Genomic DNA, 1,124,298 nt, shown 5'->3' with positions numbered 1-1,124,298 from the left:
CGCTTGTGGATACAAATTGCTCAATTATCTAAGGAGTTACGAATAATACTTGAATACTGCACAAACATCAGTGAACACCCCATTTCTGGCCTTATGATGGAGGGAAAATCATTGATGAAGCAGTTGAAGATGACTAGATTTAGGATACTTCCGTGAAGAATTCCTGCAGCGTACTATGGACAATTCCAGTCACTCCATTCTTGGAATATGTATTGGCTTTGGAGGAAGTGCATTGTAGATTTACTAGAATGACACTCAGTTTACTTAAGGTAAAAGAACTATGGTGGTATATTCCTTGGCATTTAAAACAGTAAGGGCTGACCTGATCAAGATTTCTAATTTCTAAGGGAGAGCAGAGAGTAAGAAACTATTTCCACAGGTTGGGGACATGGTGTAAAATTTTGAGCCAGATCTTCCATGAGTGAAATTTGGAAACACTGCTGCACACAAAGGCTGGTATAAATTTGAAAAGCTCTTCCTCAAATAGAAGTCAATGCTTCATCAGTGGTTAATTTAATATTCCACCACCATGCATGATTGGAGTTAGCAGTGGTTGGCTCAAAATCTGCACTGTGGTTGGCTCAAAGTTTAAAACTTCCTCCCTAATATCACTGTGAACATACCACGCCTCATGCACCATAGTTCAAGAACACAACTCACCACAACTTCCCCAAGGACAACTGGGAATGTACAGCAAGTGGTATCTTTGATAGCTATGTCCATATCTCATAAATGATTAGAATCATAGAATCCCTACAATGCAGAAGGAGGCCATTCGGCAGAGTCTGCACTGACCAGAATCCCACCCAGGCCCTTTCCCCATAACTCCATGCATCATCCTGTCTAGTCCCCCTGACACTAATGGGCAATTTAGTATGGCCAATCCATCTAACCCATACATCTTTGGACTGTGGGAAGAAACCAGAGCACCCAGAGGAAACCCAAGCAGACACGAGGAGAATGGGCAAACTCCACACAAACAGTGATTCACGCTGGGAATCAATCCCAGGCCACTGGCGTTGTGAGGTAACAGTGCTAACCACTGTGCCACCATGCTGCCCTTAACAATAAATTAAACTTTTAATATTTTAAAAATAATAAATTCCACTAGTTTTCTCTCCTCCAGCAAAAGATGTTGATCCGTGCTAGAGTTAAGTTCCAGGGGAAAAAAAGCAACACTCTTAAGTTTATTTATTAATATCACAAGTAGGCTTACATTAACACTGCAATGAAGTGAAAATCCCCTAGTCACCACACTCTGGCGTCCGTTCGGGTACACTGAGGGAGAATTTAGCATGGCCAATGCACCTAACCAGCACGGCTTTTGGACTGTGGGAGGAAATCGGAGCACCCGGAGGAAACCCATGCAGACACAGGGAGAATTCCACACAGACAGTGACCCAAGCTGGGAGGCAGTGCTCACCACCCTGCCATCCTACTACATTGATTAAATGGTACATCTCTTGATATATGAGAAATCAGCCTAGAAATTACAACCCACAAAATAATAATAATTAGAGGTATAATAAAATATAGGTGTTTACTATATTTGTTTCTGTCTCTTCTGGAAGATCTCCAACAATATCTGATGCTGTAAGAAGTTCTGAAGTGGGTGCCTGATCTTGTTCCTCAGCAACATCTTCAGTAGTTTTTTCCTGATTTGCAAAAAAAAGTAAACAATTATCAAATGCACACAGAAGATGTGCCCTAACAGTTTAAACTTTAATCTTGAATACTATTTCCCATCAGTAAGACTCTATTTCGAACATGCTACATGTTTCAAACCTATTATTAGAAAGAATATTATTAAACTAGAAAGAGTGCAGAAATGATTTACTCGGACACTACCTGGACTTGATGGATTGAGTTATAATGAGAGGCTGGATGGATCGGGTCTGTTTTCTTTGGAGCGTAGGTGGCTGAGGGGTGATCTTATAGAGGTCCATAATATAATGAGCGGCACAGATCAGCGAGATAGTCAATACCTTTTCTCAAAGGTAGAGGAGTATAAAACTAGAGGGCATACGTTTAAGGTGAGAGGGGAGAGATACAAAAGTGTCCAGAGGGGCAATTCTTTCACAGAGAGCGGAGTGTCCGGAACAAGCTGTCTGAGGTAGTAGTAGAGGCGGGTACAATTTTGTCTTTTAAAAAGCATTTAAATAGTTATATGGGTACGTTGGATATAGTGGGATATGGGCCAAATGCGGGCAACTGGGATCAACTTAGGGGTTTAAAAAAAAAATGCATGGACAAGTTGAGCCTGAGGGTCTGATTCTATACTGTAAACCTCTATGAATCTACGTTGCATGTTTTACCTTTAACATCAGAAAACATCCTAAAGATCACAAAGATGAAAAATAATTGAATAGCAAGTCGTGCTAGCGAATGTGTTAGCGACAGGAATTGTAGACAAGATCCAGGAGATACATTTTAAGGAGCTTAATGAAAGAAGGGCTAAAATAATTTGTGATGGTATGGACTGGCAAAACCATGATGCAAATATGAAGCTGAACGGCTGTTAGTGTATTTTGAACGTGTGCCCTAATTGATATGTAGTTATTGGTTGGCAGATGGAAAACTAGCATGGTGGAAAGCCAATTCGCAGCACAAAGGAAGATGGTTGTGGTGTTGGAGATCAATCATTTCAGCCCCAGGACATCACTACAGGACTTCCTCAGGGTGGTGTCCTAGGTCCAACCACCTTTCATCAGTGTCCCTCCCTCCACCATAAGGTCAGAAGTGGAGATGTTCACAGAAGACTGCACAATGTTCAGCACCATCTATGGCTCCACAGATACTGAAGCAATCCACGTCCAAATGCAACAAGACTTGGACAATATTCAGGCTTGGATTGACTAGTAGCAAATAACATTTGCACCTCATAAGTGCTAGGCAATGACCATCTCCAACAAGAGAGAATCTAATCATCAGCCCTTGACATTAGGTGGTATTACCATTGCTGTTAAATCTCCCACTATCAACATGCAGGGGACTACCATTGAACAGAAACTGAACTGGACTAGCCATATAAATGTGGGTACGTAAGCAGTCAGAGGTTAAGAATTCCATGGCGAGTAACTCCCTCTTGACTCCCCAAAGCATGTCCATCATCTGCAAGGCACAGCAAGAATGTGATGCAATATTCTCCACTTGCCTGGATGAATGCAGCTCCAACAACACTTAAGAAGTTTGACATCATCCAAGACAAAGCACCCTACTTGATTGGTACTCCTTCCAGAAACATACACTCCCTCCACTATAACAAACTGTAGCGGCAGCATGTACCATCTACAAGGTGTACTGCAGGAACTCACCAAGGCTTCTTAGGCAGCACCTTCCAAACCTATTACCGCTACCATCTAGAAGGACAACAGCAAAAGCACTCTTGGTACAACACCACCCTGGAAATTCTTCTTCAAGTTATTCACCATTCTGACCTGGAAATATTTTGCCGCACCTCACTGTCGCTGGCTCAAAGTAGAATAGAATAGAATCCCTACAGTGAAGAAGGAAGCTATTTGGCGTACCGACAACAATTCCATCCAGGCCATATACCCTTAATCCCACATATTTGCCCCACTAATCCCCCTAATCTACACATCTTTGGACACTAAGGACAATTCAGTGTGGCCATTCCACCTAACCTGCACATCTTTGGACTGTGGGAGGAAACCGGACCACCCAGAGGCAACACGGGTAGAATGTGCAAACTCCACATAGATAGTGTCCTAAGGCTGGAATTGAATCCGAGCCCCTGGCGCTGTGAGGCAGCAGTGCTAATCACTGTGCCACCCCTATACTGGAACTCCATTTATGGTTGTACCCACACCTCAGGGACTGCAGTGGTTCAAGAAGGCAGCTTACTACAACCTTTTCAACGAGCAATGAACATTGAATGCTGGTTTACCCAGCAAAGCCCACATCCCGTAAATAAATGTTAAAAAACGGGCTCTGGACCACCATAACGTCAGGCTGGTTTTTAGACATGAAAAATTGTAGATCCACAGGGGGTGCATGGCAGGTATTCTCAGGCAGGCTAGCAAAGAAACCAGTTTGGTAGTGGCTGAGGTTTTTTTTATTGACACCGAGAATTTAGAGAGACTTTATGGTATCCAGTATCTGTGGCTATTTCTTGATATAAAGTGTAATGTATCAAACTGTCTGAAGGCTGTTATATATGACGGTGAGTGCCTGACACACTGGGCTTCCCCATGACTGACAATGTGGATGTTTTTGGAGCCTCCTTCTCCAGTTAAAATAGAGTCATCGAGGTTTACACCAATGGAAACAGGCCTTTCAGCCCAACTTGTCCACGCTGCACTTTTTTTTTAAAGACTGTAAGCTAATCCCAATTGTCCACATTTGGCCCATATCCCTGTATACCCATCGTACCTATGTAACTATCTAAATCCTTTTTAAGAAACAAAATTGTACCCGCCTCTACTCTATCTCTGGCAGCTTGTTCCAGACATTCACTACCCTCTGTACGAAAAAATTGTCCCTCTGTCCACTTTTGTATCTCTCCCCTCTCACCTTAAACCTATGCCCTCTGGTTTTAGATTCCCCTACCTTTGGGAATATATATTGACTTTCTATCTTGTCTACGCTCTTCATTATTTTATAGACCTCTGCAGAGGTCACCCTCAGCCTCCTACGCTCCAGAGGAAAAAGTCCCAGTCTATTCAGCCTCTCCATATAACTCAATCCATCAAGTCCTGGTAGCATCCTAGTAAATCTTTTCTTCACTCTTTCTAGTTTAATAATATCCTTTCTATAATAGGGTGACCAGAATTGCACACAGTATTCCAAGTGTGGCCTGATCAATGTCTTGTACAACTTCAACAAGATGTCCCAACTCCTGTATTCAATGTTCTGACTGATGAAACCAAGCATGCCAAATGCCTTCTTCACCACTCTATCCACCTGTGCCTCCACTTTCAAGGAACTATGAACATGCACTCCTAGATCTCTTTGTTCTGTAACTCTCTCCAACGCCCTACCATTAACTGAGTATTCCTGCCCCGGTTCAGTCTACTAAAATGCATTACCTCACACTTGTCTAAATTAAACTCCATCTGCCATTCGTCAGCCCACTGACCCAACTGATCAAGATCCTGTTGCAATTGGAGGTAACTTTCTTCACTGTCCACTATGCCACCAATCTTGGTCTCATCTGCAAACTTACTAACCATGCCCCCTATATTCTCATCCAAATCATTAATGTAAATGACAAATAACAGTGGGCCCAGCATTGATCCCTGAGACACACTGCTGGTTACAGACCTCCAGTTTGAAAAACAGCTCTCTACAACCACTCTCTTTTGTATCCATTTAGATACCTACCCTGGATCCTGTGAGATTTTACTATATGCAACAACTTAAAATGCGGTACCTTGTTAAAGGCCTTGCTAAAGTCCATGTAGACAACATCAGCTGCACTGTCCTCATCTACCTTCTTGGTTACCCCTTCAAAAAAACTTAAATAAATTTGAGAGACATGATTTTCCACTCACAAATGTTTAATTGTCCATCATCCTTTATGATTGAATGTGATATGACTCAATCTGTAGGACTGCAGAGTTTTGACCTGATCGTCTGTTTGCTTAACTCTGTCTATTGCATTCAAATTAGCATGCATGTAGTCCGAATTGGTAGCTTCACCAGGCTGGTACCCTGTTTTTAGGGATGCCTGTTGCTGTTCCTGGCATGGTTCAGTCCTCTCCTCATTGAACCAGGACTGGTCGCCTTATTTGGTGGTAATAGTGGAATGAGGGATTTGCTGGGTCATGAGATAACAGATAGTGGCTCAGTACAATTCTGCTCTTGTTGATGGCCAATAGCACATCATAGATGCCCAGCTTTGAGCTGCTAGCTGATCTTCAATAAAGGAAATTAACTCATGAAATTTTGGAATAATTTTACAGTAGTGAAATTTGCCTACTGAAGTACTTAGTTTGGCAGATATGCAATAAAAATCAAGTTGTCAAAAATCTTGTTTACCGTCTGTGTAATCTCTGGTGCATCTTCACCATGGTCTAAGGATTGAACAGTGTCAGACTTGGGGCTATGAAGAGATAAACAAATGAAATAAATAATCATAGAAAATAACTATTTAATACCAAAACTAGAAATTATTTCTATATTTAAAAAATGTACTTAAATGGCTATTACGATTCCTCTTAAACCAAAGTGTACTGTGGTTGGAAGCTTATGATCTGGTTCACTTTCCATTGCCTCAAGACTGCCCTCTCTGTCATTGTTTTTAATTTTCATAAGAACATAATATAAGAACATAAGAAATAGGAGCAGGTGTAGGCCATCTAGCCCTTCGAGCCTGCCCCGCCATTCAATAAGATCATGGCTGATCTGAAGTGAATCAGTTCCACTTTCCCGCTTTCTCCCCATAACCCTTAATTCCCTTGTCTATCAGAAATCTATCTACCCGTGACTTAAATATATTCAATGAGGTAGCCTCCACCACTTCAATGGGCAGAGAATTCCAGAGATTCACCACCCTTTGAGTGAAGAAGTTCCTCCTCAACTCTGTTCGAAACTGCACCCCCCCCCCCTTATTTTGAGGCTGTGCCCTCTAGTTCTGCTATCCTTTCTAAGCGGGAAGAATCTCTCTACCTCTACCCTACCTAGCCCCTACATTATCTTGTAGGTCTCTGTAAGATCCCCCTTCAGCCTTCTAAACGCTAACGAGTACAGACCCAGTCTATTCAATCTCTCTTCATAAGCTAACTCCCTCATCTCCGGTATCAGCCTGGTGAACCTTCTCTGTACTCTCTCCGAGACCAATATATCCTTTCACAAATACGGGGACCAAAACTGCACACAGTACTCCAGTTGCGGCCTCACCAGTGCCCTGTACAGTTGCAGCAAGACCTCCCTGCTTTTATATTCTATCCCCCTCGCTATAAAGGCCAACATTCCATTCGCCTTCTTGATCACTTGATTTATATTAATCATTTCCCTTATTCATTATTCAACTGTGTTTACTCATTTGCCAATAACTCCATTGTCAAGTTCACTCCAAAGACATACCTTCAGAGCACACAATCATGATCCTTCTCATTGTCCAACAAGCGAATTGCTATAACTGGGTCTCCTAAACTCTCTTTAATTAACATTATTCCTATCAATTCTTTAAAATCATATTGGGATGTGTTTTAGAACATAGAACACTACAGCACAAACAGGCCCTTCGGCCCACAAGTTGCGCCGATCACATCCATACCTACCAGGCCATAGAACTATCTGTAACTCCCAAACCCATTAAATCCCACGTACTCATCCAGAAGTCTCTTAAAAGACCCCAGAGAGTTCACCTCTACAACCACCGACGGCAGCCGATTCCACTCACTCACCACCCTCTGAGTGAAAAACTTACCCCTAACATCTCCTCTGTACTTCCTTCCCAGCACCTTAAACCTGTGCCCTCTCGTAGCGACCATTTCAGCCCTGGGAAATAGCCTCTGAGAATCCACCCTATCTATTCCTCTCAACATTTTATAAACTTCTATCAGGTCGCCTCTCAACCTTTGTCTCTCCAGGGAGAATAGACCTAGCTCCCTCAACCTATCTTCATAAGGCATGCCTCCCAACCCAGGCAACATCCTTGTAAATCTCCTCTGCACCCTCTCAATAGCTTCCACATCTTTCCTGTAGTGAGGCAACCAGAACTGCGCACAGTACTCCAAGTGTTTTTAACATGTCACCTGACTAGAAAACTGCCCTAAGGGCTGGGCCACCTATTGTAGACAGAAATCACATCATTTTCATGACATTGGAATGAAAATCAGGCTTTTTCTTTCAGATGGTCAACCCTCAATGGCAGATTCACAAACAGGTGGCAGATTCAAAATCTATGTCAGTTTCTTCATGTGTCAAGCAAGTCTAACCATGCTAGTCTTCACTTCTGATAATTCAACTTTTAACTGTTCTTCATCTATTAATATCCTTAGCCCCACTATCTCCCTTGACCTCAAATGTAACTTTCACAAACCACTTATTGTTCAAACTTCCTCTAAGAAGCATGGTTTTCTCTTTCATGTCAAAAATTCTTTTTAAAACATTCAATACTGTTCTTCAACAGGAGACTCTTTTAAAGTATCTCTAATACAGGATAAAATGTCTCAATTTTATTGGTGATCCCTTTCAATTCTAGTCTGCAGCTCTTTTTTTGTTCATTCGTGGGACATGGATGTCACCGGCTGGCCAGCACTTATTGCTGATGCATAGTTGCCCTTGAGTAAATGGTGGTGAGCTATCTTCTTAAAATGCTGCAGTCCATATGCTGTGAGTTGACCCACAATGTCTTTAGGGAGGGAATTCCAGGATCTTGACCCAGCAACTGCAAAGGAATGCAATATATTTCCAAGTCAGGGTGGTGAGACGTTCCCATGTATCTGCTGCCCGTGTCTTTCTAGGTGGAAGTGGTCATGGGTTCAGAAGGTGCTAAGGATCTTTGATGAATTTCTGCAGTGAATCTTATAGAGAGAACACACTGCTGCTACTGAGCATCACTGAGGTGGAGGAAGTGGATTTTTGAACTGCATCCTCTGTTGCAACCAAAATTCTATTTCTGACTCATCATTTCTACCAAATCAAGTAGATATTTCTTTTTTGCTGGGATTGGAAAAAAAATGAATTGTGCTGTCTTTTTTCAGACCCTCATAACCTGTAACTCCTTGTTTCCTTTTCGTTCCTCCTACTATTTTAAGATTTTAAAAAAACACAATGTCAATCTTCAATCATGATTTCCTGAGTTACACTGTCTTATTTTCACATTTTGTATATTTGTACTGAAGTAGGGAAAGGGTGAATGCATTTTGTACCTGAAGGGAAAGGGTTAATGGCACAAACATTACCCTTCATCATGACTGATCTTCTCAAGCTTATACTGCTCCTGGCATTAATATAAGTTATTTGTTCATGTGTTACATGCTTTAACTCACGTTTTTATAAAGACAGTTTAATGTGGCTGTTATTTTGTAGAGTTTGCAAATCTTACCTACTTGTGTTAGTTGGACATCATTACACAGATAGTAGTTTACAATACCAGCTTTTGACATCTGCTGATGGCAGATCGCAATACCGACTTTTAACAGGAAGAGTCCTGCTGGGACAGCCGCGATTGCACAAGTACCTTCAAAGACAGGGATGCCAGTACTGTTGCAGAGGGGTTTTGAATCGTGACCGGATTGAAGCCTGTGTCATGACTGCAGGACTGTGATTCCTGATTAAATCTGGGGCTGAATCATGACCAATGAAGGAAGACCTGGAGGTCTGGCAGGAATTGAAACTTTGAATTGTGGTTACTGCTAGAGCTCATGATGTATAAATGCCCACTTGTGTTTGTGTTTATGAGAAGTCTGGTAGTCCTGGTTGGAACCAGTTCTCCCAAAGCTATGGAATAAAGGCCAGAATTTTGAAATAAAAACCACTGCATTTTGACTCACTAACAGTCTCAGAGGTGCTATATTACCTACAACAGTACTATGTGCCTGATCCCTTCATTTTGATGCTTCAATAGTAAAAGCCAAGTGCTATTTTGCTTGAATATGACTCAGTAACAAGTAATACCAATGCTCTAAATACATGCACATGTATTTTGTTTTTATCAAATGAAATTGTAAAATTCCAAACCAACCTTCAGATTTTTCTTTTGTTTTATTCATTTTACGGGACATGGGTGTTGCTGGCTGGGCAGCATTTATTGCCTATCCTAGCTAACCTTAGAGGACAGTTGAAAATCAACCACATTGCTGTGGCTCTGGAGTCACATGTAGGCCAGACCAGGTAAGGACAGCAGATTTCTTTTCCTAAAGGACATTAGAGAACCAGATGGGTTTTTCCAACAATCCACAATGATTTCATGGTCATCATTAAAGTTTTAATTTTAGACTTTTACTGAACTCAAATTTCGTCATCTGCCAGTGGCAGGATTTGAACCCTGGATCTTGTCCTGGGTCTCTGGATTATGAGGCCAATGACAATACCACTACAACACTGCTTCCCCTGTATCTAACTAAATTTGTGACAGATTTCAGAAACAAAACCAGAATTCTACTGTTGCAGCGCTGTGTTTCTGTAAATTGATCTCTTAAACTGTTCTAATGAAGCGCTCCAGAAGCTCAAGGGACATCACATCATCTTTCAATTAGACACTTAACCCCATGCACCATCTTCATCTTTCACTCCATCCAACGCCAAAGCACCGTGGCAGCAGTGTTTATCATCAATAAGATGCACTGCAACAACTTACCAAGTACCTTCAGCAGAATTTCCCAAACCCACAATCTACTCCCTAGAAAAAAAAGGCATGTCATGAAATGTTAGGACACTATTAAAATGAATGTATCGTTTTGTGGAAAAGTAAAATCAAACTGCCATGTATTTTTTTCTGTCTGGGCAGAAATAAAGGCACAGGGCGTTCTCTGCAACTGATTATATTTGAGTAGTCAGAATGCTGTGTTTAGGAAGCAGTAAACAATTGCTGAATAGGTGCTGAAAAAGCAACAGTGAGAGAGAGAGACAGAGAGGGTCAGCCAGAAAAGAAGTATTGAAGGCAAAAGCCAGTTTGTGCAAGATTATTTTCTTTGCCGAACAGAAGACCATTCCCAAATCTTGGTCACTTAAGCTGTATGGTGTGGTCGTCATTGGCTAGATTTGACCAACAGATTTATGGGTGCTGTTTGGATTTTAGTAGAGTGCAGAATTACAGGGGAAATAGATACTTTTCGTTTTCCCATTCTATCCCTTCAGTGCAGAAGGAGATTGTTTGGCTGTAAGGGGCTAAGTGCTTACTGTTAATTTGTTGACTTATAAGATTGTTCTTTGTAGTGTCTTATTATCTTCAATTTTAAAAATCGTTTAAAGAGGTCCGAGTTCTCACTGTCTGCATGTTTCCCACTAATTTTAATTAAGCATTTCCTTCTAATAATCCATGCAAAACCAGTGTTTCAGGTTGGCACACTCATGCATCGAACATCAGTGGGATTTCATAACAGGCAGCAAATCTATGCAAATACAAACACCTTTAATTTCTCCTTCAAGCCAATCGTCATTCTGACTTGGAACAATTTTGCCATTCCTTTTCTGTCACTAGGTCAGAATTCTGGAACTCCCTAACAGCACTGTGAGTGTTCCCACGACACGAGAGTGTGGCAGTTCAAGACAACAACTTACTTCAAGGGCAATTCAGGGAATGGGCAATAATACTGATATAACCAGTGATACCCAGATCCATGAATGAATAAAAAAGGTTACACTCTTCAGTACTCAATACTGAATACAAAACTACAGATCATTACAACTGCTTCAATTTTTTTCAGAGTAGCTACTGACATTGGTTCCCTTGTTATCATATACAGTTAGTTCTTTTAGATCCTCTTTTTATTACTTTCACTGACCCATTACAACACACTTTTGCCCACTTAGCCTCATTTAATCTTTCTTGTCTTCCACCCTGCAAGAGATTTTCCTTTTATTTCTTATTCCTCTCCCACTCTTTGCCTCTTTACTTGCTTAAGTTGTTGCACCTCCAACTTTTGCCAGTTCTGCTGAAAATCAGATCACCTCAAACATGAATATAGAAACCCTCTCCACAGATACTGCCAAACCTGTTGAACTTTTCACTATTTTTGTTTTAGATCACAGAATTTCTCCAGAGGAGGAGGCCATTCAGCCCATCAAGTCTGCACTGACTGTCTGACAAAGTATCTTACACAGGCCCACCCCACTCCCATAACCTTCACATTTACCCCATCAATCCCCCTAACCCACACATCTTGAGACAGTTAAGGGGCAATTTAGCATGGCCAATCCACATAACCTGGAAACCTTTGGATTGTGGGAGGAAACCAAAGCACCTGGAGAAAACCTACACTGACACAGGAAGAACATACAAACTACAGGCACCCAAGGCTGGAATCAAACACAAATCCCTGGTGTTGTGAGGCAGCAGCGCTAACCACTGTGCCACCATGCCATTCAATATCCATAGTATATGTTTTTATATCAGTTTCTATATCAGAATCAATATTGTTTGATGACTGGAGGGTAAAAATAAACAAAAAGGACATTTTCAAAAATTGTGAAAATTCAGGAATGAAATTCACAATGATCAAGTGACGGTCAGGTGCGCCAAGTTCTGCCCTGCGTTTTGCCCTAATGAAACATTAAGTTTTCAAGCAAATCTTTTCAAGACGCGGTTCCATTTTCAAATGACCCCATCGAAGATCATCCACGACACTGAGCTGTGAAGGGTCTGGGAATCTTTAAACGCAAATGTTAAATGAAATTTCAAAATTACTTCGAATTTCCTGATATCGCGAACAACTGTGGGTGGCAAAATAATGATTGTTTAAGTGTGAGAGGAAAGCATTGTGTACAGATTGGGAACGCTCGTGTCCAGTTACCTCTCCTCATCCGCCATCTTCCCTGTTGCTAAGAAACAACAACAACAACCCGGGCCGCAGCCGGAGTCCGGTGCTGGGCTATACCACTGTCAAGGGAGGGGGGTTTTGAGCACGGACTGTTCGGGATGTTAATGCTGGGAGTGGAGAGGGGGAGTTACTGACTACGTCCCCCCCCCTCCCTTCCCGGGCTGTGAACCGGACCTGAGGGAGGTTGCCATTGACGTATTATTTTGCTCTTGACGACTAATTATTTATTTCGTTTCTAGTTCCCCGTTTGACTCGGCTTCTCTCTGTTGCACACGCACACACACGAAATGACTCGGAACTTGTTCCTGTTGTCTTAGTATTTTCGGTAGGGCGGGTCACTGTGTCCCGGAATAGCTGCAAAAGGTTGGGCGCAGTTCCACAGATGGGGACAGACCTGCAGCACTTCCCATTTTTCCCAAACCCCAGAATCAGCAGCACTGAGACTACACGGGAGCGAGCAGGAGGAGGCCATTTAGCCTCTCCAGCCTGTTCAGCAATTCGACACCTGACTCCGTTTCCCAGCCTTTAACCCATAACCTTTGGTCCCACTAACGAGAATCTATCCCGGCGTTCAGTTTTCAGAGGGTAAGCACTTCCATTTCTTGTTCAAAATTGATAGATTTTAACTTCGAAGATACTTAATAACTTATTAAGCTATTAGAAAGTGGTTCCTTTGCAGCACATATCAGAAGAGGGCACTTGGAGACACTGCTTTAAACAGTGAAAGCAATGGCAATGACTTCGTTGGCAGACTTAAGTTTGCTACTTTTTCTGCAATGAATATTAAACTAATTTTGTAACACCACTGTGCTGGAACATGCTTAATTCCAAACCTTATTGCACCTCAACAAGTTGGAACTTAATATGTGTGAGCTTACACAGTGGACGTAAACAATTATTTGACCTGAAAAGTCCCAGAGGTGGCTAGCAATCTGCAGCCAGCCTGGTTCCAGAGTGGCTGCTGCTATGCACATGAGTGAAACGTACATCGTGAAAGTGCAAATAGAATCACAGAATGGTTACAGCACAGAATGAGGTCATTTGGCCCATTGTGCCTCTCTGAAACAGTAATTCCCTCTGGGCAACTTGCCCTGTGAATTGTTCCTACATTCATCAAGGCCTAAGACAGTGGATACAGTCAGTCACTGAGGCCTGTGCCTTTAAGGGGGGACCCTGGTCTTACTGGCCAAGTAGCCTATCAATATCTGATTGCTCTCAGAGTCCTAGAGGTTTACAGCATGGAAACAGACCCTTCAGCCCAACTTGTCCATGCTGCCCAGTTTTTTTACACTAAGCTATTCCCAATTGCATATTTTGGCACATATCCCTCTATACCCATCTTACCCAGTAACTGTTTAAATGCTTTGGAAAAGACAAAATTGTACCTCTTCTACTGCTAGCTCTGGGAGTTTGTTCCAGACGCTCACCACCTTCTGTGTGAAAGAATCTCTGGACCCTTTTGTATTTTCCCTCTCTCACCTTAAATCTATGCTATCTAATTTTAGATTCCCCTCCCTTCAGGAAAATATGTTGACTATGTACCATATCTATATCCCTCTATAAGATCACCCCAACATCTCCTACATTCCAGGGGGGAAAAAATTCCCAGTCAATCCAGCCCCTCATAACTCAAGCTGTCAAGTCCTGGTAGCATTCTAGTAAATCTTTTCTACACTCTTTTTCTAGTTTAATAATTTCCTTTCTATAATAGGGTGACCAGTGCTGTACACAGTATTCCAAGTGTGGCCTTACTAATGTCTTGTACAACTTCAACAAGACATCACGATTCCTGTATTCAACGTTCTGGCCAATGAAACCAAGCACACTAATACTGCCTTCACCACCATGTCCACCTGTGTCTCCACTTTCAAGGAGCGATGAATCTGTACATCTAGCCATATCTATTCTATAACTTTCCCTAATGTTCTACCATTAACTGAGTAAGTCCTGCTGCTTTTTGCCCTCCTGACATCCTCTACTCTTCAAAAGTATGATCCCAGCTCCAATGCATGTCATATGTCTCTGATGAACAAAACGGTACAGCACAGGAATAGGTGCTATGGCCCACCAAATCTGTGCCTTTCTAATATTATCATGTGTCTGTGTGGTCCATATTCCTCTATGCCTTGCCTATTCATGTATCTATCCAGATGCCTCTGGAATGTTGTTATAGAATCTGCTTCCACCACCTCTCTGGCAGTACTTTCCAGGCATTCACCACCCTCTATGAAAAACTTACCCCTTCCATCTCTTAAACCTCCCCCTCTCACTCAACCTTCAAGCTTGGGAAAAAGTCTCTGACTATCCACTATATCTAAGCCTGTCATAATTTTGTAAATCTCTATCAGGTCTTCCCTCATCCTCCAATGCTCCAATGAAAACAATCCAAGTTTGTTCTACCTTTCTTCATAGTCCATATCCTCCAAACCTGGTAACTGTCTTCTGCACCCTTTGCAATGTGTTAACATCCTTCTGGTAGTCTGTCGACCAGAATTGTACGCAATACTCCACATGCGGCCTAACCAAAATCTCGTGCTGCAACACGATTTTCCAATTTCTATACTCAACGCCCCGACTGACGAAGGCCAACAAGCCACATGCTTCTTGACCACCTTCAGGGAACTGTGGATCTGCACACCTAGATCTCTCTGTATACAAGTAGTTCTAAGGCTCGACCATATACTGTATACTTGCCTTCTGCAGTTGAACTTCTAAATTGCATCACCTCACATTTGTCTGGATTAAATTCCATCTGCCATTTTTCGGCCCCGGTTTTGCATATCCTGTTAGATGAAGAGTCATCCAGACTCAACATTAGCTCTGTTCCCGCTTCACAGATGCTGTCAGACCCACTGAGATTTTCCAGCATTTTCTGTTTTTGTTTCAGATTCCAGCATCTGCAGTAATTTCCTTTTAGCCTATCAACCTCTATGATTAGTATCTAAAGGAGCTGATCTCGCATGTTGATCATCCCGATTGATAGGCTAATTGACAAATGACTTGTTTTTCTGAGCAACAGTGGTCATTAATGAAATAATATGATGCATCACATTCCCCTGTCCTCCTTGCCTTCACTGTGGATTCTGTTTGGACCTTGCTATGGAGTGCTACTTTGTTCATCTTCACTCTTCAGAACTGGCTGGAGGCTGCTGAAGTGCTGTGTACAAAGTAGAGCACCTCATCTGTCTCCTCTCCAGCCTGTATTTTTTATGTTAATAAAGAGCACCTTCTATCATGTATGCAAATCCTTTCAGCTCCATCTCAACCATATCCTAAGGCAAACTCCTGACCAGTGAAAGCTCTGAAGGAGAGTCATATAGACTCAAAACATTAGCTGTTTCTCTTTCCGCAGATGCTGCCAGACCTACTGAGTTTTTCCAGTTTTTATTTCAGAAATCCAGCATCTACAAAACTTTGTATTCTTAAATTCATTTATGGGGTGTGGACATCGCTCGCTAGGCCAGCATTTATTGCCCAGCCCTAATTGCCCTTGAGAAGTTGCTGATCTGCCCTGGCATTCCCCCCTCAGCACTGTGGGTGTGCCTACATCTCAAGGTCTGCAACAGTTCTTGACCCAGCAATAGTGAAAGAACAGCAAATGGAGAGTAGTGGTTGTGGGTTTGGAAGGTGCTGCCTATGGTACCTTGGTAAGTTTGTGCAGTACATCTTGCAGCTGGTGCCCATGCTGCCACTGTTCATCAGTGGTGGGGGGATTGAATGACACACTTTTCACAAACAATCAAGCGAGCTGCTTCGTCCTGGATGGTGTTGAGCTTCTTGAATGTTTTGGGAGCTCCACTCATCCGGGCAGGTGAAGAGTATTCCATTACATTCCTGACTTCTAGCCTTGTAGTTGGTGGACAGGCTTTGGTGTGTCAGGAGGTGAGTTTCTCAGCCACAGTTCAATGTCTAATCAATGGTAGCCCCCCCCCCCCCCCCCCCCCCCAGGAGAATTCATTGAAGGTAATGCTGTTGAATTTCAAGGGGTGATGGTTAGATTCTCTCTTGTTGGAGCTGGTAATTGCTTTGTACTTGCCTGACGTGAATGTTACTTGTCACTTTTCAAATCAAGCCTGGATATTGCCCTTGTCAGGAGCTGAGTGACCCTGCTGGAACCCAAACTAAGTGTCAAAAACCAGATTATTGCTGAGTAAGTGCCACAATAGCGCTTTTGATGACCCCTTCCATCACTTTTCTGATGATCAAGAGCAAACTGGGGTGGTAACTGGCTGGATTGGATTTGTCCTGTTTCTTGTGTACAGGACATACCTGGACATTTTTCCACATTACCAGGCAGATGCCAGTGTTGTAGCTGTACTGGAATGACTTGGCTAGGGGGAAAGACAAGTTCTGGAGCACAATATTGCTGGAATATTGTCAGGGCCCATGACCTTTACAGTATCCAGTGCCATCAGCAGTTTCTTAATATCACGTGGAGTGACTCAAATTGGCTAAAGACAGACCAAGTTGGCTGGGTCCCAAATGACATAGCTGCTTGACTTGGACTGCAGCATGTGTTGAGAGAAAAATATACTTGACCTCACCCTCACCAATCTGCCTGCTGCAGATGCAAAGGTCCATTGCAGTGTCAGTAGGAGTGACAACTGCACAGTTCTTTTAGCAACTATCTACCTTCAAATTGAGGATGTCTTCCATTATGGGCTGTGGCACTACCACCATGCTAAATAGGATAGACTTTGAACAGATCTAGCAGCTCAAGACTGGGCATCCATGAGGTGCTATAGGCCGTCAGCAGCAAAAGAATTTTACATAAACATAAAATGTAACCTCATGGCCTGACGTAACCCCCATTCTACCATTACCACCAAGCTACACGATTAATCCTGGTTCAATGAAGAGTGCAGGAGGGCATGCCAGGAGTAACACCAGGCGTACCTAAAAATGAGGTGCCAACCTGGTGAAGATACAACACAGGACCACTTGCGTGTCGAACCGTAAGCAATAAGTAATAAGAGTTAAGCAATTCCACAACCAACAGATCAGATCTGAACTTTGCAATCCTGCTGCATCAGCCGTCAATTAAACAACTCACCAGAGAAGGAGACTCCACAATTATCTCTTTTCTCACTGATAAAGGAACCCATCACAGCTGTGTAAAAGATAAGGCCAAAGCCTTTGCAACAATCTTCAGCCGGAAGTGTTAAGTGGATGATTTTTAAAAATGTATTTACAGGATGTGGGCATTGCTGGCTAGACCAACATTTATTGCCCATCCCTAGTTGCCCTTCAGAGCATCCTCCAGAGGTGCCCAGCTGTTGAGCCACTGTTAGTGATGGATATTGAAGTTTCCCTCCTGTTCACTCTGTGCATTGTCTTTCTGAGAAAGCAATAACATTTTTAAAAATCTGTTCAAAGCAATATTGCATTCACCTGGGATTACAGTTAATCACTTATAGGAAATTGACTGTACCCATTTCATTTTACAAACACATACAATCAGGCTCAACTGGTACATGAAAGTGTTGTACAAGTCTCCTGCCGCTCCAGTTACCTCTTTTCAGTCTACTTCATTTCCCTCTATTCCTTTCTATTTCACGTACACATCAAGCTGCCCTTTAAATTGCATCAATGCTAACCGTTTAAACCATTTCACGTGACATCAGCTTCCAAATTCTTATCACTGTCTGTATAGATATTCTTACCTTTATTTGATTGGGTAATAGCTATCTTGTACTTATTCCAATGAAGTTACATTTGACTTGAAACACTGGGTGGCCCTTAACAGTCCCATCACAGTGGGAGTGCAGCCATAAAATGTGGTGAGCCGTTCCAAAGTCCATTCCTTTGGTGTGGCTGTTAAGGTCTGTTGGTGTAAAGTTCTACCCATTAACTCTGTTTCTCTTTCTACAGATGCTGCCCAACCATCTGAGCTTTTCCAGCACTTTGTCTTTATTTCAGCTCCTTAGCACCTGCAGCATTTTGTTTTCTTTATATTTAGTCCCACTTGCTTTGAGTTAACATAGAAACGAGAAGCAGGAGTAGGCCATTCAGCCCTTCAAGCCTGCTCCATCATTCATTTTGAACATGGCTGATCATCAAATTCAACACCCTGATCCCCCCGTATCTCTTGATCCTTTTAGCCTCAAGAATTTCTTGAAATCACACAACGTTTTGTCCTCAACTACTTCCTACAGTCATGAATTCCACACATTCACCATACTCTGGATGAAGGAAGTTTTCCTCACCTCTGTCCTAAGTGACCCATAAGTGAAAACAATTTTTCCACATCCAAGTTTGAGGAATTGAATTGAACACAGCACTCCAGAATGTGCTCCAACCAAGGTCTACGTAGATTTAACAATACCTCCCAACCATTGCATTTTATTCCACCAGAAATGAATCTCCAATGTATGGCCTTACCAATTTGCACTGCTATTTTTTAACAACTTGTATATCTGTATTCTTAATTCTTGATGTTTCTCTATCTCATTCAGTTTCTGGAATCTCAAGGAACTGATAAATGGCCTCCTTATCCTTCCACCAAAGTTGACAACATCATGCTTTGCTATTGTCGTGTCCATAACACATGACAGAGATCATAAACTGTTTAAGCTGAACTCCTATGTGAAGGAGCCTTCATTGGACTCTGACATTCATGTGAATTAGTAGTCATATGTCTGTTCTTTTTTCAAAGTTATCACTGGTTGTAAAAGTTTCTTATTTCCTTCCTGTATGTTTGTGTGTCTGTATGTATTATGATGACTGTCTCCTGTTTTCTGAATGATTATTATGACTGTGTGAGTAAGCAATACTTCTGATTTAATCACTGAGAAAGTTACATCAAAATTAACTTCCCAAACATAGGGCTTGAAGAAACACATCATAGTCTATTTCAAAAATTAGAGCACCTCTGCTACAAATGGTGAGAAAGAAAGTTCAATATTCCTCCCTCCCCTGTCCATGTCACAATTTTGTATTTCATTTGTCATTTATCCACCCAATCTGCAAACCTGTTTTATGCCTTCCTGTATTCTGTAAGCATTCTGTTCTTTTACATTTTGATGCATTAATTGCACAAAACTGCCGTGATTTTTTTTTTCAACTGTATTTTTTTTCCCTGTCATCCAGGTGCAGAAACTAAACCAAACTTCAAGACCATCTGTCTTTTTGCCATGGTTTCACTACATTATGACGCAGACGAGTGGGCTCTTCTTTCAGGAAATGAAGGAACTAGACTTTCATTTGTGACTAAGCCAAGAGTAAATGCTATTGCTGCTTTCAAGTATGGGACCATTCTGCTTTCTATCACTCTAGCTGGTCTGATTACTTATCATAATTATTCTGCACCAGATTCCCTGGTAATATCTGGATCTATTAACATGGACAAAACTAAACTAGACCAATTGTGGAAATCTCCAAATTATACAAACAAAACAGAGACCTCTGAAACACCAAGCAAGCTATCATTCAGTAAGAGTTATCATAGTGCCTCTCAGTGTGATATTGATTCTAATGATAGATTTGATTGTGCTTTTAATGAATTTATTGATATGAAGAAATGTCTGGCTCGTGGCTGCTGCTGGAATCCTATGGTCAATGCATCTTTCCCACTTTGTTTTTTGCCATCCAATTATCCTTCCTACAACATGGATGACCTTTCACCAACCAGCACTGGTTTCACAGGTACTCTGAGCCGCTCTGAGAAGACATTGTTCCTAAACGACATAATGACTCTTCAGTTGAGTGTAATATATGAGACAGCAGGCAGACTTCATTTCACCGTAAGTAATTGCAATTGAAAAACTAATTTTAATAAAGTCATGAAGGAGGCTGTTGATTGACCATGTGATAAGATTATAGTCATGAAACCATAGAATAGGAATGGCACAGAAAGAGGCCATTCAGCCCATCATGTCTGCACTAGCAGAAAAATCTAGCTGTCCGTTTTAATCCCATTTCCTAGCGCCCGGTCTGTAGTTTTGCAAGTTTCAGCATTTCGGGTGTAGACCTTTTAAATTACAAAAACAGAAAATGCTGGAAAAACTTAACAGGCCTGGCATCTGTGGAGAGAGAAAATTAACTTAACATTTTGAGTCTGAGAACATAGAGTTAAGTTTCGAGTCTAGTTGCTTTGCTTTTACCTTTTAAATAAGTTGAGGGTTTCTGCTTCAATCACCAATCCTGGCAGTTAATTCTAGACAATTAACACCCTTTGCATTAATATTTCCTAATATCCTCTCTAATCCTTTTACCAAAGACCTTGAATCTGTGCCCTCTAGTAATTAACTCTCTGTTGGGAGAAACAAGTTTTCTCTGTCTGTCCAGGCCCCTTGCAATTTTATACACCTTTATTAACCTCTAAATTTCCATTTAATGTTGGAAGTAGTTATATTTGACCGCAGAAAGAAATTCTGGATATATTAACCCAATACAAATAAAATGGATTCAGATTTTTCTTGAAAGTCAAAACTATTGTTTAACATGTCTTCTAGGTTCCAGTTTTGTGCTATTAATTTTCCAGTTCTACATGAAGTGGGCCCAGAGTTCAAAATTTCTTAACATAGTATAGCCTTAGAGCCACCCATAATACAACTGTATTATTTGAATTTAACCTGGTGGATTTGATACGATTTGATTTGTTATTGTCACATGTATTAACATATGGCTATACACACAAAGCATACTGTTCATAGAAAAAATATAAGAGTGTCAAATGTAGTGTTACAGTCATAACTAAAGGTGTAGAGAAAGATCAAGTTAATACAAGATAAATCCATTCAAAAGTCTGATGGCAGCAGGGCAGAGACTGTTCTCGTGTCGGTTGGTACGTGACCTCAAACTTTCGTACCTTTTTCCCGATGGGAGAAGGTGGAAGAGAGAATGTCGGGGGTATGTGGAGTCCTTAAATGGGCTGGCTGCTTTGCTGACGCAGCAGTAAGTATAGACAGTGAATGGATGGGAGGCTGGTTTGAGTGATGGATTGGGCTGCATCCACAACCTTTTGTAGTTTCTTGCGGTCTTGGGCAGAGCAGAAGCCATACGAAGCCGTGATACAACCAGCAAGAATGCTCTCTATAGTGCGTCTGTAAAAGTTGATGAGAGTTGTAGCTTAAATGCCAAATTTCCTTAGTCTTCTGAGAAGGTAAAGGCGTTGGTGGGCTTTCTCAACTATAGTGTCAGCATGGGGGGGACCAGGACAGGTTGTTCATGGCCTGGAAAGCTTAAAACTTGAAGCTCTCAACCCTTTTTACTTCATCCCTGTTGATGTAACGGGGCATATTCTCCTCTGTTTCCTGAAGTTGATTAAGATACAGCTATATAGACAAAGCATACCGTTCATAGAGAAGGAAATGAGGGAGTGCAGAATGTAGTGTTTCAGTCATAGCTAGAGTGTAGAGAAAGATCAAGTTAATGCAAGGTAAGTCCTTTCAAAAGTCTGATGGCAGCAGGGAAGAAGCTGTTCTTGTGTCGGTTGGTATGTGACTTCAGACTTTTGTACCTTTTTTCCTGAGGGAAGACGGTGGAAGAGAGAATGTTAACTTTCATTTTGTTAACATTGAGGGAGAAATTATTGTCACTGCACCAGTTCACCGGATTCTCTATCTCATTCCTGTCTCGCCATCGTTTGAGATCTGACCTACTACAGTGGTGTCATCAGCAAACTTGAAAATCGGGTTGAAGCGGAAATTGGCCACAGAGTCATAGGTATATAAGGAGTATAGTAGGGGGCTGAAAACACAGCCTTTAGAGCGCCAGTGTTGAGAATGATAATGGTGGAGGGGGTGTTGTTGCCTATCCTTACTGATCATGATTTGTGGGTTAGGAAGTTCAGGATCCAGTCGCAGAGGGAAGAGCCAAGCCCCTGGCCACGGAATTTGGAAATGAGTTTTGTAGGAATAATGGTGTTGAAGGCTGAGCTATAGTCAATAAAGAGGAGCCTGATATAGGTGTCTTTGGTTGGGACTATGTTGCTTAAATTTATAGGTTTATGGAGGCAAATGTTTTTCAAAAATGCAGTTTAAGTTGCTATTCATCTCATTGGATGAGGAATATGACTCACTGAAGTCTTTCTCAGTATCTTTTGGGTATTTTCTGTTTAGAAGAGGAGAAACCATTGGTGCCATTTTGCAGACGTATGTGCCATAATTTTTCAGCAATTTATAATTAATAGAAAGCAGAGTTAATGTGATTGGGATTAGTTTCTTTTTGGAGGTTTTGGAATCTGTTTCTTGTAAGATACTGAGAAAGTGGTGATCCGTGTCAAGAATCAACAGAACCTGGATCTCTTGGGTTAACAAAGACTCCAGTCTGATGGTTTCCTTCAAAAAAGTTGCAGTAGTTTAATTTTATTCCCATGCACCTACCTTTTATCAAGCACCTAAATACCCTTCTGCATAGTTCTGAACACTGTTGTTATTCCCTTTATTTAAAATGGCATAACTGATAACTGCAGCGATGTTCATGACCTTCTCTTGAAATTTGTTTTTGTGTATTGCTCCCTAGTGTTTAATTTGCTGATGCATTAAATCCTTTTAAAATGTTCTGGTACCTGCACACCCACATGAGAGCGCAAACCAGTTTCAAACCATTCAACTTAACTTTGAAACCAGTCAGGATCCTACTTAGTTATGTGTGTGAAGTCTGTATTGCTGATGTTTGAGAATTCTAATTTCATTAATATTATTTGCTTTCAAATAAAATTAATTGGTAATTCACACTCAATTGATTTTGAAATAACTGTAAAACAGTGAATTTGCTGAAGTGATTGGTTTAAAGTGCACTGATTACTAACTTTGACTCCCTCCTCCAAATTTAAGATTTAATTCGGCTTCGATGTTCCCATGACCTTCACACGTTCCCTCTGTTTCCTTCACACGTTCTTCAAATTGCAGTTTATCCAAATACCGTTAATATCGTATCCCATACCATATCCTGCCCCTCCACCCGGTTTTCACAGAATTACATTGTCTCTAGTTCATCCTCTGGCTCTACAACTCCTCTGGAGACTGCATTTTTCTGATTTTGTTCTCTTAAGCATTTTCATTCTGTCCAGTGTTGAATATGACCAGCAGTCTAGATCCCATACTCTGGATTTGCTCACAAAATGTCTTCATTTCCCTCTTCTTGAACATCATCCTTAAAACTCACTTTATTAACCAAAGTTTTAGTCTCAATGTCTCTGTCTCCATATCCAATTTTGTATTATTATGAATTTACAAAACACTTGAGGTGGTTTTCTACCTTGAAGGCACTAAATAGCTGCTAGTAGTTTTGATTTAAAAATGCAACCTGCTCTTAATGTCAAATATATTTGCTTCAGCAGTATAGTATCAAAAGATGACAAAACTATGATGGGGGAGCCAAGCACATCAATGAAAATGGTAAGGCTTGAAGCATTTGCAGCAATCTTCATCCGGAAGGACCAAGCGGATGATTCATCTTGACAGCCTCCAGAGATGCCCAGTATCACAGATGTCAGTCTTCAACCAGTTTGATTCACTCCACATGTAGGGGAAATGGCTGAAAGCACTGGAAACTGCAAACGTTAGGCACTTCCAACATTCTGGCAATAATGCTGAAGGATTGTCTCTAGAACCTGTCACACCTCTTACCAAGCTGTTCCGATAGAGTTACAACACTGGCATCTACCCAGCATCATGGAAAATTGCCCAGATATGTCCTGTGCACAAAAAGCAGGACAAGTCCAGACTGGTCAAGTATCGTGCCATCAATCTACACTCAATCATCAGTAAAGTGATGGGAAGTGCCATGAATAGTGCTATCAACAGGCATATGCTTAGCAATAACTTGTTCACCAATGCTCAGTTTGGGTTCCACCATGGCCACTTAGTTCCTGATCTCATAACAGCTTTGCTTCAAACTTAGTCAAAAGAGCTAATCTCCAAAATGAAATGAGAATGACTGCCATTAACATCATGGCAGCATTTGACTGTGTTTGGTTTCGAGGAGCCCTGAAAAAAACAAGTCGGGGAAACTATCTGCTAGTTGGAGTCATATCAAGCACAAAGGAAAATGGTTGTGGTTGTTGAAGGTCAATCATCTCTGCTCCAGGACAACACTGTAGGGGTTCCTCAATATAGTGCCCTTAGCCCAACCACCTTCATCAATGACTTCGCTTCCATCGTAAAGTCAGAAATGTTGGCTGATGATTTTACAATGTTCAGCAGCATTCATGATTCCTTAGATACTGAAGCAATCCATCTTCAAATTTGCAAGATCTGGACAATATCCAGGCTTAGTTTGACAAGTGGCAAATAATAATCACCCCACTCAAATGTCAGGCAATGACTATCAACAACAGGAGAGAATCAAACCATCACCCCTTGACATTCAATGGGTTGACAAGGTGGCATTTGGTTAGCACTGTGCTTCATAGTGCCAGTGACCTGGGTTCAATTCCGGCCTTGGATATCTGTCTGTCTGTGTTAAGTTTGGACATTCTCCCCGTGTTTGCATGGGTTTCTTCTGAGTGGTCCGGTTTCTTTCCACAGTCCAAGGATATGCGGGTGAGGTTGTTTGGCTGTGCTAAATTGACCCTTTGTGTCAGGAGGATTTGCAGGGTAAATACATGGGTTAACTGGGAAAGGGCCTTGCTGGGATTGTTGTTGGTGCAAACTCGATGGGCCAAGTGGTCTCCTCTGCACTGTAGGGATTCTATGATTACTGTCAATGAATCTCCCACTATTAACATCCTGGACCATTGATCACAAACTGAAGGGTACAAAAACATGTCAGAGGCTAGGAGACTTGTGGTGAGTATAGAATCCCTACAGTGCAGAAGGAGGCCATGTGGCCCATCGAGTCTGCGCCAACCACAATCCCACCAGGCCCTATGCGCATAACCCCACTTGTATACCCTGTTAGTCCCCTTGACACTAAGGGCCAATTTACTATGGCCAGTGAACGTAACCTGCTCATCTTTGAACTGTGGGAGGAAACCCACATGGATATGGAGAAAATGTGCAAACTCCACACAGACTCCACATGAGGCCCAAATTGACCCCAGGTCCCTAATACTGTGAGGCAGCAATGCTAACTACTGTGCCGCCTGAGTAATTCAGCTCCTGACTTCCCAAAGCCTGTCCACCATGTACAAGGCACATTAGAAATGTATTGGAATACTCTCCACTTCCCTGAATGAGTGCAGCTACAACATTCCAGAGGCTTGACACCATCTAGGACAAAACAGTCCACTTGATCGGCACCCTTTCAACAAACATTCACTCTCCACCACTGACACAGTGGTAGCAGTGTGTACCATCTACAAAATGCTCTGCGGAAACTCGCCATACTCCTTCAACTGCACCTTTCCATTCCACGACTAGAAGGATAAGGGCAGAAGATACATGGGAACACCATTACCCTTCAAGCCACTCACCATTCTGACTTGGAAGCATATTACCATTCCTTAACTGTCGTTGGGTCAAATGCCTGGAACTTCCTCCCTAATAGTGCTATGGGTGTACCTGCATTGCATAGACTGCAGTCATTCGGGAAGGCAGCTCACCACCTTCCTGAGGGTAATTAGGGTTGGGCAATAAATGCTGGCCTAGCCGGTGATGAACACATCCTTGCATGAATTAAAAAAAAAATCAGCAGCAGGAGCCAAGATTGAACTTGACTGATACTGCCACTAAAACAACGTAAGGCAATGGCTTATTAGTGCCAAGATAATTTTTTTTCAGAAAGGTGGCGTTTGCTATGGGTCACCTCATATGCAAGATATGTACGATGATGTCGCTCATCCCTATTTCTTTCCGTGTGGTACGTGCTGTTGTTGGTTGAGAGTGGGACAGTTTACTGTCTGACACTGCTGTTTTAGAAAATGTGTGAGAATGGCTCATGATCATCCAGATGTGTAACCCTCCCCTTTGTCGGCATTTGCTTCCAATCACTGGATTAGAAAATAAACTCGTTAAATTCTAATGCTAGCAACAAAATTAATTTTCAATCAGTGTAGTTTTGCTCCTACCAACACTTAACTGTATATATAGTTTAAACATATCTATTAATAGGCAACAAAGAACTTTAAGCTTAATAGTCATTGAATGGACATGCTTAATAAACTTTCCTGTCTGTAAGATACATTTGGAAGTTATAATTTTTTTCTTCAGTATTGTAAATCTTTGTTTCTGCCGTCTAGCTTAAGGACCCAAAAAGCAAACGGTATGAAGTTCCTATTGATGTTCCAAAGGTCTCTAAGAAAGCTTCAACCCAACTCTACACAGTGAAGTTTTCACCCAGACCTTTTGGCATAATCGTACAGAGGAAATCAAATGGTCTTGTTCTGTAAGTGTGAGTCGTCTTGCTGTTTACATTGATGCTATATTTAACTTGGAGAATTTATCCTTCACTCTAAAAACATGTTGACAAGAGTGTGAGATAAAAGATCAATACTGACCCACACCTAAGTTGAATTAAAAATGAAAATCCTGAGAATACTTAGTAATTCAGGCAGGCAACATCTGTGGTGAGTGAAGCAAAATTAAATCTTTAGATCTCCAGATTGTCAGAGACATGAAATGTGACTGAAGGTGCATGTTGGGATTCTGTGGAAGTTCTGACCTGCAGATTCCTGTGGCAATTATCTGGGAAGTTACAACTTGTGATAGACAATTCCCTACTCTCTGGGATCCGCAGTGAATGTCTCTGAGAGCAAGTACTACAACTCCCTACCTAGCAGTTCCAGTACAGCTACAAACAACACTGGCATCCACCCAGCAATGAGGAAAATTGCCCAGTACGTTCTGATCATAAAATGGACAAACCCAACCTGGCCAATTATATCCCTATCAGTCTGCTCTTATTATCGGCAAAGTGACAGAAAGTAAAGTTTATTTATTGGTCACAGTTAACACTGCAATGAAGTTACTGTGAAATTCCCAATTGCCACAGTCTGGCACCTGTTCGGGTCAATGCACCCAAACAGCATGTCTTTCAGAATGTGGGAGAAAACCGGAGTTCCCTTAGGAAACCCATGCAGACACAGGGAGAACACGCAAACTCCACACTAACAGTGACCCAAGCCGGGAATCGAACCCGGGTACCCGGCGCTGAGAGGCAGCAATGCTAACCACTGTGCTACCATGCCACCCCAAGGAGTCATCGAGCGTGTTATCGAACAGCACCTACTCAGAAACAGCCTGCTACTGATGCATGTTTGGTCTCTGCCAGGGCCATTTAGCTTCTGACCTCATTATAGCCTCAGTTCAAACATGGACAAAAGAGTTGAATTCCAGAGGTGAGATGCGAGAGAATGCATTTGACATTATAGCAGCATTTGACCAAGTGTGGCAAAATGAAGTCAATGGGGATCAGGGTGATGGGGGATGCAGTGAGAAGTCCGCTGGTTGGAAACATAGCAAGCACAAATGAAGATGGTTATGGTTGTTGGGGATAGTTATGATCTGAAATTTTTGAGCTCGCTGAGTTTGGAAGGCTGTGAAGAGCCTAATCAAAAGATTTGAGAGCAGTTGAGCTTCATTAGAATAGTGTAGGGGCTAAAGGCAGATCAGTCAAAGTGGAAAGCAGTACAAGGTAATCTCTGTTTCACTGGGAAGAACGTTTGAGGCCCTGGACGGTATTAGGTAAAAAGATAGATGTTGCATTTCCTATGCTTACTGGGAAAGGTCGAGAGTATTGGGGTGATTGAAGCTTGGATTAGGGTGTCAGGAAGCAAACAGTCTCTTTGAAATGCTGAAAGGGGAAAGGTGAATTTGATGGTAGCATTTCTTTGCAGATGGTGGAATATTATCCATTGAACATAGAAGGTGGGAGTGCGGTAGAAGGTACTCTACCATGAATAGAGAGGAATTCTACCATGAATCTGAGAGGGAGAGGAATGAGTGAGACGAAGAGTGTGAGAAACAGGCTGGGCATGGTCAAGTTGTCCATAGTGAAAGAGAGTTGTCCGTTGAGGAAAAAGAAGATATTTCGGAAGGATTGCTATAGAAGATGGCGCGATCAGAACAGATGCAATAGAGACAGAGAAACTGAGGACAATGGAATAGAGTACTTACAGGAACACTTGGAGGAAAAGTAGTCAAGGGAAGTTGTAGAAGTCAGTGGGCTTATAGCATAACACGCAATCTGAGTTCTGTTGGACTGGGAATGTTACACTAGGTTTATGGTAATTGTTAGGGACCAAATCAGAAACCCCATGGTATAATTTGAAGACTCCAACTATTTCATTATTTTGCCATTATTGTGAGGATTGGATGTTTCACTTCAGGTGTGATTCTCTTGACCTACTGTATATTGACCCACCAGGAAGCTTTTATCAAAATAAATTTTATTTAACAATACAATTTAACTGTATTCTTAAAAATAATTCATGTACCTTTTACCAATTGTCATACATAAATATGGCAAGATATAATTCTTAACTGCTAGCCCATCTCTATTAGTTCCAATTTAAGCAATATTCCTCATAAACTCCTCTGCTGGTACGTGGTCTGCTGGTCCTCAAGCCTCCAGAACACCCCTCAAGAGAGGTACCTATTTTCTAGCAGATCTGACAGAAACTGCAGTCTTCAGAGAGAAAGAGAGAGAGAGCAAAAACATTTCTTGCTTTGTGCAGATCGAAGCACAAACTGCTGCTTGTCTGTGTAGCCCTAGCTCCTTCCATTGACAGGACTCTGCTCCTTGTCAATCAACTTAATTAAACCTTACTCTGAAACCCCAGGAAACAACCCAAAAGATGGTCAAAACTACATTAGCTCACATTAAAACAATATCGGGGATTTATAATGCATTCTCAGCATGTGGGCTGCCTGGAACAGACACATCAGCACCATTTTAACAGAATGGGCTTTTAAATATTCCCTTCACAAGAACCATGATATAAATGCATTTTTTAAAGGCACAGTATTGTCACATACTCATGTATTTAGGCCAAGAGGCCCAGAAAATAAGGGATTGGAAGTCACCTTAAGCTATTCAAAACCCTGGTTAGAACATTCCTGGGCTTATAAGCAGTAATGGGCATCTTAGAACAAATACATTGGCCTTGGGAGTGCAGTATAGATTTGCCAGAATGGACCTAGCTTCCATGGCTTAAACTACAGGGAGAGGTTACACTAGATAGTATTGTATCCTTTGTTAAGGGGTGATTTCATCAAAGATTTCAAACTGTTAATGGATGATATACTGTGGTCGTGATTTGTTTTTCACTTGGAGTGCTTCGACAACATGCGTTGAAGTTATGAACCATGATGAGAGAGGCTCCAATGTTGTTTCCATCACATGGAAGATCAGGAATCTCCTGCTGTTATCAGGAATATTAGATGGATTTGAAGGTTTATCGTCAACCTGTTTGGCTACATTCTGAACACTCTTTCTTTAGCTGTCAAGTGCTGGAGTGGGAGTCAAAACCCAGAGCTTCTGGCTCGGGTAGAAAGGCTATCAACTAGATGACAAGACCTCCAACAGGTAGTGTAGATAGAAACTACTTGCACCAGTTAGGGAATTTAGGACAATGGGGTTTAGTCAAAAAATTAGAACCAGATCTTTCAGGAATGAAAGTAGGAAACACTTCTACACATAAAATGGGGGGGAAGTTTGGAACAATTTTCCATAACCAGCTATAGAAGATCAATTAATTGTTAAAATCAATCATGCTCGATATTTGAAGTTGTTAGCCCAAAGGTATTATGGGGTCTAGGACAAAGGCAGATATATGAAGTTAGATTGCAAGTCAACCATGACCTAAGTAAATAACGGAACAAGTTGAAGTGACCCATTCTGAGTGGAATCTAATCTAAATACCACACTACTGGTGTATAAGTGTCATTTTCTTGCATTGTTGATGACTCATTGTTTTACTTTTCTGATGAGTTTGTTTGTTTGTTTTGTATCATCACAAACTTTTCCCCTTTGGGTTGATGCCAGTTTTGTAACTGCATTGGAATAGTTTGGCTAGAGCCTCATTGAGTCTGAGAGCATCACTCTTCAGCATTATAGTCAAAATTAATAACATAAGAATGTAAATAGGAGCAGGTATAGACTGTCAATTCTACTCTGCCACCCAGTAGACTTATGGTTGATCTTGATCTTCATCTCCACTTTTCTGTCTGCTCCCCACATCCTTTGGTTCTTTGCAAGACAAAATCTATCCCTCCCAGCCTTAAATGTATTCAGCGATGGGGCATCCACATCCCTCCGAGGTAGAGAATTCCAAAGATTCACCACCTTTTGAATGAAGTAATGTCTCTTAATCTTAGTCCGAAATGATCCTGAGATCATTTCTCCATGTTTTAGATTCTCTGATCAATGGAAATAATCTCTTTAGTCTATCAAGCCCCATTAGCATTTTGCACCTCTTATTTTTCTAAATTCTTGAGACCATAAGCTCAACCTCTCATCAGAGCCAACCCTCTCATCTCAGGTCAATTAAAAGAACCCTTGCGGTACCCCTTCCAGTGCAAATATATCCTTTCTCGAAAAGAACAAAGAAAATTGCAGCACAGAAACAGGTCCTGCAGCCCTTCAAACCTGCGGCAACCATGCTGTCCATCTGAACTAAAGCCCCTACCCTTCCAGCGTCCATATCCCCCTATTCCCACCCTGTTCTTGTATGTGTCTAGATGCCTCTCAAAGTAACTATCCTATCTGTTTCCACTACCTCCCCCAACAGCGAGTTTCAGGCACCCTCCACCCTCTGTGTAAAAAAACCTGCCCCATACATCTCCCTTAAACCTTACCTCTCGCACCTTAAACCTCTGCCCTCTAGTAATTGACTCTTCCACCCTGCGCAAAAGCTTCTGACTATCCACTCTGTCCATGCCCCTCATAATCTTGTAGACTTCTAGCAGCTCGCCCCTCAACCTCCATCGTTCCAGCGAGAACAAACCAAGTTTCTCTGCCCTCTCATAGCTAATGCACTCCTTACCAGGCAACGTCCTTGTAAACCTTTCCTGTACCCTCTCCAAACCTCCACATCCTTCTGGTAGTGTGGTGACCAGAATTGAACACTATATTCCAAGTGTGGCCTAACTAAGCTGCAACATGACTTGCCAATTCTTAAACTCAATGCCCCAGCCGATGAAGGCAAGCATGCCGTATGCCTTCTGACTACCTTCTCCACCTGCATTGCCACTTTGTGACCTGTACACCCAGATCGTCTGCATATCAATACTCTTAAGTGTTCTGCCATTTACTGTATATTTCCCATCTCTTATGGATCTTCTAAAATGCATTACCTCGCACAGCTGTACTATATTCCAGATGTGGTTCTCCAAAATTTTGTACAATTGTCGCAAAACTTCTTTAGTCTTGTACTCCAAATAAAGGCCAACATGCCATTTGCCTTCCTAGTTGCTTGCTGCATCTGAATATTATCTTTCTCCATTCCTTGTACATGCACACCCTCTTATTGAGGCCTGCAGCCTTTGCTGTCTAGTACGTGCAGCCATTTCTTTATCAAGTGGAGTAAATGGCTAAAGACCTGCTTGCTGGACCACAAGAGGGCAGCTAAGAGTCAAATGTAAGGATGGCAGATTTTCTTCCTGAAGAATGTTGGTGAACCAATTACTTTTTTATGCAGCTTCGTGAATTCTCAGTCTTAATTTCAGATATTATTTAATTTAACTCAGTTGAAATTCTTAAATTTTCTCGTGTGGCTTTGAATTCATGTCCTCTATTATAAGTCCAACACTTCATTATAATGTAGATCATAAACTTAAAATCCGTTTAAACCTGAAAGGCAGGATTGCAGTTTTTAAAATGTGTAAGTGCACATAAAGAGGTTGATGAAGAAAGGGAATGTTTAGTTGTCCAGTTGTTGCTGTTCAAACCTTTATTACAATTACGAACTTTACTTGAGCAGGCCTTGTTATTTCAGTATGTATTGTGCAAGTTGTTCATTTATCCAGCATGATGTATTTTGCTTTGCAACCAAAGTCTTTCGCCACAGGTGTAATAACATCAGAGAAAATCAGAATTTAAAACAAAACAGTGATAGATGCCATCACAACATAAAAGTGCACATCATTGGTTTATTTTACTGTTTCTTTTTAGATAAGTAACTTGGATAAGTTATTGGGATTGTTTTGGAAGTAAGCTAGAAGACTTTCTCAGCTTGTATGTTTTAAGATTGAGTTTGAAATATCAAATATAGGAAGTATTACAACTATGTTGACATGTTGCAAAACAAAATCCTTTTCCCAGATCTCCCTATGCCATCCTCAGCTGAAAGGAATACTAACCTAATTTGAGGTTTCTAAAATGGTGTGCTGGAACAATTCAGTTAGAGATAGCTCTACCTTCTGAGTTTTTTTTATCATTAAGATTTATAAAGAAATCCCAGGCATTTCCTCAGATAAATAGCTTGGGAATTTTCATTGCCAAATTCACAGATAAATATTAGCCAAAAGGCTAATAGAAAGGATCTGAGAAAGGATCTGATCTGCAGCAGCAACCATGTTACCGTTCCCGTTATGAGCTGTTCAAATCAAAGGAAAATTGGAAAGAAAGGAAACTTTCCACTCGATGCATACACGTGTATTTAAGAACTGAATTCAAGGATTCATGAACGAGTATTTCTAAAGCAATTTAATTAAAGTTTAGTTGGAATGAAGATAACCAAGCAATTTCATGATTCAATCTTGACTCAGTGAAAAGTATAGCACCCATTAAAAATTAAATAGGAAGGGACCTTTTCCTACCAAAAGCAGTAATATCCATTTTCTCATTTTTTTGGGATGCTGGCATGTATGACTAGCGTTTTCTGTTTTGACTTTTAATTGTTCTTGCAATTGGTAGCAAATGTTGCGAAGTTGAGTAGAAAAATAGTAGGTTGGGAGGTAGGAAGTTAGAATTTGCTAAAGGGGGGAAGCATTTGTGTGGTCCTGTTAAAAGGTGGTGTTTCTGTGCTTAGAGATTTAAAATGCAAGTACATTGAGAGCCAGACTGAAACACTGGTATTGAAATGCCAAGCAGCAGCTTTTACCAAGCAACAGGCTTTTGAATCTAGCCAAACAATTTGAATCAAGCTCTTCAATACCAAAAACCTATTAAATTTAATTCTAATGGTTTTGACAACCTAGGACCAATCTTATTGTGGGAAATATTGATATGTCATCACAGGTATAAAAGAAGGGGGCAATGGGACAAAGAGGGGAGAGCAACTGCCATCTGCCAGAGCTATCAGCTCTCAAGAGAGAGAGAATCATAGGCTCTCGTATCTTCATCTATGTCCTGGAGAAAGCACCATCTAGATACAAAGTACCAAAGACGAAAGAAATTCCAGACAGAAGAATCAACGGAGAAGGCCCAGAATATTCCGGAAGACACACAAAACTTGGTTGTAATTTAGAGAGTGACTAAATTGTATTTTGTTAAGGAGTATTTATTTGAATTCATACCATTAGAATTTTGTTTTATTCGGGAATAGTTAATAGTTAGAAGGGATTTATTCAGTTTGTTAATAGTTTAGTTAATTTAGTCACTTAGATAAATAAATTGCTACATGTTGATTTTAAAAAGAATATCAGGGATTTATTTTACTTTTAAGTTGCTGAAGAGCAGGTTATACCACTTCACACGCACTTTTTACTGATTATAGGGTGACTTATTCCTCTTTTGGTGTTAGTTCTCAGAAAGGGGATCAATCTCTCCTTTATTACACAAGTTTGAAAGAAAGAATTTTTTAAGACCAGATTTCAGCCCACTTAAATTAATATTTGAGCCCGCATGAAATGCAATAATCTAGCAGCTTAAATTGTTCAAAGCCAGGAGAAAAGCCTGGCTTTACCTTAAAGCTTGCATTACCTCATACAGACTTAATAATTGTATGAATGTTTAGAAAAAAGCAATTCTACACAACAATCTCATGGAATAGTATTTTCTATCTTTTATTGCATCAGTCATTTAGTTGTATAATATATCCTATTTATTTTTTTCTTAGCCTGAACACAACAGTGGGGCCGTTGTTTTATGCTGATCAATTTCTGCAGATTTCCACCTCCCTGGCCTCAAAGTACATTTCAGGTTTGGGAGAGCACATGACAAATCTGATCCTGAATGTAAACTGGACTAAATTAACTCACTGGAACCGAGATCAAGTGCCTCATGTAAGTTAATTAACTTGTTTGTTTCTTTCCCACTATTCAGACATTCAAATGCCAATTTCGGCCTGAGAAAAGACCACTCTTATAAAGCATATTCCTGACGAAATGTAAGCTATAAACACCTACCTATAAATAAGTAGGCATGCATGCATACCCATTGCTGGTTATATTTCTTCCCTTGTCCTTGGATTCTGTGGGAAGAAGTGTAGCTTTCAGTTTCTTTCTCTTTCTTTCAAAAATGTTTTATACCAATTTTATACCAGTGTTTGATTAGAGAAATTCCCATTCTGGAGCATTTCAAACTGTGAGAAAATTATGAATGCAGTCAGTATTGTGCCTAAGGTCAGTGGTATTTGAGGGCTATGTGAAGCTGACCCAGCTCAGTTTGTTCATGCTCTGAGAATCTCAAACCTAAATGTCCCTTAGTTTGTAGCATTGTCATTGTTATTCCATAAGTGAAGAAAATACAATCTTGCTGCAGTGAGGAATCATATGATCAATTCCATGTGCAACTAAGGAAATTTGGGGAACATGTGCTGAAGATCTAACGGCTGTCTTGGGAGCAGAAAACATTGTCAAGTTGGTACGGACATTCCTATTCATAACTATTCCCTATAATCCTCCATCCCACAGGGCACCTTTCTGTTCTGCAAACCTTATATCAGATTTGACAGTGCTGAGATTCAACACCATTCCTGTCATCACAACCATCTATTTCCATTCACTTCCTTCTATAACTCACCCTTTTAGCTGCTGAAACCTTCATCACTATTAAGCTGAACTTTTCCAATGTCCTCTTTGCCTGTCTTCACAACTTTGTCCTGAATACCAACGAATTTAAGGCTGTGCACATTTTTCCATAACAGACCCAGCTTTCCTTTCAGTCCGTTGCTCAGTGGCCTCCACAGGTTTCCCATTTTGATGAGTGATTTTAGAGTCCCTCTGGGCATTCTCCACCCGTCTCTATACCTTGAGTTTTGCTTACATCCACTGCGCTTCCAACTTTATACCATCTGTTTCTCCTTCCCTTCCGCTAATCATTGGTAGCAGAGCTTTCAGCCATCGTGGCTCTGTGCTTTGGGTTTATCTTCCCAAGCCTTTTCAAATTCCTACAAAGCATCCACAGTCTTTTGGGGCAGAAAACGTAAAAGATCCACCTTTAGTTTTGGAGCACAAGTCTTGAAGTGGGGTGTTGTTAGTGCCCATAGTTTTTGATGATTCTAGTGCACTCAGTCTTTTCCTGATGTCATGCAAATCAAATTTAAAACGAAGACGAGGAGAAATCTCTTCACTTAAAGAATTGTGGATCTTTTACATTTTCTGCCCCAAAAGACAGTGGATGCTTTGTAGGAATTTGAAAAGGCTTGTCTTGTAGATGCTACATTTTGATGAGTGATTTTAGAGTATAGCATCAAGGATCCCTAGCAAAATTGAAGTTAATAGGAATCAAAGGGAGATATTTTCACTCATTGGAATCATAGTGAGCACAATGGAAGATGGTAGTGGTTGTTGGAGGCCAGTCATTTCAGTCCCACACATTGAGTTCCTCAGGATAGTGCCCTAGGCCCAGCCTCATCAATTACCTGCTTTTCATTATTCAGCGTTCAGTCCTACTCGCAGCTCCTCAGATGCGGAAATAGTTTGTCCCTGTATGCAGCAAGGGCTGATGAAAGGCAAGCAATACGTGCAGCGTGGAAATACCAGGCATTGACCATCTCCAATAATAGGCAATCTAACCATCTCCAATGATAGGCAATCTAACATCCCCCCATGATGTTGAACGGCATTAGTGTCCTTGAATTCCCCCACCATCAACATCTTGGGTGTTACCATTGATTGGTATTTTAATTGGACAAGCTGTGTAAATAAATGTGATTGCAAGAACAGATCAAAGGATGAAAATTCTGCTGCAAGTAACTCACCGCCTGACTTTCTACAGCTGTCGGCCATCTATCAGGCACAAGTCAGGAGTGTGATGGAATACACCCCTCTTGTCCAATGATTGCAGCTCTCACAACACTAAAGGAGCTCAACACCTCAAAAAGAAAACAGCCTTCTTGATTAGCACCCCATCCATCAACTTGAATGTTGATTCACTCCATCACTGGTGCACACTGACAGCTGCGTGTAGCATCTACAAGACAAGCAGATGTGACCTTCCACCCGGAGTTATGGCCAACAAACTGAATGGTGCTTGAGAGCCAGACAGTCAGAGCACAACTTGTCAAAACTCCTTTGGCCACCTTCCCAAATCTGCATTTATTAACTAAAAGAACAAGAACAGGAGACACCATGGGAACATCTGCAAGTTTCCCTCCAAGTCACACACCATTCTAACCTGGGACTAAATCCTGTTTCTTTACTGAAGTCGGATCAGGGTCCTGGAACTCTTTCCCTTACACCCTGTACATAACTTCACCAGATGCACTGCAGCAGTTAAGAAGGCAGCACACCACTACATTCCAAGGTCAATTAGGGATGGACAATAAATGCTGGCCTAACCAATAATGTTCATATCCCATGGGTAAATAAAGAGAGATGGGCAGCCCATTACTATGATAATGTGATCTCTGATTTTGATTCAACAGCCAGAGGAGTCATTTTCCTAGCTTGTATCTACCCAGTCAAGCCCTTAAATATTTTCTTTGTTTCAGTGACATGTCCCTCTGCATTTAAGAAATATAATTTTTTGTTAATTGATTTGTTGTTCAGTACTTGATTATGGTGTTCTATCTTTCCCAATTATGTTGGCATCAAAAAACAGCATTTCAAATTTCTTGGTACAATCTTATTTCTATGTACAGTAAGAGATTAGTGGGATGGGCAGTGCAGAATGGGTCTGAATCCTAGCTGATACACCTTGAAATGTTTGGAGTGAAACCACGTCATGTTCCCACTTCTGATCATTATTCAACCTCCCTGCTCTAAAGTGCATTTGTTTGAAAATCAGGTGAAGAAAGGAACATGTCCAGTGTTAAAACCTCTTCTTTGAGTTGACTGATACCATTCACTTAGCAAAGGAATGCTATTGCTATTGCCTGCTGAAAAAAAACTCCCAACCTTCCAGATAGAGAGGAGAACTTTGGGAAGGGTTTACCTCTCATTAGGTGTGATGATACTGTGCCTTTAAGAAATGTATTTTAATCATGTTTCTTTACAGGCTTTTCAAGCAGTTCCTTTACAAAGTTTTATTGGCACAGTAATGTCTGTAGCTGATGTCCTTTAATTGTTGCTGAATCAATATCATGGGTCTCATGTTTATTTTTATCTGGACTAATGCAGTGGTCTGGGATTTTGTAAGCCTTCTGCAATTGCTGGGTGGAGCATGTTTGACAGGTCAGGTACTACCTGGGGACAGTTTTTTTTTCCCCACAGAAAGTTCCAAGGTTTTAGTTTCATTTTTCTCAGATGCTGTTGGGATGTGAGACAGGGAGCAGCGGCTCTGGGGTTGAAAATTCTGCTACCTGTGAGTTGCTAAGAAGATAGTGGAGGCAAGCAGTGTCTCTGTGTATCTCACTTTCTCTCTGGAGGCATGCTGAAAGTTCCAGGACTAGAAGCATTAGAGTTTTAATCCAACATTTAAGGACCAATTCGCAGCAGGTTTAAAAGCTGCAAAACCCAGCATACTTGTTTTTTGTGCCAAGTTGAGAAAGAGGCGCATGTTTGTTGGGTGTTTGACTTGGAACATCATAATTGGCTAGCTACTAAGGTTTATACTATATCATGGTTGATTATTGTAATTGGCAAAAGTTATGCTAATTTTTCTTCTTGTATGTTAACTGTATTCTTAAATAACCCTTTTTTGATAAAAGCTTCTTAGTGGGTCACTTGAATCATATCTGGAGTGAAACACCTTAAACTCACCCATGCCAAATTCAAAGGTAAAAACTAAGGGTCTAGGCTATCTTCACAAAATACCTTGGGAGTTTCTGACCTAGATAACATTAAGTCTACAAAAATATGTAGGGAATCAGCTGTGAATCTAAACGAGAATGTTACTCACGTACTTTCAATGACACAAGCCTTTTCATTGCAGCCGAAGGCCAATTTATATGGCTCACACCCTTTCTACTTGGTGATGGAAGAGGATGGAAAAGCTCATGGTGTTTTCCTGTTAAACAGTAATGCCAAGGGTAAGAAATTAACTAGTTTGTCTGGATATACAAATGTAACTCTGATTGGAATTGGAAGTCTGCTCACCCTATTTAATACTAAATCACCTCTGTTAGGCAATGCATTGCAATATATGTAGGCTTTTTGCCATGTTGATATGTGGTATGTTTGTTTCGGTCTTTCACCCTTTCTATTTTTCTATCAAAATTGCCTGGTCTTTCTTGTGCAATCATAATACTTAGCCTTTGCTGACCGTTTTACAATTCAGCTAGATAGGAAAATAATACTGGAAATACTCAGCAGGTCAGGTGGCACCTGTGGGGAGAGAGATAGCTTCGACATTTTAGGTTGATGACCTATCATCATCAGATCAGGCCTCTGCCATGTGTAGAAATTACAATCCTTATCCAAGTACTGCTACTTGTTTGTATTTTTCCCTGGGTCACTGAGTTAACAATTCCATTGATATTATCCATGTGATACTCATGTTTAAGAATATTCTGTTATGAAAATTAACACACTTTTGTTTTATCCAGACATATTACTTCAACCATCCCCTTCTCTAACCTGGAGGACCATTGGGGGAATCCTTGATTTTTATGTATTCTTGGGTCCAGAACCAAAAACAGTGATAAGACAGTACATGGATATTATCGGTAAGATTGAAACTATGACTTGCTAATTATCCAGCATTGAGTAGAATTAAGGCTGGGGACGACAGATGTTTGGTCTCTCAGGATGTTCCCTGAGAGAGGGATATGGAAATGGGTGGGAAACTGAAGTTGAAGCCTAAGATCAGCCACAATCATATCGAATGGTGGAGCAGGCTTGATGGACTGTACAGTCTTCTTTTGCTGCTATTTATTATGTCCTTGTGCGAAATGAACAATGGGAATTCACACACAACATAATTCTAGACTTTAATCTGTTATGGTGCATAGATGCTTGTATATTTTTAATATAGTAATTGAGAAATGGTCTGCGGTCATGTGCATCTTGTGCTATTTTTTAATAACTGTATAGGTTATCCAATAATGCCTCCATACTGGAGCCTAGGATTCCATCTGTGTAGGTGGGGTTACTGGAGCACCAACATTACCCGGCAGGTTGTGGAGAACATGACCAGAGTTAACATGCCACAGGTGAGAATGAGGTAAAAGGTCATTTTACTTTGAAAGAAAATCTGGTTTACTAAATAGAACAACCCCGTAAAGGGTATCCCATTAAATTTCTATAGGATCTAAGCAATGGACTTTAGCAACATATCAGACAGTATTTTCTTTTCTAATAAAATCTTAAATAATTGAGTTTGTAGAATTATACAGTATGTTGTGATCCTTTCTGAGGCCAATAACTTAATTTCCCAGCAACCAACAGAAATTACTGCAGGACAAGATTTCCAACTCTACATGGGGATCTCTTTTCCCACTCTATCTCTCTCAGCTTTTTGCAGTAACTAACAAACTAAAACCTACATGCAGTACATCCTCGCTTAAGGTTGTGCTGTATTCCTGAATATCACAACTTTAAACAATACAACTTTAAGTGAATTATGGAATTCCATTGGAATCAGAGAGAGCTTCTTTTAGAAATTTCTTGCCTGGAAAAAACATTTATGAATTGAAATCCCTGTGTAGACCTGTGCATTTCTAACTGGAATAACTTGCAAAATAAAACAAATCACTGAATATGGCAAATACTATATAAATTCAAATTGGATAACACAAAACCGCCCAAACAAAACCCAAGTAACATTGCTTCTCTGTCTTACACACACAACTTCTGAAACTCAGCTCAACTTTTACTTGCTTATCTTTCTCATACTTACTCTCTCCCTCTTTTCCTACCCTGTCTATTGCCTGGCTTTCTCACTCTTGTCTTTCTCTCTCTGAGGCTGCACCCTACACTCAGAGCCTGGATCCCTGATAGTCTGTAGGGGACTGAACACTTATCCTGGACTGTTGATTGAGTGGGTGATGGGGACCTACATGCTCCATTCCTCCTCTTCCCTGATGAATACAGCTCCAAAACATTCACTGACACCATCCAAGACAAAGCAGCCTGCTTGATTGGCACCCCATCCTTCACTTTAAACGGTCACTACTTCTACCATTAATGCACAGTGGCAGCAGTGTCTACCATCTACAAGATGCAGCAACTCACTAAGCCTCCTTTAACAGCACCTCAAAACCACCAAAGGCATTAGAGGCATGGGAACACTTGCATCTGTAGGTCCCCTTCCAAGCCACACACCATCCTAACTTGGAACTATATTACTATTCCTTCTCTGTCAAAATCCCTCCCAGACAGTACTGTGGAGGTATCTATTTATCACATGGACTACAGTGGTTCAAGAGTAAGGTTTATTATCACCTTCTTGAGGGAAATTAGGAATAGGCAATAAATGCTACCCTTGTCAATGATCCCCACATCCTGTGAACAAATTGAATAGTGTTGTTCTATAAACAACAAATTTCCCAGATTGCAATCATTCTTTGACTGTCGATCTTTTAGTACTTCAATTTGGAAACTTGCATATCAGCATGGATAAGTGCACATACCCGGGAGTTTCTGGTGATAACAAAATGAATCTGTAAAAGTGACTGAAACAAAATCACTATTACCTGTATTATAGGTGGAAAAAATGGGTTAAAAACTGCAAAAATAATTATTTTTTCCCTGTGAGATGGATGCTTTTTAAATTGTATATATTAGACTGAACACCCAAGAATGGTGCGATTAAAAAGAAATGAAGTGCAAAATACCTGAATGATTCAAACTCTGAGTTACTGATGACTAGCAGGAATATTGTTTTGAATGATTTTCCCTTCTGCAGGATGTGCAGTGGAATGACTTAGATTACATGGACCAGAAAAAAGACTTCACTTATAACTTGAAGTACTTTGGAGACTATGCAATTATGGTGAAAGAGTTTCACCAAAAGGAGTTGAAATACATCATGATCGTGGTAAGACGAAAGGAACTACAAATTATTCAAGAACAATTAGTATTTTAACTATTACTTTGATTTCCATATTAAAAATGGAAAATTTTATGTTTGCCATAAAGGTCAACATTTAAGCTACTTTTCTATTTCCTTTCATGTTCCACATCTGTATAGTTCCTAAGTTTGTGCTGTAAATTTCTCTACAGTAAGAGGTTGTGAAGCAGTTGTGCAAAAACAGAGAATGAGTGTCATCTGGCTCGAAACGTTGGCTCTATTCTCGCTCCTTAGATGCTGTCAGAATGCTGAGATTTTCCAGCATTTTCTGTTTTTGTTTCAGATTCCAGCATTCATGATATTTTGCTTTTAACTCTGTTAAGCAGTGGTGGATTGATTACATTTTATGTCTCTGAAGGTAGTGCAGGGATTCCAATCCAGAGTCTAAGACGTGTTTCTTATGGTGTTGGGAGTGAATGGGGAAATTGCCATCCATGTCTACTTATGGAGTTGAAAATGGCATTTATGGAGCTCATTAATGTAATCAAGTATGTTTAGCACACACAAAATCATCAAGTGGCAGACAAGAAGTAGTGTGATAGTTCTGAACAGACTTAAACTACTTTGTCTACTGCTTAGCAAAAAATTCTCAATTTCTGGCTGAGTTGCGATGATGGTCTTGAACTAAATTCTGATTCTGTACTTGGGAAATTCCTGAAGGATGTCTCGCTACAAACAAAACACTTTGTTGTAACATTGTGCCAATTTTGGAATTTTTATTTAGCACGTAAAATATTACTGATTTACTTCAGGAGTACCAAAGACTTCGTGGTGCTACCTTTGTTATCCCTGAGCCCATATTGTGAACTTGAACTGTTAACATCAATGTGACACCAACCAAGTGGTCGATCTTGGTTTGTTAAGAGTTAACATGTTATTCAGACATATTGCAGACTATTTTCAATGAACTCTTAACAGGCCATGCTAAATTGTTTTGTCAACCTTGTTTTGAAGTCTGGTTATGCATTTCTCCAATTCAGTGGTCTTTAAGAATTCTTAGCACTGACAGCTTTTTGATTTCTCCTGTAGGATCCAGGTATCAGTAGTACACAGAAAGCAGGAAAATACAAACCATACGATGATGGTGTGAAGAGAGGTGTTTTTATTAAAAATGAAACCAGCCAACCATTGATAGGGAAGGTCAGTGCATCGATGGGAAGTTCAAATTTCATATTTAACTGGCTGATGCAACTTGTATAAATATCGGCTGCAAGCTCCTATGTTAAATTTCTTTCAGGCCTGCACCTTTATTGAAAACATTCATTCATTGTGAAAAAACTATTAAATGTCAAATCTGCTAATTTATTATATGTGCATTGGTGCAATTTTCCTAATTATGCAGGTTTTTTTTGTGATGTTATTTTTCACTACATTTCTACCTGATACTTAATTAGACTTAGTTCCTCTGATTCCATACAGGACAACGGACAACAAGACTTTGCGACTAGCCCAGTCTATCACAATCTCTTTCGCTGCAGCCCAGATGGTGCTCCGCTCTTGGGTGTCCTCCTTACATGTACTTCGCTAGGTATTCTTGAGCCAGTCCCATCTTCTTCCGTCTGGCCGTGTCCGTCTTGTTCCCACTTTGGCAGTCTGGACATTCAGGAGACAAAATATGTGACCTCCCCTTCATTCTTCTCACTGTCATGATGTCTTGTGGGTACCTCTGACCTGTTCTCTATAGCACGACTTCATTGATGATGCAGTCTCCCCTATGTGATGCCCAATATCATATAGCAGTGCTGGTGAAAGATGTCCAACATACATGACATCTTTGCTATTTTCTTCCATGTCTCATTGGCATAGATTGTGGTTGTTACTACTGTGGATATGTAGAGTCACAGCTTCATGGCCATGTTCAGGATGTAGGATGCCCAGACCATATTGAGCCTTTGGAAGATGGAAGACCAAAGTTACTTTGCCAATTCATGTGTAGATGTGATAGCAATGTTGCTTTCTTGGTAGGTGATGTGATCAACATCCTCAATGTGGCCTGATGACAATGAGTGGCCCTTGTTGCTGTTCAACCATCATTGTCTTGGTCCTCTCGCAGCTGATTTGTAGACCAACCTTGGCACTGCCACTCCAGACTGGTGGTCATGTCTAGGAGAGTGTGCGATTCTTCAGCCAGCAAGGCGATGTTGTCTGAGAAATCCATATCCATCATCTGGTGATGTTTCCACAGGATGCCAAAGTCTGTACCCATTGCTGCCTTATAGTTATACAATAACCAAAGGTAAAATGAATGGGAAGACTACGCAGCCTCCCCTGACTCTTATGATGAACATATAGAACATAGAACACTACAGCACAAACAGGCCCTTCGGCCCACAAGTTGCGCCGATCATATCCATACCTACTAGGCCTATCTATAACTCTCAATCCCATTAAATCCCATGTACTCATCCAGAAGTCTCTTAAAAGACCCAAGTGAGTTCGCCTCTACCACCACCGACGGCAGCCGATTCCACTCACTCACCACCTTCTGAGTGAAAAACTTACCCCTGACATCTCCTCTGTACCTGCTCCCCAGCACCTTAAACCTGTATCCTCTTGTAGCGACCATATCAGCCCTGGGAAATAGTCTCCAAGAATCCAAACTATCTATACCTCTCAACATTTTATAAACCTCTATCACGTCGCCTCTCAATCTTCGTCTCTCCAGGGAGAAGAGACCTAGCTCCCTCAATCTATCTTCATAAGGCATGCCTCCCAATCCAGGCAACATCCTTGTAGATCTCCTCTGCACCCTCTCAATAGCTTCCACATCCTTCTTGTAATGAGGCGATCAGAACTGCGTACATTACTCCAAGTGGGGTCTGAAATGATGAAGAGATCTGTTGTGTCCATACTAATGCAACAGCTGGGGTCACAGTACTCATCATTTGGGAGCAGAGACAGCCAGACCTCTGAGGAACACACTGTACAGAGGAAAGATAAAGAGAAAGCCAGGCTCAGGCCTTCACCCCTTGTGGGAGCGGAGACAGCTGGTCTTATGAGGGACACACTGTACTGAGGAGAGGGTAAATAGACATCAAGGCTCAGGGCCTCCACATCTTCCAGGAGACAGCCAGACCTGCAAAGGACAGAGAAGAGGATAAATAGAGAGCCAGGTTTGGAGCCTTCACTTGCCTTCCGGGAGCGGAGACAGCCAGACCTGTGAGGGATGCATTGTACTGAAAAAAGAAATTGAGAGCCAGGTTCGGGGCCTTCGCTCACCGTCCAAGAGTGGCAGGTGAGGGACACACTGTACTGAGGCAGCTGAATGTGTTTGAAAAACAATTGGGAATGACATCACAGGAAAACAGTAATCTCATTGACTGGTATGTAACTAATTTGAATGACCCATTCTAAATTCCTTTCAGATTAAAGGTAATAAGGAAAATATTTAACATATTAAAAAGATGTTGTGTTCTGTGTACAATGCTTTGAAGATGTTACCGCGCTGGGATGCCATTCTATCTTGCGATATACCAGAGTGACTGCCATTAGATTTATCAAAAGCATTCTTGAAACCAAACCAGTCAATTACAAACAAAAACAAAACAACTATAATAATGTGTAGCCCTAAACAAATAGGTCTAAAATGTTCAGCCAGAACCAATGACCTACCAACCAGTCTTCCTTCTAACAATGCAGAGTCATAAAAGGTGCCAAAGTAAAAATAAACAAATCGCATTTAAGCCACTTGAGGACCAATAAAAGGACTTCTCTGGTATAATTACTTCAAAATGATATTATGCAACAGATAACATCATAAAGCATCTCTCTGAGTTGATGTGTCTTAAAATCTCATCTTTTTAACTGTATTCGGAGACCTACAAATGAGCATCAGAGTTGCACAAAAACATCAATGTGTGCAACTTAATGTGAAGAATCAGTTCATTGTGAATCCCTGTGACGAGAGTCAGGAATAAGAAATCTGAATTTTATTTTCAGTTAAAATAGAATGATTGTAGAATAAAATGATCCTTTTGAGCATCTGGAGCTATCAAAAAGTTTGGTACAGTGTAACTCTGCTCTGTCACGGCAGTGTCAAGGCCAGCATTTGTCGGCCATTCTAATTTGCCTCGGTAGGTAACAGGTGAGCCACTTTCTTGAACCACTGTCGTCCAAGTGACATGACTTTTCTGTAAAAGTTTGGTAAAATTGAGTGGCAGATTGGTTAGTTCAGAGGGCAATTAAGAGTCAAGCATATTGTTGTGTGTCTGGAAACCAGGTTAGAACAGTAGCTTTCCTTCCTTAAAGGAAAGAACCAGATGGGTTTTTGCAATAATCGTTGTTAGTTTCATGGCCTTGTTATAATTCAGGTTAGAAACTCCAAAGTGTTTTATGAAGCCCACCTGATCATAAGTTTTGCACTTTTAATTTGGTTAGGGTAAGCATAAGATGCTTCAGTTCCAGAAAGTGGAACTGATCCACTACAGATCAGCCATGATCTTATTGAATGGCGGGGCAGGCTCGAAGGGCTAGATGGCCTACTCCTGCTCCTATTTCTTATGTTCTTATGTTCACTTCAAGTAAGATTCAAATGACCCACTAAGGAGCTTTTATCAGCCAAAGTTTATTTAAGAATATAGTTAACAAGTATGGAAAGAAAATTAGCAATAACTTTTATCAATTACAAACAAAAACAAAACAATTATAATAATGTATAGCCCTGAACAAATATGTCTAAAATGTTCAGCCGGAACCAATGACCTACCAACCAGTCTTCCTTTTAACAACACAGGGTCATAAAAGATCCTGAAGTAAAAATAAACAAACCCTATTTAAGCCACTTGAGGAGCAATAAAAGGACTTTTCCTGCCAACTTAGCAACAATGACATCAGCTGAGGCTGGGAGAGCTGCAGAGAATTTGATTTAACAAAAAACATTTCTTAAAGGTACACTAACATCACAGTCACCATTTCTAAGATTAGCTTTAAATTCCAGATTCATTAAATAATTAATTGAATTTAATTTCCCCCAGCTGTCCTGATGGAATTTGAATCTGAGACCCTAGATCACTTGTGAGGACTTGTGGATTTCTGGTTCAGTGTTAGATTCTCATCCTATTAGGCTAGACTGAATCCAAAAAGCATATTTAAATTTTGTTCTGCTCTATTTAGGTTTGGCCTGGCCCAACTGCTTTCCCAGATTTTACAAACCCAGAAACTCATGCTTGGTGGTATGAGAATATTAAGGAATTTCATGATAAAGTGCCTTTTGATGGGATGTGGATTGTAAGTACGTGATCTCAAAAATTCTGTCCTATGATGTGATTTGATTTAATTTATTATTGTCACATGTATTGGGATACAATGAAAAGTACTGTTTTTTGCATGCTATACAGAAAAAACATACCGTACATGGGAAAGAAAGAAAGGATTGGGTACAGATATGGCTGCAGATAGGGTGAAGAAAAGATCAGCTTAGTATACGATAGGCCCATTCAAAAGTCTGGCACCAGGGACCAGCTGTTCTGGTGAATGGAAAAGTAAATACGTTATGTATTAGATAACTACTTTATTTCTCCTATCAAAATACATCTTAATTTGAAGTTGCATTATTCAAGACCTATGGTGATTCAAATAATTTTTGAGCTAATTTTCCACTTTTGTTGTTTAACTTATGGTACATTAAATTATTGTTTAATAGATGTACTTTAACATATAAAAGAACTTTAAATTATTGGGCTGGACTACATGTATGCAGTAAAATCCAAGGGTTTAAATAAGCACGCTAGATGTTAGGACCCAAACCAGATACTCCAAATTGTTTTATGAAGTTAGCCTAGACCTTAATTTTTAAATTTGATTTTGGCATGGGTGAGTATAAAGTGTTTAACCCTGAGTATGATTCAAGTGACCCACTAGCAAGCTTTCATCAAATAAAGTTTATTTAGAACTCAGTTAAAATGTAACAAAAATAATTAGCATAACATTTACTAATTACAAGAGTTAAACACAAAATAGTATCATTCCTAACAGTTAGCTATCTCTGCTGTTCCACGTACACCCTTCTTCAGACTTCTCACAAAAAGCAAATACATTCAGCTTTTTAACACCTGCTGTGAATTGATCCTATGAATGTTGAATCAAATCTCTCTCAGGTTCCCTAGCCGTAGAACTTTCAGAAAGCCTCTGGGGAGAGAGAGAGAGACACAGAAAACTTTCTTCCACCAGCTCCTGGCAGCAACTGAAAAACAAAACTAAAAACTGGAATGCTCTGTGGTTCAAAAAGAACTGTCCCCAAGCATATCACCGGACCTGTCGATCAAGCTCCACTCAGCAATCCCACAGGACACATTAAAACCACAGAACACTGCATTAGTGCAGATTAAAAATAAACATGCTATAAATTATACTGCCTCAGCATCAGTAAAGGACACCGGCTACAGACAATACAGTGCCAACAAATTCCAGAGCCTGCTAGAAACGTCCTGCAGCGAAACATGATTAAATGCATTTCTTAAAGGCACAGTATTGTTGCATAGGGCACTGGGAATATATAACTGTTCCTGCCCCTTAGTTACCTGAGCACTGCCTTATTATCTGTTCAACTGCAGACCAGTTCGTGAATGCTGTTGAAATATACCATTGAAATATTGAAAAATCCTTTCTCTGAGAGAAGAAGTTATGCTTTTGTATTTAAAATGGCACTGCTTTCAACACTTGTACAGCATGAGTGTATTCCTTACTACAAGATCGTTCCAGGTGTTTTCAGCGGTGCATGGCTGAATCTGATGGAAAAGTGAGAAATCATTTGGAACCGGAGAGTATGCTGAACTGCATTATTTTATCTATTTAAAATGAAAAATCTTTAACACAGATGATCAGAATATATCATTAGTAGGTAATCAGTAGAGTTGGCTTAAAAAATGCAGAGGAAGATATGTCTGTCTGGCCTGACTTGAGATGAACAAATTTTTTTTAAGCTGCAATAATAAAGTAAGTTTTATTTCACAGGATATGAATGAACCATCTAACTTTGTTTCTGGAGCAATAAATGGCTGTCCAGACAACAATTTAGAAAATCCTCCATATGTACCAGGTAAAAATCTAATTAATTTGGAAAAGCAAGCAATGTCTTCCAACCTCGTCCTACCGAGTCCTTTGTACCATTTTTTGCCGTATTACTGAGGTTCTTTTGCTTTAGTATATGCTGATTTATTTGATTTTGTTCTGCATTTTCTTGGACATCCAAGTTTTGTGGGAAAGAATTTAGCTCATTATGAAAATTATTGTTTTGTGTTTGCAGGCGTGACTGGAGGAAATCTGAGCTCTTGTACAATATGTATGTCTGGTAAACAATATCTGTCATCACATTATAACCTACACAACCTTTATGGCTTGACTGAGGCCATTGCTTCCCACGAGTGAGTGACAATTGAAACAGCAGTGCGTTTTTACTGGATATGACGAAGTAGTCTGTGTAGCGGGTCAAGGCTTTTGAACACTGTGCTAAATATCTTCAAAGTATGGGTAGCACGCTGGCACAGTGGTTAGCACTGCTGCCTTGTAGCACTGAGACCCAGGCTCAATCCTGACCTTGGGTCACTGTCCATGCAGAATCTGCATGTTCTCCTCGTATCTGCGGGTGTTCTCGTTTCCTCCCACAGTCCAAACGACATGCTGGTTAAGCGCATTGGCCATGCTAAATTCTCCCTCAATGTACCTGAACAGGTGTCAGAGAGTGGCAATTGGGGGATTTTCACAGTAACTTCATTGCAGTGCTAATGTAAGTCGACTTGTGGCACTAATAAATAAAAATTTTAAAAACTTTTTAAAAAAACATATCTTTTGAATTCAGTTACTAGTTGCTCTCCAGTATTTTGAGCAAATGAACATTGTTAAAGTGTAAGCCTTAGATGAATGTTGTCATGACTATCCACTGAAGCTTGATCCTGCCTTCATTCGATGTGAACATCCAGTTTACATTACTGAATAGCAATCAGAAGAAATCTTGGCATGTGGTTTTCTCCCTAAACCAAAGCACTGATGTCAGTTGTACCTCTGGTTCAAACCAGCTGCCTCAACACAGACCAGTAACCAACTTTGAAACCTTCCTCATGCTTATGATTAAGGTATTCATTAAACACATTCAATGAGTCATTGTGGGGAGCTCATTATTTGAAATTAGCAGCATTCAGGCTGCCTTTTAAAAGCCACAGGGAATATCCTACCCGAGAAAACATTTTGGGTCGCAGATTCTATTGCTGTTCTACTTGCTTACAGGTGCATATCTGGCACCTCTGATTCTTATCAGATCCTAGTATAGTATGACCTGTGAGGGTCGAGGAATTCTGGAACAAAACACTAGCATGGATCAGTTGGGCCAAATGGCCTGTTTCTGTGCCAAAAATCCTATGCAACTAAACAGTGATATTGCTCTGAGAGTCAGTTTTTGAAGTCCCACAAGGAGTTCAAAAGAACCAACTGCAATTTTTGACAACAAGGTAAGGATAGTGGAGGGATGCTAACAAGAACAAAGGGTGTGTGTTTCTACTAATCTTAAAACCATTACTGAAATGGCTTATGCGACATCTTTTAAAATGAGGTCAGTACACCAATGAAGACAAAAGCGCATAAATAGTTTCAGTATAATCGTATTTAATTTGAAAATTTTGGATCGTTATTAGAGGTAATCTGGGTGAATATTTTCAGCCATCATTTGTTTCAGGATTGTCTCCTTTCTTACGTTCAGTGCTTTGATCAAGGTGATAGGAAAACGCCCATTTGTGATTTCACGGTCCACATTCCCCAGTCATGGTCATTACGCTGGACACTGGACTGGCGACATCCTGAGTGACTGGAATGACATGTATTATACCATCCCAGGTATGGAAATTAGAATGGAGTTTTGCCAGTAAACCTACTTGTTTTTCTTCAGGAAGGTTATCTGATGTGCTGAGTTTTTCCAAGGACTTTGGAAATTATTTTTCAAAATAAGTTACATTTTTATGTAACTAACTATACATTCCTGTGGTTGTGTGCACCTTGGCTCTATTGATAGTATGCAGTCTCACCTTGGTCAGAAGGCTATGGGCTCAAGTACCATTCCTGCTGTTGAGCTTAAAAGTCAGAACTGACACTCCAGTGCAGCAGTGAGGGAATCCTTCAGGTGCTATCAGAGGTGTTGGGCAACATCTTAGAAAAAATGGCAGTGCTGGCTCTGGCTAGAAAAACGGGGTATTGGCCACCAATGGCGCCAATGTGTTTTTGTTCTGAATCTTACGGCTCATTGGTATTAACTTTTATTCCCACATTTTTCATGCCATTCCAGCAGCGTGTTTTCTCTGATTCACCTGCTGTGTAAGGACTTAACTGCTGCAAGCACAGGGGAACTCCATATAAACGACTCCCAGGCATTTGTTCACAACTGCAGGGGATGGCGGCCAAAAATCCAGCACCATGCTTCACAGAGGGGCTCCTCACCAGACTACTTGATAGTGGTGCAGAGGAGGGAAGCCCTATACCCATGCTCCAGGTGACGGCCATCTAGCAGGTGACCACACCCTATCTGGGATGCACCTCTGATCAGTGCCAGAACACTGCAAAAGAGGACAGGGCAGCAGTGTTGAAAGAAGATGAATGATCCTGTTCACACAGCCGGGGCAAGTGAACCAGCCCAGTCTCCCACCGGACCCCTTTGCACCCCCAATCACTTCTACCTTGGCCTCTGCCCACGACAGGTACCAGATCCACCCCATTCCATTATCATCGTGCTCCTCCAGTAACTGCTATGCTCTGCACACTCCAGTTCCCACCCGAGCCCCACATCTGCCGCACCTCATCCCCATCTTAAATGTCCACACTGCCACCTGCACTATGTCATTGCAGGACAAACTATGCAGAGCAGGCGCAGCCATCTGGAGTCATGCCTGTGTTGCAAACCCTCACTCACTTCAAGGAATGGACCCTTGAGCTGGCCAGGGAGGAGGAAGACCATTCCTGCACTGCTAGTGAAGTGAGGGCAGCAAAGAAACATGAGAATCTTCAATACAAATGTTGTCAAGTCTCAAATGAGTAATCAATGTTCCCTGTGTATTCCCCCCGGAATCACCAGACTCCAGCAGTTCAGAGGGGCATTTTTCCAACTCCACTGTTGAAGAGGCTTCACAGCAGTCACCCACTCCCAGCAACAGCACATATACTCATATTTCAATGTGTTGAATACATAGACAATTGAACGAGAGGATCAGCCGTTAATTTATTGGCTGATGAAGCTGTCTTGAAAGGATGAATTTCTTGCTTCTGCTCTTTTTTTATGTTCTTAAGCTGCCATAACATGATTACTGACATGATTAATCAACCAAAATTTTCCTTTAACTCTAATAAATGAGAAGCTATGAAGCATTCGGAGGAGAATCACTTCGTCATTCTTAAAGGTTTTTGTTCTCTGACATTTGCAGGAATATTTGAATATATTTTCCAATGTCTAAGTATCAAAACATGTCACAGTAAAATTAACACAACTGTGAACCACAAAGATATTACAGCAATGAGAGAAATAGGAGACTGACTCTTGCTCGATGACTCTTGAGGTTTGTGGTCAGCCAGATGCAGGATATTTCTTTTATTTTTCATGATTTATATTTTTTCAATTTTCACTCTGGAATTTTTCTGTGGAATCTATGGGCCAAGTTACAATGGAGCAGGCAGTTGCTCATAACCTCTTGTTTTGACCCAGGATGAGATTGTCAAATGTTTGGTACAACCTGATTAGGGATCAATAACATTTTTTTTAAGTTGACAAAATTTGAGATTCAAGACACTTGCGAAGTGAATAAGATCACAGGATTCCACAGGTTGTGAACAAATACAAAAAACTTTACAAGGTCAGAAAAATGAAACAATTCATGGTATCTGTCATATTCAGGGATAAAATGAGGATCATGTGAATTAACAGGCAAACTGTGATTGGCCAGGACAGATTCCCTGGATTTCTCAATAACCCACCCAGATGTCAGGAACACTGTGTTAACCAATTTCATTGAAACTGTGACTCTCTTACCCACCTTCAAAGATCTTACTTTGGGAATAACATTTGGTGAGAATTCCAATCAGTCTGCTGCAATAACTGCCCACCTTGCAGGGTTAGACATCGTTCCCCTGGATTTCTGAGTATGCATGCAAGCACCAACTAACATGCACAACTTCAGCTTTTCAGATCTTCAAGCAGATTGATACCTTCACCCCAACAGCTCACAGCAGGGAGTCACCAACCTACTGCTGCCATCTTAAATCATTGGAGTTTCTCTTGAATCCTCTTTGATCGGCAGGACTTCTCTTAAGACATCACCGTTGAGACTCTGCCAACCACAGCCTTTTTCCTGCTTGGATTCTTTCTCTGCTCCCCTTTCTTCTCAAATGGGGCCTCACCCTATCTCTATCCCCATCTCATAGAAACTCTCCTTGGTTGCCTGCCTGGGGCATTTGTCTGCAATAGTTCTCTGTTCCTGGTCAGGTGTCCCAGGTTTTTGAACTCTTTTTGCAAGTGCGCTTTCGGCCCATCTTTGGACCAAAGAATGTAAGATGTTGAATTGCACATACACTGCCCACTTAGGGTCCACACAAATCTGAACTTGGAGTTCTCAACCTCTGCTGTCAACGAGAAGGTAAATTCGCTTTCATAACGCTCTGCCTATACATTGACCAACAGGATTGTATGACGGAAATGCAGGATAATTTACTTTATTTTTTCGTTTTAATTCCCACTGTCTGTTCATGTCCTCACTGTAGAGAAACTAAAAATACAAAACTTTGTGATTGAATATATTGTAAATCTGCAAGTATGATACCACCACAGAACAAAGTCTTAATATTAAAGCCTATCATTAGGACAGTCATACTAGCTTTCAGTAGTCTATTGTACAGTTGAAATATGAATTGTGAAAGATCAAAAATATAAAACTCTTTGTGCCTTATCTTATATATTTCACAGCAATAATGCTATTTAACATGTTTGGGGTTCCTCTTGTTGGAGCGGATGTGTGTGGTTTCCGGTCAAACACCACTGAAGAGCTTTGTGTGCGCTGGACACAACTTGGTTCATTCTATCCCTTTATGCGGAATCACAACGACTGGAAACAGCGGGTTAGTCCTTGAGACTAGTAAATATTGAAGTTGGCTTATTGAAATTGTCTATTTTAATTAATTTTCAGACATTAGAATGCATGGAGTAAAATTAAAAGATTAATTGTTGGACTTCTGTCTAATAACAGAGCATGAGCAAATGTTTTCAGATATTTATCTGTGACATTTCAAAATGGAAAAGGACATTAACTGTGAAGCAGAAGTTTACCTTGCATTGTATTGCAATTTATAGTATATTTGGTACAACATTAATTGTTTTTCCACGAATTGAGAACACTGTAATAACACCAGTACTTGTTTTGTTTGATATGTGGAAGTCGTTAGTGCTATCTGAGGGTGTGATGTTTTGCCACAAATCTACAATCTGGATTAAGGGCATCATGACTGGAGGCATTGCTTATGGCAAGAAAAGCAAAAACAACGCACAGCTTCCTCCTCTGAAATAAGGATGTGAGTGGCAGGATCCCATGATGCATGAGACAAGAAAAATGAATGCTAAGAGCTAAATTTTGGATGGAGTTATCTGCTTATTGTAAACCTCAAAAGATTTTAGTTCATTAAGGCAAATTTAGCATTTGTGATCTAAGTCATAGGTAATGATGAGTCTTGATGATCTCTGAAGGACCCAAGTGGGGAAGAGGGCTTGAGAAAGGAAACGAGTTTATGTTCTGACCAGAGAAGTAGTCTTGGAAATTTAACAGTGGCGTGCCCATTTTCGAAATGAGCACCCAAGCCTTCAGGAAGCACACTCTGCTTGCAAGCAAAAATTGCATCCAACATCTTCCATATTGGTATAAGCAAAAGATTTGTTTGAGTTTGACCTCCCTGTCCCTCCCTGTTTCCTGAGGTTTCCTGCAGCACCCCAAACTTAAAAGCCTTTTCCTTGATGCATTGTTTCTGGATGCCCATGATCCACATTGGTTTGATTATATTAAAGGTTGAAGCCCAGTGTGAATCCTGTTCATTTAAGATTTTGGTACCAGTCAATATTTTGCCCTTAGATGTGAATACCATTTGTAAAAGGAATGCGTTTTTGTCTTTCAGTCTCAGGAGCCATATGTCTTCAGCGAGTCAGCACAATCAGCTATGCGGAAAGCTCTCTTCACAAGATACATGCTGCTCCCTTTCCTTTACACACTTTTCCATAAAGCCCATTCTGCTGGAGAGATGGTTGTTCGACCATTGTCATTTGAGTATGTTACCTTTTTTTAGTACTATTTGAAACAAGATTTAAAAATCATAGCTGTACCTGAGGAACCAGAAACAAATTCCAATGTTATATTTTCCTTGTGAATGTGTTCCTGATAATCCAGTCATATTTGAATTGAAACTTCAAACTTTCTCTGTTGGTTGATTCTACAACTAAACCTTGTGTCATCAGAAATCTAGAGGGTTCATATTTTATCATTCACATTACTTCCAGTTGTTTGGCCACTGTCATTTGACTATGTAACCTTTTAGTACTGTGTGTAAAACAAAAGACCTGCTATCCAATGAGCTTGGAAATTAGTAATAGCCATATTCAAGCATAAGTAGAAACTAGTTCATGATTTGTTTTGCTTGTGTGTTAGTTTGAGATCAGATTTCTCCAGCCGCAGGCCACATTGTGACCTCAAAGGTCTCTGAATTTGGCTTCCAAGCTCATTGGACTTTCAACTGATGTACATTTGGAAAATGCTGTAAAACTATTTGTCCAATCATGCAGGATAAAAACCCTGTAATTGGACAAACAGGAAATAGTGGGGAAAGTAAGTTTTCAAGCTAAGTTCCAGGGCAAGAGGGAGGGAGAGGAGGAGCGGGTCTCGGAGGGAGAGGGGAATGTAATCAATGATGTGATGGAGAGGGGCATGTAATCAGTGTTTGTGTGAGAGAGATGGGGTTTGAGAGTGAGGATGTGTGTGTATGTGAGGGGAGGAGTGGGAAGAACATGTGCTCATGGGAGAGGGAGAGGGGAGTGTGTGTTTATATTACAAAGGGTAGTGTTAGAGACGCAAAAGTGAGAATAATCATCTTTATAACTCTCTTTTAAATTTTGAGTTTATTGTTTGATGTTGTTTTGCTCAATAAATTGTTTCTTTTCAAATGTCACCCGTTTTTAAAATTCACGATTAATGTGCCAAACCTGATCATTACAAAGTTTGCTTATTGGCCCCTTGAATGAGAAAAACATCAAAATCTGGCCTCCCCACGCAAAAAGTTTGGACTGTTTCAAATGATTCGGTCACTTTTTTACCCTAACTTCAAACTTTGACTGTTAGCTTATTTCAGAGCTAAAATTTGGATTATCAGAAATCTAATGTGTTCACATTTTACCATTTACCACTCAGGTTGCATATAAAGCACAATCCCTAAAAACTTCTCATGTCCTCATCTGGTAACGTTTCTCAATTGTGACAATTATTTTTTAATGTAATGACTCTTTTATTGGTCCAGCACTCTTCATCCAGATTTAAACTGAGTGACCAATATAACATTCCCATCTGCACAAGATGTTATTATCAAAAATTACAACTCTTGGAATCAGAGGTAACTTTGGGACTTGTGTTTGGGAGGTAAAAGACCAAAAGTAAGAATGGGGGGTTTTGTTAGACCACAGCTGGAGTGCTCTCAGCAGTTCTTGGGAACCAACATCACATCATGGGAAGACCATGTTGGTTATGAACGGACTGGAGCGAGAATTTACCAAAGTGTTGCCCATACTCCTAGAGACAAATTACCAGGAAAGATTACACAATTCCTTGGAATTCAACATAAGGAGGTGATTTGATTAAAGTTTTCATGATATTAAGGTGAATAGATAAAGAGAAACTATATGCTGCTTGAAGAGTCTTGGGCGAGGAGACGTTGTAAAATAAAATTGAAGGCAGACCTTTCAGGAATGGAATTGTGAAGTTCTTCTATTTAGAAAGAAAGGTAGAACTCTTCTGCAAATAGCAATTTATAAAGATGAATCCTTAATTTTAAATCTGAGGTTAATGGATTATTGTTAACAAATATATCAAGGGATTTTGGATCAAGGTGGGTATATGGAGTTAGATTAGCCATGTTCATATTGAATGGCAGAACAAAGTCGGAGGTTGATATGGCCTACTCCTGTTCATCTTTGTTATCTGATTGCAGGAAATGATAAGTGGTGTTGCTGTAGTTTTAGCTTTTCACTTGATTCAGATAAAGGAATAGACTTTTATATTTAAGTGTGCAGATAACATTAAGTTCGGAGGAACAGTAAGTAGTGTGATGGGAAGATGGCGAACAGAGGGACATAGATAAAATAAGTGAAAATCATGGCACAAAGATTTAGTTCCATATGGGAAAGCATGAATTTATTCACTTTGGATCTGTGTCCGACAAATTGGAATATATTCCCAATGATGGGAGGCAAGAAGTGTGGAGGAATACAGTGATTCAAATTTTAATGCACATAACTCATTAAAAGCTAATGTAAAAAATAATTTTAAAATATTCTAATAGATTTTTGACCTATTTTCAGGGGGCTGGCTTATGAGGGTTAAACTGTGCTTCTGTTATATAAAGCCTGAAATATTGAGTTTACTATTGGGGGACTGGATCTCAGGAACAATATAATGACCTTACAAGGTGTACCTTGTTGATTCATGAGAATGGTACCAGATCTTGGAGGGTTCATATTTCAGGACAAGTCACAAAAACTTGGCTGGAACTGCCTTGAGTTTAGAAAATTGGAGGGGATTTAACTGAGCTATTTAAAATATTACAGGGATTTTCTTTGGGTAGATAAAGAGAAATTATTCCTTCAGTGGAGGAATCCAGAACAATAGGGCATAATCTTAAATTAAAGCTAGGCTTTGTAGGAATGAAATCAGATTGCAATTTTTCCACAGAATGAATGGTGGAAATCGGGAACTTGCTTCCCCAAAAGATTGGATACTGAGTCAATCGAAATTTTCAATACTGATCAATAGATTTTTGTTGGTTCAGGATATTAAGGGATGTGAAATGAAGTTGTTTAAAAAGAGTTGAACTACAGATCATCAGTGATCAAGTTGAATGGCAGAACAGGCTTCCAGTAATAATGTTCCTACGTTCATTAGTCCAACTGCAAACAACAGTTATTTCTGGTGTAGCCTGGAAGTGTATATAATTTCAGCACTCCGTGTGTTTGAAATTGTAATTCAGTATATTGTGCAAATGCAAAAACCGAATGAGGCATCAAGTGGACCGACTGGTCTCCAAAACCTTAATTATGTTTTGTGCCAGATGGTTGGAGTAGCCATGGGCTGACTTTTGCAGGCAGATTTTCCAGTTAACTCTCCTTTAAGGAGAAATGTCTGGCCTTTGCTCAACCTACAATTTTTGATGTGCCAATTGAGAGATCCCTCAAATGTTTATAAATATGTATATGCCTGTTGTAGCTTTGGATGGCAAAAAAGCAATAGTTAATTAACTTCAGTCTGATCTTTTCTTTCATTGGAGTTGCTCCAGATATACAAATGCTGTTCTTTCTTGGCTTTAGATTCCCTCAAGATCCAAACACGCCAAGCATTGATCATCAGTTCATGTGGGGAGAAGCACTTCTCATCACTCCAGTATTGGAACCTAAAACAGTGGAGGTGTCTGGTTATTTTCCCCCAACAAAATGGTACAGTCTACATGATGTAAGTGTTATAAGATGTGAGATGATGTCATATGTTATATGATGTAAGGAGGACCAAGGGGTTGATTAAGAAGGGAAAAATAGAGTATGAAAATAAGCTAGCAGGGAACATAAAAACCTGACTCTAAAAGGTAAGTAGACAGAAAAAGATTGACAAATACGAATGTAGGCTCCTTACAGTCAGAAACGGGAGAATTCATAATGCGGAATAAAGAAATGCCAAGGAATTAAATGCATACTTTGCTTCAATCTTCACAAAGTAAGACATGAATAATGTACCAGAAGTTCTGACAGAAACAAGTTTTAATGAGGAGCTGAAGAAAATCAGCATTAGTAGAGAAATGGTTTTGGGGAAATCAATGGGATTGAAGATGAATAAATCTCCTTGATTATATCCTGATAATCTTCATCCCAGAGTACTTAAGGAAGTGGCCCTGGGAATAGTAGATCCATTGGTGGTTATTTTCCAAAATTCTTTGGATGATGGGCTGGTTCATACAGATTGGAGGGTAGCTAATGTAAGCCCACTATTCAGAAAGGGAGGTAGAGAGAAAACAGGGAACTATAGACCAATGAGCCTGATGTCTGTACGGGGAAGTTACTAGAGTCCATTATCAAGGATTTCACAACTCAACATTTGGAAGGCAATGGTATAATCAAACAAAATCAGCATGGATTTACAAAAGGGAAATCATGCTTTATGAATCTATTGGAATTCTATGAGGATGTAACTAGTAGAGTTGACTGAGGAGAACCAGTGAATATGGTTCATTTAGACCTTCAGAAGACTTTCGACAAGGTCTCGCATAACAAACTAGTATGTAAAGTTAAAGCACGTGGGATAGCAGGTAATGTCTTGAGATGGGTAGAAAGCTGGTTAGCAGATAGGAAGCAAAGAGAGCATAAATGGGTCTTTTTCTGATTGGCAGTCAGTGATAGTGGGATTCTGCAGGGGTTTGTGCGAAGACCTCAACTGTTCATATTATAAATTAATGATTTGGAAGCGGGAACTGAATGTATTATCTTCAAATTTGCAGATGATACAAAGTTGGGTAGGAAGGTGAGTTGTGAGGAGGATGCAGAGATGCTTCAGCATGATTTGGACAAGCTGTGTGTGGGCAACTGCTTGGCAGATGCAGTATAATGTAGATAAATCCACTTTGGTAGCAATAATAGGGAGACATTATTACTTGAATGGGTGTAAGTTGAGAGGGGTGGATACTCATAGAAACATAGAACGTTACAGCACCGTACAGGCCCTTCGACCCTCAATGTTGTGCCGAGCTATGTCCAATCCCAAGATCAAGCCATCCCCTCCCCTATAATTCTGGAGTGCTCCATGTGCCTATCCAATAACTGCTTGAAAGTTCCTAAAGTGTCCAACTCCGCTATCACAGCAGGTAGTCTATTCCACACCCCAACCACTCTCTGACTAAGGAATCTACCTTGGACATCCCTTCTGTATCTCCCACCATGAACCTTATAGTTATGCCCCCTAGTAACAGCTACATCCACCCGAGGAAATAGTCTGTGCACGTCCACTCTATCAATCCCTCTCATCATCTTACAAACCTCTATTAAGTCACTTCTCATCCTCCTCCACTCCAAAGAGAAAAGCCCCAGCTCCCTCAGCCTTTCTTCATAAGACCTACCCTCCAAATCAGGCAGCATCCTGGTAAATCTCCTCTGCATTCTCTCCAATGCTTCCACATCCTTCTTATAATGAGGTGACCAGAATTGAACACAATATTCCAAATGTGGTCTCACTAACGTCCAGTATAGTTGCAGCATAACCCCACGGCTCTTAAACTCAAACCCCCTGTTAATAAGCACTAACACACTATAAGCCATCTTCACAGCTCTATCCACTTGAATGGCAACCTTCAGAGATCTGTGGATGTGAACCCCAAGATCTCTCTGTTCCTCCACATTCCTTAGAACCCTGCCTTTGACCCTGTAATCTGCATTCAAGTTTGTCTTACCAAAATGAATCACCTCACACTTATCAGGGTTAAACTCCATCTGCCACTTTTTGGTCCAGCTCTGCATCCTATCAATCTGTCTTTGCAGCCTGCAAGAGCCCTCCACCTCATCTACTCCTCCGCCAATCTTGGTGTCATCTGCAAATTTACTAACCCACTCTTCAGCCCCTTCTTCCAAGCCATTGATAAAAATCACAAAAAGCAGAGGACCCAGCACTGACTCCTGTGGTACACTGCTGGTAACTGGCCTCCAGTCTGAAAATTTTCCCTCCACCACCACCACCCTCTGTCTTCTATGATACAGCCAGTTACTTATCCAATCGGCCAAATTTTCTTCTATCCCACACCTCCTTATCTTCTTCATGAGCCTACCATGGGGAACCTTATCAAACGCCTTACTAAAATCCATGTGTACGACATCAACAGCTCTACCTTCGTCCTCACACTTAGTTACCTCCTCAAAGAGTTCAATCAAATTTGTGAGGCAGGACTTACCCCTCACAAAACCATGCTGATTATCCCAGATTAAACTGAATCTTTCCAAATGGTCGTAAATCCTATCTCTCAGGACCTTTCCATTAACTTACCGACCACCGAAGTAAGACTAACTGGCCTATAATTACCAGGGTCATTCCTATTTCCTTTCTTGAAAAGAGGAACAACATTTGCAACTCTCCAGTTCTCTGGCACTATCCCTGTGGACAGTGAGGACCCAAAGATCAAAGCTAAAGGCTCTGCAATCTCATCCCTTGCCTCCCAAAGTATCCTAGGATGTATCCCATCTGGCCCAGGGGACTTATCCACCCTCAGGTTTTTCAAAATTGCGAATATATCTTCCCTCAGAACATCTACCTCCTCCATCCTATCAGCCTGTATCACGCACGCATTCCTCAAAAATATGGCCCCTCTCCTTAGTGAGCACTGAAGAAAAGTATTAATTCAGCGCCTCACCTATCTCTTCTGACTCCATGCACAAGTTCCCACTACTACCCTTGACTGGCCCTAACCTCACCCTCGTCATTCTTTTATTTCTCACATAAAAGTAAAAAGCCTTGGGGTTTTCCTTTCTGTGACCCGCCAAGGACTTGTCATGCCCCTCCTAGCTCTCCTAAGACCTTTCTTTAACTTATTCCTAGCTACCTTGTAACACTCAAGCGACCCAACTGAACCTTGTTTTTTCATCCTTACATATACTTCCTCTTTCCTCTTGTCAAGACATTCAACCTCATTTGTGAACCATGGTTCTCTCACTCAGCCATTTCCTCCCTGCCTGTCAGGGATGTACCTATCAAGGACACGTAGTATTTGTTCCTTGAAAAAGCTCCACTTTTCATTTGTGCCCATACCTGACAGTTTCTGCTCCCATCTTATGCTCCTTAATTCTTGCCTAATCGCATCATAATTACCCCTGCACCAATTATAAACCTTGCCCTGTCGTGTGACCCTATCCCCCCCCATTTCAATAATGAAGGGCACCGAATTGTGGTCACTATCTCCAAAGTGCTCTCCCACAAATAAATCTAACACTTGGCCCAGTTCATTACCCAGTCCCAAGTCCAATGTGGCCCCACCTCTTGTCGGCTTATCCACATACTGTGTCAGGAAACCCTCTTGCATACACTGTACAAAATCAGCAAGATTTTGTTGTCCTCGTGCATCAGTCACTGAAAGAAAGCGCGCTGGTAGAGCAGACAGTAAAGAAGGTATGTTGGTCTTCAAATCGAGAGGATTTGAGCACCGGGATGTTTTGCTGCAATTATATAGGGTGTTGGTGAGACCACACCTGGCGTATTGTGTGCAGTTTTGGTGTTCTTGCCTGGGGAAGGATGTCCTTGCTATAGAGGGTGTATGGCAATGGTTTACCAGGCTGATTCCTGGCATGGCAGTTCTGTGATGTGAGGAAAGACTAAGTTGGTTAGAATTACATTCACTGACATTTAGAAAGTGAGAGGGGATCTCATGGAAACTTACAAAATTCTAACAGGCGAGGGACTTCAATCAGGCCAAGCTCAAGAGCATCCTACAAAATACCATCAATGTCTCCTGATCCACCAGAGGCCCAAAACATCCTAGACCACTGCTACACAAATATCAAATATGCCTACTGCTCTATTGCCTGCCCACACTTGGACAAATCAGACCACAAGACTGTGCTCCTGCTCCCATCTTGCAAGCAAAAGCTGAAACAGGAGAATCGTTAAAGGAAGTTTGGTTTGAGGTATCAGATGATCTCCTATGAGACTACTTAGAGCCAGTGGACTGGTCAATATTTTAAAACTCAGCGACCAATCTGAAAGAGTACGCCACTACAGTAACTGACTTCATTAGTATGTGTATAGAAGAGTGTGCCAAAGATGCAAATCCGTACATTTCCCAACCAGAGACCATGGATGAACAGGGATATCCACTGCTTTCTGAAGCCTAAGTCTGAGGTGTTCAAATCAGGCAACCCCGACCTATACAAGAAAGCCAGGTATGATGTACGGGGATCCATCAAAAATGCCAAAATACAGTACCGGACTAAGCTAGAGTCCCAGGCTAGCCACACCGCCAACTATAGCAAGGTCTGCAAGATATTACAGGCTACTGAAGGCATGTAAAATTAGCACCAAAGCACCCCACTCTGCTGAGCTCAACGCATTTTATGCCTGTTTTGAGCAAGAGGTCAGCGAGAGCACACCCTCCAGCCCGGAAGCCTCAGACAAACCTGTATCTGAGGTTACCTTTGCAGATGTCAGAGCAGCCTTCGAAGGTCAACCCACAGAAAGTGACTGGCCCGGATAGGGCACCCGAATGAGCACTCAGATCCTTTGCAGACCAGCTGATGGGGGGTATTCACGGACAACTTCAACCTTTCTTTACACCAATTTGAGGTTTCTGCCTGCTTCAAGAAGATGACCATCATCCTGATACCAAAGAAAAACCAAGCAGCGTGCCTTAATGATTAATGTCTGGTGGCTCTGACATCCATCATTATGAAGTGCTTCAAAAATGTTAGTCATGGCATGAATCAGTTGAGACCTCCCAGCTTGCCTGAATCCACTACAGTTCGCTTAACAGTGCAGCAGCAGATGCCATCTCCCTGGCCCTGCGTTTAACCCTGGAACACCTAGATAAGATGTGGATATGCCGGCGTTGGACTGGGATAAACATAGTAAAAAGTCTGACAACACCAGGTTTAAGTCCAACTGATTTATTTGATCAAATAAATCGGTTGGACTTAAACCTGGTGTTGTCAGACTTTTTACACCTAGATAACAAAGACACCTATGTCGGACTCCTATTTATTGACTACAGCTCAGACTTAAATACCGTTATTCCTACAAAATTAATCCCCAAGCTCCGTGGCCTCGGGCTCAGCTCCACCCTCAGCAACTGGGTCCTGAACTTTTTTAAAAGAAGTTTTATTCGTGTCACAAGTAGGCTTACGTTAACACAACAAAGAGGATAACGTGAAAATCCCCTAGACATCCCACTCTGGCACCTGTTCAGGTGCATTGAGGGAGAATTAGCACCTAACCTGCATGTCCTTTGGATTGTGGGAGGAAACCAGAGCACCAAAAGGAAACCCACAAAGAAATGGGGAGAATGTGCAAACTCCACACACACAGTCGCCCAAGCTGAGAATTGCACTTGGATCCCTACTAAGCACTGTGCCACCATGCTGCCCTCTTCCTAACCCACAGACTACAATCAGTAAAGATAGTCAATGACACCGCCTTCACAATCATCCTCAACGCTGGTGCCCCGCAAGGCTGTCTTCAGCTCCTTACTATACTCCCTATTCATCTATGACTGTATGGACAACTTCCCTTTCAACTCAATTTTCAAGTTTGCTGATGATACCACTAGAGTGGGTCACATCTCAAACAATGACGAGACAGAGTACAGGAATGAGATAAAGGAATTGGCGTGACGACAATAATCTCTTCCTCAAAATCAACAAAATGAAGGAAATAGTCGTCAACTTCCAGAAGTGGAGAATGTGCACCTACCCACATCAGTGGGGACAAAGCAGAAATGGCCCGGAGCTTCAGGTTTTTCGGTGTCCCAATAACCAACAACCTGTCCTGGTCCCTCCATGCCGACACTATAGTTAAGAAAGCCCATCAATGCCTCTACTTTCTTTGAAGACAAAGAAGATTTTGTATATCAGCTATGACTCTCACCAACTTCTACAGATACGCCATAGAAAGCATTCTTTCTGGTTGTATCACAGCTTGGTATGGCTTCTGCTCTGCCAAAACCACAAGAAATTACAAAGGGCCAAGAATGAAGCCCAGTCCATCACTCAGACCAGCCTTTCATCCATTGACACTGTCTTCATTTTTCGGAAAAGCAGCCAGCATAATAAAAAAAAACCCATGCACCCCAGGCATACTGTCTTCCACCTTTTTCTGTCAGGAAAATGATACAAAAGTCTGAGGACATGTATCAACCAACTCAAGAGCAGTTTCTTCTCTGCTGCCATCAGACTTTTGAATGGACCTACTTTATATTAAGTTGATCTTTCTCTATACCCTAGCTATGACTGTAACACTACCCAACCCACAGACTGCAATTATTATTTATATGTGCATATGTAGTTACAAAATTTGTTATTATTTTAGTACCTCTTTCTCTGATTATGTGTATTTCAATTTTTAGGGTTCTGCTGTATATAGTAAAGGCCAGTACATTATACTGCACACTCTGTCCTTCTCTGCTTGATATGCTATGTCTGTGTCGCGCACAAAAAACAATATCTTTCAGTATACATCAATACAAGTGACAATAATAAATCAGATCAAATCAAATCAAAGGGTTAGACAGAATAGATTCAGAAAGAATGTTCCCAATGGTGGGGAAGTCCAGAACTAGAGGTTATAGTTTGAGGATACTGGGTAAACCTTCTTGCACTGTGCCACTGCCTGATCTGAGATACCATTCAAAACAGATCGAAAAGTCTGTGCGCCTGTCCAGCTCATCTTTTTGCTTCACTTCATTTTGTCTGCTTAGTAATATTAGTCTACAATAAGCAGTTTTATTTTATTTTGCTTGTACGAAATCTGAGGAGAGTCACAAAAATGTTTTACTCCAGTGTTGGTCCAGTGAAATACAAAACAGTTTAGGTGCAGTATCCAGTAAATTTTTTAACTCAACCCAAATTACCTACTCCATTCTAATCCAGCAATAATGAACTAGATTAACTAAAGTCAAGCTAGTTCTTCTCAGTGCATAATGTATTATTTATATGTGCATATGTAGTTATAAATTTGTTATTATTTTAGTACCTCTTTCTCTGATCATGTGTATTTCAATTTTTAGGGTTCTGCTGTATATAGTAAAGGCCAGTACATTATACTGCAAGCACCTTTGGATACAATAAATGTTCATTTACGAGGAGGCTGCATTTTGCCTACACAGGTAAGTGTCTGAGAAGGTGATTTGTGGAGGAATTTTAAGTTGGGAAGCAGTGCAAAACGAGTGTTGGAGCTCATTAGGTTTTCCTGTTCCACTTTCTCTTTTACCCTGATGATGTTGAACTTGAGCATAACAACAGTCACATTATAAAGCTATATGTCTGAAATTCTAACGTTTTGTAAATGCTGTTTGTTTGGATTTATTAGCCAAGCTTCCCATTTAGCTCATATGTCAGATTGTAATATGAAACTCACACTCACCCGCTGTCTGACATGTAGTATATTTTATCCTCTGAACTAACAGATTTTTAAGATTGCCTAACTAAAATGTTATGCTATTCACTTACTAAATGTACTGCATTGTTTAGTATAGAAATAGATTGGCAGCTGATATAAAAGAGAATCCCAAAGTCTTCTGTAGGTATGTTAACAGTAAATAAGTTGTCAGAGGAATGATGGCACCAATGAGGGGCCAAAATGAAAATTTATTAGTAAAGGAAGAAAACACATCTGAAGTATTTTGTGCCTGTGTTTGTTATGGGAGAGGATTTGACCAAAGCTACCATAAACAGGAAGATTGTTGCTATTGAATGAGTTAACGAAAAGGCTGGCAGTAATTGAATTGGATAAATCACCCAATGTGGATTGGATATATCACAGATTACTGAAGGAAATGAAGATGAAAACTGAAGAGGTGCTGATCCTGGCCACAACCTTCTAAACCTTCTCGAATACATGGATGGTGGCAGCAGTGTGCTGCAGATGCACATCTCATTCAAAACAATCAGTGCACATTTTCTTGGAATTTATGTTCCCAAATTTATTTCTTCTGAACCAGGATTCAACAGCCATCTGTTCAAAGCACTTTGATCTCAATATCTATTTGTATTGTACATTCGGATTCCAGGAAAGCAGCACTGGCATTGAGACCCTGTTGATCACCAAATGTTGCTCTGATTATTTTACTTTGTAACATGCTACAAGTGAGTGTGAGCTCATTTGGAAGGCCAATAGGAAAATGTGTTTATTTTCCGTACCTCATCCTGTCACCTGACAATATAGAAGATAGGCGGGATTTTTCGGCATTGTTCGCCCCAAAGCTGGAAAATCCCACCCGGAGTCAATGGACTTTTGCATGGCCTGTGTCCCGCCTGCTGTGATTCTCGTGGCGGGTGGGATGGGAAAATTCTGCCTGTAAAGCGTATATTTCCATATTTTCCAGGACGAGAGTTTTTCTCTGTTTTGAGAACAGCTGTCACTTGTGTCATCAAAGCACATTATCAGCATAAAATATTTTCAGAAGTGACAACTTAGCACTAATGTAAATCTATGTCCTTAATTCTCATAATATGGTTGCATACATTGATTATATGTAAATCTGCATTCAATCAAGGAGCCCAACACCACAACTGCTGCCTCTCGAGGAAACCCATTTGGTCTGATTGTCGCATTGTCTGATCAGGGAATTGCTAGAGGAGAACTCTTCTGGGATGATGGTGACAGCCTGCTGAGTTATGAAAATGGGGATTATACTGAAATTATCTTCCTAGCCAAAAATGTAAGTTTCAAACACTTCATTATTAATATTGATTGCACAGAATATAAACTTGAAACAGTCTTCTGAATAACATAAAATGACAACATATAAGTCTATGACCCAAGAGTTTTAATGCTTTTTTTTATTCCTGAAACTTCAAATCCATAAGAAGGGTTGTTAGTGTAAACCAAATGTAATGTGGCGACCAGTAGAAATGGGACTGAACTATGCCTAGCAATACCTCTGCACCTTGTGCAGTCATGTAAGAATATCAACAGCACCAGAACATCTACTTGATTTACAGCCAAGCCCCTCAGCTACAAGAGGAATGCTGATGATAGGAGATTATTGGTGGAATCCTAAGGTGGAAACTAGGTTTAAGTAAATGGAAAGCTTTATGTTAAAGGCAACCTTAGAGACTTAATTGACCCTAACTTATAATTAAATATGTAATTTCTCGATATTTCGTTTTAGGATTGTATATTTAAATTAATTTTGAATTAGAAATGTTACAGAATTATTAACTTTATTTTAAGATGCAAAACAGTCCCAAAGCGATGTTTTGTTTATGTACCTTTTTTGGATTGTAATGCATTCTATTTATACAGTAGCTTGAGAAATTGACATGTAATATGAGGACATTGGATTCTATGTGGCACCTATTCTGTTTGTCTTGACCCCTCACAGAACATGCTGTTCAGTGAGATAATCCATTTGAACAGTCAAATAGATGGCCTTAAACTAGGCAGCATCCTTATCTTCGGAGTTCCATTTGCCCCACAGAAAATTTCTGTGAATGGATTCTGGATCTCAGACTTCTCCTACAGGACAGACACAAAGGTGAGGATACGCGCTGTGTCTAAATAGCATTTTAAACATCTTGATAAACACAAATAAAGTACATTTTTAGTTATGGAAATGTTTTGGATAAATTCCTTATTCCTTTAAATTTGTTGTCTCATGAAGAAGTTGACCCTTGCTGGCTTGTATCGTGTCATAGACAGTAGAGTATCTTACACAAATTCCCATTCGTCAATGGTGAGCTGAGACAATAAACTTTGACGGGCAATCTGATGAGAACATCACTGTTGGGGTTGATTTCACCCTGCATGTGTGCTGGAATTACTGGATAATGGTCCAGAATGAGAATTGTTGTCAGTTTCTTCTTCCTAAAGTTGCATTGCAGCCCTGTTTCTGCATTGCCTGGAATAAGCAAACTTGGTGAAGAAAGGTGGTAGGTGGCAAGTTCAGGCTGTAAATCTGAGTTCTGTGTGATTAACATCATTCATCTTCTTCAATTCTTTAACTGAAAGGAGTTCAATTCAGTTTTATAGTGTTGTACACCAAATCTACAAAAAATATCTTTGTTTCAGAATCAAGATCACAAACAAATTTGGTGGTTTTGTTCATGTCATGTATCTGATTTTCCTTTTTTTTCTCTCAGGTGCTGACTTTGCAGAATCTGTCTATTTTAATGGGAGAACAGTTCACAATAACTTGGTTCTGAAAAAAGTGAAGCAGAACCTGTTCCTACCATGACAGTCTCCACAAAAGAACAGGCGATTATTGTTAACCAGTGATAAAGTCTGGGAAAAGTTTTAAAGAAAATGTTTATGACTGGATTGTGATTAATGCTTCAACAAAATTACTTGCATCATTTGAAATTGAATTTAATAAGAAGGAAACAGAATATTTTGTGTTTGAACGGAGTTCCAGTTAAGTCTTGTAATTTGAGTATTGGGGAGAAGTGGTTATCGGGGGGAATGATCCTCCTTTGAGATCTGTGGTGGTCATAAATCAAGAAAATTATCACAAATATGTGAAAACACCAACTCGAAGTTGACTCTTTTCAGCATTCTCATTGTTTCACCTATCCTGTGCCACAGAAGTTTTTACTTTTCCTAATGCACAGTTGAAAGGATTTTTTTTAATCTATTCGCCGATGTTTCCCAGAATGATTTAGTTTTTGGTATTTGATGGCTTTCTTTTGATATATTAATTTATAGCAATTTTATGAACTATTGCTGTGCATTTTATTTTTTCTGAACCTCAAAAGTATTGCATGACAGGAGGAGATGAAGATTAATGGGAATTTGTCTTCCACGTTTATTGACTTAATGTTTCTTAAAACAAGGAGATTGACAACAATGAATGATATTGCTTTCCTTATCTTCAGATGTGAAATATTTATTTTAAAAGTGTCTTCTGCCAATTGATAAGGGAATTATTTATTAAAATCCATGCTAGTGTCAGCAGAGAGAATGTTTTTTAGAAATGAATTATCTTATTTTTTTAAGAAATGAATTGCAACATGATTTAATTAAATAACTATCAGCTACAGAACCATAACGGTCACCGAAGCAATTGTACTAACTATTTTTCTAAGTAACTTACTTATGTGCTAAATTTGGGATATTTCTGGGTGACTGAATGAAGTGCTATTTAAATGTAATTCCTTTTACTTCAAAAATAAAGCATAATAAGTAACCAGAGATCACAGATTACATAATTAGCTAAGAAGCTATGGAAAAAATGAGAATTTTTTTTACCAAGCGAGTTACGATGTGAAATGTATTGCCTGGGAAGTAGGAGAAACTGTGTCAATGGAAATTTCAAAAGGGAATTGGACCAGTTAAATAAATGTGTGAGGGAATGGGTAAAGAACAAGGAAGGTGGAGAAATTGATAGTTTTTTCAGAGAAAGAAGCAGCACAGGACTTAAAGGTTCTCCCGCACTATCTGATTCTCTGTTGACAGTAAAATCTGCTAATTATTTTGACACAGACAAAACCACTTGTTTCGGTTCCGATTGAAAGAGCGATCTGTATCTCCTAATGTGCCTACTGTTGTGTCCAGTGAATTATTGTTAATTCTCTTCCCTTTGAGGGCAGAAGGTACTCATTTATTGCTCCATGCAGAAGAATGCATTAGCACATTTGGGACTGTTATGTTTTTACAGATCTGGGAACAGTACATTGTTTTGTGGGGGGGGGGTGAATAATTCAGTGAATTTCATGAATTTGGAAAAGCCAAGATGACATTTGCATCTCGGCCTAATTCATTGCACTAAACAAGACTTCAAAATAAAAGAATATCTCGCATATTTTACTTAAGAGAGAGAAAGAATTGCCATAGCTTTTGAAAATGGTCAGTGCCCGGGTTTGAAAAGAATAGTGGTCTATGTTTGTGTAATAATCTATTTCCTTCAAGACTTCATGTCGACAGAAAGGGGCTCCATGGTAGATTCCAAACTAAATAGCAGGTAACCATGAGGCAGATAACATTTTTCTTCAGTTGAAACTACATTGTAGGAGGGTGAGTATTTTACATTGAAAAAGCATTCCTTTCTTAGAATCACTATATATTTGAAAGTTGTTGCAAACATCAATAGCAAAGCAAAAAAACCCCATCATAGTTTTACATTGAAGTGCTTGTTAATATATTTGAGTAAATATAACTGGTGCCTGACTGGGTGCTAATTACTGTGAGTAGTTGTAGCTTGGATGTAGTTTAAAGTACTGTGTTAAAGTAAGCAGTATCTGCTGACACCATGTGGTTGCAGAACAGTGTCGAGTGCATTTTTTAATATCAACCATAAGCTAAGTTGATTGAATATAGACATTGAATGCAGTAAAAGTTGTAGGCTTATCAACATACCAGCAGTTTGTGCTGAAAGCTCATGCTCCAAAACTACCTGTACCCCCAGCCAAGTTGTTCCAGGAAAGCTAAAACACAGGCATTCATCAGACAATTGCTCAGGCATGTCCGGTTCACAAAAAGCAGGTCAAATCCAATCCAGTCAATTATTGCCCCATCAGTCTATCCTTGATCTTCAGCGAAGTGATGGAAGATGTTATCAACAGCAGTAATAACTTGCTTACCAATGCTCACTATGAATTCTGCCAAGGCTACTTGGCTCCAGACCTTACTGCAACCTTGATGCAAACATCGACAAGAGCTAAATTCACAAGACAAGAGTTACTGTCTTTGATATCATGGCACCACATAAAAGAAGACTGCATCAAATTGCCAAGCATTCTTTGACAGCATCTATCGAACCCTTGACCTCTACCCACTAGAAGGACAAGGCTAATAGATATATGGGAGCACTACCACCTGGAAGATCGAGGTACAGACATTGCAGGCAACAGAGAGGGGTACTGTGTTCTGGATACTTTGATCCAGGAAACAGGTCACAGTGCTCAGTCTCCTAAGATTAGAAAATGATATGAGCCTAGATAGTGGTCAGGGACAGGTGGGTGTACTGAGTTAGGCAGTTAAGGGGATCCCAGGTGCAGTGCTGGAACAATCTCAGCCTTTATTCATACAACAGGCATAAGATTACTGCATGCAGCTTGTGCTATTGATATCAAAGTTTGCATGGTGGATGAGTAAACAGAACATAGCACTGTGGAAAAGGAGAGCATTCAAATGGCACAAGTGAAAAGGAATGTAGTAGTGTAGTAGTAAGGACACTATGGAGTAATACTGTTTGCTAATCTCAACCAGGAGTCTCAGTAAGGGCTGTGACCCCTGCCAGGAACTAGGATGGGGACAGTAACCCTGACAAAAGATTTCACATGGACAGTCGTTAGAAAGATCAATCACTCTCATAAGAACATAAGAAATAGGAGCAGGAGTAGGCCATCTAGCCCTTCGAGCCTGCCCCGCCATTCAATAAGATCATGGCTGATCTGTTGTGGCTCAGTTCCACTTTCCCGCCCTCTCCCCATAACCCTTAATCCCCTCTCTTATCAAGAACCCATCAACCAGCTTCTTAAAAATATTTAGCGAGGCAGCCTCCACCACTTCAACGGGCAGAGAATTCCAGAGATTCACCACCCTTTGAGTGAAGAAGTTCCTCCTCAACTCCGTTCTAAACCGCCTCCCCTTTATCTTGAGGCTGTGCCCCCTAGTCCTACTGTCTTTTTTGAGCGGGAAGAGTCTCTCCACCTCTATCCTATCCATCCCACTGTAATCCTTTGAGATATGTGGGCTCCTCTAGTTCTGTGCTCTTGAGCATCTCCAATTTTAATCACAACCCCATTGATGAGTGTGCCTTCGGCTGCCTGGGCCTTAAAGCTTTCTCACAACCTCCAAGGACTACAATGGAAGTGACTGCAACAGTTAAATGAACTGGTTCACCACCTTTTCGGGAGCATTAGGAACAGACAATAAGTGCTGGCCTTGCCAGTGACATTCTCTTTCCATAGATAGGATAGCAATAAATTAAGATGGGTACAATGATGTCTGTTTTGTGGCACAGTGGGTAGTGTCCCTACCTCTGGACCTGAAGCTCAGATTCAAATCCTACATTGGATTTGATAGCCATGGAAGTTGTGTTTATAATGATGCCAAACAGGTTGATTACTAGCCTGTAAATATTTCCAATATGGCAGCAGAGAAAGTAAGAGAGTTTCCTGGTCAGCCATACTGCTCAAGGCAATAGTAAACTACTGCAGAACTTTGCTGTACATAATAACGGATCAATCCAATGGAAGTCCATGGTCATCCACCATGGTACCAGCGCATAGTACCGAAAGGAGGAGGAGATATCTGTTATACGTGTGGTAAGAATTCATATTATGTGTTCTATCCTTAGGTTCTTTGCCGTGGAATTATTGCATTGAGACTTTGTATGTCTGATAATGAGCTCCTAACCACATGCCATCCCTTCTGATTGTGGAATACATATTCACTGTATACTTCTTGTGAACATATTTTAAAAAGAACTGAAACATTTTTTTCCAATGATAGACAGAAGTTACCAATTCTCATACTTAGTAAGTTGGTAAAATTCTTAGCGGCCTTATTGAGCGTTTCACATTTCTACATGTTGATGGGTTAATAATGATAAAAATTACACTATAATCATAAAGTCAAATACAGTTGGAATTGGCATTGTAGTCCTCCAAAGGTTTCATTATTTTGTGGTTTCTTTGTGCAGCTTGGCTCCCAAGTAGACAAAGCGAATAGTTGAAGGTGATTGGAATGACTCATCTGGGAGCACAGAGATCAAAAAAGATTTATTTGCAGGTAGATTAGGAGAGAGTCATAATCACTTCACTTATATAAAGTGTGCGAATAGAAAACACAATAGCTTTCACTTACTACTGAGAGCAAATCTCAAAGCACCTTGATATTGGTAACAAGAGATAAGATAAGGAAGAGATTTTGATTACTACAAGCTGCAATGTATTCTGAATTAAAGGCATGGACAGGTCACATTTCAAATAGCCAGCTTGGGAACTATTTTGGAGAATTCATTAAACATATTTTTGGTAGCTGAAATTACTCTAAATATGAACTCTAACATGTATTGTTATCTATACAGCTTTTAAGTGCCAATTTTAAAATCAAATCTGAACCTATTAACCCTAAATTATTATCATTTTTTCCAATCATGTAATAATGTGTCTCAATAATTATTGCGGAAAACTAATATCTTCCATTCATACAAACATCCTGTAGAGTTCCTCGAATGTTTAAAAGGGGAGAGTTTCAATCCTGTTTCCCAGCAACTTAATCGACCTGCAACCATTGCAGTAGAGCATTTCAGCAGGATGTACAACCAAGTCCATTTCTGTGCAAATCTCTGCCGTATATGAGGTATTTTTGTGTTTTCAATTAGCTTTGCTTTGATACAAATCTATCATTTGAAAATGCTATTTGTATTGCAAACAATTCCCCTTTAAATCCTAAAGCATTGGTAAAACTTGTGCACAACGTCAACACATTGACCACATCATGATGAATACAAAGAACAAAGAAAAGTACAGCACAGGAACAGTCTCTTCCGCCATCCAAGCCTGTACCCATCATGATGCTCTAGCTTAAAAAAATTCTGTCCTCTCAGTCCATAATCTTCTATTTCCTCCCTATTCCTGCACCCATCCAGATGCCTCTTAAATGTTGCTAATGTGTCTGCTTCCACCACATCCCCTGGCACCGCGTTCCAGGCACCCACCACTCTGCGTGAAAAACTTACCCCACACTCCTCCCTTAAACTTTCCCCCTCTCACCTTGAATCTGTGCCCCCTTGTAATTGATACTTCCACCCTGTCTCTGCCTCTCATAGTCTTGTAGACCTCTATCAGGTCTCCCCTCAGCTACCGTCTTTCAAGTGAAAACAATCCTAGTTTATTCAACCTGTCCTCATAGTCAACATCTTCAAGACCAGACAGCATCCTGGTGAACTTTCTTTGCACTTTCAACAAAGCTGTCACGTCCTTTTGATAGTGTGGTGACCTTAAGTAAATACATTTTCAGAATAATGCTCTGCTTTCTTTTAAGAAGGCAACAGGAATATGATAATACAAATAGCATGTCAATAAGAAATTATCACAATTATAATGTCCATGAAACTGTAAGTGGAGGGGGTGATAATTTTGTTTCTTTTTCTGATCCTTGTCTGTAAGCTAAACTTGTACACATGGGGTGGGGTACAAATTTCTAGTCCCGCCCGCCACGGGGCGGGGGGGGGGGGACTATGGAAAGGTTCGTTGACCTCAGGCAGGATTTTCTAGTTTTAGAGCAACTGTGGACAGAAAATCCCACCAAGGAGTTTTATAGCAAGTGTATACCAAAACCTTGAGAAATTTCCATGCTTCTTTATTGGTGGCTATGTTTCCCATTTTTCACTTTTGTGGAATAAATCAGTCATTTTTTTTTATGAAGTCAGATTAAATTTGTATGTCTGCCATAGTCTATTGTATAAAATGAACAGGACCTGACTAGGTAAACAATCTAATTTTTATGTACTTCAATTCTTATTTTTCCAAGATTATAGGCCGGGATTTTCTGCTCCCATTCATGTTGGCAGTAGGAATGGAAAATAGCACTAGATGGCCAAAGTTGTGTTTCACGTAAGAGTATGAAGTGATCATCCTCTCCCACTGTCAGTGGCAGCACATGTTTGTCACCATTCGATGTCAGGAACTGAATGGTTATATATTTGCATATCATTTTTGGGCCAATATGCCAGAATCATACCCTACGTCAAAAAATGTGTGTGGTGTCAAAGCGGCAGGATACACAACTGGTATTAGAAGGCATATATCTGACGAACAGTGTGCTGAGGAGAGCAATGTGCACATAGTGCAGTTCCAGGGGCAGAGGGTGCTGCTATTGGGTGCACTTGGGTGAAGATTGTTCCCTAGTATGCATGTTGTGTGCTATGGGGGCCTTTAAAAATGGCACCCAGATCTTTGGAGTGCTGATGTGATTCAGAGGCCACCTGCCAGTGATATGTCATGAAAGCCCTGCCTGCTGCCTTTTTGCATGAAGTCCCGCCCTATATGATGTGAAAGGCCATCAATGCCGCAGTGGCCTTACTTTGCCGATATGAGAGAAAATTTTGCCTGTGGCGTTGTCATGAAACCTACTGATGGAATTAACACCAACACATCCGAGGAATAATGGCAATTATAAATAAAAAACTTGCATTTATACAATGCCTTTTGTGTCCTCATAACACCTAAAGCCAATACTTATGTATAGAAATTGTTTCAATCTAGGCAAACACAGTGGCCTGCGAAGGTCCCACAAATAACAATGAGATGGCCAGTGAATCTGTTTTGTTAATTCTGAAATGAAGATATGCTATGGATCTTTTACATTCCTGCTTCTATTTTCTATGGAGAGGAAAGGATCAGGCCATTGAGTTGGACTCAATAGCTGTGATCATAATGAATGGTGGAGCAGGCTCAAAGGGCCGAATGGTCTCCTGCTGTTATTTTCTGTGTCTCTTTGAGGCTTTAGTGCCATATCTTAAAGCTAGCACCTCTGGCAATGCAAGAGTCGCCCAGTACTGAAACATAATCTTAAATTAACCTTGTCTAACCGTTTTGTGCAAGGTGCCACACTTCAATTTTTTTTCTCACTCAAGGAGCCAATGAGCAAATTTCAGAAAGTTAAGGTTTGGCAAAACATTAAACATGTATTTCAATAAAGTGTGTAGGAATGAAGAAAAGAAGCAACTTGCTAAGCAAAAATAAAGCAATTTCAAAAAAATAGTCATTAGGAGTGTGAGAGGGGTCAAATTGTTTTGTCTGACTCATCATCAATCTTAAGGTGCTTAATCATCCTTACCCATTTACACTGTGTAAGTTGATGTGTATGTTGGTATGTGGGGGTGAAGGTGAGTGCAAACCCTGAAACTGGAAGTGAGCCAGACACAGACACACACACACACACACACAACTCGTTGACTCACACACACGCACACCTCTCTCACTCAGTCACACGAACACTCTCACTCATAAGCAGCAATGATCTGTCCCAGCAGCATTTATTCCCTCTCCCACATCAGCAGCCACTTTTGTGTCCCTGCACCAATAGCTGCTCTTCCCCACCACCACGTAATCAGGCCACTGTCTCACCAACCCACTGGCAGACGTTCTCTGCCCAGTCGGCAGCCGCACTCTTCCACCAACAAACAGACTCTTCTTCACCATTAAATACTTACTCCATCTGCTTACTAGTCACTCTCTTTAACCCTTCCCCACCACCACCACCACCCATGGTGGTCATTCTCCCTTCCATAGGCCAGGTTAGATGCTGCATGTTGGACAAGCCTGCTTTATAAGTTCAAGTTCATGCTGGTGCTTGAACTCTCAACTCTCTGCCTCAGCAATATGTGCTACTACTATGCTGATAGTTTCATTGTTATACAAAGGCATTAAGCTATCTCAAATTGCTCCCACTGCTACTTCTGGGTCAGTAACCACAATATATTTTAGTTTTATGCAACTTCTAATACTCTCTTCACATGTCACTTGAATTTGCAAGAGCAGGCTGAGGAGCTGATAGACCATCACTGGGGGGAGGGCGTTATTGTAGCATGATTCTAAATATAAACACTAATTTATAATGGACAAAAGTGTGACAAAAACACGATAAGTAAAAATAAGGTAGTGGATCGGAAGAGTACAAAACATTTTTTAAACAAATGTTCATATTAGGAAGTGATTAATCATATGATACTGCAATTGATTTTTTTCAATATATTCATGGTCTATGTTGGTGGCACTGTCCATCCCTAATTGCCCTTGAGACAGGTAGGTTTGCCAAACTGTGATTAAATGTATTCCGAGCGCTGTCATCACATACTTGTCCCTACATTCTGGCTATTCACCTGTCAACATATCCATCCCTGTGACACACCATCTCCCTACACTAATTTGATAACAAAAAGACGACCCAGTTGGATGATGCTTAACTGTTAGCCAATGAACCATTTTCCCTCAATTTTCAACATTCTTGTATTTAGTAAAGAGAAATGTCCAAAGAAAATGGCAAAAAAAATCATTTTTAATAACAAAGAACAAAATCAGCCTGGGAAACAGGCCCTTCGGCCCAATGAGCCCACGCCACCATCTCAACACCACCTCTCTACCCACGACCCCTGTCTAATGTTTTATGGCCATCCAGATTGAGGGAAACTGATTTAGGGACAATTTATTCCTGCCAATCAGCCTAACAGCACATCTTTGGAGCGTGGGAGGAAACCGGAGCACCCGGAGAAAACCCACGCAAGCACGGGGAGAATGCGCAAACTCCCACAGACACCGGCCCAAATCCATGTGTCTGCACAGCAATCAGCGATAGTCACTGAGCTGTCGTCTTGCCCAGTATCTTGTCCAGTTTAGGCACACACTAACGACATGAAGCACTAGGCCAATCTCGAACAACTAAGAGCAGCCCCAGTACGACCCATCGCGTATATGCCCCTCGTTGGACACGAGGTAAACCGACTTAAAACCTGTGAATGAAAAGAGAAAAAACATTATTATCATACTATACCGATTTACATTACCAGGGATGCCCCAATGCTAATGACCCTTATTTAAAAAGATCTCCTATATCCACCCATCTCCAACTCAGTCATGTGCCTGTCTAAGTTACTCTTAAAGGACTCTAGTGTGTTTGCCTCCACCACCTTACTTGGCAGAGCATTCCATACCCCCACTACCCTCTGTGTGAAAAACCTCCCTCTAATATCTGTGTTGTACCTCTCCCCCCTCACTTTAAGTCCATGGCCCCTTGTCCTACTTGTCTCTATTATAGGAAATAGCTTACCTCTGTTTACTCTATCTATACCCTTCATAATCTTATATACCTCTATTAGAGCCCCCCTCAGTCGCCATCTTTCAAGGGAAAAGAGCCCCAATTTCTTCAATCTTGCCTCATACCCCAGTCCTTCCATACCAGGCAACATCCTGGTAAACCTCCTCTGCGCTCTCTCCAGAGTCTCCACGTCCTTCCGGTAGTAAGGCGACCAGAACTGGACACAGTACTCCAAATGCAGCCTAACCAACGTTCTATACAACTGCAACATTAGACTCCAGCTCTTATATTCTATACCCCTTCCTATAAAGGCTAACATACCATAGGCTTTCTTCACCACACTCTCCACTTGCATTGCCACCTGCAAAGACTTGTGCACTTGCACCCCCAGGTCTTGCTGCGATTCTATACTCAATGATTCTTCTCAGAGTTGTGTCCTAGACTTTGATGTTCAGTTCCTGGAGACTCCAGCCTAATCTGGAGGGTTGGCTTTGAAATGTTGGTGGTGAGTTGCCTTCTTGAAACTTTCATGATGAAAGTACCCACGGCATTGTCAGGAAAGGAATTCCATGATTTTGACCATGCAATGATGAAGGAATGATAATATGCTTCCAAGTCAAGATAGTTGACGATTTAGAGGGAAATTGCAGATGCTGATGGTCTCTTCTTCTTCTAGATTTCTCTTAATAATCACTTCCTTATTTACGTTCAGTAACTTTTCAATTGTAGCTAATCCCACTAGCTTTTTAATTGTTCCTTTGATATAACAGTTACTGTAACTAATATAAAAAGTACAAAGAGGAAGAGAGGAAACAGAGAACTAGAGATCTATTTGTTAAATATCAGTCATAGGATAAAAGCCAGAATTTATAATAAAGAATTTGGTATCAGAACAGGTAGAAAATAATAGTAGGATTGAGTAGGTTCAATATAGATTTATGAAAGGTTAACATGTTTAACAAACCTGCTGGAGTCTTTTGAGGATCTTTTTGTCTATACTAGCAGAACAGAAAGAAGAGAACCAGAAGGCACATGATATATTTAGATTTTCAGAACACTGTTGATAAGGTCCCACACAAGAGGTTAGTGAACAAAAATAGAGTGCACGGAATTTGGGTAGTATACTGGCATGGATTGAGAACAGAATGGGCAGAAAACAGACAGTAAGAATAAATGACTCATTTTGGCAGACTGTGACTAGTGGGGTACAGTATTGGATCAGTACTTGGGCCCTAGCTATTCACAATCTACATCAATAATTTGGATGTTGAGGTAAAATATAATATTTCCAGGATGATTTAAAATTAGGTGGAAGTGAGAGTTGTGAGGAGGGTGCAAAAGCACCTCAAGGGGATTGGGAGAGGCTAAGTGAGTGGGCAAAACCTTGGCTAATGGAACATGATGTGGAGATACGTGAGGTTTGGTAGGAAAAACAGAAATAGAGTATTTCTTGAATGAGGAGAGACAGGGAGATGTCGAATTTCAAAGGGACTTGGGACAGCGTGGTAGCACATTGGTTAGCACTGCTGCTTCACAGCGCCAAGGGGCTGGGTTTGATTCCCGGCTTGGGTCACTGTCTGTGGGAGTTTGCAAGTTCTCCGAGCGCTCTGGTTTCCTCCTACATTCTGAAAGGTGTGCTGGTTAGGTGTATTGACCCAAATAGGTGCTGGATTGTGGATTGTGGCGACTAGGAGAATTTCACACTAACTTCATTAGTGTAACTGTAAGCTTTAATTGTGACAAATAAATAAACTTTTCCTTGTTCCTGAGTGTTCCATGAAAACTAACATGCAGAAACAGCAAGGAATTAAGAAGGCAAACGGTATGTTGGTCTTTATGATGAGGATTTGAGTATAGGAGTAAAAGACCCTTGATGAGATCACACCCAGAGCATTGTGTGCAGTTTTGGACTCCTTACTTAAGGAAAAATATGCTTGCCATAGAAGTACAATGAATGTTCACTAAACCAATTCCTGGGACAGAAAGGTTGTCCTACAAGGAAAGATTAAATAGACTGGGCATTATTCTCTAAAGTTTAGAAGAATGAGAGATTATCTCATTCAAACATACAAAATTCTTAAAGATCAACAGGAGGGAGTCTAGAACGAGGGGACACAGTCTGAGAATAAGGAGCAGGCCATTTAGGATTTCAATGAGGAGGAATTTCATCACTTAGAGAATGGTGAACCTTTGGAATTACCTGTGTCAGAAGGCTGTGGAAGTTAAATCATTGAATATGTTCAAGATGTTCCATAGATTTCTTTTTTAAAAATATCATGAAATATGGATATAGTTAAGGAAAGCTTGTGTTGAAGTAGAAGATCAGCCGTAAATTTATTGAATGACAGACCAGGCTCAAAGGGCTTAATTGCCTACTTCTGCTCCTGTTCCAGGTGGGTGGTATGTAACAATACAACTATTTATCTTTTAACTTCCCAAGGGGATCCAGGAGATCTGTGACATTTCAACGATTAGATGACTGCAAAGTGCCATATTGATCAGGCATAAACAGCTGCATGCAAAGGCAAGCTTGATAGGCTATATCTGACAGAGGAATATGGCCTTGGATGGTGGAAAGGTTGCATCCCACACAGATAATAAGTAATAAGGCCTTCAATATTTAATGAATTTATATAACTGTTTATCAGCTAAGGATCGATTAAAGGATAAATCAGGTGTGTACATGTTAAGTTATTGATAAAGAACATGAATGGAGAATTAGGTAATGCTGAAACATGATATGATTAAGTGTATGAAGAGTGCGTGCTGGTGGAGCTTTATCAGAATTCAGTGAGGCTTGATCAACCATCATAATGTTCAAGCTCAAAACTATTAATGGTAATGCTATATCCCAGCTTCCTTCATCCCACTGGCTGGGTTATCCTGCTCTGGAATTCCCTCCTTGAATGTTTCTGCCCTTCTACTTCTCTCTTCTCCTTTAAGGCATTCTTTAAAACTAACTTTTTTAACAAGGTTTTTAGTTACCTACCCTAATATTTCAATCTGCATCTTGGCTTCATTTTTGCCTGATTATGTCTGTAAATTATCTTGGAATGTTCTTCTCTGCTTACATGCTAATTATTGAAAGTGTTACTGTGTATGAAATAGAAGTGTTTCCTTCATTTCAATTGCATCATTTAGTATGTGCAGAGGAGAACTAGCTAGAACTGGTCCAATTATTTGTATTTGCCTAATTTGAATCCAGCATGGCATGTGAAACAAATATCAGGAGTCTGTCTCATCATTTGCATTCCTACATATGCGGCAAAAACAAATACATCTAAACATCTTGCAGGGAAATTTCTTTAACCGGTAAGCCACTGATTTCAATGAGAGTTTTGTTTTATGTAACTGTAGAAAATGATTAAATAAACCATTAACCTGACTGTTTCATGCTCCCTATTTGTTCTGGCTTGTGACATTTGATAAAGATTACTTATACTTGCCAAATAATCCTTTTTTTCTTTGCAGAAACTCATGAGCAAAGGTATTTTTCAAATTCCACTTGAATATGGGCAAGAGACTGTTGTAAAGAATCACTCCTGTGTCAAAACCCCACCAAGCAACTAGGGTCCATGTGTGCTTTTTCATTCTCCAAGTATTAGAGACAAAACAGCATGGTCACTAATTACTAACTTGAATTTGTTTTAATCTGTATAGAAAACGTTTTGGGGCACAGAATTAGTGTTTATGGAAATGTAGCTTCCCTTCATCACTTAAACACTGTGGGCACAATGGTAAACACAGCATGGTTACTGAAGGAAACAGAATTCTGTTGAAGTTGAAAATAATTGCATAATGCAATGCTAAAAAGAGATATGCCCATTTAAAACCAATATAAAATATATAATTAATTTTTAATAGTTTTTCCAGTTTTGGATGTCATGCTTGCTAATACTTCCTCTATATGGAAAATGCTTAGTGTTTGGATTGCAAATAATAGGCAGGCCAAAAAATCTGTAGTCAAGAGTTATATCTAACAAACAATTTTCTGATGAATAAGTTTCCATTACTGCTGTTTGTACATAACTAATATTGTTGGAGACCTGTAATTCAAATGTTGCTGAATGCTAAATCACTGCATTAAAATTTACATTATTTGATTACACATGTTGCATTAAAAGCGCTTTTTACTGCACTTATTTATTCCCTGAGCTCCAGGATTAGCTTCTCCAATAGCTTTGAAAGGTGGTTTTTCAGAGTTCCTAGAAGCACTTCATCGGAAGCCATGTTAATGAAAAAACATTTAAAGGGTAAATTGCTTTTTCATTTAAGTGAGCATGTACTTATCAAACGGCTGACAAAAGCTAAAAATGGAGATTTCTCAAGTTTCTACATGAAGTGCTCTGCCTGTTAACATCATGAGGGAAATGTGTTTTCTCTGCAGACTATTAAGATCTAAGTGCATTTTGTTAATTTTCCCATAATTGACCTGTTTAAAAGGTTTTTGAATGTACAATTATTATCCCTCAAATGTTTTATACAGTGCCGCTGCTAGTTAAAGACAGGCAGAGATCTTGTTCAGAAGCTCCCTCCCTTGATATGGCATTACCAAGTGTTTTCTTTCAATGAGAAGGGCAATCCACAGTCTCTGTTATTATTCATGATATTGTTAGAGCAAAATTTCATGATTTCACAGCTGGCAAAAGTGCAACTGGAAAGATATTCTTCCCACATAATGCAATTCAGTGGAATTATTTCTCTTCTGAGTCCATCATTTATATAGATTTTTCTAAAAATTAGTATTAAATCTGCAAAAAAATGGCACAATTGATAATCATTATGCATCTCAGATGTGGAGTGTGCTAACAGGAAACATTCAGAATAAAAATTGCTACTGTCACAAAAACAGCATAAATTCTCTCCTAAATACGTTACTAACAATAACTAAGGACAGAGAGTGATTAAAGGTTCTAATCGTATTTCAGAGATTAGATGACCATGACAAACTGCTTACTTATTCCTTCTGGGTTGGAACTCCTTGATTAATATACCACCTTGGAACAAAAGGCAAGACATAAAATAAAAAGATTTATTTGATTTTATTTATTATTGTCAGATGTATTGGGATGCACTGAAAAGTATTGTTTCTTGAGTGCTGTAGAGGCAAAACATACCATTCGTAGAGTACATAGGGGAGAAGAAAAGGATAGGATGTAGGATGTAATGCTGCAGTTACAGATTGGGTGAAGAGAAAGATCAGCTTAATATATGATAGGACCATTCAAAAGTCTAATGGCAACAGGGAAGAAGCTGTAGTTGAGTCAGTTAGTATGTGTTCTCAGACTTTTGTATCTTTCTGCCTGATCTCTTTTCATTGTTGGTGGTATCCTACCTACGGTGCCTTGGCTCTTCATCTTGGTTTCATTCAAAAAGTCTTATAAAACTCCTGGACTTTATTCTTAAATATTTTGTTGAGGTATTGTCATTGTTCTGGGACAAGTCCCAAAGGTTTTGAAGTGTCTGGCATTCTGCATTCTAAATAATTTATCATCACTCATGCCTAAGCCATGGCGATCAGGTTTATTCTGAAATAACTCCAAAAGATACAGTATGTGAAAGATTTCATTATCTTGGGAATGCCTTCTCAGTCAGTGTTCTCCTTTTTCATATTAATCTTTTACTCATTCATCATCCAGCTCTTTCTACATTAATTTATCGGAGGCTGCACTCTGATTAATTTCACTCCAATTACATATCCTCAGTACACACAACCATGATTCATCTCACCATCCGATTGGTGAATCACCTCTGCTGCGCTCGCTGGGGGAATATTGTTTTCATCTATTCTGTAAAGTTATGTTTGGGTAGACTTTTAATTACTGTCTGGGTTGAAACTGGTGTTGCCGATTGGTCACCTATTATAGAAAGCACCTGATTTTTATATGAGAGGTCACAATACCAAGTTATAGTCCAACAGGTTTATTTGAAAACACAAGCTTTCGAGGAACACTGCTCCTTCATCAGGTTGGACTATAGCCTGGTGTCATGTGACCTCACATCTTGCCCACCCCTGTCCAATACCGACATCTCCACATCATGATTTTGATATGCCAGTGTTGACTCAAGTTAAAATAGACATCAGACATTGTCAAATGATACTGAGTTTTGATGGGTCTGGGAATGTGAAGACAAATATGAAATAAAATCCCGAAATAATCCTGAAATCTCTGATTTGGCAAGCAGTGAAATTACAATGACATTTATTTATATATGTGAGAGGAAAGCGTTGTGTACAGATTGGGAATGCTCATGTCCAGTTACCTTTCCTCATCCGCCATCTTCCCTGTTGCTAAGAAACAACAACAACAACAACAACCCGGGCCGCAGCAGGCCTGGTGTTGGACCATACCACTGTCTGGGGAGGGGGGTTTTGAGCTCGGAGCGTTCGGGGCGTCAATGCTGTGAGTGGAGAGGGGGAGTCGCTGACCACCGACCCCCCCTCCCCCCCCCCAGCCCCCGGGGCTGTGAAACGGACCTGAGGGAGGCTACAGCCGCCATATTATTTAGGTTTTGGTGATTAATTATTTATTTTATTCCTGGTTGCCAATTAGGATTGGCTTCTTTCCTTTGCACACATGAAATGACTCGGAACTTGTTCCTGTTTTAATGTTTTCAAGGGGACGAGGGGTCACTGTGTCCCGGAATAGCTGCAAAAGATTGGAGTGGGCGCAGTTGCACAGATGGGGACAGACCTGCAGCACTTTCCATTCTTCCCAAACCCCAGAATCAGCAGCACCGAGACTACACGGGGGCGAGCAGGAGGAGGCCATTCAGCCCCTCCAGCGTGTTCAGCAATTCGATACCTGACTCCTTTGAACCCATAACCTTTAATTCCACTAACAAGAATCACATCTCAGCGTTTAGTTTTTGAGAGGGTAAGCGCTATCATTTCTTATTTCAAACTGATGAATTTTAATTTTGAAGGTACTTAATGTTGTGGACCAATCAGGTGATTATGAGGTGCTTCCCAGCAACAGGAATCAGAAGAGACTTTATAGTCCCGTTGATCTGGGGTGGGTGAGAGCAGTCAGGGAACAAACAAAAGCAATGGCAATTGACAGACAGAAAACTCAGCAGATTGACAGCGTCTGTGGAGAGAGAATAGAGTAAGAAGTCTCACCACACCAGGTTAAAATCCAACAAGTTTATTTGGTAGCACAAGCCATTAGCTTCCGGAGCGCTGCTCCTTCATCAGATGAGCGGGAGTTCTGTTCACAAACCAGGCATATAAAGACAAACTCAATTTACAAAATAAAGGTTGGAGTGTGAGTCTTCACACATAATTAAGTCTTAAAGTACAGACAATGTGAGTGGAGGGCGGGTTAAGCATGTGTATTATCTTCAGCCAGGACAGTTAGCAATTTTGCAAGCCCAGGCAAGTAGTGGGGGTTACAGGTAGTGTGACATGAACCCAAGATCCTGGTTGAAGCCTTAATGAATCAGAAAAATCAGCAAAATCTCACCAACCGTCCTGGCTGGAGACAACACACATCTCTTTAACCTGTGCTTAATCGTCTCTCCACTCACATTGTCTGTATTTTTAAGACTTGATTACCTGTAAAGACTTACATTCCAACCATTATTTTGTAAATTGAGTTTTGTCTTTATATGCTCTATTTGTAAAAAGAACTCCCATTTACCTGATGAAAGAGCAGCGCTCTGAAAGCTAGTGGCTTGTGCTAACAAATAAACCTGCTGGACTTTAACCTGGTGTTGTGAGACTTCTTACTGTGTTTACCCCAATCCAATATCGGCATCTCCACATCATGGAGAGAGAAAAGAGCCAATGTTTCGCATCTGCATGACTTCTCCACAGATGCTATCAGATCTGTTGAGTTTTCCAGCATTTTCAGTTTTTGTTTCAGATTCCAGCACGTGCAGTAATTTGCCCTAATGCAATTGACTGGCATGCTGGCAAACTAAATTTGGTAAATTTTCTCCCATGTATGTCTCTTGTATTTTTAAAAACCTAGTTTTATACCCTTGTGTTGGGGCATACCTCTGCCCTTAAGTTCAGTAACTTTGCAGAACCTCACCAAATGGGCATTTTATTATGTGTCATCCTGAAGTAGATGTTAGCAAAACCATTTGGTCTGAATTTGGAGCAGAAAGGCTGCATACTATGCAGTAGACAACTGGGTTCAGAGTGGGTACCTGTACAGACATGAGTGAACACAACATAAGGAAGATGCAAAGAAAATTAAATGTGCCAACACAATCCTTCAAAATTAAGCAAAAAGACTGACATTTAAATTGAGATTGTAGGAATGCCCCAGCATTCTTTTGAAATGTTATTGATAGGCAAGCTGTGGATCAGAACCTTTATACACCACAAGATCCCACAAACAGCAAATCAATAAACAATGATATTCTTTTTCTGATAGTAGTAGTAGTAGTTGGCAAAGTGTTGGTAAAGGTACCAAGGGAAACTACCTGTCCCTCTTGGTGCCGTGGGATCCTTTACATGTTATTTCAGCAAACAGAGTTCCTTCAATTTAACATCTAAACCAAAAGAGGCTCTGATAATATAGCATTTCTTAAATTCTGCACCGTCAATATGGATTATCTGCTCAGGCCACTGGTGGGATTTGAACCCAAAGCTGCTTATGTGGAGGTGATACGAAGTGAGTGATTTAGGAAGTGGCAAGTAAGAGTCTGTGGTGAAATACATGTAACTTTAATGAGAAGTTGATGATCTGTTCAAAATATTACAATAATTGTAAGATTGCACTTATTTTATATTGTAAGATTGCATCTGAAGAAAATTGACCACACTGTAGATTACATAAAATCCACATCACAGAAGCAGGCCATTTGGCTCATTTGGGCTGTGCGGGTGTCCACACTCAGCCAGTGTTCTCTCACTCTATATAAAATTACTGCAGGTGCTGAAATCTGAAATCAAAAGAGAAAATGCTGGAAAATCTCAGCAGGTCCGGCAGCATCTGTAAGGAGAAACAGGAGTTGATGTTTTGAGTTCAGATGACCCTTTGTCAAAGCTATAGCTTTGATCACACTATAGAAGCTTAAGGGTCATGTGGACTCAACATAAGCTGTTTTCTCCTTACAGAAGCTACCAGACCTGCTGAGATTTTCCAGCATTTTTTCTCTTGGTTTCTCTCACCTACTTACCTTTTCGCAGGTTACACATTTTTCTCTCTCTTCCTTTCTTCATGTACACTTCAAACTACCACGTAAGTACATCAAATATTTCAACGCTTCCAACATGACAGCAAGTTCTACATTTCTCATCACTCTCTGCAGATATTCTTCCTAACTTTGTTCGATTAGTTAGTGCCTGTCATAAATTTACACTCTCCAATTTAGACAGGCCCACAAATGACAGTGGATTTTCCCCATGTTAGAAACCTCTTGATGAGTTTAAAGGTTCTGCAGAGAAAAGAGCTGCAGCTTGCACAATCTTTCTTGATAGCTACCACTCTACATCACAATAACACCCTTGTAAATCTTTTATGCATTTTCCCTAATGTTTTAATAATATCTTAATTACTTAGAGCACTGCATGCGCAGTAGTTCCAATTGTGGCCTAATCAAAGTTCTATATAAATGTCACATTTCCTCACAACCTCTGTATTTTCTTCCCTGAGAAGTGAATCCTAAAAACTTATGGCCTTATCAACCTGCATTGCTACTTTTAGTGCTTTGTATTTCTGCACTCTCGGATCTCTTTGCTTTATTGAGTTTCTTATTTTCTGAGAAACAAATCAACAACTTCATGATTTGCTATATAGAATTTTATCTGTCATGTATACATCCAATTGCAAGTCTGATTATGTCTCCTTATATCCTGTAAGCATTCATTTTTATTGAAGTGGCTTGTTTGTTAACATTTTGATGCATTAGTAGTACAAATTATGCCCTCCATTTTTTAAGCAATATTTTTTCTCCTCTACCCTTTAGTTGGACAAATTAAACCACAGCTTCAAGATCATCTGCTTTTTCCACCACATTACGAAGCAAATAAATGAGCTTTTGCTTCAGGAAGTGAAGGAATGGAGTTCATGGGACTTTCATCTGTGGCTAAACCAAGGATACAGGCAATTACTGCTCTTAAATATGGAGCAATCCTTCTTGCTATTATTCTAGTTGGTGCGATCACTTACCAGAGTTATTCGACACCAGAGTTTCTAATCATTTCTACATCTGTTAATGTGGGGAAATCTAAATTTGACCTATTATGGCAATGTCCAAATTATAAAAACAGAACAGGGACCTCGAGAACATTGAGCAAGCTATCATTGAATAAGAATCGACTCCAGGCCTCTCAGTGTGATATTGATACTAATAGTAGGTTTGATTGTGCTTTCAATGAGCTGATTGACATGATGAAATGTCGGGCTCGTGGCTGCTGCTGGAATCCAATGGCCAATGCGTCTTCCCCGCTTTGTTTTTTACCATTAAATTATCCTTCTTACAACATAGATGATCTTTCTCCGACCAGTACTGGCTATACAGCTACACTAAGTCGCACTGAGAAGACACTGTTCCTGAATGACATAATGATGCTTCAGTTGAATGTAATATACGAGACAGCAGGCAGACTTCATTTTACCGTAAGTAACAGCAATTGAAAGCTAATTTTAGTGAAATCATAAAGAAGGTTGTAGACTGCCAAATGTGATGGTAACAGTGCTGTTACAGTCATTATTAATCTTTAAATTTCCAGTTAATATTTGAAATAGTTATATTTCACCTTCACAGTTAAAGTTTCTTGATACATTAAGGTAATATAAATAGATTCAATTTTTTTTTCAGAATAAATTTTAGCATTTCTGTTTATCTTGATGCCTTCCCTAAGTGCAATATTTTATTTCCAAAGGACCGGTACCTGGATCACCCACATTTCTGGTAGTATCCTTCCACAGCTGTCCATGAGAGTTAACACATTCCAGACATAGTGTGCCCAAAAGCTACCTGTTTTATTACTAAAACATTAGAATTTCTCATGGCCATGGCTAAATTGCTGAGATTTTGGAATTACATAGGTAAATGAAGAGGATATGTCTTTCAGATATGCAAAACATTTATGCTGCTATTCATCACAAAGGGTGAAGAATGTGGCTTAATAAATGAATCTTATCTATTAATATATTTTTGTTCTGTTCTCAAGAAACTGAAACTTTGACTGCAATTTTCAGGAGCACCTGTCCAAATTGCATGCAGTTGATAGAATGCACAGAATTAGTAGATGTTTCTTCCTTATCCTCTCGATCCAAGTGCAGGTTTGATACAGTTGATCACAGTGTCTTCCTCTAGACTCTCTATTGAGCAACAGTTCAGGATTAAGCCACTGTTCACAACCTTGGTGTCACATACAACTTCAAGATGAGTTCCAGCCTCATTCATGTCAATGCCTTTAGGCACTCAGTAACAGCAACTTCCTTCACCCCTGTCTTAGCTCATCTACCGCTAAAAGCTTCATTTATGCCTTTGATATCACCAGATTGACTACTGCTACACATACTGACTGGTCTCCCACATTCTACCCTATGTAAACTGAAGGTCCTCTAAAAGTCAGCTGTCAATGTCTTAACACATGCCCAGTTCCATTCCCTTATCACTCCAGGCCAAGCAATATCTTGATTTTCAAATTCTGATTCTTGTTTTCAAGGCCCTCCATGACATTGCCCCTTCCTATCTCTGTAACCGCCTCCACAACCCTGTGAAATATCTGCTCTCCTCTGTTTCTGGCCTCTTATGAATCCCTGATTTTTAATCTCCAACATTGATGACCATGCCTTCGGTTTCCTAGGCCTCTTACTCTGGAATAGCCTCCCTATCCCTCTCTATCTCACTTTCCTCTTTTAGAACACTTCTTAAAACCGATCTTTTTGTTCAAGCTTTTCTTCAACTCTCCTAATATCCCCTTTTTTGTGGATCCACGTCATACTTTGTTCTGTAATGCTCCTGTGAAGTACCTGAGGGAGTTTTATTATGTTAAAAGTGCAAAATAAATATAAATTGTTATTTCCTTCAGATGGTTGCAATGTCTCTTGATTACTTGTGCTGGATTGGAAAATTCAATCCTTAAATTCTGAAATTAGTCAACAGAATTGATCCCCAAATCTCATATATTTCTGCCGTTTCCAAGATTGATTATGTAATTGTATGTAGTTGATGATGTTAAGAAAACAAAGGTTGTTCTAAGAAGTTTATATTTGTCTTGGTAAATATTAGAATTAAGGAATAGTTTTAAGTGGGTTTAATTTAATGTTCCTGTGTCTACAGTTAAATTCATGCTGGACAGAGGTGTTTTTATATGTGGGGATTGGTGAAGTTCTAAATAGATTTCTGTTGTGCTTGGAGAGGGCTACGTCATGAAGAATGAATGGGCCAGCAGAGGCATGCACAGATTGCTTAGCAACTGGAGGCCCTTGTAACATTAAAAAAAACTTTCCTTTGTTCTTAGTTTTAACTGGAAGCCATAGTAGTTAGAGATGGGTCACTGAGGCATCAACAGCTCTCAATTCTGTCTGTAGAAGTTGTGATGTGGAGCTGCCGGCGTTGGACTGGGGTAAGCACAGTAAGAAGTTTCACAACACCAGGTTATTTGGTAGCACAAGCTTTCAGAGCACTGCTCCTTCATCAGGTGAGTGATGTGCCACAGCGAAAAACTGCACCAACCTTCTCAGAAGACAAACATGGGACAAGGTAGACAGAAGATGGACACTTTCGTCGTCTAGTACTTCCGCAGAGTGGAGAAGCTACGACATCTTCTCCGGAGCCTTCAACGTGTCATTGATGAAGATGAACATCACATCAAGGCCATCCCCACGCCCCCACTTCTTGCCTTCAAATGACCGCACAACCTCAAGCAGACCATTGTCCGCAGCAAATACCCAGCCTTCAGGAGAACAGTAGCCAGAACACCACACAACCCTGCCACAGCAACCTCTGCAAGACGTGCCGGATCATTGACACGGATGCCATCATCTCACGTGAGAAGATATCCACCAAGTACATGGTACATACTCTTGTAATTCGGCCAACTTTGTCTACCTGATATGCTGCAGGAAAGGATGTCCCGAGGCATGGTACATTGGGGAGACCATGCAGATGAATGAACACTGTTCAACAGTCACGAGGCAGGAGTGTTCTCTTTCTGTTGGAGAACACTTCAGCAGTCATGGGCATTCGGCCTCTGATCCTCGGGTAAGCGTTCTCCAAGGCAGCCATCACGACACACGACAATGCAGAATTGCTGAGCAGAAACTGATAGCCAAGTTCTGCACACAGCCTCAGTTTGAATCTTGGGTTCATGTCACACTATCTGTAACCCACACAACTTGCCCGGGCTTGCAAATTCTCACTAACTGTCCTGCCTGCAGACAATACACATCTCTTTAACCTATGCTTAACCCTCTCTCCATTCACATTGTCTGTATCTTAAGATTTGATTATCTGTAAAGACTGACATTCCAACAATTATGTTGTAAATTGAGTTTGTGTCTTTATATGCCCTGTTTGTGAACAGAACTCCCACTCACTTGATGAAGGGGCAGCCTCCTGACAGCTTGTGGCTTGTACTACCAAATAAACCTGTTGAACTTGTTGTGAGACTTCTTACTGTAGAAGCTGGACAGGACAAGGAAGTTGCAAGGATGCAAGCTTCCGAAGGAATAATGTATAATCCAGATCGCCAGGGAATTGGGGCAGAAAGACTGTTTAAGAAGAAATCCAAGGAAGAATAAACAAAGTGTTTTGAATTAAAGTGAAAATTACAGTAACTAGATTTAAAGTGGGACAGCAGGTTTCAAAGTTAGATCAAACATCATGTTGAGAAGAGCCTGGGAATTGAGCTTTAAAGCAATTATGAACCATTTGTACAGCAGCCAAGGCAAAAAAATCCTAAAGGGGTTGGTGTAAGAACCAACTGGACTGGATTTGTTAAAAGTGGAACAAAAGCTTTGTTTAAGAGTGTCATTTGAAAATCTTGAACTAAATTTCAGAATGCTAACCACTAAGGGAATGCATTATTATGAGAAAATTTTAGAGTGTTTTTGGAAGTGGAGTTTGGACACACTGATGACAATCACTTGGGGGGATTTTGAGGAGAAATCCACGGATACCAAAATGGGTTCAGAGTGGTGTGAGTATATTTGACCAAAGCCAATCTTGTGTACTTAAAAGGCACTATTGCTTAGTTTGCAGATGATACAAAGATATATAGTGCTTAAAAGGCACACAAGATTGGTTGTGTGTTAATGAGACCATTGTAGTTTAAGATGTACTTTGTAATCCATGTTAATCTTAAAATCTGTTGTTAAAATTAGTTGTTAAACTAAAGGGTGTGTAAAGGAGTATTGTTTCATAATCTAACTTGTCATGTTTAATAAATGTTATTTCTTTTGTTAAAATTAATTAGTGTTCCTGTGACTCTCTTCCTCCATGTTTTATAAAAAAAAGTAAAAGATACAGTCTTCTGAGTCAGCGTTCCATTCCGGGGTCTTCCTGACAATTTATAACATCAACTGGGATTGTACCAAAAGTTAAACAAATAAGGCCAAAGACACAGGAGCAGAATTAGGCCACTTGGCCCATTGAGCCTACTCTGCTATTCAATCATGGCTGATATTTTTCTCATCCCCATTTTTTTGCCTTTTCCCTATAACCCCGATCTCTTTATTATTTAAGAACCTATCAATCTCTGCCTTAAAGACACTCAATGACCTGGCCTTTACAGCCTTCGTGGCAGAGTTCCACAGATTCACCACTCCCTGGCTGAAGAAATTCCTCCTCATCTCTGTTTTAAAGAATCGTCCCTTTAGCCTGAAGTTGTGCCCTCTGGTTCTAATTTTTCCTATTAGGGGAAACATCCTCTCCACGTCCACTCTGTCCAAGACTTGCAGTATCCTGTAAGTTTCAATAAGACCCCCCCTCATCCTTCTAAACTCCAGTGAGTACAGACCCAGAGTCCTCAACCGTTCCTCATATGACAAGCTCTTCATTCCAGGGATCGTTCTTGTGAACCTCCTCTGGACCTTAGGTTTGGAGCCCAAAACTGCTCACGATACTCCAAATGGGGTCTGATCAGAACCTTATACGGCCTCAGAAGTACAACTCTGCTCTTGTATTCTAGTCTTCTCGACCATGAATTTGAACACTGCAGTTGCCTTCCTAACTGCTGACGGAACCTACACGTTAACCTTAAGGGAACCTTGAACAAGGACTGCCAAGTCCCTTTGTGTTCCTGATTTCCTAAGCATTTTCCCATTTAGAAAATAGACTATGCCTCCGTTCCTCCTTCCAAAGTGCATAACCTCACACTTTTCCACGTTGTATTCCATCCGCCACTTCTTTGTCCACTCTCCTAACCTGTCCAAGTCCTTCTGCAGCCCCGCTGCTTCCTCAATACTATCTATCCCTCTATATATCTTTGTATCATCTGCAAACTTAGCAACAGTGCCTTCAGTTCCTTCTTCCAAATTGTTAAGAAATCAATGGTCACAGGAAAGACTAGGGACTCAACAAAACCTTGGCTGCAACGCTGAAGACCTGTCAAATAACTGTACCTCTGGTCAAGCTGTCCCAATGCAGCTATAACATTAGCATTTACCTGGCAATGTGGAAAACTGCCCACATATTGTCCTACATATGACCATCAGCAAAATTATATTATGAAAAGTTGTGGTCCCAGTGCCAACTTCTCAGGCACACCACTAGTCACCAGCTGCCATCCGGAAAAAGACCCCTTTATCCCCACTCTCTGCCTTCTGCCAGTCAGCCAATCCTTTATCCATGCCAGGATCTTACCCGTAACACCATGGGCTCTTAACTTTGTTACCTGTCTCCTATGTGGCATCTTGCTAAAGGCCTTCTGGAAATCTAAATAAATCATGTGCACTGGGTCTCCTTTATCTAACTTGTTACCTCCTCAAAGAACACTAACAGATTTGTCAGACGTGACCTCCCCTTGACAAAGCTGTGCTGATTCAGTCCTATTTCATCATACACTTCCAAGTACTCTGCAATCTCACCTTTAATAATGGACTCTATGACTGAAGTCAGGCTCACTGGCCTATAATTTCCTGTCTGCTGCCTCCTTCCCTTCGTAAACAAATTATTGAAAACCAGAGGAATTCAGGGTCAATAATAACACCTGTGAATATGTTTAATGTAAGATTCATTTGGCAGATATCTTTTTCTCACTTTAGTAAATCTTATTTTTCTGTCTTTCAGCTTAAGGATCCAAGGATCAAACGATATGAGGTTCCTGTTGATGTTCCTAAGGTCACTGAGAAAGCTTCAACTCAACTCTACACTGTTAAATTTTCATCCAGACCCTTTGGCATAATTATACAGAGGAAATCAAATGGCCTTGTTCTGTAAGTGTGATTAGTCTTGGTATCTCCTTTATGGTAATCTTCACTCACAGAATTTACATTTCACTCAAAAAACATAGAATATAGCAAAGCAGAAGCTAAATGGTCCTGGCAGAATTAGGCATTGATGCACAGATTAGTGGTAAATGTTGCTGAAGAGTAAGTTTGCCGATGGTTATATGTAGGACAATATGTGGGCCGTTTTCCACATTGCCAGGTAAATGCTAATGTTGTAGCTGCATTAGGACAGCTTGACCAGAGGTACAGTTATTTGACAGGTCTTCAGCGTTGCAGCCAAGGTTTTGTTGAGTCCCTAGTCTTCCCTGTGACCATTAGTTTGTTGATGTCTTGTGGAATAAATCAAATGAGTTGATTAGCTAGGCGCTTCACAGGGGAGAAATAAGAACAGCAAGTTCCGTTCCCTGAAGGACATTTGTGAACCAGTTTGTTTTTCATGACAATCCAACCAGCTATTCTAGATTTAATAATTTTACCTGAATCCCAATTCTGAAACTTGCTGTGGGATTTAAACTTGCTTTCTTTAGATTATTAGTCCAACAGTCTGGATTACTAATCCAGTAATTTGCCACTATGTCGGAACTTCTTCTTGAACCGTTGGTACCCTAATTGCAATAAAAATATCAGATTATTTTATGAGTCGGGGCAATGGAGGACATGAACTGTGATAATTTTACATGTGACATAAATCCTTAGAAATAAACCTATAGAATAATAAAAGTTGATTGATATAAACTATGTTATAATCTGTTTTTTTTTTCAAAATCCATTCATACTTGACAAACTAGTTATTTTGTGGAGGAAAAGAAAGATTACAATTTTAAAACATGTAAGTGCATGTAAAAAAGTTGATGAGGGACGGTAATTTTTAGCTGTTCAGTTGTTGCTGTCATTCAAACCTTACTGTATTTACAAACTTACTTTAAAAAGACTTTGAGGGCCTGAACTTTGCAAGAATACTTACCGCTGACCTCGAAGAAAGGTGCTCACAAAGATCTAGTGATCTCTGTGGCAGGAATTTCCCTTGCCCTGTGACATTTTAAATCAAGACAATGTCTTGGCATGAAACAACACTGATATCAACAAGCAGGTAGGCAACCAATCAATCAAATTGAAGTATTCACACAATAAACCATGAAGTTAAAAGCAATTAAAATCTTTCACTTTTAATTTCAATTTTCAATAGGCTCATGACAGTAGCTGACCAGTCTGCAGTCACTTCCTTCTTGTCTGGAGACCTGACATTGTCTTGACGTCTTCTTCTCAGTTTTCCTCTCTTTTGTGTGAGGAAGTCAGCTTAAATAGGGTTTTTGTTACATTATTATCTCATTTTTTAAATCTTGTTTTTTCTATCATCTCAGCAATTTGTTGTTTCAATTTTAACAGGATTAGATAGGCTAGATACAGTTGTGTGACCAGTAACACAATTAATTGTGCCAGGATTCAGTAACACAGTCAGTTGTCTGCCATTGTTTGGCCAGATCCAGCAATTTAACAATGTCTGTCTGTTTATGTGTCAAAGTCCCACCTACAATCTGCTGAGAGCAGTTTATTTGTGATCAGTTTTGAACAATCCATAAATTTGCTGAACTCCGTGGCCTGCTATAAGGCCCTTTAGTTTTGAAAATCTGAGTTTACAACTTGTAACTAACTGAAATTTTGCAACTTGAACTGAAAAAGTGCAAACTACTTAAAATACAAGGCCACATTCTAAAATGCAGATGAAAAGCAAACAATCACTCTCAGGAATGTGAAGAAAGAGGCATTTCCTATAACCCAGACACCCAGCAAAGTTCATAACTGCGTAAGGAAGAGATATTAAAATACATAGACGAGATATTGACACAATAATTACCACAGACTTACACACTTAAAATCCCTTGGAAATAGACAGTGTGAAGGATTGTAAAACAAGACTGCCAGCTGCTAAAGAGATTGCAAGTGACACAGGCTGTGTCAAGAAAGTCTTCAGCAGAAGAAATAAGGTGAGGGCTGCTCCTTTCTCCCTCTCTTCCTTGTGGAATTGGCATGTCGCTTGATTCAAGAAGCCAACTCTACCAGAAACCGACCAGTGAACCAAAATCTCTTAATAATTGCAACATCTACATCTGACTGCATTCAAGAAACTAGCTGATCTGAATTGGCCACAGCCTTAAAAATCTATGCTTCAAGGGCAATCAAAGTGCACTTAACCATATATTCCTTTACCTTTTTATATTTTATTGACTCTCCACATTTCTGATACCTGTATGTGTGTTTGCGTGTGTAATGACAACATGCTTGATGTTGCAGTTTTGTTATTTTGCTCAGGTAGCGATTGATGAATTTGCTCATCCTTTGACTCAACAAAACCTTGTTTGATTGGCTCTTTATTGCTCACAGCTTAAATAGTTAAATAATTCTGGTATGAAAAAGGGCACATCCTTGTGAGAAAGAAACTTTAAACTTTGTTGTAACCAACTAAGAGATTGAATGAGGGAAGCCAATTCATTCCTTCTCACCTGGTGATAACATAAGATAGAGGCTAAAATAGTGATAAACATATTATATAAACAAGTTTTTTGGTTTTAAAAATGTGGAATTCCTAATCATTATAGAGAAACTTAACATTGCACAAAAATAGAATTAACTTTTCAGGGCCAGTAAGAGTGTTTAGAAGTTGATATACAGTTCATTTGCTGTGTTAAAACTCAATTACATATCATTCAACAAGGTATAGCTACTCCCAGAGTTCTTGCCAAGAGATTAAGAACATTAGAGTAGAAGTTTTCATTAGAGCATAATTGGAAGAGTGATAGAAATCTATGTTGGAGTGTCTACAGAGCACCCTACGAAGGAATGCAGACTCACTAACAGCACCTTTTGGGTTTCTGTGCATATCCAAATACCCAAGATTGCTCTCAGTTTTAATGGAATAATGGCAGTGAATGCTGACTATTCCATCATCATTACCACAGCAAAATCCAGGCTGATATTTCAGTATATTTTAGAATCATAGGATCTCTATTGTGCAGAAGGAGGCCATTTGCCCATTAAGTCTCCTCCACCTCTCAAACCACACCCCTGTACTATCCCTGTAATCCCACATATTTACCTCACTATTCCCTCGAACCATCTTTGGACACTAAGGGGCAATTAAGCATGGCCAATCCACCTAACCTGCACATCTTTGGACATGTGCAAGTTGATCTTCATTAACCTATTTACTGTGTTGCATATATACGGCATGATCATTGAACTTTTTGACTAATCCATTGAATGCTACAAGGATGGTTAAAAAAAATCTAAGGATAAAATCAGAATTAAAAAAAATCAAAATCATATGTTACCACAACACAAAAATAAGGGTGTATTTTACTAGCTCACCTTAAGGAGTAAACTATTAACATGGGCAAATTATTCAATTTCCTTTTGAAATTAAACAAGATCTTCTCAGGTTTTTTTTTAATAGTCTGCTAACGGTACTGAACAGACATTTTCCACTATGTTTATAATGTTGGAAATACACAACATAAGGAAAATTCCCCCAATTTCTGTAATTGACAAAATCTTTTTCCCAGTTGGCCCTGTGCAATATCTCTAACTGACAGGGTAATGGACCTAATACCTGGTTTCTAAAATGCAGTGCTGAAATCATCCAGTTGGAAGTAGCTCTACTGAGGTTTTCTTCTCATGAGATAAAAGAAACAAGATCAACTGAGAAGTGTTCCTCCTTTATACAGAGGGCAGTGGATGACTGGAGCTGCCGGCGGAGGTAGTGGAAGCAGATACGAATATGACTTTTAAGGGACGTCTTGACAAATATGTGAACAGGATGGGAATAGAGGGAAGAGTAAGGGGTTTTACTTCAATTGGGCAGCATGCCAGTGCAGGCTTGGAGGGCCAAAGGGTCTATACTTGTGCTGTAATTTTTTTTTTTCTTTTTGTTTTTTAAATTAATAATCTTTGAATTTTCAATGCCAAAATTCGCAGAAGGAAAACAGCCACTCTGAGAAAGTAGAAAAGTAATTTCAGCCACGGAGATGTTCCCGTTAAGAGCCATTCAGTTTAAGAGAAAATCGGAAAGAAAGAATATCTTTTCACTAAATGAATACATATATATTTAAGGACTGAATTCAAGAATTGGTGGAAAGACTTTCCTGAACTAATTTAAACCCAAAATAGCTTGTGGAATTCAAATTAAATTAATTAATCTAGAATTGAAAACTAGTCTCAGTAATGGTGATTACGACAACTATCATCAGTTGTGTAAAAATCTGTCTGGTTCACTAATGTCCTTTAGGGAAAGAAATCTGCCATCTTTACCCAAATGCTCTACATGAATCCAGATCCGTAGCAATGTGGTTGACTCTTAATGGTCCTCTGAAATAGCCTAACTTGCCACTCAGTTCAAGGACAGCTAGAGATGGACAACAGAAGCTGGTCTTAGAGCAACACGCACATCCCATTGAAGAATAAATTTTTAAAATGTTTACTTAGGATGAAGATAACCAATTAATACAGTGTATGGTATCCATTAAAAAGGAAATTAACAAGGGATCTTTCTCCGTAGTACTGGGTCCCTAACCACACGATAACAGAAATGTTTTTGGCTTTTTTTGAGACCTTGGCAGACTTGGGGGTGTGTGATTTATATTTTCAGTTTTGACTTTTCTTTCTGAAAGAATTTGTGGCAATTTTGGAAGGATTAAGTTCGTTTTAGTTCTGGCATGAAGAAATTTTAAAATCTAACATTCAGTTTATTTAGTTGTTGTTAATAAAATTTGAATTTTGAGAAAGAGTAGAAATGCAATTCTCTAGCAGCTTAGAGCCAGGCTGGAAGCCTGGGTTGTTTCATAATTATTGAATCATAGAAGCCCTACAGTGCAGAAAGAGGCCATTTGGCCCATTGAGTCAGCACTGACCACAATCCCACCCAGGCCCTACCCCCATATCCCTACCTATTTACCAGCTAATCCCTCTAACCTATGCATCTCAGGATACTAAGGGACAATTTAGCATGGCCAATCAACCTAACCCACACATCTTTGGACTGTGGGAGGAAACTGGAGCACTCAGAGGAAACCCACGCAGACACGAGGAGAATGTGCAAACTCCACACAGACAGTGACCTAAGCCGGGAATCGAACCCAGGTCCCTGGAGCTGCGAAGCAGCAGTGCTAACCACTGTGCTACTGTGCCATCATGCTAAATGATTGTCAGAAAATGTGAACTATGAAACTTTGTACAAAAGCAGCTCTGTACAACAATCCCATGAGTCAGTATTTTAAAATGTTTTAGCTGTTTTTCAGTAATTTCATTGTATAAGATGTATCCTATTTATTTTGTTACTTAGCTTGAACACAACAGTGGGGCCGTTGTTTTATGCTGATCAGTTTCTACAGATCTCCACCTCTGTGGCCTCTAAATACATTTCAGGTTTGGGAGAACACATGACAAATTTGATCCTCAGTGTCAATTGGACTCAATTAACTCATTGGAACAGAGATCAAGCACCTCATGTAAGTTGGTTGGCTTGTTTGTTTCTTTTGTGGTGTTGAGATATTCAAAATGCCATTCTGTCTGAGAAACAAACGGCAAACTCTTTCCAAGATAGCAGATGCTGCATGAGCCAAACGTTAAAAAAAACCTATCTAGAAAGAAGTGGCTGATTATATTTTTCTTGTCCTTGGGTACTGTGGAGAAGAGTGTAATTTTGACTTTGTCTTCTCTCAGAATAGTTTTGTATTGGTGTTTGATTATATCATGGGAATTTCTATTCTGGAACATTTCATAGAACAGTGAAAAAATATTGAACACAGTAATTGCTGTTCTTAAGGCTGTTCCAGACTGACCAAAACAGTCCATTAATGCATGAGGAACCTCAAACTGATGCCCTTATGTCTCTTACCTTATAGTATTTGTAAGTGTCTTGCATAAGTTGTTCCATATATAAAGAAAAATCATTCTCACTATAGTGAATGGAATATGATCAATTCTATTTTTGCCACTGAAGAAACTGGGGAGTAAGTGCTGAATACCTAGTGGTTGTGTGCGATGATACACCAGGATTGCAACTTATAACTAGTGGAGTCATAGAATCCCTACAGTGCAGAAGAGTCTGCACCAGACTCTCCACAGTGATCAATGCTCGGGCCATAATTATTTACAATATATATTACTGACTTGGCTAAGGGAACTGAATGTACTATTGCTAAGTTTGCGGATGACATAAAAATAGAAGGGAAGGCAAGTGGTGAGAATAACACAAAGGGCCTACAGAGGGAATTAGACAGGTCAAGTGAGTGGGCAAAAACTTGGTAGGAACATTTGAAGTTATGCACTTTGTTAGAAAGAATGAATGAATATTACTTAAATGGAGGCTGACTGAGAAAAGCTGCAGCAGGGATTTGGGGGTCCTCGTGCATTTATCACAAAGACTATCATACAAGTTCAGCAGATAATAGGGAAGGCATTGGAATATTGGCCTTTATTTAAAATAGAAAAGTCTTGCTAAAACTATACAAAGCACTAGTTAGACCACACCTGGAATGCTGTGGATAGTTTTGGTCCCCTTATCTGAGGAAAAATATACTGGCATTGGAGGAAGTCCAGAGAAGGTATGGATCAATCTAGTTAACTTTCTTATGAGGAGAGGTTGAGTAGGTTGGACATGTACCCATTGAAGTTTAGAAGAATGAGAGCAACCTGATTGAGACATTTAGTATATCTGGGGGCTTGACAGGGCAAATGATGAAAGGTTTCTCCCCCCTTGTTGAAGACTCTAGTGCCTGAGGGTATAATCACAGAGTAAGGGGTTGCCCATTTAAGACAGATGAGGAGGAATTTCTTCTCTGACGGTAACGAATCTATGGAATTCTTTATTGCTGGGTCATTAAGTATATTCACGGCTGAGGATTATACATCAGATCAGTCATGATTGCATTGAATGGTGGAGCAGACTTGATGGGCCGGATGGCCTACTTCTGCTCCTACACTTTATGGTCTTAAATTAAGTCATGTTGTCTCATTTTAATCTTGCAACATAACCTTCATTCCACAGTCCCCTTTTGTCACTAGGCTCAATTTTTCCAATATTTCTTTTGCCATCCCACCCACCACCATCACTATCAAATGCCTTGCCCATGTTCCAATTCATCAAAGACTCTGCATTTTCACCATACCAAATCCTTCTCAGCTATCAGTCCTGTCCTTATTGGCCTCCACTGATTTCCCATTTCTCCAAATCTGTGATTTCAAAATCCCTCTTGGGCATGCTCCACCCTGCCTCTGCAACTTTTTTCAAGTTTTGCTTACACGTACTGCTCTTCTACCTTTGCCTCTCAGTTAGTGGTGACAGAGCTTTCCTGCACTCTGGATTTCTCTTCTTCAACTTCCTACATCTCTCTCTGTTTTCAAAAGCCTCCTTAAAACCTGGCCTTAAACCAAGATTGGTGGAACGGCAAATTGTGCGGAGGGTGTGGAGAGTCTGCAGAAGGATCTACATAGGTTGGGCGAATGGGCCAGGAACTGGCAAATGGAATTTAATGTTGGCAAGTGTGAGGTGGTCCACTTTGGTAGGAATAATGGTAGGAAGGATTATTACTTACGTGGTGAAAAACTGCAGCAGGCGACGGTGCAGAGGCACCTCGGGGTCCTTGTGCATGAGTCGCAAAAACCCAGCTTGCAGGTGCAGCAGGTGGTCAGGAAGGCTAATGGGATGCTGGCCTTCATAGCAAGGGGGATTGAATATAAAAGTAGGGAGGTCTTGCTGCAGCTGTATAGGGCATTGGTGAGGCCGCAGCTGGGTACTGTGTGCAGTTTTGGTCGCCGTACTTACGCAAGGATATTTTGGCCTTGGAGGGAGTGCAGAGGAGGTTTACTAGGCTGATGCCGGAGTTGAGGGGGTTGAGCTATGAGGAGAGGCTGAATAAACTAGGCTTGTACTCGTTAGACTTTAGAAGAATGAGGGGAGATCTCATTGAGACGTATAAGATGATGAATGGGATGGATAGGATAGAGGTGGAGAGACTATTCCCGCTCAGAAAGAATAGTAGGACTAGGGGGCACAGCCTCAAGATAAAGGGGGGGCGCTTTAGAACGGAGTTGAGGAGGAACTTCTTCACTCAAAGGGTGGTGAATCTCTGGAATTCTCTGCCCGTTGAAGTGGTGGAGGCTACCTCGCTAAATATTTTTAAGATGCGGGTTGATGGGTTTTTGATAAGAGAGGGGATTAAGGGTTATGGGGAGAGGGCGGGAATGTGGAACTGAGCCACGACAGATCAGCCATGATCTTATTGAATGGCGGGGCAGGCTCGAAGGGCTAGATGGCCTACTCCTGCTCCTATTTCTTATGTTCTTATGTTCTTATTTGAAATTATTCTAAATTTAAGGTCTCATGCAGTTGTGCTCTGGAACTGTTAAGCACTGCATTGGTTTCTTTATTTTCTCTCTACCTTCTCATCTACTCTGTTGTTTCTCTTTTACCATCCTAGGCATATGATAAATGATAAACCTAAGAGATCATTGTGTACAAAATTGCAGGAAAAATACGTTCTAAGTCGATTTGAACCTGTTCTATTGGATCTCTGCCATGTCATTTAATAAATATAGCTTTCAGTTAACTATTTTGTTTTTCAATACTTTATTATGATTTGTTGTATTTCCCAATGATATCAGTACCTAGAAAGTGGCATGTTAAATTTATCAGTATGAATCTTGTATCCAGGTACTAGTATAGAGAATATTAGAATGGCCAGAGTAGAAGAAAACTTGGATTCTCACTGATCTGCTCTGAAACTAAACTGTTGGAGTGAAACCAAATCAAGTTCCCACTTGTGATTATTATTCAGTCAGCCTGCAGGAAAGTGCAGTGGTGATAGCCTATTCCTTGAATTGACTGATGCCTTTCACTTGGCGAAAGTACAAGTGGAGTCCTGATGCCTTTTGAACAAAATCTAGCATGTCCTATCTCCCAGAGAAGCGGAGAGAATAGTGGGAAAGAGGTACCTGAAAGTTTATGCCTCAGTAAGTCTACAAAAATATTTAAGGAATCAGTTGTGAACTCAAGACAAGTCTGTACACAATGAACTTTACCCTCACTGACACTAGCCTGTTCATTGCAGCCAAATGCTAATTTATATGGCTCACACCCTTTCTATTTGGTGATGGAAGAGGATGGATCAGCTCATGGTGTTTTCCTGTTAAACAGTAATGCCAAGGGTAAGAAATTAACTCACTTGGAAAGACAAATCCAATTAAAATTGAAGATCTACTAAACCTGTTTAATATTAAACTACCAGATGACGAACTGCAATGTAAGTAAGCGTTTTTGCCATGTTACTATGTTGACTTTGGTTTCCATTTTGTCTTTCACATTTTCTGCTTTTCTACCTGCCTGCTTTTTGCCTTAGTTGGCCTTTTTGCAAATCAAATATAGAATATATACATAATTTTTGTTCATAAATTATATTCAAAATTGCAACCCCACACTCCATGAGATTATATGAGCTATTGCCTGCTATTTCTTCCAGCTTGGCTAGATCGAGACTGTTGACTTCTGTGCAGGTCACAGACCCTATCTATGTATGATGACTTGCTTCTCTGTATCGCTCCAGAGGTGGCCGAGTTAACAGTACTGTTTGTATTATCTTGTGGTACTGATATTTAAGAATATGCTGCTGAGGAAATTAACGCAATTTTATTTAATCCAGACATATTACTTCAGCCAGCCCCTGCCCTAACCTGGAGGACCATTGGGGGGATCCTTGATTTTTATGTGTTCTTGGGTCCTGATCCAAAAACAGTGATAAGACAGTACATGGATATTACCGGTAAGATTGAAACCATACTTGTTATTTAAGTTGAACAAAGACTAGAATTTACACACGGAAGAATAATTCTTGACTTCTAATCTTCTGATTATGCTGCCTAGATGTTCATATTTTTATTTTTAAAAATATGTGATTGAAAAAGGGCCCTGGGCTGTGAACAAAACTCTTTTCCATTTTACTAGTTCTGGAAACTCCAGGAAATTGCTTTCTTGATAAAAAAAAAATTCAAAACAAATGTTGCTCGAAAGCTATAAAATACAGTTATTATAAACAGCTAAGCGAACATTTGATAAAGAACAGAAGTTGCTTTGCTGACCTGAATCTTTGAAATCCTCCCACCACCCAAAACCTGCCAATGAATTTAAATCAAAAATTGTACCAATTCTGTTGAGGGATTTGTTTTTGTGCTGGAACGATAGGTACTTGAAATTTCTTCACTGTTGTCTAGAAATAGTAACCTTTGTGTTTACCTTTCCAAGAATACTTAAACAGCTGGTCAATCTTCAGAAGACTGAACAGTTTCCACACAGCTATACTCATACCCTTCTGTGCACGCTTCAGAGTTTAGTGGCATTTTTGTGTTAACAGCATATGCACAAAAGGAATTGGTTTAAAATTGTGTAAACGTGATTCATGTGCATAGCCAGCTGCTAACAAACAAGACTTCAGACTCCTCAGTCTGAACAATATTCATGCCAGGTTCCGGAACAGACGTGCCAATGTTCATCTCAGTCTTAATGTGGAGATGCCGGCGTTGGACTGGGGTAAATAAAGTAAAAAGTCTCACAACACCAGGTTAAAGTCTAGAATTCCCACTCACCTGACGAAGAGGCAGCCGGCGCTCCAAAAGCTAGTGGCTTTTGCTCCAAATAAACCTGTTGGACTTTAACCTGGCATTGTGAAGCTTCTTTCCATCTCGGTTTTATCCAGTTTCCTCTCTTCCCTTGCCCCACATGTTTCATTTTTCAAATGAGATGTTAAACCATGGTCCTGTCTTCCTCTCAGGTTGGATGTAAAATGACCCCCAGTGAACCTGCCAATATTTACCACAAAAACAGATTATCAAGTAATTGTTACATTGCCACTGTGCAGAAATTGGTTTCTGCATTTCCAACAATACAACAATGACTGCACTTCAAAGAAGTATTTCAAAGACTGTAAAGATGTCATGAAATGCGCTATATAAATACAATTTTTTGTTTCTTGTGCTACTTGGCACAATATCTTAATGTACATTTTTATGACTGTAGGTTATCCAATAATGCCTCCATACTGGAGTTTGGGATTCCACCTGTGTCGGTGGGGTTACTGGAGCACCAATATTACACGGCAGGTTGTAGCAAATATGACAAAAGCCAACATGCCTCAGGTGAGCATACAAAGCAAAAGGCCATTTCCCAAAATAAAACTTGTTTTCCAAATGAAACAATCTCCTAAAGGATACGCCACAAAACTTCTGTGGGATCTAAGTACTTGACTTCAGCAAATGTCAGACAATATTTTCTTTGGATTAACATCTTCAATAATTGAGTTTTTTTTGTTTAATAATCTAAACAAAGAAATCATTTGGCCCGCTGTTTGTGTGCAGACTCTCTGGAAGAACTATCCAAATAGTTCCACCATCCAGCTGCTTTTTATATTCCCTATAAATTCCTCTTTTTCAAGTATGTGCATTTCTGTTTCTGAAAGTCAGTTGATTCCACCACCTTTTCCTGATTGATTTGATTTATCATTGTCACATGCATTGGGACATAGTGAAATGTATTGTTTCTTGCGCATTATACAGACAAAATGTAGTGTTCATAGGGTACGTAGGGGAGAAGGAAAAGATAGGGTGCGGAATATAGTGTTGCAGTTACAGATTGGGTGAAGAGAAAGATGAGCTTGATATATGATAGGACCATTCAAAAGTCTGATGGCAGCAGGGAAGGAGCTGTTCTTCAGCCAGTTGGTACGTGTTATCAGACTTGCATCTTTTTCCCGATAGAAGAAGGTGGAAGAGAGTATGTTCAGGGTGCGTGGGATGCTTGATAATGCTGCCTGCTTTGTCGAAGCAGCAAGAAGTATAGACTGAGTCAGTGGATGAGAGGCTGGTTTGCATGATGGACTAGGCTATGTTCACAATCCTTTCTAGTTTCTTGTGATCTTGGTCAGAACAGGAGCCACACTAAGCTGTAATATATCTAGAAAGGATGCCTTTTATGGTGCATCTTGGTGGACACAGCAAATTTCCTTCGCGTTCTGAGAAAGTAGAAGCGTTGGTGGGCTTTCTTCACTATAGAGTCAACGTGAAGGAACCAAGACAAATTGTTGATGATCTGAACATCGGTAAACCTGAAGCTCTCGACCATCACCACTTCATCGCCATTGATGTTGATAAGGGCGTGTTCTCCACTGCGTTTCCTGAAGTTGATGACTAGCTCCTTCATTGAGCGAGAGATTATTGACATCTCTCTCTTTCCTATACTCTGATTTGTCATTGTTTGAGATCCGACCCACTATGGTGGTGTCATCATTTAATATGAAAATGGAGTGGAATTTGGCCACACAGTTGTAAGTGCGTAAGGAGTACAGTAAGGGGCTGAGGAAAGCCTTGAGGGACATCGGTGTTAAGGATAATCATGAAGGAGGTGTCATTACCTATCTTTATTGATGCCAGTCTGTGGAATAGGAAGTCTAGATCCAGCCACAAAGGGAGGAGCTGAGCCCTAGGCCCTGGAATTTGGAGATGAGTTTTGTTGGGATAATGGAGTTGAAGGGTGAGCTGTCATTGTTCTTTTTACTTTTGATTTTCTTCCTGCAGGATGTGCAATGGAATGATATAGATTACGCGGACCAGAAAAAGGACTTCACTTATAATTTGCGGTACTTTGGAGACTATGCACAAATGGTGAAAGAGTTTCATCAGAAGGGCTTGAAATACGTCATGATTGTGGTGAGAAGAAACACAAATTATTCGAGTCAAAAGTATTCCGACCATTGATTTGATCCTAGTATTAAGAATAGAAATGTTCATGTTTAACATAAAAGCTCATTAATTTTTTAAAATATATATAGATGTTAAATTTTCTCCAGGGACACACTTTTATTTCTATCATATAATTCTTAGGCTGTATGTACTGTGGACTCTTCCGTATTATGAAGTTGTGAGGCAGTGAGGGATTAATTTGGATTGCATTTCATCAGCTGGCTGTAGTTCAAGGATTGAAATATTATTATTCAGAGTTTAATGTGTGTGTTTCTTGTGGGATTGTGGAAGGGACTGGAATCATCCATATGTACAGAAAGTTAAAAAATAGAACAAGGATTTTGTGAACATGGCATGTGATTTAAGAAGCTCAGTAGACTTAGCTCTCTCAAACCATCAAGTGGCAGTAAAAACTGCAATCGTTCTGAGTAAATCTGAACAGCATTGCGTGTCTTTTGGCAAAAGATTGAGTTTGTCTCTCTGGGGTGGTGGTTTCAACAGTGCGTATACAGCTGATGTGTTCAATATATTCCCTTAGGATGCCTCTCCACAAACAGAAAATTCAGTTGTGACATGTTTTCAATTTTAGATTTCTCCTATTAATGATATAATGCATAAGTGTAAGAAATTCAGAATGTAAAATGTTTTTGATTCTTCAGGAAAGACAAAGACTGCATAGAAGCACTTTTATGATTTCTCGGCCTATGTGTTGGGAACTTGAGCTGTCAGTATCAGGTAAATGCTAGATATCAAATTTATGAGCAAAAATGTGACAAATTGCAAATTGATGTTAAAAATGTGGATTCTGTTGGACCTATTAAATATTTCCAGAATTCCTGTTACAATTATTTTTAAAAATGGGGGTTTTGTTTTCAAAATAAAATTCAGATGGCATTCTATAATGCAGTATGTTAGTACAGTACTCATTTTTCTCCCCAGTACAAAATATTTCTGCTCTTGAAGATACCAACTCTTGTTGGAGTACAGTTCAATGGGTGCCAACTGCTCTCCAACACGCTGACTAAATGACAGTTCCTGCAGTGTGAATTGAGACATGTTATGCATTGATTATTATCAAATCACATTGTAGGCAATCTTGCTTTTGCCTAATATTGACACATGTTCAAGTGACCTCAATGTGCTATGATACTTCTTTGTCACCTTCTTTTGAAGTTGGGATATGCATCTGTGGTGAGTCTTTCCAACTTTATTTTTCTTAAGGATTCTTAACACCACATTTTTGCTTTGTATTGCAGGATCCTGGTATCAGCAGTAAACAGACAGCAGGGAAATACAAACCATATGATGATGGTGTGAAGAGAGGTGTTTTTATCAAAAATGAAACTGACCAACCATTGATAGGAAAGGTCAGTGCAACAATGAGAAATTTGGATTTTACATTTAAATTTTCCATTTGTTGAACTGCAAGTGGCACTGACGTTATTATCTTATAAAACCTCCTTCGCATGAAGAAATGAAAAAGATCTATAAATCTTCCAGGGAACATAAGAAATAGGAGCAGGAGTAGGCCATCCAGCCCTTCGAGCCTGTCCCACCATTCAATAAGATCATGGCTGATCTGTCGTGGCTCAGTTCCACATTCCCACCCTCTCCCCATAACCCTTAATCCCCTCACTCATCAAAAACCCATCAACCCGCGTCTTAAAAATATTTAGCGAGGCAGCCTCCACCACCTCAACGGGCAGAGAATTCCAGAGATTCACCACCCTTTGAGTGAAGAAGTTCTTCCTCAACTCCGTTCTAAACCGCCCCCCCTTTATCTTGAGGCTGTGCCCCCTAGTCCTACTGTCCTTTCTGAGCGGGAAGAGTCTCTCCACCTCTATCCTATCCATCCCATTCATCGTCTTATATGTCTCAATGAGATCTCCCCTCATTCTTCTAAACTCTAACGAGTACAAGCCCAGTTTATTCAGCCTCTCATAGCTCAACCCCCTCAACTCCGGTATCAGCCTAGTAAACCTCCTCTGCACTCCCTCCAAGGCCAAAATATCCTTGCGTAAGTACGGCGACCAAAACTGCACACAGTACTCCAGCTGCGGCCTCACCAATGCCCTATACAGCCACAGCAAGACCTCCCTACTTTTATATTCAATCCCCCGGTGCTATGAAGGCCAGCATCCCATTCGCCTTCCTGACCACCTGCTGCATCTGCAAGCTGGATTTTTGCGACTCATGCACAAGGACCCCGAGGTCCCTCTGCACCGTCGCCTGCTGCAGTTTTTCTCCACGTAAGTAATAATCCTTCCTACCATTATTCCTACCAAAGTGGACCACCTCGCACTTGCCAACATTAAATTCCATTTGCCAGTTCCTGGCCCATTCGCCCAGCCTATCTAGATCCTTCTGCAGACTCTCCACACCCTCCGCACAATTTGCCGATCCTCCAATCTTGGTGTCATCCACAAATTTCGACACCATACACTCGGTTCCCTCCTCCAGATCATCTATATAAATGGTAAATAGCTGAGGTCCCAGCACCGACCCCTGAGGCACTCCACTAGTCACCAACCGCCAATCCGAATAGTACCCATTGACCCCCACTCTCTGCCTCCTATTTGATAACCAATCCTCTATCCACGCTAACACCCTACCCCCAACTCCATGCCCCCTGACTTTCTGCAATAACCTCTTGTGAGGTACCTTGTCAAACGCCTTCTGAAAATCCAGAAAGACCACATCCACCGGCTCTCCTCTATCCACTGCCCTAGACACATCCTCATAGAACTCCAGTAAATTCGTCAGACACGACTTCCCCTTAACGAAACCGTGCTGCGCCTGCTCTATCAAGCAATTCCCCTCAAGATGCCTTGCTATTTCCTCCTTGATGACGGATTCTAACATTTTACCTACAACAGACGTTAAACTAACCGGCCTATAATTCCCTGCCTTTTGCCTGCCACCCTTCTTAAACAACGGCGTAACATTAGCCGCTTTCCAATCTTCCGGCACTTCCCCGGAATCCAGCGACGTCTGGAAAATAACCACCAAGGCATCCACTATCACCCCCGCCATTTCTTTCAGAACCCTCGCATGCATTCCATCCGGTGCTGGTGACTTGTCCACAATCAGCCCCTCCAGTCTGTCGAGCACCGCCTCTCTAGTAACAGTAATGTTATCGAGACCCTCCAGTCCTACCACCTTTCCATCTCTAACACCCAGCAAATTAGTCACGTCCTCCTCCGTGAAGACCGAAACAAAAAAGTTATTCAAGACCTCAGCCATTCCCCCATCCCCTACCACTAAGTCCCCCTTCTCATCCTGTAAGGGACCAACGTTCACCGTAGCCAGCCTCTTCCTTTTTATATACTTATGAAAACTCTTGCTATGCTTTTTTATATTAAGCGCTAGCCCAGCTTCATAGTTTCTCCTACCCTTCTTTATCAATTTCTTTGTCAATCTTTGTTGACATTTAAACCTCTCCCAATCCTCTTCTTGCCCACTACTCTTAGCTACTCTAAACGCCTCCGCTTTTAATTTAACACTTTCCTTCACCTCCTTCGTTATCCACGGCTTATTACCTCTCCTCCTACGGTCCTTTTTGACCATCGGAATAAATTTCTGTTGAGCAGCAAGAAAGATCTCCTTAAAGATCCTCCACTGCTCCTCAGCAGACCTACCTTCCAACGCGCTCCCCCAGTCCACATTCGCCAATTCCTCTCTCATCCTACCGTACTCCCCTCTGTTCAAACAAAGGACACGTGTCCGGGAACCCACTTTGTCCTCTTCCATCTGCACCAGAAACTCCACCATACAATGATCACTCTCCCCAAGAGGATCCTTCACCGCAAGGTCCCTGATTCTACCCGCCTCATTACATAGCACCAGATCCAAGATAGCTCGCTCCCTTGTCGGCTCCAACACACACTGTTCAAGGAAACTATCCCAGCAGCATTCCAAGAACAACTCCTCGAGCCCACCGCGTCCAACATGAGTCGACCAATCAATATGCAGATTGAAATCCCCCATAACTACGGCCGTCCCATTCCTGCACGCCGCACTTATTTGCGCGTTAACAGCCTGCCCCACCTCCAGATCATTATTCGGGGGCCTATAGACGACACCCACCAGCGTCTTCCTCCCTTTGCTGTTCCTAATCTCTACCCACAACAATTCCACTTTCTGCTCTTTGGCTCCAATATCATCCCTTGCTACCACCCTGATGCTATCCTTAATCAGCAGAGCTACGCCCCCCCCCCCCCCCCCCCTTTCCATCCTGCCTATCCTTCCTAAACACTTGATACCCCTGGACATTCAGCTCCCAGTCCCTGTCACCTTGCAGCCACGTCTCTGTAATGGCCACCAGATCATATCCATTTGTGCTGATCTGCGCCACCAGCTCATCCACTTTATTCCGAATGCTTCGCGCATTCAGATAAAGTGCCTTCATCCCAGCCTTCACCTGGACCCTATTTGCCGGAACGCCACCAACCATACTCACGCCCCCCACTCCCTTTATTATTGGGACATCCTCAGCCTCTACCCTTACCTGTACCCTCTCCTTAACTTCAGGCCTCTTAATGTCACCTACCCTCGCACCCTCCCCCCCGTAATTAGTTTAAAGCCCTGTCTACAGTCCTCTTTACACGATTTGCCAGGACTCTGGTCCCAGCACAGTTTAGACCCACCCCATCCCGCCCGAACAGGTCCCACCTACCCCAATACTGATGCCAATGCCCCATAAATAGAACATAGAAAAACTACAGCACCAAAAGGCCCTTCGGCCCACAAGTTGCACCTATGATATCACTACCTACTTGGCTAACCTATAACCCTCAATTCTATTAAGTCCCATGTACTCATCCAGAAGCCTCTTAAAAGACCCTATCGAATTTGCCTCCACCACCACCGATGGCAGATTTTGATTGATTGGAACATTGTAGATATCTTTGTTTAGGGTTAATAAGGGATATCTTTCTTCAAGGTTGTTTAGTTTTTGTTTATAATTGGTGAAAGTTCTTGCCAATTTTCTTACTATACGTGTTAACTATATTCTTAAGTAAACTTTGTTTGAGAAAAGTTCCCTAGTTGGTCACTCAAGTCATACCTGAAGTGAAACATCTCATGCTTACCCTAGCCAAATTCAAGATGCAAAACATGATACAGGCAGGCTTCATAAAATACTTTGGAGATGCCATTGTTGTAAAGTACCTCTGCAAAAGATTTATAGCTTAACATATAAATTGTATAAGAAAACATATAAATAAGCATTGGAGTTGCATAAAGACAGCAATGAGTAAAACTAATTATTCTGAATTCCTTTCATGAAGATCAGGAACAAGAAACCTGAAGTTTAATTTTACTAGAGATAAAATGAGAGTTAGTCATCCAGTGTTAGCATTAAGCTCGCAAGTATCAAAAGGTTTGTTGCAGTGTAAATCTCCCCTGTATACTCTCAGCAATGTGCCTCAGCCATGATCTCAGTTGAGCACACCTTTAACAGTACACATACCCTTTGAGCTTTCTGTAAGTAAAATTGCAAATGATGCTGCACTGAGGTCAATTAACATAACAAGTTGAGCACAAGACAAACCAAACTCACTGCACTTTGGGGCCAGTAGATAGATTCTTATCCCATGAGACAAAACTGGACCTGAACATACCACCCAGTCTCTAAAAGCATATTTGTGTTCTGGTCTATTTCATTTAGGTTTGGCCTGGTCCAACTGCTTTCCCAGATTTTACAAATCCAGAAACCCATGCCTGGTGGTATGAGAACATTAAGGAGTTTCATGATGAAGTGCCTTTTGATGGAATGTGGATTGTAAGTATGCAAGCTGAACACAACAATTTTGTCTTGTGATGAATTGATTGGCAAAGCTGTGCAAAGTAAATGCTCTGTCCATTATATTTATCATTTAAAATGCATTCTTCATTTAAAGTTGCATTATTTAAAATATTTGGTAATTCAGTTCTAGTAATTTTTTACTTAACTTTTGGAAATTTGTTAACTTACAATATGACTTTGAATTATTGGGCTGGATTGCCTGACACTGGATTGCAGTAAAACGCAAGAGGATGAGCATTACTGGAAAACTAGTCTCATCTGTCAGTTAGCCAGGCTCTGCCCTATTGTCTGTACAGCCACATACAGGTTTGTTATTGCCTTTGAAGGGTAACATTGAAATACTGACAGTATTTTTCTTTGAGAAACAAGCCATGCTTTTGTATTTTAAATAGTACTGCTTTCATTACTTGTAGTATGAATGTAGCCCTTTTTACAAGATCTGTTCATTTGTGCACAGTTGAGTCTGATCAGCTGGTGAAAAAATAGTAAGAACAAGTGAGTATTCTGAACTGCATTATTTTATGTATTTAAAATGAGAAGGCTTCCAAGAGTAGATGATCATGAACCTCTGTTTTATTACCTCGAGAACTGAACGCAATTGAAATGTTCAACATTAGGATTTATTCAGGACAAGGCAGTGTTTTGTAGTTAGTTTGTCTTTATTTGTGAAAAGGTACATATAAAAACTGGCACAAACTGTGGATTTAGACAGGGAATAGGCACATTTCAAGTATGGAGCCGGAGAATGCAACATGGAAGGAATGCCAGAAGCTAGCAGTCAATTGGGGATGATCTAAGAAACGCAAAGGAAAGATGCATCTGTCTGGCCTGACTGAAATGAACATTTTTATTTAAGCTTGCAACGTTGGATTAGTAGAATAAAAATAAACTGTTTGTTTCACAGGATATGAATGAACCATCCAATTTTGTTACTGGAGCAATAAATGGCTGCCCAAACAACAGTTTAGAAAACCCTCCTTATGTGCCAGGTAAAAGCCAATTCACCAGCAACAGCAAGAAATATTTTTCAACTGCCTCCTACCAAACCTTTCCGTACCATTTCTTTGCCGTAATGGCTCAAGTTTTATTTGCATTTTGTACATGATTGCTTAGGAGGGAGACAGTGGAGTAGTGGCAGTGTCACTGTACCGGGTAATCCAGAGGCTCAAGCTAATGTTCTGAGGACATGGGTTCAAATCCCTCTATGGCTGCAGATAGAAATTAAATTCACTTAATAAATCTAGAATTAACAGCTCATCTCAGTAATGGTGACCATAAAACCCATCTGGTTTACTAATGTCTTTCAAGGAAGGAAATCTGCCATCCTTGCCTGATCTGGCCTACATGTGACTCTAAACCCATAGCATTGTGTTTGACTTGTGCCCTCAGAGAAGGCCTAGCAGACCACTCAGTTACATAGAAACACAGAAACATTAAAAATAGGAGCAGGAGAAGGCCATTTGGCCCTTGTGAGCCTGCTCTGCTCTTCATTTTGATCATGGATGATCAACAAATTCAATGTCCTGATCCCGCCTTCCCTCCATATCCCTTTAGCCCCAAGAACTATATCTATTTTCTAATTGAAATCATACAATGTTTTGGCCTCAATTACTTTCTGTGATAGTGAATTCCACAGATTCACTACTCTGAAGAAATTTCTTCCCATCTCAGTCCTAAAAAGTTGTCCTCTTATCCTCAAATTATGACCCCTAGTTCTGGGCTCTCTCCCATCATCAGGAACATTCTTTCTATATCTACCCTGTCTAATTAGAGTTTTTATAAGCTTTTATGAGTCTATGAGATCCCCTCTCACTTTTCTAAATTCAATGAATACAATCCTAATCGACTTAGTCTCTCCTCATATGACAGACTTGCCATCCCAGGAATCAGCATGTTGAACCTTCGCTGCACTACCTCTCTAGCAAGGACCTCTTCAGATAAGGAGCCCAAAACCACACACAATACTCCAGGTGTGGCCTCACCAACGCCCTCACAACTGGAGTAAAACATCCTATATATTCCTATACTCAAATCCTCTCGCTATGAAGGCCAACATACCATTTGCTTTCTTTACTACTTGCTGTAACTGCGCACTTACTTTTGGTGACTGATACACGAGGACACCAAGGTCTCACTGAGTATCCACCTCTCTCAATTTTCACCCAATCAAATAATAATGTGCTTTTCTATTTTTCCTACGTCACATTTATCCACATCGTACTGCATTTACTTGTATCAAAGTGCTACAGAGTCTGCAAGGAATGAAAACAGATGAACCACTGTGCAACAACCTAGGCACCAAAAATGATATCAGTAAACCCAACCCGGTAAAAGTCCTCCTCATTAATTTTGGGGCTTATGTTGAAGTTAGGAGAGTGGTGCCACAGACTAGTCAAGCAATAGCTTGACGTTGTCTGTCATGTTATGATTAGGTGAATATGACTCTGTCCCAGTCACCATCATCACACCCTGCGTGTATCCTATCCCATTGGCAGCTGAAACCTACGAGAGATGGCAGCACAGTTAGGAGGGTGTTTCGCTGGGAGTCCTCAGTATTGACTATAGACAACTGAAGTCTCATGACATCGTGCCAACCATGGGTGAGGAAACCTGTTGATTACCACCTACTCATTCAGTGCTCTTCCATGTAATTTAATTTGATTTGATTTATTATTGTCACATGTATCCAGTGAAAAGTATTGTTTCTTGCACACTATACAGACAAAACACACTGTTGATAGAGAAGGAAACGAGAGAGTGCAGAATGTAGTGTTACTGTCATAGCTACAATCTCTGAAATGCACTGCAGAAATCTCACTATGGCTTCTTGGACAGCCGTTTCTAAACTCTCAACCTCTACTACCAGGAGGACAAGGGTAGCAGCATCATAGGAATGCCAACACCTGCAAATTTCCCTCCAAGTCATCATCCTGACTTGGAACCATATAGCCATTCCTTCACTCTCCCTGAGTCAAAATCCTGGAACTCACTACGAGCACTTTGCTCACACCAAATCCTGCAACGATTTAAGAAGGCAGCTCATCACTTTAAGGGGAATTAGGGATCAGCAATAAATGTTGGCCTCACCACTGATCCCCACACCCTATGAACAATTGGAGGAAAGGTGTTTTATTCTCTGTTTTGCTTCATTGTGCTTGGATCTCTGATATTTGTGACAAAGAATTTAATCATCCCATTATGAAAATTACTGTTTTCTGTTCGTCCGTTATAGGTGTGACTGGAGGAAATTTGAGGTCTCGCACACTTTGTATGTCTGGAAAACAGTATCTATCATCACATTATAACCTGCACAACATGTATGGGTTGACTGAGGCCATTGCTTCCCATGAGTGAGTGACAATTGAAACATCAGTGCAACATGGAAATCATAGAAGAATCATAGAAACCCTACAGTACAGAAAGAGGCCATTTGGCCATCGAGTCTGCACCTACCACAATCCCACCCAGGACCTACTCCCATATCCCTACATATTTACCCGCTGATCCCTCTAGCCTACACATCTCAGAACACTAAGGGGCAATTTTAGCATGGCCACTCAACCTAACCTGCTCATCTTTGGACTGTGGGAGGAAACTGGAGCATGCAGAGGAAACCCACACAGATACGAGGAGAATGTGTAAACTCCACACAGACAGTGACCCAAGCCGGGAATCGAACCCAGGTCCCTGGAGCTATGAAGCAGCAGTGCTAACCACTACTACCGTGCCGCCCCAAAGTAAAGTTTATTTATCTGTTGGAAGTAGACTTATATAGAAACGTGGGGAAACCCACACAGACACAGGGAGAACTACGCACAGACAGTAACCCAAGCCAGGAATCTAACCCAGGTCCTTGGCGCAGTGAGGCAGCAGTGCTAACTACTGTGCCAATGTGCCGCCTAAATTTTACAAGGCACAGGTGTGGCTTTCTGTATGGCAAGCCAATACTTTTTGAACACTGTGCAGAATATATTTAAACATTTCAAATCATGGTTTAAATCCAGTTCCATGTTGTTGATTGATTTTCACTATATTAAGCAAATGACTGTTCTTTATGTGTGAGCTTTCAAAATGCATGTTTTCAAGCTGTCCACTGCAAAAGGCTTGCTCCTGCCCTCGCATGATGTGTACAAGTGTGTACACCCAGCATTAATCACTGAAGAGCAGGAGGAAACAAACACCTGACAATATTTTTAACCCAGGCACCAATTTCAATTGTAGCACGTGTACCATTGCTTTAGCTCAGATCAGCTGGCTCAACACAAACCAGAAACCAAATAAGGATGACCTTAGTCTCAGAGATTCAGTTACTCATTTAACAAAGTCACCGCGTCATTGGGAAGGGGGGTTGGTGGAGAGATTTCTTGCTTGTGAATTAGCCACCGTAAAGGCTAGAGCCAGCACACTGCCCCAGAATCCATTTTGGATTGCAGCATCTATCATTTCTTTACTTGATGCATGATGCCTCTGATTGACTCTGATCCTGGTATCCAGTAATCCCTGGCTGCTTCAAGTTTCTCCAACATCAGTATCCTCATAGCAGGAATACAATAATATTGTTATGCTTGTGATGATTACAGGTGTGGCATTTGCATGTTCTCCCTATGTTTGTGTGGGTTTCCTCCAGATGCTCCAGTTTCCTCCCACAGTCCAAAGATGTGCAGGTTAGCTGGATTGACCATGCTGATTTGCCCCTTAGTGTCCAAAGATGTGTAGGTTAGGTGGATTAGCCATAGTAAATGCAATGGATTATGGGGTAGGGCGGAGGGATGGACCTGGATGGGATGCTCTTTCAGAAAGTTGGTGGAGACTTGATGAACCAAATAGCGTCTTTCTGTACTGTAGGGATTCTGTGCTCCATTGGTGTAGCAGTAATGTTCTAAAATTAAGGTTAAGAAGGCGCCAGAAGGAATATAAAAGCATTGGTGCTAATAAGACTCAATGACCAGTTTCTGTCTTTTTAACAGCAGTATAAATATAACAGAGAGATGCCAGAGCAACCATGGGTGCTATGTGTTGCTTGTAAGTCTATTACTTAACTGGCTTGTGCAACTTTTTTAAAATTGGGATTGATGCATTGTTGACAAGAGAAAAGTACAAAAGTGGTTTCAGGAGAAACCAAGTATCATGTGAAAAAATAAAAATGGGTTGCATCTTGGTAATAAGCAGTTGATGCATACTTTCAGACATCCTTTGTTTAACATTGCTTGTTTGCTTATGTCTAGTGCTTTGATCAAGGTGACAGGAAAACGTCCATTTGTGATTTCACGGTCTACCTTCCCCAGTCACGGTCATTATGCTGGGCACTGGACTGGGGACATCTCGAGCAGCTGGAATGACATGTATTATACCATCCCAGGTAAGGAAATAAACATAGCTTTTCAACACCAACCTAACACATTAGCCTGAATTGCTGAGTGTTTCTGGTGTAAAACTCCAGTGGCTAGCTGGTAAGAAAAAAAAAATAAGCCTTACTTCTCCCGGGCAAAGTTTTATTCCAAATCACATGAAATTTTCACCAGGTCATCATTTTCATATATTCATAAATCCGTAAGTTATATGAGCAAAATTAGGCCATTCGGCTCATCGCATCCGCTCTGCCATTCGATCACAGCTGATATGCTCCTCATCCCCATTTTCCTGCCTTCTGTCCATAACCCTTCAACCATTACCAATTAAAAGTCTCTTTCCCCTTTATATGCATCCAGTGATACGCTTAACCTATTAACCTCTAACTACTAACTTATTCTCTTATTGACTCTTAACTATTTCCTGTCCTAATATTCAGAACTTAAACTTTATAGATTTGCTTCCTTTGCAAAATGTATAATTGCTACGCTGAAATTTTACATCCCAATAGTTATGTTGTGACCAACAGTGTGGCTCAAGTAATAGCACCAGCACTTTTGGGTCAAAACGGTATGGGTTGAAGTTCCACTTGCAGAGTTGAGCCTAAATATCAAGGCTGACTCTTTAATCTGATACTCAAATTGTGCCACATTGTCTTTTGGATGAATCATTACACCAAAACAAGGTCTGCACTCTCCATATAAAAGATCCCTTGCTAACATTTTGAAGAACAACAGTGGAACTAGCTTCAGTGTCCTAGCCAATATTTATTACTCAACATGACAAAAACGTTATCTAGTCAGAGACAGAAAGCATTGTAATGCAGAATGAGGAAATGGCAGATATTCCCTAGATTTTAGAAGGGTCATGTGGAATGGGAGGTAACAAATGTAATCCTGTTGTTCAAAAAGTTAGGAAGAGGGAAAAAAGGAAATTATAGTTCAGTTGATCTGAAATCACATAAAAAGAAAATTCTATCATCAATAATTAGAGATCTGGCACTGATAACTTAGAAAATCATATGGTTGGGAAGAGTCGAACAGATTTGCGGCAGAAAAATTGTTTTACAAACTATTGATGAGTTTTTCTATGCCGTTTTCTTTACTCAGAGGGTAGTAAGGTCGTGGAATGCCCTGCCTGCAGCAGTTGTGTACTCGCCAACTTTAAGGGCATTCAAATGGTCAGTGGATAGGCATATGGATAACATTGGAATAGTTTAGGTTAGAGGGTCATTAGATTGATTCCACTGGTTGGTGCAACATCGAGGGCCGAAGGACCTCTACTGCACTGTAATGTTCTGTGTTCTATGCAACTAGCAGGATTGTTGAGGATGCAGTATATAGGGGTAGTACAGTGGTTAGCACTGCTGCCTCACAACTTCAGGGACCTGGGTTCGATTCCTGGCTTGGGTCACTGTCTGTGTGGGGTTTGCACATTTTTCCTGTGTCTGTGTGGGTTTCCTCCTGGTGCTCCAGTTGAGTGGTTATTAAACAATGACTTTATGCTTCTCACAGCTTGTTTACTTTTCACTCTGAGCACAATAGAAACACAGTTATATCTGAACCAAAACCCTCCAGATGCAAACACCTTTGTCTAATGCAAATCTGACTATAAGTTTATCCTTTCTTACACAGAAACAGTATATTAAACCCACTTAAAACTGCATCTTATTTCTAATTTGGAGTTTAATGCGGAAAAGTGTGAGGTAATTCACTTTGGCAGGAATAACAGATGTGTAGAGTATAGGGCTAACGGTAGGACTCTGAATAGTGTTGATGAACAGAGGGATCTAGGTGTATGTGTGCATATAGATCCCTGAAAGTTGGGAATCAAGTAGATAAGGTAGTTAGGAAGGCATACGGTGTCTTGGCGTTTATTGGTAGGGGGATTGAATTTAGGAGCTGCAACGTCATGTTGCAACTGTACAAAACTCTGGTGCGTCCGCACTTGGAGTATTGTGTGCAGTTCTGGTCCCCACATTATAGGAAGGATGTGGAGGCATTGGAGAGGGTGCAGAGGAGGTTTACCAGGATGTTGCCTGGTATGGAGGGAAGGTCCTATGAGGAGAGACTGAGGGATTTGGGGTTGTTTTCGTTCGAAAGAAGGCAGCTAAGAGGGGACCTTATTGAAACATATAAGATGATTAGAGGTTTAGATAGGGTGGACAGTGATAGCCTTTTTCCTCGGATGGAGAAAGCTAGCACGAGGGGGCATAGCTTTAAATTAAGGGGTGGTAGATATAGGACAGATGTCAGAGGTAGGTTCTTTACCCAGAGGGTGGTGAGGGATTGGAATGCCCTGCCTGCTGCAGTTGTAAATGTGCCTAGTTTGGGGGCGTTTCCGTGGATAGGTTTATGGATGGAAAGGGATTGGTTTAGGTTAGAGGGTCATTGCTTTTTTAATTGGTCAGCGCAACATCGTGGGCCGAAGGGCCTGTTCTGCGCTGTAATGTTCTATGTTCTAATATTTAAAAATACAAAGATAGATCCCTTAAAACTACTTCTATTTTCCTGGCATCTCAACTATGTACAATATATGCAATCTTTCTAATGGCCCAGATAAGTGTAATGAGGTAAAGAAGCTGAAAAGAGATATAGACAGGTAATGTAACTGGACAAGAAAGTAGCAGATGAATTATAGAGAAGTATGAAGTTTGGTAGAAAGAATAAAAAAAGCAGAATAGTTTTAGTTAGAGACTGAAAATTTTTGATACTCGGAGGGATCTGTACATGAATTAAGTTAACTTGAAACGTCAGTGGACAATTAGGAAAACAAATGGAGCTTTAGCCTTTGTTACAAAGTGAAAGAAGTTTACTGCAACTATGGTGATGCACCACCTTGAACCACTGCAGTCCATGTGTAGGTACGCCCACAGTGTTGTTTGGAAGGGAATTCCAGGATTTTGAACCACTGACAGTGAAGGAACAATGATATAGTTCCAAGTCAGGACGCTGTGTGGCTTGAAAGGAATCTTGCATGTGTGGTGTTCCCATGCATTTGCTTTCTTTGTCTTTGGTGGTAGAGATTGCAGATTTAGAAGGTGCTGTTAAAGGAACCTTGTTGAGTTGCTGCAGTGTATCTTGTAGATGGCAGATACTACCGCCACTGTGTCCTTGTCTTACAATGAGGCAGACAACTGCTCAGAGCCTGTGCCTGATCATGAGTAGATCAGTGACTGAAGTATATGGTGATTCTCATTATTTTTTCTTTAATTATGTGCTTCATCATGTATCCACTTGTGGACACTAAAAATACAAACCTATGTGGGGGTTGAATACATTATAAAGTAACACCCTGTGGGTATAATGCCAGCACAGCACAAATCCTTTATATGTAAACCTATTCACCTATAAACATGATTTTAATGTTTTTCATGAGGGTAATCATACTATTTATTGGTAGTCATTTGTCCAATTTAAATGCCAAATGGCATTATGAAAGATCATATAAAAACATATAAAACTCCTTGTGCATTGTCTTGTCTATTTCACAGCAATAATGCTGTTTAACATGTTTGGGGTTCCTCTTGTCGGAGCGGATATCTGTGGTTTCCGGTGTAGCACCACTGAAGAACTCTGTGTGCGCTGGACACAACTTGGGTCGTTCTACCCATTTATGCGGAATCACAATGGCCTGAAACAGCCGGTTAGTCCTTGTGAGATGAGTAAATATTAAAGTTGGCTTAAGGAATTCAATTTTAGTTCATTATTTTAAAGCATTGAATATATGAAATTGTGAAATTCAAAGATTGAATGTTGAATTACTATTTATCATTAGACTATCTGAAAACATTATCAGATGGTTATTTGTGCCCTTTTTAATGGAAAAGAACATTACCTGAAAAGGAGAAGTTTACCATATGCTGTCCTTCAATTTGGAATATATTTGTGCACTTCTATACCTTTTTGTGCATGTCTATGCATATTTGTACACTGTTGTGCAACTATTTTGCACGAAAACTCCAAACATCAGCAAAACACTTTTTTTAATATTTGTAAAAACAAAAAATGCTGGAAAAACTCAGCATGTCATGCAGTATCTGGAGGGAGAGAAAGCAAGTTAATATTTTGAGTCGATATGACTCTTCTTGCTCCTTTTGTAAAAAAAGCGTTTGATTGTGGGACTGTCTTAGGAGAGATTGTGGAAACTGGGCTGGTATTCTCTAGAGTTTCAAAGGATAAGAGTGATCTCATGAAGTTACAGGATGTGACAGGGTAGATAAGAACATAAGAACATAAGAAATAGGAGCAGGAGTAGGCCAACTAGCCTTTCGAGCCTGCCCCGCCATTCAATAAGATCGTGGCTGATCTGTCGTGGCTCAGTTCCACATTCCCGCCCTCTCCCCATAACCCTTAATCCCCTCTCTCATCAAAAACCCATCAACCCGCGTCTTAAAAATATTTAGCGAGGCAGCCTCCGCCACTTCAGCGGGCAGAGAATTCCAGAGATTCACCACCCTTTGAGTGAAGAAGTTCCTCCTCAACTCTGTTCTAAACCGCCCCCCCTTTATCTTGAGGCTATGCCCCCTAGTCCTACTATCCTTTCTGAGCAGGAAGAGTCTCTCCACCTCTATCCTATCCATCCCATTCATCATCTTATACGTCTCAATGAGATCTCCCCTCATTCTTCTAAACTCTAACGAGTACAAGCCTAGTTTATTCAGCCTCTCCTCATAGCTCAACCCCCTCAACTCCGGAATCAGCCTAGTAAACCTCCTCTGCACTCCCTCCAAGGCTACGGCGCCCAAAACTGCACACAGTACTCCAGCTGCGGCCTCACCAACGCCCCATACAGCCGCAGCAAGACCTCCCTACTTTTATATTCAATCCCCCTCGCGATGAAAACCAGCATCCCATTCGCCTTCCTGACCACCTGCTGCACCTGCAAGCTGGGTTTTTGCGACTCATGCACAAGGACCCCGAGGTCCCTCTGCACCGTCGCCTGCTGCAGTTTTTCTCCATGTAAGTAATAATCCTTCCTACCATTATTCCTACCAAAGTGGACCACCTCGCACTTGCCAACATTAAATTCCATTTGCCAGTTCCTGGCCCATTCACCCAGCCTGTCTAGATCCTTCTGTAGACTCTCCCCACCCTCCGCACAATTTGCCTTTCCACCAATTTTGGTGTTGCCCATGGCTGCTGTGTCTAGGTTCCACACACATGAAGGTAGTTTTAACGGGGATCTTGAGTTCATGTCACACTACCTATAACCCCCACAACTTGCCTGGACTTGCAAAATCTTACTTACTGTCCTGGCTTGAGACAATTCACACCTCTTTAACCTGTGCTTAACCCTCTCTCCATTCGTGTTGTCTGTGCCTGTCAAGACTTGATTACCTGTTAAGACTCGCATTCCAACCGTTATGTTGCAAATGAGTCTGTCTATGTACTCCCTATTTGTGAACACAGCTGATGAAGGAGCAGTGCTCCGAAAGCTTGTGCTACCAAATAATCCTTTTGGACTTTAACCTGGTGTTGTGAGACTTCTAACTGTGCTTACCTCAGTTTAACGCCAGCACCTCCACATTGAGTCTAAAACTACGAGAATACAGCCTCAGAGTAAGGGGACAAGCCATTTAAGACTGAGACAAGGAGAAATTTCTTCATTGAGGGTGGTGAATATTTGAAATTCTCTTACCTCAGAGGGCTGTGAAAGTTCATTCATTGAGCATGTTCAAGACAGAAATCAATAGATTTCGATATACCAATGATAGAACATAGAACATAGAACATTACAGCGCAGAACAGGCCCTTCGGCCCACGATGTTGCGCCGTCCAGTAAAAAAAAACAACAACAATGACCCACTAACCTAAACCAATCCCTTTTCGTCCATAAACCTGTCCACAGACCTCTTAAACGCCCCCAAACTAGGCGATTTCAAGGGATGTTGGGATAGTCGGGTAAAAATGACATAGAGGTTGATGATGATCAGCCATGCTCTGCTTGAATGGTAGACCAGACTTGATTGGCTGAATGGCTTCTTCTTGCTCCTGTGTTGATGTATACAATTAATTAGTGCTATTTGAGATTGAGCAGCTCTTGCTTCTGGAATATTGTTCACTAAAAGCCATCATTATCTTGAACATTTTCTCAGCCATCAGTGGCAGCATCATGCCTGGCAACATTTCTCATCACAAATTATGAAAAACAAGTTCAAGACTACTCCTCACTGAGGTAGTGCTTTCAATATCCTTGTCCATCTTGACCTGTCTGCAATCATTGACACAGTTGACTACACCATTCTTCTCCATTGCTTCTCCACTATCATCTAGGATTGCACTCTTCTGTTTCCATTCTTACGTCTCTAAATATAGCTACAGTATCACTTAAAATGACTTCGATCCCTGCTCTTGCATTATTAACTTTGGTGACCCACAAGAATCTATCCTCGCCCCTCTCCTATTTTTCATCTATGTGCTGCCCCTCTGTGATACCATCCAAAAGCAATGTGTTAGTTTTCACATCTACACTGATGACACCCAGCTCTACCTCACCATCACCTCTCTTGGTTCCTCCACTGTTGCTAATTTATCTGACATCCACTATTAAATGCGTAGAAATTTTCTCTAAATTAATATCTAGAAGACTGGAGCCATTGTTTCCAAGCTCCCTTCCCTATGTATCAACTTCATGCCCTCCGTGGCAACTGTCTGGATCTGAAAAGATTCTTTACAATCCCTGAAATAGGCTGTGACCACATATCTGTGCCATCAGTAATACTACCCATTTCCTGTCTGTGAAATGTCCCGACTCTGCCCGTGCCATGGGTTATCTGCTGAAATTCTCATTCATGGCTTTATTAACTGTAAACATGACTATTACCATAGAATCCCTACAGTACAGAAGGAAGCCATTCAACCCATCAAGTCCAAACTGAATCTCCAAAAAGAGCATCCCACCCCACTGCCCTATCATCGTAAGTCCACAGATTTAACATGGCCAATCCACTTGCCATGCACTCCTGGATGCTTCCCACATTCCTTCTCCATAAACTGATGTTACCTATGTCCTTACTTGCATCAAGTTCCATTCACTTAACACCCATGTTCGCCAACCTGACTCCCAGTCAAGCAAAGCCTCAATTTTAAAATTCTCATTGTTTTCAAATTCCCCCATGCCCTCACCTCTTTATAACTCTGTAATCTGTTTCAATCACATCGACCTCCACAATATTTGGGTTCATCTAATTCTGATGCCGTGGCACAGTGGTTAACACTGCTGCCTCACTCTTTCAAAGAACAGTACAGCACAGGAACAGATCTTTTGGCCTACCAAGTCTGTGCCGACACAGATACCTCTTTAATGTCTTATTTTCTTGCTTTTATGTGGTCCATATCCCTCTATTCCCTACCTATTCATGTATCTATCCGGATGCCTCTTGAACGTTTTGTAGACTCTGCTTCCATCATATCTCCTTCAGCAGCGCATTCCAGCATTCACCACTCTCTGTAGGAAAAACTTGCCCCTAATACCACTTCTAAACTTCCTCTCTCTCATTTTCAACCTATGGCCCTGAGGGTAATTGACCCTTCCACCCTGGGAAAAAGATCCTGCCTATCCAAGCCTATCAGGTCTGCCCCCGCCCCCAATCTTCCACTCCAATCTTCCACTCCAATGAAAACAATCTTCGTAGTCCATATTCTCCAAACTAGGCAATGTCCTAGTAAATCTGTTCTGCATCCTTTCCAATGCATCAACATCCTTCCGATAGTGTGGCCACCAGAAATGTACATAATCCTCCAAATACGGCCTAACCAATGTCTTATACAGCTGCAACATGATTTTCCAATCCTTATACTCAATACCCTGACTGATGAAGGCCAGCATGCTGTCTTGATCACCATGTCGACTTGAGTTACCACCTTCAGGGAACTGGGGATCTGCAAGCCTAGATCCCTCCGTATGCTAATATTTCTAAGAGTTCTACCATTTACTGTATACTTTCCTTCTGCAGTAGACCTTCCAAATTGCATCACCCCACTTTTATCTGGGTTATATTTCATCTGCCATCTATTGGCGCATGTCTCCAGCTGATTTATAACCTGCTGTATCCTCTGACAAATCTCCTCACTATCTGCTACTCTTCCAATTTTTGTATCACCTGCAAATTGATGCAGACCTGATGGGCTTCTTCTGCACAATAGGATTTCTGTAGTTCTATGGCTGCTTGAGCAGCTGATTTTAATTGCTTTACCACTGTTGACCATACTTCAGCTGCCAGGCCTTAGGCTTTGGAATTCCTTTTATAAACCTTGCTACATCTCTTTCTGCTTTTAAAGTTGCTTCTTAAAATCTACTTATTTGGTCGACCTTTGGCCATCTGCCTGAACATTACATTGCATGGCTCAGTATCAATTTGTGTTTAATCACATTCCTGTGAGGCACCTTGATCTGTTTTATTAAGTTAAAGACATTATATGAATACAAGTTGTTGGTAGAAGTTCAGATGCATGAGAAAAGAAGAATTGGTGCTTGGAGTTAAATTTTAGATGAGTGTTTGGATTTTTAAATATAACTTGTTTTCAACCTAATTATTCCATCTTGTTAAAGTATTTGTGTTGGAAATCACGGCTAACTTGATGCCTCATGGACCCACTATTCCGTAAGTTTAAATATAAAGAAAGGTAAGGCTATTAGAAGGAAACAAGACAAAGTGTCTTGATCCAAATCAAGTGCCTAGGTATTTAATGGCACCATGTTAGTTTCTCAGGGGATTGAATACATGCATACTTGTGCAATAATGGGATAGGAAGCAGACACTTTGCCACTATATTGGTATATGGTAAAACGTACATCTCGGTTAACTCACCCTCCTGACTGACATTAAGGACTTGTCTGAGAGTTTCTGCTCATGCCCAGTAACCGAAACATCAAGGCCTCTTCTATGACGACCTTATGTGAATGCCCTTTGGGTATTTCCCTGGCCCATTGGTTTGATGGTATTGAGACCCAAGGTCCAATATTAGGCCTGTTCGTTCAGGCTCAGGGATCATTCCCAGCGTGTCCATTTTTGGCACAAGTGAATATCTACCACTCCATGCGTTTACAAATTGTAAAGGAAAAACTCTATATTTTGTCTTTCAGTCTCAGGAACCATATGTCTTCAGTGAGTCAGCACAATCAGCAATGCGGAAAGCTCTTTTTACGAGATACATGCTGCTCCCTTTCCTTTACATGCTCTTTCACAAAGCCCATTCTGCTGGAGAGATGGTTGTTCGGCCACTGTCATTTGAGTATGTTACTTTAGTACTATTTGAAACAAAGTTTAAAAATAATGGCTGTACTTGAGGAACTGGAAACTAAATCCAATCTTTTCTTCCCTTGTGAATTTGTTTCAGAAAGTCCAGTCATATTTTAATTGAAACTTCAAATTCTCTTTGTTAGCTGATTCTACAACTAAATGTTGGGTCATTAGTTGCCTGATGTGTTCATATTTTATCATTCAAATTACTTCTGAAGCAAAACTTCCCTTTTTAATCATTTTCAAATCCTTGTCTGGTCACGTCTGGAATTGGACAATGTTTACTTTTTTTTAGTGTAATGAGGCTGCATTTGTCCAGGCCTGTCCACCCAGACTTAGACTGATTGACTAATCTGATATTCCAATCTGCACAAGAGATTATAAGTGAGAACACATGAAATCAGAGGTAACTTTGTGATTTGCATTGGTACTTTGTTGGAAAGTAGGAAAAGTCAAGTAAGAATAAAGGGTTTTCTGATGGCAGTGATCTTAGGGCTCCAGCTTTTCATCACATGTGCTATTGACTTGGATAAAGGAATGGATGTTTATATGCAAGTTTGAAGATGACACTAAGTTAGGAGGCAAAATAAGTAGCGTGATGGGGGGATGAAGAATAAAGCACAACAGACGGAGTAAGTAAGTGGGCAAATTTATAATAAACTCAGTTCAAAGTGAAGAAGTGTGAACTTTGATCTGAGACAGACAAATTGGAGTATATTCTCAACGGTAAGAACCGTGGAGGCGATAGGGTTTTAGGTACCCGTACATCACTAAATGTTAATGCAAAAACCTAATCAGAAAATCAAATGCATTGTTTGCCTTTTTTCAAGGGACAGAGTGGATGGATTACAAAGGGGAGAAAACTGTGCTTCAGTCATACAGACCTTTGGTCAGGCTCCAACTGGAGTACTATTGGGAGCAGGACCTTGGGAGGTGTACACTGCAGATTCACAAGAATAATTTCAGGTCTTAAAGGTTTCTTACTTAAAGATGGGCTACACAAACTTGGCTTGTGCTACAGAGTATTTAAAATATTACAGAAGATTGGTAGGATAGATTTTTAAAAAAACTATTCCCTGCAGTGGTGAAATGCAGAACAAGAGGGAATAATCTTAAAATTTAGGAATGAAGTCAGGTTAAATTTCTTTCACAAAATGGTTAGAGAAATCTGGAAATTGCTCCCTTAAAATAGAATTTTGTTGTTAGGGTATTAAGGCATACAAAACAAAGGTGCACAAAAGGACTTGAAGAACAACAAACCATAACTGAACTATAAGGTGAAACAGGCTTCAGGTGCTGAATGGGTTTACTCCAGTTCCTATGATCCAACTACAAACAGCAGTGATTTCTTTGTAGCCTGAGTGTATATTGTATTTCAGCACTTTGTAATTCAGTGTATTTCGCCCACGCTGATGAGAGGGCAGATAGAAAGCCTACTCTGAAACATTAATCATGTTTCTCAGAGCCAGCTGACTGGAGTGCCGAGAGCTGACTTTTCCATGATATTTTTCTTGCTTATCTCCTCTTTAAGGAGAAGCCTTTGTTTGACATCACCCCACAACAGCAGAACTAACTTGAGTTTAGGAACCCAACAGTGAGATATTGAAACTCTTGAGGCACCAATTACTAGAGAATATCAAATGTTTGTAAATGTAGATATGGCTATCATTGCAATTTCTTTTTATTGGAAGGTATCAACACTTCCATTTTAACATTTTTAAAAATAGCAATATTCAAATAGCTTAATCTGACCTCTTCGGTCAGCTATGTTAGAGTTGCACCAGGTAGGTAAATGTTGCCTTCTTGTTGCCTTTTCTTGACTTTAGATTCCCTCAAGATCCAAACACACTAAACATTGATCGCCAGTTCATGTGGGGGGAGGCACTTCTCATCACTCCAGTATTAGAACCTAAAACAGTGGAGGTCTCTGGCTATTTTCCTGCCACAACCTGGTACAACCTGTACAATGTAAGTGTTATATCATTCTCATTCTTGAACATGATCCTGCATTTACTATAGTTGAATACTACATCTGTACTTCATTTGGTCACTGAATCTACATTTGTTGCCGCTGCTTTATGGAACATCCCATTTAGATCAGCTCATTGTCTGTGTGGTGGTCACATTTCTCCCTGTGTTCCAGTTCCATTTGCATGCTCTACAATATTGCCGTTTCAGTTTAGCTGTTATGCAAAATGATTTGTTTATGTGGAATCTGAGATGATTCTGAAAAAGGCTTTACTCCAGTGTTGATCTTGTGAAGCACAGAACAGTTGAAATGATAATTCAGCGACAGGAGCTTTTAACTTCACCACAGGTCCAAGTAAATATCTACTCCAATTCAATGTGAAAATCATATATAGATCATTAAAGCTGACAAAGTTATTCCTCATGTACAATATGTATGTGTGCGTAAGGCTGTGAATTTGTCATCATCTTAGTACCTCTCTGATCTTGTATGTTTCAATGTCTAGGGTTCTTCTATTTATAGTAAGGGTCAGTACGTTGTACTACAGGCACCCTTGGATACAATAAATGTTCACGTACAAGGAGGCTGCATTTTACCTATACAGGTAAGAGTATTATATAGGTAACTTCAATGGAGATGAAGCTTAAATTTGTATGGGAGTACAAAACAGGTGGTAGTACCTCAGTAACCATTAGACATCCCATCCGATTTCCTACCTCATTTTGTTTGTCTGTCAATGTTGAATTTTACCCTGAACTTATTTGCAAGGTGTGTATTGGAACTTATTCAAAGATTAACATTTTCACTGCAAAAAGCAGGCACAGTTTTGTCACAAGACATCATGACACTACCATTCTGACCACACAAAAAAATTGAACAATTCCTTTGTAGAATAGTGGCTGGCTGAAAACCTAACTGGTCAAGGTAAAGAAAAGGTAAATGGTTCACAGGACCAAAACATTTGATATCTGTTGCTGCTATAGAATCACAGAATTCTAAGTTCAGAAGGTTATTTGACCCGTCACACCTTTTCTGGCTCTTTGAAAGGGCTGTCAAATGTAGTCCCACAGCCAATGTATTTCCTAACTTTAAAAATTACTCCTCTTCAATTGCATGTCTAGTTGCCTTTTAAACAGTGTCAGGTTCCCAGGTACATTCCAGTCTTGGGTGACTGTCGAGTTTGCATGTTCTTCCCAACACTGTGTGGGTTTCTTCTGGGTGCTCTGGTTTCCTACCACAATCCAAAGATGAACAGGTTAGATTGATTGGCTATGCTAAATTGTCCCTTAGTGTCCCAGTGTGTAAAGGTTGGGGAAATTAATGTGGTAAACAGTGGGGTTGTGGAGGTAGAGTCAGGACAAGATGCTCTGTCGGAGAGTTGGTGCAGACTCGATAGGCCAAATGGCCTCTTTCTGCACTGTGGGGATTCTGATTCCACCACTCTTTTGGGTAGCACAGACCGCAACTTAATCTTCTATGTGAAAAAGAATTTCTAATTTCCCCTCTAGTTCTCCTGTCAATTATTTTAAATCTGTGACTTTTGGTACTTTTTAATTTCATCATTCATAGCATGTAGGTACCATAACAAGGCCAATACTCATTGCCACCTGCTGTGAGCATGTTGTTCACAATGTATTTATTTGTATTGTGCATTAGGATTCCAGGGAAGCAGGATTGGTGGTGAGATCCAGTTGATCTCTTAAGTGCTAGATTTTTTTTTCGCTTTGCAACATATCACAAGTGATGGAAGACATAAAGAAAAAAAAGTGTTTGTTTTCCCACACTTCATCCTGTTAGTCAACAACATGAAAGAGCAAAGCCCATATTTTGTAGACTTTTTAGGACCAGATTCTCCTTAGCCCTAAGAGCATCTGTAAAAGTAATTCACTTTTGTCATTATCAGTATAAGAATACCTTCGGAAGTGACAGCTTAGTATTATTTGCGTGTTTTCCCAATTCTCATATATGCTGTTTCCCAATGATATTTGTACCTCAATCTGCATTCAATCAAGGAGCCCAACACCACAACTGCTGCCTCTCGAGGAAACCCATTTGGTCTGATTGTCGCACTGTCTGATCAGGGAATTGCTAGAGGCGAATTCTTCTGGGATGATGGTGTCAGCCTGCTGAGTTATGAAAGTGGGGATTACACTGAAATTATCTTCCTTGCAAAAAGTGTAAGTATGACTGATTTCAAACACTTCATTATTTTTGTTGATTAGATTTCATAAAATGGCAGCTGTGATCACTTTGAATGAATGAGTTTTTATTGCTTTGTTTGTGCATGAAACCTTAAACCCATAAGGAAGTAAGTTTGAGTTACCAGTGTAAGCCACATGCAGCCAGTACAAAAGCTGACTGAATTATTACCTAACATAACACTGTGGATGATGGACATGTGAAATAAAACAGAAAATGCTTGAAATATTAGTTCTGGGTCTTAGAAAGAATCTGTAAACTTTTCAGATTGATGTCCTTTCATCAAAATGAAATGGACAAATCCTGCAGTAGCCTTGCAGCTTGCATTGTGTTGTGTGATCACAAAGCAAAATCAGCATTAGCACCAAAAAAGAATGACTTAATGTCCATCCCTCAGCTGAAAAAGGAACATGCAATAAAGATTCCTTGGGGAATCCTGAGGGGGAAATAAACTTTAAGTTAATGCAAATTTCCCAAGTTAAAGCTAACCCTTCAGATTTCCCTGATCCTAACTTGTAATTAAACAGGCATTTTCTGGATATTTTCTTTTGCAATATTTAAGTTCATTTTGGATTTTTTAAATGGGAAGGGCACAGATTGGTTGTAATTATAATAATGGCAACTTTTTCCCAAGTAGTAATATTCTATTATTGTCACACTTTTACTGGGTTGCAATGCTCCCTCCATTCCATATCTTGAGAAATCGACAAATTATGAGGATATTTGATTGTATAGGGTAATTGTTGAGCTGTAGTTTTTCCTCTCTCAGAATGTGCTGATCAGTGAGATAGTCCATTTGAACAGTCAGATCGATGGCCTTAGACTGGGCAGCATCTTTGTGTTTGGAGTTCCATCTGCTCCGCAGAAAGTTTCAGTTAATGGATTCTGGATCTCAGACTTCTCCTACAGGATGGACACAAAGGTGAGGACATGTGCTGTGTCTAGAACATAGAACATAGAACACTACAGCACAAACAGGCCCTTCGACCCACTAGTTGCGCCGATCACTTCTATACCTACTAAGCCATAGACCTATCTATAACCCCCAATCCCATTAGATCCCATATACTCATCCAGAAGTCTTTTAGAAGACCCCAGTGAGTTTGCCTCCACCACCACTGACGGCAGCCGATTCCATTCACTCACCACCCTCTGAGTGAAAAACTTACCCCTAACATCTCCTCCGTACTTGCTTCCCTGCACCTTAAATCTGTGTCCTCGCGTAGCGACCATTTCAGCCCTGGGAAATAGCCTCTGAGAATCCACCCTATCTATTCCTCTCAACATCTTATAAACCTCTATCAGGCCACCTCTCAACCTTCGTCTCTCCAGGGAGAAGAGTCCCAGCTCCCTCAACCTGTCTTCATAAGGCATGCCTCCCAATCCAGGCAACATCCTTGTAAATCTCCTCTGCACCCCTTCAATAGCTTCCACGTCCTTCCTATAGTGAGGCGACCAGAACTGCGCACAGTACTCCAAGTGGCGTCTGACAAGGGTCTTAAAGAACAGTAAAATATATTTTTAGATTTGAAAAATGTTTGCATGTATTCCTCATCCTAATAAATTTACTTTCTCATGAAAATGAACTCCTTGCTGAGATACAGTGTCATGGGTTCTGGAACTTCATGATGTATTATCCAAGTTCCCATCTTCCAATGCATGGCCTAAGATTGTGAATTTTGGCAGCCCATATGCTCATGGGGAAAATCACTATTAGGCTTGAGTTCACCCTACACTGGAATCATGACACAATGATCCAGAGTGAGAATCATGGTAAATTTCAGTTTGCGAACCTTGGGTTGCAGCCCTACCCTGCTGTGGCTGAGATAAGATAACATGGCTAAGGAAGAAGATGATGGTAAATCTGAGATCTGCATGGATTGAATGACTTATCTGCTTCAGTGTCTTCAAAAGAGTTAAATTCAATTCAATATTGTTAAGTCTATAAAAAGTATTCTTTTCAAATTTTCCATAGTAAACAAGAACACAGAAACAGATCAGGTGACTCTGTTCATGTCATGTATCTGATTTCCCATTTTCCCCTCAGGTGCTGACTTTGCAGAATTTGTCTATTTTAGTGGGAGAAGAATTTACAGTTACTTGGTTCTGAAGAAAGTGAAACAAAATCTACTTCTACCAGGAAAGTCTCCACAACTGAATAGACAATGATTGCAAACCAGTGGTTAAAGTCTAGCAGAAGGTGAAAGAATGAATATTTATTATTGGATTCTGATCACTTGTTTGGCAGAAAAATGATGTACATCGTTTGAAATAGAATTGATGAGAATGATATAGACAGAATCCTTTGCACTTGGACAAAATTCTGATTGAATCTGTTGGAATATTTTTGGAGATGGAGGGGAGCTGAAAGGCCAGGCTTCCTTTTGAGATCTGTAACAACCATAACTTACACTGAACTATTACAAAAATGTGGCCAGGCTCACTCTGTTTCCTGTCTTCAACAAACTCATAGTTTGATCTCTGTTGTGGCTCAACTGTTTTCTCTGTGGCCTGTTGCAGTCAGAAGGATAATTCCTGAAATGACTTGGGAAAATGTCAATAGATCTGTGGTATTCAATTTTTGATTTAATTTATTGCAGCATTGTAATTTTGCTAATTACTGCCGCGAATTTGTCGTTTTTGGATTTTTGTACCTCAAGAATATTCCACAACAGTGTTTCTGCAAAAGAATTGACAGCAGTCGAACTTGCATTTTAATTGGATGGATTTTGTTTTGAAAGCAGGGAATTTGGTGACAGCTTTACTTTCATATTTAACAATGTTTTTTGCTCGGTATTTTAGAGTCCCTATTTATTAAAATCAATGGTATTTTCATTTCAAATTGTGCTGTTAATAGTACACTGTATTGAGCTTCTTATATTCTCTAATGACTGGAGGAAGTATTTCATTTTTAATTATTTACCTTTTTAAGAAATGGTGTTTTTAGGTTAATTATAACCAGTCATAACCCACAAACCAAATTGTTCTACGTAAATTATTTACAAGAGTGGTCACTGTTGTTATGTGCTAATATGGGATATTTCTGAGAAATGGTATGGCATGTTATAGAACTGAAAATTCCTTCTACATGGTATTTTTAGAGAAATAAATCAGAGTTGATAAACAGAAGTCACAGATTTAAAATAATTAGCAAAAAACCATGAAGGAAATGAGAATTATTTTACTTAGTAAATCTGTGATGATCTGGAATGTATTGCCTGAAAGGGTGGTGGAAGCCATTTCAAATTTTAGAAGGAAATTGGATCTCTGTTTATACAGGATAAATTTTCAAGGGGAGGGACTAATTGGTGGCTCTTTTAGAAATCCAACACAGCTGTGATGGTCTGAAGGGCCTCGTTTGTTATATGATTCTGTGCAGTAATGTTTTGACACAGACGCAACCACTCAATTTGGTTCCAAATGATGGCAATATCCCGTAATGCATTTCTACTGAATTATTGTTATCTTTGACAGCAGAATGCATACATTTATTGTTCCATATAGATGAAATCCTCAATGCATGTAGGGCTGTTTATGTTTGTGCACACTTAGGAGCCAAACGTAATTTGGAGGATTCAGATAATTCAGCAAGTTCCATAGGTTTGGTAGAGCCAGGGTGATTGCATCTCAGCACCATTCACTGCATGAAACATGGCTTCAAAGGAGAAGGAAGAGCACCTCCCTTATGTTGCAGGGGGAGGTAGGAAGCTTGATAACAGCTTTTGAAACCTCTTGACAATATGGAGCACTTTTCTGACTGAGTTCATGGCTTTTATTTACAGAAAGGGGCTCCATGGTGAGTTCCAAACTAGAATAGCAGCAGGGCATGAGGTGAATAGCAAAGCAGCATTTTTCCTTCTCCAACCTATATTGTGGAAAGGAAAGGAAAGTATTTTACATTGAAAAAACTTATCATACGATTCTTTCCCATAAATTGCTAAATGAACGCAGTTGCTTATTAAGTACTTTTACCATAAGTATTTGTTTACATACTTCATATAAATACAATGGACCTTGAAAGACTTGTTTTTTGCTGAATTCTGAGCATTACACTTTGAAAATAGATAGGTACTTTAATATTGGAGCAGGTGTTCAAGATTACATAATTTTTTTATATTTTGTTTTTAAATAAATTTAAATACTAGGCTAACTCTGTTCTTTCATTCAGCAAAATTCCACAAATCAGTCAATGTTAGAAGCTGAGATACTTTTATTAGCAACTGTTTGGCTGCATCGTCTCATTCTACAATCCAACTATCCCTCCTAACTTTGCTTGACCCATTTCCAGCCTTTGACACTATTGATCATAACATTATCCTCTAAACATCTCCATCATCAACTAGATGGGTGTCACCCCATTCACCTGGTTCTGTTATTTTCAGTCTTAAGCAGAGCATCACCTGCAGTAGTATCTCTTCTTGCTCCCAAAAACTTAACTCTAGTGGTTCCCCCAAAGATCTATCCTTGGCTCCCTACTATTTTTCATCTCCAGGCTACTCCTCAGTGACATCATCTAGAACTACAGTATTTGTTTCCACATATATCCTGACATCACCTAGCTCTCCCTGACCACCACCTCTCTCAACCCCTGAATCTGATGACTGCCTGTCCAACATCCAGTATTGGGTGAGCAGAAAGTTCCTCCAGTTAATTATAGGGAAGACCAAAACTATTGGCTTGCATCTCTAAAACAAGCTCCAGTCGCTGGCCACTTGGTCAATCCCTCTCCCTCGCAATCCTCTCAGGCTGAAGAACCAGATCATTCACAACCTTGTTATCATCACCAAGATTACCTACTTCCACCTGCATAACATTGTCAGGGGAATTTCCTAACTTCATTGCAGTGTTAATGTAAGCCTTACTTGTGACTACTAAATAAACTTTAACTTTAACTTTGTTCAAATTTGTTGCTGTTTCAGCTCATCTGCCAATTAAGCCCTCATCTATGTCATTATTCTCACTCGGTTTTTACTGTTTCAATGCACAATTGGCCGCCCTCCCATATACTACTCTTTGTAAACTTCAAGTCATCTAAAACTCTGCTACCCATGTTCACCTGTCACCTGGGAGCTCCATACTTGATTATGGGACTTGGTGTCAAATTTTATTTTTCAGTGTTGCTGCGAGGCACCTCGGAATGTTATATTCCATTAAATATTCAATTTCAATATAAGTTGTTGCTATCAATCCTTGTTCCTTAAAAGAATATATAGAGATCTGTTATTGAATTGTAGAGCTTTTGAAATACGAGAAGGATTTTTATTGTGATTTGGCATTATACAGTCTTTTCACTGTTTCCATTTAATGCCCAACTGAATGATAATATCAGTCAATTTTATGTATAGTGAATCTTCAATTTAGTTTATTTTTCTCAAACACTGATATCATCTAAATAGGCTTTGTGTCATGTTCTGCTGGGAGAATGGCTGGACCATTTTTTCATAGACCTTTAGCAATAATGGTCTTTGACTAGATAATGAAAAATGCAAGAGTAAGCTTGTGACAACTCAACTTTGTATAAATTATTCTTACCATCACAAGTAGACACCCACAAGTCTGAGAAGGAACTCAGCAGGGTGGAGGATGACTACTCCATGGTTTTTGTGCTTGCTGTTAGAAGGCTTGCCCCTTAATGCTGCCTGTTAGCACTTACATTTTGAACTAGTGTTCAACTGATCAGAATACCATATTTCTCTTAACCACAGTGGAATATCTTACAAAGTTCTATTTTCCTTTGTGGTAGATTTAAATGCTCACAGCATCATGAGCGTATTGCTGCCAGGCTTTTGCTCGAATAGCAATAATTCGTATTAGTACAATACTCAGTACACAATAAGTGCCTGAGAAATTTACAACCAGTCGGTAAACAGGAATATCTCCCTAAACTGGTGAGTTGGAGGAGGTGAAGAATAAGAAGAAATGCAGCAAGAGGAGCAGAGAAAAATCACCTCCATGGAACAGAGCAAAATCATGATGGGATTTGAAAGTAACTTAAGAAAGCTACACTTCTGTATCCTACCAAATGCATGCTTAAGAACAATATGAATTTATAATTCCCTCCTTAAATGGTAATAAATCATTAATGGATAGAGTTACTTAACCCAACAAACAGACAATTCTATGCACTAATGCTGTCAATGCTGAATATTAATAGTAACAGTGATCAAATAAGTTGATAACTTTCAATAGTCAATCTGCATCTTGCATGACCTCATCCACACGAGCTGGCTATTTAGTATCATTTCTTCCTTCTGCCTCAGGTATTAGATTCTGGAGTGTTGATTCAATCAACTCTTTTACAGCCAAGTTATGTGTTTCACTTGAACCTGATGTTCTTCCTGAACCTACCTTACACAGGATAATATCCAAGCTGGTTTTTCCTCTCACCTTTTGGACTACTTGCAATTAAGTGATACTCTTAGATTGCATATCATGGTTAATGTGACCATAATTTAGCTTTGAACACCCTATCCTTCAAATGTTTCACTGTTAATATTCTCCTATGTGTGCTGATGAAAGTTCTTCCAGAAAAAGAAAAAAAATTAAAGTGTTCTGATTTATGCAGAGATTAAGAAAGACTGATGCTCCCTAAAAGGAGGGAAACAGCCTAAAACAAAAAAACAAAGCAGAAAGAACATTTAAAACATCAAATTAAAATGTGATTAAAGAGGTCAATAATCACCCCAGTCCCTGCAGTGCCTGGTGGGCACAGAAGGCATCAACTGTGCCCTCAGACACCCGGCCGTGAATATAGATGCGGTAGAGGGGCAGGCAGTTGGGATGGATGACCTCTTTGATTGCCCATTGCCTGGACCTGCAGATGGAACACCTTGCCAGGCCCAGGAGCAGGATCACGAGGAGGTCCTCCTCCTTTCCCATTCCCCTCTGCACCCGGTGCCCATAGATCAGGAGCATGGGGCTGGAATGCAAACAAAACATCGGTAAAAGGTTTTTGAGAAAACTGAAAAGGTTGTGCAATCTATAACATAAACAATGGCTTGGGAGCCTGTGAACTGGTACAACTTACAATTGTACGGTACTGCTGCGTGCAGCACCGTTCACCCCAGGTCCCCAAGATAGCTGGGGGAGATCCCTCTGCAGAGGGACCTCCACTGGGGACCTCCGCCATCCAGTGGCAACAAAGCCTACGAAGATGTGTCTGGGCGATGGGCGAGGAAGCCGTAAGAGCCCATACAGGAAAGGTTTTGTGGGGATAGAAGCTGATCATGCACTACCCAGACCAATTGCAAATTGATCACATACCCCGTAAGCTATTTAGGAGATTGGTCTAAATGAGGTGAGGCAATCAGAATTCAGTAACATAATTGATCACGGTGTGGTTTGTGGTTTGAAAAGGTAATAAGCAGCAGCTTTCACTGATAAAGGTGTAAATCAAGTTTGAAACTGAAGCTTGCAAAGCCTGCTGTCCACAGGGAAGCAGAAATAACAGGGAGAGATCGGACCCCAACCTAAGGCTAAATCGACAAGCATGAACCGCAGCATGCTTGTAAAGTCCTGCCCTTTTTTTGAATAGTATTAATTTTCCACTTATTCAAATTTCCTGAGTTACTTCACCAAACTGTCTTCTTTTGTCTATATGTTTACAGTCTCAAAGAACAAAATTGGAACTTAAGTTTAAATAGTACCACCACCGTCTTCCCCAAACCCTTATTTTTACCAGGATATAACTGTAGGTTATATCCTCATAACTGTGGATGATTATGCTCTTATTAGAATCCTAACGTGCTGCTTTCTTACATCTGAACCAGAAATGACTTCACGATTTATTTGGTTATAGGCCTGTGTTAACTGTTCACTTCCGAGTTGTTATTTCAAAACTACTGCTTTATATTCTTATTTGGTATTTTTCACATGAATCTCAAAGGAACCTTGATTTGTCAAGGCATTGTTCCTGAAATAAAGATAATGATTTTGAAGTTCATTCCCAGGAGTATTGGAAGCTAGTACAGCTTGGCCAAGTTGTGTATGGGATTTCATGGAGGCAAAGTCTAAAGCTTCAGATGTGAAAAGAGGTGAAGAAAAAATATCACCAATGATGATATGTGGTTTATTGATTGGGTAGTTGCGAAAGGAGCTTGTAGTGTAAGAGTGCAGTGATCCAAGAATCAAAGAACACACAATTTTGACAATGACCCAGTTGGCAGGAAATAGTTCAACACAAATCTAAATAGTGTGCAGATCAATGGATTCATCCAAAGTAAGTAATGGAGAGATTGATGGAGCCAGAGACACCATAGAAACAAATGAAAATTGACAAGTTGACTTTGGCTTGTGTTGAGCTGAGGGAAGTTTTAGCTTATCCAGAGCAGGCAAAATCATCCCTGGAGTAGTGTTAACTGTCATTAGATAGATAAAAACTGTCTCTTGAATGTGCCTGTGGATAATATTGTTGATGGGTAGCATGTAACATTGAAGTGAGGGGGACAAGGATGAAAATTCCAATGCATGGCAAAGTGAGCTATCTGAGTAAACGTGATGGCTACATGGGATGGATGGAAATGAACCCCCCATAAAAGCAGTGCAGGCGAGCAGAGTTCTCAAATGGGAGAGTGGAGGAAAAACAACAAACAGCCGCAGTGAAGCAGAAATGTCTTTGACAATGAATACGGCTAAGAAATAAGAAGCCGGTTTTGAAGATGTGAATACGTAGTTGGCTGTTAGGAAAGATAGGTTGGAAATATGGCAGTCATTTAATAAAGCCTGGAAGATACGTGAGTGCTAAGGTTTGTGAGCAATTCGGTATGCTCACATCAGGAAGCTGCACTCTCACGATGCAAGCCAGAGAATCAATTTAAGAATGTGGTAACCTTATCTCCACCCACACTCCTTTCAAGCACTGCTTCTGTGCTGAGTGTGGGATTTAATTATTGAACTTTTCTCAGATTGTATGGTTAAACCATGGAAAGTCCAAGCACCACTAACATTCAAGGTTCAGGAAGCGTGAGAGAGGAAACAATGTGATACTTTTTCTGAAAAACGATAGGGTTGGTTTGAATCAAAGGGAGCTTTTGTAACTGGCATATGAGAAGGGATTGAAGAATGTGAAAGAGTGACAGGAGAAGGAATAAGTCTATAATTCAGATTTCAAATAGCTAGAACCAACCTGTCAGAAATGTGGGAGACAAATTCAATATTATTTGCATGAACAACTGAGAATGTTTTTCTCAATATGCATACATTTTTTCAAGAACATTGAAAAGTTGGCCAATCTGGTGTTTGGCCTTTCTTAATAACGTATACTTTAAGGACCATCTTAAAGAAGGAAAGGCACAAGTGCTGTGGGAGGGCGTTTCAAAGAGGCTTAGATAGCTGAAGGACTGGCTACCGGTAGTGTGGTAAAGAAACATTGTGTAAGACTGTCACTAAATCACATCCTAATATGGTTCAGGTCAGAATTCCGCAGTGCTTTATGAAGTCCACTTGGATCATAGGTTTTGCACCTTGAACTTAGCTGGGATAAGCATAATATGGTTCACTTCAGGTATAATTCAAATGACCCACTAGGGAGCTTTTATCAAACAAAGTTTATTTAAGAGTATAAGAAATAGGAGCAGGAGTAGGCCATCTGGCCCTTCGAGCCTGCCCCGCCATTCAATAAGATCATGGCTGATCTGTCGTGGCTCAGTTCCACTTTCCGGCCCTCTCCCCATAACCCTTAATCCCCTCTCTTATCAAAAACCCATCAACCCGCTTCTTGAAAATATTTAGCGAGGCAGCCTCCACCACTTCAACGGGTAGAGAATTCCAGAGATTCACCACCCTTTGAGTGAAGAAGTTCCTCCTCAACTCCGTTCTAAAACGCCCCCCCTTTATCTTGAGGCTGTGCCCCCTAGTCCTACTGTCTTTTTTCAGTGGGAAGAGTCTCTCCACCTCTATCCTATCCATCCCATTCATCATCTTATACGTCTCAATGAGATCTCCCCTCATTCTTCTAAACTCCAACGAGTACAAGCCTAGTTTATTCAGCCTCTCCTCATAGTTCAACCCCCTCAACTCCGGTATCAGCCTAGTAAACCTCCTCTGCACTCCCTCCAAGGCCAAAATATCTTTGCGCAGGTGCGGCACCCAAAACTGCACACAGTACTCCAGCTGCGGCCTCACCAATGCCCTATACAGCTGCAGCAAGACCTCCCTACTTTTATATTCAATCCCCCTCGCTATGAAGGCCAGCATCCCATTCGCCTTCCTGACCACCTGCTGCACCTGCAAGCTGGGTTTTTGCGACTCATGCACAAGCACCCCGAGGTCCCTCTGCACCGTCGCCTGCTGCAGTTTTTCGCCCCGTAAGTAATAGTCCTTCCTACCATTCTTCCTACCAAAGTGGACCACCTCACACTTGCCAACATTAAATTCCATTTGCCATTTCCTGGCCCATTCGCCCAGCCTATCTAGATCCTTCTGCAGACTCTCCACACCCTCCGCACAATTTGCCGTTCCCCCAATCTTGGTGTCATCCACAAATTTCGACACCCTACACTCGGTTCCCTCCTCCAGATCATCTATATAAATGGTAAAAAGCTGAGGCCCCAGCACCGACCCCTGGGGCACTCCACTAGTCACCATCCGCCAATCCGAATAGCACCCGTTGACCCCCACTCTCTGCCTCCTATTTGACAACCAATCCTCTATCCACGCTAACACCCTACCCCCCACTCCAAGTCCCCTGACCTTCTGCAATAACCTCTTATGAGGTACTTTGTCAAACGCCTTCTGAAAATCCAGAAAGACCACATCCACCGGCTCTCCTCTATCGACCGCCCTAGACACATCCTCATAGAACTCCAGTAAATTTGTCAGACACGACTTCCCTTTAATGAAACAGTGCTGCGTCTGCTCTATCAAGCAATTGCCTTCAAGATGCCTCGCAATTTCCTCCTTAATGACGGATTCTAGCATTTTACCTACCACAGACGTTAAACTAACTGGCCTATAATTCCCTGCCTTTTGCCTGGCACCCTTCTATAGTTAACATGTATGGAAAGAAAATTAGTGATAACTTTTATCAATTACAAGCAAAAACGAAACAGTCACTATAAAGTATAACCCTTAACAAATACATCCAAGATGTTCTAATCAAAACCAAATCTTTCTTTAGATCAAATGTTTTTCACAGATTTAACACAGCAAAGACTAATGCTTGCATGATATCAGAACTGAGTCATTTGGGTGAATGCAGTTCTATTGAAACACTGGGAACAGTTTGGAGTCAGAACAGCTTCCCAGATCGGGGAGACTATCTGGTCAAACCACCCGCAGCAGACTTTCTACTCCAGAAAGGCTTTCAGCTAAACCAGCAAAATCTCTCAAAACCAGCTTGATGTCCCTAAAACCAGCAGCACAGATCTGAAAATGAAAGGGTTCCTGTCACTTGACCTGCAAGCCAGTTTTCCTCCTGACAATGCAGGTCATAAAACTAATCTCAGAAAATACCTGAGGCCCCCATTTAAGCCACTTACGGAGCAATAAAAGGACATCTGGCAGACAGCTCAGTAACAATGAGAAACAATAAAACTGAGAACTCCAGAGATCATGATTTTTAATAAAATTATCTTAAAGGTACAGTAAATCACACCAAAAATATCGCTACATACTTCCACAATACTTTGGATGAAAACATAATTTCACATTAAGATATAAAGATTTTAGTATCCATGGAATAAAACTATTCTCCAGGTCATTCAGAGCAATACCATAAGAAGTCTGTTGGTATTTTACAATATATTTGCAAATATGGGAGTATTAGATTTTCTTTAATTTTCATTTTCCAACTCTTTTTTATTTCAAGAATTGGTTGTTGCTTCAGAAATGATATTATCATTTGCTGTGCTTGTGATTTATATCTCTGTTTCCATATCTATTTGACATTCTTCTCCTTATTTTCCAATGCTGGTAAAAATGTGTTGATCAGATTAATGCTACAGCTTCACAGAAGGAGGGCCATGCTGGATTTTCCATGGAATTACCTTGTCCAACTTGAATAAACTGTTAGAACCTGAAGTATTTGTCCTGCAGTACATTTCAGCAAGAAGTGTGAAGTCACAGATGCTATGTTTGAAGGGCTGCAGTAATCTGCTAAACAGAAATTTGCTGTGGCAGGAAGGCTGGCCAGTTGCTCACATGTTGTCAGCATTTCTTTTTGATGCTGAACAGCTGAATGTCCTCCCCAGAAGGTATGTCAAATGAGACTATGCCTATTTGTTGCTAAATGCCAATTTGCAATAAAAAGCGAGGGTAGAGCTGCCAGGGAGGTTGTCCAACAGCAACTATGCATCACCCAAATTGTTCATGTCTGAGTCCAATACAGGAAAAAATATGCTGGCATCAAGAAGAGGGCAACACTAATAACTATGTCTGCATGTGTTATGAGACCTGTTAACCATAACACAAGCTAAGTGTTGATTCAGCATGATGATGCCAGGAATGTGGAACTATATGTGAGAGACTCTGAGACTATTTCCATTGCCACAACAAAGATGAAAAGAAGACATAAATTTTTATTGCTAAAATTTTATTGCAAATTAGCATTTAGCACCTATTTGTTGCTAAGTGCCAACTTGCAATAAAAAGCGAGAGTAGAGCAGGCAGGGAGGTTGTCCAGCAGAGACTGTGCATCACCCAAATTGCTTATGTCTGAGTCCAATACGAGAAAAAATATGCTGGCATCAAGAAGAGGGCAACATTAATAACTCAACTATGTCTGCATGTGTTGTGAGACCTGTTAACCATAACACAAACTAAGTGTTGATTCAGCGTGATGACGCCAGGAATGTGAAACTATATTTGAGAGATTCTGAGACTATTTCCATTGCCAGAATAAAGACGAAAAGAAAACATAAATTTTTATTGCTAAAGCTTTAAAGTTAATTTACTGGTGTGACAAGTAGGCTTACATTAACACTGCAATTAAGTCATTGTGAAAATTCCCTCGTCGCCACACTCCGGTGCCTGTTCAGGTACACCGAAGGGGAATTTAGGATGGCCAATGCACCTAGCCAGCACTTCTTTCAGATCATGGAAGGAAATCGGAACACCTGGAGGAACCCATGCAGACATGGGGAGGATGTGCAGACTCCACACAAAGTAACCCAAGCCAGCAATTGAACCTGGGTCCCTGATGCTGTGAGACAGCAGTGCTAACCGCTGTGCCACTGGAAATAATTTTAGGTGGGGGGTGGGGGGTGGGTAGGTGGAATAAGTGAAGACATTTTTTTCTGGCTGGGGAGTCAATGAGCAGACATCACCAGTTTAAAATTGTAAAAGAACACGGAGAAAGATTAAAGAATATCTTTAATAACCATATCTCTGATACAGACCTTCACATCCCAGAAATTTCAACATTTAACCAATAGTCTCTGCTTCTTAGTTAAATCTTGAGAAAATACTCTTGCTTACTTTTTGATGGCTATGTAATTTATTACCAAATTTACATTTCTCTATTTTTAAAGAATATCTCAGTCACACCTGTTTAATGAAGTCAGATTAAGTGTGTCTTTTACCCATCACCAAAGTTGTGCAGATTTGAATTTCACATAAAGATATGACATATTAATGTACTTGTATACAAAATGACAATTAATAAAATATTGGTCCAAGATATCTGTATTTTTTTTCTTCAGCATCTGGCAAGAATGTGGGGCATGTATTGGGCTCTGCCATAGAATTGTGGCATTCAGGCTTTCTACATCTGATCACAGATGCAGTTTGTTAAGAATAAGTATTCAAAGCATAATTGGTGAACACTTTAAAAAGAACTAAAACACAATTTTTCGCTCTTGGGCAGATGCTATCTATCATCTCTTTTGATTTAAAAACAAAATTCTTAATATTTCTTCACGTTTATGTTACGTTTAACAATGGCAATGATTGAATTAATCATATGGATTGAGATTTCATTATCCAGTAGCTTTTGAAAGTATGAAAAGATCTGTCTGGTAATGTAATAAATGGAACTAATTGGGAATGAGTCAGCTGATAGCACAGATCAGAAAATGTTTTGAGGTAGTTGGAAAAAGTCACTTTCACATGGACAAAGGAATACAGCTGGGAAACACAGTAGGTTTGATTTACTACAGAGATCAGTTCTCAAAGCGTCTTCGTGATTGTTAACAAGAGATATAAGCCTGGAAGTGAAAAGATGATCCAGCGAAAGAGACCTTGGTTACAACAAGGGGTCATTTATATTGCATTAAGTACATGTTCTGGTCTGTGAATTAGCTAACTGTATTTTTGGTGACCGGAAGTAGCTCCAAATATGAACCTTTGTAACATACATGTGTTACAAAATCTGCAAAGTGAGTATATTCTGTGTAATTTTGAATTCAAATCTGCTTCTATTAATCCAGCATAATTTATTTTTCAATCATGTTATGTAATATTTTGACACCTTGATAATAATTGCTGCACAAAATTAATATCCTCCACTCATATTAACATCCTGCAGAGCTATCTTAGAAAGTTTTAAAATGAGACAGCTTCAACCCTGTTTCCTAGCAACCTAATCAATCTGAAACCATAGCAATGGAACATTTCAGCAGGATGTACAGCCAAGCCCAATCCGATGCAAATCCCTGCTGTATATATTGTTTCTCTGTATTTTTCTTCCTTTACTTTTGCTTTGGTGCAAATCTGATCATTGCAAATGCAATTAGTATACAAGTAATTTCCATTTAAATCCTAAAACATCAGCAAGACCTGTATGGCATCTTCAATGCATTGCGTTTAAGGTATTGATCATGATACTGTCATTTTCAGAATTATGCTCTGCCTTCTTTTAGGGCTGCAACCAAGTAACATGTCCTTGAGAAATCATGATGGCTATAATGTCCTAAGACTGTGAAAGGGCGGTGGGTAGGGGGGGTGGTGGTGGTGTAGTTCTGGGGTCCGGTGTGGGAAAAGTGGGTAACTATGTTTCTTTATCTAAAGACCTTGTCCTGTACAATTGCATAAATGAACAATGTTCTTCAAAAACTATTGCTTCATTAGGTTTTCTAGTTAAACTTATACATATGGTGTCCAGTAGTGAGTTTGGGGTGGCATGGTGGTGCAGTGATTAGCTCTGCTGCCTCACAGTGCCAGGGATCCAGGTTCAATTCTGGCCACAGGTGGCCGTCTTTGTGGAGAACTACACATTCTCCCTATGTCTGCATGGGTTTCCTTCCACAATCCAAAGATGTGCAGGTTAGGTTGACTGGCCATGAGAAATTGCCCCTTAATGTCAGGGGGATCAGGAGGGTAAGTATGTGGAATTACAGGGATAGGACAGTTCCTGGGTGGGATTGTTGTCGGCACAGACTCAATGGGCCACATGGCCTCCTTCTGCACTCTAGATTCTATGATAAATCTTGAGAAATAGCCATGCTTACCTTTTGATGGATACGTATTCTGTTACCAAATTCATTTTTTTATCTTTGAAATTCTCAGTCACATCTGCGTTATGAAGTCAGATTAAATGTAACTTGCATGTGTGCCATAGTCTATTGAATAAAACTAGCACTACTAGATAAACCTTCATAAATGTACTGTAATGAAATGTATTTATGGTATTAATAGACACTGTCGGAATAAAGTCACATAAAAAGCTTGCCACTGCACAGTACTGTTTATAGCTTCAATACTTTGCAAACAATGCATTATTTACTGTTGAAGTGTAATCATTGTCTTTATCCAGTCAAATACAGTAGATTATTGTACATGGTGAGATCCCACAAACAACAAGATCAATGCACAGTTAATCTGCTTTAGTTGTTGTGAATGAAGGAATATTTTGGACCTTTGACATCTACCTCAACAGGGAAATAGGGCTTTGGTTTAGTATCCGATCTGAAAGACAGCACTCCCAATGATGCAAGAGTCCCACACTGCTAAAGCATTATCTTATAATATATATTCAAGCTTGAACCAGAACTCTCTGCCTCAGGCAAAAGTGCTACTACCGAGCCAAGCTGACAGTTAGCTTTATTGATGCACAGTGGCAGTTCATCTCAAGTTGCTCCCGCTTCCAATGACACCATCATAACCACAAACATTTTACCTAATTTAATGCAACTTTGAATGATCTCTCCAAATGTAACCTAGATTCTCAAGGGCAGCTGGGAGACTCAAGTGCTGTTAAGTATATTTTAATTAATGTCAACAATAATTACTACAACATTTAATAATCTACAAATATCTGCCTATCACACTGTGAACCTTATCGTTTTGAGGAGAAAACTACATACTGGCATCCATCCTCCAGCAACTGGAGGCTGTAGTGTCACCACTGATGGGAGGTTGTGAGTGGAGCGTTAGGTTGGATAGTGTCACGATATATTGTGTGCTATGTGGAATATTGATCATTGGCTTCAGCAACAGGTGCAATGGATTAGAATTTTTTCCAGGTAAGAAATACCTAGAACTGCAAAGACACTGGATGGGATTTTCCAACTGTGCTCGCTCCAAAACCAGAAAATCCCACCTGAGGTCAATGGACCTTAACATGGTTAGCACCCACCCCCCACCCCTTGCCATGATTTGCATGGCAGGGGTGATGGGAAAACTCCCCCCAGAGAGCCACTTGACCTACAAATTGGCCAAACTTCTCGAAGCCTCTGATGTGGACTACCAGGGGACATGTCTACGCAGTTCACAGTGGACTTTACACCTGCCATTGTCTGAACTCTGCAAAAAGTGAAGACAGCAGGCCATTAGATTTCCTCCAGAAACTCAGAACAAAGAAGGGCAAACAAACCTCATTATACAAGGAGGGTGCTAAAGAACCCCTATCTATTATGCTGTAGATCTTGATAACTTTGACGATAGATGTGTGTTCTGATGTTTGTTTGTATGTGTGTGTGTACATATATATATAATACTTTTACCTGAGTGAGTTTTTAACAATCTAACCAACTCTTTGCTTGATAACACATGAAATCTGGCTGACCTATTTCTTCATGTAACTTTACATACGGTCAAGTACTTTTTTAAAATTCAAACTCTATTATAGCAACCTCAGAAGTCAAAGACAGCAAGTTATTCAACCTATCGGACTTGGTTGTAATAATAAGCAATTTACATTATAAGTATGGGTATAGGAATTCATAATGATGAAATGTGATGACAGGAAGTGAACTAGAAGTATGCGTGCATATTATTTTGAATTATAGATGTTCCAGCTAAATGCCTGAGGGATAATGATTAAGAAAAAACAAGCATCTGGGACTGGCAGTCTCAATGGGTTTAAATGGCCCTTCCAGTTCTCAGACCTAATGTTCACTACATGCAAATACAAACACACTGTCTGTAGAGGTCCTGTATGTGATGAATATGAGCATTCCTGAAATGTTTTGAGTGGATTCGCCACATAAATCAGTTTGCACCAGCAATCTTATTTTTTTAATTCACTCGTGGGACATGGACGTCATTGGCTGGCCAGCATTTATTGCCCATCCCTAGTTGCCCTTGTGAAGGTGGTGGTGAGCTGCCTTCTTGAATCACTGCAGTCCATGTCATGTGGGGTGACCCACAATGACTCTAGGAAGGGAATTGAAGGATTTTGATCCAGCGACTGTGAAGGAATGGCAATATATTTCCAAGTCAGGATGGTGAGTGGCTTGGAGAGAGGAACTTGCAGGTGGTGGTGTTCCCATGTCTCTGCTGCCCTTGTCTTTCTAGACAGAAGTGATCATGGATTTGGAAGGTGCTTTCTAAGGATCTTTGGTGAATTGCTGCAGTGCACCTTGTAAATAGGACCAACTACTGCTACTGGGCGTCGGTGGTAGAGGGAGTGGATGTTTGTAGATGTGGTGCCAATCAAGCGGGCTGCTTTGTCCTGGATGGTGCCAAGCTTTTTTCAGTGTTGTTGCGGCTGCACCTATCCAGGCAATTGGGGAATATTCCATCACAATCCTGACTTGTGCCTTGTAGATGGTGGATAGGTTCTGTTGAGTAAGGAAGTGAGTTACTTGCCACAGTATTCCAAGCTTCTGACCTGCTCTGCAGGTCAATGTGTTTACACGGTGAATCCAGTTGAGTTTCTGTTAATGGTAACCCCAAAAATGTTGACAGTGGGGGATTCAGAGGTGGTTATTGAGATGGATCATAAGGACATTATGCACAAGAAGTGGAAACGGAAAATACATAGAAAGATCTGCTTGTGTGTGGTGCAAGTGAATGATAGAGAATTAAGATTAAGGATGCTTGGTTGGTGTTCCAACACAGACATCCTTAGTCACAAAAACAAACAATAGGTCAAAACTTGAATTTGGTGTTGGAGTATAGAGCAACATGCCAGTGAGTTTTCAATTCCATTTTGCTAACGAGAGATGCTTTTAGTTGAATATTTGCATAATTCTATTGGCTGAAGGGTAGAGAAAGTAAGAAAGGTATCTCAAATGTTTATAAATCTGTTTCTTTTTAAATCTGTATCTTTAATCTCTTTACTTGTAACTGATACAAAAGCCAAATGAACTTGCAGCTCATTATTTTAAAGTATTATACAAGAAGCAAACATCTTTTTAAGAGGAAGCAAAATGCTGTTTAGCCCTGTGGATATTTAACAATTTAAGCGTAGAGTCCTTGGGCATTAATGGAGTTATAAATAACAATATTGTGTGTGTGACAGTGCAAAGCAAAATCTTCATTAAAAGTTGTATGTTGTTTCAGGAGAAATGGTGAGACTGAGACTGGAACAGGAAAAAAGGTTAAAGACTGAAAGGAGAGTGGAAGAAAAGAGTGGACAGGAAGCAAAACATTTAAAAAGTTGATGCTGGAAAGGGTAAGGTGGAGAGAGTTTGAATATTTTTCTTAAATTATATTTTAGTTAAAAATGTTTGCTTTTTATTACCAAAAAATGCAAGAAACTCAAAGATTGATACAGCACAGCAGGGTCATTTTCAAACAAATACAAGTAGGGAAAGAGAAAAAGAATTGCCAACACAGTTGGATCAGATTATTCATTGTATCCGGTGCTTCCCATCACACAATAAACGGATATATCGAAGGATGGGGGTCTATGAGGATAACAGGATACAGCCACAATTGCCTCAGTGTTGCACAACCAAGCTCACAGGTGACAGAACTTAAGGAAAACCTTGACAGTGTGGAGCCCAGAATCTTAAGACAAGGGTCCCAAACTTTACAAAATGTATCCAATTTAGCTTGAAGTAAACAAGCCAAAAATTCAATTGACGTACATTCCATTTATACCAAAAGAGAAAAAGCTGGAAAACATCTGCAGGTCTGGTAGCATCTGTAAGGAGAGAAAGAAGCTGATGTTTCGAGTCCAGATGACCCTTTGTCAAAGCTAAAAGGCATAGAAAGTGGGAGATATTTATACTGCAGGGTGATGGAATGAAAGATGAGTCATAGCCACAGAAACTAGGGGAATAGGCTGCTAATGGTAGTCGATTGAGAGAATAAAGGGTGTGAATGGCTAAACGGCAGGGAAGCTGAAATGAGAGGGTAAGCTGTGACAGATGAAGATGTGTGTGTTGGTTGGGCGGGGTGGGCGCGGGTAGGGGATGAAGATGTGTGTGTTGGACAGGGGGAGGGGGGTGAGGAGAATGGATGGGACAAAGGTAAAATTTAGAAAAGGGGGAAAAAAGGTAAGGGAAGGGGGATAAAGTAGGGGGAAAGAATGGGAGGAGAAGAGTAAAGAAAGACAATAAAGAAATAAAAGGTAGAGAACAATAAAAAATAAAATAGAATGAAAACAAAGGGGGCTGAGGTGGGGTAGAGTAAATCATCTGAAGTTGTTCAGATTCAGAAGTTGAATTCAATGTTGAGACCAGAAGGTTGTAAAGTGCCTAGCCGGAAGTTGAGATATTGTTCCTCCAGTTTGCATTGAGCTTCACTGGAACATTGCACCAAGCCAAGGACAGACATGTGGGCATGGGAGCAGGATTGTGTGTTAAAACGGCAAGCAACCGGAAGGTCAGGATTCTGATTGAGCACCTTCAGTCTGTACGCAGCAAAGTGATCACCCAGTCTACACTTGATCTCTCCGATATAGAGGAGACCACATTGGGAGTGAATGCAACACACCAAATTGAAAGAGGTGCAAGTGAAACGCTGTTTAACCTGGAATGACTCGCAACATCAGTTCTTTTCTCTCCTTACAGATGCTGAGATTTTACAGCATTTTCTCTTTTGGTTTCAGATTCCAGCATCCGCAGTAATTTGCTTTTATCCAGATTTTATACCAATTCCGATTTGGAGGGGGGCTTATCACTAATCCATGAGCAAAGGATATTCCTTAATCTGCAAATGTTAGTCTATTGTCCAGCCTTTTTCCCATTTGTATTACTGATCTTTTTATCTGGGAGACTTAGTACAGATGCAAAGGATCGAACTCTTAAGGCTGTACCAAAGATCCTCTCGAGCTCTGTAAGAACATTAAACCAATAAACAGGAATTTCACAAGGATTCTATAACCCCAAAACAACTCAAATACAGAACATATGCAAGCCCATAATTTCTAGGGGCATTTTCCTCATCCGCTCTGCATTGGGTCCCTCAGTCTCAGTTTTGACTTTCAGTTTGACACTGTTTTAAGCAACATTGGGTGTTGTGAATAGCTCATCCTTTTCGGTGATGAGGTCAACACTTTTTCAGCAGTGTGTTTCCAGAAGCTCATGGTTTCGATTTATCTCTAGCTCAAAAACTTTGTTTTTTGACGCTGAGCTTTGGAGAGGTAGATGGCTGCAGCAGGTCTTGTGATCATCGTTGGTTGATGTGGCTTTGATCTGCAACACTTGGCAAAGTGATTCCATTTACCACAGTTGTCGCAGAGCTTGTTAAATGCAAAGCGTGTGCTCTTTTTTGTGGGTGTTAGCTGTTGCAGTTTGGGTGGGATGTGTTTTATTCTGCACAGCCATTTAGGGCTCCTCTCGGCCTGTTCATAAAACATGCAAATATTAATGGCAAATGAGAGATTCCAACATTAAGTTTTCTTTGCAGAGCTGCTGCTTACGCACAGTGTGGCTGGGTATTCCATACCCTACATTGCCTCTTAAATGTTTGTCAGTCAGAGCACTGAATTGGCACCTTTTTGCCAAAATTTTCAGTGTTGAGACAGTGTTGATTCATTGGGTTTCTGACTAGCAGTGTTGAAAGTTTGTCTGTCCATGATTATACTTATTACAGGCGTGCTGATTTGTTCAGTGTTTTAAATAGTACCTCAGGGTCGTCTTGTTCATCCCTCTCCCGGAATGTGAAGGATTCTAATTTCTCCACAGCCTCCCGGCCCGCCAAGGTTCAGTAACATATAGACTTGGACTGTTTTATGACTTGTCAAGCAGACCAGCAAAGCAGTAGAAACTCTAATCCTTCTTCAGTGTTTTCCAGCTGTCAGTGATTGTTCTCATCTGTGATTGCATAGCCCCTTTAAGGGGATGATCCCTGAGGGCCACGTGAGCAGGCCAGATGCTATGGAGCTTCAAGCTGAGAAGCCGAGCCAATTGGGTGCAAGGGTCTTTGCCAGGATCCTCAACAGAAGCCAGGGAGTGGAGAATAGTTGCACATTTAGTTCTATCAGAGTCTTGGTTGCAAATAACTATTTATCATTGGTAATAAACACTTTAATGCCTTGAACCACAACAAGGCACCTTCAATCTGTCACATTATCAAAAGAAAGCAGATCAGTGTGTCTGACACCACATATTGTTGTGTGTGACAATGATGACAAAGGTGATAACTTCAAGAGTTTATTACAAAGGTTCTTGATTGTTCTTAAATGCTGTGCCTGTGGCTACACGGGAGTAACATTCTCCACATCATATATAGGTCACCAGAGCACAGGTCATTTAGTATTATGTGAACAACGCATAGTCTACATTGTCTGGACTCAATTGACGTTGTCTCTTCAATGTCTTGCCTTTTCTTGCTTCTCCCCTGGCAACGCTGAATGTGTGCCTGAATGCCTTTGCTTGTTTGACGAAGACCTTAAAGTCTCTAGTTTCATATGTCTTGATTATGGGAGGCCTGGCTATATCAGCCCATGATGTGGAGATGCCGACATTGGAATGGGGTAAACATAGTAAGAAGTCTCACAACACCAGGTTAAAGTCCAATAGGTTTATTTGGTAGCAAAAGCCACTAGCTTTCATGCTAGCTAACTCCCACTCACCTGAGTGGGGCAGCCAGCACTCTGAAAGCTATTGGCTTTTGCTTCCAAATAAACCTGTTGGACTTTAACCTGGTGTTGTGAGACTTCTTACTGTATCTCAGCCCAGACATGCTGGCTCAATTTTTCATGTCATTTGCCAACCATGTGACCCCAAGGTCCACATTTTGTGCCAAACCATCAAACTTCAACTCTCTGTGGAAAGCGCAGTTTTTAAAATGTTTAACTCTTTAGATCCCTCACAGCTAACCTTTTCATAAGTAATTTAGGAACATATTAATTAGAACATCTTCATAAATGGTTTGGACAAATTTTATTATTTGTTACATCTGACAGTGTACAATGTGCACGCCACAGCATTGAACAATGGGTGTAGAAATCTATCATTTTTCAAGTCTTCATTTCATGACAGATGTGAATAATGTGCTCTCCTATGTTAGACACGAACAGTGAGAAAAGACATTTCGGGGGCGAGTCTCCCAAAAGTGCTGAATTGGCGGCAAAACTGTTGTAGATCATGACTGTTCTGACAGATCAGCTTCTCACCCGAATCTCCACACTCTGCGCAATGCAGAGGTCTCAGTTATGAATCTCATTAAAAACGCAGAGACAGCAGGGCCTATTCACGCCGGAGTTTGACAGTTCTGGACCTCTATGCATATGCAGTGGCCCCAAACTGTCAATCTCCCATTTGCTGGCCAGCCTGGAACCCCCGTAGTGCTGCCCCTCCAGCAACCCCATGGCCCAATCGCTGCCCCCATAAGAATTCCCAGACCAGCCCTGGCCCCACCCCTTCCCCACTGCCCCGAAGCACCCCCATGCCCAGGCCCCCCCCCCCCCCCCCCCCCGCCACCAGCCCGTCCCAATTGCTACCCTCCCTCCATCCCAGGCTGACCCCAATTCAGAGTGGCAGCGGGACACCCCACCTCCACCGATTCTCCTTGGTCCCAACCATAACAGGCCCCACCCTGTTGGCACTGCCTGGTGGGCACTGCCAAGGTAGCCCTGGGCATGGGAACTTTGCCCCTTGGGCAGTGCTAGGGGGCACCAAACCGGGGAGGGGGGGTTCCTGATTGCCCCCACCTTCATTCCAGCAGCTTGTCCCATTAGTTCCCCGAATGTGGGGAGCTAGTCTGAACCCCAGCAGAATAAAGTAATGCTGGTGGGGTGGGACATTCAATCGGGATCTAAAAAATCCCAATAATTAACTAATATACATATTTAAAATAGATTTAAAAACGATTTAAGTTACATACTTGTCTTCCTGCCGGTTTCCAGCATGGTCTAGGAGATGTGCATGCATTCCCTGCGCATGTGTAAATCCCCATTCATGGCGTCTCCCAGTCAGATCTACCAGAAAAGTGGCGGGCACAGATGGGAGAATCATGGCCTTCATTTTCATTTTTGTTATTTGAGTTTGTGTCTGATCTGTCTGGTAATTCCTTTAAATTTATCACTTGTGACTTGAAGCAGGTTTCATGCCACCTCTGACTGTTGACAATGTAAATAATGTGATGATGGGTGCATGTTCTTTTCAAATGCCTGGTTACAATAAGTAATAATCGATTGAAATGCTCAAATGGCACTTACCTGGCTGTCTGGTGAGTTAATGAAGGATGCTGTGAGAAAACGAACAGTCTCCACAAGGAAAAGCAGTATGATTCTGAACTTGAACACGGGCCTTATGTAGAATGTTTCCAAGAGGGATGGATGGGCTGGGAATACAGGCTTGCAAAGTAAAGGGTTGACCTGTCAGACCTAGCCCGACTAGAGAGGGGGCTGTACTGGATTTAGTGTTGGGTAATCAGCCGGGGCAGGTGGTTGAGGTTGCGGTAGGCGAACATGTGGCTAACAGTGACCACAAGTCTGTCTGCTTTAGGATAAAAATGGAAAGGGATGAGTGCCGTCCGAAGGGGAGGGTGCTGAACTGGGGGAAGGCAAGCTATAGCCGGATTAGGAGGGAGCTGAAGGACACTGATTGGGAGGGGTTGTTAGCTGGCAAGTCCACGGTTGGTAAGTGGGAGGCTTTCAAGGGCAAACTGATAATGTTGCAGGATAGGCATGTGCCGGCAAAGAGGAAGGATGGGAAAGGCAGGATTAGAGAGCCGTGGATTACAGGGGGTATTGAAGACTTGGTCAGGAAGAAGAGAGAGGCATATGTTAGGTCAAAACAACTGGGAACGGAGAGTGCGCTGGAGGAATATAGAGAGAGTAGGAGGGAGCTTAAAAGGGGAGTTAGAGGGGCAAAAAGAGGGCATGAAATGGCTTTGGCTGATAGGATTAAGGATAATCCAAAGACATTTTACTCTTATATTAGGAGCAAGAGAGTGGTTAGAGGGAAAATTGGTCCTCTTAGGGACAAAGGAGGGGAGCTATGCATTGAGTCTGAGGGAATGGGGGAGATCCTGAATGAATACTTTGCGTCGGTATTCACGAAGGAGAGGGGTTTGGTGTCGTGTAATGTCTTGGAGGGAGCTGTAGATCATTTGAAGGAAATATCCGTTATGAGGGAGGAAGTGTTAGGGGTTTTAGGTAGCATAAGAACAGATAAAGCTCCGGGGCCTGATGGTATTTATCCCAGGCTGCTTAGGGAGGTGAAAGATGAAATTGCTGGGCCTCTGACGCAAAGCTTTGTCTCTTCTTTGGACACAGGTGAGGTCCCAGAGGACTGGAGGGTAGCTAATGTGGTACCGCTGTTTAAAAAGGGCAGTAGGGATAACCCTGGTAATTATAGACCAGTGAGTTTGACATCGGTGGTAGGAAAATTATTGGAAAAAATTCTTAGGGATAGGATGTATAAGCATTTGGAGCGTCGCGAGCTGATTAGGGGTTTCACAACATGGCTTTGTTCAGGGGAGGTCTTGCCTTACGAATCTGGTAGAATTTTTTGAGGAGGTGACAAAAACAGTTGACGATGGACGAGCCGTTGATGTCATCTATATGGATTTCAGTAAGGCGTTTGACAAAGTCCCTCACAGTAGGCTGGTAGAGAAGGTTAAGGCACATGGGATACAAGGACAGGTAGCTAGATGGATTGAAAACTGGCTGGGCAACAGGAGACAGAGAGTAGTAGTGGAAGGGTCCTTTTCTGGCTGGAGGTCAGTCACCAGTGGTGTGCCGCAGGGCTCAGTACTGGGACCTCTCCTCTTTGTAATATATATAAACGACTTGGAAGAGGGTGTACGTGGTGTGATCAGCAAGTTTGCAGATGACACCAAGATGGCAGGATTGGCGGATACTGAGGAAGATTGTCAGGTGATACAGCAGGATATAGATAGGTTGGTATATTGGGCAGATAGATGGCAGATGGAATTTAATCCTGACAAATGCGAGGTGATGCATTTTGGAAGGAATAATGCAGGGAGGAGTTACATGATAAAAGGTAGACCGATTAAGAGTATGGAAATACAGAGGGACCTGGGAGTGCAGGTGCACAAGTCTCTGAAGGTGTCAACACAGGTAGAGAAGGTTGTGAAGAAGGCTTATGGAATGCTAGCCTTTATAGGAAGGGGTATAGAGTATAAGAGCTGTCATCTAATGCTTCAGTTGTACAGAATGTTGGTTAGACCGCATTTGGAGTACTGCGTCCAGTTCTGGTCACCTTACTACCAGAAGGACATGGAGACCTTGGAGAGGGTGCAGAGGAGGTTTACCAGGATGTTGCCTGGTATAGAAGGACTGAGTTACGAGGAAAGATTGGAAAAACTGGGGCTCTTCTCCTTAGAAAGACGGAGATTAAGGGGGGATCTGATAGAGGTGTATAAAATAATGAAGGGTATGGATAGAGTCAACAGTGGCAGGCTTTTCCCTAGATTGGAGACAACTATTACGAGAGGTCACGATCTAAGGGTGAGGGGGGAGAAGTATAATTTGGATACTAGAGGAAGGTTTTTCACGCAGAGGGTCGTGGGGGTATGGAACGCGCTACCAAGTAAGGTGGTGGAGGCAGGCACGTTGGACTTGTTTAAAGTTTACTTAGATAGACACATGAGTGAAACAGGGATGGAGGGTTATAGAAGACGGTATTAAAAAGGGTCAGAGCCTCGGGACGACACTGGAAATGTAATATTACAGGTTAATGTTTTGTCTCTTTTAATCCACAGGTGTCGGTCCACCTTGTTGTCAAATGAGGGGCATGCACACAGTGGGTCGTGCGTGGGCTGCTCTTGGAGATTTCAAGAGTGGCCTCATGTCGTTGTGTGTGCTTAATCCTGGACCAGCAGACGGGCACCACAACAGCTCAGTGACTATCACTGCTAGCTGTGCAGACACATGGATTCGGGCCTGTGTCTGTGGGAGTTTGCGCATTCTCCCTGTGGTTGCGTGGGTTTCCTCCCACACCCCAAAGATGTGCTCTTAGGCTGATTGGTGTACCAAATTGACCCTACACTATTCTCCCCTGAATCTGGCTACATTAGGGGTACCATTCACATACACACGGGGCAGGGTAGGTGTAGGAAAATGCTTTGTTGAAATGGCGGCGCGGGCTCGTTGGGCCAAAGGGCCTGTTTCCCATGCTGGGTTGTTCTTTGTTCTTTGTATTTACACTGTAATTCAATATGTAGCAGCAGTGTTGGCAAGACAGGAATGGAGAGCAGTCTCCACCCTTATCTCTACCCCTCTCAAACTCAGGAACATTGGAGTTGAGGTTAATGTGCACCAACCCCCCGCCCCCGCTAGAGTATCCCCTAACACCACACTATCTAATTCATTCATTTCACTACCTCGTGAAGAGCAACAACAACAACTGTATGTACATACCACCTTTAACACAGTACAACATCGCAAGACTCTTCACAGGGCACTTTCAAACAAAATTTAATATCACACTACTTAAAGAGATACAGGGGAGATGGCCAAAAGCTTGATCATAGAGGTAGGTTTTAATTAACAACTTAAAGTAGAAAAGAATCGAAGTTGAGATGTTTAAAGTAGGAATTTCAGAGCTTTGAGCTTTGGCAGATGATCAAAAACCAGCAATGCCAAGGAGGGCTAGAATTGGGAAAGCGCAGATATCTTGGAGAGTATGTACAGCTGCAGGAGATTAGAGATGGTGAGGTGCGAGGCCATCTTAGGGTTTTGAAAACAAGGCTGAATATTTTAAAATCAGAGTATTACTTAACAGGGTCAGCGAGCACAGGAGTAATCGGTGACTGGGACATGGTGTGAGTTAGAAAAGAAACAGCAGAGTTTGAGATGAATTGAAGTCAATGGAACATAGGGCATCAGCCAGCAGTGCATTGAATGGTGAAGCAGATAGTAGAGTATTTTTTAAAGGACTTTGATTATAATGCAGCACTGTAATAAACCAACAAGAAAAAATATAGTTTTGTATACTACTAATGCCATTGTAGAGTGTTAAATCATTAACTGCTTTAATCAAAATATCATTGCAACATCTTCAGTTTTGTATCTTTAATTTTAGGATGGTTTTGCTCAGATTCTATCCGTGGATTTTGTTTGATTTTAAACATTTCTAGTTACTATTGAATAAAACTAGGTGTGGAATTTGTTTTCTTGCACTCCAGTTGTTTTGCTAAGTATTCATTTCCACATTAAAGGAAGATATTAGCTTTGCAAGAAGGTCTTGTGAAATTATTACTAAATATGGAAATTCTTCAACCCAGAATGAGTCCTGATGGTTATTGCCTGACCATTCCTGGGTAATAACACATTTTGGAGTAAGTCATTTGGAGAGGAAGGGGGGAATTGAAATAATTTTTATTTATGTAACGCTTTCCTATCCTCATGCTGTTCAAATATGCTTCTGAAACAACTAATTCCGTTTGAAGAGTAGTCGCTTGTGGTGTTGTGGGCAAAGTTATTACATTTTATAACTTATCAGCCAAGTGCATCTTCATCCAAAATACTTCCTCAAGAAATTTGTTGAACTGTTCAAATTTCAATTTGAAATACAAGAGAAATAATAAATATCATTGTAGTTAATTTGAAATTGATTAAGTATTCTTTCAATCCTATAACTGTCCAGTGTTGAAGGGTAGGTTAAAAAGATGCAGCATGTTTTTGATCTATTTATCAAAGAGTCACCCTTACTTTTCTCTCTGAAGTCCATTCTGATACATCAGTCTTCCTGAGCAGCCTATACGCAAAGTCACATTGATTTTGTCACATGAAAAGGATACTATTTTTAGTGCTTTGGTTTTATTATTTACCCCTCTGTGCCAGTTATATTGGTCATTGATCCTTTTAGTTCATAGTCCTCCAGTCAGCTGTCTACCATGGTAACCCATGCACTGATTTTTTTATCCATGATTTGTAGTAACAAAAGTGGATTGCAGTTTGTGAATTAAATAAAAGCATTCCCAGGAATGTACCTTCTGATTCTTGAGGAGCAGATGACTACCTTTATCTTTCCAATGCTCCCAAAGATTTTATAATTTATTACTAGTTAGCATTGTAGCACTCTTGATTAAAGCTTCAAGTGAGAAAATACTGGTAAATGTGGCTGAAAGCAGAAATAGATCAGGAACTCAACAGCTCTGTTTCATTATTCCATCAGACACATCAAGTGACTCACCCAAGGGAGCTTTACAACTAATATTCTCTGCTCCTAGCGAATATCACTGCTTCGAGGAAGCCTCATCATTTGGCTTATTTTCAATAGAACGATATCCTAAACATTCTATACAAGAGGAGATTTGAATCAGGCAAACAAAATACCAAAGATGTGACTTCTTCATAAAAAAACTGAAACGTCAACTAGACATTAACAGGGTTAAAGAGGAAGGTAAGCAACTTGCGATGTAAATTGAACGTAACTTCAATTTATGAGACAGTTGCTTAGTAACCGTTTAACACATCGATATCTAGAGTTTTGCCAATTATCATATTGCGTTTATTAAAATATCCCCTTCATGTTATCTGTAATGCATTATGATTAGCACAGTTGTGAAGTTGTAATGATTAACCATATGGAGGGGGCTTTTAAAGAAGGATGTTGGGAAAAAATGATCTGAAAATGTGAATAAAAGTTATATCTTGTTCCTGCTGCACCTGTGAGCTTAAAGACAAAACGACATTTTAAAATCATGGGAATTTTAGCTTTATGGTTCAATTGGAGTATCAGGTAACACACGTTCATAAGATATAGGAATAGAGTTAAGCCATTCGGCCCATCGAGTCCGCTCCGCCATTCGATCATGACAGATGTGCTCCCCATTTTCCTGCCTTCTCCTCATAACCCTTCAACCCATTATCAATTAAAAATCTGTCTAGCTCCTCCTTAAATTTACTCATTGTCCCAGCATCCACTGCACTTTGGGGTAGCGAATTCCACACATACACAACCGCTTGGGAGAAGTCGTTTTTCCTGAACTCTGTTTTAAATTTGCTATCCCTTATCCTAAGACTATGACCTCTCGCCCTGGAATGCCCCACAAGAGGAAGCATCTGCTCCACATCTTCTTTATCATCTTGTATACCTCAATTTGATCTTCCCTCATTCTGCTAAATTCCAGAAAGTGTCAGCCTAAACTGTTCAATCTCTCTTCATACGACAGACCCCTCATGAGTCAATCTAGTGAACCTCCTGAACTGCCTCCAATGCTGTTACATCTTTCCTTGAATAAGGGGACCAAAACTGTGCACAATACTCCAGGTTCAGCCTCACCAATGTCTTGTAAAGTTGCAACAGTACTTCCTTACCTATATGTTATATTCTTTTAGCTGTAAATGCCAACATTGCATTCGCTTTCTTTATTATCTGATGTACCTGCATGCTAGTTTTCTGTGACTCATGAATGAGGACACCCAGATCGCTCTGCACCCCAAAGTCTGGCCCCGTTTAGATAAGTCAATCATAAGAGTAGCATTTAGAAACTCTGGTTGAATCTTTGTTTGAACTTTTGTTTGGTATAACAACCTTATCACAATCTGAGGATGTCGTGAGGTACAAAAATTGCTTTTCTTTTTGGTGGAAATTCTGCAATGTTTATATAGAACTGCATAAAATTCATAACACAGAAACAGGCCATTCAGCCCAATGTGTCTGCGCTGGTGTTTATACTCCATGGGAGTCTCCTTCTATGCTATCTATCTCATCTCAGCCTTTCAGCATTTTCTTCAGTCTCATATACTCACCAAGTTTCATTTTGAAAGGATCAAAAGCCATTTGCCTCAACTACTTCCAAATAAAGAAGTTTCCCCTTATTGTTCACTCCCTTGCATTTTTTGGCCCTTAGTTTTGGACCTAAACTGAAGTAGAAACATTCTCAGCCTGTCCAACCATTTATAATGTTAAAGTCCTTGATAGCTTTATCAGCCACACAGTGTGCAATAAATAGGGCAATATTAGCCATCGCCTTTACACTGCTAAGGCTTGGAGTCCAGCTCACCATCTGTTACAAATACTGCCAAATAATGTGATTTTTAAAGAGTATGCTGTGCACTAGATTCACAGACCCTGGAGGAAGTGTAAATGAAGGTATGGGAGTGGATCGGATTCACTGGCCCCATTTGATGCCGGTGGGAATCCCGACATCCGGCTAAATTGGACGCTGGGGTTAAAACAGGATTTCCACCAGATGGCAAACCCATCGCCATTCACCTGCATCCGCCCTCACCCCTGTGCCAGTCCTGATCCACGCTGATTTGTATTTCATTAGCAGGCAGGAAACCTGATTCTGCAACCTCCCCATGCACCCACCTCCACAGCAGAAACTGCACTAGTGTGGGCTTTGGTGATGGTTCTGACATTTGTGGTCCTGGCATGGTAGACCCCAAAGGGGAGGGTTCAAGGAAGTAAGTAGAGTTCCCATCTGTCCCTTTGCTGCTGCCAGCCTGCAGAGAAAAGGACCCTGAGGAATCTGGGTGTTGGGGGTGCTTAGGTAGGGAAGGAGTTGATCTCAGGACTCTCCCCCCAGGACGGGAGGTCTCATGGCTGAATTGTCCCTTTTAGCCCTAGGAAACTTGAACATGACTCTTGGTATGTTAATTTCAGGTAGCCCAATGATTAACATCTTCATTCTGCTCTGTGTACTGTGACAACTTTGAAGTGGCCTGCTCGATTTAGTCTGCGTGTGCCTTGGACACTTTGCATGCTTCCAAATCACAACAGCATTCCATTCTGCAGGAGGGTTCCCCTTTCTCTCTCTAAGTAGCTGCAGGTGTCAGAAGACCCCTTGAAAGTCCTCCAGCTCACAGGAGAAGTCATTTCACCTGGGGGAAGGGGGCAATTCTCCTCCCCACAGCTGTTCAGTCAGGCCTATTCTTGTAACACTGAATTTGTTTCAAGTTTCAGAGCCTTCCTAGACAGATCAAATCCATTGCCAGCCTTTGAAGTCTTTTCAAGTCCTCTACAGTTTTTTGTTCCCATTCAATTTCACAGTCCAATATCTTGAACTAGCCTTCGATTGACAATAATAGTTTTTGCACAGCATGCTTGAGATTTGTTTATTGATCTTTCCCTTCACAGTTGAATACATCTGAAGTACCTCTTATTGTTCCTAACCACACTTTTTATAAGCCTCCTAATTCTGCCTGACAGTTCAGGTAACCTCAAAGCAGCTAAGTGCTTTTATCTCCTCTTCTCTAGTTAACAGTGTGGCTAACATCTGGGCAGGTTGTTGAGAAATCAGCGGAATCTGTTTTGGTTGTATCTGCCATTTATTGCATAGTGTGCTGTATTCGACCATAGTTTGCCTATTAATTTGTGTGTTCTTCATATGTACCATGCATATTAGAATGTAAGGTAGATATTGTAAATTGTTTTACCTTCCTGCTTAACGGTCACCCCAACTTAGGTGGTTTCAATGGCAACTCGCCTTGAGGGGTCTCAGTCCCTCTTTCTGAGATTAAATTCCCCTGGATTTCATTTCCAAGTACACTCCAGCATCATCTAACAAGTACAATTTCAGATCTTCAGTGGGGGAGGTGGGGGGGGTGGTGGGTGGTACCTGGCCCCGATGGCCCCCTGTATGAAGTTACAGATCTTTAGCTGTCTTTTGTGGATTTTCTGGACTTCTTTCAGGCCCATTTCCCTCAAAGGTTGCTATCTGCTACCCTTTCCCTGATTGGAGCCTGCTTTTCTGCTCCTCCATTTTTCCTAACTGGGATCTCTCCCTGACCCACCTCCATTGTTTCTTACCTGGGATCTTTGCTGGCTGGCAGAGTGACTAAAAACTGACTTTTCAGGAAACATTGCTCACTGACCCTTGAATTGATCTGGTGACCTAACACATCACTCCAACAGAATGAGCAGTGGAACATCTTGGGCAGTGGTGGCACAGTGATATTTTCAATGAATCAGTAACCCAAAGACCCAGGTTAATGCTCTGTTTGAATCTCACTATGGCAGATGGTGAAATCTGAATTCAATAAAATTCTGCAGCTATAGTCTAATGATGACCATGTAACCATTATCAATTGTCATAAAAACCCACCCGGTTCACTAATGTCCTTTTGGGAAGAAAGTCTGCCATCCTTACTGGTCTGCCGACATGTGACTCCAAATACACAGCAATGTAATTGACTCTTAAGTGCCCTCTGAAATGACCTAGCAACCCACTCAGTTCAAGGATAATCAAGAAGGGGCATTAAATGTTGGTCCAGCCGCCTACATCCTATGAATGAGTTTTTAAAAAGTTACTATCTGCACAGACTACAAGCTTACATAGCACAGAGAGAAATCAAATGAATAGATTTCATAGCACAATGCCTATATTTTAAAATTCTTATTCTTGTTTTCAAACCACTCCCTGGTTCTATAACTCCAATCCCACACATAAGGAATGGGAATTGACAAAGTAATCACTTGGTCATCAGTGCCATTCAATAAGATTGTGGCTGAATATACACATTAACTCCACTTTCCCAGTGGTTACAAATCAAATGGGGCTCAAGGCCCAATTCATGTGTATCTTGGGCCATGTGACCAGTTAAACCAATTTATACACTTATATTTAGAATGAAAAGGAAGGAAGAACTTGCATTTATATAGCATTTTTCAACCCCAGGACATCCCAAACCACCTTACTAGTATTTAATGTTATTGTTTGAAGTGTTGTCAGTATTGTAACATTGCAGCCAACTTGTTTAAAACATAGACCCATAAACAGAAATTAAGTAAGTGAGCCGATAATTTATATCAGTCCTGGGTAAGGACCACAAATGCTATGTAACTTACTGGATGTTTCCAGCCTTTTCAGTTTTTATGTCAGATTTCCAGCATCTGCAGCATTTTGCTTTAGTTTGACTTGTGTAAGGTGTTTGCTGAGGGATAGATGTTGGGTAGAACACAAGGGGGAGGAACTCCACTACCCTTCTTCGAATAGTACCACAGGATCTTTAATATCTACCTGAGAGATCGAATATGCACTTAGTTTGACCTTTCATCCAAAAGGAAATACCCAACTGTGCAGCTGTCCATCAGTACTGCATTGAAGTGTTAGCCCAGATTGTGTGCTGAGGCATGTGGATTAAGATTTGAATGTATTACTCAGATGCACATGGTCGAGTGCTAAACTCACTAAGCTGTGGATGACACTCTGGAGATTGTTGTTCTCTAAGGTTTTAAGTTTATTTGTTAGTCACAAGTAAGTTTACATTAATACTGCAGTGAAGTTACTGTGAAAATCCCTGAGTCACCACACTCTGGCACCTGTTTGGGTACATTGAGGGAGAATTTAGCATGGCCAGTGCACCTAAGCAGCACATCTTTTGGAATGTGGGAGGAAACTGGGACACCTGGAGGAAACCCACGAGAACATGCAAACACCATATCGACAGCGACGCAAGCCGGGAATTGAACCTGGGTCTTTGACGCTGTGAGGCAACAGTGCAAACCACTGTGCCACCCCTGTTCTGAGCCATTCTGCAAAATGTAGAAAGCTTCTGTGAGAAACTGAAAAAGATGCCAAAGATCTTGCTTCATCATCTGTCCAAGTAGTTACACACCAAATTCCCTTAGGTCTTGTTCTCCATACTATATATATAGTGATTGGAAGAGTGAACAGCTGAAAGAAAGAACAGGTTGTACCAGAGCGTCCTTTCCTTTAACGTAGACAGTATTAGTAGCATACCATACATTGCTGCCATTTTTTCATCAATTGTTCAGCTTTTCTCCCCTTTCCAATCTGTGTTCCTTAAAGTGTTATTGACAAACCAGTTTAACTACTTTATATGTCTTTTGCCTTTGATCTTCACTAAGAACTAAGTGTTACTCTCTCGTGGGTTGAAGGCAGCAAATGCCAAGGTATTCCTGTTTACAGGTTAGTAAAATCTATTTTTCATTAAGCACAACGTGTTGTTAGATTGAACTATGATCATTTTAGATAATGTTTAAATCAAGCTATTTCTAGACATTTTCCATTTTGATCCTTGTGTAGAATCTACTTGCCAGAAGGAAATTTAATCTGTTCGTTCACTTTAGCAGTTTACTGGGATTTGATTATTCGTGCCAATGCAGTAAACTACTTCAAGAGCTTTGTAAGTTCACAGTCATTTTTCTTTAATTGGGTTGCTTACCAGCATTCCATGGTTGCCTGCTTGAGTTTCTATCAAGTTTAATTTATAATGAATTGGTTTTAAGCAGGTTGATAGAAGGGTATCAGTGCCTCATTGAATTACATTTCAAAATGTACATTCTATGTATGTCCTTTCTCACTTCTGAGGGTACTGTCACGGCCAGGGAAGGAGTGTTAGAATGCTTCCTCTTTCTTTCTGGGTTGACTGCAACAGGTACTTTTTAAAAGAATTTGCTTACTAATTCAAAAAGTGGTTAACTGTTTAAGTGCTGTGACTGTAAAATACACACATAGGTTTTCCTGTAAGTTTTAAAAGAAAAGGAAATAATATTAACTGTACTCAACACCCGATCTATAAAATATAATGGCCTAGATCTTCCAGTCTCCAGATTGTCAGAGACCAGGAATAAGACTAAAGACGAACATTACTGACTTCTGTGGGAATTGCCTGGAAAATCTGGCCTTTTAATGGGGAATGTGCCTCAAACTCTAAGAGTCAGAGACTTTGCACAGTTCCATGGGGCTTTACCTGGATAGTTATCTAGGAAATGTATATGGCCAAATTCCCCTCCAGTTCAATTTTCAAGTTTGCTGATGACACCACTGTAGAGGATCAGATCTCAAACAATGATGAGACAGAGTACAGGAATGAGATAGAGAATCTGGTGAACTGCTTTTCAATCCCTGGAATATAGAAATGTAAGGAATGATTTGATTAAACTATTCAAGATATTAAGTAAGACAGATTGGATATAGTTTCTCTTTAAATATCCTATCGTTGGGGAGTATAGGTACATGAGTAGTTTTGCTTCCAATGGTGACAGGTACCGGCGTTGTCATCTGAGTTAACGTTACTTTCCCCGAGAACCCCACAGTTTTCACAAACTGGTTTGATAATGGTAGGTGATTCGCATATTTTGTTTGTATGCACGTACACGTGGCGCCGGTGTCTATCATCATGGGGACCTCAACCCCTCCTACTCTAACACTAATTATGGGTTCCTGATCTGCTGTATCTGTTATTTGTACGTACTGTCCTACCATTTCAGGGTTCTCAGGGCCCCCCTATAGGGAGCTCTGAAAATTCACAGGTCCCTGCAGCACAGGGGTGTTATTCAATGGCATTTGCTGGCCTATCTGCTGCTGGTTTTCTCCCTGCCTGTAAGAGTTCTGTGGGCAGTTTCTTTTTATATGTCCTGCTTCCCCGCACCCCCAGCATACGCCTGGAGGGCCAGGCGGCGGTCCCTGCCTTGGAAGCTGCTGATTTCCCTGTCCCTGTCCTCTCTGATTCTGATAGGGTGGCCTACCACCTCCGTGTCCTTTCCCATTTCTATTCCAGTCAGTCTGATTTTGTGAAGCATAAGGGTGTTGATAATTTAAGCCATAGCCTCCTGGGTTCATGGACAGCGGGAAGGCAGAAATGTTATAGGTTATGATGGGCTGGCCTCCATCTCCGTTTCTCCCTAGCATCGGTGCAGGTATTTCCTCTGTCTTTTGGTTCACCACCATCGGTGCTATTTTCTTGAGTGTGGGGTCTTCTTTCACTTTCAGCTTTTCCTTACTTTTAATTTCTTCCAGCTGGGCTTGCAGGAGTTTGCGTTGTATCTCCTTCAACTGTTTGTCTGCATTTTTTTCCTCCCTGCGGTGTCTCTCCACTGCATGGGCAACATAATCCACAAACTCTCGGTAGTTTTTCGAATCCAGGCCCACCACTTCTTCCAGTCTTGCCTTAGCTGAAGTCGGCAGGCCTTCTAGGATTGCGGCTCGGAACAGGGAGTTGGTTAGTGGATCTGTCAGAATGTCCCTCTCCGTGTCCCTTTTCCACCTTCTTAATTGGTTTTCTATGTACACGGCCGCATTCTCTTCCTCACCCAACGGTTCCCCTCTCAGAGTTTTTATATCCATCCGATTGGGGTACATATCCCGTAGTGCTTGCCAAATGTCGTGGCGGTATGGGTCCATTAGTGTTCCATCCACATCCGGGTCATAGGCTGCAGTCGGGATGCCAGCACGTCTCATTACTTCAGCCATTTGGTCCATTCCCAGCACTTTTGTCAGGAGAGCTTTGATGTCACCCAGCGCCATCCTCTTTCCCATCATTCCAGCCTCCAGCTGTCCAATCCACCTTCCGGCTCCGTCCAAAATATTGGGTAATTCGTTAATTAAATTAGGCAAGTCCTGACCTGACCAAGGGATATATTGCAGTCTGCCACCCTTCAGAATCACCGGGAACACCCCTTTCTGCCTTTGATCCACTGCTGGATATTTTACAGGTTGGTGTCTTTTCCGCATTGATTTTCTTCGTCCCCTTAACACTGACTGTCTCTCCTCCTCTTCACTACTATCTTCTGTCCCTCCTTCCATCCCTTCCTCTATTCTTTCTCTCTCTGGGTGCTTCCATGTCCACCCTTCTATTTTCTGAATTTTTTTTATCCCCACTCCACTTCTTAGTGGAAGTGACTACTTGTTCAATTAGTCCAGCTAACTGATGTATTAACAATACTGCTATTTTCTTTGTTTGGTTTCTCTTTTCTAACTCTCTAATCTGTGATTCTGACGTTTCAATTCTCTCCTTGTCGTCAGCCCAATTTTTTTTTTACCCAAGACTGAGATGTGTTCAATTAATCCAGTTTAAACCTGTTTAATTAATTCAAACTAAGAGAATTCCAATTATCTTAGTTCTGTCCTTTTTTTTCCCCCAATCATTTCCATTGTTGATCTAGTGGGTGAAATGGATCCCACCCCTAGGTCGCTCTTATCACAGTCCGGTGATACCTATCAGGGGTGATCAGTCCCCTCCGTACCACTGCTTACACTCGTGGGCTTACACCCTTAAGCTCACACTATTAAGCCGGCTTTCCCTTCTACTCCGGCGATCTCTCAGACAGATTCTTTCTTACTCTCATCTGAACATCACATCCCAGGCATCCTTTTCTAGCCTTTACACTCACTTCAAACTTCTGAGCTTCGCATAGGGGGCTACCCCTCTTAACAACTGGTCTAAGGCTGGGTGTAAAGACAGACACCTCCTTATTTGCACGTGCTCAGCTCAGACCTCTCACACACTCTCACACTCTTTCATCACAGATGAGCACCTACTGTACTTTGATTCACTCCCTTAAATTCGGTAATCTATTCCGGAGCTCCGGTTGTGGCCATTCAACCGGACCCGTAAACAGATCCCAGGCTTCAGCACCAATTCTTGTAGGTAAAGATACCCCTGAGACTAATTGTGAGTCAAAGTACAGCAGTTTAATTAACTAAAGCCTGATTCAGAAAATCCAAAATAAGATTTATTTTTATCACCTTTAAATATCCTCACTAAATCAAGACCCTTGCACCTTCTTACCATTCTGGTACAATAAAACAAAACATCACTTGGAACACAGATGCACAAAGAAATACTGAAAGCATTCTAATATGCAATCTACATGTTTAATTATTTCTACAGCTCTACCTTTGTAACCAACACAGGCAAGTACAAAATCAAATCTACTGTGTGCCTAACTGGTTAACTCTCCTTACAACTTTAAGATGCAATGTAATGCCACCTTTCCCACTTGGCAGAATTCAAATCTCTGTCCGATCCCTACATAATTTAGTAAACTTAAAGCAATTCACTTTGATTGGCTATACCTATTACATCACCTGAGGGTCTCAATTACACAGTTCCACCCCCTCTCTCTCTCTCTCTCTCTCTGTACCATACAGAGTCAGCCTGCTTGTCTCTTTTTTTAACCCTTTACTGGTGGGAGCTCACTGGCCTCTAATAAATTTGATGGGTGTCTCATGTCGTGACAAATCCCCTTCTCTCTCAAGCAGTCATATAGTCATGCACAATTCCAAATACATAACTGCTATTAGCGTTCACCCCGCACCTCAGTAAAAGCCTATGTCAGGGTTCCCAGTTCCACTGACATACTTCTCTCTACTCTTTCTGCTCCCTCATCACATAACCTCCCCCTAGTTTTAACTACCGTATTAGGTAAGAGAGCAATCTCTCATAGATCTCTCTCCCTCTCGGTTGACGTCTTTTCCCCGAGGTCCTGGGTAGGTTCGGACTGGCAGGCCTTCCTACACTTACTCTCCTTGGGCAAGTCGTAACCTGGAATCCCGCTCCAAACCGCTTGACTTAACCTAGTTGCATCTATTAGCGTTCGGTTCTTTTTGCGTCGCACTTTTTACCCATTCACAGACAACACAGTATTCGCAGCGCGCTTTGCATGCAAAACTCTACCCTTCAGATTAGACTCAGTCTCTCAAAGTATTTTCCCCAATTTAATTTTACCTTTGCAGGATATTCTTTGGGTTGGGGAGATCCAGGACCAGCAGAGAGCCGGGTGCGCTGGGCCTCGAGATCCCTTTTTCCGACAACAAGGATTTACATGCAATATAAGTCTGCTTACCTTGCTGTCAGAATGCCGGCTTTGGGATGTCCAGCCCCAGTCAGACCACTGTCTCCACTACTCCTTCCAGATGCTAGTTTCCGGGCGGTCTCCCACAGCACCCTGCTCGCAGCGCCATATGGCCTGAAAATTAAAGATAGATCTTAAAAGAATGAAATTAAAAAATACAGATTTGCATTTATATATCATCTTTCACCACAAACGGACATCTCAAAGTGTTTTACAATCAATGAATTCATTTTAGAGTATAGTCACTATTGTAATGTAGGAAGCACTTCTGCACAATAAGGATGTTAGATGTTTGGAACTCCTGTGCATAAAAAACAGTTGATGCTAGATCTGAGTTTGGTTAACAAAAATTTAATATATTGAGGGATATAGGCAAGGGTGCTAATACTGAGTTAGATCAGAGATCAGCCTTCATCTTTTAAAGTTTATTTATTAATCATGAGTAGGCTTACATTAACACTGTAATTAAGTTAATGTGAAAATCCCCTAGTTGCCACACTCCAGTACCTGTTCCAGGTACAATGAAAGAGAATTTTGCACCTAACTAGTACATCTTTTGGAGTGTGGGAGGAAACCAGAGCATCCGGAGAACATGCAGACTCCACATAAACAGTGACTCAAGCCTGGAATCAAACCTGGGTCCCTGGCACTGGGAGGTAGCAGTGCTAACCACTATGCCACTGTGTCACTCTATTCTCACTGATGAAAAATGCTGGACAGGCTAAATGGCCACTGCTGTTATAAAGAACAACACAGCAAAGGAAACAGGTCCTTTGGCCCAACGAGCCTGCGCCACCATCTTAACAATATGTTTTTCCTCCTCCACCCTTGACCCATATCTATGCTTATGGTACCCCCATTGGAAACCAGATTAAGGGGAGAATAATTTAGGGACAATTTGTTACACCAATCAGCCTAATCTTTAGGGTGTGGGAGGAAACCGGACTTGCTTTATTGTAACAGATTTCTGTAATAAATATGGAAAATTGCAGTGTCCTAACTTTGTTAGGTGTGTGGATTTTACACAAAAAGAAAGTGGCTTGCACACATAGATTCAAATTAACAACAACAGCTTTGTTACAGAAGCTGTTACCTGTGCAGAGTAGGAGCCTGTGAAACACCGCAATGACATCACCGTTAAATCATTTCTAAAAGAAATCATGCAACCACTTAAATATACACCAAAACTGATTCAAAATGTTTGAAAAGATTGGGAGGATATAAATGCTCACAAAAGGCAACTAAAGACAGGTAACAAAAAATTAGGAAGGAAGTGACAAGTCAAAAGGGCATCAGGTTTACAATTATGTTAAAAATTAAAAAGATCAGAAAATGGTTATTCTGTTAAAGGTTAAATTGGATAAAACAATTACAGATAATTGTAAGTATATTAATCAGTTCCTCACATCACTCTACAGAAAGGATGACCGCAGACAAATTTCATTAATAATAAATAGAATGGACTAATAAGTCACCTGCAGAAGTTAATAAAGATTGTGTTATGAACAGTGTGTAAAAATTAAAATTTCCTAAATGAGATGGAATGCATCTTAGAAACTTAAATGAACTGTATGAGGATATTTTCAGAGTTCCATAAGTAAGGATATTTAGAAAAAATAGTTCCAATCTTCAAAACCTAATAATTACAGATCAATTAGCTTAAGGTTCACTGTAAAAATAAAATAAATATAAGAATTTCATAGATTTGTAGAAATGAACCCTTGAAGTACATTATTGTCAGAACAGACATTGTTTTAAAATAGGTCATGCCTTGAATTGGGATTCTTTGAATAAATAACTAAGTTTTTGGGTGAAGGGAATCCAATAGTTGCCATTTCAAAAATGATTTGAATAAAATTCTTCAGTTGAGTGGAGGAAGGAAGGTTAGGATCTGATAAGATTGTCTTGATGAATTTACTTGCATGTAAAGAATGTGCTTAAGTTGAAGTTCATTTATTAGTGTCACATGCAGGCTTGAAGTTACTGTGAAAATCCCCTAGTCACCACAGTCTGGCGCCTGTTCGGGTACACTGAGGGAGAATTTAGCATGGCTAATCCACCAAACCAGCACGTCTCTCGGACTGTGGGAGGAACCCGGAGCATCCGGAGGAAACCCACACAAACATGGGAAAACGTGCAGATCCTGCACAGTGACCCAATCTGGGAATCAAATCCAGGTCCCTGGCGCTGTGAGGCAGCAGTGCTAACCATTGCACCACCATGCCAAATGTTTGTCTGGCTGTATGTTTGCTGATATATTGCAGTCAGTAGATCAAGGCAAAGAAGCTATCCTTATTAGAATATTGCTTGGGGCTAACTATCATTTTCTGTGTTCAAATAGGTATTAACAATTAACTGAGGTCAATGTAGATTGCAAATAAAGCTTTTGTTTGATTATCACAGTGCAAAGGGTATTGGATACGAAGAATAAATGCATAAATATTGACTAATTCATTAATTTTATTTCCGACTATCATTAATTTCTGGTAAATAAATAACTTGGTATTTCTTGATATGGATATAGATAGTCTAAATGAGTGTGCGAGGATCTGGCAGATGCAGTACAATATTGGTAAATGTGAGGTAGGAATAACAGCAAAATGGACAATTATTTAAATGGTAAAAAAAGTTGCAGTAAAATGCTGTGCAGAGGGATCTGGATATCCTTGTGCAAGAATCTCGAGGAGTTGGTTTGCAGGTGCAGCAGGTAATTAAGAAGGCAAATGGAATTTTGTCTTTCATTGCTAGAGGGATGGAGTTTAAAAACAGTGAGGTTATGTTGCAGCTGTATAAGGTGCTGATAAAGCCATATCTGGAGTACTGTGTACAGTTTTAGTCTCCTTACTTGAGAAAGGATATATTGGCACTGGAGGGAATGCAGAGGAGATTCACTAGGTTGATTTTGGAGTTGAGAGGGTTGGCTTATGAGAAGAGACTAAGTAGACTGGGGCTATATATAGAATGAGGGGAGATCTTATAGAGACATATAAGATTATGGAGGGAATACATAAGATAGAAGCAGGAAAGTTGTTTCCACTGGCAGGTGAAACTAGAACTAGGGGACATAGCCCCAAAATAAGGGGAGCAGATTTAGGACTGAGTTGAGGAAGAACTTCTTCATACAAAGGGTTATGAATCTGTGGAATTCCCTGAGCAGTGAAACAGTTGAGGCTACCTCATTGAATGTTCTTAAGGCAAGGCTAGATAAACTTTTGAACAGTAAAGGAATTAAGGGTTATGGTGAGTGGGCAGGTAAGTGGAGCTGAGTCCACAAAAAGATCAGCCATGATCTTATTGAATGGTTAAGCAGGCTCGAGGGGCCAGATGGCCTATTCCGGCTCCTAGTACTTATGTTCAAATTACACTTTAAAGAAACATTCATGAGAAAGCATTCAATGTTGATTTTATGCAATTGATAGTACTTTCGCTTTTGGACCAAAGATTTGTATGGGTTGAAGCCACATAGTAGAATGTGAGCACTTAAATAAGATTGACACTTACAACACTGAGGATCATTGCACTGTTGGATCAGCCATTCTTGAAATGTGAAATTAAAATGCACCATTTGGCTGAGCTGATGGATGCTAAGAATGCCATAACTAAGGAGCAGAAAGTTCTTAGTCAACTTCCCCATTCAGAAAATAGATGACCCGATTGCCATTGTTCTTACACTCGTATAAAATAGCTGTCAGATTGAACCATAAGAATGATTGAATTTCAAAGACCATTCACAGTGCAAAGTGGTTGAGGGATTTCTATCAAACGTTGTGATATTCTCTAAATGCAAATATTTCAAAATTTAAAAATAATTTAAATTTTTGTTTATTTTCTTAAAGATATTTGCAGGTTTTATATAGGCCCAGATATTACAGTTGTCGTTACAGCTAAACTGTCATTGTTCAATGACGTTAAATCCTGTCACTCAGTATCATTTCCAATTATCTCCCTACCACTGGTGTAAGGCTCACTGGCCTGTAATTTCCCGGATTATCTCTGCTCCCCTCCTTAAACAAATGAACAACACTGGCTATCTTCCAGTCCTCTGGGACCTCTCTGGGGCTAAAGAGGATACAAAGATTTTGTACAAGGCCCCAGCAATTTCCTTCCTCAGCTCCTCACTATTCTGGGATAGATTCCATTAGGTCTTGTCTACCTTAATGCTGATGTATAGTTCAACACAAAAATCCAGAAGTAGGTATCATGTATTCCCTGTTTCTCCAAAGAATTCATTGTTGTTGTCACAAATTCTTATGGAATTATGTGAATTGATATGAACTTTCACTTTAATGCTATTAGAGTTTCCATCATGTGGTTTCACTGAGTTAATAATAAATCCATTGCGGAACAATCTCTCTGGCCCTTGTAAACTTGTTTGTGGGGTCTCATATTTCTCCGAGTGGATGGTTGTTGCAAGTGGAAGATGTCATGAGTTTCAAACAAAAAAAGATAGCAGTGATTTATAATACAAGTTCTGTAGATTCCTGAAGTACTTGTCTTTGGAGCTCAAGGTGAAATCCTTCTTGTTCTGTTTCCCCTAAATTGAGCATACTTTTTCTCTGTCTTTTTTGTTTCTCAGGAGACTGTGCAATTGCAGACAGGGGAATGGATAAGATAGCATTGAATTAATGACGAATGTAGGTTGAACCCCATTAAGATGGCTAGGGTTGAGGGATCAGTTGCTCTTTTCCTTTCTCTGTCACAGTTGCACAGAGAATTTGCTTAGTAATAGCTGCTTTATCTGTATCCAGTGAGAGAAACAAAAAATACATCACTTATTACCAAGCAAGGTATGACATTTGGCATGCACAACAGAAGAATAAGCATCTAACTCAATAAAATTAAGGTGGGACTTTTATTACAGTTCACACTAAATCATTTTACAAGAGAATGAAGGAGTAATTTCAAATTAAAATTTAAAAAATCATTGTGTTTAATGCTATTGATGAAATAATTACTAATAAAATATTAAAGGTTCCACAATATTACAGAATGATCAGGATCGTATTCTTCTTCACAGTGGTAGCCACAATGTTCAGCAACAAACAAAAAATAAACCTTCTTGCTGTGTCAGTTAAGGTTGACATTAGATCAACGCACCAACATCTATCTGTGAAGCACTTCAAATACCAACAGCAGGATTCTATTTTTTCTGGGATTGCATATGCCAGTGGTAGGTACTAGAAACAGTGAATCCAAATATTTTCTGTAATTAACTAGAAAAACACAGTAATTAGAGATGAACAGACTTCAGTTCCCAAATGGATAGAAATACCCAAACCTATGTAATAAAACAACTTATGACTCATCTGCATGAGACCTGAGGGAATTGGGTTTGGCTCCCAGATTACTGGCAATTACTTGCAGCCGTCTCCTCCTTCATGCCGCAGGCAAGAGCAGACACTGCATTGCTGGAAGTATGAGGTAACAGTTCGCCTATATGCTTAGTGGTGCTTTTGACCATGAAAACACTTTTTACACCATGATAGCGTAATTTTTATTTACTTAACGAATGCAAAGTCTCTAAAGCAAGCTGTTCCTTCCAGTCCTGCTGTGTTCAATGCGGATAGGCTTCTGCTGAGTCTGTGGATTGAACACTCTTTTATGATGTGGTGCATAATTTGCTCTCGCCCACAGGCACATAGGGGGCTCGTACTAATGATCCAACTGTGGAGGCTGGCCTCACAGGGGCCATGAACCTGTTGAGGGCGGACCACTCTTTCCTTGGAAGGTTGAAACCATAGAATCATAGAATAGAATCACAGAATCCCTACAATGCAGAAGGAGACCATTCAGCCCATTGAGCCTGCGCTGACAACAAGCCCACCCAGGCCCTATCTCTGTAACCCTACAAGTTTACCCTGACTCTAAGGGGTAATTTATGTCGTGCCCAATCAACTTAGACCGCACATCTTCGGACAGTGGGAAGAAACTCGCGCAGAGACAGGAAGAATGTGCAAACTCCACACTGACAGTCACAAGAGACTGGAATCGAAGCCGGGTTCCTGGTGCTGTGAGGCAGCAATGTTAGGCACCGTGCCACCTAGGCAGCTGTTGGGCTGAGTTTGAGACCGGATACTTGTTTATTGTGTCCAATGATTCCCATTCATTTGTCCAGGTAGAGAGATTTTCATTGTTCCTTTTGGCTTTGGACTTTGACAGGAATACCTCATGTGGATTCTTCTCACAAAGCTTCCTTTAGATTTTAGTCTGCTGATAGGATCATTAGCTTCACCGGACAAGCCTGGATTCTGTCAATGTCAACACTGATCCATTGCTCCCACATCCTAGTATTAGCAATAATGCCAATGCTAATAAACAAGCTAGAAATTCAGAATTGGTATCCTGCATTCACATTGGAGCCTATTCTGGAGAATTCCATTTTGTTGTAAGTAAGAATGCTTTCCCCTGAAGCACATGAGATGTATACATGGGTTGCAGGGCAACAGAGTAAATGTTACGTAAGTTCTCATACTTGAAATATTTGCTCCACCCTGCTCCTGGGGAAACAGAATGGCATTTTCTTTACCTGTCACATTCATACTGTTGCTTTTCCTTTGTGATTGTTTATTCCAATACGTCCCATGTTATGGTGCACAAACAAGTCAAATTGACAATCAGCTTTTACTACTTCAGAGGAGGGAAGTGTATTTATATCAGTTCAAATGCTAATAGAGCGATGCCTGTGTCACTAGTTGTTGATTAATTTTTGTTAAGATCAGATCTTTTTCTGGAATACCCCATCTGGTCTTTGGAAGAACTGCGTGACTTTTATCTTTCCCTTTATGCATTTGCTCAGGTGTTCCTTCCGTGCTCATTCCCTGCACATTTATTATTGCCTCAAAGTACTGGCTGATTAACTATCAGACCCTGTTGTGTACAAGGTTAATAACTCTCAAGGGTTTATGATAATTAAGCAGTAAAAACTATGCTTGAATGCCGTTGCACCAAATTCAGAATTGTTTGAATAATTAAGGATAAGACTAGCTGTTTTCAGGATCCATAGTTATTCAGTCACACAAATTAGATTTTGAAGCGTACTTTTCATTTTCTTATCACATTACTCAAGATGATATTGTAGTGGTGACCTTATCTATCCGTCTGTATCAAGTAAGGCAAGCTGTGTTCACAGGTCCAGCATCCAATATCAGGTTGCAATGGCAGGCTTAATTTTAATAAAAGATTAATGATCACTTTCTGGCAGCATGTAGTGAAAGATGCTACATGCAACTTATCCTCAATACTCACTTGCTAACTCCTGTTCTCACTCATCATCTTAGAATCTTTACAAGGAGGCCATTTGGCCCATTGAGCCTGCACCACCTCTCTGACAGAGCATCTTACCCAGGCCCACTCCCCCACTCTATCCAAGTCACCCACACATTCCCCATAGCTAATCCAGCTAACCTACATCTTGGGATACTAAGGGGCAATTTTACTGTGGCCAATCCATCTAGCCAGTGCATCTTTGGACTGTAAGAAGCAGCTGGAGCACCCAGAGGAAACTCATTGCAGACAAAGGGAGAATGTACAAACTCCACACAGGCAGTCAGCAATGGCCGGAATTGAACCTGGGGCTGGGAGGCAACAGTGCTAACCACTATGCCACTGTGCCGCCCCTTCATTGGCTCCCAATCTCTAATCTATCAGATTTAAAATCCTTGGCCACATCTTTAAATCTCTCTTTGGTTTTCCATGGTGATCTCTGCAACCACTCTAACACATTGAAGTATTCTCCCAGGTGGCAAAACAATAGCTAGGAAACACAGAAAATCCCTTTGCTTTAATTTTAAATCTTACAGATAGAAAAACAAGCAATTCACACGTACAAGTAGCATTAAACTGGAAGACTTTTTTTTATCAGAATGGAGAAATTTCTTTTTCAGTGCCCATGAGGCTTTGTAGCAGCGATTATGAAGTTATTGCGTGGTTAAAATCCCAATTACACCCCATCCAATAGATGTACATTTTTGAAGCATTTTTACAATGAGATTATGGAGGGAATTTAACATTGGTGAGAGGTGTCTCACCCAGTGAGAGCACCACTTCACCTCCTTGGGGAAAATCCCACCTGGCACATAACTGCTGGTGTCAGGCCTTCCCGAGATTTAGGACCATGGGTGGGGGGTGGGTGGGGGTTGCTGCTGAGGGATGCCCCTGAGACCTGCTGGTTAATCTGAGACTAGCAGTTCTCTATTGGTCATCAATGCCACTGGGAGCAATGGCTGCAATCAGTATTGCACCAACTTGCCAGAGGTCCAGAATCAACAAGAGAATCAGGCCACAGTGAGTGAGGGTGGGATTGAAGTCATGGACTAGGGACACCCTCCAAGTCAATTAAACACCCCACCCCCACCCCACTTCCAAACACATCGGTGGGGAGGGGTGTCAGGTCCACCCTGTGAGTGGAAGAACGCAAGCTCTCATCAGTTTAATGATTTCTAGTTGGTTGCCTGGCTGGACCACAATGACACGACCTTTGAAGAAGCAGGGAATCATTGGCAGCAACTTACGGATTTCCAAATATTCTGCATGTATCCAAACTCCAGAAGGATCTTTCAACTTCAGGTGAATAATGACCCCAAATGCTAACAGTTTCACTGCCATAAAATCCATGCCAATTTCTTGTGTTATTATATGAATTAAGAAATGAGAAATTGTGAAAGGGGGAGTGATAAATATGTGCCTAATAAAAACTTTTGTGTGATCTGAGAATAGAATTAATCCCCAGAATGCAAGGAAATAAGCAAGCCAGTTGTTAACTGTTAGGGTGCACCATGTCTTAGAGGCTTTAACATCATTAAAATAAATTGAATTTTGAGACACTATTACTGACTTGAACAAGGTGTACAATTTGGGATCTTGGCCTTATGTAAGTGATGTTTCGCATGAATAATAATTGTAAGTTAATTATAAAATTCCTTCACGAAGCAACCAACTTGATTGAAGTACCATATTATCTTGTCAGGGGAGATGAACTGAAGGTTATTTCAATTTTAAAGCAGTGGAATTATTGTAATTCTGGAAAGCTTTAATGAATGCAGAAATTCTCAGTTATCTTCAAGCCATTGGTGGGATGAGTCACCAGTGGATTCATTTTAGATTGCACTTTGCTTCTTTTGTTCTCCGCCCCCCTCCCAAAGACAGACAGACAGACAGACACAAACACACACACGCACATGCACACAAATTCCCCGTTCTTGGAGTTATTTAAAGGGCTAACTATCTAACTTCCAGGTCAGGTGCATTTGATTTACTGTTACTGGCATAAAATTAGCGTTAAGGATGAATTCTGCTAATTTTCATGATTTTCATGATGCTGGATCCTGACAAGAGGGTAGAAGGAGTTGGAAAACTTGTCAGGAGGAGCCTGTTTGAGAAAAAGGGGTTAGTCATATCCCTCATGGGATGTGGCATGGTATAGAAATGGAGTACAGACAACAGACAGGGAAAGCAATGCACGGGGAGAAAGAGGAGGAGGAAGGACCTCAACAGATGATTCTACTCACCAAGGGTCTTTAAGGGCGGTACAGTGGTTAGCGCTGTTGTCTGACAGCGCCAGGGACTTGGGTTCAATTCCGGCCTTGGGTGACTATCTGAGTGGAGTTGCACATTCTCCATGTGTCTGTGTGGGTTTCCTCTGGGTGCTCCAGTTTCTTCCCACCCTCCAAAGATGTGTGGATTAGCTTGATTGGCCATGCTAAATTGACTCTAGTTTCAGGGAGATTTGCAAAGCAAATACGTGGGATTCCGGAGATAGCGCCTGAGTGGGATTGTTGTCGGTACAGGCGCAATGGGGCAAATGGTACCGCCTGCACTCTAGGGATTCAGTGTGGTTGACTCTTAAATACCCCCTCATGGGCAATTAGAGATGGGCAATAAATGCTGGCCCAGCCAGCAATGCCCACATCCCAATATGAATAATGAAAAATGATGCCTTCTCCCTGCTTCCTCTTTATTCTTGTCCTGAGATGACCTCTATTCAGAGATAGGCTTTGTAGTAAGAGCTGTACCCCCATGATAACTAGGTTATGGAGGACATAGCAGGCCACTGTGACATTTCATGTGTGCTCTGGTATGGAGGATGTTCCCAGAGCACCATTCCAGTCTATCTGCCATCTGCTGCGATCCATACATTGTGTCCGATTGGCCAAAGTCTTGAAAAAATGCAATCATCAAAAAAAATTCCATTAGAACAACATGAAAATAATACACCTTGTGCATTTCCTTAGTGCCTAGCTTGTTGATGTATTTGCCTGTCCCAGTATATTTACACAGTGCCATCTCAAGTGCCTGCAGCAAGGCTAGTGGAAGGCTATTGACATTCATTGGGGGAGGCTGCCGATGGCTTTACAAAACAAACTTGTTTTTTAAAAACTGCAAACATCTGACTCCTAGGGATCAGAAATCAAAATATTTTTTCAATTTTCTTTCTGTTTTTTTTCTCTTTCCAACTTATGAAATGAGTTCATGCAATGGTATGGGTTTCAGCTGCCCTCCAGTTGACCCCCATATAAGTCTAGGTACTGAGGCCTATGCTGCCCCCATCTTAATTAGACCATATTTCTGACAGGACAGGAATTCTGCCATCCTGGTGATGTCTCACTGACCCTGGCCATATTTCCAGCCTTGGAGTCATTTACACGAGTGACGCAGGCACCTTAACCTCCTCCTGAGGAATCACATCATTTTGGAGGTATAAGTTTGCTGCAGCTGACTTCAACAGGATCCTGTAATGGGGGCAAGAAGTGGTCAACAGATGATTCTGTTTTGCTTTCAGAAACCAAAAAATTGCCTTCTTCATTTAATGTACTGCATTTTTGCACTGCTCCACTCTGACAGTATTTGCAAAGACCATCTTTAACCATCTTGCCATTGTGCTGATACTTTTTGAGCTACCTTACTTTGCCACCAGCATGGACTTTCAGCAGGTCCATTAACTAACAACCAAGAATGGAAACCTAAACTGAATCTTTCTTTTCAAAGCTTAAGGTACTGACTCCAACCAGCACACCCACCCCCACCACCTCCCCCACGCCCCCACCCCCACTCCCAACCACTGCCTCCCCCACTCCCGTTACTCTTTCTGATATCAACAAATACAGCACTGATCAGGGATTGAATTTGAGTTGTCTAGTCTGTGACAGTCATTACCACATTACTGAGTTTCTTGTAAAATTATTGGAGTACCCTTTTTTAATTTGAAAATTTAATTACTCCAAGAAGCAAACAAAAACACCTTATGTATATTGGATCACTCAATGCAATTCCATTCTCAATCCCAAATTCCAGTTAACTTAATTGGGAGAGTCTATTGAATTCCCATTCGAATTGCCATCTAGTCAGCTGAATTCTATCTATTCAGTGGCACTTGTAGCACTATTTAGAATTGTGCAAACTTAGAAACACCAATACACAACAAAGGAACATAAGTCTTACATATTAGTTTTAAGTTTATTTATTAGTGCCACAAGTAGGCTTACATTAACATGGCAATTAAGTTACTGTGAAAATCCCCTAGTCACCACTCTCTGGCACCTGTTCGGGTACAGTGAGGGAGAATTTAGCATAGCCAATGCACATCTTTCAGACTATGGTAGGAAACCAGAGCACCCAGAGGAAACCCACACAGACATGGGGAGTGCAGACTCTGCACAGGCAGTGACCCAGGCCAGGAATTGAACCCAGGTTTCTAGCACTGTGAACCAGCAATGCTAACCACTGCCACCTTGGCTGTTGTACTGTAGGTTGATTCCTGATTAACCTGACAATAAAATTGAATGGTTTCATCTGGAAACTTTATACAGAGTTAGAAGTCAAAAACATTACTTTTGTTTAACATCAAGTGAGCAATGAAGCCCATAACAGTCTTGGAGAAAATGTGGCATTTTGCAGACCATCAAATTTCATACTCTGAAAGGAACAGATACAAATGGCTGCATTTGCTCCAGACTACAGCAAAAATCATTAACAGAGCTGTTCTTCCAATCCCATTTCTCATCATGTAAGAAATAAATACCTCTGTTTCACAAGTTTGAGACCAGGCCAAGTTAATTTGTAGAGAGCAGTCATCTTCAGAAAATCAACTTGTGCTTGTTTGGTTTCCTTTGAGTCAGTTTAGATTATTTTGAAAGACAAAGTATAGATTTGATTCATTGTAACTTAAAGAAAATTCAAACATAGTTACTTTATTTGTTACTTCCATCACACATGAAGGGCTTACATGTCTTCTTTTGTGCACTTGTCAACAAAAAAAATCACAAAGAAACTACAGCACAGGATGAAGCCATTTGGCATATCATATGTGTGCTGTATTGCATTTTAACTGGAGATATATACTTCATTGGAGCATATCTATCCTTAATTTCCCCAATCTGTAGAGGAAAGAAGTGGAGGGTCCAAAGTGTTTTGGCCTCAGTTATTTACCACAAATATCAATGGTTTAGATGAGCAGACTGAGTGTAAGATATTCATTTTTACTGATGATACAAAGTTAATTGTGAAACCTATACTGTAAGGAGAATACAAAAATGTTTAAACAAGTTAAGTGAGTGGGCAAGAACATGGAATATAATGTGAAGTGTGAAGTTACGCACTTTGGTAAGATAAGCACAAAAAATTGGAATTTTTAAAAATAGTGGGAGATTGCAGATTGTTGGTACGCACGTGAATCACAGAAGTCTGCCTTGCAGACACAGCAAACGATTAGGAAAGCATCTAGCATGTTAGCCTTTATTACAAAGAGATTAGAATTAAGAGTTAAAAGAAAGTCTTACTCTAATTCATGGCCTAAGTGAGACCATACTTGGAAGTATTTTAATCTCTTAAGCTAGGGAAGGAAATACTTCTTTTAGAGGGAGTGCGAAGCTACGTTTACCAGGCTAATTCCTGGAATGAGGGCACAGTTCTCAGGGGTGGGATTCTCCCAAAAAAAATTCTAGTCCTGAATTTGCGTAAAAATTGGAGTAAATCCCGTTGCTTTTTGCAGCAGGATTTTCAAAATGAATCTCCCACGTTCTGTGCATCACAGAGAGCCTGAGCGTGAATCATGCTGAAATCTATGAGTGGGGCCAGCTCCATGCCAATTTCTGGTGCACAGCTGACTACGCCAGCGGCCAGAGATGCACGGAAGTCATGACTCCCAGCAGGAAGCCCACTACACGGCCTCCACTGATGTTTCCTGGCCTGCTGCACTGCTACAGATAAGGCATAATGTCTCCACTCAAGGAGTGGTGAATCTATGGAATTCTTTACCTCAGAGGGCTGTTGGTAGGTTCATATAAACAGAGATAGCTGGCAAGGGATTCAAGAGACCTGGGGATGGTGAAGGAAGGTGGAATAGGGTAGAAGATCAATCACAGCTGGATGGCTGGTTAATGATTCAGACTGACACCAACAACGCAGGTTTGATTCCTCTCCCAGCTGAGGTTATTCATGAAGCCTCTTCAACTTACCTCTCTCTTGAGGTATGGTGATCCTCAGGTTAAATCACACCCAGTCAGCTCTCCCTCTCAAAGGGGAGAGCAGCCTATGGTCATTTGGGCCTATGGCAACTTTACCTTTAAATATAAAAATGTGGAAAACAGAATTGACTAATCTTCAAGAGGTGATGATTATTGCAATTTAAGTTTTTTCTAGAGCAATTTTTTTCTTTTGACAACAGAATGATGACTTCTCTGTTTGGAAACCTCCTGTAAATATTGATTCAGTCCTGAGAACCCTGTGAACTAACATCTGATACACTTGCCAGTGTTACCAAATGTTACCATTCTTTTTGTATCATTTCACTCAAATAGGAATTTGAATAGGCTTCAAGAATCATTAATGAGAGGCCAATAAGTGAACAGAAAACAAAGCCATCGAGTGGAATTTCAGGCCAAAGGTTTTTTACAGTCCCACTAAAGTAAATGCACTTCTGAATGGCTCACCCTATGTTATGATTCAGCCCCCACTCGTAGTCAATGGATGGCCTTGTAAACTCCTTTGCAAGCCTTCTGGGGCTTACAACTCTCAATTTGATAACCTTTGCTGTAGAGGAACTAAACCAAATTCTGTTAAACAGACTTGAAAATGTTGCCTCATAAAATTGAGCTATTGCTGTGGATGTCATAAGAACATAAGAACATAAGAAATAGGAGCAGGAGTAGGCCATCCAGCCCTTCGAGCCTGCCCCGCCATTCAATAAGATCATGGCTGATCTGTCGTGTCTCAGTTCCACATTCCCGCCCTCTCCCCATAACCCTTAATCCCCTCGCTCATCAAAAACTCATCAACCCGCGTCTTAAAAATATTTAGCGAGGCAGCCTCCACCACCTCAACAGGCAGAGAATTCCAGAGATTCGCCACCCTTTGAGTGAAGAAATTCCTCCTCAACTCCGTTCTAAACCGCCCCCCCTTTATCTTGAGGCTGTGCCCCCTAGTCCTACTGTCCTTTCTGAGCGGGAAGAGCCTCTCCACCTCTATCCTATCCATCCCATTCATCATCTTATACGTCTCAATGAGATCTCCCCTCATTCTTCTAAACTCTAACAAGTACAAGCCTAGTTTATTCAGCCTCTCCTCATAGCTCAACCCCCTCAACTCTGGTATCAGCCTAGTAAACCTCCTCTGCACTCCCTCCAAGGCCAAAATATCCTTGCGTAAGTACAGCGACCAAAACTGCACACAGTACTCCAGCTGCGGCCTCACCAGTGCCCTATACAGCCGCAGCAAGACCTCCCTACTTTTATATTCAATCCCCCTCGCTATGAAGGCCAGCATCCCATTAGCCTTCCTGACCACCTGCTGCACCTGCAGGCTGGGTTTTTGCGACTCATGCACAAGGACCCCGAGGTCCCTCTGCACTGTCACCTGCTGCAGTTTTTCGCCACGTAAGTAATAGTCCTTCCTACCATTATTCCTACCAAAGTGGACCACCTCGCACTTGCCAACATTAAATTCCATTTGCCATTTCCTGGCCCATTCGCCCAGCCTATCTAGATCCTTCTGCAGACTCTCCACACCCTCCGCGCAATTTGCCGCTCCACCAATCTTGGTGTCATCAGCAAATTTTGACACCATACACTCGGTTCCCTCCTCCAGATCATCTATATAAATGGTAAATAGCTGAGGCCCCAGCACCGACCCCTGGGGCACTCCACTAGTCACCATCCACCAATCCGAATAGCACCCATTAACCCTCACTCTCTGTCTCCTATTTGACAACCAATCCTCTATCCACGCTAACACCCTACCCCCAACTCCATGCCCCCTTCTGCAATAACCTCTTGTGAGGTACCTTGTCAAACGCCTTCTGAAAATCAAGAAAGACCACATCCACCGGCTCTCCTCTATCCACCGCCCTAGACACATCCTCATAGAACTCCAATAAATTTGTCAGACACGACTTCCCCTTAACGAAACCGTGCTGCGTCTGCTCTATCAAGCAATTCCCCTCAAGATGCCTCGCTATTTCCTCCTTGATGACGGATTCTAACATTTTACCTACAACAGACGTTAAACTAACCGGCCTGTACTTCCCTGCCTTTTGCCTGGCACCCTTCTTAAACAACGGCGTAACATTAGCTGCTTTCCAATCTTCCGGCACTTCCCTGGAATCCAGCGACGTCTGGAAAATAACCACCAAGGCATCCAATATCACCTCCGCCACTTCTTTCAGAACCCTCGGATGCATTCCATCCGGTCCTGGAGACTTGTCCACAATCAGTCCCTCCAGTCTGACAAGCACCGCCTCTGTAGTAACAATAATGTCATTGAGACCCTCCAGTCCTACCACCTTTCCATCGCTAACACCCGGCAAATTATTCACGTCTTGTGAAGACCGAAACAAAAAAGTTATTCAAGACCTCAGCCATTTTCCCATCCCCTACCACTAAGTCCCCCCTCTCATCCTCTAAGGGTCCAACGTTCACCCTAGCCAGCCTCTTCCTTTTTATATGTTTATAAAAACTCTTGCTATCCTTTTTTATATTAAGCGCTAGCCCAGCTTCATAGTTTCTCCTACCCTTCTTTATCAACTTCTTTGTCAATCTTTGTCGACATTTAAACCTCTCCCAATCCTCTTCTCGCCCACTACTCTTAGCTACTCTAAATGCCTCCGCTTTGAATTTAACACTTTCCTTCACCTCCTTCGTTATCCACGGCTTATTACCTCTCCTCCCATGGTCCTTTTTAACCATTGGAATAAATTTCTGCTGAGCACCAAGAAAGATCTCCTTAAAGATCCTCCACTGCTCCTCAGCAGACCTACCTTCCAACACGCTCCCCCAGTCAACATTCGCCAATTCTTCTCTCATCCTACCGTACCCCCCTCTGTTCAAACAAAGGGCGCGTTTCCGGGAACCCACTTTCTCCTCCTCCATCTGCACCAGAAACTCCACCATACAATGATCACTCTCCCCAAGAGGATCCTTCACCGCAAGGTCCCTAATTCTACCCGCCTCATTACATAACACCAGATCCAAGATAGCTCGCTCCCTCGTCGGCTCCAACACACACTGTTCAAGGAAACTATCCCGGCAGCATTCCAAGAACTCTTCCTCGAGCCCACCGCATCCAACATGGGTCGACCAATCAATATGCAGATTGAAATCTCCCATAACTACTGCCGTCCCATTCCTGCACGCCGCACTTATTTGCGCGTTAACAGCCCGTCCCACCTCCAGATCATTATTCGGGGGCCTATAGACGACACCCACCAGCATCTTCCTTCTTTTGCTGTTCCTAATCTCCACCCACAACGATTCCACGTTCTGCTCTTTGGTTCCTATATCATCCCTTGCTACCACCCTGATGCTATCCTTAATCAGCAGAGCTACGCCCCCCCTTTTCCCTCCCGCCTATCCTTCCTAAACACTTGATACCCCTGGCCATTCAGTTCCCAGTCCCTGTCACCTTGCAGCCACGTCTCTGTAATGGCCACCAGATCATATCCATTTGTGCTGATCTGCGCCACCAGCTCATCCACTTTATTCTGAATGCTTCGTACATTCAGATAAAGTGCCTTCATCCCAGCCTTCACCTGGACCCTATTTGCCAGAACACCACCAACCATACTCACGCCCCCTACTCCCTTTATTATTGGGACATCCTCGGCCTCTTCCCTTACCTGTACCGTCTCATTAACTTTAGCCCCCGTAATGTCACCTACCCTCGCACCCTCCCCCCCCCAATTAGTTTAAAGCCCTGTCTGCAGTCCTATTTACACAATTTGCCAGGACTCTGGTCCCAGCACGGTTCAGACCAGCCCCATCCCGCCTGAACAGGTCCCACCTACCCCAATACTGATGCCGTCAAATCATATTTGTCTTACTGTCATTAACGGTTGCATTTAAATCCATGACTTCTGTATCACCAAACAGTGATGGAAGAAGAACATATTTTGGCTATTACTTTAATTCGTAAAGTGTTTTTCTACCATTTCCAATATTGCAACATTATCCTGGCATGACGTTAGCTTCCAGTGTAATAATGAGGTTGAGATACTAAAAATGTCTGACTGAGGCAGAGATATTCAAGATTGCATAAACTGACTAAACTATCTTTTTGAAATCACTGGGAAATTTTAGTTTTTTTAATTAAACTAAACCCAATATTCCAGTTCCACTGACAATAAATTCACCACACCATTGACAACTAGTCCATGCTCCTTGCCCTGGGTTTCCCATGCCAAACATCTCTACCAAACCTCCTCCTTGTTTTAGGCCATCCTTAAAATCTACTTCCATACTTCTTTGACAAAGCTTCTGGTCATCATTCTTAACATCTCATTCTCTGGTTTACCACCAATTATGGATCACCAGGATGCTGCCTGAAATAGAACATTTAAGTTATGAAGAGAGGTTGGAAAGACTTGGGTTGTTTTCATTGGGACAAAGAAACATAGAACTTAGGAGCAGGAGGAGGCCATTTGACCATTTGCTCTGCTATTTATTATGATCATGGCTGATCAAAGATTGAGTAGTAACCTGGCTGGGGTGTACAAGATTATGAAGGACATAGACAGAGTGGATAGGGAGCTGCTGTTTCCCTTAGTTGAAGGGTTAGTCACAAGGCAACACAAATTCAAGGTGAGGGGCAGGAAGTTTAGGGGGGATGTGAGGAAAAACCTTCTTGTCCAGAGGGTGGTGATGGTCTGGAATTCGCAGTCTGGGAGGGTGGTAGAGACGAGTTGACTAACATCCATTAAAAAGTACCTGGATAAGCACTTGGCACGTCATAACATTCAAGGCTTTGGACAAAGGGCAGGTAAATAGAATTAAGTGGGAAGTCAGATATTGCTCACATGTTGGTGCAGACTCAATGGGCCAACAGGCCTCTTCTGCACTCTATGATTCTGTGATTCTATGATGGACTTTTGGATGCTTCTATATAAAGGCACCAAATAAATGCAAGTTATTGTGTTATTTTAGACATCAACTATATCTGCCCGAATGAAAGGTTTGCCCATATTAATAAGACTTGTATCCCAGAGTAAGTCACCACTTCGAGGATTGGGAAGAGGCAGATTTGCATTGAACTAAATCTCATGAGGTTATCAAAAGTTGCTAGGTTTTAGGAGGTTCCATGAATTACAAGATAGTGAAAATCAGTAAAAGCTGATCAGGAATGACTTTGAGAATCTAGTGGAAAAAGGTTCCATGGAAGTTCGCCTAATGCCCTACCCTAACTTAGATGGAACATTAGGAGTAAGGAACATTCAATTACCCAATTTCTTTAAGAATTTTCCCAATCTTCCAGGAAAGTTATGGTGGGAGACAAGGAGAACACTCCAAGGAAATCTATCCCCAGATATATGAAGAAGGAAAAAAATTCAATAAAATTAAAAATGAGAATACTTACAATGCTACATTTTAAACATTGATGGAATTAGATTACATTTCAATAGTCAGATAAAATAATTTAATAAATGCACATATTTCAAACAGAAAAAGGCAAACCTTTGTCAGTTTCATTTAAAAAGGACAGTATTTCACCCCACAGCTCTGGATTAAAATGTGAGTAAAAGCTGCCCAGTACAGGCAATCTCAAGCACAGTCTAGTCTACGGTTCAATTATAGGAACCTCACTGAAGCACAGCGGATAGGCTGACAGCACTGTGTGGGTGCTTTAATTTCTCAGCAGGGTGAACAGGAGGCTTTAAATTCTGGCATTATTCTGGATGACTGGGTTTGGTCAGGAGGACTATTATTTAAAAGGTAAAAATAAGGTGGGTTTTTGTGTATGTCTGCGTGATTCTTAAATGGTTCGAATGAAGACAGATAAGAAAATACTTGCATTTTGAAGAAAGGGTTTTAAAAATGGAATCTACTGTTTTGGCTGCACAGTCAGTTTCTTTTTCCCTCTGCAATTTGTTGCAAATGCAACATGTTGTGTTGCAGCTGAAAGAGGATTTAGAAAGGCTTTGGTTTCTGGTGTTACAATAATTTATATGCGATCTTGTTTTGTTCCAGTAAGTTTTTTTGTTTAAATTGTCATTATAACAATGAAGAGAGAGAGAGAGTGTGTGTGTGTGTGTATACACGCCAAGTATCTGTTGTGTACCTCTTTTCAATAGAGTCAATCTGTGAATGTGTTTGCATTTACTGGTATGTTAGTCTGGTTAAAATTGTATGCATCTAAAATACATATGTATTGCCATCAGCTTATTTCAAACTGTAGAGGCAATGTGAAATTGATTGATATGCACCATATGCATTAATGTTTGACTGAAGGGAACATCTTGACTGAAGAGAGGTACAAGAGAGTTGAGAGATCTTCAAAATTGATAGTGTTATTCTGTTTGTGCTATGCTTTTTTGCACAATGACTGAAAATTACAAAGAAGTCAGTAGACACTGCATGATTAGGATCAGGAGTCAAAAGATCAATTCTCATACTCAGTGCTTTCTGATAGAGAGGAGCTAAAGCGCAAAATTTCATATCAGACAAAGAATGAACGGAGTGTTGTGGGGAATTTTTTGAAGTAAGCAAACATTAGAACCTTCCCCGAAACAGCAGAAGGTGTACAATTTCCATTGACCTTTCAGGGGAAAATGGATAAATATTTCAAAATGAAAAAAAAAGAGATATGGGGAATGGTCTCTGGAATGGGTGTGTGGATAACTTTCAGGAACCAGCATAAAGTATCAAATTGCCGTTCTGTAAATTGTAATGATTTTAATGGACCCCCACCCCCGCTACCCCCACCCCACACCACTTGAGGAAGGGATCAATTATTGGCAGAGTGATGTTCACTTTCTCTACATCATGTTTGCATCCAAAACCATTTTGACAGACATGTTTCAGGCAGCTGTCAGCTCCTCACATTAGACCCCATTGAACCGCAGAAATCAAGGACTGATAATGTCATTCAGACTCTGAAGCCATTGTAACAAGTTTTCAGTGGTACCAGCTTCGTGTCTGACAAATTTACTGGAGTTCTATGAGGATGTGTCTAGGGCAGTGGATAGAGGAGAGCCGGTGGATGTGGTCTTTCTGGATTTTCAGAAGGCGTTTGACAAGGTACCTCACAAGAGGTTATTGCAGAAGGTCAGGGGACATGGAGTTGGGGGTAGGGTGTTAGCTTGGATAGAGGATTGGTTGTCAAATAGGAGGCAGAGAGTGGGGGTCAATGGGTGCTATTCGGATTGGCGGTTGGTGACTAGTGGGGTGCCCCAGGGGTCGGTGCTGGGGCCTCAGCTATTTACCATTTATATAGATGATCTGGAGGAGGGAACCGAGTGCAGGGTGTCGAAATTTGCTGATGACACCAAGATTGGGGGAAAGGCAAATTGTGCGGAGGGTGTGGAGAGTCTGCAGAAGGATCTAGATAGGCTGGGCGAATGGGCCAGGAAATGGCAAATGGAATTTAATGTTGGCAAGTGTGAGGTGGTCCACTTTGGTAGGAAGAATGGTAGGAAGGACTATTACTTACGTGGCGAAAAACTGCAGCAGGCGACGGTGCAGAGGGACCTCGGGGTCCTTGTGCATGAGTCGCAAAAACCCAGCTTGCAGGTGCAGCAGGTGGTCAGGAAGGCGAATGGGATGCTGGCCTTCATAGCGAGGGGGATTGAATATAAAAGTAGGGAGGTCTTGCTGCAGCTGTATAGGGCATTGGTGAGGCCGCAGCTGGAGTACTGTGTGCAGTTTTGGGCGCCGCACCTGCGCAAGGATATTTTGGCCCTGGAGGGAGTGCAGAGGAGGTTTACTAGGCTGATACCGGAGTTGAGGGGGTTGAGCTATGAGGAGAGGCTGAATAAACTAGGCTTGTACTCGTTAGAGTTTAGAAGAATGAGGGGAGATCTCATTGAGACGTATAAGATGATGAATGGGATGGATAGGATAGAGGTGGAGAGACTCTTCCCGCTCAAAAAAGACAGTAGGACTAGGGGGCACAGCCTCAAGATAAAGGGGAGGCAGTTTAGAACGGAGTTGAGGAGGAACTTCTTCACTCAAAGGGTGGTGAATCTCTGGAATTCTCTGCCCGTTGAAGTGGTGGAGGCTGCCTTGCTAAATATTTTTAAGAAGCGGGTTGATGGGTTCTTGATAAAAGAGGGGATTAAGGGTTATGGGGAGAGGGCGGGAAAGTGGAACTGAGCCAGAACTGAGCCACGACAGATCAGCCATGATCTTATTGAATGGCGGGGCAGGCTCGAAGGGCTAGATGGCCTACTCCTGCTCCTATTTCTTATGTTCTTATGTTCTTATGAAAGCCAGCAAAAAAGGAAGAGAAGAAATTTGGGAAAGTGAAATTATATTTCTTCATGGATTCTTTGTGGGCCTGGGAACACAGTTTTCTGGGCATCAGAAGGACATCTCCAGGTCACCCAAGGTTAAGTTTCCCCTTCTGTCCCTGAACCACAGTTGCCTGTTTTTTTTTAATCTCCCACCACCCTGATCTACTTACACTAGTACAGACTAGAATTCACATGATCCAAGCAGAATCTCCTGCTGCATTCACCTTCCACCACCAGGACAGAGTATTCCTCCTCAGGTTGGAGCAGGATTTGGACTTGGTCTTTTTAAACAAGTCCTAGGCGTTAAAATTGCCCACACCCCATTTTGGCAAGTTGGAGCAAGTCTGATATCTTTCTTGTCACTATATCGATATTGTCCCGAATGCCTAGTAAAAATTAGAATTTATGAGTCTGAAAAACATTTGCTTCACCCTAATCAGCCAGTTAATAACCTACTGAGTGACTTTATTGGAAAAAGAATGCATGACTTTGGCCATACTAATATTGTATCAATCGTAATATAGCTTTTTTCAGCCTTAAATAATTTACATTTTTTCCAATAAATTACAAAAATGCAGGAAACTTAAATTTTCCACAACATCTAATAGAGTCTAATTGCCTGCAGTGAAAAGCAAAGGAGAGTTAGTAACTATTTCCAAATTCTCTCAATAGTATAGGTTCTTGAAGAGTTAATCTAAAGCAGGTCATTTATTTCCATTCATTTTCTGAAGCCATTTACTTCCTGGTTTTCTTCTCTCTTGTGGTTGTGCCTCTTAGCAAGGTGGCAGGAACTGTTTGTTCTGCAGTTGAGCACCTTGCCAGGAATACCCCGACACTGTGAAGATCTTTTTGCCGTAAGTAGAATGTATTGTGCGATTTTTAACATGAGCAAAATAATTGGTAAGTAATCAATGATTGTACAAAACCAGAAGGCGAGCAAAGTGAGTTTGCTATTCTTAGCTTGGCTGTCACTCAAGTAAGCTTTTTTGATGCTCACCTGCTTACTACTAAGTATCGATGTTTGCAAGTAACTACTGCTTCTACCAAAAGAAAGCATTATTTTAGATCAGCAAATGTGTTGAGATACTTAATGGTTTAGATTGTAGCTTTACTAAACAATATTGGCATACCAATGTGTTGTCTTGTAAGTGGCAGATTGTGTGTTCACACCTATGATTTGTCACAAGACGATTTCCTAAGCCGTCAGCGTTTGGTGCAGAGGTTTGCCATTTACTGAGGGAAAAATGAAGGGAAGGTTCCTTGCCCAGTCTTGTAGGCTGCGAACTCTGGAGAGACATTGACAGGATATTGAGGAGATGGCTATTTACTGACGCTCTCGACTGAGAAATCTGGGTCGTTCCAAGAAATGCCTAAAATCTGGCTTAAGTAGTTGTGTGTTAAAAACTGAAGTCTGGAATGAAGATTTGTACGTGTCAATCAGACAAGGTGTATGCAACGTTATTATGGTCAGCTGTTAATAGTTGATGCTGTTGAATGAAATTGAAAGTTAGTTCAGTGCCATTACAATAGCTTGTGTTGAGAATCCTGATTTCAAAGTGTTAATATTGTAATAATTCACCTTAAGTTCACACATGTGCATAATGGAAAGTCAGTTACTGGAACTCCTTTAGTTAGTTACTCTATTTCTAAATTGCACTTTGTAATACATTCTTATTGCCGTGTTGCTGTCTATTGAAAGAAAAGTATTCCTGGGGCTGAGCAATGTAGAGGAGATATAATTCAATATTCCCAACAAAAAAATTATACTACTCACCCCCTACTGAGTAGTTTCTGTTTACGCTGGTATGCATCCTTGTTACCTCTTGGAGCTGGGCTGTACGTTTATATTGAGAAAGTGTAGAGAACAAAGTTCACTTTGACAAGAATCACATCAAGCAGAACTGTCTGCAATGACATTGATAGCTGGTAAATGATTGCTTTAGTGTTAAAGAGAAAAGGAACAAAATAACCCAACTTCATAAAACAATTCACAACCTGGCCACTGCTGTTGGAGTAATTTGGTGAGATGATCTGTCTGATCATTGTGGGTAGCACAGTGGTTAGCACTGCTGCCACACAGTGCCAAGATCCCGGATTCAATTCCAGCCTCGGGTCACTGTCTGTGTGAAGTTTGCAGGTTCTCCCATGTCTGCGTGGGTTTCCTCCGAATGCTCCGGTTTCCTCCCACAATCCAAAGATTTGTGGGTTAGGTTGATTGGTCATGCTAAGTTAACCCTAGTGTCAAGTGAATTAGCAGCGTAAATATGAGGGGTAACAGGAATAGGGCATGGGTGGGATTGTGGTTGGTGCAGACTCGATGGGCCAAATGGCCTCCTTCTGCACTGTAGGGATTCTATGATTCTGTGCTGCTGTCCTGTTTCAGGAGATAATGACCAACACCAGAGACATTCTGTTGCAACACTGGAAACCCCACAGTTTCAGTTTTAAAAATGTCAGAAGGAAGAATTAACTTTAGATAGCAGGGCTAAAAAAAGTACGACAATCTGTTCAAATCTACTATCTGATTGCTTTGTTTCCACACTGTGGCCACTTACCTCCAAATCCTTCAAGTACAAGCAAAATTCTGTAGACGCTGGATATCTGAAACAAAAAGAGGCCGTGATTCTCAGCACATATCTGCTGTGGGTGCAAATCCTGTTATAGCTGTTTCACAAGAGAGCCGTTAAGGGATTTTCACCAGGGCTCAGAATGAAATCTTTCCTGCAGCCCTCCTCCATGCTGGAAATGTACTCAGGTTCATGCCCATCGTACATCTGATTACCATCAATCTGCATGGATTTAAATAAATGGCGTTATGCCATACCTTCCAGGAATGTCAGATGTTACCCCTGCCGGCATGATGTCATGCTGGCAGGGATCGTTACTGCATTCCAGCAGTCGAGATAACCAGGCAGAGAACAGAGGCCAATGCAGCTCTAAGGTGGATTGGCAGTGTCTAGGCATTGCCCCCTGGCTGCTTGGCACTGCCAGGTTGGCACTACTAGGGGTGGGGCCACGGATGGGACGACACTGGGGGGAGATTGCCGCCAATAATGGATGGGAGGGTGAGGGAGATTGCCAGCATTAATGGATGGGGTTGAGGGGGGGATGATTGCCTCATAAGTTGGAGATTGGGGATACCCTCTTTCATGAAGAATGATGTCGCAAAACATGCTCCCCTGATTTTTTTGACAAAATATCAGAAGATCTGGAAATTAAACCTGGGTTTGTCTCTGAGGAGAAACATGCTGGTTTTCAGTCAGAAGCTGACACTTTGCCATTTTTTGGGAAAATCCCACTCAGAAAATGCTGGATAAACTCAGCAAGTCTGGTAGCATCCGTGGGGAGAGAAACATAGTTAATGGGCAGGGTTCTCCAGACTCCCAGCAGTGTGTTTCTTGGTGGCGGGAGGTGACACACTGTTCATAGTCGGTGGGATACTCTGGTCTCACCACAGTCAATGGGATTTCCCACTGAAGCCACCACATTGCCACTGGGAAACCTGCAGGCAGGGTGTGATGCTGGCAGGACCAGAGAATCCCACTGGCATGAACAGCTGGAGAATCCCGCCCAATGTTTTGTGTCGAAATGGACTCGAAACATTGACTATGAGTCTGATTCTTCCAAAAAATTTCCAAGTGCTCAATTGGCAGGAAAAATGGTGTGAATCACATTTTTTTTCAGAGGGAGTTCAGACTCAAATCTCTCACACTCTATGCACTGCAGAGGTCACGATTGTGAACATCAACAAAAGCTTGGGATGCCAGAGGCTGAACAGTTTCGGACCTCTGCGCATGTGCAGTGGCCCTGAACCATCAGATTTCAGTTTGCTGGCCAGCTGGGATCCCCGCAGTTCTGCCCCTCCAACCTCCCTTCCCCATGGCCAGATCGCAGCCCCACACGCATTCCCGGGCCAGCCACAACTCCCATCCCCATCCTGGAGCTCCCCAATCTCCAACTCCTCCCTGCCCATCCCAGCAGTGAGGATCCTGCCGTCAGCACACATCCCTCCCCACCCCCTAACAAGGCAGACACCCACCCGATCACTGGCCTCTCTCCAGCCCCAACCAATCTTACCTAAAGAGTGGCAGCAGGATCCCCACCCCTACCAATCGCCTCCTTAGGCCTTGCCCACAATAGGTCCCACTCATTTGGCCCCACCCTGCTCCATTTTGCTCACCACAAGTTCCCATCCCTTGACCCTGTCCCCTTGACCCTGCCCCCTTGACCCCACCCCCTTGGCTCCACTCCCTTGGTATGGGCACTTTGCCCCTTCGGCAGTGCCAGGGAGCACAGGCTGGCACTACCAGGGTGCCCTTGCCCAGGGGGCACCACCACCCACCACCTGACCCTCTGGGGAGCCCCAATTGCCCTCTGTGGGGTCTCACGCTAGTTCCCCGCAAGTGGAGAGCTACTCTAAACCCTGCCAGATTGAAATACTCCTGGCGGGGTGGGAGACGCGATAGAGCGCAGAGAATTCCATGCTGCGTTTGATAATGACATTTAAATTGCATTAAAAACAGATTTAATTAACTTCCCTGTCTTCCTGTTGGTTTCCAGCGCGATCCTGACTGCGCCCATTCTCCGACTACAAGAGACGCACAAGTGTGGGGAACGCATGTGTAAATGATGCAAAATGGCTGGCATGCGCATTGCCCAACCTGACATGCCAAAAAACGTGGGTGTCGGGATGGGAGAATCGGGCCCGTTTCTCTCTCCACAAATGCTGCCAGATTTGCTGAGTTTCATCTAACGTTATCTGTTTCTATTTTGGCCATCCTTGACAAATTTGAACGATGCAGCCTTGAACTCCAGTATCATAGCGAAACCCAGATTTAATGATGTTTTGCAAGCTGCCTTCAGAATGGTCATTCCCTTTGCAGACAAAATGATGTGATTCTTTATCAAAATATCGGTAATGATTTATTCTTTAGCTATTGACAAGTTAAACCAGAGAATTGCCTTAACAAAGTAGCTCAACGCTATGTAGAATTAATCATTTCAAAAACAAATCTGAACATTTGAGATGCTTTCAGGGCAGCAGACGAACCTCCAACCTCTCTTGGCAAAGCAGAGATCCATGTTGCAAAATGTCCTCTGTCAAGTGTTTGATTTGTAACCTTGGAAAGAACTTTGCATTCATAACAATGTTAGAGGGAGAGCAGCATCCAGTGAGCACAAATATTGGTTTGGGTGCTAATCAGCTTAATCGTAGAAGAACCGACGATCTGCTGTTAGAACTAAAAAAGAGAAAATATTAGCGATACTCAGCATTCAGCAGTTGTAGAGAGAGAAAAATGGTTTACACTTCAGGTCAGTGACTTCTGATCAGAACTTATAAAGTTCACTGACCTGAAACACTGGCAGGATTTTCTGGTCATGCTCATCCCAAAACCGGAAAATCCCACCCGAGGGCAACGCGTCTTTCCATGTTTTGCCCCTCGCCTGCTATGGTGAGTGGAATGGGAAAATTCACCCCATTAACTCTGTTTCTCTCTCTGTAGATGCTGCCAGGCCTGCAGTGCATTTCTAATATTTTCTCCAGTTATTTCAGATTTCCTCCATCTGCAATATTTTACCCTTGTACCATTAACGAGAAGTTACTTCATTCAAGGTACTCACCAAGTTCCCACTTTGTGAGTATTACTTCAAATTCAACTTTTTCAAAAACCAAAATATGACTTCAGATTATTAGGAGTGGGCCACATAGGCAGAGCTGATTTGATCTGATGTTTACCATCGAATCATTGAATTCCTACAATGCTCAAGGAGGCCACTCAGTCTGTTGAATGTGTACTGACTCTCTGTCAGAGTATCTTACCCAGGCCCCCTCTCCTGCCCTAGCCCTGTAACCCATGGCTAATCCACCTGACCTACACATCTTGGGACAATAAGGGGAAATTTAGCAATGCCAGTCCGCCTAGCCTGCACATCTTTGGGCTGTGGGAAGAAACCAGAGCGCCCAGAGAAAACCCACACAGAAATGGGGTGAATGTGCAAACTCCACATGTCACCTAAGGCCAGGATCGAACCCAGGTTCCCTGGCACTGCGAGGCAGCAGAGCTAACTACTGTGCCACCCAAGTGTTTAATTATACTTACAAAAGAAATGTTGCACAAATCATTATTCTGTGAAAAAACACCCCTAGACATTACAGTAACCTCTTTTTAGTATATATTTATGTCTATGCTACAGAACATTAATCATAGAGACCATAGAAACCCTACAGTGCAGAAGGAGGCCCATCGAGTCTGCACTGACCACAATCCCATCCAGGCCCTATTCCCATAACCCCATGCATTACTTTAGCCTATCCCCCTGATGCTAAAGGGCAATTTAGGATGGCTAATTCACCTAATCTGCACATCTTTAAAAACTGTGGGAGGAAACCGGAGCACCTGGACGAAACCCACAGAGATACAGGGAGAACGTGCAAACTCCGTGCAGACAGTGACTCGAACCAGGATTCGAACCCAAGTCCTTGATGCAGTGAGGCAGCATGGCGCACTGTGCCACCATGCCACCCCATTAAAAAGCAACCTTTGCCATGTATCTGATACAATGACCTTATTTTCAATAGTGAAGCTACACTACTTATCATTGACCTCAAAAGAAAGTTACCCACAAACATCTAGTCATGATTACTGAGACGTGGAATTCCCCTTGCTCGGTATCAGTTTGAAACGGATGTCAAATCAAGGGGGAAATCTCCAGACATCCATGATATCATCAGGCAGAGTAAGCAGCCAATCAGAATCTCAGGGACAATTACGGACAGGCAATAAATGTTGGCCCAGTTAGCGACGCACACATCCTATCAAAGGATAAATAAAAAGATTCAAATATTCTCACAATATAGCAAAACAGAAATCAAATGCACTTAAATTTTTATTTTTAATTAATATTTTACAGGTTTTAAAATAGTTTATACACACATGAAACGAAGGTAGAAGTTGAATTCTCGTAAGTAATACTTTAATTTAAAAATTACTTTAAATATATCCAAATATTTTATCACATGGAGAAATTTGGCATTTCATAAATATAAAATGAGTTTTCCTGGGCCAATTAAATTGTTCAATAGTAATTACAAAGTTAGGTTGTTAAAAATCCATAGAAACAGGAGCAGAGATAAGTCATTTGGCTCTTTACTTCCTTGTTTATCAAAGATCTATCTAACTCTGCCTTGAAAAACTTCAAAGACTAAGCCCCCATTCCACACACCAAATACTTTTTTGGAGAAAAATGTTTCTCCTCATTTGTATCTTAAAAGGGAGACCTCTTATTTTTAAACTATACCCCTAAGTTTTAGTCTCTTCTACAAGACAAAACATCCTTCAGGAATCCACCCTATCAAATCCCCCAGGGAATTGTATGTTTTAATAAGATCACCTCAAATTCTTCTAAACTCCTATGGGTAAGGGTATGGTCTAATCGGTCAATTTCTTCGTAAGACAACTCCTCTAAGGAGACAAAAACTGCATATAGTATTCCAGATGTGGTCTCACTAAGGCTTGATGCAGTAAAACTTCCCTATTTTTGTATTCTGTTCATCTTGCAGTGAAAACCCCAGTATTCTATTTGCCTTCCTAATCACTTGCTGTACCTGCACACTAATATTGTGATTCATGTACCAGGACACCTAGATCCCTCTGTACCACTGAGTTCTGAAATCCTTCTACATTTAAGTAACATATTGCTTTCCTATTCTTCCTGCCATAGTGAACAAATTCACATTTACCCATGTTGTACTCCATCTGCTAAATTTTTGCCCACTCACCTTGTCTAGACCTTTTGTAGAATCTCTACCTCCTCATGACAGCTTTTTTCCTACCCATCTTGATGTCATTTAGCCGTTAAATGGTTATATTGATGGGTGTTAAATTCCGAGTAGTTTAAGGTAGTAATGTTGGGGATTTTTTAGTTAATTATACTGAGGGTGTGTATATAAAGAAGAGTCAGCCAGTGCTAAGAGGGATTGCATTAGAATGGAGGAAATAAATGCTACTACAAGCAGACTCACGGCTGAATTTTCCCGTCCTGCCCACCACAGGAATTGTCGTGGGTGGGATTTTCCAGTCTTGGGATGAGCACAACCAGAAAATCCCGTCCTTGGTGTCTTCTTCATAGCCAGGGTTAGGAGTTTCCCTGCCCTTGGTCATGGAGGATGTTTGTCAGAAAGATTAGCATTGTAAGTAGTTTTTGAGAGAGAAACCTGCATTGGATTCTCTTTAAAGAAACATGAGTGAAACTGGTTATGAGGGGGCAGAATCTGATTTTCCACATTCTTTTGTGACACAGAACCTTATGATCAATGGAAATTTAAGTTGAGTTACGAGTCTGCTGAACCAAAAGCAAGGAATAGGTCCCATACTTCCACTTTCTGCTGGTAGCAAGATCCATCACAAAGTGTTCTCAGAACTAAACACTCGGAATGAACAATGATGGAGGGTTGGGAAACTCTTGTAAAATTAATGAATAAAATTTATATGAAAAGTGATTTATGAATATATAAGAGGCCTGGTCAGACTTTGATAAATTTAGAAAAAGAATTATTCTTCCATGAGATAGTCTAACTGACTATATATGCACTTGGAAATTCTGAATTCAGTAATTGCATTTAAACTATTTGAACATGTGAGGAAACCAAACATGGATTGGCTCTTGGTTTTAACTGAAGTTTCTTTCAAAGAGGAAGAAACATTGATGGATCAAATGTCCAAAGCCTTAATGGATTTCTGAGAAAGCTTTCATTTTCAGCAGCTTTATGACACAAACGTGTTCTTCAGAAGTGACTTCAAAGATGATGGATGCAATGCTATTTGAATATAGGGCCCAAGCTTCTGTACAAAAGAATTACAAACAAAGCATGAGGTAAGAAATAAAAACAAATTACTGCAGATGCTAGAGCGTGAAACAAAAACAGAAAATGCTGGAAAATCTCAGCAGGTCTGACAGCATCTGTGGGGAGTCATCCAGACTTGAAACATTAGCTGTATGAGGACAGAGACCCTATTTAGGAGCTAAAGCCAGGTGGCCGAACCCCAGGAATAACCAAGCGGTGGTCCACAAGTGTTTCAAATACAACTCTAATCATTGTGTAGTCATTGCCCAAAAATGAAAACAGCGTTTTTGAGACAACACGTGATATGGAAGATACATTATGCGAGGAGGACAATACTGACAAATCAGAGTGAACCCTATTAGTCACCAGAAGCTTCAGTCCGGTCATGAATATCCTAATCACAGATTTGTTTAATTGCACAGTTCTAGATGGTGGGTGTATATCCACAATATGTGGACTGGACTGGCTAAAATATTACCTGGATTCTTTTAAGCAAGGAAGACTGAAGTAAAGTCAAAGAATATGACAGGTGTGCTTGTTTGAGGTTCATATCCCATTGCTAAAAAAGGTCTTGCGAATCCTGTGTGCATTGGTACAATATTCAAATTTTCACACATTCTCCCAAATTCTTCATTGTATTCAGTGATTGCAACATGTTGAAATCAGTAAGAAGAATAGTAATTCTGTGTAAAATAGCAGAACTGAATCATTTTATCGGGAGTGATCTGCTAAGTAAGCGTTCAATTAAATAGGTTCAAATGAAGTTGGACATGGAGCATGATAAAGAAACTGTTTTTGGGAGATCTGTCAATTTGCAATGTACACAGTCAAGATATTATTGTGTTCATTGAATCATAGAATCCCTACAGTGTAGAAGAAGGCACTTGTGCCATCGAGTCTGCACTGATCACAATCCCATCCCAGGTCCCATCCCAGTAACCCGACATATTTACCCTGCTAATCTCCCTGACACTAAGGGGCAATTTACCATGACTAATCCACTTACCCTGCACATCTTTGGAGTGTAGAAGGAAACCAGAGCACCCAGAGGAAATCTACACAGACACAGAGAAAATGTGTAAACTCCACACAGACTGTCATACACAGTCGGAATTGAAGCCGGGTCCCTGGCACTGTTGAGGCAGTAGTCCTAGCCGCTATGCTGCCCCTTTAAGTTCCTTTAAGTTCTATCACCTATGAACAGAATGTTAAAAAGGTATTAATAATAGCTAAGGATAGGGATTTAAAAGAGAAAAAAACAATTTTTTACCTAACTACATTGATAATTTGCACATTCCTCTGGCCAGAGGTTGAAGATTTTGTTATAGGATGCAAGCATACTGAATGAGGAATACACGAGACTTGTCAAGGATATTGGTGAAAAATGTGATTTTTGTAATAAGTACAGGAAAACATCATTATGACTAGTAGTAAGTCTTCCATTGGCAAGAGACTTGATAAAACTCTAATGGTAGACCTCAAAAGTATGGGATTAAAAAAATCCATCTACAATTTGTAGGCCTAGCAAGTAGCTTTAGTCTATCAATGGTAACTATTAATAAAGACAAAAATGTAATTCCTGATAAAATCATGGACATATAGGGATGGGGCTGGAAGCACCAGCTAAATTCTTAACAGACAATGAAGAATTTGGCGATGAGGAATTTGGGAGTATGTATAAAAATCTGAAAACCGTTCCAATGCACACAGGAGTCGCAAGTCCCTTTTAGCAATGGGATATGTGAGAAGTCATGCCATGATTGACAAAATGCTCCAAAAGTTATTAGCTGACCAGTCAACTTGTAAATTAACAAGTGCTTTAGTCTGGACAGTACATGCAAAAGACACTCTCCAGATGGTTGGGGACCAAAGCCCTTATTAATTAGTTTATAGCAGGAATCCAAGGTGTCTTTAATAATGGTATGTATCCAAGGAGGACAGCATTTATTAAGGGGGAGGTTTCAGAAAAAGAAATATCAGGAAAGCTTTGGGATATTGAAACAGGATGTTGGAGATTACTTTAGTTGCCCTCTAACTCGGGTCAATTCAGTTAGTGAATAAAGACACTCAAACTCTCAAATTACTACACGCCAAATCTCTTTTACTGTTCTCCACTGAGTTATCACAAAATTAGCAAACTCTATTTCAAAATCTTAGTACACCAGGCATCAAACTTCGTCATATACGAAGTATTTAACCTCTGATTTACTTTGTTATACACAAAGTAACTAACCTCTGACCTACTTCATTATACACAAAGTATTCTAAAAGTATCAACACTTTACAAAATATCCAAACTCATGACTTAGACTGAAAGATAACACCTGAGGTGAGGCAAAGTGATCACATTTTCTCCCGATGGTCTTTGTTCCAATGTTTCTAAGTCCCAGACTTCTGCTTCTTCTGCAGCGGTTAATCCTGGGTTGCTGCTGCCGATGTTTCCCTGTTTCTTCTTATACAGATCCTATTAGTGCTGATCATGCTTCCAGTCACGTACTCACAGGATAGGCACTAATTAATCACTGTATTTTTGATCACCAATGCTGAAGATTCACGCCCCTGTCAGGGCTCATAATTCTCTCAGAAACATGACACCCAGGGGTTTGTGTTCGATCCCTGTCTGTTCAAGACATTGCAACAGCCACTGTTCAATCAACCCCTGTCAACTCCCACATTTGTTCCATAGTTACACATCCAGTTCTTTGCTTCTCCCACAGTCCTTAGCCTGATACAGAGTTAGCCCCTTTAACCATCAGGCTTTGCTGCTGCCTTTATCAATAACCATCAGATCACAGTTTTAAGCCCTGGGACATGGTATGTTATAAAAGAGAAGGGCAGAAAGAATGGACTGACCCAGGAAAAGTTTTCCACTGATGGTAAAACAAAAATCTTAAAACATGGTAACCAAATCATGGTGTGGCATGGTGGCTCACTGGTTAGCACTGCTGCCTCACAGCGCCAGGGACCCGGGTTCAATTCCTGGCATGGGTCACTGTCTGTGCGGAGTCTGCATGTCCTCCCTGTGTCTGCATGGGCTTCCTCCGAGTGCTCCAGTTTCCTCCCACAGTTCGAAAGACGTATTGGTTAGGTGCATTGGCCTTGCTAAATTCTCCCTCAGCGTACCCAAACAGGCACCAGAGTTTCACAGAGTTTCACAGTAACATAATTATAGTGTTAATGTAAGCCTACTTGTGACTAATAAACTTTACTTTAAAAACCATTAAACACATTCCACATAGCTTACTGGAATGCATTATACATTGACGGTACCTGAATACTGGGTGGAAATTCAACATGTACAATGCACTTTGCATGTACATACGCTGGATTTGCCTCTACCAAGCATTCTTCATACCCAGGATTGTTTCTCTGACATTAGCTTCTGCATATTCAATCCCTTTGTCCAAGTTATTGATATTGATTTAAATAGTTGAGGATCCAGCACTGATCCCTGTGGCACTACACAGTAATAAGTCTCACAACACCAGGTTAAAGTCCAACAGGTTTATTTGGTAGCAAACACCACTAGCTTTCAGAGTGCTTTTCCTTCATCAGGTAAGTGGGAGTTCTGTTCACAAACAGGGCATATAATGACACAAACTCAATTTATAGAACAATGATTGGAATGCAAATCTTTAAAGCTGATCAAGTCTTGAAGGGACAGACAATGTGAGTGGAGAGAGCATTAAGCACATGTTAAAGAGATGTGTATTGTCTCCAGACAGGACAGTTAGTGAGATTTTGCAAGCCCAGACAAATCATGGGGTTACAGATAGTGTGACATAAACTCAAGATCCTGGTTGAGGCCAGCCTCATGTGCAGAACTTGGCTATCAGTCTCTGCTCAGCGACTCTGCATTGTCGTGTGTTGTAAACGTCGCCTTGGAGAGACCGAACGCCCATGATCTCTGAAGTGTTCCCCAACAGGAAGAGAACAGTCTTGCCTGGTGATTGTCGAGCAGTGTTCATTCATCTGTTGTCATGGTGAAAAACCGCACCGACCTCCTCAGAAGACAAACATGGGACACGGTGGACAGACTACCCTTCATCGTCCAGTACTTCCCCAGAGCAGCGAAACTACAACATCTCCTCCAGAGTCTTCAACATATCATTGATGAAGATGAACATCTTGCCAAGGCCATCCCCACACCCCCATTCTTGCGTTCAAACAACCGCACAATCTCAAACAGACCATTGTCCACAGCAAACTACCCAGCCTTCAGGAGAACAGTGACTACAACACCACACAACCCTGCCACAGCAACCTCTGCAAGACGTGCTGGATCATCGACATGGATGCCATCATCACACATGAGAACACCATCCACCATGTACACATTACATACTCTTGCAACTCGGCCAACGCTGTCTATTTGATACACTGCAGGAAAGGATGTCCCGAGGCATGATACATTGGGGAGGCCATGCAGACGCTACCACAACAGATGAATAAACACCGCTTGACAATCACCAGGCAAGACTGTCCTCTTCCTGTTGGTGAACACTTCAGTGGTCGTGGGCATTCGGCCTCTGATCTTCTGGTAAGTGTTCCCCAAAGCAGCCTTCACAACACAACGCAGCACAGAATCGCTAAGCAGAGACTTGGTCATGTGACCCATATCCTGCCGCCTTGAACCTATTCTCACTGAACAGCTGAGAATGCAATTTTCCTTTCTGCCCCTCCTACCAGGTACTGCCTCCCCCCCACCGTTTCAATTCTGCTATCACCTTTTCCAAAATAAAGTACCCTTGACCCTTCCGTCTGCAAACCAACACCCATGTCAAACATTATTTCCTCTCAAGGTCACCTCCCAAATGAATGTCTATCTTTTCTCCTTGTTTGGATCCCTCCAATTAGGTTTCCAACCCTGCCACAACACCCAAACAGCCCTTCACAGTCATCAGTTACATCTCTGCCATTGATAGTGTTGTATCTCCTTTCCTCATTCTTCACTTATCTCTCTTCAGCCTTTGACATGATTGACCAGACTATCCTTCTCCAACACTGCTTCTCCATTGTCCAGCTGACTGAGTCTGGCCTCTTCTCATTCCCTCCCAATCTATCCAGTTATAGCCAGAGAACCTCAAGCTGAACCAAAACTCTGCTGCCCTTTTCCTAACCCACACCTGTTCTGTGCCCACTGACCTACATTGCTTCCTGGTTCAACAAACTCTTGGTTTTACTGTGATTGATGCACATGCTACCACTTTGTGGTACTCCACATTAGAATTCTAATGCTCTGTTCTTCAGTAACGTTTAAGGCTTTCAGTCAATGCCCTCATTATAGGGATAATGCATTGATGTGACACATCCATTTAGTGAGCAGCTCTCACAGCGAGCATGCTGACGGAAATTGCTGGTGTGAGGTCTATGATTTTTCATGAAAAACCATTGGTTTCACATCTGGGATTTCCTGTGAAACACACCCTCCAAGTCCTGTTCAGTGATGGCATGATGGATCAACAAGAAACTGTCCTGTAATGCCTTAAAATGTCCAGTGGATTCTACCCCAGTACATTGCGTTGATTCCAAAACCACAACCCACAAACCACCGAGCCTATGCAAACTCTGAACACCACACAGCAACTCTTCAAGAGGGACTGTCAGTGAAAAGAACATTTGGAGAATGTTACTTTTTAATGGGAGGTAAAGGGATCTAATGATGAATAAAACTAAAGGAGTCGATCTTCATTTCACCATTGACAAAACCAAACACAGATGACAAAATTACATATTCCAACCTCTGTCACTGCTTCTCGTGGCTGCAAACTGAGACATGTTTGTATTTTGTTTCCAAGCAGTCAGTAACTCATCCAGATAAATATGTAAATGTTCCAAGTGAATCAGTTGTACACTTCATTGAATGACACGTACACTCATCATTTCCATCGTCTTTTCATCTTACCATGTATCCACCCAGCTCCCGATCTGTGGTAACAATGTCCTGACTCTCATCCAGATTGGTGACTAATATGAAACCACAGCAAAATAGCAAGCAGAATGCATACATTATTAGTCAGAAACTCCTACACAGAAATATTTTTCTGTTATCCAGATATGCCATTGGCCTTTTGTATACGTGTATAATTAGTCGATGGTGCATGGTATTGTCACTGTTTGTCACAATGAGTTCACTTGATTTATAATTGTCACATGCACTGGCATACAGTGAAAAAAATTGTTTCTTGCACACCATACAGACAAAACATACTGCTCATAGACTAGGAGAAGGAGAGGAGAGGCTGCATAATATAGTGTTGCAGTCATAGCTAGGGTGTAGAGAAAGATCAGTTTAATACATGGTATGTCCATTCAAGGTATGATGGCACCAGGAAGAAGCTGTCCTTGAATCAGTTGGTACATGAACTCAGGTTGTTGTATCTTTTTCCTGAAGGAAGATGTACGTCTTTGATTATGCTGGCTTCTTTTCCGACGCAGTGGGAAGTGTAGATGAAATCAATGGTAGGAAGACTGGTTTGTGTAATGGACTGGGCTACGTTCGCAGCTCTTTGTAGTTTCTTGCAGGCTTGGTCAGAGCAGGAGCTATACCAAGCTGGGATACATCCAGAAAGGATACTTTCTATGATGAATCTGTAAAAATTGGTGAGAATAGTCACAGACATGCCAAATTTCCTTAGCCTCCTGAGAAAGTAGAGGTGTTGGTGGACGTTCTTAACAATAGTGTCAGCATGGAGGGACCAGGACAGATTGTTGGTGGGCTGGACACCTATAGAATCTTGAAGCTCTTGCCCATTTCCACTTCATCACTGTTGATGTAGACAGGGGAATGTTCTGCCATGTTTATTAGCAGGGAAATTGATTTATCAGCAGTGGAGATAGTTCCAGTATTGGGCAGTACTGAAAAGGAGTCTGGGATTTGGAAATACACACTAAGTGGTTTTAGTGCTTTGAGGGGTCTAATAACACTACGCTTCACAGAACATTTGATGCAGTTCCTAGGATCTGAGATTACTAGGACAGAGTCTGAATTAGTTGTTTTCAAAAGTTTTTAGTAATGTTTCATTGGCAGAGTTCTGGCCTATTCCCTTTTTTTGATCATGTTTTCCACCTATTCAGTTAGTTCATAGAATCCCTACAGTACCAAAGGAAGCCATTTGGCCTATGGAGTTTGTACCGACCACAATCCCGCCCAGGCCCTATCCCCATAATTGCACACATTTACCCTGCTAATCCCCCATGCACTAGAGTCAACTTAACATGGCCAATCAACCCAACCCGCAATCTTTGGACTGTGGGAGGAAACGCAGACAGGGGAGAATGTGCAAACTCCACATGGACAGTAGCCGAGGGCAGAATTGAACCTGGGTCCCTGGAGCTGTGAAACAGCAATGCTAACCACTGTGCCACCGTGGTGCCGAGCTCTGATTTACAGTTTTGAGAAGTTTGAGGCAATGATGAAGGAGTGATGAGAAAAATGAGTCAATGGGAAACGTTATATAAAACACCCAATATCATCAGAAGAGATTCTGCCCACTTTGCCTCTTTGCAAACTGCGATTACCTCTTCACCTAATAACTGAATCACTGCGGATAGATATGGAAGATGAAGGAGAGAATGAAACTGGCATGATTCCTTCGGGATTCCTGCATACAAGACAAACTCCTATTTATTGAAATGCAGTGTTTACAGTCTCTGAGGAGATGATGTATCCAACTCAGCAGCTCATCTGATGTGCCACAAAAGCCCTGATGTGGGACCTCTTGTTAGCCTGGAACCAACTAACTAAGTTTTTAAAATATAACCACCTCATGACCCCACATTTAAAGAATGCAGACTCTGTTGGATAACAATCGCTGCCACATACCTAATCACCACTGCCCCTCTCCTTGAATTACTGCTACCTACCAACCCAATCAGTTCCTTTCCCAGTTGACCCAGTCCTTCCTCGCTTACCTGTATGGCCTTAACAACACCAGCTACAGACCAATCCTAACTCTTGCTTCACTACTGCCTGTTGATCTTTGTAACTTACTAAACTGATGGAAATGAGGCCTGAGGCCCAATATCATAATTCCTTTTCGGGGTGGGGGAAATAATGGCAGAATTGTCATGTCACTAGACCAGTAATTCAGAGGTCCATTGAACCCTAATGGGTTCAAATCCCACCATGGCAGCTGATGGGGTTTAAAGTCAAAAAGTAATTCTGTACTATTTCTGGGATATAAATGTAGACATATGTATATAAAATGGTACCCATTACAACTATCATCAATTGTCATAAAAACCCATTTAGTTCACTGACATTCTTTAGGGAAGGAAATCTGCCATCCTTACTTTGCCTGGCCTACATGTGATTCCAGACTCCCAGCAATGTGGTTGACTCTTAACTCTGAAATGGCCTAGCAAGCCACTCAGTTCAAAGAGCAATTAGGGATGGGCAACAAATGCTGACCTTACCAGCAATGCCCACATCCATTGATTTTTTATTTTAAATGGGGCCTTGGGCACAAGGGTTGATTAGTATGCCCAATGATTGATTCACCTTAAACTTCTAGACCCCCCAGTTTTGAACGATAATGAAATCTTCAAGTAAAAATTTTAACCAAAGTATTAAAAGGCGAACAATACAATGGACACTTTTGATCATGTTACTGTGAATTATTGAGCATTTTCAAAATCTTTGTTCAGTTTAAGTCCCTATTTTAGGATTTGGAGATTTTAGCGATTGAGGAAAAAAATTGCAGCTAAAAACTATTCAGAAAGCATTTTGAGAAATTTGTGACATTCCAGAGGCTCGATTATATACTCTGCATCTACATATAGTATAGCAACTATAGTATGCCACACAGTGTGATACCCTTAATATTGAAAATACCGATCACAGCACTTAAAAGATCACAATAACACGTTTTCTATAAAACCTGTACTTCACATGCCAAATACATATAATTAATGTATATGTGCTTGCACATCTAAAATCTTTAACTGTTCCTTTCCTAGCCTTGATTCATCATGGATGTAGTTGCCTCAGATGACAAGGAAATAAAGGATCTAGATGAGGACTCAATATGGGACCTGATCGAAAGCCAGCGCCATATCATCACCAGCAAGGTTCGGCCCTGCCACATCACACCTTTCTTGCGTCAGTGCCACGTACTTGGGGAGACGGATGAGGAAGAGATTCTTTTTGCCCCTCACCTTAAACACCGGTGTATGAGAACTGGTAAGTGTACATTTCAGAAAATTGCCCTGCCCTGATGGGTTTTTTTGAAAATAAAACTAAATTAGCTTTGCTTGCTTGGAGGCAGAATGCTTTCCATTTCATCAAACACTTTTAGGTTAGATGTAGCTTAGTTAGATACATTAGTGAGGCACTTTTCATGTCAGCCATCCTTCAGTTTCGCTGATTGCAACTGACAATTTAGTGCCAAGTTACAGCCAATTATGTGTTGTTTCGAGACTGCCAAAATCTCATTCTACACAGAGCCTTGTGGCTAATACACAGTCTGAGCTGGATTTAAAAGCAGGCCCCAGATGTGAAAGGCCTTTGTTTACCCTGTGCACAATCTGATCCTCTTGTTGTAAGATTGTAGAAGAATGCCTTTATTTGTAACAATTTGCTGTCCTAGCAGTGTATTCTGGTTCCAGTGAAATTACTGAGACCTGCTTGTATTCTGTGGCTTTGTTGCGGCATTTTGGCTGTCAATCCCAGATTTAACAGATTATTGTGATAGGGAGGCTGAATGATCTTTTCTCATTCTTGGTTCCACATTCTAAGTTCACGGAATGTTCCATCAGGTTTCACTGGAAACAAGTCAGGAATGGAACACTGGTGTCCATTCTCTGCTATTTACATTTTCTATCAAGCTGCCAGAGGTAGTAGTAAAGGCAGATAGTATTTTGTCTTTTAAAAAGCGTTTAGACAGTTACATGGGCAAGATGGGTCTGGAAGGATGTGGGCCAAACACAGGCAATTGGGACTAACTTAGTTGTTTAAAAAAAGGGGGCAGCATGGACAAGCTGGGCCAAAGGGTCTGTTTCCATGCTATAAACCTCTATGACTCTATGTCCCCTTTCTAACATTAGGATCAATCATATGCCTGTACCATTGGCCGGTCTGAGATCAACTAACTCAGCCAAATACTGGGATAAAAATCACTGACCTATGGGAGGAGCAGAGTCAAATCATTCAAAATTTTTATTTACTTTATTTTTATTTTTAGGCTTACTTTTCTCATGATTGAAAATCGGTTGTCAAACTAGTCACTAGTTCAAAAATTAATTCCTTAGTCTAGGCAGCTAAGATCATTAATGTGTTCTTTTTCTCTCCAGGGTATATGCTCGATCTGTTAAGAACTCGGGGAAAGAAAGGAGGTGTTGCCTTTCTGGAGTCTTTAGGGTTTTATAATCCTGAAATTTATACATTAATAACTGGGAAGGAACCCACCAGGGATTGTAGCAGCATACTTGGTAAGGTTGATTTCTTAAGCAAATTCCTCTTTATCATGTTAATTATTCCCAGTGCCCATCCTTGCAATCAGTCCATGCACTAACTGTGATCTCTTAGATTTTCACTGACATTTTTCTGAACCAATGTGGAACATTAGAATTGCTCTGTATGTGTGTGTCTCTCTCTGTCTCTCTTATCTGACCGGAATATGGGACTGGAATATTCCATTGAAGTGAATGGCTGGAAAATTCCTGCCTTAGTGTCAGCCAGGCTCAGTTGGTAGCACTGGTTCTCTGAGCCACAAAGTTCCTGATTCAGGTCATAAACAAAGAAATCAAAGCTGATACTGCAGTGAGGTACTGAGGAAACACTGCACAGGTGACAGACAGTGCTGCCCTTCTGATGATACGTTAAAGTGGGGCCCCATCTGTCAGCTTGGATGGATGGTACTGAAGAAAATTAGGGGAGTTACCCCTAGAGTCCTGGCCAGTATTTATCCCTCAATTAAATCACAACAGAACAGTTTATCTGGTCATTACCGTAATGCTGTTTGTGAGAGATTGCTGTATACAAATTAGCTGCTGTGTCTCCTACATTACATCAGTGAATGCTTCATTAGCTGTAAAGGCTTTGCAATGTCTGGTGATTGTGAGAAGCACTACCTAAATGCAAGTCCTATTTTGAGCAAGTACCGTGGCATTTCTGCATAATAAGAGCTGATGTGAACAATTCTGCTGTCTCCTTGTGAATCCAAGTGCCATCATCTGGTGCTGCAAGGTTCTGCAACCAATGAGGTCATTGCTTTAATATATTACAATTAATTGAAAATCTTAATAACTTATTCTATTTATAAAGTACAAACAAATAATCACACAATGTGGTGAGAAGATGCAGATGCTCTAGTAACAACAAACAAATAGGCCTGAACTGACTTTTATTTCATGTTGTCATAGTCCAAAGACGTGCAGGTTTGGTGGATTGGCCAAGCGAAACCATAGAATCATTGAATCCTACAGTGCAGAAAGAGGCCCTTCAGCCCATCGAGTCTGCACCGAACACAATCCCACCCAGACATTACCCCCATATCCCTACATATTATACCCACTAATCCCTCTAATTTACACATCCCTGGACACCTAAAGGGCAATTTCTTAGCATGGCCAATCAACCTAACCCGCACATCTTTGGATGTGGGAGGAAACTGGAGCACCTGGAGCAAACCCACGTAGACACGAGGAGAATGCGCAAACTCCACACAGACAGTGACCTGAGCCAGGAATCAAACCCAGGAGCTGTGAAGCAGCAGTGCTAACCACAGTGCTACCGTGCCGCCCTAAATTGACCCTAGTGTCAGAGGGATTAGCAGGGTAAATGCATGGAGTTCCAGGAAGAGGGCCTGGGTGGGATTGTTGTCGACACAGACCCGAATGGGCCGAGTGGTCTCCTTCTGTAGGAATTCTATTATTCTAATCACATAGATTCTATTAAAGTAAGCAAATAAATTGGGGAAGAGAATTCTAACATTCAGTGTCAATGGATACAACATAAAGGCTGGTAGCTTCCAGATTGCTATTCCATTCCTACCTAGTTATCTGGAGTTGAAGCTGCTCCTTATTCACTGGACAAGAAAGTGTAGTGCAGTGGGTTCATGAGACATCGTGTTGAGTTGGAGGTAAGGAAGCCATATCCCTTATTTTTACTAACTGCTGTAAAGCAGGTAAGTTTGAGGGTCCAGCCACTTTGTGAAGCTAAGGAGAAAGTACATTTGTAAGATAAGTAGGTAGAACTGGGTTTTGTGGGAGCTGGGTGGGTCAGGGAGGGTCAGGCGGACAGTGGGGAGGTCAGGTGGTCAATGGTTGGCCGGGTGGGTTGTCAAGGGGACAGTAGTCGGGAGGTTGGAGCTGTGGTGAGATGGGCGAGTTCCGTTTTGGGTTGGGGGGTAGTCATGGGGGTGTTAGTGACAAGTGGTGGAGATTAGTCAGGGGCACCCCATGGAGGGTGGGGGGCATTCTGTGGGGGTCGGAAGCTGTTGGGGGGATGATCAGGTTTACATAGAAACATAGAACATTACAGCACCGTACAGGCCCTTCGGCCCTCAATGTTGTGCCGAGCTATATCCAATCCCAAGATCAAGCTATCCCCTCCCTATAATTCTGGAGTGCTCCATGTGCCTATCCAATAACTGCTTGAAAGCTTCTAAAGTGTCCGACTCCACTATCACGGCAGGCAGTCTATTCTACACCCCAACCACACTCTGAGTGAAGAATCTACCTTGGACATCCCTCCTCTATCTCCCGCCATGAACCTTATAGGTACATCTACCCAAGGAAATAGTCTCTGCACGTCCACACTATCTATCCCTCTCAATATTTTATAAACCTCTATTAAGTCGATTATAGTTAACTACACTTTGGAATTGCTTTAAATTTTTCTAACCTCTTCTGGATATCTGTGGGGGCCACAGTGGAACATTCAATGGGTGGCATTGCTGCCTCGCCACATCAAGGACCTGACTTCAATTCCGGCCTCCGGTCACTGTCTGAGTGGAGTTTACACATTCTCCCCGTGTCTGTGTGGGTTTTCTCCGGATGTCCGGTTTCTGCCCACTCTCCATTGATGTGTGGGTTACATTGATTGGCCATGCTAAATTGCCCCTTAGTGTCAAGGGAGCTAACAGAGAGATATTTGATGTTACAGGGATAGGACCTGGGTGGGATTGTTGTCAATGCAACCTCGACGTGCCAAATGGCCTCCTCCTGCACTGTAGGAATTCTATGATTATCTTAAGACAGTCGGAACCATACAAAGTTGTGGTTTATTTTGTACCTTCTGATGGTCCCCACTGCAGGGCAATTACCCAATAGGTTCTTGGGCAATTGCCATGTAATCCTTATCAGGGGTGGATTCCCCAGCGCATCTTTGGGGTACCTCCCACCCCTGCTACAATGCCCCAGAGCTTGGAAATTGTGGGCCATTGTGTTTGCCTTATCCATCAAAACATTGGTTCAGCTGAGAAATCCGAGGACGGTATTGGGGTTTATTTTCCAGCAACTCGGCTGGGCTTCTGTTCCTGATTGATAGGCAACTGGTTATGCTCTGTTTGTAGATAATCACATTATAGTGCCTACTCTGCTCCTATCGACAGAGCTGTGTGCATAAGCTCATACTGCCCCCTGAAGGTACCCTGGATTACTCCATATCTTAGAAAACATGCCTGAACAGAGATTTTTCATTAGATTTGAATCTCTCCTCTTAAAGAATGCACCGTTTGCTAGTGTCTTCCCTGCTGCCTAACAAAACATCTTGAAAAGCAGCCTGAGGATGAGAGTGCACTATTGATGGGCTTAGTATGTTGTTCATAAAACTGCACCAACAACCTCCCTGTACATCTTTATAATAGTTGTCCCTGCTTAGGATGCCAAAATCACTTTGGGAAATTTATTTTCTCCCCTTTCGCCTGTTACCCCTCCTGGAGGCATTGACTCTTGCTGAGCTTTGGTTTCAAGTGACTGCTCACTATTTGTCGGCTTAGGCAGCGAGTCAGCAGACTATTTGAATGAGTAAAGCACTGTTGTTGAATCAAGCTCTGCTGTCACTTAGGATGCACGCACATCCACTTTTAGCAGAAGTCACTGAATAGCAATCAGGAGTGGGAACTCCCAGCAGATGTTCCCTCCATCGAGACCAATTATAACGTTTTTAAAGCTGCCTGACTAAACTCAGCTAACTCAGCAAACTGGGAATTGCATGTAGACTTGGGAAAAAGATAATACCAGCATTCTAATCTTAATTGCTGAGGGATGAAAGAATATTGGCTGGAAAAAGGAGGGGCAAAAATCTTAATTTTGCCGCACGTAGCACCTTTAAACATCTATTCAAAAGAGTAAAATTTTTATAAGAATAACTCTAATTTTCATCATCTCTAGATAACCTCTTTCACTTGAATTTGCAAACTGAAAGAACATCCATCCTTTCCTTCACATTGCATGAACAGTTTCTCTTGACTACATGGTTCCTTGTAACTAATTGTTCTGTAACAAAAGCAAATCCATACACATCTTTTTTACAAGTGTGCTTGTATTTCCATTTCATCCTGATCACTTACAAAGTTTTTGTTAGGTTTATTAGAAGCAACTAAAGGCAAGATTGGAATTATATTGAAATAAAAATGGAAGATGCTGGAAATACTCAGCAGAACAGGCAGAAAGGGTGGAGCAGGTTAACAATTGAGGCCAAAGGTCTTTTGTCTGAACTAATTGGGAAGAGGTAGAGCTGTAACGGGATTTATGTAAGGACAGAGGCTGGGGAAGTTGGGAGATGAAAAGAAATGACAAGCCTGTGATGTGGTGCAAGGTAGGAAAGATTAAATTGCTAAAGGGAGGAAGACAACAGGAAGTGGAGATGAGACAAATAAAGAAACAAAAGATGGATCCAAAGCGGGTGTGAATGGCAATAGCAGAATCATTACCAATCCCTGCTGCCAGAAAAAAAATGGGGGCAGAAGTTACGGGCTGAAATTTTTAGACTCAAAATTAAGTGCAGAAGGCTGCAGACTCCCCCATCAAAAGATGAGGAGCTATTTCTCAGTCTTATGTTGAGCTTTATTAGAACAGTGTAAGAGGCTGAGAACAGAGCATCAGAGTGGAAAATGGGGCAGAGAATTAAAATGAAAAGCAACCCAAAGCTTATGGTCTGCTTGTAAACTGAATGGAGATGTTCTACAAAGTGATCCCCAACCTCCACCTGGTCTCCCATACATATGGTGAGGAGGCCTCACCATATGTACCGAATACATTTTACTAAACCGCAGGAAGCACAAGTGCATTTGCTGTTTCACCTGGAAGGAATGTTTAGGGTCTTGGATATTGGGAGAGGAAGACATAAAAAGGGCAGGTGATGTATCTCATTATATCATATGCGGAGGGATGTCATGGGGTTCTTATGACCTCGTTTAACTGCAGTTAGTTTTTTCTTTTAAATATACTTGCCAATTTCATGAATGTTTAGCTTTTTAGGATGTTGACCATTTACGGCAAGAACAAACGGATGTTCTTGAGTTTTATTAAAAGTGATAGTTTTATTGTACTTAACCCAGTTTAGGTAAAAATAATTTTTAAAAATTGAATAATGCAAATAGCATCACTATTATTAATAATAATATTCCATACAATACAACAGTTTTCCTAGGGTACATATAGACTGGCCATTAAATACAGTCTTGTAGGTGGTACTAAGTGGCTTTCATTTTTAAAATGAGCTCTTAATCATCATGTTTACATATTTATAAGAACTACATTGACAAGTGTTGTAAACAATACAAAACTGAGGCAAAACTGCAACTACCATAACAAGTTAGAGATAGGACAGCAAGGTGCAATGATGAAATGTAGTAGGCTCGCTAAACAAACCCGATTCTTAGATGATCACATTTCCAACTGTATTTTTGAAAGTTAAGTATCATTCAGTTTGAGGCCTGCAAAGTTCTTATTTCTTTGCCTTTACTTGTAATTGAGGACCAGTGCTTTCAACCCACACACACAGACTATTGGACATATAATTGAGCTGCAGTATTTGGCAAGAGTGGTACACGTCCTGGTCATGCTCTGTTGTAAAAGGATTCTGACAGTAAGCATTTAAGAAAGAACAATCAAACTGACTGCATTTACCTTTTTGTTGTAGTCGAGAAAGGAAATTTGGGTTTGATTCAGTTTCTAATGAATGAAGTGATGAAGGCTCAGAAGTGGCTTGGAGAAGAGAAATGCCACAAACATCGGCTGCATGAGAAAGTTCAAAGCTTGGAAGAGCAAAACCAGCAACTGAAGACTGAGCTCAAGGGTTTGAAGGCAGCTGAGGCCAACTTGAGCAGGATTAAGGTGGATTGGAACCGTCACCATGACGAGATGATTCGCCTGAAGGAGGAAAACTATCAGATATTAATGCGCTATACAAACACTCTGCAGGAGAAAGAAATGTCTGTGACACGGAGCAGAGAGTTACACCAACAGGTATTGCTTTATTGTTCAATCAACAGTCAAATCAATCATATAATACACCTTTGGCTCTAGCAGGCAATGTTCAAAATTTGATTCCAAACCCTTGACCTCTGATGGTGAGTTGGAATAAGTTTAAAGTTTATTTATGAGTGTCCCAAGTAGGTTTATATTAACACTGCAATGAAGTTACTGTGAAAATCCCCGAGTCACCACATTCAGGCACCTTCTCAAGTACGTTGAAGGAGAATTTAGCATGGCCAATGCACCTTACCAGCACATATTCGGACTGTGGGAGGAAACCCACACAGACTCTGCTCAGACAATGATGCAAGGTCAGAATTGAACCTGGGTCCCTGGCACTGTTAGGCAGCAGTGCCAACCACTGTGCCACTATGCTGCCCCAGTTGGGCAGTGAGGAAGTTTATCAATTTGTTTTCTTGATTCTATAAGCCAGTCATATATAATGTAGTAAGCTAGAGATCAAACTTAGCCTGCCAGATGTTTTGGTACAGTAACCGACCTGTTTGGTTCAGTAAGGAACCACATTACCAGCCTTGGGTGGAGCAGTTTCAGTAGCACAAATTTATTAGATAATAGTGATGATTACATGAAAAATCGCAAGTCAGCATGTGGAAATGCAGTAAAACGAAGAGAAAGGAGAGATAAGATTGAAGGCAAGATAAATAATTTTAATGATGGAAGAATGGAGTTGCAATTTGTTGATGCTCTGCATTTTGGAAGATAGCAGTACTGGTTGTACTGACACAGAGCTGGCAAGCGGCGGCTTGCTGCAGGGAATGCGGAAAATTAATGTCATACTCATTGCTCTTTTGATTTTTTGGAAACACTATGATGGTGTTTTCTGATATGAAAGGATGAAGGCACCAGCCTTCATCACATTACGCAACAGGAAGGCTCAGTGATGTTTGAATCTGTCTACCAACATGCAACCAAAAGATAATCTAACCCCTGTTTAAACCCACTAGCATTGGATATCATTTAGAACACTTGAGTGCATCTATAATGTTCACACTTATTGACCAATACAAATGAATAGACAAAGTACAAAGCTCGGCATCAGAATTCACTGCAAGCAATTATAATAGATATAGCACTGGATTGAAATTCAGTAGAATCTTGGTTCAATGCTAATCTGCTGCAGAAAGTCATGTAAAAAGTGTTATTTAATTGTTTCATAATTCATATCAGAAGTAAGCAGCTATTATATTTCACAAATATTTAAAATGAATAAAAGCAGAGTCAATCAAAGGCATCGATATAGAGGCTTGAAGTCTATATTAGCTTAAATAAATCATTTATTCTCTCTAATCTCCAGGTAAAATGTACTATTATAGGATGTTGTTGCAGCAACTGTTTTTGAAAAAAATTAATTTGAGTTGAAAAATTGTGCAGCTGTCATCAAACTACTTAAAACCACCATCTCTCCCAGATTGTTTGTGCAATGTTGAAAGGCAATGTGCAATTATGCAATTGTAGGAATAATTAAATATGAACAAGGTGACATGCAGCATAAAAGCTTTGTGGATGCGATGCCCTCCCCTCCCCCAACATTTAATAAACTTTACAAAAGGTTGTAGGTCATGAATTAGCATCATCCCTCAATGTCAAATTTGTGTTATCATATGATCACTCGATGCTACTAAAACCAATTGATTTAAACAAGGTGAAATATTGCAACCGTGGACAAATAGGCAGTAAAAGCTCTTTTAATTTCTGCTTGCATATTTCTTATCACAGCAGTAAGAGCAGATGTGTAGATTTTGTGAGCATTCTTGTTAGTTTGTAATATTGATATTTTGCTGCATGCTTTTTAGAAACCAGGGGTATTTGTCTATATTATTTGACATTACAAATGGTCAATCCTTTTATCCTTATGGTCTGTCCTTACTGTTGTTTTATAATATTTAACTGAGAAATGTTGAGATTTAATTTTCACAATTGAATTTATTGACTGATGTCCGCAACACGTATAATGATTTTAATGAATTTACATTGTCATTTCCAGGCTGGCTACATCCCCAGTCCACCAATTTAATGAATTGTAGAACTTAACCGAATGTATTCAAGATGTGGCTAGATATAACACTTGAGGCAAATCGGATCAAAGGTTCTGGGGAGAAAGCAGGAGTAGGCTATTGAGTTGGACGATCAGCCATGATCATAATGAATGGCAGAGCAGGCTCAAAGGGCCAAATGGCCGCCTCCTGCTCCTATTTTCTATGTTAAACTCCGGCTTGCCAATAAGATGGGCCGAAAGTAGTAACAGAAGATAGACTGTGGGTCACCAATGAATAAGAAGCAAAATGCAAACTGGAAGAGTATTTAGTAGTTAATTTAGAAAAGGGTCAATAATATGTTACAGTTAAATCAACTGTTTATAACTAAAAACAATTTTCTCTTATTTTTAGGACTTTAACCACAAACTTCACCTGTAATTCACAATAATTCACTGTTCACGGCAAATGATGCCGAAAGCTAGTTTGGAGGTACATACATTAGACATTGATGATTTATCACTCATCTTTCTTGCGCTTCATTGTTAAGTTCTATACAATTCAAAAACAAATGAAAAAATGATTTGACTCTGGTTTTAAGATTAGATACAGTAGCATTTAGTAGATCAGACTCCACTAACAAAATATCTTTTATGCTCTGCTGAAATCATCTGCATCAAATGAGTTGACTAATCGAAGTATTTCCATATGTTCATTGCTAAGAGAATGAGTCTGAATGACATAGTCAAGCTAGTAAGAAACACTCAGACTTACTTGCCAGAAACCTCCATCCTCATCCAAGGCTGGGATTCTCTGGTCCCACTGCAATGAATGGAGTTCTGACTGTGTGCCAAATTTTTCATTCTTACTGGCAACGGACAGGAAGGAACCAGATTGGAGAATCCTGCCCATTGAATTAAAGAAAACTCTTTAATCCTTCATGCCATATCATTAGAAATCTCTCCTATAATATTCAGCTGGTTAGCTTAGTTGGCTGGACAGTTGAGTTTTGATACAGAGCAACGCCAACAGTGCAGATTCAGTGCGGACCAGCCGAGGTATGCATGAAAGCTCTGCCTTCTTGATCTTGCCCCTTGCCTCAGATGTGGTGATCCACAGTTTAAAATCACCTCCAGTCAGCTCCCCCCCTCGAAGAGGAGAGCAGCCTATGGTCATCTGGGACTACGGCAACTTTATTTATTTATTCAGCTGGAAATGAACAGCTTGTTGCTCGACCAGAAATGATCATGGTGATTATTATGACTTAACTTCAAGGTGGATGATCTTACAATGGAGAACAAGAAATTAAAAATGGAATTTGATGTTGAGCGGAGAATGTCCTCTAAGCTGCGTGAAGCTTTCAAGCCTAAACAAGATGAACTTTTATATTTAAAAGAAGAAATTGATAAACTGAGATTAAGGATTCAAGAACTGCAAATGAACCCAGTAAGTATGGTGCAGTGTGTATATGTAACAATCTGTTGTCTTCTTTCCCTCAAGCTCTCCTATTTAAGGAAGAGATGAGGGGGAATTTCTTCTAAGAACGTAAGAACATAAGAAATAGGAGCAGGAGTAGGCCATCTAGTCCTTCAAGCCTGCCCCACCATTCAACAAAATCATGGCTGATCTGAAGTGGATCAGTTCCACTTTCCTGCCTGCTCCCCATAACCCTTAATTCCCTTATCTATCAGAAATCTATCTACCCGCGACTTAAACATATTCAACGAAGTAGCCTCCACCACTTCAATGGGCAGAGAATTCCAGAGATTCACCACCCTTTGAGTGAAGAAGTTCCTCCTCAACTCTGTTCTAAACTGCACACCCCCCCCTTATTTTGAGGCTATGCCCTCGAGTTCTGGTTTCCTTTCTAAGAGGAAAGAATCTCTCTACCTCTACCCTATCTAGCCCCTTCATTATCTTGTAAGTCTCTATAAGATCCCCCCTCAGCTTTCTAAAGTCCAACGAGTACAGGCCCAGTCTATTTAATCTCTCCTCATAAGCCAACACCCTCATCTCCAGTATCAGGCTGGTAAATCTTCCCTGTACTCCCTCCAAGGCAAATATATCCTTTCGCAAATAAGGGGACCAAAACTGCACACAGTACTCCAGTTGTGGCCTCACCAGTGCCTTGTACAGTTGCACAGTTGTACAGTGCCTTGTACAGTTCTCTCAAAGGGTGGCGAATCTGTGGAATTCTTTACTGCAGAGGGCAGTAGAAGCTGGGGTGTTAGGTAAGCTCAAGGCTGAGATAGATTTTTAATCAATAAGGGAATCGAGGATAAGGCGGGAAAGTGGAGCTGACAATTATCATATCAAATCAGTCATGACTCATTGAATGACAGAGTAGACTCGATGGGCTGAATGACCTGTTTCAGCTCCTACATCTTCTGGTCTTATTATGGTATATGAATTTGAACGTTTCTAAGTTTCAAGTTGCCTCACTGCTGTCATTGCCTTCTAGACGTGAGAGTACAGTTAATTGCCCTGTCAATCAGAGTATAAAGGATTGATTTTTATAAGTTAGAGCTTGGATAGCCAATATTTCAATTGCCTGGGGTACAGGGAAACAGCTGCGAAAGAAGAGAGAGCAAATTTGTATTACATAGAACCTTAATGACTTCAGAATGTCCCAATATATTATGCAGTCAATGAAGTACGTTTGAGGTGTCAGAACTTTAGTAACACATGACTGAATTTTCACTCCAAAATCAGGGGCTTAGGGTGGGATTTTCTGGCTGTGCTCATCCTCAAATCCAAAATCCAGCCAAGGTTAACGGACTTTTCCATGGTCCACTGTTTAGAGTTTAAAATTCATGTTGTGAAGATCCTTGGTTCTGCAAACTTGACTCAAGGGAATTTGGCTTGGATGGTCTAATTTTCATTCTGAGTTTGACAGGAGGGTGGGGGGGGCTTGTGTTTGGGGGTGCGGGGAGGCAGGTGTCGGTGGGATTTGGGCCTGCCTTCCTTGGAAAGAGTTCAGAGACAGCCACAGGTGCTGCCGGGTACAGAGAATGGCTGTGCAAACAGCTGGCCTTCATAATCTAGGACTTTATCCCAGTTGTAAAAAAATACAATAAATGAAAGATCAGCCCTCCAGCCTCACCTCTCATACCCCCTGTAGTCCCCGTGCCACATCCATGCCAACTCATGTCATCTCATGCATCTCATCCATCCTGATGAACCTTCAAACCCTCAATGTCAACCTGTAACTCTCCAGCCCTTCCCTCCCCCAGGACCTTCATGGACCCTATACAAATTTAAGGCCAACCCATGAACTCCACCCACCACAATATGACTGTACAACCTCCATGCCAACTAACCCCATATCCATCAGTACAGGCCTCAGAACCCATAATAAGATAAAATGAAATTATGCTAAGTATCTTTTTCAGATGTTATTTTCATATAAAATAACGCTCATTCATAAATACCCATTCATTATGTTTACATTTCCTCCATTGTATAATTTCTTATAAAAACATTTAATTCATCATCTTAATTCCTTATAAAAACAAGCATTTGTCTTCATTTTATAACCACTTGGAGCTGTCAATCAAACTGTGAATTGACAGCACCCCAACGTGATGATGATACGTTGTGATATTAGTCATACAGCACAAATTCTAGAACGATGACCTTCACGCTTATGTCAACACACAGTGAAATAGCAAGCACTTTTCAAAATTGCAATGTCGTTTTTAAAGGTAAGGATATTTAAATGCCTTGATAACTTGTCAGTTCCCTTGACAGCTTGACCATTCCTATGAGTTATCCACTTCTTACTCACATTCATATCCAGTTTTAACACTTCCAAAGGATACTTGACCTCTCCCAAAGGCAACTTACTCTTCCCAAAGGTGCCTTGGATCTATCCAAAAAGATGCTCAACCTAACCAAAAAACTTTTGCAGTTTTAGACTTCCTACTGAAAGGTCTAAAGCATGCAAGTCATGTTTTGGGTATTCCTAAGGTAGGAGAGTCTAAACCTAGAGGGCATATTTTTAAGCTGAGAGGGGAGAGAAACAAAAGTGCCCAGAGGGGCAATTTTTTCATACAGTGTGTTGAGTGCCTAGAACAAGCTGCCAGAGGTAGTAGTAGAGATGGGTACAATTTTGTCTTTTAAAAAGCATTTAGACAGTTACATGGGTAAGATGGGTATAGAGGATATAGTCAAATGCAGGCAATTGGGATAAGCTTATGGGTTTAAAGAAAAACGGGCAGCATTGTCAAGTTGGGCCAAAGGGCCTGTTTCCATGCTATAAACCTCTATGACTCTACCCCAATTTGAATATTGGATTTGTCTGAAGGCAGCTGTACTTCTACATAAGCAGCTACCCCTGTGAATCACAGATGTGTAAACTACAACCCAACCCCATTTCCCCAATCCCCCCACTCTTCTCCCCCCCTAACCCCCAACAAGTGGAAGTGATGGATGCTGGATTCAGGGATGGGACTTTCAAAATTGGGTAACGAGCGCTACTTTGACTAAGCCAGAAACTCTGTCCATGTAAACAAAATTTTATGCTGTAGCATCTGTTTTTGCAGTACACACTGCCATCTTTGCTATTACTAAACAGGTCTGTCATTCAGAGGAATATTACAATGTAAAGAATGTTTGTCAGAAAACTTCCAAATTCATGCATTTTACGCAAAAATTGTGAAAATGTTCAATTTTGTTCAACAGGTGACCATAGATATCTTGGAACAGGATCGTGTGGAAGCCCTGGAGGACAGGCAAGACCTAATGAAAGAGCTTAACTCACTGCGGTTGGAGCTAGATCAGGCTGAAAGTCTGAGGAATGATGTGAGCAGCGTAACATTAGGCTTTACACATGGGGTTTGAATGATGTTGCAAAAACTGGAAAATAGCATAGAGGAACCAGCTTTTCTGATTTTAATCACATTAACTAGTCCCTGCCCATCGGACACAAATCTAAATCTGCATTTTGATATCAGAAATGATAGACCTCGGAGGGATTTTTACGGCCTCACTCATCCAGAAACAATCAAATCCAGCCCAAGGTCAACATACCTTCCCATTGTTCGCCCCTTGCCCACTCCAATTGCTATGGTGGGCAGGTTGGTAAAATTCCAGCACTTTATTTTAACTCACTTTCCCTCCAGTCAGAATAATGTTTGCAAGGGTTTGAGATCAGGATAAGTCCAGTTGCTGGCATATAGCTTCATCATTCCAGACCAGCGACATCTTACCTTCACTGACTTTGAAGTTGTCATTGCAGGCAAGCTTTAAATTTAAAGGTCATGACCATCAGATCAACCCTGTCTGGGCTGCAATTAATTTTGCCTCTGGATTCAGGAACCCATACACAAATCATCCCTACCACTAGGATGCACCAACTAGTAGAAGAGTCCACAATAATTTGTTTACAAAAATGACTTTTCTCCACAATCCATGGGGGGTCAAGAGGAGCAAGAGAATTTCCCGTAGGTTCGTAAGGAGCCCTTAGGCTTCCCTTAGCTCAGACTTCCCCTCTCCCTCTCAGCATAACCATCCGCTGCCAGACCCTTTTCCCATCCCAAGCTTTTAAGCCCAAGACCAATCCCCTGAGTCCTTGTTGTCCTAACAGTAAATTTCCCACAATAACTTACATTTGTACAAAACCATTGACAATTAAAGAATGTCCCAAGCTGCTTCACAAAACTTTCACTGTGCGTGGTGATTGTTCCTTTAAGTGCAGCACAGCAGAAGAGGGTCACCTGGCTTGAAAGACCAATTAAGATGAGAGTAGGTAATCACGCTAGGAGTGGAGCTCTCTCTCAGACAGAAGACAGTCTGAGGACATAAGGAATGGGGCAGCCATTGGGCTGTTCAAGATCAGTTTTGAGGCTGTGAACCTCTGCATGAGTTTTTTGTAATTAATAAAGACGCTTTGTGTTTCTAACAAAGTCTGTAGCATGCATTATTAAAGTGCATACTTAATTGCTACCTACAGCATAGCCATTTTTTATAGACCTTAATTCAGAACTAATCCACCTACGTTTTAGCAACATGATACACTTACATGTGCTTTTGTTTTTTACTCTTAAAGTTAATCTGATCTTGATTCCTGCACACCCAGCCTTTATCTGTCTGTATTCCCAATGGGTTCAAAACCCATGAGTTCAAAAACTTTCAAAGTGTTTTACTTCCTTCTATCCTACCAGTACCTGGATGAAAAAGAGAATATGCTGATGGAATGTGCTACTCTGAAGATTGACTGTGATATGTACAAAGATAAAATTATCTCGCTCCAGACACAAGTCTTAGAACTACAAAAGGAACGTGATGAGGTAAATAAATTAGATCTTTAACCTTCCCATTACTGAAGGTGGCAATTTCTGCAGGAATATTAGTATCAACAACTCTTTAACCCCTCTGCCAAATAGCCATACTTCATATATACCAGGGGGTATCAGCAAGTTATTCATGGTTTGTGTAAACATTTCCAACCATTATATAGGCTTCACTCATGCACTTCCAGCAAGAATCAGTGGAAGGCGCTTGGAAGCAAGAACTTTGCCTTCTATTTCTATTATTCTCCCATTATCTGGTACATGGAAACAATATTTAACATCTCTGCTGCTGTCCTGGAAGAGATCCCTACTTCAACATTGCCCAGAGACCTTCCTGCTCATAGAGTCATAGAATCATACAGAGTGGAAAAGACCCTTCATGCCATCGAATCTGCACTGATGATAACTACCACTAAAATCATGCCAATCCCATTTTCCAGGACTTGTCCCATATCCATGAATGTTATAGTGTTTCAAGTGCTCATCCCAATACTTTTTGAAGGTTGGAAGATTTCTGGCGTCCACTCCCTCCTCAGGCAGTGCTTTCCAGATTCCACCCTCTGAGTGAAATTCTTTTTTCTCCAATCCCCTCTGAACCTCCTGCCCCTTACCCTAAAACCATGTTCCCTTGTGATTGAGCCCTCAAACAAGGGGAATGGCTGCTTCCCATTCCCCCTGTCCATAACCCTTATAATCTTATACACCTTCTCAGCCTTCTCTGCTCTAAAGAAAACAATCTAAGCCTATCCAGTATCTCCTTATAGCTCAAATGCTCCAGCCTAGGAAACATCCTCAGTATCCTCTCTGGTGCTCGATATATGTCAGTGTCACGCTATGTAATAGGATGGTTGAATAAATTTAACTAAACCTTTTAAGGGCACGTTTGTTTCATTGGGTTGTTCATGTATAATAAAAATTATGTACAATATTATTTTTTAATATGCTTCAACATTCTTGAGTACCTACTACTAACAGATGGAAGATAATTGTCCTGTTCAAAGAAAAAACCATTTGGCTAATTTGACACATAGCATTATTTATGCATATTTAGATGTTCACTGGTGGAAAAATTAACAGCGAAAAAGGTGAAAATGGTATGGACAGTGCTTATATTCAGGTTGTTAATGTTACAATACGCAACATCAGCAAATGTGGTGAACATAGTTAATGTACATATTTGACAGCTGTTGCTGGAGTAGGGAGCACAAAAGACCAACATAAATGATGTAGCTGGTCTATATATTCAAGAATTTTTAGAACATTATTAATGTTGCTATTGTTTCAGTGGCACTGCTTGAGCTGCAGCAATGTTTATAAAGACAGGTTTGCCAAAGACATCTCAATGCTCTACCTGAGAATAATCCAGAAACTAGGAACCCAGATCAATGAAACATTTCCAATTGAAAGCATGTACAAAACAAAGTGTTTTATTTCAGAACTACATTTCCACTCCTTGACTTGCTCACATAAATCTAAAATAATCAGTTTCTTGTGATGGTATGGAAACAGCTGTTACCAAAATTACTTGAATGTGACCTGTTACTAAAAGTAGAAATGTTTAGAAGTTAGAATTTCAGAATGAGCTATTTGTCAGCATCTACCCTGTACACAAGCACATAGTCCATATCACATTTGCCTGACTGGTTCCAAACCATTTTATTCGCTGCACGCGGTCCAAATCACATTTCCCCATCTAGTTCCAAACCATTTTAGTTTCTTCTCCTTCAACCAAAGTTCTTTTGCAGGGAAAGAAAAATCATTATTTCATACCCGCCATCTGAAATGAAATGTAGGGCAGCACAGTGGCACAGTGGTTAGCAATGTTGCCTTACAGCGCCAGGGACCCGAGTTCGATTCCCAGCATGGGTCATTGTCTGCGTGGAGTTTGCATGTTCTTCCCATGGCTGCATGGGTTTCCTCCAAGTGCTACAGTTTCCTCCCACAGTCTGAAAGACATACTGGTTAGATGCATTGACCCAAACAGGCGCCGGAGTGTGGCGCTTAGGGGAATTCCACAATAACTTCATTGCAGTGTTAATGTAAGTCTTACTTGTGACCAATATATAAACTTTAAAAAAAAAGAGACCCTTACCATTTATATCATTACGAGAAGTATCATTTGGCGTTTTATTATTGAAATCTCAGGCACTTGGACACCAAGAATGTTTATTTTTGGAACAGGACAGTACACATATGCACATTGCCACAATGGTAATATCGCAGTTTAGTGAAAAAGATTATGCAAATATAAATCTCATTGGATAGCGCCATTATTTGAACAACCATAAACCCTTCATTTAGTAGCAGGTTAATCATGAAAGCAAAGTGCAGTAAAGACCTTTTCTTATTTTTCCACAGGCTTATGCAGCCAGGGATGAGGCCCAATTGCAAATTAGCAAAATGATTATGGACAAGGATTTATGTCGTCGGCAAGTTATTGAACTACAGGACACGTATCGGGAGTTGAATCAGGAAATCCTGCAGTTAAGGTCAAACAGGGACAGACAAGAGGTAGGACTATTTCTCAGTCATTATTCAGAAGCACAGACTGGAATTGAAGTGAGGTGGATAGGGACCACACTTGATCTCTAAAATAGCATGACCTGCTCTGACTTTCCTGACTTGTGTTCCTGAGTGTTATGTATCTTCTCGGCCACAAGCGTCAAGAAAAAGGGATGGTGAGCTGGTTAATGTTCACTTTCATGTTGCCCTCGCGTTTCCTGGAACTCCAGGGGGCTTAAGAGCATGACCGTGAGCTCCAGTAGGTGCAGGTTCTCCGGAACCCTTTACTTGAGGTTTCAATTTGTGTTGTGATTACTGATTTGGCACTTCAACACAGTGATGTTGTGGCCTAGAACCAAAAGCACCGCAGAGATCTAGAGCAGGCTAAGAACTTTGAAGATTGGCCTTTCCTATGGTTTTTCAAGGGTTATCTTGGTCAGCAGGAATAAGATCCTGTCTGTGCCTCACTTTCCTATTCTTTTTGCTGACTGCTGGCAGTGTATTAAACTGAAGATGTTGTTTGCCAGAGGGTCAGGTTGTAGAGTTCCATGGTTGAAGAACCTGAGAATCAGAATCCCATGAACAGAAATAGTAAATGCAGCACAAACACTCAGCCAGCCATTAGTTCCTGTGGCGAGAATCATTTTACATGCAGACTCTTTATTAAATTAGGTTTCTGGCAGCTGTACCCATGAAACAACACATTGGTTTTCCTATAGATGTTGATGAACATACTGAGTTTTCCCAACATTTTACTTTCATCCTATGACATGAATGTGAGATTTGTGAACTGTTGCAAATGTAGCTGATTTCATATTTATAGAGAGAAAAGCTCCACATAAGTGTTAATCTGCCCTGTTTACAGATGTGAAAATGTAAAGATGAACTTGAATTAATGTACGACATTCCACAACCTTAGACTGTGCCAAAGTGCTTACAGTCAATGAAGTACTTTCACTGTTGTGGTATAGGAAAGGCAGCAAGCAATCTGGAACCTCATGGTCCTACAATCAGCCATGAAGTACATTTCTAGGTCAGTTATTTTTAGCTGGTGGTTGAAGGATAATTTCTTCCTGCTCGTCTTGGAATAGCACAGTGGGATTTCAGTTTAAAATCTCATTCTTCAGCAGCACTGACTCAGTACTGCACTAAATTGAAAGCCAAGGTTATGGACCGTAACTTTCTCAGAGTGGCAATCCAACACTGACTGCCACTCAAAGAACAATTACTTGCACTAAATTTGTCCCGTTCCTTCTCACCCAATCTCCCAACTCAGACCAGGCGAGACTTCTAAAAATTAATTTGTGAGATGTGGGTATCGTTAGCTAGGTCAGCATTTGCTGCACATCCCTAACTGACATTTAAAAGGTGTTGGAGAGCTGCCTTCTTGAACCACTGCAGACCGTATAATGGAGATACACCTACAGAGTTGTTAGGGAGGGAGTTCCAGAATTTTGATCCAGCAACAGTGAAGAAGGAATGGCGATATGTTTCCAAATCAGGATAGTGAATGACTTGGAGGGGAACTTTTAGGTTGTGGTGTTCCCATGTATCAGCTGACCTTGCTCTTCTAGATGGTAGCAGTTGTGGGTTTGGAAGGTGCTGTCTTAGTTGCCTTGGTTAGGTCTAGTAGTGCAACTTGTAGATCATATATACTGCTGCCACTGTGCATCGGTGGTGGAGGGAGTGAAGGTTTTTGGATGGGTTGCCAGTCAGGTGGGCTGCTTTGTCCTGGATGGTGTCAAACGTCCTGAGTTTTGTTGGAGCTCATCATCCAAGAAAGTGGAAAGTCTTCCAGCAGCAAGGTCGAGCTATGTCTAATTGAAGAAGGACACACTCCGTTTTTCATGACACCAGCTGCCATAAACTAGGTAAGCTTAAAGGTCCATCGAAATCGATAGGCCGGGGGAAGGTAAGTGAAAAGGATTTGCGAGCTGAGGGTGATTGGAGGTCTGGTCCATGAATGTGATGGGTCAGACCTTGGGGTGAGTTGCTGGGCCTTGGTGAAGCAGGGGGTGGCATGTGGGGATGGTTGGACCTTTGGGTGGACAGTTAGGGATCACACGTCTAGGTGGTGGTGCTTGGCCTTTATGGGGGGGTGGGGGCGGGGGCGTAGTGGAATCTGTAGGGCAGAAATGACGTCAGTCCCCAAGAGTTGGGAAGATCCAGCGAGGTCGCATTGTGTCTGGGGTATAGGGTTGTTGGGCCTGAGGAGTGGCTGGTCAGGTCATGCGGGTTAATTGGGGAGTTGGGATGTCACAGGGGATTAGAGTTGTGGGGGTGTCCTCCTATGGGACAGTGGGGTATGTGGAGGCACAGCCACGTGGGGCGGCTGGCCTGGATCATTATGATAGTCACTCCGAAGTCTGAAGGGATTATAATTCTTCTAAATTTTCTGAGTAAACCTGTTGGAACCATCCAAAGTTTGATGATTTAAATTGCATTTTAGATTGGTTCATAGGGCAGGGCAATTGTTCAGGGGAAGTTTGTACTTCTGCGGGCATTCGCCGTGTAAATGTTTAGCTGTGAAGCTCTGAGAGGGATTCCCTGGCAAATTTTTGGTGTACCCCCCAAACCCAATGCTGGGGAGCTCAGAAGTTATGGCCCATATCTCTGGAGTGCAGCTTGAACCTATAACCTGCTGACACAATTTAGAGCACCACCAGTGAGCCGAGGCTGAAACCTGAAACAAAGCTCTTCCACGCAAATGTCTGATTTGATTTAATTTATTATTGTCACATGTATTAGTATACAGTGAAAAGTCTCACAACATGTTTACCTGCACATTATACTAACGCTGATGCTGTTGACTTTTGTTAGTCATGTAGAAGTCATTCCTTCTCTGACGACTTGAAAATGAGGATATTTTGTAAATCAGAGTTGTACAGCTTGCAACAAATAACAATGATCCTCGAGATTTCGCAGGACAACATTGCAGGGTGTACCCAGCTCATTCCAGGCACCGGAAGCCTATCTTTAACATCACTATGATGCAGTCCACCATCATTGTGATGGATGAATAAACCTCATTAGAAATGAAGGGTACTCATCATGAAACTAGTTGTTTTAGACAAGTTTATCATTTACTTTATTAATGGGCAGCAGGGTGGCACTGTGCTAGCTCACAGTGCTAGGGATCCAGTTCAATTCTGGCCTCGGGTCACAGTCTGTGTGGAGTTTGCACGTTCTCTCTGTCTCTGCATGCATTTTCTCCGGGCGTTCCGGTTTCTTCTCACACGCCAAAGATGTGTAGGTTAGGTTGGTTGGCCATGATAAATTGTCCCTTGGCGCCAGGGGGACTAGCTAGGATAAATTCATGCGGTTATGGAGATAGGGTCTGGGTGGGAATGTGGTCAGTGCAGACTCAATGGGACAAATGGCCTCCTTCTGCACTGTATGATTCTATTCTATGAATAGAAAAGATAAATGTATTGGTAAGATTTACTTCAATTTTCTTTCCTTTATTCCTTGACAGAAAGTAACAAATAATAAAACCCCACCGCGTGAAAAACCCAAACTGAAGCGTCTGCAAGCAGTGAATCCCAGGACTATCAGCTGTGAGAGTGATGACAGCAGCTGCAGCAGCCAGAGTGATGTACGGGTACAAACCTTTCACGTTGTGTACGCTTAGAATAACTGTTCAAAGCGAGAAGCTGTGTTTTGTCACCACTCTCAGAGGTGCTGTGGACTATCCTGGAAATTGTTCACATCTATAGAGAAAATGGGAGAATTTGTGACACAGAAACTGGCCAATTGGCTGAACTGGTCAATGCCGATATTTCTGTGGTACATGAGCCTCCTCCCACCTACATTATCTAATACTGTCAAATTATCCATCTGTTCGTTTCTCCCATGCGCTCATCATGTGCCCAGGTTTGTCCCAGTGAACAAATCCCTAATGAGGTTGTGGGAATTCTCAGATTATAGGCAGACACACACACACACACACACACATATATGTTTATGCATACAATTACATCTACCTGTATTTGTACATATTGTGTGATATGCCATTGAGTCATATAGATAATGAAGGTGAGGATTCAACTTTTTTTAATGAGTTAGTTGACTTCAATGAGGTCAGCTGTAGTTCTACATGACTGACCTCACTAGGGATTTTGGAGTTGGACAGAGAGAGGACATGTCCCCTTTTTCTTCTTACTCTGCCTCTTTTCGTTCGACTCGTCAGGGAGAGGGAAAATTAGCCTGGGTTCTGCTTCTATTTGCTATCAGATGCCTTCAGATGAGGAAGTGGGCATCTGTAAGCATCAGCTAGGGGTCATGGTATACAAAATTACACCATTTCTACAGAACCGGCTCAATGGACCAGCTAGTCATTTCTAGTTCTTTAAATGTCACACTGGCATTTACAAAAATGTGTTATTTCTTGCTTTTAAATTATTTCCAAGCCAAGGAAGGGTTAAAATTTCTTCATTTACTTTCTTTTGCTTACTTTTAATTCAAAATCTTTGTTTGGTTGAAGTTTGCAGTTGCATAAGAGTCTGTGAGGGAGGTCGTTGCCAGGACAGTACGTAGAACTGCCAGAATTCTCAGGAACAAGAGTCGGTTATTCAGTCCCTCAAGCTTGGTCCACAATTCAGTTAGATCATGGCTGATCATTTGCCCAATCTTAACACTTGATTACCTACCAAACGAAAATCTATTGATCTCAGTCCTGAAATTTTCAATTGGCCCAGTATCCACAAAACTTTTTTGAGGCAAGATTTACAGATTTTACTGTCCTTTGTGTGGGAAATGTTCCTTTTGATTTCATAGCTAAATAATCTGGCTGTAATTTTAAGATTGTGTTTACTCAGCCTGGCGTCCCAATGCTTTGTTATGCGTCTCTCTCACACAGCTGGGTCTTATGACTTTTCTGATGCGCCAGTTTATCTCATTTACAGTTTTATACAAATCTAAAGAAAACAGAAAGCTGTGAGTCGATGAGCAGTGTCAGCTCTTCCTTTGTAGAACCACCCAGCAAGGAATCTCTCTACAGACGCCAGAACGAAGATGCTGTGGAAGAATCATTCAGGTGAGAGGGACAGCCTTTTGATCGTGGCAACCTCTACGAAAGATCATTACTGCGGTGCTTTAAATAATTTTCTTCCCGCAAGTCTACATTCACCACTGAATCAAAAGGATAGGTGGATGATTACATTTATTCATTCTGGGGATGCGGGCATTACTTGCCAGCTGGAACTTATTGTCCTCCCGGGTTGCCCTGAGAGGGTGCTGGTTGGTCTCTTCCAGAACTGCTGCAGTTTGGCACAGCTGAATGACTTGATGGGTCACTTTGGAGGACTAGTAAGAGTCATTTGGAGTCAGAAAGAGGCCAGATGAAGTAAAAACATGAGTTTCCTTCCCTATAGGGCAATAGTGGAGCAGTTGGGTTTTCTTGATAATCCTACTATTTGTAGAGAAGACTAAAATTGTGTTGATCAGCTGGTGCCCAGATAGGAGCTGCTATAATTAACCTCAATCTATTCCATTAGCAGGGGAGACAGCCAACCAAAATTTCTATTTCTCGTTGCTATCTATGACACCAAGAATGCTTAGTCAATAGTTTACCAACACCCATCATCTAGGCTGAAACATGAAGAATGATCATTTGGGTAAAGTAACAACCAGCATGGAACACAATCCCTAAATTGAGTCAAAGAAAAAAACTGGGAGGAGAAGCTAGCCAAAGCTGGAACTTTAATTTTGTGTTTATCTTTTCACAGCAACAGATATTCTGTTGATGACGATGCTTTCACATCAGTAGATGATTGCACTGACACTGACAGTTGCAATGAAAATATTCCTGATGTCTGTGAGTTTTCATTTTCTCATTCATGATCTGGGTACAGTGCAAAATATGATGGAAATTTCAGCAAGCTGGTAATAAGGAATAAGTGTTTATTTGTCACAATAAAGACTTCAAAAATGACTTAGTTTCTAGCGCTGGTACAGTGCTGCTTATTATGGCCACAGGTTAGAGCTTCCACTTTGAGCAAAACTTTGAGTGGTCATGTAAAACAGTACACGTTCGCAATAATATGATCCCCAAGCTGTCGATTGTAGAAAGCCTTCAGGACAAATTTTATCAGAGGGGTTCTTCCAAAATGAGCCTAACCATGTTCACTTCTTCCTCTTTTCAACTATAGAAGATTTTGTATTGTATGACCCTGCAACTGGCAATCTAACAAATTTCACCAAAACCATACCAACATATTCAAGACACTCGAACATAGGATATTGTTAGACAACCACTTAAACTACTGAGCCACCCACAATATCTTCCTAAGCTGTTGACAGGCTATTTCTTGGAAGATGAGACCAGATATTTGTGGGACAGTCTTTAGTTCTGTTCAATTTAGCCTTAACCATTTTCTTCATTCATTATTTCTGTAAATACTGGGCTGAATGTAATACTATTCCCCATCCTATTATGCTTGCTGTGGGCACTGTAACTATGAGTAACAGCTACATTAGCTTCTCAATGGATAGAATGAGGTGAGATCAGAGAGCTTTGTGTTGCATGTTTACCCAGAGTCTGAAGTGCCAAAGCCTACACCAAAATTGCTTTGTGTGTATCCTGTCACCATCCTGGTATCTTTCTTAACAACTTATTTGTGAGCATAGGCCTGCCATACATCACGCTTGGTTTCTGGCAGCAATCAAGATTCATTCATTCTGTGTCAGACCTCTGTAATAGCCTTGTTCCAAACAGGTTGTCAAATCAGTGACTGACTACGTGTTGGCAAAAGAAGTCTCTTGAGGTATAGTTCATAATGCCGAACAGGAAGAAGGCACAGCTGAATAGCTTTTTCTCATTTGTTCAGGGGATGTGCGTTTGACAGGCTGAACCAGTGTTTATTGCCCATCCTGCATTGCCCTTGAACAGAGGCTAGGTCATTTCTGAGGGCATTTAAGTGTCGACCATATTGCTGTGGGGCTGGAGTCACATGTAAGCCAGACCAAGTAAGGATGGCAGATTTCTTTCCCTAAAGGGCAATGGTGAACAGATGGGTTTTACAACAGTGAACAATGGTTTCATGGTCAACACTGGACTTTTAATTTCAGATTTTTATTGAAGTCTGATTTCACTATCCATCAAGGTAGGATTCAAACATTACCCTGGATCTCTGGATTACTCATCCAGTGACAATACCAGTATGCCTCTGCCCCCCTTCTGGCAGAGATATTGCCAAGAGTGTTTGACTAATGTTTGTGATGGCTGACCCATTGAGGAGCTATTTCCTGACGTGTTCAAATGTGTAGTTGTCTACAGCATAACTCACATGAGGACCCTGCCTTAACCACTGCCTGAGCAGCAAGAAATGGAGCATTCCATTCCAGGAAGAGGGGGAGAAAGATCAGCTCAAAGATGAGGGAGAAACATGTTTCTGCAACCTTCAGTACCTAACCTTCAATTAGTAAAGTTTATTTATTAGTCACAAGTAAGGCTTACATTAACACTGCAATGAAGTTACTGAGAAATTCCCCTAGTTGCCGCATTCCAGCGCCTGTTCAGATCAATGCACCTAATCAGCACGTCTTTCAGACTGTGGGAGGAAATCTGAGCACCCAAAGGAAACCCACACAGACATGGGGAGAATGTGCAAACTCCACGTAGACATTGACCCAAGCCGGGAATCGAACCCGGGTTCCTGGCACTCTGAGACAGCAGTACTAACCAATGTGCCACTCTGCCACCCAATTATGGGACGCGGGCATCACTGGCTAGGTCAGCATTTATTGCTCATCCCTAGTTGCCTTTCAGAAGGTGGTGGTGAGTTGCTTTCTTGTACCGTGACAGTCCCTGAAGTATAGGTATACCCATGGTGCTGTTAAGGAGGGAATTTCAGAATCTAGATCCAGCAACAGTGTCGGAACAGCAAATATTTCCAAATCTGGATGATGATTAACTTGGCAGGGAACCTCCAGGTTGTGGTATTCCCAGGTACCTACTGCTCTTGTCCTTCTAGATGGTTGTGGTCGTGGGTTTGGAAAGTGCTGTCTAAGGAACCTTGGTGAGTACCTGCAATGCATCTTGTAGATGGCGGCCCATTTTCATCAGTGCTGGAGAAATTGAATGTTTGTGGAAGGGGTAACAATCAAGCTGGTTGCTTTGTCCTGGATGGTGTTGATTTTCTTGAGTGTTGTTGGAGCTGCACACATCCAATCAAGTGGAGAGTTTTTACCTATCCTAGTGCTTTGATGAGGTTCCTCCCCAGTGAGTACAGCTTGAAAGGTGGAAACTTTATGTTGTTTCCATTTATGATGCTTCAGATGGTCTGATGGGTGAATGCTACATCTCACTGTGAACTGGGATCGTCTGCTGCAGATGGCTATGTGATACTAATGCATGCACTTGAGGATTAGGTGGAAAGAGAACCTGCAAGCCTTCCTCCTGATAGAGGTACCTCTCCCACAGATACATCTCTGGGATTGCTCTTGTCACTACAAGAGCTCTGTGTAAAAACACCAGTAGTGAGGTGAGGTAATTCCTTGGCCTGTCAATGCTGACTTCCACAGCCAAAATTGCAGTTATGTGATCCTCCTTGGCAGTGGTGTATACTTCCATAAAAACTTTCAGAGTGAACCACTATTGTATTCTTGAAAGTGATCACTCTCTTTATGTTGGATAGAATGGTCTTCTTGCTTTGCGTGAAGCTTTGAGCCAATGGAGCCAAAATGTCCTCAGCAAGCTTAAGGTGCAAGCCTACTTGTGTGTTACCCATTGCATCTATTATTTTTCAATATATGTCAGTTAACCTTCTTTGGAGCCTGGCTCATTGGATCCTGCATCTGTTCTCTGCAGCAGAGCTTGTGTGTGATCTTGCACTTCAGCAGGCAGCCCTTGCATTGTTTCCAGCCCATTGCCCTAGATCCTACACACTGGTGGCTCATGATTCACCACGTGAAGACCCATCCTTTAGTCTAGCTTTGAAAGTACCCCTGTTGCCAATCTGTGAACTGGTCCTTGTTTGGGTCAGCTCAAATGATGCTTTATCTTCATGAAGGGTGGCCTCATTACAGTGTGTCACAGGGATGACAACGTTTTCAGCTCCTGATATAAATAAGAGTCAAAATTCAAATTTTAGTGTGAGAGAAAGGAGGAATAAATGAAAAGATGCTGAAAGCAGCAATAGCTTGTCTGGAATTCTGCAGAGTGAGATAGAAGAAAGGAGGAAAAGAGATTAAAGTTCTAAAGGAGTCCTCCACAATGGGTGAGATTTTCTGGCTGTGATCATCCCCAAACCAAGGTCAAAGGACCTTCGCATGGTCCACCTTGATTCCCATGGCAGGCAGGACAGGAAAATTCCGGTCAATATCTCCTTCACCATAGCCATGATTCTTCCCCTGCCAAAGTTGGCCTCTGCTGCCTCTGGCCCTGTCTCCTATTGTAGATCATTCAAGACTTTCTCATGCAAGATAAACAGGAGTGTCTGATCCTTCAGAAGTGCCTAGAGAAGCTGCCTCTCGTGTGTTGTCTGTAAGAGCAAGTGCCGGTTGCCTTAGAGGGGAAAGTAGGAACTGCAGAATGCGTAGATCAGAGAGAAAAGAGATGCAGTGAAATGTCATGCAGTGATTGTAGAAGAGTTAGCAGGGAGAGGGGCCTCGTGTGAGGAGTGAAGCTGAAGGTGGTGGATGTGTGAGCAAAGAGTAAGAGGGATAAGAGTTAAAATTTTGAGCTTGACAGCCCTGTGATGAGGTGATGAACCTTTCTCCGTATAGCAGCCATGGCCTGGGATAAGCTCCTGTCATTAATCTCATTTGCAACCTCTTCCCTCTGAGACAACATGGCCAATTGAGTGCATCATACAGATAGCCCCAGCCATAATTCTATGCTCGTTTTAGTACACAGCTGAATTTCTAGGTCCTTATCCTGAATATTCCACAATATTTCCTTCCACTATTCTATCTGAAAGCCTATTTAGGCAATGTTACTTGGTGCTTTCTGACCTCTATCCTGAACTTGACTTTTACTTGTTTATGACTGTGTTTCCTTCTCTTGCATTCAGAATTACTTCAAAAAGAATGAACTAAATTTAACCTTTCTATTTTGTTTCATACATACCTTTTGTATGGTCTTATCTGATGCAGAACCTTCCTGTTAGCTTTATTCATTGCAGCCACATGTTAATTGGACATGAGTCCATTTCAGTTGGTTCTGCAATAATCCTTCAGTGGGTTGCACATTTTTTGCCACATTGAATTTCACCTGCCATTGCCCTACCCATTACCAAGTTTCTCCAACAACTTACGTCGCCCCTTTGACTTGCTCGACAAACTAATCTGTCACCTCCACCTCCCCTGTTCGCACGTAACAAGATTGATTGATCTTCCAAATAATACACTGTAATATGAAACACTCTGGAATGTTTGAGAGAAATATTGAAGCACTTTATCAATACAAACTTTTCCTTCCTTTCTTCGTGACATCTATGCATTTTACCAAGCTGTATTTTATGTCATGAATCATGATGTACATTGAATAGAGCATGGATGCTAGCATCAATGCAGCGCTTATTACCCCCTTCTATCTTCCTAATTAATCCCTTGCCCTAGTTTCCTTTTTTTCAGCCAACTCCTAACCCATTTCATGTTTTACAGTGGATGTCTGCTGACTTAAACTTGTGCAGCAGATTTTCGAATGGAAACTTCTGTAAGATCATGTGAGAGATCATAAGCACAAACCCACATCCTTTCATGTTGCAATGCACTCTGCACTATCACCGCACTGCCCGTTTATTGATGTAGACGTAACACTTCCAGGTAACTTGTGTAATATGTGGGTTTGTAATTAATCTAAAATTTCAGAGAGATTTTGTGGTCACGCTTCACAACATTTAAACCAACAATTCCAATGAATAACAGCCAGTATTGATTACATCAGACTAGCAATGTGTCTCAAAGTCCATCCTAGAGCCAGCATTAATGTAATAGCCCAGCTTAAAGTTATAAAGGAAGCTTTCACATTATGGTGATTGCTTTGTTACAATTCAACTTAGGGCTAAAGTCATTATTACATTCAAAGTTAAAAAAAAATTTTTAAACTTGCAATTCAATGTCTACATTAGAGAAACTGGGCTGAGAATGTAAGTGCAATATAGCATTTCATCATTAGCACAATCATATCTAAATTGTGTCACATTCATTTCAGTACCATTCAAAAAGCCTGAGTCATCCCCTGAAAGCTTACAGTCTATGGCTGGAGTCACTGCACCATCTGAACGAGACCGGTAAACAATGCATTTTCATTTATTTAAGTAGATTCAAAGTATTTTTTTCTTTTTCTTTCTTCAGTAAAGACAAAAGAAGATTTTGCTTCAAATGGAATAAATAGCAGTAAATAAGTGCAGGCCACGTCACCCCCCCGTCTACCCCCCACCCACCTCCGCTTCCATTTTGTCAAAAAAATGCTTCTGCTCTCAGGCTCAGAGGAATATTCTGCATGGTTCCTTCGTTTTTACAGCTACTAACCAAGCTGCTATAGGTGCATCATGTATGGATTTGTGCTATGGACTTGCCTAGAGACTGCTAAAACGAATTTAATCTATTTAATTTATTTAATCTATTTAATGTCCATCAACAACCATATCATCTATTATGATCCATGTATTGGTCCTCCAGATTAAGACTGCAATGGGACCCATGTCAAACCTGTGCCGACTTCCTTGCAATAAATATTATCCCATGGTGCTGATATAATAGTGGGACAATATTACTGACAGCTTAATTCATTGCGTAGTATTCATATACTTAAATTAGAACTTCTGCAATGATTTGACCACACAATCCAGCCTTCAATATGGAGATCTCCCAGATCCCCAATTAATTTAAAGTTGTGCAGAACTTTGTAAGGCAATTTGACTTTGCAAATTACACCATTTCTTCATAGATCTTATCTTCGATAAGTCTTGCATTCAAAAAAAATCTTTTGTAACTGCTTTGCTACCAACTGAATGAGGACTTAGGGGAGAGGTAAGACTAAACAGATCAACAGGAACCTCTACAAAGGATATCTGGGCCATCTTGGACAGTTTATACACAGCTAATCCTTAGTGTTGCCAAGATACACAGTTGATCTTATCTGGTACCGTAACACCTGTGATGATGTAAATGATCTTGATTTCCTTAGAAGAAGCCTTACCCACATTATGAGAAAGTGAAAATACCTGACAACAGTACTGTTTACAATACTTGTTTATATTTTGGGGGTTTTCTTTAATACTGCAATGTGTGCAGAGAAATGAAGGCAACAAATGTAGGACCTTCTCACTAGAATCAGTTTAAATTCCCAAATGTCTTGTTTCTTTTTGTCACAGGCCCTTCCTCCGAGGACCCACTCCAATGAAGCTGCTGAGCAGCATATCTTTATTTGAATTCAATGGCGATGGCATCCTGGATCAGATTGAAATCATCGGTGGGAATTCAACTGGGATATTCATTCACAAAATCAAACCTGGATCTCCAGCAAAGAACTGCGGCCTTGAATCAGGATTTCAGATTATGATGGTAACGTTTCAGATGTTCTGCAAAACCTTTTGATCTGGGTGCTTTGTTATTGAAACCAAATGAAAACTTGGAGGGGCAAATGTTGTTTTGACTTGACTTGATTTGATTTGATTTATTATTGTCACATGTATTGGTATACAGTGAAAAATATTGTTTCTTGTGTGCTATACAGACAAAATGCACTGTTCATAGAGAAGGAAAGGAGAGTGTGCAGAATGTAGTGTTACAGTCAGAACTAGGGTGTAGAAATGTAAGGTAGGTCCATTCAAAACTCTGATGGCAGCAGGGAAGAAGCTGTTCTTGAGTCGGTTGGTACATGACGTCAGACTTTTGTATCTTTTTCCTGATGTAAGAAGGTGGAAAAGAGTATGTCCGAGGTGCATGGGATCCTTGATTCTGATGGCTGATTTTCCGAGGTAGTGGGAAGTATAGATAGAGTCAATGGATGGGAGTCTTGTTTACGTGATGAACAGGTCTTTATTCAATACTTTAAAATGCTGCTCTCATTCTTGCTGCTGCTTGCTTTCAATTTAGTTTTTCTTTCTCAGTCATGATGCCCAGGTTTAACTAACAGCACATGGAACAGAGAAAAGTCAACTGGCTCACACAATCAAACACCAAACAATTGCACAATTGAATACAATAGCAAGGTTACACAGGACAATTTAATAGTGAGGCAGACGAGTGGAATGCTTCTGGTGCTGCTGTGAATGATCAGATAACCCACTAGTGTTATCCTTACCATGGACACTATCCAATCTGTGGTTCATGGTAGATTAATTAAATTTTATATGCTACCACTGAGCATTAAATATATTCTGTATGTGAAAAAGATATCTTTTGATTTTCAATGGTGTAAAATAACATTCCTGCATTTTGTGTGATATATTGGTGACATTTAACAGTAGGGTTAGTTCTCCAGTGTTTCCTACCTTAGCTCTGCCATTAGAGAAGGCTTCTTCATCTTGTACCCTTTAACTGGCAGAGATATTTAAATGAGTCATTAGCTTGTTCTGTTAGCAATGAAGTACTGTACTGAAGGAAGGGATCTACATATAGGGAGTAAAAAGGAAGAGGGAAGAAAATAATGAGCATGACGGCGTCATGAAGTTGATGAACACTGTCACAAAATCTGTTAATGATGTTCTATACATTTTTAAATGGCATAATTGTTGTTTATGATGTAAGTCAAACATTTTCATTTTAAAGATTACAAATAATGATTTTATTTCCCCAGTTTCAGGCATTCTGATTGCTCAGAAGTAAATTTTTGGAGGTAGATGTTTAACACTGCACAGTTTCAGACATGGACCATACAAACATAAGTTTATTTATTAGTGTCACAAACAGGCTTACATTAACACTGCAATAAAGTTACTGTGAAAGTCTCCTAGTCGCCACTCCTGTGCCTGTTCAGATACACTGAGGGAGAATTTAGCATAGCCAATGCACCTAACCAGCTCGTCTTTCAGACTGTGGGGGGATACTGGAGCATCGAGAGGAAACCCACACAGACACCGGGAGAACGTGCAGACACTGCGTAGACAGTGACCGAAGGCCAGGTCCCTGGCGTTGTGATGTAGCAGTGCTAACCACTGTGCCACCGTGCTGTCCATCACACATTAGGAGCAGCAGTAGACCACGCAACCCCTCAAACTCACTCTGCCATTCAATAGGTTCATGGCTAATCTGATTGTCGCCTCAACTCCACATTCCTGCCGATAAACTTTCATTTCCTTATTAATCAAGAATCTAAAGGCCTTTGCTTCCAAAACACTCAATGACCTTTCTCCACCACGCTCCAGAAAAGAATGCTCCAATGACCCACAGACACCACCCCCCTCAAGAGAAAGCAAACCCTTTCTGTCCCAAATGGGAAAACGCCACCATTTTTAAACTGTGCCCCCTAATTTCAGTCTCTCCCATGAGGGGAACCATCCCGTCAGCATTCAGTAATATCTGGTAGCCATGTTACGTCTTCAAACTGAATGGCCTCAAATCAGGTTTGGGAAGCGGAAAGGCAGGATGGGGCACAGTATTGGTGTTGATCGGAAGAATAGCTGTAACCAGCAGCAATCCTATGCATCTGACAAAAGTGCTTTTCCTGGCTCCACGTGCATTTAAAAATCCAATATTAAACTTACATTTTGAGTGGTGACCAGTTCTAAGGCCACATCTGTGCCTAGAAAATCCGACCTGCTGCCTGCGCCATGCAGGGCAAACCAGTTTCCCAGAGGGGGCCTAACTTGGATATTAGATCGATCATTAACACCTGCAAAGGTTACACATCTTAGGCTGCCATCTTAACATTGGTCAAGGCCAATATGGTGTGGATGTTTTTTTAAGCGTCCATAGAGTGCAGAGCATAGCCATCTGGAAAATCGATGTAATAATTAACTCATTTATGGATTGAGTTATATCGAGAGGCTGGATAGATTGGGACTTTTTGCTCTGGAGTGTAGAAGGCTGAGGGGTGACCTATTTTATAGAGGTCTATAAAATAATGAGGGGCATAGATCAGCTAGATAGTCAACATTTTTCCCAAAGGTAGGGGAGTCTAAAACTAAAGGGCATTGGTTTAAGGTGAGAGGGGAGAGATACAAAAGGGTGCAGAGGGGCAAGTTTTCACACAGAGGGTGGTGAGTGTCTGCAACAAGTTGCCAGAGGTAGCAGTAGAGGTGGGTACAATTTTATCTTTTAAAAAGCATTTAGACACTTACATGGTCTAGAGGGACATGGGCCAAACACAGGCAATTGGGACTAGCTTAGTGGCTTTAAAAAAAGGGCAGCATGGACACATTGGGCCAAAGGGCCTGTTTTCATGTTGTAAACCTCTGTGATTCATTAGATTCTGAACCATAGAGGTAGGTGAGATCCTGGGTTCATTTTCCAGGGTAAGAGTTAATTGGTTTGGCAGATGGTTCACAACAGTTAAACACAGCGCATCTAGAGTTAGGCAAGGGAAAATGTCCAACTCCATACTATACAATGCACGCATAGGTGGACACTGGACGAGGATAATAACAGTCAAAAACCTCAACACCATGGAGCATGAAGCATCCCGTTTGATTGGCACTCCCTCCACCACCATCAAAATTCACTCCACCACTGATGCACAGTGGCAGCAGCAGGGTACCATTATAAGATTCGCTGCGGCAATTTACCAAGATTGTTTTGACAGCATCTCCAAAACCCACAGCCTCTGCCATTCAGAAAGACATGAGCAGCAAATGCATAGAAATACCACCATCTGCAAGTTCCCCTCCAAGCCAAACACCATGCTGACTTGGAACAATATCGCCATTGCTTCCCTGTTGCTGGGTCAAAATCCTGGAACTCCCTTACAGCACTGTGGGTGTGCCTACACCACCTAGACCACAGCACTTCAATAATGCAGCTCACCACTACCTTCACAAAGGCAATTCAGGCTGGGCATCAAAGGTTGGCTGAGCCAATAGTGCCTTCATCTCATGAAGGAATAAAATGAAAGGACAGGCTGGGATTCTCCCAAAGAAATTCTAAATTCCCAACGTGCGGGGAAGTGGGATTAACTCCTGCTGTTTTTTCAGCAGGATTTCCAGTCTGCCAACCCACTTTATTAAAGAAGCCATATGAGTAATGATTGCATGGGTGAGGTACCAGAGTGCAATCATCACCCATGAAATGAGTCAATGCTTTCAGGAGAAGAGGAGGGTGAAAGATAATTATTGCTATTTTCAAATCATTGCTGAAATATAAATACATTGCCTTTTCCCAACTCTCATCTTAACATAACCCTCCTAACTTCTCACTCGTTCTTGAAATACGAGATTGACCACACTTTCATATAATCATCCAGTAAATCAATGACACAGTGACAAGGCCAGAAGGACATTGTACATACCTTTCTTATTTTTCTCACTTTTGCAGCACCAATTTTTTAAAATTATTTCACACGTTTCCATCCATTCCATCGTTTGCATTTTATAACAATGCTCAACAATAGCACTGAAAAAGAGGTTGTTGGACTGTGTAGGACCTGATTTCTTTCTGAAAGATTATTGACACTGATGAATTCACAGGTGGAATATAATGGCAGGGAACCAAAGAAGACTGTGCTCGAGGATGCCAGTTTAGAGGAGGCTGTTTGGACCTTGAAACAAATTAGAGGGGCATGCTGTTTGGCCATCAGACACAAAGGAGAGGGTAAGTTCCACTACAGATGGAATAAATATGCCCTTAATTCAACAGTCAATAGAGATATTAGGCAAACTAAGCAACACGTGTTCCAATTATATTCAGGTATATCATCAGTGATTTCGGAAAAGATTAAATTGATGAATTTTTATTAAGAAAAGCTATAAGAGCGATCTCACAGCATCTGTGAGCCAACCTTGTTAAACCTGCTGAGATTTTCCAGCATTTTCTGCTTTTGTTTCAGATTCCAGCATCTGTAGTGTTTTACAGAGAGTGTCGCTAGGCCCTTTTTAAAAAAAAATCAGTCATAAAAGTTGCCAAATAATGCTTATTTTGTGTTGTTTTGATTTTTTAAATTTCAATTTGAATTTGGTATGATTATTAGGTTTGCTGGTTTGGTCAGTTATTGTAGATAGCAGTGTAAGACATAACAATAATGGGCGAGATTTCACAGCCTCGCTTGACCCAAGACCAGAAAATCCCACCCGAGGGTTGACGGACATTTCCATTGCCTGCCTCTTGCCCATTCCAATTTTGTGGTGGGTGTGGGACAGTAGAATTCCAGCAAATGGGTGAGATTGTCTGAGCCCTCACCCCACCAGCATTCTTCTCCGTGGTGAGAGGTGATGTGCCGTCCACAGGCAGTGGGATCCTCTGGCTGTCAGTGGGAAACCTGTGGCAGAGAATCCCACCGGTGAGAACCACTGGAGAATCCCGGCCAACATGCCTCCATATACCACCTCTAATATAATAAAAAAAACCGAGGCACTTCACAGGAGCAGTACAAAACAAGAAAAGTATTGAGCCACGTGAGGTAATATTAGGGCAGATGATAAAAGGTTTGGTCAAAGAGAGTGTGTGAAAGAAGGAAAAGGAGGTAGAGGGTGACAGATATAGGGAAGGAATTTCAGGATACAGGGCTGAGACAATTTGAAATGAGGATGGCAATTTTAAAATCAAGGCAGCCAATTAAATCGGTGAGCATAGAAATGATAGATTCTTTAAAATTCATTCTTACAGGATATGGGCAAGACTGGCTAGCTCTGCAATAATTGCCCTTGAGAAAGTGTTTGTGAGCTGCCTTCTTGAACAACCGTAGTCCATTGTGCTGTCAGGAGGGAATTCCAGGATTTTGACTCAGTGACAGTGAAGGAACAGCGCTATACTTTCAAGTCAGGCTAGTGGGTGGCTTGGAGGAGAACCTGCAGTACCTGAGGAGTGGTGAATGGGGCTGAACGTTGTGTAATCATCAGGAAACATCCCCACTTCTGACCTCATGGTGGAAGGATGATCATTTATGAAATGGCTAAGGATGGTCTGGGGCATGGCCCGGAGAAACTCCTGCAGTGATGTCCTGGGATTGAGATGACTGACATCCAACAACTACAACCATCTTCCTTTGCGCTAGGTATGACTCCAGCCAGTGGAAGTTTCATACCCTGATTCTCATTGATATTCATTTTGCCAGGGCTCCTTGACGCCACACTTGGTCAAATGCTGCCTTGATGCCAAGGGAACTCTCTCTCACCTCATCACATTCAGCTCTTTTGTCCAGGTTTGAAACAAGGTTGTAATGTGATCAGGAGGTGAATGGTCCTCGTGGAATCCAAATTGGATATCAGTGTGCATGTTATTGTTGAGTAAGTGTCACTTGATGTCAAGGACACCTTCCATCACTTTCCTGATGATTGAGAGTAGACTGATGGGATTTTGTAGCCAGCGTGGGCAGGATTTTATGGTCTCACTCTTCCCAGAACTGTAAAATCCCACCGGAGGTCAATGGGCCTTTCCATTATCCACCCCTCGCCTGCTTAGTTTCTCATGGCAGACGAGAGGGTAAAATTCCAGTCAATATACCTGGGCAATTTTCTATATTGACAGGTAGATCCCATTTCTGTGCCATATTGGCACAGCTTGGCCAGGGGCAAGAGTAGTTCTGAAGGATAAGTTGTCAGTACTATTGTCGGAATTTTGTCAGGGTCTGTACTCTTTACAATATCCAGAGCCTTCAGCTGTTCCGTGATATCACGTGGACAGTTCCGGCTGAAGATTTTTGAAGTTTATTTATTAGTGTCACAAGTAGGCTTACATAAAACTGCAATGAAGTTACTGTGAAAATCCCCTAGTTGCCACACTCCACTGCCTGTTTGGGTACACTGAGGGAGAATTTAGCATTGCCAATGCACCTAACCAACATTCTTTCAGACTGTGGGAGGAAACAAGAGCATCCAGAGGAAACACATGCAGACATGGGGAGAACGTGCAGACTCCATACAGACAGTGATCCAAGAATTCCAACAGTGCAGAGGAGGCCGGTCAGCCCGGGTGCCTGGAGCTGTGAGACATCAGTGCTAACAATTATGCCACCATGTTGCCCGTGGTTGCAAATGCACTTTTGCACTGATGTGCTGGGCTATTTGTGCAGCCTCCCCCTTCTCTTAGTTGTTTAATTGTCCGCCACCTTTCATGACTGGATGTGGCAAGACTGGAGACCTTAGATCTAATCCCTTAGTTGTAGTAGGATCACTTCATTCTAGCACATGGTGCTTTCAGAACTTGGTATGCAAATAATCCTGTATTGTAGCTTCACTAGGTTGACACCTCATTTCTAGGTATGCCTACTGCTGCCTGCGTACCCTACACCACTGTTCATGGAAGCAGGACTGATCCCCCAGCTTGGTCATAATGGTGGAGTGTCGGGATATGTTTTGCCCTGAGGCTATAGATTGTGGTCACAGATTACAATTCTACTGATGTTAATGACCCTCAGTGCTTCAGGAAGCCTAAGTTTGAGTTGCTAGATCTGTTTGAAATCTCTCCCTTTTGGCATGGTGGTAGCGCCACAGGATTACAATGGAGGGTACCCTCAATGTTAAGGCGAGCCTTTGTTTCCACTAGAACTGTGCAGTGGTATCTCCTACCAATGCCAGAGGATAGTTTTTTGACTCATTCCTGATTTATGTTGAAAAATTCCACCACTTGCCATGGTGGGATTCGAACACAGGTGCCCAGTGCATTGGTTCACAAAGGCAGCACACCATCACTTTCTCAGGGGCAAATTATGGATAGGCAACAAATGCTGGCATATTCATCCACATCCTGTGAACACATATGTTAAAATGAATCAATATTTTGTATTTGGAATGCCATGTGGCTGGCAAGGCTGCCGCCAGTCTTGGAGATAATATTTACAGCTTGGACTATTTTGTCAGCCTAAAGAGACCATGCAGAGGATAATGACAGAAGAGAATGTGGAAGAATAACTTAATGGCTGTGTTGGAAAATAGAAATTGCAGTAAATTGTGCTTTTTAACAGGATTAACTCACCCTGCATTACGTAGGTTTTAATCTGTATCATGGCAGCTTAAAAAGAAACTCTGGAGTATAGATAAATTAATAGGAAAGAAAATCACAAGTTTAAATTCTGCTGCTGTTAAAGACCTTCAGTGCCACTGGAAGCCCAAGTTTGAGCTGCTAGATTTGCTTGAAATCTATCCCTTTTGGCACGGTGGTACTGCCACACGACAAAATGGAGGGTATCCTCAACGTGATTTGATTGGTATTGTGTACTAGTCCCATGCGTTTCAAAAAGACTGTGATCTCCCCCAAATCAATTTCAAAGTTTTCTTTTAACCCCAGTCCTTAAAATGTTCCTTCCAAGATGTGGGGATGCCGGTGTTGGACTGGGCTGGGCACAATAAGAAGTCTCACCATACCAGGTTAAAGTCCAACAGGTTTATTTGGTATCATGGGCTTTTGGAGCGCTCATCCACCTGATGAAGTCACAGCGCTCTGAAAGCTCGTGATACCAAATAAATCTGTTGGACTTCTAACTGGTGTTGTGAGACTTCTTACTGTTCCTTCCAATGCCAGCCATATCAAACTGAATTTGCTCTCTGAATTTCCTAATTTTAGGGAATTAAAATGGGGAGAAATGGATGTTTTGACCATATAATAAAATAGTTATTGGAGCAAGTGAATGTTTCTTGAGTGAAAATCAATCATTTAAGCAAAATTTATGACCTGGGTAGTAAGCCCCGTTGCGTGTGCTAAGTTTGATAACTCATAGGATCTTATTTGCTCAATCATCAAATTATTTGCTGTAATAATGTATTTTTCTCCAAAGAAATGAGAAATATGATAGTGGATCAGGAATAAATAAAATTGAATCCTGTATGCCTTGGTACATTTTGAAGACTGTGTTGCTTAAATTTCATAACTTATTTGATCCGAAACATTTGTTTTTCCCACAATACAATCTGTTTGAACTATCATAATTAAATTTAATCCAAAATGTTAAACCTCTCATACTTTTATAGCTTTGGTTGAATGTCTGTGTCAAAGTTAAGCTGTGGTCTGAGAAAACATGATAACGCAAAGTGTTTGTTTAATTTTATCAGCCTATCAAACATTAGTGGAAAATATTGAGAAGAAGATTGCTACATCAGGTGATTCATTCTACATCCGAGTCAATGTTACATTTGATAAGGAAAATGGAGCTTTGGGAGGATTTACTATCCAATGCAATGAAATCCTGCATATCACTGATACCGTGCACAGAGGCATTAGTGAGTGGAAAGCATTCAGAGTGAATCCCAACACCATGGCTGACGTGGATGGTGGTACCATTCCAAATTACTATCGGTAAGTACATAACAGTGCTGGGAAGTCAGACTTTGTGATCTGAACCACAGTAAAAGTGTTTTATTTAGACCATTGCAGCACTTTCAGAAAAATAAATAAATGCTCATGAGCACTTTTATACATATCATTGCTATAAATTTTGGTGTCTTACAAGCTGGTTGCTGGGAGTTGGAATCATAGAATCCCTACAGTGTAGAAGGAGGCCATTCAGCTCATCAAGTCAGCACTGACAATAATCCCATCCAGGCCCTATCCCCATAATCCTACGCATTTACCTTGCTAATCCCCCAAGGACTTGTGGAACTTCTGTGGTAACTATACATCTAGTTTTTGCTTCCTTGAATGAAGAGATGTTGAGCCAAGGTCAGCAATCCATGCTGCCTCCCTGCTCTGTGTTCATTACAATGCAGCTGAGAAAATCTCAATGCACTCTATGCAGGAAAGTCAGGTCTGCATTCCTGCACTCTGTGACACAGTGCATTAAAAAAGTTAAAGCGTTGCCTGCATTTGGACAATTTAACATGTCTTTTGACCATTTCTGATTTGTGTTCCTGGTGAGTATGGTTCTGCGCATGGACAGCCAAAACACATTTCTCCTTGTATTTAATTTTATTTATCTTTTAACTTAGTAATTATTTTCCCTTTGTTGCTTGAACACCCTTAAGAGATGTTAATTTTGTAATCAGCTGCATGAAGGTACATCACTTGGATTGATCCTTATACTAATTCTTCCAATTCTCTTTATAAGTTTGGGACTTAGTTTGTGAAGAATGCTGAAGTGAATCCAGGTCTCATTATTCTGGAATGGTGCTTTCAGTCTGCTTTCGTTGGCTCACTGTTTCTGAATTTGCTGATGTGATTATGTCATATACCGCATGGCCCGGAGTCACTTAAAGCTTAAACTTGATGTAGCCTACAAGACATCCAAATATTTCCACACTCTAGCATCTAACTGCATTGGTCAGGTACCAAAGCTGCAAACAAATTAAATAAAGCTCAGTAAATCATTCAGTTGGCAAAACCAACATGTAGGTGAATTATACAGACTAGAAGGTTCCATTTTTAGTAATTACTCTGTGCTGAGTTAAGTATTTCTTCCAAGTAGCATCATTAGTAGCATTGCCATTGCCTCAGTATCTAGAATAAGGGAAAGTTAGGGCCTATGTAGTAATGTAATACAAATAGTCCCAAATGGAATGGAGTTAACATTAGAGAAGTAAACAGAGGTGCACCCTTGTGCACAACGTGGTGATTATTTAATAAAATGTACAAAAAGCATAATAAATAAACTAATTAATTAATTAATTAATTAATAATTATTATTTAAAACACATTATTAGGGATGGCAAGTTAGATGACGTGCCAAGGCTGCAGCTTTGGATAACAATAAGTGTTTGTGACTTGAGAAGGCACAGCTTAGAGTGATTGAGCTGGAGGCTGAGCTGCAAACACTGTAACACATCAGGAAGGTAGAGAGTAGTAAGAGCTTCTTTAAATATATAAAAAGGAAGAGAGAGGCCAAACTGAACATAGGCTCCTTAGAGAATGAGACTGTGGAAATAATATTGGGGAACCAGGAAATGGCAGAGGAGCTAAATAAATATTTTGTGTCAGTTTCACATAGGAAAATGCTACTAGCATTTCAAAAAATGCTAAATAATCAAGGGGCAAAGGACTGGGGGGAGGAATAAATACAATAACTATCACTAGAGGAAACATATGAGGCAAACTGATGGAGCTAAAGGTGTTTAAGTCCCCTGGAAGTGATGATTTGCATCCTAGGATATTAAAGGAAGTAGCAACAGAGCAAGTGGATGCACTGGTAATACTCTTCCAAGAACCCTAAAGTTATGGAACTATCCCAGAGGATTGGAATGTATCCCTTATTCAAAAAGGAAAGGAGACATAAAACAGATAATTATAGGCCAGTTAGCTTAACGCCTCTTTTGGGAAATTTAGAAATACATAATATAATCAATTGCAGGCATCATAGCTTCATGAAGGGGAAATCATGACTGACAAATTTATTAGACTTCTTTGAGGTGCTAAGGTGCAGGATAGATAAAGAGGAACCAGTAGATAAATATACTTGGATTTCCAAAAAGCATTTGCTAAGGTGCTGCACAAAAGGTAAGAGTCCATGGTGTTGGATGTAATATATTAATATGCAGAGAGGATTGGCCAACTAATAGAAGACACAGTTGGGATAAGAGGGGCATTTTCGGGGTGACAACCTGTAACTAGTGAAGTGCTACAGGGCTCAATGCTGGGGCCACAATTATTTACAATACATATTAATAAATTGGACAAGGAAAGGGAATGCCAATTTGTGGATAACACAAAAATAGATGGGAAGGCAAGTGATGAGGATGAACAGAGTCTACGGGAGGGTATAGATAAGTGAATGGGCAAAAACTTGACAGATTGAATATAATGTAGGAAAATGTGAAGTTATGTATTTTGGTAGGAAGAATAAAGAAGCTGAATATTATGTAATTGGAGAAAGACCGCAGAAAGCTGCAGCACAGATTGATTTGGGGGTCTTCATGCATAAATTACAAGAAGTTAGCTTGCAGGTTCAGCACGTAATAGGGAAGGCAAATTGAATGTTGGCCATTATTTCAAAGAGAATTGAATATAAAATTAGGGAAGTCTTGCTAAAACTATACAAGATTCCAGCTATACCACACCTAGAATACTGTGAACATTTTCTGTCCCTCTATCTAAGGAAAGGAAAATACTGGCACTAGAAGCAGCCCAGGGAAGGTTCACTAGGTTGATTCCAGGTCTGGAGGATTATTTTATGAGCAGAGGTTAAGTATGTTAGGCCTGTACTCATAGAAGAATGGGGAGGTGATGGCCTAGTGGTATTATCCTTTGACTGTTGATCCAGAAACCCTGGGGATCCAGTTTGAATCCACCACGGCAGATAGTGGAATTTGAATTCAATAAAAAAAATCTGGAATTAGGAATCTACTGATGATCGTGAAATTATTGTTGATTGTCAGAAAAACCCATTTGGTTCACTAAGGTCCTTTAGGGAAGAAAATCTGCTGTCCTTAACTGGTCTGGCCTAGATATGACTCTAGAGCCACAGCAATGTGGTTGACTCTTAAATGCCCTTGGGCAACTAGGGATGGGCAATAAATGCTGGCATGTCCCACTAATGAATATTAAAAAAAAGAATGAGAAGCAATCTTATTGAGACACGTAGGATTCTCAGGGGCTTGACAGGGTAGGTTGTTCCCTCTTGTGGGAGGGTCTAGGACCAGAAGGCATAATCACAGAGTCAGGGATCACCCATTTAAGACAGCAATATGGAGGAATTTCTTCTCTGAGGATAGTGAATCTGTGGAATTCTTTACTGCAGAAGGCTGTAGAGATAGGGTTGTTAAATATGTTCCAAGCTGAGATAGACAGACTTTCAATCTATAAGGGAATCAAAGGTAATGGGGATAAGACAGGAAAGTGAAGTTTAGGATTATCTCTTCAGATCCATCATGATCTAATTGAATGGCGGAGTAGACTCGATGGCCAATGGCCCACTTCTGATCCTATGTCTTATGATCTTATGGATATATTAATTTAGTTATTGAAGTCAATATGTTGTAGAAAACTAGGTTGACTTTACTTGGGCTACAAAAGTATAAAAAATGATGCTTCCCATCTTAAACTATCTTTCGTAGTATTGGGTACACTAATCCTATTGGGAATCACATGGACGGAAAAGTCCCAGGTTTAATCCATGATTTATACCGAGTTAGCTAATCAGGAGAGCTGCAATTGGCTTCAGCCAAGGAGGGGGAGACTTTCCAGGATTCCTAGTTCTGAAGAAACTTAGTTATCAATATTCTGTCAGCTAAAGATATCTTATTTCTGTTTAGGGCTCAACAGCTGTTGATTGGGATGATTCAGAACATGGCTCAACAGACTCCATCAATTAAAAAGGTAAATTGTTTAATACTAATATAAGATATTTTAAAAGGGCTCCCATTGATATAGTGCTGAAATGTTATCAACAAAGATAGCAAGGTGGATTAGAAACTCATGAATAATTTATACAACAAAATAACAATTCCCGTTCTACTGATGCAATTGGTGGGATATAATGTTCTTTACATGGAGACCCAGCTCCATTATAAAGAACAAAGAACAACAAAGTGTCTGCTTTATGGATTAGATGGTGCTACCTAGTTACAGTGCTGGATCTCTGCCGGGGCATTTCCATTGTTGTACTTCAAAGCATTACTTCACACAATGCATGTACACACTAATAATATTTTATGGGATTTCGTAAATAGTGGGTAAAACAGATGGACATTGGGAATGTGACACTGAATATACGTGGTTGAATCAAACCTACTCCTGAGCTAGGCATATTTTAAACTAACTGATGCATCTGTAATCATACTTCATCCAAACTCCAAACACTTGCATGACAAGTCAGGAATCTTTGTGTGAAACATATTTAAATTTTATGAACTAGCGTTGTGAACGTAGCCCAGTCAATAACATAAACTAGTCTCCCATCCACTGACTCCATCCACACTTCCCGCTTCCAGCATAATTAAGGACCCCAGGCACTCCGGACATATTCTCTCTTCTATCTTCTTCTGTCGGGAAAAAGATACGAAAGTCTGAGCTCATGTACCAACCTACTCGAGAACAGTTTCTTCCCTGCTGCCATCAGACCTTTGAATGGGCCTACCTTACATTAAGCTGACCTTTCTCTACACCATAGCTGTGACTGTAACAGTACAGTCTGCACTCTTCTCCTTTCCTTCTCCCCCATGTACTCTATGAATCATATGCTTTGTCTGTATAGCGCACAAGAAACAATACCTTTTACCATATCCCAGTACACATGAAGATAATAAATCAAACTGAACTAGGAAAATGATGTTGCACTTCACTACTGTAGCCGGAGACTAGAAGCTGAGGTTGAAAGAGATTGTGGTAATGGCTGGGGAGCAGTGTTTGTCTTGTGTCTCTTGGTGGCATATGTGTTCCACCCATGTATGTGTACATAACATTGTGTGGTAACATTGTGTAATGTAAGGAAGGCATAAGGCTCTTAATAGATACCTTCCAGGATTAACTGTTTGCTCTAAGTAACTTCAGCCTTTCAAAGTAAATTTATCACAGGAACCTTTTAACTCATTGAAAATGCAAATAAATTGCTTACTTCTTTCAGTTCAGTCCGCTGTTTCCTAATACTCTCTGTTTTGCTTGTTTTTCCAGCGAGATCGGAAAACATCTTCTTCACGTCAAAGTAAACTCGTGAGAATAGTCAGCACTGATAAAAGTCAGAGAAATCCATTATGGTTATCATTTGACTGTGGTACCATCAATCCTGACAAAGAACAAGGTGAGAGTCACAGACTGAAGTAGATCTCTTATAATAACTGTTGTGATCATCTAATTCATAAGGGCCCTAAGTGACCATCATTCAAATACTGATTTTACCATGCGGTCAAAGTCTTCTAATATATGGATGGCAAAACTGAAATTTGAGCACAAGATTGTCAATTCTTTTTAAAATCTCTAGCCTTTTGCACTAGAATCCAGCCAACCATAAACATACTTCCTCCTCTATGGTTGTAATTCATTCTGTAAACTAAGTGATGTTCAGGAACCAGTGGTATTGTCATGGCATTTTGGGTTAATCAGATATTAGTTGATACTGCCTCATATTATTAGTGCTGGCTGTGTACCAGATTTGGCACTCAATATCACCCTTAGCTTTATTATTTCTCTTTTGTATTTGAATCCAAAAATTACAATTATTGTTTCTAATTCTAACATTTTAACATGATTTATTCTAGATGACCAGCCTCCTGGTAATTGTTTCACTTTAATGCCCTATTCGCTGGTCAGGCCCTGCCACCCACCCTCTCTGCGACCAGTGATCATTGCGCCCACTCGAATTGGAAAAGTTGTGCTTGAGAAGCTGAAAGACTTAGCGGAGTATGAAAAGTGTGCTTCTGGTAAGGTATCTTCAGAGTCACAAATAAATGGGAGAAAACTTTATTTATTTAATATTTCAACAAATAATTCTTTAAGATGGGCATTCACCTACAGGCTTTGTTTTAATTTCCATCAATGCTGGAAATTAATCGAGAAGATTTTAGACTTGATATGGGCTATACTCATCTCAGCATGCATGGACCAAACAATAGAACATAGAACATAGAACATTACAGCGCAGAACAGGCCCTTCGGCCCACGATGTTGCGCCGACCAGTTACAAAACAATGACCCACTAACCTAAACCAATCCCTTCTCGTCCATAAACCTATCCACGGATCTCTTAAACGCCCCCAAACTAGGCGCATTTACAACTGCAGCAGGCAGGGCATTCCAATCCCTCACCACCCTCTGGGTAAAGAACCTACCCCTGACATCCGTCCTATAACTACCACCCCTTAATTTAAAGCCATGCCCCCTCGTGCTAGATTTCTCCATCAGAGGAAAAAGGCTATCACTATCCACCCTATCTAAACCTCTAATCATCTTATATGTTTCAATAAGATCCCCTCTTAGCCGCCTTCTTTCCAGCGAAAACAACCCCAAATCCCTCAGCCTCTCCTCATAGGACCTCCCCTCCATACCAGGCAACATCCTGGTAAACCTCCTCTGCACCCTCTCCAAAGCCTCCACATCCTTCCTATAATGTGGGGACCAGAACTGCACACAGTACTCCAAGTGCGGCCACACCAGAGTTGTGTACAGTTGCAACATGACGCTGCGACTCCTAAATTCAATCCCCCTACCAATAGACGCCAAGACACCGTATGCCTTCTTAACAACCTTATCTACTTGACTCCCAACTTTCAGGGATCTATGTACACACACACCTAGATCCCTCTGCTCATCCACACTATTCAAAGTCCTCCCGTTAGCCCTATACTCGACACATCTGTTATTCCTACCAAAGTGAATTACCTCACACTTCTCCGCATTAAACTCCATCCGCCACCTCTCGGCCCAGCTCTACAACCTGTCTAAGTCTTCCTGCAAACTATGACACCCTTCATCACAATCTACCACACCTCCGACTTTGGTGTCATCAGCAAACTTACTAATCCACCCAACTATACCCTCATCCAGATCATTAATAAAAATTACAAACAGCAGTGGCCCCAAAACAGATCCCTGAGGCACACCACTCAAAACCGAACTCCATGATGAATATTTACCATCAACCACAATAGATGCAAAAGTGTTTTGTTCCACTGGCACGTCACATCTTGACAAGCATAGAATTTTACAGTAAATCTAAATGTGTATTTATGAAGTACCCAACCTGAAAGAAACTCCATACTATGTCCACAGATCCCAAGATGGCATCGAACATATTTAAATGTTTGATTTATGAAATATAGATTCATATCGTATTTAGTTTATAAATTTCATCAATTTGACCTTAAGATGAAGGAGCAGAAATAGGCCATTCAGCCCATCAAGTCTGCTCGGCCTGTATCGAGTCTGTTCTGCCTGTATTGAGTCTGTATTTCTCATTAGAGCTTTTTTTTTAGAATGCTTGAATAATGCAGAATATGCCGAGAAAGATGGAAAAGGGGATATTTTGGGCGTGAAAGAAGTACAGAACTCACTTCGCTCTTGTTACACACGGACGGCAGTAGAGGCTGTAGTTGCTAAGGTAATATCAGTGCTTTCAAGCCTGCTGTTCTGACTAATTTGGATTTTGGTTTCCTTTCACCAGTCTTTAGTTTATATTTCTTGCTCTCCCACTGTTGCCCAACCCATTATCTAATCTTTATCTGTGGTTCCTTTTCATCTAATTCATAATCAATAGGTAGGGAAAGGAAAAGTGCTTCTATGATGTATACCTGGCCACTGCCATTTTTTACAGTTCCTCTTGCCCTCATGTTTCCCATTGCTCTTGTGTTTTTCATCTAGTGAGTTGGTCAAATAATTAGCAAACTTTACTAAATTATGGAATAAAAACAGAAGTGTCACAAGAAATGTGATTGAGCTTGGTCAGCTTCCAAATCAGGTCAATTCTCTTCCACAAAAAGTAACAAGTTTGTTTAGTATAATAACACCCACCGTTTATTGGTATATTTGTGTGTTTTATCTATCCCTTTTTAAGAACGCAAGAAATCATGAGGGAAGTTACTCTTATTCATCACATCAAGCCTCCAGCTTCTATAGATGATATGCACACCACTGAGCATGAACTCCACCCCATCCATTTAATCTTCCGTCAAAAAAATACATCTTAATCTGTTTATTTCTATTTAACATCAAGCCAGCAGCCCAGAAGGTGAAAAGGCAAAGGAGGGTTTAGTCGATAATTAGGAATAGAAACACCAATCTAGAACATAAGAACATAAGAAATAGGAGCAGGAGTAGGCCATCTAGCCCCTCGAGCCTGCCCCGCCATTCAATCTGATGTTTACTTCTTCACCTAGTGAAGCAATTAAAGAATTCCACTGCTGAGATGAGCTAACTCTAAAATAACCAGCAGTTTTAATATAAATTAGGAGTAAGCATGTTCCACATAATCCCATTGGTAGTTTTCCAGTGTACTAAAACTTGATTGAATGACTAAACTGAAATCAAAATGCTTTGGTTTCTGTGATGTTTTGTTACAGAATGTCCACTGCCTATTGGAACTTGGTCTGGATTGTGTGAAGCGGTTACATAAGGTGGAGATCTATCCAATTGTCATTGTCATCCGTCTCTGTGAGAAAAACATGAAGAAAATTAAGTAAGTCAACCTGTATTGCATGGATTACTGAAATAACTGAGTTCATCGTTTACTCCTGGTATATATTTTGTTTGCTGTTTATAATTATGGTAATTTCTAAACCTATTAGTCTTCCAGGTGCTAGATTGCAAAGATGTTTGCATAGTTAGATTCAGTTTTCTCTCAAGTACTTTCTCAAAGCCGCAGACTGACCAAGTTGGCCTTGATGCTGTTGGTGGCATGTAACAAGAGCAGAACAGGTGATTTCAGCCTAGTCTTATAATTGCAAAGTTGGTTATCCTCTGACAAGCAAGTAGTCAAGTTGGCTGGGAAAGGTAGCAGCTCCAGTAACCTGACTTTACAACAACAGGGCACACAAGTTTGTTCATATGCTGTTATTCTAATGAGATCAAACTAATTTGGGAACTGCCCTATATTTTAAAGTAATGATTTCTACAGCAATAATTGTTTCAATAAGCAGTTGTTCACATGTATGGCAGCATTAAGAAATTCCATATATTGTCAACTAAACTGTACACAATTCTGATGTATGCAAATTTACATTGTAGGAAAGTTTTCATCATCATCCCATTAATTTACATTTGGCTCCATGCAAAATAGGGCATTTGGATGCAGCCTGTGTCTGCAGAAGCAGTAAGGCGCTTTCTCATTCATGTTTGATTAATTCAGATATCAGGAGAGCAGTATGAGTGCACAGGTTCCCTGTTTTTGCATAGCTAAGGTTTCCTTTTTGCCAAGGGGAAGGTAGATCTACATTTTTGCTGCCAGTTTACAAAGGCCAGTGTTGACAGTGTTAATGGGAGAAAATTACTCTCCTGCAACATGAATTGGTCAAGTGCTAATATAAAAATGCCTCTATGCACACTCACCAAACATTTTCATAAGTAATCGAATTTCGCCTTTAAAATTTCATTCATCAGCAATGTACCAAAAGGGACAGAAAAATTTAGAACACTGGAGGTGAAAATACTTTTCTATTTCAGTTAGCAAGTTATTCAATATACAGATGCATCAAAGCACCCTTGACACTAACAAAACTTTGCTGAGATGCATTTTTATATTACTGTTTAGATCATTTTAAAAAATCACTAAGGCACGAGAGCCTCTTAATGCAAATCTCCCCAATTTGCTTTATGAATTATCTCTCTGTAATTTTGTCACAAATTGTACCAGCATCATAATATACTAAATTAAATGTTGATGGCAGTTGTATACTTTTATGGATTAATTACTTCCTTTAACCGTCATCATCTGTGTCTCCACCATTATTTGTGGCTGCACGAATACAAAGTATGAAAATAGTAGCGTGTGAGCAAGTGTCATTTCCTTTGTCTATGTGCGCAACAGAGACTGCGATTTTGTGCATGCTGATTTTTTTTGAAATGGCACTGGGAGCAAATTTGTGGATAGAACAGATCATCTTTTATTCTTGTTTAGTTGCAACTTTTCCTCTTGCATGCCTGTTGCTAAGCCCCTAAAGTTCCTATTCATCACCTACTTTAAATAATTTAGCAGGGTTACTGTAATAACAAGAGCAAAATTTGTATAAGCAACCTTATTTACATAAGCACAGTTTGTATGCAAGTCATTTGATTTTGGCAACTTGATATTGTATGAAAAATGTTTTGGCTGGCTCTGCAGCCTGGAATCATGTCCAGTTGAGAAAGAAGCACCTGTCAGAATCTTCAATAATATTGTAATACCATGGTGTTCAATTAGTGTGATATTTAATAAATATGCTCTAAATTATTGAAACTAGCTATAATGTTAGTTGACCGAATTCATCGATGATGAAGGGAGAATATCTTGGCCAAAAAGATGGTTTTGGGATGGATTTTAAATTCCAGGACATTATAGAAAGCACACTTGCGGCCAGTTTACATTCCTACCCGACTGAGAGCATTACAATGTTGTTACAGCTTCAAAGCATGACTTACGTTTTAGTGTCATGCCTACTAGAACATCATTTCATGAAATAACAATAAGGGAAACAGCTTATCATAAATGACAGCTTAAACAAGTTTAATTGAACTAGATTTTTACAGGGTATTTTTTGTGGATCGGATAAACCTCAGTAATGTCCAGATTGTCAGTTGGACATCAAGTGCCATTATAAGAACATAAGAAATAGGAGCAGGAGTAGGCCATCTAGCCCTTCGAGCCTGCCCCGCCATTCAATAAGATCATGGCTGATCTGTCGTGGCTCAGTTCCACTTTCCCGCCCTCTCCCCATAACCCTTAATCCCCTCTTTTATCAAGAACCCATCAACCCGCTTCTTAAAAATATTTAGCGAGGCAGCCTCCACCACTTCAACGGGCAGAGAATTCCAGAGATTCACCACCCTTTGAGTGAAGAAGTTCCTCCTCAACTCCGTTCTAAACCGCCTCCCCTTTATCTTGAGGCTGTGCCCCCTAGTCCTACTGTCTTTTTTGAGCGGGAAGAGTCTCTCCACCTCTATCCTATCCATCCCATTCATCATCTTATACGTCTCAATGAGATCTCCCCTCATTCTTCTAAACTCTACACTGGAACAGGTTGATTAGGGGAACAGCTAATTCTGGTGTGCAAATCTTCAACGCTACAGTCAAGATGTTGTGAGCGCCCATTGGTTCTATTGTATCCAGTTCACTCAGCCACTTCTTACTGTTACATGATGTGAACTGACCCGTTTGGACATTGACACCTAAGATGGTCAGGACATTGGCAAGTGACTGAGTCAGTTCATTCCATTCCATAAGGTCCAACTTGTCCAAATTTAGCTGCCCATATCCTCCCCTGTACTAAATTCCATTCATCCAAAACATCTGTCCTTGCTAATCTATATTGGCAGCATTTCTCTCTTCATCATTATAAATCCACTTAACACGCATCCCAATCTGTGACCCATGGCTTGGCATTCATCTACTTCCATTGTGACTTGTCTTGGGATTCTCTTTACGTTAAAGGCACTAAATTAATACATAATTACCCTCCAAATCGGTCTCCTGATCAGTACTAGTATTATACAATAGATACTGTCCCTTTACTTATGTCATCCTATTCTTTGAACGATGTGAACACAAGATTCCACTGAGCAATTCTTTAACTGGAATTAACAACGTTATTTTCTCAGCAAGAAAATACATTTTGGTGGTGTAACTGAAGTTTTGGGTTTTAATTCACTTTCTTCTTTTTCAGGATCCTGTACTTTTGGGGCATAAGATACATTAATGTATTCTTGATTTGTTTAGAAAAATCTTGCAGAAATATGGAGTGACTGAGGATTTGCTATTGGAGTGTTCTCGAAGGGAGGAGGCTTGCTTGGACACACTGCCATGCCTGTACAACAGTATAGCTGATGGCTGGAGTGACCTTGAATCACTCGTCAACTTAGTAAAAGCAGCAATAAAGGAAGAGCAAAAGAAAATTGTCTGGATTGAACAAGCACCGCTCTAGTGTACTTGTCTATGGATTGCGTGCAAGAAAAACTGAAGAGTTTAATCAGTGGGTGAACTTTTCCCTCACACTTAAGACATGGGCTGAGCGGAAAAGGAAATTCCCATTGATATGTTTTCAAACACAGGATTTTGTTAATTTTTCACGCAGACCTCTGGAAATTCAGTTTATGTTTTTATTATATGTGTAAGTCAACAGTCTATTATATATTTTAAGATGTGTTTCCCCTGCATGCCCCTCCCCCATTCTCCCTCCCCCACTAATTGGCATGATTGTAGCTTGGAAAAAGAGAGAAATAGGAAAGGGGAATACTCTTATTGGGTGTTGAACAAAAATAAAACTTCCCACTTCTGCACTTGTGGCATTGTGATTAGCTGGACGCTGAATTTCCTTTAAGCTCTTCAAACATAAGCTGTCTTCAACTAATTCAGTATTGTAAAAACAAGTAAATCATATGGTAGGGATAGTTTCCATGAATTTCAATGGCAATGATTAAAATTGTGGAAATATATTTTTGCAAAAAGGTTGCATAGGATCTTTTAATTACACTTACCAGATGGACTGCAGTAAATCAAGAAATCTGCTCACCACCAGCTTTTCAAGGGCATTAGGGATGGGCAACAAATGTTGTCATTGTCAGGGAGGCCCACAGTCCTTGATGGAATTAAAATTCTTGGATATTGCTACTTTTTTTTCTACTTTGTAAGTTACTTTGAAATATCTTTCTGAGTTTAAGAAAGGTTGTAGGATTGTTACAGACAGGATGAGAGAGAATGGAAAATATTGTTCCCTTCCCTTATTGTCCATAATCAGTGCGCTTTTGAAAGGGAAGATGTGAATGTTTCTTAACCCCTGAGCGTACGATCAATTTGAATAAGCATGCTTTCTGTGAGCCTAAGTAAAGAGGATTATTTATTTATTTTATTTATTCACCCTGAAAATCTTATACAATGATGAACTTTTACAGTTTGGAACTCAGAGACAGGGAGTCCATGGATTTTGAGGTTTGGAAAAATCCACAAACAACAGGAGGTGTGAATTCCAGAAAAGGCTTTGTCTTGACATATCCATTCAAGGCAGGCACTCAATCCTTGGCCGTTTAATTAGGAACTTTATGGAAGCTTGGCATCATTCTGAGACTGTACAGAAATTGCAGCCATCATCTGACCCTCAGCAGCCACCACTGCAGCCCTATAATGTCCATTTTTTTAAAAAAGGCAGCTTCAGAAAACTCTGTACTGAACATAGTCCACATTTAAAATCATGAATATCACATGTTTTATGAGATGACAAAATGGAAGTTGTAAATGTGATACAGTGACTATGATAAACACATTGACACCTGTCAGTGCTTGCATGTTTACCTAGTACCATTAAGGTTAATCTTATAATTACCTAGTACCAGTAAGGTTATCTTATAATTTTTGCTAGCAAAACACGTAAGAGGCACCTGAGTGTTTGGGTTTATGATGTAACTTATTGCCAGATACTGCCATCTGTTGTTTCATTACTAATTGGAACTTTTGTACTTATATGTATACAATATATATATTTAAACTATTTGCTTTTTTAAAAAAATGCCGTGTGCTTGCATGGGCTGCAAATCCTGCACAAGCCCATTTTCTTTGTATGAAACAGCTATTAAATGACTAAAATATTTAAGATGTTTTGAGTGTGGTACCTGGGATGTCGGATTTGCTTGAATCAAGAAAATATTATGGGCATTGATAGAACTTGTGAACTGTAATCTAAGCTGCAGCATTACAAATTACTGCCTGGTTCCTTCCAGCAGAACAAGTATTTAATGCCTTTAATGCGTGGGTTAGGTTGATTGGCTATGCTAAATTGCTCCTTTGTCAGGGGGATTAGTAGGGTAAATATGAGAGGTTATGGGGATAGGGCTTGGGTTGGATTGTGGTAGGTGCAGGCTCTGGGCTGAATGGCTCCCTTCTGCATTGTAAGGATTTGACGGAATCTATGAAATTGTTCAGATCTACCAACTGAATAGTGTGTGTTTCTAAAAGCAGTCTAAATATTTTTGTACCTGAGAGATGCGTTATCCAACTTCTATCAACAGAGCAATTCTGCAGAGTGCAGAAAAGGTTTACCAGGATGTTGCCTGATATGGAGGGTCTTACCTATGAGGTGAGATTGAATAAAGTAGGGTTGTTCTCCCTGGAAAGACAGAGGTTGAGGGGTGACCTAATGGAAGTTTATAAAATTATGAAGGGCATAGATAGGGTGAACAGTTGGAAGCATTTTCCCAGGTCGGAAATGGCAAACACAAGGGGTGACAGGGTAAAGGATGGGGGAGCGAGGTTCAATACAGATATGCAGGGGACATATTTTACAGAGAGTGGTGGGGGCCTGGAATACACTACCAGGCAAGGTAGTTGAGGCAGACACGCTAGGATCATTTAAGACTTATCCAGATAGTCACATGAACAGACTGGGGATAGAGGGATACAAACGGATGGTCTAGTTAGGAAGACATGATCAGTGCAGGCTTGGAGGGCTGAAGGGCCTGTTCCTGTGCTGTATTGTTTTTTGTTCTTTGTCCTTTAAACAAACTGATTTGATCCTTTAAATACAATGTTGTCTTAGTTCAATCAAGCTATAATTGCTGAACCAAATCACTTACTGTCAGCAATCAGTGAGTTTCCATTTATGTCTTTCTTTACATAGAAACAGATAGCTGAAAAATATATATATAAACGGTGAGCTTGGTATTATGCATTAAAAAATGTTTGCAAGTGGATACAGAGTGAACCCCAAATGACAACTGGCTGGCAAATAGGAGCAAAATTGTGCGTGGAAGAGTTCTGCTGCTAGGGATCAAGAGGATGATTCCAGGCACACAGCTAAATTGTGGCAGTTTCACACAGGACAGGGGCACCTTAAACCTCCTTTGTCAGGTAAGATTGGTATTTCCCCTCCTCCCCCTCCTCCTCCTCCTGGGATACACCAAGAAGTTCCACAAAATAACTTTTCTTTTCAGGCCTCTTCTTGTTCCCATTTTCTCTTCCCAATGTGTTGGCCTGGCTGTGAAGTCCCAGTGGGTTCCCTGATCAGACATCTTTTTAATATTGCAGTCAAGTTGCGATTACACCATTAATGCCTGATCAGTATCTTTATTTTTAAAATTAATCTGTTCATTGCTGCCTGCTTAAGAGAACAGGTTATAATTGGAACCTCTGAGCAGCAAGTGGGATCTTGATAATAAAGTCTTGTGAGCAATTGTCCCATTTCCACCAGGTAAACTGGATTTAAAAATCCCTCTTTATGGTACCCCCTGTACTAGCACATTTGTCAGACCCCACCCCCACCCCCTTCCTTTAACAATGTTGAAACTCCACCTCCAGCTGAACTAGTTCCCAATTTGAGCAACTTCTCTTTAACTCCACTCACTTCCTCCGATAAAAAATGCCCCATGAAGAACCCAGCTCTGCCTATCTCTTTGTAAGGATATGCTGAACAGTCTGACTCATGCTTCTCTCTGACCTCCTCTTCTTTTATAATTATGACTGTGTTAGTGCTGCTTCCTGCTTTTGCTGTTATCACACATATTGCACTGCTTAGTTTCCTCCTCACTTTTATGGTGGGCCGTTCTGGCTTTTTTTCCCCCTGAATCTCTCTGTTTCCTCCCTGTCTCCCATTAGGTTTTCCATAGCTACCAGTTACAAACACTCTGACTCCCACAGCTACTTTAGTTATGCTTCTAGCCACCACAGTAAAGATTTGTCCCTATCTTTCCCTGTTCTCTGTTGCATTTGTTCTGATGATTCCACTTTCTGTGCTAGATCTCTTTCATGTAAGATTTCAGCTTCTTTTATGTTGTATGTGCTGCTCGCAGTGCAATCTTCTGGACATTTGGGTCAATAAACGCTTTGCAGAATGTCACTGGTTTAGTTGGGAATGTGACTCTGAGCTTCCTTTGGCTCATCATTTTAATTTGCACTCATTGTTGCCTTTATCCTGTTACCTTGTCCCAACTAAACTCAACATGCATTTCAGGAAGAAGATATCTTTCTCTTGGGTACTTGCAGCCCACTCAACCAAGCATTAACTTTAGGAGCTTTGAACCTCAGCTATATCAATCACTTTCTTTTTAGCTTGGATGTACTGGTACTGTTGGATTTATTTACCAGTGATTGTAAGGGAGAATAATGGATTCAAATTTGGGAACCAAATGCACTGGTGTTATTGAGGAGGAATGTATATATTGGCATGTTTTTTCTGAAGTACTGGATGGCATTAGCATTTTCTATATTCGTGTTTAGATCTGATTTGTAGGGTTTTTTTGTGATTTCCATTGCTCATCTTTCAGTTCTGAGAAATATGCTTTGTCCGATCCGCAGTTGCTGACAGTTTCTCATTTTGTGTCATTTGCAGATTTTCTTGAATTGCCTTTCCGATGATATTCAGTTGGTATGAAACCTAAAACAGGTGTTAGGCCCCTTCAATATGCTCCTCTCAGGATTATTTAACAGCCCTTGTGGCACCACCTAAAAGTGAGTGCTGATCCGAAAAAGAACCTGGTGGAGTTCAGAGAAGGGGTACACATTGATGTCATAAGTGCTGTGATCGATAATTGTGCAGTACAGAGTCTGGGAACCAAAACTGACCCAGATGAACATTTATTCCATTGCATAGTGCTAACAGATTAATCTGATCACCCTTATAAGTTTATTTTCATTATAAACAAGCATAATTGAAAAGGAAAGGCAGCACTGACAGAGTGCACTTTCTGTAGATTGCTCCTGGATTGAAATACTTTGTGTAAGAGATAATTGAGGAGGCTGTTCCTCCCTTTTACCAGAATTTTGCAATGATAATGGTGAGGCTACAAGTGCTCAGTTATAACAGAGTAAATCAGGCAACAACTCTGCCTTCCACATGTGCGCGATTCATGCAGGAACCCAAAAGGTGTTGACATAGATACATTGGCACTTCACAGGGTGTGCTGCAGTCCCATGTCAATAGATATGCCACAGTAATCAATGCCTTGTATTTGTCTACTAAAGATGGCAAAAAAAAATGGGGCTGATGCTTTCAGAAGAAATTATTTATTGGTGTGAGAAGTTTTAATTGTTGAATTTTACAAATGTGGAGTTTTATTCCTTCAAAAGTTAATGTTGGAAATTTGAAGTAGTTTTCTGCCTCTGTCTTTTGTAGTCCCATCTCTCTGTTTTTTTTCATTCTCCAAATATGATTTAGATCTTCTAATCTGTACTTCCTGGGCTAGACTCTGCATGTCTGTGAGGATTCTTCAATCTGACTCAGAGCAGCTCCTCCCTGTTTCTTGCCTTCCTCACAGGTCCTAGTAGTGGGTGGTGCTCTAAATCAGGTGTTCAATGTCACTGCTCAAAATCCTGAAGCAACTTTTGTCATCAAGATGAACGGCCAGCATTGTTGCTTTGCCTGACTATAAAGTCCCATTTTATATAAGGGTATATGCTGTGGTATTGTATCCATGATGTAGAGATGCCAGTTTTGGATTGAGGTGGGCACAGTAAGAAGTCTCAGGTTATAGTCCAACAGTTTTATTTAGTATCAGTGGAGACTCATCTGATGAAGGAGCAGCACTCTGAAAGCTCACGATACCAAGTAAACCTGTTGGACTTTAACCTGGTGTTGTGTGACTTCTTATTGTATTGCATTACAAACTGTGAATTTTAAATGGGGTTGAGCCCAAAATCCTTGCATCTGTACTACAACAGCAACATTCCAAAAACACAGGTATAAAAAGGGAGGAAAATGGCAATCTTCCCTTCATGCTTACACAATTGAATTGAGTGTATGTTGTTACAAGTAACTCAAAATGGCTTCAATAGGATAATCTACTTTTGTCAATAAAAAGAAAATGTTACAACTCTAAAACCCCCTACAGCACAACAGCATTGTCTTGATTCAGATGTGTACTATTCCACATTATTCCCAAGTAGATACTACAGAAGTGGCGGTGCTGTTGCATGGTTTATTCTGAAACAATGTGAATTAACAGAGAATGTATAACTTGTTTTCACCATATTCCACGATATTCAATTTTTTTTGAAGCATGAAATTTCTGTGTATGTTCGACAAATTAATTATGCAACTGAAAAAGGGCCCTGTAACGTATTGAGAGAAAAAAAATTTGTTTTTCTATTCATTTTCATGCTATAAACTTTCCGAAGTATTGGAAAATGGGAAGTGCAGGCAAATCCTTTTCAATACCTTCAGTCACAAGTCTCAGTTTTGTTAGGCTTCGCTGGAGCAATTCAACAGGTCAAGGATGGACATATAGGCAACACAAGCTAGAGGAGCAACATCTTGTCTCCCAAATAGGCACATTACAGCCCTCAGAAGTCAACAACGTTAGACTGTGACCTTTCTCCTCCACCTTAACCCTTTTTGTTATATGCCATGCATTTTTGGCTTAACACAAAAAAAATTACCCTCCCACACTGGACTGTCTCTTGTTCTTATGTTTGCTATATCTTTGTTTCAATCTCTCCTGGCTACAGTATAATATCCAATATATATCCCTTTCTTTTGGTTCCAATGAAGGGTCAAACAGACTCAAAATTTTAACTCTAGTTTTATTTCTAATTGGTTCCATAACAAGTTGTTCTAGGAAGCCATTGCAAAATCATTCTGAAAACTCATCTTCAAGTCTTGCTTCACAAAGTTGATTCACCCAGTCCATAAGAAGACTGAAAGCCTCAATGGCTATTACATTGCATTTATTAAAAGCTCCCGTTCTAAGAAGGTTAATGTTTTACCCAACAGCATAATTCTTATGAGACCCATTAATTACTCCCACCAGTCTTTTCTGATTCTTGTTAATCCTAATCACCCAAACAGATTTACTTCCTGATCTACTAAGTAAAGATTATCTCCTACAATCCTTATACCAACTGTTGTCAGTGCTCCTCTTTCAAAGTGTTAAACATCCTGGGGTATTTATTTTCCAACTTTGGTCACCTTGCAACCGTGACTCTGTAACAGTAATTAGGTCAATCACATTTAACTCTATTTGACCTGCTAGATCATCTATCTTGTTACAAATATTTCATTTATTTAGAAAGACTTAGCGCTTCCTATTCCATGCAGGACAATGGGCAGCAAAACCCAATCCATCACAATTTATTTTGCTCCAGTGCAGATGATGCCTTGCTCTTGAAGGTCCTCCTGGTTTGGGTCACCTGGACTTTGTTCATCTTGTAGTGCCCATTCTACTGCCACTTTGGTGGGGTGTATATCTAAGAGGTCAAATGCATATCCAGCCACTCACTTACCTCTCTTGCACAATGTTCACAAGCGCTTTTGACCAGCTTGCTATAGAACTTCTTTGTTGGTGATGTGTATGTCTCCACAAGATGCCCAGGACTTATGTAAACAATGCTGGTGAAGAACGAACCAATTTACATGGTACTTTTGCACTTCTCTTCCATATCTTGCTAGCATGGATTGCAGTTGATATTATAGACACATCGAGTTGTAGTTTCATAACCAAGTTGATGATATTGGATGCCCAGAATCTGTGGAGCTGCTGAAAGACCGATGCTGCTTGCTGATGCTTGTGTGGATGTTGATCTCTACATCACCCTCTCTGGGGATGTTGCTTCCCAGGTAGGGTAAGTGGTCCACATCCTTGATTATTCTGCTGTCTGATGGCAAAAGGGACGACCTGCCACTGTAACTGTCCTGGTCTTATTGCAGCTGTGTGATTTTCAAGAGTGGTAGTTATGGCTTGGAGCATTCTTTGCAATAAGATAGCCTTTATTTTTTTAAAAAAAATTAGTATTTCCATGGACCCTATTCAGTGATGCACGATTACCATTAAAAGCTCATTAATTCCTATAACACACTGCTCATCTTTATCCAAATACCACAGTACACTGTTGCCCCATCTTTTCAGTTAGACTTCTAAATTTCTCTTCACCTGACCCTTTCTACACCCTCCCCCCTTCCTTTTAAGCAGGTCATATCCACAGCCCTAGTTGAATGATTTGCCAGATATAAATTTAAGCAATCCTAACTGAACTGTCTGCTCTTTCCCTAGTACTGATGTTAGTGTCCTCAGAATCAAAACCCCTTCCTCCTTCACTAATCTTTGAGGTAGTATTTAATTCTCTAACCTGTTTGAACCAATGCCAATTTGCACATGGCTCAGGGAGTAACCCAGAGATTATGACCCTGGAGGTTCTGGCTAATTTAGAAACCAGGTCCTCAAACTCCCTCTGCAGAATCTCATGCTTTGTTCATTGGTTCCTACAGAGTTGTACAGTGCAGAAAAGGCCCATTGAGTCTGTACTGACAGTAACAACCACTTAAGTTATGCTAATCCCATACATTTGAAATAGTATATTTCAAATGCTCATCCAAATACTTTTCACAGGTTATAAGGTTTCCAGCCTCCACTACCTTCCCAGCTTTCCAAATTCTCACCATCCTCTGTGTGAAAGTTATTTTCCATCAAATCTCCTGTCCCTCACCCTAAATTATACTCCCTTGTGATTTTCCTATAATTGAGCATTTATTATTTCACTAAGAACTTGACTCAGCAAAATTAATCTTGCCAAAATGAATACTGGCAGCATTAAGTTGCACTATACGCTCTGTATTATTATTTCAAAATCTGTGTTTTGTTGGTGCCACTCACAGTAGTTTGTAGCAACAAAACAGTAGATGTATTCACAAGAATGAGTTGTATTCCATACATATAGTAACTTCTGTCTGAACAACAGTGCAGTCTAAAATACAATCAAATTAAAACTATAAAGAAATCCGAATAAAAAATATTTTATAGTTTTCAAATGAGGTGTACTAAAACTGGTGACAAAAGTAAAATTAAGTACACATCAATATGTCAAAATTGTTGACCAAATTGAACAATTTCACACTTTTTTCAGATGTTATCTTGATCATAAAAGGTCAAGTATTCCATGGGATGCTAATTAAATAAACTTCTACCCTATTCAGTTTCTCAATTTAAACAGGCAATAATTTTTATGACACGAGCACAATAATCAAGATAATGTAAAGCTCAATGTTCAGGCAAACATTTCAAGCTGTGGATAGACTTAGTCTCATGCAAGAATAAATACCTCAGCTGTGAATTTACTGTATAGAAATCACTGTACTTTAAAATTCAGATTTCCTCCCTTGCTTAATTAGAGTACAGTCGAATAGGGATTTGATAAGCAACACGCAACTGGAGTTAAAGTTTCAAGAACAGGCTTTGAATGTAACCAAATTCAAAATATGCCTTTAAAATGTGCTAAGTCATATTACATTTTTTAAACATCATTAAAAATAAGAAGCAAACTGTTAAAACAAAATCAATTTATTACAATTACAAACTGTACGCACAAGCAGTAATTCCAGGGTCCAAGTTGTCATGTTTGAATCAAACATTAAGCAACTCACGAAGTTCAATAAAAGATAAAATTAAATACCCTACTGAGAAATAGAAAGATTTACTGAAGTCAATCTTTGATACAAATCTGGACTTCTAAAGAATGGAGGACTTATTATTGTGCCATAACTACATTGTTAGTTTTCACTGTTTCCATCATCATCCACACAATCAGTTGAAGGGTTCACTATAATTGTGCCTGGTTCTTTTTTTGATCCTCCAATCCTTTTATTGAAATACATAAGAACATAAGAACATAAGAAATAGGAGCAGGAGTAGGCCATCTGGCCCTTCGAGCCTGCCCCGCCATTCAATAAGATCATGGCTGATCTGTCGTGGCTCAGTTCCACTTTCCCGCCCTCTCCCCATAACCCTTAATCCCCTCTCTTATCAAAAACCCATCAACCCGCTTCTTAAAAATATTTAGCGAGGCAGCCTCCACCACTTCAACGGGCAGAGAATTCCAGATATTCACCACCCTTTGAGTGAAGAAGTTCCTCCTCAACTCCGTTCTAAACCGCCCCCCCTTTATCTTGAGGCTGTGCCCCCTAGTCCTACTGTCTTTTTTGAGCGGGAAGAGTCTCTCCACCTCTATCCTATCCATCCCATTCATCATCTTATACGTCTCAATGAGATCTCCCCTCATTCTTCTAAACTCTAACGAGTACAAGCCTAGTTTATTCAGCCTCTCCTCATAGCTCAACCCCCTCAACTCCGGTATCAGCCTAGTAAACCTCCTCTGCACTCCCTCCAAGGCCAAAATATCCTTGCGCAGGTGCGGCGCCCAAAACTGCACACAGTACTCCACAACACAGTTATCATTTTCTTCATAAATCATAAGAATAGTTTACTCCTTTGAATCCATTCAGCTGTCATACTGACATTTTGTTGGGCTGCAAAAACACGTTAAAAAAAGGCATCACTGAGACCTTGTTACACTCATTGTCACAAATCACCAATCCAAAGTCAAAGTGCGTATCAATCATTCTGTACAATGGTTAAGAGAAGCTGTCTCTGAGGAAATAGAAATTATCAATTTATAGTGTGCATTGTATCCTTCAGTTGCTCAAGTTCTGTGATTAAGATACCCAAGATTCAGTGTTGACAGTTCTACTCCTTGCAGTAATAATGTCATACAGGCATCCGATGTTGGCGAATTGCCTTTTCTTGCTTGGCTTGAAAGTTTGCCCAGTACATTGGATTCTCTGGTGCCATAACTATGGCTGAGGCTATTAGCTCCTTAAAGGTCAGAAGTGTGAAACGGTAATATTCTTTTGTAGCTGTGTAGCGACCATGTCTGGTTTACCAAGTGCAACAGCAACATGATGGTTCTCATTCAGCATAGTTTCCTCAAATGTCCATTCTTCTTCTTGGTCTCCATCCAAAAACATGATTGCTTCCTTAGAGATCTGCCCTACTCGCATATGTAATGGTGAGACATGAAACGCGACTCTCTGTAGGCTAAATCCTACTCCAACTCCTAGTGCTTTTAAAAAGCTTTCTTTCAATGCCCAGTGTCTGTAAAACATGTTCAATTGTGCCCATTCATCACCTGCCATTTTGATTATATTCCATTCGTGGTCTGTGAATTGTCTGTTCATAATTTGGAAAAACTGTAGGACAGAGCTGTTGCCTGGAAAAATCAGTCTTCACGATATCTACACCAACTTGCCGATTAGGTTCAACTGCTGGAACAGTATAATCCCCTTGATGTGAGATGTTGAAATTAAAATTTGGGATTTGCCAGAAATGGCTTTCCTTTTGTTGTCCTTTGCAACTGAATTTCATTCCAAAGAATCTTAAGATGTTCAGCAATTAATTTCCTGATTAGAAGACGTCCACCCTCGTTCCCCGGGTCGTGCGGCCATCTCCATCACTGACCCCGACTCCAATCTGCCCCCCAAGACATAACGAGGTTAATGACAATTGCCATCTCCACAAATTCCACTGTGTGATAGGAAAATAGCAGTATTGCCAATTTCTGGCATAATCATTTAACTTTCAATCACATGTAACACAGCCTCTACCTCTTATTTGCTTGAGTGGGGACACAGCAGGATCTTGTGAGACAATGGCAAGATGGTAGCCCACTCACTAACGCATGATAAATAGCTCTCATCAGCTTCACTTACTCTCTGCCATCACCAAGTGTACCATAGAACAAGTGCAAAACAACAGGTCATGGAGCCAGAATGGCCTCATTGTGTTGTAAAATCCAATGACAATTCAGTAATTTTCTAGCTTCTAAAGAAGTCCATCCTTTATGTTAGCAAATCCAAAAAAAGGTCAGTTTTGTTTTTCTGAAAAATGAGTCATCATTTCTGTTACAAAATATTTTGTCAAAGCTATATTGTAACATTTATTAATTACAAATAATAACTGTACATTTTCAAAGTTACAGTCACAGACCTCCATTGGTCTAACTGCATCAGTTTCTTTAACGATTTGAGAATAAAAACACTACATAGCAACATTTACCAGTAACCCATGAAGTCACATTGGCCTTTCAGTTTTATTTTAGCATCCGGCTATTCACTTGATATTTTGATTATTTCACTCAGATCATGTTTTCCCCTTTGTAATATTTGCAACAAACAATATATTTCAATGGCATTAATCTCTTTGGTAACATGTCATTATTGAGATCAATACAAAGTCTTATTCTGAGCCTATGGACTCTTCACTCAATTTGTTCATTTGCTCATCACTCCTTGAATTTCCATTCCTGGCGACACATGGGACAATGCTGTTGTACCTGCTGGGAGTTCAGCCACTTCAGGATACAGTGCATATGGAAACAATGAGAGCACTGACCCCACACCAATGGGCAGTCATCTCCTGGTACTTTACCTGAAACACAAACATCTTGGTAAGGAATTCTCTTACGCTACTTGTTTGCACAAAATGTGAATCATTGCTTCACATCAGAAAAGCAACCTTTGGATCATAAGGTGCAATATATTTTTCAGTTTGGCTTCTTCAGAAAAAGTCTATTAAAACATAAGTTTTCTAATCAAAAGTTAAAATTGGTGCCACAAGTTTCTAGTCTGAGTCTAACTTTAGTTTTCAGAAAATGTAAGTGAAATAAATTGAAATCCACTTTCATTTAATGAGTTGTGGTTATTATTGAACTTTAGTGACTGTAAATAGCAGCTCTTGATCACCCACCAGAAGACTTGGTTGAATGATATAGAAAGAAATGCCAGCTATTTTTATGTTGTACTTTGAAAACTATGTACAATTCAGCCAATACCAGCAGCCATTGCCTTTTGCTCCAAGTTTATATTGGCACTGTTCAAATTAAATTAGCCAAGGTGATAAGATTATGAGCACAAGAATCAGTTACCACATATCAATAAAAATCATTCTTTTTTTATTTACACACGCTCAAATCTCAGGCTAAACACAGTACTCCTAGAATTCTGTGGCAACTCAATTTTTATACCAAAGCCAAGCAAATGCAGTGATTTGCAACCTAATAGTTTGCAACCCGTAATACGGTTGAGTTTTTGATGCAGGTGGAGGATGAGAAAGTAGGGTCCCGAACCTCTGTCCTCTGTTTGAACAGAGGGGAGTACGGTAGGGTGAGAGAGGAATTGGCAAATGTAGACTGGGGACGCAGACTGGTTGGTAGGACGGCTGAGGAACAGTGGAGGATCTTTAAGGAGATCTTTTATGGTGCTCAGCAGAAATATATTCCAATGGTAAAGAAGGAATGTAGGAGAAGGGATAACCAGCCGTGGTTATCGAAGGAAATAAAGGAGAGTATTAAATTAAAAGCTGATGCATTCAGAGTGGCTAAAAGTAGCGGGTGATTAGAAGATTGGGAAAGGTTTAAAAATCAACAAAGAATGACTAAGAAGTTGAAAGGAAGGATAGACTGTAAAGCTAAACTAGCACTAAATATAAAAAAAGACAGTAAGAGTTTTTACAAATATACAAAGAAGAGGAGGCTGGCTAGAGTGAATGTTGGACCCTTAGAGGATGAGAGGGGGGATTTAGTGATGGGAGATGATGAAATGGCTGAGGTCTTAAATAAGTTTTTTGCCTTGGTCTTCACGGAGGAGGACACGAATAGTTTGCCGGATATTAAAGATAGAAGGATGGTAGGAGTTGAGGGCCTGAATACGATTACTGTCACTAGAGAGGTAGTGCTTGATAGACTAACAGGACTGATGATGGACAAGTCCCCAGGACTGGATGGAATGCACCCCAGGGTTCTGAAGGAAATGGCAGAGGTGATAGTGGATGCCTTAGTGATTATTTACCAAAAGTCACTGGATTCCGGGGAAGTGCTGGAAGATTGGAAAATGGCTAATGTTACGCCGCTGTTTAAAAAAGGTAGCAGACAAAAGGCAGGGAATTATAGGCCGGTTAGTTTTAACATCTGTAATTGGGAAAATGCTTGAATCCGTCATCAAAGAAGAAATTGCAAGGCACCTAGAAAGGAATGGTTTGATAGAGCAGACACAGCACGGATTCGTTAAGGGAAAGTCGTGTCTGACGAATTTATTGAATTTCTATGAGGATGTGACTAGTGCGGTAGAAAGAAGGGAACCGGTGGATGTGGTGTTTCTAGATTTTCAAAAGGCATTTGATAAGGTGCCTCACAAAAGGTTGCTTCAGAAGATTAGGGTGCACGGAGTTGGGGGTAAGGTGTTAGCGTGGATAGAGGATTGGTTGTCTAACAGGAAGCAGAGACAGTAATAAATCACATCAAACAGGCAGTGGATCAATACAGCACTCATGTCAACTCAGGTCAGGGTTATTCCTAGGGGCCTCAGCCCCAGGATCCCGCATACGGGGCTCAGCCAGGCCCCAATGGAGCTGGGGACGGGTTACAGCTTCGCCATTGCAGCCCAGATAGGGGCCGGCGGGGCCCCGATTTCTGAGCCCGGCTGCTGGGTTAATGTCGCCCCCCCTCCCCTCTCACTCACAGTCCGGGCAGCAGCCGTTAAAGGCCGTCCGGCAGATGCCACAATTCTCATCGTTGGCCACCCAGAACCAGGTGGCGATGGCGTTCCAGCGCTTCACCTTCACCCGCATCGCGGCCTCCAGGCGGGGGAGGGGGGAGGCCGGCTCCGGTGGGGGGATGGGGAGGCTGAGGCTCCAACTCCGATCCGCATTCACCGCCACTCGCTCTCCATTGGTCATGCCTGCTCCGCCATTTTGAGATTTGAAACAATCGACTTTTCCTCTCGAGGGTTGATTGGCCCAGCCTGCGTCTCTCTCTGATTGGCTCTTTCTCGACCGGGGCTGCCTCTGATTGGTCCGGTGTGGAGCAGCACCCAACTGGGGGGGGGGGGTCCTCCACAGACGGGATCCAGTTTACACCAGAAATGATCCATAGTTCCCCCACCCCTGCTGGATAGAACATTCAGCCTGCTGAACAGATCCCCCCAACCTGCTAGACATCCCCCAGACTCCCGAACAGATCCCCCACCCTGCTGAACAGATCCCCACCTCCTGGATTGCTGAACACATCCCCAGACTGCTGAACACATCCCCAGCCTGCTGAACAGATCCCCCAGACTGCTGAATAGATCCCCCAGACTGCTGAACAGATCCCCCAGACTGCTGAACAAATCCCTGAGACTGCTGGACAGAACCCCATCTCCCAGATTGCTGAACAGATCCCCCAGCCTGCTGAACAAATTCCCCAGACTGCTGAACAGATCCCCCAGTCTGCTGAACAGATCCACAGCCTGTTGAACAGACCACCCCCTCAGCCTGCTGAACAGAACCCCAGCCTGGTCAACTGACCCTCGGCCTGCTGAATAGATCCCTCAGTCTGGTTAATTGATTCCTCAGTCTGCTGATCAAATTCTCACAGCCTGGTTAATGGATCCCTCAGCTTCCTGAACAGATTCATCAGTCTGCTGAGCAGATCTCTATGCCGATTGAGCAGATCCCTCAGCTTGCATCATAGATCCCTCAATGTGGTCGATGGATCCTCAGCCTGGTTAATTGATCCCTGAGCCTGCTGAACAGATCCATCGGCCTGGTTAATTGATCCCTCGGTCTGCTTAATGGATCCCTCAGCCTGCTGAACCGATCCCTTGATCTGGTCAATGGGTCCCTCAATTTGCTGAGCAGGTCCCAGCCTGTTGAGTCGATCACTTAGCTTGCTGAACAGATCCCTCCTCCTGGTCAATGGATCCTCAGCCTGGGAATGGATCCCGTAGCCTGCTGGACAGGTCATCAGCTTGATTAATGGATCCCTCAGTCTGTTGAACAGATCCTCAGCCTGGTTAATGGATCCCTCAGCCTAATTAATGGATTCCTCGGTCTGCTGAACTGACCCTTCAGCCTGCTGAACAGATCTCCTCAGCCTATTGAACAAATCCCTCAGCCTTGTTAATGGATCCTTCTGTCTGCTGAACAGATCCCTCAGTCTGGTTAATTGATCCCTCAGTTTGGTTAATGGATGCCTCAGCTCACTGAACAGACAATCTAACTGATTAATAGATCCTTCAGCCTGTTGAACAGATCCTCATCCTGGTTAATGGATCCCTCAGCCTGGTGAACAGACCCTCTCAGTCTGATGAACAGATTCCCCAGCACGATCAATGGATCACAGCCTGTTGAGCTGATCCGTCAGTCTGATTAATGGATCCCTCAGCCTGCTGAACAGACCCTCGCAGCCTGGTTAATGGATCCCTCAGCCAGTTGAACAGATCCACTCAGCCTGTTGAACAGATCCTAAGCCTGCTGAACAGATCCCTCAGCCTGCTTGATATATCACAGTCCCCTTAATAGATCCCTCAACCTGCTTGATTGATCCCTCAGCCTGCTTAAGGATTAATGGATCTATCTTTCTGAAGATTTATGGATAAAACCATAAAATGTACAAAGCAAAAGTTGGCCATTTGGCCCATCAAGCCTGTGCAACCATTCATTATGATCTTGGCTGATGATCCAAATCAACAACCTGTTCCAGCTTCCCCCATGCTCCCTTTAGCCCAACGAGCCATATCTAACTCCTCCCTGAAAATATACAATATTTTTGTCTCAACTTCTTTCTATGATAGAAAATTCCACAGGCTCACCAACTCCCTGTGAAGACATTTTTCCTTATCTCAGTCGTAAATGGTTTAACCCGTATTCTCAGGCTTAGACCACTGGGTCCTGGATGTTCCGCTATCGGGAACATACTTCCTGCATCTATCCTGTCTAGACCTATTAGGATTTTATTGGATTCTGTGAGATCCCCCTCATTCTTCTAAACTCCAGCAAATATAACCCTAGCTGACTCAAACTTTCCTCATATGTCGATCCTGCCATCCTAGGAATCAGTCCGTTTGCTGCACTCCCTCACTAGCAAGACTATCTTTCCTCAGATAAGGAGACCAAAACTGCACACAAGGCAGTTGGTGACATGGTGGCACAGTGGTTAGCACTGCTGCCTCACAGTGCCAGGGACCTGGGATCGATTCCCAGCTTGGGTCACTGTCTGTGTGGCGTTTGCACGTTCTCCCTGTGTCATTGTGGGTTTCTTCCAGGTGCTCCGGTTTCCTCCCACAATCCAAAGATGTGCAGGTTAGGTATTTTGGCCATTCTAAATTGCCCCTTAGTGTCAGGGGACTAGGGTAAATGTATGAGGTTATGGGGATGGGGTCTGGGTGGGATTATGTTTGGTGCAGACATGATGGGCCAAATGGCCTCCTTCTGCACTGTAGGATTCTATGATAATATTCCAGGTGTGGTCTCATCAAGACCCTGTATAACTGCGTCAAGACATCGCTGCTTTGTACTCAAATCCTCTCGCTATGAAGGCCAACGCACCATTCACCTTCTTCATTGTCTACTGCACCTGCATGCTCACCTTCAGTTATTAGTGTACAAGAACACACAGATCTTATTGTGCATTCCCCTCTCTCAATCTATAACCATTCAGATAGTAATCTGCTTTCCTGTTTTTGTGGTTAATCTTACATTTATCCACATTATACAGCATCTGCCATGCATTTGCCAACTCACTCAACTTGTTCGAATCATAGCTCACCCTCCCACCCAGCTTTGTGTCATCTGCTAATTTGAAGATATTACATTTAGTTCCCTCATTAAATCATCCATATTCATTGCGAATAGTTGGAGTCCTGGATAGCACTGATCTTTGCGGTATCCCACCAGTCACTGCCTGTCACTTGGAAAAAGATTTGTTTATTTCTACGTTGTTTCCCGTCCTCCAGTCTGTTTTCTATCCATCTCAATACACAACCCATTCCCATGCACTTTTAGTTTACATACTAAACTCTCATGTGGGCCCTTGTCGAAAGCCTTCTAAAAGTCCAAATAAACCACATTCACTGGCTCCCCCTCATCAACTCTATTAGTTACATCCTCGAAAGATTGCAATAGATTTGTCAAGCATGATTTCCCTTTCATAAATCCATGCCGACTCTGTCCAATCCTGCCACTGTTTTCCAAATTCTCTGCCAATAAATCTTTTATAATGGACTCGAGCATCTTCCCCACTCCAGATGCCAGGTTGACTTGTGTATAATTCCTTGTTTTCACCTCTTGTTCTTCTAAACTCCCATGAGTACCAGCTCAACCTCTCCTCAGAAGAAAATCCCTCCATACCTGAGAACAACTTGGTGAACAATCTTTGGACTGCCTCCAATGCCATTATATCTTCCTTTTGATAGGGATACCAAAATTGTTCACTGTACTCCACGTGTTTCGAAATAGTGCCTTGTATAGTTTCAGTAAGGCTTCCTTATTTTTATAGGGAAGCGCCTTTATTTCTGCCAAAGTGCATAACTTCACACTTACCTACATTAAATTCCATATGCCAGGTTTTTGCCCACTCATTTAACCTGTCTATGTCCCTCTGTAGATTCTTTGGGAGGAATTTTCTCATTCCACCTGCCATGGAAATCGTAGTGGGCAGAGGGTGGACCACGCAAAAATCTGTTGACCTCAGGCAGGATTTTCCAGTTTTGGGATGAGCTAGGCCAGAAAATCCCACCCTTTGTGACATCGTCACCACTTGCCTTCCCATCTATTTTTGTGTCATCTGCAAACTCGGCAACTTTCCTTGTCCAAGTCATTAATATATATATTGCAAATAATTGCAGTCCCTGTGCTGATCCCTGTGGCACTCCACAGATTCAGTTTCCCAGAAGATGGTATCAATTGCATGAGAGTATAGTAACAGTATGAAATGTTTACGTAGACAGTTCTTGTGTGTGGTGGGCCTTGGGAATTGTCATGGAAAAGTTTGAAAGGATGCATATGCAGATGTAAGATTTCTAATAAATTATTCATTACATGATATACGGTGGTATATTTTTAAGAGGCATGATTAAGTTTGATATAATTTGTTGGCTTAGTCTTACCTCCCAATGTTGATCATTTGCTTTCTCTTGATAGCAGCATAGTAGGATGTGTTGAATTGGAGCAACAGACAAGTGCAAAGGGAATGGATAAAAGTATGGAATGTGGTTCAATGAGGGATTCTTATTTACATTTAGAACATAACAGCTAGAATCTTTCTTCATTTTCACTTCAAGCACTGCCCTTACAGATCCCAGCTTTTTTGAGATTGAAATTTTAAAGTAATTGCAATTCACTCTGGAGAAAACACTGATTTGTGGAAGAAAGCCAGGTAAACTACCCTAAATTGGAATAATTAGTCATATCTTCTGGTGCTTGATTTGCACCATTCCCTATATTCCTAAAAGTGTTACTACCTTTGGCAACTATGTTTTTAATCTGACTCTGTGTTGCCAACACTTACTTCTGTTATCACAAGCCTGCTGCTGTTCTCATCATTGTGTTGGAGGGGCCATGTAATCCTGCCAGTAATGATGATTCCTTTATTATAACCCTTTTCCCCTTTCACTGCATTCCTATTTTAATACTGTTTTCCTTCAGAATTGAGAATGTGAGAATTTGAACTGTATAATTGATTTCAACCAACTTCAGTATCTCTCTGTATTAGCCCTTATGAGCTACATTTTCATAGGATAGCTGAAATGCCTTCACAATTACTTGTCCCTGTAAGATAAAGTTCTGATGGCAGAGAGGAAAAAGTGATGTTTCTCTTTGGAAATCAGTAAAGTTCAGCTAACAATTGAAGCTGAAATCCAAACTTAAGACATTGATGTTTTAGGGACTATAACATTCTATTGGACATAAAAATGAAAATGTTGGGATCCACTGATTTTCTTTCTTTTTGTTGACTTTCTTGCAGTGAATTTATAGGATATGTTAGTAAGGTGGCTATTTAGCCCCTGGAGCCTGTTCCAACATTCAATGAGATCCTGAATTATCTGCGAAGCTCTCAGCTTTTCACTGCTTCTTTTATTCCTTCATGGGATGTGGGCATCACTGGCAAGACATCATTTGTTGACCATTTCTAATTGCTGTAGAAGTGCATGGCTTGCTAGGCCATTGCAGAGGGCCCTTGAGTGTCAATCACATTGCTGTGGGTATCACATGTAGGCCAGACCAGGTAAAGATGGAAGATTTTTTTCCTAAAGGACATTTGTGAAGCAAATTTTTATGACAATCAGTGATAATTGTCATTGTCAGCATTACTGTGACTAGTTTTATATTCCAGGTTTATTGGTTGAATTTAATTTCCACCAGCTTCATCAAGACATTTGAACCTGTGTCTCCAGGATATTAGCCTAGGCTAGGGCCTATGAATTACTGGTCCAGTGATATTACCAGTGCATTACCATCTCCCCATCTCCTCAATTTCTCATGTTCCTCATAGGTTTTCATTTTCAAAAATCTCAAATTTAAAATTAACAATTGATCTAGCAACAATTGCCATTTGTGGAAGAGAATTCCAAATTTAAACAGCTTTAAATGAAGAATTATTTCTTAACTACATATCTGAAAGGCCTGACAGTAATCTTTAGACTAAGTAATGAACATGGATTGATTATGAGCTTACACCTTCTAAACCTCAAATCTGTATGCCTTTCCTGTAGTTTCCCCATTCAGTTTTTAACACTTTACCCAAATGAGTTTCAGAATAGTCTTATACAGAGGTACTTAGCGCTAACATATATCAGTTGGGACTGCCCTTACTGAGCTTAGCAATCAATTTGTTAACTATACAGGCTCAGCTAGCTCTAGATCTTCAGTCACTACTAGATGAGCTGAATCCATGAAGGGCAACGTTTGCAGACGGCCTCCTTCCCCTGGATTAGAGGAGGGAACAATCGGCCACTGTTGCTACTCCTCTATTTGTTTGCTATCTTGAGATCCCTGCTGGAAATATGTTGGTGTGTGTGCATGCATGATTTTACTTGGCTGTGATATCTGCCATAATAGAGCAGTCTGGCATATGGAACTAGATCTTTCTCCGGGATTCTGCCTATTTTTGGCATCCTCATTCTGTAGAATAGAGGAAAATAGGGCAAAGGGTTAAGCCAAACCTCAAATGATGTTTAGTAGATATTCCTATGAGTTCCATTTTCATTTTGACTAAGTAGCAAAAGCAAAAATCATTGAAATTTGTATTTGTTTCTGGCATTTCACAAGGAAATATGCCTGGTAAATGTACATTCAGTCTGCAACCTTAATGAATTTCTAATGTTCTGCAGAAAAATTATACTATTAACTGGAATATGTTGGCACTCTTGATTCTTCAAGTAATGTAAAGCTTATTATGGGTCACATTGGTTGATATGCATTGGTAAACTTCCTTTGGTTTACTTCTGCAGGTGGGTGATAAGCAAATGTGGTTATGACCCAATTTAAAACATATGCCATAATTTTGTGCCGAGATGATAATGCAGGTAAAGATGAAGATTTTTTAACAAATTTATTGGCTTTAATGATGAGTTCAGAACTCAAGAAAGATGGAAGTAATTTGCATTTATTTACCATTTTCTTATTGCATTCCTAGCCAATTAATTTGCTTTTGAAATAAAAACAGAAAATGTTGGAAACGCTCAGCAGGTCTGGCAGCATCTGGAAAGAGAAAAACAGTGTTCATGGGTGGAACATTATTTTTTTTCAAAGTGTTGCCTTGGGTGGGAAAAGTAGGGGCCAGCCCGCCAGCTGCCTTTTCCTGCCAAATTTTCAAGCATGTTGAAAAAAAGAAGGGAAGGGGCGGAACAGAAATTGTCTTGCTGGCAACATCAACCCCCAACGGAAAAGGGCGCCTTGATCTGAAAGCAATAAAAAAAAGAAATATCCCACGGAACATTCCCCTCCTTCATATGGAATTTGATACACACCCCCATGGACTTGGGAATCCCCCCACCCACTGATTCAGGAGCTCCCCGACACATGGACTGGGGAATTCCTCCACAGACATTGGATTCACCCCCCCCAACAGGGAACATCCATAGGGGGCACTGCCGGGGGACAATGCCAGGGTACTGCCCAGGCATGATCCTTTTTTGGGGGGGGGGGGCTGCACTTATGTGTGCCCCTGGCAGGGACTGCCCCTAGGTCCCCATTTGTCCAGATCTGGTGTAAACCCCACTGACATGACACCACGCCAGCAGGGGAGGGAATTCTAACAATGGGGTGGGGGGAGTTAATACCATGGGGAAGGCTGCTATTGATAATTAAACAGAAATAGAAAACACTGGAGAAACTCAACAGGTCTGACAGCTTCTGTAGAGAAGAATAGAGCCAATGTTTTGAGTCAGGATAACTCTTCATTCAGACTCAAAAAGATGGTTCTATTCCCTCTCCACTGATGCTGTCAGACCTGCTGAGTTTCTCCAACATTTTCTGTTTTTGTTTCAGGTTCCAGCATCCATAGTATTTTGTCTTTATCTTAATGATATTCAACTGAATGGTAGTGAGGTTCCTGATCTTTCCTGACAGGAACTCCATTATGTCATTGACAGGGAATGTGGACAATGGCAACAGGAAATTCTAACAGCATTAAAGCCATTTGGGGACTCTCATTGGATTCTTCATCCCCATCAGTTTTCTTGCCCACCAAAAATAGGGGCGGAAAATACTGCCTCCTCTCCCCTCCAAGCCCCCATTTCAGCTTGATGACCTTGCATCAGAACTGGAAGAAAATAGTGATTTTATAGGATTAAAGCATCTGGAGAGGCAGGGAAAGGGTGGATGGAAAAATAGAACAATGGGAAGACAGGAGAGACTAAATGACAAAAGGGTTACAGTGCAAGATAAAAGTGGGACAAATAAAGATACAAAAGATTTGTTTGGGAGGGGGTGATAAACACCTAATTGGTGGACATGGCTGCATGTTGAGAGGTATTCTCCATCCTCCTTCCTCTTCCAGCAACTTGTCCTGCTCTGCTTGGCCTCTGTTCATTCACCAAGTTATTCTGTATTCAAAGGGGAATGACTACTAGTATACCCATGTCTGGGAGGAACTGGTTGAAGGGATGCCTTGAAGTCTGCAAAAAGCATCTGTCATACAAATCCCTGTGTGCTTTTGCAACTTTTAGCAATGACACAAAATACTAAAGACTTGCAGAATCAATGCAATTGCATTAAGAAATCAACTCACCTGTAATTCCTCTAAATAGCAGTAATGGGGACCTTTCTGCTGCTGAATATATGTTCAGTTGTGCTAGGTTAAGAATTAGCATTTGCTGGAGTATTGCATTTCAAAATGGCACCACTGACATCAATTGAGCAGACTGCTCTGCATATTCTGGTGGCTGTTCACTGTGCAGGTTAACTCCGTCACAAATATGGCTTCCGACGTGACTTGTCTCCAAAGCACATGTGCAGGTGCCATCTTGGAGGTATAAGGGCAAACACAGATCTCAAAAAACAGATGCCAGTTTCATGTTCATTGTGCTATCTGTAAGCTTGTTGAAATAAGTCTTTGTAAACATCAGTCATTCAGTGATGAATTCAACTTTCTTAGCTACAAATCTCTTTTATTTTGTTTGACAGGAAATGGGATTTGAGCACTGTATAACTCTAAGAAATCTGCTATTGTTCAACTTTACATACTTCCAAGTGTTTTAAGTTCAGCAGAACACCGGATGTCATCAGCAAAATTATGGAGGCATTCAGAACTCTATAGCTTCTCCTTCAAATTAAAGTAAGACAAGTGGATGGAAGGGGCATTTAAAGGGAAATAAAGAAGAGGCTTCTTAAAGTACTTGGTATTTTAAAAACTTCTGTACCTAGCTGGCTTAACACAGTATGTAATTTTTTTGACATTGGTCAAACATTATTTTTGTATTATATGCACTTATTACAAATATCTTTTGGAAAGATTATGGTCCAATCTGATATTCTGTAAGAAGTTTGTGAACTTGAATCATCTTATAACAAATCCGGGGTTCGTTAGAATGAATGATTTTCTGCCCAGTGAACTTCATTGACAATAGAGGAATCACCAGTATAAATAAAAAATGAAGAGTTAAAATAAAATCAAACTGCTAATTTCATCTGGTTTATAAATTGTGTGTTATACATCTAATGACATTTGCAATCAGTATGGTTTGTGGTAGACTATGCATAAACTGGCATTTTGCACCTCAGTTTGTGGTTCCCTTTCTTTATTTATATATGTATTTTGTTCATAAAAAGGTAAAGGGTTAGTCAGAGTGAGATACTTTGCTATTTTAGGCACTGAGCACCCCAACACAGCTAAATGTAATGCACCCTTTGCGGTGGTTTTACAATAGAACAAGATTTCCTCTGTTTTCTTTATATAAATATGTCATAAATGGTGGAAATCCACCCTTCCCTTATATGACATTTCACACCAGAGATTCTTTTGGTCTTTGAACAAGATCACAATTTGACTTACAGTTGCTTTCTGATTTCTTGCCTAGGTCTAAATTTAAGATTGTTTCTGCCCTTTCTGGACTAGCCCCAGCAGAGAAGATAGCTTTTCTATACCCTCTTGAATCATTTTATCAATTTAAACACTTCAATTTTATAATACCTCAACCATCTAAATGAAGGGGCACTGATGTGATCCAGTGATCACTGTGCTACATACCCTGGTCTCTTGCAGCTTTCTTGATTTCCTTTGTGGTTAGAAAAGGATTCCCCAATGTCTCTAATTTGACTTAATTGTTTTTTTTCTATTCTTCCTATCTCTTATTAGGCTGTGTGGGTGTTTTGGGTGGAGGTGTGATAGGGGTAGATTTGCACTATGGTATTTTGGTTTGGAACAGGCTTGATACAAAAGCTAGTTTATTCTTGTTTATTTTTTCCACGTGTTTGTACGCTCATATGGATATGATGTTGGTGCTGATGTTTGATTTTTAAATTTATCATTATTAGTAGAGTTCCTACGCCATTACTCAGGATGAGTAACATATTGTTTCATAATGATAAAGGGACCTTGCCATGTAACACACAATGCATCGTCAAGGTTGTTGATTTACAGTGACCAAGTCAATTTTATTACATGATAAAATGCATTTTTAGACAGTATTTTTGGAATGGAATTATGCGATTCCATCCTTTTTTTCTGTGAACCATGAATGTACTATGCATTCAGTTGTTAACTTCCATTTTTTAAAACATAGCTTATCCAGCAAATTATACCATATTTGAGGTAGGTAGTCAAACATTTGGGAAGATGTGTTGGATCATCCAAGTTTCAGGGCTCAACAGCATTGCCAAGTCACTAGAACGTTTCAATGAAATGTGGAGCTTGCTGGTTAGGCTACCATTTATTGTCCATCCTTAGTTGCCCTTGAGAAGGTGGTGGTACACTGCCTTTTTGAACTACTGCAGTCCCTGAGGTGTCCCTATACCTGTGCTATTAGAGAGGGAATTCCAGGAATTGGGCTCAGTGATAGTGAAGGAATGCCAATATATTTCCAAGTCAGGATGGTGAGTGACTTGGAGGGTAACCTCCCAGTGGTAGTGTTCCCAGGTATCTGCTGCTCTTAAGTTTAATTATTAATGTCACAAGTAGGCTTACATTAATACTGCAATGATGTTACTGTAAAAATCCCCTAGTTGCCATGCTCCGGCACCTGTCTGGGTACATTGAGGGAGAATTTAACATAGCCAATGCATCAAACTAGCACATCTTTCAGACTGTAGGAAAAACCGGAACACCTGGAGGAAACCCAGACACGGGGAGAATGTGCAGACTCCACTCAGACTGTGACCCAAGCCGGAAATCGAACCCCTGTACCTGGCACATTGAGGCAGCGATGCTAACTATTGTGCCACCGTGCTGGCCTCTTGCTCTTCTAGATGATCATGGTCATGAGTTTGGAAGGTTCTGCCTAAGGAACTTTGGGGAATGTCTGCTGTGCATCTTGTAGATGGTACACATGACTGCCACTGTTTGTAGATGGTGAGTGAATGTTTGAGGAAAGGGTAGCAATCAAGCGTGCTGCCTTGTTTTGGATGGTGTCAAGCTTATTGAGTATTGGAGCTGCACTCAACCAGGCAAGTTGAAAATATTCCATTACACTCCTGACTTTGTGTTGTAGACGGTGTGCAGGCTTTTGGGAGTCAGAAGATGAGTTTCTCACTGCAGGATTCTGAGCCTTTGACCTAATGTGATAGCCACAGTACTTATATGGCTAGTCCAGTTCAGTTTCTGGTCAAAAGTAACAAGATATTGATAGTGGGGGAATTCAGTGATGGTAATGCCATTGAATGTCAAGGGGTGATGGTTAGATCCTCACTTGTTGGAAATAATTATTGACTGGCACTTGTTTGGCATGACTGTTACTTGCTACTTGTCAGCCTAAGACTGGATACTGTCCAGAACTTGCTGCATTTGGACATGGACCCATCTTTGCTCTTGAGGAGGTTGTGGTGGGCTGTCTTCTTGAATCCATGTGATGCAGACATCCACAGTGCTGTTAGGGAGGGAATTTGAAAATCTTGATCCAGCAAAACTGAAGAAATGGCTATATAGTTCCAAATCTGGAAGGTGTGTGGCTTGGAGGGGCATTTACAGGACATGTATTTCCCATGCACTTTCTGACTTTGTCCATCTGGGTGGTAGAAAACATTTTTCTTGCTTTCTTTCTGATAGCAACATAGATCCTTTAGTCCAGTGATAGTACTTCTCTGTCTGTAATGAACATCCTGACTATAGTGTTTTGTAACTGTCTGTAAATTTTCTTCTTCCTCATTGAGTAAGTCTCGACATTGTTCACTTTCCTAGCTGGAAATAACCAACTACATTGCATAAAACCTTTCCCCTGTGCAAAAATTTCTGTCCAGTCACATTATAAGAACAAATGTATTACATTATGTGGTTTTCCTGAACAATCCCTCACTCCTCCACCATAATGCTTGGACAATAAAATGTATCACATTATTAAAAAAATCACAAATTCAACCATTAACTTGGCTCCAGCAATTACTTTCCTCTTTTCCATAAGCATCAGGAAGCATTCCATCAAGCCTCAGCAGGGCGGCACGGTAGCACAGTGGTTAGCACTGCTGCTTCACAGCTCCAGAGACCTGGGTTTGGTTCCCGGCTTGGGTCACCGTCTGTGTGGAATTTGCACTTTGTCTGCGTGGGTTTCCTCCGGGTGCTCCTGTTTCCTCCCACAGTCCAAAGATGCGCAGGTTAGGTTGATTGGCTATGCAAAAAATGTTCCTTAGTGTCCTGAGATGCATAGGTTAGAGGGATTAGTGGGTAAATGTGTAGGGGTATGGGGGTAGGGACTGGGTGGGATTGTGGTTGGTGCAGCCTTGATGGGCTGAATGGCCTCTTTCTGCACTGTGGGGTTTCTGTGATATTCTGGACAATAGGTATAGATTTGTTTCTCTGCATATTTAGTCACAGCTACCACTAACTTTCTTTGGCAAAGGAATTTCTAGTCCACAGCGTAAATACTCAGGGAATTTGTTTGTTTGTTTCTGACCCCTATGTCAGCACTATAATTTCCAAGAACATCTCCTCTTGAAATTGTTGCACTCACTTCCTTCTCCTTATTTCTCGGCTCTTCTTCTATTTTCATGCCTTCCCCATCTCACAAATTTTTCAACAGTCAGTCATCCTTTTCTGTGGGGCAGTGTTACAGCAACAAGTTGGAGAAGAAAAACAGAAAAGCAATGAAAAAATAAATGGGAGACAAATGTGAGAAAAGAAGTGAAACAGCAGAGGCAATGAAAGAAAAATGAAGGTGAGGGTGAGAAAAATGATGTAAATGTAGAGGTCTTTCTTCAAAGTAGGAATGAAGAATGAGGGGAGATCTCATTGAGACGTATAAGATGATGAATGGGATGGATAGGATAGAGGTGGAGAGACTCTTCCCACTCAAAAAAGACAGTAGGACTAGGGGGCACAGCCTCAAGATAAAGGGGGGGCGGTTTAGAACGGAGTTGAGGAGGAACTTCTTCACTCAAAGGGTGGTGAATCTCTGGAATTCTCTGCCCGTTGAAGTGGTGGAGGCTGCCTCGCTAAATATTTTTAAGACGCGGGTTGATGGGTTTTTGATAAGAGAGGGGATTAAGGGTTATGGGGAGAGGGCGGGAAGGTGGAACTGAGCCGCGACAGATCAGCCATGATCTTATTGAATGGCGGGGCAGGCTCGAAGGGCTGGATGGCTTACTCCTGCTCCTATTTCTTATGTTCTTATGAAATGCTGAATTCATTTATAGTACCAAGTTGTTGCGCACAGAATGAGTGAGAAAGACATGTTTGCAAATCACGTGCAAATGTAGTACATCCAACTGAAATTGTGGGCAGCACAGTGGTTATTAGCACTGCTGCCTCACAATGCTAAGAAACTGGGTTCAATTCCCAGCTTTGATCATTGTCTATGTAGAGTTTGCATGTTCTCCCTTTGTCTGCGTGGTTTCCTCCCACACTCCAAAGATGTGTGAATTAGGTGGATTAGGTAGCTAGTCAGGGGGACTAGCTAGGAAAAATGCATAGGGTTGTGGGGATGGGGCCTGGGATGGGGTTGGTGCGGACTCAATGGGCCAAATGGCCTCCTTCTGCACTGCAGGATTCTATGATACTGCAAATGCTGGAAGCTAAAAGAAACAGGAACAGAAAATGTTGGAAAACCTCAACAGGTCCAGCAGAAAGAATAGAGCAAACGTTCCACATCTGGGCCAGATTCAAAATGTTAGCTCTATTCCCTTTTCACAGATGCTGTCAGACCTGCTGAGATTTTCCAAGATTTTCTATTCCTGTTTTTGTTGTGACGGGATGGCAAGACAGGTTCAACCTGAATGGTACGGAGATGGAAAAAAACCCCTTCACTGTATTACAAAATCCCTGTAGTATGGAAGGAGGCCATTCAGCCCATCGAGTCTACACTAGCTTGTGCACCTCTTGCTCAGCTGGAAATTGGATGGAAAGTTGTTCTTTGTGTAGTAACATAAAACAGTTAGCATTTTTCTCAGCTTTTTTCATTATCTTTTACATTCCCGTGTCCACTTACAGCCCTCCCCCCGATGGTATAAATCTCTTCTAATTTTCTTTATTCTTAGCTCTGATGAAAGGGTCCTCCAGATTCAAAACGTTGGCTCTATTCTCTCTACATAGACCCTGTCAGACCTGCTGAGGTTTTCCAGCATTTGCTGCTTTTGATTCAGATTCCAGCATCTGCAGTATTTTGCTTTTATTATAGATAGATTCTTGAATGGCAAGGGGATCAAAGATTATGGGGAAAAGGTGGAGAATGAAACTTATCAGCCTTAATTGAGTCTGGAGCAGACTTGGGCTGAATTGCTTAATTCTGCTTCTATATCTTATGATCATACTGTATTGAGTATTAGGGTAGCACGGTGGCACAGTGGTTAGCACTGCTGTCTCACAGCGCCAAGGACCTGGGTTTGATTCCTTGGGTAACTGCCTATGTGGAGTTTGCACATTCTCCCCATAGCTGCACGATTTTCTCATGGGTACCCTGGTTTCCTCCCACAGTCCAAAGATGTGTAGGTTAGGTTGATTGGCCATGATGAATTGGCCCTTAATATTAGGGGGACTAGCAAGGGTAATTGATAAGGTTATGGGGGTAGGGCGTGGGTGGAATTGTAGTCAGTGCAGATTCAATGGACCGAATGGCTTCCTTCTGCACTGTAGGAATTCCAATTCTATGAAAGACTCCTGCAAATAGTTGCGTGGAGTTTGTGCATGTGGAGTCTGTGCCTGTGGAGTCTGCACGGTCTCCCCGTGTCTGCGTGGGTTTCCTCTGAGTGCTCTGGTTTTCTCCCTGTCTGAAAGACGTGCTGGTTAGGTGCATTGACCTGAACAGGCGCCAGATTGTGGCGACTAAGGGGAATTTCACAGTAACTTCATTGAGGGTTACTTGTGACTAATAAATAAACATCTTTTTGCTGAATGACTCTCCACCAACTCACAATGACAACCTCACAGCGTCGAGTCCGCCAGCCAGTGGAGGCGCTGCAGGAGCGGCCGGGGAGCGCGCCTGACGTCAGCGCTCGCTCGCCCCCCCTCCCCCTGCGGTAACGCGGGCCGTGCCCGCGCTCTCCTCACTATGTTATCGAATGCTAAAGATGGCGGATTTCCTGCCGTCCCGCTCCCTCTTGGCCGCTTGTTTTCCGAGCTGTGTCCTCACCCAGCGAGAGGCCGAGCAGCTCCGCAAGAGCAAGCAGATCGACGAGCTTATCTCCCGGGATAAGACCTATGTGCGGCGGCTGGTGAAAATCCTGCTGCTCGGGGCCGGCGAGAGCGGCAAGAGCACTTTCCTCAAGCAGATGCGAATTATCCACGGCCAGGACTTCGATCAGAAGGCCAAGGAGGAGTTCAGAGGGACCATCTACAGCAACATCCTGAAAGGGATCCGAGTGCTGGTGGACGCCCGGGAGAAGCTCCGCATCCCCTGGGGAGACCCCGGCAATCAGCAGAACGGCGAGGTACTGATGGGTTTCGACACCAGGGCGTTGACCGGGGCGGCCGTAGGCCTCATGGAGACGCGGGTTTTCCTCATGTACTTGCCGGCCATCCGATCGCTGTGGGCGGACAGCGGCATCCAGAACGCTTACGACAGACGCAGGGAGTTTCAGCTGGTGAGTAACTCGGAGCCGGTGAGCCGGGGCGGGAGGTGAGGTGAAGGGGTCGCGGGGCTTTCCAAAACCTCTCTCCCCCACCCCACCCCCCGGCCCTGGGGAAAGGAACAAGAAAGCAGCGGCTTCCTGGAGGGTGTGTTCCGAGTTGTAGCTTTGGGCGGGTGGAGGACTTCTCTGGTTAACTCTCAAATAAACTTTAGAAACGAAAACATCCTTCAGTTGGAATTTTTTTTTACGACGTAGGTTCTTCCATTTAGAAATCCGCTCCACGTTATTGTCAAACTTTTTTTTAAAATTCGAAATTATTTTCAGTTAATACCTCCGTAATTTAGTTGGACGGGCAGGCTTGACTACACACAACATACGCGCGTTTATTGGTACGCAGTGTATTAAGGTCGGAATTATCTGGGTTTTTTTAAACATTAAATGTTTCGAGGCTCATCAGAATCCTTTCATCAATCCTGCCCTGGAAAACGTTCGCGACAAAATTAAACACAACCCTGAAAGTCACCAGATTTTTCAGAGAGGACTTTTCGAGTTCTGTGGTTAAGGTTATGTTAAACTACAATCTAGCTTTTATGTTTTGTTTTGACTAACATAAGACATTGTAAAGGTGTACCCATCAATTGAGGAAAATGACTGACCTAAAAGATATTTGTCTGCTTGTAAAGTTTATTTGATCTACCTGGAGGACAAATGTTTAAAATAGTAAGTCTGTCGAAAGTAAAGCTTAATTTTGACTTTAAAATCAGAGCATGGCACACTTATTCTAAACAGCATTTTCCTAGCTAGAACTTTGAGTTAGATGTTTTGAATCAGTGTGCCGTTTGATTTTTTTCAATAATTTAAAAAATATCTTAATTTAGTCTGTTAACTTGGAAAATTTAGTGTTAACTTAAAGTGCTGCAGCATGTATCCCTCTGTCAGACGAATGGACAGTGCACATTTTTCCAACCCTTAAGGAAACTGACAAGCAACATATTTTGAAATTATGAAAATCAATACTTTGCGCATATTCACATTACGTAGTTTGGGCAGGTCTGATTTCAAAGGGGTTTCTTTCGTGTAGGTGGATATAATTAGTAAATGTAGTGAGAGAGGAAGTGAAATCAAAAATAAGTTAAATAATTTAGGACTAACTTTGCTATGAATTGCCTGACTTAAATTATTATTTTTTGCCTACAATCCTATTGCAAAACTGGTACATTAGAATTCACAAAGTGATTTTCCTATATCTGTCACTGTAAACTGCAATTTTCTACTTGCGTAGGTATTTTTTAATTGCACATTTCATCAGCTGGGAGTGTGGGTGGGCTTGGTGAAGCATATTTCTGTAACCACTGACAAAACTGTCACTTTATGATTAATTGATGGGTGCAGTTCAATGAGATGACATAGTATGTGTCTTTTTTTCCTATTCTGAATTTCCATGTGGTCAAAACCTGACAGATTTGACAAAGGTGAGTGAATTGGAGTCTCAGGCAATGCAGGAATATGAATTCCCCCCTTCTGGTGGTGAGCCAATTGCATCCACAGTTTGAGCGAGAGGTACATCCTTTTGGAATAATTTTATTGAAGTTTGCAGGCTGCATGACTTGAAACTCTGCTAAAACGAGTTCTTTTAACCCAAACCAAATAAACTTTGATTTTAATGTAATTCATTCTTCAGATGAAACTGTATTTAAACTGATTTGGGAAATTTATAGATAATTGTAAATGGATTTAGTTCTTTATTGTGATTTTATTGGTCATGTAATTTGTAATATCTAGTCCTTTGCATATCGATCAGTTGTAAAGTTCATTGTTCTTGAACACACTTGTAATACGCTGTAAATATCTAACGTGACGCTTAAAATTGGTTAGGATTTGAAACAGTGTCATCAAATGAAAATGTTAAGTGAACCACTCATTTATTGATTAATTGTATTTGGGTACTAATGTCTATATCTTGCTAGTACTTTTGACGGGAATATGGAATCAATATTTATTTTCTATTGCAATGCTAAGTAATTCAGCTGAAGAGCCATTTGTTATCGAGAAATGCAGGACATTGAATTCCTGCATTCTGGGTGAAGAAGGAAGCATGGCTGAAGTGAGAAGAATCTGGGAAAGGTGAAAGCCAAGCCTTTTTGAAAGCTTTGTAATTATTGGCTCTGTTAAGACGATTATTAAAATATAGGCTCGAGTTGATTCTTAGCATGAAAGGCAGACCAGAGGTTTTAAGGCAAGCAATAAGTAGATCACTTTACTGCTCGCGTGCATGTTACATAAAAATGGATAGATTCTACAATTGATCTACATTTCAGAAAAATAGAAATTTATGAATCTGATCAAATTTTGTTTTTGCTACGTGTTATTGAACCCATCAGTTAAAATCCTTTGAACAATTAAAAGTCATTTATGCAGAGATGTAAATAAAGTACATAGTATCTGTAATTAGCATCTACATCTGACAAATGCAACAAATAAAAAATGACAGGAAAATTATCTTAATCACTCTCGGTCTTTGTCCATCCCACTAACCTGCTGCTTTAATGCTTGCCCATCCACCCCTCCCTCCCTACCCTTGCCGCCCCTTCTGCCCTCCCTTTTCCCTCCTGCTGCCCATTCATCCTCCCTGCCCATCTCACCGCTCCTTCCCTCCACCTCAGCCCCACCGTCTCACCTACCCCTCCCCCCCCCCAAGCCCCACTGCCTCCCCTCCCATTCCCTCCCCCACGCCAGCCCCACTGCCTCCCCTCCCCCCCCGCCGCCTCCCCTCCCCCCGCCGCCTCCCCTCTCCCCTCCCCCCCGGCGCCTCCCCTCTCCCCTCCCCCCCGCAGCCTCCCCTCTCCCCTCCCCCCCCGGCGCCTCCCCTCTCCCCTCCCCCCCCGCCGCCTCCCCTCTCCCCTCCCCCCCCGCCGCCTCCCCTCTCCCCTCCCCCCCCTGCCGCCTCCCCTCTCCCCTCCCCCCCCGCCGCCTCCCCTCTCCCCTCCCCCCCCGCCGCCTCCCCTCTCCCCTCCCCCCCCGCCGCCTCCCCTCTCCCCTCCCCCCCGCCGCCTCCCCTCTCCCCTCCCCCCCGCCGCCTCCCCTCTCCCCTCCCCCCCGCCGCCTCCCCTCTCCCCTCCCCCCCGCCGCCTCCCCTCTCCCCTCCCCCCCCGCCGCCTCCCCTCTCCCCTCCCCCCCCGCCGCCTCCCCTCTCCCCTCCCCCCCCGCCGCCTCCCCTCTCCCCTCCCCCCCCGCCGCCTCCCCTCTCCCCTCCCCCCCGCCGCCTCCCCTCTCCCCTCCCCCCCGCCGCCTCCCCTCTCCCCTCCCCCCCGCCGCCTCCCCTCTCCCCCTCCCCCCCGCCGCCTCCCCTCTCCCCCTCCCCCCCGCCGCCTCCCCTCTCCCCCTCCCCCCCCGCCGCCTCCCCTCTCCCCCTCCCCCCCCCGCCGCCTCCCCTCTCCCCCTCCCCCCCCGCCGCCTCCCCTCTCCCCGCCGCCTCCCCTCTCCCCTCCCCCCCCGCCGCCTCCCCTCTCCCCTCCCCCCCCGCCGCCTCCCCTCTCCCCTCCCCCCCCGCCGCCTCCCCTCTCCCCTCCCCCCCCGCCGCCTCCCCTCTCCCCTCCCCCCCCGCCGCCTCCCCTCTCCCCTCCCCCCCCGCCGCCTCCCCTCTCCCCTCCCCCCCCGCCGCCTCCCCTCTCCCCTCCCCCCCCGCCGCCTCCCCTCTCCCCTCCCCCCCCGCCGCCTCCCCTCTCCCCTCCCCCCCCGCCGCCTCCCCTCTCCCCTCCCCCCCCGCCGCCTCCCCTCTCCCCTCCCCCCCGCCGCCTCCCCTCTCCCCTCCCCCCCGCCGCCTCCCCTCTCCCCTCCCCCCCGCCGCCTCCCCTCTCCCCTCCCCCCCGCCGCCTCCCCTCTCCCCTCCCCCCCGCCGCCTCCCCTCTCCCCTCCCCCCCGCCGCCTCCCCTCTCCCCTCCCCCCCCGCCGCCTCCCCTCTCCCCTCCCCCCCCGCCGCCTCCCCTCTCCCCTCCCCCCCCGCCGCCTCCCCTCTCCCCTCCCCCCCCGCCGCCTCCCCTCTCCCCTCCCCCCCCGCCGCCTCCCCTCTCCCCTCCCCCCCCGCCGCCTCCCCTCTCCCCTCCCCCCCCGCCGCCTCCCCTCTCCCCTCCCCCCCGCCGCCTCCCCTCTCCCCTCCCCCCCCGCCGCCTCCCCTCTCCCCTCCCCCCCCGCCGCCTCCCCTCTCCCCTCCCCCCCCGCCGCCTCCCCTCTCCCCTCCCCCCCCGCCGCCTCCCCTCTCCCCTCCCCCCCCGCCGCCTCCCCTCTCCCCTCCCCCCCCGCCGCCTCCCCTCTCCCCTCCCCCCCCGCCGCCTCCCCTCTCCCCTCCCCCCCCGCCGCCTCCCCTCTCCCCTCCCCCCCCGCCGCCTCCCCTCCCCCCCCGCCGCCTCCCCTCTCCCCTCCCCCCCCGCCGCCTCCCCTCTCCCCTCCCCCCCCGCCGCCTCCCCTCTCCCCTCCCCCCCACCGCCTCCCCTCTCCCCTCCCCCCCCGCCGCCTCCCCTTTCCCCTCCCCCCCCCGCCGCCTCCCCTTTCCCCTCCCCCCCCCGCCGCCTCCCCTTTCCCCTCCCCCCCCCGCCGCCTCCCCTCTCCCCTCCCCCCCCGCCGCCGCCCCTGAATAGGTGTAAGTTGAGAGAGGTGGATCCTCATAGAAACCTAGAATATTGTAGGCCCTTCAGCCCTCAATGTTGTTCCAAGATACATCCAATGTCAAGATCAAGCTATCCCCTCCCTATAATTCTGGGGTGCTCCATGTGCCTGTCCAATAACTGCTTTAAGTTCCTAAAGTGTCCAACTCCACTATCACAGCAGGCAGTCTATTCCACACCCCCACCACACTCTGAGTAAAGAATCTACCTCGGACATTTCTCCTGTATCTCCCAGCATGAACCTTATAGTTATGCACCTTAGTAGCAGCTACATCCACCCGAGGAAATAGAGTGGATGTGCAGAGACTATCAATCCCTTTCATGATCTTATAAACCTCTATTAAGTCACCTCTCATCCTCCTCTGCTCCAAAGAGAAAAGCCCCAGCTCCCTCAATCTTTCCTCATAAGACCTACCCTCCAAACCAGGCAGCATCCTGGTAAATCACTCCTGCACTCTCTCCAATGCTTCCACGTCCTCCTTATAATGAGGTGACCTGAACTGAACACAATATTCCAAATGTGATTTCACCAACGTCCAGTATAGTTGCAGCACAACCCCACAGCTCTTAAACTCAAACCTCCTGTTAATAAACGCTATAAGCTTTCTTCACGGTTCTATCCACCTGAGTTGCCTTTTTCAGAGATCTCTGGATATGAACCCCAAGATCTCTCTGTTCCTCCACATTCCTTATAACCCTGCCGTTGACCCTGTAATCTGCATTCAAGTTTGTCTTACCAAAATGAATCACCTCACACTTATCAGGGTTAAACTCCATCTGCCACTTTTTGGCCCAGCTCTGCATCCTATCAGTGTCTCTTTGCAGCCTGCAAGAGCCCTCCACCTCATCCACTAGTCCATCAATCTTGGTGTCGTCAGCAAATTTACTAACCCACCCGTCAGCCCCTTCTTCCGAGTCATTGATTAAAAATCACAAAAAGCAGAGGACCCAGCACTGACCTCTGTGGTACATCGCTGGTATCTGGCCTCCAGTCTGAAAATTTTCCCTCCACCGCCACCCTCTGTCTTCTATGATCCAGCCAGTTACTTATCCAATTGGCCAAATTTCCTTCTATCCCACACCTTACCTTCTTCATGAGTCTACCATGGGAAACCTTATCAAACACCTTACTAAAATTCATGTGTACAACATCAAGTGCTCTACCTTCGTCCACACACTAAATTATCTCCTCAATGAATTCAATCAAATTTGTGAGGCAGGACTTACCCCTTATGAAACCGTGCTGACTATCCCGAATTAAACTGAATGTCTCGGTTTTATGGTTGCCTACCTAATGCAATCAACCGTGAGGCTTTTGATATTGTATACTTAATCCATTGTGGGATTGAGCCTTTGACTCAGGGTTCTGGAGTCTTGAAAGTTGGTTGTGTTAGACTGAATTCCAGATTTAAGAGCGAAATGCAGATGTTAGACTCTAATTTGCTACTCAAACTCAAGCGTGTAGAAAACCAATTATTGGAGCCTGTATATCTAGATGCATGGACAAAAAGTATATATATTCCCGATTCTCATCTGAGTTTTGTCCCTATTGAACCAAAATACCAACCAAAAACTGTACTCTAGGAGTTTCATAACTTTTTGCCATAGATGTTTCATGCTTTGAGATTGGAAATTAAACTTGATTGCAGTTAATCCAATGAATCCTCCTGCTCTACTGGAAATTAATGCTTTTCAATTCATATAGTGCTCGATCCTGACTTCTTGTAATGTGGCAGAAAATCTTGAATTAGATTGGTAGCTGACTAATTTGTTGAACATTTTGTGCACAGCACGACTGAGATTTGAGCTTTCTGTATTTTAAAATGATACTTTTTTTTGACATCTTGGAACAGTGGATGCCAGAATCCCAAGGCACTTTCAGAGTAGGAAGACACTATTTTAAGGATACCCAAGAAGAAAGGAGCTTTTAAAATTTAATTGAAATGCTACCTCTTTAAAGCAAAAGATCAGTTGCTATAGTTCATTGGGTTGAATGTGCTACTTGATGACATACAGAAAGTTTCAAACTGGGGAATTCCTAGGTTCTGTTCGATGCTTTATTATTAGCTGATTTCAGTTCGGGCAACTGAGAGGCACTACGTTTGCCTTGTTGATCCAGGATGGGGGTGCAGACAATGAGAAAATTAATTTTTTCTTTGGAAGTATCCGTGTATAGGACAATATCTGCCTCATATTTTAAAGTATTCCAATGTTGAATAGCCTGCCAGCTCAGAGTTCCCCACTTAGTTGAGGCGCAAGAAGGCTGGGGTAACTGTGACACGGTAACTTAGCATGAATTGCTGACATGGAGAGCAGGAAAGAAAGGAGAATGAAAAATTAAAGCAAATGTACACAGTGTCTCCAGGTTTTGACTCTACTTTTCAAAACATTGATTCCTATTTACTTGAAGGAGTATTTACTTTGATGGCTTGAAATTCTTCCATATGTAGTCACAAGTCCGTGGTAGCTTTTCAGTATTAATTTTAAAGGATGAATCTGCATCCATAGCAAAATAATTCATAGTTTGTTTTAAATATTCAGGCTTGGAAGAGAGCAAAAATAATTTGGATATATTTGCTTCATGGAAATTTATGTTTTGTACTTTTGGGAAAGCTGATAATGAGTATTGCAGGGAAATATGGTCAAGGAGGCCATTAATTATTGTGTTAGGAAAACGGAGGTAGTTTTAAGGGATTTGATTTGTATTGGTAAGCATTAGGAATAAGCTGTAGTTCTGAGTGTGTTGGAAAGGTAAAATTGATAGGTTCATGTTGGACAAAGGTGTTTGTATATGTGGGGATTGGTTAAAGCGCTTAGAGAGGGCTATGTTGTGAAGAGTAAATAGAAGTAGGAGTTATTTGCTTAGCAACTGGAGGCCTTTATGAGGTTAAAAAAATCTTTTTAGTTTTAGCTAGATATATTGCAGTTGGGGAAAGGATACTGGGGAGTGAACATCTCTCAACTCTGCCAGCAAAAGCTGGACAGGACAAAGGAGTTGTAATAATGCAAGCTTCCTAAGGAACAAGAACAGGGAAGTGGGACAGAAAGAATGTTTAAGATTATTGTAGTTAAGAGAACAGAGACCAAGGTATTGTCAGAAGAATTTAAAGAGCAAACAAAGTGTTCTGAGTTGGACTCAATTGCAGTAATCAGATTTAAAGTGGGGCAGGAGACTTTGTTGGTAAGTGAAACATCTGATGCCATTTTAATAAGAATCTGGAAATTGAAAGTTAAAGCAATTATGAACAGTTTGCGTTGCAGTCAAGACAAGGAAATCCTAAAAAGGGGTTGGTGTAAAATTATGGATTGGATTTGCTGTTCAGCAGAAGCTTTGTTTAAACATGCCATTTGGAAAACCTGGTCCGGATTTCAGAATGCATTATTATCAGAGAAATGTGTTTTTGGGAGTTTGTGTCAAGAGTGTTTTCTGTCATCTGGGGGGATTCTGTGGAGAAAGCCACAAACTCTAACTTGGATTCATGGATTTTTCGACAGTCAGCTTATTTGCTTAAAAAGGAACTTTGTTAATGAGACCATTGTAGTTTAAGATATACTTTGAAATCTGTATTAGTCCTAAAACCCATGTGTAATTGTTAAGATAGAGGGGGAATAAAGGTGTATCATAACCCATTTTTTTCATGTTTAACAAATCTTTTTTCTTGTTAAAACTAATTTTCTCTATTCCTCCACTTTTTATATTTTAAAAAAAAAGTAAAAGTTAGTCTTTTGAGTCATGGTCCCATTCTGGGATCTTCTCATTCAGTTATAACATCAACTGAGATTGTAACAATTGGAACAGTAAGATGTAGCGGTTGAAAGATTTTGGTCATTGCAATCACCAGTTTCATCACTTCCCTCTTTGACTGGCAGTGTTCCTGAGATGACTAATTATGGAGGAGGGTTTTTTGTTCAGAACACAATGTTGTTAACTGACTTGGTAGCAAGCAGGAAATCAATAAAATAAAATGTAATCGTTGTACTTTACGTGTTCTTCAGTTTCAGTAAGTCTGGACTTTTTGGAATTGTAGCAGTTTACGTTTACAAATAAACATTTTCTGTGTATATAAAAAGGCAATTAAAGAGCTAAGATGTAAGCACATGGAAACCCCTGTTTATATGATGGTGAGAAACACCAATCAAGAAACTAGTTTCTTCTGATTTTAGAAGCCCATGTTGGATTTTTTATTGATGCTTTGGGGTAAAATCATTATTCTTAAAAAGTGTGTTTCCTGAAATAAAAGTATTTTCAATTATACTTTTATGTTTTGTTTCTGCATTTCACTTGATTCTTCTTTCCCTTTGCTTTAGTTCTTTTAGGTGCATTGCTGCCCTTGAATTTTCATTAGCTCTTTTATCAGTTTAGTATTTTCTCAGTTAGCCTTTTGTCTGCTTTCTGTACTTCCAATTTGATACTGAACCCTGATTTGCTAATTTGATATCTTAACAAGTAACTGGATAATTTTGCCTGAGAATCATTGAATCATACAGCACAGAATGAGACAATTAACTCATCATGCCTGTTAGCTGTTTGAAAGAGCAATCCAATTAATCCCACCCAACTCAGCCCTGGAAATCTTTCCTCGTAGTTATTCAATCCCCTTTTGAAAATTGTAGTTGAATTGTCACCATTTCAGGCACTGCATTCTGTGAATTGTAAATATATTTCAAACCTTGATTTGACTTGGAATTTCTGGAGTATTTGACATGGTTTTCTCACATTTCTTGCAATCTTGTATTTTTATGACTCACCTTCCCTCTGTTGAAAGAAGAATAGGATTCTTGATTTGGCAAAATATTTTAAATATAGACACTCAAATCAGCTGATTTATGGTCTTCAGACATTTCTGACAGTCCAACAGTAGATTTTACAGAATTCGGGTGTTGGTCTGCAGGGACAGGTGCATGAAAATATGTTGTTTCATTGGGTAATAGAACCTGGGCGCATGGTTTAGTCTTAAGGCCTGTGAACTGGGTTGAATCTAACATAGACAAATGGAAGTCTTGCACCATTACTGTCTGCAAGGGTTCAATGTGACATAAATTCAGGAAGTCTCAATCCAATGCATTTGTGATGAGGGTGCTTATTTTTAATGAAAAAACACACCAGGAGACACAACAAAAATGCTGGAAAATCTCAGCAGGTCTGACAGCATCTGTGGAGAGAGAATAGGGCCAGTGTTTTGAGTTTGGAAGACCCTTTGTGAGAGTGCTTTTTTTTCCTCGCTAGAACATTGCAAAAGGCCAAGGACAGATGTGGACAGGAAAGCAGGGTGGTGTGTTGACATGGCCAGCAACAGGAAGGTCTGAATCCTGTTTGTGGACGGACCAAAGGCATTAAGCAAAACGGTCACCCAGTCTACATTTGATCTGTCTGTCTGTAGAGTAGAGTGCATTGAGAGCAGCAAATGTAATAGACTAGATTGAAAGAGGTGCACGTGAAACACTGCTTCACCTGAAAGGAATGTTTAGGACCTGGGATGGTGAGCAGCGAGGAGGTAAAGGGGCAGGTGTTGCACCTTCCACGATTGCATGAGAAGATGCTGTGGGTAGGGGATGAGGCATTGGGGTGACAGAGGAGTGGACCAGGGAGTTCTAGGGAGAACGGTCCCTGTAGAATGCTGACAGCAGGAGTGAGGAGAAGGTATGTTAAGTAGTAGCATCAGTAGTTGGCCAAAATGGTGTGGGATGATCCTTTGACTGTGGGAGATTGGTGGAGTGAAAAGTGAAGACAAGGGGGAGTCTATCCTGGTTCTGGGAGGGCGGGAAGGGGATGGGAGCAGTGGCTTGGAGGATGGGTCAGACGCGGTCGAGAGTCCTGTCAACCACAGTGGGTGAAAAACTACGATTGAGGAAGAAGGAAGACATATTGGCAGCGCTACTTTGGAAAGCGGTATCATCTGAACAGATGCGGCAAAGGAAGGAACTGAGACAATGAGATGGAGCGATGTGGGGTGCGAAGAGCTGTAGCCAATATAGTTGTGGGAATAGGTGGACTTGTAATGAATACTGGTGGATAGTTTGTCACCAGAAATGGGGACAGAGATCAAGGAAGGAAAGAGAACTGTCAGAGATGTACCAGGTGAAGGTGATAGAGGGATGGAAATTGGAAGCAAATTGGAGACAGTTGATACGGGAACTGAAAAATATCAGTAATATTTGGGGCTGACTAAGAAGCATTGCTGCTACTTAATGGGAGTTTTATTTCACATTGCTCAGTATTTAATATTGGCACTGGCTGTTTTACCTAAACAGGTCTCTTGGTTATAATTAGTTGAACTAGTCATGGGGCAGAATGCAGAAGAAACAAAGAAAGAGAGATAATCCGTGGAGATGCATTTGGTATCTTTGTCACTCATCCTTATTATCTGATAGTTCTAGTACATATTAGATTTTTGGAATCATCAAATTACAGTGTTCCATTTAATGTAGTTTGTACAAATTACAGTTCAGTGTAATCTTGAAAACATACCATACATAAAATAGTTCAGGCAACTAAGTTACAACTGCAAACCAGAATGGGCATTGTTTACTTCGAAGAATAAAAGCTATTTTCATTCTTGGCTTTAATTAACTACAGCATGCACAAACTGTTAGCAGTTGCAGTGAAATAAGCAAATATTTAGCCAAATGCAATGACTTTGAGTTGGTCTGACATTCTTTTGTTTGACTTGGGAAACTCACTGACGCTTCATGAAACATGAAACTGTGACTTAACTCACAAAACTCAGATACTGATGAGTTGTATTCTTGCTGCCTGCAGTTGGAGAAAACCAGAATATTTGAATTTGTTTTTTTTAATCAAGAATAGTAAATGGATATTGTATTGCTTTGTTATTTGGAATAATAACATTGATTTTTTTTTAAAAACAACTTCTAAATAGTGCTTTCATTGAGATTGCAAATATCATGTTCCTCATAGCCTCTGATCTAAAACTGATTTTATTGGGCTCAGTAGTTAACACTTGCCTCAAAGTGCCAGGGACTCGGGTTTGATTCACGGCTTGGGTCACTGTCTGTGCGGAGTCTGCATGTTCTCCTGTTTGCGTCGGTTTCCTCCCACAGTCCAAAGTATATGCTGGTTAGGTACATTGGCCATGCTAAATTCTCCTCAGTGTATCCGAACAGGCGCTGGAGTGTGGCGACTAGGCAATTTTCACAGCAACTTCATTGCAATGTCAGTGTAAGCCTACATGTGATACAATAATTTTAAAAAGTTTATTATTTATCAGGTATTAGTATACAATGAAAAGTATTGCTTCTTGCATGCTATACAGACAAAGCATTCTTTTCGTAGAGAAGGAAACGAGAGAGTGCAGAACGTAGTGTTACAGTCATAGCTAGGGTATGGCAAAAGATCAACTTAGAGCAAGGTAGGTCCATTCAAAGAATCTGATGGTGGTAGATAAGAAACTGTTTTTGAGTTGGTTAGTATGTGATCTCAGACTTTTGTATCGTTTCCCCAACAGAAGATGGTGGAAGAAAGTACGTCTGAGGTGCATGGCGTCCTTAATTATGCTGGTGGCTTTTCCGAAGCAGTGGGAGGTGTAGACAGTCAATGGATGGGAGTCTGGTTTGCGTGCTGGACTGGGCTTCGTTCATGACCCTTTTTAGTTTCTTGCATGCTTGGGCAGAGCAGGAGCCATACCAAGCTGGGATACAACCAGAAAGAATGCTTTCTATGGTGCATCCGTAGACATTGGTCAGAGTCATAGCTAACAAGCCAAATTTCCTTAGCCTTCTGAGAAAATAGAGGTATTGGTGGGCTTTCTTATAGTGTTGGCATGGGGAGACCAGGACAGGTTATTGGTGATCTGGACACCTAAAAAGCTGGCATACCTTCTCTGGATAAAAGCATTTTATAATAAATAACTAGATTATTTTGAAGAAACTGTGTAAGATTAGTGAATTTGAGTTGGGGTGGATAAGTCCAGGCACTCTGTCAAAGAATGATAGATTGTCAGTTATCAGTTCCCCATCCAGTAAATTTCAGAATTGTAGCTGCCATTCCCTAAAGGAAACGGAAGGAGTCCTGGCATACTTGATGCAGTTGGACACCTGAACAGCTTCTACAAGTAACTGTCCACAGAACAATATTGTTGCAAGTCTGGAGGAATACTTTATAGTCATTTTGTTTTAGCTGTACGCAATTAATTACCAATTCAGAAGTAGGGGTGGAAGGATCAGTATACTGGCATTATTTTGATCTATCATAAGAGAGAAATGTGGTGTTAAGGTCATAAAAATTTTGATTTTACGTAGTTACTAAAGTATATTGATTTTTCAGAGTTGGATTCTTGCACTTTCGATTCCAACATAATCCTAACGTGAAAGACTTAGTTTGAAACCAGAAGTAATTCATTATGATAAGCAGAATCATTAATATTGTGATTTTTGTTTTGCAGCATCAGGAAAGCAAATTGATTAACAATCTCATGGTCAGTTCTAATTCTGACCATGAGACTAAACTTTCTGTAGATATGCTAGTAAAAATACACTGTTAGGATACATTGACATAATGATTTTTTAAAAATATTGTTCAAATCTGGGAGCTATAAAATGATCAGAAATGAAATGCTGGAACTATGACAGGAAACCTTAAATGAACTTGAATTCCTCAATTACGTTTGTGGTCCATTTCAGTACTTCTGAACTTGTTTACCAGATACCTTATGGCGTACAGCTGCAAGGTGGAGAAAGGAATATTGCTAGTAGCCACTCCAGTGCTACTTTGCATTGCATCATACAACAAGGAGATGCCACTGCTGAGTTTCCATTGCTTATGTGATTTCTCTTCTTGCTGACATGTTGTACACCAGTTTATGCAGCTGCAAGAAAATTTATTACGTTTAAAAGTTGCTCAGGAAGTAGAATATGTAGATAGTTATATTTAGAATTTATGCAAATTGATTGTAAAGAAGTTTGTGTAAGCAAGTTTTATTGAATAATCTTCCTTAGTATGAATACATGTAAATATATTTGGGATGTCACTTGCAATTGTTGTAAAGGCATGGAATTTCCTGAGGAAGAATGGTGATAATACATGCTTGCAAATATTTATTTGCATGGAGACAATGGTACACTTAGTTGCCCTACAGGAACTTTATTTCAGGTGTTAAGGTGTAAACCATAACCTGACTATTGGACAAATGCGTTATGTTTTCCACAGCTTATGGTAGCTACATTTGTATCCAAGCAATTTGTTTGCTTGACAGAGTGGCCACTGTGCCCAAGAAGCTTTTGAAAACAATGGAGGGAATCTCTGCATTTTTTATTTCTACTTGTTATTCCAGGTGCCCCAGTTTTATTATTGACAGAATAATTGGAGGAGGATTGATGGTCGTCTAGTTATCATGTATAGTGTTGGGGAGCTGAAGTACACAGTAGTCTTATTTTCATCTCTGGTTAAGGATTGAATGGCACCTGCCAAAGAAACTACTCTCGGCTATGGAGAGCTGAACTGGGGCTCGTTTATGTGGGGCACTTTATTGCAGGAGCACTTAGCTGAAGGCAGTAGTGCTGTCTCAAAGGACAATGACAAATGCAGTAATTGTACCTCAATACCTTTACAACAATTGCAAGTGACATCCCAATGAGCTGCTTGAACTGCCTGAAATAGTCATGTGCTTTTGCAATTTTCTTTGTAATTGGCATCTTTCTTAATGGCAAATTGTTAGTGGTGTCGGCAGCTTCGCAGGATAAGTGGGGACAGTGCAAGTAATGGGGAGCTGTAGCTCATGTAGCACTGCAGCCATGTTGAGCACATATCTTTATGGTTTTTCTTATTCCTGTAACATTTAATTTAATTTATTATTGTCACATGTATTAGTATACAGTGAAAAGTATTGTTTCTTGCACACTATACAGACAAAACATATTGTTCAAAGAGAAGGAAAGGAGAGTGCAGAATGTAGTGTTGTAGTCATAGCTAGGATGTTGAGAAAGATCAATTTAGTGCAAGGTGGTCCATTCAAAAGTCAGATGGCAACAGGAAGAAGCTGTTCTTGAGTTGGTTGTTACATGACCTCAAACTTTTGTATCTTTTTCCCAACAGAAGATGGAAGAGAGTATGTTGGGGTGCATGGGGTCCTTGATTGTACTGGTGGTTTCTCTGAGGCAGTAAGAAATGTAGGCAGAGTCAATGGATGGGAGGCTGGTTTGTGATGAATTAGGCTACATTCATGACCTTTTGTAGTTTCTTGTGGTTTTGGGCAGAACAGGAGCCATACCAAGCTGTGATGCATGGTGCATCTGTAAAAGTTGGTGAGCATCGTAGCTGACGTGCCAAATTTCCTTAGTCTTCTGAGAAAGTAGAGGCATTGGTGGGCTTTCTTAACTATAGTGTCAGCATGGGGGACGAGACAGGTTGCTCATGATCTGAACCCCTAAAAGCTTGAAGCTTTTGACCATTTCCACTTTGTCCCCATTATTGTAGACAAGGGAGTGTTCTCCACTACGCTTCCTGAAATTGACAATCTCCTTCATTTTGTTGATGTTGACGGAGAGATTATAGTCATTGCACCAGTTCACCAGATTCTCTATCTCGTTCCTGTACTCTGTCTCATCGTTGTTTGAGATCCAACCCACTATGGTGGTGTCATCAGCAAACTTGAAAATTGAGTTGGAGTGGAATTTGACCACACATGTCATGACGTAGTCATATCATATATAGGAGTGTAGTTGGGGGCTGAGAACACAGCCTTGTGGGGTACCAGTGTTGAAGATGATCGTGGAGGAGGTGTTGTTGCCTATCCTTAATTACTGTGGTCAGTGAGCTAGGAAGTTCAGGATCCAGCCGCAGAGGGAGGAGCCGAGGCCCAGGCCACGGAATTTGGAGATAAGTTTCGTAGGAATAATGGTGTTGAAGGCTGAGCTGTAGTCAGTAAATAGGAGTCTGACACGGGTGTCTTTGTTATCTAGATGTTCCAGTGTTGAATGTACAGCCAGGGAGATGGTGTTTGCTGTTGCGGCAGTAGGCGAACCGTAGTGAATCTAGGCAATTTATGATCGTCGTCTACGTGATGTACCAGATTTGATCATTTGTTGTGCTGAGCTAGCATATCTGAGGTGGAACAATGAAATCTCTGGTAACTTCATAGCTTTTTTCCAATGGGGAATGTGATGGGAAAGGGGTAGGAATAAAGTACATTTGCAAAGATCCCTGCTGTTAGTTGTTTTTTTGTGTGAATTATTCAAACATTGGAGGATGTCAGAGCAGCATCAACCTTGGCTGTGAACACTTCTTTGATTCAGTAACCTGCAAGTTCGCAGAATGGTTATATTAAAGGGTTGCTGCTATCTATGGAAACTATCTCAGTGTGTTGGAGCCTTGCAACTGATCGAAAGATTATTGGTCCCCTTGCTTTTTTCTGTGGTATTTATACATGAATAGGAATCTTTTGATTCTGTAAGGTTGTATTCAGTGGTAATAATGCTGTTGCTCCAAAATATTTTATTCTCCAGCCTGCAGTAGCCCCTAACTTGAATGCCCCATTTGTTTAAATGCAAAATACTGTAAGTTCTGTAAATCTGAAATTAAAAACAAAATGTTGGAAATACTCAACAGGTGTGGTGGTATCCATGGAGTGAGAAATAGAGTTTGTGCTTCTGGTTTGTGACCTTTCATCTGAGTTTTGATGAAAAGTCATAGGCCTGAAATGTTAACTCTTGTTTTTCTGCCACCAGACTTGCTGAGCATTTCCAACAGTTTCTGTTTTTATACCCAGTGTGTTTGTTGTGGTTCTGGATTGCTGGTGCATATGTATGTTTTTTGAATTCTCAACAAAGAAAGACTTTTTAATAAATTGAAGCTACTTTGATAAGCTGTGAACGGATTTATAGGGGTTGTATTATACCAGCTTCCTGCTGGATAAGATTCCTGACGAAATTGCTGGCTGAACCCTTTGCATTTTTTTAATACTTTGGTTCTGATTCGGAGCTTTTTTTAAAAAAATGCATTTTTGCAAATAAAAATGTTCACTACCACATAGTACAAAACACGCTGAGCGGTCTCAAAACTTGTGTTAATCATCAAAGTCAAATTACATAAATGTGCAAATTACATAAGGTCCAGAGGAAATTTGATATTTTCCAAATCATGCTGTGTTTTGATGGCGTGAATAAGGTGAGCCTGTATACATGTGATTGACTGAATGTTGCCTTTTTGTGCTGTATGATTCTGCGATTGTCGTTGGTCTCCCACTCATTACACTGCATTTGTAAAATTCAGTTGATTTGATCAGATAGCATTTCTTCATGTGGCACTTGATACATGTCAAATTAATAATTCAAGCTTTTTCTCATATAGTGTTGAAGTCTTGCCATAAATAAAGATTTCCACAATTTTTGCAGTGTTGAAAGCAGCTAGACTCCAAAGATGTTTGGGTTAGGTTGATTGCCATGCTAAATTGACCCGTAGTGTTAGGGGCATAGGGCCTGGGTGGGATTTAGGTGCAGACCTGATGGGCCGAATGGCCACCATCTGCACTGTAGTGATTCTGTGACTTTTGGCATGGTAAGGGGAAAAAAAGACTGAGTGTATTTATCTTGCAATGTAAAATCAAAAGCCGATATCCTACATAAAATAAACGTCATATGGCAGTAATATCAAAGCTTTATCCTCATTGAAGCTTGATGCGAATCACAGTGGAATTAATAGTTTCCTGACTAGCATGAAAACAGTATTTTTCATGGTAGGTGGTGGTCAACCAATAACTTTGCAATAATTAAGTTTTTACTAGAATGCATCTCTACAACAGTCCTGAGTGGTGATGTAAACCCCACTATTCTGAATGAAAGCTGGTACAAACATAATTAGGTCAGTTAAGAATATTCTAGGATGGAAAGTAGAGTATATTTGTTTTAATGTATTTGTAACACTAGTTTTAGAGAATGTTCAATTTATCAGTAAGTCAACACATTCTGATGTGATGAATCTGGGAGATGTCATCTCGTTTTGAGGGATTGACAAGGACTGATGTGATGCCTTTGATTCATCAGTGTGCAATTAATCACCATTTCTTTGACTACCAAGAGAGTGATTCACAAAAGTGCTTCACTCTCATGTGGATGCCTAAGTACTTTCTGCAGACATTATCAGCAACTTTGAAGGCAAATCTACTGTTATGCATTTCCTAGAACAATATATACTTTCAATGCTCTATATACTTTAAAAGTCTTTTGATAAACTTGAATGCAGTGATTGGCAGAACAGGTTTGAGGGGTTTAGCAGTTTGTTCCTATATCGGTCATGACACTAGTTTTCTAACTTATTTTATGTACTTAAATATTCGGTCTGTTGAAGGCAGTGGGTATTTTTGCTTCATCATGGAAGCAGCCTTTTGATAGCTTTCCAGAGGGGTTAACTCGAATATTAAAAGTAATTTTTGAAAGCTGTTTTTAAAGTTGAAATTTGTGGGTGACCAGGAAGAATTCAGACAAGAATAAAGAATGTAGCTGCCCATTGTGAGCAATATTTTTTAAAAAATTAATTGTACAAAATTTACTTGCTTTGTCGGGCCTTGATAACCAAGTGCCACATAACTTGCCTAATTGATTACATTCCACTCCCTTACTTGGATAATATTTGTTGAGGTTGAAATTGTTCTTGGTCAGGCTGGATGAAATTGCTTTATGCACTGCCCTGCAGGAAATTGGGAAAGCGACTGAAGCCATTGTGCAAGCTTGGGGAGTGGCGAATATTGAGCCGTGTATATTTGTACTTGGATATTTCCTCTGTCCTAAATGCAGCTGCTTGTAAAACGGTCTTAAATTCTTTTATAGCTTTTCCCTTTGATTCGTTTCCATCCCTTCCTTCTATCTGAATGAGTTGAGAGTAAACTTCATTGAAAGACAAAATTTGTCAGCACTTAATGAGAATAAAGCTTTGAGTTGCTTTGCATTTCTCTCCACATGCTGTCTGGCCTAAGTATTTCCAGCATTGTATGTTTTTATTTTGTGTTAAACTTCAGTTGACGATCATCTAATGAAATATGATAGGGCAGTTATGCTTGCTGTTCTGTAAATGCTTTGTGAAATGCCCAGACAGGTTGCCATGTACTTGTGTTTCATATTGAAAATTATAGTCTTGGCAGACCACCAAGTGCTAACTTGTCAGTAATTGGCAGTATTGATGTTTCTGCCATCAGAGATTAAAAAAAAACTTGATGCAGTAGAAACAAGTTTAACTTGTCTTATCCTACTGCAAATAATTGATGATGCCACGTTCTCTTCTTATCTGAAAGTATTTGTACATGATGTAAAATCCTGTGAATCCTGCTTTGTTTGTCAGTGACACTACGAAGTCTTGTGGAAGCCTTTATTTTTTGATCAAGCTTATTAATCTTTCTGATAGTTTCATCAATGATTTGAAAGAGTAACTTATTGGTATGTTGCAGTGTGAAGAATAGTCATTTTGTAATACTTCAGATTCACTAATTAACCTTCGAAATCCAAATTACATACAGGTGACATTTGTTAAATTTAGTAAATAAATAATCATAATTTGTAAAAGAAAGGAGTTTCTGGTTGCCTCTCAGCCGTCCCGGCCATATAAATTTGTGTCTCTAGTACTTTGCTGTTTTAGAAACGTGGTGGCACAGTAGTTAGCACTGTTGCCTTGCAGCGCCAGGGACCTGGGTTTGATACCCAGCTTGGTTAATTGTCTGTGTGGGGTTTGCATGTTCCATGTCTGTGTGGATTTCCATTGGGTGCTCTGGTTTCCTCCCACAGCCCAAAAGACTTGCTGGTTAGGTGCATTGACCCTGAACAGCTGCCGGAGTGTGGCATGTAACTTACTGCAATGTTAATGTAAGCCTTAAATAAATTTTAAAATAAAATTGGTTGCTAGTTTGATTGCACTTCTGGATCAGTTTTCTGATTGTGAAATGCATTTGGGCATGGTACAATGCTTATTCTGTGCGTGTCCAACGGTGATTAAGTATCATCAGACTGTGTTTATTGCTTAATTTAAGGAGAGAAATAAGGAGCTCCACAATTTTGAGATGTAGAAAGATCAAGTTGGACTGCAACAAATCTTTTGATTTTAGCATGGTGAGGGAGAAAAGGTGAGTGTATTTTTATAGCTTAGGAGGGACAAAAGAAGGAACTTCAAAGCAATGACTGATAGGCTGTAAGTGAAAGTCTCAAAAATAACAAGCTTGTTTTCTTGTATCCTATTGAAAGGCAGGAAAGTTTAAACCAAACCCTTAGTTTCAGGATCAGTGTTCAAGTTTTGGCAGGCTTGGGCTTTTTGAAGAGGTGAGTTGTTAAATCGTAGACATTTCAGGCACATTTGAACACACCATGTCCAACCAGGCTGAAAAAGAACAATTCAGCCTTTGGATTGGAGCCTCATAGGTTGTAGCAGTTCAAGTATATATCCAAATATGTTTCAAGTGCAATGGCGAATTCTGCCTCGGCCACACTTTCAGGCAGTCCCTTCTGAATACTAGGTTGGGGTTGATGGTTGAGAGAGATTTTTTAACTCTAGAGAAATTGAGCTTCTTGTCAATTTTAGCAAGGAAGAAATTTGGGGCTTCCTTAACTGAGGCAATAGGACAAGAATGTTTGGTGGAACTGTCAAAAGATCTGATCGTTATTGGACTTAGGAGAAGTATGAATTTGTTAATGCAAATATCCAAGCTTTTTATTTAATTTGCAGGGCATGGAATAGATTAAGATGTAATAATTTGGTCACTAGATTACAATAAAATGGTGGTTGGGTGGGGTCGCAGGGAGGTTAGCACGGACTGAGCTTCAATTCTGGCCTTGGGTGACTTTGCAGTTTGTATGTTCTCCCGGTGTCAGTGTGGGATTCCTCCTGGTGCTCCAGTTTCCTCCACAGTCCAAAGATGTAGGTGAATTGGCCATGTTTATTTGTCGGTTAGGGGGATTAACCATGGTAAATAAACAGCGTTATGGATATATGGCCTGGGTAGGATGCTCTTTCACTGGGTCAGTGCAGACTTGATGGGCTGAATGGCCTCTTTTTGCACTGTAGGGATTCTATGGCTCTATTCTGAGTGCTTAATAATTGATTAATTAATCTCATGTTCTTCAGAAGGGTGGGAATTTATGCAACATGCAATGGAAATCTTGCTACTGCTTCATCACTGTACCAGTTTGGATTCGTTGAGTTGGTCATTGATGAGATAGCATGGTGATGTTCAAAAGTTTGATCTTTTCTCAGAGGACAAGTATCTAGTCTCCACCTATGATAGCAGAATTTAATTGATTATTTCTGAGCAACTCAGTGCCCAGCACTGAGTCTCAATCCCAGCTTTTCAGCACCCCTATTTAAAACATAATAAAAAAAAATCAACAGCTTTTAAGTCTTTTTTAAAAACAGCCACATCCAAACTACTTCCCTAAATGCTTCATATATAATTGAAGTCATGTAATTGATTTGGAAGCTACACCACATCACTAAAATTTTGCACTATACTGCAGTGTTAAATTTGTGCTTTACATATATTAATAGACTTCATTAAAGCCCATCATAGTAAGACAGTGTAATATGCAACACAAATACCATTAAAAGTAAGACAAATCTGAGTGTATGTCCAAGTACATTGAGAAAATATCTATTCGTATGACGGCAAGTGATTGCACCAGTTAAACCTCAGATTTTAGTTTCCTTGTCATACTAATCAGGCTAGCCCCATGCTTTTTAAAAACAGTCCTGTTTACTGTAGAATCATCCACTTTATAAACATATCAGGCTCAGAGAAATGCAATTATATTCCTAGAAATAAAGAAACCGTTACAATTTACTTCAAAAACCCAAAGCAATTTAGACAAACACTTCATGTTGTGCAATTGAAAGCTTAAATATTGATTTTGAGCAAACCTAGTAGGAGTATCAGATTTTTGCAATTGTTTTATTTATGGAGGTTGGTCTGCCTATGTTATAACTGCATTGAAGCACAATATTATGATTAAGTTCCTTCCCGTGCTTGTTTGTCTAAACTGCTTTGGGGTTTTTGAAATAAATTGTATTGGTTGCTTTATTTCCAGGAATATAATTGCATTTCTCTGAGCCTGATATGTTTCTAAAGTGGACGACTCTGCAGTAAACAGGACTGTTTTTAAAAAGCATAGGGCTAGCCTGATTAGTATGACAAGGAAACTAAAATCTAAAGTTTAACTGCTGCAATCGCTTGCTGTCATAGAAATGAATATTTTCTCAATGTACTTGGATATACACTCAGATTTGTCTTGCTTTTAATGGTATGTGTTGCATGTTACACTGTCTTACTACTAACACCAAATTGGCTTTAATGAAGTTTTATAAGCCTATTAATATATGTAAAGCACAAATTTAACACTGCAATACAGTGCAAAATTTTAGTGATGTGGTGTAGCTTCCAAATCAATTACATGACTTCAATTATATATGAGGCATTTAGGGAAGTAATTCAGATGTTGTTGTTTTTAACAAGGACTTAAAAGCTGTTGATATTTTTTGTTTTAAATAGGGGTGCTGAAAAGCTGGGATTGAGACTCAGTGCTGAGCATTTTGAGTTGCTCAGAAATAATCGATCAATTAAGTTCTTTGCTAAAGAAAAGGTCAGTATAAACCAGAAAATTTTCGCAGAAAAATATTTTCTGTGATGAAAACTTAATACGATGTATGCAAAATACTATTTTCAAACTAAATTGCTTTGAATTTTTGAGTTTGGAGGAATAAAAGTAGCAACATTTGAATGTGAAAAGTTCTGAAATTATGGCTTGTTTTCAGTGAAAGTGTAAGAATTCAGTGCAGTGGCGTTTTAGTGTTCCACAAAAGCACTGAAAATTAAGAACAAAATCAACCAATTTTACACTAGTTAATTCTGTACCAACAAAGCTATATAAATCCTCAATCGTCTTCAATAAAACACAATCAGTGGAACACTAAATGAAATGCTGGTGCAAAACAGTCTCTGTTTCTTCTAGCTGCACTCTGAATTGAAGAGAATGTTTTTGTTATCTTACATTGTTCCAGGCAACATTTTAGTGATAACAAGCTTATATTGTAAATGCACTCAAGTCTGCAACTTGGTTGTTTGGATTGGCCTGTTTAATACATTACAGTGCACATTAAAAATCTGCTGATGACCAATGAAACCATTGCCGATTGTCAGAAAATGCATCTGGTTCACTAATGTCCTGTAAGGAATGAAATCTGCAGTCCTCACCCAGTCTGGCCTATATGTGATTCCAGAGCCACAGCAATGTGGTTGACTCTCAACTGTCCTCTGAGATGGCTGAGCAACACACTCAGTTCAAGGGCGACTAGGGATGGATAATAAATGCTGGCCTTACCAGTGATGCCCATATCCCATCAATGGAGTAAAAAAAAAATTGCATTCCATATTCTGCTCCTTGTTGTATTCAATATATCATTGCAAGAAAAAAACCTGGCCCTGATATTGTAATAGGTGTGATTGGAATTTTAAGCTTTTCTTGAAGTACTCAATAGTAGGCTAATTTACTGATTCTGTAGTGCAAGTTGTTAAGCTGGATACAAATTTCATACTAATATATCAATGGACTCATCAATTTTTTCTCTTTATATTTGTCTTTCCTAAATGCTACATCCGTGCTGAAACATAAGATCTATTTTGGACAGTTGTTTTTGTATATAACTGCAAGTTTGGGGTTTCCAGCAGTTTGGTACAGTATTGGTAATCAGTACAGTACTGCATTGTCTGGTGACTTTCCTTTTCTCTTGTCTTGCAATGGACCTAAGATTGGCCAAATTTGACTTTTGGATACTATAAAAATTCCATTTATTCTTTGTCCTTTGTTTTTCAAATGAATCGACTTTGTTATATTGATAAATCACAGCAGGGATATTTTTGTTTTGCCTAGTAGCTAATGCAAAACCAATAGGAACAAAAATGGTGGCATTGACCTAAATAACGTTTTGGAAATTACTTTATTAGACTTTGGAACTAGTTCATTCCACACTGCTTTTATGATTCTAGCTATTAAAGTCTTACACAGGCATCTGTAATGGGGTACATTAATTATTTTCCACACTAAAGTTTATCTATTAGTTTTATATAGTTACCTTGCATGTTCTCAAATTTCTATAATGATGTACTATTGTAAATGCTACTTTGTCTAAATTTTTGTGAAAAGGGGATTAAAGTTTATTGAAACATACGTAATTGATAGCTGCTTTTCACATTTCAGAATAACTGCAATTCTGCATATGTCCCGATTGATTGCAAATTTAGATGCTTTAAAAAATAAACTTCTGTTAGGGATATAGTGAGACTTGTGTAGTCAGTATTTTTAAATCCAGAAGGATAGATTACCTGGCCTTACTGTACTGTATATTTCCAGGCACATCACCAGAACTGAGATTGAGGTTTGACCTGTCACTTGAGCTATAGCATGGCCTACTTCGTTACGCACACCACAATTTTTGTCGCACATTTCTCCAGGTGAACAAATGTTTGTAGGGAAATTAACACCAAAACTTATTGTAGTTTGAGGAATTTGTTCAGCAAAATAACTGGCAACTGCCTGCATAAGATTTCCAAGTTTTTGAGAAATCTGATGCACTGCTTTAGAAATGCAAATCTATTTTTGTTCCATTTGAAAACTGGATCTATATTAGTTGTCCTTGCAGTTTTTTTTAAAAGATCATTTTTATTTTTTGAAATCATATTTTACTTTTTGTGGGTATTACTAGCCAGGCCAGTACTCATTGTCCATCCCTAATTACTCTTGAGAGGCTGCTGGTGAAGTGTCTTTTTGAACCGCTATAATCTGTGTGGTATAGATGTACACACATTGCTGTTAGGAAGTGGTTGATGAGCTGAGTGAATGTAGAGCTGCATGAGGCCAGACTAGGTGTCGATGGCAGATTTCCTTCCTGAAAGGACATTAGTCAACCAGATGGATTTTTTTAAGATAATCAACAGTGATTTCATGGTCATCATTTGGCATTAATTTCAGATGGTTATTCTTTGGGTCACTGGATTACTAATCCATTGATATCACTATACATCATAGGACCCTGGTTCTCAGTATGAAGTTTAAATTGGAATTCTCATTAGTTCACTTGCACCTCAACTTCACTGACATCAGCAGATCCTGGAGTTATGATTTAGGATTTGTCCATTAATATAGCACATACCTTTCCAAATCAAAAGCCCCATAAAATTTAATCAGTACAAACTGTGCATAGTGAGTCAGATTCAGCTCATGAATCAGTGGAAGACTGCATAGTCCGTTAAATATTCAAAACACTAGTACAGACTTTGATTTTGTTCTTGACATAGTCAAGTGAGTTAGTCAAGATATATACTTTCTGTTCGTCAAAACATAGTGATCATGGAGATGAAAATCTTCATAAACTCTTTCTTCCTGTTGTAAACTACCAACTACAGCTTTCAAATTTTACAAATTAAGTTTTTAGTAGATTAGGATTAAGAATTTAAACCCATGGATCAATTTTTCTTCAAACTTGCATCTAAAGTTTATTTATCCATAGAGTAACATTTGTGGCCAATTATCTATGTATTAAAAGTAGATAATTAAAATAAAGGTGCTAGGTCAGCATATTGAATGACATAAGAACTTTAAGCGACTTTATTTACCTTATTGTACTTTTTTAGAATTATGATTGTGTAGTCTATTTATTTGTTGGGATCAACCATTGCCTGTTGGTTGTGATTCTCATTTGTCTAAGTATGTGCTACAACTTCTTTTTTCCACTTAAGTAGACATGAAGGCAAAAAAAACAAATATGGATGTAACTTTTTAAAGCTTAATTTGGTATGCATTGTGGCTCCCGTTTATACTTGATGTTTTACTATAGGAAAGCTTACATTGAATTGTTCAGTTGAGATTTTCCAGGCAAATGCTTTTCTTCCATGAACATATACTTCCAAACTCGTGATTTTTTTAAGTTATTCAGTTAAATGTGCATCACTAACTTTTATGAATTTACAAACACTTCAAGTTTCATTGCCTAAGAATTAAACATTTTGCAGAATTTGTATGTGTACTTGAGGAAAGATTTGTCTCGGTTTCTCAGTAGTACACTGAAAGTGCAGATTTCTGTTGATAATTGCTTCTCAATGTCCTGACAGCGATCCTATCATTTCCTGTAAATGACGAGTGAAGCTCATTTGTCTGTAATGATGCACATTAGATGTCTGTACTTCACCCTCCAGTTGGATAATAGTGATTAGTTTATTGTGGGAAACTCTTATTACTTGGTAGAATTGTATTCCAATTCCATCAGAGATTAACATCTGTATATGTATTTAGAGAACATAAGAAATAGGAGCTGGAGTAAGCCATCTAGCCCTTCGAGCCTGCCCCGCCATTCAACAAGATCATGGCTGATCTGAGGTGGATCAGTTCCACTTTCCCGCTTTCCCCCCATAACCCTTAATTCCCTTGACTATCAGAAACCTATCTACCCGTGACTTAAATATATTCAGCGAGGTAGCCTTCACCACTTCAATGGGCAGAGAATTCCAGAGACTCACCCCGCTTTGAGTGAAGAAGTTCCTCCTCAACTCCAATCTAAACTGCTCCCCCCCCCATTTTGAGGGCGTACCCTCTAGTGCTGCTATCCTTTCTAAGCAGGAAGAATCTCTCTACCTGTACCGTATCTACCCCCTTCATTATCTTATATCTCTATAAGATCCCCCTCAGCCTTCTAAACTGTAACGAGTACAGACACCGTCTATTCAATCTGTCTTCATAGGCTAACCCCCTCATCTCCGGTATTAGCCTAGTGAACCTTCTCTGTACTCCCTCCGAGGCCAATATATCCTTTCGCAAATGCGGTGACCAAAACTGCACACATACTCCAGTTGCAATTTTCATGCAGTTGTATTAAATTTGACACTAAATTAAATGTGTAAAACTTAAGATACAGTTCAGGAGGAATTTCAGGTAAATAGGAATTTGGGAGAAGTCAATAGTATTGCAATCATTAAAAGACAAACGTGTAATGAGAGCATCAAATAATTATGAATAAAGATGGTCACGTACATTCAGAGAGATCCTCAAGGCCCTTATTACATCATCCAGATATTTCTTAAATAGTTCCAGGGTTTTTACTTCCCACTATTCTGGAAGCCAATCTTATGTGGTGGTCACTGTTTTGAAAAGAAAATGTTCTGTTCATCAATTCTAGTCTACATTTTACTATTTTGAACCTGTGACATTTGACGTTTTTGCATTTTAAAATGTTTCAAACTTAACTTTTCCATATATTAATTTAATGTTGCCCTGAGGCTATCTGCAAAATTAAAATGGAAATAAATTCTCACTGCTTAGTCAATCTTTACATGTTGAAAGTAACTTTTTTTCTTGAAGTTTTCAAATTTACAAAGGAAATATCTGGATGCTGTAATAAGAGCCTTGAGGATCTCTCTCAAAGCACGTGGCATCTTCATTCATAATTATTTGATGTTCTCATTACTTGCCTGTCTTTGAATGATATCAGCCTACTGTCTGATATTTCTTTACAATGCTATTACTGAACTCCTGATACAATAAATCAGTTGAATTTTAAAAGAGCTTAGTGTGCATTTAAGAAAGAGAACCTTTTCAGGCTTGACCATGTTTGTTTCCATATATATGCAGTGTCAAGCATGCTCCAGTTTCTTCCCACACTCCAAAAGTGTGCAGGTTAGGTAGGCCATGCTAAATTGCTCCTTAGTGCCAAGGTACTAGCAGGGTAAATAATTGGGGTTATGGGGATAAGGCCTAGGTTGGATTGTGGGCAATGCAGGATTCATGAGCCGATTGGCCTCAATCTGCACTGATAGGGACTCTATGATTCTATGAGATGTGATTCCATGATTGGTCAAGATTTGCTGAACAATCCTGATTATGCTAGGAATTATACTAGCGACCAGTTTCAGTTGGGCTTGCAGCGTGGTTCACTTACACATGTTGGAAGCTACATATATTCATGCATAGGGTCCTGTCTTTTGCAGACCGAAGGCATACATCCATACATTGCGCCTTTTTGAACTGAACAAAAGCTTGGTGGTGGCCATTCCCTGGTTCAGTCCCCAAGGCAATGCCTGGACAAGTCAACCTGCCTGGTTTGAATTTGAACAAAAGCTTGGCGGGTAACTTTCCTGGTAAATTTTACATGGCAGCACCTCTACCAATGAGAGTCCACTTGCCAACCAATGGGCACTTTTGTCTGCTGCAGAACAAACTGTTGTTCCTTTACAGTTGGTATTCTTGAGTCTGTCCTGATAAGTGCAAAACAGGAAATGTCAACAGCACTGTGACTCTACATTCTGCATCCTCTCCTTTCCTTCTCTATGCATGGTATGCTTTTTATAGTGCACAAGAAACCATCATTTTCACTATATACTAATACATGTGACAATAATAAAGCAAAAAGCAAGTTTTTTTTCAGAAATACTCAATTATATTCTTCAAACTCTCCAAGTAAAAAATTAATAAAAAGCTTGTGCTTGTATAACTGTATAAAATCATTCAGCACAGATTACGCAGCTAAAATAACTTATTTATATAGTGCTTTTTGCAATCTTGTAATGTTTCCACAATTAAAGTATTTTTGAGGTGTAGTCACTTAATTTATAGGAAACATAGATGTCAATTTATGCGCAGTAAGGTGCCACAAATGATGAGAGGGCAACTAGATTGGTTATTTCTGATGTTGTTTGAGGGCTAAATGCTGGTCAGGATATTTGGAGAATGTACTTGCCCTTGTTCATAGTGTGCCACTGAATCATTTGCGTTTGCCTGATGGGGATGGCCAAGCCTAACGTTTCTCCAAAAGTACTGCACAGGACTGCCAACCTTGACTTGTGCGCTGAAGTCTCTGGAATGGGACTTGAGCGTACAACCTCTGAGTCAGTTGATGAGAATTCTAAGCTAGATTTGTGATTTGAAATAAGTACTTATTGCAAGCAGCTGTTATAAAAACTGGTGATTAATATATCAATTCTGGTTAGTTAGCCAACTACCATAAAACAAAAATACTGCTACAGCTGTAGTTTCCAGGATAAAATGAACATGGTTATCTGAACTTTTTTGGTCAGAAAGCAAAAAAATTTGTATCTGCAGATTTTTTTGAACTATAAATTCAAGCTAGTTTATATGCCCACTGCATAATGAATTTGCTCTACATTTAGAGTTGAAATGATTACAGCTGGGAAAACAACTGCTTCCTAGTTAGTCCAATTCCAGGCTATATTCTTCACAGGCTTAAACTCAGCGTATGGTCAAGGAATCAAAAGTAATTGATTGTCCTTAAATTAAGTGTTCATGAGGCCAAAAATATGATGATTATGATCCAATCAAAATAATGCAAGTTCATGTGAATCAAAGGGTTTCCGTGGTATAAATGCTGCACCTTTGCTGAAACAATATGAGTTCTAGATAGAACTGTGCGAATATGGTGGATGATTAGTCTGGGACAATGTATGTAGATAGTTTGAGTCATATTGCGATCAAAAAGGAGGGGATATTGGGGTTCTTGAGAAACATTAAGGCAGACATGTCCCCAGGGACTGATGGGAAAAATCCCAGAATACTGAAAGAACCAAGAGAGGAAATTGCTGGGGCCATGAGACCAATCTTTGTATCCTCACTGGCTACAGAGGAGTATACCAAGGATTGGAGAATAGCCAATGTTCCATTGTTTAAGAAGGGTAGCAAGGATAATACGGGTAATTACAGACCGGCGAGCCTGACATCAGTGGTAGGGAAATGAGACCAGATGATTCTTTGAGACAGAATTTGCTCCCACTTGGGAATAACTGGACGTATTAGCAAGAGGCAACGTGGTTTCTGAAGGGGAGGTCGTGCTTCACTGACTTGATTGAGCTTTTTGAGGAAGTGACAAAGATGATTGAGGGTAGGGCAGTGGATGTTGTCTACATGGATTTCAGTAAGATCTTTGACAAGGTCCCTCATGGCAGACTGGTACAGAAGGTGAAGTTGCTTGGGATCAGAGGTGAGCTGTCAAGATGGATCAGAACCGGCTCGATCATAGAAGACAGAGGGTAGTAGTGGAAGAGTGTGTTTCTGAACGGAGGGCTGTGACTAGTGGCAATCGTCAGGGATGGGACCGTTGTTGTTTGTAATATGTATAAATGATTTGGAAGAAAATGTAACTGGTTTGATCAGTAAGTTTGCGGATGACACAAGGATTGGTGGATTTGCGGATAGCAATGAGGACCATCAGAGGATACAGCAGGACATAGATCGGTTGGAGACTTGGGCAGAGAGATGGCAGATAGAGTTTAATCTGGACAAATGTGAGGTAATGTATTTTGGAAGGCCTAATACAGATGGGAAATATACAGTAAATGGCAGAACCCTTGAGGGTATTGATAGACAAAGGAATCTGGGTGTACAGGTACACAGATTACTGAAAATGGCAATGCAGTGGAGAAGGTAGTCAAAAAGACGTATGGCATGCTTGCCTTCACTGGCTGGGGAATTGAGTTTAAAAATTTCAAGTCATGTTGCAGCTTTATACAACCTTAGTTAGGCCGCACTTGGAATATAGTGTTCAATTCTGGTCGCCACACAACCAGAAGCATGTGGAGGCTTTGGAGAGGATACAAAAAAAAATTACCAGGACATTACCTGGTATGGAGGGCATTAGCTATGAGGAGAGATTGGAGAGACTTGATAAAGGTCTACAAGATTATGAGGCATGGACAGAGTGGATAGTCAAATCTTTTTCCCAGAATGGAAGCGTCAATTACTAGGGGGCATAGGGTTTAAGGTGCGAGGGACAAGGTTTAAAGGAGATGTACGAGACAAGCTTTTTATTACAGAGGGTGGTAGGTGCCTGGAACTGCTGGGGGAGGTAATGGAAGCAGATGCAATAGTGACTTCTAAGGGGGTGTCTAGACAAATACACGAGTAGGACGGGAATAGAGGGATATGGTCCCTGGAAGGGTGGGGGTTTTAGTTCAGTTGGTGCAGGCTTGGAGGACTGAAGGGCCCGTTCCTATGCTGTAATTTTTTTGTCCTCTGTTCTTTGTATGTAGAAACTGCACTATGGGGATTCTATAATGGGGATTCTATAATAGGGATGAGACATCTGAAATAAGAGAGTCTACTAGTTTTCGTGTCCTGGGCTTTGATGTAGGCCTTTAAAGTAGAGTGATTGCATTGTGAAGCCTGCTATTGTGGGCTGAAGAAGAGATGCACCATTCACCAATGCAAACAGGGAATATTCAAATAGTAAGTTTTTTGAATGAGGTTTGACATTTAAAAGCAGATGTTAGTTTTAAAAGACCATACATATCTAAGTACAGAAATAAATTCAATAATTTTTCATAGTTTAACAATTATTGGACAGAATGTACTCATGAGTTTTATACTCATTAATCAATACTGCCTTATTATTTCCACAGATCTACAAGGCAGTTCTTTAGCAGTAATGCTGGAAAGTTTAGGCACAACGCTAGGAAATTGTTGCACTTTAAAGACAGAACTTGCAATTTCTTAATTCTTTGTAAGTGTTGGACCATCCCAAAATGCTTTAGAACCACTGAAATGCTTTTGAAGTGTTGTCACTGTTGTGATGTGCAGGAAAAGGGCAACCAATTTATGCACAGTGCTACACTCCCCATAGTGACAGATTTAGAAAAGAGATATAAATTTCCAGGATTGTGCGCACCAATTTCACTTCTGTTGTAACAAACCAAAAATTATATTAAAACATATCATATTAGATAACTAACACACTGAACTATAGAAAAGCTATTCTCAATTGAACTCTTTAGCAAAACTGAGAACCTAATGCCTTATTAAAATTCCCACAGTGCAGAAAGAGGCCATCCGGCCCATCGGTTCTGCACCAATTCTCCAAAAGAGTACCCCACCCATGCCCTCCCCTCCACCCTATGCGTGTAATCCCATACATTCACCATACTTAATCCACCTAATCTGCACATCTTTGCACTGTGGGAGGAAACCAGACCCTGGTAGAACATGCAAATTCCATATGGTCTCATTTATACACTACAGCAAAGCACTTTCTGTCAACTTCTTGATCTTTAAATCTTGGTACACTTCATCTCTTTGAAAAGTCTTGCCACCATTCTGCTTGGTGGTTAACCTAAAAAGTTATTTTCTGTTGCGTGGCATAGCAACACCTACTTTTGATCATTTTAAATTCTCTGTCACACACACACACACACACACCCCCCCCACCCCCTTTGTGATAACGAGGTCAAATGTGCTTGTCTCTGGATTGACTACAATGAAAGCCATAGCCTTTTCTTGCTGCTATTTTCTGTTTGGCTCTTTGAGCCTGCTGTGCCACTCAACATGATTGTGGCTGAGCCTCTATTTCAACACCATACCTTTCCTCCTCAAATATATAGTGATTTGACCCCCACAGATTTACCACCCTTGAGTGAAGGGGTTTCTTTTCATCTCAGTCCTAAGTGGCCTACCCTGTATTCTGAGACTGTGACCTCTTATTCTAGAACTCCAGTCAGTGGAAACAACATCCCAGTATCAAATCTGTCCAGCACTGTCAGAATTTTACGTTTCAATAAGATCCTCCCTCATCCTTCTAAATTCCAGTGAATACGGCCCAGCTGACTTTTTTTTTCATATTTAAAAATTTCTTAGATAATGAGACCAAAACTGTGCTCTCACCAAGGCCACATCTCCCTCTCCAAATGACTCAATTTTACCTTGAATTAAAGGGGGCAGCTTAAAACATCTTATAAAGTTCAGTGGTTATTAAAACTGCAGTGTGATAATGACCAGATAATCTGTCTGTGATGTTTGCTGATGGATAACTACCTTGCTGCTCTTCAAAATAGTACCTTGGAATCTTTTAAGTCCATCTTACGGGGCAGAGACACGACATGACAGTGCGGTGCTTTTTCAGTACTGCACAGGTGTATCAGAGCAGTTCTCTCTCAGTACTGCACTGCTGTATCAGTGCAGGTTTTGTGCTCCAGTCCCTGGAATCTGCAGCCTTTGCCTTTGGCTTGAGTTTACAAGCTATGATATCACCTATTCCACAGATTTGCAAATTAAAACATTGCTTTCTCTTTTACAATGAATTCTTCATTTGTACAGTTTTGTAACATTGGTTTAACTGAGTACCATATTCCAGAATAAGTTTTAGAAATGAATGTTATATATGCTCTATTCAGCAACATCATCCACTGCAGTTCTTGTTCATTATTTGCTCTATATAACTGTCAACTGATTCTTGTGGACAAAATCCACAACAAGCTACAGCTTTGTTCTAAAAGTACTGATTTTTTTTCATTTAATATCCTATTCAAAGTGTAAGTTACATTGTAAACTTCTGAATGCTGCATTGAGAAGTAGCTTATTGGAATACCAATTTCAGCAGCATCTCTGTTTCAAACACTGAATATATGTTTTAACCAGAAGAGTAAATTTGAAGAACTAACACATGAGCAGTGCTCTAAATGACCGATAAAAATCATCCAAAAGTAAGTCCTATTTCACTTGTGTTAGAAGCAAGATAATACAGTACTAGGTATGCTGGAAACCTGCAATTGTGAACTTTTGGAAGCACTTAGCAGGTCAGGGAGCATCTATGAACGAAGGAAGGAACTCAAATTCTGATGAAAGGCCATCGACTCGATGTTAGCTGTACCTCAGTAGGGAGCAGTTGTGCCTTTTGATGTGCTTCAGTCTTTCAGTTGAGTCTTAATGATCAGTGTAGCAAAAAAGTCCTGTGAATTTTCAGTCTGTTTTGTATTGTTAGGTTAATACCCATGGTTATTAAAACAAAAAAAAGTCTGTTCAGTCGGCAAGTTACCTGGAAGGGACTCCACAATGCGCAAGTTTTTATAGTCCTCACAGTCAGCAATTGAAGTAATATTTGGATAATCACCCAGAGGCCATTAAAGTGAATCTGAAGCATTCTTTTTCATTGTTGACCTTTGTACAACTTAGATCTGTGACAATATGGCTGGGTGCATTAAACCAAACAAGTGTCTGGTGTACCAACTAGAGATTAATGTTGGCAAGTGCGAGGTGGTCCACTTTAGTAGGAATAATGGTAGGAAGGACTATTACTTACGGGGCGAAAAACTGCAGCAGGTGACGGTGCAGAGGGACCTCGGGGTCCTTGTGCATGAGTCGCAAAAACCCAGCCAGCAGGTGGTCAGGAAGGCTAATGGGATGCTGGCCTTCATAGCGAGGGGGATTGAATATAAAAGTAGGGAGGACTTGCTGCAGGTGTATAGGGCATTGGTGAGGCCGCAGCTAGAGTACTGTGTGCAGTTTTGGTCGCCGCACTTGCGCAAGGATATTTTGGCCTTGGAGGGAGTGCAGAGGAGGTTTACTAGGCTGATGCCAGAGTTGAGGGGGTTGAGCTATGAGGAGAGGCTGAATAAACTAGGCTTGTACTGGTTAGAGTTTAGAAGAATGAGGGGAGATCTCATTGAGACGTATAAGATGATGAATGGGATGGATAGAATAGAGGTGGAGAGACTCTTCCTGCTCAGAAAGGACAGTAGGACTAGGGGGCACAGCCTCAAGATAAGGGGGAGGGGGGGCGGTTTAGAACGGAGTTGAGGAGGAACTTCTTCACTCAAAGGGTGGCGAATCTCTGGAATCCTCTGCCCGTTGAAGTGGTGGAGGCTGCCTCGCTAAATACTTCTAAGACGTGGGTTGATGGGTTTTTGATAAGCGAGGGGATTAAGGGTTATGGGGAGAGGGCGGGAATGTGGAACTGAACCACGACAAATCAGCCATGATCTTATTGAATGGCGGGGCAGGCTCGAAGGGCTAGATGGCCTACCCCTGCTCCTATTTCTTATGTACCTGGATTTTTAGAAGACATTTGACAAGGTGCTGCACAAAAGGCTGCTGCATCAGATAAAGATGCACAGTCTTAACGGGTAATGTATTAGCACACATAGAGCATTGGTTAACTAACAGAAAGCAGAGTGGGGATAAATGAGTGCTTTTCTGGTTGGCGTTCAGTGTTTGGATCACAGTTATTTGCAATTAGATGATTTGGAGTTGGGGATCAAGTGTAGTGTGTCAAAGTTTGCAGATGACACTAAGATGAGTGGTAGAGCAAAGTGTGCAAAGGACACAAAGTCTGCAAAGGGATATGGATAGTTTAAATGAGGTGGGCAAGGGTCTGGCAAATGGAGTACCTTTGGTAGGAATAATAGCAAAATGGACTATTATTTAAATGGTGAAAAAATGCAGCTTGCTGGTATGCAGAGGGACCTGGGTACCCTTGTGCATAAATCACAAAAAATTGGTTTATAGGTGCAGCAAGTAATTAAGAGGACAAGTGGAATTTTGCACTTCATTGCTCAAGGGATAGAAGTTAAAAACGAGGAGGTTATGTTGCAGCTGTATAAGGTGCTGGTGGGGCCACACCTGGAGTTGTGTATAGTTTTGGCCTCCTTACTGGAGCGAGTAGACGAGGACCTGGCAGATGGAGTACAATGTTAGCAAGTGTGAGGTTATCAACTTTGGCAGGAATAATAGTAGGAGGGATTACTATTTAAAGGGCGAAAAGCTGCAGCATGCTGCGGTGCAGAGGGACTTGGGGGTCCTTGTGCATGAGTCGCAAAAACCTAGTCTGCAGGTGCAGCAGGTGATCAAGAAGGCAAATGGGATGCTGGCCTTTATAGCGAGGGGGATAGAATATAAAAGCAGGGAGGTCTTGCTGCAACTGTACAGGGCATTGGTGAGGCTGCAGCTGGAGTACTGTGTGCAGTTTTGGTCGCCGCACTTGCACAAGGATATTTTGGCCTTGGAGGGAGTGCAGAGGAGGTTTACTAGGCTGATACCGGCGATGAGGGGGTTAGACTATGAAGAGAGACTAAATAGACTGGGTCTGTACTCGTTGGAGTTTAGAGGGATGAGGGGGGGATCTTATAGAGACATATAAGATAATGAAAGGGATGGATAGGGTAGAGGGAGAGAGATTCTTCCCGCTCAGAAAGGACAGCAGGACTAGAGGGCACAGCCTCAAGATAAGTGGGGGGGGGGGGGGGGGGGGGGGGGGGCAGTTTAGATCGGAGTTGAGGAGGAACGTCTTCACTCAAAGGGTGGTGAATCTCTGGAATTCTCTGCCCGTTGAAGTGGTGGAGGTTACCTTGCTAAATATATTTAAGACACGGGTAGATAGGTTTTTGACAGACAAGGGAATTATGGGGAAGTGGGAAAGTGGAACTGAGCCACTTCAGATCAGCCATGATCTTATTGAATGGCGGGGCAGGCTCGAAGGGCTAGATGGCCTACTCCTGCTCCTACTTATGTTATGTTCTTATGTTCTTAAAGGATTTACTGGCATGGGAGGGGGTGCAGAGGAGATTCAGTAGGTTGATTCTGGAGTTGACAGGGTTGGTTAATGAGGGCAGACTGCGTAAACATGGACTATACTCATTGGAATTCAGAAGAACGAGGGTGGAATCTTGGAGAAACATATAAAATTATGAAGGGAATAGATTAGAAGCAAGAAGGTTGTTTCCACTAGCGGGTGAAACTAAAACTAGGGGGCATAGCTTCAAAATAAGGGGGAGCAGATTTAGAACTGAGTTGAGGAGGAACTTCAACCAAAGGGTTGTGAAGCTATGGGATTCCCTACCCAGCAAAGCAGTTGAGGCTACCTCATTGAATGTTTTTAAGGCAAAACTGGATTGATGTTTGAACAGTAAAGGAGTTAAGGATTATGGTGAGTGAGCGGGTAATTGGAGCTGAGTCTACGAAAAATCAGCTTTGGCCGCCTCCTGCTCCTAGCTCTTATGTTCAATCTAAAAACAATTAATTGACAATTGATTTTGATGACTAATATTTTTCTGTCCTGAAGATTCCAAATTTGTTTCTTGCATGAGCATTAATTTTCACTGATAATTTTGTGTATATCATTTTTTTTAACCTATAAACATATGTAATTTATTTTGTTTCAAAAATGTTGGACTCCCAGTCTTCTGTTTGTATATTTTAAAATAAATTTGTTAAGCAAAACATTTGAGTCTATTCTGCAAAGATTGATTTGGGTAAATTATTTTTAATGGGTGTGCTCAAACTGAGTTTCATTTTTTTGCTTTTAAACATGATGAAACAATTTATAGGATCTTTAATGTAGTAAAACAGACTTGCCCAACCATTTGGAGGGGGGGGTGTGGTTTTGGACATTTGCATATTTTCTGTCTTGGGCCTGATGAGCACATCTCAGAATTGTGAAGTTTGGTGCAACAATAAACTGAAATGCAAAAAAAAGTTGCAACTTGAGGAGAAACAGTTGCTGAACAAGAGTAAAAAGTTTATTAGTCACAAGTAGGCTTACATGAACAATGCAATAAAATTACTGTGAAAGTACAGCAACATCATAGGAGCACCTTATTAAAAAAGAGTAAGTTATAAAAATCCGCAGTGTGAGATCAGTGTATATGGATGGGTGAGTGGACGTGGGTGTGTGTATATGTGGTGGTGGCGAGAGTGAGTGAGAAAACTGAGACTGGTGTAAGGCAGTCTCACTCATCTCTACACAGCCAGTGTTATCCATGCACACTGTCCTTGTTATACTCACTCCCACACAAACCCACCTCGAGCTACAGGCGACTTTGTCCTCCTAATTCCATATTTGATCTCGTCCTCCCCCACCCTGTGAGAAGAAAATTGAGACTGCCTCAACTCTGAAAAACCAAGAGCTGTTTCATTTTCTCACGGGCAAACACATGTTCTTTTGCATGCGCTCTTGCGTGCTGTCATGCGCACATGCTCGCTTGCTCACATGTGTGCGCACACCCCCTGTTAATACCTTTTGACCCACCACTTCCCTGAGCAGCAGGGGCTAAGGAGGTCATCACTTCCAAGTCTGCCTGCCACCTCCAACCCATCCACTTCTAATGAACTTGTCTTTCTCTATAGTTCTAGCCAAAATTCCAGAGATATTCAAAACTTACTGATGACATTCCAAACTTACTGATGACATTCCATTCATTCAATCAGAGGCTGATTTCACCTGACATTGGTTAAAGCCAATGCACAGAGAAACCAAGGACTTTTTCAATTTCTTTCAAGGAAGCTTTGAAGTTGAACTGTTACCTACACTTGGTGGGCATGATGGGCAACTAAAAATTGTCTGACATGCCACATCAGGCCTGTGGGTTGTGCTTTGGACACACCTGTAATAAAATGTTCCAAGCAGGCATACAAGTCTATTTGCAGAAGAATGATGCACACTTTGAACACTTGAGCTGTTTTGTACTTGTGTTTCTGAATATGCAAACAATGAGTACCATAATAATTAGCACTATCTGTATAGCTAGCTTTCCTATCCAAGTTTATCTGATGGTGTACTAATTGACATTTTGCTTTTTCTTCCAGGGTGAATCTGTGAAATATTTCTTGGACAATTTGGAAAGATTAGGGGATCCGGTAAGTAACTCATCATTTAATGCAGAATCCACAGTCTTAAAAATGCAATTTTGCTGGGGTAAATTTGACTTGACTGAGTAAAACCTGCATTTTGTTGTTTTTCAGACTGTGATTAGCAATAGAAACTCATTATACATTTAGTTAGAGGGAATAGAAGTTTATAGTATGGGATTAACGATTTAAATCTTAATGGTTGTAAATAGAAATGCAGGAAAATATAATATTTTCAAATTCAGTTAAACTCTTTGTTAAATAAGAACTCATTTATCCAAATGTGTTTTTTTGGAGAGGGTCTTTATTTGCTTTAGATTATTTTTGTATAAATGTCAACCAGTGTAGGCATCTGTAATGCTGACATGTTAGGATAACAGCATTTATTGCTGTCAACCAGTAGAGTGACAATAAATTTCCTATTTCTTGGAGTAAGTCACACATTTTAAATTAGTAGTAGCATGATGTTCATGTGTTTCTTTGGATCCATTAATGAGTTGCCTGGTGTGTTCAGGATATTTTGTTCCACTTTAGATTTCCCCCATGCCATGCATCATTTTCTGCTACAAGCAGTATGCCATTGATTCACAGTTCTCTGGTTGTGCTATTTGTAGTAGTTTTTTTTTGTTTTTTATTAGTGAATTTATACAGGGAAGTTTAAGTCAATCCATTGGATAAATAAATCTAGAATTTTTTTCTTGTATTCTCAGATTTTGTGTCTTTATTGTTTCCTATTTTGTGCTCAACGTTACCTGGAACTATCTAGCTAAGGGAAGAAACTTGTATATGTAACTGGTATGAGTTTGCTTCCTCGTTGCAACTCCAGTTTATTATAAGTACAATCCGCAAATGTACTTTAAGAAAACAGGCAATTGTACTTTCAACCATTGTGGTAAGAAATGTACTATGGTTTTCCAGTTCTAGTAACTCTTTAAATGTGACACACTGGTATTCTGAAGCATTTTATATACTTAATTGTTATAACCTGATTTTGACAAGATTATATAGTCTACTCAAAATAGCTGATATTGGATTTATTTTGCTTAGAGATACATTTCCTGACATCGGTGCTGAATTTATTACACAAACTTCCAGGAAAAAAATTGGAGTCAAAAACTTTGGAATCTTTTCAGAGAACATTGGACTGTGCTGAGTTGATGAAATAGATGACTTATATCTATCTAAATAAACTCAACTATTAAGCTCTCCCATTCCCTTTCTCACGTGTGCACTGTTGCACGTTCTGATTTTGTGTGAAAGAAATCAGCATAAATCCAAATTTACCCACACTGCTAGTTTGAGTATAGAGTCTTACTATATATACACAGACACCATAACCCCCTCTACTTGACTGATGCTGCACATCATCCCTCGGCTGGGCCCTCAACAGTGCAGCATTCCCATTCAGTACTGCATAGAATTGTCAACCTATGCCAAAACAATGTGCTCAAGTGTTTGGATTGGGACTTGAACGCACAATTGGATGCATTAACAAGAACGTTGCCATCAAACTAAGACTGACAACTAAAGAAATTATTGGAGCCAGTTATTAATGCTGATTACTAATCAGCCTTTTGTCAAGCCATATGAGGTCTCTCTATTTAAACTAATCTTCAAGAGGCAGAACGAATTTTCAATGATAACCAATTTTTAAGCTAAAAGATTTTGGATTGTGAGATCCCAGCCAGCACTTAAACAGTTTTTAATTGAACTTCAAGCCACTCCCTTACATCAGATACTGGATTGAACTTTAAACAAAAAGCCTGTTAGCCTAAATTTTGTTAAATCTACGAATATTAAGAATCCCTTAAATTGTTTAAAAGATTTCTTTTAGTTTTTTATTTGAATATGACAATGTATCGGTAAATATTTTATGATTGTACAAAAACGTTTGTCTGTATTTTTATCTGTAGTTTGCAAAGAGTAATCAGAGCTCATTTCAAAGGATAGTGTTGAGTCTTCAGCTCCTGAAGTTGTCTTCTCAAATTCTGCATTGTATTTTAAATAACTGTTAGTTTTGCCTATCTAATTGAGCTCTGCCTCATTTGTAGTGCGTGGTGATCTTGTTGTTAAAAACTGAGATGTACCACATTAATAAAATAAAATTGAATGTTCAGAATTAATTATTTTATTTCAAACTGAGCTAAATCAGAATATTAGAGAGAATTGTAGTGTAAACTCAAACTTGGGATGCACAAAAAATAATCGCATCTATCTTTTCAGAGCAGGAAATCTCCCATGTAGCTCCAATACTGTCCCAACCTTTTTATACCCTTTCAGTTTTCCACTTCCTGTGTTAAAAACATTTCCTGGTAGTAGTTTCATGACAGTACATTTGCAGGTCGGAATTGATTTTTGTATCAGTTTCTTAACACCATTGCTGTTTTTCTCAATCTTGTGTACTCTTTTGTGGCAACATTTTATTACTTTCGCTTTTGTACCTGATCTGATGTGACATTTTGTGTTTCTCGTAGATTGGCATGTTAGGCGAATTGTTTACCTAAGATTTGCAGTTTTGTTTGTTATCTACATTATAGTTACCAATTCTTTTTCTGTGACAGTGCCCCTTAGTGCACAAATGCTGATTTTGCTGGATAGTTATCTTTGTCTGAGTTTGCTATGCCATGTCAATGGAATTGATATAAATCTGAAATATTTTTAATTTGATTTGGCATTTTTGAAGGAAATTTCATAATTAATATATTCCTTAATAAATTGTAATATTTACCCAATATAAAGAAAGGCATGCATTAATATAATGCGTTTCATAACCTTGAAACATCTCAAAGCATTTTACTTTGGACCTGATTTGTATAAATCTTGGTTACTTTCCTTGAGCATTGTTATCTGAACTCGGTTCTGAAGAAGACCTCAAAGATTTATATGCATTAGGCTTCAAGTTTTGATTCTCTTATCTTAATCGTGTGGTTTTGTACAAAGAGGAGTTGGAGACCATCCACATTTTATCATCCTTGTACTTAGTATTGTCCTTGAGTGTAGCTTACCTTTCTTCCCTGCTGTTACAATGTTGATTTGGTAAGTTTGGAAGTTATTTCAGTGGAATTTTCCCTTTTTGTGATCATGATTTGTGGACTATATTTCGGCCTCATGGGGGAGCTGAGGAAAGATCCTATGAAATGCCTTTATGTTTGTAGATTTTACAAAGATTGAAAGATATTTTGTAATCTTTAGTGATTCAAATTTCAAAGGCAAACTTTAAATGTAGAATAAAATATCATTACCAAAGACTTATTCCTGTTGGTGGGAAATGAATTGAACTATCAGTGGTAGCTGTGAACTAAGATATAATAATTATGATTAATCTTTACACATTTTAAAAGCTGTGTTTATGATTGTGAATATCTTGTTTATAGATTAATGGAAAACACTAAAAGAGAAATGTTTTAAACTAATTTGTCCAGCACAACTATTTCAAAGTTTAGAACTGAAGATGTAAAACTACCTGTGATGGGCTCCCAAACATCTGGGATGTAAAATAACTCAGAAGCACTTGCGTTTTACTTCTTTTACTTCTGCACTAGTCTACTACAGCGGATTGTTTATTCGCTGTTTCCCGAAATGTGTTTCACAAAGCATGTTGCCAGGGATCACCAATCTGTCGGTTAAGGAGAAAGATTGGGAATGAAGGGGCCGGTGTGGGGAAATAAATGCTTGTCAGTACTCTTGAAATTCTGCTCATTCGCATTCTGACTTGTGAATTATGTATGAATCGGTCACAAATTTCAGGCAGGGGTGACTATGCGCGATCATTACTGACTCCATACCTTCAGGTAAACCACAAATATGCAGTGAGTATTTTACTCAAATCCAGTCAAGTGAGAATTCTCTTGTGTATCTTCGTGCCTGACATGTTTTATATCCATTGAAAGAAAAAAAGACATAAGAATGTGTGCTGAATCTCACCCAAAATTTGTCAAGAAAGCAGTGCAAAAATGAGTAGGAAGCATGTGGGAAACAGGAGAAAATATTATAGAAATACAGAACAATCATCGGGCAAGAATAAAAAGCTCAACACCCAGGATGAAAGCTTCATTTCAGGTTTCTGTTCTTCCATAACTACATCATCTGGCCTTCCCACGAAAGTCTTGACCCTTCAATTGTAAACCAAGTAGTATCTTGCACCAATATTAAAGCTGTTAATGAGTAACGTCAAATTACAATATGAAAACATTTACCGCTGTTACAAAATCTATTCATAAGTAAATGTTTGGCATTAGAGTGAGAGGACATGGCCACCCACTCTTTGCCCATGCTCACTCTCTGCCTACATATAATTGTCAACAGTGGTTAACTCAAAACTGACTTTTTTGACCAAAATTTTGGGCATCTGTTTTAATAACTCCTTTTGTGGCTTGGTATCATTATTTGTTTGCTAAAGCTCCAGTGGAGCCCATTGGGGAATTAAAAGTTCAAAGTTTATTAGTATCATATGTAGGCTTACATTAGCACTGCAATGAAGTTACTGTGAAAATCCCTAGCTGCCTCACTCTGGTATCTGTTTGGATACACTGAGGGAAAATTTAGTATAGCCAATGCATCTAACCAGCACATCTTTCGGACCATGGGAGGAAACTGGAGCACCCAGAAAAAACCCACGCAGCCACAAGGAGAACGTGCAGACTCCACACAGACAGTCACTCAAGCCAGGGATTGAACCTGGATCCTGGTGCTGTGAGGCAGCAGTGCTAACTGTTATGCCACCGTGCTGCCCCTTTCACATGGTTGAAGGCTCTAAAAATGCAAGTTTTGGTCACTGGGTGGTGATTAAGAATGTTATTTCCCCAGTGCTAACAGGGGAAAACATAATATAAAACATAACAAGCTATACAGCCTAATCCCACTTTTCAGTTCTCGGTCCATAATCTAGTATATTACAGCACTTGATGTGCATGCCCCAAGAGTTTTGTAAATGTGATGAGAGTTTCTGTCTCTATCACTCTTTTCAAGCAGTGTATTCCAAACTTCCATCTGCTGGCTGAAAAAAAAATTCTCCATTTCCTGCTAATTCTTTTGCCAATTACTATAAATTTATGCCCCCTGGTTATTGACATTTCTTCCAATAGAAGTAGTTCCTTCCTGTCCATTCTGCCTAGGCCCCTTATAATTTTATACATTCAATTAAATCTCCATTTGTTCCAAAGAAAATAACCCCAACCTATCTAAACTTTTACTCAAAGTTCTCTGTTCCAGGCAGCATCTTTATAAGCAGGAGCCCTGGCTTATTTTCTATTTTCCTTTGCTTCTTAATGCTGGACACTGCAGTCAATTATACTATTGCCACTCTGGGGGATGGACCAGGAATCAAATCTTATATTTCATGTAACTTTGTGTTGCCTTTACAAGTTAAGCCATGGAGAGGAAATTGTAGGCATCAAATCAGTAATGGAATTCAAGGTGTTAATTTTGTATAACTACATGTTTTGATGCTGAAGTGTACATTGAATTTGGCTGTAGTAAAGTGATGATCTTTGTTGTCACAGCCCTTGGGCAGCCAGTTGCAAAATGTAGTTTTAGTTTTAATATTAATCGATTGTGTTTTATGATGTAGATCTCACCCAGTGTCTACCTCCTTCCACGCTAATTTAGTATGCCATTGTAACATATTGTTCTAAAGTTTAAAGTTTTAATTTATTAGTCACAGGTAAGGCTTGCATTAATACTGCGATGAAGTCGGTGTGAAATTCCCCGAGTCGCCACACTCCGGCGTCTGTTCGGGTCAATGCACCTAACCACGTCTTTCAGAATGTGGGAGGAAAGTGGAGCATTGGGAGGAAACCCATGCAGACAAGGGGAGAATACGCACACTTCACACAGACAGCGACCCAAATCAGGAATTGAACCCAGGGCACTGGTGCTGAGAGGCAGTAGTGCTAAGACTATGCTACCGTGCCGCCAAATGTTCTGCAAGTATGTTCTGTCATGCTTGATTAAACAATTTGATTTATTGTCCCGTGTACTAGCATACAGTGAAAAGATTTGTTTCTTGCGTGCAAGCAGACAAAGCATACCGTTCATAAGGAAAAGAGAGTGTGCAGAATGTAGTGTTATGGCTATAGCTAGGGTGTAGAGAAAGATCAACTTAATGTAATCTATTCAAAAGTCTATCAGCAGGGAAGAAGCTGTTCTTGAGTTGGTTGGTATGTGAACTCAGACTTTGGTATCTTTTTCCCGATGGAGGAAGGTGGAAGAGAGAATGTCCAAGGTGTGTTGGGTCCTCAATCACGCTGGTTGCTTTTCCTAGGCAGTGGGAAGTGTAGGCAGAGTCAAAGGGTGGGGGGCCGGTTTGTGTAATGGACTCGACTTCATTCACAGTCCTTTTGTAGTTTCTTGCAGTCTTGGGCAGAGCAGGAGCCATACCAAGCTGTGACACAACCAGAAGGAATGCTTTCTGTGGTGCATCTGTAAAAGTTGGTGAGGGTTGTAGCTGACATGCCAAAGTTCCTTGGTCTTCTGAGAAAGTAGAGGCATTGGTGAGCTTTCTTAACTATTGTGTCAGCACGGAGGGGACCAGGACAGGTAGGTGGTAATCTGGACATCTAAAAATGTGAAGTTCTGAACGATTTCTACTGAAATTGTGGCCTTACGCTCCACTGTAAGAAGTCTCAGGACACCAGGTTAAAGTCCAATCAATTTATTTGATGGTAAACTCACAAGCTTTCGGGGTTTGCCCTTTCGTCAGGTGAATGGAGAGTTCTGGCCTCAGAGCATATAACAGCATACAGTTTACAGATTACTGATTAGAATGTGAGTCTTTACAACTAACCTGCTATTCAAGTCTTAAAGATGCAGACTATGTGAGTGGAAAGAGCATTACGCATTGATTAAAGAGATGTGTATTGTCTCCAGACAGTACAGTAAGTGAGGCTTTGCAAACCCAGGCTAGTCATGGGGCTTACATGTCGCACTGAGTTAAGTCGAAAATTGAGGCAGTTGAAGGTGGATAGAATGGGACTCAGTTCGCAGTGGAGGTTTCGCTGGTGAACAGGGAGCTAGCTATGCCTTCGGTGATGCTGCTGGTGTCAAGCTGATAGCTGCCATTGAGTGAATTATGTGGATGGGGGTCCTGGCTACTTGGCACAGATCTTTGGTGCTCATTTTGATGAACTTAAAGTGGATGAAGTGGAGATGAGAATCCTGTCACTGGAAAGGGCAGTTTCCTCAGTGAAGGCTCACTTTCATGTCTTGGAAATCTTGTTGTCTGGTGTGAAATACGTCTTCTCCAGCCCCATCTCCACACGTAGGCCAGGGACTATCCATATGCTGGGTCTCTCGGAGAGCTGTAGCTGAGCTCCAGGCTAAATTTGAGAATTGGTTGTCATGCTTTCACAATCTTGATGTGAGGGCTGGGCCTGTCAAGTTCCGTGAAGGTTGTTGTATTTGGTTGATGGATGTCAAGCCTCTGGCTGCTTTTCTTGTCCTCAGTGTTTGTCAAGATGGGTTCAAGGTGGTTGGCCACATCGGGTCCTTGCCACCCGCTGGAACCTAAGCATTTCTTTGCAGGGGCTTTGGGATGACAACATGGTGGAGGTGCAGAGGCTGCAGGGAAATTCGGATTGGTGTTGTTTCATGATACTGTCATGACTTGGGCCTTTTCAAACTCCTGAAAGGTTCCATCATCCTTCAGCTCATCATTAATCCTAAACTTTGTTCCCTTGAGATTATAATCCTGATTTTGGTATTCTGTCTTTCATCCTGACATGGGTGTATGATGTATGAGCGCAGGCATTTGTCTCTGTTACATTGGGAAAATCAGGATTGTTTATTTTGATTTTTTTTTTGGTGGTATTCATCCACTGATTGTGCTCTGATGGTAGAATGCAGTAGGCTGCAGTTTAATCGTTTGTGGGTCTCCTTTCCGTTAGGGTGTATGTTGATTTGGTTGTATGACATGAGTTGTGCAGCATTTACCTGGTTCATTTTTTTCTTATATACAGTAATCCTTGCATTTACACTGAGGGAGTACAACTTTTGGTACGATTTATTATTTAGATGAGAAGCGCCACAGCAGGCTGGCCACAGCATGGTCTGGTATCGAGATGGTTGGTGTGGCCTTAGGTCCTTATTGTGGGTGAGGAAAATCCCTATTAGAACTATTGGGTTCTTTTGCATTTTTGTTATCTTGGTATTAGGGAATCCTTGCTTGTTTCCTGAGAGTGCACAGACATGATTCCTGGAAAAGACTGAGCTCCATTTTATGTTGTTGGCATCTCTGCTGTTAGAATGGGGGAATAATTTTACAGTGCATGTTCAGATGTAGCTGACTTATCCTTGGATGTCTAGCTTGTTAGGTTGACCTTCTATTTTGGTTCGTCTCCATGGGTGTTGACAGTGGTTGTTTGATTGCTTGGCTAATGGAATGAATGGTGGACATATTATCCAGTTGTTGGGATTACTCTGATGTGGGGAAATGGGTTGAATCTCATTGATAGTGGGGCCTAAATGGTGCTTAGTTTGCTTTGTTTATTGTATAGGAATGGTGCGAGTATTCGTGGCTTGTTGCCCCTTATTTTAGGGTATGGTTGAACAGGCAGTAGTTGCTGTGTTTATTCGGGTCAGGTGGATGGGTGAGTAGGTTGCCCTCCCCTAAGGCATCCCCTTTTGGGAGCTTCTGGAGAGCTCTGTCTCCTAAGACTTGGTTCTCTTGGGGACATAGTGTCCTGTTGGTTGCACGGTCCGTGTGAGAGTCTGGGGTCAATCCAGAATTCTTTTCCTTGGAAGATTGTGCTGTTTTGTTCCCTATCTTTCCTGTGAAGGCGTACGTGGAAAAATTACGTCTGGCGTGAATTGGATAATCCTGATACTCCTCTCTGGGGCTCCCATCCTTCATCTGGGTAGGTGGATGCTGTTGTGGGCTCTGATTTGTTAATTACTCCTAGAGGGTTTCGTTCTCTTGTCAGGAAGAGGGGGGTTACCTTGTTGATGGGTGTCTTGATGATTCTTTTTCTCCTTACTAGTGGATTTTCCTTGGTGGAAAATGGTTTGTTTTCCTGGAATGGGGACCCTGATTGGTATCTCTGAGATGACTGGAGAGAAGGGAGGTTTGTATTGTTGCAAGCTGAGGCAAGATGTAGGACTTCTTGGCTTACTGGTTTCTGTAAATGCTGACATTTCACATCCTGTGCTGATGGCAGTATCCTGAGGTTCCCCACTTTCTGGATTCCCTTTCAATGTTTGGAGATCCTGAGATGTTAGACCCAGTTGATTGTATGCAATCCCACAAAGGTATCCTGTATATTGTATAGTCCTGCCTCTGTTATCCTATGGAGGAGAGTGTACACCATGGTGCCATGTGCCCATGATTTATCCTGAGGTCCTCCGCTCTTTGTATCCTTTCTTTACCTATACGAGAGGAGACACTGACTGCAGCAATTGCAATGATTGATAACTGAAGTCATTTGTATGAATATTAGCTGATCTTTTCAGTATTATGTGGAATAATGGTCTGATGTACTGTAATAGATTTTGGGGATTTGTTGTTTTGTGGCAAATGGAAAACGCCCACGTATTTTAAATAAAAGAAAATAGCCTTGTTCTTTGTCACGTTCTGTGTAGAATCACAATTCAAAGACACATAAAATGGAAATGTGAGTGCAATTGGGGAAACTGTTTTCTTGCTGCTTCACAGTGTAATTTTTCATATTGGCTGTGAAGTCATAAACTTACCCTAGTAGCAAGTGCAGTTGTCAATTCTTGCATTTAGTTATCTCTAAGTCACATTCATGACTTGAGCACAATGTGTATGGCCAATTTTGCGCCTAGTTTTTATATTTTGCTCTCTGGATCCACCCTTTTGTGAAAAATGAAATATAGAACACATACTGTTGCTTTAAATGTGTAATCACTTCAAATGGAAGTTATTCCTCAATATAACACAGGATGAATTCCAAATACTCAAATCTATCAGTTTTGTTGAGTGAAAGTTTATGCTGTTGATTCTTGATTCATGAGAGATTATTAAACTAGCTCCAGTACTGCTTCTACAATTGTGTGCATTTATTAGATATAAAGAACATTGGTTCATAAAGGAGGAATTTTCTGCATCCAAATAAATGTTTCTTTAGTTGTATAGTATGTTAAGTCAGTTAGAAATGTTATGTTTGCTCTGCCAGTACTCTGCAGGAAGCTGTTGTCAATAAATCTCTTGTTAAAAGTACTGCGTGTATTTGCATGTGAATGAGATTCGTGTTCAGAACAACGTTTGTCCTACATTTGCTTCTGAAACAAAAGCTTAAACAAATAGTTCCTTCACTGACACAAAGATATGATACAGTTTTGAATAACAGTTTATTCTTTGCAAAGCTAAAATTGCATATTTCTCCAGGAGTCCAATGATCTTCATGGTTTGGACCAATGTCCATTTTCTTCGGCATTCTGAATTTGCCATGGTTACAAAACCATAGCTTTTGTTTCCTTGACGTTTGTACAGAAGCTTTTTTTGTATTTCTGGTGATTTGTCAATTTTAGTACAGAACTATACAGTAGAGCATTAATTTAACAGTTGGGTGATCTTGTTTTTATCTGATTACATTGTCAAGATTATCATTTGGGCAGAGTCAGAGATCTAATATTAAGAGGCAGTTTCTTCTGGCCAGAGAGCCTAGAACCACGGGTCATAGTCTCAGGATAGGGCCGAGATGGCAAATTTCTTGAGGGTTGTGAATCTTTGGAATTCTCAACTCCAGAGGATTGTGGATGCTCAGTTATTCTGTACTGTATATTCATAACTGAGATTGATAGACGTGTAGCTATTTACGGAATTAAAGGATATGGGGTAAGCGTAAAGTTAAATTGAGTTGGAAGATCAGGCACTACCATACTGAATGGCAGAGCAGTCTTAAGGGGCTATTTATTAAGATCTTTACATCAACATTGCTGTTTAGATTTAATTAATAGATCATAATGCTTTACAAGTCCATTGTCATATGCAAAATGTTGTACATACCAGGTTGCTGTTTTGGAACTGGTTATCTTTTTAAAATGGACCGCTGGGTGTGTGCCTAAATGTAGTTAAACACAGTTGTTTATGATGTGCATCTGCTATTACAAATGTGTGAACAGGAACTGATGGCTGCCTTTTACTCGACACAGTCTGTTAGAGGATGTGGGTAGGTCGCAGGATGGAGTAGAAAAGTATTGTGCAACAAATGGTCAGTTGAATGGATTTGTGTTGTCCCACTTTTTAGGTTCGTGACTTTGGTAGTGTCCAGTGAGCTATTGAGCAAAGACATTCAAACATGCACACACACACAAACATGTGGATTAAGAGTGTACCAGTTGGCCCCTTGAGCTTGCTGCGCCATTTGATAAGATCATGTCTGATCTGATTGTGGTCTGTACTTTCCTGTCGAACCTGATACCCTCTGACTCCCATGTCAATCAAGAATCTATCTAATTCGGTTTTAAAAATATTCAATGGCCTCCACTGTTCTCTTGGGAAGGGAATTCCACAGATTAATGACCCTTGAAAACAAAATTCTCCTCATGTCCATCTTAAATGGAAGACCCCTTATTTTTGAACTGGTGTCCCCAGTTCTATTCTCTGCCAAAAGGGGAAACAACTTCTCAGCATCAACCCTGTCAGGTTCCCTCCAGATCTTGCATGTTTCAATAAGATCACCTCGTAATAGCTTTAACTTCCAATGTACGCAGGCCTGACCTGTCTAACCATTCCTTGTAAGATGACACTGTCATCCTAGGATTCAGTTGAGTGAACCTCCTCTGAATTGCTAATGCAGTTCTATCTTTTGGTGACCAAAATTCTATACAGTACTCCAGAAGCGGTCTCACCAAAAGCCCTGTATAGCTGCAGTAAAACTTTCCTACGTGCGTATTCCATTCGTCTTGCAGCATAAGAACTAGGACCAGGTGTAGGCAATTCAGTCCCTCGAGCCTGCTCTACTACTCAATAGGATCATGACTGATCTTGTCATAGAATCCCTACAGTGTTGAAGGAGACCATTTGGCCCATTTGAGTTTACACCGACTCTCCAACAGAGCATCTCACCCAGGTCCACTCCCATCTTAACCCCGTAAAACCACCCCCCTGCCTGGCTAATTCCCCTAACCTACATATCTTCAGACACTAGGGCAATTTAACATGGCAGTCCGCCTAACTGCCATATCTTTGGACTGTGGGAAGAAACCAGTGCACCCAGACGAAACCCATACAGACATGGCGAATGTGCAAACTCCACAAAGACAGTGCACACCACTGTGTCACCATGCCACCCCTAACCTGCACATCCTGTCTCAATCTCAACTTCCTGCCTGTTCTCCATTACCCTTCAACCCATTAATTAAAAATCTGTTTTTCTCCTCAAATTTACTCAAATGTCCTGGCATCCACTGCACTGAGGTAGAGAATTCTATAGATTCACTGCCCTTTGACAGAAGTAGTTTCTTCTCATCTCTGTTTTAAATCTGCTCCCCTTATTCTAAAACCATGATCACCTCTTCTAGACTGCCCCACAAGAGAAAGCATCCGCTCTGTGTCTACTTTGTCACACACTACTGTGTCTACTCAAAATTGGTCCATTTGTCCCTACTCTCTTCCTGTTAGTTAACCAATCTCTATCCAAGCCCTCGTTCGTAAGGAAGATAAGTGACCTAGACCTTGTGCTTTATTCTTGCATGTAATGGTTAAGTCCTGATCTGCTAATGTTAAAAGCATTGTTTAGAAAGATATTATGTGTCATGCACTTTTTCACTACCATCATGAACCAGTCTAGTAGCCAGCTGATGCTCTAATTCAGTGGGACACATTTTAACAAGGAGGACCAAGTTGCAAATTTTACATTATAGCAAGCAAGATAGATTATTATCTCATTTATTTTTGCTGCATTGTTGGCACAAATACTGCATCGTTTCTAATTTGTTCACTGTTAAAAGTTTATAAATTTGACCACTTCAGTCAATGCATTTCCCATCTATAAATCTATGAGTGTCATGCTGTATACTCATTTTCCACAGCAGAAAGATGAATCCTATTAGATTCAAACTTAATTTTTAATCCTGAGTCAAGCACTCAACACTGACCAACCTGACCTTCAACACCAGTGAATAAAAAGAAAACACTTGCATGAATACAGAAGCACAATGGATTGGTTTGAAGCCCAAACTAAACTTCTGTATGATGGTTGAGCATGTTACAGTGCTGAAATACTAAACCAAAGGTTTATCTTGGTTTATGCTGGATTCACTTACCCCAATCATGGTAACAGGTGCTACAATTGGTCTCAGGAGCCCAGGTTAGGGAGAAGAAAATTGGGCAAGGTTACTGCTTCTGATTGCTTTCCATTGAACCCTTCTATTCATGCATAATCAATGATTATTGCTCGAAGTATCAAAGTACTTTCAGTACTGTGTAACCATATGCCAACAAGAGTCAGTGCCTTCAGAAACGGAGAGAATTGGCAAAGTAAAACAGTAACGTGAAGGTCAACAAATCATGTTTTGTCTATCAGTCATTTCAGCTGCACGTTTTTGTTGGCAACATACACAAGGACAACTAATTATTTTCTACCAGCTGTTCCAGAAATTGGCTGGGGGAAGATACAAACTCAGCTGTCTCACCTCTGCCCTATTTCAGTCAATTTTTAATTTTTCGTAGTCATTGATCCGAGCAGCAAATTTAAAGAAATGCCATAAAATGCCATTTGCTATTGTGGAATGGGATATTGATGAAAGGCATCAACCTGAAAAGTTAACACTACCTGCCATGCGCCATTGATGCTGCTCAGTGCTTCCAGCAGTTCTTTTATTAGTTTAAATTTTTAAACTTTAATAGTTTGCTTGCCTGGAAAGATGTTGCATGAGCTTGTCTTGCAAATCATGTTTGTCAACTAGAAGAAACTGCTTCATTTCTGTTTACAGATCGGAAGTTGCACTGTTTATGGGACACATTAGGTTTGTGCCCTTAATTCCTCTGAAGAGCTTAAAGTACAGTTGGTCGTCCACCTTCTCAGTTGTAGGTAATGATGAAAAGAAAACTCCATTGCAAAGGAAATGAACCAATTTCAGGAGTTCAGAATTAATAGTATGTGTGTAGTAAGCAGGATGGAGGCTTCTTTAAGAACTGTGAACAGTTATAATGGCGGTCACATTTTGAAGTGGGATTGATTTGCTTTGGACTCCAGACATGTCGTTGCTTCAGAATTTGGAAATTATTTGCTTCTCCTTTCCACCTAATGATTGCATGCCACATACATGGTTGAGGAAATGGGAATTCAACCTGGTCCCAGACCTCTTGCCAGTCAATTAGATGTATCAGAATAGCCCAGGTTGAATTTTCTGTGCAGTTTCTCTCCTATAGTACGGTTTCCTAACAGCCTGGCTAAAATTCGTAATTGTCGGCTACTAACTGAGGCGCTATATATTATTAATCCAAGATCTGAGTGCCAGCACTGAACTACCCAAATTAATTCATTTGAAATCTTGTAGTCAGTTTAAAAAGATTGCTGCTGCTTTATATTGAGTATAAATTTTGCCAGGCATGTAATAGGGTGGAATTTGGGTTGCCATGCCAATAAGTCGTCTCACAACACCGGGTTAAAGTCCAACCAGTTTATTTGATAGTAAACCCACAAGCTTTTGGAAATGCTGTTCCTTCATCAGGTGTGTGGAAGGTTCTGATCAGAGAAGGGCATATAAAGGTGCACACAGTTTACAGAATACTGATTAGAATGCAAGTCTTTACAGCTAACCTGCTATTCAAGTCTTAAAGATGTAGACAACTTTAAGGGCATTCAGATGGTCATTGGATAGGCATATGGATAATATTGGAATAGGTTAGGTTAGAGGGCCATTAGATTGGTTCCACTGGTCGGTGCAACATCGAGGGCCAAAGGGCTTGTACTGTGTTGTAATGTCCTGTGTTCTGTGCCAATGAGTGTAGGTAGCATTAGGCATAGATTAAAGAGATGTGTATTGTCTCCAGACAGGACAGTAAATGAAATGTTGCAATTTCAGGCAAGTCGTGGCTGTTACAGATAGCGCGACATGAACTCAGTATCCCGGTTGAGGCCGTCCTCATGTGGAACTTGGCTATCAGTCTCTGCTCTGCCATGCAGTCAAAAATGCTTTCTGCTTTCAGTGTTCCAGTATTGGAACATTTATATAAAAACTTGACTCACTTGAATGTTCGGGCACAGTGTTTATGAAACTGGCAACCTCAGGACTAAGACTCGTATTGTGGGAATTGCTGGTTTTTGAATAGAGCAGTTCAGGTCGGGTGGGGTCAAGGTCCTCCTGAATGTGAAGCCGAGTCTAGCACTTCACAACACCAATGCAGTACCTAGCTGAACAAGCTGATCTTCATTTAATAAGAATTAAAATTCATACATGGCGGCTTATAAAAATATCTGGATTTCAAAATCTGATTATTGAAGAGCCACTATTCTCATACTCGATGAAAGCACTTGTGAAGCCTTTCAGAAAGGTTTCTTACAGTGGTATGAGCTTTTTGTAATTCCTGGTTCCTCCTTGCATTACCTTTGTTCCAAAAGCACCTTCTCTGCATCTAAAAGCAAGTAGAGGAAAAACAGATGAGGGGTAAATGTGAAATCAGCATTAGTTTTGATGGATGATTGAATGTTACTTTTTAAAATCTTTGAAATATATATCGGTGGCAGTCATTTCAGCACAATACCAGGAAAATATTATTTGGTTCTTCATCGCATTGCTTTTTATGCAGCCATGATGTATGCAAAATGCCATTTGCGTTTCCCTACATTGCAACAATAAAGAAGTAGCTTGTTATTCACATCTCCCAATCGTCGAAAAAAAAATGACAACTTCATAAAGCAAAGTTACAACGGGAAGCACAAACCAATATTAGCCATTTTGGTGCTATGTGGTGTTTTAGTTTTGGTGGAGTTGCCTGGCTTACATTGGTGCTTTGCCAAAATTCATGGAAACAGGCCCTTCAGCCCAACTTGTCCATGCTGCTCTTTTTTAAAAATCCCTAAGCTAACCCCAATTGCCCGCATTTGCCTATATCCCTCTATACCCTTCATACCCATGTAACTATCTAAATGCTTTTTAAAAGACAAAATTGTACCTGCCTCTACTAGTACCACTGGCAGTTTATTCCAGATACTCACTACCCTCTGTGAAAAAATTGCCCCTCTGAACATTTTTGTATCTCTTCCCTCTCACTTTAAATCTTGGGAAAAGATATTGACTATCTAGCTGATTTGTGTCCGTCGTTATTTTATAGACCTCTATAAGATCACCCCTCAGCCTCCTAGCTCCAGAGATAAAAGTCCCAGTCTATCCAGCCTCTCCTTATAACTCAATCCATCAAGTTCCAGTAGCATTCCTGAATCTTTTCTACACTCTTTCTAGTTTAATATCCTTTCTATAATAGGCTGACCAGAATTGTACACAGTATTCCAAGTATGGCTGTACGAATATGTTGTACAACTTCAACAAGATGTCCCAACTCCTGTATTCAATGTTCTGACTGATGAAACAAGCGTGCTGAATGCCGCCTTCACCACTCTGTCCACCTGTGACTCCACTTTCAAGGAGCTATGAACATGTACCCCTAGATCACTTTGTTCTGTAACTGTCCCCAACACCCTACCATTAATTAAGTTCTGCCCTGGTTAAATCTACCAAAATGTATCACTCCTATTTGTCTAAATTAAACTCCATCTGTCATTTGTCAGCCCACTGGCCCAGTTGATCAAGATCCTGCTGCAATTGGAGATAACTTTCTTCATTGTCCACTATGCCACCAATCTTAGTGTTATCTGCAAACTAACTTACCATGCCTCCTATATTCTCATCCATATCATTAATATAAATGACAAATAAGTGGACCCAGCGCTAATCCCTGAGGCACACTGTCTTTATTTAACTTCTTCAGTGATGAAGTTTAATAGAAAATTAGTAACTGTACCAAACAGCTTGTTTGGAACTCTTGGCTGATCAATTTAGAGATGGGCACCAACATATGATACTACAAAACCAACCCATGTAGGTAATTGTAAACAATGTGGCACTAAAATTAACAACTTGGAACAGCCTAGGAGATATAGAAATTGCCACATTGTCTGCCAATAGAACCTTGTGTTGCATTCTGTTAACATGCAACTCAGTAATTTTCCATTTGCTAACTTTATTTTAATATTTATCAGTAACATGATATTGTCCATTAACTGGCAAACAGTTATCGTTTGGCAGGATTTGGATTTCACTATTGAGCTTTTCCTGTTGAGGCCTATTTCAGCAATAGACATTATATACCCACCATAAACCAATTTTGAGCATGAGGTTGATGTATACGTTCCACAGCTACCAATGTCCAAAATATCCACTGAAACATCAGGATAAAAAGCATCTGACAAAGCTTCTTTGTAGGTGGGTGAAGAGACTGCTCAATCCATGTATACGATTGCTTTTAATTCTGAGTTGTTAGCGTATTCTTTCTTATGATATAGGCCATTCTTAAATAAATACGAATTTCTAGATCTGATGAAATGATCTTTGTTTAACTATTCCTTAGTTCTTCACTGATAAATATATTAGAGCTTGCTGTCCAAGTGAGAGTTATATAAATAAAGATTTTACCTGTTGTACCAGCCCCTCCCCCAAAAAATCATCATGGCCATCAGCAGTTTTTGAAGTAGGTGTAGTCAGCTTTTGTTTTTTTGATTCTGTGATGCTGCTATTAGTTTATATATCCTGGAGCAGTGGAATGTATTAATTAAATTTACCTTGTTGTCAGATTCTTGATGATAGTGTATGGATGGCACTTGGTTTGGTGATTACATGGAGTTACATGGTGCCATGGTCAGACTAACATGGGCTGTGCCTGTGGTTCTTATATATATATGTGTGTGTGTATATTATATATATATATTTCTACTGTTACCAGGTTTTAAAAAAACTGGTGCAGAAGCTGAAACTTGTGCAACGCAGGAAGCCTGAAAATTCCCAGTGTTGTAAGAACATATGTGTGAAATAATATTTATGGGATGTATTCATTAACCAGTAACAATGAAATGACATAAAATGCATTCTTTATTCATCACCAAGTACAAATTGCAATTATATTTATGCTATGCCCAGGCACACCATGTGTTTGTATAATAATTAGATTATGTATAAAATTGTATCGTCTAGATCCAATACTAATTCGACTCTTGTTTTCTTCTTTAGGAATATCTTCCAACACAACAAGACATTCTACTAGCACGAAGACCCACCAAGGGAATACATGAATACGACTTTGAAATTAAGAATGTGCCCTTCAAGATGGTGGATGTGGGTGGACAGCGGTCGGAACGAAGGCGTTGGTTCGAGTGCTTTGATGGGGTGACTTCCATTCTGTTCCTGGTGTCATCAAGTGAATTTGACCAGGTGCTCATGGAGGACCGGCAAACAAATCGCCTGAGTGAGTCCCTAAACATCTTCGAAACGATAGTCAACAACAGGGTCTTTAGCAATGTCTCCATAATTCTTTTCCTTAACAAGACGGACTTGTTAGAGGAAAAGGTTAGAACTGTTAGCATCAAGGACTACTTTCCTCAGTATGAGGGAGACCCCCATGAGCTCTCAGATGTCCAACAGTTCCTGGTGCAGTGCTTTCGTGACAAACGTCGAGACCAGCAACACAAGCCACTCTACCATCACTTCACCACTGCCATTAATACCGAAAATATTCGTCTGGTCTTCCGTGATGTCAAGGACACTATCCTTCACGATAACCTTAAGCAACTGATGCTCCAGTGACGTCCAGTTATTTTGTTACTTTTAATGTCTGGCACTGACAGCAGCTTACAAAGGTTACAGTTCCTTCAAAAATTTGTGGCAGCTGCTGTAAACTGTTCAAACAAAGAATGCCAAATTTATTTTCCAGACTTTGGCCTTTCAATTGCTTTTGCTCCCAGTTGGGTTTTGCTGAGGGTATTCTAATCAAGCATACACTTCAATAACCTGACCAGGTTTACGATTGTGTTTCTTCGAAAATGAAGATATGTGAAAAATTGCCAGATAATGCAAAACTGCGGTGGTCAATGTGGGGATTGTGTCTTGTTAATATCTATTCTCTCCTCCTTAACCCATACCCCCCTCCAAACGAAAAGGGCTATTACAAAGGAAAAGTCAGTATTTGTTCCAAAAAAAAATTGAGTATTAGGGAAGCAGGTTAGCAACATTTTGGCCAAGAGGAGCCCCTTTGGGAGTGAAATTAACTTTTGTCACATACAAATTGTTTTCAAAATCTTCTAGAATGTTTAATATTTTGCTATTTGGTTTGCTACTGATAGGTGCAGTAGTCAAAGAGTGGTACATATTTAATCTTTTGAAATGTGAAGCAGTCACAATTTGTACAAGCTAGGGTTGTTAATATTGGATTTAGTTCGTGGAACCTCTCCCTGATGGAAGTTTTACAGAACTAATGCAGTATTTACATAACATTTGAAATGTTTACATAGTATTTTGTCAAAATTGTACATAAATGCCAAATTTCACAGAATTGCTTCATAATTATTTGGGAGCCTGGGCCTAATGTAAAAATTACTGTTTTGATTGAATAATGCAGATGCAACATGCCTTACTGCCTATCAGATTCTAACCTATAGTAGTAAACCAATTTTTCGATTTATTAAATAATGCTACTATAAAAACGTGATTGAAAGCTGTGTACGTGCCTTGCAGATCACACCGTGGTTAAAGCAACATTAAAGTAATGTTGAGGAATGGGGGCTATTTTATAATTGAATCCAGTAACTCTTAAGTACAAATTTTAGCTGAAAACTTTGTCTTGGTATTGAGGCATTTGGTATTACTCTGTGGCTGAAAAAACCCTGCTGTCTCATTAAAAGAGTAATGACGTGATTCCTAAATTTGTGATGCAACCTATGATAATTATTTGAAAGATGAGACCCAGAAAATTAGTTTCCACCTTTCTAAAAAAAACATATTAAAACGTGTTGTTTGCAGTGCTAATCATGAAGATACTTGCCTTTTAAACAGTTGTACTTTTATAATTGGTTTTAAATATGTCCTATTTGAATTCAGGGTTTAGAATTTACTGGTGTATCTGCAAATCCCATTTCAGTTGGTCAGTAATTACTAACAGAAGCCTTACTAAATCTAGCATCATACAATGTAAATGCAAATGCATTTTTTAAAAATACTTTTTTACAAGTTGGGATTGGTATATTGGCTTTAGTATGTGATAATTGTAAGTTACAAAGAACCAGACCTGCACCACAATGGTGGGCTTCTGAAGTGCTGAAGTCATTAAAATAATTGTTATTCTGATTCACCTATTTTAGCAGTGATGCATTTACCTCTATTAATGTTGGGGCTGTTAGACAGTAGTAAATTCTAACCCTGGTACCTACAGTGCCACGTCTTTCCTTGACTACCTGTCTTTGTTGAATAACAGGCTTGCCACAGTTGTGTAGTAATATTTTGCTTAATGACCTCTGAATAATTTTATAAATTTACACATATTTTTAAAATGTTCTTATGTCATGTTTAATGTTGATTTCTTTCCAAACTTGATCATGCATTGTATTTGTTCCATGCCACTGTGGTACGTGCCAATCTGTGCAGCCAGTTCCATCCAGGTTTTGTCTGTCAGTAGTTTCAGCCAAAGGTTACCATCTAGTTCAGTGATAAGCCTCCAGTTTGGCAGGTAATTTCTAAGACTAGCTGGAGCTGAATTGAAACAAATTCAGAATATGGAATTAAAACAGGAAATTCAAGGTAATGTTTGTCAGGCAGCATTTGTGGAATTACATGCTAAGTTAATGGCTTTCCTAATGAAAGGTCATCAATCTGAAATATTTTGTTTCTGTCTCCACAGTTACTGTCTGGGTTTCCAGCATCAATATTTTTGCTTTTGTATTAGAATTTGGAGTTAGTTGAATCATTTTGGTTGTCCTCTATGACCGGAAGCTAAGAGAACTTGTGGCTGATTTCTGGGCACCAGTACCTAAATAAATCCCCTTGTCCCTTTTTTTTTGGAGGGGGGGGGCGGAATAATGCAATTGTCTTAAAGTTCATGCACAAACTGGAGGTGACATTTATTATTGGTCTGTTGAACCCTGCCATTGGCTCCAAACCTTTATCAATACAGAAGGAATTCGGTATTCACAGAATTAAGTGGTGTTCTTTGAAAAAGCAATATATGCTCGACCTAAGTGACTCAGTCTACAATGAAGAAAATGGTTTTGGAAAGAACTGCATTCTGGAGGAAATCTTTGCTATATCTCCTGCTTTGAAGTACCTTGGTAAAGCATAGTCTATAGAAGTTAATATAATGTACTGTGAATTTTGGGCTGTTGAGACTGATGCAACTGTACCACAGTCTGTAAGATCAAATTGTATTTTACAGTATCTTGGAAAATATACTATGCCGACTATGCAGAAATTTTATGCTGACAAAAATGCCATAGCCTTAACTTTCCACTAATTACCACAAATATGTGGAAAAAGACTGGAAACTAGTTTCTCATCTGACTCTGATCTTAAGACATCACAAAATAACCTCATGCTTAAGCTACCTTAAGTTGTCATTTGTGCCATTAACCAAATACAGCAACCCTTGAACAGATAACAAGTGTTAAAATGCTGAGTTCTCTGCAGCTTTTCTGAAGAATGTAATATGCATGTTCTGACATAATGTACATTCCTTTTTCTCTTGCCTTTTAAAGCCCTGTGTTGGGCCACTGTGTGTCTAATGTTTACTCTCATGTGGCCACTTTGTGTGAATCTGAAGAAGCAGTAAACTCTGTAAAACCTTGACAGCTGGGCTGCATCCTCTTCTCACTTCCACATCTATACTTACACCCCTGCTCTAAGTTTACTTTTGTGCACTGAAGGAACAGGATCCAACCAGCTGTGTTTATAATGGTGTTTCTCTCCCTTTTATCACACTGGGATGTTGTGTTCTGTTGTAGTATCTTCCATTGAGATTGCCTACTCAAGATTGCCAAAACTGTAGAAAAATAACTTTCCACACTGGTTGTACCTATTGTTGAGATCAGCAAACATCTTTACTAATTTGACCATTGAAAGATTGCTCTCTTCAGTAAACAAGTTTAATCATTTTGTTTGTGAGGCAGTAAAAGAAAGGTACTTAAGCATCTGTAAGTTCTTAAACTTACCTGATGCAAAACATTTGAAAGTGAACATGTAGCCATCAGTTTTTGGAAGATACTCCTGAGCATAATCAATTTTGGTTTAGTGTACAAAGTTACCATCTGAGTGCCATTGTGTAGTGTATTACATTGCACAGCTGCTTACATGCTGTCATGCTTATGCGAAAAAGGATTCGTCCAGCTCTATACAAATTAGTTGATTGTTTCTTTTCAGACAGAAAAGTTGCATGCTATCTATTTTTATGACGTGATAAATTGTAAGCTGGTGGTTCTGGTGAAGCTAATATGGTAGCAGTAACTGGTGCCAGTTAGCAGTTTTAATTTGTTGAATGGAATCCTTACACTTAATCTCACTCACAACCCCAGGTTTTATTTGCAAACAAGTGCCTCAACTAATGACATTTGATATAGTACAGAAGTGGAGAAACTTTCTGGTGGAATTTTGAGTTTTATTCCAAAAGATACTGTCAGCTTGAGTATTAAGTCAGACAACGCATGCATATCAATTTTCATTTTCTATTGTTTTTCCCAGAAATCGGTAGTTTTCTTTAAGGAAGCCACTAGTTAGTCCTGCATCTGCATTTTGCAGAATAAATGTTTAGTTCCACTTTGTGCTATAGAACTGGATGGCAGATGTTTCACCTTCTTGAAAATAGGAGTGCTTGGTATTTTTGATGTTTCATTTGCTGTTCATTTAAAATGTATTACAGAAGCCGCTTTCTGGTTACAACATTCCTCCAAGCCTTTAATTCAAACAGTTTCTATGAATTGTTATTTCTTTCTATTGTGACTTTGGAGATCACTTTAATGAGATGAGTCATTGAGCTTATTGTTTAAAACAATTGCACTCCATTGCTTTAGGTTAATGTCTTGGAATGCATTCATTGGTATATTATCAGAATTTTCTGTTACCACTTGTAATTTAATTTCTCCGAGGACTTTAAATTGTTAATTCCTCTATGCCTCGAGTGCTTTCTGTACCCACCAATTTCAAACCATTCCTTACCTCAGATCGTGTTTTGTCCTTCATTTGTCTCTATATCTTGAGGACCCTCTCGGTTTGCATCATCATGCAGTTCACTTATATATTCTGTCCACCTATTTTCTACAGCATCCCTTTCAAGCAATGTTTTACCATTTGTCTTTTATACACCCATAATCTGTTATCCCTTTCATCTGTCAAAAGACTTCACCACCTGCATAATACTGAGTTTTGTCATTTCTTTCCCGCTCCAGTGCTTCATTGCACACCTCATCAAACCATTTCTCTTCAGCTTGCCTACCTGCATTCTTTATTTCTTTTTCAATTTCAGCATTATATTTCTTTATCATCTTATCTCTATTTCTATTCCATTTCTATATTCTTGCAGCTACCTTATCTGTCATCCATTTCTTGTCTCCTTTTCTGTTTTAGTAATATTCTGTTTGCTGCATGTTGTACACTCTTTGTTTTTCCATTTGTTTTCTATTTCCTGTTCCAAAACACCACCCCTTTCTGTTCAGGTACTGATGGCCAACGAATGAGCACATTGTTTTTCCATCTTTAGGTTTATCTAGATTGTAATTAGATGGCAGTCTACTTTAGCCACTTACATGTGGACTTGCTTTGTTGTCATGAAATAAATTTTACTTGTGAGTGTTCTCTCTTTGGCTTATTTGTATAGGTTTCCTGTTGTATTTGCATGCAACAATTAATGAAATGCACTTTTCCAACAAACTTGAGAAGTTAAAAGAGAAGAGTTAGAAAATTAATTTTCTCATCTTAATATACCAGTACTTTGCAATATTTATGTATAAACCACAACAATCTTAAACATAAGATCTATTTGTGCTTAGTTATTTTCAGAAGGCTGATTCTATTTGCCAGTAATTAAAACAGAAAATAGTGGAAATACCTAGGTCGGGCAACATCGATGGAGAGAGAAACAGTTAAAATAGTAAGTTAGTGGCGTTCTGGTCCTTGTGCTTGACCTGAGTATTTTCACTATTTTCTGTTTCTCTTTTAGATTTCCAACATCTTCAGCATTTTTGCTTTTGTTGTCTTTACCAGGACTGGCTTAAACCAACAAGATCAGTTGCTTGCTGTATAATGTAGTGCCTTTACTTTTTACTTTATTCCCAATGAAACTTTATTCTTTTCTATCTTTAATAGTATGAAGCCAATATATTAACGGCAGTATTGCAAATTGCCATTTTAATAAGCTAGCAGTAGCAACTTGACCTGTATTTGTGTTTAGTAATATTTGGAAAGTTATGTATACACGAACCTATGTCTACCAGTCTGTAATAAAGCAACAACAGAAATAAGTTCAGAATACCATCTTTAGAAATGTTGCATTTATATTGTACAGGTTGCTTTCAGTGAAAACTTGTTGAATGAAAAAATTGAGCAATCTATGGCTAGTGAATATTGTAACATAATTATATTTTAAACAATTGCTTTGTCAAGGATTCTATTTTAGATTTTACTTCATCTGTAGAGATGCCCAGGTCATTTCAGAGTTTGAATGACCTTGAGTGTGGTGTTAGATTGTTTGGGTTGTAGGGTAATGATACAGAAAGTAGAAATCTAGCACCTTATCAAGGACAAACCAAATGGACAACTTGAATAAAAAAATTTAATTTTAGAAGTCACAGCACATGAATGCTGCATGCAGAATCCTATCGTGCGTCGAAACAGCAGCAAGACTACGAGTTAAATTCTGACTGAAAAGATATTTTAAACTACCCTCCCTCCAAATGTATGTATGGGATGCTTCAGAACATTGAGCTACGCAAGTGTCTGTTTACCTGGCATTGAGGTAACAAATTGGATAAGGTCATATGATACAGTGTCTCTCTGAAATGTACATCTAGTGGCCTATAAGTGGTATTAATTTGAAAAATCCAAGATGGCAGTACATGTGAGAATGCTTGTATATGTTTGCAGGATAATGTATAAATTTCACACATGAAACTGCTGAAACTTATCCATGTGCAATGCTCAGTTTGTGACTGTTGTTTCATTCAGTGAAGTGGTATTCTGTTATCTTTTCCTGTGTTTCAGATTTTCTGTTCTGAAGGTACTGATTTTTTTCTGAGGTACTATTTCATGTGTGCCATGGCACCCTGCCTTAATAATCAAGTGTGACAGCATACATAAATGTTGCAGTCTATTCTATAGGGGCATTCTCTAAACCAGATGGCATTATCTAGTGTTACTGGAATGTAGTTCTGGGGTTGTGATTGCCTGTCTTGTAAAATTTGACTATTGAATAGTTGGGGAAATTTTAATGCCTTTAATTAACATTCTAACTTTTTCCTATGCTGAAATTGGTAAGAAGAATTTTAAAAAAGAGAGAACTGCAAAAAGGATGCAACCTGATATTTCATGGGTCTAATGCTTCATCTCCCACTCCCCACAACTGCATTTCCTATCCTGGCACTGATAGATACTGATTTTTTTAAAAAAACAAACACTGGAAATATCCAGCAGGTCAGACAGCATTGTGGAGAGAGAAACCACTAAATGTTACCAACCTGAAACATTAACTGTGTTTTTCTTCTACAAAGACTGACTGTGTTTCCAGCTTTCTCTGTTTTTATTTAATATTTCCAGAATCTGTGTTTTGTTTCATGTTTTTCTGAATGCTGGAAGCTTTCTTTTTGCTAAGTGGCCATTTTGCATCTATTGATCTGGATGGGGTTAGTCAACTGTCAGCATCACAGCTTAAAAAGCATTTTTATTATCACCTGCTCTGCAATTTTCAGCTCAGTTCACAAGTTTGTGCTTAGTCATAGTTGCATTGACTTTTATTTCCTCCTCCTTTTGTTTTAGTCAATTATGATATTCCCAGCTGAGATCAAATACCTCAGCACAGACTGGGAATGAAACTTGGGACCTTCAAGTCTCTGGTTTGGTGCTATACCAAATGGTGCCTTTATTCTGGATATGAAAGGGAAATTTGCCCATTGTTAAATGAGTTTGTAGATGAGATGCTTTAAATAACTAGAAGTATTCAGTATATATGTCATCCTACATGTGTGGAAAAGTTCATTTTAAGGCATCTCAGTCCCTTGGTTTTCTGATGGTCAATAAACTGGTACCTCTGAATTTTTGGTTGTTTGAGGGAAGGATTGCCTTTTCTTGATGAAACCCCTTATCTTAAACTGCATTGCTTCTATTTTGCCAAACACAATGGTTTAAAACACTGTATTGGCCCCTCATAGTGACAAAAACTACCTGAATTTTAAATACTTAATGGCACAATCTAAAATAGCTGCAAAAAAATCATCTTTAAGAACAAGTGATGAGAATAAGCAGAGAACGTTTAAGTACATCTTTTACTTTATTTGGCTATGCCCCTCTCAACGGCATTCTCACGTCTGGCAATTTACCCAGTTATAAAAGCCCTTGTAGTTTTAATATCTAGTGTGTCCTTTCACCCATTGTTACTCTGAAATACCATAAATGTCATATTCAATTAAATTCCAGTTTGTGAATTGAGTTGGTTCGAATATAGTACATAATGTCTAAGATCAAGCAATTACACTGTTTTTCAGTTAACTTTCTAACTGGAAGAATTCATGGGCTTTCTGTACATTTAATGTGTGCCTAAATGGTCATACTGCTTTGTGTATAAAATTTATTAGATTTTAAATTGAATTAAAATTTATTAAATTTTAGAAGCATGCACACTTTTACAACCACATGTACAATATGCTCCCATTAGTCTAGGTGAATTCTTGTCTATCCCTTTAATTTCAGTGGCATTACTTGAATTGAAAATATTTCGACCAACAGCATTGAACTTGTGGAAAATCTGCTCTTGGCACAGGGATTAGTTCAACAATCATGGTTAAAAAGCAGCAAAACTGGTTAAACAGTGCTTTAGCTAAAAGTATCATTAACCGTTCATTTAAAATATATAGTATCATTGTATAGGAAAATTGTTGTGGTTTTATATATGCGTCTTCATGGATTTGGGGGAAATGTACTGAATCCTTTACATCATTTTGCTTTTTGTTGTATATTTTCTTTTGTTCAGAAATGACAGTAAATTATTCAGATTGGAAAGCTGAGAGTAACTTTGCTTGTTTTGGATTAATGCTTTAGTTACTAATAGTGATGCCATTATACTGTATTTGTATATTGCTGTGTACATACAATGCAGAAAGTTGTCTTTACAGCCATTAATGCCATGTAAAAAATTTACTGACGTGTATTAAACACATTTACAATTTCTGATTGTCTGTTGTGACTTTGTATGGGTGAATGTATTTCAGCGCAAGGTTGCTTGAGATGGAGAGAAGTGAAGGCCTCAGTATATTGATTAATTATGATCTCCAAAGGAAACCATGTTGAGTTCAAAAGAAATCCAAGTTGAACTTTGGTATCTAAGTATATAAGAGGCTCTCCTTGATTAACTAAAGAATTACAATAATTAGGAATTGGAGGTGTGGTGAAGAGAGGCACTATTGACTAGTCAAGCTACAACAGCACCTTGACAGCAAAGATTTTGTGGCAAGTGATACCTGACTTGCCAAAGACTTTTCATTTTCTACAAGGCACAAGTCAGGAGTGTGATGGAATATTTTCCCAACAACACGCAAAAGCATGACATCAAGCTGGACAAAGCTTTCGCATCCCACCATCACAGGAATTGTAGTGGGTGGGATATGGACCATGCAAAGGTCTGTTTACCTCGGGTGGGATTTTCTGGCATTAGGATGAGCGCAACTGGAAAATCCTGCTCACTGTCTACTGGTTACCCATTATCCACTTAATCAGCAAGCTGACCATCACCTTAATCATTTTCTGCCCCCACCACCATTTCAAACATGGTTGTGGTGCTTATCTATAAGAGACAGCAACTTGCTACAAAACGTTTTACAGGACCTTCCAAAGCATGCAACCTCCATCACATAGGATAGGAGCCATTATCAGAATGGTTACAGCACAGGAGGCCATTGAACCCATTATATCTGTATTGGCTCTCCTAAGGAACAATTTACCAAATACTACTCCTTATGCCCCTGAATATTACTTTTCAGGTAAAGATGCAATTCCCTCTTGAAAGCCCCTATTGAACTAGCCTCGTTCGTGCACTCAAGCACTGTATTCTCGATCACAATCACTCATTGCTTAAAAAATGTTTTCCTTATGTTGCCATTGCTTTTGCCAGTTACTTTTAAATCTGCTTTTTTTTCTCTTTGTTCTGGTTCTCGATCTTTCTGCCGACAGGTACAGTTTTTCCTTATCTGCTCTGTACAGATAGAGCAGAACGTGGAATTGTGGCCAAAGAGCAGAACGTGGAACTGTTGTGGGTGGAGATTAGGAACAGCAAAGGGAGGAAGACGCTGGTGGGTGTCATTTATAGGCCCCTGAATAATGATCTGGAGGTACGGCAGGCTGTTAACGCGCAAATAAATGCAGCGTGCAGGAATGGAACGGCGGTAATTATGGGGGATTTCAATCTACATATTGATTGGTTGACCCATGTTGGACGCGGTGGGCTTGAGGAAGAGTTCTTGGAATGCTGCCGGGATAGTTTCCTTGAACAGTGTGTATTGGAGCCGACGAGGGAGCGAGCTATCTTGGAACTGGTGTTATGTAATGAGGTGGGTGGAATTAGGGACCTTGTGGTGAAGGATCCTCTTGGGGAGAGTGATCATTGTATGGTGGAGTTTCTGATGCAGATGGAGGAAGAGAAAGTGGGCTCCTGGACGTGTGTCCTTTGTTTGAACAGAGGGGAGTATGGTAGGATGAGAGAGGAATTGGTGGATGTTGATTGGGGGAGTGCATTGGAAGGTAGGTCTGCTGAGGAACAGTGGAGGATCTTTAAGGAGATCTTGGTGCTCAGCAGAAATTTATTCTGATGGTTAAAAAGGATCGGAGGAGGAGAGGTAATCAGCTGTGGATAATGAAGGAGGTGAAGGAAAGTGTTAAATTAAAAGCGGATGCGTTTAGAGTAGTGGGCGAGAAGAGGATTGGGAGAGGTTTAAACGTCAAAGAAATTGATAAAGAAGGGTAGGATAAACTATGAAGCTGGGCTAGTGCTTAATATAAAAAAGGATAGCAAGAGTTTTTATAAATATGTAAAAAGGAAGAGGCTGACTAGGGTGAACGTTGGACCCTTAGAGGATGAGAGGGGGGACTTAGTGGTAGGGGATGGGGAAATGGCTGAGGCCCTGAATAACTTTTTTGTTTCGGTCTTCACGGAGGAGGACGTGAGTAACTTGCCGGGTGTTAGCGATGGAAAGATGGTAGGAGTGGCGGGCCTGAATGACATTATTGTTACTAGAGAGGCGGTGCTCGACAGGCTGGAGGGACTGATTGTGGACAAGTCCCCAGGACTGGATGGAATGCATCCAAGGGTTCTAAAGGAAATGGTGGAGGTGATAGTGGATGCCTTGGTGGTTATTTTCCAAACGTCGCTGGATTCCGGGGAAGTGCTGGAAGATTGGAAAACGGCTAATGTTACGCCGTTGTTTAAGAAGGGTGGCAGGCAAAAGGCGGGGAATTATAGGCTGGTTAGTTTAACGTCTGTTGTAGGAAAAATGTTAGAATCCGTGATCAAGGACAAAATAGCGAGGCACCTTGAGGAGAATTGTTTGGTAGAGCAGACGCAGCATGGTTTCGTTAAGGGAAGTCATAAGAACATAATAAGAACATAAGAAATAGGAGCAGGAGTAGGCCATCTAGCCCTTCGAGCCTGCCCCGCCATTCAATAAGATCATGGCTGATCTGTCGTGGCTCAGTTCCACTTTCCCGCCCTCTCCCCATAACCCTTAATCCCTTCTCTTATCAAAAACCCATCAACCCGAGTCTTAAAAATATTTAGCGAGGCAGCCTCCACCACTTCAAACGGGCAGAGAATTCCAGAGATTCACCACCCTTTGAGTGAAGAAGTTCCTCCTCAACTCCGTTCTAAACCACCCCCCCCCCCCTTTATCCTGAGGCTGTGCCCCCTAGTCCTGTCTTTTTTGAGCAGGAAGAGTCTCTCCACCTCTATCCTATCCATCCCATTCATCATCTTATATGTCTCAATGAGATCTCCCCTCATTCTTCTAAACTCTAACGAGTACAAGCCTAGTTTATTCAGCCTCTCCTCATAGCTCAACCCCCTCAACTCCGGTATCAGCCTAGTAAACCTCCTCTGCACTCCAAGGCCAAAATATCTTTGTGCAGGTGCGGCGCCCAAAACTGCACACAGTACTCCAGCTGCGGCCTCACCAATGCCCTATACAGCTGCAGCAAGACCTCCCTACTTTTATATTCAATCCCCCTCGCTATGAAGGCCAGCATCCCATTCGCCTTCCTGACCACCTGCTGCACTTGCAAGCTGGGTTTTTGCAACTCATGCACAAGGACCCCGAGGTCCCTCTGCACCGTCGCCTGCTGCAGTTTTTCGCCCCGTAAGTAATAGTCCTTCCTACCAAAGTGGACCACCTCTCACTTGCCAACATTAAATTCCATTTGCCATTTCCTGGCCCATTTGCCCAGCCTATCTAGATCCTTCTGCAGACTCTCCACACCCTCCGCACAATTCGCCGTTCCCCCAATCTTGGTGTCATCAGCAAATCATGTCTGATGAACTTACTGGAGTTCTATGAGGATGTGTCTAGGGCAGTGGATAGAGGAGAGCCGGTGGATGTGGTCTGTCTTGATTTTCAGAAGGCATTTGACAAGGTACCTCACAAGAGGTTATTGCAGAAGGTCAGGGGGCATGGAGTTGGGGGTAGGGTGTTAGCGTGGATAGAGGATTGGCTGTAGGAGAGAAGGATGTAGGAACAAAGTGCAGGGGGGACATACGTAGGCAGTTCAGGGAGTTGGGGGCTAGGCTGAAATGTAGGGCCTCCAGGGTGGCGTTCTCTGGGCTGCTGCCGGTGCCTGGGGCTAGCAGGGCTAGAAATAATGAGATACTCCAACTCAATGCATGGTTGAAGGATTGGTGTAGGGCAGAGGGTTTTAGATTCGTAGACCATTGGGAAGTCTTTATGAAAGAGGGGCAAATATATAAGAGGGATGGGGTACAGTTAACTGGGAAGGGTGTGAATATCTTAGCTGGAAGGTTAGCTGGAGTGTTTCGGCAGTGTTTAAACTAATATGGAGGGGGGGTGGGGATGTGGACGGAACTGGGATTGGGGATAGGGTAAGCCCGGAGGGTAGGAAGAAGGATCGGATTGTTTCTGAGGGTCTTCGGTGCATGTGTTTCAATGCTAGGAGTGTGACTGGCAAAACAGATGAACTGAAGGCAATAATGTTCGAAAGGAAGTTGGAAGTGGTGGCGGTGACAGAGACTTGGTTAAAGGAAGGGCAGGACTGGCAGTTGAATGTTCCCGGGTATAAGTGCTTCAGGCGTGATAGGGGTGGGTCGCAGAGAGGTGGGGGAGTGGCGTTGTTAGTTAAGGATTGCATCATAGCAGTGCAGAGGGAGGGAGGAATAGAGGATATAGGAATCGAGTCGCTATGGGTGGAGTTGAGGAATAGGAAGGGAGATGTTACTATGTTGGGTGTGTACTACAGACCGCCCAACAGCCCGAGGGCTGTGGAAGAAGGGATAAGCAGGGACATTCTAGATAAGTGCAGGAAGAATAGGGTGGTGGTAGTGGGAGATTTTAATCTCCCCGGGGTAGACTGGAAGGTGCCGAGATCAGAGGGTGCTGACGGGGAGGAATTTGTACAGTGTGTAATGGAAGGATCCCTGGAGCAGTATGTGGATAGCCCGACCAGGGAGGGGGCTATACTGGACTTGGTTCTGGGGAATGAGCCTGGGCAGGTGGTTGACGTTGAAGTAGGAGAGCAGGTGGCTAACAGTGACCACAACTCTGTCTGGTTTAAGATATTAATGGATAAAGATGAAGCCTGTCCTAAGGGGAGGGTGTTAAACTGGGGGAGGGCTAGATACAACCGGATTAGGCAGGATCTTAAAGATACGGACTGGGGTAAGCTGCTTGATGGCAGGTCGACGCTGGGTATGTGGGAGTCTCTCAAGGGAAAACTAAAATCTTTGCAGGAAAGACATGTGCCGGTTAAGAGGAAGGATGGGAAGGGTAGGATTAGAGAGCCGTGGGTAACTAGGGATATTGAGGACCTGGTCAGGAGGAAAAGAGAGGCATACATTAGATCTAGGCATTTGAGGACAGAGATTGCGTTAGAAGAATACAGAGAATGTAGGAGAGAACTTAAAAGGGGCATCAGAAAGGCAAAAAGGGGCCATGAAATGGCTTTGGCGGGTAGGATTAAAGAAAATCCTAAGGCATTTTACTCCTATGTTAGAAATAAAAGGATGGTTAGAGGGAAGATTGGTCCTCTCAGGGACAGAGGAGGGGAACTATGCTTGGAGCCTGGGGGAATGGGGGAGATCCTGAATGAATACTTTGCGTCGGTATTCACGCAGGAGAGGGGCCTGATGTCTGGTGCTGTGCTTGAGGAGTTTGAGGATCCGTTGAGGGATATAGTCATCACGAGGGAAGAGGTGTTGGGACTTTTAGACAGTATAAAGACGGATAAATCTCCGGGGCCTGATGGCATCTATCCCAGGCTGTTAAGGGAGGTGAGGGATGAAATTGCTGGGCCTCTGACGCAAATCTTTGTCTCTTCTTTGGACACAGGTGAGGTCCCAGAGGATTGGCGCATTGCAAATGTAGTACCGTTGTTTAAGAAGGGTCAGAGGGATAACCCAGGGAATTATAGGCCGGTGAGCTTGACTTCGGTTATAGGCAAGCTAATGGAGAGGATCCTCAAGGATAGGATGTATGAACATCTGGAGCGCTGCAATCTGATCAGGGATACGCAGCATGGCTTCGTTACAGGGAGGTCGTGCCTTACGAATCTAGTGGAATTTTTTGAAGAGGTGACAAAAACGGTTGACGAAGGACAAGCCGTTGATGTTGTCTATATGGATTTCAGTAAGGCGTTTGACAAGGTCCCTCATGGTAGGCTGATAGAAAAGGTGAAGGCTCATGGGATACAAGGCCAGGTATGTAGATGGGTGGAGAACTGGCTTGGGAGGAGGAGACAGCGAGTAGTAGTGGAAGGCTCCTTTTCCAATTGGAGGCCTGTCACCAGTGGTGTGCCGCAGGGCTCGGTACTGGGACCTCTTCTATTTGTGGTATATATTAATGACTTGGAAGAGGGGGTAGGTGGTGTGATCAGCAAATTTGCTGATGACACCAAGATGGTTGGATTGGCGGGTACTGAGGAGCAGTGCCTGGCAATGCAACAGGACATAGACAGGCTGGTAGATTGGGCAGATAGATGGCAAATGGAATTTAATCCAGAGAAATGCGAGGTGATGCACTTTGGCCGGAATAATGTGGAGGGGAGTTATACGATAAAAGGTAGAACTATCCGGAGTATAGATACGCAGAGAGACCTGGGGGTGCAAGTGCACAAGTCCCTGAAGGTGTCGGTCCAGGTGCAGAATGTGATGAGGAAAGCGTATGGTATGTTAGCCTTCATAGGAAGAGGTATAGAATATAAGAGTAGGAGTCTGATGTTGCAGTTGTATAGAACGTTGGTTAGGCCTCACTTGGAGTACTGCGTCCAGTTCTGGTCGCCGTACTACCGGAAGGATGTAGAGATCCTGGAGAGAGTGCAGAGGAGATTTACCAGGATGTTGCCTGGTATGGAAGGGCTGTCTTACGAGGAAAGATTGAATGAACTTGGGCTGTTTTCCCTTGAGAGACGTCGGCTGAGGGGGGATCTAATAGAGGTTTATAAGATTATGAAGGGGATAGATAGAGTAAATGGTGGTAAGCTTTTTCCGCTACAAGAAATGGATAGAACGAGGGGTCACGGGCTTAGGGTGAGGGGGGCTAGGTATAAGACAAATATTAGAGGGCAGTTTTTCACACAAAGGGTAGTGGGGGTGTGGAATGCACTGCCGAGTAAGGTGGTGGAAGCAGGCACGCTAGGGTTGTTTAAGAGTCACTTAGACAGCCATATGAGCGGGCTACATATAGGGGGATATAGTAGGCCTTACTGAACATTGTAGGCTTGGGAATACGTTTTGCCTCAGGAATGTTAGTCTTTGCCTGTTTAATAATGAATTTTTTGTCTCCACAGGCATTTAAGTCCAGCAAGGGGCATGCAGGCGGCAGGTTGTAGTGGGCTGCTCTTGGATGTTGCTTCGGGAGTTGCCTATTGCTTCATGTCGTTAGTGTGCTTAAACTGGACCATTTCGAGGGCAACATGACAGCTCAGAGACTATCTCTGTTGCTGTGCGGACACATGGATTTGGGCCTGTGTCTGTGGGAGTTTGCACGTTCTCCCCGTGGTTGCGTGGGTTTCCTCCGGGTGCTCCGGTTTCCTCCCACATCCCCCAAAGATGTGCTTTTAGGCTGATTGATTGGGTACTAAAATTGTCCCTAAATTGGACCTCCCTGATCCTCGCACGTTAGGCGTAGACTAAAATCATGAATAGGTCACTGAGATAGTAGGACGGCGGCGCGGGCTCGTTGGGCCGAAGGGCCTGTTTCCCGTGCTGTGTTGTTCTTTGTCAAATAGGAGGCAGAGAGTGGGGGGTCAACGGGTGCTATTTGGATTGGCGGTTGGTGACTAGTGGAGTGCCCCAGGGGTCGGTGCTGGGGCCTCAGCTATTTACCATTTATATAGATGATCTGGAGGAGGGAACCGAGTGTATGGTGTCGAAATTTGCTGAATACACCAAGATTGGTGGAATGGCAAATTGTGCGGAGGGTGTGGAGAGTCTGCAGAAGGATCTAGATAGGCTGGGCGAATGGGCCAGGAACTGGCAAATGGAATTTAATGTTGGCAAATGTGAGATTGTCCACTTTGGTAGGAATAATGGTAGGAAGGACTATTATTTACGTGGCAAAAAACTGCAGCATGCGACGGTGCAGAGGGACCTCGGGGTCCTTGTGCATGAGTCGCAAAAACCCAGCCTGCAGGTGGTCAGGAAGGCGAATGGGATGCTGGCCTTCATAGCGAGGGGGATTGAGTATAAAAGTAGGGAGGTCTTGCTGCAGCTGTATAGGGCACTGGTGAGGCTGCAGCTGGAGTACTGTGTGCAGTTTTGGTCACTGCACTTACGCAAGGATATTTTGGCCTTGGAGGGAGTGCAGAGGAGGTTACTAGGCTGATTCCAGAGTTGAGGGGGTTGAACTATGAGGAGAGGCTGAATAAACTAGGTTTGTACTCGTTAGAGTTTAGAAGAGGGGAGATCTCATTGAGATGTATAAGATGTTGAATGGGATGGATAGGATAGAGGTGGAGAGGCTCTTCCTGCTTAGAAAGGACAGTAGGATGAAAGGGCACAGCCTCAGGATAAGGGGCAGGGGGTGGGGGGGGGGGGGGGTGGGGGTGGTGGAGGACAGTTTAGAATGGAGTTGAGGAGGAACTTCTTCACTCAAAGGGTGGTGAAGCTCTGGAATTCTCTGCCCGTTGAAGTGGTGGAGGCTGCCTTGCTCAATATTTTTAAGACACGGGTTGATAGGTTTTTGATAGGCAAGGGGATTAAGGGTTATGGGGAGAGGGCGGGAATGTGGAACTGAGCCACAACAGATCAGCCATGATCTTATTGAACGGTGGGGCAGGCTCGAGGGGCTAGATGGCCTACTCCTGCTCCTATTTCTTATGTTCTTAGGTACAGACCCCGCATGGTTTTGAATGTCTCTATCAAATTTCCTCAACATTTTCTCCAAGGAAAACAACCAACTGCTCCAGTTTGTCTATGTAACCAATGTTACATGGGACCATTTCATGAGTCTCTACCATGACTGACCTGATGTGGTCTTAATTACACTGTCTGTTGCCCATAACCCTTTGTGGCAAAACTTGCATACTCCATGCACCTTGCAATAAAGATCAACATTCTGTTTGCCACCTTAATTATTTGGTGTACCTCCATGCTATCTTTGTGATTCATGTAAAAGGACACCCAGGTCCTTCTGTACAGAAGTATTCTGCAGTTTCTCGCCACTTAAACAATATCTGCTTTTCTATTCCTGCCAAGGTGAGCAGCTTTATTTTCTTACATTATACTTAATTTGCCAATTTTTTGACCACTCAATTAAGCTATCTTGCACTTTATATCCTCTACAAAACCATCTTTGTGTCATCAACAATTTTTTCTACAATAGTTGCTCCTTTCATCAAAATCATAATATAGAATCCCTGCAACATAGGCCCATCGAGTTTGCACCAACCACAATCCACCCAGGCTCTAGTCCCGTAACTCCACACATTTACCCTGCTAATCCCCCTGACTTGGGTTAATTTGGCATGATCTATCAACCTAATGTGCACATCTCTGAACTGTGGGAAGAAACCAGAACACCTGGAAGCAGCATGATTGCTGGTGTTGGACCCATGCAGACTGAGGGCAAACTTCACATAGACAATAACCTGAGGCTGGAATTGAATCTAGGTCACAGGTGCTTACCACTGCCATCATGCTGCCCAATAGGTTGTAAATAGTTGAAGCCCAATTGCTGATTCCTGTGATTCTTTGTTAGTTTGCCATACTGAAAATTACCATTTCTCCAAACTATTTCCTGTTAGTTAGCTAGAACTCTACCCATGTGAATATCTCACCTCTGGCACCATACGCTATCGTGTAGTGAACTTTTTGTGTGGCATATTATCGAAGGCCTTTTAGAAATCCAAATCACTCTGTACACTATAGACAGAACTTTCCCATCCAACCCACTACAGGAATCGTAGTGGGTGGGACACGGACCAGGCAAAAGTCTGCTGACCTGGGTGGAATTTTCTGGATTTGGGGTGAGCGTGGCCAGAAAATCCCACCCGATATCTACTGATTCCTCTTTATCCACTCTTGTTACATCCTAGCTCTTAATAAATTTGTCAAACATGATTTTCCTTTCACAACATCAGCTCACTGTACCCCAGCTACAAGTTCCACTCCAAGAAACACTACTATTACTCCTTTGTCACTAAATCAAAATCCTAGAACTCCCTACTTAATAGCACTAGCACCTTTGCACTAACTACACTGGTTTAATAAGGTGGCTCACCACTAAAGTGCAATAAAGGATAGCGTTATCAGTGATGTCATGTGAGCTGACTTTTAGGCATCATTAACAAATTTAGCCAATTTATTTGAATTTCTCAATCTTGTCATTAATGTAAGCTAGAAAGTCACAATGTCTATTACTATGGAATTTGTACTTCTCCACCACCTTGATATAAAACTTTGTAACAAGTACCCAATATTTTCAACCTTGGCTGATTTTGCCAAAGATTTACTCTGGATTTTAGCTTAATTAATACCTGTTCTTAAATTTTGTGAAGTCTTTTGGAAATGCAATTAAATACCATATAAGGATTTTTATTCTCCAATTGGATTGCTGTTGACCTTGGTCAGGCAGAACGTTTGCCTTCTGAATCCATGTTGACTGCTGTTGACAAGGTTATTTTTGTGTAGAAATTTCTTGTGTTTAGTACAGAAAGATACTCTTCATGTATACAAAAGTGAAAATCTGTGGGCTAATTGTTGCCCATTTTGTTTGCAATCCTTTTTGAAACTGTTGCAGACTTTTTCCAATCTACTACCTTCCCAGGGACTCCAATGTAATTGTTTGTGCTTCATTAGTTCCTAGTGTCTCAACATTGATATAAATGCCACCTATCTGTGGAAAATTTTTATTTGGAGTACTTTTGTAGAATTTTTAATTTTGCATCTCGAGAACAAGCTCAGACAACTGATATTAACTATGATTGAATAGCTCGTCAACTTTCATTATCTAACTCACAGATTAAAGAGCAGATTGTTTACCAAGCCATTTGAGAAATTCTGACATCTGTGGACTAGTACTCACATGAACACCCTCTGGAAAGCAAATGAAAGGAACACAATTGGGAGGAACTCCAAGCAGTGAGAATCCTACGGTTGTACTCAGGCCAAATTAGGCCATACTATTTCTTCAGACTAATTGGCTTGCAAGGAGTATCACAGAACTCTTGTGGATCATTTTCCTCAGAACAAAATGTGCAGCTGCAGACAAACTATTAAAAAGGTGCCAATGGTCTTGGAACGAAACGAGCACAAAATGAGTGATACTCCTGCCGTAAGTATTATGCTATCCTCAACGACAACAGGCAAAATTAGTACCCAGTACTGGTGCAACAACACACTATTGTACTTCTTTTCCCAGCACAAAGTATTCTACTATATAGTCTTATATTTATGGATGTATTCTGTTCATGATATTAAAAAAAAGCTTTTTTAAAAATTGTTTTTATTGAAGATTTTCTAATTTTATGTAGAAAACACAAACTCTCAAAGATTGATAGAGCACTGCAGAATTATTTTCAAACAAATACAAATAGGAAGATTCAGATTATTGATTGTAGCCAGTGTTCCCTTCCACATGTGACAAAAGGATATATTGAAGAATGGGACATATCAGAATACAGCCACAACCACACAAAGTATAGGATATTAGCATAAATCAAATGGCAGTTCACCCACCATGGATTTTCAAGCCCCTCTTCAGTGAGCATCAAAGGAAGTTTCCCTCATCCCCAGCCATAGTGGAAGCTGACAATATGATACAACATCTTGCAGAAGATATAGTTTGTATAACTAAGCAAAGATTCAATAATCCCAAACAACTAAAATACATGAAATACCCAAACCCATACGTTCTAAGAAAGTTTTCCTCAGCGGTTGTGAGGACTCATCGGGCTGTACCCCTTATCTTTTTGTTAAACTACTTGCCCATCTCCTTGCAATGGCTACTCATTTTAATCATAACCATAAAATCCACTGCTATACATACCAGGACGTTAAGATGTGAAAGTGCGTAAAAAATCACAGCTCCATTAAGGATAAATGAATGCTCCTGGGTACATCTGGATAACAACTGAAAATTCATTATCGTGTACACTCATAGGATTGCCTCAATCAATGTGATAAATCATGTAACAGGATCAATTAAGGGATGGAATTGCAGGGGGTACATTCAGTGATTCACAAAGATTGATAAAGAATTTCAAAAAAATGACTAAACAGGATAGAACACTGAACATTATAGCGCATTACGGGCCCTTAAGCCCTTGATGTTGTGCCAATCTGTGAAACCAATCTAAAGTCTATCTAACCTACACTATTCCATTATCATCCATGGTGAAATTCAAAGAACAAAGAACAACACAGCACGGGAAACAGGCCCTTCGGCCCAACGAGCCCGCGCCGCCGTCCCACTGTCTCAGTGACCTATTCATGATTTTAGTCTACGCCTAATGTGCGAGGATCAGGGAGATCCAATTTAGGGACAATTTAGTACCCAATCAATCAGCCTAAAAGCACATCTTTGGGGATGTGGGAGGAAACCGGAGCACCTGGAGGTAACCCACGCAACCACGGGGAGAACGTGCAAACTCCCACAGACACAGGCCCAAATCCATGTGTCCGCACAGCAACAGAGATAGTCTCTGAGCTGTCATGTTGCCCTCGAGATGGTCCAGTTTAAGCACACTAACGACATGAAGCAATAGGCAACTCCCGAAGCAACGTCCAAGAGCAGCCCACTACAACCTGCCGCATGCATGCCCCTTGCTGGACTTAAATGCCTGTGGAGACAAAAAAATTCATTATTAAACAGGCAAAGACTGTAACATCCCTGAGGCAAAAACGTAATCCCAAGCCTACAATGTTTAGTAAGGCCTACTATATCCCCCTATATGTAGCCCGCTCATGTGGCTGTCTAAGTGACTCTTAAACAACCCTAGCGTGCCTGCTTCCACCACCTTACTCGGTAGTGCATTCCACACCCCCACTACCCTTTGTGTGAAAAACTGCCCTCTAATATTTGTCTTATACCTAGCCCCCCTCACCCTAAGCCCGTGACCCCTCGTTCTATCCATTTCTAATAGCGGAAAAAGCTTACCACCATTTACTCTATCTATCCCCTTCATAATCTTATAAACCTCTATTAGATCCCCCCTCAGCCGACGTCTCTCAAGGGAAAACAGCCCAAGTTCATTCAATCTTTCCTCGTAAGACAGCCCTTCCATACCAGGCAGCATCCTGGTAAATCTCCTCTGCACTCTCTCCAGGATCTCTACATCCTTCCGGTAGTACGGCGACCAGAACTGGACGCAGTACTCCAAGTGAGGCCTAACCAACGTTCTATACAACTGCAACATCAGACTCCTACTCTTATATTCTATACCTCTTCCTATGAAGGCTAACATACCATACGCTTTCCTCATCACATTCTGCACCTGCACCGACACCTTCAGGGACTTGTGCACTTGCACCCCCAGGTCTCTCTGCGTATCTATACTCCGGATAGTTCTACCTTTTATCGTATAACTCCCCTCCACATTATTCCGGCCAAAGTGCATCACCTTGCATTTCTCCGGATTAAATTCCATTTGCCATCTATCTGCCCAATCTACCAGCCTGTCTATGTCCTGTTGCATTGCCAGGCACTGCTCCTCAGTACCCGCCAATTCAACCATCTTAGTGTCATCAGCAAATTTGCTGATCACACCACCTACCCCCTCTTCCAAGTCATTAATATATACCACAAATAGAAGAGGTCCTAGTACCGAGCCCTGCGGCACACCACTGGTGACAGACCTCCAATTGGAGAAGGAGCCTTCCACTACTACTCGCTGTCTCCTCCTCCCAAGCCAGTTCTCCACCCATCTACATACCTGGCCTTGTATCCCATGAGCCTTCACCTTTTCTATCAGCCTACCATGAGGGACCTTGTCAAACGCCTTACTGAAATCCATATAGACGACATCAACGGCTTGTCCTTCGTCAACCGTTTTTGTCACCTCTTCAAAAAATTCCACTAGATTCGTAAGGCACGACCTCCCTGTAACGAAGCCATGCTGCGTATCCCTGATCAGATTGCAGTGCTCCAGATGTTCATACATCCTATCCTTGAGGATCCTCTCCATTAGCCTATAACTGAAGTCAAGCTTACCGGCCTATAATTCCCTGGGTTATCCCTCTGACCCTTTTTAAACAACGGTACTACATTTGCAATCCGCCAATCCTCTGGGACCTCACCTGTGTCCAAAGAAGAGACAAAGATTTGCGTCAGAGGCCCAGCAATTTCATCCCTCACCTCCCTTAGCAGCCTGGGATAGATGCCATCAGGCCCCGGAGATTTATCCGTCTTTATACTGTCTAAAAGTCCCAACACCTCTTCCCTCGTGATGACTATTTCCCTCAACGGTTCCTCAAACTCCTCAAGCACAGCACCAGACATCAGGCCCCTCTCCTGCGTGAATACCGACGCAAAGTATTCATTCAAGATCTCCCCCATTCCCCCAGGCTCCAAGCATAGTTCCCCTCCTCTGTCCCTGAGAGGACCAATCTTCCCTCTAACCATCCTTTTATTTCTAACATAGGAGTAAAATGCCTTAGGATTTTCTTTAATCCTACCCGCCAAAGCCATTTCGTGGCCCCTTTTTGCCTTTCTGATGCCCCTTTTAAGTTCTCTCCTACATTCTCTGTATTCTTCTAACGCTATCTCTGTCCTCAAATGCCTAGATCTAATTCACTTAAGGTTATCAGGATTTCTCCAAACAATGTGATAATTCACCTAACAGGATCAATTAAGAGACAAAATTGCATGGGATAAGGATGAATGAATGTTCTTGGATTCATCAGGAGAGCAAGATGTTAAGTAAAAATCCACTAGCATGCTCACTTACAGGACTGCCCCTAGAAATGAGATAAATCGAGTAACAGGATCAACTTTGAGATGTATATCCACTGGATTCAAGGATTAATGATGATGAACTGACTCTAAACAGGATAATTGGTGAAATTTATCTCCATGTTCAATCATAGGATTGTCCCTGCCAGTATGAAAAAGCAGAGTGCAGGATCAACACAAAATAGTTACAGGCGGTACAGTCTAAGATTCCAAATTATTGCCTTTCATGGATTCTAAAAAAGCCAAAGCTTCTGCTGGATTGTCAAACATTCTAACAGACCCTTTTGAGAATGGCCTTCAGGACAGCAGGATTGTTGAATTTACTTAGAGTCTTTAAGCTCTTTCTGACCACATTGAAGCCTTTGTGTTTTTGCTCAATTGCTGATGAGAAGTCCTGGAAAAATGGGACTTTTGCCCCAACATAGACCCAATTCTCTCTTGCAATCAGAAAAGCTATGGAAACGCATGATAACTGGCTGTGGATGCTGGTTATCCCTACGCCTCGAGGATGCGATGTGATGTGCCCATTCATGCTTGATCCACCTTGACTTTGTATCAAGGTTAAAAAAAAGTGGCAGCCAACTTTCAAAAAAATCTGACATACCATGCAGCTGATTGTTTTAAGGATTGCAGCCAGGCCTCAATCGAAGGAAGCGGCACTTTTGACATCAAGGATTCTATCTTTTGCCTCACTGAGCCTCCTGCCGGTGTTCTGCAGTTCATCCAGCTGAGCATTAATAATGTGTCAAAACGCCAGGTTTGCCATCTATAACCGTGACAGCATTTGTAGTCATCTGCAGCATCTTCAAGAGCACTGGGCCCAGAGCCTGCTCCCAGTCAGGTCACAAATGTTGATTGCCCAGCTCACCCCAGGTGCCTGTGATGCTCCTTTCTATCGAGAATTTTCTTGACCCTCTGGCATTTTGTCATAAATACTTACTCAGAAACATTCTATGGACATAGCACGCAGTATACACTCCAGCATAAAGCAACCAACAACCATGCATCAGTATAAAAAAGGACTGAAAAATGAGCACGAGTCGCAAAAAAACCAGTCTGCAGGTGATCAAGAAGGCGAATGGAATGTTGGCCTTTATAGCGAGGGGGATAGAATATAAAAGTAGGGAGGTCTTGCTGCAACTGTACAGGGTACTGGTGAGGCCGCAGCTGGAGTACTGTGTGCAGTTTTGGTCGCCGCGCTTGCAGAAGGATATATTGGCCTTGGAGGGAGTGCAGAGGAAGTTCACTAGGCTGATACCGGAGATGAGGGGGTTGGACTACGAAGAGAGACTAAATAGACTAGGTCTGTACTTGTTGGTGTTTAGAAGGATGAGGGGGGGATCTTATAGAGATGTATAAGGTAATGAAGGGGATGGATAGGGTAGAGGTAGAGAGATTCTTCCCACTTAGAAAGGATAGCAGGACTAGAGGGCATAGCCTCGGGGGGTGGGCAGCTTAGATCAGAGTTGAGGAGGAACGTCTTCGCTCAAAGGGTGGTGAATCTCTGGAATTCTCTGCCCGCTGAAGTGGTGGAGGCTACCTCGCTAAATATATTTAAGTCACAGGTAGATAGGTTTTTGATAGACAGGGGAATTAAGGGTTATGGGGAGAAAGTGGGAAAGTGGAACTGATCCACTTCAGATCAGCCATGATCTTATTGAATGGCGGGGCAGGCTCGAGGGGCTAGATGGCCTGCTCCTGCTCCTATTTCTTACATTCTTATGTTAGCATCACCAGAGTTTGCAGAAACACAACTATTCTCAGGATCATATCCAACCTTTAACTTTTATTAAACTATAGGATTGTAATAAGAAATATATGAAAAGCACATAGTTTACACTGCAAGAGCCCTCACTTTGCAACCAAGGATTTTTCCTGTACATATAACATTTATCCACACACTGAGTTTTGGCAGTATCAGCTAATATCCTTTACGCTGTTTTAGTGAGATGTTAATGAATTTGCCTCTGCTTTTATACTTGGACCCACTAACAGGAAGGAAATAAACTATGATAATGCACTTACAACCTGTACAGCACAGAACTACTGCTGTGTCAGCAGCAATTAAGAACAAAGCTGAATTCTGCACTTATTATTGTACTGCACTTCTGATTTTTTCTGGTGAGCCACAGCAATAATGAAACGTTTCAACAAACGAACATAGTCAAAGGCTATAGAATTTTAGATCTATAACACAAAATTAAGCATTAAGAAACATTGCTAGGCAGCAGAATGGACTGTTTTTTGGAACTCATTCTGCCCTCACTGCCCTGTTTTAATTGTGAATTTTGGCAGTATGGTGATTGTAGTAAAAGTGGAACAGTGTGAAGAATTTAATGGTGACTTGAAGTGCTATTCTCACCTTTTCAAGAGAAAACATAATATTGGTTTTAAAATAGGATCAACAATTTGGGATAACTTGAATTTAATATTCAATATTAAATACACTGAACAATTCAATGAACTTACAGAACTTATAGTTTGTGTAAGGAAGGCCTTTAAATTATTCACAGCTCTTGGCATCAGTGAATTAAATTGTACTAAATTAAATGCATTTTGTATTCTGATCAATGTGACAAAATTGGAAAATTATATGTTTCCTTAGGTGGTTAAATGTATTTTGTGATTGTGACATTGAGTTATACATAAGTAGCAGCAGCCCAGATGGCTCCTCGAGTCTTCTCCACTATTCAATATGATCATGGTTGGTACTTTGCTTTAACTCCACTTTCCTGACTGCTCTCCATTTTTTTTTAAATTCCTTGAGAGATCAAAAGTGACTATAGAACATAACAACACAGTAAGGCCCTTTGGCCCTCGGTGTTGTGCCGACCTGTGAAACCAATCTAAAGCCCATCTAACCTACACTATTCCAATATCATCCATATGTTTATCCAGGAAGATGTGTGGGTTAGGTGGATTGGCAATGATAAATTGCCCCTTAACATTGACAATCCCCCCTACCCTGCACATCTTTGGACACTAAGGGGCAATTTAACACGGACAGTCTTTTTGATTTGATTTGATTTGATTTATTACTGTCACATGTATTAGTATACAGTGAAAAGTATTGTTTTTTTGTGTGCTATACAAAGCATACTGTTCATAAAGAAGGAAAGGAGAGGGTACAGGATGTAGTGTTACAGTTATAGCTAGGATGTAGAGAAAGATCCTACTGCATAAATATATTCACCAATGGGAAATCCATAACTCTGGGATAGAGAATTTCAAATGTTCACAACCCTTAGAGTGTGAGAAAAATTCTTCTCACTCCTAAATGGAGTAGAACAGTGGTTAGCATTGCTGCTTCACAGCGCCAGGGACCCAGGTTTGTGTTTTTGTTCAGGTCACTGTCTGTGTAGAGTCTGCATGGGTTTCCTCCCACAGTCCAAAAGAAGTGCTGGTTAGGTGCATTGGCCATGCTAAATTCTCCCTCAGTGTACCCAAACAAGCACCAGAGTGTGGTGACAAGGGATTTTCACAATAACTTCATTGCAGTGTTAATATAAGCCTACTTGTGACACTAAGTAAATGGTCCCTTATCCTGAGACACTATGTCCGTGCTCTAGATTCCTCAGCTAGAGGAAACAATCTCTATTTCTACCCTTTGACTTAGAATCATTGAATCATAAAAAAAGAGGTCCTTGACCCATTGTATCTGTACTGGCTCTCTGCAGAGCACATTTCTCCTAATGCCACTCTTCCCCCTTTTCCCTGTAGCCCTGCACTTTTTTTTCCTTTTCAGATAATGATCCAAATGTCTTTTAAATATCATGATTGAATCCACTCTACCACTCTCTCAAGTAATGCGTTCCACTTCCTAACCACTTCCGGCATGTATGTCCTTATTTAGCATTGCTACTTTTGCTAATCACCTTAAATATTTGGCCACATTCCTTCAGAATCCTGTATGTTTCAATAAGATCACCTCTTATTCTTCTAAAATTCAGAGAATTGAGACCCAGTTTACCCCACCTCTTCTCATAATAACTAGGAGCAGGAGTAGGCCATCTGACCCCTCAAGCCTGCTCCACCATGCAATAAGATCATGGCTGATCTTTTCGTGGACTCAGCTCCATTTACCCGCCTGCTCACCATAACCCTTAATTCCTTTACTGTTCAAAGATTTATCTATTCTTGCCTTAAAAACATTCAATGAGGTAGCCTCAACTGCTTCACTGAGCAGGGAATTCCAAGAATCACAACCCTTTGTGTGAAGAAGTTTCTCCTCAACTCAGTCCTAAATTTGCTTCCTCTCATTGAGAGGTTATGCCCCCTAGTTCTAGTTTCATCCATCAATAGAAACAACTTCCCTGCTTCTACCTTATCTATTGCATTCATAATCTTATATGTTTCTGTAAGATCACCCCTCATTCTTCTAAATTCCAATGAGTATAGCCCCAGTCTACTCAGTCTTTCCTCATAAGCCAACCCTCTCAACTCCAGAACCAATCTAGTGAATCTCCTCTGCACCCCCTCCAGCGCCAGTATATCCTTTCTCAAGTTAGGAGACCAAAACCGCACACAGTACTCCAGATGTGGCCTTACCAGCACTTATACCGCTGCAACATAACCTCGCTGTTTTTAAACTCCATCCTTCTGGCGATGAAGGACAAAATTCCATTTGCTGCATCTGCAAACCAACTCCTTGAGATTCCTGCACAAGGACACCCAGGTCCCTCTGCACAGCTGTAATTTTTTACCATTTAAATAATAGTCCATTTTGCTGTTATTCCTACCAAAATGGAAGACTTCACATTTACCAACATTGTACTCCATCTGCCAGGCCCTTACCCACTCACTTAAACTATCTGTATCCCTTTGCAGACTTTCAGAATCCTCTGCATACTTTGCTCTGCCACCCATCTTAATGTCATCTGCGAATTCTGACACACTACACTTGGTCCACAACTCCAAATTATCTATGTATATCGTAAACAATTGCAGTCCCAACACTGATCCCTGAGGCATATCACTAGTCACTGATCGCCAACCAGAAAAACACCCATTTACCCCCAGTCTTTGTTTTCTGTTAGTTAACCAATCCTCTATCCATGCTTATACATTACCTGTAACACCATGCACCTTTATCTTATGTAGCAGTCTTTACTTTGTCAAATACCTTCTGGAAATCCAGATACACCAGATCCACAGGTTCTCCACTATCCACTGCACATGTAATGTTCTCAAAGAATTCCACCAAATTAGTCAAACATGACCTTCCTTTCATGAACCCATGCTGCATCTTACCAATGGGACAAGTTATATGCAGATGTCTCGCTATTTCTTCCATGATGATAGATTCGAGCATTTTCCCTACTACAGAAGTTAAGCTAACCAGCCTACAGTTACCTGCCTTTTGTCTACCTTTTTAAAAGTACAACCAGGTATCAACCAGGGTAAATTTAGTGAAACTTGGCTGCAGTGCAACCAAATCATTCCAGAAAAATGGAGAGTAAAACCCCACATAATACTCCAGGCATGGTCTCACCAAAGCCTTGTACATTTGTAGAAAAACTTATTTATTCTTGTACTTCAATTCTCTTGCAATAAAAGCCAATAAGCCATTACGTTCCAACTATTTGCTGTACCTGAATGCTAACTTATCATGTTTTATGTATGAGGACACCCAGATTCCTCTGTAATGCAGCATTCTACAGTTTCTCTCTACCCAAATAATATTCTGTTTTTGTACTCTTCTCAAAGTGGGCAAACTCACATTTTCCCACATAACAATAATAATGATATTTTACTCAAGGAACATGTCCACAGTTGAATGGCTGAATTACAGTGCAACTTGCATCAAAAAATTTGTATTGTTGAGGTAATCAGGTTCAAATTATGGAAACATCACAATCATGGAGTAATAGAAATAAGACAAAATTCAGCAGGTATCAGGGGAGTGCAAGATGGCATATTAAAAGGAGGAATGTTAAATTAATTACAAATAAATAAGAAATAGGAACAGAAAGTAGGTAATTTGGCTATCAAGACCACTCATATTGAGATCTTCTACATCAACATCATTTTTCCTGCACTATTCCCATATTCCTTGACGTTTTTAATATGTGTATGTATATATTATATATGTATGTATGAAATAGGACCAGAAGTCAGCCATTCAGCCCCCTGAGCCTGCTCTGTCATTCGATGAGATAGTGATTGATCTGTATTTCAAATTCTACATTCCCATCTAGCCCCAATGACCTTTGATTCTTTGGCCTAACAAAAATCTACCTATCTCTGATACTTCCACTGTCTTCTGAAGCAGAGAGTTCCAAAGTCAAACACCCGGAGAGAAAACAAATCTCATCTCTGTTCGAAAAGAGTGATTCTTAATTTTGAAACAGTGCTCCCTAGTTCTGGATCCTGCACAAGAGTAAACATCCTTTCCATGTCTACCTTATCAATAGTAGTCATGATGTGGGTATGCCGGCGTTGGACTGGCGTAAACACAGTGAAAAGTCTGACAACACCAGGTTTTAGTCCAACCTATTTATTTGATAATATACTCACAAGCTTTCGAGGGACACCCTCTTCGTCAGGTGAATGGAGAGTTCTGGCCTCAGACAGAGCATATAAAGCACAGACAGTTTAGAGATTACTGATTAGAATGCGAATCTTTACACCTAACCTGCTGTTCAAGACCTGAAGTGGCTGATAATGTGAGTGGAAGGAGCACTGATCACAGTTTAAAGAGATGTGTATTGTCTCCAGACAGTACAGTAAGTGAGGTTTTGCAAACCCAGGCAAGTCACGGGGGTTACAGATAGTGCGACATGAACCCAAGATCCCTGTTGAGACCGTCCTCATGTGTGCGGAACTTGGCTATCAGTCTCTGTTCAGCGACGCTGCGCTGTCGTGTGTCATGAAGGCTGCCACAGTCACCAGGCAAGACTGTTCCCTTCCTGTTGGCGAACACTTCAGTGGTCACGGGCATTCAGCCTCTGACCTTCGGGTAAGCATTCTCCAAGGCGGCCTTCATGACACACGACAGCGCAGAGTCGCTGAACAGAGACTGATAGCCAAGTTCCGCACACATGAGGACGGTCTCAACAGGGATCTTGGGTTCATGTCGCACTATCTGTAACCCCCGTGACTTGCCTGGGTTTGCAAAACCTCACTTACTGTACTGTCTGGAGACAATACACATCTCTTTAAACTGTGATCAGTGCTCCTTCCACTCACATTATCAGCCACTTCAGGTCTTGAACAGCAGGTTAGGTGTAAAGATTCGCATTCTAATCAGTAATCTCTAAACTGTCTGTGCTTTATATGTTCTGTCTGAGGCCAGAACTCTCCATTCACCTGACGAAGAGAGTGTCCCTCGAAAGCTTGTGAGTATATTATCAAATAAATAGGTTGGACTAAAACCTGGTGTTGTCAGACTTTTTACCTTATCAACACCATTCAGGATCGTACATACTTCAATCAAGTCACCCCTCATTCTTTTAAACACTAGTGGAAACAAACCCAGTTTGTTGTCTAACCTTTGCAGCTGTATAGGGCATTGGTGAGGCCGCAGCTGGAGTACTGTGTGCAGTTTTGGGCGCCGCACCTGCGCAAAGATATTTTGGCCTTGGAGGGAGTGCAGAGGAGGTTTACTAGGCTGATACCGGAGTTGAGGGGGTTGAGCTATGAGGAGAGGCTGAATAAACTGGGCTTGTACTCGTTAGAGTTTAGAAGAATGAGGAGAGATCTCATTGAGACGTATAAGATGATGAATGGGATGGATAGGATAGAGGTGGAGAGACTCTTCCCGCTCAAAAAAGACAGTAGGACTAGGGGGCACAGCCTCAAGATAAAAGGGGGGCGGTTTAGAACGGAGTTGAGGAGGAACTTCTTCACTCAAAGGGTGGTGAATCTCTGGAATTCTCTGCCCGTTGAAGTGGTGGAGGCTGCCTCGCTAAATATTTTTAAGACGCGGGTTGATGGGTTTTTGATAAGAGAGGGGATTAAGGGTTATGGGGAGAAAGCGGGAAAGTGGAACTGAGCAGCGACAGATCAGCCATGATCTTATTGAATGGTGGGGCAGGCTCGAAGGGCTAGATGGCTACTCCTGCTCCTATTTCTTATGTTCTTATGTTCTTCCCTATAAGACAACTTGTTCATTCCAGGTATCAATCTAGTAAATTTCCTCTGAACTGCCTCCCATGCACTTACATCTTTCCTTAAAGAACAAGACCAAAATTATACACAGTATTTGAAACGTGGTCTCACCAATGCCTGGCATAACTGAAGCATAACATCCCACTTTTAGGTTCAATTTCTCTTGTAATAAAGGACAATATTCCATTAACCTTCTTAATTACTTGCTGTACTTTTTGTGACTCATACACTAGAACAACCAGATCACTAATCATGTTGCATAAAAGTTAAATGCATCACCTACACAGCAAAATTACTGTAGCTTCTATTAAAGCTAAATAAAAATGTCTAATACTGAAATTGAAGAACATGAAAAAAAACATCCAAATCAGTCCAAACCTTGGAATTCTGCAGTCATTCTCTGTTTAAGTAATACTCTGGCTTTTTATTCTTCCTGTTAAAGTAAACAACTTCCACATTTTCCCACATTATACTTCACTGTCAGATTTTTGCCCACTCACTCAACCTATCTATATCTGCATGCAATCTTCTTAAGTCCTCTTCACAGCATACTTTCCTACCTATCTTTGTGTTGTCTGCAACTTTGACCAACAGGCATTCATTCTCCTCATCCAAGTCTTTGTTATAAATTGTAAATAGTTCAGGCCCCACCACAGGCCCTTATGGGACTCCAGTCCTCCAATCATAAAAAGACACATTTATGCATACTCTGTTTTCTGGTAGCCAGCCAATTTTCTATCCAGTCTACACCATAAGCTTTTATTTTCCACAATAACTTTTGATATGGCGCTTACCAAATGCCTTCTCGAAATACAAGTACAGCATGTCTAAAGGCTCCCCACCACCCAGTGTATGCTACTACTTCAAAAAACCCCAACAAATTGGTTAAATATGAAATTTTATCGATCACAATCTGGAACATACTCAACAACTGAACATTCACAACCCTTTAGGATACAGAGCTCCATCACCTGAGTAAAGAAATTCCTCCTCATCTGTCCTAAATGACTGGCTTTTATTCTGAGACTGTGGCCCTTGGTTCTAGACCCTCCCAGTCAGGGAAAACATGCTTCCTACATCTACCCTCTTGAGCTCTATAAGAATATTGTATGTTTGCAAGAGATAACCTCTTATTCTTCTAAACTCCTGAGAATAAAGATTCTGTCTATTTATTATTTCCTCATAGGACAATCTCTCCATCCTGTGGCAAGTATACCTTTTCACAGATAACAAGACCCAAACTGCACACAGTACTCCAACTGTGGTCTTGTTGACGTTCCATATAATTGCAGTAAGACATCTTTACTCAAAACCTCATGTAATAAAGGCCAACATACCATTTGCCTTTTTAATTGCTTGCTGCACTTGCACGTTAGTTTTCACTGAATCGAACAAGGACACCCAAATCCCTTTGAACTTCCAACATTTCCCAGCCTCTCACTGTTCCAAAAATACTCTATATTTCTGTCTCTTCTACCAAAATGGATAACCTGACATTTCTCCACATCGTATCCAATCTGCCAAGTTTTTCCCACTCATTTACACTCTCCAAATCTCTTTGTAATGTCACTGCATCCTTCTCACAACTCACATTTCCAACTTGTTCTGTGCATCTACAAAACTGAAAATATTACATTTAATCCTGACATTCAAATCATTGATTTGGACTGTGAGTAAATGAGGCCCTAGCACAGAACTGGCAAAAAGCTGGCAGATAGTTAAGTTTCACTGGAACATACATGGGCCACGTCCTCTGGATTTTCCCTCTCCCACTGCAAGTTCCTCTCGAGCCCTGAGCAAATATCCTGAACCCTAACACTGGCTAAGCAACACAGCCACCTGGGATTCCAGTCTCAATCGCAGTATCTATCTCCTTATCCCCCATATTATCCCCCAGCACATTACTCTTCGCTCCCTCCACTTGAATGGCATCTTTTACCATGATGCCATGGTCAAGGAAACAAGAAGGGCACAAGGACAAAGGGAAAGTTAACTATGTGCCATTTTTTTTGCCCACTACATCTTTCTGCAGATTCTTTGTATCCCCCTTGTAATTTGCTTTCCTATTTATCTTTGTATCATTAACAAATTTGGCTACAATACAATTGGTTTTTTCATGCAATAACTTTTAAATAGTTGAGGCCTCAAGCACTGGTCGCACTAGTTACAGTTTGCCAACATGAAAATGACCCATTTATTCCGCCTCTTTAGTTGGCCAATCTCTTTTCACTAGTTAGCCAATACAGGAAAGGTTCTTGTTCTGATTTGATTCTAGGTCTAACTTAACACCTCCACTTTTGGCTAGTTAAAATTAGCTAGAAGTTATATATTAGCTGTCACTGGGCTAGAGAGAAGAAAAGTGAACCGGATTCCTATTTCTGATCACTGAAAATGATTCTTGCTGGAATTATTTGAGCAGGAAGTTTGCAAAATATTTTTGTATTTAGTTCTTCCTTTTGGTGAGTCAACTTTGAAGATCTACATCCAGACTGTTTGCCCAAGGATGTACTTTGGGCAATTTAAATCAGGTTTTCCAAATCATAAAGGGAATTAGCCAGGTTGGACCAAATATGTTGTTCATAAAGACAAAAACTTCAATACCAGGGAGGATGCTATTAACAATTATAAAGTTAAGAGTAAGAACGGAGGTAGAAACTTCTTTCATAAAGGATATTTGCTCAGGACTCGAGAGGAACTTGCAGTGGGAGAGGGAAAATCCAGAGGTCATGGCCCATGAATGTTCCAGTGAAACTTAACTATCTTGTAGATTAATTTACTAAGGAAGTGATGGGTCAGTGAGATCCAATAAAAGCATGTGCTTGCTGGCCTTTTAGAACATAAGAAATAGGAGCAGGAGTAGGTCAACTAGCCCTTCGAGCCTGCCCCGCCATTCAATAAGATCATGGCTGATCTGTCGTGGCTCAGTTCCACATTCCCGCCCTCTCCCCATAACCCTTAATCCCCTCTCTTATCAAAAACCCATCAACCCGCATCTTAAAAATATTTAGCGAGGTAGCCTCCACCACTTCAACGGGCAGAAAATTCCAGAGATTCACCACCCTTTGAGTGAAGAAGTTCCTCCTCAACTCCGTTCTAAACCGCCCCCCCCCTTTATCTTGAGGCTGTGCCCCCTAGTCCTACTGTCCTTTCTGAGCGGGAAGAGTCTCTCCACCTCTATCCTATCCATCCCATTCATCATCTTATACGTCTCAATGAGATCTCCCCTCATTCTTCTAAACTCTAACGAGTACAAACCTAATTTATTCAGCCTCTCCTCATAGCTCAACCCCCTCAACTCCGGCATCAGCCTAGTAAACCTCCTCTGCACGCCCTCCAACGCCAAAATATCCTTGCGTAAGTACGGCGCCCAAAACTGCGCACAGTACTCCAGCTGCGGCCTCACCAATGCCCTATACAGCCGCAGCAAGACCTCCCTACTTTTATATTCAATCCCCCTCGTGATGAAGGCCAGCATCCCATTCGCCTTCTTGACCACCTGCTGCACCTGCAAGCTGGGTTTTTGCGACTCATGCACAAGGACCCCGAGGTCCCTCTGCACCGTCGCCTGCTGCAGTTTTTTGCCACTTAAGTAATAATCCTTCCTACCATTATTCCTACCAAAGTGGACCACCTCGCACTTGCCAACATTAAATTCCATTTGCCAGTTCCTGGCCCATTCGCCCAGCCTATCTAGATCCTTCTGTAGACTCTCCCCACCCTCCGCACAATTTGCCTTTCCACCAATTTTGGTGTCATCAGCAAATTTCGACACCCTACACTCAGTTCCCTCCTCCAGATCATCCATATAAATGGCAAATAGCTGAGGCCCCAGCACCGACCCCTGGGGCACCACTAGTCACCATCCACCAATCCGAATAGCACCCATTGACCCCCACTCTCTGCCTCCTATTTGACAACCAATCCTCTATCCACGCTAACACCCTACCCCCAACTCCATGCCCCCTGACCTTCTGCAATAACCTCGTGAGGTACCTTGTCAAACGCCTTCCGAAAATCAAGAAAGACCACATCCACCGGCTCTCCTCTATCCACCGCCCTAGACACATCCTCATAGAACTCAAGTAAATTTGTCAGACACGACTTCCTGTTAACGAAACCGTGCTGCATCTGCTCTATCAAGCAGTTCCCCTCAAGATGCCTCGCTATTTCCTCCTTGATGACGGATTCTAACATTTTACCTACAACAGACGTTAAACTAATAGGCCTATAATTCCCCGCCTTTTGCCTGGCACCCTTCTTAAACAACGGCGTAACATTAGCCGTTTTCCAATCTTCCGGCACTTCCCCGGAATCCAGCGACGTCTGGAAAATAACCACCAAGGCATCCACTATCACCTCCGCCATTTCTTTCAGGACCCTCGGATGCATTCCATCCGGTCCTGGGGACTTGTCCACAATCAGCCCCTCCAGTCTGTCGAGCACCACCTCTCTAGTAACAGTAATGTCATCGAGACCCTCCAGTCCTACCACCTTTCCATCTCTAACATCCGGCAAATTATTCACGTCCTCCTCCGTGAAGACCGAAACAAAAAAGTTGTTCAGGACCTCAGCCATATCCCCATCCCCTACCACTAAGTCCCCCTTCTCATCCTCTAAGGGACCAACATTCACCCTAGCCAGCCTCTTCCTTTTTATATATTTATAAAAACTCTTGCTATCCTTTTTTATATTAAGCGCTAGCCCAGCTTCATAGTTTCTGATTATCTTTGTGTTCTCATAATTTTGAATCCACTATAATTGTCTCACATCCTTTAAAAAGTACCTGATGGGCACATTATAACCTTCAAGGCTATGGACCAATCGCTCGTAGATGGAATTAGGTGGGAATTCAGGTGTTTTTCATGTGTCGGTACAGACTCAATGGACCGAAGGCCTCTTCTGTGCTGTATGATTATATAATTGTAACTGAAATCAATTGAAAAGTAATCTTTGAAGAAATCTGTATTTATAATGGTTTCTCTAATCTAATTTCGGGAGTTCTCCTAGGCAAGAAATCGAGCATTTGATTTTCAAGCAGCAAACAAGAAGCTTAATGTCTATATCTCCCTTTTGTTCTCATCCATGTCAGAAACTCCAAGACATTTTACGAAGTCAGCCTAGACCATAAGTTTTGCACTTTAAATTTGGTGCGGGTAAGCATCAGATGTTTCACTCCAGATATGATTCAAATGACCCATTAAGGAGTTTTCATTAAGCAAAATTTATTTAAGAATACAATTAACATATAGAAAGAAAATTAGCAATAACTTTTACCAATTACCAGAAAAAAATAATGATGTTGTATAAATCTTAATAGCTAAATGCATTGTTCCATTACAACAAATCTTCCTAACAAACATACACCCATCTCAGGTTTAGCATAGAAAATAAGAATGCTCACATGGTCTTGCAGCTCTATTGTGAGTGAATTAGTCCTTTGGTTGGAGAATTGAAACTCTGGCTTCTCCATTCTAGAAATCCCAGCACCTCGAGGTACAGTCATAGAGTCATACAGGTTTACAACATGGAAACAGATCCTTTGGCCCAATGTATCCATGCCGCCCTTTTTTATTAAACCCCTAAGCTAATCCCAAATGCCTGCATTTGGCCCATATCCCCCTATGCCCGTTGTACCCATGTAACTATCTAAATGCTTTTTAAAAGACAAAATTGTACCCGCCTCCACTACTACCTCTGGCAGCTTGTTCCAGACACTCACCACCCTCTGTATGAAAAAATTGCCCCTCTGCACCCTTTTGTATCTCTCCCCTTAAACCTGTGCCGTTTAGTTTTAGACTCTCTTACCTTTGGGAAAAGATGTTGACCATCTAGTTGACCTATGCCCCTCAGCCTCTCATAACTCAATCCATCAAGTCCCGGTAGCATCCTAGTAAATCTTTTCTGCACTCTTTCTAGTTTAATAATATCCTTTTCATAATAGGGTGACCGGTATTCCAAGTGTGGCCTTACAAATATCTTGTACAACTTCAACAAAACATTCCAACTCCTGTATTCAACGTTCTGACCGATGAAACTAAGCATGCCGAATGCCTTCTTCACCACTTGTCCACGTGACTCCACTTTCAAGGAGCTATGAACATGTATCCCTAGATATCTTTGTTCTGTAACTCTCCCCATTGCCCGACCATTAACTGAGTAAGTCCTGCCCTGGTTCAATTTACCAAAATGCATCACTTTGCATTTGTCTAAATTAAACTCTATCTGCCATTCATCAGCCCACTGGCCCAATTGATCAAGATCCCATTGCAATTGGAAATAACTTTCTTCACTGTCTGCTCTTCCACCAATCTTAGATAGTGCTCTCTAGCTAGCAGATGACCAACTGCAAAATTTTCACTCCAGAAAGGTAAAACCTACTTCCAGCTTACCAGCAGAGTTTCTAATATCAGGGAGAGAGACAAACACAGTGTCTCCAGCTTGAAGTCCAAACACCTTTTAACTAGCCAGCAGCCAAAACTGAAAGTAAAAGAACTCTTGGGAAAGAAAAAAAACTGTACCACTTGACTTGTCAATCAATCTTCCCACAGCAATTCAAAAAAGGTTGTAAACTCCCAGAGAACACACTAGGCTTGTCTTTTTATTAGAAAACACAAATACAAAAGTTACACTATTCAAGAGAAAATGCCATCTGAATTACAAATTATAAAGATACACTCAAACATGTTATTTAATATTTAACTACCATGATACTAACAACTAAACACCATGATGGACAGCTGGTATGCATTGCAAGTTGTCCACAGCCTGCCTTCAAATCTGCAGACAACTCGCAACAACAAAAAAAACCCAGCAAGTTTCATATGAACGTGACCGACGGCTAACATCATCCATTAACCAATAGCCAAGTATTACCTTTCATTAAGAAAGGGAAAGTGCGTTAGAATCAGATTAAAAATAAACAAAACGCCATTTAAGCAGCAATAAAAGGACATCAAATTAGGCAGCTTGGTGCCACAATGAAAAAAAAGAGTTGCTTATGACTGCAGAGAACATTCTTAAAGTACTTTTCTTAAAGGCACAGTAACATCACACTTTTCAAAAGAACAGAGCAAAAAAAAATTAAGCTGAATATTAGATTTTAGATGTACATTAATGTTTCACCATGGGTGAGGAAACATGGCTTGCCTGCTATACAATGTCCCACACCACTGAAGATGATTAAGGAAGTAAGAGGTACAGAAGGGCTTCCAACACCAATGAAAATTTCTAAACATGGATCACTTCAGGACACAAGAGAAATGGTGAGAAAATTAAGGATAATAAAGAAAAGCTTTGAATATTTTGTCCACCATGATTTTAATAAAAAAGAAATGGTGAAAAGTATCTACAATGAGATTTCAACACTCAAATCCTGCTTTGTCTCGGCCTTTTGGATAAGACCAAGTGTAGTATAAACATGCTGTGCTTGGTTGGATTCATTAGGTTACATTTTAGCTTTATTTGAAGCAATTTTTAAAAGTAGCATCTCGGTCTTTTGGCTCAGGTGCAAATAAGATCAAGTCTTGGAGGAGGAGCTATGCCCACTCCAATCAGCTTGGATCATGTAGATCAAGTCCAAGACAGGAGGTGAGAGCCTTGTTTTGTCAGCTTGGATCGGGAATGTCTCATCTTGTTGAGATTCTGAATTGGACTTGATTTGATTGAATTGGAATAAAAACAAAAAAAAACAACAAAAACATAACTTATACATTGCAATGTAGAACTTTTTTCCCTATTCTTATTTGATTAATCAGATCTGGCCCCACAGCTCCCAATGTAAAGGCACCACCTGGTGTATTACTGAGCCATACAGAACACAAAGGTGCAAGATTCAATCCGTGTCAGTTGGTACACAAGTAGGAGCAGTAAAACTGCCCTTTGTGATTTGACCATTTGGTCAGAAAAAATATTCCCTGATCGTTATTGCTTCCCAAAGAGTTTACAGAACATGTGGATGTCTAGTTAAAATTCTAGAGCGCAAAACAGCACTTCAGTCAGAAACTGGCACTAATTGCACACTATTTGCATATGCAGAAAGGCCACTTATGTAAGATACTGAGTGGGCTGGTGACAAAATCAGTAATACCATAAGCCAGCATGAGAATGCAGAAGTGTCCTGTTAGATAAAAGAAGCAATCATTGGTGTAAGATGTTACTCCTTGTATTAGATATATTTATAATGATGATTTATTTCACTTATGTTGACAGTCTCTTAAATAGCCAAGAATCATCACACCATTTACTGCATGTCTTTTTTAAAAGTAGATTTTAAAATATTTTCTTCAAATGGTGTAGTCAAAAAAGTTATTAATTTTATTTTTCAATAAAGCTTAACTTTGAAATATTTTTACATCTAACATACGTTAACTGGTTAGCAGGTAAAATAAGTAGTTATGGACGGTTGTAGAATAAAAGGTTAATTGTAGATCAGACTAGTTTTGTCATCAGTACTTATCGCTTCTTGACTCAGTTTTATGTGGGTCAAGTGCAATATTGACCAAAATCAGTAATATTTTGATTTTAAAAAGAACAGCGCTAAATACTGATGTCAAAGTTGGTCTGATTTGTCAATATTCCCGACCAGCTTCCTCTCCGTAACCCACATTATAGAGACTCAGATGGTCTCAAGAGGAAATGCTGAAACTATCTGACACATGATTGATAATGACTCTGGCTGACGTAATGTTTAAAAGTAAAATAAACAAACTTTGACAAATTATCCATTCAACCATAAACATCCATGGATTTGTGTGTCAAGCGGGTAATGATTAATGCAGATCAGCATGTTACAGACAACAATTCAGAATCCTGCAAAGTAGTATTACTAAAATGTGTCAGCTTCTAGCTAATTCTTGACAAAAGCATATAATAAATAATGCTGAACTTGAGTCAGGCATTGTACTTGTTTCAGAATTTCAGTTTATCCCACATGGCCATAGATCAGCTTGCAATTATGTTTATACTTCGGTCTAATTGCCCTGCAGTTCAATATTGTTTTACATGTCACTGAATGTTAAATACTAGTTTATTGTCATTGGTTTTGCTCAATTGGATACTCCTGGTGTCATTAATGTAATCATTTTAATATTCAAATTTGTTCTTTCAGACCTTGTCATTGGCATTTTGATCCAATATTTCCCCAAATTTTTTTTGTATAATCTCAGAGGAGATAGTTGGAAACCGGAGACGATTTCTCTGGTGGGTGGCACAGTGATTAGCACTGCTACCTCACAGCGCCAGGGAACCGGGTTCAATTCCCAGCTTGGGTCACTGTCTATGTGGAGTTTCCACATTCTCCTTGTATCTGCGTGCGTTTCCTCCATATGCTCCGGTTTCCTTCCACATTCTGAATGACATATTAGTTAAGTGCATTGACCCGAACAGACACTAGACTGTTGCGATTAAGGGGAATTTCACAGTAACTTAATTTCATTGTTAATGTAAGCCTTACTTGTGACTAGTAAATAAACTTTAACTTTAAGATTTGGTAAACTCCCATCAAGCAAATTATTGCTCAGCAGTATCAATGATCATAATTCGAATTCATGAATTCCCAACCCAATTCTGATATCAGGAATTATATTAAGTGAAGCTCTGGAATATAGTAGAGGGAGTGGCGACCACCAAGAGGAGTAACAACAAAACTATTTAACTATTACAGCTATATTCAGTGAGTGAGAATTGCTTTGACTTCAAATCCTAGATCGCCTCGGAGAAACCCCGCACAGTCCCAGGATTCACGTGCTTCGGCCCAATTGACCAAACAGGTTACGTGCCTGAAAAGGGCTTACTACTACAGGCTCTAATAATACAGCCCTTTTCTGTCAGAAACTAACACTGACATTCCAATGTGTATCGTTGATGACAACTCTATACAGTACTTTTAACAGAAGAAAATATCCCAAGGTGCTTCACAGCATTACAGAACAAAAAAGACCATAGATCCACATAAGGCTCAGATGACTAATCACTTAGCTAAATAGGTAGGTTGTACGGAGTATCTTAAAAGAGGAAGGTAGAGAGATGGTGTTGATAATCAACCTGTTTGGCCATGTTTTGTTGAACGCACCTTCTGTGGCCATCGTTCCTGAAGTGGGACTTGAACTTGGAGCTTCTGGCCAGACATCACTGCACCACAAGTCCTTCTTTCTTTGTCTATTTTATCTTGTACACCTCTATCAAATCTCCATTGTTCCAAGGAGAACAACATTGACTTCTCCAATCTAACCTTGTGCTAAAATACCTGAAACCATTCTGGTAAATTTCCTTTGCACCCTCTCAAGGATCTTCACATCTTTCCAAAAATGTGGTTACCAGAACGAGATACAATACTCTAGTAGTGGCCTAACCAGGGGTCTATAAAGTTTCAGCATAAATTCCCTGTTTTTTAACTTGATACTTTCGTCATGAAGTTCAAAATCCCATGTGCTTTGCTAATTACTCTCTCATATATCTTTGTCATCTTCAAAGATTTACACACAGGAACCACAGGATCCTCTGTCCTTGCACACTCTTTAGAAAATGCACCATTAAGTCTACATTATTCTTCCCTATCCTTTCTGCCAAATGCACCACCTCACTTCTCCGTATTAAATTCCATTTACCACCACCTGCCCATTTTGTTAGTATGTGCAGTCGATTGGTATCATCCTCAGTGTTTACCAAATCTCTTACATGCTAATAGAAGATTTTTGGATTTCCTTTTATATTAATTGCCATTTTATTCTCAATTTCTGCCTTTGCAAGTCCTATTTTCCTCTTCACTTCCCTTCTCGACTTATTGCCTTTGACCTAATTCTGGCTTAACAAATTCATCTGACGTATATCATACACTTTTTTAAGCTTCAACATATTCGTTATCTCCCTCATTAACCAATGGTGAGGACAATAGGATTGATGAACAGAACTATTATTCAAATACTGATAAATATATTCAGATTGCACTCAACAACACAGTCTGAATCCCCCTCATAATCTAGAGATTTAGAGACATGACAAAGTCTGTTCTTATGGAGCACTATAACTTAGCCCTGTGGAGGTTATACAAATACAATTTCTGGAATAGAATAAAAAGTTTGAAAAATGTAAGTTTTGATACTAAGTTTAGATACTGAAGTTATGTAGTAGCTTTTGTGATTAGGGAAAATGTTCATTGTTAAGTGATATTTTAGTTTTTCAAAATCTGTCAAGAATCAAAGAAGCACCAAATTCAAGGAAAACATTTTTTCATTTGCTGCATACACGTACTATAATGATTAAATTCACATTGAAATCCAGATCATTGTGTAAATTTCATGCAATAGCATTGTGATTCTTCTCCTTTCTTAATGTTTGTGTTGGTTATGTTGGCTTAGAAAAATCATGCACTGAGGCTCACAGACCAGAAAAACACCAGCTTTGATTTTGAGTTCTTCCTGAGATACCTGATCACAAGAAGCAGGTTGAGATTGACTTCAGTGTTGCTGGATTAGGAGGGGAAATCAACCAGAGCTTTTGCTTCTGATTGCTATCCAATAACCTCATGGAATGAGTGTGTGGGAATATCGGGTGAGGACAAAATTGGGCTTGACTGTCACCCACTGTCTGAGTTCAGGTAATTCTTTAGAAATTGTTTTATGGTACTTAATTCATGGTTACATATCCTGTTGGAAGAAGCAAGATGAATGGTCCTTTCTGGTCTGTACTCCTCATTAGAGCACCAGATGCTTATGAATAAGGTCATTTGCTCCATTTCAATTGATCCAACCAGAATAATCTTGCATTCCCCACTCTATAATTTGCTCTATCTTGTTTCCTAAATTATTCCAGGGTTTTTGCCTTCCTTCACCAGCTGCAAGTCCATTCCAAGTGTTCATAGCTAATTCCATGGAAGTGAACTCTCTGCTCTCCTAAAACTGTCCTTTGCTAGTTTAGCCTTGAATTTGGTGTATGATCCTTATCTGACCTTCGTTTAGTGACAGCGCTCTCACCTCTTCATCAGAAGGTTGTGGGTTCCAAGTCCTACTCCAGAGACTTGATGATATAATCTACTTATGTGAGATTTGACACTATTGCATTTCTGAGGGAATGCTGCAACTTTGGAGATGCTATTTAAACTTGTTAAAGATAACCCTGACGGTCACCAACTACTTCCTTAAAACACTCTTTGCCTTTTCACTCTCACCTCTAACAAGTACAAGGAGCTTGTGGTTTTTCTTATCACTACGTTTCAGACCATTTGTTCTGTCTTTGGAGCTTCGGACAACAATAGTACCATTGGGAATGTGGATATAAAGGGAGTGAGACAAGCAGGACACCCAAAATTTTGATTTAGGGATGTTGTCAAAAGAGACATGAAAGTCCTCGACATCATTCATGATGTGGAGATGCCGGCGTTGGACTGGGGTGGGCACAGTAATAAGTCTCACAACACCAGGTTAAAGTCTAACAGGTTTATTTGGAATCATGAGCTTTCGGAGCGCTCATTTGATGAAGGAGCAGTGTTCTGAAAGCTCATCATTCCAAATAAACCTGTTGGATTTTAACCTGGTGTTGTGAGATTTCATACTGTGCCCACCCTAGTCCAACGCTGGCATCTCCACATCATGGCTATCATTGACACCACAAACTGCTGGCTCAAAGTGGAGAGGATCTTCAAGAGGCTCACCTGATGAAGGAGCAGCACTCCAAAAGCTTGTCATTCTAAATAAACTTGTTGAACTTTAACCTGGTGTTGTGAGACTTCTTACTGTGCCGGCATCATTCATGACAAGAGGGAAACGAGCAGGAGTTGGTCACCACGACAGCATGTAGTTTGAGAAGCTCTAAAGTAGATGCCAGAAATGTAAATGAGGAGTCAACAAAGATTATCATCATCGCTGGCAAGGCCTGCTTCATGTGTAACACATCAGGTAGATTTTGCCTTTTCAGAAATGATTGTACGGTCATCAGAAGTGCAGCAGATAATCTTATCCAACCTCACCAAAATTGTGAGGCTGCAGATTGGAAGATGCTACCCAATGCCTTTGGTTCAAAAAAATGTTTTTATTTCACATTGGTATTAAAATTGGAATGTACATCTCAATTCGCATTATAAAATATTATGAAGATTACATTCCACTGATTCTGTTGCACAAAATGCATATGCTGTGGTTGATGTACATTATTTTGTTAAATTCAACCACAAGTTTCGGTATGCTTATGATAAACAACAACCTTATACACAGGACCTTTTATTCAAACTTAGGACAATAAATAATTAATTACCAACATAGCAAAATGCAACCTAAACTCAAGCTGCTTTAAGAATGAAATACCCCTTACAAGTGAGTTTAGAAACAGGAGGATACAGATGAATGTGTGGCTGGACAAATGGTACAGATAGAAGGGCTTCTTGGGACATTGGGATCAGTTCTGGAAGAAACAGCACTTGTACAGGCCACCTAAACAGAAAATGCTGGAAAATCTTAGCAGATCCAACAGCATCTGCAGGGAAAGAATAGAGCCAATGTTTCAAGTCTAGATAACCCTTCGTCAGAAGTGAACCTACAAACAGGATGCATTTCCTTGCAGATGATTTACTTATGCTATTGGGGAGGTAAACTAGCTTGGCAGGAATGTGGGAACCAGGAAATAAGGTTGGAGAGGGCAACCAAGGTGCAAAAAAATACTGGTAGAGGCAATTGTTACTGGAGTAGGAAATAGTAAGGGATTTGTTGGGTTCGGTGTAAGTAATAATGTCTAATTTAGAACTATGGCATATATACAAGGAATGTGAATGCTTGGAGTGTGGTAAATGAGATTGGTCAGTTGCAAAAACAGATAGCCATGTGGACATATGTTGTGGCGATAACAGAGACCTAGCTCAAAGAACTGGAGGACTGAGTATTAGATATACCTAGATACTAGATGTTTAGGAAAGATGGGAAAAGAAGGAAAGGAGGCACTGCAGTATTGATTAAGGAGAACATTGCAGTGTTGGAGAGACAGGATGTCCCAGAGGAATCAAGGACAGAATTTATTTGGCTAGAGCTAAGGAACAAAAAAGGGACCATTACACTATACTCTATAGGCCACAAACTAGTGGCTAAAATGTAGTGGAACAAATTTCCAAGGAAATTACAGAGAAGTGTAAGAATTATATTGTGTGGTTATAAAGAGGGACTTTAGTTATTTGAATCTGGATTGGGATAGGAGTAGTGTAACAAGCAAAGAGGGACAAGAGTTCCTATTATGCGTTTAGGATAATTTTCTACAGAGTATGTTTTCAGTCCAGTGAGAAAGGAGGCACTGCTAGACTTGGTCCTTGGGTATGGTTGGGCCAAGTGGATCAAGTATCATCAGGAGAACATCTAGGGGTGGCACAGTAGTTGGCACTGCTGCCTCACAGCACCAGGGACATAGGTTCAATTCCAGCCTCAGGTCACTGTCTGTGTTGAGTTTGCACATTCTCCCCGTGTCTTTGTGGGTTTCTTCCAGGTGCTCTGGTTTCCTCCCACCTAACTCGCACCAAAGATGTGCGAGTTACGTTGACTGGTGTCGTGGTTCCCCAAGACGACAACTTATTTAACCCAATTGAAACAGAGAGTCTGAGTTGTAATCCTCCAAGCAGTAGACTTTATTTTCCAGTACAAGAGAATAAAGCCGGGATGTCCGGAACACTCCAACGAGCCATCGGCTTACAGTCTTTTTAAGCACATTTCAGCTCCATACCTCAAGATCCTTATCTCGCTTTTACGACCCGACCTTGCTTGGCCACCATTGTTTCTATACTGACCCTTTATCTGTTTTGCTTGAGATTGGTCACTCCCTGTTACCTCTCTTTTCCTCTTGAAACCATGGTGGTTATGACCCTTGCCCTTATCTAAACCGCTCTGCTCGTATAATAATTGTGGTTTAGCTGACTCAGGCCGAATGTGAAGGAAACCATGCTTACTTTATTATTTCCTTTTTATTACGGTCAATCTCAAGCTGGACAACTGGGTTGTGTCCATTGTCCTCCCAAGTGACTATTGTTTGCATTTGCTAATAAGTAACTGCTATACTACTTCTCTGGGTCTCCTGCTTTGATCACATTTGCTACACTTGATTATGTTAGGTTACATATCAACTATACTTGATTACCCATCCCAATTCTACTTACCCATCCTAATTCTACTTCAAGGAAAACACTCTAATACCATCCGTGATTCCGTATTTCATACCCAGTTTAGGTACAATTATTCAGTACAAAATTCTCTAAGTACTAACATGCTTACATATTGAGTACAAATTTCCTTACATATCCCCCCTTTGAGACTATCCCCTAGTCTCATCCCAATTACCAAGGTCAGCTCAGATAGTCCCCCTTGTTTGACCCTGTTCACATGCACATATTTAATCACACTTGTAGGCAACGTGGGGGAGCCAAGTACTTTGGTCAGGGATCAATGTCCCCATTCTAGTCTTATCATGGCTTGTCTAGCAAAAGTCCTGATTTTTAGGTTGCTCCCCCAGATTGCCTGCCCCTAACAGTCATCAGCCAAAAACCTTCCCACCCTTGTCTAGGGAAGGGAAAAAGACTGATTCCTGTGTACAGACTAAGTCTCTTGGTCTCCGTAGGCATCGGTGAGGTTGTAGAACGATCCTCCACTAGTGCAGCTATTTCGCAAACTGACAGGTTTCATTTTCGACCAGGGTCATTGTGAATTCATCCAGCGGGGGCAGTTCAATGTTTCCCCATTCCTTAGTCGTCCCTCCCAAACGTGGGTTGCTTGTCACTTGTGTCACCATTTGTCGCACTGCCAATCTGGCAAGGAGGGATCTCAGGACAGGTAAAAAACAGCAAAATATTAATCCCAGGATGGTTATTGTCATGGCTGCCACAACTCCAGCTTCAGCAAACCAGGCCCCCCATCTTCCTAACATATTGTCCAGCCAATTCCATACCCCATGCCCGAACCCAGCGTTCTCCTTCACTTCTTTCCTAAGATTCTTCAGCTTAGTCATGGCCTGTGTAAATGACCCCTCTGGGTCAGTGTTATTAGGGATAAATGTGCAACACTGGTCCCCAAACATAACACACACCCCTCCTTTTTCTGCCAGGAGCCAATCTAATGCTTGTCGATTCTGCCAGGTCATTTCGCTCGTCGCATCCAACTGCTCCCCTAGAGCATCATTTGTATGATTAATAAACCTTTGTTGATTATAATAGATATAATTAATCCATTCTGTATTCTTGCTGGGTGTGATCCACACGAAAATGGATTCAAATCCCGCAGCTATCTCATTTCTGGCTTTAAACTCATTAGGAATGCCTCGAGGCTGTCCAATCGCGTCTAGTCGTACCTCAGGATTAGGGGTGTATGCCCTTCTGATCTTTCGGGATTTAATTTCTCTCTCTACTGGCAGTATTATAGTGCTTTGGGCGAGCATAACCCGGGCACACACTCCCCTCCAGTTTGGTGGTAATCGTGCCAACAACCCTTTCTCTGGGCCACAGAGCCACCAGAGGTCGGCCAACTGCTTTCTTTGCACATCTAGCACCTCCGGGGGAGGCGGGGTCCCCCCTTTTCGTGGGAACAAACTACGAATATCAGACACATCCCACATTCTTTTACATCTCCCAGCATACTCCCCTACGTCGGTTCCCTCAAAGCCCATTCTCCAGTAACAATCTTGGACCTGTAAGTCAGGGTCTATCCGCCACTGGTCAGGGGTCTCATCCATCGTTATCCGTGGCCATTTCGGGCACCTTGAAGCTACATGATATGTGCCATTCCCTACCCCGGCATATAAAATGCAGTGGTATTGGCATACTGGCATTTCCCTATCATCGCCTAAAGCTCCCGTACAGTTTACCATTTGTACAGCGATCTTCTGGTCCTTTATGGTGTAAGTGTACGGATAGGTCGCATATGTTCCCTTACAGTTCTCCTTCTTCCAGTTTTCCTGCCAAGTCCTGCATTCCCCTGATCCCCATGGTATATCAATTACCCGAAGATGGGGTTTCTCTGATGCGCACACCACACACCCTTTCCCATCAGCGTTCTTCCAGCCCGTATACTCAGCCCATTTCCACCATCTGTTGCTCTGTGCTTTCTCCCAAATAGTATTCGTGCTTACTGCTCGCCTAAGCTCCGCTTGCTTTATTGCCCTACCTTCCTGATTCTGCACCCCTATGTTCTCTGCACTCCATTTTCCTTTCCTACTGGTCAAGGAAGTCCCTGAGGGAAATAGTTTCCAAATCCCAGGTGGGGAAAGAGGCCCCTGCCTCTCTCCCACCTCCCTCGGTACCTTGGCTAACAGGCCCAAGCTGGACATTTGTATCATCAGCCAGCTCATGCACAGAGCCACTTTCACCATCCTCCGCTCCTTCTTTTCTGTTTTGGCTCTGTCTCTGTTCCCCAAGATCCCCCCCGTGTAGTTCTGCCTCTTCCTCACTGCTACTCAAATCCAGATGATTGGTGTTTTCAACCTCCCTTCTCTCCCCTGCCCCTGGTACCGTTCTGGTGCAATGGTTTAAGTGATACCACAATGTACTGCCTTCTACTTGTAGCGCCGTGGGAGAAACTTTGGTAACTTCGAACGGTCCCTCTCGCCTTGGTTCGTTCCAACGCCTTCGAAACTTCCTGATGTATACTCGATCTCCAGGTTTGATCTGGTGTTCTGCTGCAGGACTCTCCTCCTCCTTGGCTTTTTCCTGTTCAAATATAGTTCTATGTATAATAGTTAATTGCTGTATATACTCTCTTATGTCCTGATCTAAGCACTCCAATGTGGGGCCCCCTGCCCCCCTGATCTTTGGCACCGGCATTACTCTTCCTGTCATCATTTCGTGCGGACTCAAATGTGTGATTCTGTTTTCCTGACTTCTGTATTGCATTAGAGCCAATGGCAAAGCATCTATCCAGTTTTTCCCTGTTTCACTGCAAATTTTGCTTATCTTGGCCTTAAGGGTCCCGTTTGCCCTCTCCACCATTCCTTGAGACTGAGGATGATACACACATCCAAACTTCTGCTTTATCCGTAGTGCTGAGAGAGTCTCTCTCAGCGCCCTTCCGATAAAAGCAGATCCATTGTCTGAACTTAACTGCATGGGTATGCCAAATCTTGGGATAATTTCTTTTGACAGGAAGTTAATCACCGTTCCAGATCCTTGATCTTTGGATGGCGTTGCTTCAATCCATCTGCTAAATCTATCAATAATCACCAGCATATATCTTTTCCCTCTTACCACCTTTCCCATATCCACATAATCCATGCATAGATGTTTAAAGGGTCCTTCGGGGATGGGTATGTGCCCTATTGGGGCAGTAATGCCCTTTCTGATATTATTCTGAGCACACACCTCACACTGACTTAGTATGTAATCAATTGAGTTCTGTAGATATGGGGACCAAAATCCTTCCTTTTTGATCTTTCTGGTCACCTCCCCCCTTGCGCAGTGATCAACCCCATGTGCTTCGCTGATTAGTACGGTTAGTAATGGTGTGGGTGCTATGATCAATCCCTCCCCATTTCTCCATATTTTATCATGCTGTCCCTGTAAGGCTCCCCTATCCTTCCACATTGTCTTTTCAGCCACAGAGGCTTCTTCCTGCGCTTGGGCCACATCTTCTAATGTAATTTGGGGTTCGATGTTTCCCGCACCTGGCCCTGAATGCGATCTTGCTATTTCTACCGGGGCTATCGTAGCTTCGACACATCCTGACGCTTCTTTAGCTGCCTTATTGGCTTTAGAGTTTCCCTGTGTAATGCTATCCGTTCCCTTTTTATGCGCCTGACACTTAATTATGGCTAATTCCCTTGGGCCCATCATGGCCCGTATTAAAGCCCTGATTTGACCTTCATGCTGTATTGGTCCTCCTCCGCTTTTCATAAATCCCCTTTGCCTCCATATTGCCCCAAATAGGTGGCAGACCCCGTGGGCATAGGCCGAATCAGTATAAATCTCCACCGCTTCCCCGTTTGCTAACTCACATGCTCTGGTCAATGCTTTAAGCTCCGCCAACTGGGCTGAGCATGGCTGCTCACATTCTTTCGCCTCTATCACCTCAAATGTTTCCCCCTTCTGTTCCACTATTGCATAACCAGCGTGATTTCCTACATGATCCCTATAGCACGAACCATCAACATACAGAGTTCGCTTTCCTTCTGTGTCTAATCTATCTGCCTTCAGGTCCTTCCTCAGTTTCATAAACGTTCTTGTCTCTCTTACACACTCATGCTCCTCTCCCTCATGTGGTAATGGCATATAATCAGCTGGGTTGACCCTATTACACTTTACTATCGTAATGTCAGGGAATGTGGTCAACATTTGAAAGTGATGAATTCTTGACGGCGTCAGGACAAATTTCCCTTTTTCAATCAATTCAGCTACCTTGTGGTATACATGTATGTTTATCGGATACCCCATTGTGACTGTGGCTGCCTTTTCGTATGCCCACCAAGCTGCTGCCAGGCCTTGATAACAAGGAGGATACCCCATTGCTACGTCGTCTACCTTGGTGCTGTAATATGCTACAGCCTGCCTTCGTCTGCCCTTGCAATTCTCCTGCATTAACACTGCTGTAGCAAATCCTGCTTCTCTGTTACTCACAAATAAGTCAAAGGGTTTGTCATAGGTTGGTAAAGCCAATGCTGGTGCCTGTGCCATTTCTTTCTTTATATTCTCAAATGCGTCTGAAGCATCTTTATCCCATTTTAGTTTGGCTTTTAATTCTTCACACCCTGCCTCCTTCATTATCTTTCGTAGTGCCTGTGTTTTTTCTGCATAGCTTTCCACCCATTCTGAACTGAATCCTGTCATTCCCAAAAATGTCATCATTTGCCCCACCGTCTGTGGTTTCGGAACTTTTAGTACTGCTTCTATTTGCTGTGAAGCTATCCCCTTTTGCCCTGCTGATATCTCTCTCCCCAAGTATTCTACTTTTTTCTGGCACAACTGCAGCTTTTTCCTGGATACTTTGTGACCCCCTTCTGCTAATCTTTCCAATAGTTTCAAACTGTCCTTCCTGCATTGTTCTTGTGTTTCTGTGCATAATAATAAATCATCCACATATTGTATCAACGTTCCTTCCAACTGTATCCCCTCCAAATCTGTTCTCAATACCTGATTGAATATGTGTGGGGAGTGCTTAAATCCTTGGGGCATCCTGTTATACGCGTATTGTTTTCCCTCAAACGAAAATGCAAAGAGATATTGGCTTTCTTGGGCTAGCGGTACACTAAAAAATGCGGAGCATAGGTCTACTACAGTAAACCATCTACTTTCAGGTGGTATATTAGTCAACAGGGTGTAGGGGTTTGGAACCTCTACTGGCATGTCCTCCACCACCTCATTAATTGCCCTTAGGTCATGCACCAATCTCCACTTTTCTCCATCCGCCTTTTTCACTGGTAGTAGTGGTGTGTTACACCTGCTCCGGGTTTCCTTTAATACCCCTGCTTCTATCAATCCCCTAATTGTTCCTCTAATTCCTTCAATTGCTTCTGCCTTGATTGGGTATTGTGGCCTATAAGGCCCCTGACATCCCGCCTTTAATCTGACTTCCACTGGATTAGCGTTTTTAACCCTCCCCACATCAGTGTCCTGTCTGGACCACAACTCCTGTGGGAGGGAATTCAAATCCTTTTCTAAGCTCTCTCTCCACTCCTGTTCCTGTTTCTCAATTTTTACCCCTATTTTTACCTGTTTTGGCTTCCCGAGCATCTTAACATCCAAGATTATCTTCATCATTTGTCCATTGCTGGACGTCCAAATATCTACATTGTCCGTCTGGACAAATTCTAAGTCTTTTGCTCTCAGCACCATTGGTCCTAGGTCTTTTGGTCTATATCCCGGATTCACTTTCAATGTAACATGTGGCTCCGCTCCAGATACAGAGAACCATTTGTTAACCCATTCATCCCTAACGATCGTGAGGGCCGCTCCCTCTGGGCCAACTAAAATACTTTCTGACCTTATCTCTTGTTCTCGTCCTGCCTCCCTTTCCCATTTCTCCTGTATCTCAGGTTTCTGTTCTTCATCAAATATCATTGTACTATGCCATTCCATTCTTGGCCACTCAGCTTGTGGAACCCAGGTGTCTATAAGCTCTCCCCAGACTTCCCACACTTGCTTTCTACCTTGTTCCTCTATATCTCCCACCCAATACACATTGACCCCTTCTTTTCCTGGTATTTCAAGTGAGTACATTCCTGCCAAATCAATTCCTTGTTCTGTGCATTCTAATTTCAGTCCCAAGCCTAGGATTGCATCCCTTCCCAGTAGGTTTAAAGGAGTTTTATCACATACTAAAATAGGTACACGGGTAGTCTTATTTCCAATGGTAACAGGCACCGGCGTCGTCATTTGAGCTAACGTTACTTTCCCCGAGAACCCCACAGTTTTTACAAACTGGTTTGACAATGGTAAGTGATCCGCATATTTTGTTTGTATGCACGTACATGTGGCGCTGGTGTCTATCATCATGGGGACCTCGATCCCTCCTACTCTAACGTTGACTACAGGTTCCTGATCTGCGGTTTCTGTTATTTGTACGTACTGTCCTACCATTTCGGGGTTCTCTGGGCCTCCCTATAGGGAACTCTGATAGTTTACCGGTCCTTGAAACGTTGGGATGCTATTCAGCGGTCCTTGGATCAGTTGTTGGCCTGCTTGCTGCTGGTTTTCTCCCTGTCTAGGGGGGTTCCGTGGGCAATTCCTCTTTATGTGTCCTGCCTCTCCGCATCCCCAACACACACCTGAAGGGCCAGGCGATGGTCCCTGTCTCAGAGTCTGATGATTACCCTGTCCCTGTCCTCTCTGATTCTGATAGGGTGGCCTACCACCTCCTTGTCCTTTCCCATTTCTATTCCAGTCAGTCTGATTTTGCAGGGCGTATGGGTTTTGATAATTTAGGCCATAGGCTCCTGGGTTCATGGACAGTGGGAAGGCAGAAATGTTGTAGGTTATGATGGGCTGGCCTCCATCTCCGCTCCTCCCTAATATTGGTGCAGGTATTTCCTCTGGCTTTTGATCCACCACCATCGGTGCTATTTTCTTGGGTGCGAGATCTTCTTTTGCCTTTAACTTATCCTTACTTTTGATCTCCTCCAGTTGTGCCTGAAGGAGTTTACGTTGTATCTCCTTCAGCTGTTTGTCTGCATTCTTTTCATCCCTGCGGTGTCTTTCTACTGCATGGGCAACATAATCCACAAACTCTCGGTAATTTTTTGAGTCCAAGCCCACCACTTCCTCCAGTCTTGTCTTAGCTGAGACTGGCAAGCCCTCTAGGATTGCAGCCCGGAACATGGAGTTGGTCAGCGGGTCTGTTAGAATGTCCCTCTCCGTGTCCCTTCTCCACCTTTTCAATTGGTTTTCCACATACACAGCTGCATTCTCCTCCTCACCCAATGGTTCTCCCCTTAGGGTTTTTACATCCATTCGATTGGGGTATATATCCCGTAATGCCTGCCAGATGTCGTGGTACGGGTCCATTAGTGTCCCATCCACATCCGGGTCATAGGCTGCGGTCGGGATGCCAGCACGTCTCATTACTTCAGCCATTTGGTCCATTCCTAGCACTTTTGTCAGGAGAGCTTTGATGTCACCCAGCGCCATCCTTTTTCCCACCATTCCTGCCTCCAGCTGTCCAATCCACCTTCCGGCTCCATCCAAAATGTTGGGTAGTTCATTAATCAAGTTAGGCAAATCCTGACCTGACCAAGGGATATACTGCAGTCTGCCACCCTTCAGAATCACCGGGAACACCCCTTTCTCTCTTTGATCCACTGCTGGGTATTTTACAGGTTGGTGTCTTTTCCGCATTGATTTTCTTCGTCCCCCTAACACTGACTGTCTCTCCTCCTCTTCACTACTATCTTCTGTCTCTCCTTCCATCCCTTCCTCTATTCTTTCTCTCTCTGGGTGCTTCCATGTCCATGCTCTCCCAAACTTTCGTCTGTCACCCCCTCTTTGTACTTCCCAGCATTTTTCCTCTGTGTTTCTTTCTTTCTCTTTTTCCTCTTTCTTCACTCCGACTCTCTTTCCTTCTATCTTTTCTTGTGATATCTCACTTTCACATTCGTGGAGATCCTCCCCCATTTTCTGCTCGCATTCTTTTCTGGCCCCAGTCCCTTCTCTTTTGTGCCTCTTGTCTCTTTCTCCTTCTATTACCTTTTTTGCCCATTCAAAAAGATCTACCACGTTTACTTCTGCCTCTAACTGCCTCCTCCTTTGAATTAACCCATCCAGGTTTTCTTCCATCCTCTTAGTCTCTTCCTCAATGCCTTGTCTCCTTTCTTCCTCCTTCTGTGCCCACTGTTCCTTTGTCATTTGCTTCACGTCAAACTCTCCCTCAAAATTCATTGTGCCTGATATAACTGGGTACAGTCCTACGGGATTTGACCCTTCCAGGTATGGGGGTGGGGCTACGTTTGGGTCTTCCAGCTCCTTCTTCTCCTGAGTCTGGACTGGCATTAGCATCCTACCCCCCCCCCATGCTCTTCTTCTCTCTCTCCCCTCTTCTTCGAATAACGCTAATATCTCTAACTCTTTTTCTCGCTTCTCCCTTCTTTTGCTCGATCTATCCTTGATTTTATAGTTCTTTATCATTCCCTTCTGATCCTCACACCTCTCTATGCACCATGTGCCTTCCTCCGGCCACTGTGTATTTGTCTTACTTGTTCTTTTGGCCCACTTCTTAGAGATGTGTTCTATATCCCCCCTGAGGGCTGGGAACTTGTCCCCTAGTATTTCCACTGGTGTTTTAGCTTTGCTTACCATTATCTGTCTTCTCAGATTGCTCCTGTAATTCTTATCGTTTAATTCGTCAGAGTTTGGTATCACAGTGACTACCACCCGATGTATTGCCTTTCCGTGGTCAGTCCCCTGTTCACTTTTCCCCTGTGATTCCCCTGCCAGTATTTGTAACTCTAACCGGGGTTCCGATATCCACTTCCCCGTAGCCCCCTGTCCTGGCACTATCTTTCTTTCCCGGGCTAGAGGATAGTAGGTTTTCACCTGCTCATCTATATGTATAAATACCCTATACTGATCAGATCCCTTTACTAGTTTTTCTAAGGTTTCCAATTTTATTTTGTCTATCCAATTCCTACCTGCTTTTCCTTCCCAATTTACATATGGCCACTCACTTTTTACCTCTTCTAAGTTAGTTATATGTGTGATCTTTTCCCAATCCAGTGTCGCTTCCGTTTTTGTTTTTCCCTTTCAGACCCCTGACTGGCCTTCCCTTTTAACTGAATGTACCGACTTCGCCACTAGGTGGTTTTGTCAGCGCAGTTTCTCCAAGTTGTTAGTTATCACCCTAATTGTGTTCCGAGTCTCCCTTTTATCTCTATTCTCCACGCTGCTGTCTCAAATCTATCTGTCTTTCACTCCCTTTACTCCAACCGCTCGCCTCCTCCCCTTAGTTTTGACTACCGTATTAGGTAAGACAGCAATCTCTCACAGATCTCTCTCCCTCTCGGTTGACGTCTTTTTCCCGAGGTCCTGGGTAGGTTCGGACTGGCAGGCCTTCCTACACTTACTCTCCTTGGGCAAGTCGTAACCTGGAATCCCGCTCCAAACCGCTTGACTTAACCTAGTTGCATCAATTAGCGTTCGGTTCTTTTCCCGTCTCACTTTTTACCCATTCACAGACAATACAGTATTCGCAGCGCGCTTTGCATGCAAAACTCAACCCTTCAGATCAGACTCAGTCTCTCAGAATGTTTTTCCACAATTTAGCTTTACCTATGCAGGATGTTCTTTGGGTTGGGGAGATCCAGGACCAGCAGAGAGCCGGGTGCGCCGGGCCTCGAGATCCCTTTTTCCGACAACAAGGATTTACATGCAATATAAGTCTGCTTACCTTGCTGTCAGAATGCCGGCTTTGGGATGTCCAGCCCCAGTCGGACCACCGTCTCCGCTACTCCTTCCAGATGCTATTTTCCGGGCGGTCTCCCACAACACCCTGCTCGCAGCGCCAATTTTGTCGTGGTTCCCCAAGACGACAACTTATTTAACCCGATTGAAACAGAGAGTCTGAGTTGTAATCCTCCAAGCAGTAGACTTTATTTTCCAGTACAAGAGAATAAAGCCGGGATGTCCGGAACACTCCAACGAGCCATCGGCTTACAGTCTTTTTAAGCACATTTCAGCTCCATACCTCAAGATCCTTATCTCGCTTTTACGACCCGACCTTGCTTGGCCACCATTGTTTCTATACTGACCCTTTATCTGTTTTGCTTGAGATTGGTCACTCCCTGTTACCTCTCTTTTCCTCTTGAAACCATGGTGGTTATGACCCTTGCCCTTATCTAAACCGCTCTGCTCGTATAATAATTGTGGTTTAGCTGACTCAGGCCGAATGTGAAGGAAACCATGCTTACTTTATTATTTCCTTTTTATTACGGTCAATCTCAAGCTGGACAACTGGGTTGTGTCCATTGTCCTCCCAAGTGACTATTGTTTGCATTTGCTAATAAGTAACTGCTATACTACTTCTCTGGGTCTCCTGCTTTGATCACATTTGCTATACTTGATTATGTTAGGTTACATATCAACTATACTTGATTACCCATCCCAATTCTACTTACCCATCCTAATTCTACTTCAAGGAAAACACTCTAATACCATCCGTGATTCCGTATTTCATACCCAGTTTAGGTACAATTATTCAGTACAAAATTCTCTAAGTACTAACATGCTTACATATTGAGTACAAATTTCCTTACACTGGCCATGCTAAATTGACCCTGATGTCAGGGGTATTACCAGGGTAAATATGTGGGATTAGAGCCTGGGTGGAATTGTGGTCGATGCAGACTCGATGGGCTGAATGGCGTCCATCTGCACTGTAGGAGATGGTGATCAGTTTCACACAAGATTTAGGTTGGGTATGGAAAAGAACAAAAAGCAATCCAGGATAAGAAAAGTTAAGGAGAAGGTGTTGCACAGGCTGCCTATACTGAGAATTGATTAAGCACTGGGACCAGATGAGATCCATCCAAAGATACTGAAGGAGGTAAGAGTGAAAATTGCAGAGATGCCTGCCATAATTTACCAATCTTCCTTTGACTCATGGGTGGTGCCATAGGACTGAGGAATTACAGATGTTACACTCTTGTTCAAAAAAGAGTGCAAAGAGACCCTGAAGCTACAGACCATTTACTTCAAGCTCAGTAGTAGGGAAACTTATAGAAACAATAATTGGGGCAAACTAATAGTCACTAGAGCAAATGTGGGCAAATTAAGGAAAGCTTAGCATGGATTTGTTAAGGGCAATCGTGTTTAACTAAGTTGCTTGAATTTTTTGATCAGTTAACAGTGGGAGTTGACGAGGGTAATGTTGCTGATGTCATGTACATGGACTTTCAATAGGCATTTAAAAGTGGTACAGAAGACTTGAGAGCAAAGTTAGAGCTTGTGGTATACAAGGGACAGTAACAATAAAAGCAAGCAGGTTACAGTATATTAAACCTCTATAGATTGAGGTTTGGCCTCAACTGGAGTATTGCATCCATTTTTGCCACCATACTTTAGGAAGGATTTGAAGCTATTAGCAAGAGTAGAAAGGATTCAAGAGAATGGTTCCAGGGATAAGGAACTTCAGTTATATAGACTGGAGAAGTTGGGACTGTTTTCCTCAGAGAAGAGAAAGTTGAGAGGAGATTTGATAGTTATTCAAGTCAAAAGAGATCTGGACGGAGCAGGGAGAAACTGTTCCAATTGATGGAATGATTGAGAACCAGAGGGCACAGATTTAAGGTAACTGTCAAAGAAGCAATGGCGACATGACAATCCTAAAACATTTTCACACAGAGTTGTCGTGATGTAGAACGTGCTGCCTGAGGGGTTGGTGGAGGCAGGTTCAAGCAAGGCATTTAGAAGAGAATTGTATCATTATCTTGAAAAAGGAAAAAAAATGCAGAGTATGGCACTAGGTGAACTGCTTCTTCAGAGGACCAGCACAGATATAACAGGCCAAGTGGTCTCATTCTGTACTACAATCACTCTATGATTCTGTGAGGAAAAATACCTGATGCAAGCACAGGGTTATGTGTAATAGCATCTGACCATCAGAGCCACACAGCGTGTTGGAAGTTTGATTTATTATTGTCACATGTATTAATATACAGTGAAAAGTATTGTTTCTTGTGAGCTATACAAAGCATACAGTACATAGAGAACAAGAGGAGCAGGTGCAAAACAGAAAATGCTGGAAAATCTCAACAGGTCTTGACAGCATCTGTGGTGTGAAAAGAGCCAACGTTTTGAGTCTTGATGACCCTTTGTCAGAGCCATGTGAATGGCAGAGGTACAGATGGTTAAGACAATTGCCCTGAAAAGGGGACCAGAGGAGCAAGATGGAGGGCGGGAACAGAGAAATGGGAAAATGGAAGTGAGAAAGAAGGATGATAAAAATGAATGAATGAGATGAAAAGAAACAAAATGGAAATGGGGTGAAGGTGGAGGAGAGTTTATGCTCTGAAGAAACCTCTCCCCACAAATGCTGTCAGACCTACTGAGATTTTCCAGCATTTCCAGTTTTTATTTCAGATTCCAGCATCTGCAGTATTTCACTTTTATAAAGCTGAAGGTGCATTCGCCTTACTAAGGGGAGTTGATGGAGCAATGTTTCGACTTATAACTGATTACACCCAAGAGACACAGAGACCCATATTTTAGCTGACTGTGAGATTAGAGCCTCATACATGTACATATTTGAGCTCTTCCTATCAAATTATAACTTTCCTTCATCAGCAAAGAAACTAATTAACTTACCACAGATTAAATCTCCCTACGTAGGTAAAAGTGTAAATGGTCAAAAAAGTTAATTGAATAGTCTGCAAACGTAGATGCAGAAGTTGGATTTTCTATGAAGCACAAGTTCTCACAGCTCACCTACTCAGCCGCCATCTTGCGCATCCCTGTCTGGCTTGCGACCCCGAGCTTCCCTCAGCCCCCTCCCCTGCCTCTCAAACCTCACCCCTGTGCCTCAGGCCCCGCCCCTGCCTCTCAAACCTCACCCCTGTGCCTCAGGCCCCGCCCCTGCCTCTCAAACCTCACCCCTGTGCCTCAGGCCCCGCCCCTGCTTCTCAAACCCCGCCTCGCTTCGTTCCGCCCTCAGTTCTTCGGCTTCCGCTCCATCCCTCGAACTGTACAGTTGGTGCTGCTGTGCTGTGCCGCGCCGCGAGCGCTTCGCTCGCTGACTGGCGCCCGCCGAAGTCGGCACTGGTCTGGGTGGTGGCGCTGTTTCTGGAGTCCTGGGCGGTTTTACTATTTTTGTACGCGTGAATCAAAATTACTTTCCCCGTCCCTAACACAGGCAAACAAGGTGATAATTTAAGTGTAGCAAATCTTTCTGTATTTATCGTTTGGGTCCTTGCGCACGTAAGGAAGGGGTGCTTTTGCAGGATACGATTCGGGTGAATGGTGGTGGGACGGTGTGTAGTGTGGATCGAGTTTTCCGGCGGAAGCAAGGCCTTGGGTGGGATAAAGAGATTTTACTGTTCTTTTGGAACTAGATGGGTCAATCCTTAGTTCCCCCTTTGCTGTCAAGTCAGATGGCCTGAGGATATGGTGCAAAGGGACTAGGACATACATTAGAAACTGGAGGCAGCGAGTAGGTATAATGGACCAAAAACGGGTATGTGGGAACACTGCTCCCACTCCATTGCAGGTAAGAACATGGTCATCAGGTGTGAGGCACTGGTATTGTTACACATGGTGCAGGTCTGGGTCATTATCCACTCCTGCCCTATGGAAATCACCTGAGCCATTTTCCACTTCATTTGGGTGTCAAGATGGTCTGTGTTCATAGGAATGCAATGTACAAACTTCCTAGACAAAGGGGGGGAAAAACACGCCTAATGTTGCCCTACTCCTGATGGCCACTTTTTTGTGCAGCTGCATCAAGCTGTGCGTAGATTCTTGATATGCAAATATCAAATGTCTCTACATGCTGAGGTTTAACCTGTTCCCTGTGTTGCGAAGGATGGGTCGAGCTACGTTGCTGTGAAACACTCCAAAGTAGTTGGTCCTTGCCATACCACCTGTTCCTCATGCAAGAATCTCTGCAAAAAATTCCTTTGACCACAAGTCCATCAGGCAGTGGTCTGCACGTAACATCCTAGAGGTCCAACAGGAAAAGGAGGTGATGGGTCCTGGGTTCCCTGAGCAGAAAGTGTCACCTGGCATAATGCCTCATCACCTGAACTTTCAAACAAGCAGCAAGACCTAGTTTGGCTGGTAGTGAGGAAGGTGCTCCCCATCAGATCCTTTCTCCATGCTCGGTGTCTCACCCAAAATGCGCGTTGCCCTCGAGGTGACTGGTGTGGAAGAGACTCTTGTCCACTTCCTTGTGGAATGTGCCTTTGCAAAAAAAGGTCTGGAGAGAGATGAAATGGTTTTTGTCTAGGTTCATCCCGAGCAACTCCGTTACACAGGACTCTGTGTTCCCAGGGATGCACTCTGAGACAAGTATCAGCTGCTGCTGGAGGATCATCAACTTGATGAAAGATACTCTTTGGCTTGCCTGAAACTTGTTGGCCTTCCACTACAAGGAGTTGCCGCTGACCGAGTGTTGCTGACCAACACATTCCAAAGCCCACGACTATGTGCTGAAGTACGCACTAAGCTTGGGCAGCTGCCGCAGAGGTGCAGTGGAGAAGATCACTAATCTAAGACCTTTCAACCACAGTGAACTGAGGGGAACAGACCCCCCTCAGGCTGAAAGGCTCGCTGAATGCATGCAGTGACTATCGCCTGCATTTCAGTTGTACTGAAACACGTTGGAATATAACTTGTTCTATGTAAGCAAGCTTTAAAATAACTTCGCAACATTTGTAGGGATCACAGTAAAATGTCTGAAATGTTTTCTTTACTGTATTGAAGCATTTCAGAATATTACTTGATGTATGTAAAGAACCTGAATATTATTGCTTTTTGTTTGAAAACCATTTTGGAATGTTTGTAATATTCTTGCAAATTTCTTATGAATAAAATATATTTTTGGAAAAGAAAATGAGATTTTGCAAACATCTGAATTTGATATCCGATGAAGAGCAACAATCAATAACTGGATTTAATTTAAAGTCAACTTTAAGAGTGCAGTGTCGATGAAAAATGGTGGTTCTTTACATAGATTTTTTCTTGCTCATTTTTGTGCCTCATGTTGTACCTCAACATTATTATTTAAGAAGATTTTAATTTTTGCTCTTGTTGGAGAAAATCCAGAACTCAAGCAATATTCACATCTTTGCCACGTGATATTTTCTCCTTTTTTGAATAAGGGCATTATATTAACATTTTTAGCAGGGTGACATGGTGGCACAGTGGTTAGCGCAGCTGTGTCACAGTGTCAGGGAGTTGGTTTCAATTCTGGCCTTGGGTGACTATGTGGAGTTTACACATTCTCGCCGTGCCTGTGTGGATTTGCTGCAGGTGCTCCTGTTTCTCCCCGCTGTCCAAAGATGTGCAGGATAGGTGGATTGGCCTTGCTAAATTGTCCCTTGGTGTCCCAAAATGTGTTGGTCAGATGGATTACCCATGATAAATGTGTGGGGTAAACACAGTAAGAAGTCTCTCAACACCAGGTTAAAGCCCAACCAATTTACTTGATAGTAAACTCACAAGCTTTCGGGGTTTGCCCCTTCGTCAGGTGAATGGAGAGTTCTGGCCTCAGACAGAGCATATAACAGCACGCACAGATTACTGATTAGAATGCTATTCAAGTTTTAAAGATACAGACAATGTGAATGGAAAGAGCATTAGGCATAGGTTAAAGAGATGTGTATTGTCTCCAGACAGTACAGTAAGTGAGGTTTTGCAAACCCAGGCAAGTCATCGGGCTTACAGATAGTGCGACATGAACCCAAGATCCCGGTTGAGACAGTCCTCGTGTGCGGAACTTGGCTATCAGTCTCTGCTCAGCGACTCTGCAATGTCATGTGTCGTGAAGGCCGCCTTGGAGAACGCTTACCCGAAGGTCAGAGGCCGAATTCCCCTGACTGCTGAAGTGTTTGCCAACAGGAAGGGAACAGTCTTGCCTGGTGATTGTCGAGTGACTCGTGTTCTAATCAGTAATCTGTGCTTTATATGCTCTGTCTGAGGCCAGAACTCTCCATTCACCTGACGAAGGAGCAAACCCTGAAAGCTTGTGAGTTTATTATCAAATAAATTGGTTGGACTTTAACCTGGTGTTGTGAGACTTCTTACTGTGTTTACCCCAGTCCAATGCCAGCATCTCCACAAATGTGTGGGTTTACAGGGATAGGTCAGGGGAGAGGGCCTGGGTAAGATACTCTGTCAGTGTAGAATTGATGAGCTGAATGGCCTCTTCTGCACTGTAGGGATTCTAATACTTTTCCAATCCACCAGAATCATTTTTGCATCCAGGGAATTTTGCAATATTGTAACCAGTAGATTTACTATTGGTTTGATTTACAAAGAGAGATTGGACAGTTTAGGCCTACACTTCCTGGAGGTTAGAAGAATGAAAAGAGATCTAATTGAGGTGGTAAAATGATAAAGAGGATTGACACAGTAGACATGGAGAGGATGTTTCCTCTTATGGGGCAACCTAGAACAAGACGTCATAGTTTTAGGATAAGGGGTAGCAGATTTAAAACGTATGAGAAATTGCTTTTGTCAAAGGCTTGTGAGTCTGTTGAATTCACTGCTCGGGTGCTTGGTGGATGCCGGGACTTTGAATAAATTTAAGGAAGAGGTGGACAGATTTTTAATTAGTAAGAACAGGCAGGTAATTGGAGTTGAGGCTGAAATGAGATCAGCCATGATTGTATTAAATGGCGGAGCAGGTTTGAAGGACTGAATTGCCCATTTCTGCTCCTAGTTCATATTATGATTATGATTCTATGCTGCCCATTTTCAATTTTCTAGAATAATGACATCATACATTAAAATGTCACATTGTTTATACATCTTTATTGAATCATTTGCAAACTCAGGTGGGAAAGCTAGAATGTTACAATTTCATTTGAACATTTAGGTGAGGTAACAATAATCAAATACCAAAAGGCTACACCATTGTCATATATAGGTTGTCTTCCTCCCTTCCTATTGCTTGTAAGTCACTCCTCTGTCATTCGAGGAAAACCTTTGATTTACTTCCAAAAGTAGCAACTCCCAGTAATCTCATCACTTTAGCATTCTCATATTTTGATGGAGAAACTGCATGATTTCTTTGAACTTATTATAAAGTAAACTTTATCTCGTAACAATAGCTTGTATTTAAATAGCACCATAAAACATCACAAGGTGTTTCATAGCTGTGTTATAAAGTAAACATTGAAACCGAGCCACATGAAGCAATGTTAAGGCACTTGAGCAAAAGTGGTAGGTTTTAAGAATCACCTTAAGGAAGGAAAGAGAAATGAAAGATTTAGGAATTGAATTCTGGAGTTTAAGGTCTGCACAGTTGAAAACACTGCCACGAATGGTGGAGGAATTAAAGTGGGGGTACTTGAGGCTGGATTAGATGAGCACAGATTTATGAGGGCTGTGGGGTTGAAAGAGATTACACAGATTGGGACTGGAAATCAATTTTAAAATCAGGGCGTTACTTGACTGGGTCCCAGTGTAGGTCAGTGAGCGTGGGGTTATGGGTGAACAGGGTTTGACATGCGTCAGGATGTGAGTACCGTAGTTTTGGATGGGCTTAAGTTAATGGAGGATAGAGCAAGGGAGGCCAGCCAGGATTGCAGCAGAAGAGTCAAGTTTAAAACCAACAAAGGCATACGTGAGATTTTCCACAGCAACTGAACTGAGATAGCAACAAAGTTGGGTGATGTTGCAGACGTACAAATAGGCAGTCTTGGAAATGACATAGATATGTGATTGGAAGTTAATCCTGGGGTCAAGTGTGAACCCAAGACTGAGAACAGACTGTTTCGACCTCAGACAGATACCAGGGAGTGGGATGGAGTTGGCAGCTATGGAGTAGAGTTTATAATTGGGTCTAAAGACAATGACTTTGGTCTAGACATCTAGTTGGCGAAAATTTCCATTCGTCCAGTACTGGATGTCAGAGAAACAGTTTGATAATTTAGCAACAGTGATCCTGTCAGAAGAGGCGGTGGTGAGGTAGAGCTGGATGTTTGAAATCACTTTTATAAGTCCAAAAACTACAGATCCTGAATCTCTGAAATAAATAATAAAAATGCTGAAAATAGTAGTATCCAATGAAAAGAAAAACAACAAACTTTTCTGGTCATAGAATCCTACAATGCAGAAGGAGGCCATTTGGCCATCGAGTCTGCACCGACCACAGTCCCACTCAGGCCCTATCCTTGTAACCCTATGTGTTTTTCCTAGCTATTCCCCTGACATTAAGGGGCAATTTAACATGGCCAATGCACCTAACCCACACATGTTTGGACTGTGGGAGGAAACCCATTCAGAACGGGGAGAATGTGGAAACTCCACACAGGCAGTGACCCAAGCCAGGAATCGAACCTGGGTCCTTGATGCTGTGAGGCAGCAATGCTAACCACTGTGCCACCATGCTGCCAAAGGTCTTCTCTCAGAATCATAAAGTCCTTAACAAACCTAACTGATTTTCCCAATGCATCATTAAGTACAGAAAACAGTGACCTGTCAGCATCTAAAAATTTGATGAGAAGTAGAAAGAGAAAGTATTCAAAATGTCCTTTTAGGAATGATTGAAAAAGTGAAAGGGAGGGTAAAATGCAGGCAAATATTACACATAGATTTCATAACAGAGAAAAAACAAAATTGGAAGGTGATGAAGAATGCAAGGTCATATACCAATGTCTAAACTGATAGGAACAGAAAAAGGCAAAATGTGAGTCCACCAACTCAATAGGAGTAAAGTAAAATGAAATTTGAGAGGAAGGACTTATCTGGGCAATGGACAGTACAATCCAACAATTTGTGTTTTGTATTGAGTAAAGAAGAACTGCAAAACAATAAGTGGTAGTATATTAGATTAAAAAACACACATATTTAAATCATTGGATAATATTTTTGAAGCCTTGTCAGAAACTGAATTAGTGGGCGCACAGTCCTTTTTCTGTGGCTGAAGGTAAGAATACGTCAGAAACAGTATCCAGAAAGAATGATGAATGACAATAATGTTTCAGTGGAGAAAATCAGTCTTTCAGAAAACTGAAATGGAAAATTAAGATATGTATTGTCGCATTGCTGCACTATCGATAGTGCACAATGAGCTACTGAATGCAGGTACTAATGGGATGACTGTGATGTTAGGAGAGATTCTATTTTCATGAAAGGAGTAAGAGTGAAGAATCAGATGTGGTTGAGAGCTTTGGTTGCAAATAAAAAATCCTAGGTATTGATGTGAAGGAAGGCATCATAAGTAGACAAAGTGAGGCAGGCATCTCTACAGAAAAGGTGAAACATAGTTTAAGTATTTGACTTCTGATAGTGGTATTGTTAAGAGAGGGGAAAATGAGAAAGAAAGAAACAGTGAGGAACAGGAGGACATTTGGTAGGAGTAGCTGCACTTGGGTTGTGAGGGCTACAGGAATGTGTCCAGAGACAACCTTGTCTGAAAGTGGTGACGGAAGGGGGAGGGGCAGTAACAGAGGGCAGGGTTGAATGTGCAGCTTGAATATACATGGTGGAGTTTGTATAAAGAGAAATGGTGGCATTGTCATATATCACTGGACCCAGGGTAATGATGGTGAAATTTGAATTCAATATAAGCCTGGAATTGAAAGTCTAATCATGAACCCATTGTCGATTATTTTAAAAAAACCCATCTGGTTCACTAATGTCCTTTCGGGAAGGAAATCTGTCATCCTTATCTGGTCTTGCCTATGTGAATCCAGACTCCTGCAATGTGGCTGACTCTTAAATGCCCTCCAAATAATGGGAATTGGGGATGGGCAACACCCACATTCCTTGAACAAATTAAAAATAAAGATAGGATAAGGGAGGAAAGCAGGGCAGTGAAATCAGATTTGAGATGGGGATTGACAGAAGAGTCTAACTCCACTCTGAAACTCCCCCCGGCGAGCCTTTGGCCACTTTCTACTGATAATGAGCTCAACCATTCCTTTACCTGAATCTTGTTCCTTGTCCTTGTTCCTCGAAAAACATACTGTTTCTCACCCTGGTATTGTTCTGCATAAAACTGGTGCACAACTAGCTTTGACATCAATCAATAGATCTTGTTGGACCTGATCTAAGTTGAATTTTTTTTTTGCGGAGGTGATGACTGTGGTAAATAAGGGATTTATGGATGTTTATGGACTGAAGGCAAGTCGATAAAGCTTCACACAACGGACTTGGCACAAATGGAAGTGAATGGCATTTGAGGCAATCTTTTGGATAGGGAACTGTTCAGAGGTAGGAGACAGCTGGGATAACGGTGGTTTACTCCAGTTGGTAAGATGTGACTAGTTTGTCCTCCAAAAGTTGTTTTATTTGTATATGATTTAGATGAATGATAACATAATTGTATTTCAAGTTTGCTATTAAAAATTAAATAGCACAGTAATTAGTGTGGTTGAGAGCAGAAAATTGCAAACAGACATTGAAAATTTAGATGAGTGGAAAACAGTTTTGATTTTGGAAACAGTGAAGAAGTTCACTGTGGTATTGTTTGTTGTTGAAAATGACAAAAAATACTGAACCAAACTATCTAAATTAAACAAATACAGAGTTTTAGTTTATTTTCTTTCCAGAGGCATTTGTTTGTTTTTCCTGATGGAGATTATCAGACACAATGAAGAGACGCTGAGGACAGCTCTGATATCTAATCACAAGGATGTAATTGAACAGTATCAGAAATTCAGTCCAAGGGTGAAACGACTCCTGGAAGACGCATTTCGGCCAGATGGCACCCTTTTCAAGCCCATTGAATTGCATTCGAAGTCTGACTGGATCCTTAGCCACCCAGAAGCAAAGCAAGATTTCTACACGTTTTACAGCAGTCCACATAGAAAAGCACCAATTCCTGGGAAAAACATTATTTACATTCAGACCATTGGTATGATTCTTTAAAACTATTTTGTTCAGATATTTGAGTAAAGTATCTGTCTGTCTATTCCCTGAAAACAAATGCATTTTCTAATTAATTCATATAGTTAATTGTTATCAAAATCGAAATGCTGCACAGCTTTTCTCACACCCACATCTTCCTCTGCTATGTTAAGACCTGACCTGTTTCCTGACCAAATTTCCCTTCTCAACCCTCTTCACTGACAACATCAGTTGCCACTTATTCCATTCTTCCATTTTAAAAATCTTGGTAATATTGCTGAGACCCTATTCCTGATCACTTTCTTCCAGACCGTCAGTATAATTTTTGTTGTACCCTCACTCCTGAGATGCAACTGCTTAAAGACACTTTAAAAATAAATGGAATTTTGTGGTCAAATTTTACATTTCTTATTGCTAGAAATAACATGGGATTAGAACATCAGGCACGGTTAAGTTAAGTCAGGATTAGCTAGCTTTTGCAAAGTGGAGACGTTTTGCAGACTGAAATTCAAGAGGTTTGTTTCAGATGGATTTTACCGAAGAAGCACTTTACAAAACTTCATTTGATACTTTGCTGATACGTTCTATTAAATTTATTTAACTCGATGCTTTAGTACAAATTGTCATCATCCTGTTCTGAAGATGGCAAATCTAACCCAAGTGATTGATATCCTATGAATGATTGTTGATCTAATGTCATCATTAGAGATCTGGTTTGTACTGCCTTTTATTTCACTAATTCCATCCGTGCTGATTGATATACTTGGGCTAACTTTGTACAGAGATTGATCAAGTTTTAGCCAGTAGAGAATCTAATTTGAAATTGCAGCACGTTTCACAGTTCAGCAGGGATTGAAACAACTTCTGTTTTCAAGTCTAAATTGGAGAGATAGTAAGTGATATCATTGTTTATCTTTATTGATGAATAAAACAGTGTATAATTTATTGTTTTATGTTCTTTTACCTTACATAAGCTGTCATTTAGAATTCAAGACTCAATTTGATAAGATATATGGTTCAATTCACTTTACAAAAAGAATAGAATCATGATATCATGTGATAGAAAATAAGCCTTATTTTATCCCCCCCGCCCGGTTTCTCTATTATTTTTAGATAATGGTTAAAAAAAACATTTTCTAGGTTGTAGCTTATTGGAGTGCCCTCCATTACACACAATAAATACCTATGGTAAGTGAGAGGGTATGCAGTTCTATAAAAAAGTAGCATTATACCGTGTAACAATGTACATACATCTGTGGTTAAAGTGGTGTGCTTAAGACTACAAGAGTGTAATTACTTTGCCTTCTTAGATCACAGATACTTTAGGTCCATTGGACTTCTTGGATCACAGATATTTTAGGTCAGTCAGAGATCAGAATCAGGCTTTTTTGTGTTTTATTTTGGTATTTATCATTCTTGATGTAAATTATTTTATGTTGATGTGATAATTTTTGTATTTTAAGTTATTAGCTTTTTCTGATCTTTTTAAAAAGTATGACACAGACATGTACATATGTGCCTTGAAGTATGGCGCACACAGTTAAGCTCTTTTTCAAAACTAAAATATATGTAGATTAACTCATCCATTTCTGTGCTGCAAATGTACATCTATTTATACCAATATATTTTTTCTATTTTGATTATAAGTTTTATAAGATGCAGTTGTATAGAACTTTGGTTAGGCCGCATTTAGAGTACTGTGTCCAGTTCTGGTCGCCTTACTACCGGAAGGACGTGGAGACTCTGGAGAGAGTGCAGAGGAGGTTTACCAGGATGTTGCCTGGTATGGAAGGACTGGGTTATGAGGAAAGATTGAACAAATTGGGGCTGTTTTCCCTTGAAAGACGGCGACTGAGGGGGGATCTAATAGAGGTATATAAGATTATGAAGGGTATAGATAGAGTAAACAGAGGTAAGCTATTTCCTATGTTAGAGACACACAGTACAAGGGGCCATGGGCTTAAGGTGAGGGGGGAGAGGTATAACACAGATATTAGAGGGAGGTTTTTCACACAGAGGGTAGTGGGGGTATGGAATGCTCTGCCAAGTAAGGTGGTGGAGGCAAGCACGCTAGAGTTGTTTAAGAGGAACTTAGACAGGCACATGAGTGGGTTGGAGATGGGTGGATATAGGAGATTGTTTTAAATAAGGTTCATTAGCATTTTGGCGTCCCTGGTAATGTAAATGGATATGGTATGATAATAATGTTTTTTCTCTTTTAATTCACAGGTTTTAAGTCGGTCCGCCTTGTTGTCCAACGAGGGGCATACACATGATGGGTCGTACTTGGGCTGCTCTTGAATGTTCGAGATTGGCCTAGTGCTTCATGTCGTTAGTGTGTGCTTAAACTGGACCAGATGCTGGGCAACACGACAGCTCAGTGACTATCACTGTTTGCTGTGCAGAGACATGGATTTGGGCCAGTGTCTGTGGGAGTTTGCGCATTCTCCCTGTGCTTGTGTGGGTTTTCTCCAGGTGCTCCGGTTTCCTCCCACACCCCAAAGATGCGCTATTAGGCTGATTGGAAATAATAAATTGTCCCTAAATTAGTTTCCCTCGATGTGGATTGCCATAAAACAATAGATAAGGGTCATGGGTGGAAGGGGGGGACTGGTAATGTTAAAATGGTGGCGTGGGCTCGTTGGGCTGAAGGGCCTGTTCCCCAGGCTGTTTTTGTTCTTTGTTCTTTAAGAAATAGGAGTAAAAGTAGGATATTTGGCTCATCGTGCTCACTGCACTGTTCACAGTCACCCAAGGCTGGAATCAAACCTGGATTTCTGGCATTGTGAGGCAGCAGTGCTAACCACTGTGCCACCTTGCTGCCTAAAATAATATTCTGTTTTCCTATTCTTCTTACCAACGTGGACAACCTCATATTTTCCTATATTATCCTCCATCTGCTAAGATTTTGCCCACCCATTTAAAGTATCTGTATGCCTTTGCAGACACTTTGTACCTGACCTATCTTTGTATCAGCAACAAATTTGGCTGTTATACAGTTGGTACCTTGATCCAAGTCATTAATATAGATCATGTGCAGTTGAGGCCCTGATCCCTGTGGTACCCTACTAGTTACAGTTTGGTAACCTGAAAATGACCTATTTATTCCAATTCTGTTTCCTGTTAGTTAGCCAATCCTCTATCCATTCTAAAATATCACCCTTATGTTTTGGTTCGAGTCAGAAACTCCAAAGTGTTTTATGGAGCCTGCTTGGATCATAACTTTTGCACTTTGAATTTGGCTAGGATAAGCATGATATGTTTTACTTAAGTAATGATTTGAACGACCCACTAGGGAACTTTTATTAAACAGTATAATTAAGAATATGGTTAACATGTGTAGAAAGAAAATTAGCAATAACTTTTATCAATTACAAACAAAACAACCACAATAATGTACTATCCTTAAGTATTTCTGAGATGTCCCCATCAAACCAATCCCATAAATAAGACCCTTTTAAAAAGTTCAACACGACAAAGCCTGATGCTCATGTGATATTGGAATTGAGTCTGTTGGGTGGAGAATTGAAAACTCTCAGTCTTGTAAGTTCTAGAAGTCCTCTTGACACACCCAGAACAGTTTGAAGTCAGAACAGCTTCCTAGAATTCCAGGTAGACCCTGGTCAAGCCTCCAACAGCAGGTTTTCTACTCCTGGAAGGCTTTCACCTAACCTGCAGACTTTCCAAAACCAAGGAGAGTGAGAGAGACACTTCTTTTCACATTGCTGTCCTTTCTAAAACTCAAACCCGCAGCTCAGAATTGAACATGAGAAAGCTCCTGTCACCTGACCTGCCAACCAATTTTTCTCTAACCATGCAGAACCATAAAAAAAATCCCACAGTAAAAATTAACAAACCCCTGTTTGAGCAGCTTAGTGAGCAATAAAAGGACATTTGGTAGACAGCTCGGCCACAATAAGAAATACTGAAACTGTAAGAGCTCCAGAGATCATGATATTTTAGAAAAACCTTTCTTAAAGGTACACCAAAGTCACACTTAACACTGTGAGTTTTTCTGCAGTAACCTTTTATGGGCACTTTATCAAATGCCTTTTGAAAATTCAAATATACCACATCTATTAGTTTTTTATTCATTCTTTACTTGTTCTCAAAGAACTGATAAATGCATCAAACCTCCTTAATGATAGATTCCCTGATGACAGATTTTAGCCTAACTGGCCTATAGTTTCCTGCTTTCTACATAAGAACATAAGAAATAGGAGCAGGAGTAGGCCATCTAGCCCTTCGAGCCTGCCCCGTCATTCAATAAGATCATGGCTGATCTGTTGTGGCTCAGTTCCACTTTCCCGCCCTCTCCCCATAATCCTTCATCCCCTCGCTTATCAAAAACCCATCAACCCGCGTCTTAAAAATATTTAGTGAGGCAGCCTCCACCACTTCAACGGGCAGAGAATTCCAGAGATTCACCACCCTTTGAGTGAAGAAGTTCCTCCTCAACTCCGTTCTAAACCGTCCCCCCATTATCTTGAGGCTGTGCCCCCTAGTCCTACTGTCCTTTCTGAGTGGGAAGAGTCTCTCCACCTCTATCCTATCCATCCCATTCATCATCTTATATGTCTCAATGAGATCTCCCCTCATTCTTCTAAACTCTAACGAGTACAAGCCTAGTTTATTCAGCCTCTCCTCATAGCTCAACCCCCTCAACTCCGGCATCAGCCTAGTAAACCTCCTCTGCACTCCCTCCAAGGCCAAAATATCCTTGCGTAAGTGCGGCGACCAAAACTGCACACAGTACTCCAGCTGCGGCCTCACTAGTGCCCTATACAGCTGCAGCAAGACCTCCCTACTTTTATATTCAATCCCCCTCGCGATGAAGGCCAGCATCCCATTAGCCTTCCTGACCACCTGCTGCACTTGCAGGCTGGGTTTTTGCGACTCATGCACAAGGACCCCGAGGTCCCTCTGCACCGTCGCCTGCTGCAGTTTTTCGCCACATAAGTAATAGTCCTTCCTACCATTATTCCTACCAAAGTGGACCACTTGCCAACATTAAATTCCATTTGCCATTTCCTGGCCCATTTGCCCAGCCTATCTAGATCCTTCTGCAGACTCTCCACACCCTCCGCGCAATTTGCCGTTCCACCAATCTTGGTGTCATCAGCAAATTTCGACACCATACACTCAGTTCCCTCTTCCAGATCATCTATATAAATGGTAAATAGCTGAGGCCCCAGCACTGACCCCTGGGGCACTCCACTAGTCACCAACTGCCAATCCGAATAGCACCCATTGACCCCCACTCTCTGCCTCCTATTTGACAGCCAATCCTCTATCCACGCTAACACCCTACCTGCAACTCCATGCCCCCTGACCTTCTGCAATAACCTCTTGTGAGGTACCTTGTCAAACGCCTTCTGAAAATCAAGAAAGACCACATCCACCGGCTCTCCTCTATCCATCGCCCTAGACACATCCTCATAGAACTCCAATAAATTTGTCAGACACGACTTCCCCTTAACAAAACCGTGCTGCGTCTGCTCTATCAAGCAATTCCCTTCAAGATGCCTCGCTATTTCCTCCTTGATGACGGATTCTAACATTTTATCTACATCAGACGTTAAACTAACCGGCCTATAATTCTCTGCCTTTTGCCTGCCACCCTTCTTAAACAACGGCGTAACATTAGCCGTTTTCCAATCTTCCGGCACTTCCCCGGAATCCAGCGACGTTTGGAAAATAACCACCAAGGCATCCACTATCACCGCCGCCATTTCTTTCAGAACCCTTGGATGCATTCCATCCGGTCCTGGGGACTTGTCCACAATCAGCCCCTCCAGTCTGTTGAGCACCGCCTGTCTAGTAACAATAATGTCATTGAGACCCTCCTGTCCTACCATCTTTCCATCGCTAACACCTGGCAAATTTCTATCTCACTCCTTCCTAGAATAGTGGTGTTACATTTGCGGTTTTCCAATCTGTAAGGACTTTTCCAGAGGGAATTTTGGAAGATTACAACCGATGTAGTCACTATCCCAGCAGTCACTTCCTTTTAAGACCTTGGAACATTATGTCCAGGGGACATGTCAGCCTTCATTCCCATTGTTTTCCTGGGACTTAATCTCTAGTGATTGTAATTGTTTTAAGTCTTATGTTTCTCCCTCACTTTTGCTCCTGCCTTTCTACTATTTTGGGGATTTGTTGTATCTTCTATTTTGAAGACGGATACAAAATATTTTAAAATCTGCCAATTCCATGTTTCCCATTATTAATCCCCCAGTTTTGCCCCCTCGGGGACCAATGCTCACTTTTGCTACTCTTTTCCTTTATGTATATTGAGAGTTTTCATATTCTTCTCTATATTTTTGCTACTTTTTTCTAATATTGCAGTTTGTCCCTCTTTATTTTAGATACCTTTTGCTGGTTTTTAAAATTTTCTGAATCATTTGGCCTACCACTAATCTTTGCAACATTGTACAATTTCTTTTTTCTATGTGATATCGCCCTTAACTTTCTTCATTAATCATGGATGGTGCAGCCTTCTCAGAGAGTCTATCTTTCTCACTGGAATATATCTTTTTGAGAAAATGAAATAGCTCTGAAAATGTCTATCACGACTTCTCTACAGTCATATCTTTTGACCTATTTTCCAATTCTACTTTAGCTACATTGTCTTTGTAGCCTTCTAATTGTCTTTATTTGAGTCTAAAACACTGGTTTCTCACTCTCAAAATGAATGTGAAATTCCATGGTGTTCTGATCACTCTTAACTAGAAGATCCTTTACTATTAGAACATTAATTGAATCTATCTCATTACACATTATTGGTTTTAAAATAGTTTCTTCCTCTTTGTTTCCACAACATATTGTTCTAAGAAACTGCTTTGACATTTTCCATGAACTCATCCTCCAGGTTATTGTTGCCAATTTGATTTGTCTAATCTACATTAAAATCTCCCATGGTTATTGAATGTACCTTTCTTACAAGCCCCATTAGGTCTTGATTTATATTCTGCCCTGTAGTGTAACTACTCCATGGACCTATAAACCACTCCTATCAGTTACTACTTTCCTTTGATACTTTCCTCCACCCAAACAGATTTGGCACGTTGATCTTTCATACAAAGGTCATTTCCCACTAATATCCTGATTTCATCCTGTATTAACAGGGGTACCTCATTTCCTTTTCCTTTCTTCCTTGTGAACTGCCAAACACCTTTGAATATTCAGGTGCCATCCATTTGCAACCATGATTCTGTAATCGCTTCCATTTTGTTATGATTACTTCATGCATTCACGTAAAGCGATTTTCATTTTTTTAAGCATTTTGACCTTATTTGTTTATGTGCTGTCATGTCCTGTCTTTTCCTATCACACTGGTAATAATTACCTGCATCGATACCTTGTTACTGTGCATTATTGCCTTGTCCTTTCCCTTTAACATTTCAACTCTCCCCTGACATGAACCCTTTCTGTCATCCAGATCCTGTCACCCCCTCCATTTATTTATGGTCATAGTTATAGATTGGTCCCAGTGCAATTCAGGTGAAGGCTATTTCAATAGTACAGTTCCCACTTGCCCCAGTGCTGGTGCCACTGTCCTATGAATCGATACCTATTTCTCCCACAACAATCCTTCAACTCTCTGATCTCATTCATCCTATATCAATTAGCTTGTGGTTTAAGTAGTAATCCAGAATCTATTTGCCTTTGTACTTATACAGGCCTTGGTGAGGCCACACCTAGAATATTGTGTGCAGTTCTGGTCTCCTTTTCTGAGGAAGGATGATCTTGCTCTCGAGGGAGTGCAGTGAAGGTTTACCAGGCTGATTCCACGGATGGCAGGACGGATGTATGAGGAGAGATTGACTAGGTTAGGATTGTTTTTGCTGGCGTTCAGATGAATGAGGGTGGATCTCTTAGAGATTTACAAAGTTCTAACAGGACCAGACAGGGTAGATGCAGGGAGGATATTCCCAATGGTGGGGGAGTCCAGAACTCAGGATCACAGTCTGAGGATTCAGGGTAGGCCATTTAGGATGGAGGTGAGGAGACATTTCTTCACCCGGAAATGTGAGTCTGTGGAATTCATTACAACAGGAAGTAGTTGATGCCAAAACATTGAATGTATTCAAGAGATGGCTGGATATAGCATTTGGGGCAAATGGGATCAGAGGTTATGGAGAAAAGCAGGATTAGGCTATTGAGTTGGATGATGAGTGACGGAGCAGGCTCGAAGGGCCAGATGGCCTCCTCCTGCTCCTATCTTCTATGTTTCCAAGTTTTGTGGTTCTGCTTTTTAATTAAGCCCCTCGCTGGTCACACTCCCTCAGCAGAGCCTTCGTCTTACCTGTATTAGAACTCATATAGACCAAACAACCGGATGCTTCCCTCGCCCATTCCGAGTTCCCCTCCCACCCTGAGGAGATGTCCTTAGCCCTGGCACCGGGCAGGCAACACGGCACTCATCACTAATTTTTGGCTGCAGAGAGCATTTACACTTTCTGGCCAGTGGTGGCACTGTAGCACCTCAATTTTGCATTTCTTAGTTCCTCTGTTTATATTGTAGAAAAAATACAATTTTGTGCATTGGGTCTGAGATGTAACTAATATAACGGTTTTGTCAAAAGATGGAAAATGAATCAAAAAGCCGGTGCTGTCCAGTATATTAACACACGTGGCTCATAATGAATCCAGATATGACTAATTGCATTAATTCCAGTATTGGGCATGTCGTCTCAATACTCATACTTGCAATGGTTATGCATATAACTTTTTTGTATTGGTGAAATGATTTGTGAAAGACAATTTTTTTTAGATCGTAAGTGCTTTATTTGATTGCTGAATGTTAAATAAACATGCAAAGGATATTTAGTTGTGTTGGAGTGTGGGATATCATAGAATCCTACAGTGCAGAAAGAGAGCCTCTGGCCCATCGAGTCTGCACCAACCACAGTCCCACCCAGGTCCTACTCCCATATCCCTACACATTTTACCCACTAATCCCTCTAACCTAAGCATCCTAAGGAGCAATTTTTTAGCATGGCCTATCAACCTAACCCGCACATCTTTGGACTGTGGGAGGAAACCGGAGCACCTGGAGGAAACCCATGCAGGCACGAGGAGAATGTGCAAACTCCGCACACACAGTGACCCGAGCCGGGAATCAAACCCAGGGGAGCTGTGAAGCAGCAGTGCTAACCATTTGTACTAAAATCTTGTACTAAAATCAGTGCATGCAACTAAAGCAGTCAATTTAACCAGCACTTTCAAAGGTCATTTAGACTTTTGGTTGTCACAAACTCACGGATTTCATTATTTACAATAAATGTGTTTGAGTATTTAGAAATCCAATGTAAATGAAGAGCAGCCAGTGGTATTTATTTAAGGCCAGATGCGTTTGGTAAATTTATTCTTAAATGTTGTGTAATAAATGTTGGTTAATAATGGGAATGCGGTCAGTGAAGTTCAAAATGCATTGAACTAACTATCTCTGAAGTGGCTGGTTTTAAAGAAGTTAGTATGGTAAGAGGAAAATAATGCCACATGAAAAGAAAGTTGGTTGATGGACAGGAAGCAAAGTTAGGTAAACGGATGTTGTTTGGATTGGGGCATGGTCCAAAGTGGTGTCCTGTGGGGTAAATGTTGGATCCACTTTGGCTCTGGATGATTGTATTTGGGCAGAGGGAACTCTGGCGTATAGCAAGGGAGACCGGAAAGAAAGACATAGAATAGTGCAATGCGCAGACAGGTCACAAATGCAATTATTGTGGGAAAGTGATGGGTCATACATTTTGAGAAAGCATTAAAGAGTCAGATTTCACATCTTGTGGAAATATACGGAAGGTTGTAGATGCAGAAAAGCACCCATGCATGAGTTCAGAGATATAATTCGCTGAAAGCATGTTTTTTTCCTTTGATTTTCTCTCTCATTTCTCTCTTGCTTTGATTTCGTTGGCAGTCTTTCAAGATCAGGCTATTCATGCCCCCTGAGGACACATGATTTGTTTCTTTACTTATCCCATTATTGCTCCATTTGGCTTTGCAACATGAAACTTTTTGCTACTTCTGGCCTTCACCCCATCATAGATCTTCTCTTTTTCCTTCTTCCTATTTACATTTCCAGTTTTTCCCAGCTCTGATGAAAGGTTACAGGCTCGAAACATTAACTCTGTCTCTCTCTCCAAAGATTCTCTTAGACCTGCTGAGTATTTCCAGCGTTTTCTGCTTTTATTTCAGATTTCCAGTATCCTGTTTTACAACATTCTACCAGTTAATTATAAATAAATGTTTAGACATGGCTGGTGACTTTATTTTTGTGAAATTGTATGAATGGTTTCTGATTACACATTTTTATCATAAAATCAGCCCACATTTAATATTTTTAGTTTGTTACTTAAAATTTCCAAAGATTTCAAACTTCAGACTTTTTTTGCTTACTCTTTATGTTGTATTTTCTGTTTTTAGGTTCATTTGGTGATTCAGAGGCAACCACTGAGACATACATACTCTGGTTAAAGGAATATTGTGAGGCATTTTTCTACGGCCTGAAAGTCAAATTCTTGGACCCTGTTTCAGTATCCCAAACCGGTTGTGTGTTCCGTATCAATGCGTATTCACAAAATCTGCAGATCCATTCAGGTACAATTCCACAGTTAAACTGTTCTCAAATATTTTGTTCAAAGTAGGACGTGCATCAGAAGGTACATGTTAGTTATCCCAGGAATTCTACTATTAACAGTAAATCAGTAAATTAAATAGAAGAAGAAATGAACAGAGCCTCTGTGTGTCATTTTGTTTCCCTGGAGTTAGCATGCAGGCAAATGGAAATTGTTGACTGAGGATTTTCAAAGTATATGTGTGTTTATATGAAATTTATGCAAGATAATGTATTATTTTAAGAACAAGTATTAATTTATTCTGACTTTTATTAGATTGATGCATCTTCTAAGATATTTGGATAGCGTAATTTGGACAAGTCGATTCCTGGAATTTTACTGCTTGGTGGTAATTGTGAGGAGCTTAGGACAATTATCATATATCTCCAGTAATTCATCACAGTTGTATTGCATAACTATCCTGAGACTGAATCACTATAATAGTAAAGTCTGTTCAGGATAGAATCCTGAAAAGCTGATGGTGAGTATGGAGAGAAGGAATGAATATTAAATCATGATGCTCCAGCTATCATGGTGTGGCACAGATTTGATGGACTTGCTTGTCTTTTCCAGCCCATTAGTTTCTTATGATTGTATGTCACGTGTAATATTCAATTTATGACAGAACTGACTTTAGAGCTAGGGCATAATTTTGAGTGAAAATTGTGAATTGAAGTTCGAATGAGCAATGTGGCATATGTAGGAAATTGAGTAGGAAGAGTGGGATAAAAGGCACAGTCTTGCTCATGGGTTGTGAGAGGTGCTGGCAAAACTATCATTTATTATCCATTTCTAAGTCCCAGTGAATGGTGGTGTGGAGTTGCCTTCTATAGTTTGTGTAGTGTAGGTGAACTCTGGGATGTTGTCTCAGTGAGGAAGAGTGAATGACCATACATTTCCAAATCAGCTTGGTGTATGCACACTCTGTCTTTGTCCTTCTAGGCAATAGAAGTCCCAGGTTCGGATGTTACTGTTGAAGAAGCTTTGATAGTTTGCTGCAGAACATGTTACAGAGGGTACACCCCAAAGCTACGGTTCCCTAACCATAGAGGAAGTGAATGTTTAATGTGGGAATTGGGTATTGTCCAGCATGCTACTTTGCCCTGGATGGTATTGTGTTTCTTGAATGTTATTAGAATGGCACTGATCCAGGCAAGTAAAGAAGATTATTACATTGCACTCCTGTTTTATGCCTTGTATATACTCGAGAGGCTTTGGGAAGGTGGGAAGTCACTCTGTACAGAATTACCAGCTTCTGATCTACTTTTGTGGCTATGTTATTTATGCAGCTAGTTCAGTTAAGTTTCTGGTCAGTGGTGATTTCCCAGGATGTAGATGGCAGGGCATTTGGCAATGGTTATGTAAGGCTGTCTTGCTGGAGATGGCCATTGCCAAGCAGTGGTATGATTTGAATGCTACTTAATCAGCTCAACCCTGACTGTTGCCCATGCAGGCCATGCTTGCACATGTTATCTGTGAACTTGCAAATGGAATCTGTGAATGTCCCCACTTTTTATTTGGTTAACAGGTAATCCCCAGGATTTTGATCAGGGGGAATTCAGCAATGATATACCATTGAATTTTCTCTTATTGGAGATGGTCATTGCCTGGCACTTGTGTGGCACAAATGTTACTTGCCACATATCATTTCAAGTCCGAATGTTGCCCAGGTGCTGCTGTATGTTGGCAAGGACTGCTTCAGTATCAGAGGAATTGTGATTGGTACTGAACATTGTCCAATCATCAGTGAACATTCCTACTCCTGACCTTATGTTGGAGAAAACGTCAGTGATGAGGCAACTGAAGATGGTTGGTCATAGGACACTAGTCTGAGGAACTCTTGTGTTAAAGCTCGACCAGAAACTCCAAGGTATATTAGTTAGCCTGGACCTCAACATTTTGCATTTGATTTTGGCATTTGGGTGAGCATAAAGTGTTTTACTCCAGGTATGATTCAAGTGATCCACTAGGAAGCTTTTATCAAAACAAACATAATTTTAAAACACAGAATATAACACAAAGATTTAGCACAACTTTTATCAATTATAACACTTAGTAATGGCAAAATATAATCCTTAACTGCTGTTGTTCCAATTTAAAGCAAAATCCCATAGACATACACCCTTCTTCAGAATTAGTTCGCATAAAAATAAGTATGCTCACGTGATGATAGATTTTTGGCTTTTTAATATTTCTGGCCAGAGGTCCAGGCAGCAGTTTTCGAAACAGCAACTCTCAGAAAAATCCACTCTCATACAGCAGACTCTCCAAGATAGAAACTTATCCATTGGCAGATTCCAGTTTCCAACTTCAGTGAGGAGTAAACAAAAGAGACATTGCTTTCTCTCAGCTCCCAAACAGCATCTAAACTTGAATATTCTGTAAAAACCCAGCTTCTCCAGTCACATGACTATACTTGCCAGTCATCCCAATCAAGCCCCACTCTGCAAAATTCCAGGAGAACACCAAGAACAGCATTAGTTCAGAATACGCAATTGTGATGCTGCGGTAACAATACAGGATAGCAGTTGTAGACAGAATGGTACCAATAAAATGGAAGAGACTGCTAGAAACATTCTGCACAAAAACATAGCTCAAATATATTTCTTAAAGGCACAGTGTCATTGCACCTTCCTCCTTAAGAAAAAAAAATGAACCATCAATATGCAAAGATGTCTTCATTTTTCAAAACCTTCTGGTTTCACAGTATTAATACTCTACTATACACTTAACAGCAGTATAGTCCATTCAGTCCTTATCTTCCACCATTCCTCCTTTCGGTTCTCAACACACTGCTGTTGTTCAGCTGCTTCCTCATTTGTCTCCAAAATTCTCCTTCAGTCCATAATGCTTTGATTCCAAGCTCGTATTCAATTTCGTCGTCATGATTAGAAATTAGCTTTGCTCATGTCCTCAAAAAGCTCATCAGGATTGGGAGGATACAGCTTTATATGTGTGAGGTCAGGGCTGTTCAGAACAATCACCTTATCTCTGTCCTCTTTCCTTTTAATTGGCCTTAGTTCCTCTGATAGGCAGTTCAGTTCCTTTATTTGCTCTGGCTTTTCACCTTCTCTTTCTGTATATGCTTTGGCAAAAACACACAGTAGATTGTTTTCCTTGATGTCAGAACCCGTTGCAGCCATAGTTTCAGAGATCACTGTGGCAAATATGCTGCTGTGAAAAGCATTGTAATTTACCTGAACACCAGCTGTGAACAGTACTGTTTCATTTGGTATCCTTGTATCTGCCAGCTGTGTAGATTCATTATTTCAGCAGTTCATTTGGAATGATGGTACAGTTTCAGCTAACAGTCCAGTTTCACATGTTGCCCTTCTCTGCTCCTGAATCTCCCTTTTGGGATCACCTCTTGCAATTTTTGTTCAGGTAATTTCAGCAACTCGGACAAGTTTGAATTCAGTCAACTGTTTTTGCGTCCGTCTCCTCACCTGCTCACTTTCTTTATTCACATCATTGCCCAGTTACTGATTTTCCTCCGCCTTCACAAGTTTTTCATCATTAATCGAGACTTTCAGCTGCTGCATGTCAGATCAAGTAAACGTTAGTTTCTCCTTCTGAACCTGTGCCAACTTGAGAAGATTAAGTGTGTACAGATATTGCTTTATTGGAACAGCCCTACAACTACCTCATTCACAATTATTTCAGTTCTAGTTTATTCCCACATATTTCTCCATGTGATTTTAATAACTCTTTCAGGTCACTTTGATTTTCTTTCAGAAGGTAACTCAATAATTTATTCCAATTTCTTATAACTTCCTCATTATCCAATTTAGTTTGAGGAATGTCAAATTCAAAATCATCTGGATTTGATTCTTCAGTCTGGTGTAACCATTAACACATCCCTTTTCTTCTTTCCTTCCCTATCAAAATACCATTTGAGCATATTCACATGATATACTCTTGACTTTTCCTTCTATCTGGTGTTTTTATCAAATAATTTGCCTCACTTAATTTATTTTCAATTTGATAAGGTCCACTAAATCTTGCTCTTAAAAGTTTGGTAGTAATACTAAGGTCCCCCCTAGCAAAACTATGAATTTTGATTTCTTATCCACTTCCTGTTTCATCACATGCTGTGCCACTTTTAAATGTTGTCTGCCCAACTCACCTATTCTGTTCAATATGTCCCTAAAATTTGACACATAGCCAGATAATGTCGTCTCAGACCACTTATCAATTTCTCTTTAATTAAGTTAAATGGTCCTCTTACCGTATGACCAAATATCAATTCAAATGGACTGAATGTAGTTGATTCATTAGGTGCATCCCCAATTGCAAAAAATATAAATGGCATTCCTCTAGATAATGTTGACAATAAGCCCTCAACATTGTCTTTAAAGTTTGATGCCTTTGCTCTAATGTTCCTGCGATTCTGGATGGTATGCAGTTGATGTAAATTGTTTTACCTCTAAGCTATCCATAACCTCCTGAATAACTTTGAGGTAAAATTTGATCTTTGATCTGATTGTATATATATGTGTAGTCCACATGTAGTTAAAAAAATGAGTAACTCCTTTACAGTATTTCTAGCTGTAATATTGCATGATGGAATGGTCTCTGGAAACTGGTAGACACATCCATTATGGTCAACAGATATTGATTCCCACTTTTTGTTTTAGGGAGGAGTTCTATGCAATCAATTAAGGCCCTTGTAAACTGTTCCTCAAATGCTGGAATGGCACTAAGGGTGCTGGTTTTATCACTGCTCGAGGTTCCCTGTTACCTGTCACGTGACATGACCAGCAAAATTCAACCACGTTCTTATGCAGTCCAGGCCAATAAAAATGTTTTTGTATTTTACTTGAGCTTTCCTTACTCGCAAATGATCTCCAACTGGTACCTCATGTGCTACCCTGCTTTCTGTACTCTAGCGGCAATACCACTTGGTGAACTTCTCCACATTTTTCATCTGCCTGAATTTGTAAAGGTCTCCATTTCCTCATTAGGTGATTTTTAAGGTGATAGCATTCTGGTATACACTCTTCCTCCATGTACACTTTCTGATACAACTGTTTTATCTCTATATCTTTCTGTTATAATTCTGCCAACGTTACTGAATTAAAAATATCTACTTCATCCTCCACGTGTTCTTGTTCTTTTCCAACTATCTGATCAAAAATTATTTCTGATAATTGAACTTGAACTTTTTTATCTTCACTTTTTAATTTCTCCTCTTGTCTTAACCTGTGGCTTTGTAACTTAGTTACCACATAATCAGGGAAAAACCCAGGGTGTGTGTGCCTTTTAACAACTCAGTTGTTTGATTTTCCACTAACTTTTCAACCACAGTAGGCATCACTCCAGCTGTGATTCAGCTATATCATTTCCTAAGATAAACTGTATCCCTGGACAATTTCTGTATTACTCCCACAATCGCTTTACCACTTCTCACTGGACTCTCCTCACCTTATATAACAGAGCACTACTCTTCTCATCCTGAATTCTACATATTACCACCTTTTCTGGCAATATTCCTTCCAAACTACATTACTTCTCATCTCTCACCATCAAAGATTGACTTTCACCCATATCTCTTAAAATTTTTAACTTCTTTACCTACTCCTCCTGGTACACGAGTAAACTGAACCCACACATGGAAATTCTTTAAAGCGATCTGGCACTTTCTTATCGAATAACCCCTGACCAGGCTTTACCTGCTTTTGCATCTCTTTAGCTTCAACTGGTGTTTCTTTTTAAAACTTTAACAAACTCCACTGGCTTATCCTGTTTTAACACGTCTGTCTTCCCAGTGCTTTTTTTAAACCGCCAACACTGCGACTTTGTGTGTCCTCATTTATTACAGTGAAAACATCTGAGGCTTTTTATTTCTTTTCCTCACTCATGTGTTTCTTTTTTAACCCAAAGTACACAGTCTTTATTATCTCCCACAAGATGTCCTTTACCACCTAAGAATTTCACTTTTCCCCAGTTTCTACCCCTCACAGGCTAAAACTGATGTCAGGAACCAAACTTTGATTGATGAACTAATTCATAATCATCTGCCATTTCTGCTGCTAATCTCTCAGTTTGTAACCCTCTGCTTTTCTACATGAGTTCTCACTACTTCAGAAAGTGAATTTTTAAACTCCTCCTAAGTAATTGTTTTTCTAAGAGCATCATACGTCAGGTCTGTTTTTAAGGAGGCAAGTCAATTTTTGGTGAGAGATGAGTTATGTTTCATGGATGCCCAGTTTTGAGCTGCTGGTTATTTTTTGGATCTCTCACACAATGGTAGTGCCAAGCAACTCAATCAATGCATCTGCAAGGATGAGGTTTGTTCCCTCATATTGGTTCTTTTATTACCTGCCACAGAGGTAGTCTGTCAGCAAAACTTGCTATTTTGCCAGATAGTAATGCTGAGGCTCCAGCTTTTCATCTTATTGTAAATGACCAGGAATTTGGAATAAAGGGCAAATATCCAAGTTTGAAGATGAAACTAAAATAGGGTGTATAACTGATTGTGAAGAAGAAAACAGAAAATTCAAAAGTTTGGGTTTCATGCAAATTCAATTTGACAAACGTAACTTTGGATTTTGGAATTGTATATGGGAATAAAATCTTAAATGAGCACATTAGAAGTGGTGGATAACCAAAATAATTTGGGAGGGTAGGTTCTGAATTTAAAAGTAGCTAATTAGTTATTGAAATGTTATTTAAAAAAGCTGCTCCATGTTGGATTTCATCACAAGAATGGAAGAGCAAAGATTTGGTACTGCAATTATGTACAAACTATTCATCTAACTATATTTGGAATAATACATTCCGTTTTAGGCAGGCATCGAGGGAAGCTGTTTGTAAATTATTCCTGAAAAGGGCTGAAAATGAAAATCTTCTGTAGCACCATTTTGTACCTAAAAATCAAGTGATGGATAAACCTGTGCATAAGTTTCTGGTTGTAGAGTACCAAGTTTTGAATATTGTTGGTAGAATACATTTTCAACCTGGTCATTGCAATTTCTTGCTTTTTGTTTAGGTAGTATTCTTAAGTACCTGAAGAAGAAAAAGCCTAAAGATGCTTTCTGTATTGTTGGAATTACAATGATTGACCTTTATCCAGAAGATTCCTGGAATTTTGTGTTTGGACAGGCATCTCTTACAGAAGGTAAAGAAATGCAGGATGTGTATTCCGTCCCACACCTCTTTTGTTTTCATTTGCTTTTAAATTTCTTTAGTTACTGCCATACCTTCCTCGGGGTAATTGAGGTTCATTTATATAATCATCAACTTTGTAATTCTAACCTATTCAAAGTCCAGGTAAACTTTACAGTACATAAATTTATTTACTTTCTCATCCTGGTCCTCCTTTTTGGTCCTTCGAAAAAGTGTCAGAACCAAGTAACTGAAATGTTATTAATGAAGAGCTCATATGTCAAAAAGTTGAAATAATTATACCGGACATTGATGAGTTGCATTTGGAATACTGTCTTTGGTTTTGGCCTCCTTATCTAAGGAAGGATATAGTTGCCATAGAGGAAGTGCAGCAAAGGTTGACTGGATTGGTTCGTTGGATGAGAATTGTCATTTGAGGATATATTCTCTGGAAATTAGAAGAATGAGAGGCTTGACAGGGTGAATGCTGAGGAAATGTTTTGCCTGACTGAGGAACCTAGAACAGGGTCACATCTCAGAAGAAGAGTTTGGCTATTAAGAACTAGGATGAGAAGAAATTTCTTCACTCAGAGGCTTGTGAATCTTTGGAATTCTCTATGCCAGAGATCTGTGGCTACTCAGTTATTGAGTATATTCAAGTCCAAGGTATATAGATTTTTCAGTTATGGAGAATTAAGGGATTTGGAATAGTGTGGAAAGATAGAGTTGATGCAGAAGATCAGCCATGATCTTGTTGAAGGCAGAACAGGTTCAGAGATCCAAATGTCTTAGACCAGCTCCTGTTCCTTATGTAAGCTGTTGTTAGAAATAACTAATTTGTCAGTGAGGTATGAACTATTGGAGGAGCACATAGAACTGATGCTTGAGAGTTGCCTCAGAAATTGCAATAATGCAGGTTTAATTTGGAGGGAAGAAGAACTTTGCTGACAATCTGAGACTAATATCAGTCTGCTGTTTTCTTGCAGAGGGCCGGCAGTGCCATCCGTTTTGTTTCCAGGAATAAATGTGACCAAATCAATAGTTTATGTCTGCACATTTCCATAGATGACTGATTGTCATTAACATTGTTTACCTCAGTTATTAGTGGCTCCCTGCTGAATAGGTGGCTAAAATTAAGGGATGGAGCATATTTTTTAAGTGAGGTACTTCCCACTAATTTGAATGGAATTGGAAAATGAATCAAATTCAGGTCATTAGTTGATTATTGTTCTAATCAACTGCAATGTTCAGTTCTGTTCATTACAGCTGGGAATTGTGACATTTTTGCCACTGTGGAAAGTAAGTACGTTTTATTTGAACCTCTGAAAGTCTTGAGTATTTTTCAGTATTTAAACACATAATTTAGGAACATTTCTTACTTTTGAAGTAAAGTGCAACTTATTGAATGCTGCCATGGAATCTTTATATAAATATACATATTTTGTATATACATATATATTTACATATGCTTTAATGGATTTTCAATTTGAGTTAGTTGGTTGCAGCTGGTATTTTGGCTTACTTGTACATAGCATGAAAAAATACTGAAATATGATGCTTGGTGCAAACTTATACGTGTCTTTTATAGGGATGGGTGTTTTTAGCTTTGCTAGATACGATGATGATTTTTACACTACGAACTATAAAGGAAGGCTGAAGGAAAAGAAACTGGCTCCTGACAATTATTCAGTCTTTGATGGATACTACACACCGCCCATTACAAGCAAGCTGCTGCTAAGATCATGCAAGGTGGGTGTGTTTGCAGAACTGAAGACACTGCATTAAGAAACAGTTGCTTTAAACAGGAGCAGAGTTGTGCTTTGTACATATCGTTTCAGCTTGGCTCAGTTGGGCTGTCCCTTATCTCCGAGTCAGATAGTTGTGAGTTGAAGCTTGAATATAGGCCAGTGCAGTCCAATATATCAGTCACATGTGACTAACTGCAAATCCACAAGCAGCTAATTGCATTTCTGCTTATAAATAAAAATTGAGTAATACATATTGTCAATAGCTACATGATCTCCATGCTCATATTTTCATATGCATAATGCACTTCAATTTTTTTTATTGTTGTGTGCGCTTTCTTGGCTACTGCAAAGGAAACCAGCATCCACCCACCTTTTGGATGGATCTTGCTGCATGTCAATATTCTCTGCAATTATAATAGCAGTGATTTTTAAAAAAAATTATTCTTCCATGGAATGTGGGTATCACTGGCAAAGCTAGCATTTGTTGCCCATTCCTAGTTCCATTTGAACTGAATAGCTTGCCAGGCCATTTCAGAGGGCAGTTAGGCGTCAACCACATTACTTTGGGTCTGGAGTTGTACGTAGGTCAAACCGAAAATTACACATTTCCTTTCCTAAAGAGCATTAATGAACAAACGGGTTTTACAACAATTGATGATTGTGTCAAGGTCATGATTACTAAGACTAGTTTTCAATTTTAGACTTTATTAATAGAATTTAAATTCCACTAGCTTCTGTGGTGGGATTTGAACCCAAGTCCCCAGAGCATTAGTCTGGGCCTCTGGATTGTTTGTTGATTACATTACCACTGCCCCAGCAAGTCCCCATTTCCCCATCATTTCCTTGTAGGAAACAATCGAGTATAATGGAGTAATGCTCTGCAGTATGGATAGATGTGGAAAGATTAACCCCTTATTTCACTTTGTTCAGGATGGCAGGAGTAGGCCACATAGCTTTAGCAAGTAGACATGTATTTGCGGAATCTGTTAGTAGTCAAAGTGTATACCATGGGGCTAGATTTATTGCTGGAAAAGGTTTAATGAGCCCTGACAGTGTAAGTATCCTGAAACTCTCTATTGGCAGGCAACACTGTCTTACCACCTCGGCGTTCTTCTGTGCAACACTCCTTTGATCAATGTACTTTAATGTCATATAACATTCCTTCTCTCCAACCTCCTCCTCAAATCTGTCTCAGCCAGCAGGACGAACACTCACTTGCAACATGTTGCCCTCTTGCTTCATTCCCACAGAGGCTTTCCTCAGCTGTTTGCCCTCTATCCTCAGCAGTTAACTGCTCACACTCCTAATTCTTTGCCTTTTGTCATTGCAACCAAAGAAAACTCTCAGTTCTAGGGAGAGGAAAAGAATCAGGGTGTGCTGGTCGCCATTGCCACCCAGACTGAAGAAAGAGGAAACTGTGGAGATTAGCAGGGTTTGACCTGTATAGGTCATCCCCATTGTGATGGCCAAGGAACTCGGTGACAACATTGGATAAAACTGCCAGTTGAAACTGATTGAACTCTGTTGTGCTGAATCACTGTTACCAACTACATTAAATGCCATGATCTGCAGTATGATGATTTGAAACCTGTTTCACCTAGGTTCAGCACCAAATCGTGACTTTCATCTGATACAGGTGCATTGTCAATGCTGGCAAAAAAGATCTTTCAGGAGGCACTGTGACTCCTGTGTGCCCTCCACCTGTGCAGATCCACATACCTCAGTGAGCTCAGTTTCTCTGACAGATAGGGTGGCAGGGAGTTAGGAGGATGTCATATGGACCAGGTGCTGGATGCAGAGACAGCATTGGAAAGTCACTGTCAGAGGGTGCAGAACACCAAGTTCTGTTCAGCTGGACACAAATTGAGAGCCTCTGGGTTCATACATTGCTTGCTCCTGTTTTACAAATATGTCAGTCAGAATTTCCAGGGGCAGTTTTCAATGTTGCATGGAAAATGGAAGAGCCCATCTCTAGAATGATTGCTATGATGTCTCAGACATTTCCGTTGGTGACCATTTCTATCGGTGACCACCTCTAATCAAAAGAATGGGCAACCTTTTGTGGAGAGTCTGATGTGGTAGGTCACGCAGTGCATCCAGTTGCTTGCACTCCATGATAGCCAGTTTGCACAGCATCTATCAAAGCTGTGGCTAAATGTCACAATCATGGGCAGCCAAGAGCTCTTCTTCTCTTGGTTAATAAGGAAATGTGAGTGGACCCATGAAGCGAAGATGAAGAGAAGGCAATTGTCAGTAAAAGTTCTTCTCAAATTGACTCCGTTTCCAGCCCTTGTCCTCCACCCGTCTGAGAGCCATCCAGGCTGTGCCCTGACCCGATGTCCAACCTTGCTGTTGCATAGATACGGTCAGGTAGTCTTTGGTGAAACCCTTCCAGGCTCCAAATCCCAGAGCTGTCTGTCATGGGTATCGTGTCAAAGCAGGAGAACGAGCAGGATGTAGCTAGCCCCACTGAAGCTGTAGGTGTAGCACCAAAAAGAAATAGTAAAAAGCATATGAGGAAAAGGTCTCTGTTGCACAAAGGGAATCATTTGGGTGCTTATTGCATTATTCCTGTACCATTGATGCTATTTATTTGAATGAAAGAATGTTTATCTGAACTACTGGTTTGCAAAGAGGTTGTGATGGAAAGCTTTGAAAGCTGAAAGCACACTTTCAAGTGAAGCACACTTGGATGAGGTCATCACAGGTTTCTTCAGTAGGCAGGTCTGCAGCTGGAGGTGCCAACATGAGGAAGTGCCATCAGGATGCTTCTCCTCTGAGGATTCTGGGCCTTCTGCACATTCTTCAGGTGCCAACTCCAGTCTTCTCTGCAAGCACAACAAGCCTCACAATTGTAGACACTAGCTGGGCACATTGAAGGATGCCTACAGATCAGTCAGAGTAATAGGACCTCATTTTGAGCTAGTCAGTGGCTTGCTCTGTTGTTGCTTGCTGGTAATGGTGGCTTCTGTTGTATTTCTTCTGTGCCTCTGTTCCTCACTGGGGTGATGGGCCATGCCTGTATAGCTTGCACGTGTTCCCGTGAGCCAGCCTTTGAGGCTGTCTTGTGGAGAGAGCTTCGTAGTTTGACATTGTTGAAAGATGAATGAACATTGGCAGCTCCCTGGTTACTTTGTATACACCTGCATTATCCTCTTGGGTTTGGTCATATATAAGCTGTGCACTCTGGGAATAAAAGCCCTTCCAATCCACAAATATATTTGGCTATTCTGATGACATATTCATTCCCACATAGGTGCTGTTATTGACCCCTTGGACCTGTGGAAATTTGAGAGGGAAGCAAGCCTTCAGCCATCTTAAAGTTAATATAGTTGAAAACCTCATAAACAAAGCATCAGTGTCATATGGACTGATGCAGTTATGGACTGAAGATTGCAAGACCCTATATAGGACAGTGGTCAACTTGACAGCCACAGCAATGGTTGACTACCTGCTTCTCTTGGATGGAGATTTCTTGACAAGTGTCAAAGTCTCCTGAAACACTGCTGTTCAAAGAGGTTGAGGAAGCTGAGTCCTTGTCCTATAGACTCTGTGTAGTCCTTTGTGAACCTGTGTCTAACCCCTCATTACAATCCTCTTAGAGTTTAATAACTTTTAAAAAGTGGTAAGGATTTTTCAGTAACCAGTATCAGGAATTTTGAGAGATTTACATATTTTCCCCTTGTTAGAAATATTGAAGTAAATTGTAATGTTTCTAACAGGATCTTGGATTTTGAAAACACCTGCAAAGGTTTGTGTTGAGGGAAGTTTGATCACTGTTCCTAGTTATCTTGACTGTGCTATTCACATTCATTTATGAATATTTAGGATAACAATACATTGAGGCCTACTTTTTGATGGACTTAAATGATTCTCTGGCACTATTCAATGAACATCCGAGTTCTCCTGATATTCTGGTCAAATTTACCTCGCGACTGATGCCACCAAAAAACAGACAGATAAACTCCTACAGTAGTGATGGGCAATCTAGGCTAGTGAGTGGACTGCATGAGTAGCCCCCCTCCATCTCAGTGGGCTGCAGATTGAAATTGGGCATGTTCAGTAACTATGGCCCCATGAATAAGATTAAATAAATTTAATACACAGCAACAATTCCACATTGAGTTAAAGAAAATGCTTAATCATTCACACTTTAGTTTTAGTCATCAACTTCAAATAATATAAAGAAGAACATTAACACTATGAATGCAGAGAGAGCACAAGGCTCTCAGTCAATGTTGTGTGCAATCAGCACATACTTGCTTCACTTCATGTGCATCACTTCAGTCATACTGTAGGAAGAGAAACAAAGTAGGCAAAAGGCATAGAATCTGGCAACCCTATGTGTGGTCAGTGATCAACAAAATGTCCTGTCTGTTGCACCCATTACCTTGATGGACCACGTGTGGCCCACCACTGCCTTACATTGAGTTCAGAAGCAGGTGAGATTTAAACAAATGCAATCTCTGAGTGATGCCATTGCACCAGAAGTATATTCTGCATTAGATCTTTAGAGAATAAAAGATAGTATTCTGGATTGGATCTGTTAACGTGGAGAGATATAGCTTTCAGAAAAGAGTTTTTTTTTCATATTTAAGAATGGATAGCTGAACTTAGCATTGCTTGATTGACTTTTTTAAAAAATATGTAGATCAGGTTATTATGACACCTTCAATTAAATAAAACTTTCTGTATTTTCAGACTTTAACTCATGAAATTGGGCACATTTTTGGCATGCATCACTGCCAGTGGTTGCAATGTGTAATGCAAGGTTCCAACCATTTGGAGGAGTCTGACCGACGACCAATTGATCTTTGTCCTATTTGCCTAAGAAAGCTGCAGTGGGTCATTAACTTTGACATTAAGGAGAGATATAAGGTAGAGTAACAATTATTAACTTTTTTGTTTTTCTCTGAAGTATTATGAAAGGTTTCAAATAAAAATGAAGAGTATATTGTGCTACTGTGAAAATTACATTATCACTATGATTGATTAGTACTTTATAGTGGCTTTCTTCAGAATACTTCCTAATGTGTAGAGTAGTGCTTCCCAAACGTTTTCCTAGTGTGACCCCACTTTAATGCTTTCAGGCATTGTGTGAACCCAGGGAGAAAATTTTTGGAGAGGGAGGTATGGGTAGGAGACTGAAGGAATTGAGTGTGCTCCAGTTACCGGTCCTTCATCCCCTCCAGTTACCACTCCTTCATCTCCTCCAGTTACCACTCCTTCATCTCCTCCAGTTACCACTCCTTCATCTCCTCCAGTTACCACTCCTTCATCTCCTCCAGTTACCACTCCTTCATCTCCTCCAGTTACCACTCCTGCATCACACTCGCAGAAATCAGATCTAACCAGAAATCTATCCAACCTGCCTTGGTAGTCATTATCTCAAAATTGCAACTCGCGATTCCACTGGCGGCTGCGATCCTAGTTTAGGAAGCCTTGGAGTGGTGGTACAAGGTAATTATGTCCTTTTGAACTAAAATTGTCAAGAATGAATTGATATTCATCGTTTAGTGATAAAACTCACCTACCATGTTTCTGAACATGAATGACATGTCTCCTCACATAAATTATGTAACTACTTTGCATCCTACCAGCACATTTACTAATTTTAGTTCTTAAAGTGAAGATTAATTTTAATAGATCAGTTTTTACAATCAGCCAGTCCAAACAAAGGCAAAAAGTACAGCAATGAAAACAGATAATATTGGAAAGGCTCAGCAGGTCAGGAACCATATGTTGAGAGTGAAGCAGTTAACATTTCAGGCTGATGACCTTTCATCCAAACTGGGAAAGGTTAGAAATGTAATAGGTTTTGAGCAGGGTGGGAAGGGGACTAAAGGAAGACCTGTGATAGATTGGATGACAGGATAGATTGATTGACAGAAGGATTAATCTTTACAGGGCCAAAGGGAATGGTGAAGGAGCAGGCAGAGAAAGAAATAAACAAAAGATGTGCTGAGAGCAGGGGTGCTCAAAGCAAAAATAAGAGAAAAACCGAAACGTGCAAAGAAAAGGAATCAAAATGAGTGGACAGAATTTACAGTCTGCAATTGTTAAACTCAGTGTCAAGTCCCGAAGGTAATAAAGTACCTATTTGAAAGATGAGATGCTGTTCCTAGAGATTACTTTGAGTGTCACTGGAATTGTGCAGCAGACCAAAGACGTACATGGCAGTATGAGAATAAGTTGGAAAATTAAACTGACATGCCACCAGAAGCTCAGGGTCATGGTTTTGGACTGAACAGAGATGTTTTTCAAGCCCAATACATTTGGCCTTCCCAATGAATAGAGCCCTGACAGTAGGATGTGAGGAAGTGTAGTTGAGGTAACTGTTGGAGTCAGTGGCCTTATAATAAATATCAGTTGATTGCCTGTTGTCAGATTGTTAGAAACATAGAAAATGGAAGCAGGTGTAGTCCATTTGGCCCTTCAAGCCTGCTCTGCCATTCATTTTCATCATGGCTGATCATCAAATTCATTATCCTGATCCCATTCCCCCCTCCCCCCACATCCATATCCTCATACGTGTAAGGTGAGCAAATGTCGAATGTGGTAGCAGGTAGCATTTGATTTTGTTTTCTTCTATCATCCACCCATTGGCAGAGAAAAATTCACCAAAATCAAGACCTTAAATGCATTTTAGCTTATTGTTGAAAAGGAACTCTGGATTACCTAACAAAAATGCCAAATGAATAGATCATTTTCATGATAATGTCTTCTGAGACCATTGAGGAAGTGGAACAGTTTTGTTTTGTCAGCTGACTTATTGTAGAGCATGATCAGGAGGGGTTGTTTCTGAGAACCTGACCTTTGTTTATTGAGAAATGCTGGAATAAAATGAACCTAGTTTGTAATAAGATACATCAACTTGGAAAATTTGTAAATGCTAACTGCTCAAAAATAGCCTTTAGTAATATAAACTTCACATTTGATATGTAGTTGGGAAAGAGCCTATTGTTTTAAACATGTGGAATAAACTTTCTGAACATACGAATTAGGAGCAGGAGTAGGCCACTTAACCCTGTAAGCCCGCTCTGTCATTCATTATAATCATGGCTGATCTGATTGTACCCTCAACTCTACATTCCTGCCTATACCCTGATCACCTTTCACCCCCTTGCATTTCAAGTATCTCTATCTTAAAAATATTCAAAGATCCTGATTCCACCACCTTTGAGGGATAGAGTTCCAAAGATTCAACCCTCTGAAAGAAAAAATTCTCCTATTTTCTGTCTTAACTTTCCACATGCACCCTTTCAGAACTCATCTGTTGCAATCAAGTCTCCTTTTACTCTTCTAAACTCCAGTACATACAAGCTTAGCCTGTCCAACCTTTCCTAAAAAGGCAACTTGCCCATTCCAGATATTGTTCTAGTAAACCTTCTCTAAACTGCTTCCTACACACTTATACCCTTTGTTAAATAAGGAAACCTGTATTGTACCCAGTGTTCCAAATATGCACAACCTCTCTACTTTTGTATTCAATTCCCCTTGCAATAAACAATAATATTCCATTTCCTAATTACTGCTGTACCTGCAGACAAATCTTTTTCAATTTATGTACCAGAGCTCCGAGATTCCTCTGCATCACAGAGCTCTGCAATTTTTCACCATTTAAATAATATTTTTCATTTTTATTATTCCTGTCAAAATGGAAAATTTCACATTTTCCCACATTATACTCCATTTGCCAGATTTTTGCTTTTTGTAGCCTCCTTATGTCCACTTCACAACTTACTTTCCTAACTATTTGTGTCTCAGCAACAAATTTAGCAGCTGTATCTTTGGTCTCTTCAACCAAGTCATTTATATAAATTATGAAAGGTTGAGCCTCAGTATTGATCCCTGTGGCGCACCATTGATTACATCTTGCCAACCTGAAAATGGCCCATTTATGCTTACTCTTTCCTGTTAGCTAGCCACTATCATGAAGAATAGTGGAGACAGAAAAGATAGAATGATTTAAGAAATAATGCTACAAGGGAAAGAGGAGGAATTAAAATCTCTTTGGATAAATGATGTGATGTGATGGGCCAAATGGCCTTCCTCACCTATAGTTATCTTGCGTAGCACAGAAATGCAGATGTAATTCTGTCTCGTCACATGCATTACAGAGGGTAGAAAAAGTCCACAAAATTTGCTGGGATCAAGCCACATAAAAATATTTTAATGTCATTAACAGATTTGTATTGACATCTGAAGCAATTTGGTTGGCTGGGAGAGTTATGTAAAGTTTGCTATTAAGCCATCCTGTGAATAATTCTAACTTAAATAAAATTTACATTTTGGATCCAATCAATGTTAACCAATTTATGGTTAGACTACAATAATCTTGTGTTGCTGCATTTACCATGCTGGTTTAGAGCTCATTAAGACAGTTGTGCAGAATTGCATAAAAGTGAGATGTGAACGCTCAAACTGTTTGCCACACACAGTTATGACTTTATATGCCGATCCTGAGATCTGAGTCCCTGGGTTCAGCGCTATAAGGAGCCCTTGAAGTGGTTCTCCACCTCACCTATTGTTGTCTATGTATACATGCGTGCAGAGTGTTCTCTGCTCCACAGCTTGTAGACTAAACTGATGGGTCCTACATAGTGCATTCCTTGCTTCTGGAATCAAATTAAGGATCATTCCAAGGCAGTTTGCAGCCATTTGTCAACCAGTTCCTAAATTGGCAGAGCTACCAAATGGAATTATGTTGTTAATTCTTTTGAGATGGTATGGTCAACATTTATTGGCCTTGAGAAGGTGTTAGCCATCACCTTGAAGCGCTGCAGTCCATGTGGTTTTGATGGACCCACAGTGCTGTTAGGAAGGAAGTTTCAAAATTCTGACTCAAAGGTAAAGGAAGGGGATGTATTTCTAAGTCATGACAATAAGAATTCGGAAGTGATGGTTTTCCCAAGTGCCTGCTCACATTGTCTTTTAGACAAAACCAGTCATACGTTTGGGAAGTGCTGTTGAAAAAGCCTTGGTGAGTTACTGCAGTGCTTCTTGTAGAAGACGCATACTGCAGCCACAGCAAATTGGAGGAAGTTGTGAAGTTGCACATGTAAGGTTAAAAATGTGATATTTAACAAATGTAAATAGTGAAAAGAAATGCCAAAAAAAATCACATAGCATTGTTGCTTTAAAAAGCAGGTGTCTTTAGGCATGGATTTTAAATTGCAGAGTGCAGGCAGCAGGCTTTTGCAACATTTGTACCAAAGCCTAGTAGTGAGTGTTCCAGTCTAACCAGATCAGGCTTTTGAATTGAACCAATGAGTTTAAAGCAAGCATATAGAGACGCAGAACCAATGGAATTCAAATGTGAGGGTTGTTGACAGCCTCAAACTACTCGGAATGCAGGAATACTGTGAGGTAATTCCAGGTATATAAATCCGAACAAGGGAGTAACTGTCAGTATGCTTGCCACTTCTTGAGTTGGAAAGAGGGAAGGTGAGGCTCTGGATAAATCTTGAAGTTACATGTATGTCTTCATAAAATTGCCGTCTAAGTAGAGAGAGATACCAACTCAGAAAATGTTCCAGCCGAGAGGATCATTGGAGAAAGTTCATACTTCCAAATATGCCTAATTGCATATTATTCGAGAGTGACTGCATTTTGTAATGATTTATTTCATTATTCCTGAATGAGTCTTGTAATATTTGAACAGCATTCTATTGGGATTTTATTCAGTTTGTTAATTGTTCTAATAAGGTTGTCACCAGTTTTAAAAAAAAAGATCTATTAATTGTTCATGATGGAGAGTATCAGATCCTGTTTGAATTTACCAAAACCAGTAACTTCCTACTATGACACACTCGTATAAGATTGTGAGACAAGGTATATCCCTTTGAGTGGTTTCAAAATCGAACAAGGGAAAAATCACCTCCACGTCGTAACAAAATACATATTTAAGATGGCAGATAGGGTACCATTCAAGTAGCCTGCTTTGTCCTGGACGGTGTCTAGTTTCTTGAGTGCTGTTGGAGCGGCAGTCATTCAAGCAAGTAGCGGGTATCCCATCCTACTTCTGACCTACAGATAGTAGTAAATCTGCAGAATACTCAGCCTCTAAACATCTCTTGTGGTCAGTGTTTTCATACTGGATGAATTTGTAGGCAACAGTGATCTATCCTCTCATTCCCTGCAGAGGTTGTTGAAGGTGTGGGATCAACCATGGGGATTCCATTGAATGTCTGGCAATTATCATTCCCCATTCTGCTTGGCACAAATTTTACTTGTCACTGCCCAAGTCTGAAGTTGTCCAAACCATGCTGCATGTGGGCATGGACTGCTTCATTATAGGACTTCCAAATGGAAGTGAACACCGACCTATTCACCTGCAAACATCCCCATATTTGACCCAAGAAGGTTATTGATGAAGCAACTTCATTGCATTAGAGCATTGGCAGTGGTAAAGGAACAACTGCAGTAATATCCTTAGCCTGAGATGATTGGTGTTCGACAACCACAAACCTCTTTCTCCATGCCAGCCTTGGATAGTTTTCTCTCAATTCCCATTGACTTCAGTTTTGTTAGGGCTTCTTCATGCCACATTCTATCATAATGTGAACAGCATTCACACTCATCTCACCTTTTGAAATTTAACTCCACTCTCTGTGTTGGACCAAGGCTGAATGTGATCTGGAGCTGAGTCTTCCTGGCAAAGCGCAACCTGAGCAAGCTTGAGCAGGTCATTGGTAATCGTTCTTATTAGCCTGTAGTTGCTACCAGAGGCACCTGCACTGCTCTGCTTACTGGAAGCAGCAGTCACGAATGGCCTGTGTGTGCACCAAAACTGGTGCTATCATGATGAAACTCAGCACTAGCAGCTGATTTGATGCTTAGGTGGTGAACCTGGACCACTCAGGTCTATTAACTATTAAATTTGTCATTCACCAAAGAGCATACATTCACCTCCCTAATTGGTCCACACTAGCGTTATTTAAGGTATTGGATAATAACTTTCAAGTGCAGTTCTTTTGACTTCTCCATAGATTGAGCTTAAGAAAGTACTGTGCACATTTTTGGAGGTATGTTTTGAGTGCTAATTATCAGAAAGGATTTGCTGACCAGGGTGCTAAAGAATTTCACCTCTATCCAGCAAATGCATGTTTCACATCCTTCATTGACCAGGCAAAACTTTCAGAGTTTTAAGTAAGCCTTTATTCATACTCCAGTGAGGAAGCCTGCTTTCCACCAGGTGGCATACAGACTTGTTAAGTGATACATGCCATGCACAATTATATTTTTGCTTATCTTGCAAGTAGTTGGCACATGTCAATCACAAGTAAGCATTTGTTCAGAAGTTATTGAAATCTAATTACAACTAATAGTTCTGATTATTTCATTTATGCCAGGTGAATATAGTCAGCCAGTTACAACTTGTATAACCTACATGTTACACCATCTAAACATCCACATTTGATGTTATGGCTACCACTTTGTGGTTATCAGAATTCTCACCCTCTTATCCCTTGTTCAGCTTGTCTGTGCTACCCACCTGCAAGTGTGGGAACTGCACTGAAACATCTTCATTAGCAGTTTCCCATGGAACTGTGCTATACTTAATACACAGGGGAATTCTACCTCATTCAGTAATTTTCACAAGATATGAGGATGTGGTTGCAACATCACTTGGTCTACAATATAACCATGAGACAGATTAGAACTTGTTGAGGGAACTGTGGGTTGTGACCCCCACAGAGATGCACTCCCTCCAAGGCAGCTGTGGTGGTTTTGGGGAGGTGGCTATGGCAGGTCATCACTGCTTGCTGCCACACAAAGGGTGGACAGTGAACCCAAAGGTCTCTTTAAACTTAGCACTTAGATCTTTGTGTGTTGATTGGCACAGACAGAGGCAGTTAAGTGTAACTCAGTTCCTGACTGCAGGAGAAATCAGGAGGCCATGTGGCTGAGCCAGGAAGGTGAATGTCTGCATCATACTTTACTGTGTTTCTGTTGCTGCCTAACAGTACAGCTAGGTTGTTCAAAAGATAAAATGCATTACTGCAAGACACTGTTGATATTTAAGAAGAATTCAGATGAAAAGCTGATAAGTATTGAAGGAAATGGGAAAAGAGTGCGAAGGCAGTGGAGTGATTTGTGATGGTGAAGTTGGGGAATTGTATTAGAGTGACTAGATCCAATGCAGTACCAACACGGCACTGGGTGGCATGGTGGCACAATAGTTAGCACTGCTGCCTCACAGCTCCAAGGACCAAGGTTCGACTCCCGGCTTGACTCACTGTCTGTGTGGAGTTTGCACGTTCCCCCCTGTGTCTGCGTGGGTTTCCTCTGGGTGCTCTGGTTTCTTCCCACAGTCTGAAAGACATGCTGGCTAGGTGGATTGACCTGAACAGGCGCCGGAGTGTGGCGACAAGGGAAATTTCACAGTAACTTCATTGCAGTGTTAATGTAAGCCTTACTTGTGACTATTGGAGAGGCATTGAACCAATATTTCTCTTCGGTATTCACGCAGGGGGACATAAATGTAGCTGTGGAGAACACTGGGTTACAGGGTTGTAAACTGGATAGTATTGCAGTTGATAAGGAGGATGTGCTAGATATTCTTGAGGGTTTGAAAATAGATAAGTTCCCTGGGCCGGACGGGATTTAACCTAGGATTCTCTGGGAGGCAAGAGAGGCGATTGCAGAGCCTCTGGCTCTGATCTTCAGGTCGTCGTTGGTCACAGGTATAGTGCCAGAAGATTGGAGGATAGCGAATGTTGTCCCATTGTTTAAGAAGGGGAACAGAGACTTCCCCGGGAATTATAGACTGGTGAGTCTTACTTCTGTTGTGGGCAAGGTTTTAGAAAAAATTATTAGGGATAGGATTTATAGTTATTTAGAGAGTAATGAATTGATTGGAGATAGTCAGCATGGTTTTGTGGAGGGTAGGTCGTGCCTTACTAACCTTATTGAGTTTTTTGAGAAAGTGACCAAAGAGGTGGATGGGGGTAAGGCAGTTGATGTGGTATATATGGACTTTATTAAGGCGTTTGATAAGGTTCACCATGGAAGGCTTCTGCAGAAAATGCAGATGTATGGGATTGAGGGTGATTTAGTTAATTGGATCAGGAATTGGTTAGCAGATAGGAGACAGAGGGTGGTGGTTGATGGTAAGTATTCGTCATGGAGTTCAGTTGCAAGTGGTGTGCCTCAGGGATCTGTTTTGGGGCCACTGCTGTTTGTAATTTTTATAAATGATCTGGATGAGAGTATAGTTGGGTGGATTAGTAAATTTGCTGATGACACCAAAGTCGGAGGTGTGGTAGATAGTGAGGAGGGGTGTCATAGTTTACAGAGAGACTTGGACAAGTTGCAGAGCTGGCTGAGAGGTGGCGGATGGAGTTTAATGTGGAAAAGTGTGAGGTAATTCACTTTGGCAGGAATAACAGATGTGTAGAGTATAGGGCTAACGGTAGGACTCTGAATAGTGTTGATGAACAGAGGGATCTAGGTGTATGAGTACATAGATCCCTGAAAGTTGGGAATCAAGTAGATAAGGTTGTTAGGAAGGCATACGGTGTTTTGGCGTTTATTGGTAGGGGGATTGAATTTAGGACCCGCAGCATCATGTTGCAACTGTACAAAACTCTGGTGCGGCCGCACTTGGAGTATTGTGTGCAGTTCTGGTCCCCACATTATAGGAAGGATGTGGAGGCTTTGGAGAGGGTACAGAGGAGGTTTACCAGGATGTTGCCTGGTATGGAGGGGAGGTCCTATGAGGAGAGACTGAGGGATTTGAGGTTGTTTTCGTTAGAAAGAAGGCAGCTAAGAGGGGACCTTATTGAAATATATAAGATGATTCGAGGTTTAGATAGGGTGGACAGTGATAGCCTTTTTCCTCGGATGGAGAAAGCTAGCATGAGGGGGCATAGCTTTAAATTAAGGGGTGGTAGTTATAGGACGGATGTCAGAGTTAGGTTCTTTACCCAGAGGGTGGTGAGGGATTGGAATGCCCTGCCTGCTGCAGTTGTAAATGCGCCTAGTTTGGGGGCATTTAAGAGATCCGTGGATAGGTTTATGGATGGAAAGGGATTGGTTTAGGTTAGAGGGTCATTGCTTTTGAATTGGTCGGCGCAACATCGTGGGCCGAAGGGCCTGTTCTGTGCTGTAATGTTCTATGTTCTATGTTCTATGTAATAACTAAACTTTAAACACAAACAGTATATACCGAATAAGCTTAGCTACTGTAACTATAAAAGCCACAATGCTGCTCTGTCTGTCAGGCAGTATTCGTTGACTCTGAAACTGAAGCAATATTGCGAAACCAAGTAAGATCACTTTACATACAGCTAATGTGAAGGAATAATTTACTTTGTTGAACTTGAGGCAAGTCAGTATCATATTTTCAGCTGTTTGTCTTAGGGTGCCAGACCAGAACCCCAAGGTGTTATGGAGCCAGACTAGACTCCAACAATTTTTCTATTTTTGTATCCCACTGATAAATTAGGTATCTTGTTATCAAAAAGGCTTCATAACAGTTTAAGTAAAATCTTAACTATTGAACAATCTTTCAACATGAAAAGGAACAATTCTTAAATTCTAACCTACTACTATTCAGTTCCAATTAAGGAATATTTCTCATAAAGACTTAAATCTCTCTTTAAAAACAGTTAGCAAATCCAGGCATACTTGCGTTAACCTTTGTTAACAGCTTTGGACCCTCTGGAGAGATTTTATGGAGAGAGACGGAGCTGCTGTTGCCCTCTCCAGCGCCTGCACTCCTTTTAAAAAATGAAAATAAAACTTTGTTCTGCTACAAGCCTAGCTACACTCAACCTATATCACATGACTTGGTCAATGTAGTCTGAAACCCTGGGAGAATGCAAGTAAACAAAGGTTCATTAACTCTACAAAGAAATATATTCCTAACTAAAATGAGTTACTATCCTGCTTTCTCAGCATTGCATCTGCTGCATTTCCTCCAGACAAAGCGACTTCTTTGCAGAAAAACACAATCTTAATGCAGTCCCCCAAACATAAAATATATTAATAGCACAATATTGTCACATATGTAATCGATTTCATAAAATAACCAATCTAACTCTAACTCCAAAGCATCAGAGACATAAAAAAGTTGTTTTAAAAAAAGTATTGATGGTGTGAACTGAGATTAAAAGTAGGACACAGTGCATATTTATTTTCATGTGAATAAACTGCACGCCAGAATATTCTGAAACTCGAGACATCAAACCTATTTAACAGTTTGTGCGTGCTTTGGTATTGCTTGTGCGTGCGCATGCATGTGGGGGAGTGGTGGTGCTGGGTTACAGCTACTGATTATACATGTGTTGGATGATGCGAGTGAAGAGAGGAGAATATGAAACACTATGCTGATATTTTTGCAAAGTACTTCAAAAACGCAGATTTTCATCTCGTGTATTGTTGATCTAAAATACATTAAATATGTGCTAATTATTATTATGCTGTATTATTTCTGTCTTTACAAACCTCTTACTGACGTTTGGGGTCACATTAATTTTCTAGTGTTAAACTGGGGTCATGTTGGAAAATGGTTTGTGAAGCATTGCTCTAGGCATTGTCATCTCTTACCTGCTCCTGTTCCCTTTGAAGGATCTGCAATGTGGGACTCCTGCAGAAGTATGGTATCTCTTCCGTCCACCTCAAACCTGATGCTGTGTTTGTGAACCTGGGACCCCTCTCCTGGACTGGTCTTTAATTTCCCTCATTTAGAAGGAATATCATTCAGTAGTAGCCTCCTGTGATCCTGTGCAACTTTCTTTTAAGAGGGAAAGGCTGCCTTCATCAACTTGGAGGTTAGCTGCAATACATGCTAGCTTCAGATACTCTTAGGCCCGCTTCTGAGCATACGTGTAGCCAGCAGCGCAGGTTGCACTGGGCTACATACTGCAATCATTTACACAAGGAGATAGTACAAAATTTGTGTGCTGCTTACCTTCAAGATATGAATTATGAACTCCCCCACCCCAAATGTATCATATACAATTTGGTATGTCAGCTAGGAAATTTGGCATGTCCACTACAACTCTCGCCAACTTTTACAGATGCATCGTAGAAAGCATTCTTTCTGGTTGTATCACACAGCTTGGTATTGCTCCTGCTCTGTCATAACTGCAAGAAGCTACAAAGGGTCCATCACGCAAACCAGCCTCCCATCCATTGACTCTGCCTACACTTCCCGCTGCCTCAGAAAAGCAGTCAGCATAATTAAGTACCCCACGCAACCCGGACTGTCTTCCACTTTCTTCCATTGAGAAAAAGGTACAAAAGCCTGAGGTTATGTATCAATCAATCTTCCCTGCTGCTGCCAGACTTTTGAATGGATCTACCTTCTATTAAGTTTCTTTCCCTACGTCCTGGCTATGACCGTAACACTACATTCTACATCCTGTCATTTCCTTCTCTATGAACAGTATGCTTTGTATAGCATACAAGAAACAATACTTTTCACTAGATACTAATAGATGTGACAATAAATCAAATCAAATTTCTCCATTTTATTCCCTTTGGTCGCAGGTTCGAGACTAACAGTTAATTATTTTTAGTTTTGCAGAAGTCGAAACCAATAGACACTGGTGTGCAGGTGATGTAACTCATCAAGAATTGGTTATGTGCAATATCATGGCAGCATTTCTGTGTGCATGCTGGCACATTATTTTTTTAAAACTCATCCAGCTATGTTCCACTGTGTGCTGTATAAAGAACTGATTGTTCAACAAATGATGTGCAAGATTCATGTTTTATTCTAAATGACCTTTAGGATTGAATCCATAATCCAGGGTTTCCTGCAACCTTTGTAAGAACTACTTCTTGGGAAAATTAATGAATGTAAAAACATTGATTGTGTGCTTGCAGTTTGAGAATTGTAATTCCTGCTGAGAACTGCAGAGGTTAGAATGATCCACGTTGTTTTAATATCAAGTATTGGTCAGGGCTGTCATTGATATTGATTAGTTTGGATTAAACAGTTCAAAAGTACATATCTTAGTACTTAGTTTCTGTTTTATTTTATATTTTAGGCCTTATTGAAGTGGATTGAGGAAGATTCTGGTTCTGAATTTTTGGTTAGAACGATGCTGGTACCACTCAAACCCATGGAAGCATTCAAAGAGTGGAAAGAATGGTTGTTGCAGTGTCTGCATCTTTTGGAGGAGTGAATTTTAATAAATGTGAATCTCTGAAGGTATGGTCAGGTGTGAGAATCTTTCAAACTATTAAAGCAGCTTCCATTACTCATGTTATTGTGCAAGCTCCAGTCTATTCTTTTTATAATACAATTAGAAACTGAATAAGCTACAAGATCTTGAATAGGTGGTGATGATAAAAATCTGTGACATTTACAGTTCGTTAATAGAATTTTCAGGATACTTAGTATTTTTAAAATGTGAGGTGAAGACACTTTTAACTGTTGAGAGTATGTTTTGAATTATCATATTGCTGTTCAAAAAGTAAGTTTCTCTTAAGAATAACAAAGTCTTGCCTCAGTAAGGGAAGTTTTATGGTGACGTGTACTGATCATGCATATGCACAGCTGGTCTTGAGGGGTATAAAAATCTCAGGGTCAGCCTCATTTTTACTTAATGCATAAATTTCTCAAAGTGGTGTATTACAGTGGGGCTGTGGTGTTGTCAGTGTCATAGAGTCATAGAGGTTTACAACATGGAAACAGGTCCTTTGGCCCAACTTGTCCAGTAACAAGTCTGACAACACCAGGTTTAAGTCCAACTGATTTATTTGATAGTAAACTCACAAGCTTTCGTGGTTTCCCCCTTCGAAATCTCAAAAGCTTGTGAGTTTACTATCAAATAAATCGGTTGGTCTTAAACCTGGTGTTGTCAGACTTCTTACTGTGTTTACCCCAGTCCAACGCCAGCATCACCACATCGTGACCAACTTGTCCATGCCACTCTTTTTTTAAAAACCCCTAAACTAATCCCAATTGCCTGCATTTGGCCCGTATCCCTCTATATCCATCATACCCATGTAACTATCTAAATGCTTTTTAGCAGTAGTGGATCATGGACTCACTCAAACTGAAACTATGTTGACAAGTTAAATGCATTTAGAACTTCACTTTCTGGATTCTCATAGTATGTATCCTTAAAGATCGATTCACTTAAAGAATTTTAGCTTCTTTCATTTGTTCATTTAATTTGCTGCATTTATTTGCATTGGTCTTGACATGGGGACAGTAAGATTCAGATCAACAGTATTTAAAGATGGACCTATTGCCTAGACATTGGATCTCATCTTTTTTTGTGTGTGCTGCGTCATCTCTTAAGTCTCCAAAACAACGGACAAGAGGTATACACAGAATGTCCAGTAAAGACAAAAAAAATTCATTACCCACACCTTAAGCAAGCTTTTAGGTCTTCTGTAATTGTAGATAAGGATCCTAATGTCTACTTTAAGACCTTGCTACTAGATTGGTTTTCAACAAGGCTGTGCATCATAGGTTGCATTCAGGAAAACCAACCCTATAGGATGTTTGCAAACAAATGTGAAGTCAATTATTTTGAATGTGGAGCTGGCAAGAGCAGGCGTGTTCCTCCTGACTCACATTAGATTATGCCCTTCTGATCGCAGTTGTTTCTGGTCTGTTCAACCATGGCCAAAATTGGGTGATCCTGAATTTCCTGTGCTGTTAAAAATATATATCTGAATGTGAAATTTATCTTGGTATTTTCAAAGTTGATTTTTGCTTAATTTTTTTCAAGGATTTTTCATGAGTTTTGTTTGCAACATTTTCTGCTGCTACAGTTAAAATTTTGATAATTGGCATTGTATTGATGATTACTACTTCATTATTTGGGAGATGAAGAGGATGAATGGAGAGATGCAAAATTGGGTCAGAATGCTAGCACAATGCTGACCCATGAAATTATGTTGAGACTTTTCCCCCTAAAGTATGCTTTATTCATAAAAAACGTAAAGTTGTATTCCATAACAGTTCAAATCCGCCTTGACACTATCCATGAGAAAGCAGCCCACTTGATTGCTACCCCTTCCACAAACATTTAATCCCTCCACCACACACATTCAATCCCTCCACCGCCAATGAACGGTGGCAGCTATGTGTAGCATCTACAAGATGCACTGCAGGAATTCACCATGGTCTCTTAGGCAGCCGATCACTGGCACCCAGAAGCACAAGAGCAGCAGATACTTAAGAATGCTGCCACCTGGGAGCTCCCCACCAAGCCATTCACCATCCTGACTTGAAAATAAATTGCCATTGCTTCCCTGTTGCTGAGTCAAAATCCTGGAACTCCTTTCCTAGCAGCACTGTGGGTGTAACAGCGCCTCAGTCTGCGGCGGTTCAAGAAAGCAGCTCAGTACCACCTTCTGAAGGACAACTAAGGATGGGCAATAAATGCCCATCCCTAGTTGCAAGCGATGCCCATATCCTGTAAATGAGTAAGAAAAAAATTGGATATTACCAAACATTCAACAGAAACAGAAATGCTGAAAGGTCTCAACAGCACTTGAAGAGAAGGAATCAGATTCCAGCATCCTCAATCGTTTGTTTTTACCAAAAGTGCAATGTAGTACATGTACTTTCACAACAGTTCAAGTTCTTTTCATACAGCATCTGGCATTTAGAGATGTCTCAATATACTTGCTATACATTACATGATAAAAGTTACTGCCCAAATGAAACTACATCTAGCTAGAAATGCACTTCAGAAGTTTGGAGGAGAATCATCTCAGTTTGTTGTACTTCACTAGGGAAGCATTGCCAATCACTGCCAAGGTCATCATAGCCTTGAACAGTTGTATGCCTGGCATATTTCAAGCTGCCCCAGGGGATTTAAGTACGAGTCAAATTAGTGTCCACACATGCATCAAGCAGGTGATTAAAGCATTGTTCATCAGCTCAGCAATTGCATCACTTTTCACTTGGGAAACTGACAGTGGAGTAAGGGAATACAGTTCACTTGTATTTCTGTTAGTAGGTTTTCTCAAAGCCCAGAGCATCATTTAAGCAGCTATGAAATCCTGATTGCATCTCTGCTAGAACATCTTTGCATTGAGATGAACTTGCAAGTTATTCCACTGTATTTGCTACTGCATGAATAAGAGGTGTGGTGCCAGAAGACCATTGAACAGCTTTCTTTGTGCCTTTTTTAATGAAGGAAATAAAACATAAGAACATAAGAAATAGGAGCAGGAGTAGGCCATCTAGCCCTTCGAGCCTGCCCCGCCATTCAGTAAGATCATGGCTGATCTGTCGCGGCTCAGTTCCACTTTCCTGCCCTCTCCCCATAACCCGTAATCCCCTCTCTTATCAAAAACCCATCAACCCGCGTCTTAAAAATATTTAGCGAGGCAGCCTCCACCACTTCATGTCTAGGCAATTATAGACCAGCCAGCTTAACATGTGTTGGGAAAATAATGGAATAAAGGAGAAAATAGAAAAAAATATAATGGTGAATAGTCAATATAGATTTCAAAAGTGGAAGTCCTACTTGACTATCATTATTGAATTCTTTGAAATATGAATAAACTTACAGAATGTGCATATATTTGGCAAATGAATTTCAATGTGAGTAACTGTGAGGTATTACATTTTGGTAAGAGAAATAATGAGGTCACATTACTTAGGAAACCTAAATCCAAATGGGGTAGAGGAACAAAGTTTTCTGGAAACATAAATACACTAATCATTAAAAGTAGCAATGCAGGTTAAGAAGGCCTTTAAAAAAGTAAACCAAGCACTGGGACTTATTTCTTAGAAGGTTGAAGGGAACAGTTAGATAAAGAAAGGTGAGAAGAGACTCAGGTGGAACGAAAAGGCAACACAAACTGTTTGGACCAAGTGGCCTGTTTGTATGCTGTGCATTTTATGTAATTCTGAATCAGTTCTTCTTGAATTCTGGTTCATCTCCCTTTATTTGAATAATAAGCCAATGTCGTGTTACCATGAGAGCCAGACTTTCATTCAACCCTCCTACAGCCATGTTCCTGCTTCTGAGCCAAGTGACCTGTGTGGAAGCAGTGAGATCAGTAAAGCCTGCCTCATGATTCTCCAAGATGTGGAGATGCCAACATGGGACTGGAGTGGGCAAAGAAAGAAGTCTCACAACACCAGGTTAAGGTCCAACAATTTTATTTAGAATTGAGCTTTTGGACGCTGCTCCTTACTTGCCTGATGAAGGAGCAGCGCTCCAAAAGCTCGTGATTCTAAATAAACCTGTTGGACTTTAACCTAGTGTTGTGAGACTTCTTACCATGATTCTCCAAGCCTGCTACTGCAGTATGTTAAACTGGGAATATAGCACGTTCTAGTTTAGTGTCCAATATCTTACAGATATTCTATACTTTTATGAGATATATTGCAACTGTGGCCTTTGCCACAGCAATCCATTAGATTTGAGGAATGCTCCAATTGGTTCTGATAATCAGTCATTCAAAATTTCAGATGTAGACAGTACTACAGCTCGAAATAGTGTTTTTTGTTATCATGGTCCACGATATAAAACAGAAAATCTGAAAATATTCTAAGTTCCGCTTCATTAATTTTAAAGATCAATATTTATGCACCACTTGTCCTCAAAAATTAAATGACTGAGATAAAGTTTACAACTTGGCAAATAAATATTTTTGGAGAAGCAGAGTTTAGTGAGTAAACCATTTTAGCTAATTGGCATTACAGTGAATGTGATAGAATATAATAGTGAGATTCTTCAAGTGACAGTCAAGTTGACTGCAAAGTTTGACTTTTTTTTAATTACTCAATCTTTTTAGTTGAAAGAATTGAAAACAACTGAGCCACTATCCAATCATATGAGATTTTAAAATTTGGCCAATCACACTTCCTGTTCTTGCTGTGTGTATATTTAAGCTGCGCAGATGTTCGCTTTCTAATTACTTTATTTTGCAAATGTTTAAAAAGTAGATCCTTAAAATAGTTTGCAGGACGTACTTGGGGTTGGAAATGAATTGCTTGGGGTTGGAAATGAGTTTTTTAATATGGAGGTCACAGTAATGTTATATATTTTGATGTAAAATTTATGTGGCAAATTTGTGAAATATAGTTTAACCTATATGCATTTCTTTTTACTTATATATCCGAGGGATATATCTGAAGGTTCGGCCATAGAGTCTAGAACTGAAAATTAAGAAGAGGGAAATCACTTTGATAGGTTTGTACTATAGGCCCCCAAATAGTCGGCGGGAAATTGAAGAGCAAATATGTAAGGAGATTACAGATAGCTCCAAGAAAAATAGGATGGTAATAGTAAGAGATTTTAACTTTCCCAACATTGACTGGGACAGCCATAGTATTAGAGAGTTGGATGAAGAAAAATTTGTTGAGTGTATTCAGGAGGAATTTCTCATTCAGTGGGGGGCAAAACTTGACCTCCTGTTGGGAAATAAGAAAGGGCAGGTAACAGAAGTGTTAGTGAGGGATCACTTTGGGATCAGTGACCACAGTGCCATTAGTTTTAAGATAACTGTGGAGAATGATAGGTCTGGCCCAAGAGTTAAAATTCTAAATTGGGGCAAGGCCAACTTTGATGGTATTAGGTCTGGAACTTGCAAAAGTTAATTGGGGGAATTTGTGCGAAGACAAAGGGACATGTGGTAAGCGGGAGGCTTTCAAAAGTGTGTTAACCAGGGTTCAGGGTAAGCACATTCCTCTTAGAGTGAAGGGCAAGGCTGGCAGAAGTAGAGAATATTGGATGATTCGGGATATAGAGGCCCTGGTGAAGAAGAAGAAGGAGGCACATGGCATGCATAGGCAGCTGGGATCAAGTGAATCCCTTGAAGAATATAGGGGATGTAGGAGTAGAGTTAAGAGAGAAATCAGGAGGGCAAAAAGGGGACACAAGATTGTTTTGGCAGATAAGGTCAAGGAGAGTCCAAAGAGCTTCTACAAATACATAAAGGACAAAAGAGTAACAAGGGAGAGAGTAGGGCTTCTTAAGAATCAACAAGGTCAGCTATGTGCGGATTCACGAGAGATGGGTGAAATCCTAAATTAACATTTCTCATCAGTATTTACTGTTGAGAAAAGCATGGATATTAGGGAACTTGGGGAAATAAATAGTGATGTCTTGAGGATTGTACATATTGCAGAGAAGGAAGTGCTGGAAGCCTTAAAGCACATCAAGATAGATAAATTCCCAGGACCTGATGAAGTGTATCCCAGGATGTTGTGGAGGCTAGTAATGAAATTGCGAGTCCCCTAGCAGAGATATTTGAATCATCGATAGTCATGGGTGAAGTGCCTGAAGATTGGAGAATGGCAAATGCTGTGCCTTTGTTTAAAAAGGGCTGCAGGGAGAACTCTGGGAACTACAAGCCCACGAGCCTCACATCTTTGGTGAGTAAGTTGTTGGAAGTTATTTTGAGAGACAGGGTCTACAGGCATTTAGAGACACAAGGACTGATTAGGGACAGTCAGCATGGCTTTATGAGTGGAAAATCATGTCTTACAAATTTGATTGAGTTTTTTGAAGGGGTAATCAAGAAGGTAGATGAGGGCAATACAGTTGATATTGTCTACATGGACTTTAGCAAGGTGTTTGACAAGGTACCGCATGACAGGTTGTTGCATAAGTTTAAGTCTCATGGGATCCAAGGTGAGGTATCTAAATGGATACAAAATTGGCTTCTTGACAGAAACCAGAGGGTGGTTATAGAGGGTTGTTTTTCAAACTGGGGGCTTGTGACCAGTGGTGTGCCTCAGGAATCAGTGCTGAGCCAGCTGTTATTTGTCATTTATATTAATGATTTGGATGAGAATAAAGGAGGCATGGTTAGTAACCTTGCAGATGAGACCAAGATTGGTGGCGTAGTGGATAGTGAAGAAAGTTATCTCCGGTTGCAATGGGATCTTGATCAGTTGGGCCAGTGGGCTGACGAATGGCAGATGGAGTTTAATTTAGATAAATGCAAGGTGATGCATTTTGGTTAATTGAACCAGGGCAGGACTTAGTCAGTTAATGGTAGAGCACTGGGGAGAATTACAGAACAAAGAGATCTCGCGGTATATATAGCTCCTTGAAAGTGGAGCCACAGGTGGACAGAGTGGTGAAGAAGACATTCAGCATGCTTAGTTTCATTGGTCAGACATTGAATACAGGAATAGAAGTTGTACAAGACATTGGTAAGGCCACACTTGGAGTACTGTGTACAGTTCTGGTCACCCTATTATAGAAAGGATATTATTAAATTAGAAAGAGTGCAGAAGAGATTTACTAGGATGCTATTAGGGCTTGATGGTTTGAGTTATAAGGAGAGGCTGGATAGACTGGGACTTTTTTCTCTGGACTGTATAAGGCTGAGGGGTGATCTTATACAGGTCTATAAAATAATGAGGGGCATAGATCAGCTAGGTAGTCAATATCTTTTCCCAAAGGTAGGGGAGTCTAAAACTAGAGGGCATAGGTTTAAGGTGAGAGGGGAGAGACACATCAGTGTCCAGAGGGCAATTTTTTCACACACACGATGGTGAGTGTCTGGAACAAGCTGCCAGAGGTATTAGTAGAGGCGGGTACAATTTTGTCTTTTAAAAAGCGTTGACAATTACATGGCTAAGATGGGTATAGAGGGATATGGGGCAAATGCGGGCAATTGGGATTAGCTTAGGGTTTAAAAAAAGGGCAGCATGGACGTTGGGCCACAGGGCCTGTTTCCATGCTGAGTCTATGATTTAAACATCATTCTATCAAATGAAGTTTCAGATTCTGTGTTCTATTCAAAATGGCATAGAAAGTATACTTGAAACACTGATAAGTTAGCAGAACTATGTATTTTCCTGATTTCTCATTGCTAATGCATTTTACCATATTATTGAGGATTTTTATTTTATTTCGTTTACTCAGTCTCCTGATGTGGGCGTTGCTGGCAAAGCCAGAACTGATTGGCCTTAACTAGTTACCCTTCAGACTGTGATGAACCATTCTTGAGCACCACAGTCCATGTGGTGAAAGTCCTCTGACAGTGATGTTAGGCAGGGAGTTCCCAGATTTTGACCCAGGGACATTGAAGAAACAATGGTTAAACATTTAATTTAGGATGGTGTGAAACTTGGAGGAGAACTTGGTGATGCTCCCATGCACCTACTGCCCAGCCTTGATGTTAGAGGTTGCAGGTTTGCAGGGACTGTCTTGAAAAAGTCTTGGTCACGTTGCAGCATTGCATCTTTGTAGATTATTTTCCTATCAAAACTGCTTCTCTCAGCTGTGTGTTCCACATCCAAACTACTTAGATCATAATATGGTTCTCATCTTCAGAGTTTGTTTTCTCCCAAGTCTTTCACTGCCTCTGTGCTGTCAAATTTTGTGTTAAACACCCTGTCTTAAATAGTTTCCTCCAACTAAGCATTGATAAGACTGAAAACATCATCTTTGGATCTTGTCACACATTCTGTAGTCTCCTAACTGACTGTATCCCTCTGCTTGTAAATGTCTCTGGTGGCAGAATGTTTGCAATCTTAGCATCCTAATCGTCCCTGAGATGAGCTTCCTTTAGAACATAAGAAATTGGACTAGGTTATCGGGCCTCTTGAGCCTGCTATTCACGCTTGATATTTTATATCAACGACAGCTTGCTGCACTTTTCTTGTATCCCTTGATTCACTTGGTATCCAAAAATCTGTTGACTACTGATTTAATATACTCAATGATTAAGCATCCCCAACTGTAGTAGACAATTCTAAAGACCTAACCCATTGAGTGAAGAACTTTCTCTTCATTTCAGTCCTAAACGACTGACCCCTTATTCTGACAATGTAACCCCTCCTCCTAATTCAGGCAAAAATCCTGAGTGTCTACTCTTTAAAGCCTCTTGAGCATTTTACATGTTTCAGTGAGATCACCTCTCACTCTTCTAAACTTGAGAGAATGTAGACTTTGTCTACTCAATTTTGTCGCACAAGACATGCCCTTCATCCCTGGAATCAATGTTGTGAACTTTTGTTGCACTTCCTTGAAGGCAAGTATATTCCAGGAGACCAAACTAGGTGAAGAGAAAGAAAAAGTAGAAAGATTTGCATTTATATAGTACCTTTCACAGGATGTCCCAAAATGCTTCTCAGCCAATTACTTTTGGAGCATCGTCACTGTTGTAGGAACAGTGCTAGCTAATTCCTACAGATAGCAGTGGTAATGACCAGATAATCTGTTTTTATGATGTTGATTGAAGAGACACAGGGAGTGTCTCCATTGCTCATCTTTATAATACTGTCATGGGATCTTTACATCAGCTGGAGAGGGCAAAAAGGGCCTTTCTTCAATGCCTTATAAAAAGATGGCATCAGCAACAATGCAGTACTTCCTTGGTTGCCTTGATTTTTGTGCTCAGATCCTAGAGTGGGACTTTAATGCACTTTGAATATACTGTTCTAAGAAACTGTCCTGAATAAGTTCCAAGCTAATTTTTCAAGATACCTTCCCAATCTGATTTGCCCAATCTAAGTGAAGATTAAAATCACCCATGGTTATTGCAGTACCTTTCTTACACACCCCATTTACTATTTCTCAATACTCTGTCCACCATGTGACCACTGTTAGGGCATTTATAAACTGTTCCCACAAGTGACCTCTTACCTTATCTATTTTTAATCTCTACCCAACCAGATTCTACATCTTGCGCTTTTGAGTTAAGGTAATTTCTCAGTACTGTACTGTTATCTTCCTTAATTAACAAAGCAACCTCACCGCCCTTTGCTAGCTTTCTGTTATTCCAAAATGTCAAATAGTCTTCGATATTCAGGTTCCAGCCTTGGCCATGTTTCTACCATCTCTGTATTTGGCAATCAGATTGTACGTATTTATTTCCATCAGTGCGAACAATTTATTTGTTTCGTTAATGGTGCTGCATACATTCAGGTACGGAGCCTAACTTAACACTTCTATTTACCATTTTTGGAATCTCTGGCCTTATCTGTTGGTGTACTTGTAATTTTGTATATTCTATCCCTTCCTGCCACACGCTAACAATCATTACCCAAAATATTATCTTGCTTTTTCCTTGTTGTTTCCCTTTTATTTCTCCCCCTCACATAATCCCTTCCCCCTACGATTTCATTTAAACCGCTCTCTATCATCCTAATTATATGATTCGCCAGAACACCGTTCACAGCATGGTTCAAGTGAAGACTGTCCAGTGGTAGAACTCCCCGCACTGGTGCCAGTTCTCCATGAATCAAAACCATTTCTCCCACACCACTCTTTGAGCCACACATTTATCTCTTTAATCTTATTTTCCCTACATCAACAAGCTTGTGGTCTTTTTAATTTAGCCTCTAGCTGCTCATGCTGTGTAAGTAACCTCTTTCCTAGGTACCAGTGACATACGTAAAACCACATGGATCATGACAATTGGATCCTCCCCCTCTGACTGCAAGTTCCTTTCAAATACCGAACAGATGTCTCAGTACCTCATGCTGGGCAGGCAACACAGCCTTCTGGACTCTCATTCTCAACTGCAGAGAACTGAGTCAATCTCCCTGACTATACTGTATCCTGTTACCCTATTTGCTTGCCTTATTTGAATGGCCAGTTCACTCATCCACCTTGCAGTTCCCTCCATCCACCTTGCAGTTCCCTCCATCTTGTCCATACAAGCTTCATGAACCTCAAACCTGTTACACATTTGCAAGGGTTGAGGCTCTTCCACTTCTTGATCCCTTCATCTACCTTATTTGCAGTCACACATTCTTATCCCTGACCAAATCAGAAGACTCTAGTTTAAGAGGTATGCTTTCTGAAACAAAGTAATCGGGTAACTATCCCACTTTGTGATGCATTGCAGTGTTCTTAGCTCATACTTCCAACTCGTTAACTTTGAGCCCAAGTTCTTTAAGCTGCAGACGTATTTGCCGTGGATCACTTCGGCATCCACAAGCTCCCACATTTTGCAGTCACCACAAGTTACTTGTCCTCTCATCCTTTGGTGTTATTTATATATATATTTAAAATTAATTAACACCACCAGTACTACCATTATTACCACTAGTAAATTTTGTTACTACAACTAAATTACGAGAAAAATACTCCTCAAAAAATCACTTACCTGTTTCCATGATATCACAGTGGCTCTTTCCTCAGAAGGCAATTGGTCCTCATGTGTTGGTTCTTTAGAAAATTCATAAACTATTGAACAATTCAAACTTGAGAAATCCACAAAAGTTTAAGATTTTAAAATAAGTTTTATTGGAAAATTATAGATATGAAGCAAATTTTAAACTACTTTCAGTTACTGGGGTGGACAAATTGTATGTTAAAAGCACAAATAAAGGTTATAGTGAGCAAAATTTTTTCTTTTTAACAAAATTTTGCTTGAACCTACTCATATTTCAAAACCTCAGTATGTAGTATTAAAAAGTTAGTTGCAGTTTTGTTCAAAGATGTATCTTGTTACATCCTTCAGATCGTTACTTGTATTTGTTCAATCCTTGCATCCTGAATCATCTGAACATTGTATCACCTGAATACTTTTGATATATAGACAAGCCATTTGAAATACCTTGTATAGTAAGTACACAATTCAGATTATAGATGAGCTTTATCAAAAGTGGAGTGCAAAAGGTGTTGGAACAGTAAGTCTAATACCATACATTCTGTCTGATTTTCTTCCTCAAGTGATGAACCTGTTGACGCTCAAAAGGAGACCAGCAACCACTTGTATTGCTGTGAATGCCATTTATTGGGAACTTGAATAGGTCTTTGATTTTGGCGTGCCATTTTCTCCTCTTTAGAGTACGAATGCTTATGCCACAAATTTCTTAATAATCAGTGCAGGTGTCTTTGATGAGTAAACCAGTTAGGATTAAATAATCAAATCATAGAATCCCGACAGTGCAGAAGAGGCCATTTGACTCATCAAATCTGCACCGACTCTCTGACACAGAACTTCCCCGAGGCCACCTCCCCCCCTCCACCCCGCATCTTCGTACCCCAAAGATTTCCCATGGCTATCCCATCTAACTTAAGTAGATGATGAAGTGAATATGAAAAGGTCTCTCATTCTTTGAATTGAATCATTTCTGATGTAAATACAATTCTTTCGTGTTCAGAAAAATCATTGTACATAGTGAACAAAAAAATTGGATTGTGAACAGTTTAGCATTTTAACTTATGCTTACAACTGACACTATCATAGGCCCTACCTGTACTGCAGTTTTTGACTGACAATTGGATATCAGATTTTATTGTGTAATTCTCATTCTTCAAATCTGTAACGTGGCTGACCCTAATGTTACTTAAGATGAGCTTTTTTAAAATGCGAAACCAGCACCTATCTGGCAAGAAACAAAATGTTGGGAAAAATGAAAGTAGGCAGCAGAGATTAGGTGATGCCAAACTTTAAAAACATGAAACTGGGAGGGAGCAAAGAACTAAGAGAGCTGTGGCATTTTACTTTTTAATGATTGAGAAAGAATGAGAATTGTGTAATGAATAGAGATGGGGGAAAGATGCACTGTTTCTATGGTCCAATACTTAAAGCTCAAAATACATTTTAAGAAGATCTTCAGAAGGATTAATAACCAAAAAGATGGTAAAGTTGGATTGTCAAGAAGAAGTTTGAGAACGATCTCTTGTTCCAGTGCTTCATTGTATCCAATCCAGAAGTGTGGGAGGAGTGCTGGAAGAGTGTTCTAGATATGATGGTAGTATTCAAGTTTTGATTTAATGCTTTTTTAAAACAGCCAGAAGTTGTTTAGGGTGCAGGAGGAACCTATTTGAAGAATGAAAGGTCTACACTTGACATTTTACCTTTTTGTAGTCATTTTAAATCTCTGTAAAACTCAGGCACTTAGAATGTGTTTTGTAAAATCTGGGGTGACAAAATAAATCTTGCACATGTTAGCTCCATAATGGCATACAAATTCACATCCTCTAACCTCTGTTCATCTCACCACATCCTCCAGGATTCTCTAAGTTTTGGATTATTTTCCACAATTATCAATAGTTTTTCACAAATGACTACCTCTGTAAAATTGAGTTGCCTATCTCCACTTCCCCCAAAGTAAAATGCTTCCTCATATTATGTTTCATATTGGAGCAGTGGATACAGAAACATTTGAATAATTGACATCCTTGGAACTCAAGGACACCATTTATCGAAACACAAATTTCGGTCAGTAGCTTCGACTGTTAAGCCAGCGTGTCAATTACTTTTGATCATCCTATTTAAAGTGATAAAGATAGAATATTTAGGCATATTATTCACTCATTTAACTAGAATATCCAGGCATATTATGCACTCATTTATCTAAAAGGATAAAACACAGGTGAAATAAAAGTTGTTGTTATGAGATTGCATCCAGAATGTATTATCAAAATGAATAGGAGCAATCTGAACTAACTTAAATACCTTCCGTATTTCATTGTGTTCCTGCTTTCATTTTTGTAGTTTTGAGCACTTTTAGTTCAGTTTTCATTAAATAGTAAATATGAAAAATTTGCTTCTTGCAGTACTTCTTTATGAAGTGGGTAATCAGTTTTGTTGTTGAAAACAGAGAAAGTTTGGCATTAAATGTGACCAAGTTGAGGAAGTTGACAGGATAAATAAGGGATACTTTTGAAAAGGGAAAATGCATTCATTGTGGTTGTGCATGACTTTTTCTTCAAGCTATGCTTTGAAACTGATTCTGTAAACTTTCTGATTTCTTCAAGTCTGTTTCAAGGAAGTCTTCAGGCACATCCTGAGCAACTCTGAGGTCCTTCTGTAATTCCTGATGCTGATCAATCTCCAGGGCTTGTTTTCTCTGACAGAACCCTTGTTTAGATGGTCGAACTAATGCCAGAAAAAATGCACCCAAACTCATGCCAATACCACAGAAGAAGAAGGCAGATCCATAATTCTGGCCTGTAACATCTACAAGCCAACCTGAAAACAAAAGAAAAAGTCAATGTAATTCTATTTTTTTACATTCAGAACACTTTTTCAGCAGGCTGGAGGAGATTTAAGAAATGGTAGTAGTCTAAACATCAACAACAAAAGTCATAAGCTTGATGTTTAAAATCTTTTAGTTTAGGAAACAACCCTTAAATCAGGCAAAGCTTCCTCAAAGACATTAGCTTGAAATGCAGGACTTTCTGCCATGAAGGTAAATTAATTTAGATAACCAGATAAAGATGAAGCATCTACTTGCAGATTTCAGCATACTCATGAAATTGTCCTTTAAGCATGTGAAATATTTCACACAATAGAGATCTAGAAGGCCCCATAAAATGACTTGAATTCAGTTTCTGTAGATCAAACAGAAGTCTTGGTTGAAATTATAAAGCATATTATGCAAGTGAGCATTAGAGTGTGTTTGTATATTATCCTACCATGGTAAGCTTCAATGTTCATATCTTTATTGAGAAATGAGTGCATTGGAGAAAGAAGCACAATTTTCAAGTTATTAGAAATTATCCATTTGCTAATACTGTTAGTAGTCAATTTTATGACATGCATAACCTCTCCAAACAAATGTCAGTGACTTTGGGTTGTAATGCTTGTTTACTGGGACACAAGTTGGAAATAAAGGCTCTGACATTTCAAGTCCACCTGGACTCAAAACGTCAGTTCTTTCCTCTCTTTACAGACGCTGACAGACTTGCTGAGATTTTCCAGCTTTTTCTCTTGGTTTCAGGTTCCAGCATTCGCAGTAATTTGCTTTTAATAAAGATTCTAGTTATTACTAAATTATACTTATTTGTGTTGTTGAGCTTTCTTTCTAGAGAAAATTGCCTACCTCGCTTCAGATGCTTTCTCTAAAGTACCAGTGGGATAGTTAGCTTGGTTAACATTCTAACGATTAAGTGTGAAGCATTTCTACTGGATCACCCTGAAACTTTTGACTTTTATTTGCACCAATTGCAGTTATTTGCAGCTGAAGTAATGGTTTAATGTAGGTTACATGAATTTAATTCTGGTAACTTAATAACTGGGCGACACTATACAGTTTTCAGAAAGTATATTGTAACAGGCCTAAGAATTTGCATGCCATAGTTTTACATAAAATTTCCATCATTCAGATGATTGTCAGTAATATTCTAATAAGCAAGTGAAACAAGAAGTACCATGGTAAATGATATTTGCAGATGCAGTGGGAATGATAAGAACATGTATGAGTATCTGAAGAACAGCACTGGAAGATGAGTGTGAAGTTCAATCTAGACTAAAGACCCAATATATGATCTGTCAGTTTGAGTCTAAGGAAGATTATGAGGGAAGATCTGGAGAAAATGAGTAATTTCAAGTACCTGGGGATCAATGAAGATGGAAATATTAGCAACAGATTAACTGGTTGGAGTAATTGGCAAGAGAGCAGTGGAGTGTAATGTGATAAAGTAACTTTGAAAATGAAAGGGCAGTTGTAAGACCAGCCTTGTTATATCGTGCAAAAACTGGGACAACCTCAAGAGAAGGAACATCTGGATACTAACTAGAATGGGGATGCTGAAATGGATATGTGGAGTGAAAAGAAGTTACAGTAGCAGGAACCAGTACATCAGGGAGATCAGTGAAGTTTGTGGGAACATTGAAGAAAGTAGCCAAGAAGAAATTTAAATGGTATGGTCATCTGTTAGGGAGAGAGGAAATGTGATGAGGAAGTGTTGGAGATGGGATTGGCAGAAAGAAGGGAAAGAGGAATGTCTATCAGATGGAAAGATGTGGCATGAGACTTGAATGCAGTGGGATTGGAAGAGTGAGTGACTGACAGGAGGTGCTGGTGACAATCCCAAGTACAATAGAAAAAAGAAGATATCTCCTAATGATACTTAAAACGTCTCAAACTAAAACACACAACATTAATTTGATGACACTGGAACTTTCCTGCTTGTCCAATCCGGACTTAACATTTGTTATTGATTTTCTTACAAAATATATTAGCATTTTTGCACAGCATATATTCTAAATTATTGACCTTTCAGCCCTTGTTGCAGTTGGAACAGTTGGTTACAGCTAAATGCAGAGCTTTTTTGCAAAAGCATAACATAACGGAGAAATAGCTACTGTGATGCCAGACGGTTATTCTTGGAGCAAGTTAAAAACATTCCACTTTCACTGAAGTTTCCACCCTGCTAGTATATAAATTTTGAGGCTTGACTCAATGGTAATCTAAAATAAAAATACCTCCAATGGGTGGCCCAGCAAGTCCTGAAAAACTCTGTATAAAGCTGTAAATTCCGACAGCAGATGACATTTTCTCAACTCCAGCTACATCATCTTCTGCCAACATTGGAATGTGAACACTAGCCACAGTCCCGAACGTGAATCCATACAGCATGCTGCATGCAACAAGGCTCCAGAATCCTCTTGCGAATGGAAAGCACAGCAAAACTATACTCAATAGGCTCATACAGATTAGTTCAATGTAAATCTTCCGTATTGGCTGCTTGTTTAGGACACAGCCAACTGAGAACCTACCAAACACCTCCATTATTGCCATAGCAGATAGCATGTATGCTGACCATCCATCAACACCTAGGCTAATGCTGAGAGGAATCACATAAAGGTGAGGTGCAAAGAATCCCAAAGTGGCAAATAGTCCAAAAAGTGCATAAAAGATGAAGCTTTTGTCTTTTAGAATTGAAAAGTCAAGCAACTTTGGTTGATGCTGTGGTTTTGACTTCTCATCTAGAAGCATCTGAATTTTTTCTTTGTGAATATTACTTGTTGTACATTTTTTACTATTTTCCAAATGATCACATGAGGTAGATAAAGATTCCACTCCTGAGTCCACAGATTCTACAGAGATGCACGTTTCCTCATTTTCGAGCATATACTTGGATTCCATGGACACATCCACTGGTTCCTCTGTTTTTTCCTCCGTTTTTTCCTCCGTTTTTCTGATAACAAGTGGCCGAAGTAGCGCTCCACACACAACAATGTTTAGTTGCAGTGCACCTATGACTAGGAGACAATTTTTCCATCCAAGATAGCTCTTCAGCAATGTAAAAGCTAAAACAGAGAGCAAAACATTGCATTAGTAGATTGCATTTCTTTTTTCTGTGTGCACCTGATCATAGAAACTGAGAGCCATTTAGTAATATCATGCCTGATCTGCATCTTGACATGATTTACCCATCTTAATTCCATTTCCCTAAGCATCCCTACCTTACAGATATCCATCAATCATAGTTTGGAATTTTTAGTTGACCTCAACAGCTTTTGGCTGTGTTACAAATTTCAAAATACCAAAACTTGCATTTAAACAGCACCTTTAACATAAAATATCATAGTGCAGGCGTTATCAGTCAGAACTTGACACCAAGTCACTTAAGGATATATTAGGGCAGGTGACCAAAATCTTAGTCAAAGAGGTAGGTTTTAAGGGGCATTTCAGGAGGAAAGGTAGGGAGGTTTTTGGAGGGAATTCTACACTGTGCACAACCACCGGTAGGGGAGTGAAGGAAATTGGGGATCCATAAGAGAACAGAATTGGAGGAATGGCGTTTGTAGAGATTTGTATGAGATGGGTGAAATAACAAGAGCTATGGTGAGGCAAGTGATGAAGCGATTTGAACACAAAGATGAGAGTTTTAACTTTGAGATGATGTTGGGTAGGAGCCTGTGTTGGTCAGAAATACCAGTGATATTTGGATTGGACTTGGTGTGAGTCAGAATATGGGCAGCGGAGCTTTGGATGAGCTGAAGTTTCCAGAGGATAGTCATGACAGCTTTGGTGTAATTAAGTCTGGAGATAAAAACATGAAAGAGAGGTTCAACAACAGATGAACTTTGTGAAGAAGTACTTCCTAACATCACTCCTAAATAGCACATTTGTAACGTTAAGATTTTGCAACATTTTTTGGACTTTCTGTTCATCTATTATATGAAATTATTTAATATTCTTAAACATTTCAATGAGATTATTCTTTATCCTTTTGTGTACAAGGTATTACCAGCTTCGTCTATGTAATCATGCTGCATAATTTAATCCTTTTAGGTAACTTCTTCATTTCAGTGTATCTGCACTTTAACCCTTTTAATGCCAATATATGCCTGCTGACATGCTTGTCAAAGACTAAAACGTTGCTCTAGATCCAATCTAACCAGATTTCAACCCACTGGAGTTAAAGGCAAACATTCCAATAGACTTTTTTGTTTTTGTGTCTTTTAATGATTCCAGCCAACTTTGCAACAGTTAACAAATACCCTGATCTCCTTTTCTTAAGTCTGAGTGAATGACCTTGCACTTGCCTACAGTCATCTTTATCTGCCACAGATTTATCTACTCAATCAATGCTCCATTACAGCTTTCTACTTGAATCAACACTGCTTGATGTGCTACCGAACTTAAGTGTTGTCAGCAAACTTTGATTATGTTTCTCTGTTTCTTCTTCTAAGTCATTCATAAATATTGTGAAAAGCTGAGGCTTCAAACTTCTGGGGGCACCACTATTCATATCCTGCCAAATGAGACATATACCCATTATCCCTGCTGTCTGTCTCCTGCTAAAGAACAAGTTCCCTGCTCATGTTAGTAAGTTGCCTTCAATTCCATGTGCTTTAATTTTTAGTAAGTTTCTTGTATAGAACCTTTTCAGATGCCTTCTGGAATTTCTGGAACCAAGTTTGCAATATTTAACAAATAGCCCAACGTATATGGCAGCTGGTGAAATTTAAATGCAATTGATAGATCTGGAATCTAAACCAAGTCTCAGTAATGACGACCATTGAACTATTAACAATTGTAAAAAGCCATCTAATGTTCTCTAGCGAAGGAAATCTGTTTTCCTTACCTGGTCTGATCTACATATGATTCCAGACCCACAGCAATGTGGTTAACACTAAACTGTCCTCTGATATGGCCTAGCAAGCCACTCAGTTCAAGGGCAATTAGGGATGGGCAACAGCTGCAACTTTGCCAGCAAAGCTCACATCCCGTGAAAGAATTTTTAAAACTGAATAACATCCATGTCAACCATGGTAGTGATCTTGGCAAAAAATTTAGCTAGGTTTAAGGGACATTACATACCTGTTGCAAATTAATGGTGGCTAGCTAATAAATTTCTGACTCCTCTCCTACGCTTCCTAAATCCAAGGGGACAGTTCCTAAATTGTATATGTTTTGGAAGCTCAACACTAAAGCATCTGCATTTATTTCATCAATATTTTTAAATAACTATTTTTATTATTCAATGAGGGGAGTTTGCCATCCTTATTGTATGATTTATAGTATACATTTGGTATTAATTCCTGTTCAAAGTCATAGGAGATCAAGGAGTACCTTGCAGCTTCAGACAAATGTAAATAAAATTCAATTGTAAGTCCATACAAAGGTTTGAAATGTAGCTTAAGTTGCATGTCAATTTATAGAAATAATAATGCATCTGGTCCAGAAACAATTGTGATTAAAGTTTTAATAAAGTAGTCTTGATCTTTGCAAGTTTCAGCAGTGCAGTAAAGGACAACAAATACTTAGAAGGAAGTACACTTATTGATCACCAATCCGCAAGAGTTTTCAGTCTCCCTGACCCACATCAGTTTAAGGGCTATAATGTCAGTTTGGACACTTACCGGGTGCAAAACCGAAGACAGCAAAACATTCTCCTGTGGATGCCACAGCAATGACAAGAGAGCGATACTTATCAAAGTACTGGGAGAGGATTGTGACTGTGGGAAGGAAGCTGAGACAGAAACCGACTCCTGTTGTAGAAAATAAATAAATTCATTAATAAATTTAACCAATCCAGAATTTAATTAAGAATGCCATTATGAAACTTAGTTCAGTGTAGAGTATAATATTAACAAAGTACATGTTTAGTAGGTTTAAGAACTGTTCCCTACTCAAGTTTGTTACAATCCTGTTGGAACTGTTAACGCTTAAAGATAAATCAGAACACCCAGTATTTAACCAATCGAGCTATGCTGTAAGATTTCACATTTTTAAACAAAAGCAAACTTGCTTTATACAGAACAAAACAAAACATGCACCATTTACATTGTGACTGTGTATGTTATCCACTCGGATTTACTTATTTCCACAAAGAATTCTCTTATACATCAGAATATCTCACATTATTTACATCTGTAAGGACTGCCCAAAACTATGCCATAGTCTACTGGAATTCACTTAAATTCTCCTTAGTGTTCTAAGTATTTTCCAAGTTAAAGGTTTATTTACTATCTCTTGACTATGGATGCCTCAATCCCTTGTTCTGTTTATCTTTGCAATGCTTTCAAGCTACCTCTGCTGTTTGCTTTCTTTGCCAAAGGCTGTGTGAGAACCACAATAGATTTTCCTCTAGCAATTTTACAGCATTTTTCCCCTCATGGAATCCAAACTGAGATTAAGCCCCCTTGCATTCCGCCAAGTGAACAACAAAGTTAGTATTTTCTCTGGTTAACTGCAGGCCTGCCTTTCATTTCCTTTGGCTCTCTCCTTTCAGTGAATTGCAAAGCTGAGGCTGAAACTGCCTGAATTCTGAGCAAACATCAAACTAAATTGCATTAAAGAACCTTCTATAGCTTATCTCCATGACAGTGTTGCATGCCTTGGAACGTCCTCAAAAACTGAAATGTGTACAAATTATTCTACCTTTGATGTTACTCTTGATCCTGTAGCCCATACGAAGAATTTGTATTACTAATGTATGAACTGGCCCTTCTCCAGACTGTTGAGTTCATGATTGTGAAGCTGCTTTCAGCTTTTTTTCATCTGCAAACCACATATTGAATTAAGTGAAAGCCTTTCAGCTATCCCTAAGTTTTAAAGATGGGTCACCCACTGTTCAAGTGTTTACAACTCTCTTTCTGACCTTCTAAGGTAAATACCGATTAGTTTTTCAGTGTAACCAACTTGAGGTTTGTCTGAATTCCATTTACTTCTTGGTTGTTATCAGTTTCTTAACCGGATAGCCCCATTTCTCTATAGTTAAAACTTTAATTCCTAAAACAAAACTTATGTTTAAAAAATATAAATTATGAACTAGATAAATTATGAACAAAGTTCCGTGCTGAGGATTGCTATGGTACCATGTCTTATATGCAATGAATATTACTGGGAAACATTCTCTTCAAAGAAAATTAAGAATAAATAGGTAGGTAGTGAAGTAATCTTCCCGCACTGTTTGTTACACGTGAGAGTGTTGTATTCTGTAATTTTCAATTTGACTAAAGCCTACTTCAGCAGAAGCAATCCTACTGATTACCAATGGACATCAATACATGCTAGCTCCTGAGTAGCGGTAAGTTAATTACAGTGCCTGTACTGGAATGGACGAAAATAGCTGTCCTTGGAATTTCAGACAGGCTTGTTTAGCTCATACCACCCAGTCACTTGTTTTGTTAAAGTAGTTTTTATAAATTACCTAGTTAGGATGCAGTAAGTCTATCCTATATGGCCTTTATACATGGGGAGGCAATGGTGTATTGGCATGTCATTGAACTAGTAATCCAGAGGGTCAGGCTAATATCAGGCTTAGGATCACAGCAGTTACTGGTATTTAAAATCAGGAATTGCAAGCTTGTCTCAGTAATGATGACCACAAAACTATCATTGATTGTTGTAAAAACCCATCTGGTTCCCCAGTGTTCTTTGGGAAAGGAAATCTGCCATCTTACCTGGTCTGCCCAACATGTGATTCTTAACGGCCCTCTGAAATGACCTAGCAAGCCATTCAAGGCAATTGGGGATGGGCAACAAATGCTGATCTCATCCCATGAAAGAATAAATTAAAACAGGTCCTGTTGCAGTAGTGTGAGTATCACTTAATGGCAGGTGTTTTTGATCTCTGTTGTTTAACACACAAGTATCTTTCAAGACAGACATATTACTTGTTCTTCTGGAGGAGGATAATAGCCCGGATTTTCTGGTTTCTGGATTGTTGGACTATGGATGTCTGGACCCGGAAGAAGTCCTGATGCACTGACCACTATGGCAATTCCCCTGCTCGCCAGGACCCTCAGCAAATGTCTGACTCTGACCTAGAGTCGGACAGACACTTCCATGGGCCTTACCTTAATAGTTCCCTAATAAATGTTAGATAGAAAAATTTAAGTCCTGAGTAAGCACATTGACCAACACTCTCCCCTTGTTAGACTGACCTAACTATCCTCTGACCCACCTCCCATCCTACCCATTTACCCACCCTACCCATTCACCAACATTTGCACCAGATATTTAAGCTTACCATATGGTAGCTAGTGCTGTAAAAAGGGATTTGTCTTTTCTCCCTGCCTATCGACACTACATTACTTTCATGGATTTTTATGAGAGATGCAGTGCTCTGCGTTTCTGGAGAGGGCAGGTGCAGAGCACCACTTAGAGGTGTAAAGTTTAAGGAGAGCAGGAGTCTGACAATGATGTTGCTCTGCAGCAGATCCATGCCAATGCCAACTCAATTTACAAAATAAATGGTTGGAATGCAAATCTATAGGTAATCAAGTCTTAAACGTACAGACAATTCCAACCATTATTTTGTAAATTGAGTTTGTGTTTTTATCTGCCCTGTTTGTGAACAGAGCCCCCACTTATCTGATGAAGGAGCAGTGCTCCGAAAGCTAGTAGATTTTGCTACCAAATACACCTGTTGGACTTTAACCTTCCACCATCATCCTCTGTCTTCTATGAGACATAGTCAGGTTAAAGTTCAACAAGTTTATTTGATAGTAAACCCACAAGGTCTCGGGGTTTGCCCCTTTGTCAGGTAAGTGGAGAGTTCTGGTCTCAAACAGAGCATATAAAGGCGCGCACAGTTTACAGAATACTGATTAGAATGCGAGTCTTTACAGCTAATCAATTCTTAAAGGTGCAGACAATTTAAGTGGAGATAGCATTAAGCATAGGTTGAAGAGATGTGTATTGTTTCCAGACAGCACAGTAAGTGAGATGTTACAAGCCCAGGCAAGTCATGGGGATTACAGATAGTGCAACAGGAACCCAAGATCCCGGTTGAGGCCATCCTCATGTTTCTGCTCAGCGACTCTGCGCTGTCGTATGTCATGAAGGCCGCCTTGGAGAACATTTACCCGAAGATCAGAGGCCGAACGCCCATGACCACTGAAGTGCTCGCCAACAGGAAGTGAACAATCTTGCCTGGTAATTGTCGAGCGGTGTTCATTCATCCATTGTCATAATGTCTGCACGGCCTCACCAGTGTACCATGCCTCGGCACATCCTTTCTTGCAGTGTATCAGGTAGTCAATGTTGGCCGAGTTGCAAGATTATGTGCCGCGTACCTGGTGGATGGTGTTCTCACGTGAGATGATGGCATCTGTGTCGATGATCTGGCATGTCTTGCAGAGGTTGCTGTGGCAGGGTTGTGTGGTGTCGTGGTCACTGTTCTCCTGAAGGCTAGATAGTTTGCTGTGGACAATGGTTTGAGGTTGTGCGGTTGTTTGAAGGCAAGAAGTGGGGGTGTGGGGATGGCCTTAGCAAGATGTTTGTCTTTATCAATGACATGTTGAAAACTCTGAAGAAGATGTCATAGCTTCTCCACTTCGGGGAAGTATTGGACGAAGAAGGGTACTCTGTCCACCGTGTTTGTCTTCTGAGGAGGTTGGTGTAGTTTTTCGCTGTGGTGCATCGGAACTATCAATCGATGAGTTGAGCGCCATATCCTGCTCTTATGAGGGCATCTTTCAGTGTCTGGAGGTGTCTGTTGTGATCCTCCTCATCTGAACAGAGCCTGTGGGTGAGGAAGGCTTGTCCATTGGGGATGGCTTCTTTAACGTGTTTAGGGTGGAAGCTGGAGAAGTGGAGCATCATGAGGTTATCTGTGAGCTTCTGGTACAGTGAGGTGCTAAGGTGACCGTCCTTGATGGAGATGCATATGTCCAAGAATGCAACCGATTCCGGAGAATAGTCCATGGTGAGTTCTGATGGTGGGATGGAACTTGTTGATGTCATCATATAGTTATTTCAGTGATTGTTCACCATGAGTCAAAGGAAGAAAATGTCATCAATGTATCTAGTGTATAGCATCGGTTGAAGGTCCTCTGCGGTGAAGAAGTCTTGTTTGAGCCTGTGCATGAAGATGTTGGCATATTGAGATGCGAATTTGGTCCCCATGGCTGTTCCGTGTGTCTGGATGAAGAACTAGTTGTTGAAGGTGAAGACGTTGTGGTCCAGGATGAAGCGGATGAGTTGTAAAATTGCATCTGGAAACTGGCAGTTGTCTGTGTTGAGTACTGAGGCAGTTGCAGCAATGCCATCGTTGTGGGGGATGCTGGTGGTGTCGAGCACTGAGACATCCATTGTGATGACGAATGCCCCTGGTTCAACTGCTCCATGTGTGCTGAGTTTCTGTAGGAAGTCCATAGTGTCACGACAAAAGCTGGGGGTTCTTTGTACAATGGGTTTTAGGATGCCCTCGATGTACCGGAGAGGTTCTCACACAGGGTCCCATTGCCCGATACGATGGGACGGCCGGGTGTGTTTGCCTTGTGTATCTTTGGGAGGCAGTAGAGATCTCCCACGCAGTGAGTACGTGGGATGAGAGCACGGAGGGTGTTCTGAAGGTCCGGATCAAAGGTCTTGATCAGAGTGTTGAGTTGATGGGTGTGTTCTTTGGTTGGATCTGCGGGTGACTGTCTATAGTGTTGCTCGTTGTTCGGTTGTTGGTACACTTCTTTGCAACGAACAACGAGGAACACTATAGACAGTTACCCGCAGATCCGACCAAAGAACACACCCGCCAACTCAACACTCTGATCAAGACCTTTGATCCAGACCTTCAGAGCATCCCCCGTGCTCTCATCCCATGTACTCCCTGCGTGGGAGATCTCTACTGCCTCCCAAAGATACACAAGGCAAACACACCCGGTCATCCCATCATATCGGGCATGGGACCTTGTGCAAGAATCTCTCCAGGTACTTCGAGGGCATCCTGAAACCCATTGTACAAAGAACCCCCAGCTTTTGTCGCCACATTATGGACTTCCTACAGAAACTCAGCGCACATTGGAGCAGTTGAACCAGGGGCACTCCAAAGAACAATACAGCACAGGAAACAGGCCCTTCAAGCCTGCACCGCTCATGTGTCCAACTAGACCATTTGTTTGTATCCCTCTATTCCCAGTCTGTTCATGTAGCTATCCAGGTAAGTCTTCAACAATCCCAGCGTGTCTGCCTCTATCACCCTGCTTGGCAGTGCATTCCAGGCTCCCACCACCCTCTGTGTAAAATATGTCCCTCTGACATCTGTGTCAAACCTTGCTCCCCTCACCTTGAACCTGTGACCCCTAGGGTTCGTCACCTCCAACCTGGGAAAAAGTTTCCTACTATTCATCCTATCTATGCCCTTCATAATTTTATACACCTCTATTAGGTCACCCCCTCATCCTCCGTCTTTCCAGGGAGAAGAACCCCAATCTACCCAATCTCTCCTCATAGCTAAGACCCTCCATACCAGGCAGCATCCTGGTAAACCAGAACTGGACGCAGTATTCCAAATGTGGCCTAACCGATGTTCTATATAGCTGCAACATCATACGCCAACTTTTATACTCTATGCCCTGTCCTATAAAGGCAAGCATGCCATATGCCTGCTTCACCACCTTTTCCACCTGTGTTGCCACCTTTAAGGACGTGTGAACCTGCATACCCAGGTTCCTGTGTGTCTATACTCCTGATGGTTCTGCCATTTATTGTATAGCTCCCCCCTACGTTAGTTATACCAAAATGCATCTCTTCGCATTTATCTGGATTAAATTCCATCTGCCATTTCTCTGCCCAATTTTCCAGCCTATCTGTATCCTGCTGTATTCTCTGACAATGTTCATCGCTATCTGCAAGTCCAGCCATCTTTGTGTCGACCGCAAACTTACTCATCACACCATTTACACCTTCTTCCAAATCATTTATATATATCACAAACAGCAGAGGTCCCAGTACAGAGCCCTGCAGAACACCACTAGTCACAGACCTCCAGCCAGAAAAAGACCCTTCCGCTGCTACCCTCTGTCTTCTATGGCCAAGCCAGTTCTCCACTCATCTAGCTAGCTCTCCTTTTAGCCTGTGAGATTTAACCTTTTGCACCAATTTGCCATGAGGGACTTTGTCAAATGCTTTACTCCTCGTCACAATGGGTGCCTTGGTGCTCTACACTAGCATCCCCCATGACGATGGCATTGCTGCAACTGCCAGTTTCCAGATGCAATTTTACAACTCATCCGCTTCATCCTGGACCACAATGTCTTCACCTTCAACAACCAGTTCTTCATCCAGACACACAGAACAGCCATGGGGACCAAATTCGCACCTCAATATGCCAGCATCTTCACGCACAAACTCGAACAAGACTTCTTCACTGCACAGAACCTTCAACTGATGCTATACACTAGATACATCAATGACATTTTCTTCCTTTGACTCATGGTGAACAATCACTGAAACAACTATATGATGACATCAACAAGTCCCATCCCACCATCAGAATCACCATGGACTATTCTCCGGAATCGGTTGCATTCTTGGACACATGCATCTCCATCAAGGACAGTCACCTCAGCACCTCACTGTACCGCAAGCCCACAGATATCCTCACGATGCTCCACTTCTCCACCTTCCACCCTAAACACGTTAAAGAAGCCATCCCCTATGGACAAGCCCTCCATATCCACAGGATCTGCACAGATGAGGAGGATCAGAACAGACACTTCCAGACCCATGAAAGATGCCCTCATAAGAACAGGACATGGCACTTGACTCATCGATCGACAGTTCTGACGCACCAGAGCGAAAAACTGCACCAACCTCCTCAGAAGACAAACACGGGACATGGTGGACAGAATACCCTTCTTCATCCAATACATCCCCGGAGCAGAGAAGCTACGACATCATCTTTGGAGTTTGTAACATGTCATTGATGAAGATGAACATCTCGCCAAGGCCATCCCCACTTCTTGCCTTCAAACAACCGCACAACCTCAAACCAACCATTATCCACAGCAAACTATCTAGCCTTCAGGAGAACAGTGACCACGACACCACACAACCCTGCCACAGCAACCTCTGCAAGACATGCCAGATCATTGACACGGATGCCATCGTCTCACGTGAGAACACCATCCACCAGGTACACAGCACATATTCTGGCAACTTAGCCAATATTGTCTACCTGATATGCTGCAAGAAAGGATGTGCCAATGCATGGTACATTGGGGAGACCATGCAGACACTACGACAATGGATGAATGAACACCGCTCAACAATCACCAAGCAAGACTGTTCACATCCTGTTGGCGAGCACTTCAGTGGTCATGGGCATTTGGCCTCTGATCTTCAGGTAAACATTCTCCAAGGCGACCTTCACGACATACGACAGCGCAGAGTCACTGAGCAGAAACTGATAGCTAAGTTCCGCGCACATGAGGATGGCCTCAACCAGGATCTTGGGTTCATGTCACACTCTCTGTAACCCCCATGACTTGCCTGGGCTTGTAACATCTGCTTTACTGTCCTGTCTGGAGACAATACACATCTGTTTAACCTATGCTTAATGCTATCTCCACTCACATTGTCTGCACCTTTAAGAATTGATTAGCTGTAAAGATGCGCATTCTAATCAGTATTCTGTAAACTGTGTGCGCCTTTATATGCTCTTGAGACCAGAACTCTCCACTCACCTGACAAAGGGGCAAACCCCGAAAGCTTGTTGGACTTTAACCTGGTGTTGTGAGACTTCTTACCATGTCTCATAGAAGACAGAGGATAGTGGTGGAAGGAAAATTTTCAGACTGGAAGCTAGTTACCACAGGGGTTAGTCCTGGGTTCTCTCCTATTTGTGATTTTTATCAATGACTTGGAAGAGGGGGCTGAAGGGTGGGTTAGTAAACTTGCTGATTTGCTGATCCAAGATTGGTGGAATAGCGAATGAGGTGGAGGGCTCTTGCAGGCTGCAAAGAGACATTGATAGGATGCAGAGCTGGACCGAGAAGTGGCTGATGGAGTTTAACCCTGATAAATGTGAGGTGATTCATTTTGGTAGGACAAACTGGAATGTGGATTACATAGAACATAGAACATATAGAACATAGAACATTACAGCGCAGAACAGGCCCTTCGGCCCACGATGTTGCGCCGACCAATTAAAAAACAATGACCCACTAACCTAAACCAATCCCTTTTCGTCCATAAACCTATCCATGGATCTCTTAAACGCCCCCAAACTAGGCGCATTTACAACCGCAGCAGGCAGGGCATTCCAATCCCTCACCACCCTCTGGGTAAAGAACCTACCCCTGACATCCGTCCTATAACTACCCCCCCCTTAATTTAAAGCCACGCCCCCTCGTGTTAGCTTTCTCCATCCAAGGAGAAAGGCTATCACTGTCCACCCTATCTAAACCTCTAATCATCTTATATGTTTCAATAAGATCCCCTCTTAGCCGCCTTCTTTCCAGCGAAAACAACCCCAAATCCCTCAGTCTCTCCTCATAGGACCTCCCCTCCATACCAGGCAACATCCTGGTAAACCTCCTCTGCACCCTCTCCAAAGCCTCCACATCCTTCCTGTAATGTGGGGACCAGAACTGCACACAGTACTCCAAGTGCGGCCGCACCAGAGTTGTGTACAGTTGCAACATGACACTGCGACTCCTAAATTCAATCCTCCTACCAATAAACGCCAAGACACCGTATGCCTTCTTAACCACCCTATCTACTTGATTCCCAACTTTCAGGATCTATGTACACATACACCTAGATCCCTCTGTTCATCCACACTATTCAAAGTCCTCCCGTTAGCCCTATACTCAACACATCTGTTATTCCTACCAAAGTGAATTACCTCACACTTCTCCGCATTAAACTCCATCCGCCACCTCTCGGCCCAGCTCTGCAACCTGTCCAAGTCTTCCTGCAAACTATGACACCCTTCCTCACAATCTACCACACCTCCGACTTTGGTGTCATCAGCATTACAGGCTTAACGGCAGGGTTCTGAGGAATGTGGAGGAGCAGAGAGATCTTGGGCTTCATATCCACAGATCTCTAAAGGTTGCCATTCAAGTGGATAGAGCCACGAAGAAGGCTTACAGTGTGTTAGTGCTTATTAACAGGGGGTTTGAGTTTAAGAGCTGTGGGGTTATGCTGCAACTACACCTGACGTTGGTGAGACCACATCTAGAATATTGTGTTCAGTTCTGGTCACGTTACTGTGAGAAGGATGAGGAAGCATTGGAGAGAGTGCAGAGGAGATTTACTAGGTTGCTGCCTGGTTTAGAGGGTAGGTCTTAAGAGGAAAGGTTGAGGGAGCTGGGGCTTTTCTCTTTAGAGTGGAGGAGGATGAGAGGCGACTTAATAGAGGTTTATAAGATGATGAGGGGGATAGATAGAGTGGACGTGCAGAGACTATTTCCTTGGGTGGATGTAGCTGTTACTAGGGGGCATAACTATCAGGTTCATGGTGGAAGATATAGGAGGGATGTCGAGGCAGATTCTTCACTGAGAGTGCTTGGGGATGTGGAATGCACTGCCTGCTCTCGGAACTTTCAAACAGTTATTGGAGAGGCACATGGAGCACACCAGAATTATAGGGTGGGGGATAGCTTGATCTTGGATTTGGATATAGCTCAGCACAACATTGAGAGCCAACGGGCCTGTACTGTGCTGTACTGTTCTATGTTCTAAAAATGGTTTGCAAATGGAGACTCACGACCTGCCTGGTCTGAATTATAATGAGAATTGTAGACCCTAGGTAGTGAAACTGCTACAGCAATTGGCAGCAGGAGGGTAGGTTGATCTAATGCTATACAACTTTATGAAGCTGTCAGGATTTTTAAAATTCAGTTGTGGAACGTGGACGTTGCTGTCTAGCCAGCATTTAATGCCCATCCTTAGCTGCCCTTGGAGGGCAGTTGAGATCAACCACATCGCTGTGGCCCTGGGGTCATACGTAGGCCAGACCAGTAAGGATGGCAGATTTCCTTTCCTAAAGGGTATGAGTGAACCAGATGAGTTTTTCTGACAATTGACAATGGTTTCATGGTCATCAGTAGATTCTTAATTCCAGACATTTTTTTATTAAATTCAAATTCCACTATCTGCCATGGTGAGATTCAAACCCGGGTCACCAGAACATTAGCTGAGTTTCCGGATTAAAAATCTAGCGATAATATCACTAGGCCATCGCCTCGCCCCAGATGATATTCATTTTATCAAGCTTAACTGCATTTTGTGTCTTTTCCAGCTAAGGCAATGAGTTGCTTCTTCCTAGGGACACAGTGGTTAGATGAGATGCCACAAAAGAAAAATCTTTGTCACCATTCATCTCCCAGTACAGTACAAAAACTACTTTGGGTGTTACTGCCTTAAGTTCATTCACCTTCCATTAACAGATGAATGGCTGAAACAAGAAAAAAAAGTCCTTTTGCTTTTTGAATTTCCTGTCCCCTCTTTGTCAGGGATCAGGGTGGTTGGAGTTTATTTTCTCAGAATCTCTGAATGGGTGCGCAAGGGCCTTCAAGGGAATTAAGAACCGAAGGTGAAATTTGAGGTGAAGTATTTCAGCAGTTGGTTGAATTTAAAGGAAGCCTGAAAAAAGTACGCTTTTAAAGGAGACAACAGAAGCAAGAATTTTTTTGTCTTTTTGAAGGGCACCACAAAAACATCAGGATATTGACTTAGCCTTGAATAGAGAGTGTGTGTAATCTGAAATGAATTTTTGAATATAAAATAGAATCGTCAGCAAAAATATTGAGGTCAAATGCTGAGTGGAAGTTAATAATATGGCGAAAAAACAGAAAGAATACAAAACCCCAGGGCATTTTTAACTGAGTTACCAAATACAACATAAATAATGGAAAATTGGTAGGGTTAGCTTTGGTAGAGTCTCATAGGATGGCAACTTATTCGCAAGCACACAGTCTCACAACTTGATAAAGGGGATAAATGACAAACAAGTTAGAAAGTTTTCAAATTCAACATTAATAATGTAGACAACATTATAATGTGAGGACCGTGCAAGAAATAACTGCAAATAACCAGAATTTAAGATGAATGTGAATCAGAGAACAAAGAGAAACCTTTGTAGAAAGTATTGAGAGTAGGACAATGGATGGAAAGAAAAGAGGATTTACTTTGGGGAAGAAGTGAACTAGAGCAAATTTCCAAGCCGGGCATTGGGTATATTCATCTGAACCTTCTCATGCATTGTCCCCTTGTACTGGCACTGATCAGACCGGCAACTGTCTTCCAGACTCTTCTTGCTGGATGATCTCCGGCTAGCCCGAGGGTATGTTGCAGATCTCTCCTCCACAGCATTCAGGTGAGGTTTCCCTCAGTGAATCGTGGAGTAGGCCTCCTTGCTGCTAGCCTCCTGGTTTGAATGACAGCAAGTGCTGTGGAATTATTTAAGTGCAGTGCCCCTTTGATTAAAGTGGTCAGATGACCTCTGGGGTGGGCGAACCAGACACTTTGCACCTCAGATGTGGCATTTTTCACGAGAGAAATTTTCTCTTCTAAGTGCCTAAAAACTGTAGTCCAGATTGCTAAGATTTTCATGTCATGGTTGACACATTGCCAATTTTTGGGGAAAGTTCCATCCTCTGACTTCCTCTCTTGAGTTAAGCTATTGTAATTTAGCTTGTTATCAGTTGGTTCAAGGTCAAGATTGGTAAAGGTCTGAGTGTAAGTTAGCAACCCATCTTCCCAATCAGGAAAGGATGCACTTAGGTGGGAAATGTAAATAAGAAAATTAAATGTGAAAGTAAAATGAAATAAACCAGAGTTAATTATTTATAATTATAGTATTCTCTGAGTTAGGGACCATTTCCTGTATCTCTCTAGAAATAGAACATTTGGCATCAAAAAGTTCCAATCCATTTTGGAATTGTGTTGACAGAATATTCATACATTTCGAAAATAAATTAAGAATATGAAATGTTTCAGAGGTTGGTCTACTCCAATCCTTCAAAACACTGTATGGATTGAAAAGTTAGGAAGTGCAATTACCTGAGACTACTCCAATGGCAATGTACATTTCTACAATTGCCTGTGCAAACGATGCTGCCATCATTCCCATACTAACGAGCAATCCACCCAGCATCACTACTGGGCGGTAACCAAAGTGGTTACTTAGTATTGTGGAAAGTGGTGCTGTAAAGAAAGAAAAACATTGTCAGCACAAATATATGCAGCACTGCTTTACTGCAGTTTGGATAATTATTTAATAGTTCAAGCTCCCGTTATATAGAATGTAAATATGGCTTTAGATTATATGACTGCAAAAATTGATTAATGTGCAGAAGTTTATTATGTTGCATGCCCTTGACCAGTTATTTGTGTATGGATCTTCCTTAAACTTGGTATTTTATGTGGCAATAGCATGGTTTGATACTATGAGATGAACTACTGTAATGCAAGCAGCTTTTCTGCAGTTTGTTTGCAAGTGTTAGGTTGCAAATAAGAAAGACCTAACCAAAAATGAAAAGTACAAGCCATTAGAAAGAGAATAAGCCATAGGAATAAAATGCTACAGAATTCAGCATCTCTCAGTCCCAACTTTCCAAGATTCACACGGAATAACAGTGAGAAAATTAAAAAATGAAAATGTGTTGGATAAAATCCAAGTATTGTACAGAAGTGAAGAGGATACATAATGGAGAAATGCCCTCCATGAAAGTGTTGTCACTAGGATTTCAATGACGTACAATTGTTTTTGTCCCCTTGAACTGAAAAAAAAACCTAACTTTACAAATAGGTTATGATTCGTATTACCAATTTGGGTTAAGTTTGGAATGATCTTTTTAAATTTATATTACACTAAGGTAATGTATTGGTAGTTATAGGTGTCTTACAGGTCGATGGTAGTTCTCAGCAATTTGAGATGAATTACAGGTATTACAGGAGAAGCATAACAGGATAACAAAACTGTATTGCTTAGGGTACAAATAATGGGATATAAATCACAAATAGGCCTAGTGATAACACCAATTTGGCAAGGACTTGAGATGCTTTAGTAAATAGTCCAATTGCAAGGAAACCTTGGGTTAAAAATTTTGTAAAAGCAACAGTACAGTACAAAAGATGTCTGCAGTGGAGAAGGATGGAGACAGATTAAGTTGCAGATACTTAGAGTAAGATCATATTTCCTGAAGAGTAGAAAGATGATCATTCCAATATAACTGGATTATTTTACCTAATAAACCCTGTTATAATCTATACAAACCACCCATCTAGTGGTTTAAAAGAGAACCCCAGTTTAACAAAAAATAGAAGAGTCACAAATTAAATATTGAAATAGCCGTGCTTAAATTCCCACTTTATCAGTTGTGCTGGTGAACGAATGACTTCTTTACCAGGTAATTAGATCAGAAATCTCAAGGTCACAATTTTGTTACAGAGACAGACTGACACTGATCTGCATCTCCATCCTAGTATCAACTGTAACTTCAGATCATCTTTGATGCATTATCCGAAAATTTAAAACTGTATAGAAATGGACTTTCCTTTAAAAGTAATTGGAAGAAGAGATAGGGGCACATTTAGTACAGAAACAAAACATCTTAATTTCTCAGTTGCCTGTATTCAATAAAAGTTCTTGGTTAATAATCCCTCAACCACCATTAAGACCCATTTCAAGATAGCTGGGTTCACAGTGAGCAGTGGTGACTGACTTGTCGGCACATCTGTGGAACAGAACTTGATGCATTCATTTCCAGTTAGACTGACAGCTGTACCATATGAAGCATATTTTAAGATGGATGCAGATCTATCGTGTTTTGAAGATGAGTGATCACTGCATTTTCCAACAAAATAATTAAAACTTAAAAGAACTGAGAAGTCCTAGAATATTTTCTAGTTCATACATGACAATGCTGCAAGAGCAATACATGCAATAATAAAGTGGTGAGTTGAAGATTTTGTTCACCCACTCTGCTGTGTATCAATCTCATGCCATTTGGGAAGTAGCCAAGTGCTTCCCCACATGTTTGGAACACACAATGAAATACCGTGCTGTAGCTACCAGTAAAGATTAAGGCCTGGTAAGTCTGCATAGCACAGTGTTGCTAATGATTATATAACAAGCAGTTTTCTTTTAATTGGTACATGGTACAATAAAATTTGTTCTACTTTTGCTTGATATATTTAAATGACATTTATCAAACTAAAATGTAGATGAACCAATAAAGCTGTACGGATTCAATATTCAATGTAATCAGATGGGGAGTCTCAACTTGTCTGCCAATTCCTGCAGCATAAAACACTTCCTAGTTGACAGATTTTGCAGTCAAAAAAAAATAAATTGTACAGTGTCAGTGAAAGTGCAAATAAAAGCAAATCAATGAGCACGAGAAGATTTCTAGCCTGCAAGTGTTGACTCTTGGATCTGTACATTTAGGCATGTTGGTTTTTGAGCGCAGGTGGCCCTGAGGGTAATCTAAATGACAAAATCCATTTTGCACCAAAGGGAACTCATGAGATTTAAGATTGGGACAGTAACAGCAGCAACCCTAAGCTAAATGACATAGAAAGGTTGTCAGAAACTGACAGAAACAATGATCAGAGCAGGAGACTGTAGCAATAACTGGTGATGGTCAGCACCCTTGCTATTTCTACGTATTTGCAACAGCAAACCAATTAAGCAGCTGTAGCTTGAAGCATGTGGCACTAATGTACCTAAAACCAGATTTACCTTGTGCAATATAGCAAGTGAGGCTGCTTTAGTGGGGAAATAGGTGCTGAAAAGCCAAAGCTGCTGTGTGGCCAAAATTATGGATCGATATTCAAGTGAAAGTGCTCTCTCTATCTGTGGCGCTGCTCACCTTAAAACTTCCTATCCAATTTAAAAGATTTTAAAAAGCTTAGTACTTAAATAGTCTCTACATTTTTGTGTAAGAGCTGGATATATAAAAACCTGCATGGTAATCAGTGTGTACATTGTTAAAATGTGCATTGCACTGTACAGATGTTTAATAACCAACCATTAAGCTGAAAGTACAAATCTTTACAATTTCTGATTAACCTAAAAAAAATTACATTTGCATACAGCTTTTTTCATTACAAATTCCTAGGGAGAATTTCCTCCGAGGCCTAAACCTGATATCACATTTCACTCAAATTTCCTGAGAATTGTCCAAATGTAAAATTGGTTGTAAATAAGCAGTCACAATTGGGGCTGCAAAGAAAGTGCCATTCATGTCTCCCTTGGGTATTATTCAAGAGTTTAGCACATTTTGGGCATGGCAAGTTTTAACAACCTCAAATTGGGGAATTTTTAAGGTGACTTGTACTGATGTTAAGGAAAATACAGTGCAATTCTCAATGAGGGTAAATGTATCCAACATGTTCAAAATTGCAACTAGATCTCAAAAAGATGGTTGTATCCCACTATGCCTGAAAATCCAGATGAAATTTGAAAAAGATTTCTGAGTAAGCCTAATTGCAAGAAATCTATGTAGAGGGATTGATTTAGGCAACATATTTGATTCGTGGTTTGATTGTGTGTGCAATGCATGTAAGAACACAATGAAGGCCAACCAACTATGTTCATTTTTATAAATGAAATCTCCCTTTCTAAATCAGACCCCAACCAGTCAAAGTTTTATTGCACCTCTTTTTTGGTGTCCCCCAGCTCTTCAGATAATACTACAGAGAAACTCCTATTTTCTGACTAACTTCACATTTCAGCCTCCTATATTGCTACAAGTTTTATTTCTTAAATACAAGCAAATCACATCAAGTAAAATATTGTGTGAAAATAAAAGGCAGAATATATAGCTTTAAAATTACCTTTGTACGCTCTGGCCCAGGTCTCTCCCACCCTGTAACCCTACTTCACCTAAAGACTTGACCTTAATTATGAGTACAACTTTGTTTTGAAGATGTTGAATTTTGAACTCTACAAAACATCTCACGTGGCTTGTTAGAAAAGATGACTAATTATTACTTACGCCTTGAAGAGAAGCAACATTCTAATCCCTCATTTGAATGTTGCAAAATTTTTTTTTGTGGGAAGCAGAAGGAGAATAAATAAGGATGTTTCAAGGGAGTAAAAGATGTTTTTGTAGCATATAAGCAACTTAGGTTAACTTGTTAACCCATCATTGAATGGCTGCTTTGTCATAGCCTGGGCACCTTTCATTTAATATTCAAATCATAAAATATGGAATTGAGAATGTTTGATTATACATTTACAAAGAAAAACCCTTTTCCCTGAGTGTACATGGTGGAGTAATGTCATTATTCCTACACTTGTTGGAAGTATGTCAGGAATAATTAATAATGAGGCTACATGACCCTTTTAATGCTTTCATCAAAAATATATTTTTTCTAAAAACTCATGTTTTTGTATCCTATTGATTTTCAAAGATTCCGTGGTTGTTGCTTTGCTACTCCTCACAGAAGTCTCTTTATGTGATGGATTTGCAAAAGTCAGTGCAAAATTTACCTTGTATGAGTTTGAACCCATATCCCTTTGTCTTATCCTCACAATTTAAAATAATATTCAGCAATTACTTTTCTGATTTCTTAATGTTATCTCAGATCCATATTTTGTGGATGAAAATACCCAAGTTATTTAATCCTGATTGAGGCCTTTGACAATGGGGATCAACTATGTGGCTTTTCTCTGCAGTGTCTCTAGTACTAGGATGTTTTCCTCAGAACTGTGTGCAGATCTCAAGATATAATCTCACCAGAACATTCTGAAGCATGTGGCACTAATGTACCTAAAACCAGATTTACCTTGTGCAATATAGCAAGTGAGGCTGCTTTAGTGGGGAAATAGGTGCTGAAAAGCCAAAGCTGCTGTGTGGCCAAAATTATGGATCGATATTCAAGTGAAAGTGCCATGACTTCCTCTTATTTGTAGTGATCTATTTTAGCTACATGGTGCAACATTGTTGGCTTTGTTTATTGCTGCTCCACATTGGTTAGTTATGTGAGCATTTAGGTTCGTAAGACTCCTAGTTTCTCCTCAATTCATCCTTCTATTGTACAAAGTGTATCTCTCAGTTAAGTAACCAATACACAGGCAGTGAGTTTTTTTTTACTGAGTCCATCGTTCCTGACTTCTTTGTGTACTTGAATACACTTTTCTGATGTTCACACAGCTCTTCAAACTTTGGAAAAGCTTGGTCCCCATTGTGTGGATTCAGATCAAAGCAGTAGGGTTTTAAAATAATTATTAAGTACAGTTAGCACATCTTCAGGCCAAAAAGGTTTAAAGAGCCAAGGTTGTAGCTTCCAAGCATGCAAACTTTAAAGTACCCCTTCACCATACATCTGAGCCCTGAATGGTCAAGAAGAGATGGTATTAATAGTGAAAGTAATAAAGGAAAGATAAAAAAGCAGCAGAAACTAATGACAGTTGATTAGTGCTGGCAGTGAACCATATCCAGCTGGATAGTAGTAGTAGAAGGACAGATGGAAAGAGAAGACCAGGCCATGAAGGACAAAAAAAGTACAGATTCCTTTTGTGTTTTCCTGAGATTGATGGCTTGCATTTTTCATTATATATAGACAAGGTGTTGGGGTGGGGGAAGAATTTAAGTTTCTCTTGCTTAACTTTCATGAGTTATGAATGCTAATGAACAAAATTCAACAATCAAGATATCTTATGTAAATCACTACTACTGCTACAGAATGAGTGAGCAAATGGAAGAGATTCAGACTTGTTTTTTGGGCAAGTTTGAAAATGCAATCTTTTGACACCACATTTTTTTGGACAGAAGTGCATTTTTTTTATTGAGGGGGATGGAGTAAGAGACATGGAGCCTAGGCTCATCAGTGAAGCTGGCTGTAGACTGCTTGGAGTGCCATTGTACAGGCACCCGATCTCTCAGTGCACTGGGAGCTCTCCTGCCATCCCCACCTCCCAGTGCTGTTCCGTTTCCTCCCTCTGCCCTCTTGACACTGGCCCTGGCACAGTTATGATGCTTGGTGAGCAAAGCCAGGGTGCCTGAAGGGCAGTGCTAGCCAGGGGCGTTACAGACACCTGTTCAGGTACGCTCAGGGAGAATTTAGCGTGGCCAATGCACCTAACCAGCACGTCTTTCAGATTGTGGGAGGAAACCAGAGCACCTCAAGGAAATTCACGCAGACATGGGGAGAACTGGGGACTCCGCACAGCAAGTGATCCAAGCTGGGAATTGAATCAGAGTCTCTGGCACTGTGAGGCAGCAGTGCTAACCACTGTGCCACTGAGCTGCCCAGATAGGACTAGGAACGGAACAAATATAAAGCATCTGTGAAGATCTAGCTTTCCAGCACAAAAAGATTTAGATGCTGTGGGAATTAATTTCTCAAATAAACTGGAATAGAAAATAGGTAGGCTTCATAAAGTGATGGAAAACATAACCTTGAATTTAGCCACAGAAAAGGTCGTGGTAAAATATGCTAAGCGGAGCTATTTCAGTTTTGTTGCTGTTAAGATTACAATCACTGTTTCAAATGGTCACTAAACATGCCTATTTGTGTCTCTATTGTGTAAATGTAGTTTGAGGAATATTGTGTAAATGTAGTCGAGGAATATTGTGCACCTACTTATACTTAGGGCTAGGAAATAAAATCAAATGTCTTTGGTGTCATTTGCACATACAAATAAAGTTATCTCACTAGTACTTGTTAGTCAGGTGATATTACTAGATTTAATTGAGTCTAATATTAGCACTGTGCAGTGAAGCACCATAATGGTGTTTTTGGGATTATGCTCAATTGCAGATGGCAGAACTTGAGTTCTGATGTGGTCCTGGAAATGGTATAGTGTAGGATTATGTTTATGATCCTCACAGAACAAATTCACAAGCGGGGCAAACCATGGAAACAGAGTATTTAAGAGAAACCAGACAAAGATGGGTACACAATGGGGAGGAAAGAAGGAACACAAACACATTCACACGCACGCACACAGAAATCACTCCCCCAAGCCACTCACACACGACTCCAAGCAGCTGGTTACAAAGTGGCATTGTTAGAGGTCTGGGAGCAGACTGCCTGTCCACCTTCTTTTCTGGGGTAGAGTGAATGGCACGGTGGACCTAAAGAGGGGAAGGGATGAAAATAACTGAGGTGGAAGAAAACATGAGAGAAAAACACATTAGTTGCCTTGTTATCAAACTATCTACTACAGAAATGGTATACATATTTGTGTTGAACTGGTCTGCATTGGAGTGGATAGATTACAAAATATCAAATGTGTGTAGCAGGTGCCTTGGACACATGGCAGATGGATAGCCTGTTAATAGCCTGCTCATATTCCCATGCTCTGATGCAATTGGGTGAGCAGCCTATCAGTCATATTGAAATAACGTCCCGACATTAATAGGAAGAGGCAATCACACCCCACATGCCGCCCATAGTTAAAAATCAAAATTTTAGTCTTTGTCATTACAATAATGATGGAACAAAGTTAGCAACCATGCATGCCAGGAAAATGACTTATCTAAAAATGCACCTAATTTTCCAATTGCAAAATCATAGACATGCTTTTTAATACATCATTTTGTTTTGTCACCCCCCCCGACCAATCCCCCTCCCCCCCTCCAGCCTTGCCACTCCTTTCAGAGTCAAATACTGTGGATTTCACAGTATAAAACCTCTACCCCAAAATGAAAATTTTAAAGGTGTAGAAGCTGAAATGAGAGAAAATTAATAAAACAAAGTTTTACTAGGTAGAGATTACAAGTGTCCTAAAATCTACAAGCAAACAATAACTTACCAAGACCTATAGCATCTCTAGAGCGAAGAAAGGCAGCAGCCCAATTTTAAAATACTATAGGTCTTGATACTTATTGTTTGACCTTTTAGAATCATTCACTGTTTTGATTTTATTATGTCATAAATTGCAAATCATAGTTCCCCTTCTACTTGTTTTTTTAATGTAAAGATCAATGACAATACTACCAGGTTTTGTACAAGTAAAAACAATTGAAAAACTGCCACCTTACTTTTGTCTACTCCTAGCTTAAAAGTATCTTTCTTAATCTGTCTCCACTGACCTTGGAGAAAAGCACAAACAACAGCATTTTCATTCCATTTTAAAATGGGCAATATACATAGCTTTGAATTCCTTTAGTTTGAGTGATTGGCAGCTTGATAACTACAGTGCTCTGTAACAAGGAAACCAATTTGAATAGCAACCTCAACAGATGTTTGCCAGTTTTGGCTAATTCATTGCTGAGGTCTTGAATTGGGGAGGAGAAAGAAAAGTGAATGAGGCTTTCCAGCATTGCTGAAGTTAGTCTCCTGGCAAGACAGCCAGGCTCACCATAGCCCAGAATGAGATTTTCTTGAGCTTGAATTTCCTTCTGCCTCTCCAATGATCTAAACAAATTGCTGCAAATACCCATCAATTCTGGTCAACAGCATCCATTTTTTAAAAATTTTTTTTCTCCCTAGCCATTATATTTTGTAACAACTTTTTAAAGAGGTGCTCTGCTTGTGAAAATCCTCTAATCAAGTTGTTCCAAACATTTGCAAACTGTACCCCCTCAGAATTGCTGCAAAATAAAAAAATTGTATCATTTTCATGCAACACTAGTATGTGTCCTTCTTGCTGTACTGCACTGATTAATAAAAGTAAGGATTAGAACTTACAATAAACTCAACCCTCACTTCCATTTTATGAATTCAGCTCAGTCAGAATTACTGCATTGAATTTTATACTGTTCTTGATTTTTCCTAGTTTGCATCTGGTTCATTAGGTACTGTACTGGTACACAGAAGTGCTGTTCAATCTTCTCTTTGTCTGGTGGTGTTGATGTTTGTTAACGTTTCACTTTAACTGGATTCAGCAGATTCTTTCGTGACCTAAATTCTTGAGCCGAAGTGGAGTAAGAGAATGTTTAGCAGGCACTAGCTGAAACCTGTTTTGCTGCGGAAAAAAGATTTAAAAGAAAAACACAAAATCTTATGTTTATAAATAATCTTGGCAATGTTAATGTTTAATATTTTTAATATCAGGACAAAAAAAATTTTGACATTTTCATACAACATTCAATTATGACACTAGCCAAATGAAGAACTACAGCCAACTCCCCGAGAAGATAACAAGCATCCCTAACCATGTAACGGCTTTGATAATTTCTTGCACCAAATAAAATTCAAGCTGCATTTCCCTACAATGTTTTCCACTGTTATCAACAATGTATATCAAAATCTAGTATATCTTATCTAGTTTTGACTGAGAACTAAGTAAATAAGTTTTTATCTGGCAGTACACTGCTTTGGGTGGTACTAGGGCGAGGGTTAAACAGAACTGATTCACTATTTTGTGGAGAAGATATATTGTGCAGTTATAGTTTTCAGCATCACATCTGCTTGGCATTACTATCTGAAACTTAGTTTGGGGATAAAGTGATGAGTCAAAAAGTGCAGTTTTGAGGAAGTTGAGAAATGTACAAATATGGGAAATTACAGGAGGTAGCAGATAGATTATAGCTGTAGATAACATGCAAAGCTAACAATTAATATGAATGTTTCAAGCCTTTTAGTTCTCTTCTACAGTTTCTTACTGAGTTACTATGAGTATTCTATTTTCTACTTTAGTGCTTTGAAGAATCATAGAGATTTTACAGTACAGAGAGGAAAATATCAGGTGATGTATCACCAAATTTTTATTTCTCCTTTGCACCAAACTCAGGAGGTCAAAATGGAACTTAAAATGGCATACATTAATAACCTATGTGATCATTACCAGCGTTTGATGGCCAGTAGGACTTGCTACTTCTGCTTTTAATGGATCTCTCAAAAGAAAAATGGAACTAAATATGTTTTTACAAATTAAGAGATATAGTGGAACAAAGGCAATTGCAGCAGGCCAAAGGAAATCAAATACAGAGGAAAAAAATAAAAGTGGCTTGGAGACAGAGAAACTGGGATGTTGTTTGTTTTATTTTTCTGTCCGGTAATGTTTAACAGTAACCGGCCTTGGCTAGTAATGTAATTTCCCATCAATGCTTTGAATACTTTTCTTTGTAATTTTGTCTCCAGTGCTATAAACTCAATGAGATTATGCAATAATGACCAGCTGACAAACAAGCATATTGTAGCAAAGCATCCCAAGTATGGAACCAGTTTGTAGGAAAGAGGCAATTGCCCTGAGGAAATACATATCTTCTGCTTTTCAAATTCCCTCAAAACAATCCAGATGAGATAGCAACACAGCTTAACAAATTGAACCAAACCCCACTGCATCATGCCCAATCATAAGTAATACTCAAAATGTTTCCTTCCTGACTCAGAGTCATTGAGATTTACAGAATGGAAACAGACCCTTTGGTCCAGCTTGTCATGCCGCCCTTTTGTTTAAACCCCTAAACGAATCCTAATTGCCTGCATTTGGCCCATATCCCTCTATACCCATCTTATCCATGTAACTTATCTAAGTGCTTTTTAAAAGACAAAATTGTACCTCCTCTACTACGATCTCTGGCAGTTTGTTCCAGACACTCACCATCCTCTGTGTGAAAGAATTGTCCCTCTGGACACTTTTGTATCTATCCTCTCACCTTAAACCTATGCCTTCTAGTTTTAGACTCCCCTACTTTTGGGAAAAGATATTGACTATATAGCTGATCTGTGCCCCTTATTATTTTATAGACCTCATAAGATCAGCCATGATCTTATTGAATGGCAGGGCAGGCTCGAAGGGCTAGATGGCCTACTCCTGCTCCTGTTTCTTATGTTCTTAAGATCATCCCTAGCCTCCAACGCTCCAGAGAAAAAAGTTCTAGTCTATTCAGTTTCTCCTTAAAACCCAAACCATCAAATCCCAATAGCGTCCTAGTAAATCTTTCCTGCACTCTTTCTAGTTTAATTATATCCTTTCTATAATAGGGTCACCAGAACTGTACACAGTATTCCAAGTGTGGCCTTACCAATGTCTTGTACAACTTCAACAAGACGTCCCAACTCCTGTATTCAATGTTCTGACTGAAGAAACAAGTGTGCCGAATGCCTTCTTCACCACTCTGTCCACCTGTGACTCCACTTTCAAGGATCTATGAACATGTATCCCTGGATCTCTTTGTTCTATAATTCTCCTCAGCGCTCTACCATTAACTGAGTAAGTCCTGCCCTGGTTCTTCTATCAAAATGCATCACCTCGCATTTGTCTAAATTAAAGTCCACCTGTCAGTCGTCAGCCCACTGGCCTACTTGATCAAGATCCCGTTGCAATCGGAGATAACTTTCCTCACTGTCCACTATGCCACCAATCTTGGTGTCATTTGCAAACTTACTAACTATGCCTTGTATATTCTCATCCAAATCATTAATATAAATGACAAATAACAGTGGACCCAGCACTAATCACTGAGGCACACTGCTGGTCACAGACCTCCAGTTTGAAAAACAACTCTCTACAACCCCCTCTGGCTTCAGTCAAGAAGCCAATTTTGTATCTACTTAGATACCTCACTTTGGATCCTGTCAGATTTAACCTTTATGCAACAATCCTACCAGCAGCACCTTATCAGAGGCCTTGCTAAAGTCCATGTAGACAACATCAACTGCACTGCCCTCATCTACTTTCTTGGTTACCCCTTCAATAAACTCAAATTTGTGAGACATGATTTTCTATTCACAAAGCCATGCTGACTGTCCCTAATCAGTCCTTGCGTCTCTAAATGTCTAGATCCTGTCTCTCAAAATACCTTCCAACAACTTACCCACCAAAGATGTGAGACTCACTAGCCTGTTGTTCCTAGGCTTTTCCCTGCAGCCGTTTTCAAACAAAGGCACAACATTTGCCACTCTGCAATCTTCAGGCATCTCACCTGTGACTATTGATTATTCAAATATCTCTGCTAAGGGACTGCAATTTCCTCACGAGCCTCCCACAATTCCTGGGATACACTTCATCAGTCTCCTCAAGACGTCACTATTTATTTCCCCCTGGATTTCTCTTTCAAACATGTAGGCATTCAAACTTGTAACTTTGTTACTGGATCTTTGGGTTTTTGCCCTGTTCCACACATTTTCATTGTATCAAAGTCAAATAGAATACTTGGACAATAAATCTACAAAATCACCATTAACATCATCAAATATCAAGGTGAACGTGATGGTTGTGGAAAAGGTGAGACAATACCTGAGATTAATGGGACACACCATAATATTCCAATAATCTATCATATGCTACAACCATATTATACAATACAGATGGCAACCTGTTTAATTTTTGCATACAAATTGCAATGTTTCAGTCACAATTATATCTATTAAAATAGCACAAGCAGTGATGACACTTAAAAGCTTCCACACTAGAGTTTTGAACTCTAATGCAAAATTAAGATGTAGCTACAAGTTTCTACCATTATTACATAGAACATACAGCTCAGAAACTATTTTTCCCAACTAGTTCATTTATACTCCACTCAAGCCTCTTCCTATTGTTTTACACTGAACTTGCAGCATAATCTTCTATTCTTTCTCATATGCTTATCTAGTTTCTCCTTACTTGCATCTAAGCTAATCGCCTCAACTATTTCCTGTAATTGTGAATTCCACATTCTCTCCACTCTCCAGGTAAAGACATTTCATGGAATTCCATATCTGATTTTTTGACAACTGTCATATGTTGATGATCTTTCATTTTGATCTTCATCACCCTCAAGTGGAAACACTGAAAACACCAAAATTGTGAAAGGTTTGATTTAGGTCATCCCTTAGCCTTTTCAATTCAAGTGGAAAGTGACCAAGCCTCTTCATATTTGCCTGATTTGTATAATCTTTCAATTCTCATATTACCCTTGTAACTTGTTTGCACTACATTCTTTTTATAACATGATGACCAGTACAGTACTTCAAGTATGGTATGATCATAAGAATCATAATCAAGGATATGATAAAAATTAACAATTTTTTTTTAAAAGTGAAAACAACATTGTACTTTTCCAGGAGACTTATGGATAGAACATAAGAACATAAGAACATAAGAAATAGGAGCAGGAGTAGGCCATCTAGCCCTTCGAGCCTGCCCCGCCATTCAATAAGATCATGGCTGATCTGTTGTGGCTCAGTTCCACTTTCCCGCCCTCTCCCCATAACCCTTAATCCCCTCTCTTATCAAGAACCCATCAACCCGCTTCTTAAAAATATTTAGCGAGGCAGCCTCCACCACTTCAATGGGCAGAGAATTCCAGAGATTCACCACCCTTTGAGTGAAGAAGTTCCTCCTCAACTCCGTTTTAAACCGCCTCCCCTTTATCTTGAGGCTGTGCCCCCTAGTCCTACTGTCTTTTTTGAGCGGGAAGAGTCTCTCCACCTCTATCCTATCCATCCCATTCATCACCTTATACGTCTCAATGAGATCTCCCCTCATTCTTCTAAACTCTAACGAGTACAAGCCTAGTTTATTCAGCCTCTCCTCATAGCTCAATCCCCTCAACTCCGGTATCAGCCTAGTAAACCTCCTCTGCACTCCCTCCAGGGCCAAAATATCCTTGCGCAGGTGCGGCGCCCAAAACTGCACACAGTACTCCAGCTGCGGCCTCACCAATGCCCTATACAGCTGCAGCAAGACCTCCCTACTTTTATATTCAATCCCCCTCGCTATGAAGGCCAGCATCCCATTCGCCTTCCTGACCACCTGCTGCACCTGCAAGCTGGGTTTTTGCGACTCATGCACAAGGACCCCGAGGTCCCTCTGCACCATCGCCTGCTGCAGTTTTTCGCCACGTAAGTAATAGTCCTTCCTACCATTATTCCTACCAAAGTGGACCACCTCACACTTGCCAACATTAAATTCCATTTGCCATTTCCTGGCCCATTCGCCCAGCCTATCTAGATCCTTCTGCAGACTCTCCACACCCTCCGCACAATTTGCCTTTCCCCCAACCTTGGTGTCATCAGCAAATTTCGACACCCTGCACTCGGTTCCCTCCTCCAGATCATCTATATAAATGGTAAATAGCTGAGGCCCCAGCACCGACCCCTGGGGCACCCCACTAGTCACCAACCGCCAATCCAAATAGCACCCATTGACCCCCACTCTCTGCCTCCTATTTGACAACCAATCCTCTATCCACGCTAACACCCTACCCCCAACTCCATGTCCCCTGACCTTCTGCAATAACCTCTTGTGAGGTACCTTGTCAAACGCCTTCTGAAAATCCAGAAAGACCACATCCACCGGCTCTCCTCTATCCACTGCCCTAGACACATCCTCATAGAACTCCAGTAAATTTGTCAGACACGACTTCCCTTTAATGAAACCGTGTTGCGTCCGCCCTATCAAGCAATTCCCTTCAAGATGCCTCGCAATTTCCTCCTTAATGACGGATTCTAGGCAACAGTAATAGTAAGTTATTAACCTTTCATCAGAGGTGGAGAATACAACGTTATCCAATTCTGTGTGTCTGAAATGATTCATCCATTCAGTCACAGCTGGTGAATTAACCATCTATATCATGGCATTAGGAGCAAAAAACAAAAAGATCCCCAGTAACATACAAATTTTTTGGCAAGTGCAGGAGTGGGTACGAAAACATGCAAACTTCCATTAAGGATCTTTTTTGTATGTTGTAATAATAAGACCATTGTAATTCTGCCCAACAAATTTATATTTCCTATTTGATGGTTCAGATGCAACTCACGAGTGGATTTACATTAAGACCAGAACATAACTATTGAGTGCTCTGAAGAATAAACAGTTCCTAAATTTGTATTGAGGAACTGGCCCATTAAGTCAATATTATGTTGTCCCATTTGTCCTGCAGCCAAATTGCAAGTAAGAAAACGTTGCAGTTAGATGTTGCAGCACAAAACTGATATTTGGGCTATATAAGTCTGACTCTGATTCCTTCCTATGGAAAGGCACAATATGTCACTTTCTACTTGGTTGGAACATCAGGAATGTAGACAGAGGAATACATAGGCAACGTAAGCATCTCTTTCCTCAAGGACTTTAAGAATCTTTGTTTCAATGCTACCTGGACAGTAGTTTGAGAATCAAACTTTTGAAGGAGATCTTTAACTTTCAGCTGCCCCATTACTTCTCCCTTTTCCCCAACAAGTCAAAACTTCCTCAAAATTCCTTGTTCTACTTTTGAACCTATGTTTTTGTTTCTACCTGTTTTCTCTAAGCTCAGATAGTCCATGAGACCCTACACCAACTTCACACAGAGAAAATAGAAGCAGGAGTAGGTTACTCTGCCCTTTGAGCTTTCTCCACCATTCATTATGATCATGGTTGATTATCAGATTCAATATCCTGAAGTAAAGGGGGGACAGAAACAAAATGCAGTCAGGGGAAAAGTGGAAGAAAGATAAACCAAAAACAAAAATCAAAAAAAGGGCCACATTACATCATAATTCTAAGAGGGCAATAAATGCCAAAAAAAAGTCTGAAGACTTTGTGTCTCAATGCAAGGAGCATTTGTAGTAAGGTGGATGAATCAACTGTGCAGATAGTTATTAACGGAGCTGATGTAATTGGGATCATGGAGACCTGGCTCCAGGATGACCAGGGATGGAAACTCAACATCCACAGGTATTCAATATTCAGGATAGATTGACAGAAAGGAAAGGGGAGTGGGATTGCATTGCTGGTTAAAGAGGAGATAATTAATGCAATACTAAGGACATTAGCCTGGATGATGTGGGATCTGCATGGGTGGAGCTGCTGACACCAAAGGACAAAAAACGCGAGTGGGAGTTGTGTATAGACCACCAAACAGTAATGGTGAAGTTGGGAATGGCATCAAGCAGGAAATTAGAGACGCATGCGGTAAGGGTACAGCAGTTATCATGGATGACTTCAATCTGCAAACTGTTGCAATGCAATGGAGGAGCATTTCTTGGAACATATAAGGGATGGTTTTCTTGACCAATATGTCAAAGAACCAACTAGAAAACAGGCCATCCTAGACTGGGTATTGTGTAATGAGAGGGGATTAAATTAGCAGACTTGTGGTGTGAGATCCTTTGGGGAAGAGTGAGATTAGTGAGCAAAATTAAAGCTATTGGTGTTGGAGGTAATGTATTGATGTGGATAGAGAACTGGTTGGCAGATAGGAAGCAAAAAGTAGGAATAAATAGGTTATTTTCAGAGTAGCAGGCAGTGACTAGTGGGGTGCTGCAGGGTTTAGTGCTGGGACTGTAGCTATTCACAATATACATTAATGATTTGGGTGAAGGAACTGAATGCAAGATCTCCAAATTAGTAGATGACACTAAGTTGGTTGGCAGGAAGATGCTAAGAGGCTGCAGGGTGACTTGGACAGGCAAATACTTGGCAAATGCAATATAATGTGGATAAATGTGAGGTTATTTGCTTGGTTGCAAAAACAGGGAGGAAGATTATTATCTGAATGGTGGCAGATTAGGAAAGGGGAACGTGACCTGGGTGTCATGGTGGAACAGTCGCTGAAGGTTGGTATGCAGGTACAGCAGATTTTGAGGAAAGCTATTTGCATGCTGGCCTTCACAGCAAGAGAATTTGAGTATTGGAGTAATGATGTCTTGCTACAGATATACAGGCCTTGGTGAGGCCACACCTTAAGTATTGTGTGCAGTTTTGGTCTGAGGAAGGACATTCTTGCTATTGAGGCAGTCCAGTGAAGGTTCACCAGACTGATTCCTGGAATGGCAGGACTAAAATATGAAGAGAGACTGGATTAACTGGGCTTGTACTGACTAGAATTTAGAAGAATGAGAGGGGATCTCATAGAAACATATAAAATCCTGATGGGACTGGACAGGCGAGGTGTGGGAAGAATGTTTCTGATGTTGGGGAAGTGCAGAACTAGGGGTCACAGTCTAAGATTAAGGGGTACACCATTCAGGACTGAGATGAGGAAGAACCTCTTCATTCAGAGGGTTGTGAACCTGTGGAATTCTCTACCACAGAAAGCTGCTGGGGCCAGTTTGTTAGAAATGTTCAAGAGGGAGTTAGACATGGCCCTTGTGGCTAAAGAGGCATGGAGAGAAAGTGGGAGTGGGATATTAAAAATGCATGATCAGCCATGATCATACTGAATGTTGGTGCAGGTGCAAAGGGCATGGCCTACTCCTACTCCTATTGTCTATGTTTCTGTGATCCAGCCTTGAGCCCTTTAGCTCAAAGAGCTGCATCTAATGCCTTATTGAAATCACACGGTGTTTAGCCCTCAACTTCATTCTGTAGTAATGAATTCCACAAATTCCCTGCTCTCAAGGTGAAGAAATTCCTCCTCACCTCAGTCCTAAAGGTTTATCCCTTACCTTCAAACTGTAACCCCTAGTTCTGGACTCCCCCTTCATTTTTTTTCCTAATCTACCCTGTCCAATCCTGTTACAATTTTATAAGTTTGCATAAGATCCCTTCACTCTTCTAAACTCCAGTCAATATCATTCTAACCTACCTTGTATGACAATCCTGCCATCCCAGGAATTAGCTGGTAAAACTTTGCTACACTCCCTCTATTAGCAAGAACATCTTTCTCAGAAAAGTATACCAAAACGGCGCACAATACTCCAGAAATGGCCATACCAATGTCCTATACAATTGCAGTAAAACATTCCTATTCCTATATTCAAATCCTCTCACTATGAAAGCCCACATACCATTTGCCTTCTTTACTGCCTGCTGTACCAGTTGCTTATTTTCAGCGACTGATGCATGAGGACTCCAAGATCTTGCTCAGTATCCATCTCTCAATTTACATCTATTCCATTGCCATTGAATTGCTCGTCTGCCTAACTTAGTTTTCTGGCCTTCGTGATTAATTGCAAATGGCTCCCTGTTTTTGTATCTGTCTTGCCTGCAATTAATTCCATTATTGAATCTCCAAATCAATTTTGCATCCCTGCTACAGCACGGAAGCAGCCTTACAAAGTTACTAATAGCATACAATGTGACTGTGACCACAGTACAATATCCTCTGTGTACTCCTCAACTTCTCTGCAGCTTTTTTCCATATGGTTGATCCTACAATCCACCTCCAATGATTTTTTTTCTGCTCTCCAGCACAATGGAATTGTCTTGGCTTGGTTCCATGCTTGTTTGTGTGATCATACCCATCGCATATCAAGCAGTGGTTTCTATTGAACACTCAAGATTTTGGTTCTCTAAGGTTCCATCACTGATCTATTCCTGTTCCTTAATGACAGACTCCCCAGTGACATTGTTTGGAGACAAGGTTCAACTTCTACATGTAAGCAAATATACCTCAAACTGTCTACCATGTTAGAGTTGTCAATCCGCATTGCTTATATTTAGGGATTCAGTTAAGTCTCACTCACCCAACCTTGCATTTGATCCACCCATCCCCTGAATCTGTGCACCTCCTCCCTTAACCTTATCATTACTGGCCATGTCCTCAGGAGCGTAATTTCCACCAAACTTACCCACCTCCCTGTCTGTCTTTAAGGCCTGTGACCATTTCTATAATTATGTGAAGCACCTTAGAAATTGTATTCAACATTTAAAGGCCTGCTGCTGTGATCAGATCTCAGTTTGGTTGGGTTGTCAAAGAGATTTGAGTTTTGGAGTTCAGCAAACACTTTATTAAAGAAAGTGTTCAATATCTTCATTTAGTCAAGAGAGAGAAAAAAAGAGAGCAAGCAGGGGGATTGGAGCTGATACTTTGAAAGGAGGAAAGAAATAAATGGGCAAGTTTAAAAAAGAATGAAAAACAAACATGGAAATAAAAAAAATTAAGATTAACATTGAATTCCTGTACAACGTACATATAATTAGGAAATTGGGGGTGTGGATATTACACTAATGAGTGTATGTCAGAGTAATTTCTTTCAACTGCCTAAGTTGAAAGTTAACGTACCCTTCTTAAAAACAGCACCTTTTATATTCATCATTGAACTTCAACAGTAGGAAAATATATCTCTAAGTCTTGGGCTATATAATCTCTCTATACTACTTTAAAGATTATGCTATCTGCATTATAGTTCAATGCATTTTAAAAAAATAGCAGTGGCCAAATAGCTGTGAAGCTGCTGAATAGAGGTAATAATTTAAACTTGATCTTAAAGCACAAAAGTCAGGGATAAGTTAGGTTGCTGAAGTACTCAAAGCCACTTTCAGAGCTAAGGCAGAATGACTCCAGAAACTCATATCAAATTAAGGTAAATTCTACCCTTAAATTTGATTTTTGGATAATTTGGAATTTATTGCACTTGTATGCAGTTACTGCTAATTTGAATGATTGAATTAATCCATATCTTTCCCTTCATGTAAAAAAACTTCAATTACTTGGATTACACTATATAGATTATGTTAATAATGCAAACTCTTCTCCAGTCATTGAATTATTATGTATTTATCTTTACTGCATTCACTTTTGGTTCTGTTCAGTGCATATTTCTTAATTTCCTCAAGCCCCAAACAGTGATTAAAAACCATAAAGGCATTTAACAGTAATAATACAAACATTTACTCCAGTCTAAACTACAGATAATGATATTGAAAAAAGAAAACCCTTTTATATTTCTAGAAGTTTTGCCAGAACTGCACATCTTAAAAACTACAAACAGACCAAAACAAGTGTGCGGGATTGCAGCTGTAATTTCCATTATCTTGCACTACTTTTCTTGTGTGTGCCAAATTCAATTGATTAAATATTGTCAGTACTGTAAATGAAGTCTGTAGGCTACTGAAAATTATCAAGGATAACATTTAATAAGTTCAACACAAAACCAGGAAAGTGAACATGACCAAAAACTGAGAGAAAGTGAAAGTCTTCTTTACCTGTAAACATCATTACAAACGCAGAGATAGATAATATCCAGGATACTCTGCTGTTGGACTCATCGAAATAAGTTATTAAGTCATTGAAGAAAACACCAAATGACTTAATTATGCCATAGGTGAGTACTTCTACAAAGAAATATGCAATGGCTATGATCCAGCCCCAACCTCCATCTGGAGCTTTTGTGTAAACTTTTGTTGTGCATCTTCTTGCGTTTTCCATGGTCATTTCCTCCATATGTTTGCTGCATTTAAGAAAAGAGCTGTTTCAGTTTTTAAGATACTAAACTAGTCATTACACTCAAGTGCTTGGATTGGCCTCAGAATATGAATATTAGCTTTTCCGTGCTTAGGTTTAAGTGCACACATGATCGTGCAGATCGTATAATAGCAAACACACTTTGCTGAAAACAGGGAGAACAAATGTGTTATGAAATTGTCAAATCAAATGAAGCCTAAACTACTTTGTGAATTAAACACTTAGTCACAATATTTATCTCTGAGGTACCCAGAAAACATCGAATTAAGGTGCAGAATGTAAAAGAGAGATCCATCAGAAGGTGCCTCTCAATCTTAAGATTGTGAATTTTGTATTATAGACAATTGTTACAGTCCTGCACTTGTAAGCCCAAGGATAATACATGGATTCAAACAAGGTTTATTGAATGTCATGAACCAACATACTTGTTGCTCTCAAACTTGTAAAGACTGTAGACATTAACATGTTACAATCAGATGAATTCAACCTTCTCACCTGCCCCTAATTGTCTCCCATCTTCATGTCTTAATCCATGGTTTTACCCCAGTCACACTGTTTATTGTTGTACTATTCAATCTCCATCTGTATTCCATAACTCTTTACAAGCTTGTTACCAATGTCCATCAAGACCTGCCCAGTACTATGATTCCAGAGTTTCACACAGAGCAAATGATGTTTGGATTAACCAGATGTAAAAAGGGAATGGAGAGTCTAATTGTGATAAAGTGAAGTTAAAACAGGCAACTGGTTTTCAGGATTTATTTGGCAACTTCCAGTACAGATAAATATTTTGTTTTGCAGTCTTTAAATTCTTGTGTTTATTTGAGCTGTGTATTATGTATTTGCACTTCTAAATGAGGTACTTCCATTTAAGCACCATTCATTATTTTTAGGCTTTTTGCAAGAACTCCTGTTGTCTCTGCACAAGATGTGGGTGATGAGAACCAAATCACATAAGTGTGAATTGAAACTGTGTCTGCATTTATAATAGTGCATAAATAAAATGCACGTGTTTTGGAAACCATTAAAAAGTCCAGGCCCTGGATTATTAGTACAGTAATATAACACGTCAGTGTACTTGTTCACTAGTAATCCAGATTCTTGAATCAATGATCAAGAGATCAAATTCCATCCTAGCAACTAAGAAATTTAAATTCAGTTAATTAAGTAAATCTAAATGAAAAGCTAGCATCGGTCAGGATGACCATGAAGTAAACATCTCATTCACTAATATCCTTTAAGGATGGAAATCTGCCATCCTTGCCTGGCCATGCCTAAATACAACTCCAGACCTGATGGTCAATATTCCAGGTTCCCCCTCACCATCCTTGGTTATGTCCATTCTCAGTGATATTCAATATGAGGGAGTCCTCAGTAGTTTCACCCTGGATCTGTTAAGTCTCATGACATCAGGTCAATCACGCGTAAGGAATCCTCCTTCTGATTACTACTTCTGCTGCTCCTCAGCTGATGAATCAGTTCTCCATATTGAGTACTGCCTGCAACAAACATTGAGGGCAGCAGGGGGGCAGAATGTGCTGTGAGTGGGAGTGGCGGGGGGGGGGGGGGGGGGTCTTCAAAAATAGCACCACTAATGACTAAGCCCAGAGCACTTTTTTTCCAGACTAGACCTTTGATCAGAGAGCCAACACGAGGAAAAAGCCTACTTGCTGTTATCAGTCTACCAGTCATGGATGCATCTATCCAGAATAGTATGGAGTGATGACACGTTGTCTGTGTGGAAATTAAGTTCCGCCTTCACCCTGCAGACATCCTCCATATTGTGTACTAAATGGGCTTAAAACTGGGCAAAGATGAGAGGCTTGGGCCATTAGTAGTAGCTGAAATGTATTCATTGATGGTCTGGTATGGGTATAACCCCCCCCCCATTCCCCCTCCCCCCCCCTTTTCCCCTTCCCCCTCCTGCCCCTGCCCCCTTCCCCCTCCTCCCCCCTTTCTGAAACCCCTTCCCCCTCCTGCCCCCTTCCCCCTCCCCCCTCCTGCCCCCTTCCCCTTTCCCCCCCTTCCCCCCCTCCTGAGCCGTCCCCCCTTTTCCCCTCCTGCCCCGTCCCCCCTTTTCCCCTCCTGCCCCGTCCCCCCTTCCCCCTCCCCCCTTTCCCCTCCTGCCCCTGCCCCCCCTTCCCCCTCCTGCCCCGTCCCCCCTTTCCCCCTCCCCCCCTCCTGCCCCTGCCCCCCTCCCCCCCTCCTGCCCCTGCCCCCCTTCCCCCCTCCTGCCCCTGCCCCCCCCTTTCCAAAACCACAGGATCAATGAAAAGTGTAGAACTGGGGCAACACCAGGCATACCTAAAAATGAGGTGTCAGCCGGTGATGTTACAACAGAGGTGTATTGACATGCTAAATAGTAGAAGCAGTTCTGCAAAACCAGAGCTGAGTGATCCCACATCTAAGGGATCAGGCAAGAGCTCATTTCTGCATGGTGGTGGACAATTAAACAAATAACAAGACAAAGAGGTTCTATGAAAATCTTGTTACACCCTCATAATGTTCTCATGAACTTATGAAGAAAATTGACATTTTTGAGAGGGGGTCGGGAGGAGCCCAATGGTGCAGGTTCCCTTTTGGATTTTCTGTATGGAGTACCTTGTGTGGCCATGTCTCTGATAAGTCATTGAGACAAAAACTACTTTTCTGCTTACGTGGAATCACCAATATCTACGCAAGTACACACCATCTTGAGTTGGAGATATATCACCATTCGTCATCATTGAATGAAATTCCTGGGACTTTCTATCTAATAGCATCTTCACCACAAAAAGTGCAGCAATTTAAAGCAGAGGCTCACCAACTCCTCAAAAGATGGGCAGTGAATGCTGGTCTTTGCAGCTGAACATATTGTGAATGAATTTTAAAAAAAGTCTCGAGCTGGTAGAGGAATTAATTTAGCAAATACAAGCTGAGAGGGTGCGCGTTTGGGTGGAAGCTTCAGCTATCTAATAGTGGTGCTGCTCAAAACAGAGAATTTCCTCAGGGCAGCCAGTTCAAAGAGGTTTTAACAGTTCAGAACAATGCTCAGCTGCATTATATTAAAATAGAAAATTCACCCTGGCATTTGCACCATCTGAAAAGGGTTGGGCTTCCTTCAGACTGGGATGAAGCATCTGACCTCTGCAACATCGTACAGATGCCATGACAGATCTATAATTGTTTGGACTTCATTGGGTAGATTTTCCTTTTTAACTCTGCCAACTTAGCAATGTCAGATTTACCATGGGAAGTCTGTTGTATGCAGAATGTTCTACGTCAGTGATATTCTAATTACAGAAAATGTGATGCATCACATTGCTCCATCATTATCACCATATTTGGAAACACCAAAAAATTGCCACATGGACAGAACTAGACAAAGAACTAACAGTGTAAGTCCTTGCCCAATTTCCATTCCCATCCAATAAAATTAAGAACTAACTTGACGAAAATCTCTGCAAATACTCTGCATCTCATTTGCTACAGTTCCTTTGCTAATTCATAAATAAGATTGCTGATAAAACATTAGGAAGGCAAGCGGAATGTAAACCTTAATGGGGGGGGCGGCGCAGCGGTGGAGTATAAAAATAGGGAAGTCTTGCTACAAAACTGTCTGTACAGAGCATTTGTGAAACCCATGTATGGTTTTGGTCTCCTTGCTTAAGGAGAAATATACTTGCATTGGAGGCATTTCAGTGATGTTTCCCTGATCCCCAGATGAAGGGGTTGTTGTATGAAGGAAAGATGAGGTCACACGACACCAGGTTATATTCCAACAGGTTTGTTCGAAATTGTTTCATATAAACCTGTTAGACTATAACCTGTTGTGCGACCTTTCATCTTGTCTACCCCAGTCCAACACCGGCATCTCCACATCGAGGTGACCTTATGAATAAAGATTAGAACTAAAAGGGGCTTGATATGCAGAATGTTGAGAGAAGGTTTCATCTAGTGGGAGAGCACAGTTTAAAATAGGGAGTCTCGCACTAAGATGAAAATGAGAAGGAATTTCTTTTCGAGTGTCCTTAATATTTGGAATTTTCTACCTCAGGATGTAGAGCAGTGGAGGCTGGGTCGTTGAATATATTCAAGGTCGAGTTAAGTAGCTCTTTTGATCAACAAGGGAGTCAAGTATTATGGGGGAAGAGGCAGGAAAGTACAGTCAAGGTCACAGATCAACCACGATCTTACTGAATGGCAAAGTAGGCTCGATCTTATTTCTTACGACCTTATGAATAGATCTGATAGCCAAGGTATTTTCTTGCCAAATATCATACTACACAAAACGCTGTTGCTTCTTCACTGGAAGCCAAGGAAAGTGAAAGGTCTCGGTAATCAAGAAGATAAAAAAAAAATCTGCATAGCTAGTTGGCAGGTTGTAGACAAATCCAAAACGAAGAAAAATCATTGGATAGTAATTTAAATTATGTATATCCGGGAAAGGCAAGCTACAGTATTTTTGACGCTTCTCATTGCCAGCATCAAGGCACTGAAGTGTCAGACTGGCAGCGTGTGTTTTATTCAAGCAACCGAAAGTTCGGGGACGACGCAGATTCCTCTTTTGCACCATCTGCCGGCCAGCCTGCATGTTAAAGCGATTGCACGCAGTGCGACTCAACAGCTGGAGGAGCACTGAGCACCTCAGTGGCATCGTGCTATAATCCCGCATACAGCACTGGCTGCAGACCACTGCGCCAGTTAAATCAACCTTTTTTTTTAAAAAACAATGAGGCTTCAGATTTACATTTCCTAATGGCGGTCCACACATTATTCACTTCTCTTCAGCGAGATATTGACAAGACGACCGGAAAAGTTTTAATGTGGTTGTAATTTTAAAGGCAGAAACGTGATGTAACTTCTACACGCCTTAATTTTTTTTTCAGAGCATACCACACAGATCGCCTGATGGAGATGCGGTAAAACTGCACTTCCTCTACTGGAAATCCCACCAGCACCTTGCAATTAAACCAACTTGATCCAAACGTATTTAAGTGTCCCGAAATACTGCACCCAAATGATTTTTTTTCATAATTTATTTGTTTTTTTGCAGTGTTCGAAGTTCTTTAAAATGCAAAACAAATTTTGGAATTTCGGTGAGAGCGAGATATATAACATTAGGCAGATTTCTTATGTTGCATTACTTGTACTCTACCTCAAGCCTTTTGACGTTTTTTTCGCACAATGTAACCGCCTAAGATTGCTACTGTACTCACCAGCCAAGTGCTGCAGCTTTTACAAATTGACTCGAGATCCCCTTGTAGTGGATTATCCTCAAGTTGTTGACCTGATTTTTGGGTCTGAGGAACAAAACAAAATCAAGCTTCCACCAAAGCCATGAATTACATTATCCATAAAATGTAAACAGTTTAGTCTTAACGGAAATAAGCTGACCTTTGTAGGATCCCAGAGATAGAACAAAAAATGTACATTGAAAAAGTCTAATTGATCAGTATGGTTTATCGTTCTTGGGAATATTTAAGATAAAGATTGTATCCAGGGACTGATTTTTTTTCAAAGTGACATTTATCGATCGGATGAGGACACGTAAAAAGTCTAGTTGATCAGTATGTTTATCATGCTTAGAGATACTTAAAGATTGTATCCAGGGACTAATGTATTTTTTTCCTCAAAGTGATATTTATCGATCGGACGGGGACGCTTTTCATGAAGGTTTAAGACCATATAAATATTAACACGAAGGGGTAAAAATAGTTGAAGGGAAGTCCGGCTCTGCAGGCAAAAAACTAGACTCACCTTTAATGTTCCACCAGGCAGGTAAAACACACCGAGTCTGCTGGTGTTTGGTCGGATACATTGGTTACAACCCTAACTATTTTAACCTTGCTTGCTCTGTGTTGGAGGGCTGAAGATGCAGCGATGTGCCAAGGTCGCTGACTGACCAGCCTGGATCTCCCTCTCTCACTGTATCCCCCTCTCTGTATCTCTCTCACACACTGACTGTAACCCTGCTCTTGTTACTTTGTCTCTGCAAATTTTCACCGTCTACCCCTTTCCTCTGAGACTACTTGTTGTCCGCCTTCGTGTTGTTATATACCGGCTCTAGCCGGTCTCTGCGCGCGCCCACGGTGGCGTGCACGCGCACACCTACGCCGGCAGGGCACGCGGTGCACCCCTGATCTCCGCTGCGGGAGCGCGCCTTGGACTCCCCCACCCTCATTTGGCCATCGTGGCTGCGCTCGCGCGCGCTCTCTCTCTCTCGCTCGCTCGTTCCCCCTCTCCTCGTGCTCGGAAGCCCACCTTTCCTCCTCAAGCTCGGGAGCGAGAGTGCGCGTGCACGCGGGCAGTCGCCACCGGGTTGAGCAGGTTTATTCCAGTCAAACGCGAAGGAAAACCGGATGGCTTCTTATGGTTCCATTTTCAGAACGAGTTGTCGAAGAGGTAAATTAAAACAAAAGAGGAGTCATCCTCAAACGGTGTCTCCCTTCACTCCATCCCCGAGTTATATAAACGCCTTCCAGAAGAGGTTGTTGCAGTTTTTGAGTCTCTGAGCCGCACTGGTGTTCACATTGAATATCAGTTCGCAACTTTCTCTCTCTGGTAGGAGCAAACGAAACCAACGTCAGAGCTGTAAATAATACCTTAACTGAAGCTATCCCTATGCAGACCATTTATGGTTCAGGTATAAACCTGTCCTCCCCAAAAATATTGGTATAAACCTGCCCGCTTGCCTACAGTAGTGTTGACATTCTGTATTACCTCATTTTAAACAAAAAAAGTGGGTATGAATAATGTAGAAAGGTCTAACTGACTGCCATGTTTCGTCCTGCTCTGTCAATTCCTACTAATGTGGAACAAAACCAAACTTTGGGTATAAAGTCCTTTTTTTTTGCTTGTTAAGATCATTAATTAACTTAATGCTGATGATCTTTTTGAGATTTCAACTATTCACCCAGTAGCAATAGAAATGAAAAATATTGGCAGGTACTGTGGGTTCACATGGTTGGAACACATCCGAACGTTGGCAACTAAAAAGTTTATTTGTTAGTCACAAGTTGGCTTACATTAACAATGCAGTGAAGTTCCTGTGAAAATCCCCTAGTCGCCACACTCTGGCACCTGCTCAGGTACACTGAGGGAGAACTTAGCATGGCCAGTTCACCTAACCAGCTAACCTTTGGATTGTAGGAGGAAACCAGAGCACCCGGAGGAAACTCTTGCAGGCAGAGGGAGAACATGCAAACCACACAGACAGTGACCCAAGTCAGGAATCAAACCCGGATCCCTGGCACTGTGAGGCAGCAGTGCCAACCACTGTGCTGCTGTGTAGGAAAGCCAGCAGTTTATAACAACAACTTGTGTTATATAACACCTTTGATGCAGTAGGATGTCCCAAGGCTGTTCACAAGAATTTTATCAAATAAACTTTGACTCTAAGCCACAAAAGATGTTAGGATAGATTATCAAAATCTTGGACAAAGAAGTAGGTTTTAAGGAGGATGGAGGTGTAGAAGTTTTGGGAAGAAATTCCAGACCTTAGATTCAGACATCTAAACACAGCTGCCAAATATAGAGATGATTAAAATCAAGATATTCTAGAGGCCAGAATTAAAGGATTGCAGATTCCTTGTAGGGCCAGACGAGATGACAGAGATAGGGACTGTAGAGGGATTTGAAAACAGGAATTACAATTTTAAAATCGAAACATTGCTCAACTCAAGCCAGTGTAGATCAGTGAGCGTAGAATTGATTGATGAATAGAACTTGGTGAGAGTTTTGGATGGCCTCAAGTTTACAGAGGATGGAACCTGGGTGTTTGGGTGATAATGGAAGAGTCAAGTTTGGAGATAATAAAAGCATTGATGAGGGTTTCAGCAGCAGATGAGATAGGGGCAAAGTCAGGTGAAGTCACAGAGATAGAAATAGGCAGCAAAAAACAGAAAATCAGAAATCTCAGCAGATCTGATAGAATCTATGGGAAGAGAATAGAGCCAATGTTTCGAACCACGGTGAACCCTATAAGCTATAAAAATAGGCACACTTAGTGATGTCATTGGTATATGGTCGGGAAGTTCATTTCAGGGTTAAATGGAACATGGTACAAGCAATCTGGTTCAGCCTCAGACAGCTGCCGGTTGCTGATGCCTAGGCCAGGAATAGATTTTTTGGCTATCTTATATAACTCAGTGTTGCCTCAGAGGCCCCCTTTCTAAGCTGGCAAGCCTGAATGTCTTTCGTCTTTCCTTGTATCTCAGTACTGTAACATTACTGATTGGCTTTGTGGCCCTATTGCTTTCTGCTTTCAAGTGTTTGAATTCTCTTGAATCTTGATGACCAGAACTATATGCATGTATGTGTGCATGGTGCAGTTTGATATTTACGTCGACAACAACTTACATTTATATAACTCATTTGACATAGTAAACATCCCAAGGCACTTAACAAGAATGATGGAAGTATGATTACCAAGTCACAGAAGGAGATTTCAAGACGGACGATGAGAAACTTGATCAGAGAAGTCAGTTTCCGGGTTTGATTCCTGGCTTGGATCACCACCTCTGTAGAGTTTGCACGTTCTCCTTGTCTCTACATGAATTTACTCTGGTGCTCCGGTTTCCTCCCACAGTCCAAAAGACATGCTGGTTTATCCGTGCTAAATTAGTATACCCGAACAGCCGCCAGAGTGTGGCAAGTAATTTTTCACAGCAACTTCATTGCAGTGTTAATGTAACACTAATAAATTGTGATACTAATAAATAAACTTTAAATCGTAAAAGAAGTAGAGACTTCTCCAGGGAATTTCAGAAAGAGTTTGGAAGATAATTCCAGTGATAAGGGCAGTTGGAAACATTGCTGTCATTGGTGGAGCAACTAAAATCAAGGATTTGCAAGTGACCAGAATTAGAAGTAGTGATTGTAAAGGCTTGTAGGTCTGCAGTCGGCTGCAGAGATGGCAAGGGACAAGGCTATGGAGGGATTTGAAAATAAGGATGAGGATTTTAAAACTGAGGCATTACTGGACCCGGAATTACTGAAGGTCAGCAAGCATAAGGGTGATGGGTGTAACAAGATATATTGTATTTTCAATGATCTCAAGTTTATGTTGGGTGGAAAATGGGAAGCCATCAAGAGAGTAGCGGAATGGTCAAGTCTGGAGGTAATAAAAGCGTACCTGGGAGTTTTAGCAGTAGGTAACCTGAGGCAAGGTCAAAGTTGAGTCTGTTATGAAGGTAGAAGTAGTGAGTTTTTGAACTTGTGGGTATGTGGTTGGAAATTGACTTAGGATCAAGCACAACTCCCAGACTGCAAACAGCGTTGCTTTGCTAACTCAATTGCCAGGAATGTAAATGGTAACCAGAAAACAGAGTTTATGGTGTACATCAGTGATGATGTGTTCAGTCTTCCCAATACTTAGTTGGAGGAAGTTTCTGCTCATCCAATATTGTGTGGTACAAATCAGAAATGGTGGGAGAAGGCTACGAGATGGAGTGAGATAGAGCTGGTGCTATGAGCATACATGGGGAAACTGTTGCGTTTTCAGCTGATATTGCTGAGGGGTAGCGCATTGATGAGAAGTCAAAGGAGACAAACAATAGGTCCTTAGGGGCCTCCAGGAGTAATAGTTAAGTATGGAGGGGAAGCTATTGCAAATGATTCTTTGTCTACAATTTGAAAGATGGGAAGGAACCATGCCAGAACAGTTCCACCCAGATGAGTGACAGAGGGGAAGCACTGAAGAAGATGGTAAGGCGGTAAGGCCAAGTGGGTGAAAGGTTGCATATTAATCGGAGGAGGATATGGAGGGATAGCTTAACATGGCCATAGTCACAGAACAATCATTTGTGACATGATGTAAGAGCTGTTTCAGTATTTGGTGGGACTGTAAACTTGATTGGAAGAATTCAAGCATGGAATTGTGAGAGAAAGAAAAGATGGGTACAGATTTGGGAAGTGACAGTGTGTTCAAGGACTTAGAGTCATTGAGGTTTACAGCATGGAAATAGGCCCTTCAGCCCAACTTGCCCATGTTGCCCCCTTTATTTTAACCACTAAGCTAGTCACAATTGCCCACGTTCGCTCTAATCCCTCTATAGCTATCTTACCCATGTAAATATCTAAATGCTTTTTAAAAGATAAAATTGTACCCGCCTCTACTACTACCTCTGGCAGTTTATTTCAGACACTCACCACCCTCTGTGTGAAAACAATTGCCCCCCTGGACCCTTTTGTATCTCTCTCCTCTCATCTTGAATCTATACCCTCTAGTTTTAGACTCCCCTACCTTTGGGAAAAGATATTGACTATCTAGCTGATCTATGTTCCTCATTATGTTATAGGCCTTTATAAGATCACCCTAAGCCTCCTGCACTCCAGAGAAAAATGTCCCAGTCTATCCAGCCTCTTCTTATAACTCAAACCATCAAGTCCTGGTAGCATCCTAGTAAATCTTTTCTACATTCTTTCTAATTTAATAATATCCTTTCTATTATAGGGTGACCAGAACTGTATACAGTATTCCAATGTCTTGTTAGTGTTCTGACCAATGAAACCAAGCATGCCAAATGCCTTCTTCACCACTCTGTCCATCTGTGACTCCAGTTTCAAGGAGCTATGAACCTGTACCCTTAGATCTCTTTGTTCTATGACTCTCATATGATCCCAGCGCCCCTAACTGAATAAGTCCTGCTCTGGTTCCACCTACCAAAATGCATCACCTCGCATTTATCTAAATTAAACTCCACCTGCCATTCATCAGCCCATTGGCGCAATTGACCAAGATCCCGTTGCAATCCTAGATAACCTTCTTCACTGTCCACTATGCCACCAGCCTTGGTGTCATGTGCAAGTGCAGACTTTGGAGAGGAAACAGAGGTTTGAGATGGGGGCAATAGTTAGCAAGGGTAGAGCAATCATGATAGGTTTTTTGACGCAAAGGGTGATGACAGCAAATTTAAAAGGAGTGCAGGAAGAGGGAATTTTTACAATATCAGTTGACATTATGACCAGGAACGCAAGTTGCATGGTCACAAGATTGGTTGGAATAGGATCAAGGGTCTTGTCAAAGGTCAGAGAGAGCAGTAAAAAAATACTGTGAGTTCAAGGCAAGGACAAAAAGGGACATTTGGGAAATTTGTCCTGGTGGGCTATGGAAATGGAAAAGAAGCAGCAGAGGTAGATGAACAGATAGTCTTGATCTTGGTAACAAAAAAAATCAATAAGCTTCTGTGAGAAGAGGGTTTGAGGTGAAGGGAAGCCAGGAATTATCTTGCATCACTAGATTATCTTGTATTACTCGATTATAGAATCAGAAAAACCCTACAGTGCAGAAGGAGGTCTTTTGGCCCATCGAGTCTGCACCTACCACAATCCCACCCAGGCCCTACCCCCATATCCCTACATATTTGGGCCCACTAACCTACACATCTCAGGACACTAAGGGGCGATTTTAATATAGCCAATCAACCTAACTCGCACATCTTTGGACTTTGGATTATCTTTGAATACTGAGTTTTAACAATGGATTGGACCATCCACTAATGCTTTAAGTGGTCCAGCTAGATCTGATGATTGATGGTTAAGTCAGTTATTCACAAAATACATTCAAATCTGCATCCCTTGGACTTCAGGGAGCAGATTTGTTGAAAGTTTATTTATTAGTGTCACAAGTAGATTTGCATTAACACTGCAATGACGTTAATGTGAAAATCCCCTCGTCTTCACACTCCAGCACCTGTTCAGGTTTACTGAGGGAAAATTTAGCATGGCCAGTGCACCTAACCAATACACCTTTTGGACTGTGGGAAGAAACCAGAGCACCCAGAAGAAACCCATGCAGACATGTGGGAAGAATGTGCAGACTCCGCACAGACAGTGACCCAAGCCAGGAATTGCAACCAGGTCCCTGGCTCTGAGGCAGCTGTGCTAACCACTGTGCTGCTGTGCTGCCCCAGGCACGGCAAAGGGTATTCAAGCGAAAATGATTAGCGTGAAAGAATAATAGTTCTAATGAGAAAAATACATCAAATGGGGAATGGATAGAATTTAGTAAATCAGTAATTGCAAAAATGTGATGATGAATTGTAGGCCAAAGGCTAGATAGTTGGGATTTTGAAAGTACAATGGTAAATTTCAAGGAGATTTTTTTTCCAGAGTCAGATGCATAAAGAAGGGTTGGGAAAGGACAGGACAACACTAGTAGGGAGTTATACAAGGAAATGATCTTAAGTACCATGCCAATTTTCATACTTAATGACCTTGATTGGTTTTCTCCTTAGCTTTTGCACCAAATGATCTCTCATTATAGATCATTTTAACCTCCATCTCAATTCATCATGTTCTGTCTCCTCTGCGTTCATTGTCCTCTTATTCTCCCATGTCTCTCCCTCCGTGTAAACTCTCCAACCCACATTCACAACCAGACTCCCTTGACCTTGCAAACTGAACTGGTCTTGCTACAGATATGGCCATTTCAGATCTATTCCATCCATCTTCTCCCTCCAGAATCCTATCTGTGTCTTAAAACTCCTGAAATTCACCTACAATGCATTTTCACATTCCAACTATCTAACCCTCCCCACTAAAGTTTAGCCCTAAACTTGTTTCTTCCTGTGATTCTCTTGTATTTCCTCTCATGTCCTCAGTAAGCTCACCTTGTGCGTAAGACCTAATTCCAGTCCTCTCAAGCCTATTCCCAATAAATTACTGGCCATTCAGCATCCCTTCCTGGCTCCCATGATAATTAATATTGTTTAAGGTTCTTTTCCTTCAGATACTATTTCTTTCAAATCTGCTGTTATTACTCCCCTACTCAAAATGCTTGAATTCTCCTCCTTGCAAAATACAGACCCGTGGAATCATAGAATCCCTACAGCCCAGGAGGCCATTCGGCCCATCGAGCCTGCACCGACAACAATCCCACCCAGGCTCTATCCCCATAACCCTACATATTTACTCTGCTAATCCCCCTGAACCTAGGGTCGATTTAACATGGCCGTTCAACCTAACCCGCATATCTTTGGACTGTGAGAGGAAACCCACGCAGACACACAGCGAGAATGTGCAGACTCCACACAGACAGTGACCCAAGCTGGGAATCAAACCCTGATCCCTGGCGCTGTGAGGCAGCAGTGCTGCCCATCTTGCCCTTGAGCATGTTGCCACTGAAATTTGTTCATTTTTTCCCTGAAGCCCTATGTTTGAGTCCATCTCAATCAGGTTTACTCCCTGCCACATTTTGAAATGTCTCTTATCAAAGTCATAAATGACATCCTATGTGACTGTGACAAAGATACACTATCCCTCTTGTCCTCCCTTTCCTGTCTGCAATCTCTAATAGTTGAGCAATTATCCTTAAGCACTGTCTCTCTGTAAGGACTGTACTTGTAACCAAAGCATCACCTGAAATAGCTTCTTGTCCAGCTCTCATAGATGTATCTCTGGTCACCCAAGGGCCAACTTTTGGTACCTCCTGTTTCTCATCCACATGCTGCCTATCAGTGATATGAAACACAATGCTAGTTTCCACATGTACGCTGATGTTACTCATCTGTACCTCACCACCACCTCTCTCAACCGCTCCACAGCTTTTAAATTGTACTGTCTCTACTGCTTGCCCAATCTCCATGCTGGATGAGCAAAAACTTCCTCTAACAAAATGTCAGGAAGACCAAAACCATCGTCTTCGATCACCCCCAGCTACCAACATTGTCCCACTGTCTCGCGACTATCTAACGCTGAACCAGATGGTTTGCTACCTTGGTTTTTCTGGACAGATGACACAAACGCACATGGGATTTCAGCCAAGGTATGCAACAGTGTACTGAAATAAGCCAAGTATTCTGCTATTTAACTGCTAGAGTCCTCAGCCAGAATTGGCTTTTTGAAGGCTGTACAGTAATTTCCAAATACACAGTACATTACTGCTATATTACACCATTGTATACTGATGACTGTTCCAGTGGTTGTACAAATAGCTGATTCTGAAAATTCTGTTTGCTGCAAATAATGATTAATTGGTGCAAATATGACACTATCTACTACATGGAATTCTTCTGCCAATACTTTCACCTTTGCTTTTACTCCCTTATGCGATGTGTTTTTTAATTGGCAGTTTGTGGAAGTTTAGATTGGATTTTTTTCACGGTTGCCAACCAAATGGGACAGGAAGAAACTTTCAGCCTGCCTTTTGCAACATATTGTTTAAGTCCTTATACAGGTCTGTTTTGGACCATTTCATTTTCCTGCTGCATGTGCATAAAGCTTACAGTACTCTACTGAAACAGAGATCTATGCGTTTCTATTTACAGTGCTAAATCTGCGTTTATTGTGTGCAGTGGCAGTCAGTTCTTTCAGTTGGAATGTAAGTACAAAATTAGTATCAGGAGGCATCTTTTTGCTGCGAGCATCCACACATTAGTTTTGGTACCTGTGCACTTGCAGCATTTGCCTATTGGTACTTTTCTTTCAAATTGCAGCTGCTACTAAAGTAGAATTTTTTAAAAGCTCTTGGAAAACTGATATGAAGTTGTGAATATACTTTTTGTCTGACAGTAGAAGAGGGAGTGGCATCTATTTTTGAAAGAACCATGGAAGAGTTTCCATCTCTGAATTGTGCAGACAGAAAGGTCCCCGTTTTGATCCCTAACCTGTGCCAGGTGGGGAGTTTTCATACACAACAGTGATAGGACTGTTACAGTTGGCTGTAGGATCCAAGCTGTGGCATCCAAAGGTTGAAGAGTGCCTTGATTGCTCTTCATCCATTCTGGAAACATTTATTTGCAGATGTTCTGAGAAAAGAATACAGTTTGGGCAGCAAAATTACATTGATACCATCTAGAATGAGTAGATCCCAGTTAATCAATACCAGATCCCTGCAGGTTAAAAATGTAAAAAGGGTCAGAAACCAAGTGGTGATCAAAAGCAAAAAGCTTCCAAGTTCTCCATGTGTTGACAGAGGAGGCAGGGCATTTGATGTTTCAGCAACTGTTCAGCAAGGGCAGTGTTGCCCTTGAACCCATATCCCTGCAAGAAAGGAGCAAAGCAAGTTTGAGAGAAATAAAAGAACATGGATGGACAAATGGACAAATAGATAAGAAAAAAAGTGGAGGGATGAGTTGTGGAGAAGGGAGAGGAATTAAACACACAGGAAAGATAATTATCTTTATTCAACTGTATTTAATATTCCACTGAGCAAACACTGCTGGCTATTTTTCCATGTAGGTGCTTGGAGCATTTTAGCGCTCAAAAGAATGTTTTCATAATACAATTGCCATAATTACTAATGCAATTTTTTTAATGTTAGGGAGGGGAGAGGTAAGAGAATTCACATCAAAGCTACTGATTTGTGATTTCCATGGAAAATTGATGGAATTTTGGAATATATCACCCCCACCAAAAGAAAATCCTAGATCTGTAGCTTGCAATGAAAGTTGAATTTTGCTTTATCAGTCACTCCAGGATAGAATTTTCAAATGACAAAATCATAGTATAAGATCATCAAAATATCACTGAAAATCTTTGAATACAGTAAAAAAACCCAAAATTTTAGTGATTGAGTCATTGTTAAAAATCAGTGGTGTCCTGTATGATTTTCTTAGTCATGGAGTGAGAAAGAACAGAAATTGTATTAGGAGGAAACATAAGGAGAAGAGGGAAATTACATGGAATAGATAGAAGAATCAAGAGGTAAGAGTATCAGAGAGGTAGGCAGTAATAAGTTACTGCAATTTTCTGTTTCTTCCCAGTGAATTAATGATTTCTCGATTCAAATGTCACAATTGTTTGTGTCATCAGTAAAAATGTATACAAAAACAAAAGCTGCAAAATTTGGTTGCATTGCATTGTATTTTCAGGTTGAGAGTAGCATCTACATTGTATGCATACATCTAATGCTCAAATGCCATTTCAGGTAAGATTTTAGTGTGGGAGTGTTGCTGGAAGTATTTAGAATTGGCGATGGTCTTCATGAGCTTACTGCTACAGCTATTGCTCTCTCATAACCTTGTACAGTTGAATATGTGTTCAGTAGCAGGAAGGACCCATCTAGCAGCCCTATTTAAAAGGATCATGAACTACTTTCAGGTTAGTTTATGATTGATTTTGCTTGCCCATTATTGAGTTAATAGAAGTATTTGGAAAGTTACTGCTTGTTGAAAGTGCTGAAGTCTACAGGGAACTTTGTGGCACAGGGTGAAAACCTTTGTTCTCAATTCATGGGTTCTGGTCAGAGCACTTGCTCCCAGTCATCAGTTTCAACCCCTTGTCTGCTGCATGACAGGGAAATGCAGTAAGAAGTCTCACAACACCAGGTTACAGTCCAACCAATTTATTTGATAGTAAACTCGCAAGCTTTCGGGGTTCGCCCCTTCGTCAGGTGAATGGAGAGTTCTGGTTCTGTGTGTGCTGTTATATGCTCTGTCTGAGGCCAGAACTCTCCATTCAACTATCAAATAAATTGGTTGGACTTTAACCTGGTGTTGTGAGACTTCTTACTGTGTTTACCCCAGTCTAACGTCAGCATCTCCACATCATGACAGGGAAATGAGCAGAGGGGGCAACAAAGAAGGACAAGTTGTTCAAGAGGGAGGAAACAGAGGTGGATGGAAAAGGCTCTCAGCAGGAGGCATTATCCACCCAAGATCTTCAGGGAGCAATTCTTCTACCTCAGCATCAGTGAGGAACAATGTGTGCAATATCTCTGTTTCATTAAGGGGCTACTCACTGAAATTTGCCATTGTTGTAGCTATAACTACAGTCTCAGATTAGGATGAGGATGGCATTGCCAGCAACTGTGAAGGTAACTTTGGCATTGAGGAGTTTTTTTTGTGTTGGATCCCTTCCAAGCTGGAGCAGGTGACATTTCCAATATCTCTCAGTTTCCTATCCACTGTTGGATAGTGAAGATCACAGAAGCTCTTTAAAGCAAACAGAAGTAAATACATTACATTCTCTTGCCAGAAAGGACCAGGTTGATTGAGCTTGCAGCTTTTCAAGGGCTGCAGGCCTACCCATGCTACAGGGTGCCATTGACTGTACATGTCACTCTGTAAGTATGTAAATTTAGGGATATACAGTAACCCAAAGACATTCTACACCCTCCATGCCTGTTTGGCATGTGACCACACACTGCACATCATGCAGATAAGTGTCTGATACCCTGGCAACAATCATGTTGCTTTACTTTCCAGAAGTTCACTGTAAAGCCAACATCTGAGCTGCTACAAAAAACCAAAGAGGGGCTGCTAAGCGATGAGTTATCCACTAACTACCTGAGTCATGCCCACAGAGCATAATCCTTATACATTTGGGAATCATGTGTATAAGATAGGCCCTGTTACCACAGAAAATATGATCAAGCTGACCATTGGATTTCGTAAAAAAGAAGTTTCCCCTGTTTAGTCCTGCAGTACTCTCCAGTGCGCATCTCACACTTCATGCACTTTGTAGAACATCACCATGATTAGAACTCACCCCTTGCCATCATTTGTACAGCTATGGCAGCTGAGGAGGAGGAAGGGAGGAGGCAATCAACAAACACCTCCCCTTTAAGCATGGATGCTCCAAGCACAGTCATTGTCTTGGGGCTGCTGCCTATGGTTGTGCGCCACTGTGTCCTGGCGAAAGGGAGTGAAATATATTAGTATTAAAAAACTGAAATGAAATAAAAGTAAAGAATTGTAAAAATAGGCATATAGCTGCACTGAGGGTTTGTGATATGCGGATTAAATGAGTAGCAGGATGAAACTGATGTACTGTGAAGCACAATGGAGTCGAGTAGTCTAGTGGCTCATTGTTGTGACCAGTTTGTAAACAAGAGTTAAGCAACAAGTGTTGAAAGCAGAAGTAGTCGGTCTGTGTTAGAAACTAAACTAGAAAAAGGGTTCCGAAGAGAAAACCACCATTCCTGTTTGCTGTATCTTGCTCAGTGTTAAAACTTAGGGATGTTATTTTGGGGAAGGTAGATTCTCAGCATTTAGAAAAGTAGATAGATTTTGATTGGTGGATAATTTAAGCATACTGTTTGGGTAATTATTACCGCAGTTAATTGTAAATGTTTTTTTTTGTTATGTTTTAAAGTTTAACAAACATTTTGTTATTTGAATGCTGTATGATAAGACTGAACCCTTTCCTCACTGGGTTTCATCTATTTTCTCACATTTTTCCAAATTGCAAAAGTAAACTGTCAAGAACCGGTGTTCCAAGTTTCCTTCTTGGGATTTGGGATGTCGTTGTATTGAGCACCTGCAAGTTTCATAGCAATTGGTAAAGCGTGGTATAATCTGTTTGAGTGATGTGCCTGTCATGCTTGAATAACTGGCAATGTGTGCAGGCTGGGAGATCTGGAGGTTAGGTTTGCGGCAGTGCGAAGTGTTTGAGGGTTAAGTGAAGCTATGAATGTGAAGAATGAGTATTGGTTTATAAAGTTAGTGCAGTGGCATGGTTAGTAGGGTTGAACTGAGAAATGTGTGAGCCTGGTGATACAGTTAGCAGGATATAATATTCAAAGGTGGTCCAGTAACCTTGATCACTCAAGTCATTGATCTTGCAGTTGCACCCAGATCCTCCTGGCATTGACTGCAATGATATTCTGCTCTTACGGTGTTTGCACTGTCTTTCTGGAGGGACTCCTGGTACCTTATAAATACCTCCTATCTCTTGCACCCAGGCCTCCAGTGCTGCATTAGAGAACCTTGGAGCACATTCTCTGATATTTTGTTCCATTGTTGTGTCTTTCCCATATAAAAATTATTTACAATAGCTTTCATTCACTTGCATGGATTTAAAATTGGGCATAAGGAATGACCATAGACGTCCAGCATTGCTGTAGAGAACATGGCTGGAGAAACTAGCCAGCAGGAGGGGTTGAAGAGCAGTGGGTTTACAACAATGTCAATGCTGAAAGCAGACAATTACGGCTCAGCATGACCGACTAAAACCACATACGAGACATAAATAGCAAAAGCAACATACTCTGACTGCTTGTGGACAATGCCACAAGAAATCTACTTGTGTATTGTTATGGTTCAGATTAGAAACTCCAAAGTGTTTTATAAAGCCTGCCTGAATCATTATTGAATTTGGCTAAGATAAGCATGATATGTTCCACTTTATGATTCAAAAGACCCACGAGGGAGCTTTCATCAAACAAAGTTTATTTAAGAATATTGTTAGCATGTATAGTAAGAAATTAGCAAGAACTCCTATCAATTTCAAACAAGAAGCAAAACAACCACTATAATGTACAAATCTTAATGACTCTATAATGTGTCCCAATTAAAACCAAAACCCATCGGTATCACAAAACTCTTTTCACAGGTTTAACACAACACAGACTAATGCTTACTTGATACTAGGATCGAGACCATTATTTGAATTCTGCAGTCTCATGCTCTTGAGACTTAGAATAGTTTGAAGACAAGTTGGCTTTCCAAAGGACCAGTGGGACTCTGGTCCAGCCCCCATGGGCAATGGATTTTCACCCTTTAGTAAAATCAGCAGAACTTTCAAAACAACAGGGAGAGAGGAAAACACTTCATTTAGCTTGCTGCCCCTTCTAAAACTCAAAACTGAAACTGAAAACAACCCTTGTCACCTGCCCACAGTTTTTTTCCTCCTCCTACCAATGACATCACCCAAGGCTGTGAGCATGAGACACGCAGTGAGAGCTGCAGAGACCATGATTTCAAAAAAAACCTCTTAAAGGTACACTAACTCTCATTAACTTTTACAGATGCACCATAGAAAGCACTCTTTCTGATTGTATCACAGCTTGATATGGCTTCTGCTCTGCCTAAGACCGCAAGAAACTACAAAAGGTCATGACTGTAGCCCAATCCATCATGCAAACCAGTCTCCTATCCATTGACTCTGAATACAAAGCCAGCATAATTAAGGATCCCACGCACCCCGGACATTCTCTCTTCTACCTTTTTCCATCGGGAAAAAGATACAAAAGTCTGAGGTCAAGTTGCAACCGACTCAAGAGCACCTTCTTCCCTGCTGCTGTCAGACTTTTGAATGGACTTGCCTTGCATTAAGTTGATCTTTCTCTACACCCTAGTTATGACTGTAACACTACATTCCACACTCTCTAGCTTCCTTCTCTATGAACGGTATGTTTTGTCTGTTTAATACGTTAGAAACAATATTTTTCACTGTATACTAAATCATTTTTCACTGACAATACTAAATCATATCAAATCAAACTAGCATCACATTATGGAAAGCACCAAGCAGATTTACAACAGAAAATAGGAACTGAGCAGCTCAAATAGTATAATAAAGCCAGAGCAAATCTTAACAGAACAATCTTAGTTAGAAATTTTATACACTTTGACTGATAGAAATTTCAGGATAGAAATAGTTAGCTTCACAGTGCTTGTGAAGAGATGCTGCACCTGCACCATGTCCTTATAAAACTGTTTTGGTGAGAGTAGACTTTTCAGTCCAGAGCAGCAATATTTCAATTCCTAGTTGTCTGGAACCTAGATTCTCGCTAAAAATGTAATAAACTAAACATCGTGCAAGAACAGAATAACAAATGGAGCCACATTCTTGCTTACTCTAGTCAGAGCACGATGCACTCTATACAATGTTTGTCAGAAAGGAAAACTGTTTATGCAACAATTACTGGAAGTTGCTTCAGAACCTCAAGTTTGTGCATAGTTTTTACATTCTGACTGCAAGAGAAGTGAGTAATGTCCTGATATGGTATTTCAACCATCAATAACTGTGTGGTTTGCATTTTCATCACCTTGTATGCCTAATATTGCTTGATTTTCAAGTCAGCTAAAGTATTGTAATTATATGTAAAAGTAAATTCTCTTGGATACTTTAATTCTCTTCATTAATATAGGAAACTTCCCTGCTTCTTCGCCATATCTTTTTCTTTTGAAGACTCCCCTTAAAGCCCAGCTCTTTGTCCAAGCTTGTCAAATCTCATCCATTTTTTTGACGGCACATTCTGATAGAACATTTTTACATGTTAAAATGCATGTTGTTATTGCCTACACTAGATACTGGAGAAATTTCCCAATTTCCCATATGGACAATTTGCCCGAGTTGTTACTGATGTTCTACAGCAACTGGCAGGTACAAACTGGATTATTATGCTTAACAGAAATTGTTAATATTGTCATACCCAGTAGAGGCATGAAGATATTACAGCTTTTAAGATGTCTGGCAAACTATCATGTGACTTTGGCAACATCAACTCTAAACAGAGGTGAAATTCCAGCATATATCTAATTTAAAATATAGACCGAGACAGCTGCTTGTAAAATTGACAAGCCCTTTTGTTAAGGATGAACAGTGAACAGACCAAGATCATCACATATCAGCCGACTTGGCTGTCTACTTCCCCCCGGGCCATAGACATATGGAACCTCGTCCTCCTCTTCAGATAGTCAAAAGGGTAATCCAGTTGGAATTGATCATTCAATTACAAAATCCCTGGCTGTCTCTAACTCCCAAACTGCAGAATGCCATGACATAGGATGTGCATTTTTTGGAGAAGGACTTTGGACTTGTCACTGGTCACATGTTTAGGACAGACATGTTGTTATCTACTCTTTGTAAAAAACAACAACAGAAGCTATTTTGATCAGAATCACCATGATAAATACCATTGGAAAAGTCATTAAGTCAGCTGCAAGGCAGCTACGTAGTGATTGTAAAACTACACCTTGAAAATGGGAAAAGGATTCTATCCCAGCCTATTTCAGCTTCAATTTCACCTGAAAGTCAACCGCCTGGCAATTCAACTAGAAGATGTCTTGATTTGATTTATTATTGTCACATGTCTTAACATACAGTGAAAAGTATTGTTTCTTGGGCGCTACACAGACAGAACGTACCATTTATAGAGAAGGAAACGAGGGAATGCAGAATGTAGTGTTACAGTCATAGCTAGGGTGTGGCGAAAGATCAGCTTAATGCAAGGTAAGTCCATTCAAAAGTCTGATAGCAGCAGGAAAGAAGCTGTCCTTGAGTCAGTTGGTACGTGGTCTCAGAGTTTTGTATCTTTTTCCCAACGGAAGAAGGCGGAAGAGAGAATGTCTAGGGTGCGTGGGGTGCTTAATTATGCTGGCTGCTTTGCCGAGGCAGCAGGAAGTGTAGACAAAGTCAATGGATGGGAGGCTGGTTTGTGTGATGGAGTGGGCTACAACTTTTTGTAGTTTCTTGCGGTCTTGGGCAGAGCAGGAACCATACCAAGCTTTGATTTAACCAGAAATAATGCTTATGGTGCATTTGTAAAAGTTAGTGAGAGTTGTAGCTGACATGCCAAATTTCCTTGGTCTTCTGAGAAAGTAGAGGCGTTGGTGGGCTTTCTTAACTTAGTGTCAGAATGGCAGAACCGGAACAGGTTGTTGGTGTTCCAGACATCTAAAATCTTGAAGCTCTCGACCTTTTCAACTTCGTCCCCCGTTGATGTAGACACGTTCTCCTTTACGCTTCCTGAAGTCAATGACAATTTCATTTGTTTTGTTGAGGGAGAGATTATTGTTGCTGCACGAGTTCACCAGATTCTCCATCTCATTTCTGTACTCCGTCTCATCATTGTTTGAGATCCAACCCACTACGGTGGTGTCATCAGCAAACTGGAAAATTGAATTGGAGGGGAATTTGGCCACATAGTTGTAGGTGTATAAGGAGTATATTAGGAGGCTGATATTACAGCATTGTGGGGCGCCAGTGTTGAGGATGATCGTGGAGGAGGTATTGTTGCCTGATTATGGTCTGTGAATTAGGAAGTTCAGGATCCATTTTCAGAGGGAGGTGCCATGGCCCAGGCCACGGAGTATAGAGATGAGTTTCATGGGAATAATAGTGTTAAAGCTGAGCTATAGTCAATAAATAAGAGTCTGACATAGGTGTCCTTGTTATCTAAGCGTTTCAAGGTTGAGTGCAGGGCCAGGGAGATGGCGTCTGCTGTGGATCTGTTGCAACAGTAGGCAAACTGTAGCGGATCCAGGAGTCCAGGAGGCTGGAATTGATTCATGCGTGACATGCCTTTCGAAGCACTTCATAATGATGGATTCAGAGCCACCGGCTGATAGTCATTAAGGCACTCTGCTTGGTTTTTCTTAGGTACCGGAATAATGTTGGTCTTCTTGAAGCAAATAGGGACCTCAGATTGTTCCAAAGATAGATTGAAAATGTTTGTGAATACCCCCGCCAGCTGATCTGTGCAGGATCTGAGTGCCTGTCCGGGTACCCCATTTGGGCCAGTCGCTTTCCGTGGGTTGACCTTCGAGAAGGCTGCTCTGACATCTGCAATGGTGACCCCAGATACAGGTTCATTCAGGGTTTCCAGGGTGGAGGGCATGCTCTAGTTGACCTCTTGCCCAAAACGGGTGTAGAATGCATTGAGCTCATCAGGGAGGGGTGCACCAGAGCCGGCAATTTTACATGCCTTCATCTTATAGCCTGTCATGTCTTGTAGACCTTGCCATAGTTGGCACAGGTTCAAGTTTTACAGTGTGAACTGACAATCCTCTGTTTTACAAGACTTCTACTTCAGTCAAAACATTAATACATCTAAGAATCTACAGGCCTTCTACAAAAGAGCCTGAAATAATTACTACCTGTAATCATATTGCTTTTTTCTTTCATCTGTATCCAGCCTTTATGTGTGAGAAACATTGGTGTTAAAGCCTTTTGGGGCAAACATGTGGTAACAAATAATTTTTTTAAATTTTACATTCACAAAGATTGCTGGAATTACTTAACTTGAGATAAACTATTCTAAGGGTAAGAAAACACACGAACCTCACACATAAAAATACTTTGACCACAGATAACAAGGAATCGCATAAACCATCTGTGACAGTACTGATGAACAATCAAAGATCTGATTGCCAGCAACATGTCCATAATACAGCTGGGACAGCTGTGTGGAACGAATATCATGAATCTTATCCTTTGAAATGTCACAAATAAAACAGGCCCAAAACAGCAATTACAACTTTTCGAATTTCTTTTGCTATGTTGATTATTCCGGTTGATGCGTACATAGTGTTTAAGGTCCAGAGTCTGGGGCATGCCATTGTTGAATACTTTTGATCAGTAAACAGCCAAAGAAAAGTATGGCAAAGAAGGAATGCACTTCCAAACTTAATAAACAAAAACACTTACTAACCTGCTAAAGAACATGATCTAAGTTTATCCAAATCTTCTCCCAGCAATTGATATTATTATGCCAGAAGTAAAACCTCTTTTGATAATGCCTGTGAAGCTTTTAAAAATATTTTAAGAAGTTTTCAACTTTAGGAAGCTACCATTTTAACTATCGTAGATGAGGAACAAGTTCTAGATTCTCAATCAATCATGTCTTTTTAAAAAAATAATTTTATTTCAAAATAATTTTTGGCCTGGTTCTTTTAAGTCATTTGCTTTGTTAGGAACCAGATTAGAAACTCCGAAGTACATTATGAAGTTAGCCTAGACCCCTGCTATTTTTGATTTTGACATTAGTGTGAGTATAAGATGTTTCACTCCAGGTGATTCTACCGATCCACTAGGAAGCTTTTATTAAAACAAACTTTATTTAACAATACAGCTGAACTATAATCAAAAGGACTTAGCACAACTTTTACCAATTGAAATACTTAAAAATGACAAGGTATAATTATTAACTGCCAGCTGTCTTGATTAGTTCCAATTTAAGTAATATTCCCCATAGACATAAACTCCTCTTCAGAATCAGTTAGCAAAACACAACGTGCTGACATGAGTCTAGTCCTCAGACTCTTGGTCACCAGTCTCCAGAGAAAGACCTGTTTTCAAATAGCTGTACTTCAGAGAGAGACCTATTTTCTAGCAGGTCCCAGACTTCAATTTCCAGAGAGAGATATAGAGAGAGAAAGAGCTGCTGCTCTTTTTCAAATTCAAACAGACACTGTCTGCTTGTCTGTAAGCCTAGCTTCTCCCAGTATCACATGACATGCACATGTCAATAAACCTAAATAAACCCTACTCTTCACTGATTTGTATATCTTTCCTCACATTACACCAAATAGGTGAAAATATATATCACTAAAGAACCAGTATTCCAAATTACCCTTCTGGAAACCGTAAAAAATAATAGAACTGCATTAACTCAGATTAAAACACGCACCAATAATTAGGTGCAGTTATTCTTTTGCATGCTCAGTACGAGGGCTGCCGGTTGTAGACATTGATCAGAGCTGAAGTATAAAACCATCCCCTCACAGGAAACGTGATACAAGTATGCTTCTTAAAGGCACAATATCATCTCAAAATAGAAGTGATTGCTTAATAGCTGAACATATACTCTTACACTTATATATTGAAAATTGGGTCAAAGAAACTCATTCAGTGGGAAGAATTGGATTGGAGAACTGAAGTCAGGCATCATCCCCTTTGTTGCATTGCAGAGGAATCACTCATTGAAGATCTAAGTATTATTATTGGATTTCCTCACGAAACATGCCTGCTGGAAAATATGTATATTGATTCAAACAGCTCAAATATTTTCCAGGCATGAACCTTTATTTATTGACAGAGGCAGAAAAGCCAGGGCATTACATCAATTTTTCTTCAGTGTACAAGTATTTTATATTTGGAAGCATTTTTACTCACGAAATCCCGATTCAAATTGTATTCTTTCAATATTGCTACGCTTTCTTTGTATATTGAGTTTCCATCCATATCAGCATTCATCATCTACCTTTTTTTATGATGAGCTTGTTCCCAAATTTAGATTAAGATTCAGAAATGATACTAAGATTACAGTTCATGCAGAGAAATAAGTGTACTCCCAACATCTCAGTCTTCCCCACAACGATTACAACCAGTTTACTAACATAAGTGTTTCCAAATCCACATGCTATCGGATTTCATTTTTTTTTGTCCAGTGTTTTTGGGGTTTTTGTTCATATTGGATTCTGCAGTGTTTTTGGAATTGCTGTCATAGTGGGAACATATTTTTGTGCTTGTTTTAGAATGTAATATAAACTCCCATAGAACGTACCACAATAACCTGTCTCTGCATATGATTTTTGTTGCCTGCTCCCACACCACTGTATCCTTGCTTGGCCCTAGGTTGGCCCAGGGCAGCATGGTGGCACAGTGATTAGCACTGCTGCCTCAGCCCCAATGACCTGGGTTTGATTCCCAATTTAGGTCACTGTCTGAGCGGAGTCTGCATTCTCCCTGTGTCTGCGTGAGTTTCCTCTGGGTACTTCAGTTTTCTCTCTCAGTTTGAAAGACGTGCTGGGTAGATGCTTTGGCATCTTTAGAGAAATACTAAGTTCTCCCTCAGTGTATCCGAACAGGCCCTGGAGGGTAGTGACTAGGGGATTTTCACAGTAACTTCATTGCAGTGTTAATGTAAGCCTATTTGTGACACTAATAAATAAATTTTTAAAACTTTAATATTTTAAACTTTAAAAACTTCTAAACTTTAAAACTAGGTTGAATGCTGTCAACATATTTTTGTGGTTATTATAATTAAAATGTAGTAGAAAATATTGGGATACAATAAGTTTTTTATTTTCTCAAAAATAATGGCTAAGTATTGGCAAAAACTAATGTAAAGATCAGGACAAAATGCACTGATAGTAAAATGCTTCTAATTGGTATTTTGTATTTAAAACTTTGTACAACTGACAACTAGCAACCTGTACATTTTAAATATTTAATTTGTATGTATGGTAGAATTTTATAGGAGTTGAATTACATAATGGTTTATTAGTCTTTAAGGCTGCAAAATTTGGCCCTATAACACTGCTGGTTTTGGTGCTGGGGAAGCCCAGAGTTGCAGGTGGTTGTGCTTCCAGAATGTCCTGTGCTGATTCCCATGTTGCAAAAGATGATGTAAGAAGTCTCACAACACCAGGTTAAAGTCCAACCAATTTATTTAATAGTAAACTCACAAGAAAGCCCCAGCCCAACGCTGGCATCTCCACATCATCGCACAAGATGATAGCATGGGTGTGCCTTGCTCATATCAAAATCGTGCAGAATGGACAGATTGCAAGGTCGGTCAGCATCTAATCCTGATTTGACACTTGATTTTGGACTCTGTAGGTCTTGTTAATGCCCTCTGTTAAAAACAGACAGCTGACCTGACTGATTCTGAAACTTTGCTGTGATTACAGCCGCAACATAGGCAGGTTGTTTCCAGGTTTCCCAATCAGTCACTGAGTGTGGGCTGCCTGCCTGTAGGAAGTTGACATGTAAGCTTGTAGGTGCAATAAGATTTCTGCCATGGAGGTTTTGGGCATTGACCATCTACCCACCTACCCTTGATATTCAATGCATTATCATTGTTCAAGCCTCTGTTAAGAACTCTGCTGATGTTAAATGTGAGGGTATCCCAAAACCCAGAAGGATAACTTGGAACACTGGTTCTTTAGTGGTATATATTTTCACCAATTTGGTGTAATGTGAGGAAAGATATGCATATCAGTGAAGAACAATATTGTCTTGTTAATGATGAATGAAACATATTTATTAACTTATAAAAAAAGACTATCATACACTACAACAATGCACTTACTAAAATAATGGCTATTACAAACACAGTATCTTATGAAGTTAACCGATGTTCCTGGCTATCTACATTTCTGAACACTGAAACAACATACAATATTGTATAATTCTATGAGCTATATTTAGCATATGGTTACCTCCCACAAGTTAACTTCAAGTTTGGGAAAATCTTTCTTCAGTTCAGTGTAGCATTTATCCTCTTTGACGGTTTTTTTTAAAAAGAGCAGTTTTCAGCACCAACATGTTTTCGGGCGAGCCTTTTTCCAGCTGGACTTGGCTGTGGTTGTAGCTGGTGATCAGCCATACTTCTTTCCCTCTTCTACATCGTCAGTTACCCTGCTATGGATGGATATACTGTTTTTTGCCTTAAATATTTTTCTATCTCAACAACACCCTGGACTAGGCTTTTAGCACATAAGTACAAATTATATCCTTATCTCTCCACTTTGAACTCAGCTCTTCTACAGTTCTAAAACCTATTTCCAAAGATCATTGTTCACCCCCAAGTTACTTAGGCAAACACTTGTTTCCTATGCAACACTAATTTGCAAATCAAAAGCCTCCCGTCAGTCAGCTGCGCTCAGATCCATTCTCCTTTTATCCAGTTCTTCATTTTGTCCCAATTTTATTTTTAATCTTGCTTTTACTCAATTCTTGAATTTTCATTTTACTCCGAATATTTTGACACCTCCAGCATCAACATTCTGGGGTCACCATTAACCAGAACTTAACTGCGCCATCCACAGAAATCCTGTGGCTCCAAGAACAGCTCAGAGGCTGAAAAGGCATTGGAGAATAACAAAAGAGAGAATAAACGGATTTAAGTAGTGGCATGAGCAAAAATCTGCTTTGGGACCTCTTGTTTTCCTCACGCTTAATTGATTTGAACATGACCACACAGAATAGATTTGGGGAACAGAGAGATACATGGTGCACTTGCACAGATTGGGTGGTACAGTGGTGCACTGGTTAGCACTGCTGCTTCACAGTACCAGGGACCTGGGTTCAATTCCAGCCTCGGGTCACTGTTTGTGTGGAGTTTGCACTTTGTCCCCGTGTTTGCGTAGGTTTCCTCCGGGTGCTCTGGTTTCTCCCATAATCCAAAACTATGCGGGTTAGGTTAATTGGTAATGCTAAATTAACCCTAATATCAAGGGGGGTTAGTAGGGTAAATGAGGGTTATGGGAATACGGCCTGAGTGGGATTGTGGTTGGTACAGCCAAATGGCCTCCTTTTGTACTTTAGGGGTTCTATGATTCTATGATCTTAAAATAAGACATTAATTAGGCTTCAGGAGTGTTATTACATACAGTTTTGAGCACTGAATTCTGAAAAGGTTTTGGAGCCATGAACAGGTTATAATACTGATTCATTAGAACCAGTCATGAGAAGATTTAGTCAGGATCGAGATTAGAAAAACAATACAATTATCTTCACTGGAACAGAGACGGCTGAGTGGAAATATTGAAAAGGTTTCTAAGCTATAGCGCAAGGTTATGTCATTGGTTTGCTAATTGGTAACGAGGAAGTCATAAATTTAGGATTCATATTTAAAAACATACAGGGGATTAGAAAAAGTACTTTTACAGAAGTTCATTAAAATATTGAATGCATTACATAAGTGATTATTGAAACAAGTTACTTACAGCATTTAAGAGAAAATTAGATAGTCACTTAAGGGAGAGTGTAATATTCACGTCATAGTTAGGTAGCTTTGATGTTGAGCAAGCATTGACACAACAAGCTGAATGAATCTTCTGTGCTAATGTTTTAATTGTGCTTAAATAAATATGAGTGAATGTTGTGAAATTTAACTTTGCAGGTGTTGACATTGTTACAGTTAAGACAAGGTGATTGAGAATAAAGACATTTCGAGAATACCAGGAGACGCTTTGAACCATATTTTTAAGAAAATGGAAGTTTCCTCAATGATGGCCTTCTTCATCGCGGGACTCATCGGTGGATTTCTTTTTTACAACATTGACTTGCGTACAGTTCATGTCGGTGCCTATTCAGGAAAGCCAAACTTCATCATAATCCTGGCTGATGACATTGGATGGGGTGATCTTGGTGCAAACTGGCCATTGACTCACGATACACCAAATTTGGACAAGATGGCTAAGGAGGGAATGAGGTACAATAAAATTTGTACCATTTTCAAAGAAACTGTAGCCATTTGATCCCCTGTTTTTTTTGCTAATTTCCAATTCCAATTCTAATTTATATATCGCTCGTCATTAGTAAGGCGAGTTTTTGACTGTTTACACAGTTGTTCTTCAATAGCTCAGATGGTTAATGTAGTTTCTACTTCAATCAGATGAATCACTGCAACAGAATGTATAATCAGAAAGGAAACATTTGGCAGAAGTAATGTATCTGTGCAAGGGAGTGTGGGGTAGGGGAAAGGTGCAATTAGACTAATAGAACAATTATCTTGTATAAGGTTTTGGTTTAAATATTGGGAATTAATTCTATTTTAGGCCTGTTAATGTGAATTTCAGTGCATGGTTTTGTGAATGCTGTTCAAAAAGGGAGACATGTTAATGGTGGGAAATGGGAGATTTTATATTTTAGACACTCATTGTGAGTTCTTAGTACTCTCCAAGACTACAGTTGTAATATAAGTCGGAGAATCAAACTCAATCTCTGGTTCATTTTATCAAAGGGGTAGTGATTCTCCTTTACATTTCAGCTGAAAGTAACTGCTAGCAATGAAAATTATTCTGTATCAACAAGAAAAAAACACAAGTCAGCTTTACAGCTTGCTATATGATAGTGTGCTTGTTATAATCTTTAGATTTTGCTCCTTGTTTGTTATTTCAGATTTGAGGATTTTCATGCAGCTGCCTCTACTTGTTCTCCATCGCGGGCTTCTCTACTGACAGGGCGTCTGGGATTACGGAATGGTGTTACCCATAATTTTGCTTTGAGCTCAGTTGCTGGCTTGCCGCTGAATGAAACTACACTGGCAGAAGTTCTAAAGGAAGCCAATTATTCTACAGCAGTAATTGGTATTTACAGTTTGAGTTCTTTTTAAGCCTTTTCTCATGTTATGACTACCCTGTTCTTCTGTACAATTACAAGTAACATCACAAAAGAATATAACATCCTGCATACATCATCACTGCAGATAAAAAGCTAAATTATTTGGGGGTGGGGGAGGGGAGAGACAAATGTTACTTGTTTTTCTCTTAAATTAGGAATGCCAACCTGATTTTAGTGACATCTTAGATGTAGAATAGTTGGGGAAGGTTAAACTAAAATGGCAGGGGGATGGGAAACCATGCACGAAGTGAGAAGTGGGGGAATCAAGGACAAGAACAAAAGTCAGTAAGGGGAAAAGAAAAGTAATAGGCAGAGAAATCAATGGCAAGAATCAAACAGGTCCACAGTGAAAGGGTCAAGAGCAAAAATGGGAAGCTGCAGACCTGTTAGCTTGACACCGGTAGTAAGGAAAATGTTAGAATTTTTTGCAAAGAATGTGATAACTGAACACTTAGAAAACAGTGGTAGAATTGGGCAGAGTCAACATGGATTTACGAAAGGGCAACCATGTTTGACAAACTTATTGGAGTTTTCTGTGGATATAACAGGCAGAATAGATAAGGGGGAATCAGTGGATGTGGTGTATTGGTTTTTCAAAAGGCTTTTGATAAGGTTCTGCACAGGAGCTTAGTAAGCAAAATTAGAGCAAATGGAATTGGGGGTAATATACTGGCATTGATTGAGGAAATAGATAGAAAAGAGACTGTCGGGATAAATGGATAATTCTCTGGTCGGCAGGCTGTGACTTGTGGGGCAGCGCAAGGATCAGGGCTCAGGCTCCAGCTATTCACAATCTGTATCAATGATTTGGATGTTAGGCCCACCTGTAATATTTACAAGTTTGCTGAGAAGACAAAGTCAGGTGGGAAAGTGTGATGTGAGGAGAATGCAAAGTAGATTTGAGGGGATTTAGACAGGCTAACTGAATGGGCAAGAACACGGCAGGTGGAACATAATGTGAAAAAATGTGAAGTTATCCACTTTTGGAGGAAAAACAAAGATACGGAGTTTTTTAAAAAAAATTGTGAAGTGTTGATATCCAGAGGGGCCGAGCTGTCCTTGTTCATGAGTCACTAAAAGTTAGCATGTAGATGCAGCAAGCGATTTGGAAGGCAAATACTACATTGGCCTTTATGCAAAAGGATTTGAATAAAAGAGTAAAGGTGTCTTACTGCAATTGCATAGCAATCTAAGGAAGGATATATTTGTTACAGAGGGAGTGCAACGAAGGTACACCAACTGAATCTTGGTATGGTGGGATTGCCCTGTGAGGAGAGATTGAGAAGGCTGGGTCTGTGTTCTCTAGCATTTTTAGAGGCTCGACATTGGTAGATGCAGGAAGGATATTTCCACTGGCTTTGGTGGCCCAGAACCAACGTACAGTCTCTGGGAATAAGAGGTAGGCCATTTAGGATGCAATGAGTAAGAATTTCTTCACTCAGAGAGTGGTAAATCTTTGGAATTCTCTGTCACTGAGGACTGTGTAGGCTTTGTCATTGAGTATGTTCAAGATGGTGATCAATAAATTTCCAGATGCTAAAAGATATCAAGAGATATGGGAATAGTGCAGGAAAGTGGCGTTGGGGTAGAAGATCAGCTGTCATCTGGTTGAATGATGGTCCAGGCCCAAGAGGCCAAATGACATACTCTTGCTTCCATTTCCTACATGAGGGCTTTATTATGGGTTTAAACAGGAAACAATTACATTATTAACTAACAATCAACAATCATCCCAATAAACCATCTTGCAACCTTCTTCGGGAAGTACAAATTAATAATTACAAATTCTTCCTGACTTTCAGTATCTGTGCCTTTCCTTAGTTAGTTGTATGTGTTTTTTATTTAGCTATGGGCAGCTTGATTATAATTTCACATGCTCCACATGCTGTGACACCAGCAAGGGGTGCTGTCATTATGGTTTCAGAAATGCCCATGGATTTATTTTACGATCATTTTGATCAGATCTTAAATGCTTCTGCCTGCAGGTAAATGTTATGCAATTCGTATCAACCCCAAAATCAGAAAGATATGAACATTCAGTCAACTGTAATACTGTTACTGTACTTATGAATTAAAACAATTAGTGCTTTGGAATACATGAAGTCCTCCAGTATTTTATTATAAACAAACTAAGAACACTTGATAAACATCTTATCTCTTTGCACTCTGAAAGTCTGTGTAAATTAATTAATCTTCAAATATCCACAAACGCAGGCTTTCAGTTAGTGTGAAATCTTTCACCTTCTCTGACTCAGAAGCCAAATATTAAAGTTCCAGCAAAGGTCAAGAAACAGCACAGATCCAGAAAGAATCTGGCACCTTCTTGGTTTGTATATGTGACAAATTAGACTTTCACCTCTTACTTTTTTGCAGAACAATACAATGAGGTTCAAATTTTAGGAATCTGGTCACATGACTTTCAGAGTGCAAAGAGGTAAGATGTTTATCAAGTGTTCTTAGTTTGTTTATAATAAAATATTGGAGGACTTCATGTATTCCAAAGCACTAATTGTTTTAATTCATAAGTACAGTAACAGTATTACAGTTGACTGAATGTTCATATCTTTCTGATTTTGGGGTTGATAGGAATTGCATAACATTGCCATTACGGAAATAAGTTTAAATCCCCATGTTTGGTGAGAGAGTTCAAGTTAAACATAAAACTTTGTGTAACCAGGCCTGTCTGCCCACAATTTTGCAGTGGCAGATTACACAGTGTGTCGGCATCAGGCTGTTGAGAGACTGGGCTTCCCATTGCAATATTTAAATCAAATTCCCACAGTTTTTTGGAGGGGGAAGTGAGGAATGCTCAGCCTGGCTCCTCTGGCAAATTTGCTGCAATTGTCCTCTCTCTCTCTCCACTTTCAAAAAGATCTGACCCAGCTCCCTTCCCTTGGCCAGTCGAAACCACAAGCAGGCCCACAACCTTTATGAGTCTTCTACCACTTCATCAAGCACTGTGTAAACATAATTATTTTGAGGGCAGCCCAAAGTCATTATCCTCTCATTGCGCATTGTTGCGCGGCTTTATAGAAAATATGTGGTCTATGTGATCATCTAGACTGGTTCTCCGGTCACACGAGTGGATCTGAGAGGATCTTCTCTGAGAACTTTATTTCCCTTATTGGCCCTTGTTTTAAAACTTTCCTAGAAGAGTAACACCATTACTGACCAAGCAGGCAGAGCCCTGAATATCTGCCATTCTGGCACTGTGGCAGATGGTGAGAGGAGTCACAAGAATAAAAACCTATTTGCTCTTACTGTCACCGGTCTGCCTGTCACCGAGATATCTGCCAATGAGAATATTGATAGGAATGCCCTTCACTGACCCCATGTGGAGATGCAATATCGTCAGTCATATAGTGTGGCATTATCACTGGGCTGAATGGGGATAGATTCAAAATAGACCGAGCAGCTTAAAATTGGACATTCAGAAGGCAGCAATAGAAATGCATTCAATCATAATTTGTCACGTAGTGACCTAAAATATCCCTCACTCTACTATTTCTGTCAAGCCAAGGGTCAACTCTGGAGGAGTGCAGGAGAGTATGCTGGAAGATGTTCCTAAACTGAGGTATTGATCTGGTGTAGCTATGACACAGCTTACATGCACTTTTAAAATTTATCCTGGGATTTGAGCTTCACAGGCAAGGCCAGCATTTATTGCCCATCTCTAATTGCTCTTGAAAAGGTGATAGTGAGCTGTGTACTTGAACTGCTGTAGTCCACATGGTGTAAGTACCCCAGTAGTGATGTTAGGGACAGAGTTGCAGGATTTTGACCCAGCAAAAGTGAAGGAGCAGCAATATAGTTGCAAGCCAGGATGATAAGTGAATTGGAGGGGAACCTGCAGCTGGTAGTATTCCTATGTATCTGCTACCCTTATTCTTCTAAGCGTCAGAGGCCATGTGTTTAGCAGCTACTGTTGAAGGAGTTACGGCAATGCATCTTGTAAATGGTGCACACCCCTGCCACTGTGCATTGGTGGTAGATGATGTACCTATCATAGAGTCATACAGCCCAGAAAAGGGCCCTTCGGCTGTTCGTGTCAGTGCTGGTCCTCAAGCCTCTATCTATTCTAATCCCATTTTCTAGCACTTGGTCCATAACCCTTGTATACAAATGTGTCTCAAATGATCATCTAAATCCTTCTTAAATGTGAGGATTCCTGCCTGTACCACCATTTCAGGCAGTGAGTTCAAGATTCCCACCACCCTCATTGTGAAAAAAAATTTCCTCACTCCCCTCTAAATCCAAGCCCCCTTGGTTATTGCCCCCTCTACTAAGGGAAAATATTTCTTCCTGTCTACCTTATCTATGTATCCATAATTTTATACACCTCAATCATGTTCCCCCTCAGCCTTCTCTGCTCGAAGGAAAATCATCCCAATTTACCCAGCCTCTTCCCATATCAGAAACACCCCAGCCTAGGCCGCATCCTGGTGAATCCCCTCTGCAACCTCTCTCGTGCAGTCACATCTTTTACGATAGGTGGTGATCATTAGCACACACAGTACCACAAGCTGTGGCCTAACTAGTGTTTTATACAGCTCTATCATAACCTTCCTGCTCTTGTATTCAATGCTATGCACTGCTTTAGAAATGAAAATTTGTTCTTATTCCATTAGAAAACTGGGTTTATAATAGTGTTCCTTGCATGTCTTGAATGATGTTGAGCTTCTTGAGTGTTTTTGGACTTGCACCAATCCAGACAAATAGAGGGTATTCTGTCACCTTCCTGACTTGTGCTTTGCAGTTTTTGCGGAATCAGGAGACATGTTTACTTATTACAGAATTCTTATCCTCTGATTTACTCTTTTACCTATAGTACTTATAAGGCTCATCCAGTTCAGTTTCTGACCAATGGTAAACCCCGAGGATGTTGATAGTGGGGCTTCAAGGAAGAGGATAACATAGTGATAATGTCAATGTACTAATAATCTAGACTCTCAGATTAATGCTGAGTCTGGGGACATGGGTTCAAATCCCACCATGGCAGCTGGTAATTAAGTTTTAAAAGTCTGGAATTTAAGTTAAAGTTCATTTATTAGTCACAAGTAAGGCTTACAGTAACACTGCAATGAAGTTACTGTGAAATTTTCCTAGTCGCCACACTCCGCCGTCTGTTCAGGTCAATGCACCTAACCAGCAGGTCTTTGGATTGTGGGAGGAAACTGGAGCACCCGGAGGAAACCCTCACAGACACAGGGAGAGCATGCAGACTCCATGCAGACAGTGACCCAAGCAGGGAATCAAACCTGGGTCCCTGGTGTTGTGAGGCAGCAGTGCTAACCACTGTGCCGCCCCATGGAAATTGAAAGTTGGTTTCAGTACTGGTGACCATGAAGCCATTGGCGACTGTTGTAAAAGTCCATCTGGCTCACTAATGTCCTGAAGGAAAGTATTGGTAGGGGTGACTATCATAGAGTCCTTGTGGAGATGAAATACCTTCTATCCTGTGGAAGGAAATCCCTACTTGGTCTGGCCATTGTGTGACTCCAGAACTGCAGCAATGTTGTTGACCCTTAACTGTTCTCTGAAGTGGCCTGGCAAGCCATTCAATTCAAGTCTAATTCATGATGGGAAACAAATGCTGGCTTTGCCAGTGACACCACAGCCCATGAAAGAATTTAAAAAATGGTAATGCCAATATAAGTCAACAGGAGTAGTTGGATTTTGTCTTGTTGGAGATGGTCATTGCTGGTACTTGTGTATCAAATGTTATTTGCCACTGATCAGCTCAAGCCTGAATGCTTTCCAGGCGCCCAAAGAAAATTGTAGTCAATAGGAATCGGGGAAAACTGTAAAACTCTGCTTCAAATTGCAGTAATAGTTAATAAACTCGTACCCGATATAGGAAATATTGTCTGACAGCATCTGTGGAGAGAGAACAGAGAGATGACTCAAATCCAGACTGGAAACATTGGCTTTATTCTCTCTGCACAGATGCTGTCAGAGATTTTCCAGAATTTTCTATTTTTATTTCCAATTCCAGCATCGGCAATATTTTCCTTTTATCTTAGGAAATGCTGTCATGGATTTGGCCATAAAAGTGTTCCACCACGCTTTATTTTAGTTAATGCTTTTACGTATATGCATTTTGAAATAATCACTAAAAATAGGTAGAAATGTTTCTATACATGGTATTTGAAATATATGTATTTTGAAAATGAAGATGTTTTTTCAGTAGTTAACGTTAAAACACTGGATTTGTAATTTGTAACTAAAACTTTAATGTATAATTATTTTTTACACACAGGTAAATGGCATCTTGGACATCATGGCTATTATCATCCTAATTTTCGTGGTAAGGAAGAACTTTCTGTCAGAAACTAAGTAAAAAAACTTGAGTTTTGCATAATTTTATATAATGTCTATAACATATAAGATTGAATGAATTCCAAGGATGAAATTGATAAGTGAATTAATGTGTCGTATTCATGATTTATTACAATGCATTACAATTTTACAGAAATTTGCTTCTTTTTTTGTTTGAAAAATACATTAATAATTTTTAACAGGTAACATTTTAAGCACGAGCTGCCAACAGCCGTCTTACAGAACTCAGCTTTTCCTCATTTTTAACAGACGTTGGGGAATAAGCAATACGAAAAATCAATACAAAATCCCATGGCAACTGCCAAACATGATTATACATGTAACCTTCAGCCAGAGGATGTACTTAGCTGCCAACTTGCATGCAATAAAGATAGCATAGAACTGAGTCATGATGCACTCAGGCTAAGGAAGTTATTAATGACTGTGCATGCATTAAAACAATTAAAATTTAAACTTTTTGCAATGTGGTGGTGATAGCTGCGCAGAGCACCAAAAAGTTAAATCAACTTTACAGTTGAATCAACAAGTTCAACTTTCCTGTGTTGACTAATGGTGGTGAATGAGACAGCCACACAGAGGACAGGAAGTTTGAATCTGCTAGTTTGCCTCATGTTAAATGTGTACAAGCAGGCAACCAGCCACTAAATTCCAGCAAAGAGACTGAAACCTTTTACAAAGTTATTTCCAGGTTGTGACTGTCACTTGGCCAAACCGACAATTATTACCCACCCCTAGTTCATCGAGCATGCTGCTGAATAAAACGCAATTCCATTTCATTTTAAAAGAGCTGTAGAAATCTCAACACTAGTGTTTGTAATTGCTTTCCTAAAGTTGATAGTAAAATAAAAGTAGGGTAAAATGCAGAAATGGACCCAGATTTTCCTTAAGAAAGAATCCCATTCTTGAGTGGCATAGAGGTGCTTTGGCAAATCAGCACTCTGCTGAAACTGCTCTGAAAGCTGAATGTCATAGTTTGTTCCCATGATCCCATTATGACCCTGATCTGCTGCCTGGAAGCTTGTGAAGCACATGTAAGTGAGGCAGGAAGATGTGGCCATGTGCCTCAGGATTTCTCCATGTCCCTGCTATTGACCACTCGTGAAAATAACCACCACGGTAATGGTGGTGATGCTGCACCTAGATTTTGTACACAGGAATGAGATTCTATACCAACCCTTTTCTCCTTTAGGATCTTCCTTAAATCTGCCTCTTTTTCAGGGTGATTTTAACCTAACTCATTGAACTTAAATGCAAAGTAAAATTGTGAGGAGTGTAAAAGAGGCAGCAGATCATCAGTATACTGCTGGTCAGATTAGGTTAACATTTCCTCTTGATCACTTTGCCTCAGACCTCATATTTGGCTTATATTTGGCAATAATTTCATCATACATTTGTGAAATGTCTTGCATCATTTATTCAATATAAAAGCAAATTGTTATTTTAGCATTCAAATACCACCAGTCACATTTTAATGATTTAAGGCATCTGATTATCTTATTGCATTTTTCTCTTTGGGGAAAGTTTACCAAAAAACTGCCATTTTCCTTTTTATACAAGTCCTCACTCCTGGCTATTGAACAATCATAGAACCCTACAGTGCAGAAAGAGGACATTCTGCCCATCAAGTCTGCACTGACCACAATCCCACTTAGGCCCTCCCCCCATATCCCTACATATTTTACCCGCTACTCCCTCTAACTTACGCACCTCAGGACTCTAAGTAGCAATTTTTGGCATGGCCAATCAACCTAACCCGCACATCTTTGGACTGTGGGAGAAAACTGGAGCACCTGAAGGAAACCACGCAGACATGAGGAGAATGTGCAAACTCCATACAGTCAGTGACCAGTGCCGGGAATCGACCCCAGGTCCCTGGAGCTGTGAAGCAACAGCGCTCACCACTGTACTACCATGCCGCCCAATGCGTAACATTCTGATTTTCTAGCTGGCTGTTGGGTTGAGCACCTCTATAGTGTCAGTACAGTGTGAAGTGCCTCTGTAAATACTGAAATACATTCGTCCCATTGCTTGGGATGGAATCCATGTTCATTTCCACAGTTTCACACCACACTTTGGAGTCACTTGACAATTTCGGGTGCATAGTTTTTTAAAAATGAAAATTAAGCACTTTGGGTACAAGCAACCTCAGTAGCGTTCTCTTTTGTCTATAAGTGAGATAATCAAAGGGAATGTAGTAATGAAACTTAGAAATCTCACAAGAGAAAATAGAAGTAAAAGATATGAGAATGGAGAGAAAGCGAATATATTCATGTACCTTTTGATTTTCTAAATCGTGCAAGTGGTAACCTCACCCCCAGGTCACTCATTGTTATTAATGGTTATCAACGATGGAGTCACAGCTTCTGGATACTGTGAAGTGCTTTCAATCAATTCATCGAGAGGACTTGGCTTCACTCCTGTAATCAATGGGGTAAACAAGTAGCTGGCAGGAAGCCTTACCAAAAAATGTGATAGATTAAAATAAACTGCGTTCAAATTCTGAAGAAGTCATAAGATCTGCTGAGAATTTCCAACACTTTGTTTTATTTTAAATAAACTGGTGGCCTTCTGTAATACCAGCCATGCTTTTAAAATAATTGGCTATATAATCAATTATTTTGGGACATTAAAAATCACACTGGCCATGGGAGTTTAATAAGCAAGACTCCCCTCTGGAGAAACAGCCACAGCAGATTCGCATTTCTGAGCAATTGCCTTGCAAACCCTTACCTTTGAATTTCCAAAACAGATTCTCTGATGCATTTACGGTGTTCCCCTCAAATCCAGTGCTGGGGAGCTCAGAACTTATGGTCCAAAATCTTTTTGAATTGTGCTTATTCAGTTTTCTACTATTAACCTTCCCATTGACGCTTTGCATCTGTTAATTTCTGGAAAATAAAGTTAATGCTGCAAAATTAAAGCAAAAAGCTGTTCCTTACAGCAGCTTGATCTCAGACATTAATTAAACCAAGTACAGCAATCCAAGGATACAAAAGCAAAATATGATGGATGCTGGAAATCTGAGTTAAAAACAAAAATTATTGGAAACACTCAGCAGGTCTGGCAGCCTCTGTGGGGAGAAAAATAAAAGAAAGAAATATCTGATACAAGGTGATCCACATGAAACATGAATTTTGTTTCCATAAAGCCAAAGATATTCTTGATCAATTTGCATTCAGTACAAAATTACTAAGGGAAATATAGAAGAGATTTAGACTGCAACACTTCTGAAGCATTATAAGGCAAGGTTAGCTTTCGTGACTACCCTTTTGGTTTGTTATAGGCTTTGACTACTATTTTGGAATACCTTACAGTAATGATATGGGTTGCACAGATGATCCTGGGTACAACATTCCTCCGTGCCTACCTTGCCCTATGGATTCTATTATGGAAAGGTAACTTAGTTAATAGACAATTGTACTCGCTATTGATTGTTATTTTATACAGTGTTGTCTTAACTGTGCCTGGTTTGCAATACAGGAATGCTATTAACCATTGCTTGGCCATTCATTGTTATTAAAACTTAGATTATGCCATGGAAAATGAAAAACTTTCCAGTTGTTTCTCAAGGACACATCTCCTTTAGTTTCTCTGCTTTCAGAAATCCCACGAGCAATGAGAAATATTATTTGTCATGTCTCCATAGCTGTAAAACAAGGCTTTTCTTGTGTGATAAAAAATGTTGCTGATAACGTCAAATGCAATTTTGACGCTTTTACAAACAGAGGCTTAATTGTTTTGAATGATGAGTTATCTGTAATAAAGTATCTAACATCTCCAAGTCTATTCTTACTGATGGACAAAGAAAAGTGTAGTCCTCAAGGTACTAAACTGGGAGAAGGCTAATTACGTCAATATTAGGCAGGAACTGAAGAATGTAGATGGGGGACAGATGTTTAAAGGCAAATCAACATCTGGCATGTGGGAGGCTTTCAAATGTAAGCTAATAGGGATTCAGGACCGGCACATTCCTGCAAGGAAGAAGAGTAAATATGGCAAGTTTTGGGAACCTTGGATAACGAGAGATATTGTGAGTCTAGTCAAAAAGAAAAGGGAAGCATTTGTCAACGCCAGAAGGCTGGGAACACACAAAGCAAGTATGGAATACAAAGAAAGTAAAAAGAAACTTAAGCAAGGAGTAAGGAGGACTAAAAGGGGTCACAAAAAATCATTAGCCAGCAAGGTTAAGGAAAATCCCAAGGCTTTTTATACATATAAAAAGAGCAAGAAGGTAGCCAGAGAGAGGATTGGCCCACAAGGACAGGGGAGGGAATCTATGCATGGAGCCAGAGGAAATGGGCGAGGTATTAAATGAGTACTTTGTGTCAGTATTCACCAAAGAGAAGGAGTTGGTGGATAATGCATCTGGGAAAGGATGTGTAAATAGTTTGAGTCATGTTGAGATCAAAAAGGAGGTATTGGGATTCTTGAGAAACATTAAGGTGGACAAGTCCCCAGCGCCTGATGGGATATACCCTAAAATACTGAGAGAGGCAAGGGAGGAAATTGCTGTGGTAATCTTGAGAGAAATCTTCGTATCCTCACCAGCTACAGGGGAGGTCATGGTATGGAGATGCCGGTGTTGGACTGGGCTAAACACAATAAGAAGTCTCACAACACCAGGTTAAAGTCCAACAGGTTTATTTGATAGTAAACGCCACAAGCTTTCAGAACACTGTTCCTCTGTCAGGTGAATGGAGAGTTTTGATCAGAAACAGGGCATATAAAGGCACACACGGTTTACAGAATACTGATTAGAGTGCAAGTCTTTACAGCTAATCTGCTATTCAAGTCTTAAAGGTGCAGATAATGTGAGTGGAGATAGCATTAAGCATAGGTTAAAGAGATGTGTATTGTTTCCAGACAGGATACTAAGTGAGATGTTGCAAGTTCAGGCAGGTCATGGGGGTTACAGATAGTGTGAAATGAACCCAAGATCCCAGTTGAGGCCATCTTCATGTGTGCAGAATTTGGCTATCAATTTCGGCTCAGCAACTCTGCGCTATCATATGTCATGAAGACTGCCTTGGAGAACATTTACCCAAAGATCAGAGGCTGAATGCCCGTGACCACTGAAGTGTTTGCCAACAGGGACAGTCTTGCCTGGTGATTGTTGAGCAGTGTTCATTCATCCGTTGTCATAGCGTCTGCATGGTCTCCCCAATGTACCATGCTCTGGGACATCCTTTCCTGCAGTGTATTAGGTAGACAACATTGGCCGAGTTGCAAGAGTATGTGCCATGTACCTGGTGGATGGTGTTCTCACGTGAAATGATGGCATCCATGTTGATGATCCGGCATGTCTTACAGAGGTTGCTTGGCAGGGTTGTGTGGTGTTGTGGTCACTTTTCTCCTGAAGGCTGGGTAGTTTGCTGCAGATAATGATCTGTTTGAGGTTGTGCGGTTGTTTGAAGGCAAGAATTGGGGGTGTGGGGTTGGCCTGGCGAGGTATTTGTCCTCATCAATGACATGTTGAAAACTCCGGAGAAGATGTCATAGCTTCTCCTCTCCGGAGAAGTACTGGACAACTGTCGACAGTTCCAACGTGGCACAGCGAAAAACCACATCAACCTCCTCAGAAAATAAATGGGGGCACAGTGGACAGAGTACCCTTCGTCGTCCAGTACTTCCCTGGAGCGGAGAAGCTACGACATCTTCTCCGGAGTCTTCAACATGTCATTGATGAAAACGAACATCTCGCCAGGACCATCCCCACACCCCCACTTCTTGCCTTCAAACAATCGCACAATCTCAAACAGATCATTGTCCGCAGCAAACTACCCAGCCTTCAGGAAAACAGTGAGCACACAACCCTGCCACTGCAACCTGAACAAGACATGCCGGATCATCAACATGGATGCCATCATCTCACGTGAGAACACCATCACCAGGTACACAGCACATACTCTTGCAACTCGGCCAACACTACCTAATACGCTGCAGGAAAGGATGTCCCGGAGCGTGGTATATTGGGGAGACCATGCAGATGCTACAACAACGGATGAATGAACACCACTCGACAATCGTCAGGCAAAACTATTCCCTTCGTGTTGGCAAATACTTCAGCGGTCACGGGCATTCGGCCTCTGACCTTTGGGTAAACATTCTTCAAGGCGGCCTTCATGACATACGACAGTGCCGAGTTGATGATCAGAAACTGATAGCCAAGTTCCGCACACATGAGGACGGCCTCAACTGGGATCTTGGGTTCATGTCACACTGTCTGTAACACCCATGATCTACCTGAACTTGCAACATCTCACTTACTGTCCTGTCTGGAGACAATACACATCTCTTTAACCCATGCTTAATGCTGTCTCCACTCACATTGTCTGCACCTTTAAGACTTGAATGGCAGATTAGTTGTAAAGGCTCGCATTCTAATCAGTATTCTGTAAACTGTGTGTGCCTTTGTATGCCTTGTTTCTGATCAGAACTTTCCACTCACCTGATGAAGGAACAGCGTTCCGAAAGCTTGTGGCGTTTACTATCAAATAAACCTGTTGGACTTTAACCTGGTATTGTGAGACTTCTTACAAGGGAGGTCCCAGAGGATTGGAGAATAGCCAATGTTGTTTCTTTGTTTAAGAAGCATGGCAAGAATAATCCAGGTAATTACAGGCCAGTGACCCTTAAGTCAGTGGTAGGGAAATTATTGGAGAGGATTCTTCGGCGGCATGGTAGCACAGTGGTTGGTACTGCTGCTTCACAGTACCAGGGTCCTGGGATCAATTTTCGGCTCAGGTCACCGTCTGTGTGGAGTTTGCACATTCTCCTCATGTCTGCATGGGTTTCCTCTGGGTGCTCCGGCTTCCTCCTACAATCCAAAGATGTGCGGGTTAGGTTGATTGGCCATGCTAAGAAATTGCCCCTTAGTGTCCAGGGTAGCGGAGGTTAGAGGGATTAGTAGGTATAATATGTTAGGATATGGGCGTAGGGCTTGGATGGGATTGTGTTCGGTGCAGACTCGATGGGCTGAAGGTCCTCTTCCTGCACTGTAGGGTTCTATGATCTATGAGACAGGATTTACTCCCACTTGGAAGTAAGTGGACATATTAACGAGTGGCAGAATGGTTTTGTGAAGGGGAAGTCATGTCTCACTATCTTGGTCTAGTTTTTTGAGGAAGTGACAAAGATGATTGATGAGGTAAGGCAATGGATGTTGTCTACATGGACTTCAGTAAGGCCATTGACAAGGTCCCTTATGGCAGACTTCGGAAGGTGACGTTGCATGAGATAAGAAGTCAACTGGTAAGGAGGATATAGAACTGACTCAGTCATAGAAGATGGAGGATGGCAATGGAAGGGTGCATTTCTGAATGGAGGGCTGTGACAAGTGGCGTAATTTAGCAATCAATGCTTTGCTATTTGTAATATATATATAGATGATTTGGAGGAAAATATAACTGGATTGATTAGTAAGTTTGCTGACAACACAAAGGTTGGTGGATTTGCGAATAGATATGAGGACCATCAAAGGGTACAGCCGATATAGATCAGTTAGAGGCTTGGGTGGAGAGATGGCACATGGAGTTTAATTCAGACAAATGTGAGGTAATGCATTTTGGAAGATCTAATACAGGTAGGAAATATACAGTAAATGGCAGAACCCTTAAAAGTATTGATAGGCAGAGGGATCTAGGTGTACAGGTACACAGGTCACTGAAAGTGGCAACGCAGATAGAGAAGGTAGTCAAGAAGGTGTACGGCATTCTTGCCTCCATCGGCCAGGGCATTGAGTTTAAAAATTGGCATGTCATGTTGCAGCTTTACAGAACCTTAGTTAGGCTGCACTTGGAATATAGTGTTCAATTCTGGTCGCCACGCTATCAAAAAGATGTGGAGGCTTTGGAGAGGGTACAGAGAAAATTAACCAGAATGTAGTAGAGAGGGCATTAGCTGTGAGGAGAGGTTGGAGAAACTTGTTTGTTCTCACCAGAATGACAGAGGTTGAGGGGCAACCTGATAGAAGTCTACAAGATTATGAGGGGCGTGGACAGAGTGGATGGTCAGAAGCATTTTTTGAGGGTGGAAGAGTCAGTTACCAGTGGGCATAGGTTTGAGGTGTGAGGGGCATGATTTAAAGGAGATGTATGAGGCAAGTTTTTTACATAATGAGTGGTGGGTGCCTGGAACTCACTGCCGGGGTCGGGGGGCGGGGGGTTGAGGGTGGGGGGGAGAGGTGGTGGTGGTAGTGGAAGCAGATACGTTAGTGCATTTTAAGGGGCTTCTGGACAAATATATGAATAGGATTGGAATAAAGGGATATGGTTCCCAGAAGGCCAGGGGGTTTTAGTTTAGTTGCACAGCACGGTCGATGCAAGCTTGGAGAGCCAAAGGACCTGTTCCTGTAATTTTCTTTATTCTTTGTTCTTATTGTTTGTTGTGTAAATCATGCTTTTATCTGGGGAATATTGACTAATAAGGGCACAATATGAATTAGGAAGGTGGGCGAACAACAAAAAATAATTTAGACACCTTGCCCATGTATGTGCCATGAGGCTGTAGGAGAATTAGCTGATTATTTTCCAGATTCTGAATGTGCTGATCATTAAGTATTCTCTGCCCACAAGGAATAATTTCTTCAGCATGTAATGACTTAACTTTGCCTTAGTTATAAACATTTATTAGATATTTATTAAAGATTGCATGTGCCATTAAAACTTGACTAACTTTTCCGCTCCTTTGCTCCTGAAAGATACTTTCAAAATATTTTGCATTTGCAGCTAATGATTTTGCGCCAATTCTTGTTAAGCAAAAAATGAACTTGTCATGAAAGAAAGTGAGGGCACAAAAGGGGCAGAGATAAGTCAGAACAGGAAGATGATGGACGGACAGATATGGGCAATCATAATTGAAAAGGAGTCAATATCAGTTTAGATCTCATTCTGCAATGCACTATACTGCACAAGACAATTAGACCATTGGGAAGGGGAAAGTTGTCTGGACACTTTGTAGCAGAAGACAGTCACACCCATTAAGATAGGGCTTTTTGATTTCTTTAGTGGTCAGGAACAGGAATATGTGACTGCAAGTGAGGCAGGAATGGGGACCCAGAAGGTAAAAGTGGAGGAGCTTCAGCCTTTGCAATTGGCTAACAGGTTTGAGATCCTTTCAACCTATATGGATAAAAATGTGAGCTTCAGGTTGGATGAGCAAACCGTCCATGTCACTAATGATAGAGGAGGCTTTTCAGGCAAAATGAGTAAATAGGAATGCAGTGGTAGTAAGAGACAGTATATTCAGGGGGATTGTCAGAACTCTTTATAGCAACAGTGTGAGTCCAGAGGGCTCTGTGGCTTGCCCGGTGCTAGGGTTTGGGACATGAAAGAGAAATTGCTTTTGACTAATTTATTAGAGTCCTTTGATGAAGTCAGAAGCAGTGTAAACAAAGGGAAAGCTGTGGATGTTGGGTACATATATTTTTAGAAGCCATTTGACAAAGTGCCTCATCAAAATTAACACAAAATAATTAACACAAAGTCAGAGCACATGATGGAGGGGGTAACACGTTAGCATGGATAGAAGATTGGTTAGGCCACAGGAAACAGAGTTGATATAAATGGGTCATTTTCATGTGTCTTTAACTATCTACAATCTACTTTAGTGACTTGGATGATGGAATCAAATGGGATTGAAATTTGCTGATGACACAAAGATGGGTGGGAAAGGGTGTGAAGCGGATATGAGGGATCAGTGAAGAAACATGGATAGGTTAAGTGAGTGGGCAAAAATCTGACAGATGGAGTATAATGCAGGAAAGTATAAACTTGACCACTTTGGTAGGAAGAATAAGAAAACAGCACATTGTTTAAATAGAGACTAGTGGTCACATGCATCCACCTGACGCGGAGGTACAGACACAGGATCATGAGGGACCGCAAAGAGGACAAGGAACATACCCCTGCAAAAGGTGCCATCCTGGGTGCCATGTGGACATCAGGGCCCCAGCTGAGTGCATTTGTGAACAGGATGAGATTTCACACAATGAATGTTTAGATAATCTGTGACCACAGGATCTAGATTCTGCTTTTTAGGCTATCCTTGTATGCCCTGCCCTCTCACAGCATCCATCGGCATCATAATCATCCCTATCATAAACACTTCATACTTAACCACTCCATGAGTCCAATACTTGACTAATAAAGGTCTATACCTGAGACAGCTATCCACAGACATTTATGGGGCTGAAAACATTCAAGCACAAAGGACATTGATATTTTGTGAGCAATAGGAATTTAGTGGTGACAACGCCCTCATAATGCATTAATCAGCTGATAATCTACAGAAAACAGTGTGAGGGAACAAAATCCCTGAATGTGCATAGTGTGACTTAGGTTTATATTTGTAGGTGCTACGTCTAGACCAAGACGCAGGTTCCTGACATTGATGCCCTGTTGGCCACATGGCTATGGTGATCATCTTCTCTCCAGCAGGGCCTATCCAGGCTCTGCCTGGAAGGGTTCACTTAGAGACATGCTAGGCACTCCTCAGTCGTTGCAGACTCTGAGAATGGCACGGTGATTGACAAAGCGGCAGAGGAGATGTTGCCCTTGTCCTAGACACCATGAGGGGAGGCTCCAGAGATGATAGCCAGTTTGCGTACCATTGTGAGGTGAGTCCTGACTTCCCTGCATGCCAATGGAGGATGGGCACCCATCAGAGAGATTGGGGTTGCATCCTTCTCCCACACAGACATTAACCTCCTCAGAATTGCAATCCCAGGAATGCCTCATTAAGTTCCTGGAGCTGCCTCTCCATGATAGTCACCAATCTCTCAATTAATAAAGTTGTGCACTCAGAGACAAAGGTTAATGCAGCAGTCATGTTCCATAGAGACTCCTTTGTGACAGATACCATGGCATGGAAAGCTTCAGGAATCTTTGCTCGATCTCCCCGTGCACCCTGCTGGACATCCAACATTTGTTGCTTTATGTGCGACTCCAAAGGCTCATCATCTTCCTGAGACTCAGCTTGGTCCTTGTCTCCAACAGTCCTCCAGCTGTTGGCACACTAGGCACTCACTGCCTCCACCATCTGCACCAGCAAGTGTGATGTGCCCTCACTGTTGTGCACTACGAATGCAATGAAATGGTTATGTCCTCCAGTGTGCAGGAACTGTAACTATCTTTTCCCCGCCTCAGCAGGCTGTGGCCACTTATGCCTCTATTGATGCCCTGGCTGAGATCCACTAACTAAGCACAGAATAATCTATGAGGCATAAAATTCTAATGAGACCTTTTAAATTGAATGAAGATTTTATTTCCATAAAAAGTTTGCTATTGAAAGATTCTGGATAATCAGTGGTGACGTCTGAAACAAAGTACAAGGCTATAACTCAGTTGAGTGATCTGCTGACTTCAGAGCTATTAAACAGAGGTTAAAGTGGTTTATAAGTGACCATTTACTAAGCCCCTGATAGAAGCAACCTTTGTGGCACAAGCGTGCCTAAGCCAACTTGAATTAATTGAGTTTCAGGGAGCAAACCTTCTGTTGTTTGGACTCATGTCCAGTACAGAGAAGTTTTTTGTGCGTTTTGAAGGCCAATCATCTCTGGCCCTCATGACATTGTGGCATGAGTTGCTCAGGATATTGTTCTACGCCCAATCACCTTCAACTGTTTCATCAATGACCTTCTCTCCATCAAAAGGTCAGAATTGCAGATATTCACTGATGATTTCAGTGTTGAGCACTATTTGCAAGTCTTTAAACACAGAAGAAATCTGTGCCCGCGTGCAACAAGACGAAGACAACATTCAGGCCTGGGTTGATGAGTGACAAATGACATCAGTGCTACACAAGTTTCAGGCAATAAATGACCATCTTCAGCAAGAGAGGATTTAGCCTTCTTCCATTTGTATTCAATGACTTTACCTTCGTTGATTCTGCACCACCAACATCCATGGTGTTGCCATTGACCTGAAACGTAACTGGACCAGCCATAAAAAGACTGTGGCTACAAGAGCAAGTCAGAGATTGGGAATTCTCCAGACAGTAACTCCCCAAAGCTACTCCATCATTTACAAGGCATAAGTCAGGAGTGTAATGGAATGCCGTCCACATGCCTGGATGAGTGTTAATCCAAAAACACTGAAGAAGTTTAACACAATAGAAGACAAAACAACCCACTTAATTGACACCCCATCCATCAGTTTAAGCATTCACTCCCTCCCTGCACATTTGCAGCGATTCGTACCGTCTACAAGATACACTGTAGCAACACATCAAGGCTTTGAAAGCACCGTCAAAACCTGTAATCTCTACCATTTCAAAGGACAAGCACAGCAGACGCATGGAAACACTGCCATTTGCAGGTTCCCCTTCAAAACACTCACCATCCTGACTTGGAACTATATCACTGCCCATCATTGTCACTGGTCCAAATCCTAGAAACACCTTCCTAACAGCACTGCATGTGTACCCACTCTGAGCTGCAATGGTTCAAGAAGATGGCTCATCACCACTTTTGAGGGTAATTAGGAATGGACAATAAATGCTGACTTTGCTGGTAATATCTAAAATTAATAGGGCAGTACCAGGTTTAAAGTTGGACGGAAGGAGATGAAGGAAGTTGAAGTAGGGCTGCAAATGTTAAAAATCGGGAATGGTCTAGATTAGAACCAGCGTTAGAAGAGCATAGTGTCCCAGGGTTGTGGAGCTGAAGGAGATTACAGAGATAAAGAGGGATGAGACCAGAGGAATTGAAAACAAAGATGAGTTGCACGACAAGAAGCCAGCATAAGTCAATGAGCACAGGGCTGATGGGTGAACAAGACTTGGTACAGAGGCAAAATAAGGCAGACTTAGCGATGGTGTGAGTGAATGGCTGGTAGTTCATCTTGGAGTCAAATATGACATCCAGGTTGTGAACAGTCTGGTTGATCCTAAAAACTGTTGCCTGGGAGAGAGATAGGGTCCAATTTTAAGTTTGTACATTTGAATGGATTTTGAATAAGTTAAAATCTCTCCTAAGGAGCTAGTGGCTATGAAATGAAGTTTGTGACAGGGACTGAATCATCCCGATATTTTGCTTGAGGAAGTTTCTGTTAAATCAGCACTGGATGTCTGACGAGCAGTTTGACAATTCAGTGACGGCGAGTTGGCTGATTGAGAGCGATAGTGGGTGAGGTGGAACTGGATGTTGTCAGCCTAATGTGCAAACTGACTTTCTGTTTCAGGATGATGTTGCCAAGGGGGCAGCATGTAGATGAGAACTAAGTCAAGGATGGATCCTAGGGGGACATCAGAGATTGTGACACAGGAGTGAGAAGAGAAGCCATTGCCTCTATTTCTCTATGATCAGATGGATAAGAATGGAACCAGGACTGCAGTTCTATCCAACTGACTGGAGAGCCATTAGATGGCATGGTCAATTGTGTTAAAGACTGCAGGCAAGTTGAGAAGGATAAGGAGGGATAGTTTACCTTTGTCATAGTCACAAAGGCTGTTATTTGTGACTTTAAAAGCCAATGCAATTCTGGCTGGGTGGAAACCTGATTGGAGGGAATCACACATGGAGTTTGGGGAAAGATAGGCAGGGAATTTTGAAGTGACACAATTTTAAATGGGAAAAAGGGAACATCAAGTTTGAGGTGACATATATAATAAATACCTTAGATATGTTAGTGATAGGTGTAATCCTTCTTAATATGACATTCTGAAAAGCAATTGTTGCTTGTAACTGCATTAAAGTTCATAGAATCCCTTCAGCACAGAAGGAGACCATTTGACCCATCGAGTCTGCACTGACAACAATTCACTCGGGCCCTATCCCATAACACCATATATTTATCCTGCTAATCCCCCGACAGTAAGGTCGATTTAGCATGGCCAATCAACCTAACCTGCAGATCTTTGGAGTGTGTGAGGAAATAGGAGCACCTGAGGGAACCCACACAGGCAGTGACCCAAGGCCCGAATTGGACCCAGGTCCCTGGCACTGAGAAGCAACAGTGCTAATCACTATGCCATTGTGTCACTCATGGTTTATGGAGTAAATGTTTCCTATTTCATATTTTTCTGAACGTTTTGTCTGAGTTGTTCATATTTTTATCTGATACCCACACTAAACCAGCTGATATGTTGTTGTGCTTTTTGTCTAGTTGTAAACACAACCCATGTACTACAGATGTAGCACTGCCTCTCCTTGAAAATCAAAGGATTATAGAACAACCAGTTAATCTCAGCAGTCTGGCAGAGAAATATGCGGATAAAGCTGTACAGTTCATCCAGCAGGCAAGGTGAGTGGGAGACCATACTTTACTGAGGAGTGAGGAAGGTGAAACTCAATACTCCAATTTCATGAAAATGATCCACACCCAAGTGTAATTATCATTTCTGGTTGCAGCTAACTAACGCAAACAGAAACTAAAAGTTGCAAAGCTACCCAGTGTATGAATGTAATTTCAGGTCATGTTGGTACTGGCGTGCTACAGGCATAGGTAGGGCCAGATTTAACTGACATCTCTGCCCACTATAGAGCAGAGGTGATTTGTGGCACAGGCAACTAGAAAAAAGGGGGAAATGAGTTTGTGATGGTGAGGTTTTAATTTGCTTACAAAATTTAACTGAATTGTAAGGTATATTTTGCTCGCCACCGTCCTCCTCTGCCTCCTCCTCCTTCTCCTCTGTTTCCTGGGAATGAATTTCAAAAGATGTGTCCGTTACACTCATATATCCCAACCAAATAATTGCTTCTCGGAACCATGGGCAATAGAGCCAAAAATCAACGATTTTCCACCCCTGCAGCGGATATCCAAACTTCTCAGGGTGTGAGTGCTCTTTTGTGTATTCTGACTGTGAGCATTTTTTTGTCTTAGAACTTAACAATCCAGAACATTGTTACAGTAATTATTCTGTCAAGAGTTTTAGGGAGGATTGAATGCTGACGATTGAATTACAGGAAAATTAAACATAAAAGTGTGGCTCATGGACCCTGTTAGATTAAATGCCATTATGCATCAGGCAAAGAACCCTTCTTCCGTGCTTTTCCCTTCACAACCCAAAGATTGAGATGGATTATCATGATTGAGGTATCAAATCCGATATCCTTCTGCATGGCTCAGCTACTCATTGAATTATGTAGCTAGTTTAGAGCTGTGTAGATTGTAAGCTCCAAAATTTGATCCCAGATCTAGAATGAGTTACTGATCTCTATTTTCTGCCAAAGAACTCAATTATTTTGGGCATATCCATTGAAGGATATCAGAGGTTCTCGCATCATCAGTTTGATCTTAAGTTGACCTGATGTTTGAAGGGTAAAAAAGGCTGGTTTGAGCGTTGGGCAAACCTGTTGTGTTATCAGATTGTCTACGTCACCAAGGCCTTAGTTGCTACATTATCCGATTGCACTTTTGAAAAAAGGTCTTTATTATCTCCTAGTCCTGTTGACTTTCCTGTTCTGTTTCCCTTAGGAAAAGTTTACATCCATTCTTCTTGTACTTTGCTCCAGCTCATATGCATGTTCCTTTGCAATACAATTCTCAATTTGCCAACACCTCCAAACGTGGTCCATATGGAGACAGTCTACGAGAGCTGGACCATGTCATTGGGCGCATACTGGAAGCTGTTAATACAGATTTTCGCAACAACACACTCGTGTGGTTTGCTGGTATGCAATTATAATTCTGATACTTATAATATTGATATCATTTCCACTCAAGGTATTGGCACTGCGTTTCTCTGGTTTTCCCTAAACCATTTGGACTAATATGGATACCTGGGGTATTGTGTGCAAATTTGGTATCATTATCTGAAGAAGGATATCCTTGCTATAGAGGGAGTACAGCAAAGGTTTATCAGGCTGATTCCTGGGATGGCAGGTCTGTCAGATGAGGAGAGACTAAGTCAGTTTGGATTATATTCATTGAAGTTTAGAACCATGAGAGTGGATCTCATAGAAACTTATAAAATTCTAACTGATTAGACAAGGTTGACTCAGAAAGAATGTTTTAGATGGTGGGGGAGTCCAGAACTAAGAATAGTTTGAGGATAGGCAATAAACCTTTTAGGACTGAGGTGAGGAGAAATTTCTTTATCCAGAGAGCGATGAATGTATGGAACTCACTATCACAAAAAGTAGCTGAGGCCAAAAAGTTGTGTAACTTCAAGAAGAAATTAGATATAGCAATTGGGGCTAAAGAGATCAAGGGATATGGGAGAAGACAGGATCAGGATGTTGAATTTTGATGATCAACCATGATCAAATGAATGGCGAAGCTCAAAGGGCCAAACGACCTAATCCTGCTTCTATTTTCTATGTTTCTATTTTAGGCCGTTAGGCAAGAATATTGGTGGTCTGCTTCCATCCTATACTATAACTGTTCACCAGTCCCCCAATTATCTTTTCTGATTTATTTTGCAGAAAATACATGCATATAGCTTCTCCAGTAGTTTTAATCAAGAACGCATTGTAACTCATTTCCGAATTTCACTCTTGGTAGGCATCTTGCATGCTCACTGTATTCCTTTGTTCTGTGCAAGACAAATGCAGTTTGTATGGAATTAAGCCTGATTTTGTGCCCATTGCCAATTTAAACTTCAATGCTGTAGACATGAAAACTTGGAAAAACACCTTTGAGCAAATGACTCTAAAACCTGCATCATTCACTCCTCCCCACCACAACCCTCACCCCAGAACAAAATACAATGAGTATTGGAAACCTGAGATTAAACCAGAAAGTGCATGAAATACTTAGCAAGTCTGACAACATTCGTGGAGAGAGAAAAAAGACTTCATATTCCAGGTTGATGACCTTTCATCAGAACTTCTTTTTATTCCTTTTCACTTTGAAATATTTCGTGAAGCTAAGTAACTAAAATCAGACATCTTTATAATCTGGCAACAGTGAATTTTTAATTAAAAGAATGATGTTTAAACCTTTCAGGTGCTTTTCAAATGCTAATGTTGTGGTTCAGATGTTTTATGAAGCCTGCCTGAATCATAAATTTTGCATCTTAAATTTGGCTAGGAGAAACCTCGCCAACTTCAAGGAGAACTTGGCGAGATGTTTCACTTCAGGTATGATTCAAATGACCAGTAGGGAGCTTTTATCAAACAAAGTTTATTTAAGAATATAGTTAACATGTATAGTAAGAAAATTAGCAAGAACTTTTATCAGTTACAAACAAGAAATAAAACAATCATAGGAGGAGGTATTGGGGTTCTTGAAAAACATTAAAGTAGGCAAGTCCCCAAGGCCTGATGGGATATAGCCCAGAATACTGAGAGAAGCAAGGGAGGAAATTACTGGGGCTGTGAGAAAAATCTTTGTATCCTTACTGGCTACAGGGGAGGTCCCATGGATTGGAGAATAGCCAATGTTGTTCCTTTGTTTAAGAAGGGTAGCAAGAATAATCCAGGTAATTACAGGTTGGTGAGTGGTAGGGAAATTATTGGAAAGGATTCTTTGAGACAGGGTTTATTCCTACTTGGAAATATGTGGACATATTAGTGAGAGGCAACATGGTTTTGTGAAGGCGAGGTCATGTTTCACTAACTTGATTAAGTTTCTGAGGAAGTGATGAAGATGATTGATGAGGGTACGGCAGTGGATATTGTCTACATGGACTTCAGTAAAGCCTTTGACAAGGACCCTCATGGCAGACTGGTGCAGAAGGTGAAGTCACATGGGATCAAAGGTGAGCTGGCAAGGTGGATACAAAACTTGGTTCGGTCAAAGAACACAGTAAGAAATCTCACAACACCAGGTTAAAGTCCAACAGATTTATTTGGTAGCAAAAGCCACTAGCTCCTTCGTCAGTTGAGTGGTAGTTCTATTCACAAACAGGGTATATAAAGACATAAACTCAGTTTACAAAATAATGGTTGGAATGCGAGTCTTTACAGGTAATCAAGTCTCAAAGGTATAGACAGTGTGAGTGGAGAGAGTGTTAAGCAAAAGTTAAATAGATGTGTATTGTCTCCAGGCAGGACAGTTAATGAGATTTTGCAAGCCCAGGAAAGTTGTGGGGGTTACAGGTAATGTTGAGGCTGTCCTCGTGTGCGGAACTTGGCTGTCAGTCTCTGCTCAGTGACTCTGCGCTGTCATGTGTCATGAAGGCCACCTAGGAGAACACATACCTGCAGATCAGAGGCCCAAAGCCCATGACCGCTGAAGTGTTCCCCAGCAGGAAGAGAACACTCTTGCCTGGTGATTGTTGAGCAGTGTTCATTCATCCATTGTCATAGCGTCAGCATGGTCTCCCCAATGTACCATGCCTTGGGACATCCTTTCCTGCAGCATATCAGATAGACAACGTTAGCCAAATTGCAAGAGTATGTACCATGTACCTGGTGGATGGTGTTCTCACGTGAGTTGATGTCATTTGTGTCAATGATCCAACACGTCTTGCGGAGGTTGCTGTGGCAGGGTTGTGTGGTGTTATGGTCACTGTTCTACTGAAGACAGGGTAATTTGCTGTGGGCAATGGTCTGTTTGAGGTTGTATGGTTGTTTGAAGGCAAGAAGTGCGGGTATGAGGATGGCCTTAGCAAGATGTTCATCTTCATCAATGACATGTTGAAGGCTCCGGAGAGGTACTGGATAATGAAGGGTACTCTGTCCACTGTGTACCGTGTTTGTCTTCTGAGGAGGTCAATGTGGTTTTTCGCTGTGGCGTGTTGGAACTGCTGATCAATGAGTTGAACGCCATTCCTGTTCTTATGAGGGCATCTTTCAGCGTCTGGAGGTGTCTTGAGATCCTCCTCATCTGTGCAGATCCTGTGTATATGGAAGGCTTGTCCATAGGGGATGGCTTCTTTAACATGTTTAGGGTGGAAGCTGGAAAGTGGAGCATCATGAGGTTATCCATGGGCTTGCAGTACAGTGAAGTGCTGAGGTGACCATCCTTGATGGAGATGCTTGTGTCCAAGAATGCAGCTGATTCCGGAGAGTAGTCTATGGTGAGTCTGATGGTGGGATGGAAGTTGTTGATGTCATCATATAGTTGTTTCAATGATTGTTCACCATGAGTCCAAAGGAAGAAAATGTCATCAATGTATCTAGTGTATAGCATCAGTTGAAGATCCTGTGCAGTGAAGAGATCTTGTTCGAACCTGTGCATGAAGATGTTGGCATATTGAGGTGCGAATTTGGCCCCCATGGCTGTTCCGTGTGTCTGGATGAAGAACTGATTGTTGAAGGTGAAGACATTGTGGCCCAGGATGAAGCAGATCAGTTGTAAAATTGCATCTGGAAACTGGCAGTTGTCGGCGTTGAGTACTGAGGTAGTTGCAGCAATGCCATCATCGTGGAGGATGCTGGTGTAGAGTGCCAAGACATCCATTGTGACAAGGAATGCCCTTGGGTCAACTGCCCCATGTGTGCTTAGTTTCTGTAGGAAGTCCATGATGTTGCAACAAAAGCTGGGGGTTCTTTGTACAATGGGTTTCAGGATGCCCTTGACGTAGCTGGAGAGGTTTTCGGACAGGGTCCCATTGCCTGATACAGTGGGACGTCCGGGTGTGTTTGCCTTGGTATCTTCGGGAGGCAGTAGAGATCGTGGGTTGAGAGCCCGGAGGGTGCTCTGAAAGTCTGGATCAAAGATCTTGATCAGTCTGTTAACTTAACAGGTGTGTTCTTTGGTTGGATCTGCGGGTAACTGTAGTGTTCCTCGTTGTCAGTTTTCTTTGCAGCAATCCGTTCTGTTCAGTATGATGATGGCCCCTCCTTTGTATGCTGGTTTGATGACAATGTTGCAGTTGGTCTTGAGAGTGCGAATGGCTCTCATGCTGGTTTGATGACAATGTTGCAGTTGGTCTTGAGAGCGTGATGTGCTTGGGTGATGTTCGGGGCTGTCTTGTGAGAGTGGTTGATGAATCTGGTGTTGACGCACCTCCTGACGGCTTGGGCACACATGTCAAGTCGAGGGCGGCGGCCTTCCAGAGGCGTCCAATTTGTCTGCTGCAAAACTGATGAGGACTATTTTGGTGGTGGGGCAGAAATTGAGCCCTCGGCTTAGAGCTTCGATTTCATCTAGTTGGAGTGTGTAGTCCAACAAGTTGACAATGCAGTGGTACTGCTTTCTATTGTGGTACAGGAAAGGCTTGGTTGCTGCTGGTAGTGATGCTGAGTTTCTCGAGTTTCCTGTTCTTAGTGTGCACGTAGATGGCATAGTTCTATTGTCGCGTCTGCTTGACAGAGTTTCGCAGCTGGTCTGTGTCCTGAGCGCATGTTGAGAATATGGACTCTATCTTGGTTTCCAGGATGCGGCGTTTGCTGTAGAGCTCATGTATGAGGTGGCTGAGGAATGTGAGAGAGGTGCAATGGCAAAGTCTCTCAGCGTAGTCTGTGTTATAGGTTGACCTGAGTGAATTCATGATCTGTAGTCCTTTTGGTATCTTGTCTGCTTTCTTGTATCTTTGTAGAAATTTGATGTCTGTGTCAATATGTGCGATCTTCTTGGAGATCTTCGCCACTTGGAGTCGGCAGTTTGCGGTGTTGATGGTAGTCATGATGTGGAGATGCCGGCATTGGACTGGAGTAAACAGAGTAAGAAGTCTCACAACACCAGCTTAAAATCCAACAGGTTTATTTGGTAGCAAAAGCCACTAGCTTTCGGAGTGCTCGCTGCTCCTTCATCAGGTGAGTGGGAATTCTATTCACAAACAGGGCACATAAAGACACAAACTCAATTTACAATATAATGTTTGGAATGCGAGTCTTCACAGGCAATTAAGTAGAGTTAATGGACTTTTTTTTACTTAAATTCCCCTGTGGTTTCTAATTAAGTGATTGACAGGGTCATGTGATGACATGGTTTAGTGCAGCCTTTGTCTGTAGCAGAGAAAAAGTGGATTTTACAGAAAGCAGTTTCATTTGCAGCTGAAGCCTGGTTGAAGTTAGAAGGATTCTTCAGGTTTTTGGAACTGGAAATGAAAGGAAGCAACTTTACTTTCTAGCTTATGACTGTTTCAGTTCCAAATAAGCAACATTCATGTATAAATCAAATCTATTTTGACTCTGGTCTAGCCTCCAAAAATAGCAGACTTTCAGCCTTCTGGAAAACAAGATCCTGTTTTCAGCTAACCAACAGAATTTTCAAAACAACAGGAAGAGAGGGCAAACACTTATTTTTAGCTTGCTGTCCCTTCTAAAACCCAAAAACTCAAATCTGCAATTCCAAACTGAAGCTCCTGTCACCTGACCTGTCCACAGTTTTTGTCCTCCCCATAATGACATCCCCCTAAAACTGTGAGCATGAATTTTTTAAAACCCTTAAAGATATACTAACATCACACTAAATACTTTAATGTCGCAATTAGGTTTAACATGTTTTCAAGATCAGGCTTTATTCCATACCATTTTTACCACAAAATACAATGATTTCATGTGGGAAGTCTATCCAAAACTGAGGGAGAAATTCCAAAAGCCCAAAGAGGTGCAGAACTGCAATTTGTGAATTCAGATGAGAATAAATTTCTTCTAATGCCTGGATCCCAAAAAGCCCCTGTCTCATGGCTAAGATGCTAGTTTCTCGAAAGCCTATTCTGTTGGACCATCCATATGTATGCTCCTATTGTCCTGCTGAAGTGGAAAAAAACAAAATTTATGCTTACCTAGTCAGATCTTGATAACTACAGATCAACAGCCCTACTGTCATTTAAGTCAAAGCTCATAGACCTGTTAGTGAATTTGAATCTGTTGCAACATCCCAATCACAGTAACCTGCTCTCTGTCCACTAATTTATCTTCAAAGCAAACTGATTTACTTCTTGTGTCATTGTTCCTCGGCCCGCAAAGGGAGATTTTCCATTACTCAACACCAGATTGAAACAGTAGCTCACTGTAACGCTGCAGCCTTTATGGCCTTCTCTTTTCAAGCTTGCATGTGTTCTGCATGTGGTCCTTGGGTTGTTTAGTTCATTTCCTGAACAGAAAGGATGAGGTAGTCCTGCTCCATTGAGCTGTGCACTTAGAGTTATAGAGTCATTATGGTATGGAAAGAGACCATTCAGCCCATCATCCTATGCTGTCTGTCTGTACAATAATCCAACCATTGTGCAGTTATTGTGTTTGTGAATAAATTCAAATACAACATGTAGCTAATTTGCATCAGCAGGATTTGCGGTACAAAGTCTCTGTAATATTTCAATGGGCCAACAAGCTATTATTCAAACCCTGCCGCAGAACTTCCATACATGCTAATTATTGAAATGAATGTCAGGTTTCCAGAGTACTTTGTATGGAACAACAGTTTTAAAAGTAAAGTTTATTTATTAGTCACAAGTAAGATTTACATTAACACTGCAGTAAAGTCAATGTGAAATTCCCCTGTGAAAGAATAAAGGGTTATGAGGAAAAGATTGTCAGATAGTTTTGTGTCCGCATTTCCACTGGGGAATCGCAGCTAGCAATCTGCAATTTTCCAGTGATTTAAATCAATAATAAGAAAATTATTGACGGTGCACAGAGAAACATTTTTTTTCAAGATGGTGCAAGAGCGAGGTGACTTCTTGCCATCTGTGCCTAGCATACCATCGGATTCTTTTACTCTCATTCCATGCTTCTAAAACTTTATTCTTTCAAACTCTGTAACACTACTTTCTGCACTCTCTTCTTTCCTTCTCTATGTACAGTATGCTTTGTCTGTATAGCACATGAAACAATACTTTTCACTATTACATTTGACAATAATTAAATCAAATCAGAAAGACTTCCGACATGCACTGCCAGCAGACGAGACTCCGAGGGAAGTGAAAACATATAAATTGCCCTTGCCTTATGTGTAATTGGGTAGCTGTAAGTTTGTCAACTTTCCTTGGGTGTGCCACCTCCTGCATTTTCAAACAATTTCCACAGGCATATTGGTGTCAATATTTTCCCTCAAGCTAAGGCCCCTAAGGCTTCTGCTCTGCTGAGGGGGCTTTTTGGTGCAAAAACAGAAAGTGCTCCTCACCCTCGCTTCAACCAGGGTGACTTCATGCGCAGACATTCCTTGACGAGTAGCCTCCATCCTGAATGAATATGACTTGTGCAGCTCCTCTTAGGAGAGCGTGCAGCTTTAATTAGCTGTCTTTGCTGCACGGGCTCTCCCGCCCGTTAGCTTCTTGCAGAACATTGATAATTTATTAACATTATACAAAAGCAGGAGTTTTTCATCCTCCTGAAACAGCAGACAGAGGAAGATTGTGAAGACAAAATGGAGGCAGTAAAATGGAAGAGCATCAAAAATACTGTGACTGATTAGGAGAATTAGAAAATTGGAGACAAGCAAGAGATAGTTGCTGGAAAAGAAGGGATTTTATAATGTTTTCTTTATGAGAAATTCCATAATTGACTATTATTTTAAGTGAGTTCTTGGCAGTTGTAGGATATTGTTCAGCGTACAATACATGTCACTTAAAATGCTCGCGGTGTGGTCCTTTATTCTCTTATTTTAATTATTCTCTTAATGCTGCACCAGCAGTTTCTCCGTTTTTAGCATTTCAACTGTTAATAGATTAGGCTGGAACATTACTAACAGACTTATGCCAATGGCATTCCATAAGGGATATAGCAGAGGATGTTTCATGCTTAAATTTCTCTATGTGTGTGGGGATGTGGCTGTAGGTCATCAGGTGTTACCGATTTGAAATTGTGACCTTACTGGTTGAATTTGGGAATGAGTCCGTCTCCGCTCAGCTGGCTTGTCCTTCATTAATTTAGGTTTGAACCCTTTAATTAGCATGAGGCAGGCCTTCTGTCTGTCTCTAAGGTGACATCTTGCTCCCAGTCTGTGGGAGTCTGGCAGCTCGGCAGACCAGCAGAAGAAACAGGAGCAGTTGCACCGGCTGGTGCCAAAGGAAGGCCAAAGAGCCATAGACTTTGGTATGCTTGGGATCTCACTGCAACCAGGCTAACAGGCTCCAGCAAGAAGAATTGGAATCCATGTTGGACATGGGACAAAGGTGGACATGGGGAGATAAAACTGTAAGTGGGGTGCGGTGATTTTAGGGGCTGCAATTGAAGCACAGGGCCAGGAAGAAGGCAACCTCTCCCCCTTCCATTGACTAGCAGTCCGTGGGTTAACTCTCCTGGAATACACATTGGACACAGGTCTCTCCAACCGCCAACAAATCAGAGCAGGATGAGGACTTTAATTGCCCAATTAAAGGCTTCAGTTGAGTCATGGGCAGTTGACCTACCCAGTGCCTCCATGCTCCCTATAATGGGGATGGGGTGAAGGTGTATAGATACCACCAATGGCATGGCACCCTAACTTATGAGTCCATCTCCCTGTTTTCCTGCCTAGGGTTGCCTGTAAAATTCAGCCCACTATGTGGGAGCCTTGGGTGCCAACAAAGTTCCTAACTCTCCCTGGTACAATTCTTTGGAACAACAGAACACCATGCCAATGTACTGCATCAGAATTTGATTTACAATATTTCCTATGGAGGTGAATTTTGCATTTAAGCAGTTGTGGAAATGCTGCTGTACCTAAGCTGGGGAGTCAAATGATAGCTGTTAGCTGTTCTGTAAGGCAATCTAGACATACCGATTCCCCTTTTAGCTACAAAGACCAATGTTCATGTTACAATCACTTACTCTCATTACATACACTCATGGCAAACATTTCGCCTGGTCATAGCTAAGATTTAATTATACACACAGAAAAATTCAAATGAGAATATGGTGGTGGAACTTTTAAGAAAAATAAATTTGTGAGATTTTAAATGGCATATCTATCCTTTTCATTAAGATGCAAAAAGAATTCAATATTCATGTTAATGTTAGCTATACTGCAATCTGGTGCTATGATTCAGTTTCAGTATTCAAAAAAACAAGTTGGATATCCCTACCTATTTATATCAATAGGCAGCTCCATCTATGGTCATTTTTTTTAAATTTGGAGTCGCTTCATCATTAAAATGCTAGTTTAATAGACAATGGCAGTAATTGGTATAAGAAAAAAATCACATACAAGTCTAGTACAAGTTCACACTGTCAGGTATCCAAATCCACATCAGAACAAGATGCTAAGAAGGTTCTATTTTTCCAGCTTCTTTCAATGTCTTCCATTGAAAGCTTGATTACAATTGAAAATTTGTTGTAAGAGAAATCATAGTAAGGAATCTCACAACACCAGGTTAAAGTCCAACAGGTTTATTTGGTAGCACTAGCTTTCAGAGTGTCACTCCTTCAGATGAGTGAGGAGTTGTGTTTACAAACAGGGCATGTATAGAAACAAATTCAATTTACAAGATAATGGTTAGAATGCAAGTCTTTACAGGTAATCAAATCTTAAAGGTACAGACAAAGTGAGTGGAGAGATTTGATTATCTGTAAAGACTCCCATTCGAACTATTATCTTGTAAATTGAGTTTGTGTCTATATATGCCCTGTTTGTGAACACAACTCCTCACTCACCTGAAGGAGTAATGCTTCAAAAGCTTGTGCTACCAAATAAACCTGTTGGACTTTAACCTGGTGTTGTGAGACTTCTTACTGTGCTTACCCCAGTCCAACATCGGCATCTCCACATCATGAGAAATCACAGACAGTAACTTGCGTCTTACCACTGTGTGGTAGTGTGCCAGTGTTTTGTCTCTGAACTACCCTTAATACAAATAACTTTTTAGTGACTGCACATTTTCAATTCTACAATCCTCTTCATGATCGCTTTTTAAATTGGTTTCCCATGCAGGTGACAATGGCCCTTGGTCTGAGAAATGTGAATTTGCTGGAACAGCTGGCCCGTTTGTGGGAGCATGGCAGACCAACAAAGGTAATAACAATACTTGAAAGGTTTGTGTTAAATATCTAAATATACAGTCTACATTATCAATGATGTACAATCACATGGCAATAGAGCATGGAGAGAGAGAAAGAGTTCTATATAGAACCTTGTGCTGGGTCTGTATTGTACACAGTGTTATGTTAAGTAAAAGGTAGAGTTTACCAACTATCTTGCCTCCAGCATTATTGTAAATACAGACCAAAAACAACAACTCCTAAGATGCAGAATGATGATAACAGAATAATCAATTAACAAAAGGAGAAACTGAAGCTCATTAAGGTGAGCCATTGTTAGGTGAAATATTGCATAATTTTAAAAGTTAATGAGGAATATATCTACACATCCAGATATGTCTTTTGTTGTTGGGGCAGGATTTTCCTGCGAACTTTTAGGCCGCACCATCAACCTCAAATGAATATTGGCCAACAAAGATCCCAGCTAATAGCACAAGCAGTTCACCACTCAGGGAGGGAAAAAGATTTCCATTTATATGAGCCTAGATAAGGTGCTATTTCGGAGAGTCGGTGTAGACTCGATGGGTCGTATGGCCTCCAAGTCACATTGGACCCAAAGGGAAGCATTTTCCGGTCGTGCCTGCATGTGGACTGGAAATTCCACTTGAAGTCAACAGACTTTTGATGGTCCAGTAAATTGTCCGCCTCGTTTCCTTGATCGGCAGGATCGAAAAATTTACCCTGAAGCATTAACTTTGTTTCACTCTCCACAGATACTACCAGACCTGCTGAGATTTTCCAGCATTATCTGTTTTTGTGTCAGAAGCTCACACTTTAGGGAACCCTTATCATGCATGATTTTCCTGGAATTGGCCAATATTGCCCAGAAGGCAGACTTACCATGCAATTAAAGATGCTGCGTGGGATCTCGAAGCCACAGGCTCTCAGGCTTGATAGCAGCAGCATGATGCCTATTAATATAGGCAGGAGAGATGGAGGAATTGGTTCGCCAACTTCTTAAAATTTAAAATCAGGAATTCCCTCAGCTTGCGGGTCACCATTGTGGAGGGGGACCCCGTCCACATGGCAGCGTGCTGTTGCAGCCATAGGCAGGCAGTGAGGGCCTTTAAGTGTATCTTGAGCACTGGTCTCCTGGTCTGATGCCAGAAGACTACCTGCAGGCAACTGTCTTGTTCCCTACTAGCAAGAGAATCCTGAGGCCAACTGGCCAGGATCCCATTCCTGTCTCTGATTGTTGAGTGACATGGTGGCACAGTTGCCTCACAGCACCAGGAATGTGCCATCCAGGCAAATAATAGAATCCTACAGTGTGGAAGGAGGCCATTTGGCCCATCAAGGCTGCACAAACACAATCCTACCCTGACCTTATTCCCATAACCCGATGCATTTACTGTGCTAGTCCCCTTGAGACTAAAGGGCAATTTTAGCATGGCCAATCCACCTGAACAGCACATTTTTGGGGTGTGGGAAGAAACTGGACCACACGGAGGAACCCATGCAGACACAGGGAGAATGTGGAAACTCCACTCAGACAGTGACCCAAGGCTGGAATCGAACTTGGGTCCCTGGTGCTATGAGGCAGCAGTGCTAACTACTGTGCTACCCATCAATCTAAATGTTACACAGGAATATATTATTGGTCCATTGACTAATATTGGATTATGTAATATAATAAATTTTGTTTTTGTTTTAGGTGGAAGTTCAGCAAAAAAGACAACATGGGAAGGTGGCCATCGAGTGCCGGCAATCGCTTATTGGCCAACAAAGATCCAGACTAATAGCACAAGCAATTCACTGCTTAGGTAGGGAAAAAGATTTCCATTTATATGAGCCTGGATAAGATGCTAATTCGGAGAGTCGGTGCAGATTGGATGGGCTTTATGGCCTCCTTCTATACTGTAGGGATCCTAGGATTCTATGAAAGCATGTAGATGAGAAATAGGGATCCAAAATTAGGTCCTCGGGACCACTGGAAATAAAGGTGAGGAAGCAGGAGGCATTGCAGCTGACAATTTGGTTTGTGGTTAGATAGATAAGAATGGAACCACTTCTACCCAAGTGGATGACAGCGATGAAGCTTTGAAGAGGATTGTATGTACAAGCATGTCAAAAACTGCAGGCAGGTCGAGAAGGACAAGGAGAGTCAATGGGGTCTTGGTTTAGCATCTCATCTGAAAGCTCTCCGTATGTTATTCTTGCAACACTGCACTGTCAGCCAAGATTTTTACACTCAAGTCTCAAGTGTGGGATTTGAATTCCGAAATTTCTCATGCAGAGTCGAGATTGTTCCCAATTGAGTCACAGTTGTACAGTTGGGACAACAACAGTGCTCAAATTTACTCTTTCTGTATTACAGAAGTTGCACTGACCTTTGTGGAAAGCAGAAGAGGATTATCCAAAATGTTTTTCAAAACAAGTTTAACACATTGACCTAGTAATGATCTCCAGCTTGCTGAACTAGCAATGCATCTAGATACAGAAAGAAACTCATGTGATCTTAGTAATGCATTTGAGTGATCCACTAACTTATTCTAAAGTATATTATGTGGTTGGTTAGTTTGTCAACTCTCAACATCTGGCCTTGCGTAGATCTACTGAAACAAGATACAAGAAAGGTGTCAGTCCTCATGGAACCTTAATGCAGCAAGTGCCAATGATTTCAGGAGGAAACTTGCAAAACAAGCCATGCAAATAAAAAAGAGTTAGTGTGAAAACTAAGATCAGGAGTAAAAGTTAAAAACAAATTGAAAATCTTAGTTAACAAAATAAGGTTGCAGAGCCAGGTGATGTATTATCGCTGTAGCATGTGGAAGTTGATGGACCTCATTGTGGTTAATAGCAGCTGCATCTGAAGCAAATGTTGGTTGCTGAGGAATTTCAGCTCAATGAGCTAGAGGCCAAGCTTCAGACATTGTAATGCATCAGGGAGGTGGCGTGTACCTGGATGCTGCTGTTGTTCAACAGTAAGAAATCTCACAAGACCAGGTCAAAGTCTAACTGGTTTATTTGGTCCTTCATCAGATGAGTAGCTTCAGTGTCGATATGCACGATCCTCTCCACTTTGAGCCAGCGGTGAAGGAGCAGCGCTCCGAAAGCTCATGATATCAAAAAAAACCTGTTGGAATTTAATCTGGTCTTGTGAGATATCTTACTGCGCCCACTTCAATCCAATGCCAGCATCTCCACACCTTGTTCAACAGATTTGAAAATCTTCCTCCCTGTGTGGATGAGAACAGGAACTGCAGGAAGGATGAGCCAACAGATCATAGCATCGTGGTACAGGGACCCATTCAAGTAAGGGGAGAAATGTAGTTGGGGATGGTATAGTTAAGAGACTGTACACTGTTGCCAGGATCGAGCATCCCAAAGGCTATGTTACCAACCTGCTGCCAGTGTTTGGGACAATTGCTCTGGGCTGGAGAGGAATTTGCAGTGGGATGGGGAGCATTCAGTGGCCCATGTAGGTACCAACAACATAGATAGAACAAGGAAACAAGTTCTGCATTGACTGTTTGAGGAGCTAGGCACTAAATTAAACAACAGAATCTCCAATTTTATAATCTCTGGATTATTATTTGAGCCTCATACAAAGGGTACATAAAGTTAGACAGATGTGGCTCAAAGACTGGTGTGGAAGTAGTAGGTTTTGGTTTGTGGCACCCTGGCATCAATACTGGGGAAAGTGGGGCCTGTATTGTTGGGACAGTCTACATCCAAACCATGCTGGGACCAATATCCTTGCAAACAACATAATTAGGGAAGTAGAGAGGGCTTTAAACTATATAGTGTGCAGGGGGTGGTTCTGTAGAGGGGTTTATATAGGTGAAGCAAAAGGATATGACAGCATTACAAAGCAGTTATTCGGGTAATGATGCCCAGAATGTGATAGGAAGGGATAGAGTATACAAACATTAAAAAAAGCAACAAGTAAAGTCACAAAGGGAAAAAAAGTAGCAAAAAGGCAAAACTATTGGCTCTAAAATGTACGTAGCATTTGGCACAAAATAAATTAGTTAACAGCACAAATTGAGGTTAGTGGGTATGATCTTATAGTCATTACAGAGATGTGACGACAAGAAGTTCAAGACTGAGAACTAAATATTCAGGGATATGTGACATTTTGTAAGGACAGGCAGGAAGGAAAGGATGGTGTGATAACTTTGTTAGTGTGAGATGGAATAAGTATAATAGCAAGAAATTATCTTGAATCAGAAGATGTAGAATCCATATAGGCGGTGGTAAGAAGTAACAAGGGGAAGAAGACACTGGTGGGAGTACTGTATACACCTTCTAATAGTAGCTAGACTGTAGCACAGAGAATAAATCAGGTGATAATACAGGAGGTGATTACAGGCCAGTGAGCCTTACATCAGTGGTAGGGAAATTATTGGAGAGGATCCTTTGAGACAGGATTTATTCCCAGTTGAAAATAAGTGAGAGGCAACATGATTTTGTGAAGGAGAGGTCGTGTCTCACAAACCTGATCGAGTTTTTCAAAGAAGTGATGGAAGATGATTGATTAGGGTAGGGCAGTGGATGTTGTCTACATGGACTTCAGTAAGGTGTTTGACAAGATCCCTCATGGCAGACTGATGCAGAAGGTGAAGTCATATGGGATCAGAGGTGAGCTGGCAAGGTGGTTACAAAACTGGCTCAGTCAAAGAAGACGGAGGGTAGCAGTGGAAGGATACATTTCTGAATGGAGAGCTGTGACAAGTGGTGTTCCTCAGGGATCAGTGCTGGGACCTTTGCAGTTTGTATTATGTATAAATGATTTGGAGGAAAATGCAACTGGATTGATTAGTAAGTTTGTGGACAACACAAAGATTGGTGGATTTCCGGATAGCGATGAGGATCTTAAGAGGATACAACAGGATATAGATCCATTGGAGACTTGTGCAGAGAGATGGCAGGTGGAGTTTAATCCGGACAAATGTGAGATAATGCAATTTGAACGTTCTAATACAGATAGGAAATATACAGTAAGTGGCAGAACCTTCAAGAGTATTGATAGATAAAGGGATCTGGGTGTACAGGTACACAGGTCACTGAAAGTGGCAATGCAGGTGGAGAAGGTAATCAAGAAGGCATACGGCATGCTTGCCTTCATCGGCCAGGGTATTGAGTTTAAAAATTGGCAAGCCACGTTGACGCTTTATAGAACCTTAGTGAGGCTGCACTTGGAATATAATATTCAATTCTGGTCGCCACACTACCAGAAGGATGTGGAGGCTTTGGATAGGATACAGAAAAGATTTACTAGGATGTTGCCTGGTATGGAGGGCATTAACTATGAGGAGAGGTTGGAGAAACTTGGTTTGTTCTCACTGGAGCAACAGAGGTTGAGGAGCGACCTGATAGAAGTCTATAAGATTATTACAGGCATGGACAGAGTGGATAGTCAGAAGCTTTTTCCCAGGGTGGAAGAGTCAGTTACTCAGGGGCATAGGTTTAAGGTGTGAGGGGCAAGTTTTAAAAGAGATGTGTAAGGCACATTTTTTACACAGAGAGTGGTGGGTGCCTGGAACTCGTTGCCAGAGGAGATAGCAGAAGCAGACACGGTAGTGACTTTTAAGGAGCGTCTTGATAAGTACATGAATGAGATGGGAATATGGGGATATGGTCCCTGGAAGCATAGGGAGTTTTAGTTAAATCAGGCAGCATGGTTGGTGCAGGCTTGGAGGGCCGAAGGGTCCGTTCCTGTGTTGTAATTTTCTTTGTTCTTTTGTTCTTTATAATAAGGGCGTGTAAAAAGGCAGGACTAATCTTATTGTAGATAAGGAAAAGCAAATTGGCAGAGGTAACCATGATCTCATTAAATGGTGGTGCAAACTCAATGAGCCAAATGTTCTACTTTTGGACCTCCATTTTATGGTTTTGTGGCTTGTAATCCCTCCTGATTTTCTGTTTACTTTCTGCAATTCTTGGCGTCAGAATTTTTTGATCTTTGAACTTTTCTTTGCATTTATATTTACTGATCAATGCACACAAGATTCAATCGTTCAATAGAGATATGGCAGCGTGACTTTTTATCTCTTGGACCTAAGTTCAAATGTAGTCTTGATTAGACATGCAGTTCAACACACAAGCTTTACTAACTCAATTGCTAAAATAATCTCCACATGGTCATTTCAACAGAGGAGAAAGTTGCTGAACATCAGTGTCTTCCAACTAGCAAAGATATGTTTTCCTAAATTATGATTACAAAATCCTTGTCTGTGACGTGCAAAATTAGTAATGTTTCATCCTAAAAATGTTTTTTTTTTACAGTACTTTAGATATATTTTCTACCTTGATTTCACTGGCAAAGGCAAGCCTGCCTCCAAACAGACGCTATGATAGTATGGATGTAACAGACGTGCTGTTGGGCCAGTCACACCATGGTCATCAGGTAATGTTTGTTATGTTAACATAAACCAAATTAAAAATTTCTTACAATGCATGACTATATCCAAAGCCAATTACTTTTGTAGTATCGTATAAGGAAATGCTGCAATTTCACCCACCCAAAGGCCAACTATGTGAAATGAAAGTCAATTTAATCTTTCCTATTCACATATTACGAGATGTGGACAGTGCTGGCCGAGCCAACAGTTGTCATTGAGAAGGTGGTGGGGAGCTGCCTTTTTAAACCACTGCAGTCCCTAAGGTGTAGGTACACTCACGATGCTGTTAGGGAGGGAATTCCAGGATTTTGACCCAAGGTAGTGAAGGAATGGTAATATATTTCCAAGAAAGACTGGTGAGTAACTTGGAGGGAAACTGCCTGTCTATCGTGTTCCCAGGTTTCTGCTCCCCTTGTCCTTTTATATGGAAGTGGTCGTGGGTGCTGCCTAAAGAACCTTGGTGAGTTGCTGCTGTGCATCTTGTAGATGGTACATACTGCTGCCACTGTTTGATTTTGGTGGTATTCGTTTGAGCGAGGAATTTTTGCTGGGACACTAGGAGAAAACCCAGCGCCTCAAATATTTCTATAGAATTGGGTACAACTCAGTTTACTACCAGTATAAGCTGCTAAAACCTAACATGTCAAGTTCTGCCAGTGCGACATCTCTTTAGTATTACAGTGTGGTGTCAATTTAGATTATGTGCTTCAATCTTGTACTGAGATTTAAACCCACAATTGATTGAGCAGTGTGGAAGTCCTATCAAATGAACTAAACTCACAACTTAGTGCTGGAGTTTTTTCTCTTTCTTCAGAAGCTCTTAATTCCAAGTTTCCATTTTTATTTTCTTCAGTAAAATATATTCTGTCAACTTTTGCTTGGACTACTTCCTGGTACTTTTCAAGTTTGGGAGTCAGTGGGGGGACACATTTACTTTGACTTTGGGTGAGGACAGTGCAAATGGCCAACATAGATTTGGTAATATATCTCTCCCCACTTTCAGTTTGAGGCTTGGACAGGAAGCTGACTTTTGCAACTTGTGCCTTTTATATCTGCTGAAAATTGGATGGCCATGAGACCACAATTGAGGTCAGTGCCTCGCCTTCGTCAGCTTACTGATTGAGCTTCTAAATTAAACCAGTCTGGAATCAAAATTTAGTATTCCGATGCCATTAATCCAAATTCAAGAATTATCATCCATTTTTACATAACATGCAACATTTTTACTCTTTTATACACTTGTGCTACAAGCTTTTGTTTCTGAATGGTGTTGAGCTTCTTGAGTGTTGTTGGAGTTGCACTCATCCAGACAAGTACAGAGTATTCCATTACACTCCTGATTTTTGTCTTGTAGATGGTGGACATGCTTTGGGTTGGGGTGGGGAGGGGTGGGTGGGGTTACTTGCCGCAGGATCCAGAGCCTTTGACCTGTTCTGGTATCAACGGTATTTATGTGGCTAGTCCAATTCAGTTTCTGAACAACGATAACTCCCAAGATGTTGATAGTGGAGGTTTCAGTGATGGCAATGCCATTGAATGTCATCGAAAGACACTTGTGTGGCACAAGTGTTACTTGCCACTTGTCAGCCCAAGAAAGGATCTTTTCCAGGCCTTACTACGTTTAGACATGAACTGCATCAGTATCTGAGAAGTTGCAAATGTTGCTGAACATGGTGCAATCATCTGCGAACTTCCCCATTTTTGATCCTATGATGAAAGGAAGGTCACAAAAATGAAACAGGTCAAGATGGTTAGACCTAAGACTCTACCCTGAGGAGCTCCGCAGTGATGTCTTGGAGCTAAGATGATTGATCGCTAACCACCACAACTATCTTCCTTTGTGCCAGGTATGATTCCAAGGAGCAGAGAGATTTTCCCCGATTCTTGTTGATTCCAATTTTGCTTGAGCTTCTGGATGCTATACTTGGTAAAATGCTGTCTTGAAGTCAAAAGCAGTTAATCTTACCTCATCTCTGACATTCAGCTCTTTTGTCCATATTTGAGGCCAGAATCTGAGTGACTCTGGAGGAACTCAAACTGAGCATCAGTGAGCAGGTTATTGCTGAGTAAGTGCCACTTGATATCACTGTTCCCTTCCATCACTTTACTGATGATTGAGAATTGACTGATGGGACAGTAATTGTCCAGGTTCGATTTGTCCTGTTTCCAGTGTATAGGACATACCTGGGCAATTTTCCACGTTGCTGGGTAGATATCAGTGCTGTAGCTGTACTGGAACAGTTTTGGCTGGGGATCTGGCAAGTTCTGGAGCACAAGTCTTAGGACTATTGCTGTAATATTGTCAGGGCCCATATTCGTTTCAACATCCAGTGCCTTCACCATTTCTTGATATCACATACAGTGAATCAAATTGACTGAAGACTGGCAACTGTGATGCTGGAGACCGATGGAGAAGGCTGAGATGGATCCAATCGGCACTTCCAGCTGAAGATTGTTCCGAATGCTTCAGCCTTATTGTTAGCACAGATGTACTGGGCTCCTCCATCACTAAGGATGAAAATATTTGTGCCTGGAGACTTGTGCTTCAGAATCTGCTGCTTCAGAGAACCGTTCATGGCTGGATGTGGCATGACTGCAGAGCTTAGGTCTTATCTGTGGAATCGCTTAGCTCTGTCTATTACCTGCTGCTCATGCAGTTTGTCAGGCAAGTAGTACTGTGTTGTAGCTTCATCAGATTGACTCCTCATTTTTATGTATGCCTGGTTTTCTTCCCCCTGCACTCTTCATTAAACCACGGTTGATCCCTTGGCTTGGTGGTAATGGTAGAGTGGGGGATATGCTGGGCCATGAGGTTACAGATAGTGCTTGAATACAATTCTGCTGCTGTTAATGGCCCACAGTGCCTCATGGATGTCCATTCTTGAGCTGCTAAGTCTGTTCGAAGTCTATTCCATTTAGCACAGTGGTGGCGATGCCACACAATACGATGGAGGGTATTCTCAACGTGAAGACGAGCTTTCACCTTCACAAGAATTATGCAGTGGTCACTTCTACTGGTGCATACTTGGACAGATGCATCTGCAGCAGGCAGGTTGTTGAGGATGCGGTCAAGTATGTTTTTCCCTTTTGTTGGTTCCTTCACCACCTGCTGCAATCCCAGTCTAGCAACTGTGTCCTTTAGGAACGAGACAGCTTGGTCTATAGTGGTGCTACCAATCCACTCTTGGTGATGGACATGGAAGAACCCCACTCAGAGTACGTTCTGCATCCTTATCACCCTCAGTGCTTCCTACAAATGGTGTTCAACATTGAAATTACTGATTCATCAGCTGAACGAGGTTGGTACATGGTAATCAGAAGGATGTTTGCTTGCCTGTGTTTGACCTGGTGCCATGAGATTTCATGGGGACCAGAGTTAATGTTAAGGACAGGTTATCAGATTATGTTTCCTGCATCAGGCTAATCATTAAATTAACAGTTCTGTTTAAATATTTTGCAGCAGTATTATTCTCATGCTGTCATGCTCCTGAATGCCAGCGAATTACTCTGTAAACAGACGTTGTTTCACGATCCAGTGGGCTCATGGTTGATCTGTCTTTGCTTTACAACCCCTAATATTTTGGTGAACAGAAATCTATCATTCTCAGATTAATAATTAACAATTGATCAAGCTTCAACTGCTGTTTGCAAAAGTTCCAAACATGGACTTGGCAATCAGAAGTGTTTCCTAAATTAACTCCTGCCAGGACCAGCTCCAATTTTTAGGCCCCATCCCTTAGTTCTAGATGGCCTAGTTTGCTTTAATCTGCATTTAGAAATGATTAGCATGAAGTCAGAATTTCAGAAGTTCCTATCAATGCTGCTTTGTAGCTTAGATATTTCAACTGTAAAGCAGTTTTGAGCTACTCTGAAGACAGCATGTTTAATAACAACTCCAAAACAAAAAATAGAATATAAGATATGGACCTGAATTTTTCAGAAATCATCCACTGACGACTCAACAGGCCTGCTACCATGTTACACTCAAATGAGCATTGATTAGCAGGATGTGGGACTTCTAACTGCACTTGATAGGAAGTCAAACCTTGGAAAGCTTTTGGCCAATTGGCCAACAACTCTCCAGGCCATCTAGGCACAGCGCTGCAGTGGCCAGACAAGGCAATGCAGCACTATGCCTGGGACTAAGTGCAAGAAGCCAGTGTGAGGTAAGTGACAAGGGTCCCAGAGAGGGAAGGGGATGGCCTTATGGGGGTTGCAGAGGGTGCGAGTGGGAAATTGAGGATAGGCCGGGAATGGAGGAGGGAGATCCAGAGATATCCTTTCTGTGAGGGGAGCGCGTTCCAATTGAGGCCGGTGGGAAATTTTTCTATTTCCCTACCCTCAGTTATCTGATGCCTGCCAGCCTGACAATTGAAGCTGGGTGGGAAAAGGCCCCTAAGCGTGCATTAAGAGACCATTTAAGGGCTTTAATAGGAGCAAGAGCAGGTATCCCATCCGAGGCCCTGCCCACCCAACCAGAAAATCATTTCCGGGTCAGGGCGGGTGGGATCCCAGAGGGAATCTTGTCAATGCAATTTCACTCATCCTCCACGCTTTAGTACCTGCCAGAGGAAAGCGTGAAAGTCAGACCATGATTTTGAACACGATAGAAGAATTTTATGGTGAAATAAAACAGCTGCACAAAAGCTGTTGATTCTGCCATACTTAACGTCAGAATGAAATGTTTACAGGGCCAAATGCTGAATGATGTTCATCATGTAAAATTGACATCTCAGCTGTAGAATCCCAGTAGGCCAGAAGCCACATTATCCATGCCTTGGATAGAAATAATAGCAAGCTTGGCTAAGAATATATTGAGAACATGTGGGTTGCAGTTACAAAGTGATGGAGAGTAGCTTTAATTCTTCACATTGTTGATGTATAATGGAAGCTGACCAACCTGCTGTTGAAGCAAATGAGCTCAACATTTGTCCAGCAGGCCTCCATGTGGCCAATTCAGAGCAGCCTCAGTGTAGACTAGTGAGCAGGGAACTGTTTGTCATCTTAATAACAGATGGTTTGTTGCCTGCAAACACAATAGGAAGAAAATTACATCTAAAAATAAGTATATATGCCACAGACAGAAGACACTTGGTTACACAAAAATGCTGACATAATATTTGCTCTCAAGTATGCTCTCTGTTCTTAAGTTACAATTCGACTTGAAAAGTTCTAATTCGGAATGAATTTGAAATCAAATTTGACAAGTGCAGTCAGTTATTCAGAGCACTCGTCCCTATGTACCCAGCATGCAAAGTTATTCAGCACACTCAAAGCTATCAGATATGCGTAGCAACCTGGACTGAAACATACAAGGAAATTAATAATTAGTTAAATAGTAACTGATTTTATTCAGATTTTCATTTAGTCCAAAGAAATTGTTCCACTCTCCAATACATACTGGAAAGCAACACCTGATACCATTAACTCTTAATTCATTTTAGTCTTAATATTTTTCACCCTCTCACTCCCCAGGATCTAAACTTCTCCCTCTGCAATCTCAGGGTTTAAGCTGCCCATCCACCACCGTCCTCCTCCAGTCTCAGGGCCTCAACTCTCCACCTCCTTTTGCCCTCCAGTCTGCAAACTCTTTCCTTTGCCTCAAGCCTTTAAATTCTCTCCTCCGCCTCTCCCACTCTCTCCCACCTCTTTACCGCCTCTCCCCTGTCTCCTGCCTCTCCCCCCTCCCTCCCATCTTTTCTCCCTCCCACTTTTTCCCCCTCCCTCCCACCTCTTCCCACTCCCTCCTGCCTCTTCCCCCCTCCAAACTCTCCCTTGCATCAACATCTACCCTTTGCAAATTGCCTCCTCCCTTCAGCTTCCTTCTTCCTTCCCCTCCTCTTCAAACTCTTCCCCATTCTTCCAGTCTCTCAACCTTGGGGCATTGCAAACCTTTGGCGCCTTGTTGACCTTCAGGACTCCAATATCACTCCCGGCCTTGCTGCTTCCCGATCTCACTTTAGGCCTGCTAAACTCACTCCAGACCTTGGAGCCTGCCAATCTCAGTGCGGACCTTGGGGCCTGCCAATCTCACTTCAAACCTCTGGCAAATGACCTCTTCAATCTAAAAAAAACTATTAGAAAGGACAACTCGTCAAACTTTACATATTTGTATAAAATGATTTGACTGTTCCCTTACAGCTCATTGTACCTATGACTATTAATTTTTGGTCAGTTATCATTCTTTATTACCCTTATATTTGGTCAGTTATTTAAGGAATTTCACCTCGGAAACCTGCCACTGTCATCTTTTGGCTCTGTACTTGTGTGATACAGTTACTTAGGTTTGACTTGTGCGTTTGGCTTGTGCTCAGAGACTAAACTAAAAAAAATGTGCTTAACATGTTACTGAAGCAAAGGTCAGTAATCTAGATACTGATCCTGAGATTTTGTAAAAAAAAATTCAATATGCTTGATGGTATTATTATTAAATTACAAAAAGCTCATGAATTTAAACTTCATTCCTGGGATGTAGGCTTTACTGGCCAGGCCAGCATTTATTGCTCATCCCTGTTTGCCCCTGAGAAGGTGGTGGTGAGCTGCCATCTTGAACCGCTGCAGTCCGTGTGGTTTATGTACACTAAGTGCTGTTAGCAAGGAAGTTCCAGGATGTTGGCCCAGCGCAGAGAAAGAACGGAGATATATTTCCAAGTTAAGATGGTATGTGACTTGTGGAAGAATCTCAAGGTGGTGGTGGTGTCCCCTTGCATCTGCTCCTTTTGTCCTTCTAGATGATCAGGGTCATGGGTTTGGAAAATGCTGACTAAGGAGCTTGGTGACTTGCTACATTACATCTTTCTGCCACAATGGGTGGAATTTCATGCATGACTTGTGCAATCGGTGGGTGGAACCGGAAGCAGCCACAAACCCTAGTCCTGCTGAATGTCATTAAAACTCTCAACATTATACTAAGGGACAGCAAGCACAAATTGTGTCCAAACCAGTGGAGCTGAGCTACCGGGGACGCAGCAGGTGTCGCATCCAATGGTGGCCTGTCACGAACTTCAAAAGCAGCCTTCACAGGCCTTGGTGGCACAAGGACCAAACCTCTGGTGTCAGCCAACAGAAGTCTTGTCTGAGCTCCACACTGAACAGCACCTCACCACATCTCTACAGACAGCAAACTTCTCAGCCTTTGTTGCCAACAACGACCATTTATCCCACACTTGTATTAAGAAAAATCAATTCCAGTTGGACCGCCTGCCCATTTTGCCCATGTGACAAGCATAAAATCACACAAGCGATGTAAAATTTGGGTCAATTGTGGTTTTAATCCCCTTGATCATTTCTTTAATTGGCAGCAGACATGCACCCAATCTGCACCTGTGCTCGCCTAGTGAAATGTTGTGTGAGTGCATGAAGATATTGGGATGTGTGCCTGATGTCATTACTCATTATTTCACAAACTTCAGGTCAGGCATACCCCCACCTAGAAGGTGCAGAAGTCTACCCGCTCTGTTGGTGGTGGAGGGAATGATTGTTTGTGGATGGGCTGTCAATCAAGCGGTTGCTTTGTCCTGGATGATGTTGAGCTTCTTGAGGGTTATTGGATTTGCACTCAACCAGGCAGGTGGAGAGTATTCCATCACACTCCTTACTGTACCTTTGGGAGTCAGAAGGTGAGTTACTCGCCACAGGATTCCTCGCCTCTGAGCTGCACTGGTAGCCGTGATGTAGAGATGCCGGCATTGGACTGGGTAAACACAGTAAGAAGTCTCACAACACCAGGTTAAGTCCAACCAGTTTATTTGATAGTAAACCTACAAGCTTTCAGAAATGCCGTTCCTTCATCACGTTCCACACACCTGACGAAGGAACAGCGTTTCTGAAAGCTTGTGAGTTTATTATCAAATAAACTGGTTGGACATTAACCTGGTGTTGTGAGACTTCTTACTGCACTGGTAGCCACAGATTTTATATAGCTAGTCCAATTCAGTTTCTGGTCAATGGTAATTCCTTGGATATTGATAGTAGGGGATTCAGCAGTGGGTAATGATAGTTAGATTCTGGTCATTGCCTGGCACAATGTAACTTGAATGTTATTTGCCATTTGTCAGCCTAAGTCTGGATATTATCCAGGTCTTGATGCACTTAGATATGGGCTGCTTCAGTATCTGAGGAGTTGTGAACGTTGTGCAATAATTGGCGAACATCCCCACTTCTGACCATATGATGGAAGGAACGTCGTTAATGAAGCAGCTAAAGATGGAGGAACTCCAGCTGTGATATCTTGGAGCTGAGATGATTAATCTCCAACCACCACAATCACCTTCCTTTATGCCAATGATGACTGCAGCAATGGAGACTTTTCCCCTTATTCCCAGTGACTCCGGTTTTGCTAGGACTCTTTGATGACATACTCGGTCAAATGCTGCCTTGCCATCAAGGGCAGTCACTCTCACCTGACCTCTGACATTCAGCTCTTTTGTCCATGTTTGAAACAAGGCTGTTATGAAATCAGGAGCTGAGTGACCCTGGCAGAACCCAAACTGACCGTAAGTGGGCAGATTATTGCTTAGCGAGTACTACTTGGTAGTGCTCACTTATGATTGAAAATAGACTGACATGGCAGAAATTGGGGGATTGGAATAGTCCTGCTTTTTGTGCACAAGATACATTTACTTGGGCATGTTTCCACACTGCCAGGTGGACACCGGCGTTGTGGGTGTGTTGGAACAGCTTGGTGAGTGGCACAGCAAGTTCTGAAGCACAAGTCTTTAGTCCTATTGCTGGAATATTGTGAGGGCCTAGTGCCTTTGCAGTGTTCAGTGGCTTCAGCTGTTTCTTGATACCACATGGAGTGTTCTAAATTGGCTGCAAATTGGCAAATATGATACTGGGGTCCTTCAGAGGAAGCTGGGATGGATCATCCACTCACCATTCCTGGCAGAAGATGGTTGCAAATCTTTTGCACTGATGTTTGCAAAGGGCTTTACTACCAACTGCAGTGATTAAACCAGCTTGGAGAAATGTTGGGGTAGAAATTGAACTTCCTTGTGCCTGTTTTATTTCTACAATAGCAATTTGTGATTCAAACCATACTGCAAAAACCCAAGTTCATGATCTAGGCTGAAAATTAAGTTCCATCAGTGAGGAAATGTGAAACCAGAACCCTGTTTGTCCCCTTCAGATGACGTAAAAGATACCAGCAGGCAATTCATAGCTGAGCAGAGAACTCACCAGGTGCCCTGGCCAACATTCATCCCTCACTGCATAAAAGAAGATTTTCTGTCATTCATTATGTTTCTATTTCTATTTATTGTTCTTCATGACAGATAGCTGTACACAAATTAGCTGATGCATGTTCTACATTACAACAGCAATTCTATTTTGAAAGTACTTTAATGGTTGTAAAGTGCTTCGAAATGTTTTGCAGTCATGCGGGGTGCTATGTAAATGCGAGTCTTTCCTTTTTTTCTTTGTATATTGTTCCCTGCTTCCAGTTAACAAGTTAGTCCAGTCAAACTGAACTTAATAGTTAACAAGGTGTGACCCACAATTACAGGCACAGTACCAACTGAATGTGACCTTCTAACATTTTAAATGCATTATACATTTGCAGTTGGCTTAGAATTTGAAGATTTGGAAGGCCCTCTTTTGCTTAATTGCATTAATTTCCACAAGCATTTGAGCTGCAACATCTGCTTCAATTCACCTCATAAGAATATGATATAACAATTTTGATAGCTGTCTCAAGTAAATAAACCCTTGATGGCTGGAGCACCTAGAATTAGGGAGGCATAGTCTCAGGATAAGGGGGGTGACTGTTTGGACTTCAAACTGTCCCATTCCTGGCCACAATGATATTAATAGTAATGATTCAGGCACTTGACAGGCTTCCTGCTAAAGGCAGTCAGTTATTGTACACAGGGTGGCATGATGGCACAGTGGTTGGCACTGTTGCCTCTCAGTGCCCAGCTTCGATTCGTGGCTTGGGTTATAGTCTGTGTGGGGCCTGTACGTCTGCCTGTGCTTGTGTAGGTTTCCTCCCATAGTCTGAAGGACGTGCTGGTTTGGTGCATTGGACATGCTAAATTCTCTCTCAGTGTACCCGAACAGGCTGTCGAAGTTTGGCGACTAGGGGATTTTCACAGTAACTTCGTTGCAGTGTTAATGGAAGCCTAATTGTGATACTAATGAATGAACTTTAAAAACTTAAGATGCAGAAGTTGCAGTCCAGTGATGTCATCAGCACCAGCCCCCGTGGAGTCACACATTATATTCTGCCTGACAGCAGGAACAGACTATCCAGAAGAGACCAGGGTACGAGTGTGCAATTTCCTGCTCTTTAAGTTCCTTGCAGACCACGAGGAATAGGACTGGAACCGCCCCCCCACCACCCTATCCTCCCACAAACGACCCAAATGTGAGACAAAGCCCAGCTTCCCCAATCCCATCATGATTGCCCTCAGACTCTTACAATTCCAAACAGCGCCAGGGACTTATGTTCAATTCCAGGCTTGAATGAAGTTGCACATTCTCCCCATATCTGCACTGGTTTCCTCTGGGTGCTCTGATTTCCTCCCACAGTCCAAAGATGTGCAGGTTAGGTGGGTGGTCATGCTCAATTGTCCCTTAATGTCCAAAGATGTGTAGGTTAGGTGGATTAGTCATGGTAAATGCATGGGTTATGGGGATAGTGTGGAGGAGAGGTCCTGGCTGAGTCAATGCAGACTGGGGATGGGGATATGGCTAAGGTATTGAATAACTTTTTTGTTTCTGTCTTCACGGAGGAGGACGTGAATAATTTGCCGGGTGTTAGCGATGGAAAGGTGGTAGGACTGGAGGGTCTTAATGACATTACTGTTACTAGAGAGGCGGTGCTCGACAGGCTGGAGGGGCTGATTGTGGACAAGTCCCCAGGACCGGATGGAATGCATCCGAGGGTTCTGAAAGAAATGGCAGAGGTGATAGTGGATGCCTTGGTGGTTATTTTCCAGACGTCGCTGGATTCCGGGGAAGTGCCGGATGATTGGAAAACGGCTAATGTTACACCGTTGTTTAAGAAGGGTGCCAGGCAAAAGGCGGGGAATTATAGGCCGGTTAGTTTAACGTCTGTGGTAGGTAGAATGTTAGAATCTGTCATTAAGGAGGAAATTGCGAGGCATCTTGAAGGGAATTGCTTGATAGAGCAGACGCAGCACGGTTTCATTAAAGGGAAGTCGTGTCTGACAAATTTACTGGAGTTCTATGAGGATGTGTCTAGGGCAGTCGATAGAGGAGAGCCGGTGGATGTGGTCTTTCTAGATTTTCAGAAGGCGTTTGACAAAGTGCCTCACAAGAGGTTATTGCAGAAGGTCGAGTGTCATGGAGTTGGGGGTAGGGTATTAGCATGGATAGAGGATTGGTTGTCAAATAGGAGGCAGAGAGTGGGGGTCAATGGGTGCTATTCGGATTGGCGGATGGTGACTAGTGGAGTGCCCCAGGGGTCGGTGCTGGGGCCTCAGCTTTTTACCATTTATATAGATGATCTGGAGGAGGGAACCGAGTGTAGAGTGTCGAAATTTGCTGATGACACCAAGATTGGGGGAACGGCAAATTGTGCGGAGGGTGTGGAGAGTCTGCAGAAGGATCTAGATAGGCTGGGCAAATGGGCCAGGAAATGGCAAATGGAATTTAATGTTGGCAAGTGTGAGGTGGTCCACTTTGGTAGGAAGAATGGTAGGAAGGACTGTTACTTACGGGGCGAAAAACTGCAGCAGGCGACGGTGCAGAGGGACCTCGGGGTCCTTGTGCATGAGTCGCAAAAACCCAGCTTGCAGGTGCAGCAGGTGGTCAGGAAGGCGAATGGGATGCTGGCCTTCATAGCGAGGGGGATTGAATATAAAAGTAGGGAGGTCTTGCTGCGGCTATATAGGGCATTGGTGAGGCCGCAGCTGGAGTACTGTGTGCAGTTTTGGGCGCCGCACCTGCGCAAAGATATTTTGGCCTTGGAGGGAGTGCAGAGGAGGTTTACTAGGCTGATACCGGAGTTGAGGGGGTTGAGCTATGAGGAGAGGCTGAATAAACTGGGCTTGTACTCATTAGAGTTTAGAAGAATGAGGGGAGATCTCATTGAGACGTATAAGATGATGAATGGGATGGATAGGATAGAGGTGGAAAGACTCTTCCCGCTCAAAAAAGACAGTAGGACCAGGGGGCACAGCCTCAAGATAAAAGGGGGGCGGTTTAGAACGGAGTTGAGGAGGAACTTCTTCACTCAAAGGGTGGTGAATCTCTGGAATTCTCTGCCCGTTGAAGTGGTGGAGGCTGCCTCGCTAAATATTTTTAAGACGCGGGTTGATGGGTTTTTGATAGGAGAGGGGATTAAGGGTTATGGGGAGAGGGCGGGAAAGTGGAACTGAGCAGCGACAGATCAGCCATGATCTTATTGAATGGCGGGGCAGGCTCGAAGGGCTGGATGGCCTACTCCTGCTCCTATTTCTTATGTTCTTATGTTCAGACTTGATGGGCCAGATGACCTCTTTCTGCACTGTAGGGACTCTGTGGTACTTACTGGTGCAGCCTGTTCCAATCCCTGTAGTCAACCCTGGTGGAAGCAGGCTCTGTGATAAGGTTGAAAAAGGAATTGGATAAATACTAAATGAGGGAAGGTTTGTAGAACTGTAGAAAAATAGAAAGGGGAACTAATTAGTTATCCCTTTCGAAGGGTTGGCTCAGTGAGTGGGTCAGAGATCTTTCTTCTGTGCTGTATCATTCTGTATTCATGCTTTAATGGCATTGCTCAATCACATGTAGGTCCCCTACAGAGAGAAATGGGGGAATGTATAATAAGGGACAAAGAAATGGCCGAGCAACTGAATGCATACTTTGGTTCTGTCTTCACAAAAGAGGACACAAATCAGATGCCAGATATGTTGGAGAATGCAAGATTTAGTGAGAGGGAATAACTGAGGGAGATCAATATTAGTAGAGAAATGGTACTGGGAAAGTTGATGGGATTAAGGTGGGTAAATCACCAGGCCTGATAATCTACATCCCAGAGTACTTAAGGAAGTGGCTCTAGAAATAATGGATACATTGGTGATCATCTTTCAGGATTCTATAGACTCTGGAACAGTCCCCGCGGATTGGAGGGTAGCGAATGTCAGTCCAATATTCAAAAAGGGAGACGGTGAGAAAACAGGGAATTATAGACCAGTAAGCTTAACATTGATAGTGGGGAGAATTCTCAAATCCATTATCAAGGACTTTATAGCAGAGCATTTAGAAAGCAGTGGTAGGCTCAAACAGAGTCAGCATGGATTTATGAAGGGGAAATCATGCTTGACAAATCTGTTGGAATTCTTTGAAGATGTAACGAGTAGAGTTGACAAGGAGGAACCAGTAAATGTGGTATACTTAGACTTTCAGAAAGCGCATGATAAAGTCCCGCGTAAGGGATTGTCGTGCAAGATTAAAGCACATAGATTGCAGGAAGTGTATTGCGATGGATAGAAAACTGGTTGGCAGAGAGCAATTAATGGGTGCTTTTCAAATGGCCAGGCAGTAACTGGTGGGGTGCCACAGGGATTGGTGCTGGGACTCCAGCTATTCACAATATATATTAATTTTTTGGATGAGGGAACGAAATGTAACATCTCAAAGTTTGCAGATGATACCAAGTTGGGTGAGAGGGTGAACTGTGACGAGGATGCAGAGATCCTTCAGCATGATCTGGACAGGTTGGGTGAGTGGGCAAATCAGTTGCAGATGCAGTATAATTTGGACAAATGTGAGGTTATTCACTTTAGAAGCAAAAACAAGAAGGCAGATTATTACCAGAATGTCTTTAAACTGTGAGAGGGGAGTGTGCAGCAGGACCTGGGTATCCTTGTGCATCTATCACTGAAGGTAAGCATTAAGATGCAGCAGGCAGTAAAGAGAGCAAATGGTATGTTGGCCCTCATTGTGAGATGTTTCGAGTACACAAGCAGAAATGCGTTGTTACAATTATACAGGGTCTTGGTGAGATCACACCTAGAGTATTATGTGCAGTTTTGGCTTCCTTTTCTGAGGAAGGATATTCTTGCTTTTGAGGGAGTGCAAGGTTTACTAGGCTGATTCCGGGGATGATAGGACTGATGAATGAGGAGAGATTGACTAGGTTAGGATTGGTTTCGCTGGAGTTCAGGCGAATGAGGGGAGATCTCTTAGAGACTTAGAAAATTCTAACAGGTCTAGACAGGATAGATGCAGGGAGGATGTTCCCGATGGTGGAGAAGTCCAGAACCAGGGGTCACAGTCTGAAGACTCACGGTAGACCATTTAGGACGGAGGTGAGGAGACATTTCTTCACCCAAAGAGTGGTGAACCTATGGAATTCATTACCACAGGAAGTAGTTGATACCAAAACGTTGAATGCATTCAAGGGGTGGCTAGATATAACACTTGGGTCAAATGGGGAAAAAGCAGGATTAGGCTTTTGAGTTGGATGATCAGCCATGATCTTAATGAATGGTGGAGTAGGCTCGCAGGGCCAAATGGCCTCCTCCTGCTCCTATCTTATATGTACATTCCAGCACATTTCATCCAGGATGTCAGAAACAAAAGGTCAGCTGCAGACCTAATCACTGCTCTTGGAATCTTCTGACTGCTGTGGAGATCCAGTCTGCACAAAAAACAACTTGCTGTATGAAATTTAGGATTGTCTATTTTTTCACCTATTCCTGTAATCATCATCCCCTTTCCTAACTTGACACTGACTCAGAACCTTAAGCTTGATAAGGTGGCCAAAGAGTTGAAAGGAAAGGATCCTATCCTATGATGACTTCAGGTAGAGATTTCTTTTCTTTAATATTCGGAATATTTGTATATTAAAGTGCTTGAGCTGCACTAGAAAATTTCTGCATATTTTCTAAAGACATGTTGGGCACGGGTGATATGCAGTTGGTGATGAATTTGTGTTTTTACTATTAATTCACTGATATATTCCTTATACTCTCCACTTCTCCTTTCTCAGGACGTTCTGTTTTCAAATTTGATGAGGCCAGATGCCCCATTATAAACATTGATGGGCATGTAGAAGTGCACATTGCCATATAGACCCACCATGGGATACATATTTGAACTGACATTTCCAAAATATGTATCTGTGTAATCTACCCAGCCACGTAACTTGAGGATGTAATTTACCAGAAACATTCTTTGATTCTTTGTACTTTTGTGTGCTCACTCCATTTAATTTTGAAACTTCGAAAATATTTTTAAAAATCAGGAAATATGGTATAATCAGAATATTGGCATACACATGCCTATGTAGAGAGCAATTGTAAAACTGTTCACAACATAATCAGTACAGTTCTCTCAAGAGCATGTAAATTATACAGCCTACTATTACTTAGCCAGTGTATTCAATGCTGTTCACCACTGACACTCATGCCTTCTACCTAAAATAAAGTAACTAAACAAAGCAAAGCAAAAATAGTGTTTTGTCTGGCTTTGTCAGACACATTACGGAAACAGCCCCAGGTCATATCCCATTGCTTTCTCAGGAAGTTATTATTAGCCTTAAGTTTTGCTTGTTTTCCTTAGGAAGTGCGTTGAATGTGAAGATCTCCCTCCCAGTTCTGATTATGATGGTGCTGTCTATTTATAACAACAGCATATGCAATGTCCTAACTATTCACCAATAATATCTTGTCTGAAATTAGGTACATTTTATTCCAATGGCTGCAGGCTCTTCTGTACAACATGCACTCATCACATCTGTAGTACTAAATGAAGTGAGTGCATCTCAGGAATTCAGCATTTCTTTAGCTTCTCCATTACTAAATTGAATTAATAGATTTGTAGATGTTTTCAGCACTGAAGGAGATCCTTTGATCCATTGTTTCCACGATGGTCAACAAAGACCTGACTATACTCATCCCATTTTTCAGCACTTGGCCTATAACTGGTGGTTGCAGCAGCGCAAGTGAAGTCTAAATACTTCATAAATGTTACAGGAGTTTCTGACTCAACCACCCTTTCAGGCAGTGAGTTCTAGACTACCACCACCATCTGGATCTCCTCAACTCTGCTCTTAGCCTTCTATCTCTTCCCTTAAACCTATGCTCCATTATTGTTGACCCTCGACAAATGGAAAAAATGCCCTTCTGTACACCGTTTCTATGTCCCTCATAATCTTGTCCCTCATAATCTTACCCCTCTCAACCTTCGCTGCCCCAAGGAAACAGCCTCAGCCTATCCAATCTTTCCTTGCAACACAGACCCTCCAGCCCAGGCAGCATCCTGGTTAATCTCCTCTGCAGCCCCTCCAGTGCAATCACATCCTTCCTATAATGTGGTGACCAGAACTATACCCTGTACTTCAGTTGTAGCCTTACCAGTATTTTATACAGCCCCACCATGATATCCCTGCTCTTGTATTTCATGCCTTGGCTAATTAAAGCAAGTATCTCATATGTATTCTTATCTGCCTGCCCTGCCACTTTCAGAAATCTGTGGATGTGCACTTCAATGTCACTCTGACCTTACAAGGATCCTACCATTCACTGTGTAATTCTTTGCCTTGATAGCCCTCAGCAAGTGCATTACCTCAGACTTTTCCCATAGAATCCCTAAAGTGAAGAAGGAGGCCATTTGGACCAAAGAGTCTGCACTGACTCTCCAATAGACCACCTCCCCAAAGCTCTGTCTCCAAAACCCTATGTATTTACTCCACTAGTCCCCCTAACCCAAATGTCTTGGGGCACTAAGGGTCAATTTAGCATGGCCAATCCATCTAAGTCTTTAGATTATGAAAGGAAACCAGAGCGTCCGGAGGAAACCCATGCAGAATGGGGAAAACATGCAAACTCCACACACACACAGTCACTCAAGACCAGAATCAAACCTGCGTCCCCGGTGCTGTGAGGCAGCAGTGCTAACCACTGTTCAAGTTGAATTCTGTTTGCCACTGCTCTGCCCATCTGTCCAATGTCTGATATCCCCTGTAGTCCTGCTATCCTCTGCATTATTTACCCCTGTCAATTTTTGGGTCATCTGCATGCCTCACCCTACATTTAAGTCCAGGTCTTTAATGTACAACACAAATAGCAAGAGCCCCAACACCAAATCTTCCAGTTAATCTCCTGTTGAGTTCCTTATGCTTAAAATAGTGGCAATAATTAACTGGTAATATTTTTTTCTTCTTGGGCAGTCTCTTGGGATCAGGAATGTCTTGCTTCCACCAGATCAGCAGACTCAGGGCATGTGGTGCATGAAGGATTGGTAGATGGGTTTTTTGGAAGTTGTGCATTCCTCCCTAACACAGCAACTTCACTTCTGCATGCTGTCAACAATGGAATCTCTCAATGTATTCAGTTCTTCCTAAATGAACTTTGTGTTTTTGTCAGTTGTAAGCCAGATCCTTCCACAAGTCAGTTCAAATCAGCATCCTCCTATTCTGTGACTATGCCCTCTGTTCCTTCACTTTCCCATGAGTGGAAACATGTTCCCAACATTTATCTTGTCTAACCCCCTAAGAAGTGCATCATTAAAGTCTCCTTCTCTCAAGCATGTGAGAAAATGGGCCTTTCACTCAAGATCCTGAAAACTAAGGTCCCTTTTCCGAATGAACACTGCCCCCACCCTCCCCATTGATCAAGATCAACAGTAAGATCTTGGAAAATATGTTCCATTTTCGGTACCAGGCAGCCTTCTCTTAATGAAGGCAGATATAGGTAACAAAATTTGTCATCACTTCCAATGTGCCTGCCCAACCTTCCACCAACTGAGGAATAAAGTATATGAGATCCAGGATTTCAAACCTGAGACCAAGGTCATGGTTTACTAGGCAGCAGTGACCTTTTCACTCCAAATGCTTAGGAGAATTGGATGCTTTGGGGACATCACTGATGTGTTTCTGCTGCCTCCCTGAAGTTTCCTGCTGCATCTGAGTTCCGCTTAGAAGAGTTGCTTCTGGAGCCTGGTATACAAACCCTGCAGAGCTGGTTTTGATTGATTAGTGCCTGAGAGCTGGGCAAGTTGACTTGGGAGAGGATTGGTAGAGGATGCTGCTGTTTTGCTGCCCTTCTTGCCAGCAGATTCAGAAGATCTTATGAAGGCATCTCTGGGGATACTTCTCCAGTGCTTTGAGGTGCCTGCTGCAGGTCTCCAAGTCCTGAAAGCATCTGGAGTGAAAAGGTCACTCTGCCCAGTAAACCATGACCTTGGTCTCGGGTTTGAAATCCTGACTCTCATATACTCTATTCCTGGGTTGGTGGAAGGTTGGGCAGACGCATTGGACGTTTTGTTACCTATATCTGCCTTCATTAAGAGAAAGCTGCAAGATGCCGAAAATAGAATATATTTTCCAAGATCTTGCTGTCTGATCTTGATCAATGGGGAGGGTGGAGGCAGTGTTCAGTTGGAAAAGAGACCTTAGTTTTCAGGATGTTGAGTGAAAGACACATTTTCTCACATGCTTTGGAGAAGGAGACGTTAATGATGCAAATCTTAGGGGGTTAGACAAGGTAAATGTTGGGAAAGTGTAGGACCAGAGGGCGTAGTCACAGAATAAGAGGGTGCTGATTTGAAATAGATTTGAGGAGGAATTTCTTCTCTCAAAGACTGAGGAATTTTTGGAACTCTTCAAGCAGGAAGCTATGGAGGCTGAGACCTTGAACATTTTCAAAGCTGAGATCAGTAGGTTTTTAACTAGTAGGGGAATTAAGGGTTAAAGAGTGAAGGCCAGAAAGTGGACTTCCTGAGTGATATATCAACCACCATCTTATTAAGTGGTGAAGCAGACTCAAAGGACTGAATAGCCTTCTCCTGTTCCTAATTCTTATGGTCTTAAGACACATCTTGGTGTTTATTTGAATGCCCTGACAATGAGATGTTCTTACCAATAAATCAGACAGTCTGCTCAGGGAATCATTTGACGGAATCAACCATCTAATTTTTGTACAAGGACTCGAGGACATTATGTGTGGACCATAATCTCAAGGACTCATAGTCAAAGGTGTTGTACTTCATAAACCTTTCCATCAGGTTGTGATATAGCCCTGTCCAGCTGAGTGGAGTGATCCACCACAACGTAACCAGACTCATCTTTCACTGTACTGGCGACAGAGAGGAAATCAACATGTCATGATACTCGATATAGAACGCATAGTCGGTTGCAGCACAAAAGGAAACTGTTAGGCTCATCGTGCGTCTGCAGCAGAAAAAGCCATCCATCCTCATGTAATTGTATATCAGCTGTGTTTAATTGTATGCATGTTATCATATTAACTGGGGATTCAATTGTTTTCTTAAAATAGACCAAGACTGAAACTTTGGTGGTATTTGTGTGTTAAGGATCTACACACAGTTTGATGCAATCATAAAAAAAGATAGCCATCATGATGAGGGCAAGGTTGGATGAGATTTGTGCACAAATCCCTGCAGACACATTCCATTTTCAATCTCTAGATGAAGCAGAGGATGGTTCAGATGACCACCAATACATAGAACATAGAACATAGAACATTACAGCGCAGAACAGGCCCTTCGGCCCACGATGTTGCGCCGACCAGTTACAAAAACAATGACCCACTAGCCTATACCAATCCCTTTTCGTCCATAAACCTATCCAGAGATCTCTTAAACGCCCCCAAACTAGACGCATTTACAACTGCAGCAGGCAGGGCATTCCAATCCCTCACCACCCGCTGGGTAAAGAACCTACCCCTGACATCCGTCCTGTAGCTACCCCCCCTTAATTTAAAGCCATGCCCCCTCGTGCTAGCTTTCTCCATCCGAGGAAAAAGGCTATCACTATCCACCCTATCTAAACCTCTAATCATCTTATATGTTTCAATAAGATCCCCTCTTAGCCGCCTTCTTTCCAACGAAAACAACCCTAAATCCCTCAGTCTCTCCTCATAGGACCTCCCCACCATACCAGGCAACATCCTAGTAAACCTCCTCTGCACCCTCTCCAACGCCTCCACATCCTTCTTGTAATGCGGGGACCAGAACTGCACACAGTACTCCAAGTGCGGCCGCACTAGAGTAGTGTACAGTTGCAACATTACACTGCGACTCCTAAATTCAATCCCCCTACCAATAAACGCCAAGACACCGTACGCCTTCTTGACAACCTTATCTACTTGATTCCCAACTTTCAGGGATCTATGTACACACACACCTAGATCCCTCTGTTCATCCACACTATTCAAAGTCCTCCCGTTAGCCCTATACTCGACACATCTGTTGCTCCTACCAAAGTGAATTACCTCACACTTCTCCGCATTAAATTCCATCCGCCACCTCTCGGCCCAGCTCTGCAACCTATCTAAGTCTCCCTGCAGACTATGACACCCTTCCTCACAATCTACCACACCTCCAACTTTGGTGTCATCAGCAAATTTACTAATCCACCCAACTATACCCTCATCCAGATCATTAATAAAAATTACAAACAACAGTGGCCCCAAAACAGATCCCTGAGGCACACCACTCGTAACTGCACTCCATGAGGCAGAGTTACCCCACACTGAAAACCACCAACAGCAACTCACACCCAATGATTAGGATCTTATGCAGAGGGAGCATTGGTGCCATATGCCCAGTTTCTATTTTATCTTGGCTAGATGTGCCTCCCAATTTTTTGCACACATTCCAATCTTTCAAAACTATATACCCAGGACTTTCAGCTAACTTGACCTGCTGGTGAAGGGAACAAATGATATTGCACCAATTCCCGAAGAAAACGGCTTCTGTGTTGCGTTGGTTACTTTAGCTTGGAAGGCCACCTCCAACTGGTCTCAAATGCTCATTAACCTGTGAGTCAATAGCAGATCTGAGCAGAAGACTGCAGCATCATCATGCAGGGAAAGATTTTGATCTCTATTGTCTGGAGTTGTCACCCCTCTTATGCTTGCATCCTTCCTGATGGACTCAGCAATAAGTTTGAAACAACAAATGAAGAAGGCACAAGGGGAGAGGACAGTGTGTCTGAATCCTGATTTAATTGAAACTTTCCAAACCCCACCCATTGATTGGACCAGCACCACTGAAATTTCGATCCTCGTGGATGCTACTATTGTTGTAAACAAGTCTTGAGTGGGTTTTAAAGCAGAGGCCTTCAGACCTGAAAGATGTAGTGTTATTGACTGAGCCACTTGAGCTTCTTGAAACATCTACCCCAATTCCCAGTGTGGTTTCAGAACTGGAAGATTTACAGTTGACATGACCTCAGTTCAGCAGCTGCAGGAGAAATGCCATGAACAAAAGTAACCATTATATGTTGCCTTTGTCAATCTTACAGGGCATTGGTCCATATGAGGCAAAGTAGTCTGTTTAAACTGCAGGAGAAAAGTGGTTGCCTGGAAGTTGTGATCTCCTCTTGCCATGTCAGTGTGATGGGTAAGGTCAGCAATGATGGTGCAATATCGGAATCCTTTGAGATCGGCAGAGGGATCAAACAAGGTTGTGTTCTGGCACTGAGACTCTTTGGCATGTTCTTCTCTTTGCTGCTGTCATTCACAGAAAGTGTCTACTTTTATTCCAGAATTGACAGAACCAAAACAAAAGTGCACCAACCCCTTGTCAGAGATTTGCTGTACTCCAACAATGTCATGCAACATTCTGTACCAAGGAGTGTCTTCAGCAACAAATGGGCAGACTCTGTCACATCTGTAAATATTTTGTCTGACTATCAATGGCAGGAAGACAAATAATGTAGTTTAGGGTGTTGCCATACCACCATTTATCAGCATCGACAATGTGGTACTGGACTTTGTTAATCTCTTCAGTAAGGCTCCACAATCGCCAGTGATCTGGCACTTGATGCTAAAATTAACTCATACATTGCAAAAGCTGCATCTGTTATATCCAAGCTGAGTAAGAGCGTGTGATCAAGAATACTGCACACCTACATGAACCTCAAAATGAGGTTTAGGAGCTGGGAACCTGCTGATGGATCCAACTGCTCCGTACTAATATCAGTGGCAGCACTCTGTCTCATAAAACAATGTTTTTGTGCTGTGCGATTCAACTCTGTGTTAAGCATCACTTGGTGTGGCTCAGGGGCCTCACTCTAACATGGAAAACAGTGGGCTGAGCTATACGTGTGTCACCGACTCTGCTCGGCCAACTGAGTTTTTCATTTATGCACATGTCTTCCAATAACCTTCCAAACAATCAGCCTCCAGAGGTCACAGTCATCAGCAACTGTCTCCTAATTGTCAGTATCAGTGTCCATGATATTCATGTCTTGCTTTTAGATCTCATTATAGCAGAGTTATGGACTGGAATTTTACCACCACGCCTGCCCTGGAATTCTCCATTGACCTCAGGTGGGATTTTACGAGCCTCGCCCGAGTGAGGTCATAAAATACCAGCCATAGTTTCCCAGAAGGTTATGGTCCGGTGGCCAGTCAGCTGTATAAAAAGTCTTTGGGTGCACAGCCATCATCCATGAAATGTCATGAAGAATGATTAGAAGCAAAAATCTTGATATTTTCTCTTTGTATCTCAGCCAATCAGGAGTAATTATAGAATCTGAAAAGCTTCCTTATTTTGCTGCTTATCACAGTAATTATTTGTTACAAGTCAGACCCGACCAGTATATTTATTTAACAGGTTTCTTCTAAAACATTAGTCCTCACTGTTTTCTCCCCTACTTATAACATCTTTCTCTGGCCTGACCCCCAAGCATAGGTTTAAAAGGAAACAGAATTTACCACTGAACTCAACAGTATAAGAATTTTAGTCACCTTACTATTCAATTTTACTCTCTTCTCTTTCCTTCCATCCTCAAACCCCACCATATTGCCCCTTCACTTGGAGCAGTAAATTATCTGCACGGTTTTCATTTTAATTCTCTGGTAAAATTCAAATGCGCTAAATAAATTCCCGTTTTGATAGATGTTTGTGCAATAGAATGTGTAATATGCGAGTGCAGTACTAACCTTAAGATAGGAATTCTTGAATCAGTAAAGCATTGAATCAATATATGCTGCAGTTTTTCTTCTGATTTAACCTGGTGCTATAATTAGTAACTGGAGCAAACCACTATATCTAATTTTGACTCCTGACTGTTTGATATTCCAGGCTCTGTTCCATCCAAACAGTGGAGCAGCTGGACAATTTGGGGATTTGAAGACTATACGTCTGAAGCAGTACAAGGCTTTCTATCTCACAGGTATAGAGAATAAACCCACACATGCAGCAAATGCGGCATTTTTATTTTAATTAGGATTGAAGTTAAGTGGCTTCAATGAGCTAAATATAATTGACAATAATGCAGTAATGTAGCAAATGGGTATGCTCATTATGAACAAAGTTATGACAGAACTTTGAAATAAGTAACAACCTTTTTACATGTTCAAATTTGTTCCTCGCGTACTCTGTCCTAATTTTGAAGTCTTCATTATTTTCTCTGCACTGAGGATTTGAGGGTTTACTTTGCTTAAATGTGTATTTGAAAAAACAAAATGAATTCATGGGTTTAAATAGCGCTGAGAGATGGAAGGGAGCTTGAGGTACAGTTTTCACTTCAGTAGCCAGTGTATGATAATGATTCTATCATCTGTATAGTTTGCCCAACTGATTGAGGCATTGTACATTCTTTAATCTTGATTTTTATTCAGCTTCATGGACTGTGATATTCATATGTCCTTGTTAACTGAGAGCATGGAAAAAACAAACCGTGCTCACTCTCACTGCTTCAAACCACAGTGTTTAGCCACAAACAGCCACACCTACTGCAAATTAGGGGATATTCACAGTAACTTCATTGCAGTGTTAATGTAAGCCGACTTGTGACGCTAATAAATAAACTTTGTCTTAATCTGCAGTAGGTGTGCATTAGTTTAACGTGCCTAATTTCTGCTACACAAAAGAACTTCTGAAATCTTCACGATGAAGATTAGACAAAATGCTTGAAACATTTGACCTACTTGCTTTGAGGAGACAGGTAATAGTTGAAGTTTGTTTATTAGTTACAAGTAAGGCTTACATTCACACTGCAATGAAGTTACTGTGAAATTCTCCAAGCCACCACAGTCCGGCACCTGTTCAGTTAAATGCACCTAACCAGCACATCTTTCAGAATGTGGGAGGAAACCAGAGCACCCGGAGGAAACCCACACAGACATGGGGAGAACATGCAAACTCTACACAAACAGTGACCCAAGCCAGGAATGAACCCAGATCCCTGGCGCTGTGAGGCAGCAGTGCTAACCACTGTGCTTTCATGCCACCCACATTGTGAAGTTGCCATCACACACATTGTGCTGCCTAGGTAGCTTTTGAATATGTTGCTAAGTTCCAGTCCAGCACAATTGGAACATAGGACATTTACAACATATGGTTTTCTTATCATGTTAGGTGGTGCAAAAGCTTGCAAAGGTGAAAAAGGGCCTGAACAACAACATGACCCACCTCTGATTTTCAATCTGTTGAACGATACTGCTGAACTCCTACCACTGGATCCTGTTAGTCTGGAGTACCGTGCTGTGCTACCGCAAATAAAGACGACACTGAATGACATCCTGTTGGACATCTCTACAGACAACATCTCCTTGGCTGATTATTCACATGATCCAGCTGTAATTTTATGCTGTCAACCAACGCACGTAGTGTGTAGGTGTGAGAACAGGACCTGAATCTCCTTCCTTTACTTTAATTATTATCATTTGGGAAAGGCGGTTGGAATGACAGAGACGTTTCAAGCTGAAATAAAATATGGGAAATAACAGCTAAAATTAGCAAGTAAAATTGTGCATGGTAAGTATCTCTTAAATTAATGAATATTCCTTCATATACATCTGGCAGATTTAAATGTATTTTACATAAACTAAATAATGAAATACGTGGGAGTCTATTAAAGCACCATGTCCAGCAGACATATGAACATGTATTTCTAGTGTGCTTTCCAGCTGGTCTAACATGTTTTATTGACAGGGCTGTGGACCAAATGAGTAAGAGATATGGCAGAAAATCAGTTGTGAAGGGCAACTGGCAAAAGTATCAACTACGTTGGGAGTGTCAACAGCCCCCGCTTCATGGAAATACATTCCAACCGCTCCCCCATACAGACCCCCAATGGACATCATCAATAATCTCAGCCTTCCATACACTCTCATTCATAATACCAGACTTGTCTTGCATTCCTGTATTTTGTGGCCTGAATGAACTGAGGAGCAGGTATTGAATATGTGTGAGATTTAAAGGTCTGAGTTATGGGAAGAATAGTGTCCCAGGTGTGTGCAACCCTGGACACAGAACACTGAGGGTTGAGTGGGGGACATGTTGGCATTGATCATGGAGTGGGGGGAAGCCTGATGGGACATCCAGGGTGGGGTAGGGAAAGGATATTTTTTTCCTCTCCATTCCTCCCATTTAAAAATGGCGCCTCAATCTCAGTGGAGTCGGATTTTACCAGTGTGCTTAGTCCTCACCCCTCAACACGACAGCCTGAAACATGCCCTGGGTTTTTTTTGCAAAATGCCATGTGATCTGGAGAGAAAACCTGCCTATTTCTTGAATGCAAGTCTGGCGCTGGAGTATAGGGGATTTTCATATTAACTTCATTGCAATGTTAATGTAAGCCTACTTGTGACAAATAAATAAAACAAAGATCACCCCCATAGTGTCCATATTCAAATAGGGTGACAAAACATTCACTAAATGACAGAATTCAATTCTGTGGAAAGTACTGAAATTGGTTCAAAAATCATCTACACAACAAGCTGCGGTTAACATGGATTAGAAAGGGTTCTCACTGAACATTCTCCGCCAGTCCCCAGGAAGTGATAACCAACTTTGGAAAGTCTGAGAATGTGTTCATTGACTCACAAAATGCTATTTGATAAAGTTCTACATAAGAGGTTATCAGTTGATTGTTTTACATGTAACTTTATCCAAAGCCTTTATGATTCAGGGAAAACCTTGATAGTGGATTGAAAAAAAGTTTGTTGGTAGGAAATAATGAGTATTTGCTTGAGGAGTTAAAGTGGGGGTGGAAATATTAAGTTGGCTACCTTGGATCAGATTGGATGTGCTAATTGTAAAATTTATAAAAATGGCCTAAACTGAGAAGCGAAATGCAAAGTGGTGAGTGGTGCCAAAGTAATGTGGTGAAACTAGAAGAGGCTGCTCTGAGAAATGCGTTATATGATTTGAAAGTAGGCAGAAGAATGACAGATGAAACTTAATGAAGACAGATTTAAAGTTTTGTACACAGAGATAAAAAAAATTGATGACATGTATACTCCATGGATGGTGTTGAAATAGCTAAGGGCAGATTCGATGGATATCTCGGAGACTGAATGTTCAGTATGTCCAATGGAGCACAGCAATCAACAAAGCCAATAAGATATTGAATAATAGTCAAAACAGTGAATGCAAGTCAGAAGAGATAGTGATCAAACTTCATCGTGCTTTCTTCAGACAAGGTTCTGTCAGGACTGAGTTACGAAATGGGACTGGATAAACAGGCATTTCAAGCCTATTAAGGTGTCTGAAGGATGATCATAGGGAAGCATTTGTTACGGGTAAAGAAAAACTTTAAACCTGTAAAAGATATTTTTTAGGATTCATATCAGGAAATTCTTCATAGCGAGAAAAGTATTACAACTTCTGTTTTGTTCATTCAAGGATGAGGGTTTCACTGGCTGGCCAGCATTTATTGTTTATCCCTAGTTGCCCTTGAAAAGGTGGTGGTGAGCTACCTTCTTGAACCGCTACAGTCCATATCATGTATGTACACCCACTGTGTTGGCAGGGAGGTTAACAGGCTTCTGACTCCGAGTGAAGGAACAGTGATGTATTTCCAAATCAGGATGGTGAGTGGCTTGGAGGGGAACCTCCAACTGGTTCCCATGTGTCTGCTGCCTTTGTCCTTCTAGATGATAGTGGTTGTGGGTTTGGAAGGTGCTGTCCAAGGAACCACGGTGAGTTCCTTCAATACATCTTGCAGATGGTACACATTGCAGTTACTGTGTGTGGTGAAGGCAGTGCCTCTTTGTGGCTGAGATGCCAGTTAAACAGCCTGCTTTGTCCTGGATTGTGTCAAACCTCTTGAGAGTTGTTGGAGCTGTACTCATCCACTCAAGGGGATGGTATTCCATCATATTCCTGGCTTGTGTCTTGTAGATCGTGGACAGGCTTTGGAAGGCCTGGAGATGAGTTTCTTGCCACAAGATTCTTAGCCTCTGACCTAGTCTTGTCGCCATGCTATTTATGTGGTTGTCCAGTTAAGTTTCTGGGAACACCAGAATGTCGATCATGGGGAATTCACCGATGATAATGCCATTGAATGTCAAGGAATGATGGTTAGATTCTCTCTTTTTGGAGATGGTTATTGCCTGACAGTTGTGTGGCATGATCATTGGACCAAGAACACAAACCTGAAGGACTCCTACAGAAATGTCCTGGAGTTCAGATGATTGACCTTCAACCACCATAACCATCTTCCTTTGTAACGATTGGAATTCAACCTGCAGGGAGTTTCCCCCCGCCGATTGCCATTGACTCCAGTTTTGCTAGGGCTCCTTGATGCCACACTCAGTCAAATGTGGTCTTGATGGCTGGAGTTAACAGCTTATCAAATAAAACAGGTTAAAATCCACTGGCTTACAAAGTACAGCTGCCCGTAGGACACAGGATAATTTCTAAAATCTTCAAGCCCAAAACCTTCTCTAGGCTGAATTGATGGAAATACAAAACAACCTTCAAACCTCCTGATAGCAAAACAACACCATGAATCAAAAAGCCATAACCTCCTTTCAAAGAGTAAGTAAAGAAACTAAGGAGTGTTCAATGCTGCAGCTCCCTCAGAATCAAAATTGACCACATAATGTACATCTGAAACTGAGCTTGATGCAGTGGCATGTCTGTATCCATGTGTGGACAGAGGAAATGTGGAAGGGGAGGGAAAAAAAAGACATATCCTTGGTTAGGCTATAAAGATGAAAAAATTAGGTGTACGTGCAAATATTAGTAACTTATCACTTTTCACCTTCAAGGGATTAAGACATCTAAAAGAGTGGTTATTTGTACCAAGTGACACTCAGTGGATCCAGTCAGAGTGCACATTTAAAATATCTCAAAAAAGAAATTGTAGAACACAGACTGTGGAAATCTCACATCACTGTACAACATGTTGTAAAAGCAGAGGCAGACACTTTTGGAAAGATTTGGCAACTTGAACGCATCTCATCTGAAGGTGACAGTGCAATTTTCCACTTTGCATACTATTTGATGTAAGACACCTGACCTTATCTCTGACCACTTTGGCTTATTGGAACTTCAAAGTGTAAATGGCATTGATATGGGAATTGGGATGTATTCTCATTACAGTGCTGCAGGAACTATGACCACATAGCTACCCATATGAGGAAGAAAATTTGCCAGCGTATCAAAGTAGTCGAGGGCAAAATTTCAATTTTTGTTGATGAATTTACAAACCTAAGGGACACAACCACTTTAGCAGTTTACCTGTAATGTGAAAGGGATCATAAGAATGATCCATACTTAATGTTTTAGATCTGATTGAGTTTCCAGATCAAAAAGCAATGGTTAAGTCTGTCCTTGAATGTCTCACGAGCATGGTTTTAATGATAGCAGCTTGTAGTGTTTCCTAGTGGTGGAGCAATTGTTATGCTGAGCAGTTATAGCTCGCAGACTGATGGAGCAATACCCCAATATTATCATTTGACATTGCCTGAACCATAGATTAGAACTTGCAGTGAGCACTTTGATGACAGAAGTTGGTGGAGTGAACCATTTCCATCCCTTTATGGACAATTTATACTCTGTATATAACTGGTCACCTTTCAATCAGAAGCAGTTGACTGAATGTGCTGCTGCATTAGAACAACAAATTTCCAAAAGAAATCCTATTTTAAGCATCGAATGAATAAGCAAGTTTATTTCAAACAGTGTTGGCTGTGTGCAACTATTAAGAACGTAAGAACATAAGAAATAGGAGCAGGAGTAGGCCATCTAGCCCCTTGAGCCTGCCCCACCATTCAATAAGATCATGGCTGACCTGTCGTGGCTCAGTTCCACATTCCCGCCCTCTCCCCATAACCCTTAATCCCCTCTCTTATCAAAAACCCATCAACCCGCATCTTAAAAATATTTAGCAAGGTAGCCTCCACCACTTCAACGGGCAGAGAATTCCAGAGATTCACCACCCTTTGAGTGAAGAAGTTCTTCCTCAACTCCATTCTAAACCGCCCCCCCCTTTATCTTGAGGCTGTGCCCCTAGTCCTACTGTCCTTTCTGAGCGGGAAGAGTCTCTCCACCTCTATCCTATCCATCCCACAAGCCTAGTTTATTCAGCCTCTCCTCATAGCTCAACCCCCTCAACTCTGGCATCAGCCTAGTAAACCTCCTCTGCACTCCCTCCAAGGCCAAAATATCCTTGCGTAAGTACGGCGCCCAAAACTGCACACAGTACTCCAGCTGCAGCCTCACCAATGCCCTATATAGCCGCAGCAAGACCTCCCTACTTTTATATTCAATCCCCCTCGCTATGAAGGCCGGCATCCCATTCGCCTTCCTGACCACCTGCTGCACCTGCAAGCTGGGTTTTTGCGACTCATGCACAAGGACCCCGAGGTCCCTCTGCACCGTCGCCTGCTGCAGTTTTTCGCCACTTACGTAATAATCCTTCCTACCATTATTCCTACCAAAGTGGACCACCCCGCACTTGCCAACATTAAATTCCATTTGCCAGTTCCTGGCCCATTCGCCCAGCCTATCTAGATCCTTCTGCAGACTCTCCACACCCTCCGCGCAATTTGCTGTTCCACCAATCTTGGTGTCATCAGCAAATTTCGACACCATACACTCGGTTCTCTCCTCCAGATCATCTATATAAATGGTAAATAGCTGAGGCCCCAGCACCGACCCCTGGGGCACTCCACTAGTCACCAACCGCCAATCCGAATAGCACCCATTGACCCCCACTCTCTGCCTCCTGTTTGACAACCAATCCTCTACCCACGCTAACACCCTTCCCCCAACTCCATGTCCCCTGACCTTCTGCAATAACCTCTTGTGAGGTACCTTGTCAAACGCCTTCTGAAAATCAAGAAAGACCACATCCACCGGCTCTTCTCTATCCACCGCCCTAGACACATAGAACATAGAACACTCCAGCACAAACAGGCCCTTCGGCCCACGAGTTGCGCCGATCACATCAACACCTACCAATCTATAGACCTATCTATAACCCCCAATCCCATAAAACCCCATATACTCATCCAGAAGTCTTTTAAAAGACCCCAGCGAGTTCGCCTCCACCACCACTGACGGCAGCCGATTCCATTCACTCACCACCCTCTGAGTGAAAAACTTACCCCTAACATCACTTCTGTACTTTCCTCCCCGCACCTTAAATCTGTGTCCTCTCGTAGCGACCATTTCAACCCGGGGAAATAGCCTCTGAGAATCCACCCTATCTATTCCTCTCAACATTTTATAAACTTCTATCAGGTCGCCTCTCAACCTTCGTCTCTCCAGGGAAAAGAGACCCAGCTCCCTCAACCTAACTTCATAAGGCATGCCTCCCAGTCCAGGCAACATCCTTGTAAATCTCCTCTGTACCCTTTCAATAGCTTCTACGTCTTTCCTGTAGTGAGGCGACCAGAACTGCGCACAGTACTCCAAATGAGGCCTGACAAGGGTCTTATAAAGTTGCAGCATTACCTCCCGACTCCTAAACTCAATCCCTCGATTAATGAAGGCCAGTACACCATACGCCTTCTTGACCACCTCTTCCACCTGCGAGGCCGATTTAAGAGTCCTGTGGACCCGGACCCCAAGATCCTTCTGCTCTTCAACACTACTAAGACTCCTGCCCTTGATAGTGTACTCGTTCATCCCGTTGGTTCTGCCAAAATGGACGACTACGCATTTATCCGCGTTGAAGTCCATCTGCCACTTCTCCGCCCAGTCCTGCATCCTATTTATGTCCTGCTGCAACTTTTGACATCCTTCCAGACCATCCACAACACCACCAACCTTCGTGTCATCAGCGAACTTACTTACCCATCCCTCCACTTCCTCATCCAGGTCATTTATGAAAATGACAAACAGCAAGGGTCCTAGAACAGATCCCTGGGGCACTCCACTGGTGACTGACCTCCATTCAGAAAAAGACCCATCCACAACCACTCTCTGCCTTCTACAGGCAAGCCAGTTCTGGATCCACAAGGCCGAAGGCCCTTGGATCCCATGCCCTCTCACCTTCTCAAGAAGTCTTGCACGGGGGACCTTATCAAACGCCTTGCTGAAGTCCATGTACACCACGTCCACGGCACTTCCTTCGTCAATGTGTTCAGTCACATTATCGAAGAACTCAACTAGGCTCGTAAGGCACGACCTGCCCTTGACAAATCCATGCTGACTATTCCTGATCATGTCAAACCTCTCCAAATGCTCGTAAATCTTGTCCCTCAGAAGCCTCTCCATCAGCTTACCAACCACTGAGGTCAGACTCACCGGTCGGTAATTTCCCGGGCTATCTCTGTTCCCTTTCTTGAAAATAGGGACTACATCCGCAATCCTCCAATCTTCCGGAACCTCTCCCGTCTCCATTGACGATGCAAAGATCATCGCCAGGGGCTCTGCAATCACTTCCCTCACCTCCCACAGTATCCTGGGGTACATCCCATCTGGTCCCGGTGACTGATCTATCTTGATAGAATTCAAAAGATCTAACACATCCTCCACCTTAATATCCACAAACTCAATCTTTTCCATCTGCTGCAAATCCGTAGCAAAATCTCCCAGATCAGCTTCCACCGTGAATACTGAGGCAAAGTACTCATTAAGCACCTCTGCCATTTCTTCTGGTTCCACACAGACCTTGGTCTTATCCCTTCTCTTCTCATCCTTTTACCTTTCACATATTTATAGAAGGCCTTGGGATTCTCCTTAATCTTACCCGCCAAGGTCTTCTCATGACCCCTTCTGGCTCTCCTAATTTCCCTTTTAAGCTCCTTTCTACAGTCCTTATACTCCTCAAGATCCTTAACCTCTCCTAGTTCCCTGAACCTTTTGTACACCTTCCCTTTCCTCCTAACTAGGTTCAACACAGCCTTCGTGCACCACGGTTCCCGCAACCTACCAAAACCCCCTTGTCTCATCGGAACGTTGTCATGCATAGCTCCAGACAAACATTCCTTGAATATCCGCCACCTTCCTTCGGTACTTTTCCCTAAGAACGCCTCCTTCCAGTTTATTTGTCCAAGTAACTTCCTGACTTCTTCGTATCTCCCCTTACTCTAGACAAACACCTTCCTAGCCTGCCTGATCCTATCTCGTTCCAATGCAATCATCCTCATAGAACTCCAATAAATTTGTCAGACACGACTTCTCCTTAACAAAACCGTGCTGCGTCTGCTCTATCAAGCAATTCCCCTCAAGATGCCTCGCTATTTCCTCCTTGATGACGGATTCTAACATTTTACCTACAACAGATGTTAAACTAACCGGCCTATAATTCCCCGCCTTTTGCCTGGCACCCTTCTTAAACAACGGCGTAACATTAGCCGTTTTCCAATCTTCCGGCACTTCCCCGGAATCCAGCGACGTTTGGAAAATAACCACCAAGGCATCCACTATCACCTCTGCCATTTCTTTCAGAACCCTCGGGTGCATTCCATCCGGTCCTGGGGACTTGTCCACAATCAGCCCCTCCAGTCTGTCGAGCACCGCCTCTCTAGTAACAGTAATGTCATTGAGACCCTCCAGTCCTACCACCTTTCCATTCCTAACACCCGGCAAATTAAGCATTATATGCTCATTTTGAACTGGTAATGAAAGATGAAACAAGGTGTGCATTTGACTGGAAAACCTATGAGAGTCTGTTAAAGAGCATTTCCACAAAACAGTTTCTTCTAGACTTGACTCTAGTGAATGACACATTACATGAATTTGGCATGGTCTCAGAGTATTTGTAGAAACAGTACAACGATTGTGTATTCAGGCAAACTAATCCTTCATGGCATACACTTTCTGCTTAGACTGAAAGAGTAAGCTAGCACAAAAACCCTTAAGGCCAAAGCTGCAGTCACACAGGGAAAGGTTGGAATGGTCCGTTAGTTAATCAGCGTTAGCAATCAGCAGTTTTTTCTGTCTTGTTAATCATTTAGAAAATCGAATGTTTACAACACTGTCAGTGAAAGGCTTTTGTTCAGCCTCTGCAATCCAAGCCAGTTATGCAATCTGATTAATTGCATGTTAAAGATATTGGCCGGCTGAAATGCTACCAGGTTATGGAGAATCGGCAATGTTCTCCCTGCCATCAATTTTCTGAGGTTTGTGGTGATGAAGCATCTGCAGACCATGAGGTTGCTGGAAAATCAATTGATGAGTTTGCAATGCTAATTTCAGACAAAAACCTTTCACCTGAACTAATTTAAAACGCTGGCCTATTGAGCCTGTAGTGGTGTACATCCCTAGGAAACACAAGCAACAGCTGAGGAGAATACACAAATGTGTTAATGATGCTAATGACTATAGGATGTGCCAATAAAGATGGCACACAAGAATATAAATTGGCGATAGTTGGGAAGGGCAAATGTCCCAGAAGTTTCGAAAGTACACGGACATTATCTGTTATGCCGATAAGGGCAATGTGTTTTCTGACTGGTTTCACAACCACTTCATCCCAGCGGCATGTGCACATTGTCATATATCAGGACTTGAAGAAAACAGAACAATCATGTTGCCCCTGGCCCATTGTTAAGCACAACCCCCTGCCAAACTCTTGGTAAAGAATAGCACTGTTTTATTCCCTGCCGATACTTTGGCCATCCTGTCAATGTAACATTGCTATTTCAGGAAATGGACCAAGGCAATTTTTGGATCATGAAATGTAAATGATAAAAAAAAGATGATAAGGATGATTGAGTGAATCCAGTGGAGAAAACACCCATAGACAAGGTTATTAAGATGTATGATGGGTTGATAGATGCACTGAAGCAATGTGTGTTTATAAGTGAGCAGGAAATAATGTCAATCTATAAAACAAAATACAATATGAAACAATGTTGATGAGGCAGATGAAACTGGAAGAACTATTGAAGAATGCACACCAGCAGAGTATGCTCATATACAAGTCTTCCTACAAGCAGGATCGAAGATGGTTCCACAGGTGGGAACTTATTACAGGTACGGTGATACATCTTACTTTTCTAGTCATTTTATTCACTTAGGCTATAGCTAGCTTAGGCCATTGTCATGTAAGTGGGCCTAGTCATATATGCCACACCTAAAGACCAAGAAAGCAATCAGCCCCAAGGATTTCAGATTGGACACGCTAGATTCGTATCTACTGAAGTTTACAGTTGTCTACGAGTTGATTGAAACATACAAGGTCCTGAGGGGTCCTGACAGGGTGGATGTGGAGAACATGTTTCTTCTTGTGAGGAATCAAGCACTAGGGGTCACTTAAAAAAAAATCAGGAGCTCCCCATTTAAGACAGAGTTGAGAAGAATTTTTTTCAGATTGATTCTGAACACATTGATGAAAGAGCAGTTCAGAAGCATGCAAGCCTGTTTCTTCGACTAAGCCTGACCCAGCAAGAGATTAAGATGCTATTTGTGCTTAAACTGGCAGGCCAACCAACATTAAATGCTAATGTCCCATCTACTGGTAGTGTGTGTTATCCCTGTGGGCTCTAACCCTTAGATTGTCTAGTGTCCTGGTGAGAATGAGAGTTTGGAGTGAGTAAAAGTTTCAGTTACCTTGGCAGAGTGCACCAGATCATTCATCTTTTTTCTGCACTGCAGGGCAATCCTTTCTTGTTTCCCACTGGCACTGGCTTCCCCAGCGACCTTCTCCCAGGCCGACATAGTCAGGGGGGAAAACTGCCTGCTCCCATTCCAAGAGCACCTCTCCCCATTCCTCGATGGCCTGAAGTAGAATCCCCAGGAAAGCTCACTGAATTGCAGAGTGAAGGGTTAGTTCTTCTAGACATCGTAGAGAACCTACATGGCATAACACACCTGGTTTGCAGTGAGTGAATGATTGTCCAGGTCCTATTTAGATATGGTGCCAGGACCTTTGAATCCATAAGATAACATGCATCCTTACTTGCCATGAGATTCAACAGGTCCCTCACTGATACATAATTAATGAGCTGAAAAGAAGAAGATAACATAGGTTCGTCTGTTCACCAACTTGTGATAATCATGCCAACAGCCCTGCCCACCAATGCACTCAGTCTCTAGAGTGGAAAATTTCACCATTGTGATTCCTGCAATGACTCAGGTACTTCCTGATGTGGAAGATTGTGTATCCATTGTAAATAGTTGTCTCTCTCTGTGTATTTTATTTTTCTTCAATTTAAATGCATTGATATTTCTGTTAAAAGTCTTGGAGAGATTTTGAGATCAATACATAGAATCCTACAGTGCAGAAAGAGGCTATTCATCCCATGGAGTCTGCAGTGACGGCAAACCCAGCCAGGCCCTATCCCCGTAATCCCATACCTTTACCCTAGCTAGTTCCTACCTTGAAACTGAGGGACAATTTAGTATGGCCCATCCACCTAACCTGCATTTCTTTGGAGTGTGGGAGGAAACCGGGGCACCTGGAGGAAACCCACACAGACACGGGGAGAACATGCAAACACCACACAGACAGTGACACAAGCTGGGAATTGAACCGAAGTCCCTGGTGCTGTGAGGCAGCAGTGCTAAACGCTGCCGTTGTCCAATACATAAGGATTTAAAATACTGTATGACATCACACAGGAACAGCTCTAGTTTGTCAATGTTAGTTGTTAATGTAATGTTATGAATGAAGAGCAGTATTGATGATGGTGGAGTTCCCTGTTTCAACTGGAACTAAAGGTCCAATTTTATCATCAAGTTCGGGCGCGAAAACTTGGTAAAGTCGAACATGAGGTAACACGATCCATGCCCGCCTCTGTGCTGGTTCCCCTTTTACCAAGGCCTGAAAATGGCTGCGATCGGGACTGCATCCGAAACAGGTGTGATGGCTATTTAAATGCATTTGCATGTACTTAAATTGACTTAATGGACTGCATGACCAACCTTATCAGCACTTGCTCCTTTACCATCGCATTCGCCCATCTAGATTCAGTGAGAAACAGAAAATGCTCTCCAAAAGTCTGATTTGGGTGCTCCTGTTTGTGAGGAGGTAAGTGCTGAACTTCTGACGACTCTGCTGGAGATTGGCAGTGGGGGGGAAGATCGGTCCGATGATTCTCTGCTTGAGATCGGTGGGGGCGGGGAGGGGAGTCCACTGCCACGCTGCCTGAGATCGGTGGGGTGAAGGGGGCAGCGGCCTGCGATCAGTCTGGATGGCAGAGAGGATGGGTGGATAAGGGGATCAGTTATGTTGTGGGGATTGGGCAATGTTTGTAGGGGCCGGGGGAGGCATTATCTGGCCTGGAAAGTATGTGTCGGGGAACCCCATTCTATCTTTTTTTTGCGCATGCACAGTCGGAGGCACCAATCGGAGCGGCAGGATTTTGGGTGCGTTAAGCCCCAACCACAGGCTTGTGCAGTGCGACTCTGAATTGTTGATATTTTTTCAGGCAGAGTGCATATGGGGGCGCCTGAAAATGGGTCTAAAAGTCAGATCTGAAACACTCTCAAGTCCACCCGGCACTTAGAATCTAAATGGTAAAATAGGGCCCTGAGTCTCTTGTGGTGACGATAGCAGCAATGTGATATCTGATTGCATAGTTTGGCTCACCATATTGTGTGGGAAATTTAGGAGGGGTTCTTGCTGGTATTTTCATATCCTGCTCTGTCAAAGTATCCTGGATTAACATAATATTTATAACCAAGGTCTTTTAGTTTGGCCGAGATGTTGGGAGATTTGATGTGAGAATTCACGTTTCAGGAAGCAATTTTTATTTTGTCTGAAGGGAGTGCAATTTTGAGTTATATTAAACAAGAGACAGAGTTTTTGAAGCAAACTATATTTACACCCCTACACTTGACGTACCATCTTGACAAATCCATCACAACAGGAAATTGTTATTTTATGAGGATGTGGATTGAAGGCTATCCAATGCGTCAAACACTCCAGAACACATGTAATCCATCCTTTGGGATCTGCCCTCAGCAGAACACAACGTAACACGCACACATGAAATTCTTGGAACTGTTTTACTAGGTAACGGTAACTGAGCTGATTTTCCCATTTCCTTTCTCACAGTTTTTTCCTGAGAACACCTCCTCCCAGGTGGGCTACAAAAACCCTGAAGAGCCCTAAGTACCCTTGACAGTTGGTGGGAGAGCATGAGCCAGGGTGATCAACTCCTGCAGATATAATTAAAAAGGACACTCTGGCCACTCTGAGGGTCCATTAGGGTGGGGTGGGAGGTTGCAAGGGCAGTGAGAGCAAGTACTTGGTGATAAAATCAGGGAATCCTACACTGAAAACAATCTCATCCAGACCCCATCCACATAACCCCATGTATCTACCGTGCTAATCCCCCTTAACAAAGGGCAGCATTTTCTGACTGTCTCGTCCCAAAACCAGAAAATCCCATGCTAAGCCAACGGACCTTTGCATGGTCCAGTTCTGCTCGCTATAATTCCCATGGTGGGCAGGACGGGAAAATTACACATTTAGGGTGCGTAATTTCTATGAAATATTAGGGTCAATTTAGCATAGCCAATCCAACTAATTTGATGGCTTGGGTTGCTATTCAAACTACAACAAAGAGGGCTGTGGGCTGCCACAACTGTGAGAGCAAGGGGAGGGGGTGGAAGCTGGGCTGGAAGAAGGTGAAACAAGCAGAGCAGATACTGCCCATACATGAGACAAAAAGGCCTACGTTACAGGAAAAACTGTGTCCTGGTTGCATACCCGGACATCAAACAGTTGGATTGATTACAAGACAATCCCATAAAATAAGGGACAGTTGGTCACCAGAAGGATGTGTAACCATTGATGCTGTTTGGGACATCAATTCAGTATTCCACAACAGGTCTTTGTTCTCCACTTGACAGGACAGTCTGGATTAGTGTTAGAACCATAGAAAATATGTGCAGGAGTAGGCCATTTGGTCCTTCAAACCTGTACCACCATTCAATATGATCATGGCTGATCATGCACTTTCAGTAGCCCACTCCCACTTTCTCTCCATACCCCTTATTCCCTTTATCCAAAAGGGCCACGTCTAGCTCTCTCTTGAACACATTTAACAAACTTGCCCCAACAGATTTCTGTGGTAGAGAATTCCAAAGGTTCACAACTCTTAAGAAGATCTTCCTTATCTCAGTTCTGAATGGCTTACCTCTTATTCTTAGATTGTGACCCCTAGTTCTGGACATCCCCAACATCAGGAACATTATTCCATGGGCTGTCCAGTCCCATAAGGATTATTATGTGTTTCTATGAGATCCCCTTTCATTCTTCTAAATTCCAGTGAGTACAAGCCTGGTCAATCCAGTCCCTTTTCATATGTTAGTTCTGCCATTCTGGGAATCGGTCCGGTGAACTGTCACTGGACTCCTTCAATAGCGAGACTGCCCTTCCTCAGACTAGGAGACCAAAACTGCATACAATACTCAAGGTGTGGCCTCAGCAAGACCATGTATAACTGCAGCAAGACATCCTTACTCCTATACTCAAATTTTCTTGCTATGAAGGCTAGTAGGCCACTAGCTTTCCTCACCACCTGTTGTACCTGAATGCCAACCTTCGTTGCACTTCGCCTTTTCCTAAACTGTCACCATTCAGATAATAATCTTCCTGTTTTTGCCCCCAAAGTGGATAACCTCACATTTAGCTACATGATAGTTGCCCACTCAGTCAGCCTACCCAAGTCACCCTGCAGCCTCTCAGCAACCTCCTCACAGCACACACTACCACCCAGCTTAGTGTCATCAGCAAACTTGGAGATTTTGTATTCAATTTCTTCATCCAAATAATGTATGTTGTGAATAGCTGAGGTCCCTGCACTGAACCCTGCGGCATCCCACTTATTACTGCCAGTCACTCTGAAAAAGATCCATTTATTCCGACTCTGTTTTCTGTCTGCCAATCAGTCCTTTATTCATGTCAATACATTACCCCCAATACTTTAATTTTGCTCACTAATCTCTTGTGCGGGACTTTGTCAAAAGCCTTTTGAAAGTCCAGATACACAACATCCACTGGTTCACTCTTGTCCACTCCACTGGTCACATCTTCAAAAAAATTCCAGATTTGCCAAGCACGATTTCCCTTTAGTGAATCCATGCTGACTTGGACCAATCCTGTTACCGCTTTCCAAATGCTCAGTTATTACATCCTTAATAATTGACTCCGAGTATTTTCCTCACCACCAATGTCAGGCTAACCGGTCTATAATTTCCCATTTTCTCCCCTTTTTCAAGAAGTGGGGTACATTAGCTACCCTCCAATCCATTGGAACTTTTCCAGCGTCTATAGAATGCTGGAAAATGATCACTGATGCGACCACTATTTCTAGGGCCAGTTTCTTATGTACACTAGGATGCATATCATCAGGCCCTGGGGACTTTTTGGGTTTCAGTCCCAACTTTTCCCCCAGTACAATTTCCTGATTAGTAAGGATTTTCTTCAGTTCCTCCTTCATGCTAGACCCTTTGTCCCTAAGTATTTCTGGAAGGTTACTTGTATCCTCCTTAGTGAAGACAGATCCAAAGTATTTGTTCAGCTGGTCTGCCATTTCTTTGTTGCCCATTATGGATTTGCCTGATTCTAATGCAATCCTTCTGACTCACAGGAGGGAACGTCACTCCTGAGCCCAAGTATTCATCTAGTCCAGATCCAGGATGTTAACCCAGTATTTAGAGAACATATTATAGTTCCTATTCTTTACCGTTGAACAATGGCAGATTAACTACCATCCAGACCCCTAGGCTGAGCTTTAGTAAGGCCCCCTGACCTTGTCCCCTGCCCTCTGCCCCACCCTTAGTTGAATAGAATAAAGTGACATTAAGTGACGTTACCGTGCTGTGGTGTGGGACTAATACTATGTAAGGGTGAATGTTGAAAAAAGTACATATGTAACTAAGTATGCACTAAAATATGTATACATGCTATAGCATGACAATATACTCTTTGTTACATTTATTTTGTATTTATTTGCATGTAGTACAATTCTAGGGGCTTTATAGGCATTTGTTATCATTAATTCACCCACAGAGCATAGTTATGAAAACTTATTCACCCTTAAAAGGGTTAAATCAATTTTTTTTGTTCTCAGGTCTCCCCTCCCTTCCGGGCCTCTAGGCTTGAGCCTACTCAGCCTAATGGTTAATCTGCCACTGCCATTGAGATTGAGGTTCAAGAATAGGCAGAGCTGGAAGTGTCAGTTGCAACAGTTGATTTTTTTGTTTAGGATGCATGTGACAGCAATGACCCCAGTTTGAGGCTATTACTGCCCTGTTAAGGTTAGGACTACAAATTTAAATTGGTCAAAATGACTCCATCTTCTGCTTTTGAATGCCCCACTGCATTCATGATACACAAAAAATAGCTGACAGGAGAGATTTCTGACAGGATTAAGGAAATAATTCTCTCCAACTTAACCAGGTTGTATACAAGTTGAATTAATTACCCAGAACAATTTTGTGCACTCTGCAAATGACAAAGTTGCTGAAATAATATTTCTTCAGAGACGTTGATTAGTTTATTTCAGCTGTTGAAACTGCATGTCATACGACCATGGGCAATTTTCTGGAGTAGAGGAAGTGAATGTTTGAAGGAAGCTGGTTCTTAAGAGAGATTGATGATAACAGAAAGCAGTAGTAGCCAGGTGCAAAAGTGTCAACTTAGTGACATAGACGGATCAGCTATCAGGAAGAGGTTGGCAATCTCAAATCATTTATGGATGTATAAACACTAAAATAGGAACGTGTAGCTGATTTTATAAGATTGCGAATGTTCTTCCACCTTATTTCCACATTCTTGCCCTATTCCATATCCCTTGATTCTCTTATTGTCCAATAATTAGTCCATCTCGGCCTTCAGTATGCTCAATGACTAAGCATTTGCGAAAATATTAAATATGTGTTACAATCCCAGTTGGTGTTTTAACTGGATGGGAAGATCCCAGAATGGAACCCTGACTCAAAAGATCATAACATTTTTTTCTCTTGGAGGAACTGAGTCACAGGACCACTAATTAGTTTTAACAACAGTAAAGGATATTTATTAAATATCAAAAGTTTGATAATTATGCAATACTCCTTTATTCCCCCCCTTACCTTCACAAATATACACAGATTTTAAGGTCAACACGGATTACAAAATAAATCCTAGTCTATAAAGAGATGATGTGTTATCGGACCATTAAACATACAAGCTGGCTATGGCAAGACACAGACTTCACGCAGAACCCGAGTGAATTTCTATGGTTTTCTCATCAAAATCCCCCCAGGTGATTCTTATATCATGAGCCACCTTATATCACTGAACTCCGATTTTCACTAGAGTGATTTCAAATTTTTCTTTCAAGAAGTGACACTTTAAAATCTTGTTTTAAACTATGCTTTCTCTCAGCTGCTCCCATCAAAACTTTGCTTTCAGGTTTTACACCCTCCTCAGGATTTATTTTGTCATAAACTGTTATACTCTGAGCTCCAGCCACTGATTATCACAATTATTTCTAATAATGCCTCCCAAACTGTAGCAAAATCTCCAAACCTCAGAATTACTTCAGACATTTTTCTCACATCTCAGCCTTCTTCTCAGCTCTGCCTGTTGATTTGATTTGATTTTAGGGAAGGAAATGAGAGGGTGCAAAATGTAGTGTTACAGTCATGGTCAGGGTGTAGAGAAAGATCAATTTAATACAAGGTGAGTCCATTCAAAAATCTAATGGCAGCAGAGAAGAAACTGTTCTTGAGTCAGTTGGTACGTGATCTCAAACTTTTCTATCTTTTTTCCCAATGGAAGAAGGTGGAAACGAGAATGTTCAAGGCATGTGGCTTCCTTAATTATACTGGCTGCTTTGCCGAGGCAGCAGTAAGTGTAGATAGAGTCAATGGATGGGAGGCTGGTTTGCATGATGGATTGGGCTACATTCATGACCTTTTGTAGTTTCTTGTATACTTGGGCAGAGCAGGAGCCATAGCAACCAGAATGCTTTCTACTGTGCATCTGTAAAAGTTTGAGAGAGTCATAGCTGACATGCCAAATTTCCTTAGTCTTCTGAGAAAGTAAAGGTGTTGGTTACTGAGCTATCTCTGTTCTAGTACCTTTAACCTCAAGCTTCTTGGAAACTTTCCTTCATTTCTTTAGTTCCCTTAACTAGCTGGACTTTAACTCTCTGCACTTGCTTTCTTAACACATTACTCCATGGTAAGGTTTTCTTCTAGCAAAGCTCAGAGAGATGTTCCCTCTCAAAACCAGCTTCCCTGTCTTCTAGTTAAACTAAAAACTAAGGAAGCTTCTTCCCTCCGGAAAGTGGTCCCCAGTTGCGAAACAATGACTTCTACTTCTACTTTTATTCACTCTTCACTCCATAACTTCTCAAAGCACAGTTTGAATTGAAACCAGAACCACCACACAAACGAGCACCTTTGTCCAACAGGAATCTAACTATAGGTTTACCCTTCCTTACGTAGAAATACTAAATAAAACCCACTTAAAACTGTAACTTATTTCTAATATTTACTAATGCAAATATGGATCCCTTAAAACTACCTTTATTTCCCAATATCTTCTATTTATAACATCTTCTGTATCAGAAAAACAAAGTGTTCAGGAACAGTAAACTGGAAAGGAGTTGACATAACCCTTTATGCCAGGAACATGTAAGAGATAAAAGAAATAGGGTATTGTTAGACATCTTGATTGTGAAACACCAAAAGTATGCTTTCCAGTCTGCAGTTCTGGCGGCAGCAGCATCGCCCCGTGGCACAGGCTACCCATGATTTGTAGACTGGAATGCTGTGTGCAAGTTTGATAGTGATGAACAGTAGATATGGAATATATTTGCAGGCCAGTGGCATGCACTAAAATCATAGAATCCCTACAGTGCAGAAGGAGGCCATTTGGCCTGTTCAGTCTACACCAACTATAATCCCACCCAGGCCCTATTCCTGTAACCCTGTGACTATCACTGCTAGCTGTGCGGATACATCGATTTGGGCCAGTGTCTGTGGGAGTTTGCGCATTCTCCCTGTGGTTGCATGGGTTTCCTCCGGGTGCTCCAGTTTCCTCCCACACCCCAAGGATGTGCTCTTAGGCTGATTGGTGTAACAAATTGTCCCTAAATTATTCTCCCCTTAATCTGGTTTCCAATGGGGGTACCATAAGCATAGACATGGGTCAAGGGTGGAGTAGGAAAAACACATTGTTAAGATGGCAGCGCAGGCTCGTTGGGCCAAAGGGCCTGTTTCCTGTGCTGTGTTTCTTTGTTCTTTGTAACCCCACATATTTACCCTGCTCCTCCCCATGACATTAAGGTCAATTTAGCATGGCCAATCAACTTGACCCACTCACATCTTTGGAGCATTCTTTGGCCTTATACTGTGAACTTTTTTTTGGCAACTTCTTTTAGATATGCCAGTTTCTTCTGCATCTATCCCCAGTCCTGCAAGTAGCTTATGTAACACTGATTTTGACTGCCAGTGCCTTTCAGTATTGATACACTGCATTGCTTTGTAATGTCAAACAAGCTAATCCTCCTCACACTGTGTAATCTTTTGCAGCAACACTTCCACTGAACCAGTTATCCCGAGATGGGTGTTACATTAGAAACATAACTTTGAGCTTGCTTCACCATTCATTATGATCATAGCTGATCATCCAACTCAATAGCCTGATTCCACAGTACCCCCATATCCTTTGATCTCCTTCACCTCTGGAATTTTCACAGAAACTTCATTGCAGTGTTAATGTAAGCCTACATGTGACACTAATAATATAAGTAAACTTTAAACCTCAACTTTTGTCACTTGTGCTTGAATCTATTTTCTCTGCATTAATTCTCTCAGCCCCATCCAACCCTCAAAGGCTAAAACAAGTTTTTAAATCACATCCTTTCAATTTTTAGTTGCAACCCGGCAAAAAGGTTCCCACCTCTACACCAATCCAAGCACCTATGAGAAAACGCAAAATGATCTCAGTCAAATTGAGTGCAGCTGGCTGATAGATCTACTTGTCCATTGTTGGTGATAGGGAGGAGTTTGTTTTTATAAAATTAGGCAGTTGAGCTATATTTGGTTTTATATGCATCATGCCAAGCCATTAATATTCATGTTCAAAGCTAGCATAGAAAGAGGCTTTCATCTTTTTGAGTAACAAAGTATATTTTGAAATGCTTTTTCTTTTATGCGACTCCAAAGGTTAACTGAAGAGGTAAATGGGTAGTCAAGTTGTTTAAAAGACTAAAGGGGAATAACAAGGCAAGATAGGAAATATTACTTCCTCTACAATTCACAAAGGATAATCCTGACCAAGCTCTTTGATTTCCTTCAGGAAATGACTAACCTTGTCAACTGATAAATCTTAACATGTTCTATACTTAGATTTTCAAAAGGCATTTGATAAAGTTCCGCACCAAGTTACTAATTATGGCCAAAGCTGTGGAGATGCAGGCCCAAACCTGGTTATGGATAAGAAACTGATTTGCAAATTTTATAAATTCAGGTTCTGGATGAAGGACGTGCTGCCAACATAATGATGTACTGAGTAGAATTTGCCAAGGCTCAGTATCAAGAACATAGCAATTTCTAATCTACATCAATGACTTGAGAAACTCAAAGCTAATTGGTTGGTTCTCACCTTCTACCAAATTCAAGAGGCACATTGGAGTAAAAGGAGGTAGCCCACATATTACAAAAAGAGCAACACTAAATCCGTGAATAGCTGAACAATGATGGGTGGAGTTTAATACAGACCAGTGCAAGATATCACATAGGAAGGAAAAATGACACATGCACTGAAGAAATGATGGTGGTGCTGAAACGGAAAAGACCAAGCCAAGGATTCTTAATAGAAGCAATGCTGTGCATGCTTTACTAACACACAGCATTATTAAAGTCTCATAAAATGTTCAACTACATAACCAAAACATAGGAAATTTGGATCCAAATATACAGTCCTCTAATTAGACTGATCATTGAGTGTTATGTGCATCAAGGAATTTCAAAGCACTAAAGACAGTTCAGAGAAAAGGCATAAAGTTGATCCCTAGTATTGGAACCAAATTAGGAGACAGGCTTCATGAACATTCCCAAGATATGGGCCCAGCATAAGTGCAAAAGATGAGGCTAAAGTATTTGCAACCATGTTCATCCAAAAGCGTCAATGGAAGAAGTGTCAAGTGGATGATCCACAGAACCACAGAAACCCTACAATGCAGAAAGAGCCCAACGTTAGCCCAATGAGTCTACACTGATTCTCTGAAACAGAAGATTACCCAGCACCCCAAACCCCCCGCTGCCGTCACCCTTTCCCTGTAACCCTGAGGAGGGGATAAATGTTTTTCAGCATTCTCCTGGTCACTGTCCAATTTGTCTTACTATAACTTGCAGGAATAAGGATGAAATATAGTTTGGCACAGAAGGTTCTGTTTGCTATCTGTAATATGTCTCCAACACAACAGCCTGAACTTATTTACCATGGCTGCTCCACTTAACATACACATCTTTGGACACTAAGGGACGATTGGCATGGCCAATCCACTACCCTGCATATCTTTGGATTCTGGGAGGAAGCTCATGCAGACATGGGGAGAATGTGCAAACTCCACGCAGTCACCCAAGGCCAGAATTGAACTTGGGACCCTGGCGCTGAGAGGCAGCAGTGCTAACCACTGTGCCACCATGCTGCCCACTCTGCCTCCTGAGCTATCCTGCATAACCAATGCCAATCTTCTGCAATTTGATACACTCCATGTGATATCACTGAGCTCACTTGATATAGTAATGATGTGGATTGGGGTGGACACAATAAGAAGTCTCACAACACCAGGTTGAAGTCCAACAGGTTTATTTGGAATCACAAGCTTTCAGAGCGCTGCTTCTTGATCAGGTGAACCACCTGATCAAGGAGCAACTAATCAAAAGCTTGTGATTCCAACTTTAACCTAGTGTTGTGGACTGAGGTGGGCACTGTAAGAAGGTAATAGGTAATAAACAGGTAATAAACCTGTTGGACTTTAACCTAGTGTTGTGAGACTTCTTACTATATTACAGATGGAAAACAGAACCTTCTCTACCAAACTGCATACATTATATTTCATCCATATGCTTGCAGGATAGTGATCAGGAGAATGCTGGATGACATTTATCCCCTCCTCAGCCTAATGGCACTAAGGCCAATATCCATGCTTTTCCTTTTTAGTCCACTTGAGGTCAGTTCTTGACCTGGCCACTTAAGAACATTTTTATGCAATCATCAATGCAGGATTACAGAGTACATAGAACACTACAGCACAAAAAGGACCTTTGGCCCACAAGTTGCGCCGATCACATCCATACCTACCAAGCCATAGAACTATCTGTAACTCCCAATCCCATATACTCATTCAGAAGTCTTTTAAAAGACCCCAGTGAGTTTGCCTCTACCACCACTGACGGCAGCCGATTCCACTCATTCACCACCCTCTGAGTGAAATACTTACCCCTAACTTCTGCTCTGTACTTGCTTCCCAGCACCTTAAACCTGTGTCTTCTCATAGCGACCATTTCAGCACTGGGAAATAGCCTTCGAGAATCCACCCTATCTATTCCTCTCAACATTTTATAAACTTCTATCAGGTCGCCTCTCAACCTTTGTCTCTCTCTCTAGGGAGAAGAGACGTAGCTCCCTCAACCTAAGGCATGCCTCCCAATCCAGGCAATATCCTTGTAAATCTCCTCTGCATCATCTCAATAGCCTCCACATCCTTCCTGTAGTGAGGCGACCAGAATTGCGCACAGTACTCCAAGTGGGGTCTGACAAGGGTCTTATAATGTTGCTGCATTACCTCCCGTAGTTAAGACTAAGTTAGCAATTTCATCCATATTTAGTGTAGAAGCTGCAACAAAAATAAAAGCTAAACCTCACATCATCCTTAAACCATCTATGTATGGTGCATGTCAAAAGTATTTATGTAGCATACACGCCGTTCTCCCTGAGTAATATAGCATGACAACTGCAGTACCGAAAAGCAATTTTCTAACTGTGTGCCTTCTTATTTTTTGGTACTGTAACATGTTTCAGATGTGTATTGTTATATTATTTCTATCTAGCCAGCAAATAATGATGATAAAGTGTAAAACTCAAGGTAGGTGTAAGAATATTACAAAGATAAATTTACTGAAAAAAATTACCTTTTATAATTACTTAGTGCAGACCAATAATCCATCCTGTAATGCATCGGGTCAGCTCAATGTTTCTACTTAGTTATTATTCTAAGTTATATTCAGTGCCTTCATAAAATGCAGAAGAAGTTATAAAAACATCACAAATCAAAGTAGAATGCCATTTAGGTGCAGTTTCTTCAAATCCAGGAAATGTCAACGCCAGAATAACAGGGGCTCTACTTATGACTGTGAATATATTCCAGTTGTAAAGATTTATGCTTATATCATTATATCATAATAGCACACTATCTTTATTGTTAAGTATAAACAATAAAGATACTATTTAAAATTCCCTCCGTAATTTGAGGAGAGACACTGAAGGAATATGGTTAACCACATGAAAGGCTGCAAAGAAAGCCAAGCAACATAATGCACCATGGTTTTGGTTACAATCACAGAATATATCATTTGTGACTTTGATTAGGGCTTTTTTTGCTGTTCTTGCAGCAATGGAAAGCCGGAGAAATTCAAATGAATTTAAGGACTTTGAAGTTGGAGATGGGTGGGTAATTTTCAAGGACAGAGAGGTCAAAAGTATTGTTTTAAGTGGGTAAAGAATATGGTTTTGAAAGTTAAGAATGACAGTGCTTGAGTAGAACAAAGCATTTACAATTTCAACTAGCTAAATATTTAATATTTTATTAAATATATTTTTGTAATATTCTTACACAACTTGGGAGTTGGGAATGGGGTCAAGAGAGCTTGGAGAAGGCTTTAGTGAAGATAAGAGGGAAAGACAAATTAATAGAGTCATAGGATGTTTAAACACTGAAACAAACTGCCTAATCCATCTGTGCTGGCATTTTACTGTATATGAGCCACCAAGGATCCTCCGACTCTCTTGCTTGCTATACTAATTGACTGTGCACAAAGAGTTTTTTCTAACTTCTCTTTTAATTTCTTTTGTGATTATCTTAAAACTGTATCCTGCCTTGATCATCCCAGCAACATGTGGAAATAATCCATTACAGTATAATTTCCTCTGCAGGAGAAAGCAGAGCACATGGCAGTGCCTTTGTTCTGTATTTTTTTAAAAGAACAATGGGCGGTATCATCAGTAGCCCCTCTGAGAACATTTGCTCTGCCCTCTTTTAAAGCAGCAAAAGTTTACCCTTTTTGCTAGTAGTTTAAGGTTTCACACTGCTGAATTAATCCATTCAGCCTCAAGCAGAATGCATTTTTTATGCTATTTGTTTGCAGGTGCAACAAGTTTTCCAGCAGCTTAACAAATTTGGGAATTAATTTTCAGTACAGTATTGTCATGAACTAAAGGCTTTACTTTGTCTTTTTAAAAAATAACCCAGTTAGATCAATTTTTATTTTCCAGAAACAAAGGGTCATAATTCCTGGCTCCCCAGTGTTGCATTTGGGGGATAACCCAAAGATTGGCTATGAAATCCCTCTTCAATGTTCCCACGTAGGGGTTCACTCAGCAATTGTCCAGAAGTGCTAACTTCTCTTGGACACTTGTGCTGCCCTGGGAGCTATCCTGTGGATGGTTCTGCCAGTTTTACCCTCATAGTTACCATGAAAGAGTTAGATTAGAAGGAAAATAAAACACTTCTGATTTCAGAGTAATTATTTTAAGATTCAGTTCGAGTCCCACATGGGATTCCCCTTTCCCACCTGACACTCCAGGAATTCCTAACACCACCCCCACCTCTGACCCTCCCCCAGTCAACCTGCCGAGCCTAACATTGGACACCCCTGTTTGGCAAGTGGATTCTGATTGGTAAAAGTATTATCATATCCACTTGCCCACCAATCAGCACTCTTTTCTCATGCAGTATAAATTGTTGTTCAATTTACAGTTGGTATTCTTGCAAATTGCCCTAAATGCAGGACAAAAAACTTCAACAACAATACTCAGGTTTTGTACTACCAAACTATTTATAATGATTGTGTTGTTATAATTCACCTACAATGATTTTGCTGTCATAATTTACTTACTATTGCTGAAAGCTGATCATGTATTCCTGGTGAGAAATGATTATTACATTTCAAGTCAATTATTGGAAAATTAGGAGCTGTGGGATCATCATTTCCAGACAAATGCTTCCTGAGAGATGTTAGTATTGTAGCTGTTCTGGTTTCGGTTAACTGAGTTTGCTGGACTAGCTAGTTTGTGATACACAGTGACACCAATAGTGTGGGTTCAATTCCTGTATTGGCCAAGGTTATTCATGAAGGCCATGCCTTCTCAACCTTGCTGAGGTTGAGAAGCATTGTTCTGTATGCCACACCTTAACCTCAACTGTTGAGGTATGGTGACCCTTGGGCTAAATCACCACCAGTCAGCTCTCCCCTCTCAAAGAGGAGAGCAGCCTATGGAGTATGGAGACATTATTTTTCGCTGTCTTGGCTAGTCCCGGAGCACAAATCTTCAGTACTACTTACTAGAATGTTGTCAGGGCCCATGGTCTTTGCTGTATCCAGTGTCTTTAGTTATTTCTTGACTTCAAAATTGATTGAAGACTGGTATGCATGACGCTGGGGACCTTAAGAGGAGGCTGAAATTGATCAGCCATTTGGTACTTCTGGCTGAACTTGCTGAAAATGCTTCAGCCTGGTCATTTGAATGGATGTGCTGAGCTTGCCCAAGACTGAGGATTTGTGGAGCAGCCACCTGTTAGTTTTTTTTAATTGTCAAGCGCCATTCATGACAATTTAGCAGGACTACAAAGTTTTGATCCGATCTGTTGGCTTTTAATCACTTAGTTCTATTGTATGTTGTCTCCACTGTTTAGCATGCAGTAGTACTAGATTGTAGCTTCACTCGGTTGGCACCTCCGTAGACATGCCTGATTCTGCTCCAAATGCATTCTTCTGCATTCCTCATTAAACCAGGATTGATCCCTGGCTTGATAGTAAACAGTAGAGTGATGTTAGAATGTGGATTCTGGTTGAATACATATTGCTGCTACTGATGGTTTACAATGTCTCCTGAATGCTCACTTTTGAGTTCTAATTGTACTCTATTTAGTACGGTGCTAGTGCCACACAATAACTTGAGGGTACACTCGGGAACATGCATCCATCAGGGCAGTATAGGACCACTCCTATCATTGATGCCATGGACAGGTGCATCTGCAACAGGTAGATTGGTGAGAGCAAGGTCTTGTATGTTATTTCATTACCTGTCACGGAGCCAGTCAGGCAGCTGTGTCCTTCAGGTTTTGGCCAGCTATCAGTAGAAGCCTTTCTTGGTAATGTCCTGTACAGCGTAGCTGTTGGTCATGTCTATTGGGAATTAAAAGTGATTAGTACAATAATTCCCAAATGGAAATTTCTTGACCCAGAGGATAGTGAATCTGTGGAATTCACGACCACAGAAAATAGTTGAGGTCAAAACATGTTGTGGTTTGAAGAAGAAATTACATATAGCTCTTGGGGTTAAAGGGATTAGGATATTGAGATTGATGGTCAGTCATGATCAAAGTTAATGGTGGAGCAAGCTTGAAAAGATTGTTTGTTTTCTAAGTTTTTAAATTAAATACGTATGCAGAAGAAATGTCTTTATTCACAGCATGGTGAGAATGTGGAACTCTCTATTAGAATAGTCACGGTTCATAACATAGGTGCACCTAAGTGGAAGCTAGAAATGCATACAAGGGAGAAGGTAATAGAGAATTGTGCTGATAAAATTAGATGAGAGAGTTTGGGAGGAACTCAAACAAGGGTAAACTGTGGAATGAGTTTTGTGCCGTATATTCTCTGTAAAAGCATCTCCTAAACATGCTTGTGTGGCCAAAGAGATTTAGAGAATGATCTGCAAGAAACATTGGGGCTGATTTTAAATAGTATTGATGAGGTGATAATAGTCGCAATAAACTTGCTGCAATCCAGCCAACCAGTATGAAAGGGTTTTACTATTGCTACTTTTTTTTGGGGTTGTGGATGTCACTGACAAGGCTAGTGTTGTTAACACATTAAACTAAGCAGGTAAAGACTCATTCTGTGGGTCTGGAATCACATGAAGGCCAGACCAGATAAGAATAGCAGATATTTCACACATTAGTGAACCAGATGGGTTTTAATGACAATCAAATGATAGTTTCATGGTCACCATTACTGACACTAGCTTTCAATTGAATTTAAATTCCACCAGTTGCCGTGATGGGATTTGAACCCCGGTCCCCACAGCATTAACCAGGACTCTGGATTACTGATCCAATAGCATAACCACTACATCAGCGTCTCCCCGACCCCAGTTGATCATACAACGTATATAAATTCTCAGATTGCCATTTCAGGAAGACAGACAGAAAGATTGGGAAAAAAGTCCCAGTCTCTCCTTATAACTCAAACCATTGAGTCCTTAGCATTCTAGTAAATCTTTTCTGAACTCTTTCTAGTTTAATAATATCCTTTCTATAATAGGATGACCAGAACTGTACACAATATTCCAAGTGTGGCCTTATTAATGTCTTGTACAACTTCAACAAGACGTCCCAACTGCTGTTGCTCCAGGCTTACACTTCCCTGCCATTTCCACCTGTTCTCCCTCAATGATCATCTCTGGTTTATCCAATATTGCACTGATAAAGGATATTGGATTGCAAAAGGCCACTTCTTTCCACTGTGTTGCTCACTCATTCAGGCTCTCTTTAGCCACCTAAAAGTTAACAGCTATCCCAAACATTCTTACCCATCCATTCTCAAACTATTAGAAGGGTAAAGAAGAAACCTATTAAATGTAAGGGGTAAAATTAATCCCAAATAGGGGAATAAAATGGGTGACAGCCAGTTGTCCACTGATGCCAATGCAAAAGATAATCAAGCAGTGTGCAAAATGGACAGCTTAGTGCTGAGCGAACCCCTTCCATAGTGATCTCTACCCCTGTAATAACATTAAATCTGAAGGGTGGAGACAGAGGTGGTAGGGGAGAGCATTTGTCATCTTAGCTTCTTAGTTAATTTTATTTTACCTACATTTGTATACTTAGTCTTCCAGCTGCCTCTGAATGAAACAAATATATTCGACTCAGTTTAACTCGTGTTCTGGAGCTGCAAGCTACATTTGCTTATTGTGGTTAACATAGATCCTGTATGAAATACAAAATACCTACAACATGAAACCTTTACTTGTAGTGTCTGAAATATAAACACATTCATACCATAACATGGCATAAAGTCAATTAAATAATTACACAACATGTATTGCAACATTTTATTTCTATTGCTACATTATTTTGTGAACATTACAGTTTTTTGCACTTTCGTTCACAATACTCTGACATGGTAAAATACTTGGACAGGCACTTCAGGCAGCCTGCTTGGCTGAGGACATTTCTCAAGGTGATAAACTGCTGACCTTTATATATGTTTAAGATATATATATATATTTATTATATATAGAGCATAAAATACAGTTGGACAACATTTTCAAAGAAATATAATAAAACCTTTCAAAAGTAATAGGATTAAATAACCACACTAAGAAAACTGGTCACTTTTTTCTGTTCAGTGTGGCAGTGCTAATTTGATTAGGTTTGGTCATGTATTTTTCCTAATAACATACCCATTTTGGTTCCCTGAAAACAACTAGAGCTGATGGTTGAATAATTGGGGTTTTATATTGCTCTTTTTTTAAAAAAAGAAACATTTGGAATATTCCATCTCGCATGTACCGATTTCAGACCCTCTTCTTCAAATTGTGTTGTCTATAATTACTATCTTCACTCACGATACTAATCCTTTTTTTCAGTCTCACAACTTCTTCTTCTTTTCACTGTGGCTTCCTCGGCATGAATAAATCTACCAAAACCAAAACAGATTCTTAATTTCTACAAGGGAATGACAGGGTATGTTATAACAGGCTGTTGCGCATGCACAGTCGAAGGCCACAACATGCACTGTGCCCTGCCTGGGATTAATTAGTAGCGGTCCCGTTATTGTTAAAATCACTCAAGTGAATCAAAATATGTAACTATTTTAGGGGTGAAAACTAATTAAAACAACCTCTAAATGTAATTTTGGATTATGAATTATTGATTCACATGTATTGTACTAAAGAATGTGATGTTAATATGATACAGAATATTTTCAAAAACAAAATACAGTTGGATGCTGGAAACCTGAAGTAGCAACAGAGAAAGCTGGAAGTACTCAGCAGATCTGGCAGCATCTGTTGAGAGGGGAAAAAAGGAGTTAACGTTTCAGGCCTGTGATCATTCCTCATGAAGAAAGGTCATTGACCAGAAATGTTAACAGAATAGTTTTACTTCAGTCATTCATTTAAAAACTGTTGTGGTGTCATAATGCTGATATACGTTAATCTATTTTATTTGTGGGCGGTGATGGTGGAATCAATGTCAATCATAATGACATTAGCAATTTGGCTTTGATGAAACATTTTCAAGCCTGTGAAAGGTTTTTTAGCTACTAAACAATAGTGATAATGCATTGCTAATAGCCAACATGGTTCCCTCTCATTGTCTTAACAGGCCATTTACATTGCACAACTGAAGCATAGGTGGGTGGTCTATGTTTTGTAGGAACCAGCTACTATTATGATAATTACGCAGGGAAATCACCATTGCATTACAAGTAGTACAGGTCATATTCAAAACTGTATGCCATAAAGAGATTTGATGACAAACTGCTTCAACTAATCCAACTATTTTATGATTTCACTTTGTCTTGTGATGCAATGTCAGTAGTAAAATCTTTTCCACTGCACTACTTTATTTACATGCGAGTTTGAGTTAGGGCCAATTCATAATTTCTTCTGCAATATTTCAGAGTACTAACGCTTAGACAAGATAGATCTGCAAGAACATGAGGCGCAGGAGATTTTTTAATTTCTGGTCTCATGAATATAATTTGATACTGATCCCTGCCTGAAACGGGTGGGACTGGCATTACTGTCTTTGCATGAGAGCAGGCCATTACCAGGGCCAGGGCCCCACAGAAATGGAAAGGTTAGGGAAAGGAGGGTATGTAGTGTTGATGAATAACATCCTATACAGTGATAGAGAAGACTGATACTATGCAAGAATTTAATAGAAGAACGGGAATTTTAAATTGGAGCTATCAGTGCCCAGGTGCCAATGTTGATCAGCAAGTCAGAGGTGATGGGCATTCAAGACTTTATGTAGGATGATGCAAACAGCACCACTTTGAATTCATATTGAAGGTAAGGAACAGAGACCAGCTGGGAAAACATTGGATCATTGTGTCTAGATGTGATGAAAGCATGGATGAACATTGCAGTGGCAGATGGGCTAAGGGACAGATGTTGACGGGTGTTGTTAGGGGTCAAAACTGGTGGTATAAGGTGATGGGGTTGGAAGCCCAGCAATAAGATAAGCATGGTTTTGAGGTACAACACATTCAAGAACTTTGTAGCGTAAAGGCTGTTTGGAGATGTTCTTTCCATTGGAACACTCTTAAAACCCACCTCCTTGACCAAGCTGTTTGTCATCTGACCTAATAGGGAGAATCGAGTGCTCCTACCAGCGGGAGCCTTAAGGGTTTCCACTGGTGTTAGAAGCATCTATCAGGTAGGATTCTCCCAGCTGATGGATGCTATTTTACTCATAGCGGACAACCCATCAGCCAGCCTTTGCTGCTCCGAGACTAGGTCGCCATTTAAAATGACCCCTCCCCCCCACAAATAAAAATGAAATAGTGGCCCTCTACTGACTAAAGGAGCACCACCAAAGAGGAACAGCCTCCTCTTGCCACCAACCCCCCACCCCCAACACACACACACACACACACACACACACAAAATCCATAATGGGTGACCACACCACCGACATCACACAGGCATGAGAATGACCCAACTCAACCCCTCTCTATTAAGCTCTTAAGCTCCCCTCCCCACCAACACTCCCCCTCCCCCACTTTGGACCCCTCTGCTTATCCACCCTCCCTTGTCAATCAGGATTGGACTCCATCTACATTGCTGTCAGGATCAATGGGATTTTTGAGGTGCAGTCACCCATGAAGGGAAATGAAAATAAACACATATGGCTGGAGGATAACAGTAGTTGCTTGACCTGACAGCTGACTCTTATGAGGCCCTGCAGGGTGAACTTGTTACAGATCAGGGGCTTCAAGTGCAATGGAAATGGTTTCAATGATTTCTGCTTGCTGGGAAACCTCAGCAACTTCAAATCAAAGCTGTGCACAAACTTTGGGACTGGGGGCACAGCAGGGGAGACTGGAAGCCCCCCTGGAAACCCCCCCCTCCCCAGGTGAAATTGATATCATCTCTTTGTCAGAGGACATCAGAGGGGTATTCTCTCACCTGCAACTCCTAGGGAAAAAGGAAAATCTCTGCTGCAGAATAGAGTGCTGCATTCATTTAAAATCCTGCCAGGAGACCGGGAGGCATACAGGTTAAAGTGGCCTGACCTCTTCAGAATTTGCACAGCTAACAGGAAGGAATGAAGAAATTGAGGAGAGGGCTGTCTGAAATCATCATAAGAAGTCTCACAACACCAGGTTAAAGTCCAACAGGTTTATTTGGTAGCAGATGCCACTAGCCTTCAAAGCGCTACACATTATCACCATACCAGGGTGATCTTCAGGTCTGCTAGGGCTAAAAGGGACAGTCCAGGTTGATACCCCCATCCCAGCAGAGGGTGACGAGGTCAACCCCTTGCCCTCAGCCCAAGCCCACCTAACCCCCAGGGCCCTTGAGGGACCCATCCTCTGTAAGGCAGTAGTAGAAGGCATATGGCCACTGGACTTTCTTTGTTGAGCCCCAATGAGACAGGGTGCCAGGCTAGGATGTCAGTGCCAGGGGCAGTGCAGTGTTGGCACTGCCAAGGTGCCTGGCCTGAAGGGAGGCTGAGTGGTGGTGGAAGGGTGATTGAGTTTGGGGGGGGGGGGGGGGGGGGCAGTTGTCTGATGGAGGAAGGGGGCTGAGTGGGGAGTCAAATAAACCTCATGCCTGCATTATGTGAGGGTAGGGAGGATGCCGCTCATTGCTGAGGAATTAGTGGTGCTTCCTCCACCCTCAATGTTGAACATGCCAGGTCCTTGCTTGTGAGGCCTGTACCAAAGATCGTCTGGCGCAGATCCCACTGGGGAGGTAGGTGAATAGCAAAGGCCATTAGGCCTGGGCTACAACGTATGTATTTGAATATTAATGGGTTTATTATCCGCAAACATTGTGAAACCCGCTTTCCTGCGCTCCTTTCAATTCCCCAGGCCATCCCAGTTTGCAATCTGGGCTAGCAGGCCTGGAGAATCTTCTCAATATCTCCATGAGTGGAATTCTCCCAAAAAAATTCTAAGTGTTGAATTCACAGGAAAACTGGAGTAATTCACGCTGTTTTTTTCAGTGGGAGTTCACATTAGAATCTCCCACACCCTGTGCACTACAGAGACCACCAGTGTGAATCTCATTAGATTTAAGGGGGTGAGACCTATTCCCTCCTGGGAGCCTGGAACCAGTGGGCTTCTGCACATACACAGTGGCCCTAAACTGTCAGCCTCCCCTTTGCTTCATGACCCCTCCCCTCCCCGCTAAAACATTCCGGGCTCCCCCCTGCAGTGCCAATCCACCTCTCCCCCACAGTGCAGACACTTCTGCAGGTAGAACCTGCCCCTGATCACTGGCCTTCCACTGCCCCCATTGATCCCAATGCAAGTGGCAGCTGGACCCCCCCCCCACCCACTGTCTGATGGGGTACTTTGCCCCTTGGCAGTGCTGGGGCACAGGCTGGCACTGCCAGGGTGCCCATGCCCACAGAGCACCAGCCCCCGCCACTGTCCAAAGCCCTGGGGACCCCGACTGCCCCCCTTCACTCCAGCGGGGTCGTGCCGCTAGCACCCCAAAAATGGGGAGCCACTCTAAATCCTGCTCGAGTGAAACACTCTGGCGGGGTGAGGGAGGCTAGTGGGACTGAATTCTGCAGGCCCATTAATAGCATTTATATTTAAAGTATCAGATAGGATTCTCCCAACTGATGGATGCTAATTTATTCATAGCGGACAACCCGCCGGCCAGCCCCACTGTTCTGATACCTGGTCGCCATTAAAAATGACTTTATCCCCCCAAAAGAAGAAATGAAATGGGGTACTGTTAGTGTTGGGGGGGTGCCAGCAGGGCACAAATGCTCGTGGAAATCCTGCAAATCACTCTGAGCTAAAATATTAGTGCAGTGCAATGGGTGAAGCACCAACCCCCCCATATGTGACAGTGTCACATTTTATTTTCTAATGCTGCAATGAAGCATCTCGGGATGATTTATTAAATTGAAGGTACTATAATAAATAGAAGTTGGTCTTGTGGTGATGGGGCATGGCAGAGGGATGGAGTTTGGATAGTTTGATATGTGGGTCGATGACATGCATATTGTACTGCTGCCTTCCAAAACCTAAGAGGAGAACATATTTACTGTGTTACCTAGCAGGGGATGGGGAAGTGGGGTCAGGGGAAAGTTTATTGGTCAGTAGTTTAGTGGGAATGTGGTCAAGTGATTAGGATGCAGACCTCATAATAAGACAATCCTTATTAATAAGACGGTTGGAGAAGGAATGACAAAAAATATGAAAGGTCACAATCGGAATCATTCGTCGGAACTCTACCTGCCACATAATTGGAGCGGATGCAGGGCAGACAACAGAAATGTCCGTTAACCTCGGGCAGGAATTTCCGGTCTCACTTGAGCGAGGCTGTAAAAGCCCACCCATTAACTTTGTTTCCATCTCCACAAATGTCCCCAGACCTGCTGAGATTTCAAACATTTTTGGTTTCAGATTTCCAGAATCCAGATGGAGTTTTTTCACTCAAAAGGAAATTAAATTATGGAATAGGTCATTAGGGAAATAGTTTGAATATAAGTAATTCGGTACAAAAGCACTTTGGATGCTGGAAATGTGAAATATAAATTTTTTTCTATTCATTCAGGGGATGTGGGTGTTGCAGGCTGGGCCAACATTTGTTGCCCATCCCTAATTGCTCCTTGAACTGATTATCTCACAGTTAAGAGTCATCCATATCGCTGTGGGTCTAGAATCGCATGTAGGCACTTGATTCCAGACCCACAGCGATGTCCGCAGACCAGGTAAGGACAGCAGATTTGCTTCCCTAAAGGATTTTTTTTTAAACAATTGGCAATGATTTAATGGTTATCATTACACTTTTAATTCTAGATTTTACAGAATTCAAATTTCACCATCTGCCTTGTCCCCAGAGTATTACTCTGGATCTCTGAATTACTAACACCATGACACCACTGGCTCTCCTATATGCTGGAAACACAGCATGTCAAGCAACACCTACGGGAGAAACACGGTTAACATCAAAACTGATGAAAGATCATTTCGACTCCTGTTTCTCTCCACAGCCGCTGTCTGCTGCTGAGTATTTTCAGCATTTTATTTTTATTTTGAATAATAACTATTTCTGGGTGGTTTTGGGGGGGCAGTGGAAGGGGTTCATTTCTCAAGAAAGTACAGGTTTTCTTATTCCCACAAATTCTTATGTTCTTGCAATGATGCAGAGTTCTGCAGCTTTCCCTACCCTACTCCACCCCGCTATAATATCAATACAAACAGACGCTAAATCATGTTGATGATTTGTACAACAACATGCTGCAAATCACAAAGAGAATCAAGAGTTCAAAAGGGATCCCAGCTGAATCAATACTTCTGTGCAGCTACATAAAGTTGAATTGACTCAATGTTAGTTTAAGAACATTATTATCGAGTAACAGGAAGCAGTTGTGCAGTTCATCCATTGGCTATATTCTAAACACAAATAACACAACTCAGAAAACAAGGGACTACAAATTTGCCTCTGAGCAACTAAAGTGTCTGTACACCTCTGCAATCGGATCTATATATTGCATAACAGGTCCCTCTGTCCAAAGACAGATCTAAACTGGTTTGAGCAGCACTCAGTGACCCAGGCTGAAACAAAAAAAAGTATGCTGAAAGCGAGCCTTAATAGTTGCTGAAAAAACTCGACTGTTGACAAAAGCAGAGCTGCAATACATCTCCAATCTGAAGTTACCTTGTGACTATCTTCAATCAGAAACCTGGCAGTGCGCCATAGCAACCGACCGAGAGACTGAAAGTCTGACCTTATCAACTCCTGATCCTTGTCTACGGCTGTGATCCCGAAAAGAGAGCCTGTTTTCACAAAGCAATTAAAAGGTGCTGATATTCAACAGCAAATTGATGGCGTAGGTGGAACAGACAGCAAATGAAGGCCATTTAACATGAAAACTTTCAACTTAGCTCCTGGCTGCAACTAACTCACTCAGTGACCTTTCTGTCTATTCAGCACCACCACTATAAAGCTTGCGTGTGTTTGAATTAATTGTCAGACACTGTCAACAATTATAGAATTAACAGAGTACATGTGATGTGGATAAAAGTTCAGTCATGTCTTTAGGAAATGATGTGGACAGAAGAATGGAAATACAGAACACAATTTCTTGATTAAGAAAATAGCTCAGAGTCTAGCGTTAAGCACTGTCTTATCACTTGTATGTTTATGCACATCTATCATAAGCATGCACTCACATTTTATTGTTGCAGATAATGTCAAAATTATGCCAGTGTTACTGCAGAACCTAAGTGCAGTAAGAAAGTTTGAGGTTCTACCCTTACATTTGAGGATGAAAATTCCCCATCTAATTTTAAAAATGAAATTTTACTTTGGGGAAAAATATTACAAATTATTTCTGTACTAGAATTTTAAACTACCTACATAATTTGCATGAAATGCCTAAGATTGGCATATTTTCTAAAGTTATGCAGTTGGACTACTGAAATGTAAGATTTTTACAATGGCTCTGGTTACAAGGTCATATTTCCATAAAATTAAGGAGCTGGGGGAATCCAAGGGGAAAGGTACCATCATCTTTCAATAGCCAATACAAGTACCATGAACAAGATAGGCAAATTCGGAGAATAATAGTGTTGCAAGAACAAATGGATTCTTGAAAAAGGAAACAAATGCTCAGAACTTGAGCACATATAAACCTTCCATTTTGTTCACAGAAATGTTTTGAGTTTTTAAAACTTGCTTCATATAAAGTTGAGTCGTCAAGGTTATGAAAGCATCAATGTTCCACGTGCCAGAGGTTTTCATCCTGAGTTCAGTCCTTCAGTAATTTGATGCTAAACAGTCAGTAAATCAGATTCTTTCTGCGTTAAAATATCCCATCAGTTACTGAAAGAACCAAGTGAATATACAGAGTGGCAATCAACGTACTATAATGCTAAATGTTAATATAATAAACAATGAAAACTGAATATAAACAAAAATAAATGCTCCAAACAAGTCTTCGGCCTCTTGAATTATTGTTTGTTTCTGTTAACATTTAAGGCTGTTCCCCAACTTCTAAACTACTGATTACTCAAAAGTTATTAATTATCTTTTTCATTTTTTCCTTACAATATCTGCAAGGACCTGTGCAGGAGTGGGAATCAGGATGCTTTGGGTATATGGCTGACTCTCACCCCCACCTCCCCCTCGTTTACTACAGCTATGCATGAGTGTTATGAAACGAAACAACCACACAATTTCCAAGGGTACCTGTGTACAAAACACTGACTCAAACTTTGGTACTTTTTAGCAACAGTAATATCCAATGCATGTCCTGCACTGTTTGCAGGGGTGATAGAAGCCAGACTGAGGGTACACCTCAGTACTTACTTTGAGGCTTCAGCCCTCTGGCTGCTGAGGTGCATCATTAGTTTATCTTTGTTTATTCCAAACTGTCTATTCGTAATGCTACGTGCTACAAAATAGGACTGAGGAAAATTAACATTCTAAGCAAAGATGGTTTAAACATGTCACTTTTGAATGCCATGTGTTTCTGAACTCCTTAAAAAGTTAATCAAAATGGCACAGGTCTGCTTCACTGCAGGATTAATTTGTGTGTTTGCTACTGGAATATTTTCTTCTCAGTTTCTGATTAACACTTGCCCTGGTGAGTGACAAAGCGTTGGCTCAGGCTTTAGTTATTCTGTATGCTCACAGGTGGAAATTCAGTCTCATCATCCAGATGTAATGGTCCAGCAGCAAGCTCGTGCTCAGGAATGATCTCTCCGTGAAGAATCCCCCCATCCTCAGAATATCCTGGAAGGGAGCATTGCATAACAATAAGGTTTAGAGAATAGGTATAATAATTTAAATCAAAACGTGTTGAGTATATTGCACTGCTTAGTCATCTCTCGACTTGTTCAGTTTTATGATCTAATGTCGAGATCAGCACACGCACTTCCCTAGGTATTTGAGAGTTAATATACGCCATAGATCATTGGCTCCCATGTACTTTATTACACAGCACACCTAGTTCCCACGTAGTAATCACTGAAATCAATTAAAACATATTGTTTGCTGTACTATATGGTTCAGCGTTTCCTTATTATACTTGAGACATAGGGCATGTTAATCTGGTTAGTCATTAAACAACCTAACAAACGGATGAGATTAAATTGATACCTGGTGCTGTTGATGACGAAGGCGCTGAGCTAGCTTTGGCAACTGTTGCTGCATAGGTTGGTGAGGTTGGTGTCAAGTCAGATTTGGCAGTGTCATTGTTGTCACCTTCACTGTGTAGCCTAAACCCAAACAAAAAGAGCAGACATCCAAAATGTCAAAATGTGAGCTACATAGAGTGGAGATTTATATCCTCACCGACAATGAGTTATTAATCATACCTATACCATTAGTGTTGTTGGTCCTTAGAGGTAGTTAAGAATTATTCTCTCATACCCTTTTACCACCATGAGGTGTGTGGGGGGGAGGGAGGGGGTTGGTTTAGGTCACTTGGCTAGACAGCTGGTTTGTGGTGTGCAAAGATGCCAACAATGCAGGTTCAATTCCTGTACTGGCTGAGGTTATTCATGCACATCTGGCTTCTCCAACTTGCCCCTCGCCTGAGGCGTGGTGATCCTCAGGTTAAGTCACCACTCCAGCTCCCTCAAAGGAACGAGCAGCCTATGGTCATCTGGGGCTGTAGTGACTTTTTTAAACTTTCCACCAGTTATACAACTTTAAAGGAAGGAGAAATGTTGCATTTTCAGAAAAACGCTAAACAGTCTCAGCATGCTGATGTTCAGGCATGCTGTCATATCATTAAGTATCATCACATTACAATTCAGAACCCTTCATTCCCATTGATTTTACTAGAACATGGAGTAACATGGCCATCAATAACTTCAGTATTAAATAAGACATTCAGATTTGACTGCCAAAATAGGCCCCAAAAGATTTACAACTTGCTACCATTCATCTGGAGTGAACCCCCTGGCATTCTTGCTTTTGTTAGCTGGCCATGATGTAGAGATGCCAGTGATAGACTGGGATAGGCATAGTAAGAAGTCTCACAACACCAGGTTAAAGTCCAACAGTTTTATTTGGATTCACAAGCTTTCGGAGCACTGCTCCTTCATCAGGTGACTCACCTGATGAAGTTTGCAGTGCTCTGAAAGCTCGTGATTCCAAATAAACCTGTTGGTCTATAACCTGTTGTTGAGACTTCTTAACTTTGTTCGGTGGAAAAGGGTTTGAATCCTGTTCCAAATAGCCCTGAAATGTGAAAACAATAAAACAGTCACTAAATGCTGGGTTGGCATCATGTGGGTAGTCAGGTTTGGTGTGGTGACTGTTGTATTATTGTGGCACTGCTAAACACCATGTTGCATCTCAGTTCAGCTCCAGTGTCTCATTAATGAGATCTTCAGACTAGCATGATAAACATGAATGGTTTATTATTAACCTTTAACTATTTACACATCCCAGTTGATGATGCATGGTGCTGCTGCCATGCAGGCTGCTTCTAGGATGTTCTCTTGTCTATTACCATATGATGTTGAATTCATTTTATGGCTCTTTGTAATCTCCCAGTTCAATCTTAGTCCTGACCCAACTGAAAAGGGATCTCTTTCTCTTAAATTCTGCAGGCTTTGTCCTTTTTTTTTGAAAGAACTATGCTCTGCTAGTTTACACTTCACTTTGCCAGCTGATTTTTATTTGATGTCTTTTTTCAAATGTCAGTGCAATATGTTCACTCCTGCTGCAATTTTCAGAGCCTCTGGGATCGCCCCTTTCTATAATGAGAGCAAACCTTTTTTGTAATAATTGCTCATCGTGTTTTGAATGGACTGGCTGCTTTGACTCTGGCTCACTCAGGCCCTTTATGATTTGACCAGGTTTTTATTTTACTCTGCCTCACTCGAGGATCTTGCTGCAGACTCCCACTCACTCTGGTGGACCCCTCAACTTCCAAGCCTTGACAAAGAGTCTTTAACTTTTTCTTTTGCTAAGGCACACGTTTGCTCAGTGAGGCTTCAGCTACTTTTAATCTTTTATGTCTTGGGGTTCTGTAGTAGGTTAATTATGACACATTTTAAAAGGGACCACTAGAGCCAACCATGTTGTAATATCGTGTTGGCTGTGGTGTCTCAGTTATCAAGAGCTTGTGACTTGTATGTTTAAGTATAAATCGTTTATTGTTAATCTTTAATTATTTGCCGATCTAATTAACGTCATCTATGGTGCTGCTTCAAAGCAGACTGCATTGGAACATGCCACATCTAAAAAGTGTTCTCTGAATCTATTACCATGCCACTCTATACTGTAGAGCAGTAGTATTCTCCAGTCCCAGGTTAACCCTTGCTCTGTCAAGCATCTTTTTACTACAATTACATGAAGGCACATAATACAACAGTGACCGTGGTAGTATTCCATCTAAGTTAATAAGGTTGAGTTCCTCCCCCCACACAACCTGTGCACTGGCTCTGATTATTGCACTGAAGTTCACTGGGGGTACTTGCATCTGATGGATGTGGGTGATCCCATAAAGGGTACGCAAAGCTCTTTCGACTTAGTTGGTGTCTAATCAGGAGAAGGAAACCCAAAAAATATATATCAGAATGGCCAAAGATAACTACCATACCCAGTCCTTCCTAGCAAATGGCTCAACAATTACACTTAGGAACCCTGAGTTAAGATTTGCCCTCACTAGAATACAACAGACAGACATCGCGCATCTTAAAAGTACCGATTAGCCATTTTGTGCAATGTTATGCCTGTTTTGATGTCAAGAATTTCTCCTGCAATAGCATTTTGAGGGGAGATATTTTGTTCCCATTCACAAGGTTATTAAAGCAAGACTGTAACCACGAGCACAGTTCTTATGGCCATACTATTGCCTACCTCCTCGAGCCAGTACTTATAGAACATAAATTGCACTATTAGTCAAGTTGCAACTCTGAAATTAGTATGTTTATTTCCAGATGTCTCCCTTTATTAAATTTACAATGAAGGTGCAAATATAATGGGATATAATCTCCATTCAAAGTTTTCAGGCAACATAACGGTGCAGTACATTTACTTTTTTGAGTACTTCACGTTAAAATTATGTTTTAAAAAAAACCCGTGCACTCTGAAAATTCCCAATAAACATAGGTTAAACTTTGTAAATACCCTGCATTTGAGTGATGTGAAAATATTGACAGTAACTGTTGCCAAGTTGCAAGCTAAGGCTACTTACCTTGCAGAGAATTCTTCTTGTACAGTTCCCAGTTTCCACACACCATTGGACACAGCTGGCACTGGACTTTGTACCTGGTGGAAACAATCAAGTGAAGGGTGACCCCTTTCTTTATGACTAAAGGCTACAATGATGTCATAAAGAAGGGTGACCCTTACATTGCCCCTTTCACCTGAAGAAAATCTAATTCTTCCCCAAAAGCACCAGTTCATCTGACTAGCAAGAAGATTATAGATTTATAGAATCCCTATAGTACAGGAGGCGGCCAGTTGGCCCATCGAGTCTTACCAACCACAATCCTACACAGGCCTTATTCTCATAACCGCATACGTTTACCCTGCTAATCCCTTTGACACTAGGGTCAATCTTGTATGGCCAAGCAACCTAACCCGCACATTTTTGGAGTGTGGAAGAAAACTGGAACACCCAGAGGAAACCCACGCAGACGCAGGGAGAATGTGCAGACTCCACCCAGACAGTGATCCGAGGCCAAAATTGAACCTGCATTCCTGGTGCTGAGAAGCAGCAGGGCTAACCACTGTGCTAAATAAGGAAACAATTCTGCAAAGCCGGTGAGGGTGGGTGCAGCGGTGAGGGTGGTTGTGGTGGTGGAGAGGGATTAAGGGGAATGCAGGATAGTCCTTCGAAGGAGGGCAACAATTCAACCGATAGGCAAATTTTAATTTTCTCGAACACTTTTCAACCTTCACACATAACAGGAAGCTAAGCAAGCAGTAATAAACTACAAGGACGGAAATGTCTAAATAAAGGTTGCCAACCCCATCAGTAACAAAGAGGCATCCATCCAAAGCCACAAAATCCCCAACTAGATCGACATAATAATGCACATTTAGAGTGCTAACTACTCATTCAGCTGCAGAATAGATATTTAAAGAAGCCAAGATGTTGGCCAGAGTTTTCCAGCTGTTCATATTGGCAGGATCTTCTGGTCCTACTGACAGTGGGGTAGTGGGGTGGGGGGGACCCTCGCCATGAGAAATCCCATCCACAGTAGTGGAACCAGAAGATCCCGCTACTGGCAAACAACAAGCTGCCGCTCGCTACAGGAAACATGCAGTGGAGAGGCTAGAAGATCCAACACACCCCCCCCCACCCCCATCGAGATTCATTGATGTTGCCGATAAGTTGGTAATCAGAAAATAATCTATAAGTAGTAAGTAAGTTCAAGGTTTCAAATCAACTTGAGCTCTTCTTGGCTCTATATACAATAGATAACTGATTAGACTTTCAAACGCATGTACAATAGAGATGATATGGCACAGATATATTTTGCACTACAGTGTCTGTAGTCAGAATCTTTGGGCACTCAGCAGCTAAACCAGCATTCCTTAATTTTCTAAATACTCACGGGAAAATGTGGAACTTACACTTACCTGTGTTTGTTTACAAGAACACATTCTCCACCATCATGAGGGTCTAAGTTGTAAATGTACAGAAATCCATCCGAGGCAGCAACAAGAAGCCTCGGTAACTTCTGAATCCTGTTCACCAAAACAATGTATTTATTAAAGCTCAGAATTACATAGCAATATATTCAACACTATTTAACAACAATGTTAGGTCTAAAATACAGCCTGGGATGGTTTTCTCAGCAGCCTACAGCCCCTTGATCATAATTGCTTTCCAAAGAACATGTTTATAGTTTCATTATTAAGAGTACATGAAAGGAAACCTTCCTGAAAAATAAAAAAAATCAAATTCATCTGGTATCCCTTCATGTTCTCAGAAAGTCTAAGTGCAGCAAACAATTTGCACACACTGGCTTTTGAAAAAGCAAAATAGCAAATGAAATAATCATTAAACCTGGTTTATTGATATAAATTTCTCCAATCAATTCTACTTCTCTGCACACAAAGTTGGTGCATGTTTTTCTATACAACAACAACTAAGAAACATAAGGACAGTGTATGTGGACAGGAATTTCCTCAGGGTTGCTCTTGCTCAGACGACTTGGCCAGAGGTTTGGTGAAAACACATTTGTGTGTGGGATTATCATTTTAGGCACCCTTCCAGTGAAGTCCCATTGGCAGAATGGGAGCAGTTGTGAAGAAATGTACCTCCTATAATTTCATAATAGCGAATGAAGGGCATCGATGATGAATCAGAAAATAGAATAGAATCACTACAGTGCAGAAGGCCATTTGACCCATCGAATCGGCACTGACTCTCCGTCAGAGTATCTTTCTCAGGCCCACCACCCCCCCACCCTATCCCCGTAACCCCACGTATCCCCCTAAGCTACACATCTTGGGGCACTGAGGGACAACTTAGCATAGCCGATTCACCTAACCTGCAAATCTTTGGACTGTGGGAGGAAACCAGAGCAACCCCATGCAGCCACAGGACGAATATGCAAACTCCACACAATCACCCAAGGTTGGAATCAAACCCAGGTCCCTGATACTGTGAGGCAGCAGTGCTAATCACTGTGCTACTGCGCCGCTCTGGTCCTATAATCTCCCACTCTTGGGAGCAGTTTAATACAGAGACCATATTTGACCTTGGTCTTTACATTTGCAAAACCACAAGAGATCAATTGGCAATAAGAGTATAAATTTGGATTTAGACCCATTTACAGTTTTGACGAGGAGGGACCTGCAATTATAGACCTTATTGCATCTCAAATATCCCAAGTTAATGGATTGCTTTGAAGACCAGCCATTGTCATTATGGAGATCAATGCAGCACTCAGGAACACACAATTTGGAGCAAAGAAGAAGGCCATTCAGCTCATTGTATCTGTGCTAGCCTACTCTTCAGCTCTGTAGATTACAGCACCTAACTGTGCTCTACCACTCTTAACAGAGGGTGAGTTTTAGAGCCCTCACCCAGCTTCTAATGAAAACATTTCTCCTTATCTCAATTTCTAGAATTCTTCTGCCAATTAGTTTAAGTCTATGTCCCCTTGATCGCTGACCTCACTGCTAAGGAAAATAGGTTCTTCCTGCATACTATATCAAAACCCTTTATAATTAAAGTTAAAAAGTTAAAGTTTACTTATTAGTCACAAGTAAGGCTTACATTAACACTGCAATGAAGTTACTGTGAAAATCCCCGAGTCACCATACTCCAGCACCTGTTCAGGTCAATGCACCTAACCAGCACGTCTTTCAGACTGTGGGAGGAAACCAGAGCACACTCATGCCGACATGGGGAGAATGTGCAATTCTCACAACATCAGGTTAAAGTCCACCAGGTTTATTTGGTAGCACAAGCTTTCGGAGTGTTGCTCCTTCTTCAGGTAAGTGAAAAGTTGTGTTCACAAACAGGGCACAGGTAGACACAGATTCAATTTATAAGATAATGGTTGGAATGCAAGTCTTTATAGGTAATCAAGTCTTAAAGGTTCAGACAATGTGAGTGGTGAGAGAGTTAAGCACAGGTTAAAGAGATGTGTATTGTCTCCAGTCGGGACAGTTAGAGAGATTTTGCAAGCCCAGGCAAGTCATGGGGGTTACAGATAGTGTGACATGAACCCAAGATCCCGGTTGAGACCATCCTCATACGTGCAGAACTTGGCTATCAGTCTCTGCTCGGCGATTGTGTTGTCGTGTGTCGTGAAGGCCACCTTGGAGAATGCTTACCTGAAGATCAGAGACTGAACACCCGTGACTGCTGAAGTCTTCCACAAAAGGAAGAAAACGCTCCTGCCTGGTAGTTGTTGAGCAGTGTTCATTCATCCATTGTCGCAGCATCTGCATGGTCTCGCCAATGTACCATGCCTTGGGACATCCTTTCCTGCAGCGTATCAGGTAGACAATACTGGCCGAGTCACAAGAATCTGTACTGCGTACCTGGTGGATGGTGTTCTCACATGAGATGATGGCATCCGTGTCGATGAACTGGTACATCTTGCCGATGTTGCTGTGGCTGGATTGTGTGGTGTTGTGGTCATTGTTCTCCTGAAGGCTGGGTAGTTTACCGCGGACAATGGTCTGGTTGAGGTTGTGTGGTTGTCCTCGAAGTAGCCAGAGAGGTTCTCACGCAGGGTCCTATTGCCTGATACGGTGGGACAGCTGGGTGCGTTGGCCTTGTGTATCTTCAGGAGGCTGTAGAGATCTCCAATGCAGGGCTACGTCCACGGCATCCTGAAACCCATTGTATAAAGAACACCCAGCTTCTGTCTCAACACTACAGACTTCCTACAGAAACTAAGCACACATGGAGCAGTTGAACCAGGAGCACTCTTCGTCACAATGGATGTCTCGGCACTCTACAACAGCATCCCCCATGATGACGGCATTGCTGTATCTGCCTCAATACTCAACACCAACAATTGCCAATCTCCAGATGCAATTCTACAACTCATCGGCTTCATCCTGGACCACAACGTCCCATCTTCAACAATCAGTTCTTCATCCATACACATGGAACAGCCACAGGGACCAACTTACACCTCAAAATGCCAACATCTTCATGCACAAGTTTGGACAAGACCTCTTCACCGCACAGGTTTTCAACCGATGCTAGACATTAGATACATCGATGACATTTTCTTCCTTTGGATTCATGGCGAACAATCACTGAAACAACTACATGATGGCATCAACAAGTACCACCATCAGACTCACCATGGACGACTCTCTGGAATCAGTTGCATTCTTGGACACACGCATCTCCATCAAGGATGGTCACTTCAGCACTTCACTGTACTGCAAGCTCACAGATATCCTCACAATGCTCCACTTCTCTAGCTTCCATCCTAAATACGTTAAAGAAGCCACTCCTATGGACAAGCCCTCTGTATATACAGGATCTGTTCAGATGAGGAGGATCGCAACAGACACCTCCAGACGCTGAAAGACGCCCTCATAAGAACAGGATATGGTGCTCGACTCATCGATTGACAGTTCTGACGCGCCACAGTGAAAACCCACACTGACTTCCTCAGAAGATAAACACAGGACACAGTAGACAGAGTATCCTTCATCGTCCAGTACTTCCCTGGAGCGGAGAAGCTATGACATCTTCTCCGGAGCCTTCAACATGTCATCGATGAAGACGAGCATCGCGCCAAGGCCATCTCCACACCCGCACATCTTGCCTTCAAACAACCGCACAACCTCAAACAGACCACTGTCTGCAGCAAACTACCCAGCCTTCAGAACGGTGACCACTACATCACACAACCCTGTCACAGCAACCTCTGCAAGATGTGCCAAATCATCGACACGGATGCCATCATCTCACATGAGAACACCATTCACCAGGTACATGGTACATACTTCTGCGACTCAGCCAACTATGTCTACCCGATAATGCTGCAGGAAAGGATGTCCCGAGGCATGGTACATTGGCGAGACCATGTAGACGCCATGACAACAGATAAATGAACACCACTTGACAATCACTAGGCAAGAGTGGTCTCTTCCTGTTGGAGAACACTTCAGCAGTCGGGACATTCGGCCTCTGATCTTCAGGTAAGCGTACTCCAAGGCGGCCTTCACGACACACGAGAATGCAGAATCACCGAGCAAAAACTGAGAGCCAACTTCTGCCCCTGAGGATGGCTTCAACTGGGATCTTGGCTTCATGTCACACTATCTGTAACCCCCACGACTTGCGTGGGCTTGCAAAATCTCATTAACTGTCCTGGCTGCAGACAATACACATCTCTTTAACCCATGCTTAACCCTCTCTCCACACACATTGTCTGTACCTTTAAGACTTGTAAAGGCTGTAAAGACTCTCATTCCAACTATTATCTTGTAAATTGAGTCTGTATCTATGTATGCCCTGTTTGTGAACACAACTCTTCACTCACCTGAAGAAGGTGCTATCAAATAAACCTGTTGGACTTTAACCTGGCGTTGTGAGACTTCTTACTGTGCTTACCCCAGTCCAACACTGGCATCTCCACGTCAACTCCACACAGACAATGACCTAAGCCGGAAATCAAACCTGGGTCCCTTGTACTGAAAGGCAGCAGCGCCGCCCATCTGTAATTTTCCAATAATTTCCTCTCAGCCTCCTCTGTTCCAAAGATCACAATCACAGTCTATCCAATCTTTCTTCACAGTTAATATTCCCAATTTGTACACCTCTACTATGGTCACATCTTTCCTGTGCTTTCGGTGACCACAACTATACACAGCCCTCAGCTGGTGTTTTACTGGTGTTTAACAGTTCTAGCATAAACCCCCTAAGGTCATATATATGTCTCAGCTAATAAAGGAAAATACCTCATATGTCTTATTCACTTACCTATCTGTCCTGTTAGCTTCAGAGGTCTGTTTGTGTTTAGTTTATTTATTAGTGTCACAAATAGGCAAACAATGAAGTTACTGTGAAAATGTATACACCTAGATGCTTCTGTTCTTAGTATCTGACTGCTTATGGTGTATCCCCCTTGCCTTTTTGTCCTCCCCAAATTCATATTTCTCCAGACTGAATTCCATTTTGCCATTTTCCTGCCCACCTGATCAGACTTGCTGCAATCTGCACTTCTTCTCCCCTCACAACAACATGGCCAATTTGTGTATCATCTGCAAACTTCTTAACAATGCTCCCTACTTTCAAATCTAATTTATTGATATATACCCACAAAAAGCAAGGAACCCAATATTGAGCCCTGCGGATTCTCACTGGAAACAGTCATCCAGTCACAAAAACAGCAGACAACCATTTCCCTTGTGTTGCACCAATGAACCAATTTTGGATCCAACTTGGTACTTGCCCTTGGATCACTTGGATTTTTGCTTTTCTGACTAATCAGCATGCAGTACCTTGTCAAAAGCCTTGCTAATATCAGGGCATTCTTGATCAAATGCAGCATCCTCATCAACCTCCCTTAGTACATTCTCAAAAAAACTGAATTGAGTGAGTGAGACATGTTCTGTCCTTAGAAATCTAGGCTGTCTGTGATTAATCTGTACCTAAGTGACAATTTATACTATCCCTTGAGTATTTTTTTCCAATAAGTGGGATTAGGCAAATGAGCCTACAATTCCTTGGACAACCCTTCCTCCTTTTTTAAACAATGGTACTATGTTAGCAGTCCCCAGTCATGTAGACATTTGGAAAATGATGGTCAGAGCCTCTGTTCTTTCTTCCCTGGCTTTTCTTAGCAGCTAGGGCTTGCATTTCCTGCAAGCCTGACAATTTACATAAGAATATACATAAGAACATACATAAGAAATAGGAGCAGGAGTAGGCCATCTAGCCCTTCGAGCCTGCCCCGCCATTCAATAAGATCATGGCTGACCTGTCGTGGCTCAGTTCCACATTCCCGCCCTCTCCCCATAACCCTTAATCCCCTCTCTTATCAAAAACCCATCAACCCTAGTCTTAAAAATATTTAGCGACGTAGCCTCCACCACTTCAACGGGCAGAGAATTCCAGAGATTCACCACCCTTTGAGTAAAGAAGTTCCTCCTCAACTCCGTTCTAAACCGCCCCCCCCCCCTTTATCTTGAGGCTGTGCCCCCTAGTCCTACTATCCTTTCTGAGCGGGAAGAGTCTCTCCACCTCTATCCTATCCATCCCATTCATCATCTTATACGTCTCAATGAGATCTCCCCTCATTCTTCTAAACTCTAACGAGTACAAGCCTAATTTATTCAGCCTCTCCTCATAGCTCAACCCCCTCAACTCCGGCATCAGCCTAGTAAACCTGCTCTGCACTCCCTCCAAGGCCAAAATATCCTTGCATTAAGTACGGCGCCCAAAACTGCACACAGTGCTCCAGCTACGGCCTCGCCAATGCCCTATACAGCCGCAGCAAGACCTCCCTACTTTTATATTCAATCCCCCTCACTATGAAGGCCAGCATCCCATTCGCCTTCCTGACCACCTGCTGCACCTGCAAGCTGGGTTTTTGCGACTCATGCACAAGGACCCTGAGGTCCCTCTGCACTGTCGCCTGCTGCAGTTTTTCGCCGCTTAAGTAATAACCCTTCCTACCATTATTCCTACCAAAGTGGACCACCTCGCACTTGCCAACATTAAATTCCATTTGCCATTTCCTGGCCCATTCGCCCAGCCTATCTAGATCCTTCTGCAGACTCTCCACACCCTCCGCACAATTTGCCGTTCCACCAATCTTGGTGTCATCAGCAAATTTCGACACCCGACACTCGGTTCCCTCCTCCAGATCATCTATATAAATGGTAAATAGCTGAGGCCCCAGCACCGACCCCTGGGGCACTCCACTAGTCACCATCCACCAATCCGAATAGCACCCGTTGACCCCCACTCTCTGCCTCCTGTTTGACAACCAATCCTCTATCCACGCTAACACCCTACCCCCAACTCCATGTCCCCTGACCTTCTGCAATAACCTCTTGTGAGGTACCTTGTCAAACGCCTTCTGAAAATCAAGACAGACCACATACACCGGCTCTCCTCTACCCACCGCCCTAGACACATCCTCATAGAACTCCAGTAAATTTGTCAGACACGACTTCCCTTTAACGAAACCGTGCTGCGTCTGCTCTATCAAGCACTTTCTCTCAAGATGCCAATTTTGTCCACTTTCAAAGATGTTCAACCCCTTAATTATTCCATACTACATTTATACGTTGAACATTTCGCACTTAGTTTCAATGGATGTTTGCACTGTTCCCCTTTTGTTTTGAGAAGGCAGACAAAGCACTTAAGAGCTAACTCCTCACAGAACTTACATCTGTGGTTCCCAATCGACCCTACCTTTTCCTTAGTCTTTCTTGTTGTGTGCACAGCATGATCCTACAAACAGCGATGAGTAATTAGTTGTTGGTGAATGTGACCAATACCCAAGAACACATACTGCTTTTCAAGCAACACCACAGGGTCCTCAACATCCATCTGAACTGTAAAACAGACAGTCCTAGAGTGGAGTTTGAACCCACAAATTGAAGGGATCCCTAAGTCTTGACTGCTCAAATTTATGTTCGAACTCTCTGGAGTGTAGTGAGCCCCAACAGGGAAGGGAGCATGCATTCCATTTCCAGTAAATTTATACTCTACCAGTTGTGGGTTTCCCAGGAGCTGAGCATATCGATTCAGACCTACTGGTAATTTTCTATTGGTTGAGATGCTAAAAACATACATTCTCTCTCTATTTAGCTCAAGGACAGAGAAAGACAACCAGAACAATTATATTTAAATTACACAATACCAGGAAGCTCCTGAGAAGCTTGCCTCCAGCCAACAGCAAAAATGTCTCCAGAAAATATCTCTAGACAAGATTGAAGATGTAGAGTCACTGGTGGACACAAATTTGTATCAGGCAGGAATAGCAAATGTCATTTGGAGGTACGTTGCTGATGACTGTCTGCTTTGTACTGTCAGTATGTTCAGACTGGGAACTGCCTCTGAAACCGCCTCCCCCTCTAAAGTGTTAGGAATATTGCATTAGAGAAAGTGAAGGATTGCACTTGACTAACGCGTCCCATATCCAATGATTTCCTTCTTGTGAAAGGGTGGGGACAATAAATTATTTTTTTACCTCCCCCCCTCTTGCTACTTCCCTGGTTTGGATACCACTGGCAGGGCCAACTTTCAACTACCCAAGTCTGAGTACCTCAGTTGGTAGCGCTCTTATCTCTGAGCTAGAAGATGCCAACTTCAAGTCCCAGTCAGGACTTCTTGTCGACCGAAGGGGTGTGTGATCATGCAGTTCAAAATAGATGGTTAATGGGGGCAGGGATAGAGAGAAATTACAGTGCGTATTCAGGGTGTGGATCAAAACTGCAGAATGCTGAGGTACAAAGGGTTCTGGATGCTCTCAAACCAAAAAATTAGCCTGCAGATACTGCAAATGATGAGGAAGGCAAATGGAATATTAACTTGTATTGAATAAGGTGATGGAGTATGGAAGCAGAGAAGCCTTGCTACAGTTGTACAGTGAGTTAATGAGACCACATCTAGACAACTCTAGGTTGAACAATACAATCATGAAAGTTTAGAAGAATGAGAGGTGATTTCATATTGAAGCATATAAGATTCTGAATGGAGTTTGACAGGGTAGATGCTAAAATGACGTTACCCTTCATGGGGGAATCTAGGAGCAGGAGGCACAGTTGAAAAATAAGGAGTCTTCCAATAAATACAGATGAGGATTTTATTTCTCTGTGAGGGTTGTTAATCTTTGGAATTCTTTATGCCACAGTAGTGGAGGCTGGATAGTTGAACATATTCTTGGCTGAGGGAGTCAAGGATTATTGTGGGAGCAATCAGGATAATGGAGTTAAGGCCAAAAATAATAGGCCAGAGACGTTGGCCACGCAGCATGACTGAATATTGGTGGAACACCGAATTGTAAAGGAATTTCAGCCCCACACGGTGCCATGCCATGGGGATGGGCATTTGTCTCAGTTATGCTATCCAGTTTCAGGACTGTAGTGGAAATCACAGGAAAATGTATTTTTAGTGACAGGTAGAATATACAAGGAACAGTAAGCATTTGCCCCTTTGATGGATTTAACTACTTGTAGCAATTAGTTTGGACTTAAAATGTTAATCAGCTACAGTTACAGAAACTACCATCTTTAGCAGGCACTCTAGTTACTTTTTGGCATGTCTACTCACACTGTAAGCATACAGATGCTCCTTTCCCCAGAGAAGTTGAGACGTACTGTGGCAAATGCTCGATCCTGGTTTATTATGCCCGATACTTGGGTAGGGAGGTAGTTAGTAGCTGCCATAAACATCTTCCCCATATATCCACTCCATGTTGGAGATTCCTCCTGGGGTCTGCTGTAATCAAGATCACATTTCAGAGATCAGAGACTCGACATTGTGGATGTCAGTGTGTACTACCCGACTATTCATTTTCTTTTCAGTTCAATGCAAACAAATATGAGGTCAAAGCTATTTTGGAGATTGAGATAGGTCACACCTGTGTAAGTTAACACTACTTGGCATCTTCCACATGCTAGTGAATAACATTGTTAAAAAACAATTCCACCTATAACATCAAAAATGGCCATTATCAAGGCACAAGATTAAATGTTCACTTCTCTAAATAATTTGCATATTTCAGTTGTCCAATGATTTTGCAGCACACTTTGTAGAATATATAATCACTTGCCTCAGTCATAGGAACCAATATGGCTTTGAGTCAAGGGAAGTGTTTGGTTACAGATTGTTTAACCAGCACACCTGAGTCTACAGGGAACCTGCTCAATGGTTGCACCCGATCTGCATGGAGGGAAACTAGAATTTCTTTTATCCATTGACAGGATATAGGTGTCATTTACAAGACCAGCATCAATTACCCATCCTGAATTACCCTTAGGAACAGAGTGCAGGTGAAACACCTTTTTGAAACCAGTAGCCTGTTAACACGAGGGAGTTGCAGGATTTTGACCCAGCAACAGTGGCAGGACACTGATATATTTTCAAGTCAGGATGGTGTGTGACTTGGAGGTGGGTGGCACTGCCATGTGTTGCTTTAGTCCTTCCAGGTGGAGTGCCACGGTGGCACAGTGGTTAGCATTGCTGCCTCACAGCGCCAGGCACCCGGGTTCGATTCCCAGCTTGGGTCACTATCTGCGCGCATTCTGCTCGTTCTCCGTGTCTGGGTGGGTTTCCTCCGGGTGCTCTGGTTTCCTCCCACAGTCCGAAAGACATGCTGATTAAGTGCATGACCTGAACAGGTACCGGAATGTGGCGACATGGGGAATTTCACAGTAACTTCATTGTAGTGTTAATGTAAGCCTTACTTGTGACTAATAATTAAATAAACTTTGTGGTAATGGTCATGGTTTGGTCAGCACAGTGGAAGGAGCCTGGCTTAAAAAAAAAACCTTAAAATTACAAGCTTCTGTGTCAGGAGTGCACAATATGGATTAAAAATTACTAGGCAACCAAACCGATAAACAAATGTTCATATTTTCTTTGAGAACAGAGTTAAGCCGTACTGATTTGCTTTCTTTGCTAAATAGCTAACAAGGATGGGTTGAGAGAGGAAGTTGCTAGTTTCGGGGAAGTTTATAATTGTGTGTACGACCACACAATCGATTCAAAAAATCAGCACAGTAACCAGATGTGTGGCTCATTTTGATTGGTCCCAGTTTTACGCAGGATAACAGATAACATAAAAAAGGTTATATAGTGTCTCTATGTGGTGGAAAAATGCACTGCAGCAAAAAGAAATGGTCCTGCTATTAGGAACTATCCCTTTCAGCTGAATAACTGAATTTTTTTAGCTTAATCTTGTAAGTGCCTGATCTGGAATTGAAATCGTATATGGGAAACATCGTTGAATAATGTTTTTTTCAAAATGGTAGTAAGAGGGTTGGGGTGGGGGGAGAGCATTGTGCATGATTTCTTTGGAATATTGCACATTTCAAACACTCAAGGTATTTTCATGTGTCTCAGTTTAGGGCGGGGGAAATTTTAATATCTCAAAAACACAGCGCTGATGTTTGAAATGTTTGAAAATGTCAGACCTGAACTGAACCCGCCCAACATTTCTCCAGACTGGATTCCATTTACCATTTTTCTGCCCACCTGACCAGATCATCCTGCAATCTGCAGCTTTCTTCCTCACACACAATACGGTCAGTGTGTATAACATCTGCAAATTTCCTAACAATGCTCCCTTCTTTCAAGTCTAAATTATTTATATATGCCCACAAAAAGAAAGGAACCCAGTACTGAGCCCTGCAGATTCCCACTGGAAGAAGTCTCTCAGTACCAGGTTTACTTGGTAGTAAACACCACTAGCTTTTGGAGCGCTGCTCCTTCGTCAGGTGAATGGGGAGTTCTGATCATTGCTGAACATTGGTGATCAGAACTCCCCGCTCACCTGACAAAGGAGCAGCACTCTGAAATGTAGTGGCGTTTGCTACCAAATAAACCTGCTGGACTTTAACCTGGTGTTGTGAGGCTTCTTACTGTGTTTACCCCAGTCCAATGTCGGCATCTCCACATCATGATTCTCACTGAAAACAGTCATCCAGTCACAAATACAGCAGTCAACCATTTCCCTTGTGTTGCACCAATGAACCAATTTTGAATCCAACTTGTTATTTGCTCTTGGATCACTTGGGCTTTTACTTCTCTCACCAATCAGCATGTGGAGCCTTGCTAATATCTTGGCTTATATCCTATACAATATTTTACTATCAAAGTAGATAACCTCATATTTATCCACATTATACTGCATCTGCCATGTATATGCCCCCTCACTCAGCCTGTCCAAATCATGCTGAAGCATCTCTGCATCCTCCTCACAGCACACCCTCCTACAAATCTGGAGATAATACATTTAGTTCCCTCTTCAACATCATTCATATATAAACGTGAACAGTTAGGGTCCTAGGATCCCCATGGCACCTCACTAGTCACTGCCTGCCAATCAGAAAAAGACCCATTCATGCCAACTCTTTGATTCCTATCTGCTAACCAACTTTCTATACATCTCAAGACACTTGCCCTGTCAACTCCCATCAGGACCTTATGCATTTCAATATGAGCACCTCTCATTCTTCCAAATCTCAATATGGACAGGTTCAACCTGTTTATTCTTTCTTCATAATCTCTCTCACTTACATAGCTAGTATTCAGCAACATATCCAGTATATACATCCTGAACTTCCTAATCCACAGACCATAATCAGTAAGGATAGGCAACAACACCTCCTCCACAATCATCCTCTGTGCTGGTGCTCCAAAAGGCTGTGTCCTTAACCCCCTACTATACTCCTAATACATCTATGACTGTGTGGTCAAATTACCCATCAACTCAATTTTCAAGTTTGCTGACGACACCACTGTAGTGGGTCAGAACTCAAACAACAAGACCAAGTACAGGAATGAGATAGAGAATCTGGGAACTGGTGCAGCAACAATAATCTCTCTCTTAATGTCAACAAAATGAAAGAGTTAGTTATCAACTTCAAGAAGTGCAGTGGAGAACATGCCTCTGTCTACACTAATGGGGACGAAGTAGAAATGGTCGCAAGCTTCAAGTTCTTAGTGTCTAGATCACCAACAACCTGCCCTGGTTCCCCCCACACCAACACTATAGTTAAGAAAGCCCACTAACGCTTCCACTTTCTCAAAAGAGTACGGAAATTTGGCATGCCAGCAACGACTCCCACCAACTTTTACAGATGCACTATAGAAAACATTTTGTTTGTATCACAGCTTGGTATGGCTCCTGCTCTGCCAAGACCACAAGGAGCTATGGTGGGTCATGAATGACGCACAGTCCATCACACAAACCAGCCCCTCATCCATTGACTCTGTCTACACTTCCTGCTGTCTCAGAAAAGCAGTTAGCATAATTAAGGACCCCACACACCCTAGACATTTTCTCCTCCACCTTCTTCTGTCAGGAAAAAGATACTAAACTTTAAGGTCATGTACCAACCGATTCAAGCACAGCTTCTTCCCTGTTGCCATCAGACTTTTGAATGGACCTACCTCACATTAAGTTGATCTTCCTCTATACCCTAGCTATGATGGTAACACTACATTCTGCACTCCCTTCTTTCCTTCTCTATGAATGGTATGCTTTGTCTGTATAGCGTGCAAGAAACAATACTTTTCAGTATACACTAATAAATGTGACAATAATAAATTAAATCAAACTTTTTGCTTCCTATCTACGAACCAGCTTTCTATCCATCTCAAGAAACTTGCCCTGACAAGTCACTTCAGGATCTTATGCATTTCAATATGGTCACCTTCCGTCCTTCCAAACCTCAATATGGACAGGTTCAACCTGTTCATCTTTTCTTCATAGGATCAGCCTTTCAACCCATCCCAGGAATGAGTCAAGAGAACCAGGTTAGCTGTGATCTGAACAAATGGCAGAGCAGACTTGAAGGGCCAAATGGTCTATTCCAGCTCCTAATTCATATGTTCGTATGATACTATAGTCAATGTTCCTTAAATGCTCCCCTAATGACAACTGATCCACTTGTTTAAACAGATGGATGAACAGTCACAGGGCGGCCAATTAACTTTTAACAAAAGAATAAAACACTAATTAAAAATGAAAAGATTGACCATAATACAATACTCCTTTGCCTCACCTATATCTTCACAGATGTACAATACAGATCTCCCTCACTTATATTGCCAGTATTGAGCAAGATAACTAGCGTATACAGTCAGTGCTTAAACAGTTAGTCTTGCAGAACACCGGGAAAACAACTTGAGGCTCAGATGGTTTTGCCAAGAGTTCATTTTTGCTTAATCTTTCTATTAAGTAATCTCATGTTAATTCCCAGAATACATATGCTAGTACTTTCTTGATTAAAGTAGCCAGATACTGTGATTGACTACTTTTACAGTCTGATGCAACTCTGCTTTTCTACTAAGATTGAGAGGCAGGGAATCTGGAGACATGGTGTAAACAAGAAGACAGAATGAGTGAGTCAGGCATAAGTTACCTGAATTTATATAGCAAAGCTTAAGCTGAAAGAACACCTTTTCGCAGTCTGAGCTTGACCCTCACCAGCAGTCAAACTGCCCAACAGGAAGTAATGCAAATGGTTAGTCCATTCTTAGCAGGGAATATATTGAGGGGTTACCATACCTCTGGCTGGGCTGTTCAAGTTTGAAGATGTGAACAGTTTCTGTATTGCTTGATGCTGACAGGAACTGAGAGTCTCGGCTGAAAGCCAGGGAGCCAATATTTACGTACCTGTTGCAGAAGAAAAATTAAAGCGTATCAGTATCATAACACGGTTCAGATAAAGGGCACGAAAATGGTACTGAATGAAATTACTCTCTTCAATGATGCCAGCTTCAAACTAACCCTTCCCCAAAATACCTGGGGCAGTAAGGGAAAGGGCTGTGATTCCTGTACAAGCTCTAAAACTTAGGGTACAATCTGTGGGTTGGCATGCATTTGTAATACTTTTCTGAATTCTGCTATTGAGGCCATAATGAATCTCCTGTGAATCCCTCTAGGGTAAAGAGTGGGCTGCGTTTGGACATTCCACAGATTCCATGGGAAATATTTACCCATTCCACCTTTATAAAACCTCTCGATCTACAGTTGGTGGGAGCTGGTACGTGTGCCACAGTTTTGTGTCCGGGTTCCCCATGCATGGCATGGTGTCACAGTGGTTAGCACTGCTGCCTCAAAGCTCCAGGGTCACTGTCTGTGCAGAGTCTGCACATTCTCCCCATGTCTGCTTGGATTTATCTCGGTGCTCTGGGGGTTTCCTCCCAGAGTCCAAAGATGCATGAGTTAGATGCACTGGCCATGCTAAATTGTCCCTTAATGTCCTGGGATGCGTAGGTTAGAGGGATTAAAGGATAAATATGTGGGATTATGGGGATAGGGCCTGGGGGGGATTGTTGTCGGTGCAGACTTGATGGGCTGAATTGCCTTCTGTAGAGTTTCAATGGTTCAATAATGACACAGGCATGCACACACACAATTCCTCCATTGACGAAGTGTACAAAATGGTTTTCAAAACCTGGGAACCCGGCAGAAAGAGGCCATTGGAGATGCGCAGGAAAATATGCCCCCAGGGTGAGAGGTGCATACTTGGGCAGTACCCTGGGACTGCTCCAGCACCCTGACAAATCCCCTGGGATCCTGGCAGTGCTGGGGGTAGGGAGGAATCTCTAGGGAGCTGTATTGAGGGAGGAGTTCCCCTCATCAGCTGTGGAGAGAGAGTGGGGATTCTTCACGTCCGTAGGTTGGGGAAGGTGGGGGGGAGGGATAGGTTTTTCTAATGGAGATCAAGACGCCCTTTTCTCTTGATCATTAACTCTTTCTGGCCCCAACCTACTAGGGTTGGCCACACCTTCAGAATTCTGTTGCTCAGAATGCTAGTTATCTGGAGAGAAGACCTAGCTGTGAGCTACATGCCAGTTTTCTCACCTTACCCAGCACTCTGTGCACAGAATGGAATATTTTGCCCACAATCTGCTGGGGCACAGCAGGGGTCCCAGAACCTCCAATGGTGGTTGATTACCTTTGAAATGTCCCCAGGTTGTTCTCTTAGCAGCAAATTTACCTCCTTGATTTTAACAACCCATTTTTTAAAACAAGCCTTGGGATCAAAGTTTGAGATCAGACTGAGTGTGCCTCGCAGTGCCAGTGGGTGGGTGTTGCACCAACATCTGCCACATGTTGCCGATGGGCTTCGCTAGAAAGTGAGGATGGTCATGAGACAATCAGGCTCAACAGATTTACCACACCCCAAACCAGGGCACTGAGGTCAACAGTGGTAACCCTACCGTGACCCTCAGATAAGATGAGCTAATTCAGCACAAACCACAGATCAAAACTACAATTTCACTGGTTTCTCTGTTTTCAGTTACTGACCAAATGATTTTCTGAGCCACTGAAAGAGTCTGACCCATTGCACAGCAAATAATTACTTCCTACTTACCCAAAATCTGATATAGGATACGGATACCATTCAGTTCTTGCCATCTGGGAAGCAGGCACCAGAAGAACCTTGAATGAAACAAAAAGCACAGAAAGAAGTCTCACAACATTAGGTTAAAGCCTGATAGGTTTATTTGGTATCATGAGCTTTCGGAACTCTACTCCTTCATCAGATGACTGATGAAGACTCACCTGAAGAAGGAGCAGTGCTACGAAAGCTTGTGATACCAAATAAACCTGTCGGACTTTAACCTGGTGTTGTGAAACTTCTTACTGTGCCCACCCCAGTCCAATGCCAGCACCTCCACATCATGGAAACAAAAAGCAATCTCTTTCATGCTATAAAAGCATGCTGCTCCTTGAACAACTTGAAGAAGGTTCAAGGCCAGGGCTGTCCCAGGTCAAAAGTTACTCACCTCAGGGAAGCTACTGGAACCTAGTTCAGACTACTCCCCGTGAAGGGAAAGATACAACATCCACAGTCAGCACAAAGTAACAATGCCAGAGGCCTGAGGGCTGACTGTGCAGCTCTTCAGGCCAAGTATACTGTGAGGGGACTAAACCAGAACGCAAAACGGAAAATACTTTTATGAATGGAACAAAAAGTATACAAGAAAAATAACATCAAACCTGTGGTCACTTCACTTTACAAACTCATGTCAGAAATTACCTTTTCATTCCTCTCCTGAATTCATAGAGCTTCTGTCCCTCAGGCGTAGAAAAGACACGAATAACAGTACCCTGCAGAACATTCAGTGAGTGACTGAGTGAACCTTCACAATTCACAACCACGTAAAGGGCACAAGAGCAACGATCTCATTCATTCTTCAAAACAGTCAAAACCTTTTATCAAAAACTAGACTATTCCAAACCTCCTGCAAGTCTTTTCACTGCAACATTACATTATAGAGGTAATGGCCTGGTGGTATTATTGCTAAACTATTAATCCAGAAACTCAGCTAATGTTCTGGGGACCTGGGTTCAAATCCCACCGCAACAGATATTGAAATTTGAACTGAGTAAAAAAAAATCTGGAGTTAAGAATCTTCTGATGACTAAGAAACCATTGTCGATTGTTGGAAAAACCCATCTGGTTCACTCGCGTCCTTTAGGGAAGGAAATCTGCAGTCAACTGCCCTCTGAAAATGGCTGAGCAAGCCACTCAGTTGTATCAATCGCTACAAAGTCAAGGGCAACTAGGGATGGGCAATAAACGCTGGCCAGCCAGTGACCCCCCTGTCCCGTGAATGAATAAAGAAACCTTTCCAGTTGGATAATACTAACAAAATAATAGTCCTCTCAGCATCATTTGTGATAGATCAGTCAGACATTCACACGAGCGTCTAAAACCAAGGGTGAATGTAAGCAAAAATGAGAGAGCAGAAAAAATGCTGAGGTCGTTATTAACATGAAAGTCTGACTGTATGAAGTGAAATGCCAAATTAGCAAAAAACAAACATTGCGAGTTGCTGAACCCAGTTCAAATGTTTCCATAAAGAATGGGAAATGAGAGTTAACCACCCTCTGCGATTTTTATGTGCTTTCAGCAATTAGCTCCACAGCAGTAGATGTACAGGCTGGAAGGCAGCCCAGAAGCAGAATAAAATGTAAAAAAGATTAAATCTTATAATATCATAGAAGAGTTTGCTCAGCATCTAATGTATTAAATGCTAAGCTGTGTGGCACCACAGGGCTAATTAAATCCTGCTGCAGAATGGGAAGCTTGGACTTATAATCAAACCTATAAACATCCTTAGGTAAACATTCTGTCATTAACAAGTGGGTTGAAAACGACGGTGCAAAAACATACTGTGAAACAGGGAAAATGACAAACTATCCCACACTCACAGGGAGACTTGCTCCACCACCCACTGACATTCATGGGAAGACTCTCTCCCCACTTACATTTTAACAGGTAGGACTGAACGCCCACCCCTCCACCACCGACACTCACCAAGAGATTCTCTCCTTCAATACTCACCAGAAGACACGCTCCCCCCGACATTCACAGAGGGACTCTCCACACTGACATTTTAATAGGTAGAATCAATCCCCCTCCCCCAACACTAACCAGGAGATTCTCTCCCTCAATAGAAGACTCAGGTCCCCTACCCCCTCCCCGACATTCACAGGGGAATTCTCTTGCCCCATAATCAAGAGTAGGATCTAACTCTAGGTAGGCCTGTGATCAGTTTCTGAGAACCATCAGAGACTTGTAACAGGCAGTTCACTCAGCCCACTGCCACACATTCAGCAGTCAGGGATATAGTGAAAACTACAACAGATAAGGAGTGGGAAATATTTCTGAAACTATCTTAGAGGGTGGAAATTACCTTAAAATAAAGGAACATGTTTTTATCTCATCTAAATTATGATTTTGGTCTATTGATTCAAGAGGTGGTTGTTTGATATACTCAAACAACCTGATGTTTGTTGTGCTGATGTATCAAAGAAAAATAAAATCCCAATGAAGCCAAGGAACATACAATTAGATGGTTGAGCAATTAAAAATAAGTTCAAGGAGGCAGGAAGGACAATAGCAATCAGAACCTCTAAAACCTTGGGATTAATCCCAGTGCCATGTTTTGGTTAGTTATTGAAACATGCAATGCAGAGCACATAAATGTGCAGCTAAGATGGCTACGTATGAGAATGCAGGAAGAGGGTTTTAGATTTCTGGGATATTGGGACCAGGTCTGGTGAAGATAGGATGTATTGAGATCAAATGGGTTACACCTCAATAGGGGCTGGGACTCAAGTCCTTGTGGGACAGTTTGATAATGCTGTTGAGTTTAAACAGATTTGGCAAGGGGGTGGGGAGCAGGATGCAGCATTCAACAGGAGAAACAAGGGGCTCAAAAGGATTGGAAGAGACAAATAGCACTGCAAATAAGAAACAGGGAAAGCAATATGGGGTTAGAATGAGAAGGAATGCATTAGTCACTGGAATTTTACCTCCCTGCCCACCACAAGAATCGGAGCAGGCGAGGGACAGTCCATTGACCTCAGGAGGGATTTTATGGTTTTGGAATGGGAAAGGCCATAAAATTCTGCCCAGGGGTCAAAATTAGGTTTATTGTGAACAAAGAACAGTACAGCACAGCACAGAAACAGGCCATTCAGCCCACCAAGCCTGCACCAAGACATGATGCCTTTCTAAACTAAAGACCTTTTGCCTCTACACCAATCCCTCTATTCTCTGCCTATTCATGTAGTTATACATGTGAATCAATATGAGTGTGATAAACAAGGTTCACAGAATCCTACAGTGTAGAAGGAGGCCATTCGGCCCATGTCTGCACAGACCACAATCCCACCCAGGCCCTATGCTTATAGCCCCACGCATTTACCCAGCTAGTCCCCCTGACATTAAGGGGCAATTTAGTCTGACTAATCCACCTAACCTGCACACCTTGGACTTTGGGAGGAAACGGGAGCACCCGGAGGAAATCCATGCAGACACGGGGAGAACGTGCAAACTCCACACAGACAGTGACCCAAGCTCTGAATCAAACCTGAGTTCCTGGCATCGTGAGGCAGCAGTACTAACCACTGTGCCACCCTTGGTGAGCTGTATGCACAGTTCACAAGCAACATGGTGATATCGGAGATCTGGGCTCAAGAAAGGACAGTACTGGATACTACATGTATCCGGTAACTGGTGTATATGAAAGATAGACAGAGAAAAAAGGAGGAAGGGAGCAACTATTGATTGAAGAAAAAGAGGATGTCTTGGAGAGGTCATTGACAAAATTTATTTGGATAGAGTTAAGAAACAATCGAGTTTCTTACTGCCAGAACAGTGAGAGCTATCACTTAATGGGAACAATACAGAGGAGCGTACATTCAGGCCGTTACAAAAGGGGCAAAAACTACATAGTGATAATGGGGGAATGTTAATATCCTAATTTAGAATAATAATCTTGTAAAGAGAAGAGGGGGGTAGAATCTTTTAGGAGAATCTTTTTAATGAGTTATGTTTCTGGCCCAACAAGAAAGGGTGCATTGTTGGCTCTGGTACCGTGGATTGAGGTGATCCAAGAAGACCAATTGCTTATAGTTGTGCTAAATTGCTAAAAACATGTTGATTAGGTGCATTTACCCAACCAGGCGCCAGAGTGTGGCGACTAGGGGATTTTCACAGTAACTTCATTGCAGTGTTAATGTAAGCCTTACTTGTGACTAATAAATACATAAAACATAAAATGAAACTAATAGAGGAATATTTCTGGGACAATGATCATGGTACCATAACATTTAGGCTGACATGGAACAGAACAAAAAGCTGAGAGGAAAAACACATAACTGGAAGGCAGCCATTTGTAGATAGCTGACACATACATGATAGGCTAAATGGCCTCCTCCTGTGCCATAACCATTCTATGATTCTATAATACCTTTTCTGAGGCACTTGCCAGTTTTGAACCTGCGAAGTTGAAGGCCAGTGCAGCAAGTGGACCATCATGTGCAGGGATTATGGAAACACTGTGCTGATGGATGAAAATAAGCATAAATCAGCTGTTATATAAAACATTCATATCAAAAAGCTACAAGTGACAACTAATTAAAGTAAGACGGCTGGAGGTGGACAGTTTAGAGCAGGGAATTTAATAAGTGAAGTTAATATTGCAAGGTTAGAAACCATAGAAAAACTGCAGTGCAGGAGGCCGTTTGGCCCATCGAATCTGCACTGACAACAATCTCACTTTGGCCCCATCCCCATAACCCCACATCATTATCACCAATCCCTTTAACCTACACAATCCTGGGACACTAAGGAGAAATTTAGCATGGACACTGCACCTAACCCATACATCTTTGGGCTGTCGAAGGAAACCTGAGCACCCAGAGGAAACCTGCACAGGGATGGGGAGAACGTGCAGACTCCACACAGACAGTGACCTAAGCTGGGAATCGAACCCAGCTCTCTGGAGCTGTGAGGCAGCAGTAATAACCATTGTGCCACCGTGCCTTCCTGGATCCAGGTTTGCAGTAAACAAGAATTGTGCATTTATGTAGCACCTTTTGTGATTGCAGGATGCCCCAAAGCACTAATTACTTTCAAGTGTAGTCACATTTGTAATGTATGAAAACATGGCAGGCTTTTTGTCACACAAAATGATAAGTAAGTTAAATGATGGGTAATTTTGCTTGAGGGATGAATATTTGAAATTTCCCTGCTCTTCTCTGAATTAATCCATTTTTCTTTACATCCATCTTAGAGGGTAGTCGAAGCTCTCGTTTAATGAATTGAATTACCAACATAAATTATGCGCTCAAAACATGGTGTGTGACTCTCAGAGACAGCAGTGCTACCCACTGAGCCATAGCTGACACCTTACATCATTTCATTATAATCCCAAGCAGATTGCCAGCTCATGCTACAAAACTTGATTGTCATTCGGATAACACAAGTTTGAATTGCTGTCTCAAACGTCACTGGACTTCGACTCCATTCAACGGGCAAAGTTTTTATTATCTTTGGCTCTGATAAAAGGTCATCTAGACTTGAAATGTTGGCTCTATTCTCTCCCCACAGATGCTGTCAGACCTGCTGAGATTTTTCAGCATTTTCTGTTTTTATTATCTTTTTCAACTGGGCTTTTGTATGGAGTATTTCTTGCCATCTGTGTCAGACTTCAAAGTCAAGAGGAAACATCAGACCCATCCGATCTACGTTAACTGTCCATGACTGCAATGGGAAAGTCAATACTTAAACCAGCTCACTGTGCCAACTGAAAGTGAAGAAAGGGATTCTCATTGATTCTCTCTGCAAGGTGTAAAATGTTCAGTTAAGTTGTTATACAACCCTTACTGTCACTCACTTACCCAGAAAGTATAGACTCACCAAGTTATTTGCATCATAAATCACTATCTCCCCTATTGTGGCATTGCCAGGATATGCCAAATATGAATTGGAATGATTGATGGAAAGTGCACAGAGACCTGGGAGGAACAGACAAAACAGTGTTACAATGCTCAGTATGTGATATGAATTAGTGATGCTGTCCTTCATACACTCAATAGTGAACTGAATAAACCATGACACCAACAGAATTAAGTCAGAACACAAAAGCACCAGGCTCACAGTGGTGCATGAATATCTTCTAAATTGTTCTCTGGAGATAGGCAGTGCAAAAGTGAACACTGCACGGCATCAACGTGCCACAGACAAGGACTTAATAGTGAACAGTCAGAGCAGAGCAGAGTGGGATGTGAAACACTCGAGTTTATTTATCAGTCACAAATAAGGCTTACATTAACACTGCAATGAAGTTACTGTGAAATTCCCTGAGTCGTCACACTTTGATGCTTGTTCGGGTCACTGCACCTAATCAGCACGTCTTTCAGACTGTGGGAGGAAACAGGAGCACCCAGAAGAAACCTGCGCAGACATGCGGAGAATGTGCAAACTCCAAACAGACAGTGACCCAAGCCGGGAATCGAACCCAGGTCCCTGGTGTTGCGAGGCAGCAATGCTAACCACTTTGCTGCCCAATCAATGTCTTACATTAGAATGGAGTAGAATGCAAGTAAAAAGAAAGAATTTACACAAGCATAGCACCCTCTACATACTTGGGATTTTGTCAAATTGCTTTGCAGCCAATTACTTCTGAACTGCAATCAATGATGTGTTGTCGGCAAACGTGGGAACCAATTTCTGCACAGCAAGGTCACACAAACAACAGTGGGGAAAACAGCCAGTTCATCTGTTTTGGTTGTATTAGTCAAGCAATAACACCAGGAGAATACCACTGAAAATCTTCAAATTACTGTCATGTTTTACATTCATCCACACAAGCAGAACGGGTCAGTTTCACTTCCCTCTGAAAGAAAGGTCAACAATGCTGCTTTCACACAGTGAAGTGTCAGCCTAGGTTATGGTCGAGAATTTCCTCAGGACCACTCTTAGTCCACCTCTGTAACTTCACTCAAAATTTAGCTGAAATTGCACTTCTGTTTCCCACTTTCACTAAAGCGTTAAATTATAGATATTTCATCACAGGTGATGGTCATACAAATCGATGTGACTATAAGACCAAGCCAAGGACTCCTGATCATTGGTGAATCTGTAATTTGTGTATGTGTTTGTAGGTGAATATTCGATCTTTCTCATTTGTACTTGGCAGGTGTCTCTCTTTCTGCTGACAAGTATTTATTCCTGCTCGTTGGTTTCTGTGCATGTATTATAACGGGCATCTACCTTCATCGTCTTCCCTTCTGCCACTTCCCTCACATAAAAGAAAATGGTTGCCAGCTGATATATCTAGGCTGGGGGGGGGGTGTGTGTGGGGCAGTAGATTCTGACAAAGAAGATACTGTAGGGGCATGTGTCATGGGAGAAGAGAAGCCAGGAAGGGTAAGAATTAACATTATTCTCGTGGGGTCAGGAGAACGCCGTAAAGTAAATGAACAACCACTGCTGTGAATCTATGGAAAACAGCTCTGAATTTGGATTAAACAATATCCTGATCATTTCTACTTCAAAATTCTCTTTTCTTTACCTTTTACATTCACTTTTAGGCCACAATAATAGCACAGAACTTCACCCAGACAGCTGAAGTCTAATTATAATAATGTATAAAGCGATGCACTGTCCTTTTGTTGCATTAAATTGAACACTGTTGTGGCTGTTGGAAACTACTTTGCTTTAAACTCATCAGTATTTTTGCTTGGTGAAAACTACTTACAGGAAGTTGCTACAATTTACTTCTTTTAAGAGCAATATCAAAAAATGAGAGAACTTTTTAACATTTGCCACCTCTCTTCATTGAAGTAAACTTAAAAAAAAATCAAAAAATTGTGACTCCAATTCAAAACAAATCGGTCAATTGATTGTGGTGGGTGGCATAGTGGCTAGCACTGCTGCCTCACAATGCCAGAGACCCGGGTTCAATTTCAGCCTCGTGTACTGTCTGTGTGGAGTTTGCACATCCTCCCAGTGTCTGTGTGGGCTTTTTGGACTCCAAGTGCTCTGGTTTCCTCCCATGGTCCAAAGCTGTGTGGTTTAGGTTGATTGGCCATGCTAAATTAATCCTTAGTGTCGGGGGATTAGCCGGGTAAATACGAGGGGTTACAGAACAGCGACTAGCTGGGATTGTGGCCGGTGCAGGCTTGATGGGCCGAATGGCCTCCTTCTGAACTGTAGGGATTCTGTGATCGATCCTTTACACTTAGTAAATGGTGAAGGTCAGAGTCCATGGAGTCAACTTGGAGACCAGGGAAAAGTGGTTTTACCCAGAGAATAACTAGAATGTGGAACTCACTATCACATGGACCAAACTAGATCCGTTTTAGGGGAAGTTGCAATCAAAGGAAATGTTGATGAGGCCACAAAGAAATGTGAATGGAGCATAAACACCAGCACAGGCCACTTGAGCTAAATGACTTGTTTCTATGTTTGTATATTTTGTGTCATTCTGACATTTTCATGCTATTGTGCCATAATATAGCTGTAATGACACAAAGGAACACTGCAGAATTTTAGATACTTAGTTATTGATTTCAAACAATTTTCACCCACCTGTGCGATTTGGCGGTATATCTTGAATAGTTTTCAATAACTTCAAATCCTTAATGTTATGAATGTAAATGGCTTCCTCCAGACAAACAATCAGCCTCTGCAGCGGGAAAATAGGGTTAAATAATAATCTGGGGACTTCAATAATATTTGGTCTCAATCAGCAGTGTATCTGTAGAGACTGAAAAGCAGCATTTTTTTATTGTGCTTTAAAAGAGTTGTCAATTAGCATCACATTACGGGCAGCGCAGTGATTAGCACTGCTGCTTCACAGTGCCAGGGACCCGGGTTCAATTCCAGCCTCAGGTGACTGTCTGTGTGGAGTCTGCATGTTCTCAAAAACCGCCTTCTACACTGTAGGGATTCTATGATTCTGCTGGTGTGCAGCTGATGCTATGCATTCAGTTACAATGCAAGATGCTTATGTGAAAAATAAACACCAACACAGCTTGCCTGGGATGAATGCCCCTGTTGCTACGTTTTCTGCATTGTAATTTCTATGTTAGACTATCCAATTTCCGAGAGATGCAGGATATTATAACCAGATACAATCACAGCCGTACTTTCCTCAATTCTGATCAGCCCAAAGCTAACATATTATGAGTTAAATCTACATAACTAATGTTTTCCAGCTAAATGTTATGTTGGGGATTGACAACTGTAAGTCACACGTGACTCAGAACTGGCTCTGGAATTACCAAGAGGCAAATAGGGAACAGCCTCAGATGTAGCACTAGCATGGACTTGCAGTGTGCACCCCTGCTCTTACAGCATAAAGGAATCCTTTAAAATACATATTTTTAATCCTTCTGTTAAGTCAATGCCTTGTCTACTGGTTTAAATTTAAAACAATGCTAGGCAGTTAGCTGTCAGTCACCGTCAAATGGTGCATTCTCCAATGACAACAGCTCTACCAATCAGAATCTATCTGCCAATCAATCTTTCTTTTCAAACAGCATCAATTTACTGTTCCCCTCGAATTTCTATTCTCACAGATGTCCTGATGAGTGCAAGACAAAGGGTTTTGACAAATAATGTATCTTTTTTCAGCAATACTCAGATACTCCTGCTGTTACCTGGAGTGCGGTGACTGCTTAATATTTATAAAACTAATTCAATGTTGTGGATAACTGAAAGGGGTAGGGAGAATGAAAGAAGCGAGAAAGAACAAACTTGTATTTAAATATTGCTCTATATGATCTCACACTTCCCTAAAGTGTTTCCAAACCAATAATTATTCTGAAGTATGTTCATGGACAATGGAATAGTGCAATAGGCTAAATGTTTTCCAGGTCACAGGAAGCCCTCCCCTGCTCTTTGTCAAATACATGTTCCAATCCATCTGAGAGAATAGATAAGGCCAAATTTAAATGCCTCAAATGAAAATGGCACCAATGACAATGTAGTACTCCTCCAGAACTGCACTGGAGTGTCATTCTAGATTTATGCTCATGTCCTGGAGTGGAGTTGAGTCAGAGGCAAGAATGCTATACACAGCAAATTATGGGGACAGGGTAAAAGAGAAGTGCAACATTGCACAATCCTGTTTTCAAGAAACAGATCTCAGTAATGCATGTCAGAAGTCACACAGATGGTCTTCCTGCACTGTATAGTTGCATTAATGGTTGTTATGGTCTCGTGCACTATATTTACAGCATGGAGTTCTAATTGTTACGGCCCTTGAACTTTTAAGGCACTTGTCTTTACCTCTGAAACATGCAGATAAGGGTGAGCATAAGGTTTGATTCCCTTGTTCTTAATTGTAGTTAGAAATAAAAAGTTTGATTGTTAGGGAACAATGCCAAGTAGAAATGTGAATGGGGAGGAGTGTTGGAAAGGTCTCTCCCAAACCTGGTACTAAAGTATCCAAAAGTTGCAATCTAATTTTGTTTGATCAAATACTGTTGCATATGCAAAATAATCTTGCAATTGAGAAAGAAAGACAACCACTTAATATTGGGTGCTTCTGATCTACAGCATGAATGTTACAAAGTTTATTCTGTATATTATTGGAATGTGGTCCCCCTCATCTCATTCTCTGATGTTTTTTACTGTCTATGGGTGACTTAGCTGAAGTTAAGCGTACTGCTTGCTGGTCTGTAGCACCCTTACCTGTCTGTTCAGTCTAACGGTGAGGATGGTATTGGAATAGCTGTAGTTGCAAATCTCAGTCCCTTTCTTGAAATGATATACGTTCATCCGCTGTGGTGTCGAGAGACTGACAACGACCACTAGGCTGCTGGAAAACAGCCGTTCCACAATATACACATCAGGCGCATCTGCTGCAAGGGGACAAAGTGAAGTGGGTGGGTTTGCCGGAGTGGGTGGGTGGGGGGGGGGGGGGGGTGGTGGGGGGTAGTGGTAGGATAGTGAGAGACATAGACAGAAAGAGGAACAAAGCAAGATCGTTACACATATGGAAAACGACTGTGTTGTTCCTGTTAATTATGTTGGATTGAAGATTCCCCCATAGCTCAGTGTGTTAAGACAGTGAATAGCTGAGCCATGCAAAACAAAAAAAGACTCAATCCAGATTTTACCACTAGCATCAAACATTTCTACATTAGGGAAGGGAAAAGTCTGTTGGGAATAAGAAAAGAACTTGCATTTATACAGTGCCTTTCACATCCTTTTCTGGATGTCCCAAAGACTATCACAACCAATTAATGACTTTAAGAGTTTAGTTGCTATATGAGGTAAAAATGCAGTGTCCGACTATTATATAAAGCATGGTCCCATAAGCAGAAGTGAGATAAAAAGAACTGGTAAATCTGTTCTGGTTATTTGATTCAGCGATAAATACTAGTTCAGACAATCTTCCCATTCTCTTTTAATAGCATCACAATGTCTAACCTACACGAGTCAGCAGAACCTTAGTCATTGGAAATTAAGACATCACATTGCAACTCCAACAGTCTGATTCTCCCACTGAAATATATACCAAGATTATGAACTAATATAGTGGAGTAGGACGTTAACCCACAATCTTTAGTTTCAGAGAGTCAAGCATTTTATCTTTATGCAGTTTTCAATTCTTCTGGAGGGGGGCTGGGTGCTAATCAGGTAAAATAGCTTATTTTTTGCATTGCTTTTTAGAGTAGATTATTTGCAATGATATAAAAGTAATAAGCCAATTCTGTCATTCTGTATTGAATTGGTAATTGGTTGACAGTTGATAATTGTGCTTGTCCAATTGACACTATCCTGGACAAAGTAGCCCATTTGATCAGTGTCCCTAACTACCACCTCAAACATTCAATCCCTCCATCAACAATACACAGTGGCTGCCGTGCGAAACATCCGATGCACCACTGCAACTTGCCAAGCCTGCTTCAATCTCACCTTCCAAACCTGCAACTTCTACTACCTAGAATAATAAGGGCAGTGGTCTCATGGAAACACCAGCACTTCTAAGTCACATGCCATTTTGACTTGGCATTATATTGCTCCTGCATTACTGCTCCTGTATCAAAATTCAGGAACTTCCCACCTCAAATCACTGAGGGTGTATCCATATCATATGGACTCCAGCTCTTCAAGGTAGAGGCTCATGTCCTTATCACAAGCATTTTGGGGTAGATAATGAATGCTGTCCTTGCCTGTAATATTCACAACCCAAGAGCGAATAGAAAATGATTGCTGTTGATGGTATTTTGATATAATCTTCGTTTTCCTTCTATTTTCAATCACAGTGTTGTCAAATTTTAGAGTACTGCCATGCAGGAACAAATAAATGCCAGTTATATTATAGGGTTGCCTCAGAGACATGCCATTCATTATTTAAAAAGCAGTAGAAATGCAGCCTATGTGAATATTATATCCAAGAAGTGGGAGCAGCAGACAGCTTAAAATATAGATCAGCACTCTTAATTTAGCATCATCCACAAGTTTGAATATAAAGTACCTCATTCTTTCATCCAGATTCATAACATACATGGTAACATACTGATGATGCCCCAGTACGGATCCCTGGGGATCATCACTTAGAAGATTCCTTCTTCCCCTATTCCTGGTCTCCCAGTTTTACAAACAATTTGGTGTACTTTCACTTCTCGCTAATAATTTCTCACAAACAAAGACAACATCCATAGATTCTCCCCTGCCCAACATGCTAATGACAGCCTTAAAAAAAATTCAATTAGAACAGTTAAACAAGGTCTTTCTTTCATAAATCCCTTTGAAGGGTTCATATTTGTCCAAGTGCATAATGCGGTCCAGGATATATACCTCTCCCTTAAATAACAGTGTCATATGTAATTTTATAATCTAAAGGCATAACTCCTGAAGGAAAATTATGATTAATGGACTTGCAATTTTCCTCATTTACTTCATACTTACGGATGGAAAACATTATGTGAAGGAGATCTGATCTAAGACAGAGTAACCATTGAACAAGTCTGCCATATTCTTCTTGGCCTTAATGGGTACACAATCACTTTTCCACTGTTTAAGTATCCATTTAAATTCTGGGAACGAAGTTAGGTCAAGACCTCCTGGGGTTGTTTTGGGTCAGGAACTGATTGTCAGGCAGTCAGTGGCCCACGGGTCAAGGGCTGAACACTGGAGTTGAGTGACAGCATTTACAATTCATGTGACTGACTGTAAATGTGGCAGGAAGCTGCTGCACTCTACCTCAAGATTTTTTTTTATATACAGCCACATTTTAAATACAATCTGGGCTGTGGTTGTCGTGTAAAAACAAATACTTTAGGCTGTAGCTGGGTGTGTTGCGCTCTTCTGAAGCCGTTGTTTTGCATTGTCAAACTCAAGTTTTTGTAGTTGGTCCAGTAATCAGGGATTTTAAAAGTATATTCTTGATCCACTTGTGACTTTGGTGATGCTAAATGAATATTGGGGACACTTTTGAAAAATTTAAACTGCAAACAAGATGAGGGGAGGGAGTAATGCACTGAGTGTGGTAATTCCAATCTGCTAATGCTGATCAGATGAAACTCTTTCCCTTTATTGTAATATCAACTTAACCTCCTGCAAACTAAGCTTATCCTATCAGTGCCTGAATGGTTTTGAAGTTATAGTTTATTTCTTACTTATGATCTTGACTGTGTCCATAAATGAGGTTCAAGGCACATAGATGTACTTCAGTCCGGATTTTAAGGCTACACATTCAGCCTTTGTCTTTGTATTTCAAATAACTACATCTAGTGATAGGAGCGTGTGATTGCAGCCAGACTCCCTCCTCCTTTGTAAACCTGTCACTCTCTAAGGATAGCCTTCCTTAGTGCAGACCGCCCCCAGACAGGAGGTTTCATTGACGTGTGACCATGGATATTGTCCATTATAATTGTGGATATGGCAGTATTTGTGTGATATAAAAATTTCTCTTTTAGCAATGTTCTACGTACACGTATTTATTTCTGCTCATTAGTTTCTGTGCATGTACAGCAGTCCGTCTACACACACCACCGCCACCCCCCACCCCTTGCTGGCAGCCACACACGTTCTCCAATCCTCCATGTACCCTGGCCTCTGCCACCAAATTAACCCACCCACCAACCAAATCAGAAAAATGCAGACTAACGGAAACTGCATTATTACTAAAAAAAATTATAACGATAAATCACTTGCCACTTGCTTGTGTGGTTGCATACGATATATCAAGGTCAGGTGATAACTTCAGCTGAAGTGAATGTGGTTAAATAAAGAGCAGGAGAACTGGGGCCTTCGTATGCAGACTAAATTTGGACCCTATTTTAATGTCACACATCCTTACATTCTAATATCACACATATACTGCCATACCTGCAATTATAATGGACAAGATCCATGATCACACTTTAATGACACCTCCTGCCTGGGGGCGGTCTCCATCAAAGGAAGGCTGTCCTTGGAGAGTGACAGGTTTACATAGGCAATGTTGACAAGAAGCACACAGGAATGTTAGATTTCTAATATATTACAGACAGATATTTTACTAAGAACTGCGTACAAGCAGATGCAGCTTGTTTTGCATATTTGCAACATACACACAAAAAAGTTTGATCCTATCTCCAGGGTCAATGCAAGGGTTTATTCATACGTAGATCTCTCAAACACGAAATCCTCAAAAGCTCCACCAACCATTCAGTAGTTTTATAATAGATCTCCCTTATCTCAAAATTTATACAGAATTAGAAACGGTTTAAGTCTTGCTCTGAACTACTGAAGAAGGGAAGAATTAACGTGTGATGAACGACAGTTGACAAGGAAGAGAAAAATAATCATCCAGGGAATTGATGTTATTGGACATTTGGAGAACAAGCACTGTAGAATAGAGAGAGAATATTGGAGTACATTTGAGTTGAGATGCACAGTGAATGCAATAAATAAAACATTGAATGATGTGTAAATGCAGGATGGGAGAAGGCAAAAAATTTGGAGAAAATATTAAAAGGGCAGATGTAAGATAAGACAGGAGATGTCAAAACTGAACCTGGATTTAACTGCTTTCAACTAGAATTCAGGGAAGCTTCTCATTAGCCCATAACAGATTTTTGGTCTTCAAGACTTGTTGGCTGGGATTCTCCCAAAGTGCGGGATGATGGGAGTAAATCCTGCATTTTTAAGAAAAAAAATGATTTCCAGAATGGATCTCTGACACTGTGCATCACAGGCAGCCCTAGCGGGATTTCCTCTGAAAACTAGGGTGTGGGCTTATTCTGCTGGACTGGCAGCGTAGCTCTGAGCGGGCCACTGTGTTACTGATCTGTTAGAGTGTGGCCACTGATCTGTTAGAGCAGAGATTGGCATACACGGACTGGCCTCCCCATTGCAAGCCTCCAGATTGCTGGCTAACCCGATTGCTGGCCAACACCACAACTCCTGCCGGCCTCTCGACGACACCACCACCCCACCACCCCCCCCCCCCCCGATCGCTAGCCTCCCAACCCCCTACCCCCTGATCCTAGCCTCCCGAATTCCCACACTCCCCCCAACCCATTCTGATCGCTGGTCTCCTGGCCCTCTCTAGACCAGCCCCTATTTCGTTGCCCCCACTCCGGCCAACCCCGATCTCCCTGACCACCCCCTCAATTCCGATGACCAGTCCCAATATCTGTTCCCCCAGGACAGCCCTGATTTTCCCCCAACAATCCCAACCACCCTCCCTCCCAGATGGCCAGCCCCAAACGCTCTCGCTCTCTCCCAGTGATCCCATTTGCAGAGCGGCAGCAGGTTCCGCCCTTCCCTTCCACCCCCCCCCCCCCCCCCCCCCCCCAATAGGCTCCTACCTCCCTGGCCCTGACCATTGGGCAATGCCATGGTGTCCCTTGGGTGGAGCCAATTTGCCCCAAGGGGTACTCCCCCCTTATCCCTGACATCCTGGAGAGGGGGAGTCGGGGGGGGGGGGGGGGGCGCCACAACGGCCTCTCTTCCCTGCAGCGGGGACAAGGCCACACGTTCCCCACTAGTGAGGAGCAGTCGTAAACACTGCTGGAGGGAACCACTGGCAGGAAGGAGGGGCAACAAGACGCTGGCAGACCCGAAGAATTCCATCCCGGGCCCACTAATCACGTGGAAATGTCAATTACCATGACACTTCCACATGACAATCATCTCCACACTGGAAATTGGTGCGGAGGCGATTAGGTCGGAAATCTCTGCACTGCGAGGCGTGCAGAGGCCATGACATCCAGTGGGGAGCCTGTGAATGGGCTACTGCTGATGTGTCCTGGCCTGCTGCACTACTTAAGCAGCTCAGCAGTCTGGCAGAATCACCCCCTTTACCTTTTCTTCACCCGTAAGCTCTGAGACATCGAGAATCTTTATCCATGATCACACAGAAGGAATTTGATACCAGTGGAAGGAAGGTCTGAAAACAGAGAAAATAAACAAGACCACAGGTACTGCCATTTATGTCACTAATTCATGGAAACTAGTGGGTTCCAGATGCCAAGTCTGGTAGTTATTAGGTTTCAATGGAGTTGATATGAGACATTATAATTGGCTGCAGCAACCTTGGCCACGCAAGTGGGGAGAATGAATCAACCAGAGTTCTTGCTCAGAGTTTCTCTGTGCAGAGTGTCATTAGAATATGGAACTCACCAGCATGAGGAAGTGTTTTGGCACCAATGCATTTAAGGCAAAGCTTGATAAGCAAACGAGGGAGGTAGAATTAGAAGGATATGTTGATGGAGTTAGATGAAGGGAAGAGGCTGGTGCTGCAGCATTAATGGCAGCTTAGTCCATTTGTGCTAAATGTGCCAGTTTCAGTGTTGGAAATACTTTGCAATTCTTCAAATGGCTGAACGTTTGACTGGAAACAGGAATTGGATCAGCTGTTCATGCAGTCAATGGTTTTACTACCATATTAACAATCAAGATTGAAAAGGTCTAGGTTCCACCACCACAATTAGAGAACGTGGATCCTGTACCAAATCTCAGTATCATGGTCATTTGAACATCTGGAGCCGACAACCACTGCCTAGTTCAAACACCATGTGGAGATGCCAGTGTTGGACTGGGGTAAGCACAGTAAGAAATCTCACAACATCAGGTTAAAGTCAACAGGTTTATTTGGCAGCACTAGCTTTCGGTGACTGATGGAGCCTGAGGCTCCGAAAGATAGTGCTGCCAAATAAACCGTAGGACTTTAACCTGGTGTTGTGAGACTTCTTACTGTAGTTCAAACACATCAGAGGCTCCTGCCAGTTTATCAGTGGGAACATCAGATCTCATTATGCACTCCTGCAAAGGAATGAGTGTGTCAAACAACTAGTCATAAACTTTATTATTTAATTCCTCAAAGGGAAATATGAGCCCTGATTGTAATATAATTGATTCAATCATATTTTTAGGGAATTTTTTGTGGCCTTCATGGTCCACTGCAGAACCCAATGCAGCTCTCAACTGGAGGGTGCAATTGGAAAGGATTCCAATCAAGAACTGTCATGGGTAAGGAGAGGCAACTTGTAAATGACCCACCAGCCTCTTTGGAATTTGGGTCATTCTTTAGATGGGACTGAATCCCACAGGGTTTGGTTTTCACCCAAATTGCAGCCCATCCACCAACAATTAGTTTGATTTTTGCTCTTCCCAGGCCCCAGGGTTCCAAGTTCTCATGGTTTAGACTCTTACGTCTGTACAACATCTGAGTACTGTTGGGCTTCCAGCACGTTCCAATGCGAGTCAGTCCCTAAAGAGGATGGATTCTATTTGATTAGATATGTTAACAACATCATTGAAGAAATAGTTGAAACACTACAGCACAGTTAAGAGTGGTAAAGAACATTTACATTCTGGTAGAAATTTAATCTTTATAACCATAACCAAGTCAATATCGTCCATTAGAAAAATTGACAGCGCTCTGTGTAGATTGAGTGGTCATGTGGCAGCATCATCGGTGTTACCCTCAGAGCACAGGTAGAACACGAGTACTGTATATAGCTGTTGAGTTCAGGAATAAATGACCTTTGTTGGAAGTCCTTCATGTTAGTGATTTAAATAACTAATAACATTTGTTGAATTCATTTATACAGACTTAAATCTTTCAACAATGAAATACAGGCATTGTATAAAAAAGGTTGTGTAGGTAACACAAGATTACTCAATTGGTGCATCACCTACCATTTCGCTACAGAAAGCTCCATCTGTGCTACTACTATCCCTGTTTTACTGATTTTCTGGTACATCGCCCACTGTGTGCAAGGTCCCACCCATGCACAGCACCGTGGAAAGTTCCACCCAACATTTTTATCCTTTTAAATCATTTTTAAATAGGAAGGAAAGGATGACTAGGAGCAAAAGGCCAAGCCAATGTTGACTTTTGCTTTGATAGTTTTCTCTTTCCCAGTACAAAATTGCCAGATTTCTGCTTGACTCTTCCAAATGTCAGCATGAGTCCTCGAACTCTTGCAAAGGCTGCAGGCTGAATCCCACTGTCATTCATGAAGCAGGCTGTTGGTGCCAGAGCTGCAACCCCACATTTCTTTTTAACACAACTACAAATACAAAGGAAAAGTGTTCGCTAACACACTACTTGCTGCTCCCTGTCATCATATATCCAAACTGTATTTGTAGCTGATTTTTATCCCTTCTTGCCTCCCAAAACCACTGTTAGACTATAGGTGCCCTACTCAGGTAGTCATTCATGACCAGTGTACATCAGGGTTTTCTTTTTATTCTTCTGCGGGAGGTAGACATCACCAGCAAAGACAGAAGTTATTGTCTTGTTGTCTTGAGAAGGTAGTGGTGAGGGGAGCTTGTAGATGTTTCCATAAACCTGATGTTCTTGTATATGGTCAAGGTTGTGGGTTTGGAAGGTGCTGCCAAAGAAGCACCAGCAACTTGCTACAATGCATCTTGTGGTAGATGCACACTTCTGCTACCATGCACCAATGTTGGGGGAATGAATGTTTGAGGTGGTAGATGAGGTGACAATAAAGCAGCTGCTCTGTCGTAGATGGCGTGAGCTTCTTGAGTGCTGCTATGATTGCACTCATCCAAGCAAGTGAGGAGCATACTATTACTTTCCTGACTTGTACCTTGTAGATGGCGGAAAGGCTTTGGGAAGTCAGGAAGCAAGTTACTCACTGTGGAATACCCAACTTCTGCCTGCTCTTACTAATTCAGGTAAGCACAGTAAGAAGTCTCACAATACCAAGTTCAAGTCTAAGAGATTTCTTTGGTGTTACCAGCTTTCGAAGCACTGCTCCTTCATCAGGTGAGTCATCTCGACGTCATAATTCAGGTATGTTTCCGGTCAATGGTAATCTTCAAGATGTTGATTGCAAGGGATTCAGCTGAACAGATAATTACTATTGAGACTCAAGAAAAGATAATTAGACTCTCTCTTGGTGCTGGTTATTCATGTCACATAAGTGCCAGGCAATGTTATTTACTACTACCAATCTAGTCCTGAATTTATTCAGGTCTTGCCGCATGCAGGCACAAATTCCTTCAAAATGAGGAGTTGTGAATTGAAATGAACACACTGCAATGATCAATGAAGATCCCCACTTCTGACCTTCTGATGCAAGGAAGATCAATGATACAAAAGCTGAAGATAGTTGGGCAGCCTTGCAGTGATGCCCTGGAACAGAGATCAGTTCCAACAGCCACATCCGCATTTGTGGACTCCAAATTTATTAGGACTCCTTGATGCCACACAGTTAAATGCTTACTCACCTCTGGATTTCAGCTTTTTTCTCCATTTTGAATGAAGGCTGTAAAGAGATCTGGAACCAAATAATCCTGGCAGAACCCAAACTCAGTCTCAATGAGCAGGACATTGCTAAGGGAGTACCACTTGACAGCACAAGTAATAATTCCCTCTCTGCTCTATTAATGATTGAGAGTAGACTGAAGGGTTGGTAACTGGCTGGATTAGATTTGTCCTGCTTTTTATGAACAGGATGTACTTGGGCAATTTTCCACATTGTTACGTAGATGCCAGTATTGTAGCTGTCTTGGGACAGCTTGACAAGGGATAGGTCTACTTCTACAGCTAATGTCTTCGGCACTAGTCAGGATGTTGTTGGGGTCCATACCCTTGCTATAATCCTTCAGCCGTTTCTTGATATCATGTAACGTGAATAGAATTGGCAGGAGTCTGGTATCCGATGATACAGCCCTCAAGGGGAGACCAAGGTGAGACATCCACTTGACACTTCTGACTCAAGGTGGTTGCAAATGCTTCAGTCTTCTTTTTCTCTACAGTGAATATGGGATGGCCATGAAGCCTTCATCTTCTCCGGTCGTTCATAACCACATGAGCAGGGCAGCCAAATTTGGATCAAATCCACTTGTCATGAGACTGCTCAACTCTACAACATACTGCTTCCATTGTTTAGCACGCACACTATCATGCTGGAGGTCCTTATCGTCAGACCAAGGTGGCACCTCATTTTTAGTGCTGTTTGCTGCATGCTCTTCTATATTCCTCACTGAGTCAGGATTAGTCTCCTGGCTCGTTGGTAGCTGTAGAGGGAGGAACATGCTGACACGAGTTGAGAGATTGCAGTGGAATATAATTCTGCTGCTGCTGAAAGCCTACTGTGCCTCATGGTGCCCAGTTTTGAACAGCTAGGCCTGTTCTCAATCTATCCCATTTAATATCCTGGTGATGGCACACAGCATGATGGAGGGTATCCTCAGTGTGAAGACAGGACTTCTTCTCCACAAGTTATCCTATCCTGAACAGATTAATTTCTGACAGGTAAGTTGGTGGATAGGAACTCAGATGGTTGTTTTAGCCTTGCGTTGATTCTTTTATCACCTGCCACAGACCAGGCAGATGGATGTTCTTCAGGATTTAACCAATTTGATCAGTAGTGATGCTACTGAGCTAATTCTGGTGATGAACACTGAAGTGCTGACCCAGAGTAAATTCAAAGCCATTGCTTAGCTTGAAAATGTACTGATTATTCAGCTGGGAAAGTGTTGTAGGAGTAATCAGCAAGGCATTTCCTATCCAATGTTTGACCTGATCACTCCATGGGGTCTGGATATATATACATATATTATATATCCTATAAAAACATGAGCGAGGAGAAATCTGAGGCATTGGCAGAAAGATATGATTGTGAATTTGACTGTGTCGGGCTGTTGCTTGACTCACCTATGGGTCAGCTCTCCCAATGTCAGCACAAACTCTGAAACATTGGACAGCAAGACTTTGCATCATTGACTGGGTGTGGATGTGCCTTTGTCTTGTCTGGTGTTAGGGTTTATACAGTAAAAAGTCTAACAACACCAGGTTTTAGTCCAACCTATTTATTTGATAATATACTCACAAGCTTTCGGGGTTAGTCCCTTCGTCAGGTGAATGGAGAGTTCTGGCCTCAGACAGGGCATATAAAGCACAGACAGTTTAGAGATTACTGATTAGAATGCGAATCCTTACACCTGACCTGCTGTTCAAGACCTGAAGTGGCTGATAATGTGAGTGGAAGGAGCACTGATCACAGTTTAAAGAGATGTGTATTGTCTCCAGACAGTACAGTAAGTGAGGTTTTGCAAACCCAGGCAAGTCACGGGGGTTACAGATAGTGCGACATGAACCCAAGATCCCTGTTGAGACCGTCCTCGTGTGCGGAACTTGGCTATCAGTCTCTGTTCAGCGACTCTGCGCTGTCGAGTGTCGTGAAGGCCGCCTTGGAGAATGCTTACCCGAAGGTCAGAGGCTGAATGCCCGTGACCACTGAAGTGTTCGCCAACAGGAAGGGAACAGTCTTGCCTGGTGACTGTCGAGCGATGTTCATTCATCCGTTGTCGTAGCGTCTGCATGGTCTCCCCAATGTACCATGCCTCGGGACATCCTTTCTTGCAACGTATCAGGTAGACAACGTTGGCCGAGTTGCAAGAGTATTTACCATGTACCTGGTGGATGGTATTCTCACGTGTGATGATGGTATCCATGTCGATGATCCGGCATGTCTTGCAGAGGTTGCTGTGGCAGGGTTGTGTGGTATTGTGGTCACTGTTCTCCTGAAGGCTGGGTAGTTTGCTGCGAACAATGGTCTGTTTGAGGTTGTGTGGTTGTCTGAAAGCAAGAAGTGGGGGTGTGGGGATAGCCCTGGCGAGATGTTCGTCTTCATCAATGATATGTTGAAGACTCCGGAGAAGATGTCGTAGCTTCTCCGCTCCGGGGAAGTACTGGACGACGAAGGGTACTCTGTCCACTGTGTCCTGTGTTTGCCTTCTGAGGAGATCGGTGCGGTTTTTCGCTGTGGCGCATCGGAACTGCCGATCTATGAGTCGAGCCCCATATCCTGTTCTTATGAGGGCATCTTTCAGGGTCTGGAGGTGTCTGTCACGATCCTCCTCATCTGAGCAAATCCTGTGTGTACGGAGGGCTTGTCCATAGGGAATGGCTTCTTTAACATGTTTAGGGTGGAAACTGGAGAAGTGGAGCATTGTGAGATTGTCTGTGGGCTTGCGGTACAGTGAGGTGTTGAGGTGACCGTCCTTAATGGAGATGCGTGTGTCCAAGAATGCAACTGATTCTGGGGAGTAGTCCATGGTGAGTCTGATGGTGGGGTGGAATTTGTTGATATCATCATATAGTTGTTTCAGTGATTGTTCACCATGAGGCCAAAGGAAGAAAATGTCATCGATGTATCTAGTGTACAGCATCGGTTGAAGATTCTGTGCAGTGAAGAAGTCTTGTTGCACAGAATCTTCAACCGATGCTGTACACTAGATACATCGATGACATTTTCTTCCTTTGGCCTCATGGTGAACAATCACTGAAACAACTATATGATGATATCAACAAATTCCACCCCACCATCAGACTCACCATGGACTACTCCCCAGAATCAGTTGCATTCTTGGACACACGCATCTCCATTAAGGACGGTCACCTCAACACCTCACTGTACCGCAAGCCCACAGACAATCTCACAATGCTCCACTTCTCCAGTTTCCACCCTAAACATGTTAAAGAAGCCATTCCCTATGGACAAGCCCTCCGTACACACAGGATTTGCTCAGATGAGGAGGATCGTGACAGACACCTCCAGACCCTGAAAGATGCCCTCATAAGAACAGGATATGGGGCTCGACTCATAGATCGGCAGTTCCGATGCGCCACAGCGAAAAACCGCACCGATCTCCTCAGAAGGCAAACACAGGACACAGTGGACAGAGTACCCTTCGTCGTCCAGTACTTCCCCGGAGCGGAGAAGCTACGACATCTTCTCCGGAGTCTTCAACATATCATTGATGAAGACGAACATCTCGCCAGGGCTATCCCCACACCCCCACTTCTTGCTTTCAGACAACCACACAACCTCAAACAGACCATTGTTCGCAGCAAACTACCCAGCCTTCAGGAGAACAGTGACCACAATACCACACAACCCTGCCACAGCAACCTCTGCAAGACATGCCGGATCATCGACATGGATACCATCATCACACGTGAGAATACCATCCACCAGGTACATGGTAAATACTCTTGCAACTCGGCCAACGTTGTCTACCTGATACGTTGCAAGAAAGGATGTCCCGAGGCATGGTACACTGGGGAGACCATGCAGACGCTACGACAACGGATGAATGAACATCGCTCGACAGTCACCAGGCAAGACTGTTCCCTTCCTGTTGGCGAACACTTCAGTGGTCACGGGCATTCAGCCTCTGACCTTCGGGTAAGCATTCTCCAAGGCGGCCTTCACGACACTCGACAGCGCAGAGTCGCTGAACAGAGACTGATAGCCAAGTTCCGCACACGAGGACGGTCTCAACAGGGATCTTGGGTTCATGTCGCACTATCTGTAACCCCCGTGACTTGCCTGGGTTTGCAAAACCTCACTTACTGTACTGTCTGGAGACAATACACATCTCTTTAAACTGTGATCAGTGCTCCTTCCACTCACATTATCAGCCACTTCAGGTCTTGAACAGCAGGTCAGGTGTAAGGATTCGCATTCTAATCAGTAATCTCTAAACTGTCTGTGCTTTATATGCTCTGTCTGAGGCCAGAACTCTCCATTCACCTGACGAAGGGACTAACCCCGAAAGCTTGTGAGTATATTATCAAATAAATAGGTTGGACTAAAACCTGGTGTTGTCAGACTTTTTACTGTGTTTACGCCAGTCCAACGCCGGCATACCCACATCATGACTACTATCGTTAGGGTTTATACCATGTAGTCTGTCTGCTTTTATTCTACTTAGCAGTTCATAGCAGTTTTGCATAACTATATCAGAGGACAATTGAGAGTCAGCCACATTGTAGTGGTTCTGGATTTACACATAGGCCAAAGTAGGTAGGGGTGGTAAATGTCCTTCTCTAAAGCAATTGGTGAATCCAACACATTTTCACAATAATCCAGTGGTTTCATGGTTACCAGTATTGGCCTGTTCCTGTGCTGTCATTTTCTTTGTTCTTTTTAGTTCAGATGGGCAACGTGATTGGTGCAGGCTTGGAGGGCCAAAGGGTCTGTTCCTGTGCTGCAATTTTCTTTGTTTTTTATTGCTAGCTTTCTATTTCATGTGTATTTAATTAACTGAATTTAAATTCCCTCGCTGTCACGGTGGAATCTGAACTCATGCCCCTGCATCAGCTATGTCAGGTCTCTGGATTACTAGTCCAGTAACATAACGAAAAGCCACCAAATGTAACTACAGATAGCTGAGCCCTGTGAAAGCAATGATCTGCTGTTTTCATTTGGATCCAAAGTGTTCTCACATGCCTCTTTCTTTCAGCCCTCCTGTGTACAAGGGCAACAGGCTCCTGCATCCCCTGTTGATAGTAATCAGAGATTGCTCAGGGTGAAATATCAGAATTCAAGGCACAAATTCCATCCCCTTAGCTCTTCAAGTCACAACATGCTGGTTTATGAATGCAGCCCAGTATACTAATGCCTCCTGTGTTGTTTAATACCCCAGTTTTAAATTATTTTGATTCCCTTTAAGGCTGTAATCTTAGTTACCGTTTATGTTCCAGAAAGCACACAAATACCACTTCCGAAACGAAGTAAAGAAGATTGTGCTACAAGCTACCAAGAATGTCACTGCAGGTGGTGAGCTGGTAATACAGGGGAGGTGCTCATACAGGATCCAGAACACATGATCAGATTTCCAATAACTCAGATCTCAAATTCCAAGTCAGTTAAACTTTCCCACAAGGGGAGAAGGCATGTGAAAAGTTTATAAGAATGATAACAAGAAAGACTAAAAAAAAACTGGATCTCTCTTCTCTAGCAAAGAGGAGGCTGAAGGGTGACCTAATATGGCCTTTATCATTAGGATTTGATAGAACAGAAATAGAGAATATGCTTCCACTCGGCTTGTGAATTCACATTGCACATGTACCTCATGAATTGTGGGATCAGTAGGTGAATGTGAAACAGCTTTCAGTTCTGAAGAGGAATGCTTTGTAAACACAACATTGAGGGGCTGAAGGAATGGGAAGGTCATTCATCCATGTCTTGAAGGTCTGGGACATGTTGGCTCGGTCACTGTTTATAGTTTATTGCAGAGCTTAAGCGAACCATATAACCATGGGAATAGAATCATTGAGATTGTCTACAGAACTCACCTTCTTAGCTCCTTATTATCTTCGGTGTATTTTAATGCAAGTTAGTATCAGTATTCATCGCATGTAGAAATCCAAAGGCAGAATTGTACATGTGTTTTGAATAAAATAGTGTTTAGATTGTTGTGCTGCAATTGTGAAGTTCTTGAGTTTTCACAGAGTCTGGTGAACACAATAATAAAGAATCATGTGTGTGGCTTGACTAGGTAATTATGATGGTTTGTATAACATGGTCCTGTTAAAGACATGGATCTGAATCCTTGGTTGTTACAACTGGTGTCAGTGTTTAAAGTAACAAAACAAACTAGAACAGGAAGGCAATCACCACCATAGTGCAAGTCCAAAACTAAATACAGTTTTAGACTGAATAGACAGACTAAATGTACAACAGATTAATGAGCAGTTCAGGAATTCGATGCAGGCTCCCTGGGCTGAATGGCCTCCTTTAACTGTTAAAAGATGGACAATCTTTAAATAGGGAAAGAAACTGTAATTTTTAAACTTATCGCTATTTCAGTTCCAAATAAGCAACATTCTTTTTACAGACTTACACATACAAAGCATTTGCACATTTTCATCACACTCTCTTTATTCAGTCACTGTGAATCACACTGTTGTGCACTCACCTCCTGAAGTTTATCACCATCAGTCACACACTGCCTGCAGTTCCTCATGGATAGTCACACTTTATGGTCAGGTTACTATCAGTTGCATTCTTCTTCTGCAGCTTCTCAATATTTTCCACCAGCACTTTTTTCACTATTAAGACTCTCTGCATATTTTCTTCCTCATGTTCTCTATGCTCAATTTTTCAACATCAGTCATATTCATCTCCCAGCTTTGCACAGTAGATATTTAAATTGACACAAGTGGTGGCACAGTGGTTAGCACTGCTGCCTCACAGCATCAGGGACCCAGGTTCAATTCTAACCTCGGGTCACTGTCTATGTGGAGTTTGCACTTTCTCCCCGCGTTGGGTTTCCTCCGGTTGCTCTGGTTTCTTTCCACAATCCAAAGATGTGTGTGTTAGGTAGATTGGTCATGGTAAATTGAACCTAATGTCAGAGATATTAGCAGGGTAAATGTGCAGGATTACAGGAATAGGGCCTGGGTGGGATTATGGTTGATACAGACTTGATGAGCCAAATGGCCTCCTTCTGTACTGAAGGGTTTCTATGAAGTGCACAGTATTTGCCTCAATTGTACCTGTGATATTAACTCCAGCATGGATCCCAGAAATTGGCAGTGGATTCTGTCCAGCTTCTAAGGCAACTGAGTCCATCACAAGTGTTATGCTTACAATTGTTACTTTGGTTGAGTATATTTTCAGAGTCTCTCATGAATAATCATGTAACCTGACACCACGTTTCCATTTTATACAAATCCATTGATATGGAAAACGCAGACACACCATTTACAAACAGGTAGCTGTACGTTTAATTGAGACGTAGAGACTAAGATAGAATCTTACAGTACATCTCTACCTTTACCTTACAGCATTGCTGCTAATGGCAACCACCATTTTCTGTTTCAATGCAAGATAAACAAGACCGTGTTTCTGTCTCGGGTAACACCATAATCTATTTAAAGAGTCACAAAGGCGACATGTTGTGGCACCAAGTGGTAGGAGAGCATTTCGCCTCTACAATCTAACACGTACTGAATTTCTGATCTCTATGGTGCTGATGAACAGAAGTTCAAGAACTTCATTCAGAGCACGACAGGACCCGATACGGACAACACATTTTGATGAGACTTTGGTCCATCTTCTTTTAGCTAAGAAATGTGGGCAATGGATCAAAGATCATTTTGCAGGAAAACTTGAAGACTCTGTAATACAGCCCAGAAGTAAACACTTTGCTGAGTGGCTGTGTACTAGAACGTAGACCGAGATTTGTGTGAGGCTTAAAGTTGGCCTGCTGTACTTAGAGATACATTTTTGCTGTTTTAGTTAGCAGGAAAACAAATTAGAAAAAGCTGATGGAACCCAAGCAAAGACACAGCAAATAGGGCTCCTGGGTTCTTGAATGTTGTGCTGGTCTTGGTACAGCAGATTACAAGGAGAGATAGATACTGTAGAGCAGTGGTAACAGAGGTCAATGCCAGGAACATGAGGACCTGGATAAAGTGACAGGAGTTCAACAACCTCACACAAGTCATCAGGGTCAGTTAACATATTTCAAAATCTATTACCTATCAACTGTGCCACCAATCTCACAAATTACTCATTGTTTATGGCTGTGTTGCAATCTCCAGTAGCTTGACTCATGCCCAATATTCATACGCTCATAAGAACATAAGAAATAGGAGCAGGAGTAGGCCATCTAGCCCCTCGAGCCTGCCCCGCCATTCAATAAGATCATGGCTGATCTGTTGTGGCTCAGCTCCACATTCCTGCCCTCTCCCCATAACCCTTAATCCCCTCTCTTATCAAAAACCCATCAACCCGCGTCTTAAAAACATTTAGCGAGGTAGCCTCCACCACTTCAACGGGCAGAGAATTCCAGAGATTCACCACCCTTTGAGTGAAGAAGTTCCTCCTCAACTCCGTTCTAAACTGCCCCCCCTTTATCTTGAGGCTGTGCCCCCTAGTCCTACTGTCCTTTCTGAGTGGGAAGAGTCTCTCCACCTCTATCCTATCCATCCCATTCATCATCTTATATGTCTCAATGAGATCTCCCCTCATTCTTCTAAACTCTAACGAGTACAAGCCTAACTTATTCAGCCTCTCCTCATAGTTCAACCCCCTCAACTCCGGCATCAGCCTAGTAAACCTCCTCTGCACTCCCTCCAAGGCCAAAATATCCTTGCATAAGTACGGCGCCCAAAACTGCACACAGTACTCCAGCTGCGGCCTCACCAATGCCCGATACAGCTGCAGCAAGACCTCCCTACTTTTATATTCAATCCCCCTCGCTATGAAGGCCAGCATCCCATTCGCCTTCCTGACCACCTGCTGCACCTGCAAGCTGGGTTTTTGCGACTCATGCACAAGGACCCCGAGGTCCCTCTGCACCATCGCCTGATGCAGTTTTTCTCCACGTAAGTAATAATCCTTCCTACCATTATTCCTACCAAAGTGGACCACCTCGCACTTGCCAACATTAAATTCCATTTGCCAGTTCCTGGCCCATTCGCCCAGCCTATCTAGATCCTTCTGCAGACTCTCCCCACCCTCCGCACAATTTGCCTTTCCACCAATCTTGGTGTCATCAGCAAATTTTGACACCATACACTCAGTTCCCTCCTCCAGATCATCTATATAAATGGTAAATAGCTGAGGCCCCAGCACCGACCCGAGGCACTCCACTAGTCACCAACCGCCAATCCGAATAGCACCCATTGACCCCCACTCTCTGCCTCCTATTTGACAACCAGTCCTCTATCCATGCTAACACCCTACCCCCAACTCCATGTCCCCTGACCTTCTGCAATAACCTCTTGTGAGGTACTTTATCAAACACCTTCTGAAAATCAAGACAGACCACATCCACCGGCTCTCCTCTATCCACCGCCCTAGACACATCCTCATAGAACTCAAGTAAATTTGTCAGACACGACTTCCCCTTAACGAAACCGTGCTGCGTCTGCTCTATCAAGCAATTCCCCTCAAGATGCCTCGCTATTTCCTCCTTGATGACGGATTCTAACATTTTACCTACAACAGACGTTAAACTAACCGGCTTATAATTCCCCGCCTTTTGCCTGGCACCCTTCTTAAACAACGGCGTAACATTAGCCACTTTCCAATCTTCCGGCACTTCCCCGGAATCCAGCGACGTCTGGAAAATAACCACCAAGGCATCCACTACCTCATTGTTTCAGCAGTGGGAAGTGTGTGACAATCACACTTACAGCTCAGAGGTCCCACACACCACAGCTATTCACCTAATGACAGCACATCACCCAAGCATGTTGCAACATCCTCATTTTTCGATGAGGTGGCACATAAGAGGCGGGGTGGGGTTGGGGAGAAGAGACAGGCACAGTCCTATGTTCTGAACCCTTCGGAGGGAACTGTGCTCAGTGATACTACCACAGCCAGAAAGGCCACAGTAACCATCACCACTGAAACCATTCAGGATCATGTAATGATCCTGCTTTAAAGCACCTTCTCAAATCTGATGATCCTTCAATCTTAAGTTGCAAATTGTGTTCCCTGGTAACCATATATTATTTGCTTTCCCCCACACCTCCTCCTTCACCCCAACCTCAGTGCATTTATACTTTCAAGTGTATCCGGAAGAAAAAAAAAGATACCAGAGGAAGAAACAACAATTGCTTGACTGGACAGTCAGACACAAGCTCAGATACTGGCACCATGTAGATCTTAGAGGATAATATAGAGGTGCAAGGTGAGACACCGGGCATGAAGAGGGAAAAGAAAGCACCAGATCCTCAGAGAGCAAGGTTGCAGTCCAACACTGCTAAAAAGGGCTCAGAAAAAGGACTTTCATGGAGTTAATAGGAATGCTTGATATATAATGATAGGTCTACCACAGGGCCTTCTGTCATTGTCAATGATCCTGGTGGAGTCTAGTTCCAACTTCACAAATAGCTTCGTGTAGAGCTTGGAGCAGATCCTTTCCAACATGAAAGTGGTGGCCAACTTTGTTCAAATACTTTTGGAACCAGCCCTCATGCAGTGCCTGATGGCCAACGTGTCAACTACCACTGCTACACAGACAGAAACTATGCAATGTCAGAGTGGATGTTCATGCTGAGGTTATGAAATCTCTGCTTGTTGCCAGACAAGAACATCTTGATACCAGACTGCTGCCATCATGACTATGGACATCAGTGTCCAAAGGGGCTTGCAGGGTGCCACAATCTTCCAAAAATCTCTGTTCCAATAGATTACTAGGGTATCGCCCTGAGGTAATATCAAAGGCTCCTTGAAGCACCATTCCTCTGTTCCCCCCTCAAAGCAGCATTCATATAGGAGCACAAGGCCAGGTAAAGGCACCTGGAAGACAGCCACGATGGGAAAGCACAAGGGTGAATAGTTGAATTGTGTGGAGTACTGGACAAGTTGTTGAATAAAGTTGATACAGAATCCTTTTATTTCAGGATTGTGGTGAACAGGATGGATGGGAGATGGTCTGGGTGAGCATCTGGGGATTTATTCAGCAGAACCGTGGTCTGATGAGGTGCTCATAAACAGCATGTCTAGACCACAGATGTTTTGGCTGCCTCCTCCCTTACTTCTACTCTTTCACTCGGACATGTTCAAAGCCCCAGTGACAAGGGCTGCATCCTCACAATGATCAGAATGCAGTAAACCCACCGCACGTCAGGAGACATGGAGCAGCAATTACTGGAGGGGCTTCCTGCGAGTGGTCCAGGCAGCAGAACTGTTGCTTCAGGAAACTGATGGTCTGCTTCATAAGGTCCCTAGTTGCAACATGACTGTAGAAGGAATGTCTGTGTGTGGTCAGATGGTGAAAAGTTGTTATTAGCTGTTTGTCAAACAGCCACTTCCTGGTTTGACATGGTGGCTTAAAGACAGTCGAAATAATGGGATAACGCCTAATGAACACATTTTGACTAGTGCTGGCATAGCAGGCACTCAACAAGATGTCCTGGAAATGATCGCACATCAAATGTACACCCGAGGTTACAGCACATTTCATCTTTGTGATATGGTTTTGTGGGCACCACATGTGGACAGACAATGGTTCCTTAAACCATGGGGAAATCTGATATCCCGGTGAAACCCTGTGCCGGCTCCTGCTGCTTCCCTCTGCCTAGAGAAGACACTGAAGGGCTTCTTTTGGTGTACAGAATCTCTCTGACCTCCCAGTAATGGGAGATGAACTGCAACATATTGGCAATGTCCGCTTTTCCAGCCTACAAGGATCTGCTGATGTCGAAATCAATGACGATGGTGATAGCCATTGGAGACATGAGCCTTGCCGTGCTTAAAGGCTGCAGGACCGGGTTGAAGTGTCAACATGGTGCTGTGATATCCTCCAGTTGAAGTACAGCAGCTGAATGCACTGCTTCCGGTCAAGGTGCAGCTGGACAAACGCTCGCTGAAGATCCTTGGTGAATACAGCTTCATGCTGCAAGTCTTGCTCCTTCCTCCGTGAGAGGCTGATCTTCTCGGCTTCCTCTGCCCAATCTCCCTAGGAAGCTGCAGTTCAAGGGGCAACTGCAACAATAACCCCTAACGCAGGGAGCCAAGTGGTACAATTAGAGGCCCTTCAAACAGATACAACAGCTTCCAAATATCCAGCACACTTCCTTCAGGACTTATCTAACTTCAACGTCTGCAGTAGCAAGAACATAAGAAATAGGAGCAGGAGTAGGCCATCTAGCCCTTCGAGCCTGCCCCGCCATTCAATAAGATCATGGCTGATCTGTCGTGGCTCAGTTCCACATTCCCGCCCTCTCCCCATAACCCTTAATCCCCTTGCCTATCAAAAACCCATCAACCCACGTCTTAAAAATATTTAGCGAGGCAGCCTCCACCACTTCAACGGGCAGAGAACTCCAGAGATTCACCACCCTTTGAGCGAAGAAGTTCCTCCTCAACTCCGTTCTAAACCGCCCCCCCTTTATCCTGAGGCTGTGCCCTCTAGTCCTACTGTCCTTTCTGAGCGGGAAGAGCCTCTCCACCTCTATCCTATCCATCCCATGCAACATCTTATACGTCTCAATGAGATGATGAGAAGATAATGCAAAAGCACTTTACCTGTAAGATAAATGATGATCCCTTCGTATACTGCAAATGTGTTCAGTTACATGACAGATGCCCTTATGTTTGGTTGTGCGTGTTGAAAGGACATCAGCAGCAAGGGTGGTAGGATCCAAAGTGGGTGGTCAGGCATCAGGCTGACTGGAGTCACAATTTGCCCGCTCCACACATCTGGCACTTACAAATGATACTCATACTATCGCCTTGCACACATGCCAACCAGTGCAAAGCATGCCATGGTCACTGGAGGCGGGTCCCCAGACATTTATTTGCTTGACTGAACATGGAACTATCGGCATCAGAGCCCAATTCTGAATATGTCCATTACTGATCAGGTGATGCCAAGCTTCACCTTGAAAAACCTGAAGCTTACAGAAGGCAGGAAAGATAGAGAAACATAAGAATTCCACATTTTGAAACCGTGAATAGCTGAGTGTTCAAAAAAACCATTAAAAGTTATAATTTGAACCCTAGTTACATAAATAAGTGACTGCATTTCAGAAACAATTGAAATGAAATGAGAAGTTTTGTGGGAAACATGATCAAAACTAAATAAATATAAGACATTCTTCAACTCAATGAGAATGAAGGAAAAAAAAGGGATGGTAACTCAGAAGAACTGGCAAACGATGTCTGGTTCTGTGACTTTCTTATTGATGGCGATTGGAAGTGTTCCCCTTGTAAGTGCATGCTTGACTGCATAAATTAAGCTACAATGGATTCCTGTGCATCTCAGGGCGTACTTGGCATCGGAATAGGCACTTACTGTTCCCTCCACTGACGCTGAGTAATTCTGATTAAACTGAACTTGTCAGTCTTCAAATAAAGATGAACAAAGTACTTATTCTAAGATGTCAGTGACCAAGTGTTCTCTCCCTCAAAATCACTTCCTTTGGCTCAGAGTCCAATTTGTTTTGATTACATCTCTATAAAGCATTTGGGATGTTTTCTATCTTAGAGGCATCTTATAAAGTCAACAGCCCTATCTCAAAACCGTATTTGCATCCTAATGATACTCAAATTCTGAACTGTACGATGTTAAATATTTCTTCATGGCATGGCAACATTTTTGGTTGCTGCTCTGATTCAGCCCAGGCTAACCAACTGGAATGTGAACATACGTAAATGGTAGCAGATAAGTCAAATCAACAGTCTGGCGTGTGCGAGGAGCCACTTGAAATGATTGATGTGAATCTTTTTCCAGATTTACAGTCGATGTATTATGCACCCAACCTCTGAAAAAAACCTAAGTACCATGAGCTGGATCAGAAGGGAGTCCTGCATTAATGGAAACACAGCCTGGACTGGTCCTGAAAATAGGCAGCAAGCCTGGTTATTGTACCGGTGAGATGCATTTTGGACAGAATTTTCTGGCATGTGTGCTTGTGGGTGTGTGCAGGTGCAGAAAGTGATGAGATGGCCAACTGGAATGTTGGCATTTATTGCAAAGGGATATCAAGCACAAAAAGTAGCAAAGTTATGCTACAGTTGCACAGGATGTTGGTAAGGCCACATCAGCTGTACTGTGTACAGTTTTGGTCTCCTTACCTCAGAAAGGATATCACTGCATCAGAAGCAGTTCAGCGAACGTTCGCCTGACTGAATCTTGGAGTGGAGGGGTTATCTTATGAGGAAAGTTGAGCAAGTAGGGCTTCAGGAGTTTAGAAGAACGAGATAGGATCTTATTGAAACATAGGAGATCCTGAGGAGACGTATAGAGTCACAGAAGTTTACAGCATGGAAACAGTCCCTTCGGCTCAACTTGTCCATGCTGCCCTTTTTTTAAACCACTATGTTAGTCTCAATTGCCCGCATTTGGCCGATACCCTCTATACTGACCTTACCCACGTAATGTCTAAATGCTTAGCTCTGACAGTTTGTTCCAGATATTCGCCACCCTCATGTGAAAAATTGCTCCTCTGGACCCTTTTGTAACTCTCCCCTCTCATCTTAAACCTATGCCCTTTAGTTTTAGACTCCCCTATCTTTGAGAAAAGATGTTGACTTTCTACCTCATCTATGCCCTGATTATTTTATAGACCTTTAAGATCAGTCCTAATCCTCCTTTGCTCCAGGGAAAAATGTCCCAGTCTATCCAGCCTCTCGTTATAACTCAAAGCATCAAGGTGGCATCCTAGTAAATCATTTCTGCACTTTTTCTAGTTTAATAATGTGCTATAATAGGATTTGACAAAGTGGATGCTGAAAAAGATGTTCCCTTTGAGAGGCTTGGGGGCGGGGGGGGGGGGAGAGGCGGTGGTGGTGGTGGTGGTTCTAGAACCAGCGGACCAAGTTTAAAGTTTTTTTTTAGGGATCCCACATTTAAGTTAGAGATAAGGATAATATTTTTTCTCGTAAATATTTGCACTGGTGATCTTCTAAAGTTCACAATTTGATACATCTTTGGAAGTAGAGCTGAGAAAAAAAGTGTACATTACAACTGGACATGTTAAAGATTGCCTTGAAAGATTTGATATTAAGGTTCTAAAACAGAAACTGTTCCATTCCATAGCTTCATACCCAAAACAAATTAACACACAACATTCTCTTCTCACACGCACAAAATACTTTTAGGTACTTTGCTATTGTATAATGAAAGGAAAATAAAATTACATTTCCAAAGAAGCACCACTTCTTTCCCTATGTATCATGCGAGTCTGACCAATGTACAAAACATTAATATTGTACCACATTTAAATCTAGAATTGTGCTATTTAATATACCACAAATATTAGCCGTTTGCAGAAAGTCCCTCAATAGAAAAGCCTGGTGAAAATGGCAATCGTGGTGTGCGTACGATTCACATGATGTGAATGTGGGAATAATCGTGCTTCTGCAAGCGTTCTGCTTATTTTTCAATTTTTTTTATCCTGATGCATAGCTCATAGCACAAAGTATACGCTTCAGGATAAAGTGACTATGTCCTTGGGACATTTTTGGGGGCTATTGATGACAGAATTCCAAAGGGTCAGGAAAATCCCATAGATAGGAGCAGTCAGAGGGCACTGAGGGTGATGCTGGGCCCTCAACATTGTGGCCTGACTGGGAGCAGGCTTTGGATCCGGTGCTCTCAAAGGCATTGCAGGTGGTGACTGCAAACATTGTCAAGGTTATAGATGGCAAACTCAGTGTTTTGAAAGAGAAGATTGATGCTCACTCAGATGAATTGCAGAATACTGGCAAGAGGCTCACTGAAGAGGAAAATAGAATCCTCAATGTCAAGGTGCCATTTCTTCAATGGAGGCTCAGCTGTAATCCTTAGGGAATCAGCTGCATGGTATGTCGGATATCACGATGGATCTGGAATAATTGAGGCCAGAGAATGGAAAATCCATCACAGGGATATTCTAAGGGAGATCTGACTGAGTCATGAGGCAAATTCGTTGACTATCCTATTTAGAGACATATTTTGCAGTTCTTCCTTAATCCTCGTAAATCAATGAATGTATCCCCTGTAATTTCATTTCTTAATTGATCCTGTTGACTTATCAAAGCAATGGAGAAAATGAGTGAACATGCTAGTGAATCCTCGTTGATTATCCTTATGTCCTATCCCCTGTAATTTTCCATCTCCTAATTGATCCTGTTAAGTGATTACTCAAATTGATAGAGGAAATCCTGTGAGTGAGCACGATAGCAAATTATCCTGATACACCCAGAAACATTCATCTATCTTTAATGGAATGCATCCTGCGTTGTACTTCTTGTTCTTAAGGAGTGTGTTGTGCAGCTGTATGGTATTAGAGCTGTGCAATTTTCATTCGTTTTCTTGTCTTGTAATCTGGGCACATATAGCGATGGACTTTTTCACCCTATAACCTTCATTTCAATGAAGATCCAGTCTTTTCTTCACCAGATAAAGTTGACGTGGCTCTGTTGTGAGAAACTCATCTGGATGACAGGGAGCATCTCAAACACAAGAGGGACTTGGTGGGGTTATTCAGGTAGTAATCTGCCTTGTTTTTGCTTCCAAATTGAATAACTCACATTTATCCAAATTATACTGCATCTGTATAATGCAGTATACATTACTGTATTATAAATTTTTAGAAATTTTATATTAAAATTTATATTAACTTTATATTAAAATTTAAGTGTAAAATTATACTTAGCACATCAGATATACAAGTTTCAAGTATCATTTCAAACATTATACATATTCAAAAATATCCAAATGCAGTCTACTTTTTTATACAGTGTATTGATTTGCCCACTCACCCAACCTGTCCAGATCAATCTGAAGGATCTCTGTGTCCTCATCACTGTTCATCCTCTCAGTTCAATCCCTTGCCCCTGATACTGGGTCTCCCAGTCAAAAAGATCAGTAATGTAAATGGGAAAAGGCTGCACAACATGCTAACATTTGCAGAATAAAGGAATATCCTTTGCTCATGGATCAGAGATAAGTCCCCTCCAATTTGGAATTGGTATAAAATCTGGGATGTATACCAATGGAACATTTGGCTTGTTTACTTTAAGCTAAATCGGATAGATTCCGTAAAGTTTGGGACCCTTATCTTAAGAATCTGGGCTCCACATTGTCTAATTTACCTGTACAAGATTTTTCATTAATTCCACGGCTCTATCGCCATTATCCTGTGAGCTTGGTTGTGCAGCGCTGAGACAATTGTGGCTGTATCTTGTTATCCTGATAGACCCCCATCTTTCAATATCTCCTTTTATTATTTGTAGTGGAAGACACTGGATACAATGAATAATCTGATCGAACTATGTTGGTAATTTTCTTTTCTCTCTTTCTTCCTGCATGTACTTGTTTGAAAATTATTTTGCTGTACTCTACCAATCTTTGAGTTTGTACAAAAAAACTTCAATAAAATTATATTTTTTTTAGAAAAGACAACCGTCTTCAGTTTTCCCAAAATTGAAAAAGCTATGACTCACTGCATTTGTAGATTTCCTCCAACCTGTCCACTGATGACAGAGAGAAAAGTTTATAACCAGAGTTTGTACCAACAGCGAGAGATCTGTGGAACAAAGAGCAGAAAAATGAATCAATATCAGACATAACTTGGAGCAGACATCTCACTCGATGTCCTTTCTTACCCATCTGAAGTGCTGACTTTTCCATTGGCACTTTTATTAAAGACCAAATGTCTTTTACATTCTAAAATGCAGATAACAGGTAGGCAAACTCCTTACTTACTTGCCTCATAGCATTTTTGCTACAAAACAGTTCATGTTAGCGGTACTATTGTTTCCACTGAAACCAAGCAGTCTTATATACCTGGTTCTAATACCAACACAATCAGTACTAAATCAGTAACATTCAAAACCAATATTAATATATAATTTGATAATGGTACAGTTCATTCCAGGATTAAGGCACATCCACTGTTTGTACTCCTGATATTGAGGTTAACTTTTACAATTATTTTGAGATATGTGGGTGGCGTTGACAAGGCCAACATTTGCTGCCCATCCTGGTGATGTCAGGTATGCAAGATGTCCATCACAACAATTGGCTGATTGAATCAAACAGCATGTCCCTTCATCATAGAATCCCTACAGTGCAGAAGGAGGCCATTCAGCCTATTGAGTCTGCACCAAACACAATCCCACCCAGGCCCCAGCCCACAACGCTACCCATTTATACCACTAATCCCTGACAGTAGGGTCAATTTTAGCATGACCAATCAACTTAACCTGCACACCTTTGGGCTTTGTTTGTAAAAGTATAGACCATGCTCATGCAGCTTGCACTTGCAAAACCCAAACCAAAACATCTACTGTTAGGTGCGATTCCCCAATTAGGCAGCACCCACTGAACAATCCTGAGTGTGTTGAACATTACTCTAACAACCAATTTTAGATGATCAGCCATACTTGTACATGGCTCAATTACTCTTGCCAGAGGTGACATTTGTTCCCTCAGAGATCTATTCTTTATGAACAAAAGTGCCTTACTGAATTCCTTGGAAATTTGGGAAGCCTATAGTTCTTTGCTGCTTTCTCTATGGCAATGCTGCAACCAGAGTAGACTTTCCAATCAATCAGCATCCTTTTCCTCTGCAGCATATGTTACTGCAATCATTTGAAATTTGGCATTTTTATGTTGCTCTGATGTGTGCAAAATGAAAAGCTTTGGCAACGTGTCTCTTTGTTCAGTCATATTTAAGTTTGTACCACCAAGTGGCTGTTGTTACTTTCCATATGGCTGGATTTCTTTCTAAAAGGAGGAATTTATATGACACCAATTTGTCCACAATTGAAAGGCAATGATAAAAACCAGGAAGTTAATTTCAAACATTCAAAAATTGTAGCAGAACCAGAAATGGGGGGGGGGGGGGTGTTATCACAACAGTTAACACAAGATAACTGTGAAGATAACTTAAGAAGCTGAGGAGGCCATTGTTACAACCAAACGGCCCGAGCCAACAGGCATCACACAACAGTATTCACAGGCAAGGAACAGAGAGACTTTTTACACACATTGACTTTGAAGTTAGAAATACTTCATCTTAAATGAAGACCATTGTTTTCAGTTATGGAAATAATATCAGCACTAAGTGCATCTGTCTGCACCAAGGTATGTAACAGACTGGAAACATTGAAAGGTGATAACCACTGATCACCCAGCAGGATGGCTTCAGGAAATGTGTTGATGAAATTCCAATCATAAAAAGAACAATATCGTAGGGTCTGGCACTATAGTCAAGGAGGGGGTTCCGGAACAGTCAACCTGATCCACAGGCCTACAACTCACACTATAAAATCCAACCGCATGGTGATTGCAACTTATCACCCAAATGCACAGGGTATAAACACCCAAATCAGGCAACAATTTGGGTTTTGCCTGTGGTTTTTTGGTCAAGGCTTTTCCGATAAGTCAAGGCGACTGTGTGTTTAGGTGGGAGTTGAGGTTAAATTGGGCAGGGATTTAAGTTGGACTAACCAATTGAGCTAGTGTGTGGACATTGTTTGCTGGAGCAGACGAGGAAGGAGCATCAGAGAGAAAGCTAAGACTTTACCTGTTAAAAACCTGTTTAAAATAAGTTTAAAGCACTTTGTTCTTTGTAGAACTGTTTAAAGCATTTACTTATTGTATTTACTGCTTTAAGAATTGTGAGGGAGTGATTATCAGGCAGTTGTGGCCCATCAGCTTTAAATCAGCGCCAAGTTTAAAAGGAGGCCTGGTGTAGATAGCGGGCAGCGTCGGAGCGGGCAGCGGAGTGAGAGGGAAGCAGAGTGAGCTATTAGGGCTTAATATCAAAAAGGGCTTGAAGGTAAAAAGGCCAGGTGGAAAGAACAAGGAAAAAAAAAATTTTTTTTCAAAACTACTACAGCAAAAAACAAGGAAAAAATTTTTCCCACTACAAATTATATTGAATAATGGAGGGACATGTGATGTGCGGTTCCTGTATGATGTGGGAACTGGTGGACCCCAGGGTCCTTCCCAGAGACCATGTCTGCAGTAAGTGCAGGTTGCTGGAGGAGCTCCAGCTCAAGGTGGATGAGCTGGCCTCTGAGCTACAGACACTGAGGCTCATCAGGGGGAGAGAGGGTGTCATTGTCAATGGGGTGCAAGTGACATCCACCCCCTCTAGACTGTCTAAATCTAAGGGTCAGGAACAAAAGGGGGCTGCTGGGAGGAGGAAGGGGGGTGAGGAGCGGAGGCCTCAGCCTCTTAATCTGCATAACAGGTTTGAGGTTCTTGCTTCCACTCTGGAAGAGGACGAGGCAGGTGAGGTTGGTGAGCAAACTGCACACGGTACAGTGATGCAGCAGGACATAGGCAAAGAGAGGGGGAAAAGGAACGTAGTAGTGATTGGGGATAGTGGGGTGAAGGGTATTGACACTGTCCTTTGTCACAATGACAAAGTGCACAGAAGGGTGTGTTGTCTGCCTGGTGCTCGGGTACAGGATGTCGCAGCTGGGCTGCAGAGGAATCTGGAGTGGGAGGGTGAGAACCCAGTTGTGGTGGTACATGTGGGTGCCAGCGACGTAGGCAAAGTGCGGACTGAGGATCTGGGGAGGGAGTATGAGAAGCTGGGAATGGAATTAAAAAGTAGAACCGACAAGGTGGTCTTCTCTGGGCTACTGCCTGAACCGAGTGCAGACGGGCGTAGGGTTGACAGGATAAAGGAAGTGAATGGGTGGCTCAGAGATTGGTGTGGGAGGAATGGGTTCGAATTTATGGGGCATTGGCACCAGTATTGGGGTAGGTGGGACTTGTTCGGGCGGGATGGGGTTGGTCTGAATCGTGCTGGGACCAGAGTGCTGGCGAATCGAGTAAAGAGGACTGTAGACAGGGCTTTAAACTAATTAGGGGGGGGGAGGGTGCGAGGGTAGGTGATGTTAGGAGGTCTACAGTTAAGGATAGGGTACAGGTAAGGGAAGAGGCTGAGGATGTCCCAAGTGGTGGCGTTACGGCAAATAGGGTCCAGAAGAAGGCTGGGATGAAAGCGCTTTATCTGAATGCACGAAGCATTCGGAATAAAGTGGATGAGCTGGTGGCGCAGATCGACACAAATGGATACGATCTGGTGGCCATTACAGAGACGTGGCTGCAAGGTGACAGGGACTGGGAGATGAATGTACAGGGCTATCAAGTGTTTAGGAAGGATAGGCAGGAGGAAAGAGGGGGTGGCGTAGCTCTGCTGATTAAGGACAGCATCAAGGTGGTAGCAAGGGATGATATCGGAGCCAAAGAGCAGAAAGTGGAATCGTTGTGGGTGGAGATTAGGAACAGCAAAGGGAGGAAGACGCTGGTGGGTGTCGTCTATAGGCCCCCGAATAATGATCTGGAGGTGGGGCGGGCTGTTAACGCGCAAATAAGTGCAGCGTGCAGGAATGGGACGGCAGTAGTTATGGGGGATTTCAATCTGCATATTGATTGGTCGACCCATGTTGGACGAGGTGGGCTCGAGGAGGAGTTCTTGGAATGCTGCCGGGATAGTTTCCTGGAACAGTGTGTGTTGGAGCCGACGAGGGAGCGAGCTATCTTGGATCTGGTGCTATGTAATGAGGCGGGTAGAATTAGGGACCTTGAGGTGAAGGATCCTCTTGGAGAGAGTGATCATTGTATGGTGGAGTTTCTGTTGCAGATGGAGGAGGAGAAAGTGGGTTCCCGGACACGTGTCCTTTGTTTGAATAGAGGGGAGTATGGTAGGATGAGAGAAGAATTGGCGAATGTGGACTGGGGGAGCGCGTTGGAAGGTAGGTCTGCTGAGGAGCAGTGGAGGATCTTTAAGGAGATCTTTCTTGGTGCTCAGCAGAAATTTATTCCGATGGTTAAAAAGGACAGTAGGAAGAGAGGTAATAAGCCGTGGATAACGAAGGAGGTGAAGGAAAGTGTTAAATTAAAAGCGGAGGAATTTAGAGTAGCTAAGAGCAGTGGGCGAGAAGAGGATTGGGAGAGGTTTAAATGTCAACAAAGATTGACAAAAAAGTTGATAAAGGAGGGTAGAAGAAGCTATGAAGCTGGGCTAGCGCTTAATATAAAAAAGGATAGCAAGAGTTTTTATAAATATATAAAAAGGAAGAGGCTGGCTAGGGTGAACGTTGGTCCCTTAGCGGATGAGAAAGGGGACCTAGTGGTAGGGGATGGGGATATGGCTAAGGTCTTGAATAACTTTTTTGTTTCTGTCTTCACGGAGGAGGACGTGAATAATTTGCCGGGTGTTAGCGATGGAAAGGTGGTAGGACTGGAGGGTCTTAATGACATTACTGTTACTAGAGAGGTGGTGCGCAACAGACTGGAGGGGCTGATTGTGGACAAGTCCCCAGGACCGGATGGAATGCATCCGAGGGTTCTGAAAGAAATGGCGGAGGTGATAGTGGATGCCTTGGTGGTTATTTTCCAGACGTCGCTGGATTCCGGGGAAGTGCCGGAGGATTGGAAAACGGCTAATGTTACGCCGTTGTTTAAGAAGGGTGCCAGGCAAAAGGCGGGGAATTACAGGCCGGTTAGTTTAACGTCTGTGGTAGGTAAAATGTTAGAATCCGTCATTAAGGAGGAAATTGCGAGGCATCTTGAAGGGAATTGCTTGATAGGGCAGACGCAACACGGTTTCATTAAAGGGAAGTCGTGTCTGACAAATTTACTGGAGTTCTATGAGGATGTGTCTAGGGCGGTGGATAGAGGAGAGCCGGTGGATGTGGTCTTTCTGGATTTTCAGAAGGCGTTTGATAAGGTACCTCACAAGAGGTTACTGCAGAAGGTCAGAGGACATGGAGTTGGGGGTAGGGTGTTAGCGTGGATAGAGGATTGGTTGTCAAATAGGAGGCAGAGAGTGGGGGTCAATGGGTGCTATTCGGATTGGCGGTTGGTGACTAGTGGGGTGCCCCAGGGGTCGGTGCTGGGGCCTCAGCTATTTACCATTTATATAGATGATCTGGAGGAGGGAACCGAGTGTAGGGTGTCGAAATTTGCTGATGACACCAAGATTGGGGGAAAGGCAAATTGTGCGGAGGGTGTGGAGAGTCTGCAGAAGGATCTAGATAGGCTGGGCGAATGGGCCAGGAAATGGCAAATGGAATTTAATGTTGGCAAGTGTGAGGTGGTCCACTTTGGTAGGAAGAATGGTAGGAAGGACTATTACTTACGTGGTGAAAAACTGCAGCAGGCGACGGTGCAGAGGGACCTCGGGGTCCTTGTGCATGAGTCGCAAAAACCCAGCCTGCAGGTGCAGCAGGTGGTCAGGAAGGCGAATGGGATGCTGGCCTTCATAGCGAGGGGGATTGAATATAAAAGTAGGGAGGTCTTGCTGCAGCTGTATAGGGCATTGGTGAGGCCGCAGCTGGAGTACTGTGTGCAGTTTTGGGCGCCGCACCTGCGCAAGGATATTTTGGCCTTGGAGGGAGTGCAGAGGAGGTTTACTAGGCTGATACCGGAGTTGAGGGGGTTGAGCTATGAGGAGAGGCTGAATAAACTAGGCTTGTACTCGTTAGAGTTTAGAAGAATGAGGGGAGATCTCATTGAGACGTATAAGATGATGAATGGGATGGATAGGATAGAGGTGGAAAGACTCTTCCCGCTCAAAAAAGACAGTAGGACTAGGGGGCACAGCCTCAAGATAAAGGGGGGGCGGTTCAGAACGGAGTTGAGGAGGAACTTCTTCACTCAAAGGGTGGTGAATCTCTGGAATTCTCTGCCCGTTGAAGTGGTGGAGGCTGCCTCGCTAAATATTTTTAAGAAGCGGGTTGATGGGTTTTTGATAAGAGAAGGGATTAAGGGTTATGGGGAGAGGGCGGGAAAGTGGAACTGAGCCACGACAGATCAGCCATGATCTTATTGAATGGCGGGGCAGGCTCGAAGGGCCAGATGGCCTACTCCTGCTCCTATTTCTTATGTTCTTATGTTCTTATGTTCTTAAAACCAAAAGAGAAAATGCTGAAAAATTTCAGCAGGTCTGGCAGCATCTGCAATGAGAGAAAAGAGCTGATGTTTCAAGTCCAGATGACTCTTTGTCAAAGCTAATAGAAAGTGGGAGATATTTTTACTGCAGGGCGAGGGAATGAAAGATGAATCAAAGCCACAAAAACAAGGGGAAAGGCTGAGAGTTGCTAATGGTAGTCCATAGACAGAATAGATGTTGTGTAGTGTTATTTACACTAGTTTAGAGCTCTTTGTAGATGGGCATTAGGAGGGTTTTTTAAACTAAACCACACATTTGCAGTAGAGTCAAACCGAGTGTGTGTCATTTTTGTCCTTTTATATTATCAACAGGTAAAGTACGAAAAAGTATTTCACATTTGGAATATTTTGCAATAGCACTTCATTACAAAACAACATTCCAGTCTTCCATCTAAAACTGGCTTATAATTTTCTGAACTTTAAAGTCAACCTATGAATTCACAAGCAGTGCAATTATTTGAATTCTGCTAAGGAGATATTTGAGCAGTGGCTGTTAAGGGACAGGTCAATTTAGCAACCAAATATTACAATCATCTACAAGCAGCAATGATTGATGAGAGCACAGGAATGAGATGGAGAATCTGGTGAACTGGTGTGACAACAATAACCTCTCCCTCACTATCAACAAAATGAAGCGGATTGTCACTGACTTCAGGAAGCATAAAGGAGAACATGCCCTGGTCGACATTAACGGGGACAAAGTAGAAAGTTTTAAGAGCTTCAAGTTTTTAGGAGTCCAGATCATCAACAACCTGTCCTGATATCCCCATGCCAACATTATAGTTAAGAAAGTCCACCAACTCCTCTAATTTCTCAAAAGCCTAAGGACATTTGGATCCGAATACCACAGACATTCTTCTATTGTGAAAAAGATACAAAAATCTGAGGTCACTTACTAACCAAGAACAGCTTGTTCCCTGCTGCTGTCAAACTTTTGAATGGGTTTACCTTGCATTAAGCTGATCTTTCTTTACACCCCAGCTATGACTGTAAGATTACAGTCTGCACTGTCTCATTTCCTTCTCATTGAACAATATGCTTTGTCTATATAGCGCACACGAAACAGTATTTTTCATTGTATACATGTGACAATAATAAATCAAATGAAAAATCAGCATTATGGATGATCCGTTTATGTACCATGGCTCATGCTAGCATTGCTGAATGTGAAACAGATGCATAATCTGCAATAAAAATATAGTCTTAGTCACAACTACTTGCATATATCATCTATCATTATGGAGTCTACATTACTATTACACAGTTGAACAATTCAGTGCGGTTGCTAAGCCATCCAAATATTTTGATTAACAATAAACTCTTATTATACCTTTACAGCAGAATGACTATAATCACATGACATCAACTCATCTGGTGCAGGCTCAAAGGAAACTACTATTTTCCAGGCAGGCCTGTCAGGATACACAGAGAAAAAGCATTGAACTAAACTAATTCCTTGTGGTTTTAGTAATAACAGCAAACATCTGAAGCCCATAAACTCTAGCAACAACTCTCTGCTTTGGGATCTCCTTGTCCACAAAGTGGATAAAAGGAATCCAACAGCTAATTAGTTACACTGCAAGATTCGAAATCCCTATTAGCTTTAAAAACATGACCTGACTTCAAATTTTGGGAGCCTCTCGTCAAAAACCATAACAGTTTTTAAGCTACTGAGTTACAAAAGTAAGCTCAGGTTCAAGACCCTTCTGAAACCCAGAGAAGGAATATCTCCTTAGTACTGTAACTCCAATGGCCACATTGTTTATAGGTAATAACATGCGATCAGAATGTAGTCATTAAGTGGTTCTTGTTAAAATGTATATTTGCAAATTATCTAAATTGGGTACCTGATCATGGGTTGGGTATTTATAATTGGACCAAACGGTTTGGTGATGCAATTTTTAATTCAGGATGCAATGTTGCAATCAGCCCCTCCGATCGCACTTTTGTTAGGAGTGTGTTCGCGAATGCCGATGTCACCTATCAAAACTGACTTCAGATAACCAACTTTTCATACTCCAAGCACCAGAGGAGAAAGAAGCCAAAGTAGAAATGAGCAGGAGAGAAGATCTTTGTGTGGGTCTCTCCCTCTCCACCTATTTATAAAAGCTTGAACCCTGCCTACTAATTTTGACAATGCATAAGATGCAGGCGGAGATATTTTTAAAGAAGCAGCTGCTGATTCCACAGGAATAGATAAATTGTCCATCTACAATTACCCTCTTTACTCAGAGGGCAGTAAGGGCGTGGAATGCCCTGCCTGTAGCTGTTGTGGACTCGCCAACTTTAAGGTCATTCAAATGCTCACTGGATAGACATATGGATAATATTGGAATAGTTTAGGGTAGAGGGTCATTAGATTGTTACGCTGACCAGTGAAACTATTGAGAGCCGAAGGGCCTGTACTGCGCTGTTAATGTTCTATGTTCTACATCTTTAAACCGTCTCAACATCAAAACCAGAATGACCACCAAGCTTGCCTGGATCCACCCAAGTCATCAACCTGTTAGAACCATAACAAGTTAATCTTTACTGGACTTGAAAACGCTCTCAATCTTTCCTCCCACTTTGTAATCTAATTTTGTTATGTGAACTTGAACATGTGTGCACGTATGTGCACAAAAGTCGGAGTATTTTTATTATTTTTCTTAGACCTGCTTAAGTACAATAAAAACTATCCTCTTTTCAAAAATATGCAAGGAAACCTGTTTGTGCCTTTTGGGTGGTACAGTGGTTAGCACTGCTGCCTCACAGGGCCAGGAACCCAGTTCAATTCTGGCTGACTATTTTTGTAGAGTTTATGCATTCACTCCATGTCTGTATGGGTTTCCTCCAGGTGCTCCAGTTTTCTCCCACAGTCCAAAGGTGTGCAGGTTAGGTGGATTGGCCATGCTAAATTGCCCTTTAGGATCTAAAGATGTGCAGGATAGGGGGATTGGCCACGATCAATGCACGGGGTTACGGAAATAGAGCAGGGGTGTGGGTCTAGGTAGAGTGCTCCTTTGGAGAGTCAGTGCGGACTCAATGAGCCGAAAGGCCCACTTCTGTACTAAAGATTCTCTGGATTTTACCATCACTGTATGTAAACAGTTAAACTCTGAAATTAAAAAACCTGTTGTGCTTGTAAAGATGGGAAAAAAAGTCTCTCCTCTCTTCACCTGATTGCAGCAAAATGCTTTAAATAGAACCACTTTTTACTTCCTTCACATCCAATCCAATATGGTACATATGGCAGTTATCTTGGGCTTTTTTAGCTGTGTTTACCATTCTCCCCTCCTCTCTCCCACCACCACCACATATCGCACTCCTCCCAAACATGCAGACATACTATCCTCATTGAAGAGTGTCTTGGATGTTACTAATGTAGCTTCCTGTTCATGTTTCTAAAATGTACACAAGGGCAATGCCTCAAGAGCCTTCTTGCACCACTCAAATTGGGAGAAACAGGAATCAGTCGTGAAGGCAAGCAACAAGGAAGCAGAAAAGCATGAAAACTTTCATGACAGCTGAAAGGATTAATAATCACACAAGTGACAATGAAACAAAAAGGTCTTCTAAGAGCTTTCACAGATAAGCACCATGGCCATTTGTCTGAGCAAAGCTTATTAAATCAGACATCTGTACTAGAAAAGGACTGACCTACAGACACAGGAACGAGCTGGACTAAAAAAAAATCACGCTGATTGGATATTATAATGAAGCAAGTGTACAGCGATTATGATTGGTACATGCTAATTACTCGTAATCAAATCTTAAAACTTGAATTGCTTACATATCACGGAATATGGCACGCAGGCTAGCTACAGCATGTGAACTGTAGCTTTGCAGTGTCCTTGACATCATCTGTAATCAAAACAGCTATTTAAGAGAACTCTGTGACTTGGTCTAGTTATTTAAAGGATAAAGTTCTGAACAATTAAAAGGCTGACATCAAAGCCCGCAACAAGAGGTGGGATAGCAAAGGGACAATCAGTGCGGCTCTGAGGAGTGTAAAGCTGAGATTAATAACAAATACATTTTTGAACAGTAAAGGAATTAAGGGTTATGGACAGCAGGTGGGTAAATGGAGCTGAGTCCACAAAAAAATTAGCGATGAATAGCAGAGCAGGCTCAAGGGACCAGATGGCCTACTCCTGCTCCTAGTTCTTAAGATCTTAACTTCACTCAATTAGTCAAATAATCAGCAAGAAAAACAAGTGAAGTACAGGTGTGAAGAAGTTTTTTTTAAAAAAACATTTTGAAGATCCAATAGCAGCAGGCAGTTGAAAAAAAATCTCAATACAAATTGGTACTACGAGTAAATAGCTAGGCTAAAGCCTATGAAGTGCACAGGACTGTCTTTAAACCTACTTTAAGCGCTGGTTAGGTGACAAAGATAGGTAAAATACTTAACACTTCCAAACACATTCCTGATTACCATTAAGCACTTATCCACAACTCAAAGTACCATTCCAAACGATGCCATGAAATTTGGCAAGTTTTGCAGCACCAAACGAATTTTCAACGCTGGTTTATCAGCCATCACCCAATGTCAGTGTTGCTGTTTCAGATGAAAGTTATGGTGCACCAGCCACTGCAATACATCTGTCCTGTGTTGATGACTATGCTCATCATATTTGCAGATTGCACATGGGTGCAAGGCAGATCAGATGAACAATTGACAGAAACCGTTTTTATTCAACTTGTAAAACCCTGCAGAAATTGATGTTCAACTCCCAATGCTTCTTCAACTTGTCGTTGTTGAACTCTGTATGATTACGTGGTAGATTTATTCTGGACCAGTGTGAAACTAGGATTTAAGGAAATCCAATATATGGCTAGAGATCACACCTGAAATACTCTTCAGTCTCCTTTCCTGTGGAAGGATAGACTAATCTTCAAGTTATTGCAAGAAGTTGCGTTTATATAACGCATTTAACCTATTAAAATTTCCCACTGCGTTTTATTATAAAACGAGATATGAACTAAAGCCACTCAAGGAAATATCGAAGCAAATTACTAAAACCTTGAGCACGAAGGTTGTTTTTAAGACGGTCTCAAAAGGAAGAAAGTGGTGTAAAGAGGTTTAGGGAAGCAATTTCAGACTGTAGGGCCCAGGCAGTTGAAGGCAGGATTATCAATGATAGAGCAAGTAAAGGCAGAATTAGAGGAGAATCAACTGTCTTGGGCGAATATAGGGCCGGACAAAATTACAGAGAAAGGGAGCAGAAGAGGCCACGGAGAAAGGTTCAAAGAGACTTTCCTTAATCGGAAGGCACTGTAGGCCAAACACAAGGGTAGTAGTTAAATGGGACTAGATCTGACTTAGGACTTGGACAGCAAAGTTTTGGATGACCTCAGGTTAGAGATTACAATGTGAGGCACCAGTCAGGAATATGTTGGAATTGTCAAGTCTGGACAAAGGTCAACTCCCAGGAAGAGAGGGCTGTACCATGAGGACAGATTGAGTAGAAGAGGCCTTTGTTCTCTGAAGTTCAGAAGAATGAGAGATCCACTTACTGAAATACGTAAAATTCTTTGAGATGCTCAATTGGAGAGATGCTAGAGGCTGATACTTCCCTTGGCTGAAGATCTGGAATTAGGAACCATTATGGGGTGGCCATTTAGGACTCAGATGGCGAGGAAGTTCTTCACTCAGAGGATTATGAAGCTGTGAAATTCTCTAGCCTGGAGGGCTGTGGTTGCTCAGCCATTGAGCATATTCAAGAATGAGATTGATAAATTCTTGGACATAACCAGTCATGATTTCATAGAATGCTGCAAAAGACTTGTGCAGCCGTTTGACCGACTTATGTTCTGAGAAAACGTCAGAAGGTCCCAGGTTCAATCCAACAAGTTGCATTTAACTGTTATCAGCAAACTGTAAAGTTTAAAGTTTAATTTATTAATGTCACAAGTAGGCTTACATTAACACTGCAATGAAGTTACTGTGCAAATCCCCTAGTCACCACGTTTCAGCATCTGTCCAGATACAGTGAGGAAGAATTTAGTACAGCCAATCCACCTATCCAGCGCATCTTTTGAACTACGGGAGGAAACCCACGCAGAGAATGTGCAACTCCACACAGATAGTGATGCAAGCTGGGAATCGAACCCGGGTCCCTGGAGCAGTGAGGCAGCACTGCTAACCACTGTGCCACTAAGATGCTACAACTGCGTCTCTGCACCTGGAATGGCGGAGAATACATCAGCCTCGATACCATTCCTGATCATTATTTTGTGGTTCCTGCTGGACAGTACAAGTGGTTGTCAGGCCAGGACAAGGCCCAGCCCGTAAAACTCATGGTTGAACAGCTCACCAACGTTCATTTGGCTAAAAGATAAAAAAAAGTTGCCATTCTGCAAGTAACCAAGGGCCCCAAATGAACATGGAACTTTCCTCAATGACAATCCAAACCTGTAAAAAACCTGAAAGAGGGTAAGAAGTTATTGCACTGAAAGGTAAGGGGGACACAGGACAGCAACATCCTGCAAACAACTGTCAGATTTGATGGATTTCATGTCACCAATGTGGCTTCTCAGAGTTCAATTAGCATGGCAATATGAATGTTGTCTGAGGAGACAATACCAGCTGAGATTCCTTCAACAAACCAAGTGTGACAACTGAAATGTTTATTTTAAAGAAATGAACAGTAAGAAGTCTCACAACACCAGGTTAAAGTCCAACAGGTTTATTTGGTAGCACAAGCTGACGAAGGAGCAGAGCTCCGAAAGCTTGTGCTACCAAATAAACCTGTTGGACTTTAACCAGGTGTTGTGAGGCTTCTTACTGTGCCTACCCCAGTCCAACGCCAGCATCTCCACATTAACAAAAAGAAAGGTGGTGTATTTTATTAGCACCTTTAGCAGTTGGAAACACATTCCTTGATTAAACTTTCAGGTTTGGCACAATGTGGGGTTCATGCCAAAAGAAAAAAAGTGCAAAAGTAACAATTGTTATTTGACTGGATGGAACGCCTTTCAGAAGGTCAGTTAGCGAGGCATTGGAAGTTGTTGCATTGATATTGGGCTCCTCCAACAATATTTCATCACCTGGATGTTTATAGAGTGTAAAATCTGACACTTAACGGTGAAAACAAGAAAGTTAACCCTGCAGACATAAACACCCAGGGCCACTGTTTCCCCACCAACATCTGTATGGATCTTTTCCCTGGATAAACTCGGTGCAGCGTAATCCCAGCAGGACATTGCTGAGGAGAAAGCTCTCCAAGCTGTTTGTAAACAATTCTCACAAACAAAAGCCGATCAGCGGGAGGCGGCCCGTTTCCTTACGTGCAGTCCTGATTGAAGGAGGCGCACAGAGGGACGATGCTGGCTCCCTCCCCGCCGGCATCACTGCAGCTCATTGTCGGCACTCCGCATCCGAACCCTGGCTCTGCGCCCGCTCTAAGCGGCGGCGACTCACTCTCGCCGGTCACTCGCCATCCGGCGACCCCTCCGCTCCCCAATCAACACAGCTGTCAGCGGCCGCCCTCACCCTCCACTCCCATTGGCCAATGCTGACTGTCACGTGGTGAGCCAGCCTCCACGGAGCCCCGCCTCCCTCCAGCAGGGCTGAATCTGATTGGCTGCAGTCCCTTGGCTACTTTCCTCACCGGTCTTTTCCCGATTGCAGAATGAGAGCTTGGCCATTGGTCCAGTCCTATGTCCATCAAAGATCCATCGTCTTACTCCATTCACATAGCTCTGCCCCTCCTGCCCAACTCCTTTATTGATTTGATTTGTTATTGTCACGTGTATTAGTGTACAGTGAAAAGTTTTTGTTTTGCAAGCTACACAGACAAAACATACTCTTCATAGAGAAGGAAATGAGAGAGTGCAGTATGTAGTGTTACAGTCGTAGCCAGGCTGTAGAGAAAGATTAACTTAGTGCAAAGTAGGTCCATTCAAAAGTCTGATGGCAGCAGGGAAGAAGCTGTTCTTGAGTCGGTTGGAACGTGACCTCAGACTTTTGTATCTTTTCCCGAATGGAAGAAGGTGGTAGAGAGAATATCCAAGGTTTGTGGGGTTCTTAATTATGCTGGCTGCTTTGCCAGGGTGTGTAAACAGAGTCAATAGATGGGAGGCTGATATGTGAGATGGATTGGGTTACATTCATGACCTTATGTAGTTCCTTGAGGTTTTGGGCAGAGCAGGAGCCATATCAAACTGTGATACAACCAGAAAGAATGTTTTCTATGGTGCATCAGTAAAAGTTGGTGAGAGTAATAGCTGACATGCCAAATTTCCTTAGTCTTCTGAGAAAGTAGAGGCATTGGTGGGCTCTCTTAACTATAGTGTCAGCATGGGGGGAACCAGGACAGGTTGTTGGTGATCTGGATTCCTAAAAACTTGAAGCTCTCAACCATTTCTACTTCATTCCCATTGATATAGATAGGGGCATGTTCTCCTCTACGCTTCCTGAAGTCGATAACAATCTCGTTTGTTTTGCTGACATTGAGGGAGAGATTATTGTTGCTGCACCAGTTCACCAGATTGTCTATCTCATTCCTGTGCTCTGTCTTGACATTGTTTGAGATCTGACTCACTACGATGGTGTCGTCAGCAAACTTGAAAATCGAGTTGGAGGGGAATTTGCCTACACAGTCATAGGTGTATAATGAGTATAGTAAGTGGCTGAGAACACAGACTTGTGGAACACCAGTGTTGAGGATGATCGTGGAGGAGTGTTGTTGCCTGTCCTTACTGATTGTGGTCTGTAGGTTAGGAAGTTCAGGAAGTCGCAGAGGGAGGAGCCAAGAGTTTGGAAATGAGTTTCGTAAGAATAATGGAAACTAAAAAACTCAATGGTTCTAATTATGTTGCGTCTAAAAAGTATTTAACCACTGTTTATAACTTTTAGGAACAAAATTTGTAGAGAAGAAATTTCTTCATGTATCTTTGATTTTATTCATTATTGTCACATGTATTGGTATACAGAGGAAAGTATTGTTTCTTGCACGCAATACAGACAAAGCATACCATTCATGGTGTACATTGGGCAGAAGGGAAGAATCATAGATAGGGTGTAGAGAAAGATCAGCTTAATATAAGGTAGGTTCATTCAAAAGTCTGATGGCAGCAGGGAAGAAGCTGTTCTTGAGTCAGTTGGCACTTGATCTCAGACTTCTGTTTCTTTGTCATAATGGAAGAAGGTGGAAGAGAATATGCCTCGTGTGCATAAGGTTCTTGATTATGCTGGCTGTATTTTTGAGGCAGCAGGAAGTGTAGACAGAGTCAATAGATAGGAGACTGGTTTGCATGATGGACTGGGCTATGTTCACAATATCTTGACTCAGATTTAACATTGCACCCTACCAGAAATGGCAATGTGTCATCCTGATTCAAAACACTGGCTCTTATTCTCTCTCCACAGGTGCTGTCAGAGCTGCTGAGATTTTCCAGTATTTTCTGTTTTTGCCTTCTGGAGAAACCTGGGCTGTGAATGTGTTAAAACAGTTGAGTATCCTTCCTCTTGAACTAAAGTTACTTTTGTGCATGTTTGATAAGGAATGTTGGGCCTGGCTCGATCACTGCTACTGACCAATTAGAATCATGGATTAATATGTACATGCTGGCCCTCTGAAAGAGCTATTCACCTAGTGCCATTCCCCTGCCTTTTCTCCATCACCCTGCACACTTTTCTTTTTCAGATAATAGCCTAATTCCCTTTTGAATGCCTCGAGTAAACCTGCCTCCACCAACTGAAGCTGACCATACGCAGGCCCCTGTGTGAAAAAGTTTTCCGCCATGTCACCATTGCCTCTTTTGTGGGCAGCACAGTGGCACAATGGTTAGCACTACTGCCTCATAGTGCCAGGGATCCAGGTTCAGTTCCCAGCTTGGGTCACTGTCTGTGTGGAGTCTGCACATTCACCCCGCATCTGCATGGGTTTCCTCCGAGTATCCGGTTTCTTCCGAAAGACGTACTGGTTAGGTGCATTGGCCGTGCTAAGTTCTCCTTCAATTGCCCAAACAGGCTCCGGACTGTGGCAACTAGGGGATTTCCACAGTAACTTCATTGCAGTATTCATCTAAGTCTTATTTGTGACTAATAAATAAACTTTAAAAAAATGTAACTCTTTGTGACACTAATAAATAAACTTAAAAGCCTTCATTTTGCTTGTTATCTCTGGTTCTCAATCCTTCCACCAATAGGAACAGTTTCTCCCTTACTATTTTGTCCGACCCTTCATGATTTTGAATACCTTTATCAAATCTAAATCAGACCATAATTTAAATATGTATCTGATTTAGTTTTTAAAAGGATATATTGATCTTGGAGAAAGCCCATACAGCTTGATGCCTCAGTTTAATGCTCCGTGTTATGCTGAGACTTGACAAGCTTGGGTTAAATTACTTTACTTACTGACCTATTGACACTCAAAGTTCAGGCACCCATATAAATAATTAACCTTTTTTTGAACAAAGGAACAACAGTAGGCTATTCAAATCCTTGAGTTCGGTTGCTTAGATCATCAATGTTCTGTATTTGAACTCTAGCTAACTTTGATCCATATGTTTTGATAATTTTGCCTGATAAAAATTGAAATCTTAAACATTTCAATGAGCTCTGAATCCACAGCTGCTTAAGAAAGATAGTTCACATTTCCATGTCCCTTCTTATGAAAAGATCCTTCCTGATTTCACACCCGAATGGCCTAACACTAACGTTAAGATTGTGACCTCTTGGCCCCAAATTCCTGATCAGAGGAAACAACCTTCTCAATACAGTTTAACATTTAAACAGCAGATTTGTGCTAGAGACAACGTTGAGACAGTGCCAGGTGGCAATGCCTGGGCAGTGCCAGAGTCCTACCTGGGCATGAAGCAGTACTAATGCGCACACCCCAGACACGCTCTGCTCGCCAGGTGCGCATTGTAGAGGGCCTGCCATGATTCACCAATGTGAATTGGGGGGTTGGGGGGAGGAATCAGCACTGTCAGACATTAAAAGCTATTGATTTATTTAAAAGCATTCAAATGGGGAATTTCACATTCCATGTCAGGGTTCCTGTTACACCACTGGGGTGGGCAGGGGTTACCATTGGAACGGGAAATCCTGCCAACATAAACCATGTTTTGGGACTTCTATGGAATTACCGATTCCCACAGCCCATCCTGTCCCTCTTGAAAACAGGAGTGGAAAATCCCCCCATTGTGTTTGAGCAGGTAGCTTTAGAACCAATTTGGTGATGAAGCGTCACAAATGATTCTGCCTCAGTCCACTCATCTACCATCCTTTGTATTGACTGGAATGTTTGTACAATGCATGGAGTGTTACATCCCAGGGGGTTTTTATGTTGACTTTTGTCATTTTTAAACTGTTCAGTAACTTCCAGAATTGCCATCTTGTGACCAGCAGTAGCCATTTAATCAATCCAGCCATTTGTCCAGTTTTTAAAAATAGTTTTATAAAGTAGCCAGACTGACATGTATACATGTATATATACTAACCCTTCATCAGAGCTTCATCCAGACTCGAAACGTTGGCTCTATTTTCTCCCCAGAGATACTGTCAGACCTGCTGAGATTTTCCAGCATTTACTGTTTTGTTTCAGATTCAAGCATCTGCACTAGTTTGTTTTCATATTTGACATATTTGTACCTTCTGGATGGGACACCAGGAAGGTTATGTTAAATTTTTTTTCTTAACTCTTATTATCAATATACCTCAGATTTTGACCTACTCTAAATTCAGAACCCTTTGGTGTTACCATTCTTTGTTATTATTTTTAAACTTTATCCCCATAAATGTGTTCAATAGAACAATGACTGTAAACATATTATAAATGATCAAATTAGCTTTTGTTTTTATTTGAATTAATTGATCTAATCTTACTTTCTGGTTGATTGGTTTAAACCAAATTAGAAGTATACTAGTATAATCACCCACATGACTCCTTGTGCTGTGACGTACCTTTGTGATTTGTCCTCACTGTGTTCTCTGGTTGCTGCTTCTCTTGTGGACAATATGGTGGTCACATCTACCAATATTGTCATGGATAGATACAACTTAGTCGTGTAGATTGGTGAGGATGAGGTCAAGTATGTTCTTCCCTTTCTCGGCACCTAGCACAGACCCAGTCTAGAAGCTATGTCCCTCAGGACTCAGGCTGTTTGGTCAGTAGTGATGCTACTGAGTTAATCTTGGTGATGGACATTAAAATTCCTCAACCAGACTACGTTCTCTATCTTTGCTACCCTCAGTGCTTCTTCTAAGCCGTGTTCAATAAGGAGGAGTACTGATTTATCAATTGAGGGAGGGACAGAAGTAAGTGGCAATCAATCTGAAGCTTTTTTGCCCATGTTTGATCTGATATCATGAGACTTTGTGGTGTTTGGGGGCATTGCTGTGGACCCCCCAGGGTCACTCCCTTCTGACTGCACCTTTCTGTCACTGCCCTTGGTTAGTTTGTCTTGCTAGCGGAACAGGATATACCTAGGAATGGTGATGAAGGAGCATAGGACATTGGCTGAAAGATATGATTTTTGTAAATATGACTATGTCAGGCTGTTGCTTGACTAGTTTGTTGGAGTATTTCGGCACAAACCTCCAAATGTTCGCAAAGTAGGACTTTATAGGGTTGACTGGGGCAAGTATGTTTTTGTCATTTCTGGTGTCTGGATCAATGGTGTGTGGTCATTGCATTCTATTTAATAGATCTTTTTGTGGCGGCTTGATACAACTGAGAGTCTTGCCAGGCCATTTCAGAGGATAATTAAGTCAGCCACATTGATGTGAGGCAGGAATCACCTGGTGAAGATGGAATATTCCCTTGTTTTGTTAGAATAAAAATTAGTGAACCAGATGGGTTGTTATTGCAATTCAGCAGTTTCACTATTACTGATATTAATTTTTATTCCAGATGTATTTAATACATTGAACTTAAATTGCCTTGTTGCTATGGTGAGAATTAAAATTGTGTCTCCAAATCATTAGATCGGGTGTCTGGATTTGATTTTGATTTGATTTATTATTGTCCCATGTATTGGGATACAGTGAAAAATATTGTTTCTTGCTAGCTATACTAACAAAACATACCTTTCATAGAATACATAGGAGAGAAGGAAAAGAAAGGGTGCAGAATAGAGTGGCGCAATCACGGATAGGGTGTAGAGGAAGATCATTACTGGTTCAGCGGTATAACCACAAAATTAACATACAGCAAATATTTCAAGTATCAACAATGGGCTTAAACATAAACCACCTTTGCAAGTATTTCATCATCCTTTTCTGAAAATTAGACTTATCCTCGTAATGGGCAGAATTAAATCAAAACCAGAACTAGGGGTCACTGTTTAAAAATAAGGGGTCAGTCATTTAAGGCAGAGATGAGAAGAAAATCTTACCCTCAGAAGGTCATGAGCTCTGGAACTGTCTTCCTCCAAAGACAGTGAAAGCAAGGTTTTTGAATATTTTTATGGTCTAGCTAGATAGATTCTTGATTTACAAGGGGGTGAAAGATTATTAGTAGACAGAAATGTGGGGTTGAGGTTACAGTCAGATCAGCCATGATCTTACTGAATGGTGGAGCAGGCTTAAGGGGCCAAATGGCCTACTCCTGCTCCTAGTTCATATGTTCTATGTTCATGTGAAATATTTTTAATTGGTACAAGTTTGAAAAAAGAGTTCTGGCTACATATTAAAATATTTCATTAGGGAGCTATGTATTGGATGTTATACATTTACTAGTAAGTTTAAACTTAAGTATTAATGTCACAAGTGGACTTACATTAATACTGCAATGAAGTTACTGTGAAAATCGCCTAGTTGCCACACTTCGGCACCTGTTTGGGTACACTGAGGGAGAATTTACATGGCCAATCCACCTAACCTACACATCTTTGGACTGTGGGAGAAAAACACAGTATCTGGAGGAAACCCATGCAAACACGGGGAGAACATGCAGACTCTGCACAGACAGTGATCCAAGCCAAGAATCGAACCTGAGTCCCTGGCAGTGTAAGGCAGCACTGTGCCACCTATGCCTAATCATAGACTACTGATGTCTGCACATGTCCCATTACTTTTTTATGGCAGCAGATATCAGTCTAAGTGCCTTGCCCTGGAAGGGCGGGACACTTCATTGGCATAATTTAGTGTTCCCACAGAGAAATTGATAGTCTGATTTAAACTCAGCAGCCAGTGAAAGCTCAGCAGTGAAAGGGAGGCGGGAGCTTCAGAGGTACTCCCAACTCTTCAAGAAAGCATTTGGCTTCCCCTGTCCCCAGCCTCCACTGTGCTCACCACCCGCAACAACCTTTCTGATTGATGTCCTACACCCAGGCCTTCTAATTGCCAACCTATCTCCTGCCCCCATCTCGATTGTTCCAAGTCAAACACCATCCTACATTGATTGATCTAGATCTCCTTATTGCAGGATCTCTCTCCCAGCTCAATCACCAGAGACCATTCCCTGGCCTGGTTGAGTTTTTTGGTGTTTATCTTTTTAGTTTGTCCAATATCGCCTTGTCTTCTTTAAATGTTGGAGTCTTAAAATCAACAATTTGCCAACCTTAATTATTAGTAGTTTTATAGGTGATTTTATTTAAGTGCATCTTTATTGAGTGAATTGCTTGCTCTTGACTCTCGAGGCTTTTTGTTCGGATGCATTAAGTTTTGACACAGTAAGGGGCAGGTTCTTTCAGTTGAATTCACCTGATTGAGTCAATAGAGACCTGTTCTGTTCATATATTTGAAAACCATTGTTCAACAGCTTTCATTCTTCAGGCTGATTCCAACAAATGCACAACCTTGATGTTCTTCCTGTTAGTCAGAGAGGAGAATTGAACTAAGTCTATCCATCACGAACACATGGTTTGCCCTTGGCCCTTACCTCATCACCAATACTTTTGAAACATCTCCCCTGTTTTATGAACCTTGTACTCAACTTCTCCACTGCACACTTTGTCAGGTTCTCAGGCTCTAAACTTTTTGGAACTGTGCTGCCCACATCCTGCTTAGGCCTGGGAGGCCTGGAACTCCCAGCACCGAGGGTTTATCTGCACAACGTGGACTGCAGCGGCTCAAGGACACAGTTCACCATCACTCTCTCAAGGGCAATTATGGATGGTCTGTAGTCCACATCCTATGAACATGAAAGAAATGAAATCCTACTTGACCATCATTACTATTCTTGCCAATGCACATTGATTGCATCCCCCAATATACTGAACTTAAAATCTTGTTCCTTGTTTAAACATGCAATTATTGTGCGGAGGGTGTGGAGAGTCTACAGAAGGATCTAGATAGGCTGGGCGAATGGGCCAGGAAATGGCAAATGGAATTTAATGTTGGCAAGTGCGAGGTGGTCCACTTTGGTAGGAATAATGGTAGGAAGGATTATTACTTACGTGGCGAAAAACTGCAGCAGGCGACGGTGCAGAGGGACCTTGGGGTCCTTGTGCATGAGTTGCAAAAACCCAGCTTGCAGGTGCAGCAGGTGGTCAGGAAGGCGAATGGGATGCTGGCCTTCATAGCGAGGGGGATTGAATATAAAAGTAGGGAGGTCTTGCTGCTGCTGTATAGGGCATTGGTGAGGCCGCAGCTGGAGTACTGTGTGCAGTTTTGGGCGCCGTACTTACGCAAGGATATTTTGGCCTTGGAGGGAGTGCAGAGGAGGTTTACTAGGCTGATGCCGGAGCTGAGGGGGTTGAGCTATGAGGAGAGGCTGAATAAACTAGGCTTGTACTCGTTAGAGTTTAGAGAATGAGGGGAGATCTCATTGAGACGTATAAGATGATGAATGGGATGGATAGGATAGAGGTGGAGAGACTCTTCCCGCTCAGAAAGGACAGTAGGACTAGGGGGCACAGCCTCAAGATAAAGGGGGGGCGGTTTAGAACGGAGTTGAGGAGGAACTTCTTCACTCAAAGGGTGGTGAATCTCTGGAATTCTCTGCCCGTTGAAGTGGTGGAGGCTACCTCGCTAAATATTTTTAAGACGCGGGTTGATGGGTTTTTGATAAGAGAGGGGATTAAGGGTTATGGGGAGAGGGCGGGAATGTGGAGCTGAGCCACGACAAATCAGCCATGATCTTATTGAATGGCGGGGCAGGCTCGAAGGGCTAGATGGCCTACTCCTGCTCCTATTTCTTACGTTCTTATGTTCTACACATGTGACCTCCTCCAGCCGTGTCCCAGATATTCATAGAATCATGGAATAGAATCATAGGATCCCTATAGTGAAGAAGGAGGCCATTTGGCCCATTGAGTCTGCACCAACCACAATCCTACCCAGGCCCTATTCCCATAACCCCACAATCTCACACAGGGCAGGGTAGGTGTGGGATGATGCGGCGGCGCGGGCTTGTTGGGCCGAAGGGCCTGTTTCCCGTGCTGGGATGTTCTTTGTTCTTTGTTTGTTTTGTTCTATACCCTATTCCCGTAACCCCACATATTTACCCTGCTAATCCCCTGACACTAGGGTCAATTTATCATGACCAATCAATCTAATCCGCACATCCTTGGATTGTGAGGGGAGAGTGTGGAAGCCGGATGACCCAGAGGAAACCCAGGGAAGATGAGCAAACTCCAGCGTTGCTCTTTAATCTGCTGACTCTGGATTCTTGTGCAAATCCTAAGTATGTTCCACCATCCATATCTGCGGTCTCAGCCATGCTGCCTTGAAGTTCTACCCTTAAACCTTCCTGCTTTTTTCTGGTCTTCATATCTACAAAATCATCCCCAAAGACTAATTCTTCAAACATGTTTTTGGGCATCTTCCCAAGCTCTTGTTATTCCTTGTTATGCTTTTGGGTCAGTACTGTGCCTTTAAGAAAATGTATTTTAATGATATTTTCTTTGCAGAATGTTTCTGCAGTCCTTGGCAATTTGTTAGCACTGTATTGTCTGTAGCTGGTGTACTTTATTACTGCCAGAGCAGTATAATTGACATCTTGTTGATTTTAATCAGGACTAATGCAGTGTCCAGTGGTTTTAATGGCCCCTTAGGATTGCAGAGTGGAGCTTGATTAGAGCTAATTATATAATGTGGCCCGGGATAGCTATGCTTCAAAGAAAGTCCATTTTCAGTTGCTGCTCGATGTTGGTGGACAAAGGCAGTGTCTCTCTCATGTTCTCTCTCTCTAGGGGCTTCCTGAATATTCCAGAACTGGGTAGACTCAGAGATTTGATCCAAATGTAAAGGACCAAATCACAGTAGGTGTTAAAAAGCTAAAGATCCAGCATCATGTGAGTATACTTGCTTATTGTGCTAAGTCTAGAGAAGGGTGTATGTCTGTGCGATGGTGTTTGACTTGGAACAACAGAGATAGCTAGCTGTTAAGGATTATACTGTATTATGTTTAAATCTTGTAATTGGTAACAGTTATACTTTTTTTGATTATATTCTAACTGTGTCCTTAAACAATCTTTGTTTGATGAAAATTTCCTAGTGGGTCACTTGAATCATACTTGGAGTGAAACACCTTACGCTCACCGAAGCCAAATTCAGATGTAAAATTTAGGGTCTAGGCTAACTTCATAAAATGTCTTGGAGTTTCTGGCCTGAGTCTTAACACTTTGCTCATCTGTGCAGGAATACGGCAAGATTACCCAGTTAAAGGCACCGTCATAACAAGATGTTATAGCTGGCTGCCGGCCAGCACACTGGCATTCAGCCAGCAACAAAGACAGCCACAGATGTTTACAGTGCAGTTGCAGAGCCTCACTATTGGAAAACTGTGGGTAGTCTCATGTTTGCTATTGAGTAAATTATGAGGCACAGGAGCCATCTGACGTGGTGCTTCCTTGAGGCATCATGGGGAGTTTGAATCATCTGCTGATTTTGCCAAAAAACAATGGCTGCTGTAGATAAAAACCCAGACAACACTTGAAGAAAGTTAGACTTTTATCACCTGTTTCCGATTAAGACATAAAATGGACAACTGCACAAAAATAGATTCTTGCCAATATAAAACAGATGGGTGGCAACCCTGTGCTTACATTTGCATCAGTAAACATAGATAGAGTAGGTGGAATCAGAAATAGCTCAAATGCGGTTAATTATACTCACAAGGCTTAATATTCTGCTTGGTCATCAGCTGCTCTATCAACTGGGGTCAGTGAAAGAAGCAATCTCAGTAAAATACACCAGTAGGTGCATTCACACGGCCACTTGGACAAGATACCCATTAACTGGCCTCACTTTTTAAAAATATGTTTTGTGGGATGTGGGCATCACTGGGAAGACCAGCATTTACTGCCCATCCCTAATTACCCTTGAGAAGGTGATGGCGAGCCATCTTCTGGACAGCTGCAGTCTACCTGATGTTGATGTACCCAGAGTGCTATTCGGAAGGGTGAGGTAGCGTGACCCCTTTAATGGGTGATTCATCACAGGGCATGTGACCGACCAGAGCCAATGGAATGCGATGCGCGTGAACCTGGGCCAATCAGAAGCAAGGGCACATATTTCTGAAGCTGGAAGGCTACAGTTGGAGTAAGGGCATTGTTGGAGTGGATCTGTACAGTTGTGCTATGAAACCCTTAGTTCTTCTAAGTCAATAAATCTTTTAGTCTTTTTACTTGCCACATCGAGTCGCCTCGCATTTTGTCATCTCATCACACTGGTGATGAGGACAAAACGGATCAGTTGTTGAAATCCCACAGTACAGGCTCAGAGCGGGAAGAGAGTGGTGACTTGAGGTTCAAAAAAGAAAAGGTACAGACTCAGTTTTAAAGATGTCACTCTTCAGGAAAATAGAGCGGTTTGATCCTGAAGTCGTGAGTTTGGGGCAGTAAATTTGGAGACTGCATTATTTCTTTGTGGCAAATGAGCTAATAGCCAAGGAGAAGCAGAAAGTGATTCTGTTCAGTCTGTGCCCATAGACTTACAACCTGGAGAGGAGTTTGTCATCACCTGAAGCTCCAGACACACAAACCTTCGACCAGTCGTTTTAATTGAGGATTACTGTAACCCCTGACCCTCACTGTATCCACCATCATGCCTCTCAGCTCCAGGGACCCAGGTTTGATTCCTGGCTTGGGTCATTGTCTGTGTGGAGTCTGCATGTTCTCCCCGTGTCTGCGTGAGTTTCCTCTGGGTGCTCCTGTTTTCCCCCACAGCCTGAAAGACGTGCTGGTTAGGTGTATTGGCATTCCAAATTCTCCCTCAGTGTATCTGAGCAGGCACCAGAGTGTGGCGACTAGGGAATTTTCCCAGGAACTTCATTGCAGTGTTAATGTAAGCCTACTTGTGACACTAATAAATAAACTAAAAAAATTCCACTCTGCTATTAGGGAGCCAGGAGAGACAGTCTCCAGCTTTGTGGTCATCTGAGGGGACTGGTTGAGCACGGTGAGTTTGGGCCTTCATTGGGAGATATGTTGAGGGATCATTTGGTTTGTGGAATCAACAACCTCAACACCCAAGAGAAACTGGCTGGAACTACAATTTCACTCGATAAAACATCAGGACAGCCCAAGCAATGGACAATGTTTTGGTGCATGCGTGTCATGGTCCATCACTTGTATTTTATCCATCTCAGGTCATTGTGGGGCTATTACTAGAGGATTGGGCCCTCCAAATGAAAATGTGCCACCAAAAATCAAAAACATCTTTCTGTTTACAGATGAGTGGTGAGGGAAGAAAATCAGGGTTGGTTAACTTAATTCCACTCCTGTATGTAACACAATAAAAGGAAGTGCCTGATTGGTGAGTAGCTGTTGGGATTTTATTTAATTATGTTTTAAGTTAATTTCTGTAATGTCAGTTAATAGTTAATAAATACAGGCATGGAGTACATATCCTCTTCCATGTGGGAACTCCAGCATGTTCTTTGGCGTATCACAAGGTTGAGGGTTTCATAGCACATTCCTGGATAGAGCCTCCTCACTGCTTAATGATATACACCATAGACGGCATGGATAACTGCCAGGCCTTCAAGGATGTGTCATCAACTAGGGAAGCTCAAGCTCCAGACTTTGAAGCTTAATGGTCGAGAGCTTCAAGTTTTTAGGTGTTTAGATCACCAACAACCTGTCCTGTTCCTTCCATATGGATGCTATAGTTAAGAAACCTCATAAACACCTCTACTTTCTCAGAAGACGAAGGAAATTTGGCATGTCAACTACAATTCTCACCAACTTCAACAGATGTACCATAGAAAGCATTCTTTCTGGTTGTACCACTGCTTGGTATGGCTCCTGCTCTGCCCAAGACCTCAAGAAACTACAAAGGGTCATGAACGAAGGCCAGTCCATCACTCAAACCAGCCTCTCATCCATTGACATTGTCTATACTTCCGCTGCCTCAGAAAAGCAGCTAGCATAATCAAGGACCCCATGCACCCCGGACATACACTTTTCCACCTTCTTCCATCAGGAAAAAGATACAAAAGGCACAGGTAATATACCAACCAAAAACAGTTTCTTCCCTGTTGCCATCAGACTTTTGAATGGACCTACTTCGCATTAAGCTGATCTTTCTCTACACCCTAGCTATGACTAACATTACATTCTGTACTCTCTCCTATCCTCCTCTATGCTTTGTCTGAATAGCGCACAAGAAACAATACTTTTCACTGTATCCCAATACTTGTGACAATAATAAATCAAATCAGTGGCAATTGGCATCACTGTGGCAACACAGTAGCACAGTGGTTAGCACTGCTGCTTCACAGCTCCAGGGTCCTGGGTTCAATTCCTGGCTCGAGTCACTGTCTGTGTGGAGTTTGCGCATTCTCCTCGTGTCTGTGTGGGTTTCCTCCGGGTATTCCGGTTTCCTCCCACAGTCCAAAGATGTGCGGGTTAGGCTGATTGGCCATGCTAAGAAATTGCCCCTTTGTGTCCAGGGATGCGTAGGTTAGAGGGATTATTGGGTATAATATGTAGGGATATGGGGGTAGGGCCTAGGTGGGATTGTGTTCGGTGCAGACTTGATGGGCTGAAGGGCCTCTTTCTGCACTGTAGGGTTCTATGTTCTATGGCGTATCACAAGGTTGAGGGTTTCATAGCACATTCCTGCATGGAGCCTCCTCACTGCTGAATGATATACACGAAAGACGGCATGGATAACTGCCAGGCCTTCAAGGAGGACCAGATAGGTAATGTAAGGAACCCCCTCACTCCACCAGATATTCAGTTCTAAATGTTAATGACATTGATGCTTCCCCTATGGTGTGCAGCCAAGGTCAAGTCCACAGCACTAAGGATAGCTCAGCTGCGCAGCAGGAGGAAGATTAGGAAGGCAACAGTAATTGGGGATTTCACAGTTTGGGATGCATGTTCGTGTTTCTGTAGCCGCAGAGTGAATTCACAATGATATGTTGCCTCCATGGTGCTAGGGTCCATGATGTCACTGAACAGCTACAGCACACTTTGAGGGAGAGAAGGTGAACAGCAACATTGTGGTTGACATTGGTACCATAAACTTAGATAGAGGGGCAAGGTCGTGCAGGCAGACCTTTTGAAGTCAGGAAATAAACTAACCAGCAAGACTTCAGAGATAGTCATCTCCAGTGACGTGTGCTAATGAGTTTACAAGAAGATGAAGCAGATGAATGCATGGTTGGAGACATGATGCAGGAGGGAGGGCTTTAGATTTCTGGGACATCAGAATTGATTCTGGGGATGAGGGAGCCAGTAAAGGCCAGAGGGGTTACAAGGATCCAGGATCAATGTCCTTACAATGTGTTTTGCTAGTGCTGTCGGAGCAGGTTCAATGAACTTGGCAAATGAATGGGAATGATAAGGTAACATTAGAGAGGAAAAACAAAAGTATTAGTTTGTGCATAACACCATAAGATATAGGAGCAGAATTAGATCATTTGACCCATCAAGTCTGCTCCACCATTTAATCATGGCTGATAAATTTCTCAACCCTATTCACCCACCTTTTCCCGCAACCTTGATCCCCTTATCAATCAAGGATCTCCAGCTTAAATAAACACAATGACCTGAACCCCAAAGGGGCAATAAATTCCAGTGATTTACCACTTTCTGGCTGAAGAAATTCCTCTCATCTCAATTCGAAAGGGTCAACCCTTTACTCTGAGGTTGTGTCCTCAGATCCTATTCTCCCTTACTAATGGAAATGTCTTCCCCATGTTCACTCCATCAGGATGTGTATGTGTAAGAGTGTACATAAGGGTCTAAATTTAGTTTACCCCTGTACGTGTGTGTCAATGCACAGTGTGATAAATAAAGTTGGTGAGTTGCAGACACAGGGAACCACATGGCAATGTAATAAGAACTTAAGACACAGGAGCAGAATTAGGCCACTCTGCCCATCGAGTCTGCTCCACCATTCAATCATGGCTGGTATTTTTCTCATCCCCATTCTCCTGCCTTTTCCCCATAACCCTTGATCCCCTTATTAATCAATAACCTATCTATCTCTGGCTTAAAGACACTCAATGACCTAGCCTAATACTGTGATTGGACTGGGTATTGGTCAGAGATGCACTGGTCAATTATCCCAGAGATGGTGGTAATCTCTGCAGAGTGCACAGAGAAACATGAATTTACCTAATATGTTGTCTTTGGTGAGGATTTCCACTACTTGCTGCAGCATGATCACCAGCAAAAGGATCAGCGAGGGATGACTGTGAGGCCCATTCCCAGCAATGCCACGACCCCTTGAAGTCAAGTCTTCTGCTCACTCTTCTGCTGAGTGTGGCTCAGCAGTTAGCACTGCTGCCTCACAGCACCAGGGACCTGGGTTCAATTCCAGTCTTGGGTGACTGTGCAGACTCCACACATTTTCCCCATGTCTGCACGGGTTTCCTCCCACACTCCAAAGATGTGTGGGTTAGGATGATTGGCCATGCTAAATTGACCCGAATGTCTGGGGGATTAGCAAGGTGAATATGTAGTATTATGGGAAAAGGGCCTAGGTGCAGATTGTGGTTGGTGCAGACTTGATGGGCCAAATGGCCTCTTTTTGCACTGTCAGATTCTATGAGTGCCTTATTCATTCAAACAATTTTAGAGATTTGAAGCACTTGTAAAAGAAACTTATATACATTTTTAAAAGCTTTATAAAGTTTTTATAAAATTTTAATTACCTTTAAACACAATTATAAACTTCGACTGCCCACTTGACTTTCCCTGGGGAACATCTTGAGCAAATCCTTTCGGTTTAAACAGGGGCTGTGAGTTCATAGTGAGCCTTTGAACTTGAAATACTTAAAACTATCAGAGGAAGGAGCAAGTGATATTTCCATAAAATAAATTCTCCCTCTCTCTCTCCTAGAGTGGAACTGCACTGAAACTGTCTGAGTGATTCAGATGTTGTTCCCCACTCCACCCATCCATACACACTTCAAACATGTGCAGAGAAAGGACATGCAAGAACTAGGATTTATAATTCCAATGGCACAATACAAAGTGCTTTTAGAAATCAAGTATCTCATTTGTAATCTTTTGGCTTAGAATTTGCCTGAGACTTCATTGTCTTATTTGTTCTCAAATAAGAGTGAATCAAGTGACCATTCAGACTCACATAATGCAACCTCTTCTTACAATATAAATAGCCCTTTGTATTTTGTGAAGTTATTCGTCGAACTGAGCAAGGAATTTCCAGAGTTACATCTCCAGTGCAACATTAATAATTCCTTCTTCCTGACTGAAAATGTAAAATAGTTTTGGAGAAATCAGCTCTCCTGCCTCAGAATGAATACCTTTGGGATTTGAATTTAATTAAAATTTCTGACCTATTTCTCACATTTAATAAAGTGTGAACCGCTTGTCTGTTGTGGTGTGTTTGAGTATGAAACAAAGCGGTGGTGCTGAATAAAATTATTATTTTTCACTATATTTTAGTTTGTAGGATTATTTTAATTGCAGGCCTGTCAACCTAAAAATTCCTTCCAACAGTCTCAACTTGTGTCTCAGCATTTTACTTATATATCCATATATTTAATAGAAAAAAGTAAACTAAATTATTCATCAGATTTACTGATTTTGTTAACGTAATATTTCAATTGTTTCCATGCATGCAAAATTTCTATTCAACTGATACATTAATTTAAAAGTGCAGGTTCATTATTTATGAGATTAAGGAATGCAATGGCTCATCACCTTCTATTGCGCTTAGCTTGGCAAAGTGCAGGTGAATGGTGTCATGTTGGGCCCTGGGTTCAATTCCCGATTTGGATCACTGTCTGCAGAGTCTGTACATCCTCCCTGTGTCTGCATGTGTTTCCCCCCGGGTGCTCTGGTTTCCTCCCTCACTCCGAAAGATGTGCTGGTCAGGTGCATTGGCCATGCTGAATTCTCCCTCAGTGTTACCCGAACAGACGCCGGAGTGTGGTGACTAAGGAATTTTTACAGTAACTTCATTGCAGTGTTAGTGTAAGCCTATTTGTGACACTAATAAATAAACAATATGCAATGGCTCATCCACTTGTATTGGGCTCAGCTTGACAAAGTGCAGGTGAATGGTGTCATGCTGGGACCTGGGTTTGATTCCCAATTTTGGGTCACTGTCTGCAGAGTCAGCAAGTCCTCCCAGTCTCTGCGTGTGTTTCCTCCGGGTGCTCCAGTTTCCTCCCAGAGTCCAAAAGGTGTGCTGGTTAGGTGCATTGGCCATGCTGAATTCTCTCTGTGTTATCCAAGCAGGCGCTGGAGTGTGATGACAACGGGGTTTTTCACTGCAATGAAGTTACTGTTTTAATGTTAGCCTACTTATGACTAATGAATAAACATTTAATACACCTCCCATTTGGGAGGCATGTCTATAATGAATTGTATGATGTCAAAATGTCACTTGTTTAAGATTAATGCATGATGATAGCCCTAATTTTTAATAACAGTTCTTTGTTTTTCTGAACATGATGCACCTTAGACATGATGTTCAACTTGACTATTCATAAACCCTGATCAGTTTATAGTCAGTAATGGATGTACTGCACTGATGTAACATCACACTGCTCCTTCCCTCCTCCCTCCCCAAAAATACAAACACTGACAAAGGGAGAGTATTATTGGGCCTGATTTTACCATGTTCATTTTAAGTGCTGAATCTGGCATAATTCAGATCTGACTTGGAAATCTGCTTTCAGGCACCGCCATATGTACTTAGCCTGAAAAAAAATCGCGAGTCTGAATCGCACCTGTGGGCGGGGCTTAGCACTCCCGAAACGATCAGAGCTCTGAACTGCATATGCACAGTGAGGAAAAAATTTGAAAAACACACGCATGTCAGATTACTTCCGAGTCGCAAAAAGTAGATAAAGCAAAAAGCATGAGCAATGGCCTCCACAGACACCACTGTCTCCCTTATCCACCCACCCTCCCGCTACCGAGATCAACCTTGACCCCCTGCCTCCTCCCTGCCCCGGAGTTGCAGCTGACCACCGCCCCCCGCTCCCCCTGCCACACATACATCTTGCCCCCTTCCCTCCCCAGAGAATGATCTGGCCCACCTCTCTCGTCTTCTATCTCTCTCTCTCTCTCTGTCTCCCCCTCTCTCTCTCTTCTCCTTCTCTCTTCCACCCCCCCCCCCCACCCACCCACCACCACCACCCTTTGGCACGATTCCGGATTGACGAACAGAGTGGTAAAGGGGGAAATGCTGATAGAGTTGGGCAGGCAGTTCATTAATTCAATTTAAATGCATGCAAATACATTTAAATCGCCGTTGCACCCATTTCGGGTGCGAATCGGATTGTGGCCATTCCCGGGTCTCGGTAAAGTGGCCATCTGCGCAGACATGGATGTGGTTCACATTAGTGACCTCGCACCCAACTTTACCACGTTTTGGGCGCAACGCAATGCTAAAATCAGACCCATTATGTTGACTATACCTGGAAATGGAGATAAATTTGGATATTTTTGAATGATGCAAATATGAAAACAATATTGGTTTAGTTAACGTCCTGTGTCTGTTTTCGGATTGCTTGAAAATACAATTGAATTTTCATGATCTTTTCCGAAAGTTGCATGCTTCTGTTTAATAAAGCCTCTTGTGGCAAGAATGGGGGCACTGAACAAACTTGGTCCAAGAATCAAAACATAAACTCCAGATCCTGTAATGGCCGATCTGCTCGTCAGCAGGCTTTACACCTGCTAATATTAGCTTTAATTTAAAGGGTGCTAAATCCAGCATTACACTGGGGCAACCAGCCCAAATTCTTCCAGTACAGGCCTCTGCCACTTTAGTGGGATCGGGCCATCAGCAGAGACTCATTCCGAGTGCATTGAAATGCAATGCAACCTTCTGTTTTTGGTGCAATTGCATGCATGCTAGAGGTTGCATTGCTACTGACTCTCAATAGCAGCAAGTGTCCCTGTACATGCCATTATTCAGGCTGCAAAATCAGGGCCAAAGTGTTCAGGAAAGATAGGAATGAAAAGAAAGATGTATTGATTAACACAAAAATATTACTGCTCGAGAGAGGGATGTGCCAAAGGGGCCCAGCACAGAATCTATTTGGTTAGCACAGTAAGAAGTCTCACAACACTAGGTTAAAGTCCAACAGAGATACATTCCCACAAGGTGAAAAGGTCGAGCAAACAAAGCGGACCTCCCTGGATGATAGATAGAGACTAAGGTGAGGAATTTATTTGGAATTGTGAGCTTTTGGAATGCTGAGTGGACTGTTGGATTTTAACCTGGTGTTGAGAAACTTCTTACTGTGCCCATACCAGTCCAACACCAACGTCTCCACATTATGGTTATTTGGTTTGAGCTAGGAAACAGTAGAAGTATACCGTTCTTTTTCATGAAATGTGGGCATCGCTGACAAGGCCAGCTTTTATTACCCATCCCTGATTGCCCTTGAACTGAGTGGCTTGCTGGGCCATTTCAGAGAGCAGTTAAGAGTCAGCCACATTACTATTGTTCTGGAGCCATGTGTAGGCCAGGCCAGGGAAGAATGGAAGATTTCCATTCCAAAACGGTATTAACGAACTAAATGAATTTTTATGACAATTGATAGTTTTATGGTCACCATTACTGAGATTGACCATCACTTCCAGCTTGCTAATTGAATTTAAATTCCACCAGTTGTTGTGGTGTGATTTGAACTCATGTTTCAAGAGTTTTATCATTATGCCATCATTCCCCTTTCTCCAACACACTCTCTCCCAACTCCAATTAGTGGAAAAGATTGAGAAAAAAATTGCAAGGAAATTACCAAGAGCTACAGGGAGTGCTCTTAGAGCGCTTATAATGAGGGTCTTTAATTATACTAATGTTGGCTGGGATAGTAATGTAAAGGGCAGAAAGGGGGAAGAAACATAGAAGATAGTAGCAGGAGGAGGCCATTCTGTCCTTCAAGCCTGCTCCATTTCTGATGTGTGTTCAGGAGAACTTTCCAGATCCATATGTTTACAACCCAATGAGGAAGGAGACATTGCTGGTTCTGGGGAATGAAGTGGGTCAAGTGGGTCAGCACATGGACCTTTAGTGGACAGTGATCATAGCCAACCTTAACCTTAGGATGCAATGTAAAAGGATGAGGAGCAATCCAGAGTAAAAATAATTAATCGCACAAGGGCCAATTTCAATATTCTGATAACAAATCTGGTCCTGGCAAATTGGAATCAAAAATTGGCAGGCAAAACTGGAATGGAACAATGGGCTGCCTTTAAGGTGAAGATAATATGGGTACAATCAAGATACATTCCCACAAGGTGAAAAGGTCGAGCAAACAAAGCGGACCTCCCTGGATGATAGATAGAGACTAAGGTGAGGCGGGAAAAGGGTGCATATGATAGATGTCAGGTTGATTATACTTACAATGACCTAGCTGAATATAGAAAGTTTCGAGAGGATGTGAGAAAAGAAATAAGAGAAACAAAGAGAGGGTATGAGAAAAAGTTAGCAGCTAACAAAGGGAATCTAAAATTCTTCAATAAGCATCTATTAGGAAAAAGAGGCGTGGACCGATTAAAGACAATAATGTAAAGGCACAAGATATAGCTGAGGTACTAAATTAATATTTTGTCTTTACCAAGGAAGAAGATGCTGTCAAAGTCATATTGAAAGAGGGGGCAATTGAGGCATTGGCTGGGCTAAAACTTGATGAAAAAGAGGTATTAGAAAGTATGGCTGTACTTAAGGTTGATACATCACCAGGACAAAATCAGATGCATCCAAGGATACTATACAGAGGGAAGTACAGATAAAAATATCCTGGATGCACAGCTGACAGTTTGTGCTCCAGAACTAACTACATCTTTAACCAAACTTAGCTCTGGTACTGCCACATACCAATAAAGTGGAAAAAGGCCTGGTTACATCCTGACCACAAAAAGCAGGATAAATCCAATCAGGCCAAAACCACCCAATCAGTCTACTTTCAGTCATCAGCAAAGTGATGATAGATGTCATTGCTGTAGCTACCATTGTCACTAACTCAGCAATAAAGTTGCTCACCAATCCTCAGTGTGAGTACACCATAAAGTCTACACCAATGATAACTACCACTAAAGGCGTGTTAATCCCATTTTCTGCACGTGCCAAATCCTTGAATGTTATGATATTTCAAGTACCAAGAGCACTTGGCTCTAGACCTCTTTACAGCCTTTGTCCAAAGATGAACAAAAGAGCTGAACTTGAGCAGCGAGGTGAGAGTGACAACCCTTGATATCTAGACAGCATTTGTGGCATCTAGGAATATTTATGAAAATGAAGTCAATGAGAACTGGGGTAAAACTTTCCACCATCTGGAGTCATACCTAGTACAAAAGATGTGATTAGAAACATAGAAATTAGATGTAGGAGTAGGCCATTCAGCCCTTTGAGCATGGACCACCATTCAACATCATCATGACTGATCATGCACTTTCAGTATCCCACTCCTGCTTTCTCTCCGTATCCCTTGATCCCTTTAGCTGCATGGCCATGTCCAGCTCCCTCTTGAACATATTTAGTGAACTGGCCCCAACAGCTTTCTGTGGTAGAGAATTCCACAGGTTCACAACTCTCTGAGTGAAGAAGTTCTTCCTCGTCTCAGGCCTGAATGGCATAACCCTTATTCTTAGACTGTGATCTCTAAGTTTGCACTTCTCCAACATCAGGAACATTCTTCCCTCATCTAGCCTGTCCAGTTCCATCAGGATTTTATATGTTTCTATGAGATCCCCTCTCGTTCTTCTAAATTCCAGTGAGTACAAGGCCAGTCAATCCTGTCTCTCTTTATATGTCAATCCTGCCATTCTGGGAATCAGTCTGGTGAGCTTTCGTTGGACTCCCTCAATAGCAAGAATATCCTTCCTCAGACTAGGAGACCAAAATTGCACCCAATACTCAAGGTTTGGCCTCACCAAGGCCTTGTATAACTGCAGCAAGACATCCTTACTCAAATCCTCTTGCTATGAAGGCCAGCATGCCATTAGCTTTCCTCATCACCTGTTGTACCTGAATGCCAACCTTCAGTGACTGTTCCACGATGACACCCAGGTCACATTGCACTTCCTCTTTTCCTAAACTGCCACCATTCAGATAATCTTCCTTCCTGTTTTTGTCACCAAAATGGATAACCTCACATTTATCCACATTATATTGCATTTACAAAGTATTTTCCCACTCATTCAGCCTGTCCAAGTCACCCTGCTGCTTTCTGACATCCTCCTCACAACACACATTGCCACCCAGCTTAGTGTCGTCTGCAAATTTGGAAATATTGCATTCAATTCCTTCATTCAAATCATTAATGTATATTGAGAACAGCTGGGGTCCCAGCACTGAATCCTGCAGCACTAGTTCACTGCCTGCCACTCTGAAAATAACCCATTTATTCCCATTCTCTGCTTGCTGTCTGCCAAGCAGTTCTCTATCCACATCAATGCATTACCCCCAATGCCATGAGCTTTAATTTTGCTCATTAATCTCTTGTGTGGTTGTTGGGTATCAATCATTTCTTCTCCACGACATCACTGCAGGAGTTCTGGAGGGCCCAACCTGGTGCAGTCATCTTCAGTTGCCTCATGAAAGACTTTATGTCCATCATGAGGTCAGAATGATAATGTTCGCCAGTGACTGCACAGTGTTCAATTCCATTCACAACTCCTTAGATTCTGAAGCCAGCTGTGCCTGCTTGCAAGAAGACCTGGACAATATTCAGGCTTGAGCTGATAAGTAGCAAATAACGTTTGTTAGACCGGTTCCAGATAATGACGCAAAATATCAGAGAGTCTAAACACCTACCCTTGATTTTCGATGGGATTACCATCACTGAATCTCCCACCATCAACTTCCTGAAGGTCCACATTGACCAGAAACAACCTCCACTAATCTCATCTAGAAAACCAGTTGGTTACGCATGATACTGGAGCCAATCTTTAATTAGTCTTACATTTAATTACAAAGCGAAAGACTGCAAACATATATCTCCTAACTCAACCCCACACAGTCTCAGTAAAAACCTCTTTATTTGTCACTAAGTAAAACTCCAATTAATATCCTCCACCCACAAGTACAAACATATAAATACTGGCGAGTCAGAGGCTGAGTATTGTACAGCGAGGATCTCGGCTTCTATCTCCCCAAAGCCTAAGCACCATTTACGAGGTACAGGTGAGGGGTCAGCTGTAATATGTTTTGCTTGACAAGGCGAGTCACCCAGAAAGCTCAACGCCACCAAGATGAAGCACCCCATCCACAACAATAATCCATCCACAACAATAACTCCCTCCGTCACTGGTGCGCAGTGGCAGCATTGTGCGTCGTCTACAAGATGCACCACAACAACCTGCCAAGGCTTCATTGGCAACACCTTCTAAATCCTGTGAACTTTGCTACCAAGAAAAACAAGAGCAGCAGGCACATGAGGCAAACAGTATCAGCAAGTTCCCCTTTGAGTCACCCTCTATCCTGATTTGAATCTAAATTGCCATTCCTCCATCGTTGCTGGGTCAATGTCCTGGAACTCCCACCCTAAAAGCTCAGTGGTGTAGTAAACCACATGAACTATAATGGTTCACCCAGGAGGCTCAATCAGAGATGGGCAATAAATGCTGGCGTGGCAAGCAACATCCATCCACATCCTATGAATAAACAATTGTTTCTTAGTATTATGGTGAGAAAGTGAATGATTTTAGTCTCAGCTATCTGCAGAATTTTTATAGTGTTCTGTATTGATCAGAACTTTGCTAACTCGAAATTTTCTCCATTTAGCCCTTGTTCCTGCCATTGCATGTGTTCATTTGGCCAGAGGGGCTGTTTGAGGTGTAGATCTCTCTCTCTCTCTCTCTGTCTCTCTCCTCCCCTTCTCACAACAATTGTTTTCAGCTCAGCCTCTGTTGGCAAGGCTGAATTCCACCACATCTGATTCAGGGAAAGGATGCTGTCTGCACAAAGTCATCATACATTGTAAAATAATGCTACATTGCTTGTAATATGATTAACGGTGAGTCATCGCTCCAGTGCTGGTGGACGCCATGAAAGTCAGCACGCAAATGGAAAAGCACCAGAACAACAGATGTTTCTGTTTGACGAGAAAAATAAGTGAGTTACAAAAAAAAGGATGAAAAATTTAAAATTTTCACTTTGGAAGGTAGTCAAAAACAGAATTTGCACAAGCAATATGAGGTAGTAAGTACAACATAGTTTCTAATTCTGGTTCAAAAATTATTCAAATAATTAAGATGTGTAGGAATTTCAATGCTAAGTATAATTAATAGCAATATCATGAAAGAATCCCTGGAGCAGGAAATGGAGGCATTTCTTCTGTTTAAGCGTGAATTACACCCTCCATTACTCTCATGTAGGAAATCAGTTGGTGAAGGGTGAGACTGCAGCTGGTCTGTCTAATATTTATTTGAAGAGTGAAACACTACAAATGTACTTCCTAAATCAACCCCACACAGTTTCGGTAACTGTCTCTTTATATGCCCTCAAATGAAACCTCAATTAATATCCTCCACCTGTCAACATATTTGAGATACAATTAACATTCCCTCCTATTTTATGGATCAGGGACATTGCAAGTGCAAAGGAAACTCCTGTTAGAATTCCCAACGTCAATGACAAGCTTCCTAGTGTGCACGATGTAACACTTAGAACTAAGGGCTTCAGAGTAAGGGTACTTCCATTTAAGACAATGACAAGGAGGCTTTTGTTTTTATTCTTTTGTGGGATTTGGACGTCATTGGGCTAGGCCATCAGCAGGTCAATCTCAGAGCCAACTAGAGGGAGCGACAGCCACTATCAGGCTATCTTTCTCTGGTGGGGTAATCCTGGGCCTTGCTCACGACATTTCATATGGAGGGGCTGGCATTAACAGGGGCAGAAAATTTGGGCACTGCCCTTAGACTGCTATTTGCACAAGATAGGTGGGAGATAGTTGGGTAGAGGGTAAATCTCAATAGGGGCAGTAAGATCAATAGACTTAACCCTCATGGTTTCCAAAATGATCCACCAGTATTGAACAGTGAAGGAAAATGCATCCCTTGTTGCCTGTTTATTAACATCTTTTGTTGTTAGCACTGCTGCCTCACAGTGCCAGGAACCCGGGTTTGATTCCCAGCTTGGCTCACTATCTGTGCAGAGTCTGCACCTTCTCTCCGTGTCTGCATAGGTTTTCTCTGGGTGCTCCGGTTTCCCCGCATAGTCTGAAAGACGTGCTGGTTAGGTGCATTGGTCATGCTAAATTATCCCTCAGTGTACCCAAACAATGCCAGAGTGTGGCAACTAGGGGATTTTCACAGTAACTTCATTACAGTGTTAATGTAAGCCTACTTGTGACACAAATAAATACATAATGTGAGCCCACTTGTGGAACTAATGAATAAAGTTTAAAAATTTAATTAAATGTATTAGTCATTAAACAAACAATTTGATAAAATAGATATTACTTATTTTGGCTTCAATTTATTTTCTTAATTCTCTCCACTCCTTGGCTGAATGTGCAGACTCACAGCAACCCTTTAAGTACCACACCCTAGGATCACCCTTCATGTGCTGCAGAGATAGTGATTGCTGGCAGCCTCAGGAGCATTTTGTGGAACTGTTTTTAACCCAACGTCCACAGCAATGAAAAGATATCGGCCTGACAAGCGACTTGCCCCGCTTTTCAGGAGGGGGAGGTTTTGTGATTGGATATCAGCCTCCACCCAGAGGGGGCAGAGGGGGCAGTCAGCCTTCAGACATTGTGCAGCTCGCTCATTTCATTGGAGCGTTGTGGTGAAGGTGACACACGCTGCTGCCTGGGAGAACACTCAGCAGGGGATTCCAGCAGCTTCTCCTTCTTCCAGCTAGCCCTTAAAAACTGTAGCTTCTCTTAAAAGAAAGCTGCACTCTTTATAAAAGAATTGGTTAAAGAAAAAGTCCTGTGCTCTCATTGGTGGTGAGCTTGGAGGGAGAAAGGGCATGGACTTAGGGCGGGATGGTGTCATTCCAGAATCCCATTGTCTTCCCACCTCCGTCCGAATTAATTTCTGGTCAGGAAGGCCCCTGGTGGATTTTTCCTGCCCCGCCACCAATTGAGGTCTTTGAATGGCCAATAAAGGCCTCATCCCATTGCTGCTGGATTGACCTAGCTGCTGCCACGCATGTCACTATGTGGCATGCAAGATGGCTGCTATCCAGGGTGGATGGTTGCTTGAATGAGGTGCTGGACTTTGGGAAGGGAGTGCCCTACTGAGGATCACGCCCTGCCCTTACTTCTGAACCCTTTGCACCTCTCTCACCACAATCCCCACCCCACAAGCTCCCAATCCCACTCCCCCGCCACACAACACAGCTTCATGTGAGGACTTTTCCGGCTGTTCCTTCCAACGGGATTTTCTGGTCCCGCGACAGTGGAAAGAAAGGCTGAGCACCAAATTCTCCGTCCTCGCTTGCAGTGGCAGTGGGGCGCGAACGGTCAGAAAATTCCGGCCTGTATCTTTACTCTGGGCTGCTCTGTGATCCGGCGACTCCAGGGTGTTATTTGTCGGCAGCAGCCACTGTTTTCTCCACATGGACCTGAGTCTGGAGGACTCTTGACCTGGTCATTGCTTAATTAGCATGTGGTTTGGCAAGCCTTCCAGAAAAGAGGCAGTGCAGTCCCTTGCCAGCTCTCCAAAAGCCTCAACAAGATTGTGGCCAATATCAAGGAACAATTGAACAGACTGGATATGGGCCCTGGCAACATCCAGTCTGTATTGCCAAAAAAACTCTGCTCCAGACCTAGCTACACTTTTTTTTAGCGAAGGTATCCCAGAGCAATTACAACACTGACATCAACTGGACAATGTGGAATCTTTCACAGATATGTCCTGTCCCATATACTCTATGTACGGTATGCGTTGTATATATAGCACCCGCAAGAAATAATTCTTTTCACTGTATCCCAGTACATGTGACAATAATAAATCAAATCAAATCAAACAGTTGCTTTGGTCTTTCCAAAATTAAGGCAGGGCAAACTTTGACTGACCCACAGGCTGATGTTGGGCAGATTATCTGACAAACATCGTGATGGTCATTAGGTTGTGACAAATGGCGAATTAGGCCGAAAATTTACCGCCTTGCCCTCCCTAGAATCGGGGCGGGCAAGGCTCACAGAACAGCATTCTCCGTCAGCCTCAGGTGGGATTTTCCAGGTCTCGGGCGGGCGAGACAGTAGAATTCCGGCAGTAGAGTATGAACAGCATACGTGTAGGTGCTGATAGTCTGCCTGCAAATTATACCATTGAGACCAGCTTGCTGGTAGGGAAGAGGAATGATTCTCAGGTAAAATCCTTGGGGAATTCCGGAGATGAGGGGGTGAGAACAGAAGTCAGTTCTGGAAATGGATGCACTGCACAAGTTTGAATTGAACCAAGAAGAGCAATCCACTGAGCTAATAACTGAACAAAAACAATGGAGGGTGAGAGCAGGTCAATTACATTGGAGGATGCAGAGAGTGAGAAGAGGCCAAAGTGGAACATTGCACCATGGACACGGTCACAGGGGAAGTCATTCATTATTTTGGTGAGGGCTACTTTTATGCAATGAAAAGGAAGACTGAAGGGACTCGAACAGGAAATGTAGGGAGAGACAAAGCTGGATAGTGAGATTAATGTTTGAGGAAATTGGTTGGAAAAGGACAGTTAGAGATGGGAAGGTAGTTGCAAAAGACATGTGGTTCTAGGGTGAGTTTAACTTCATTTATAATTTTAGACTTCAGTTAAAATAAGAATACCAAAAATCATGTTTTTACATTTATAATTTAAGAAAGAATGTGCACCTCGAACAGTTTCGGTCTGCTCCTTTCTAATTCCACTTTATAATACAACACACATTATTGATTCTGGAATGTTGTACATTGAAATAAATTTTGGACGGATTAATATTTAACTTTTTAGAGGAAAGGCTCAGAGAGTGTTTACCAAAGTCACATTTATGTGTCTTTTCCAGTAAGTAAAAGCACGATCAATCTGCCAACTGAAAGGATGGTTTATTCACCTGATAGCATAATATCAGGGTCAGTGCTTAACTCAGAGGTGTGCTGGCCTGTGGTCAATGTCCCCACAGCACTCTGCTTTCTCTTTGAACAGCACACTGCTGGAAATGAGCAGAGGAGACATTTGATGTTTATATTCATTCTGAATGCTCAGAGAGTTCAGAAATAAAATTATTTGTGCACAATTTTAAATGATGTATTTGAACTTGCAAGGCCTCGCAGACATTGCTCTTTCAAGCATGCAATGGTAGGGTTCCAGCATTGTTTAGATAAGAACAATTAAACTTATTAAAAATCAAAATAACGCAAGTATAGTGCCAATGTGTGTATATTGTAGAAAACTTGATTGAGGTAATTCTCTTTTGTGTGTAGCTCAGAAAGCAGAGCCTTCACTTATATCTTGATCTAACCAACTGCAATCCATTGCCCTGATAGGTAAGTAGTTGCCCTCATTTTGACAGAATTCCTGTTGACTTGACCACCCTACCCAAAGAACCTGCCCCTCTGCCCACTCCCACCAATGCAAATCTCAATGATCCTGCTGTCCTGCTTCCACCAAAGCCCAATAAAGTTAAGTTTATTTATTAGTGTCACAAGTAGGCTTACATTAACACTGCAATGAAATTACTGTGAAAAATCCCTAGCCGCCACACTCCAGCACCTATTCAGGTGCACTGAGGGCAAATTTAGCATGGCCAATGCACCTAACCAGCACATCTGTGGGAGGGAACCAGAGCATCTGGAGGAAACTCATGCAGACATGGGGAGAAGGTGCCGACACCGCACAGTGGCCCAAGATGGGAATTGAACCCAGGTCCAGGTCCCTAGCCTTGTGAGGCACCAGTGCTAATCATTGTGTCATCGTGTTGCCCAAAGAATCTGTGAGAAAACTTAAAGTAAAAGTTTATTTATTAGTCAAAAGTAGGCTTAGATTCACACTGTAAAGAAGTTATAACACAAAGGCCAGAATTCATGCAGAGTTCAGGTCCAGAACCTTCATCAGTTCTTTATTGAGGGCCAGACACGAGGAAGAGATGGTCATTATTAGCATCTTGCCTTCCACAGGCAGACCTCATAACTAATACCATCAGTTTCCAGACAAGATTAGAGAGAAATCAAGTCAAATTAAATCATACACTGGCTGACGCAGATGTTTGGATGACCTGATTTCCTGCCTTCACAGTTTATGGTTCTGAAGCAGGAGTGAGTCATACATTTCAATAACTTTGACCTTCTCGGAGCTTTTATCACTTACTCTAAGATTTCCAACTTTTGGAATAGATTTTAAGGATAAGTTTAGCAATTGACCTTAGAAGTCTTGCTATGTTGGCTTCCTTCCTTTGGGCCAGTGAGGTTTTCTAGTGCACAGCTGAGCAGTGGGAACAGAATGTCCGATATTCAATATCCCTAATGTCTGGGATGCCCGAAACTCAGCCAAGGCAGCAGCCAGGGGCTTTCCAAATGACTTCAGTGCTGCTGGGTTAGAGAGGGGAAACACCTGACCACTAAGCAGTGACAGCAATGGGATCATGTTCAGAAGTGTTCGTCCTTGGTGTGCAATGCTGCTGACACTATCTGGTTTGGACACATGTTGCATGAGCAGTTGCAAAGAATGTCAAAAAGCTGTTGCTACCCATCGAAGATTCACACCGTCTCATATCACTTGTAGTTCGACAAGCAGGATTGAAGACGAGGTGGGTGAGGAGAATGGGACTGGTCTAAGATGCACATCACAAACAAATTAATTCACTCTCGGCAATGACTGATTATGTTGTCACATCAAACATCACAGAGACAATTATGGTCAGGAATTAAAAGCAGGGTTTATTGGTATAAATGGTATTTGGCAATCTAAAGAACTTTTAAGACAAATTGTGCTTTTGTTCTTGTCATATCAGCATCACAGACTAATGTTCATACTCAGACGGTGTTTATTAATGTGATTAGTACCCTTTGTACCAGACATGACCTGATGCATAGGGCAACATAGTAGCACAGTGGTTAGCACTGCTGCTTCACAGTGCCAGGGACCCTGATTTGATTCCCAGCTTGGGTCACTGTCTGTGCGGAGTCTGCATGTGCTCCCTGTGTCTGCATGGGTTTCCTGTGGGTGCTCTGGTTTCCTCCCACATTCTGGAAGTTGTGTTGGTTAGGTGCATTGACCCCAGCAGGCGCTGGACTGTGGTGACTAGGGGAATTTCACAGTAACTTCATTGCAGTGTTAATGTACGCCTTACTTGTGACTAATAAATAAACTTAAAAACTTTATGATGTGGTGGTCATGAAAATGAGAAACAAATAAATGGAGATGATCAAAAGATGGCTCTTGAACATTTCCAATGAGGGGATTCATGATTATTTCATCTGGCAACTTGTCCCCATGTGGGATTGTCCTTGGGAAGAAAGATTGTTGTGTCACTGTCTTGGAAACAAATGGTCTTTGTCATTGGTGTGGATGTTATGTCATTGCCAGGTAGGGCACAAGGTAGCTGTTCCTATCAGTTGCCACCAGTTCATTCCACATTTTCAGGGTCAGTCTATTTTGTCTCCTTCCTTTGCAGTGCTGAATCCCACTCCAATTCTTTGATCCAGGATGTGACTCTGGTGTATTTCCCATACCAATTTGTGCAAAATCATACAGTAAGGATTGTTTCAATCATATTTATAACTCTCACCATGTAAAGATCCCACACATAACTTGTGTATGTCAGAAATGGACAAATAAATTTTGCTAAGTTGTAACACTGATTCTTCCTCAGAAATCCAAAAAACCTGCCTGCTTTCTGTATTATCTGCTAACTGTGGAATATCCATTGAAGAGTGTTTATAGGATGAACCTCCAGATGTGGTTTGGATTGAAGAATTTGATTCCAAACTTGATGCTATCTGTTGGTGGATTCTTTTTGTTGGTGAAGCACTTAACATAACATGTTTTGGCAGTGAATGCCATCTCCTATTGGTCCTGTCACATTAGCAATTCCTGAAGATCATCTTGCCATGAATTGATATGATCTTGATTTTTGGAGATCATGTAATCATCTGCAAATAGTCATGCCCTGTTTTTAACTTATTAAGAAGGTTGTTTATGTATGCCAAGAAGGATAAGGATCCCAACACAGTTCCCTGCAGGATCCCAACACAGTTCCCTGCAGGAGATTTCCAATTATAGACTGCTGTTTGTCTTCTGTTTGGTTAGTTAGTGCTGGATCCAATTTAAGGGTGTGCTCCTAATTCCATAAAGTGAAGATTGAACAAGAGCATTTCACGAGGAACTTCTTTCCTTTACTCTTTCATGGGACGTGGACATCACTGGCAAGGCCGGCATTTGTTCCCCATTTTTATCTGTCCTTCACTTGAAAGGTTTTCAAGGCGATTTCAAAGGTAGTTAGGAGTCAACCACATTCCTGTGGGGCTGGAGTCACATGCAGGCCAGAACAGGTAAAGGCGGCTGATTTCCTTCTCGAAAGCGCATTAGTGAACCAGATGGGTTTTTACAGCAGGAGCCAATGATAATTCTCATGGCTGTCATTACTCAGACTTACCTTCAATTCCAGATTTTGTTAATTGAATTTAAATTCCACCAGCTACTTTGTGGGGGTGTGAACCGCTGTCCCCAGTGAGTTAGCCTGGGCCTCTGGATTACTGCTCCAGTCAATACCAATGTGCCACCATCTCCCCATCTTGTCAAAGCCTTGTGAGAAAACCTTTGTATTTCCAGGTGAAATTAAATAACCAGCTGGTTACACAGAGATAGTAAAGCTATGTTCCAGTATCAGTAGGGTGTTTTCACAGCCTTGCTTCTTCCTGGGTTCAATAGAACCTGTTCCTAAATGATAACAGTTCTATAGCATATGTACTCAGTATTGTGCACGTAAAGTTACATTTAGTTGGAACGATGACTTGCATTTACTGTTTATTTCTAATCATTTAAAAGTAATTTTTAAAGTGAAAAGAATTGAACTATCCGATTATTTAAATTAAGCAGCGTAAATCATATGGTAAAGCGAAAATTTAGTGATGACCTTTCTTAATTATCTGATAATTTGAAATAATTGACTTTGAATTGAGAAGAGACAAATGACGCCTTTAACATAATGAATATCCTTACACATTTCAAGAGTAGAGACAAACAGCAGCAGATTTGGGATAGTTGACCAAAAATATCATCAAAAAGTAGATTATTGCGAAAGCTTTTGAACAGTGGCTCAGTGGTCAGCACCTCTGCCTCACAGTGCCAGAGACCAGGGTACGATTCCAGCCTTGGGTCACCGTCCGTGCGGAGTTGCACTTTTCTCCCGTGTCTCCGTGAGTTTCTTCCAAGTGCTCTGGTTTCCTCCCACAGCCCAAAGGTGTGGTGGGTAGGCACATTGGCCATGCTAAATTCTCCCTCAATGTGCCCAAATAAGTGCTGTAGTGTGGTGACTAGGGGATTTTCGCAGTAATTTCAGTGCAGTGATAATGTAAGCTTACTTGTGATCTGGGTCCAGAGAGTAGGGAGGCAGTTTCAGAGAGTAAGATCAAGACAGCAGGGGTTCTGACACCATAGTGATGTTGTAGAAGGTATGGGAAGCTACACAAGAGGCCAGATTGAAAGTTGAAAAGAAATGAAGCAAAGGAGCAATTTGCAAATGATGTTGAGGATTTGAATGTAATTGTACTGAGGGATAGGGAATCAGTGAATGTTGGCAAAGACTACAGGCAATGGAAAAGAGGGATATAGCCAGCATAAGATGAAAGTGGTGAAGATTTGGATGTGTTGATTTTATGCGCTATGGAGTCCAGGAGATGGGGGAGGAGTATTTTGTACGGGTTAAGCTTGGAGATAATGAAGACATGAAAAATGAAGTGGTACGGGTGAGGTAAGGTCAAAGGAGCCAATAACATGGAGAGATGGATGTCAATAGCCTTGGTGATGGATTAGAAAGGGATGAATACTAATTTGGTTGCATTTTTTTATTCATTCATAGGACATCAGCTTTGCTGGTGGGCCAGTGTTTATTGCCCATCCCTAGTTGCCCTTGAGAAGGTGGTGGTGAGTTGCCTTCTTGAATCACTGCAGTCCATGTTCTGTGTGTTGACCCACAAAGCCGGTAGGGGGGAATTTCCAGGATTTTGACCCAATTACTGCAAAGGAATGGCAATGTATTTCCAAGTCAGGTCGGCGAGTGGCTCGGAGGAAAATTTGCAGGTGGTGGTGTTCCCATCTGTCTGCTGCCCTTGTGATGGGAAGGTGACAAACACTCCCCACAAACACTAGCACCGCATCCACCACACCGCCCCACCCCTCCAGCCCACCCATGCTCCTTACTTGCATTATGTCAGTGATAGGGAAAGGTAGAAGTCAGTCTCCCATACCAGCTGGGGCCTTTCCCTGCAGACGATAGTGTTTTATCAGTGGTAGGTGGGCTCTCCTTCAGATGCTACATATTCAGAGGGGGTACTCTCCTACTTGTGCACTCTGTGTTACATGGAGGGTTCCACCCGTGGCAATGGCTGCTGAAGGGCACAGTCCACCCCACCCTTATCAATGTACCCCCCCACCACTACCCCACTAGGGTCACCCTGGCTGGCCCTAATGATACCTGACCCCATTCACCTTTCTAAGTGTGGCCTCCATCCCTGGGTCTCTCAGCTGTGTGCTATCCCAGCAGCTGCCAAATTCCTGTGGTGGCGACGCTGAGGCTGAAGAAATGCCAGTCTTCCAATTGGAGACTCTTTCCTGTCTTCAAAGGGACAGGAAATTAGCTGTAGGCCCAAATTGCACCTGGGAGTCTCCCAAATGGCAGAGGCAGGGCCCACCCTGGCTTTCCAGGCCAGCTGTATGAAGGTATAATTTTAACCTTACCTATCCAGCAGGAAGTTGATGGTAATACTACCCTTCCATCTCAACGGAGAGAAGATCAGATGCAATATGTAAAATCAGTATTGTACACAATCCTGACAGCCTGATGGGTGTGTTAGATTGAAATTGCTCACTATATATACTGCTTGATATGGCACTTGCGCAGCCCAAGACCACCAGAAACTACAAAAGATCATGAATGTAGCCCAATCCATCACGCAATCCAGCCTCCCATCCATTGACTCTGTCTGCACTTCCCGCTGCCTTGGAAAATCCCCCAGCATAATCAAGGACCCCAAACATTCTCTCTTCCACCTTCTCCTATTGGGAAAAGGAGGTCACATGCCAACCAGCTCAAGAACTACTTCTTCCCTGCTGCTGTCAGACTTTTGAGTGGTCTTACCTTGCATTAAGTTGATCTTTCTCTAAACCCTAGCTGTGACTGTTATACTACATTCTGCACTCTCTCCTTTCCTTCTCTATGAATGGCATGCTTTGTCTGTATAGTGTGCAAGAAACAATACTTTTCGCTATGTGTTAATACAGGTGACAATAATAAATCAAATCAAATATCACATAAATGATAAAAAGATACATTTGCAAACATTTTTTAGGTTTAAAAATTTTACAGACAAATTATAATTTAATTCTGCCCCTTTGATATTGGATTTCTTATGCAACACCTCAAGTGTACGTACTCCCTTGGTGATGTGTCAAAGGCATTACACGCAGTACTGAGTCTGCAAGAGAGGAATGAATTGGGATAACTGAAAACTTGGTTGGAGAAGTTGATATCAACAAGATTTTTAAAGGTGAAAAGAGAGCTGTAATAACTTGGAAAGAACATTTCAGTCTGTAACATCAAGGTGGATGAAAGTTCCATAACAAATGGTGTGAGCAAGAGACAGAGGAATGTACTGACAACTGGAATCAGGTACAAAGAGCAATTGGGGGATACTACTTCTTTTAAAATTTATTAATGTCACAAGCAGGCTTACATTAACAGTGCAATGAAGTCATTGTGAAAATCCCCTAGTCACCAAACTCTGGCACATATTCATGTACACTGAGGGAGAATTTAGCATGACCAATAAACCTAACCAGCGTGTTTTTCGGACTATGGAAGGAAACTGGAGAAGGAAACCCACGCAAGCACGAGGAGAATGTGCAGACTCTGCACAGACAGTGACCCAAGCCGGGAATTTAACCCAGGTTGCTGGTGCTGTGAGGCAGCGATGCTAACCACTGTGCCACCGTGCCACATGGTAGACAAGAAGAGGAGTGAGTTGTCAAGGATATATAGATTCCAACGTCCCTTCCCTCTCTGGAGTCCTTGAAACGCTGTCACCTCCCAAATGTATTCCCATTTCCCTTGTTGCATCAGGTTTCCTCCCATGCCACAGTGCCACAACTGCTCTTATCAGTCACAAATTGTATTTTATATAACCTTGACAAAGAGAATCTATTCCTCCTTATCCCGCTCTAGCTCTCTGCAGCGTTTTTCGTGGTTAACCTCACTGTCCTCCACCACCTCTCCACTGTCATCAGCTGGCTGGGATTATTATCAGCAATCAGATTGGTTTTAAATGATCTATATTTGTATTTTTGGGTTTTGGAAACAGGGTATAGATTGAGGTGTATTAATTGTGTGTTTCTGCGTAAGAAAGAGTTAAAACTTAAGTTTTAGTTGTGTTAAACAAAGGCACTTTCATGTAAAGGGATTTTAGTTTCATTTCATAATGTGCCGACATTGTGTTTGGAGAGTTTACAGCGTGAAAACAAGTAGAGCTTAAAAAAGGATGAGGTTATTGCTTAGCAACTAGGGACCACGTTAAGATAGAAAGAATTTTTTAATCTTCTTTAAGCTTGACCTAAGGCAGTTGGATCTAGGTAAATTGTATAATCCTTTATAATCTGTGGAGGTCTGCGTGGGCTGAAGGAGTATTGTGTTATAACCGATTTTTTCATGTTTAATAAATGCTTTATTCTTTTGTTAAAAGCTAATTGGCAGTCCTGGGACTCTGGGCAGGTTTCTCTGGCCTCCCCGCCATGCGTTTCTCATGGCAGGAGGTGGTGGATCATTCACTGGCTGTGGGATCTTCTGTTCCCACTGCTACCGATGGGATTTCCCATCGACTCCACCGCATGTCACCGGGAAGCTCATGAAGGGGTGCACCGTCAGCAGGATCAGAAGATCTTGTCGGTATAAACAGCCAGAAAGTTCTAGCCTCTGTTCATCCACATTTCTGGAACAGAAATAATTGTTACGGTCAATAAAGCTAGGGTTCCATTCTAAGATCTTCCCGTCCCATTATAACATCAACTGGGATCGTAACGCTCTACACACCTGCTTGCATTCTTATCTGTTTCGTTGAAGCCAGAAGCTCAACATCAATGGCTTCTCTTCCCTGAAAGGTTTTCTCTGGTATTCCCTAAGGATCTATCCTTTGCATCCCTGATTTCTCATTGAAATACTGACCACCAGCATTATTATCTGAAAAGACAATATCATTTTCCACATGTATGCTAACACTAAGGTCTGTCTCACCACTAGCTCTCTCGACTCCCCACACAGTCTCTAAACAATTAGGTTGCTTGCCTGCCATCTGGTTCTGCATTTTCTCCATCTAGATCTTGGGAAGAGTGAAGGCATTTCCATTGAATTCCATCACAAATTTCATTTCCGAACCATCGACCCCATCTGCTGGCAAATGTCTGATCTGAGTAGGACTATTCGCAATCTTCATCATACTTGATAATGTGGGAAGTTCCCCACCACACTGGCACCATCATTAAAACCACATATTTGCATCTACGTAATATCATCCCACCACACCACCGCCTCAGCCCATCTGCTGCTGAATACCTCACATGAACCTTCGCTATCTCAAGAATTGATTATTGCAACACATGTGCCCAGAGTTTCACACCTGCCCTCTGGAAACTTGAGATCTACTCTGTCTACATTTCCTGCTGTCTCAGCAAAGCAGCCAGCATAATCAAGGGCCCCACACATCCCGGACATTCTCTCACCCACCTTCTTCCATCGGGAAAAAGATACAAAAGTCTGAGTCACATACCAACCAACTGAAGAACAGCTTCTTCCCTGCCGCTGTCAGTTTTTTGAATGGACTTACCTTGCATTAACTTGATCTTTCTCTACACCCTAGCTATGACTGTAAGACTACATTCTGCACTCTCTTGTTTCCTTCTCTATGAATGGTATGCTTTGTCTGTCTAGCGCTCAAAAAACAATACTTTTCACTGTATGATAATCAGCTTGGGAATTCCCTCATTCCCTAAAGGGAGTCAACAATGTGGGATGTGAACATATACTTAAAGAAATAATTACTCCACCATTGGTGGCTGTGTCTTTAGCTGCCTGGATTCCAAATCTGGAATCCCTGCCAAACCTGTCTCCCTGTAAGACATTCCTTAAAATCTACCCAGCTTTTTGTCATCTACCCGAGTATTGGCTTACGTGGCTTGTTGTTTGATGATGTTCTTGTGAAGTACTTTGTGAGGTTTTACCATATTGAGGGCGCTATATAAGTGCAAGTTGCTGACTCTGGAGGTGGTGGCCCGGGGGATGGGAAGAGAAGTTAATGTTGGAGATGTTGGCTCTGTTTTGATACATGAAGAGAACCATTCAAAGCCACAAGGAGATGGAGCGTTGGAACTGGTGACGTCCACCATTGTGAACTGGATGATCCACTAGCGTTGTAGGAACAGTGCACGTTATTTCTGGCTTTCCCTGATGCTATAAGAAAGGTGAAATGGACTGATTCAAACATGATCCTATGGCAATTGAATAAGTGAAACATCTTTTTAAAAAAAAACAAGAAGTCTTTTTATTGTTGTTACTTACTGTGACCACAAGGTGGAGCTCATTGATGAAAAAATTTACAGAGTGAAGGGATTAAAGGGCTGAACCAGTGTTCCTGGATGAGAATAGTGATAGCAAGAAGAGTGATAGAAGGAAGAAAATGGTGATCGCAGGAAGAAAATGGTGATAGTAGGAGGAGAATGGTGATAGTAGGAGGAGAATGGTGATTGCAGAAAGTGCTGGTCAGGACACTGCAGGCCCATAGCTGCTGATTCCACATTGCTCAAACTAACCAAAGGAAAACCAGGAGCTGTGCGGTCTCGACTTTGTGACCAACATCCTGTGGGGCTGCAGGCAATTTGGAGCAATCAGTTTGTGGTGGGGAAATCTGGGGAAATGGCTGGTGGATGCATGGGATGGTGCCAGCAAACCAAGTGCAACTGGCAACAGCACAAAAATACACACCCAACTCCCTCCATGGTGTCCTATAACTCTACTTCTCTCTGCACAGATGCTGCTAAACCTGCTGAGTGTTTCCAGCATTTTCTGTTTTTATTTCAGAATCCTAGCAGGCACAGTGTTTTATTTTTGGACTAGAACAGTTAGGTTCTTGTTAATGAGATGAGGCAGTCTTCTTTGAAATACTACTAAGGGATCTTTTACATTGGCTCTCTAATATATCCTTTGAAGTAAGACAGCACCTCTGACATCTCAGCACTCCTTCAACACTGCGCTAAATAAAATCAGCCTTGATTTTAGGGTTAGGGTCTTGAACCCATGACCCTCTGAGTTAAGTTCAAGAGTTTTGTAATTGAACCAACTTGTGAAGCCCCCTGCACAAAGAGGAAAGGAACTCATGTTTAACACGTACACCAGAGTTCTCCGGTCACGCCGGAGGCCAGCATTGTTGCTGGTGGGACAGGTACATTTTGAGAGCTATCTAAAGTCCAAATTTTTCCATCCCACTCACAACAGTGCCCACCACTGGTGTGCTTGGAAAATCCCATCCACTGGGCAGAATCTTCCTAGTCTCACAAGGCAGATCTGGCAGGGAATTCTGATATAATCACATTGGGTCAGTAGGTTGATCTTTCTGGAGTGGGTGAGGGTATGGGGCGGTCATCACCGTTAGAAGCCACCCACCCTGCAGTGACAGGCTGGGACTTATGCCTGGGGGCATCATTGGGATCTTCTCAGGACAGGACCTGCCGATAGATACCCAGAGCAGCTTGCCAATGGCTGGTTGGGTGGCCCCACTCTAACCATCCTCCCCCTTCCCTCGCAGGCTGTAGGTTGGAGGCCATCTTGTTGGCTGGTTTCCCTTCCACTGGGTTGGCCTGGCAGCTGTTCAATTTTAAATATTCTAACCTGTCAGTAGAGTACTCTCAGGATGATCACCTCACAGCAGCAGCATCCAACTCTTCCAGTGGGAGGTGCTGTCCTTCCAAGGCTGCAGACTCTCATATTGGGCCTGCAGCCTCAGGAACCTGCCCATCACCTTTCCTTTTTGGTTTGTGGAACCTCTTAATTGGCCACCTCCAGGAAGATCCCCCCCCCAGGCAGGCACAGTGACAGCAAATGCAGGTTTGGGACCTGGAAGTGGTCCTACTCCTCAATTATTCTTAATAGGGCCAAGATTTGGATGGCACCGTAGCACAGTGCTTAGCACTGCTGCTTCACAGCTCCAGAGACCTGGGTTCAATTCCTGGCTCGGGTCACTGTCTGTGTGGAGTTTGCACATTCTCCTCGTGTCTGCGTGGGTTTCCTCCGGGTGCTCTGGTTTCCTTCCATAGTCCAAAGATGTGTGGGTTAGGTTGATTGGCCATGCTAAAATTGCCCTTAGTGTCCTGAAATGCATAGGTTAGAGGAATTAGTGGGTAAATATGTAGGGACATAGGGGTAGTTCCTGGGTGGGATTGTGGTCAGTGCAGATTCGATGGGCCCAATGGCCTCTCTCTGTACTGTAGGGATTCAATGATTCCACCTTAGTATGCAGCCAACACCATTAAGCACACCATAGAATGATAGAAGACATGATAGGATCTCTACAATGCAGAAGGATTTTCAAACTTGATTTTCAAGCTTGCTGACGACACCACCGTAGTGGGTCAGATCTCAAACAATGATGAAACAGAGTACAGGAATAAGATAGAGAATCAGGTGAACTGGTGCAGCAACAATAATTTCTCCCTCAATGTCAACACAATGAAGGAGACTGTCATCGGCTTCAGGAAGCGTAAAGGAGAACTCGCCCCTGCCTACATCAATGGGAACAAAGTAGAAAGGGTCGAGAGCTTCAGGTTTTTAGGTGTCCAGATCACCAACAACCTGTCCTGGTCCACCCATGCTGACACCATAGTTAAGAAAGCCCACCAAAGCCTCTACTTTCTCAGAAGACATAGGAAATTTGGCATGTCAGCTACAACTCTCACCAAACTTTTACAGATGCACAGATTCTGTTGTATCACAGTTTGGTGTAGCTCCTGCTCTGTCCAAGACCTCAATAAACTACAAAGGGTCATGAACGAAGCCCAGTCTATCACTCAAACCAGCCTCTCATCCATTGTCTGTTCACAATTCCTGCTGCCTTGGAAAAGCAGCCAGCATAATCAAGGACCCTACGCAACTTGGATATTCTCTTTTCCTCCGGGAAAAAGATACAAAATTCTGAGGACATGTAACAACTGACTCAAACTAACAACAGCTTCTTCCCTGCTGCCATCAGACATTTGAATAGACCTACCTCGCACTAAGTTGATCCTTTCTCTATATCCTAGCTAAGACTGTAACATTATATTGTGTACTCTCTCCTTTCCTTCTCTATGAACACTATGCTTTTTCTTTATAGCACGCAAGAAACAAAACTTTTCACTGTATACTAATACATATGACAATAATAAATCAAATCAAAGAAGCCATTTGGCCCATCGAGTCTGCACCAACAACAATCATAGTCAGGCTCTATCCCCATAACCCCACGTATTTACCTGACTAGCTGATACTAAGGTGCATGGCCAATCCACCTAACCCCCACATCTTTGGACTGTGGGAGGAAACCAGAGCACCTGGAGGAAACCCACGCAGACAAGGGGAGAACATGCAAACTCCATAGACAGTGACCCAAGGCCAGAATTGAACCCGGGTCCCTGGTATTGTGAGGCAGCGGTGGAAACCACTGTGCCACCATGCTGCTCTGTAGGGCAATAAATTGTCTTTCAGTCCCTTTTCTATTAGTCCAACTTTGATGCTGGCTGGCTGGCTGGCTGAAGATTGGACACCAACGGTCCAGTTGTCTCAGAGATCTTTGTAAATCATCGGTGAGTGCTGGAGTACAGTGTGTGAGGGGAAGTTTGTGCAGCATTCATTTTAATTCTGGTGCCAAGAACAGCTGACTCAGACTGTCACTGGCTAATTCAGCAACTGAAACAGACCAAGAAATTTAACAGATCCTAAATGCTACAATTGTTTTCCCAGTCCACAGAGGATTTTAATCTCAGATTGTGCTGATGAAGACCAGCAGTGCGTCACAGCAACACAGACATAAACAAATCTCTTGTCAATCATAAAGGATTCACTGTTAAATCTCTGTTGGATATTAAAGGAGAAGGACGTTTCTTGGAGAGATTATAAAAATGTAATGCCCTGCTTGCTGTCTATTAAAAATCAAAGCCCTTGGGGGTGAATCTCCAAAAAAAAGTGTTGAATTTGTGTAGAAACTAGAGTAAATCACACTACTTTTTTCAGTGTGAGTTTAAAAATGAATCTCCCCCACTCTATTCACTGCAATCTGCCTCAGCGTAAATCTGTTGGAAATCAGTGGGAGGGGCCTATTGACGCTGGAGAGACTGGCAGCATAGTGCTGAGTGGGCCATTGCGCATGTGCAGATTTGTCAGTGCCGAGATCGCGCATGCGCAGTGGTCTCTGTCTGCTAGCCTCTTGATTGCTGGCCAGCTCAATCACTGACCACCTGCAATGTTGGCCCTCTCAGCACCCCCCATGGTCTGATTGCTGGTCTCCTGCATATGTTCGGGCCAGCCTCGACCCTCCCCAGTCCCAGCCTCCCGAGGACTGCAACCACACACTCCCCCAGCGCGCCCCCCCCCCCCCCCACCCCCCACCTCCATGAGCAATAGTAATAGTAATAAACTAATGTTTAAAAATGACCATTACGAACTGGATTTCTCTGCCACAGGGTCCAGAATGTTTGGGGAGATACATTTTTAAAATGTGCTGATTTGTGATGAAGACCAAGGGTGAGATTTTCCGGCCTCGCTCATCCCAAAAACTGTAAAATGCCCCCCGAGGTCAACGTACCTTCCCATGCTCCCCCTCGCCTGCTCCTATTCCCGTGACGTGCAGGCCGGTAAAATTCCAGCCAAAGTGTTTCGGATTGTTTCACAACAGAGAGGATGGTGGAAATGAGACTGGAATCACTGGGGCTTTCACCGCAATGTTCAGCAAGTGGTGGAAGTAGGAACCTCTTCATTCAAGATTATCTAATCTCTTTTTAACTCTTGGTTTCCCTCTTTGTTTGTGTTTCTTCAGCTCAAGCCAGTGGGAGCCGGATCACGTGCGCATTCTTAAAAAGGAGCGTGTGCCAGAGAATTAACTGCTGTGTTCTGAGTTGCTTGTACAACTCGGGCACCTGGCAACTTCACCCTTCGTCTTGTTATGTGCAAAAACCAAGAAAATTTGCTATCTTGGTTTCAGAGACCAATATCTCTCATCCGTACTCCTTACGCTGATTGTCACCATTAGCCAAATGAAGTTATTGTGAAGATAGCCACCTTGAGCGATTACTGTAGCTCCCTGACTAGTTTCATTTGGCACCAATAAGTACATTAAACCTCTTCACAGCATTTCTAACAGCTTTTCCTTTTATTTATTATTGCAATGCGGGTAAGACTGGTGCAAAGACAAATCTATCACCAGTCTTTAGCTTTGTTGAGAAGATGGTGACAAACTTTCCTCAGGAATGGCCAGTGACTTGTTCTTTTACTTGGGTTATTTAGGATACTGTCTCCATCAATTGATTTACAAAACTGACCCCCATCATTTGCCATTTTAATTCAGCATCTTGCTCTCATGCCCACATATCTACCCTCAGCCTGCTGCGATGCTGCAGTGAAGCCCAACGTAACAAGAAGAACAACACCCCGTCTTCTGATTCGGCACATTACAGCCTTCCAGACTCAACATTCAGTTCAACAACCTTAGATTGTGAACTTTCCCTCCATCTTGACCCCCCCCCCCATTTATTTTTCAATTTGCTTGGCTTGCCCCAATGCAACCCCACTCTGTCCCCACATGGCCACCTGTTCCATGTTATCCAGCTCTGCTCCCACTGAGACCTTTGTTCTCCTATGAACACATTCTGCTATCTGGTATTTTTGCCACTATTAGCACGCTTCAGTCCCTAATAGCACCATTAACACTCCTTTGCCTTATGTCCATGACATCTTTGTCAATCACTCCTTTCCTCCGACATATCCCTGTCCTTCCACTCTGCCCCACCTGCTTCTCTAACTGTATAATTCATTACATTTCAGGATGATAAGACATAGGAGCGGAATTAGGCCATTTGGCCCATTGAGTCTGCTTTGCCATTCAATCAAAGCTGATATGATTCTCATCTCCATTCTCCTGCCTTCTCCCCGTAACTCTTGATCCCCTTATTGATCAAGAACCTATCTATCTCTGTCTTAAGGACACTCAATGATCTGTCCTCCACAGCCTTTTGTGGCAATGAGTTCCACAGATTCACTACCCTCTGGCTGAAGAAATTCCTCCTCATCTCAGTTTTAAAGGAGCACCCCTTCACTCTGAGTTCTAGCCTCTCCCACTCGTGGAAACGTCCTCTCCACGTCCACTCCATCTAGGCCTCTCTGTATTCTATAAGTTTCAATTAGATCTCCCCTCATACTTCTCAACTCCATTGAGTATAGATCCAGACTCCTCAACCGCTCCTCAAATGACAAACCCTTCATTAACGTTAACTGTGTTTTTCTCTCTCTGCAGTCACTGCCAGATCTGCTGAGTTTATCCAGCATTTTCTGTTTTAATTTCAGATTCCCAACACCGGCAATGTTTTATATTGATTTTATTACAAAACTTTGATGATTTACCGATGCATCATGAATTCCTACAGAACCGTTTTTTCCCCTTTTGCATTCAGAAATAGCTGTGTGGGTGGTGTTACTTTACTTTCCTGTATTAGATCATTAGACTGTGTATGGACTGAGCGTGGCTTAATGAGTCAATACGTGTGCGTGCAATTGTACAATTCTATTTTAACAAGATCATGATGGTACTTGAACTAACTGGTTACACTGAGTGATGGGAAATGCTAGATTGTTGCCACAAGGCTCACAAACATTTTTTCAATCAGTATAAAGTTCACATTGACTCTGTAACCTCTTAATGAATTGTTGAGGTTGTACATGTCCTTGGCACAAAACTGCGTCTGTTGCTGCTGGCATCAGTCAGACCATCTCAGTAAGTCTTTTTTGTATTAATCTAGTTGTCAGCATCATACATGAGTTTGCTGAAATCATTCACTTTTTGTACATGTTTACTTTTTGTGACCACAGAATCTTAGAATGATACAGCACAGAGGGAGGCCATTTTTTAACAGAGATGAGGGGGAATTTCTTCAGCCAGAGGGCGGTGAATCTGTGGAACTCATTGCCACAGAAGGCTGTGGAGGCCAGGTCACTGAGTGTCTTTAAGAGAGAGATAGGTAGGTTCTTAATCAAGAAGGGGATCAAGAGTTACGGGGAGAAGGCAGGAGAATGGGGATGAGAATCATATCAGCCTTGATTGAATGGCGGAGCAGACTCAATGGGCCAATTCTGCTCCAATATCTTATGGTCTTATGAACTTGAAATATAATGAATTATATGGTTGGAGAGGCGGGTGGGACAGAATGGACAGATAGTGACATGCCTGTATTGCTTCTTGGAAAGAGTTGTCTGATTAGTCCGGTAACTCGGCAAATCGGTCTCCTTCACTTATCTACCCAATTCTCGACTAAGTGTTGTTATTGAATCTGCTTCCATCCTTCCTAAGATACATTCCAGATCATTACAATTCACCGTGTAAAATTTACTTTCATCACTTTACCTCTGGTTCTTTTGTCAATTACTATAAATTTGTATCACAGATTTGTTACTGCACAGAAGGAGGCCATTCAGCCCATCGTGTCTGTACCAGCTCTCCAAACAAGGATCATAGCTTAGTGCCATTCTCCTGCCTTCTCCCCGTGCCCCTGCACGTCATTTCTATTCAAACAATCATCTCATGTCCTCTCGAATGCCTCAGCTGAACCTGCCTCCACCACACTCCCGGGCAGTGCATTCCAGACCCAAACCACTCGTGTGAAAATGCTTTTTCTCACATTAAATTTGCTTCTTTTGCAAATCCCTTTCAGTCTGTTCCCTCTCGCTCTTGATCCTTTTACGAGCAGGAGCAGTTTCTCCCGATCCATTCTGTCCAAACCCACTCATGAATTCGGTCATCTGGTTGGCCATGCTAAATTCTCCCTCTGTGTTACCCAAACAGGCGCTGGAGTGTGGCGACTCGGGGATTTGCACAGTAACTTCATTGCAGTGTTAGTGTAAACCTACTTGTGACTGTAATAAATAAACTTAAACAATGTCTCCTTTTTTCTCTGTCAAAACCCTTCATGATTTTGGACACTTCTATCAAATCTCCTGTAAGTATGCAGTATCACGCGGCCTCTCTCCTCCTGCCCACACAGAGGACCTTGAGGTCGAGGATCAGACCTCCACCCCACCACCTCCAGGATTGGATCCCACCCCATTTGGCCAGAAATAAGACTCGACTTCCTGAGGGACTGAACTCCCCTCACGTCCTGGGACGGATTTACCTGGTCCTCTGACCTCCCCTAAGTGTTTTCGGTGCATGAGTGGAAGCCAAGCTTGTCAATCAGGCCGAAGTCCAGAATGTTGAAACATTCTGCTTTGAAGAAAACAGCCTTAGTTTCTCAAGTATCTCTTTCATCCCTGGTGCCATTCTAGTAAATCTCTTCTGTATGTTGGCTAAAACGTTGGCATCCTTCCCAAAGTGTGGTGCCCACCATTGAGCGCAAAATTTTAGCTTTGTTTTATTAAATTTCCTCGTTTTGTGGTTTATAGCTTGCATATTAACAGAGTGAGTTATGTAGACAGGGAAAGGGCAGGGTGGGGTGGGGGATGGTGGAGGGGGAGAGGTGGGGTTGGGGTAGGGGAGTTACTGGTGTTTGTTTTGAATGGGAAAACTGAACAGTTCCCTGACTGGACTTCAGCCTGATTGCCTGATCGGAAGTGGAGTCTTATTCCTGGCCAAGTGGGGTGAGATCCAATCCTGGAGGTGGTGGGGTGGAGGTCTGATCCTCGACCTCGAGGTCCTCTGTGTGGGCAGGAGGAGAGAGGCCGCGTGATACTGCATACTTACAGGGTCTGGAAGAAGCACACTGCTCCTCCTGGCCCACATGAGGTGCTGCAAAGTCAATTGTCTTCTCCCTGATGCTGGCCCATTTCCAGTCCAGGTGCCTGGGAAACCCGGCTGCCTGCTGTAAAACCATTAAGGCAGGTTAAACCCGAGACTGCCAGCCGCATCAAAACATTTAAATTGCCAACCCACCGCCCAGGATCAGGGTGGGGCCCATCCTCTGTCAAACCCAAATGTGCAGGGATTGGGTGGGGGGAGATGGCAGAAAGTTTGGGGGGCAGGCTTCAGATTTTAAAAACTTTTAACATCTAAAGTGAACTCAATTCCCCTCAAGTTGCTAGAGACAAACCCAAGAATGCTTTCTAAATGCATTTTTAAAATACTTTTGAAACTGTCCACTCAACTTGCCCAACCCCTTGTGCATGTTCACCACCAGGTGGCTCTGTTTCTACATCCCCTCAGAAATTTGACAATTCAGTTTGTATCGCCTTTCTTAGTCCCTTCCACCAAAATGCATCAATTCAAACTTCCTTGTGTTAAATTTAATCTGCCACGCCTTTGCCCATTTCACAAGTCTGTTTTGTCTTTGTTGAGTTTGTCACTGGTCTGCTCACTCTTCACTATGGGGAGGATTCTCGGGGCCCTCTGGCTCTGATCGCAAGTTGTGATGCGCCTGAAAATCGGGATTTGGCGGGAAAGTGGGTTTTATGCCGGTCGCCAAATCCGCTGCAACCATCCCCCGCTACACAGTGCTTAACACGGCTGTCTCACAGCGCCAGGGACCTGGGTTTAATTCCTGGCTTGGGTCACTGACTGTGCGGAATCTGCACATTCTCCCCATGGCTACATGGGTTTCCTCCAGGTGCTCCGGTTTCCTACCACAGTCTGAAAGACGTGTTAGTTTGGTGCATTGACTCATACAGGCCCCAGAGTGTGGTGACTAGGGGAACTTCACTGCAATGTTCACCTAAACCTTACTTGTGACTAATAAATAAAATTCAAATTACTTTGCCACCGATTTGGTTCTGGCCAGAGCAGGGGGAACCCGGCGCATAGTCAAACCCACACTTGCAGCCTGGATCAAATAGCTCTCGCTATTCACCCACGTCCCCCACAGGATCTGCACTGGGGGGCTTTGGTACAGGCCATCACAAGAGAGATCTGATGTGTTGGACCCTCAGGGTGGGGGAAGCACCACCAACCCCTCAGAGGCATCCTCTCCCCCACATAATGCGGGCATGAGGCTTATCAGACCTCAGACACTCTCATTCAGCTTCCCTTCAGGCCAATCACTTCGGCAGTGCCAACAATACACTGCCCCTGGCACTGACACCCTGGCCTGGCACCTTGAGCCCTCAATGAGGTAAATCCAGTGACCATTTGTCCCTCTGCTGCTGTAAAGATGCAGAGGAAGGATCCCTTAAGGGTCCTGAGGTTTGAGTGGGCTGGGAACAAGGGATTGTTCTCCACCAGGATGGGAGTGTCGTGTCGTAACTGGACTGCACTGGCTAGCCTTGGCAGACCTGAAGATCACCTCAGGAATAGTGCTTTCAGGCAGCCCTGTGATCAACTTCTGCATCCCTGCCTGTCAGCTGTGCAAATTCTGAATTGGCCAGGTCACTTTAACCTCCACGCCCCTCCGGTCAACTCCAGCAATTCATTGATCCTCTCCCCAGTGTAGACAGAGAGTCACCCTGATTTGCACATTTGCAAAGGCTGTCAGGAGCTGAGTGACAGACAATGGCGAAAGAGAAGGAAAGATTCAGAACATGAGATAATCATCAGCGCAGAATGTGGAATGGCACAGCTATGTTACAGGTATGTATTAAGTCCATTGGTTGGTATTTTTAGTGCACATACAGAAGGTGGAAGATGATACAAATGATTATGTGGCTGGAGGGATGGTGCAGAGGGAGGGCTTTAGACTCCTAAGGAACTGGGACAAGTTCTGAGTCCAGTTTGAGCTGGTTAGGGTGCAGCCGAACAAGCCTGAGAGAAAATGTGCAGGTTAAGTTGATTGGCCGTGGTAAATTGCCCCTTAGTGTCAGTGGGGTTAGCAGAGCATAGGTTTATTTGGTAGCACAAGCCACAAGCTTTTGGAGCACTGCCCCTTCATCAGGTGAGTGCTACCAAATAAACCTGTTGGACTTTAACCTGGTGTTGTGAGACTTCTTACTATTCTATGGAAAATCCATTGCTAGACATTGCTGGTGCTGTTTGGGAGAGTTTAAACCTGCAGGACAGGGGGATGGGATCCCGGGTAGGGATTCAGGTGGGAGAGAAGCAAAGCTGGAAATAGAAGGCAAAAAATTAGTCAGCAAGTGCGGAAGGCAGAGGAGAGAAAGGATAGAAATTAGAGAACAAAGATGTTAGCAAATGCTGGATGCTATATACTTCAATGTAACAAGACGGTTGAATAATGAACTAAAAACACAGGGAGACAACATTAGTGTAACCTAGTTTAAAGAAGCACAGGAATAAAAGGCACAGAACTCTTAAAATGCATCCAGGAGATTTTTTTAACCAGTACATTGCAAACCAAATAAGACAAGGCACAATTGTGGACTTTGTTTTAAGAAATGAAGCTGGGAACTTACATAAGAACATAAGAACATAAGAAATAGGAGCAGGAGTAGGCCAACTAACCCTTCGAGCCTGCCCCGCCATTCAATAAGATCATGGCTGATCTGTCGTGGCTCAGTTCCACATTCCCGCCCTCTCCCCATAACCCTTAATCCCCTCTCTTATCAAAAACCCATCAACGCGCATCTTAAAAATATTTAGCGAGGTAGCCTCCACCACTTCAACGGGCAGAGAATTCCAGAGATTCACCACCCTTTGAGTGAAGAAGTTCCTCCTCAACTCCGTTCTAAACCGCCCCCCCTTTATCTTGAGGCTGTGCCCCCTAGTCCTACTATCCTTTCTGAGCGGGAAGAGTCTCTCCACCTCTATGCTATCCATCCCATTCATCATCTTATACGTCTCAATGAGATCTCCCCTCATTCTTCTAAACTCTAACGAGTACAAGCCTAATTTATTCAGCCTCTCCTCATAGCTCAACCCCCTCAACTCCGGCATCAGCCTAGTAAACCTCCTCTGCACTCCCTTCAAGGCCAAAATATCCTTGCGTAAGTACGGCGCCCAAAACTGCACACAGTACTCCAGCTGCGGCCTCACCAATGCCCTATACAGCCGCAGCAAGACCTCCCTACTTTTATATTCAATCCCCCTCGCTATGAAGGCCAGCATCCCATTCGCCTTCCTGACCACCTGCTGCACCTGCAAGCTGGGTTTTTGCGACTCATGCACAAGGACCCCGAGGTCCCTCTGCACCATCACTTGGATGGGATAGTAGTGAGAGGTTGATAGCAGTCATCACAATTCCATTAGATTTGGTGTAGTTAAAGAAAAGGACAAAGATAGACCAGGAGTAAAAAGCCTTCAGCTGGAAAAAGCAAATGTGCAGAACAAATTTGCCCTCCACAAAGGAAAGGGTGGCATCCCCAAATCTAGATCGCCTTGGATGTCAAGCAGCATATAGAGTAGAATTAAGGCAAAAATGGAAAGCTAAAGTCAGATGCCAGGAGCTCAATAGAACAAAAAGCTCAGAGGAATATCAAAAATACAGGGGTGAAAAAAAACAAAGAAAAGCAAAAAAATTTGATAAATAAAGAGGAAAGGGTAACAAAGGAAAGACTAGGAGAAAAATACTGCAAGTGTTGTAGGAAAGAATAGGGTTTATTAACAGTCAACTTATGTGTGAAGGTGGAAGATGTCTGCACAGTTATTAGTGAATACCTTGCGCCTGCCTTAACAAAAGAAGGAACATTGCTCACGTTGTAAGTAGGGTGAATTGTGAAGTATTGGTTGGGGCAAAGCAAATGATTCAGGAAATATCTAGTGGACAGACATTTTCAGAGTAGTCACCAGACCTGTATGACAGGCTGTTAAGATAAGAAAGGGACAGGAAAGCAGGTGCTCTGATCATCATTTACCTGGCGGCAGACATGATTCCAGAAGACTGGAGGACTGCTAACTTTCTTCTTTCTTCTAATGAAGATAGTACGAGGAAATACAGGCCACTCAGCTGAACCTTTGGCAGTGGGAGAATTACTGATAAAGGTTCTGAGGAACAGCATAATTCAGTATTTCAGGAAGGCACAGATTAATCAAGGGCATTTATTAAAAAAAGGTTGTGTATGATGAACTTGATTGAACTTTGCAACGAAATAATGAGGATTGATGAGGTTGCTATATTTGACATGATTGAAACCACGTCTCAAATACTATGTGCAGTTTTGGTTTCTTTATTTAAGGAAGGATCTAAATGTGCTGGAGGCAGTTCAGAGGAGGTTTACATAAACTAATGTCTGGAATGGGACCTGTCTTCTCCTGTTTCCTGTACAGTAGTCTCCAGCGCAAGAGCTACTTTCCAACTGAAGAACTTCAGAGAAAGAGACCTATTTTCCGGCAGATCCCAGTCTCCAATCTCTGGAGAGAGAAAGAGAACTACTTCTTTCAATAACTCCCATCTGAGCTTTCTTTTTATCTCTGTGAGCCTAGGTTTGCCCGGTCATATAATCTTACTTATTAATCAACCTAATTAACCCACTGTGAAAAATCTCAGGGCAAAATACCAAAAGAAAACACTGCATTAGGCCAGATTAAAACAAATAATTATGCTGCTGCAGTAACAACAGGGGCTGCCGGTTACAAAGTGGCACCAATAACAGAACAGACTACTAAAACAAATCCTGCACAAGATACATGACACAAATATATTTCTTAAAGGCACAGTAGCATCAAATAAGATAGCCTCTAATTTTCTGATTAACGCTGCAGTTTGGTGGCCTATGAATAACTCGCACCAATGTTTGCTGCCCCTTGCTGTTTCTTAGCTCCATTAAAACTGATTCTATGGGTTGGATTTTCCAACCATGCTCACTCCGAAACTGGAAAATCCTGTTCAAGTTCAATGGGCCTTTCCATTGCCCAACCCTCATCTGCTCCGATTCCCATGGTAGGTGGGGCGGTAAAGTTCCGGCCTACATCTCAATCCTTGGATGCTCTCTCACTAACGTACTGATCTCACCCCTTACTGAGAGCACTACCAGTCCTCTTTTTCCCGTTTTCTGATCCCTCCTAAATGTCGAATATCCTTAGATATTCAGTTTTCCGTCTTGGTCACCCAGAAGCTATATCTCCTTAATGGCAATTAAATCATACCCATTTACCTCAATTTATGTATTCAAATCACCAACATTTTTGTGAGTGCCTTTCATTCTGCCTTTTTAGTTTTATTCCCTATTCTGATCCTATTTAATGCTTGCCTATGCTTTGCCTGTCTTCTATTTTTCTTTTCTACTTTTCTACTTCCTTTCCCCATTTTTCTTCCCTCAAAGCTGGGTTGTCTCTGAGGTTCACATCCCTCTGCTAATCTGTTTTACACCTTCCCCAACAGCACTAACACATCTCCCAGCAAAGATGTTAGCCTCAGTTCTGATAAAATGCAACCTATCCATCTTGTACAGTCTCACCCATGGTCTAAATGCCTCAGAAATCTGATGACCTCCCTTCTACACCAGTTCTCCACTCATGTATTCAATCGCTCAATTCTCCTATTTCTATGCTCACTGGTATGTGGGACTGGAAGTAATCCTGAGATTACTGCTTTCAGTGGTCCTGCTTTTCAATCTATTTCCTTGCTCCAGGCAACCTGCTTTCAGGAATCCATCCTCCTTCCTACCTAAGACATTGGTATCGACCTGGACCACAACCTCTGGCTATTCGTCCTGCTTCAGAATAATGTCCTGTAGCCACTCCGTGACATCCTTAACCTCGATACCATTATGGAGTCATGTCGACCTCCATGGATTTGCTTGTCTGTTCCTCTAACTAATGAATCCCCCATCGCTATCATTTGTCCCCTCTCTTCCTCCCCTGCTGAACCATCCATGGTGCCACAAACTTGACTCCGTACTTCTCTGTGGAACCAATGCCCTCACGAGTATCCAAAAAGGAAAACTGATTTCTGATCAGAGCCTCACTCAACCTACCTGATTCTCTTGGACTCCCTGGTGCTTAACCATTCCCTTTCTGCCTCCTAGCGTGAAGTATGACCACTGTTCTGATCATACTATTCACATAGCTCTCATCCTCATGGATCCAGCACAGTGACTCCAGCCGCCACTCAAGCTCCGAAATCTGGAGCTCACACTTCTACAGCTGGTGAGACTTCCTGCAAATATGGTCATCTAGATGACCAGTAACATCCACAATCTCCCATATACTACAGAGCATGCATTTCATGTGACCAAGCTGCCTCGTCATGTCAGAACTTTACTTCCATTACATTAACTTTGTGTTATATTAGTTTACTGATATTAATTTTACTTGGTTTTAACTTAAACCTTACAACTATTAATAAACCTTACTGGTTCTGATAAATCCGACTCACACTTAACACATTTAACACATTTTCTTTACCCTGTGCACCAAATTCCCCTGTGAGCCTAACATACTACTTTCTCAGTCTCCATTTCACTCAGGTATAGTCTGTTGACCGTGTGCCCCTTACTAGATGTTGGTAGGAACAGGAACTTCTGGCTGAAAGGGCATATTGGATAAACAAGGGTTGTTTTATTTTGGACAGAGGGAGTTGCAGGAAGATTTAATTGAGGTGTATAAAATGATGTGGAGGGCCTAGATGTAGCGGATAGGATGGATCTGTTTCTATTAGCAGAAAGATCAACAACCAAAACCTCAATTTTTAATACTTAATAGAAGACATAACTTGGGGGGAGGCGATGTCCTGGTGGTATTATTGCCGGAATACTAATCCAGCAACTTGTTAATGTTCTAGGGATCCAGATTCGAATCCCACCACAGCAGATGGTGGAATTTGAATTTAATAAAAAATATCTGAAATTAAGAATTTACTGATGACCATGAAACCATTGTCGATTGTCATAAAAACTCATCTGGTTCACTAATGCCCTTCAGGGAAGGGAATCTGCCGTCCTTACCTGGTCTGGCCTACATGTGACTCCAGAGCCACAGCAGTGTGGTTGACTCTGAACAGCCCTCCAAGGGCAACTAGGGATGGGCAATAAATGCTGGCCAGCCAGCAACGCCCATGTCCCACGAATGAATAAAAGGAAATGGAGAGATTTTTCACCCAGAAGCTGGTGGGAGTCTGGGACTCATGCATGAAAGGGCAGTGCAGATAGAAACCCTTATTGCATTTGGAAATGCACTCAAAGAGCTGTACTAGAAGGCTACAGACCAAGACTTGCAAAGTGGGATTAGCCTGAATAGCTCTATCTGGCCAGCATGGAGACAATGGGTGGAAAGGCCTTCATCTGTGTTACATATTTCTAAGGTTCTATGACTAACTTAAGTACACCCAAATTCTGGCTGTTACTATATATCAAAAGAACTGTGGCCCCAACACTAATCCCAGAGGGATACCACCTCACGCTTCCTTTCAATCTGAAAAACAACTGTTCACCAGGAATCCTCATAGGAAGCTTTAACTCCTCTGGGACAAGAAGCATTCTTCCTTTGGCATGTACCCTTACAAACTTTGACCCTTGTGCCCAATTATCCCGTTTGATTTGTGCTTCCTGTTCCTTACTATTCTCTGAATTCCTTTTCCGCCTTGTTCTCTCTAGATGAAACATATTGTTGTGATCCAGCCGTTTCCTGACCCCTATGAACCTAGGTCACATTTTTTAAAGTATACGTAAATACTGTTTGTACAACATCTTAGCCTTTCCGCTATTGTCTCAGATATTCAGAATTGCGTCAGCTTCGAGTGAAGGCTTACCCGGCTCTGAAAGCATGCATACTTGTTTTGCTTGCCCTGAATTTTTTAGTCTTTAAATTAACTCTGTAAAAATATATAAGTTTGTAGTTTTTATGCATGAGGGATCCTGTTCAGCTCGATGTATCATTGAGATTACATTTAGTTCAAAGGTGGCAAAAGAGGCTCCTTATTCTTTTGACATAGGTCTTGACATACCCACTACCATAGAGTTCCCCTTCATGGGGGCAACAATTAACTGCATGACAGAGAGGGTTTGGAAGCTATTGAATGCAGATGGTTAAAAGACCAAAAACTGCTGGCATGTCAGACATGACAACATTCATCTTGACATTTAACTGGTATGTGTTTGGAGGAGGGGATTGGGGGGAGGGAGTGCGAGCTGCGCAGATTAGTTGTGTCAACAATTATAACATGTAAACATGAAGATTTAACACTGCATTCTGGCTGCAAATGACGGTATGCACATCAGGATCAATAAGGCGAAGGCACAGCAATGATTGATGGCTCTGTGAATTTGACAAGCTAGAAAGCCTTTAAATACTGAAACAGCACAGCTGTTTCCTTGCCTAAGTGGAAGTTCTTGTTCTGAGAGAGTGTCCTTTCACTGCTTTAGAGATGTTTTCCAAAATGGCAGAAGTCATTGCTACTATCATGGACTTTCACTGACTTTGATCTGCACTTTAAGAGGCATTTGGATGGGTACATGAATAGGGAGGGGTTAGAGAAATACAGGACTGAGTAAGGACAGAAGGTTTTGTTTAGTTTTGTTAGGGCATCGTGATCGGCACAGGCTTGGAGGCCTGAAGGGCCTGTTGCTATGCTGTACTTTTCTTTGATGTGGGATTCCGGCATTGGATGGGGTGGGCACAGTAAGAAGTCTCGCAACACTTTTCTTTAACTGGTGCTTTTTACTGCACTTTTTTTTTGTTCTTTGTATACTGCCAGCCTTCAGTTCAGCATAGGAGCAGCTTATCCAGCAGGTAAGATTTGACCCAGTTATCTTTCATTGAATAAACAGACCAAATGGCAGAGTCATTGTTTCCGGCCTACTCACTAAGGAAGGTGCAGCCAGTGCTGTCCGAGCACAAGAACAGCCATTGAGAAAGCCATGAGATGTGATTAAGGATACTTTTAACTTATAAGTATCCTTCAGTATGCAAGGTAATGACACCACCAAATCATAACAGTTTGCTGCCTTGTATTAATAGAATCTAAGCCAGCTGGTGAAGCCAAAACCAATACACAAAGCTGTCCTTTACTGAGGGAGACTTTATTGACTTTGTTCCGTCTTGTAGCCCACCCCTCAGATCCAGTATCCCGGATATCCTCTTATTTATACTCTTTTGAGCACCTGTGAAATTAACCAGACTAATAAATCCAATTAAATAAATCGACAGCCTCTTAGAGGACTGAAAGGATAAGGATATAAAGGAACCTTAAACTAAAACAAAATGTCATTCTTGGGGCTGATAAAGAACCCCAGCCCCTTGCAGCGCCCAGAGGTTGCGGAAGGTCTTCTCTTTATATGTCTTCAAAGTACCTTATTGAACGATACCCTTCATTTGTGTACCCTAAAAATATAATTTACAAACCATTAAACACCTTGTACAGCATTGGGCTGCGGAGCATTATGGAGCCGCTGGAGGTGAAAGGTGAAGGTCCCTCCAACTTCTTGAAAGAGTGGAGGAAGATGAGGTGTGGCAGGAGTTGGGAAAGCCTGATGTGGTTAGGGTGGCTGCAACCGTCCACTTAGCTATCCACAGTGCCTGCAATGCACTTTTACATGTGCAGCCATATGGCACGTCAATGCTGAACGGTTACCACCCTTCACCCAATAACTCTGCCACTTCCTTCGCCCATCGTTCTTCCTCTACTCGAGTCATTCCATTCTGTTTAAGGCTGATGGTCACTCAACAAGCAGGAGGTAACAATGAAGGTGACTCAACAATGGAAACTTGAAATAAAGTGCATGATTCTTCCACATCCGTGACAAAATTGACACCATCGCATTCTCATAAACACTAAAGTGATTTCCTTTTTGAAACTACAAAGTCTTTTTTATATCTTATCACTTCTACCTGGAACTATCCCTGTGGCTTTAGCAGAGCAAGAAGCAGCTGCTTATTCCTCTGCTCTGACTGCGGAGAAATTCATATCTGATCTCCTCAGCATCATGGAACCCATGTTCACTCTGTCAAGGACTGCCCCACCCGCCCAGAGTAGACCAATAGGAGCAAACAGGGCACTGACAGAGGGGATAGGATAAGGGAAAGGGTGGATGGAATGTCCTGAGTAGAGTACACATTTCCATGTGCCCTTTTTCCACCTTCCCCCTAATGGCCACCATATAACACCTCCCTGCTAGTTAAGGTTGGAGATCAGTTTGCTACACTTCGGTGAGGTACTAAATGGGCAGGGAAGGCTCCATCCTATTTAAACTGGCAAACTGAGTATGCAGGCCGTTGGTTAGGGCAAGCATGCACTCAGTTACCTCCAAGATTGATGCCTCAGGCAAGTGACCACTTTTTCATGGAGATGGAAATCACAGCAAATGCCTGAGACATTATGGTAGTCTTGGTAGAGACAGACTCCTCCAATCTTTTTCCAGGAATGTACTATGCCTCTGAAAATGCTAACAAAAACTCACACATTTTCTGTTGCGCCTCCAGAATGGCCAGTCACCCCGGAGGCCCAGCATCTGTCTCCAGCTGAGCAGAGGGAGCTTGGACCATCCTGAATCTATCATTGCTGTGCCTGTTTCCAGCACTTTCTCCTGCACGTTTTTGATGTTTGGCTCACCACGTGACAAACTAGCTATGGGGCGGGATGTATCTAAGCTGGCGGAGGGTATGCATGAGTCATGTGATGGTGCTTCCTCACAGTGCACAACCTCCTCTGGGAAACTCATTAAACTTGCACAATCTCCCGTGACAAACCTGAATGGCCTGTGGGAAATGAAAGACATAAGTTAGAACCGATAAGGGAGAAGGGTTCAGAGTGATCATTGTGTCGATGATCAGATTTCAGTTGCTGGTGACATCAGGTCAACATGACCAATTGTTTTGTGCAATGAAACTCTGTGATATCTAATGCTGTTGCTAAGTATCTTGAAGAGCCCCATCTTTTGATCTCCAGTGGTCATGCGTTTTGCATTCTGCGGGTATCCATCATCTCTTTCACAGCAGTTAAGGGACAATGACTGGACAGTTATGCCCAGTTCAGCTTCTCCATGGGATTCTGCACACTCTTCTGCAAGGAGAGAAAAGGGAATGTGTGAAATGGAAAGTTTTAAGAGGAACATTTATGGAGGGTGATGGTGTGGTCTAATGTGAGATTGCATTAAGCTGGAGTTGAGCGTCAGTATCAGCCGTTCAGATTAACATGTTGGGAGGTGCCTTGATGGAGTGAAGCAGCCAGACCTGTAAGTTGCATTGGCCTACAGAATTCAGTGCAGGAAGATGGTGGAGAATTCAATCTGAGGGGATTTCCATTTGAATGTAGGATGTCACTCACCTTCCTGAATCTGGTGAGGTCATTTGTGTCCTTTCCGCACCTTATCCATGAGGGAGAGACCATACTCCTGCAGCTCACCACTTCAGCCATTACCAGCCATCTCTGCTTCAATTTCAGAGGCAGGCCCCTTCCTCCTGGCTATTGGGAGCCGTGTTTCTCTGCTGGATGCTCACAGCCTGTAGAATGATCTCTAGTTATGCCCCAAAGGCCAGGGACAACCTTCCCTCATTGAGCCTTGGGCTTGCTCTGTCTTTTCTGACATCTTTAGAAGATGCCCCAGAACGTGGCTCCTTTTTAATCGAGAGTTGTTAAATGTCAGGTGCTGCTCATGCACCTGCTCTGTTGGTTAGGGAATCTGGGGAATGCACACCTGGGTAGGCTAGTTGAGGCAAGAAACCAAAAGGTGTGACAAGGGTATTATCATAGAATCATAGAATCCTTACAGTGCAGAACGAGGCTATTTAGCCTATTGAGTTTGCACCGACCACAATCCCACCCAGGTCCCATTCCTGTAATCTCACATATTCACCCTGCTAATCCCCTGACGAAAGGGCCAATTTTGCATGGCCAATCAATATAACCCACACATCTTTGGACTAAATCCTTCCTATTGATTCCTTCTGGATGGGCTGAATGGCCTTCCTCATCCCTATCTATCTCATGATCTTGCAATGTTCCCATCCAACATGAGAGACTGAAACACAGTAAAATGGCACTGATTTGTAGAGGGAAACAGAAGCATTCAGCTCACTTTACCCCATAATTTTAGGTTAATATGTTGTGACTTAACTTGGTGGGCAGAATGGTGGCATACTGGTTAGCACTGCTGCCTCACAGCACCAGGGACCCAGGTTTGATTCCCGACTTGGGTCAGTGTCTGTGTGGAGTTTGCATATTCTCCCCATGTGGGTTTCCTCTGGGCTCTGCTCTGGTTTCCTCCCATAGTCCAAAGATGTGTAGGTTAGGTGGATTGGCCATGCAAAATTGCCCTTTAGTGTCAGGGAACTAGCTAGGGTAAACGCATGCGGTTATGGGAATAGGGCCTGGATGGGATTGTGATCGGTGCAGACTTGATGGACTGAATGGCCTCCTACAGCATTATAGGATTCTATGAAATGAGGATGGAACAATGGTGCTGATGGTATTTGTCCTCAGATTAGACTATACAGTTTTCTGGCTTGGATAATACAAGGATATGATGTGGAACTGACAGCGTTGGACTGGGCTGAGAACAGTAAGAAGTCTCACAGCACTAGGTTAAAGTCCAACAAGTTAATTTGGTAGCACAAGCTTTTGAAGCGCTGCCCCTTCATCATCCTTCACACACTTGATGAAGGAGCAGTGCTCCGAAAGTACCTGTTGGACTTTAACCTGGTGTTATGAGGCTTCTTACTGAACACAAGGGTATGAGAAGCTTAAGGCTGAACCTGAGGCTTTGAAACTAAAATCAAGAGAAAGGAAACAAGTTGCACATTTATTCCTTTTTTTTTCAAGCTTTATTAGATATATCTTGTAGAGAGAACAACCTAATCTCCAGATGACATATGTTTTGGTTTAGACATGCTACAAACCATCAAGGTCTTTGTTAATGCTCCCCACACTGCAATGCAGATCTTCCCTATATACATGCCTCCTTCTAAAGGTTTCACCGCAGAATTATATAGGAATTTAAAAAAACATTGCAATAGCTGAAGGGCGGGATTCACCGACCTCGGCCCGTGACCGCCCCACTGCAAGTGAGAATGGAGAATCTGGTGTTCCAGCCAAAACTCCATGCACTTTCAGCAGCACCGGAGAATCCCAGCCCGAAACGAGGACAAAGGTTTACGGCATAGAAAGGAAACAAAGGAAGACATGATAAAATATTTTGGTTTTAGTATTTCCAAAATGATAAACTAAAAAGAGAGTAAAGTCGAGGAAAAGCTAATGGATTTGATTGGATATCCATGAGAACTGGGAAAAATGCTCAAAGTAATAGGCAAAGCACATGTGATGCTTGGGAATGGAAAATATACAGGAATTTATAGTCAAATAAAGGAAGTTAGCACATTACAGGAAAGATAAACAAAGGAAAAACATTGAGCAAGAGAAACCTGTGGAAGCATAGTGCAAATGGGAGCATTCACTTTGCATAGTTACAGCAGTTTTAAATAAAAAGTTTTCACAGAAACAATAAACCTCCAGAAGAAATGTAAATTCCTCAAATGGTTAATTCCGAAAAGGAGGAATAACCAGTTGACGGAAGGGAGATTAGGAGAAGATTCATCTGCCGCATTACAGAACTGAGAGAAGAGGGTTTCGAATTCGGTGAATCAAAACTGATTAGCACACGGGACAAGCACATAAAAATAGAGCAACGTGGGACAAGACATATATAAAAATATTAGATATAAAAGGGAACATCTGAATTACAATCAAAGAGGATAAAACTCAAAAGGATAATGAGTGACAACGGAAAGAAACAAAAGATGAAAATGAATACATTGAGAAAGTGTGTGGGTAACATGGATAAAGGGCAATCACTAAATAACAAAATCATTCACCCACTCAACACATAAATCACCAGTCAGCTCTTATAACAAACAGCTCTTAGCAACTTTAAAGTTTTCAGGAATCCCTGAGTAGTTCATTTTCAGGATGGGGTGGCGAAGTGGGGGAGGTTCAGATGATTAACTATTTAAAAAAAACCTGGAACATGCCAATGAGTCAGAGAGGGAGTGTAATTTAACTTGATAGATACTGGCAGTAATGTCATGTTGTTCTGGGTGAGTCTCCTGCTCAGAAGGAGGCACATGTGGGGGAATTGGGGATTGCTTGCACGCTCACTGATTCACACACACACACGCATACATAGTTCTCCTACAAAGTTCGATGCTTAAAGAATCACAATGAACAGAATGGATTTGCATTTGTGCCATATAATGTTTCCACAGAGATGCATTTTTGAAAAAGCATAATAGTACATGGGTAATATGTCCATTGATGCAGCCTGAAGCTAGCATTTTTAGAAACTGTATCAAAAGAAGTTTGGTTGGAAAGTGACCAGCTTTGGTAATAACGTGAGACCACAATTCTGACTGGTGTGTTTGACCAAAGTGCCTTCGTGTTTTAAGTGTGATTGCAAAGGAAAAGTGAGTTTGGAAAGAAGAATATGTTTTTTACTATTATGCTTTTCTTTGCAGTTGTGTCTGCAACTTTGAGGCCTGGCCTCATTTCTGCTTTCGAAGCCACTGGTGAAACAGACAAGGGGAGGGTAGGGAGGTTTTGGAACTCTTCCGAGGAGCACAGTGAAAATGCACACATAATTCTGTCGCCACCTTCAGATGATACCATATTGCGCCAGTTCGTGTAGTTCCAGATGATTGAAGGCCTCCCAGGGGCAGATGACAGTGATATCTGTAAACCAAAGAAGGACGATTTAATCCTGAGTGCAGTAAACACAGTTCTGCCATTATTATCTAAGAGTTTAACACTCAGCCTTGACATCCATATAGACCATTGATCACTCTTCCTACCAAACAAATGGCAGCAGCCTGAGCAAGCTTCTCCTTCACTGCTCAGTGTGCAAGAAACATTTCACTTATCATAGCTGCCAAAATAAGTAATGTCCTTGAATCACATCAACAATAATCAATTATCAGACCTTTCTTGACAGCCTTAGTAGCTTAATGAGAAAACATTTCATTTAGCTTCGATTGGGTAACTGTCAAAGTTGACTACACAGAGGCATTAGTTTACAGCGTATAGTAACTAAAGGCCTTACAGGCAGTTAATTCACAGGAAAATAATTATCTGCCCTTATATTGAAAGCTAAAAAGGCACAGGGCAACTCACATGAAAGGCGCTAATCAGCAGAGGTTATCAGGAATGGGATTACTGAGGGGTTGCCTAACGTATATATCTGTGACTTGCCTGAGTACATGTTGCTTTTTGTTATTTCCATAATGTGCCATTTTGCATTTTAAAAATATGATTTCTCAATACAGTGAGAATGCAATAGAATCTGTTGCCAGCCTATCTTAAATAGTATTATATATGGTGACAGTGTGCAATGAAATAACTGCCTATTTAATGGCATGTGTAACATGTGTCTAGAATCATGAAAAACACTGTTTTCAAAGAAAAAAGTCACCATACCTGTGCCTAATCCTTCCATTCCAGGAATGTCATCACCAAACCTGTGGGAGAGGCAGAAATCATATTTAGCAACTCAGAAAAAAACACCCAATTAGTTGAAAGCTTCCTTATATCAATAGGCACTGAGCTTCAAAAGGCTATTTGACTGTGAGTAGCATCACAGCAGAAACCAATTCATCCAACGTCCACCACACTCATGCACTTTCCAGCAGGATTGATTAGATAGTGATCAAGAGTGGGAACCTTGGCTGATTTTGTTTCCCCTGCCAATACTGCAATTGCCTTGAGGCAAACCTATTTTAGCTGACTAGCTAGTCTGGCTAAGATTAACTCTCTCAGCAGAAACTGGAGTTCTGAGTTGAGATCTTCCCACATTGTGTTGTTACTAAACTTCAGCATGTTCATTTATCCCCTGAGCCATTGAGAATGCTTTACAGGTTGTCTGTAGAAATTGCTTGCCACAACTCATATGCTTCCACTCCACAATGCTGTGCTGTACATCTTAGCCCTGCTGTACACTACTAGAAGTAACGCCAGAATGTACAAGTTTTATTGAGGGAATCCTGAGCATATTAGAGCACTGTTTTCAGTATCTTGCTTTAATCAGCTCCTCTCTCTAATGCCAACAAAGACATTTGCACTGAAACATGCTAAAATTGCTCCTTAGTATACAAAGATGAGCAGGATAGGTGGATTGGTCATGCTAAATTGCCTCTTAGTGTACAAAGATGTGTAGGTTAGGTAGATTTGCTATGTTAAATGCATAGGTTTATGGGGGTAGGAATGGGGCGGGGGGGGTTTCTGGGTAAGACGCTCTTTTGGAGGTCAATGCTGACTCAGTGAGCTGAATGGCTTCCTTCTGCACCGTAGCGATTCTATCATTCAGTAGCTTACAGAAGGCAAATAGTGACATCTAGGATTCCAGGGATGACATCCCAATTAAATAAACTGGCTGTAAAGAGCGTGTCACATAAGTAAATGTTATTGCTATTTGCTATTTAATGTCAAAGCAACTATTCAAGAATTTTGGGAGTTCTGTATACAGTTGAAAGGCTGCTCAATTGGAAATGATTGCATATCCATCATAGTTAGTAAAAAGCTTCACCCCAGTCATAGCTGTCAGTTAACGTTATTTACTTTGCAGGTGAGGATGTTGCAGAGTTGTTATTTCATTTGAAAAAATCTGAACAACTACTTCAGAACACAGTTCATATTTTTAGCATCAATACAGTATCTGAACTCAGTTTGGTTTTCATTCCATCCACATTCTCTACTGCTGCGACATGCTCTTCAATTAAATTGATTCTGTGATTTATTTTCCTCTTACCCTTGTACTCCTTTCTTTGGCGGTTTGCTCTTAAACTGTCTTGTTTGCCTTTGTTTGAACTTTGGTGGTCCTTTCCTAGGAGTTGCTGGTCCTCCAGTTACCCTTGTGGCTGACTTAATTTCTCCCGCGGGTTTCGGTGGTTCTAGGGAGAGAGCCATCTCTTGTGCTTTCAAGTTAGGTTGAATTTCCAGAGGGTTTGCTGCCATGATTATTGCTTTGGTGTCGCACTTCACTAGGGTACTATATTCCAAAAGAAATCAAAACCTTTGTCAGTTAATATAATGTGGTAAATGCAGTGACGTTGCCTCTCCTCTCCTAGATTATCAAACAATCAACGCAACCCTGCTTACACTAATCTTAATCCTTAGTATCAGCCCCAAGGACAGGTACAATGAGATTAGTTCCAATGGTTCTGCCTGTAATAGGATTGTACAAACTGGTGTGCAATAGGAAGGACGGGAGATGGCAAAGGATTTAAGGTTGAGAGAGTTAACCCTTCCTTAACCCATTTCCTTCCTTTCAAATACAGTCCAAAGATATGCAGGTTAGATGGATTGGCCATGCTAAAATTGCTCCTTAGTATACAAAGATGAGCAGGATAGGTGGATTGGTCATGCTAAATTGCCTCCTAGTGTACAAAGATGTGTAGGTTAGGTAGATTTGCTATGTTAAATGCATAGGTTTATGGGGGTAGGAATGGGGCGGGGGGGGTTTCTGGGTAAGACGCTCTTTTGGAGGTCAATGCTGACTCAGTGAGCTGAATGGCTTCCTTCTGCACCGTAGCGATTCTATCATTCAGTAGCTTACAGAAGGCAAATAGTGACATCTAGGATTCCAGGGATAACATCCCAATTAAATGAACTGGCTGTAAAGAGCGTGTCACATAAGTAAATGTTATTGAACAAGCCCGAAGTACAATATGATGCTAGATTTGTAATTACAATTATAATTTTAGAATTAATTCATGAAACCAACTGGGACTATGACAATTGTTTTTCAAAATGCCAGCATAAACACAATGGCAAATGGTCTCTTTCTGAGCCATAAGTTTCGATGATTGGTGAAAATGTTCTATAATGTAATTCAAAATGTGAACTTGACAGGAAATTAGCCATACATTCAGACACAATGCTCAGCTATAACTTTTGTTCACCGTTGAAAAGAGAAGAATATTTGATTCTGCTGGGAAAGTTGCACTTTTAATCATGCTTTGACCATATGTAACACTCACTTTTCTGAACATATTTACAACTAGACCAAGGCAACTATTCAGTTCATGTCATTTATTGAAGGCTCGGAGTTCTTGAAATTAGATGACTGGATCAATATTATTTGTAGGCTTGAAAGGCTATGTCATTGTAATGAGATCTTTATTCACAATCACACTCCGTTGGCCAAATTCTCCTTTTGGTCTTTTAAAATCCAAATATTTTGGTTTCCTTCCCTGTCTATATGTGCCTTAGTGAGTGAGATGGAAATCAAGCTATTTTGATAAATTACTCTAACTTGTATTTATTAGTCTTCAATAAGAGAAATAGTGAAAAATCTAGTTGCCAATGCAACTTTTTGACCTGAACTCATGATTTGATTTCATGTAAATTAACGAACATAAACTGTCAAAGAGAAAACTAACTAACTTAAGTCATTTTTAGCTTTTGATTGTAATATTCCCGCTTAGCACAGCGTCATTTTTTGCAAATAAACCTAAATGTATTGCAGCAGTAACCTTTCGAACCAAAGAATGCCCTGAAATTGGGTTTCAAGGTCAAATCGTCCTGAACATACTAACGCTGCATTTTCATTAATTAGTGGAGTTAAGGTTTTGCTGATGCAGGAACACAGATCAATAAGAGGCTTATTTACACAAATCCCTGACACCTAGCCACCTGTTCCTCCATGGCTGAATTGGACAGGTGACCATTTAGAGTCAATATGGGCAACAGAACTAGATGTAGCATCCTAAACGTCCTCATCACCCTTAATATATTAACCTTTACTTCTTTTACAAATGTTTACGCCCTTTTCCAATGCATGCTTAGTTTGGATGAAGATCCTTTTCCAAATAAGTGACGCCCTAATGTTGGAAACTCAGTATCATTTTGTATTTGTGTAACATTCTAGATTGAATTTCAATCTGCTATATTGGAAAGTTTCTATATAATCCCAGACAGATTGTGAAGAAATGAATTGCTTAAGCACATTATTCCTTTGGTATACTTTCCCAAATCCATTTGAGACACTAATCTGCTTTATAAGAGCTGTCTCTTACCCATTAGGAGCTTGCTAAGTTTTGGAACAGTACAGTCCAAATACAAAAAAAACCCTTAAGTAGACCAGGAATTGAACACACAGTTCAATGCAGGACCACATTGTATTGACACAATTAATCAGACAGATTGGATGACCATGGTTTGAAGCAAATGTTTCATGTGTTGATGCCATTATTTCCCGCCCCACTACAAGACATTGACTCCACAGGTAAAATCACTGCTGGCATTTACCAATGCAAAACATTTGTCAGAATTTTGCGTAATGACATAAAAAACACACAAGTGATCAAAAAAGAAACGGAAAAAAATGAACGCAACTTGCCAAGAAGTAGAAAATATTCTAACAATAAACATAATAGACTCTGATAAGATTGGATACGAACAGCTTCTCAACATGAATATAAGCCAGTTAAGATTATACTCCTTTAAGCAGAAACACTTTGAAAGATAATTAATTTTTCTCACTTGATCTGGTAAATGCCTCTTAAGCATTTCATAATTTAGGTAGATGTTATTTGAATGTGAGGTTTGATATTCATATAGAAAATAATATTTCTGCAGTGGATAATTGACCCAGGAGTTTCCCATACCCAAATGTTGACTTTAATTAATTTGGAGGTATGTTTGTAACACATTTTTCATCATTATTGACTCATAGAAACCCTACAGTGCAGATGGAGGCCATTCAGCCCATTGAGTCTGCACCAACCACACTCTCACCCAGCTCCAATCTCATAGCCCCACTTATTTACCCTGCTAGTCCCTCTGACACTAAGAGTCAATTTATCAACCTAACTCACACGTCTTTAGACTGTGGGAGGAAACTGGAGCACCCGGAGGAAACCCACGCAGACACAAGGAGAACGTGCAAACTCCACACAGACAGTGAGCCAAGTCGGGAATCAAACCCGGGTCCCTGGCACTCCGAGACAGCAGTGTTAACCACTGTGCCACTGTGTCACCCAAGACTCAATTAGCATAAATATTCTTAAACTCGCCAACTAGACATTTTGTTCAATAGTTTTAACATAAGGCTTCTTTGTGGCAGATATTGTAATACTCATTCTAACTACGTTCCTACGTTTGAAAGTATGTATTGCTTTGCCTAGAAGTAAGAGATCAAGTACTTACCACTATGAGGAGACAAAGGGGAACATTCGCCAACTGAAAGGCGAGAGCCCTAATTAGCTCTCGTCTTTGTTCCCGTGTTTCTATCTATGCAGTTCTGAATCTTTGGTGGGCAGGAACCAGCTTTTATTGGTCTTACGAATAGGATTTTGACATCACACATACCCCTATGTTAATCTGATGACGTCATTGATGGCAGTAAAAGCTGACACGAAGGGGATAAGCTGAGCCCTGACTGAGATGTCACCTCTTAGAGTTTTGTATTGCAGAACAAAGTGCAACTCAAAATCTCCAATTCCTTTCTGAAATAAAGAATGTTGAACACTTTTATCCCATTTTATTTCAGCTGTTTAAAAATAAAACACAACTTCAAAGCAAGTTTCATTTCTTTTAATGAGATATAAAATATAATTAAAATGCATAGAAGGCAGTTCAATAGTCCTAATAGGAGAGCTGCCAACACGGAGAAACTGACAAGGTTGACAATTACCATCAAAAAGCTTGAGGACAAATTGCAGCCTCATTTGATGATATGAAAAATTGGCCCAGATTTTACTGACAAAATAATGGGTGATGGTAATGTCATGGCATTATTCATATGCAAATGACACTACTTCAGTCAAAGGCCACATCTGTGACAAACGCAAATATCCAAAGGTAGCTGCCTGAATTGCACAGCTTCAGTGTTAACTTTACAGAAACAGCACCTCATTGTCTTCCTCAGCATTGAAGTACACTGAATTCTGTAAAGTTGCTGTATTTGCATGGAAGGTGCAAGCTAAACTCATCACTGAAATTTAAGTCCTGTCCGCTCAAGAATAAGTACCCTTGTAATGACGTGATAAGGCTTAATGGTTGCCAATCAACCTCTCTGCCACTGGAAGTTAATCAATCCAGGTCTGGTTTCTTCTTCCTTCAGGCTTCAATTGTTCTTCAAAATTTAAAAAATGTATTTCTCTTTATTTTACATTTATGTTTTCTCTCTCTCTTAATCCGATCTTTCTTTCCCTCTCATTATTTCTCTCTCCCTACCTGATTCGACAGTGAATTCATTCACTTAAATTTACAACTCTTTCTCAATCCTTTCGCTGTTAATTTCACAACCCTTCTATCAGATAGGTTGAGAAGACGGCCTATAGCTTTTCCTGTCCATTTGGGTTCCAGATTCTGTTTCCCTCACGTGACCAATGCTAGCTTGCATCTTTCAGCAACTTGACACACAAAGATGTTTGAAATCTATGTGTACAAATGTCAGAAGATGCCTTCACCACAAAATTTTGGCCAAAATTTATTTGATGAAAAGGGAGATACACAGGGTTAGGTTAGAGTTTTAAACAAAACTGAGGGTAGATGAGAGAGATTTATGTGATGTTGAAGGACTAGCTGAAATCCTGAGTGGTTTTCCCAGTTCGACTTCTCTTTAAATGCTATGTTTGAAAGGCTTGCATGAAAGAGGTTTTATGAGGTATATTTCTGAATGGGTTGACTAGGTTAAACTTTCTCAGGATGGGAGTATTGCTGACAAAACTGACATTTAGTGTCCAAACCTAGATTTGTTTTTATTCATTTGTGGGACATGGGTATCCCTGGCTGGCCAGCATTTATTTCCCATCCCTAGTTGCCCTTGAACTGAGTGGCTTGCTAGGCCATTTAAAAAGGTAATTGAGAGACAACCATATTGCTGTGCCTCTGGAGTCACATGTAGGCCAGACCAAGTAAGGACGGCAGATTTCCTTCCTAAAGGACACTAGTGAACCAGTTGGATTTTTCCAACAATCGACAATGGTTTCATGGTTATCAGTAGATTCTTAATTCCAGATTTTTTTATTGAATTCAAATTCCACTGTCTGCCGTGATGGGATTTGAACACTGGTCCCCAGAACATTAGCTGAGTTTCTGGCTTAATCGTCTAGTGATAAAAGCATAAGGTCATCACCTCCCCAGTTGTCCTGACAATATTCTTCTTCAATTACTGCAGTAGAGTTTGATATTACTGAGTGACTTGGCAGGCCACTTCTAAGAGTCAAGCAGTTGGTGAGGGACTGGACTCACCTATTAGGACAAAAAGCTGGTAGTTTCCATTCTGTGAAGGACATTCCTGTCTCCATTGGGATTACTAAAAATCCGTGGAAAAGCAAATTGAACATATTATTGAATTGCAAGGAGATCTTTTTGCTCTTTTGACCCATCATCAATTTCATCCTCCATATGTGGCCAGTCAGCCCAGCTTTTGGCCCTGGTAGCAGGACGTCAATGACCCCAAAAATTCAGTCCCATGTTTTAATTCATGGGGAAGAGCAAAACCAGAGGCCATTGATATGAGGTAGTCACCAAGAAATTAATTCCGTATAACATAAAGAGGAAAACTTTCCTTTTCATAGAATCATAGAATCATACAGTGCAGGTTTGGCATGCCCCACACAGGAGAAACACCTGTCCTCCCACCTAATCCCATTTACCAGCACTTGGCCCATAGCCCTAGTGTTATGACGTGCCAAGTACTCACTTCTTAAACGATATGAAGCAGCCTGCCTCTACCACCCTCCCAGGCTGCAGATTCCAGACTGTCACCACCTGCTGGGTTAAAGGTTTTTCCATACATCCCCTCTAAACCTGCTGCTCCTCATCTTGAACCTATTTGCCCTGTGACTGACCCATTAACTAAGAGGAACAGCTGCTTCCCATCCATTCTGTCAATGTTTCTCGTAATCTTGTACACCTCAATCTGATCGCCCCTCAGTCTTCTCTGCTCCAATGAAAACAACCCAAGCATATCCAACCTTTCTTCATAACTTAAATGTTCCAATCCAGACAGCATCCTGGTGAATCTCCTTTGCACCCTCTCCAGAACAATCACATCCTTCCTATCATGTGGCAACCAAAAGTGTATACAGGACTTTAGCTGTGGCCTCATCAAAGTTTTATACAACTCCAATATGATTTCCTTACTTTTGTAGTCTATACCTTGATTGATCAAGGCAAGTGTCCCATACACCTTTTTTCACCACTCTATTAACATGCCCTTCCGTCTTCGAGATCTCTGGACAAACACACCAAGGTGTGTTCCACAGAATTCCTAGTGTCATGCTGTTCACTGAATACTTCCTTGTCAAATTAGTCCTTCCAAAATCTCACTGATATTTGGTTCAAAGAGTATACTTTCAGAAGATTTTTGAAGATTTTGTCGAAATTTGCTGATGACACCAAAATTGGTGGAAAGGCAAATTGTGCGGAGGGTGGCGAGAGTCTGCAGAAGGATCTAGATAGGCTGGGCGAATGGGCCAGGAAATGGCAAATGGAATTTAATGTTGGCAAGTGCGAGGTGGTCCACTTTGGTAGGAATAAAGGTAGGAAGGATTATTACTTAAGTGGAGAAAAACTGCAGCAGGCGGCGGTGCAGAGGGACCTCGGGGTCCTTGTGCATGAGTCGCAAAAACCCAGCTTGCAGGTGCAGCAGGTGGTCAGGAAGGCTAATGGGATGCTGGCCTTCATAGCGAGGGGGATTGAATATAAAAGTAGGGAGGTCTTGCTGCGGCTGTATAGGGCATTGGTGAGGCCGCAGCTGGAGTACTGTGTGCAGTTTTGGGCGCCGTACTTACACAAGGATATTTTGGCCTTGGAGGGAGTGCAGAGGAGGTTTACTAGGCTGATGCCGGAGTTGAGGGGGTTGAGCTATGAGGAGAGGCTAAATAAATTAGGCTTGTACTCGTTAGAGTTCAGAAGAATGAGGGGAGATCTCATTGAGACGTATAAGATGATGAATGGGATGGATAAGATAGAGGTGGAGAGACTCTTCCCGCTCAGAAAGGATAGTAGGACTAGGGGGCACAGCCTCAAGATAAAGGGGGGGCGGTTTAGAACGGAGTTGAGGAGGAACTTCTCCACTCAAAGGGTGGTGAATCTCTGGAATTCTCTGCCCGTTGAGGTGGTGGAGGCTACCTCGCTAAATGTTTTTAAGACGCGGGTTGATGGGTTTTTGATAAGCGAGGGGATTAAGGGTTATGGGGAGAGGGCGGGAATGTGGAACTGAGCCACGGCAGATCAGCCACGATCTTATTGAATGGCGGGGCAGGCTCGAAGGGCTAGTTGGCCTACTCCTGCTCCTATTTCTTATGTTTATGTTTAAGAAATGAAAGTCGGCAATATCATCTATAGCTCAATCTACTTCTCCAAAACTGTATTTGACCACCTGGTTGCAAACATGTCGAAGATTTAAAACTGTTTAAATTTGTTATAGCAAATTTCTACCAGTGTGAAATCAAACTAAAGGACGGAAATACATCATGAAGACCCATTTCAGTGGAAGGAACATTGGCACAGTTTCTTTCGGCTCAGGCAAGTCCTTTTCCATCAGCTAACAATGGGGCAGTGTTGATGATGTAAGCCTGTTAGGTAAACCCAGCCCAATCTTATCAAGATCATTATACTTTCCCCAATGGGATTGGTGGTCAGTTGGTTGCAAGAACAGCTGCTCAAGGCCTTTTCCCACCATCCTATTGAAACTTCTCCACAAAGGGAATCTTCCTGTGACATTTTTGGGTAATTTTTAGTGAGATTCTGTAAGAAGCAGAACTACTCCATGTGCTACTAAAACACAGAGTGGGATTCAGTGGAGATGGCTGGGGTCTTGCTTGCCAGCTGCGGGGTGGGGGGGGGTGTGGTGCAGTTTGCCAAAACCCTGCGTCACCACTTCACATGAAGGCCACCTTAAATGCCACAACAATGGGCTTTTCCTGGGATCAAGGACCCCCATGGTGTTGTAAGCTTTCATTTTACTCTTTTGCGTGATATGGTCTATTGGTTAAACCAACATTTATTGCCCATCCTTAATTGCCATTTAGAAGGTGATGGTGAGCTGCCTTTTTGAACCACTGCATGTAGTGTAAGTACACCCACAGTGCTGTCAGGAAAGGAGTACCAGAATTTTGGTCCAAGGAGAGTGAAAGAACAATGATATATTTCCAACTCAGAATGGTGAGTGACTTGGACGTGAGTTTGCAAGCGGTGGTGTTCCCATGTATCCACTGCCCTTGTCCTTTAAGGTGATGGAGGTCATGGATTAGAAGGTAGTATCAAAGGAGCCTTGGCGATTTGCTGCAGTGCATGTTGTAGATGATAAACATTTCTAGCACTGTGCATAGATGGTGGAGGGAATGGATGTTTAAGGTAGTGGATGACGTGACAATCAAACCAGCTTTTTTGTCCTGGATGGAGTTAGGCTTCTTGAGTATTGTTGAAGTTGCATTCATCCAAGTATATCTAATATTTATCACACTCCGAGATGGTGCCTTCGAGATGGTGGACAGCCTTTGGGGAGTCAAGAAATGAGTGACCTACTACAGAATTTTCAGCTTCTGACCTGTTCTTGCAGCCACAGTATTTAGATGGGTAGTTCCATTCAGTTCCTTATCAATGGTGAACACCAGGATGTTGATAGTGGGGCATTCTGCAATCGTAATGCCACTAAATGTCAAGGGGAGAGGTTGGATTCTCTCTTGTTGGAGATGGTCATTGACTGACACAAATGATACTTCCCACTTACCAGCCATAACCTGAATGTTGTCCAGTGCTTGCTGCAGACAGGCATGGTCTGCTTCAGTTTCTGAGCAGTTGTAAATGCTGCTGAACACTGTACAATCATCAACCAACATCTCCACTTCTGACCTTATGATGGAGGGAAGGTCATTGATGAAGCAGCTGAAGAGGGACTCTACCCTGAAGTACTGCTGTAGTTACATTCTGGAGCTGAGATGATTGACCTCCAATCACCATAATCATCTTCCCTTGTGCCAGGTATGACTCCACCAAGCGGATTCCCATCAACTACAATTAAAGAATTGAACTTTAATACAATTCTTCAGTTCTTGATTGTATCTGCGTACATGTTGGTCATTAGCTCCGTGGGGCAGCTCAGGAAGATGTGTGTGCTTAGAATTCTTAAAGATGGAGGCTTTCCAATAGTTGAGTGACTCTAATAGTGAAGAAAGTGACTTGCTCTTTTTTCCACAATTTGCTATCAGATATTTATGTGCGCCATAAAAAAGTGATGCACATAAATCCCTCTTTTGACTTCTCCAAAGGGTGTGACATTTTACAAAATGTGAAGTCCAGTTATTCCACAAATGTACTGAACTCATTAAATACCCTCACCTCTCACTGTTTGAGGGACTCCAAGCAAAGTGAAAATTGAGTCAAGCTTTGGGATCACTGCATCCCTTGAAGTCGATGGAACTATTTCCACTACTGTGAATCTGCTGTCGGCATCAGTGACAAGAAGCAAATGTCTGCCGGTGTGTGGGTCTGCAAAATCAACACTAACCTCATTCCATGGTCCTGGGAGTATTTCAGACATCTTGAAAGGATCATGAAGATTTGACATTGTGATTGTTTAACATGGCAAATGCTGACTGATTTTGTGTTCTACCACGCAGTTAATTTCTAAGATCCATACCTGTTCCTGAAGGAGTTGTATGGTTTTGACAATTTGCTGGTAACATCTACAACATATACCCTCAATAAATGCAGAATGACAATCCAGTTGCTGCATAACACAAGATCAAATGGTAACAGTGAGTTCATTTTGAACGTACCTTTGTAGACACTTTCTCGGTCACTTTTTTCCAGTTTCGTGCTTCCATACTTATCATACACCATTGCAATATCTCACCTTGTTCAGTTAGTTTTAGTGAATTTAGCACATTTTGGTTTATGTAGTTAACATGTTGCTCAGCAACCTTTTCTTCATGACTGATAGGACTATCACAAAAAGTAGTCCACTAGATTGAGCTTGCTTGGCTGATACTGAACATGGAATTTGTACTATGCAGTTGGAGTATCCAGTGTTAGATGTGAGTGGGTGGATTGTTAGATGGATTTTTGAACAACTTACTGGTGATCAGTTATTACTTTGAATTCACTTCCATATGAGTAGAGATGGAAGTGAAAGATGTAGTATATATATGTAGATACTATCATGTAGCTAATAGTATCTCTCTTCCTGTTTGCGAATAATAATGCTCTATAGACATTAGAAATCTGTTCGCTATCGCAACAACTTATGCACTTGTCTTTCTGCATGGAATGGCAACTAAGCCAACTGGTTTTAATCCACAATGAACAATGTGGTTTCCCCAAAATAGACAGTTCAGCAACTTGCTGACAACCTTTGTAGGATCTGGTGTGCAGTCTGTTTATGTGATCTAGTCCACTCCCACTTAGTGGTCACTTTTGTAAGAGCACATGGGGGAGGGGGGGGGCAGATAATAAAGCAAGATCACGAATGAAGCAACCACAGTATGTGATGCGTCTGGGCTGAAATCACAGAATCATAGAAACCCAGCAGTGCAGAAGGAGGTCATTCAGCCCATCAAGTCTGCGCCGACCACAATCCCACTCAGGCCCTATTCCCATCATCTTTCAAACTTATCCTGCTAATTTCCTTGACACCAAGGTTAATTAAGCATGGCCCAATCAACCTAACCTGCACATCTGTGGACTATGGGAGGAAACCGGAGTACCTGGAGGAAACCCACGCAGACACTGGGCAAACATGCAAATCCACACAGACAGTGACCCAAGGCTGTAATTGAACTCGGGCCCCTGGTGCTGTGAGACATCAGTGCTAACCACTGTGCCACCGTGCTGCCTTGGACTAGGAAGACTCTGGACTTCCTGCACATCTGGAGGATCTGCGGCATTGACAATGAGCAAAAACCTTTCAACTGCAGTGTTAAAATGAACAATTGATCTCAACTTTATCCAAATGAATGGTTATCGAATGCTGTTAACTTGTCAGCTGTGGAAGCATCCAATTTTAAATTAATCTCACAAATTTGTTTCAATTAAGACATTTAGAGAGAAAAGAATAGCAGGGAATGGTGATAAGGTTAGATAAAGAAGGGTGGGAGGAGGCGGATGAGAAGCTCAAATGCCAGCATTGACCAGTTGGCCTGCATGGTTTGTTCCAGTGTTGTAAATTCTAAGTAATTCAATGCTCCCTTAAAGAATGAAAACATGTGACCCGGGAGCTTAAATCCAACAATAATCTTCTTTCAGTTAGTAATCACAGGGGTTGTAAGCTTGGGGAAGCGTGATTGAAACTACAGTTCTTGATAAATTGAATTAATTAAAAATGATGGGTTGCGTAAATCAAATCCAGTTGATTAATAAACTTTGTCATTGATTAAACCAACTTAGCATTTTGTCACGATTTTACACCTGTGTCCCCCTGCTTTGATACAAGCATGCCAAAAAAAATTGTTTCCAGCCACAAAACTGTTTCGTCCCAACTATTTTGTCATTTTTCTCAATTGTTTTTTTTCTGTGATCTTGTTTCTTTTCCCCGATGGAGTCACTAGTCAGTGACTGGTGAGTGCAAGGGCAGGAACAAAGCATTGAGCTAATGGGGAGACCATACTGGTGGCTCCTCACATTTACAATGATGAGTCTGAGGGGTTCGGTTCAACAAACCTGCACTGCAGCTCTGACCCCAGATTGGGTTGGCACACTCGCCCAAGTTTTAAAGGCAATCTCTCACTAATGTGCACAGTGGCACTGTGGTTAGCACTGCTGCCTCACAGCGCGAGGGACCTTGATTCCCAGCTTGGGTTAAGAATGGGGCATCACATACATCCAGTCTTGGCTTAAATCTACCTCTACAAACCGCACAAACCACATCCTACAATACCAGAAATGACACTACAGCCACCATCATGATGACTGGACATGACTAATTATAAATAGACAATACACGGCTTACTGAGATGTGCCACCCAAACCAAGGCTAAAGTGGATCTCTAGCATCCAACACTCAGGCTGACCAGCTCCTGGTCATGGAGTCAGTTCATTTAGCCTCCATTAAAGTCATGCTTAGATAGAAACTGGAAGATTCAAGGAGCATCTTCGTGGCTGAGCCTTTGACCTCTGGCTCTTATAGATGAAACAGAGAAGAAAGGCATTCTTATATTCCTCATCAATCAGGTCACATCACTGCTACTGATGAAGATGTTGAAGGATGCAACTCAGCTTGCATCCTCAATATTACTGGTAAGAAGGTAGTATTGGAGAAGTATTCAAATGTGATACATTAACCACAGTGAAGCTATCAGTGCTCTAGGTGAGACAGCACTCTGCACTCACACACATTCCTCTCCCCGGTACTGCCTGAGAGGAGGTAGAGGAAGGCTGCTCACTTCTGAGTCTAAATGATAATGAGGAGAGTGGTGGCCAGCCTCATTGTTCAGGCAGCTGATCGGGACCTCCTTCAGAATTGATCTCTATATCTCTGCATGGGTAGCCATGATCACTGGCACATGTGGAACAAGTGAAGGCTCTGGTGGAAGGGTTGGGAGGGGTGGTGGTGGAGGATGAGGGTACTGAGGATCGTTCAGTGTCTTCATCCTCCTCTGTTACCTGCATAATGATAGGTTGCCCATCAGGTTGATGGGGCTGGCTGCTGGCACACAGCAGCCAGCCCCAATCCAGCAATCGCTGGGACACCAGTGTGACCAGCCTGTTCAGGGAATGCAACAGCTCTGTGGAGATCAGGGCTCACAGTCTCAGACTGCTCCAGGATATTGAGGCAGGATGCCACCCTTTCCTGGCCGGAATGTTGCTCTTGTATCCATTCTAACTGTTGCGGCATGTTTCTCTGGGTGAGATTGGCCACTCTCAACATAATCAGAGCCCATATGATTCACCCCCAGGACAATATGCAATTCATAGTGGCATTGAACGCCTCCATTCACAGCCCAACAGCTGCTGCTGTCTCAGGAATTCCACCAGAGGTCCATACATGCACACATCCACTCTGAATTGAACTAATACTGTGTCTCCTCAAGGCTGCACGTTCTTTCCCTCTGGATTGTCATCATGATTTTTCTCCCTCCTCCAAGGGGGACTGTCATATCTCTGAGTCTGACACCTCCTCCTACACTTGGTGTGATGACCTTCGTCCTGTGCCACTGACTCTAAAAGAGCGCTACATCCATTTGAAATGCCTATATCTGAGTTGGCGGGGTATGGACCAGTATGACGTATTACTTCCTTAGACACGTCTTCGTAACTGAGAGATGAAATGGACCTAGGCAAGAGCCTGCAGAGCTTGGACCTATGTGAGAGACAAAATGAGATATTTCAGTCTTGCTATTTCATTGTGGAAGAATGTCTCAACCTGCCTTAACCATGCTCCCACTTTTTATGTTGCAAACCCCATCAGTGCACTCTCTCTCTCATGCCAAGGTCCTAGTGCACTCAGTGAAGTGACAGAATGACTGTTACCAGGTGCCAATGTAATTCCAACACTTCCTTTGTCACTTGCTACTAGAGATTCACAATCACTAACTGCCCACAGCCCTGGCACCTCTCCAGCCTCATCTCCTCCATGGTACACTTGGGCCTCAGGTGGTCTCACCACTCTGGCAATCTGCACCCATGCCATCTTGCTCATGGTAGGTACTTTTTAATAGCCAGCTGGGACTTCTTCTACCTGGAATGGGGCAGCTAGCCCCATCCCTTTAGATGTAGCTGATCTGTGAGGCATTCTCTGAATTAATAAGTTAATTAATGAAAATATAAGGTGATAAGACTCATGAGCAGCGTAAAATACTTTGCTGTAATTCACGTGCATGGGCTTACATGCACTAACAATGCGCATGATCTAATCTATGAATGTTCTTAATAGTGTGGTGGAGAGAATGGTTCTGTCCATGAATTTTGTGTTGTGTGAGTTGCAGTTGTCACTCCAATGTGATATGCTGCACTGAAAGACAACTGATAGTCCTGGTTTACTCCCTCTTATTTCCTCCCAGACTCCAATGTAATACACTATGTAAATGCAAAGAACCTGGTCAAGGAGCCACAGTGTGTGCACATCAGAGAGATGAATGACAATAGGGCAAGTGGATGGAATAATGAGCATAGCAATGTTGTTCATTCATCCACTGAGTCAAGCCAGCTTACTAAATCATTGCATACTATGTGTGCCCAGTAGTGGTGACCAAATAATGCCATCTCCATGGCTATGGTTTGGGAATCAAGTAGTTTAGTTCAGCACACTTTTGATTCGAAAGCATCAATGACAGTTCTCCTGTAGAGAAAGCCCATCATTGGTCATCCATTCTAGGATAATCTAACAATTGCACAACAGTTAGTGATGAGAACTATGTACAAGAAGCCTCCCTCTTACACTATTCCATTGCCTCCACCACCCTTGAGACTCAATAGGGAGACCATTGCCTTGGCAGAATAGAAAGACTAACTGCAAGAACCCTTGCTAGCCATGGCTATTCACCCAGGAGGGTGGAGGATTAGAGTCTCAAGTTGGCTGCCCGCCACAAGCTGTGCAGCACAGTGTCGCAGTGGTTAGCACTGCTGCCTCACAGCACCAGGGACCCGGATTCGATTCTGGCCTCGGGTCACTGCCTGTGTGGAGTTTGCACGTTCTCCCTGTGTCTGCGTGGGTTTCCTCCAGGTGATCTGGTTTCCTCCCGCACTCCAAAGATATGCGAGTTAGGTTCATTGGCCATGCTAAGTTGCACCTTCATGACAAACGCCCCCATCACCACCTTCACCTACCAGACTCCCACCCTGGGCTGACCATCCCCGCTCCCCCCGCTGCACCCCCCATCTCCCCCCTCCCCCACTTGCACCCATTGACTGTGACAGTTTCCTTCTATCACTGGTATCCTGCATTCACTCACACCCAAGTCCCCTAGATCAACATCACTGATCCTGTCCCCAGAGACACACCCCCACTCCTTTCCTAGTCACTCTCCCCCTCCACTGCCCCCCACCCCCCGGTTTCTCTCCCAAAACCTCCCTGGCAAGCCTACCTCCCCTGTCCAAACGCTTTATACCACCTCCGCCTTCCAACCTTCGTGTGCTTCCCATGTCCAGCCTTGACCAGCTTTAGCTACCAGCACTCAAATGGAACCCTACAGTGCAGGTGCAGAAAGAAGCCATTCGGCCTTTTGAGTCTGTACCGAACACAATACCACCCACGCTCTATCCCTATAACCCTATGCATTTACCTTAGCTAGTCCCTCTGGCACTAAGGGGCAGTTTAGTATGGCCAATTCATCTAATTTGCACATCTTTGGAGCACACAAAGAAACCCATGTAGACACAGGGAGAAGATGCAGGCTCTACAAAGTCCACAAATGCATTCCTAAGCTGGGAATCGAACCTGGGTCCCTGGCGCTGTGAGGCAGCAGTGCTAACCACTGTGCCACCCCATGAGTGGGTGAATGACCCGATGAAGGAGCAGTGGTCCAAAAACTCGTGATTCCAAATAAACTTTTTGGACTTTAACCTGGTGTTGTGAGATTTCTTAATGGTCTCTGTGGCAGAGATGAAGCTTGGCAGATACACACCAGTTATATACTGTGGCAAAACTGAATATTCTAAATTCTCCCTGGTGAGAAACTTAATTTGTGGCAAACTTAATTCTAGCAAGGTGGCCTTTTAATTATTATGCACGACATGTTAATAATTGCTAATAGAACTCCTGACATTGTTCATCGGAAAACTGACCCATCTTTAACAAACCCTGAAAGTCGGGAGAACAAAGTTGCAAACTAATACTTCACTGGCAGGAAATTTGCCTTCTCAATCCTGCCAAATTTAATGCCCCTGACCTGTCATGAATCCGCTGCTGGAGGAAACAGAAAATCCTGTCCACAACACTGGAACTGGAGAACAGGAAATTAGTAATTATGCAAAGCAAAGCAAACAAAGGTTATAAAATGGACAACAAAGGAGTATTCACTGACTAATAGGACGGACTTCAATGGAGTCTCATGAATAAAGTCGATGAGCTGATGGCACAGGAAGACATTTGGAAATAATTGTAGCTGAAACATGGCTTACGGAAGGTTAGGAATGGCAGCTTAACACTCACAGCTCCAGGGAGGGAAGCGGAGAGAGAGAAAGCGGGGAAGCTAAAGCTTTTCCCTCTCACCATCTCCTCTCTCCCCCTTCCCTTTCTCCCCTTACCTCTCTCCTCTTTTCCCTCTCTCCTCTCTTCCCTCTCTCCCCCTTCCCTCTCTCCCCCTTCTTTCTCTCCCTCTTCCTCTCTCTCCCCCCTTCTCTCTCTCTCCCCCTTCCCTCTTTCCCCCTTCTCTCTCTCCCCTCCTCTCTCTCCCCTCTTCCCTCTCTCTCCCTTCCCTCTCTCCCCCCTCTTCCCTCTCTCTCCCTTCCCTCTCTCCCCCTTCCCTTTCTCCCCTTCCCTCCCTCCCCCCCTTCCCTTTCTTCCCCCCCTCCTTCCCACCTTCCCCTGCTTTCCTCCTCTCCTTCCCTCTGCTTTTCCCTGTTTAAGACAGGCTGGGGGCAGGGGGGTTAAAAAGGAGGGGGGGGGTGGGGCGTGTTTTGCAACATTAGTTGAAGGAAAATATCACTCCTGTGAGGAAGATGAATTTAGAAAAGGATACCTTTTCCCAGCCCAATATTTATGTTTTAAAAGGAAGTGATTTATCTAGAGTTAAAAAAGAGTTTATTAGCTACTAAATGCAATCAAAATGATAAAACATATGCATATTGATTCACACAGGTTAGAAATGAGAATCAACACTAAAAAGTAAGTGAAATATAAAATTCAGTTTTGAAGAGTAAATGGTGCAATGTTGCAGCCATTGCAATTTGTGATTCCAGTCTCATAGCACTGACATCAGTGGGTGAATAGTCAGTTTTGAGATTCCAGCATTCTGCAGTTTGTCCGAGAAATCGCCCAGTTTCTTTTTCAGTAGTGGCTTTGCTAACTTGGCTTGCTTCAGCAATCAGGAAGCGGGAACTCCCTGCAAAACTTGCAGGGGTCTGCTATCTTTCATCCTGTGTCATATGTGGACACGTCCAACACTAGTCTGGGGCATTACTCACAGGATATCATTCCTGCTGAGATGATATTCAGTATGTGCTACTTCCACAGGGGATGGCAGTTAGCTTATGTGTGACTTTGTGCTTTTGATGTATCCTTGTCAGGAAACGGGGTGCGATTCCATCACCTCTCTCTTAGTATCGCTCACCAGCAGTTCAGCCAGTGACTGGATTTCCATCCTCAGCCATCTTTGGCTTGTGTGATAATTTTTAAAACCGCGGGCCTCACTTAAAAGTTCATCATGCCTGTAAGTAATTTGGAGTTTTCGCCATCATCATGACAGGTGTCAGCGGATGGCAGAGCCCTGTAGGTAGGGTGGTCCGAGGCTAAAAGGGAGGTCCCCGACAGTCGGGGATGGGTGAATCCTGTGGTAATCAGAGGATGGGACAGGGGTCTCCTGAGGGTTCAGGGGTTGGAAGAGGGGAGGGGGCAGTGGCTGTGTGGCCTGGGTATGTACAATAGTTACCCAGATATGAGAACTTTTTCTGGGTAACTATTGATGTAACCTAGCTGGAACCATCACATTTTCGTATGGTTCCCAGTGGAGGGTGTTTGCCCAGGGGATATTCGTGCTTTTTGGTAATTGCTATGCAAACCCTTACCTGGAAACCTCCGAAGGGGATTCCCTAGCGCACTTTTGAGGTAAGTCCCCCCAATCTGATGCTGAGGAGCTCAGGCATTAAGGTCTATCATTTGGCATAAGTAGACTGGAAAGAGCTATCTGAAGGTAAACCTGTGTGTGATCAGTGAGAGGCATAACTCAGGGAAGAATAAAGGGAATTAGAGACAGAGAAAGGAGAGAAGACATGGTTCTTAATGAGTGGGATTTTCCAGTGGCTCCCACCCCAAAAAATTTCTGTCCAAGGTCAACACAGTTCTTAATGAGTGGGATTTTCCAGTGGCTCCCACCCCAAAAACCAGAAATTTCTGTCCAAGGTCAACACAGTTCTTAATGAGTGGGATTTTCCATCCTGCCCGTCACAATTCCGGAGGAAGCCAGATCCAGAGAATTTACCCATTTGCTTTTGCAAAAGATCGGGTGATGCCGATCTTGCAGTGTGAAATACAAGATAGGTCATCATGAAAACTGTCATTAAATAAGCGGGGAGGCAGGAAGGGCCTGAATGCAGGAATGCCACCTACTAGCAGCAGGAAGGCAATTAGGGTCATTAATGAGCTGCTTAGAGTCATGTATCCCTGAGCTCACTGAAATGACATTGCTTTCCCATATTTCTAAATCCCTGTGACCTCGTGGTGAGGAGTCCCTCATTGACAGACACTCTGCGCCCAATCAAGGGACTAGGGTGGCTGTTGAAAGGTACCAAATTGCCCCCTCACTTCTCCAATGAACCCCCTCCCCATGATCCCATCCCACCCTCGATCACCCACATCTGAGGATCATGAACCAGTCCCAGGACTGGGTATCAGTGTATTACCATTGGCAGCCACCACCTCTGGCAGTGTCACTGGCAATGGAGAGCTGTCGGCCTCTGGTTGGCCAGCAACTTTAGGGAGTGTGACCTGTCTCCTCAAGGGACCTTAATCATGTGAGAGGCACAGCTCTGGTCAGCTAAGTGCCTGATGGGAAGGGAATTCCTCATGGGAATGATGTGGGCTTTCTGCCAGAGCTTCAACTAATCATTGGGGCAGTGGGGAGGGTGTGTGTGTGTACGTGTGTGGAGAGGGGGAATGGCCACATCACCAGAACAAAGTCCAGGCCCACATTGCAGGAAGGATGTGACTGGACCAGCAAAGGCACAGAGAAGATCCACAAGAATGTTGGCAGGAATGAAGATGATGATGCCTGGATCATGCTCACTGCTGCTTAAGCACACTGTCATTGTCGGGATGATAGTAAATGAATGCAAGTGCACTTGGACTGCTTGCTTACCACTGCCAACCTTAGGATTTGAACCCCCTAACTAACAACACATAGGCTCATGTTGCACTGAACAGAAGGACCAAGCAAGAATTTCTTTTTCAAATGTAACCTTGGCCAGTCTGTTCAGTGCAGCTGATGAGTACAGCAATGGGCCTCATTTTTCTTTTGGTCTTATTGAATTGCTGTGTTTGCAACCACAAACTCACGGGTCCAAGATTCTCCACCCCAGCCCACCCTCCAGCTCCTCAATTCCATTGTTTGAAAGTTCAGAAACAACAGTGACCCAACATTGTCCAATCTCCTCCATTTCCTTGAATGGAGGATGGGGGGGGAGGGGGGGGAGAGGGCATGCACTTTGATTGGAAACTCAAATCAAAGGCACTTCATGATTACACAAGAACAGGGTATAATCTCCTACCATGTGGGATTTGATCTGAATGGATAGTTCCTTAAAGCAGAGGATTTGATTCACTCAACAATTCTGGAATTAATGATTTTGCTCACAGGTGGTGTGGTCATCTTAAATTCAATAGAAAATACCTAGTTGGAGCAAACCTAGTGAGCATTTTAAGGGGTAATAAATTGAAATTAGCCACTGACTGGCCATGCTTGAACTGATCTAGATATATACATAAGGCAGTTCTTGCTTCTAACCTGTCAAGATCCAATTAAATGGTTTACCTACAATCGAGGTCAGACTATCAACAGTCTTAGTCTCCATTACGCTTGTGAATGCTTAATACTACTTTAATCAGCTCTTGTTAACGTAATATATAGTCATGCAAATGTGTTAAACGCAGATGGGATTACATGTTTCGAAGTGTGGAGGACAAATTACGAACAGTTAGAGGTGGGAAAGACTATCTCCGCAGTTAGCAGCTGCATGAATCAGCTTTAGTCTGTGAATTACCGATGGAGAATAAAACGTCACTTCCCGGTTTAGCAAAAAATATTTGCAATTTGTTTTTTACATGTACTGTTGACGATTTGATGCATGGGTCACCAGTTGATGTACTGCTGAACCAAAAAAAAACACAAGATCCCAGTTATAAAACCCAGTCTGTGCTCTGACTTGTAGCTTGCTCGTTCTTCAAAATCCCTCTTCACTTTCTGAAATTTTGTTCAAGGAAAGCAACTTCCTCTTGCTACTATTTCTGATCTGTCCTTAGGAAAGTGCATCCGCAAGTAAAGCATGCAGATAATGCTGAATACAGGGGACTGTGCCACAAGCCGGGAAGGAGAAGTCAAGATAATTTGTCAGTAATCTGAAGTCAGAGCTCTGAAGACGTTTTCCAACTCAACACTCTGACCAAATGCTGAGAAGGGTCCAGCGGGAAATAAAGCTCTGATTTTAAATGAATGGAAAAGCATAGGTTTGGGGAAGCATAATTTCCCCAAATGTTTTCCTTGTGCGCCAAAGCCAAAGTAGAAAATGCTTTCATATATTCTAGCACTTCCCCCTTACTAAGCTTTTTTTTACTGAAGCTTAGTTTTGTCCCTTTTTCATGGCAGATTTCTCTTATCGCTGACAGTCATCATGTGTTTATATGGCTTCCTTGTCTAAAACGCCCTCAGTCTCTCCTGACTCAGGATCATTCTTAAAACCCGCTGCTCTGTGTACCAATCTCACACATGTTCATAGTTGTTCAAAACCAACTCTTTCATTCGCTTACGTGAGATGTTAAAAGATCCAGTGGTTTTATGAAGTGAAACAGGGCATCACAATGTCATTTGTTTGTCTGAATAATGGTTTAAACAATTGGGACACCTGCTAAGGATATTAATTCTTTCCTAATTTCTTCTTTTTTGGTGTAATTTCCAGTTTTCCTCCCATCTCTGTGAAGCAACTTAGTTTTTTTTATGTTAAAGGTTTTATATAAGCAGAGATTTGCATTATTGTCACTAACTTATCAGCTTTGTTTTTTTCTTAGAATTCATAGAAACTTTGATGTATTCGTAGAATCCATGCAGTGCAGAAAGAAGCCATTCAGCCCATTGAGTCTGCACCGACCACAATCCTACCCAGGCCCTATTCCCATTACCCCACATATTTGCCCTGCTAATCCCCCTGATACTAGGGTCAATTTAGAATGGCCAATCAACCTAACCCACAAATTTTTGGGCTGTGGGAGGAAACCGGAGCACCTGGAGGAAACCCACATAGACACAGGGAGAACATGCAGACTTCATACAGACAGTGACCCAAACCGGGAATCGAACCACAGTCCCTGATGCTGTGAGGCAGCAATGCTAACCACTGAGCCACCACGAGCCCTAAATTTTTACTGAATTCTGTTTCCCTTTAACGGTCAGACAATGTTTGAAATTTTCTGTGGAGTGCTACTGATTTACCATTTATATTTACCATTTATATAGATGATCTGGAGGAGGGAACCGAGTGCAGGGTGTCGAAATTTGCTGATGACACCAAGATTGGGGGAAAGGCAAATTGTGCGGAGGGTGTGGAGAGTCTGCAGAAGGATCTAGATAGGCTGGGCGAATGGGCCAGGAAATGGCAAATGGAATTTAATGTTGGCAAGTGTGAGGTGGTCCACTTTGGTAGGAAGAATGGTAGGAAGGACTATTACTTACGTGGCGAAAAACTGCAGCAGGCGATGGTGCAGAGGGACCTCGGGGTCCTTGTGCATGAGTCGCAAAAACCCAGCTTGCAGGTGCAGCAGGTGGTCAGGAAGGCGAATGGGATGCTGGCCTTCATAGTGAGGGGGATTGAATATAAAAGTAGGGAGGTCTTGCTGCAGCTGTATAGGGCATTGGTGAGGCCGCAGCTGGAGTACTGTGTGCAGTTTTGGGCGCCGCACCTGCGCAAGGATATTTTGGCCCTGGAGGGAGTGCAGAGGAGGTTTACTAGGCTGATACCGGAGTTGAGGGGATTGAGCTATGAGGAGAGGCTGAATAAACTAGGCTTGTACTCGTTAGAGTTTAGAAGAATGAGGGGAGATCTCATTGAGACGTATAAGATGATGAATGGGATGGATAGGATAGAGGTGGAGAGACTCTTCCCGCTCAAAAAAGACAGTAGGACTAGGGGGCACAGCCTCAAGATAAAGGGGAGGCGGTTTAGAACGGAGTTGAGGAGGAACTTCTTCACTCAAAGGGTGGTGAATCTCTGGAATTCTCTGCCCGTTGAAGTGGTGGAGGCTGCCTCGCTAAATATTTTTAAGAAGCGGGTTGATGGGTTCTTGATAAGAGAGGGGATTAAGGGTTATGGGGAGAGGGCGGGAAAGTGGAACTGAGCCACAACAGATCAGCCATGATCTTATTGAATGGCGGGGCAGGCTCGAAGGGCTAGATGGCCTACTCCTGCTCCTATTTCTTATGTTCTTATGTTCTTATTAGCAAAATTCAAGTAATTATGTAACAATTTTCACAAATTCAGTACTTCCAGAACTGCTTCCTGGTCAATGAAGTATTAATAAAGTGTAGTCACTGCTCTAATTGGGAAATGCAACAGTCAATTTGTTGCAAGATTCCACAAACAGCATCGAGATAGTTTTTGAATGGTTAAGGAATAAATATGGGCCTTGACAATAGGGACATTCAACCTTCCTTTGAATCTTGCAATGTGAGTTTACTATGTTCACCTTGAGAGACCACTTTATAATTGCACTCAGTTTATTACAGAACTGCTTCTGCCTTTAGTTGCATGGCTTTCAAATTCTTAATGAGGTTCACGCACACCAGAAGTTTCAGCCTTGAGTACCTACACTCAGTTAGAAAATACCAGACTGCTCACTCTTGGCACAATTCTGTGGCAGCAACCTTTCTCGAAATGATTTGATTTTTGTACATCAAACTCATACATGCAGCACAGGCACATAGCAGTTGAAAATCTCCCCTTTCATTCACATCAAAGAGATTTTAACAGATCCAGTGCTTTCATTAAATAAAGCAGGACGTCACGGTGACATTTGCTGGTCTGAATAATAGCTTCAACACTTCGGATGTCTGCTAGGGATGTTAATTCCTTGAGATTAAAGAAATTGTTCTATGCAAAATCAGGATAGACATTTATGAATAACTTTGCGTCAAAATCTTGCTGCCATTCAAGCCAGTGGGATCTAATGGTCCCACTGATGGCACACTTCTGCCCTGGGTTTCATGGTGGCAGGGGTTGTGTTCAACATGAAACCCCATTGACAATGGTGGAACTATAAGATCCTTCCACCAGCCAGCAGTGTGCTGCCTCCCGCCACCACAAAACATGTCTCATAGAGGGAGAAAAACATCGGCCTTCACCGGGCAGCATGGCGACACAATGGTTAGCACTGCTGCCTCACAGTGCCGGGGACTCAGGTTCGATTCCTGGCTTGGGTAACTGTCTGTATGGAGTTTGCATGTTCTCCCTGTGTCTGTGTGGGTTTCCTCTGGGTGCTCCAGTTTCCTCCCACAGTTCAAAGATGTGCAGATATGTGCATTGGCTATGCTAAATTCTCCCTTACTGTACCTGAACAGACACTGAAGTGTGGCGATTAGGGGACTTTCATAGTAACTTTATTGCAGTGTTAGTGTATGCCTATTTGTGACTAATAAATAAATTTTAACTTTGAAATCTTGCTGCCATTCACATCGATAGGATCTTACAGTCCCACTGATGGCACACTTTCACCATGGTTTTCCCTGCAGCAAGGGGCGCATTCAGTGGGAAACCCCATTGACAATGGCAGGTCCATAAGATCCCACTGGCAACGAGTAATGTGCCGCTTCCTGTTGTCATGAAGCATACCATGGAGAGGAAGGAGAATCCCACCCAATGACATGGAGTGGTGCTGAAAACCTCTGGCGGGTATGATGCAAAAATGTCGCTTTTTGGTGTAGTCTAACATCTGAAAACCAGCGAAGAGGATAAAACAATACATTAATACATTATCATAATGCTTTATTTTTGGTGCTATAACAAAGATGTGTATCATAAGGTGTTTTACATATTCCGTGAAAGAAAAGATTAACATTATAACAACTTAGAAACATTGAAAACTGAATTGCATAAACAATAAAATCAACCTATTAATAAAGGGAAAGCATCATCCCACAAGTAAAAATACATTTATAAAATGGAAACATATCAAGAGTGTTGCAGACTAAAAAAAGGTGCATTATATTTTTATTTCCTTTGAACGATTTGATTGTAGCTTGTTTACACCATCCAGTAAGTTGGCATTTACATTTCAACTGTTCAGCATCCTAAATCATTGACAAATCATAGAATCCCAACAGTGCAGAAAGAGGCCATTTGGCCCATTCAAACCTGCACTAACAACAATTCCATAAATATATTCAGTTTTGATGACAGGTCAAAGGGGCTCGAAACATTCACTCCGTTCCTCTCCCTACAGGTGCTGCCAGAACTGCTGAACTTTTCCAACTTCTTCAGTTTTCTTTCAGATCCTAGCATGTGCAGTCTTTTGCTTATCCTAAATGTATTGTTTGTTGTGGTTTAACTGGGCCCTTGAAAGATTTAATCAATTGATAGATGGTGTATTCTGGACTCATATATTACTTCAGAATAATTTACATAAATTTAATTGGATGGCCTTCACTCTTGCATGAGAACTGGAAATAACATGTTGCTGTGGGGAAATGGAAAAATTAATTTCGGGAATCAGAAGAATAAAAGGCTAAGAGGAAAGATTGAGTATGAAAAACTGCTGAGTCAAATATTGTCTCATTTCCTCTGTGGCTTTTCTCAAAGTCCTATCTCATTGCTGTCCTTTGTATTAGCTGTTCTGCTCTGGGCATGTCCCCGCACTGAAAAAAAACCCTAAATTATTGCCTGAGTGTAGTGTTGAGTCATTGAGGTTGACACCACTTCTGTGGTCAACGTCTGCCTCTTATCCCAGCAGGCCATCAGTGTGGCATTGCCTCAAAATCAAGCAATACAATCTCTGGTGTGAAAACAGAGAGCAGAACTTCTGTGAATTCAATTGAAGTGCTTCATTGCTGTCCTCTGCTGCCCGTAAGGAGACACTACACCAAGATTTGCGTATACACTGACTTCTTTTTAGTGATTTGATACAACTGAGTGATTTGCTAGGCCATGTCAGAGAGCACTGAAAAGTCAACCACAGTGTTGTGGGTCTGGAGTCACATGTAGGCCAGAACAGGTAAACTGCAGCAGATTTCCTTCCAAAAGGACATTAGTGAGCCAGATGGGTTTTTACAACCATCAATATTAGTTTCATGGTCAGCATTAGATGTTTAATTCCAGATTTTTATAGAATTTCAATTCATCCATCTGTCGTATTGGGATTTGAACCCAAAGCATTACCCTTGGTCTCTGGATTACACCACCCACTTCTGCCATAGAACTCCTTCCCTACTTGCACCATGGGTGTACCTACACCACATGGACAGCTCCCCACCAGCTTCTCAAGGCAATTAGGGATGAGTAATAAATGTTGGTCTAGCCAGCGCTACCCACATCCTATGATTTTTTTAAATGTTGCCTTTACTGTGAGGAAACTGCAAATCACTTTTATCCCATAAATTCAACATGACTACCTGTGCCACTCACATGTTTTCAGTTTGTCAACAATACATGCCCTGGAAAAAACAAACTTTTAAAGTTGCCTACAATCAACAACTTACAGCTGTGTTGATTTCCTCTGGGTGCTGCGGTTTCCTCCCACAGTTCAAAGTTGTTAGGTGGATCAGCCATGCTGAATTGCCCCTTAGTGTCCCAAGGATAGATTGGGGGGATTAGTGGGGTAAATAGGTGGGGTTATGGGGATAGGGGCTAGGTGGGGATGCTCCTTCAGAGAGTCAGTGCAGACTGGATGGGCTGAATGGCCTCCTTCTGCGCTGTAGGGATTCTATCCTATGATTACAGGAGAATCTGTTGATTCTGCTCCACATAATAACAAGCAGAATGTAATTGAGGGGGAGTCACTTTTCGAGATTTAACTGACAAAACTTCATGAATGGAACCATTTGGAGCCAGAGCTTATTTCAATAAAACCTGATAGCATGAGAATCCAAAAATGTCAAAGGCAGCAAATTTTCTCTGGTGCTGCAACTCACCATAACCCAGCGTCCAAAATTATTTTAAATGCATCTGGTTTGTTACCTTACCTCAGAGATTAAGTTTAGAGTTCATTTATTTGTTTTACAAGTATCTCAACGCTGAAATGGAGTTACCACAAAAATCTCCTGGTCACCACAGTCCAGCACCTGTTCGGGTACACAGTGGGAGAATTTAGCATGGTCAATACACCAGACCAGCACGTCTTTTGGACTGTGGGAGGAAACTGGAACACTCGGAGGAAACCCATGCAGACATGGGGAGAACATGCAGTTTCCACACAGACAGTGACCCAAACCGGGAATTGAACTTGGGTCACTGATCTGTGAAGCAGCAGTGCTAACCACAATGGCCCTGTGCCAGCCAATTAATTCCATTCATTTATCATGTGTCAATAGAATCGAGTAAATATTTGAAATATACTTCACATAAGATTCAAATAATGTTTAATTTCCCTTCTAACCTGACTTCCTATACTTCATGACATAAATTCTAAGAAGGTTCTTACTTTGAACTTGGTGCATGGCATGATAGGAACATAGATTGGATAGTTACTTTAGTGTATCTGGTTCACCATCCTGCCTTTATGTATTAATAACCCAAAGAATCCAGAGGATATAACTCACACTGTATTGTTTAATGTATCTCATTGTTGAAGTTGCATTCAGGAGTTGCAGCCAGGAGTACTAAAGTGTAAAATTTGCCCTTTCAAACCTTCATAAGGTACCCCCAGCTTTCATCCCCAACTTTAACTACAGAGCTTAACCTCCTCACGCTTTCTCCCCTCTACATTTTGATGTCATTTACAGACCACAAATTTTAACATGCGGCCACACATCCCATTGAGTCTGCAGTGACCACAATTGCACCCAGGCCCTATCCCCATAACCCCATGCATTTACCCTAGCTGGTCCCCCTTACAGTAAGGGGCAATTTAGCATGGCCACTTTCCCTAACCCGTACATCTTTGGACTGTGGGAGGAAACCAGAGCACCCAGAAGAAACCTGCACAAACACAGGGAGAACGTGCAAACTCTACATAGACAGTGACCCAAGGACGGAATTGAACCCGAGTCCCTGGCATTGTGAGGCAGCAGGGCTAACCACTGTGCCATGTTCCGCCTTTGGCCATGGTACAATGGTGACATGCTCACATCCTCCAACCCATCACTCTTTGCCAGGAGTACCCAATGACATAAAAATCTGATCTGTCCAATTTCCTGAAAGCATGTGTTATCCTGTATATATGAATCTATCCCTCTTCCCAACTGTTACTGCTGTCTTTCCCTGTGCCTGTGTACAGTGCTACATCAGAATTAAAGAAGGACTTGAGATAGTTAGAAAGAAATTACTTGTTCTGGCAGGGAGTTCAGAACAAGAATGCATAATTTTAAGATGAGAGCTAGGCTGTTTGGGGTGACGACATCAGGAACTTTTAATCACACAGAAGGGGATTGGAAAAATGGAACTCTCTCCATCAAAAGGCTGTTGGGGTTAATTGAACGCTGAGACTAATACATGATTTTGTTAGCTGAGGGTAACAGAACCAAAACAGATAAATGCAATTAAGATACTGATCATCCATGGCCTAACTGAATGGCAGAACAGACTCGAGGGACTGAATGGCCTCCTCTTTTGTCTATGTTCCTTCCTTCCTAAGGCACAGGTTCAAAGTTTAATTGAACTGGTTCAATGGTTTTGACATTTCCTTCAATTGAATTCTTCATTCAACTTGAATCATGGGTTTTTAGCAACAAGAGATTTGAATTGATAGCCACAGAACAAAGACTGAACTGCCAACAAATTCACTGTTAACTGTTCAGGCTTTACAAACCTGTGAGTAACACAATGGCCTGGACTTTTTGTGATGCAGCAATCACTGTCAGATTCCAGCTCCAACTGTACTTTTCTATGTCCCAATGTGCTCCATGGAATGGCCAGGTCTTCTGAGCCCAGATTCTCCAGGAATGCAGAGCTTACAGTCCATCAGAGCCATCGCAGCACTTCAGTGTGAAGGGAAAACTGGACATGCAGCCTTTTTATGGCAATAGCTGCAATAAGGCAAGTTTACTGCGAATGTTAGTGAACGGAAGAGTGAATGGGTAGGTGGGTGAGGTAAGTGGGTAAAATGGCAGGTAGCTAGGACGGTAGGTGCATAGGATGGCAGATGGGTAGGGTGGTAGATAGGTGAGGTGGGCGAGTGGGTCAGGAGTTAATTGGGTTGGGCAGGGAGAGATAGTCAGGTAAGGGGATAGTCAGGTTAGGTCAGATTGTTGGGATTTGGTGTGGTTGAGGGTAGTCGGATTGGGTTGGTGGTTATTTGGGCAGTTAGGAGCATAGTCAGGATGCTGGGCATAGACAGGGGATTGAGGGGAGGAGTTGGGGGATCAGTGTGAATGATTGGAGGGCCAGTTTTGTATTTACCAGGAATTAAACTAGGATTTTCTGTCTAACGTTTCCAGGGTAATTATCCAAGTAAATATATCACAACTGTCCAAAGTCTCCAACTCTAATTTAAGATTCCTTGGAAGTTGCCCATCAGACGCTCCAAAGTTCCTGTGCAATCCCTACGGAGGTCAGCAAATTGGGACATTAGGAGGATCCTGATGCATTTTCGGTCGTACATCCAGGCTCCAATGACTGGAAGTCTGGGCCAGTGTTCTCCATGTCAACACCCAAGATGTTCTCAGGTGAGGGGCAAGTCGGAAGCTGAGCAGGCAATATGTAAGCAGAGGTTTTCTTGAAAATGCTAACAAAATTCAGATTAATTTACTGGATCATTGTAAGGCAGCTAAAGGTGCTGATTGAACGGTAAATGATTGCAAGCAAAAACTCAAAGTAAATATTGTAAGTAGAAAAAGTTATTACAAATAGGAAAGTCAAATACATTGTGCAGAGTGCAAGTTAACATTGGTGTGCACTTAAGGCGAGGTTGGAGTAGATGCTTGTTTGTGCTAATGTGGCACTTACTTAAATTGCTAGGCAGTATAACCTAGACATGTGAACATTTGTGGCCCCATCACTAAAACAACTTCCCTGAAATTCAAATGCAGGCTTCACTGTTGAGATGGAAATAAACCTCAATTTATAGATGATACAAGGGTTGACACTGAGTGTAGCAACTATATATAATGTGAGATATTTATAAATGACCTTTTATCCAATATATATTTGAATAAACTAAATTATACAGATGCACAGAAGCCTATGTTTTGAGGTACAACATTTATGTTTCAATAAAAATACCTGAAAAGATTCTTCTAAAGAAGTTGAGAATTACATCTTAACAAAGGGACAGTGTTGTACAACATTTCTATGTTACAAGTTTGAAATGTCCATTTGCGTAAATGCCAATTACTGATATAAGACATCCTTTATATATATCCTATATAAAGGTAGACGGAATTTAATACATATGTCTATTTCAAAGATAGTGGCATAATTCCATTTTGATGCTCTTTTGAACAAATGACAATCACCATGAGGACATTTTAGGCTAATCTAAGCTCCTGTTCTGTCTCTTTGAAGCCTTCTATTGTTGGATAATACGTAACATTTATATACACAGTATCACACATACAGAAAGCAAAAAAGCTGATTTTAGTTATGTACAATCCAATATCAAAAGACCTTTGATCTAATATTGACAAGGTAATCTAGTATCTTTTTATTCTGCAGAATTCTACAAGGTTGACTCTGTAAGTTACACAACAGTTAGTTCTGCTTAAGCATTTACGTTTTATGCAATTATACTGTTTTACATTTCCATAATAAAGGTAGTCCTTCCATCCGTGGCTGGAGCCAAGGCATCAAAGATAAAGCCTTGGCTGTGAAAAAAGACTATATGCAGCTTTTGTAGCAAGATGTTTTTATCATAAATGGTTAAATGGGTTTAACGGTAGATAACCGATACCTAGCAATCTAGTGCCTGCACATGGAACAGGGCTACATTCTTACCAGCTTTGACATGGCTTGTTCAGTTCAGATAGGTAACAAGTGACTTTCCTGGCGGACATGCATCTATACGTTTCCTAACCATCTAGTAGGGAGACGATTAAAAAAAATGTCACTAGGGTGAGTGTCTTTCCAATCCCACCCGCCCAACTTCTGAAACTTTGGCCAAAAGGCATGAAGATCAACATGCTAACAGTTCTAAGCCAAAATAGGAAAAAAAACTAACATGTTAAACAGAGGTAGGAATCAACTCCATTTTGATTTAGACACCATCATCCCAACACCATTTTAATTTAGACGTAATATTTACCTCTGAAGGGCTAGCTAAAGCTAAGCCTAAATATAAATCCAAAAATTGAATTAATCCCTCTGGGTAAGCAAGATTTCTGCATATGTTAAAAGCTCAGGTAATCACCAGGCTTTTTGCTTTATACAATCTGTTTGTTGTTCAAGGCTGAAATAAACAAATGTCAATTTTTAATTCATAGAGTCAAAGAATAATTTGGCACAGAAGGAAGCCAGGAATACTTCAAATATTTCTATATTAAACAGGTAAAATTAAATGGTTTGCTAATGTGATGCTAATGTTTCTTCTGCACATTTTCCTCATTATATTCCTTCCACCCCAAACCTCCAATCCTTATTTTGCCCTTCTTATCGTTGTCTGTTTCCTCAATAGCTCAGTGGGACCATTCATGTTTCACTCAAGGCTTGAAAGAACTGGTTTAAAGAGGTCCTATTTCTTTGCACACATTTTGCAAATAAAATTGGGAGAGTTGGGGTTAAGCAGATTAATTTGTTTCCACGTGACTTGCAATTTTCATAACTCGCTATAATTGGTTTTAATGAAATAAAGAAATTGTACACAAATGCTGCAAAGCAAACCAATCTTGGGACCATATTGCGTGTTCCTTCGGAATATGTGACTGTAGAGATACACAGAGAATGAATGTTGGTCAGAGTTAAAGCATTCTCTTACAACTACTTTTGGGAATACTTCAAATTCTTGAAAACTTAACATACAGACAGCCATATCATTCTGAAATATTAATCCAATTCCTTTAAATAATTCAGGGTGGTCTGGCAGCCTTAGTTGTTGCAGGCTTTCTATTGTTTTGTGATTTCATATTCCAGCCTTGATTGACACTTGGTCTGACTTCACTGGGTTTTCAACCATACTTCTTTGATAAGAGATAAAGTAGCAGATTGATCAGTCTCTGAGGAAGGAGAGATTTATCAAAGGCTACACCGTCTGCTCCAGCAGAACTTACATTGTCTGGCAGTATCAATGAAGCATTGATCATGAAGGTTGCATAGAGTTTCTTGCATCAAACTGTCTTGCAATTGAAGATAACTTGAAGTAGAAACTTGCTGATAGGCATGTCCATATGTTTAGGCAATACTGAATCTGTTGGCTAAAAAGAGTTCTTTTTTTAAAAAAAGATCTTTTAAAGAAACATCATCAACAGAGCAACCATAACTTAACTATTTCAAATGTATTTGTAAGGAGAATATCTCTTAAAGAAAATAGTCAAAGTAAATTATATTTTCCATGTAATAAGCACAAACATATTACATTTCTTTAATTTCAATATTTTGCCTAAATTTACAAATCCTTGACTTTTCATAAGAACATAAGAACATAAGAAATAGGAGCAGGAGTAGGCCATCCACCCTTCGAGCCTGCCCCGCCATTCAATAAGATCATGGCTGATCTGTCGCTGCTCAGTTCCACTTTCCCGCCCTCTCCCCATAACCCTTAATCCCCTCTCCTATCAAAAACCCATCAACCCGCGTCTTAAAAATATTTAGCGAGGTAGCCTCCACCACTTCAACGGGCAGAGAATTCCAGAGATTCACCACCCTTTGAGTGAAGAAGTTCCTCCTCAACTCCGTTCTAAACCGCCCCCCTTTTATCTTGAGGCTGTGCCCCCTAGTCCTACTGTCTTTTTTGAGCGGGAAGAGTCTTTCCACCTCTATCTTATCCATCCCATTCATCATCTTATACGTCTCAATGAGATCTCCCCTCATTCTTCTAAACTCTAACGAGTACAAGCCCAGTGTATTCAGCCTCTCCTCATAGCTCAACCCCCTCAACTCCGGTATCAGCCTAGTAAACCTCCTCTGCACTCCCTCCAAGGCCAAAATATCTTTGCGCAGGTGCGGCTCCCAAAACTGCACACAGTACTCCAGCTGCGGCCTCACCAACGCCCTATATAGCCGCAGCAAGACCTCCCTACTTTTATATTCAATCCCCTTCGCTATGAAGGCCAGCATCCCATTCGCCTTCCTGACCACCTGCTGCACCTGCAAGCTGGGTTTTTGCGACTCATGCACAAGGACCCCGAGGTCCCTCTGCACCGTCGCCTGCTGCAGTTTTTCGCCCCGTAAGTAATAGTCCTTCCTACCATTCTTCCTACCAAAGTGGACCACCTCACACTTGCCAACATTAAATTCCATTTGCCATTTCCTGGCCCATTCGCCCAGCCTATCTAGATCCTTCTGCAGACTCTCCACACCCTCCGCACAATTTGCCATTCCACCAATCTTGGTGTCATCAGCAAATTTCGACACCCTACACTCGGTTCCCTCCTCCAGATCATCTATATTTCATGTGAAATGTTTCATTTTTATTGTTGAGAAGTGGTGGAAAAATTTACAAAGTGAGAATTCCTGCAAACATGCATCTGGAACTAAAACTGAAATGCTGCAAAATGGAGGAAGTGTGTAGTTTGAAGTCAATGTTCAGACCACAGTGACAAAGAAATAAAATCAGATACTGTTTCCCCAGATTTATTTCGAGTTTCGCTAGAAGCACGTAGAAAGCCAACGATGAAGAACAGAGAGGAGGACTTGGAAAGCAGTTTAAAGTGGCGAGCCACAAGGAGCTCAACATCACATGTGTAATCAGAATAGAGAAGTTTAACATACTGGTCCTTCATCTGTCCACAAGTAAGTTTCATCAATATGTTTCATTCCCAAACCTAAGTTAGGCAACCACGGCTCACACAGCGTCCCAAATGTTCGGAGCAGATGTCTAAAACAAGTGTAAGGTTTCTGCTTTACCCATACAAAAACACGGTGCCTATTTTACATGGACAAAAATGCAGCACCTATTAAACATAGACAAAAACACAGTACCTATTTTACATAGACAAAAACACAGCACCTCTCTTACATGGACAAAAACACAGTACCTACTTCACATGGATAAAAATGCAGCACCTATTAAACATGGACAAAAACACAGCACCTATTTTACCTGGAACAAACACAGCACCTGTTTTACATGGACAAAAACACAATACCTATTTTACATGGACAAAAAAAAGCACCTGTTTTGCATGGACGAAAACACAGCACCTATTTTACATGGACAGAAACCCAGTGCCTATTTTACATGGGCAAAAACACAATACCTATTTTCCCTGGACAAAAAAACAGCACCTGTTTTGCATGGACAAAAAGATAGTACCTAGTTTACATGGACAATAACACAGTACCTATTTTACCTGGATGAAAAACACAGCACCTATTTTACATGGACAAAAAACACAGCACCTATTGTACACGGACAAAAGCCCAGCACCTATTTTACATGGACAAAAAACACAGCACCTATTGTACACGGACAAAAGCCCAGCACCTATTTTACATGGACAAAAATCCAGTCCCTATTTTACCTGGACAAAAACACAATACCTATTTTCCCTGGACAAAAAAACAGCACCTATTTTACCTGGACAAAAACACAGCACCTGTTTTACATGGACAAAAACTCAGTACCTATTTCACCTGGACAAAAACACAGTATCCATTTTACCTGGACAAAAAACACAGCACCTATTTTACATGGACAAAAAACACAGCACCTATTGTACATGGACAAAAACCCAGTCCCTATTTTACCTGGACAAAAAACACAGCCCCTATTTTACATGGACAAAAAGACAGTACCTATTTCACCTGGACAAAAACACAGTATCCATTTTACCTGGACAAGAACACAACATCTATTTTAGGCGTGACCCAGTTTCAGGTGGAATGCTTTTCAGATTTACTTGAGAAGCAAAACAGTTTTCACTGAAATTGGACTCTACTGTGGTTGTTTTACATCAGAAAACTGAAGAAAGTTACTTAACGATAAGTGATAATTATGTACTTAATGGAAGTAATCTCAATGAGGTGGAAGAGCAGCAGGATTTGAGAGCACAAATTAACAGCACACAGATTGCAGGTTTGAAGACTATTCCTTTCTTCTAGTTTCTCAATCAACTTAGCTATGGAAAATAACATTAATTGCAAACAATTCCGTAGGAAGCCATTATGAGGTCAATACTGGATCTGTTGCTTTTCCTTCTGGGTACAGATAATTATAATGACATTTTGTAAATGCTTCAGTGCATATGCAAATTGTCCTGTTGATATCATAGTGTATTTTTCAAATGCTAGTATACTAACAGTGCACAAAATAAATACAACATTTTCAATTGTAAGCATCTCCTTCAGTGCGACAATTAACCCAGACTGAAAGGGGAGAGCTTGATGGAAAATTTTATCCGTATTTCCAGTATTTCAATTGAAGAAGACAGACAAGTTCTATTTTTCAGGAAGTGGATCAGCCTGTATGCAATTCCGACTGCATGGAACATTGCATATCAAGGCCTAAACAATGACTGCAAAAATAAACAGCTTTTCAACTTGCACACCAGGAATAAGTAATAATGGTCTCCTTTTTAACACTTACTTTCCTCTCACCTCCCTATATTCTTTACATGGAACCCATTTGGCATCATACATCCTGTTTCAGCAATGAGGAAAGGTGGGCCAACATTGGGCTACTGATGCCTTTGTCATCAGTGCCACTGGGACTCCAGGATGTGCCCCTTGGGAGGCACAGCTCTAAGAGTGCAAGTCAGTGTCGGATTTTCCTCTTACCGAGGTGAGCTGCCTTATGAATGGCTTCCTCTTCACTCAACAGCCATAATAAAGAAACAAAGTTCGGCAGATTCAAGTGGCTGGCAATGCTGCAATTCAAATTTGTGCCTTCTCATTGGGAGAGTGGTTATACCGCTTTTAAATGGGTTTATAATTTGAAATTAAAATCTTATGAAATGAGCTTTAAATTTGTTTTGTGTAGATCATAGAATCCCTACAGTGCAGAAGGAAGCCATTCGGCCCTTTGAGTCGTCACCGACCACAATCCCACCCAGGCCCTACTCCCATAACCGCACATAGTTATCCTGCTAATCCCCCATGACACTGGGGTCAATTTAGCACGGTCAATCAACCTAACCCACACATCTTTGGAGTGTGGGAGGAAACCAGAGCACCCGGAGGAAACCCAAGCAGACACAGGGAGAATGTGCAAACTCTACACAGACAGTGACCCAAGGCCGGAATTGAACCAGGGTCTCTGGTGATGTGAGGCCGCAGAGCTAACCACTGTGCCACCGTGCTGACCCTAGATCTAAGTATTGGGTGCAATACTCCTATGTCCCCGGCCATTGGGTTCAATTACCCAATGTACTTAATGGAAGTAATCTCAATGAGGTGGAAGAGCAGCAGGATTTGAGAGCACAAATTAACAGCACACAGATCGCAGGTTTGAAGACTATTCCTTTCTTCCAGTTTCTCAATCAACTTAGCTATGGAAAATAACATTAATGGCAAACAATTCCGTAGGAATCCATTATGAGGTCAATACTGGATCTGTTGCTTTTCCTTCTGGGTAGAGATAATTGTAATGACATTTTGTAAATGCTTCAGTGCATATGCAAATTGTCCTGTTGATACCATAGTGTATCAAACGCTCTATCCCAGGCAACATTCTGGTGAACCTTCTCTGTACCCCCTCTAGTGCAATCACATCCTTCCTATAGTGAGGTGACCAGAACTGCACAAAGTACTCCGACTGTGGCTTAATCAATGTTCTGAACAGCTTCAGCATTACCTTCTTGCTCTTATATTCTATGCCACAACTGATTAAAGCAATGTCCCATATGCCTTGTTAACTATCCTATTCAGCTGCTCTGCCATCTTCAGGGATCAGGATCTGTGAATAAGCAGTGAAGAATAGGACAGTGGAGAATTTAGTGGGAGGTTCATGAATCATTCACTGGCATGAATTTCACACCAGATCTTCTGCTGGTACCTACCTTGGCAGAGTGGGAAACCCACTGGTGACTAGGATAAAACTGATTTGCATCCTATTAATGGGATGCAGATGAAGGCCTGACAGGAATCTCCCTCCCATTCCTGATTCTCCGCAACTCCAGTGGGAAAACACGTTGGTCCAGAAGACCAACATGGCTTGCAGAAGTCAGGACTTACCTGAAGAATGCCTGAGACTGCCTCTGGAGTTTGCAACACTGGAATACCACAGCAGTGGATCTTCCAGATTCAGTGCCATTGAGGCGGACAATCTTCCAGCCTCAGAATGTTCCTGGAGATTCATCTTTCTTCAGGAGGTCCAGCTTCTTTCTTCAGCAGTGGGTCAGTGACGTTGGGCACTTTTTAACTAGAAATGAGGGTGGGACACCCACAATCAAGCCCTCCCTGCCATAGAATACGGTGCTAAGCCCCCAATACATAAGTAATCAGGTCAGAGTGGGAAGATATGGTTTGGTTTCCTATTGGCCTCCGCAGTGCCAGACTCTCCCCTTCCTCCAACCCCACCATGGGACATAGTCCTGGATGGGGGAATTCCACCCAACGTTTTACACATAAAGTGCCAGAGTGGAAAACTCAATATTCATAAAATTCCCTTTTCTGATAGACAAGGGAATTAAGGGTTATGGGGAGAAAGCGGGAAAGTGGAACTGATTCACTTCAGATCAGCCATGATCTTATTGAATGGCGGGGCAGGCTCGAAGGGCTAGATGGCCTACTCCTGCTCCTATTTCTTATGTTCTTATGTTCAAACCAATATCAGAATTACCAGCTCAAGAGAAAATGGGGCATTCATCCATCTATAAGAATTATTTTCCAAGAACCTTACTTTTGAGCTTTGTGAACTCAATCTTGTCTCATGTCGCTGTGAAAAAATACCTCTGGCTTGAGAATTTCATTACCGTGTTTTGAAATCAGGCTAACTAGACCCAAAACGTAGAATCAGGTCAGTGAGAAGAACATTTAAAACAGAAAAGAATATTTTAAAATATTCTATACTCTATTTAATATTTAAATACGCTAGAAGAATCTTCCACTCGGGGCAGTGGGCAAACCGAAAATGCAGATAGATGCTGAGTTTGAAGTGTTGGAGAGATGAGCTTGATGGGACGATTGACCTTTGGTTAACCTTGCTTGTTTGTAAGGTACTGACTGTTCATTTAAAAAATTGAAATTAAAATTAAGCTCATGGCTAACTTGTACGTAGGACTAAAATTAATATAATTAAAAGCAGTGAGTATTTTGCTCCTTATTACATACCTTTATGTGCAATGCAGTAACAAATTAACCCAAGAGCCAAAACCAGCAGCACAATGACTGCTATACTGACAGCAATTGTCACAGGCTGGAGACTGGAATCTGGAAAAGTAGAATGATAATGACTATTATTTTCCTGTTGCATAGAGTCATACAGTGCAGAAAAGGCCCTTCAGCCCATTGAGTCTGCACGCATTCTCCAGCTCTTGTTCCATATCCTTGAATGTTATAATGTTTCAAGTGCTCATCCAAATACTTTTTAGAGGTTGTAAGGACTCCAGCCTCCACTACCTTCCCAGGCAGTGGATTCCAGGATCCCACCACCCTCACAGTGATTTTATTTTTCTCAAATCCCCTCTGGATCTGTTGTCCCTTACCCTAAATTTATGCCCTCTTGTGATCGGCCCCTCAACCAAGGGAAACAGTTGTTTCCTATTCACCCTGTACAAGTATAATCTTATACACCTCAATCATGTCCCTCTTCAGCCTTCTCTGCTCTAAAGAAAACAATTCAAGCCTATCCAGTCTCCCCTTATAGCTCAAACGTTCTATCTCAGGCAACATTCTGGTGAACCTTCTCTGTACCCCCTCCAGTGCAATCACATCCTTCCTATAGTGAAGTGACCAGAACTGCACAAAGTACTCCAACTGTGGCTTAATCAATGTTCTGAACAGCTTCAGCATTATCTTCTTGCTCTTATATTCTATGCCACAACTGATTAAAGCAATGTCCCATATGCATTGTTAACTATCCTATTCAGCTGCTCTGCCATCTTCAGGGATCAGGATCTGTGAATAAGCACCCCAAGATCCATCTGTTTCTCTGAGCTTGCTAGTGTCCTACCATTCATTAAATATTCTCTTGTCATGTTACTTCTTCCAAAGTGTATCACCTCACATTTATCAGGGTTAAATACCATCTGCCACTGCTCTGCTCATCTGACCAACTCATCTATATCTTCCTGTAACCTTTGATCTTCTTCTCATTATTAACCACCCTACCAACCTTGGTATCATCTGCAAATTTGCCTATCATTCCCCTCCCCCTCACTTTATCACCTATATCATTTATATATATAACAAACAATAAGGATCCTAGCGCTGAACCTTGTGATACGCCACAAGACATCGGCCTCCGGTCATTCAGACAGCCTGCTACCATTGCCCTTTGTGTCCTATTACCAAGCCAGTTTCAGATTTATCATGCCAATTTTCCCTGAATTTCATGTGCTCCAACCTTCTCAATCAGTCTCCCATGTGGGACCTTGTCAGAGGCTTTGCTAAAATCCATTTAAACAATTCAACTTCCCTCATCCACACCCTCAATCATGTTTTTGAAACATTCTATCAAATTTGTTAGGCATGGCCTCCTTCTGACAAAGCCATGTTGACTATCTCTAATTAATCCATGCCTTTTCAAATGGACATTACTTCTCTTCTTCAGAATTTTCTCCAATAATTTCCCTACCGCTGACGTGAGAGTGACTGGTCTGTAATTTCCTGGCTTATCTCTACTATCCGTCCTGAAAAGTGAACCACAGTAGCTGTCCTCCAGTCCTCTGGTACTTCCCCTGCAGCTAGAGACAAATTAAAAATTTGCATCAGAGCCCCTGCAATTTCCTGCCTCGCCTCCCACAGCAGCCTGCGATGCAATTCATCTGGACCAGAGGGTTTCTCCATTTTTAAGCCCATCAGAGCCTCCAATGCCTCCTCATTGCCCAAGTCAAACTGTGCCGGTTCCTCATGGTCCCTTTTCCTGATTTCTGTACTTACATTCTCCTTTTTCTGAGTGGAGACCAATGAGAAATATTCATTTAACATTCTTTCAATACCCTGCTGCTTCATTCACAGATTGCTCCCTTGATCTCTAATAGGCCCTATTCTTTCCATGGTTAATCTTTTCCACTTAATGTATTTCTAGAATATCTTAAGATTCTCACTAATCTTGTTGGCAAGTCCTTTGTCATGCCCCCTTTTTGCTCTTCCAATTGCTTTGTTAAGTTGCCTCTTGCACTTCCTATATTCCTTTGGGTGCTTTGCTGAATTGCTTCCTTTGCTTGCGAAAGCCTTGCTTTTCTTCCTTATCCAGTCCTGGATTGTCTTAGACTTCCAGGGTTCCCAAAACTTATTGCTCCTACATTTTCCTATATAGAAAACATGATGGACCTGTACTCTCCCCATTTTTGAATGCCCCCCACTGCTCTATTATAGACTTTCCCACAAGGAACTGTTCCTTGTCAACATTGGCCAGATTCTGCCTTATTTTAATAAAACAATATGTGCCTTATGTCACTGAAATTAATAAGTTCAGCATATTCTTTTGTTTGTCTCAGTGGCCTTGATCCTATCCTTTACAATATTAACATATATACATTTATGTACAATTACTTTGCTTGTTTTCTTAAGCAAGCTCTGTTAAAGAATATTGAAGGATCAAGAGGCAGACTTTGCTTTCACCGTCAAGAATTGTCCGTACAGGTAAATGAAGAAAAATCAGGTAGGAAATATTATATATTTGTAGGGGTATGGTGTATCCTGCTGCTCCCTCCATTGACCAAGGCCCCACCACAGGACACTCAGGGTGCCTGCCTGAGTCAGATATTAAATATGCAGATTGGGATCCTATCATATTAAAAGACACCTGGACATGTACCTGAAGTGCTATAACCTGCAAGGCAATAGACCAGTTGTTGGCAGGTGGCATTGGAATAGACAGCTAATTTTTAATTCATTTTCATTTGGTTAGCACAGAAACGATGGGCTGAATGGTCTCTTTCTGTGCTGTATTTTTTTCTATCATTCTATACATAACACCCTGCTTAAATAGGGCACTCAGTTTACACTGATGACAATCTTCCCCATGGTGCTTTGAAAATGAGATGTGTACTGGGAACTGTCTATACATTGAGTTGCCATATCAGCTGATAATGAGAAACTAGGAAGATGTTTAATTTCACACTATCATTATTCCTTGTCTCTGCTAATAACAAACAGATGTAAATCCTTCCAATGGAGGAAATGCTGATTACATGGTAGATGATAACACTTTACCTTGACCTGGTACTTCAATCCAATTGCTGATTTTTTCATTAACTGAACAGTAATATCTTCCCGGTTCTGTTGAAGTGACAATTAATTGATTCTTATTTGTACTTTTGGTTCTATTGCCTCCCGGCCGCACAAAGTGCCAGATGTAGGGTCCTTGGTGTTTATAAGTTACACGACAATTAAGAGTGAACTCGTGACCTGGTATCAGGGGATCTGGATCTGAAGTCATGTTAACAGCCAAATCTATAAAGAAATTCAAAAGAGAAATCTCTGATTGTTATGAAATGGTTAAGTCACACAAGCCAAAGATCAAACGTCTTCTTATAAGGGCCTTCACGGGCAGACACCAAAGCTATTAGAACATAGAACATAGGACACTACAGCACAAACAGGCCCTTCAGCCCACAAGTTGCACCGATCACATCTGTACCTACTAAGCCATAGACCTATCTATAACCCCCAATCCCATTAGATCCCATATACTCATCCAGAAGTCTTTTAAAAGACCCCAGCGAGTTCGCCTCTACCACCACCGACAGCAGCCGATTCCATTCACTCACCACCCTCTGAGTGAAAAACTCACCCCTAACATCTCCTCTGCACTTGCTTCCCTGCACCTTAAATCTGTGTCCTCTTGTAGCGACCACTACAGCCCAGGGAAATAGCCTCTGAGAATCCACCCTATCTATTCCTCTCAACATCTCTATCAGGTCGCCTCTCAACCTTCGTCTCTCCAAGGAGAAGAGTCCCAGCTCCCTCAACCTATCTTCATAAGGCATGCCTCCCAATCCAGGCAACATCCTTGTAAATCTCCTCTGCACCCTTTCAATAGCTTCCACGTCCTTCCTATAGCAAGGCGACCAGAACTGCGCACAGTGCTCCAGGTGGGGTCTGACAAGAGTCTTATAAAGTTGCAGCAATACCTCCTGATTCCTAAACTCAATCCCTCGATTAATGAAAGCCAGTACACCATACGCCTTCTTGACCACATCCTCCACCTGCGAGGCTGATTTAAGAGTCCTATGGACCTGGACCCCAAGATCCTTCTGCTTTTCAACACAGCTAAGACTCCTACCCTTGATATTGTATTCCTTCATCCCATTGGTCCTGCCAAAATGGACCACTACACATTTATCTGCGTTGAAGTCCATCTGCCACTTTTCCGCCCAGTCTTGCATCCTATCTATGTCCCGCTGCAACTTCTGACATCCCTCCAGACCATCCACAACACCACCAACCTTTGTATTGTCGGCAAACTTACTAACCCATCCCTCCACTTCCTCACCCAGGTCATTTATGAAAATGACAAACAGCAAGGGTCCTAGAACAGATCCCTGGGGCACTCCACTGGTGACCGACCTCCATGCAGAAAAAGACCCATCCACAACCACTCTCTGCCTTCTGCAGGCAAGCCAGTTCTGGATCCACAAGGCCAAAGCCCCCTGGATCCCACGCCCTCTCACCTTCTCAAGAAGTCTTGCATGGGGGACCTTATCAAACACCTTGCTGAAGTCCATGTAAACCACATCTACCGCTCTTCCTTCGTCAATGTGTTCAGTCACATTCTCAAAGAACTCAACTAGGCTCTTAAGGCACAATCTGCCCTTGACAAAACCATGTTGACTATTTCTGATCAATCTAAACTTCTCCAAATGCTCATAAATCTTGTCCCCCAGAAGCCTCTCCATCAGCTTACCAACCACTGAGGTCAGACTCACCAGTCGGTAATTTCCCGGGCTATCCCTGTTCCCTTTCTTGAAAATAGGAACCACATCCGCAATCCTCCAATCCTCCGGAACCTCTCCCGTCTCCATCAACGACGCAAAGATCATCGCCAGGGGCTCTGCAAACACTTCCCTCACCTCCCACAGTAACCTGGGGTACATCCCATCCAGTCCCGGCGACTTGTCTATCTTGATAGAGTTTAAAAGTTCTAACACATCCTCTTCCTTAACATCCACATACTCAATCTTTTCAGACTGCCGCAAACCTGTAGTACAACCTCCCAGATCACTTTCCACCGTGAGTACCGAGGCAAAGTACTCATTAAGCACCTCTGCCATTTCTTCCGGTTCCACACAGACTTTTCCCCCTTCACCTTTTATAGGTCCTATCCCTTCTCATCCTTTTACTTTTCACATATTTGTAGAAGGCCTTGGGATTCTCCTTAATCTTACCTGCCAAGGCCTTCTCATGACCCCTTCTGGCTCTCCTAATTTCCTTTTTAAGCTCCTTTCTACAAGCCTTTTACTCCTCTAGATCCTTAACATCTCCTAGCTCTCTGAACCTTTTATACACCTTTCTTTTCTTCCTGACTAGGTTCACCACAACCTTCGTGCACCACGGTTCCCGCGCCCTACCAAAATTAGTCTGGGCAAAACACATAAATCAGATATCTGTAATTGGAAAGTGGGAATAAGCTACAGGTACAGAAACGTGCAGTATTATAAAGTTTTAACACTGACTGGATATTTTAATGGAGATGGCGTAAAGCAACTGGGAATTGTTTATGCTAATTACTTATAATCAATTTTGAAAACTATATTTGCCTTTGTATCTTGTATTCTGGCTAGCTACAGGGATGTAAACTGTAGCTTTCCAGCGTCCTTGCTATAATTTGCATTAAAACAGCTCTTTAAGAAAACTCTATGATTTGTCTGGTTACTCAAAGGGTAAAGTAGTGATTAATTAAAAGGCTGATAACAAAGCCCACAACAGTTACTTGACCAATTAAACTGGATGCAAGATGTTTGAAAAAAATCTGTATACTGAACAGATTACAAATGGCATTGGGGCTTTGTAGCAAAGACAATAATTTTACTACCCATTGTGTCATGTATGTTTGTATCTATGAATGCAACTGTAAAACTTTAAGGTTTAAAGTTAAAGTTTATTTATTACTGTTGCAAGTAGGCTTACATTAACATTTCAATTAAATTACTGTGAAAATCCCTGCATCACCACACTCCAATGCCTGTATGGGTGCACTGAGGGGGAATACACCTAACCAGCACGTCTTTCGGACTGTGGAAGGAAACTTGAACACCCGGAGGGAACCCCACAGAAGTGGGAAGAATGTGCAGACTCTGCACAGACAGTGACCCTGGGAATCGAACCCAGGCCCCCAGCGCTATGAGGCAGCAGTGCTAACCATTGTGCCCCTTTTAATTGCTCCAGTACAGGGAACAGTTCCACATCTAAATGCTGCTTTCTGCTTTAGACAGTAGCTGTCAGCAGGGCTTTCAGTAAATGACTGAGATGTGTATGCACAGCTAAGGGAAACCTCACCCAAGGATTTCCAGCATGTCTTTCATCATATCTTTGTAAATAGAGGGCAGAATTTTCCCAAAATTGTAGGGTGCTAGAGCAGGTGAGAAAAACTCTGTGAAACTCATTGGCACAGCTGGGACTCAGAGACAGGGATATCAGTTTTGAAGAGCCCCTTTCTTTTTGGGTGTGAATCTGATTACACTACTGGCAGGTGGTGGGGAGGATCTCAAACTCAGATCTCACACCCGCAAATCCCATCATGGCCCTTTCACGAGAGTTAGATCTGTGCCCATGGCGAATGGTCCTGAGAATCCCACCAGAGAATTATTTGGTTTTGTTTAATTTGGTCTTTATTGTCGGGGGGGTTGGAGCACTAGAATGCAGAAGTCTTGCTACGTTTATGTAGGGGTTCCCAGGCGGGTACGCCTGGAATAATGTCTGCAGGTTTGGTCTCCAAATCTAAGAAAGGATATACCTTCCTTGGAAATGGAAGTTCACTTGATTAGTATCTGGAATGAAAGGATTGTCTTATAATAGGAGGCGAGTAAATTGGTCCTGTTTGGAAGGAGGAGAGATGACTTCATTGAAACATGCAAGATTTCAAAGGGATTTAACAGAGCAGACACTGGGAGGTGGCTTTTCTTGGCTGGGAAACCTAGACCACTTTGGGGGACCCAGTCTCAGGATAGGGGATAACTGATTTAGGACTAAGCTGTGGAGGAATTTCTTTATGCAGAGAGTTGTGAAACTTTGGAATTTTCTCTCCCCAGGGAATTGTGAATGCCCCATTGTTGAGTTGATTTAAGGCTGAGATACAGATTTTAAGGCTGAAGTAGACAATCAAGGGGAATCAAGATATTTGGGAAATGGACAGTAAAGTAGTTTTGAGGCAGGTGATTAGCTATGATTGTATTGAAAGTTGGAGGAGGCACAAGGGGACATTCTACTGCCCTGCTTGCCACAGAATCGGAGCAGGCGAGGGGTGGACAACGGAAATGTCCATTGACCTCAGGTGGCATTTTTTTGGTCTCACTCGAGCGAGGCCATAAAATTCTGCCCATGGTCGACTGATATTATTTCTCAGTCTAGCAGTGGGGACTAGCCCTGCCGGAAAATTGTGGGGGGACTAATAGTAATAGTAGCAACATTCACTCCTCAAAACAACAGATAGCATTTGGGTTGGATCTGCTTTGGAGAGAGTAAGGATAAAGGCAGAAACTAAAGAAATGTTTGGGGGATGTAGGGGGAAGAGAAGCTGTTGGCAACACTTTGTAGGAGAAAGAGAGCAGTCAGAAACGATCTTTTGGGCCATTGTTTTCTCTCCCCCTCCCACCACTTCAAGTGAAGACATGTTTGGTATGTCAACAGTTTACATTACACAGCTGTCTCCCACTGCATTTTGTGTAATTTTTTTTATCATGTTTTAGGATCATGTACAAAGCTACTTGAGATTTACACTTCTTTGGACTTCTTTGGGGCGGCACAGTGGTTAACACAACTGCCTCACAGCACTAGGGGCCTCGGTCACTGTCTGTGTGGAGTTTGCACTTTCTCCCCATGTCTGTGTGGGTTTCCTCCAGTTTCCTCCCACTGTCCAAAGATGAGCAGATTAGGTGGATTGGCCATGCTAAATTGACTCTAGTGTCAGGGGGATTAGCAGGGTAAATGTGTGGGGTTACGGGAACAGGGTTTGGGTGGGATTGTGCTCAGTACAGAATCGATGGGCCAAACAGCCTCCTTCTGTACTGTAGGGATTTATGTCACTATTTCTAATTTAGCAATATAATACTCAGTAAAACATATTTGCCAGTAAGACCCTCTTTCAAAATAACTGGACAATTAAATGAGTAATGACAGAAAAATAATTTAAATTATAACATTGATTTTATCCATACCTACGACCAGCCCTTGGCTGTATTTTGATACAAATCCATTCATAGCCTTGCATTTGAAGGTGCCCAGGTGGTCACTGTATTCGACTGGCACAAGAAATTGTCCTTTTCTCCGACTCTGTGCAGTGTAATTGTTCAAGAATCTTGAATCTCTATACAATGTGTATATTATTGGCAAACTTCCTTTGTGAGATAAGCAGGAAACACTTGTGTACACCAGCTCATGATTAATAAAGGTTATTTCTGCAGTGATCTCAGGATTGGACACTGGAACTTAATTGACAAAATGAAGGACATAAGTAACATTTTAAAATGACAGCTTTAACTTCTGTTGAAAAATAAAATACCGCTCACACAAGTCCGGAACAGTGCTAAGATCCTAATGCATCGAATGGTTGCATTGGTGTCATAAACCATGGCTGACATTTTCACAACTGAGCAAAGCTGAACAAGAGATGCGCGGCTTTGCCTCCATTGTATTTTAATTCAGTATAAACAGCAGGAGGGAATACAGGATCATTTTCCAATGCGGTCAAAGAGCTTTATAATTGTATTATAATTGTCCCTGAATGGAAAATTCAGCACACTGTTTGCAGTAAGACAGATAATTAACGAAAGTGATTGGGGCCAATGAAAGGTCACTGACCTGAAGCGTTAACTCAGTTTCTCGCTCCACACACGCTACCAGACCTGCACTTGCTGTTTTTATATCAAATCTCCAGCATTGCAGTATTTTGCTTCCATCATTTATTCCTCCTACATTTATCAATCTTTATCACCATCTCCTTCTATTTCTCAACATTTACAGAGAAGACTGAGGGGTGACCTGATTAATGTGTTCAAGATTATGAGGGGCATGGACAGAATGGATAGGGAGCAAGCTGTTCCCCTTAGTTGAAGGGTCAGTTACGCGGAGACACAAGTTAAAAGCGAGGGGTGGGAGGTTTAAGCCGGATTTGAGGAAAAACCTTTTTTTACCCAGAGGGTGGTGATGGTCTGGAATGCACTGCCCGGGAGGGTGGTGGAGGCAGGTTGCCTCACATCCTTTTCAAAAGTATCTGGATAAGCACTTGGCACGTCATAACATTCAAGGCTATGGACCAAGTGCTGGCAAATGGGATCAGCTGGGCAGGTGAGGGCCTTTCACACATCGGTGCAGACCCAATCAGCCAAAGGGTCTCTTCTGCACTGAAGTATTCTGTAATTCTGTGATACACGCTGAGCATTAGGGCAATTTGTATTCTGTTCCTCAATGGAGGCTTTTGCTTTGTATCATCATAAAATGAATGAATGGTACAATGTAGAGAGCACTCACCTTTAACAGTTACTTCTATGGAACTGCTGTTGATGCTGAATGTTTCCATATTGAATTCATTGCTTGCTTTACAATTGTAATTTCCCATGTTATTGAAATTCACGTGGTCAATAACCAAACTGGATTGGTTTATCCTGACTGAAGGAGATGGCAATAGTTCCTGCTCATTAAAGTACCATTGGTAGGTCACATTGGAACCTTGTTTTATAAAGCAGTTCAGAGTCAGTTTGCTGTTTACTTCTAGAAATGGTGGATCAGGTATTGAATTTATCCTAATTCCCAATACTGGAGCTGAAAAGAAATATAAAGAACTCAGTTAATTTAAAGTTTCTACATATGCAAGTTCTTATTCAAAAATAGTCATCATTAGAAATGAGGCCATGAAGATGACCTGGGCATGCTCCCTGCCACTTACTAACTACAACAATTGCAGCATATATTTGTAAGGCACCTTTAACACAAAGAAATGTCTTAGTCAACTCCCCAAAATGTGAAAAAAAATATACTGAGTGAAACAAAGAGAGATTAGGAGGGACAACAGTGCAGCTGGAGTACTGTGTGCAGTTTTGGTCACCGCACTTGCGCAAGGATATTTTGGCCTTGGAGGGAGTGCAGAGGAGGTTCACTAGGCTGATACCGGAGGTGAGGGGGTTGGACTATGAAGACAGGCTGAATAGACTGGGTCTGTACTCATTGGAGTTTAGAAGGATGAGGGGGGATCTTATAGAGACATATAAGATAATGAAGGAGATGGATAGGGTAGAGGTAGAGAGACTCTTCCCGCTCAGAAAGGACAGCAGGACTAGAGGGCACAGCCTCAAGATAAGGGGGGAGCAGTTTAGAACAGAGTTGAGGAGGAATTTCTTCACTCAAAGGGTGGTGAATCTCTGGAATTCTCTGCCCGTTGAAGTGGTGGAGGCTGCCTCGCTAAATATATTTAAGACACGGGTAGATAGGTTTTTGGTAGGCAGGGGAATTAAGGGTTATGGGGAGAAAGCGGGAAAGTGGAACTGAGCCACTTCAGATCAGCCATGATCTTATTGAATGGCAGGGCAGGCTCGAAGGGCTAGATGGCCTACTCCTGCTCCTATTTCTTATGTTCTTATGTTCTGATGTAAAGTATCACTGGATGTCAAGTGGATGGGCTTTATAAGGAGGCTATTAAAAGAGAAGAGAGAGGTAGCGGAATAGAGGTATTTAGGAAGAGAATTTCAGGGGATGTAGGTGAGAGCACAGCTGCAAGCTTTTGGGTGAAGGAATGCACAAGAGATTGAAGTCTGAACAGTGACTTTAAGGAGGCATGTTGTAGGGCTGGAGGAGGCTACGGTGAGAGGGAAGGGTTTAAGCAGAAGAATGGGGATCTAAATTCCAAAGCTTTATGGGGATCCTTTGTAGTCAGCGATGAACCTGATAGGCAAACAGGACTTAGTGTGGGATAAGATATGGGCAGAAGAGTTTTGGTTTCTCAAGGGTGTAGGATGGGAGTTCAGCCAGGGCAGATGTGGAACCATTGAATCCAGTAGTAACAAAGGCATGGGTACGTCTACATGTGAAGTAACAGCAGTAGAATATAGGCCGCCTCTGTAATGGAAAGAACAAAAGGTTGGAAGTGGCCCACGGCCAAACATGATACATAAGGTTCATGGTGGGAGATATAGGAGGGATGTCCGAGGTAGATTCTTTACTCAGAGAATGGTTGGGTGTGGAGTAGGCTGACTGCTGTGATAGTGGAGTCGGACACTTTAGGAAGTTTCAAGCAGTTATTGGATAGACACATGGAGCACACCAGGATTATAGGGAGGGCATAGCTTGATCTTGGGATTGGACATGGCTCGGCACAACATTGAGGGCCAAAGGGCCTGTACTGTGCTGTAATGTTCTATGTTTCTATGTATAAGTTATGAACAGCATTGTTCAGCCTGAGGCAGTGGCCAGTTAGCGGGATGGCATAATTAATTTTAAGTTATTTAAATTTCCAGCCCTTAAAAATTGAAAAAAAGTCTATCGATTTCTAAGAGTGAAAAAAGCAGACACCTGCTTTAGACAGGCCACAGTGCAGTTTGACAGGCCATTGTGTAGCTTAGAAAAAACCATTAGCCATCTGTTTTTGCAATTTCAATGGACTATTGTCTACGTTTCTCAAGGTTTGTTATTATTGCTGAGCTCATTATGAATGCTTGGATGAGTTGCAAAGGATCCAGAACCATTTATCACACTAGGGGCTGTATGGACATTTTGACTAACAGTTTCTGAGATGCTATTAAAAGATTAGTTGTCTTTGGTACCGTTAGTAAAATAAATGTTTATTTGCTTTTACAACAGATTGTTTACTTGAGGGGATTTATGTCTTTTGAATTTGTGGAATGCAAGACAGTTTTTTCAGTATCTTGTATGTTGGAGTGAGATCTCTATTAGATTGTTATAAGTTTGATTCTTTTTCACCTCCATGTGTCTGAGATTTTTGCATAGTGGATGCTGGGTGAGTGACTATGGAGGATAAAGGAATACTTGGGGGTGGGGGAGGGGGAAGGAGCAGGTGGAGAGCAGAAATGAGAAGACCTGGAGGAGGATGAGAGGTACATTAAGGAATCATGAGGGAAATGGGGGACATGGAAGGGGCATGTGGGGATATGACAGGGTATGTGGGTATGGAGCGGGTCTGGGAGATATGAAGGGTCATGGGGTGAGTCTGGGGTGAGGAGATATGATGACAGAGGTCTGGAGGGCCCAATAGCCTATAATACAAAGTCCCAGAAAACCAAGGTGCATCTCCTAACCAGCTTGCCTCAGCACTCGCATGCATCTGAGTTTTTAGGAAAGCTGTAACTTCTCCCAAAAAACATACAGCCTTTGGCAGGCCGCTAGCATCAAATTCCAAAGTGAAAGTAGATAAATAGAAATGGAGAGTCACACATTAGTTTTCGTGCCGTTATTTATTTACACCTCTTCATTTCAGTCATGAGTGATGTAAGCAAAGGGCTAAGGTAGGGCAACCTTGCTGAGAGCACTGTGCCAGAGAGCAATGGGAGGAGGAAAGAAATGGGAAGAGGTAGTTACCCTGCTTTAGGCAGAGGAGATTTGATGCAAAGTCCTCTTCCCTGCTGAGTTATCTAGAAGTTAACGTGCTTCAGATTTTACAGAAAGGTTTGAGGCAGATATCTGGCCTGTTGCAACATTTGCTCAGTGGGATATTTGTTATAAAATTCAGGAAAATTAATGTTTGATTGTAAATATAATCATCAATTCCACTTTTCCCCTGTTCACCACCTGCACAAAAAGAATTGTAGATGGTTCAGTTTCACTGGTACCTAATACTGTAACGTCGATGCTGTCACTGTATTTTACTTGATCACCATCAGCACTTTCCGCTTTGCATTTGTATGACCCTGCATCACTCTCACTGTGAAATGATACTGAGAAGTTGGCCGCATTAGGTGTTGATACATTCTTTGCTTCGACAAGTGTTTGCTCTCGGTATAAGCCGTACATTACTAAACTTGTTGAGGTTTTTGCAATGCAGGAATATGTTTCCGTGTCATTTATATTAACTCTCTCCGGACCTTGGATAGTTGGATTTAATAAAGAGCCTAGGGAAAGAATGCAGATAAAAATTAGTTATTTCAACTTAACGTGAATAAGTTGAATCTCACAATCTACCAAATCTATCTATCACATCCTGCTTGGACGAGAATATCTACTGGGCATGGAATTCCATATTCAAGTCAAAATTGTCTGCGAGTCTTTGAGAACCTTCGATCCTTATGGTACCCACTTTTCCGTTTCATGGGCATTGCCATCTTTCTGGTAACACACACTCAAGTTACTATTCTTTCAGCCAAGCCTAAGCAGGGTATTAATTTAGTAGGGGTGATTGTAGTATTCAATTGTTCAGCTGTTTGGTATTTGATTTTATGTGTCCATAGACTCTTCTCTGTGTGATATTAGTCAAGACTGGGTTTAGTTATGGTGAGAAAGAGAAACTAAATAAAAAGCAAGAAACCGTAAGCAAGAGAGAGTAGACCTTTTAAAAGCACTGTAAATAAACTCCTGCTCAGTCTTGTGTATCATTTCTGCATATATCTGAAGCATAAACACAACAATTGGTGACAGGGTGAAGAATAGTTAAAAATTTAATGGCTCCAGTGTCTTTCCCTTCTTCACTGGGGATGCCATGGGATCAATGGATTTCAGGGTTCAAGATCTACTTGCTCCCTACTGGGATGGACATTCCAATGATGCACATCTCATACATGGCCTCAGAGCAGAAGGCCAACGAATATTGGAGCAGGTCTCAGAAGACGTGTCTATTTTTGATACTCAAAAATGCTGCCGTTCTAAGAGAAGTGCGCTGATCGGATGATATACTCAAGATGTCAGGGAGTCTATCAGTCAAATACATTCAAAAATGTGTCCAAATTATGGAGATATTCATCAACTCAAAACACCCTCTTCAGCCCCAGGGAAAGAAGTCTAACTCATTCTTAGAGTGGAACCATGTGTGCAGATTAATAAAGAGGACTTCATCAGTTTGAGGAATCTCTCCCTGACAATGAGATACGGCATGTATGTACCATCATGGATGGTAAAGCACCAAGTCATTTCAAGAAATGCTTAGTACAGCATCTCAATATCGCTTCCCATTGATGTGGGTGCAAAAGCAACTATAATGATTGACAAAATCTCCCACTGTTATTTTTCACAGCTTCCTCTCACTCCTGCATCAGACACTCATCCAGCTAATGACAACTTGATCACTCTGATTCCAGAAATGGTCACAGTTCCAGTGCGTGCTACAAGAATCTGAGGTCATTGATCTCTACGTGTCTACAGACGATCAGCTTATCTTTATCAGCGCAACTTTGAGAATGAGTATCTCACAGATTCATACAACTAAAAAGCTGACATGTTTAGCCTTGCTACCATCATAGACATAGGGCGGGATTTTACTAAACTTTGTTGGAGCTTCAGGTTCTGACTGAGAACCATGCACATCTCTCCAGATGCACAAATGAGTTTTCAGGCCAGATTTTCTGGCACTCCCACCATCACTCTGATGGGATGGGACCTGGTAGATATCTTTGCGCCCTCATGGAGACTCCCATGACAGGTAAACATCTGTTGTAAACTGCGCCAATGTGACGTCATGTCAGCATAGTTTGAAAATAGGGCAAGGGGTCAAGTTATGATGTGGGCTGGAGGAGTTAATTATATTAAAAGGCATGCAAATGCATGTGAATCACATTCACGCTTGTTATTGGCATGAACCTGATGACATCCTTGGCGAGGGTTGGGGAGAATTCGATGTGTTTTCACAAGCGAGAACTGCGACTTTCAGGTCTTGAGCCCCCGCCGGTAATTCGCATGGACGGCAAATGTGGGCTCAAGGTCATCCCCAATATCCAACAGGGACCAGATGAGGCCATTGAGGCCCCCCTGGGTGGCTGGGGGCAGGGAGCAGTGCCCTGTGGGCAGTGCCATTCTGGGACACTGGCAGTGCCAGGCTGGCACCCAGGGCAGTGCCAAGGGAGTGGGGAATGAGGGGGTTGGACTTCATGAGGTTGGTGTCAGACGGGGAGGAAGAAGTTGGTAGGAGGGGAAAAGAAGGCACGAGTGGGTGGGGGCTAGTGGCGGGACTGGCGATTAAGGGAACGGCAATCTATGGGAGGGGGGATGGGTTGAAGGAGATGATTTCCACGGGGAAGTGGGGTGAGGGGTGTTGACAGATCTCCCATAATCTGTGTAGACCTGTACACAACATTTGGAAGATCATGGCACATGCCTAGCAGTCTGCAGCCGGTTTACCCTGCAATCATAGGCTCTACCCACCCCCCACCAGTGTGAAAGTCCCTACTGCCAATAACATTGACAGAGTGTGGGAAAATGGCACGAAGTAGCTCACTGAATAAATCAGAGTGAAATGCTCAGGTTTTCAGACTTCAGAACTTTTTGTGCAAAATTCTGCCCCAAGTGGTTATTCAGTACCAACGCTTATCTGTTGGATGACAACACCAAAGTGGAACTTCTTTTTATTCATTCATGGGACATGGGTGTTACTGGCTGGCCAGCATTGATTGCCCATCCCTAGTTGCCCTTGGAGGACAGTTGAGAGTCAACCATATTGCTGTGGCTCTGGAGTCACATGTAGGCCAGACCGGGTAAGGACAGCAGATTTCCTTCCCTAAAGGACATTAGTGAACCAAATGGATTTTTCCTTCAATCAACAACGCTTTCAACGTCAGTAGAAGATTCTTAATTCCAGGTTTTTTTATTGAATTCAAATTCCATCATCTGTCGTGATGGGATTCAAATCTGGGTCCCCAGAACATTAGCTGAGTTTCTAGATTAATAATCTAGCAACAATATCACTAAGCCATCATCTCCCCTGAGATGCTTGATAATGAACAGACCAAGATAGTTCATGGACATTGATCGTGAGGGTACATTTCATTTTCAGATGAGTGACTTCAATATTGGTCATCCATCTCATCAAGTTATTACGTGTGTCTGTTGACTCTACTCTATGTGATGTTAGTCAAGCCCGGATATCTTTACTAAACTAAAAGCAAGAAGCTGTAAGCATGAGAGCATAGACATTTTGAAACTAGTGTAAATAAACTATTATTCTTACATAAAAACTGGTGTATCATCTCTGCATATCTGAGGTTAAAAAAACAACAGTGATCACACCTGAAACCTCATGTAACATCTTCAGAAAAAAAGTCATAAAATCATGGTTGATCTTTTCATGGACTCAGCTCCACTTACCCGCCCACTCGCCATCACCTTAATTCCTTTACTGTTCAAAAATTGATCTATCCTTGCCTTAAAACATTCAATGAGAAAGCCTCAGCTGCTTCACTGGGTAGGGAATTCCACAGATTCACAACCCTTTGGGTAAAAAAGTTTTTCCTAAACACCGTCCTAAATCTGCTTCCCTTTGTTTTGAGGTCATGCCCCCTAGTTCTAGTTTCACCTGCCAGTGGAAACAACTTCCCTGCTTCTACCTTATCTATTCTCTTCATAATATTATGTGTTTCTATAAGATCTCCCCTAATTCTTCTGAATTCCAATGAGTGTAGTCCCAGTCTACTCAGTCTCTCCTCATAAGCCAGAGCTCTCAATTCTGGAATCAACCCAGTGAATCTGCTCTGTGCTGCCTCCAGTGCCAGTATATCTTCTCTGCCCAGTCAATGATTAACATTGTACACATTAGTTCTGCTATCAGCATCAATGGATCATACCAAGCTCAGTACATTTAATTAGGATTCAGATTAGGACATGGATACCGGGATCTTCCTCTTCAAGGCAGAGTACCCGCTGCTCCTCTGGCATTGTCCCACCACTCACCATTCTCCTGGTTTCATCCTTAATGCACAATGGGCTCAAAGCAGAATTTCCGCTAACAGGAAATTCTGCTGCCAGTGTCGCGTCAGAAGAGCCACTGAAGGATATTAAAGAATCAGAAATGATCTAAAGGTGATCACAAAGCTATCACTGAATGACGTGATCAAGGTCTTTATCATTTAAGACGCGGGTTGATAGGTTTTTGATAGGCAAGGGGATTAAGGGTTATGGGGAGAGGGCGGGAATGTGGAACTGAGCCACAACAGATCAGCCATGATCTTATTGAATGGCGAGGCAGGCTCGAGGGGCTAGATGGCCTACTCCTGCTCCTATTTCTTATGTTCTTATGTTCATGGCAGACATGAGGGAAATGCCCTAGGAAATCAGGCCCCACTATCTCTTTAGGTAGGCAGGGAAGTGAGGTCTTGAGGTGCAAAGGCAGCATTTCTACCCCTGGGCCAGAAGCTCCGTGTTCAAGTCCCACTTCATCGCCATAGAAGATGTATTCGTAATGTGGCCTAATAGGTTAATCATCAGCCTGTAAATCCTTCCAATAAACCTGATGGCTGGTGGTGAGAGCAGTAGAGTTTTCTGGTCAGCCACACTGCAGGAGGCAAGACCACTGCAGTATTGTGCCATGCACAGTCACAGACCAATCTAATGGAGACCCATAGTTGCCAATGCCCTCATAGGATATAGTTGTTGAAGGAGGAGTAAGAACAACTGGCAGTAGGAAAGTTAAACTTTGGTAAGCATTTACAATTAGTTTGTCGGATTAGCTATGAGCATTAGTCAAACCAAAGTATGTCAACCCAGTACGATTTTGTGCCTAATTCTGGGACATAAGCTCACCACATGACTTGGTTTCAGCATCACATTCAGTTAACAAGGGAGATAAAACAAATGGCCCTTCAGTCAGCGATGCACGACATCAAGGTTCAGCAATTACTGGTGTGGGACTATCCACCTCCCTCGCAATTAAAAATGATTGGTTGTATTCTCTAAATTCAAAGAGCAAAGATAAACAAGTCTTAAAATATTTAGCTATGAGCATTGAATTAGTGTAATTTATCTTTGACATTTGGAAGAAGTCACTTACTTTGACAGGATATATCCATTTTTCATTTTGTAACTTTAGAATTCAGTTTTGGAATTAGCTTTCACAGCTCTGTAGTTCTTTTACATTTTAAGATGTATTAGTTGAATGAGTTGTTATATTTAGCACACCAATCACTTTCCAGCTTTGACTTTATACGTATTTTCTATAGACTGTGTGCAACTTCTGTAACTTGGTAAGCTTTGTAATGATATAGTCTATATATACCTATTTAACTTCTAAGTACGACCCACTTTGTAATCTTCATTATTAGTTTTAAGGTTATAAATAACTCTGTCACTCTAACCTTTGTTTTAAAAGTAAATGAACTTACTCCAAGTGATCACAGAAAGAAAGACATCAGCCAAAGTTTTATCAAACAATGGCACTGTTGGTTCTGGTGAAAAAAATTGTCATTCTCTCCAGATCTTACCACACCCATGTCACAAAAAAAAATGGAATAAGTCTCACAACACCAGATTAGAGTACAACAAGTTTGGAATCACAGGCTTTCGGAGCACTGCTCCTTCATCAAATGAGTGGAGAAAAAACAGGAAGCCGTGTTTCACGCCGTCGTGTAGAAAAATGGGGCCACAACACACCAGCTAAGCCCTGCTGCACTGAGATCGGGGCACCTGGCTTAAAGGGTGCTCTTGATCAAAGCAAAGAGAAACCTCCCCCCCCATCCCACCATGGAGGTCTCAGGAGCTTCTGTTGTGGGTGTGAACCATTGGAAGTCACGATCTCTGCAGCGAAATTCGTGATTCCTGAGTTTCGTTGGATCTTGAGCCCGCATTGCCATTGCCTTGGATGGCAAACACAAGCCCAAGATCGCCCTCCCCTGCACCCCCAGCAAAATGGCCTCTCAAAATAATCACCGATTTTTAAAAAAATTTATTCCATTCTTAAAGTTACAAAGCCGCAGAGCAGACTGGGCAAACCCAAATCCATCTCCATACTTGTTCCAAAAAACAAATTCAAATTGAATCCAATTCATGGTTGCCAAAAGACAGAAATGTAAGATCCAAGCTGACAAGATAAGGCATTGCACTTGATCTTGAGAATGATCTGATGCTGTGCCACCATGGGGGCAGCACAGTGGCACAGTAGGTTAGCACTGCTGCCTTACAGTGCCAGGGACCCGGGTTTGATTCCCGACTTGGGTCACTGTCTGTGTGGAGTCTGCACATTCTACTCGTGTCTGCGTGGGTTTCCTCCTGGTGCTCCGGTTTCCTCGCACACTCCAAAAATGTGCAGGTTAGGTTGATTGGCCATACTTAATTGCCCCTTATGTTCAGGGGGTTAGTAGGGTAAATAAGTGGAGTTGTGGGGATGGGGCTTGGGATAGGATTATGGTCAGTGCAGACTCCTTGGGTCAAATGGCCTCCTTCTGCACTGTAGGGATTCTATGATTTTATCTTAGCCAAAATCACTGATAGGGGGATAATTTAATACCAACTAAACAAAGTTCTCAGACAATGAGCTGAAGATATCAAGCATGAGGGCTTGAAGGCATATGTTCTCTATCCAAGAATGAAGACATTTGTTCCCCATCCTGAACAAATGGGCAAGGAATATATCATAAAACATTATTTTATCTTAGCACGAAGTATCAGAAACAAATTGAGAGGGGCCAGTCAGAGGGAAATTAAATCAATAGAGAAACCATCTAGACTAATGGCAGATGGATCACACAGGCCTTAAGCCAATTAGAAATTAGCCTCACCTCATTCAGACCGGAATGCAATAACATAATTGAATGCGCTGTGGGTTGTGGTTTTGAAAGAGTTATTAAGTAGCAGATTTTACTGAGCAAGTTGTGCAGCACGTTTGAAACTGAAGAGCTTGATGAACAGAGGGAAGTAGTTGTTATGGGGAGAGAACAGAGGCCAAGTGTCAACCTGCATCCAAGACCAAACCGGAAAACAAGAGCCGTTGTATACTAATCACGTCCTGCCCTGTTGTTGATATGTATTAATCTACAACTTATTAAAAATTTCCCGAGTTACTGCACCAAACTGTCTCCTGTTGCCAATATGGTTTTCCCTCATTCCCTGTCTGATTTTAACCATGATCGTAAGCGAGAGTTTCCTTCGCAAAATGACAGACTGGATTAATTGAAGCTCTGGCTAATTTTCAGTTTCATTACCCTCGCCATTTTATTCAAGTGGGGGAAAAGAAAATGTTGTGTAATTTTGTGCACTTGCTACTTTACATAGATTATTGCTGGGTTATATAATCTGGTTCATGCGTTATAGGAATCACACATGTTTCTTCAGCGAAGGCACTAAGTCTTTGGTTTATTTGCAAAGTTTAAATGTCAGAGTTGGCTTGTGTGCCGTCCTATTGTCTATGCAACCTGGAGTCACTCGGACAGAGGAAATTAAGTCTTTTTCCTTTTTGAAGGATGGTAAGGGTTTCAATTTTTAATGGGGCTGTGTCTGGAGAATAAAAGATATCTGCTATCTGGCACTATTCGTCGCTGACAATAGATTTGGCACCTCAAAACCTTCTGCTTCCTGCATAACAATCAGAGAGAGAAGACTTTCTTCCCATTAACTAACAAATAACTTCATCCTTTTCAATGCATCTCCACCCAAGGATATGGTAGCACACGTAGAAAAGAAGGCCAGGAAATTGGAATTTATATTAACAGAGCTATTTTCAACTACTACAGGAAACTGTTAACAATGCTGTATTCTTTCTCCGTTAGGTGAATGGTTTGATGAAAAATTTGTATCCTCAAGTTTACATTAAAAAAAACTCATAAGGTCATGTTAAATAAAGAATTTTCAAATCACGCTGTGCTAGGCTGGGTTGATTTAGAACATACAGCGTTAAACAAACGTGACATGTTGTGGCAGATTAACATTTGAATTCCATTACTGCACAAAGAAACTAAATGTAATGTAAATGGTGACCATCAAGTGGTTCTTTTCTTTGGGGTGTTCGTTTGATTGATGAATTTGAAAGTACAAATGATGTGCAGGATCCTTTTTGGGATTTCCTGTGAGTCCAAAAATTTGCCATAAGAAAGTGCCTTTCATGTTGTTTTGAATCACATCAGGTATGAATTTACATTATATGGGGTGGTACGGTGGCACTGCTGCATCACAGCACCAAGTACCTGGGTTCAATTCCAGCTGCTGTCAGACTTTTGAATGAACTTACCTTGCATTCTTCAATGTTCAGAATGGAATGTGTACTAACAGATTACTGAACTGCAACTCCCATGTGCATCTGTTACATTGCAGGGTTAGTAGCTTTGAGTGTGTCAAAGAGGCTTTTCATCCAGCAGCTTATGCAAATTTTGTGCTTTTTCTATATTGCTATGGACAAAAATATAATAATAAAATCCTACTATAATTAGTTGTAATTTTTAGTCCTATTCATAAGTGTCCTTGCTTTGGGAGTGTGCATCATATCTAACTAAGCTTGTAGTTTCTTTGATTTGATTTGATTTGATTTATTATTGTCACATGTATTAACATATAAAGAACTTTTTCTTGCAGACAAAACATACTGTTCATAAAGAAGGAAATGAGAGAGAGCAGAATGTAATGTTACAGTCATAGCTAGGATGTAGAGAAAGATTAACTTAATGTAAGGTAAGTTCATTCAAAAGTCTGACAGCAGCTGGGTAGAAGTTGTTCTTGAGTTGGTAGGTACATGACCTCAAACTTTTGTATCTTTTTCCCGAAGGAAGAAGGTGGAAGAGAGAATGTTTGGGGTGCATGGGGTCCTTGATTATGCTGGCTGCTTTGCCGCGGCATCAGGAAGTGTAGACAGAGTCAGTGGAAGGGAGGCTGGTTGATGAAGAACAGAAAGTTCCTCTTCAATATTTGTAAGTACTGGTATCTTCTGTACTTCCCTTAGACTCTCTCTTTCAATGAGCAATTAACACATCACACTTCCAAATTTAAGTATTTTAAGTTTAAAAATATCAAACAAATATGTTTAACATGAACAAATAAAGTTATTTAATTATATTTTTACAGTAGAAATCCTTCCACCCAAGTCCCCTTTAGCAAACCGATAAAGTTCTACTCCAGCGTTGTCCAATAGAAATCATTGACTTGTCACAGATATGCAAATGGTGTTAATGTTTTAGCCACATGTATTCATTTCGTTAGAAAACTACTTAGCTAAATGTGTTTTACATGTGTGCATATACTGAACAACATCTACCACTTTTCAGTAATCAAGGAAGTAAAGCTCTCAACAATGATTTAAAAAACACATGTGCACTCTGCTTTCTGTCTTACTATTTTGGCAACAAGCGCACAAAAAGGTCTCAGTAGATACATATATACTGTGTGGATAGAAATATCCAGGATCATCTGTCCAACGACAATGTTTATTGGAAGCTTGCTCTGTAGGAAGGAGGAAAGGTTGAAAGGGTTATGAGCTCCACAGTTTTGAGATCCTAGGATTATGTCTCCCAATTTATTTCTTGCTATTAAGGCACTGATGAAGTTGAGTGTCAGCTATATCATTGTGCTGTTGGCATTTAGTGTTGTTAAAATAATGGGGGCTGGTCCAGAAATGAAAGGATGCTTAATTACAGCAGACCATGTGAGAAATTTAAATTAATATTTCTCATCAATTGGGATGTCCAATCATCTCGGCGGCAGCTAAACATACCAGAAACCTCACCAAAAAAATCTAACTGAACCTCTAAAGGGAAGATCCACTGGAAGATGTGAACAAAGGTAGATCATTGATCCAGTGAGATTTCTGTCAGATTAGAAATCTTAGGCTATGACTTTAATTTTCATTGTATTATTGGAGAGAAACTAAATTCAAAATTGAGAGATTTGATGTATATTTGCAAGTATGCTTGGGTTGTTCCCATTATTGCTGTTTTAAAATTGTTATTCAGGCACTTTCCTTCCAGTGCTATAATGTCCAAGGATGTGCAGTTCAGGTGAATTGGCCATGCTAAGTTGCTCCTTAGTGTCCCAAATTATGTAGGTTCAGGTGATTAGTGGGGTAAATATGTGGGGCTATTGGAATAGGGCCTGGATAAGAGGTTCTGTTGGAAAGTTGGTGCAGATTCAATGGGTAGAATGGCCTCCTTCTGCACTATAGGGATTTCATGACTCCTCAGACTTTTTATCTGACATCCAGGATTGGATGAGCAGAGATTTCCAATCAAATATTGAGAAGACCGAAACCATTGTTTTCAGCCCCTTCTCCAAACTCCATTCCATAGCCACCAACTCTATCTCTCCATGTTAACCGTCTGATACTAAATTAATCTATTCACAATCTTGATGTCATATTTAGTCCCAAGAGGAGCTCTTGACCTCATATTTGCACCACCATTAAGACAGCATATTTTGACCTCCATAATGGTGCCTGACTTTACACTGTTTCTGTTCATCTGCTGCTGAAATCTTCATTCATGCCTTTGTTACCTCTAGATTTGACTTTTCCAATGGCTGGTCACATCTTACTCAGTGTAAACTTGAGGACATTCAAGACTCTAATGCCCAAAATTTAACTCACACCAAGACCCATTCCTCGACCAGCCCTATGCTTGCTGATCTACTTTTATTCCCAGTCAATGTCTGGATTTAAAATTCTCACCCTTTTCGCAAACCCCTCCATGGCCTCATTGCTCCGTAATTTTCTCCAACTGCACAACCCACCAAAATATCAGTATTCCTTTCATTCTCACCATGGAGCAACCCCCTTTACAACTGCTCCACCAATGATGACTGCAGCATCATTGGCCCTAAGCTCTGGAATTATCTCGCTATCCTTCTCCACTTCTTGATGTCGCTTCCTGACTTTAAGACACTCCCCTGAAACCTACCTTTGTGAATTAGCTTTTGGTCAACTGATCTAATATCTCCTTAAGTGATTCTAAGTCATCATCTGTTTTAGAATGTGTTGTGAAGTGCCTTGGAATTATTGTGTTAAAGATGCTATATAAATATAAACCATTGTTTCTTCATTCAGTGCTAATCTTCTCTTGGTCCATTGCTGATTCAATGGGGTCAGGCAAGGGACTCAGTAGTAAATGAGCAACAATTGTCAGATGCTTGAGGCCATCTTTAGTCTCGTACCCTTATATTAAGCTGTAAATGAGCCATTAAGTCCCATGGGAAGCCCATTCAAATGCCCTTTCCTGAGGCTTAGTCTGAAATCTTTATCAGCCATTTTTAAATTCTCATTCTTCAATCCTTTCCATAGCTTTCATGACCTAAACAATACTCACATTTCCATTCCAAACTCTGTTAGATTACCAATAAATTACTAACCACCTGTTTGTTGGTTATTTACTACTTCAGAGTTTCATTCACACTCATTTTTGCCACCATTTGTGGATTTTCCTGTTCAGTGTTGTTAGTGCACTGATGCACACATGTCCCTTCCATTAAAATAAATGGTCAGAAAATTATGGAGCAAGAGTGTGGAATTTTTCAATTCATGCTCTTAGCCCAGAATATGCTGGAGTGCTGAAGCTGAAAGCAGTGAGCATTGTATACTTGTCTTCCAAACGCCTCTTCCATCCTTTGTGATTTTTTTTTAACGTATCACACATTTTTCACTTACTTCCTTGAGATTCCATATCACCCCTCAAATTTCTCTCATTTTCTTTAATGACTTTTCATTTGTCATTTTAATGACAATCCCTACAGTACAGCCATTCAGCCCATTAAGTCTGCACCAACAACAACCCTACATGGGCCTATCCCTGTAACCCCACGTCTTCACCCTGCTATTTCTCCTGAACTAAGGGTCAATTTAGCATGGCCAATCAACCTAACCCACACACCTTTGGAGTATGGGAGGAAAGCAGAGCGCCTGGAGGAAATCCACACAGTCACTCAAGGCCGGAATTGAACCCAGGTCCCTGGCGCTATGAGGCAGCAGTGTTCGCCACTGTGCCACCATGCTGCCCTTTCATGTTTTCATTTCCAAAACTGACATTTGAGCTCATCAAAACTATTTCTTCTGGAGTTATTATGCTTTATATGTTCAATTATCATTTTGTTCTGAAAAGATCCTTACGGCCCACCAATGACAATTACATACCATAGTCTTTTTTACTTATAAAAGAATACTGGCAGTGAGAAGATAGCCAATATTACACTCTTATCTGCTCTCCACAATGCTGCCTCATAGCTCAGATGACGTCAATTGTGATTTCATTATGTTGGCTCCCTTAGTCAGCACATTTGTATTAATTTGCTACAATTTGCATTAACCTGAATCTAATTGGAAATAAGAAGCACTTCTTGCTAGAGGAGCCATATTAGTAATGGCAGTTATATCGGGATTGTAATGCTCTTGCAACAAAGGTCAAAGAAATTTCAAACAGTGTAGCTTTAACCTCATGCCACCTCTGGTATACTTGTTTATGAGATAAACCATGTGCCCCACTCAACATTCAGTTTCAATGAACAGATAGTTACAATGAACATGTTTTAAATATATATGGCAAGAGTTAAACACAACATTTCAATGGCATAACTAGGCTGTACTTTAAAAAATAACTGAATGCAATCCATGAATATACTGTAGTACTCACCTGAGAGTTCTTGATATGCAGCATACCGAACTGAAGCTGTAAGAGGAAAATATCATTTTTATACATTGCAGCCTCGTGCCAATGTGTGTTTCTACGTATGTTTGTGTGATGGTTAAATCTCATTTAAATTCAAGAATTACATTCTAATAGCTTAATCCCCCAGATTAAAACGCAATAAATTTGAAGAGGTTAAAGTTAGCGGATTCAATTCTTCTCAGACAAATGTGCAACCTCATCCCATGTAACAGACAACAGGGCGGTTCAACATTTCACCAATCAATTCGCAAATGGTCCAGCAAAGCTGGACAATGCAAAGGATACTTGTTGGCCTTTTGGCATAAAGATCAAGCATAAGATCAAACCCAAAATCAAGCCCAAGATGCCTTATCTTGTTAGCTTGGATCTTGTTTGCCCCATTTTGTGGATGAATTGGATTCAGTTGGATTTTGAATTTAGTTTTTGGAGAAAGCAAGGAATGGATTTAAGTCTGCTCGGTCCATTCTGAGCATTGGCTTTGAAACTCGACGAATGAAGCAAAAAATGACAACCATCAACATCGCAGATTTTATGAGAACAGTTTTAAACATTTTTTATTTAAAATATTGCATTTATTCCTTCTTAAAAGTTGTTTGGCTGAGTATACCCAAATTTTTATTTGCGACCATTCTGTTTTCCATCCGGCCCTTGAAAGAGAATGAATTTGCTCAGTTATTTCATCAAGTATTTTGGCAAACGTTCAAGGAAAGCCCAACTGTCTGAAAGCCGGTTCTCGCCAAGTGCGAGGTACATTTGCAAACAAAAGACTTCGCTCACAGAATTGTTCTATAAACCAAACTGGACTTTTCCACGGTTGGCAACCGAATAAAAAATGAACAGTGAACTGCTCCCAGACTAAGTGTGCTTCTAGATGGAAAGGTTACAAAATCCTCTGTAACAACTTTGCGAATGTTGTACGGAGACCGAACAGAACTTTAACTAGTGCCCATCACACTGTGTTCATGCCAGTTGCCCTTGCTGTAAATCCAATTTCTGAACAACAAATCTCTAAATCAGAACTTTTATAAGTTTTAGTATCAAATAGAGCGTACTTTGTGCTCAGCAGTGCTGTCTGTATCTACAGAAATGTAGCAGAGCCCTTTTTACAAAGGCGCTCCAATTAAATAAGCGCGCAGAGAAAACTTAAAACATATAGGGTGCCCCATAGAAATTCAACTTGATTAGAATATGCCCTCCTCGTAACATGCTCTGTAAATCAATATGGAGAGTTTTTAAAATAACATTCTCAAATGCTTTCTCACTTCATTGAAAACTGGCGACTCTTAAAATGATTACTCACCAAACAAAAATAAAATTTGGAATTTGATTCCCATCATCCTGAACAAATTATCCTGTTTCTGCGTCCTCTTTTCTGTGTGTTAATTTGATGTTAATCGATGGACACCAAGAAAGAACACTTTGATTGAAGTCACAGAAATTCAGCAAGGGCAATGGGACAAGTTTCTCCCTCTGTTTCTCTGGGGCTGTCTGGTGGCTGATTGAGCCAAAGCAGGGACTGGGAGTTTCCAACTCTCTCTGACTGCACAAGAGTGATAATAAAGGAAGTGAGACAGGACAAGGACATCCTGCAATATGATTGGCAGCTGTGAACTTCAACTGGGCTTGTTTTTAAGCACGAGTCTTCGTTTTAAAAACAGATTTGAATCAAACTGTATGTGTCCTTTAAGAGAAACAGCAGGTCTTCCATTTATGCATCAAGTTTGTAATTTACATTTAAAAAAAACCCATGTCACGAGAAATCCTTCCACCATTGCCATGCATTCCTGAGGAAATCAACATTTCAATTCAAGCGGGGGCCCTGTGGCTGATTCCTGTTTATGAAGGGCAGAACGGCAGCACAGTGGTTAACACTGCTGCCTCACAGTGCCAGGGACCTGCGTTCGATTTCTGGCTTGGGTCACCGTCTGTGTGAAGTCTGCGTGTTCTCCCCGTGTCTGCATAGGTTTCCTCCAGGTGCTCTGGTTTCTTCCCACACGCCAAGCTGGTTACGTGCATTGGCCATACTAAGTTCTCCCTCAGTGTACCCCAATAGGCACCGGAGTGTGACGACTAGGGGATGTTCACAGTAACTTCATTGCAGTGTTAATGTAAGCCTACTTGTGACATTAATAAATAAACTTCAAGACTTGAATAAACTATGTTCTTGTCTGGCAATCTTCATAGAATCCCTAAAATGCAGAAGGAGGCCATCTAGCCCATCCTTTGTGCACCGACTCTCCCATAGAACACCTAACCCAGGCCCTATCCCCAAAGCCCCATGCATTTACCCCATTAATCCCCACACCTGTGACATCTTTGGACATGAAGAGGCAGTTTAGTATGGCCAATCCATGTAACCTGCACACCTTTTGGACTGTGGGAGGAAACTGGAATACCTGGAGGAAACATAGGCAGGTATGGGAAGAACTTGCAAATTTCACACAGTCACCCAAAGCTGGAATTGAACCTGGGTCCCTGGTGCTGTGAGGCAGCAGTGCCAAACACAGTGCCACCATCCTGCCCAAAATCTTAATGATGTATGACATTCAATTTATTCACTGGTAATAATCCAGAACATTAGAGCTAATTTCAAACATTAGACTCAAAAACAATTAGAAAACCCCCAAAATGAATATTTTATAATGGAAGCTGCCTCATTATAATTCAGTTTCAACTTACAATCAGCGGAGAAACTTCAGTGCCAGTACCATCAAGAGGGCTGTCTCTTGTGTGTAATCACAGTTACACTGTGATACATTTATACAGATAAATACCATTGTAAATATGACATAAGAATTTGTAATACAGCATGTATTAATAAAGACAGAATGTGACTTGAAAAAGGTTTGCAAGCCCTGCTTTGTTCCAATAACACATCTCCACCCCAGAAGTTTAATTTTGATAATGATGTACAATTACAGGCAGCATGGTGGCACAGTGATTAGCACTGTGGCCTCACAGCACCAGGGACTGGGTCCAATTCCTGGCTTGGGTCATCGTCTGTGCAGTCTTCACATTCTCCCTATGTCTGTGTGGGTTTCCTCCCAGTGCTCCAGTTTCCTCCCACAGTCTAAACAACGTGCTGGTTAAGTGCATTGGCTATACCAAATTCTCTCTTGGTGTACCCGAACAGGCACTTCAGCGTAGCAAATAGGGGATTTTCACTGTAACTTAATTGGTGTCTTAATGTAAGCCTACTTATGACAAACAAATGATTTTTTAAAAAGCTTGTAGTTACGGGCATTAGTTAAATAATCAAAGCATGTCAACCCATTTGGAATTTATGCTGAATTCTTGGGCAGTAGCTCATGAATTGATTTTAGCATCACGCTCAAGGGAGGGAAAAACAATGATGCAAGATGTCAAGGATGAACTGGGATGGAACCATCTACCTCCCTAGCAATTAAAATAATTAGTTCTCTAAATTCAAAAGGCCTACTGAGCAAAGAAAAACAAGTGTTTAACATTCAGCCTTGTGCATTAAATTAATGCAGTTTAACTTATATTAAAAAGAAGTCACTTTTTTGACAGGACGTAACCATCATTGATTTTGAAAGTTTAGAATTCAGTTCTGTAATTAGCTTTTGCAACTCTATCGTTTTTTAAAATTTAAATATCTGTTAGTTGGATGAGTTGTGTCATATTTAGCACACTAACCACTTTCAAGCATTGATTTTCATGTATTTTAGATAGACTTTGTGTAATTTCTGTAACTTTGTAAGTTTTATAAAACTATCCTGAATTTTTAGTCGGCTTATGCTAAGCATGGACAAATACAACAAATACATGCTATGGCAAAGCAGTTCTTTCATGAAAAACACATTGATAACAGCCTGTTTTACTGAAGTTCTACAGGACATACTGATGATATCCATAGATCATTTAGACATCCAGACCAATGAATCCATGTTCCCAGACATCACATGCTGTTTTATCTCAAATGAAAGCAATATCAAACCATTCTTGCTTATATTCTGTATATATACACTATGTAACTTCTAAATACTACTATCCAATTTGTGAACTCCTTTATTCGTTCTAAGGATTATAAGCAACTTTATCACTCTATCCTTTGTTTCAAAAGTAAAGCTACTCATTCCAAGTAACCATTGACATCACCCAGCAAAATAAAGTTAAAATTTAAAAGTTTATTTATTAGTCACAAGCAGGCTTATAGTCACGCTGTAATGAAGTTACTGTGAAAATCCCCTAGTCGCCACACTCCGTACCTGTTCAGGTAAACTGAGGGAGAATTTAACATGGCCAATGCACATAACCTGCACATCTTTGGATTGTGGGAGGAATGATGTGGGTATGCCGGCGTTGGACTGGTGTAAACACAGTAAAAAGTCTGACAACACCAGGTTTTAGTCCAACCTATTTATTTGATAATATACTCACAAGCTTTCGGGTTAGCCCCTTCGTCAGGTGAATGGAGAGTTCTCCATTCACCTGACGAAGGGGCTAACCCGGAAGCTTGTGAGTATATTTTCAAATAAATAGGTTGGACTAAAACCTGGTGTTGTCAGACTTTTTACTGTGGGAGGAAACCAGAGCACCCAGAGGAAACCCATACAGACATGGGGAGAATGTGCAAACTCCACACAGTGATCCAAGCTGGGAATTGAACCCAGGTCCCTGGTGCTGTAAGGCAGCAATGCTAACCATACCACCCAGTGGACTCTAAAAGCAGCTATGTTCGGGATCTGATTTGATACCAATTAAATGAACTCTGCAACGCTGGGCCCAAGATCGATCATGGCTGCATGGAAGAAGATCAAAGAACTGAGCAATCAGATTCAAATTTAGACATCAACTGAGACTAAAACTTAAAGCGCAATGGAGATGGGAATGAAACACTGAGAAAAAAGTTGACGCTCTGTTCATTATTTCCTTCAAATTGGCAAAAGCCTTACTGGAAACGGGATAAAAGTCAAAAGGCTCTGTGAATCAAGTACTTTGCAGTATGTAATAATTTCTTAGTTGTGAGCTTTGCCAGTAATACCACCACTTGGTGTTCATTCCTAACCACCCTCAAGAAGATGAGCTTTCGTCACAAAGTGCTGCACTCCATGTGTGTAGGTACACAGTGTTACGACAGTTCCAGCATTCTGACCCAGCGACCATGAAGGAATGGTGGATAGTTCCAGGTCAGGACGGTATGTGACTTGGAGGGTACGTTGCAGCTGGCATCATTCCCTTGAGGCTGTTTCCCTTCATTTTTCTAGATAGTTGAGCTTGCAGATATTGCCATAAGGGCCTTAGTAAGTTGCTTCAGTTCACCTCATACACGGTACATATTGTTATTGCCATGAAGTGGGGTAGTGAAATGTTGAGGTTAGCAGATGGGATGATCATTGAGGGAAGTGCTTTGTCTTGGATGATGTTGACCTTTGTGAATGCTGTTTAATCTTCATTCATCCAGGCAAGTAAAATATTTCATGACTTGTGCTTTGTAAACAGATGATCTCACCATAACATTCATAACCTTTGACCTGTTTTTTATTGCTACAGTAATTATGTGGTTAGGCTAATTCAGTTTCTGATCAGTGGTAACCCCCCACAATCTCAATGGTTGGGGAATTCAGTTATGGTAATACCACTGAATATTTATATATTCTCTCATTGAAGATCTAGTACTTGCACCTATTAGTCAAGCCTGAATGTTGTCCTACATGCCAAGTATGGACTGCTACACTATATGAGAATTTATGAATGGTCATGAACATTGCAATCATCAGTGAAAACCCCCTATTTACATTACGTTAGCAGGAATGAGTGAAGCAGCTAAACTAGGGCCCAAATTATGACCAGAACACTGCCCTAAGAACTCCTACAGCAGTGGTCTGGGTTTGAGATAACTGGCCTCCACAACTACAACCATTATGCTGTGTGTTAGGTGTGACTCTAAACAGTAGACTCCCACTTCCCACTGGCTTTATTTTTGGTGGGGCACTTTTGATGTCAGTTAGTCAAATGCTGCCATGTCCAGAACAATCACTCTCTCCTCACCTCTGCAATTCAGTTATTTTTCCCAAGTTTAGACCAAGACTATAAATGAGTGGCTCTGACAGAACCCAAAATGAGCATTGGTGAGCAGGATGCTAAATGATATGAAATGACATTTTCACTGACACCTTCCATCAGTTTCTGGTCATATAGACTGATGGGGCTATAATTGGCCAGACTGGATCCGTCCTATTTTGTATGCAGTAAGAAGTCTCACAAGACCAGGTTAAAGTCCAACAGGTTTATTTAGTAGCACAAGCTTTCAGATTGCTATTTTTTCTTCAGGTGGGGGAGGAGTTGTGTCCACAAAAGGGACATGTAAATTGAGTGTGTGTCTATATATGGCCCCTTTGTGAACAATTCCTCACGCACCTGAAGGAGTGAGGCTCCAAAAGCTTGTGCTACCAAATAAACCTGTTGGACTTTAACCTGGTGCTGTGAGACTTCTTACTATGCTTACCCCAGTCCAACACCAGCATCTCCACATCATAGCTACTTTTTGCGATCAGGACACACTGGGGGAAATGCAGTTGAGGCATTTTTCTTTGTTTTTGATCTCCTCGGGGTAACTTCTTTGAAAGATCAATCCTTCAGAAATCAGAGTTCACTTTGGGAGCAGCAAGCTTAATGAACCAAATGGCCATTTCTCATTCTATATTCTTTATACCCCGGTGTATTTTGTTTCATCACTTACAAGCTACTCAAAATTTCACAATAGGAGAACATTTTCCTATAATTATCTTTTGAATAATTTTGTATTTCCGCCATTGTATTGTCTGTGGTTCTACATCACGGTCTCATGTGAACACACAGGTCAATTTATTGACCTCTTTCTAGCTAGTTTAAAAGCCAAGCATCATTGGTTAAATCAGGAGAAGAGAAACTAAAGCAAGGCAAACGTTAGGAATCCATCAAGAAACTCAACATCAATAAATCACTATCTAAGCAGCATCACTGGAAAAAGATTCACATCATTACACAAAGTGGCATACATATCAGGCAGCTTAGATAGATTTTCTTTAGTGACTACATAACCAATTTACACTGAACCAGAAGAATGCAGGCTTTCCTTTTAGGACTGTTTATTTTAAAAATAATTAATTACAGTTGTTGTAATATGATTGACAACTTGTACCAAATAAAGTGCAACCACAGATGGGTTGTTCTATACTAGTGGTTCAACAATTATATGCTCATTTGTCTTCCAGTAATATGAAGAGGATTTCTTAATGCTGCAACATGAAATGCCATTATGTGACACTGGGACACCATAGAGAGACAGCACACAAAAAACCCTTGCAAGCGTTACACATGTGACAATCACATGGCCATCGACACACAAGTAGAGAACAACCCAGGTGTTAAATTTACAACCATGTTTGAATTTCACTTTTTAAAACATGTTTAAAAGTGTAGGCTGACGTTGCTGGAAAGCTGAACAATTTTCGTGTTTACATTACACAATACAAAACATCAAGAATACTTGAAAGAAGGCATAAGACTTGAAAAAAACTATTACAAGTCAGTCTAAGCCCTGTGCTCACAAATGTCAAATTTTTTTGTTTAAATTTTGACCCTGATAAGCCATCTCTGGACTTAATTCGCTCAGCATTATTAGATGCAAGAATGAGTGTAGGAACTGCAGAACGCCTAACATTTTCAAACAAAAAAAACCTCAGGCTCCATCAGATAAAAACAGCAGCATCTTTTAACAAAATATACATACTCCCACTCATTCACAGCCTGGAATCTGCCACTCAATCCACCCACCAACCCACTGTCAAGACATTTTCAGTGAATCCACTGCTTTTATTTCAGATTTCCAGTATTTTGCTTTTGTTTTACTATTTAATCCATTCATTTATTTTCAAAATACTAACTCAATTCATTCATTAAATGTCAGGATATGAACATGCAATATATTTTACAACTTTAAAAAAATACCCGTTTTTATGTGTCTTCACATGGTTTTGGTGTTAAAACTGATTTAAGTTGTATTAAAAACAAGCCACAACATTCAGTGTTGTCTCAAGTCTAATAGATTGATCCCAAAACACTTTTTCCTCCCATTCTGAGATTTAGAACAAAGGAAATCTTGTGGAGCAGTGGTAGCATCCCTATCTCCGAGCCAAAGTTATGGGTTTAAGTCTCACTTTAGGACTTGATGGTCATAGAAGGTGCATTTATAACATGGCGAGAGGTTGATTATCAGCTTGTACATCCTTTAGATATGTATGATGGCAGGTGGCAGAGTGAGTTTCCTAGTCAGCCAGACTGCAGAAGCCAACAGCAAACCATTGCATGCTCTGCCAAGCATAGTCACAGACCAATCCAATGGAAGACCATGGCATGGTAGGGCTAGAAGGAAAAGTCATTTGGGAACAAACTAAGTTAATGTTCTAATGACATTAGTCTCCAGGCAAACTCTCAGGCAGACTCTAGGATATATACTAGGACTTTCACAGTACCTACCAGTCTCTTTGCATTCTGGTCTTGCCCTTAAAGAGCTCGTTTTTCACATTTAGAAAAATGCTCCAGTATCAGAAAATTGCAAAACTGTAACATTTTCAAACATTTGTATAAGGATTATCCACCCCCCTAGCCCCATAGGTAGTTATCTACATTACTATAAAATTTTGCTGATGAGTAGGTGGAGCTCATGTTGCAGTATGTATAATCCATATTATTTACAGAGTGGATTTCAGTAATTTTGGGAAACTGCTGAGAAAAAACATTTAGGTAAGGCGGTGTCCCTGACTAGTAGTAGTTATGTGTATAGATAACTGTGGGATTGTTTCAGGATCAATCCATCAGTAGCCTAGCTTACAACATTGCAGTGTAAAACAACACATTAGAGGCTTCCAACAATGAGCAAGAGTAGTAAATCTAAAAAAGCAACCAATTATTAGAAAAGTCCCTGTGTACAAGAAGTGGTTTCAAAAAATTCTTCAAGAAGTAGTCCAAATATGCAATAAGTAAACAAAGACATACAAATGGCATTGTAAATTGAATATTTCCTAGTGCAAAATATACTCAAAAGCTTTATTTTCTTCTGTGGCTTCTGTTAACATTTTCAAAATTTAAGTTAAAACTTCGGAGCACCACCAGAGCTACAAACAGGCTTGCTGCTTTATTGGCTTTGATGCCATTACTTTTGATGGAAAGCGGCTGCAGTCAAAATTGAAACCTAAATATCATCGAAATTTGGCACAAACAAATGCACTTACAAAAACTATTTCAGCACATTTTTAACATTACTGGAACTGAAACTGATTTAACTGGAAGTCAAGTTTGGTGACAGAATGAGTCAAATGATCTGCTTTATAAAAAGAAAAGTTACAGAAATGGATCCAAAATTTCTACTGGCATATGTTGGCTCTTCAGCACAGTTTGAATGGTGTGCATCGGAAAATTTGGAGCCTCATTGGCTCCACACTTGTTGCCAGCACTTTCTACAGGGCATTGAATGGGGGTCATTTTTAAGGACCCAGTGAATGGAAAATGGGCAGTAATTGTCTGTTCTTGTCTTGTGTTCCCATTTCCCCGAACCCAGGGGTTGGTTGCATTATCCAGCAATAAAAGCATCCCTACATGTACTTTGAAAAACTTAACTTCTCAGCAGAAAATCTGATACGTTGCTTCACCTTTCAACAAATAAGGAGTGCACTAGGAAGATTTTTTAAGCTGGTAGTGAGTTGATTCAATAATAATTAGCTGCCTGACAATGCCTTTTGGCCAAAATCTTTACCCTCTTCCCAATTTAAAAAAACTACTCATCTCAGAGACTTGCCATGCCTCACAGAGCATTTAGTGGCCAAATTTCTAATGTCACATGATTTTAAACCAGGTAGCTCAAAGTTTCAAATGTTTGAATTTTAGTGGTCCAGTTAACATTATGGTACCCTGAGGACTTGGACTAACAATACTAGTTCAAATCACAATCTAATATGCAAAATGGTAACTCCTGGTCATGCAGCCAGCACACAAGCTGACACAAACAGCATTATGCAGTATTGGCATCAGGCTTTGCAGAAATTTGCCATTAGCTCTGCTCCTTCCCCAGGGCGATGGGGGTTTACATGGGGAAGGAGGAAAAATTAAAATTAGAAAAATGTAAACAATGACAATCAGCATTCCCAGTTTAGATTTTCTTCTTTCTTCTACCTTTCGCACAACCTTTTCCATACCAACCTCCGGAGACAGCGGAACCAGCACCTCCTGAACTGTCCTTGCTTAGTAGTTTACGACTATGACTGTCTTCTTCACCTGGTCTCAGCTGAGTAGCTAGGCTGAAAATAGGGTCTTTGGACCTTGACGAGAATCAGGCATCACAGTAAAAGTTAGAGAAGGATATAGATTTTGTAATCTATTCTCAGCAACTATAATTCACCAACAAAAAGTCAAAAAACAAAAAAAAATTCTGGAAATACTCAACAAAAAAGACAGCACCTGCTCCAAGATAGCTCAACGGGGTGTCAGGGAATGTAAATGTTTTCCCAGACTACACTGTTAGTGCACCTCAGCCAGATGCGCACACACTTGTGCAACTCACGGCCAGGGTGTGCCACTTGGGAAAGAGAGAGACTTGTATGTGATTGTACAGGTGTGGATGTGCATGGTAAGGATGAAGAGATTCACTGCCCAGGGGTGTGTGGAAGTCAGTGAGTGAATGTGGGAGGGAGAGGATAAGAGATGGAGAGTGTGAGTGAATGTGGGAGTGTGTCAGTGAGTACAGGAAGTGTGTGTTTGTCTGGCTCACTTGTAGTATCAGCATTCCCACTCACTCCCACACATAATCACAGCCACTCACAATGACTGAAGGGGAGGGAGTGAGTGAATGAGAAGCAAGAGCTTGCAAGTGAGCCAAAATAGACTCTGTGCCCCTCACACTCACGTCAACTTATATAAATTATTTTTTAAATAATCAATCTATTGCCTCTGACATTGTTTCATTTTTGCTCAGCAATTTATTTTCTTTAAACTTCAACTTTATTTTGAAATTCACATTTAACATTGCGCTAAACTTTATCTTTCTGAAATTTCTCTTAGAGCCTTTGAGGGAAAAGAAAATAGAAATGTGGCCACCATTCTCCCCCACACCCTTACTCAAGTGATCTAAATGGCTGACATGCATGGCCATGACTGGTAAGACAAAATAGGATGGCAGACGGGGGTGTAAAACTCAAGGTCATAAAATTGGGAAGAGGCAATATCATGAATAGGTTTAAAACAGCCAACAGCACAGATTGTATGTGTGGAAGATTTTATACAGAGAAAGTGGTTTAAAGGAGGGTTGGAGGACGTGGGGAAGCAGCAAAATGAAATTCCGATCCTTTGTAAAAATTCATTCATGGGATGTGGGCATCGCCGGCTGGGTCAGCATTTGTTGGCCATCCTGAATTGCTCTCGAACTGAGTAGCTTACTAGGCCACTTACTTCAGAGGGCATTAAGAGTAACCACATTGCTGTGGATTTGGGGGTCACATCTAGGCCAGACCAGACCAGACCAGACAAGGACAGCAGATTTTGTTCCCAAAAGGACATTAGTGAACATAAGAAATAGGAGCAGGAGTAGGCCATCTGGCCCTTCGAGCCTGCCCCACCATTCAATAAGATCATGGCTGATCTGAAATGGATCAGTTCCACTTTCTCCCCATAACCCTTAATTCCCTTGTCTATCAGAAAGATAAGGAACCAAATGGATTTTCACAGTTAATAATGATTTCATGGTCGCATTAGATTTAATTCAAATTTCACCAACCACTGCAGGATTTGAACCCAGATCCCCAGAGCATTACCCTGGGTCTATGGATTACTCATCTAATGACAATACCAGTACACCACTGCTTCCTATACCTGTCATAGTGTGGAATGTCAAGATGAAGTTCTTCCAATAGCAGTTGCATGACATCATCGCATTTTGCATGGATCTTCAGTGTAGCTACATCATCCTTTGGTGTCCACTGCAGAGAAGGGAGTAACAAATTACAATTTACACCAATTCACTGTCTTTCAAGTCAAAAAAAGTCCCAACTTGCTGAGAAATTCTTCGGCAGAATAAAACAGGAAAGAAATCTTGGGAAACAATAGATAGCAAAAGTTAATTTATTGATGTCACAAATACATCAACACTGCAATGAAATTACTGTGAAAATCCCCTAGTTGCCACACTCTGGGCCTGTTCGAGTACACTGAAGGAAAATTTAGTATGGCCAATGCACCTAACCAGCATGTCTTTAAGACTGTGGGAGGAAATCAGAGCACCCAGAGGAAACCCACACAGACATGGGGAGAACATGTAGACTCTGCACAGAGTGATCCAAGCTGGGAATCAACTCAGATCCCTGGCACAGAGGCAGCAACACTGACCACTCTGCCACCCGTTTGATAGGGGAGAAATGGAGCAAGACAAAGTTTTAGAAGAGTGCTTTGGATCATGAGGACGTGGTGGATGGAGTAAGTAGGGTAGGGGATGGCGACAGGTCTTGTCCCCAAAGAGAGTAGAAGGTGAGGGGAATGCACATTGGACCAAAGTTGAAAGAATGGGGAGTGCAGACTTTGGCACAGGATCTGAAAAGATTTCAAAGCTAGAAATGAGCAGAACCCTGAAAAGATGTTATAGTTTGGAAATTGAGCCATTGAGATGCAAGCTAATGGAAATTAACAGGTAGCTTTTCATCTAGTCATGGTGCTGGAGTTTGAATAACTGGAGTTCACATAGTGGCGCACAAGAAGTCAAATGTTAAAGGTGTGACCGATCTGCCTTTTTATAGATTAAGCATTGTAGCTTTAAGCAGCAGAAATATATCCATGCTCGAATCCAATCTTGTTCATTTTTACACCTGCAAATTTCATTTTGATTACATTTAAATGCTGTTACCATTAACAAATTGTGGTCACTGCATCATAATCTCTAGGCTTCCATTCTTGATCTGAAGTCATACAGATAAAATATTAACTTTGTGATCTCTCCACAGACATTGTCAGACCTGCTGGGTTTTCCAGCACTTTGATTACAGATTTCCAGAATCCACAGCATTTTGCTTTTACCACCACCACCACCACCACCTCCCCACCCCCCCGCCACTCCTATCATCCAGCATGATTTATTTATTCGTGTCACAAGTAGGCTTACCTTAACACTCAATGAAGTTACAGTGACAATTCCCAAGTCGCCACAGTCTAGTGTCTGTTTGGGTACACTGAGGGAGAATTGAGCATGGCCAATCCACCTAACCAGCACATCTTTGGACTTTGCGAGGATATCCACGCAGACATGGGGAGAATGTCACTATCCGTGCAAAGTTTGCACAGATAGTGACCTAAGCCAGGAATTGAACCTGGGTCCCTGGTGCTGAGGCAGCAGTGCCAACCACTGTGCAAACACAGCACAGTGGTTAACACTGCTGCCTCACAGTGCCAGGGACTCGGGTTCAATTCCTGACTTTGGTCAGTGTCTGTGTGGAGTTTGCAATCTCCCCATGTCTGCGTGGGTTTCCTCTGAGTGCTCCAGTTTCCTCCCATAATCTAAAGATATGCTGGTTAGGTGCATTGGCCAAACAGGCACTGGAGTGTGGCAACTAGGGAATTTCACAGTAACTTCATTGCGGTGTTCATGTAAGCCTACTTGTAACACCAGTAAATAGACTTAACAGAGCTGTGCAATTTGAAATTCACTTCAGAATATAGCAGGGCAGCAAAGTTACATATCATCCAATCCACTCTGGGCATTGAAACCAATCTTAAAACATAAAGCCATCATCACATAAACATGTTTTTGAAAAACCAAACTCCAAAATCACTTTTAAACTCAAAGGGACAAAAGGGAGATAATACATCCTAATACATGGAGCCTAATATAAACAAAATATTAAATATTCAGCAAGATTTAACAGCATTTGGAGAGAGACAGGCAGGTTTAACAATTCAAGTCTACGATCTTTCTTGGGTTCCAATGAAAGGCATTTCAGATTTCCACTATCTGCAGTACATTGCTTCTGCGTTATTGTAGGATGTGGTACGTGGTTGTGTGTTACTGGATAAATAATCCAGGGTTCTCAATTAATAATAAAAACAAGAAAATGCCAGTTCATTTCCCACCACAATAGAGGATTTAAATTCCATTTTAATAAAGTCTGAAAATAAAAAGCTGGTTTCAGTAAGCAAAAATTCTTCAAAGCTTTGGTTTGCTACTGCCCTTTTGTAGGGAAATAAAGCTGCTCTCCTTATCCAGTTTGATCTACTATGGAGCAAGTCCCACACCAACGTAATCGACTCAAACTCCTTTATTCAGTGACAACCACATCACAAGAACGAATAAAGAAAAAACTGGTTCCTACCTGTAGATTTACTATGTACAGTTTTGGCCTTTTGTGAGGTACCCTGCTCATGCACCAAAGACATGCATACTTCTTAAGAACCTATAAGAAAAGTGTTATTTTAGATGATAATTATTTTACGGAGCTTGCTCATATTTTAAGAATTCAGATAGAATAATTTAAATTGGAAGCAAATAGAAATATGAAGATATTTACATAAGAGGCGGTTTCAACAACTATGGGTCAGCAACTTAAAGCTGAAGTTAAAACTTATTTGTTAGTCATTAATAGGCATACATTCACACTGAAATGAAGTTACTGTGAAAATCCCTTAGTCACCAAATGCCGACTCCTGTTCAGGTACGCCGAGGGAGAATTTAATGTGGCCAGTTCACCTAACCTGCACATCTTTGGAACATGGAAGGAAACTAGGAGAATGTGCAAACTCCACACAGTGACCCAAGCCAGGAATTGAACCGGGGCCCCTGGTGCTGTCAGGCAGTAGTGTTAATCACTGTGCCACCCCCCCCCGCCCCCTTCGAAATGGCACAATCTGCCAAAATCCAAATATGCCTGGTGAACACCCAATGTACTTGCTCTCCAAATGTTGAAGCCTATTGAACCTGATGTTTGATACTGCCTTCACTGAGATGGTTTGGATGCTTACAGATTCCACAAGTGAATGCCAGAGATCACAGATGGTCAGTATAGAAAATGAAAAGGTGGTATATGGTACTATTCTTAGATTCACATACTGTTGAAGTGGAATGCTTGAATCTGCCTCCAATTAGGAAATGGTTGGTGCCAAAAGTGAGGGCAAAAGTTAGAAAACATTGCAATCTTTGGCAATGATATTGCACACTTGTAAGAGTGCAAAAAAAAAGTTGTATCAGTAATAATAGTTCTGCACTAATACAAAATAAGACATCTTAAGTTTGTTTTTAACGTTTTGTACATTACTATGACCATACAGGATATTGCTTCTTAGTCTTTAGATTTAAGAATTATGAGAGTTGCTGCTCTCAAAGGGCTAAACAGTTTACTGTCATTTCTCCATTTATTAACATTTTTAAAAGATTAATAATTTTGAATTAAAAGGAAGATTACTGTGGATTCCATAGTTCCTGATTCATTATTTTTATGGCCAAACAACACAAGAAATTGCTAGAAATTCTTATTCACACAAAATGTACAATGGGGTGTGGCATGATATTTCAAAAGCAACCAAAGTCCATACAGTATCCGAAATGACAAAGGAAGTTTCTGGAAAACAATGCTTAACCTTTAAACTGGAACCAAGGCAAATGATAACATCAGCTTTCTTGGCTGCCTCAGCTGCTCCTTTCCAGTTCAGTGGTTGCTCCAGTGTTCCCTTTTCCCCAAAGTGCACAATTGTGTCTCGCAGCTCCCCACCACACTTGTGGCACTTTCTTCCAGTATTGTGTCGGTGTAGCGATGTGCGCTCAGTGACATCAAACAGACGAATGTATTCTCGATTAGGAGAGCAATATGTGCAAACCTGCAAAAATCACATCACCATAATGAAGTGAAATGCTGGCAGTAATTAACTATTAATTAATGACCAATACCGGTCAGCATATTGGCCAGTAGTGAAGTCGGAGAGAAATAATTTGTACAAATGGAGAAGTTGAGAGCTCATTTTAATGCTATAGAACACTAACACTCTTAAAAACAACCCAGTCACTAATTCAGAGAAGGGCCGATAGTGTGGGAAGGTACTGAGCCTCACTTGGAAACCGCTCACAGTAGCAGTACCAGGCTGAAATTTACAGCTCATCACATGCGATTCCATCATTTCACAGTGAATTGTGTTGAAACATTGCCTTTTTGGTCAACTGAACCACTACAGTTATAACATTTTTGTAATTGTAACTTTTTACTTTGACAATCAAAAACGAGTATTTCTAGTACCTAGAATTTCCAGCATAGTAACAGCCATTCAGCCCAATTGTCTAAACTGAGCAGATGAGTCACCTCATACCTTGCATCCAATATCCCTCTTTTCCTTTCTCCTTTATGAATTAATTAAGCCTCACTTTAAACGTGTTACGGTATTGTGAAGCTGTTGGCTTCAACCACTCTTTGTAGCAGTTCGGCATTATTGTCACCCTCTGTGCAAAGAGATTCTGTATTTGATCCGGCTATCAAACATTTATAATTCTTTGTTCTGAATTCACCCACAAGAGGGAACTTTTGTCCACACTCACTTCATTAAATCCCTTCATAATTTTGAAGGCCTCAAAAAGTCGTAGTTTTCACTCCCGAAGAACTGCAGCCTTTTCAGTCTGTGTCTAATGACGTGAAAAATCCTTGATGTTTGAAACTGTACTTAACTCAAGTCAATTCCACAATTCAGGGTTAAGAACCTCTTGTTGTATTGTCCTTTGAAATGTGTCCAGGACATTCCTGCTTCAAACTTCCTCTAAGAAAGAGGAAATAAAAACTGGGGAAAACAGTATTTTGAACTCTTGCAGAGTAGAATTTTGATAAATAGCTGAAGCATATGGACCAGAAAGTTCCTTCATTCAATCTCAATTTGCTATATTAGTTAATCTCAGTCACAATCAAAGGACTAACACTGGCTTCACTGCTCTGTTATGAAGGAGGAAATCAACCCTGACCACCATTCAAAAAGCACACTGGAAGTACACTTATACGGACACTGGCTGAGGATACATTATGGAAAATAAATTCCACCAAATGTTTTCCCTTTGTCCACTTTGACTCCTAACTGGCATGTATAGTTACAGTTCATCTTACAGCAACTTGCCAAGTGGCTATTATCATATGAATGGAGCAAATACTTTCAGGAGATGGAGAAATTTGATTAAAGAAAATTCCAAACACATTGTCGTTGCTCTTTTTAAAAACTGTAATAGGAAACATTTAACATTGCACCCAGAAATTGAAATAATTAATGTCTGGCATCAGAAACTATTTTCTAGGGGCTGAAAACAGACCAATTATACAAAAATACTTCACATAAATTATGGGCTCTATCCTGATATTCAAATAATGAAACAATATGATTATTACATGTTTAAATTGTATACAGTTTCTGTTACCTTACCTCTATATACATATTTCCATGCAGTTCTGAAAGTGCCTTCCTAGGTAAACTGCTACGTAAATGTAATCCATCACAATTCTGAGACACCACATGTTGCACCTAGGAGGAATATATAACCAGGATATTTGTCAAGCTGAGTTTTTGAACTCACTGCATTCCGATCTAGTTACGAAAGCCTGTGAAAGGCATAAAGTCAAATACTAATCTGAATTTTTCATATTTTAATAAAGAGTATAATGTTCACAAATCATTCTGTAAAAAAAAAGGATCTAACCAGTTGATTCAAGTAAGGATACATTCCACCTCAACTTTTTCTCTGCTGGTTCATGACTTCCCCAGTATGGAGATGGAGGATGGCGAAGACTGAGCTGTTATTTTATAATACGTCTCTTGCTTCAAAAAAAAAAGTATGCTAGTTTTGCAGTTTATACTTTTAATTTGCTACATCCCAAGGATAGTCAGTTTTCAACAAACTGAAAAAAAAAGGGCAGCACAGTGGTTAGACTACTACCTCAGTGTCAGGATCCTGGGTTCGAATCCTAGCTCGATTCACTGCCTGTGTGGAGTTTGCACATTCTCCCCATGTCTGTGTGGACTTCCTCCAGATGCTCGGGTTTCCTCCCACAGTCCAGGATGTTCGGGATAGGTGGATTAGCTATGCTAAATTACCCCTTAGGTGTCAGGGGACTAGCAGGGTAAATGCATGGGGTTATGTGGATAGGGCCTAGTGGAATTGTGGTTGATGCTGATTCAATGGGCCGAATGGCCTCCTCCAGCACTATAGGATTCTATGATTCTAACAACCAGTGTCTCAGAAAATATAAAACAGCAAAAGAATTAAATTAGTAAAAATATATAAATTTAAAGCATGATTACTTCTTTGGAAACTTTTGGCATTATGTAATGATTTTATCCTGTGAGAGGGAGAGTATTGTACTCAGGACAGTTTAAAATGCATCCTTCAAATTAATTGGATATCATAGAATCCCTACAGTACCAGAGGTGGCCATTGGGCCTGCATCAACAATTCCATCCATGCCTCATCCCTGCAACCACACATATTTATCCTGCTAATCACCCTAACACTGAGCAGCAATTTTAGCATGGCTAATCAACCTAACCTGCAAATCTTTAGATTGTAGGAGAAAACTGGAGCACCTGGTGGAAACCCATGCAGACATGGGGACAATATGCAAATTCCGCAGTCGCCTGAAGCCAGAATTGAACCTGGATACCTGGCATTGTGAGGCAGCAGTGCTAACCACTGCGTCCCCCCAATATAATAATCTGATCTTTACTGAAATAAAATGAAACATATTGAAAGGTACAATAGATCATACCAATATAAACTATGAACCAACAGTGATCAAGAATTTAATTCTTAAGCTACTGAATAAGGACTAATGGGGCAATGATGCAGAAACCTGTAGTTACATCATGCTATAAGGGGGCATTACTTTACACTGCACTAATCTTTATAGTTATGGGTTCAATTGCTTAACAACTGCTGCTTTCTAGAACAATCGGATCGTTTTTGTCATCATTTGCCACTAGTTATCGGACAGAAAGGTGTCTTTTTTCATTGCCTAATTCATATTTCAGTGTTAACCTTGGCTCATGGGTATCTGATGATTTTATATTCTTGGCATGCAGCATAACAAATGTTAGTGCATTTGCTTTCTGTTCAGTTAAATCTCAGGTTGTTTGCTTATTCTCCTCTGTTGGTAAGGAAGTTTTCCATGGGTGCAAGGGAATATTAATTGTGGTGTTTTAATTTCATCCAGAGTTGTCTCTGAACACAAATGATAAGGATTTTCCATGGTGAAGGAATTAAAACCAACTGACATGTTCAACACGTGTCAATAAAAGATTGACCTCTTAATTTTAGAGAAGATCGTGTCTTTTTCTTGACACCTAAAACGATCCTTGGTTATTAAAGCAATTTGCAAATATTTTAGAGAACAGCTTCCCCCAAGTGTTTTTCTGTGTGGGCAGTGGATATTTCATGGGGAAATCAGAGAATACACTTTTGAAGCTGAATTCTTCAGTCCTGTTTAATTGTACTTAATGTCGATCTGCTGACACTAACACATTTTGGTGTTTTGATTTTGAATAAAGCAACAACAGTTCTTTCTGAAACCTCTAGGCCTACAGACATGAGGCAGGTCGATGAGTAACAAGTGTGCATTTCACTGAGTTGACTGGGCCCAGGGCTGGATTGTCAAGAGCATGTGGGCTGCACGTCGACCACAGGCTTATAGTTTGGACATCCGTCCTGCATTAAAGAAAGGAGAAAATGGCTGAGCAGGCAAGATATACAAACACTTGACTAATTTGATTGAGTTTCTTTGATGATATCATACTGGAGAGGTTGATGCTGTGCAAATAGATTTTCAAAATGTTTTTAAACAAAGTACCACATAATAAACCTTTTAATGACCCTAGCCTTCAAGGGGCATTGGCTGTGAGGATATGAAGTTGTCTAGCATCAGAAACAGTGAGTGGCCATGAATGGTTATTTTTTTGAAACTGGGAGGTATTATGCAGTGGGTCCCCCTAAGGGTCATTGTCTGCATCACTCTTCTTTTGGACACAATGACTTGGGCTTGGGTAAAGTTTCAAAGGCACAAAATTAGAAAATGTAACATGAGGATGATAGCAACCGATGAGATAGGCAGACAGATAGCAGATGAAATTTAACACAGATACATTGAGTGATTCCTTTTGTTAGGAAGTTGGAGGAGAGGCACTGTGAATGGCAGCACAGAGGTTATGCTACTGAACTGAAGCGAGGACTAATGATTTCAAATCCCAAGCAACTAAAAAATTTAAATTCAGTTAGTTAATCTGGAATTTAAAAGTTAACATCAGTAATAACGACCATGCAATTGCCAGGTTGATGGAAAAACCTATCTGGTTCATTGATGTCCTTTAGGGATGGAAGCTTGCTATCCTTCCCTTGTCTGGCCTGTGTCAACAGACAGCAATGTAGTTTAGTTTTCTCTTCTGAAATGGCTGAGCAAACCATTCAGTTGTCAAGGTGGTTCATCGCCACTTTCTCAAGGGCTTTCGGTGATGGACAAAAAAAAATGCTGGCTTTGTCAACAGTGGCCAAACCTCATGACTGAACAACAAAATGAGCAAGAAGAAACTAAATGGTACAATTTTAAAGGAGGTGCATGAACCAAGATGCCTGGCATTGCTGAAGTAATCAAATGAATTATTGGCCAATTCTGAGCACAGCTACTTGAAGGGGCTTAGAGGAGAATTACTAGAATTATACCAGCGATTAAAGACATCAGTTACGAGGAGAAGTGAGAGAAACTAGAGTTGTTTTCTAAAACCAGAGAAAGTTAGCAGGATATTTGATGGTGGATGATGGAGTAAATCAAGAGAAACTATTTCCTATTGCAAAAGTGTCAGTAACCAAAGAACACAGATTTAGGATGACTGGCAAAAGAACCAGAGGCGATTTGCAGAAACATTTTTCTACGCAGTGGGTTGTTCTGATGCAGAGTGCACTGCCTGAATGGATGATGGAAGATTCATAGAAAATAGAAGTAGGAAGATGCCATTTAGCCCTTCAAGCCTGCTCTGCCATTCATTATGATCATGGTCGATCATCCAACTCAAAAGCCTGATCCCACCTTCCCACATATCTTTTGATTCTCTTCACCTCAAGCGCTATATCTAACTGCTTTGTGAAAACATATGTTTAGACCTCAACTGCATTCTGTGGTAGCAAATTCCACAGGCTGACTAGTTTCTGGATGAAGAAATTTCTCCTCATCTCTATCCTAAACAGTCTATCCTGTATCCTCAGACCATGAGCCTTGGTTCTGGGCACCCCACCATTGTAGATGCAAAAAGCATGTTCCCAGTGTCAGAATTTTGTAGGTTTCAATGAGATTCCCCCCACCTCCTATCCCTCTGAAGTTCAGCAAGTACAAACTAAACTGACTCAATCTTTCCTCATGAGAGTCCTACCATCCCAGGAATCAAAAGTAGAAAAATGCTGAAAAATCTCAGCAGATCTGACAGCATCTAAGGAGAGCAAATAAAGCCAACATTGAGAGTCTGAATGACCCTCTGTCATAGCTAAGAGGAAAGAAAATCAGAAGAGATTTATATTATGAAGGGTGGGGGGCTGCAACAAGACAAAGGGAACATAAATGATAATGAAGGTGGCTGAGAAAGATGCTAGAAGTGTCCATTAAGTGATCAAAATGTGAATGTCAGCACAGGGTACAGATTGTTAAAGGGACTGCCTGAGGGATACGGCAGTTGCCCTGAAGGTGGGGGACTGAGCGTGTTTTTACACCCACTATGGTTGACAGGACTCTCATCTACGTCTGATCCATCATCTGGGCCACTGCTCTCACCCACACCCCCCACTCCCCCACCCTCCCAGAACCAAGACAGAATCCCCCTTGAACTCACTTTTCACCCACCAGCCTCCTCACTCAAAGGACCATCTTCCAGCATTTCTACCAACTCCAGCATGATGCCACCACTCATCACATCTTCCCCTCACTCCCTCTGTCAACATTCCTCAGGGCCATTCTCTCTGGGACACCCTGGTCCACTCTTCCATCACAACCAACACAACTTCCCTGCCCATGGCACCTTCCCATGCAATTGTAGAAAGTGCAACACCTAGCCATCTACCTTCACCCTGCTTACCATCCCAGGGCTTGAACATTCTTTTCAGGTGAAGCAATGCTTCACATGCACCTCCTTCAATCTGGTCTATTGTATTTGCTGCTCCCAATACAGTCTATTCTACGTTGGAGAGACCAAACACAGACTGGGTGACTGCTTTGCAGACCACCTTCAGTCCGTTCGCAAGCAAGACCCAGACCTTCCTGTTGCTTGCCACTTCAACACACCACCCAGCTTTCCTGTCCACATGTCCATCCTTGGTCTTTTGCAATGTTCTAGCAAACCCCAATGCAAACTGGAGGAACAGCACCTCATCTTCTGATTGGGCACTTTACAGCCTTCTAGAGTGAACTGCTGCATTCCTCAGGCAGTCTCTTAACAGTCTGTTCAGCTCACTTAATGGACACTTAACACCTTTCTCAGCCTACTTCATTCCCTTTGTCCTATTACAGCACCCTCCTTCCCCAGCCTCATTGTATAAATGTCTTATGATTTTCTTTGCCCTTAGCTCTGCCGAAGGGTCATACAGATTCAAAACATTGGCTCAAACCTCTTTCCACAGATGCTGTCGGACCTGCTGAGGTGTTCCAGCATTTTCTTTTTCAGATGCCAGCATCCACAGTATTTTGCTTTCATCCCAGGAATCAGTCTGGTAAACCTCCTCTGCATTCCCTCCACAACAGGAACATCCTTCCTCAGGTAAGACTATCAAAACTGCACACAATATCCAATAATTACTTTCACACTTAAAAAACTTGCTGGGTTCTGGGGAAAAAAATAAGGGAGTGGGGCTAACTGAATGGCTCTTTCAAATAGCTGAACAATGCACAGTGGGTCTAATTATGAGTATCATTCCAATAATTCCATGATGGTCCTCTCCTACCTGAAATACATGAATTGATATTCTTTCTTCATTGAATGTTTTCGCTCTATTTTACAGGAAGGCTTGATACTGCACACATTTCCTTTCTTCCTTGTTATATTCGACATTTACCCCAACTGTTTAAAGGACCAGTTGCTGAAATACAATGGAATAAAAATCATAGTTCTTACCAGTTTTTCTCTGTAAAGTTGTGTGATGCACATGTGAGTCAGGGTGGGCTCTGCCTCACTGAGGTCTGCTGTGCTTTATAACAAAAGACAAACACAAACACATAACCAGGATAAGTATGCCTGAATCGTAGAACTATTATAGCAAAAAAAAGGCCATTTGGCCCATCATGTCTGTTATGCTTCAATCCCCTTTTGAAAACCTCAATTAACCTTATTTCCCTCACATTCTTGAGCAATGCATTCCTGACCTAACCATTAACTGTGACAAAATGTTTTTCCTTCATGTCGCCATTGTTTCTTTTGGCAGTTAGCTTAAACTGGTCTCCACTGTTTTCAATTCCTTCCACCAAAGAACAAAGAAAATTACAGCAAAGGAACAGGCCCTTCGGCTCTAAGCCTGCATTGGTCACGCTACCCGATTTAACAAACCCCCTACCCTTCCAGGGCCAAATCCCTTTATTCCCATCCTGTTCATGTATTTGTTAAGACACCCCTTATATGTCACTATCGTACCTCCCTCCCCCCCTTCCTTTCTTTCCGTACCTCCTTCCCTCCCCCTCTTTCCTTCCCTCCCTATACCTTAAACCTGTGCCCACTAGTAATTGACTCTTTCACTCTCGGAAAAAGCTTTGACTAGCCACGTCTCTCAATCAGCCCTCAATCGCCATTGTTCCAGTGAGAACAAATCAAGTTTCTCCACCCTGTTCTCATAGCCGATACCCACCAGTGGGAACAGTTTCTCCCTTTCAACTCTGTCCAGACCCCTCAAGACTTTCAACACCTTTATCAAAACCACTCCAAGGAAAACAGTCCCAACCTCTCCAATCTTTCTATGTAACTGAAGCTCTTCGTCCCTAGAAATATTCTCATGAATTTTTTTTTAAATACACGGTCTATCATACCTTGACATCCTTACTAAACTGTAATGCCCAGAACTGGACACAATACTCCAGCTGAGGCCAACCCAGTGTTTTACGCACATTTAGCATAACTCCCTTGTTTTTGTACTTTGTATCCCTGTTCATGAAGTTCAGGATGCTCTATGCTTTATTAATTGCTCTCTCAACCTGCCCTGCCACCTTCAACGATCTATGTATATTCCCCCAGGTCCTTCTGTTCTTAAGAATTGTACCCTTTATTCTTCCTACCAAAATGAATGGCTTCACACTTTTCTGCATTAAATTTCATCTGCCATTTGTCTACCCGTCCATCAACCCATGTCCTTTTAAAGTTCTACACTATCACAGTTTACAGTAATTACTACTTTCATGTTGTTAAAATCAACAAAAAGTACTACAAGTCACATTTTGTAAGGGGCAAGAGTATTGTATTGTAAGTGCATTTACTGCACAACTGGTTGGAAAGTTGAAATCTAATTTTCACTCCTGCCAGATCATCCTTCAAGTAAGTCCATTGGCGCTTACGTTAATAAATTATTTTTGGTTTAATTTAGTATTGGCAAGTATTTAAATGTATAATGGGTCTTGTCAGGAGGGCTGGTAGCAGCCATGATAAATTACTGCAAATTCAACAATACCCCTGGCAACATCAATTGTGGCAGAGACTAAAACTTCAAAGATTGGAGTAAACCAAAAGGTTGGGTATAATTTTATCTTTGAACTGGCTGAGCTTTTGTTTAAATCAGCTCCTACCTGTCACCATAAACAAGACTTAATTTTCTGGACATTTAAATTATACTTTTAAAGTTTTAAGTTTTATTAATTAGTGTTATAAGCAGGCTACACTAACATTACAGTGAAGTTACTGTGAAAATCCCTGAATCGCAACACTCCAGCACCTGTTCGGTACACGGAAGGAGAATTTAGCTTGGCAATGCACCTAATCAGCATGTCTTTCGGACTGTGGGAGAAAACCGGAGCACCCGGAGGAAACCCATACAGACGTGGCAGGGACACGCAAACTCCACAGACAGTGACCCAAGCTGGGACACAAACCTGGATCACTGGCACTGTGAGGCAGCAGTACTTCAGGCTAAATCTAAAATTATGGTGTCCTCTACAACATTAATTTCACTATTTAATATACTTCCATACTCTAACCAAGCATAGAAAAGGAACAGATTTAGTTCAGAAATAACAGCTATCATATGTGTACTCACTCAAAAATGAATTTTCTTACCTCACTTCCCTACCACTCTGCAATAACGTCCATACCCCATTGGGACCCCTGTAATCTGGGATAGATGCAGCCTGCGTAAAGTGTAAACAAGGGTAATGTCTTAATACCTTGACATGTAATGTAAAAAAAAGTAGAGACATAGAATAATAACTTGCATTTATATAGCACCTTCAACACAGCAGAAGTCCCAATACACTTCACAGAATTTAACATCAAGGCACATAAGAAGGTATCAAGCTAAGTAACCAAAAAGCATGCCTTAAAAGGAACTGGTTTTAAGGAGCATCTTGCAGGAGGAGAAAGAAATCAATATGCAGAGGTTTAGGAAGAGAATTCCAGAACTTAGGGCTTAGGTAGCTAGCTAAAGAAATGTTTGCAAAGGTGGAATAATAAAAACTTGTATATGATGAGCATGGTTATCACACACATTTTTACATTAAAGTGTTGATAATAGTTTGTCCCAAAGAAATTGGCATTGCTTATTAAATATACAGGATAGAACTAACTAGCATACAAACATACATTAAAACATGACTGGTAGTGAAAGAAAATTCTCCTTTTAGAAGTATAATCAGTCTCGTCAAGTGGGCAGGCAACAACCATGGTAAATTGGAGTCATAGAGGTTTACAGCATGAAACAGGCCCTTTGGCCCAACTTGCCCATGCCTCCTTTTTTTTTTTAAAAACCCCTAAGCTAATCCCAATTGCCCACATTTGGCCTATATTCCTCTACACTCATCGGGCCCACGTAACTATGAATGATTCTTAAAAGACAAAATTGCACCTGCCTCTACTACCACCTCTGGCAGCTTGTTCCAGATACTTATCAACTTCTGTGAAAAAATTGCCCCTCTGCGCACTTTTGTATCTCTCCGCCCTCACCTTAAACCTATGCCCTCTAGTTTCAGACTCTCCTACCTTTGGAAAAAGATATTGACTATCTAGCTGATCTGCGAATTACTGCAAACTCAACATCCTCTGTGAACATCAACTATGGCAGATGCTAAAGCTTCACAAATATTAGAATAAGCCAAAAAGTTGTGTATAATTTTACTTTGAATGGACTAATTTATATTTGTTTTAAGAAGCAAAGCGACTCCATGGGGATTCGGACAGGCGAAATGAATGGGCAAGAGCATGGTCGAGGGAATATAATGTGAAAAAATGTGAAGTCATCCACTTTGGTAGGAAAAACAAATGCAGAGTATTTCTTAAATGGGGAGAGATTGGGAAGTGTTGATGTCCAAAGAAACCTGGATATCCTTGTTCCTAAGTCACTAACATGCAACAAGCAATTAAGAAGACAAATGGTGTGTTATTGCAAGGGGATTTGAGTACAGGAGTAAGGAGATCTTGTTCTAGTTGCACGGAGCCTTACTGAGACGCCTGGAGTATATACTGTAAATGTTCTAGTCCTTGATTTTGTTTTAGACCATAATATTTTCATTTTTAAATACAACTTGAAAAAAGGTAAAGTAAAAAACGAGTCACCATCCTGCATTTCACTTGTTTCATTCATAATGATGGCTTCAAAACCTTCTCTCCGAAGGACATCAAGAACCGTAAATGAAATAAATGGACACACTAACAGGCTTGTCCACAACGCCACCTGTTCTTCAACGTTCTCAGAAAAACTGCTCTCCACTTCATAACCACGCAGAATGTGACAAATAAATCAGTGCCAAGAGGTACCTTCAGTCTGAACTGATATATATCTAGTGCTCTACATTTTAAAGTAAAAGATTGTTGCCTAATTCATTGGTTGCTACATGCCATTCTGAGCCTGCCTTGGTTAATCAGCAAAATCTCTGGGAACTTGTGACCGGAATCATTATGTTTTCATGTCTTGGCCTCAAAGAGGTCATTTTTCTAACAATGAGAAGTAAATAACATTGAGTAACAATATTAGCAAACATTGCACAAACAACACACTTCTTCAATTATGCAGTCTCAGTGTTAATGTCTTTACAGTTTTGCTCTCTACATGCTTGTCTGATCTTGCATTTAAACAATCTGCCACTTCAAGGCTACTACCAGATGACCTTTACTCAACTCCCACTACAGCCCTAAATCCTTTGCTATTTCCTAATTGTATCCATCAGTGTTTGGGGGGTGATTGAAAAGAGTTAGTGGGGTTGTCAGCAGGCATCTCTGCACCATCACTCTTGCCCAGAAAGCACCCACTGATGGTAAGTAATCTATTCTGATGCCCTTTTCACTGCACTCTGAAAACTTCATCACTTTACCGACCTTGGTTTCTCAAAACATCAGTCTTCCTTCAAATTCTCAGGCTGGAATTTTATGAAAAAAATTCTGAGTGCCGAACAAGCGAGAAAGAGTTTCAGACTCGTTTTTTGGGCAAGAGTGAAAATGCAACCTTATGATGCTTAGTGCAAAAAAAGAGCCAAGGTCCAATTCTCACCAGCCGGGGAAGCCAGCTGCTGAGCTGTAGGGGAGCCATTGCACAAGCTCCCTGATTTCCCAGTGTACTGGGAGATCACCCATCACCCCTCCCAACAGACGTAGATGGTAACTAATAAATCCAACAAAAATATAGGAGAAATTTTTTTGTTTAATTCAGAGTGAGGAGAATATGGAATTTGTAAGCACATAGCCTAGTTGAACAGAATAGTTTAGATCCATTTAGGGATAGTAGCTAAATAAATACAAAAAGAAACTAAACTGTTTTGTAATGTTTGGTATTTCCATTCAACACTATAGAATCAAGTGTTACGTTAGTCCTATCCAACTCAGGAAAAGACAGGTTGTTACTGCCCTCTGGTGCTTCCTATGACTGTTGAGAGGACCACACTATTTGATGTTATGAAAATCTAGTTAGCACCTTTAGTAACACTTTTTTATTTCGCCAAGCTAATATTGCTACGACTGCTGTTTCATAGTCTGCTGCACATGCTTTCAAGCTAAGCAGAAGTTGTTTGATGTTCTAGTGATTTGCTAATTATAGTTCTCATTTCTGTGGCTTTGTTATGGTACTGCCTTACCGTGCTGATCCCTGCACCAGAATAGATCACTGGGTATTGTGCTTCCTGAATAGCTGCTGCCAGCAGGTTAATTTTTCTCCTTAGTTCTTCAGGCTCATCTATAACCTAATAAGAAGAAAACCTATCAAATCTCACAGCATACAAACATTTAACATCCATTCCACACTAGCATATTAAAGCATTGAGACATATATGATGATGAATGGGATGGATAGGATAGAGGTGGAGAGACTCTTCCTGCTCAGAAAGGACAGTAGGACTAGGGGGCACAGCCTCAAGATAAAGGGGGGGCGGTTCAGAATGGAGTTGAGGAGGAACTTCTTCACTCAAAGAGTGGTGAATCTCTGGAATTCTCTGCCCGTTGAAGTGATGGAGGTTGCCTCGCTAAATATTTTTAAGACGCGGATTGATGGGTTTTTGATAAGAGAGGGGATTAAGGGTTATGGGGAGAGGGCAGGAATGTGGAACTGAGCCACGACAGATCAGCCATGATCTTATTGAATGGCGGGGCAGGCTCAAGGGGCTGGATGCTCCTATTTCTTATGTTCTTACATTATGCTTTTCCCAGTTATTTAATCTGTTTCTGGTTGTGTTGGTTGAGGGGTAAATATTAGTCAAGGCATCTGCATAATTCATTTTATCTCCTTTGCACATTGCTGTGGGACAGTTTACATCCATCCAAGGTGGCATACAAAACCTCACTTTAATGTCTTACCCAAAAAAGTGACAGCCTCAATTGCTGCATAAACTCATGACCTGATTCAGAAAAAAGTGTGCTACCACTTAGCCAAGGCGGATATAATAGACAGCCAAGTGAGCAAATCACTATTTTGCTGCATTACAATGATAAAAGTTGGATTAGTGTCTGTAATTTCTTTACATATGCAAGTTTCCAATAGTGATCAAAGTCATCAAGAAAATGAGGACTGATTTCAGAACTTGCCAGAGGAAAAAGGCAAACATCTATAATTTCTGGGTGCTGGTTTATAAATTGGCATAAGCCAAAGAACAGTTTTCATACCAAACAAATAATACATGGTACAGGCAAGGGATGACAGAAATCTCACAGTTGCTTCAGTGCTGAAGGTAACATATGAGAATAAGGAACTTATACCCACACAGAAGTGTCAGCTGTGGTAGAGTTGATAGCTCTTTTACCCAAGTTATAAGGTTATGCGTTCAGGCCCCAATTCAGGGACGTGGGCACATAATCTAGGTTAGCACTCAGTGCAACACTCCCTCAGTACTGCATTGTCAAGCACCTATCTTTCAGGTGAGGTTCTAAACTGGGGCTCTGTTTGCTGTCTTGAGCAGATGTAAGAGACCCCTTGGCAATTGTTCCATAAAGAACAATGGAGATTTCTCTGGTGTCGTAGCTACTATTTATACCTCAACCAACATCTTTAAAACAGATTATCTGGTGATTATCACATTGCTGTTTGGAGACTTTGCAAAGCGCAAATTGACTGTCATATTTCCTACGTTACAATAGTGACATTTCAAAAAGTATTAAGGCATCATGAAAGACACCAAAGGAATACAAGTTCTTCTTGTAGCCAACAGTAGAAATTGGTCATAACAGCAACTCAGTATTAGAATTCAGTAGTTTGTTTCTTTAAAGAGGTGTTTCTCTGATTTAAGCCTCTGTTGACTGAGTCTGTTGCTGTACATAACTGACAGCTGACCATTAAGGAAGCTCAGGAGTCAACTATATTGCACTGGAAAAATTACCCACTTCTTCAAGTTTTCTTTTTCGTGCCTCGGTCTTCTGCTTTCGCTTTTGCAACTCCTGCACGGTGTCAACACATGCTGCGAGGACAGTGAGGTCATCCTTTGTTCGTAGTTGGTCCGGTTTCTGTAGGATTTTGGAGACCTGCAAGGGATTCAGTTAAGGAGAGATTAGAAGAAATGGGCTATTAAGACGTGCAACATATCATCACCAGTTGATATTAGTTATCCAACTTCCTTACAAGTATATAAATATTTGAAGAAGAAACATTAAAAGTACGTAGGAAGAGCAGAAAAATTGGACGAAAATAGATAGCTAGTGTGAATCAAGCGACGATACTTGTCGGCAAGTTTTACAATTGTTTACTTGGGGTGGGGAGCGTTACTTAAACTTTAATTTCAACAGGCAAAGTCTTAATGTTAAGAAGCAGCAGTTTATCACAACCACAGTTGAATTATTACGGTTTAATGTGTGGAAGAATTGTATGAAAAATCTCAATGTTAAAAAAAATACTAATTTACTGCTCCAATTTTAACATCATCCAACAGGAGTTGAAAACAGCTTTAATTCTTGTACTGAAAATACACAAGATGAACCAACTCATTTTATAATTTTACCTATGCAGTATTGAGCAATACTCTTTTTATAGGATTAGGTCACTTTGCTTATACAACTACCAAATTTAAATGTGTCATGCACTGTGCTATTCAAATTGTTCCCTTCAGGCACATTCCTGGTTTATAAGCCCCAAGTATTTTCCTCCATGCAATCGTTCTACTGATCCATGTTTACAAACTTGCATGTTTGTTAAAACTAGTGCACAGATGAAGATATCAAAAACTAGTTGAGTGTTTTTCATAGTTGTATTTTCACGTGCCCACGTTACACATTGCTAAATTCCTATTGATAACTATCCTTTCCATCTTTGTGATCTCCCTGGACAGTAAAAATATAAATAGCTATTCAATGCACCAGGAGCTTGGCATTGAAACTGAAGACAGTAATCTCTGACAATTTCCAGTAAAACATGGGACACTTAGTAATGACACCTTATCAATGGAGTATATGGACATGATAAACAATACCTAATTTAAATAAGATACAAAGGCACAGCCATCACATGCTACTGAATACAGGTTAGTGCTGTAGAGAAAGTTGAAGGTTTAATTTTTGATCAAGTTGAAAGAATTTTAATATCTCATTAAAAGAGCAATATACTGTTTTGACAGATTTCAAATACATACACATCGCATTAAAATTGTATTAACATTAATACAGTTAATTTAATTTATTGATAGCATTTTTACCCAGGCAATGGAGTCAGTGTCCATCCAAATAAGCTATGTTATCTAGCAAACTGTTACATGCTTCACACTCAATACTGGATATACTATTGCATTAATTATATATGTGTAATTATTGCATTATAAGCAATCCTCAAATGCCATCTGTAGGGAAACCAATTTGATTTCTTAGAAAATGGCATTGTACTGTTTCCAAGAACATTTATGCTAAACTGTACTGTTTAACAGAGATTTGCACTACAAGTAATGACTAAATTTTCTTAAGATTAGTTGTGGAAAACAATGTCACACTAATCTTTTGGACAGTCTCAACCACAGATGATCAGGGAATAGTTGAGAATATAGCTATTTTTCCCACCATTGCAACATAGTATGACATTTGATCATAGTAATTGGCTTGTTTTTCTTTTTAAAAACCTAAAAACTTTCACTACTCCTTTCACTGAAAGCAGACTACAAACAACTGAATCCGATTCTATCTATACACACATGCACACTAAGAAAAAGCAGTAAACAGGAGCAGTTTCCTCCCATCTGCAATGCACAGCGTAGCCATTCACAGCATTTATCCCCAGCCCACTCAGATCACTACAGATGGGAAATCAAACTGAGACAAATCTGTTCTGTACTCTTCATCTACTCATTCAATCAATTACAAAGCCCCTCAAAACTTTGCAAGCGAGCTCATACCGTGGAATTTTAACTCTGGTTACAAAGCTTCTGTATGCGTGTTAATCATCTCCCACAACAGAAAGAAAATACTTCACTATCAACAACATGACTGTGGCAAAGAAATGAACTGGGCAGGATATTTATTAAAAGCATTCAGCAATTGCTTTCTTCTCTTGAGGGATCGAAGATTGTTTCGGAGGCCATAAAACGGAACAACCAAGGAGAGTGGGGACAATACTCTATCTGGGGCAGGGGTGGGGGGGGCAATAAATATCTGGGGTGAAGGGGTTCAAGGAGGCACAGTGGCCCTCCCATTGCTTCTCCTTCAACCCAGATACTTATAATGTTGGGGGGAGGGGGGGGGGAGGGTAAGGGGGTGTAATGCAAGTGACAGGGGAGGGAACAAAACAAATTGTAGGGAAGACGACTCGGGGGAGGGGCGGGGAGAACAGACAACACTGGTTTGGAGGGGTGAAAGAGGCAACACCATGGGGTGACACTAACAGGGAGTGAAACTAAGACTCAAGGGGGGTAAAAATGAAACTACTAATGGAGGTTAGGGGCAATACACTATATAGGATTGGGAGGGATGACCAGGTGGTAGAGGGCAATGACGTCTGGTGTGAAGAGGTTGAAGGAGGGAGAGGGTGATGCAGGGGTGGAAATTGAAGTGACAGGAGAGGGGACAAACCAAGGGATAGGGAAGATGACACAGGGTGGGAGGAACAATATCATGGAGATAACACCACCAGGGAGTGAAACAAAGATTCAAGAGGGAGTAAAAATGAAATTACTGTGGACATGGGGGCAATTCTCTCTGGGGCGGGAGGTGGGACAGGCAATAGACATCTGGGGTGAAGGGGTTGAAGGAGGGGCGATGGAGGGAGGAAGGAAGGAAATGGGAGGGGACAAACTGAGGGATAGGAAAGATGACACGGGGGGGGGGGGTGAAATGGACGACACTGGGCTTGGAGAAGGGTGATGGGGGGGTGGGGGGGGGGAATAAAAACGCCAGGGAGCGGGATGACACACACACCACCCCCATGTCCCGGGGCCTGGAATCCGGTCTCGGGGGGTAGGCGGGCGGAACCCGAGTCCGCCCCGGCTGAAGAAGCCGCTCTTTCTCTCTCCTTCCCCCCTCCCACCCCCCGGGCGACGGAACCCCGAGCAGGTGGCGAAGCCGCCGTCAACCTGACCAGTTTGATCCTGGCCCTCTGCTCCTCCAGCACTCGCTTCTGCCGCCGATCAGCCGCTTTCCGGACCTCCCGCTGGGACACGCCGGCCATGGCCGGGGAGGGGAGGGCCGGCTGCCGGACGGCCAGGCAGGCTCTCTCTGCAGCGACCGGGCCCTTTAAAACAAGGAGAGCGAGCGGGCCGGAGAGAGCGGCCTGCTCGCTCCCCTCCCCACACAGCCTGGAAACTCACGGCAAATACCACCAACAGCGACTCCTGTGGCCGGAGTCTTAACAACAGCCAGTCTCTCAGCAGCAGCACCTGGAGCAGCCTCTTAAAGGGGATGCGTGGGGAGCACTGGGTTAGCAAACTATCTGTTATCCATCAGCAAAACTGAAGCACTGCACATAATATTTTGAATTTTAACATTACTTATCGCTCCAAGTGTCAGTAGCTACTTTTCCTATCCTTCACTGTTTGTGTTCCTCTTAAAGTTTATGATTGTCACAAGTAGGCTTACATTAACACTGCAATGAAGTTACTGTGGAAGTTCCTTAGTCACCACACTGTTTGGGTACACTGAGGGAGAATTTAGAATGGTCAATGCACCTAACCAGCACGTCTTTTGGACTTGAAGGAGGAAACCAGAGCAAGCCCACATAGACATGGGGAGAACGTGCAGACTCCAGGCAAACAGTAACCCAAGCCGGGAATCGAACCTGGGTCCCTGGCACTGTCGGGCAGCAGTGCTAACCACTGTGCTACACTGCTGCCCCCTGCCACCATGCCACCCCCAATAACTCTGTTAGAGTTATTGATTTATAAAGCTGCAGGTGCAATAAACCCTTCTCACAATATCCATGCTGTTTTACATTTTGATTTTGTTAGGGACTTGACGGGGTGGGAGGCAGTGGCGTAGTGGTATTGCCACTGGACTAATAAACCAGAGACCCAAGGTGCTGCCACTACAGTGGGTGGTAAGATTTGAATTCAATAAAAATCCAGAACTAAAAGTTTGTCAATTGTTGTAAAAACCCAACTGTTTCCCTAATGTGTTTTAGGAAAGGAAACCTGCCATTCTTCCCTGGTCTGACTTGCATGTGGCCTGACTGGCAAAACCCACATCACATGAACGAATGAAAACAAGTAATGAAAGCATGTTTCCCCTCTGGGAGAGTCTAGAACAAAGGAACACCATTTCATAAGAAAGAGTCTCCCATTTAAGACAGAGATGAGGAGATTTTTATGAAATTGTGGAACTCCCCTAGTGACTGGTGGAGGCAAGGTTGTTGAATATTTTTGAGGCTGTATTAGACGGGTTCTTAATTGACAAGGGAGTCATATGAACATACAAAATAGGGGCAGAAGTAGGCTATTTAGCCCCTCAAGCCTGTTCCATCATTCAATAAGATCATGGCTAATCTCTTTGTACTTTAAGCTTGACACTTCCATTTCACCCCAATGACCTTTGATTCCTTGTCTAACAAGAATCTATCTACCTCTGCCTTAAAAATATTCAGTGATCCCACATCCACTGCTTTCTGATGCAAAGAGTGCCGAAATCACACAACCCTCTGAGAGAAAAAACTATCCTCATCTCTGCCCTATAAGGGCAAACGCTAATTTTAAAACAGTACTCTTTTGACTCACCCACAAAAGGAAGCAGCCTTTCCATATCCACCTTCAGGATCTTAATCAATCAAATCACCCCTAAACTCCAGTGGAAACAAGCAGAGCATGTCCAACTTATCCTCACTGAATCCTCGTTCCAAATATCAATCTAGTAAATTTCTGAACTGCCTCCAATGCATTGATATCCTTCTTTAAATAAGGAGACCAAAACCGTACAGTGTATTTGAGATACAATCTCACAAATACCCTATATAGCTGAGGCATAACATCCTTACTTTTATGTTCAATTTCTCTCGTATTAAAAGATAACCTTTCATTAGCCTTCTTGATTACATGCATACTACCTTTTTGTGACTCATGCATCTTGGAATTCTGCAGTCATTCTCCATTTAAGTAATATTTTTTATTCTTCCTGCCAGTGCTAATGAGGACCCATGCTCCAGAATTGGCAGCACCCCATCTAGACTAACCCAGTACTGCCACAATATTGACATCTACCCGGCAATGTGGAAATTGCTTAGCTATGTCCTGTACACAGAAACCGGACAAATCCAACCCAGCCAATTACTGCACCATCAGTCTACTCTTGATCATCGGTAAAGTGATGGAAGTGATCATTAACAGTGTTATCAAGTGGCACTTACTCAGGAATAACCTGCTCACAGTTGCTCAGTTTGGGTTCTGCCAGAGTCACTCAGCTCCTGCCTTTATTATGTTGAGACACATTTAAACTGTGGACTTGACCACATAGCCCATCAGCAGAGTCTTGGGCTTTATGTCAATTGGGAAGCAAAGAGCTGACTCCAAATCAGATGATTCAAGTAAGAAATGAGATTTTTCAGTGGCATTCTCCCGGTGTCGGCTGTAAAATTGTGTCAGCCACCCTAAATTTCTGTTCCTGGAAGTTAGTGAATGGAAAACCTGAGACAACAGGTGGCACGGTGGCACAGTGTTTGGCCCTGCTGCCTCACGGCGCCAGGGACCCAGGTTCAATTCTGGCCTTGGTCACTGTCCATGTGGAGGTTGCACTTTCCTCCCAAGTCTGTGCAGGTTTCCTCCTGGTGCACATTCCTGACTGCAGTTTTCCCCCCAAACACGATTCCTCAAATGCCCAACTGAGGGATTAGCCATCTTAAGTTGTATTGTGTAGTCCCAATGTCCCAGGCATTCAATAATTTATTTTTTCTGACATTTATGGCTTGTGGACATTCTTGTGTGATTTTTTTTGCAGCAAATGCTCTGTTGATTAAAGTGAAGGTTGGTGCTGGAACCCATGTTTACTTCAAATGTTCAGTCCTAGGTCAGCTAGTTACCCTGGTAAGAATGTCTCATATTCAGTAAACTGCCCATACCATCCGGTATTTCACAGTACAGTACTGAAGAAGGCCATTCGGCCCATCAAGTCCGTACCGACCACAATCCCACCCAGGCCCTATTCCCATAACCCCACACATTTACCCTGCTAATCCCCCTGACACTAGGGTTAATTAACATGGCCAATCCACCTAACCTGCACATCTATGGATTGTGGGAGGAAACCGAGCACCTGGAGGAAACCCACGCAAACAAGGTGATGAAAGTGCAAATTCCACACAGACAGTGACAGAGGCCAGAATTGAATCTGGATACCTGGTGCTGTGAGACAGCAGTGTGAACCACTGTGCCACCATGCCACCCAACATAGTAACAGCATGGCCGAAAAGTGTAACAGTCAGAAATCCCTGATGATCTAAACTGGATATTGCATGCTCTGTAGTTTTTTTGACAATTGGATAGTTACAGAACAATCCTCAACAATGTCCTTGACTCCCACCTCAGGAGAGTTTCAGCTTGTATAAGCAGCTTGGTATTTCCTACAACAGCCATCATCAATCTTTCAGAACGTGATTTGTAGTTTTGTTGCTGATCGTCTCTTCTCAAATAATGACCTGCTTACAATCAATGGGCAGAAAATCTACTCTTTCTTCCTTTCCCTTTCAGCTTTCCCCATGTTACACGGAGTCACCGCAATGCTGGTTAGTCACCTTCATATCAACAATCATCTTCTGAATTTGGCAGGTGGTTTTTTTACAGCTGAATGCAGAACATCTGGACCATTCTCCATTTTCTAGGAGTTTTTATTCTCATCTGGTTAAAACAGATTTCAAATCTGGTCAAAAAAGGGGAAAAAGTAACGGATGGGTTAAGTGGAGAAGTTAAGCAAATCGGCACCAACTCTCTGAAAGAACATCTTACCCAGGACTGACCTCTCTCCCCCCCTTCACCCTCCCACCTCCATTCCTGTAACCCTGTACATTTACCTTGGCTAATCCACCCAAGCCACGCATTCTTGGACACTAAGGGGTAATTTAGTATGGCCAATCCACCAAACTTGCATATCTTTGGACTGTGGGAGGAAACTGGAACACTGTGAGGAAACCCATGCAGACACAGGGAGAACGTGCAGACCCCACACAGACAGTGACACAAGCTGGAATGGAACCCAGGTCCCTGATGCTGTGAGGCAGCAATGCCACCGTGCCATGTAATGCTGTCAACCTTGCAAAATTTCAGTTTTCCATTGCGTCCATCAAGTGTTTGCTTTGCAGTTGATGCTTTGTGTTGCTGATCTAATTTGTTATGGGTTGTGGAGCAGTGTAGCTTGTTGTAGTATGAATGTAGTCCTATGAAAATCACACTATTAGCACACTGCTTCAGAAACCACATGTATTTATAAAAAGAAGAGCATTCTAAATTCAGATATAATGACTAGCTTACTATTCACAAACCTTTTACTGAGATATTTTATGAAACACTACTAACGGATCAGTGGGTGTTTGCAGCTGGGTAGCATATTTGGCTGCTATAATTTCCTACTGTGGAAAAAGGTAGCAAAACATTCATTGTACTGTGCGAGGAATATCTCAGCTAACTTGGCAAAAACAATTAGATTTCAAGTAAGATAACAAGGCAATGTGGCAAGTGGCCCATCCAGTCAGTGTATGCATTGCATTTTATATACATTTATATTATCTGACAACTGGGACCGATGGTCACATGCACCATTGAGCATCACTCGAACATTCTCAAAGTCTGCCATTTGGGATGACATTTGCTGCTAGGTTTTTAGACATTGGATACCAATATATTTTTCTATTTTAATTCATTTATGGGATGTAAGCATTGCTGGCTAGGCCAACATTTAATGTCCTTCCTAGCTGCCTTTGAATAGTTGAGAAGTTGAGTTGCCTTCTTGAATCTTTGCAGTCTTTATGGTGTAGCAAGAAGTCTCACAACACCAGGTTGGGGCAGTATGGTTAGTAAGGTGCCAGGGACCCGGGTTCAATTGCTAGCTTGGGTCACTGTTATGTAGAATTTGCACATTCTCACCATTTCTGCATGGGTTTCCTCCAGGGGCTCCGGCCAAAAATATACAGATTAGGTGAGTTGGCCATGCTAAATTCTCCCTCAGTGTACCCGAACAGGCACCAGAGTGTGGCGACTAGGGGATTTTCACAGTAACTTCATTACAGTGTGAACGTAAGCCTACTTGTGACTAATAAGTTAACTGTACTTTAAAGTCCAACAGGTTTATTTTGAATCACAAACTTTTGGAGCACTGCTCATCAGGTGAGTGGGTGTAGGTACACCCACAGTGCTGTTAGGGAGGGAGTTCCAGGATTTTGACTCAGTGACAGTGAAGAAATGGCAATATATTTCTAAGTCAGGTGTTCCCAGGAATCTGCTGCCTTTGTCCTTCAAGGTGGTAAGTGGGTTTGGAAGGGAAGGTGCTGCCTAAGGAGCCTTGCTGAGTTCCTCAATATCTTAATTGTTTGAAGCCTGCGATATTTCTGATAGAATCAGCAGAAATGAGATTGAAAAATAAAATACGATGAATAGGCTGAACATGAGTCGACAGAGTTCAATTCAGGCCTTCCCTGAGTACATTCCAGAGGTATACCATTGCTGACTTAGACAGGGTGTGCAACAACAAGCCCTTCCCTGTGGGTTTCTAAATGATCCTTTCTGTATCATAGAGGTTAGGGCTACATTGTCAGGAATGTGTTGTTCATCACTGTGGTTTTACACTGTCTCCAATAATTAATTAATAGGAAGTAGAGATTTCTTAAATTCCATAAAAGTTAAGATTTGGACCGTTAATTCCTAATTTGCTGTTCGCACCATATTCAGCTGTCTGAGTCTCTCTGTCGCACTCAAAAACAACTCTTAAAAAATCCATTCAGACCAAAAGCCACATCTGGTTAACTTTGAACAAATTCAGAGTTGCTACATTTACAAAGATTACCTAAATCAGCCATGTACAAAACAATCTCCACCTTTCCCTTCAGCAGTACCCACTCATTCAATTTCAGAGTTGTCTGGTTCTGCAGATTCATTTCATCCTTTCCCTCACCCATTGCATTAACTTAAAACTTTTTCTCTTTCTTTCAGATGTTAAGGATTTGCAAACTCCGCCAATTCATGGAAACACCCTTCCTTACCATTTCCTCTGACCCCGACCCCTTGCCATGAAATATACCCTCAGATCTTCCCTTCTCTGATGCTGAATGATCTGTCCTTAGCGAAGTACACATCTTTGTCACCTTACCTCCTCCCCTTAAACGTTAAGCTCAGCCTGTCATTTAACTTTTCTTCCTTCACCTTCACCTCCTTGCCCACTTCTTTGACCAGGAATTTTCTCCCCACTCAGTGGGCCCTTTCACCTACCTCCAATGTTCTTTTTCCACCTGAACTCTTCCCTCTGGCCCCTTATCAGCTCTTGATCTGTTCATTGAGAACTGCTGTGTAATATTGGTTATATTAATTTATCTCCTCCCCTCACTCACTCTGACCTGTTCCAAACTTCCTCCAACTGCCTGCTGGACAATGACTCCACACCAAACATCAAGTCATTGAGTGGAATATGCTGGGTGAGGTAAGAAAACTGGTGTGCAACTGCCATGCATTATACTTACTCCATATGTCCCCGCCAAGTTTTCCTTGACAGCCTCCTATTTTGCAAAAGCAGGGAGACGTTTCATGTCGGGGGAACATGAAGACACTCCAGTTAAGAAAGCCCACCAACCTCTCTCAGGAGACTAAGGAAATTTGGCATGTCTTTCACCAATCTCTACAGATGCACCATAGAAAGCATTCTTTCTGGTTGTATCACAGCTTGCTATGGCTGCTGCTCTAGCACGAAACTACAAAAGGTCGTGAATGAAGTCCTGTCCATCACTCAAACCAGCCTCCCACCCATTGACACTGTCTACACTTCCCAATACCTCGGAAAAGCAGCCAGCATAATCAAGGATCCCACTTACCCTGGACATTCTCTCCTGCACTTTCTTCCATTAGGTAAAAGATTCAAATGTCTGAGATCACACACTAACTGACTCAAAAACAGTTTCCTCCCCGCTGCCATCAGACTTTTGAATGGACCTACTTTGCATTAAGTTAATCTTTCAACACACTATAGCTATGACTGTAACACTACATTCTGCACTCTCTTTTTTCCTTCTTTCCTGTGTACAGAATGCTTTTTCTGTATGGCGTGTAAGAGACAATACGTTTCACTGTATACTAATATATATGACAATAAATCAAATCAAATCATATGGTGGGGAAGCCCTTTAGGTGGATGTAAATTTATTAAAATATATTTAAGTGAGTTTCCCATCTTTTCTGGGTGGGAACCTCATTATGTCACTGACGAGGGTTGGGGAAAATCAGAAAATAAGATCTTGCTGGCGACAATCTTGTTTTCCGATTCTCGTGAGTTTTGCACCCATATTGCTGTTTGTGCTCAAGGCGAATGCAGGTGCAAAATTGCTCCGTTGTTTTCAGAACAGTCCCTGACCTCATCTCCTCCAGTGATCCTCCCTCCATGACTTCCCAGCTCATTGTTTCTCAACCCCTCACTTGTATCTCCTGCTCAAGATCCACAAACATCCATAAACAAATTTGCCTCGGTAGACGCACTGTTTCAGCCTGTTCCGGCCCCTCGGGACTGATTTTTTTCTTATCTTGACTCCCCTTTTCCAGCCTCTGCCTACCCACATCCACAACTCTTCCGATTCCCTATGTCGCTTTAAAAGTTTCCAGTTTCCAGGTCCGAACCATCTCCTCTTTACAAATGATATCCAATTTCTCTACCACCTCTAACCCTCACCCGGAAAGTCTGCGATCTCTCTGCTTCTTCCTTCCTCAAATGGAGGCTCAACAAATCCCCATCCACCATCAGTTAGCCCTGCCTTGTGAGGCTCACTCTCACTCCAGTTTCCACCCTTCTCTCACGTTCACATCTCTGACTCTTTCCGTCCCTTCTTTGACTTCTCTGTCTCCCTTTTTGATGATAAGTTGTCAATTAATGTTTATTATAAGCCTACTGAACCCCACAGCTACCTCGACGATATTTCCTCACTTCACACATAAGGATTACATTCCATTCTCCCGGTCTCTCCATCTTCATTGCATCTGCAACCCTCCGCAGTTGTGTTTCTGAGGTTGTCTTCCTTTTTCCGCACCATTGCAAAGGTACTGTGTATATGGTATACCAGGATATCCCCTGTCACTACTCCCCCATGCCTCCTCGCTGCCCTAAACATCGCCCACCCTACCCCCAATCACCACCCCAACCAATTGTCCCCACCCCTGATTGCTGACCCCACCTCCTGATCACCATGCCTCCTGATCGTTGCCCCCACCCTTCTGATTGCTGCCCCCACCCCACCCCGATTGCCACCCTGGCCAATTGTCCCCTCTTGCAGAGTTCCCCCCTTTCTTCCTCCCCAACAGATGTTACCCCGCCACCGCTTGACAGACTCCAACCCTATCAGGTCCTGCTTCTGTCAAGCCCTACTCCTGTCAGGCCCCGCCCCCTTAGGCACTACCACTTTGGTACTGCCAGGGTGCCAGGCAGGCAGTATCAGTGTGCCAGGCTGGCATGCCAGATTTTTCACCTTTCGCCCTATCAACCAGCATGGTGAGCCAGTAAGATCGCATTCATGATCCTTCGCCATGTCTGCTACATTTCCTGCACTTTTGTTCTCAGCCCTTCCCCTATGTTCTAGAACCACAATACAGTTCCCCTTGTCTTTAGCTTTTACCCCATCAGCCTCCATATTCAACAGATCAAATTTGGCCATTTCCAGCACCTCCAGCATGATTCCACCACTAAATCCCCCCCTCCATCATTGTCTTATTCAGTCTTCAATTACCCCAACACACTGTTCCCTTCCCACATTACCTTTTCATGCAAACACAAGAGAATGTAACATCTGCCCTTTTATCTCCTCTCTCTTCACCATTCATGACCCCAAATGCTCCTTCCAGGTGAAGAAATGATTTATGTGTTCTTCAATCTAATCTACTTTATTCACTGCTCACAATGTGGTCTCCAGTGTGGGAGTCCAAACACAGACTGGGTGACCACTTTGTGGAACATCTCCATCCTGTCCCCAAGCATGAGCCCAATCTTCTGATGACCTGTCATTTTATTTTTCCATGTTGCTCTAACATCTTTGAACTTGGCCTGCTGCACTATTCCAGTGAGGCTCAATCCAACCTTCAGGAACAGCAACTCATCTTTCGATTAATCACTTTCCTGCCCTCTGGACTCAACACCGGATTCCACAATTTCAGACCATTAACTTTTTCTTCCATTTTGTTTCCTTTTCTTTCCCCGTTTCATTCTGCAAAAAGTAGTTCCTAATCTCAGTTTTAAATCTACCACCTCTCAACCTATACTTGTGACCTCTTGTCCGTGATTCCCCATGAGAGGAAACATTTGGTCTACATTTACTCTATCAAAGCCTTTTAAAATTTTATATACCTTGATCAGATCCTCCCTCATCCTTCTGAACTCCAGCGAGTTTTCTTTCTTTCCTTCCCCATCACCATTTCCTTTGGCCCTGGAGGACTAACTTTTCTGTCATCAAATATCTCGGGGTGGAATTCTCCTGTCCCGCCCACCATGGGAATCGTAGTGGGCAGGGGCGGACCATGCGAAGGTCCATTGACCTTGGGCAGGATTCTCCAGTTTTGGGGCAAGCGCGGCTGGAGAATCCCACCCCTCTTGTCTTTCAGCCCATCACAGACCTTCCTTTGTCCCTGTCCCACCCGCCCCTTGCTCGAAGCCCGTCACATCTCTAACTTTTCCCAGTTCTGACGAAAGATCGTCCCCCTGAAAAGTTAATTCTGTTTCTCCCATCTCAAAAACACTGCCTAACCTGTTGAGTTTTTCCTGCATTTTTCTGTTTTTACTTCATGTGAAAAACTGTATTCACATATTGTAATTTCTTAAAACTGAAAATTCCCTGGATAAAATCAAACCAGGTAGGATCCTGTTTAGGTAGTGATCTAAATGTCTTCTGATCGATCTACTTTTTTAAAAAACGTTCCCCTGTTAGCTTTTGTGAGCTTATTCAGCTGAACCGTGCAAGATGCCAGGTTTGATTCCCCATCTGTTTTGAGTTAGCCAACCACAGCCAGAACAACAGTGGGTTGCTAAATTTGGCCTCCCCCTGCCCTCAGGGAAGAATAAATCAGGCGGGGAGGCCCATTTCTGGTCATTGTCCAGGGAATCCTGCTGGAAGTGTACATGAGCAAACACCAGGTGAAGACTGAATTGGACTTAGCTTGATGCCCCTGTGGTTGAATAGTGTTCCAACACTAATGCTGACTCATAGTGACTGATGGCTAGATTGATGAGGTAATGGAGGGTGACTGGGCCATTGGAACTGTATTCCAGGAAAGCATTCATGCCCTGAGGACAGAAAGTAAAGAAAGAAAGAATAGGGATAATTAACAAGTTTGACTTATAAGTAACATGCATGGGTCAGAAGTTTGAATGCATGATATATCAGAGATACGTACAAACATTTTCAGTCCATGTTGGTCCTAATTTCCAATATAAATTTACACTCCCATAAATCGTTAATTTCCTGGTTGTTAACCGTTAGTGAAAAGGAAGATGTGAAAATGTGTGCCTTGTAACGACACGGTAGTTGGATAGTTGTTAGGGTTTGTGTAAAGGATATTTGTATACTGGGAAGATAGTGCATATGGCTCTAATTAACTTTTTAGCTATAAGCTAATCCAGGGTTAGATGTTACTTTTCAATTGCTTGTTAGCAGACAATATTGTCACTTTAATGGTGCAAGAAATTTTAAATTCCAATTGCAGACTGACTGCAGCATGATAAGAAACGGCATACATGTTTAAATGAGGATATTATATTAAATTGTATATGACAATTTTTTTTAAGGGCTGGAAGCAATGGTACATGATGTTTATAGCACAAACCAACCTGCCTTTACAATGACAAAGCTGCATGAATTGCTTCTGGTGGTCAGTGTTTTGGATGTTCTAACAATCCTGTACCACACAGCTGGTAACAGTTCTGTTGTGTGTTCAGGGTCTAGACAGAATTCTTCAGGATTTGTCTCTATTCCCTAAGTAAGCCACACAAGACTATTGTTGGTTAAAACCATTATCATTTATTCACAGCTCTTTGCACATCTTGGGAACCCTGCACAAGGTCAGACTTCTCTTTCCAGATCTGTTACTTAGTCATGTGTGATTACATCATAATTATATCAGCATCAGGTCTTTCTGATGTTAATCCTTTACTCTATGGTAATCATGTGACAGAATCATGGATTCCTAAAAATTCCAGCAAAAAAACCCATCAGGGCTGACACCACATCCGAATAGAAGCTCTAATCCACTTCCCTTCTCTTGCCTACATCTTTATCATATTTTTCTTCTTTAAATCTTAAATCCTGTGCCTAATCTAGATTCCGTGACAACTTGTGGTAATGTATTCCACATGAATTTTTTTTTGTTCTTCCCAACTGTTGCTCCCTGTGTGAGACTCCATATGTTACTCACCCCTATTTGACCTGTCAATGATACCTAGCCCCTGGCTGATAGGAATTATGTCCGAGTGACTTCAGTTGATTCTTTCCTTAGATCATGTCTCTCTCTCTCTCTCGGGGGGGTGGGGAGTGCTTTACTTTCCCTCAGAGCCTCACTTCACCAATCAGCACAGGCAGAGATTGAAAATTCAGTGCGTTACATGGCTTATGACACAACACCCACCACAGCAAAGCTCTTATTCGAATTGTATATTACAAAATTGTACAGAGCAATAAAATATAACACTCTCTTGAATAACCTGACCTGGTGAATCAAGTTGAACATTTGTTTATTGATACAAGTTCTCAATGGGGTTGAAACTTAATACCTGTACTTAAAAGACATTTAACAATATGTGAAATGAAGGTATAAGTAAAGAGCTGACAAAAGACTATTGCAGACAATACTTAAATTGTCTTCAATGGATTGAAATTGACGCAGTCAAGCTCAGTGGAATTTCCTGTACCCACTATTTTTGCAAGAACTGGCCAGACAAATCTCAGCTGTGTTGCATAACTCACATTCTCAGCGTGTGATGTCATGTGTATTTATTTAAAGGTGTGATACCCACACCAGACTTTACAATGTATGTCAAAGTTATTGGCTAACGATATTCTTCCTCACTGTTCTTAGCTTTTCTTAACCGGATTATGAAGGCAGGCTATCACTTCCTAGCCCCTTGTCAGCACAACTGCCCCAGTTACATCTGCCTCTGATTTGTGCTATCTCTTCCACATCACGTAAAGTTGCAGCCAATGGACAAAGGCTGTGGGTGGGGCAACAAGAGATGACTCACAAGCAAGAAGAAAAATAGCCAATTGAGATCATTTGATCTTTTGATTTATGTTAACAAAACAGATTTTTTTCATTGTCGTTATGCTTCTCTACATGCATCTGGTACTTTTTTTGATTCATTCATGGGACATGGGTGTCACTGGCTGGCTAGCATTTATTGCCCATCTCTAGTTGCCCTTAAACTGAGTGGTTTGTGAAGCTATTTCAAAGGGCAGTTGAAAGTCAACCACATTGCTGTGGATCTGGAGTCATAGACCAGGTAAGGATGGCAAATTTCCTTCCCTAAAGGACTTTAGTGAACCCCATGGGTTTTTTCCAACAATCGACAATGATTTCATAGTATGGTATGACAGGTGAGTCCTGATGAAGGGGCAGTGCTCCGAAAGCTCGTGCTACCAAATAACCATGTTGGACTTTAACCTGGTGTTGTGAGACTACTTACTATTGTTACTCAGAGATTAGGATGGGGGTAATTATGACACTTACTCTGAGAAGGGGTTTGGGGAGTAATGCTGACGGTGTTATTCTGACATGGGGATGGGGTTAATACTGACAATATTACACTGAGATGGGTTTTAGGAGTAATGCTGGTGGCACTAATTTGAGACTAAGATGAGAGTAATAGCATTACCCACAAATCTCATTGAAATAACACTAACAGTTGGGCTCTTTGATGGGATGGTTCTCATTCTGGCAGCATTAGTCTTGATGGGCTCATTGTTACTCTGAGTTCGGGTTTGGAGGTAGTGCTGACAATGTTACTTGGAGATGGAGATGGTGGTAATGCTGACAGTGTTACTCTGAGATGGGATAGGAGTCATTGTGGCAATGTCCTCCAAGATAGGGTTTGAGAGTAATGCTGAGAGGATTATTCTGAGATGGGGATGGGAGTAAATCTGACATGGTTACTTAAACGAGGTTCGCAGTAAAGCTGACAGTTGTGGTCTGAAATTCCAACTGTATTATTTGTGTTGAGGATTAGGGATAATGCTGAGAGTGTTATTCTGACAGGGGGTTTTGGTATTAATGCTCACAGTGCTACTCTGAGATGGGGTTTGGAAGTGCTGATGACATTGTTACTCTGAGATGGGAGTCATTCTGACATGGTAATTTCAATGCAATTTGTGGGTAATGTTCAATACTCTTTTAGATGGCTATCTTTCTGGGCGGTATTATTCTTGATAGGGTAATGCCCCTATACCTGTTGAGAATAATAATTATTACTCTGAGATCAGGTTTGGGACTAATTCTGACAGTGTTACTCTGAGATGAGAATGGGATTAATACCAACACTGTTACACTGAGATGGGAATGGGAGTAATACTGACCATGTTACTCTGAGATGGGGATGGGAGTAATGCTGACAGTGTTACTCTGAGATGGGAATGGGAGTAATGCTGACAGTGTTACTCTGAGATGAGAATGGGAGTAATATCGGCAGTGTTACTTTGAGATAGGAATGGGAGTAATACTGCCAGTGATACTCTGAGATGGGAATGGAAGTAATGCTGACATTGTTACTCTGAGATAGGAATGGGAGTAAGGCTGACACTGTTACTCTGAGATAGGAATGGGAGGAAGGCTGACACTGTTACTCTTACATGGGGATGGGAGTAAGGCTAACATTGTGCTCTTTGTTGAGATGGTTAGCATGCTGGCATATTATTCTTTACATGTTTAATCCTGACATTCTTACTCTGAGATGGCATTTGGGAGTTATGATGATATTGTTACCCTGGGGTGAGGATTGGGAGTAATGCTGCTAGTGTTACTCTGAGATGGAGATAATGCTCTCAGTGTTACTCAGAGATGGGGATGGGGGTAGTGCTGATAATATTACATGTAGATTAGGAACAATGACTGTTATTTTGAGATGGAGTTTGGGTTAATGCTGACAGTGTTGTTCTGAAATAGGCTTTGTAGAGTAATGCTGACAGTGTTACGCTGGGATTGGGGAGTACTGCTGGCAATGTTACTCTGAAATGGAGATGGGAAGTCATGCTGACATGTCACTCAGATGGGATTTAGGGGTAATGCTGACAGTATTACTCTGAGATTGGACTGGGTGATAACACTGACTGTTAATCTGAGATGGGGGTTAAGGAATAATACTGACAGCATTACTCTGACATGGGTTTTTAGGGGCAATGCTGACAGTATTAGTCTGAGATGGGAATGGGGAAATAATGTTGACAGTGTTATTCTGAGATGGAGTTTGGGGAGTAATGGTAACAGTGTTACTCTGAGATGGGGATGGAGGGGGCTAATGATGATAGTACTACTGAGATGACAGTATTATTCTGAGATGGGAGTTCAGGGATAATGCTGACAATATTACTCTGAGATGGATTTGGGGGATAATGCTGACAGCATTTCTTTAAGTTTATTTATTCGCATCACAAGTAGGCTTACATTAACACTGCAATGAAGTTACTGTTAAAATCACCTGGTCTGGCACCTGTTTGGGTACACTGAGGGAGAATTTAGCACGGTCAATGTACCTAACAAGCACATCTTTTGGACTGTGGGAGGAAACCGGAACACCTCGAGAAAACCCACACAGAGATGGGTTTTGAGAATAACACTGACACTGTTACTCTAAGATAAGGAGTATTGCTGACAGTGTTACTGTGAGATGGGGAGTAATGCTGACACTGTTGCTCTGAGATGGGGAATAATGCTAACAGTGTTACTCTGAGATGGGGAGTAATGCTGACAGTGTTGCTCTGAGATGGAGAATAACGGTGACAGTGTTGCTCTGAGATGGGGCGTAATGCTGACAGTGTTGTTCTGAGATGGGGAGTAATGCTGACAGTGTTAGTCTGAGACGGGGAGTAATGCTGACTGTATTGCTCTCAGATAGGGAGTAATGCTGACACTGTTGCTCTGAGATGGGGAGTAATACTGATACTATTACTCTGAGATGGGGAGTAATGCTGACAGTGTTAGTCTGGGATGAGGAGTAATGCTGACTGTTGCTCTCAGATAGGGAGTAATGCTGAAACTGTTGCTCTCAGATAGGGAGTAATGCTGACACTATTACTCTGAGATGGGGAGTAATGCTGACACTATTACTCTGAGATGGGGAGTAATGCTGGCAGTGTTAGTCTGGGATGGGGAGTAATGCTGACACTGTTACCCTGGATCACTCTGAAGGGTTTCTGAGATGGCTTTGGGGAAGGATGTACAGTCTCTGCACTCTGTGGGCTGTGCCTGCGCCTTTAAAAGTTTTCCCGTTGCGTAGAGCTTCATGAATGAAGCCACATGACAAAACATCATCTGACGTCTGGCCTCGGCACAAGCGCAAACAACGAGTGGGGGGGAAATTCCTTCAATTGTCAAAAAGGGGGGAAAACGGGCCGTCTCGCTGCCTCGTACTGGCCCGGAGCTGCGCCGCTGTGTCGGAGAGTGTCCCAGCAGTCGGTGAGTGCGGGAACCGGGAGGTTTGCTGGGGGAAAGGGGACAGAAAAGGGGAGCTGTTTTGCTGAGTGTGCAAACGCAATGAGAGAGAGAGAGTGAGTGTGTGTATCTGTGAGAGGGAGGGAGGGAGAGAGAGGGAGGGAGGGAGAGAGAGAGCTGCTGACTCATCAGCAGGGTCACAGCAGCCTGAGTCAGGGAGCCTGGACACTGGGCTTCGCAATGGAGGGGCGATAGAGGGGAAGGAGACTGGCTCAGAATGAGAGCAATGCCCCAACTTCACACGAGCACCTTCTATATATAAATCGCACTGTGTCTGGATGTCTTATGTATGTGTGTTAATAAGGGAGCTGCTGACTCAGGGTCTCTTTCCCGCCCCCCCCTCCAAACACACTGTGCGATCATCACCACCCTTGAGCTTAAATGGAGAAAATTGGACAGATTCATAATAAGGCAGTGTATAAACATGATGGCTCTTGATTGGGAATATACACATTTAATATGTGTGTATATCAGAGCTGCTGACTCAGGGTACACCATCTGGTAGCAGCCTGGTGTCTTGTGTTGGATAAAAAGAGGACTGGTTTATTAAAGGACAGTAATGGGAATGTGATTGCTCTGGAGACCTTGTGTATCTGACTGGGCTTGTTATATTTGTATTGGGTGATTCTGGGATGAGGGACCGCTCAGAGTAAGTCAGCAATGATTGTGTTTTTTTTAAGAATGAACAGAGGCTTGTTTTCTGTTTTGGACAATACAATGTCTATTTTAAGGAATTGTGACAGGCTGACCAACGGGTGGGCTTTAACAGGACAAAGCCTGTCATCGTACAAATGTGTACAAATCAAACCTGCTGACTCGGCTCCTTTTAGTGAGTGTACAAAAGTGGTATTCCATTGTGGATACAGTAAAGCTGGTGATTCATAAGTATATCATGGCTACCATAAATAACGTGTGGCTATTGGGAGTGGTGGGGTTGATAATTGATGATTCATTTCTAAGGTCTTGTGCTGATCATCTGGAATGGGAACAGAGAGAAACGCAAGCGTGCAAACCAATTGTTGAAGTATCAGTCTGGCTCCAAAGTCTTGGCATGAGGGTGCAAGGTGAGATAGGAATTCTCCTTTAAATGGCCTTGCCAGAAAGCCACGTATAAGTAATGCACTTTCAGATGTATAAGAAGAGCGGCTTTTTATTTGGGATTTGTTTCTAAAGGTGAGCAGTGATGTTCTGCACTGTGAAAGAAGTGGGAGAACGGAGTAGCAAGGAAGCTGTTAAGTGAACCCAAGAGGCTTAAATCACCATGGTGTTCCATATTAACAGAGAAGGTAGCTTATTATAATCCATGATGAAAGGTTATATTTGTATCTGTTTCATAATGGATTCATGCAGTGTTTTGATTTCTTTAAGTGATATTTTATTTACAAGAGTTCTGAAGAGATTTCACAGAAGAATACCCTTCCTTTCTGATGTTGGTCAGTGTTATATTAGCTGCAAGTGAAAGTGCTCCGTAACAAGTTATTTAAACATATGCAGCACCTTTCGCAAATTAATTCTTTGAGTAATTTTGGCAATTAAGTTGCATTTACAAGCTGGAAGAGAGGTGCAATTTAACATATATATTTATATACTTAAACTACCTAACCCTTGTAGAGAGGGAGTTAATAGCTGTAATTCGATCTTTGGATTTTGCTTACAGTGGCAAATTAGGTGAGTGTCACTTCATCGGTTTGATATGATCCTGTTCAGAGTGAATTACACCCTTGTTACATTTCCCAAATATCTGTTCTCTCTGTGCCAGTATTTTATAGTGCTGTGTATGTCCACCAGAAGGAATCGAACAGGTTCATCTGTATTTGACACAAAGCTTTAACTCTAGCAAAGTGGAAAACCCTTTTTTTGTAAAGCATTGATCAACTATGGTAGCAACAGATCAAATTTCATCTTGTAATGTAATCTTCCATACAGCCATTTTAAAAGTCTCCACGCAAAGTAAACTTTTATGCTGAGACTTGACCATCAATGCCCTATAATTCTTTTTGATTTCAAAGTGCAGAATTGCTGAATTGTACAAATTGTTTCAGAAATCAATAGTGGCCATGCTTGCCTCATCTGAAGCTACTGGCATGAACTTGTACAATGTGTTTTTATAGGCTTTGATTGCATTGCTAACTAGAACTTGTTCCATCTTTAATCATTCATTTACTTAAGAGTTTTGGGGTGGGATAGACTGCTGGGACTTGGGCATTGTGGTGAGGAAACTGCTGCATTTTGGCTCTTGATCCTCTGCTCCGTATTCATGTCAAAAGCTCAGTCCTTCCTTCAGTAACACACTGGCATTCTGATTGTGCTGTCGACATATGTATTACTGCAACAGGCATAGTTGCCAAATGTCTGGAACTAATTTCCACGAGGTTACGGGGCAAGGTGATTGAACTCCAGGTTTTAATCACACCCTGACTACTTCACCACACAAAAATGTTCTGCCTATTACTCAAATTAGTATTTCCAACATTTTGTTGGAGGTTTTTAAAATTTGGAAATTGCTGCGTTTTATTTACTGTGTCTGCAGTTAACCAGACTGAAACACACCAGCGTCTTAAAATTCAGTAAAACATGATATGATGGTACAGTGCAGGCCAGAACAACTGGTTTGCAGTCAAACTTGAATACAGGTTTTTATTGGAAGGTGGAGGGTGGGGGCGGGGGGGGAGAGAGTTTTAAGTGTGGAGAATATTGCACAGAATATCAACAAATATTAAATGAAGCAAACCATGAAATGATGCTTGATTTAGGTTTTAAAAGCCTCAACTCCAGGTACAAAGAAAGAGTTCAGAATTTCCACTATTTGAGGTTCTGTATGGGAAAGGATAGATCAGAGTAGAAACTGATACAGTGAGTCTTGATTTCAAATTGTAGGGAAGAGAAAAAATTGTAAACATGAAGGAGACAGTTTCAGTGGAGGACTAATGATAATTGCATTGATCAAACCTCGTGACTTGAGATGCTGGCTGTTGTAGTGAGGGACGCTTTTTCTAGTGGTATGAGATAGTAGGAGAGCCTTCATTCATACTGGAAGTGTTTGTGACTTGAATGGATTTTGTTTTCTTTTAAATAAGCTACAAGTTGCTGAGCAGAAAAGCAGAATCTCCAGGAGACAATTTAGGCAATGGGGAGATGTTAGTTTTGTTTAAAGTCTAAAAGAGAGTTAATGGTTAGGGATTGTACTCTATGAACTACACCATTTACCCTGTCATCTTTACCATTTCAATGTAGCTGATTATAAGACTGGACAGTGGTTTTTAAATGTTGCATTTGGACACTGATCCTGGTGAGCCAGGTTTGTATTCGAGCAAAGCCTTTGAGAAATTGTTACAGTGAAAGCTATTTTAGTACCAGCTCTACTGAAAATGGGGAAACAGAGATACAACCATTGAGTAGGATTTTGAAAATATATTCTGCGCATCCTGAATTGCATCTTTAAAGATTAACAGTCTTGGAGAAGTTATTAGAAATAACTCTCCTTATTAATATCAAATACTTTGATCTGAGAAGTAAATATTCAAAATTCCATGTGTTGCATGAATATATATGCTTTCACAAATCCACTGCCTCTATCAAAAATATTGTTTTGGAGGTTACCTTGTAATGAAGTTGCATTCTGTAATGCTGACCCTGAGTGTAGAAGAGGAGGGTAGGCAGTTTTTAAGAAGTTGAAATGATCAACAGGTCAGTCAGGATCTGTGACACAAACAGAGCTAATATTTCAGCTGTAGATGTTTGGCCAGAACTGGTGAGTCTAAACATGAAAGGTTAATGCCTCTCTTCTCTCTAAAGATGCTGACTGACCTGCGGAGAATTTTAAGCATTTTTATTTCTGATTTCTAACGCGTTGGGCTGCTCTTTTAAAATTTTTGTTGGTTATGTAGGGTTGTTTACAAACGAGGATAAACCCTTTGCTTGACTCCTTTTGTAAGATAGGTCTCTACATTAGAATAAACATTTGTGTGTAAAAAAAAATCCACTTGTTGCTGCTGACAGTCACTGTGCAAGACTTTAACTTGTGTGTGTGTGTAGCTGATAACTGCCTCTTTGCCCTTCCTTCCTGGGCAGCAGCAGTAGATAGCAATTTCTGTTCTGAGGTTTTGCACGCTTGTGCTACGGATACAACTACATCTGCTGTTGCTGGGGCTGCATATCTTCAGTTTTGCTGCTTGGTTTTTTTGTCAGGGGGTGGGCGGTGGGGGGTGGGGGGAGTAGTTGAATTTCTACTTCCCCCTTCAGGGCGCTCATTTATTTTCTGGATTTCCCCAGCCTGCAAGTTCTCTCTTTCTGGTTCCTGTTACCCTCCAGCTTTTAAAAAAGCTGCCTTTACTATTTATTTTACCTGCATTTGAAATGCAGATGCTGTGTGTCTGGAATCCCAAAAATGTGCATTTCACTTTCTGGGCTGCATCCTAATTATACTGAATCCTAATGCAACACTTTAGTATTCACTGTGTGTGTGAGTGGCTAATGACTGAGGCATGCTTTATGGGAATCTTTCCTCTGAAACTTTTGATCCTGTCTCCTTTCTGTTTTTTAAAAACTGCTTCTGAAAGGTCCACCGTGGACCTGGGAACTAACTTCACAAATTTAAAAACCCTCAAATGGAGAGTTGTGGCTGCTGAATAATGTCTGCGTGGCTTTATTCCCTAATGTTTGCTGGCTCAGGCAAGTGCATTCAGCACCTATCTTCTCTTCCCACTCTGGAGCACCCTGCCCATTGGCGGCTTTCTGTCTAGGCGTCAGACAGACCTTTTCTCTTGTATCTTTGTAGCTGTCATCCTTTCTTGCTGAGGGTGCCAACTGCCCCACTTGTTTGCAGCTGTTGAACATTCTGTGCCATGGTTCAGATGCAATGATTGGCACATGTTGGGAAACTGTGGTGCACTGGCAAAATCCAGGGTTGAAAAATGGGTACTAAAGTAAAATGGGAGTGTGTTGGAGCGTGTATTGCATTATTTTTCTATAGGTGGCGAATGCTCGTTGAGTAGATTTGAATTGAAGTGCGCTTTCAAGTAATGTTTTCTAACTTTAACCCCTCAGGTTTTATATATCAGCGTCTGAGTTGTATAATTTTTTTCTCTACAACATACCCCACACCATCTCAGCTGAAAATGGGGCATGCGGCGGGCAGAGAGGCAAATGTGTGCCTACAGCAGGGAGAGGAGGCATTATGGGCTGTATTTGCTTGCTTGTGGTTGGATGAAGAACCACAGAGGCCAAATTCCTTGCCTTCTCGGAAGCTTTGTGTGGGAGGAAGGAAGTGAAATATTTTTAAACCCTTGCTATGGGGGCACATTGTTTTTTTTTGCATTTGTGCTGGAACTATAACCTCAACTGTACTTTCAAGTTGCTGTTGCAAAGGAGGAAAATGGGTTCGGTTTGTGTGGCATCGTACTAATAAATGGCAAATATAATCAATTTCATGAGGCAAGGTTGCTGATTCACCAGGATTGCTCAATTGAACAAATACCGTCCCCACCCCCTCAATTGGGCAGCATACTGTAATCTACACTAAAAAGAATAGTGTTTGGCATGCAGTAGTGTTGGCGTATGTACAGTACCTACCAAAATGCTTTGGCCCTCGCCATTAATGTGCAGCTGTACCCTGTCCCATCTATTTTTTTGATCCATGCACTATGGTACCTCCTGGATCATGCAGTTTTCCAGGGTGCCAGCCTGTCTGGCATGGGTACCAGCCCGTCTGGTGTTTGGTACTTTCACAAGAGGTCATTTGGCATGGATTGAAGCTGTCCTAAAGCAAGGCAAGGAAAAGGACAGCATCATTTTGAGGATGAACACATGTAGTGCTCACAGGAGCAGTGGTTTTAAGGCATACAGGAAACTGGTTTCCTGTGATGCATGTTGGTAGTATACATATCTAGATTACTGAGTACAGTACGACTGTTTATTTTTCATTGGCTGGTTAAAATTGAATTTTTGCAATTTTATTGGTGATTCAGGACATTTTTTCAATGTGACTTAACTACAGCTAATTTCTAAATTTATTTGCATTACATGGTGGGTAGTGATGTTAAGGTCAATGATTTGCCATGATCTCATTGAATGGTGATATGGGCTGTATGGCCTACACCTACTCTTACACTTGATTCCTATGCAAATCCACATCAATTTGTGTTCACTTGCAAAACTGAAGGAAGATGACCAAATTGTAAATAGCAGATGATTTTGCATTCCACGCACAAAGGACTGTCAGGCTGAGAATCTAGACGTTATTAGAAGCTGATCTGAAATTTTACTTCTCATATTTGTGCAGGAACGTTAAGAAGGCCACGTCCTTTGCTTTGTAACAAGTATGGGGTGGCACACTGGTTAGTACTGTGGCCTCACAGCGCCAGGGACCTGGGTTCATTTTGGCCTTGAATGTCAGTTTGCACCTTTCCTTGTGTCCGCATGGGTTTCCTCCAAGTGTTCCAGTTTCCTCCTACAATCCAAAGATGTGCGGGTTAGGTGAATTGACCCTGGTAAATTGATCCCTTATGTCAGGGGGACCAGCAGGATAAATATCTGATTTGAGGGATGGGGCCTGTGTGGGACTGTTGTCAGTGCAGTTCGATGGGCCAAATGACATCCTTTTGAATTATAGGCATCTATGACTCTATGAAATCTTTTTGACTTAAAAATGATGGTACAAACCAGATCGTGGCTGATCATCCAACTTAAGCTATTGAGTTGAACGATCAGCCGTGATTGTAATGAATGGTGGAGCAGGCTTGAAGGGCCAAATGGCTGCCTCATGCTGCTATCTCCTATGTTAGGTGCCATCATAGGCTGCCCCTTTGTGTCCCAAGGTGTATAGGTTAGAAGGATTAGCGAGTCAAACGTCTGGGGTTATAGGATGGGGTCTGGCTAAGACGCACTGTCGGAGTGTTGGTGCAGACTCGATAGGCTGAATTCTACACTTTAGGGATTCTGAAGTATGTTTTGTCATGCAGCAGCTTTAAAAATTTCTTTATATTGTAAGGTGTGCCATCTACTCTTAATTAAAAATTAATGATCCCAGTTTCAGGCAAAAGTACTTGTTCCCAAGCTGAGTCAGTGGATTGTGGTTTCAAATCTCAGTCCATGGTTTGAGCATTTAAAAACTAGGCTGACCTTTCTGTGCTGTGCTGAGACAAGGCTGCAGACGGTGGTGCTGTCTTTCAAAAGCATTTTGCCAGGGCTCTTACCTGCTGTCTGTAGTGGGCATAAAAGCTGTAAGAAGTCTGTCAACACCAAGTTAAAGCGCAAGTTGTCATGGTACCGTTCAAAGAAATGGGGAAGAACTTGGATTTCTATCACGCCTTCTGCAACCCTGGGATGTGCAGGATCACTTCACAGCCAATGAAGTACTTTAAAATACATCTGTGGTGGGTAAATTATTGGAAGGTATTTTGAGAGACAAGATTTACAGGCATTTAGAAACGCGAGGACTAATTGAGGACAGTCAGCATGGCTTTGTGACTGGAAAATCATGTCTCACACATTTGAGTTTTTTTGAAGGGGTAACCAAGAAGGTAGATGAGGGCAGTGCAGTTGATGTTGTCTACATGGACATTGGCAAGGTGTTTGACAAGGTACCGCATGATAGGTTGTTGCATAAAGTTAAATCTCTCAGGATCCAGGGCGAGGTATCTAAGTGGCTACAAAATTGGCTTCTTGACAGATGCCAGAGGGTGGTTGTATTAGGGTTGTTTTCCAAACTGGAGGCCTGTGACCAGCAGCGTGCGCAGTAAGAAGTCTGACAACACCAGGTTTAAGTCCAGCCGATTTATTTGATAGTAAACTCACGAGCTGTTGAGTTTCCCTCTTCGTCAGGTGAGTGAAGAGTTCTGGCCTCAGGCAGATTTACTAGGATGCTACGAGGACTTGATGGATTGAGTTATAAGGAGAGGCTGGATAGACTGGGACTTCTTTCTCTGGAGCATAGGAGGCTTGGGGTGATCTTAGAGATCTAAAATAATGAGGGGCACAGATCAACTCGATAGTCAGCCTTTTCCTAAAGATAAGGGAGTCTAAAACTAGAGGGCATAAGTTTAAGGTGAGAGAGGAGAGATACAAAAGTGTTCAGAGGGGCAATTTTTTTCAGAGGCGGTGAATGTCTGGAACAAGCTGCCAGAGATGATGATAGAGGTGGATACAATTTTGTCTTTTAAAAAGCATTTAGATAGTTATGTGGGTACAATGGGTATAGAGGGGTATGGGCCAAATGTGGGCAATTGCAATTAGCTTAAGGGCTTAAAAAAAAAAGCGACATGGATAAGTTGGGCCAAAGAGCCTGTTTCCATGCTGTAAACTTCTATGACTCTAAGTGTGCTCACAATAGTAATGTAGGAGATGTGGCAATCCAATCTGTGCACAGCAAGCACCCACCAAGAGTGTTATGATTATCATCAAATCATCTGTTGAAGAAACATGGGTCAAGAGATGAATATTGGCTAGGAGACTTGGAAACAGAATCATGAGAAGGGAATTTCCAATATTTATCCCTCGGTCCATGCCACTAATGTTAAGCACCCATGATATTCTGATTGTAACTTGATACAAGGCAAGGTCAATGCAATTACATGTCAATATTCTTATCACAAGCAACTTGATTTTTTGATTTGAACAGTTAAGATGCAGTGAAGATAGTGGTGCTCTTCGAAAGCACAAATGTCTTGAATTTCTGTGAGCTACAATTGTAAACTGCAGCAGGACCACACACAAGTGTTTGGAGATCTTGCTGTTTTGAAAATTCCATTTGGAGAAATATTTTTCTTCTGAATGTGACTTGATTAAAAATTGACACCGATCCATGGTGTGTTACATTGCTTTCAGCCAGTTTCTTGATCTACATCTGTTGGTTTCATGGAGCCTTGTGCAGCTGCAAGTCTGTTTCAGACCTTGCGTCTGAAGAAAGATTATTTCTTCTCGCCCCCAACTATATTCATGCCGAGGATGTCCCTTCCGCACAAATTTTTGGTGTGATCTACGGTGCCTTTTCAAGTGAGCTTGTGCAGTCTATCGTCGGTGTTGGCGTGTAGAAAATAAACCTACTTGTGTGATCAGTTATCTAATTCTCAATAAATGAAACCTAATGCGTTTCAGTTTTTGTTTACAATGTTACAATCCATTCATGAAAATTAGCACAATCTTTGCACTGGTGGTCAGGGTTTGTTACCATAGTTTACTTGTGGTGTGATCGCTGCACTTGAAATGGCAAATGATTTCACGTATTGATAGTTGTATGAGACAGTTAAAGGAGCATTAAAGAGTAAGGACCTTATCCTCAGGTATTCATGTAAAAGAATATACCCTTCCCTGCAATTGAAAATGTTAACTTTGAAACTCTCAAAGGGAGCCACCATGTTTGCTCTCCTTCAAAGGGGAGATATGATCAAGCTGCATGTACTTGTGTATCTATGGTTTCCAGCACAGTGGTTAGCACTGCTGCCTCTCAGTTCCAGGGACCTGGGTTCGATTCCTGGCCTGGGTCACTGTCTGTGTCGTGCCTGCACGCTTTCCGCGTGTTTGCGTGGACTTCCTCCGAGTGCTCAGGTTTCCTCCCACAGTCTGAAAGACGTCGTCCATTGACCGTGCTAAATTCTCTCTGTGTACCTGAACAGGCGTCAGAGATTTTTCACAGTAACTTTGTTGCAGTGTTAATATAAGCCTACTTGTGACACTAATAAACTTGGGGGGGAAAAATAACTTTTCAGTAACCCGTTTTGCTTACGGTGACTGAGCCATGCAGCGAGTTCCTGGAATTCTCCAGCACCAAAAGGGGGTCAGTTTGGTCCATTGTTCCTGTGTCACTCTTTCCAAGATGTATCTATTTAATCCAGTTTCCATCCCCCCGCCTCCCAATCGTTGTACAAACCTTTTTTCTTTTAGTATATGCCAATTCACTTTTGTAAGTTAATATTAAATCTGCTTCCACCACATTTTCAATCAGTATATTCCAGATCACCATAATCCACATTTTGTGTAGAAACAAAATGTTTCTCCCATCTGAGAATATGAGAAAAAGCCCCTCCAGCCTGCTTCCACCGTTTAACTGGACCACAGCTAAACTTCCACCTCAAAGCCATCTTTTCGACCCGCACTATCACCACACCGCCAGTGTCATTGGTATCCAGAAATTATTGACCTTTGCTTTAAACATAATGACTGAGCCTCCACAGCCTTGGGGGTAGAGAATTCCAAACATTCACCAATCTCTTCCTGAAAGTTTTTCTCCCCATCTTGTTCCTCTTGTTCTGAGACAGTGTTCCCCTCGATGCGCAACCCACCCAACCCCTTCTGCTCCTTACCTCAAGCAGGGGGAACCATCCTTCCTGCATCCAAGATCTTAAGACTTTGTTCACTTCAAATGAGATCATTTAACTTCTAAATTCCGAAGAAAACAAGTTCAGCCTCCTCAATCATGAGACAATCCCGTCATCCCAGAAATTAGTCCAGTGAATCCTTGCTGCACTCTCTGTGGCCAGTGTGTCCTTCCTAGAGTAAGGCGACAAAAACTGAACACTATACACCAGGCAATGGTCTCACCAAGGTTTCGTACAACCAGTTCTTTTTGCCAAAGTTTGAAAGAAAATGTCAAACTTTTCTTCAGTCTATGCATGAGGTGGTAATTATATGAAATCATTAGGACCTTATCCTGGGTGTCTGCTTTAGTTTGATGTTATTCAAAATCTTGCTCAAGTCATTAGTTTTATTCCCCCAAGTTTCAAGTTGCTTGGGAAAATGCCTCTGTGATTTTGTTGATTTACAAAAATGCAAAAGTAGACTATTCAGCCCCTTGAGCCTGTTCCACCATTTAATAAGATCGAATTCCACATTTCCATCTACCCCAATAATCTTAGATTCTTCGGCAAGGGAATCAATCTGTCTCTGCCTTTAAAAAGTATTCAGTGATCCCCACCCCCAACCACCTTCTGAGGGGTAGAGTTCCAAGGTCAGACAACCCTCTTGAGAAAATAATTCTCCCCTTTATCTGAAAAGGCAATCCCCAATTTTAAAACACTGTCCCCTACTCCTGGAATCACCCGCAAGAGGAAACATCCTTTTTATATCCACCTAATCATGAACATTCAGGATCGTATGTACTTCAATCAAGTCACACTTCAGTCTTCCAAACTTGAGTAGAAATAAGCTCGGCCTGTCTATTCATGCACTGGAACATCCAGATCTCTCTGCACCTCAGAATTCTGCAGTCGTTCTCCGTTCCAGGTAATGCTTCCAGCCAGAGTGGACAATTTCACATTTTCCCATATTATACTCCATCTGGCAGATTTTTGACCACTCAATCTGTCAAATTCTCCTATTTTTGTTTTAATGGCTTATTGTTCAAATTTAATCGATCATATTTAAACAAATGTGTTGGAAATCTGAACAATAGTTAGTACTGCAGCCTGAGGTATGAATATATTTTATTTCCTCTGCATTCACCCAAATGTACCCCATTTGCTTTTTTATCAGTTGGAAACATATTTAGAAGCTGCCTGTGCTCTTTTGATATTCAAAAGTAGAAGCACCTTGACCCACTTCTCAAACCTGCAATGTCCTATTTTTACAGATGTCTAGGCATCCTAGTCAGTATGTACTTGACTTTGCTGGTGTCCTGTTTCAGACATGGAAATCTTTAATTTTCACACAGTGAAAGCACCCTCTACCCTTGTACCAGATTCTGAACGTGACTAGCTTTAAGTTTAAAGTTTATTTATTACTGTCACAATTATATATAGTGGGATTATATTAACACTGCAATGAAGTTATTGTGAAATTGCCTAGTCGCCTCACTCTGGTGCCTGTTCGGGTACATTGAGGGAGAATTTGGCCTGGCCAGCGTGCGTAACCAGCACGTCTTTCGGACTGTGGGAGGAAAACTGGAGCACTGAAAGGAAAGCCACTCAGACATGGGGAGAATGTGCAGACTCCACACAGTGACCTAAGCCGGGAGTCGAACCCATGTCTCTGGCACTGTGAGACAGCAACGCTAACCACTTTGTTACTTTAGTCTGCTGACTTAATTTTGTCTGCTCATGCAGTGTGTCACACTGACACATTCTGTAGTTGCTGCTGGATTGCTTTTTGTGACTGCCATCCTTTTATTGATACACTTATGGATCTTTGAGCTTAGCTCTGATTTGTGCTCGGTTTATGGCATTAGCACTACCATCTCTCCCCGCATGTGAGCTACTATGCTAGTCAACAATTCCCCTGTTGATCTTTTTTGTCGCGTAAGAGATTATAGAATCTTGACAACTAAATAAGGTTTGTACACAAATACTTCAATTGTGTTTGGCTCAGTCTTTGTATGCAATATTTCTAAGTGGTAGATATCCAGAAAAATATAAGGAATACTCAATTACCCCTCTGGATGAAAGATGTAAGCTCCCAGTCCTTTTGATCCTAACTGTACAAATTAAGTAAAGTTTCAGATCTTTATAGGCCTCTCGTCATGCATTTTGCCCTGGTTGGTTTGCTATGGCATGACCATTGTTGTTTTCATAGAATCACAGAATTCTACAGTGCAGAAGAGGCCATTTGGCTCATCAAGCATGCACTGACCACAATCCCACCCACGCCCTATTCCTGTAACCCCATCCATTTACCCTAGCTAGACCCCTTGACACTAAGGGGTAATTTAGCATGGCCAATCCACCTAACCTTTTGGACTGTGGGAGGAAACCGGAGCACCTGGAGAAAAACCATGCAGATACGGGGAGAATGTGCAGACTCCATATGGATGGTGACCCAAGCTGGGAATCGAACCCATGTCCCTGGCACTGTGAGGCAACAGTGCTAATCACTGTGCTGCCCAGAAAAAGATCTGGGAACCATGGTAGTTCCTACAAAAACTTGCAGCTTGGTAATCTATTTACCAATTTAGGAACAACGAGTCGCATTTTTACAGTTCCTTTTAACATAGCAAAATGTCCAAAAGCATTTCATCTGAGTGCACTCATCAAAATTTAACACCAAATCCATACAATAGATTGTTACAGGAAATAGATCATGTAGCAGGGCCCACAGACAATGATTTTGGTCTTTCCAATACGTAACTGAGCAGAAATTTCCTCCAATCTGTATTAGATGTTGAACAAACCACCTGACAATCAAGGAGTGAGCGAGTGGTGAGGAAGCTTGGGTGTGGAACCTGATGTGTTTCAGATGATGTCCCTTGAGGGGGAAAAAGTAGATGAGCAATCAGAATGGGCCAAGAATCAATCCTCGTGATATCCTTCAGTGGGGGAGGCAGGAAGAGAAGCCAGTGAAGGCAGTTCTCTGGCTATGACTGGACAACTGAGAATGGAACCGGGTGAGTGCAGTCCTACCCAGTTAGATGATGGGGACAATGGCATAGTCAAAGGCTGCAGGCAGCTTGAGCAGGACGGGGAGGGAAAGTTTGCTATTGTCACAGTCAGATAAGACGTAAATTCTGACTTTGATAAGAGCTGTTTTGGGACTGTGGCAGGTTAGAAGCCTGGTGGGAGAATTAAAGGGTGGTCATCTAGGGAAAATGGGCAGGAATTCTAGAGGTAACAAGTACATTCAAGGAGATTGGAGAGAGGGGATGGTAATTTGCAAGGGCCTACTAGCCCTGGGGATGAGCAGAGATGAGGGCCAGGCCCCAGGAAAATGCCCAGGGGAGATTAATGGAAACCAAAGCATCCAGTAAGGCATTCAAACTGGAGATGAGCGTGTGCTTGAAACATTAGCAGCTGTTGAAATGCCATAGTTAATGGGAGGGCCACAGGCTTGATGGTTTGATTTTTGATGTGCTGTTGTAAGCCAGTTGGGAGAATTTCCTTACCCAGGGGAGGGCATAGAGGGAGGTAGGATAAAACACGTGACTACTCAACCTGGGCAAATTGTCTTGTCTCCATCTTGGCTCACTTTGTTCACAATGTGGCAACAAAAGAAAAGTCAACAGGTTTGAATTTTACGTCCTGCACTTTCAGCAGAACTTGAACCGCACAGTCAGCTAAACTGTATCCAAAGCATCCTGAGGATGAACAACTTTAACCATTTGCATTATTTCCTGCTGCAGTACCAATCTAAAACCTACAAGGGTAAATCAAGCAAAAGCTATGATCCTGTATGTGAAGTTAAACTATATTCTGATTATATGAATAGAAGAATAGGTTATTTTCACGTTTGAAATGAAACTCTTTGTACACTTTTAAGGAAACTGGCTTTAGTGATAGCCCAATCTGGGGATGAAGACTGACATTAATGCTTTGTACCACAGAGCAGGAACAGGTTTGTGGATAATGTGGGTGGTCTTCCCATGAACTCAAGAACAACTTCTTCTCTGCTGCCATCGGTCTTTCGAATGGACTTGCCTCACACTAAGTTGATCTTTCTCTACACCCTAGCTAAGATTGTAACACTACATTTGGCACTTTCTTGTTTCCTTCTCTATGAATGGTATGCTTTGTCTGTATCGCACGCAAGAAACAATACTTTTCACTGTATACTAATACATGTGACAATAAATCAAAAAGCTCTTGGCTAGAGGTATTTATGGTGGTCTGAGAGCAAACCATCATCTTGGCTGCAAACCCCAATCCGGGTGGTTTGGGGGAGGAAAAAAATCAGGTATAAGGAAAAGGTGATAGTTGATCAGCCTGTGCTCTGAATATAAGGTACATGTGATTGATGCTGTAAGTGAATTGAGAGACACGATATTTCCTGTTGTATGTGTATTATTTTAATGTGAATTCCTTTTTATTTCAATTTGCATCAATTAAAATCATAGAATCCCTACAGACACAAGGTGGCCATGTGGCCCATCAACAATAATTCCACTCTGTCTCCATAACCCCATGTATTTACCCTGCTAGTCCCCTTGACACCAAGGGGCAATTTGGCATCGCCAGTCAACCTAACCTGCATATCTATGGGCTTAGAGGAAGCTAGAGCACCCAGAGGGAACCCACCCAGCCACAGGGAGAATGTGCAAAGTCCGCACAGGCATCACCTGAGGCCGGAATTGAACCTGGATACGTGGCACTGAGGCAGCAGTGCTAACCACTGTGCCACCGTGTCTACTGAAAGGCAACTGCACAAATTTTTTGTTCCAAGTTTTGCAATACAAATTTGATGCCAGTCTTCCAGCAACAGTTGGCAGTGAATGGGTGGCATAAACCTTTAGCACCAGTTGTGTGTGTCTCCTGCATGGGAAAACAGCAGTTAGTCAGATTGTCTGCCAATCTGTCCTGCAATTTCTCTTTATCCTTCCTGACTGTTTTAACACTTGTATCCAAGCTGAGAAGCCGTTACTACTTCCTCTTTTTATTCCCTTTTTTTTGCTCTTCCTTCCCCTTCCCCTGCCAACTGTATGAACATGAATCTTGATAAAACTAGATGGTTCAGTTGAGAATTTTTGATGCTAAGGATTGAAAATTCCTTGGGGTTAAGAAGTGCTGGGTTCAATCAGGATAGGGGCTAGAGTTGGCAGCATTTTTATGCAAAACTAAGTAACATCCTTTTTTATTGACACACATTTTTGGACATGGATAAATAAGAGCACCTTGCATTTTTTCCCTCCTCTCCCAGCCTTTTCTCTGTATTTTGAGATGTACCTTTTTTACCAAACAATTTTTATAAAAATAAATCAGTAGTCTAACTTTAGGATGTAGGATCTAATTGTTATGCAGAGTGAAGTGAAATTGAGAGGGCTGGCTTCAGGAAGGGGAACCAGAGGGCTTTGCTGGACTCCCCTACTCCCCGCTCACTGGTATGAATGGAGAGAAAGCAGTTGTGCCAATTAATTTCTCCTTGGCCCAGATAGAAAGGGGCTGCTGTCAGATACCAAGGTACTGTATGGGAAATAATTTCAGGGCAGGCCTTAGCTGCCACAGAATGAATCAGTAACACTGTAGTCTAGATTGCAATCTGTGAGCTTGTGTTAAATTTACTGAGCACTAATTGATCTTGCTGCCTCTTCTGATTTGATAGATATCATTGTGGGTGGGACAGGAGAAAGAAGAAAGTTGCAATGGTTGAGATTAATTTTGGTGGATGTACTTTGCTTCAAACATTCTGTAATTTTTGAAGCATTTAATTTGAATGAGAATCTGATCCTACTCTTTCGCACATGTCCCAGTGGTGCTAGCCTGTGTCAGATAATCGGTGTGGATATGATGGACCAAATGGCCTCTTCCTGCACTGTAACCGTTCTGTGAAGACAGACCAGGTCTGGTTTAACAATAGGAGGAGGAAGTGACATTTAAAATTTGCTCTTGCACCAGCTTATTTCTGTTTCCTAAGGAGTTGAGTGAGAATGTTCATCTGTTGGGTGCAAAGAAATCTTTGGCAAGACTTGATTCACACGTTCTGAGCTCCGTCTCCCTATCAATAACATCTTAATTGAAAATGGTTGGTGCTGTGCCTGTGGCAGAGACCACAGGCACATTCGCACAATTTCCAATCACTGATACAAGCCCACTATCCTATACTTAAACTGGCCATCAGTTTTTTTTCCCAGAAAACTTTCCTGAGCCAGCACTAAAACTTTAAGTACAACAACATTTCTAGTACCTGACTTAAATGTTCAGTATAACATAGCCACACATTAATCACGGATGGCCAAACAATGTGGTGTAGAGTTTGGTAACCGTGATTCTCCTTTCCGCTTGAAAAACTTGTCTACGTTGGTCTTGAATCAAAAAACAATCTATCACTAAGAAGTGATTCACTTTATAAATGGTGATTAAACATATTAAGTAAGACCAATTCTTCTAGTTGTACTAATGCTATGTCAGATCCAAAATGAGATCTGTATGAGCGTTCTCTGTTCCCAATGGGTGGGTGAGGTTATGATGCAAATGGGCATGAAGCAAGAGGAAACTTTGGGTTTAAAGTTCATGGTTGGGTTTGTTTAGTTAGTGAAAACTTGATCAGTAAAAATGTGATATGGGAGAACAATACTTTAACTGGCTGAATGCTTTAACGCCCAATCAGCCTTTTGTGACTAGGTATGCATTACATTGCAAGTCTAGGCAATGGTGCAAAAAGTGTCACAATACTGGTTTCTTTCTTCGTTCCATTCCACCCCCCCCACCCCCACCTTCAAAACAACCAATTTGTCTCCTTCAAGGAGTGTGGCAAGATGTTTCTGAACTAACATCAGTGCTGTGTTTCTGCCTGTAGGATTCAAATGAACAGCCCAGCTTGCGTATGTTTTCATGTACTCTTGTGGCACAAACAATGAATGAAAAGGGTGACGGCCCCTAAACTAAAACAAAATGTCAAAGGAAACTGAATTAATCAAATTAAAATATTATGACTGGGGTGATGATGATGACCCCCCAGCCCCCGCAGTGCTCACTGGTCATGGAAGGCCTGAAACATGCCAGTGGATATCCTGTGTTCGCCTTCCAAGGCCACCTGGCTGTGAGCATAGTCAGACTAGACAGTTTGGTCAAATGACCACCCATGGGCTGGCCCTGTTAATGGCCACATTGCCCAAGCCCAGGAACAGGTTTACAAGGCTGTCCTCTCTCCCTGCAGTAAAAAGTCTGACAACACCAGGTTCAAGTCCAACCGATTTATTTGATAGTACGCTCACTAGCTTTCGGGTTAGTCTCTTCGTCAGGTCCCTTCACCTGACGAAGGGACTAACCCGAAAGCTAGTGAGCGTACTATCAAATAAATCAGTTGGACTTAAACCTGGTGTTGTCAGACTTTTTACTGTGTTTACCCCAGTCCAACGCCAGCACATCCACGTCACAACCTCTCTCCCTGCACCAGGTGACCAAAGATCAGGAGCATGGGGCTGAAGTGCTACCAAAACTATATAGGGAAAATTTATGCAGCTCTTTCATCCCTTTGTTCTCTCATGCGTCTTGTTAATAAAACCAAAAGCTTTGGCAGATACCTGTGAATCGGTCACCCATCAGCATTTTCTGCCAAGGAATACAATATAAAGTGCAGAGACGAGAAGAGAGACAGAGCAAAAAACAAAAACGCTTCAAATATAGCAAAGGGCAATGTTTATTGTACCGTGTAATAAATAGAAAGATGTGGCTTGCATCTACAGAATAATGGAAAAAATTAACAGATTGTCTTGCCATGCTAATGGATTTTAAAAATTGATATTTAAAATTGAAAAGCATTACATTGGGCTGGCAAACGTGCACTTGTTCCCTACAGTAGGGATACTCTGGTTGTGAAGTATTTGTAATGCAGAAACCAGCCACCCAAATCCTTGCCAGTGTTACACTCCACATGAGCTGCTCTCCATCCTCCTTCATCTAACCTCAGCAACAGACCCTTCTATTCATCTGCACGTCTTGATTTTCTAGCCCCTCTTCAAATGCATCTTTGTCTCAACTGCTCCATATGCCAACAAATGCCACGCTCTGCTCTCTGGGTAATGCAGTTTCTCCTCAATTGTTTAAAGTTTACTTATTAGTGTCACAAGTAGGCTTACATTAACACTGCAATAAAGTTACTGTGAAAATACCCCAGTCACCACATTCTGGCACCTATTCAGGTACACTGAGGGAGAATTTAGCATGACCAGCACATCTTTCAGACTGTGGGAAGAAACTGGAGCACCCAGAGGAAACCCACGCAGATACAGGGAGAATGTGCAGACTATGCACAGACAGTGACCCAAGCCAGTGATTGAAGCCAGGTCTCTGGTGCTGTGAAGTAGCAGTGCTAGCCACAGTGCCGTCCTGTTGGGATTTATTTGTGACCTCTCCTTTGCGTTTATGGCCCTCCAGTTCTGATCTTGCCTGCAATTGGAAACATCTTATCTCCGCCTGCCCCATCCAATATAATTTTAGAAGTTTTTTTTCCCTAGAGAAAGGTCACCCAACCTTTTAAATCATGCATGATGGGTATAACCTCTTAGTTCTGGTATCCCATTCTAATAAATCTTACTCCACTGCCTCTGTCTGTTTTTTCTTTGAATACAAGTATGGAGAAGCAAAGTTCTGTGCAAGTTTAGTGTAACTTCTCCGCTTTTCAATTCAATCCTGCTGGAATTAATTCCTCATGTATGCTATGCAAACACAGCAGTAGGGCTTCAATAATGCAAGAAGAGTCAAAATTAGTATCAAATCTGAAAGAGTGTTAAAATTACCAATGACGTGTGACTCCATATAATCTCTTTACTCTGCGAGACTAAACTGGTTATAATATTTTAATAATTAAACCACATCGTGCTCATACCTGAATCGTTGTAAAAGCATGAAACGATATAATTTAAGATCTTGTCCTTCCAAATTTGCAAGTGTTTTTGACTGAAATAAAGTGCAATTCTAGCAGTTACAGATCTGACACTGATGGTAGGAGCAATTGAAGATAATGAATTGAGATTGGGACACAACATTAAAGCACATTGGCTGATAATTTATTAATGTTATCGGTAGATTAAGTCAGGCAACCATTTTGTGTTGGGCTGCAGAAGTCCGTACCATGGAGCGTCAAGAGTTACACACACAGTTCAAATCGATGTCCCTTTAAATTGCATTCCTGTCGTTCCTTACACAAACTGATCTTGGTGTACTAATTTATCCTCCAATGAAGGCAGGAGCTCTTAAAGCCAGCCCTTGCCAAAACTCTCAGTCCTTGAAATTTAAACAGGGCAAGCCAGTATATTAGAAGCAAGAAAGCCTAGATTGTTTGTGCTTTTGAGGGCTGGATTTCTAATGCTTGAAGGTCAGGGGTTACATTGTTATCACCCTAACCCAAAAGAAATCAGCCACAACTTGCATTTTAACGTAAGGTAGGTTTGTAGGTGCAATTAAAACCTGGGATGTTGAAGGAGATTGGACTTTGGGGGGATGGAAGCGGGTGAGGGAAGGTGCTGGAGGAGATTGTGGTTAGGGAAGGAAAGGCAACGGAAATCTTGGTTTATTTGCTCAGGAATCCTAGTTTATGGTTTAGTTGGGGTTTTTTTGTTGAACTACCCAGGATGAGAAACAAACTTGTTTTGTATGCTGACTAGATTACTCACCATGACGGATGTAATTTTAAACTCCTTTTAATAGAAGAACCAAAGTCTAGAGGGCCCAAAAACTAAGATTTCTGTAGTTGGCTGTCAGGTTTTGATGGATTTTCGACATTGAATTAGGAACTGATCTCCTTCAAACAGATGAACCCAATGGAATAAGTAAAGGTCGTGCTGGCTGCTGTGGTTCCTGCTCTTGTGCTGGCTATTCCACACACTAACAATTGGATGTAGGAGGCCACCATCTCATTTATAAGTTGTTCTGGTGCAAGTGTGTCAATAGTACCTGTGGTGGGTGGGGTCTGCCAGAGATGGACCAGAGTAGAAGCAGGTGAGCAGATCAACTGGAATGGGATCTCCTTTACCTCGTACCAACTTGACCATTTGAAAACTGAGCCACTTCTCTTCCCTGCCTCTGCAAAGCAACAGAGCCATGCTGGGGCATAGATCTGCAGGAGTTAGCAACCTCTGTTTTCTGGCCATGGGTTTCCTATGAGCCCAGAGACCATGGACCTGCGCGTTCATTGATCCATTGCAGACGCATCTCTGTTAAATTCAACATAGTGCTCCCACTGCCTTCATCCAGTGTGCCAGAAGCATGCACATTCCAGCAGGAGTTATTGGATGACAATTAAATTGGAGCCCTAGACATTTTTTACCCACTGTCTTGTTGGCACTGACATCAGGTGCTAGATTTCAATTACAGCCTGCTGAAATCAGCAACATCACCTCACCAGATTCAAAACTGGGATGTTTCCTTCAGCACTGCAGCAGACATTGCCTTTACCCACTCAGCTAGAACGAAGTTTAAACTCCAGACACTTATAACGCACTTCATTTATTAATGTGTTATTTCTGAGATGAGACTGCACATTCACACTGACCTGAACATAGATTTCTCATTTCAAGAATTTTTTTCTTTAACCCTTCTTTACAACGCTGGAAGTTTAAAAATGCTACAGATTTGGGCGTACTGAAATGCAAGACAAAGCTGAGGTGTCTGCCGGTAGGTCAGTTTCGGGGAACTGCTTCTGGGTTTTTGGACCATGCCTGAGAAGGCAGAATAATGGTTTACTGCACAGATCCATGGTGGTAGTCTGGGTGTAGTCAGCCTGTCAGTATTGTATTCAGACTTGCTGACTCATCGTGAATCTCACATTTATAATTAGTTTATGAACAGCGTTTGGTGCAGGGGTTGTGATGAGGCTATTAGGAAGTTCCCGCTGCTACAGACATTTGAGTGATTCTGGCTAAATAGTAAATTAAAGAGTCTTGTCCAGAATTCTTGTTCACTGCTCTGCTTTTTGGTATTCCCCTGGCCATGTTCCAAAAGACTCTCCGTGGGTACTTTGTTTAATTGCACCTACTGTGTGCTTTATTTGTAGGTAAGACTATGCTTTTCTTAAAATGTTCTTACAGTTGAGGACAAATAAAATATTTTGGTGACTTAACTGTGTCGGGGTTGGAGGGGGTGGATTCTCGTCGTCTCTTCAGTTCCTGTGGCATTTACAGTATGTGATGTAACATGAAAATGTATTGTTCATAATGCAAGAATAACTCACGAAGAGTACCACATGCTGCTTCCATCTTTGCTGATGTTCTCTACAGATGGCAATGGATAGACAACCCCTCCCCCCTTCCTCCTCCTCCTCCTCCTCCTCACTGTCTTTCTTAAGTCTGTCTGTTCCATTTGGAGGGTAGAACTTTACAGACCTGCTCATCCTCTGGTAATTTGTCCAAAGCATTAGCAGTCAATTCAACCATGTGGGAGTATCAAGACTAAGCCCTTGCCTGGCAATCAGGTCATCTGTAAGTTAGCCTGACTGCTTAGCAGAGGTCAGATCGTTATAGACTTTGTGGCTCAGCTATTTGTTGAATAAGCCAATTGAACATGTGCTAACAGCCTCTTATGAGGCTGGCCTGTTGCACTTGGGGTGTGCTGATACCTGTGATCATGGTTTGCCTAAGCTAGGTTGGAGTAAAGAATCAGGATGGCCAATGAGGTTAAACTGAGTCTTTACCTGATGCAACTTTTTAAAGCCATCTTGGCCTTTTGGTTAAGATGAAGCTCAGATCAAGTCCAGGAAGGGAAGCAGTGCCTCATCCTGTCAGCTTGGGATGACCACGCCGTTTGATCCTGCCCAAGCTGGGATGCAAAGTCTTGTCATGTTGCTTTGGATCTTGTTTGTCCCTCGTGGGGACCATGATTGGGTTTAATTTGAATTGGCTTTTGTTGATTAGAATTGAAATACCGAAGATACCAGAAAAACAGAAGCTTCACCTGGGTGCAAAGTATTTAATATCTTGACTATTCACAAAAGAAAAATATTGCTCCAAAGAAATATTCACTTTCTTTCTTTTTCTTTTCCCCAGGTTTGTGTGATTTGAACGGGTGCCGTGGTATGACGACTACTAACAAGGGAAACAAGGCCTTAAAGGTACAGCTGACGTCCCTTTAAATTTTTAATGCACAGCTGCTGAGGTCCAGTAAAACTGGTGCTGACCCTGCTCATCAGTTTCATGTGGAGTCAATGGCGCTGCCTGGAATCCATCAGGAGTTCACTTCTGAATTTCTCTCCATGTTTTGTTTCATCTGCAAGTTGGGCATAAGAAATAACACTTAAAAAGATTGGCAAATATTTCACTGAGATTTTCTTGTTCTGTCCCCGTTTTCCCCCCCCCCCCCCCACCCGGCCATCCTTAATTTTATGCCATTGCTTTTCCATTTGCACCCCCTCCCCCAAGCAGGTTTCACTTGCTTTGTTGTCTTTTTGGTTTCAAGGTGCCCTTCAGTCCCTCCCCTATGGTCAAGTTATTAGAAATATCACAATCGAATGTGTACTTTGCAGGATTGAAGCCAAATGTGGACAACTTTTTTCTTTTCTCCCCATGCACTATAGATCCTATGGAACTGATTATTTGGGATATCATAATGAATATTGTAAAAGTTTGCCTTTTTGATACCTGGCTTCTAGTGTTATTTGGCTGAATATATGTACTGGTCTTATTTATATGTCCAGACGTGACTGACCACAAATGTGTAGTCTGAACAGTAAGGCTGAAATATTCTAGTTGCAAGGCAATTTGAGCTCCAGTTCTTGTTACTAGCAGGTGATGTTATGTGATTCAAAGCAAACCTGGCTGAATTCGCTATTGTATTAATAGGAAAAGAAATGTCACTTGTATCATCTCTGTGGAGTTTTGTGGAGTATGACATTGCAACAAACAGAATAAATCAATGAGAATTTGCTACTACTTTTGGATTGTGTTGTACTGGCATTGTTTTATCGGCAGGCTGTTTGGGTACAGCCATAACGTGTACCCGACAGTATGGAAAACGCCTGCGAATGTCCGAACCATAAAAAGCAGGACAAATCCAACCTGGCCATTTGCCAAAACATCAGCCTCCTCTTGATCATCAGCAATTGATGGAAGGTGTCATCAACGGCCCTATCAAGCAACACTCACACAGCAGCACCCTGCTCATTGCTCAGTTTGGGTTCCCGCGACATGTCGACTCAGCACTTGATTCTCAAGTCATGCCCTAGACCCAGCCACCTTCAGCTGCTTTACAAATGACCTTCCCTCCATCATAGGTCAAAGTTTTTTTATTCATTTGTGGGACATGGGTGTTGTTGGTTGTCCAGTATTTATTGCCCTTCCCTAGTAGCCTGAGTATTTGAGAGTCGACCACATTGCTGTGGCTCTGGAGTCACTCGTGGGGATGCAATGCCCACTACCATTCACAGCTTCTCAGCAACTATCTGTGCCAGTGTACAGCAAGACCTGGATGTTCAGGCTTGGCTTGAAAAGTGGCAAGTAGTATTCATGCTCCACAAGTACCAGGCCGTCTGTAACAACACTGAATCTAATCGCCTCCTCTTGACATTCAATGGCGTTGCCATTGTTGAACCTCCTACCTTTAATATCCCAGGGCTTACTATTAACCAGAAATTAAGCTGGACCAACCATATAAATACTATCTACAGAAGAATATCAGCTGAAAATTCTGTTGAAAGTAAATCACTTCCTGACTCCCCAAAGCCTGTCTGCTATTTACAACGCACAAGTTGCGAGTGAGGATTTGAGTAAAGGGGTAGGGATGTTTTGCTGCAATTGTATAGGGCACTGGTGAGGCTATACCCAAAGTATTGTGTGCAGTTTTGGTGTCTTTATCTGAGGAAGTCCTTGCTATAGAGGGAATGCAGCAAAGGTTTACCAGACTGATTCCTGGGATGGTAGGTCTGCCATATGAGGAGAGACTAAGTCAGTTAGGATTATATTCTACTGGAGTTTAACAGTGGGAGGAGATCTCATAGAAACTTAGGAAATTCTAACAGTTTTGGACAGGGTAGATTCAGAAAAAATGTTTCCAATGGTGGGGAGTCCAGAATTAGGGGTCATAATTTGAGGATAAAGGGTAAACCTTTTAGAACTGAGTTGAGGAGAAATTTCTTCACCCAGAGGGTGGTGAATTTGTGGAATTTACTACCACAGAGTGGTTGAGGCCAAAATGTTGTCTGATTTCATTGTGAAGGCAATTAGAGATGGGCAACAAATGATGCTGGCCCAGCCAGTGGTGCCCACATCCCATAAAAGAATTTGGTTACCCATGAGTTGCTTTAATGCTGTGGCAGTGTGACCCTAATGAGAGAACCCTAGAAATGAATGTCACAGTAATGGCAGATAAATCCTGAATGTGGCCGTGTGTTTTTGTGTCTGCTGCTTTTAACCGAGGTATGTAAAATAAATTTGGTGGATACCTGCTTTAAAATAGCAGCTAAAGGAACACTGTACAAACAGTTGAGCAGGTTGGTCCATTAATACAACCAACAGTAGTGTGTACCATTCATTACTTAAAGTATATTGAAAAAGTACCATTTCAAACACACAATCCATCATCTCACTGAAAAGTGAATGTAAAAGAAAATACTTTTTATTTCAAAAATTGCCCCTTTTAAAACAAATGAAATACTGTAATTAATCATTTTTTTTTTTGGCTTGTGCTTGCTAATAAGTGGAAAATGGTTTGTGCTGTCATACAGAGGTAGTTGACTCAATATTGAACAATGCAACAGCAAAAAAACCAGTAGAGTCATGTGGTCAGAAACTGGGGCTGGAATTCTCCCATCCCAACTGCCACTGGAGTTTAAGCAGGCAGATTGCAGAGAAAGTGAAACCCCATTGACAGTCAGGTGAGAGTTTCCGGCTTAGACCAGTTCGGCTGCAGAATCCGCCCTGGACCTGAGTTTGCAATGTGAGGCAGAACATTAGTACCTGCTCTCTCACTCAGTGAAAAGCTTAGAAGAGGTGTTCTACTGCTGGGGGCATTCACCATTGAGTTTCACAATTGTGGTTCTGTCTGCTTTTATGGGTTTTATGGTTCAAAAGTATTCCCCAAATTGCTCATCTCAACAGGCAGAAATCATTCTTGATTCCTGACGATACTTCCATCTGTTCCAAGGGGAGAACCCTTTTGTAATTCCCTACTGGGAATTTCAGGATTATAAATCAGGGGTGATTCTTACAAGAAATACTCAAGATCCTCCTGGGTATAAGAAGAGTAATGCTGGTATATTTAACGCACAGTTACAGGTTCTGCAATGATGTTAAATCTGAAGTGTGAAATTTAACTATGTTTTGTATAGAATGGTCTGTTGGAGGAGGCAGGATGAGGCGATTGATGTGAGAATGGATTATTGTCTGGAGAAAAATTTGTTTGTAGAGATGGTGGGATATGATATTTCTTAGAAGTTGAGCTCTGTGTTATGAACTGTGGTTGTCCTTTCTGATCCTCCTGCTGTTACTGATGCTGTTAATCACATCCAGGACTGAACCATGTTCTGTCTCAGTGTTTCTGCTGAAAATTCCCCTAACGCTAAGTTTTAATTTTGTCACAGGTTCAGAATATCAATCAGCTTTGTGTAAAATACACTGTTGAATCCTTGATGTTGCCTAAGATAAAGCAAGAGCTGATCAGTGACTTATACAGGCTTTTGGTTGGACCACATTTGGAGCACTGTGCAGTTTTGATCTCCAGGTTTAAGGAAGGATTTACTTGCATTGGAGGAGACATGGCAAAGGTTCACTAAATTTGGTATTCGGCATGCAAGGGTCCTCCCTGATGATGGAGGGAGTGAGTTGGACAAATGAGAAGTAATCTCATTGAAACCTGCAAAATTCTGAAGGGATTTGTTAGGGTAGGTTGTTTCTGCTGGTCAGGGAGTCTAAAATACAGGAGCAGAGTCTCAGGATTGATCATTTAAGACTGAGGTGAGGAGAAATGACTCCACTCAAAGGGTTGTGAATCTTTGAAATCCTCTTCCTAAGAGGGCTGTGGATGTTCCATTGTTTTAAGCTGGGGTTGGACAGGTTTTTGGTGTCTCCAGGAATTGACATATGGGGAGTGAGCGGGAGCATGAAGTTGAAGCCACGGTTGTATTGAATGGCAGTGTAGGCTCAGTGAGCCATGTGGTCTGATCCTATATCTTGTACACTTTCCTGTGCTTGTTTGTTCCTAAATCTATTGTATATTGTTTTTCTTCACTTGCTGTTGCAGTCAAAACAAAAATTTTGTTTTGCTAATGGTGAAGAAAGTTTGCAGTCTGACCTGCAGCTGGAAGTTTACAAGCATCTGACAATCTGTAAAGTGCTCCACCAACTGCAATTCAACTCTGACCTTTAAACTAGTGGGACATAGAGTCATAGAGATTTACAATATGGAAACAGGCTCTTCACCCAACTTGTCCATGCCACCCAGTTTTTACCACTAAGCTAGTCCCAATTGCCCACATTTGGCCCATATCCTTCTATACCCAACTTACTTGTGTAACTGCCGAAATGCTTTTTAAAATACAAAATTGTACCCATCTCTACTACTACCTCTGGCAACTTGTTCTAGTTACTCATCACCCTCTATGTGGAAAAAGCTGCCCTTCTCAACCCTCTTGTATCTCTTCCCCTCTTGCCTTAAACCTATGCCCTTTAGTTTTAGACTCCCCTACCTTTGGGAAAATATGTTGACTATCTACCTTACCTATGCCCCTCATTATTTGATAAACCTCTCTACGATCATCCCAAAGCCCCCTGTGCTTCAGGGGAAAAAGCCCAAGTCCATCCAGCCTCTCCTTGTAACTCAAACAATCAAGTCCTGGTAGCATCCCTAGTCAATCTTTTCTGCACTCTTTCTAGTTTAATAATATCCTTCCTCTAATAGGGTGACCAGAACTACACATAGGCCACATTTGAAATACTAATGTCTTGTACAACTTCAACAAGATGTCCAACTCCTGTAGTCAATGTTATGACTAATGAAACCAAGCAAGCTAATGCCTTCTTCACCACTCTGTCCACCTGTGACTCTACTTTTGAGGAGCAATGAACTTGTACTCCTAGATCATGACCATCTTGAACAAAGCTTCACTTTTAGCAGCAGAATAATACATTTGTTTTTTTTTGTTATAATATTTCTGCAATTAGAAATCAGTCTCACATCAGCTTAATCTTCAACAGTGCCATAAGATGTAAACTAAATCTAAATGCTACACACAGACTATGACTAAGTACTGCCAATTGATGCTTGCTTAGGCTTTGGAGAATTTCTTAGTTAACAACCCTTTCACAAATGTATTTCTAAACTCTGGGGACCTAAGAGCTGTGACAGCTAAAATTTTCTTTAACATATAAAGTGAGAGTAGCGGACATATTTCAAGGCTTATTTCATTGGTTGAACCGTGGTTGTTAACAAGGCTGCGAGGAATGTTTTCCATCTTGTTTTTATTTATTTTTGTGTTTTTAGCTGCGCGGGGAAATTGGATTTCTGATTCAAGTCAGAGTTGCTTTAGGGGTCAGTATGGCACAATCCAAGTATTTGGCTACCTGTAATTTTGCCTGGTGGTCATTAGCATGGTGCAGCACCTACAGATATGGACTTACAGAGGGCATTTGATCTACTTAAGGGGTTATTAGCAAAAATAAAGTTAATGGAAATGGAGGTTGCCTTGTGCTCTGTGTTGGGAAGGAGGAAACACAGTACGGAGAAAAGGGACATTCTCTGGTGTGATATGACAAGTGGCATCCCCCATGCTGATACCTCAACTTTGCTTTATACAATCGCTGACTTGGGTATTTAAAAGCACAGTAAATTTTGATGCGAGGAATGTAATGGAATTTGAATCTGACACACCTGACTCCAGCTGTGTTCAGCTAAATCTTTAGAGGCTAAGTAGTTGTGAAACAGATGTAAACACTGTTACTGTGCTTCCTCTGGGCAGTCATAACCTTTGACCCTATTGTGAATGACAGCGCCCAAGACCTTTATAGGCCTCTACTTTCACACCCTGTTCGTGATGATTAACTACGACATGATAGCTCAATGTGAAGAGGACTTCCAAAATTACAAGTGTTCCTCACAAACCAGGTGGCCAATCTTGTTTACTATTAACCATGTAACTAATCTTTGTGTCCCACTATCCCATTTCCTACCTTGAGGCACCCGCTTCACAATGAGTTGTCAAAATTTAGTCAACTGACGTGAATTGGCAGGTCAGAAATTAAACAACCCAGTTGGCTAAATTGAGCACTAGAATACTAAACCCTAACGTATCCTGGAAAAAAACAACTGATTCATTTTAATATTAACTTATAGTACAGGTTAGAGATGTTTACATCAAAGGAAAACAAATTTAATCATGAGATTTGGCCAAACCCTAATCCAACGTAATGTGTTGTGTATTAAGAACAAAGTATCTTGCAGAAGGAAGTTACAATGGCACAATATAACCGACTGCATGAGTTGGCAAAATGAGCTCAATATGTAGCTGTGCACTTTGGAACTGAGAAGGACAGATCAGAATATTTTGCACCTGGCAAGGGACTGGGTGATGAGGGGGAGTAAATGGATTGGTTGTCCAAGCATGTAAAGTAAAGGAATCAAAATGGCTAACTCAAAGGAGTTACTGAAGCTGTCATTATATTTCTTTTCTATCTATTTGGGGCTTTTAGAATAGTAGGTTAGACAGTGAACTATTTCCTTTGGGCAATCAAGGACAATGAGGTATCATAAATATTGAACAAGGTCAATAGGAGTGAAAATTCCCATAGAATCCCTACTGTGCAAAGGGAGGCTATTTGGCCCATCAAGACTACACCAAAATAATCCCACCCAGGTCCTATCCCCTGTAACCCCTCACATTTACCCTGCTAATCCCCCGACACTAAGGGGCAATTTCATAGAATCCTACGGTGCAGAAGGAGGCCATTCAGCCCATCAAGTCTGCACTGACCACAATCCCCATAACTTCATGCATTTACCCTAGTTAGTCCCCCTGACACTAAGGGGCAATTATAGCATAGCCAATCCATTTAACCTGCACATCTTTGGACTGTGGACAAAACCAAAGCACCCAGAGGAAATACATAATGGAGAACATGCAGACTCCACATAGACAGCTACCTGAGGCTGGAATTGAACACGGGCTTCTGGCGCTTGAGGCAGCAGTGCCTCCCACTGTGCTGCCCTCAAAACATCTTTAGATGTAAAAAAAAGAGTGAGATCTGGCATTCTTCAGCTGGCCCAATTGTTGAGGGTGGAAAACTTCCAAAATTGATGGATTTTTGTCAGGTAAATGTATTAAAACAAAGAAATAGGGTTGTGCTGCAGATTCTTCATGATCTAATTGAATGGCAGAATGGGCTCCAGAGATTGAATGGCCTGGTCCTGTTTCTATATTAATCGGGCCGCTGTAGAGTAGTTTTCAAGGAGTGCCTCAGGATGAAATGAATAGATCTGTTCTGTAATGTGCGCAGTGCTTCTCTGCCTCCAACATTTCTGCAGCATCTTGGAAATAGAGTGAAGCTCTAAAATGGTGGGCCTTCAGGAAGTTCAAAATGAATTGCTAAAATGTGGATTTCTACGAGCAACTATCTTTTTTTATTTGCTGCCATTGGGGAAACTTTCTTCCCCCACAAATAATGCAGTTTAGAAACTGGTCTAAATTTCAGCCCAGTACAATGGAATGAAAACAGCCTCTGCTTGATGCCTGTAAATTTGCCCAACCTCAACCCAACTGTAAAGGAGCTACCTCCCTAGTTCCCTTTCAATTGTACTAAATTTACAATTTCACTAAGAGGTTAGCTTATGCGGGAAATGGGAACATGACATAGAGTTTGGCCTGGGGTTGGAAGATTCAGACAGCTGCAATTTATAGAGGAGGCGGCTTTGCTATACTTGACCAGTGATTGCATTATCACATTGAGCGACTGGGAATGTTCCTGTTTCCCAGTGCTAATATTCTTTATCAACTGTGTACTAATCAGCACAAAAAAAACCTATTGGAAAAATGAGGACTCTGTGTAATAGTGGCAGTCTTTGGAGTGCAGTGCAAGTACACACAAAATCAGCTCCCTAAAGACAAATGATAATGTTCCAACAGAGTAGGGACAAAGGTTTCTCTTCACGAAATCTACTCTAAGCAGCCATTCACTGTTCCTCTATTGCTGTAACTAATTCAAAAATTACTCAACATTTCCCTATAAAAATGCATAATTTGAGAAGCAGAGTAAACAATGAGAAACCTGTTTGGTAAATTGACGTACAACACTCGGGGAAAATCCGAAACCCTATTTTTAGACTGATTCCTGGATCTCCTCCAGTGCAATTTGCTTCATGTACCAGACGGACTCATTTGGAGCCGTCCTATTTACACTGCAATTCACAGTCGGGAATGTCGGAACATTCCACGGTTTGATTTCTGGTCCACGTGTGTATCCACCTCCTGGAAAAAAAAAGGCATGTGCACACTTAAATTGCAGCAAAACAAGTTCACTCGTTTATTCAAAATGTGTAAGGACATTTAAAAAGGGACAGGAATAGGTCATACAGCTCCTTGAGCCTGCTCTGCCATTCAGTAAGATTCTAACTGATCTTCTGCACTAAGTCCATTTACCCACCCTATCCCCATAGCCAAAAAGCTATCAATCTCCACCTTGAGGTATTCTCAACAACTGAGCATTCAATGACCCCTGGAGTAGAAAATTCTAAAGATCGTGTTGTGTCTTTTGTTTTAAATTACTCCATCTTTCGCTGTTGTTGTTTTCTCTTATTTGGGCTGGTCTAATGAGAGTTTCATTTCAAGAACGCATAGAACTTTTCTCAGGGAATGCACATGAGAGGGTACTTTTGATCTGTCTATCTGTAATTTAGCCTGCGAGGAACTGTGGTCAGTGCTCTCTGAGGGAGAGAGAAAAGTGGTTGTAACTTGCGCTGCACTTATTTCTGCACCAAGCATAGCTGATCAGGAATCTCTCCTGCTCTTGCCACTTTCCACGGGTGTGTTGGAAGGATTACTAGGCTGATTATCATTGTTTGGCTGCATCATGAGTGTTCCTTTCATGACCATCCAAGGCCAGGAATAGGACTTCAACCTGGATCTTCTGACCCAGGGGTAAGGATGCTACTATTGAGCCTGAAGACATCCTGTTTTCATCTGTAAGACAGATGGAATAGAAACTATTGTACTAGCATTGCATGCTGTCCCAAATTTGCATTTTTTTGTAAAAAGTTGTTTTGATTTCTTTTTTCATTTCATTCTTGGGTCATGGGCATCGCTGGCTGGCCAGCATTTGTTGCCCTTATTCGGAGGGCAGTTGAGAGCCAACCACTTTGCTGTGACTGGAGACCCATGTAGGCCAGACCAAGTAAGAACGGCAGATTTCCTTCTCTAAAGGACTTTAGTGAAACAGATGGGTTTTTCTGACAGTCGACAATGGTTTCACGGTCATCAGTAGATTCTTAATTCCAGATGTTTTTATTGAATTCAGATTCCACCATCTGCCATGATGGGATTTGAACCTGGGTCTCCAGAAATTAGCCGAGTTTCTGGATTAATAGTCTAGCGATGATGCCACTAGACCTTCACCTCCCCTAGATTTGGTTTAAATTTCAGGTTGCTGACCTTTTCTGTGGAAGAGGTTTCGTTTTGAGTAGGAAGCCCACGCAGTGACAAAAGTAACATGTCATGATGCATTGCATGTTGCTGTCCATAGAGGGTCTCAGTGAGCTATGTAAATATGGCTGCTTAATGGTGCGTGCAATTTATTATTATTCTAATGCTCCCACTTCATTGCTGCAGAAGACAGCTATTCAGTGCTTTTTGTCTTTGACGTTGTAATGGCTACCCACTTTTTTCAGAGTCTCCATCATATTGTTAAAGCAACGCAAATTTCTGTTCTGCTGCCATCAAAATTTCTCCGTTCAGCTATTATTTGGCTAAAACGTTCAAATTGCTGATCCCTTTGTTAGACTCCTAGAATATGGAGCGGGCAAACTGCAGTAAAATTTGGTCAGAAATTGAGTGGCAACTGTATGATGTACAGTCCAACTTTATTCTCTGAAGACAGAGAAAACTGGCTTGAGGCAGGATTTGGTATGAAGTTAATGGCCCAATGAAGAGAATATAGAGATAAATGTTTCATGTTGGAAATAGGAAGTATTTATCTGAGTACACTGCTCTTGTGAACAAAAAGGGAGAAGTGTTAAGAATCATAGAATTTTTACAGTGCAGAAAACGGCCATTCGGCCCATCGAGCCAGCACTGACAACACTCCCACCCAGGCCCTATTCCTGAAACCCCACATATTTACCCTACTAATCCCCCGGTAATGAGCATTTTTCCATGGCCAGGCAACCAAACGCCTACGTCTTTGGAGTGTAGGAGGAAACCCATGCAGACACGAGGAGAATGTGCAAACTCTACACAGTCACCTAAGACTGGAGTTGAATCCAGATCCCATGTGCTGTGAGGCAGTAGTGCTAGCCGCTGTGCCACCATGCTGCCCGAGTATTTGCTTTATATCATTATAAAGCTGTAAAAAAAAATTGAGTATTGATGATCTGCCCAATGGCATCCAGTCCAAAGATACACTCATTAAATAAAGCACGCTCAAATTAGTTAGTCTACTCCATTACTTATATGATCATGCTCCAGGAGCTAAATAATAGCTGCAATGTTATTTTACAGCACAGTGCTATTTATTTTCTTGTGCAGAGGTTGCTAAAAGTTTAATCAAACCCAAACCGGTTTTTTTTTGTTTTGTATTTTAATGGCTTATTTCAGTGAAGTTTTATTTTTATCTGTTCTGCATTTGCTGCGTGCAGGATTGGTTACACACTGAGCTTTAATTTTTCATGCTTTTTCTGTCTTCAGAAAATAACTTGCTTGTCAAATAATTTTTCAACTATGATCATCTGTTTTTGTCCCTTCATGAAACAAAATACTCCATAGTATAATTTTATACTTAAATTTCAATTATTTTACCTAGGATCATCAAATTTTACAGCATAGAAGGCCATTCATTCCATCACACACATGCCAATCCTTGAGCTGTCCAATTTCCCCATACCCTTTTAAAACATAAAAACAAATCTATTTAATTTTAAATAGTCATATAGCTTTTGCTTTGGATAGGGTAGGCATCCCATACCATACCTTTACCTTCACCTTCATTCATTTGGTAATTATCTTAAGCTCATGGTTGATTACTTGCCAAGCAATAGAAATAATACTCTCCTTGGTAAAACTTCCAGTCAGATTTTTCTCAAACTTTCTTCTCTCATGAAAAGCATCATCTGGCCTGCTCTTACTACTAAAGCTCTCCAACTCTGGCATCACTGCACCCTCTCCAGAATCTTGATACGCTTCCTAAAGTAAAGGCATCTGAAACTTGACAATATTTAACAACTATTGAGTGGGTTTAGCTTTTGCGCTCCATTCACTGATTTCTAAAACTTATGACCCGTTGTGCTTTTCTAAAAGAAGATTTATCATTGATACCGGAGTTGAGGGGATTGAGCTATGAGGAGAGGCTGAATAAACTAGGCTTGTACTCGTTAGAGTTTAGAAGAATGAGGGGAGATCTCATTGAGACGTATAAGATGATGAATGGGATGGATAGGATAGAGGTGGAGAGACTCTTCCCGCTCAAAAAAGACAGTAGGACTAGGGGGCACAGCCTCAAGATAAAGGGGAGGCGGTTTAGAACGGAGTTGAGGAGGAACTTCTTCACTCAAAGGGTGGTGAATCTCTGGAATTCTCTGCCCGTTGAAGTGGTGGAGGCTGCCTCGCTAAATATTTTTAAGAAGCGGGTTGATGGGTTCTTGATAAGAGAGGGGATTAAGGGTTATGGGGAGAGGGCGGGAAAGTGGAACTGAGCTACGACAGATCAGCCATGATCTTATTGAATGGTGGGGCAGGCTCGAAGGGCTAGATGGCCTACTCCTGCTCCTATTTCTTATGTTCTTATGTTCTTCCCCTGAGCCCAGTAATCTCTGCACCTCTGCTTTCAAAATATTACCTTTTCAGTCTGTATAAATGTTTATCCTGCTTTCAAGATCTGCATCTTGATTTGATATCCATCTACTAACCTGCCCATGTCCTCCTGAAGTGTTTTAACCAAGAATTTTATTTGTTGCACCTACAATAACATTTGGGGTTTTACTTCAGAACACTAGGGTGGCACAGTGGTTAGCACTGCTGTCTCTCAGCACTGGGGACCTGGGTTCCATTCCTGGCTTGTCTGTGCGGAGATTTGCACGTTCTCGTTGTGCCTGCATGGGTTTTCTCCGGGGTGCGCTGGTTTCCTCCCACATCCCAAAAATGTGCGGGTTCGGTTAGGTGAATTGGCCATGCTAAGTTGCCCCTTAGTGTCAGGGGGACTAGCTAGGGTAAATACATGGGGTTATGGGGATAGGGCCTGGTTGGGATTATTTGTTGCAGACTCGATGGGCCGAATGGTCTCCTTCTGCATTATAGGATTCTATGATAATGCTATGATCTATTGCAGTTATCTGGAATTAATGTCAACCATGTGTACAATGCTTCCTTTTCTCAGCAGCAGCCATTTATTTCTGGTTTACAAGGGGGGCTTTTAGGTTTTTCCGAAGTGCTGCGCACTGCCACCCTGAACATTGTCTCTGGGAACTGACCAAGAATCAGGCTTTAGTAAATAACTGTAGGACTAATAAATATTCATTTTATTTCAAATCCACTGGAGGTTCTGTACTTGAATTGACTGGTTACCATCAAGCCACAGATCATTCTAGTTAATGGACTGATTGGATTAAACAAATAATGGCGCTTAATGTAACTTGTACAGAAAATTAATTGCTATCTAGATGTTTAATCTGTCAACGTTGAGACCATTACAGTAATGGAACTATCTGACACGACCGAACCAAAAAATAAGAGGGTGACAACAAACTTCCGATTTTAATGCATTAATATGTAGATATGAAGGTAGCTAAGTCCTAGCTAGTTCCAAATGTCAGCGCTGTGAATATACAATACTCAATTCTTTTATGCGAAAGCCTGATTTATTTTAGTGGAATGGCTACAGTAATAAATGTATTAACTTTTCACATATCAGTGGAGGTCACATAACTGCTCTGAATAGTACAGTTTGGAATTTCTGGCATGCTATTATCTCAGTGAACTTTGTTCCCAGCAAGTTAACCACACAACATTAAGTTGAACAGACCGCTCCCCTTTTCACCTTGCTTCCTCCTTTTATGTAATTCTTCCTATTTATTTTTTGTCATAAGTCCCCTCTTGGACTTCCATCGTAATAAGAGCATAAGATGTAGGAGCACAAGTAGACCATTTGGCCCATTGAGTATGGTCTGCCATTCAATGAGATCATGACTGATCTGATTTTTAATCCTCCTCTCCACTTTCCCATCTTGTCCCCGTAACCTTTGATTCCCTGACTGATTAAAAACCTGCCTATCTCAATCTTGAACATACTTAACGACTTGGCCTTTACTGCCCTCTGCGGTAAAGAATTCCACAGATTCACTACCCTCAGAGGAAATTCCTCCTCCTATCTTAAATGAGCAACTCTTTGCTCTGAGATTATGCCCTCTGACCCTAGACTGTCCCACAAGGTGAAACAATCTCTCAGCATCAATCCTCCCAAGCCCCCTGAGAATCCTATATGTCTCAATAAGATCATCTCTCATTCTTCTAAACTCCAAGTACAGACTCAACCTACTCAACCTGTCCCTGAAGAGAGAATCCCTCTACATCTGGAATCAACCTAGTGAACCTTCTCTGGACTACTTCCAATGCCAGTGTACTCTTCCTCAGATAAAGGAACCAAAATTGTTTCCGGTATTCCACCTGTACCTTGTATAGTTTTAGTTCCCTATTTTTATATTCCATTCCCTTTGACATAAAGGCCAACATTTCAGTTGCCTTTCCTATTAAATGCTGAACTTCCATGCTAGCTTGTGATTTATGCATGATGACTCCTCACTGCACTGTGCCCCCCCCCCCCCAAATCCACTTTGCTAAGCTCTCTGCATTTCTCGCCATTTACACTATATTTTAAAGTCCTTCATTGGTAATTTCTTCCCCATCCGTACTCAGAGTGGAAAAGCTGATTTGCCAACTTCCTAACTGCCATTTGCTTGTGCCTTTTGTGTTTAACATTTTCACTGTTTCTCCTAACCAGTTCCGCTCCTGCTGTTTATTTAAAACAAGGTTAAGATTGCCAGTTCAGTTATCATAGAATTATGGAATCATCATAGAATCCCTGCAGTGCAAAAGGGGACCATTTGGCCCATCGAGCCCACACCAACAACAACAATCCCAGCCAGGCCCTATCCCTGTTACCCCACTAATCCTCTTGACACTAAGGGGCAACTTAGCATGGCCAATCCATGTAACCCACACACCTTTGGACTGTGGGAGGAAACCGAAGCACCTGGAGGAAACCCACACAGGCATGGAGAGAGAGTGCAAACTCCACATGTCACCCTGAGGAATTGAACCTGGGTCCCTGGTTACTGTGAGGCCACCGTGCTGCCCTAGCTAGCTTTAGTTAAATGTTGGAAATTGTGTTCAAGCAGTTATTTTTGATGGATCAAAAATGGTCGTGGAAGCAGAAACATTGCATGGGTTATAGAGAGAGAATATGTTTGTGACGTCAAAGAATCAAACCTCATTATAAAAATAACTCTCTCAGCATTCTCTATTTATAATGAATTGTAAGCCATGTGATTCCGATTTTGTGGTTAATGTTCCCATAGAAAATCCGTCCACCTGTGAGTAAACACCTTTTACAAATGTTTGCCATAATTTTGAATGTATTCACCATCTAACCGATCAAATGGAAACCTGTCCTACAACTAAGTTATGGATGCTTGCTTTTATATTGGTGCCACGTTTTGAAAGCTTTCTTCTTTCTTTCTTTCTTCCTTCCCTCCCCCACCCCCACTCGCACACAGGTGAAGCGGGAGCCAGGTGAAAATGGAGCCAGTCTCACAGATCAGGAGCTTGTCTCTATGTCCGTTCGTGAACTGAACCAACATCTGCGGGGCCTAACCAAAGAGGACATCATCCGGCTGAAACAGCGTCGCAGAACACTCAAGAACCGCGGCTACGCAGCCAGCTGCCGCGTCAAGCGGGTAACTCAGAAGGAGGAGTTGGAGAAGCAGAAAGCAGAACTTCAGCAAGAGGTAGAGAAGTTGGCATCGGAAAATGCCAGCATGAAATTAGAGCTGGATGCCCTGCGTTCCAAGTATGAGGCCTTGCAGAGCTTCGCCAGGACCGTGGCCAGAGGACCCGTCATGCCAGTTAGAGGTCCTATCACCTCTGCCATTGGCCCCATTATGCCAGGCAAAGTGGCTACCACCAGTGTCATCACAATAGTCAAATCCAAAACCGATGCAAGATCTTAGTACACGCTGCTGTAGATACAGGCCAGAGTCAAACTAGTTTGTAGTAAAACTGGTCAATTTATGGAGTTAAACCACAAGGTTTCAAAATAATGAATCCACCCCTTTCTGCCCCCTCCCCCAAACAAATCTTTGAAATACATTTCAGGGAAAAAAGCAATCCCAGGACTGTGGCAACTGGATAAATAAGCAAAGTTAGAATAGTTAACTTCATTTAATCGCAGCAACTAAAACTTGGGTAACAATGTTCAGGGCCTTGGTTTGTCCACCTTTATCACAATTCCTGTAAAGGCCTCCACTTTTAACTGAACCACGTGAAAGCAAAATGAATAGGAAGTCCGATATTCATTCTGGCACCAAATTCACAATGCGCACCATACAGTAGCCACAGCTGAATAAAATGGAGACCTTCATTGATTGGGAGATCTTGCTGTATGACAGCATTTCACACCGACCAAACCATGGTGGTTCCAGAGCCTTCCCAAAGGACAAGCTCACTGATTTTGCTATAACTTGAGCAAACTTTTTGAAAAAAAATTTCAATATTTGGTGAAGTGGCACCATGACCTATTTGAGCATCTTCCAACATTTAAGGTCCAGTAGCAATTGAATCAATTGGGCTGTAAAATGGCCTAGAATGAATTTCTGATTTTGAATCTTGTGGCTAATTTTATGCACTGACCAGTTAACAGCTTCTCATATTCATGCACATCTGAACACGGTGTACCGTATCACCATGGAGTAAGGTAGTTCAAATGACCTGTTCATATGGTTAAGTATTCCTTTCTATTCATATACCACTGGGTCTTTCTTGACAAATTTAATCGCACAAATTAGAAACTTTGATTTTAATTTGTACACTTAACAAAAAGACCAATTATCATTGGAAGACAATGCACAACATTTTTTAGAAAAAAAAGTGCAGAGATGAGAGGAGGCAGGATTAATAGCGCCCTTTGTAACACTATAAACTGTTACAGCAACCCTGCCATCTGCTTGTTACTATCCAATGCAAGCAGTGGAATGTCAGGCTGTACAATAAGCTTTTGATTATTTGAAATGTGCAGTCTTCATATATCAAAGCTTAATTATTTGTGGCTTTAGATTCTTTGAAACGGACAGCTTCTGATAACCCAGTCTTTTTCTCTTGATTTGTTTTTTAATTTAAAGTTTATTAAAATGTGTCATGTATCATTGTTGAATATCGTACAGATAAGAGCTCCAAAGTTTGGTGTCTGAAGTTTACAGATTTCATGGAATGTTTTCCACAACATGGTGTTTCATCGCACGCATTGTGGTGGGTGAATGAATGTTCAGACTACCACTGGTATCAAGTGGTAAAAGAAAAGCAACAGTCTCAGCATCGGAAGAGACAACACTTTCAATACAAACCCTGTTAGCTGTATGGTTTGCTTTTTCCAAGAAGAAAGTTTAACCCCCCTCTCTCGCTGCAAGTCAGATGCAGAGAGTTGGCTCATTGTTCCTGCTGAATAGAACTAGCTGCTGCTCCACCTCCCACCCCCCACTTCTCTCTCCTCAGCCAAAAAAACAAATGAAAATGACCGTATTGGACCTTCTACAGATGTTTGAAATTGCTTCTAAAAAGCAAGTGTGAGTAGAAGGGGCTGATTAACCATATGAATGAAAAATTATTCAGAGAATCTTTGATAGTAAAAGTTCCTCTTTAGTGTATGTATACAAAGTATCTTTGTCAACATGTAAGGGTATTCGAGTTTAATTTTTATAAGTGCACAGATTATCATACAATATTTATATACAAAAAAATTACAAAAAAATTGTTTAATAGCTTTTACAGATGTTTCTAGAGTGGCTTATTGAGATCAATAGCTTTCTAGTGAATCAGCGTGTTAAGTGGATCCAGGGTGATGTATCTGTGATGTGTTAATATGCAGTTTAGTGTTATTTTACAGTTGTTTAGTTCTGTATTTATTTGTGTGTGAGCACAATGGGGTTTTTATGTTGTGTGCATCCTTTTTTCCATACTCCCTCTTCCACACTTGCTGCACATGTGAATTCTAAAAACAGTGCAACTAACTTCAAGGAGGTGTGTGAGCCTCAAGTTCAGTTTGATCTGCAGTCCCTTCTGAAATACCTTTTTAGGCCCATCTTGACCGAAACAGGAATACTAAACTATTGCACAGCATCTAATGTTAACCATTTGAGATCTGTATTCGCTCTGCAGTTTTAAAAAAAAAAAAATGGGGGATGGATCCCTGATGAATCTTGAATTCCTTGAGAACTTTTCTTGGCTTGTATACACACCACTGTCATCTCCCAAGTGTCCCTATGTTGTAACCTCTGAACTTTGTATTAATTTGTACTCATTTACTGCCAACGCAAACTAAGGGATTTGTTCTTTACTTGTATTGAAGTAGAATATATATTACAGTACAAAATTTGGAAATGCAGAATATATTCAATGTCTGATGTAATTTTATGTTGAATGTGTATTCGAAGGTGCTGTTCAATTGTTATTGGAGTTGCTAATTGTTCACTGTTAACCCAATGTTTGGTCTAAAATACAATTCTATTTGGCTAAACTGCATATATGACTTGGTTTCTCGCGCACCTCTATCTAATTGTGATATTGTACTTGTCAAAAATGCTGTTCTACACAATTGTTTTCAGTTAAGAAGAAACTTATTTTTTATTGTCAGAAACAATTTCTATCTGTGCCATAAAAGGGCTGTGCAAAATACACTCGGCATCTCAACACAACCTGGCTTTTGATCTATCCAACAATCCATTCAATAGTCACCAGGGGTTCTTGTTAAAATCCCAAATAGTCCCATACTAAAACAAATGAAACTTTTAACTTGTCCTGCAGCAACTTGTACAATTTGTACAAACCTTGAAGTTCATGTAGAAGTTTTGAATGAGATGGTGTAACTATATATTTTTAGTTTGTTTAACCACAAAACTTCGAGTTACGAGACTGCGCAATACATTTGCGAAACATTGCATCCACGTTTAGGCCGCAACAGATGCCAGTTTGAGATGTTGAGCGTCTGGTACTGACACCATGCCTGCCTTTGGCCAGCTTTAGTGCAATGTGTAGATGTTTTGAATAATGCATAAGCTGTGTCGCGATTAAGTAATCACGTGAGGACACAGCAGCTTATCGCTAGAAATGAAATTGAGTCTAGTTTTCTGGCAATGAGCATATTGTTGAATGTGGAATCATACAGACAGGTGTTAAGTGAGAACAAATACTTAACAGTCTTCAGTTTTAACTGCTCTTAACACTAACTGCTGTGGTCAAAATTACCTGATTCTGGAAGGCTTTTAAACTTAAAAACATGACTTCCATGCTCATGCCTATTCAATCGCAGAGTAGAGTTTTAAAAGTTGAATTGAGATGAGTGGCAAAGTAACGTAATTAAATTTGTATATTTAGTGAGTTTTTTTGCCCACTTCACAAACTTAAGACGTGTTTTACCCACGCTTGTAAATAACCCGTTTGATTTTGAATTGTGCAAGCCTATTTCAAATCCATTTGGAGAAGTACAATTATTTTTTTTAATGACAATATTTGATTGCACAATACCAGCAAGGATTGGTTTTAAGTTTTTAAAAAAAAACAGTTTCTGTTTCATATATTTGTGGGGTGGGGGGAAGCAGAAATGAACAATAACCCTGCAGCATCCTTATATTTGAAGCAGGAGTCTTCAGAGGAAAGGAAATTGCACTAGAACTACAGTTTGCAGGGGGTTGGAGGGGGAGTTGATTTATTTCACACGTTGCTTAGAATGCATCAACTAGACATTTTTAAACAGAGGCAGTGTACTCTGCTAATCCATCGGGAGAAAGGGGCACCTGAGGTAAAGCTTTTTAATGCCATTGGAGTTGAAGGAAAAAAATACTATTTTGATAATCAGCACCTTTTCAAAAAAAGGCTTTTTTTTATACAAATCGATCAATATTTAGCAAGTAGGTTTAAGAAGAAAAAATCCCTTCCGTGCTTGGAAAATTACAAGATTAATAACTGAAACCTTGTTCTGATTCCCATTCAGATGCTGTGGTGATTTGTTTTCCCTCCTCTCTCAATGCTGTCGGCTTGTGATGTTTATTCTGTGAATAGTGTAAGTGCTTGTTTTAGCAAGTGCTTTGTATGTGAGGTGTGTGGCGTACATGTGTACGGCTTGGTGACTGTTGTCAAGTGAGGTTCTTCAAATATGCAAACAGCAATTGGTGTCCAGGCCAACAGTGTTCGAATAGTGCCCTGCTGATAGCAAGGGTGACTACTTATAGTGCAAATAATGTGTTTAATATAAGGGCTAAATAGTGATTTGTGTTACAAGTGTGTGTGTTTGGATGTGTGTGAGTGTGTCTGTTGTTGTGTTCACAAAGTAATAGACTGGAGTATTTCATGACATTGGTCATTTTAATCTATTAGCATAAACAGCAAAAAATGAACATGGCTATTGTGTCTATACCCTTGGGCTTGGGGCTCATATGAAATGTATTCTGGGCATGTAGATGAGGAATGGTTTATTTCCTACAATGATTAAATGAGTTTCAAATTAATCAGAAACAAAGTTGTCCATTTGATTGGATGTTCACCTCTAGCCTGATGACCAAATTTTCACACTTCACTAACCAGTGATTAGTTTGCGCTTCCCAACTTTGCAAGCAAGCCTTCAGTCGTACTGCTCTCCGCATACTAATGATATTTAGGCTAAAATGGAAGTATGCTGCTGGACAAGGATGTTCATCATCCCTCCTGGCTGCAGTTTCTTGTAGATAAGATTCTAGTGCAGGATGTATAATCCCCACTTTGCTACAGCGCAGTAGCTCTCTTGTTTGGAATCGGTTGGGCAGGTATTCTGTTTCACTGTTGTACTGTTGCCAGAGTGCTGCATCCAGCTTTACATTTATTACAGCCCTTTGACCAGAGGCTGGCAGATTTTCAGAAGCATTACTGACCATTATTGGCAGGCACATTATTGGATGATTGCATGTCACTGGGAAGTTAAATAGAAGGAATTAAGCTGGGCAAGGGTCAGCTCTTTTTTAGCTAATTCAGATTGAACCTGATTCTGGAGATCAGTTGGGAAGTGTTCATGCGTTGGAGGAAAATGCGATCATAGATTTTATTTTTGCAAAGGGGGGGGGATGCTGGAGTCTAGCTGCAGTCTTAGTTTTTGACAGTTTTTCTACTGCAGTTGGCTAGTTTATCACTGTACTTACAAAATATTGTGCCAGATTCAGCTAATACTTTTCTTGACACACTTATGCAAAGCTGGGTACTGGATTGAACTTGAAGTTTAAATAAATTTACTGCCCCTCTTGTGCAATCTGCCTGGATCTTTGGAGCCCATTTATATTTTGCAAAGGTTTTCCATGGACTCGAGTGTGTTTACGGTTTCAAAAAAATAAAAATGTTGTATGCCATTGGTACAAAACAATGGGATGTTAGTCTGGGTGCTTTAAAGATCTAAATCTAAGCACAAAGAAAGGGTTATTACTTTTCACTTCCCAGTTGTAATCACACTATTAAGGATGCAGATGTTGTGAGGAGGTTGCATCCAACCAATGTAGTGATGTGAAATTTGTGCAGTATTAGATGAATTAAAGGTAAAACTATTTTGTTGACTAATGCTCTGTATCAAATTCTGGCTCAAAGGGTGTAATGAATCACTGTTGTTGTACTTTGTATAAAGAGTCCATTTAATAAGTATTTATTACCTAAATTATTGTACTTTATGATCTGTAGATAAGTATGTATTCATAACCGCCATGAAAATTAACTGTATCAGTTTCCATTGGACACATCATTAATTTATTTCTGTATATACTGTATGTTTGTTGAGATACAGCTTACTTTATTTTGTATATGACCAATAAACACCTTTTAAAGTGATCTAGCCCAATGGAATGCAAGATGTATCTTTTACGACATGTAGAAGACATGAGATCTAATTTGGATGTAGACTTAATCTTCTATCCCATCAACTTTACTTTTTTTTCATAGAATCCCTACTGTGCAGAAGCAGGCCCATCAAGTCTGTACTGACTCTCCAACGGAGCCTCCCACCCGGACTTTGTTCACAAACCCACATATTTAACCTGCTAAGACATAATGTATGCGTCTTTACGCTAATGGATAATGTAGCATGGCCAATACACCTAACCTGCACATCTTTTGGAGTGTGGAAGGAAACCAGAGCACGTGGAAGAAATCCACGCAAACACTGGGAGACATGCAAACTCCACACAGACAATGACCCGAGGCCAGAATAAACCTGGGTCTCTGGCACTGTGAGGCAGCCTGCTAACCACTGTGCCAATGTGCCACCTGGGAAGGATTTTTTTTTCCTTTTTAAAGAAAGGAATTTTTTTAATTAGTGAAATGCTGAGTGATGGCTTAAATTTTTTTAAATTAGTGAGTAGCAAGGAAGAATTTTTAACTGTAGAATTTAATGAATTTTACAACAAATTTCTTAGTCTTTTGGATCAACCCTTCAATCCAAGACACTCTGATCCTTTAATCCAAGGAACAATGACAGCCCAATTGCTCCATTCTGCTCCAAAAGGTCAAGAGGTCAAACCCATATTCAATTCCAGCAACATAACTGCTGGATTTGCCTGCATGGTCACTTCACTTCAAAAGTAATGCATTATATCTGAAGTGCAAAGATGACTAAGTGCAAATTAATTTGCCACTGCGTTTGGTCAAGTCTGCATTTTGTTCACACGGTACTTACTACATTGTAGACTCCATTTAACTCCCCAGCTGGTGGAAGCCAGGCAGGATGGGGGCAATTAAAATGAAGCACCACTTTTCTATCCTCTTCTGGCCAACGACTGCAATTTTAAATTATACCAATCGAGCTCCAACAATATCATTGAGGCCTGAGTGTGGAACGGTGCTGGCTTCCCTGCTGGGCAGAGAGAGACAAAATAAATCTTAAAAGCTTTTTTTATATAAAAAGGTTTGCCCACATTAAAATGAACAGGAGTGCTGCTGCTGCAATGTGCTGTGAAACCTATTAAGTGTAGGTTTGTGGAAATTGGTGTTATAACAGCACTGACAGGGTTGAGGAAGCAGATTAACCAAGGAACTGTGGACAAATGTGAGAAGAACTAATAAAAGCTTAAAACTGGGGGAGATGTGTAAAGTAAAAGGTCACCGTATCTTACGAGCTTTCAAAAGTATCGAAAGTCTCCGAATGTTCGCAATGCATTGCACCCGTTTTTGAATTAGTTGAAAGAACTATGGTAATCCATGCAAGTGAAAACATCCTATTCAATGGGCAAATCCGCACCTTTTAAATGATTTCTGTTTAGTAAATGAACCATTAAGTAATAATTAAGGAGTATGAATTCCTACATTGCTAGGCAGTTCAGCTGGTATCAACATTCATGGTGTGAAATGTCCTTTGTTTACAATGCCCCATTGTGTTTTGGAACCAGTTTCAGGTTTTGTTTTTTTTAAAAAAGCAGCTCTTTTCATATGGAGAACTTGAATTGTGTTAGCATTAAAATGTACTGATTCAATAACCCTGCACACTTGTGTCCCAAAGATAGTTGGACATGTGGCAGGGACTTTAATATGATTTTAGGCACATACTCACCATCCCTTTCATACTTTTAGGATCACTTGGGCTTAAACCTTTCTAACTCGTATCCAAATTATCTGAGCTGGAATATATCAGGCATGTTCTTTTAGGAAAGGACTTTTTTTTTGTCGATGGATATCAAAACTTGGATGTAGTGTTGTGGATTTTCTTGCATGTCAGAAATCCAGCTGAATTTAAATGATGATGAGAGATAGAGGGCAGCACATTGGTTAGTGCCTCACAACGCCAGGGACCCAGGTTTAATGCACGTTTCCTCCGGGTGCTTCAGTTTCCTCCCACAGTCTGAAAGACATGCTGGTTAGGTACATTAGCCCTGCTAAATTCCCCTCAATGTACCCAAACAGCTGCCGGAATGTGGTGACTAGGGGATTTTCAGTGTTAATGTAAGCCTACTTGTGACACTAACAAAAATTTTGGGTACGTTTGTAAAACTAATTTCATTCACCCAAATTTCTGCAACTGTAACTAAAACTCCCTTCGCTGGAATGTTCTCCAGTATCAATAAGTGCTGTAAAATCTCAGCATGACTAGCAGCGTCCGTGGAGAGGGAAACAGAGTTAAAGTTTTGAGTCCAATATGACCTCTGAAGAAGCAATTTCCCAATGCCTTCTGTTTTTATTTCAGATCTCCAGAATCCAAGGTATTTTGTCTTCATCCTCAAAAGATTAACTTCCATTGATACCCTTGTTCAGGCTAATTGGTGCTGAATGTCCTGAAATCAAGTTGTAATGAAGTCAAACTAATTTCCACAAGCATGCCACTCATGGATTCTTGCATACAGTGAAGGCAAGAGGTGAGGTTACATGCTCTCCTTGTGGGTTCTGAACCCGCAAAATCCATCTGTTTTTAACTTGCTGACGTGACACACACATGTAAATTTAACTTTATTTTAATACCGTTTGTACACTGGGCATGTTGGGTATGGAGTTGCTAATGGTTAAATTCTAATGCTAACAATGCAATTTTAAAAAGTATACATATTTCTTTCTGTTCAGTCTCTCATAAAAGGAGTATTTCAGATATCCAAAATGGTCACACAGAACATAGAAAATAGAAGCAGAGGTAGGCCATTTGGCCCTTCAAGCCTGCTCTGCCATTCATTATAATTAATGTATGATCAGATTCAATATCCTGATCCTGCCTTCCCCTCCATATCCCTCGATTGCTTTAGCCCCAAGAGCTATATCTAATTTCTTCTTGAAATCTCAATCTTTTGGCCTGAAATTCTTTCTACGGTAGTGAATTCCACACATTCGTCACTCTGTCTGGATGAAGACATTTCTCCTCACCTCAGTCCTAAAAAGGTTTACTCTTCATCCTCAAACTATGAACAGAGATAGATGTGCATTTCCAATCACTAGCAGCCTGGATCTGTTTCATGGCTATAACTGAATGAAATACTGGGATTCACATAATTGGGAAGGAGAGAACACCAGCAACCTTCAGGTTGTAATACAGCAATTCCAATGAGACTGAGGCACAAATTGATTTTATTAATTGACTTTTTTTTATTTTGAATCTTGTTTTCTTAGGAACAGTGGAACCAGAGAGCACAAGGCTTGAATTTATTGGGGTGGGAGGTTGGTGAATATGTTTAAAATTAAGTTTCAGATGCTATATTTCAGCAAACAGTCAATTTATAGAACAAATTCCCCTGAGAATTGGTGGAAGCAGAACTGATTTACTCAAGTGTTAATGGTTTTCTTTCAGTGAACAACATTGTGAGAAACAGTATGTCGGTAATTTGCCTCATGAGGTGGCAATATAGCAGGAGAGTTTGCCATAATCTTCCAATTGTTCCTGGATACAGAAGGTGGGCTGGAGAAAGTCCTAGAAGATTGTAGAATAGTAAATGTGACCTTCTTATTCAATAAAGGATATAAGGACAGTCTTAGTAACCATAGATCAGTTTGTTTAACGTCAGTGATAGGTATGGTCTTAGAAACAATATTTAAGGCAACAAAAACCAACAGACACTTAGAGAGGTTTGAGTTAGTTAAGGATAGTCAGCAAGAGTTTGTAAAAGTCAAATTATGCTTGACCAATACGTAACAGAGAAAGCTGATAAAGGGAATGTAGTGGATGTTACGTATGTATAGATTCGAAGCAAGTACCTGACACAATACCACCTAACAGGTAGCTTAACTCTGAACATTGAAGCTCCTGAATTAAGTGGTTCTGTATCATTTAGGATTAAAAAATTGGTTTAAGGACCCAACAACAGTGAGTTGTGATAAATGTTTGTTTTTAAGATGGTAGGCAGAACGAATCTACAAAACAGTTGTGTCCAGGCTGCAAAGTGCAGAAACCTAGGAAATGTCAGGAAGAGAGGAACAACGACTGGATACTAATGAGAGGCAGATGCTGAGATGGATGTGCTGAGTTACCAGAAAGAACAGTAACCTGCAAACCAGCAGTCAGTGAAGACAGAGAGAAGCAGAAAAAAAAGCAGCCAAGAAGAGATGGAAATGGTATGGTCACCTTTTGCAGAGACAGGTAGTGTGGTGAGGTGATGGAGTTTGGATTGCCAGGAAGTGGGCAAAGAGAAAGACCTAGAAAGAGTTGGAAAGATGTGGTGGAAAGTAACTTAAACACAGTAGGATTAGAAGAGGAATGGGTGACTGACAGGAGTAGATGGAGATGGGTGATCATCCAACACAGTGACCAGCTCAAGTCAAATGGGACAAGTCAAAAGGAAGAAGATGATGGGTAGTGGTGTTCCCTAAGAGTCAGTGTCGGGATCTGCTTTTTTGATGACTTGAATATTGGGATGTAGAGTAAATTTTCAAAATTTGTTGTGTGGGCAATACTATTCAATAGGCAATCAAGTCCAAAGATGTGTGGGTTAGGTGGATTGGCCCCTTAATGTCCCAAGATGTGTAGCTTAGATGGATTATAGGTAATGTGTGTGATTACAGTGAAGGACAGGGAAGAGGGCCTAGGTAAGAGAGTTGGTGCAGACTTGATGGGCTGAATGGCCTCTTCTGCACTGTAAGGATTCTGTAAATTTGGCTGCAACAGCACATTGACTAGTACGGTAACTGCGCAAGATTCCCCAAGCCAATTAGCAATGCTTGCAGATCTCTTTATGGTTGCAAAACCTCATGAGAGGGTCATAATGGGACATTTCCAAGCACTGTGTTCCCAGGCCCTCATCAATAGTGTAATCAGGTTCATGCCCAGGAAGGGGGGAACCTGATTTCCATGAATTAGAATGGATTAAAATGCCTTTACGCCACACTTTCAGGCAATGCCAGAAATTAGGAGGCAGTGCAAGGGGCAGGACCTCTAGGGAATGCCATTTTGGGGAGGAGAGGTGTAATGTAGGGAAGCTGTTGTGCCTGCATGGTGGTGGAGGGTGAGCAGACACTGAGAATGGGGGGTACCCCAATGCCAATGAGGGAGGGGGAGGGGGAGGGGGAGGGTGGGGGTGTTGTTTGGATCAACCTGATGCTTGAGTGGGGATGATGGGTGCATAGTTGATACTCTGTGTTCGAGGGTTGTAGTGTTCCCATTGTCTGCCAAGGATCCCTATACCCAGAAAGAGGGGTGGAATGAAGGGTGGTCTTTAGCTTTGAGATGGGGAATCCTTTTAAAATGAGGTCCTGATCCCAAATTTCCTGGTGAGTTTAGTCCACGCGCCCCCCCGCACCCCCCCCCCCCCCACCCCCCCCAACCAAGATATCTGTGTAACCCTTACCAGCTGATCCAAATCCAGCACCCTGGGTGGCCATAATGTCTTTCTATCCTGCTTGAGTCCTGGATGAGCATCAGGAGCCATGTCCTCTGAAGAGATGACTCCTGTATGGCCAACCATGGAGTTGTGATCCAGGTCTGAAGAGCTATGGCACCTGGGACCATCTCAGGATGAAGTAATGATGACTGCTGCTCAGAACTAGATGCAGACCTGCAGGATGAGCTTCCTGTGGTCACTAGGCAGCTTGACATTCAGTGAGCAGAAGCTTTGTTTTTCTGTCGCGGACTTTGACTGGTTAGTCTGTTGTTGTCCTTGGGTCCCCCTCACGAGTCGTATCACCTCCTGCTCATGAATGTAAGCCTCAGCTCCAGCAAAGGTAACTGTGTGCCACTGGTTGAGCAGCTGGGCACTGCGCTCTGACTCTGTGGTATGTTAACCAGTGCATCCATCAGCCCACATGGCTCCCTACTGTATTTGGTCTGCAGCACCCTGACATATCCCAGACACTATTTCCCTTGCCTTAAAGTTACAACTCCTCTAAACCCTCGTACTGAGCTCAAGATCCACCACTTCAGAAGCCCACGGATCTCTCGCTCCTCCAGGACATGATGGCATCATGGTATGACCGTTGTGTTGGTGATTCAGAGGCTTGGAGACCTCATGCTGAGGTGAGTTCAAATCTGAAGAAGGCTAGTAATGGTTTGAAAAATCATTGTCTTAATAATGAGAAGTCTCTTGCTTCTGTCTCCAAGCCACCTCCCCAACTCCTCTATAAAAATCTATGTACACCACACCAAAGATATTACCCTCATCAACAATCATTACTTTTCTCTTTCCTCATGCATGTTAGGCATCATATATCTTTAACAAATCTGTGCTGGCTTTCCTTTAATTAACTTGCTCTTGTCCAAAGATCTGCTAATTTTGTTCCAAAGGTGAGGGAACATGGTCCTCTCCACATTTGCTTTGGCTATCCAAGCAAACAAAAGTTATAATAACTGGCAGGAATGGGGGGGCATTGTCGGATTGCAATGTATGTTTAAGATCACCACCAGCTTTGGGAGGATGTAATTACCTATCCAATTGGTGACGTAAAAAATAAGTGATTAGCAGGATTTGATCAGGGAAATAAACTGGATCTTTGTAATTGTAAAAGGCAGCTGTTATAAGGTGCAGTTGATAAGGCCAGAGTCATGATGACAGACTATTGCATACGTTGTGGAACCGTATTAAAAATAATTTCTTTGTGTAGTGTTGCATTCAACCTCATTTTGTTTCTGACTTACAGCAACACGTTTTGAGATGGTGGAGTATACAGAACAAACTTCATTGATGCAGAATACCGCAGCTGCTGGAGATCTGAAGAAGAGTTGTACTCAACTTCAAACATTAGCTGTTTCTCTTCCCACAGATGCTGCCAGAGTGTCTGAATTCATTTTGTTGATGCCGGCTTTGAGTGATTGGTTCAAGAAAACACAGTTTCTTTTGTCTTTCTTTTCTAGCTTAAGCCCACTGCAAATCTGTTAATGATCACTTCCCTTTCGCATGTTGCATTTTGCCTGTATGAGATAAGATCTCATGATGCATCTATTTCCAAATCCAATGAAAGCAGTCCATTCCTGTTAAGTTGTAATATTTGAATCTTAAACAATTCTCCTTAAACAATAATTCCTGAAATTATGTCTTAAATTCTTTGAGACACAGACTTTATTACTGTCGTAAAAATCCTACAATGCAGGAAGGGGCCATTCGGCCCATCGAGTCTGCGCTGACAACAATCCCACCCTATTCCTACACATTTGTCCCGCTAATCCAGGGCCACTATTGGCAATTTAGCATGATCAATCAGCCTAACCCACACATCTTTGACTGTGGGAGGAAACTGGAACACTCGGAGGGAACTCAAACACGGAGAGAATGTGCACACTCCACGCAGACAGTAACCCAAGCCAGGCATCAAACCCAGGCCCCTGGAGCTGTGAGGCAACAGTGCTAATAATTGTGCCACTGTGCTGCCCTATCTTTTCATCTTTTTTTCTTTTCAAACTATGTTTACTAGCCTAGCCACCAAACTTTCGAGACTCAGCATTACCGTTCCTCAGTGTGCGGGAGTTACTCATGCGTATCACTTGGACACGCAAGTTGTAAAACAAGTCCAGCTTTCCTCTCATGACACTTTGAAGCAACCTTGTTTATACTGGATAGCCAATTTCTCTAAGTTTAAAGATGCTCAAGTATTAACTCTGAACTCCCTAAGATGTTCAATTCATAACTCTTCAGCACTTCAAACATGCAATAACCTACAACGAGAGTAAAGGGACAGAACAATGAAAAGCCAACTGGAGAAAGTCTAATATTATTTAATATTCAACAGATGATGGTGGTTGAAGATTTTTTGATTCACCAGAGGGCTGCTACCATGTCAAAATAAACTCATTCCAATTTAATTGAGCAATATAGCAAAATTGGGTGGATTTTGCTAAAAATTGCTATTAATTGCTTCTTATCCTTTCACATTTTTAGTTATTTGTTAATGTCATGAGTAGGCTTACATTAATGCTGTAATGAAGTTGCTGTGAAAATCCCCCAGTCGCCACACTCCCTCTGTCTGTTCGGGTACACTGAGGGAGAATTTAGCATGGCCAATGCACCTAACCAATGCCTTTTGGACTGTGGGAGGAAACTGGAATACCCGGAGGAAACCCACACAGACATGGGGAGAACATGCAAGCTCCATATAGATAGTGATCCATGTTGGGAATCAAACCCAGGTCCCTGGCATTGTGAGGCAGCTGTGCCAACTATTGTGCACTGTGCCACCCATGTGTAAGGCTTTGTTTATTTAATCACAAAATGCAGTGAAAGGTGCGGAATTAACTTTAGGGAAAGAATAGTGAAACTAGCTACTACTCGTGGAGTTCACAATAATGGTAATATACCTTTAAGGGATAGCAGCATGCCATCATGATTTGAGCTGTGATTTCGACGAGTGGCTGCCTTTTGGTGAGTGTGCTGCATTGTAATTACTGCATTTTGACTTACTACTAGTTCGGGAGGGTTTTTGTTTATTTTGGCGCCCCGTAGTGGGAGATAGGCGCGGGGGCTGCTGGGAAGGGAGCGCGGGAGTATAAAAAGAAGGCCAAGGTAGATAGCGGGCAGCGGAGTGAGGCGGGAAGCAGAGTGAGAGGTAAAAGGGCTTAAGCTTACTGGGCTTGGGCGAACGCAGGCTCGGTAACAGGAATTAATAGGACACCTTAATAGGGGGCAAACATAATGGCAGGGTCTAGGATTACACGTGTTCACTGTGTTCGTTGTCATATGTGGACATTTCTGGAGACAGCACATCTCCCGAAAGCCCACATATGCGGGAAATGTCTAGAGGTGCAGCGATTAAGGGCCCGGGTGAGGCAGCTGGAACTGAGGCTGGAGGATATGTTTTTAGTTAGGGAAAATGAGGAAATAATGGATAGGGACAGTAACACTGAGCAGATACCAGGACCTAGGAGGAGAGATGGATGGGTTACAGTTAGGAAGAGCGAAAAGAAAAGGAGTCATGGCACTAGGACTGCCCCGGAGGAATTACCCCGGAATATCAAGGGTGGGGTGACAGCTGGGGTAGAGAAGGCAAGGGAGGGAGATCAGAATACCTCGGAGGAAGGGAATAGTGCAGGGTGTGAGATAGTGGTGGGGGATGGGAAAGTCAAAGGGATTGACAGGCGGTTCTGTGGGCAAAAGCGGGACTCCAGGATGGTAGTCTGCCTCCCTGGAGCAGGGGTACAGGATGTTTCAGAAAGGGTAGAGGGAATTTTGAAGGGTGGAGGGACTGAGTCTGATGTGATAGTGCACGTAGGAGAGAAGGATGTAGGAACAAAGTGCAGGGGGGACATACGTAGGCAGTTCAGGGAGTTGGGGGCTAGGCTGAAACGTAGGGCCTCCAGGGTGGCGTTCTCTGGGCTGCTGCCGGTGCCTGGGGCTAGCAGGGCTAGAAATAATGAGATACTCCAATTAAATGCGTGGTTGAAGGATTGGTGTAGGGCAGAGGGTTTTAGATTCGTAGACCACTGGGAAGTCTTCATGAAAGAGGGGCAAATATACAAGAGGGATGGGGTACAGTTAACTGGGAAGGGCATGCATATCTTAGCTGGAAGGTTAGCTGGAGTGTTTCGGCAGGGTTTAAACTAATATGGAGGTGGGCTGGGGAGGTGGACGGAACTGGGATTGGGGATAGGGTAAGTCCGGAGGGTAGGAAGAAGGATCGGATTGTTTCTGAGGGTCTTCGGTGCATGTGTTTCAATGCTAGGAGTGTGACTGGCAAAACAGATGAACTGAAGGCATTAATGTTTGAAAGGAGGTTGGAAGTGGTGGCGGTGACAGAGACTTGGTTAAAGGAAGGGCAGGACTGGCAGTTGAATGTTCCTGGGTATAAGTGCTTTAGGCGTGATAGGGGTGGGTCGCTGAGAGGTGGGGGAGTGGCATTGTTAGTTAAGGATTGCATCATAGCAGTGCAGAGGGAGGGAGGTATAGAGGATATAGGAATCGAGTCGCTATGGGTGGAGTTGAGGAATAGGAAGGGAGATGTTACTATGTTGGGTGTGTACTACAGACCGCCCAACAGCCCGAGGGCTGTGGAAGAAGGGATAAGCAGGGACATTCTAGATAAGTGCAGGAAGAATAGGGTGGTGGTAGTGGGAGATTTTAATCTCCCCGGGGTAGATTGGAAGGTGCCGAGATCAGAGGGTGCTGACGGGGAGGAATTTGTACAGTGTGTAATGGAAGGATCCCTGGAGCAGTATGTGGATAGCCCGACCAGAGAGGGGGCTATACTGGACTTGGTTCTGGGGAATGAGCCTGGGCAGGTGGTTGACGTTGAAGTAGGAGAGCATGTGGCTAACAGTGACCACAACTCTGTCTGGTTTAAGATATTAATGGATAAAGATGAAGCCTGTCCTAAGGGGAGGGTGTTAAACTGGGGGAGGGCTAGATACAACCTGATTAGGCAGGATCTTAAAGATACGGACTGGGGTAAGCTGTTTGATGGCAGGTCGACGCTGGGTATGTGGGAGTCTCTCAAGGGAAAACTAAAATCTTTGCAGGAAAGACATGTGCCGGTCAAGAGGAAGGATGGGAAGGGTAGGATTAGAGAGCCGTGGGTAACTAGGGATATTGAGGACCTGGTCAGGAGGAAGAGGGAGGCGTACATTAGATCTAGGCATTTGAGGACAGAGATTGCGTTAGAAGAATACAGAGAATGTAGGAGAGAACTTAAAAGGGGCATCAGAAAGGCAAAAAGGGGCCACAAAATGGCTTTGGCGGGTAGGATTAAGGAAAATCCTAAGGCATTTTACTCCTATGTTAGAAACAAAAGGATGGTTAGAGGGAAGATTGGTCCTCTCAGGGACAGAGGAGGGGAACTATGCTTGGAGCCTGGGGGAATGGGGGAGATCTTGAATGAATACTTTGCGTTGGTATTCACGCAGGAGAGGGGCCTGATGTCTGGTGCTGTGCTTGAGGAGTTTGAGGATCCGTTGAGGGAAATAGTCATCACGAGGGAAGAGGTGTTGGGACTTTTAGACAGTATAAAGACGGATAAATCTCCGGGGCCTGATGGCATCTATCCCAGGCTGCTAAGGGAGGTGAGGGATGAAATTGCTGGGCCTCTGACGCAAATCTTTGTCTCTTCTTTGGACACAGGTGAGGTCCCAGAGGATTGGCGGATTGCAAATGTAGTACCGTTGTTTAAAAAGGGTCAGAGGGATAACCCAGGGAATTATAGGCCGGTGAGCTTGACTTCAGTTATAGGCAAGCTAATGGAGAGGATCCTCAAGGATAGGATGTATGAACATCTGGAGCGCTGCAATCTGATCAGGGATACGCAGCATGGCTTCGTTACAGGGAGGTCGTGCCTTACGAATCTAGTGGAATTTTTTGAAGAGGTGACAAAAACGGTTGACGAAGGACAAGCCGTTGATGTCGTCTATATGGATTTCAGTAAGGCGTTTGACAAGGTCCCTCATGGTAGGCTGATAGAAAAGGTGAAGACTCATGGGATACAAGGCCAGGTATGTAGATGGGTGGAGAACTGGCTTGGGAGGAGGAGACAGCGGGTAGTAGTGGAAGGCTCCTTTTCCAATTGGAGGTCTGTCACCAGTGGTGTGCCGCAGGGCTCGGTACTAGGACCTCTTCTATTTGTGGTATATATTAATGACTTGGAAGAGGGGGTAGGTGGTGTGATCAGCAAATTTGCTGATGACACTAAGATGGTTGGATTGGCGGGTACTGAGGAGCAGTGCCTGGCAATGCAACAGGACATAGACAGGCTGGTAGATTGGGCAGATAGATGGCAAATGGAATTTAATCTGGAGAAATGCGAGGTGATGCACTTTGGCCGGAATAATGTGGAGGGGAGTTATACGATAAAAGGTAGAACTATCCGGAATATAGATACGCAGAGAGACCTGGGGGTGCAAGTGCACAAGTCCCTGAAGGTGTCGGTGCAGGTGCAGAATGTGATGAGGAAAGCGTATGGTATGTTAGCCTTCATAGGAAGGGGTATAGAATATAAGAGTAGGAGTCTGATGTTGCAGTTGTATAGAACGTTGGTTAGGCCTCACTTGGAGTACTGCGTCCAGTTCTGGTCGCCGTACTACCGGAAGGATGTAGAGATCCTGGAGAGAGTGCAGAGGAGATTTACCAGGATGCTGCCTGGTATGGAAGGGCTGTCTTACGAGGAAAGATTGAACGAACTTGGGCTGTTTTCCCTTGAGAGACGTCGGCTGAGGGGGTATCTAATAGAGGTTTATAAGATTATGAAGGGGATAGATAGAGTAAATGGTGGTAAGCTTTTTCCGCTATTAGAAATGGATAGAACGAGGGGTCACGGGCTTAGGGTGAGGGGGGCTAGGTATAAGACAAATATTAGAGGGCAGTTTTTCACGCAAAGGGTAGTGGGGGTGTGGAATGCACTGCCGAGTAAGGTGGTGGAAGCAGGCACGCTAGGGTTGTTTAAGAGTCACTTAGACAGCCACATGAGCGGTCTACATATAGGGGGATATAGCAGGCCTTACTAAACATTGTAGGCTTGGGATTCCGTTTTGCCTCAGGGATGTTACAGTCTTTGCCTGTTTAACAATGAATTTTTTGTCTCCACAGGCATTTAAGTCCACCTTGTTGACCAGCAAGGGGCATGCATGCGGCAGGTTGTAGTGGGCTGCTCTTGGATGTTGTTTCGGGAGTTGCCTATTGCTTCATGTCGTTAGTGTGCTTAAACTGGACCATCTCGAGGGCAACATGACAGCTCAGAGACTATCTCTGTTGCTGTGCGGACACATGGATTTGGGCCTGTGTCTGTGGGAGTTTGCGCATTCTCCCCGTGGTTGCGTGGGTTTCCTCTGGGTGCTCCGGTTTCCTCCCACATCCCAAAGATGCGCTTTTAGGCTGATTGATTGGGTAACAAATTGTCCCTATATTGGACCTCCCTGATCCTCGCACATTAGGCGTAGACTAAAATCATGAATAGGTCACTGAGACAATGGGAAGGCGGCGCGGGCTCGTTGGGCCGAAGGGCCTGTTTCCCGTGCTGTGTTGTTCTTTGTTTTATCACCAGAAGGGAAATGTATCACATGATCCAATCTCAGGTTCACTTTAGCTCATGAGCAGAACAGAATACACACAACTCTGCTGCTGATGACTTCAAGTTTTCTATCCATGTACATAATGTGCCTGATTTAAATAAATGAGCACGCAGCGTGTTTATACGATCCCTTACAAGTGATTGTTGCCTTTATATCATTGTAAAACACAACACATTGCAATGTAGAAAACATCGTATTAGTGTAATAGGATAGAATATAAGTGCATATTTGAAAAGTCTCGGCACATTCTATGGAGCAGCTGTGTTTACATGAAACAAGTTGGTTACTGACAAATGGTTTCCAAATTTGTAGTTGGTTCATAGAACAGATCTTCAGATCAGCTCTGCATGAACTGATCTAAGCCACCAGAAAATTAACTCACTGCTCAAACTATGACTCATTTCTTGATGTCTGTTCAGATTCTGGTCTGGTTTCAATGTGATTTCTAATTCTGCATTGGATCTGATATTTCAGAAGCTTCTTTATTTGCTTTTCTCTTCTCTTCTTAACTAGCAGCTCTCCCTGTCTAGGACTCTTCTCTGATTATGCTGCTTTGTTACCCAGCCACACCGATCCTATTTTTGTGCCAGTTTCTGTTTATGTAGCTAATCTAGTCCTGTCTTCAGGCCAACAAAACTACAAAATGTCAGATTGCTACCAGGTCACACTTGTATGAAATCCCTGAGGTCTGTCGCGACATAAAGTCCAAACATGAAATGTGGAAACTGATAGACTGGAGTTCCACATCAGAATTTGGATTTCTTTGATGAGACTTGAGCTGGGATCCCAAAGATCTTCCACCTCCAGTGGGATGCCAACACCAAACATATCTTCCCCTCACCTCTCTTGTTAGAATCCTGAAGGTGCCATTCCACTTGTGACATCCTGGCCCACTTCTCAATCACAGGTAGACTGGATGTAGATTTGGATTTCCAACAGATCCAAATTTTGCCAGCACAGAAAAAGGGGGTGGGACAAGACTTGAACATGAGAGAAATCTAAACTCAACAGGGCCATCCCCCTCTTTGCTGTAGCAATGGTCTTAACCCATTGTGTGGGAGTCACAATTTATAAATGCTTCTGGAGGTGGGTAAGATCTGTACAATGGTGTAGCTGTGTAGTTTAAATCCCCAGCCCTTTAAAAATAAAAGATCGGCTGCCTCTGTCAGTGAGAGTGGAAAAAAAAGATTCACAGTAACTGTTTATTGACATTTCCACAAGGACTAGCGTCATGTCATTGTTAATGCTTCTACATTTATCTCAATAAAAGACTCTATGTTCACAGTTTGACTGACAGCTTAAAGCTGTTATTAAAGGATTGGCTTTCTTTGAATTCTTCTTCTTCAGTTCTCTAACTGAAGGCAGGTCAGACCCACAACACCACAATCTCCACTATGAGTAGGGCAAGGAGTCACAATGGAGATTGAATACCATGCTGTTGGCAACACTCTGATCCACACCAGCTCTCCAGCTAACTGAGCCAATCAGCCCTCACAGTGTCCATTTTGCTGCAACTGGCTCATCAGAAGTCAATGTTACAACATATGACAACAAAACTAACTGCATACAATGAGTCACTCATTCATAGCACAGGTGCATTGACATTGAAATGCAGCTACTGCATATCTACCTGGAAACTACAAATGTCCTACCTGAGGGAAATCTGAATGGACTAGCAGTTGCTGGGTTATTGGTACATAAAGAACTCAATACTGTGGCCGACAAGAGATCACTAAAGTATCAGTCATGGCAGAAGAGACCAAGATAATGCATTGAGTTAGTCCTCAACTTACAACAAACAGACTGTTTCAATGCTATACAATACTTCAGAACTAATGTTGGACCACACCACAGAGAGGATCCAATTCCATCAATATACCCTTCTAACAAATGCAGTGTGCACATACAGGAGAAGCTTAAGAGCAAGTTGGATGGCTTTGAGCTAGCAAGGCACCAAAAAAGGGAAACTGTGTATTGGTCATTGGATCAACAACAACATTCAGAAGAAAGTGAGGATGTGTGAAGCATGTCAGAGTCACAAACCACATCAACACAAAGAACTGCGACACCCTCATCAGATTCCATCATATCCTTGATCAAAAATCACAACTGTTCATGGTGGTGACTAATCTAGATACTGACTACTTTTCCAAGTTTCCAATCAAGAGACAATTGAAGGATATCTCAAGTTCATCCATGGCAGACACAATGAGTGCAATGTTCCCATTTTTGGTACACCTGAAGAGACCCTGTCGGATCATAGACCACTGTACTCTGACATTTGTGCTAAATGGGACATAGACAAAGTGACAGCCTTCCCACACTACCATAGATCTAATGGTCTGACCAAGCAAATGGTATGCACCATTAAGGCATTAAAGACATAGTGCACAGAAAACATCCATATATAATACACACACAAACTCTAAAACAGAGATTCATCTATTTTTATGTAAATAGTTTACACAGTCACCCGTCTGTGAATGTATTTGACCTTTTAATGCATGTAATATTATCTTGGAGCAAAGGAGATGTTGTCATATCACTTTAAGGGCACAAAGTGATCAGCAGCTAGTGTGTGTCGGGATCAGAGCTGTCTTCCTGAGTAGTGGTTGCTGAGTCCATTGAGTAGGTTTGTCCACTGAGCCACGTGGTGCTGCATCTTCAAATAAATTCAGCCTTAGTTTACCAACGTGAGACTGGTAAGATTGTATAAAGCAAACCTAGAAACACACAGGGACTATAAGAGGCCATTGGGGTGGGTGGGTGACATGAGTTGGCACATGTTGGCATAGGGGCATGGAGGTTATTAACCTTCCTCCTTGAGTTATCCTCACCCCTCTGTCACCCTCAACCCCTTGGTTCCATCACCCCCTCCCCCACCATTTCCTCACCCCCACCCCCTCTCCTGATAGATTGGGAAATGTCACTTAAAGTGGTGACGGTGGATAGGCATTGGCAAACATTCAATGAGTACAAGCATGACCTCCAGCAACTGTTTATTCCTATCTGTTGCCAAAACTAAAACTGGAATGGTGGCCAAACCATGGCTTACAAGAGAAATTAGAGATAGTATTAGCTCTAAGATGTATGGGTTAGGTGGATTGGTCGTGCTGAATCTCCCCATAGTGTCTGGGGGACTAGCTAGGGTAAATATGAGGTTGCATGGGGAGCGAGTGTTGGGGCGGGGGGTTGATGCAACGTAAAGAGTGAGGACTAGAGGGGCCAAAGTTTAAGGGGACAACTGGGACGAAATCCCAGCAAACCATGGTGGGCCATTTTAGCAGCCTGCCTTTACATCCAGCAAACCCTGCCCAAACATCTGATCCATGTCTGGAACTCCAATCCTCACCTGCCTCCCTGAAGTGAAAATTGAGCCTGATAGGGCACCATTACCCCCACGGTGGGTGTGGCAAGCCAAGATATTTCCTGCCTTGTGCTACCCATCTTGGGAGCAGAATTCCGGCCTGTTAGAGATGCTGCCAAGCCTGCTGAGTATTTCTAACACATTGGCTAGAACTCTACCAACTTGCGTACCACAGATTTGGTGCAAGTGAGAGTCCACCAATGGAAATCTTCATTAATCTCAGCCGGGAAATTCCAGTCTCACCCAAGCAAGGCTGTAAAATCTCGCCCATTCTCTTTTTATCCCAGTGATGCTGTATGGAATGAAGACACAATATATCGTATACTCAGGGAAGGCTGAGTTCCAGTTTTTTGATAATTTTGCACTGGAAGTTTGCACTTGAGAATTAGAATGCACACTCACTGTGGACCAAGGTTCATGCGTTGGACTTCCAACATCGAGACTCAAAAAATATCTTTCTCATTGAAGTTTGTTCTTGTCGTCTGCTCTTATTTTTCTATTACCAATAAGCTTGTAAACTTTGAGTGCTATCAAAGGCATTTCTTTTTTAGTAAAAATTATAGTGCTTTCTGTGAGAAAATGATTTTAAAAACCTGGTAAACAATTGTGAAATTCCAATAATAAATTAGAGCTATTCATCAAGTTAAACACGCTTCTTATACAAAACAGATTAGGAGGGACCACAAAGAAACCTGTAATGACACTTAAACTCCATTACCCATCCATCCACCTGAAGATCCTTTGGGCAATTTACATTGCATTCCATGAATACCTACCCTAGGTTAACCTGAAATTACACGGTGTAACCTGTCAATGGCATGCTGTTTGCGCATGTGATGACTGGTTTCATTACTTCATACGAACATAAGAAATAGGAGCAGGAGTAGGCCACCTAGCCCTTCGAGCCTGCCCCACCATTCAATAAGATCATGGCTGATCTGAAGTGGATCAGTTCCGCTTTCCCACTTTCTCCCCATAACCCTTAAAAAACTTCAAAAAACATTATTTTATATTGTGAGGTAGAAATTTTTTTTTATTAATTCGTGGGATGTGAGCATCACTGGCTGGCCAGCATTTTTATTGACCATCCCTAGTTGCCCTTGAGAAGGTGATGGTGAGCTGTCTTTTTGAATTGCTGCAGTCCACATGCTATGGGTTGATCCACTATGCCATTAGGGAAGGAATTCCAGCATTTTGACTCAGCGACTGCAGAGGAATGGCAATATATTTCCAGAAATCTTGACAGATAATGTATTACATCACACAGTAGATATGTTGTGTTATGAGAAAGAACACAGCAAGGAAATAAATATTACCAATAAACTTTACAACTACTAATACTCAATAAAATGGTATACAGCAATCAGTAATTATGGTTGCATGCAAGAATAATATTGCAAATGACACCTTGACATTACCACTGAAAAATATAGAATTTTTAAAATTTATTTGTTTATGAGATGTGGCTGTCGCTTGTTGGGCTAGCATTTGTTGCACATCTCCGAGGGCATTTCAGAGTCAACCACATTGCTGTGGCTCTAGAGTCACACATAAGGTAAGGATGGCAGATTTCCTTCCCTAAAGGACAGTAGTGGGTTTTTAAAAGTTATTTATTACTATCACAAGTAAGGCTTACATTAACGTTGCAATGAAGTTGAAAAAATTCCCCTACTCACCCCACTCCTGCACCTGTTTGGGTCAATGCACCTTACCAGCATATCTCTCAGACTGTGGGAGGAGACCAGAGCACCCTGAGGAAACCCATGCAGACACGGGTTGAATGTGCAAACTCCACACAGACAGTAACCTGAGCTGGGAATCGAATCCAGGTCCCTACTGCTGTGAGGCAGCAGTGCGAACCACTGTGCCATTTTACAACAAACAACAATGGTTTCATTGCCATCATTGGACTTTTAATTAATTCCAAATAGTAACTGAATTTAATTTTAATTTTAATTTCACCACCTGCCATGGTGGGGTACAAACCCAGGTCCCCAGAGTTTTACCCTGGGTTTCTGGATTACTAGTCCAGCAACAATACCACTTCGACACTACCTCCCTCCTGTCATTGCTCACAGGCCCTTTACACTACTGGCTTTGTGTCAATGCATAGGAGTGCCATTATCTCTTTGACTGACAATGGATGGTATAATTTTGGAGGTAGATTGATGATGGTCCACAAAGTAGTTTCACATCATTTGGATTTTGCATTTAGTGCAGTAAGACCACAGTCTGGCACAAATAAAAGTTTCAAAATTCCATCTGAAACTAAGAAGCTAGAGAGAAAATAGTTATATGTTTAATCTACATTAAAATACCACATGGAAGATCCCAACTTTACAAACCATTAGCAGCAGCTAATCTTTTATTGGTACATTTGGGCTGCTTTGATCGTCTTGGGGAATGAATGAATTAGTGTCTTTGAATGCATTAGTGGCCCTTTACCTAATTTTCAACCAATGGTTCAGATGACATATAATGATCAGCTAGGAAATATAATAATTATAGGGCCACACTATAAATAGTGACACCTTTTTTGTTGCTTTTGTTCAAAAACAAGCCTCAGCTGCATTGTGTTTTCCATTGCCCGTCCCCTGGGTTACCGATGATAATCCTGTCTAAACAGAAAAATTACCATCTTGTTTAGCGGTTCAAGTGCTTGATAGCCTGGTAGCAAGTGATTATATTACTTTTCAAGGAGCTACTCATTCTATTTTTTTTGAAAATTAATTTGAAGGCAGCTGCAGGAGCTGCCAGTGTTCTTCAGCATCAGCTCTGAGTCACAGCCAATACATTCCAAATGGCGTTCAATGGAAAGTTCGAATTGGAGAGTCAGGAAAACTTCGAAGAACTCATGAAATCTCTGGGTAAGTTTAACTTGTGCCTTATGTAATTTCGCGTTTAAACATCTTTGTGCTTGCCGTAAATTAATCGATACTGTAAGCCTCTGAAAAGTGGTTCCCATTTATGGTAACGCAGCAAGGCTGAACAGGAGCTCAATCATCTGATGTAAAGATTTGTGTCAGATCTAACGTTCCGCTGATCTTTATTGAGATAATTTTTTATGGTATTAGGATGCACTGGAATTGAAGCTTACCCCGACTCTGGAAGACAACACCTACTTTGAAAGTTTTGTGTTCAGATTGACACAGTCACCCCTGTTACGAAGCAAATGTATAAACACAATTTGTGGAATTGCACGATGGAGGGAGCTGAAAAAACATGTGGGTTTTGACCAGGATACTGCAAGACTTGAGCAAAAGGGTGCCTGTCACAAAACCAAAATGAAAGGGGGTTTAGACTAAAACATCACTTTCTTTAAACTATTGTAATGCAACAAGATTTTTCATTGCAAAATGAATTACAGCTCAGTATGCTTTTTATTCCTCGCCATTTAACATCGCGGTGCTCTAACATGATTCAATGTCAAAAGGAAGAAATGCATGATCAGAACCCTGATACTTTGGCTCAATTCTTGAATCCTTTCTTATCAATTTTTAAGATATTTCTCTTTTGTGGTTTAATCCCTTCCAACTACATCTTGATTGTTTGAGTGTTTAGGTAGATTATTATCCAATTTCACATTCTTTGTGCAAGTGTGACATAATGCTAGGTTTGTCTGTCAGGTTATTTACTATAATAGCATCATACCTACCATATTGCCATTTATTTGATTTTTCACATTTCTGTTTTTTCTTTAATTTTCCATAAAGGCAAATGATTCTTGGTTCCAAGCTTTTTGTCCTGTTTGGAATTACAGCAGATTTCCTTTGTTTCTCAGTGGTTTGAAGATGGGTGGCATCTTTAATAGTATCCCACTGTTTACTCACAAAAAAATTAACATCATAAAAATACTTACCAACACAAAAATGTCATAATAATTACCAATAGCACGCACAAAGGCCTGGCCAGACACAAGATTAATTGCCTCTGTACTGAGGTACCGCACTCAGGGATATCACTAGAAAGAAATGCTGAATGGTTTTCTGAATAGGAGGAAACTAGAGGGAAATGGAATTCCCAGGAGTAGGTACAGAGCAGCATCACCTTTGGGTGATGTGTACATCAGGGGACTAAAAATAGCAAGAATGTTGGAGGGAGATTAAACTGATTTTTTTTAAAGTGAGACAATTGTTGCAACAATATTTTGTTACTTTATAGTTGATCGCATTAAACAACATATGTGGGTATGTGGGAGAGACAAGGAATTATGGAAAATATTGTAGCTAACAAATTAAACAGTGCTGGTGCACCTGCCCCAACTCTCTTCCTTTCTAACAACAAACTGTTTACTTCCTCGTTACAAAACCTTACAACGGAAGTGATTTAAATAATTGCAATGAAGATGATGGAGTCGATCCTGATAATGGACTTAAGTAAACACTTTTGACATGGTGTTTTGTACATGTACAATAGTTACATATTGTAACAATTAAAATTTGATCCGATCACAGTGCTAAACACAGTCCCTTTTTTTTAATCTGAAGCATTATACCATGATGAAACAAATTAAGTTTCAATTTCCCTAATATAATTTATGGTCAATTTCAGCAAGGCCGTGTGTGTGCTCGCGATCTAACCTCCACTCTAAAAATCTTCTTTGTAAAAGGAAGTTACTGCGGATGCTGGAATCTGAAACCAAAAGAGAAAATGCTGGAAAATCTCAGCAGGTCTGGCAACATCTGTAAGGTGAGAAAAGAGCTGATGCTTCAAGTCCAGATGAGTCATCTGGATTCAAAATGTCAGGCCTTTTCTCCAAAATCTTCTTTCTTGCCTTCTTTTCCATTATTCCAGGGCGATGCACAAGGGCTGTCGACATCAGAGAAGTGTTAGGATTGTGAGATAACGCGGTGATAGAAATTTCAAACCCATTTAAGCGTTAGGAGCTGTGTTCCTTTTTAATGACTGACCTGCCTCATACCATTCTGCATTTGTAACGCTTATTAAGTGATTAATGTTCCTTTGATATTCAATGGTATTATCATTGGTGAATCCCCGACTATCAACATCCTGGTGGTTAACATTGAACAGGAACCGAACAGCCATATAAATACAATGACTGCAAGAGCAGGCCACAGACTGGGAATTCTGTAGTGAATAACCCACCTCCTGACTCCCCGTCAACCATCTGCAAGACACAAATCAAGACTATGATACTCTCTCCTCGCCTGGATGAGTGCGACTCCAATAAACTCCAAAAAGCTCAACATCATCCAGAACAAAGCAGTCCATTTGATTAGAACCCCATCCACTGCTGATCCGCAAGTGGCAGCCATGTGTACCACCTACAATATGCACTGCAAGGCTCCTTTGGCAGCACCTTTCAAACCTATGACCTCTACTTCCTAGACGAACCATGACAGAAGGTTCATGGGAACACCACCACCACCAAGTTCCTCTCCAAGTCACTTACCACCCTGACTTGGAGACATATTGCTGTCCCTTCACTGTCACTGGACCAAAATCCTGGAATTCCCATCCTACTTGTGACTGTTCTTACACCACATGGACTGCTGTAGTTTAGAAAGGCAGCTCATCATCACCTGCTCAAGAACAACTTGGGAAGGGCAATAAATGCTGGTCTAGCCAACCACACCCTATTTTCCATGAAAAATGCTTTTAAAAAAAAATCACTTCCACTGGCACATGGCCTGCAATCATTCCTTTGCTAATTTTCAATTCAGCCTGTGGAAACTGTGGGTGGAATTTTCCAGCCTTTCCTGCCGGCAGGATTTTCCTGTCCTGCCAAAGTCACCGGATATTTGAATGGCTTTCCACATCTGCCAAAGGAAGGGGGGATGGAAAATCCTGGACTATATTAGAACATGTACAGCAACACAATGCCCCTCTGTTTTGAAGTATATAACTTCCTGCAATAAAACAGAAATTTGTCTTGTGTTTGCGGTGAGTCACAGAGCAAAATATTCACATTCCTTTCATGTTGCATATGTTTGATTTGGATCTTTACTTGAGCACTAACAATTAGGAGATCTGAGAAAATTTTCCTTTCTCCCTGGATAAATATTGAAATATTTGTTCATTTGTTTTTATTTGCTAGGACTCTCAGATGAAGTAATTGAGAAATATAAAGACCAAGGCAAAATCATTGAAATTGCGCAAAATGGGAATACATTTCAAGCCAGATACAATTATGGTAGCAAAGTGATTACCAATGACTTGCCCTTTGGACAAGAGAGTGAGTTTGTGTCATTCACTGGCCACAGAGTCAAGGTAAGATTACTCAATTTTTGTAAAAGTACAAGAACATTATTGAGTGAGCCTTCAGTCTATCAGGCCAACTCCCTCCAATGGTCCGTGTGCTAATCTCAGTGTCTGAGGGTCTGTGAAAGGCATAAAACCACTGTCATGAGCCTGATGTTACCTCCAAGGGTGTCCCAATTCAGAACACCAGTTTGTGATTGTGCATAATTTTGTTTACGGGAATGGTGCGAAGAGTCACAAAGAAGACCCAGTGAGAGCAGTAATCAGCCGAGTCATATTGTTAAAGGTTGTTTATTACAATAAAGACACATATGAACAGAATTATAATCATAGAATCCCTACAGTGCAGAATGAGGCCATTCGGCCCATTGAGCCTGCACCGACAGCAATCCCACCCAGACCCTGTCCCCGTAACCCCACATATTTACTGTTAATACCTCTGACATCCATCTACCACTAAAGGGTAAAATTTAGAATGGCCAACCAACATAACATTCACATTTTTGGACTGTGAGAGGAAACCAGAGCACCTGGAGGAAACTCACACCAACACAGGAAGAAAGTGTAAATTCCACACAGACGGTGACCCAAGCTGGGAACTGAACCTGGATCCCTAGTGCTGCAAGGCAGCAGTGCTAACCACTGTGCCACCACGCCACTCCACTGATCTAAGACAATTACAGTTACATATAGGAATTACTAAACACACCCACACAATTTACATAGAAATTGCCCTTTTTGATCCAAAGTATATTTAAGAGATCTGAACTCTTTCAGGGCTTCCTTCTCCCCAGATAACATCCACTTCAATAGGTCTGTAAGTAAAGACCAGCTTATAGTTATGACACTGCATGCTATTGGTGAGTTATTCTGGGAAACATCTCTTCTTGGTTCAGCGAAGATATGGATTTAATTTCCTCCCCAAAGGTTTCTGCACTTGTGCTTCTTGTCTGTTAGCTAGGACTGGCTTCCAGGCTATAGATGGAATCTACCTTCCACTGTTTCTCTGTGTCCTGACAATTATACTATTTTTCCCTTTGATGGTTCTTCTCTGTGTATTTGCTGTCTGTCCCCTAAGCTTCTGTGGTTCCAAAAGAATAACGTACGTATGCCTTCCCTCGATGGTTCAATCGTCTAACTAAGCTGTTTCTTATTAGCAGGACAATGTATCCTTCTGCTCTTTCTAAAGCTTGCTAATGCCATTACTGGGAGACTCGCTTCCTGCGAAATGCCTTTTGAAATACTGATGACCTCTACCTGTTGACTTTGTTACATTTTTGGAATTGTTTGTTACGAGGTACATTCAGGACACCACTGATAACATTTCAGATTTATTACCATGGAGCCCAATAATAATTGAGTGAATTCCTTTTTTGGCGGAATCTTACTAGAATTTGTCCAAGTATCAGTTCTGAAAATTGGCGTGAATCCCATCGATGCCAGCAGTGGAAAACCTCACGGAATATTGAGTAAAATTTTTTTTTTCCACATGATGCATACTGCACCCATGGCTGCCTAATCCGCTTACTCTGGGACAACATAATCTCTGCAATCAATGAGGAGCTCCATATAAGCACCTGTCTAGCATTGTTCCATATCAAGTCATGGAGATGGCTGCCAGGAAGCCAGCATCACAATTCTGAGCCCTGACCAAACTCCAGGATGGTGTGCAGCAGAGGCGGGATGTCCTCTATCCATGGTGGCACAGATGCTCATCCTGCAAGTTGACGACCTCCCATCAGGGAGGCAGTGGCAGCCTTAGTGAGTGTCAGTTCACTGCAGAAGAGGGAGGGCAGCAGTGCCACAAGAAGATGAATGATCTTTTTTGTACGACCAGGGTAAGTCTGTCTCCTGAAATCTTCCTCTGTACTCAATCACAAATCCCTCACACCTCCAAGCTGATCTCTCATCCAGCCACCTCACGTGTTGCCAACACTTATCACGTGAAGCTCTTTCCCTCACCTGCCACCCTCCCCAACCCCACACCTCAGGTCCCCCCCCCAAGTAACTTCTCTGCTCCTCACATCCCTGTTCCCACTCAAGTCCCACACTTGCCACACACCTTATCACCATCTTAACTGGCAGGGTTCCCAGCAACACTTTCCCCATCTGTCTCATTGTATCATAAACCCGAGCATACCCACTGAGTGGGCACAACCAGCTGGAGTCATGCCCGAGCTCAGCTTCCTCATGCCTTTTGAAGCCCTTGAGTTGGCCGGCGAAGAGTTGGACTGCAGCTGTGCAGAGGGCGAAATGGAAGCAGCAAACAAAAGCGAGAACTCTCAGGTCACACCGTCATGGATCAAGCCTCATGTGAGTAACATTTAGAACATAGAACAGTACAGCACAGTTCAGGCCCTTTGGCCCTCGATGATGTGCCAAGCTTTGTCCGAAACCAAGATCAAGCTATCCCACTCCTTATCATTCTAGTGTGCTTCATATGTCTATCCAATAATCACTTGAAAGTTCCTTAAGTGTCTGCCTCCACTATCACAGCAGGCAGTGCAGTCCCCACCCCAACCACTCTCTGAGTAAAGAACCTACCTTGGACATCCCTCCTATATCTCCCACCATGAACCTTATAGTTATGCTCCCTAGTAACAGCTACATCCACCCGAGGAAATAGTCCCTGAACGTCCACTCTATCTATCCCCCTCATCATCTTATAAACCTCTATTAAGTCACCTCTCATCCTCCTCCACTCAAAAGAGAAAAGCCCTAGTTTCCTCAACCTTTCCTCATAAGACCTACCCTCCAAACCAGGCAACATCCTGGTAAATCTCCTCTACTCTCTTCCAATGCTTCCACATCCTTCTTATTGCATATTCCAGATGTGCTCTCACCAAGGTCCTGTACAGTTGCAGCATAACTTGCACGGCTCTTAAACTCAAACACTCTGTTAATAAATGCTAACACACTGTAGGCCTTCTTCACTGCTCTATCCACTTGAGTGGCAACCTTCAGAGATCTGTGGATATGAACCCCAAGATCTCTCTGTTCCTCCACATTCCTCAGAATGCATCAGTACCCCCATCTCTCTTCCCTTGTCAGTCAATCAGTGGGCAGCCCCAAGGGGGACTTCTCGGACACCACCATATAAGGGGTGTCACATCTGTCACCTGCCAGATACATCAATGTGGATAGTGAATTAACTAGTAGACAGGCTTCTGGATCATTCACTGGTGAGCACCTCACAATCCCAGGGATCTGACACAGGGATGCTGGAGCCCAGGACTCTGCTGAGCCCCTGGCTGATGACATGTCCCTGGACCCAGTTGTCTCAAAGTTGCTGGAGCTGCAAAGGCAGACCCATGAGCATCAGGTAGGGTTAAGAGCAACCCTCCTCAGACTACAAGGCCAACTGGAGGAGTCACGTTGCTTTTAGTCCGTGAGGATGGTGACTTCGGTCCAACGCAGCAAGGCTAATCTGCAAGGGTGGCGTCCACAGTGAGGACATTGGTGCATGAGGTGCACTCCATGGCAGGAGATGTCCACACCATGATTCAACTCATGACCTCCATGGCTGCAGATGTGAGCTCCAGGATTTCAACTGCATGGTGCAGGCATAGGGTCAGGGCTAGAAGATGATAGGGATTTTGGATCTCACTCTGAACACCCCTCTATCCCATGGAAGAGCCCAGGCACCCCATGGCACCAAAAAGGAAGAGGATCAGCAGGAGGACAGCCTGGGAACATGCACCAAGGAGACCATGGAGGCATCCAGCCCATCTGACACCCTCTTCCCTGTGAGCAACACACCTCCGGCCCTGCATACCCAAGACGGCAACACTGTAACATCTGTGCAGCCCAAAATTAGGCCCAGACCCTCAATGTCCAGGATCTCAGGGGACACCTGCCAAGGTCATCATTGTAATATAATTTTAGCATTAAACATTATTTTGTTCACCGACAGATCCTCCACACAGTCATTTCATGGCACCAGGCTCCATGTACAGTCTCCATTCCATCCTTGTGGAGTGCGAGAATGGCAGTGTTATGTCTCTCCCACCTCCCATACCTTTGACAGGGTAAAGACGCACTGCTGCTGACACTTGTGTTGAAGCATGAGCTTCATTACAGCAAATCTCCACGGGTGTTTGTGACCGATACACTGGGGTCACCAGCCACCTCTTGATGGGGTAGCCCCTGTCTCCGAGGAGTCTTCCCTCCAGCTGCTGCTCCCCCTCAAAGATGACTGAGATCTGAGAGTGACCTAGGATGTAACTGTCAAGGACGCCTCCAAGGAAACAGGCACACACCTGCATTATGTGGTCACAAACAAGCTGGCCATTGAGGGAGTGGTATCATGCTGCTATGGAGACCACAGGACCATGTCGGTGCAGTCAATCCCACACTGCAACTGGGGCATGCCTTCTAAGTGGGCAAAACTCTGGTGTCCTGGCTCACCTGGTCTTGGTTCAGGTTAGTTTACATGTGGGCCCTCGCAGAAAGCGCATCTGTAACCTCCCTTACATATTTGCATATGGTTGACTGGGAAGTGCCATAAAGGTCACACATGCTGCCCGGAAACAAGCCACGTACCTAAATATTCAGAGCAGCAATGACTTTAATGGCCAGGAGCAGTGGGTGTCGTCATCCCTTTCCGTGTGATACCAGCTCTTGCAGGATCTGGCAAAGGTGGTCCACCATCTCCCAGAACAGATGCAGTCTTCACTGGCACTGCAACTCTGATGTTTGCAGGGAGGATGTTTGATATCGGAAGACCCTTTGCTGATTGTGTCTCCTACGAGGCTCCACTGTCTGTGATCCTGCTTCTGGAACAGCAAATGACCAGGTCCCTCCTCTAGGGCTCTGGTCTTGGCCATATGCAGCGGCACATCTTTGTCTCTGTTGCTGGTCCATTGCTATGACTAGAATAGGCAGCTCAACTCTCCAGAATCATACACTGAGAGGAAGAGAACATCAAAGTGAGCGATGAAGATTTCTGATGGACCCCTGACCCCCAGCCCTCTATGTTCTGGGAAATCCACCCTTGTGCTTCCCTCTTTGTTAGTGCTTCTCCACCAAGCCTCACTCCCTCCCCTCTCACACTACAGCCATTTCCCCACAGCTGTCCCCCCTACTCCACCTGGATGAAGCAATGGACCCGTGAGAGTCTCAGTGGCACCTAACCCCCAACCATTCCCCCAATCTGTCATTAGATGAAAAGGCAGTGAATGGATGCATGGGACCAGTGTCTGCATCCTCATGAAAGACCTCAAAGATGCTTCCCGCCCCCATCAGGACCTTAAACAGGTGAGTGATGATAGACATCAACATCAGACCTTACATAGGGGTACATACACATCAATGTTAGCTGTGTAATGTTAACGCTTGCATGAGCACCGGAATTCAATGCTTGAAGCTAATGCTTCCAAAAATATAAGAATTTAGCTCCAATCAGTGACACTTATGTATGGCTCTGTTGATTTGTTTGGCACAATTGGCTAGTCAAGGAAGGGTGAGGGAACTGATTGGACAACTGGCTTCTTCTTGTGACAGGCAAACACACCAGATTTGTGGGAAGACTGCAATTATGTCAAGGACACCCTCACTCACCCAGGCCACAAGGGCTGCAGAGTTAACTAGCCATCTATCTGCCACAGCTATCTATCCTTAGACTAATTCCTGACAGTCAAACTTCTCTGACAAGTAGATTTGAGCTTAGAACATAGAACATTACAACACAGTACAGGCCCTTCGGCCCTCGATTATCTCCTTTGTTCTCACACTGCTGCCTCAGTGCAGGGTTCAAATCTCACAGCAGTCATCCTCCCTCACTGAGAAGGTTTCAAGCGTCATGAGCAGGGAAGCACCCTCTTCCTGCCTTTACAACCTGGCCCCTCATGGAACACCACCCAGGAGCCTCACAATTACCCCCAGTGCTGAGCCTCTGTATTAACCTCCTCCCAGCTACTGTCCAGCTCCCACTCTGGAAGGGCACTCCCTCAGCAGTGATACAAACACAAACCCAGCAAGGAGGAACAGGAAGCGCAGCCTGCATGCCAACCGCCAGACTCCTTTAAATGTCAGTGCGCCCTGACGTGAAGGAAAGGTAGGCCTGCAAGCAATCCCTCCCCCCACAATGAACCCTACCCCTCCTGGCCCTGAGTTGAACTTATTTGTGTTCCTCGGTTCCTCGCGGGTGGCTCCTCAGCGTATCACACCCTGGAGGGTGACGGCTGCCTGAGCTCTCAGATCCGATATTCCCCTTGGAATTGAGGTCACCAAGTTCACGCCGGTGCCTGCTGAATATTCTATGGGGGAGGAGGAAGAGTCTTGGAGTGCTGGCTAATGCTATGCTAATGTGTTAAAATGAGGGCTTGAAAATTGGAAATCACGGTATTTTGCATCTGCATTGCTAATCGCGTGCATGGCTAATGCAGTCTCAAAATCGCCCTTGTTATTTCAGCCTGCTCAATTGCATTTCAACAATGATATTTCAATGATTCAAATGACTCTGGAACAAGAGTTTGATGGCATATTTGACTACCCATGGCTGTGATTACCTCTCCAGTCTTTCACTCATTTTTACATAGATATTTTCCACTTTTAAAGTCTTGTTCTTCAATTCCTGTCCAGTTCCTTCCTATCTTCAATTTACAATTAAACTTAAGAAAAATCTCTGAAAACGTATATTGAAATTCACAGATTCTTCTTTTGAAAAGTTCTGCTTAAGACTTACTTTAACATCTACATTGAACATGATGGGTGGTTAGCGCTGCTGCCTCACAGCGCCAGGGACCAGGGTTCAGTTCGCAGCTTGGGTCACTGCCTATGCAGAATCTGCATGTTCTCCCCATGTCTGCATGGGTTTCCTTCAGGTGCTCCAGTTTCCTCCCACAGTCCAAAGATGTGCAGGTTAGGTTGATTGGCCATGCTAAAATTGACCTACTTCCAAGGGGATTAGCAGGGTAAATATGTGGAGTTAAGGTGATAAAGTGGGATTGTGGTCAGTGCAGGCTCGATGGGCTGAATGGCCTCCTCCTGTACTGTAGGGATTCTATGATTCAGTGAAATCTTTGATCAGAGAATGTCAGAACCAGTCCCAGATCTTTACAAACTGTACACATGTGATTCATACATCAAGCTTCATGCCTCCCAAGTGCATAGTCTAACCTATGTTGTCAAGTTTTGAGATTGAAAGAAAAGCATTTATCAGCAGCATCAGGAAATGCTGCACTCATTGGAAGGGATTTAGGAACAGGAGTAGGTCACTTAGTCCCTTGTGCCTGTTTTGCAACTCAGTGAGATCATAGTTGATCTATCATCAGTGACCCAACTCCATCTAACTCAACCTTGGCACAATACTCCAATACCTTTGAACAAATGTCTACCAGTCTCTCAGCTAAAATTAACTATTGACCTGGCAACAATTGCTGTTTGTGGAAGAGAATTTTATTTTATTTCCATACTTTTTGAAGCTAAATTGTTTCCAAACCACTGCAAGACCTAGCTCTGGTTACTAGGCCAGAACTTCTAGACTCTCTAACCAGATGAAATGGTTTCTCTCGGTTCACCCAACAATTCCTTAATATCTTGCAAACTTCAATCAAATCACCCCGTAACCTTCTAACTTCCAGGAAATTAGTTGTCAACATTAGTTTGTATAATCCCCATCCGCGATTTGATCCTTAATATATATTTTATTAATTCCTGGGATGTTGGATTTGCTGGCTGGGCCAGCATTTATTGCCCATGAACTGAGTGGCTTGCTAAGCCATTTCGGAGGGCATTTAAGATTTAACCACATTGCTGTGTATCTGGAGTCAAATGTGGACCAGACCAGGTAAGGACAGCAGATTTCCTTCCCAAAAGAACCAGATGGGTTTTTACGATAATGGACAATGGCTTCATGGTCATCATTAGATTTTTAGTTCCAAAGTTTTATTGAATTCAAGTTTCACCATCTGCTGCAGCGGGATCCAAACCCAGGAACTGAATGCCATACTCCAGGTATGGTGGAACTAGGTCTTTGTATAACTATAGCATAATCTCTAAATCCTTGTCCTCCAGTCCTCTGGACATAAACCATTAACCTTTTTGATTACTTTCTGGACCAGTCCATGACATTTTACTAGCCTTTGCACATTGATCCCTAAAGCTCTATTTGAATTCCACTGTTTCTGGCTTTTCACCATTTAGAAAGTACTCTGTTCTATTTTTCTTGCATCCTAAACGGACGACCTCATATGTGCCTTCGCAGAAATCCATCGGACTGAGTTCAGCCCAGGACTGTCGTCACTAATGATTAATTTTGTAAATTCTTAATGAGGTATTGACAACATTGGGGACGCTATTTTGCTTTGTTAACACAAAAGTCTTTTGAAGAAACTTTAATTATCCTGTCGTTTGCTTTTAGGCTTTGGCAAAGCTGGAAGGTGAGAATAAGCTTGTTATCACAATGGAGGGACTGACTGCAGCCATGGAACTGAGTGGAGACAAAATGATTGAAGTAAGTTAATGTTGTTATTGGCAGTGGCATTGAAGGACTTGGAGCTGCTCTCTGAGATTACTCAAAGACTTATCAATGGCACAATTCTGTGAGTGCCAGGAAGTCTGATTACATTAGGTTTCTGGAAACCTCTTTCACAATCACAAACTCGCATATTCAGTTCTGAAGTTTAATTTAGTTATTTCCTGTATTGATATTTCAAGTGAGTACGTGTACACATAATCATTGCATGTATTTTAAAAGCTGAAATAGAATAAAATAACATTTGAGCTCATTCTGCTATTATAAACTAGATAGGAGATACTATCATTCTAGTTACTGAACCAGAACACTAATGATAAAGGCCATAGATAACACGTTCAAACCCAGCAAAGAGTCATGATGAATGTCCCCAGTTATCCAAAATAACACGATACATTAGCAGAGGATCAAAGGTCATAACCACCGATATAGGCATGTCTAAATTCCCTAACTGGCTAAGCAATAATGGACTTGTTTCCAAATTAAAGGCTGCAGATAATACAAATCAATGGATATCAATACACAAACTGACATCTATTTATGTAACCAGTTTGGCTCATGCCTATATATTAGGGTAGATACAGCTTGTAGGGAAGCCCTTCTGACCTGAGAGGGGCAATTTTAACTCCCATGCTCTTTGGAAACTGGCAGGCTCAGGACAAGGGTAGTTTTATATCCTGCTGATTTTGCTTTCAACTGAATGATTAATTGTGTACAAATATTCTCCAGTATTTATCACAAAAGTAGAAGTCTTGAACTTAACTTTCAGTTGAATTTGCAAGTCTCCAGTCCAGCAGAAATACGACACTATGAAAGTGGATTGCTGTTCCCTTACCCTCAGTCCCTTAACAGGAAAATACAGGGTACATAAAGATAAATTATTTCCACTGGTTGGAGATTCTAGAATTAGGGGGCACCTTCTATAAAATAGGGCCAGACTATTCAAGAGAGATATTAGGAAGCACTTCTCCACTCAAAGGGTGGGATGGGTCAGGAACTCTCTTCCATAAATGGTAGTTGCTGCTAGATCAGTCGCTCATTTTAAATCTGAGATAGATACTTTTTCATTCAGCAAAATTATTAAGGGATATGGGCCAAAGGCATGTATGTGGAGTTAGGCCACAGATCTCATTGAATGGTAGACCAGGCTCAAGGGACTGAATGGCCTATTCTTATGTTCCTAGTACAGTGGCCATTGAAAGTTTTCTGAGGTCTGGGGCAGTGGCCTGAATAGGGTACTTGACTGAAATATTTCAGTAGGGTTGCTGTGATGTTAGTGGAACCCCCATTTTTGGATTGAGTTGGGAGAAGTTACACAGTGCATTCCCAACAAGGAATTACAAAAGGTCATGAACGTAGCCCAATCCATCACACAAACCATCCTCCCATCCATTGACTCTGTCTACACTTCCTGCTGTCTCTGCAAAGCAGCCAGCATAATCAAGGACCCCACACAGCCTGGACATTCTCTCTTCCACCTTCTTCTGTCGGGAAAAAGATACAAAAGTCTGAAGTCATGAACCAACCGACTCAAGAGCAGCTTCTTTCCTGCTGCTGTCAGTTTTTTGAATGGACCTACCTTGCATTAAGTTGATCTTTCTCTATACCCTAGCTATGACTATAACACTACATTCCGCACTCTCTCATTTCCTTCTGTATGAACAGTATTTTTTTCTGTTTAGCGTACAAGAAACAATACTTTTCACTGTATGTTAATACATGTAACATTAATACAACAAATCAAATCAAAATGGTGACTTGCGAAAAGAAAAGTAGATTTGACTTTGTTTTTGTCAGTCTGGGAAGATCAGAAATGGGGCTGTTGCCATGGTATCGTCACCTCCCTCCCACTGTCAAGAGATTAGGATCTGTCAGATGCCTACTTTCTGACTGAGTTTGACTGGGCCACTTGATTTTCTGGCACCCCCGAGCTGACAAACTGTCCCAGGAGCTTTGTTTGTCTGGCTGTAGCCCTTTGTGCCGATGTTGGTGAGATCCAGTCCTCAAAATGAGGTGGCCTTCCACACACTTTGCTGGTCTGCCACCCAAAATCTGCTCCAGGATAAACTTGACCCCGTTATTCTTCTTAAGATAATGGGTGCAATCTCACTGAAAAAAATTCTAAGTGCCAAACGAGCATGAAAAAAGGAGAGAATCGCATCCATTTTTGAGCGAGCACTCAGAAGCAATTGTACGGCATTTAGTGTAAAAAAAGAGAGGTGAGAGGTGGATGGGATCCAAGGGCCTTTGGCCTTGTGGATCAAGAACTGGCTTGCCTGCAGAAGGCAGAGAGTGGTTGTGGATGGGGCTTTTTCTGAATGGAGGTCAGTTACCAGTGGAGTGCCCCAGGGATCTGTTCTAGGACCCTTGCTGTTTGTCATTTTCATAAATGACCTGGATGAGGAAGTGGAGGGATGGGTAAGTAAGTTCGCTGATGACACGAAGGTCAGTGGTGTTGTGGATGGTCTGGAAGGATGGCAAAAGTTGCAGCAGGACATAAATAGGATGCAGGACTGGGCGGAGAAGTGGCAGATGGACTTCAACGCGGATAAATGCGTAGTCGTCCATTTTGGCAGAACCAAAGGGATGAACGAGTACACTATCAAGGGCAGGAGTCTTGGTAGTGTTGAGGAGCAGAAGGATCTTGGGGTCCGGGTCCACAGGACTCTTAAATCGGCCTCGCAGGTGGAAGAGGTGGTCAAGAAGGCGTATGGTGTACTGGCCTTCATTAATCGAGGGATTGAGTTTAGGAGTCAGGAGGTAATGCTGCAACTTTATAAGACCCTTGTCAGGCCTCATTTGGAGTACTGCGCGCAGTTCTGGTCGCCTCACTATAGGAAAGACGTAGAAGCTATTGAAAGGGTACAGAGGAGATTTACAAGGATGTTGCCTGGACTGGGAGGCATGCCTTATGAAGTTAGGTTGAGGGAACTGGGTCTCTTTTCCCTGGAGAGACGTAGGTTGAGAGGCGACCTGATAGAGGTTTATAAAATGTTGAGAGGAATAGATAGGGTGGATTCTCAGAGGCTATTTCCCCGGGTTGAAATGGTCGCTACGAGAGGACACAGGTTTAAGGTGCGGGGAGGAAGGTACGGAAGTGATGTTAGGGGTAAGTTTTTCACTCAGAGGGTGGTGAGTGAATGGAATCGGCTGCCGTCAGTGGTGGTGGAGGCGAACTCGCTGGGGTCTTTTAAAAGACTTCTGGATGAGTATATGGGGTTTTATGGGATTGGGGGTTATAGATAGGTGTTGATGTGATCGGCGCAACTGGTGGGCCGAAGGGCCTGTTTGTGCTGTAGTGTTCTATGTTCTATGTTAAAAGAGGCAAAGTGTGATTCACACCAGCAGGGGGAATGGACAGAATTTGTTCTTGCTGGGAAGCCGGCTGCTGTCTGCAAAGGGCACTATTGTGCATGCATTTTGATCTTCCAGTGTTCTAAGTGTACATTGTACCCCCAGAGATTTGTCATTCCCCACTCCAGATATCACCTCCCCCAACTCCCTCACCCTCCTCTCCCCTGGTTATCACCCACAATCCCCTGCCTAGGATATCACCCCAGCCTCCATCCATTCCGGCCATTCTCCATCCCCCATGATCACTGGCTTTGCCAACTGATCACTGGCCTTCCCAGCCAATTGCAACCCAATACCCTCTCAGCCAATTGCCACCTGATACAACCCCCTGGTCAATCAGCACCTCGATAGTTTCCCAGCCAGTCACTGCCCTGGCCTACCCCTGATACAGATCACCCCCCCTCTGCATTCCTGTTATTGGCCCTGCCCCAGCAAGGCCTTTCCCATTAGGACCCACCAGACTGGCACTGTTCAAGTGGCACTGCCCAGCCCTGCCCCCAACCACCCAGGGGTCCTCAATGGGCTTTTGTCCCAATGGCGAGGCCACTATAAAAGGTCCCCATTGCTGGGGGCCATGTGTGATCCTCGCTGTTGAGGGTCTCCACCGGCAAGGCCATTAACACAAGTGAGCCTAGATGATTACATCTGGGACTCACTAATTATATTAAAATAATAATTTAAACATTAAAATTAGCCTCACGCTCTTCCCAGGAGCGAGGCTGACTGTGCGGGCAATCCACTGCTGGTAAGATTGTGAGAGGCAGGAAATCGGGAGCAAACTCGATTTTTTGCCTCTCTCACGATTTTACCAGCTCGCTAAGCTGATCGACTGGTGTGATGAGTCGGTGAGATCACCCCCAATGATTCTATCTGGTCAAATTTTAAATATCATCCTAAATTCCCTTTCTGCCACTCTCCCTCTCTCTCCTCCTTTAAGATGTTACTTTAAAACTTATTTCTCTGATCAAGCCCTTGTTCACTGTTCAAAGATCTCCGTTTGTGGCTTAATGTCAAATCATTATCTCAAGTGCTTTAGGACATTTTACCATGTTAAGAGCGCTGCATAACAGTTAACAGCACAACATAATGGCAAATCAGTTGTTATTGTCCAGAATTTAAGATTGTACACATTTATAGAAAGTCAGAAAAATGTTTACTATTGGTTAAGAGGTGTTATGAATCTAAAAGGATTTATAATTTCCACCAGATAGGATATTAATCACAAACAGCTTCATGCTATGTCAGAGGATTTATAATGTGTCTTCTGAGATTCTCCAACTCAGAATAAAATGTCGCCTGTCAATTTAGTCCATGACAACCGGGTGCCATAGTTTTGCCACACCAAAATAAAAATACCACCTAATACTATGTAACTATTTCTGTTTGCTTGAAAGAATTCATTTAATAATTCCTGGTCAAATCTTTGTTTTTTTTTAAATATTAGCCGATTTCAAATTTGGCAATTACATAAAAAGTAAATAGAAGTAATAGAAATCAGCCAAAGGACATAGGGTCTTTAATGGTATTATGAAAACTCAATGGTTTGCAAAAGGTAGACCAAAATCTTCTAGATTATTTATTCTTAGATACTGGAGGATCCTTACTGTTAATTTTGGAACAGTTCTTATTTTCCCTCATGCTTTTGTTTACAGTCTTATAAAGAAACTTGCTTATTTTGCTGGGGGGCCTACACTGAAACATTAACCTAACTTTCCCTCTCTTCTGATACTGCCAACCAACTGGGCAATTCTGTCACATTCTGTTTTTGTCCTTGCTTAGCCTATACTGGGATGTGTTATTAAGATGAATGTAAAATTGAAATTTGAAGTAGTTTACCCCTGTTCTTTGTCTCATTTCTTCTAGACTCTGACTAATGGAGTAAGTACTGTAAAGAAAATTTGGAAAAGGATCTAAAGTACAGAAAATGGATCTGAACAAAATGAAGCCTGAATTACATTGTGTCAATTTATATAATTGAAACAAATGCAAGTTCATCAGGTTAATAACTATGAATGAATTGTTATTTACACAGTTCAGTCTAAAAGTAGTATTTTTTTCATTCTTTGTCCATGTTAAATCTGTAATGAATATTTGCAGTCAAGCTGTGAAAATCTCTAGTCTCAGGATAATTGGTTGCGATTAAGTTGTAGGGAATCTGGGACGAAAAATTGACTTTTGGAACAATTTGTAACAAATGCTGAAAAAGAAAGATATCAGGTTTAAAAATAATCATTTGATTTGTGTAAACTGAATAAAGTGTTGCGTGATGAATTTAGCCAGACTCTGAGTGTTCATGTTAGAGTTTCACTGTGTTGCAATTTAGTCGAGGGGAATTTTCTTGCCAAACTGTTCTTGTTTCATTGTGAAAATACTCTCATTCGACTCTAGTACCTACGGAGGAAACATTTTTGTCGTGTAGTTAAAATAGATCAGGAAACCCATGAGTGCAAAATCATAAACTAATTGTAAATGTTTATTTACAGGTAGGATAAAAATGTATTCCTTTAATTCTTTTTATACATTCATGTGACATGGGTGTCACTGGCTGGCCCAGTATTTATTGCCCAACCCTAATTGCCCTTGAACTGAGTGGCTGGCTAGGTCATTTCCGAGGGCAACCACCTTGCTGTGGTTCTGGAGTCACATGTAAGTAAGCCAGACCAGGTAAGGACGGCAGATTTCCTTCCCTAAAGGGCATTAGTGAACCAGGTGGGTTTTTACAACAGTTGATAATGGTTTTGTGGTCACCATTAGACTTCTAATTCCAGATTCTTATCAAATTCAAAATTTACCATTTGCTATTGTGGTATTTGAACCCAGGTCTTCAAAGCATTACAGTGAGGCTGGGGATTACTAGTCCAGTGACAATACTACAACACCACATATTTATTTGTGGTCAGACTCCTGATCAGAGATGGGTTTTTTTTAAACTAAGAGATAGATTGTTGAACTGACATCAGTCCTAAATAATAACTTAAATCCCCCACCTCTTGTTACCCAGATTATATGGAATATCTCGCAATGGCTCAGGGATACACAACAATAGATTTTAAAGTGGCTGATGTCATATTTCAATTCATGCCTAGAAACAAATTTGGAAAGTATAGTTAGAGCATTGGTCTTCCCTTTTTACAAGTATTTAGGAGCTTTTTATAGTGGAAGAAAACAATTGGATACATAAAATTACTAAACAATTAAGTAATTAATTCCTAATTTGTTACTTTAATTATGGTTATTACCAAAGGAAAATCCACCTTCCAGATTTGTCAGAAAATATTTTTCAGCTGTTGATTATGGTGCAACAATGTGTATAATAGTAAGGTCAACCCTGCCACCTGGAGGCCAGATGCTCTTTGATTGGAAATCTGAATTCAAACCTAGTGAAGACTGATCAGCTATGGATAATATAAAGGATATTTTTACCTGACTTATAAAAGAGACAATCTTTTGACCATCAAGTATTCAGTTACACCAGCCTTTTCATTGTTAAACCCAAATAACACTTTCTCTCATCCAGTCTACTTTTGATAATTTATAGCTGAGTTTTGTATTTTGAATTATCCAGTGATTTGATTTAATTTGAAGCAATATAAATAGCAAACTGGGAAATTTTTGAATTCTCATATCATTTGAATTATCTCTCGTATAGAAATATATATACAGTCAACATTTTTTGTTGGTTTACTGTCTAGAATCATAAAATCCCTACAGCGCAGAAGGAGGAGATCCAGCCCATCAAATCTGCACTCCCAACTCTCTGATAGAGCATCCTATCCAGGCCCTATCCTCATAACCCCATGCATATACCCACTAATCCCTCTAAACTACATATCTTTGGCCATGCTAAATTGCTCCTGAGTGTCCAATCAATCTAATCCACGTATTTTTAGACTGTGGGAGGAAACTGGAGCACAGGGGAGGGTCGAAAAGAGGAGGGGTAGTGGCGCTGTTAGTTAGGGAGCACATCACAGCGGTGCAGAGGGAGGATAATATAGAGGGGTTAGGAATTGAGTCTCTGTGGGTGGAGTTGAGGAATAGGAAGGGAATGATTACTATGCTAGGGGTGTACTACAGACCGCCCGACAGCCTGCGGGCAACGGAAGAAGGTATGTGTAGAGACATTTTGGATAAGTGTAGGAAGAACAGGGTTGTTGTAGTGGGAGATTTTAATCTCCCTGGGGTGGATTGGAAGGTGCCTAGAGCTGAGGGTTCGGACGGGGAGGAATTCGTAAGATGTGTATTGGAAGGGTCCTTGGAGAAGTATGTGGATAGCCCGACTAGAGAGGGGGCTATACTGGATTTAGTTCTGGGTAATGAGCCGGGTCAGGTGGTTGAGGTTGCAGTAGGTGAACATGTGGCTAATAGTGACCACAACTCTGTCTACTTAAGGATACTAATGGAAAAAGATGAGTGCTGTCCTAAGGGGAGGGTGCTAAATTGGGGGAAGGCTAGATACAGCCGGATTAGGCAGGAGCTTAGGGATACAGATTGGGATAGGCTGTTGGAGGGCAAGTCCACGTTAGGCATGTGGGAGTCTTTCAAGGGAAAACTGAAATGAGTGCAGGAAAGGCATGTGCCGGTTAAGAGGAAGAATGGGAAAGGCAGGATTAGAGAGCCGTGGATTACTAGAGATATTGAGGACTTGGTCAGGAAGAAACGAGAGGCATATGTTAGGTCTAAGCAACTGGGAACGGAGAGAGCGGTGGAGGAATACAGAGAGAGTAGGAGGGATCTCAAAAGGGGAGTTAGGAGGGCAAAAAGGGGACATGAAATGGGGTTGGCAGGTAGGATTAAGGAAAATCCAAAGGCATTTCACTCCTATGTTAGGAACAAAAGAGTGGCTAGGGGAAAAATCGGTCCCCTCAGGGACAGAGGAGGGGAATTGTGCTTAGAGTCCAAGGGAATGGGGGAGATCCTGAATGAATACTTTGTGTCGGTATTCACGGAGAGGGGCTTGATGTCTGGTACGGTCTTCGAGGGAGCTGTAGACCAATTGAAGGAACTATCCATTACGAGGGAAGAAGTGTTAGGGCTTTTAGGTAGCATTAAAACTGATAAATCACTGGGGCCCGATGGCATTTATCCTAGGCTCCTTAGGGAGGCGAGAGACGATATTGCTGGGCCTCTGACACAAATCTTTGTCTCTTCTTTGGACACAGGTGAGGTCCCAGAAGACTGGAGGGTTGCTAATGTGGTACCGTTGTTTAAAAAGGGTAGGAGGGATAACCCTGGTAACTATAGGCCGGTGAGTTTGACATAAGTGGTAGGCAAGTTGATGGAGAGGATTCTTAGGGATAGGATGTATGAGCACTTAGAGTATTGCAATCTGATTAGGGATACGCAGCATGGCTTTGTAAAGGGGAAGTCTTGCCTTACGAATCTGGTAGAATTTTTTGAGGAGGTGACAAAACCAGTCGATGAAAGACGAGCTGTTGATGTCGTCTATATGGATTTCAGTAAGGCATTTGACAAAGTCCCTCATGGTAGGTTGGTTGCAAAGATTAAGGCTCATGGGATACAAGGCCAGGTATCTAGATGGGTTGAGAACTGGCTTGCTAAGAGGAGACAGAGAGTAGTAGTGGAAGTGTCCTTTTCTAGCTGGAGGTCTGTCACTAGTGGTGTGGCCATGATGTGGGTATGCTGGCTTTGGACTGGCGTAAACACAGTAAAAAGTCTGACAACACCAGGTTTTAGTCCAACTGATTTATTTGATAATAGACTCACAAGCTTTCGAGGTTTCCCTCTTCGTCAGGTGAACATTCACCTGACGAAGAGGGAAACCTCGAAAGTTTGTGAGTCTATTATCAAATAAATCGGTTGGACTAAAACCTGGTGTTGTCAAACTTTTTACTAGTGGTGTGGCCGCAGGGCTCAGTACTGGGACCTCTTCTTTTTGTAGTATATATAAATGACTTGGAAGAGGGAGTAAGTGGTGTGATCAGCAAATTTGCTGATGACACCAAGATGGCTGGATTGGCGGGCAGTGAGGAGCAGTGTCTGGCAATACCATAGGATATAGATAGGCTGGCATATTGGGCAGATATATGGCAAATGGAGTTTAATCCTGATAAATGTGAGGTGATTCATTTTGGACGGAATAATGTAGGGGGGAGTTATATGATAAAGGGTAAGCCTATAAAGAGCACAGGTCTTTGAAGGTGGCAGTACAAGTGGAGAAGGTTGTGAAGAAAGCTTGTGGTATGTTAGCCTTTATAGGAAGGGGTATAGAGTATAAGAGCTGGAGTCTAATGTTGCAGTTGTATAGAATGTTGGTTAGGCTGCATTTGGAGTATTGCATCCAGTTCTGGTCGCCTGACTACCGGAAGGACGTGGAGAGTCTGGAGAGAGTACAGAGGAGGTTTACCAGGATGTTGCCTGGTATGGAAGGACTGGGTTATGAGGAAAGATTGAGCAAATTGGGGCTATTTTCCCTTGAAAGACGGCGACTGAGGGGGGATCTAATAGAGGTATATAAGATTATGAAGGGTATAGATAGAATAAAAAGTGGTAAGCTATTTCCTATATTAGGGACACAGTACGAGGGGCCACGGGCTTAGGGTGAGGGGGGAGAGGTATAACACGGAAATTAGAGGGAGGCTTTTCACACAGAGGGTAGTGGGCATATAGAATGCTCTGCCAAGCAAGGTGGTAGAGGCAGGCATGCTGGAGTTGTTTAAGAGTTACTTAGACAGGCATATGAGTGGGTTGGAGATGGGAGGATATAGGAGATTGTTTTAAATAAGATTCATTAGCATTGGGACGTCCCTGGTAATGTATAAGGATGTGGAATGATACTAATGTCTTTCTCTTTTAATTCACAGGTTTTAAGTCGGTCCGCCTTGTTGTCCAACGAGGGGCATACATGCGATGGGTCATACTAGGGCTGCTCTTGGATGTTCGAGAGTAGCCTAGTGCTTCATGTCATTAGTGTGCGCTTAAACTGGACCAGATACTGGGCAACACAACAGCTCAGTGACTATCACTGTTTGCTGTGCAGACACATGGATTTGGGCCAGTGTCTGTGGGAGTTTGCGCATTCTCCCCGTGCTTGCGTGGGTTTTCTCCAGGTGCTCCGGTTTCCTCCCACACCCCAAAGATGTGCTTTAGGCTGATTGGAAATAATAAATTGTCCCTACATTAGTTTTCCCTCAATGTGGAATGCCATAATCATAGATAAGGATCATGGGTGGAGGGGGGGACTGGTAATGTTAAAATGGCGGCGCGGGCTCGTTGGGCCGAAGGGCCTGTTTCCCGGGATGATTTTGTTCTTCGTTCTTTGTACCTGGAGGAAACACACGCAGACACAGGGAGAATGTGGAAACTCCACACAGATGGTCACCCAAGACTGGAATCAAACTCAGGTTGCTGGCACTTGTGGCAACAATGCTCACCACTGTGTGACCACAAGACATTGGAGTAGAATTAGGCCACTCAGCCCATCGAGCCTGCTCCGCCACTCAATCATGGCTGATATTTTTCTCATCCCCATTCCCCTCCCTTTTCCCCATAACCCCTGATCCTCTTATTAATGAAGAACCTATCCTTCTCTGTCTTAAAGACACTCAATGACCCGGCCTCCACAGCCTTCTGCGGCAAAGAGTTCCACAGGTTCACCACTCTCTGGCTAAGAAATTCCTCTCATCTCTGTTTTAAATGATCATCCCTTTAGCCTGAGGTTGTGCCCTTTGGTTCTAGTTTTTCCTACTAATGGAAACATCCTCTCCACATCCACTCTGTCCAGGCCTCACAGTATCCTGTAAGTTTCAACAAGATCACTCCTCATCCTTCTAAGCTTCACCCAGTACAGACTCAGAGTCCTCAACTGTCCCTCAAACGACAAGCTCTTCGTTCCAGGGATCATTTTGTGAAACTCCTCTGGACCCTTTCCAAGGCCAGCACGTCCGTCCTTAGATATAGGGCCCAAAACTGCTCACAATAATCAAAATGGTGTCTGAGCAGAGCCTTATACAGCCACGGAAGTACATCCCCGCTCTTGTATTCTAGCCCTGTCAACATGAGTGCTAACATTGCACATGCCTTCCTAACTGCCGACTGAACCTGCACATTACCATTAACAGAATCTTGAACCAAGTGTCCCAAGTCTCTTTGTGTCTCTGATCTCAGAAGCATTTTCCCATTTAAAAAATAGTCTATGCCCCCAGTCCTCTTTCCAAAATGCATAACCCCACATTTTTCCACATTGTATTTCATCTGCCACTTCTTTGCCCACTTTCCTAATCTGTCCAAATCCTTCTTTAGCCCCCCTGCTTCCTCAATACTACCTGTCCCTTTGCATATCTTTGTATCATCTGCAAACTTTGGATAGCAAATGTTGTTCTCCCCTTGTTCAAGAAGGGGAGTAGAGACCATCCTGGGAATTATAGACCGGTGAGCCTTACTTCTGTTGTGGGCAAAGTTTTGGAAAGAATTATAAGGGATAGGATTTATAATCATCTAGAGGGAAATAAATTGATTAGGGATAGTCAACACAGCTTTGTGAAGGATAGGTCGTGCCTTACAAACCTTATCAAGTTTTTTGAAAAGGTGACCAAAGAAGTGGATAAGGGTAAGGCAGTTGACGTGGTGTATATGGATTTTAGCAAAGTGTTTGATAAGGTTCCCCATGGTAGGCTACTGCAGAAAATGCAGATGCATGTGATTGAGGGTGATTTAGCAGTTTGGATCAGGAATTGGCTAGCTGATAGAAGACAGAGGGTGGTGGTTGATGGGAAATATTCAACCTGGAGTTCAGTTACAAGCAGTGTACCTCAAGGATCTGTTTTGGGGCCACTGCTGTTTGTCATTTTCATAAATGACCTAGATGAGGGTGTAGAAGGATGGATTAGTAAATTTGCTGACGAAACCAAAGTTGGAGGAGTTGTAGACAGTGAAGATGGATGTTACAGTTTGCAGAGGGACATAGATAAGCTTCAGAGCTGGGCCGAGAGGTGGCAGATGGAGTTTAATACTGAAAAGTGTGAGGTGATTCACTTTGGTAAGAGTAACAGGAGTACAGAATATAGGGCTAATGGAAGGACTCTTAGCAGTGTTGACAAGCAGAGAGATCGTGGGGTACATGTGCATAGCTCCCTGAAAGTTGGCACCCAGGTTGATAAGGCTGTTAAGAAGGCGTACGGTGTGTTATCTTTTATTGGTAGTGGGATTGAATTTCGGAGCAGTGCGGTCATATTACAACTGTACAAAACTCTGGTGCGGCCGCACTTGGAGTATTGCGTACAGTTCTGGTCACCGCATTATAAGAAAGATGTGGAGGCATTGGAAAGGGTGCAGAGGAGGTTACCAGGATGTTGCCTGGTATGGTGGGAAGGTCTTATGAGGAAAGGCTGAGGGACTTGAAGTTACTTTCATTAGAGAGAAGAAGGTTACGAGGTGACCTAATTGAGGCATACAAGATGATCAAAGGATTGGATAGGGTGGACAGTGAGAGCCTTTTTCCTCAGGTGGTGATGGCTAACACGAGGGGACATAGCTTTAAATTAAGGGGTGGTAGTTATAGGACAGATGTCAGAGGTAGGTTTTTTTACTCAGAGGGTAGTAAGGGCGTGGAATGCCCTGCCTGCAGCAGTTGTGGACTCGCCAACTTTAAGGGCGTTCAAATGGTCAGTGGATAGGCACATGGATAACATTGGAATAGTTTAGGTTAGAGGGTCATTAGATTGGTTCCACTGGTCGGTGCAACATCGAGGGCCGAAGGGCCTGTACTGTGCTGTAATGTTCTATGTTCTAACTTAGCAACAGTGCCTTCATTTCCTTCCTCCAAATTGTTAATGTATATTGTGAAAAGTTGTGGTCCCAGCCCCGACCCCCTGAAGCACACCACCAATCACTGGCTGCCATCCTGAGAAAGATCCCTTTATCCCCACTCTGTCTTCTGGCAGTCAGCCAATCCTCTATCCAAGCCAGGATCTTACACTTAACAGCGTAGACTCTTCACTTATTTAACAGTCTCCTGTGCGACACCTTGTCAAAGGCCTTCTGGAAATCTAAATTAATCACGTCCACTGGTTCTCCTTTATCTAACTTCCTTATTACCTCCTCAAAGAACTATAACAGATTTGTCAGACATGACCTCCCCTTGACGAAGCTATGCTGCCTGTAATATTCTTTACATTTATATTATACTGCCCTGTAAGTTATATTTCTCTGTGAGAAATTTCAATTGCCTGGGAATGCCCAAACTAAGAACTGAAAGATTCAAGTATATTGTCTAAATGTGCAATCAATAGAGATGTTGCTGCATTGTGTCAACACTGTGTTTTATTAAAATTACCATTTGGGGCAAGTACCTGTAATTAAACTAATGCAGAGTCCTGAGATGACATAAAGTCCCCAGTTTGACTTTGTTTTATTTATGGTGCGTGTTGGTTTGAATAGAGGTTTCAGAAGAAAGGAGAGGCTGGCTTTGTTTACTTTGATAGGACAGAATGCAGAATATGATGCTTAAATTAGAAGGATTTCCATCAAAGTGTAGTCAATAAACCTGTTCTATTGCACATGAAGTATCAGGAATAGACTGGCATTTTACTTTTTTAAACAAAGAACCATATGACGACAATAAAGTAGTGAACATTGACATTACAGTTCTGCCAAAAACAAACTGATTGAAACTGGTTAACTGATGAAAATTGGAGGGAGCAGAATTTTCCAACCCTGCCCACCCCATGAATTGTAGCAGGTGGGACATGGCCCATGCAATGTCCGTTAACCTCGGGCAGGACTTTCTGGTCTTGGGGCGAACGCGGCTGCAATGTCCCACCCAGAGAGTTGGAACGAGAAAGGCATTTTCAGGATGACAACCTGTAACTAGTGGAGTGCCACAGGGATCACTGCTGGTACCGCAGCTATTTACATTATGTATAAATGGCTTGGACAAGGGATGTGAATGTATTATTGCCAACTTTGTGGATGACACAAAAATAAGTGGGAAAGCAAGAGGTGAGGATGACACAATGAGAGATATGGATAGTTCAGGTGAGTGAGCAAAAACTTGACAGAATGAATACAGTGTAGGAAGATGTGAAGTTATGCACTTTGGTAGGAAGAATAAAGGAGCTGAATATTATTTAAATAGAAAAAGACTGCAGAAAACTATAGTACAGAGGGATTTGGACGTCTTCGTGCATAGTTCACAAGAAGCTACCATGCATGTTCAGCAGATAATTGGGAAGGCAAATGGAATGTTGGCCTTTATTTCAAAGGGAAAGTACCACAATCGACAAATAGAAAAACAATCTAAGCCACTAATTAGACTACACCTGGAATACTGTGAACAGTTTTGGCCTCATTATCTAAGGAAATATATACTGGCATTGGAGACAGTCCAGAGAAGACACACTAGGTTGTTTCTGGGTATGGAGAAATTTTCTTATGATGAGCAGTTAAGTAGGTTGAATCTGTACTCATTGGAATTTAGAAGAATGAGAGGTGACCTTATTGATTCTGAGGGGGCTTGTCAGGGTAGATGTTGAGAGGTTGTTTCCCCTTGAGGGAGAGTCTAAGACCAGGGAGCATAAGGTAAGGGGTTGCCCATTTAAGACAGAGATGAGAAGGAATTTCTTCTCTCTGAAGATAGTGAATCTGTAGAATTCTTTGCCACAGAGGGATGTAGAGGTTGGGTTGTTAAGTACGTTCAAGGCTGAGGTAGACAGATTTTTAATCAGTACAGGAATCTAAGGTCATGGGGATATAAGGTGGGAAAGTGGAATTGAGGATTATATCAGATCATCTGTGGGATAGTGGAGCAGATTCAATGGGCTATTTCTGTTCCCATATCTTCCTGTCTAAAATATATAACTAAATATTTTGAATGGAGCAGCAAGCTTTTAACCTAATCAGTTTTGCCTGATGACTTGAGTTCCTGAGGCAGCATATTGGTCAATGGTATCTGCAATAACTTTACGATTGTTTCCCGCACGACAGCTGGAGACAGAACTATACAGATTTGGAGTATAGCTGAGCAACCCTGATTTTCAAAAGTACATTCTCCAAAAGTATAAAGGTACATCTAACTTCCACTAATTTAAACTAAAAGGCTAATCAAAGCGCTTAGTTAAAGCTGTAATTCCCCTGCTCCGTGTCCTGTGTTGTAATGAACTTAAAAATTGTAAACTGGGAAGTCACTAAGACTTTAAGTGGGTAATGTATTCTAATAGCTCCTGAGCCTAGTTGCAGAAATGCTGCTAATTCAACCTGCAACAGAAAGAGGTTTTTGCATCAATGGAGAGGTGAAGGAGGGAGTGAAGACTAGAGAGATGAAATTAAAGCATCTTGGAGATTATAGTATTGATGGTGCAAGACCATGGGGGAGGGGGGGTTTATATGATTTCCCCGAAGTGGAAAGAGACTGACTACAAAAGGGAAGTATTTTTCAATGTATGGTACTTCTCCCTTTAATGCTTCAAATCCAAGATGTCCCTAAGGAAAGATGGCATTTTAGGATGAGTACAGTCATTCAGCTAACATCATCCATGGGTTTGAAAAGCAACAAGCTAACCATAAGATGACCAATCTCCTTTCTTCCCTGGCTGCTGATCTAAAGCTCCCTTTCATTCCTTTAACAAATGCAGACAGAGTGCTCCTGTTTACAGTTTCCAGACATACTTTTCAAACGAGACAAAAATAACCTTATCTCAATTTTAATTTAAGGGACATTTCATAAAGCTTTATTGACAAGTATTGGGAGTGGAAATGTACAACATCATGTTGAAAAAGACAGATTAGGAGATGGGACCAAAAGCTAGCTATTTGAAGAGATAGGTTTTAAGAAGTTAAGGTTTTGAAGATGGTGGAAGAACAGGGAGATCTAAGGGGGGAATTCTAGAATTCAAGACCAAGATAGCTGAAGACTCTGATATCAATGAAGGAGGGAGTGAGAAACAGAAAGATGAAATCAAAAACATCTTAGTGATCATTGTTTTGATGGTAGAAGGCCATGGCGGGGCTTATATATGGCATAAAGATTTTAAATTGAATGTCTGAGTAATAGGAAGCCAGTCAGCAAGAATGGGTTAGAGGATGATTAGAACTTAACGTGAGAAGGACATGAAAGGCAAGGTTTTGAATAAGTTGGAGTTTATGGAGGAAGGCAAGATTGGTATTGAACAGTCAAGTCTCAACGTGACAAAGGTTTGTGTAAGGTTTTCAGCAAGGGAGGATCCAACATAAGATCCGGGGTATGCATTATTGTATGTCTTGATAAGTCTCTCCACAGGGGTTAACTCAGTTCTCTTTCTACAGATGCTGTCAGACCTGCTGAGATTTTCCAGCATTCTCTGTTCTTGTTGTAAATGGTCTCATTCTGCTTGAGATGTGTGTTGGTTGAGGAACAAAGTTAATAGGAAAGAAGAAGAATTGCTGACAAGGCCTGAGGACAATGGCTTCAGTCTTCTCAGTTTTGGTTTACAGTAACTCATCTAGAACTTGATACCCCACAAATGTGAAGCATTTCCAGAGGTCAAGACATTAGATGGAGTGATAAACCTGGATGTCATCAACGTATATGTGAAAATTGATTCAGCGTCTGACATTGTTGAGACATTGCAAAAGATCAAGAGTAGGGCAAAATGATTGAACCTTAGGGGACTCCAGGAATGGTGCCAATAAAGAATTATCGCTAAAAGAACCAAGGGGAATGTTGAAAGAAATCTTCTCATTAGAATATGTGTAGGGAACTGAAAAGACTGCTGCCTCATAGAGCGAAAACCCAAGTTCAATTCTGGCCTTGGGTCACTGCTTGTGTGGAGTTTGTACATTCTCCCTGTGTCTGCACTGGTTTTCTCTGCATGTTTCTGTTTCCTCCCACAGTCCAAAGATGTGCATGTTAGGTGGATTGGCCATGCCAAATTGCCCCTTAGTGTTAGGGGAACTAGCAGGGTAAATACATGGGATTACAAAGATAGGAACTGGGTGGGATTGTTGTCAGTGTGGGCTCAATGACCTCCTTCTATAGGGATTCTATGAATCTAATGAGTTAGCATACCCCATTGCTGAAGATGTGCTGATTAAGGTGTGATATGTTTGAATTGAACCATTGAAATCCCATGTGGATAGACAAACAGGAGATACAATGGAGGACATTGTGAAACATTACAGTTACATCTAATATTGTAGGACACCACATGGAAAGAACAGAATAACTTCAGTCTGCATCCAGACTTCCCTCCACACAGTTGCTGTACTGAGATCTTCCTTGTAACAGGTGGCACTCTACACCAAAGCTGCAGTTGTTTGTGCTGAAATATGGGCCAATCACAGATATACTACAACTCCCTGTTCTTCCAAGGACAGAAGGAAATTCTGGATTGGATTTGAAGGCTGTGCCAAATAGACAATGGAAGTTCACTATGTGTGAAAGAATGCAAAACTATTCCCATTCTGTGAATCCGATTGGGTGTGATGATCTGTGGATTGAGTCAATTATTATAGAAAAATTTACAGCCACTGCACGTGTGCCTGCTGTTAAACTGGTGATTCCTAATCCCATGTACATATATCCTTTTAAATTATTCTTTTTAAATATGCAAACCATTTAAAATATTACTATGGACTCTGCCTCAATAGCTGGCCATATTAAATCACTCTATTCTCTAATGCCTTCTGTGTGAAAAGATTAGTCTTACCACAGTGAATAATCTGTGAACAGATGCTATTCACAGTGAATAGCACTGCTGCCTCACAATGCCAGGGACCCAGTTCAATTCCAGCCTCAAGTGACTGTCTTTGTGGAATCTGCACATTCTCCCCTTGTCTATGTGGTTTCCTCCAGGTGCTCTGGTGTCCTCCCACACTCCAAAGGTGTGTGAGTTAGGTTGATTAGCCATGTTAAATTGTCCCTCGTTAACAGGGGGATCAGCAGACTAAATACTTGGGATTATGAGGATAGGGCTTGAGTGGAATTGTTTTCAGTGCAGCCTCAATGGGCCAAATGGCTTCCTTCTGAACTGTAGGGATTCTATGATTATTGTTTTCTATGTCCTATGATGTATTACCAATTTTCCAATAAGCAGAACCAACCTTTCATTCTCATCCTTTTAATTGTTTTATAGTGTTAGAAACCTTGATTTGGTCTCCCTTAAATCTCTTTTAATAAGAAGCCCCCAGTTCTGAGTTATTCGTTATGATAATCCCCAATATAATTTTGGAGAATCCTTATTGGATCCATCTTACATTATGGCATTTAGAACTGCATGATATTCCACATGGAAAATAACTAATGTCTTGTGCAAATTCAACATCACCATTTGTTTGTTTTTGTATTTGATGTTTCAGCTCACTCATACCCCAGAATCCTACTCATCCTTTATGGCCAAATAGTGAATTACATATCTACAACCTCAGATGTAGCTGTTTCTCCACTCTAATATTGCATATTGTACGCAAGTGTGAATCCAGTTACACAGTATGAATACAATGCCATTGTGTTTAAAGATGCAAGCTCAGTTCCACTGTGAGTGAATACAATTCTGTTGTATATTTGAAGTTAAAAAACTTGCACATATAAGCTGGAGTTTTATCACTTCACCTGTCCGAGGCTTGTAAAATGCCATCCCAGGCCAATGGAGAATGCCAGTCTGCGAGCTTTGTCCGCCCCTATTCTAGGGCAGGCAAGGCATAAAATTCTAGCCATAGAGTCAGACATACAGCACAAAAAGAGGCCTTATGTCCTTCACAGCCAATGAAGTACTATTGAAGTGTAATCACTATTGTAATGAAGGAAATATGTAGGAATGTTTTTTGTGAATGTACATATTACCACTATGATTAAACACATGAGCCCATCTCCATTGAGGCTGAATGCAGTTCCATTGCGTGTGGCACAGTTTCATGTCAGCATTTATGCTAATAATGTCCCCTCACATTCCTCTTTTAATCATTGTATCATTCATCCTTTCTCTCTCATGTTTAATTAGCTGCTCTTTCAAGGCATCTCTGCTATTTGCCTCCAGTACTTGTGGTAACCACCTTCTGAATCCACCTATTGAATTAATTGTCTTACTTTACTCCCCTTACAGCTTAGTTCCCCCACAAGTTCAAGTGTGTTCCCTAACTCTCTCTTGGCCTCAATCAGGTTATTCTTCATAGAGTCACAGAATCATAGAATCTACAGTGCAGAAGGAGGCCATTTGGCCCATCAAATCTGCACAGACAACAATCCCACCCAGGTCCTACGTATTCACCCTACTAATTCGCCTGACACTAAGGGGCAATTAAGCATGCCAATCAATCTAAGCAGTATCTTTGGAGTCTTCTCTTTTCCAGAGAAAAGAACCCCCAGCCTATTTATTCTTTTTTCCCCCTGATCAGCATAGCCTCTCAGTGTTGGTGTCAATCAATCTAATAAACCTCTGTGACTCTGAAATATAAGCATCCGGTGTGAGAGTGAGTGAACCCGGTCCCAGTTACCTGGAAGTCTAGTTCCAGTGATTGCAGAGTGCCTGGGCTGAGGGGACGGATGGTTTGGTCCGGGAGAGAGCTCAAAATGGTTTTGTCATTGCTGCTTCTCAGTCTAAATTTCACATCAATGTAAACTCCGGCTGAACGGAGGTTGGAGCCAGTGTTATTGCGGAGTGTCTGCTTATAGCGTTAGGAGCCACACTGTGAAGGTTTGTAGTGTTGCAAAAACGCTTTCTCGCCGCAAAATAATGTGCAAAGCACGTTAATGAAGGCAACGCAGTGATATTGACACAGGGCGACGTGCTGGGATTCCCAGTATCATTGTATTCCTCCAGTTACATGGGCCAGTTCACAATATGATCAAACAAACAAAGGCAAAAGAAATAAATATTGCCTGGGCTGCAACAGGCAGGCTGGAGAGGATGACCGTTCGCTTACTTTTGAGTTCAAGGTTATGTGTGACCTTAAGGTGGGGGAGCGGAATGTGTGGAATTTAATTCTGCAGCGAAGTTTTATCCTCTTTCAACGGTATTTCTTTACTTCAAATGCCCTCACGGTGGCACAGTGGTTAGCACTGTTGCCTCACAGCGCCAGGGACCTGGGTTTTGTGCATTTGTCAAGGAACTCCAGCATTCACCATTTTCATATATATTTTAAAAGCCATTTCAAATTATTATGTAAAAATATATCCTGACATACTTCTTTTTAGGAGGTTATGTGTAACATTTTCAGACATTAGGATATGATTACTCAGTAAGGTTTTAATAACCCCTGACAGGTCGAGGCATAAAAAGTGTGAGAAAGCTTATGGCTTTAAAACATTTTACCTTTAGTGAAAAAGTAGAACCCTTTGAAGATTTTCCTCAGAAAAATGGTCCAAGTGTCAGTTCAGAGATTTTCCCGATATAATGGTCTGAATCTGAATATCATCTCTTGGTTTGTTCCTGTCTTCCCAATTCAATTTTCCAGAGAAGTTTCTGCATGCTAGCTAGACATCTACCCCACTGTCTGTTAATCCACAAATATGAATACTTCAGATAATGCATTAAGTTTTAATGACAGTTTATCCACCTCAAACTGTAGCTGTGTTGAAATTTTGAGTTTATTTATTAGTGTCAAAAGTAGGCTTACATGGAGTTACTGTGAAAATCCCCTAGCCGGCACATTCTGGCGCTTGTTTGGGTTATACTGAGGGAAAATTTAGCACAGTCAATGCACCTAACCAGCACGTCTTTCAGAATGTGGGAGGAAACCGGATCATCCGGAGGAAACCCACACAGACAGAATGTGCAAACACCACACAGATAGTGACCTGAGCTGGGAACCGAACCCGGATCCCTGTTGCTGTGAAGCAACAGTGCTAACCACTGTCGTAGAGGTTTACAGCATGGGAACAGACCCTGTGGCCCAACTTGTCCGTGCCGCCTTTTTTTTAACCACCAAGCTAGTTCCAATTGCCCGCATTTGGCCCATGTCCCTGTATATCCATCTTACCCATATAATTGTCTAAATACCTGCCTCTACTTCTACCTCTTGCAGCTCATTCCAGACACTCACCATCCTCTGTGAAAAAATTGTACCTCTGGAACCTTTTTATACCTTTCCCCTCTCACCTTGAACCTATGTCCTCTAGTTTTTGACTCCCTTACCTTAGGGAAAAGATGTTGACCATCTAACTGATCTATGCCCCTCATTATTTTATAGACCTCTATAAGATCACCCCTAAGCCTCCTATGCACCAGGGAGAAAAGCCCTAGTCTATCCAGTCTCCTTTTAACTCAAACCATCAAGTCCCAATAGCATCCTAGTAAATCTTTTCCACACTCTTTCTAGTTTAGTAATATCCTTTCTATAATAGGGTGACCAGAACTGGACACAGTAGTCCAAGTGTGGTCTTACTAATGGTCAGGACTATTACTTACATGGCGAAAATCTGCAGCATGCAACGGTGCAGAGGGACCTCAGGGTCCTTGTGCATGAGTCACAAAAACCCAGCCTGCAGGTGCAGCAGGTGGTCAGGAAGGCAAATGGGATGCTGGCCTTTATAGCGAGGGGGATTGAATATAAAAGTAGGGAGGTCTTGCTGCAACTGTACAGGGCACTGGTGAGGCCGCAGCTGGAGTACGGTGTGCAGTTTTGGTTGCTGCACTTATGCAAGGATATTTTGGCCTTGGAGGGAATGCAGAGGAGGTTTACTAGGCTGATACCGGAGTTGAGGGGGTTGAGCTATGAGGAGAGGCTGAATAAACTAGGCTTGTACTCGTTAGAGTTTAGAAGAATGAGGGGAGATCTCATTGAGACATACAAGATGATGGATGGGATGGATAGGATAGAGGTGGAGAGGCTCTTCCCACTCAGAAAGGACAGTAGGACTAGAGGGCACAGCCTCAAGATGGGGGGGCAGTTTAGAACGGAGTTGAGGAGGAACTTCTTCACTCAAAGGGTGGTGAATCTCTGGAATTCTCTGCCCGTTGAAGTGGTGGAGGCTGCCTCGCTAAATATATTTAAGACGCGGGTTGATAGGTTTTTGATAGGCAAGGGGATTAAGGGTTATGGGGAGAGGGTGGGAAAGTGGAACTGAGCCACGACAGATCAGCCATGATCTTATTGAATGGCGGGGCAGGCTCGAAGGGCTAGATGGCCTACTCCTGCTCCTATTTCTTATGTTCTTAATGTCTTGTACAACTTCAACAAGACATCCCAATTTTTGTATTCAGTGTTCTGACCAATGAAACCAAGCATGCCGAATGCCTTCTTCACCACCCTGTCCACCTGTGACTCCACTTTCAAGGAGCTATGTACCAGTACCCCCAGATCTCTTTGTTCTATAACTCTCCCCAATGCCCTAACATTAACTGTGCCACCGTGCCACTCAGAGCTCCATTTCTCTGTATGAAGACGCCGTCTTGACCTGCTGAGTGTTTCCAGCATTTTCTGTTTCTTTTATTTCACATAAGCTGGTCTCAACAGTAAGATATTTGTTGTTTTCATGTAGACACAAGACTGTGATCCTCCATTTTAAATTTTGATGTGGAAGGAATACTTTTCATGCCAGCTGTGGTTGTTTGTATGAATAAGATGCAACTTCCCCTGTGCATCCATTACTCCAAAGGCCTTAAGTTCAATTAACCAACATTTCATAGAATCATGGAATGCCTACAGTGCAGAAGGAGGCCATTTGACCCACCATGTCTGTACCAACCATGATCCCACCCAGCCCCTATTCCTGTAGCCCCACTTATTTACCCTGCTAGTCCCCCAGACACTAATGGGAAATTTACTATGACCAGTCAACCTAACCTGCACACCTTTGGACTGTGGGAGGAAACCAGAGCACCTGGAGGAAACCCACGTGGACAGAGGGAGAATGTGAAAACCCCACAAAGACAGTGGCCCAAGACGGGAATCGAACCCTGGTCTCTTGGGCTGTAAAGCAGCAGTGCTAAACACTGCGCCACCCTACCACCCCAATTCAGCTTTTGATTGCTATCCTGTGATTGGTTGTTGGGTGTGATTGTTCTAGGACTTCATTCTCCCTGTCACCTTGTGGAAAGAGTTATCGAGGTTCACTACCCAGCTCCATGTGGCTGTCATTTTATTGTTAAAGAACATTTTTTCTGCTGAACTGAGTTGTATCTGATAATATTTAAACTTCAGTCAGGCAAAGCGATTGTATCAGTAATTCTCAAGACATGCTTTCTGAGATCCATCGAAGTGTGCTCCCCTAGCATTTTTATCACTGATGTTAGTTTATTTAGAATATGGTTATGTAGGGCGTTTCATGAAATATCATTACTTTCTGCATATTTCCTTCTGCAGAATGGAGAGTTACGAAGAATTTTGCCAAGGTCGACTTGCTCAGATCAAAGCTAAAGTTAAGTTGGAGAAAGGTTCTCTACCGGCAACCAACTACAGAGGATCTTTGATTCGATTTCATGGTATTGCTATACTTCCACCACTGGCAAGTGACCATGGCTTTGCCATGTCTAATTTGACTTCAAATACTGAAATGGTGGGGGGGATAGTGAGATACAAAATTTCAACAAACTGTATCTTTCAAACAAAGAAGATGAAATTGTATAAAAGGAAATGTAAGTGTAAAACTAGTTCGGAGCATGTGGTGCTGTTTAGACCAATGCTTGTACCACATTTAGGTGTGTGGACATTGAAGGGCCAACATCAGAAAAAATACATCTCAGAAATGTTTCAAAGAGTTTCACATATCATGAATTATTTTGAAATATAATCATTGTTGTTACATAGCAAGTGTGGTAGCCCACAGACTAGTTTGTTCACTGAAGTCATGTTATTTGTGTTGCATCATTATGAATGTGGCAATTTTTGACACGTTTGGCAATAATTTTTAAACACATAAGTGTATATTCTCATAGGGTTCAATTGGCATTTTATTATTTACTTTGTCAACTCTTTATTAAAGAAGAAGTTACACCAAAACACTGCCATGTGTTTTGTTTGCTAAATTGACCATGTTCAGAAGTATTTTTTACTCTATCAGAGTAATGGACAATAAGAACAACAAAATAGTTAAATTGGTTGTCAATGTATTTAAAAGGTTCTACATTTACGCTTTCTTGCATGCCTTGTACATTGGACTTACCAGAAAAGAGAGCTTTAAATTTCCTGGCCCTTTCCTGGCCAAAGGTGTGCAGGTTAGGTTGATTGGCCATGCTAAATTGCCCCTTAATGTCAAGGAGGGGTAGTGGTATTATCGCGAGACTATTAATCCAGAAACTCAGCTAATGTACTGGGGACCTGGGTTCGAATCCCGTCACGGTAGTTGCTGGAATTTGAATTCAATTTTTAAAAATCTGGAATTAAGAATCTATTGATGACCTTGAAATCATAGTCAATTGTCGGAAAAACTCATCTGGTTCACTAGTGTTCTTTAGGGAAGGAAATCTGCCGTCTTTACCTGGACTGGCTTACATGTGACTCCAGAGCCACAGCAATGTGGTTGACTTTCAACTGTCCCCTGACCAAGGGCGACTCGGGATGGGCAATAAATGCTGGCCAACCAGCGATGCCCATGTCCGACAAATAAATTTTTTAAAAATATGGGGTTAGGGGATAGGACAGGACCTGGGTCGGAATGTTGTCGGTACAGGCTCAATGGGCCTAATGGTCTCCTTCTGCACTGTAGCTTCAATGATTGTGGCCTTCTCTGAAATCAGATTATAAATACACAAACTTAAGTTTCTTTGCAGTGACAACAAGAAAAGACAATTTTCACCAGATCATATTTTTTGATCAATATTAACTGTTGCTTCTAAAGATTATCTTATTGTTCTATAAAGGGATGAAAATGCTATAAGAAACATTTGTTAAATTATGCTGGTTCTTTTCAGCCTTCCCCAGAACTAAGGAAAGAGATACAGAAATTACAATTGAAGGCCATGCACAATAGTGAAACCGTAAAGGACAAACTGCATGAATCACAACCAAATATGCAATTATTGGAGGTAGACAGTGTGGAGGTGAGGCCTTCCTATTCCTTAAATTTATCAGGTCTACTCTTTGTCTAGCACTGTGCTGCAAGGTTCAGTTATTTATAAAAACTCAGTTCCAGGGAACCTGCCAGATTATTCACGTAATGTGAGCACAGACAAAATGTCTGGGCTCTGTATTATATTCTGCCAAACTCTGTTTTCTAAAATGTGTAGGTACTGTAGTTTCTTGATTGTAAGCATTTTTTAAAAATGTTATTTCTTTCTCAAAGTTACAAAGCCAATACACATTGTGGACAGGGCAAACTCTTAATCTATCTCTTTGTCTGCTCCAAAATTAAATTCAAATTGAACCAATTCACGGTCCCTACAAGAAAGACATACAAGATACAAGCTGACAAGAAAAGGCATTGCACCCTATCTTGGGCTTGACCTGACACTTGATCTTAGCCAAAAGGCTGAGAAATGATATAGTTTACATTGTACCATGACAAATTTCAAAAATTGTATGATGGGAGGAATAACAATAAAGGCTGTCAGTATTGCCTGCAGCCTGGCTCCTATCAAAGTTAATGGAGCTACTTGTAGAATAGAATCACTATAGTGCAGAAGGAGGCCATTTGGCCCATCAAGCCTGCACTGACCACAATCCACTCCAGGCTCTATCCCCATAACCCCTCTTCTAATCCCCCTAACACTAAAAGGCAATTTTCCATGGCCAATCAACCTGACCTGCATATCTTTGGATTGTGGGCGGAAACTGGAGCACCCAGAATAAACCCACACAGACACAGGGAGAAAGTGCAAACTCACACAGATTGTCACCTGAGGCCAGAATCAAACCCGGGTCCATGGCACTGTGAGGCAGCAGTGCTAAGCACTGTGCCACCGTGCCACCCTACTCTAAAAGGTGTGCTAATGCACTTTAAACTAAATCATTAGGGTGACAGAGAAGGGAACTGGAGATGCAAAGTGTTAATCTGCATAATGAAGAGAGAAATATCAAAACCAAAACGGTAACACTTACCGTTGAGTCAAAATTAACACCTTTTTGGAAAATAATCTTTGGTTTTGATATTTCTCTGAGTCAGGAGCTGGTGGATATAAATCCTGTTCCAGAGACTTGACCACATAATCTGAGATGATATATTCAGGTGCAGTAATAAACCCATGCTTCATGGTTGGACTTCTTTTAGATTAGCCATCAAACTGAAAACCCTCTTCCCAGGTGGGCATGAAAGACCCCATGGCATTAATGAAAGTAGCACAAGGGAGTTTACCCAGTGCCCACATCAACACCATTAAAACAGATTAAATCATCATTTAGCTTATTTGTGAAACATTACTGTGTTGAAATTGGCTGCAGGATTTCTTTCCATGAATACACTTTCAAAAAATATTTAATTGGCTGTGAAACCAGTGGGCGTGTGATGAAAGGCATTATATTTTTGTAGAGTGTGCTGTCCAGAGGTTCCTTCTCTGACTTCCAGTGGCCTTTTTGTTTACTAATAAATATTCTTGACTCTCTTTTGTACCACTAAGCCAAAGCTGACAGTTATTAATTTTTTTTAGAAAATACCTTTCATTTTGCTATTGCACTAAACCTGCTTTTGTTCTCTTCTATTTAAAAACAGTTGACATTAAATCAGTATTTGGAATCTAAAGATTGTGGTAGAAATTGTATGATGCCTAGCTTGGTGTATATTATAAATATACACTTAATAATCTGTTCTAGGAAGGACATTTTTATGGTTCCTCCATGAATGCCCTCCTTCTCAAGGACAATTAGCAGTGGGCAATAAATGCTGACTCAGCCAACAATTCCCACATCCCATGAATGAATAATTTAAAAAGGAACTATTAGCACAGCCAATCAGCATTGCGCTAGTTGAGAGCTATGACATCCAAATATAATCAGTAATTCTATATTCGTAATCTGTTTTTCAATTATTTGTTACAGCTAATCGAATTGCCATCAGTTAAGGAGATTCTGGAAGATCACTCGTTGTTAATGTTACCTAACATGCCTGTGGCTAACGGCCCTGTTAAAGAGATGAAGAGTGGATGTGTAAAGCATTCCAATTCCACCGCAATACACAAAACCTCACATGGACACAATGAGCCTCAAATATTTGAGCCTCCTATTGCACAGATGTCTCAAGACATTGAAGAAATGTATACTGCAAACCTTCTGACTGACCCTGTGCCTGTAACAATGAGGTCTGACTTGACTGATGAAAGTGCTTCAAATGACCATGCCAGATTTTCTTGCCTGGGTCTTGTGGCAAGTAATAGTCCAAGGGCTAATAGTCACAATAAGAATGGTCCCAAATCAGATGATCTTCAAAAAACAGCCATTCACGCTCTTCAAAGCTTTACCGAAAATAAAATAATTGATAAAACAAAGCACAAAGCTAATAATTCTATCAAAAAGCAAGAGAATTTATATGGAATTGAGAATGATGGCTCTCTAGCAATACCCACAGAAGATAAAAGCAATAGCTGTATCTCAGAACACTGCCGTCATCCAACTGATAGACCTGATGGGAGCCAAAATTCATCTCCTAATCCCCCTGCACTTAGTCTCCAGAGCCTACTGAAAAAGTCCAGAGAATATCGAGACAGGAGGAGGCAATCCAGGCTGCTTAAAACCTTACAACTCAGTGTACCAGGAGTAAACCTTTCTGGCAAGGAAAATGAATTAGATGCAACTAAAGAGAACAAAAGCCGCAGAGAGGAAAGAAATGATCCAGGAAAAACCATGCTGCCGAACACAACATTAAAGCCTGAATCAATTTGGCCTTCTGTTTTCTTACCTTGTTCCCAAACTCTTTCTGAACCCAACCAAACTTCCAGTACCTGTGATGTGAACACAGGACCACACAGTTGTCAAATATTGCCTAAGGACAATAAAGGTGTCAAAATAGATGACCTGATTCTCAAGAAGGACTTCAAGTCCTCAAAGCCATGTGAAATGATAAAGAAATGTAACTGCTCCAAGGGAAGCCCAGAACAATTAAATGCAGCAAAGCGAGCACCCCAATGCCAGGAGGGAGGTAACAACTTGAGTGGGTCTGCAAAGAGTCAGAATGAAAGTTTTTTGGTACCCAGATTAACACTGAGCAAAAGTCCGGTGTTTTCAAAAAAACGGATCTGCCCATCACAAAATCTGCTAGTAAATACTCCAATCAGTGTAAGCAGTGAAAAGAGTGAACAACAGCAGAAAGGAAGTGGTTCAGACACTTTGGAGGATGGAGCAGAAATCAGCCAAGCTCAGACACAATGCATTACTGAACTGGAGGTGAACCAGGCCAGTGTGAGAGCTGTAATAATAGGTCTGCAAACCGCACTAGCCTCATCCTGTGAAGTCACAAGAAATGAGCACTTGTTCAATAATAAAGCAGCTGCACTACAGAGAAACAGTGACTCTTTGTGCATCAAGTACACACAGGAGGATGATGGAAACACTGACATTGCAATAGCCAATTTACATTGGAATAAAGGACATAATGATCTGTCATGTGAAGATTCTATCCCACAGACTCTCAATAGTTCTCCTGCTGCATCTCATGCCAGTAAATTACAGTCCTTTGTCACACAAAAAATTCAGTGCCCCAACCAACAGTTATTAGTACAGCGTATTCCCACAATAATAGCATCTCAGGTTCCGAGTCCAAAGTCCACCATTTATCCGACTGCAGACAGAACTTCAGAAAACCAAACTACCAGAGAGTGTTCTGATATGGATTCACCATTTCCACATTGGACACCGGATTTTAATTTGAAACAGGAGGTGGATAATTCAAAAAGCTCCACCACTCCAGAATTTGGACTGAATCCATTGGACTGCAGTGTCAAAAGGAAATTATTCCTGAATATTGCCAGCAATGGGCAGGAACAGCAACCTGTTTCCCTGACTGAATCCTCCAGGATATCTTTCCAGTTACATAATTGAAAGTTAAAAAGAAAACTTCAGCCACTTGGTAAGTCAAAGGCATTTAATCCACTTGTGTCAAAGTAATTTTGATAATCTTACACAAAATACGCAAAATCCTCCATTTTCTATGGGTTGTAAATGATTTATATTCTCAGCTATTTAATAGCAAGTATAGTATTTAGAACCTATAATCAGTGTGTTAAATTATTATTTAAAAATCCTCACAACTCCCCAATGTAACCAAATGATTTTCAACACCACCATGTGCGGATATGCACAGAGCAATTTTCCTTCAACCCACGGAGAACTATTTGCATTGACATTAGGGAAGGACGGATTCAGGATAAAAGCAAATTACTGTGGATGCTGGAATCTGAAACCAAAAGAGAAAATGCTGGAAAATCTCAGCAGGTTTGACAGCATCTGTAAGAAGAGAAAAGATCTGATGTTTGGAGTCCAGGCGACCCTTTGTCAAAGCTGCAAAGAACAGATACAGGCTTGGCTGAGATACTCCACTTTTCATCTCCAGACCCATTTTGGGTAAATCCTACATTCCCAGTGAAGAATCAAACATGGAGAGACTTGCACTTGCAGTGCTCCCACAGCTCAGTTTTCCAACTCATGTCCCCTGCTGAGTGAAGCTTTCCACTGAAAGAGCTCAAGATCAGTAAATATATTCCTGTGTCCAGTGATGCCCAAATGTACAGGACCAGTTCAGATAGGATGCGCTATTATAATTTAGGAAGATCTGAAGCTAATTGTGATCAAAAGCCAGTCCAATCATACAGCTCCATATGCATGAATACATCCATATTTGTAGAAGGGATGGCTTTGAGAGGAGCCTGAATTGTGATTGGACACTGAAAACAGGGGACCCAAGGAAGAAAGTCTAAACTAAAACTCCCATGTTTACTACAGGCAATAGACTGTAAGCATACCATTCCTGACTCAGTCTCATTCTGAATATAACCTCTTCTCCCCACAGCCATTTGGCATCTCCTGTGGCACCACCACAACTAACCTTGTATTCACCGACATCTTTATCTCTGACCTCTCCCTGTTGCATATTTAAATATTTTATTATTTGCAGTACAGTATGATGAAAGAAGTGCTGAAAATCAATTCCCTTTGTTACTTGCTCTTTCTAACTGTAAATTTATAAATATAGCTGGTTTAGTAACCACAAACCTTACAAATGAACAAATAAAACCTCAATTTTTGTTTTCAATCCTGAAAATGGCTTTGTGTTTTTCTTCAGTTTTAAAGTTTATTTATTGGTGTAAATAAATTTGGACAACAATTTGGAAAGATGATAGAAAGGAACAACTTACAAACAGCAAAGCTTCTTGTTCAGCAATAAAATTTTCCTGGAATTATCCTCACATAGTCATGATTAACCTTATATAAAACAGCCGCAAAGTTTACAGTTTACGTTGTTAGATTTTTGTACAGAACAGTTAAGGTAGCAAGTTGGCACAGTGGTTAGCACTGCTGCCTCACAGTATCAGGGACCTGGGTTTGATTCTCAGCTCGGGTTATTGTCTTTGTGGAATTTGCATGTTCTCCCTGTGTCTGCGTGGGTTTCTTCTGGGTGCTTCAGTTTCCCCCCACAGTCCGAAAGATGTGCTGGTTAGGTGCATTGGTCAGGCTGAATTTTCCTGCAGTGTACCCGAACAGGTACCTGAATGTGGTGTCCAAGGGATTTTCACAGTAACTTCATTGCAGTGTTAATGTAAGCCTACTTGTGACACCAATAAATAAACTTTAAAATAAACTTACTATGTGGGACTTTTCCACTTCGTGGTAATGAGACACGGATTACGAATAGCCAAAGATGGCACAGAAACCCCCGATGTAAAAATGCACCTACTTAATTTCATGGAGGTCTAGCTGAAAAAATACTTATAAAACTCATTCTGCAACTTGTTTTCAAAACTTTTGAAAAAGAAAACTCAGAAGGGACCTGGGTTCAATTCCCAGCTGTGTGGAGTTTACACATTCTCCCTGTATCTGCGCAGGTTTCTTCCAAGTGCTCCGATTTCCTCCCACACTCCAAAAATATGTGGGTTAGGTGGATTGGCCACGCAAAATTGGCCTTTAGTGTTGGGGGGGACCAGCAGGTTAGATATTTGGTGTTAGAGAGGTAGGGTCTGTGTGGAACTGTTGTCAGTGCAGGCCCGATGGGCCGAATGGCCTCCTTCTGCATTGTCGGGATTCACAGATTCTATGAAATACTCTTTTTGACTTAAAAATGATAGTACAAAACCAGACTAACAATTGTACAACCCAACAAGATTAATGATGTTGAAAAGATAAAACTGCAAACTGCTCAGTGTTTTTGCTTCCCTCAGTATAATTCAAGAGGAAAAGGATCACTTGATTTAAAGCATATAATCTCTTCTATACACAGCCACTTGTCCATCCCACGCTTTGTATGCCATGATTGGGCATTTCAGTCAGTAGCTGAACTGTGCTAATTGTGCTCACTGTGGGGTTGAAAATATGGAGTAATATTTTTCAATGCATTGATGTAATCGAATTTCTGCATCGGACTTGGGCCGGGATTCTCCCAGTCCACTGTGCTGCTCGAGCCCGGAGACAACACAGGAGGCCTTTCGTGAGTCTCCCAGGTGCTTTTCTTGGCACAATCGGCCCTGGCACGGAACTGATTATCATCTGGAAATGTCATTGAAATTGAAGGGATGGTCATCATTGGGCCCACTAGCATCTCTCCCCCCACCCCTGCTGCATGTAGAACTGATCTCCCACCCCAACGGGGAATAGGCATCCTCACACCGCTGGTGGAGACATGACATTGAGGCCCCCCCCTGGAGTTTGGGGTCAAGCGGAATGCCCCTTGGTCAGTATCAACCTTGGGAGGGAGGGTTGGCGGTGGAGATGTGGGCTGGCTCAGGGGAGAGAACGGGGCTGGCTTGGGGCTGGGGGCATTGAGGCTGGCCCAGGCAGGGGGTTGGGGAGGCTAGCAATCAGAGAAGGATTGGGAAGGCCAGGACTGGGGAGCTGGCGGTGGGATTGGGAGGCCAGCGATCAGGGAGGCCCTGGTGAAGGCCAGCAATTGGAGGCTGGCAATCAGGTGGCTGGCATTAATGGGGGTGGAGGGGGGGTGGTGGGGTAGAACAGTGCACATACGCCGATCTCCGCTCTGACAGATCAGTGTGTGTACAGTGGCCCGCTCAGCACTATGCTGCTGGCTCTCAGGCAGGAAAAGGCATTGCTCACCACTTTTCAGAGTGAATCTTCCTGAGGCTCTCTGCAGTGCTTAGAGTGTCAGAGATTCATTCAGGTCAGTCTGCTCAAAAAACAGGGAAGAAATACTCCCATTTTCACGCCCATTGGGCACTGCATTTTGTTTCTGCACCAGCACAGCATATGAATATTAACTGATTCTGTTTAGAATGGTTGATGCAGATTTAGTCACCTGTATCTGAGTTGCAACATTTGATGATTCCATGTTTTTTACATCATGTTCTGGTACATACTTAGTGAATAAAGATCTTTGTTACATACCTCTTCCACAAAGATAGTGCTTTTTTTGTGCATCTTTTTCAATTTAAAAGGAATACAAAATCCCACAAGGGAAGACACAAACAGGCTCAGAAATAACAGAGCAAATCAGAATCTGTACTTTAACATTACAGGTACAACAATTCATAACAAATTCAATATAAAGGTTCCATTCAGGGTTTGAGTGACACATTTGAGATTTTGTGCAGGAGTGATGAGGAAATAATTTATTTCATTTGGTCTTATAAAATGTTTTGAAGTATTTTGAGAACAAATGAGCGATTATAAATGGATGGTGGAATCCATGGAAATGTTTCAGAAATCTTTCTAATTTTGAAGGGAAACAGGAAGAAACAAATAAAATAATAGCATCTTTGTCAAGAGACCATATTGTTCAAGACAGTTATTCCCATCAGTAATGTAGAGAAGGGCAGGCTCTTGAGAAACAGTTTACATTTGTGTTCCAATTCAGTTCAAAGCTATTTCTAAGCATTTAATTTTCAGTTGAGCTCTGTCACAATACTTGTATTCTGCTTTGACTATTTCTTGAAAACTGCTTAAATATACTTCATCACAATTAAAGAATATCTGATCTGATTTGGGCAGCACGGTGGCACAGTGGTTAGCACTGCTGCTTCACAGTGCCAGGGATACAGGTTCAATTCCGGCCTCGGTCACAGTCTGTGTGGAGTTTGTTCTCCCTGTGTCTGCATGAATTTCCTCTGGGTGCTCCGGTTTCTTCCTACAATCCAAAGATGTGCGGGTTAGGTTGATTGGTCATGCTAAATTGCCCTAAAGTGTCAGGGGAATTTAACAGGGTAAATACGTGGTGTTATGGGGATAGGGCCTGGGTGGGATAGTTGTCGGTGCAGGCTTGATGGGCTGAATGGTCCCTTTCTGCACTGTAGGGATTCTGGATTCTGTGAGAAGAATCTGAGAAATAAGGGCTGGAGTTGGCCAGATGGTCCACTGTGCCAGCTCCACGATTCAATAAGATCACAGTGAGTTTAGGGGAGATCAGGATATTGAATTAGATGATCAGCGCTGATCAAAATGAATGGTGGAGCAGGCTTGAAGAGCTGAATGATCTACTCCTGCTTCTAGTTTCTATGTTTCTATGATCAAAATTTCCAGTTGAAAGCAGTCAAATCCCATCAGGCCAGACATGATTTGAATGTGCATTATTCATTATCTGTATCAGAATGCGGGTTCATACAATGATTACACTTTATGTATTAAACCAGGGATGTCACACTCAATTCACATCGTAAGCCTGATTTTGGAACATGACATGGATTCAGCAGTGATTGGTTGGACATAGCTGGTGTAGAAATCGGTGTCTGTGTTTTGCCTATTCCTTGGAAGTAAACAAGTGTAATGCAAACTAATATCTGTCAGTGAGACCCTGCAACTAATCTGTGTCGGAGGCATGGCTGGCACCTTATTGGCTTCACTGATTTTAGGCATAGCTCGTGACCACTTGTCGTCAACTTTTGATCAATGTAAATATACGATGAAGGCCTGTTTCAGGAGCCCTTTGACAAAATATGTGGAAAAACTCTGGCTAGTTATTCCAGTTCCACCATGACATGTCCGATAGACTTAAAGGGATGGCTGGATGCAACAGAGGAAATGGTAGTGAAAGATACTGGGAGTTATCTAGAGGCTCCGTTCACTGTGGATGCAAATTCCACTCTGGCCGCTAAATCTCGCCAGAGGGCCAAACCAGTATTTGCACTGATGACAGCTTGGGTTGATATCTTCCCTGACCCTGCTGGTGATGTGATTTCCATTAATTTGAATAAATCTAATTGTACTCAAAGACTTTACAGCACAGTGTCGGTCCACAATGGATTCTCCTCTTTGGTGACGTGATGCTGACGGAAATCACTACTGGTTTTGAAACCAGCCATAATAGAAATCATAGAAACCTTATGGTACAGAAAGAGACCATTCAGCCCATCGAATCAAGACCGATCACAATCCCACCCAGGCCCTACCCCCATAGCCCTACATATTTTATCCACTAATCCTCTAACCTATACATCTCAGGACTCTAAGGGGCAATTTTAGCATGGCCAATCAACCTAACCTGCACATCTTTGGGCTGTGGGAGGAAACCGGAGCACCTGGAGGAAACCCACACAGACACGAGGAGAATGTGCAAACTCCACACAGACAGAGACCCAAGCCAGGAATCAAACCCAGGTCCCTGGAGCTGTGAAGCACCAGTGCTAACCACTGTGCTACCATGCTGCCCACCATGCCAGGGGAATGGAGATGCCCAGAGGCACCAGGGGTTGAGGATTAAAGCTGGATATTACTCCGATGGCACCCTGGCACTGCCAGGAGACAATCCTCCTCCATAGAGGGGATTCCCCTTTTGTATGGTGGGGGAGCAGGGAAAGCCCTGATGACAGCATGGAGGTGAGGAAGGTGGGTGAGTGCCCCCCGATACTTCACAGGCTGGGGGCTCATCCCAAAGTTTGTGGGAATAGTGGGAGTGGTCCCCCGTGCCCATGGAGGGTTCGAAGGATTTTATTTTAAGTAGATTGGATGCTTTGGCAATGGCGCTGGTCTTGTTGGCTCTAACATGCCCTGACCTGTCAGAGTGACAGCGTAAATCACACCCTCCCCAGACTGACTGAGCAGTGCCAGAAAACCTGGTCTGAAAACTTGGCGGTGTTTCTTGGTGAGAAACACGCTGCTTTTCAGTCTGAGCCTGTCAATGACAAACCTTGGGAGAAGTCCACCCGTTGTAGAATCAGCACTGAAGGTGGCCATTCAGCCTATTCTGCCTATGTCAGATCGCTGCAAAATTAACACAGCTGTTCCCACTGTCATGCCTTTACACCTTGCTCTGCAATTTGTTCAAGTAATTGTCCAATTCCCTGTTAAGAGCCATAACTGAATCTGCCTTTCCCACACTCATTACAGGTTCAGTATCCAGATGTAATAACTTAACCATATTTTTCTATCTCTTGTCTCTCTTTCCTCCTCCCATCATGTCCTGTAAGAATTGATTAATTGATTTGTACTTTTACAACAAAATGACTATTGGTTCTACTTTTTTGCAGACAAATCACATTTGATGTGCTACCTTATTTCCCTTCCCATTAGGGCACTTTTGATCAGTAGCACTCCCTATAGACTATAACAACCAGCAGCAGTGACCCTCCTCACTATGACTGTCATCTGCCTAGCTGTACCAACCTAGAGTTGGTCTTCTTATACCTCCCCCATGTTTGGATCTTATGATGCTCTCCAAGTGCAATGAGAATCCTCAGTCTTGCTCCTACGGTTCCACATTTTCCCTCCTGTTCATTATTTATCTAAAATCTCTCCAGTTTCCACCCACCCCTTCATCACATTTCTACCTCTCCCTAGAAGAATGATGTCGGACTGGAAACACTAACTCTGTTTCTCTCTCCACAAACGCTGCCAGACCTGCTGAGTTTATCCAGCATTTTCTGCTTTTATTTCACTCACTCCTTGACCAGCTGCTGCTCCTCACTTATCACCGCTCCCACTCACCTTGTTACTGCTGTATCCAGTTCTGTAGAAAATATCAGGTAAAGCCTTCCAAATCCTAAACACAAATTGCGTTAAAAGAAAGTATTTCCTCATATTGCCACTGGTTCTTCTTCCAGTCACCTTACATCTTTGCCCCTTGGTTATCAGTCTGTCAGCAATTGAAGACAGTTACTCTTTATTTATTTAGTTAATTCAAATGCTTCATCTACATTAATCTATCATCCTGAGAATCACTTTAGTAAATGTCTTCTGTAGCCGCTCCAAGGTCCTGGATCAAAATCCTGAAACTCCCTCTGTAACAGCACTGTACCTGCACCACATGGACTGCAGCAATTCAAGAAGATAGCTCACCACCATCTTCACAAGGGCAACTAGGAATGGGAAACAAATTCTGGCCTAGCCAGCAATGCCCATATCCTGCAAAATAGGTTTTTTAAAAAACCTATCTAAAGTGTGGTGACATTGACATCCAGCTGGGTTTTGGGTAGACTACCTTCCTGGCTTTTGTACTCTATGGGTGAGATTTTAACTCATTCAAACACCATCGGCTGGCGCAAAATTAAAACTGGATCCATTATTTTCATTAAGCCTAGGATGCCATATTCTTTATTAACTGCTGTGCTAACCTGACCTGCCACCTTCCAGAATATCTGCACAAACATCCCCAGCTCTATCTGTTCTTATACTCTCTTTCAGCTTCTGCTTGTATTGTCCTTCATCACATTTCCAACCATTTCCTATATTATCACCCAAACTCTTCTGGCAGATTCCGTTCTGGAGAAGGAAAAGCTTTCTTTAGCACCATCTACCCTAGCTGGTCACAAAGTAACTTTGGTCTTGGATTGATCGCTGGCCAATTCTGATTATGATGTGGGTATGCCGGCGTTGGACTGGGGTAAACACAGTAAAAAGTCTGACAACACCAGGTTTAAGTCCAACCGATTTATTTGATAGTAAATTCACAAGCTTTCGATGTTAAGCTCTTCTTCAGGTGAATGTTCTTCTTCACCTGAAGAAGAGCTTAACCTCGAAAGCTTGTGAGTTTACTATCAAATAAATCGGTTGGACTTAAACCTGGTGTTGTCAGACTTTTCACTACAATTCTGATTAAACAGATTCAGAGAATCACTACAGTGTAGAAGGAGGCTATTTGGTCCATTGAGCCTGCATCAACAATCCTACCCAGGCCCAATCCCAGTTACCCCATGTACTTGCCCTGTTAATCTCCCTGACACCAAGAGACAATTTAACATGGCCAATCAACCTAACCTGCATATCTTTAGAGTGACAAAAGAAATTGGAGTACCTGGAGGAAACCCACGGAGACATAGGGAGAATGTGCAAACTTCGCACAGACAGTCTGCTGAGGCCGGAATTGAACCCAGGTCCCTGGCGCTGTGAGACAGCGGTGCTAATCAATGTGCTGCCTCGAATATCTCGCAGACCAAGGTCACCATTTTGACTTCCGCCATGGGTTCTGCTCCCCTTTAATTGACTCCGTTTCCATCCCTTGTACTTATTCAGGCTGTGGGAAACTTCTGCATTTTGCACAAAATAAAACTGCCCATCCTGTGTGGGGAATGAAAGTATCACAGAAATGTGCAGAGAGTGGAGTACACTTCTTCATTTCAAAATAATGTTTATAATGAGCTACAGAGATGTTAATCTTGAAATTAGTTTGCAAAATAAGTCTATAAATATCGTCTTTTGCATTATTGGAGACTTTAATCTATTTCAAATGAACCCATTTTAGACCTTAGTCAAAATTGCGGGCAGAGAAATGTGAGATAAACATATGTTTTCACCCATTTATATTGAGAATATTTCAAGACTGTTGCAAGTTAAGAATTTCCCCTCCTTTTCTCAGATGACTGACTACCCCGAATCTGACAACACTGAAGAAACTTTAGACCTTCTATCAACATTAAATGAAACGATTACAATGGAACAAAATAGCCAAGAAAGCAGGAATAGCCTTCAGCAACTGTTGCTAACTGTTACAAACATGCAGAGGAACATACAAAGTAAGAGCAGAAGTAGGACATTCAGCCCATCAAGCTTTCTCTGCCATTGCTAAGAATATGGCTGAGCTGGTTGTGTTTCAAGTCCCACATTCCCATCTACCCCCAATAACCTTTGATTCCTTTGCACTGCAAGAAACTACATACCTCTGCCTTAAAAATATTCAATGACTCTGCCTTCTCTGCCTTTTGAGACAGAATTCCAAAGTTGCACAACCGTCTGAGAGAAAGGGTTGTGCATCTCTATCCTTAAAAGGGCAACCCCTAATTTTAAAACACTGCCCCTTAGTGTGGACTTCCTCACAAGAGGAAACATCATTTCCACATTCACCTTGTCAAATTATTCAGGATCTCATATACTTCAATCAAGTCACTCTAACTCTTCTAAACTTCAGTGAAAACAAGCCCAGGTCTGTCTAACCTTCCTGCTTAAGCCAAACCGTTCACTCCAGGTATCAATCTTTTTAAAGTTTATTTATTAATCACAAGTAGGCTTACATTCACACTGCAATGAAGTTACTGTGAAAATCCCCTAGTCGCCACACTGCAATGCCCGTTCGGGTACACTGAGGGGAAATTTAGCACGGCCAATTCACCTACACTGCACATTTTTGGAGCGTGGGACAAAACCAGAGCACCTGGAGGAAACCCATGCAGACACGGGAAGAACATGCAAACTCTACCCAAGCTGGGAATTGAACCTGGGTCCCTGGCGCTGTGAGGCAGCAGTGTTAATCACTGTGCCACCATGCTGCCCCTCTGGTAAACCTCCTGTGAGCCACTTGCAATGCATTTACATCCTTCCTTAAATAAGGAGACCAAAACTGCAGGCAATATTCACGATATGGTCTTACCAATAAATGAAACATAATATCCTTATTTTTGTGTTCAATTCCTCTCATAATAAAGGATAGTTTTCCATTAGCCTTTTTAATTATTTGCTGTCCCTGCATACTAACTTTTTGTGACACACACAAGAACAGATCCCTCTGCATATCTGCAATCATTCTGTTTAAGCAATGCTGTTAGGTTGATTGGCCAAAGTGAGCAACTTCACATTTTCCTGTATTATACTCCACCTGCCAGATGTTTGCCCACTCACTGAACCTCTGTATATCCATCTGCAACCTCCTTATGTCCGCTTCACAATATACTTTCCTATCAATCTTTGTGTCATCTGCAAAGTTAGTGCTGCCTTCACTAAGGCATTGGTATTGTTGCAGGTTGAGAAATATATCTTCATAAGACAGACTACTTTGGAATCTTTTGATGTGCTTTTCATAAAGGGTAATTGAGAAACTGACAAGTTGGCTTCTGGAAGTTTCTGAACTGTTTCAAAGTGAACAAAGGCTAATGTAACACTCCTTGCATCTCATAAACATTCCAGCCAAGCCAGCACAAAGGCCTATTAGATAAGCTGTCTGCCCTAGCCAGCTATAAACTAAGGCATCTGATTGCAAGTCCTAATTTCCAATAATGGTGCTAATGGCCTTAGCATTAACTTTCCCAACATAATGGTTTGAACAAGGGGGAGTTGATTAACAACTAGAAACCAGGATCACATGACTGAGACTGGGCTGTCTGAACTCTTTTAATTATTGGACCTTCAACAGAAACTGTAGTTCCAGGCAAGCAGCCTGCACTGTTACCACCAAGCCGGTGACAGCAGAAAGAACTCTGATCCTCATCAAAATTACGTTGGAACTTGTGCCTCCAGGACTAACTATGTGCCTTCTCCTATTGTGGAAGTCTCACTTATGGGAACACAGATCACTCTTGAACAGACAGTCAACCTCCCCATAAAGAAAAACACCATTAAACTTCTCAGTGTGGACTCTGCACATATGCAAAACCATAACTTCTATTTGATGGTGATTATCCCTGACCTCTCTTCTTTTTTCCTTATTCCTCATTCAATGTGTGAATGTGAAAGTGGTGGACATTGTGAATCTCTCTTGTGCACATGTATGTGTAAAATAAATCAATTCCTTCCTTCTTTTCTTACTATGAGTCTGCTGTGCAAGTTATTCATAGAGGTTTGGAAAATTCCTAATTTAAGACTGGGGGAAATTTAAAGAGAGAAATTAAAATCAAAACACTTTTCTGTTTACGGATGGGGAGTGAGAAGAGGAATCAAGGCTGTTTAAAATTAGTACCACTCCTGTTGCAACAGGATAAATTGTAAAAGGTTGAGGCTCCTGCAGAACTCCATTCATCACATCCTGCCAATCAGAAAAAGACCCATTTATGCACACTCTCTGTTTTCTGCCAGTCAGCTAATCTTCTATTTATGCTATTATGTTACCCCAGTAAGAAATCTTACAACACCAGGTTAAATTCCAAATAAACCTGTTGGACTTTAACCTGGTGTTGTGAGACTTCTTATTGTGCCCATCCCAGTCCAGCACCAGCATCTCCACTTCATGTGTTACCCCCTACATCTTTTATTTTCCACAATAACCTTTGATGTGGCACCTTATCAAATACCATCTGGAACTCCAAGTACAGTATGTCTATAGGCTTCCTTTATCCACATGGCATGTTAATTCTTCAAAAAATAAAATAAATTAGTTAAACATGATTTCTCTTCCATAAAACCATGTCGCCCCTGTCCGATTACTTGGAATTTTTCTAACTGCCCAGTTATAACCTCCTTGGTGATCAATGTTAATATCTTCCCAAGACAGTCAATAAGCCTATAGTTTCCTGTTTTCTGCCTCCCTCTTTTCTTGAATATGTTTGGTACTTTCCAGTCTGAAGAAGCATTTCCAGAATCTAGCTATTGGAAATTTTAACACCAATGTATCTACTACCTCATTATCTCTGTTAAGACTCTAGGATAAAGTCCACCCAGACCCGTAAACTTGTCAGTGTGCAGCTCCGTCAGTTTGCTGTGAAATTGTAATTTCACCAACCTTTCCCCTCCACCCCTTGATTTATGGCTCTTACTGAAATGATTTTGAATCCCCTAAAGTGAAGACAGAAGCAAAATAGTTGTTAATTTCATCCTGAATTTCCTTTTTGTCTATTAACTCCCTATTGTCACTCTCTAGAGTACCAATACTTTCTCTTTTCCTTTTTAAATACTTTCAAAATGTCTTGTTATCCATGTTTACATTTCTAGCCAGCTTTCTCTCGAACTCTTTAACTTATTTCTCCTGTTTAACCTTTTAGTCATTCTCTGCTAGTCTGACCAATCATGTGACCTGCCACTCATCTTTGCACATTTTTGTTTCTTCCAGAACTTAGAGCCACAAAAACTAACAACTAATTGGGTCCTTGGTTTCATGCAATGGAAAATATCAGGAAGAAATCATGAGTGCAGACATTAGCCTGGCAGTATATATAGCTTTATAACATCAAGGGCAGGATATTGCATTCCATCCCAGTGAGGTTTTAAGTTTATTTATTAGTGTCACAAGTAGGCTTACATTAACACCGCAATGAAGGTACTGTGAAAATCCCCTAGTCACCACACTCCAGCACCTGTTCAGGTACACTGAGGAAGAATTTAGCATGGCCAATGCACGTAACATAGAACATAGAACATTACAGCGCAGAACAGGCCCTTCGGCCCACGATGTTGCGCCGACCAGTTAAAAAACAATGACCCACTAACCTAAACCAATCCCTTTTCGTCCATAAACCTATCCACAGATCTCTTAAACGCCCCCAAACTAGGCGCATTTACAACCTCAGCAGGCAGGGCATTCCAATCCCTCACCACCCTCTGGGTAAAGAACCTACCCCTGACATCCGTCCTATAACTACCCCCCCTTAATTTAAAGCCATGCCCCCTCGTACTAGCTTTCTCCATCCGAGGAAAAAGGCTATCACTGTCCACCCTATCTAAACCTCTAATCATCTTATATGTTTCAATAAGATCCCCTCTTAGCCGCCTTCTTTCCAGCGAAAACACGTAACCAACACGTCTTTCAGATGAAGGATGTAACACAGAGAGGAATGTACTTAGTCAATAGTAAACATTAACAACCAACGTCTGTGTCACCTTATAGCAAATATCTAGTTTTGTTTCCAGAATTAGAAATGATCTACAACAAAGAAACAACACCCACCCACATTGTCCCATAAGGAACTGTGCTGAGGTAGATTATTTAAACAGGCCTCTAAATGCCCATGGAGACATTCCCATTGGATTATATGCTGTTCCAGGAGATGAATTCACCTGGGAATCTCTAAAATGTAAAATAAAACAAAGACTTCTATATAACCTGAAATTATTTAAGCTTCATTATATCTTATTTATCTGACCTGTGTTACACAATGCAGTTTAATGACTGTTGGTTTATTGCGCAAGTGATTTATAATGGTTGACCTTCTAAGTGCCAATTGGTCTGAAGAATTTCCTTGTCCCTCAGCCAGCCTTTACTCAATATTGGCAACTCATGGCTGAAAAAGTCAAACACGTGCTTTGAACAAATCATCCAAACATTTCTAATCAAAATGACTTTCTCAGCCTCTTCCTCACTTGGACACTTTATACAGAATGTAACAAGCTGAGAACAAATGTATTGTAACAAAATGTGATGAGGTGAGACAAATTGTAACAAAATGTATAGACAGATTGTAATCAAATGTAACAAGCTGATGTAGATAGATTGTAACAAAATGTAGCAAACTGAGCTGGAATATTCTCTGAGTGAAGCTGGCTTTTCTTGCAGTGTGACAGAATATTTTAAAAGAGGAAGACTAAGCTAAGTGGTAGGCAAAAATGCCAAATTTTGTTTCCGTTTTCTTCTCCAATTTCAGTCATCACAATGATTTTAAAAAGAGCGAATCTTGGGCCAGTTTCTATTTTCATTTGTAATATTGTCGATTGTAGATATTTCAAATATTATGATTATTAGATGAATGTATATTCCTACTTTAGAATCTAATCTGCTAATTTTTGCAATTTTTTGGTGCAGGATTAAACTTTAATGTTTATGTATTTTGCTGTTATGAATCCTTAACTCACTTTGAATTTTTTACTGTTTGTGTAACTCATGGCGAGTAAGCATAGATCACAGACATTGTAGCTGAGGAGGAAGATGAAAATTAGGATGGGATAACAATAGTGAGGGAGGAAATATTAAAGGGTTTAGCATCTTTGAAAATTGATAGATTTATTGGCTCAGATGAAATGTATCCTAGGCTGTTAAGGGAAGTGGAGACTCTAATCATCCTTTTCCAATCTTCTGTGAGCATGGTGCAGGATTTTGGAGGACTAGTCATTTTGCACCATTTGTTAAAAAGAGAGAAAGGGATAGACCGAGTAATTGCAGGGCAGTCATAAAATCATAGAATCCTACAGTGAAGAAGAAAGCCATTCAGCCCATTGAGCCTACACCAACAACAATCCCACCCAGGCCCTATCCCTGTAACCCCACATATTTACCCTGCAAATCCACCGGACATTTAGAGGCAATTTTTCATGACCGATCCACCTAACACACACATCTTTGGAGTGTGGGAGGAAACTGGAGCATCTGCAGGAACCCACGCTGACACAGGGAGAATATGCAGAAGGCCAGAATTGAACCTGGGTCCTTGGCACTGTGAGGCAACAGTGCCAAAATGCAGTCAGTCTAACCTAGGTATGGGGAAATTATTGGAAAAGAATTGAGGGATGGTATTAATTTTCATTTGAACATAAGAACATAAGAAATAGGAGCAGGAGTAGGCCACCTAGCCCTTTGAGCCTGCCCTGCCATTCAACAAGATCATGGCTGATCTGAAGTGGATCAGTTCCACTTTCCCACTTTCTCCCCATAACCCTTAATTCCCTTGTCTATCAGAAACCTATCTACCCATGACTTAAATATATTCAGCGAGGTAGCCTCCACCACTTCAATGGGCAGAGAATTCCAGAGATTCGCCAGAAGTTCCTCCTCAACTCCAATCTAAACTGCCCCCCTCCCCCCCACTTATCTTGAGGCTGTGCCCTCTAGTTCTGCTATCCTTTCTAAGTGGGAAGAATCTCTCTACCTCTACCCTATCCATCCCCTTCATTATCTTATATGTCTCTATAAGATCCCCCCTCAGCCTTCTAAACTCCAACGAGTACAGACTCAGTCTATTTGATTTGATTTGATTTGATTTATTATTGTCACATGCATTAATATACAGTGAAAAATATTGTTTCTTGCGCGCCATACAGACAAAGCATACCATTCATAGAGAAGGAAAAGAGAGAGTGAAGAATGTAGTGTTACAGTCATAGCTGGGGTGTAGAGAAAGTTCAAGTTAGTGCGAGGTAGGTCCATTCAAAAGTCTGATGGCAGCAGGGAAGAAGTTGTTCCTGAGTTGGTTGATACATGACCTCAGACTTTTGTATCTTTTTCCCAATGAAAAAAGGTGGAAGAGAGTATGTCCGAGGTGCATGGGGTCCTTAATTATGCTGGCTGCTTTTTTGAGACAGCAGGAAGTATAGACAGAGTCAATGGATGGGAGGCTGCTTTGTGTGATGGACTGCCTATCCCTGAAGATAACAGAACAAGTAAATAAGGTGGTTACAGAATAATGGCACTTGTGTAGCACAGATGTTATTTGCCACTTATAAGCCCAAGCCTGAATATTGCCCAGGTCTTGCTGCATGTGGGACACATTGTAGAATGTGAGAAGCTGCAAATGGTACAGAATACCGTGCACGAGGTAATATTCCACTTCTGGATGTATGTTGGAGGAAAGATCATTGATGAAACAGCTGAATATGGCAGTGTCTCAGAAACCATCTGGATGAAGCCCTGCAGCAACACCCTGGGGTTGAGATGATTGACCTCCAACAACCACAACCATCATCCTTTCTGCTATGAATGATTTCAAACCAGTGGAGAGTTTTTCCCAATTCCCTGGATTTCAGTTTTGCTAGGGCTGCTTTATGCTACACTTGTTCATCTGCTGCCTCAATGTCAAGAACAATGGCTCCCACCAAACCTCTTGAATTCAGCTATTTTGTCCATGCTTGGAACAAGACTGTATTGATGTCTGTGGAACCTAAACCGAACATTGGTAAGTGGGTTATTTCTGAGAAATTGCCACTTGAAATCATAGTATAAGTCTATATATATATATATATGCTAAGATTTATGGGGTTCATTTGTTTGCAATAGCCACCTCCCCAATCATTATTTCACATAAGGTTGTAGAGTCTTAACCATATGGCAAGAAAGAACACTTAAAATGATGAATCAGAAAGTTTATTAACCATTGAAAATGTAACAAGTCAGAGAGATAAAAAGCAAAGTATTAATTAACAACAATTAACAATAAATAATAAGAGGAGAAAGCTTAACTTTAACATTTGAACAGACTTCTCACCACCTTTCTCAGACCAAGCCATGAAATAACAGATGCAAAAAATCTCAAACAGTTTTCAGCACACCACTGTCTTGCCTTTCTCTAACTCTCTGCCTCTCGGCCCATCATTTCCTTCTCTGTGCCTCAATTCCCAAATGGCTACTCAGGATCCTTTTTTTAAAACCTTAAAATATTGAAAGCCCATTTTAGCTCATTTGTTATAAAAGTAACCAATTGCTCTTTAAATTGTCGGTAATGAAATAAGAATTAGCCCATTGGTTTTTAGCTAATTGCACATATTGTCTTAGCCTTCTTCTCAAACAATGGCTAGAATTTTACCAGCCTGACCACCACGGGAATCAGAGCAGTTGAGGGGCAGAGCGTGGAAAGATCCATTGACGTCGGGTGGGATTTTATGGTTTCGGGACGAGAAAGGCCATTAAATCCTGCCCAATATTCTCACCTTGAGGTAGGTTTGGACCTTGACTAATAATTGGTGAACATGGCTGTCTGTTGTCTGGAGTTGAGGTCTCTTAGACAAGAGCATATTTAGCCTTTTTCCCAGTCATGGTTAACATTCATGTGATCTTTTTACTCGGCGGGTTGAGAAACATATATTAACCTTTTCTTCTCACAGCTCTTTAAAAGTCTTGTATTAATATGCTTCTTATTGCAAAAGCTATAAACATTGTGCTTCAAATTAGATTTCCAGTCTTTCTAACGTATCTATAAGTGAGTTACTTATTCTTTAACCGTCTCGCAATTAAGGCTGTCTTCTTAACTAAGTCTGACTGGCTTCCAATAATAATGGCTTAGTTTTTATAAAGTGGCCTCCATCAGTTTCAGCAAAGAACATATTGGGCGGGATCTTACAGCCTCGCTTGAGCGAGACCGGAAAATTGTGCCTGAGGTCAACAGACATTTCTGTTGTTTGCCCCTCATTTGCTCTGATTCCTAGATGAGACCAAAGCTGTAATGAGGTCTGAGGAGCACTGCTGAACAGTTTGTTTCTGAGTAATTGCCACTTGATAGCGCTGTTAATGACACTTTTTGTCATTTTGCTGATGATTGAGGGTGGACTGATAGAGTGGTAATTGGCCGGATTGAATTTGTCCTGCTTTTTCTGGAAGGGACATACTTGGGCGATTTTTCACATCATCGGGTAGATGCCAATGTTATAGCTATAACCACGCATGTCTCAGTAAGCTCTACTAGATCAAACCCATTTATTTCTGTGCCACTAACTCATCTATCCTTCACAAATGCTTTGTGCTTTCAGGTATTGTGCCTTTAATTATAACTTTAGAACTATTTGTCCCCTATTGCAGGCTTAGCCGCTAATATCCAATTAGTGTTATTAAACTCTCTGTCCCTTCTGGACACAGTCTGTTAGAGATTTTAACCAAACTGTTTCTCTGCTATACATCATTGGCTTTGTTTTTCAGGCTCAACCCTCACCTGAACCCTCCCTTCCCCCAATTGGTTTCCAAAATAAGATTTTCCATTGACCCCTTTAGCTTTAGGAGAAGCAACAATTCATTTACAGTCTCCTGTAAATGTACTTTAGAACTGGTTTTGGTGTAGAAATAATGGTAAGGCTAACAACTACCACTAATCATAAAATCCCATCAGTGCAAAAGGAGCCCATCGAGCCTGCACTGATAACAATCCCACCCAAGCCCTATGCCCACAATCTCATGTATTTACCCAGCTCGTCTCCCTGGGCAAGTTAGCATGTTATACTGCTGTCTTGCTAAGAGACTTAACTCCCGAACAGTTGCACAATGGTTAGCACTGCTTCCTCACAGCGCCAGGCACTCAAGTTCAATTGCCAGCTTGGGTCACTGTCTGTGTGACATTTGCACATTCTCCCTGTGTCTGCGTGGGTTTCCTCCGGGTGCTCCAGTTTCCTCCTACAGTCTGAAAGACATGCCGGTTAGATGCATTGACCCGCATAGGTGCTGGAGTGTGGCGACGAGGGGAATTTCACAGTAACTTCATTGCAGTGTTAATATAAGTTTGTGACTAATAAATAAACTTTACTAAAATATGGAACAATGGACTTCAGCGATAAATACTCAGTAAACTGTCAAAAAAGATTAGGCCTTGTTCATTTCAGTGGAAGTAAACTTTTTGTGCTGTGATAAATCTCAATGACTTCCACAGAACCTCAATGACACTGAAAACTAACTTTTATTAGTGAAGAGTCTCATTCCTTTTTCCAACTTTATCTATTGTTGAAAGCATTTTTCAAAACACTTTTCTTTCTGTCTTTTTTATCTCTCCTTAATCTGCTGATTGCCATGCAGACACATGGATTTGGGCCGGTGTCTGTGGGAGTTTGCGCATTCTCCCCGTGCTTGCGTGGGTTTTCTCCGGGTGCTCCAGTTTCCTCCCACACCCCAAAGATGTGCTGTTAGGCTGATTGGCAGGAATAAATTGTCCCTAACTCAGTTTCCCTCAATCTGGATGGCCATAAAACATTAGACAGGGGTCGTGGGTGGAGAGGGGGACTGGTGGTGTTGAGATGGCGGTGCGGGCTCGTTGGGCCGAAGGGCCTGTTTCCCGGGCTGATTTTGTTCTTTTGTTTTTTTTTGTTCTTTTGTTGCTTTTTTGCCCCCTCTTTCTGATTTGACATTAAATTAGATATTAGTCTAACTTCTGCAGTGCAAATTAACAATTCTTTAATCTGATTTATTATAGGACACTTTGCCCTATTGACACATAATCCAGATCCCCTGTAGAGGGTGCTACACCCTCTGAAATCACAAAGTTCCAGTGTGAAATGCCATGGAAAGATTGTGGACAAGAACAAGGGCTGTTCATTTGCCACTGAGAGTGGAGTTTACCCATTAATTATCTCTTCTAAGTATAGAGAGGTGAAAACATGGTGAAGATAGAATATTACTTATTAGCTTTATTGGATTATCATGAAAAATGTTCTGAAGTATCAGTTTTAATGCAATGTTACAAATGATGAACAGGTGAAGTGTGAGCTCCAAAAACTTACCATTAGAATTTGAGTTTGAATACAGGACATTAAATGTTCTTTCTCGGCATTGAATTGGGACAGTCTTTACCCCGTTTTCGATGAGGTCAAAACCAGCAAAGAAAGCTAACTGCAATTTAGCATTAATTAGCACTCTTTGGGAGTGAGGTTATAAATACCATAAGACCATTAGACATAGGAGCAGAATTAGGCCTCTCGGCCCATCAAGTCTCCTCCGCCATTCAAACATGGCTAATATTTTTCTCATCCCTATTCTCCTGCCTTTTTCCATAACTCCTGATCCCCTTATTAATCAAGAACCATCTGTCTCTGTCTTAAAGAGACTGGCATCCACAGCGTTCTGCAGCAAAGAGTTCCACAAATTCATCAGTCCCTGGCTGAAGAAATTCCTCCTCATCTCTGTTGTAAAGGATCGTCTGTTTAGCCTGAAGTTGTGCCATCTGGTTCTAGTTCTTCCTACTAATGGAAACGTCCAGTCTGTCCAGGCCTCACAGTATCCTGTAAGTTTGAATAAGATCACCCCTCATCCTTCTAAACGCCAACGAGTACAGACCCAGAGTCCTTAACTGTTCCTCATACGACAAACTTTTCATTCCAGGGATCATTCTTGTGAACCTCCTCTGGATCCTTTCCAAGGCCAATACATTTTTCCTTACTGGGCCCAAAACTGCTCATAATGCTTCAAATGGGGTCTGACCAGATCCTTATACAGCCTGAGGAGTCCATGTTTGCTTTTGTATTCTAGCCCTCTCAACATGAATGCTAACATTGTATTTGCCTTCCTAACTTCTGACTAAGCCTGCAGGTTAACCTTAAGAGAATCTTGATCGATGACTTCCAAGTCCCTTTGTGTTTTTGATTTCCTAAGCATTTCCCCATTTAAAGAACAGTCTATGCCTCCATTCCTCCTTCCAAAGTGCATAACCTCACACTTTTCCACATTGTATTCCATCTGCCACATCTTTGCCCACTCTCCTAACCTGTCCAATACAGCTTGTGTGAGAAACAGGAACAATCTCATTGGTCTTTATCAACTTACTACCACTCCTGATGTGTAAAATTAATACTCCAATGCCAAGAAAACTGGGTTCTTACTTTTTAGCTCCAGTCAGTCTGCTTATGAAATAGAGCTTACGTTCCAAATGAGAACACTGCTTTGAGCAATCAAGTATATCATAGAATCCCTACAGTGCAGAAAGAAGCCAGTCAGTGCATTGATTCTGCACCAACAACAATCCCACCCAAGCCTGTCCCCGTAACCCTACATCTTTATGCTGCTAATCCCTTTGACACTAAGGGACAATTTAGCATAAATGGAGAAAGAATGGCTGCAACAATGATTTAAGAATAATAATGACAGTAATGGCTTTAACATGGCTATTCTGGCTGAGAGTTAAGCATGCTGGGATTTTTGGTCAACTTATAATTAAAATCATCTGCAGATCATAAAGTTACTCTGAATCAGGGTTCTGGCCTGGGACCTATGATCTGAAGCTCCCTATGTTGATTAAGTAGGTGTTGTTTACCTTCAAACAGACATAGTAGCATTGAATTTTATTGCCCTTATGTGTGGACATGTCTTGTGAAGTATTAATATAATGGTGTCCTTTAAAAGTAATTTCATTGAATTTTCAAGCAATGTGATCTGTTTTTGGCTACAAATTTGGCTGTATGACAGAGAATTTTCTGGAAGCAAGTGGAGAATTTGTGGATAAAAGACACTGCAGTCCTTTGTTTGCCAACAATAACTCTATAGAGATTAACCATCGCAAGACATATGCCCTAAAGGATTCTTCAGAGAGAAGATAGATTCTATACTGGGAATATTTCTTGGCCAAGGTTTTTCTAAACTCAGTAGTATATGCTTCCAGTTAAATAATTACAGTGCTGTTAAAGTGAATGTGCAGTTAAGAGTTAGAGTTCAATAAAAGAGTTGATGAGTTGCAACAATTTAAGTTTGAGTTGGTACCTGAGTGTAAAATAAAGAAAGAAATTGCTGAGTATATTAAAGAGTTGACTACGGTTCTTGTTTGTCTCCTTAAACTGGAATGCTTGGAAGGTGTTTAAGTTAAAAGCTGAATAACATTAGCATGTCTAATCAACCTAACCCGCACATCTTTGTACTATGGGAAGAAACCAGGGCACCTGGAGGAAACCCATGCAGACTCGGGAAGAACATGAAAACTCCACACAGACAATGATCCAAGGCTGGAATTCAAACCCAGGTCCCTGGTGCTGAGAGGCAGCAATATTAACTACTGTACCACCACGCCACCCAACATTATTTGAGTAAAGTTCTGACGAAGTTTTGAAAAAAGAACTCTGTTTCTCTCCATAGATAATGCTGATTGTTAAATATTTCCAGCATTATCTGTTTTAACTTTAGGTTTCCAGCAGCCGGAGCATTTTGCTTTGGTAATCAACTTTAAGTTTTGTTTCCTCTTTTGAATTGTGTCAGATATCTGATTCATATGCCCAAACACAACACAAGCTGTTTCCATGACGGTGAGGGCTGATATTGGGACACTCTAAGTTCTGCTTATGTTATTACATTTTGAGGCCAAAGAACCCTAACTCCAGCTGGACAGACTTTCCCATTCAGTGCAATCTGACATAGAATCTGCTCATTACTCTCATCCCAGTCAAGACTAAATCATAGAGTCATAGAACTCTACAGTGCAGAAAGAGGCCCTTTGGCCGATCGAGTCTGCACTGACCACAATCCCACCCAGGCCCTACCCCATATCCCTAAATATTTTACCCGTTAATCCCTCTAACCTAAGCATCTCAGGACACTAAGGGGCAATTTTAGCATGGCCAATCAACCTAACCCACACATCTTTGGACTGTGGGAGGAAACCGGAGCACCCGGAGGAAACCCACACAGACACGAGGAGAATGTGCAAACTCCACACAGACAGTGACCCGAGCCGGGAATTTAACCCAGGTTCCTGGAGCTGTGAAGCAGCAGTGCTAACCACTGTGCTACTGTACTGTACTTTCTTCTTCACTGCAGTTCAGGTAGATGGTTCTCTCTCCACCTTCTCAAGGGCAATAGAGATGGACAATAGCTGCTCACATTGTATGAAAGAATTTAAAACATATCAGTCCCTTGATCTGCCTCTATTTTTCAATGAGAATACGATATCTTCATATCTCTTATATCTATATCTATATATCTTACTGGTTTTCTATCACTTTATTCCCTTACCCAACGTAAATCCATTTATGTCAGCCTTGAAAACACCAATTCTCCCAGCGTCATAGCCTGCTGGGGGAGAGTATTGCAGATATATACCAATAATTATATGAACAATTAGAATTAGACCATTTAAGTAGGACATCTGGAGGGAACATAACTACATGGAATTTAAGTTGTAAGTTGATTTATTAGCGTTATAAGTAGGCTTGCATTAACCTGCAATGCAGTTACTATGAAATTCTCCTAGTTTACATGACTGAAATGTGCCTTTTGTCTATGCTAGTTTTCACTGATGAATGTTAGAAGATATGAAGTAAGAGGAGAAGGGCATTCAGTCCATCAAAACTGCTCCACCATTAAGTTGTTGGCTGCTCATTCTGCTCAGCTATCTTGGGTTTATACACAGAGTGAAACCTCTGCATGGGACGTGGAAGATTAAGATGAGAATTGGTGAACTGAACTGAAAGGCAGCAGTCAAATGGGTGTCACGATGGCACAGTGGTTGGCACTGTTGCCTCACAGCTCCAAGGAACAGGTTCAATTCCAGCCTCGAGTCACTGTCTGTGTAGAATTTGTACATCCTTCCCATATCTGCATGTGTTTCCTCTGGGTGCTCTGGTTTCCTCCCGCAATCCAAAGGCATGCAGGTTAGGTTGATTGGCCATGTTAAATTGTCCCTTGCTGTCATGGAGCCTGGCGGGATGAATGTGTGGAGTTGCAGGGATGGAGCTTGGGTGGGATTGTTGACAGTGCAGGCTCGATGGTCTGAATGGCCTTCTTCTGCATTAAAGGGATTAATAAAAAATCTCTGCCATGGCAAGAATCTGGCAAGCAACACCTTCCTGGAAATAAAAGTCAGGGAAGAGTCTTTCACAATTAAAATTGTCCATACCTCTTTTCCATATACAATCAGGTCCAGAACACAATACTATTTATAATATAGCACAACATGGACTGTGTAAAGATCCCACATATTTACACTACTAATGCCCCTGACCTCCCTCTAATACTAAGGAGCAATTTAGCATGGCCAATCAACCTAACCCACACATCTTTGGACTGTGGGAGGAAATCAGAGCACCCAGAGGGAACACACCCAGACATGTGCAGGACATGCAGACTCTGCACAGGCAGTCACCCAAGCCGGGAATCGAACCCAGGTCCCGGGTGCTATGAAGCAGCAGTGCTAACTTCTATGCCTCCGTGCTTCCCTCCTTCTGCATGTTCCAGTTTCCTCCCACAGTCTGAAAGATCATAGAATCCCTACAGAGCAGAAAAAGGCCATTTGGCCCATTAAGTCTGCATCAACTCACTGAAAGAGCATCCCACCCAGGTCCAACCCTTTGCTTTATCTCCGTAATCCCATACATAGCCAATCCACCTAACCCGCACATCTTTGACTGTGGAAGTCGGAGCATCCAGAGGAAATCCACGCAGACACATGACTCCACACAGTCAGTCACTCAAGGCCAGAACTGAACCTGGGTCTCTGGTGCTGTGAGGCAACAGTGCTAACCACTGTGCCACCATGCTGTCCTTTCAGCCCATTTAGCCCTCCTATCCATAGTGTTCCCTTCAGCCATCCAGCACATCAATCCACTGCATTCCCTTTGGCCCATCTAGCCCTCCTATCCATGCTAATTATTTGATGAATTGCTTATAACTGTGAATTCCATTTATTCACAAGATCCTGTCTGGTTCCTTCTTGAAACCCATTAAAGTTTCATGTTTCACTGCTTGTGTCTGTAATCTCTTCCTTACTTACCACCCTTTTAGTTAAAACATTTGCTCCTCCATTTTCGAAACTATTTCAATGTCCTTAATTTGTACATGTCACCCCCTGTCTAGCAAAAGAGGCTATTCAGATTCAATTCTTCCCAATTTTTCATAATTATAACCGCTTTTAAGAATTGCTGGTTAGGTGCATTGGCCATGCTAAATTCTCCCTCAGTGTACCCGAACAGGTGCCGGAGTGTGGTGACTAGAGGATTTTCACAGTAACTGCATCACAGTGTTAATGTGAGCCTACCTGTGACACTAATAAATAAACTTTAACAATGGCTGGAATGTTACAGGCACGCCCATCCCAATTCTGGGAGCGGGCGAGGCTCAGTGAATGGCATTCTCCATTGGCCTGGGGTTGCACCATACGAACCTCAGACAGACGTGCCAGAAAAATTCCACCCAATGACTTTGTGAAATCCATCACAAAGAGTTTTTGAAAGCTAACACAGACAATTTAGCTGCGAACCCTCTGTGTGTGAAAAGGTGCTTACATCTACCATAACCAATGTGTTGAATTAGAGCTTCACTGTTGAGGAAAACAGTTTCTAAGATTTTAATTTAGTCTGCCTGGTTATAAAATTGATCTACCCCTCCGAACTCTGCTCTGACTAATCAAATTCACCAGTCCAGTAAGAAGGAAGTCGACAATAAGTTTCACTTTCTTATTTGTCTTGGGTGGAAGATTTCAACAAAGAACTGGATTCACCCATTGAAACCCAGCGCTATTTCAGACAGCCTTTTGCTGACATTATCCCAGGATCAGGTAAGGGAAACTCACTCCTCCAGTTAAAAATTGCTTAGTTTCACTGCAATCTGACAGTGAATGCAGTCTCAAGAGTAATTGCTGGAAATCCGAAATAAAAACAGAAAATACTGGGGGGGTTTGGGGGGAGAATTCAGCAGGTCTGGCAGCTTCTGTGGAGAGAGCAATAGTGTCCAATCCGTGTAACTGCTTCAGAACTGTCCATGGCGAGTTGACCGAAACTCTGTAAATGTCAGTCAGTTACTTACAGTTTCGTTGCAACCTGATTTGCTGTGAATCTTCCATGTGTGTAGATCATGTACCATGCTTAATGTGCCCAAATAATTCTCTAATATTATTTTCTTAAAAAAACACTTTCAGATCCACGTGTAATCGCTATGATTTTACATTTAAGGTTTCCCCTCTATTCCAGAACTGGTTTAACCACTTGAAGGAAAAAGCGAACTAGAAATAAGTTTCGTTTTCTCCATTTTGAAGGTCGGTTTCTCGCGCCTAACTCAATACCAATGCTGTTAACCAAAAAGATATTTGGAGTTGAACTTTATCCCACTTTATTGATGTAAAGTGATGGGGGGTGGGATTTTTATGTATTTCTGGTGGTGCTCAATATTAACTGGATTTGTATTCAGAGCGCAATAGAATTGGGTGTTTCCTTTTAGTAAAAAAAATCTGCAGCTTAGCATTGGATTCATCTCGAGCAGCGAGTGAATGAAGTCAGCGTTCTATAAATTGACCCATTAGTAAAGCTGGATAAGTTAAATTTTAATATTGAGATGCAGAAACCATTATATATTCGAGTTTTGATTCTACTTTGCCATTGGGTGAAACCTGTAATCTCCACATACCAGATAGAAGGTATTACAGGAAGATTGCTCTACATCCGGAGTTAGATTATTAGCCAGTGTTATGGATTGAGCCAATGAATTATGTATCTATTTTTTGGTTTTAGGCTGGAATTTTTGGATCATGCTTATTTAAATGTGCAAATTAGGCAGTCCAAAAACACCAATTAATATTTCAGTTTTAGATTAAATAGCAAAAGACGATAATTTTCTGCAAATTTAATACCATATATGCTATTAAATTCATCGAAAAAGTACGTGCAGTGAGGAGTCTCACAATGCCAGATTAAAGTCCAACAGGTTTATTTGGAATCACAAGCTTTTGGAGCACTGCCCCTTCATCTGGTGATTGAAGGAGCATCACTTAACACTGCAATGAAGTTACTGTGAAATTCCCCTGAAATGATCAGATAATTATCTGATTTCCCCATCTAAACTCAGCATAGGTAGGGTAAGGGCTGCTACTGGGACACTGCAGAAGTTCTGTTAACATTACACTCTGAGGAAAGAAAACACCAAGTCCAGCAGGACAGACCCTCTCCTCCAATACAACCTGGCATAGAACTTGCTCATCAGTCTCTCCTCAGAGGAGACTAAACTTATTGCAAGTTTTCTTTCAAAAATATTTCACAGGATGTGGGTGTCACTGGCTAAGCCAGCATTTGTTGTCCATTTCTAATTGCTGGTGAGAAGGTGGTGATGAGCCATCTTCTTGCAGTCCATGTGATGTGGGTACACCCATGGTGCTGACTGAATGCATTAATATTAATCGCTATCGGCTCATCTCACTGACGTGTTAAGTCAATGGTAATAAATTGGCTCAGGTTCTGTATCCACATAATGTGACTTTGCAGTCTACGGATCAACCTTGTGCCTCTTCTCCCTGCATGATTTTGAGTGCTCCCCTGCATGTGAACTCCCTTCTCCAAATCCACAACTGCAGTAGTAACCCTTCATGATGGACATCTCCACAATAAAAACATCATATGAAAGATGTAGGCCATTCGGTCTCTCGATGCTGCTTATCACTCGATAAAAGCATGGTGGGCAGAATTTCCCAGCCTCACTCTCCCCGGAACTGGAAAATCCCACCTGTGATCAACAGACCTTTCCATGGTCCATTCCTTGCCTGTTCCAATTCCTGTGGCGGATGGGATGGTAAAATTCTGACCAATGTCCCTGCACCTCAACTACATTTACCCATTTACACATAATCCCCGTACACAATATAAATCCATCACTGCCAGTTTCAAAACCATCAATTCTTCCAGCACTACAGCATGTTTGCAGATATACATCAATATTTGTGTGAAAAATTAGAGTTAGGCCATTTGGAAAGGAAATCAAGAAGTGCATCTACTTACAAATTACATGATAGAAGGTGCTATTTGTCCTACATGGTCAATTTGGATTCCCACACTCCTTAAGGATGTTAGGAGTTAAGAAACAAGAGAAAGCATAGGATTTTCAGTCCTTCAGTCCTGCTCTACATTCAGTGATATCATGGCTGTTTTTCCTTCTCAGCTACACTTTCTCACAACTTTCCTCGTGTCCTTTTGATTCCTTTAGTATCCATAAATGTATCTCTAATAGTCTTGAATCTGCCCATCAAATCAGCACCTCTGTGGTAGAGGATTCCAAAGATGCAGGATCCTCTGAATGAAGAAATTCCTTTTTCAGTCTTGATTTGATTTGATTTATTATTGTTACCTGTATACAATGAAAAGTATTATTTCTTCCTCGCTAGAGGCAAAGCATACCATTCTAGAGAAGAAAACAAAGAGTGCAGAATGTAGTGTTACAGTCATAGCTAGGGTGCAGAGAAAAATCAACTCAATGCAAGGTAAGTCCATTCAAACGTCTGACAGCAGCAGGGAAGAAGCTGTTCTTGAGTCGGTTGGTAAATGACCTCAGACTTTTGTATCTTTTTCCTGATGGAAGGAGGTGGAAAAGAGAATGTCTGGGGTGCACGGGGTCCTTAATTATGAGGGCTGCTTTGCCGAGGCAGTGGGAATTTTCGACAGAATCAGTGGATGGGAGACTGGTTTGCATGATGGATTGGGCTACATTCACGACCAGCTGACCCCTTATCGCCTTATGATAGCACCGAGTCCTAGACTGTCTAGACAAAGGAAGATTTTAGCACAATCTGCCGTGTTAAGCCCCCTCTATGTGTCAATTAAAGCTTTTTTTTCTAAGTTCAAAGCAACATTGGCCAAACGGACACATTTTTCCCATCTGGGACACCCCTTTTCCCAAGAACCCGAGTCAAGTGAATCTTTGCTGCCTTTTCTCCAAGGTAAAGTAAGTAAGCCAAAACAGTACACATTGCCGCAGATGTGATGCATTGAGTTCTTTTACAATTGTGATGGGACTTTCTGGGATTTGTGTACAAGGTTACATTGGCTCCTTTGAATACCAATATTTCCCAGTCTCCTAGAAAATTCAAAACTTCTGAAGAAAGGATCTTTGACCTGAAACTTTTCTTCTCTCTCCGCAGATGCTGCCAGATCTGCAGTATTTCCAGCACTTTTTATTCCATGCATTTAATGATCTGTACACTTGGACACAAGAACAACAACTTGCACTCATATGGTGCCTTAAATATAGTAAAATGTCCCAAGGTGCTCAATCAAAATTTGACACTAAACCATATAAGAAGATATTAGGGCAGGTAATCAAAAACTTGTTCAAAAAAGGAAATTTAAAGAGCTCATCAAGGAGGAAAGGGAAGCAGAAAGTGAGAGAAGTTTATAGCGGCAGGGCCTAAATCTAAGCAGCAAAAGGTGCATCAGTGAAACAGTGCAAATCAGAAAAGCTAGAATTTGAGGTGTGCAGAGATCATGGAGTGTCATAGGGCCCCCAGGAGGCTATAGCGATAAAGAGGAGAAGGCCATGAAAGAATAATAAAAATGAATTACAATTTAAAAACCAAAGAATTGCTCCTGAGGTGTCAATGTTAGTATGTGACAACAGGGACATGAGTGACTGGGATTTGGACTTCCACACTTCTTAGCTGCCTTACAGATTCTAATTTGTAACTAATTAGAGAGAAGCTTTATTCATCTTTCTTAAGTCAAAGGTGGATGAATTCACACTTGTCCACATTTAATTCCATCGGCCACACTTCCCCGTTCACTTCATCTCTCTTCCCCTTTATAACTTCCTCCTCACAAATACATTATTTACAGTTGCTCCTTATTTACCATATAACCCCTACAGTGCAGAAGGAGGCCATTCAGCCCAATGAGTCTGCGCCGACTCTCTAACAAAATGTCTTGCCCAGGCTTACCACCCCATTCTATCCCTACACATTTTCCATGACTAAATTTAGTATCATCTGTAAACCTGAACAAATATCGTTCTATATCTTCAACAAAGTCATTGGTAAATATTGTTAAAGACTAAGGCCCCAGATCAGATTCCTGAAAAATAGACTCTTGCCAATCCGAGTATCCACCCTTTACCCTACTGTCTTTCTCTTATCTTTCAACCAATTACTGATTTCTCTCTCCCAGCTTTATTCAACCATAGAGTAGTATTAACAATTTTCCAATCTAACTCCACAATTGCCAAACCAAGGGAACGTTGAAAGATTATAATCAACGCTATTTAATTTTCTTAGCTTTTTTCATTTAATACAGAGATGCAGAAACCATCTAGCCCTGAAGATATATCAATCCAAAGCCCTTTTACTTATTCCTATATCCTTTTCTTAAACTAATACTGTGTATTAAACATCACAACAACTTCCTAGTTAATGTGCATTAATGCACATGATCAAATGCTTGGCTTTATGTGGTATTTGAGTGTTTCTTAAGTGAAAATATTCCCTAGTAGTGAAATTAAGAGAATTCTTCTGAAAGGTTTAAGTGACTCGTTTTATCAGTTACTCCTTATACTTCAAGGAAGCTTACTGATCTGTGGAATTGGGCAGGTCCTTTTCTTCAAAAGTTCTATGCAGAAGACCCATCTTAAAAGAGTATCACTGCCTTTATACAATGGTGAAATGTTGTCTATAAAATTGATGGTGATGATCTCAAAGCAGTAAACTCGATGAAGTGGCCAGCTATTTGTTGAAAACAAACATCATCTGTTATTCATGACTGTAATTTTTTCCCATCCACCTTCTTTCATTTCCTTCTTCGGAACAGCGAGGGAGGAGAGGAGTCCTCATTGGGAAATCCATTTCTCTAATTGAAAAAAAGGTTTCCTCCGGGTGCTCTGGTTTCCTCCAACAGTCCAAAGATGTGCGGGTTAGGTGGATTGGCCATTCTAAATTTCCCCTTAGTGTCAGGGGTATGGGGAGGGGGTGTTAGCGAGGGTGAGTGCATGGGGTTATGGGGATAGGGCCAAGGTGGAATTGTGGTCAATGCAGACTCGATAGGCTGAATGGCCTCCTTCTGCATTGTAGGATTCTATGATTCTATGAACTGGCAGGAGAAGTCTTCAGGAAAACTCTAGATCTGTAAACAGCAAGAAGCAATGTGCAGAGCTTCCAATATCAACAACACAGTAGGCTTCACAGGGATAATGTTGTGCTGCTCATGTTCTTTCTAGACGTACAAAGAGAGTGTTTTCAGAGGTCAGGTTTAGACCCCCACCTTTTTCTCAATACCACAAACTGCCAGCTCAAAGTGGAGAGGATCTCCAAGAAGATCACGCATATAGACACAGATGTGTTTATGAACTAACCTCCACTCACCTGATGAAGGAGCAGCATTCCAAAAGCTCATGATTCCAAATAAACCTGTTGGACTTTAACTTGATGTTGTGAGACATCCTACTGTGCCCACCCGAGTCCAATGCTGGCATCGCCACCTCAGGTTTAGAATGGTAATTATGATGAATTGAAATGAGGCCCAAGCAAGATGCACCTACCCTCATACGTATGGTGGGTTAGGTTCTGACTGGGTCATGGTCCAGACTAGCAGGTTTTAAGGAGAATTGATGGTTTGGGATGTATTTCAAGGGTCGACTGTATCATCCCATCTGTTGTATCTTCACTCTCTACCTTACTAAAGGTAGACAAACAAAAGATGGAAAATATAACCCAATTTAATAAAATATAACCCAATCCTACAAAATTAGAATATTCTATTTTTATCTGCTAAATCATCTGTTTAAATTTACTCCTAGAGTTTGAGGAAGAATGGTTAACTTTGTAGAAGCCAACACAAGACAGGTCCAGATCTTTGCCAAGAGTGAAACTCAGTTTTTCTACAAGTTTCTGCATTTCATTGCAACTTCTGTGCGAGAGAGAAGGCTTAATGGGGATAGAGGAAGAGCCTATATCAAAGAGGTAATGTTTTAAACTAGTTCATTAAAGATACAGAAAATTTGACGGTGAATGTTTCAGTTTTACTTCAAAAAGACATTGGGCAAAATCTGCCCAAAGAAAAACCCAAGTGCTATAACAGCGAGAATAGTGGATTGAGGCACACTCCACGTCACAATCTTCTGACAGTGCGATGAAAGAGCCTAGACATGAAATTATGTGGTTATGGGGGCTCCAGATTCCTGACTCACCCCAAGTGGCCACAGCTGTGCGCTGTTAAGCAAGGAGAGCTTCATTTAAACGCTGCCACTGCACCCGCAGTCAGTCACGCACAGGAGGATGGCAGCCCAGAGGGCAGCTACACGGTTTGCAGAGGGAGACCTCGGATGGCTGCAGAATGCTATAGAGGAGAGGTGGGCCATCTTGTTCCCCTGAGTCTCTGCACCACCGCACACTGCCCTCAAAGTGGTTGTGGGGGAGATGAGACGGTCGCACACCTCCTTGTGGAATGCGCCTTTGCAAAGGAGGTCTAGAGAGGGATGCAGTGGTACTTGTCGAGGTTCATCCTGAGCAGTTCTGTGAAACATCCTGAGATTGAGGCTGACAATTCTTTGGTATGCTTTTGTGAAGGTTCAAGCATGGTTTGGAGATTCTCTTCTGAGAGAACAGAGGTAGCGATATTATCCGCATACTGAAGTTCCAAGAACGATGGCAGCGTAATTTTCTTCTTGAACTTCAACTGGTAAAGTTTTCCGTCCATCCTGGCTGAAAAGTTATATTTAATCTTTTTTTAATTTTGCAGATGTTGCATGTAATATTATTTTACGGACAAATTAATCTTCCAATTATTAAACCAGAAGAAATTTTGACAGAAAATTTTCAGACATTTCTTCAGAAGTATCCGGACGTCTTTCAGGAATGCAAAACCCACCTCCCCACACGTCCGCCATACACAGTGCTACTCGATGCGGTAAGTTCAGTCAGCTCATCCTGAGAAGTACAATGGGTTAGGGAACAGATATTGGCCATTTAGTCAATTAAATCTGAGCCACTTAATCTTGTCCCTGCTCACTCCACAGATCCTTTGCTATTGCTCTGCAAAGAATACAGCAGGTCAGACTTTGCCCTGTGAACAACAGATCACAGTCTCAGAATACGGGGTAGGCCTTTTAGGACTGAGATTAGGAGAAATTTCTTCACTAGAGGGTGGTGAACCCATGGAATTCTCTACCACTGAAGGCTATGGAGACCCAATCACTGCATATTCCTACACAGGAAATAGATAGATTTCTGGACTCTAAAGGTGTCAGGGAAGAGCACTGGAGTATGGTGTTGAGATAGAGCATCAGCCATGATCACATTGAATGGTTGGAGCAGGCTCAAGGGGCCAAATGGCCGACTCCTGCTCCTATTTTTGACATTTCTGAGTAAGTAATGATCATCTGCAACTTACCAGCAAAGTGTAGGAGGTCCAACAATACCCCTTTTTCCCCCTGAAAATATTCCTTTATTTACTGCTGATCATGTAGGGAAGCAATGGAAACCTTCAATGACAGATTTTTCATTGCCAGAATGTTCTCACCCACATTAAGGGATGTCTTATGAAAAACAAATTGAATTCCATAAGGCACACCGAGTGACTTCACTCAGGATTTTCTTAATGGGAAAGTGGCCCACAACCAAACACAAAGAGGTGTTTGAAACCAAAACAGAAAATGCTGGAAAATCTCAGCAGGTCTGGCAGCCTCTGTAAGGAGAGAGCGTTTTCTCTTTTGGTTTCAGATTCCAGCATCTGCAGTAATTACAAAGAGGTATTTGCTTCAATTCCCGCATAAGTCATGGGCAAGATTCCTTGGAACCTCCTATTCCCCTGAGAAAGTTAGATGGCAAGGAATGACAGGGCATAGAGTAACAGAGCAGGCATCCAGGGAAACAAGGTGGTCTAAAATAATAGGAAAATAGGCAGATTTGTTTGCAATGAGATACTTTTGACACAGAAGGACTGTCCGTGGAATGGTCTGGAGCAAGTTGGGAGAATGCCTTAAGTTTCAAAAACAGGAGTAGGTGTTAGTTATGGAGAAGAATGACATACCAGCGAGTGATTGAATTGTGTTTGCTGCTGAGAGGGGCTCATGGTGGCTGGACTCAATTTTCAAAAGTAGTCAGTGTCAGAGTTTCAGTTTATCAGCAAAAGATTGACGGATAATTCCTATTTTAACTTGCTCTCCTTCATGCTTTCTTATTTCACTTGCAGTGTGGAATTTGTCTTCTGTGATTGCCTACCCAGCAACTGATGTCTATGAAAAGTGATTTATTGAAATGTCTTAGATTGAAAGGTATTGTTTCTTTCTTATTTCAGGCTGTTTCTTTCTTTTGATTGTACCTTTTGTTTTGTAGATTGTTGAGATCAAGGGAACAAGAAATGCCGAGGATGTTTTAAGGTGCCTGTTAGATCTGACTGATAAAATGGATGTTACGAATGATGAGGGCAAGCAATGCGGAAATGTTTTGGTATCAACGGTCATCAGTTGCTGCAATTTCAATGATGTTACTACCAATTATTTTGGTGCTTCTGTGTCATGCATGGGATGGAAACAGAGAAAAGCTATGATCAATATATTGTGTTGTAAGACTTGGCACAAAGACATTAGTTGGGCAGTATGTGTTGGCAACACATACAATGAAAAAGCTTTCACATTTCCTGCTGGTGTATGCTCCATGGCTTTTAATATATACAGTTCAGCAAAAGCCACTGAACAAAAACAGCGAATTGAACGTGCTAAGGCTAGACTTCAGCGCTTCCAGATGATCAGATCTCGCAATATTGCTAACATTCTTGAGCCATTTGGAACATTAGTTCCAAGGGAACCTTGTAAGTACTGCTTCATAATGTTTCCTGATATTTGTTTTGATCCATCTTCACATAGTCATAATGCTGGAAAATGGGAATATGGAAACTGTGCTGAGTGTGAATCTCTAAGCCAGCTTCTGTACTCTGATGAGAATATTGTCCAAAGACTAAAGCGGGAGACATTTACAAAGACCCCTGAAGTGCTGCTTAATGAGAAATATAATCAACTTAAAGAGTATCTCGAAAAATTAAACTTTAACTTTGGAAATAGAATATTATATTACAATAATCAGGCTTAAAACAATCTAACACTGAAGGCACATTCTATCACTCTGTCATTTACTTGGTCAACAAATAATTCAACTGCCTATATGCAGCTGTGGAATCTTACGCTTTGTACTATGTATAATTTAACACAGAAAATCCTGATGGGCACATTCCCAATTCTCCAATTTGTGCTTTCTGCGTATAGTTGTTCATAAGAACATAAGAAATAGGAGCAGGAGTAGGCCATCTAGTCCTTCAACAAAATCATGGCTGATCTGAAGTGGATCAGTTCCACTTTCCCGCTTTCTCCCCATAACCCTTAATTCTCCTGTCTATCGAAACCTATCTACCCGTGACTTAAATATATTTGGCGAGGTAGCCACCACCACTTCAACGGGCAGAGAATTCCAGAGATTCACCACCCTTTGAATGAAGAAGTTCCTCCTGAACTCTGATCTAAACTGCACCCCCCCTTATCTTGAGGCTGTGCCGTCTAGTCCTGCTGTCCTTTCTAAGCAGGAAGAATCTCTCTACCTCTACCCTATCCATCCCCTTCATTATGTTATATGTTTCTATAAGATCCCCCCTCATCCTTCTAAACTCCAACGATTACAGACCCAGTCTATTTAGTCTCTCTTCATAGGCCAACCCCCTCATCTCCGGTATCAGCCTAGTGAACCTCGTCTGCACTCCCTGAAGGTCAAAATATCCTTGCGCAAGTGCGGCGACCGAAACTGCACACAGTACTCCAGCTGCGGCCTCACCAGTGCCCTGTACAGTTGCAGCAAGACCTCCCTGCTTTTATATTCTATCCCCCTCGCTATAAAGGCCAGCATACCATTCACATCAGGAAAATCTATCTCTGTGCAATACATCAAACGTAGTCGGCAAAATCTTACCAAAAAAATGGCCAAGTGTTGGTTCCAATGAGAAACATGGTGGGCGGGATTTTACATCCTCACTCGAGCGAGATTGGAAATTCCCGTCTGAGGAGATTTCTGTTTTTATACCCTCGCCAGTGCTAATTCCATGGCGGGCGAGGTGGTAGAGCTCCGGCTGGTGTGCTTCTCTCCCGAAGATGCCCTGATCAGATCGAAAACTAATGGCCCATCCAACCCACAGCAGCAGTCTAAGGGGCTTCCCTCCATCACCACTACCAACGCCACCACACTTCCCCTCGCCACCTGTCCCGCTGTTGTCAGAGTCGGCATTTGTCCCCAGCGACCTTCCCCCAACTCCACACCCACACAGTCAATACTGGAATGACCCCGAACATTGGACCTCTTCCCCTCAACCCCACCCATACAGTCATCCCCACCCACACCGCTAGTGCCAGCATTCCCAGCTCTCACATCTTTTCCCCAACTCTCAGCCTCCTCCTAACCCACCACCACAAATAAATTAATCCCCCTCTGCTATGAGGCTTCCACTGGGGTCTGGGCATGGTGTCTTCTTGCAGTGCCAACTGGGCCAATAGCCTTATCCTGTTTTCTCCCCATAAGCTTTGATCCTATTCACCCCAAAACACCTTTTCCCAAATGTAGGGGAGTCTAAAACTAGAGAGCATAGGCTTAAAGTGAGAAAGGAGAGATACAAAAGGATCCAGAGGAGCAATACTTTCGCACAGAGGGTGGCGAGTGTCTGGAACAAGCTGCCAGAGATAGTAGCAGAGGCAGATACAATTATGTCTTTGAAAAAGAATTTAGACAGTTACATGGGCAAATTGGTTATAGAGGGATAAGGGCCCAACACAGGCAATTGGGACTATCTTAATGGTTAAAAACTGGATAGCATGGACAAGTTGGGCTAAAGGGCCTGTTTCTGTGCTGTAAAACCTCTATGACTCTATGATTGGATCCCTAATCTAATTTGTTCTTTTAGTTTATCCCATGCACTAGCGTAGTTTGGAAACAAAAGCAAATGATGTTGATATTTATAAGCATGGGCTATTTTTAAAACTGCAGACAAATTACGAGTACTTGTAAATAAATGCCTCGCCTGGGACTGTCACAATGTATAATGAACTCAGAATCTCTTTTATCTTTTTTCAATAAAACCTATTCAGTCTCAATGTGCCATCTTTAAATATAACATAAAAATTAAAATGAGATAGCTTTACAGGAAACTTAATGTATTTCTATTCCCAGTTGTGTAGAACTTTATATTTACCTACTAAATTTTATAGAATGAGATACTTACAGTTTTATATTCCAAATGAACATTTTTTTTGCATTCTGCGAGGCATTTGACGTAATTTATCAAAAGATTCTCAGTTTGCAGGAGCATTTGCTGGGCCAAGTGAGTTTGCCAATATAGGATTTCTGATTGTATTGGATTGGAATACAAGAAAATGACTATTTAGGTCATTAGAACCATGAATTGTTTGCAGATGCTTGCTATACTGAATGATGTTAGGAAAAGAATAGAGATTGGATACAACATAAGCTTCCTGAATTCAATACGCTGTTACTTCACCAACCTCAATGTAAATAAAAGTTGTGCAAAGGAAATCCCAATTGTCAATGTTTTTATTTGAACAGAAAGAATGGAGAAAGATTTGCATTCATATAAAGCACTTTTCATGACCTCAGAACCCACGAAAGTGACAGAGAATCTGGTAAACTGATGGAATGACAATACCCCATTGCTCCTGGTATGGTGGCACAGTGCTGTGTAGACTGCTGTCTTGCAGCATCAGAAACCTGGGTTCGATTCCCAGCATGGGTCACTGTCTTTGTGGAGCTTGCACATTCTCCTCATGTCTGTGTGGGTTTCCTGTGGGTGCTCCAGTTTCCTGTCACAGTCCAAAGATGTGCGGATTAGGTGGATTGGCAATGCTAAATTGCCCTTTAGTATCAGGGAGACTAGCTAGGGTAAATGTGTGGGATTATGGGAATTGATCCTAGGTGGAATTATGGTTGGTGCAGACTCAATGGCCTCCTTCTGCATTGTAGGGTTCTATGATTCTCATTTCTGCTCAATAGGACTCGAGCAGATTTGACAGCAACTGGTTTACCTATTCACTGCCACACATACCCAAGGCTAGAATCCAACTCAACCTGGGGTCCCTGTGAGATAGCAGTGCTAACCACTGTAGCCACTCGTTACAACAAAGTGGCGAAACTCTAATATCAATGGGATGGTTACAATGACCTGGTGCAATCTATCACTAGTGTTTTGCAAGTCGTGTGAGTGTTTGTAGATTTTGTGTTTGCATTTTCTATATCTAATGTGTCACAAAAGTTGTCCCATTCCAGAGGAAATGTCTTGTAGCACAATCAAACTGTGCTCTCATGTCTATTCCAGAACTTTAAATTTGACCAATAAGGCACACCTTCCGAATTAGCAAGAAATCAACAATAAGTTTCATTTTTCTCTTTTTTGCTTCAGGTCATCATCATCATCATCAGATTGCTTCTTTATCATTTTTGGGCTGCACAATGATTAGCACTACTGCCTAATAAGGCCAGGGACCCAGGTTTAATTACGGCCTTGGGTGACTGTGTGCTTGGTCCCATCGTGTCTGCGTGTGTTTCCTCCCACAGTCCAAAGATGTGCAGGTTAGGTGGATTTGCCATGCTAAAATTTGTCCCTTAGTGTCTAAAGATGTGTAAGGGCATAACTGGAGTAAATATGTGGGGTTACAGGGATAGGGCCTTGGTAAGGTGTTCTACCAGAGGGTAGGTGCAGACTCAATGTGCCAAATGGCCTCCCATCTGTACTGCAATTATTTGCATTCTACAAATCAACACATCTTGTTTGGATTTAACACTACCAGGCAACTAGCAAGTGAAGTAAGCCAGGCATCTGTTAATTGATCACTTGGTATAGTTGGATAATGCTGAGGTTTATTGGAATGCTGAGTTACAGAAGTCAGAGTTTTTGATTCTACTTTGCTATTAGCTGAAACCTGTATTCTCCAACTATCTGATAATGTGCAGGGAAATGTTGAATGTGATATATTATAGAATCCTTACAGTGCAGGAGGAGGCCATTTGGCACATTAAGCCTGCACCAACAATCTCACCCAAGCCCTAATTCCATGTATTTATTCTGCTAATCTCCCTGACACTAAAGGGTCAATTTAACATGGCCATCAACCTAACCTGCATATCTTAGGATTGTGAGAGGGGGTATTGTATTTAACTTAGAATCATAGAATCCCTACAGTGCAGAAGGAGGCTATTTGGTCCATTGAGTCTGGACTGACAATTTTGCTCCAGTTTCCTCCCACAATCCAAAGATGTGCAGGTTAGGTTGATTGGCCGTGCTAAATTGTCCCTCTGCATTCTAAGATGACATTCACCCTGGGGTTAGCCATGGTAAATGTGTGGGATAGTAGGGAGGAGGAGAGAGCCTGGGTAAAACACTCTGCCAGAGAGTCGGTGCAGACTTGACGGGCTGAATGCACTGTAGGGATTCTATGATTTGTTTTCAGAGAGATGCTTTGTCACTAATAGCGCATCTCTATAATGGTTCTTAGGATGAGAGAATGCCTTAACAAAGGAGTATTACAATGATCTCTAGAATGGAAGTTTTGTAGAGAAAAGCAACATACCAGCTACTGAGTTGGGTTTGTTGTCAAAGAAGGTCAAAGGATGCAATTTTTAGAAAGGAGTTAGTGCTAGAGCTATTCATTGGAAAAACCTTAGTAGAAGACCCCTTTCCACTATTAGTTTCCTGTCTCTCTCCAAAACAACTCTTCTTGTCTTACGCCATTTTATTGGTTCTCTCTGAACGTTCTTGTTCCCTTTAAGCTTTTAGACACTCTTCTCCCTCTGCAATTTCTGATTGTGATCAAATCAGTACATCGTCATTATTAGGATTGTATTTGCTGGAGTTCAGGAGAATGATGGGGGAGGAGGTATCTCACAGAAATCTGTATAATTTGAACAGGACTATATAGGGGGGATGCAAGAAGGCTGTTCCCAACGGTGGGGGTGTCCTGAACCAGGAGCCACAGGCTGAGGATACAGGGTAAACCTTTCTGGATAGAGATAAAGAGGAATTTCTTCACCCAGAGAGTGGTCAGCCTGTGGCACTTGTTACCACAGAAAGTAGTTGAGGCCAAAACATTGAATGTTTTCAAGAAACAGTTAGATCTAGGACTTAGGGCAAAAGGGATCAAAGGATATGGGGGAAAGGCGGAATCAGGCAATTATGTTGGACGATCAGCCACAATCATAATGAATGGTGGAGTAGGCTCAAGGGGCCAAATGACTTCCTCCTGTATATTTCTATGATTTCCCATTGCAAGCCATTCTTTCTCAGAACCTTAAATCACCACTTGCCATAGTTTCTCTATCCTCATACGATCTCAGGCATTTCAAACCCAAGTTTTTGTGTCTCCGAATCCTTACTTACGAAATTGCCTTGCCCTCCCTTTCAGTCTTATCAGCCTTGATAGGATTTTACACTGTGGTCCTCCAGCTAGAATTATTTCAATAATAAATAGGATGTTGAACTATGCTAAGATATGAATTATGATTCAATTCCAGTAGGCCACAAACATCCATTTTGCGAACTTGCTAACGGTGTTGAGTGTGAATCTTTAAGCCAGCTGTTGTAAAGTGAAAAGGTGGGTAAATGTACCTTGACTAACCTTGACCAGTTTGTAGTAACCCTTTTTTACCTCAGGTGCATGATGCAGTGAGATATACAAAGGCGACAAGAGTCAGGTGAGGGTTCAACACAAATTTATTGAACATTTTATCAAGGAAAATCAATACATTTTTTATTCATTCATGGACATGGGCATCGCTGGATGGCCAGCATTTATTGCCCATCCCTAGTTACCCTTGTTCAAAGGGTAGTTAAGAGTCAACCACATTGCTGGAGTCACAAGTAGGCCAGACCAGGTAAGGATGGCAGATTTCCTTCCCTAAAGGATATTAGTGAACCAGACAGGTTTTTCTGAAATCGAAAATGATTTCATGGTCATCAGTAAATTCTTAATTCCAGATTTTAAAAAATTGAATTCAAATTCCACCATTTGCCATGATGGGATTCAAACCCAGGTCCCCAGAACATTAGCTGAGTTTCTGGATTAATAGTCTAGCAATAATACCATTCAGCCATCACCTTATCAGACTCTCCTGCTGTACGTCAAGTAAACTCTTATCAATCTCTTCACAGGACTCTTCAGTTAACAGTCTTAAATCTCCAAGTAAACAGTCCCAAATCTGATACACACTTCCAAGGGTTTGCTACACCCTATCCACAGGTCCCTATCAGTATATCTGAATTGTTTGTCTGCAAGAATTGGTAATACCAGTTCAATAAGGCTGGGACAGGCTGTTCCTCAGTCTTTTGAGTGTTGGCTGATGTTTCAGGATCTGCAGTCACCAATTTGGGTTTCTCCTCTCATCTCGGACTGGTTCTGGTCTTTGGGTCATCTCTGGGTCTGGTCATTCTGATGATGCTTGCCATGAGATACAAGGAACTGGAGATGTGGGGCTGCCCAGCTGTCAGTCAGAGGTGCTCTTTGGAGATACCGTTGGTGCAAAAGGCAAAGTGAAAGTTGGGGCTCCAGGTTGCCCCTTTGTCCCCCTCTTCTCATCCTTCTCGAATATTCTGTGGCTCGAGTCCAATACTAGCATTAGGCAGGAACAGGAAGATCCAATGAGGTGACTACTTTCCATAATTGGAGGTCACAGAACATGGTTTTGAACCTTCAACCGTCAAGGACTGTCCTTATCATGCTATGTCATTAACTCCTACTGGGCTGGGTACCACCAAGTCTGCATAGCATGCTTCTAACAATGATGTGGAGATGCCAGCGTTGGACTGAGGTAAACACAGTAAGAAGTCTCACAAAACCAGGTTAAAGTCCAACCAATTTATTTGATAGTAAACTCACAAGCTTTCGGGGTTTGCTCCTTCGTCAGGTGAATGGAAAATTTGTTTGGCAAGATCACCCCCAATATTTTCGCCTATGTTAACAGCATTTGATGGGTTAGATTACAACCCAGGGAGAATCATAGAATCGTACAGCACAGAAAGAGGCCATTCAGCCATCAAATCTGCACTGACTACAATCCCACCCAGGCCCTATCCCCATAACTCCACGTATTCACCCGAGCTAGTCCCGCTGACACTAAGGCTCAATTTAGCATAGTAAAAAGTCTCACAACGCCAGGTTTAAATTCAACAGGTTTATCTAGGTAGCATGAGCTTTCAGAGCACTGCCCCTTCATCAGACAGTAACTAAAGCCAGGAATTGAACCCGGGTCCCTGGCGCTGTGAGGCAGCAGTGCTGACCACTGTGCCACCATGCCACCGAACATGGACCAAAATATTCTGCCGGTGTTCGCCACGGGTGAAAATGGGAACGCTGGCCGAAATTCCTGCGAGAATTGGAAAATTAGATTCTCGAGATCCTATTTCCCAATTTTAACTGCCTGTAATGTATTGAAGGCAGGAACCTCATTTCAATGCATTTTAAATACGTTATTGAGAATTCCCCACTTGCCAATGTGGCACCAGGTCAGCGAGTTTTATATTCATAAAAATATAAAATAGCCAAAGGGAACCAACTGAGGGTACAGAGGTGAATATAGTGTCCGGGGGAGAGGGACATGCCTGGGCAGGGTGGCACTGTGACAGTGCCATGCCGGAGGGGGCCCTCTGGGGACCATGTATGTGGCGTTCACCTTTTTAATCGAAGATCATGGGATTCTCAGCTGCCAGCTTTTTCTGGCCCTGCCCCTGTGACAGCACAAATCAGGTTTCAAGACCTTTTAAAGAATTTTTTCAAAATTCATTCATGGGGATGTGGGCGTCATTGGTTGGGCCAGACTTTATTGCCCCTCTCTAACTGCCCTTGAACTGAGTGGCTTGCTGGGCCAATTCAGAGGGCAGTTAAGAGTCAACCACGTTGCTGTGGCCCTGGAGTCAGGCCGGACCAGTTAAGGACGGCATATTTCCTTCCCGAAAGGACGTTAGCGAACATCTGATAACATGGCAAGAAAATTGGCTGTGCAGCCAATGAGCTGTGCACTGGTTTTCTCACTTGAACCTAAAGAAAAATGGGAAGTCCCACCTGTGAACCTTTACTTATAAAACTAAATTACTCAGAATTAAGTGCTCTTCCCAACTTCAACTCTGGCTGCTAGTCAGTGATGTTTGAACTGGAGAAATGAGTTCCGGGTGTGGTAAAACCAGAGGCCACGGGTATGCCAAGGCCCAAACTCGCTCCTCCAGAGTAGGGCTCTAGTTCCTCATTGACCGCATCAGCTATTTACCATTTATATAGATGATCTGGAGGAGGGAACCGAGTGTATGGTGTCGAAATTTGCTGATGACACCAAGATTGGTGGAACGGCAAATTGTGCGGAGGGTGTGGAGAGTCTGCAGAAGGATCTAGATAGGCTGGGCGAATGGGCCAGGAACTGGCAAATGGAATTTAATGTTAGCAAGTGTGAAGTTGTCCACTTTGGTAGGAATAATGGTAGGAAGGACTATTACTTACATGGCGAAAAACTGCAGCAGGCGACGGTGCAGAGGGACCTCGGGGTCCTTGTGCATGAGTCGCAAAAACCCAGCCTGCAGGTGCAGCAGGTCGTCAGGAAGGCGAATGGGATGCTGGCCTTCATAGCGAGGGGGATTGAATATAAAAGTAGGGAGGTCTTGCTGCAACTGTACAGGGCACTGGTGAGGCCGCAGCTGGAGTACTGTGTGCAGTTTTGGTCACCGCACTTACGCAAGGATATGTTGGCCTTGGAGGGAGTGCAGAGGAGGTTTACTAGGCTGATACCGGAGTTGAGGGGGTTGAACTATGAGGAGAGGCTGAATAAACTAGGCTTGTACTCGTTAGAGTTTAGAAGAATGAGGGGAGATCTCATTGAGACGTATAAGATGATGAATGGGATGGATAGGATAGAGGTGGAGAGGCTCTTCCCGCTCAGAAAGGACAGTAGGACTAGAGGGCACAGCCTCAAGATAAAAGGGGGGCAGTTTAGAATGGAGCTGAGGAGGAACTTCTTCACTCAAAGGGTGGTGAATCTCTGGAATTCTCTGCCCGTTGAAGTGGTGGAGGCTGCCTTGCTAAATATTTTTAAGACGCGGGTAGATAGGTTTTTGATAGGCAAGGGGATTAAGGGTTATGGGGAGAAAGTGGGAAAGTGGAACTGATCCACTTCAGATCAGCCATGATCTTATTGAATGGCGGGGCAGGCTCGAAGGGCTAGATGGCCTACTCCTGCTCCTATTTCTTATGTTCTTATGTGTGCAAGGGTCACCATGTTGAGTGTGCCAGAGCTCCCATCTATCTGGTCACTCGCATGGAGTACTTGACCTGCAAGTTCCTCGAGCTGGTTGGTAATGTGGCCAAGGACAAAAAGACCCACATCAAGCCCACCAGCTGCAGCACACCATCCTGAACATGCTGCCGGGTGGGGTCATCAAAGCCCAGGTTGGGATGCCCAATATCCAGGCTGCGCTGCTGCCCAAGCAACTTGGGTGCTTCAGCAAGGTTTATTTATGTCTGGAAAGGCAAGATGAGAAAAATATCAGAACTTCAAATTACACAAAGCTTTACAGAATTGAGCTGGTAAATGAAAAGCTCGAAGAAGGGCTGTAAGATTTGGAATTCAACCAACAAGATAGCAGTGATCTCAGTTCATCAGTTCCTATTTGTCACAGATTCAGAGGGAGTTCATTCATATCCATACTTTCAATATTTCTTTGTTACACTGCTGCTAAACATTTTAGTTCCCCTTGAGCAGTAAGAAACCTGGAATTCTAGAAATTTGGGCCTAAAATTTCCCAGCCAAATTGATACAAAATCACCCTAAACTAAAGAGATGGATGGAAACAAAGTTTCAGACTTCACCCTTTTTGCTGCTCTTCAGAATATATTTGGGGTTGGACATAGTACAATCCTTTGCAAATTGGGGAAATTGGCTATGTAACATATTTCCTGCCATTTGCTTCCTAATACATACAGTAAGGGCAGCCTCAGCATCAAATATTGACACCTACATGAGGGGATTAGTGTATTTAAAACCTAAAAGGCCAGGTTCTCTACTAAAATTCGTTGTGCAGCAATTCACTGAATTAGAGTCAGTGTTGATATATCTCCAAAGCTGTGCTGTCTGTGTGAGATGGATCGTAAAAGAATAAATTATCACCCACATTAAACCCTACGGATCTGAGATTATCTACAAGTCTTCTCAACTTTCTGAGAATCAGACCTTCAGGCAGTTCAATGTGTTCGGTCGGATATTGTAGAGTTGTTCTTTGTACATAATAGGTTAACCTCCTGACAATGTCTGGATGTGCATGCAGAAGTTGGCTTAACGATTCACACTCGGCACAGTTCCCATATTCCCAATATGGATGCTCATGATACTCTGGACTTGGATGATAAATTACATCTGGGAACATAGTGAGGCACCTCTCACAAGGATGTCTAGTGTTTAAGAATGCACGTTGCCTAAGAGTTATGTTCTTCTCTAGAGAGTTGGTCTTCTGGGCACCTCCCGGTACATCCACAGCTTGCTCAAGCTGATTGTTTGGTGGAGATTCAGAAGGTTGTTCTCTGGTGAAAATTATATTGTAAGCTACAGAGTGTACAGCTGGAGGGAACAAAATAATTTGGTTTTTGTACCAATTGCCAACACAGACAGCCAGGCTAATCTTTTGGTGCCATGTTTGACAGCACATGATATCGATCATAATTTCTGCCTGCTGCCTTCCTTTACATGACACTGAAGCACCAAAATAATTGTCTGTTTTATCATTTGGGATATGAAGATCCTGAAAGTAGCAGTAGTTGATGACAGTTGACACAAAGATGTTTCTACATTTACTGCCTTTAGCATCAGTAGATTCCACAATCATTTGTTCACTCAGCTCCAGCAGACACTTTAAAACTTCATCAATGTTTCTTCTTCCCACAATTTCAACAACCTGGAAAATAAATATGGACTAATCAAAAAAAAACAAAGAACAAAGGACAGCACAGGAACAGGCCCTTTGGCCCTCCAAGCCTACGCAGATCACTTTTACCTATCTAAACCAATCGCTTATATCACTCTATTCCCTGTTTGTTCATATGCCTATCGAGATAAGTCTTAAATGTGGATTCCAGGCCCTCATAACCCTCTGTGTAAAAGAACTTCGACCACACATCTCCATTGAACCTTCCCCCCCCCTTATCTTGAACTTGTGACCCTTTGTAATTGTCATTTCTACCCTGGGAAGAAGCTTCCAACTGTTCACCCTATCTATTTCCCTCATGATTTTATAAACTTCTATCAGGTTGCCACTCAGCCTCCGTCTTTCCAGGGAGAACAATCGCAGTTTGTTCTATAGCTAATCTCATAGCTAATACCCCACCCCCCATACCAGGCAACATACTGGTAAACCTTTACAGTGTCTTGCATTTGCACAGCATCTTTCAACCAAAGGCATTTCAGGGTCAATGAATTTCAGAATATTGTGACTTGGTTGAGACGGGGAGAGGGGAACTAAATACATACCTATTGTTGTACAAATCTGTATGTTTTAAACCTCTGCAGCAAATAAAGACGTAAAGTTGACTTTAAATACTTAAACACAATTTCCTTTATTCTGTAACTATTTAAACAACAGCAAATACTTGCAATGCATAAACCAAATACTCACTATCTGTTACTTAAGGCTGATTCCCACTCACAACTAAAACCTGGCCAGGGCTTTGTTGTCTTTGTTTTTTTTTACTCCAGATATTATCCCTCCTTGTGAGCTTGGTATCCCGGCTTCTGCTTTTCTGAACACGCTCTTTTATGTTTGCAGAATTAAAACTCCAAATGTTCCTTGGTAACCAGCCAATGAATTGATCAGAAAACTCCAATTGCATCGTTGGATTAGGCCAATCAAATGGAGACAGAGTAGTGGTATTGATCACTCCAGATCCCATAATATTTTGGCACCTTAAGTGCCTATTGTTTACATTCCAACACCCAGGAACGGAACACTGGGTCCAAAAGTCTGTAAAGAACTCCTCCCTGCCAAGGACAAGCTGTTACATCTGACACCTTCTGTCCTTTGATAAGCTCCAGGCCAATGGCCACAAGAAATCCTCCGTCCTGGTACAGTAGACTAGCTCTCATCTACATTGTGCACGACTGAAACATTGGAACTGGTGCCTTGAAATCTAATTCAAATCTATGTGCCTTCTCCCCTCGTGGAAGTCTCACTTCTGTAAAAACGGATCACTATGTGACAGTCAATCGACCTCCCATGGGAAGCAACCCTCCTTTAGACTTTGATTCTCTATTCTGAACTCACATAAAACCATAACTTATATTTTCACTGTAGTCTGGTCCTCTAACTCTCTCTTTCCCTTATCTCACTATTGAGTGAGTGCACAAATGGGTGGACATTGTGAAACCCCTTTCCCACATTTTGTGTGTGCATGAGAAATAAGCTAACCCTTTTATTTTTTCATATCTCAAGTTTGCTGTGGGCAACACGGTGGCACAGTGGTTAGCACTGATGCCTCACAGCGCCAGGGACCATGGTTCAATTCCCAGCTTGGGCCACTGTCTGTGTGGAGTCTGCACGTTCTCCCTGTTTCTGCGTGGGTTTCCTCTGAGTGCTCTGTTTTTCTCCCACAGTCCAAAGATGAATGGGTTAGGTAGATTGGCCATGCTAAATTAGTGTTGGGGGACTAGCTAGGGTAAATGTATGGGAGTATGGGAATAGGACCTGGGTGGGATTGTGGTTGGTGCAGACTTGATGGGCCAAATGGCCTCCTTCTACATTGTAGGAATCTATGAGTTATTCAGAGGATTGGAACACTCCAAATTTAAAGGTTGGGGAAAATACACCACTCAGTGGGGAAATCAAAAATCAAAAACACCTTTCTGTTTATGGAGAGGTAGCAAGAGGAGAAACCAGGACTGTTTAAATCAATCCCCCTTCTGCTAACAATAGTTAGCATTGCACAAGCAAACACAGGAAGAAATATGCTTACACCCAGGTCCCACAAGGTCAATAATTCATCAATCTATTTGGCTGATGTTGACTGATGGAGAATAGCACCTGATGTTCCTCAGACAGTGGCATGGAATATTTTACATTTACCTGAACATCATATAGACAGTTTAAGGTATAATCTAAAGGAATACATCTCTGATATTAAAAGTTTTCCTCCAAATGCTCACAAAGATGTGCAGATTAGGTGGATCGGCCATGCTAAATTGACCCTTAGGGTGGATTTTACGGGCTCGCTCGGGTGAAACTGGAAACTTGCGCCTGAGGTCAATGGAAATTTCCGTCGTCGGACTCTCACCCGCTCGATTCCGTGGTAGAGGTCCAGCCTTAGTGTCAGGGGGATTGGCAGGATAAATATGTGGTGTTACAAAGATAGGGCCTGGTGGGATTGTTGTCAGTGCAGACTTGATGGGCTGAATGGCCTCCCTTTGCAGTGTACAAATTCTATGAAAACTATGAAATAATGCATTGAAGTATCAATATTGGAGTGAATCCATAATCTGACTCAGCTACCACTGAGCCCATCTGACACACTGACAAGGGACTTCCACCCATGAGATTAGTCCAGATGCTGACTGATGTGCCGACATACCAGCATTTCCAATTTTGTTAGATGTTTAATTTATTTCCAGCATCTTTTCAGGTGCTGTTCCTCAGGATTCCCCTTCATTTCTGAGAGATGGTGAGAAAAATAATTCTCATTTTTATTTAATTGTTTATTTGGCAATGTTTTCTTCCCCTTTCCCCTGGTTGAGTTTCGGCACATCATCTCTAATCAGCAAGATAAATGGAGGCAATTGGCCAACTTCTATCCACATTGTTCTGAACGGCTGCTACTTTATTAAAGCTGCATCCTGCCCTCACAACTCCTCATTAACAACAAACTCAACTGAGTTGCGAGCTAGCCAATTCCTGATTAATAAAGATCCCATTTTGGAGATTATAGGGGAGGCGATGGCCTAGTGGCATTATCACTAAAACTATTAATCCAAAAACTCAACTAATGTTCTGGGGACCCAGGTTCGAATCTCACCACGGTAGATAGTGGAATTTGAATTCAATAAAAATAATCTGGAATTAAGAATCTATTGTTGACCATGAAACCACTGTCGATTGCTGGAAAAACTCTTCTGGTTCACTAATGTCCTGTGGCGAAGGAAATCTCCCATCCTCACCTGGTCTGGCCTACATGTGAGTCCAGAGCGACAGCAATGTGGTTGACTCTCAACTGCCCTCTGAAATGGCCTAGCAAGCCACTCAGCTGTGTCAATCGCAAAGAAGGCAGCTCACCACCACCTTCTCAAGGCAATAAATGCTGGCCAGTCAGTGACGCACATGTCCCACAAATGTTTTTGAAACTCCCTTGCCATGGTATTCTCCTATCTTACTCCAGACCATTCCACAGATATTCCATCATTGGCAAAAGAATCTCATTGCAAACAAACCTAATAATGTTCCTGCAGTTTAAGACCACCATGTCTCCCCTGGATGACTACAACATGTGCCCTACTAATCTCATAGAAACATAGAAATAGGAGCAGGAGGAAGCTATTTGGCCCTTCGAACTGGCTCCGCCATTCATTATGATCGTGGGTGATCGTCCAACTCAATAGTCTAATCCTGCTTTTTCCTCATAACATTTGATCCTATTTGCCTTAAGTGCTACATCGAGTCACCTCTTGAATATATTCAATGTTCTGGCATCAACTACTTCCTGTGGTAATGAATTCCATAGGCTCACCATGCTTTGGGTGAAGAAATGTCTCCTCACCTCTGTCCTAAATGGTCTACTCCAAATCCTCAGACTGTGACCCCTGGTTCTGGGCTCCCCCACCAACGGAAACATTCTCCCTGAATTTTATAAGTCTCTATGAGATATCCCCTCATTCATCTGAACTCCAGCGAAAACAATCCTAACTTCATACATCAGTCCCGCCATCCCTGGAATCAGCCTGGTAAACCTTTACTACACTCTCTCAAGAACAAGAACATCCTTCCTCAGAAAAGGAGACCAAAACTGCACGCAATACTCTAGGTGTGGCCTCACCAAGGCCTTGTATAATTGAAACAACGTCTCAGCCTTCAAGCTCTCCCATAATGATCAGGGATTCTGAGGCAGCTAACAGGAGCCTTGGGAGAATTGAAGTGACATTTCTTTGTCTTTGGCGGTGGTCACATTAATAAGAAGGTATCGAGTGTGTTCAGTGCATCTCAGAAGCAATGTCGTTTTTCAAGAAATTCCTTAAAGCAGGTGGGCACTGGTGCTGGTAATGAAAAAAATCATGATCTAAGCTTTCCACTGTTTTTTATATACTCAGAGTGGGAAGGGAGCACAAATCATAGTGGGGTACATCCTGGCTGTTAGGAGCAGGTGTTCAATACAGTGAGGGCAAATTTGGCTAAAACTGTTCCAGGGTTTGAGTGCCTACACTATCTTAGAAACCTGGGAGAGGTCAGCTAATTCTGACTTTGAATATTTCTTGGGGAATTGAGGTGGTACTCTTGTGAAGACGTCCCGCCTTCCTGGAGGCCATCGTCATTCCATCTGTGAAACCTTTTACCTCTACCTGTGCTGAATTATAGACAATAACACCTCAGTGAAGAGTCTTCAATGTTTTGAGCTTCATGTTCTGCAGAAGCATCAGTCTCAGACACTGCAGTGAACATTACACAAACTTGGCTTGTCAGCTGTTACCGCAGCATGAGTCTGTTCCCCCAATTCATCAGGTGGATATTTTATCGAGGACATTAATCATAGAGTCATAGAGGTTTACAGCATGTAAACAGACCCTTTGGCCCAACTTGTCCATGCTGCCCAAATTTTATCACTAAGCTAGTCCCAATTGCCCGCATTTGGCCCATATCCCTTTATACCCATCTTACCCATGTATCTGCCCAAATGCTTTCTAAAAGACAAAATAGCACCCGCCTCTATTACTGCCGCGTTCCAGACACTCACCACTCTCTGAGTGAAAAAATCGTCCCTCTGGACCCTTCTGTGTCTCTCACCCCCTCAGCTTAAATATTAATAATGCTGGAGTTTACCATGAATTTTTAATGAGACAACACCAAGTGAAAATGGCCTTGTTCTCTGCGCTGCAACATTAGCTCCTGAAATGAAATTCTGGTGCACTTGCAGCAGTAACCTCATCACAAAGCAAAATCTGACCTGCTGCATGTAAAGTGAGCAGGATATGGACTAATAGCTCAGATTTAATCGACTAAGTGACCCATCTCTGTTATTTACCACACTGCACTTCTGAGGGTGAACTAATTGAACTTACTGCATCAAGTAGCACTGTGAAGGGTGGGCGTTTGGGAAGGTGGTTGTTGTATTTCTGAAAGACGTCTGGATACTTGGCAGACAATTGTTCAAATTCCTCTTCTTTCCCAAAAAATGATCTGGGTTCAATGATAGGATTATTAATACTGCCACAAAACAGTATTGTATGCAATATCTGTAAAATTAAAAAGGAAACATTTTAACAAAAAACTGCTGAGTCATCATAATACACGCCTCATTCAGTTTATTTCCTGTGTCACAAGTAGGCTTACATTAATGCTGTAATGAAGTTACTGTGAAAATACCCTAGTCGCCACACTCAGGCTCCTGTTCAGATACACTGAGGGCGAATTTAGCACAGCCAATGCAGCAGGCCAGCACGTCTTTCAGGCTGTGGGAGGCAGCCAGACCACCTGGGGGAATCCACGCAGACACAAAGAGAATGCAAAAATTGGTTCACTTAGAATGAAGTCGAAGCAAGAAATGCAGCACAAAAAGAGCAAAACTAATAGATTATCGGGTAGGAGAAAATGGTCAAATTTCAGAATCCCCACCCTGAGTAAGATATTGTGCCCTCCGTTAGTTATCTGTGATTTTCCAAAACATAAAGGACAAGATATAACGAGGATTAGATTGGTGCAAAGAGCACAGAGTTCGAACTCCATTCTGGCTGGAATGGTTTGGGACTTGCCTCCTTTACCTACCCATGGTGGAGATCGAGGCACTGAGGCTTGGAGCTGCCTCCAGGCAAAGAATTCAAGAAGCAAAATGAATGATTCTAGCGCTTTTTCTTTTGTTTCTCTTGCCCCTTCCTCCCACTGCAATCCCACCTCCCACTGCACCCCCACCTCGCACTGTACCCCCACCTCGCACTGCACCCCCACCTCGCACTGCACCCCCACCTCCCACTGCACCCCCACCTCCCGCTGCACCCCCACCTCCCGCTGCACCCCCACCTCCCGCTGCACCCCCACCTCCCGCTGCACCCCCACCTCCCACTGCACCCCCGCCTCCCACTGCACCCCCACCTCCCACTGCAATCCCACCTCCCGCTGCACCCCCACCTCCCACTGCACCCCCACCTCCCACTGCACCCCCACCTCCCACTGCACCCCCGCCTCCCACTGCACCCCCACCTCCCACTGCACCCCCGCCTCCCACTGCACCCCCGCCTCCCACTGCACCCCCACCTCCCACTGCACCCCCACCTCCCACTGCACCCCCGCCTCCCACTGCACCCCCGCCTCCCACTGCAATCCCACCTCCCGCTGCACCCCCGCCTCCCGCTGCAATCCCACCTCCCGCTGCACCCCCGCCTCCCGCTGCAATCCCACCTCCCACTGCACCCCCGCCTCCCACTGCACCCCCGCCTCCCACTGCAATCCCACCTCCCGCTGCACCCCCACCTCCCGCTGCACCCCCACCTCCCGCTGCACCCCCACCTCCCACTGCACCCCCACCTCCCACTGCACCCCCGCCTCCCACTGCACCCCCACCTCCCACTGCAATCCCACCTCCCGCTGCACCCCCACCTCCCACTGCACCCCCACCTCCCACCTCCCACTGCACCCCCACCTCCCACTGCACCCCCGCCTCCCACTGCACCCCCACCTCCCACTGCACCCCCGCCTCCCACTGCACCCCCACCTCCCACTGCACCCCCACCTCCCACTGCACCCCCGCCTCCCACTGCACCCCCGCCTCCCACTGCAATCCCACCTCCCGCTGCACCCCCGCCTCCCGCTGCAATCCCACCTCCCGCTGCACCCCCGCCTCCCACTGCAATCCCACCTCCCACTGCACCCCCACCTCCCGCTGCACCCCCACCTCCCACTGCACCCCCACCTCCCACTGCACCCCCACCTCCCACTGCACCCCCGCCTCCCACTGCACCCCCACCTCCCACTGCACCCCCACCTCCCACTGCACCCCCGCCTCCCACTGCACCCCCACCTCCCACTGCACCCCCACCTCCCACTGCACCCCCACCTCCCACTGCACCCCCGCCTCCCACTGCACCCCCGCCTCGCACTGCACCCCCGCCTCGCACTGCACCCCCGCCTCCCACTGCACCCCCGCCTCCCACTGCACCCCCGCCTCCCACTGCACCCCCGCCTCCCACTGCACCCCCGCCTCGCACTGCACCCCCACCTCCCACTGCACCCCCGCCTCGCACTGCACCCCCACCTCCCACTGCACCCCCACCTCCCACTGCACCCCCACCTCCCACTGCACTCTGTCATATTGCCCAAGTTTACCATTATTCATCCTAAAAGGTGTAGCCATTCGATCTCACCATTTGGGGATGGGGAGAGTGATTTTCTGCTGGTTTAAAAGCCCTGTAGCTGTTTAAGGAGCCATTACACCCAAATTTGTTTTGTGCCTACAGCTGAAAACCAGTTACTAAATAATGTCTGTGAGCTTGGCAGGAGGACTGAAAGGTTTACGTGACAAAACTGTGTAAATGTTCCTCCAAGAAGTCAGGCAGAATCACAAAGTTGTTGTGGCAAGAGGTGGCCAAGGTGGCATGTGCCAATTCCAACATTCACACAAATAAACTCAATGCACAGGTCAAGGTTGAGAGACGGTAGATTTAAAACTGAGATGAGGGGGAACTGCTTCTCGCAGAGGGTGGTGAACTTGTGGAATTCTCTGCCCCATAGCGCGGTGGAATCGTTGAATGGTTTCAAGAGGGAGATAGATATATTTCTAATAAAAAAAAGACAGATGTGGGGAACAGGTGGGGAGAGGGATTTGAGACAGGGCAATATCAGCCATGATCTGATTGAATGACGGAGCAGGCTCAAAGGGCTGAATATTCTGCACCTAATTCCTATGTTGCTGCGCGCCTAGAAAAAGTTAATGACTTCTGTTTGGGAAAGTAAGAATAAAGAGTCAAAGCCTCTAACAATGCACTGTATGTTAGGCAAGAACTGTGACTTTACCCTCACACTGTGTTAAAAGTCTGCAATTACTTATATCTCCAATAAACTATGTGGCATTCTACACATCCCCAACTTTCATCTCAGCCTCTCCTCTTAGCCTTAACAGGGAATTACTTTGCTAAAATCTTCACATTAAAACCAAACTGGTTGATGCCTATGCTTCATGCCTGCTGACATGAGCTTTACTAAACCACATGGCAAAGAGAAGGATCATTTCTGAGGTGATCTAGAATCATAGCATTCCTACAGTGCAGAAGGAGGCTATCTGGCCCATCAAGCCTGCGCCGACAACAATCTCACACAGGCCCTATCCATAGAACTTCACGTATTTACCCTGCTGATCCCCCTGACACTAAGGAGTAATTTACCATGGCCAATCAAGCTAACTGCTCAGTTTTAGAATGTAGGAGGAAACCGGAGCACCCCAGAGGAAACCCACACAGGCACAGAGAGAATGTGCAAACGCCACATGGTCGCCCGAGGTCGGAATTGAACTCAGGTCCCTGGTGCTGTGAGGCAGCAGTGCTAACCATTGTGCCACCGTGCTGCCCTTAAAGGAAGGATGTGGCAGCCCATATCAGCAAAGGGAGATTGGCAAATGGTGACACACCCAGAAATTATTGCTGTTCTCCTTACAACTGCACTGCAGTATGTTAACATCCTCTCCCGCAGGTCTGAAGCACTTCTGCAGGTTCTTCATTGAACCCAGGGACCCTCAGCCCTCTTATAAATTTGACTGAGGTTCTTTAGCATCAAACCTTCAGTTCTGCTTCCAGACTAATTTTTACTGCTAAAGTTCCTTAAAACTGGTGCTGGACTTCACATCTATTTCCCATCCCCTCTGACCAATGCAAAGGAGAAGCATTCAGACCCCATGAGGTGAAGCCATAGAGAGAGATGTATGTGGGGTTACAGGGAGCTGTAGGTTTGTGAGAACATTGTCATCCTTCTCAGTCAAACGGGAGTGAAACATGGTGCATTAGTGACCAGGACTGGGAGGATAACGGATGTTGCCCTGGGCTTAACGAGTGTCAGTATTCAGCTCCTGGGGTTCTTGCCTTTATAAGAACAGAGGGTTGATAGACAGTGTGCTGCATACGGGGTGGGTCATATGGAATGGGCAAATGGATCCCTGCCCCTACTTGTCCACTCAGTGCCGTAAAGACAAATGGACGGTGGCAACCCGTATATCAATTAAAAATATTTCAAAATTAGTAAAAGCCAGCTATCAATTTCATATGTTAGTCTGAGAGAAAACTGGATCATCCAATTTCCGAATCTTACATCATCTTTAACGATCATACCTCTTTGAAGTAATTTCTTCCTTTATCTTGAGGAAGCTTTCTCTCTCGTACACAGTTTGCAATGAATAAACGAACCTTGTCCAAAAATAGATATCCACTCAGAACAAAGTTTTGCACCTTAGGGTTTTCACGTATTGCCAAGTCCACCATTTTCTGTCTAGCACAAGAGTAAATTAAACAGGTCATTTATTGGCCAAAATCGGAACAAGCCTATTAGAACATAGAACATAGAACACTACAGCATAAACAGGCCCTTCGGCCCACAAGTTGCACCAATCATATCCATACCTACTAGGCCATAGAACTATCTGTAACTCTCAATCCCATTAAATCCCATGTACTCACCCAGAAGTCTTTTAAAAGACCCCAGCGAGCTCGCCTCTACCACCACTGACGGCAGCTGATTCCACTCACTCACCACCCTCTGGGTGAAAAACTTACCCCTATGTAGGAACATGTTGAGCTGCTTTTTCTATCTTTTTCTTTTGACAATTTCTTGCTCAGCTTTGGGGTACAGATAACAGTAAAATGGGGAAAAACAGCTGACACTACTACAAAACTGCCCTAAATGGATTGTGCCAAATCTATCCTCTCTAATACCTGCCAGTCCATCAGATTCTGTGCCACCACATGTAAATGAGGGAGGATGTGGTCCAGGTCTCAGTCAACTTATCACAGTCACCACCCCAAAACCTGACCTCTGAAACACTGTCACTATATACATGGGTGGCAGCATGTACATTATCCTCAAATACATCATGTGCTTTTGAAAAAATCGTGTGCAGGTTCTGAACGTTGTTGGAAAACCAGCACTTATTTCCCATCCCCTTCATTACAATTGAGTGGCTTTCTAGGCCATTTCTGTTAGAAATCAATCATGTGTGTCTGGAGTCATATGTAAATCAGACTGGGTAAAGTCAACAAATTTCCTATCTTAAAGGATATTAATGCACCAGAAGGATTTTTGCAAACAATCCAACATTTCATGATCACCATTACTGAAACTAGCCTTTATTTTGATTCCTGATTGTGTAATTAATTAAATTTAAGTTCTCCATTGCCGTTAGCACATTAATTCAGTTCTCTGGATTACTAGTCCAGTCATATAACCCCAGTGTTCTCAAGCTTTTTATTGACATTCGGGTTGTGATATCTGAAGCTTTGTGAAACTTTGCAGATCAGGTTTCCCTGACTTAGAACCATAGAACACTAACAGCACAGAAACAGGCCTTCTGGCCCTTCTTGGCTGTGCCGAACCATTTTTCTGCCTAGTCCCACTGACCTGCACCTGGACCTTCCACATTCCTCTCATCCATGTACCTGTCCCAGTTTTTCTTAAGTGTTAAAACTGAGCCCGCATTTACCACTACATCTGGCAGCTCATTCCACACTCCCACCATGCTCTGTGTGAAGACCTCACCACTAATATTCCTATGGTTATGACTTCTCCTATGGTTATGAGGAACATTGGAAGAAATCTTTTTTGGATTGGATTTTCAATGGCAATCTCTCTCTTCCTGTGCTATTCTAATGGAAAGATGTGAGAGATGTTACTACAGGTTATGATCTTTTATCCAAAACTCGCAGCAGGAATTCTTTGGTCTCGCATGCCCCACTGCGGTGGCGGATTAACCATTAGGCCGAGTAGGCTGAAGCCTAGGGGCCTGGAAGGGAGGGGGGCCCAAGAGCAAAAAAAAATTGGTTTAACCCTTTTGCGGCACTGAAAAGGATCAAAATCTATGCGCTCAACATTGAGCGATGAGAAACTTAGTCATCCGGCACTCATGCAGATTGAATCAACGTGCTTCAATCTGTTGATTTACATGCTGTTATCGACACTTTTGTGAACCAAAAAACACGGAAGCTTTTTAAAGTACAAATGTAAAGAAAATGAAAAATAAACGAATAAAAGGATTGTAATTGATTCATACAATTTTATGCTATTATACATGTAGTACATTATACATAGTACAACAATATAAGTTATCTATACTTAATGTCACTTTATTCTATTCAACGAAGGGTGGGGCAAGGTGCAGGGGGAAAGGTCAGGGAGCCTTACTAAAGGTCAGCCTAGGGGTCCGGGTGGTAGTTAATCTGCCACTGCCCCACTGCCACTACCAGCGAGAAGGGAGAATTTGACACTCAGCCAAATCTTCATTCATGGCAGTGGGGCTGGAGAAGCCCAGCTGCTGGTGAGGTTGGAGAATTCTGGCCATCATATGCTCTATAAAAGCAGTCTGGTGACCTTGACAGACTGGTTTGATAAACTGGCAATTCAGAGATGAAATCTTCAGGCCAAAAGGAATGTAAACTTTCTTTAGTCAGAAATCATGCTCTGCCTATACATTCAAGTTTGACACCACCATCAGTCGTTTTGCCTCTGGTCTTTGACAGACTTTGTCTCTGGACTTAGTTGACATCAACCACACATTCACACCTTTAGTGTTCAGTAATTTTGGTAAAGGGGATTCCATAGACTAGACCTTACTGTCAGCAGGTGAACACAACACATTCTTAACAGCAAATATTAGAACTGTCTTACCTTCTGGTTGTAGGTACCATCGGAACTAGAAAAGAAAAATATATTGTAATTACCACTTGAAATTCCTAAGCATCACCAAAAAATTATACATAAAGAGCCCACAGAATCCCTCTAATTACTGACCGTAACAAATCAACATTCACCTATTTTAAAGGATGCACAGTAAGAAGTCTCGCAACACCAGGTTAAAGTCCAACAGGTTTATTTGGTAGCATGAGCTTCCTGAGCACTGCCCCTTCATTTATCCATTTATTTTGATAGTCTTAATGCCTCCGTTAAAATAACAGATAAAGGAATATTAATTATTTAAATGCATATTTGGCTAAGTGTCATTTCTATTCTTTTTGATTTTAAATGTAGCCTGCTTGTCAGCTTCGTCTCAGATAAGTCACCATGCACTTGCATTATGTTTGTCTGTTAAACATAATTCAGATATAGGATTACCCTGTGTGAAATGCATTAGCCCCATGCCGTCTGCTCTAGAAGTGGGTACAAGTGCATTAACAGTCATACCGGAGTTTGGTGGAATGATCCCACATTCGAAGAACTGACGGGCTTTCTCGTGGTACATGGGACAGTTTCGTTGTGTACAGTGATTTGCTTTTTCCTCTGCTTTGCACAGAAAATATGCCACCATTACCTGGAAACAAAATTTGCAGCTCTTACATTGCAGCCTTTATAATCCTTCTACACAACTAAACATCCATGTGAGCTGTGAACATAACAACTGGTAAAAATGAACAACTTCCTGTTTGTTGTTATCTGGTTCATTTTTTGTAATTTCCAACAGTATACACACTATAAAGGACAATTTACATGAGCAAGGATGGGAAAGTAACTGTATTCCATTTACTTGTTTCTATTCAGTTAAGTTAATTGGTTCAAGTGCTTGTCTAGCAAACAGGAGATCCTGGGCCCGATTTTACCAAAACTTCGGGCCCGAAATCGCGGTAAATTTGGGCGTCGGGCCTGTAACGCAATCTGCACCCGAATCCGAGCAGATCGCACCTTTACCGACACCCGATTTGGGCACGGATCTGGCCCTCGCCCCAGTTGGGCGGCCCGACGATTTAAATCGACTTAATGAACCACGTACCCAACTCTACAGCCAAATCCCACTTTACCATCTTCGGATCCATTCCGGATCCGCCCTGTTATCAACATGCGGAATAAAAATCCGAAGCGGGTTCCTATTCTGCAGGGGAACCTCTGAAGCCCATCCTCCTCCAACACCCTTCGCAGAACCCCCGCTAACCACCCTGGCAGACCCGCACCACACCCCCCTGGCAGACCCGCACCACACCCCCCTGCGATCCGACCTCCCTGGGAGGCAAGCCCCCCTCCACCCCAGATCGGACCCCGCCCCCCAAGGAGGCAGGTCCCCCTCGGCAGAACAGCCCCCAACCTACCTTGATCGCTGCTCTCCCTCCACCATCCTTCTGAGCTGCACTCGTTGGACAGCCTCAGCACCTTCCTGGCCTTCCAGAGGGGGGGCGGGCTCAGGTGGATCTGCCCTCCCACCCCCAACCCCAACTCTCTCTCTCATGTTTTTGTCTTTCGCGATGTGGAGATGCCAGCGTTGGACTGGGATAAACACAGTAAGAAGTTTTTTTATAATAAACTAGTTAGACTTTAACCTGGCGTTGTGAGACTTCTTACTTTATCTTTCGTGCCCAGGTGCGCTGCTTCAGATTTTTTTCGAACTGCGAATGCGCAGTTCAGAGTCCGATCATTCCGGCAGCGCTAAGCCCCGCCCACAGCGCAGACCAGTTCGGAGCCGGCAGAAAGCGTATGGGCACGCTGGAACGAGGATTCCGGGCTCAGATACATTTTACACCCGGATCCGGCCCTTAGCCTCCGATTGGTAAAATCGGACCCCCCGAGTTCAAATCTCACTGGTGCCTAAGTCACTTTAGGGCGGCGCACTGGCACAGTGGTTAGCACTGCTGCCTCACAATGCCAGGGATCTGGGTTCGATTCCCAGCTTGGGTCACTGTCTGTGCGGAGTCTGCATGTTCTCCCCATGTCTGTGTGGGTTTTCTCCGGGTACTCCACTTTCCTACCACAGCTTGAAATACGTGCATTGGCCCTGCTAAATTCTCCCTTAGTGTACCTGAACAAGCGCCAGAGTGCGGTGACTGGGGGATTTTCATAGTAACTTCATTGCAATGTTAATGTAAGCCAACTTGTGACACTAATAAATAAACTTCAAATAAGTAACGCATTAAAGAACTTCAAGTTTTGTTTCTAGCAATGAAACAACTTATGATTATAAAAAAGTTGTATTTCTTTCTCAGAGTTACAAAGCCAAATGTGCAGAGTGGACGGGGCAAACCCTTAATCCATCTCCTTGCCTGCTCCAAAAATCAATTAAAACTCAAACCATTTAATGTTCCCACGACAGAGAGAAACAAGATCCAAGCTGACAAGACAAGGCATCGCAGACTATCTCGGGCTTGATCCGACACGGGCCAGAATTCTCAGCCACTTATACCCCAATGCCGCTGTCAGAACGGAGAAGTTGGCGCTCCACCAAATCTCCATTCACTGCAGCGAGACCGGAGAATGCCAGCTGCAGGTGAGGTCGGAGATGCCGGCTTTGATCTTCACCAAACAGCTGAGAACAATTTATAATTCAGAAATACTTCCTCCAATTGGAGGTGCTGTCAAAGAGCTCTTGATTTGATTTGATTTGTTATTGTCACATGTATTGGTCTTCAGTGAAAAGTATTGTTTCTTGCGCGCTATTCAGACAAAGCATACTGTTCATAGAGAATATAAGAGAGAAGGAAAGGATAGGGTGTAGAATATAGCATTGCAGTTACAGACAGGGTGAAGAGAAAGATCAGCTTAATATATGGTAGGCCCATTTAAAAGTCTGATGGCAGCAGGGAAGGAGCTGTTCTTGAGTCGGTTGGTACGTGATCTTCGGCTTTTGTATCTTTTTCCTTAGAGAAGAAGATGGAAGAGAATATGTCCAGGGTGCTTGGGAATCCTTGATTACGTTGGATGCTTTTCTGAAGTGTAGTCAGAGTCAATGGATGGGAGACTGGTTTGCATGATGGACTGGGCTATGTTCACAATCCTCTGTAGTTTCTTGCGATCTTGATCAGAGCAGGAGCCATACCAAACTGAGATACATCCGGATAGGATGCTTTCTATGGTGCATCTTCTCTTCCCTTCTGTTTACCAGAGCAGTGCAGAAGGAAATGAACGTTTACTCTGGCCAATACTATTACTTAATTAAAACTATGGAAACACACACATTCAGCAGGTGAGCTAGTTGAAGACCTGTTTACATAGGTATGTTTCAGAGCCATTGCTGAGAAACCTTTGATGTGCTTCACATGTCTAACCATTACAGTTAATACATGGGTACCTCTCAGCCCTGAAGCAGAAATGGTGCCTTTCGAGAGAGAGGTTGATAACTCAGACAGTCAGATCTCTCACTTGAAAGAAGCCAATTGCACTGAAAGAAAATATTAAAGCTTTGCAGCCATGACTACAAAGTTTGTTTAAAGAAGTTACGCTAATAGCAAACAATCTGAAAATGGATCATATGTTATACTGCAAACAAACCACACATCCTATGGTCAGGAAAACTGCCTTGATCTCCCCCTCCTGTGGTCTTAAAGGTGATTCATCATACCATTTTCAAGCTATTTCATTAAAAGAATTCCATAAACAATTTCTGGTGTTGAGGGGTGTGTGTGGGTGGGATGCGGGGGGCAGGTTGCAGTGACAATAATCTGAAAGAAACATAAAATGTTAGGCACATTCATTTGACTGGGAAATTGAGCAGTTTGTACAGAATCACAGAATACTATACTGCAGAAGAGACCCTTCGGCCCAACAAGTCTGCACCAACGTGCAAAATGTCCTGGTCTGCCCAAGTAATCCCACTTGCCAGCACTTGGCCCATAGCCTTGAAGTTTTCATTAAGAATTCCACCTGAAGTATTTACATTTTTCCTCTCAAATAACACTGTCCCCCTGAGTCAAATGATCTCAGTTGAGACAGCAACAAAGTTGTGGTAAGTGTCTAGGGAGGAAGAAAATGAACAATGATTTCCGTTCCTTAATAATAGGGGAAATCCAGCACTTTGGGAGGGGCAAGATGGAAAGTTTTTTTTTCTGACCTCGTGGCTTAAATGCTTCTTGGGACATTTCTTGTTTCTGCATTTCCTGTATCGAAACCAGTCCACACAGGTCTCAGATGAGTCCTTGCAATTCTCCCGGTGTTGAAATTTGCACCGTTCCTGTGGAAACAAATGTGACGTAGCTAAACTGCATGTTTGTGTGAATATCCAAAAAAGCTTCACAGCAAAGGTTCAGGATTCAGCAGCAAGTAACAGAGAAAACACTACATTGAGGGGCCAGTGAAAAATAACAGAACGGATTGAATATTCTCACTCAGTTTAACATTGAATCAGGGTGGCAAATTCAGTCATTACACCTGGTTTTCCATTTATTTCTATGTTGCATCTGTTTGACAGGATCAGGTTTAATCTATATATGGGTACAGCTCCCACAGTAAACTAGGGGTAATTCTTCCTAATGGACACATCTACAATCACTGGCAGCACAGTGGTTAGCACTGCTGCCTCGCAGCGCCAGGGACCCGGGCTCGATTCCTGGCTTGGGTCACTGTCTGCACATTCTCCCTGTGTCTGCATGGGTTTCCTCTGGGTACTCCAGTTTCCTCCCACAGTCCAAACATGTGCGGGTTAGGTTGATTGCCCGTGCTAAATTGCCCCTTAGTGTCAGGGGGATTAGCAGGGTAAATACATGGGGTTACAGGGATAGGACCTGGGTGGGATTGTTGTTGTTGTAAGCGCTATGGGCCGAATGGCCTCCTTCTGCAGTGTAGGGATTCTATGATGATCAATGATTATTACAGACATAGCAACACTGGATGGTGATAACACTGGAATGTTTCTGAAAACCAGTGATGCTATGGCTGGTGGCAGGTTTTTAATGTTCTCCTCCCTTTGTGAGTACAATTGAATTGCTATTGAACATCACCTCCTTGCATGATTTTTGAATGATTGCTGAATATCTGGAAATCTGCAGATAGGTTTCATAGAATCGTAGAATCCCTACAGTATAGAAGGAGGTCATTCGGCCCATCAATCTGTACTGGCCACATTCCTATAATCCTCATTTACCCTGCTAATCCCCCTGACATTCCAGTGTTATCACCATCCAGTTTGCTATTGATCATCATAGAATCCCTGCATGGCAGAAGGAGTCCATTCGGCCCAAAGAGATTGCAACAACAACAACCGCACCAGGCCCTATCCCTGTAACCCCATGTATTTATCCTGTAAAGCCTCCTGACACTAAGGATCAATTTAGCATGGCCTATCAAACCAACCTGCACATCTTTGGATTGTGGGAGGAAACAGGAGCAGCCGGAGGAAACACACACACACACGGGGAGAAAGTACAAACTCCACACAGACAGTGACCCAAGACGAGAATCAATCCCTGGAGCTGTGAGGCAGAGCAGCTCGGCTGATTTTCATTCTATAATGGAATATACGTAAGGTGCTTTCTACAGGAACAATCTGCTCCACCCAACTGACAGCCTGGTGATGAGAGTGAACATGTTCCGTCTACATTTAATCTGTGGCCCTTAACAGTTTGGGTTTCTGATCTGACAAGAACACTTTGCACTGCCAACTCCTTTATGACTGGATATCATCACCAGTGGCTTTTCATTCTCCTATAACTGTGCAGATTGGACATGCTGGGCACAGCACACAGAGGAGAACTCAATCAGTGGATCAGACCCCCGCAAAGGATCCTAATGGATTTTATCTCCATTTAATACAATGGATGATAATTTGGATGGGTTCTCTTGCTTTGTGCTCACTGCATGCAGACACTCAATATACACAGCAGCAGAAACAGAAAAAAATTCCATGATAAAAACAATTTTCTATTAAAAGGTATATGTCAACATCTGGAATCCAACGTGACTGTGAGCATGGTCAACTATTGCTACCCCTTGACCAATAAACTTTGACACAATTGACCAACTCAGTCTTCACCAAAGCCTCTCCACCATCATTCTGCTAAGTAGGGACTGCTATTCCCTGGTTTTCTATCTGGTTGTGGCCAGAGAACCACCTTCAGTGGTTTCTCTTCCCGCACCACCCCCTCCCCCATCATTATCTCTAGAGTTCTCTAAATTTCAATCCTTGGGCCCAGTAGGTCAAGTGTCAGTGAGGTAGCATTTAGGAGAGAGTGATCACTGTATCATAAGGTTTAAGATGATGGTAGAAGAGGACAGTTCAGAGTAAGAATATTTAATTAGGCAAAGCCAATGTCAATGGGTCAAGATGGAGCTAAGCCGGATAGACTGGAACAAAAGATTGATGGAAAAACTCGCGAAACAATGGGCTATCTTCAAAACAGAAATGGTTCGGCCACAGTCAAGGTATATTCCCTCAAAAGGGAACGATAGGGCAAACAAATCCAGAACTCAATTGATGAAAAGGAGATCGAGATTAAGAAAACAAAGGAAAAGTGTGCTTATGATGGATCAGGTAGAAAATGCAACTGACAGCTAAGAGAAATACAATGGGTGGGATTTTATGGCCTTGCTTGTCCCGAAACCGTAAAATCCCACCCGAGGTCAACAGATCTTTCCATAGACTGCCCCTCACCTGCTCCAATTCCCATGGTGGGCAGGGCGGTAAAATTCTGGTCATAAGGCCAGAGGGGAGGTGAAAAAGTATATTTACAGAAGCAAGAAGGGATCATGAGGAAAGACTGGCAGTTAACATAAAGGGGAATCCCAAAGTCTTCTATAGGCATAAAAATGCTAAAAGGGCGATAAAGGAGGAGTAGGGCCACTTAGGGATCTAAAAGAGACTTTACAAATGGAAGCAAGCACATATTAAATGAATACTTTGCATTTGTCTTTACCAATGTTGTAGATGCTACGCAGGCTATGGAGAAGGACGAAAAAACTCTGTCACTAGCACAGTTCAAAATTGATTATTAAGAAGTGTTGGGTAGACTGTCAGTGCTTAAAGTTGACAAGGCACCCGGGCCAAATGAGATTTATCCAAGGATATTGAAAGAAGTGAGTGGAAATTGTTGGCATGCTGGCCATAATCTTTTAGTCTTCTGCAGAGTTGAGGTGGTGCTAGAAGACTGGAGAATTGCAAACATTGCGCAGTTGTTCAAAGATGTATGGATAAGCCCAGCAATTGTGCACCGGTCAGTTTAACTTCAGTGGTAGAATTGGAAGTCACATGGAAAAATGTGGGTTGATTAGAAAGAGCCAGCACAGATTTCCAAAAGGGAAATCATGTTTAACTAACTTGCTGAAATTTCTGATGTGGTGTTAGAGGCTCTATGAGAGTAACACTATGAATGTTGTGTACATCGTCTTTCAAAAGGCATTTGATACAATGCCAGACAACAGACTTGTGAGAAAAGTTACAGCTCATGGAATAAAAGGGACGAGAGCAATAGCTGAATAATAGGAAGTAGAGAGTAATGGCCATTGGACATTTTTCGGGCTTGAGGAAGGTTTGTAGTGGTATTTGCCAGAGGTTGTTATTCAAACCCTTACTTTTCTCAATTTATAAATTATTGATTTAGTGGATCTTGGTATGTAGGGGACAATTTCAAAGTTTGCAGATGCCACAAAACTTGGAGGCATTGTAAACTGTGAGGAGGATAGTGTAGAGTTTCAAAAGGACACAGGGAAGTTGGTGGAGTGTGCAGATAGGTGACAGATGAAGTTCAATGTGGAGTGGTGTGAGGTGATGCATTTTGGTAGCAATAACATGGACAGACAATACAAAATAAAAGGTACAATTTTTAAGTGGGTGCAGGAGTAGAGGGGCCCAAGTCTTTATGTGCATGGATCATTGAAGATGGCAGGACAGGTAGAGAAAGCAGTTAATAAAGCATACAGTATTGTGGGCTTTATTAAAAGGGGCATAGAGTACAAGAACAAAGAGGTTATGCTGAACTTATACAATACACTAGTTAAACTTCAGCTGGAATATTGTGCAGAGTTCTGGGTGCCATACTATAGGAAGGATGTGGACACATTGGAGACAGTGCAGAGAGGTTTACAAGAATAGCTTCAGGATGAGAAACTTCAATTGTAAGGATAGATTAAACAGGTTGGGAGCGTTCTCCTTGGATTTGATAGAGATGTTCAAAATCATGAGGGAGCTAGACAGAATTGATAGGGAGAAACTGTTTCCACTCGTAAAAGGATCGAGAATGGGAGTGCACAGATTTAAAGCGATTTGCAAAAGAAACAAATGTGATGTGAAAAAAATTATTTTCATACAGCAAATAATTTGGTTTTGGAATGCACTGCCTGAAAGTGTGGTGAAGGCAGGCAATCGAGGAATTCAAGAGGGCACTAGGTGATTATTTGAATATAAACAATGTGCAGGGGTACGGGGAAAAGGCAGGCAATGGCACTAAGTCATGATGCACATTGGGAGAGCCGGTGCAGACATGGTGATGATGAATTGTCTCTTTCTGTACTCATAACACTGCTTTGACTCAATGGGAACCTTCTAATTCTCATGTACAGACAATCCTCTCAGCAACATCATCTGAAAAACAATATCAGGATCTACATGCACAATGACAACTTAGAGCTTTACCTCACTACTATTTCTCCCAACACCTCCATGGATTTTGATTTGTTGTAGTGGTAGTATGACACCCTGTACTGGATGAGCACAAATTTCCTCAAACTAAATACTGGGGAGAATTGTTCTCTGAACCCACCACAGACTCTGTTCCCTCATCACCAACCCTATCCCTCTTCCTGTCCATAATCTGAGGCTGAAGCAGCCTCTTTGCCACTTTGATATGATGGAAAGATGAGCTTCCAACCCCATTTCTGCTCTTTCTTCCCACCTCCATCATCTATCCTTCATTTGATGCTGAAATTCTCATCCATGTTTTCACTAACTCTGGGCTCAACTTTCCCGATGCTCTCCTAGTCAACTTCCAATATCGCACCAAACATAGACTGCAGCTCAAACTCTGCTGCCCACGTCCTAACTCATGTCACCCCTGAGTTCACTGAAGACCTTTGGCTCCCTGTCTGGCAATACCTCAATTTTACAATTCTCTTCTTCATTTCCAAACTCCTCTGTGGCCTCAAACCTCCTTTTCCCTGACATCTCCTCCAGTCGTACAAATCTGCAAGATCTTCACACTCATCTTTTTGCGTATCCCCAATTTTAACTTCAACATCAGTGGCCGCTGTTCCTTCAATTGCCTAGCCCTTAAGATCTGCAATTCCCTCCATAAACCTCTCTGTCTCTCATCTTTAAAATCTATTTCTTCGACTAAATTTCTGGTCACCTTTTCCTTAAGTGCCTCGATGCAAAATTGATAACATCCATAGAACATGGTTATAAGTACAAGTGGTTTGCTCCCAGTGAAAACAATAACTCCAGAGACAAGACTTACATTGGTACATTGAGTATACTGAAAGCAGAAGCAGTCAATGTTTTCCACCTTGTAGCCCTGCATTAAAAACAAATTAATGATCAGAATGACTGAAGAATGGCCAGCTAAATCCTAAAGTTCAATTCAACTGTTTTGGTCCTATTTTCCTGTCAATTACAAGTCATATTTCTTGCTTCTGAAAATAAAATTCACATCACTCAAACCTCCTAGCAATTCCATTTATCCCTTTTGTATATGCTGAATCTCTATTCTTCTCACTGCATATGTTGCCATTTATTAGCCATTTTAATTGCCTTACTTTTAAAGTTTAAATTTAAAGTTTTCTTAAGTTTATTTATTAGTGTCACAAGTAGGCTTAATGAAGTTACTACAATGAAGTTACTGTGAAAATCCCTAGTCGCCACACTTCAGTGCCTGTTTGGGTACCTTGAGGGAGAATTTAGCGTGGCCAATGCACCTGACCAGCATGTCTTTTGGACCGTGGAAGGAAACTGGAGCACCCGGAGTTCACAGGGCACCACATAGACACAAGGAGAATATGCAGACTCTGCATAGACAGTGACCCAAGCCAGTGCTAACCACTGTGCCACCGTGACTTTATTGATTGAACAGCACTAGAGACAAGCTCACTGCTTTTCTCAATCCCTTCCAAATTCACCTTGCACTAATCATTTTTTGTATGTGGTGCACGCTACAATAGCTTGGCTAATCCATAATGCTTTGTCTTATGCCAATATTAAATGTAATCTTCCATGTGCATAATTCTGCCACCACATCGCAAAGGAGATGTACATTTGAAAAAAAAGACATGTTATTGAAACATTTCGTCTTTACTCATCAGGACAATTTGCAAGAATACTAAACTGAAAGAGAACAACAATTTATACTGCTTGAGAGTGCTGATTGCTTGACAAGTGGCTCTGATTGATAGAAGCATTGCCATGGCGAATGCACCGGTAACTGACAACTGACAGTTAACTGCCAAGCTTGGTTTACTTTCAAACTGGGCAGGTCGACACTGTTTGGTCAAGATAGCAAGAAGGACAAGGGCAGCATATACATTAGAACACCACCACCTGGAAGCTTCCCCCCCCAACTCACTCACCATCCTGACATGGAAACATATTACCATTCCTTCACTGTCATTGAATCAAAATTTTAGAACTCCCTCCCTATTAGCACTATGGGTATATCTACATCACAGGGGCTGCAGCGGTTCAAGAAAGCAGTATACCACGATCTTCCCAAAGGCAATTAGGGTTGGGCAATAAATGTTGGCCTAGCCAGCCACATCCACATCCCGTAACAGAATCTCATGGAGAATGATCCAGGGAATGGCAGTCCCTTAAATTTTTGTTAAGTGTAAAGGTCCTAATGTATGTACATGCTCTTTCTCTCACAAAGGACAGGACTCTGTGTGTGAATATAAAGCTTGGCAGTTAACCACCAGATTTCAGTTACTGGTACATTCTCCATGGCAATGCTTCTATCAATCAAGTGTCCTTTTGCCAATTAATCAATACTCTTCTCATGCAGTACGAATTATTGTTCACCTTACAACTGATATTGCGAAATGTCCCAATGAGTGCAGGACAAAAAGCTTCAACAGCAATACTCAAGTTCTGAACTCCAATGTAGGGTGACAAACTTTTTAAATCAGTTGCCGGGCAGAATAACAGATTAAAGCAGATTTGGATCTGCACTAACAGTGTGAGAATTCAGCGAGGCAAATCCTTGGCTTTTCTTATGTTCTTGTGACCTTATGTTTGTATCACCGTGCACATGCACTTATCTCCTGGTTCAGGAAATCACCCTGCTGGATTAACAGGACAACTTTCCCACTGTAACCAAATGCTCACAACTGGACTCTGATGCTTACAGATGAATATCAACCGATTATTAGTGATTCTGACTGAATCGTGTAATAAAGAGAAGAACGTACCTGCATCATTTTGATAATTTTCGTTATTAATGAAAAATGTTCTGGAAAGAAAAACAAACCTTTGAGTGTTCCTTATCTTTACATCATCTGCCCAAAGGCAGTACTCAAAGTAAGTTGCAATATAATGGTTAACATTCAGTGATATTTAAAAAGTATTATAACAATTCCTTTCCCAGGTATAGATGGCAGTTCTCTGCCAGTTCAGAGATTCCTGTTCTGCTATTTTGCACCCCATGCAGAGATGAGCATTTGAAAATATTCAGTTTTTTTATTCATTCATGGGACTGTCTGGCCAGTATTTATTGTCCATCCCTTGTTGCCCTTGGATGGCAGTTGAGAATCAACCACTTGCTGTGGCTCTGGAAACACATGTAGGCCAGACCAGGTAAGGACGGCAGATTTCCTTCCCTAAAGGACTAGATTTTTTCCGACAATTGATAATGGTTTTCATGGTCATTAGTAGATTTTAATTCCAGATATTTTTTAATTGGATTCAAATTCCACCATCTGCTGTGGCGGGGATTCGAACCCGGGTCCCCAGAACATTAGCTGAGTTTCTGGATTAATAGTCCAGTGATAATACCACTAGGCCATCGTCAAACCACCCCCAACACCACCAACCCCCCCCCCCCATCCCAAGTCTATAGATGACTCTATAGTTTAAACTTAATATTGCAGACTGGGTGCTTGAGTGCAATATTATTAGGAGTATTAGCAAAGCATTACACCTCCTGTTATTTTGTAAACCAGAAAGTCTGGATTGAAATGTTGTTGGCTGTTACTTAATTTTGATTTTTAAGTAAACCTCTTTCAAAGAACCTAGCCTTAGGCACATGCTTTGACAATATGACGGCCATTGATCATGGTGGAAATGATATAAGAACATAAGAACATAAGAAATAGGAGCAGGAGTAGGCCATCTAGCCCTTCGAGCCTGCCCCGCCATTCAATAAGATCATGGCTGATCTGTTGCTGCTCAGTTCCACTTTCCCGCCCTCTCCCCATAACCCTTAATCCCCTCTCCTATCAAAAACCCATCAACCCGTGTCTTAAAAATATTTAGCGAGGCAGCCTCCACCACTTCAACGGGCAGAGAATTCCAGAGATTCACCACCCTTTGAGTGAAGAAGTTCCTCCTCAACTCTATCAAACATATGGTGCGTACTGAGTAGTGTTGAGTAATTCTGAAGTCAAGCAGACTCAAAACATTGGGCACAATCTTCCCACCCATTCATGCTACACTCCCGCTACAGTAAAGGTGGAGAATTTGGCGACCAGCCAAATCTCTGATCACTGCAGCGAGATGGGAAAGATCCCATTGGTGTGAACGGTCGGAAACTTCCCGCCATTAACTCTCTTTCTCCCTCCACAGATGCTGCCAGTCATTTCCAGCATTTTATTTGAGTAATTCTTTTGTCATCTAAAAATCAGAATAACACATATTTGCATTATGTTTAACCCCAAAGGTTATCAGCTATTACATGTATAAAATTATCACTTTTACAGTATGTGGGTGTCACCGGCAACGATTAACATTTGTTGCCCTTGAACTTAGTGGCTAGTCCACTGTGGCACTTAAGAGTCACCACATTGTTGTGGGCCATATGTAGGTCAGACCCAGTAAAGATGTTCCCTCCAGCTGGGCTTTTACACCAGTGATGACTACCATTATTGATTCCAGATTATTTTCAATTTATTGAATTCAAATTCATTGAATTCAAGTTCCAGCAGCTGCCATGGTGGGATTTGAATCCGTGCCCCAGAGCATTACTAACCCAATGGCATTATCACTGCACCATCATCTTCCCCATTCATTTCACAAGGAATGAGGGCTTACTTAGAGGAGTGAGAACTTGACACAGAAGATGTTATTTGCTGAGCAGATCAAATCCCAGAAGGAAACTTGTCTTATTAATCATAATTTTTTTTTTCATTTGGAAAATGAAGGAAAATACCGTTGAGTGCAGGACATAGAATCCCAACAATGCCTTCGGGATTTAAAAAAATTAAAGATATACGAACAGAAAAAAGAAATTCAAACACACAAGATTAAAGTGACATAGTCAAACAGTCTCACAAAACAACCCCCCTCAAAAACAAACCCACTTAACAGAACACGCAAGTAAACATCTCTTGGTAACACTTGCTTTTTGATTCTTTTACTCTAAAAATCCAGTGATATTATCCAAGGCAAAACTGTTGTCACTTCAGTAAAGGTATACCTCACAACTTTGCACTCGCTTCTATCCTGTTGTGCACATCCAAGAAAATTGGCCATGTATTACTGGGTGTTTTTGTCAATGTGCAATGTAATAGTGTGTGTGTGTCAAAATCTCGACTTCCACGTTTGACTTTAACACAAACACACATTAACACAAGGTGCTTAACTGACAGACTGTCTTTATTTACTTGCTAGCAAGGGGAGAAGTCTTGACACATTGGGCCGGAGAAAGAAAGTCATCCTGGTTTATACAATTCTGCAGCTCATAGTCAGTTGGACACAATCCAATCAAAAGTGTCACAAATGACATCCTTTTCGTATTGATCCAAAAGAACGAAAATACTGAATCACCCTGATCTATGAGATCACGGTACCTCGTGGAATACCCCAATATATCACCCCTAAGCCTGTCCTCACTCGACAATCACCAGGCAAGACTGTTCCCTTCCTGTTGGCAAACACTTCAGCGGTCACAGGCATTTGACCTCTGATCTTCGGGTAAGCGTTCTCCAAGGTGGCCTTCACAACACACGACAGCACAGAGTCGCTGAGCAGAGACTGATAACCAAGTTCCGCACACATGAGGACGGTCTCAACCGGGATCTTGGGTTCATGTCGCACTATCTGTAACCCCCATGACTTGCCTGGGTTTGCAAAACCTCACTTACTGTACTGACTGGAGACAATACACGTCTCTTTAACCTATGCCTAATGCTCTTTCCACTCACATTGTCTGCATCTTTAAGACTTGAATAGCAGGTTAGTTGGAACAACTCGCACTCTAATCAGTAATCTGTAAACTGTGTGTGCTGTTATATGCTCTGTCTGAGGCCAGAACTCTCCATTCACCTGAAGAAGGGGCAAACCCCGAAAGATTCTGGGTTTACTATCAAATAAACCTGTTGGACTTTAACCTGGTGCTGTCAGACTTCTTACTCTAGTCTCTTAGTCAGACATCATGGCTGCAATTCTCCCATTGCCACCCACAACTTTTTTGTCAGGTCGCGGTGGGAGATGCACATCTGCAGCCTTGAACAGGGATTTGTGCATGTGCTGGGGAACACACGGCATCTCCCAGTGCTGGCAAACAGACACCATTCAGACCATGCTGGGAATCGGCAGGAAGTCAGGTAACTCATTTAAATATGTTTTTAATCTGTTTTAAATATGCATATTAAGTAATTATCGGGACCTTTCAAATCCTGATTGAATTGATTGAGATTGAGTAAAGTAAAAGACTTTACTCTCCCAGGGGAGTTGGAGGAGGGGGCGGGGGGGATCCTGATGGTGTGAGGGGGGTAGGGGGATCACCAATGCTGGGTGCGGATCCTGGATATCAGGGCGCTCGGGTGTGGGGGTCAGGGATGGCCCGGGAATTGCTGTGGGGGTCATGATCAGGCCGTGGGGGGTCGGGGTGCTGGACGGGTAGCACTGTAGGAGTCCTGAGCTGGCCAGTGATCAAGTTGGCCAGCAAACCAGAGGTTGACAGTTTGGGGCCACTGTGCGTGCATAGAGTTCCAGAACTGTCAAACTCCAGTGTGTATAGGCCCCGTCCCCCCTTGGTTTTTAATGAGATGCAGAAATATATAGAATATATATTTATATGTATGGACTAACTAAAAGTATTACATGTACCTTTAAAACTACAAAATATTTAAAACACCTAATTACAACTACTAACAAACTTGCTCCCCCTTTTCAAGTGGATTCTACATCTAAGTTGATTCAACAAAAACCCAAGCAGAGTCTGACAAGTTTACAGTAGCCCATTTCTTTTCTTTCTTTCTACGTGTGTCACTAAGTGCAGTGAAATGCCTAACCGAGCGGGTATGCGTCACTAGGAATATTTCTCACTGTTGAATTGTATAGCGGAAAGTTCACTATCTCTTGATGGACATACATATTTGTCATTATGTCTTAATAAACCACTATTGCTGTAATGTGACATTTGAACATAAGAACTAGAAGCAGGAGTAGGCCACCTTGCCCCTCGAGCCTGCTCTGCCATTCAATAAGATCATGGCTGAGCTTTTGGTGGACTCAGCTCCATTTATCCACCCACTCACTATAACCCTTAATTCCTTTATTGTTCAAAAATCTATCTACCTTTGTCTTAAAAACTTTGTCTTAAAGAAGCCTCAATGCTTCACTGGGTAGAAAATTCCACACATTCACAACCCCTTGGGTGAAGAAGTTTCTCCTCAACTCTGCTTTCTCCTAAATCTGCTTCTCCTTATTTTGAGGCCATGCCCCTGGTTCTATTTCACCCGCCAGTGGAAATAACCTACCTGCTTCTATCTTATCTATTCCCTTCATAATTCTAGATGTATCTATAAGATCTCCCCTCATTCTTCTGAATTCCAATGAGTATAGCCCCAGTCTACTCAGTCTCTCTTCAGAAGCCAACCCTCTCAACTCCAAAATCTACCTAGTGAATCTCCAGATTACGAGGCAAGGTATTCCTCTTTGAGGGATTCAGTGTTACTCCTCAAAAGAGGATCAACCTTGCATCATAACACAAAGAATCATTTTGGACTCAAAACGTTAAACATGATAATAGAACAAATTGTTTCAATGCAATATTACATAAGAACAGGCTGAATACATATTTAATTCATAAATAAAACTGAAAAATAATCCAATTTAAGATGTAGAACAACATCATATTTAATATCTTCCTGTGCAATATCCTTTGGCTGGTGACTATGGAGAGCAGTGGCTGTGATGTCATTAAAGTAGCTAAGCAATGTAGATGGAGAAAGAATGAATACAATAATGATTTAACAACAATAATGGCAATAGTGGCTTTAAAATGGCTATTCTGGCTGAGAGTTAAACATGCTGGTATTTTTGGTCAACGTATAATTAAAATCATTACTCTGAATCAGGGTTCTGGTCTAGGAACTATGATCTGAAGCTTCCTGTGTTGACTAAATAAGAAATGTTTAGAGCTGACCCAGTGATTTCAAATTTTATTGCCAATATGTGAGACGTGTCAGCTGAAGAAAGCATAATGATGTCATTCACAAGTAATTTTATTGGCTGTCTGAGTCATGTGATCAGTTTCGGGTTACACAACTGGCTGGATGACAGAGAATTTTCTGGGAGCAAGTGGAGAATGTTAAAAAACATTGCAGTCCTTTGTTTGCCAATGACAAACTCTATAGAGATTAACCATTGTAAGAAGTGTGCGCTGAACGAATTTTTCTCAGAGAAGATTGTGACGATAGATTCTACATCAGAAAGAATTTGACCAATTCTTCCTCGAAGCTGGTAGAATGGTAGGGATTTGAGGTTACAATCAGATCAGTCGTGAATTCTTGGGTGGCATGGTGACACAGTGGTTAGCACTGCTGCTTCACAACGCCAGGGACCCGGGTTCGATTCCAGCCTTGGGTCACTGTCAGTGTGGAGTTTGTACATTCTCCGTGTCTGTGTTGGTTTCCTCCGGGTGCTCTGGTTTCCTTCCACAGTCCAAAGATGTTCAGGTTAGGTGGATTAGCGATGCTACAATTGTCCTTTAGTGTCCCAGGAAGTGTAGGTTAGGTGGGTGGGGTTGTGAGGGGAAAGCCTGGGTGAGATGCTTCTTCAGAGAGTTGCTGAATGGCCTCTTTCTGCACCGTTGGGTCTATGGTTCTAATGGCACAGCAGATTCAGGCAGCCTACTACTACATTTAATTCATCGACATGCATAATTTATTTATCGTTCATGGAAGGTGTCATTGGTAAGGCCAACGTTCGTTGCCTAACATTTGCTTCACTTGCCGAATCTAACAAAAGGGCGCAACAAAAAACAAAGAATAATACAGCACAGGAACAGACCCTTCAGCCCACCAAACCTGCATTGACACATGACACCTTTTTAAACTTTTGCCTCTATACAGTCTATATCCCTCTATTCCCTGCATATTCATGTATCAGTTGAGATGCCTCTTAAAGGTTGCTATTGTATCTGCTTCTACCACCTCCTCTGGCAATGTATTCCAGGCACTTACCACCCTCTATGTAAAAAATCTGCCTCTCTCATCTCCTGTAAACTATCTCCTTTTTACCTCAAACCTAGTAATTGACATTTTCACCCTGAGAAAAAGACTCCAACTATCCATTCTATCCATGCCTCTCATAACTTTGTAAACTTATATCAGGTTTCCCCTGAGCCTCTAACATTTAAGTGAAAATAAACCAAGTTTGTCTAAGCTCTCCTCATAGCTAGTATCTGCAAACCAGACAACATTCTGGGAAATTTTTGCTGTACTCTCTCCAAAGCCTCCACATCCTTCTGGTAGTCTGATGACCAGAACTGTACACAATATTCCAAATGTGGCCTAACTGAAGTTATATGTAGCTTCAACATGACTTGCCAGTTTTTACACTCAATGCCCCAATTGATGAAGGCGAGCATACCATACGCCTTCTTAACCACCTTATCCATTTGTGTTGTCACTTTTCAGGGAACAGTGGATCTGTTGCCTCGATCCCTCTATATGTTAATGCTTCAAAAGGTTCTGCCATTTACTGTATATTTCTCACATGCATTAGAACTTCCAAAATGCATCACCTCGCATTTGTCCAGATTAAATTCCATCTGCCATTTCTCCTCCAGAGTCTCCAGCCTATCTATATCCTCTGTATCCTCTGGCAATCCTCCTCACTGTCCACAGCTCCCCCAATCTTTGTGTCATCCACAAACTTACCAATCAGACCACCTACATTCTCCTCCAAATCATTTATATAGATCGCAAACAACAGGGGTCCCAGGACTGACCCCTGCAGAACACATTGGTTATAAATCCCCAGTCAGAAAAACACCCACCGCTACTCTCTGTCTTCTCTAACCAAGCCAGTTCTCTATCCATCTTACTAGCTAACTATAGATCCCATATGACTTCACCTTCTGTATCAGCCTGCCATGAAGAACCTTGTCAGAGGCTTTGCTAAAGTTCATGTAGACAAAATTCACCACCCTGTCCTCATTAACCACTTCCTCAAAAATCTCAATCAAGTTTGTGAGACACAACCTCCTAAGCACAAAGCCATGCTGCCTATCGCTAATGAGTCCATACTTTTCCAAATGTGAGTAAATGCTGTCCCTAAGGATGTTCTCCAATTATTTCCCCACTGCTGACAGAAAGCTCACTGGCCTGTAATTTCCCAGATTATCCCTGTAACCCCCGTGACTTGCCTGGGTTTGCAAAACCTCACTTACTGTACTGTCTGGAGACAATACACATCTCTTTAAACTGTGATCAGTGCTCCTACCACTCACATTGTCAGCCACTTCAGGTCTTGAACAGCAGGTTAGGTGTAAGGATTCGCATTTTAATCAGTAATCTCTAAACTGTCTGTGCTTTATATGCTCTGTCTGAGGCCAGAACTCTCCATTCACCTGACGAAGAGGCTGTCCCCTCGAAAGCTAGTGAGAATATTATCAAATAAATAGGTTGGACTAAAACCTGGTGTTGTCAGACTTTTTACTGTGTTTACGCCAGTCCAACGCCGGCATACCCACATCATAACCAAAGGAACAACATTGGCTATTCTCCAATCCCCTGAAGCTTCTCCTGTGAGATTTCACACAAACCCTTGCAATTTCTTCCCTCAGTATTCTGGGATAGATCCCAGCAGCTCCTGGTGTTGTCTACCTTAATGCTTTTTAAAACACCCAATATCTCTCCTTTTTTATATTGACAGAATATCAACATACCCCTCTCTAGACTCAACATGTCTTTCTCCTTTCTGAATATGGATGCAAAGTATTCATTAAGGACCTCACCCACTTTCTCTGGCTCCACGCATAAATCCCCTCCTTTGTCTTTGAGTGGACCTACCTCTTCCCTAGCTACCCTCTGTTCCTTATATATGTATAAAATGCCTTGGGATTTTCCTTAATCCTGCATATCAGGTATATTTCATTGCCTCCTTTGGTCCTCTGAACTCCTTGTTAAACTTCTTTCCTGCTTTTTTTATGTTAAATTGTACATTTGAAAGCAAAAGAATATCCAATTCTATTGAATCCATTACAGTCAATGGGCTAGTCTTGCTAACTCTTCGCAGGGCCGCAGGCAGAGATTTCCTACACGAACAGTGAAGTACTCTTAAGTTTTCCAGCTCAACAAAAGAAAAGATGTATTCAAGTACTCTGTTGTTTTTTATATTTACTCCCTTATACGTGTGACTCGTCACTATTGCCAAATATTTTCACAGACGTAAGACCAATATTTTTTTCAGTGTCTGTTCGTTCCACTCTGCACAATTCTGTGCAAAAAAAGGCGGCTGTCTCTGCCTAAAGAGTGGGTTCACTGTCACCCGGGACAGACGGGGTGGAGTGGGGGAGTGAGTGTCCAGCTGGAGTCAGGGACCTCTTACCTGATGCTGTAATAGTGCCAGTGTCCCAATGTCAGCTCACACCACAGTGAGAAAGAAGCGGTTCCCTGCAGTCAGAATGGGCGGCTAGATCGGATGGCGGTCTAATGCAAAAAAAGGAGAAAACGAAACTGATCGGGGTTGACTTCCTGTTTCCACGAGCAGGCGTTTTGTATTTGTTGGCCAAATAAGACATCTGTAACAGAGGCCGGTGGAAGTTCAATTTTATCACCAACCAACACAAAGAATTAACACTGTAGAAAGAATTCTATTTTTGACTCTGCAGGTAGAGACAATACAAACTACAAGATCCCCATCACACACCATTCGCAGAACACTGGGAACATATTGTAATAATTGTTACTGTAACTAACACATTAGTTCCGAGTCATGCAGAGAGTGTTTCTCTTGATTTGATTTATTATTGACACATGTATTAGTATACAGTGAAAAGTATTGTTTCTTGCGGCTATACAGGCAAAGCATACAGTACATAGAGAAGGAAAGAGTGTAGAATGTAGTGTTACAGTCATAGGGTGCAGAGAACGAACAACTTAATGCAAAGTAGGTCCATTCTAAAGTCTAATAGCACCAGGGAAGAAGCTGTTCTTGAGTCAGTTGATAAGTGTTCTCAGACTTCTGTATCTTTTTCCTGCCAGAAGAAGGTAGAAGAGAATATGTCCGGGATGTATGGGGTCATTGATTATGCTGGCTGTTCTAAAGCAGCGGAGAGTGTAGACTGTCAATGGGTGGGAGGCTGGTTTGTGTGCTGGATTGGGTGACATTCACTACCCATAGATGCTGCCGGACCTGCTGAGTTTATCCAGCATTTTTTGTTTTTATTAGATTGATAACCAGCTTGCTGCAATTTAGACCTGATTCAGCAACCATCATTTCCCACACTGAATTCATCCACACTTCAAGTAGAATATATTGGTCACCAGAAGAATTTTAGATTCCTGAAGTTTATATTGGTTTGTTTCAAAAACCATTGAAGGGGTAGTTAATAAAAACAACATATGATAGGATCCTGAGAGATACTGACCAGGAATGCCCCAAGATAGCTTTCATTTTAAAAAGGTTTTCTAGCAGATTTAGAAAATCTGGCAAGTTAACTTTGATGTTGCCAATAGCTGCACACTGGCACTAAGTCAAGTAAAAAGGCAAAGTAGATTATTTTACCAAACCTAAAACCACTACCATCTGGAAGTTAGGCCAAGGGAAGAAGATGCTGCAAACATCACCACCTGGAAGTTCCCCTGCAAGCCACCCATCATTTTGATTTGGAAACATATTCCATCACTGTCGCTGAGTTAAAATCCTGGAACTCCCTCCCTGACAGCACCCTGGGTGCACCTAGACCAAATGGACTAGAACAGTTTAAGACGGTGGCTCACCATCCTCTTCTTAAAGGCAATTTGGGATGAGTAATAAATGCTGGCCTTGCAGTTGAAGCCCACACCCAATGAATGAATAAAAGTTAATTGGGTGAAAACTACCCAAGCTCACAGAATTAATGTAGCACAGGAAGAGAACACTAAGGATGGGATTCTTCAGCCTCCCAGCCATGTGTTTCTCAACAGCAGGAGATGGTGTGCCATTCACAGGTGGTTGGACTCTTTGGTTTTCCCATTAAAGCCACCCCACAACACCAGGAAACCTGCAGGCGGGGGTGCGATACTGGCAGGACCAGAAAATCCCGTTGGTGTGAATGGCTGGAGAATTCCACCCTAAGCATTTTCTGTCCTGCCTCTGGGTGCACATCTCAGCTAGTCCCACTTGCCTACCCTTTCCCCAGACCCCTGCAATTTTTCTCTCTTCAGATGATTATTCAATTCCCTTTTGAAATTCCTGATCGAATCTGCCTTCACCACACCCTGAGGCAGTGTATTCCAGATCCTAACCACATGCTGCAGTAAAGTTTTATCTCTTATTTCCATTGGTTCCTTTGTCAACCATACTTAATCACCTCCAATAAACCTTCCATGAATTGAACACTCCTACCAGATCTCCTCTCAACCTTCTCTAAGAGCAATTCCTGCCTCTCCAATTTAAGTAACTGAAATTCCTCATCCTTCAAACCCATCTTGTATTTTGTTTCTGTACCTTCTCAAATGTCTTCACGTTATTCCTAAGTATGGTGTAAGGAAATGGACACAGTGCTCCAGTTGTGGTTGAACTGGTGTTTTATAAAGATTCAAATTAACCTCCGAGCTCTTGTACTCAATTCATCTATTTATAAAGGCAAGCATCCCATTTGCCTCACTGAGCACTTTCTCCAGCGTTCCTGACACCTCCCAAAAATCTATGCACGAATCTCAGGCTCCCTCTGCACTTTTAGAATGTGTAATTATACTGTTTCTCCTTGCTCTTTCTTTCAATTCAGAGAAAGCCATGTTGGCGAAATTTTCTCCCAAAAATTCTAAGTGTCACAACAGCAAGAAAATGGAAGGCCTCCATGCCAGTCTGTGCAGCGTGCTCTGGATCACAATCTTTCAGCACTCAGTCATGATTCTGGGCAGCTGGGAGCTTGTTGCCGGTCAGAGCGGGCAGAAACTAACACACCAGTGAAACTAGCTTCAGAGCACTCAGGCGCCATTGCGCTAGGGCACCCCAATCTGCTGGTGAACTGGGCGACCTCCTCTCACCCCCCCCTTTACCGGCTGTATGTTCTCCCCCAACTCTGACACGGCATCAGGCAGCAGGGCCCTCGCGATGGATGCCCTGCAGACCCCAACATGCCTGCCCTGTCATGACCTCCTTCACAATCCCCCCATCCACCCCTGTACAACCCCTTGTGCATAGCCCCTGATGCATTATCACCCACAAAAGTCCCCATGCATAGTCCCCACCCCATGCATAGCCCCTCTCCCCCTCTACATGCATAGGCACTCATCAAATCCCATTGTTTACAGGGATAGACACCCATAACAGCCTGTGCATAACCTCCTCAGGCAGAGGCACCCATCACAGCCCCTGTGCATAGCCCCCTATGCATAAGCACCCATCATAGCCCACATGCAGGATCTATATTCACTCAGACCTCACCTCCTTAGCACTGCCTTGGCACAATTTGTGCCCAGTTGACTCTGCCAGTGTGTCAAGTGGGCACTGCCCGATAGACATTGCCCTGCCATGTCCCCAACCATCCAGGGACTTCAATGGCCTCTGATCCCCCCCACCACCTTGCCTCTATTGGTGGAAACCAGTGGTGATTCATATTGGTGTGGCATCTCGCTGGCGAGAGGAGATGAGGGAGGATGCATCCGGGAGTCGGGGGCGGTGGCGGGAAGCAGCCATGTCAACCTCCGTAATGAGATGGAAATCCTGGCAATCTGCTGCTATTAAGCTTTGCACCTTTTCTGAAGGCAAATGGTTTTTGACAGTAAAAAGGAGCCAGGAAGATCCGCAAATCAGTTTTTTGGCCTCTCGTGCAATTTTCCAAGCTTGCCGCATTGAGGCACAGGTGCAGTGAGCTGATAAGTTTGCGCCCGGTATGCCCTGCATTGACTTCTCAAAATAAACTTGTCGCTCAGTCTCTACCTTCTCCTGGGTGCGTAAAATTGGATTAAGAACCTTGATAGTGTTGGACATTTTGCAGGTCAATCCAAAACTCCCATGCATTTCATTTTTACTATCTTCTCATTGGCTTGTAGTTAGACAGGAGATAAGGGCATTTATCAGTACTACAGAGATTCAAGGGATATTTCCAGTGAACGTAAAGTCTTGTTGGATTCTCTGACTCTGTGAAAATCCTACTTGCTTTTAAAACTGCAAATTGTCCTGAATGAACAACTGAGCATCAAAAATGTGACAAAGAATAACTTCCAACACCAAATTAATTTATTTGAACTAATTACCTTGAAAAACACAAGATGCAGCAAAGGTGTACTTTTTTTTACTTTGGTTTAAGATCACACGAACCGTACTCTGGTAAATACAATCAATCAGTTTTCCTAAGGTGCCTATTGCACCAACACAAATGGGGAAGTGAATGTTCGAATTTTCTTGTCAGGAACAGAGCAGATTGTCACTTTGGAGCCTCCGGCCATTCTAGTTTTCACTCTCCATTAATTACAAAAACATTATAAAATTCAAGGTGAACTGACAACTCACTGTAGCAAATAAATAAATCCATACAGTTTAATATTATACAGTAAATTCCACAAAAATACACACAGTAGGAAAAATAGAAACGCGGGATAGCACCTGACTGAAATATGTAACTATTTAAAATCATTGTTGCAATGATTTAAAGTGTTTGGTTTAATTGGTGGCTTGACTGATCATTAGCTTGGCATACTTTCTCTCAAAATGCTGTCGTGGTACAAAATAGTTTGGAAGCCAGCTTTCACTCGGAAAAGAATGCTTCAGTTTAACTTGTTACATTTTGTTACAATCTGTATTATGATTATCCAAGTGAGGGAGTGGCAAGCCAGTCAACTCAATTATAGAAACATAAAAACATAGAAAATTGGAGAAGGCCATTCAGCCTTTTGAGTTTGTTCCTCCATTCATTATGATTGTGACTGATCATCAAATTCAATATCCTGATCCCCTCTTCCTCCCATATCCCTTGATCCCTTTAACCTCAAAAGCTGTATGTAATTTCTTCTTGAAATCACACAACATTTTGCCTTAACTACTTTCTGTGGTAGTGAATTCCACAGATTCAGCACTCCCTGGGTGAAGAAATTTCTCCTCATCTCAGTCCTAAAAGGTTTACCCTTATCCTCAACTATGGTCCCTAGTTCTGGATTCCCCCACCATTGGGAACATTCTTTCTGAATCTACCCTGTCTAAGCCTGTTAGAATTTTATAAGTTGCAATGAGATCCCCTCTCGCTCTTCTAAACTCCAATGAATATCATCCTAAGTTCACAAATGACTCTTCAGCCAGACACAAAACATTGGCTCTATTCTCTCTCCACTGGTGCTGTCAGATCCACTGAGTTTTTCCAGCATTTTCTGTTTTTGTATTAGTTAAACTGAGCTTGCACCTCTTAAAGAGGGGGCACATTTTGGCCAGAACTAGTTAAATAGATGTTGGCAGAAAGAGAAGTGGAAATGGAGCAATAGACCAGATAGCATGCTCCAACATTCTTTGATGCAGCATTGAAAGCCACTGGAGATGGACAGGTGTAGAGAAATCCTCCATCCACCCTGCAGCCAATGAAGTACTTTGGAAATGCATTCTGTGATAGGTTCAGCATGTGAAGTTGGCTAAAACCAGGTTTTCCGTTCATTATCTTTTCCATACTGCAACAGTTTGCTGGGATATTAAGAGGAATGGATATTTTTTATAGGATGCTGCAAACTGGGACCCATATACACAAGCTCTCTGACATAATTTACTGGGAAAAGAACAAAGAAACTCAGATACATTGCAATATGTTCCCTCCCTCACAGTCAAAAAAAATGCGATCTAATGGGCATTCATCATTTAGTTATCCAAGCAACCTCAAAATTTCAGGTCTTGAATATTTGTTTTAGGTTTATTTACAAAATTATTTAAACATTTTTAAAAAATCAATTAATTGACCCATAAAAAGTTTGCATTAAATATGTGTTATCAAATGTAGGGCTGAAACCAATGCAGGGATACTAGTACAGAAATTTATCCCAGATTAATATATATCTGAATTTTACCTTAAAATGTTTATCTTCGTTGCAGCGGCTCAGTACCACAGCAATAAGAGTACTCCAGCCACCTGAACATCTTTATTATTGTAATATTAATTTTTTGTCATAGCTTGTGAGCTGCACATTGAATATCAAGAATTGTAAAGCACTTGTACATTAAGCTGGATTCCGTGGTTCAGAAGGTCTGTAAAATAAAAGACTATTTCCCAATTGAAAGTTGAATAATTTTAAGTTATGTACAAGTCTTCCTTTTCTTTTGTGCTTAAGAGATTCCAAAGTGAATTGATCCTCTGGAGGAACAGTTAATCCCCTGAAAATGTCTCCATGGTCATTCAGAAGCCTGTTCAAAGAGTCAACCTCAGCACAGTTCCCATATGGCCAATGTTGGGCATTGCTTATTTGTTGTACATCAACTCCTATGTCTGGGAACAGGTTTAGGCATTTCCTACAAGGTGGGATGGGAGTATGTTGGTGATGTTTACCATTGATCATTCCTCTCTGTCTGTTAGGATTATCCCTCATTTGGTAAGCAATAGAATGTACCTCAGGGTGGAACAAAATAGCCTGTGGAACATGTTCTAAAGCCATACAAATTGCCAAGCTAATGACGTCATTCCACGTATGGTAGCACAATATGTCTATCATGATTTCTTTCTGATGCTTTCCAAAGCATGAAACTGAGGCACCAAAATAATTTTTAGTTTTTGTTCCTCTCATCACATCTTGGAAGAAAGAGCAGCTGATAACTGTTGATACAAAACAAAGGCTATTCCCGCACCTACTGGCATCTTGAGCATTTTGTTCCACGGACATTCTCCTATTTAGTATTGACAGAAAATCTAGCATTCTTTCAATTTCATCTGATTCCTTGTAGCCAACCACCTGAGAAAAGAAAAGAAAATTCTTAAGCTTGCAATATTCTTGAAATGGCCTCCATCCAGCACAACCATCTTCTTCAATTTGGGGTATGACTTACCAATGTGCCTACATTCTGTCTACCAGACTTCTGAGCAACCAGTTCCAGTGTAATGGCTGGTACGTAGGCCATACATCCTAATGATCGGCTGTTTGAACCAAACAATATGTACCTTCAACTGTTGGTACTTGGTATAGATTATACTCAACGTGCCTGCACTTGCACAATCCAAACAAAACATCCCCTTAATTTTCAGTGCCAGAGAGGTTGGTTGATAGTCACTCATACTTATCCCATAGCTAAGAGGATTCCTTCACTTGTAATAACTACCACAGTGTTAAAAAGGGTACTTACACTTGTACTGACTAAACTATGATGAGTTTAACAGGTAATTAACATGCAAGTACATCAAAATACAAGAGAAAGGAGAGGCTCGGTGAAGTGCCATTTCTGCTAAGCTAATGGCAGAGTAAAGTTGTATCATTTATTCATAGATAACAAGGAGCACGAGATGTTAACTTGACAATAAATTCTGACCAATTATGTTTCACATCAGCTCTGAGTAAAAAAAGCTCTGTAGCCCTAGTTTACATGCACATCTTTCAGTTTCAGTTCATGCACTTCTATTTGCCTTTGTGCATGGGAGATCTTGTCTTACAAATTTGATAGAGTTTTTTGAAGGAGTGACCAATAAGATATATGAGGGCAATGCAGTTGACATTGTCTGCATGGGCTTTAGCAAGGTCTTCAACAAAGTTGTCAGTAAGGTTAGATCACATGGGACCAAGGAAGGATTAGTAAATTGGATACAAAATTGTCTTGTCGTTGGGAGATGGAGGGGACCAAGAAAATAGATGAGGACAGTGCAGTAGATGTCTACATGGACTTCAGCAAAGTCTTCAACAGGGTACCGCATGGTAGACTTGTCAGTAAGGTTAGATCACATGGGACTGAGGAAGAACTAGTTAATTAGACACAATTGTCTTGTTGATAGGAGATGGAGGGTGGGTGCACAGGGTTGTTTTTCATATTAGAGGCCTGTGACTAGCAGTGTACTTCAGGGATTGGTGCTGGGCCCACTGTTGTTTGTCATTTATATAAATGATTTGGATGAAAATATAGGAGGCATTGATAGCAAGTTTGTGGATGAAACTAAAACTGGTGGTATAGTGGACAGAGATGGTGGAACTGAGCCACGTCAGATTAGCCATGATCTTATTGAATGGCGGGGCAGGCTCAAAGGGCTAGATGGCCTACTCCTGCTCCTATTTCTTACGTTCTTATCTAAGACTACAAGGAATTCTTGATCAACTGAGACATTGAGCTGAGGAATGGCAGATGGAGTTTAATTCAGATAAATACAAAGTGTTGCATTTTGGTAAGACAAACCAGGGCAGGACTTACTCAGTTAATAATAAGGTCCTGGGCAGTGTTGTCGAACAAGGTACATCGTTCCATGAAAATGGCGTCACAAGTAGACACAGTGGTGAAGAAGGTGTTTGGCACACTTATCTTCATCCTCAGAGCATTGAGTACAGGAGTTAGGACATTATATTACAACTGTTCAAGACAGTGGTAAGGCCACATTCGGAGTTCAGTGTACAATTCTGGTCACCCTGCTATAAGGAGGATGTTATTAAACTGATAAGGGCACAAGAGATTTACAAGGATGTTACCGGGACTGGAAGGTTTGAATTATAAAGAGAAGCTGGATAGGCTGGAGCTTTTTCCCCTGGAGCATAGGAGGATGAAGGATTACCTTAGATGTTTATAGAATCATAAGGGGCATAGATAAGGTAAATAGCCAAGGTTTTTTCCCCAGGGGCATCCAAAACTAGAGGGCATAGATGCAAGGTGAGAGGGGAAAGATTTAAAACCCAAGGGGCAACTTTGTCCACAGAGGGTGGTGCGTATATGAAATGAGCTGCCAGGGGAGATGACAGGGGAAGGTACAATTACAACATTTAAAAGGCATTTGGAAAGGTTTAGTGGGGTATGGGCCAAATACAGGCAAATCAGACTAGTTCACAGTTTCATTTTTTTCCTCTCTCAAATTAGTTTGTCACAAGAGCTATCTGTGATGTGAACCAAGGATCAATGCAATGTGAACAATAGTATGAGGCAAGTACATCACCCATTTACTATCTCAACCGGTGTAACAAAAATTTGCTGAGAATGTTTTGTAATATTTGATTAAAAGCAGCACAAAAGTATGAAATAACAGGAACAGTAAATTTTCACTCGCACCATGAGCCATTAAATGCACAGTCTGACGTCACTTCTACTCACTATTTCAAGTAGAATTGTGTAAGGTGGTCGAGTTGGAAGATGCGTCTTGTACTGTTCAAACACATCTGGAAGCTTGCGAAACCAAGATCCTATTGAGTCTTCCAATATGTCTTGTGGTTCAAAAGAAGGGTAATTGATATGACACAGAAACAGAACTGTATGCAGTATCTGCAAAATTAAGAAGGGTATATCTCAGTGAAATCAACAACTCCCTGGGTTTTGTTATAGGATCAGACGAACATGGAGCACAAATCTGTATTTTACTTCTGAAGAAGTTGGAAGGAATACTGGCGGGGGGGGGAACTCTGTTAGTTACAGCAACTGTAACAGTTCGTTACAGTTTCTGTTAGACATAATGGTTAGAACTGCTGCCTCACAGCGCCAGGAACCTGGGTTTGATTCCTGCCTTGGGTCACTGTCTGTGTGAAATTTACACGTTCTCTCTGTGTCTGTGTGAGTGTCCTTGGAGTGCTCCAGTTTCCCCCCTACATTTCAAAGATGTGCAGGTTAGGTGCATTGGCCACGATAAATTCTCCCACAGTGTACCCGAACAGGCACCGGGGTGTCGTAACTAGGGGATTTTCACAGTAACTTCATTGCAGTGTGAATGTAAGCCTATTTGTAACTAATAAATAAATTTTTCTTTAACTAAATTATTTAACTTTCATGAAGACTAAAAGTACAAGTGGGGCAGCATGGTGGCACAGTGGTTAGCACTGCTGCCTCACAGTGCCAGGGACCTGGGTGCGATTTTCAGCTTGTGTGTAATTTGCACATTCTCCCTGTGTTTGCATGGGTTTCCTTCAGGTGATCCGGTTTCCTCCCACAGTCCAAAGACGTGTGGGTTAGGTGGATTCACCAATTGCCCCTTAGTGTCAGGGAGACTAGCTAGGATAAATGTATGGAGTTATGGGGATAGGACCTGGTAGGATAGTGGTCAGTGCAGACTCAGTAGGCCGAATGGCCTCCTTCTGTACGGTAGGGATTCTAAGATACATCAACTCCATATTTCATAGAAATACTAAGTTAAATTTTCTTGAGATTTTTGTGCAAAATATATTAATTCTTAAGTTTGAATGATTTAAAATTGGAATTTTGTTCAACAAAATTACACCAAAATCAACACAAATATCCAAATAGAATTTACTGTTTTGGTTTAAATTCAAGAATGTGTTTAATGAGTAAACTACTCATTTAGAAAAATTGCAGGAAATAACTATCAAAATACTTTCCCCACGTTTAGTAATATGTCCGTCGTGCAATGCTAATAAATACTGGAGCTTTATCATTCAAAACTTTATTATTGTGATCATAAAATAAGAACAAAACCTCTTTAATGTACTGCTTTCCTCTGTCCCTAGACAGCTTCCTGTCTCCAACAGCCTGCCGAATGAAGCTCACAGCTACTTTTATGAACTGGCTTGCGCTTTGCAGAGAGATCTGTGTCTGTGTGAAGTTCTTCTTCATAAAATTGTTCTGCTCAATTCTGGTGAGAGAAAACACAGATCTCCATAGCATTCAATAGGAAAAAGTTGCATTGGTAAAACGGTTTTATTCAGGAATACACTGAATGCATTGCTTATTAGAAATTAACTATAGATTATCACTTTTTTGTCTTATAGAATCCTACTGTGCAGAAGGAGGCTATTCAGCCCAGTGAATCTGCACTGACAACAATCCCACCCAGGCCCTATCCCCACAGCCCAAGGTATTTACCCTGCTAATCCCTCTGACACTAACAGACAATTTGCATGGGTTTCCTCCGGGTGCTCTGGTTTCTTCCCACACTCCAAAGATGTGCAGGTTAGGTGGATTGGCCATGCTAAATTGCTCCTTAGTGCCAGGGGGACTAACAGAGTAAATGCATGGGGTTATGGGGAAAGGGCATGGTTGGGATGGTAGTCGGTACAGACCTGATGGGCTGAATGGCCTCCTTCTGTACCATATGATTCTAATTTGAAATATCATATCAGGTTTGGTGAGCCTGACCACTCCAAACAATAATTTTGCAAAGACATTTAAAACATTCATCACAGTTCTGCATCACAATATAAGTCTTTAAGATATAAAATTATTATAAATTGATTTTACAGTGAAAAATGGAAAATCTGAACTCAAATGGTCAAATTGATAGAAATAATGAACTATCTCACCTTCTCTCTTCAGCTAACACTGGAACTGGGAAGACAAAACAGATTGCATTAATATTCCATGAATTTGTGATTTCTACCAACCTATAATATGCATTCAAATTGACATACATTAAATTAAATTAGGGGAGGCAATGGCCAAGTGGTGTTATTGCTAGACTATTAATCCAGAAACTCAGCTTAAGTTCTGGGGACCACCTTTGAATCCTGCCACGGCTGATGGTGGAATTTGAATTCAATAAAGAAAATCTGGAATTAAGAATCTACTGATGACCATGGAACCATTGTCGATTGTCAGAAAAACCCATCTGGTTCACTAATGTCCTTTAGAGAAGGAAATCTGCAGTCCTTACCAGGTCTGGCCTACGTGTGACTCCAGAGCCACAGCAACGTGATTAACTCTCAACTGCCCTCTGGACAAGGGCAACTCAGGATGGGCAATTAATGCTGGCAAACCAGTGATGCCCATGTCCCACAAATGAATAATAAACCCAGATCTTATAGGTTTTACAGATTAAATATTAATCATTGATGTCCCTGTAGCATTAATACTATTATAAAACCTGACAGACGCCCAAACATTCTTTACAACTAAGAACAAAATTTGAACACAAGAATCATATTGTTGATATTCATCTTGTGATTTCTCTCCAGGCCAAGAAAATTTAAAAATGAACCTTCAATGGCGTTGCTAAGAAGTATCTCCAAGACTAACATTTGTCAAAATATTACTCTCCTTACTACCTTCAAAAGGAAAAAATTCTGATCTGTAACCATAGAACCCCTACAGTGTAGAAGGAGGCCATTTGGCCCATTAAGTTTACACTGACTCACTGACAGAGGATCCAACCCAAGTCCTTACCCACAACCTCTTACTGATCCCCCTAACCTTCACATCTTGGGACACTAAGGGGCAATTTATCATGGCCAATCCACTTAACCTACACATCTTTGGAGTGTGGGGGGAAAACGGGAGCACCCACGCAAACACGGGGAGAACGTGCTGACTCCGCACAGACAGTTACACAAGGCTGGAACTGAACCTGTGTCCCTGGCACTGTGAAGCATCAGTGCTAAGCTTTGTGTTGCACTGGCATTCAATATTAACCCCTGTGAAGAAGGACAGAGTAGACCGTGGAGCTATCTAGGACCACAGTCTGTGCAGGTCTGTGACTAGCCTGGGTAAATGGTACTAAGGAAAACTGACAGAAGTGACAGTGCCAGCATTTCCCATCCCAGCACAGTGATGGCATCATCCAAATGGTGTTGATTTCAGCTGATTCCTGGTCAGCTCGGTGATGAAGTTGGGCCTCTCCCATCACTATCCATAGTCCTAGGCTCTAATACGCATGTAAGTATGCTGTTACCACAGCAATCAGACTCCCTGAGTGATCTGTTACACACAAAGTCGACTGAGAACTAATAAGTTTGAAGTGGCAGGCATGTGATCATCTGGTTACAACCTAAATTATTCATACTATATGGGTCAACTTAGAAAGTAGAATTTTAGTTGCTTCTAAAATGTCTTGTGCAAAAGAATAGTATTTGAACTGTATTCTGACACCAACTTGCAATTATATGGAGCCTTTAAAAAGGAAAAGTGTATCAAGATGCTTCACAGAAACGTTTGGAAAAGGGATGCCAAGTTACGAGTGATTAGGAGGTGTATCCAAAAACCACAGGTTTTCAGCAGAGTCTTAAAAAGAGAAGGGGTGAAGGGGCTTTGGGAAGGAGACCAGAGTTAAGCAACAGAGATTTTGAGGGTGTGGGAGTGCAGAATGGGAAAAGGTTACACTTGCAGGGATGAGTAAGAGTATGGAGAGATTTAAAAACAAGGGTAGTATTACACTTGAGTGAGTGTAGGTCAGCAAGGACACAGACGATGGTGAAGAAGGCCTGTGAACCACAGGATACAAGCAACAGAGCTTTGACTGAAGTGGATTTTCAGGTTTTAAGTACGCCTGAGTATAAACTGGAGATTGATAGGAAAGTCTTCTCTCTGCTGACTACAGCGGAAAATGCTAACAGCCCATCATATTAAAGTACTGGTAGATAAATAGATACATAATTAGCAGTACCTTCACTTGCAGAACGGTAAAATCCATCGAAATTGCTGGTTTTCTCATGATACATGTGACAGTCTCTCTGCCCACAGTAATTATTTCTATTCTCTTGATTACATAAGAAGTACTTTCTCAGAACCTGTGAACATACATAGAATCATTTACTGTTCCTAGAAACAAATGCAATGACTGAATAAAAATACTGGCATCATGAGTTATCTGTTATTTTCATCCGTGTGTGTGCAGGTCCTAGTTAGTGCTGACAGCCACAAACTATCCTCTTCACAGGGGAGAAACAACAGATTTTTGACATCCTTCTTAGGCTACTTCCATTTAGGTTAGTATTTCATGTATTACTAGATGGTCAACCAGTGCTGCCCAACTACTGGCTCACTCACAAACAGAAGCAAAATGCATAGGCTCCGCACTCACGAGCTTAATGTTCCATTTTCATTAAATTAATTTTGATGATATACAATTGTTTTATTCATTCACAGGATATGTTTTGTTTTCAGTTTATTTATTGGTGTCACAAGTAGGCTTACGTTAACATTGCAATGAAGTTACTGTGAAAATCTCCTAGTTGCCACACTCCAGCACCTGTTTGGGTACACCGAGGTAGAATTCAGCACGGCCAATGCACCTAACCAACACGTCTTTCCAGACTGCGGGAGGAAACCCACGCAGCCACAGAGAGAACGTGCAGACAGTGGCTCAAACTGGGAATCAAACCTGTGTCCCTGGCAGTGCCACCAAACCACCTATTGGCAAGGCCAATATTTGTTGCCCATCCCTAGTTACCTTTAAGTAGTTTCACAACACCAAGTTAAAGTCCAACAGGTTTATTTGGAATCAGATGCTTTTGGAGAACTGCCCCTTCATCAGGCTACTCATGTGATGAAGGAGCAGTGCTCCATAAGCTCGTGATTCCAAATAAACCTGATTGACTTTAACCTGGCATTGAGAGACTTCTCTCTGTGCCCACCCAGTCCATCACCGGCATCCCTACATCTTAGTTACCTTTGCGAAGGTACTAGTGAGATTCCTGTTCAACTTTTACAGTCCAAATGGTCTAGATACACCCAAAGTGCTCCTAGGGAGGGAATTCCTGGTTTCTGATCCAGTGATGGTGAAAGTATGGCAACAATTAATCATACATAATTCTAAGAAATATAAGACTTCATCGGGTTTGCACTTCCTTCACTGTTCTTGCATACTGATGCTGCCATAATATTGGAGAGGATTCTCAAACAGTTTTGTGAAGAAAAGGAAAGAAGTAATAAAACAGTACAAGTGTCATCAGTGATGTGATGGCTAACATAGGCTGCCGCAGAATGATGCAGATTGAACGTTGGAATTCCTACAGTGCTATGTTCTTTTATGAGCCATTGTTGTTGGGTAAGTTGGTCAATTGAAAAATCAGCCACAGGTTCTTAACATTCACGAACCAGTGGCTGCTCAAAAAGCAACATTGATGAAGGTCTGCTAACTGGTTGCCTGCCAACTTGTTGGTTGTAGTTAAATATGTGGCATTGGAAGATGGCCTTTGCATAGGGAGCAACGCAACAAGAAAAGGTTGTTACATGGCACCTTTTAACACAGTGAATGTCCCAAGACACTTTACAGGAGCATTATCGCAAAGCGTTTTTGCCCCACCACACAAGGAGCTATTAGGGCAAATAACCAAAAACGTGGTCAAAGTTTAAAGGAGCTTCTTAAAAGAGGAAAGAGAAGTGGAGAGGGATAGGAATTGCAGAGCTTCGGTCTTGACAGCTGAAAACTCCAATGATGAAAAGGTTAAAATAGAGGCTCATCTTTCAAAAAGAACGCAGGTTTGAACTATCTACAGATTAACAATAAAATCATGCTGTACCTCTCGATTTAAATGTTTTTGGGGGCAGTCGTGGTTTGTGCATCCATTTTGCTCATGCCACACCAGACAGACATCTCTTGATGACTTGCAGCTCTCTCTATGTAAGAACGGACAATTTTGCCCCTGTTAAATATGAAGTTTAAGATTAAACACTGAAACATTAAAATATTACTTTCAGCTGGAAAATCCATTGCTTGTTTACCCTGCTTAATAGGAAGTCATATGAAGTACATTCAATTAAAACATTTTAAATCACATATTTCTTATTCCGTTTTTAAATCGAGCAGGCTATTTTCATCAAATACACAACTGTACAAAGTGTGCATATTATTCAATATTAAAACAGAATTTAATGTACAGAATATTAATTAACAGCACACAAATTAACTATATTCAAGGTAGTAAATGGTTGAGTAGCTTCAATCAGTGAGCTATAAAATACTACAATTTTTTAAAGCGATGAACATTTAGGATTAGGAATACCTTCTGAGATAGGGTGATGGATACAAATTCAATTATCACCTTCAAAAGGAACTGGATATATACTTAACTGGGTTTATTCAAGATACAAAGAGAGTTAATGTGTCGGGTGCAGTGGTTATGGAACCACGGAATAGCACAGCAGAGAAGGAGGCTCTTAGAAGTCTGGAGTACTCCAAATCCATATTATGTGGCTGACTATTCTTGCCCTCTCGCGTAATCCAGTCAAATCTTACAATCATTATAAAGATTACTGATATCACTGTGTGAATAGCATCACTGCAAGTCCTGTAGCAGTACACATCACTCTTTCCACGGTATAGGAATCAACAACAACAACAAAAAAAAGCTCTTATCTGCATTTCCCATACCACGAAAACAAATTTTAAAAATCAAAGATATGCTCAGTGAAAGTTTCAATGCACAAAATAAATGTTCTGGTAATTCATATCAACAAAGAGCTGAATAAAACTTACTTCCTCACAGTGAGTCTGGTATTGAAAGAAAAAACAGTCAATGTGTTCTGGCTGGTAATCATTGCCCTGTAGTAAAAATGGTACATAATCAATGAGAAAAATATCAATGGTACGTCAGCCCATAGAGCTCACTACTCATTTAAACCTCTCATGGATTTCACTACAGGTGAAATCCCATTGGTACCCCAGTCCAACACTGGCATCGCTACATCATGATGTGACAGTCACCCAGATTTAGTGCTCTAATACTCGCTAACAATGTAATCATTGTTAACCCATGCCGGCAAAAACTAATGGGGTCTTCTAGGAAGCCTGGAATTCCTCAGTCCCTTCTCCAAATGGAATGTAAAATGGAATTTTGCTGCAATGATACAAATTCCTAGTCCAGCGATATCTGGCACACCGCTTACAGTTTTGGGCATTGTACCTTGGAAAGAGTATGCTACATTGGAAAGGACACACCATGGAATCACCAGAATGCTGCCAGGGTCCCAGACCATTTTCTTTGAGAAGTGGGCTGACTGTCTGGTCAGACTGCCTAAAAGTGCTCAGGGAATGGTTTGGAAGGACTTGTGTCCCTTAGAGACTGGAGGGAGCGAGGAGGTATAACAAACCAAAAGCTGGGTATGTGGGAACAACACTCCCTCACCACTGCAGGTAAGAACCTGGTAATCAGGCATGAGGCATCCTCGGTATTGTTGTACATGAGCATTGAAGCTCCCTTGGTGGCTGGGTGCAGGGCTGTGCACTGCCCCTTGGGCAGTGCCAGACTGGCACACTAGCACTGCCCACCAGGTACTAGGCAGTGCCAAGGAGGTGGCAGATCCTGTGGGCATGGAACCATTGCCCAATATGGGAAAAGGAAGTTAGAAAAAACATATCTGAAAACAAAGATTATTTTAAAAGAATTACTTAGGCCACAGATAGAACATATGCATGGGAAGGGGGCTGACTCATTAGCAACAGGACTAGACCACTTGGCCCCCTTACAGCTGTTCTGTAAGTCAGTAAGTTCAGGGCTAATCTCATAACCTCAATTGCACATTCTACCCTCGATAATCTTTCCTATGCTTGCTTATCAAGGAAGATTACCTTTTATTACATATACCGAGTGTTCACTCTGCTACTATATTACAAATTCATAGAACTTGGTTTTGTTTATTCATTAATTTATAAAACAAAATATTTCTTCATGATGAGCACGCCAGGAAGCTTACCTCAGACATTTTGTTTCAAACGGGTGTTCTCTTTAAACTTTAATGAATCTCGAGATCATCAATGTTTCAAATCACTGCAAAAATCATCTGTCAATATAAACAAAACATCAAAGTTACTGGCCAGATGCGAGAAGCAATGAGTTCACTAAGGGTGGCACGTTGGCACAATGGCTAGCAGTGCTGCCTCGCAGCACCAGAGGACCCGGGTTCAATCCTAGTCTTAGATCACTGTCTGTGTGTAGAGTTTGCACATTGCCCCCATGTCTGCGTGGGTTTCCTCCAGGTGCTCCGGTTGCCTCCCACAGTCCAAAGATGCGCGGGTTAGGTTGATTGGTCATGCTAAATTGACCCTAGTATCAGGGGGACTGGCTAGGGTAAACATGTGGGGTTATGAGGATATAGGGCCTGGGTACGATTGTGGTCGGTGTAGGCTCGATGGGCCTCCCTCTGCACTGTAGGGATTCTACGATTAAAGATTCGCACAAGAACAGCTGATATTGTTATTTCATGAAGTTAACATTATAATTTCAACAAGAAAGCCGGGTTACTCCAGAATAAACCAAACTGTGAATAACTCTCCGTTCGAGATTTGCCACGTGCAATTTAACATAAACTCACAAGGCGGTAAAGAACAGGTATGGAGACAACTTCTATTGGAGATAGACACTGAAACGCCAGACCATCCCGAGAATGGGACGAAAGATTAACTTATTCCCGCTCTAGGTTAAGCTTCCAATGTTCGGCAGAAGGAAGTAACCAGGATCAAAACCAACCTGCATTGTGAACACTTTTTCCGGAGAATAAACTATAATAATGAATCCTCCTTCCTCATTTTCAATCGCAAAGCAGGGCGTCAGAATCAGGAAAACGAAACTCATCGAAGTCCCACCCTCTGTGGCGACACTGATCAAATAGTGTAAAGGGCGGGGAAAGACAATTTAGGTAAAACGCGGCGAATTGCACTGGTTCAAAGTGCAATATAATCCCGTTTAAGTAATCAAGAAATTAAGGTGCATTTTTTTAAAGAAAGACGCCCTTCATCCTTCGTGCATTATTTCAGTTGTGCGAGTAGTGAATCTTAGAAATTGGACATCAAATCGGGCCACGCAGACTGGAGCAGCTAGATGTGGCTTGCGAATCAATTTACTCACTTCAACAGTGAGAGTGTTTTCCACCTACAATCCTTAAGGAGTGGACCACCAGCCAGAGGAAGGCGGGAGGGTAAATCTGAGAAATACACAAACACTCGGGTAGTAATAGTGAACTACGCAAACATCAACTAAAGAGTGTGCAAGTCACAAAGGGAGTTCAAATCTTACAATCTATTCAAGACAACCTTTTTGCCTGTAACGTACCAAGTCCACCAAGGGTGAGGTGAAGGGTCCGGTCACGACTTGCGCAACACGTTAATGGTAGGGTCTTACCAAGTCTTGTACAGTTGTAACAAATACCCCAACCACCGCCCTCCCCTTCTGGTACGCAATGCTTTGCCCAATGAAGGCAAATGTGTCAAACGCCTCCTTTGCCACCCTACCTGTGGTGCCACTTTCAAGGAACCACGTACCTGCACCACTAGCTCTCTCTGCTGGCCAATACTCCCCAGGGCCCTACTATTAACTGTGCAAGTCCTGCCCTGGTTTGTCTTACCAAAAGAGCACGCAAACAACTCCTCTGTGCCAACTAGGTTTCCTAAACTGAACTACTCCCATTTCGCCTGCATTTGGCCCATATCCCTCTAAACCTTTCCCATCCATGTATCTATCCAAATGTTTTCTAAATGTTGTAATTGTACCCACCTCTAAAACCTCCTCTGGCAGTTCATTCAATATGCACACCACCCTCTGTGTGCAAAAGTTGCACCTCACATCCCTTTTAAATCTCTCATCTTAAACCTATGTTTTCTAGTTTTGAACTCCTCTATCCTGGGGAAAAGACCTTGGCTATTCACCTTATCTATGCCCCTCATGATTTTATAAACGTCTATAAGGTCACACCTTCATCCTCCTACGCTCCAGGGAAAGAAGTCCCAGCCTATCCAGCTTCTCCTTATAAATCAAACCTGGGCCTTGACACCTCCCTCTGCGACTGGATCTTGAACTTCCTAACTCACAGACCACATCAGTCAAGGTTGACAACAACACCTCCTCCACAATCATTCTCAATACTGGTGCCTCAGAAGGCTGTGTTCTCAGTCCCCTACTATACTTCTTATACACTTACGACTGTGCGACCAAATTCTCCTCCAATTCGATTTTCAAGTTTGCTGACAACATCACTGTAGTGGGTTGGATCTCAAACAATGACAAGACAGAGTACAGGAATGAGATAGAGAATCTGGTGAACTGATGTGGCGACAATAATCTCTCCCTCAATGTCAACAAAATGAAGGAGATTCTCATCGACTTCAGGAAGCACAGTGGAGAACATGCTGCCATCTACATCAATGGGGTTGAAGTAGAAAGGGTCGACAACTTCAAGTTTTTAGGTGTCCAGATCACCAACAACCTGTCCTGGTCCCCCCATGCTGATACTATAGTTAAGAAAGCCCACCAACGCCTCTACTTTCTCAGAAGACTAAGGAAATTTGGCATGTTAGCTACAACTCTCGCCAACTTTTACAGATGCACTATAAAAAGCATTCTTTCTTGTTGTATTACAGCTTGGTATGGCTCCTGCTGTGCCCAAGATTGCGAGGAACTACAAAAGGTTGTGAATGTAGCCCGATCCATCACGCAAACCAGCCTCCCATCCATTGATTCTGTCTACACTTCCTGCTGCCTCGGCAAAGCAGCCAGCACAATTAAGGATCTCATGCACCCTGGACATTCTCTCTTCCACCTTCTTCCTTCGGAAAAAAGATACAAAAGTCTGAGGTCACATACCAACCGACTCAAGAACTACTTCTTCCCTGCTGCTGTCAGGCTTTTGAATTGGCTTACCTTGGATTAAGTTGATCTTTCTCTACACCCTAGCTATGACTGTAACACTACATTCTGCACTCTCTCGTTTTCTTCTGTATGAACGGTATATTTTGTCTGTCTAGCGTGCAAGAAACAATACCTTTCACTGTATGTTAATACATGTGACAATAATAAATCAAATCAAATCAAAATTCCAGTGGTGGTAACATCCTTGTAAATCTTTTGTGCCCTTTCCAGTTTAATAACATCCTTCGTATAGCAGGGCAATCAGAATTGTACCAAGTACTCCAAATGTGGCCTTACCAATGTCTTGTACAGTTGTAACAAACACCCCAATCCCCGTACTCAATGCTTTGACCAATGAAGGCAAATGTGCCAAAAGCCTTCTTCACCATCCTACCTGTGGTGCCACTTTCAAGGAACTATGTACCTGCACCCTAGGTCTCTCTATTCAACAACACTCTCCAGGGCCCTACCATTAACTGTGCAAGTGCTGCCCTGGTTTGTCTTACCAAAATGCAACACCTTGCATTTATCAAAATTAAACTATATCTGCCATTCCTCGGCCTACTGTAGTCTTAGATAACCTTCTACACTGTCCATTAACCACCAAGTGTGGTTTAATCCACAAACTTATTAACCATGCCTCCTACCTTCTCATCCAAATTGTTTATATAAATGACAAACAACAGTGAACTCAGCTCCTGGACCTAGATGTGGAACAATTAAAGCAAAGGAGAAAGACAAACAAGTTCTCAGTTGGAGAAAAGCTAATTTTGCTAAGCTGAAATGTGATTGAGCTAAAGTAGACTGGAAACAGCTCCATACAGGTTAATTGTTGCCTGATCATAGAAGGCAATCAAGGAAGAGATAGTGAGGAATCGGAGCAAGTAGGTTCCCTTAAAGGAAAAGGACGGGTTGACAGGATCTCTTCTGGAGCAGGTGGGACCTGTACAGGAAGGAAGGGTTGCATCTAAACTGGAAGAGCATACATATTCTGGCTGGGTGGTTTGCTAATGTTATACAGGAGGATTTAAACTACTTTGGCGGGAGGTGAGAACCAAGGCAAAGGTGAATTAACTGAAAGGGAACTAGAGAGTCAGGCCAGTATTGGCCTTGGAGGAAGTGCAGTGAAGGTTCATTAGGCTGATACCGGAGATGAGGGGGTTAGCCTATGAAGAGAGACTGAATAGACTGGGTCTGTACTCGTTAGAGTTTAGAAGGCTGAGGGGGTATCATAGCGACGTATAAGATAATGAAGGGGATAGATCGGGTAAAGGTAGAGAGATTCTTCCTGCTTAGAAAGGATAGCAGGACTAGAGGGCACAGCCTCAAGATAAGGGGGGGGTGGTCAGTTTAGATCAGAGTTGAGGAGGAACTTCTTCACTCAAAGGGTGGTGAATCTCTGGGATTCTCTGCCCGTTGAAGTGCTGGAGGCTACCTCGCTGAATATATTTAAGTCACGGGTAGATAGGTTTCTGATAGACAGGGGAATTAAGGGTTATGGGGAGAAAGCGGAAAAGTGGAACTGATCCACTTCAGATCAGCCATTATCTTATTGAATGGCGGGGCAGGCTCGAAGGGCTAGATGGCCTACTCCTGCTCCTATTTCTTAAGTTCTTATGTTCTTATGACTCAGTGAAAGAGCAGGCAGCGTGTGGTTGCTAATCAAAGGTGGTCTGATGGACCAAAGTGCACATGTTTCAATGCCAGAAGAATAACAGGCAAGGCAGATGAACTTAGAGCTTGGATTAGTACTTGGAATTATGATGTTGTTGCAATTACAAAGATTTAGTTAAGGAAAGGACAGGATTGGCAGCTTAACCTTCCAGGATACAGATGTTTCAGGTGGGTTAGAGGGGGATGTAAAAGGGGTGGGGAAGTTGCCCTATTGGTTAAGGAGAATATCAAAACTATACTGCAGGAGGACATCTCAGGGCTCATACAGCAAGGCAATATAGGTAGAGCTAAGGTATAGGAAGGTTATAGTCACAATGTTGGGGGTTTACTATAGGTCGCCCAACAGCCAGCAGGAAATAGAGGAACAGACACGTAGGCAGATTTTGGCAAGGTGTAACAGTAACAGAGTTATTGTGATGGGAGATTTTAACTTCCTCTATATTGACTGGGACTTACTTGGTGCTCGGGGCGTGGATGGGGCAGAGTTTGTAAGGAGCATTCAGGAGGGCTTCTTGAAGCATGCAAAGTAGTTTAAATGCTCCCATGTGACACTAGCAAACCATTAGTGTGGTTCGAGGAAGTGACAAAGATAATTGATGAGGGTAGTGCAGTGGATGTTATCTACATGGAATATGCAAATAGTCCAACTAGGGAAGGGGCCATACTGGATCTGCTAATGGGGAAATGAGCCCGGCCATGTGGTCAATGTTTCAGTAGGGGAGCAGTTTGGGAACAGTGACTGCAATTCAGTAAGCTTTAAGGTACTGATGGATAAAGCTAAGTCCTCAAGTGAAGATGCTAAATTAGGAGGAGGCAAATTTCAACAATATTAGGCAAGAACTGAAGAATATAGATTGGGGACAAATGTTTGAGGCAAATCAACATCTGGCATGTGGGAGGCTTTTAAGGCTTACGTTCCTGTAAGGATGAAGGATAAGTATGGCAAGTTTTGGCAACCTTGGATAATGAGAGATATTGTGAGCCTAGTCAAAGAGAGAAAGGAAGCATTTGTCAAGGCTAGAGGCTGGGAACACACAAAGCAAGTATGGAATACAAGGAAAGTAGAAAGAAACTAACGGAAGGAACAAGGAGGGTTAAAAAAGGTCATGGAAAGTCATTGGCCAGCAGGATTACGGAAAATCCCAATGTTTTTTAGACATATATAAAGAGCAGAAGGATAACCAGGGAGAGGGTTGGCCCACTCAAGGTCAGGGAATCTATGCGTGGAGTAAGAGGAAATGGGCAAGGTATTAAATGAGTACTTTGTGTCAGCGTTCACCAAAGAAAAGGACTTGGTGGATGATGAGTCAGGGAAAGGGTGTGTAGGTAGTTTGAGTCATATTGAAATCAGAATGGAGGAGGTATTGGGGATCTTGAGAAACATTAAGGTAGACAAGTCCCCAGGGCCTGATGTGATATACTCCAAAATACTGAGAGGAAGGTAGGAAATTGCTGGGGCCTTGAGAGTAATCTTTGTATCCTCACTGGCTACAGGGGAGGTCCCAGAGGATCGGAAAATAGCCAATATTGTCCTTTTGTTTAAGAAGGGGAACAAGGATAATCCAAGTAATTACAGGCCAGTGAGCCTTATAACAGTGGTAGGGAAATTATTGGAGAGGATTCTTCGAGACAGGATTTACTCTCACTTGGAAAGAAATGGATGTATTAGCGAGAGGCAACGTCGTATTGTGAAAGGGAGGTCATGTCTCGCTAACTTGATTGTTTCGAGGAAGTGACAAAGATGGTTGCTGAGGGTAGCGCAGTGGATGTTATCTACATGGACTTCAGTAAGGCCTTTGTCCCTCATAGCAGACTGGTACAGAAGGAGAAGTCACATGGGATCAGAGGTGAGCTGGCAAGGTGGACACAGAACTGACTTGATCATAGAAGACAGAGGGTAGCAATGGAAAGGTGTGCTTCTGAATGGAGGGCTGTGACAAGTGGCATTCTTCAGGGATCAGTGCTGGGACCTTTGCGTTTTGTAATATAATATAAATTATTTGGAGGAAAATATGATTGGTTTGATTAGTAAGTTTGCGGTCAACACAAAGTTGGTGGATTTGCGGATAGTGATGAGGACCATCAGAAGATACAGCGGAATATAGATCCTTTGGAGACTTGGCAGATGGAGTTTAATCCAGATAAATGTGAGGTAATGCATTTTGGAAGGTCTAATAAATATAAGAAATATACAGTAAATGGCAGAACCCTTATGCGTATTGATAGACAGAAGGATCTGGGTTTACAGGTACGCAGGTCTCTGAAAGTGGCAACACAGGTGGAGAAGGTCATCAGGAAGGCATACGCATGCTTGCCTACATCAGCTGGGCCATTGAGTAAAAACTGGCAAGTCATGTTGCAGCTTTGTAGAACCTTAGTTAGGTTGCATTTAAAATATAATGTTCAATTCTGGTCACTACACCACCAGAAGGATGTGGAGGCTTTGGAGAGGGCACAGAAAAGATTTATCAGGATGTTGTTTAGTATGGAGGCATTAGTTATGAGGAGAGGTTGGAGAAACTTGGTTTATTCTCAGGAACAACAGAGGTTGAGGGATGACCTCATAGACGTCTACAAGATTATGAGGGGCATGGACAGAGTGGATAGTCAAAAGCTTTTTCCCAGAGTGGAAGAGTCAATTTCCAGGGGGCATGGGTTTGAGGTGTGAGAGACAAGGTTTAAAGGAGACGTACAAGGCAGGTTTTTTATTCAGAGGGTAACGCACTGCCGGAGGAGGTAGTGGAAGCGGATACGATAGTGACTTTTAGGGACGTATGGACAAATACATGAATAGGATGGGAATGGACGGATATGGTACCCAGAACAGTAGTTCAGACGGGCAGCATGGCCAGTGCAGGCTTGGAGGGTTGAAGAGCCTGTTCCTCTACTGTAATTTTCTTTGTTCTTTGACATATCCAGAGGCCTCCAGATGACAGAGGCTTAAGGGAGGAAATAAAGAAAGAAAGTTTGTGATAGTTTCTGAGGGCACTGAAAAAGTTAAAGTTTAATGTTTACTTATTAGTCACAAGCAAGACTTACATTAACACTGGGGGCAGGGGAAGGATGCCTTTGAAGCTTTGAGTTTAAGAAAAATCTCTGCAGCAACATATGCAGGTTAGGTTGAGTTGCTGTGCTAAATTGACCCTTAGTGTCAGGGGATTAGCAGGGTAAATATGTGGGATTACAGGGATAGGGCCAACTTGGGATTGTTGTCAGTGTAGGCTCCTTCTGCAATGTAGGGATTTTATGATTTAAAGTTTATTTATTAGTCACAAGTAAGGCTTAGATTAACACTGCAGTGAAGTTACTGCGAAAGTCCCCCAGTCACCACAGTCCTGCATCTGTTTGGGCCAATGCACCTAACCAGCATGTCTTTCAGATTGTGGAAGGAAACTGGAGCACCTGAAGGAAACCCACGCAAACACAGTGAGAATGTGCAAACTCCACAGTCAGTGACCCAACTCGGAAATTGAACCAGGGTCTCTGCACTGAGGCAGCAGTGCTAACCACTGTACTGTGCCGAAGAAAACCTATACGAATAATAAAGAGCGTAGGGATGAGATTGAACAGGAAATTGCGAAGGCAAAGAGAGTACGTGAAAATATTGACAAGTAAAATCAGGGAAAATAGTCCCTGGCATTGAGGCAGCACTGCTAACCACTGTGCCACTCTGCTACAGGTCTCGAATAAAGGTACCTGACTAGCTGTCCTCCAGTCATCTGGCACTTCACCTGTGACCGGCGAAGATTTAAAGATCGTCATCAGGGCCCTTGCAATCTCCAGCTTGCCGCCCATAGCAGGCTGGGATACTTATTTACCAATTATATTTTGTGGCTCCTTCATTGCCCTCCTCATTTCTTTTCTAAACACTTGAACTTTTTCACTTTTAAAAAGATTGCCATTTTCCAAATTTAGACTTACTTGCAAGTAGCTACTTCCAGTCTACATTTGCCAGATCCAGCTTGATGGTATTGAAAACAGCGTTCTCCCAGTGCAGATAATTGATTTTTGGGCTATCCTTATCCCTTTTCATAACTTTGAATTACTATCCACAAAATTCTCATCCACTGACACTTTGCCACTTGCCCAGCTTCATGCTCTAATACCACCCCCACCCCCCCCAGTAGGGTTATGTACTAGCACAGAAAACTCTGCTGAAACTTTAAAAATTGCAACCCATCTATCTTTTCGTACTAATGTAATTCCAGTTAATATTGGTAAAGTTGAAATCCGGTATATTATAATCCTGTTCCTCACATACCTCTGATGTGCCTACACGTCTGCTTTTCTATCTCCCGTTGACAGTTGGGAGACTTGTAATATACTCCCAGCAAACGATTGCCTTTTTATTTCTAAGCTTTGATCATATGGCCATATTTGGAAACTCTAAAACATCCTTCCTCTATATTGTAGTGATGGTCTATCCATTCCCCCTCCTCTAGAGTTGCCAGTCCTTCTTTCAATCATGTCTTAGGGATTGCAACACTATCACAGTTCTATATGCTGACCAATGTTATATTCATGTGCCTTGTTTTATAGGGGGCTATGGGGAAATAACACAGAAAAGGAGTAAGGGTAGCATAGAGCAGCCATCTGGCACTTAATGGCAGGCAGGATTTAAGGGCCAGGTGGCCCACTCTTGCTTCTACTTCTCCTTCTCGTGTTGTGTTCTTGTAACAGCCCACTTCCAAAATAGACCACTTCCAATTCTTCCAAGTGCCTTTTGGCTACTGGACTGATCTAGTTTTCCTTCTATATTTGACAGATCACTCACATTCTCTGCCAGATTAGTTTAAAACCTCCGACAACATAAGCAAACTTCCCAACAAGCATGTTGGACCCATTCTGGTTCAGGTGCAGAGTCAGAGGTTTACAGCATAGAAACAGGTCCTTTGGCCCAACTTGTCCATGCTGCTGTTTTTTAAAACCCCTAAGTTAGTCCCAATTACCCACATTTAGCTGATATCCCTCTATATCTACCTTACCATGTAACTGTCTAAACACTTTACAAGACAAAATTGTACCTGCCTCTGGCAGCTTGTTCCAGGTACTCACCACCCTCTGAAAAAATTGCCCCCCTCCCCCACTTTTGTACCTCTCCCCTTTTGTCTTAAACCTATGCCTTTAGACTCCCCTATTTTTGGGGAAGATATTGACTTTCTAGCTGATCTATGCCCATTGTTATTTTGTAGATCTCTAAGATTACCCCTCAGCCTCCTACACGCGAGAAAAAAGTCCCAATCTATCAAGCCCCTCCTTATAACTCAATCCAAGTCCCAGTAGCATCCTAGTAAATCTCTTCTGCACTCTAATTTAATAACAACTTTCTATTAGGGTGACCAGAATCTCACACAGTGTTCCAAGTGTGGCCTTACCAATGTCTTGTACAACATCAACATTTCAACTCCTGTATTCAATGTTCTGACCAATGAAACCAAGCATGCTGAATGCCTTTTTCACCAATCTCTCTACCTGTGACTCCACAGCTATGAACACATACCCCTAGATTTCTGTTCTGTAACTTTCCCCAATGCCCTACCATCAACTAAGTCCTGCCCTGGTTTAATCTACCAAAATGCATTACCTCACGTTTATCCAATTTAAATTCCATCTGCTATTCGTCAGCCCACTGGCCCAATTGATTAAGTTCCCGTTGCAATCCGAGATTACCTTCTTGACTGTCCAGTATGCCACTACTCTTGATAAACTTATTAACCATGCCTCCTATATTCTCATCCAAGTCATTAGTATAAATGACAACAATAGACCCAGCACTGATCCAAGGCACACCGCTGGTCACAGGTCTCCAGTTTAGGTCCCACCTACCCCAGAAACCATCCCAATGTTCCACCTGTTTACTCCTCTTCAGAGTCCCCTATCACTATGGCTCAGTCTCCTCCCCCATTGTGCAGCAGCTAACTGTGGTGCAAACTTGACTATTCCCGCTTACCCAAGAAGCCATTCCTTCTCCCAATGTATGCACAGTAATCTGTTTGATGGCCATGGCTACAGGTTACACTTGCACTCCGTCCTCACCTGCCACTCTTCTTGATACTCACCCATTGCTTGCTAAACCAGCTCACTAAAACATGTTATCCACATCCTCACCATCACAGGTGCTCCATAGTCTTATCTGCAGCTCCAGTCATCCAATGGACATTTTACTGCATAATGTCAAAGACACACGAAGTGCCCCCAGTTTCACTAGAATGCAGAGGGGTCAAGTTCTGCCATACCTTTCAACTGACGTGGCTTCTCCCTTTAAAGTCCTGGCTATGCAATGAACTTGCTCAATATTAAACACTGGCTTTTTCAAACTGATGTTCCTGAAAGAATTAAAAAGGTAAAAAACCCACCTGCCACTCCTCAATCAGCTGCCTCCACTGTCGTATCATTTTGAATAGTGGCATAACTATTCAACTGCCGCTGGCACCTTGCTATTGTCTTGAATGCTCTGCACCAGTGTTTGTTCATGTCAACTCCCAAATTTTGATAGAAGTAACAAACATGAAATTACTCAACCATACCCACTGCTCACCAAATCAATTTTTTTTTGCTGTTTCCAAAGCTTTTCTGGCTGCACTCCTGCCCAGACCAAGCTGGAACTCTATACACTCAGCTTCATCCGAATCTAAAGCACACTTGTTTAATCAAGCAGTGTTCTCAACTGCAGCAAGATTGCTTCCTTATCATGGGTCCCAAAAGCAATTCTTTTGAAACTGGAGTAAACACATCCTTTGCTTCTTTACTAAATGTTACCAATCCCTTTGTCATTTAAAATATGCTCTCCAAAACATCCCTCTACTCCAGCCACTACTCAAAAAGGTCACTAAGCTGAAACCTCAACTCCTTCTTGGGGCATCTTTTAAGATGACAGCTTATGCTGTTTTAACTGCTCAAGTTAGTGAACTTGATAGGTTTTAGAATCACAGCTGGCATTTAAGATTTACCAATGGAGTTCAGGTTTGCCAGTTGCCTTAGTGGGATCTGAATTAGTTTCTGGAACTGTGCCTGGTAACATTACTATGCCAGCTTAAAGCTCAAATACAACAGCCATCTAGATAGGGCTTAAAAAATATACCAACGTTTGGTGCAGGGCCATCAGTATGACATAAAAAAATGGGAAAAAGTACTTTACATCATCTGTTGTAGACATCTATTCCACCACAGTACTGGTAATGATAACCATTCTGTGGGAGACCAAGTCTACCTTCATATCAAGGTCACCCTCCAGCAGCAGCACCACCACAGTGGCAGCTCAAAACTAGGCACCCATGGTAGTCCACAACAGTAAAACTGTTTTCAATCAGCCTAATCTGCCAATTTTTATGCCAGAATTGAAGCAGTAGCCTATGTGATCCTACTGATTTCCCAGCTGAAGCTGGACAATTCTGAATTGACAAGGTGCAATTTAGAGTCAACTTTATAATCTCAGTTGCAAAGCTTTAAAAAGTGTTAACACCCAAATAATACACAATTTTAACTCAAATTACTGTGAAGTTAACCAACTCCAATTTACCAAGGAGTGGTTAATAGTTTGGATTTATTCAGTCCACCACAGGAACAAAATCAATCTTTTGGTCTGATATCCAAATTTCAGCTAAAAAAACTTGCACCAAAATCCAAACAATAATTTTAACTATTCGGCATTTCTCTTCCGAACAAAGATTTTCCTTGACAGCAATGTAGCTGGATAACTCAAAATTGGTGAATTAAGATTTACAAGAAAAATGTACTGATGCAGTTTGGGTTCTACAAACATTGCAGTAATGATTGTTGATCTATAGAAGGTTTTTGAACATAAATGTACAACAATTTTTTTTTTAAAAAAAGCTTTTATTCACAAAATCAACAGGATGTCATTTTCATGTTACCATCCATTGTTGCCCAATTTGTGCATTTATTGCAAAAAGTTGCTTCATTTGTTTGGTGAGAAGTCTCACAGCATGCAAGACTCACCCAATGAAGGTTTATTTGGGATCACGAGGTTTTGGAGTGATGCTGCTTAATCAGGTAAGTGGAGGTTAGTTCAAACAGCAATATAGGCAAAGACACAATTGCAAGATAACGGAAGATTAGAATGTGAAGCATGGTTGGAATACTAGTCTAATTATCTTGCAATTGTGTTTTTGCCTATATACACCATGTTTGTGAACTAACCTCCACTCACCTGGCAAAGGAGCAGCGCTGCAAAAGCTTGTGATTCCAAATAAACCAGAACTTTAATCTGGTGTTCAGACTTCTTGCCGCGCTCACCCCAGTCCAACGCCGGCATCTCCACATCTTGACTGGCTGGGTTGTCCTCACATGGCAATTGGTACTATAACACCATGGATTCTTAGGCAGCACTTTCCAAGCCACCTGGAGGTTACCCCTCCACAAATCACAAACTTGATTTGGAAATATCTCACTGTTCCTTACTGTCATAGTCAAAATGCTGAAACAGCATGTAATTGCACCATAGTGACTGAAGTGGTTTAATAGGCAGCTCATCGCCACCTACCCACAATAACAGTAGGGTTAGTCTATTAACCAAGTTGTCACAAGAAATCCAAATCATCAATCAGTTGCTTCATTTCACGTGCATTCTTGGTAATGAACATCCTTGTCTCATCAGAGATCTTCTTCAATCCTGCTTCCTCCAGGGCAGCCAAATATTCTTCATTAGTCTGAATAATTAGAAAAGCAGTTGGTTATGTTTTGTAAGTGTCATATTATGCAATTCAGATTTACAGGAATACACCTCAATTACACAGACATTAATCATGGTGCAGCTCCAATACATGCTTGACATCACACAACGCAAAGCAACTTGACCGGCACACATTCACCACCTTCAGCAGCCCTCCGCTAAGTGGCATCAGCATGTACCATGAATGGGAGACTGCAGCAAATCATGGCTCCTTCAACAGCAACTTTAACATCTACAAGTCGCAAGACCATCCTGACTTGCAAAAATCACCAATCCTTTACTGCCCTGGATCAAAATTACAAAAACTTCTGCTCTGGTAGCACTCTGCATCTAAATATACCATTCAAGGCAGCGGACCACTACCTTTTAAAGGGTAAACATGTTGGCCTAGCCAACACCACCCATATCCTGTGAAAGATCTTTATCTACATCCTGACTACAACACTACATTCTGCATTTTCTCCTTCTCTATGCACAGTATACTTTGCTGTATAAGCGCTCAATAAACAATACTTTTCACTATACTAATAGTTGTGACAATAAATCAATGAATTTATGACCATGGCTTTTAACAATAAAATAATAGCAACAAAGCAAGAATCCAACATCACTGTCATGGGAAACTGTGGGAGAGAAACCTGGAATTCTAAAAATGGATCCCAAATGAAAATCAGTGCTGGACATTTACTTTGCTGGAGCAGCATTACAAAATTACTTGCAGTAACTCAGGTTTATTTTATATGCAAGGAATGGCAAATTATTGCAAGCACAGCTGTTAAATGTACAAATATTAAATACTAGTACCAATAATAAATCTCAAAACGGTCAAGTGTCATTCAGGCATAAGGACATGTTTAGCATTTCAGAAGGGAACTTTCACGGCTTATATTGAATCTAGTTTTGAAAATAATTCTCTTTCCTTCACAATACATATTGATTTTCGGCACACAAAACAGAAACCCAATATTACCATGAAATTTTACCTTTGGCCTGAAGCCTTTGCCATATTCATAGATTTCAGTTCCAGGAAATGTCACACCTTCTAAAAAGAGCTGTTGTAAATCATTGGCAATTTTGTGCAATACTTCCTCTTCATAGGCAAACACTGAACCATCCTTGCCAGCAAGAATAACAAGTTGCAGTCCTGGAGCCAGGCATGGATAACCATCAATGGTACCCATGACCACCATGTCCATTCTCTGGGGCAGGTAGAGATCTTGCCAACATTCAAGCAGGTCAGGCCTTCCCCAATAAGTAGTATCATCCAGGTCTCCAATTATAATTGGAATGCCTTTAGGGAGCTGTATTGACTTCCCTCTGTGGACCATCACATTTTTTGTCACCAGCTGTAGATACTTTCCACCTAGTTCAAAACATGATATGCATTCAAGTGAAAGACTATTCAGGGGATAAATGCACCAGATGAGGCAGCATGCAATTGAAAAGTTATCAGTTCAATTATTTTGGGCATTGGGGTAGCCCTTTTTAACAAGAACAAAAAAAGCACAGCACAGGTGCAGTCCCTTCAGCCCTCCACATCCGTGATCATGGTGCCCTAACTAAAAAACCTTCTGCCCTTAATCTGTGCGTCCCCCTATTCATGTACCCATCCAGATGCTAATATGTCTGCTTCCACCCTGCATATATGTTAACTTACCCCTTCAACTTGAAGCTGTACCCCCTTGTAATTGACACTTCCATCCTTGGAAAAAGCCTATGCCACACAGGTCTTTCCTCAGCCTCCAATGAAAACAATCCAAGTTTATTCAACCTCTTCTCACAGCCAACACCCTGGTTAACCTTCTTTGCACTCTCTTCAAAGCTTCCACATCCTTCTGATAGTGTGATGACAGAACTGCATGCAATTCTCCAAATGCAGTACTACCAGTGTTTTATATAGCTGCAACATGATTTTCCAACTCCTGTACTCAATGACCCAGCTTGATGAAGACAAGCATGCCATTTGCCTTCTTAATTACCTTGGCCACCTGTATTGCCATTTTTAGGGAACTGTGGACCCACATGCCCAGATCTCTCTATGTTAATGTTCGTAAGGGTCCTGCCATTTACAATATTCATATTTAAATTTGATCCTGCATTTGTCCGATTAAACTCTTTTGCCATTTTTCTGTCCAAGCCTCCATTCTATATCCTGTTGTACTTTCTGACAATCCTCAGCACTATCAGCAACTCAATTTTTGTGTCACCCGCAAACTTACTAATAAGACCATCTACATTTTCCTCCAGATCATTTATATATACTTGAAATCCCAGCACTAGAACAAAGAACAAAAACAGCCTGGGAAACAGGCCCTTCGGCCCAATGAGCCTGCACCGCCATCTCAACACCACCAGTCCCCCTCTCCACCCACGACCCTTGTCTAATGTTTTATGGCTATCCACATTGAGGGAAACTGATTGGCAGTAATAAATTGTCCCTAATCAGCCTAACAGCACATCTTTGGGGTGTGGGAGGAAACCGGAGCACCCGGAGAAAACCCACGCAAGCAAAGGGAGAATGCGCAAACTCCCACAGACACCGGCCCAAATCCGTGTGTTTGCACAGCAATCAATGATAGTCACTGAGCTGTCGTCTTGCCCAGTATCTGGTCCTGTTTAGACACACACTAATGACATGAAGCACTAGGCCAATCTCGAACAACCAAGAGCAGCTCCAGTACAACCCATCGCGTGTATGCCCCTTGTTGGGCACAAGGCGGACCGACTTAAAACCTGTGAATGAAAAGGGAAAAAATTATTGTACCATATCCATTTACCTTACCAGGGACACCCCAATGCTAATGACCCTTATTTAAAACAATCTCCTATATCCACCCATCTCCAACCCACTCATGTGCCTAAGTTACTCTTAAATGACTCTAGCGTGTTTGCCTCCACCACCTTACTTGGTAGAGCATTCTATACCCCCACTGCCCTCTGTGAAAAACCTCCCTCTAATATCTGTGTTGTACCTCTCCCCCCTCACCTTAAGTCCACGGCCGCTTGTCCTATGTGTCTCTATCATAGGACATAGCTTACCTCTGTTTACTCAATCTATACCCTTCATAATCTTATATACCTCTATTAGATCCCCCCTCAGTCAGTGTCTTTCAAGGGAAAAGAGCCCCAATTTCTTCAATCTTTCCTCATACCCCAGTCGTTCCATACCAGGCAACATCCTGGTAAACGTCCTCTGCACTCTCCAGAGTCTCCACGTCCTTCCGGTAGTAAGACGACCAGAACTGGACACAGTACTCCAAATGCGGCCTAACCAACGTTCTGTACAACTGCAACATTAGACTCCAGCTCTTATATTCTATACCCCTTCCCATAAAGGCTAACATACCACAGGCTTTCTTCACCACTGATCCCTACAGAACTCTATCTACACAACTCCATTCTGGAAAATACCCTTTCACCACTACTGTCTTCCAAAACCAAGCCAGTTTTGTATACATCTAGCCAGTCCACCCTGAATCCCATGTGATTTAGTTTTTGTACTAATCTGCCATGTGGGACTGCATCAAATGCCTTAAAGTCCATATAAACTACAACCTGTCAATTTTCTTAGTTTTTTGGAGAAATGACGCAGTCAAGGTCGTGAGACATGACTCTCCTCAGACAAAACGATGCAGCCTGTCACTAACTAGTCATTTTCCCTCCAAATGTGCATATATCCTGTCCCTCAGTATCTTCAAAATTTTCCCTACCACTGACGTCAGGCTCGCCAGCCTATAATTTGCTGAGTCATCAGTTGCCTCTCTTAAGCTGGGGAACAACAGTGGCTATTTGCCAGCCCTCTGGAACCTCACCTGTGCTCAAAGAGAGCGTGAAGGTATCAGTTAAGGTCCCAGCTATTTCTCCCCTGGGCACCCACAGTAACCTGGGATAGATCTCATCTGGCCCTGGGAACTTGTCTAACTTAATGCAATTTAGGATACTCAATTCCTCCTTTGAAATATTGGCAAACGAGGTGAGTTGGGGGTACGAAAAAGAAAGCTGGCTGCTTTGCTTCTGTCATTTAGTGATGCTTGCACAGAACAGACTTTGCGAAGCATTTAGTGGCATATGCAGCTCTAACCCCCAGCACAATTTTATCAGGAAAGAACACGAAATAACTGGGGGGAGCAGTGAAACTGAAGTTGAATGCCAAGCTCCTGGAAAGGATGCAAGAGGCAACTACATACCACTCACGTACGGACATACTGCAACAAACAAGATGAGGAAAAACAAGAGAATCCAATTTGGTGCAAGGAAAAATACAAAATTCATCCATATCAGGGTACTCCAAAGTGCTTCAGGATTAAATTACAAAGATATACTTCCTCAAACTAACTTTCAGTACTGTACTTGTTCACATGGATCAGCGACTATCATCTACTGTCTGAATTTACACCCTCTGAAGACAGCAATAGTGAAATAAAATTTGCTTCTAGCTTGTGGAGGAGGCACTTACCACAAAATGTCTACTACCCAAGAATACAACTGAAATCAACCTGATTAGTACATACACAATTTACATTAAGTTTTTTTTTACCTGGTTTCAGAGAGCAGAAGTCATCTATGCAAGGCTGATCACCTGATTCTGGTCTTGGTTTGTACCTAAAAATGTAAAAATTAATTTAGGTAAAAATATAAGGAACTGTTGGTGTCAATCAGAATTTCTGCATTCGATCAGCACAGAAGAGTGAACTGATGCAGTGATCATAAAAGGGGCTGCAGGTGAAACAAATGGACCCCGAAAGTTAGCAAAGACAAACGCAAGTCAAAGATAGACCGAATGATGCTCTTATTTGGAAACTTGGTGGAGGTTTCCTTACAATAGTTGCAGTTGAGTTCAGAGACTGCAAGATATTGGTGGGAGGGTCTGAAAATTCCCACTCGATGATTTACACCTTCGTGATTATGCTGCAAATCTAATGGTATTTGATTTGTCCTTTAGATCTTGGTGTATATTCAAAGTACATAAAGTCTGACAACACCAGGTTTAAGTCCAACCAATTTATTTGATAGTAAACTCACTAACTTTTGGGGTTAGTCCCTTCGTCAGGTGAATGGAGTGTTCTGGCCTCAGACAGAGCATACAAAGCACAGAGTTTACAGATTACTGATCAGAATGCAAATCTTTACAGCTAACCTGCTGTTCAAGTCTTAAAGTGGCCGACAATGTGAGTGGAAGGAGCACTGATCACAGGTTAGAGATGTGTATCGTCTCCAGACAGAACAGTAAGTGAGGTTTTGCAAACCCAGGCAAGTCACGGGGGTTACAGATAGTGTGACATGAACTGTTCCCTTCCTGTTGGCGAACACTTCAGTGGTCACGGGCATTCAGCCTCTGACCTTTGGGTAAGCATTCTCCAAGGCGGCCTTCACGACGGCGCAGAGTCGCTGAGCAGAGACTGATAGCCAAGTTCCACACACGAGGATGGTCTCAACAAGGATCTTGGGTTCATGTCGCACTGTAACCCCCATGACTTGCCTGGGTTTGCAAAACCTCACTTACTGTACTGTCTGAAGACAATACACATCTCTGTAACCTATGATCTGTGCTCCTTCCACTCACACTGTTGGCCACTTTAAGACTTGAACAGCAGGTTAGGTGTAAAGATTCGCACTCTAATCAGTAATCTGTAAACTGTCTGTGCTTTATATGCTGTCTGAGGCCAGAACTCTCCATTCACCTGACGAAGGGTCTAACCCTGAAAGCTAGTGCGTTTACTATCAAATAAATCAGTTGGACTTAAACCTGGTGTTGTCAGACTTTTTACTGTGTTTACCCCAGTCCAATGCCAGCATATCCACATTATTCAAAGTATGCCAGGAACTCAATTTTAGATTTAATTTCACCTGTGAGGAATAGACAAAACTAAAATTTGGCTAGGAATTATTCCCAGTGGAGTAAACTATGTTGGGATGTATACAATAACACACTGACAGCACCTAGAATTAACAACTGCACACACAAAATTGAAGTAGTGATCTCTGACATCCAGAAGTTTTTAATTCATTGTACAAAAAAAATTGATTACTACTACAGGACAAATACAGAATGTTGCGCATTACAATATATAAAAAGGGCAATATTCATGCTCAAAATATTCACTGACCCTACTTCTATTTATCCTTAATGAAAGTAGGAGCCATGTAGTATTATTTCCATACTCATGCAAAATATTTTTAAACAGAATTAGAATGCATTAGTCAAGAAGGGTCTTAAGAGTTCTGCATACCAGGAGTAAGAGTGACCAATATGATGAATTTACATCCGCCGCTTACCAAATTATAAAATTTAGTACAGCAGAACTGTTTAACCCTCGTCACCAAAAACATTCAGGAATAAATTGAGCAATGGTTTCTGATAAACAGGATCATTTACTAAAAGCCTAAAGGAACATGCCTGTGACACCAATTATGTTAACAAGCTCAGTACAATATTTAGTCTGCAGTAATTAATCTCTATCTTCAGTGCAAGTTGTGGCACCAAGCTTCATAGCGAGGCACTAAGATTTGCTGCAATTGTGATGTGATTCAGAGTCTACAACATTAGATGAAACATCATGTGTAGTGTTGAGAATGTAAACAGCATTTAAACTTGCCTGCTCAGATTACTAGCAGTTTACAGAATTATCAACTCTGAATTTGATTAAAAATTGCCACATAGTAGCTCTCTCTTTAGACAGCAAGTTACGAGAAAATGGAACATGTACACAAGTTAGCCAAAAACATGCCTGACCCTAACATGAACAGAAACAAGAACAAAATCCTCCTCCAACCAGCCCAAGGGAATATTCCTGATCACCATGAATACTTCACAAACATATTTTGCTTAACAAATGTGTGCCTGAGAGAAAAAGACAGGAATAAACTACTAAAACTGAGATTATAAAAGACATTTACAACACAAGGCAATTCATTGCAAAGACACTTTAATATTTCAGATTGAAAAATTTCTATGGCATTTCAACATGAACTTCAGAGATAATTACATAAATATAAAGCAACACAAGGAAAAGTATAACCAAAAACTAAGTTTAAAGGTGAGTCTCAAAAGGCAAGATGGAGGGTGAGGAAGTGTACTGTCTTTGTATACAAAAGCAGTTTAAAAGATTGGGCATAAATGGGGAAAAACATAAGAGCCCAAAGTCGGAAGAGCAAGTTCTTGGCACAGGAGTTAGAGTTAAAAGACCACAACTAAATTTAAAACAGGATGAAGAATAAGGTTTTTCACGTCATGTCACCCATTGCTGGAACTGAACCCAGGTCCCTGGTGCTAACCACTGTACCAACTGCTTGGGCAGAGGACCAGAGCATAATTTAGGTCAATGGAGAACTGATGAGCGTGGCACCATGCAGGGTAGGTCACAGCTGGAAATTACAATGACCCGAGGCTTAGTGTTAGAATGAAGAGAGGCTACCTAGGAGAACACTGGAATTACCAAATGGGGATGACGCAAATGTGGGTTGAAAAAAGAAACATCATGGAGGTGGAAGTCTGTTTTTGAGATTGAAAATGATCTGAAATTCAACATTACAAGTGGGACAAGAAGCCACATACAGTCTGGCCAGCTAGTGACGCCCATATCTGATGAATGAATAAAGATAATAGCCAGTGGGAAAATGGACTAGACGATGAGAACTGAAGACAATGACCTTGGTCTTGGATAAGGCAAGTTTATTTTAGCTAAGACCAAAGTGGATAATTAGTCAGAAAGTGGACAACTAAAATTGGTGGGAGGGGGCACGTCAGAAGGAAACCTAACTGGGCAGATAGGCACCAATTTCAGAAGTGACTTGAGGCAAGGTGCTTCACAATTGGATCAAAACCATGACTTTTCCAGGCATTACCAATGTAGGTTTAGTAGAGTGCTGCCTTACCACCAACTCAAATACCGCTAATACTTGTTCTGGCTTTTCTTCAGCATTCTTCTTCTTTAGGAGGACATCTATAGATGTTAGCGTTCCATCCATTGAAGCCTATCATGTTAAGTCTGAATAGGTCAAATACAGCAGAACCCATTAGGTCATCTTCAAATTTAACAGATAGTAAAGCCAAGATGTCAGTTCATTTGATGTCAGCTCAGTTTTTCTTTTGAGCAATGCAGCAAGATATGCAAATTACAGAATGCGAGGATAGCTTCAGTTTCTCGTATTTTTAAGTAGCACTCAGTTTCTTCACAGAATATGCATCATACGATGTAATAAATACTCAACCAATTTGTAATCAACACCTTTCTGGTGAAGTTTAAAATCAGGGACGTTACTTTATTTTAATAGACAGTCACTTCGAGGGGTAAGATTTCAATGTAGTCTTGCTGAACACAAGAAATTATGCTTTTTAAACTACTGTTGTGATCCCACATCTCGCACGCAAATCTGGTTACGTCCTGCTTAGGGCACAGCAACATTGTTTAAAGTTGACAAAATGTGAAATCCCAGTTACTTACTGAGAATAAAACCAAAATTTTAAGCAGGAAAATTTTACTATAATACATGCTATATTAACATCCAGAATTATACATGGTAATTATGAATTAACAGTGGTCAGAAATGCTTCAAACTTCACATTGACATAACCAAGACATATCCCACAAATTTTGCCGCAAGCCACCCAGCTGTCAGAGTGACAAAAATTCTTAAACTCTCCAGAGTGGTTTCACCTCTTCTCTTTGAAAGATCTGGTCTCCGACGTTCTGCAAAAGCCACCGGAACTCTTGGATGTCTTAACAATCGCTCAATCATTTCTCCTGAACCTGTATCCAACTGGATTCACAAGGTTGCACAATTCCAGATCTCCAGCTGCTCAGATTAGAACTCCACTGCGCAAGGGCTTTGTTCCAACTGCCATATCAGACAGATTCCTTTCTGTCTGACTGGACTGATAGGGCTTCCGGGGGCCTCAAATGCCTGGCAGTTTAAGCTCGTGACCATTGTAGCTCCCCACATCCGAGTCTTCAGTCTCTCAGACCTAACAGCAGCACTTCAGCTGTATAGAACTAGCCATCTTCATCTGACTGCTCCTGCATGATTGTTCACTGATCTACTGATTAGAGATCACAGAAATCCTACGGAGCAGAAAGACGCCATTTGGCCCATCGAGTCTGCACCAACCACATTCCAACCTCAGCCCTACCCCCTTATCCCTACATATTTAGCCACTAATTCCTTTAACCTGTGCATCTCAGGACTTTAAGGGGTAATTTTAGCACAGCCAGTCAACCTAACCCACATATTTTTGGACTGTGGGAGGAAACCGGAGCACCCGCACGAAACCCATGCAGACTCAAAGAGAATGTGCAAACTCCACACAGACACTGACCCAAGCCAGGAACTGAACCCAGATCCCTGGTGCTGTGAAGCAGCAGTGCTAACCACTGTGCTACCATGCCACCCCACCATTAGAATACCACAAACAGGCTCCTCCAGCCCAAATTCCTATTTAAAATAGGAATGCAACAATCATTTGAACATTTAACACTGAATGCCAGGTCATTGTGTCTTTAAGACAGATAAATAGGTTTTTGATTAATAAGGGAATCAGGGATTATGGGGAAAGGCAGGAAAATGGGGACGAGAAAAATAATCGGCCATGATTGAATGGCAGAGCAGACTCAATGGGTCAAGTGGCCTAACCTTATGGTCTAATCTATAAAATAATTTAGGAATGGGATAGAAGAGCCCACATCTTACCCTTGCCCTACACACAGGTAGTCAGAGTTCAGCTTGTGCAGCAACAAAAATAAAGCGGTTCAATTCTGAGCTGGGAGCAAGCAGAACAGCAAGTAAAATACTAGGAGTCAGGTCTTCCTTGACCCTTATTGGGCATGTGCCAGAATTCAAATGGATTAGAAGTCAAAACCATCTACTTACTGAAAAGATCACACCATACTATTTTATTTTTCCTTTGACAATACACATGCCCTTTCATTTGAAACTGAAAACAAAACTTACGGGTCCTGTTTTCCAGAACGCAAAGGAGCTTGTTTCAGAATAGCAGTCATATTTCTTTCTTTCAAGTGCTCTTTACAAGAGTAGAAAAGGATAAAGTTTGCAGAACTATCCAAGCCACCCTGCAGAATATGCAATTAGGAAAGATTTAGAATGTGCCTCATGTATGGCAATATAAGAACAAAGACACCATTAAATGAGAACTGTTTACATTTGCATTGCACCCAAAGTAGAAAAAAATTTCAAAGCACTTTAACATTGTTAATGCAGTGTACTTATATCCATTTAACATCGCCAGCTTCATATTTAGCACCATTTACCACAGATTTGGGTCTCTGTTCTTACCTGAGTCTTCAGGTCTTGTTCTTCATTAGCTCTGGAGTTCTGGCTCCACTGCTAAATTATGTTAATTATAAGTAAACTTGTATCACACAACTGTCATAAAATGCATAGTTTTTAAATTGTTAAAACCTATTTTATAAACTATCAAGCAAACATGTAATAGCGTTATATATACATTTGAAATGAGAGTTTTGGTTAATCCCTCAATGCCATTCTTTTAGAAGGGAGCATTCCAAAAACTGTCCATTAAAATACAGTCTACAATCTAGTTAAATATAAAGGTATGAAGATTGTGATGACACTTTCCAGAAGAGACAGATTTAAGAAAGAGCGTCCAATTAATCCATCTCCTCTCCTAGGACTCCATCTAGTGGCCCAAGTGGTCAGTTCAGACAGCATTAACTGAACTGACCAGCCTCTATCACTAGGTGGAGTCCATTGAGTCTACAACAGAGGGAAAAAAACAAAAATATTTTATTTTTACATGGGGCTGAGTACCCAAGCTGCATGTTTGGTGCAGTATTTCAACTTGCAGATTCCTAGGTGTGAAATAGCCAAAGGAAGTCAACTGGCTTTAACAGTCACGATTTTCAGGAACACAACTTTTGAGAGGATTTATTGAACAAGGGCTTCGGAATTTAATAGTCCCAAAGGAGTATGGCATTTTAGAATTTTGCAAATTCTAGTCTGGATTACTTTAAATAAATTTGCATAGGTCAACAAGGCACACCACAGATTAATAAGGATAAACGAATTCAAGTACTGATAATCCTTAGTTTAGGTTTTACTCCAAATATAGCTAACTGCACTCATCCAATTGGTGCAATCAATGCAGGACAATGTTCAAGATTTTTAATTTCAATTACTAATAATTTCTGGACTGTAGCACAGAAGAGAACTTATCCAACTAATCCACCCCCCCCCTTAGAGACCTAAAAACTACTTTTTTTCATAATTAGTTATCGATTTAACTCAGTTACCATCATCCTCACAGCAGCGCATTCCAGATCACCCACTACAAAAAATTCAGCACCTCACCTGGATTTTCCCTCGTCATCTTAATGTTGCCTGGAAAAAGTTATAACTCACTAGATTGTTAAAATCTCACATATATACAGATTGTATTTTGATACAACTTTTGCAACTCTTCTTTCAGAAAGATATGACATCATGCGATTAACCAAAATTACCTCATTTCAATTACGTTTGCTTGATAAAGTTTGTAAAATAAAAGTGCTAAAACTAATTCAAAAACAGCATGCATCTTATGACAGGCGTGAGATACAAGCTTACTTAGAATTACTACAATTATCCTTCTCAGGCTGTTAACAAAAGATATTTTCTTGTAAACAAACTCGTCACTGTTGACCAACCCATATCCCAAGTCTTTGGCAAAATTACACGCTGAAGGACTCCTAGTAATCCAGAAGACATGCCCAACTTAAACGTATTTTTAAAGTCCCAAAAGCTGTGCATTACACATTCACCAGCAACCAAATTAAGTGAAAAAGCTCTCCTGTCCACAAAGAATTCCCCACAGTTCTAACAATTATTCACACAAAACTACCATGTGATATGGCTTGAGCAAGTTAAATCAGGATTCCAAGTGAATATTTTTTCAAAAAACCTCAGCTAAACATAACACTACTTAATTCTGAGTTAAGTAGGAAACAATTAGAAGTGGGGCTTAAACAGGCACAGTGCATGTCACCCAATAGCTGCAAAATGGTGGTCAAAAATAAATGACAATAGAATTTAGACACTCAATGATAATCCCAGGAACATTGATGGCATCACAAAAAGTCCAAGTTTCCCTGGGCACAAAACTGCCGTTTTCTGAACAGACAGTTGAAACTAAAATATGCTACATAACCCTCACCCACACCCTGTAATTACATGCTTTTATTTCTATTCTTATTCAAGATCTATGCCAGTTTTATCTAAATTTCTGAACCATTTAGAAAATCCTATTTAGTTGCTGGATTTAAATTGATCTCACATTTGCCCTCAGGCTTGAACCCAAGAACTGCGACTGCCAGAAGTTTCAGCGTATTAACATGAATCTCATTTACAAGCCTGATATAAAATGCTTTTCTGAGCGCAGTCAGGGCCAAGCAAGTGTGAACACGAGATCCAAGTTGGCGGACAATGCAGGACACGGAATTATACAGGACAATAAATTATACAGGCAATTAAACTTGAAACAACTTGTACAAGCCTGGAATTTATGACCAGGATTGGAAAGCAAGCAACTGTGGCCTGAGCTGTCCTGAATAGCCAGCAGTGTTGAGCCTTTTTCCCTGTATCAAACGTTAATTAGCTTAAAAGTTGACAATTCCACAGACAAGCAAAGATAGGAAATAAAGTTAACAATAAATGCCCTTGAGCAACAGAAAGTTTCACACAAGTAGAGGCATACGAAAATACAATGAGAATTCTTTCCACAGCCCAGTGATGGCATTGAGCCAGAAAAGACTGGAGCCATAGCAACCATATCAATGGAAGATAAGAAACTTCTTTAAGGGGCAAAGGATGGATTTACTTTGATACAAAAAAGGCAACAGAAACAGAGGCTTGAACCTCTAGTACAACACTCAACTCCTCGTGGCCGCTGAAAAACACTTCAGCTGGCAGCGACTACGTTGAGTCACAAATGTAGGTTATTGGGCAGGGAAGTGATTCAACCCATTGAAATGAGGGGTGTTGTTTAAATAAAGTGGGTCCTTAACAGACATGACTTTTCCAGGAACACAACTTTTAAGGGAGGAGTTATTGCACCAGGTCACTTGACTATAAAAAGACGCAGAAATAGTATGCCATTTTAGTTCGTCTTGGAAATCGTCGTTTCCTTTAAAAAAAAATTCTGCAAATTCTAGCCTGGATTACTTTCAAGTAAATTTGGCACAGGGCAACAAGCGCTCCAGCACACCACAGGCTAACACACTGGAATGTAACTTTACTTGATGTTATTATACAGGTTATAATACTTTTCCTTAGCCCGAGTTTAAAAACGTTTTAAAAAAATTCTGACCATTGATTTTGGGGATAATTAGTTCACCTTGTGGTTGCAGTTCAAGAGACTTGGTGTCGAGGTTAAGAGGTTCGAAGTGGGACTTATTCAATCCCCACTGTACACTTAACACCTCCAACACGAAATGTAGGAAAAGATCTAGGGACCCAAGTTAATACTAGCCCTAACTAGCTCTAAACCAGCCCTAACTAACTAGCTCTAAACCAGCCCTAACTAACTAGCTCTAAACCAGCCCTAACGAACCTACACAATCGGACGCGGGCTGTCTCCCTAAACTGCGCATGTGCGGCACACCCTGCCCAGAATGGAAAACATCCAAAAACTCGACATTAATCCACCAGAAAAACGTTCCTTCGAAATAAATTACTACTTTTTTGTGGTTGCAAAAATCTGGAATTAGAATATGCACGTATTCAACTGTGAATAAGCACTTTTGAAAAAAACCTCATTCCACTTCCGTCTTCGCTTTCATTTAAAACGATAAAATATTTGAAACGCGGTTTTAAACAATATTTTCTTACCTCAGTAAGAATCAAGGATCACAGTGCTCCTATCTGAGACACTATAGAGAAAGGAAAAAAAAGCTCTGGAAGGGAGATTTTCCTCCCGAACCAGCCCTGCACTATCCTTCCTCACTCAGTCGCCGTTCTGTTAATAGTGAGCTCAAAATGGCGGCCGCTGCCCAATTTCAGCTGCGCCACGCGCCCCAGAAGCGCGTCACTGCCGGGGCGGCTCCCCCTCCCTGAGTCACTGCTCCCAGCACAAACCCCCACGTCACAATCCAACCTCCCACTGCCAGTGCTCCCAGCACAAACCCCCCCCACATCACAATCCAACCTCCCACTGCCAGTGCTCCCAGCACAAACCCCCCCACGTCACAGTCCAACCTCCCACTGCCAGTGCTCCCAGCACAAACCCCCCCACGTCACAGTCCAACCTCCCACTGCCAGTGCTCCCAGCACAAACCCCCACGTCACAGTCCAACCTCCCACTGCCAGTGCTCCCAGCACAAACCCCCCCACGTCACAGTCCAACCTCCCACTGCCAGTGCTCCCAGCACAAACCCCCCCACATCACAATCCAACCTCCCACTGCCAGTGCTCCCAGCACAAACCCCCCCACATCACAGTCCAACCTCCCACTGCCAGTGCTCCCAGCACAAACCCCCACGTCACAGTCCAACCTCCCACTGCCAGTGCTCCCAGCACAAACCCCCCCACATCACAATCCAACCTCCCACTGCCAGTGCTCCCAGCACAAACCCCCCCACATCACAGTCCAACCTCCCACTGCCAGTGCTCCCAGCACAAACCCCCACGTCACAGTCCAACCTCCCACTGCCAGTGCTCCCAGCACAAACCCCCCCACATCACACAGTCCAACCTCCCACTGCCAGTGCTCCCAGCACAAACCCCCCCCACATCACAGCCCAACCTCCCACTGCCAGTGCTCCCAGCACAAACCCCACATCACAGCCCAGCGCAGCCTCACATGGCCAATACTCACAATACAAACCCCCACATTACAGCCTCCCACTGCCAGAGCTCACAGCACAAACCCCACATTACAGCCTCCCACTGCCAGAGCTCACAGCACAAACCCCCACATTACAGCCTCCCACTGCCAGAGCTCACAGCACAAACCCCACATTACAGCCTCCCACTGCCAGAGCTCACAGCACAAACCCCACATTACAGCCCAGCACAGTCTCACATTGTCAGTGCTCACTGTACAAACCCCCACATCACAGCCCAGCCTTCCACTGCCAGTGCTCACAGTACAAACCCCCACATCACAGTCCAGCCTCACATTGCCAGTACTCACAGCACAAACCCCCATATTACAGCCTCACATTGTCAATGCTCACAATACAAACTCCCACATTACGCCTTCCGTGCCCGTTGGGCACCGCAGGGTGCCTTATAGATCCCGACAATCACATTTTGATTTGATGTGTCTTAAGTTTCCTTTGTACTTTTTGTTTCTGTTCGGGCCGTTCCCCCTCCTTTTGGGGAGCTGCCCCCTTTTTCTTTGTCCGAATGTAATTTAAGTTTGTTTACTTGGTTTGACCCGAAAGACACCCACATTACAGCCTCACATTGTCATTGCTCACAGTACAAACCCCCAGATCACAGCCTGACATTGTCAATGCTCACAATACAAACCCTCACATTACAGCCCCACATGGCAGCTTCACATTGTCAATGCTCTCAACACAAACCCCGACATTACAACCTCACAATACAGTCCAGCACAGCCTCACATTGTCAATGCTCACAATACAAACCCTCACATTACAGTACTGCACAGGGAGTTAGGCTGAGCATTGTGCAACCTGGAGGAATAGCACCTCATCTTCCGGGTACATAAGAACATAAGAAATAGGAGCAGGAGTAGGCCAACTAGCCCTTCGAGCCTGCCCCGCCATTCAATAAGATCATGGCTGATCTGTCTAGGCTCAGTTCCACATTCCCACCCTCTCCCCATAACCCTTAATCCCCTCTCTTATCAAAAACCCATCAACCCGCGTCTTAAAAATATTTAGCGAGGTAGCCTCCACCACTTCAACAGGCAGAGAATTCCAGAGATTCACCACCCTTTGAGTGAAGAAGTTCCTCCTCAACTCCGTTCTAAACCGCCCCCCCTTTATCTTGAGGCTGTGCCCCCTAGTCCTACTATCCTTTCTGAGCGGGAAGAGTCTCTCCACCTCTATCCTATCCATCCCATTCATCATCTTATACGTCTCAATGAGATCTCCCCTCATTCTTCTAAACTCTAACGAGTACAAGCCTAATTTATTCAGCCTCTCCTCATAGCTCAACCCCCTCAACTCCGGCATCAGCCTAGTAAACCTCCTCTGCACTCCCTCCAAGGCCAAAATATCCTTGCGTAAGTACGGCGCCCAAAACTGCACACAGTACTCCAGCTGCGGCCTCACCAATGCCCTATACAGCCGCAGCAAGACCTCCCTACTTTTATATTCAATCCCCCTCGCTATGAAGGCCAGCATCCCATTCGCCTTCCTGACCACCTGCTGCACCTGCAAGCTGGGTTTTTGTGACTCATGCACAAGGACCCTGAGGTCCCTCTGCACCGTCACCTGCTGCAGTTTTTCTCCACGTAAGTAATAGGCAGTTTACAGCCTTCTGGTCTCAACATCAAATTCAACAACTTCAGATGATTAGCTCTACCGCACCTTGACTCCTTTGTTTTCATTTTATTTAATTTTTTATTGTTCTCTACCTTTTATTTCTTAATTGTCTTTCGCCATTTTTCTTCCCCACCCGCTCTTTCCCCCCTACTGTATCCTCCCTTTACTGCCCCTTTGGTTCCCCTATCATCCTTTTTTTCAATTTTACCTTCCTCCCCCACATCTTCATCTGTCACAGCTTATCACCTGATTTCAAGTTCTCTGCCATTTGGCCATTCACACCCTTTATTATTTTCTCTATGGACTGCCATTAGCAGTCTGTTCCCTTGGTTTCCTTGGCTATGACTCATCTTTCATTCCCGCACCCTGGAGCATAAATATCTCCCACTTTCAATGCCTTTTAGCTTTGACAAAGGGTCTTCTGGATTCGAAACATCAGCTCTTTTCTCTCTGCCACACTCTGGCACAGTTGTTAGCATTGCTGCCTCACGGCACCAGGGACCTGGATTCAATTCCTGGCTTGGGTCACTGTGCGGCGTCTGCACATTCTCCCCATGTCTGTGTGGGTTTCCTCCAGGTACTTCAGTTTCCTCCCACAGTGATAGACGTACTGGTTAGATGCATTGGCTGTGCTACATTCTTCCTCAATGTACTTGAACAAGTGCCAGAGTGTGGCGACTAAGGGATTTTCACAATAATTTCATTGCTGTGTTAACGTAAGCCTACTTGTGACACTAATAAACATGATCTTTTAACTTTAACTCCTTATAGATGCTGCCAGACCTGCTGAAATTTTCCAGCATTTTCTCTTTTGTGGTGACTAGGGAATCAAATCCCCTAGTCAACATAAGAATATAAGAAATAGGAGCAGGAGTGGGCCATCTAGCCCTTCGAGCCTGCCCCACCATTCAATAAGATCATGGCTGATCTGTCGTGGCTCAGTTCCACATTCCCGCCCTCTCCCCATAACCCTTAATCCCCTCGCTTATCAAAAACCCATCAACCCCCGTCTTAAAAATATTTAGCGAGGCAGCCTCCACCACTTCAACGGGCAGAGAATTCCAGAGATTCACCACCCTTTGAGTGAAGAAGTTCCTCCTCAACTCCGTTCTAAACCGCCCCCCCTTTATCTTGAGGCTGTGCCCCCTAGTCCTACTGTCCTTTCTGAGTGGGAAGAGTCTCTCCACCTCTATCCTATCCATCCCATTCATCATCTTATACGTCTCAATGAGATCTCCCCTCATTCTTCTGAACTCTAACGAGTACAAGCCTAGTTTATTCAGCCTCTCATAGCTCAACCCCCTCAACTCTGGTATCAGCCTAGTAAACCTCCTCTGAACTCCCTCCAAGGCCAAAATATCCTTGCATAAGTGCGGCGACCAAAACTGCACACAGTACTCCAGCTGCAGCCTCACCAATGCCCTATACAGCGGCAGCAAGACCTCCCTACCTTTATATTCAATCCCCCTCGCTATGAAGGCCAGCATCCCATTCGCCTTCCTGACCACCTGCTGCAACTGCAGGCTGGGTTTTTGCAACTCATGCACAAGGACCCCGAGGTCCCTCTGTACCGTCGCCTGCTGCAGTTTTTCGCCACGTAAGTAATAGTCGTTCCTACCATTATTCCTACCAAAGTGGACCACCTCGCACTTGCCAACATTAAATTCCATTTGCCAGTTCCTGGCCCATTCGCCCAGCCTATCTAGATCCTTCTGCAGACTCTCCACACCCTCCGCACAATTTGCCATTCCACCAATCTTGGTGTCACCACACTCCAGCACCTGTTTGGGTCAATGCACCTAACCAGCACGTACTTCAGACCATGGGAGGTTTTAGTTCAGTCAGGCAGCATGGTTGGTGCAGGCATGGAGGGCCAAAGAGCCTATTCCCATGCTGTAATTTTTTTTGTTCTTTGAAACAGGAGGACCCAAGAAAACCCATGTAGACATAGGGAGAACATGCAAACTCCACACAGACAGTGACCCAAGCCAGGAATTGAACCTGGGTCCCTGGTGCTGTGAGGCAGCAGTGCTAACCAATGTGCCTCCACGTCACCCATTGGCCATGCTAAACTCTCCCTCGGTCTACAAACAGGTGCTGGAGTGCGGCGACTAGGGGATTTCCACAGTAACTTAATTGCAGTGTTAATGTAAACCTATTTTGACTCTAATAAATAAACATGAACTGAAAATATAGTGAACATTCATTGAATCCTTACAATGCAGAAGTAGGTCATTTGGCCCATCAAGTCTATACTGACCACAATTCTAGGACTTTAGAGAAAGGAGTAAAACTTTAGCCTTTTAATTGATTTTTGGACCACGTCTGTCTGCCTTGCTGAATTTTCCAGCATTTTCGATGTCTTACATCAAGAATAAAGCTTGTTACAAAGTGGAATCAATAAGAGTTCAATAAGCATAGGTCAAGGATATTCATGATCAATGCAGTGAATAACAATGTAAATCAGTATAAAAATCGATGAGAAAAGAACTAGTGATTTTACAAGGATCGATCAAAGGGGAAGGATCCCATCTCTGAATTTGTGTCGGGTCGACTTCTGCCACGGACTGAATCGGCCGAATGGCCTCTTTCTATACTGTATTGTTAGTTTCCTGTTCTGAATTGCAAGCTGTCCTGAGAAGCTGGGAACCTCATTCTTGTGCAATGTTACCACTGATGTTGCCAGTCTTATTGTCTCGCAATGTGGGGTAGGGGGGACACTGGGTGATAGGCAAACAGGTCTCAGGATCGGGAGGAATGTTCAGATTTCCAGCAGTGGGCTGCACTCATGTCACTTTTCAAACAAAATACCTCAAACCCAAATGACTGCCACCAAACTCAAGGGAGGGGATTGGGGTTCTATTGTGGCGTTACTGAATAAAGTGAAATGACACTGCACATATCAGCTGCCTCTCAGAGACAAGGCTTGGGGTGTGGCGGCACCTCGGTTACTGCAAACTAATGGGGCAAAAACAACATCGTTGGTTTTTGTACATAGGAGATTCAGTCCGATTGGAGCGTCTCAGTGGAGGGGAAGTCTATAAAAAACAACCCAATGAGTCAAAGCTTGGAAGTGAGTTCAATTCTGGTAACTTAATGAATCAGAAGTTACAAACACTACAGAATTAAGTCCCCAGAAATAGAGGGTTAATCCCCTCGATACAAATAAGAGCAACCAGGATAAAACTGATGATTCTGAATTCTTTCACTTTCATTGCAAATAGGGGAAGGGTGCAGTCACAGTCAAGAATCGTCCAATCAGCTAACAAAGAGTGTTGTTTTTCAATTGACCTGCGAGGTGGAACGGTATCAGGATTGACATGGTGAGTGACCTATGACAGGAGTGTGGGTGGGAGTCGTTGGGAGGCCATGTGATTGAAAACTGGCCAACCAGAACTGGATTCTACCAGTACTTTTAGCATCCAATAAAACAATAAGTTTAGCATATAGTGTTGACTGAAAATTGGTGACACACCTTGGAAAGAAAGGGAGAAAAGCAGCATATTTTAAATAGTGAGAGACCAAGATATGTTGGTATTCAGAGGATTCACCTGACAAAGCAGCAGCGAACACTCAGAAATCTAGTGGTGTTTGCTACCAAATAAACCTGTTGGACTTTAACCTGGTGTTGTGAGACTTTTTACTGTGATTACCCCAGTCCAATGCCAGCATCGCCACATCATGATATTCAGAGGGGCCCTTTGTGCATACATCACAGGAAGCTAACCAGCACATACAGGAAACATTAGAGCAGGAAGGTTATGATGGAACAGTATAAAACAGTCATTAGGCCACAGCTAGAGAATTCTGTGTAGTTTTTAATAAGGGTTTGAAAAGCTATTGTGAATGGGCAGTTTAATGGAGTTGAGTCTGAGATGAGTGCAGCCATGATCGTATTAAGTCATAAGACTGGAGCAGGCTTGAAGGGCTGAATTGCCCATTTCTGCTCCTAATTCTTATGGTGTGGTTCTGGACACCACATTATAGGAAGGATTTGATTCTATTAGTAAGGATGCAGAAGAGAGTCACCAGGATGTTGACTGGGCTGGAGTGTTTCACTATCAAGAGAAGGCTTGGGGGGGTGGGGGGAGGTGCAGAACCTTATTGAGGTGTATAAAATTATGAGGAACATAGATAGGAAGTAACATTTCCCCTTTCGTGAAATGCCTAAGGTTATGGACAAAGTGCTGGAAAATGGGAATAGAACAGATAAGTGCTTGATGGACTGAAGAGTATCTTTCTGTGCTAAAAAGCTATGAATCTGTGACTAAACAGTTAGGAAAGCCAATGGTATGTTAACTTTAATTACAAAGCTTCTTTTTAAAGTTTATTTATTTGTATCACAAGTAGGCTTGCAATAACACTGCAGTGATGTTACTGTGAAAATCCCTTAGCTACCATGCTCTGGTAACTGTTTGGATACACTGAGGGGGAATTTAACACAGTCAATGCACCTAACCAGCACATTTTTCAGCCTTGTGGGAGGAATCCAGAGAACCCGAAGGAAATCCATGCAGACACGAGGAGAATGTGCAGACTCCACACAGATTGTGACCCAAGCTGGGAAAAATCAAACTGGAGAACGAAAGGGCAGATGTAGAGAAGGTGCCTCTACTTGGGCAAGGACTCAAAATTATTGATTATAAATGTAAGATAGTCTAATAAATCCTATAGGAAATTCAGGAGAAAATCTTTCCCCAGAGTGTGATAAGAATGTGGAATAAGTAAATGAGGCAAATCGCATTGATGTATTTAAGAGAAAGTTAGATAAACACAAGGGAGAAAAAAATAGGTTATGTTGATAGGGTTAAGAGGGATGGATGGGGGGGGTGGGGGGGCGGGTGTCAGATGAAGCATCTACATTTACATTGAATAGTTGGGCCAATCGGCCTGTTTCCGTGCTTTACAATCTATGTATCTTCCTGTAATAGCCCCACAGAATGTGCAGTGCGTGCCAGTAATGGGTGTTGCCCTGCCTTCAAAAACTTGCCCAACAAGGAACAAGCTGCTTTCGAGCTGATCTACTCAGATATCTTCGTTTGTGTTCAAAAACAAGTGTCATCTGAGTTAATAAAACTTGCCTACTCATGTGAAAAGGTGATTCTCAGGGCAAAATCTGAATTTAACGCATATTGTGTGATAATTTTGCTTTCCTCACCAGACAATTTTCTTCATTTTACAATTTTCTCCCCTTCTCTGCTTTAACCTTTAACCCACCCCTTGCACATTCTGTAGTCAAGGAGATGATTACGTGTTGTTTGGCAACAGCTCATGTGAGTAATTGCCTATTGTATCATGCCCTATCTTGTGATTTTTTTATTTGTTCTACCTGCTACTCATGCTATTTACTGCATCAAATGTAATGTATTATTCTCATCCCAGTCATATGGCACCACATCAATTTTACATTGTTTGTGCAATAATCACTTGATATTTTTAAGTTAAAGAAAAATAATCAATGTTTTTTTCTTTGTTTATGGTTCTTGCCATGAACTTCTAGAAATATTAAATGCTTTGTTATAAAGGTAATCTTTTAAATCGACACAAGTACATGAACATTGGTACAAGACACTATCATCCCAGTATCTAAGAAAAACCAGGCAGCGTGCCTTAATGCCTATCATTAATAGTCATTAATGACTTTAGGGCCAATGGCTCTGACATTTATCATTATGAAGTGCTTCGAAAGGTTAGCATGAATCAATTCCAGCCTCCCGGACTACCTGCATCCACTACTGCCGCCAACAGGTCCACAGCAGACACCATTTCCCTGGCCCTGCACTCAACCCTGGAACACCTAGTTAACAAGGATACCTATGTCAGACTCCTATTTATTGACTACAGCTCAGCCTTCAACATTATTATTCCCATGAAACTCATCTCTAAACTCCATGCCCTGGGCTTCGGCACCTTCCTTTGTGACCGGATCCTGAACTTCCTAACTCACTGACCACAATCAGTAAAGAAAGGCAACAACACCTCCTCGACGATCATCCGCAACACTGGTGCCCCACAAGGCTATGTTTTCAGTCCCCTTATACACCTGTGACTGTGTGGCCAAATTCCCCTCCAATTCAATTTTCAAGTTTGCTGATGACACCACTGCAGTGGGGATGTTCGAAGATGACTGAACAATATTCAGCACCATTCTTGACTTCTTAAGATATTGAAGCATTGTTTATCCATAATCAGAAAGACCTGGATAATATTCAGGTTTGGATTGATAAATGCTTCAAGTAACATTCATGCCACATGGGCCAGGCAATGACCACCCCCAACAAGAGAGAACTTAACTATTGCTTCAATGGCATTATCATCACAGTTTCTCACTAACAATATCATGGGCTTACCATTGACCAGACACTAAACTGGACCAGCCATATAAACACTGTTGATACAACAGCAGGTTAGAGGCTGGGAATTCTCCAGAGTGTAACTCACCCCCAGACGTCCCAAAGTCTGTTCTGGTGGAATACATCTGCTTGGACGAGTATAGCTCAAGACACCCCACACCATCCAGCCCACCTGATTGGTAATGGTTATGAAAGGGGTGCCAAAGTACAGTGTGCATCATCTATATGTTGCACTGCAGCTACTTACCAACGGCTCCCGTAATGGCACCTTTCAAACCTGCAGCCTCTTACCATCCAGAAGGCCAAGGGCAGCAGATGCAGAGGAAAAACACCAGCTGTATGTTTGCTTCTAAACCACACACCATCCTGACTTTGTCACTGGATCAGAATCCTTAAACTCCCTTCCTAATAAGTGTGGGTGTTCCTACAATACATGGTCTGCTGTGGTTCAGGAAAAAGTCTGACAACACCAGGTTTTAGACTAAAACCTGGTGTTGTCAGACTTTTTACTGTGTTTACGCCAGTCCAATGCCGGCATACCACATCGTGGTTCAGGAAGGCAGTGCACCTCCATCTTAAGGGCATTAAATGGTGATCTTACCAGAAGTGCTCACATTCCATAAACAATAAAAGGAGCCATAAAAATGGCCGCCAAAAAGCAATTATATTTTTGTAATTCAAGCTTCCAGAAGGCTCCAAGTGGATTACACACATATAGACATATCTAGGCATATAAATCACATCTCCTGAAATGCAAACTGAAACTCATTGACAATGGCTTCCCTGGAGATCTGAATAGCTCTTTCCTACCTCATCAAACCTGGAAGTTAATGGCTTGGACACTTAAAAGGTTACTTATCTCTGTTGAACAACAGTGGATATGACCATGCCCTGAACCTGGGATTCCCTAAGCCCTTCTGCGGAAGCTTTTGATGGTTTGGAACAGCAGCCATTTTGAGTTTTGAACTGTGTAAAGTCTGGCTGAGAGCAGCCATTTTGTGCAGGGAAGCAAGGAAGCTCTGTCCCACGGCTGTCAGATGAACTAGTTGTGAACAGCAGTTCTCTGCTGTTGGAAGTCACCAAGGAACCTATCCAGAAATCACCTGTTCTGAAAGTAAGCCAGGCAATCTTTGACTGTTGCACTGGCAGAACGAATAAAGAAAAGAAACATTTACATGCTCTGCAAAGCTGCCCTCTCAATTGAATCCACTTATGAAGGGCCTGTTTCCATGCTGTGTTGCTCTATGAGTCTATTCAACTCCAGAAGCCATTGCAGACTGTGATCATAACTCTTCATAAGAACATAGAACATAAGAACATAAGAAATAGGAGCAGGAGTAGGCCATCTAGCCCTTCGAGCCTGCCCCGCCATTCAATAAGATCATGGCTGATCTGTCGTGGCTCAGTTCCACATTCCCGCCCTCTCCCCATAACCCTTAATCCCCTCGCTTATCAAAAACCCATCAACCCGCGTCTTAAAAATATTTAGCGAGGTAGCCTCCACCACTTCAACGGGCAGAGAATTCCAGAGATTCACCACCCTTTGAGTGAAGAAGTTCTTCCTCAACTCCGTTCTAAACCGCCCCCCCTTTATCTTGAGGCTGTGCCCCCTAGTCCTACTGTCCTTTCTGAGCGGGAAGAGTCTCTCCACCTCTATCCTATCCATCCCGTTCATCATCTTATATGTCTCAATGAGATCTCCCCTCATTCTTCTAAACTCTAACGAGTACAAGCCTAGTTTATTCAGCCTCTCCTCATAGCTCAACCCTCTCAACTCCGGCATCAGCCTAGTAAACCTCCTCTGCGCTCCCTCCAAGGCCAAAATATCCTTGCGTAAGTACGGCGCCCAAAACTGCACACAAACTACTCCAGCTGCGGCCTCACCAATGCCCTATACAGCTGCAGCAAGACCTCCCTACTTTTATATTCAATCCCCCTCGCTATGAAGGCCAGCATCCCATTCGCCTTCCTGACCACCTGCTGCACCTGCAGGCTGGGTTTTTGCAACTCATGCACAAGGACCCCGAGGTCCCTCTGCACCGTCACCTGCTGCAGTTTTTCGCCACGTAAGTAATAATCCTTCCTACCATTATTCCTACCAAAGTGGACCACCTCGCACTTGCCAACATTAAATTCTATTTGCCATTTCCTGGCCCATTCGCCCAGCCTATCTAGATCCTTCTGTAGACTCTCCACACCCTCTGCACAATTTGCCGTTCCACCAATCTTGCCGTTCCACCAATCTTCAACTTCGATCCTTCACTTGATCCAAACAACCAACACTTCAACTGGAAGCTACAGGTCTACAACAATTTATTAAAAGGACAGAATTTCATCCTTAAGTAACTTTTATCCTTATCTGTATTTAATCGTTTTGTTTGTGTTTAGCTGGTTAACTTTAACAAGCTTACCTTTTCTGGTTTCAGACTTAACCTTTGCTGCTTTTTAAAAATTGACCAATCCTTTGCAAATTGAAAAGGGGGTTAGCAAGCCAGTCAGTTCAAGATTAATTAGGGATGGGCAGCAAATGTGAACACTGCCAGTAATTTCCACCCCATGATAGAATGAAAAACACATGAGTATATGAATTAGGAGCAGGGCGACAACATCTGTCTGCCTGAGCCTGCTCCGCCATTCAATAGGATCATGGCTGATCTCACTTTAACCTCGACTTCACATTCCTGCTGTCCCCCAATAACTTTTCATCCTCTTGCTTATCAAGAATCAATCTACGTCTGCCTTAAAGATATTTCAAGGATTCTGCCTCAACCACCTTTTGAGAAAGAGAATTTGAAAATCTCACAACCCTCAGGAAAGTTTTTTTTCATCTCTTTCCTAACTGAGCCACCCTTTCTTTTTAAACAGTGACCCGCAGTTCCCGATTCCCCAAGAGGAAGCATCCTCTCCACACCCACTCTATCAAGACCCCTCAGGATCTTATTTTTTAATTACTCTTCTAAGCTCCAGCAGATACAAGTCTAGCCTGTCCAGCCTTTCCTCATAAAACAATCCTGCCCGTTCAAGGTACTTAATCTACTAAACCTTCTATGGACTGCTTCTAATACATTAACGTATTTCCTTAATAAGGAGTCCAATACTGCGCACAGTTCTCCAGATGTGGTCTAACCAATGTTGTGTAAACATAATCCCCTGACTCTTGTATTCAATTCCCCTTACAATAAATGTTAACATTCTATTACCTCAACCAACTAATTGCTACACCTGCATTCTAATCTTTTGCGATTCGTGTACAGGGACACCCAGATCCCAAAATATCATTGCCACTGGGGAATGTAACGTGTTCTGTGGATCTAAAACACAACAATTTATTTTTCTCTTCGTTGAGATCTCTGGAAAAACACAAGAGTTGATAATTGAGTGCACTCACATGCCCATACCTGTATGAATCTAGTGACTCAGGTAGGAATTGCAACACAGACCTGCAAACATGCCCTTGCACCCAATTATCTTTTTAAAATATAATTCTTGGGAATGTGGATATACTGGCTGGGTCAGCATTTATTGCCCCTTCTATAACTTAGTAGTTTACTGTTTAGGTGAAAATCCTAGCTTTCCAAACATTTATCATTTCCATTAGGCGAATTTAAAAATTACCCAAAGGCATGATAGATCTGCTGATTTGCGAAGCACTTTGTAAGTCTGAGGTCTCATGGCACAAGTCTGCCACCTTGTGAGAAATTGCCAACAAAAACATTTAAATATATCCTGTTCCACACAGAGTGTTTCTAATTTGAAACTTTCAGAACCTGTGAACATAATACACTCCGGAATCAGTCCAGGACCATGGTGTGTGTGTGTGTGTGTATATACACATAGAGTGGTTGAAATCACAATTATACCATCTTTGTATTTCAATAGCTTCTTAAGAGATTCAGATAAATGTTAATCTTTTCCAGGCACAGACACAATGTGCCAAATGGATCTCTGCTATATTATTCTAATATGTTGTAACGTGACCAACGGGGTGTTTGTCACACACACAAAGCCATAACCAAACTCAAGAATTTCCTTAATCACCCCCAATACCCTAGTCCATTTCCACAGCAGATGTAATATCTTCTGAGTGGAGACATTTTTTTTTGTGCATACTTCTTTCAGTTTAGTATAATTTATTTGCTGCACACAATGTGGTTTCTTCTGCATTAGGGTGGCCAAATTCTAATTGGGTAATTGCTTTGCAGGACATCGCCACTCAATCTGAAAGCATAGCCCAGAGCTTCTGGTAGAATCTCATTTTAATCCTCCAACTTGCTCTCACATGGACATCTCTGTCCTTGGCCTTTTGCATTTTGATTTGATTGGATTTATTATTGTCATATGTATTGGGATACAGTGAAAAGTATTGTTTCTTGCACACTATACAGACAAAACATACCATTCATAGAGTACATAGGAGAGAGGGAAAGGAGAGGTTTCTGTGTCCCCCTGTGTCTGTGTGGGTTTCTCTGGATGCTCTGGTTTCATCCCACAGTTCAAAGATGTGTGGGTTAGGTTGATTGACTAAGCTAAGTTGACCCTACTGTCGGGAGATTAACAGGATAAATGTGTTGTGTTACATGAATAGAGATTGGGATGAGGTTGTAGTCAGTGTAGACTTGATGGGCCGAATAGCCTCTTTCTGCACTATAGGGATTTTATGAGAGTTGGTTGATACATGAGCTCAGACTTTTGAATCATTTGTCCCAATGAAAGAACATGGAAGAGAGTATTTCCAGCGTGTGTGGGGTCCTTAATTATGTTGGCTGCTTTAGGCAGCGGGAAGTGTAGACAGAATCAATGGATGGGAGACTTAAAGGCTGGTTTGTGGTCTTGGTCAGAGCAGGAACCTATACTAAGCTGTGATCCAACTAGAAAGGATGCTTCCTTTGGTACATCTGTAAAAAGTGAGAGTCATAGAGGAATGCCAAATTTCCTCAGCCCCCTGAGAAAGTAAAGGTGGGCTTTCATAACTATAACATCAGTGTGGAGGGACCAGGACAGATTGTTGATGATCTGGACGCCTAGAGACTTGAAGCTCTCGACCATTTTTTCCAGTGAAGTTCAACGTAACCTCGAGGAACATTTCCTAATCTTTCAATAGCCACTTTACAGCCCACTGGACTCAACACTGAATTCAACAATTTCAGGCTGCTCTGTATGTCTTATCCCCATTTTGCTTCTTTGTATTTGCATATTCTGTTTTTATTCCTCTTATTTTTGCATCAAGACAGCAGCACTACTTTTCCAGCCACATCTTTTGTTTCTCTTCTTACCTATGACTTTGGCCCTATAAGACTGATTGCTGTGTCTATTCAATCTCTTTCATCATCATTTCAAGAACCTTCAAGCCGAGTTAGTAAGAAACAGATACAAGTAGTTTCCACTTACTCATCAAGTTCATTATCTTCAAACTTATCTATTTCCAAGAAGTGAGTCAGATTTAACTCAGTAATTAGTGTGAACTTCCTTATTTGTGCAGCAGCATCAATTTTATTTATTCATCAGCTCAAGTTGATTGCACCATAGCAGTAAAAGCCAAAGTTGCAGACCGGTAAGGCTAATGTAGTCACTGTTCTATTGTTTCCAATTATAATGGGCAATATTGGGAATTTATAAAGGAGAAATCTAGTTGAGCACTAGAAAGTATACATGCAGTTTGTTTAATTAAACTTGAGAATTTGATGACTAAACTTAATTTGACGCCAAGATGTGGCGATGCCGGCGTTGGACTGGGGTAGGGACAGTGGAGAGTCTCATAGCACCAGGTTAAAGTCCAACAGGTTTATTTAGTAGCACAAGCTTTCAGAGCATCGCTCCCTCATCAGAGGAGACTCACCTGATGAAAGAGTAGCGCTCTGAAAGCTGGTGCTACCAAATAAATGTTGGACTTTAACCTGGAGTTGTGAGATTTCTTACTGTTGACACCAAGCTATGAGGATACCAAAAGCTTGATCAAAGAAGTAGGTTTTACTGAATGTTTTAAAGGAGCAAGGAGACGTTTGGAGCCTAGGATCCTAGACAAGCTGAGTGCAAGCCTGTTAATGGTGGAGTGATAAATAATGTACAAGAGGCCAGAATCAGAGAAATTGAGATATTTTGAGAGTTGTAGAGACAGATAGAGGAGGTTAGAGAGGGGCAAGATCAGGAGGAATTTAAAAATTCTCATCTCACCAGGAGCAAATGAAGATCAGCGATGATAAGTGCAATGGTAAGTACATAGCATCTTATGAAAATTAAATATGGCAGCAGAGTTTTGGATGCGTTCAAGTTTACGAAAGGTACAAGGCTTATACTGATCAGGGAAGTCTTTTGAAAAGAAGCATTTACTTTATGTTTTCTTAATATTGCAGAGATTCAAATCCTTTGGTGTGGGTTTGGTACTTTAAAACCACATGCACTACCTTTCACCTATTGACATTTTTGCTTTTGGTAACATTATTACAAAATAATGCAATAGATGCATAAGTCATTGGCTTGAATTTTACCGGGATTTGTAGCGAGGGATGGACCTTGGAAAGATCCGTTGACCTCAGGCAGGATTTTACAGCATTTTATGGGGTATAGTTAATACTAAGGGAAATTGCAATAATAGTAAAACAAAAATATCAAACATATTAGCAAAAATACATAATACATATACACACACACACACAAACACAGTATTAATATTTTCAAAACAGTTGAAGAGCAGCAGAGATTCATCTGCCTGGTAAGCTTTAAAGTTAGGAGTAAATGTTGATATGAAGCATATGAAATCCCCAGATTTATAAATAAAGGCATTCTGTAGCTCAAAGAAAAGGAATTGCTAAGTCAAGACAAATCATTTACAACATGAAGATGGGCCAGAACAAATTTGAGGATAAGCATCTTCAGCTATCATGAGAAACCAAGAAAAGCGACTGTTTTCAACTAGTTGATTGATCATACAGAACCTGTATTGTTGAGAAAAGAAACATTATCAAAGTTTATCTTCACCAGGATAGCTCACAAGAATAGGAAACCTTTTATAATGAATAAGAGAGTGCTGATTGGTTGCCAAGTGGACTGTGATGGGTAGGGACATTACCATGGAGAATGTACCTGAGAACAGTTAACTGCCAAGCTTTATGTTCTAATTCAAAGCAGGCAGGTTGACTCTGGTCAAGGCATTGCCATTGGGAATGAACCAGAGAACTGTCCCTGAGCTTTTGTTTAGCTAAAAAAGGCACAAAGCACGACATGCTACTTTGCTACTTCTGTCTGCAAAGTGTGAATATAAACGTCTTCTTGCAAGCATAAGTGGGCCACACTATGAGCCTAAATTAAAGTTTAAAATTGGTTTTCAGTGTAATTCTTAGCACAATCAGGATTGTTTAACAAATGGTGTCTAATTGCACAATCACATGTAATGTTAGACACTATGGGCCGTAATCTAACCAGCTTTCCCCGCCCACCAATGGGCGGAGTGAGTCGGTAAAATTGTACGAGAGCCGAAAAATCTGGATCACACTTGATTTCTTGACTCAGGCAATCTTACTGGCACCGGATTACCAGACAGAGGCTAAATATTATTTAAATTCATTCAAATCTTTATTTACATCTGTTTAGAGAGCCTGGCGCTCGATTGTCCAGGCTCACTTGCTTTTATGGCCTTGCCAGGAGATGGCCTCTCTGGCAAGGGAAACATCTGCTCCCCATGAAAGGGGCACAGTTGTGTTGGCCTCGCTGGTAGAACCACTGAGACCCCCTGGGGCAGTCAAGGGCAAAGAGGTGCCTCTTGGGCATTGCCAGCCTGGCACCTTGGCAACGTCCATGGGGCAATGCCAGAGATGGGGCCCATTGCCACTCTGCATTAGTACTGATTGGGGTGGGTGTCCACTTGCCATTCTGCCTGTGATCAGTGGGGACTGGGGGAGATGAGAAGAGGAACGGTTGGTGCGCAGCCTGCAACTGACCGCGGGCCCCCGCAATTGCCGGGGGTGGGGGTGGGGGGGGGGGAGGGCGGTGGAGGATGCTGAGTTGAGGCTGGCTCCAACACCAGAGGCCTGACAGCTCTCTCCGTTCGGCCTTGGATGTTAAATTGCACATGTGCAATAGCTCCCTCTGCTGGTTGATCAGGTTGGCTGTCGATTTAAGCCTCACCCACTACTTCTAGAGTGGGTGCTCGAAACAGTCAAGCCCATTTTTAAAAAGTACTATGTGCGTAAGATTGGGAGTAAAACCTGCCAAAAAAAAACGATTCTGCAATTCTCACATTTTCACGCTAGCTGG

General features: G+C 41.8%; 20 protein-coding genes, 2 long non-coding RNA genes and 1 pseudogene across 54 annotated transcripts; 10 read left to right on the top strand and 13 right to left on the bottom strand.

The window, feature by feature from the left end:
• Nucleotides 1–12,706: 12,706 nt before the first annotated feature.
• gaa (alpha glucosidase) lies at nt 12,707–69,737 on the top strand. Of its 2 annotated transcripts, none has more exons than XM_080209583.1 (20): nt 12,707–13,037; nt 19,542–20,194; nt 26,578–26,723; nt 34,339–34,504; nt 38,538–38,634; nt 39,151–39,270; nt 39,638–39,756; nt 41,451–41,582; nt 42,645–42,755; nt 46,728–46,841; nt 48,567–48,651; nt 48,859–48,976; nt 50,305–50,438; nt 53,545–53,696; nt 54,741–54,889; nt 58,189–58,330; nt 65,619–65,717; nt 67,107–67,271; nt 67,938–68,090; nt 68,695–69,737. In XM_080209583.1, exons 2-20 carry the CDS (start codon nt 19,586–19,588, stop codon nt 68,755–68,757), a joined length of 2,874 nt encoding a protein of 957 aa, XP_080065709.1. In that variant the 5' UTR covers nt 12,707–13,037; nt 19,542–19,585; the 3' UTR covers nt 68,758–69,737. The 2 variants fall into 2 exon arrangements, with proteins under 2 accessions (XP_080065709.1, XP_080065710.1); XM_080209584.1 differs by lacking the exon at nt 12,707–13,037 and having other exon boundaries at nt 19,806–19,883; nt 20,083–20,194.
• Nucleotides 69,738–84,797: 15,060 nt separating this feature from the next.
• On the top strand, nt 84,798–137,171 carry LOC145356690 (lysosomal alpha-glucosidase-like). 2 transcript variants are annotated; one of them, XM_080209585.1, is made up of 20 exons: nt 84,798–85,194; nt 88,241–88,893; nt 94,520–94,665; nt 100,016–100,181; nt 103,785–103,881; nt 104,373–104,492; nt 105,743–105,861; nt 107,296–107,427; nt 108,717–108,827; nt 113,129–113,242; nt 114,171–114,255; nt 116,499–116,616; nt 118,492–118,625; nt 122,109–122,260; nt 127,703–127,851; nt 129,686–129,827; nt 130,334–130,432; nt 131,841–132,005; nt 132,797–132,949; nt 134,075–137,171. In XM_080209585.1, the coding sequence occupies exons 2-20, from the start codon at nt 88,333–88,335 to the stop codon at nt 134,135–134,137; spliced, it is 2,826 nt and encodes a 941-aa protein (XP_080065711.1). In that variant the 5' UTR covers nt 84,798–85,194; nt 88,241–88,332; the 3' UTR covers nt 134,138–137,171. The 2 variants fall into 2 exon arrangements, with proteins under 2 accessions (XP_080065711.1, XP_080065712.1); XM_080209586.1 differs by lacking the exon at nt 132,797–132,949.
• LOC145356693 (uncharacterized) lies at nt 88,955–105,281 on the bottom strand. The gene is made up of 3 exons (XR_013889187.1): nt 104,963–105,281; nt 95,157–95,285; nt 88,955–89,601 (listed from the first exon to the last, which is right to left on the bottom strand). It is a non-coding gene; the product is annotated as an uncharacterized LOC145356693 (long non-coding RNA).
• A 13,549-nt stretch (nt 137,172–150,720) lies between the features above and the next one.
• Nucleotides 150,721–263,980, top strand: card14 (caspase recruitment domain family, member 14). Of its 6 annotated transcripts, none has more exons than XM_080209580.1 (23): nt 150,721–150,799; nt 166,314–166,374; nt 166,536–166,591; nt 210,563–210,785; nt 211,895–212,032; nt 217,692–218,017; nt 221,296–221,466; nt 224,704–224,823; nt 226,185–226,310; nt 228,672–228,824; nt 232,291–232,416; nt 233,720–233,850; nt 234,542–234,630; nt 239,971–240,049; nt 241,136–241,325; nt 245,387–245,510; nt 249,902–250,145; nt 254,030–254,093; nt 255,387–255,513; nt 255,971–256,132; nt 257,684–257,808; nt 258,767–258,882; nt 262,114–263,980. In XM_080209580.1, the coding sequence occupies exons 4-23, from the start codon at nt 210,575–210,577 to the stop codon at nt 262,316–262,318; spliced, it is 3,027 nt and encodes a 1,008-aa protein (XP_080065706.1). In that variant the 5' UTR covers nt 150,721–150,799; nt 166,314–166,374; nt 166,536–166,591; nt 210,563–210,574; the 3' UTR covers nt 262,319–263,980. The 6 variants fall into 6 exon arrangements, with proteins under 6 accessions (XP_080065706.1, XP_080065701.1, XP_080065704.1 ...); XM_080209575.1 differs by having other exon boundaries at nt 166,492–166,591; XM_080209578.1 differs by lacking the exon at nt 150,721–150,799 and having other exon boundaries at nt 165,892–166,374.
• Nucleotides 171,253–195,516, bottom strand: LOC145356694 (uncharacterized). Its single transcript, XR_013889188.1, has 3 exons — nt 195,312–195,516; nt 194,531–194,590; nt 171,253–175,782 (listed from the first exon to the last, which is right to left on the bottom strand). It is a non-coding gene; the product is annotated as an uncharacterized LOC145356694 (long non-coding RNA).
• Nucleotides 263,981–272,461: 8,481 nt separating the features above from the next.
• On the bottom strand, nt 272,462–273,588 carry LOC145356686 (L-aminoadipate-semialdehyde dehydrogenase-phosphopantetheinyl transferase pseudogene; annotated as a pseudogene).
• A 363-nt stretch (nt 273,589–273,951) lies between these two features.
• anapc11 (APC11 anaphase promoting complex subunit 11 homolog (yeast)) lies at nt 273,952–276,900 on the bottom strand. The gene is made up of 2 exons (XM_080209574.1): nt 276,659–276,900; nt 273,952–274,571 (listed from the first exon to the last, which is right to left on the bottom strand). Exons 1-2 carry the CDS (start codon nt 276,873–276,875, stop codon nt 274,426–274,428), a joined length of 363 nt encoding a protein of 120 aa, XP_080065700.1. The 5' UTR covers nt 276,876–276,900; the 3' UTR covers nt 273,952–274,425.
• Nucleotides 276,901–292,064: 15,164 nt separating this feature from the next.
• gna13a (guanine nucleotide binding protein (G protein), alpha 13a) lies at nt 292,065–756,482 on the top strand. Of its 2 annotated transcripts, XR_013889186.1 has the most exons (4): nt 292,065–292,622; nt 330,599–330,649; nt 348,827–353,649; nt 756,470–756,482. XR_013889186.1 is itself a non-coding variant. In XM_080209573.1 (3 exons), the coding sequence occupies exons 1-3, from the start codon at nt 292,101–292,103 to the stop codon at nt 349,397–349,399; spliced, it is 1,146 nt and encodes a 381-aa protein (XP_080065699.1). In that variant the 5' UTR covers nt 292,065–292,100; the 3' UTR covers nt 349,400–358,006. The 2 variants fall into 2 exon arrangements, 1 of the variants encoding a protein (XP_080065699.1); XM_080209573.1 differs by lacking the exon at nt 756,470–756,482 and having other exon boundaries at nt 348,827–358,006.
• Nucleotides 346,150–408,450, bottom strand: LOC145356683 (uncharacterized). Of its 4 annotated transcripts, none has more exons than XR_013889184.1 (3): nt 408,398–408,450; nt 393,194–393,350; nt 346,150–346,178 (listed from the first exon to the last, which is right to left on the bottom strand). XR_013889184.1 is itself a non-coding variant. In XM_080209571.1 (2 exons), the coding sequence occupies exon 2, from the start codon at nt 397,867–397,869 to the stop codon at nt 396,166–396,168; it is 1,704 nt and encodes a 567-aa protein (XP_080065697.1). In that variant the 5' UTR covers nt 397,870–398,206; nt 408,398–408,428; the 3' UTR covers nt 395,176–396,165. The 4 variants fall into 4 exon arrangements, 2 of the variants coding, with proteins under 2 accessions (XP_080065697.1, XP_080065696.1); XR_013889185.1 differs by having other exon boundaries at nt 408,278–408,413; XM_080209571.1 differs by lacking the exons at nt 346,150–346,178; nt 393,194–393,350 and adding an exon at nt 395,176–398,206 and having other exon boundaries at nt 408,398–408,428.
• On the top strand, nt 408,678–453,565 carry amz2 (archaelysin family metallopeptidase 2). 5 transcript variants are annotated; one of them, XM_080209569.1, is made up of 7 exons: nt 408,678–408,780; nt 416,188–416,492; nt 426,911–427,084; nt 434,093–434,221; nt 435,797–435,957; nt 440,658–440,834; nt 452,960–453,565. In XM_080209569.1, exons 2-7 carry the CDS (start codon nt 416,210–416,212, stop codon nt 453,095–453,097), a joined length of 1,062 nt encoding a protein of 353 aa, XP_080065695.1. In that variant the 5' UTR covers nt 408,678–408,780; nt 416,188–416,209; the 3' UTR covers nt 453,098–453,565. The 5 variants fall into 5 exon arrangements, with proteins under 5 accessions (XP_080065695.1, XP_080065691.1, XP_080065694.1 ...); XM_080209565.1 differs by having other exon boundaries at nt 408,690–408,830; nt 416,190–416,492; XM_080209566.1 differs by lacking the exon at nt 408,678–408,780 and adding an exon at nt 408,885–409,175.
• On the bottom strand, nt 464,084–511,094 carry LOC145356679 (monocarboxylate transporter 7-like). 5 transcript variants are annotated; one of them, XM_080209558.1, is made up of 7 exons: nt 510,975–511,094; nt 509,930–510,013; nt 504,473–504,717; nt 484,795–484,938; nt 472,416–472,544; nt 469,026–469,853; nt 464,084–466,787 (listed from the first exon to the last, which is right to left on the bottom strand). In XM_080209558.1, exons 3-7 carry the CDS (start codon nt 504,708–504,710, stop codon nt 466,525–466,527), a joined length of 1,602 nt encoding a protein of 533 aa, XP_080065684.1. In that variant the 5' UTR covers nt 504,711–504,717; nt 509,930–510,013; nt 510,975–511,094; the 3' UTR covers nt 464,084–466,524. The 5 variants fall into 5 exon arrangements, with proteins under 5 accessions (XP_080065684.1, XP_080065683.1, XP_080065685.1 ...); XM_080209557.1 differs by lacking the exon at nt 510,975–511,094 and adding an exon at nt 510,471–510,816; XM_080209559.1 differs by lacking the exons at nt 509,930–510,013; nt 510,975–511,094 and adding exons at nt 491,720–491,822; nt 493,381–493,657 and having other exon boundaries at nt 504,473–504,589.
• arsg (arylsulfatase G) lies at nt 511,015–598,449 on the top strand. Of its 2 annotated transcripts, none has more exons than XM_080209563.1 (12): nt 511,015–511,115; nt 534,013–534,324; nt 535,014–535,201; nt 541,495–541,542; nt 544,858–544,969; nt 555,677–555,814; nt 556,988–557,184; nt 567,200–567,280; nt 568,961–569,069; nt 573,538–573,658; nt 596,661–596,751; nt 597,939–598,449. In XM_080209563.1, exons 2-12 carry the CDS (start codon nt 534,104–534,106, stop codon nt 598,214–598,216), a joined length of 1,584 nt encoding a protein of 527 aa, XP_080065689.1. In that variant the 5' UTR covers nt 511,015–511,115; nt 534,013–534,103; the 3' UTR covers nt 598,217–598,449. The 2 variants fall into 2 exon arrangements, with proteins under 2 accessions (XP_080065689.1, XP_080065690.1); XM_080209564.1 differs by lacking the exon at nt 511,015–511,115 and adding an exon at nt 518,873–518,889.
• Nucleotides 626,045–706,721, bottom strand: wipi1 (WD repeat domain, phosphoinositide interacting 1). 5 transcript variants are annotated; one of them, XM_080209555.1, is made up of 13 exons: nt 706,528–706,721; nt 692,781–692,863; nt 666,310–666,479; nt 664,201–664,297; nt 661,525–661,622; nt 660,074–660,166; nt 656,347–656,417; nt 653,862–653,969; nt 648,896–649,063; nt 639,760–639,867; nt 635,311–635,429; nt 634,792–634,944; nt 626,045–626,645 (listed from the first exon to the last, which is right to left on the bottom strand). In XM_080209555.1, the coding sequence occupies exons 1-12, from the start codon at nt 706,599–706,601 to the stop codon at nt 634,823–634,825; spliced, it is 1,311 nt and encodes a 436-aa protein (XP_080065681.1). In that variant the 5' UTR covers nt 706,602–706,721; the 3' UTR covers nt 626,045–626,645; nt 634,792–634,822. The 5 variants fall into 5 exon arrangements, 4 of the variants coding, with proteins under 4 accessions (XP_080065681.1, XP_080065679.1, XP_080065682.1 ...); XM_080209553.1 differs by having other exon boundaries at nt 634,844–634,944; XM_080209556.1 differs by having other exon boundaries at nt 648,896–649,060.
• A 10,439-nt stretch (nt 756,483–766,921) lies between the features above and the next one.
• Nucleotides 766,922–772,990, bottom strand: pde6gb (phosphodiesterase 6G, cGMP-specific, rod, gamma, paralog b). The gene is made up of 4 exons (XM_080209552.1): nt 772,885–772,990; nt 769,484–769,723; nt 768,157–768,197; nt 766,922–767,415 (listed from the first exon to the last, which is right to left on the bottom strand). Exons 2-4 carry the CDS (start codon nt 769,687–769,689, stop codon nt 767,339–767,341), a joined length of 324 nt encoding a protein of 107 aa, XP_080065678.1. The 5' UTR covers nt 769,690–769,723; nt 772,885–772,990; the 3' UTR covers nt 766,922–767,338.
• Nucleotides 772,991–799,315: 26,325 nt separating this feature from the next.
• Nucleotides 799,316–834,104, bottom strand: LOC145356676 (Fc receptor-like protein 5). The gene is made up of 8 exons (XM_080209551.1): nt 833,899–834,104; nt 832,563–832,598; nt 819,888–820,166; nt 816,580–816,870; nt 815,268–815,537; nt 810,106–810,345; nt 807,058–807,156; nt 799,316–801,041 (listed from the first exon to the last, which is right to left on the bottom strand). The coding sequence occupies exons 1-8, from the start codon at nt 833,933–833,935 to the stop codon at nt 801,019–801,021; spliced, it is 1,275 nt and encodes a 424-aa protein (XP_080065677.1). The 5' UTR covers nt 833,936–834,104; the 3' UTR covers nt 799,316–801,018.
• Nucleotides 834,105–839,665: 5,561 nt separating this feature from the next.
• sirt7 (sirtuin 7) lies at nt 839,666–865,948 on the bottom strand. The gene is made up of 10 exons (XM_080209550.1): nt 865,774–865,948; nt 862,608–862,745; nt 860,873–860,977; nt 857,871–857,941; nt 855,732–855,804; nt 850,017–850,115; nt 848,208–848,444; nt 846,947–847,027; nt 844,464–844,570; nt 839,666–842,917 (listed from the first exon to the last, which is right to left on the bottom strand). The coding sequence occupies exons 1-10, from the start codon at nt 865,861–865,863 to the stop codon at nt 842,749–842,751; spliced, it is 1,170 nt and encodes a 389-aa protein (XP_080065676.1). The 5' UTR covers nt 865,864–865,948; the 3' UTR covers nt 839,666–842,748.
• Nucleotides 865,949–878,080: 12,132 nt separating this feature from the next.
• On the top strand, nt 878,081–925,108 carry LOC145356674 (transcription factor MafG). Of its 4 annotated transcripts, none has more exons than XM_080209548.1 (3): nt 878,081–878,179; nt 903,870–903,934; nt 918,781–925,108. In XM_080209548.1, the coding sequence occupies exons 2-3, from the start codon at nt 903,899–903,901 to the stop codon at nt 919,231–919,233; spliced, it is 489 nt and encodes a 162-aa protein (XP_080065674.1). In that variant the 5' UTR covers nt 878,081–878,179; nt 903,870–903,898; the 3' UTR covers nt 919,234–925,108. The 4 variants fall into 4 exon arrangements, with proteins under 4 accessions (XP_080065674.1, XP_080065673.1, XP_080065672.1 ...); XM_080209547.1 differs by lacking the exon at nt 878,081–878,179 and adding an exon at nt 878,229–878,336; XM_080209546.1 differs by lacking the exon at nt 878,081–878,179 and adding an exon at nt 881,375–881,500.
• A 19,221-nt stretch (nt 925,109–944,329) lies between these two features.
• On the top strand, nt 944,330–961,856 carry LOC145356462 (fatty acid-binding protein 1, liver-like). The gene is made up of 4 exons (XM_080209197.1): nt 944,330–944,396; nt 947,588–947,760; nt 956,114–956,206; nt 961,445–961,856. Exons 1-4 carry the CDS (start codon nt 944,330–944,332, stop codon nt 961,493–961,495), a joined length of 384 nt encoding a protein of 127 aa, XP_080065323.1. The 3' UTR covers nt 961,496–961,856.
• A 14,196-nt stretch (nt 961,857–976,052) lies between these two features.
• Nucleotides 976,053–996,480, top strand: LOC145356672 (uncharacterized). 2 transcript variants are annotated; one of them, XM_080209543.1, is made up of 5 exons: nt 976,053–976,203; nt 979,814–979,932; nt 981,361–981,489; nt 983,420–985,442; nt 994,323–996,480. In XM_080209543.1, the coding sequence occupies exons 2-4, from the start codon at nt 979,930–979,932 to the stop codon at nt 985,412–985,414; spliced, it is 2,127 nt and encodes a 708-aa protein (XP_080065669.1). In that variant the 5' UTR covers nt 976,053–976,203; nt 979,814–979,929; the 3' UTR covers nt 985,415–985,442; nt 994,323–996,480. The 2 variants fall into 2 exon arrangements, with proteins under 2 accessions (XP_080065669.1, XP_080065670.1); XM_080209544.1 differs by having other exon boundaries at nt 979,814–980,085.
• Nucleotides 996,481–1,010,151: 13,671 nt separating this feature from the next.
• LOC145356671 (uncharacterized) lies at nt 1,010,152–1,022,283 on the top strand. Of its 2 annotated transcripts, none has more exons than XM_080209542.1 (4): nt 1,010,152–1,010,535; nt 1,016,517–1,016,679; nt 1,017,572–1,017,625; nt 1,019,053–1,022,283. In XM_080209542.1, exons 2-4 carry the CDS (start codon nt 1,016,530–1,016,532, stop codon nt 1,019,803–1,019,805), a joined length of 957 nt encoding a protein of 318 aa, XP_080065668.1. In that variant the 5' UTR covers nt 1,010,152–1,010,535; nt 1,016,517–1,016,529; the 3' UTR covers nt 1,019,806–1,022,283. The 2 variants fall into 2 exon arrangements, with proteins under 2 accessions (XP_080065668.1, XP_080065667.1); XM_080209541.1 differs by having other exon boundaries at nt 1,010,153–1,010,535; nt 1,017,458–1,017,625.
• Nucleotides 1,022,284–1,028,947: 6,664 nt separating this feature from the next.
• Nucleotides 1,028,948–1,054,281, bottom strand: LOC145356461 (uncharacterized). 2 transcript variants are annotated; one of them, XM_080209195.1, is made up of 8 exons: nt 1,054,244–1,054,281; nt 1,052,302–1,052,358; nt 1,046,970–1,047,089; nt 1,043,345–1,043,471; nt 1,042,832–1,042,856; nt 1,040,287–1,040,443; nt 1,036,039–1,036,212; nt 1,028,948–1,030,684 (listed from the first exon to the last, which is right to left on the bottom strand). In XM_080209195.1, exons 1-8 carry the CDS (start codon nt 1,054,250–1,054,252, stop codon nt 1,029,836–1,029,838), a joined length of 1,518 nt encoding a protein of 505 aa, XP_080065321.1. In that variant the 5' UTR covers nt 1,054,253–1,054,281; the 3' UTR covers nt 1,028,948–1,029,835. The 2 variants fall into 2 exon arrangements, with proteins under 2 accessions (XP_080065321.1, XP_080065322.1); XM_080209196.1 differs by lacking the exon at nt 1,054,244–1,054,281 and having other exon boundaries at nt 1,040,287–1,040,439; nt 1,052,302–1,052,353.
• A 12,371-nt stretch (nt 1,054,282–1,066,652) lies between these two features.
• On the bottom strand, nt 1,066,653–1,081,408 carry LOC145356670 (uncharacterized). Of its 3 annotated transcripts, XM_080209537.1 has the most exons (10): nt 1,081,298–1,081,408; nt 1,080,707–1,080,836; nt 1,079,934–1,080,020; nt 1,078,717–1,078,782; nt 1,077,761–1,077,883; nt 1,075,903–1,076,026; nt 1,073,828–1,073,852; nt 1,073,004–1,073,160; nt 1,071,675–1,071,842; nt 1,066,653–1,069,351 (listed from the first exon to the last, which is right to left on the bottom strand). In XM_080209537.1, exons 3-10 carry the CDS (start codon nt 1,079,940–1,079,942, stop codon nt 1,068,626–1,068,628), a joined length of 1,398 nt encoding a protein of 465 aa, XP_080065663.1. In that variant the 5' UTR covers nt 1,079,943–1,080,020; nt 1,080,707–1,080,836; nt 1,081,298–1,081,408; the 3' UTR covers nt 1,066,653–1,068,625. The 3 variants fall into 3 exon arrangements, with proteins under 3 accessions (XP_080065663.1, XP_080065664.1, XP_080065665.1); XM_080209538.1 differs by lacking the exon at nt 1,081,298–1,081,408 and having other exon boundaries at nt 1,080,707–1,080,987; XM_080209539.1 differs by lacking the exons at nt 1,080,707–1,080,836; nt 1,081,298–1,081,408 and adding an exon at nt 1,080,552–1,080,654.
• An 11,047-nt stretch (nt 1,081,409–1,092,455) lies between these two features.
• LOC145356669 (uncharacterized) lies at nt 1,092,456–1,107,201 on the bottom strand. Its single transcript, XM_080209536.1, has 5 exons — nt 1,107,066–1,107,201; nt 1,103,175–1,103,293; nt 1,097,764–1,097,828; nt 1,094,210–1,094,589; nt 1,092,456–1,093,203 (listed from the first exon to the last, which is right to left on the bottom strand). Exons 2-5 carry the CDS (start codon nt 1,103,222–1,103,224, stop codon nt 1,093,075–1,093,077), a joined length of 624 nt encoding a protein of 207 aa, XP_080065662.1. The 5' UTR covers nt 1,103,225–1,103,293; nt 1,107,066–1,107,201; the 3' UTR covers nt 1,092,456–1,093,074.
• Between the last annotated feature and the right edge of the window lie 17,097 nt (nt 1,107,202–1,124,298).

Source organism: Carcharhinus amblyrhynchos, chromosome 21, assembly GCF_965287045.1.
Source record: "Carcharhinus amblyrhynchos chromosome 21, sCarAmb.v2.hapA, whole genome shotgun sequence".
Classification (NCBI taxonomy): domain Eukaryota; kingdom Metazoa; phylum Chordata; class Chondrichthyes; order Carcharhiniformes; family Carcharhinidae; genus Carcharhinus; species Carcharhinus amblyrhynchos.
Note: the sequence above shows the minus strand (reverse complement) of the source record. Positions and strands in the feature narration are given on the sequence as shown.

Excerpts from the sequence above, each read along its gene's own strand:
- gaa (XM_080209583.1), top strand. The coding sequence starts at position 19,586 with ATGGTTTCACTACATTATGACGCAGACGAGTGGGCTCTTCTTTCAGGA. Across the intron at positions 48,977-50,304 it reads GAGGCCATTGCTTCCCACGA|TGCTTTGATCAAGGTGATAG; the intron begins GTGAGTGACAAT and ends TCTTACGTTCAG. Across the intron at positions 58,331-65,618 it reads AATGGTACAGTCTACATGAT|GGTTCTGCTGTATATAGTAA; the intron begins GTAAGTGTTATA and ends TTCAATTTTTAG.
- LOC145356690 (XM_080209585.1), top strand. The coding sequence starts at position 88,333 with ATGGAGTTCATGGGACTTTCATCTGTGGCTAAACCAAGGATACAGGCA. Across the intron at positions 88,894-94,519 it reads CAGGCAGACTTCATTTTACC|CTTAAGGATCCAAGGATCAA; the intron begins GTAAGTAACAGC and ends TCTGTCTTTCAG. Across the intron at positions 122,261-127,702 it reads ACAATGGCCTGAAACAGCCG|TCTCAGGAACCATATGTCTT; the intron begins GTTAGTCCTTGT and ends TTTGTCTTTCAG.
- card14 (XM_080209580.1), top strand. The coding sequence starts at position 210,575 with ATGGATGTAGTTGCCTCAGATGACAAGGAAATAAAGGATCTAGATGAG. Across the intron at positions 245,511-249,901 it reads CATCAGACACAAAGGAGAGG|CCTATCAAACATTAGTGGAA; the intron begins GTAAGTTCCACT and ends TAATTTTATCAG. Across the intron at positions 250,146-254,029 it reads ACCATTCCAAATTACTATCG|GGCTCAACAGCTGTTGATTG; the intron begins GTAAGTACATAA and ends ATTTCTGTTTAG.
- anapc11 (XM_080209574.1), bottom strand. The coding sequence starts at position 276,875 with ATGACCAATGGAGAGCGAGTGGCGGTGAATGCGGATCGGAGTTGGAGC. Across the intron at positions 274,572-276,658 it reads TAACGGCTGCTGCCCGGACT|GTAAAGTACCAGGAGATGAC; the intron begins GTGAGTGAGAGG and ends TTTGTGTTTCAG.
- gna13a (XM_080209573.1), top strand. The coding sequence starts at position 292,101 with ATGCTAAAGATGGCGGATTTCCTGCCGTCCCGCTCCCTCTTGGCCGCT. Across the intron at positions 292,623-330,598 it reads GACGCAGGGAGTTTCAGCTG|GGTGAATCTGTGAAATATTT; the intron begins GTGAGTAACTCG and ends TTTTTCTTCCAG. Across the intron at positions 330,650-348,826 it reads TGGAAAGATTAGGGGATCCG|GAATATCTTCCAACACAACA; the intron begins GTAAGTAACTCA and ends TTTCTTCTTTAG.
- LOC145356683 (XM_080209571.1), bottom strand. The coding sequence starts at position 397,869 with ATGGTGAAAGTGGCTCTGTGCATGAGCTGGCTGATGATACAAATGTCC.
- amz2 (XM_080209569.1), top strand. The coding sequence starts at position 416,210 with ATGGAGATTATCAGACACAATGAAGAGACGCTGAGGACAGCTCTGATA. Across the intron at positions 434,222-435,796 it reads ACAGGCATCTCTTACAGAAG|GGATGGGTGTTTTTAGCTTT; the intron begins GTAAAGAAATGC and ends TGTCTTTTATAG. Across the intron at positions 440,835-452,959 it reads ACATTAAGGAGAGATATAAG|GCCTTATTGAAGTGGATTGA; the intron begins GTAGAGTAACAA and ends TTTATATTTTAG.
- LOC145356679 (XM_080209558.1), bottom strand. The coding sequence starts at position 504,710 with ATGGAGGAAATGACCATGGAAAACGCAAGAAGATGCACAACAAAAGTT. Across the intron at positions 469,854-472,415 it reads TGTCTTCGGTTTTGCACCCG|CTTTTACATTGCTGAAGAGC; the intron begins GTAAGTGTCCAA and ends TCTCTGTTTTAG. Across the intron at positions 466,788-469,025 it reads TGCTGGGCCACCCATTGGAG|GTTGGCTTGTAGATGTTACA; the intron begins GTATTTTTATTT and ends TTTTGTTTTCAG.
- arsg (XM_080209563.1), top strand. The coding sequence starts at position 534,104 with ATGGAAGTTTCCTCAATGATGGCCTTCTTCATCGCGGGACTCATCGGT. Across the intron at positions 544,970-555,676 it reads ATGGATTCTATTATGGAAAG|TTGTAAACACAACCCATGTA; the intron begins GTAACTTAGTTA and ends CTTTTTGTCTAG. Across the intron at positions 569,070-573,537 it reads ACAAGCAATTCACTGCTTAG|TACTTTAGATATATTTTCTA; the intron begins GTAGGGAAAAAG and ends TTTTTTTTACAG.
- wipi1 (XM_080209553.1), bottom strand. The coding sequence starts at position 706,601 with ATGAGCTGCAGTGATGCCGGCGGGGAGGGAGCCAGCATCGTCCCTCTG. Across the intron at positions 664,298-666,309 it reads CCGTTAGACTGAACAGACAG|AGGCTGATTGTTTGTCTGGA; the intron begins GTAAGGGTGCTA and ends TTCCCGCTGCAG. Across the intron at positions 635,430-639,759 it reads GTTCTTGTAAACAAACACAG|GCTACACAGTGAAGGTGACA; the intron begins GTAAGTGTAAGT and ends GTTTGGGTTTAG.
- pde6gb (XM_080209552.1), bottom strand. The coding sequence starts at position 769,689 with ATGGCAGCAAACCCTCTGGAAATTCAACCTAACTTGAAAGCACAAGAG. Across the intron at positions 768,198-769,483 it reads CCAAAGAAAGGAGTACAAGG|GTTTGGTGATGACATTCCTG; the intron begins GTAAGAGGAAAA and ends CCTCTCCCACAG. Across the intron at positions 767,416-768,156 it reads AATGGAAGGATTAGGCACAG|ATATCACTGTCATCTGCCCC; the intron begins GTATGGTGACTT and ends TTTGGTTTACAG.
- LOC145356676 (XM_080209551.1), bottom strand. The coding sequence starts at position 833,935 with ATGATGGGAATCAAATTCCAAATTTTATTTTTGTTTG. Across the intron at positions 810,346-815,267 it reads CAGCCAAGGGCTGGTCGTAG|ATTTGGCTGTTAACATGACT; the intron begins GTATGGATAAAA and ends ATTTCTTTATAG. Across the intron at positions 807,157-810,105 it reads GATTGAAGTACCAGGTCAAG|ATTCCAGTCTCCAGCCTGTG; the intron begins GTAAAGTGTTAT and ends CTACTTTTCCAG.
- sirt7 (XM_080209550.1), bottom strand. The coding sequence starts at position 865,863 with ATGGCCGGCGTGTCCCAGCGGGAGGTCCGGAAAGCGGCTGATCGGCGG. Across the intron at positions 855,805-857,870 it reads CAGAGTGGTAGGGAAGTGAG|CACAGCAGACCTCAGTGAGG; the intron begins GTAAGAAAATTC and ends TTTGTTATAAAG. Across the intron at positions 844,571-846,946 it reads TGTACATAGTAAATCTACAG|TGGACACCAAAGGATGATGT; the intron begins GTAGGAACCAGT and ends CCTTCTCTGCAG.
- LOC145356674 (XM_080209545.1), top strand. The coding sequence starts at position 882,798 with ATGGTGTTCCATATTAACAGAGAAG. Across the intron at positions 882,823-903,869 it reads GTTCCATATTAACAGAGAAG|GTTTGTGTGATTTGAACGGG; the intron begins GTAGCTTATTAT and ends TCTTTTCCCCAG. Across the intron at positions 903,935-918,780 it reads AGGGAAACAAGGCCTTAAAG|GTGAAGCGGGAGCCAGGTGA; the intron begins GTACAGCTGACG and ends ACTCGCACACAG.
- LOC145356462 (XM_080209197.1), top strand. The coding sequence starts at position 944,330 with ATGGCGTTCAATGGAAAGTTCGAATTGGAGAGTCAGGAAAACTTCGAA. Across the intron at positions 944,397-947,587 it reads AGAACTCATGAAATCTCTGG|GACTCTCAGATGAAGTAATT; the intron begins GTAAGTTTAACT and ends TTTATTTGCTAG. Across the intron at positions 956,207-961,444 it reads GTGGAGACAAAATGATTGAA|ACTCTGACTAATGGAGTAAG; the intron begins GTAAGTTAATGT and ends CATTTCTTCTAG.
- LOC145356672 (XM_080209543.1), top strand. Across the intron at positions 981,490-983,419 it reads TGGAGGTAGACAGTGTGGAG|CTAATCGAATTGCCATCAGT; the intron begins GTGAGGCCTTCC and ends TATTTGTTACAG.
- LOC145356671 (XM_080209541.1), top strand. The coding sequence starts at position 1,016,530 with ATGGTTAACTTTGTAGAAGCCAACACAAGACAGGTCCAGATCTTTGCC. Across the intron at positions 1,016,680-1,017,457 it reads GAAGAGCCTATATCAAAGAG|ATGTTGCATGTAATATTATT; the intron begins GTAATGTTTTAA and ends TTAATTTTGCAG. Across the intron at positions 1,017,626-1,019,052 it reads ACACAGTGCTACTCGATGCG|ATTGTTGAGATCAAGGGAAC; the intron begins GTAAGTTCAGTC and ends TTTGTTTTGTAG.
- LOC145356461 (XM_080209195.1), bottom strand. Across the intron at positions 1,047,090-1,052,301 it reads AGTATACTCAATGTACCAAT|GAACGGTGCAAATTTCAACA; the intron begins GTAAGTCTTGTC and ends TTGTTTCCACAG. Across the intron at positions 1,042,857-1,043,344 it reads GATCATTCCACCAAACTCCG|TTCCGATGGTACCTACAACC; the intron begins GTATGACTGTTA and ends TTTCTTTTCTAG.
- LOC145356670 (XM_080209537.1), bottom strand. Across the intron at positions 1,077,884-1,078,716 it reads ACCAGACTCACTGTGAGGAA|GGGCAAAATTGTCCGTTCTT; the intron begins GTAAGTTTTATT and ends CATATTTAACAG. Across the intron at positions 1,071,843-1,073,003 it reads GAAAGCAGTACATTAAAGAG|ATACTGCATACAGTTCTGTT; the intron begins GTTTTGTTCTTA and ends TTAATTTTGCAG.
- LOC145356669 (XM_080209536.1), bottom strand. The coding sequence starts at position 1,103,224 with ATGACTGCTATTCTGAAACAAGCTCCTTTGCGTTCTGGAAAACAGGAC. Across the intron at positions 1,097,829-1,103,174 it reads CGTTCTGGAAAACAGGACCC|GTACAAACCAAGACCAGAAT; the intron begins GTAAGTTTTGTT and ends TTACATTTTTAG. Across the intron at positions 1,093,204-1,094,209 it reads GCAAAGGCTTCAGGCCAAAG|ACTAATGAAGAATATTTGGC; the intron begins GTAAAATTTCAT and ends CTAATTATTCAG.